This window comes from Siniperca chuatsi, linkage group LG24, assembly GCF_020085105.1.
Source record: "Siniperca chuatsi isolate FFG_IHB_CAS linkage group LG24, ASM2008510v1, whole genome shotgun sequence".
Lineage (NCBI taxonomy): Eukaryota > Metazoa > Chordata > Actinopteri > Centrarchiformes > Sinipercidae > Siniperca > Siniperca chuatsi.
The window spans coordinates 6547381-7678313 of record NC_058065.1 but is presented as its reverse complement, the minus strand read 5'-3'; the positions used below and the strand labels follow the sequence as shown (position 1 = coordinate 7678313).

At 39.6% G+C, this 1130933-nt stretch overlaps 29 protein-coding genes, 2 long non-coding RNA genes and 27 other non-coding genes across 121 annotated transcripts; 36 read left to right on the top strand and 22 right to left on the bottom strand.

Moving 5' to 3' along the window:
* Nucleotides 1–50967: 50967 nt before the first annotated feature.
* LOC122872393 lies at nt 50968–60060 on the top strand. 2 transcript variants are annotated; one of them, XR_006377098.1, is made up of 3 exons: nt 50968–51109; nt 52305–52441; nt 59935–60060. It is a non-coding gene; the product is annotated as an uncharacterized LOC122872393 (long non-coding RNA). The 2 variants fall into 2 exon arrangements; XR_006377097.1 differs by having other exon boundaries at nt 59932–60060.
* A 108099-nt stretch (nt 60061–168159) lies between these two features.
* On the bottom strand, nt 168160–177729 carry arl13b (ADP-ribosylation factor-like 13b). Of its 10 annotated transcripts, none has more exons than XM_044187143.1 (11): nt 177622–177729; nt 177091–177218; nt 174757–174827; nt 174148–174397; nt 173553–173658; nt 173135–173337; nt 172513–172627; nt 172246–172396; nt 171402–171524; nt 170482–170550; nt 168160–169768 (listed from the first exon to the last, which is right to left on the bottom strand). In XM_044187143.1, the coding sequence occupies exons 2-11, from the start codon at nt 177147–177149 to the stop codon at nt 169692–169694; spliced, it is 1224 nt and encodes a 407-aa protein (XP_044043078.1). In that variant the 5' UTR covers nt 177150–177218; nt 177622–177729; the 3' UTR covers nt 168160–169691. The 10 variants fall into 10 exon arrangements, with proteins under 10 accessions (XP_044043078.1, XP_044043077.1, XP_044043081.1 ...); XM_044187142.1 differs by having other exon boundaries at nt 177504–177667; XM_044187146.1 differs by lacking the exon at nt 177091–177218 and having other exon boundaries at nt 177622–177698.
* Nucleotides 177730–180274: 2545 nt separating this feature from the next.
* Nucleotides 180275–183180, top strand: LOC122871778 (gamma-glutamylaminecyclotransferase-like). The gene is made up of 2 exons (XM_044187151.1): nt 180275–180422; nt 182029–183180. The coding sequence occupies exons 1-2, from the start codon at nt 180420–180422 to the stop codon at nt 182521–182523; spliced, it is 498 nt and encodes a 165-aa protein (XP_044043086.1). The 5' UTR covers nt 180275–180419; the 3' UTR covers nt 182524–183180.
* On the bottom strand, nt 183159–242159 carry LOC122871776 (FERM, ARHGEF and pleckstrin domain-containing protein 1-like). Of its 3 annotated transcripts, none has more exons than XM_044187137.1 (28): nt 241886–242159; nt 235790–235984; nt 214066–214170; nt 212085–212127; nt 211706–211784; nt 208386–208483; nt 206742–206856; nt 204421–204568; nt 203729–203824; nt 203383–203546; nt 203212–203280; nt 202941–203016; nt 202340–202550; nt 194485–194693; nt 193961–194050; nt 191726–191859; nt 190745–190826; nt 190524–190585; nt 189604–189779; nt 189343–189473; nt 189065–189133; nt 188869–188958; nt 188551–188633; nt 187854–187966; nt 185768–185928; nt 184931–185038; nt 184596–184747; nt 183159–184186 (listed from the first exon to the last, which is right to left on the bottom strand). In XM_044187137.1, exons 2-28 carry the CDS (start codon nt 235961–235963, stop codon nt 184111–184113), a joined length of 3114 nt encoding a protein of 1037 aa, XP_044043072.1. In that variant the 5' UTR covers nt 235964–235984; nt 241886–242159; the 3' UTR covers nt 183159–184110. The 3 variants fall into 3 exon arrangements, with proteins under 3 accessions (XP_044043072.1, XP_044043071.1, XP_044043074.1); XM_044187136.1 differs by having other exon boundaries at nt 203383–203549; nt 241886–242158; XM_044187139.1 differs by having other exon boundaries at nt 193961–194047; nt 203383–203549; nt 241886–242158.
* Nucleotides 242160–243422: 1263 nt separating this feature from the next.
* On the bottom strand, nt 243423–243496 carry trnai-aau. The gene has a single exon. It is a non-coding gene; the product is annotated as a tRNA-Ile (tRNA).
* Nucleotides 243497–243706: 210 nt separating this feature from the next.
* LOC122872161 (N-chimaerin) lies at nt 243707–265716 on the top strand. Of its 3 annotated transcripts, none has more exons than XM_044188016.1 (15): nt 243707–243864; nt 244207–244319; nt 247240–247278; nt 247416–247471; nt 252100–252131; nt 252259–252372; nt 253972–254098; nt 254720–254881; nt 258945–259022; nt 259788–259872; nt 260451–260624; nt 261584–261661; nt 261866–262003; nt 262303–262408; nt 262568–265716. In XM_044188016.1, exons 2-15 carry the CDS (start codon nt 244301–244303, stop codon nt 262737–262739), a joined length of 1380 nt encoding a protein of 459 aa, XP_044043951.1. In that variant the 5' UTR covers nt 243707–243864; nt 244207–244300; the 3' UTR covers nt 262740–265716. The 3 variants fall into 3 exon arrangements, with proteins under 3 accessions (XP_044043951.1, XP_044043952.1, XP_044043953.1); XM_044188017.1 differs by lacking the exon at nt 243707–243864 and adding an exon at nt 243923–243949; XM_044188018.1 differs by lacking the exons at nt 243707–243864; nt 244207–244319; nt 247240–247278; ... (3 more) ...; nt 253972–254098; nt 254720–254881 and adding an exon at nt 254896–258783 and having other exon boundaries at nt 258880–259022.
* A 6521-nt stretch (nt 265717–272237) lies between these two features.
* Nucleotides 272238–272315, top strand: trnam-cau. The gene has a single exon. It is a non-coding gene; the product is annotated as a tRNA-Met (tRNA).
* Nucleotides 272316–275113: 2798 nt separating this feature from the next.
* trnam-cau lies at nt 275114–275188 on the top strand. Its single transcript has one exon. It is a non-coding gene; the product is annotated as a tRNA-Met (tRNA).
* A 4057-nt stretch (nt 275189–279245) lies between these two features.
* Nucleotides 279246–279318, top strand: trnam-cau. Its single transcript has one exon. It is a non-coding gene; the product is annotated as a tRNA-Met (tRNA).
* A 1384-nt stretch (nt 279319–280702) lies between these two features.
* On the top strand, nt 280703–280776 carry trnam-cau. Its single transcript has one exon. It is a non-coding gene; the product is annotated as a tRNA-Met (tRNA).
* A 1305-nt stretch (nt 280777–282081) lies between these two features.
* On the top strand, nt 282082–282152 carry trnag-gcc. The gene has a single exon. It is a non-coding gene; the product is annotated as a tRNA-Gly (tRNA).
* Nucleotides 282153–282403: 251 nt separating this feature from the next.
* trnam-cau lies at nt 282404–282481 on the top strand. Its single transcript has one exon. It is a non-coding gene; the product is annotated as a tRNA-Met (tRNA).
* A 2657-nt stretch (nt 282482–285138) lies between these two features.
* Nucleotides 285139–285207, top strand: trnag-gcc. Its single transcript has one exon. It is a non-coding gene; the product is annotated as a tRNA-Gly (tRNA).
* Nucleotides 285208–285456: 249 nt separating this feature from the next.
* trnam-cau lies at nt 285457–285533 on the top strand. Its single transcript has one exon. It is a non-coding gene; the product is annotated as a tRNA-Met (tRNA).
* Nucleotides 285534–286919: 1386 nt separating this feature from the next.
* On the top strand, nt 286920–286993 carry trnam-cau. Its single transcript has one exon. It is a non-coding gene; the product is annotated as a tRNA-Met (tRNA).
* A 1377-nt stretch (nt 286994–288370) lies between these two features.
* Nucleotides 288371–288443, top strand: trnam-cau. The gene has a single exon. It is a non-coding gene; the product is annotated as a tRNA-Met (tRNA).
* A 1299-nt stretch (nt 288444–289742) lies between these two features.
* Nucleotides 289743–289813, top strand: trnag-gcc. The gene has a single exon. It is a non-coding gene; the product is annotated as a tRNA-Gly (tRNA).
* A 251-nt stretch (nt 289814–290064) lies between these two features.
* Nucleotides 290065–290142, top strand: trnam-cau. Its single transcript has one exon. It is a non-coding gene; the product is annotated as a tRNA-Met (tRNA).
* A 1380-nt stretch (nt 290143–291522) lies between these two features.
* On the top strand, nt 291523–291595 carry trnam-cau. Its single transcript has one exon. It is a non-coding gene; the product is annotated as a tRNA-Met (tRNA).
* A 1384-nt stretch (nt 291596–292979) lies between these two features.
* trnam-cau lies at nt 292980–293053 on the top strand. Its single transcript has one exon. It is a non-coding gene; the product is annotated as a tRNA-Met (tRNA).
* Nucleotides 293054–295165: 2112 nt separating this feature from the next.
* trnam-cau lies at nt 295166–295238 on the bottom strand. Its single transcript has one exon. It is a non-coding gene; the product is annotated as a tRNA-Met (tRNA).
* Nucleotides 295239–295487: 249 nt separating this feature from the next.
* On the bottom strand, nt 295488–295558 carry trnag-gcc. The gene has a single exon. It is a non-coding gene; the product is annotated as a tRNA-Gly (tRNA).
* Nucleotides 295559–296377: 819 nt separating this feature from the next.
* Nucleotides 296378–296450, top strand: trnam-cau. Its single transcript has one exon. It is a non-coding gene; the product is annotated as a tRNA-Met (tRNA).
* A 1383-nt stretch (nt 296451–297833) lies between these two features.
* trnam-cau lies at nt 297834–297911 on the top strand. The gene has a single exon. It is a non-coding gene; the product is annotated as a tRNA-Met (tRNA).
* Nucleotides 297912–299211: 1300 nt separating this feature from the next.
* Nucleotides 299212–299282, top strand: trnag-gcc. The gene has a single exon. It is a non-coding gene; the product is annotated as a tRNA-Gly (tRNA).
* A 253-nt stretch (nt 299283–299535) lies between these two features.
* On the top strand, nt 299536–299608 carry trnam-cau. Its single transcript has one exon. It is a non-coding gene; the product is annotated as a tRNA-Met (tRNA).
* Nucleotides 299609–300993: 1385 nt separating this feature from the next.
* Nucleotides 300994–301068, top strand: trnam-cau. The gene has a single exon. It is a non-coding gene; the product is annotated as a tRNA-Met (tRNA).
* A 1308-nt stretch (nt 301069–302376) lies between these two features.
* Nucleotides 302377–302447, top strand: trnag-gcc. The gene has a single exon. It is a non-coding gene; the product is annotated as a tRNA-Gly (tRNA).
* A 252-nt stretch (nt 302448–302699) lies between these two features.
* On the top strand, nt 302700–302772 carry trnam-cau. The gene has a single exon. It is a non-coding gene; the product is annotated as a tRNA-Met (tRNA).
* Nucleotides 302773–304490: 1718 nt separating this feature from the next.
* trnag-gcc lies at nt 304491–304561 on the bottom strand. The gene has a single exon. It is a non-coding gene; the product is annotated as a tRNA-Gly (tRNA).
* Nucleotides 304562–305212: 651 nt separating this feature from the next.
* trnam-cau lies at nt 305213–305285 on the top strand. Its single transcript has one exon. It is a non-coding gene; the product is annotated as a tRNA-Met (tRNA).
* Nucleotides 305286–309855: 4570 nt separating this feature from the next.
* zgc:65895 (uncharacterized protein LOC393546 homolog) lies at nt 309856–333925 on the top strand. Of its 3 annotated transcripts, none has more exons than XM_044187152.1 (3): nt 309856–312696; nt 330155–330206; nt 332008–333925. In XM_044187152.1, exons 1-3 carry the CDS (start codon nt 310655–310657, stop codon nt 332275–332277), a joined length of 2364 nt encoding a protein of 787 aa, XP_044043087.1. In that variant the 5' UTR covers nt 309856–310654; the 3' UTR covers nt 332278–333925. The 3 variants fall into 3 exon arrangements, with proteins under 3 accessions (XP_044043087.1, XP_044043088.1, XP_044043089.1); XM_044187153.1 differs by lacking the exon at nt 309856–312696 and adding an exon at nt 325306–325446; XM_044187154.1 differs by lacking the exon at nt 309856–312696 and adding an exon at nt 329452–329784.
* Nucleotides 319772–360043, bottom strand: LOC122871783 (coiled-coil domain-containing protein 122-like). 6 transcript variants are annotated; one of them, XR_006376925.1, is made up of 8 exons: nt 359836–360043; nt 359272–359387; nt 358148–358546; nt 357628–357744; nt 356961–357034; nt 356554–356635; nt 351084–351185; nt 348611–348745 (listed from the first exon to the last, which is right to left on the bottom strand). XR_006376925.1 is itself a non-coding variant. In XM_044187159.1 (7 exons), exons 1-7 carry the CDS (start codon nt 359861–359863, stop codon nt 323845–323847), a joined length of 867 nt encoding a protein of 288 aa, XP_044043094.1. In that variant the 5' UTR covers nt 359864–360043; the 3' UTR covers nt 319772–323844. The 6 variants fall into 6 exon arrangements, 5 of the variants coding, with proteins under 5 accessions (XP_044043094.1, XP_044043097.1, XP_044043092.1 ...); XM_044187159.1 differs by lacking the exons at nt 348611–348745; nt 351084–351185 and adding an exon at nt 319772–323895; XM_044187162.1 differs by lacking the exons at nt 348611–348745; nt 351084–351185 and adding an exon at nt 333729–337662.
* Nucleotides 360044–360191: 148 nt separating this feature from the next.
* Nucleotides 360192–363826, top strand: mtrf1 (mitochondrial translational release factor 1). The gene is made up of 9 exons (XM_044187155.1): nt 360192–360717; nt 361116–361213; nt 361303–361384; nt 361678–361785; nt 362333–362505; nt 362612–362729; nt 362841–362977; nt 363078–363176; nt 363437–363826. Exons 1-9 carry the CDS (start codon nt 360330–360332, stop codon nt 363575–363577), a joined length of 1344 nt encoding a protein of 447 aa, XP_044043090.1. The 5' UTR covers nt 360192–360329; the 3' UTR covers nt 363578–363826.
* Nucleotides 363827–364243: 417 nt separating this feature from the next.
* Nucleotides 364244–368270, bottom strand: wbp4 (WW domain binding protein 4). The gene is made up of 10 exons (XM_044187156.1): nt 368026–368270; nt 367777–367849; nt 367629–367691; nt 366845–366971; nt 366561–366737; nt 366344–366414; nt 366144–366219; nt 365762–365991; nt 365406–365638; nt 364244–365301 (listed from the first exon to the last, which is right to left on the bottom strand). Coding segments are annotated over exons 1-10 (1254 nt in total). The 5' UTR covers nt 368028–368270; the 3' UTR covers nt 364244–365099.
* A 457-nt stretch (nt 368271–368727) lies between these two features.
* On the top strand, nt 368728–368799 carry trnae-uuc. Its single transcript has one exon. It is a non-coding gene; the product is annotated as a tRNA-Glu (tRNA).
* Nucleotides 368800–369310: 511 nt separating this feature from the next.
* Nucleotides 369311–381748, top strand: gk (glycerol kinase). 2 transcript variants are annotated; one of them, XM_044188060.1, is made up of 21 exons: nt 369311–369553; nt 371763–371836; nt 371935–372041; nt 372171–372248; nt 372480–372559; nt 373061–373198; nt 373325–373434; nt 373594–373660; nt 373938–373955; nt 376133–376168; nt 376276–376343; nt 376446–376488; nt 376581–376661; nt 376903–376981; nt 377232–377328; nt 377437–377521; nt 377734–377854; nt 378444–378587; nt 378688–378774; nt 379110–379196; nt 379812–381748. In XM_044188060.1, the coding sequence occupies exons 1-21, from the start codon at nt 369461–369463 to the stop codon at nt 379820–379822; spliced, it is 1704 nt and encodes a 567-aa protein (XP_044043995.1). In that variant the 5' UTR covers nt 369311–369460; the 3' UTR covers nt 379823–381748. The 2 variants fall into 2 exon arrangements, with proteins under 2 accessions (XP_044043995.1, XP_044043996.1); XM_044188061.1 differs by lacking the exon at nt 373938–373955.
* A 411-nt stretch (nt 381749–382159) lies between these two features.
* On the top strand, nt 382160–389960 carry nfkbiz (nuclear factor of kappa light polypeptide gene enhancer in B-cells inhibitor, zeta). 2 transcript variants are annotated; one of them, XM_044188005.1, is made up of 11 exons: nt 382160–382302; nt 383035–383178; nt 384165–384256; nt 384615–384940; nt 385362–385467; nt 385568–385714; nt 388083–388146; nt 388239–388408; nt 388698–388808; nt 388890–389057; nt 389212–389960. In XM_044188005.1, the coding sequence occupies exons 2-11, from the start codon at nt 383100–383102 to the stop codon at nt 389248–389250; spliced, it is 1302 nt and encodes a 433-aa protein (XP_044043940.1). In that variant the 5' UTR covers nt 382160–382302; nt 383035–383099; the 3' UTR covers nt 389251–389960. The 2 variants fall into 2 exon arrangements, with proteins under 2 accessions (XP_044043940.1, XP_044043941.1); XM_044188006.1 differs by lacking the exon at nt 382160–382302 and adding an exon at nt 382838–382954.
* A 117-nt stretch (nt 389961–390077) lies between these two features.
* On the bottom strand, nt 390078–393356 carry jagn1b (jagunal homolog 1b). Its single transcript, XM_044188007.1, has 4 exons — nt 393223–393356; nt 391612–391709; nt 390974–391046; nt 390078–390867 (listed from the first exon to the last, which is right to left on the bottom strand). Exons 2-4 carry the CDS (start codon nt 391698–391700, stop codon nt 390478–390480), a joined length of 552 nt encoding a protein of 183 aa, XP_044043942.1. The 5' UTR covers nt 391701–391709; nt 393223–393356; the 3' UTR covers nt 390078–390477.
* An 890-nt stretch (nt 393357–394246) lies between these two features.
* col8a1b (collagen, type VIII, alpha 1b) lies at nt 394247–416285 on the bottom strand. Of its 2 annotated transcripts, XM_044188571.1 has the most exons (5): nt 415644–416285; nt 401102–401284; nt 399653–399811; nt 399029–399317; nt 394247–397449 (listed from the first exon to the last, which is right to left on the bottom strand). In XM_044188571.1, the coding sequence occupies exons 3-5, from the start codon at nt 399746–399748 to the stop codon at nt 395495–395497; spliced, it is 2340 nt and encodes a 779-aa protein (XP_044044506.1). In that variant the 5' UTR covers nt 399749–399811; nt 401102–401284; nt 415644–416285; the 3' UTR covers nt 394247–395494. The 2 variants fall into 2 exon arrangements, with proteins under 2 accessions (XP_044044506.1, XP_044044507.1); XM_044188572.1 differs by lacking the exon at nt 399653–399811 and having other exon boundaries at nt 415644–416279.
* Nucleotides 416286–435325: 19040 nt separating this feature from the next.
* si:dkeyp-34c12.1 (uncharacterized protein LOC570187 homolog) lies at nt 435326–440194 on the bottom strand. Its single transcript, XM_044188574.1, has 8 exons — nt 439900–440194; nt 439742–439811; nt 439308–439432; nt 439055–439153; nt 438163–438353; nt 437128–437185; nt 436990–437052; nt 435326–436846 (listed from the first exon to the last, which is right to left on the bottom strand). The coding sequence occupies exons 1-8, from the start codon at nt 440068–440070 to the stop codon at nt 436241–436243; spliced, it is 1383 nt and encodes a 460-aa protein (XP_044044509.1). The 5' UTR covers nt 440071–440194; the 3' UTR covers nt 435326–436240.
* A 6726-nt stretch (nt 440195–446920) lies between these two features.
* On the bottom strand, nt 446921–533856 carry LOC122872385 (epithelial cell-transforming sequence 2 oncogene-like). Of its 3 annotated transcripts, XM_044188568.1 has the most exons (22): nt 533120–533856; nt 531743–531855; nt 531442–531604; nt 531030–531285; nt 530687–530921; nt 529147–529282; nt 528784–528949; nt 528020–528148; nt 527803–527895; nt 526804–527010; nt 526574–526677; nt 526233–526403; nt 526059–526145; nt 525468–525577; nt 525208–525355; nt 524968–525041; nt 524679–524835; nt 524499–524564; nt 524282–524370; nt 523810–523982; nt 523542–523711; nt 446921–447679 (listed from the first exon to the last, which is right to left on the bottom strand). In XM_044188568.1, the coding sequence occupies exons 1-21, from the start codon at nt 533240–533242 to the stop codon at nt 523578–523580; spliced, it is 2934 nt and encodes a 977-aa protein (XP_044044503.1). In that variant the 5' UTR covers nt 533243–533856; the 3' UTR covers nt 446921–447679; nt 523542–523577. The 3 variants fall into 3 exon arrangements, 2 of the variants coding, with proteins under 2 accessions (XP_044044503.1, XP_044044502.1); XM_044188567.1 differs by lacking the exon at nt 446921–447679 and having other exon boundaries at nt 522902–523711; XR_006377094.1 differs by lacking the exons at nt 446921–447679; nt 523542–523711; nt 523810–523982 and having other exon boundaries at nt 524288–524370; nt 524968–525036.
* Nucleotides 447679–522129, top strand: filip1l (filamin A interacting protein 1-like). 5 transcript variants are annotated; one of them, XM_044188561.1, is made up of 6 exons: nt 447679–447839; nt 476027–476354; nt 477694–477867; nt 477968–478146; nt 512981–515816; nt 521213–522129. In XM_044188561.1, the coding sequence occupies exons 2-6, from the start codon at nt 476037–476039 to the stop codon at nt 521423–521425; spliced, it is 3720 nt and encodes a 1239-aa protein (XP_044044496.1). In that variant the 5' UTR covers nt 447679–447839; nt 476027–476036; the 3' UTR covers nt 521426–522129. The 5 variants fall into 5 exon arrangements, with proteins under 5 accessions (XP_044044496.1, XP_044044498.1, XP_044044497.1 ...); XM_044188563.1 differs by lacking the exon at nt 447679–447839 and adding an exon at nt 465569–465588; XM_044188562.1 differs by lacking the exon at nt 447679–447839 and adding an exon at nt 473707–473730.
* Nucleotides 533857–533995: 139 nt separating the features above from the next.
* On the bottom strand, nt 533996–748858 carry ccdc28a (coiled-coil domain containing 28A). Of its 4 annotated transcripts, XM_044188576.1 has the most exons (10): nt 748724–748858; nt 747622–747687; nt 736247–736363; nt 642466–642559; nt 541880–542000; nt 536908–537100; nt 536587–536768; nt 536088–536242; nt 535672–535694; nt 533996–535489 (listed from the first exon to the last, which is right to left on the bottom strand). In XM_044188576.1, the coding sequence occupies exons 6-10, from the start codon at nt 537069–537071 to the stop codon at nt 535435–535437; spliced, it is 579 nt and encodes a 192-aa protein (XP_044044511.1). In that variant the 5' UTR covers nt 537072–537100; nt 541880–542000; nt 642466–642559; nt 736247–736363; nt 747622–747687; nt 748724–748858; the 3' UTR covers nt 533996–535434. The 4 variants fall into 4 exon arrangements, with proteins under 4 accessions (XP_044044511.1, XP_044044512.1, XP_044044513.1 ...); XM_044188577.1 differs by lacking the exons at nt 541880–542000; nt 642466–642559; nt 736247–736363; nt 747622–747687; nt 748724–748858 and adding an exon at nt 537673–537820; XM_044188578.1 differs by lacking the exons at nt 541880–542000; nt 642466–642559; nt 736247–736363; nt 747622–747687; nt 748724–748858 and adding an exon at nt 537434–537630.
* Nucleotides 656484–697328, top strand: LOC122872386 (prospero homeobox protein 1-like). Of its 2 annotated transcripts, none has more exons than XM_044188569.1 (7): nt 656484–657477; nt 661083–661516; nt 661725–662354; nt 662826–664067; nt 669488–669595; nt 679583–679777; nt 694999–697328. In XM_044188569.1, the coding sequence occupies exons 2-7, from the start codon at nt 661148–661150 to the stop codon at nt 695182–695184; spliced, it is 2730 nt and encodes a 909-aa protein (XP_044044504.1). In that variant the 5' UTR covers nt 656484–657477; nt 661083–661147; the 3' UTR covers nt 695185–697328. The 2 variants fall into 2 exon arrangements, with proteins under 2 accessions (XP_044044504.1, XP_044044505.1); XM_044188570.1 differs by having other exon boundaries at nt 656485–657477; nt 661083–661492.
* A 2473-nt stretch (nt 748859–751331) lies between the features above and the next one.
* LOC122872435 (sodium/potassium-transporting ATPase subunit alpha-1) lies at nt 751332–779981 on the bottom strand. Of its 3 annotated transcripts, none has more exons than XM_044188659.1 (23): nt 779726–779981; nt 766804–766917; nt 765997–766056; nt 764337–764438; nt 764030–764131; nt 763500–763613; nt 762931–763065; nt 762009–762126; nt 761636–761904; nt 761219–761527; nt 758502–758636; nt 757838–758033; nt 757533–757708; nt 757129–757265; nt 756699–756849; nt 754884–755052; nt 754572–754726; nt 754037–754160; nt 752878–753023; nt 752659–752789; nt 752268–752369; nt 752008–752099; nt 751332–751697 (listed from the first exon to the last, which is right to left on the bottom strand). In XM_044188659.1, exons 1-23 carry the CDS (start codon nt 779735–779737, stop codon nt 751669–751671), a joined length of 3078 nt encoding a protein of 1025 aa, XP_044044594.1. In that variant the 5' UTR covers nt 779738–779981; the 3' UTR covers nt 751332–751668. The 3 variants fall into 3 exon arrangements, with proteins under 3 accessions (XP_044044594.1, XP_044044593.1, XP_044044595.1); XM_044188658.1 differs by lacking the exon at nt 779726–779981 and adding an exon at nt 771418–771566; XM_044188660.1 differs by lacking the exons at nt 761219–761527; nt 761636–761904; nt 762009–762126; nt 779726–779981.
* Nucleotides 779982–783679: 3698 nt separating this feature from the next.
* On the bottom strand, nt 783680–800739 carry LOC122872436 (sodium/potassium-transporting ATPase subunit alpha-1). The gene is made up of 23 exons (XM_044188661.1): nt 800574–800739; nt 800007–800117; nt 796083–796142; nt 794793–794894; nt 794527–794628; nt 794307–794420; nt 794056–794190; nt 793353–793470; nt 792723–792991; nt 792309–792617; nt 791309–791443; nt 790768–790960; nt 790486–790661; nt 790059–790195; nt 789157–789307; nt 788834–789002; nt 788556–788710; nt 788245–788368; nt 787804–787949; nt 787557–787687; nt 787015–787116; nt 785427–785518; nt 783680–783866 (listed from the first exon to the last, which is right to left on the bottom strand). Exons 1-23 carry the CDS (start codon nt 800583–800585, stop codon nt 783838–783840), a joined length of 3072 nt encoding a protein of 1023 aa, XP_044044596.1. The 5' UTR covers nt 800586–800739; the 3' UTR covers nt 783680–783837.
* Nucleotides 800740–830874: 30135 nt separating this feature from the next.
* Nucleotides 830875–849857, top strand: obsl1a (obscurin like cytoskeletal adaptor 1a). Its single transcript, XM_044187130.1, has 25 exons — nt 830875–831312; nt 832529–833801; nt 834690–834959; nt 835307–835567; nt 836141–836446; nt 836914–837180; nt 837294–837569; nt 838132–838246; nt 838733–838893; nt 839067–839339; nt 839455–839730; nt 839829–840104; nt 840195–840470; nt 840563–840838; nt 840931–841200; nt 841291–841557; nt 841638–841907; nt 842000–842266; nt 843048–843314; nt 843827–843939; nt 844060–844213; nt 844520–844681; nt 845320–845424; nt 845533–845799; nt 846004–849857. The coding sequence occupies exons 2-25, from the start codon at nt 832619–832621 to the stop codon at nt 846279–846281; spliced, it is 6636 nt and encodes a 2211-aa protein (XP_044043065.1). The 5' UTR covers nt 830875–831312; nt 832529–832618; the 3' UTR covers nt 846282–849857.
* Nucleotides 834774–845313, bottom strand: LOC122871772. Its single transcript, XR_006376924.1, has 7 exons — nt 845121–845313; nt 844513–844675; nt 844033–844153; nt 838081–838269; nt 836217–836458; nt 835305–835367; nt 834774–834909 (listed from the first exon to the last, which is right to left on the bottom strand). It is a non-coding gene; the product is annotated as an uncharacterized LOC122871772 (long non-coding RNA).
* On the bottom strand, nt 847929–864045 carry LOC122871771 (carboxy-terminal domain RNA polymerase II polypeptide A small phosphatase 1-like). 2 transcript variants are annotated; one of them, XM_044187131.1, is made up of 7 exons: nt 863825–864045; nt 854946–855094; nt 854729–854830; nt 854115–854171; nt 853341–853433; nt 852299–852484; nt 847929–850966 (listed from the first exon to the last, which is right to left on the bottom strand). In XM_044187131.1, exons 1-7 carry the CDS (start codon nt 863916–863918, stop codon nt 850838–850840), a joined length of 810 nt encoding a protein of 269 aa, XP_044043066.1. In that variant the 5' UTR covers nt 863919–864045; the 3' UTR covers nt 847929–850837. The 2 variants fall into 2 exon arrangements, with proteins under 2 accessions (XP_044043066.1, XP_044043067.1); XM_044187132.1 differs by lacking the exon at nt 863825–864045 and adding an exon at nt 862179–863132.
* Nucleotides 864046–864618: 573 nt separating this feature from the next.
* spega (striated muscle enriched protein kinase a) lies at nt 864619–914562 on the bottom strand. 6 transcript variants are annotated; one of them, XM_044187124.1, is made up of 43 exons: nt 900008–900798; nt 897699–897741; nt 896737–896904; nt 895507–895605; nt 892664–892814; nt 890549–891445; nt 889954–890375; nt 888906–889052; nt 888191–888373; nt 885699–885862; nt 885020–885108; nt 884677–884852; nt 884394–884580; nt 884004–884077; nt 883596–883754; nt 883278–883467; nt 882810–883039; nt 882604–882723; nt 882409–882513; nt 881925–882131; nt 881684–881807; nt 880914–881086; nt 880291–880403; nt 879891–880059; nt 879401–879500; nt 878070–878270; nt 877510–877567; nt 877351–877428; nt 877064–877236; nt 876894–876920; nt 876594–876746; nt 876411–876453; nt 876232–876297; nt 873021–875772; nt 872755–872922; nt 871270–871392; nt 869978–870142; nt 869107–869788; nt 868118–868357; nt 867000–867223; nt 866785–866860; nt 866272–866421; nt 864619–866179 (listed from the first exon to the last, which is right to left on the bottom strand). In XM_044187124.1, exons 3-43 carry the CDS (start codon nt 896867–896869, stop codon nt 865951–865953), a joined length of 10020 nt encoding a protein of 3339 aa, XP_044043059.1. In that variant the 5' UTR covers nt 896870–896904; nt 897699–897741; nt 900008–900798; the 3' UTR covers nt 864619–865950. The 6 variants fall into 6 exon arrangements, with proteins under 6 accessions (XP_044043059.1, XP_044043060.1, XP_044043064.1 ...); XM_044187125.1 differs by having other exon boundaries at nt 896737–896766; XM_044187129.1 differs by having other exon boundaries at nt 896737–896771; nt 900008–900796.
* Nucleotides 914563–920736: 6174 nt separating this feature from the next.
* LOC122872382 (L-rhamnose-binding lectin CSL3-like) lies at nt 920737–924150 on the top strand. Of its 2 annotated transcripts, none has more exons than XM_044188560.1 (9): nt 920737–920851; nt 920980–921012; nt 921338–921388; nt 921514–921652; nt 922625–922734; nt 922868–922918; nt 923437–923557; nt 923826–923934; nt 924038–924150. In XM_044188560.1, the coding sequence occupies exons 1-8, from the start codon at nt 920794–920796 to the stop codon at nt 923929–923931; spliced, it is 669 nt and encodes a 222-aa protein (XP_044044495.1). In that variant the 5' UTR covers nt 920737–920793; the 3' UTR covers nt 923932–923934; nt 924038–924150. The 2 variants fall into 2 exon arrangements, with proteins under 2 accessions (XP_044044495.1, XP_044044494.1); XM_044188559.1 differs by having other exon boundaries at nt 920738–920851; nt 924035–924150.
* Nucleotides 924151–925696: 1546 nt separating this feature from the next.
* On the top strand, nt 925697–931656 carry inha (inhibin subunit alpha). Of its 2 annotated transcripts, none has more exons than XM_044188068.1 (2): nt 925697–927233; nt 928618–931656. In XM_044188068.1, the coding sequence occupies exons 1-2, from the start codon at nt 926933–926935 to the stop codon at nt 929235–929237; spliced, it is 921 nt and encodes a 306-aa protein (XP_044044003.1). In that variant the 5' UTR covers nt 925697–926932; the 3' UTR covers nt 929238–931656. The 2 variants fall into 2 exon arrangements, with proteins under 2 accessions (XP_044044003.1, XP_044044002.1); XM_044188067.1 differs by having other exon boundaries at nt 925704–927233; nt 928489–931656.
* On the bottom strand, nt 930235–938319 carry LOC122872188 (gap junction gamma-1 protein-like). Of its 3 annotated transcripts, none has more exons than XM_044188064.1 (5): nt 938099–938319; nt 933375–933646; nt 933025–933250; nt 932221–932901; nt 930235–931824 (listed from the first exon to the last, which is right to left on the bottom strand). In XM_044188064.1, the coding sequence occupies exons 2-5, from the start codon at nt 933612–933614 to the stop codon at nt 931811–931813; spliced, it is 1161 nt and encodes a 386-aa protein (XP_044043999.1). In that variant the 5' UTR covers nt 933615–933646; nt 938099–938319; the 3' UTR covers nt 930235–931810. The 3 variants fall into 3 exon arrangements, with proteins under 3 accessions (XP_044043999.1, XP_044043998.1, XP_044044000.1); XM_044188063.1 differs by having other exon boundaries at nt 938072–938309; XM_044188065.1 differs by lacking the exon at nt 938099–938319 and adding an exon at nt 937932–938065.
* Nucleotides 938320–942454: 4135 nt separating this feature from the next.
* On the bottom strand, nt 942455–967457 carry LOC122872104 (serine/threonine kinase 11 interacting protein). 4 transcript variants are annotated; one of them, XM_044187843.1, is made up of 26 exons: nt 967310–967457; nt 966945–967012; nt 966056–966258; nt 965429–965503; nt 965171–965266; nt 964957–965064; nt 964791–964862; nt 964545–964674; nt 963972–964075; nt 963776–963865; nt 963124–963165; nt 962793–962960; nt 962515–962596; nt 961784–962287; nt 961400–961623; nt 960769–960879; nt 959451–959691; nt 957530–957687; nt 957184–957439; nt 955320–955429; nt 953642–953739; nt 952551–952732; nt 947074–947158; nt 945808–945890; nt 944534–944757; nt 942455–943806 (listed from the first exon to the last, which is right to left on the bottom strand). In XM_044187843.1, the coding sequence occupies exons 2-26, from the start codon at nt 967009–967011 to the stop codon at nt 943666–943668; spliced, it is 3654 nt and encodes a 1217-aa protein (XP_044043778.1). In that variant the 5' UTR covers nt 967012; nt 967310–967457; the 3' UTR covers nt 942455–943665. The 4 variants fall into 4 exon arrangements, with proteins under 4 accessions (XP_044043778.1, XP_044043780.1, XP_044043777.1 ...); XM_044187845.1 differs by having other exon boundaries at nt 957184–957436; nt 967264–967439; XM_044187842.1 differs by having other exon boundaries at nt 967264–967438.
* Nucleotides 967458–971943: 4486 nt separating this feature from the next.
* On the top strand, nt 971944–987620 carry igfbp2a (insulin-like growth factor binding protein 2a). The gene is made up of 4 exons (XM_044188416.1): nt 971944–972399; nt 983767–983948; nt 986377–986517; nt 987015–987620. Exons 1-4 carry the CDS (start codon nt 972000–972002, stop codon nt 987171–987173), a joined length of 882 nt encoding a protein of 293 aa, XP_044044351.1. The 5' UTR covers nt 971944–971999; the 3' UTR covers nt 987174–987620.
* Nucleotides 987621–988462: 842 nt separating this feature from the next.
* igfbp5a (insulin-like growth factor binding protein 5a) lies at nt 988463–997508 on the bottom strand. Its single transcript, XM_044188400.1, has 4 exons — nt 996628–997508; nt 991936–992144; nt 991391–991510; nt 988463–991190 (listed from the first exon to the last, which is right to left on the bottom strand). The coding sequence occupies exons 1-4, from the start codon at nt 996959–996961 to the stop codon at nt 991053–991055; spliced, it is 801 nt and encodes a 266-aa protein (XP_044044335.1). The 5' UTR covers nt 996962–997508; the 3' UTR covers nt 988463–991052.
* Nucleotides 997509–1025557: 28049 nt separating this feature from the next.
* Nucleotides 1025558–1121284, bottom strand: tns1a (tensin 1a). Of its 15 annotated transcripts, none has more exons than XM_044187380.1 (35): nt 1120429–1121284; nt 1097724–1097838; nt 1093555–1093592; nt 1075702–1075740; nt 1073446–1073487; nt 1067037–1067086; nt 1065133–1065304; nt 1064761–1064811; nt 1064522–1064644; nt 1063510–1063574; nt 1062860–1062943; nt 1059302–1059414; nt 1059158–1059218; nt 1058965–1059040; nt 1058447–1058591; nt 1057329–1057394; nt 1056929–1057054; nt 1040608–1042293; nt 1039657–1039737; nt 1038988–1039151; nt 1038576–1038657; nt 1034709–1034783; nt 1033892–1033912; nt 1033487–1033568; nt 1032316–1032875; nt 1032141–1032227; nt 1031723–1031851; nt 1031471–1031566; nt 1031289–1031366; nt 1030838–1030909; nt 1030315–1030341; nt 1029833–1030001; nt 1029058–1029126; nt 1028927–1028956; nt 1025558–1028722 (listed from the first exon to the last, which is right to left on the bottom strand). In XM_044187380.1, the coding sequence occupies exons 1-35, from the start codon at nt 1120522–1120524 to the stop codon at nt 1028593–1028595; spliced, it is 5100 nt and encodes a 1699-aa protein (XP_044043315.1). In that variant the 5' UTR covers nt 1120525–1121284; the 3' UTR covers nt 1025558–1028592. The 15 variants fall into 15 exon arrangements, with proteins under 15 accessions (XP_044043315.1, XP_044043316.1, XP_044043309.1 ...); XM_044187381.1 differs by having other exon boundaries at nt 1058462–1058591; nt 1120429–1121283; XM_044187374.1 differs by having other exon boundaries at nt 1038513–1038657; nt 1120429–1121282.
* Between the last annotated feature and the right edge of the window lie 9649 nt (nt 1121285–1130933).

Here is a 1130933-nt window from a genome sequence, read left to right as displayed (position 1 = left end):
TGCCCTACAAGGCTAACTGTTTCGCTCTGTGTGTGGGCAAGTTTCATTCCCAAAAATGTTACCAAAGAGTAAAAAGAAGACTTTAGTGCATTCACACCATCAAGTGACATTCGCTCGTCCATACAAAATAGCCTGGTGAAGATAGCGCTAGTCATTCTCAATAGCTCCCGGAGCTTCTCTCTATTTTCTCTCTACTGTTCTGTGTACTTCTCCCTGGCATTTTGTTCAATAAAAAGTTACTGAAGAGGGAAAATAAAGCTTTCCGAGCTAAAGAGCTTGCTCATGGTCAGTTAGCATGAGGCCCAGAGTCAGTGTCAAAATGCAGCATCCTTTCCAAAATCTGACAGGTGTCACTGAAATATCATCTCTGAGTTACAATTCTGGCCTTTAATCACAGCCTCCTCATTCAGACAGTAAATGTAATGCACAATAGCTGGATTAGTGTAGTCAGGTTCATGTAGTACCATCAGAGTTTGAAATTTTGACTTTTAATTATAGCACCCATCAGTACAATTGTCTTATCAGAAGACAGTGCCTTAGAGCAACATCCTTCCAAGTTTTGTCAAAATGTAAGCATTTGTGTCACAGATGTCATTTTTTTAATTAAACATAACCTTTAATTTTATTGCCTACATAGGCAGGGAACACAGTGCTGAAATGTGCCATGCCACAAAGTTATGTTAAAACTGACCAACTACTGTAGCAGTTATTGCTTTTCAAAATTTTAAATTTCTTTTTAAAATCTCTTACATTTATTCTTAATGATAATGGCATCCCCAGCACAACAGCGTACCTTTAAATCATAGTCTCCCCCTCCAGCAGTATGATTTCTTAAAGCTGCGCTAATCAATACTTTTATATTAACAACTGATGAAATGGCATGTAATGTGAAAGGTGTCGTTCGTAATGATGAATCCACAGATAATTACCACCCGACGGAGCTCTACGCAACTGTAAGAAGCATTTTAGCATCTTTGAGCTCATTGTTTTGGTAACAATCACTTTAAAGTAACAAGTTTACTGTTTTGGTTCAGTCTCACTGCTCTTATAAACAGGCAGCTTTTTTCCAGTGGAAAAACTCTGATAAACCCACTGTATGTTTCCTGCCCAGCACCAAACAGAAGACAGATACATTTAGCCACTTGCTGGTGGTATTTAGCAGTTAGTGGAGAATTTAGCAGCTAAAGAGGCAGATATTTCCGTCTGGAGCTGATGGAGACCAAAACAGAGGTGAAAGGAGAGTAAATATTGGAGTTACATTCATCACGTGGCCAGAAACACAACTCCAAATGAATGCTTGTGTTGTTTCTTGTCTGTGTGGTATCTTACAAATCATTTGTCAACCATCCAGTGTAATTCTTAAAATGCAGTCCCAAGCTACCTCATCCTAAAATACGCCATCCAAATGTAATTTTTAACCCAAGTGGTGAAACATGCTTGAAAACAGTGGAACAGTCCATAACAGAGACAACATACAATACTCAGATATTCACGCTCCAATTCATATGCGTCACCATTTTAGCCTTTAATGTCTTGGATGAAAACACTGCAAACTCACTGAGAATATGTTAACCTACACAGAAAGGATCAGAGATGACAAACTGAACACAGGACCTTCCTAAATTAATCCCGAACAACAAGTAACTACTCATTTGTTGGGCAAACAGTCAGTAGAAAGGAAATAGTACTTGTTTTGATCCATCACTGAATATCTGATTTGATCTAAAATAATTTATAAACAATATTAAAAAAACAAACAAATTTCACTAATCCTAACATAAGGCATACTTGGATTTGTAAAGGCAGCAATTATCACCTCTCATGGAGTCGAAGTAAGAGATCTCAGCCTTGCAAGCGTCCCTAAATTAAAACTGATAAATCACTGATCCACCTAGCCAAGGAAACAGAAATGAAACTGGATACTGAAATTTATGGAGTCCTCAGTTGGAAGTATTATGGTGTGTTATGTGCTGAAAAAACTGGGGGAGTAGATCTATTAAGTTGGTTGAGATGGGAAAAACCAACCAAAGACCTCTTTTGGAGCCAGAAAAACCCACATTATCCCTCCAAATTTTGTCAAAATCATTCATTGATGTCTGAGGTAACATCATGTTTGATTGCTGGATGGACTTCAATACATAGTGCTCTCTCTTTTTGCCCGTGACTTGACCCATATTGCTGTGCTCCTGATGGACACGTGTCAAAAGGGCTCCATGGCTGTAATTCCCCAAAGTCGCACCCGACAGACTGATGCAATGAAGGTAACAACAGCAGGTAAGGAAAAGTCACAACTTGCCTAACAGCCATCTAGAGGTGAGTTGTTGGCTTGCAGGATTTCGTTACGGTGCAATTTGTGTCAAACTGTCTAAGTGGAAACTCGGATGGTGTGAAAATGGAGAGCAACAATTCCAGTGAGGCCTGGCTGGAAAGCAGATTTGTATTTTTATCTTGTTATGGACTGCCCAACAACGCTGCAATTGTTGATCAAATTTAGCTGAACAGTAATATAGGTAAATGATGCTCTAACTGATGCAATTACTAATCGTCCATAGTCAGTATGGCTTTTTTCTTATACAGCTGCATCACTGCATTTAATATATGTCCAGTTTCTCCATTGCTGAAAGGTGTGATCATTATAAAAGAAAATGAATCGCAGAGTCTTGTTCTTCAGAACAAGTACAAGTGTAAATTCCATATCAGTTCTTTTTGTGACAATTGGCTCCCCGATGGCAGGAGGGCAAATTTAATTGTTTTTAACAGTGTGGCTCCTTGAGTCATCAAAATAGCAAAGTTCAAGCTTTTTTCTGTCCTGTAATGTAAAACGTCTACCTGGCCTTTAACAGGATGGTGAAGACCTTGTAATGCAGAATAATCCAACCCCTGTGTGAAATACTCCTGACATGAACTATTCACCATTTATAAAACGAGATTGTTTAAAGAGAAAAGAATGACTGCTTGCAGCAAGAAGTGCAAATGAGTGCAAATATGAGGCTTAGTCTGTTGTGCATCTTCTCTCCGTATTCAATTTCCTTTGGGTGCTTTGGTCTTCCACAGTCCAAAGACACAGAACTCTAGATTTGAATTTGATTGTCAGTTTTATATTTTTGTGTGTTTTCGCATAGAAAATGGGTAGCTGGGATGGGACTTGCAGCACTTACATTGCAACATTCATGCCATCAAAGTGGTTTTCAAATTATATTAATGCTAGTCTATCAAGGCAGAGCATGTCCACTCGTCACACTTTCAGAATGGTAAGTGTACATATGTCAGCAAAAAACTATAATTTGCATACTTACATTGCTTTACAAAGCCACATTTCCCACTTCCTTTAAATGAATAATAACATAATAACAGCTGTTGGGTATGTCCAACTGTATTTAAAAGGCACAGATCATTTCACAGCAAACATGTCACTGGTATGGACACCACTTCACTGTTGCAAAGTATTGCATAATGCAGCTTCCTTTGTGCTGGGAAAAAAGACTAAGTGTTTTGCACCAAGTGGAAGAACTTGTGGCCTTTCTTGAAGGCAGACTGTCAGTGATCTCTCCGTCATCACCGCCATCACCCGAGCGAGCCTGTTGCCTTAGCAACCAAGTTAAATGGCTGTATTTAAGAGAGGGCATAGCAATGGAGTCGCACGAACATTTAATTCATTGTTGAAGTCTTTGTAAAGCTTGAACAAGTTAAATGTCATATTCCTGATGAAGATGCATTATCACTTCATTAGCGCCGAACAAATGTGCATTGCCCTGCTTACTCACAAGTCTTGTCAACATTGTAGTATCTCTAAGCTTACCATGACCTCTGCAAAAATCATAACAAATACCACAAATTATAAGTTAGAGTCCATTAATATCTTCCACAGCTAGGTACAGTGGTGGAAAGTATTTACTCAAAAGTGTACTTAAGTACATTTAACTATAGTATTTCCAGTTTATATTTCTTTATATCTCTACTCTGCTACATTTCAGAGAGAAATATTACACTTTTTACTCCACTACATTTATCTGACAGCTTTAGCAACTTGTTACTTTGCATATTAAGATTTGCCATTTGAAACCCATGGGTGACGAATTGTTATAGATTAATCTGCCCAACGGTATATAAAGTGGCTGCATCTTGACCAGCTGCAACATACAAAACTGTTATATTCCTACTTCTTAACTACAGGTTCTGAGTACTTCTTCCACTACTAAATGAAGGCAGTATTTACAACAAAGGAGTGTATTTTCATTTGCTGAGATATGACAAGACAATATGATAATTGCAAACACAATTGTGACCCAGTTTTAGGTACAGGTAAGCCAAATGGTTAATGTTTGAATTAGTTAAGAATTCCAAGGATGTATTCACAATTCTTTGCCTATGCAATCACACTGAAAATTTACATAAGGAACTTGAAAAGAGAGTGTAGATGAACTGACAATGTTTAATCTGGTTTCTTATTATTCTGTTGGGAGACTTTAAATACGCATGAAGAAAAATGTGACAGGTCTTTTCCCAATACGATTGGGTTCTTCCATGAGAAAATGGTGTTAACATACAAGTCAGAGTTTAAAAAATAAATCACATCATGCTATTCCTTCTGGGATTTGACACACATGTAGAGTATTGACCTGTAATATGTAAGATGGACAGGGAAACCCACCACACTTTGTTCCTGTCTTTCAAAATATATTAACATTTCTCTCATCTCTACAGATCTCCCCAAAGAAAAAGGCACGTTTTATATATTCCTCTTAAAGTGAGGAGTGAATAGATGTAAGATGCATGTCAAAATATCAGCTCCCTCGATAATATGTCACACTATGCGTTATAACGTTGCCTGAAGTAAGCTACACACTTCCGTGAAACAAACAAGAGTTATGCACATCATTGCTTAAAGTGTTTTTTCTCTCATGTGAAAAGAAAACATTGTGTATTAGGTGAAACTGAGGTGTTGAAAAACAAGTTAAAACAAAAGCTTGCAGCAACTTCTCAAACACAAAACACGCTTTATATTGGACACAAGAAAAGCAGGATTATGATGATTAATGCTGTGCATGAATGAATGAATGACAGAGAGCAGAACGAGTGGAACAGTGTTGATTCAGAAAAATTACACATGCTTAAAGTTGTGTGTATACAGTAAATGGTCCAAAGTGATGTAGATAAATTGAATCTGTCTGTCAGCCTAGAAGGGACTTCCAGATGGTCGTCCCCTTCAGAGCATGCTCAGACTGTCAACCTCATGTGGGTGCTATGTTTACCTCTTACAGTGTTGCCCTTTGAATATTTGCTCTGTGACCTTTTCTGTTATTTCACCTCCTTACAAAATAAAACAAAAATAAAATGAAATCCTTTGAAACAAAACAAGGAGAAAGTGAAAAGATGCAAACCTATCTCCTACAAGATTTTATAAGTTTTAAGTTTAAGTTTAAGTTTTATATACTATGAATTTGCTTTGCCAAACAAATGGAAAAGCTTATTGCTGCCTGTATTATGTTCACTGAAAACATTATGTGGAATCCAGGAAGCATGGTATCCTCATACCGCATAGGAGTTTGACACCTCTGACCCAGGTTTACATCCTGTGTCCCACATGTTACATTAGGTTTAGGCTAACAAAACACTTGCTTAAGGTTAAGGAAAGCTCAAGGTTTTGGTTAAATATTGTAAAAGTCAACACGTCCCGTCTCATGCTTCAAATCATCGATGCCTTTTTGATTGTCTGACATTAACTAAGTGCTTTCATGTTTTAGTTGCCAAGAGCAGATATAGGGGAAACAAATGAAATATGTTGACAGTAAACATTTTGCAGATACATTCAGTACAATTGTTGTGCAGTGGTTGTGAACACTTTGCAAATACTTAAATTTGTTTAAAAAGTTGTCTCATTTTGCCTATTTACTGTACTAAATTACCAAATTTGTGGTATATGAATGTAACCTTTAGGAGACAGGGTTGAAACATGACATGACAATGGCATTGTTGCATGATCATGAAATTCCACAAAGAAACAGGAAAAAGTAATGGCTCAATAGCCATGCTAGTTTCACAGTAGCTGACAAACAAGATGCATGCATCAAATATGCATGATATAAGGCAGAAAAAAAGACATATTTATGGGATCTCAGGAGATCAAAACAGCAAACTGAATACAAATCATGTAAAGTAAACATACAGGTAACTGTCAATTTGTGCAAGAGACAGAAAGCATAATAGAGAGAATGTAAGAGAGTGTGTCTTAAGTACGAGGGAGGGCTAATGGCTAAAAGGCCCACTTGTTTAACACTTTGTGTGGCCTTGGAGAACGACAGCGTGAGTCAGTCCTATCTTTGGGCGAGAGGGCAGACCAGTCGCTCCATCCAGGCTGTGATTGAAAAACCCCAGGACAGCCTCCTGACTCAGCACACAATGTGGACATCAGATAGAGGAATCACTGAACCCCTTGGTAATAAAAAGCACAGACAGCATACACATTGTCTCACTGTCTTTTTGAAACACACATTCACACCTGCTGTCTTTCTGCTGGGCTATACTACAAATCTGCAAGGTGCCTGATATCTTGAAGTCGACTCAGTTTCCTCAACATTTATATCCTCAGTAGTATCCTGCACACATAAATCAACTACAAATCCCTTGGCTAATTGTGTTCGGACAGTCTGTGAGGGCTGTATGCTACAAACAGATGCTTGTGGGGAGTGCTGGTGGTGGCTTTCTCTCTTGCTATGCGACTACTGCAAATTTGTTTGAAGCAAAGTGCATTTTGGTATAGTTCTCTTTAAAACCGGACTTTTTTCCAGAACATTACATTTATTTATTGTTGTCATGATGAAAAGAGAATTTCAACAAATACAACAAAAAAAAGCTTCTGAAATACATTACCTACCCTAGCTTTAAAAAATAATTTCAGGTATTTTTCAACCTGGATCTTCTGACTTTGGGTCATGCTCACCACAATGGTGAGTGCAAACTCCGGCAAAACAACCAACTGAATATCAGGGCAAGCAGTGCAAGCCTCAAATAAACTTCAATTTTACAGAAATCATTTTATACAGTTGTCTCAGAGTCTGACCGAAAGTTAACACAGTAATGAGCCACCTGGATTAGCTATTGTAATGTTGCTATGCTAACTGCATACAAGATCTACTTCCGGGGCAACTTGTCAGCTAACCAAGCTAGGTTAGCTAGCTAGCAAACTACCTATTTATTTGCCGTGGTAACACACATTTATTACTAATTGTTTCATATAAAGCATGATTCTGTTTCCACTGAGTTAAACATATTAGGATTTGTAGGAGTTGTAATCACTGTTGCTTTTCTTCCAGCTAATGTTGGGGAGGTGAAACTCAGTCTCCAGCACTGTGAGTTCAATTGTTGAGGTTTCACGGCTGGGATAACTCTCATCTGTGGACACATCTCCAAGTCCCAAGTTTTCTTCCTCCATGATTTAGCTCTTTATCTGTGTACTGAATACATTTGGTTGAGCGTCAAAGTGAATGACTCACAATCCTCCTTGTAACAGTCCACTGCATAACCAGCTAATGCACTTAGTTTTCTTGAATTTTCTTGGAAGACAATAGCGATAGACAAGAGTCACGTGATTGCAGTGAGTGCAATGTCACGCAACCCTATAGCTCAAGAAAGACTGGTTCAAACTTTGCTTAAAGTTGTAGAAAAGGTTTCAGTCGTAGTCATCTGGACACTGTTTTCAGTATCCAGATGACTACGACTGAAAACTTTTCTACGATAGAACACTCCTGGACGAATGAGGGACTACACCGTCTTTGCTTAAAGTTCTGAATTTGCTCAAAAAGATTAAAACATTGATTATTTTGGATATAAAGGGATGACTGACGCCGCACCAGCCAGGTCAAAACCACACACGCAGAAGCAAAAAACAAGCAATGTCAAGCAAGATATCCAAGAAAAAACTCCTCCTAAATGTGCCAAACAGCTACTGATCAGAATGGACGTCATGTAGAACAAATGCTGTACTACATATTTCTATTTCAAATGATCGTCTCCACAGCAAATGTTTCAGGGTTCCCAAATGCAGGTGAAGCCCCTGCAAAATTTCATTTGTACAGAATTGGATAGGCATTGGCCTTAAAAAGAAATGCTAAAGTTGTGGATGTATTTAGCCAATAGCTGTTATTGATTTGAGTAAATCTTCAACGTTTCTTTGTCCATCAGAGTGTCAAATGATGTTGCACAGCAACAAGTAAAGCTTGGCTAGCACAGATGGAGCATGTAAGACTAATCCATTTGCTCACCTTAACCTGTCTATAATTCCAATTAAAGAGAGTGACGCAATTACAGGACTTTTGGCACTAAAATAGTCCAGAATATTGTTGAAAGGTAGGATTCGTCATTTAATATTTATTATAAATGAAATGTAGGATTTGTCATTTAATATTTATTAAATTTAGAACATCCAATCTGTATTATTAATTTTGTCAAGCAAGGATGTTAAGCACTTATCATTCTTTTAAAGTACAAGACAGGTGTCAAAGGATGAAAATCTTATTCAGAAGGAAAGCCTTTCATTTTTGCGCTATTAAACAGTTCTGTTAGACAGCAAAGGGAAGATGATTTGCAGTTTATGTCAAAAGCATCACTTAAACCCATCAAACGTCCATTAAACATCATTTTTAATCTCAGTCCATTGATCCAGAGTGCCGCAGATCAACAACTGTATCACAGCTATTAAATTAAAAGGGTTTCTACTGAATGATACCTGACAGGTCATGAAATAAATTTGAAATGTACTTTACTTGCAGGACAAAAGATGAAAGATAATCCCCCACACTTTCTGAAGATCAAAACTAGAACACACAACTTGATGACCTAAATATTGTCTCGTTGTTAACAAAATGTTCTATTTCTCATATTTTGTTGTGATGGTGACCATTCTGATACACATGTCTCTCAACACTACACAAGAGTGCAGAATGTTTTATACTTGCAGGAAAACCATGGGGACATGACACACTGCCAGGGTCTACTCTAAGCATATTTTGTTATGTATAGGTGTGAGCCATTGCAAACTTTGTTCTGACCGCATCCATAAGTAACTTTTACAGTCTGTCAGTTGCCTTGGTCACACAGGAGCTGTAAAAATTTGTTTACACAGTTTATGGGGTGATTTTGTCATTAATTTAACACCACGATTAGGACTTTAAGATGTTTGTATCTTCTCATCAATTATGCAGCGCTTTAAAACTACAGGATAAAACTTTTTCCTAAGCCTTTTTACTGCTATAACCTCTAGCCACACACATAAAACCAACAATTATTATTTATGTTTTGAAAAATATTCATTTTAGGGTTTTTTTCCCCCCACAATCCACACATACTGTAGCATATATCAGTTTGATATTACTTACTCTGGTGTGTCCAAAGAGTTTAAATACCACATGTGATGCATTTCCTGTTGAAACAGGATGTTGGGCAGGACATAACACAATGCAAACTGTATGTTATTTAAAGCTGCACTAATCAATATTTTTATATTACCAATAGGTCAAATGACTTTGTGTAATGTGAAAGGGGTTGCTCACAGTGACAATTATCACCTGCTTCTGCAGTAACCCTGTGGGAGCATTTTAGTGTCTTTCAGCTCATTGTTTTGGTTTTATAGCCCGCAAATCTACTGTTTTGGTTCACTCTCACCACTCTCTGTGTTTTCAGCAAAAAAAAAAAAACTCAATGAACACCTTCCCAGCACCAAACAGCAGACAGACAAAGTTAGCAACAAGCTGGTGAACATAGTGGAGCGTTTTAGCAGCTAAAGAGTCAGATATTTCCCTCAGGAGTTGGTGAAGACCAAAACAGAGCTAAAAGGAGAGTGAATGTTGGACTTCATCAGGTGGACACAAACAAGACTTCAAATGCAAGCTGTCACCTGGATGTTTAAATAGGTAACTGTTTGCTAACAAGTTAGCCATATCAACTTTATAAGGTGATTACATGTCAATGTTGTGTTAAAAGCATGTTCTGCTTTCCACAAGTGGCTAAAAAAATTTTTATTACGGCTTTAAGGTGAGGAAATATTTATGATTTGATAAGACAGGCTAATAGAAGGGAAATTAATTTGATTATGCCTATTTGTGCAGGATGAGGTCACCATTAAAGTTGTGTTCCAGGAAATGACAGTTTTCTTCAAAACAGAAGTCCATTTCATTGGATCTGTAATGATTCAGAAGGATTTATGTCAGCCAACAAGGGATGGTAAACTCAATTCACAATTAAAAAAGTTGGTAAGCTGAGTTTATTTATCCATCATATACCCTACATCTTTACCTCTATTACTCAAAGAGGCACTAAATCTAAAACACATTCAATATTAACAATTTTGTTCCTGCAGCATGGGCGGATGTAAGGGGTTAGGTGAGATTGTGGAGGGGAGTCTTGCTGAAAGTAATCCCCCAGCGGCACGCCAAGCGAGCCTCTCGGTGGTCAGAGGCTTTCGTCAGCTCGCTCATTAAAGCCCCCCAATATCTTCTTCTCTCTGCTTCAAATTGCCTTCCCAGCCTCATACTGCGCCAGGGCCAGAGGGTCAACAGATTATCTTCTTAATCCCGTTAATCCGTCCTCACATCAGTCCGGGATGATTCTCACCATAATTGTATTCGCTGCCGCCTCAATATGAAAGAAGCAGGGGTCGGAGGAAATGAGGTGGAATGAGACATCATGACGGATCAGCGGCGAGGACGCACATATGTTTGTGGGCTGTGTGTGTAGCTTGCATGCGTGGAGGAGCGAACCAAAGTTCAAGGCTGTGGAAAGTGGTCGGGTTTGGTTCATCATTGTGGAACAGCAACAGTAGTTCAGTGAGGTGAAATGACGACTGCTCTGTGCTCCTGTCGTCCATGGTGGCCCAAGATGATAGCAGTTGAAGAACTGTTGGGCGCAGTGACATGGACAGTAGCAGTCCATCCGTGTGTGTATCAAAAGATTTAAGTCAAAGATATGACTGCTCCCATCCATGCGTGCACATGTGTGCAGAATGTGGAAATAATATGTAAATAGCATGAGTTCACAGTGCATGAGCATCTGTGTGCTTCTTTTCACTCCTATTATCCCTGTCAGTGTGATGAGTCATAGGTTAACCACTCCTAATGGGTGGACATTATGTTAATTAGACGATCTATTAGCATTCTGTCAGATTAGGCTCAGCCGACACGATGCGTGGTCATAGGGCGAGAGGCTGAAAAAAATTCAAGCGGGGTTTTAACCCCTTGAGAACTTTTCATTCCTAATGGCTCCACACTGTGTGGCAAATGTCTTCAAGCTGGGAGTGATGTTATAGGTAATGGCCAGGAACTAAAGACATTTAAAGAATGTGATGCACCAGACTGAATAGGCACTTAAAGGTTTGATTGTACCTGCAGTTAGTTTTTGTTTGGTTTAAACCAGAGGAAAATGCAATCTGTTGTGTTTTGTATTTGCTTTGTCTGAGCACACTGTGTCTGATTATAAGCAAACCAGTGTTTTTAAAGAAAAGCTAGGATTCACCAGTAGATGGTTTATTGGACTGAATTTTAGTTTTATGGATTCATCCATTCACCCATCCATTAGCAGGCTAAGGAAAGTAGCCTCAATGCCCTTCTCCCTAGCTACTTCCTCCAGCTCTTCCTGGGGGATCCCAAGGCGATCCCAAGCCAAACGGGATATATTACCCCTTCAGCCCGTTCTGGGCCCGCCTTGGGGTCTCCTCCCAGCTGTGGCTTCTTTGAATGCAAATGAGCTCGTTCCACATGTCAAAGCTAGAACTTGAGCGGATGAACGATGCCATCGTCCAACGCTGATGGCTGACAGCCATCGACCCTGAGCCCTCTACCATTGTGATTTCAAAGCGCCCCCCCACCCCACCTTTATAATCATATGATCTGCTTAATGAGGTAACTTAAGCATAGTGTTAACCGTTCCTGCTGCAGCTTTCAGACCGTGGTCGGGAAGCACAGGGAAGTCTGTTTTCCTCCAGGGCTGAAGTTGATGCTAACCTCGGAGCTAACCACCTTCACTTTTACCCAGCAGCTGGGAAGCAAGACACAGAAACGATTTGGGTATTAAGGAGCTGCAGCGTTTATTTATAGGCAAACTGTAACCTACACTGTAGATTTACTGCCACTAGACACTGCTAAACTTTCCCTCTGCTCCGATTGCCAATACACCTGTCTGCTCTGAGTGCAGTCACCGTCACTCTCTCTCACTCCCCACACACTCAACAAATAGGGAGGAAAAGTAAAGGAAGACCCCCCCACACACACACACACAACGATGTCATCGTCCATCCCGATGTTTCACTGTGGACATCGCCATATGCCAATTTCATAGACATCACCCATCCCTAGAACGAACTTCAAGATACCTCAAGTTTTGGGGTAGCAACTCACTCCCAATGCGAAGGGAACAATCCACTTTTCCCCAACAGAGTACCTCAGAATTGGCAGAGCAGACTCGTATCCCTGCCACTTCAAATTTGGCTGCAAACTGCCCCTGTGCAAAGTCACAGGTCGATTAGGCTAACAGAACTACATAATCTGCTATCCTGACATTACTCAACTGGACGCTGTCCACCCCTCGGCTGCACCTTAGAGATTCTGAAATCACAAACAGATTAAACGACAACGGACAGCCTTGGTGAAGTGACTCACTGTGAACTGGCTTTTGGCAAGCATTATGGACTTGCCTGTATTTCACTCGCTCTGCTGTTCAGAGCAGTAAAAAGCACAAGGAAGAAATAGCTGAATATGATCATTGGTCAAGACTTCAGTTTGCCCTCAATTAATTCTCTTGTGCCAGGCTTTTCAGACATGAGGAACTGCCGGCTATGAGATGTCAACATCCGTCTTTTATCCATGAAAACCTGGTGTTTTGTGGACTATTTCTAAGACAGTAGACGTACAGTTTGTCCAGTACAAACTGTTGGAGTTTGTATTGCTTTCTCGCTCCTGATAAACTGCACTTGGAGGAGGACTGAGACCTGCACTGTCAGACCTTTCAGTGCAGTTATTTATTTGTTCTGAATGACCTATGGTGCACAAACAAACTGCACTAAAGGAGTAAATGGTCAATAGTGTAGGTGTAAAAAAACACCACAAACATGCCTGATGTGAAGGTACACAAATATTTTTTCCAGTGTGGGGACGAAATGTAGATATTATTGAACTTTTCTTATTGACGTTTTTAATGTGAATTGCTACTAATACAGATTTTTTTTTTTTATGTGTGGAAGACGTTTCTGAACTGGTTGTTATTTTCAGATTGTTGCAAAAATTTATTTTGCAAAAACCTGCGTGACTCAATTCAGTCACATTACAATTTCCACCCAAATGGACGTCTTGTGTATTGCTGACTTCTCATCTACAAGCTGAATAAGCTTATCACTTAAATTTTGCAATTTCCATCTTCATGATTGTCTTTGCTGCTGGATTGTTTACATCCATTTCACAGCTTAGTATTATACTGTATATTTTATTATGTTACTGACTGCAGTAACTTCATGATTATATCCGGAGTGTGCAGTGCCCAGGGGCCCCACTTATCCAGGGTGCTCCACTAGAATTAATATGCTACTTGATACAACCAGGGTTCAGTGCTCTGCTTCAGGTGTACTTTAACTCACTATCGCTGCCTGTGTCATTCTCTTGGTCACCTTTCTGGATGGGTAATAGTTGTAATTTTGTCCTCTCTACTGAGAAAAAAAATCCCCTACATTATCTGGCATGAACAAAAACATCCTAAAACACCCAATGACAAAATCTCAGCAAACGCGTCGCTTCAGAGGATAAAAAAATGTGCTGCGAGGAAATGGACCTGGGTGAAACTGAAGGTGTGGTTGTCATCCTTGTGAATGGATTACCCCTTCAATCTCTCTGACCTTCAGTGTCTCCATGCCGGGTGGTGTGAAGTCAGGCTCGGGTGACCTTTGGATTTTTACACAGGACTCCTGGCCCACCAACGTAACTCTTATCTTTCTCTGAGGCTGATAATGCCTTTCCTTCCCCCACTCATCTTGATGTGGAAAAGTCAGTTTTCCTCATATCGCTAGATGCAGTAAGAAAGATTATGACTTGGTGGACGTGTGTGTGTCTGTGGGTGTGTGTGTTAGAGCAGTAACCTGTGTGACTGTGAAAGACAGAGAAAGAACGTAAAATTGGTGAAATTACCACAGCGGAATAATGGCCACTCATTTTTTCAAAGCTTTAACATTTGAATCAAAGTGCAATAATGACCTAGCTTACTTTCGAGACCAAAAAAAAAAAGATCAAAATGCAAAGAACACATTAAAAAGGGCATCAATAAGAAAAGCTGTGTTCATGTTGTTCCTGACCAATAACCGAGCTACAGAATTTGCATCAATGTTTGCTTTAATCAGGAAATAGTAGCTTGTCATAGCTATGTTATAATCATGAGTTGAAGTATGTAAGCTACAGCCAAACTTTGAATTAAGTAGCAAGAAGTTTCTAAATTTGTATTGAGTATTGAATTCCGGCACACTTTCAGCACTGCATTTAATGAAAATGCAACTTTTCAGTCATAGACCTTCATAAGGCATTAAATTTACAATATGAAACGACAACAACAACAACATCTATATAGCCACTAGCTACAATAATTAATTGAAAAAGGAGGGAAATCATGAACACCTCAAACAATTACATAAAAGAATTATGACATACATCCCTAAAACAAGACAAACTATCAGTAAAGTTCAAAACTGGTCAAACTTAAAAGCAGTTACTTCAAGTGCACAGGGTGTAAATAATACAAATATCAAGCCTCAAAAGAAAGTGTTGAATTCCCACTCACTGTCAGCAGCTCAATATTATGATGTAATGCCTGACAAAGGTCTATGACCAAAGTGTTGCATTTTCATAAAACATTTTTTTACCTCTTCAGGTTTGTAAAAATCATTCAACCTAAACAATCTGTGAAAGGAAACACTCTTCAATTGAACTGCTGGCAAATAATGGACATTCAACCTATAACGAGGGGTCACATATGGTTTTGTATTAAGGGGGCACAAGCAAAAAACTTTAAAACACTTAATTTGAAGAGCTTCTTTTAAGTGTAGATCATCCTCAGGCTTTTACTTAAATTACTACTTTAATGTACCTCCTTGACAACCATTTGGTAGTATGTGATGAAGTACAGTAAGAATCTGATAAATTTAATCAACTGTTATGCCATCATTATAACATGGCCTGTATTGTAATGATTGATTTAATATAGCCTATAGATATTAAATTGGCAGGTTAGAAGCACCACCCTGCTTCCTTGTTCACAGCCACCTACAATGATGGGACAGCTGATGATGCTTGTTACTACAACATAACACTATAACTGCTGCTTTTTATGACAGTAAATTACAAACCGTATTCTGAGTTACCTCGTCTTTACAGTACATTGGCTGTACTGTGTGAGTGAGAACCATGAACGTGCAGCTACAGGTACCATCACACTTGTATAGTGTAACTTTACAGTAGCAATAACTCATATCTTGCCTTTATGTGTCACATAATCAGTCACTCATCAGCGAGAACAGGGACCTTCAGGACAATCATGCAGAACAATGCCACATTAAACAATTGCATCTCAGTGCTTTATTACTCCCTCCTCCTGCATTGCATGCCAATTTGATATATATATTTTTACTGAACTTTATAACCTATTTCATCCGGCCACTTTTGCATTGCTAGGACATAAGCTAAATAGAACATCTGATCAGCTGTTTTGACAAGGACGTGCCAAGCATTTTGTTCATGTTGAAAAGAACTGATGGACGTGAATAATAAACATTTGGTTCAGGTGTCCTCCACAAACTAGGGCATATAATGTCAAAAATAGGAACATTGCCTTAAGATGAAGAATGGTGCCATGCACAGATCAATTCCCTGAAGTGAGACAGACAGGAGGTCAGGATTTACAGTATTCTTCTTGCTTTTCTTACACAACAACACAACAAAGGCTATCATAACGATTACATGGGAAAAAAACAAAGGGCCCCTGCTAAGAGCTCATTTGGAGCTGGATTAAAGGTTTAGAGAAAATCTGGATTGATCCAGTTTAAATACCAATCAAACTCAAAGCAAAAACCAAGGAATACTGCAACATACATGCTGGTTGAATGGAAATGAGTTAAATAATCATTCGACAGGGTCATTTGACAGAACACAAAAACAGAAATTAGAAATTCATATATGATATGATATTCAATATGGCGTGGTTGAGCTACCATTAAATCTCATACTTAAATGTATTATATTTTAAATTAAGTTATTATATTGAATTCAATATGAATACTAATAGTAGGCAGACAGACTTGCAAAACCAAGAACATTTCATTCCTATAAGCTAGACTGTAAAATATGAAAATAAAGTTTATTTTCTTGCACTAGTTCAAATGGACAAGAAAGCTGAAAAAACACATTTGTTTGTTGCAATCTGTGAATATTATCCAAAGCCAGAGTGCATTATCTGCATTTTTCAGGTATTATGGAAGCCTAGGTCATATGGCAGTTATTTTGTGGGTAAAATAATCAGCCTAGAAAGGTATAAAATGAGGGCCTTACAACCTTTCTACATGTTACGAAGTCATGCCAGCCTAAAGGCAGAGAATAGTGTTTGAGCTTACAGTAATACATCACAAAATAAAACTGATTAGTCTGAACTTTGATTCCTGCTATTGTACAAATTGTACTTTTCAGCAAAATGATCAACCATGTTTTAGTGTACAAAGTGTATGTACATCCTATCTGTTGCTGTTTTGGAGGCATATTAAATAGTATTCATGAATTCCTCAAAAATCTACATTTCTCAACGATTTCAATAATAGAACACATCCCTCGAGTCACCCGACGCCTTGCTTACATCAGGCAAATTAGGAGCAACATAATTTTCCTACTGCTACCTCACACAAATTAACTATCTTTGTTTGGTGCTGGGTGTGTGTAAAAATACATATTTCATTATAAAAGTAGTAACAATATGCTATTCTTCTAATCTTATGAGTAGCTCTAGCTTTAAAACTAGGGATGAAAAGTTGTTTTTTCCCTACAGTTCCTCTGTTTTTTTCTCTCTTTGAAGGCACAAACACCTGACTGACATGACTTTTGCCTCTACTAAAAACACACACAAACACACACGTGCACATAGTCACACACAGTGTTCTTAGTACTTTATTTCTCATGTTATTTTTGCATTTTGTTATTTTTCTTCCCTTTTCTTACATCTTGACAGTTATTGTTCCTCTTTCTCTTTGAGCTTGATAGATTTTATAAGCCCTCCTTTTCTTTAGTTTCAACTTCACTGATGGTTGTATCAACAGACTAATCAAAATCTTTGATTTATAATTTTTTTTTAGCTTTTCTCCAGTGGTTAGTCACTTCAAGAGAAGGCTCAACATCTTTACAAGTCTTTGGTATTGATCACTCAATCAAGTTCTCTTTTTGGACTTTCAAAAGCTTTTCACAATAATTTTATTTCTAAGCACTGTCTCCAGTTAACATTTATTGGCAATGCTAGCAAAATTAAATGGGGAATGAAAAACTTTCTCATCACATGTTTATTACCATTCTATTTAATCTCCATTGATTTATAAGATATATATTTCCATGAAAAATTACTTCCTACAAGTTACCACAAATAAAACAGTATTTATCATAATCTAGGTGAAAAAAAGTGCAAAATCTGCACATGGCCACTACAGAATGGTTAAGGTTAGGGGTAAGATCATGGTTAGGGTTAATAAAAATACTAAGATTAATTGTTTTCTACATGAAAAGTCTGAGGTGACCATCCATCACCCTGACCTCCACACCCTACTTCCTGCCTTGCTACATGTAGAGCACCCTACTTCCTGCGTTGGCACTGAACCTTGGTATTGGATATAAATTGAAAGAATTGTCCAATATGTATGTAATTCCTAGGGACACCAGGCTTCTTCTTTTCTAGGTCTCATTCTGTGATTAATGAAAGTATATTAAATATATGTTTTAGTTCCTAGATCCTAGATCATTTCGGTTTAGCCTGGACTCTAGTAGACTTTACTTTAGTTTGGGACTAAGATCATGGATGTATTAAAAGAAATGCCACGTTCCAAGATAGTATCCCATTCATTCCAATGTAAATTGCTCACTGAGCACCTATGCCAGACCTTTTGGACCCTGGAACAATTTTGGTAGATATTTCCAAAGGGATTTTCTGCATGTTATACACATGGTTAGTTTTGTTTCTATCACACATTTATTTAGAAAAGCACAACCCCTATGAATAGTAAAAAGGAGGTAAAAGCATAGGGGGTTAGGGAGAGCTGTGTGAGTTGTATACAAGCTGCACCATTTTCCCCAGCTATAAAACCCCATGCAGCACTCTCAACATTGATTTACAACAGCCATCAATCAGCTCTCCCCAAGTTGGAGAAACTTTCACTCATGGCTGACATAAAGTGATATCAGTGGTGCTTTTGGCCTCCCTTTCCTTTCCCCTCCACCCAGAGTCACACTCCCTAAACAGGAGTGGCAACAGGATGGGGATAAAACACTGTACCAGGGGAGCTGCCCCCCTCGTGACCTGCTTCTCAAGCCATCGATCTCACTCAGGGGCCTCTGCACTGGCCCATGGATCTCCCTGATTGAAATCCTCCTGTTCCTTACAGATCTTCTGGTGTTGGCTAGCTTGCTTGCTAGCTACCAGCAGATCAACACTTAAGTGGGTGAAAAGTTGATATGTATTCCTGAGTATCATCCTGACATTTTTCTTCTTTGGATGAATATGTATCTCACAGTGGAAAAGCTAAAAATAAGCTAAAACTCTCTTGTTCACTCTCATGTCTTTTTAAACATTAATTCAATTAGTATTGAAGAAGCAAAAACTTTTATGCCTCCTCACTCAACCTGGTCACTCACTTCTGCATACTCCCACTGCTTTGTGTCTACATATGTGTGTGTACTTGTGCATTTGACAGCCGCCACCAGCCCACGTGATTTATCCCGCAGTAAAACACTTGTTATGCAAAGCACTTATTAAAGCGTCAGCGAGGAGGATCGATAAACCATTCTTTACGACAACAGCTTAAGAAAACCTGGTCATGGAGAGACAGCGTGCAGTGGTTTGCCGTGATATATGGCATCACCAGGTCAAAATTAATTTACTGATGTGAATGTGAGAAACGCCATGCCAATAAAATGGCAGGGAGAAACGATTATGAATCAGCTTGCCTGGCTGTCTGTAACCATAAATACTAAAAACATCATTAGAGGCTTAGAAGGGAAACATCAATTATAACGATTATTGGCAATGGAAATCTACGGTACTGAGGAGGTACAAGCAAAAGAACTCATGGGACTCTAATGACTGCAAGCAAAGAGTATTTGTGAATGATGTTTGTGAACGGAGTACATAATTGTGTGTGTGTTTACATGGAAAGTGAAGAGGTTGATTGAGGAGGAGAGGGAGATCACTCCGATAAGCAATCCAAACACAATCTATCGTCTATGTATAACACTGACTAAGCACATTGCGATGTTGCAGTATTGTCACATGATGGATTAAACCTTAACAGAGACCTGCAGTCCAGTGGATTACTTATCTGGTTCACTGGCTCAGATTCATTTACATCAGGTCATGTGTTAGTAAATTACGCTGTCCTTAAGTGGGCTTGAAATGTTCACATGCATCATGTCTCCTCAGTGAAAAGCTGTTTACAGCGGGGTTAAGGTACCTGGAAAACACCGATGTATGGACGAACAACAAGCTTGTCAGCTGAGAAAAATTGGCCACAGCTGAACTTTTCATGGTCTGCAGCTGCCAGAAACATTTCTGCATGTTGCTGTTTCCATCACGTTTATGAATAGCTTCTGAGTGCAAAAGTGAAAAATGGATCCAAAGCAGATTGCTATTCAAAGTTTCTTTGGTTTGCATTGGAAGAAGTATTCAGATTCTTTACTTTACTTTATTTTAAGTATTCTAATAGAGTAAAAGTAATACCACAATGTAAAAAAAGAGTGAACAGTAAACAGTGAGGCTAATATTAATGAGATAAAATTGCTCTGAATTTCATGCAGGGACAAGTACATGATTGCTACTAAATGTACTTTCCACCACTGCCCTGTATCAATCCTATTTGAAAAACTACTAATGATCAATGTTGAATTAATTATACTGAAAGAGTTGCTGGGTACACTGTAAATTCCAAAGGTAATCTCTGTAAAGTCTTCATACTGATTCTTTTCTGCGTATTTTGGATTAATGCTGACTAATTAGCACTTGCTAGCTTATGTTATCTGATGAAAAATGATGTAACAGCATGAAAGGTAAAACCAAAAGCAGGGACAAGTACATGATACATGATTTCCCAGTTGAAGCTGCCTGAGACTGTGACATAGTAGATGAATAACAGGCAAGAAAAAATGGTCAACCTCAACTGTCAATTCAGGATCAATTTGTGAAAATGAGTGTGTGATACATTAAAAAGATAAAGTTTCAATAGTTTTATCACAAGAACATTAACCTCTGTACCACTAGCTACATCAGAGCAATTTAGCACATGTAAATATGAGACACAGTATGTTTATGCATCTAGCTGTCAGGCTGCAATAAAGTTTAGTTTTAAGACTGACAATCCTTCAGTGTTGTCAATCATCATATTTTGACTTAAATGCTTCAAAGTTGATGCCATCTGAAATCTAAGTGAATTGTTGTACCATTTGTAAGAATACTGAATCTATTTAGTAAAATCTATGTGGCTTGATCAAAGAAAAAGCTACTCCTCTTATTGTATCCCATCCATGGTACAAATGAGTTTGTATGAACATCAGTCTGACGTTTATTTAAGCGCTGCATGTTCTTCTATAATTGTAAGCTTGTTCATAATTCTGAAAGTGAATTTAGTGGAGTGGGCTGCAGGTCACCTTTGTCATATTTCTTTGCAACACAAAAAAACAAAAGTCTGTCCTCTATATGAAGTGTTTAAGACAAAAACATTCCCTGCTAACATTCATTTAATTAAAAGGTACTGAGTTTTATGACCATGCTGTTACAAATGTTGGCCATGAATGACAGATGAAAAGTGGGCTTTATACTCAAATTATATGTTAAGAAATTCAAAAGGGCATTTGGGTCGATAAAAGCTGCCGTCACACTAGTGTGGCTGTGAAATGCAAATGCTTTTAACTTCACAGCAGGGAAGAGTCTGCAGGAAAAGTCACTGGTCTTGATGAAGGAACGAGAGACTCAAAAGCGAACTTTGTCTTCTAACCTCAGAAACTGTGTGATCACACTGTTCAAACTCATGCTGAAATGCACTACATCTATTCTTGATACTTTGTGTAAGAAAGTGCATTACCCTAATATCCTAAGGGATTTACAATATGTATCTATTTAGTATATCCCCTCATACCTGCAGCCTGTTTTCTTACTTGTGTCAATTGTTGATTTCACAGACCCTCACCTCTCTCTCCATAAAAGAAAAATGTTCCGCGAAGTGAGGGTCATCCTATCCAACAATGAACATGACCACAGCTACAAAACACTGCCTGCTTCCCATTTGCAGGACACTCCATTCCATTAGCTTTTCCTCACCCCTTCAATATATTTGCTTGAGAAGTTTATTTATTTATTTATCTATTTGCCAGTGTGTGGTCCAAAAGGTTGATGAAACAGCAAGCAGTCTGCCATTTATGTAGGAATAATTATATGGAAATGGTATTCACAGGCCACTGTGTTGCTCCAGAGCAGCCGGTATTGAATTGACAGCAGTGATTGGCAGCAGAGAGAATAGATTGTCCTGAATGATTTGCTTTTCCTTCCAAGCCAGGCGTGTCACCAGTCAGGCTTTGCCTTATCTACGTGTGGTTAGCCTTCTGTACCAGCCACTTGGAGCGTGCGCCTTTCACACACAAGCCTTGACAGGAATCAGTCAATCTGAATAGGGAGATGTCATTTTCTGATCTGCTTTGCTTTGTAGCTTTGCAGTTTCATCAGGCTCCGGTTAGTGGCCTTGCAATGGCCTAAACAATTTTCTTTCTTTTCTTTTTTACAGTTTCAATTCAGATTAAGTGTAGTGATGATTATTATAATTCAAGAATAAGTACAATTTTCAACAACTACTTGTCCTTACAAACTTACAAAGTGCTGTAAAAGAAAACAAATGTTTTAACAAAAGTCAACCTCAATTAAAAATCTAAATTCTTGAACTCCAAACTCTCTCAGATGAATCATAAGCACATTTGATGAGCAACCAAGTATGAAAATGTCTGGTTATTTCATACAAACTGAAAAGTACAAGCCTGTGGACATAAAAACATGAAGGGAGAAGTTAATTACAACTCCCGAGGATTTTTAGCCACACTAGCAACGTTGCTCTAGGGATGGCAATGTCGGGTCTGTCGTTCGGTCCAACACACAAAAATGAAGCCTAAGGACTTCGATGGTACCCTGACATTTCCATAGTTCCTTAGTTTTTAGTGAAATGTCTTAACAACTATTGGATGGACTGCCATGAAATCTGGCACAGACATTCATGTCCTCCTCAGGATGAATTGAAATAACTTTGGTGACCCCTTAACTGTTCCTCTACTAGCACCATTATCAGGCCATAATTTTAATTTGTCCAAAACTTTAGTTTATGACTAAATACCTGCAAAACTAATGACGTTCTCCACAGCTATGTGTTTAGTGCTATTTAGCAAATGTTAGCATGCTAACATGCTAAACTAAGATTTGTGAATATCGTAAACATTAGCATGTTAGTATTTTCATTACTATTATTATTATTAGCATGCTGACAATGGGATTTATCGTAAAGCCCTGCTGTGGCAAAGTACAGCCTCAAAGAGCATCTAGTATGGCTGTAGACTCTTGTTTGGTAAAAAAAATTCAATCACCAACTTAAAGTTATGTTGCTAATGACAGGCGGAAGTTAAAGATGACACATTTTACAAAACTGATACAAAAATCTGCAGTTTAAATGAATTCACCACTGGATTCTGAGAAAATATTGGATGAATTTGTCAACTATGGTGCCATGTTTTGTTTCCAATTACAACAACAATGTGTTTTGAAATCGCTCATCTGACTGGCTTCTTCCCCCCAAAAAAGAATTTAAACAGTATTCCAAGTGGGGGGAAATGGTTATAACAGAATCAGCTGCTCCTCCCATTTCACAACAATCACAATTTCGGCATCCGACTTCAAACCAACCAATAAAGTTGGTAAAATAAATATATGTAAATAAAGGAGTAAAAAAGCACATGGAGAAGCATTTATATGAAATGGAGAAGTGGACCACAACATATAGCATATAGGGAAAAAAATATAAGTAAAATTAATATAATCATACTGGTCCAATGGTAATGGCTAATCTGACCCAGCCAATTTCATTCCTTGCACAAAAGCAAACATTTCCATCTGCAGCATTCTACACTTTTGGCAGTAGCAACCAGCCACTGTGTTTACTTTTACTGAATCCATCCATTTAATTCTAAAGAGTTTCTCAGTATTGCTTATATTCAGAACTTTAACAGCAGAGTTAGGACTTTCAGTCAATTAGAGAAAAACTACATGATAAAAGGCTGAGGCAGACAGAGGTACAGTACTTGCAGTTAATTGATTGGTAGCTGAACAATGCTAACGCACAATGATGTACAAGCTCCCATTTAATTACAAGCATTGTGGGGGTTGGGTTGCATAGGCAGGTTCAGTGAGAAACTTTGTTTGGTTTTTTTTGTTTTTTTTAAGTACGTAGCACCTTTGAGGTTGTCTTTTTCCCCTAAAATGCTTGTTAACTTTTAATTTGCCTCAAGAGAAGTGGAAATCTGCATAGACCTGCAGATGAATAATTAAAGAGACAAGAATGAGTGTGTCAGTAGCAGCTGATTGTAAACAGCACGTTTACATTTCACTTATTTGGTTGTACATTAATGTGTGCTGTGGAGCATCCGTAGCCAATGAATGAATGATAGTTATGAAGAGCTACAATCTCAGTAAGAATCTAAATTTACTTTTTAATACATATTGCAGCTGGTTATTTGACAATTTTTCTATTCAGTGTGATACCAACCTTAATCAGCCTATTTCACACTCTCCCACTCTGAGCCGAGAAGATCAGAAATCATTACCACAGATGACCAGTTATTTTTTCTAAAGGGTGCTTCTATAACACTGTATTGGAAAAACCATATTGTTAGGTAGGTGGGGAACTCTTTGAAAGGCACTAAGTGCATATAGGCTTTCAAAAGCAAAAGCAAATAACATTTTCAGCACTTTGCAGAAAGCCAGTTGTATGTATCATAAACATGGGTATCCAAAATGGCTCTGAATAACAGGGGACAAATTCTGCTGCACTTGGTTGCCATACTCATATGAGACCCTGAGGAATCGCATAGGAAAAAGGGAAAAAGGGAAAAAGTAAAAAAATTTAATCTACTCAATTTGTGCACAAACGTAGGCACTGAAAGGCTAGAAGGACACACAAAAGGTTTTAACTGACAGCCACTCTTTCTCAGGCAGCGTCAAGAGGTTTAAGGCAGGGGTATGCTCGAAAAGGGCAAGCTCATTCAATGTGCGTTCAAAAGTGTTTATAGCTGTTCCAAACAGCCATACTCAAGAGTGGGGAGAAAAGTGTGCTATCGTAGAAAGGGACGAGATGGATAATCGTTTAAATTTGGTGATAGTGCTGTACATTTTTACACAGTCTCTCCTGGAAGCCATTTCATAGTGTTGCACTCGCTTTAGAGAGAAGTTCAAATCCTGCTTACTTTCTCACCTCCACACACCTGATCAATTGCTGCGTGAAGTGGGCGCGAATGTCAGATTGTTAGTTTCAGAAAAGTCACAAAAAATTGTCTGACTTAAGTTTTTTGTGTGTTCTTCTTGCCCTTTAGTGGCTACATTTGTGTACAAATTGAGCAGACTAGATTTTTTCACTTTTCTTCATTGAACGGCTCCCCTCCTTTTTTCTTTGTGTTTTTACTAAGCCTACCTTTCCACTGTTTCTTTGTAAACCCTGATGAATGACACGCCAAAATTGGGCAAAGCCCAAAAATACGATGGTTGTATTTGGACCAGAAATGGTTTGTGTTTAGTTCTTCAGTGCCAGAACACAGCTGAACATGACAACAATGACTCAGCTGGGTGGATATTTGGCTACATTTCTATACAAACATGAAGTTCTCAAGCATACAGATTTAAGAAAATATTGTAATTTTGTGCATGTTTCCACATGTTTTTGTTTTGTCATCGTCTTTGATGTGCCATGAAGAATTTGGAATTATCCACCATTTGACCTCTGGGAAATGAGCCACAATTTCATCTGAAAAATGTGTTCAAGTGCAGATGAACTGAGTGTAATAGCTGCAGAAAAAGCTGGAGTAACATCTTTAGCTTTCCAGTGAAATCATTGTGTTATCTGGCTGTAATTGCATTGGCTGAGCTGAATTCCTCTTTGTTGAAACTAGAGGTCAGGCCTATAGGTTTACAGTAATAACATCATATTGACATGTTGCATCTACCAATCTGTGGTTTCTAAATCCAGTTAGTCCATCCCAGAAAACTCTAATATACAGACTGAGACTGAAGTTTATTGAATAAACTGAATCTTTTCATAATCTGGTAACTACAGTGCAATATGGTCAGTGGTATCAGTGAATCAGTGAATTGATGCGGTAAGTCAATTTTAAGTTAATCATTGTAATCACCCTGCTAATGGTTTTCTAATGGAAGTGTCTGTATAACCAGTAAACATTAGCATTTACATGATCCTCTGAAATAAATTACATTTTTTCATGCCCTGGCTGTATCATTTCCACTAAAATAGTCATACTGAAAGCAATGCATTCAGCAATCTCTGTTATTATTGCTAATACGTTTTCAATGTCCCTTGCTGTTTTTCAATGTAATAGGATTTTTTTCACCCCCGTGGTAAGGGTTTGGAGTCAATCTCTAAGATTTTATGGCAAATATGAAGCTCCACAAAAAGCATAAAATGTTTCTGATTGCCTTCAAAAACCAGTGCTGCTGTGATGAAATTCTTTGTCTCCTCATGTGTGACATTGGAGTCTATCCGAAGGGCACCAATATAATCTTTTCCCTTACATTACAATGCTTTTCTATAACCTTCAACATGAAAATGGCTTTTGTTCCTGACACTGGAAAAGCCTTGATTTGTTTCCTGTCAGATAAAAAATGATAATGGAATAGAAGAGAGCAGTGATGACATGGAAATATGTATTGGCTGTTGAATAAAGAGTCTTACAGGTCCATAAAGCATTTTCATTTTGATGGTATTTGAATGTGCATGTTTTGTTGCTGATAGGAGGTGAAAGGTGCCTTTGAGAGATCAAATGTCACATTCACACACTGAGGTCATCTATTCTACTTAAATCATGTAGGGTATTACTGTACAGGTTGGCTCTCTAATTTAACACAAGAGCAAAAGTGTAAGGAATGGATCAAACAGTGTGTTTATCTGCTCTATCGTAAGCTGCAAATATTAGCATGTCCGGCTAACTAGCTTACTGTCTGCAGTAGACCCTTAGAGGTACTTCCAATCCCAAGAAACATTTCAAATTACATTATATTGTAGGGTTACATAAAATGCTACTATGTGTTGTGGAACATTAGCTGCTCTGTCTGTTCTTTATTTGATTTGGGGAGGCTTACACTACAGCATCCCCAGCCAAACTTGTTATCCGATTATTATTAGAGTTACGTTACCAAACACAGACCCAGGGTTATGTAGGATAACTTGAAAAGGTGGGTTGAGGATGGATGGCATCATTCGGTGGTGGCTTGTGGGTAGAAATTAGTCTCTCTCCCTCTCCCTCTCTACTCCTGCCGGGAGCAAGCTAGGGTCACAAATGAATGCGGTTGCCAGATGCTCATATTTTACCTTCTCATTAGCAGTAAAGAAGGACGAGGTAATTACTGTGTTGGAGTGGCAGCTAGGCTCTGAGGTAAGGGAAGGAAGCTCCATTCTGTATTTTACTGAGGCTGAAACCCCAGCCTGGGCGACAAGCCGACAGAGAGTAATCTAACTGCTAAACTGTGCAAGAAAATGTGTGCGTTTGTATGCATGCACATGTGATTTAGCCTTTTTTTAATAAATAATACAAAAGCTCTTTTATGTAAACACCCCAGAAGTTGAACACTCAACCAATTATTCATACAGAGACGCAAAGAAATACATCTGGAAGCCCGAGGGGGGTGTCTACAAAAATGTACCGCATGCATTAAAGACATAAGGAAGCGAGCAAGTCAAACCCCTTTAGCTTACTGCTGCTAGTACACACACCAGTGTCATACCCTACGTATGTGTTTCACCTGTTGAAAACCTGCTGTAGCTTTTCATGATGTTCATTTCAGATAAATCAGAACGATTTTACACCTTATTCAGATTCTTGCCCCAGGAACTGTTAACTCTTCGTGTATTCATCAGACAAAGTCCACAGACAGCAACAATAGCCTAAAATGACTCTGCGGGGCACGATGATCTGACATTATGTCAGAGGCTCAAGTTCTGCTAAACCCAGATTCATGGTCACCTCTTGAATACATTTATAATCAAAAGTTTCAGTTTTCAACATTTTTATTTAAAATCGTGTTGATTTCATTTCATTTCAAGAGACAAATGGAAAGTCAAGACTAAAAGGAAAACTGCAAAAAATCTTTACATACACAGTTTTCACATGCAGCAACTTTGTGATTTAGATTGATGTATTTCTACATAAAATCTTGCCTGGTGCTGTTTTAATCAACTATGGTGTTACAAGACAAAGATGCATGCACTTCTAGATTTCACGGACAGAAGTGAAATTTGTCTCTTGCTTTCGTGCTATCCTAAAGGTTTCTTGTGTGTCTGTTCATTGTATCACTTTTTCCAAGCAGATATTGTTGCTCAAAACTGTAATTTATTCATACAGTAGTAAAGCAGCTTTAGCTAAAGAACAATAAAGATGACATAAATAAAATCTCATGTTTTACCTTCATTCCTCTGTGGGTGTATTTATGCAATTTCTTCCTGCATCTTTTCCATCAATTCTGTTTTCCTACCCTGCCAAAGTCTCTTATAATAAACTCTAACGTCACCATATCTGACCAATAATCTTTCTGGTCGTGTGTTGTTCTTTAAATATCATAACTATCATTGCAATATCGTTGCCTGTCACTCTGTGTTTCAGACTTACTATTGCACAACACACTACAAGCTTCTAGACTTCGAGCAATCCTCGTCTCTTCATAAAGATGCTCCACATAGATGGGGTCCAATTGCCAAAGTTTTCTCTGGTGATAACCTCAATTGTGTTATAAACTTCCAATTGATCTCCCCTGATTCAAATGAAACCATTACACTACATGGCCAAAAGTATTTGTAATAAACCTTTGGTCGGGGGCTGTTTTTCATAGTTTGGGCTTGGCTTCTTAAGTCCAGTTAAGGGAAATATTTATGCTACAGTATACAATGATATCTAAGACAATAGTGTGCTTTCAACTTTGTGGCAACAGTTGGGTGAGGCCCTTTCCTGTATCAACATGGCAATGCTCCCAAGCACAAGGTGAGGTCCATAAAGAAATGGTTTTCCCAGTCCGGTGTGGAAAAATTTGACTGGCCTGCACAGAGCCCTGACCTGAACCCCCATCCAGCAACTTTGGGATGAAATGAAATGCCGACTGTGAGCCAGGGCTTATTGCCCAACTTCAGTGGCCGAGTATTGTATTTCATTGTCTAACCAGTACCTTGAACAACATGCCCCCAATAACTCAGCTCCCTGCGCTGTTTTAATACAGGGCTGTTTTCAGTCGGAATCCCCGCTAATGCTTTTGTGGCCGAATGGGAACAAATTCCTGCAGCCAAGTCCCGAAATCTGATGGGAAGCCTTCCCAGAAGAATGGACGCTGTTATAGCAAAAGATTAATGTCTTTATGGAATGAAACGTTCAACAATCATATATGGGTGTAATGTGGCTGTCCACATACTTTTGGCTATATAGTGTATTTCAACTCTTAACATTATCTGTTCAGTTTATCTGCAGTTTCTTGCACCAGCATTGCATCAAACATCTATTCTAAAAACTGCTCAACCAGAGCTGTTATGATAAAGTTATGATTAAGCCTGCAGCAGCTATAGACTCATCTGCTGCTGGTGATGCTTGCAATGGGCGCTTCAACAAATGTCAAGGTTTAATTAAATGAACTGTGATTAAATGAAAATTGATTTATATATTTTGCAGGCTACTGAACACACTATGTGGGTCTGATCCAAGTGACCAAGGTTTGCATCTGGGTCAGAAGGCAGGAGGATAGCACATTAAGATGCTGATCTGACCTTTAGCATTCCATAGAATAGATAGCAACAGTAGAGTCATTAAGATGTAGCCTATAATGAGGCTACTAAAGCAGTGGTCCTCACAAGCAACAAACGATCCCTAACCCTCATCTTTCACCCACCTACACACAAAGCTCACTACTACATAATGACTGCCTGGGGCACAATGTTGACATTTTCACATCCTGAAATTCAGCTGTGTTGTTCTTAAAATCTGTAACATTTCACATCCAGCATAAAAACACAGGGTCAAAATATCAGACAGCAATTTCTCAAAATGTTGTTCACACATGGACACAATAACTAGTACATACTGGATACCCAAATAGGCAAATGTGGTCCTTGTTATTAGGAACTAATTAGTCCTCAGAGGTTTGCAAAAACATGGTTGTGCAGAATCTGCGGTAACAATGGGAGTGTTTGAAAGTTTCTCTCTAACAAAACTGTCCTCATGCCTTCATCTGCCTCAAGCAACCAGCTGCCATATAAATAACATTTATAAATACAGTCTAACATAATATATAATATGAGTAATTTAATTTTGCACCACAGTGAAAAGTTATTTTGTCCTTTCTGGTTGCACATCTGCTACACTCAGCATTACTGAGAGGTGTTGTGGTGGTGCTGTGCTGAATCTGTAACCACACCGACCAGTGATGTCACAGTGTTCTGACACACCCTGTTGTACACTTCTACATCGCTACAGCAAAGTAAGCAGTTAAAGGTTTTCTTGTAAACAAAGTTATGTTTACATTCAGTGTTACTCTCCATTGTGTGTATCCCTCACATTTAAGAAACAGAATGCATTTCCGTCCTCATGAAACATTTGCAATGCTAGTTTTTTAAAATATTTTTAATGTGCATTGTTAAATCTGCTAGCTAGCAGTCTTCTTCACTACTTTTGTTGGTGCATTACCACCAGCAACTGTCAATCAGTGGAATAATGTGAAGACCCACTCGTGAAAAGATTACTCCTGAACGCTTCTAGTGGTCAAAAACTCCAAAGGGTACCTTTAAGTTGCTCTTTAACTAAGAATAAATAATAAAATAAAGACATATCATTTTTGGTTGTCTGTTTATATACGGTTTCTATTCATTTGTATAAGACGACGTTAAAAAGATTTCTTAAAAGATTTCTTTACTATGTAGTTGTTATTTTTAACAGCTCGCTGTCTACTGGCTGCGTCCCTGATTTCTTTAAAACAGCTTGTGTCCAGCCAGTCTTAAAAAAACCTGGGCTTGATCCCACCCTCCTGGATAACTACCGCCCAATATCCAAATTGCCTTTTATTTCGAAGATTCTCGAAAAACTTGTATCTAAGCAGCTCCTTGCTGCTGTGGAAAACAATAATACCTTTGAAAAGTTCCAATCTGGCTTTCACAACAACACCACAGCACTGAGACAGCCCTTCTCAAAGTCACTAATGACCTTTTAATGAATGCAGACGCAGGCATGTGTTCAATTCTTGTGCTGTTGGACATAAGTGCTGCCTTTGATACAATTGATCATGGCATTCTTTTAGACAGACTGAGGCACTGGGTGGGCATATCTGGAACTGCACTAGACTGGTTCGCATCTTACCTGTCCAATAGGAAATTCTGTGTTAGCATTAATAACTTCAAGTCATCCTTTTCCCATATCAAGTATGGTGTGCCTCAAGGTTCAATTCTGGGACCAATATTGTTCTCCTTATACATGCTTCCCTTGGGTGATGTAATCCGCAGACATGGTATTTCTTTTCATTGTTATGCGGATGACACACAGTTGTACCTCCCTGTCAAGCCCACTGACCTTAGTATGCTGAGTTCTCTGCAGGACTGCCTGTCTGACATAAAAAATTGGATGTCGATAAATTTTCTTCAGCTCAACTCAAATAAAACTGAAATCCTTGTTATTGGGCCCCAACACATCACTAAACAAATACTTCCATCCACTGGTAACCTGTCACAACTTATCAAGCCTGTTGCACGAAATCTTGGTGTCCTGTTTGATAGCAATTTATGTTTTGAGCAACATATCACTAAGCTTGTCCAATCATGCTTCTATCACCTCAGAAACATTGCAAAAATACGATCTATTTTAAATCTTAGTGATGCAGAAACTGTTGTGCATGCTTTTATCTCCTCACGCCTTGATTATTGTAACAGCCTGTTCACTTGTCTTAATCAAAAAGCTCTGACACGACTGCAGACTGTACAAAACTCAGCTGCTAGGCTGTTAACCAGGACCAAGAAGTATGACCACATAACACCTGGTTTAGCCTCTTTACACTGGCTCCCTGTTGGTTTTAGGATTGATTTTAAGATCTTGTTGATTACTTTTAAGGCTCTTCATGGTCTGGCCCCAGATTATATTTTAGACCTTGTAATCCCTTATGAACCTTCACGTAGTTTGAGATCTTCGGGCAGGGGTCTCCTGTCTGTTCCTGAGTCCAGGATGAAAACTAAGGGGGACAGAGCTTTTGCTATCAGGGCCCCAAGGCTCTGGAACAACTTGCCCGAAGAAATTAGATTGTCTGAGTCAGTGTCTTCGTTTAAATCTCGTCTCAAAACACATTTTTATCTGAAAGCATATCCTGATTTTACGTGAACTGGCTGTTTATTTTACTGTTTATTTTATTGCTTTTCTGTATTTCATGTGTTTTATTTCTTTATATTTCGTCATTCACTGTGTTATTTTATTTTTCTTGTTGTGAAGCACTTTGTACTTTGTTTTGATAAGTGCTCTATAAATAAAGTTTTATTATTATTATTATAATGCTAAGTGAACAATCAAGTAAATTATTGAAAGATTTTTCTTTTTAAATACTAGATTTTTTACTACTTTATGCTCTCAAAGGTACATGACAAAATCTGCCTTTCTGTGTCTTTAACAGGGTAGATATAAACATAGATTACATTATCAATTGTAACCATACAAATCTTTTTGCAAGTAAGCAACACACAGGACAAAGCTGCGCACAACCAGTCACAGTGTTGAATATATAGCTTAAGGTATTGTTTTTATGATAAATTCCACTTCACGTATTCAGAGCAATTTAATACTGGATCTGCTGCATAATTTACATGTAATCAGGAATGATCTACAGTCAGACAAAACACACCCCACAGAGATATTGACCACAGTGCTGCTGACCATGAATTTCAGCACCACGGACAGCGGCACCTTTTCAATCAGTGTCCAGATAATATTGGTAAAGCCAACGTGCTTGAAACAAATTACAGATGGGGCCATTTAATTCACAGCCGCACACCCACAGATGAAACTGGATTTTATTGCTTGTGTGAGAAGTCCCCTGCACCACACTTGCATTAAGTCTGCACCACAAGTATTGCACTCTCAATATTTGACTTCCTGACACACTAAGAAACCGCCAGCATTACATCAGAGGAAAGCCATTACTCCTCGGTTGTGGGAGAGTGTTATGTGTGGCAATGGCTTGTGTCATGTCCCATTAATAATGGTAATGATAGCATTAGGGGGGCGCTGTGGGATGTAATTCAAAGATCTGCCAAGTGCGAGTGACAAGGTCATTCTAAATGACAGTAAGCAGGCCTGACATTCCCTCACAAGGAAAAATGGGAACTTTTCTTTTTGGATCACTCAAAGTACTATGATGCCCACGCAGAAACAAGACATACTCTCTGTTATTGACCAGTAGCAAGCAGCCATTGTCTCATTAACATATGGTATGTCTGAATACATTAGCTGTGCCATCCAAATTTTGATATTTTTCAGATTTGAGAGTTTCAGCTGTCTCACATCAGCAGCAGCAGGTGTGTAATGTCAAAAGGAAACTTTACTTTTGATGGACACTGACACTTTAAAATTGTTTGAGTTTGTCTGTCCCCAGGTTTTCAACACAGTGTCAATGTCCCAGGAATATAACAACCATGTCTATATGACATTCTGAGCCTTAGTTTGTTTAAAAATTGTAATGATAGTGCAAAACGAAAAACTAATATTAATGTTTTTTGTCCATCCTATTGTTTTTCTTTTTCTTACCTCTGTTTAGGATGATCATGTTCTTACAGTTCCCATAATACTGCAATAGAGAAATGTATTGCTCCCATGGAGTCATGGAGTCTGGGCTACACCTTGAGCCCTTTATAAAGCCTATATGTGTTTATATTTTAGCACATTTACACCATGATGAGTCATGCCAAACTAGTTACTAGCATGTCCTGTTTACACTGAAATCATGGATCATTAGGGAAGAGCTGAAGTTATAAAATATCCCAGGGAAGTCCAGTGGGGTGTGTAGGTGGTCTAAATTTTAATCTGCAAAACTATTTTTTATTTGTATGTTGTATTTAACCATTAAAGTACCTAAAATCAATAACGACTGTATTAATAATGTGCATAAATTATATTATATTGTATATAACATGAAGACATATTCACAATGTAATATTTTGCAGACAGTTTTAACATGTTATATATAGAATTTTCCATGACAGATAACAGACTGAATGTGAGCAGGGCAGCTGTGGTTAAGAACATATTTCATTCCTTCTGGATCATGCTGGCAGCCCCATCTTAATGCACATTATATAATTAAGCTGTGAACATCACACATTATTCATCTGTCAGAGGTGCTCCCAAAATTGACGGAAGGAAATATACGCACAATTAATCACAACTATCGCCGTTCTCTGCAGCTCTGTTTGTTTTTCGCCTGTGCTTTCAGCGTGTGCTTTCAGCTGAAATCTCTGCTTTCTGAATGAAGTTTTAATTTCTTCACCAAAACAAAACACAATGCCACCAACAGCAAATCTTCAGCAAGTCATCAGATAGTGATTGAGTGTGATCATAAAAACCAATTGCTCGGCTTTTTCACATTTAGAAATATTATTCATCGCAATGATGTCCTTGAAAAACACTTTATCATTGTAATTAAAATGTGGTTAAAACAAGCAAAAATGTGTTGCTGTTTCCCCACAAACTGAATGGCAAGTTATATTTAACTACATTTATTCTACTAGAAAACAAACATGGTTTTACTTCTTTCATAGTGTCTTTTAAAAAACAAACCAGTTTCTATTTGGAATCAAGTGTGTTTTACTCTGCTGTGTTCTGCTGAGAGGATAGATTTCTTTAATTCAGTATGTCTACTGTTCATATTTTTTCTGTTTCTACTTAGAACAGATAGCATTTACCTTTTCAATTAATGTTTCTACAGCATAAAAATCATTTTGCCTCAGTGATTCTACTGATTTTCTATTGTGGAGTGTTTTGGGATTCATTTTCTGGGTACCCTAATGCTGTCTGGCACGACTAAAGATTTCTCATTGTCCTGTTATTTGTGATATTACCAATTATGTTCGGTGGGATTTGTTGTTATGAGCTCTTTCTTTGGATGATTGTTGTTTAGAATACAACATTTCCAACTGTCTACATTGTTGCGCTTCATTATGTTATACAGCTCTCCTGTGTTTGGTTGTATCACTGTTGCCAGTAAGCACACTATCTTGCATGTGCCTTTTCATTTTTACTTTTGAGGATTCAGCACCCTCCTACACATACCGAGGCTGAGCGCGTTGATTTATTATCAGTTTCTACGGGGGAACATAACTTCTTCTCGTCTTCACTCAGATTTATGCTGGGGAGCAAATACTTTTGGTTAGAAACATATACATCTACAGTTAGATTTGATGAAAAGATTCTGCTCTTTGAGGAAGCTCTCAAAGAATCCAAGCAGGAACAAGGTCTCTGCTGAGAGAACTTTTCCCTCTAACGTGACGTGATAGTGACGTGATGGTGAGCAGCTGTAACGAAAGAGTTTCCCCTCGGGGATCAATAAAGTATTTCTGATATTGAGTCTGATAACGCATCGAGCAGTGTTGGCATTAGAAATCAGCAGAGTATTAGTGAGAGCTGAAAGTATTTAAAGCCTGCCTAAAATCTACACTATATGTGAATGGATGTTTCTAGTCAGCTCAATAAGCCAATGATACTGAGCATGAATGAGAGACCGGTTTGTGAGAACGTTTAGGATTCTGCTGGTGAACCATTGCTGGCACCAATTTCTAATACGTCACTCTTTATAAAAGGGTTTATATAAGTGGTAACAAATGGCTTCATTAATGGTAAATAAACCACTAATTCTTTTTCACCAATTCTTTTTAGAACATTTGATATTGGACAACTTTTGGCTTGCCTGATTGCAGCTACTGCATCCTTCGGCATGTCTCTCTCTTTGTCTTTTTCCCTTTAGCTCTTTAGTTCTTCATGAAAATCCCTCTAATGGATCATTTGACCTCTGATCTTCTAGAAAAGGGTTGCAGGACATCTGGACCAACATGTATTTATTAATAACTTATAAACATACAACATAAGAGACCCGGATTATTGTAATAACCCTTTATTAATGACTTTCAAATTTTAAATGATAGATTTACTAACTTTTGCTGTTGGCTTATTAGAAAATGAGACCTCTTGACCCTTTACTAATGACTTACTGACATTTATGACTACAGACTTGTCGACTTATTGAAAGTGAGGAATGTTTGAACCTTTTTTAAAGATGCAACAGTCAAGTTTGTTTTGTTTTTTTAAACGGCACCCAAAAGTTGTTCTTATTCATGGTTTAATTGATATATTTAGTAAATCATTTATTGACCATTAATAAAGTTATTAGTTCCAACTTATAACCCTTTACAAACAATGACTTCATAGAAGCCTGAGTCAGTAAAGCACACAAATCACATCACTAAAATGCCGTAATTAAAGGCTGTTTGCGCCTGCTATCATGCATTTGTAAATCATATGTAAATCTCATTATGTTCTTTAAAAATGTCTCTATTTTCCTCACATAATATGCATGTATAGGGAGACACAATGCACACCAGACTGTGCCTAATTCAGTAACCCGTTGCAACATCTGATCCTTCCCTGAGATGTATGTGGACTTGACACATCTCAGAGTGAATAAGGTAAAAACTCTGAGATCAAATAAGTGAGGCACAAACTTCCAAAGGCAAATTTCCTTTGAGACGCACTTCGACTGGGAAACAAAGCTCTCTCTCAGTGTTTTTACTGGGGCAACAGACATATTTTACTGTGTACCAACTACAGAACTGCTATCTTCTACCTCAGAGTAATGGCTTCACCACAGGAGAGACATCTTTCTCTGTGTTTCTACTGTGGAACATCTTACAGTCATTGTTTCTACCGGGTGAGCTAACATCTTTTATTCAGAGCAGTGTTACTGCAGTGTATCAGTCCAACTTTAATGCAACAACAGTTGCTCCATCTTCAGGAGCTGTTTCTATCTGATTGAGTGAGAGTGCCGTTGACCTTCAGCCATTTTACTGAGACTGTATTAAAAAGGCCCAGCCAGAGCCCTGATTTTATGGCCGAGCCTTCCCAAGGTCCCACTGACCTGATGGATATTACGAGGATAAATCAAACTTTCATGCCAACACGCTCATCCACAGTAGGGGATCAAGCATGACTGTGTTGAAGAATGGCTCTGAGTTAAGGAGCGTGTGTGAGCATCCGTGTGTGTCGCTGTGTGTATAAGTTTGCATTTTACAGTGTTTCACAGTTTTTTGTATTAAAGTATGTTAGTCTGTGTGTCAGTTTAATCACAGTAAAGTATGTGGGTGCCCATGTATGTGCATGAATGCGAGTTTTTAGGTGTTATAGGGTGTTAATGTGTTTCTAAGTGTATGTGTCAGTGTGTTTGTGTCAGTCAAGCGCATCAGAATGTAAGTGAGCGAGTTAGCACATGAAGGCAGTCCGGTTTGACAGCTGCAGCATATATAATTCGTCAGTGAATGTTTTGACCCGTATCTGTGGTAACCGGAGCACTTGACCACCTCACAGCACTGGGTCACTGCTGTGAAAGCGGCGGAGCAGAGCGTTCTTTAATGTTCACACATCAACTTAACATTAACAATGCAGACACACAGGGTGAGTGAGAGGACAGTGGTGGATGGCAGATCTATTTCCTGACTGACCAGAGTCTCATTTCCAGGGGCAACCAGGGTTTGTCGTTCTGGAATTTAAGCCTCAGTGTGTGGTGACAGCTTGATAATGCTGTCCTGATAAAGAAACCAAGCTGTGCTCCTCTGGATTTACTAAGAGTGCCAAGGGCAAGGGCAGATAGTCTTAATGACACGCATATACTCAATGACTTCCTATTCCTAACTGTGAAAGCCTCTTACTTTTGCTGATCATAGCCTCGAGAGATCTTGTTGCGGCAGCAGTCAAGTGTTACATGATAGAAGATTATGTGTTAGACAGCATGTATTTTGTCTAAAACAACAGTTTTGTTTCCAACTCAATATCCTGAAAGTTTAAATCAAACTTAAAGTTGGCTATGTGGAGAGTAAAAGATCACACAAAAGAACGCCATCTGCTGTATATCTAGGAATTTAAAACTTTCATCTTCATCATGCATCTGTGTCTTGACCTGTAACAGCCACTGTATAGTGGCCGTCAATAACAGTTCATTAACATCCTCTCAGTGGCGCCTGACATGTCACATTTGAGAAAAGAAGGATTTAATGAAAAGAAAGGACAGAGACATCATCGAAAAGAAAAATAATTGATAATCAAACATATTGTCATTAAAGCTGCACTAATCAATATTTTTGTATGTGTGATGTGAAAGAGGGCGCTCGAAGTGGCAAACCCACAGATCATTTTCACACAACGCCAGTTTCTCTCAGGTAAATAGGTAGCTGTTTGCCAACATGTTAGCCATATCAATGTTTTATGGTGAAAATATGTCATTGTTTTTACAAGTTACACGAGTAATGCATGTCTTTTAATATTTGGAGAGAACACAAGAGGTAAATGGACTGTACTTGTATAGTGCCTTTCTAGTCTTCCGACTACTCAAAGTGCTTCACACTACATATCACATTCACCCCATTCACACACATTCATACACTGCTAACTGCTCATCAGTTCAAAGAAACTAGCTAAGCATTCACACACACTCACACACCGAAGGCACAGCCCTCTGGAGCAATTTGGGGTTCAGTGTCTTGCCCAGGGACACTTCGACATGTGGGCTGGGGGAAGCCGGGATCGAACCTCCTTATGCCATTGAGACATATTAGTGTTCAAAGAAATGAACATCCTCCTGTGCATTGTGGGTGACAGCTATCAGTGCATGTGTGCTCAATTTTTCTTGGTAGGCAACATACTGTACATAACAAAAAAAACAGGAGAAAACAACAAAAGGTAACTAGCTTTCTGGGTACCATACAAGCTATTATGGCAGCTAATAATGGCTAGAAATGTTTCATTGAAATTACCTGTTCAATTTTGTCTATATGACCTTTCTGACATCATGGACAAAAATTTTAAGAACTACAAAAATCCACATTTTTAGTTTGTTTCCTCTCCCCAAAGAGCTTCTCCCTCAGTCATTTGGTTTCCCATAGTAGCATTTCCTGTGCCTTTTTATCATAAATCCATTTCTGTTGTTATTGGGTCAGACTTGCTCTCCGATGGGACTTCATGTTGCTTTAAAAACCAATAACAGAGAGCCTCTGGCAAGTTTCCGGACAATTTATCATTGTTGCTAAATGTAAGCAGGGCACTGTGGTGATGTTTACAAATTTAAAGGCAGGTTATGGGAGAGTGTGAGTGAGTGTGTGTGTGTGTGTGTGTGTGTGTGTGTGTGTGTGTGTGTGAGTCAGCCCACTTTCTAACTGAGTGTGTAAGTGTGTCAATCAGGTGATGTTTGAGGAATATAATCAGCAACACAAATTCACACTTTATCAGAACTCATTTCCAGACAGATGTGGAGGTAACAGGTGACATTTTGATTATTTTGATTCATGTATGAACACATCTAAATTTAAAGAACAAAACATTGTGCAGGACTTAAATGAAGATAACCAAAGTAATTCTGACTGCACTCTGAAGATTTTACTGTTGGACTCTTTAAGGACATTGAATATTTGATGGGAAGTGAATGCTTAAATGAGGAATAAATTAAGTAAATTGAACATAATAAAAGCAAAAGAAGGTACATCGTGGTCTCAAAATTCATGATTTTTTAGGTATGAGCATTCTTTTGCTTGAATCAAGGACATTTGGCTGCCAGTTCAGTAAGTGATTTTCACTTGATAACATTTCTTAAAATAAGTCAGGATGTCCAGCAACCAGACTTCTTAAAATAAGATCAAAAAGTCTCTTGTTTAGTGTTAGTAATTCAATTACAAGCCAGTTAGGTGTTTAAATTACTTAAAATAAGATTACTGTTATTCTTGTTTCTAGATAATAATCTATACGCCCTAGTTTTGAACCCATGACCTTCAAGTTGGGAGTCATGTGTGCTAACCACTAAGCAACCATATCAGCTAACATGTGGTGAGGTGGCTCTGCTTTGACAACGTCCATTGGTGGGTCTATCACTTTGGTTCAGACTGAAATATCTCATCAACTATTGAAAGAATTGCCATAAAATGTGGTACATTTGGTACATTCGTTTTCACTTATCCTGTAACGTATACTAGATGGACTGGGACAGAGTTTCTGATATTCATGTTCTCCAGAGGATGAATATCAATGACTTTGGTGATACCCTAACTTATCATCTAGTGCCATTATCATGTGAAAATGTGTCCAGTTCTTTGGTTTATGACCAAATACCTACAAAACTAATGACATTCCCATCAGCATGAAGCCCCCAGGAAGTGCGTTGGGCTTTAAAGCCAATTTGACATAGTGGCCAAACCGTGTTATTACAACTCACATGATGCACACTGGCCCAAAAAGACTTTTTCCCACACACATTGTGAAAGAAGCGGCTCTAAAACGGTGGATAATTTTTTTTTGAGCGTCACAACCCCTGCGAAATGATTTGTTTCACTATCAGAATTTGATCCATTTGGTCTGCTAACATTTGGAAAGTCTAGAAGAGCCACAGGATTAAATAATTTTCTCCCCATTCAAGTTAGTGGAGGGATAAACAGTAAGTTAGCCAGCTCGGCCGGCAGAAGTCTCTGGTGCGCATGCTCTGTGGGGCGCAGCGGCCACTGAGTAACTGTCATAGGAATGAACAGAGCCCCGCCTCCAACACTGTATCCAGTTCTAATTATACATCCATGATCAGCATCTGTTGTATTTTGTGTACTTGTTTATTAACAATGTACACTGTGAAAATATCACCTCTGATGACACATTTGACGAAAAATGGTGGAGTTACATCAAAGGTAGTCCTTTATTCTCATGAAGTGTTTACATCATTTTGTCTGTGCCTGGCACATGTGTAATGATTGCTGTAGATGTGTAGCATGTGTTACTGGTTTACATTATTTTCCATCATCAGAGAAGGGTATGAGGTCTAGTGATTATTCTGAGTTTGGGTTTTTGGACTGTTGGTCGGACAAAAAACTAATTGAATGCGTCACCTTCGGCTCTGAGAAATTGGGATAGGCATTTCTTGCTATTCTCTGACATTTCACTCATGATTAATCATTAGTTGCAGCCCTAATTGCAACAGCAGACAAAGTACTTAAAGTATCATAAGTGAAAGTACACATTAGGCAGCAGATGCTACAATATCATATTCTATATTATCTGATATGCTATATTATTAGATTACTGTTAATGTTGTAGCCAGTCAAGTCCAAGCTAATTTTAACTACCATACTTTATATACATTACTATGTGGTAGTTTAACCCTTAACAGTATAACATTTTAGAAACTCACACTTTTTATGTAAAAGTTTATTCTGAAAAGTAACTAGTAACTAAAGCTTTCATATACTGTATCTTTCAATATTTCCCTTTAAATTGTAGTGGCGTAGAAGTAAAAAGTAGCTTAAAATGTACAAGTACAGGACTTGAGTAAATGTACTTACTTATTGTAAGGAGACTGATCTTAACATCGAAAAATTTTACAACAGAATGAACAGAGCACAACCTTGGAACTGTGGTGAGGTGAAATGATTCCTCACTGCGTGGGCAGAGGAATGAACCTGACATGAACACTAAAGAAGAAAAAATTATGATAAAGAGCGCGGGCAGGTCCATCATGCTTAATTAAAGTTACACAGGCTGGAAATGAATTTGTTTTGACTCCCCCTGCCAAGAAAATCATGTGCCTTTGGTTTACAGATACTGTTTTGCTTTTAATAAAGTGGCGTGAAACTAAATGAATCAAATCCCAAAAAAATGTCTCTTCCAGCACAGAAAAGTTTGATCACACGCGACCAGATTCAAAGTCTCGTGGGACATTTCACCACCAAATAACCTGCATTTAGCTGCCAAGACAGAGATGTAGCGTTGCATTGGCATTTGAGATGAAACAAAGCTGAAATACTGTATGCATGACTGGGAGGATGTTGGGGATTTGCCCTTTGTGAGTGCTTTCCTGACTGGCTAGATGATTCTCGAAGAGGTTATATAGAAAATGTCAAGCAAGGAAGCTGTACTAGACCCTGACATTGCCTGAGAAAAAAGACTGACTTGTGCTGCCAACTTATCAAAATGCTATTTTTATTAGTTGAAAAGAAACTTCAGCGTTGTAGCTATAATGAATAAAAGATCAAATACGTGATTATATCTGGTCTGGTGATTATATCTGGTCTTTACTGCACTGTTATACTGCACAATGATCCAAAATATTGAATGTGAAATGTCACCAAGACTAACGACTCCATTTCCAGTTAACCGTGAACATTTTCTGGTCATGATGGATGTGTTTATAGTGTGGCAAATGACCTTGACAACAGATGGTGATTATACTTCCACTCTTTTTTTGGTTTCCTTTTTCTCTGCAGCCCTCTCGCAGGCCAACAACGCAGAGCAATTAACAGAAATACAGAGTGAGCTTCAGAGAGATAGTGCCATGTAAAATACAAAACACAGGCATCAAAGACTTCAGTATTTCCAAGGCTTAATCAGACATAAATTCACCTTTATTCACTTGTCACTATATGCTCTGCTGTCTTTAATCAATGTAATTACACAAGAAAAGACAGTTCACGTTATACTGATTGGATCAAATGGCTATGCTTTTGCAGCTTATGCTTTAAGTAATTAGAAATAAAAGCATACTGTACATGTACAGTAAGTTCTCCATGCACTTGAAGCCTCAAGTGTTGTGCTCATTTTTTCTCTGGTTGAAATAACACTCCAGCCAATGACAGCTTTGTAGGCAGGATTAAGAATGGGGATGCCATCTTCTTGTGCAAGAGCCAGAAAAATGTGTTGATAAGATCGACACAGTTGTACAGGTTGTTGTAAATCAACTTATAGAAATAAAAGTCCTAAAAAGACAATTCCTAATGCAGCCTTTGTGTCAACTGAAAATGTTGGGATGGATACGTTAGTAACTACTGATTAGTTAGCAAAATAGCGCCTCTCATAAACAGAAAAAAGCTGACAAAGCCCCTGAAAACTTTGTTTCAAGAGAATTTGTCTATTACATTAAATACTTACAATCAAAGAAAAAAACACCCTTTCGTTCGGTGCTTAGAGCTAAATGCTACAGTCAGCATGCTAACATGCTCACAAAGTGAAAATGTTTAGCAGGTATAATGTTTACCATGTTCACCATCATACTTTAGCCTTGTAGAATGCTAACATCAACAAACACAAAGTAGCATGTAGGCAGATGGGAATTTTCTTAGTCATAAACCAAAGCATTGGACAAATTAAAATTTTAAAATTAAAAATTAAAATTGTGATCTAGAGACAAACCTCACATTATTATTATTATTATTGTTATTACAATTTATCCTGAGGGGAGCATGAATGTACTGATATTGCCAATCCTAGAGCCACACGGCTAGCATGGCTAAAAATCAGGTAATTTACTTAATTAGGGCTGTGTCTGTGGGTGTGGTTTGATCAAATTTGAAGAGGTTGTGCAGCTTAATTTAAAGCAAAACGAGAGTTGTGTTTACCTTGTAATCTCCTACATTTTTTCCACTTTTCTACACCATGACAGTAGCAAAGCAGCTTTAACATGCTTTTGGAGATATTTTAATTATACAGTCAAGAGGGCCTCTTGATGTTGCAATAAAGTGATAAAAACAGATGGGGAAAGTGAACTTTTACCTGGCATCCAAAGTGCCCCGATGAAATGCACGGCATTTAACTTTTAATTTGTAAAGGGGTCAGTAAAATGTATTGTTAATTGCCAAGATGTCACTTAAACAAAAGCAAATATCAAAGGCTGTGTGTAATATGCATCTCATTTTCGTCCCCTTTTTTCTTTATAATTTTCCTTACATGCCTCATTTACTCATTAAATATTAATTGCTCATTATAAGTCTGTCTTTGTAAGAGCTTCAATGACTGTAAATGCTCAAGTTAATCCCTGCACATCACGAAACATTATTTCTTATCACTGCAGTTATCTTTAAACATTAAATTAAGTGTTCTGTCTGTGTTGCCAGCTGTGAATACAAAGTATCTGCTGCTTACTACAAGGTTTACTCATCTGTAAGTTGAGGGCTGACCTGGTTGATTTGAGATCTTTTTCCAAAAAATCCTGGTGAATTTTGATTTATTACTTTGGCCTGGTTTCCTGCGCTCACATCACACAGTCTATACCTTGCTGAAAAAGAGTGTATAGTTGGAACACTAGATGTTTGTCACTAACGGTAAATCGGAGCTTGGATCTACCGCAGTGCTCAGCCAATTCACCAATAACACTATAATTAGTTTCCTTGGTGCCACAAGTTCAAACACAAAGTCGTTCAAACAGTAATCTGCAGGGCTTATTGGATAAAATGCATCAAACACTGAGTCGATTACTTAACAGTGTGTTTATGTGGAACAAGGTGTTCCAGACACTGATGCCAGGTAAAGAAATAAATAAATAAACAGATAAATAAATAAACCTTCATTCTTTTTGGGGAACAATTCTACAGTTGCTAGGCAACTAATGAAGAGGACAGGATTTTTAGGAGAAACCAAATTTCATTTAATAGTACACCTCAGAAAAACACAGGACATAAATTTTAATTCATAATGTGCTAACAGATAAATACTTTTGAGAGTGCGATTTTGTCAGAATAATGAAAAAATAAATAGTACAATGAGTCAAGGTAAAATAAGAAAATGTAGCCTGTTACTATGGTGTTTATGTTGTTTAATCATTCACCAGAGTTTCTGATTATGAAAAAGGAAATGGGCTTCATTAGTTGGAGCACACAGACTGAGAGCAGACAAAACATCCGCCCACCTTCTGGCGTGTGTACAGGCCGGTGTTACCAAACAACAAGCAAAAGGCTTTTCACTTCAATGAAAAGCCTTAACATAAAGAGCAGAGAACCTGGTGCATAAAATAATAGTTAGAGGACCTTCTCTTGAGGAAATATTCTACAAGTGGTGACTTCAACTACTGATTTTGTCTTTATTACAAAGGGATGTAAACCAATACGAATACATTATTCTGATATGAACAGGTAATGCGCTCTTGAACAGCATCCAAACTGTTGCAGTGATGTTTCCTATTTGCCAAAATGTAAACAAAGAGGCTATGGGCTTAAAACATGGAGGTGTAGATAGTTTGATATTCAAACATTCAGTGAGGTTCAGCCTCAATAACTTTTAATCAGTTTTCACCAGATTTGTTGTGCAGTTCAAGATAAAGCTTTTAAGATGTTCCACACGTGTTATTTTTATCTCATGATCCGATGAAGCCTGGCACCTTGCACGACTTGACAGTAGACAGGAAATGAGCTGAAGTTAGGGACTGTCTCAAAAGTGCACGCAAAACGGCAGAGAGATTTTTTTGGATCATGGGAAAGGTGGGGAGAGAATAAATTAGACTGCGACCACATTCTTGGGAAATGTAAACAAAGTTTTTGTCAACTGACATCCAAACACACAATTGCTACTATGAGCAACCGTTGGCTGATAGTAGGTAGCACCAAATCAAATTTGATTGGATACATTAAATATACAACCCCGAAATCAGGTACATAAATAAAATGTTTCACATGAAGAGATTTCGTATATAAATTCTAAAAAAAAATTTAAAAAAACTTTTTACACATATTTGATATATAACATGAGATGACACAGAAATTGGAAATGTATTTTCTATTTCTTTATTCTTTCTTCTTTATTTTACTTATTTAAGAGAAGTTATGTAATACTGCTTTGCATTACTACCACAGACTTTAATTTTTAGTTCCCACTGCTAGCATAAATAAATCTGTACAAATTCAAAATTTTAATGTTAACATTATACAATAGCATTTAATCATACATTTATATTCTCTCCATATTTGCCATGTCGGAGTATGTCTCTCAAGAAAGTAGTGGAATCTGTTTCACTGTGAAGTGAGAGAGACAGACAGAGAAAGCTCTGAGAAGTGAAACTTACAGAAGCTGTTAATGAGCCAAAAGCAAAATCATCCTATTCCTGTCGTTTAAACAATGTTTGAGCAGAAATGTTGATGAATCACAGCCGACTCATTTTCACCCATTTATCTTTCACGCTTAATAAAAAATGTCCAAATATTCCTCTTTCAATAATGTAGTGCAATACTTTGATCAGATCCAAGAGAACCTGTTGAAGAGCCTGGAGTCAGGGGGGATGTTCTCATCAATTACAAGCATTTTACGCAACAGTGACCTTTAATGCTGCAAGGTCAGGCAGAAATTCCAAATGTTATTATGTGAAAATTGAGTCAAAGGCACAGACAAGAGGGGATATAAAGACTGAGTTAGCTTTTACGAGAGAGAATATGAGACGGAGGGGAGAGAATGGCAGGACAGAAAGGGTGAGAAATCATGTAAGACAACACACTCAGAAGAGAAGGACAGAGACTATTTTAGATGAAGGTCTCTCCATTCATCTCTCTTCACTGTGGCCACTGTTGACACCAGAAGAATCATGCAGGTCAGCGCCGTTCGAGGCCATGTGCCGTCTACAAGCTCATTTTCAAAATGTTTGCATGTAATTACCTCACAAAGTGTCCACAGTGGCTCAGGCACAGAGGTAAGGACAGACGTTTTTAATGGGTTTGTCATTTTAAAAAAAGGGCTTTGACACAAAAAACAACAAAGACTCTTTGAACAAAGAGTCCTCGACGTTGCCGCAGTTGGTCTGAGGGCGTCTCGACGAGGGCTTTAGCTGTCACTAAATGGCCACATTTCCAGTAGAGTTTCTTTTGTTGTCATGAATTTTAGTGCATTTGGAGAGTGGAGGTAAAAAAAAAAAAGAATTAAAAAAAAAAATCTATGTCTGTAAGGGCATCTATAAAATCAGGCCATGACAGGTACTGTAATGGTTTTTACACTCATGGTGGCTTACAGCTGATATATGTCTATATCCGTATGTATGTATACCATTAAACGTTAAACATTTTTAAAAATGTTTCCAATGTGATTGATGATGATGATGATTACTGGTCTTTATTTCCATGTTTTGCTTAGTTGTCAGGACAGTGCAGCTACTTTGTCTTTAATCACTTGTGTGCGCATCCCTTTAATAAACCGTCGACACTTAGATATGTCACCGCAGGAAAAGAACAGGTGAAATTAATAACATTAACAAGGACTGCATTGCATTTAGGTGAGCTCACTCACTGGGGCACTTACTGGACCTGAGACATGACGAGAAGTGATTTACAGAGCAGATACAGTATGTACAGTATGTTGTAGCAAACCAAAAAACGTCATTTAATTTCAGTTGGACTTTATGGTAAATTTATTGAAGAGCCAAGTTTCAATCGAGTGACATTCGTTTCAATAGTGTTATTATAAGGACAATTCATCAAGTTTGATATGTATATTAAGAATACATGACGATGATGCAACAGGTGCATCACTCGACCCTCAGCATAAGTTTGATACAGTTCTATACATTTTCTTCAATATGTGACTTTTCATTCTCTAACTCTTAACATTAACCTGCCAAGAGACTGAAGATGAAAACTATTCATTTGGTGACCATCTGGCCTATTTCCATCATACCTGTGTCAATTAATGTGTCTTGATAAATAAAGTAATTCAGCTGAATCAAGAAGATGCCTTTATACTTGTGGACATAAACATGGCCAATAGTAACTTCACGACAAGATTTTAAAACCTTAACAATCAGAGAAACAAACAAAATAAAGCATGAAATGAGGTTTCTGAGGAAAACTTTAACATTTATGTAAATGCAGGATAATACTGTAGAAATTGCAATTCATCACCGGTGTGATATTTGCTCAGTACATTTTTCTGGAAGAGCTGCAGCATCACTGAAAATCACAGAGTGGAAAAGGCTTCAGATGATGCAGAATTTTAAGCAGATAAGAAAACACAGTACAGAGTGAAGTGGATGATACTGTCGGCTGTTGCAGCGAGCTCCTGCTCAGGAAAAGTCGACATTGTTCACAACTGACAACCAGTTAGAAAGCCTGGACACTCTTCTCACCTTTTATCCCATTTCCTCTGTCTCCGCCAGAGCCGTGAACAACAACATATCTACTGGGGCCTCCTGCTAATGTGACAGCCCCTATAATCAGCCTGGATTTATTTTCCTTTACTAAAAACAAATTAGACATTAGGCCTTTTATCGCCATTTAGCCGAAATTATTTAGACAATCCTTTTCTGACAGGAGAAAAGCTTAGATAGAGCGTGATCTACATACCACACAACTTTTTAATTTACTGAGCATTTTCTCTCTAAGTCTATCACTATGAACAACATCTATAATTAAATGCCAGTCATAATTATGAGAATCTTTGTAGTGGTGTTTGAATTAGATTAAGGTACTGTGTGAATTAGATTTCAATCTCCAAATAGCCTTGTGTAGGCGAACATCATCAGGCCTGCTTATGAAGCCCTCAGCCACTCCATTAAGTTGTTTTCTCATTAATTTCAGAGTGTGTGTTCGGTGTATAAATATCACAGAGAGAAGAAAGTAAGTTAGAACAGTCAGCTGACTCTGCAGGAGCTTATGTATTCTCATTGAACCTGCATTCCAGGCCGCTCTCATTCCCAACACGTCAAATACAGCGGCTTTGTCGGTGGCCATACGCGTCAAACTATGACCCTGTAGGTTCCCCTTAGCGTCGTTTCTGGACGCACCTGTCTAGCGTAATGTTTTGATGTGCCATTGAGGTCAGGTGACGTAGTATAAAGAGCGATAAAAATCCACGTAGGGGCGAGGTCGGGGTGGTTGGATGGGTCAAACACAGGACTTTCACCCAGGAGGGCGCTGTTCGTTTTCCGTGTGAAACCAATAATCAGCGTTGGCTTCTTTTTTAACTTACGTACTTAACGTAAGTTACTAACTTACTTATTTTAACCCAAACCATGATCTTTTCCTAATCCTAACCAAGTAGTTTTGATGCCTAAACCTAACCAAACTGCTACCGTTTCATAACTTAAACCACGTGTGATTAAATGTTTCTCAGCAACAAGCTTTATTTTGAAAGTCTAACCGGACGTTGCATATTTATGATTGCTAACTTGACCAGGTAGCCCTGCACGTGCAAAACTGAGGCCAAGGGGAACCTACGGTGTCATAGTTTGATGCATAAGGCCACTGATCAAGCGGCCATATTTGACGAGTTGGGAGTAAGAACGTGTTGTGCATCCATATACAGGAAAGATGTAGCACAAAAAAAATAATTCTGCTCTTTCTTCAGCTGCTAGAAGACATAAGAGAATAACACATACATCTCTATTAGACCTAAGGGAGGGAATAGTTTATTATATATTGTGATGGCAGTTTGGTTTTTTTGGCTTGGAAATACAGACATATACAGTAGCTGACCAAGTTCACTATGCTCTGCTGAGCAACAATAATTTGCATGCTATACTTCTAAGAGAAAAGAAATGTTGAACTACTTTACATAAGGTGCAGCCTGTCTCATCCATCCAGCATAAACACACAAACACAGCTCATAGGAGTCTGCTTATTACTGCCTTACAAAGACAAACCGAAGTTTGCTGAGTGTACTGTGTTTTAAAAGGTAAAAAAGCATGGGTAGGGTTTGAATTTCTTTACATATTTTACAGTCTGCGTCTGTATTTTTAATATTTTTAGTGGGATGACAGATGAAACCATTAAAATATGTTTTAACTGCCATTCCTGGAGGGAAAAGTCTCATAGAAACACTGTAAATTGATGTAGCTTGCATTTCTGAGTCTATTTTGTGGTTAGTAGTGTAGGTAACTTGCCAAACAGACAACATGACAATACAACAAGATATTTCCAGTGCAGCGCTTGATGGCAGAAAAAGATTGTAAAACATCTATGGAATAAGTGTCAGGTTTTGGCAGCGTCAATCCCTACGAATCAAAGAGAGAGGGGCATCTTCCCAGAACCGCCATTTCACACCGGCGTTCAATGATCACACAGGGAGAAATCCATCACGGAGGAGGCGCAGATAGCAATTTCCTCACTGACAGTAGCCTCCATAGACCAGGAAGCAATGCAGCAACTGCACATCTTTGAGGGTCTGTTGTCAGTTGTGTGTGAAATATACTCTCTTGGATGCGGATTTTAATTTGACACAAATTAATGGCATATAATAATGTGAGTATCCAAGAGTGGCTTATATTTGTAGTAGGGACTCAGCTGTACATTAATGTTTAGGTGAAATAAGTAAAAAGAATATGTGTGCATGTTTCCTGTCCTTGCATGTTTCTTTTTTCTTTTTCTTAGTTAGTATGAATTATAGCCACCAACATGTGGCATTTATTATTTATTTATTGGTGGATGTGTACCGTTATGTTTTGTGCATACTTTTTATGTTGTGTGCATGAATTTTATAAGATATATCATTTAATTCTACTTTTCAGGCTGCATTTACAGTGTTTTTCTGTTGATCGATGAGCATTGTCCTTGTCAAATTAACCAACAGACTAAAATAAAGTTAAATAAAATCATGAGAAACTAAAAAGAATTTTGGATCTCTGCTTCAACCGTATTCACAGGTATTTTTTATTTGGATGCCTGCCTGTGTTATCAATTTTCTCATTCAGCTCTTTAAAAGAACAGGAATAAGTGTAATTCCCAAACTGTGGAATGATTTAACCTTTAAATAACAGATGTATAGACAACTAGCTGAGATGAAGTGTGACCTATCAGAGAGGAATAAACCAACACAGGTGAGGAGGCTGGCAATTATGGTGCCACTGGCAACTTCTAGCTAATTAACTAATTGTCATTTTGCCCCTTTGTACAGGGGCAAATGATTTATGTTAGTAGAGCCATTAAGGTTTGTTTGGCTATGCATCCATCAGAGTACATAATCTCTTTGGTGATTTGTCTTAAACGGACAAACTACTTAGCTCAGGAGGTGAAAACAGGCTTTAAGAGTAATTTATGTCAACTTAAAAGTTACTGTTTTTCTAGAGAAATGCTGATACACTCTCTTCTCTGATGAGACTGCAACACATGCTCAGTCATGTCCTAGACATTTGCGGCATTAAAACTCCAAATTAAGTGTTTGTTTACACTCTCAAGATAACCACTGAATTTCATTCTTCTCTTGACTCTTGAAATTTACACTAAAATTAGTTTTCCGTAAACCTTAATAAATGCCAAGTACTTGAGTAAAATAACTTTCATGCAATTTTCCAGGCAGATTTAGTCATGTCAGTCAGTAAATGACACTAAATGTCAGTAAAAAATTGCAAGAGAGATTTTAAAGAAAAACATTACCATGGTGATTGTGGTTCAAATGCAAATACTTTGATTCCCTCTACAGCCCCACCACAAGATTCTTGATAAAGGACCAGCAGCACACCCTCATCTTCTACTGATCCCTGCTGGTTCACTGGAGACATTACTTACAAAAAAAACAGCACAGAGGGGACGGCTTGAGTTTGATTTCACAGAGTTGATCACACAGTGAGTAAGAAGAAGAAGTTAGACCACTAAGAATAATGATGCTTTACTCCAGAAAATTCACATGAAGTAAAAACATATTTTGCTTGTTGTTCATGTTGATGAACAGTCTGGAACTCTAGCTACAGCAGTGTGCCTACTTTTATTCAAAGTCTGGCCATTGTGAATTAGTTTCACTTTTGACTTAAATTTATAAACTTAAATTTCAGTAAAAGTAAAAATACAGTATTAGTAAGTAGTAGTAAGTATTATCAGCAAAATGCCAAAGTACCAAAAATAAAAGATTGGATTGGATTGGATATTGGATTTTGGGCCTCAAGCAATTATTTAAATGAAACCACATGAAAAGATTAGAGGGGAAATCACTATTTGGTGGAACTGCTAACAACTTGTAACTTTTTGTAAAGGGTCACAAGTGAAAAGGGTTGGGAACATCTGGTTTAATCTTTAACAGTGCACTGCATTTCATAAGCTTATCATACGCTTTTTATGTGAAATCTTAATCGGAAAAGAAACCAGTAACAAGAAGTAGCGTAAAATGAAAATACTCAAGTAAAGTACAGCAGAGTTTACACATTTTTGGCTTAACTTGATGAACTAAAAATGGAAACCTTGCTACAAAGTCGAGACTTCAAAACTGGAAAATGATTAATAGGCAGAGATTTAATTGCAGTATTTTCCCCTTCCTATGGCCACTCGGCTGTTTTGTACGACAGAGATACCAGAAATTAGAGGGTATTCTATCTGGAGTCTGGCTTCCTCAGGGCCATGTCTATTTCAACACGGCTGCCCTAAGGCCTAGTTCAAAGGCTGAGCAAAGCTAAAAGCCTGGAGATTGAGAGAGCAGAGAAGGGGGAAAGGAGATGATGTTGTTTGTCATGGCTTGTTAAAAACAAACTATTGAAGATCATTGAAGGTCCCATGCTTTTAAAACTCAGACCTCAGGCCTTGAACAAAACAAGCGACAGAATGAAACGCTCCTAATCAAAATGAGAGTCCTCACACCCCCATCTTGTTTCCCTCTCAGGAAGTGACTGATGTTGGGTGTGTCAGCAGACATATCATGCAATCCATTACAAGGTATCCTCGGGGTACTTTGCCATCATGTTAGGGTCAAAACAGCTCGCAAAACAACATTTTCATAAATGTGGCATCATTGGAATGTCCTGGATACTTGAAAATGTTTTTTCATCTCCAGGTGTGCTGCCCTCTGGGTTCAAAAAGAAGTGGACATGTCCAGTTGCTGCAGGAAGAAGCATTAGTGAACAATGGCACCAGCACAGCGGTGATGTTAGAAGTACATGGCTGAGAATATGGGAGGCAACATGATGAAAAGTATGGACTGTACTAGTGCTATTCAAAAGCGGCGTCCAAAATCAATGAAAAAGACTTAGAGACATTATCTTGGTACGACTAAATATGTCAGTTAAAAAGCAATTCCCATTAGCATGTGGTCAAAGCAGAAAAAAAAGCCCTGTCAATCTACATCATCGTAAGATTCATTGGATATTCAAGCCATGAAAATGCAAATGGGAACATTTCCTTTTCATTAAACGTTTGTAATTAATTTCTTAAACAACAGAGGACCTCTTCCTCCACACATTAATTTCATTGGTCTGCAGAGGCATATCTTAGCCTTTCCAGAATTAGCACAATTAACCACCGATGAATAACGATCACTGGGCCATTTGAGATTGCTTCTGGCTCTTTCCTCTCCATTTCAGTAACATTATATCTAACTGCCTGACAATAGTGAGCTTGTATTTGTTCAATATATGAACGCATGAATTATTGATACTCGCTGCTATATCTGTTGCTACTTCCCTTGGGTACATTCACTTCGTCATGATGTTAGATAATGAAAAGAGTGAAGAGACAGATTTGCAATGTCTTTCCAAAACGCCAGTCTCCTGCTGCCTAAAGACTTTTTTAAGAGTGCTGTCTATCTCCTCCGCTGCCTCTTGTACTAACGAAGCAGTAGCAAGCCTCTCATGAAAAATGAAAACTATTGTGATGGAAAATAATATTTTTACTGTCACAATCCGCAAAATGTTGACAGTCCAGGTAGGTACAAACTATTCTATAGTATTATGTTGCGAAATCCCTGATGTACATTGTTATTGTTACTGTCATACTTCAAAGATGTATTTAGTAGGATTTTGACATTGAAGGAGCTGCGTGATGGATTTCAGCAGCACTGGGAGAAGCTGCCTTTAGTTTTTACAGAGTATACAGTACCAGAATCTAAAATAGCTCAGGTATCTCACATTGTAGCTGCCCCCTTGGCCTTTATGATGCAATAAGAGAACAACCTTCCTGTGACATGCCTGTGGTCACAGCTACAGAGCAAACAGGTAGTATCCCAGATGCAAGAACTGTCTCATACGTGACTGGAAAAGTCGACTGTTTCTCAGAGGTGGAACAAAGTCATGGGGTCTCATGAAAGAACCCTCTCGTACAAACAGAGAAATACTTTCTCTTAGATAAGAAGGAAGTGGTCCCGACCTGTTGTACAAGTCACAGACACATTGTCTTTCACAGGGGAAAACCCTTGTTTGAATTAAGAATTATGCCTTTGCCCAAATGAATCTGCAGTTTAAAGGTCAACAAAATGAACTGAAATGATAAATAAATATATAAAATGAACTTCATGGAAAATTAATATTCTGTTCATTTACTAAGATGTTCGACAGCATTTTTTAAAAACAATTCTATTGGCTATTTTTGCATGGCAACAGTTCAGAAGTTGCAATGAAAAGTCTCTCACTCTCACAGCTGCCTCTGGATCTTTATGCAGGTCACTGTCCAGGTGGACATCCATTGCGTCATACAATGTAACATCACCTACTGCATATAATATTCTCTTGTCCAACACGCGACTTTCACATCCCCTTGACTGCCTCCCATCTAAGTCATGGACCACTTTGTTTTATAATTACGTTTTTTAGGATCTAACTTCATGTCAAACCATTCATTGTTTATTTCTTTCACAGTACGGCACTGTTGTGATGACCTGTCATGGCAGCTGTATTGATATTTTCTAATTGTTTCAGGTCTTCTAACACCACTACTGACTCTGCTAAATTTGTTGAAACCGTTCTTTTTAATCTTCGGTAACATTTATGTGAATGTAACTTAACAGACTTACGTAGCAATTTGGGAGTGTCAATTATGCCAATGATCAAATCTCACAAAAGCACACCTTATCATGAACAGGTGACTTTCATCTAGATGAAATGGGGACTTTTTCATCTTGTGACACTCAAAATTTAAGAGAGGTTTAAAGATTAAGAATACAAAAAGTTCTCGCATGAGAACCATTGTCCATTGTCACACGTAACTCTCAAGTATTGGTTATAAAGTCATATCCCACATCAAGACAGGTAAATCAAGTCAAGTCCCAAACCTAGTGTTTCAAGTCCTGAACAAGTCGTTATCTGCCTATCCTGTTGATTTGACTAATGTAATGTTTTTAGTGAAAGAAGTTTCCCTCTAAGTGTCGGGGAAACTGGCACTGATATTACTCAACTGGACATTGGATCATTAACATTACTGCAATACCTGAAATACTGAGCAATATTCTCAATATTCTCTTACTCCAGTGAAATATACTGTGTTTGTTCTCAGTTTAATTATTCCATGTTTGTTGATATTTATTAAACTATATTACTGCTGTGCAATATCCACCACCTAATAAGCTGGTTAAATCTGCTACACTCAACTTGACAATACACATGATTGCACTACTATTACTTACATTATTACATTGTACTGTACACTTACTTAGCTTTATACTTCATATCCACTTGTACTTATTTTGATTAGGTGTATTATAGTGTATCATATTTCGATTTGCTTGCAGACTTATTTATTATTATGTGTATTTCTATTCTATAAGTACTTCTTGTTGTAACAAAGAGTTTCCCTTTAGGGATCAATAAAGTATTTCTGGTTCTGATTTCTGATTCTGAAAAATAATTCTGAACTCACCAAATTCATGAGGAGACCAAGTCCATGCCTCTGTTGTTTTTGGACCTGATTGGACCTTTTCCGGGAGCTTGTAGATTGGTGATGCTTTTATCTTATTTTTTCTGTCAGCTGTGGACAACATGACATCACATCAAGACATTTCAGGCATGTAACTGTTTAAGGCAGAAAAAAAAACCTTCAGCTATCTCAAACATCAAAGATAAATAGCATGCCTTGACATCAGCTCATCAGAATAAAGAGCAGGGGCATCTTTCTAGACTTTGCACTAATATTCATGCAGGGAGAAATCCATCTTCTAGTATCCATTTCTCTACTGACAGCTGCCCCAGTAGACCATAATGCAAAACAGCTACAGGATATTTTTACTGATCTGTCATCCTTTGTGAGACAAATACAAGCCTTCGTTGACAGTTTTTTTTTATTTGAACAACCTAATGCTGATATTCACAGCTTTTTTTTATTGACTTTGAGGTCTCTGTCATCACTGTCATTCTCTCCACCTGTACATCACATTGTGCCTCCTTTTTCATGGTTTGGAAAAGGCTGAGGAAAAGTGGATAAAGTTCAACAAAGTTTAGACCAGTGCTGACTGTATTATGCTCATTTGAGGCAAACTGGTGTCAAGGAGGAGGTCTGTGAAGCATTTGAGTTAGGAAAGTACAAGGCATTTAAAGGCTTTCATTGTGGCTTAGGTCAGTGCTATTAGCCTGTAGCCAATGAGGCAAGTAACCTCGGGGCAAACAACTTTGTCACAGAGTGGATTTTGTGGGCGTGTGGTGAAAAGAGGAGGTCAAGCACATAAAAACTATCTAGTTGTACGTAGATCTATCAGCAGTGCAGGTTTCGTAAGTGTTATCAGCATTCCTCCCCTCATTTTCAACTTCAGCAGCAACTTTTAATTTGAATATATTTATGGAATTTGAAATGAAGAGATCCAACCTTATAAAAATGTGCCCACACGTTCCTCAAGAATCCTAATTTATAATAATCATGCCTAAAATCTCCTCAATGACTCCCTCCACTTATCTCCAAATGCCTGTGAATTTGTAGCGCTTATGTCATTATGCTGTTATAAAGTGGAACATCAGTTCAAAATATGAAGACATAAAAAGGAAAAGAGCTCTCAATCTCATTTTACCCGGCTTCTATAGATCTGCTTCTGCAGTCCTTTTTCATTTCTCCCCAAGGAACATGGACCTTGATAGACTCAGACAACTGTATCAACCCACAGAGTGACACAATCCTTATTACATGCATGGCGATCCGGGGATGGGTGTTTTAAATTTCTCTCCAGTTAATAAAAAGCATTCAGGTTCCCATGGGGTTGCCAACTTGATGTGAGCGGACACACACAGGCAAATTAACACAAATCTAATAATAGACAATAATAAAATGTATCGGAGTAAAAGAACAGCTGTGGTAAAGGCTGTCGACTAAAGGCTAACAAAAGCTTGCAGCGTAGTCAATTTAATGATAAAGAAGGTTATTAGTCGAAATTAGTTTTCTATGTGTTTCTAGGTGTGTTTCTAGGTGCTTTAGGAACAGTACAATAATATTATAGTGATTTCTACTGTGTATAGGTCTGAAGGACAAATTACAAATTAATACTATAACTTCATTTTTTTATGCCTGGAACATGACCATATCCATTATAATGAGAGGTGTTCGGACTACCTCTTGTATTCAAAACATCACAATCACATTCTTGGCCTCAGAAACAGTAGCTGTCAAAACAATCTCACCACAAGGTCCACTTTCTATTTTTTGAACACTTTAAGAACATCTTGCAAATGTTGGCTTCAAGTCGGAGTAGGATTGAATGTTTAATATTGATCTCAGAAAAAGTAGTTGACAAAACAATCCGGTCCACTTAGTAGCTGTTTCTAAGGTCAAGAACTCTCCAATTCCATGACAACTGGCAAGCAAACTCCATCTGCAGAAGAATATTGTGCGATACAATAGAAAGCTCCTGGACCTTGTGGTAAAAATATTTTGTCAATCACAATCTATTTGGGGTTTTACAACAAAAGCGCAAGTTCAACTTTACACAAAGAAATGCCATTTTCTCCAGTAGTGACGACCTCCACAACATGCGTCCAAGGGGATTCTGACCTTGACGAGAGGCTGAAGTTATGGTTACAACAATTTTTCCATAGACAAGAATGGTGGGAAAATATAACACATAAAAATCACGCAATGACACACAACAATGGTGACTTATAGCTGATGTAGGTAACATACTTTCAAGCAAAGTAGTTTGAAACCTTATCATCAATTTGGTCAAAGTATTTCCACACTTCCTTCTACATTTAGCCATCTCTTGCCATTTTACTTAATGACCACACTAGCACTATTTCTATGAACAATCCTTTAAAAAAAATCTGTGTACTATACACTAGTACTACTTTCTCCACTGTGAGTTGACTAAACGCCTTTAAATGCCAATCTCTTAAGAGCATTCATTAGAAATTCTTCCAAACCCACTTCAACACCCATTCAAAACACAATGCACTCGACTCACACTCTCACACAATGTTCCTCTGTGGGTTTCACAGTATGTGGACTAAAAAGGTCACTACATAAAAACTGAATATCTTTTGGTACAGTACAAACCCAGTGGACAATAGTGATGTCCTTGGTGATGATTGACTTTGGTTAGGTGCTGGGATTGCTGGCTTTAAAATCTCACTTTTTGGCATTTCTTTTGGAGCAAAAACTCCCAGCTTATTATAATTTCAGAACACTTCTAATCCATTTATATCTAAGCTTTCGATAGTCTCTTATTTGTATGTGTATTGGTATTCCACTATTACAACAATTTTAGTGCAATTACCGGCAGTTATGAGAGCATTTTGGAGACATAACTGAATCTGGTCTCCTGAAACAGAAAAGCATCTTTATTTCTCAGCAATAAGTAAATAATTTAGAAAGAATGGACATTTTTAGCCTGTAAAGTGTTGTGGATGCACTTTGGAGCTACTGAGAACTGTGCGGAAAGTCAATTTTACCTCAAAGTTTCATCAAGGAAATGAAGTTGTCAACATCCCCACATTCTTTGGACAAAGTCTTACTCGTGGTCACTTTTAACCAAACAAACCTCTGGAACAACCTGTACATAGGAATATACTGTATACTGTGGATATGATGTAAGCTAACAACAGATGACTCAGTATCCTAATAATTGGTCAAAACCATGTGGCCTTACAGCGGGCAAACTGAGCCCCATGGGGTATGGACTAAGTCTATGTGAAGGCCAATTCTAGCAATGTTTTGTTCTGCACTAAGAAAAGCCAATACCTCAGCCCCAGTGTCTAGGTGGATGTTAGTCTGAGCCTGCCCTTGGACATTTATTACATGTTATACCCCTCACTCTCTCTTCCAGGCTTCCCTGTCTACATCAAATAACGGCAAAAAAATATCCCAAAAATCTTAAGGGAAATAGCAGCACTACAAAATAGCAGCTTCAGAAGCCTTAACTTTCCTCCCACAGGACCACATGTCACTTCTGTCCAGAACAGACTGAGTTTCTTTACTGCAAATATAAGCCATAACACCCTGAGTGAGGACTTCACTTCGTGGAATGACCTGAAAGCTGTCTCATCTCTTTGACTTAACTTTTCCTCCTAAAAATTATTTTTATATGCAGCTATTTTGCATTTGCAGAACCGGATTGTGGTTATTATATATATATGAAACAAAATGAAGATACAGGACCAAATGTTCTTTGCAAATGTGTATGTGTATACTGAACTGAGCTGTGGCAATTAAAGCATGATTAAGGTCATAATGGTTATGTCTATGCAACTCAAACCACTTGGTTGAGGTCAGACAAAAATTAGTTTAATGAACTACAGTGCAAGGTATGGTTAGACAGCTAAAACAACTTAATTTAGGAAAACTATTGTGGTTACAATAAAAAAAAAGTCAAGGCTGCCTCCCAGTATGAAATGGGACCGGACAGGACATGAACCCCGATTCCCAGACCCTTGAGTATGAATGTAACACTACTTCCTGTGCTAGAACTAAGTGTACATATGTAAAAAATGTATTAATGTACATTTGTTGCACGCCAACATACTGTAATTCAAAGGAGATATGGGTTACTTATTCACAAGCTTATCATCTGACTAAATGTTGTCATGTTCAATTGGATTTTTTTTTCCTACATAAAATGTCACTAAACATTATCATTGGGCACAAATCACAACCTGTCGTCCATTATGAACGTAATTCCTGGAACACTGGAATACGCTGCAGTTTGCTAACGCCAGAACAAGACTAATTGACTAACTGACGCACCACTGCTCTCTGCACACCTGCTCCCCATTTGGAGAAAAGATGCACTGTGGCACTGTTTCTCTTAAAGAAGCAGCATGTGACAAGAAGAGGCCTTCCTTTGGAGAGTGTGTGCAGTAGCATATGCTCTCTAAATACAGCTGAATTTTTATTTTGAAAACCTAAGGTTCTCCTGTTGGCATGCAGGCTTGGCTGTAATATGCCATCTTTTTGAGAACTGGAACTGAGAGGAAGCTGGGCACAGAGGATAGGCTAATACATGCCAGAGTCAAGATAGCTTAAGAGCCACACAATACCCTATGTTATTAATACCAATATTAAAATTAAGAAGCTCATGTGCAAAGGAAGGTCTTGATGATTTTGACATGGAAGACAGGTTCACATAGTAAGGATATGAAAAATAAAAATGTACGGTAAGGTGGGTTTATCTGTGTTGATGTTGATTACAAAATTAGGAGGAGGAGGTTTTGGAGGAGTCAGGGAGAAAAGGCAGTGACTCGGATGGGTGTTACATGATGCTGATTATGCTTTCTCACCAGCAGGCTGGCAGCATCAAGTCCAGCTTTTCTGAGTCAGACCCAAGTGGGATGGAGTTTGGAGAAGCTGCGTGCCATTTCTTCTCCTTCTTCTTCTTCTTATCCCCCCATGTGGCAGCAGATGGGGCTCCCTTGCCTGGTGACACAGACAGAGACACAGAAACATGATGCTGCTGAGCAACCTATGGACAACCCTGGTAACCAAAACCCTGAGGAGGCCGTTGAGACTTCCTGGAGTTCAGTTCCTCCCTTAATGAGGTGGAAACCTCATTTAAACTTGCCTGAATGACGGATTACTATAGGAGGGTTTAATTCAAGTCAGTACCCTTTGCAAAGGAGTAACGGTAAACTGTATTTGCTGCACTAGCAATACTAACGGTGTCTTAGTTTTGGAAAGGTTTGCCTCAGTTTCTCATCAATTAAAAGTTCCTCCAGGCAATATTTTAGGTTTTATTCCTGCCTGATCCTGATCTCTTTAGCGCTTGGAGATGGTTTCATGTTTAGTGAGACCATCCTAAACACATGAACCCAGGGTTAAGTCCCAACATGTTGGCAGGGATCCAGTCTGCTTTACTGTCCTTTAGAAAGAAGCTGTATTAGCTCCCGGTGTGCTTTTCTGCAGCTGACCCTGTGCTCTGACCTTCCTGTGGAGAGGGGCGAAGCAAAAACAGAATTGCCCAGCAGGGATTACTAAAGCATGTAATTCATTCATTAATCCTTCTCGCTTCCAATTAAAAATATGTGCGTGTGACTGATATGTGGGTTTAATATGCGTGTATCACTGATTTTATGAAAATGGCCTGGCCTTTGTATTTGCATAGCTAAACTTTAAGATGTTGTGATGTCACAATACGGAATTTGCCTTTTTTTCCAAACTTTATAGACCAAAATATATTTCCATATTACATTTATCATGTCAGTAGTGATAAACAATAGAGATGTAACACACAATATGGGGGGGGGGGGGTAAGACCAGTAGAGAGGCTTTGAAGGTCTGATAAAGACATATAGCGCTATACAACTCTGTGATACAGAATATTTACAACAACAGAGGCCCTGAGTATCTCAAAGACCACCTTCATAGGGTTGGGGGAACTCATTCCCACCAGTGCTTGCCAAGGTTTGATACCAACATACCAACAGTAAGTATCTGTTCTTTTAGGTTCTGTGGTGGAAGGAATTGCATTAAGTTATCTTTAAATTATGCATTATGGGACATTTAGAAGTTGAAGTTTACCATCCTGGTTAAGATTTGTATGTAATTTTGTATTTGACTTAATTTATTGGCTGTTTGATTTGTAGTGATTTTATTGTTGATGATAAGTATTGTGTTGGTTTGTTGGTAGTGTGATGTCATCTAGTCACCTGGATTCCTGTATTTTTGCTATCTTTGCATCAGCGACCAATGAACGAGGAAATGAGTTTTGGACTATCAAACTACAAGATTAAAAAATACATTTTAAAAAAGAAAAGAAAAAGGCGAATGGCTGATCACATTTTAAATAATTTCAAGATGACAATTAATCAGGGTTATTAGACACTCAGTTTTTATGTATTTGTTTGAGTGCAGCAAAAATTTTAGGTTTTAAAGGAAAATGAACAAAAGCATTCTTTCAGTAAATTTACCCATTAAGATCATAACATTTACTATGAAATTAATGGGGCCTATTATTCAAAATATATAAATTACATCTAACAAAGATTTTAATTCTGCTTTTATTGTTGAAAATTACACATGTTGCTACTCAATTACAAGAGTAGTACAATTACATTTCATTTGTCTCATTACAGAGAGACACATGAATGGTTCTTGTTCATTTTTATAAAATGTACACCTGACATTAATATTATCAATGTCGGATTTGGTTTTTTTTGGGGGGATTTCACCATTGACATCTGATGCAAAAGAAAAGACTATTGCATCACAGATTGGGGTGTAGCCAAAGGTGGAGCTTGCTTTAAAATTTCAACTCACACAGCAGTTCACCAGTAGTTTTCTGCTCATCGATATAGAGGCAAATTTACTCGTTGAAATTAGAAATTATTCATTTGACATCATTGCAACAGACCAAAAACTGTTCTCAAACCTGGTGGTTTTGATGAAATGATAGGTTGATAATATTTTCTGCACTTAGACTATATAATGAATAAATTGGTAATGGCAACAACGTATATGCCACAAGGGCGTGAGGTCAGGACAGACAGATGGTTCACAGTGTGAACTGGAATGAGCTGCAGCATAGAAATCTGCCGCCTGGCCTCATCCCCTCAAAGCTAAATCAAGTCGGTTTCTCCAAGATGGGGCTCATCGTATGAGTCACTGTGGTCCACTTACCCCAAAAAAGACAGCCATCAATAACCTCCACCCTCCAGGCTGCGTGATTGTAATGACTTTGCAACAAACGACACGTCACTGCCCTTAATTTAATTAAATTTCATCTTTATTGGCTTAATTGTTTGTGACAAGACGTACTCCGAGACATGGACTAGGAGGCTGACGGGGAAAATGATATGGCGATGAGTAATTAATGTCTTTCTTAATTGGACTGGAAGCTGTTGGGTTATATATGGATCAGCAGTATTCACTTAAATGCAACAAAGTTATTCTAGATTGAATGGATGGAGAGATTTCTGTGTGTGTTTTGGGGTTTTTTTCCATGGAGCTCCTGTGCATTTTGTATTAGAAAACAGGTTTCAAGATGTGTTTATTCCTTTTCAGATGTGCCCAGCTAACACACCTGAGCACCTCTGATGTGTATGCACTAAAGCAGTCCACTGAGCTCCTCCAACTGGCTTGTTTGTGATAACCCAAGAGACTGTGAGCACTGAAGAGATACAGCAGCTTAGGTCTATAGTGTTTTTGCCTTTTGTTTAATTAAAGCCCCTTTTCACATCAAGAGGGCTTTGAAAAACTGAAATATTAAACAGAGCATTTGTCCTCAATGAATGTGACTATTAAAAAGTGCGCCCAAATCAATTCAGAATTCTTCCCTTAAAACTAAATCCATTTTATTATGAAGACTGAGGGAAGGCGTTTATCAAATATGTAGTCTGTCTGAGTGCTATTCAAATTATTCTTAAAAACTCCCAGGCATGTTCGCTGCTTCTCAGAGCAAACGTTGCTCTGAGCAGTGACACTTAGGTCTTAAAGGGAAAGTCCAACTTATAAAGGATCCACACACAAGTATTCAGTAGGATGTGGAGGTATTTTAGTCAAGATATGAGACACAATTTAAGATGTCTCATACTTGGTGAGATTTATTCAGGACAGTGATGATCTGAGTATTTTTAGCATCGAGGGTTTAGCATATAAAGGCCCAGGCGTCATCCATAATAAACAAAAGTGCTGCTGATTGAAATCTGCTATTCTTTCCAAACTGAATTAAATAATGCTTCTATTAAGATGTTTCCATTAGTAAAACAGGCTTACAATTTGAAAATTTCTTATGCTTTCTCTTAAAAGTCAAACATTATATGTGAGGATGCACCTGTAATTTACATGATCAAAAATTACTAGTTGGGCCTATAATGAGAACACATTTTTCAAAAACCACTTCAGTATAAATGTTTTAATTCAGACATTTTAGTATGAACTAGGGTGCAAAATCCAGCAAGCAAAACCACCAAGCGCAACAAAGACCACCAATATAAACTGTTGAAAGGCAGGTCAACATATTAATTAGTTGAGACCATAGTGTCAGACCAGTGTCACCATAGTGGTTTTTGCCCACTCAGAGTCAAGTCATCTGTGGCACAGAGGACACATGAGGGGCTCTAAAAAGCACTTAAAGACCCTGGAGTATACTTTCAAGAAGCTGGGGTTTTTTTAGTGCCAGGATGGTCCAGTTTCTGAAGCTCAGAGAAATAGGTTTTAATAATATAACACATACGGTTCACATATATTTTGGCACAGTCACTTCTACAATTAGGAAAAATTCCATCCTAAAATGTTGTTTGACTGCGTCATTTTCATTCTCAGTTGATATACTGAAATATTTCCAGTGGAGCTACAAGCTATAGTTCATATAAATCATAAAACATCTACAGTTAATGTCAGGTTTTGGAGTGAAGAATAAATAGCTTCTTTCTACATCCATTATTTTCCAATCAAACAGGGAAAGATCCATCATATACTGTAAGAGGAACATAGAGCATTTTGAGGAAGGGACAGAGCTCTCACCTTTCTTCTTTATGGGAAAAGGTCAGTCTATTAGTCTTACTTTGCCATTTCTGCCATGAAAGTTACTTAATGATATATCCAACCAGTAAATACTAAAACCTCAAATAAGTTCCCTAAACAATGAAAAACTTCATTCAACCAAAGCAACTCCTTAAATGCAAAGACAACATCATAATCATATGCGAAGGTGAAATATTCCTTTAACCTGCGGGGTGGCCCATCTCAGCACTGGTGCTAGACTCTGACAATCACAAGGTGATGAGTTACATGTGACTTTGGGGTTATGATCTTGTCAGACAACACAGCAGTGCATTTCATCCAGTGTCAGAGGGGAAATTTCTCACTACACTGGACTGATGATCACTGGATTGGAAGATCTGGGCATTGTTAGAGTCTGACACTTATCAAGATCACCATTGATGTTCCCTCTCTGTAGTACAACAGGTGATTTCAGCTCCGGAAGGATACCGGCTAATCCCTACAGGAAAGGTATTGTGATGAAATTTAGTCCTGGCTTCTATGAATAGATACCGTCCAGTCTTTTAATATGACACTGGTTCTTTTTCCTTAGAAGTAATGAGACAACAGACAGGACTTAAGGATAACAAGGCCGACCAGCAGTAGAAAGCTGAGATAACGAGGCTCCTGACAGACAGCTAAGGTAAGAAGTGGCGGGGAACTCGGAGCTCCCCTCTCATTATCAGTTTCTCACCCTCCAATTCCAAAGTTTGTTCTATGTCGAGAGAATATGCTGGTGTTCAAGCTGTGACATCTCCTCAACAATGAGCCAAGGATGCCAAGAGCTGGTTTTGTCATTTTGATGACAGGCTCAGATTTAGTCGAGGTGACAGCAGAACTCTTTAGGATCAAATGCTGTGGACATACATAATGTGGTTGGTTTTCTGAACTCAGTGTTGCTGTACTGTATCACATACATCATGGTCACAGCTAGGAAGCAGTGTAGAAAACAGTGAGCAGCTGATTTATATTCTTAATACATTGCACCATTTCTGCCAAAAAGTAATATTTTTATTTGACTGAAATATTTTGCTCAATATTGTGGACACATTGTTACTGTGTGGGCGAAGACCAAGAGAAAGGAACATTTGGAAGGCAAATTTCTCCCTTCTCCATTCATATTCCAGCAAAATTTGTTTCTAACTTTTAAGGGGGAACACAACTTATGTACTGGTTACTTATGTACTGTTCAAGTAAAGGAGTGAAAGGTGAGTTAAGGCTCCAGCATAAAAGGAAATAAAGGTGCCTGGTCTTGTTTGTGTTTATTAAACAATAAGGCATGTGTTATTCTAAATTTTTCCCACTAATTCCATTAAAAGACCAAAACCAACAATCATCCTTCATTATTTCAAATGAGTGTATTCCTGTTTATCTTGCATTTAGAGGTCTTTAAGCTTTTAGCTTCCTACCTCGCCTGCACAGGCATTTGTTTATTTTCAATTAATTTATATGTGAGGGTAAGTGTGTCTCCATGTACATATTTCTTTTGTAAGTAGTATTTTTTATTAATGTGCAAACAGATAAACAGTATTTAAAAAAATAACAATGCCCTAGTCCGTCTTTCAGTAGTTTCAAACTTCCCCAGCCTGTCTCCGTTCTCATCCCAGGTCCATCTGTTCCTCCTGAAGATGTAAATCAGGTCACAAATATGTAATACTCATTTTTAAGAAATGCTAAATAATTTCCTAAAGCAGTTGGACACTGTAGTTTTTAGCAAACATTACTCAAACAGGAATAAATAGTGCATTTGGTGGGGACTATTTTTAGCCGCAAATTTGAATATTTAAATTTAAATTAAATTTAAATTTAAATATTAAATAGTGAATATTTACAGTAGTAGGACTGTGTGTGATTGGCTCAAAATAAACTACAGTGCCATCTTCATCATTATGAAGGAACATAACATCCAGTGCAATGGTGTGGCTTATTGATCAGTTTTTTGGCATTTTCCGCTTTATTTGATTTAGATAGTGAAGAGAGACAGAAAATGCAGGGGAGAGAGAGGGGATGACATGCATCAAAGGGCCGGGCTGGATTCGAACCTGGACCGCTGTAGTGAGGACTCCGCTACCAGGTGAGCTACCAGGTGAGCTACCAGGTGAGCTACCAGGTGAGCTACCAGGTGAGCTACCAGGTGAGCTACCAGGTGAGCTACCAGGTGAGCTACCAGGTGAGCTACCAGGTGAGCTACCAGGTGAGCTACCAGGGCGCACTGATCTGTTTTTAATAGCTTTTTGGCATAATGAAGGTCTATGACACAGAGGGATAAGCTATAATAGACTTTTGGCAATAGGCTACTTGTTAGTTATTCATTGTTGGTTTTTGGATGTCCATCCATCCACCTATCCATTAACTATACCTGCTTCTCCTGGGGGGTAAACAACCAGTCACACTCACATTCACACCAACAGGCCTTTTAAAGTTAACCTAACCTGCATGTCTTTGAGACCTAACCATAGTACGTGGAGGAGACATGCACAGGCTTGAGGAGAACACAAAACTTCAATACTGCCACCCTTCCTTCAGATGTCCATATTGTGTATTCAAGACAAGGGTCAATTATCTTAACTTTTCTGTCTATACCAAACCTTTTTAGAGCTTTTTAGAGTGGACAGGTTGCCAACAGAAGCCACTATAGTGCTCAGTGTGTGTAAGTGTGTGTGTGTGTGTGTGTGCGCAAGACCAAGAGAGAGATGCATGCATGTGTTGGAGTAACTTTCCAAAAAGCCTTCTGGTCCATTGGCACGCAAATGAACCAATCTGTCTCTGCACAAACATTGAGGGGTTAATAGGATGTTCACCTTGGGGATGCCAAACTGAGAAAAAGCCCTCTGGGAAAAGTCATAAGCACCCCCACCTTCCCATGATTCCCAGCACAGGGTTCCTGATTCATGAGGACAGCAGACATTAAACTGTAATGGCCTTGCCTCGGTTTCTTACATTTGTTCTGCTTAACCCCATAACTCTTGCACTTGTTAGACTTTCACACTGAGTGAACACAAGGCAAATCAGGACGTGTGTTTTAGTACCTACTGCGGGAGACAGTGTTTCATAGTATGAAATAGATGAGCACTTACATTGGTTACTTTTAATATCAGAGTTATTCATTTTCTACTCTGCTTTTAACAGAAATCTGGATTGCCATGTAAAAGTTGTGCTGAGTGAATGAGTTTATCCATTTCATAAATAATGTCTATTAAGATGTACAAAGATGCTACAACCCACTCGTCATTACACATCCCTTTTGAACAGACTGAGTTTTGAATTCCAGCTCGCCTACGAAATTCTGAGTATGTTGGTTTGTCAAGAAGGACGACTGCACAGGGGATTTGACTTGGTCAATTGGTTGATAAGCTTACAATACGTGATGAACACAACAGGGGTACAACAAATAGCAACACAAAGTCACAGATATAATGTTTAGGTGTGTCAAGTATATATAAACATACTCTTTTGTCCAGCTATGCAGTAAGCTAAACATTCTTCCAATAAAAGTAACTAAGAGGGGTTGTCCTTTGAAGTCTGCACTGGAAGCAACTGTAAAACAGTGAATACAGTATTAGATTGTATTAAACGATGAGATATCACAAGAGTCAGACCAAAGGTGTTATGAAAATGTAACAAGGAAACTGAATTCACAAAAGAATAGACTAGCTGTCAAGCTTGTTACATTGTACCCCATGACAAGTATTACCGGTAAAGAATAACCATACATCAGCAAATGTGTTGATGATGTGGTGATCACAAAGACAATAAAATCATTCCCCAACCAAAAAGCCTGGATGTATGAGGTGAGGGCCCCATCCAGAGCCAAAAAAGCTGCCTTTCGGTCAGGTGGCAAGGAAGCTTACAATACAGCTCGAGCGAGACTGAAAGCTGGCATCAAGGAGGCAAAGCAGACGCATCAGGAGAAACTGGAGAGAGACCTCAACACCAACAACACCAAAGTTCTGCGCCAAGAGATCCAGACCATCACAAGCTACAAAAGTCGGAGCGCATCCCCATCACGTGTGAGGCCACGTCGCCAGATGAGCTTAAAACATTTTACGCTCGCTTTGATCTCCTCGACAAAGAGTCAGCTGTCAAGTCTACTCCGCCTCTAGAGGACCGGTCACTGTCAGTATCCACAGCAGACGTGAAAGGAACCCTGCAGAGAGTGAATATGAGTAAAGCTGCTGTAAAGCTAGTTGTCATTACTGAGATTTTGCTTCAAGACAACCGCCATCGTTCCTGGTTCTCCAGCACATCAAAAACAACATCCCAGCCAGCCTGGACCCTGACCAGTTTGCATACGGAACTAACAGATCCACAGAGGATGCCATCTCCTCTGCCCTCCACTCAGTCTTAACACATCTTGAAAATAGCAACATCTACTTGGGCTGGGCGATATGGCTTATAAATAATATCGCCATATTTTTAGACTAATATGCTGCGATATGCGATATATATGTCGATATACACATTTCCTCTAAAATACCCTATTGTAAATTCTCAAATAGTGCCAACATATGATGATCTTATAGAATATGATGCATTGCTGCAGATTAAACCACCCAACAGTATATAAAACAGTTCAAATGAGCTCAACCTTAAACATCTACAACAGTAAAATGCAACATACACATTAATGCAGCAGTAATATTAATCTAGAAACTTCATAGTAAAACACTGACCATTTTACTGCACAATGAGTACTTTAAGTACATTTTGCTATAATTACCTTAGTAAGGTTTAGAATGTAAAACTTTTACTTGTAGTGGAGTAAGTAAGGGACCTGAATACTTCTTTCACCCCTGATTAGCACACCCACAGCCTAACAGCACCTGTGTGTTACCGGCCAAGCCTTCCCCTTTAAGGAAGGTGGCCTTGTGGGTAACCTGTGTGTGTGATGGAGTCCAGCGGGTTTCTTGTGAAAGAGTGTTTCACGGTGTGTGAGGGGTAGTTACGTTACTTTAGCCACCCATAAAGTGTGCAGATAAGCTCAGGTTGCAGTATAATAGTTACTGAAAGGCTGTGTGTTGTCACACAAATGACTCGTAGCTGCTAACTAGCTAGCTTTTCACAGTCTACACCAACTCTGCTGTGAAGAGTAGAAGATGCCATGTACAATGTTCTTGCAAAATTTTATGAATTCTTCCTTGCACCAAGGCCATGTATCTATTCAATGGAATTCATGGAAATCCATTCCTGTTTTAAACCATCCTTTTGAGATATCTTGAAAGACAGACAAACTAAGACGAACAAAATGATACAGTATCATCCTTGGCAGGAGTAATGAATGCCTCTGTTTAAAAATGTTTTGGTCTAACAAGAAATTATTCTCTCCCACAGCTGTGTACATAAAACCTTGCTTGGTTGTCAAACAGTTTTCACCTTTTTATGTTTGGCATAAATATAATCTAATCTGACCACACAGCCTGTTTTTTTTCTGATATATTCATGAAACAAATGAAATGGTAGTGCCACCATGCCAGGACACAGGCGTTAATTTGTTCCAGTCACTATCTGATATATAGAAAGCCACGGCGATACAATGCCATAGGTAGTGGAGTTAATTAGTTTTCTTTAGCAGGCATGCTGGCGGCATTTATCTCAGTGAGAAATCTCAGTGACATTTGTCCCTGTAATACACAACTACAGTACACACAGCCAATAATTACAATGATTGCTGCAAAGGCCAAACGAGACACATAATTTGTAGGTATATAATTTCTTTAGGTTATTTTTTTACAACAACTTGTCTCACCTTGACAATCTGAAAGAGATCAATAAAAGCTCATTTACTTCATGTTTACTCTTAGCCATGTTCTTATAAGCTTTATGTGACTATTATGGAAGTACAGCAGCAGTGAATTTAATAATTTACATGAGATTTCATAAGCGTGTCTGGCTCATTGACAAGGAATGGAAAATTAACCGTTTAGGGTCCACAAAATTAGCTTCATTAGCTCTTGGATTTTACAGGTGCTCTTTTGGTAGTTGCTGGTAGAGAGGAGTCTGGACTGAAAAACAAGGGTGCCCATCTTTGCATCGACCGAGAAAGAAAAAAGAGAGAGAGAACGAGGCAGACAGAAAGTGTGAAAGAGACAGGGAGAGATTGATGGCCTTATCCCTGAAAGGAGAGCAGAGTCTTGTGACAATAGTGCAAGTAAATAAAAAAAAAAACAGACCAACCCCTCCAAGTGTCCTTCCTTCCTTTAGTATTAGACCCTAAATCTTTATCACAATGAACCAGGTGCGTAAATACTACTGGTATAATGAAGTCAAGGGGTCCATCTGCATTCAAGGAAATACAAGAAGTAGTGGGTTTCATTACCCAGTGAATGTGAACTCCGGTCTCCTGCACAGGTCAGATGTGCTATATGCTTATTCACCACCCTGACCTCCAAACCTTTATTTCCTGCATTGGCACTGAATTTGGGCATTGGATGTAAATAGTGAGGTGCAAAGTTGTCCAAAATGGAAAATTCCTAGGGATGCAAGCTGAAGTAACAAATGCTTGTGGGTGATTTTGCTCTGTGCAATCCATACAGAGAGGTCTTGTTATAAGGGGATCCTATTTTCCTCTTGTTACTAAACCCTATCATTGCCAGTAACTGATGTATGAGGCCACTGTACCAAGTTTTAAAAAATCATGCAAAGCCAAACAGTGAATAGTGTTTTCTGTTCAAATCCAAAATCTGATGGTCACTGTTACTCCAGTACAGTCCAGTCTGCCTATAGACAATGTAGGTGAAAATAAACAAGCCACCATTACTGCAATAACACTGTGAGGTAAGACAGGATTTAACTTTTTAACTGCTTTTGCCAAGAAATCTGTCCAGGAGAAAAACCTCTTACATGTTGAAATTATAGTCTGTGCTGTTATCAGGTGAGGCAAAATCCACAAGCCTCTGCTCCATAAAATTAATTTCACTTTAATACATCTCCATTAAATCCTCAGGTTTACGGCGTGCAGACAACAGACCAACCTGGGACTGGTAAAAACTGGTGTCTCTCTGAGCTGCGTTTCCTGGCTGAAATTCCTTTTTTCATTATTTTCTTAAATTATTTCATTTGATTACATTGCAAGAAACCATGTACTGCAAGTTTGTTGATTTATAATCATAAACTAATCTGGTTTTATTACTGCACAGCACTTTCCCATCTCGCCTGTGGAGGTCAGGCAAAAACATTCATGTTTTTTTTTTTCTGAAAGCTGTCATAACCAATTTCAAAGCAGTGTTTTGACTCTGGGAAAATGTCCACATCTACATTGGCTAATTTCATCTGATGGAGGGGTGATGGCCGACCGTGATCAATTCAAATATGTGTGCTTTCAGGTGCCACCACAGTAATGCCAGCATTGCTCATCTATATTAACCGTGGGAAGTCTAGCCAGTGTATTTAAGTACAAATTAGTGTACAATGCCAAATAGTAACATTGTCTATTAGTTAAGTATTCATTAAATGATGGAAAAGCCATTTGTTTCCCTTTTGGTGGTCTTTAAAAAAGGTACATTTCACCATCCATTGTTATTATGCCAAAGTGGTTGGAAATAAATTACTTGCTTTGAGAAATGGTCAGCAAAGTAGTAGTAAATTGACTAAAACTTGCAAAAATACCTCCATGAAACATTTTTTTAATATGTCTTGTGTGTCTCATCCACCTGCTGCTGTGACCACAATTGACAATCTAATGATAACCGTCTGCTACTTGGCAACAGATAAAAATAAACAGCTTAAAAAGTCAAATGTCTATCTGAGATATCTGCCATAGTTTTTGTCATCTAAATAGGACCGTTGAAATTAATAACATCAATAAAAGCTCTGCTTATCAAATTATTGTTCTGCAATGTGGAAGAGGGATTTTTGTTTGTGATTTCTTTTAAAAAAGGCACCACACAGCTTCATCAGCCCATGTTTTCATCAAATATCTGACATTTTTCATGTAAATGCACAGCGTTTTTATTGGTTATAGAAACATAAGTAAGCCTGAAACACATCTTCAAACCAACAGGTTGGGATATGATAACACAAATCTCCTCACCCACGGACAGCCAGCCTCTGACAGCCTGAGATGATGTAGTTCACAGAACTGTAATTTTACAGCTACAGTATGTCTCATCACAAATCTCTGATCTGAAGTGGCCATGATGCACATCACCTATGAATGAGATTAAAGAGCTTTTTTTTATGAGGCACAAGGGGAGAAATGCTTGCACAAAGGCAGGTCTTGCCGTCAGTATCATTAATATCATAGATGAGTCCTTCAGTGACACATTATTGTTAAATAGCAACAAGGAATGAGAGTCTTATAAAACATCCAGTGAGGCTGAAAAAACACTGCACAAGAGAATATCAAATGTTTCCTGTTTGCTTCCATAGTTCCCTTTGACTGTTTACATGCAGAAATACTACAATTTTGGCTGGGTTTGGTAAGTATCTGAGGTGAATATACAATTTACATTTAAATTAAACTCTCTGGTCATATCATGCACCAGCAAAATGCATTCCTTTATAATCCTTAAAATGTGTTTTATGAATTAATCTGCAGTTATCATACTTTTCAGTAAAATTCCTGTTCTTACATTAAATAAGACATCAGTCTTTTTTTGAACTACATGTTTTAATGGGATTGGATTTAAACATTAAAAAACTTCTATATGGAACATTTAAACTAAACTAATAGTGGTAAAGAATGTGTATTGTGTTTGTGTGTAACTGTGTATTTACAAAATCGTAGGGACATCATTGCTTTCTAAGTCAATTGTGACCCTGTAGGAAAGTCAGTCATACACACAAACGTTGGATTAGATCAACTGCCATCAATACAGCTTTAGCCATGATTGTCACCCTGTCTCTAACACTAGCCCATAATGTCTCTCCTTGCTTGTATGAAAGTGTGATAATATGTGTCATCATTCATTTCCATCTGACTTATCATTTGTAGCGTCCAGCCTCTGAGTGTTTTATGTGGTGCTACAGAGGGTGACCTCTGTTAGCGAGAGGCATGTGAGATTTAGTTGAAGGTACGGTGGACGGTCATATTCAGGAAGTCAAAGAATGAAAGACAACAGACTTGGATTGGAGCCAAATTCTCCTAAATTCTGCATGAAATTGAGGCTGCCCTCAACATCATCAATCATTTCAGCAAGTGCCCCCAAAACAACATGTTTATGTGTAAGTGACAAAGACTTGTAGAGGCATAGTCTGGGGATCAAAAGAGGAAGTCAGGTGTCATTATTATAGAGTATTTCCCGTTTCCAACCAACAGTCAATGTTCGTTGTTTAAAACCATGACCACAACCATTGCCTAACCTTTAACCACGTGGTTATTACCTTAACCATGACGACGAATGTCCCCTAACCTTTACTTACGAATAGCAATTTTAACCCAAACACGATGTGTCTCTAAGAAGCTGCCTACACATGGCATTAACGTGTGTCCTGGGTGAGCCGATCACAAGCGGACAGCTCCACGTACATCAGTTCACACCTGGCATTAGAATGAGTCTCCACATGCGTCTCGAGTGACCACTTGTGATCGGATCTCACTTCCCCGCTCTATGTGCAAATAAACACATACATCATTTCTGTTTGCAAAGACCAAATGCACTGTTGTTCTTAACCTGAATTTGATGAATTCTCTGTTTTTCAGACCACAAATGAGACAAGAATTAGGCTGTAAAAATGATAGACGCCACAGGAGCAGAGTAAGTACTTATTTTAATCTAAACCATGATCTTTCCCTAAACCTAACCAAGTTGTTTTTGTGCCTTAACCATAGCAGTGTCAGATCATAAAACTAGTTTATTTTTCAACAGTGATTTCAACAGTTTTGTGATAGCACATACAAATGTGTTGTCGGATTTGCAAATGTATAAAATAAACATTTAGCGGGAATAACAGTCAACACAAGGCGAGTAATGCTAACATTAAATTCAGAGGGATGACATTGACCCAGACAGTCAGGAAGAAGTAGTAGTAGTAGTAGTAGTAGTAGTAGTAGTAGTAATAATAATAATAATAATAATAATAATACCTAGTAAGCAGCATTTGAAATCATCTGAAACGCCTATCCTTGACCAACAGCTTTTTGGGTTATAAAATTGTTTTCTGCCACATGACATACAATGACATTTTCAGAATTTGAGCACAAAGAAACCGGTGCCATGTGTATTGCAGCTAATGTGGCAAAATTTGCCTTTAAATAAACAGCCTGTTTTCAGATGGAGATGCAGCCTTGCTCAAGAAAAGTTGGCCCAGGATACAACTTTACATAAACTAAACAAGTACTTTCATCCTCTGCATGAAGGTAGATTTGAAACACTCCACCGCATTCCTCTTTGCACCAATTAACTCAACCCAAAAGCCCTCTCCTCTCCTCCTCTTCATGCCCATTGTACTGAACTTTTTAAAATGGCATAGTACACACAGAAGACTGGGTGCAAATTACCGGTAGTCTTGAGGGGAAACTGGTGTAAATTAACTGCACTTGCAACATGATTTACAATTGAATTAGGTACAAATACTTGAAAACTGCTTTTTCATTGTGATCTAATGTCTTATAATTGGCAAACACAAACCTGAAAACAGTTTGATTCTCCCGAGGAGATCTGATGTGCTATACGTGTTGCATATTTAATCTTTTTGTATTTTTGATCACAACATATTATAAAAATGCTGCAGTTTGTGTTTTTTGGAAAATTATTATGTTTTCTCTTGTCTACACCTTATCCTGTGCTTCTTTTAAACAAAAATACAATATGTAATGCATTATATCTTCCAAAGCTAAGGATTTGGAAAAGTTTTGCTTTGTTTTTAGTGTTCAGTGTTGTCATGTTTGTACACCTCTATGAGTTTTCCTCATTTTAAAGCACACATTGAGTTTTATTTTCAGGCCTATGTTTTAAACATTTTTGACTGCAGCACCAAAAGCATTTCTGTGTAATTACAAACTGAGGTAAACACAACTGCTTCTGTTCCTTGAACCATGATGTTTTGCATTTGAAGAAGAAAAACATGAACAACCGCATTTGCTGTGATACAACCACCACCATTACGTGTAATTCCATCATTTCTGAAGGATTACAGAGGAGAAGGATTAAAGTTGTATTCATCATAGAATATATGCAAAACCAAATGGTTAAAACATTATGCATGTCTGTAATGACATGGTATATGTGCATGTACCATGTTCACTTAAGAAAATTAAATTCATGTTTATATTGCATGTATTTTTGGTTACACATTGCAATACTGTTGCACAAATGATCTTTAACGCATGAATCAGGATAAACTGAAGCACAACTCCAAGTTTAACTGTCCAGGAATTAAGGTGGCATACTGTACATGTCCACCTACTAACTATTAATGTTTGCTTTCATGGACCAAGCCAATATGTTATCATTATTATTACACAAGGACAAAAGGACAAACATACACATGCACATAAAGGAACAGAATAACCCACCATCCAATTTGTAATACAGTACATTTATCATAGTTACGTTTCAGTCCGGAAATAACTGAAAAGTTATTTAGTTCTTCCACAAATGCAGTGAGAGAAGCAACACTTGGTTGCATTTTAGAATTGACATCACCCGCATACATTGAAATTTTTGATTCTAAATCCTTTATTCTCAAATCTTCAAATTATCTGAGCTAAAATAAATTGCTATAATAAATAAATATGCAGAAAGAGGACATACTTGTTTTAATCTGTACTGCAATATTGTTTCCGGAAAAAAGACTGAAATAAGTTGGATTTGTTGGGTTTTTAGTTTGTTGCTCTATCACCCTTTTCTATCCATACTATTCGGTTTCTCAAGTACGTTATGTTACCTTTCTCTGCATATAATCGCTCTTTCCTTGAGTTCAAGATTGTCCAGTAAAGTCGGTGACACATTCACATTATTATCTGCCTGTTGTACTAAATCTTGTATCTCAATATTTTTTTCTTTTTGTCCAAATGATTTTTTTTTTCCTGGAACTATACCCCTCAAGGTGCATTTAAAAGCATCCCATATAATAAACGAATCAGCTGTGTCAGTATTTAGTAAAAGGAAATCTTTTGAAAGAAAGCATTTGTTTGTTATATCTATGAAATCATTATCTTTTAATAACTGCTAGTTTAGTTTTCCAATATCCTGGGCCTATATGAAACTCTGAAACTTCAAATCTCTCTTTAAGCCTAACTCTATACATTTTCACAGTCAATGAAAATGATGTTCATAAATAATCTATTCTACTTTCCTGATTACCTCGTCTCTATGTACATCTTGTTTGCTCATGATTCTGCATTCTCCATATTTCAATTAATTCTAGTGAGATTATGAGGCTTGAAATAGCATTATATGCTCTAAAATTAAAACTAATTCTTAGTTTGCATGCCTTTTCCATTCAAATCTACATCCATACAATATTGTAGTCTTCTGTCATTATCAATTTTTTTTCATGTAGCCTTTTCTCTTGACACAAAATGTCTTCAAAAAAGAGTGGAACATCAGAATTAACTGTGGGTGAGAGACAGGCTTAGGTGAGCCTTGTCATCAGGAAATAGACTGATTAAAGGAGATAATGCGACTCAAAATGACGTTGAGGTGGTCACATTTAGGCTACTAAATGCTTAAATATTGAAACACATCATGTGTCATGCTACAAGTCATCGTTGACTTTATTATTTTGCCAAGACCGTGATATTTCCCTAACCTTAACCAAGTGCTTTGAGTGCTTTAACATAACTATAAAAATGTTAATCATGCTTAGCCATTTGTCTCTTTGTCATATATTAATTATTGTACTATCTTCAATTTAATCATCTTTTTCCTCCCTTGCACTCCTTCCCACAGTGAAAGATCGATACATAGTATATTGTACAATGAAAAGAGGGATGAATGTATAAAAAGTATAAGAGCAATAATATGCCTTACAAATAGGAGTTGATAGGTCAACAGTGCCTTTGGCAAGTGATGAAAAATGTGCTACATAATGTGGTCTTCACATATTGATGTTACAACACCAAAACATGAACTTGTCTGAAGCAGCTCATACTGACACTGTGTTCTGTGGTTGAACATGTGTTTGCAAAAGTTGTGGACTCACAGTGCTTCTGTCCCTTCCTTATCCCTCCAAACTTATATCTGCCTGCTAGTAATGAACTGCGTATCTGTGCCACTGCCCTCCTTTGTCATGCCAGAGGGATAGATCTGCTCTTTATCTTTCACGTTCTTAAAATAAATTACACTGCACAAGTAAAAGACAAGCAATTCTGCTGCTGCAGAGATTGTTTGTGTTTGTCTGTAGTGTGTTTTTAATGGTTTTGTTTGGCAGCGATCTTTCTGACTTCCCTTGAACAGCTGGAAATCCATTTTCCCCTCTCCAAAGTTAAACATGCAAAGTGTTTGTTTCTATAATTCACATTGTGTTTGCTATGACAAACATGTACACACAGATAAGCAAACAGAGCTTTCCTCCGACCGAGCTTAAGCAGTTGACTTTGTTCATTTTTCATCAGTGTTGACTGAAATTCAAAGTGCTATTGACAGATAAAAAACAGGAATCTACAAAGACAGAATGAAAAAGACAGCTTTCCTCTTTGTGTCACCCATGTTTTTCAAAATAAAAGGGTCACTAAACTTCATATATCAAATCTTTATTTTTTTGCTTACCTTGCTATAATTAGACTTTCAGGATACTCAATTAACCCTTTGCTAAGCCCCGCCCCCTTTAGTTACTGTTGCATTGCCTGTCAAGCTTTCCATTCTCACATGGAACAATGGGTCTTTAATCTCACACAGAAGTAAACAAAAGCAGTTTCTCATTTCTAGCCAATGACAGTGGATTTTGTCAGCAGAAAAGACGCTAGCAGCTGTAGCTTATGAGCTGTAGCTAGCTAGTGCAAGCTAACACTAAAACTCCATAAGTTGGTTAAAAAAATCTAGCTGACTTTAAAATGTTTTCAGGTGATTCATTTTAAAACGAGAGGCACTTGATGGCTACATACATTATATAATGGTGAAAGAGGCTAAAACTACATGTTCCAGGCAAAAAGTCAACATCCTCACGAGTTGATGAATTATTTAAGCTAAATTAAGCTGGACTTAACTTGGCAGTTCACGCACTATTTCTTTATACCATATTATTATCATCAACCGGTATACCCACTTTGTACTTCAAGAGAAATAAGGAGCAGCATTGTTGTGTATTGTAGAGTAGAGCTAGTTAATCCTCTACTATTATAGTACAGTATTATAAATATAAATTTAATTCAAATGTTTTTTGTTCTAAGATAACCCTTGGATGGTTTAAAAATGCTAGCAGCTCTTTGAAGCTGTAATTAGGCACACCGGTGCTTAGAGCTAAATGCTAATGTCGGTATGCTAACATGCACACAATGACAATGTGAACATGTTTACTCTAAACTCATGTTTCAGTCCAGAACAGATATTTTTCTAATATAAATTGTTGTAACTCCTCAAAATAAGTTAGCTAAAGAAATGCTTCTTGGCCTTTAGAAATAGCTTTAGTTTACTACAGTAGGTAGTAAGATAGTTAACCAAACACGCTAATGATTATGGCTTACGTTGGAGCAGATAAACACACGTTTTAATCAATTTCTTACACTTTTGCTTGTGTTTTTGGTTTTGCAAAGGTGCTTAAAAAAAGACACCAACCTCTTCATATACCGAGTATCTCGTATTAGAGCCGTATCTACACTGTTTCACTACACTGTGAAGAAATCTAAAGGGCGACAGGCCTGCTGTACGTGGTTATGGTTGCTAAGCAAAGATTGGACAATCACTGTTCAGGGGCAGGGTTTAAGGAGTCAATTATGAAGCCTGACCTTGAGATACTATATTATACAAGAGTCTGCAGAACTTATAATGAAATGAAACCTTAATTTAGACCACATGGATGCAAGATTTAGAGCGTCATTTATCACCCCACATGCCACAACATTAATATATGTTTTATTTCCCCCATAATAAATATGTTTGGGTAAGAAAGTAGAAGGTGTAATTTAAAAAGAAATAACACCATGGAAGAAATAGTCTTACTCAACCGTTGTGAGGCTCAGCTCCCCAAACTCTTGCAAATCTTGTAAAACTCTGGCCTGAGTCTTGTAACAGACTTCATCAGGCCACAGCTTCATGAGCAACTAGGGGGAAGCCAGTTAAATGTCTCAGCAAGCTTAACATTGTGATGGAAAGAAAATATTTTTTAAAAAAGTTATCTGTCATCCCTGTGAGTCAGACATGCTGAGCTCCATGTTGGCTGGAGGGAAAATAAAACTGACACAGGTGTCAGCTTCACTCGTCTTCTTCAGAATTCAATTTTATACAGCCAATGAAATTCCTCATTTGCTGCTATTTTTAGATAGCACATATATTGTATTTATTCATTTCCTTATGTAAATGAGTCCATTAAAACAGTTATGAGGGGAAAATCCATTATACTCACGTTACAATGGCAGGGATACACATTGTTGTTATTCAGGTCAAAGTTTTTGGTGGTGCTATTATGTCTGCTGAGCAACAACATGGTGGAAAAGCAAGGCACTGCTGTGCTTTCAACACTCACTCATTTGCCAACTTATAACATTCACGATCATGCTGTTTATTTCCATATAAATAAAGCACATCCATTTAAATTGGGGTGTGAATTTAATCTGAGGCAGGTTTATCTGCAATATCCCCCCATTATTTATGAAAAAAATAAAAGTACAGCCATTCCAACCACTGCCTGCTCATTATTTTTGTTATATTTAATTCATATTTGGCATATTTTTCCATGTGGATGCTGCTACCCAAAATGTTGAAACAATAACAGTATGAATCATAGTTGTGTTCAGGCACAAAGTCGATGATCATGACAGATGCACACAGTAGTAAGCAAGTAAGCCACGTTTAGGGCCTTATTCATGAAAACAGTAGCCAATCACATTTGATCTTTGAATTGTTTGCTGCTGAAATTGCATCAAAATACAGGCCGTGACCAAAATAACCTCATCACCAGAAGAAAGCCATCTTGGGGGCTCTTTACTGGCGTGAATTGCCTTCTCTGGATTGCATTTTGCCATCTCCAAGAAGGAAAGGTCAGAGCTAATCACAGCTAACATAATGATTTTGAGTGGTCATTCTGGCTTTCCATCTCCATGATGATGGCAGAGAATTATGCATCAAACGCTGCTTCTCTGTCTCTCAAAGATGCTCAGCGCACATTAAATTTGGATCACGTCGGATTATCCAGAAGGCCATGGCATATTTCGAACATCATTTGCTGTCCAAAATGACTTGCGCCTTACTTGTAGTGACCAAAAGAAAAGCATTAGGGGAAGAACATGATCAAGCAGAGATAATAGATGGAGCAAGACGAGGACTCACTGCTTGCAAATGATAACACAGTGTTCGAAAATCCTTCCATCTCTAGACCCAGGCACAATGTGTTGTGCGCCTGCTGAATTTTATGATTATTTATAAAATGCTCATATGTAAATGTACTCCGTTTTAGCTGCTTTGTCTTCTCCACAACAGGTGTATAACCTCTGGCAGCCCAATTTTACTGTAAGCCTGGGAAAGAGACAGGTATCAGACAAGCAGAGCCCGGTATCACTGGCTTGCTCCAACCTCTTTCTGCTCTCTCTTCTGCGGTCAAGTATATCTGTGTTTGAGTTTGTTTTTGATGCTCTGTTGCAGTCTTTGTGAGAGAGAAACACTGATGCCACACAGCATCTGTTGCATACTAATGCCTTGTCAGTGGTGGGCGGCTGCGGCGTTTTCTGCACTTTTTGAGAGTGCAACAATGCTAACAAATATGAGTTTAGTATTTTGATTTACAACAGAAAAGAGGGGGATGCTAAAATCAGCCTTTTGCTGATGTTTCTACAGTCCTGAAGCTACTAAATTAGTTAATTTATTACAAGAATCATCAGGTCTACAAGTGGAAAAATAATTCACCTGTCAACATTTGTAATTTCATATCAAAGTAAATAAAATAAAAACAACACTTAAAAACAGTGAAATAGCTGTATATATATATCTTTTAAAACAAGACTAAATGGTAACATTTAACATTACAGCCCACAAATTACACCATAAATACTTTGTACACATGGTGTACCAATGAAATACTTACTGGGTATATAGTAGGTACAAAAGAGGAAGCACAGAGAATAAAGGGGTAACACATTTGTGTTTAGGAGGAAGAAGGAAATGTCACATACTGAATAAGGTAAAGCCAGGGGACCAACAGGCTTTACATATATGTCCTTTCACAATAACTAGGTCATGAAAAGACGACAAAGTGCATGTGGAACTTTAACTTAGTAAAAAATAATATAAATATGATATATTGACTTTGACTGTGCATACACCTGAAAGAATGAATAGCTTACCACACTCTTTACACAGTATGATGTCCAATAAATCTATTTTTAGCTACAGCTACAGAGGCACACTCTTCTTCCCAGACTTGGCCTAATGGTTTGTTTCCCAGCAACAATATCAGTGTGCTCGATATTAACAAATAGTCAGTATTTAAAACTTTTTACAGTGTAATTTCCAAGAGTTCATTTTTTTGTAAGCTGCATATCACAATTTTAAAATGTAAATGATATACTATGGTTAATTTCACTAATTTCATAGCAGTATCTTGGACTTACATATTTATCAAAGTATAGGCACACAGTAAGTGTTTTATTGTATATAGCTAATAATTAATTAATTTGTGAGCTGTAATTTAAAGTTATTTCAACTAAATAAATTCTTTCAGTTTACTTCAATGTTTGTACTGAAGTCTGACTGATGGTTATTGCTGTTTGTAATACTGGAGTTTCATTTCCCGCTAAAAGAGCATGCAACAGGAGCAACTTTACAAAACTGTCGGAAAAAATGTCAAACTAAAGGAATATTCTTTACGTTTAAGCCCTATGTAACAGGATTTATTAATCCATGAGAGCTAGGGTGAAGATAATATTGTATGCACTATAAAATAGAATGGATAACAATAGAGTCAAACAAAGTGAAAAGCACAACGTGAGTTAACATACTAGATCAGCGCATCAGTACAAAGGCAGTTTCTTCTGGGTTTACTGTGAAGACGGAAGGAACAAAGTGTATCTGCAGAGGTTTTTCTGACCCATGGGCATTTTAAAGCCCTGTATGAAGAAACAACATGCTCCACTGAACTTTTTAACTCAAACCAGGCATTGAATCTCAGTTGGTGAAATATTTAATAAATAAAAGAACACACGATAGCGCTGCAATTAATATTTAATGTGCCGCACAAACGTGTGGAGCACAAGTCCCCTTCTCAGCATGCTACTGGCACAGGACAAATATGTGGGGGCCCACCAACAGCTCTGAGTCATTCAAATGCAAAGAGAAGTGAGTCTGCAGTATGGATAGCTCAATCTAACAATCGGAATATTTATGCCTTGCTGTTGATGGAATTTCCACTGGGTACAATAAAGTTTTGAACTTGAAAATGAACTAAAATATGTTTCTCTGTGAACTGATACTTCGCACCACATTTTCTGTGGCGTGCAATTCTGCCACACACTTTTACCTTCATGACAATTCCTCTAATGCAAGATAGTAAAACATTTTTATTTGATAGACCTATGTAAGAAATTAGAAAGGTGATTTATTTGGTTTCTCCCAAAATTGTCAAGTAATTGCACAGTCTAAACAAATGTCCTTTTATTTTATTTTTATTAGTAGTATAATAGCACTGTAATATGCTACTGATCAATTATTATACCATATCCCACACTTTAAAGTCTATTCCCTGTGTGGTGTTTGGGATTTATCACAATTACCCACCACTGTCAGGGCAGCTATTGCTATTAAAACACCACGAGAGATTTTGTCTTTGTGAGGCATCACCTTAATACTGAAATGACAGCCAGAATCATTTGTTACAGTGCAGCAGCATTAATACAAACTCCAGCAAGTGTTTATTATTATTCATCATCGACCTTAATACACACTGTGTCATCCGCAATGATAAAATGATCAAAACTCTTCCGGGGCTTTGTTGTTAATAGCTGCAACAACAAGAGAGGCGAGGGCCAGTCCAGACCAGCAGCCTTGTTGCAATTCTGGCAACACACTCCTCCGCCTGTCTCTCTAATGAACCTGCCGCATATTAATCCCTATCACTAATGAGGCCATTCAGAATGATAAGCTTCCCCAGCATTCACTAATGAACACATGCTAAAGTTGCCTGGGCCTCTGCTAAGCACTCGTCAGCCAGCCTAAATCACACAGCAGCACCTGCCTGTCACAGCAGACACCTAGCCAACTGACTGTACGTCTGCAGCCCAAACAAATTACAGTTCAACAGTCTGATATGATGTGCACATGAAATTAGTGTTTTCTCATGTAGCTTCAAAGGTAGAATTTCATGTAAAGATTGAGCAAGGGGATCAGGAGGTGCAATAAGACCGTCTATGCTAACCATCTAGATACTCTGTTACCAGGATTTAAAGGGTCAGTTCACGCCAATTACAGAAGAACATACAGTATTTTCTCATTGGAGGAACTATTTCTTTGGTAGAAAGTAGTCCCAGTAGTTCCAATGAGTTTTTCCAAATGTAATGTGAAATTGAATAGCTAACATTACTGCCCTCTGCATATGAAAGGCTACTCTACAGAGGTGTAGGAGGAGGTGTTCATTGCCAAATTTTTGATCGTGGAAAACTGCCCCATGAGCCAGGTTATCAGCAATCATTGGGTAAAAACATTTCCTCATTATGTTAATAAAAAGCATAAGTCAGACGTTTCTCTAAAAAATGAGTATATAATTGTTATTTCTAGGTTGAACTACTGTATCTGCATGGTGTAACAGCACTAGTATGTATTTTTGTAATTTGGGTGAACTGATCCTTTCAACATACCCAGGTCAACAGTGTGTGAGTATGGTGAGGTCAAGTGGTAGTGTTCGAGTCCATAAAGATCCATTTCAACCTTGTGTTATATAAAATACAATGTTACATTGCTTTTTAAAAGAAACTAAAAACTGGCTCTACCTCGCTTCTTAACTGAGTTGCATCTTTGTGTGAATATTAGCAATAGACATGAAAAATAAAATTCGGAGGATGTGACCTCTGTGTCTTCAGCGCTGTAAAGCAGTTCAGAGAGTGTCTCCAAAACAGGATATTTTACATTAGCAACAGTCGCAGCAGATTGCTTCTTTCAATGTGTCAAAGGAGTCGATATGTCACCTCGTTTGTGACATCTTGACAACCACACATTACATATCCAGCTGTTAACACTTAAGTGTAGAGTTGTCTGCGTCATTATACTCTGTGTGTGTGTGTGTGACAAAGCCCACAGAGTGTCATGATATAGTGTACTGCAGTTAGACTGCACTTATACACACACACACACACACACACACATACACACACGCACACAGCTCACTGCTGCTGGCAAGCTCCCGTGTTTAAGTTTCCCCCTGCCAGTAAACAGCTTCACCATCACTAGAACTCCTGCCACGTCTCTCTACAGCCCACATGGCCTGGGCTAAAATGAAGGATTTCAGAGCTGCAGTGATGTGCAGCCCCACCAAGTGTAGATGTATACACCTTGGCAACAACCGGTCGTTTGTCCTGCTGTTTTATGGCTAAGTCAAAGAAGTCAAACACAGGGGGTGCACCACCAAAAGTATTGTGTTGGCAGGATGTTTTAGGTGGGCTTTGATCTAGCAGTCACATTAAATCCTTCAAGTTCCTTTTTTCTGCACATGAATTAACCCTGAGGAAGTTTCTGAGGGGAGCGCATCCTCAACTGGACCCTTATTTTGCATTCAGATACAACACAAACTGCCAATAGGCATATTCCCAACATATGCATTGGGCACACACATGTAATTCTATTCAAACATCTAAATAAGTCTCAACATACTCCCACCACAGTGTCCGCCTCTGTGAATGGCCATCTGTGCTGGCTAAAGCTGTTTATAAAGATGCACGGGAGCCCATGAAAATCTTCTATGGTCCACTACATCTTGGCCAAAACTGAACCAAAAACCCCTCAGAGCACCAGAAGAAAATATACTCTAAGAGGTGTCACTCCAAAACCGAGTGGCAGCTCTGCCAGAATGCAAATTCTGGAGGAGGAAAGAACAGGGAGGCGAGAAAATGCCAGAAATGACATCAGTGTCAGCCTACAGACTCCACACCTGCAATAAAACATGTGGATCACAAATTGTAGTTTTCAGCAATAAACGGAGTAGATGCTGACACTTGTGATCATCATTTGGGCTGGGTATGTTTTAAAAAATTTGGATACCAGTACCGAAACCAATACCCATAAAGTGACGTGGCGTAAAATGCCTCCTCTTTTCCCCATCCAAATGATTTTTACTTGAATACATTTTGAAAGTGTTCTTTAATTTGATTTTAATGCACGAGATAAGTGCAGCCTATATACAGAGAGCCAGCACAACAGGCCTTGTTTATCAGAGTGTTGAGTAATGGGAAACGTTAATTCTAAAGGACTATGAGTTAACACTTTGAGTCAAGCATAGAGGCTGTATTAGGCTATGTGTAGCTCTGGTTGTGTCTGTTTTACAAACCAACTGCACAAAAACAAACACAAAGCCAGCAGTGGTGCTCATACTGCGGATTGTTATCTGAAGTTTCCCCAGTAAACACGCCGATCTCTTTGGCTGCCGCAGTCCCTCCTGTCCGACCTGCCTGCTGCTCCTCTCACGGTCACTTCTCCTCCAGAGCCCGCTTCGCTGCCGGAGTGTCTCTGGGCTAGGCAGAGCAGACAGGCCGGGTGTCCGCAGGGCGAGGTGAAGAAGCTTGTATGTAGCTGCTAGCTGCTAGCTGTAGCTGCGGTTGTGGAGCTGAGAGAACAATTTGATGGATTACCATGAAACCTAAGTGCAGCCTCACACAACTACTAGCATGGCTGTAGACTCTTTGTCTTGTTACAATATCTGAGCATGGCAACTACAGTATGGTTAAACCTGGGCCACTTTTGGGCGATGGAAACAAGGAGTGAACACAACACTGAAATATTATGACCTTTTTAAGTTGATATCGCGGACATGGTTATCAAACAGCTGCCTAATTACACATCCCACATTTATGTAGCAACATAACTATTTTTTTGGCCTTTTGTTTCGGCCACCTGATGAATGTAAGTCTAATGTTCACTCTCCTTTTAGCTTTGTGTTTGGTCTTGACCTACTCCTGAGGGAAATATTTGGCATTTTAGCTGCTAAAGGCTCCACTATGTTCACCAGCTATTGTAGTCACTAACTTTTGGGCTGTTTGGTGCTATGCAAACAGCTTTTTTGCTGAAAATGACACTAAAGAGAGCTGTGAGAATGAACCAAAACAGTAAAGTGAACAAGAAAACAAAAACAATGATCTTAAATAAGCTGAAACCCTCTGTAGAGGAACCATATAATCTGTGAAAAATGACACCAAGACTTTTAACTTCTAATTAGTTCTGGTGAGCCAGGTTCCAAAGTCTGTTAAAAAGTGTCTCTCTTTTGCATTTAGGTCTTAGCAGCAATATCTCTGTTTTATCTACGTTTTAAAAGGTTGTCACTCATTCATTGTTTTATTGAGGCCAAACAGGCAGACAGGCCATTTGAGTTAGTTGGCTCAACAGAAATGTATAATTGGGTGTCATTTGCGAAGTTATGGAAATTTGTATTGAACTTGTTGATTATGTAACCTAATGGAAGCATATATAAGGAAAATAGCAGGGGACCAAGACAGCTTCTTTGTGCAATATACAAAACGGCAAGTTGTGTTTCACAGATACATGATCATCCAGACTAACATAGAATTTTCTGTCACTTAAGCAGGATCAAAACCAGTTTAAAGCACTGCCAGAGAGACCGACATATCTTTCAAGATGATGAATTAAAATAGTATGGTCGATAGTGTCAAATGCTGAGCTTAGATCTAAGATGATGAGGATTGACACTTGATTCAAAATTTGTAGCACGTCTGAGATAATTTATTATCTTGACTAGGGCCGTTTCTGTATTGTGGTTGGATCTAAAACCAAATAGGAACTTCTCTAAAATACTGTTCTCATTGAGAAAGGTATTAAGTTGATTAAAAAACGCTTTCTCAAGAACTTTGCTCATAAAGGGTAGGTTGGATATAGGCCTTTACTAGGGATGTTTTAGATCATCTAGATTTGGTTTCTTTCGTAGAGGCTTCACTACCGCAGTCTCTTACCGCCGGCAGTAGGAAATAGGGCTGCCCCCGACTAAAGATTTTCCTAGTCAACTAGTAGTCGTTAGTTCAAGCTATTAGTCGACTAGTCGTCAAACATTTATTATATTAAATAAATTATTTAAATGTATATTTTTGTGGCATCAGAAAAAGGTTTGCGTTCCAGGGCTGAGAAAGAATGTTATAAGTAACATTGTTAATACTGTGCTACTGTATGTGCTGTGTGAGAAATACAAAACTGTAATAATGAGCCTTTAAAATATACATTTCACAAGAGGCACAAAGCGAGCCGCCTATTCCGAACGCCAAAAGCAGTAACATTATTCTGAATATGTCGGAACAACCAACAAGGCGACTGAACATTTTGTTAATTTATTTCAAAACAGTATAACATCACACAAGTCTCGTTGTTCAAAACACGGGAATAAATAACTTCCAACTTCACAAAAACAAATACTCTCAATATAAAAAATATAAATCAATATGATGGATGATGGATGACGTTACTTACAAATTAACTTTCTACAAACTCGCTCCTCTCCCGCTCCCAGCTGTCCAAAGCTCCTGTGCTAGAATTGTAAACAAACACCAAGACTCCCTCAGTACTCCAGTCCAAGCTTCCAGTCCAGGCAGACTCAGCTAATAGGACTGCTAAGTTAGCTATCTAGCTAATGGCAGCTAGTACTGTTAGCAGCAGTGCGCCTGTAAGTGACTTCATGTGTTACAAAGGAAAATTCCCATGTTGCAACAATACCCTCATATGTTCGTCTCGGTGACGAGGTGTAGCTACCGAATGCAGTTTAAGAGGTTTTTTTTCAGCCACTACCCAACTATTGAAAACTTGGTCGACTAAGACTCTTCTCATCAACTAACAGTTTAGTCAACTATTAGGGGGCAGCCCTAGTAGGAAAGATACCTGTTTCTAGTGAAGTGGTGATTATCTTTAGGATAGAGGGAGACAAGATGTCATATACATTCTTGAGGAAATAGCTAGGCACTGGATCGAGAGTGCAAATGGAAGAGGGTGTTTGAGCTACAATCTCCCAAAGGTCGGTATGCAAAATACTAGTAAAATATTTAAATGTTGGAGGACTACTATATGGTGCATCACCAAGCTTATTAGTGCCTGACCTAATCAAGGCAACTCTGTCTTTAAAAAAGGTAGCAAACTCCTCACATCAGCCAGAAAGAACCTGATGTAGCAGCCTATCGATGATTGAGAATAGGACTAGTTTCCACTATTCTCAGTTATGATCTTAGAAAAGTGGATCTGCGTCTCAGTGAGAACACTTTTATTATACGTGGTAATTTTTTTCTTTCTGAATACATCACTCCTACCTGTAATCGCACAGTCTCAGTGAGGTGCTGGTTACAAGACAGTGAGATACAGTACTGTCAGGCTCCAAATATGTATGCTTCCTATATGTGATATGTAAGGTGTTACTAGCTTGTTAGCCCAGTGGAGTCACTTGGCAAATACATTATGAATAGAAGTTCAGAAGTCTTGCTGGGTGAGAAAAACATTTTTTAACTCCTACAGCTGCAATATATTTCCTTACTTCAACATTTATACATATTTGAATTAATTACTTGCTTTGAGGGCTAAGAATATGCTTATATTCAGTACCTGTAGTACCTGCACATATTCAGCCAAAAATTCACCTTTTTCCAGTTTAACCTGTCCGTCCTCCCTTCCTCCCACACATCTGTATCTGCCGCCACTCATCTGCATCAGCATGTAAAGGTTGGCTTTATTATGTCGGGCCTCCTTCGGTCCCACTGTGCGCCGCGACCTGAGCACAGGTGATCGACACATGAGCGTTATGACATTTCCACTAACCAGAGTGACTGTGGGACTGTAAAAGAGGTCAGGTCATGTCACAGCAAATGAAACAGTCAATACCTTATATTGCGCCCTCTGCCACATACAGTAACTTTCTCAACAGCTCAAATAATTCTGTGGGTCATTATTAGAAAAACAGACACTGATCTCTTTGCTACGGACACCAAATGTCAGTAGATATTGTGCTCATGTGGAGTTATTTCTGCCCATGGACAATGTTCAGCATTTAAACCGCTCTGTGAAATAGCAGTGTGATTCATGTGATACCTTGACATTTTCAATCCATGGCCTTAGATAAAATGAAGAATTTTAACAAGGTTACCAAGCTACTTTTGTGAAAGTGAATGAGGGATAAGAGCAGGTACTTTCTTGAGTGAGTCCAGCAAAAACAAATAAACAACTGAAATTCAAAATGCCACGGGGAAAGTGCAGCAGATAAGGGATTCAAGTTAATTTTTCATTTGGCTGATAATACACAGTACGTATGATTTTTGCACTGCAATGAGAAGCATTTACAAGCCTCAACTAGCCTGGTATACTGCTGGTACGCGTGCTGAATCTGAAATAGATTCACAGCCACTTTTAGCTCACTGTGTCGATTACCTAAAGCTTTTTTCCGAATGCATTCAACTTCCCCTCTTACTCACTCACGTTAAGATCTTGTAAAAACATAAAGCCGGATGCACTTGCCAAATAGTCGTAGAACGCATTATGGTCCTCTTCAGCGGCAATGACTCCTGCCTTTCTGAAAACACACCTACGTCCTCATATCACTATTTCAAAGTCAATCGTTGGTTTAACACATTTTTGTGCTAATGCATCACAGAGGAGGGGGAAAGGTGTCTATGTGAAAGTAGGCCATTGGGATAACTGATGGATAGCATTACGCCAAACGGGCCATTATGAGAGAGCTGTGGATCATAAACAAATGACATAACGATCACGAGGTGGTGTAGGAGTGGAGGGGAAGATGGGTATTCTATCTGGCTACACTAAACACAGCCGTTAACGTGTTTCACTTATGATAAATCAAGGAGGCACTGAAGGGAGGCCAAGCCTGTCCACTACTTGTGCTCTTAAACAGCAAACACAGTCCGTCACGGCTGCCTTTATCACTCCATCTTCCTCGTTTTTGTCTCATTTACCTGCAAACGCAAAAAAAAACCCCACTTCTTCCATCTTCCTCTCTGTCTTTGCGGCTAGCAGCAGTTAAAAAGCGGCAGAGCGGCACGGTCAGTCGGGGGGCCTCCGTGATCTATGTTGATGACAGTGACTTGCAAGCACCTACAGTCCCACAAACTCCATTAGGAGTGACCTTAGTCATAACCCGGTCTCACACCGCTGGCTCCGATAGATACCATCATTTATCATAAAGGATCCTCAAATTGGCCTTCTGACAATGACTTCCACATCACAAATTAGTAAATCAACAACTACATACATACGGAAATATACAAATAGCTGTAATTATCTGCAGGGAGGGAGGCATTATTAATCATAATAATGGGTCATGCCAAGGTGGTGAAGTTGTTAAAGGGACCGACCCATTACCTAAAGATTTAGGAGTCTTCAAAAGGTGTCCTTTAGCAGGACGGATCATCCAGACTACCTGTTCAGTCATACTAAGTTTTCACTTATTTAAGACTTACTGTCTTAAGGTCTACCAAGTCTCTGAATTTTAGAGCCTTTAATTTAATAAACAGTGGGTTAATTGTTTTGTTGTGAAATAGTTTTGTTTACAATTCTTATGGCTTTCTTTTAAAGACCAACACCACATCTCTCTGTGCATTATGTACTGCATGTCACCTCAAAGCAAACAAATTAAACAAATTCATAAAGGGACATGCACAAAATGAGCACAATATAAACTTAAATACTAAAACTATTAAAACTTCTACAATGCAGGGTGTCAAGACTAGGTAATAATGTAGGACCTGTTTAAAGTCACTTGTTTACTGTGTGTTGATTTTGTAATTTAGTGGTGCATATTCACAAATATGCCATTAATTAAATTACCAGAAAACATGCTGTGAAACTTGGGCAGTTGATGAAAGTATCAATTAAATACATAGATGTAATATAAGTGGCATAAATTGATGAAATTTGACAAATTTTGCACTTGAGGACTCCACTTGTGTCACTTATTGTACAAGTATTTAATTTCTGCACCATTCTGTTTTGAAGTCAGTCTAGATAATTTTGGCATACACTCACTTTTAAAGTATCTAAAGTTGTGTCAAGAAATAGTCAAACCACACACAGCTTTCTGGTTTGTTTTTGGCCAGCACAGCAGTCGAGTGTCACTCAAAACTACACCCAGGACGAAGAGACATATTAGTCCAAAACAAGTGTGCGATAGCACAGCTCTTCCTTTCCACTTTGGAAATGGCTGAGTAAATTCAATTTAATCCAAATCAGTTAAATAAATACTTGATTAATTTGAGAAAATTTAATGTACGGTCATTATTAATATACTGTAGCTCAACATTCAAGTCCTGTATGAGCTTCTAAAATGAGTCCAACTGAAGTTCAAGCCATTTTGAAGTTGCACAGAGGCTTCACAGTGGCCTCTGGGTCTTTCCTTAGGATCCCATACTGAAAAGCAGCAGCAGGACTCTGAATTTATTCATTCACTCTCTTTGTGTCTTCTTGTAGTGACGGCCAATCATTGCTTGTAACCCTAGCCCTGTTAGAAAACCGTATGTCAGAAAGATGTATTCAGCTGCCAGTAGCCTATATTTTGTGCCAATATTCGATAGTTTTCTCCAACTTCACACCAAAACTTTTTCTGTCTCTCTCAAATGTTCTGTTCTTGGCAGTATGAAGAGGTCTACTGAAACCCAAACTAATTAAATCATGATTGAGGAGTTAGAAACTCCTCAAGTTAGAGTGACTCACATCCCAGCTATTCAGCGGCAGGTAAACTGTGGAATACATTACTGAGATTAAAAGCAGAACATCATTAGACTGCTGAATTACTAAATAAATGTGCAAAGAGAATATATTTCTTTATTTCTGGAAGGAGCTGCTGTCACATGAGGAGTAGCTGACTTGACTGTCAAATCAACCCATCAACTCAACTCCCCTTAGAAACTGTTTGATTCAGCTGAGGCAAACAGGAATCAATAGCAATGTTCTCACTTACAGAGATGCAGCCTCCACATGCCAACACTCAACGTACTGCCCTGAGGGAAAACTGTGCAACAGCATAACTGCGTATATGTTTAAGTGTGAGAGAGAGACTAATAAAGAGAGAGCAACAGCCTTTTTTTAATATCTTTTGATCTCAATTTAACAGAACAGAAACATTAGTTTTTAAGAATGATAGGGCTGAAGCGCAGCAAATATCACCAAATAATAGGCAATGTGGCATGTACATTGTACATTGCTTTTAAGGTAGCTGTCTTTATAGATAGTTATGTCTCTGTTTGCTCTAAGGGCATAACACTAACACATGACTCATTTTACAGCTGCAGATGTCCTGCTATTGCTCCAGGCGCAGTAAATTGTGTATATGAAATTCACTTGCTTATTTATATAATAAGTAATTTGTCATTTTTTGGTGCAGCAGTTTTGTAAACTTAGATATTTTTTCTCTGTGTCGCAGAAGTTCCATTTTATATTCGATTTTTTTTGTTGTTATAGGGACACCACCAATTTTACATGTCAAAGTCAGTTAACTGTTTGTGGGGAGCACTACACTGCCTGTGAAAATTTAGAATTTGGACTTCAAATTTTTATTTTACACATGCATTTTTTAGTCATCCATGTCATGCACATCTGACAGAACAGATACACTTTAGGCAGCTGTCTACACAGGCCGCATAAGGGTTGTGTTTTACTCATGTTTATGTAGCCTTGTCCTCTTAGGTTTCAAGTCCATTTTCTTCTATTTTACATCTATTTTTTAACTTCAGTGACTGTGTGTTGGGCTCTGATTGCTGCCAAAACGTGGGGAACTTACACTGTGCCTGAATGCATCCTATGTGGACACATACAGAGGACTGAAGCTGCTCCTGCTGCTTTCACTATGTAGCCAGTATAGACAAGGTGTTACAAACTGAGAGTTACAAAGCTGTGGCTGTGGGCATTTACAGGACGGGGTCTAATAGAAAAAATGCTACCAAGTTGCATTATGTGAGGTGTGAGATCCTTGACCCATACTAGGGACTAAAAGTCAGGAGATTTTGGACTCTGTTGCATCCGTTTTGACCATTCTTATTTTAATGTCTCAAAAGTCCCCAAACTTTATGGAAGAGAATTACTAAATCCGTGGCACGACCCTTTAATGGTTAGGTTCACGTTTTTTTCAAGTCTGTTTCAAAACAATACTCACATGCCTATGTGTGCAATGAAAGAGTTATTAGTCGCCATACTGGCCGTGATCATTAGCCTAGTGTCACAAGAGATGGAGGACAAAATCCACAGTTCTCTTTTTATGCAAAAAGGCTCAGCAGGAGATAATATGAGGCTTCGGAAGTCATATCAATTCATTTTTTTCCAAAGTTACAATCTCTTTAGTACCAAATTCCCTTTTTTGTGTTTTCTTGCTGAGCTTCAGTGTAAGAGTAGAACAAAAAGGGATTTTTGAACTTAACTTTGGACGATACCCACTTCATTAGTCTAATTCAGACTGCTGAGGCCTCACTATTTTCATCTGATCTTTAGAATGGATTTTTACACAGAACACTGCCTGTGGATTTTGGCTCCCATCACTTACAGTGGAGTTGCGTTTGGAAAGAATTTCTTTACAGCCAGTATGGACGGGAGGAACAATTAGAGCAACCTGAAACTCTTTCACTGTACATATGGCCACATGAGTATCGTTTTAAGACAGACATGAAAAAATGTGGACTTATACTTTAAGTTTTAATGTGTATTCCTGTTTCCCCTCAAACAAAGCTGAGCTGACAGTGTCATTAAAAATACTAAACCCAACACCCTCTTCCTCGTTACTGAGAGGAAAAAACTAAAATACATCTTGGGCGGTGCTCAATTTCCGAATTATGCAAATGTGAAGCAAAGCACAACCACAACTGCATTTAAAACACCAGTTACAAACAGGTCCACCCTTAAACAAAAATCAACACAAATACTTTCAATTCACATGCATTCGATAAATTGTGAGTGTGCCTATCCTGTGATTTGATTGAAATTGGTGTCGCATCAGATTGCCAATTACAACAAGTGTGTGATTACAGTGATCGTTTTCAAAATGACCATCCCTGAATGTGCTGTCACTCTGGCACATTTAATTAAATCAGTCAGTGAGTGTAATGTTTGCCTCTCAACTAGTCGTCACGCAATCACACAAACAGAGAGCCTCTCTTTCAATTGGCTGTGTGCCTTTTATTGGCGACTTTAAACCTTGTTGTTGATCAAGATTGATGTTTTCTCAACATATTTTGTATGTTTTGATTATCTGAACAGTAAACCAAGAATTAAAAAATACTGAATACTATACCTTGCATTTGATTACTCACATTTTAAAATATGTAGACCCTATTTATCTTTTGCCAATAAGGCATGTGTTTGGTCTCATTATGTCTTCCATGAGGGAAAAACTAGATTGTTACAAGCCTCACTCACTGTAATCATTATGGGGGATTATAAGACATTTTGCTGAAAGAACATTTTGTTTAATCCTTCAGGTTAAAATTTTGAAAATGGTTGTATTAATGTTTGAACTTGAACTAGAAGTTACAGCAAAGTGTCTTGGAAAGACAAATAGCTTACTGAAATTCAAAATGTCACGGATCTCTTTAATGGCTAAGTGAACAGAGGGAAACAAATGAGAGATGAAATTGTCTGTCTTCATACTAACAGTTAAAAACAGTGGGGAGAAAGAAAAATCTATTATCTCTGGAAGTAGAGCATAGAGATAAAAATCCAATTAAAGGGTTGTGAAAGTGAAACACAAATTTGGTTCCCACTTTCTTTCTTCTCCTTTATGTTGTATTACCATTGCTCTCCAATCACAGTGAACATTAGGACAGCACAAATTTTATTATACTTTAATTTAAGATGAAAATCAAACACTAACTGTGGAAAAACAAAACTTAACACCAAAATCCTGTGATAGTCTTGCGTTGTTTATTTCTGAGCCTGAGGCCATTTGCTCTGAGCAATCAGTCCATTTGGTGAAGCGTAAAAGCCGTTGTTGAATCTGGGTGTGGTCCAGGAACAGAATTAAAGTCTACCTTCTCTTCAAGCAAACTGGTGTAGTCCCCTGCCATCTACACAGATGTGAAAGCCATCAGGTCAACAGACTGGAAACTGAATAATGTCATTGGTTAAATGAGCTGTCATTATAGATTATGAGTCATTACGTGCAGTGCAAATCACGGGAGAGGGATGTTGTGGTCTGCAGGGGAGACAGAGCTCCACCCATTATATGGAGTAAGGAAAATCTCAAAATGAAAAAGGTTGAAGTAACGCATTAAAGGAGTTGTTCACAAAAATAGAGAGTGTGACTTCAAGTCCACCAATGTTACACATAAAAGGTCAGTTTACTCATCATAGGGAGCTCTTCGCTGCCTGTCACAATAATTGTACTTTACTTAAGTATTTCCATTTTCTGCTACTTTATACTTCTACTCCTCTACATTTCAGAAGGAAATATTGTCTCTTTTTACTCCACTACATTTATCTGACAGCTGTAGTTACTTTTCAGATTAACTTTAAATACAAAAAATATGATAAGTTTATAAAATACAATGCATTGTGTACAATTAAACCATTTGTTTCCCAACTTTTTGGCAAACACAAAAGCAAAGATTAGAGAAAAGTCCACAAAATTAATATACAGTACATTTGTGCGGCTCAGATTTATCTTGTGATCCATTGGAGGGGCCCTACCCCTAGGTTTGGAACCACTGGACTAAACTATCTCATTGTGTATTAAGTAGTTCAGCTCCTCTTCAACCAGCAAAAACTGTAAAATGATACATATGCATTGATGCTTCAGTATTAACATTAAAGTGTCAATAATATATCAGCCACAGGGTAATCTTTCTGCAGAACGAGTACTTTCATTTTTGATACTTTAATTACAGTTTGCTGACAATACTTTTTACTTGAGTACAATTTCAAATGTAGGACTTGTGATCGCAGAACTACCTAATATAAAGTAGTAGTAGTATTGAACAATCTATCTATGGTTAGTAAAGATTATCTTACTGTATGAGACAGCTCATCTGCAATGACCTTACATACTGGTGAATATGTAGCGCTGTATTGGTTTCTGGTCTTTTGTGTGTCCTTTCATTTCATCGGATTACTCACCTGAAGAGCCTATACCTCCATCTACTGCTCACCAGTTTTAATATTATCTTTACAAAGCCAGGGCTGATAATACGTCTCCCCTTGTCCATTGTAACAGCTACAGGACCACAGAAGAAGACATGCTATCACCGGAGTTCGAGAAAAAGCTGCTTTTGTGGCACCTTATTGCCCCGGTGTCCTGGTTAACACAGAAAAATTGCTATTTTGATGCATGTTCTACTCTGCTGGTGTGTTTTGGACACAACTGACCGAACCACCTGTGGTTTCGCAAAACCTATAGGCTCCTAAATGCTGCCATAATACAGATTCTTCTCTCAAAAATGTATCTAAATGAGACAAGTCAGTGATGAGAGGTTGTTTCAGGCACTGCTGAACATTTCTGATGCAAATGCTGAACCACGTGTGTCAGAAGCAACTCACAACTACACTGATATTTCCCAGCTTTTAACAACATAAGTTATCAGCTTCATTTTGACCGAATGGCCACGTTGCCATGGCAACCTCAACAAGGGTGCCTAATCCCCTGTTTCTCTTTGGGAGGAAATGATCTATGGCACGTTGATTGGTATATTCTATTGACGTCTATCATTCTTGTTTCCATTTTCATCTGCCGAATAAATATGTTGCCGTCCAGCAAATGTCATGACTAATCTGTCCAGTGCGCAGCGGTCACACAAGTGCGGTGACCTTTCCTTGTACTCGTGAGGGCACTTTCACAGAGGATTTGCACAGGATTTGATCCACGTCTTTCATGTTTTCTGTTAGACGTGATGTTATTTTTTTTGCGGTGACTTGATGGACTTGGATTCAAAACATGTGTTCAAACTAAATGCACAAACTGTGTTTGACTGGCAGCTCCAATGTGGTTGATCAATAAATCAACAAGAGATTCATGTGAAGAAAAACACATCAACCCAAAAGCCTGCAGCACAGAGGACCTGCTAACATATACTGCATACAAATAAATCACAATATGCTAATTAAACAGATACATCACTGGTACAAGCTGTGTTCCCACAAACACACACATTCACATGGTTTGTTGTCTCTTTTCTGTTGTATGATTTCTATTTAAATCCTCAGTGGAGTATGCTATTTTAAAGAAAACAACATATGTATTGTACTTTGGGTGTATCCTATTATACATGTTCCCTGCAGAGAGATAAGCAGTTTTTCTTGCAGCAAACGTCCGTTCCCTGTCTTTCAACTTTATTTTTGCTGCCCAACATTTTAAATCTTGAGCAAGGGGGTGATTATTTTTCAAAAAATCTAATCTAAACTTTTCAAGGGAGATGTGTATTTCACTACTTTGCTGAACCTGATGTGTATAGCTTATAAGTCCAAACCTCTAGTTAAAAAAAAGTTATTGGCTTGTAAGTCTCAAAGACTGTTTACTGAGTTACACCAGTTTGTGAGGTGTTTAGTAATTTTGTTAAATAGCATGGATCAACATATTCATTTTTGTCTTTTCATTTGTAGGTATTTTCTATTAAATATTTATGACCAATCAGGAAATTGTTTAAATCAAAAAAAGTTTAAGTTAAAAAGAATTATAACACTTATCAAAAACCTAATTGCCTCCACCAGTTGAGTTGGATGAAGCTCATATTTTCACCCTGTTCCATCTATCTTTCTGAGCTTCAGCAAAATATCTCAAAAATTATAAAAAGGAAAATTAGGGTTTTAGGTGAAAAGAAAGTGCAAAAAAGAACAGCAGTCAGTTTGATTCCAGTGAGATAATTACATTTTTCTTGAATACCTCTGCAGAATATGTCCTCAAACAACAAAAGACAACGGGCCATTTGTTTGTGCTTGTCAAACTGACCCAATTCAAGTTCACTTCAAAAGGAAACTCATGAGTGTTTTCGTATCTGCTGGTTAAGGTACAGAGTTCAAAATAAATAACTTTGCATCGTCAACGCCTCTCCCAGGCTTATACGCAAACAGCGGGGGGTCGAGAACTGGTCCAGTTACATCCACAATTTCTGATTTAACAATTTCCACCAGAGTTTTCATTACTAGTGATGTGAATGCTATAGGCCGCAAGTCATTGAAGATTTTAGATCTACTGATCTTTGAAATTGAAATGATGTTAGAATTCTTCCCAAGAACAACCCCAAAGTCTAAGGAGAGCTGGAATAGTCTTTGAAATACATCACTCAGTTCATCGGCACAGTATTTTAATGTCCTTCCACATATTCCATCTGGCCCTTTAGCTTTGTTCACTTTGATCCCTTTCAAATGTTTAGCTACTGACTGGGTGGAAACTTGCAGTGGCTGCCCAGGTGAGAGTGTCTGATAGATCCCTAAATTGGGCACTAAAATCCTGAGTGTCAAAACGATGGAAGAACTTAATTTAATTCATGTGGTAGTGTCTCATCTCTGATATTCTCTATAAAGATGGTTTTAGGGCCTATATTGGTGTTTGTCCCTGACATAGTTTTGATCCTTCTCCAGGCTGAACGCATGTCACCATGGTAAAATTTATGTGCAATATGCTGTTTCGTTTTGTATGTTCGTTTGTATCCATCCCTAGGACTAGGACAATCTTAGGCCATCAAGCCACTTCCACCTTTACCCTTGAACAAAAACATTTGAACGTTTGAATAAGATATTAATGATTTGTAGACGAGCCAATAACAACTGCAAGAAGTTGCTTGTCTGGAAACCAGAATCACGGGTCACTTAAAACAACCACTTCTGACATTTATTAATAACAGCCATCACAAAAGCAACTTTTCCTCATTTGACAGAAAATAGTTTGACATTTTTGAAAAATTATCGAGTTAGATGAGAAAATCACTACCAATCTCGCATCTGTGCGTTAAATATGCAGCTGGAGCCAGAATGCAATTAGCTTATCTTAGCATAAAGAATGCAGCACACAACTCCCCCTAAAACCACAAATTGTTGTTTTTACATTTACGTTTGTGTGTGGATTAAACAAATGAGATACAATGTGGTAATGTATGACTTTTATGTGTGTCAGTGTGTGTATTTTTGGATAGAGCAAGGCTAGCTGTTTCTTCCTGCTATGCTAAGCTATCCACCTCCTGCTTCCAGTTCGAAACTTGGCACACAGACATGAGGGTGGTATCGATCTTCTCATCTAACTCTCAACCAGAAAGTAAATAAGCGTATTTTCCAAAATGTCTAACTATTCCTTTAACAACACTGTGGAACTTTCACTTGTTCTCCAATAGCAGAGTTTTGTATATCAGAATATCAGTCCAGTAAATACTGGCTGTATGAGAAGATGAACCAGAGTTTATACCCTACCATAATTTAGGTTTGAAAAATCATTTTTGAAAAGCACAAATTGTATATAAAAGACAGAAGCCACCTCATCATGTTTAAAGTACTATATATTATGTATTACACAATCTACTTGTTTATGTAGTGACTAGAGCTCATTTTTCCATGTGCTTCATTTGCACCTGAAACAAGGTGTAAATGCGGCCTTCTTCAAATGATATAAAGTGGAACATCGGTTTTGATAAAAATAAAACAATCAGTTCAAAATATATCTGATTCATGAGAAGCTCCTTGCCTCTTTGCTTTATCTGACTGGATTACTTCACCTCAGTCTCCATCTGTTCATCCACTTTACTGTAAACTTTCATTCAGGAGTAATGACATGCATACTTTAGTGAAAACACGGCACGCTGTTTGCAACTAATGCTCCAGATTAGTGTGTGAAATCGTCATGTGGCATATTGTAAAATCAGGATAAAATGCCCCTAATAAGTAAGAAAAGCACGCTTGCAGTTTGCAATTTTGGAACTATTCAATCAATGCAAAGTAATGAGCTGTATTACCATAAAACAAGAGCTATTTGCAAAATTGTGCATCTGCCAGATTTTGAGGAAAACTCAGCTTGATGTTATGTAAATGAAGGCGCTGCATGAATACGTACTTGATCAAGGCAAAAACGTGACATATTATATGATAAGATGGTGGATTTGAGTGCTAAACGTTGTCTCTGAGATTGTCTCTTATAAATGTAGCAGTATTACTTTTTAAGTGAGGAGATCCCTGGTTATGCAGACACTATGCGCTGCTGTTATTTATTTGATTTTTTTTATTTTTTTTTATTTTCACCTTTATTTGGATTCGTAACTTTTTAAAAGCTTTGAGTTCATCCTACATATACATGTAGTCTCCCCGAGTGTTAAAATTTAATCTTGACCTTGGGAATATCTATTAAGTACGGCTGCAACGATTGGTCGATTAAACGATTAATCGGTTGGACAGAAAATTTATCTGCAACTAATTTGATCATTGGCGAAACTTTAATTAATTGAGAAAGTTAACTAGCTCAGTTGTCGTACAGTTGGTACAGTTGTTATTATGACAACTTCGGTGTCATAATAACGGATTCATTTTTCATACTTAACTATGTAAACAAGTATGGATACTGCAGGGACTGTGGGGACTATGAGATGCGGTTGAAAGCTTATTTAGTCCAGACCAACTGGTTTTGTTGTACTTTTGTTTTGTTGATCTGTTATAAAATCATTTGTTGTGGCTCTTTTGATTATCTGAGTCCAGTTAGTCTAGTTAAATACTAGACTAACTGGACTCAGGTGCTGCTGTTCACATCATTATAAAACCCAATTCTAATTAGACAGGGTTGACGTCAGTTGTTATGTAACAAAAATGTGTTGATGTTATGTTTGTGATTCAAAGTGAGACTGAGCTGGAATAAAAGGAAAAAGCACTGCGAGGGAGAGATGCATACACTACCTGCCTTTGAATGACTGAAAATCAGGTAATGATTTTAGCAACAGGCCATTCAAGAACGACTGGGGAAGCAACTTAAAGCAAAACTAATATCACATCTTAGGATGCTGTTTGTGATTCAAAAAGCAGTATGCATAATAAATGGCTTTTATTCAAACTCACACAAAGAGCTACAGTTCTCCCTACAGATTATGTAACTCACCCATAGCTTATAAAAGCAAATATGTAATGGTAAATGGACTGTACTTGATAGCGCCTTTCTAATCTTCCGACCACTCAAAGCGCTTCACACACTACATATCACATTCACCCCATTCACACACATTCATCAGTAGGAGTAATTTGGGGTTCAGTCTCTGTCTTGCCCAAAGACATTTCGACATGTGGGCTGGGGGTAGCCGGGATCGAACCGCTGACCTTCCGATTGGCAGCACCGCTATAACACTGAGCCACAGCTTTTAAGTCCCTCACTTGACAACACAGTCTGACGAAAACAAATAAGTGAAAGAAACAGCGAACCTTGGTACTGCTGTTCTTCCTACATGCTGCATAATACTAGCTATGCTCTGATGTCTTGCTCTGGGGCAGGTGAGGACTCTCAGGATCAACGATCCACTTGAAACTAAGTTTAAAGTACATTTTGCTATTGTTGGTGCTTTGTCCTCATAATCCAGGGTTTGGTGGTTCCTCTAGCTATACAGGTAAAAGGTTTTGCATGTGCCAGGATGCAACAGCAGTATCCTGTCTTTGGATACGTGGTAAATGGGCTGAACATGTATAGCACTTTTCTCCTTAAACAGATTAAAGCGCTTCACAATGCCTGTCATTAATCCATTTGTACACCAACACTGTCTCCCAGTAATTACGTTTATATACTAGTAATTTGTTCTCCCAAGTACGTTGTAATGAGAAATGTAATGGCTGCCGTGATTATGTTATGCCGTGTTTTTTTTTTTTTCGAATGAAAGAACCACTACATTTGGTGGATGGTGGAGGTACACTCAGTGGCCACTTTATTAGGTACACCTGTCCAATCTATTGCAATTGAAGACAACAGCTCTGCCATAAATCCTGCCTTTGCAAAGTTACTGGACTACATTATATTGAGTGGTGTTTCTATTTGTGTACTTACCATTTACATACATGAGGGTGGCAGAATATTAGAAACATCTTTGAATATAATGCAGTCCAGTACAACACCACCACTAACTATGACCTCAGTGATAAAACATATAATTGCCTTAACACCAGTATGACATGTGTAAAAGAAAAAATGACAATAGAGAATATTAATCTACCTGTCTACATGGTAAATGGACAATACCTCTCATTCACCTATTCACACACACTAATGGCGGTGGAGCTGCCATTCGGGTTTCAGTGTTTTTCTCAAGGACACACTGACATGTGGCCATGCAGGAGGAGCCAAGGACAACACACGCTACCTCATGAGCCACAGCCATCCCGTCAATCAATCATTACTTGATTGATTCATTGAATTTACTTGAGAAATAAAACACAATGGCAAAATATGGTATGGTAAAACACACTAAAGCCAAATGGCTTATTGGTCTAGTCCCTTTAGGGAGCGTGGTTTAGGGGCAATCAGCTGGGTTGAGTACATGTGTAGCAACTTGACTCAAGCTTCAACTCTATGTTGAGTTTTGGGGGCTTATATGCAATGTGTCCTGCATGTTATTTATCACATGCTTCAATATCACTCCATTAAATGGATGTTATCAGTTGTCATCAGCAGCAAAGATGTGGGCTAATAGATAATCCATAATCCACCTCCTAGTCAGCTCAGTGAGCCATTATCATCTATTCGTAAGATAGATCACTGCAGATTCACTACAGATGTGATCCAGCTCACTTCAAACAGTGAGGAAGTATTAAAATGTGTGTGTTAGCTAAATGTGCCATCATTATTATTATTATCATTTGTCATGACGGAAACAGATCTGGATTACTTTGTTGTTTAGCAAGAATAAGATCATACACACCTTCTGACCTAATAGTATAGCCCTGCAGCAGCATACTTTAATAATGGGAGTGATAACAATAACAGTGATAGCATTTGACGTGGCTGTATTTATTAAGTTTCTATAAATTCCAGGCTGCAAAACATCCCTTAAGAGTAAAATCATAACAAGTCAAACAACATTACCAGTAGCAAGTCTTCCTTTCAGAAAGGAACCAAAACAAATATGAATTTACAATGCTTAAAGTCAAAATAACTTTACAGGAAAGTTCATGAATGTAGACTTTAAGAGATTTGTCTGAGTTGAGGTGAGTAACCTTTATTAAGCCGCAGGCTTTATACACACTGACAGCCGCTGGAAATAGGTGTCAGAGGAAAGAGGACACCAGCTTTGACGAGGAAAAGAAAAGTCTAAAATCCATAACTGGTGTGAAAAATTTTAGCTTTTACACACTAACACCCTGAAAGACCTGATGGATATTACGTCTACTTAAATATCAGACAGCTACACATTTTTTTATTGACCTATTTTTTATTTCGACAGGTCAGCCTTGTTGAAAATGTACGCAATTTAAAACCCTCACTTGACCCCTCCCTCTGAAAGGTAAATTTTTTTCTCATGGGTTATTTTTAAACAATCAGGTGAGAGGAAATTGCAAGGAAGTGCAACTGCTTCTTTGTTAAAGGGTACAGTGAAATAAATGGTACTGAGAAGCTGACAGGTCCAAAGAAACATTCTGAGGACAACTGGAAAAATTACAATGGCATGCTTATCAGGCAGTAGAAATGAGAGAATTATGATAAGCTGTCAAAAAGCAATGCAAAGAAAACATAGGGGGTTGTACTTTGAAGTGGAGAAGGAAAACAGTCTAAATGACATTAAGCAAAACACATGAGAGTGGTACAATACAAGCTTATCCTGCAGGACTGAAAGAAAATGGTTTGATTGTTGAAATAAAACCAGAGGAAGAAGTGTTGTTAATAACTGTCAACTCCTCCAGCGTGCTTACACTCAACCTACAAATAGTTTACTCACCATATACAACATCTGTTTAACAATAGGATTAACCCCGTCAGAACTGAGCGGATAAGCGCATTTCCCAAATTGTCAAACTATTCCTTTTAGATGCCAAGAGTTAGATGACACTGACTGACTGAAGACTTAGCACTCTCATGTCTGTATGTTAAACATGAAGTTGCAGCCAGTAGAAGCGTGTCATAAATAGACTAGAAGTAACTTCCTGGAGTCTGCACTGGTTGCCTGGCAGCCTCATTGTGACGAAAAGACTTCAGGAAGTCACTGCACCCAGCCAAGAAATAGCCATACACATAGCCCCCATAAAACCACAACATATCATTTTTATACTAACAAATAAGACATTAGGTGTTAACTAATGAGCTTTAGAGACACATTTTTTGCATTTATTTTGTTTTTAAAAATTGTATTAAATATTAGCTTCACATTTACAGTACAAGTATGAGAGTGGTATCAATCTATATATTGGCAAAAAAGCAACTACATGTATTTCCCAAAATGCTGAACTACTCCTTTAAATGTAGTATTTATGGCTGTAAATCGCCAGTGACAATAACCAATATCCTCTGCAGCTGTATACCCTAAAAGTGAAATATTATGGAGTCAACTTGATTACCTGAATGTTAACTATCATCTAAAACGATCATCTACAATCTGCAAATTACTGTTTAATATCATGAATTTAGTATTTTAATGGTATACCCATTTCAAAAAAAGTGACATCTGCATTAATATAAATTCATATTTTAAGATTTTAAAAAACCTTTCCTTCTTAACTTCCTGTTTTGTCTGTGTATTGCATTACTCTGTCACTCAGTTCCAAAACTTGACATTTATTGGTCAAATTCAATCTAGTTAGCCCTTTATTTGGTCGCAATAAGATATTTTAAGCAAACATCTCATTTTCAATATTTACCAAGGTTAATCACTGCAGATTGAATACTGTGAATGGAATTTGTGAAATTTGTTGGGCCACAAACAAATATCTAAGATATAAGATCCAAACTCTGACATCTCTCCCGTGTTGTGATCTGTGAAGTCGACTCAGCTAATCAGCTACACGGGCCAAGTCTTGTAAGCAGCCAGCTGGTGCCTAAGAGTTGCCCAAAACTTTCTCAGCCAACTGGTTTTCTTTGCCACTGCTACAAGCTAGAGCCAAAACACACATCTGATGGCTACGGCCAACACAGCAAAGGGAAAAGAGGACAATCTAAACAGAGAATTATCATGATCAATAAAATCTGGTGAATAGAAGATTAAAGTGATTTTTTAAAATGTGTTCTGTCTGTTTAACTAATCTTTGTTGTTCTTTTGAGTCATTATTGGTCATAGTTTTGTCTGTATGGCAAAATAATAAATTCATAGTGGCACCCGCTGTGAAATAATCTAAGTCATCTCAGAGTAAGGATGGGAATTAATAAGATTTTATTTATTCCTGATCAATTTTCTGTATAGAAAAAAAGTAGGCATACACAGGTTTTCAGCGTCAACACATTATCTCTGAGTCTGAACACAGTGTAGAAAAAGGGCATGCATGTGACTCAGGTGTGCAAAAGCTCCACTGTTTAATCTATATATAATTTATATACAGTCTGATAGGCTATAACAGGCAATATCCAGAAGAAAGCGCACAGTCTATGTCTGCGTTAAGCTGTACATCAACTGACATAAAACTAACCTCTAGGGAAGCAGGTAACCTACCAAAATTCTGGATCTTCTACTGTTGAGAAAGGGTGCAAAGCTTTCACTACAAATTTTGTGACTGCACGGTGACACTCTTTCACCCTTTCTTCGCTCAATTTTCCTCCCTGTGCAGCAAGTGTGAAAGGGTTTTGCTGGCTGGGCGCTGATGGGCGAGTCGAGCTGGCTGTCGTCTGAGAGCTAGCTGTAGCAACAGTCTGTCTGTCATTATCTAAAATGGATGAAATGAGCATTCATTTTCATTAAGGTTTTCTTAGTCCAAAGAAAAAATCTGCTAAGCCTGCCTGCGTGGCACTAATGTTATTATAATAATTACCCTCGGTAATAGACGTGCTGCTTGGTTGGGAAGGAGTGGCACTTGGGCATAGAGTGTCAATTACATGGTATCCTGGAATTTAGACCCATGTTGTGTAGAAAGATGTTTCAGGACATTGCTGGTGATTCCACCCTTACTTGAAATTATCATTCTACAGACATTACAACTAGCACTGTTGTCATCTTTCTTCATGAAATGAAGCCACGCTTTGGACCATTTCTTCCTCTCCACCAGACGCATGAGTTTGTTTTGCAATGCATAACTGTCAGAAAAACGTGCCGCAACATAGGCTCGCAGGCATACGATTACTATTGATCGGACAATTTGGAGCCAGTTCTCAAATGGAAGTGGTTCTTGATTCTTGGTAGGGTTCCCATCCCTATCTCAGAGCCACATTTAAAATCCAAATTTTATGCGACCAAAGCCTCATTTGGTTCAAAAGTGAGAGCATAAAACCCAAGTTGTGAGCACAACTCAAACCCGTTGTGAAGAATCAGCTATAAGCTCCAGAATGTGCTGGGACTTTTTCAGTGCTGTGGGTGAGGTGTGAATGTGATTCAAAACAAGAGCATGTAATCACCTGGGTTGTTTGGCAACACAAGTCTTACAGGGAAGTAGGTTTATTTTTTATGAGGTAGCCTGTGCCCAATTACATCAAATCCACTAGTTTGTTTCTTCCCCAAGGCCGTCAAAATCTCATTCATTTTTAATGGGACTTGTGAGTTATGACCATCTTATTTGGCTATCACTGGGTACATACACACACACACACATACACATCCACACACTTTTAAAATGTAATGAAAAATTTAAATTAAATTGCCTCAACAAAATTCATTTCAAATTAACATTTTTGTTCTAACTACTTTCAGTGGAGCATTTTAGTTTAAACTTTTGTTTAAACTGTTTTTTTTTTTTTTAAAAACAATGGAGGCCTAAGGTGAGATGAAATGTTTGTATTCCTGTATCCAATTTTAAACAATTATAATCAGAATTTGCTGGAGTTCAGGTTCAGTTTAAAACAACAAAAACAGACAAACAAGAAAACAGAACTTTAAATTTCCCACAGTTTATCATCCAAATACATGGGAACAAGCGCATAACATTCAAACAAATTGCAATCCAGGAATGACCCAGGTTGTATTGAACACTAATACTTTGTTGCCCTGAGACAGTTCAAGTACCAGCATGCATTTTCAACCACAACAATCAAATTAATAAGGCATGGGTAACAGTCTAACAGTAATGTATTATTAAAACACACCACTCCAGCAAACATCTACAAAGGATTTTAAGTGATTTCTTCAACACATTCAGTATAGATATTTTGCAACTTGGTAGATACATTCTTTAAAAATGTTTCCATATTGTGTTAATATACTGTATATCTAAATATATTTAATGTTGCATTTGTAGTATAAACTTAATTTCAAGGAGACAGAGTTGAAACTGGACTCAAATCAGAAACCTGCAGAAATGTAACTTACTACTCTGATAACAATTATAGTGTAATACTGTGCTTCTTTTCTACTGACACCAGTAGAGATATTCTTTTCATGTTAGCCTGCCTCCACAGCGAGGTCAGAGGTCACGGTCGGCTTCTAGGCACTCACTGTCTTGCTCAAGGACACTACAGCAGAGCAGATATGAGTTCATACAGAAGCCTGAAGCTGGTTAAAGGTCAGCCTCCCGTTCCAGCCTACTGTCAGAACGAGATGTAATTTATCATTATAAACAGCTATACTGTAATCAAGTACTGCAGGTGTTTGAAAGAGCTTATGGGCTCGCTGGGTGAATTACTGTAATAACCAAAGCTTCCAGGTCCACAGGCTTGCTGGTTTTACATTTTTGCCACGCTAACAGTGTGGCACTAAGGAATGGCGATGTCGGCCTGTCAGACGGTCCACCACTTTGCTTCAGACAGAAATATCTCAACAACTATTGGATGGATTTCCATGAAATTTGGTACAGACATTCAAAATCAGAGCATTATTTTTCCTCAGTAAGTCCAATTCTTGTTACACACTGAGGATTCAGTATCATTCAGTCTCTTTCCCTTTCAACTTCCATACCGTATACCTTTATAAAAACTAAACACCACCATTTCAGGTCATCAAACCCTCAAATGGAAAAGTAATTGTGTGTAATGTGCGCTCCATTCCATTCATGTAATAAAAGGCATTGGGGATGCAGTTTGGAGGCCAACAATCTAAATCGAATCTCGTAGTTTCCCCTTAAACGTTTTCCTCACAGGCGTTACTCTCGATGGAGCAGTTGATACAGATCAGACAGAATTGGAGAGGATAAAGTTCAGCAATGAGGGAGTTTTTTTTCCTCTCATTCGCAGTTGATGGTGATTCTCTCATACATGGCTAACTGCCATTTACGGGGCCATATTGCCACTAATGTCTATCCTTTTCACTGATGGGAAGCTGGTATAGTTAGCAAGAGATGCTCTGTGAAGTGTTATCTTTAGTGTGTAATGTGAGACTTGCAAATAATATTTCCTTTCAAGTCTAATGCCAGGTTGAGGTAATTTCCTTGCATTCATCTGTTAAGACACGCAGGCAGGCATCCATATAAAAAACTGCAGCTGCACATAGAGGTGGAGACTATTGCATAATTTTATTCATCACTCACTTTGACTGACAGTATCACATCTGATCAAATACTGAATGTGCTTCTGAATGATAGAGACGGCAGCAAATGTACGAGACGCAAAAGGACCACAAAGAGAAGCAAAACAACCACAAAGAGACGCAAAATTGACTGGATGTCTTGCTCCTATGTAGGAGTTACACATAGCAGATATTTGTTGATATGATTTCACATGTCAGTATTTTAAGTTGTTTATTTGGCATTTACTTATTACAATGAAATAAACTAAAAATATTTATTATTGCCCAGAACCAGGGCTTTAAATGTGAGACTTTTTTACCCAGTCTGACCCCCCATCCAAAAGTTTGGGTGGGAAAAGTGGGAAAGCACTTAATGCAAGGCTGCTTCCACTTTGCAAGATAAGGTCATATCCTTGATGTTCAAACTGAGAGGACATTCATTCATTTTCTGAACTATAACCCCCTCTATTATACATGCTTAACCTTTCCTCTTCTTGTGAAAAACATAAATCTATCAAAAACGTCCTCACCTGAGACCACATTTATGTTTTTTTGTTCTCATTTGGGCCCAATAACTTGGTTATAAAATAAATGTCACACTCGCACAAACACAAACACACACAAACAAATCATAGTCATTAATTTAAAAAATCTAATTCCGTATGACATATTGTCCATTTTATCAGCTTTAACACTTGGTGTGTCTGTCACATATGGAAACTGACTTGCTGAAGACGAAGAGTTACTTCCTATTAACGTCCCCCGTTTGCACTCTGCTCTAGCACTGAAGCAATGATCCATGACACAAATGATTAATGAGAGTGTGACATGTAATGTTTTATATTGCTGCAATGAAACTTTTATAAATGTCACCAAAAAAGGACAGGATTGCCAGGCAGAGCTATTCATAGATGTAGAAACTATAGTGAGGGCTAGGATTGGGTGTATCTGGGCAAATTATTAATGAGAGATTGCTATAATACACAGGGCAATTTTATGTAAGGGGTACACCTAGCAGCAGTATATGAAAAGTTACACACAAGGTCAAATATCCAATGTCACCTGGCAGCACCTTAGTTATATTTACCTTAGTTATATTTACTTAAAATACCAAGGCAATAGTTGGACACTCTCAGTTTGTTTTTAATGTGAGCGCAGTGAAATCTAAGCTGTCACAGGAAAAGAGGGCGGTGGGTGGGAAAAGGGAGCAGAGGTGTCAGTTCAGCAAAAGCTAAGATGTTTTAAGGTCACCTGGCAGTGTCAACATAATGTGTACGACCAGTAAACACTTATCCTGACAAATGGAAAGCAAAGGTGCCAACAGTCTAACACAGAAAACTGCATCTTCTATCAGCCATCTTTAACTAGAATTTTGGACATTAAACCTACATGAAACTAAATTATTAGACTGATTATATCCAAACTACGCCATAATGTTACAATGACAATGAAATCTCTGAAAATCTATGCAGTCAGCTTCTTACTAGTAGCAATGGGGTCCGACATAAAGACACTTTTTTTTTTTGCCAAAGTTTGAACAGTTTTGGTAATTTCACATGAGACAATCTCTCGGTTTGAAGTGGGCGGGACTCAGTTGGAAAAAGGTGATGATGTATTTCCATGGACCAATCAGGATATAGCAACATTTGAATGACAATGTGATGACAGTGGAGGGGTTTCAGCACTGTCAGTGAAATCTGATCAAACCACACCCGCACAGTCCCCATGAAGCAGATTATCTGAGATTTTCAGTGAACTCAAACTGAACTAAATAATACCTACAGTAAGGATGATTTTTACTGAACTTTGTTGCTTATTAAGTCATGAATATTTATAGAAAAGTACTTGGTTGGACCCCAAGTTTTCAAGAGCTTTAAGAACCACAACTCACCTCAGCCTGAAAAACACAAAATAAGGTAGGAGGCTAACAATAAGTATCTGTTTGCTACTATACTTGTTATAGCACATGTAAGCAATTAAATAAAATTACAGCCTCACATTAAAATGAACTGCGGGCAATTAATTATTCAAAGGTTATGTGCAGTTTGTAAGAAAGACAACCTAATTTTCAGCATTGTGACAATACATTTTTCAGATAATAAAGAGTTTTAAATACTACTATGTGGGCTGTGAGGGTTGGTGTGGGCTTCAAATGTTTTTGTATGAATGGTCTGTATTTATTTATGTACACAAAGAATGAGAGAGCTGGGGCACAAGCATTTCATTGTACTTGTACTTGTGATTTGAAAATAATGTGCAATAATTTAACAGGAGTAAGTGACTTTTAAAACTTCAAAAAGTGATTTAGAATTTTTTTTTTAAACTAAAAGAAGGACAGAATCTATGACACCAGACAGCATTCAATAGGAAAAATATCGATATGGGCTGACAAACGCAGCTATAACACCTGCTATATTTATCTATTATTTACCTGTGAAGATGCTAAATCTTTCATCATAGCATGCGCAGCTGAATCCACATTCTTTCAGTTGAAAAAAAGCTTCATCCATGAGAGCTGATGAGTCACAGATCGACTTTATGAACCCTCTGAGTGTTTGAGTTCCTCCATCCAAATGAGCTTTCTTTAATTATACTGCTCCCAGTTTTTATTTTTACCAGAAAATGTGCTCACATCCCTGTAAAATCTCCTCAGGCAAATTCACTGTATCCACAAAAGTTGGTCTGCCTTCCTCTGACAGCACAGAAGAGCAGCTCCAGTTTTTTCCTTTTGATGATTTCTTGGCTCTGGTGCTCGTGTTTGCAAATCTAGGTTAAGATTACAAAAATAACACATTAATTCTGATATACATGGATTTCCTTTCACTCCCATAGGTTCTGAAATATATGCATAAGGGCATTTATTTTGATTCAGATGTAAAATGTGCTACAGCTGATTTATTTTTAGGCAGCAGTTCCAAATATCAGTCTGGTTTTTTCAACTCTTACCTGCTGTTTTTTGTAACTGCATGAACTGACAACCTGCTCTACCTCCAAGCCACAGCCGCCCAGTGCTAATTTAAACAACCTTTGCAACATCAAGCAAGATTGTGCAAAAGAAATATCAGGTTCAAGTTCGCCTTTCAGCAAAAATGTTGCTTAAGTGTCCTTGAGCAAGACACCAAATCCCTCCCAACACCAGAGTTGCTTGTCTACATGACCCTGCATAACCCCCCCGTATTTGCATTTCGTCACCGTTTCCAAAATATCTGGCCAATTCCCCCGGTTAACTGGCAATGTAATGAGATGGGCTGTTGACTCTCATATTGTTAGTGTAAACAACGGCACTTGTTTGTGCCAAGTTATTCAATCTGCATAGCTCAAATTATTTATAATTAGCGTGTCATTTGTGCCCCAGGTCACAGCGACCTGCTGTAATTACAAACCTCATTTTTCAGGAAAGCATCATACAAGTATCTCTACACGACTGAGAAAGAGGCTTTAAAGCTTTCTTTAGAGGCAGAGCAATAAGATTTCAGCATTGTTTGGTTTTTGAGACTTCCCCTTGATTCATTTCTTCTCTGTCTGAAGATTTTATTCACACCGAAAAAAACTGCTTGCTGAACTCTAGAGAAGCAAATGAAAACAAAGCAACTGCCACCACAATTACCAAATTTGTTGCCTGATCAAAACACCTTTTACTAATCCTGATTGTATTGAGTTTTACAGATTTAAAAAAAGAAAAAAAAACAGACTTTAATATTCTACAGCTATGGTAGGAGCTCTGTGAAACACAGCAGTGCTTTTATTTAAATACCAACACTAGCATAGAAAAAATGACAATGCTAACATGCTGATGATTAGCAGGTATTCTGTTGTCAATGTTCACAATCTTTGTTTAGCTTATTAGCATGCTAATATTTGCTAATTAGCACTAAACACAAAGTATAGCTGAGGCTGCTGCAAGTATTTAGTCATAAACCAAAGTATTTTGACCTAATGGTGGCGCTAGATGAAAACTCAGAGGATCATCAAAGTTTTTACAATTCATCCTAACGGGCATATGAATGCATGTACCAAATTTCATGGCAATCCATCTTCCTAGATCCTCTTAGGTGCAGTACTACATGTCACCAGCCTGGACACACGAGACACATTCCATTGCATATTCATGCATAAACAACGTTTCTCACAGCTTTTGCTCAGCAAGTCATTTCATATCAGGATTACGGAGGTGCCATGTAACTCCCTCACAAAGACAGGACAACTTCCTACATTACCTCTGTGGGCCAAATTTTGTTTTGAAATAACTCAAGGAGTCTAACATAGGGCAAACAGTCTAGCTCTATAAAAGGTTTAATTATGGGTGCATGAAAATAATTCAGTTTCAGTAAAAACCTTTGCAAAAATCAAATGTACCCCCTTTAGGGTGAAAACAACAAGGCTAGACATCTGTCACAGACACTTTCTAACGTGAGTGAAAAAACAGTATGCTGTTCTTGTATCACACAGCAGAAATGAAACACTTTCATATGGAATCAATGGTTGGATGCCAGAGTTTAACTTTTTTTTTTCTCTCGGCTCTGTAAGCAGCGTGGTCTCACCCACACCAACTAACACTGTTTAAATAATTCAGAGACCTGGGCCACTGGAACTGAGCTAAAACATTAATGAAATAACACAAGTTTCTGAATTCAAGCAATTAGCTTGAGTCCTATCATCTCTCTAGAGTGGTTCACACAGTGGGAGGTTCATCTAACCACTCGGAGCATTTGAGATGTTTAGATGTTTGAAAAAAGTGCACGGCCAATGCATTGTACTAAGGCGGTGCTTCATTTGCAGACCAGCTCTGGGTTTACTTTAGCTAATTATTAGTTAAAAACACATAGATTTCCCAGAGTTGGTGCTGCAAAATATTGCATTGCCATTAACGTTGTCCTTTTCCACTTTGTGGAAAAGCATAATAATTCCCACTGCGGGGAACCGTCCACTGCACAGACAGCAAAAATATAGGGTTGCCTTCAGTTTCTATGACCCAGGTGTTAGTCCCAGCTCTTGTAAATAAGTTTTTTTCACTGTTTTTATTTAATCATGGCCCAATTTTGACCCTAACTTCGCCCTTAAATTCATCATGTGCCTAATGTAAATGCCAAGTTTTACTAGCCCTAAATCAACTCAGACTGTTTATCTAAAGTTTATCTAAAGCAAGATTTTGAAACTTTTGCGACCACAAGGGTCAGCAAGGGTGTTCCTTATTGCTTATGAATTCAACTTTTCATTAGTAAGAGAAAGACAGTGATATTTCTTTTAAAAGTAACATAGTCTCACTTTAAGTATTTAAGCCCAAAAGGGCAGAACCCCTAACTTGTAACCCTTGCAGTGTTATTGCCAAGAGCCACACCGCCCCTGCTGAGTTGCACAGGAAAAACGCGCACTCTGGTGTACAAATCGTCAGTGGACAGTGCAACTGATTTGCAGGAGAGTTTGGAAACTTTGGAGCTAGTTTGCACAGCTCTGCTGACAACCAATGTTGAGACAGCCTGTCAAGCGTCTTTCTTGTTTTGCTTCACCTGGGTTACTGTAAAAGATGTAGGAGTTTGTTGCCTCAATGTCAATAAATGTTGCAATAAAGTTCTGTGCCCCCGCTGTGCAGCATGGGGTATTGAGTGCTCTGACACATCGCCAAGCTGCATGTACATGTGCTCCACTGCCATTATTGGTGCTCTGACTGGGACTTCTGACCATCTTTTGTCTTTCAAGTAAAATGATGGAAAGTTAATTTGATCTCTTCATTTATGAGCATGAGGGCATGTTTTCATCCACCGTACCCAATCTCTTATCTGAGTATCTGATCCAATATGCATTTGGCAGTGAAGCTCATGGTAGGTGTTTTAAAATATAGTACTTAAACACAACAAAGGTGGAAAAGAAAACATAAAACAGATGGTGAGTTCTGAAGTTTTGTCCACAGGTCTCGCCTTTGATGCATGTTTCAGCTACAAAATTCAACTTGTTGACTTGTGTTGACAGCAAATTGTCCAATCCGTGTAACCACAAATACAGATACAAAGCTAAGAGTGTCCACTGTTTTCAGTCTCCACTCATCTGCTGCAAAAATAGTAGCTCTATGGATGTGGAAGGCTCATTGTCAGATCGCTCTCCAAGAGTAGCTTGGCAAAGGCTGCACTTTTTCATTTGGCCATGCCTCTGTTCATGGATGATCTGATTCTTGCCATGATAAGGGCTGATGAATTGTCAGCCAGGGTGACTTCTGATTGGCAGGTGGAACAAAAAGCGAGCAACTAAGAATTTTTTGTACTATTTTACCCCTAGCAAACTGTGACAGGCATCATTTAGACAGTGTTGGAGAAGTTCTGTCTAGCCATGAGGGCCTTTATAAGAGTTTTACTTTCGACACAAACTGCCAGTCAAATAGGGGTCACCTTTAGATCCCTTAAGAAGCCTGTGGACTCCCCACCGGGCTACACAGCATCCAGCCATCCTCAAATTAGCTCCAAATGTCGACTTGTAGCAGAAAATACGGAAACTAGACCTTTTCTTGCAGTACGCTACTGAAGATGATTAAAAGTTAGTGAATCCAGAAATCCTCAAACTGACACTGGTAATGATTAACTCCTCTGTACATCAGTTGTTTTTGTTAAGCTGCCTTTTGCTGAGTCCTGAAAAACCTTGCTTAGGGCAGTGCCAGTCATTTTACAAGTGCTGATCCTCCTCCTCCTAAGCGGATTGGGGGGATGTTTTGACGTTTTGCCAGCCTTGGTCAGTGATAAGGATGACCCGGTCATCTCACAGCAAGCTCCTACACAACACTGTCTTTTCTTTAGAGAATAAGACAACACACTGTCCTTAGTGGATGCCCTGGCACAGAAAATGACAACGTCCTGTGACAGCAACTGCACTAGAGAAGAAGAATATGAAACTATTTTTCAAGCATGTTTTGATTTTCTTTTGGTGATTCAGTTGTTGACAAGTGGATCAATTTTATTTCAAATGAGCTGCGTGGCTTTTCTGTGTAGCAGCTATGAAAGCTACTGATAATGGATGAAAGAAGAAGTTAAGTCTTAGAAAAGCATATTGCAACACTCCAAGACAAACAATATTTGAGCTAAGAAAGCCAAGGTGAGCTGCAGCAGCTAGAGCCAACTGACAGTTTTTCTTTTTCCACTTTCATCTGCATTTATTCATTTGGAAAGTTCTGCAACCTACATAGTGCTGGGAGGTGTCACAAATGTAACAAATTACCAGCCTTGCCTGAACGTTGAGCATTTCTCAGCAACAAGATTTTGTAACCAATTGGACAGCAAATTGGTCCAGTTTACAAAGTAATTTGTTCTGAGAAATGGTATGTAAAGCAAAATGGGACACAAAAAAAATTAAAATTAGAGAGCATGTTCCTTTATGCTTTTAGATTTTATTTAATTCAAAAGCGAGCATGAAAAACAGAACCTTTCAATGCTCAGCAGCACGTTCTGTGCGAAAGTGACACTAATAATGGCCTTGTGCTGAGACGTCCGTCAACTCTGCATTCTCCGCAATGAAATAAATTCTTTACAAAGGAACACGTCTCCTGCTTTTTGAATGCAGCCAGCACCATCTAATTTGTTAAATTTTCACCACTGAAAGGGTGCCAATTTGTTGAGCCGGGAGAGGAATTTTCAATTTAGCAGAAATCACATCAAGAGTCCGCCTCAGCAATATCAAACCCAATCCTCTGAAGTCACTGAACACATGACAGAGATCCCATAGAGGCTTGTGATACAGATCATAGAAGCACTGTAGGAATAAAGGACCATCACACATGGTGTGACAGTGGTGATTGTTACAAGACAAAAAGTAACTTATTACACATTACTTGATTTAAATTGGCCAATTAAAGCTTCTGTATAGACTTCTTATCAGAGTGTAGGTAAGATGGTTTGGCTTACTATGTCTTTAAAGCCGTTCTGTGATTCATCATCTCCTCATTCATTCATTCATTAAAAATACCTTTAATAAACATCTTAACTCGTGGTCCAATTACTAACTTCTCTGGAGTTTTCAACCACATCTCATGGTCTTGTGTTAACGTGCCAGACAGCATATTTACAGTATTTTTTTTCTTGAATGTTAGCAATATTAAAAGAATTCAAGACTCAAAGCACAATTAAAGCTCTGGGGTGATAATAGTGTGTAGTATATTTTTGATAGGGCCAAAAAATACATTTACAAATGTTCTTATAATTTTCAGTTCAGGGTATCATTACTGCAGGTTGTGGCTTCCGAATGCACAACAAAACAACTACCCACAATTATTTATTAAAACATTCATTCATTTATTCATTCATTAGTTTAAGCTTTAACATATGGAAAGAGAAAAATATACTCCTGTACATAATGCATTCATAATAATAAAAAAAAATCAGCATAAATACTTTTACAGCAGTGAATGAATGGTGACTACAGTCAAGTTAACCTGATAAATGAGTTGAATTACACAGAAAGCCCAGTGTCCTTGGTGGGTGCAGCTTGTGTTAGTCTTTCACCGTGCTGATTGATAGTGGCGGATGCTAATTCCATGGCAAATGATGCTATTATTCAGGGGCTCAAATTGAATTACTTCATCCATTGGATCTGCTTAACATTTTCCCCATGGAGAGTTTAGCAACCAGTGTAATCTCCCCTACTTACTTACAAGTCCCGTTTGTCATGCCTAGTCTCTCTGTGTCTCTCCCTCCTACTGGATGTTTTTATCGCAACATTGTTCTCTGCATGAATCATTATGCACTGGTGTGTGCCCGGACATACTCATACAGTCAAACATGTTAAGACCTGGAAGCTGCCCAGTAAAGTGACAGATTTCAGAGCAATTCAGGTTTTTTATCTAAAAGGACACCTGTGTAACCAAAACCAAACCAAAACATAAATAATTAACTTTAACATTATATATTGTATTTACCTGCAACTGCTCTGAAACTGAAATTTAACACCCATTTAATTAACTTTTAGGGTCATTATGTACAGTACATTATAAGCTTTAATTTGTATGATTTGAAGAACTGAGAGTGTTTGTAATTTAGATTTTTTATTTTTTACAGTGAAATCTTAAATCACTTTGTTTCTTACAGCTGTATAAACCACAAATGAGCTAATATTGTGTGACTATTTATTAATGAGAATGAATTATTTTGATTAATTAAACATTTGCCTCTTGATAAACAGTAATTACGTTATATTATTTTATTAAACTGAACTGTTTCATTGGCTTCACTATAATGTATGTTAATATGTATTTTTTAGGTAAATAGGACCTTTTGATGTGATTATTAATGAAGTCTTTTTAAGTCATGATATGTTTCTTGTTATTAATGACTGGTGTTTGTAAGAAACAATTCATAAGGAGGGGTGTATGACTCTCAAAGCTCTGCAATATTAGAATTCAGCCAAGTGGTTGGGGCAGATGGCAGTTGCATTTGCTTTATGTAGTGTCTCAATCACATTTGTGGACATTGTTTATGCCACTCCGGTGCATGTTCTGCACACTATTTGAATGAAGCATGTTTTGGTGCATTTTACAGCCAAAGTAACAGCATGGTCTGCGCATGAGTTAATACAACCCCTTGCAGATAAGCACCTTGTTATGTAAACATGGTGGACATTTTACATGTTGGTCAGAGGTCTGAATAATGGATAAATATGTCACAACAACAGTTTTACTAGTTTAACTTTTCCATAAGACTTCCCAGATAAGTCTCTCCATTGATGTGGATCCTCCCACCCCTCGCATGGAAAGACAGCAAACATTTTATGCAATTATCAGGTAGTGATAGTGGCGGAAATGAAGGGGAGAGATGCAACAAAGGTCTCCAGCTAGATTCAGACATAAGGTCCAGGCTTGCTTTACTGTAATTTGTGTTCAAGGCTGTTACTGAGGATACTGTCATTTAACTGCATCCTTTGTGTAAATGATTCTGTTTGCTTGGTGTGAGTTTGTGTAGCTGCCCTTTTTATTCCATGTTACTCCACAGAATAAGAGAGGATCATCCTCTCAGTCTGACAATGAATACATTTCCCAGTCTGTGAATGCATTTTAACCTATTCTGGGGCTAATGCAGTAAAGCCTATTAATGCAAACATTGCTCAGCAATTTTGCTTCACGAATTTAACTCACTCGCACAAGTGGAGCGCATCAGCTGCCAGAGGCCATGCAGGGACTTCACCAACCATGGTATTTTAAGTCGTACCTCTCTATCACAGGGTCTCTGGATTGTATTGGACTTCACGCACTGATCTCAATGTCAAAGCTCTTGTGGAAAATTGGCTTCACACAGTAATGATCCTTAACTGGTGTTTTCTGTATCATCCATCAAGAGCTCAAAACCTGTCATCATCATCTCTGCAAGGCTGTGTTTTTCATTCTTTTTGTAAATATGTAGTTTCCATGTTTCCCTTAGTTCAGTTTGACTGAGCGATATTCATGCACTTATTGCCAGAAAGTACACCCACTGATATGAGTATTAGACAGTAGGTGTTTATTGTTAAAAGGGGAGTGAATATTGGACATCAGGTGGATGAGGATTCATCAGGTGATCAGAAACACGACTCCAAAATAATGCTAATGTTGGCCATGTCTGTTGGATGTGTAAATAGGCAAATAAAGCGATAATATATCAATGTTGTGTTTACAGCTTGTTGTGCTGCTGCCAAGTGGCCAAAAAAATCAATTACCAAAGGTTAAAGAATAATATCTAATGAGTGATTGATTACATTTTCCAAGCGACTTGCCCAACACTGACCATTTCATATAATTAACATAATAAAAAACAAACACTATGAGCCACCAAATATTTGGAAAGTTGTTGAGTTCTATAAAAGCCGACATGTCACCAGAAACACAGACGCAACCACAAACAAAGCAATTTGGTCTATTATCTTGACTAAACTTGCTGACAGGATTTGGCTGTAATGTTTGTATTACTGTCACAGGTTCTTCTGTTGCTTTCCACCAGCTCTGTGTTTAAGGGGAGCGGCTGCTCGTCCACCAGCGAACCTGCAGGGCCTATTTGTGTATAGAGTATCCGAGAGTGATGAGCCAGGACGGTTGAATATAGCCACAGAAACCAGTTGTCTTCTCTCCCAAATGGGAAATCCCAGAGTGAGAGGCACCCTGTCAGTTCCATCAACGCTGGGATAATCCCAGAGAAGAGACGGCATTTTTATTGGCCTGTGTCTCGCTCCAGCGCCGAGACCACCAGTCTAATAAGTCAGTGATGCCTCTTTCTTTCTCTCTATTTGAGGCCTTCTTTTACTTACATTTTTTTCTTTTCTTTTCTGACCTCAGGTAGACAGAAGAGTTTTTTATGAACAGTCTCTTTGTCCAGGCAGACTGAGAGACAAAACACTGACAAAGAGCATATTAGTCCCTTGGTATCATTGCTCTCATTTTAAATTAGACATTCACACAAGTAGGGATGTAGTGAATGTTTACAGATTGGTGCATAATGTTTCATTAAAATATGAACAAAACTCAATCTCATCAATCTGCACTGTCAAATGCATTTCAAAATCTAAAACCCCAATCAGAGGTAATGGGTATCACGACGGTGGTTATCAACTTTCTTTGTTAACCTAGGTTTTCTTCATCAGGCTCTGTGCACGTTCCCATAAAACGAGGTGTTTGACATGACATTTAACTTGTCCAATGCACTCTCAATGCCTCCCATTTATTTCTAACTTGACAACTGCACATTCAGTGTATTGTTGACATGACGTGTAAAATTTAAAGTGTTAATATTAACTAAAGCAAACAGGGAAAAAATTATTTCACCAACTGAATGCATGTAGGTTCCTGTGGCAACGCAATGCATACAGTTTGCAGTACCGTAATTACATGGCTTTGTTCAATGGCATTAACGTACGGGCCAACAGGTTTGCTTACATAACGTATTGCGTCAGCTGAGAATCTATATCTCTTAGAGAATGTCGTCAGGAAAAGAATTAGTGAAAGAGTGGCGCTTTTTACAGCCAATTTAAATCCGAAACTCTGAACAAAAACCTCCTGGTAACCAGAGCAGGTTAGTTGTGCAGCATAAATTACCATGGTGATCTAGCAGATTTAAAGAAAGCCACTTTTGTGACATTAAAAACTCTGGCTTTAGGCTCAACATACCATTAATCTCGCTTTGTAGTACACCCCTCTGCTTTACATTGTGTGTAAGCTTCTCTTTGGCCAAGTAAAAAGATATATTAAGACAATGAAGACTGACTTCATCAGAGCTGGACCTCTTACTGAGTTCACAGTACCTGCTGTGGCAAAAAAATCTTTCTTCTCAATCAGTGTCTCTCTGACATGCTTGTGCGAGATGTAGTGTGAAGTGGACTCCAAACCGAAACTATCAAATTGTCATCAACCTTTGATGTTGCAGCAAGAGTAGTTTCTCTTGGCCTTTTTCATCAGCTGGAGATGAGTTAGCGGGCTTTTTATAAAGCTTTTAGTTTGTTTTGTTTATTTCTCTTGGTACATTGTCAGTGATGTTGTCAAAGATACTAAAGGCAGGAACCAATAAAAACAGTTTACCAAGGAGCACCCTGGTAGCTCACCTGGTAGAGCATGTGGCTCATGTGCAAAGGCTGAGTCCTTAACCAGCGGCTTGGGTTCGATTCAGGTTTGAATGCTGCATGTCATCCTCTCTCTCTCTCGTCTATCTTTGGCTGCACTAAAAAACTGATGACAAAGAACCGTGAGGAAGGGCCAGTGGATGAATGTAACTAAGTACTGGGATTATGGGTTCGAGTCCCATCTGGGGTGCCACTTTTTGTGTAACGGTATGACCGGTTGTTTGGGATTAGGTCGGCACCTAACAATATTTTCGTCAGGTTTGTGAGCCGATATTTTTAAGTTAGTCAACCACACACAGGAATCAAGCATAGACCATAATAAGACCTCACACTCATATCTTGAACCCTCAAGAACACCTTCCCAAAAGCAAATCATATTGTATAGGCCAACAAACAATTAAACACTGCAAGAGATAATACACCTAACTGAATTGAGATTTAACAGTTCAAGTGGAGGCAACAACAAGGACAACGGATAGTGGTTCCTCCCAGGAACTCAGTTCGGTTCACTTCAATTCTGTTCACCGAACGATCACTTCAGTTAAATTCACCTGCCATAAAGAATAAAGACAAAAAAGGAAACCAAAATATATTTCTCACAGATTTTACCCGGAGTTACCTGTGAGTCATGTAAGTCCACTCAAGTCCAGTCCTTACTGCCAATAAAGGACGGTCTCGCCACTTCCTCATAAAAACAGCGGCATCTTGGATCTTAGCGTCGTCACCATTTAAAAGAAGGTGAATGAATGGATTGGTTTACGGGTGGGGGTGTGCCTGTGACAGCGATGGGTGTGACACAATGCCCGTCCCACTGGGAAAGGCATTATGTCAGTGTAGCTAGGATATGATTACTTAGATATATCATATGATTCCTGAAAGACGATTTATGTTCATTACAGGATGCTAATAATCTAAGAACACGTCACAGCAATTAGATCATATTTCACCACAGCACAAGCCCACTCACTAAAGAAAGTTAAGATATGCAAAATATAATGATTGGCTTATGCATTAGAATTCATTAAGATCAACAAGACTTTGATTGTGACTGTATTTGCACAAGAGCAATAGTGGGAAAGCAGCGTTGACAATCAAGCAAAACTAGACAAAGAGCAAAAATTACTAAATAAAAGCTAACACTTGTTCACATTATATAATCAAGCATTAAGCTACTTACATATTCTGTATTATCTAACTCAACTTGGCTTCTGATTATACCAAATAAAATCACTCTACAGTAGCTGTCTCAAATATCCTACAAAGTTGATGACAAGCTGAATTCATAATAGGTACTAGCTACTGACTTCCATTAATCAATGTTAAATTTCAGTAATTAATATTTTATATTATAAAGGAAAAGGCAGTGTTTAGTAGCTGTTAACTTATGTGACAGCATTTATTCGCCATCTGTGGCCCAGCTAAATGAGATTTGCTTGCTCTTGTACTAATGGTGGAAAAATCTTGTCTATGTGTAAAATGCACAAACATGCCTGATTTTTCAACGAGCTAGAAACTGGACTTCTTAATGTTTGACAGCTGTTACTTTCATTCACAGCTAATTGGCCAGTCAGTTAGTAGTTAAAGCACATGCAGCAAGTACCCGGAATATCAGTGATTGAAACGTTTTATCCTGTTTATTTAGATTATATATCACTCCGATCTATATATTTTCTTGGTTTTATGTCTTTTACTACAGAATTTTATAACTTATTTTTGAAAAGTGCTACAGGTATATAAATAAAGGTATTATTATTATTATTATTACAGGATAAAGGTGGCAATATTCTCTTGTTCTTTTTTTGAAAATGAAAAGATCAAAATCAACAATGAATTGATCCTGCTAACAAATATTGTAACTATATCCAAAGCCTGGTGTACAGTAGATTATACCTCTGTACTCCACTGCTCCAAAAACTATTTAAAAATATATTTATGAGCCACACTGTTGCACTGGTGACATGTTCCTTTATTACCATGATCTCTCTCACACACACACACCATAGTTTATTTTGACTCAGTCCCACATACACCATCCTGCTGCTGTAAATACTTACAAGCGCATAATTATTTATAGTTGAAAATAGTCCTCAGCAAGTACTGTATTTACTTCTGTTTGAATAACTTTTGCTAAAATCGACAGTGCCCAGCTGAAATTACTTTTTACTGTCTTAGTGTTTTTAAAAACATAAAGTATATATTTGTGAACCAACAAGCTGGGGAAGTCATTAAGTGTAAAGAGACAGTCTAACATGTTGGTTTTGGTCTTTTCATGGATTTGTTGACAATAAGAAAAATATGAAAACACACCAGACTTATCTTTTAACGTCAATGATTCATTGAAGAAAAATACAGGGACAAATAACATCAACATAGCCTTTTTAGTGTGACAAAGATACAAATTTTAAGCATGTGGTTTCTAGGTTAGGGCATTGACTATTCTGTCTTGTTTTCATCACTTTTGAGTCATCATTGCTGCAGCTTTTAGTGTTGTCCGACAGTCTATATTAAAAACATCAAAAGCCACTACATTTGCAGAAATGCTATTTTACCCACCAAGCTAAAAGCTGTTACCCTCCCATTTCTTCTGGTGCTCTCTTAATGGATTTTTAATGGGTATTTCAGAGGATCCAAGAAAGGTTGTACTGGTCTTGCTTGAGCCACGTTGAACAGATGGCATTCCAGGCAGGAAAAAGGGGGGGAAAAATCAAAGAGTTTATTGATCCAGCAGCTTAATTAAACAAGACTAAGTGTCACTGCTTGGACCGCATAATGGCTGAACTTCACAGCATCTGGTATGAACCCGACCAGAGAGAGAGAACACAAATGCATAAGGAACCAGAAGATAATACAGCCATTGTAGACTCCCATGTAAAGACACTAATGTCATCGTATGTATACACACACACACACACACACACAGTCCCTACAGAGCTATAGGCTCAAGAAAGTACTTGAAGAGGGAGAAGAAAGGTGTAGGAGGAGCACGACAACATACAAGCTCCCACATTGTGGGATATTTCTTTGCAAAATAGACTCTTTGGGAACTTGCTGCAGTTTTTTTCACCCCTGGGTTGCTCTGGCATTACTTGTTGTGCATGTTGATTTTGTTGCTTGATTTCCTTCCAAAATTTTACAAGAAGTCAGCAGTGAAAAAGCTGAAAATGTCCAGTCAAACACACTCCGTAAACTCTTGACAACGCTCTCAAAAAGGAGCTGTCATATCCCGGTTTTGAGTCAACTTTTCAACACAAAATATGTTAATAACATGTTTTTGAAGTAAGTCAGTCTTTTAAAAGGGCGCGCACACACACACACACACACACACACACACACACACACACACCTGAGCAGGCCAATATTGAGCATGGGCTCTATTCCGGAGTGGCTGTCGGAGGGAGACTGATGGAGGCTGGCAGACAGGCGTTTAGGGAGGAGTCCGTCTGTTCCACGGTGTGGCAGAGCCAGCCACCATCCATCTCCATTACACACATCCACATTCCACTGGGCAGGGAACAACTCCTTGGAGAATGACCAGGGGGGGTGGTGCAGAGGAGGAGGGAGGGAGTGTCTGTCAAACTCCTGTTATGCTGTTATGCTGTTGCTACCGGCTCCTGCTCCTCCTCAGCTTATACATGTCGCGCATGTGTAAATCACTGACAGAGAAAGAAGCAGTCAGTGGACGGACATGATTTGAATTCATTCTTCGTGGCAGGCTCTGCTCTCTGTCACCTCTCTATATCGAGATTTTGTATTTATTTCTTTTTGATCTAGTTTAGACAAACATTTTATTTATTCATTCTTTACTAGCTTATCCCTCGCTCAGGCCCAAGCGACTTCAGCCAACTCAGGACAAATTGGCTGCTAATAAAAGGAGAGCAGCTTCAGGTTAAATGCCTTACTTAAAGTCGAAATAACCCCCTCTTATTGTTAATGTATCTATGAGTTTCATAACAACGTTTCTTCCAAACTAAACAACAAAATAGGTTTTTTGCCTTCCAAAATGACCCAGGCGCCACTTTTTTTTTCTCTAATCTACCACCACTATTGTATAGTTAGATTTTGGCTCAAAAACAACGTAGTTAAAGTTGGTGCTTTGAGCTAACATGCTGACATTAGCATGCAGGTATTATGTTTACCATCTTAGTTTTGCATGTTAGCATGTAACATTTGCTAATTAGCACAACACAAAGTCCAGCAAAGGCCAATGGGAATGTCATTAGTTTTGCAAGTGTTTGGTCATAAATAAACACTGACCTGATGGTGGCACTAGATGGAAAGTCATACGATCAACAAAGTTATTACAATTCATCCTGAGGGGAACATGAATGTCTGTACCAAATTTCATGGCGATCCTTCCAATAGTTAATATTTCAACCTGGATGAAAGTGGAGGACCGACGGAACGACATTGCCATCCATAAACCGCTGCAGCTACCATGGCTACAAATCCAACATTGACCGTTGGTAGGAGACAGGATGCGAACAGTGGTCTGCTGTGTCACATGCTTTGTTGATGTATCCATTCAACCTGACCTCACTTAAGAAAATTTGTAGTCCTATAACAATGTCACTGTACTTCCATCTTTGCTCCTTACAGACAAGAGTCATTATTCGCACGGCCACAACAAGATGTCATTGGCAGGAAAATGTAACCATAGGTCATTTCAGGCATTTGAACAAATGACCAATGATCTTGTTTGTCTTGGAAGGACAGTGTCTTTCTTAAGCTTATCTGTGTCAATAATGTAAAATATTTGCCAATTAGGTGCCATTCAGCTCAACTCAACAGTAACAAGTAAATACAGGGTCACAAATATTGTGCTAAGCAATAAATACCCCAATTGATATTGTTATGGTTAGGATTATTTTATATATTTAGTCATCATAAAACTACTCATTGAGGCAATAATAAAGATAATAAAAGGTGTTGGACAAAATAATATCAACTCAAGGTCCACTTGTTAGCTTTTTCTGGAGCATTCATGAGGTCAAATGCAGTTGAAAGCTCCAGAAAAAGCTAGTGAAACTACTATTTGAGCTTTCATACTCATTAAGATATTGTATTGATAATCAGATAACAAATACTGTCACATACCATTACAACATGGAAATGTCTATAGTGTCTTACCTACATAAAAATAGTTTTTGCCTCCATTACTGAAGAAAGTGAGGAACAGAGACATAGAAAAGCCTGCCAGAGAGGAAGATGACAAGACAAAACCCAAAATGGCCACACCGACATGGATCACTGGGCAGCGGGAAGACCCATTGTCAACACAACACTGAACAAAAAAACCTTTCAATCTATCTGCAACAGGTACCTCAAAAAAACATGATTCTCCTCCAACAATTTTCCTGACAATCTCTGAATGGGGAGGGGCGTACACATGATCGGTAAAGGGCCAAATGATTTAGAAGATATGAATAAGCTCAGGCATAAATGGCTGGCTAGAAATATGGTTGTCATGGGAACAGCAGCCAGAAGACTGCTCTGAAGTGGGTCTTATCAATCACATTGATAACTGAACAAGACTAATTATGGAAAATCTGTCAAGTGCCCTCATCTAAACACTCACAAAACTATTTCTTTATGTTGTGATATCACACATAATACAGTGAACTCAGTATTTTAAAATCTTCATATCATTTGCAATGTCTCGATTTCTTGCTTTCAATTTACCGTTCGCTGATCTCCACTAATGTTGTTACGTCTGTCAAGTTTTCTGTTCTCGCTCTGCACATATGCAGTTTACAAAGATAACAGGGGCAGATTTACCTTTCAAAATTCGTAATAAATTTTTAAACAACTCATTTCTAGCCGGCAAACATCAATTTTACGGAAATTTTGGCTGAAACTGTCGCTGGCAGGTTTTAGCTGTAGCTGGCAACTCAAGCAAAGTTAGGCTCCATGAGTTGGTTGAAAACACTGTCTCCAGGTGACTTTTTAATATTTTTTGCTGAAATGTTTTAAAAACAAGAATCTTGTAAAAGGGGCCTTAAATACATGATATAATGCTAAAACTTAGGCTAAACCTAAATGTCCCAGGCAAAAAGTAGTATGAGAAGGAAAAACGTTAGATCAGACTGTTATTTTGTTCTAACATAACCCTGTTTGGCTGCTTAGCTTACATTCTCGTTCGTATTTTTTCACTTTTAATGTTACAAGAGAAAAGGCTTTTATGATGAGGACTAACCAATGTCTTTGGCAAACATAACGTAATACTGGCTGGAGTTGTTGGAGTGCGAACTTCTCCAAATCCAATAAAGAGCAGGAAAGATCTAATAACATTAGCCTAAATTCTGATAGCTTCCAGGACCAGCTTCCCAACTGTAGGGAAATGCTACACAGTGGATGTGCTGATCGTGTACAGGGCTATTTTTAACAAATGTAACCGCGACAGTCAGTGGCAATCCTATCTTTGCAAACTACAAAAGCATAAGAGTCTTTCTCAATCTGAACATCTCTTTTTCTCTTGTTTCTTCTTTTTACAGATTACAACAGTATGAGATATAGATTTCCCCCCAGACACAGGTGAAGAGGGTCTGATGTTAAAAATGGAGGCATGCCAGCTGGTGTGTAATCACTGTTTTAACCTCCCTCTCAGTCATTTATCAAAGTCAACATACTCAGGCAGGAGATGTGATCCTCCAGCCTCGTCCCCCCACACACTCTTACTCGTACAAGAGAGCTGACGACCGGGAGGTCTGAGACAGGCAGCTAATCAGGGAGCCTACAGTGAAAAAGCTGCAGACCTGGATAAAGAGCATTTATTTAAATAAGTAGGGATTTATAAAGTCAGTATTAATTTAAATGTGTTTGAAGCACCAAGCCTTGCCAGAGGCTGGACTTACACCTGTCGTTTAAAATCTGCAGTGAGTACAGCCAAAGACCACCACACGTCACTGATTTGTTTTTTCTTGCTAATTTTTTTTAGATCCATGTATGCTCTTTATGTATCTGTAAACAAGAAGGAAGCCAATTACTAAAACAATCAGTTTTGTCTCTGTAGTTAATGAATATTCAGCTTTTGATTTGTGGGGTTTATCTTTAATCCTGCCCAAGAGGCATCTAGAAAAATGGAAAAAAGCAAGCTAGCGTTAAACTCAAGGTCAAATCAGAAGTAATTTGCAATGAATGTGGGTTATCCTATTTATAGTATGATTGTGGCAACTCTGTCTCCTAGAAATTATGTTCATTTGTTCAGCAAGTTACATTTTGATAGGAAACACAATTGCTGCGTGGATTATGTTCACAGGCAACGTTTGTTTCCAGCAAAGGAAGTGTTATGATTTTGTACCGCACATAAGTCATAGGGAGGTCAGGCTGGATGGTGGGGATACAAAGCACAGACTTGGACACCATAGGGCAGGGTTTGCATCCTGAGTCCTGTATGTGGTTAGGTTTAGGCAACAAAAGCACTTTGGTTAAGGTTATGAAAAGACTGTGGTTTTGGTTAAAGGTTAAAGAAAACATGTTGTCGTGCAGTGACTTTATTAATCTTGCAAAGTTTATTTGAATTTTTATAGCTACTTTTAAGTAACTACTGGAAATGTATCAGTGTGCGCTTTTTTTATACTCTATTTATCCATAGTATGATTTTCCACCTACTTTGTTTCTGTTTCTTTTGTTTCTTTACATCTGTGTAAGGTTCCATTAAACCTCATCAAGTAGTCATTGTGGAAAGTCTCATGAGCTGTGATACAAAGCTGATCTTCAGGCATTGTGAATGTATTATGAATCCGGGGTTAAATTAAGTATAACCAAATTATTGGTAGAGCAGCGTCACAAAAAGTACAATTTCAACCACATACAGCAAGTCCATAACAGTCCAAAAACAATGAGAGAGTTTAATTTATAGAATTGGCGAGACACATGGCTGGTGTTTCTGGAATTATGCATATTTAGGATTTTCAGCTGCAGATTATCAGATGGCATTAAGAGGCTCACGATGTTTGAGGCAGCATTTGTATTATTAGAGAGTTTGTTCTTGTTTGTGCCTGTGAGTATTCGAAGAGAGAGAAACAAAATTTTGTGAAATTGTTTTCCCCAGATGAGGATGTCATTCAAAATATTCCGCTGCATTTAGAATAACGTTCCATCTTTGCGCCGGTGCTCCACAAGGCCCATTCCTTCCTCAGACATCATAATGCAGTTTTGTATTGAAACCAGAAACTTATTAGCTACTGTAAATCTAGAGGATCTGGGTTCAAGAACCTACGACCCCACAAAAGCTTGGGATTGATGCTGCTCCATATAATTCAGTTTGGCTCCCAAGTCATCATTTATGATTTATTTTCATTAGGCAAGGCGCTGCTGTTGTGCAATTCATTTCTCCACAATAAACAGACAGCGAGACAAGCTGTAGCTTCATAAAATACCATCTTCTTGAGTAGCGGGTGTGAAAAATGCAGCTAACAGTTGCTCCGTTGTTGTCCTCGCCACCTCCGAAACCCCCACTCCTTCCAACAGTTGTAAAGTATGAAGTGCATTAGTGAGATAACACCTCTATTACTTTTAACAATATTGCTGCTCCTCAGTGGCAACCCGCTGTTGGTTGTTAGTCACACTTATCAACTCAAGAGAAGCACAACTTCAAAAGGCGCTCAGATCTGAGCCAAGCAGTCAGCCATTAAAGAAGAAACAACATATTAGCCTTGCTGTGTTTGATGGCTCCTTCTTCCAACTTAGAATGACAGTGTGAAATTAGACTAAACTGATCTGGAACAGAACTTGAAAGTTCAACCTCAGGACAGCAGCATAGGTTTTTTATTTTCTTGCATCTGGTTTTATTGAGTGTGTGTTCTTCTTTCTGCAGCATCGCTCTCCTCACAATTCCAGCTCCAACTGCAAACACAGTCCTGTATGTGGTTGAATACCATGTAATATATAGTAAAACATTATCATCAAGAAAGCGAATAAGTGCCCTTTACAAAATGTGGAACTAATCCTTTAAAGTTTTAATCACAGGATAGTCAGAGACATGGGTAGATTTAGACACCTAGGCATTTAAAACGAGTGATAACTGAGCATAAAACTACAGGTATATAATAAAAAAACATTTGATACATAACTCAAAAATAAATAGTGTGATTTTCAACTTATAGCTGAAAACAGAGGCCTGTTTTCACAGATATAACTGAGGTAAACAAACTGTAACAGCATCAGACTGTATTAGTAATTAAGCTGTTGAGATTTAGATGTTGTGCAGTGTTGTCAATCAATTTGGGAGCATGTATTTGTGTGTGTCGGGCGCCACTTTTGTTTATATTTTTCAGACCACAGGTTGTACATTTAGGACCTACACTGTACTTCATCTTGTTCTGACACTGCACTGTATCCGAAATGCTGCCATGGAATTCAAATAAATAAAGTGCTGTAGACTCTACTAAACAGTGAGGTACAGTGAGTACAAGAGGTCATAAGGGCAATGATTTATACCTATACTTTATATATAATCTGCATGTGAGCATTCCCTACCTGACTGTAAAGTTGTGTCAGTTGTGTATATTGTGTAGATAACTTAGACACCATATTGTGCTCTTTGATAGAATTTCCTTTTCCAAATGAGTGATGACAACAAACTGGTAAGCAATACTCTCCTGCATCTAAAACCACACCTACATGCTCTCCTGCTGAGGCTCATTACGGATTTTGGCAACACAAGTCACTACAGACCGCAGGGAAATAAGAGAGGAGGCCAAGGAAACAGCACTGCATTCAAAGTCACTCAGAAAACATGGTCACACAGAATTGACAAAATAAAATCAAGTGTGTTTCAAAACAAAATAGGGCTATAATGCACATTTTAGGCATTATGCCACTCTAGCGTGTGGGTGGTATACTGTATGTCTTCAACTTCCCCAATCCTTGTCAGTGTTCTCTCTCCAGCTGTGGCATACTTGTTTACTTCCACCATACACAAACATGATAATATTGTATGGCAGTGGGGGGAGAGCTTGGTTGAGATAAGTTTGTTTGGTCCTTTCAGCCTCTAGGGAGCCCAAGGGGAGCACACTACAGTCCATTCAGCTATCAGAGCAGCAAAGGGCATTTCGGACATCAAAACATCTTATTTGTGTGTGTTCACAAATAGAACTAGAGTCTCAGCCTGTCGCTCTGACCAGGCAGTCAAAGGGACAGTAGAAAGTAGAGGAGGTTGCATATAGTACTCAATTATTCAACCAGAGCCAGTAGGAACCATCCAGTGCAGAAGAAGCAAAGTAGTTTGGCTATGTGGGCTTAGAACCTTAATTTTTATGAGACCATATCTATCAATGAATCATCCTACTAACAAGTGCATACTTCAGTACTGTAAGAAGCCACAGCCTAATGTGTCTAGTTTATGACTTTGTGCTGTTCATTGTCATCTAAAAACTATTTAAAAACTCATAAAAGAGCAATTGCACTGACATGTTCTGTTATTACAATGTACGCAGCCAGTGTAAATATTCAGAAACAAAGGTGTTACTGTATTTTACACTGTATTGCTAGCAGGCTGACAACTTGAGAGAGGAATCAACTGTAACTACATTATACAAAGATCACACTGTAATCCCTAGAGGAATAGTTCAACATTTAGGGAAATATACTTAGTTGCTATGTTGCAAAGACTTAGACGTGAAGGTTGTTACCACTCTCTCAATATAAGGCTACTGTCTTCAGCGGTTAGCTTAATAAAAAAAACAAGAAATAATGTTTTAATTAGAGAGCTTTAGAGGTGCTGGTAGGCAGATATTGTTACCTTTTGACATAGCCAAGCAAGCTGTTTCTCCCTGTTACCCATTAAGGGCATATTTGTTTTTGTGTGTACAAAGTTAAAATGTCTTTCACTCACTCACGGAAATCAAAAAAGGCCTCTGGCCTTGAGGTAGTTTTTGATGTTCTTTAATATTTGAAAGTATTTAGACCATAGAAAGAAGTCGATTTAGCTGTAAAATAATTTTACATGATTTTGTGCACATAAATTCAAATAGGAATATCTTAAAGTGGGTTAAGGACTTTAGCTCCATCCACTGTGGTGCTGCTAAAATGTGAAAACTGTACATTAAATCTCATATTGTGAAGGCACTCTTAAGAATTTCTGTGGCTTAGGCAGGCCAAAGCTTCTGCAGAAATAGTCTCTTTTGCACCTGAACCTACTGCATCTGGAGCCAGAGGGGACTTTTGTGAAGTGACAATGGAGTGGAAGGCCTGGGTCATGTGCTATTATTGTATTTTTGTGTGAAATTGCTACATCAATGAGGGCAGGTAGGTTAGGAGTGGAGAGGCTTACTAAATGTGTTCCAGCATTTCTAATATTAAGGAGAGGATTTTTTTTCTTGCTTCTTCTGGCAGAGATGAAAAACAGACAGTGCTAGTTTGATTATGCGTCAGGATAGCTGAAAGACGGAAATGTACTACAGTCCACAGGTAACTCAGTGCACAATGGAAGCATTTACTGAGTTCTACTGTGAAACTCATCTTTGTCTCGTCAGTCAAAGTGGGGAGAAAACGTGGAATGTTCATGACCATGGTCAGACCACTTCAATTACCGCAGAAGAAGAGAAGCTTTGTAATTATAAAGCTTAATACTTGCACTGCTGTGCAGACTTCTCTGCACTGCCTCAAGTTCAGGCTGAGTTCAGGACAAAAAAGCCCAAAATAAATGTTGCATGCAGTGTTAGCGTGCAAGCAATTTAAAAGATAATGCTGGCAACATTTTATACATGGCTTTTTCTCAACAATTGCCTTGAAAAGACCAAAACCAGCAATGCATTGATCCTGCTAACAAGTATTGTCTGTTAGTCAAAGCCTGATATATCTTATTCCTCTGTGCCATAGAGCTCCATTATCGTCCAAGAGCTATTAAAAACACATCAATGAGCCACACTGTTGCACTGGGTGTTCCTTCATTACAATGAACATGGGCACTCAACATACACCATGCTGTTACCGGAAACAATCACTTGAATCACAAAATGCAAGTTAATCCACAGCTGAAGATAGTCCCCTACAAATGCACTATTTACTCCTGTTTGAGATTTAGGCTAAAAACTACAGCACCCAACTGTTTTAGAAAACTGAAACTTCTTTTTAAGATTAACGTCTTAAGTAGGAACCAATGGGCTTGAGGCTGCCATAGACAGGGAAGGGAAATCAGAAAGTATTGAGAGACGGATGCGCATTGTTGGAAAATAAGAAAAATATAGAATAACAGTAGTCCTGGAAAACCACTGTTATACATTGTCAAATATGTTTACTGTAGTCACACAAAAGATAAAAAACGAGAAAAAAAGGTGAAAGAAAAATATGGAATGCAAAAAGAGCAGATGTGTCTTCTTCAAAATGGATAAACTTGAGAACGGCCGAACACGAGGAAGAACATTTCAGAACAAGACTATGAGTCTAGTCTGCTAGCAGCTCTGTGACGCTGCACTTAGGCACAGCATGCTAACATGCTGACAATAACAATGTGATGCCGATGTTAAGCAGGTGTAATGTTTACCATGTTTATCCTCTTAGTTTAGCTTATTGGCATGCTAACATTTTTAAGTAGCATTTAACACAGTACAGCTGAGGCTGATAGAAATGTATTTAGTGTTGAAGGTGGGCTGTATTGGAAAAACAAATAATTTGAAATTTTTACCTTATAATGGGGCTAGTGACCAACCACCTGACCTAGTGCCAACGACTGGCAAGGCTGAAAATTGTTTGGTGCTCCTTAAATAGCAACATGCAGTTTTTAAAAGTTTTGCTAAACCCAATGTCATAGTGTCCTAAACTAACACCCAGAAATCGAGTGTTCAGTTTTAGAAATCTATCAGAGGTCGCTGAACTCAGAAAAATACCTTTCTGCTCTCAGAAATCACCACCTTTCTTTTCTGTTTGCACGAAACTGCTGTTTATTATGTGAATAGCCCTTGATTTCTACACCAATGAAACTACACTACCTTTGATTAAGGCTTTTAGTTTCTGATTTTTAACTTTTGAAGTTTAAAAAAAATACATACTTGAGTAAAGTCTATGCTCATTCACTGGATGTATTATGAAGAAAGAACATCCCTTAGTGAATTACAACAGCATGTACAGTTCTTAAGATCTCACATTTTCTTGCTTAGAATCCCCTTGAGGCACCCTTATCTTCGTCTCACTGACTGACTACCATTCACCCAAAATTATTCGAGGACTCACACACACTTGCTCCAGCGGGTAGCTGACTTAACAGGGCACACTTCCATCAAAAAGGCTCTGAATGAGACACTGCAGCACAAGCCTCGCATTGTTTTGCTGCCAGCAGCATCCTTGGTCTCACAGGTAAAAAACTTCTGAGTAGATCAAGAATGGAGCTGACCAAGATTGCTGTCTGTCCAAGTCCTTTGGTATTATCCCAGTTTCATCAGGTCAAAATCCTGTTCTCAAGATCAAAACAATCTTTGAAGTTTGAGATGGTCTTTTGATGTTACAAAAAATCTGGATGACCGATGGTTAACCACTCAGGTCTTTAAACCAATGGTTAAGAAGAAAAATTTATTAACTTTAAACGTGAACATCAATTTAATTATTTTCTGCCTTTTATCCAGAGAAATAAGTACCCACCAAAATATTGACCACAGAAATGAGATACAATAAAAACAAAAATTATTACTGGCTCTTCCAACACTGTTATGTTGGCAGCAAGTGGCCCCTCTATTTAATACCTTTACATTTTATGGAATAACTGTCATGCTAATGCAATAGCGCAATTTAGTTTAAATTTTCAAGCATGGATGTGTATTTAATATGGAAAGAGATAGTGTAGGTGCCAGAAAGAGATTACATTGGAAAATAGGGAATTTGAATGTAATGCAAAAAAGTGGATGTATGAATGAATTCTAAAAATACATTTTGAGGAGGAATTTTTTTAATGACTTATTTTTTTTATCAAACTTTTGAATGTAAATGCCCATAAGCCACCTTTATCTCCACACTAACTTTCCTAAAAACCTTTTTTAATCTCAAACTGCTGCTTGTCTCTCACTGTATCTTTTGTGTCTTCAACTAATGGAGGAACAACTACAGTATTTTTATTTTAAGATGTCATGCTGGATTTAAAAAAATCTTTCCTGAGCTGGAGCTATACTGACTAACGCATCAGGATATAAAAGTCATCATTCAGATTTAAAATCAGTGGCACGGTAGAAAATACACTTCATACTAATTTAGTTCCACAAGAAAACCTTGATTGTGGGGAGACTTTAGATTGGGACTGCATTTATTTTGATCTTATCTGTGCAGCATATGAGTAGAGCCATGAGCAGCTATTGATATCAGTGCCACTCAGCCTGGCACTGTATTTACATGCTGTAACCTAATATGACCTTTACAAATAAATCCACTATCTACAGAAACTGGCTGGATCGAGGATTTTACAGCCATGTTTTCATTACATTTCTCAATTACAGGACTGGGTGAGAAAACAAGGCAGTAATGATCAAACACAAGCAGGGACATATTCAACTTCCTGCGCCCTTTCAACTCATGTGTCGTCTGTCTTACTGTCTGCTGTTCAATCCCAGTATTATAACTATGTTAAGGAAAAATAACCTGTAACCCTCCATACTAATGTAACACTCGGTTACTACTTTAGGTCGTAAGCTAGTTAGCCATACATGCTAACATTTGCAGTTTAAGTTAGAGTAGATAAACACACTGTTTAATACTTTCCTTAAAACTTTTGCTAATGTTTTTGGTTTTGGGCCGGTTTGCACATCTTTGACTTAAAAATATAAAGCTTAGCAGATATCTTAAGTTTTTGTGCACCTCCCCATAGACGTACCCAATGTTTCACATGCTTTCCCCCTCCTGCCTGGATTTTTGCTATTGAAAGATTTTCTTCATCCAACTTGCTTCTGGCTGAGTAAAAATATATATAGTAACTATATCAATACAGGACACAGCAGTTGATGAAGAGAAAAATTCATGCAGCCAGGATCAGCTCAGGGTACTTTCTTTAAAAGCATGTAATTCATATACTTAACAGCTGGACATTCACAGAGGCCACAAAGCCACAGTGTGCATCTGAATAAAACATGCATCATAAAATCAGTTAACAGGGACTTTTCTAAACCTCATGGGCCCATATAAAAGTTATACATCACTGATAAACGAAATTAATTGCCCTCTCACTTTCCCGGAGTTAATTGCCTTTGGGCGTTTCATTCTACAGCTTAGCTCCGTGTTTGTTTTTAAATTATTTATTCATATAGCAAATTATCATTCTTTACGCTCTCTCTCTTGCTCTTATTTTGCTCCTAAGCTCTCTCGATTTTCCTTGCCAGCAGAGGTCCAAGGTGAGCAGCAGTAGAAATTTTCTGTCATGAATAAACCATTTCATGCCCTCTTTCAACACCACTATTAAGCAATTTACTGTTTGAATCAGCACAACTAATATGCCCCTGCATACGACCACGGGAAATGTGTTATATTACCACGGAAATGTGTTTTATAGAGTCACCCAATGGTCAAGTTGAAACACACACAATGTGTGTGTACACAATTATCTTAAAAATCTGAAGCTTTAAAAGGACAAAAAAACAGTACTGTAATAATAATATTTTTCTGCACTTATTTGAGGCCACAGAGCTCTTCTTCATTCTTCCCCTGCTCTACTGTATCAGGTTGGCGGGTGTCTATCTTTTATTAAAGATTTCTCTGGCAGTACTGTCTTCTCCCCATACCAAACAAGCACGTTTTGCATTCTTGCCATGAGGCAAAGTGCAAATACTGCACGATAAAACCAACGAATCAAATGAATAACAAACAAAAGAGGCAGCAAATAGCAAGAACAGGTATGCTTAAGAACAATAAAGATAGAAATAGAACAAAGGAAGGCATGAGAACAATAAAATATGTAAAGGATAAGAATAAAACAAAGAAAGAGTGACAGTTGAATAAGTTTTCAATTGCTGTTTAAAAATGTTCACAAACCTTGTATCTCATATATAGCCTGTTATAGTTAAAAAAAAAGGCTGAGCTGCCAATTTTCCTATTTATGTCTGTATTTAAAAAACCAGCAGCAGAGGATCTAAGAGGTCGTGAAGGATTATAAAACCAGAAGAATTAGTAATGTAGGCTGGTCCCAAACCATTAAGAGGCTTGTAAACAAGTAGCAGAAGTCAAATCAAATCAATCCTAAAAGACAATGGGAGCCAGTGCTTAGTGGTGGTTAACTAAAACTGGGGTGATATGCTCTCTCTTTCTTGTTTTAGTTAAAAGCCTGGCAGAGTTCTGAATTAGTTGTAGTTCATCAATGGATTGTTTTGAAAGAGCATTACAGTAGTCTAATCTACTTGAAATAAACACATGAACAAGTTTTTCGGCATCTTGTTGGGATAGGATTTTAGATGTGCATTTATAATTGCCAATTTAGGGATCAACGAGTTTTGGCAGGCTCCAGAATATCGAATGAAAAACACCTTTTACATAATATTATAAATGCATGTTTTAAAGTTTTCAAATGGAGTCCAAGCTAAATGTGTGGGGTAATTGATGTCTCCTTAAAAATACTTCTTCAATCAATATACTACCGTTGCAGCAATAAACTCTAAACAGATCAACTTTGTAAGGCAAGGGCTTCCTTTTTAAAATTCAAGGGCTGGTCAGTGACTGGTGTTTTCTTGTGCCATTCTTTGGCTCAAATGCTACAATATTACAAAACAACAAAAGTATAAATAACAAAAACTGAAATAAGGAAGCCAAATACTGCTATCCATCTCCATTTACTCCTCTGGCTTCTCGTTCTCTTTCCTCAGCTCAGTGAGTGGAGTATCTGCCTTGTTTTTCACTCTGCAAACTTTCTATTGGTTGCAAGAGACTTGATCTGTATGCTACATGAGAGGAGGTTGCAGTCCTGCTGGAACCAGGAGGGATATTCATAGAGGTATATACACTGTACATTGTGGAGATTCATGAAGATGTTGGGCTTAAATTTGTGTGAGAAGTTTGAAATTTCTAAACGGATCAAACTCCTCACAAGGGCAGTAATTCAAGAAACTGCAACTGAACTGAACGTATTTGTGTCATACATCGTGTTTTAAACTGTCAAATGAGTCTGCCACACATGTCACATCACCCTATAAAGGCACTTACACTTACATTACCGCTAACGTCTACTTACAGCTGCATCTACCAACAAAAACCTTCTCCACCCTCCACCTGCATCAGTTGTGCTCAAAGCACCCTGGAGGGCTGTATTGTCTACGTTAATTCACACTGGGGGATTATCATAATGCTCCCCGAGTGTTAGTTAACATGTTGCTATGGATTTCGTGCTGTTATACTGAATTCCCGCAACAGGGAGCATGCCCAAGAGCTGAATAAAACCGACAGACCAACTGTGACTGCATTTGCTTCATGAAGTTTGTTTTCTGACAGAGTATGTGTCAGAAACACTGTTTACAGCTTGTTCATAATGGCCAAGTGTATATTTTTGTTTGTCTCTTAATACTTGAACTAATTGTCAGACCAAACAACAAAGGACATTTATTCAATAAAAAGTTCCTTGATTACTTAAATTTGACTTTATTTCAGATTGCACACAGCCAACCCAACCTTATTGACCTTAAACTGCTTGTAATTAAGCATTTTAGCAATCTTTGAAGCCTCATCAATCAAGAGGAATGACAATCCAGTATTTTACTGGAAAAAAGAAAAAAAAAGAGAGAAGTCAGAAATTATTTATGTAATATACTGTAGCTGAAATATGCTTTTTCTTCATAGAAATAGACATAGCGCTGTGGTTCTGAAGAGAGTTTTCTAAAGTCTAAACAAAAAAAATAACCCTGATGATGTCATAGTGATAGTAGTGAATTCATAAAAGAAAGCCTGCGATTCAAGCTGGATGAGTGGAGTTAGAAAGAAGTGGGCATTCACCAGGCAGGAAGGGTTTAATAAAAGTAGCTATCCAGTGTCATTATGGGAAGTGTAGGAGCCAGTGCTTTTGGAGCCTGACCCATATTAGAGACTAAAAAGTCTGAATATCTCAGGCTTTGCTGCACAGTTGACCATTCTTTTTTAAATCTGTCTCTCATAAGTCCAACAACTTTACAGAAGTTAAATACCGAATTGCTCGAATGTCCCTTTAAAAAAAAAAAAAACATATTTGGCGTGCAGTTTGAAAAATCATGTTCTATTCAAATTTCTTTCTGACTTAATAAAAACAAATTTTTGCATCTCTATAAATTGCAGTTCAGACTTTTTAATACTATTTACAGCAGCTAGCAAAAACCTTGCAGAACAGTGGTCACACTGATGCTATAATGCATGCATTTGCTTGCTCTCACACTGAGAGGCTTTAAATTGAAGACACAGAGTTAGACAGGCACAGATCAGCTGTGCATCAGGTCATCTCTGACTGCACCTTTAACCAGCTTAAAAAAAAAGAAAAAAAAGAAAATCAAAACAAGCTAGGCTAAATAGATAAAATGTCCAACCATCACATGAGACATTTGCATCATGGCTTACCTCACTATCTCTCAAACACACATATAAGCATACGTTCAATCACAATACTTAAACATCCCCCCACACAGCGCACCCCACTGGTGTCCATGTCTCAGAGTGATTAATGGTTTTCATTGTACCTCACACTTACCTGCATTCAGCTGTTTGATTGATGGGCCTCAATGCTTGACAGATGGACAGATGTGGCATGGCAGAGCACCCAGGCAGGGTGCGACACCTCAGTCCAGCCGCCATTAGAAGCCACTTCCTATTTAGCGAGTACAGAGAGAGGAAATTCTGATGAGGTAGAGGCTTAAAAGAAAGAACTGGCCATTTTCAAAGTGCAAATGTCTCAGATTTTGTTTTGTTTTTATATGAGCTGGTCAAAACAGCAACTGGTTGACATTTGGTAGAAATATCACTGAGAAAACATGAAACAAAAGTGACAGGTGACCAAGTTTATGTGCCCTCTGAGGGCATGTTTTTACTATAAGCTTTTTGACAGAAAAGGCATTGCCTCAGGGCTTCCTGGTGGCTCAGTTGGATACAGTGTTTGCTTCACAAGTGCAACATCCTTGGTTTGTAACTCTGGTTTACAGGGCTTGGGCTCAAAAACAGATTTAGGAGGCAGATGAGATATGATAAAACAGTCTTAACTCAAAAATCAGACAGACCTTCAGTTTGTACAGGCAGGCAGGCTAAGAAACCAGGCAAAGAAATCCAACAAAGAGCAGACCGATAACCATAATCTAAGGTAGAAACTGCTGTCAAAACCAGTAGAGGCAGAAAGACTAGTGAGCTACAGAACAGGAGTAAAGCTATGTACACAATCTAGACTAACTAACCAGGATACTGAGGAAAGCTAATTGCAGGTGAGCAGGCAGATTTGAAGGTCAGCTGACAGGCAAGGCAGGAAAACATGCTGAGGCCCTCTAGTGGACAGGAGAGGATGACTCCCAATTCCATACTACACTACATTATGATAACCTAAGCAGGTTTTCAGTATGTAGTGTGTTGAAAAAGTTCTGCTGTTGATCAACACAGGGAAGGAAATGAAGGAGGTCATCAAATGTTGATGAGACAGCTTGAGAAAGAAGTTGTTAAACAAAAAAATAAAGCACTAAATCTTTGGAAAAACATTTTGTGTTCTCTTTGAATGTGTAAAAGGGGCATGTTCAAGAAAAACCAGGGTGTTAAGGTGCTCTTTAAACTCTGGATCCCCCTCATCCACTGACTCATCACTGTAAAGCAATGTAAAGCGCTTTGTCCAGTAAGGTAGAAAAGCACTATATAAATGCAGTCCATTTACTGTATCTGTATCATGCATTTGATATCCAACAGCTTTCTGACATGTTTGTTCACAAAATAAATTGTCGTTACTGATTGTTTCTGCACTTACTATATAACAAAACACAGCCTGCCTGTGCTGACTTAGGCAACGCAGAGGATGTCAAAGGTAAAATTGTATTTATATGATGTTGTAATGTCATGTCATGTCCCTTGTCTGTAACTTATTGGTGTTGCTGCTTATCATGGCCAGGACACTCTTGAAAAATAGACTTTTAAACTCAATGAGGCTTTCCTGGTTAATATCGATATCAGTTACAAACTAAATCCCACCTCCACTAAACCACTATTGTCAGCTCACTTAAAATGCATCCCAAGCTTCTTAAACTAAGAAAGCATCTAACTCAGCCTTAGCAAATGCTTTTTCTTTCTTTTTTGAAACATTAGCCACTGTGTCTATTTTTTCTTAAAGTCTTATTAAGTGGTATGTGACACCTTCTCTCTACTATCCAACCATACCACTAAAGCTCACTGTGCTGTATTTGAGCTACAAGGCAGAAGCAGAGAGAGAGACTCTCTATTCAGGGCTGGTGCTGCTGAAGTGAAAGCAGTGGTTTCTGCGGGAGCGGCAGACAGAGCCATAAATCATATGTCTACTAATGGCAGTTCCAAATGAGCCCTCTCATCAGACAAGACAAGTGCCTTGCTTTGTGTGCTACTTCAGGCTCCACTATAACATCTGTGCGCTCTCAAGAAACTGTGCATGAGATGTGTGTCACCCTTGTGTTCATTAGGAATTGTCTACTGAGCCCTAACAGTTCAATTTAGTGTTATTTAGACCGTATCTGAAAAGCAGGCTATGACAAACAATCAAAAGCAGAGTAGTCTCACTCTGAAATGTTCGGTGTTAGTTTGTCATGCCAAATGTGCAAACTTTAAACCCATTTTAACTGAGAATCTATCATACATTGCAGTGTGTTGGCTCTGGCTATTTCAAGATATGAGACATATGAGCAAAGATGTGGTTTTTTTACATGTCCAAAATATAAAATGTCACAGTTTTAAAGTTCACATACAGAGAATAAGTGTGTTCAAATACATACTTAGATTTGTTTATTACATCAACATCTTTGTAAAATGTTTTAAGACAATAACCAGAGAGAATATCTCCTCTATAGTGCGACAGAACCATAAAAAATAAAAACATTTTCATTTTAAAGTGACCTGAACCCGGTCAGAGCGAGGGTGAGGGCTTTCAAGTGCACTCGTGCCAAGATGAGGATAATCCAGCGGCTGATGCGACACCCCACTCTGAAACCATAAATTAAAAGTCATACTGTATTCTGCAGCCTTCGAGACCGTGACACAATTTGATGTCTAACCCCAGAAGGGGTCAGTGTCTCTTTTTGAGTGCCAAAAACCATTGAATGTTGGGCTTTTGTTCCATTTGGCAAGCGTATAATGGAGTTTGAGAGGGGTATGCTGGTGCTGTATGGAGATAGGGACTGAATGGAGGAGAATGTAATTACTATACCTGTCTATGCAACAATGGCTAACCACCTTCGTCGCCCCTCACTCCACTTGAAGAAGCCAGACAGCAAGGGCTGTTGGACTGTGGGAGCACAAAAGCCGCCCTTGCTGCGACTCCCAAATCAGTGTCTTGCACTCGCACTCAGACAAGAAAAAAGGGATACGTCACAGTGCTCTTTAAGAAGATGTGTGAATCTGGATGTGAATGTCTACTTTTCAAGCAGCACTGGCAATGTGTGTATTCTTATTTATTTTACTATTTTGTTTGAATAAAAAATCTAATTTTTAATTTGATACATGTCCAAGAAAGGAAGCAGCATTATACTGTAGCAGGCATAAAAGTTGTAGGCATGCAAACATAAAAATAACTGGGTAACAAAAATTGCAACTACCTAAAGGGAGGGCGAAATATATAAAATGTCTGGTCTCAAATGTGGCAGTACAAGTCGAATCATAACCCCTTAACCCCTTAATCTGACATCCCATTTTCATCTTATTTCACACTATCTGTCGTATATATATTCAGCTTATTCCAATGCTTCATTTAAACTATATAATGTTTACACTGAGTGCAGTATTCAAATCCTAGACTGCATGATTTTTAGGGCTGCATCATCCCATTATTCCAAAAGAGATACCTGTTAAGCATATTCAGAGTAAGGGCTTTGAAATTATGTACACAACTGTCAAAATGGAGATATAGGATTTTCAACACAAAAATAACATAAACTAAGAGGCAACATTTCATTAAAAAAGGTGGATAAAATGGTTGAACTATGTTAAAGCAATGTACAATGATGAACCACCTGCTACCTAAGGTAAACTGAGCTTTCTCTATTTATTTATCTGTTTGTGTACATGTGTCTATATTTATATCTTTATTCCTTTTTGTCTTTTTTTGTACTTCTTCTTTTCATCTGACGGATATATATATTGGGTGGAGCACCTTTCCCCAGCTAAAAAAAACATTCTTACACAACTGCTTTTGAAATGATGATGGATATATGGATAACACTAATAAAGAGTGTAACCAAAAAAAGGGAAATATTTGTGCATCATTTTGTACATATTTTCCCAAAATGTCCCTTGACACTTTGGTATCTTTAAAAACTTTGGGATCTCTACAAGAATTTCTCTCTGCATACCTCACAGTAGTAAAGGCTGTCACTTACTTTGCTATAAAATAAGACAGGCAGTGTTTTATTTGATATGTCAACACAGTCTCCTCCCCCTCCATCTCTGCTTTTCTTGTGTCTTGTGTCCACTGAGGGAGCAGCAGAGAATGAGGTGCTCCCAGTCAGGGCCATAGCTGGATATTGCCATAATGTAGTGTGAGTTATTATACTGTGTGTTTAATGAAAATTTGAAGTTACATAATTTACTATCCTTCCCCCCTCTGTTATATGTTGCATGAGAAGGACAAGCTGCTCATCAGATGTCACATCCTCCCACCACCCCCGAACAGCTTGTTTGAAATGCTGACAGAAGTCCTCTGGGTTATCATGCATGCAGCATGAGCATCCTGCCCACTGCAGCCAACCATGGAGGAAATACACTGTCAATGCATGATGATGCCACCCTGTGATTAAGGAACATGATAGGAGGGAGGAGTAGAAGGAAGAGGAGAATATGGCTGATGATGGTGGTGATTATAAGCATGTAAGAATGATGATGAATGATTTAATATCATGAATAAAATGACACAAAATACCTGAAAAGTACATAAGATCTTGTCCTGGGCTTAAGTCTGCTTTTGATAATCTGTTTTTCTGTAAAACACTGTGCTCAAAGCTTAAAAAGCACTCTATAAATAAACTAAAGTGTAAAACCAAAGCACTGGAACTTGGTCAACCTATGTGAGAGGAATTGAAATGGTTGTCCTTCAAAGCCTGTCGCTGCTTCAGTCAGCACTTGAAAAGGGACCAGGAGCAGGTGCTGTGGCTTGGCAGGTAAAAAACACTTGTCTTGTAAACAACATAGCATTGGGCTTCTTCCAGGTACCTGTTTTATGAAATTGTCGATGATCATAGACTGTTGGAAGCATACCTGCTGGCAAATGTAGTCTCGTAGCACTTAAAGTTTTTTTTATTCCTTATGGTCAAATTGTATCCATATTACATTTTAGCTTATTCTTTTAATTTATTCAGAGGGTACTTTTGTAGGATAAAGACACATAGTGGCTGATTTATGGATCAAATAAGTGACATTTCAATAAGCTCTTATCATTGAGCCTCACACTGACTGCAGCTCTTCACCATAAAATCAGTTTTATTGCTGCTTTGACTCATTACAAGATTGATTTCTTAATGTACCAGGTGAATATGCTTCCACACAGAGCAGAGAATGACAAAGCGCTCTTTACCCCATGTATTTCATTTAATTACAGTTTTGACAAACTTTATTTAGCTGAATACCTATTAACTTGTATTTCAGAATTGAATTCAGCTATTCTTTGGGAACCAAACAGCACAGTAGAGTCAGTTCAAAACACCTCACTGGAATCAAAATTACAGCAAGGTTCTATTTTGAGATTTGTAATCCTGCTTTAATTAATATTTTTACATTAACAATGGATGAAATGACTATGTATAATGTGAAAGAGGTCGCTCATAGTGTTGAACCTACAGATAATTATCACCCAACTCTGCAGCTCCCCTCAACTCTACGCTGCTTTTTAGCGTCTTTCAGCTCTTTGTTTTGGTTAACTCTCACTGGTCTCACCAGTGTGGTTTCCAGGAGCAGCAGACTGATGTTTTTACCAAAAAAGCTCTAATAAACCCACTGTACGCTACCTGCCCAGCACCAAACGACAGAAGGACAAAGTTAGCTACTAGCTGGTGAACATACGTAGTGGAGCATTTAGCAGCTAAAGAGCCAGATACTTCCTTAATAGGAGGTGGATGGAGACCAGAACAGAGCTAACAAGGCAACTGTTTGCTATCATGTTGGCGATATGAACTTGCACCTGTTAATGTTCAGGTTTAAGGGGCAATAAAGTGAAGTGAAGTGTACAGGTGGCCCATAAAAAAAGTGAATATAAAACCTTTTTAATACTGACATTTTAACTTACGATATTATTTTTTTTAAACAAATGTACCTGTGACAAATTGCTGAAATATCCACTTATACTAAAGTTTTATACCATTTTTAATATGTATAATCCAAACTGCATTATACATAATGGTAAACTTTCTTTCTGGACTGAAACATGTTTACTCATGCGCTCACTGCAGAATAAAGTTTTTAGTAAGAGTAAGAAATGCTTCAATTGCAAAAACCACAGAAAATAGAAAAATACAAGAACAAACAAATCAAACTAGGGGGAAATGTTCACCTTTCACACAAAGGCTGATAAGAAGACTGTAGAAACACATAGATAAAGTGTCTGTGATAACATCTATAGACATATAAAGAAATATTTTGAAGTCATGACATACAGTACAGTCGGTGTGCCGCTTACCTCCATCTTTGTCAGTTACTGGAGCCAGAAAATTCACATTAGGGAAACAAGGTGGAGACTGGGTGAAATTGAGGTAGAGCAGCAACCACCAGTTGAGGTTGATAGGCTGATTCACCTGTCAATTAAACAAATATCACATATGTAATCAACTACAACCCTTTTTAAGATTTAGTATCTCTTTAACAGAAAATATCATCTGCAAAATTGCAACAAAGAAAAATATCAGAAAAAGTGGGGCTGGTTTTGAGTACTGATAATACCTTAGTTTCAGTATTGTTACCAAAACAATATTTTTTTAATAGTATAAAACACTTTTTTTGTTAAATGTTGTCTTAAACATAGCTGTACAAAAACCTAATACATAATATAGAATATAATTGGCCTAATTTGGATTTAAATTCTGATCAAAGAATGAGTACGTAAGATCATAAACTTGATCAGATGCCACATTTTAGTACTTGACAGTTTTCGACACACTTCTGTCTGCACCAACAAAGTATTGATGGTTGATGAACAACTTTAAGAATAAGAGAAATTAACTTTTCAGACCCAAACTTCTTGTACAAAAAAATGCAGCCATCTGTGGTGCTGTGTAGCCTGTTAGCATCCTCGCAGCTGCTGGGGATTCAGTGTCTTGCTCAGGGATACTTCAGCAGGGTGGACACTTTCCAGAACAGCGCCTTGAGTCTGGTTCTCTGTTTTTTTAAGAGACAAGACTCTGTTTACACACAGGGCCACTCTGCCACTCCACTGTGTTTTGCCATTCTTGCAACTTGAAAAGTGTCAAGTAAGAATAGATTTCTTTTCATACTCTGGCCTTACTCACTTTTAGGTGACAGCTGCTGACTTGGCATATGTGCATCATGCTCTTAAGCACAATCTTAGCTACAACGGCAGCGCTGACGTTGCACAGACACAGAGGACACTCACTGGATCTTTGTAGCTCTTTGTGATTGGCAAAAAGATATCGAGTGGAGGGACCAAAGCAAAAGCAATTTTCAGGAGTTGAGGGGAATATATTGAGGTCAAGTGAACTTCATTTTTTCCCACATTCACTTTACATGAAGTCTGGTCTCTAACACATTCATTATGTCTGAAGCGGCCCTATAACAGCTCATGGCACAGTCCTGAATACTGATTTCCTGAGCTCTCATGATGTATTCATGCAATAGTTATGTTACATGTGACAGCGGTGGGGCAGTCTCAGTAGGGGGGTAGTGCCAAAATAAAAGCCCTCATTCCATTTTTTAACGGAAATGTGAAAAAAACAACCTTCCAGCTTTCATATAAAAAACCCAATAATTGCTCATATTCTGAGCAGTGGGAGCTTATTTTCATAAGTGTTCAGCTATCCTTGAAGAACTGTGAAGAGCCCTCACACCACACCCAAACACACTCAGAGCCAGACAACAGAAAGAAAGCAAAAGGTAAAATGTGCATGGATGCATGATTTTACGGGCCTCGCTTTAATGTCTGGCTGCAATTCTGCAAAAGGCATCTCACTCTCTGGGTTTATTGACCGGGTCCTTTCTGCCTCAGCTGCAGTGACCATCAGATCAGCCATCCTCTGCTTCACAGTTTATGAACTTCAAAGCCATGCGGCCAGAAGTGAGCAGATGATGGACTGTAGGGACGTTAAAGAGAGATAGCAAAAGAGCCAAGGTTCTGCTCCTAGCAGTTTAATTTCTAATGAGGGGGGTGACAAGGTATCCTGTGAGTGGAAAGGATGGGTGGGCTGATAGGTAGTAAATAAATCACAGCAACAGTATACATACGCACAAGGCCCCGTAAGTAGCAGGTAGGAGTTTCCCATCAATACTTACATACAGGGCCAGCTGTATGGAAAGCCAAGTGGACCATAAACATCTCAGAAATGTAGTGTACCATCCAACAGGCACGTTACAAAAACGCCTGCTACAGGCTACAATTAACCCCTTGGTGAGGTTACAATTGTTGCCTAGGCAGGGTGCAATTGTCACCTGGGCACAGCTACAATTGTCACCTGCCGAGACAACAACAAGAAATAACTGTCCAATGTCCAACTTGAAACCCAGTATCAAAGGTCAGTGCTGTAACACTGAGCTATCTGTATTGGAGAAATGTAAGGGGCAATATCAGTGGAGAGAGTGACTGAAGTACATTTGAACCGTACAGGCAGAAATCAGAAACACAACAAAAAGCACAAATTCAGCTCGATTTCTTGTTCCATTCTCATTGACAAAATAAATTTACCACTCAATGTTTTGTTTAGTTTAGTAAAAAGGACCTCCTAGTTTTCATGTCTACTCAAGCAGACTGACTACATTCCTACTTATATATACCTGATTAAGAAAAAGGGGGGCATTGGACCTTTGTAGCCCATATATTATCATTTAGCACAATTATTTCTGTAGCTGCTACCCATCCATACCTTACCTGATTTTGAAATTCAGCGAAGAAATAATATCTTGTATGAGTATAAAATAAAACTAAGTATCTGTTTGTTTGCCTGTGTTTCAAATTATTTATATTTAAATATACAACTGACACAAATATTCAAACCCTATTATTCAAAAGTGAACATCAAACATATCTGCAACCAGTGCCATGGTAGCCCCCTCCATGCACAAAAAGACATTACCTGAATTCTAGTTAAACAGAAATACATTACCTGAATAAAGCTGATTAAGAAAAGGCCTTTAACAATTTAATCTGAATCAGGGCCTTTAACATTAAATAAATACAGAACAAGTGAGGAAAAATCATACACACTGACTCATTTTCTCTTGCTGAAACTGGAAGCATAGCTCAATAAACTCCAAAATTCATAACTGTGTAATAGCATTAAATTAGACACATTTATGATTGTGTGTATCTTCAAGAATAAAGGAATCCCAAAGGAGAGCATAGAGATTTAAAGTTTTTTGAGCATACTGCTGACAGTTGTAGCCTCGCGACAATTGTAGCCTGCTGATGCAAAATCTTAAAATCAATTCTAAAACTAACTGGTAACCAGTGAAGAGAGGCTAAAACAGGGCTATGGGATATGTCTTCTAGTATTTGTTTAAAGCCGAGCAGCTGCATTTTGTAACAGCTAAAGGCGTGAGATGTTTTTTGGCTCAAACCTGAATACAATGAATTACAATAATCTAACCGAGAAGAATGAAATATGAATGACCTTCTCGAGATCAGGTCAAGAGAGAAAAGACCTGATCTTTGAGATGCTCCTTAATTGATAAAAACATGATCAAACAACATTTGTAATTTGTTTCTCAAATGAAAGTTCACTGTCAAATATCACACCGAGGTTTCTGGCTGCAGGTTTGGGATTTGAAGACAGGGATGGACTTGAGTGGGAACCGAAGAGAATTATTTTCGATTTGTTTTCGTTTAGCTGGAGAAGGTTTTGGGACATCCAAATTCTGGCCAACAGGATAAAAGATAATTAAAATTGCTTTCATCACTGGTTTTTAATGGGACATAAATTTGTGTGTCATCTGCATGACAATGGTACTGGATTTTGTGTTTATTTATAATCTGTCCCAGTGGCAGCATGTATATACAGAACAACCAGGGGCCAAGGATAGAGCCTTGGGGAACACCACAGGTCAGAGGGGCCACTATAGAGGAGGCATTACCCCTGACTACTGAGAAAGTCCTGTTTGATAGATAGGATTACTATTTTAAAGCAGTGTCCCTGATGCCAACGCACTTTTCAAAGCGATCCAGTAGGATGGTGTGATCCACAGTGTCAAATGCAGAGCTCAAATCGAGAATAATTAAAATCAAACAATCACCAGCATCAGCTGTAAGTAAAAGGTTGTTTGTCACTTTGACGACATGCACGGTAAACCTGATTGAAATTTGTCAAAAATATAATTCATAAAAGTAAGCAGTCTTCTCTAAAACCTTTGATAAAAATGGTAATTTAGAAATGGGTTTAAAAAATGTTTAATCTGCAGGGTGCTTTTACTTGTAACAGTACTTAAGGCAGGAGGGAACACAGCCAGTGGACAGAGAGCTATTTACAATTGATAAAATAGTGGGACCAAGCCTCTTTGAGAAATCTGGAAGGCATAAAATCTGAAGGACTCAATGAAGGCTTTCATTTGGCCATTGTGTCCTTTAAAGTGCACAGTGACAGGGCCTGAAAGTCATAGAGCAAGGCAGTGGGTTTGCAGTATGGAGAAGAAGGGTCACCGGTGACAAGACGAATCTGGAGTTTTATTTCATTTATTTTGTTTGTGAAGAAGGATAACAATTGCTCACAGATCACTGGGGTGTCTTCAGTTTGTTGGCTAGGAGCAGAGTTAATTACAGATTCAATGGTTTTGAAAATAATTCTGGGGTTATGACGGTTTGTTGTAATGATGTTGGAGAAATAGGAGGAGTAAAAAGGAGAGCTTGAAGGAGTTGAAGTCACAGTGGTCAAAAAAGAATCAGAAAGAGATGAAATGCCAAATTTTGGAAATGTTCCAAGCTAGAAATATACCTTGGACACAGACTTTACCTGTCCAGATTAAAGGAATAGTTAAACATTTTGGAAGATATGCTCATTTGCTTTTTTTGACTCTTTTTTTGAGACTTAGATAAGAAGATCAATACCACTCTCAAGTCCGCACGGTAAATATGAAGCTGAAGCCAGGAGACATTAGCTTAGCTTAGCAAAAAGATTGGAAACAGAGGGTAACAGCTAGCCTGGTTCCAGCACCTCTAAAGCTCACTAATTAATACATCTTGTTTGTTTAATCTGTACAAAAACCAAAATGTGAAAACAAGATTACAAGATATATAAAATACAAGATATATACATAAGACACATACAAACAAGATATGATGTGTTTATTAGTGTTTTGTTACCTTTGGACAGAGCCAGGTTAGCTGTTTCCCCGTTTCCAGTCTTTGTGCTACGCTAAGCTTACCGGCTGTTGCTGTTGATTCATATTACTGTCCAGGTAGGGTTGTGGTATCAATCTTCTCATTTAACTGTCAGAAAGAAAGCGAACAAGCATATTTACCAAAATGTTTAAATTATTCCTTTAAAGCCAGATAATGAAATTAAAAGTCTTCTTCCTCCGTTTATCTTTGTTATGCCTAGTATGGGTATACAGTATAATGGCTGTTTGTTCTACAGCATGGACTGCAGTAATGTTATCCATTAGTTTCCATCTTAATTTATTATTTCCAAAGATGAAATTCTATGTTGGTGTTCAAGCAGCAACAAAAGCAAAGCAAACATTTAAACCTGTCCAATTTCTTACAATTAGAGGAAAGTGCTTTCATAAAACATGATGCATGGGAGATGCTGAAAATCCCATCACCCCCAAACCTCTTCGATAATAAAAGTGGGCAACTCAGGGGAGGAAGGCTGGAGGAATGCTTTATAGAGTTAGGGTTAGAGTTAGGCACCTGGACACCAAAGACCTGAATGTGTAATTTTTCTCCTTTATTTTAGTCTGAATAAATTTACTTTGTCTTAAGATCTTGATTGCTAATTTCAGCCAGACAATTGGACTTGGGTCTTATGACGCCTGTAACACTTTATGTCTGCGTGATGAATTTAATGAGTTTAGTCTTTGTGGAGAAAGATAACCTTCTAAAATGACAATCCCAGATAAAAAAGACTTTGACTCTGCTCAAACAAAATAACAGCAAATGTCATCCCTGAGGTCCAGTGGCTGATGATAGGTTTGATGTGCAACTCTCTGATTTTGGCTGGGTCTGATTTAAGGCGATATTTTCCAGACATCTACACTATGCATGCCCAACGCTTCACAATGCTTGTGTCTGCAGTGCTCATCAACATTATGATCTAGTCTGCATAGCCATATTGCACTTTGATACATTGACTGACTGTACTGCATTTACAATTAGAAAATAGAGTCTTAAATGGCTAACAGCTTTTGTCACTGAATGTTTCATGTCACCAGAAATATGGCCAGGTCAGGTCTTCAATCATAAAATGAACTAAAACTAATAACTGGCCATTCAGTTAACCCCTACCCCAAACAGCAGTAATCCAATCATAGTTTAGCAAAGCCTGTGAAGCTTTGTATTTCTCCACATGTTGAAGTGGTACTGTAGCATGGTAATGTAGCAAGAGTGATACTCTGTATAAAGAGTTTGGATGGTGGCTCCAAAACCAAAAACACAAGAGCAAAAGTGTAAGTAATTGATTCAACAGTGTGTTTTTCTGCTGCAACCAGCGTTACTTCCAAGGCCAGGGACATTTCATACTACATTATTTTATGGGGTTACAGTTATATAATACATTTCACGACTAGCACATCCGCTGTGTAGTATTTCCCAATTGTGTGGAAACCGACGGTGGTGAAAGAAGTACTCTTAAGTAAATCTTTTACTTAAGTAAAAGTAGCAATACCCCAGTGTAGAAAATACTGTTACAAGTAAAAGTCATGCATTAAAAACTTTACTTGTTTAAAAGTACAAAAGTATTAGCATCAAAATATACTTAAAGTACCAAAAGTAAAATACTCATGATGCAGAATGGTCCAGTTCAGAATAATATATATTATATTATTGGATTATAATTAGTGATGCATTAATGTGTCCATCACTTTAATGTTGCAGCTGGTAAAGGTGGAGCTTATTTTAATTTTAATAAAACTTTGCATACTACTGGGTAGCTTGTGAATTTCCCCCCAAGGGTCAATAAAGTCTTATCTTAACCTATAATAATCAGATAATCATTGTTTATTTGTTGAAAATATTTTGTAATAATAAGCAGAATCTGTAAAGTAACTGAAGCTTTCAAATAAATGTAGTGGAGTAAAAAGTAAAATTTTTGCCTCTGAATTACAGTTGAGTAGAAGTATAACATAGCAGAAAAAGGAAATACTCAAGTGAAGTACTTAAGTACCTTAAATTGTACTTAAGTACAGTACTTAAGTAAATGTACTTAGTTACTTTCCACCACTGGAAGCCGATCCTAGATGCTAACTTTACCCATGTTAGTTGAGATAGCATTACATTCATCAGAAACATTAGTATTCATCCTAAAAGCTTACTTTCTTGTCACGTTAAAAGTGAAATATACTGGCTAGAAAAACAAAGCATAAATATAACCTTTGTTATGGGGTTATAACAGGGTTGTGTTAGAATTAAATAACAGTCTGATCTATCTGCCAAATTATATCCATTAACTGCCAAAATGTCTTTGTTTCCTACTCCTGCACTGAGTTTATGAAAAAGAAAATCACCTACATGGTTAACTGGTCATGTAAACTGCATGAAACAATGGACTGGATCTGCAGGGTGTTTGTTGGGTTGAGCTTCCTACCCACGCAGCTCCAGGTCACACACTTCCTGAGGACAATAACACACAACAACAAAACACCCATCCTTACCACACACCTGTTGTTCTTCTTCTCAGGTGAGGAGTTCAACCTTGTGTGACCGCTCTCCTCGCCCACTCTTTTCTGTAACAACACAATTGGCCCGTCACACTTAGCGTAATTCTCAGAGAATTGTTTTCCTTTCCACAGGTTTTAGTCCGCCCACACTGTCCACTCACAAATTACTTTTGATTTGCTCATTTCACATCTGGCCTTGCAATATCAGACTTAAAATTGGATTGTTCAGCCAAAATGGCTTTGTGGGTTGTCCACTGGAACGGGTCCCAAAACATCACAATGAGGAACAGAGGTAGGTATTGATCGAGATGAGTACAGCCCTCCAATTGCAAGGCTGGTCTAGCTGTAAGCACAGAAGTAACAATTAAGGCAGAGACTCTCCACTACAGGAAGCTTTTTGTACTCACATTTGTGATCTTTTTGATTTTATGTACTCTTACAGGCATTGATTTTAATGAAGCTTGTTCATTTACTAGTTATGTGCATTAATCTCCCTATGTTAAATTTGCTATGTTCTCCTGTTCCTTAGACCACAATGTCTTTGTCGCTTTTAGATCCCTACCTCACAAGTTTGTTTATTTTAATTCATGTATATGTGAGAATATGTAGGTGTAAGTGTGTTTGTATATATGTATGTAAATGTCTCATCTCTTTTTAACAGATGTATTTTTTTTGTGCAAACAAATAAATAAAAAAAACTGCGGGTTGTGCTAATTGTTGTATGAGTTATTCACGCCAATCATATGCTAATCAGGTACTTAACAGTGATGAGGTAGATGCAGCCAGAAAACAATAGGCCTGATTACTGATTACTGGGCCATCTTGGAAACAATTAGGTCAGTTTCAGGTGAAACTAGCTATTAACAGATACTCAGGTAGATTCCTTCCTGAGGGCAGGGCTTATGTAACACAGAGTATCTTAAATTTCCAGTTCCCATCCCATTTTTTCACAATTGAGAATGACTTCCGGATGGGAGCCGAAACGTCTTGATTCTGAAAACCGTGTCCAGATGACTACGACTGAAACCTTTTCTACGATGTATGAGTTATTCAAAATGTTGCAGAAATTGGCTATTGAAAAGGTTTGTTGACAATGACATTACAACTCAATGCTTTATCACAACTTTAACGAATTTCATCATCACAACATCATATGATATTTCTTCAGTCAGACATTATGAACAGAGATTGCGCATAATAAAGAATTTTAGGGAATATTCAGTGTTATTTATATAAAACTATAATACAGGATTCGGAAAGTAACGTATGTTAAGATGATCCTGATTAGCTTGAAGTTATGTTTGCAGGAGTATTCATGAAGAGTTTAATATATTTTAGCAGGAGGTGAGAATTTGAGAGTTTTTGCATTGACTGCTTTACAATGTAAAATCACATTGTTAGGGTAGTGCTTTATCAAAACAAAATAGAGGTGAAAGAGTAAAATAACGCAACAGGTTGATGAACAAGCTTTACTCTGTTTTTCCCTTTTTTGGCTTCTTCACTGATTACTTTCTTACAGTTCAAGAAGACAAGCTAGCAAGGCTAACAAAAATTAGCAGAATGATGTCTTGGGCTGTTTTCATCTGTCATATGATCCCCTCTGTGCAGGTCATAGTGGTCTCCATTTTGTCTTTAGCTACCAAGATGCAACAATTTGTTCCTTCTGCTACTCCACCATTTCTTCTTTTTTTTCACAACCTTGTTTCTGCTGCTGTAAATAAATCCAATTTCCAAGACCTTGAAGTGACTCAGTGTGTCTGTGAACTTGGGGAGCCAAAGATGAAAAGCGTGTCTGATGCATCTTGTTAGATGCCCTTCCCTTTACAATAGCCTATATTTATGTGCCATAATTGCTACACTTGTGGCTTAAATAACCTTGGAGGATTAAACATTTAAGGTCATACATCAAACATTAATGATATGATTACTGCTGCATTACTGAACTGTATTATGCTGTTGAGTGGCAGGAAAAAGCCACACAGGTAGGGTCACTTGAGGTGTACAGACCAACTCTATAAAACATACATCTCCCCTCTGGACAGAATCACTCTCCCCTCTGTGTCTGATTCACCCCTCAGGGAGCAATCACTCTCCAGTACCTTCAATACCTTTCTAGACAGTTGTTTTCCTCTGCCTATCAACATCAGAAACTATACTTCTCTTGTTTCGCTTAGTTTTGATTTGCCTTGTTGCTTTGATTTGACAGTAATTCTCTGCCTTCATCTGCTCTCAGAATCAGACATTCAACCACAGCCCACATGCATTCATCATGCAAAATAATGATTTCCTATTTCAACTTGAATTTACTGCCCAAGTAGAGTATCTGGCCATGCTGAGAATGTGTGACTTGAATATATTTTTTTGGTTTTCTGGGGTCAGGTCAGTGTAATTTAAAACTGCTCTAATCAATCTTTTTATATTAACTATGGATCTGATTACTTTGTGTAATATGAAAGGGGTAGTGACAAACCCACAGAGCATTATCACCTGACTCTACAGTTCCCCTCAGCTCTATTAGCATCTTTTAGCGCATTGTTGTTTTTTTTTTGGTTTTACGGTCAACTTTACTGTTGTGGTTCAGTGCACCCTCTCATCAACCCTAACCCTAATTATCAGAAGCAACAGGCAGCTGTTTTCAGAGGGGGAAAAAACTCTGATAAACCCACTGTAAGCTAGCAGTAAAATTAGCAACTAGCTAGTGAACATAGTTGAGCATTTAGCTGCTAAAGAACAAGATATTTCCCTCAGGAGATGAAATAGATTAAAGAGGAGCTAAAAGGAAAGTAAATATTGGACTTACATTCATCAGGTGGCTAAAAATATGACGCCAGATGAAGGTTGCTCCATGTCTGCCGGTTGTGTAAATAGGCGACTGGTTGCTAATACGCTAGCCATATCAACTTTGTACCATAATAATGTCAGTGCGCCCAAGTGGTCAAAAAAACTATGCTTCAAAGAGCTTTAGTTATTATTGGTAGCAGTAGCAGTAGTATCATAATTTAGTATTTTGTAGTTGTTTGTCTTTCAAACAAAAGCTAATGTTGGTCATTTGGTCAACTGGTCATTTTCAATCAGAGTCTAATTGAACAGTTTGACTTAATTAGGGACTCATGTTGCAACAGGTGAAAATAATTAAGGATGTGTGACTGATTGATTGAAAGTAAGTAAGCAAGTAAGTGAATTTAATTTCTAGAGAACTTTTCTAAACCACAGTTACAAAGTGCATCACAGGTGCACATGAAATCCATTTTAAAAATGACTGGGAATGGTCAAACATGGAGAATTAAAACAAAATAAATTCTATATACGTAGCGTTTAAAGCACTAACTTAGCTGTCCTGAGTTTGTTTCACATTTAACAGCAGTTGGTTGCCAGGCCTGAGGGGTCCTGCTGCAGAATATGGATCAGAAAAGATCAGAAATATATAAGAGATAACAAACCATGAAGGGCTTTAAAAGTAATCAAAAGACTAAATTAAACTGAAAAGGAATCTTAAACTGAAGTGTCAAAGGAATAGGGAGCCAAAGTAATACAGCCAGGACTAGACTTACCTAAAAGCCAAATAATGCAGCTGCTGGCTGAGGGGTTATGTCATGTCTTCAAATACTATAATAATTCAGAGTGTTTTAGGTACCTGACCGCTCCCTAATGATTTCTTTTGGCTTTCCTAGCCTCCACTGTCTGCTAGCAAGCAATAATGGCCCGATTCTGTCTTTCAGTGGGAAAACAATTGTCTGTTTGTGTGTGTGTGTGTGTGTGTGTGTGTGTAGGTGTGTAGGTGTGTGTCAAAATCACACTTTAGATTAATCTCAGCTGTGTGCATGCTTGCACATTAAATGTTGACAGAGATGAAAATGCACACCAACCAAAGAAAGCCTAAAAAGGATTGACACTGACTATATTGTTGTTTGAATTTTGGTCAGACAAAGATCCATATTTGTGATTTTTATAATTTTTCATTTTTTCTGACAGCAAGAGAAATAAAATTAATTCCTAAAAGATCTCTTTAGTGTTGTACTGTCTATTCTAGCCAAATGATATCATGCTTTTCTTTGCTCAGCGTTTCTCCCCATCACCTGATTTGCACCGCAGTCGTTCAATGACACACATGAAATACACAAAAGACACAAACACATACACAATTTACCACCCTGTGACAGTCTATTCACCTCTATTAAATGTCCTTAAACCTTGACCTGTAAGCTACCTCAGACCTATACCATCGTATCTAATCAGCAGCTCTGCTGGGTGTATAAACCAATACTTTATTTCCTCTCAGGGTGAGTCCTGTGCATATTGATGCACCCACAGCTGTGCTTTAATTAAAGTGGCACTGATGACCTGTTGAGCCTTGATATTAAATGCAGAGGTGCAGGGTAGAGTAAACCTGCATGATCCCTTTTTACTCAAAGCTGTGGCAGATATTTATGAAATAAAATCAAAGTTTACATTATTACAATTATTAGTATTGGACCTTGTGAGAGAATGAGAAAGGGAGCTTTAATCCATGTATTGTTTTTTTATGTTATTGGTGGTGGTTTATCTCATGGGGGGATCACCAATTTGAACTCACTTGCTGTTTCATTTCTCTCAAAAACAGCAGGAGATGTTCTATACTGTGAGAAGATACTAACTAACGTATACAAATATATTAAAACGGTGCCCTCAAAACTCTCAAGCCTTGTAAAGAACTACTTAGATTTATTTGTGTTGATCTAAATAAAGCATAAAAGATATTTCTGAGCTCAAATATAGTTGGAAACTGATTTCAGGGAATGGTTTGAAAGGAGTAAAAAAGTTATTCTTTAAAAGTGAAGAATAAGACACATTTATCAATCATTTTACGCCAACTCACAGCAAAGTGGTGGAGTAACCTTCAAGAGCAGCTCGCAAAAAATCACATGATACTGTACGAGCCTGTATGATATATGATGAAAGAAAGAAAACTGTGATTGAAAATTGGCTGAAATGCAAACGCAAGAAAACCAAACTGGAGAATTCCCATGTTTGCTGCTAGTTGATGAGGTACATCACAGAAAACCCTGAAGCAAAGTCAAGTTCATACAGTGAAAATGTATGGAAAGTGATTACAAGCAGCAGATTACCTTGCACATTCATTCCATGTCTCAGGAGCAGTGTGCTTGTCTCTGTACTGCAGCTATCTAAGACCCCTAAAAGCTCTTAACCAACTTAACAGACCTCTGGAGCTATCACATGAAAAGAAATGTGCTAAATTGCTTTTATTAAGTCTGTGAGTAGGAGTAAAAGTGAAGAAATTTTCACTTTTAGCAGTTTGATAAATATGGGCCCTGAAGCAAAACTCAATGCCAGTCCATTGCGTGCTATGTTTACCCAGGTGTAGAGGACTCCTGCACAGAAGAGCACTTGTCACTTGTATTATCTGTCAGATTGAGGCTGACGTTGGTCTGCGCTCTTTGACCCAACTAAAGAAAATGCATTCTTCTTTGCCAGACCACAATAATAAAGCAAATTTTTTCGGTTAATTGCCCAATACTATCAGAACAATACTGCTGTTCAAAGTCACCAAAACATTTGTTCAGGCCTTCTTCAAAACATACACACCTATTCTAACATTTCTTGCTCCCGTATTGCCTCATACCCGGCCCTGATGTTCCCTCAAGCCGCCCTCAGTGCACCCTCACACCGTCCTGTCACTCAAAGGCAGATGGCTTCATTTATGTTGAGCTTTCTCACAATCCTGTTACACTCTCAGTGTGGCTCCTCTCTATCCCCACTCACACTTTTAGCCCCTGTTTTGCTGAGCCTGGACCAGATATACCACAACCTTCCTCTGCTCCTTTTTCACCTTTATCTCCTCTGTCTCTTCCCCAAATTCCACTCGCCCATTATTTGCGTTTTTTCCTTTCTTTTCTCTATCACTCTTCCTGCGAACACCTCATTATCCCTTATCTGCTTTTCTTATTCTCTCTCCGATCTCTCATTGCCTTTTCCTCCGTAATCTCCCTCTTTTTACTGCTTCTTTACATCTCCTTCTGCCATTTGCTAACCTCCACTTTTTTTTATTTTACTGACCTCAGTCAAACCTTGCATTGTGTCCTTATCAGGTGTGCTAATACCAAACGCTGAGAAGATGTTGTGGGAAATGAATTGACTAACAGTAGAGTGCATGTGGCGCATTAATCTATTGTTTTTGATGAGTACTTACTGCATGCAATGAGGCTACTGGATCAGAAATGATATCATAATGTGACATTGAAATAGGTCCACGATTAGTACAGCCGAGTGCATTTGTAGATAAGGGCACTAGATAGCTAGGGCTTCGGCTCTAGTGCTTTGCAGGGCAGTTTCTTCATTTACATTAACTGTATTCATCTTCACCAGTAGGTGCAAATTGCTTTTGTGGAATCAAGCCTGAATCTCATGAGCCAGCACTTCTAAGCCTTTTAGTAGTCACAATGTGAGACACTCCAGCCGGTGCCAGTCCTCCATCAAAATCACTGTTAGTAGGTTGAAAAACAAAATATTTTTATTTGCTCATTTGTTGTAAAAATTAAAAATTGCTTTAACTGGGATTTTGTGAAAGGAGCTAAACCTAGGACTGCCTTAGGGCTGCAACAAATGATTATTTTGATTAACAATTAATTATTCAGTCAATAAAATGTCAGACATTTTTCCCCAGAGCCCAAGGTGACGTCTTTAAACAGCTCTTTTTGTCCAAACAACAGTATTAACCCCAAAGGCATTCAATTTTAAATAATATAAAGCAAAGACCAACCTGACCAACATGCAAACTAACAGTAAAGCAGGTGATAATGCCCCTACAGGGGATACACAGTAAAATGGAGACACAGCATATAAAGGACTTTCGAGTTATTAAATTACCTTTGCAACACTACATAAAGGTGGGTCATATTGAATTGCAATTAGCAGCATTTGTCAACTATAAAAGAGGTCTAGGAATCAGCAATTTGACATGTGTTTTTAAAGAGAGATTAGTCAACTAACAGTGTCTACTTTTTCTGTGTCCTGTGTATGATAGTAAACTCGGTATCTTTGGGAAATTGTTAATTTTTCACATTTTTCTGACGTTTTTTTCGGACAAAATAATTATCAGCAGGTTGATCAATAATGAAAATAAGCATTAGTTGCAACCCCATATGAAATACCTTTATAGTAGTAGTTGCAATGGGGATTTCAGTTGCTTTAAAGTCCAAGTGTTAACACTGTTTTGTCAACAATGGTGCTGTTGTAAGTCCTCGTCCCTTCACCTCAATACAAATACTTCAGTAACACTTCACCCTTAAGCTCCCCTGCTGGCAGCCTCTCTGTATGTAACAGCATTAAATGCACATTTAACCAGCCAATGTGTACATTTAGCAGCTGCTATGTAGATGTGAACTCCTCCAGGAGCTCAGTCAAAATCTGCTCATCACATGCTGCAACTTTCCGCTTTTTCTGCCCTGTTTAATTACATAATGAGCCATTACATGGCTTCCATTAAAGGATGAAAGCCTGGTGCTCTTTAGTTAAAACCAGCCTCCAGCTCCTGGCTGAACACAGTAGATTTAGCCTCTCCTTAGCAACGTTTTGTTACTTTATTGTAAACAGGCTTAGGTCAGGTACTTAGTCGGCCCTGGAAAAATCTTAAAAGACGCCATTCAGCCCAGATGAATAGCAAGACTGTCGTTAATAGTGTCCAAGTATTCCCGACTCTGTGTGCTATTAATGTCAAGCAGGGATCACTGGAGCTGCATTGCCCTCTGCAGGCAATAAGAAATGTCTGCACAGGGTAAAAAACAGAACAGCAGTGATTCTCTGTATACTCCCTACAGGCTCAACCTACTGCTGCGTAACCCCCTCCAGCACACAAGCACACTCAATTACCTATTACCTTTTCTATCCCATTTTAAAGACAGATGCACTTGTTCATTATTTGCTCTTTATTTAACCCTCAGGGTTCCATGATAGGTTGAGTTCCGCTGACACACAGCACACCGCTGGTATTTATTAAAAACTTGTTACACTGCACAATAGAGATCCACTACTGATTATTCTAGATACCACACACACAAATACTCACACAAAGAAGAACAGAGTGTACAGCACTGGCCTTGTTACCTATTCCCCACTAGACTCTGGTGTATGATACAAGATCAAAGGCACAGGAGTTGTATAGCGACGACTTATCATCATAATGTGTCCTAACACTGCTCTCTCCTTCAGATGTGGATTATTTGTCTTCTTCACTGTCTTATTTTAATAGCACAGGAAGAGAGTAGGAGCTTCCTGCAGTGACCAGCTGCCTGCAGCAAGCACTGCATTTAAAGAGATACAGTATGGTGTATGATAAATGATAAGATGGAAAACTAGTATCAAAACAGCTTCAGGAAAATGTTTGAACAGATGCCAGAGAGATATTTGGGGCCAGATTTGACAGAGATCACATTTGCAGGTGTCATTTTGCCACATAGATATTCAATTCTGGTGAATACTAAAATGTTTGAGGGAATTTCTTGGTTGTGTTTGCACAAAAAAACAAGTGTACATTTCCCAATGTACTGTACATTTTTAAGGATCAGAACTTCCACATATTGAGTGGATTTAATAGCCACAGGTTTAATCTGCAGTCAGTGTGTCCATCAGCCCACATTTGTCCCTGAGCGAGGCACTGAATGCCTCTCTGGTTATTTATTATAAGCTGCTTCATTGGAGCTTCAGTACTCTTTCAAGGTGTGATAGGGAGCATGCTGGCGCCAGCTTCGTGGGTGCTTGAGCTCTGCCGATATTTTCACTCCCATCCCTGAATTCCAAATGATAAAATTAATCTAAATTAGATCAGATTGTATTGAGTATCCTGGTGTGAGATCATTTGTCTCATAAAGTCACAATGTACAGATACTTTAGTTTAGTCCAGTGGTTCCCAATCTAGGGGTAATCCAGGCCCCCTCCAAAGGGTCACAGGATAAATCTGAGGGGACGTGAGATGATTAATGGGGCAATAAACAATAAAGATACAAATCTGTACTCATTTTTTGGACTTTTCTCTGAGCTTTGCTTCTTTTTGTTAATTGTTTGATAATTTTACCATGTTTGGCCTTCAAATGAAATGAAATGATCAAATGAAACAATGTGAGACGTTCAGAGGTAAAATCACTCTTTGGTAGAAATGAAAACAAAGGCAAAAACAGTACAGTATTGAAGTAAATGTACTTTGTCACTGCCAGCTGCATCATACCTGAATGGTACAACCAGGAGTGGTCTGAAGGTGGAGATGCAGAGTTGAGTGCAAGTGGGCACTGGCAGAAAAAGAGAGGGAAAAATGATAACGAATGCATGATAGAGTCTGCTGTTAGAGCCACAGAGGTCTCATGTAGGTGTTGTGGCACAAGAAAACATCCGTGTGATTTTGATCTGCTGCCAACTTGCCTGGAAGACTAAAAACTGAAGAGTGAGGACAAAAGTTGGAGGTATAAGACATCCTGTTGGTCAAAAAATGATCTCATTGCAGAGGAAGAGAGTCTGTGCTCTAATACACTTGATAACTACAATGACTGATTAACTTTTTATTGTATTATTACTGAGATATGCAGTATATATGAAGTGGTGATACAAAGATATAGTTTTTTGATTGATTACTGACATTTCACATGAAATTTAAAACATTTCAGATCACTTACAGTACAGTTCATTTGAAATATGGAGGTCTCTCTCCCCTCTGGCTCTAGCTGAAAGGATACAGAGGTGAAAAACAGACCACGCTCTCTGGAAGATATTCAGAAAATAGTCCAGTGAAGTTGACTACATTGTGAAATATGCAATGACCGACGACCATGATGGAGAAGTGGCTATAAGCTGATTTTCTCATTTTCCTTCTGGTTTAGCCAAACAAAAAGCATAGGCATTAACAGGGAAGCTCAAAACCTTACTAATTTATGTTGCCAGACAGATGCAGCTCAAGTTCTGCTTTGGTCTTTATTTTATAGGATACTACAGCTATTTTTTCTACAGCTGCATTATTTTGTCTTACTTTGATATTTTGACATACACAAGTACACAAATCCTTAAAAGAGAAGACTGAAGTGTGTCCATACTTTTCTCTTTGTCACCAAATCCCATGAAAAGACCTAAACCAACAATGTGTTAGTCCATCTCTCAATACGTTTCGATTTCTCTACCCTGTCTGTGGCACTCAAGCCCATTGGTTCCTACTGAAGATGTAAATCTTTAAAAACGGGTCACAAATATATAGAGTTGAAATGTTAAAAAAAAAGTAATTTATATAAGGCTCAGTAATTTCCTAAAATAACTTACTCATACAGGAGTAAATAGTGCATTGTCAGGGACTAATTTCAGCTGCGGATTAATACACATTTGGCCTAGTGAGTATTTCTGGCAGCAGGACGTCATTCATTGTAATGAAGGAACATGTCACCCAGTGTAACAGTTTTTAGATCATAATTTAGGTATATGGAAGAGAAAAATTCACTTGACACTAAATAAATATACTTTTACACAATTACAATTAAATCTCAACATGATAACACTTGTATGAACTATTAAATTCTAAAAGTTGTATGTGATTTCTGTTAAACAAATATCCAACTAATAATGTGATGATAGCATTTAAAGCAAAAGAATTGCTTGGATAGGATTGAGTTACTGTAAATGTAAAAAAAAAGAAAAAAGAAGCTAGATCATTTCACCCACTTGTCTTTATCTTAAGAAAAAAAAGTCGATTTTCAGACTCAGTTCCAGAGTAAATGTTTCCTCCAGCCATGTGTACAGTTTATGCAGCATTTCAGTCAATGAGCAATGACCAAAACAGTTCCCTCACTGCTAGCAGCAGCGTTACCTGATGTTATTAAGGCCGCCATATGAGATAGAGGGCAGCGCCAGAGGGTAATATGTGACCAAGTCCAACATGCTACGTGTAACATTTTCACATGAATGGCAGCCCTACTGGCAACACAACTGCCCAAACAGATTTCATCTCAGTTCACAGCCCTTTTGCTGCTCGCTGTTGCCAAGTGATTTAACACAATAGTGATTCAACCTATTCCCTGCTCGTGAAAGCTTTAATGTTTGCTGTTTTAAACTCTCAGAGCCTGCTGCTGTAGGTCGTTCCCGGGGAAAATGTTCTGGCAGGCGCACAGGAAGTGATGCGTTTTATATTTCCAGCAGCAGCAGTGTTATTTGGAATAAACAGAAGAATAAAAAAATGGTGATGGACGTATTTTGATTGAGAGGCAATCTCTAGGAAGTGACACCACAGCATTGAGCACTTAGCACCAAAGGTGTCTCAATTATTTTAAATAAACACTAAAATAATTATACAGCACCTGTGAAGTAACTGGCTCCTCTTGTTTCATCCACAAAGGGAAGCACTTTTAAATTTCCAATTCTCCTGAGCTCAAACAATATTGTCTGTTGCATGAAAAGATTTCTAACCAATTTTCCAAGTTGTGATTTTATTCACCTAATATTGTTATTCTGTTTCTGTATATTGTAATGTTACTACTGTTATTTCTGTCTATACTCAATATGACATCTACTGCATGTGGAGTTTTTCTTTATCTGAATTGAGAGTATGGATGTCGTATATTGTAAAGATTGTAAAGCTATTTTGTGAATTTGGGTTATATAAACCAAAGTGACTTGACTTGACAGTTGAGATCTGGTGAATGCCATACGATTCGCATCATTTTCACACTCACCATACAAACCATTCAGTGAGCCCTCTTACGTAAGCATCTGCCTTTGTTATGTTGTTTAGTTTTGTCCTTCACCATGTCACCCATCACCCATATATGCCACAGAGTCTGTGCAAAGTGAGCTTTTTAAGTGAAAAACACAGTAAAACAGCTCTTCAGTGTTTTCTTAAGGGCCACAGAATAAACTTGATGTCAAATAGACATATTTCCAACGCAGCTACAATGGAGTTTGATAGCAGAACATTTTTATACGATCAAACTCTGCACCTAGATTTGCACAACAATACAGAGAGACATCCATTGTAGAAGAGGAAGAGATACCAATTTCTCCACTGGCAAAATCCTCAATTGACTAAATGGCAATGCAGCCTCTTTTTATAATCCTCCAGCTTTCGCAACTTGGTGCATTTTTGTCATTTTAACAATTGTATAGGCAACGTACTGGCGACGCTTTTCCTGGACATAAAAACTTCCTCTCTCCTTACTTAAAACTTGCTCTCTGCAGACTTTCGGGGGTTTGCTGAAAGGTATTCTGGGTTATCATAGAAAATCAGTAACTAAAACAGATGCAGACAAGCAGATTTTTTGGGGGGAAAGGAAGTAAATTACAACACTTCATCACAAAATCGCTCCTGGGATGGACTGGACGTAACAGATTGATTTCAAAGAGTGCAAGCATAATGAGGAGGGGATTGATGGTTGAAAGCATCTGCTTAAGGGCACCAGTGCATCTGCCGTCCTCGTCCTGCAGGAAACAGCACCATTGCACGAGTCGTGACATCACTCACTTAAATGAAGCCTGTCTGTATTTCGACAACAGGGAGAATAGTAATGAGACGGCACATTATTGCAATGTTCTGGTTGCAAGTGACATGGCCTGTAGATGCTGCCAACAGATGTTTGACAATGTCTAAATGAGGATACGGAAGAGCAAACTATTTTTAGCGGAAAGCAGATTGCTGAAGCTCATTTTCAAATAGTCACATACATTTAAAAGCTACACTTTCCTCTTTTTAGTCCTAATAAAATGCTGGCAGATAATTCTCCCCCTGCTGTCTCTGACAACAGAAGTAATACAGAGGATGAGGCCAGCCCACTCATCAGCACTTTGTAAATGTGTAATTACTTTGTCAACAAGGGATTTAAATCGCCTACCATCCTTTAAAGAATTGATATAGTTTTACATTTTGTGTTATCCATCATTTAGGAGCAGGTTTCCCCTTTTTTTCATTCTCATTTTAGCATGAAGCTTTGGTTGTTTTATTATACAGCCTAATTCCACGCAGAAGAATGTTTTGCCCTCAGGCAGTTTAATTTGTATTAGAGACAGATCACTACTGTACTGTGTGATCAGAACCAAGAGATGTGAGCTGTGTGTGTTTTATTACTGTAATGAGTTCATTCAGTTCGCTGTGCTCAGAAACCATGAGGTAACTGCGATGAGGATATTTTTTAGCTGTTATTAGCAAAAATATGATCTGATTGCAAAACCACCCACCCTAAATCTGACACTGATTTGTCAAACACACACACAAACAAGTTTATTAAAAAGTTTATTAAACGTTTCAATAATGTTCCCTCTGGTTTTGATCTCTTTCATTTGATTCACTTTTGTTCTATCTGATGAGCTGTGTAACGAACCTGCTCATTCAAAGGATTGGTTCACAGATTCACACATTTTCTAAAGTAGCTTCTAAAGTCAGTATAACCAAAAAGGTGCACATTATTGTTAAAAAGCTGCAAATTGTCAGCCCTCTTTTTAAATTATCACATATTTACCACAATCCTGAGCAGTCGCTTGAGAAAGAATATATTTTGAACTTCAGCATAAAATTGTTTATAAACTGATTAGTAGAGCAAAATAGGCTTCATTTATGGTGACTGGAGATATGACTAAATATTATCTTAAGAAAATCTGTAGAACAAATCAAGCAGGAAAATTTCAACTGCTTTCTTTCTGGAGTTGGGTTTATATAGAACAGGGCCTTTTTCCCAACAGTAAGTGTTGGAGATCAGTACAAACGCATAGACAGAAACTTTCTGTTGCCTTTTTGGGGTATATATCAAAACTTCTGATTGTGCTGCTGCAGAAGTCACCTAAATCTGACAAAAAAATTGTCAGTGTTGAGATCTGGGCAAAGGCAGGACACAGTATCAGCTCAATAAGATGTAGAAGACATGTAGAAGTTGCTCGTCCCTTTAGAGGAAGTTTGTGATAGAAAACTTCTCCAAAGAGAGACATACAACCTTCAAACTGAACCTCCTCAGGGACTAAACAACGATTTTGCTATTAGATCTTTTTTTAATGTCCAAATCTTGTCTGTCACCTACATTGTTTAGCATTTCTCATTGATGACTGATTAGCATTTCGAACATTTGGTTACTCATCTGTACCAATGCTGATTATAACTACTGAAGATGTAATGTCAAAACATAATAGTACTCAGTAAAAACATTTTTGGGAGCTTTGTGGCCAAAGTTAATATTATGATCTCAGATTTTTGCTTAGCTACTGTTGCTAAGCATGGCGGTATACAATTGGCAGCCATTTTTGAAAGAATGGACATCAATTTCACTTTCATTTAGCTAACGCTCAACTGTAATATATATATATAGTTTTCAGTATTTAGGGGTTTTCGCTTCAAAAATTCCCGAATACCTCTCTTTGTGTGTAAAGCAGGCAGTCCATAGAACCTAGCCTGCAGCTAGTGTTAGGCTGTAACAATAACCATGGTCCTCATTACAAAATTACATTAACTGTGTAAGAGCCATTACCAGAAATACTGAATAAACATCAGCAGTGACAAACAGACACAGGTGTATGCTAACCAGGTGCTGGGGGATGAACCAGCTGATGATGTTCATGTTGAGCCACAAATACAACACGACACAAACACTACATTTCCAGTCTAGTGGCAGCTGCTCATAATGTAGAAATACTGCAAACAGACACATATATTGAGTCACATATAATCAGTCAAGACTATATTTAAAACATCTTTAATTGTGCTGTTATAAAATTCAAACTGGGTAGAAAAAATATTTTTTCAAACATCTAGGTCATTAACAAGAGAGTGAGTGTTGTCCTATAGATTTGAAATATAATATTGTAGTTTTAAAGTGATATTTCATGTGCTTACTTTTGCTACACACATATTCTCATGTGCTCTGACCCAATACTGGCTGCTCCAGGTGTCGGTGTAGTGATATTTTCTCCTCCCTCATCGTCCCACTGCAAACTCTTCCAACACACAGAAACTTAACTGGGGTAATGGGGTGTTCCAAGTTGTTCTGGGGTTTTTTCCAGATTTGTGTTTGTGTTTTTTGAGATGCAATTTTAGCTATTTTCAAAGTGGAAATTGGTGCAGAAGACATAAAAAGTCAGAAAAGCTGGAACAACAACAGTGCTGGCTCGCACCTCAGGGCCACCTGAGAGGGAGCAAGTCGGAGGCTGATTCCTGCCTCAAGAGAAATATCACTTTAAAAACAGATACACAGTGTAAACAGCAGAATGCGTAAAAAATCTGTAGCCCTGTAGACAAATAAAGACAAATATATTTTCATATGTTTACATTTTTAACAATAAATAAAAAGACAACACCCTTTAGGATGCTGGTAAGAGACAAATTTTCCCTATTACAGATTTAACAAGTCAGTGTTTTTCTTTTCATGGCCATAAAAACTTTACAATATGTAAGTGAAATTTCAAGACATTCATTACTAACATTGACCAATTAACAATCATGATGTAGTGTAACACTTTTCCATGTACAGTACAGCGTAGCAAATTACACCCGTTTCACATGCGAGGACAATTTCCTTGACCTCCACTTGAAAGCTGTGACTCATCCTCATTTCACATTTCATTGTTTAAAAAAAAAAAAAGAAATGTTTGACTTTAAAAAGATGATGTTTAAAGCACTCTGCTGTGAAAAAGCCACTTAAGATCTCTACCTTTTGATCTATACCGATATCATATACACCTTTGTTTACACTACAAAACCAAAAGGTGCTAAAGTAAATGAATAAAATATGATCATTTTTAATGGCGGTGTGTATACAAATTCCATTATTCAGTAACAGACATAAACATATATAAGGTTATAGTGGACACATTTACATTCTTTGTCAATTAAAAGCATTTCAGTTGGACAAATGGAGTCCATACTGTCTAACACTGATATTAACAATAAAAAATAAAGTTTCAGTCTACAGTTGCGGAAAGAGTTCAGCACCAAACGTGCTTTTGTCGAGTGAAGAAAGAACCCGACAGAAAATCAGTTCATGCAGGTTCAATGTTTCACACTGAATTGTGTCAGTTTGTGAAACCATACAACAGCTTCTGAGCAGGACTTCATTTCCCATGTTGCTCCTGTGTTTCGTGTCAGTCACACGTCAGCGCTCAGCGGGTCCCACATCAGGAGTCGTCTGTCTGCAGTGTCTCTGTATGTGCTTGTCTACACGCCGCTCGCTTTAGACACAAAGCAAAAGGGAGGACCTCAATCAGTAAAGGAGTTTAAAAAATGATGTCATGAGCATCGCCGTTAGGCCGCGGCCTGTTCGCAAGAGGCGGGAGAGGCTTCTTGTAAAATTCTGTGGAAGGGATGAAAAAAAAAAATGTTCGACTACGTTAGTAAACTACATCCATCGAGTCCTGAAATAAAAACACTGTCAATTAGAGCTCTATCTATAAACAATACAAGCAAAAAAAAGGGAAAGACATTAGCATTGGCAGCTGCTGCACAGAGGTAGATGGGATATGTAGACTGGGGGGGAAAATGTGGATGAATACACAGACAAGGCTTTGAGTTGATTAAGATGTCTGCCACCATGAAGCCTCCACACACATTCAAGTATATGCCTGGTGAGATGCGGGAGAAGAGAGAGACAGTGATGTGGGTCTGGGATACTTATTAACAGTCAACACACATCTTAAGGCAGACAGAGTTCAGTGTTTCCTCTGCAACACCACACTGAATAATCAGCCACTACTTCTGTGAAACAACCAAACCCACCAGACTTCCTCCTTTGAAAAACTAATGTAGTACAATTATATATATATTTATTTTTTTATGATAAAGCAAAAAAAAAAAAAATACAGAAACCAAATTAAACAGCGCATTACTGCACGGAGGAAACACTGATTCAGTGCCATGACAGTTAGGCAATATGTTAATCCACACAAAGACCGGGTTAGTGAGAAAGTGAATGGCTGATTTGGTTACATAACAAAAAGCAATGCATGAAATTAAACTGTGGTTAACAGTGAGGGATGAAGAATAACCGGGCTTCACAGGCATCTTTACCAGAATGTCTCGAGTCCCCGAGTGGCTCTAGTTTTGGCAGCCTAGAAACTTTGGGTGTGGCCCATCCCACTAAAAAAAAATAAAAAATAAACAAACACTGATCAGGACAAATGTGGAAAATCCTAAAAAAGAAAGTCAGAATCAAAGTAGAATCTGGTTTATCGGACTCCTTTACAGATTTTAAGGTTGCTCAGAAGGATTAGCAACAATGCATCTGACAACCTATAGCCAGACAGTGACACTCGCTACTTGCTTCATTTTATTAAAGTAGTAGTAGTAGTAGAAGTCATGATCAAGCAGTTCAACAACAAAAACATTACTTGTCACCATCCTTCCTTCCTTTCATCACTTTATCCCTGTCCTACAATGTGCTCTATTGATGTTTTCAATATGGGGGGAGGGTACTCGTGCCGAGCTGAGCTATGAGCAACCGTTTTTTCCACAGCACAAGGTAAAAAGTGTTGAAGACGTGTAGGTGGTGTTTTTGTTGGCACAAACCACAGTAGAGCCTGCTGCTTCATCTAACAGCTCACTGCGGTTGTCTCTGCTCGCAGCAATAATTAAAACTGATCCGCTGACCAAATAGTGCCAACTGTGCCCATATCTTGCTGTGTAGAACTATTTTTATTTCAGGTTGGTACCGCCAATACATTGCATTTCCTATAGCTGCTTCACAATAAAAGCCTCCCGCTGGTTCGTGGGTGTAAAACTTTTAACGTGAAGCGGCAGCAGGAGGAAATGTTCAGTTTGCATTAGCTGTATCTTAACACAGATCTGATATGACCAGTAAACAGTTAAATTAAGCTGATATTTGAAACTAGGAAGCTACAAAAGTACTTTTAATGACTTCTCTCTAGTCACCAGAATCAAGCATGTGGAAAAACAACATAACAGCAGCTCATGGTGATGCACAGACTGACCTGGAGGAGGCGGAGGGGTGGGGCTCTCTGCTGGCCCGTCCTCAGTCCTCAGTGGGTCCACCCTGTGCTTCCTCTTCAGGTGCAGCTTCCTCGTCTTCTTTTTGTCTTGCTCGCCTGTTGTGGCTGTAAATACAGAGACATTTAAAAAAGGCATGTGACCCAGGAGTTGTGACTATAAAAATTATAACATTTTCTTAAATAAGCCTGTCTTCAGTGATCAAAGAATGCAGATGTTCACACGGGATCATATTAGTAACAATCAAATAAAAGAGGAACAAAAGTGCTTTCAACACTAGACTTGAGCAATTTTCAACTGTTGCCCACTGCCATCTGCTTTCTTTTTATCCCTCAATTCATCATGTAATTATCTTCTTAATGCTCAATTATCTTTATCTGTTAGATATTCAGTACTCTGAGCTGAGTGACGAAAAAGACTAGATCTCTCTTTCAGATTTTGAAATATCTCAAACACATATTTGTTGCTGCCTCCAGGCGTTTGTTTAATCATTTGCTTTCAGAGCAAAAACAGATTTAATGTCTTGCTTTCTATTTATCTACAAGCTCCGACTTTTCCCCCCCCACATATGGTGCCAAGCCGAACCACAAGCTGCGAGGAAAGACTCTTCAAAAGGTGCCCGCTGCTCTCACATCTAGACTGATCATTTTTTACATAATTTTTTACAAAACTTGTAACTAAATATCTTGGCAGAAAGCACGTTTTATAAAGCTGATCAACTATTTGCCAAGCGATTGCAATCATGGGGTGTTATCCAATCAACCAGGCACACATAAATTAAACTAGAAATCTTGTGGTCTGAGATGGTTTCAAAGATCTATCACTCACCTGAACTGGCATTTTCCGGCATTTGTCGTGTGTCGTCTGGCTCTTCATCGTTGTCGTCCTCATACTCCTCTTCCTCTTGATCAACATCTGTCTTCGGGCTGTTGGTCCGGGCCTCCTGCAGCCTCTTCCTCTCCTTTTCTTTATCCTCATTCTGAAAGGAACAAACCAAAAGCAATCTTTCCTGAGCTCTTTGAAATACAGCTCCAACTAGAAGTCTTAAACAGTCTCAAACACGGTAATGCACCATCCCGTAGTGTCTGTACACACCTCAGAGATCGCATTGCTGATTGGTTGGAAGGGGCTGTGCATGTTTTCATCATCAGGCTCCTCTTCCTGGATCTGCCTTCCCTCACGTTCCGCCTCTTCCCGCTCCTGCTGCTCTCTGTGGACACAACAAGATGTTAACCTTTTCAGCATAACGTTACATTTAGAAAAATTGATCTGATGTCAGATTTAAGTAGTGTGCATTTGTACAAATTGGTATTTCTACCATTCAGTGGGAGTTTTCTCTTCTCGAATACAAGCAACATTTTATGTCATTTTTATTGTTACTTCAGTGCAAGAGAGCAAGGTTAAATTATTTTTTTAATGTATTGTGCAGACAGGAAGATTGCACACTTTGCCATTCTTGGCATTTTGACATTTCCACTAGTCTCTTGCTTTATTTAGCATTTCACTCTGACAATCTCTCCCAAAATACATTTCTTTCCTTATCTGTCTTTGACGTTTTTATATGCCACAAAACGGTTCATCTATTGTTTCCATTAGTACAGTGGGTTCAAAGGTTTGCAGTTAAAGTTTGATCGTTGAAACTTGATCTAATTTGTTAATTTGATTCCACGGATGTTGATCATTTTTTACAGTCCATGGGTTACCCTCACATCCTCACCTCTCTTTTCGTATCCGCTGTACTCTTTCCGCCCTCTCCTTCTTGTCCTGTTCCTCCTGAGCACGTTGCTCGGCCGTGTCCTTCTGCACACGCTCAGTAATGGCCTCGTAGTCTTTGGCAATGTTGTTGAGGAGCCACTTCAGGCCCTTCTTGATGGACTTATCAACCTTTTTGCCATAGCCTAGAACTGCAGAGCATGGCTCCTGGGATAGGAACATATATTGAGAGATAAGACCTCACTAGCACCTCTCAGTGTTGAAAGATACAACACTGAAAACACTGTCCTATGGTATGAAGAATGAACTGTTCACAAAAAACAAGCCTGGCTCTTCATCTATATATGGGTGAAACCGCAGTTAAACCACATGCCCTTAATGTCATTCAACTGCCGTTCCACAACAGGTGCACAAACACTTACGATCTGACAGAGGCACTTGTTCTCGTTAACAAGCTTCTCTAACGACAGGTTCTCAATGATGTCTGCTTCAGCCAGCGCTCCCTCCTGGTCTTGTTTGTTGGCAAGCCTGAAAGCAGAGAGGAATAAAGAGATTGAAAAAAAAAGCTAAATAAACAAAAGAAAAACTTTGCAATCCCTCTCCTGTGACTAGACTAGCTCCTATTACAACCAACTCACCCAATCTTTGAAATGAAAGTAGTTGTAGGAAAGTTATCAAACTTTGCAAGCTGTATAGTTATAGTGGCTGGAAATCATATGGAAATGTGACTCTGCCTTGATTGTGATGATTAATTAGAACACTCTGCATACCTGGAAAAATACTTTAAACTCTCTGTGCATCAACTTGTGTTTTGTGTCCTGATTACTGATTGAGCAGATGCCTCCAGGAATCAACATGTGGTGCATGTATTCAGCAACAAAATGGATCAAAGCCGGGCAATTTCTCAATTTTTTTTTTTTTTTTTTTACAGTCGCTGTATGCTTTTACCCACATTTTGAATATACAGCTTTCCAATTTTTTAGCAGGTATAATTTCCTTGGATGATGGAGCACTCACACTAGCACAGGTTTCCCTGCGATACGCGGGTGCTGGAGGACCTCGGCCATGGTGTCCCGTGTCTCCTGGATCCTCTGAACATCGCTGGAGTCCACCACAAACACCACACCATGCGACTCTGAATAGTAGTTCTTCCAGATGCCCCGGATTCTCTTCCCGCCACCCAGGTCAAAGATAGTCACCTCGAACTTGCCCTGCTTCAGGTCAACCTTGGAAAAACCCACTGTAGGAGCCACATCCTGGGGATTCTCTGAAAAAAAATTAGCAAACAGAAATCATGTTAGCAGAGACAACACGTGCTTTAAGGTCAATAAAACCTTTTCAGACAACTTCTGTAGCACAGCTTACTAAATTTTAAAAATGTAATAGCAGTGATAAAATATAAAAGCAGAGAGGCATAGCTGTCAAGCTGTTTGACATAAAATATACATAATAAATACTAAACAGAATTGTAAATGAGGCAGTTTATTCAGAGTAAACAAGATGAAGAACACGGTTTACAAACTCAACTTTTCTATTATTTATGAGGATTTTTTTAAAACAAGAAAAATGTGCAAAACACAAAACACTAAATATACATTATTAACATTTATAACAAACAGTCCTAACCTCCTTGGATTCCTCGTACTGTGGCTGTCTTCCCTGCATTATCCAGTCCCACCATAAGCAGAGTCACTTTCCTGTTGGGTAAGAAAGGGCAAAAATGAATACACATGAACACAAACATCACTATAATCCGTCAGGTCCAGAAGAAGAACCACCTGATGCCGTCTATGGTGCCCTGTGCAGTCTCCGAGCTACATTAGCTGGCATTAGCTCTCATGACGCATTTGGGGGCACAGATAAACCAATTAATAATCTGAATGCCCAACACAATCAGAGATCTGTACAGTGGACTGAGTGAGTCAGCAGTCACGTGGTCAGCTAACACAAATAAAACAACACAGAGATACGGTATATTTGCTCAAGGCAATATTAGTACTGATGGTTATTCTAATAATATTTGGCAGAGTGCGGAAGAGGCAAATTGACTTTTCTGTGTTCTGTTCACCTAGAAACATTTATACTGAGACTTACAAAAATACATACTGGTGTTGGTATTAGTCAATATGAATGTTTAAAAAACACGGTGTGTCCCTGAAAGCAACACGGGCAAAGAGAAAATACACACTCAGTCATCCCTGCAGGTGTGCATGCATGCACACACCTAGGCGGTAAGCTGGGAGGATTTTCACCACCAAGTTGCTCAGTATTTCAGATATCTTACTAATGCAAAGTTACCGTCTTAGTGGAAATTTTAATATGCAAGTGTAACAAACTTTTCTGAAAGCAATGCAAGACCATAATTTACAACACTTTTTCCTAAACAGGGGCATAATCACAGTCTGACTACATTTAAACCCAACTAACCTGTCCAAAATAAATTTTAAGTTTGACATAATTGGTCTCACAATCATAATGGAGAACCTGGAGGCACTTTTTGAAGGGACCCTTTGAAGTTTAAGAAACTTAGCACCCTATCACAACAGCAATCCTGTAAATGGTAGGTTTACATTATGGCTCCTGGCAATAAATGTGGTGTAGAAGGAAAAGGAGCAAAACAAAAAAGTATAAAACAAAGGAAGGAACTAAATCCACTGAGTAAACACGCACTGAAAAAGAGAAAGAACTGCACTGACCTAAGAAGAGATGTCCATAGAGATAAATTGTACACATAAACACAACCCGTCTACATCTCCTGGATACATACTTAACTTTGACACTTGCGCCGAAAAGACATCAACTGCACTATCCATCTAACAGTCCTCTGGAGCCAACTGGCCTTCATCAGGGCAGCTGCTTGTTGTAAACCTCCAAAAGGCAAGACACTGTCTGCCCCCAGTCCTCGCTGCTACAAACACCTCACAGCAACAGGCCAAAAGGAAGAGACCCACTGAACAGACCTGGCTGTAGGATTAGGTGAGGATTTCTGACTAAGTCCACAGGATCAGATGCTTCACAGGTACCACGTGGGTTAAGCACTCCTAATTACATTTTGGTGGTCCTGCTGCTTCAGAGTGTTTTACATGCTCTGTATCCACTCGCAGAGGGATGCTCAGCTAAAAAATAATGAGAATAATGATTGCAGGCTTAAGGCATGTTCATAAAAAGGTACAGAACAGAACAGGAACACTGTATATTTTTTTTAATCCAAGATGAACGGTAAAGTACTAACATGAATATTTTCATTATCATCAAGGAAATTCTAAAATTATATATATATATATATATATATATATATATATATATATATAATATATTCTAAAATATATATATATATATATATATATATATATATATATATATATATCTATATATATATATATATATATATATATAGGAACCAGATAATATTGGCATTTCTGCTTGACAAATTACTTAAACAATTTTGATTATCTAGTAGCTTTCTGTCAGTCAACTTAATGATTAATCAACCAATCATTACAGCTCTAATCATATCTGTAATAAGCCCCCATTATCTACCATCACAACCAACACAGGCAGTATTTCATACAAAATATTATTACAGGACAAAATGTTCGCAGTGTGCATCGGGTGCCCTTTGCAAGAGTGCAAGTCCTTTCTTTGCATTTATATGGCTGTGACGGTACAGGAGAGCTAATATATAAGCAGAATGGAAATGTATCAGGTCCCCTTTATTACTTAGGTCAAAATCCACTGAGCATAGATCTGTCTGATCTGTCAGAAGGTGTAGCCGTCATAATATTTTGTGGAAGAAAGTGGATTACAATGAACTGCTTTGACTGAAAACATCAAATCAGTCGAATAACAGTGACTACAAAGTGGACTCATTCTTGCAAACTACTGAAACAAACTGATTTAAGCTGAATGATTAGGGCAGGAGGATGAAAGATTTTGGCATCATACTATCACCTAACTTACCTTGCAGGCTCTCGCCAGCGTTTCAGCCAGTTGCAGCAATTCGCCATCAGGCTAAACATCGCAGTCCGAGTCCAGATGACTGCAATCAAGTGGTCATCTAGCCAGAAGCGTCACACCACTATCCAACCCTGTTTAAACAGCTGATCAACTCTTCACCTAAATTAGCTACATAGCGAGCTAACTCATGATAGCATCAACATTAGCAGCTTAACAAATGATCGGCGTAACCAGCGCTGAATAAAGTGGCTGTTACCATGTGTTATCGATAAACGTTATTTTAGATAACATCGATTTCCAGAACTACAAAATCCGTGTCCCGTTACCTAATGTTAGCTACAGCTAATGTAGCTAGCGATAACGGTATCTTGTTAACTCGTCTAGTTTCAGTCTCAGCACATGAGTGAGTCAGTTACCATACGAATGAAAGTTGGGCTCATCCATAAACTAAAACAGGCTTTCATATGTAGGCGAATCCAGCTACAGTTAAGTATTTTATTCACGAAACATTAGCTAGCTGTTACTCGGCGTTACCTGGTTTATAGCTTTGTTTACGCCGTCTTTTCTGCTGCTAGGCTGCAGACGTGCTTACGTCATCTTCCGTATTCAACAAATCAGCGTCGTTCCAGATTGACACAAGAGATGCTGAGGGCTTGTTGAGAGAGCGCCTCCTGTGGACAATTAAATAGCCGACATTTGAAATTATGATTATTAATTACTGGGTTTTTTATTGTCTGGAATTAATTAATTAATTGTACTTCTAATTTGTATAACAAATCTTTACAATAGGCCTACATAAATGGCATTTTGCAGTGCATATCGTAATGTAGCACACAGTCTTCTCTGTCTGCTGTAAGTCTGTTATTATCAACAACATATTTACCATTTTATTCATGAGTTTAAATGTTCTGATGCACATTTGCTGTATTCCCATCTAGTGCTTTAAAAAATATATCATCTGGGGAAGTAACTTAAACTCTAACATGCATTAGATACATAAAACATTTAAAAAATTCATATAAAACAATGTACCTCACTGTAATTGGATAAGAGAGAAAAAGGAGGGTATAGAGGTGCTTTATATTCTATTTTATATTTCCTTTTCAGCTCTATTAAGAGAAAGAAAGAGAGTCAGTTGGTGTACAGACTATCATACTACATGTCCACCAACATAAACACAAAAAAAGTACAGTATAAATCTGGTTGAAAAAAAACATTAAAATAATCTTACAGGGCATCGGGAAAAGCACAAAAACCCAAAGTTGTCTGTTTTCTAGAGAAAGGATGACAAAAAGAGAATTTACTGAAGTTTAACGTTTATTTCACTCCCTTCATTATCCTTTAAACTCTATTTTCCTATCTTCCTTCATTACCTTTGAGATATTACTCACTGTACTTTTAGTTGTTTGTTTCATACCACTAAAGCATGGCATAGACAACCACTGAAGCTGTTTTTTCTTCTCTTATTGCTTCACCAGAAGCAGTGTCTCTGTCTGAAAGTAGACATTTGTAGCTTGCGTGGGCAGAGTCTGAAGGCTGTTCTCTCCATTAGACTGAATGTGAAGTGTCTGTTAAGGCAAAGATGGATGGACTTTAATTCCTGAGCTGAGTTATTGTCCCAGTTACCTCAACAAGTGCTCACAGGTGAGCCTGCAGTCAGAGGAGTGAGACAGGATGAAGAATGTGTGTCTTTAACAGTGTCTGTCAGAGGAAACATTATCTCCTCTTGAGACAACTTCAACTTAATTTTTGTGAGATCTATCTGCTGTGCTCATAATGCCACAGTAATAATCTTTATTTGTTTACTGGGATCCAGTGTGGTAACTGAAATTGGCTGTATGGACAGTAATGAGGCCGTTGTCCTTTTGGCTCCAATTTGCCCAAGTATTAAAGAGGTGCTGAACTCATGAATTAAGTTTAAAGAGTTCAGTGTAATTTGTTTTAATGTTTTCCTCTGGTATGATTATATTATTGTTGCACAGCCTTGTTATATTTTTGTTATGTTAAGGGGGTTTTAATGGAGCCAGCGGTGCAAATCTCCCTTTTATTATAGATGATTAATTATTGAATATTGGTTTCTTTTCTTACTTTTAGTTTACAGCCCTCACTACAAAGACCATGCCTAACTAATTAGCAGTGGAAGTATATCTAGTAGTCATTATACAAACTATCTATTAGGAATTTGGGAATATAGGTGATTACTTTATTACATTTTTAAATTATTAATATTATCTGTTTTCTTGTTGGCCTGGTGAACACTTACAACTCTTCATTTATATGCCTGTGCTGTATTTTAAATCCCACTTGTTTTTAAATGAGTGGTTTTTATTTTGTTTACTAGTGAGAGTTACTGTTTCACTCAGTATTTTAACTTTAACATTTAATTTGTTCACTTGCAATGTGTCCTCACTTAACTGCTTTTCTTTAGTGCCATCTCTTGGATATATGTTTCATTTCAAACATCAGATCAAACTCATTGCTCAGAGTTGAGTGCTATTTCTACGTTGTTGTTATTATTATTATTATTATCATTATTACTATTAATGATAATGATAATAGAGAAGAAGAAGAATATAGTATGTATAATATAATGTAATTATAATATATATTATAATAATAATATAGCACCTTTCATACACAAAATACAGCTCAAAATTTAAACAGTATTTGAAATATTAAAATACATTTAAAAAGAGGAGGAAAGTAAAATAATTAACAGTCCAAAATTATAAATAAAATAAACTTAAACAATGATAATAATAAATATATAACAACAGCAATTATCATTACCACCACGTCCACCCAGGATATTTCAGTTACTTAATTCTTTAAATATTAATCTAGTTTATTTTTTAAATAAATAATTAAACCCATAACACAACATAAAAAAATAATCAGCTCTACACTTGGTAGTTGGTGTTGCTTAAGCAAAAGTATTAGCATCAAATAAACTTAAGTACCAAATGTACAAGTGCTCATTATGCGCAATGGCCCATTACATTAGGCCGTAGAATTACTGGTGGGGATCATTTTAACTACTTACACTGCCGAGTGAAACGTGGAGTGGAGTTAAACTACAATATTTGCCTCCAAAAGTAGTGGAGTAGAAGTATGAAAGAGTATAAAATGGAAAGTACAAGTACCTCAAAACTGAGTACAGTATTACCATTAGACGTACCACTGCTTGTTTTCCTCGTCACTTTAGCGCCATCTTTTGTTTTCCACCAGCTTATCTGAATTGTACCACGCATGCGCTGTTCGCGGACTCGTCATAATCACAGGATCTGAACGTGACGGAAGAAGAACTGCAAACTGGCATCTTCATTACTTTCATGGTAAGACTTTACTTCTTTAGGGAAAGGTGTAGGACAGGAGTCGTGCGCGGGCGTGTTATTATTTGCGTTGTAAAGCAGTTCACGCACGCGCTTTAAACGTGTTTTATTTAGTTTTGATATGTCACGCGAGCAATAAGGAGCGAGTATGCTTCTACCCCACTACATCTCAGAGGGAAATACTGTACTTTTTATTCCACTAGATGTATGTATGTATACTTTAGAGATTCAGCTACAAAATATTATCAACAAATAAGATATGATGTATCTAAGAGATATAGATACCCAGCAGTATACAGTATTTCAAATAAGCTCCACCTTTTTCCTCCTGCAACATTAAAGTGATATACACACTAATGCATCAATAATTATAATCCAATAATATATATTATTATGAATGCATAATGAGTACTTTTGCTTTTGCTACTTAAAGTATATTTTGATGCTGATACTTTTACTTAAGTAAGATCTTGAATGCAGGAGTATTTCTACACTGTAGTATTGCTACTTTTACTTAAGTAAATGATCTTAGTACTTCTTCCACCTTTGGTTGTCAGGTGTTTCTGTTGCATGCAGCTTACAGACTGTATACATTCATGTATATGTAGGCAATGTGTTTACTGTGCAAACTGTGTCTCTTATCCTCCACATGCTGTGTTGTTGAATGAGCTCTCCCAGCTTTAATGATCTTAAGACAACAGTGTCTGTTAGAGATTATCTCTTGACAGTGAATTAATTATTGAGCTGGATGTACTTTGCGATAACAAAGTCCAAAGAGCTTCAGTTAGAGCAGGCCTTAAGGTCGCAGAGACCCTCATGCATCTTAAACACTCAAACAATCTAACCAGAGCCAACAGGGAGGTTTTGTTCACACAGTGATAGATGGGATAAAAAAAAATGTAGGTGTTTATTCAAGACATCCCATAAAACGACATTCTCAGACCACGTGCGTTTTACACTTAGATGTAGATGTCACCACTTACAGGCAAGAAAAATGACTTTTTTCTCTATTTTCTACTACTATTCTTTATGTTTTTAGGTTGTTTATTCCAGTATTGACAACATGCCTGGTTAAAGTTGGTTTGCATCCATGACAGTGTTTCCTTGGTCTTTGATTAGTCCACCAACAGTAACAAAAGTTATTCAGCTCTTTATTGATTAATCTGCCGATTGTTGTTTTGATGAATCGTTTTGGCTATAAAAGTCCTAAATATTAAATGCCCATTATAATTTGCCATAGCTCAAGAAGATGTATTCAAATGTCTTGTCTTAGTCGGCCAACAGTCCAAAACCCAAAGTTTACTGTCAAATATGACAAAGAAAAGCAGAAAATCCTCATATGTGAGAATCTGGAATCATAGAATGCTTTGATTTAAAAAATTTGTAAAATGATCAATTCATTATCAAAGTAGTTGCTGATTAATTGTCTGTCAATCAACTCCATGTTCGGAGGGGTTTTATTCACACATTGGTGTTCTTCAGCAGTATTCTGCTTCTGTTTTCTTTTATTTTGTGGGTCTGTATCTTTTGTGATAACATTCCCAGTAAAAACATGGTGGAAAGTTGCTCAACTTCTACCCCAACACTTCTTCATTGTTTTGTTTTACAGGTTTGTCTGCCCTCCTGCATCCACATGGCTCGTGTCTTCGTCTATGGCACCCTGAAGAAGGGGCAGCCCAACTACTACCGTATGTTTGAAAGCGCCAATGGTAAGGCGGAGTTCCTCGCCTCGGCCTGCACCACCCAGAACTACCCGCTAGTGATCGCCGGCAAGTACAACATCCCATTCCTCCTCACCATCCCCGGCCAGGGTCACCGAGTCCAAGGAGAGATCTACAAAGTGGACGACCAAATGCTGAAATTCCTGGACGCCTTTGAAGGGGTTCCCACCATGTACCAGCGGACTCTGGTCGAACTGGAGGTGAAGGAGTGGGTGGGGCAGACGGAGGGAGAGGAGAGGCCGGCAGCAGGAAGCATCACAGAGGCGTTTGTGTACAGCACGACAACATACCAGCCAGACTGGCCCTCGCTGCCAAAATATGAAAGCTATGACTCACATGGAGATCACGGGCTTGAGTATGTGACCAGAGAAGCACGAGACTGATGTAGCTTGCGGGAACAAGAAGAGCAGATCCTTAGTAGATGGCAAATATGGTCCACAAAGTCTTATACCTCTATACAGATCAGCCTCCATAGCGGCAGTGTCTAATTTTGCCTTGTCAAGGCTAAAATCTTGGGAATTCTTACTTTTTCAGCCTAAGAGCAATATAAGGAAACATTGAAAAGAAAGATAGGAAAGACTGCTCATTGTACTTCATGATTAAAGCTCAAATGGAATACATTAAAAAAAAAATATATATATATAATATGAAGATCAGACTAGGAGGCTGGTGTTCTGGTCCGGTTCCTACAGTGCAGTACTGTCTCTTTAAAAAAACAACCTGCTTAATTAATTTTAGTTGATGAGCTGATGTATCACCTGTGTAACATTTTCATACATAAAAACAGGTTTGACAAAAACATTCAAATAAGGCACTATCAAACACCAAAGGTTGTGTGTTTGGTTACTTGAAGTTACCCCTCATCCTTATACAGTACCTCCTCTGTTGTACCTGCGATTACATTCTGCTTTGCTTTTATATTTTTTTTCTTTAAACACAATAGATTTTTCCTGAATTGTTTCTCATCATCTTCAACCGTATGAAAACTTGATTAAAACAAAAGACATCAGTTTCTGAATTGTCTTTTCATATGAACACAATCTTTTCTCATCTTTATTTAGAATAGTAAAATCCAGAAAACTAGAGTACAGAAGAGAAGGTATTTGGCAAACAAACCAGTGAAATCTCTGTTGGCGTTGGAAGCAGTTTGGAAGTCATTTGTCCTTTTAAACAAAACTAAACTTACAGGGAAAACGTGAAAAAACAGAACATTTCACAGTGTATCAAAGTACTGTACAAAAAGTTACCTTACAAAAAAGGAAAAGATGGATGTTTTCTAATTGTGTCCAAACTGGCATCACATCGAATTCATCTAAATTATATATAGATTGTCATACAAACAAAAATACTCTCATCACCATGAGTGTGTTCACATGCAGTTTTCCACATATAGTTTAAAATCCTGGTTTAGGTCTTATTCAAGCATTTTATATACATTATTTTAATTCTCAGCACAAACGTGTCGTTGTACAGGAATATTTACCAAGGAAACATATAAAACGCAAATACAATATGGTGCACAAACTCATGCTTCAGTGTCCCAAATACTTCTGGTAAATCCCACATGTTTCATTCAGGTTTATCATAAAGATAAAATCATTCTTACTGTAAACAGGATATGTTGTTGGGGTGAATATTAAATCCATATGTGTGCATGTGAACAACACTCAATGGCACAAACAAAAAAATAAAAAGTCTGTAAAGGAAAACTGCTGCCAGTTTGGCGTAGAAAAAAATGAAATTACATTATGAATCACGTCGTGGACAAATGCCATCACAGACAGTTTGTCTCTATTTAGACACTAGTGGTGCAGAAAGTGTGTAGTAAGAGGGTGGGGTACAGGAGGTGAAGTGGGAGGACCTCTGAGTGACGTGTGTGTGTGTGTGTAAATCAACAATAATAAGAGTATTTTCTTGTGTTTGTGCAGCCTGAAGTCTCTGTGCAGGGGGGGCAGAGGGAGGCAGGTTCATCAGTAAAGGTCTTTCCTGGTGCTCGGCAGCGAGCGGCTGGCAGAGCAGGTGGCGCTGCGGATCACCTCCATCCACCTGGAGACGAGAAAAATTAAAACAATGGTGGTGATATAACATTTCGTGTTTATAAAAAACTATTTACAGCCATTAGTACTGAACTTTACTATTATAAAGAGCCACTTAAGTACATATTAGTATTTGGTACATTATATGCTATATATGTATATATATTTTGAATAGTGTATAGATGGACTACACTAAGGTATATGTTAATATTTGCTATTATTTTGTCTTTAAGTGGTAAAATACATATATTTTTGTTATTTGCAGCAGGTGACAGGTTTTTAAAAAAAGTTTAACAAAGTAGTGCTAGATACAATCTTAATATCTTACGCATCTCTGTTATTGAGTTAATTATAGACTTTTGTTGGTGTCAAAGTGAAGCAATATACATACAGAAACCACAACCCATCCCCATCACTACCTCTCAAAGGTGTACTCGCTCTCTGATCTGAAGTAGTAGACGTGGGATTTAAAGTGGAGTTTGAAGACGTAGTCTTTGTGGATGTTCTCCGACTCAGACGGGACGGTGACAGAGTAGCCCAGCAGAGGAAGGCTGGCCAGAGGGTAGTCGTCCTGTGAGCAGACGAGCCAGAAGCACAGGAGATCCTCAATAATCATCTTTATGCATCTTCAGTTAGTAGCAATCATAATGCATTTAATCCGAAGGCCCATCCTCCCACTTTCCCTTATCAGACCAATTCTAATACCACTTCATCATGTGTCCTTTTCATTGCATTGTCACTGTATATATCTAACCTGGTGTGACTTGTAGAAGAAGAGGCTGAAGTTGGTGAAGACCACCCAGAGTTTCTGCCAGCCATTGCTGTTCTTAAACTTCCTCAGCAGGTTACCAGACAGCTGGTTCTGGAAGCACAAAAGAGGAGGAAAGAGAAGAGAACGGCGTCAACAAAAGACATCCAAGGCTAAATCAAGTGAAACAGTCACAGGTTCCATTAAAATGTTAGAAATGGGGAAAAGAGACAGGAGAGAAAAATCTGTTAGCTCTAATTACACTCCGTCACTACACTCGTGTAAAACCAGGACATACAGTCTGACATCCATGTAACATAATTGTAAATTCTAGGATACATATTTTCAGAAAACTTTCCCTACATGGATCAGTACATTTTTGCTTCTGCAGTCCCTCTCTACTCCAGCAGGTGTCACTAAAGGACAGGCTGTGTGTTTTGTACCAGCAAACCACAGAGAGAGACAGGGGCCTGTCAACTCACTGGCCAGACTACTGGCCTCTAGCAATGTCAGCGTGGACAGAGGGGGAAATGGACAAACAGACAAACGGAAGGTGGAGACAGGACAGACACACGGTGAAAGAGGTAAAGATGGAGGTATAGAAGAGAGAAAAGGACAAAAACACAGACATGAGAAGAAAAGTCAGACAAAGGACAATGAATCAATGGTCCTTTGCCTGTGGAGAAGAGGACCAGGACGGACAATGCACAGAGCTGAACGCACTGGACAAAAACAGAAGACTGGACTCCACAGCTACAAGGCCTAAGAGGAAACATAGATATGTGATGTGTGGAAAAACAAACAGCTGAAGACAATTAAAGAGACACAAACACAGTCAGGTACCTCCACAGCAACACTAAAGTCCACCATGGACACGCTGGTGTTGCGATGCCAGCAGACGTGCACGGTGGTGTTACCACGGTGACCCTGACGCTCCAGGGACGAGCGCGAGCCGCAGAGCTCCTCCTCCGACTCCAGCTCAGCCCCGCCATCCTCCGACAGCTCTGGGGAACAATGGGCAGTTCAAACATGCTGGTTAGCAGAGAGAACTGAGCTCTCACTGGGTACGAGTTAAAAGATGTAGGACACATAAACTAACCACCATTTATTTAACTCATGTGTACAGTCAATTTATCCATAGAGCACTTTTAAAAACAACACATGTTGATCAAAGTCTGTTAAAGAGACATGAGATTATTTGATTGATGATTACAATCAAATAAAAACAAACACAGTTATAAGGATAATTAATTATTAATTCTAGGGGTTTTAAAGAAATAACATTGTTGGCATCAAGATAAAGCACATTATGGCTTCCTATTAACACAGTCAGTCTTTAAAATATAGTATCATCTGTGTTTTTGAAATAGTGACTAATATATTTCAGGTTTTGGTCTTAAACTCCTCTTCACAAATCTTGTCTGAGCTGTGGACCCCTGTAACTGACAAAATGTAGTAAAAGGTTGCCAAACAAGTCAAAAATACACAAAACTGAATACATCAATAAATCATACAGTTAGCTAAATTATTAAAATGGAGTGTAAAATGAAATATAAAGCTTTATACTTTTCCTAAAACCTCCAGTCCTATTGTTGATAAACTGATGGATCACATCAGGACTAAACCCAGAGAAACTAGCTCTGCAACATCCTGAAGATTGTTTTGTTACACATAAAGGGCTAATGTTCTGTATTTTAACTGGTTGCAGCTGAAAGTGGAAATTACCACAACTTGTCTGGATCCAGAGCAGCAGCATACTACGCTTGGTTCGGGCCTCGTGCTTTGGCTTTTTAGGTCGCAGACCCATTTATTAGACTTGGATGTAATTTTGTAACAGCAATCTGGCTTTAATAGATTCACTCTGGCTATTATTGAGTACATCTAACTGAGCTATCCTTGCCACATACTCATTTTTGCTATTTTAGTGTGCTGACAGCAAACACAGAAAAATATTTAAAAGCATACATGAATCAAATCATGACAGATAAATAAAATGTTAAGATTCAGCTCACAACAGTCTGAAAATGTGTGCACAAACAGGAAAAATGGCTGCAGATCTTCGATACAGGACAAAGTGCTGAGCCAAAACAGTGATCAAAGCAATTTCAATGCAGTCTGCACCAAAGAAAGGAGAAAAATGACCCTTTTGTTGTTACTTGTAAGTTAATACTCTTTAACTGTTTGAGTTATAAATGTACATAGCAGGCGATTTAGCTGAGGGACAATGGAGATGTCACACCAAAGTTCACCAGGTGGAGGCCTCATTGAACACAGTGACAGACGTTTAAGATAAACAATGAGGAAAAAGAAGAAAAGGGGGCGACAGCTGGGGCCTGGACCTACAGGTGACATTTAAAAATATGATGAAAGACCACCTGGAACAATTCAGTGGGATTATTCATGAGGCAGCCGTCTGTCTGTAGAGGAAAAGAAAGGGACGGAAGGATTGAAATATATCCTCAGTCTGTGGGAAGTGCATAGTTATGTGGACTATAGATAAAGAGATGATTCATTTCCCTTAAAGAAATACCTTAGTGATGAAAGTAAATATGATCAGTACAGCTAACAGGTCCCAGCTGAAGTCCCCGTGTCACATTAACTTCAGCTGGGAGGTTTTGGCAAGCAAAGCCGTCATGGGTGACAAAACATTCAGAAAAAACTCTCCAGTGGGACTTTTTATTTCTGAACTTTCTGGTTCCCACAGTGTTTCAGACAGTCCTGCAATACTTTGATGATTAAGTGGTGTTTGGGCAGGAAGTAGTTAGCAGGTTAGAGTAGCAGTCATTCTGGATTGATGGTTCAAATCCTCTATATCAATAAAAATCTGAGGGGAAACACAGACCTATTCTAGTGAGGTGCTGGCTTGCAGGCAGACTGAAACACAAGTCCATGGTGAGTCTATCACACATGCAGCAGAGGGCACACTTACTGTTGTCAGAGAGGCTGGTGGACAGCAGGTCAGTGTTTGGGCTGCTGCTCTGCTCTGCCAGGTCAATGGCCATCCTGATGTCCTCCACCCACCGCTCCATCTCTGACGCACAGCTGGGCACAGACGGAAAAGATGACATAGAGAGAAAATGAGTGAGAGATTGTGCTTAAAAGTGTTTACTGAAATTAGGTAATGACAAAGTATGAGAAACACAGAAAAAGAAACATCAATTACAGAGAGAGAAAGAAAGAAAATCATTTGTCACCATTCTAAAAAGTCACTAAATGTCTGATCAATACAGTAAAAAGTCATAATAAAGTCTGCATTACGCAATACAATCTGTTTTACAGCCACAGACAGACATTAAACTTTTTAATCAGTAACTGAATGGAAAACAGGTCACACTGTCCTATTTAATTAGAAGACAACCAAACTGTGGCAGAGGTCCTGTAGAGAAGAAATCCATTTTTTATGAGGCTGACCTGTATGAATCTTTAAAACAATTATTCTTAGAAACACTTCTTGTAATGTTTCCACTCATTTACTTTTCTTTAATTCCTTCATTTCTTTCATTGACACTAGATGTTTTAATATTATCTGTATTTGTGCTGTTTTTTTTTTTTTAAACTCTTCTAAAATTGTGTAAAAAAAAATGCTGATTTTCATATTGTTTAGCCGTTTGTGTGTTGATGTATACCTGGCTGCCACCACCACAGACTGGCGCTGTCCAAACAAGGTGAACGAATGAGGGACTCCCCACTCCTCCTCACTTTCTCTGATCTGCAAAAACACACAGCTCCTTAGAGGTAGACCTCAGTAATCCTACATTTGGTACAGTACGTGCATGTAAACAAAACCCATAACCACTGTAACAATTGCACCCTACACAATTGCGCCCTAAATCTTTTTGTAAAGAATTACAACTTTGCAGGTTCCAATTCTGTACCAGTTAGTCTTGCAGTACAGTGTTTGAAGTTCCTCAAACTGTTTTTGCTAAGGGAATACGGTCACGTACCGTCATGCCATACAAGGGCAGCTGGCCATGAACTTTAAACTGGTTGGACGGGGTCATGCCTCGACTGGTGTATACCAAGGAATCACTGAACTGGAGAGGACAAAGAGAGGGAAGAAAAAGGAGAAGAAGTGGAAGTTTTTTTTTGCTTCTATCGCGGATATTCGATTCACTTCAAAAAGTAGCTGAAATGTCATACCAGGAAAAACATCCTCTGCTGAAGGCCCTTCCCTGAGAGCTTGCTGAGGCAGCCGAGCCTGATGAACTCCTGTAAGTTAAACACAAACATACTATAAAACACTATGACAGCAACAGAGAAAGCCAAGATACATACATTAGCAGAATGGAGGAAATCTTGCAGGTCTTGTCTTAGAGCTGAATAGTTTACGTCTCAAGCATGGAAACTAACTATTTCAAAGTCAGTCACTTCTATTAATAACATCTTCTCTCCCAGTAAATAAATGTAAAGAGTCTAACCCTCCCGGGGATGGCGAGGTTGTCGATGCCGGTCAGATCTTTCTTCAGCTCTAGAAGCTTCTGGAAGTTCTCCATCTTCATCATGGTGCCTTGGAGCTGCAGCACCATCTCTGAGATGTCCGCCAGGGCCGCTGAAGGGAAGATGAAAAGATGGTTGTAAAAAACGGAGACAAATTCAGTTTCACATGTACAGAAATACATGCAAGGGAGGGAAGGTGGAGAAAATAAAAAAGAAACTAACACAAAAAGGCCCAACCGTACCTCTACAGTCCCTGAAATCGTCGTGGGTGGGCGGGTAGTGCTTGCAGAGCCTCTCCAGGATGAGTTTGTAGTGCAGCAGGCGGTGGAGAGGCCTGAGGAGGAAGATGTTGAAGGGCAGGTAGCAAACCCTCTGCTGCTCAAAGTCTCGACACAGAGCCTCCGCCTTCCGACTGGACCTGAGGAACAGCAAGGAGGGAAGAGTGCAAAGTGTTGCTTTTCAAAATGCTCGACCTGGAATTAGACTTCACTCTGCAGCAGCTTGCTGTATAATGGTTTCACCTATGACAAACTAACTACAAACCATTTTTGGCAACAAAAGGGAATAGAGACATATCATCTTCATCATCTTCCATATTTTTTATAGTTTCTTCTTCTTGATGTCCTTCCTCTCCCACTAAAATAAACCTGCTCAGGAACTGCAGATGGAAACTAGCTTGTAGCTAAATTTGGTACAAAGCTTCTCTTCTCTTTGTATATGACTAATGTTTATGTACGTGGTCCCTGACCAATACATTTACTAAAACAAACAAAAATAAATCAATGAAATGAATTAAAATAAAATAAAACTATACTTCTTTCGAGGAAGGATCTGATTGCATGCACACTGAATCTCATGTATTTCACCTTTGAAACACACTTCAAGAGGAAAATGAGGTTAGTGATCTAAGTGAGGACAAAGTTGTTGCAAATCAAGCTGTGCACTCTTTTGAAAATTAATGCTCTGTACTTTTCCTTTAAATATCACTTTGGAAAGCTAATAATGTTAGCCTTTCCAGTAGCCTCCATTCAAAGTTTGGCTGGTAAAGATTCTTGTCAATATTATACTGTATTAAGTGCATTAACTTACTTAATGCTAAGTACCTGCCAATAACTGGACCTGTGCTTACAGTTTACTTATGGTTTTGTTCTGTGGCACCTACCTGCAGGCCCGTTCCAGTTCGACCAGGCACTCTGAATGTTTCTGAAGATGAACTGTCAACTGCTGCAGAGATAGACAGGAGCAAAGACAAAAATCAAAATTTATTTAACAACCCTTCAACCTCTTGTAAGCTCTTGTTTCACAATTCTACATCTGTAATCCAAATCTTATACTGACAACGAGGGGTTATAGTGCAAAAGAAAAAGAGGGAGATATAGTTACCCTAAGACCCTGAATGTTCTTCAAGAGAATGTCACCAATTCGTTGATAATCTCCTTTAATGTGGGCGTTAGATCGACCCTCCCTAAAAGAGAAGAGAAATTAAGATCTTCTTTCACATGCAGTAACATTTATTCACCAGTAGATGTCAGGCCAGAGCTACTCTTCTCACACATGACTGGAAAATCTTCATCAATTCCCACAATCCCATTCATTTTACCAGCAAGTCCTTGGGCCCTCTACAGAAGCACGGTTTGTGTGTGTGTGTGTGTGTGTCCTCCTGTCTGTCATTACAGAAATAACACAGACAAGATTCCCACCGGAGAAAATGCGGACTTTGCGTGTGCACATTAGCTCTCATGCAAAGTCACATTAGTCTTTACATGTCATTATTGATTCAGGGTGAAGGCATGGTTTAGGGTTAGGCTTAGGTTTGAATTATGCTGAGAGTGGAATGCGACTTAAAAAATGTTATTATCCCATTTGTCTCAGGTTAAAGAAAATGAGTGAATCCACAGAATTCAAATCACCTTATTTGTCCTTCATTGAAGTTTTTTGCTTCCTTGACTTGTTATCGTGAAACATGATACAGATACTGATACAGAAACACTACAGTGGAGTGAATTTCTTTGTTTTTGTCTTGCTAAAGCACAATAGCAAATTGCCAAACATTAATCTGGTCTTAAAATCCTTCTCATTTTTCTGGTGGATGTGTTTTGTTTACATCCAGTAATCCTATTTAATTGCTTCAACTCAGCTAAACTCATTATCTTATTTTTGATTATCATTTTCCAGTTTTTCTGTGCTGAGTTTTAGTCATTTAATTATCTGTAAAAAAACGGATCAAATGTAATCTTGGCTTTTATGAATGAATTAAGCAGTCTGTAGGTGCATTTTTATGTAGATGCTTGCATTGTGTGCCATTTTACAGATGCTCATGTCAGTAATAATTTTCTGTCTCCATGGAAACAGACAGATACTGACCACTGTGCCAGCCGCTGCTCCACCTCTTTGAGGAATCCCTGGTGAAACTTGTAGACCGGATCGTAGCTGGTGGAGATCAGGTTCTTAACAGAGTCTGGGAAGGCCTCATCTTTCCCCACCCCACTCTCGAAGGACTACAAAAGACAAACACACACATGTGGTCAACATGCATTGCTTACAAAATTAAGATATTCACACTTTCAAAATAAAGTACCATCTGACATTAAAAATTCTAAATCAAGGTTCATCTCCAGCTACGGTCTTATCTCCGTGTGGTTCTCAGAGTGAGCAATCAAATCGTTCAGAAAGACCAAATGTGATTGATTGGTTTATGTTTGGAGGGTCATTATAGCTGTATTTGAGAGCCACATTAAGGGAAGTAATATGCAAGCGGCTCTACAGTGAAGCAATGAATGAGTTTAAGGTTAAAGGTTATCTATACTGAAAACAAATGTTAGTTGTAGTTATGGTAAAACTAGACCTATGGAATAAAATCATGCTTTAAAACAAATGAATGCACTATATACAAGTTCTTAAAAATTTAAGAAATCATTTTTTTGGATAAACATTATGTGAATGTAGGTTTAAATCACTGTAACACATCCCCATAAACCAGACACTGACAGTGATAACAAGTGACGTATATGAGGAACCACACACACAAACACACACATTACTGCTGTGATCCCAACAGACCCTTGAATAGGACGCCAGTGGGTCAGAATGAGTGATTTGACTTAAAGGCACAATGGTATTTGTTTGCACCGAGGATCAGCTAGCTCACACACAGGAGTACACACACACACACACACACACACACACACACACACACACACACACACACATGATCCTCCTGGCCCCGAGCGAGTGCACTACAACCCCTGACACAGAGGTGTTATATTCCCCTTCAGAGTAAATCACACACGATTATGACAGCTAGTGTAGACAGGAGGCCATCTGTTTCAAGGCCTCGGTGGGAGAGAGGAAGGGTGACAGCGAGAAAAGAGAGGGAGGGATGGGTGTGGGATCTCAGACCTGAATGGTGCCAGCCAAAGAAAATATTTAAGAGTGCCAGCTCACGCCGTCCTCCCACATCAAAGAGGGTGGAAACTACTGTTGAGAAGAAAAACAGCTGAGAGGCAGAAAAAGCCACAACAGAGGGGAAATGTGATATTTTCCCCTCCACAGCGAGGTCAGAAGTCAGGGGCAGCTTCATAATATTAAGGTGATGGGGTCTTGAACCTGTGCTTTCCCCATTGGTGGTCTCTACTCATTACCCTCCTGCTGCTGATCTTCCCCTCATGTGTTAAAAAGTAAAAACAGACAGACAGTAAAGTTGAATCACATAAATGGCAAAGACAAAGTCTGACCCACATTAAGCTGCACTTTCATCCCAGGATTTAAGATGCACAGAGTGCTGATTTAAGTGGTTTTACTTGTAAACTAAAGAGCCGCGAGCGAATAGTCTGCGTAGTCTTAAAGAACAAAGAAGATACAAGTTTGCTAGCTTAAAAAGGAGGTGAATTATAACACAAGCATTGCTTTCTTGTGAGAAACAAGAGTGAATGTCATTTAGAAAGTAACTTAAATATGCTTATAATAATCTGTCATCTGTCGTGCACAAGAAAAATGCTCATAAAGCCTCTGACGTTGAACCTCAGTCTTCAATCGTGGGCCAAAGTAAATGCACATAAAAGCCCATTTTCGGGATGGGAATAAAAAAGTCCAAAATACTGGAACAGAGAGCTGAACTTAAGCTCCTTGTCCCAATATTTAGGCTATAAAAACCCCAGCACTTGCACTGCACAAAACCAAATCTGACTCACTGTCCCAACACATGAGCTTTTAAAAGACCAACTTTGGTTCACTGTCCCAAAATTCTGACTCTCATATAACCAGCTTTGACTCACTATTCCAGTACCGCGGCTTTAAAGAGACCAACCGTGGTTCACGGCCTCTCTGTGAGCTATGCAGGGCTGTGTACTTTAGGGAATGTGTTTACACTTGGCCAGACTAGCTCCTGGTCTTAACACAGATGGCTTTTCAAATATCTCTCTCTCTCAGCCAGTTGAGAATGGCCTTGCAGCTAGCATCGACATGGCAATAGACAAGGTTAGACCAAGTGGACAGACAAACACTTTATCACCACCAAAAAAGTGATTTTGTACTCATCCCAGTAGCTTCTGCTACATAATCTAAAGAAACTATAGAAATGTGTATAAATGTCCTCCGTACCTCTGTGATGACCTGCAGGTCTTTGAGGTAGGTCCGCTCTGTGGTCAACAGTTCCTTGGCTATGAAGTAGGCCTTGTCTGTGGGAAACTTCTGGACACAAACAAAAAGATAAGATTGATCCATCCACTGATAAATTCCTTTGTATTTTGTATAGAAAACAGCTTTAATCTGTTCATAAGTCCTCAGCACATAAATTATGAGAATTGGGTTTTATTACCATAAACAATATTACTAGCAATAAGTTTTAACACCTGCATCAGCCTCTACAGCATATTTTCCTTTGTGAGGCAGAATCTTATCATCTTTATAAGCGATACTTTGACATCAAAGTTTAGGGTCATTCTTGAGCGCATTTCTCAGATGTTTTATACATATGGGTGGTGGTTGATGAAAATGCGTAAATCTAAATTTTAATGATGCACATAGCTGTTATGACCTTGCGTTAAGTTAGCAAAATGTAAGACCTGCAGACCTACAACATAGATATAATTTTTAATCCACCCTTTCCCTGTGTGTATGCCCACCTTCCTCCTCGCCTCCTCTTCATCATCGTTGCGGACACATCCTGCGTCAGTGAGCAGTGGGCTGGTGAGAGGCGATAGCTGCCGTCCCTCAGGACTCTGACCTAGACCCAGGACGCCGGTGCTGCCCATCCCCTGTCCATTTTCTGCGCCGTTGCCGTTAACGACCACATGGGGACTTCCCACTGGAGAGTCGTCTGAACCGGGACTTTCTGGGGGAGGAGAGGAAATAGGAAAATGGAAAGGGGAGGGAGATGGGGACAAGAATAGAAGAAAGAGTGAGATCAGGGAGAAGATGGTAGGAGAGGATAAGAAGTTAAAATTGATTTTATGTGTACGATATAAAAAAAGCCATTCAACGACTTTCATGAAATTCACTGCCATCTTCCTTATCATTTAATTTTTATAGTCACATTTTCATTTTTTCCTCAGACACTTCTTAGGGGAGGAGAAGGTTTCTAGATTCATCCTGCATTTAGAAGCTCAAGATATGAACATATCCCCCAAATATTCCCCTCTAAATGTAACCAACCTGTATGGCGATGAATTTCAAGGTTATACAATGCTACGCAATCAATCTTAAAGGATGGGTCAGGACCCAAAATGAGCAGCTGTCATGTCAAGCAGGTCACCACATGACAAAAATGCTACGATCTCTCAATTCTGAAGGAGGCTGCATCTACTCTATTTGGATCCTCATCTAAAACATGGTTAAAAAATACAGTAAAAAAGGATAAAAAGAAGGAAAATTAACAATAAATGTTAAGTAGATGTTAGTAAGGAGCTATGGATTATCAGTTTATTTGCAAGACTTAATAAAGGCCATATCTGTGCGTTATAAGGGTAAGTAAAAAGACAAATAATGCAGTCGTGTATATTAAAAAACTGCCAAGTTGCAATAAATAATGTTATGAGCAAATAAATGATAATAAGGTACATCTATATTCTCCATAATGTAATGTAAGCCAGGGATAAAAATAGGGTTGCAACTAACGATTACTTTCATGATTGGTTAATCTGCCAATAATTTTCTCAATTAACCGATTAATCGGTCTATAAAATATCAGAAAATAGGGAAAATGTCCATCACAGTTTCCCAAAACAGTCTTGTTCTGACCGACCAACGGTCCAAAACTCAAAGATATTCAGTTAACGCTCGCATATCACATTTGAGAAGCTGGAACCAGAGAATGGTTGGCATTTTTGCTTGAAAAATTACTTAAACGATTAATTGAATAACAAAATAGTTTTAATTTTCGATCAACTAATTGATTAATTAACTAATAGTTTCAGCCCTAGTTGAAGGAGTATTATGGCTGCATTATGACAATCTATGAATACTATATTAACTTTTCCATTTCCCTTACAATGCACTACAGATATGTGATAGTCTTGCTAGTTGCGATGATACCTAAAATCATCTGTTTTTTTAATAGGAGTCTGGTTTGATTGTAGTTGAAATCTACTTCTGGGGATCTGGACAGAAGAATAAAAAGTTAAACCTACTTTTCACTACAGCTAGAGTCACTACAGAGGTTTACTACATGGTACTAAGTTGTAACTGTATACTTGCCCAGGTGCAAAGTTTCCAAAGAGTCCACTGCTATACACCAAACTGGATCATGGGTAAAACCATGGCAACCACTGAGTGCAGATCTGTGACGGGTGCTATAAAAGAACTTACCACCATACAGAAAAAACTAAATAACTACTACAACAAAAAACACAGGTGAAACAACTAGAAAACATAAAACACAGAAACGGGTCGGATCACATGCCAAACAAACGACGCCGAACAAAACAAATAACCTCTACTCTACAGTCTAGCTACCACAACACAAGACACGGGTCACAATTCAAGCAGGTTGAGGGTATGTAGGTGGGTGTGAGGGGGTGGCAGGGGTAGTTGGACATCGGTTCCCTCTATAGAAAATTCTGGAGTCCCTTTTTCTTCGAACATACAAGGTCGTTTTTTATTGACACTAGTGCACAAAATCAGTTACAGTGTTAAAAAGAGAGATAAACGGTAAAGAAAAAAATAGTAAAACCTCAAAGAAGTCACAAGAAAAAAAACCCAGTTGCTGTTTTGTGCCAAAAATAAAAAGGACAGGTCAGATTGGCAGCAGTTTGACGTTTGCATGTTCCGTTTTTTATTGTGATTTTATGCTTTAGAGACACACACACACTATGTGCTACAGTCTTGGCATGCACACTGAGAAATCAAGTAAATACGGGACATGCTTACTAAAACTGCCATCAATCTTCAAATCAGAAAATTAGAAGAATCGCCAGAAAGATGGTTTATTCGTTCAAAAGAAGTCAGTCAGTAAAAAGTGTGTTATGTAAACAGGAAGAGAAGCACAGATGTGATGCTAAAATGCCACCTTATACCATTTTGATCATCTAATAAAGAAAATGGTTTGACATTAAGGGAAATATGCTTGTTTGGTTTCTTTCCGAGAGTTAAGATGAGAAGATTGATACCACTCTCATGACAGTATGGTGAATACAAGGCCTGTTATCTTATCTTAGCATATAGACTGGGAACAGGGGCAAACAGCTAGCCTGTCCAAAGTTCACAAAATGTAACAAAGGTCACAAAATCCCCATAAAACCACAGCCCATCATGTTTTACACTTCAGTTTTTGTACAGATTAAACAAATGAGATATAATGCGTTAATTAGTGAGCTTTCAAGGTGCTAGCCAGGCTAGCCGTTTCCCCCTGTTTCCCGTCTTTATGCTAAGCTAACCGTCTTCCTGGCTTCATATTTACTGTACAGACATGTGAGTGGTATCAATCTTCTCATCTAAGTCTTGACAAGAAATCTAATAAGTGCATTTCCTAAAATGTTTAACTATTTGCTTTAAGCAGCCTGATATTAGTCAATTACGATCACATCATCACAGTGTGTATACCGCAGAAAAAACTACAATCATTTTACTCTTTGTTTTAAAGTAAATTAGCAAATTTGGCTCTGATTAACTCCATTAACATACAAATTACAATATGAATACAAAATCACAATCTATCAATCTGTTACTGTATGTACAGTACATTAAAATTACAAACAGCCTCAATGGAAATGACTTGCTGCAAGTGCTATTTGGTGACAGGCAGTGAAAGGGAAGACTCAGGGGAGGACTCAGCTCCAGTATTCATGTATGTGTGCATGTCCATCTTCTGACAATACTCAGACTTTCACACGTTACAAAATAAAAAGCCACATCTCTCAAATATATCTTTTTGTGTTTTTGCACTTACATTTGCATTAAGCTTAACTTTACTTATGTCTGTCTACCTTCACCTTCTCACTCTCCGTTAAAAGAGCACTGGAGTTGAGTCAGCCCAGTTTTGTACTTGTGCACAGTGAGGAAACCTGGGGCAAAAACACAAATGGTTTCTAAATATTTGAAAAAGGCAGGGTGCAGTTAATTAAACATGACAGTGTAGTAGCAAAAAAGGCATTAAAACTGTAATTTCCCACAAGAAGAGGAGTGTGTGTCTGAAAAATGGGAAACCTACAAGTATGTGTTGAGTGAGTTGTTAAGTATGTGTTATACTGCATGTAATGCCTCTCAAACAGACTTGAAACCATTTTGAGCCCCATGACAGAAACGCAGAGTGACAAAAGTGAGCAAAAACAGAGTAGAATGACAGAAAAGCAGGGACTTTGCTTGCCTGGTTAACATGCATTCAGAGTAAAGAAAAGGAAATGGTGAGAAAACAGCATTTTTTTTCCCCACTAACAAAGACATGCTTAAAAACAGTGCATTTACAAAGCGTGAAGCATGAACATTTGTGTCAGGAAGAAGCCATAGCTCTGAGGAAAGAAAAGATTGTTTGGCTTTTACACAATGATAAGATCCTGATGACATTTAGTTCAAGTTAAGTAACTTCCTAGGTTGAACCCCTAACATCACTGTTTTAGGGAGCACTAAGGCTCCCTGAGTAATAGTATATTCATTGAAAAGTGGCTAAGAAGGTATCTGAATTAGTGCTAATGCTAAATATGTACAGTTTAAGTTGGTGTTTTTATGCACTGTGTGTCAGTCATTCATAAGAAACTTTAGAGCATATCCAAATTCAGAAAAGTATGTGTGCTAATTAATGATATAATTTGTACTGCTAGTAGGTAGGTACAGAAAAAAGAATCCTAAATTAAATATCTGTTTTTCCTAAAAACAAAGTGGTTCTTCAAGCTAAATGCTAACGTCAGCATGCTAACATGCGCACAATGACAATGCTTACATGCTGATGTTTAGCAGGTATAATGTTTACCATGTTCACAATCATAGTTTAGCGTGTTAGCATGCTAACGTTTGCTGATTAGCACTAAACACAAAGTACAGCTGAGACTGATGGGAATGTTGTTATCTTTGCGGGTATTTAGCCATAAACCATAAAAGTATTGGACAAATTAAGATTTTGACCGATGGCAAAAGAATCTCCAAGTGTTGATATTTTGGGTGAATTTTAATTACAATCAATAGGCTGACATTGCCTGGCTGTTTTTGACCTCTGGAATGCTTTTTTAAAAAACATTTTTCTTAGTTTTTGGGAAATACAGATACAATTGCTCTTTTTTTTAGGCAGAGCACCCAGCCGAGGTTCAGTTTAGGAGAAGCACACCTGTTTCCTCTTATGAACTTAATTCACTAAAGTTTATCCCAATTCAGTGTTAACAGTGAAAACAAAAAAGCGTGTGTTGCAGTGAGCAGACAGCCAGCAAATGACAGTGATGGGGATGGAGTGCCGACACACCTTTAATAAACAGCATTGTTACAGAAGAGAGAACAACATCCGAAGAAAGTGAAAGATAACAATGAGTTACCTTTTTATGTGTGGTCGTAGTGCATGCCAGGGGCCAAGCCGAGCAAAGCAGACAGCTATGGTCACAGGTTTAAGGACAATGGTTGGCGTGTTTGATTATTGCTTATTGTGTACGCAAGTGTGAAAGAAAGAAAAAAGAACGATAGAAAGAAATAAAGACGGAAAAAAGCCCATGACCAACCGACAGAAGTAGCATAAACGCATATAATGCATCTTCAGTAGAAAAGTAGACATACATGGAGCTTCAGTTATTATCAAACATACAGCTTAGGGAAATGCAAATCTATTCTCCACTAATAGTAAATACAAAAGAGAATCACTACAAAAATTCTCTACCACAAACATCCAAATTACAGTGCAAGTTGCCCACAACAGACAGAAACCGGATGAAAGCATAAAAAGTGCTCCAAAGAAAAGGACGTCAGCTCGGCCAAAACCGAATAAGAAAGGCAGACCGGCCTTTAGTTACAGCATTCCTCCTTCTGCAGATCCCCTTATCTTACACATTTAACACATTTTTCTACCAAGTAAAATGTATTACTCTAAGTACAATCCAATATCACTACCAAGAATATTTGAATATACTGTACAATTAAAAAGGGGAATATCGCTCAGTTCAACAATCCGTGTCATCCTAGTGGTTTAACACAGTCCAAACAACCACAAACTGTATATAACACCTGACATAAAACAGTTTTCTCCTTTAAAACCTCCAATGACTTCCCATTGAAATCCCTTAATCAACTCCAGTTATTATCTTAAAGCCCTTCTATTGCACAAAACAGTGAAATAATTATAAAAGTTTGATTTAGAGAAAATGCTACACTAGAAACATTGCTACAACAAACAGAGTTCTATCACGGGGTAATGACCGAGAAAGGCAGCTGGTCAACTCAAAAGCTTTCAGAACAAGCTATTAAAATCAATGCCACCTAAAAATGTATTTATCTCAACACCTTAATATCTCAACAACGAGCAAACATAGTTTTTTACAAAAGTGAGCTAGAATCAGCAGAATCCTAATTTCTCCTAAACGGAATAGGAGAATTTATAATAATATCAATGCTATCAAATGACTGTTGAAAAATGAGGAAGAATTGTAATCTTCCCCACAAAAACTACAATTCCACACTTTCTATGAAGAATTCCTAACTTCCCAACATAATCTGTATTTTTCATCTGCACATACATCTACACTGAACATACAGTTTTTAAGTTATGGCACGTCGTAAGCAAGATTTGTCTTGAAACCTTATCAATGCTGATTCTTAAACATTTCACAGAGAGCTGGCAGAATTGCCTCCAGGCTTTAAGGATTGATTCTCCCTTTGACAAATAGCCAGCTATGGGAAATGTGGGGTTTGGAAAAGATGGACGTGTTATCAATTCATCTAAAAGTACGGCAGGTGTTTCTATTCACAGTTTAAAAAACCCACAAAATATGTAAAAAATTTGTTAGAACACTTGCGTTATATAAGGTGTATAATAGCTTACCGAGTGTAAACAGGTGGACTAGATCTATAGTATCGCAACTCACAGTTGTGTACTTCTTCTATTTCCATAATCAACAATTACTGGACTATTACTATTACTTCATTAATGTAGCTGGGTGATATACTGTATACTAAATTGAGATGTTACAATTCTTACATAGCATTATATTTACTGTGCATTACAATGCATAATGTGAGGCTGAACTACTCACATCTTTACTCAAACCCGACCCCCTATATCTTCCTCATTAAAGGGGTAACACCCTTCCTCATCCTCTCCCTCCTCCAGCTGGAGACTCCCGAAGGAGAATTTGCTACGAGGCAGCGGGGATGAGCTCATGCTGTTCGAGTTAACCGAATTCATGGAACTGACAGCAGCAGGATTGCCGTACATTAACGGCTGGCTGTACGCGCTGCTACCGGTGTCCGACTCTGTGTCGCTGGTGTCAGTGCCACTGCTGGTGGATCCGTTCATCGTTTGGACTGGCTGGTTTAGATTGTTGTGGTTGTTATGGGTTGGGTTGTTACCGGGCTTTCCCTGACGACCAAACAACCGCTGCACCGTGTTGGACTGTGCCTGCCCTTGAACCACGAGGTTCCCCGCATGATTACCGTTAGTTATTATCGTTCTTCGCTCCATCGGTGCAGAACATGGGGCTTGGGCGCGCAACCCGGAGCGATGAGGGTCGTGGTGGAGGATGGGGGTGGATGTCAGCTGGCTGAGAATGAATGGATCAGTATCAGAGCGGTTCCTCATGTTATTGTTGTGATACGGTTTGGCAAAAAGTGGAGGTGTGCGGTTTGAGGTGATCGGAGAATAGCTACTGTAGTGGTTTGGTGGGTGGGATGACGGTGAGACAGCGGGAGTTTCCACTGGGACTACTCCTGGACGTTTAGTGAAATAATGCCCGCCGTCATCCCAACGTGAGGCTGAGCGCGGCTGACCGTGACTATTTGTCATCTCAGCGTGACTGAGAGAGTTTGTGCGGTGGTGGAAGCTGCTGATCACTGGGCTGGAGCACTGACTACGAGTCCCGGTTCCGAACGGTCGCCCTGCTGCTGCACCTCGCTTGTCTCGACCCTGAAAGATTTCATCCAACAGCGTGCTGTGGAGCGGGAGGCGGCCATGAAATGAACCATCATTGGGCAAAATTTCATCATCCGTTAGCTCGTGACTGACATTGAACTTGTTAGACTCTGGAGACTGATCTACAGCGCTTCTGTTACCCAGCATACCTTGCTGCTGCAGCCTGATCATACCCTGCTGTTGATGCTGCTGAATCAGCCCCTGGTGATTGGTGTGGTAGAACCCATTTACAACCCTGAACAGACTCCCAGCTTGCCCCCCATTGCGACTGTTACCTCCATGCTTATTATTATATACACAAGGCTCATCCGCATTACTGTCATTTGCATTGCTGTGGCCCCTGGTGGCCCTGGTGTTCTTTGTCACATCACATTCACTGTCTATGTCGCTGCAGTCTATGTAAGGAATAGAGGAGCTGCTGCCTTTGTTTGCCCTGCAGGATGGACCTGGGTTGAGGAACTGTGGGTCCGGCGCTGATCCGGTGCCGTGGTGGTTCTGTCGGGACTGAGTCGGGTCTGAGCCGGGCGCTGCTGGTACATCGTGGAAGCGGTTGGTGGAGGATGTGGCCGCTGGCGGCTCCTCTGAACCATTAGACTCAGCTGGATGGCCCAGTCTGGCTGAGTCAGGCTGGTCTGCTAACTGGACAGACATGGCACTCTGCAAATGAGGAAAGGGAAGAAAAATACAGAAGATGGAGAGAAAGGAGTTATGGGTCAAGGTAGACAAAAGGAGACAGTTAAGGGGAGGAGCTTTTTAAACTGTTATTTAACTGGGCTCATTAAACTGAATTAATGACTTTGAATAAATTGTTGTTTATGGGAACAGATTAGACAAAGCACACATTCACACACACTCACTCCCCGGGGCTGCTCAGGACAAAAAGCAGCTCCAGATTTAAACAGAGAGAAGTAATAAAAACAGACATAAATACTCTGCAAAAGTTTACAACAAGTTTACAACAAGGAAAATAAAAGAGATAGAAACTAATGCAAAAACAATTGTGGGTGAATAAAGATCAGTGTCTGTTGGTGTTAAAGTGTGTATCACCTCTTTTGGCACTTGTGATCTGAAGGAAGACGACTGAGGGGACATGCTGCTATTGGACAGAATCTTACTGTGCTTCCTGAAAAGAGAGGAGGGGACAGATGAGGTCAAACCATGTGCAAACAATTTGGAAAACAGAAATCTGCTTGCTGGTTTGTGTCCTTTCTACCACAGTAACTGCTGTGGATTGGTTACAGAGTGATGGATGCTGGGGAGGTTCAGTCTGTCTCAAGTTTCTGTTGTTGGGCTCATGTAAACAAAGAGGGAGCTTCACCTTTCAAATGGAACTTTCTTGAGCTCCGAGTCTTTCACATAATCGATGATCTGCTTCTGGGTTCGACCACTGCAGGTACAAAGAGTTTAGAAAAGCAGGTGATGAAAAACAAATTTAAGACAAATGCAAGTGTAGTAGTTTCCTATCCTTCCCTTGGTGTCCTCTCCTTACCTGAACCGGAATGAGGATCCTCTGGTGAAGAGGATGGGCTTGGGTTTGGGCTTGGGCTCCTCGAAGAGCCTGAAGAAGGCGTGATACTCTACACAGATCTTCCAGAAGACCTTACAGCAATCCCTGCTGGCCATGGCAAACTCCAGCGTGTCGTGGTGGGCATTCTGCTGGAAGACGCAGACGCAGATGTGAGTATGGATGGAGGGAAAAAGAGATGCAGGATGGACAGGTGGAGAGAGAAGAGAGAAGGGAAGTACAAAGAAAAGGAATAGAATAATGAGAAAAAAGGCAAAAAATGAGGGAGAGTAAGAAAGGAAAGGAGAAAGGAAGTATTATATTTACTTACAGTGGGGTCTGCTCTCAGCTTAATTAGAAACCTTTTGCGTTTGAAGCTGAGCTTGCGAACCTTGGACCAGTTGAAGGCGTTAATTTTTGTGTACCCCTGAATAAAGGAGTAGGCATGAGAAGCTGATTAACATTCATGAAACATTCATTATCTTACAAGGGAGGAGACAAATTGGAACACAACGGAGAATGAACTTCAAAAGGAAAATAATGTTTATTTCAATTTCCCCAGAATATACCGTTTCAGCTTGACTCCTGCTGGCATTTTTTAATTTGACAACTTCTAAGCATACAATAATATATTCCCCATGCTCCCAACATGTGATTATATTATCTGATTCCTAGAAATCCAAAACACATAATGTAGATTTGGGATTACATTCTTCTCCCCTAGCTAAGAGGTTGCCAAATTGAGTGGAGGCTTATCAGTGAGAGTTTCTTCACCGTGATTTGAGCAGATAAAGATAAGGTTAATAACGGTAAACAAACAGCAGTCGTCAAGGAAAAGCAGCACACCACAAAAAAGATCTCTACAAAATGTAGCACCCCTTTCCAGAAAACATTTAAGGAATTTACAGCTCATACCTCAGACCCAGATATGCAGCCTGGTACTTGAATTTGGAACAACTCACATTTCAGCAAGACAACTTTAGATTTTAAGTAGGTCGTTGAATCTGATATTTATGGTTTTACCTGGAATACCAGCACCCCAGTGTGCGCCACAGCCAGACTGAGCTTAGTGCCCTCCCGGTCCTTGGCTGGGTGCAGACGAACACCGTACATCTCCAACCGCCGAGCGATTTCCAGCAGCTGGTAGTCTGACTCTGCAGGAGTCTGCCCGCTGTGGAGGAGAGCGATCAATCAATTATCCATTAATCAACATACCAATCAATCAGGAGCTCATCCAACTTTTTCTCAAGCTGAAGCAAGAAAAAAAAAAACGATATTTAATTTCTTCTTTTTTCCGTTCTGAGTAGATAAAGTGTCTCCATAGATACAGGTGGGCACCAGGGACTGTTACCATGGCAACAACCATAAGGATTGTTTAAGAGCAATTCCCTAAATGATTTGTCAACATTTAGGAAAATCAATATCCCTAACTAAGTGGTCATGTGTCATTGTTTGTACTGTACATACCAGATGACCACATGAAACCATTCCAGGTTTCTATTGCAGATTTATTGTGAATGTAGAAACAACAAACAGCCTTAAAATACACCACAGGATCAGATGGCAATATCCACTGCGGGCGGAAAGAAATCTGCCACAAAAGAAGTTTTGTTTCCTCACAAATCTGAAAATAGCTTCCTGTTTCCTGTATGAGCTGCTGAATTAGCCACTTCCTTCCTGCGTCGGCTAGGCGAGGGTGAAGGATTGGAGAGGAGGGGTTGGGATATGGGTATGTGGTGTGACCATGACAAATAATCAACAAGTCTGCGGTTTAGTTTTCAGCTCCTATCTGTGGTTAAGTAAGGGTTTCAGGGGAATTTACATCTCCAGAAAACAAGTAAATGCATTTGTCATGTATTTGCAAACAGCGGCAGGGAAAGCACAGATATAATGTAAATGAGAAAAGAGCTGTGTGTGTGTGTGTGTGTGTGTGTGTGTGTGTGTGTGTGTCTGTGTGTCTGTGTGTGTGTGTGAATGTGTGGTCCTAGGGGCACAGAGGGTGTGCCAAGTTGTGTTTGCAGACAGCCACCTCTGCAGGGGAGAGATTTTGTGTGTGTGTGTGTGTGTGTGTGTGTGTGTGTGTGTGTTGTGCTTTAAGAGATAAACATCTCTGCAGGAGAGAGACTTATGGGTTGGGTTTAATTGTGTAATAGGTGTGTTTGTGAGCGCACATTTGAATAAACAGATAAATATATGTGTGTGTGTGTGAGACTTGCTGTGGAAGTACATGTGCTGTGTGTGTGTGTTTATGTGAAAAACTATTTCTCCTGACACCTAGCCACCCAGAAACTGATCCCACGTCAGACTAAAGCTCGGCTCAGTATTGTTTTCCAAGCAAGGATTATCTCGACCAGCTATTTCCAGGTAAACAGTGCCGCCCCTGTAACTTGCAGAATGATGTCTGTGCAGAGTTTTGACACTAGAAGGCTGTTTTCACCTTCATCTGCTGAAAGTTTCTCCGTGCTCACCTTAAATCTGAACTTAAAGTGTACGTACGGGATGATTTTGTGACATCACAACTAGTTTGAAAAGCCAATCATGTTCCAGTACAGTTTGCAACTTACACAAGTGTGATGTGGGAACTTGAAGCCTCCAGTGCACATACACTGAGAATGGACTTTTCAGTCAAATAAGAGACATCTTGTTTCCAGTAGTTAAACTTTTGAAAATATTTGCATATTTATAGATTCTAGATTTTTCAATTTAATTTGGACTTTTTCATGTAAAAACCATATTTGACTGAAAGCAGTGTATTTTAACATGCCTTATATCTTAAAATTTAGAAGTACACGTATTCTCACGGTGGAGATAAAAAGATGTGTATGGTAAACACTGTATTGAGCAATTCTAAAGGGAGTATAATGGTATATCACTATTAGAGCTGAAGCAGTAAGTCAAATAATCTATTAGGATCAACAGAACATTAATCAACAACTATTTTGATAATAGTCATTTTTTTTAACCAAAAAATGCCAAATATTTGTTATTTCCAGCTTCTCAAAAGTGAGTATTTGTTGCTTTTCTCAGTTTTATATCATTGTAAAAATTAACAACTTTTTGATTTTGGACTGCTGGTCAAATGAAACAGGCGAATTGAAGTTGTCACCTCTGGGAAAATAACATTTTCCACTATTTGTCATTATATATACTTAAAGCAGCCCTAATTACCATATACAGTATACATTGAATATTTTATATAGAGATCCATTTGATGTTTTGCTGTTTTTACCACCATGTAGAGTGAAAATAAGCCTGTCTACCCTTTATCTTCTAAAAACTGAATGTGTATCCATGTGAGCCTGTACATACAGTAAATGCGTGTGGACACGCATGTGATAACTCACACATGCTTGCTGTGACAGTCAGTGATCTTGTCTCTGATGGCGTCCTGGTCGGGCAGGTACTTATTGTGGAGGAGATGCTGCCAGCTCTGGGTCTCATCGAAATCTCCTATCTCGGCTGATGGAGGGAGAGAATGAGAGAGGAGAGGGAGAGAGAGGTGGCAGAAGGGTGAGAATTCAATATTTATTTGGAGTGGTAATGAAGAGAGAAATGGGGTGAGACGGCAGAGTGGGTGACAGACGAGGTTAAGAGCAAATTAAATATAGCTGCAGTGTGGTGAGGAACAGGAGACCAGGGAGTTTAAAGGAGGAAATGAGGAAAGATACAGACAGCAGGGATGGAAAAAAGAAAAGAAAGTATACATTGTTTAACGTCTATGATGTATTTTCCTGTCTCTATTCTAGTTAATCTCATTTATACCCCATTCAAATTCATTCTACTGTAGATCACATGAAGTGTGCTGATGCGTGTCTCCATCTGTCCAGTACCAGCAACAATAAACCCTCGACAAACCCACAGGTGCACATACAGGCACAGCACTGACGGTTACCACGGCAACCACGTCATATTCTTTAGCATGCTGTGCTGTAGCCTGCCGCTGTCTGCAAGACTGAATTGAATCCATAAATCCTACATCCTCCACATATGGTGCTGAATAACAGCGGTCGCTGCGGTGAACACGGACAGCTTGACGAGCAGGTGTCAGGCGGTGAAAATAAAGCATTCATTTCATTCAAATATCATGCATAATGTTACTGGTTATAAATTTAAGAGAATACTGATGCTTTATGTGACTGACAAGACAATGGAATACAGAAAGACCGATAGGAGGGCAACATATCGAGTCCTTATGCAGCATGAGCTGGGATCATGGTCTCATGCCGGCAAGCATCCGTCCTGCTGAAGTGAGCTGAATCCCAACAAAAGATCCCACCTTATGAGATCCTCTTCTTCCCATTAGTGTTATTCTTAAGTGTTAAATATTAAGAAAAGACAGCTTTGTATTGAATTGATGCTGGTAAGGTTGAACTAGTGACACACAAGTCATATAACAGTAAGTGCTGCTGAAATTCACCCAAAGGAAATATTTGTCATGTGTTTGTGTATTTTGCTGCCTATCAATGCAGCTAGCATGGAGAAAAATTTAAACTATAGAGAGTGAGTGCTGGTCTGATTGTGGTTGTTTTCTTATAAACCTTTTTTTCCTCCATTTTTATAGACTGATCTGACATGAAAAGAAACACCTCAACAACTTAAAATCGCCTTCACAAAGTTTTGTGGTTTATTACGCTGATTTTATTTTCTTTGTGCAGAAAAGATGATAATTGAGTAATACATTTATTACAATGCTCTTAATAAGGTGAACGAGACGTGCATATAATCTCTCTCTGTGCATGTTTCACCTTGTGCTGCTTTACATTAATCTGGCAACATTCGATGCAGACTTGTGCCGTGTTGGAACTGACACGAGTGAGCATTCACACATGTGAAAAACATGTAAAATTGCCATCAAATTCACGTAACGTGGCCGATGTGTGACAGAGACTTTTTCCATTAGATTTTGTCCCACAATGAGACTAAATTTCTTATTTAGCCTAGTTCATAACTCCTACCACACAGAACTTGTATGTGTGTGTTGCACTTACACTGGATGATGTGGGAGACCATGAGAGCAGCGCTGGTGTCGTTACAGATGAGACGACCACAGGCCAGGTCACGTTTAATCTGCAGGGCAAACAGATACCTAGAGAAAAAAAACAACGGGGAGAATAAAAGATAAAACACAGACAGAAATAGAAGGGAGTATGAGAGGGAGAAAAGACAGAAAGCATTTATACACACTCAAACACACACACACACACACACACACACACACACACTGTTGATACTTTGCATCTAATGACTTAAAACCAGTCCCTAATTCAGAAAACGCCCTGTTTCTGTTTATCATTATACACATGGCTACTTATAACATTATCTGGACCTCGTAAGTAGAGTCACTGACACACACACACACACACACACACGCACCCAGCATGCACATGTTTCCAGGTCACGATGCTGCATTTCAATCAAGAAACAGCAGAGACAGCACTGTAAAGAAGACTGCGGTGCATTAAGACAGCTGACCTCAAAACCTACCATCAGCTCAAATTCTGTCTGCTATTATTTTGTTCTGATGCATATTATTTTTGAGGATTTGTTACATATTTTAGGGTAACACTGAAGTCAATGAGAGAACAAACACAACTGGTCAGTAAAGAGGAGAAAATTCACCAGAATTAATTCAAAATGTTTGCCACATGAGTGCTTTCAAACGCAGAGCTTGGCTGATTCACCAGCTCCCTACTTACTGTATAAGGACAAATAGTGGAGTGAGATGAGATGATGTGCACCATCTGCGAGTGGTGCACATTCAAAGTGTGAGTGAGAAATTAATGGTCCACAGCAGCTTTTTATGTGATATTCAGTTCAACCTTTTTATAACTGCATGATTACCTCTCCAATAAAGTTAATGAGGCTTTGGTGAGTTTCAATATCTTTTTATTTTAGCCTGGAGTACTTTTACCATTTAAGAACGCTGCACCAATTTAGAGTGAAATACATCATGCTAATTCAAACTCTTAAAAGATACTCGAAGAATGCAACTCTGCTAAGTTCGCAGTTAAGTTCTCAGTTTGCTATTGTACGTAATGTAATGTGTAAGAAACATAACAGCAGCAAAACACAATGATTGGTTTTGAAAACCTCTTTCTGTTCAACTATATTAGACCTCACCTCCATCACATGGGAGCAGCACTGATTGGCCAGTGTCCCATTTTTAATAAAAGGCTAATATCAGCCTGATATGTCTTCAAAGAAATCTTTCTTCCATCTGTCCGTCTACATATTTGGTCTGTCTGTGCCTACATTACCCATCAAAGGAAACACTGACAACAGTGAGATGCTTTGAGAGCCAAACAAAGGAAAAAAGGCTGTGTGCCCACTTCCTGTTAAATGCTGGAATCAGCTGGCACACTCCAAGACAATATGAGATCAGTGGAATAAACTGGCCGGCTGAGAGCCCGAACGACATCAGTGTAAAATATGTAAAGCGTTCCGAACTGGTGAAGATGTTCTCTTGTGAAATTAAAGTTATAATCTTTACGATTTCAGTCCTGGTTGGTACAGCAGTGGAGCAACTGGTGTACATAATAATAATAATAATAATAATAATAATAATAGTTTTCAATAGGAAATGTTGTATTTGCATTAGCAGTAACTTAATAAAGCTCTGATACAGCTGTAACAAAGTGAACAGTGGGGCTGATATCAAATTAAAACAGTAACAATGTGTGTATCCTGTGAATCCCATTGAATTCAAATCCATAGAAGGTATTAAAAAGCCTTAAAATCAATTTACAAAAAAAGTCTTAAATATTTTCTCTTGCCTGCCGTAGGCAGTAATATTAGTTGAAATGTTAATTACATGGTTTTGTATCCAGTTGCTGGCTGTTGGGAGATGTTATACACCTCTAAACTAAAAGTTTTCAGTCAGCACCATCAGACCTGTAGCAAACACTGATACTACGGCTAGCTACAGGACGCTAGGACGCTCATTGTCTCATAATGGGCAATTGCTGATTTTAGCAAAAACTTAGAAGAATTTAAATGAATTAATAATTTTTAATTGGTTAATCCATCCATTTTCTGCCACTTATCAGAGTCCAGGATGCATTCATTTAATTAATTATATCAGTAGGAATTATTGTTATATACTTCTGGGAAGTACTAAAAAAGGGATATAATTAAGTTAATCACTAATTCTAGGCAATATTGTCCCTACTGCTTTTCCATCATATTTTTATACTTTGGATGTTAGGATCATGAAACAGATATTAAATCGCATTCTATGTGTTATTTAAAAAGGTCTTAAAAAGTCTTGAATTAAACCTGTAGAGACCCTGGCTTGTGAACGCAATTTATATATATGCAGTGCGAGAAAGGCGGACCCCGCCACTAACAATTAAACTACTATATAGAGAGGTAATTACAGAATGTAAATACACTGAATGGCGATTGCTGAAATGGGGTTAAATTCAGGACAAACTTAAGAATTATAACTTTAAGTCTTTATTCAATAACAAGAGCTTCATTCACAGATGAGAGGCACTATGCTCGCTTCCTGTTTGGCTCTGGTCTCAAGTAAATCCAGCAGGGCAGTTAGAGGGAACCATAGCATCATGGGAAAATGTGGAAGGTCAAATTTTTTGGTTATGTCATGCAAAATGGTGCTGTACTGTAGCTGAAACTTGAAGTCCTGAATGAGCTTAGATGAGGACAATCAGGCTCTGTCAGACTAAACAAAACAAAAAGGCAGACAAGATGGTGGCTAATAATTTACACTTTCTGAAAGTTGTTGTTGAAAAGGACTGAGGCAATAGGTAGGAACTTGTCGTATATAATGTAATCTTTGAATGCTAACAGGGAAAAAAGATGCTTCTCCAAATACAGCTGGGTGTCTTAGATTACTGCAACATCAAAATATGTCTTCCAGAGTCACAAACGTAAGCCTTTTTACAGTAAAACAGCTGTTTCCAAAACTATGGCTCACGACCCAAAAGTGGTCAGAGCATTCATCTCCTTTCAGCTGGTTTGGAAGAACAAATGTTTTCATGAGCCTGGTTCCCAGATGACAGACTAAAATTTCTTGTTTGGGTCCAGAAAGGGGGAAAAAAACTTGTTTGATGTTATGGCATGTGGATATAAATGTGTTATAAATGGTAAGCGGCTGAGCGAGGACAAAAAATAAAAAGTACAAAACAAGATGCAAACATATTGTAACTTTATGTTCAGACACAGCTGTGAAAATCCTCCTGAATGGAAACATTCTGGCCAGACAGAAAACCAACTGCAAAACAACATGACTTTAAATCTAAGAGGTTCCTCCTCAGATAGGTGTGGTTTCTGTGTTGAGAAGACCTACCGAGTCAGCTCCTCCAAGAGCTGTGTGTGGTCAGGAGGGAAGAACTTCACCACAAAACGAAGGATGGTGTTTTTAGGCCCTGAAGGAGAGAAAAGAAGGGATATGGTTAAGAAGGAAAAGACGGGAAGAGAGAGGTAGAGATGCAAAAAAGGACGTAGAGAAAAATCATTTTGTATCATGTATCTGCTTCATGGTAGAGTTATTCTTCTTTTACACCCTAGTGTCTGACAAGATGATGTGACTTATTTTACATGGCAGAATCATACTCTTTATCATTCAGGTGGACTATTTAAGGGAAGACTACAAATTTAATACCACAACCGCGAAACAAGGTGTTTTTGAAGGTTGAAAGACGAGAGAGCATCAGTGAGCTACTTACGTCTGATCTGTTTCAGTGTGGGCTTCAGCAGGTCCAGCCACACCTGCAGAGGACAGAGCACAGCTTTACTATAATTACTGTACATCAACAACTTACACTGGAGGATTTTCTCCTAAAACTGCTTTCAGAATGACTGTGGTCCTTCTGTAAAGTGTTGGTTTAATAGTTCATATTATAAATATTATTTGTAGAATACTGGCATATCAGCAGGATGCCACAACCACTACAATAAACAAATTATCATTTTAGCTGTGACTGTGAAACCTTTGTTAATTTGTACTCCTACTGGATCTAAATGCCAATGATTTTTGACACTACAATCATTTGTTTTGTTTATTTTGGTTGGAGTAAAAATATCTATTTAATATAAACATGTCAAATCCTTCAAACAGTACAATTCAGGTTACGGTTTATTTTACGGGTCCGTAATTTCCTAATAATTTCCTAGGAAGTTTCCTCAAAAGAACTATGTAATTTGGTACCAATCATAGGGAATATAGGACTTTCCTTGAAATAAAAGTTCCATTTAAATGCAACATAATATAAATTCAACAGTCATTTGCTGGACTGCATGTTTGCCTGTAGACAAATTTCACATATTTGCATGTCCAGCTGACTTGCTGTGCACTAACTGAAAGACTCTCAAGATTATGCTAGCAATTACTTAGAATGAATTAACTGGGATATTATCAAGAAAATATTCAGAAACTATGGCTCTTTCTTCGACTTTCAGCAATACTAAGTACAGCAAGGCTGACACTGATATCCATATTAGTACAAAACGACCAGAGAATTCATAAAATTACCACCAAAGACATCATTGCACTTGGAAATGCAGTGTGAGTTCCTTATAAAGCATAATGGCAGTATTATAATGTCAACATTGTAAGTCATGCCTCAAATGCTGCTTGTAACGGCTTTTGATATTTTTTGAATCTGGGTTATTTGTTACAGCTATAAAAGTCACACTAGCTAACATAAACAAGATAAGAAACACTCAGTTATCTATTCTGATGCATAGCTGCATGTACTTGTGTGTGGATCTTCCTGTGTATGTGTGCTGGCAATACTGTCATTATGTCTTTAGCATTACATCATTTGTTCTATTGATCCACTTCAAAACAACAGTTCTTATGCCTGAGGCTCTGAAATGCCCAGTGAGTGTCTGTGTTGGAGTATACTGAATTATTTGTATCCTCCAGCTAAGTTTTCCTTTATTACTAGCTTTTTCACACACTAATGCAGATTCTACCAGAAGACGTTAGCAGCCAGAACAGCAGTAGAGACAACAGCATCTGCAAACTACAGACACACCCCTGGGACGTGCAGCAGTTGTGCAAATTATTACAACCAGCTGCTCTTTCATGAAATAGGTGGAACAACTGAGTCCAGGGGGATGCTTAAATCCACATAGATGTAGATGAGAGGAAGAGAGGAAAGACAGGAAATTTCAGGAGTCTCCATGTGATTAAAACTAAAGTGGGACAGAGAGCAGCCTTGCTTCAAGGACTTAGCAAGTTGGAGATCTGCAGGAAAATCCGCTGAATGTAGAGTAAAAGGTTTTTAGATGCTAAATGTAGATTTACCTTAGTCAGGTGGTTTTAAACCAGATAACAAATAAGAGAAAGAGCATGTTAAAAGTTTGCCTTTAGGTTGTAGCTGGAGGCAAAGGTAACAAAGTAATTATTGTTTATTATTTGAATTTTGTAAATAAAGACACAGTGACAGTAAGAAAGGAAAATTAGGCTTTCTATCTGAAGCTACTTTGAGAAATACTGCACTAAAAATATACGTAAAAATAACATAAATATGTTTCCTGAATTCAAGACAGATAATCATAGTGACAGTAAGTTAACTTTTGCCATAATTGTGCAGTCTTTATCACAATTTAAACGTCAATCTGCAGAAATAACCAGCAGCATAACAGAATAGAAGGTGATAAATACCACGGTGTGCATCTGTGTAAGTGTGTGTGTCTCACAGTCATCTTGCGCTGGTCCTGGTACTCCAGTCCAAAGTAGTCTCCCTCTGCCAGGTTGAGATGGACACAAATCAGGTCAAACAGCACTTTGCCGGGGGAGCGTTGCTGGAAGAGAAGAACAGAGGTGGAAGAAACAGATTAGATTAAAATAAAGAGGAAACTGGAGGACAGGAGAGGAGAGACGAAAGTAATGCAGAGGCCACAATGTCACAGCAGCTCATCGGGGGAGTGCAGATAATGGAATTGAGGAGAACAGGAATGAGAGTCTTTTTTTAAAGGTTATTTCGAAGTGATTTCACCTTTAATTTTCCACATGTCATTTACCTTTTCTTAGAGGTGCACATTATTTTAAATGCAACTCATTTAAAAAAGAAGCTGGTAGAAACTGGTAAAACATGGTACAGGTAAACTGAAAAATCCTGACTTGTGGGTGCCATTTTCTCTTACGAGCCTCTCCTCACGTAACGACCACTGACCTTTGACCTTGATGTGAGGTCTATGTGTCAGGTTTGGGTCTAATGGACAGCTGGAGGCTATCAGCTGGGAGGGTTCAGAAGCAACCACAATGCCCCAGGAAAAGTTTACGTGTGTGTGTGTGTGTGTGTGTGTTCTCTGTCTATACCTGATGCTGGCAACGCAGAGTAAGCACTGTTTTGTTAGCATGTATACCATTGTTTTGTCTGGATTCAGCAGCAGGAACATTACAACCTCTTCTCCAGAATTTCCAAAATAGACAGATGTGGAACCAAACCCAAAATTAGCCCAGAATAATTTTCTCCAAGGCAGTTCGAGCTAAATGGTACCACCCTGTCAGCCTGAAGGGTTACAGCGTACTATTCAGTGATGAGGCTGTAGTCAAGTTATTATGTAGTTATATGATGGCAAGCATTCCTTCCTTTGACAGGCGCACGCATAGGCAAAACACAGATTATGACTTAACAACAGATCTGAGATCAAGAGCTGCAGTGTAAAGCAAAACACAACTTCATGCTTCACTTGCAGACAAAACATTTACTCTATATACATCTAAAGACCAGGAAAGACAGGCGCTGATGTGTCTAGAAAATGTTCATGCGTCTCTAGACATTGTGATTATAGTTTGGTTTTATTGTGTCCTGGATATGCATAAATGAAAACTATAAACTATATATAAACTATACTAACTATATAAACTATAAATTGCATATAACACACAGAAAGTGTCATGCATAAAATTTAAGCGGGGCACAGGATAAAAAAACCAACCAAGTTAATATAACTTATTTCCATTGTGGACTGTTGTGTGACTGCTACAGTCGACTGACTTACTCGACAGTTGTGACAGGCAGATTTAAGTATAGTAGATACACTATTCCAAATTATATGTTTTTACTTAATACATTAGCTCTCCTCTTTCCAAAACGTTTTTACACCTGTTTTTAAAAAAACTGTAATAGATCTTTTCTTTATTTTAATCTGTAAGCAGGTGCGTTGTTGCTTAGAAATAATAAAAAAAATTGCATGCATAGTCAATTACTCCTTGTATCAAAGCCATACATAACATTTTCTTGAAACTAAAATTAAGAAAAGAGAGTTACCAGATAAATTTACTATTTCGGGCAAATAAAATAGATTCAGTCTTACCAAAATGTAGTGAAGGTCTAATGACCACTAGCCACATACTGAATTTCAACAATTATTGATTGTTAGTCACAATAACTTGAGGAGCAAAATCACTTTACTGCACTTTTGGCATTTTATATCAAACGTTTGACTGTTTTCAGCTAGTAATGAATACTACTAAAGGGACAGTAGCATAAGCATGTGCTGTTGTGAACTACACATGTACTGTATGTGTAAAGGAAAAGTGGGGGAGAGTGGTGAGAAGAAAAATGAGGAGGAGAGGAATCAGAGCAGCAAAGGCCATGGTGTGAGTCTGTCACCATCTGGCTACCGTGTGTGTGTCCATCTGTTTCTGTGTGGTCAGTCTGTCTGTAGGGGCATACCAATATACTGTACTCACTCACACACACACACACACACACACACTCACTCACGCTACCCAGGCCTCTCGAAACAACAATGGTAGCTGACAACATGTCAAGTTATTCCGCAGGCGGACACATCCTGCTGTCAGATAGTGAGGACACAAACTGACTAAATGACAATCCTGGGTGTGTATATTATGACAAAGAGACTGGGAGCTTGACTGACAGGTGCCGCTGTCATGTGCAAAGCTGGAGTTTGGACAGAAGAGGGGAGCGGAGACGAGAAAGTGGGAGAACAGGTTGGAAGAGAATCCGAGAGCAATGCGCCTTAAAATTGCTAGAAAGGAGACAAAGAAGAAGAAAGAGGAGAAGAAAAGCAAGACGGAAAATAAAGACATGTAGCTACTACTCCACCCTTCTCTTTCTTTCCTTCCTCAAGGCGTAGCCGCAAATATATTAGTTTCATTCACTCTATTGATTAATCTCAGAACACTGTAAGACTTAACTCAGCATGACCAGCTTGTTCATCTGCATTTATCCGTGTGAAAACAAACCTCTTTGTCCCTCATGTGCGTTGTTTTTTGATTAAACAGCACTTTTGGTCAACTATGCATGCTTTAAATTTGCTTCATTAAAACTTGCATGGAAACTCCTGTGCGAAATGTCCAACTTCAACAATGCAGGGTCCAGTTTTCTGCACAACGCTGGGCTTGGAGGAAACACGGGAGACTTATCATGTGACCCAAAAAACACACAGCACATGCTGAGACAGAAAGAAGAGGACGACGGTGGAGTTTTAGAGATTTAGACTGAGGAAAAGAAGAAAATTAGGACAAAGGAAGACAAACAAAACTTTGGGTTTTTGTTTCTTTCACTTGTGAGCTGCATGTCTGATGCAGATGAGATCCTGTTTTTTAAGAATTAACTTTAGTAAAACACCTGATGAGAAAAACAAACAGACCTAGAAAGGCACTTTTTTGACTACAAAGTAGTGATTAGGATGCCACAGAAAAGCATGAGCAAGAAGCTGAAAAGGTTTGGAAACGAGGTGCAGCAGGTCATGTTGAACAAGATGAACTTAATTAGACTGAGGCAGATTTGTTGTTTTGTGCAAAAGCAATTTCCTTTAATATCAGCAAACCTTTCTCCAATAGCTACAGTGAGCCTGCGTACATGCTTAGGGGAGATATCCTATAACACATTCAAGTAATGTCAGACACTGGAATGCAGAGGGGAATGTCACTGAGGGAATGGTGGTGAAATCTTCAAATATCAATACCAGTTGCAATAACACAGGCGTCACGAATGATATGTCACCATAAAGGCTGCTGTATCTTCTTTGTGTAAAGATTAAACACCTTCACCCAGACGTTCTTTGGTTCATTAAAGAAAGTGCTGCCTGTCATGAACCCGACAGCACTGACTCTGAAGCAAACCTGATGCTAAAACACAGCATTATTTCATGAGTCTGGTTGTAATTCAATGTTTCCGTCATAATAACAAGCTGGCAGGAAAACTCAAAACATGAATTTAACCTATGCTGTGTGACACTTGTGTGAAAAGAAGCTGTAACGAAAAGGTGAGAGCAGAAGTGCTGGAAAGTGAGGAAAGCAGGATCCCAAACAGACTTAAACCCAATAGGCGTGAAGGCACTGAAGCAAACCTCTAAAAACAACATACAGAACCTGGCCAAGTTCACTGAATCTGGTCGAGAGTGAGCTGAAAGAAGTAGGCTTTGATACACAAGGGTTTGTAGTGTTCCACTTTCACTAGATAGGTTCAGTGAAGAGACAGGAAATGAGAGAGAAGTGGGATGATGTGAAACTAAACACCCTGGACTCTGTCATCCTGTTCTAGGCTGAAGCACCAAGCACTGATAAATTACCACTGTGAACAGTCACAGAAAATACTGTGTAAACATTGGTGGATCAGGACTGCCTTTCACTTAACGGTATAGTTTCCTGCCGTCTGAGATAATACCTGTACGTTTCTGACCGCTCAGTTCCTAATCCCCCTCGCGAGCAAAGTAAGCCAACATTGTAACGCACAATGGTCATGTCTTCAAAGGTCAAGGATTCTCTGGTTATGGGAGGGATGTCATTTATCTCTTCCATGGGAAAAGTCAGAACTTCCACCTCTCTTTTCTACTTTTTTATGACACCACCAGCACTTTCTGGAGAGAAATAACAGCCATGGAAATGGAAAAGAGAAAGGAAAGGAAAGATATCAGGGGACAAGGAAAAATATCAGTTTCCTGTGACTTAAAAAAGGCTTAGTTGGTAAATTTTTTTATGAAACTTATCATGTACCAGACGTTTTTAGTATTAAAATGTCACACTTAGTTCTAACAATTACTAAGGTGGACCATCTAAAGGTTTAATAGGTAGATAAAGCTACTCTCATGTGCTCTCCTTACTTTGAGAGGCTTCACCTTCACCTTGGGTTAATAGGGTGAAGCCATCTTTATTCATAAAACTAAGGCTGCACTGCACAAATTGCACTTCCAAAGAGTTTCCTTGCTTAGCATACTGTGTGACTGTCTATTTACAGTCCAAATTTTCAAACTTAATTCCTGACAATATGTGAAAGTTTGTGAGAGGTAGTAAGGGTTTGTATATTCAGGCTGTAAACCTTTCAAACACATATGTTAATGTACCAAAAAACCCAGCCAAGCAACACCAGTGTTGACACATACAGTGAACAGTGGAGCAAATGCTGCTTACTAAATTAAAGTGGTACTTAAAATGGAAGCCCAGCCTGTTCCCATGATCTGCTCTCATCTTGGCAACAGTTTCAGTGAGGAAATGGTCACCCGGCCGAGGTCAAACATGATAAATATAGGTTTTATACTTACTGGGTAACGAATAGGGAAAGTGAGGATGTTAATGACAGAGCACCACAGGCAAAATCTCTTCTACAAGTTCACAGTGTGAGAGTGTTAAGGTCTAAAAATAACTGGTGTGTATGTGCGTTGAAATGTTTCAGCTGAACAGAGCAGAACAGGCCCTATGGGGCCCAGACTGAGGTCCTTTCAGTTCAAATCACAATCACTTCATTCAGCAACTACCATCAATGAGCCTTTCTTAGTCAGCCAAACACACACTAGTACTCACTTACATACAGACACACATTTTTATCATATCTTGGATTATGATTTTTGTCTTACCTAGCAGATGTGGAATGATGCTTTGCAAACAGACATATTGAGTACTTTCTCTGTTGCATATGCATACAGTTAAACAGTCATTGGCATGTGTGCTCGCATGCAGACACACAATTAAAGAGAGAAAAAAAAAACTGTTGAAGTCAGAGTTTCCTGCTGCAACTCTGGGCTGTAAAAGCAACCTGCAAAGGCCAAGGTTGCATCCTTAAAAGGCAGGGTCCAGTTTCACACAGCTGTCCTTTTGGGCCTTACAACAACATGAATCTTGTGTTTTAAGATAATTAGAAGGCTAGTAGGTCTTGCAGTGAGCCTTAACAACCAACTGTCCATTAGGCAACCATCTTCCATTCATCCAAGCCAAAAACATTTCCAAGTTGAGCCTTAAGAAGTCATCAAAATAGCTCCAGAGATGGAAAAAAAGGAACAAAAACCAGCACTTCTGTTTGCAATGCCTCTTTTCAGTGTGTCCTTGCAGCAATTTAGCTGTTAAAATCCAATGTCCTTGCTTGTGACACAGCTAATGAAGAAAACACAACACATTTTTATTGATGGGACAGCAGAGAGCAGCAAAATAACTGGTTATTTTTCAGCAAGTGAGAGTCACACAAAAAAAAGGTCGCCAGTGAAACACTGAGGCTGTCTGCAGTTGTTTCCTCTTTCTGTTTACCTTTCCTAAAATGACTCATGCACCTTTTTTGCGGCAAACTAGACTCAAAATTATAGTGGTGCCCCTGAAACAAAATGTATGTTAGGGGGTTGTGTGTCACAACAAAGTATAAAAATGTGCATTACGGCCAGCTAGCAGGTTGATTGTGGTTGATCCCACGCAGTGAGTGTTTCTGGTTTGTGTTACTGACAGTAAACAAGACTGGAGTTGACTGTGTCAGCAAAAAGAACCAAAGCCCAAACTAATGTTAAATAAACCAAACTGCTCCAAAGATAAAGGTACTGAAAATGTGTCAGTGTGAACTTAATAACACAATGCACTTTGCTTAGCAATTAGGGAAGATGTGGTCTTGTTTCTACCTCTCTTTCTTTGGATTTATTTTGCTGGATTCACTCACTCCCTTGTCTGGTGTTCAGATTCCAGTTAACCCATGGCTCTTTGCCTATCGGGGACACTTGCCAGTGAGCTGTCAGCATGCCCTCACAGTTACCCAGCAAACAGCAAAAACACACAGAAGATTCAGCAAGATTCAGCTACTTCCTTTCAATCCAAGACTGCTGGCTAAACTGGGATGCGGTATATCAAAGTAATTGCTCTCTCTTTTCTACTATCCAGTCCCCTTTTGCCCCCTGAGGACTATAGCTAAGAAAACCTACACATATTTTACTTCACTTTTTCTCTTTAGTCTTTATTCTCTCCTTTTGTTAATGTTTCTCTGTGGTCAAAGCTACTTTTATGTTAGTAGGATAGTAGGAAACCTCTATCTATATTTCTTCCAAGCAAGTTAGTAAAACAGTCACACCATTAATCTCTGTGCCCATATCTTAGAGTACAATCTGTTTCTTACTCTCCAGTTCTCTCAAAACCCATATCAGTTTTCCTTTTACCATATAAAAGTCTACATAGACATATTTTACCTATTAATTATTTTGTTTATATTCCAGTATTTTCCTTCACTCTCCCTTTCTTTGGATCCTGTCTTGCCCTGCAATTCATGGCCAAGTAAAATATTCTCACCATCTGTCGTGGTGTGCTGAGGGTTTACAGAGAGCCACTGAGCGTCACTGATGCAAATGACTCATGAAATCCCAGAAAAAAAAAAATGAACGCATGTGGCATTTGTAGTATTCATACATTGGGTTATGATAAAGTACATTTGACTGAAAAAATTGCAACTTGGAAAGGGAATTTATTAAGAAACAAGACTCATCAAGCTTTCTGGAAATTAAAATAAAGATATCTTACCGCCCTTGAAGAATTGTGATTTTCAAAATAATGTTTCAAGAAATGCATGAAACAACAGAACATGCATGAATTCAAAGGATGTTTGAAAGGTCTGTAGTCCTGCACTCTGACTAATGTCAGCGGGGATAGAAACCAGATGGGTGAGACCGACGATAAGAACTCTCCACGGGGGAAAAGACAAAAGGACAAAAAACAACACCTCAAAGCTGTTCAGTTTCTTCCCTCAGTCCTGAGCTGTAAATCTGTATGTTTTTTTTTTTATTTTCAAGGTCAACCATATCTGAAGGTTTCATACCAGAGAGTTTGCTGTGTCCTGCTGCTAAACTGCAGGTCAATGGACCAAAAATCACCAGAGAAGAAGCAGCTTGAGTCACAGCAGTTATGTGCAGTACGACACAACCACGGAAATCATTCTTAGGAAGGAAATCCAAGTTTAAATCCAAAGCTATCTTTTTGAAAGAGTCTTGTTGTTTTTCTGTCTATTTTTTCATTAGTATGCATGCTATTAGTCTGTCCTATTCCCAGACCATTTACTGTGAAAAGTAGAAATGAGATTGATTGGGGGGGTTGTTCCCAAAGGTTCAAAATAATGAGTCTCTGCAATGTTTAATAGCCTAAACACACAGGCTATTTTCTGAAAGAGCTGAGCAAAGTAGTCCATAAAATCTGGTTTAGTAGCGTCATGTTAAAGTAATTGTCAGAGTACTAATTCTTCAGCTTTAGAATATTTGGTACTGCTTTATTTGACGCTGCCTAAAGCAATTGCATCACTTCTCATATGAGAAGACAAATCACAAAGACCCCCCGCTGTTGATCTTCATCCCAGCAACTGCTCTGCTTATGTCAGAGGAAAGAAGATGTTCTTCACAGCTTGTTGGTATTAGCTAATGTACCATCTTGAATGATGAACACTCAAAGTACCACGCCCCAAAACGACACCAACAGGGGATATTTACTAAGCCTGTTGCAAATTACCATCAGGGGCGCAAAATTTGTCACATCAGTTTTTCAAATTAGTGGGGTATTTAGTAAAGGAACTGGTTTTTGTGGCTATCATTGCATTTCCTCCACTTCATCATTCACATTTTTTGAGTACCTGTACTACATTCAATATCATGCTGGTATGAGGCTACAGAATGCCGCTAGCCTGAACTGTACAAGTTCCCCTCAAGGAAAAAGAGTAAATAAATACCCCTGAACAGCTGGGAGAGGCTTCCTCCCTCCTCGACTGTCCACCAATCACATTCTCTCGTTCAGATTAGGTTAAACAGCTTAACCTACTGGCAAGACGTCAGAGCCAGTTCCTCCATACTGCCAGAAGGGAGAGGACTCGTACAAACACATATGCCTAACTGGACTGTTGAATAAACAGCATGTTGGCAAAATACCTGCTAGCATTGTCAGCAGTGACAGCAAGGCACTGTGGGAAATCAAACTGGCAACACCCTGATGGGGGATGATGAAAATGCCTACAGTCTGCTATGCAAGACAACGGTGTGTCTCAGTGTGCAGTATATATATATGTGTGTGTGTGGACGTTAAGGCTCACAGCACACTTGAGGCAGACAATTAAAATCGAGCAGCAGAGGGGAATACATCCACACTGCTGTACCATTAAAAAGCTATTTGCTGCTTTGTTTCAAGCTCCATCGAGAAACAGGATAATTAAATTGAAACGATCGTCCAAATGGCACAAGCTTTTATCGCAAGTATCTTACAGTACCATGAGTATACTTTTAGCATGGCTAGCTAATATGGCAAAGAGCAATTATTATTAGTCATATATATATATATATATATATATATATATATATATATATATATATATATATATATATATATATATATATATATATATATATATATATATATAGAGATTCTCTATACGATGATAACACTGGATACTCTAAAGCAGAGGTTAGACATCAGGCAAAGATACCGCGTAAGGTGAAAGGGACAGGTCATACCGGTCCTCTGAGTCATAACTCAGTCAAATCTGAACACACAGACATGATGCACATAATTTTATATTCAGTGTGACTTTACACTTTCCAAGGATATCATTACCTTGGATGTCCTTTGTCCATAAATCTGCTTAGAGATCATAGAAAAAAGACGCTACTTATAACTCCAAGAACTCACCTGAGAATCATCACGTTTTTAAGTTTTTTTTAGTATGAAAGTAATCCAGTGGTAGTTGTCTGTACATGCACCGGTACACTGCAAACAAGAACCGCTAATTCGGTATACTTTTAATGGTGCCAATTTGCCGTGATGTAAACAAATAAAAATAAAAAACGGGGCTCAAGTTGTAGCCCACAGCATAACTGAATCCATTACACTTTCTGTTAATGTCCCCATAGCATCATGGGATTTGTAGTTCCAAAACTTGATCATCTCCCAAAAAGAAGTACGACAGTTAATAAAAAATAAAACAGGATAGTGTGGATACTTTAGCTACAGTTGTTTTAAGAGCTTTAGGTTCCTTACTCCATTTAACCTCACAGCAAGTCAAGGATGCCTAAGCTTGCATGCATTTTTGTTTGCGCACGTGTTGCTGAAACGGATGACTTACGAGCAAAAAAAGGGCGTGGAGACTCAACTGAATAATTAAAGTAGGCCTGCGGTAAACACGTGTGTGTGGTTATGAGGATACACAGATGATTTACAAGTAAGGAATAGCACTTTAATTATGCCACAAAAATCTTTAATGCAATTAAAGCAGGATATCTGAGTGACATTAAAGCATGTCAATCAACATACACATATTACCTTCAACACCAATTTTCAGATGAAGATGAATCTCTTCACAATCTCTGCAGCTACTCAACTTAAATTGTTCCCAAATAGCACTTATAAGTTAAAAAGTTCACTCAATCCATTTGAGAGTATGAAAAAACACACTTCAATCAAATAAATCAATCACAGCCAAAGCGAGCAGAGTGGTGACATTGATTCATCAGGGGACGCAATACTGGGAATTCCCAATTAGGGCTGTAAACGATCAGTCCCCTCAAAAGTTTGTAGTGAATTATGATGGGTTTGTCTTTGAAAACTGCAAGAATGATGAGACTTAAGCATGATGAAATGGCCTGACAGAGAGAGGGGGGTGAAGTCTGAGAGAAAGAAGGAAAAAAAGTGATGATAAAAGTAAGAGAAAAAACAGAAAGGTGGAGAGAGGTGAAAACCAAAACAACTTTTTCTCCCAAACATCACATTTCAGGCCGCATTCCTCTGCTCGTTTCTCAGAGAAACACGCGGCTGGAGACTCAGGGACGCAGCAGGGGAGACGCCATTGAATTCCACTGAAGCTTCTGGAAAACATCCAAAATGGAGACAAGGAAGGAGCGAGGAAAGAGATTAAGAAACACTTCTTATTGAAAGAGAACCCAGTACAGCATGCTCCCACACACACACACACACACACACTCGACAACATCCAAAGACTTTGGAGTGAAGTTACAGGGTCTGGTCCAGATTTGTGACAGAGATAGAGTGAGGCAGCTCTATGGCTTTAGAAAGGTTTAATAAGGAGCCATGGTTAACACTTATCAAGGAGAAATCTCATTTAGGATGCTGAAGCCTGACACTTGGGTTTAAGCTGCTTGATAAACTCTTAGCATGCCCACTTATGCATTTCTTTTCTAATCTAAAGTACTGGCTCCCATACTAAGGACAACAGACTCTCATGTTGAGGAATCGCTTAATTCCAGTACACATTTCACTCTCCACTCTTCAGTTTTAGTCCAAACTGCAGTTTGACAGTAATGCAACACAAAAGCAAAAGATAAATGCAAAAACAGCTTGAATTACTCTCATTTGATTGTCTAAGAGGTGGTGTTTTTCTGGGGAGAATTCAAGCCCTCGTTACTCTAACACAAGCTACCTTACCGGTGACTTTATCACCTAAGCTGAAAGGAAAACCTTGACTCAGACTATTCTCCTCCATCATGGGGTGCAGATTTACAGCAGCAGAGACATAAAACCTAATAGCTCTATACATATAGACCTGTCCAGCTCACACCAGAGAAAGAACAGTAAACAGCTACATTTAGTCCATGGTTACTTTTTTGAGCAACATTTTGTGCAATGGGCTTCCCCGTCACTGCCTCGCTTTCTGGTTTGGAGGTGGGAGAGAGGGAAAATCAAAAGTCAAGCCTCATAATGCAATAAAAATGATCTGATGAGGAAAAACAGGAGTGCTGCCTGAAGCTAACTCCTGTGTCCAACACCAACATTTATCACTAAAAGAAAACAGACACCCTCAGCCAGATTCGTTTGTTAAACACAACAGGAGCTCCAAATGAGTTTTGGCTACCTTCCAGGGTGCCTGGTAGTGATGATAAAGCTACCAGCATTTGGCTAGCAGCTGATGTTAATTTCCCATTGTGTTTCAAACAACAACATTGAGGTATTACCACGCCAAACTGGAATAGTGGTTGTGATGACAAGGATGCTGAGATATTATTATAGCATGTTAAGCATCAAAGTACCATAACTCCAAATACAGGAAATAATTAATATCCCAGAATGAAATGACAAGACAGACTGTAAAAATAGCAGTGAAATTTTTACCACAAGCCCATCTCAAAAGCTATTGCAGGCTGTTCCAAAGCTACACTTGTAATCCAAAAAAACTACTAAATTGGTACAGTGGTTTTGTGCAGCACAGTGAAACAGAGGTACAGTGATTACCCTAAATGGGGCCCGGCTCTTCCACTGTTGGCTTGAGTACCCTCCTCACTGGGGACCTCATTCACTGCAATTACAAAAAAAAAGGATCCCATCTGCAGCCAAGCAGAGCAGACAGTGTTTGCTCATTCACTGGCTACCGGCGTAATGCAAAAGGCTTCTGTGGGAGACGGATGTGTGTCTGTATGCATCTTTCTCTATCGCAGTGAGTGTAACACCACGTCTCTTTTTCGTCCCTCAGTGGGGCCCCCTCTTCATTTCTTTCCTACCCCCATCTGCCCCCTTTCAGGAACAATCTCTCAGTAATTGTTTCTCCATCAGCAATAGTCTTCCACTCACTAAGTAATAATCTCTCTGTCTTGCTCGCTCATTCCCTCCTTCCTAGCTCGGAGGCAGCCCCGTCTGTGGCCCTGTCTTTGAACTCATCTCGTCTAAATGTTTCCACGTGGCTCCACCTGCACACGCCCACCTTAATAGCAAAGTAACAAAATGCAACAGTAGTACTGCACCTACTTGTTCAAGTCTTACTCATATGTGTTACATATCTAATTAATCCCACAGAATGCCAAGAGAGTGGTGAGAGGACTGACTAAAAGTGCAATATTATTGCCCCATGAGGAAATTCTGTTAATTTGCTCCACAGGTAGGTCAAACGTTGGGGTCACCTCCAGAAGGAAAAATAAGGAGGTCAAGTAGCTGAGAGCAAAGTCAGTCCACAGTCAGAAGTCCCTCTCTGAAGTCTCTGACCACAGGAATGAGACAGTGAATGCCAACCATTACATAATACAGCACAGTTCCTCTGTGCGAGACTCTGCATGCTGCATCCACATGCTACTCAAACTTGGGGTTGAGACACCACATAGGGTCCCAGAAAAACTGATATTTTGATATTTTTGTAGTTTGATACAGAATACAATAATAATAATTTACATAACTGCAATTGTTGGGGTCACAACTGACGCTTCGCTAAACCCTGTCCCCCTTACGTTGGTGAGGTTGCTAGGCAACAGCAGAATATTTCCCCATTCTAATGAATGGACGGAACGTTCAGAGTTAGAATGGGTGACATCACACGTAGACTGGGATTAAGCGCTTGAACTCTTCTTAAAAATTTCTCTTCAACTTCCTCTTACTCCCACAATTTTAACTCTTCATACATAATTTTTTCGTCGAAACGTAGAAACATGCGTCCTCTTTCATACAACATAACTATCTAAGCAAACAGACTTATACATTTTGCACTATGAGCGTTAAAGTGACAAGCGTGCCATCCAACTGCCTCATTGACTCAAATGCCAACTGAGAGCAGAAATTCCCGGAGCAAAAAGGGGAACAAACAGAAAAGGGGACGTTTTTAGCTCGCTCCATTTCCCACATTTTTGACACCACGAACACATATTTTACAGCAACACGTTCAGCAGAGTCCACCCTCTCTCACAATGTAAAAATCCAGGCGACAGAAATTACGCTCTTTGAGTAATAAGATATTGGTTGAGTGGTGCCTCTCAGTTTAACCTCTACCAAATGTTCAGTTTGACCAGGAGTCACTCACAGCAGTTACCGTCACCATGGCAACCATTAAATTCACACTCATTTATCATAACGTTTAGTGCCAACTGCTTTCAGTTGCTGTGTCCGTGTTCACTGTAGGAGAAGCATATGCATGCATACATGTGTGTCCACGGTAGCAGGACTGAGGGAACATTAGATGGCTGAACTTTTAAAATAAGAGTCCCAACTAGGTAACTGGAGCTTACCAGGGTCTCTGGGGTAGGCTGCAGTTTCAAAATAAAGGCCCCCATATGGTAACAGGAGCTTACCACAGGCTCTGAAATAGGCTGGATTTTAAAAATAAAAGCTTGACAGGACTGCCGAGCCTAGTTGATAAACTATGACTGGCCAATTGCTGTTCGGGGAAGGGGTTTAGCACAAGGTCAATTATGAGACCTAAAAATGGTGCCATGGGCCAGAAAAAGCCAAGAAACCATGATGTACAATTTTTCATGATGCAGTTCGATAGTTCTGTGGAGGTCTGTGGTGTGAGTCAGTGCTGTCGAGAGGATGATGAATCAGCCCAAGTGATTAAAAAAACAATTTATTATTTAGTCATGTTCATCCCTCATTCCCATCTATGAGAGAGTTATGGGGAGGATATTACATCTGCAAATCTAATCAAATATTTATTTTAATAGGTCGGCAATTAACTAGTCTTAAGAGTCAGTAGAACTGCAGGGCAGGTTGTAGCAGGCATACGTACACTCACTGTATACATGTTCATACACAGTGGCCTATAAACTCACATATCCATGTAACATTGTTTAATGTGGCCCTTGTGAGCCCATGAAAACAGCATCAATATAGGTTTAGTATGTTACAGTAGTGGAGTGAGCAGGGACTGGGGGTTTTAACACACACACACAGAGCAGGTCTCTGCAGACGATGATGAATGAGGCCTGCCAAAGCTACTGTTAGCTCTGTAAGCGCTCCAAGAAGGCAGAAAGAAAGCAAGGTTATTATTTGGACGATCAGAAGCGAGGGCTTGGAGATGGGATGGATGGATGGATAGCTAGAGAGGGAGAGAGAAGAGAAGAGAAGAGAAGAGAAGAGAAGAGAAGAGAAGAGAAGAGAAGAGAAAGCTTGTCTCTGCCATGCTGAGACGATGGGTCATAAATTTGCAAAGATCATAAAGCTAGTGTTTGAGCCTCACCCTGAAATGACTAAACTTTACTGTCTTTAAACATCACCTTGGCTCTACCCACACATCCAAACCACTGCCACTTAACTGCCAGGACTCCTGCCAACTTTAGAAGACATAAAGAAACACGATCATAGTTTGGCTCCAAGCTTTAAAATACAGACTTATCTCTTATCGCTTTGTACGTGTGTGTCTCTCTCTTGCCTCTCTCCAGTGTAAATGTCAGGGGGAAAAAAGCAACTCTATAAAAAGAGACAAAAACAGTGGAAATAACTGAATCTCAGCTGAGTTTCAACATGCTTCAGGGTAAAATACTGCAGTAGAGAACATACAAACATCTCCAAATTCAATTTGAGAATTCTAGCTGACTCCAGTAAAAAGCAAAGAAAAGAAGTTTGTTGCCCAACCCAAAGTTTAAAAATAACTCTGTGACTTAGTCTGGACAAAATTGTAACTGTCTGGTTCTGTGCATACTAATTCACTAATGGGAGGCTGCATTAAAACTAATTTTCTCTGCTCTCGTTGGGGCCAAATAGCCATGGTCTCAGCGGAAGGAAGCACAACAGTGAGGCAGTCCGACCTCTGTTGTGGAGGAGGGATGAGACCAGTTAACCCACAATTTTCTAACATTTGGACAACATGATGCAAAGACTCTTAACACAATAAATATATGCATTCAGATCAAAAGAAACAAACATTAAATGGTCATTTAAGAGGAAATGTGTCTGTCATTGTATCTTTCTGCAACTTCATTGCTCCTTTTGTCTTTTAAGACACTTCTTAAAAGGTGTTACTGACTCGCTATGTTCCTTTTTCATTCCTTTCATATCTGCTCCCTCCACATGTATCATTTACTCCCAAGGTAGCTGACAGCACAAAGGCCCATCCATTTGAAATGTCAACTGCTCCACATCAGAGCTAAGGAGCTTGTGTGTCTGTTCGTGCATAATGTGGCAGGGGAGTTGTAGCTCATTTATCATGGGCCTTGGGGGACTGCTAGTCCATCAAATGATGTTGTCTATAAAGCGGTTCTATCCTCCTAATCCTCGTAACCCTCCCCCCTGTAGTCCTGTATCTTTCCCCAGCTCTCTTTTACACAAAAAAACCCCACACACACACAAGGTCAGGAGCCATGCAGATCATAAAGCTGCAATCCAATCATGCAACAAAAACCCCATAGTGATCTTATTGCGCCTGAATATGCACAGCTCCCACACACATGCAAACACACAACCCCATCCAGCCTCTCCTGCTATCAGAAGCTTCTGCGGTCCACTAAGAAGGTCGATCTTGATATATTGGATGGTCTTGCAGGGATTGAGGTCAAGTAAGCATGTATGACAAGACAGTGCAGAAAAATAGTAACCAATCAGACACCACTCATTGATAGATAAAAGCTGAACCCCATACTCCCTCACTATTATATCATCTTTGAGACAGATTAAATGGGATGCAAAAGTGAAAGCTCCGTCAGAGCACATGTGGCACGATATATGCAGGTCTTAACCACTTTAAGTATTAAATGCATCATCTGAACCAATAAGATTTCTTAGTGAGGGCAGGTCTATGGGGGACAGACTTAACTGAGCTCAACTGCTCTCCGGGGGATCAGCAGGACTTCATCTTTGTCATCATAATGTAGTCCAAGTCAAAGCTTGAATATGAAGATGTTGCAGATGTCTGACAAATCTGTAGTGAACTACAGCTGCAGGTGCCGTCATGGAGGTCCGCTAGAGCATAATGTGTGTGTAAAATAAAAACCACCAGGATAAAAAAAAGACAGGTATGTTAAAAACATATAGCTGAGATAGGGATGCTGGTTCCAATGTTTCCAGAATTGACAGGATCAAAGTATGTGTTGTTTTTTCCCTTGCGGTTTTTACATAGAACAAAACATGTCATTTTAAACTCACTGTCACATTGTTTTGCTTTACCTACTTGGCCTCTGTATCTCTATAAAGGCTCAAATAAATTTTGTTTTGGTTCAGATCCAGTGAAAGGATAAGTCTAGTGATATTCTATATTTTTGATAACGTAAGACATCCTCTAAAAAAAAAGAAAGACCAAAACCAACGATGTGTTGGTCCGTCTCACAGCACTTTCCAACTTCCCCACCATGTCTGTGGAACTCGACTCCAAACCCATTCACTCCTACTGAAGAAGTACATTTTTAAAAGGGCTAAATCATTTTATAAAAACAGCTGGGCCCTGTAGTTTTTAGAAATTGTTACTCAAGAAGGAGTAAATCATGTATTTGTTAGGGACCACTTTCTGCTACGGATTAATACACATTTGGTGATCTAATGAGTATTTACAGCAGCAGGACAGTGTATGTGCAATTGATGCAAAACACACTGCAGTGCCCATTTTCAAGTGTCAACCAGTGCAACAGTGTGGCTCATTAATGTATTTTTAGTAGTTTTTCGCCCAGAGGAATTAGCTATATTGGTCTTTGGATACAAAAGGCAGTGTTTCATGAGATAATTTAAGGTGGTAGTACAATCCTGCTACTTTCACTAAAAGGAATACACCTAAAATAAATTAATCTTATTCCCTTTGGCTTTGGAAGATGATGCTGTTATATTATTTTGGTCAGATTATTTAATCCAGTCACTTCTAACCCTGAATGAACATGTTTCTCAATACTGTGCCTGAAGGAATCCTGTGTAGACAGAGGAGTGTAGCTGCTGCTGCTGCTCTGCTAAAGCGCTGCTCACGCTATATGGTGTGAGGGGGGATAGGACAGCAAAACAATCTTCTTCTCAATTTTCCACTCAGCATGAGTTTTGAAATCTTATTCAGTTAAATCAGCGTTTGAATGCTGCACATGCTAGCCCGTGCTTCCATTTAGAAACAGGTGTGAGTTCCAGTAAAGTGCAGTCACTTGTTCCTTTTCTCCGAGCTTTATTAATCTCAAAGAAACCAAACCACACAAACCAAAATGGTTTCCTTTGGAAAATTCCCCTCAAATCACTGATGCTGTGACCTCACGATAAAAAGAGAGAATCTGGAGAAGCAAGCTTTACTTGTGAGGACACATCACGCAACAAAGTTTCTCTCTGACATATAAGTGAATACTGCAGCTTAAACTGTAATGAAATCAATTATCAAAAGGACTGAGTTAAAACTGTATATGATGTGCATATCTATTGGTGCTTTGTGGGTTGGAAGAAAGGGGTAGAATATCATGTGTCTGCGCTACGTGTGCACAGCCAGACAGCCAGTACACAGTGAAAGCAAATGCAGTTACATTTGAATCCACAAATAGGCTCTGTGAACAGTTTCACTGATACTGAATTACATGAGAACAGATGAAACCAACTCAAAGCAAATGAGTAACATACATCCTCCACTATTCATCATAAATGCAAATACACACATACAGATACAGACACACACACACAGCACATCCTCTTGACTTCAATTATTTACTAGGTGGGAGTGAGCGACGATGTTCTGCACTGACACACTCCTCTACCATGCTGCTTCAATTCCACATTAATAATGAAGCCTCCAAGAGTGTGTGTGTGTGTGTGTGTCTAGCCATAGTGGTCACTAATGCAGTGTGTGCCAATGTTTTATTAATGTAATGTATACTCAAACAACGTACACAAGTTCAGCTCAGAGAAAACAGAAAATGACAATGAAAAATATTAACTATCAATAAACCTATGCTTTACAATGTACAGTATGCAGAAGCTGAATAGCCTATTTTTCCTGTCATTCCATGACAGAGAAAAGCTGCATTAGATTTAAATGGTATTCAGGTTCTGTGTTTCTAAAAACAGAAGAATCCAACTAAAACTCTGGCTAATAGAGTCCGTTCATGGAGCTGAGCCTGAGGATACAGCTGATTTTATAAACACCAGAAATATAATAACATAGAATTTAGAGGATGAAAGCCGGAGCCTACAGTGTCAACCACCTGGATCCAAGAGATGTAACTTGAAGATACATGCTGTACCAGAACATTTTGAATGTTTTTCATTAATGTAATAAATATATTTAATAAAGACTTATTCAAACTGAATTTATTGACCCATGTTGTGTATATAATACACCTTTCCAAGCTCTGGGGGCAATACACAATGAATGCAGTGGTAGGCCTTTACTGTGAAACAGTGACATTCACAGGTGGGTAACATTACCAAACATTTACTGGATACAGTTTTTCTTAAGGAAGTTGTTTTGAAACTTTTCATGGACATAACACATTTTATTACGTGTTTAACAAAGACTGATAAAGGGGAGCGGCTCAGAAAATGAAGACTGACATCTTATTAACGACAAACTTTTAGCAGCTTTTGTAAAGGAAAAACACCACAGATGATCTATGTAACGTTAGTATAGAAGGTCAGTTTTGGTTATGATGTAAGAAAAGCACAGGTAAGACCGAACCATTGTGTGTTATTTGCACAAAAAGGCCATGGTGGGCTTTTCTGAAATCAAATGTACTTCATCACTTTGCAGTAGGTCACTCAAGTGGAATAAAAGAAGTTTATTCAGGTCAACATTATAACAGTACCACTGTTGCTACTTAAAGTGTAAAAAAATGTGACTGTTAATGATAAAGAGTCCTATGTTTTTGGATCTTTAAAATGTATTGCTCCTATTGTGCAGTCCCCTGCCTGAGGTTTTAAGATAACAGGCTCAGTTAATGAGCTAGCCTTCCACTTTAATGTACCCAATCGAGTGCCAACGTTAGTGTAAGCTGCAGGCTTATCTGTTGATTCACACATTAGACTACACCTACTGCACAAATACACTGGAAGGCATTGTAACAGGAAAAAGACAGATTAGGTGAGTAAAGCTCAAAAGACAATGCCTCCCTTATTTCACTGAATCTACGATAAGCACTGAAAACATTATAAGTCATTAATTTGGTTGGTTCACTTTCCATGCTTTTCTCCTCACTTCTTCCCTTTTCTCCATTTTTCATCCGAGCAGCGTTCCTCAACTCCTGCTCAGCTCTCTTTTCCTAAATTCTTTCTCCTGCTCTCTCTTTTTCTTCTGTCCCCGCATCCTTCCTTCCACCTCCACTTCATCATTATTCCCAGTCCAGTCTTGTGCTGGTTTGCATTTCGCTCTTGTGACAGCAACCAAACAATCTCAACCTACACAATAGTGAGTGAGAATGCAGTATTAGTGTGTATTGTGGCCATGCTGCTGTTGTCAGCTGATGCATTCTGCTCTCCTGTGGTCTGAGCAGTGACGTCTAAAGATGTTCCACAGAGATAGGACATTTAATTTGTGTGTGTGTGAAAGATTGAGGATAGAAAAAGACAGGGAGAAGATATCCCTGTCATGAGGAGGACTGCCGCTGCTTTGTGGAAAACCACAAGCTTGGTGTTCTTACATCAGTTTGAGAAGACATCAATTTAGGATTTAGGAAAATGCTAAAATGAAAAACAAAACACACATGCACATGACATCCCTCACACAGACACCAGATCCCAGCCCTCTGTCAAACTGTCCACTCAGCCACAGACACATCCTCAGGCACTGACACACTAACAATCACATACATTCTTGGCATTTTCACAAGAGCCAATTACGGCTCCCCGAACTGGCAGCTCTGGATGTTCTACAGGCCAGCTGAAACAGTGACTCGCCGGAATCTGTCTTCATTATCATCACAAAAACTCCCCAAATTCTAAGCTGATAACACAGCGGCTGGGTTTTTTTAAAGGCATGCAAATTGCAGAGGAAGGCATGAAACTAAACTCTCAGCTTGCGGCAGACATTAATTCAGAAATTCAAGACAACTCCCACCAAGAGATGACATACCAAAGCACCACAGCACAGATGTCAATAAAGCTGCCGCCTGTGCAGCCTCTCACAGAACCTCTTTCTCTAAACAGCATTAGGAAGTTGCCGTACACAAACACATGCCCCAGACTCACTTACATGCAAGCACACACTCTCACTTGAGCTTGCACACAAATTCTCAGAGATTCAAAACCCATGTAAATACTTTAGATGCCTGATCAGAGTGAACACTAGCTAGAATCTATAAACGGTATACAGTTAGGTATGCAAGAGGTAATGATGGGAAGGCAGATCATCTTAATAAGCTACACTTAACTTGACAGTACATGCACTATTACTTATTACTTATATTCTTACATTGTATTATTATACCGTACATACTTATCATGAACCGGTAAATCCACTTTGTACTTTATTTATCTTGCCTGTATTATAGTGTGTTATATTTGATTTGCTTAGTACTTCTATTCCTGTGTGCTTTGACGTGACAGTGAGCAGCTGTAACAAAAGAGTTTCCCCTCGGGGATCAATAAAGTATTTCTGATTCTGATTCTGATAGTGACTAGAAATGGAAAGATAGTAACACAAGTGACAGATAGAGGACTACCTATTATAAACATGCCAACTATTAAACATTTTTAGCATCAGCAGCCTTGGTGGGAGACCTGTCGGCATTAAATCAGTGCTCAGAAAAGCACAGACTGGGATACAGTGAGAGAAAAACTGAGATGAAGAAAGAAAGGGAGTAAAGGCTGCAGTGTGTGTTTCTGTCTATGAGGCAGCATGGGTTTGTAGGTGTGGTGTGCTTAGACAGGAAGCTGGCTTCAATCCCTCTTCCTGTGTATCTCCAGGAAGTGGAGATATGAGATAAGACTCAAGGTAAATTGACATTTGCAGCCACAACTAGTGATGGATTGAGGAAAATGTTTTTCAAAATAAAAAGATGCATAGACACACAGAGAAACAGGCATCACTGTCACCCCACAGCTGCTAATTATAGCCTATATGTTGCCAAAACTTTAGTGTTGTATTAATGTGAGGGGGCAACTATAGCCTTACAACAGCCTAACCAATAAATAACATGAGCAAAAATTCTCCAAAAAGTCCAATGAAAAACACAGGTGACTATTTAGTGGACACTTTACTGCAAAAAGAAAAATAGTAAAATAGAAAACAACCAACGTGTCACTTATTTGCATTAACAACACACAAGAAGACAACCTGGCGTGATATCTTATTTTGCTCATAAGGACCACAGCTATACCACGATATGTTGATTGACAGCAAGATAGATCAATTGGTTCGTGTGCTAGCCTCACTTAAACAGACTGATAGGGATGAGGCTGGCATCCTGAAAATATTTCTCCATAGTTTAACTTGAAGTTAAGGAGTGGTCACATATTCACTGGGCGCCTACCTACATTTTAAATCATTCTGGATTAAGAAAACACCAACAAAATCCCTGAATTATCTCTGTAATCATCCTACAACACATGTAAGCAGAATCACACAGACATATTACTCACCGATATCTGGAAGACTTCCTGTGTGTCATCGAGCAACTGAACCCTTATGGAGACTTGTCGCCCTGGAGGCTGAGCAGGAGGACGCAGGCCTGGCTCCAGGGTGGACACCCCAAAACTTTCAGGGGCGCAGAGCCTCTGTCCGGTTGCAGACGGCCTGTCGGCTGGTTCGACCATGGTGCCAGACGCTGTTCACGTCTGTAGGAGAAAGGAAAGAATAGTTTTAGATACATTTTCTCAAAATGTAGGGTGGCAGTTTGTGTCTTTTTATGTGCTTCAAGCCAACAAAGCCAACAATCTGTTCAGTCTGTGACTGTTGGTCTTTTCTAAACACATAGTAGGCAGTTTAAGCCAGAAGGATAAGGCATTTCCTTACATCCCATCTTCTACATAGGCCCTCATCCTAAATAGCACGTTGTGCGTTGGTAAATTCATATACACGATTTCCTTGTATGGTATTTTTGTATTGTTTTTATAGGAATTGTCAAATGCCTTTTGTGGGTGTCTGATAGACACACTTGCATTTTGCGGAAAAACAGGCCAAATGAGATGCTCCAACAACCTTCCCTGAGAAAATAAAAGGTTAAAAGTTGGTTTCTGGTTTAAACTTTATTAAAATTTGGGGGGAAAAAATACAACATTTGTCTCATATTTAAAAGGGAGTAAGAGGTTCTGTTGTGGCAATGTAGAAAACTTTGCTTGGAGGGAAACTTCTGTGCTTAATTAGTTCAAGAAATGTGCAAAAAATCTTGCATTTTATTCAGTCTAGGTTAAATTGGCCTTGCACAGTGTAAAAACCACCAGACATTTAGTCAGTGAGTTTTTCAGTGGTGATTGTATATTGGTCAGGATGATGAAACAAGTGTATAAACCACAGACTAGAACAGCCCCACACAGTACAACAGCTAAACAGAGTTTGACCAATGCACAAAGAAGCAGACAGACATGTCTCACACCTTTGCTAGACACACACTTATTCCAGCTGCAGCACATGCGAGTGGGATTTACTGCGTTTCCTACAAACCAAACACAGAGCTCTGTTTAAGACCAGTTCAGACTTGAATCAAAGCTTCACAAGAAGGGCAGATGAGATACGGTCTAAGAATACACAAAGCCCCCCCCCCTGACTCACACGCACAACTTTTCAGCACCCCCACCTCCCTCCCACACTTGATAAACCTCAACCTCAGACAATAAATATGCTCTCAGACGGTTGGTGACATCACGGCTGAGGAATGTTAGAAGACAGTCAGGGGGGTTACACACTGCTGAACTGCCCCGACATACCCCAAGTGCATGGGTAGTGTACGGGACAATGAAAATTAAAACAAATAAATCTCTTAGATCTATTTTTCTTTGCTTTCTCCAAGGTGAAAGTGCTGTTTTGTCTCCAGTCACGTTTGGTCATGCCCAGAGTCATTACATCATTACTTGTCAATAAATCAATATGTCATTAGGGACCTACTGAACATCTTGTTGATTAAGAGGTCGTTAGATCTTTCTTTGTAGTCACAGGCTAAAATCCTCTCTTTACTCCAAAGCAGCATCATTTGAGAAGACACACACTGCATTCTGAACGGAGAAGGCCACAAAAATTCAGTATTGGTTGAGCTATAGTGAAAAATAAGCCATTCCCTCCTCACCAGCAACACTGTGTATCCGAATAAACAGACAATTCTAAATATTTAGGGACAAATGGGTGGTGCAGCGAGCGGGGATGACCTACATCAAAGACTTCATGATGGCAAAGATCGAGCCTGTATAAGTGTGGGTGGATGTCCAATGTAAGGTCCATATTTCAAGACCAAATACAGTATGTCATTGGGTTGATGGGGCTCCAAAATGTGCCTGAGAAATGCAGCTGTCTGTTGCCCAAATGTGGAGAATAAAACTGGTGTATAATTTGTGGTCTTTTGTAGGACTATCCTAAAATCCACTGAGTGCCGGCCACTTTTCTCCGTGAGGCTAAGACGGTAAGTAAAATGACACTACAGTGAAGCCTGTGCACCAGAGGAGAGGGTGCAGGTTCATCCGACAGTGTAGAGCTGAAACAATTAATCAAATAAAGACAATTAATCTGCAACTGAGGGTTTGCTACTTTTCTCTGTTTTATATTATTAAATTGAATATTTGTGGATTTTTGACTGTTGGTCAGACAAAAAAAAAGCAACTTCAATACATCATTTTGGGCATTAGGAAATAGTGACGGGCAGTTTTTACTATTTTCTGACATTTTATAGGGCATTATTTTCTCGATTAATCAAGAAAACAACCAGCAGAGTAATTGATGATGAAAATAACTGTTAGTTGCAGCCCAACTGCAGAGCCTTCAGTCCTCCGAAAGCCAGACACTCGGAAGAGGCCCCGGAAATGACACACAGCCAGTGAATGCCAGGGGAGCTGCTCTGTAGCTGACCTCTGACCTCAGTGGGAAAGTGGACTTGAGAAAAAAGGAAAGACGACATCTTCCTGAATTAATTACCACAAAAATATATTGGATACTCCTCATGGAAACAAAATGAACACACAAAAAAAATAAACACATGCAATAATGTGCAATGCAAAGAAACTCTAAAGACAACTTTCTCCTTTGTTCCTTCACACCTAATCTAGCCTTTTATTTCCAAGGTGAGCTTTACTAATCCCTCCACCTGCATGCACAAACCAGTGCCTCTCTGCACCTCAGTGACAAAAGCTGAAACTGGAAACTGGAGCCTGGCCAAGGAAGTGACCTGACAATAAAGGGACCTGTCGTTCAAGTTACTCATTACACCTGTGGGAACATTCATTTGTTCTTGTGTGCTACTTCCCCACTGCAAATGAACGCTCTGCTCGAACGTTCATTTGTAGTTCAGTATCGGTTAGTTTGGGAGACTCTCTTTCAAGAAATACTAAATACTTTCAATGCCATCTTGACAAAAAGCCTCCTCCTCCAAGAAGTGCTTGAATAATCTGTTCTTGAAAGTGTTCCTACACTCACTCAGATAGGGTCACCAACGTCTCTCCCTGTGTCACCCTTCAAAGCAAACCAAGTGTCAACTCAGAGTCAGTTTTAAAGCTCTACCTTAATCATTCACTAACAAGCAGGTGCCTATTACCCTGACAAACATCAGAAGGTCATGTTCTGCAGACAGCAGGGTTGGTTTGTTGCCTGCACGTCTTCATTCTCTCAACACAAACTCATCAGCTGGTTACATTTCAGGCTTCTAAAACCACAAACACACAACAGCTATATAGTAAGAGAGTACTTTTCCACAGTTAATCAGGACTAGTCCAAAAAGCTCATGTCTGGACCTGCAACAGCACCAAAACACAATACAGCTACTTCCACAATTCTTTCTATGAGTTTTCTCTCATAAACAAAATCATAAATGTTGACTGGATTGATTTAAGACCTGGAGAATAACACACTAGTTGTTAATTTAGTGTTGTCCCCTATTTTGGACCAATTTCACCACTGAAGAGTGGAAATTTGGAAGCAGAAGTTTCATCATCTCCTCAGTAGGGGCTGGGGATTATACATGGAGTTAGTTAAGCAAGAGAGGAATACAGAGCGAGCTGGTCACACAGGCACAAAGGAAGCCACTGTGGGAGCTTCCAACAGCGGGGCTTTAACTCGGAGGGGCCGAGGCCTCTCAAGCAGCCTTTGAACTGGTGTTAGCTGAAAGTTTCCCAAGAGTTTGTGAGAGGGAAGCCAGGCTCTGGGAATCGGATGTGAGTGCAGATGCACTTGTGCGCGCAACACACACACACACACACACACACACACACACACACACACACACACGATGTTAAGAGGTCACAAATCTGAATTTGAATCCTTTTGTTATTAGAAATTAATAATCAAGACAACACATATGTTCAAGTGAAAATGAACCATTACATAATCTAAATTAGAATATTCACATGGAGGTTGCATAATAGGCTACATTTGCCAGCTATTAAACAGTCACAATCAACACTTTGATATGGGGATTTTCAAAGCACCATGAGATAAAGAAACTAAATCATCTGTGCACAGACCGATAAGTGCACTGGTCAAAAAACTGCAAGATTATTTTTTATGTTAAGGGAAACAGATTCAAATGTCATGACAACGCATGCCAAAAATACAGAAACTGTGCTATGAAAGAGGATCGGAGGTCACAAGCTGAAACTAACTAAAAAGGGGATGTGACGGACATACTGTATGTGACAAAGGGGGTTTCACTGCTGTTTGTAGCAGTGTTTCTATTGGAGATTTAGCAAAAAAAGTAAATTATTTTATCTACCTATATGTAGTGTGGGGCTGCTACTAATCATTATTTTTATTATCGGTTAATCTGACGATTATTTTCACATTTAACCATTGAGTCTATAAAATGGCAGAAAATAGTAAAAAATTCCTAAAACCCAAGGTGATGTCTTTAAATATCTTGTTTTGTCCGACCAGCAGTCCAAACCCCAAAGATATTCAGTTTACTACAAGTAAACTAGTTTAAAAGACAAAAGAAACCTGCAAACATTCACATTGGAAATAGTGAATTTTTGGCATTTTTGCTAAATCTAAAGAATGACTTCAGCTCTAATGTAGTGTTACAGCTTTGGAATCAAAACAACACAAGGAAGCGGAGGGGAAACTGCAGGAATATGTGGATCATTTGGATTTCCATGACAAGAAAACTAAAATGCAAAATTAACTTTCTTACTATACCCGAACCACCTATTATCACAGGAGTAATGTGATAACAGGTAATGTGATGACACCTGAGCACGTTGCATTCGTTGAGGAATGCTGTGGGATATGATCAAAAGCTCCAGGAACCTTGCATTCAGAATATTTACCCCATACGGCATGTTGTCCTAAAGTCAAGAATGAATCACGCATTGTATCAACAGCTACTGACTGTATACTATCTGACTAAACTGAAAAATGACACCCAGAGGCGTCAACTACAACCTGACGAGCACAGGTGAGGGCGAGATCAAGGCCACAACACAGCACGCTTACACCATCGGCCCTTGGCAGATGAATGGCTGCGCTTGCTACCACGTTTTATCAAGGTGACACACTCCACTCGCCAAGCCATTAAGCTGCTCTACTGCCCTCAGGAGAGTTTCTACTGTGAGGTTGCATGTGAGAAAGAAAGATTGTGTAACACCAATTCTCCTGGCGTTGTGGGTGTGATTATTGATTTCAAAAGTGAATTGGCAAAAGGGCAGCACAGTGATAAAGAAGACCACGCTTCGACCAGAACATCCAGGTGACCATTAGCAGAATGAAGTGCCTATGAGCAAGACAATGCTGCTTCCCCACTGACCCTGCCCTCTGACCTCACCCTGGGGAGGAAGAGCACATGTCCTCCAGAGATCAATAAAGATAAGGGATGCCATACATATGTTCTCAAGGGGGTGGGTAGATTTGCCTGTGACAATACCAAGGACCTAGGAGGAGCGATCTATACTGTTCATAGCAGCTTTGTCAAGTGAAATAAAGCACATACAGCCCTATATAAAGGCACACACATCAAGAGTCCAGTTGGCAGAGTGCAAGCCCCAGGATAGCAGAGTAACTCTTTAGGCCAGAGTAAGGATGTCAGTAGGCTAAGGCAACCTGATCACACAGGGAGACAGGGTTGGTGTGTGCTCAGTATTAATAAGCGTAGCCTATTGTAAGGTTTGGTGAATGGGCAGGCAGCAGGGAATAACTGAGGAGAGAAGCTGGGGGGGGGGGGGTCCACAATATAAAACATCACCCAAAAGTATGTTCCAGTTAAAGACAAAATAACTTCGTACATGTAATACATGTAAATGTTTGAAGCACTTATCAGAGAAGGCTATCCTCGTCTATCTTTAATCTTACAGTAAAAGAAGCTCTCTGCTGGACCTCCTAAAGCTCAGCCGATTAGGAAAATGAACAGGCTGGCTGCAATCGAAGCGACCTTATTCTTAAGATATCGGGCTCATCAAACATCAAGCCAAAGCGTTTAGTCTTTAAACAGGAAACGTATATTGCAATAAAACTGACTAAATGCAAACACAAGTGTGCACTACACAAGGGATACCAGACAGGCTACGTGTAACCTCGCTCCATAATCCGGGATAGCGTGATTTCCTTACCCCCGTCTTTCTTCAGGATCCACAGATTGTCCGTCAGTAAGAGCTTTTATTTCCAGCGCAGACGGTAAATCCCACACAGTGCTGTGCTGCCGCTAAGTTTGGGTTAGTGAGTCCTCTGCTCGCAGCCGAACCGCTCCCTCTCAGGTGGGACGTGGTTTCTGAGTGGCAGCCATTGAAACAAATGTGGGAAACCGTGCATTGAGCTTTCTACTGGAACAATAAAAAGCAACACACCGCCTCCACCACGAGCACCCCGGCACTACAGTGGCAGGCAGAGGGAAAGTGCAACCAGGGCAGATAAACAGCGCCACCTCATGGTGGTTTGGGGAAATGGCGGTGTGGAGGCAAAGGGTTTGTATCAATAATATTAGGCTCAATTAGCCTCCCTTTTGATACATTTGACAGTAGAATATTCATCGAAGAAAATAACATTATTAATTTAAAATGCTCAAATAAATATCATACGAGATGTGTCTCTTTTCTGTGGATTAGAAAAACCTTTGCCATCTGTTGTGTCGTTGTTTTTACACACAAAAATATTTCTTTCATTTTTTTTAAAACCAAACTTTAGACACTGTTGTCAAGAACTACCTGAATGGCACAACAATTAGATATTATATATATATATATATATATGTATATATATATATATATATATATATATATATATATATATATATATATACATATCATAGTTGTGTAATTTATAGCCTAGTGTGTGCACATAGTGTATGTTTAGTCTTTTTTAGGCTACTATTTAAATAACTTTTTTTTAAATGGCTATATATTGAATACAGTATACATACATTTACTAAAGTACTGTACTGAAGTACTAATTTGAGGTACTTACGTATTTCCATGTTATGCTACTTCTACTCCACTTTTACATGCAAAACGATGCGTTTATAAAATATGGTGCATTGTTATCTGCCAAACAGAGTATAAAACAGTTCAAATTAGCTGTACCTCGGCCATCTACAACAGTGAGATGTTGCTTACACAGTAACATCAGTAATAATAATACAATAATATAATATATTAAAACATAATATAATATGATACACATTTACAGGGACATTATTTTCTGAATTATGAGTACTTATTGATTATATATTGATATTTTGTTAGTAATACTTAAGTACTTTTATTTAATAAGACATTTTCAATACCAGACCTTTACTTGTAATGGAGTAATAATAAATTATTTCTGATTCTGATTTTTAGATTGCAGTATTGTTACTTTGACTAAAGTATCTGACTACTTCTACCACCACTGCTGGTAGAATCAGCTGTTCTGCATATATCGTATGTACATGTTCTGTTGTAAAACAATAGCTGTGATTGTACAGTGGGAAATCGCAGTGAATGCTCCTTTTTTAGACTTTATTTTAATGTATTTTCGATTCTACTATTTTACCTTGTCTTGAAACTCATGTTATATACAGTTTAAAAAACTCAATACTTACACGGAATTACCTTTAAGAAGGCAAAAAAAGCCTACGCTTTGGCAGTCTTGTGTCTTTGAGGAAAACGAAATTGGCCCGTACGGGGATCGAACCCGCGACCTTGGCGTTATTAGCACCACGCTCTAACCAACTGAGCTAACCGGCCACGGTTTACCAGTTTAAAGACATTAATTTTTATAGGTATTTTTTGATACAGATAGAAAGCAGATGGTTGACCGGGGTCAACGTGTCTAATTAGGAGCTAGTTCTCTTTTAGGACTAGTTCTCTTTTAAAAACCAAACGTTCACTCGCGTTGCCTATTACAATAGCTAGGACACAATGTCAGAAAACAATAGAACAAAACTTAAGTTAACTATATTATACTAAAAACAACTTTAAATCGGGAATGACGACGTCTTTCTTGCCATGAAGTAGCATCAGCAAGGACCGTTGCCATAGTTACCCTGGAGAGAGGGCGAGACTGCTCACGTGACTCAGCAAGATGGCGACCACAATGTAGAATGGATGTGAAAGTGAGTATTATTAGCTAACCGTTAGATTCATAAATCAGTGTATAATTTCACATTATTGTCAGCCGTAATCGGTGCATTTAAATTGGTATTACAAAGCAAATGTTTTCTTTTCAGTGTAATTTATAAAAACATCAGTCTTGTCCGTTTTGTCCTCGGTTCAGCCCGCCAACTAAAGTAACGCTGACCGAATCCGCTAAACGTTAACGTTAGCTCTCTTTTAATCTGAGCTTGATCATTTATTGTTTATCGTTACTCAGCTGTTTTCACTTCAGCCTCGGTAGCTCACCACAGTCAGCGGTTGAATACTTTCAACTCGTTCATTTTTTGTCTGTTCTTTTTCAGGATTTAAACTAAGTGGGTCCGTTTTGCTGGAAATTTGGATCTGCTGGTTAATTGTTCATCATCATCATCATCATCATCATATCACAGAATCAAGATGGCCCTAAATGTCTTTGGTAAGCAGCATCTTGGTTTTTGTTTTATCTGAGCGTATTAACGGTGTGTTTGTGTGTGTATTTTGCTTGGTTGTACCTTGTACTGACCAATGTGGTCAGCCATAATTTTACAATGATCATGTTATTCTAATGTATTTTGGTAAAATTGGGAGACGCCCCTAGAAATCTTGTGGATCCAGTAGCCATGAAGCATAAATATGAGTCCATTTATTCAAGTAGTATACTTAATGAGTATTTCCATTTTGTGCTACTTTATACTTATCCCCCAGGCAAATATTGAACAACTTACTCCACTACATTTATTTGACAATTACAGTTACTGGTTACTTTGGTAAAGTTAAGGCTTTACATACAAATCTTAAGGTCATCTTATAAAATATGATGCATTTTTATAGATTAAACTATCCAACATTGTATAAAGTAGTTAAATCAGCTTTACCATGACCTGTTACAACATTAAAGCGCTGCTTACACTGTAATGCATCAGCTGTAAATATTAATTACATCACATATAACAATATAAACACTGACAAGGCTCCTTCTGCTACATAATGAATACTTTTACCTTTGATACTTAGAGTACAGTTTTCTGATAATGTACTTTTACTTAGACAACATTTTACTTTTAATAGAGTATTTTTATATTGTTTCTACATTTATTTAGTTAAATGATATGGCTTCTTCTTCCACCATTGATATATTGTAGTTGGTTATTGTAGACCAGAAGCGACCAAAAGGAGGCTCTTTAAATACACTTAGAAAACATATCAACATCACAACGTAAAAGTCTGTCCTTCAAATATATAGTTAAGTAGTATTAGCCGTAAAATGCAGTCAATTATCTAAAGTACAAGATCTCCCTGTGAGTGTTAAATGACTGGTCTGTTAACAAGTAAGCAGTATTTACTAAGTATTATAGTGAGTAAGTATTTCAAGTTGTCTGTAGTCTAGGTGGTGCTAGGTCTAACATTGGTCTTTATTTCCTGTTGAATGGTACTAAAATATGGCATTTTATTTTGGTAAGCTTTCATGTTAAGCCTTAATCTGTAAAGTAACTAGAAATTGCTTCTGTCAGAAAAACATATAATGGAGAAAAAAGAACAAGCACAATATTTCTTTTTGAAATGTAGTGGGGTACCAGTATAAAGCCTCACTAAAATATAAATACTCAACTAAAGCACCAATGCATTGCAATTGTCTTTGCAGTAATTCAGTAAAAGCACTGGGTTTTATTTCTTTCCACCCCTGTTGCAGACACTGTGAGTTGTCAGCAGTCGATATGTTATGTCTGCTTTCTTGTGAGTGTGTTTATCTGTGAGGGTATGTTGCCTTGAGAAAGAGGGTGAGACACTTGCCCGGGGAGGATTTGGAGTTATTTTGAAGACAGGATACCGGGACGACAAGTGTTGAATAGATAAGGCTTGTGGAGTGCACACAGAATACACTGAGACAGGATGCAGGCTGTTAGTTTTACCCATGCAGAGAAGATGGAAGACAGCATATGTCTGACTTTGCAAGATGCTGGACAAAGGACAGTAGAGTTTTACATATTCATTTCCATCATCAAAATTAGTGTATTTCCTACTGATTTTTAGTAGAGCAAGCTTAGTTCTGAGACAAAGTTATTGTCTTTGGCTGATTCCAGGACTAGTTTCAGCTGGTCTTGCAGTTTAGGAGTGGCTGCTGTTTGGATGCAGACATTTGTGTTGTAATTGCATATGATTTTAGCTTTTTTGTAAGTGCATCCAGGTAAAAAAAATCATTTTTTTTTAAGGAAAGAAACATGGCATTTGTATTTTATATTTTACATAAAAAAACAGTGTATTATTAACCAGGACTGACCCTGTCACTCTTATACAACAGGAATTTTAGTATTAAAGGAGGATTCAAGGTTGCAAATGGAGTCCTGCACCATTGCTGTGAATTTGCACAGTTGCTTCACAGTATGAGCCACAATGAGTCGCTAAATAAATGTACACAGCACAAAATTTGAACCTGAATGCATTTCACAGTAATCACAGTGTTGGATTTTCAGTAAAAATGTTCAGTAAGTTCAGCCAAACTGAGTGCTTGGGGCTGAAAATGATTCTGCTCTTCTGTGTTGCATAGAGTCACACTTACTCTCATATTAATGTCAGTGTTGTTTATGGTCTGCAACAGCAGAACAAGCAATGAGGAAACACTGCTATAATGTTGATATAATCTACAATTAATTTTAAAAGGGTCTGAAGGAGTGACAGCAAAAACTTGTGTGTACGATAAGATAAACATCACAGTGAGAGCTAATTTACATTTCATTAAATTTCTGCTAAGCAATATAAATTCATCTTTCACAGCTTTTTGTGCTTCACAGAGTAGATTTATTCACTAAGTCACATAGTCACCATTTATACTTGAAGAAAGAAAATAAAGAGCTGAAAGCCTCATGTCATGCCCATGTCAGTGTGGGAACCTTTTTTATACATTAAACTGTTTATTTAGCTTGTTTATTTGGCTGTGGCATTAATAAAACTGCAAAATATCCTTTTAGCAGTTTCAGTGTTTAGCCACGAAAAACGTGATTGCTCCGATATCCTGGTGCTCTTATCCAGCAACAACTGTTCATCCATTAAACCAGCATTTGAGCATGTCTGATTGAATGTAAAATGTCTGTCTGATTTTACATTACGCTCCCTCTGCATTCTCAAATATCTATACTCTCTGTTATTTCCATGATTTAGGCTAAAATAAGAAAGAAGATGAAATGAAATGAGAGAATCCTGAGCTTATTTGGTTGGTGGTTCACATCAGAATCGAGACTTTGAACAGGCAGCTAAAATCCGCACTGATCATTATCATGTTTTGTCCACTTGGGGGTGCTGTAGCAAAGCAAATTAAGTTTGAGTAGCTTTGGAGCTGACTGTACTTTTTCTATCCCCAGATCATGATGAATACAGGCCACCGGTGTGGAAGTCTTACTGTAAGTATTGATGGAACATTTCACTTTTATTTTCTTGAAAGTATTATGTGATTAGGATTCTTATACACTCATTCTTTGTCTTTCTTAATGGTGGCAACATGCTTTTTGCTGATGGCGCTGTGTATATTTTGCCACAGTGTACCAGCTCCAGCAGGAGGCACCTCACCCACGCAGACTCACGTGCACCTGTGAGGTGAGAACAAACATCCTAATTGTCAGCCAGCCACTGTTTAATTTGTCACGTCTCTTGAGAAATCCAGTTTTGATCCGTGTGATTTTGCGGCGAAGTAGCATAAATAAATCAACCGTATAGACATGAAGCATTGCCCAAGATTTAGAACAACTGTCCTGTCTCAGTTGGTCTACAAAGACAAAAGTCATTCTCTTTTGTAACAAGCGACCACCTATTCTATATCACTGAGCAAATCTTAAGACGCCTAATTTTCTCAGAGACACTGCACCTTGTCATAACTATGTAGGTTAGGTGTTAATATCCATTATGAAATACGGATATCCATTTTAACACATTATTTAGTGGTAAGACTTTATGGTACTACTGTTCAGAAACATCACTTTTCTTGGCAACTTTGAATTAGCAGAATAAAGGGCTTATAAGGTTTAAGGAGGGGCCCTAGATCACAGATGATGAAGCCTAAAAATGTCCATTGTGGACGTGCTGTCACTTTTGATAGCAATCCTTTGTGCTATTCGGATAAACACTTAGCTTACATGAGAGACAGGAGATTTGAGCACAGGTGCAGTATGTCATCAGAGTTGTCACCTGGGTATATCCTTTTAGATTCACAGATGTTTCATTTGAATTAAAGCCAAAGCACCCTAAGGAGGTCAGCAGATAGTTTGATATCCCATTACCTCGTATCTTCACTTAGGCATCACACACAATTTCTGCTCGTGGTTTCAACAGCAGGTAAATGTGATCATTACCAGCTGAAACAATAAGGGTATGACTCAAGCCTCAAGCAAGCTGAACATTTCATAGTGTTTCTTTGTGTGTGTGTGTGTGTGAGTTTGCGTCTATGTGTGTTTCGTGTCCTCAGAGACTGCATTCGCTGACTCAGCTCGTAGCAGGGCTGATTGTTTTTGCTGTAGGTCACCAATCCACTGTCTTCAGGGAAGGCATCTGTTAAGGCTCCATCTACACTCTAAAAATGTTCAACACCGCATGATTATTTTTCATGTTGGTAAAAGTAAAGGAATGCCAATATAGTTTATCAGTGTTTTTGTACTTTTATTCCAGTAGGTATTAGCAGAGGAACAAGTGTAACAGGAAAGAAGGGAGAAGACAGGGAGGATATCATGCGAGAGACAACAAATCATAAAATTTGGTAACCTTACACAAGCACCCAGTTAAGTGGGTCGAAGTGTTGGCCTTTTACTTCTCATCAAAACAACATTTAACAATTTAAGCATCTTTCTGTTTTTGTAAGTTTAGTTTAAACAGATAAGCGGAGGCTTCGTCCCAGCCAAGGGCACCCAGGCGGTACGACACGTTGCTGATGTCCACCAAATGCCATGAGCCAGCACGTCTGCCCACAGGGGAGGCAGCCACCAGATGTGTGTGTGTGTGGGGGGGGATTAAAGAAGGGAGGATTGTGCGTCTGGTGTTTGTGTGTGTTAATCTGTAAAAGACCTCTTAGGGCCTGGTGGATGGATGGTAGGATGTGTGTGTGTGTGTGTGTGTGTGTGTGTGTGTGTGTGTGTGTGTGTGTGTGTGTGTGTGTGTGTGTGTGTGTGATGCTAAAAGAACAGCTGTTGGCTGTGATGCCCTGGCCTGGTCAGGTAGTCGGTGCTGACCCAGTTATAAAATCAGCAGACAGACGGCTCAGAAGAGCCACCCGCTACCGGCAGCCCCATGTTGTCTGCTGGGAGTTCAGCCATATGTGATTTAATGATGCACCAATAAGCACTTATCTATGGCTGGTACTTTTTAATTTGTGGCATGTCAGGGTGACATAACTGTCCGTAAGCTGGAAGACCTCGGGTTACATTATTATTAACAATGAGAGCGTTTTTTGAGTAAAGCAATGCACTCATTTACAAACATAAGAAATGAATAACTAGCAGATGTTATTGTTGAATTTGTCCTGAAACGATTAGTGGATTTATCGACTAGTGAACCTCCACTAAAAAATTAACTGAAAATAACCATGATAATCATTGAATCGTTTTAAGTAGTATCGTTTCAAGCAAAAATGCCAAACATCCACATCCTCCAGCTTATTAAATGTGAACATTTGCTTCTTTTCTCTGTTTTAACTGACAAAATGAGTAAGGAGCCCTCACCTTGGGCTCCTGCAAATTGTATATGCAATTTTCATTATTTTATGACACAATGTAGTCTAAACAATTGATCAAAAAAATATTACCTCAAGGTGTAAATAACATTCAAGATTTGGGACTAAGCTTCATGCAAAGCATCTCTTTGTCAGCATGTGCAGTAAGTTTGTGAGTCTGAGTTCTTTACAGTTTCAATTCGTCCATAGTCCTGAGTAATAATAGCTTGTCTTTGCTTCCCAATGACTGTTGTGTGACTTGGAGTGATCCACCAAAGACATAAATCTCTGTAACTGAAGAGCTGTGACAAGCTCCCTATGGAACTATTAATTCGTGTTTTATCAAAGTGCTAGCTAAAAACAAGCTGACAAAGCTAACAGTAGTTCTAGGACAAATATACGTATATTGTCTGCTACAGGTGCCTAAAATACAGTAGTATTTTTTAAAAACTTGCAGGCAGTGTACTTGCACCATATACAAAATTGGAAATAAACTCTTGACATAATTGTTCCATGTGTGTGAGCCCAGGCTCTGCCAGGTAGACGTTTCACTCTGTCCCAATTTATTTCATCATTTCATTCAAAATACCCTGTTTATGCAAAAGAGATGTGTTTCTCTTCCAAACATCTTATTGCCTCCGGCTCAGCGCTCTGTAATGTGCAGTCAAGGATGTCTCTTGAGCATTAGTAATGGGTATTAGTCTGTCCGCTCCATGCATGGTTTACTGACAGGCCCCAGAGCAGTTTTGGTAGGTGTCCAGAGGTGCATGGCTGGTAAGGGAATAAGCTAACATACCTCCTCTAAGAACATCCACCATCATGATTGGCTCTCTGTCAGCCCAACTTTTGACTCTGACTTTTACCATCTCATGTAGTACATTGTAGGCTTTTAGTTGATGCTGCTGTTCACCACATTGAACAGTGAATGAACTGGCAGGAGTTTGGCTTTTGCTCTTTTGACTGTAGATAATATACAGTCTGTATATAGACTGTATATAACATACAAAGTCTATGTCTATGTACACCACATTTAAAATCAACTCCAGTCAAAATAGATAGTTGGCATTATGCACGGACAAGGCAAGATTTGCCTACATTTGTAGTCTTACATGCTGAAATGTGTAAAATAAAAGTACTGCTCCTGTACTTCCTATATTTGAGTGTGTATGTCCCTTACTTTCCTCTCTTCCTTTGTCTTTCATACACACAAAGAACAACAGTGCATCCAAATTAATATTCAGCGCTGTTTGTTAGGTCTTTGTTGATTTATTGGCTCTGCAGCACTTTTGTTGAGAACAACAGAATGTTCTGCTTTTTTTCTGACTTGTGCAATATTCTCTGCGCCCACGCACTCACGAACTCATGCATGCACCGGTTACCCGGCGACGTTTACATTCAAGTCCCGAAAATGTGGCAAAGTCTGGGAAGATAGGCCGCAAGAGCACACGTTTACAAGTTTTTGTAGTTTTGGAGTGGCATTTCACACACTATGTTGTTATGGTTTTTGTGCTGTCCTACAGAGCAATAAGACATTGTTGGTGTTGTTATACTACCAGTCGCCTGTCAGCAAAATAATGAACCCTCACACACTGTAACAAAAGAGTTTCCCCTCGGGGATCAATGAAGTATTTCTGATTCTGATTCTAACATATCGTCATTAAAGCTTGAGTGCAGAACTTTTGTCTCCCCTTCTGGTAGAGAGAGTAATTACACAAACACTGTTGACGCGTGCTTATGATATTTGCCTACAGTGAGCTCGCCCCAGGCTCCTGAAAAATACAGAGAAATGTCCACAGTTCCCGGACAGTACTCCATTATTTAGGTAGAGTAAATGTAATAGCTACATAGCCTGCTCCAAATATTTTACCAACCTGTCCAAGAGCAGTAATGCGACATCTGTGTCTGCCCTCAGTCTCTTCTCTCAGCGCTCTCCAACAAGGAAAAGCTAAAGCTACACCACTGGTTATCTCTGTTTGTCCTCGCTGTCGATCGCTTTCTTGTTTTGACTGTAATCCTTCCTCTGAGTTTCTTTTTTTTATGTGGAGCGTCAGCCACTTTTCTTGGACGCTTCTTAGGTTTTACTCCTAGTTGCTGTAGCCTACTCCGTCACTGTGGTTGCTCCAGAGCCATGTAGAGAGAGAGAGAGTTGCGTCAACTCTGTTCAATTTCAATTCAAGGGGCCAGCGCGGGAATGTCGCCACAGACACCAGATTTAAAAACTCTGGTATACTGCGAAATACAAAGAGATTTACCTGGCAGTGATAGGCTTAATCAGCATTGTGTGAACTCGTTTGGCAAGGGCTTTACTGTAACGGACGTTCATTTATATGTAAAAGTCCCACACTCTAGCTTTAAGTTGGTTGTAAAGATTTAAGCGTGCATGGAAAGCCCAATTTTACCTTCGTTATGTGGTTACAAGTGTGAATGTTTTCTCAAGTTTCTTTTTACACACGATTGTCATTCTTCTCCCCTATGTGATCTACCCTAATTGTGTTTTACAGACTACATATTTTTCTTTTACCTGCAGGTGGACAACCGACCTAAGTACTATGGAAGAGAGTAAGTTGGCCTTTTTGTCAGTGATTGTGGTGATAAGGTGTTGTCAAGGCTGGCTTCCCTTCAACAAATTTATTTTTGTGATTATAAGAAATCTTGACCCTATATTTTGCTGCTTTTTACCGTCCAGGTACCATGGGATGATCTCCAGAGAAGAGGCCGACCAGTTACTGAGTCAGGCCGAAGGCAGCTACCTCATCAGAGAGAGTCAGAGACAGCCGGGCACATACACGCTGGCTCTAAGGTATGTTGGTGTCTGTGCATGTAGCTAATTTATGTGTTAGCAAGTACTGGAACACGGATTCCAGCGCGCTGACTAGAAAATTAACCACCACAACTAGAAAAACAGTCAACCCAGAAAATCCTAAGTCAAAGTCAGAGTTCAGAGTAGTTTTAAGACACTTAACCTGTTCTTTTCATTTTATTAAATATTTAAATATTTCTTGGTTCATGGAGGAATGAGCATTTTATTTTGCAAGTCCTCGTAAAGTAAGCCAAAAAGCTAACTTAAGATATTTGCCTTTCCCTCACTTGGAGAAGTGCCTAAACTGTGTGTGTTCTGCTTCTCCATTTCTTGTGAACCCCCTGAGACCTTGTAGGAACTGTTGTTTGAACTCCTTTGTCTATGCCTGCGCGTATTTAAGGCGAGAAAAATAGAGGCTGTGTGAGTGTTGAGCATCGTCCGATCGTGTGTTCACACCCCAGGTGCTGTGAAGTGTGAGGGTTTAAAGGCAGCAGTTGAGCTATAAGCTGCTCAGACGCACTCATCCCTAAACTCACATGGCTCCACGTGCCGTCTTCCACTGAGCCTTTCCTCAAGAGGAGAGGTGAAAGTGTGACGGAGTGATAATTTGTGGAAGCTGTCCAATGTATCTCCCTAATCAGGCTACCAAATGTTCATTTGGAAATCACAGTTGCCGGTCTGATTTCTGTATCTTGCTCGGAGGCAGTTGTGTGGAGGATTGATGTTATAGAAGTTTAAAGTGCCCTAATAAGTCTTTGTATCCTCAGTACCACCCAGCTGCCCACTATAATTTAATTGAATGTGACCTATCATTTTCTCAGAGTAGGTGTCACACTTTTAAATGGGTGCATGGCATAATTTGAATTTGGTTTTGGGTCAGTTTGCTCTATTCATAGTCATATCATTCTTCCACCTGCACAAGTTTCTCTCTCTTTCGCTGCCTCTCCCATCCCTGTGGTTATAATTACCTTCCATAAATACCCCTTCATAAACTGGTGTTCCGCTCTGGGTCGGCAGAAAAGGAAAGGTTGGGTTTTGGGTTAATGATCTAACGGTGCTGTTTTATCTCGCGGTGGTTTTATTGTGATCCACTGAGGAGCAGATAATGTGTTGGCCCAGTTCAGGGTCTGTCTATCACAGCTCTGTCGCCTAGAGTTTGTGCCAATTTTTGACTCTGTATTATCTTAGTAAATTGCTGCAGTATTTTTGTGGATAAAGAGTAGAGTTTGTTTATGACGAAGCCTCTTTTTTTCTACCTTTGAAGCTTCCTATAGTCCTTTTTCATGTTCTTTGAAGCAAAAAGCCATACAGTCTCATCATTTTGATCAAATTTTATATAAAAAACAAGTGCAACTAAGATATTAAGGCAAGGTCCGACCCAGAGGCTGGTAAATGTTGACAATTGCAGATAAATGTGTCGTCTCTGTCTGTGATACAAAAACCAGCCACTGTTTTAAGAGTTTCTGAATACATGAGCCTTTACTATTGCCTACTTGGCCTCTCACTCAACAAAATCCCAAAGTTTTGACTTAAATATTTAGGACCCGGTCTACTGCTAGACAGTCCTAATGCTAAAACTTCTTCCTCCATTCCTTCTAGGTTTGGGAACCAGACGAGAAACTTCCGTCTCTACCATGACGGGAAGCACTTTGTCGGAGAGAAGAGGTTTGAGTCCATCCATGACCTGGTCACAGACGGCCTCATCACACTCTACATTGAGACAAAGGTGTGTGTCCATCACTCTTTCCTTCTTAACTGTACTCTACTAACAAAAAGCAACATTGAGAAGTAAGTCATCTTTTTATCACTCTCTTCCTAAAAACAGTAGGTAGTTAAGTTTTGTTTCGTGTAACATAGTCTCTGAAAACACTGCTGCACAGTTAGACCCATTAACCAAGGCTGATTAGTTGTAATCACTGAATGTTAATGCTGATTATAGATGATTACTTTGCAAAATGGCAGCATTTAAAGCTTTGAGCTTTCAGCCCATGTTTGCCAGGTAAAAAAAAAAAAGCTTGATCACGACTTGTTTACTTGAGTGTCTGAATCCCTGGATTCCTTGAAAATTATCCCTGAAGAAGGAAGGAACATCGGCATTTTCTTGAGCTAACTCCCCATTATGTGTTTATTTGTTTATTCAGACAATAGGAAAGTACTGAAGGGGACAAAACAGTGCTCTAAAATGAAGAATATTATTGATTGAGTCTACGGACAGTTGGGTCAAATGTGGTTTCATAGGCAGAAAATAATAATCATTTAGGGGACACTGAAACATTGCAATTGTTGTAAATGATATAAACCTGCAACTGTTAAAATATTAAAACTATATTAACTGTTATATGTACAGGCAGCGGAGTACATCGCTAAGATGACCATAAACCCAATCTATGAACACGTGGGCTACACCACCCTGAACCAGGAGCCCACCCTGAAAAAACACCTGCCACTCAGCCCCGAGGCCCCAGATGGACCCGCTCCGGCCAAAGACGACCGTAGTGCCGAGGAGAGGGTGAGGACAAACACGCGTGCGTGAATGTTGACACGGGCAAAGCGTCCACTAGATGACAGGATTTGGCTGTTACATTGGCATGGGGTTGTTATGGAGCCTCGTCACCCACCTGCTGTAAGAACCAAGAAGTTTTATGACCTTAAAGTTATGAAATACAAAATCTGACACATTTTCTTTCTCATCGTATTCCATCGAATGTCATTCTGACGAAGTATCTTCACCTAAAGATTGACATGGCTGCATGTTAATAAACCTTAAGCAGTAATCACAGTGAATACCAATCAATATCTTCAAAACTCATCACGCTCTGCAATAAATATGGATTTTTGACGTAGAAACTATGTAGGGACACAGGCCAAAAGCATCCTCCAATTAACATATGTTTTTGGCAAACTGACATGAAAGCTTAGGGGGTTTTAGGGGTTGGTTTTAATAAGAAATGGAGTAGTGTTGGAACAGAGTATTGGCTACAGACCAAAAAATATTCCTTTTTAGGAAACCACCGTCTGAAATAATAAAATTAACCATTCTAACACTAATTGAATCATTCATCTAGTCTCTTTGACTGAGTGTTTTACACTTTTTTTTCTTGCATGTTGTAGGTGAGTAATTAGTCATTTATATCTCAAAACTGAGATCCGCAATAAGAACAGAAATTGACAGTGGAACATGTGTAGTGACACTGAGATGAGCCCTGGTTTTTAGGATGTTGGATCCAGAGAAGGTGTGAGAGATGGCGACATTGGGCTGGACTTGCATTTGCATCTTTAAACGTATGCGCCTGAATCCAGAAGACATAAGTAGGAAATGTTAAATGTTAAAGTTCTCTTTCAGCTCAGCAGAGGAAGGAATCTGTAATTTGTAAGTTGAAGATGAATGGATTTTACGCTGTAGGCATTATGCAAAATAACTTGGAACAATCAGTCTCTTAAAGTCACTAGACCTTACATGCATGCATAAAGGTGTAAATGATAGCATATATACCATCATAATATTTCCAGAATGTGGTAAAAAGTATAAAACAATGATAGACACATGTATAATATCAAAAAATTAGGGTAAAGGTAAGTTGCTGTATGTACAGTCCTAAGGTGGAAGGATGAGAGTTGAGGAACATGGTGAAAGGAGGAGGAGGATGGATGCAGAGGAGGGATGGCCTCCAGCCAAGGGCTCTGCAGTAGAATTACATAACAGCAGTTTGCCTGCAGAAACCTGTTATCTCCCAGAATCCGTCTAAGTATTCAGGGGTTTGTTGTTGGCTCATTAGTTTCCATTCAGCTGTGAGTTGATTAGTTTGTTTTCTGTGTGTTTAGTTTCTAACCCAGAGGACAGAAGGGACGCTTTTCTATAGGAGATTTTTGTAGTATGAAACCAGAAGTGACAAAATCTGGAGATGTGAGGTTTCTGTATGAAGCAGGAGCCAGCTCAGATGCTAATCACTGGGCAGCATTCAATGTAAATTTGAGTTCTGCAGCTGTTTTGTGTTTTGTGCAGGTGGATGAATGAAAATGAGGCCGGAGATGCAGATCCATTTAGACAACTGTTGTAAAAGCCTCAGACTCATGTATACAAACACACACACATAAGTGTAATACAGTCCAGTTAAAACACACACACACCGGTGTGAACACCGGTACTGAACCTTCTGAGGCCTTGTATGACCTGCAGTGCATGACCACCTATGCTGCACCTCATACATCACTGTCTGTCTGTCTGTGTGTGTGTGTGTGTGTGTGTGTGTGTGTGTGTAATGGGGGTGGTCCTATGTACGTGTGTGCTTTCATAATTGGGTGGATTTGCAGACAAAGCAGCACGGCTGTGACATTGAGACCAGAGGTGGCTCTTTGTAGGGACGACAAACACACGAGAAATACATTTTTCATACGTTCATTCGGCTTACCACCTTTTTATCTTGGCTTGAATGCAGTTTTATGGCCCCTGTGAGGGCGATAAAGACGTGGTTCTGGTGATGACTCTCTAAATTTAAATTTTTAAGGCCTTGTTTTGAGAGTGAGTTCACTGGACGGTGACAGGAATTATTGTGGTGAGAGGAGAAGGCAGCAACCAGATTTGAACACTTTTGATCTGACAGAAAATACAGAAAAATAATACATATACTCGTAAAAAATGTGAGTATTGGTGAGTGCACAGATGATACCCCATATCATTGCAAAGTATAATCAGCTTTTTTTTCCTCTTTCCTTTTTCTGTTTTTTGCCTTTCTTTCTATAATTGAGGTGCTCTTTTGTTAGCCACCCAGCACCCTCCACCCCGCCACCCCATGCAATGAAAACATCAAATATCCATGACCAGTCATACATATTCACTGTGTTGTGTATATAAGCTGAGTGATTTGAATATGTGGTTGCTTGTGATGATGGCATTTTGTGTTAATATTCAACTTAATTTAGATGGGTTTTTTTATTATGTCTTTTTAAAACGTGTCATTACTTTGCCACTAAACAAGATTTGTATCTTAATGTAAAATATCTAAAAAAAGATCAAAAGACATAGCTTGAAGCTTGTAAATCTCTCCCAGAGTAACAGGATTTAATGCAGTCCCGCTACTTGTTTGTTGACAGTTTGCTCGGCCCAAAAATGTCAAAGAAGGCAAGTCCAAATATCTACCTGCCAGAGGCGGCACTTAACCAGAAACCTCTAAAGTGCACTGAAAATTTAGCCTTAAACTGTTCTTTGGATTGTGTATATTCTGTTCTGTTCAAATTGCAGGCAAGAAACACTCACATAAATCAGACTATAGCAGTTGCTATTCTTCACAATGGACAATTATTGGAGAAATTGGAAAACATCGGAGTAACGACTGATCGATGTTGCAGGTAAAATGACTAAAGAAGAGAGAAGGGAAACAAAGAGGAACAAAAAGTGTGAACGAATGATATAATAGCTTGTTTCTCAGCTCATTCTTTCTCTCCCTCTCTTTCTCTTTCTCTCCCGGGACAATTGAGGTGGCAGATTTGGTGACGAACAACAAGAATCGCTGTATTCTGATTGGCTCATTCTCCCCTCAATGTGACCTGTTAAATTCATCCTTTACTGCCCCGTAGCTCAGCCTCCCCCTCCCTCTTCTTTCTCGCTCTCCGCCTCTATCACCTCCCTCCTCCTCCTCCACTGGTTCTGCCTGGTGAGTGTGTAGAGGGGAAGCGGATTAACACACACACACACACACACACACACACACACACACACACTGAGCCATGTGGGCTGAAGCGTTCACCTACACGAGACTGGGAGAAAGGAATGCACATTCTGCTGCATCAGTCCGGTTTGAAGGATTTTGGGCACGCATTTCAAGAAGTGAAGATTTATTGAATCATATTAAGTGAACTTTTTATTTATTTTTTTTTATTTTGTGGATACCAAGACAGGTTTTTATTGGCTGGCTGGCTTTCATTTTTTTGTTATGAACTGGAATTGCACCATGCAGCCCCATCAGTATGCAGAGCTGATCTGATTGGCTGATGTTTGTGGTGCTAGGACAGCAGGATTGGTCCTGTGTTGGCTCCTCGGTTTGGGATGTTGTTGTCAGATGGAGCTTTGAATGATTTGAGTCTAGTTGTTTTTGTTTTATTAATTATTCTGGCCTTTTGTGTGTAATTTTTAACACAATCATTATAAGAGTATTTCCTTGTTTTTTGTTGCTTTCATATTCCTCGGCAGTGTGATTGGCTTGCTGTATTTATTAATGGGTTTCAGATTTTGCTCTCAGAGCCAGCGTTTGATTTAAGCCTCCAGTGTGAGTTCAATTCACACCTGAACTACAGGTCCCATAATGCCGAGCCGAGAGTCGTACGTCGTTAAAAGAGGTAAAAAGCAATCACGCAGGCGAGCTGAGAAGGAAGCAGGTCAGAAGGGCTCTTTGTTTACCGCAGCTCTCAGTTTGAATGTCAGCGCTGGTTCAATTCCCTCCCTGCCAGTCTCCGGCAGCAGCTCGGACCCCAGCGCGGGCTCGGGAACCCGTCTCAACCGGGCGCCTGCACCCGCCAAACCCACCTCCCCTGCTACCACCTTCTGGCAACCAATCAGATCTTTTGCCCTTTCGCAGCTCACATCGCTGGTGCGGCGGGCCACCCTGAGGGAGAACGACTTGGCACCCAAATACGAGAAGGTCCACAACTTCAAGGTGAGCCGCTCCTTAGCTTCTCCATCCTGTCCTGTTAATGTGTGTGTGTGTGTGTGTGTGTGTGTGTGTGTGTGTGTTTCTGTGTTGAACGATGCCAGACTTGCTGATTCAGCTCATGGGGTCTTATTCAAATTCTCCTCAGAGAGCACACAGCATAGGATACACACACACACACACACACACACACACACACACACACACACAGAAACACACATTTCTGCATTTACATTTCAGTTTTTAAGCTTCTGTTTAGTGCTTTCGATTTCCATATTACGAGTAGCCATTAATGAGGAGCACAAAGGTCACAGCCACAGTGTACCGAGCTCAAGGGAAATGTGGACGAACACACACTGACAGACACACACACACACACACACACACACAGAGCATTGTGATGTGATGGAGGTTAATAGCATTTCATTATATAGAGCCAATTTATACAATAAATGAGTAGATTACCCTGGATTTTTTCTATAAATGCCCTTACAGCACTCCTATTGTGTCTCCTTCATTCTTTTGTCAGTGCCTGTTATAATAAAGACTAGTGCTGGTGTTCAGGTATTACTTGACCCAGTCTGGGTTACATGAATATTTTTCTCACCTTGTTCTCAGTGTATACGTGGTCAAACATACCATTTTGGCTATTGCATTTTTCATATTTATTATTTTGTCTGTCTATATCTGTTGTGAATTATGTGATGAATTTCCATTTAAGAAGGCCTTTTCAACATTAATTTTCCTGTTTTTCTTTGTCTCTTTAACCAGGTTCATACATTCAGAGGCCCCCACTGGTGTGAGTACTGTGCCAACTTCATGTGGGGTCTCATCGCTCAGGGAGTCAAGTGTGCAGGTAACACACACACACAAACAAACACATCCTTGCTCACGCACACATACACATCATTTTCTCAAGCTCACAGGTTTTCAGTAATCTTTGTTTGTATACAGATATCCCAGAAAAAGATTCAGTTTCTGCTACTTTTTGCCTCCTCCGCTGTGCGTGACTCAAAACTGGGACAGCAGGCTTAAAGTTAGTCACTTTTGCTGTTGACTCATCTGCGGTATATCATGGATTTTAAATGTTAAAAGATTCAATTTGGTGCCAAAGAACACACTGTCAGTGTGATGATTACTGTGTGTGGGTGAGGAACTGTGCCTCTGCAACGCCTGCGTTTAAAGGCAACTTTTACCATCCAATCTAGTTATTATGCTTTAAGTATCAGATCATTATGCTCAAAATGACATTATACTGATAAAAGATCTGAAAGCAGGAAAAAGGAGTACAGGCACACATTTATGTAAATACACCCACACAAGATGCTAGAGAGCCATTTTCAAGTCAAGAGGGGACACACAGTGTGATGTAAAACTCCCATTTTTTTTAAAAAAAAGTCAAATTCACTTGCATAATCTGTCTTTCTCTGTCAGACTGCGGGTTGAACGTCCATAAGCAATGCTCCAAAGTCGTGCCGAACGACTGCCAGCCGGACCTGCGGCACGTCAAGAAGGTGTACAGCTGCGACCTGACCACGCTGGTCAAAGCCCACAACACAAAGAGACCCATGGTGGTCGACATGTGCATACAGGAACTGGAGGCTAGAGGTGAGAGAGAGAGAGCGAGAAAGCGAGAGTGTGTATATGTGTGTGTGAGTTAGACATTATATAATGTTGACCAAAAAAAAAAAAAGCTTGTATGTATTGTTTGCTGTAACCGAATGAGAGGGAAAGAGAGAACACCCACGAGGCGGGCATGTGTATGCAAGATGTGTGTGTATGTCACCTTCTCATGGTAAAAAGATGTACTCAAGCAGAATAACTCCCACATGTGAGAGTGGGATGGGAGTGGTGCTAGGGCAGCTGCCATAGACAGGAATGTATTGACTATGATTCGAGACCAGAGTGAAAATAATATGTGAAATCAATAAAAGAGATCTGACTTGAAGTGATTGAACCTGACTGGAGCCGGAGAGCAATTCAACACCTCATCCCCCACTCTCTCTCTGTTGTAGTTTTTGTCTTTTTTTCCTCTAATCAATCTTCACTGCCTCCTCCCCTCTTCGTTTCTATCTTGTGTGTGTGTGTGTGTGTGTGTTTAAATCCTATTTCTGTATCTCCTTCAGTTTAATTTGCTCAAGCTGTTCCATTAGCACAACATTGTCACAAACACATCTACAGAATAATCAGCCCACTTGAGTAATCAGCAGCACTGTCATGAAGAAGACGATTATTGTGCCGATTGTTTTCTCAATTAATTGATTAGTCTAAACATGCATGTCACGTTTTCCCAGTGCCCAAAGTGATGTCTTTAAATGTCTTCTTTTGTCAATCCAACAGTCCAAAACCCAAAGATATTCAGTTTATTATCATAGAAGAGAAAGAAAATCAGTATAAATATTCTCATTGGAGAAGCTGGAACCAGTTCGTTTTTGATTTAAAATATGTTTTAAATCAATTATCCAGAATTGTAGCCACTAAATAAAAGTGTGTCACCTCTGAAAGAAATGTTTACTCTCACAACAATTTAAGCTGACCTCAACTCTCCTCAACTTGCCCTGTCTCAGGTCTTCAGTCAGAGGGTTTGTACAGAATATCAGGCTTCAGTGAGCTGATTGAAGATGTCAAGCTGGCCTTTGACAGAGGTGAGTGTCCCCTATTTATTCTAACATAATTTCCCTTTTAGGATCTGTGAAATATCAATAAAATTCTGAAGGCAGATATTTCATCCGGTACCATATTCTTGGGGAGTGGGGGTTCATTTGACTGTATCTTTCTCTCACTGAAAGTAACAGATTCATTGTTGGGTTGATTAGTTTGGACGATGTATCGACTGATTTGCTCCACAGATGGAGAGAAGGCTGATATCTCCTCAAATGCTTATGAGGACATAAACATCATCACCGGAGCCCTCAAACTCTACTTCAGAGAGCTGCCTATCCCCCTCATCACATATGACGCCCACCCACGCTTCATAGAAGCCGCAAGTAGGTCTCCACGCTTTCTGTACCTTATTACATAAGATGCAAGAATGAATGGAAGAACTGTTTAGAAGCCAAGCTGAGCTTTGAAGGCACTTGGCAACAAGGACAATGTCTCCTGCATATGCTACAAATCAGGAAAAGATGTTGGTGAAATGTGTTTTTTGTCAGGTCTTTTTCTTTTAATTTTATTATAAGATTATTGATCCAATACTTAAGTGTTGCTCAGGTATGGGATAGCCTATGTTTAGAGCTCCTGAAACACTTGTCCTTTAATCATTTTTGTGTGTGTTTGTGTGTTGCAGAGATTGCAGACCCAGAAAAACGGCTGGAGTCTGTCCACGAGGCCTTGAAGCTGCTGCCGCCAGCTCACTGCGAGACGCTGCGATACCTCATGGCTCACCTCAAGAGGTCTGAACACACAAGTGTAACGCTTTCACTTAAACACATACCTTTTAGTTTTGGTAGCTACGTTGTTAAAGATTCACTTATTCAGCTTAACGACGGGCGCTGAATCATTTGATGTAGATTTATTTCTTACCACATACTTTCCGTCCTCTCTCCATCCAGAGTGACCCAGCACGAGAAGGAGAACCTCATGTCCAGCGAGAATCTGGGCATCGTCTTCGGCCCGACACTGATGAGGGCCCCCGAGTTGGACGCCATGACGGCACTCAACGACATCCGATACCAGAGACTTGTGGTGGAAACGCTCATTACCAACGAAGACGTGTTGTTCTGAGAGGAGGGGGAGGGAAAGGAAGGACGGACAGATTGTGAAGATTCTTTGTCCTCCTGTGAAAAGATGCAAGGAAAAGTGACTTGTTGACTTTTTTTACAAGAAAATTAAGAAGAAACATGCAAGATACCTGACGTCTTGCTAGAGAGGACAAAAAGGACACTACCTGTTTCTGTGAGGAGTGGAATAGAAGGAACATTGAAGGAAACGACTATTTGCAAAGAAGGAATTAATAAAAAAAAAAACATAGTGGAGACAACTAGATGGAAGGATGCAGTGTTTCCCTACATTTTAAATGTTAGACGTTAGCAAAACTTTAGTCAAACTCAATCAACAGACTTGAAGCTTCTATTGAATATCCAAAATTTGTAATGTTATAACTGTAGAAAAATGAATTACTGGAACACTGAATACTTGGAAGGACAATTTTCCAGCCTTACTTGATCGAAATAAACTATTATCTCTCTTGATTAAGAGAAATATCTTCTCTGTCGTAAGGAGAAATGAGTAGTAGCATTGCAACAACACTGCTTTGTCTATGTAGGGGAAACACTGTGTAATCCATCTTTATGTTAATATCTTCTCTTTCTTAAATTGATGCCTTGACAGTTTTTAGTTTTCTTCACCAGACTTTATTTTAGGTCTCAACTACCTTTAAAAACCTTGGATTAGCATTGTTAGCATTTACCACAGAAACCAGATGATACTGCTAGCCACAAGCTCATGAGAAAGTGTCACCCAGTGGTCACCAGTGGTTTCAGTGAAAAATGCAATAATGTTGCTTTGTAATCAATGTAATGACCAATGTTTTCCCCCAGTTCTGGTGGTAAGACATTATTTTGTTCACTTTGTTTCCAGCAGTGTCAAGGTATCCCTTTAATCCTCCTCAAGAGAGGAAGAAGCACTGACTTTCTAACAGTAGACAGCTGGATGAATGAATGAATGGAAAAAGTGAATCACTCACGCGAAATGCTAACACTCATTCCTCTGAATGGAACTAAAGTGACTTGGACCTATTGTGTTCTCATCCCTCTTTTAAAACTCTTTACAGCTCCGTCTTCTGCTCCATCTACTGAAATGTAATTATACAGTAATCTTACACTAGCAGCTACGTAGTTTTTTAGTCGCTAACATAGAAAAAACAAAGCCCACTTACCCTTTTTCGTGTCGTATTATAAGCTTTTGTTTAAGAAACGTTTTGCTGCTGTATAATTACATCCAATAATGGAACTGATGGAGCTGTGTTCTCTCACTTCTCCACCTGACTGCTTTGCCTCTGAAGGTGAAAACCTCTTAAAAAAATGACACTTAAAATTCAGTGTCATGCAGTACAGTTAAAGGGAAGATTTGGCAGCAAAAGTTTGCCTTTTCTAGTTCTCCATCAGGGCTTTCAGTTTGCTTGTTGTCTCCACATTTGCGAAGCGCCTGCACACTGAAATGTTGCTACTGCATTATACAATACTAATTCACTGCCTGTAGACTGAACACAAACATACAGTACAAAACGTCTGCCTGACAACATGGCCAGACATTACACACACACACATAGTATTTCATTTCAAATCTCATTTGGACAGCTTCATAGCATCACACCAGGGGCAGATGGTGAAGAGAGGAACACATCATAAGTGACTTGAAACATAAATATGTGAAACAGTGCTTTATGTTTGTCATTTGTATAAAGCAGTATTCTAATTAAGCAGTGTTAACAAGCAGATTTTGTGCTCAAAATACTAATTGAAATTCTTGATCGCCTGCCCGGATGCAGTTCAACACACAAATAATTTCAAGGCCTGTCAGCTTCGTTGGCCCGCGTGGGATAATTCAGACACTCAAAGCAGGGATGCACCAAGAGCGCTTTGTGTTGTGAACACCAGATTATTTGAAATGTTAATATCGTGTCCCTTCCCAAAAATTAGAGCAAAGAAGCTCAATAAAACAAAAACTCATAATGTTAATTACTCTGCATCAGTGTTTGCAATTAAAGTGGTATTGGCGCTTCCCTCTCTCTGTGTGCTAGTTGAGCATGAGGCCATATTGTGACTTATGCAGCTGCCGCCTCATCATCGAACTGTGAAATTGTGAGAAATAATATTGCTTTCACATCAGTAAAGAAGGCCAGTTGGGGTCATTTTTATTTAATGTGCTTTTTTTGACTGTTTCTCCCTCTTTTACCTCTGCCTTCTACAGACAGCGAATACCGGAGATAATGAGATTTTACCTAAATACAAGTTATTGTAATTAAGTTTCTTTCAGATATGTGAAGATCCGGTACTGGCTAAACGTTGCTTATTGAAAGGTTTGCTGTAATGTTTTGACCATGCTCTGAAGGGATGAAAGCAGTATTAATTGTGGGACGATGTTGCCAATCATCTGTAATATGAAGGAGTGTATTTGCCATGATTTTTCTTTTTTTAACTAGTGCCATTTCAAAAGGGGTGGAGGTGTAAAACGAATGCCTTCTGCATGTACCCCCACCTCAGCTAACACACACTAAACCCCCTCTTCATTCACTTCTACCCCCATTTCTGTCGGGGGTCACTGATTACCTTATCCTAGTGCGCTTCATTTTGCAAAGCAGCGACGACCCACCAGGCGTCAAGACCCGTTTAACAGAGCAAAGACAGAGTTAGGGTTGTGAAAATCAAGCGCACCCATGCTGGGTTGGCTGCAAATAAAAATGGATGTACCATAAAAGTAACATCAGCATTTTTCTAACTTTATGATTATGTTTTGGTTTTTCACGTGTTCTTTATTTTAACTGTTTAGTTGACTTTATGTTGTTTATTCCTCCCTGTTGATCTAACCGTGTACTAACTACCATCACACTAACCTGATAACTTGTGAGCCTTCAGTGATCTGTGACACTTGCTTTTTTTGTGGCATCATTAAATGTCTTTTTTTATTATTGTCATTGCTGTAAAGTATTTTCTATATGGTTTATGCATGGTGAAATTAAATTATTAAACATGGCTCTCAATTTTGTTCAGAACTGATTCATATATTTATATACACTCACATGAGAATATACAATTGACCCAGCTCTTCACTAAATCGGCATTTATTGACACATTAGAGGCACTGTAATGCTGCACAGGTATATCAGCTGTTCCTGTTAACTTTTTTTTGGCTTACAACCCCTTACAATTAAGCAATTGTGTCAGCAGTTCCACCAAAGAGTCATTTCCCCCCGCAGATTGTTTCATTTGTCTATATTTTCTTAGAGCCCTAAAGAGGTAAAACTATTACTATTTCTCAAGAAAGTAGAATAATTAGATAAAGGTCAGAAAACAAATCTCAATTGTATGTATCAGATTGTACTTTGGGATAGTGCAACAATGTGTAATAGTTTATGAGCCAATGTTTTGCACACAAAACTTCCTGCAAATGCAATGTTGTAGCGCTTCATCGTGTTGTTATTACAGTACGTGGACACCGCTTGCAACACGTGGCGCTCCTGTTTGGCCTTCTTTCATTGGCTGCTGCTTAATTGAAGTCTCCTCTGTGTCTGGTGGTCACTTCGGGGAGGGTGATGGAGGGATTGCATGATCACACTTATTTATATACTGCCTGAAACGTTTATGTAAGACGTAGAAATTCTCTGGATTATCGGCAAATTTCATAGGATCCACGTAACGAGTTTACCAGCTCGTGACATCTGGACTTGGGACTTGCTTTGCGCAGGACGGTTGGAGGAAAATGCTGCAAAATGTATTCAAATCAGCGACGTTTCTGCGGCCAGTAGGCGAGTAACTTAAATGTCAACCCAATACCACAAACTCTGTGACTTTGTTACTGTTTTATTTTTCATGTAAAGGTGTCTAGAAAATAGCTAATTTGTGTGTGCTAGCTAATTTAAGCTAGGTAGAACGTCACAGGCGGGACAGTTTACGAGCAGCTATGCTAGCTTAAACGCTAAAATGTTGCGAAGTGCAGACCGTTGGCCAAAGCGTGATTATTATTACTTATTTATTAACAACGGAGATGCGATTATAATTCATATCCAAGTGCCTGTGTGTCCTTTGTCTAGCTAATTTGTGTTGGCTAATTTAAGATAGGTTGAAGTCACAGGCAGAGTAGTTTACAAGGAGCTAGCTTGAAGACTGAACTGTGTGTAGACTGGTGGCCGAAGCTTCGACTATTACTTACTTACTTATTACTTACTTATTAATATTAGTCCAATTTTTTTTTTTACTTTGGCAGAGATGCAACTGCTCTTCACAGCCAAATGTGAAACAAAATTGTGGTTTTGCAGGTAGGTAAGAGTGTCGTTTGGAAGTTAAACTCTGCAGTGATTCTCATGAACTCCATAGAAATATATTAATGTGAATGTTATGCATACTATGTTCAAACGTTTACGGAAATATATATATATCACGTTTGTGGATAGTGTAATAGAAACTAGGTCAGAAGCCAGCAGGCTATCCAGTGGGAGCACTTTGCCTCCCTCTGGTGGACAATCAGAGGACCTACTATCAATAGATCCTACTGGGCTTTTAGTCGTTAGCCAGTGTTGTAGCACGCTGCCAATTGTGCTGCGTTTTTAATATGAGTATTCATGGTTCATAGTAAACCATACTTGTTCACCATACTTAAAGTTGTGGTACTTGTAGTGGCTATGTAAAGACTTTCGAGCGGTGGAGTTGTAAAATTTGCATATTCAAATTATAATTATATTTCAAATTTCTCATAGTGAGCATTGGTGGCTAATGCAGTGGTAATCGTTAATTCTCGCCATGTAACAGGCCCGCTAGCTCAGTCGGTAGAGGCTCTTAATCTCAGGGTCGTGGGTTCGACGTTCCGCACAGTTTTTTCTCAATGCAGCACACTTTTACAATAAAAATATGTAGTTGAGCAGCTAGTCCCCCTCATAGTGAAGGAGTAGCAAGCAGTGTAGCATGGTTTGATCATGTCCTGGATGAAGGATGGTCCTGAACCAATAGGTGTCTCTGTGAATCTACTTAAACATGCAGGCCAGGAACGTGCTCATGTGAGCATTGGTGGTTCAGTGGTCTTCTTGTGATTCCAGTCCACTTTTTGAGTATTGTCTGGATAAATGCAGAGGTGTCTTCTTGTGCCAGTTCTGGATAAATGCAGAGGGTCAGGAGGAAGGGCATCCGACGTAAAACACATGCCAAATTAAAAATGCGAATCGTGAAAATGACTTCCAGTGACTATGATGTTTGTGGATGACATTGTGATTTGTAGTGAGAGCAGGGAGCAGGTGGAGGAAAATCTACAGAGATGGAGGTCTGCTCTGGAAAACAGAGGAATGAAGCTTAGCCGCAGTAAGACAGAATACATGTGCGTCAATGAAAGGAAAGGTGTTCAAGACAGTGGTGAGACCAGCGATGTTGTACAGCTTAGAGACAGCGGCACTGAAGAAAAGACAAGAGGCAGAGCTGGAGGTAGCAGAGCTTAAGATGTTGAGGTTCTCTCTGGGAGTGACGAGGACGGACAGGATCAGGAATGAGTACATCAGAGGGACAGCTCATGTTAGATGTTTCGGAGATAAAGTCAGAAAGGCCAGATTGAGGTGGTTTAGACATGTTCAGAGGAGAGACTGTGAATATATTGGTAGAAGGATGCTGAGGTTGGAGCTGCTAGAGGAAGACCAAAGAGGAGATTTATGGATGTAGTGAGAGAGGACATGAAGTTAATTAATTAACTTTAATTAAGTTACCTCTAAGTCCAACTTCAGAGTACCAGAGTCACGAACAGAGGGTTTAAAACCAACCTCTAAGCCCAACTTCAGAGTACCAGAGTCACGAACAGAGGGTTTAAAACCAACCTCTAAGTCCAACTGCTCAGGAGGTGGCAGGAAGAAATATTTCAACCCCATTTCCAGCCTGGCTAAGTCAAACTTCAGAGTACCAGAGTCACGAACAGAGGGTTTAAAAACAACCTCTAAGTCCAACTTCAGAGTACCAGAGTCACGAACAGAGGGTTTAAAACCAACCTCTAAGTCCAACTGCTCAGGAGGTGGCAGGAAGAAATATTTCAACCCCATTTCCAGCCTGGCTAAGTCCAACTTCAGAGTACCAGAGTCACGAACAGAGGGTTTAAAAACAACCTCTAAGCCCAACTTCAGAGTACCAGAGTCACGAACAGAGGGTTTAAAACCAACCTCTAAGCCCAACTTCAGAGTACCAGAGTCACGAACTTCAAAAAAGGAGTACCAGGGGCACGAAACTCTTTCCGCTGGAATTATAAGTGTGTAGCCCCGGGGTGAGTGCTTAAGTGTGGGTACACAGGTTCGGCTGGTGGACTGGGTTCCCGGAACCAGGCATGGCCCCGAGGAGCGTGCTGGAGGCTGCATGGGGGAACTAGGTGACGTTCAGTGGGCAGAGGTCCATGCAGCGCCCCAGGGAGCTCTCTGGAGGATGTATGGGGGAATTAAATCAAGCAAGAGTTTCAATGCTTCGATCTCTCACGACTCCAAAGTGTGAACTGTCCATGCGTCGGGCAATCTGGGGAAAATTGGAGACCAGTGTGTTTCTGGCATCTGGCGGTGCGGAGGGGGTTGCGGGGCTTAAGAGTCAGTATAAGATCCTCCAATAATGATTATAAAGAGAAAAACTAAAGAAAAAAACAGCCCGTCCACTGTTGGACGTTTTTGTTTGGATTTTTTATTCTTAGTTTCAGTTTCATTTTTACTTTTAATCTGACCATCGTTGTTACCACGAGGGCCAGCGGGCTTAAACCCCCCGCCCCCCGTATCTCCGGAACCGGAGGTCGTAGCGACTCGGGCCCAAGACAGGCGCGTTCGGCGCCCCCGAAAACCACGGGGTGGACGTTGGAACCGTCTCGATCCGAGCCTCCGTTCGGGAGCTAGCTAAGTGTGTGTTTTTTCCCAGCTTTTTCAGAGTTTCGCCGCCTCGACCTCTCACATCTCCGGAACCAGGAGGGCCAGCGGGCTGAAACTCCCCACGTTTTTCGGTCGCCGCCGTCGAGTGGACGCGGCCCGTCGCCGCTTTCCCGCCGGATGTAGCCCTGACCCGGAAGCGGGGCCGTATCTCCGGAACCGGAGGTCGTAGCGACTCGGGCCCAAGACAGGCGCGTTCGGCGCCCCCGAAAACCATGGGGTGGACGTTGGAACCGTCCCGATCCGAGCCTCCGTTCGGGAGCTAGCTAAGTGTGTGTTTTTCCCAGCTTTTTCAGAGTTTCGCCGCCTCGACCTCTCACATCTCCGGAACCAGGAGGGCCAGCGGGCTGAAACTTTCCCACGTTTTTTGGGTCGCCGAGTCGAGTGGACGCGGGCCCGTCGCCGTTTTCCCGCCGGAAGTAGCCCTAACCCCGTGGCGGGGCCGTATCTCGGAACCGGAGGTCGTAGCGACTCGGGCCCAAGACAGGCGCGTTCGGCGCCCCGAAACTCACGGGGTGGACGTTGGAACCGTCCCGATCCGAGCCTCCGTTCGGGAGCTAGCTAAGTGTGTGTTTTTCCCAGCTTTTTCAGAGTTTCGCCGCCTCGACCTCTCACATCTCCGAACCAGGAGGGCCAGCGGGCTGAAACTCCCCCGTTTTTCGGGTCGCCGAGTCGAGTGGACGCGGGCCCGTCGCCGTTTTCCCGCCGGATGTAGCCCTGACCCGGAAGCGGGGCCGTATCTCCGGAACCGGAGGTCGTAGCGACTCGGGCCCAAGACAGGCGCGTTCTGCGCCCCCCAAAACCACGGGGTGGACGTTGGAACCGTCCCGATCCGAGCCTCCGTTCGGGAGCTAGCTAAGTGTGTTTTTTCCCAGCTTTTTCAGAGTTTCGCTGCCTCGACCTCTCACATCTCCGGAACCAGGAGGGCCAGCGGGCTGAAACTTTCCCCCCCACGTTTTTCGGGTCGCCGAGTCGAGTGGACGCGGGCCCGTCGCCGTTTTCCCGCCGGAAGTAGCCCTAACCCCGTAGCGGGGCCGTATCTCCGGAACCGGAGGTCGTAGCGACTCGGGCCCAAGACAGGCGCGTTCGGCGCCCCCGAAAACCACGGGGTGGACGTTGGAACCGTCCCGATCCGAGCCTCCGTTCGGGAGCTAGCTAAGTGTGTGTTTTTCCCCAGCTTTTTCAGAGTTTCGCCGCCTCGACCTCTCACATCTCCGGAACCAGGAGGGCCAGCGGGCTGAAACTTTCCCCCACGTTTTTCGGGTCGCCGAGTCGAGTGGACGCGGGCCGTCGCCGTTTTCCCGCCGGATGTAGCCCTAACCCCGTGGCGGGGCCGTATCTCCGAACCGGAGGTCGTAGCGACTTCGGGCCCAAGACAGGCGCGTTCGCGCCCCGAAAACCACGGGTGGACGTTGGAACCGTCCCCGATCCGAGCCTCCGTTCGGGAGCTAGCTAAGTGTGTGTTTTTTCCCAGCTTTTTCAGAGTTTCGCCGCCTCGACCTCTCACATCTCCGGAACCAGGAGGGCCAGCGGGCTGAAACTCCCCACGTTTTTCGGTCGCCGAGTCGAGTGGACGCGGGCCCGTCGCCGCTTTCCCCCGCCGGATGTAGCCCTGACCCGGAAGCGGGGCCGTATCTCGGAACCGGAGTCGTGCGACTGGGCCCAAGACAGGCGCGTTCGGCGCCCCCGAAAACCATGGGGTGGACGTTGGAACCGTCCCGATCCGAGCCTCCGTTCGGGAGCTAGCTAAGTGTGTGTTTTTCCCCAGCTTTTTCAGAGTTTTTTTTTTTTTTTTTTTTTTACACTTTCTGAAGTTTTTCTACCGAAGAATCAGAATCAGAAATACTTCAGGCAAGGCACCTCATCACTCAGAGGTAGGCTTCTTCTGACTGCTGCACAATGTACCCTTTTCAGTTTAAAATTCAAATAAAATTTATTGATATTGATTTTTATTCATACCTCTGTTACTGCTGTGCAATGTCCTCCGTCTCAATATAAATAAGCTACACTGAACTTGGCAGTTCACGCACTATTACTTTATACCATATCATCATCATCATCATCATCATCATCATCAACAACCAACAACAACGACCGGTAAATCCACTTTGTACTTTACACTTAGCTCGTAGCCATTTTGCGCTTGATTTATCTTGCCTGTATTAAAGCCCATTATATATTTTGTTGCTCGGCACTTCTATTCCAAGATGGGAGTTCCGGGGGAGCTCACAACTGTGTTCTCATCCTGGGAGCCCATGGATTGACAGTTGGCATAAACACAACATAATTACTGTACTGTCTTAGACACACTAATGCACCAGTGATATATCTTATATCTGCATTTTCTGCAGGCATAAGATGCATATTTCTGCAAAGCTTGATCAAAGACAGCTGGAAGGCACACCTGGCTGCTTCAAGCCCACCAAACCAAATTCTACAGCGCCGCCCCCGTCACCCTCTGAGCTCTGAGGAAATGTGCAAGGCAGGAACTATCTGAGGCGGCCCGGGTTCGATTCCCGGCCAATGCAGCTTACTTTTCTAAGACGCTTTTTTTTGTGAAGGACACCCAGTCCTTTCTGTTCATGTTAAATGAAAGAACGTCTGGATTTTACACATCAAGTTTGAACGCGTTTTGGGCCTCGTTGGCGCAGTAGGCAGCGCGTCAGTCTCATAATCTGAAGGTCGTGAGTTCGAGCCTCACACGGGCATTTGTATTGTTATATGTGTGCCTGCAATTATCTGTAGTCAGGTACACACAACTGTGTTGGCAGGGTGTTTTCACCCTGGTAGCCTGCCGACTCACGGTTGGGTTTTTTGAGCTGTGGGCACTATGTAGATGGAGCAATGGAAAAGCGAATCACAGTTCTTGCGGTCATCATGTGGTATCACAGTAGCCTCTCATACATTTAAATGAGGCTAGTCCTGTGATGCAGCAGGTGTGCCAAACAAGAGAGCTTTGGCAAAAAATCTCAGGGTCATACAGTAAAAAAGTTGAACCTGACTGTTGCCGGACCACAGCACGACATCATCCAGCAATGCATTGTGGTAGCCAATCAAATATGTGCAAGGACACATTTCAGGTAGATTACTAGGGATGTAGTTTGTAGAAACCTACAACATCGGTTTTGATTTACAGTCCAGCATCTGATTTCTCTCGTTGATAGTACCACCGCCACACTAGACAGATGTATCATACTACGATCAGGCCCCCGCGTCCAAACAGCCAGTGCCGTGGATCCCCTGTAGTGTAGCGTAATGCGGCCAAAAGAATGAACTTCTGACACTTGACATGCCCTGTTATAAACTGGCGTTGTGCCCTTAAAAGAAAGTTGCGCATTTCCTCATTCGCAAAGCTGCATGCGACGCGGCAGAATAACACGTCGCTTTCCCAGTGTCTCCAAATCCATCACGCTGGACATCCACGATAAGCGTGAGATTTCTCCCACTCTACGTAAATATATAGCTGTTGTTAAGGTAACTATTAACAACGAGAAGTAAGTGCATAACAATGCTTTAAGAAGCTGTGGGATTAAGTAGGTGGGGCGAGAGTTAACAGGAGTCCTGCCATGAAAAACTCACGATAATACGTTTTGATTTTTAAGAGAAGGAACGGGGAGAAATGGTTAAAAAACTTAAAAGCGCTTGTGGCGTGTATCTGTGTGAACAACCTACGGTTCCTTATGTTGGTGGGTGTTATGCGATGACGTGGTAGGAAAACTGGTCATGTGAGCATTGGTGGTTCAGTGGTAGAATTCTAGCCTGCCACATGGGAGGCCCCGGGTTCGATTCGGCCAATGCAACATGCACTTTTCGGAGTATTGTAAATCTGTTTTTGTTTTTTGTTTTTTTTGTTGAATTGCGCCTACATAACACAATCTAATGACCATACTGTCTTAAAAACAGTAATGTACCAGTAATACATCTTTCAAATCTGCATTGTTTTGCCAGACATAAGACGCATTTTTATGTGAAGGACACCCAGTCCCTTTCTGTTCATGTTAAATGAAAGAACGTCTGGATTTTACACATCAAGTTTGAGCGCGTTTTGGGCCTCGTTGGCGCAGTAGGCAGCGCGTCAGTCTCATAATCTGAAGGTCGTGAGTTCCGAGCCTCTGCGGGGCATTGTATTGTTATATGTGTGCCTGCAATTATCTGTAGTCAGGTACACAACTGTGTTGGCAGGTGTTTTCACCCTGGTAGCCTGCTTGGACTCACGGTTGGGTTTTTGGGCTGTGGGCACTATGTAGATGGAGCAATGGAAAAAGCGAATCACACTTCTTGCGGTCATCATATGGTATCACAGTAGCCTCTCATACATTTAAATGAGGCTAGTCCTGTGATGCAGCAGGTGTGCCAAACAAGAGAGCTTTGGCAAAAAATCTCAGGGGTCATACAGTAAAAAAAGTTGAACCTGACTGTTGCCGGACCACAGCACGACATCATCCAGCAATGCATTGTGGTAGCCAATCAAATATGTGCAGGACACATTTCAGGTAGATTACTAGGGATGTAGTTTGTAGAAACCTACAACATCGGTTTTGATTTACAGTCCAGCATCTGATTTCTCTCGTTGATAGTACCACGCGCCACACTAGACAGATGTATATCGTGCACGATCAGGCAGTATCACGCTTTAACTATATTCCCCACAGTAACTGGGTTTACATTATTTTATCTGCTTTGTGATACAAAGCGCGGTGTAAAGTTTCTTCCGTTAAGCGTATCATTACTAAATATGAGACTTATCAGTGCAGTCACTGTATTTACATTGTTTTATTGGGCTTGCAGTGAAATGGCTTTGTCAGACACGAAGGAGGATTGTGCACTTTGAAGACCCAATAGTGGGAAGAGGGAGGAAATGGTCAAACACTTCAGCAGAATAAGTGCATGTGTCATAGGAAGGAAGGTGTACGTTTAGATTTTTTACAGAATGAGCGGAGTGAAATGGTTTAACACACCTCGGCAAAAAGCGCATGTTTTTCGTATGTCTGTGGTCTCGTTAAGCAAAATGGTAGGTGACATCGTCATGTGAGCATCGTTGGGTTCGATTCCTGACCAGTGCAGTGTATTCAGTTATCTGCAGTCAGGTACACAACTGTGTTCTCACAACTGTGTTCTCATCCTGGGAGCCCATGGATTGACGGTTGGCATAAACACAACATAATTACTGTACTGTCTTAGACACACTAATGCACCAGTGATATATCTTATATCTGCATTTTCTGCAGGCATAAGATGCATATTTCTGCAAAGCTTGATCAAAGACAGCTGGAAGGCACACCTGGCTGCTTCAAGCCCACAAACCAAATTCTACAGCGCCGCCCCCGTCACCCTCTGAGCTCTGAGAAATGTGCAAGGCAGGAGGACTATCTGGGAGGCCGGGTTGATTCCCGGCCAATGCAGCTTTACTTTTCTAAGGCGCTTTTTATGTGAAGGACACCCAGTCCTTTCTGTTCATGTTAAATGAAAGAAACGTCTGGATTTTACACATCAAGTTTGAGCAGCGTTTTGGGCCTCGTTGGCGCAGTAGGCAGCCAGCGTCAGTCTCATAATCTGAAGGTCGTGAGTTCGAGCCTCACACGGGGCATTTGTATTGTTATATGTGTGCCTGCAATTATCTGTAGTCAGGTACACAACTGTATTGGCAGGGTGTTTTCACCCTGGTAGCCTGGACTCACGGTTGGGTTTTTGAGCTGTTAGGGCACTATGTAGATGGAGCAATGGAAAAGCGAATCACAGTTCTTCGCGGTCATCATGTGGTATCACAGTAGCCTCTCATACATTTAAATGAGGCTAGTCCTGTGATGCAGCAGGTGTGCCAAACAAGAGAGCTTTGGCAAAAAATCTCAGGGTCATACAGTAAAAAGTTGAACCTGACTGTTGCCGGACCACAGCCACGACATCATCCAGCAATGCATTGTGGTAGCCAATCAAATATGTGCAGGACACATTTCAGGTAGATTACTAGGGATGTAGTTTGTAGAAACCTACAACATCGGTTTTGATTTACAGTCAGCATCTGATTTCTCTCGTTGATAGTACCACCGCCACACTAGACAGATGTATCATACACGATCAGGCCGTATCACGCTTTAACTATATTCCCCACAGTAACTGGGTTTACATTATTTTATCTGCTTTGTGATACAAAAGCGCGGTGTAAAGTTTCTTCCAGCGTATCATTACTAAATATGAGACTTATCAGTTGCAGTCACTGTATTTACATTGTTTTATTGGGCTTGCAGTGGAAATGGCTTTGTCAGACACACGAAGGAGGATTGTGCACTTTGAAGACCCAATAGTGGGAAAGGGAGGGGAAATGGTCAAACACTTCAGCAGAATAAGTGCATGTGTCATAGGAAGGAAGGTGTACGTTTAGATTTTTACAGAATGAGCGGGTGAAATGGTTTTAACACACCTCCGGCAAAAGCGCATGTTTCGTATGTCTGTGGTCTCGTTCGCAAAATGGTAGGTGACATCGTCATGTGTGAGCATCGTTGGGTTCGATTCCTGACCAGTGCAGTGTATTCAGTTATCTGCAGTCAGGTACACAACTGTGTTCTCACAACTGTGTTCTCATCCTGGGAGCCCATGGATTGACAGTTGGCATAAACACAACATAATTACTGTACTGTCTTAGACACACTAATGCACCAGTGATATATCTTATATCTGCATTTTCTGCAGGCATAAGATGCATATTTCTGCAAAGCTTGATCAAAGACAGCTGGAAGGCACACCTGGCTGCTTCAAGCCCACCAAACCAAATTCTACAGCGCGCCCCCCGTCACCCTCTGAGCTCTGAGGAAATGTGCAAAGGCAGGAACCTATCTCGGAGGCCAGGGTTCGATTCCCGGCCAATGCAGCTTACTTTTCTAAGGCGCTTTTTATGTGGAAGGACACAGTCCTTTCTGTTCATGTTAAATGAAAGAGCGTCTGGATTTTACACATCAAGTTTGAGCAGCGTTTTGGGCCTGCGTTGGCGCAGTAGGCAGCGCGTCAGTCTCATAATCTGAAGGTACGTGAGTTCGAGCCTCACGGGGGCATTTGTATTGTTATATGTGTGCCTGCAATTATCTGTAGTCAGGTACACAACTGTGTTTGGCAGGGTGTTTTCACCCTGGTAGCCTGCCGACTCACGGTTGGGTTTTTGAGCTGTGGGCACTATGTAGATGGAGCAATGGAAAAGCGAATCACAGTTCTTGCGGTCATCATGTGGTATCACAGTAGCCTCTCATACATTTAAATGAGGCTAGTCCTGTGATGCAGCAGGTGTGCCAAACAAAGAGAGCTTTGGCAAAAAAATCTCAGGGTCATACAGTAAAAAAGTTGAACCTGACTGTTGCCGGACCACAGCACGACATCATCCAGCAATGCATTGTGGTAGCCAATCAAATATGTGCAGGACACATTTCAGGTAGATTACTAGGGATGTGTTTGTAGAAACCTACAACATCGGTTTTGATTTACAGTCCAGCATCTGATTTCTCGTTGATAGTACCACCGCATACACTAGACAGATGTATCGTGCCACGATCAGGCCGTATATCTAAGCTTGATGTGCTAAAATCCAGGCGTTCTTTCAGTTAACATGAAATAGAAAGACCTGGGTGTCCTTCACATAAAAAAGCTGGGCTTTAGAAAAAGTAAGCTGCATTGCCGGGAGGTCGAACCGGGCCTCACGGAGGGGTCCCTGCCTTGTACATTTCCTCCAGAGCTAAGAGGGTGACGGGGCGGCGCTGTAGAATCAGGTTTGAAGGGCTTGAAGTTGTTAGTTGTACTTGCTTCCAGCTGTCTTTCGCATCCAAGCTTTGCAGAAATAACCATCTGGTGCCTGCAGAAAATGTAGATATAAGATATATCACTGGTGCATTAGTGTCTAAGACAGCAGAGTAATTGCAGCGTGAAGGAAAGCCAACTGTCAACCCATGGGCTCCCAGGATGAGAATATGAAAGTGAGAACACAAAGTTGTGTATTTGACTGCAGATAACTGAATACACTGAACTGTGGTCATGGAATCAGACTAACGATGCTTACATGGATTGATGTCACCTACCATTTTATGAACAGGAATCACAGACATACGACAACATGCGCATTTGCCGGTGTGTTAAACCATTTCACCCGTTTATCTTGTAAAAAAAAATCTAAACGCACACCTTCCTTCCCATGACACATGCACTTATTCTGCTGAAGTGTTTGACCATTTCCCCTCCCACTTTCCCACTATTGGGTCTTCTAAGTGCACAATCTTCCTTCGTGTAAGCTCACAAAGCCATTTCCACCGCAAACTCTAATAAAATATCGTAAATACAGTGAGCTGCAATTGATAAGTCTGATATTTAGTAATAGATGCTTGCTAAAGAAACTTTAGCACATCTTTGTAATCACAAAAAAGCAGATAAACAAATGTAAACCCAGTTATTGTGGGAAGAGAAGTTAAAAAAGTGATATACGCCTGATAAGTGTCTTTTACAAAGAACTTATTCAGTGTGGCGGTAGTATTATTAGCGAGAGAGATCAGATGCTGGATTGTAAATCGAAACCGTTATTTGTAGCTTCCTTACAACCTATGTCTCAGTAATCTACTTGAAATAGGCCTTTGCATGTTTGACATTAGCCACCACAATGTATAAGCTGGATGATAAACAAAAAGTTGTGGTCCGGCAACAGTCAGGTTCATCCATTTACTGTATGACTTTGAGATTTTTTTGAACAAAGCTCTCTTGTTTACAAACATCTGCCGCCCTCGCGGGACCCAGCCCCATTTAAATGTATGAGAGGCTACTGTGTGATACCATGATGACATATCAACCGTGATTACTGCCTCCACTAGTTCCATCTTACAGTGCTCCACTGGCCCAAAAAACCTCAACCAAGGTGGCGGTCTGGCAGGCTGCCGGGGTGGCTTACCCTGCTAGCACGGTTAAAAAAACACTACAGATGATTGCGAGCACGCTATATAACAACTGCAAATGCCCGTGGTGAGGCCTCGAACTCAATGACGCTCAGGTTATGAGTTTGACAGCATACCTACTGCGCAAGCAGTGAACTGCGATGTGGCACGATTGATGTAAATCTAGATGTTCTTTCATTGAATATGAACACAGTGACTGGGTGGCTCCTTTCACATAAAAAATACATTTCATATAGTCTACTAAAACAAATGCAGATTTGTGATGTAATGCTGCAGTATTACTGTGTTAAAAACTAGTATGGTCATTAGATTGTGTTTATGGTGAATGCACTAAATGAACAAAAAACACAAAAAAAAAGAAAACGAATAACAATACTCCGGAGAAGAAGTATGTTGTACTAGCGGGAATCGAACCTGGCCTCTCGTGCAGGTGTAAGGGAACTGCAACACTGAACCACCAATGCTCACATGGACCAGTTTTCCTACCGCTGTCATCGACAACACCCACCAACACATGAAACTGTGGTTGCTCACACGAGTGACACATCGTGGCAAAGCGCTCTTTGGGGTTTTAACCCATTTCTCCCCGCTCCTTCTAAAAAATCCAAACGCATTGCCTAGTAGTTCTCTAAGACGCTTTTTATGTGAAGGACACCCAGTCCTTTCTGTCTCATGTTAAATGAAAGAACGTCTGGATTTTACACATCAAGTTTGAAACGCTTTTGGGCCTCGTTGGCGCAGTAGGCAGCGCGCCAGTCTCATAATCTGAAGGTCGTGAGTTCGAGCCTCACACGGGGCATTTGTATTGTTATATGTGTGCCTGCAATTATCTGTAGTCAGGTACACAACTGTGTTGGCAGGGTGTTTTCACCCTGGTAGCCTGCGGACTCACGGTTGGGTTTTTTGAGCTGTGGGCACTATGTAGATGGAGCAATGGAAAAGCGAATCACAGTTCTTGCGCGGTCATCATGTGGTATCACAGTAGCCTCTCATACATTTAAATGAGGCTAGTCCTGTGATGCAGCAGGTGTGCCAAACAAGAGAGCTTTGGCAAAAATCTCAGGGTCATACAGTAAAAAAGTTGAACCTGACTGTTGCCGGACCACAGCACGACATCATCCAGCAATGCATTGTGGTAGCCAATCAAATATGTGCAAGGACACATTTCAGGTAGATTACTAGGGATGTAGTTTGTAGAAACCTACAACATCGGTTTTGATTTACAGTCCAGCATCTGATTTCTCTCGTTGATAGTACCACCGCCACACTAGACAGATGTATCGTGATACGATCAGGCCGTATCACGCTTTAACTATATTCCCCACAGTAACTGGGTTTACATTATTTTATCTGCTTTGTGATACAAGCGCGGTGTAAAAAGTTTCTTCCGCGTATCATTACTAAATATGAGACTTATCAGTGCAGTCACTGTATTTACATTGTTTTATTGGGCTTGCAGTGGAAATGGCTTTGTCAGACACACGAAGGAGGATTGTGCACTTTGAAGACCCAATAGTGGGAAAGGGAGGGGAAATGGTCAAACACTTCAGCAGAATAAGTGCATGTGTCATAGGAAGGAAGGTGTACGTTTAGATTTTTTTTACAGAATGAACGGAGTGAAATGGTTTAACACACCTCCGGCAAAAGCGCATGTTTTCGTATGTCTGTGGTCCTCGTTCGCAAAATGGTAGGTGACATCGTCATGTGAGCATCGTTGGGTTCGATTCCTGACCAGTGCAGTGTATTCAGTTATCTGCAGTCAGGTACACAACTGTGTTCTCACAACTGTGTTCTCATCCTGGAGCCCATGGATTGACAGTTGGCATAAACACAACATAATTACTGTACTGTCTTAGACACACTAATGCACCAGTGATATATCTTATATCTGCATTTTCTGCAGGCATAAGATGCATATTTCTGCAAAGCTTGATCAAAGACAGCTGGAAGGCACACCTGGCTGCTTCAAGCCCACCAAACCAAATTCTACAGCGCCGCCCCCGTCACCCTCTGAGCTCTGAGGAAATGTGCAAGGCAGGAACTATCCGGGAGGCCCGGGTTCGATTCCCGCCAATGCAGCTTACTTTTCTAAGACGCTTTTTATGTGAAGGACACCCAGTCCTTTCTGTTCATGTTAAATGAAAGAACGTCTGGATTTTACATCAAGTTTGAACGCGTTTTGGGCCTCGTTGGCGCAGTAGGCAGCGCGTCAGTCTCATAATCTGAAGGTCGTGAGTTCGAGCCTCACACGGGGGCATTTGTATTGTTATATGTGTGCCTGCAATTATCTGTAGTCAGGTACACAACTGTGTTGGCAGGGTGTTTTCACCCTGGTAGCCTGCCGACTCACGGTTGGGTTTTTTGAGCTGTGGGCACTATGTAGATGGAGCAATGGAAAAGCGAATCACAGTTCTTGCGGTCATCATGTGGTATCACAGTAGCCTCTCATACATTTAAATGAGGCTAGTCCTGTGATGCAGCAGGTGTGCCAAACAAGAGAGCTTTGGCAAAAAATCTCAGGGTCATACAGTAAAAAAAGTTGAACCTGACTGTTGCCGGACCACAGCACGACATCATCCAGCAATGCATTGTGGTAGCCAATCAAATATGTGCAAGGACACATTTCAGGTAGATTACTAGGGATGTAGTTTGTAGAAACCTACAACATCGGTTTTGATTTACAGTCCAGCATCTGATTTCTCTCGTTGATAGTACCACCGCCACACTAGACAGATGTATCGTACACGATCAGGCCATGCAAAATGGTTAGGTGACATAGTCATGTGAGCATCGTAGGGTTTGATTCCTGGGCAGTGCAGTGTATTCAGTTATCTGCAGTCAGGTACACAACTGTGTGTTGGAAGGGTGTTGCGCGCGTGTCTGTCTGTCTGTGTGTGTGTGTGAACAACCACGGTTTCATATGTGTTGGGGTGTCAGTCCATGACGTGGTAGGAAAACTGGTCATGTGAGCATTGGTGGTTCAGTGCTTCAAGTCCACCAAACAAAATTCTACAGCGCCGCCCCCGTCACCCTCTGAGCTCTGAGGAAATGTGCAAGGCAGGAACTATACCACGTCCAAACAGCCAGTGCCGTGGATCCCCCTGTAGTGTGGCCGTAATGCCCCATTAAAAGAATGAACTACACACGCGACATGCCCTGTTATAAACTGGCCGTTGTGCCCTTAAAGAAAGTTGCGCATTTCCTCATTTAAAACTGCATGCGACGCAGCAAATAAACTTGTTTCCCAGTGTCTCCATCATCACGCTGGACATCCACAGTAGCGTGAGATTTCTCCCACTCGTAAAATATAGCTGTGTTAAGGTAACTATTAACAGCAGAATAAGTGCATGTGCTTTAAGCTGGATTCGTGGTAGACGCAAGAGGTTAACAGGAGTCCTGCCATGAAAACTACGATGTACGTTTTGATTTTTTTAGAGAAGGAACGGGGAGAAATGGTTAAAACCCCAAAAGAGCGCACGCGCGCGTGTGTCTGTGTGAACAACCACGGTTTCATATGTTGGTGGGTGTTGTCGATGACGTGGTAGGAAAACTGGTCATGTGAGCATTGGTGGTTCAGTGGTAGAATTCTCGCCTGCCACGCGGGAGGCCCGGGTTCGATTCCCGGCCAATGCAACATACTTTTCCGGAGTATTGTAATCTGTTTTTTTTTTTTTTTTTTTTTTGTAGTTAGTGCAACGCCTACATAAACACAATCTAATGACCATACTGTCTTAAACACAGTAATGCACCAGTAATACATCTTAAATCTGCATTTGTTTTGCAGACATAAGACGCATTTTTATGTGAAGGACACCCAGTCCTTTCTGTTCATGTTAAATGAAAGAACGTCTGGATTTTACACATCAAGTTTGGACGCGTTTTGGGCCTCGTTGGCGCAGTAGGCAGCGCGTCAGTCTCATAATCTGAAGGTCGTGAGTTCGAGCCTCACACGGGCATTTGTATTGTTATATGTGTGCCTGCAATTATCTGTAGTCAGGTACACAACTGTGTTGGCAGGGTGTTTTCACCCTGGTAGCCTGCCGACTCACGGTTGGGTTTTTTGAGCTGTGGGCACTATGTAGATGGAGCAATGGAAAAGCGAATCACAGTTCTTGCGGTCATCATGTGGTATCACAGTAGCCTCTCATACATTTAAATGAGGCTAGTCCTGTGATGCAGCAGGTGTGCCAAACAAGAGAGCTTTGGCAAAAATCTCAGGGTCATACAGTAAAAAAGTTGAACCTGACTGTTGCCGGACCACAGCACGACATCATCCAGCAATGCATTGTGGTAGCCAATCAAATATGTGCAAGGACACATTTCAGGTAGATTACTAGGGATGTAGTTTGTAGAAACCTACAACATCGGTTTTGATTTACAGTCCAGCATCTGATTTCTCTCGTTGATAGTACCACCGCCACACTAGACAGATGTATCATAACATCAGATCAGGCCGTATCACGCTTTAACTATATTCCCCACAGTAACTGGGTTTACATTATTTTATCTGCTTTGTGATACAAGCGCGGTGTAAAGTTTCTTCCGCATTGTATCATTACTAAATATGAGACTTATCAGTGCAGTCACTGTATTTACATTGTTTTATTGGGCTTGCAGTGGAAATGGCTTTGTCAGACACCCTGTTATAAACTGGCCGTTGTGGAGGATTGTGCACTTTGAAGACCCAATAGTGGGAAAGGGAGGGGAAATGGTCAAACACTTCAGCAGAATAAGTGCATGTGTCATAGGAAGGAAGGTGTGCTGCGTTTAGATTTTTTTAGAGAAGGAACGGGGAAATGGTTAAACCACCTCGGCAAAGAGCGCATGCCGCGTGTGTCTGTGGAACAACCACGGTTTCATATGTTGGTGGGTGTTGTCGATGACGTGGTAGGAAAACTGGTCAGGTGAGCATTGGTGGTTCAGTGGTAGAATTCATCGCCTGCCACGCGTTGGCATAAACCAACATAATTCGATTCTTAGACACACCAATGCAACATACTTTTCCGGAGTATTGTAATCTCTTTTTTTTCTTTTTTTTTGTCAGTTAGCTGGAAGGCAACGCCTACATAAACACAATCTAATGACCATTTTATGTGAAGGAAATGCACCCAGTCATCTTTCTGTTCATTTGTTAAATGAAAGAACGTTTTTATGTGAAGGACACCCAGTCCTTTCTGTTCATGTTAAATGAAAGAACGCGGATTTTGGGCATCAAGTTTGGCGCTTTGGGCCTCGTAGGCAGGCAGCGCGTCAGTCTCATAATCTGAAGGTCGTGAGTTCGAGCCTCACACGGGCATTTGTATTGTTATATGTGTGCCTGCAATTATCTGTAGTCAGGTACACAACTGTGTTGGCAGGGTGTTTTCACCCTGGTAGCCTGCCGACTCACGGTTGGGTTTTTTTGAGCTGTGGGCACTATGTAGATGGAGCAATGGAAAAGCGAATCACAGTTCTTGCGGTCATCATGTGGTATCACAGTAGCCTCTCATACATTTAAATGAGGCTAGTCCTGTGATGCAGCAGGTGTGCCAAACAAGAGAGCTTTGGCAAAAAATCTCAGGGTCATACAGTAAAAAGTTGAACCTGACTGTTGCCGGACCACAGCACGACATCATCCAGCAATGCATTGTGGTAGCCAATCAAATATGTGCAAGGACACATTTCAGGTAGATTACTAGGGATGTAGTTTGTAGAAACCTACAACATCGGTTTTGATTTACAGTCCAACATCTGATTTCTCTCGTTGATAGTACCACCGCCACACTACAGATGTATGTATCGTATGGTTACGATCAGGCCATGCAAAATGGTTAGGTGACATAGTCATGTGAGCATCGTGAGGGTTTGATTCCTGGGCAGTGCAGTGTATTCAGTTATCTGCAGTCAGGTACACGATTGTGTTGGAAGGGTGTTGTTGGAAGCGCGCGTGTGTCTGTCTGTCTGTGTGTGTGTGTGTGAACAACCACGGTTTCATATGTTGGTGGGTGTCGTCCATGACGTGGTAGGAAAACTGGTCATGTGAGCATTGGTGGTTCAGTGCTTCAAGTCCACCAAACAAAATTCTACAGCGCCGCCCCCGTCACCCTCTGAGCTCTGAGGAAATGTGCAAGGCAGGAACTATACCACGTCCAAACAGCCAGTGCCGTGGATCCCCTGTAGTGTGGCCGTAATGCCCCATTAAAAGAATGAACTACACACGCGCGACATGCCCTGTTATAAACTGGCATGTTGTGCCCTTTAAAGAAAGTTGCGCATTTCCTCATTTAAAACTGCATGCGACGCAGCAAATAAACTTGTTTCCCAGTGTCTCCATCATCACGCTGGACATCCACAGTAGCGTGAGATTTCTCCCACTCTCGTAAATATAGCTGTGTTAAGGTAACTATTAACAGCAGAATAAGTGCATGTGCTTTAAGCTGGATTCGTGGTAGACGCAAGAGGTTAACAGGAGTCCTGCCATGAAAACTACGATGTGCGTTTTGATTTTTTTAGAGAAGGAACGGGGAGAAATGGTTAAAACCCAAAAGAGCGCACGCGCGGCGTGTGTGTGTGTGAACAACCACGGTTTCATATGTTGGTGGGTGTTGTCGATGACGTGGTAGGAAAACTGGTCATGTGAGCATTGGTGGTTCAGTGGTAGAATTCTCGCCTGCCACGCGGGAGGCCCGGTTCGATTCCCGCCAATGCAACATACTTTTCCGGAGTATTGTAATCTGTTTTGTTTTTTTTTTTTTTTGTAGTTAGTGCAACGCCTACATAAACACAATCTAATGACCATACTGTCTTAAACACAGTAATGCACCAGTAATACATCTTAAATCTGCATTTGTTTTGCAGACATAAGACGCATTTTTATGTGAAGGACACCCAGTCCTTTCTGTTCATGTTAAATGAAAGAACGTCTGGATTTTACACATCAAGTTTGGACGCGTTTTGGGCCTCGTTGGCGCAGTAGGCAGGCAGCGCGTCAGTCTCATAATCTGAAGGTCGTGAGTTCGAGCCTCACACGGGGCATTTGTATTGTTATATGTGTGCCTGCAATTATCTGTAGTCAGGTACACAACTGTGTTGGCAGGGTGTTTTCACCCTGGTAGCCTGCCGACTCACGGTTGGGTTTTTTGAGCTGTGGGCACTATGTAGATGGAGCAATGGAAAAGCGAATCACACTTCTTGCGGTCATCATGTGGTATCACAGTAGCCTCTCATACATTTAAATGAGGCTAGTCCTGTGATGCAGCAGGTGTGCCAAACAAGAGAGCTTTGGCAAAAAATCTCAGGGTCATACAGTAAAAAAGTTGAACCTGACTGTTGCCGGACCACAGCACGACATCATCCAGCAATGCATTGTGGTAGCCAATCAAATATGTGCAAGGACACATTTCAGGTAGATTACTAGGGATGTAGTTTGTAGAAACCTACAACATCGGTTTTGATTTACAGTCCAGCATCTGATTTCTCTCGTTGATAGTACCACCGCCACACTAGACAGATGTATCGTACACACGATCAGGCCGTATCACGCTTTAACTATATTCCCCACAGTAACTGGGTTTACATTATTTTATCTGCTTTGTGATACAAGCGCGGTGTAAAGTTTCTTCCGCGTATCATTACTAAATATGAGACTTATCAGTGCAGTCACTGTATTTACATTGTTTTATTGGGCTTGCAGTGGAAATGGCTTTGTCAGACACACGAAGGAGGATTGTGCACTTTGAAGACCCAATAGTGGGAAAGGGAGGGGAAATGGTCAAACACTTCAGCAGAATAAGTGCATGTGTCATAGGAAGGAAGGTGTACGTTTAGATTTTTTTTACAGAATGAACGGAGTGAAATGGTTTAACACACCTCCGGCAAAAGCGCATGTTTTCGTATGTCTGTGGTCCTCGTTCGCAAAATGGTAGGTGACATCGTCATGTGAGCATCGTTGGGTTCGATTCCTGACCAGTGCAGTGTATTCAGTTATCTGCAGTCAGGTACACAACTGTGTTCTCACAACTGTGTTCTCATCCTGGGAGCCCATGGATTGACAGTTGGCATAAACACAACATAATTACTGTACTGTCTTAGACACACTAATGCACCAGTGATATATCTTATATCTGCATTTTCTGCAGGCATAAGATGCATATTTCTGCAAAGCTTGATCAAAGACAGCTGGAAGGCACACCTGGCTGCTTCAAGCCCACCAAACCAAATTCTACAGCGCCGCCCCCGTCACCCTCTGAGCTCTGAGGAAATGTGCAAGGCAGGGACTATCCGGGAGGCCCGGGTTCGATTCCCGGCCAATGCAGCTTACTTTTCTAAGACGCTTTTTATGTGAAGGACACCCAGTCCTTTCTGTTCATGTTAAATGAAAGAACGTCTGGATTTTACACATCAAGTTTGGACGCGCTTTGGGCCTCGTTGGCGCAGTAGGCAGCGCGTCAGTCTCATAATCTGAAGGTCGTGAGTTCGAGCCTCACACGGGGGCATTTGTATTGTTATATGTGTGCCTGCAATTATCTGTAGTCAGGTACACAACTGTGTTGGCAGGGTGTTTTCACCCTGGTAGCCTGCCGACTCACGGTTGGGTTTTTTGAGCTGTGGGCACTATGTAGATGGAGCAATGGAAAAGCGAATCACAGTTCTTGCGGTCATCATGTGGTATCACAGTAGCCTCTCATACATTTAAATGAGGCTAGTCCTGTGATGCAGCAGGTGTGCCAAACAAGAGAGCTTTGGCAAAAATCTCAGGGTCATACAGTAAAAAGTTGAACCTGACTGTTGCCGACCACAGCACGACATCATCCAGCAATGCATTGTGGTAGCCAATCAAATATGTGCAAGGACACATTTCAGGTAGATTACTAGGGATGTAGTTTGTAGAAACCTACAACATCGGTTTTGATTTACAGTCCAGCATCTGATTTCTCTCGTTGATAGTACCACCGCCACACTAGACAGATGTATCGTACACGATCAGGCCGTATCACGCTTTAACTATATTCCCCACAGTAACTGGGTTTACATTATTTTATCTGCTTTGTGATACAAGCGCGGTGTAAAGTTTCTTCCGCGTATCATTACTAAATATGAGACTTATCAGTGCAGTCACTGTATTTACATTGTTTTATTGGGCTTGCAGTGGAAATGGCTTTGTCAGACACACGAAGGAGGATTGTGCACTTTGAAGACCCAATAGTGGGAAAGGGGGGGGAAATGGTCAAACACTTCAGCAGAATAAGTGCATGTGTCATAGGAAGGAAGGTGTACGTTTAGATTTTTTTTACAGAATGAACGGAGTGAAATGGTTTAACACACCTCCGGCAAAAGCGCATGTTTTCGTATGTCTGTGGTCCTCGTTCGCAAAATGGTAGGTGACATCGTCATGTGAGCATCGTTGGGTTCGATTCCTGACCAGTGCAGTGTATTCAGTTATCTGCAGTCAGGTACACAACTGTGTTCTCACAACTGTGTTCTCATCCTGGGAGCCCATGGATTGACAGTTGGCATAAACACAACATAATTACTGTACTGTCTTAGACACACTAATGCACCAGTGATATATCTTATATCTGCATTTTCTGCAGGCATAAGATGCATATTTCTGCAAAGCTTGATCAAAGACAGCTGGAAGGCACACCTGGCTGCTTCAAGCCCACCAAACCAAATTCTACAGCGCCGCCCCCACCCTCTGAGCTCTGAGGAAATGTGCAAGGCAGGGACTATCCGGGAGGCCCGGTTCGATTCCCGCCAATGCAGCTTACTTTTCTAAGACGCTTTTTTATGTGAAGGACACCCAGTCCTTTCTGTTCATGTTAAATGAAAGAACGTCTGGATTTTACACATCAAGTTTGAACGCGTTTTGGGCCTCGTTGGCGCAGTAGGCAGCGCGTCAGTCTCATAATCTGAAGGTCGTGAGTTCGAGCCTCACACGGGGCATTTGTATTGTTATATGTGTGCCTGCAATTATCTGTAGTCAGGTACACAACTGTGTTGGCAGGGTGTTTTCACCCTGGTAGCCTGCCGACTCACGGTTGGGTTTTTTGAGCTGTGGGCACTATGTAGATGGAGCAATGGAAAAGCGAATCACAGTTCTTGCGGTCATCATGTGGTATCACAGTAGCCTCTCATACATTTAAATGAGGCTAGTCCTGTGATGCAGCAGGTGTGCCAAACAAGAGAGCTTTGGCAAAAAATCTCAGGGTCATACAGTAAAAAAGTTGAACCTGACTGTTGCCGGACCACAGCACGACATCATCCAGCAATGCATTGTGGTAGCCAATCAAATATGTGCAAGGACACATTTCAGGTAGATTACTAGGGATGTAGTTTGTAGAAACCTACAACATCGGTTTTGATTTACAGTCCAACATCTGATTTCTCTCGTTGATAGTACCACCGCCACACTAGACAGATGTATCGTACACGATCAGGCCATGCAAAATGGTTAGGTGACATAGTCATGTGAGCATCGTAGGGTTTGATTCCTGGGCAGTGCAGTGTATTCAGTTATCTGCAGTCAGGTACACAACTGTGTTGGAAGGGTGTTCGCGCGTGTGTCTGTCTGTCTGTGTGTGTGTGTGAACAACCACGGTTTCATATGTTGGTGGGTGTCGTCCATGACGTGGTAGGAAAACTGGTCATGTGAGCATTGGTGGTTCAGTGCTTCAAGTCCACCAAACAAAATTCTACAGCGCCGCCCCCGTCACCCTCTGAGCTCTGAGGAAATGTGCAAGGCAGGAACTATACCACGTCCAAACAGCCAGTGCCGTGGATCCCCCTGTAGTGTGGCCGTAATGCCCCATTAAAAGAATGAACTACACACGCGACATGCCCTGTTATAAACTGGCCGTTGTGCCCTTAAAGAAAGTTGCGCATTTCCTCATTTAAAACTGCATGCGACGCAGCAAATAAACTTGTTTCCCAGTGTCTCCATCATCACGCTGGACATCCACAGTAGCGTGAGATTTCTCCCACTCTCGTAAATATAGCTGTGTTAAGGTAACTATTAACAGCAGAATAAGTGCATGTGCTTTAAGCTGGATTCGTGGTAGACGCAAGAGGTTAACAGGAGTCCTGCCATGAAAACTACGATGTACGCTTTTGATTTTTAGAGAAGGAACGGGAGAAATGGTTAAAACCCCAAAAGAGCGCACGCGCGCGTGTCTGTGTGAACAACCACGGTTTCATATGTTGGTGGGTGTTGTCGATGACGTGGTAGGAAAACTGGTCATGTGAGCATTGGTGGTTCAGTGGTAGAATTCTCGCCTGCCACGCGGGAGGCCCGGGTTCGATTCCCGGCCAATGCAACATACTTTTCCGGAGTATTGTAATCTGTTTTTTTTTTTGTTTTTGTTTTGTAGTTAGTGCAACGCCTACATAAACACAATCTAATGACCATACTGTCTTAAACACAGTAATGCACCAGTAATACATCTTAAATCTGCATTTGTTTTGCAGACATAAGACGCATTTTTATGTGAAGGACACCCAGTCCTTTCTGTTCATGTTAAATGAAAGAACGTCTGGATTTTACACATCAAGTTTGGACGCGTTTTGGGCCTCGTTGGCGCAGTAGGCAGCGCGTCAGTCTCATAATCTGAAGGTCGTGAGTTCGAGCCTCACACGGGCATTTGTATTGTTATATGTGTGCCTGCAATTATCTGTAGTCAGGTACACAACTGTGTTGGCAGGGTGTTTTCACCCTGGTAGCCTGCCGACTCACGGTTGGGTTTTTTGAGCTGTGGGCACTATGTAGATGGAGCAATGGAAAAGCGAATCACAGTTCTTGCGGTCATCATGTGGTATCACAGTAGCCTCTCATACATTTAAATGAGGCTAGTCCTGTGATGCAGCAGGTGTGCCAAACAAGAGAGCTTTGGCAAAAAATCTCAGGGTCATACAGTAAAAAGTTGAACCTGACTGTTGCCGGACCACAGCACGACATCATCCAGCAATGCATTGTGGTAGCCAATCAAATATGTGCAAGGACACATTTCAGGTAGATTACTAGGGATGTAGTTTGTAGAAACCTACAACATCGGTTTTGATTTACAGTCCAGCATCTGATTTCTCTCGTTGATAGTACCACCGCCACACTAGACAGATGTATCGTACACGATCAGGCCGTATCACGCTTTAACTATATTCCCCACAGTAACTGGGTTTACATTATTTTATCTGCTTTGTGATACAAGCGCGGTGTAAAGTTTCTTCCGCGTATCATTACTAAATATGAGACTTATCAGTGCAGTCACTGTATTTACATTGTTTTATTGGGCTTGCAGTGGAAATGGCTTTGTCAGACACACGAAGGAGGATTGTGCACTTTGAAGACCCAATAGTGGGAAAGGGAGGGGAAATGGTCAAACACTTCAGCAGAATAAGTGCATGTGTCATAGGAAGGAAGGTGTACGTTTAGATTTTTTTTACAGAATGAACGGAGTGAAATGGTTTAACACACCTCCGGCAAAAGCGCATGTTTTCGTATGTCTGTGGTCCTCGTTCGCGCAAAATGGTAGGTGACATCGTCATGTGAGCATCGTTGGGTTCGATTCCTGACCAGTGCAGTGTATTCAGTTATCTGCAGTCAGGTACACAACTGTGTTCTCACAACTGTGTTCTCATCCTGGGAGCCCATGGATTGACAGTTGGCATAAACACAACATAATTACTGTACTGTCTTAGACACACTAATGCACCAGTGATATATCTTATATCTGCATTTTCTGCAGGCATAAGATGCATATTTCTGCAAAGCTTGATCAAAGACAGCTGGAAGGCACACCTGGCTGCTTCAAGCCCACCAAACCAAATTCTACAGCGCCGCCCCCGTCACCCTCTGAGCTCTGAGGAAATGTGCAAGGCAGGGACTATCCGGGAGGCCCGGGTTCGATTCCCGGCCAATGCAGCTTACTTTTCTAAGACGCTTTTTTATGTGAAGGACACCCAGTCCTTTCTGTTCATGTTAAATGAAAGAACGTCTGGATTTTACACATCAAGTTTGAACGCGTTTTGGGCCTCGTTGGCGCAGTAGGCAGCGCGTCAGTCTCATAATCTGAAGGTCGTGAGTTCGAGCCTCACACGGGGCATTTGTATTGTTATATGTGTGCCTGCAATTATCTGTAGTCAGGTACACAACTGTGTTGGCAGGGTGTTTTCACCCTGGTAGCCTGCGGACTCACGGTTGGGTTTTTTGAGCTGTGGGCACTATGTAGATGGAGCAATGGAAAAGCGAATCACAGTTCTTGCGGTCATCATGTGGTATCACAGTAGCCTCTCATACATTTAAATGAGGCTAGTCCTGTGATGCAGCAGGTGTGCCAAACAAGAGAGCTTTGGCAAAAAATCTCAGGGTCATACAGTAAAAAAAGTTGAACCTGACTGTTGCCGGACCACAGCACGACATCATCCAGCAATGCATTGTGGTAGCCAATCAAATATGTGCAAGGACACATTTCAGGTAGATTACTAGGGATGTAGTTTGTAGAAACCTACAACATCGGTTTTGATTTACAGTCCAGCATCTGATTTCTCTCGTTGATAGTACCACCGCCACACTAGACAGATGTATCGCATACGATCAGGCCGTATCACGCTTTAACTATATTCCCCACAGTAACTGGGTTTACATTATTTTATCTGCTTTGTGATACAAGCGCGGTGTAAAGTTTCTTCCGGCGTATCATTACTAAATATGAGACTTATCAGTGCAGTCACTGTATTTACATTGTTTTATTGGGCTTGCAGTGGAAATGGCTTTGTCAGACACACGAAGGAGGATTGTGCACTTTGAAGACCCAATAGTGGGAAAGGGAGGGGAAATGGTCAAACACTTCAGCAGAATAAGTGCATGTGTCATAGGAAGGAAGGTGTACGTTTAGATTTTTTTACAGAATGAACGGAGTGAAATGGTTTAACACACCTCCGGCAAAGCGCATGTTTTCGTATGTCTGTGGTCCTCGTTCGCAAAATGGTAGGTGACATCGTCATGTGAGCATCGTTGGGTTCGATTCCTGACCAGTGCAGTGTATTCAGTTATCTGCAGTCAGGTACACAACTGTGTTCTCACAACTGTGTTCTCATCCTGGGAGCCCATGGATTGACAGTTGGCATAAACACAACATAATTACTGTACTGTCTTAGACACACTAATGCACCAGTGATATATCTTATATCTGCATTTTCTGCAGGCATAAGATGCATATTTCTGCAAAGCTTGATCAAAGACAGCTGGAAGGCACACCTGGCTGCTTCAAGCCCACCAAACCAAATTCTACAGCGCCGCCCCCGTCACCCTCTTAGCTCTGAGGAAATGTGCAAGGCAGGGACTATCCGGGAGGCCCGGGTTCGATTCCCGCCAATGCAGCTTACTTTTCTAAGACGCTTTTTTATGTGAAGGACACCCAGTCCTTTCTGTTCATGTTAAATGAAAGAACGTCTGGATTTTACACATCAAGTTTGAATGCGTTTTGGGCCTCGTTGGCGCAGTAGGCAGCGCGTCAGTCTCATATATCTGAAGGTCGTGAGTTCGAGCCTCACACGGGGCATTTGTATTGTTATATGTGTGCCTGCAATTATCTGTAGTCAGGTACACAACTGTGTTGGCAGGGTGTTTTCACCCTGGTAGCCTGCCGACTCACGGTTGGGTTTTTTGAGCTGTGGGCACTATGTAGATGGAGCAATGGAAAAGCGAATCACAGTTCTTGCGGTCATCATGTGGTATCACAGTAGCCTCTCATACATTTAAATGAGGCTAGTCCTGTGATGCAGCAGGTGTGCCAAACAAGAGAGCTTTGGCAAAAATCTCAGGGTCATACAGTAAAAAAAGTTGAACCTGACTGTTGCCGGACCACAGCACGACATCATCCAGCAATGCATTGTGGTAGCCAATCAAATATGTGCAAGGACACATTTCAGGTAGATTACTAGGGATGTAGTTTGTAGAAACCTACAACATCGGTTTTGATTTACAGTCCAGCATCTGATTTCTCTCGTTGATAGTACCACCGCCACACTAGACAGATGTATCGTACACGATCAGGCCATGCAAAATGGTTAGGTGACATAGTCATGTGAGCATCGTAGGGTTTGATTCCTGGGCAGTGCAGTGTATTCAGTTATCTGCAGTCAGGTACACAACTGTGTTGGAAGGGTGTTCGCGCGTGTGTCTGTCTGTCTGTGTGTGTGTGAACAACCACGGTTTCATATGTTGGTGGGTGTCGTCCACGACCTTCAGATTATGAGACTGACGCGCTGCCTACTGCGCCAACGAGGCCCAAAACGCATTCAAACTTGATGTGTAAAATCCAGACGTTCTTTCATTTAACATGAACAGAAAGGACTGGGTGTCCTTCACATAAAAAAAGCGTCTTAGAAAAGTAAGCTGCATTGGCCGGGAATCGAACCCGGGCCTCCCGGATAGTCCCTGCCTTGCACATTTCCTCAGAGCTAAGAGGGTGACGGGGCGCGCTGTAGAATTTGGTTTGGTGGGCTTGAAGCAGCCAGGTGTGCCTTCCAGCTGTCTTTGATCAAGCTTTGCAGAAATATGCATCTTATGCCTGCAGAAAATGCAGATATAAGATATATCACTGGTGCATTAGTGTGTCTAAGACAGTACAGTAATTATGTTGTGTTTATGCCAACTGTCAATCCATGGGCTCCCAGGATGAGAACACAGTTGTGAGAACACAGTTGTGTACCTGACTGCAGATAACTGAATACACTGCACTGGTCAGAAATCGAACCCAACGATGCTCACATGACGATGTCACCTACCATTTTGCGAACGAGGACCACAGACATACGAAAACATGCGCTTTTGCCGAGGTGTGTTAAACCATTTCACTCCGTTCATTCTGTAAAAAAAAATCTAAACGTACACCTTCCTTCCTATGACACATGCACTTATTCTGCTGAAGTGTTTGACCATTTCCCCTCCCTTCCCACTATTGGGTCTTCAAAGTGCACAATCCTCCTTCGTGTGTCTGACAAAGCCATTTCCACTGCAAGCCCAATAAAACAATGTAAATACAGTGACTGCACTGATAAGTCTCATATTTAGTAATGATACGCGGAAGAAACTTTACACCGCTGCTTGTATCACAAAGCAGATAAAATAATGTAAACCCAGTTACTGTGGGGAATATAGTTAAAGCGTGATACGGCCTGATCGTGTATGCGATACATCTGTCTAGTGTGGCGGTGGTACTATCAACGAGAGAAATCAGATGCTGGACTGTAAATCAAAACCGATGTTGTAGGTTTCTACAAACTACATCCCTAGTAATCTACCTGAAATGTGTCCTTGCACATATTTGATTGGCTACCACAATGCATTGCTGGATGATGTCGTGCTGTGGTCCGCAAACAGTCAGGTTCAACTTTTTACTGTATGACCCTGAGATTTTTGCCAAAGCTCTCTTGTTTGGCACACCTGCTGCATCACAGGACTAGCCTCATTTAAATGTATGAGAGGCTACTGTGATACCACATGATGACCGCAAGAACTGTGATTCGCTTTTCCATTGCTCCATCTACATAGTGCCCACAGCTCAAAAAACCCAACCGTGAGTCGGCAGGCTACCAGGGTGAAAACACCCTGCCAACACAGTTGTGTACCTGACTACAGATAATTGCAGGCACACATATAACAATACAAATGCCCCGTGTGAGGCTCGAACTCACGACCTTCAGATTATGAGACTGACGCGCTGCCTACTGCGCCAACGAGGCCCAAAACGCGTCCAAACTTGATGTGTAAAATCCAGACGTTCTTTCATTTAACATGAACAGAAAGGACTGGGTGTCCTTCACATAAAAATGCGTCTTATGTCTGCAAAACAAATGCAGATTTAAGATGTATTACTGGTGCATTACTGTGTTTAAGACAGTATGGTCATTAGATTGTGTTTATGTAGGCGTTGCACTAACTACAAAAAAACAAAAAAACAAAACAGATTACAATACTCCGGAAAAGTATGTTGCATTGGCCGGGAATCGAACCCGGGCCTCCCGCGTGGCAGGCGAGAATTCTACCACTGAACCACCAATGCTCACATGACCAGTTTTCCTACCACGTCATCGACAACACCCACCAACATATGAAACCGTGGTTGTTCACACAGACACACGCGCGCGCGCTCTTTGGGGTTTTAACCATTTCTCCCGTTCCTTCTCTAAAAAAATCAAAACGTACATCGTAGTTTTCATGGCAGGACTCCTGTTAACCTCTTGCGCCTACCACTTAATCCAGCTTAAAGCACATGCACTTATTCTGCTGTTAATAGTTACCTTAACACAGCTATATTTACGAGAGTGGGAGAAATCTCACGCTACTGTGGATGTCCAGCGTGATGATGGAGACACTGGGAAACGAGTTTATTTGCTGCGTCGCATGCAGTTTTAAATGAGGAAATGCGCAACTTTCTTTAAGGGCACAACGCCAGTTTATAACAGGGCATGTCGCGTGTGTAGTTCATTCTTTTAATGGGGCATTACGGCCACACTACAGGGGGATCCACGGCACTGGCTGTTTGGACGTGGTATAGTTCCTGCCTTGCACATTTCCTCAGAGCTCAGAGGGTGACGGGGGCGGCGCTGTAGAATTTTGTTTGGTGGACTTGAAGCACTGAACCACCAATGCTCACATGACCAGTTTTCCTACCACGCCATGGACGACACCCACCAACATATGAAACCGTGGTTGTTCACACACACACACACAGACAGACAGACACCAGTAATACATCTTAAATCTGCATTTGTTTTGCAGACATAAGACGCATTTTTATGTGAAGGACACCCAGTCCTTTCTGTTCATGTTAAATGAAAGAACGTCTGGATTTTACACATCAAGTTTGGACGCGTTTTGGGCCTCGTTGGCGCAGTAGGCAGCGCGTCAGTCTCATAATCTGAAGGTCGTGAGTTCGAGCCTCACACGGGGCATTTGTATTGTTATATGTGTGCCTGCAATTATCTGTAGTCAGGTACACAACTGTGTTGGCAGGGTGTTTTCACCCTGGTAGCCTGCGGACTCACGGTTGGGTTTTTTGAGCTGTGGGCACTATGTAGATGGAGCAATGGAAAAGCGAATCACAGTTCTTGCGGTCATCATGTGGTATCACAGTAGCCTCTCATACATTTAAATGAGGCTAGTCCTGTGATGCAGCAGGTGTGCCAAACAAGAGAGCTTTGGCAAAAAATCTCAGGGTCATACAGTAAAAAAGTTGAACCTGACTGTTGCCGGACCACAGCACGACATCATCCAGCAATGCATTGTGGTAGCCAATCAAATATGTGCAAGGACACATTTCAGGTAGATTACTAGGGATGTAGTTTGTAGAAACCTACAACATCGGTTTTGATTTACAGTCCAGCATCTGATTTCTCTCGTTGATAGTACCACCGCCACACTAGACAGATGTATCGTACACGATCAGGCCGTATCACGCTTTAACTATATTCCCCACAGTAACTGGGTTTACATTATTTTATCTGCTTTGTGATACAAGCGCGGTGTAAAGTTTCTTCCGCGTATCATTACTAAATATGAGACTTATCAGTGCAGTCACTGTATTTACATTGTTTTATTGGGCTTGCAGTGGAAATGGCTTTGTCAGACACACGAAGGAGGATTGTGCACTTTGAAGACCCAATAGTGGGAAAGGGAGGGGAAATGGTCAAACACTTCAGCAGAATAAGTGCATGTGTCATAGGAAGGAAGGTGTACGTTTAGATTTTTTTTACAGAATGAACGGAGTGAAATGGTTTAACACACCTCCGGCAAAAGCGCATGTTTTCGTATGTCTGTGGTCCTCGTCGCAAAATGGTAGGTGACATCGTCATGTGAGCATCGTTGGGTTCGATTCCTGACCAGTGCAGTGTATTCAGTTATCTGCAGTCAGGTACACAACTGTGTTCTCACAACTGTGTTCTCATCCTGGGAGCCCATGGATTGACAGTTGGCATAAACACAACATAATTACTGTACTGTCTTAGACACACTAATGCACCAGTGATATATCTTATATCTGCATTTTCTGCAGGCATAAGATGCATATTTCTGCAAAGCTTGATCAAAGACAGCTGGAAGGCACACCTGGCTGCTTCAAGCCCACCAAACCAAATTCTACAGCGCCGCCCCCGTCACCCTCTGAGCTCTGAGGAAATGTGCAAGGCAGGGACTATCCGGGAGGCCCGGGTTCGATTCCCGGCCAATGCAGCTTACTTTTCTAAGACGCTTTTTATGTGAAGGACACCCAGTCCTTTCTGTTCATGTTAAATGAAAGAACGTCTGGATTTTACACATCAAGTTTGAATGCGTTTTGGGCCTCGTTGGCGCAGTAGGCAGCGCGTCAGTCTCATAATCTGAAGGTCGTGAGTTCGAGCCTCACACGGGCATTTGTATTGTTATATGTGTGCCTGCAATTATCTGTAGTCAGGTACACAACTGTGTTGGCAGGGTGTTTTCACCCTGGTAGCCTGCCGACTCACGGTTGGGTTTTTTTGAGCTGTGGGCACTATGTAGATGGAGCAATGGAAAAGCGAATCACAGTTCTTGCGGTCATCATGTGGTATCACAGTAGCCTCTCATACATTTAAATGAGGCTAGTCCTGTGATGCAGCAGGTGTGCCAAACAAGAGAGCTTTGGCAAAAATCTCAGGGTCATACAGTAAAAAAGTTGAACCTGACTGTTGCCGACCACAGCACGACATCATCCAGCAATGCATTGTGGTAGCCAATCAAATATGTGCAAGGACACATTTCAGGTAGATTACTAGGGATGTAGTTTGTAGAAACCTACAACATCGGTTTTGATTTACAGTCCAGCATCTGATTTCTCTCGTTGATAGTACCACCGCCACACTAGACAGATGTATCGTATACGACGATCAGGCCATGCAAAATGGTTAGGTGACATAGTCATGTGAGCATCGTGAGGGTTTGATTCCTGGGCAGTGCAGTGTATTCAGTTATCTGCAGTCAGGTACACAACTGTGTTGGAAGGGTGTTCGCGCGTGTGTCTGTCTGTCTGTGTGTGTGTGTGAACAACCACGGTTTCATATGTTGGTGGGTGTCGTCCATGACGTGGTAGGAAAACTGGTCATGTGAGCATTGGTGGTTCAGTGCTTCAAGTCCACCAAACAAAATTCTACAGCGCCGCCCCCGTCACCCTCTGAGCTCTGAGGAAATGTGCAAGGCAGGAACTATACCACGTCCAAACAGCCAGTGCCGTGGATCCCCCTGTAGTGTGGCCGTAATGCCCCATTAAAAGAATGAACTACACACGCGACATGCCCTGTTATAAACTGGCCACAGTGCCCTTAAAGAAAGTTGCGCATTTCCTCATTTAAAACTGCATGCGACGCAGCAAATAAACTTGTTTCCCAGTGTCTCCATCATCACGCTGGACATCCACAGTAGCGTGAGATTTCTCCCACTCTCGTAAATATAGCTGTGTTAAGGTAACTATTAACAGCAGAATAAGTGCATGTGCTTTAAGCTGGATTCGTGGTAGACGCAAGAGGTTAACAGGAGTCCTGCCATGAAAACTACGATGTACGTTTTGATTTTTTTAGAGAAGGAACGGGGAGAAATGGTTAAAACCCCAAAAGAGCGCACGCGCGCGTGTGTCTGTGTGAACAACCACGGTTTCATATGTTGGTGGGTGTTGTCGATGACGTGGTAGGAAAACTGGTCATGTGAGCATTGGTGGTTCAGTGGTAGAATTCTCGCCTGCCACGCGGGAGGCCCGGGTTCGATTCCCGGCCAATGCAACATACTTTTCCGGAGTATTGTAATCTGTTTTGTTTTTTTTGTTTTTTTTTTGTAGTTAGTGCAACGCCTACATAAACACAATCTAATGACCATACTGTCTTAAACACAGTAATGCACCAGTAATACATCTTAAATCTGCATTTGTTTTGCAGACATAAGACGCATTTTTATGTGAAGGACACCCAGTCCTTTCTGTTCATGTTAAATGAAAGAACGTCTGGATTTTACACATCAAGTTTGGACGCGTTTTGGGCCTCGTTGGCGCAGTAGGCAGCGCGTCAGTCTCATAATCTGAAGGTCGTGAGTTCGAGCCTCACACGGGGCATTTGTATTGTTATATGTGTGCCTGCAATTATCTGTAGTCAGGTACACAACTGTGTTGGCAGGGTGTTTTCACCCTGGTAGCCTGCGGACTCACGGTTGGGTTTTTTTGAGCTGTGGGCACTATGTAGATGGAGCAATGGAAAAGCGAATCACAGTTCTTGCGGTCATCATGTGGTATCACAGTAGCCTCTCATACATTTAAATGAGGCTAGTCCTGTGATGCAGCAGGTGTGCCAAACAAGAGAGCTTTGGCAAAAAATCTCAGGGTCATACAGTAAAAAAGTTGAACCTGACAGTTGCCGGACCACAGCACGACATCATCCAGCAATGCATTGTGGTAGCCAATCAAATATGTGCAAGGACACATTTCAGGTAGATTACTAGGGATGTAGTTTGTAGAAACCTACAACATCGGTTTTGATTTACAGTCCAGCATCTGATTTCTCTCGTTGATAGTACCACCGCCACACTAGACAGATGTATCGTACCACGATCAGGCCGTATCACGCTTTAACTATATTCCCCACAGTAACTGGGTTTACATTATTTTATCTGCTTTGTGATACAAGCGCGGTGTAAAGTTTCTTCCACGTATCATTACTAAATATGAGACTTATCAGTGCAGTCACTGTATTTACATTGTTTTATTGGGCTTGCAGTGGAAATGGCTTTGTCAGACACACGAAGGAGGATTGTGCACTTTGAAGACCCAATAGTGGGAAAGGGAGGGGAAATGGTCAAACACTTCAGCAGAATAAGTGCATGTGTCATAGGAAGGAAGGTGTACGTTTAGATTTTTTTACAGAATGAACGGAGTGAAATGGTTTAACACACCTCCGCAAAAGCGCATGTTTTCGTATGTCTGTGGTCCTCGTTCGCAAAATGGTAGGTGACATCGTCATGTGAGCATCGTTGGGTTCGATTCCTGACCAGTGCAGTGTATTCAGTTATCTGCAGTCAGGTACACAACTGTGTTCTCACAACTGTGTTCTCATCCTGGGAGCCCATGGATTGACAGTTGGCATAAACACAACATAATTACTGTACTGTCTTAGACACACTAATGCACCAGTGATATATCTTATATCTGCATTTTCTGCAGGCATAAGATGCATATTTCTGCAAAGCTTGATCAAAGACAGCTGGAAGGCACACCTGGCTGCTTCAAGCCCACCAAACCAAATTCTACAGCGCCGCCCCCGTCACCCTCTGAGCTCTGAGGAAATGTGCAAGGCAGGGACTATCCGGGAGGCCCGGGTTCGATTCCCGGCCAATGCAGCTTACTTTTCTAAGACGCTTTTTTATGTGAAGGACACCCAGTCCTTTCTGTTCATGTTAAATGAAAGAACGTCTGGATTTTACACATCAAGTTTGAATGCGTTTTGGGCCTCGTTGGCGCAGTAGGCAGCGCGCGTCAGTCTCATAATCTGAAGGTCGTGAGTTCGAGCCTCACACGGGGCATTTGTATTGTTATATGTGTGCCTGCAATTATCTGTAGTCAGGTACACAACTGTGTTGGCAGGGTGTTTTCACCCTGGTAGCCTGCCGACTCACGGTTGGGTTTTTTGAGCTGTGGGCACTATGTAGATGGAGCAATGGAAAAGCGAATCACAGTTCTTGCGGTCATCATGTGGTATCACAGTAGCCTCTCATACATTTAAATGAGGCTAGTCCTGTGATGCAGCAGGTGTGCCAAACAAGAGAGCTTTGGCAAAAAATTCTCAGGGTCATACAGTAAAAAAAGTTGAACCTGACTGTTGCCGGACCACAGCACGACATCATCCAGCAATGCATTGTGGTAGCCAATCAAATATGTGCAAGGACACATTTCAGGTAGATTACTAGGGATGTAGTTTGTAGAAACCTACAACATCGGTTTTGATTTACAGTCCAGCATCTGATTTCTCTCGTTGATAGTACCACCGCCACACTAGACAGATGTATCGCATTACGATCAGGCCATGCAAAATGGTTAGGTGACATAGTCATGTGAGCATCGTGCAGGGTTTGATTCCTGGGCAGTGCAGTGTATTCAGTTATCTGCAGTCAGGTACACAACTGTGTTGGAAGGGTGTTCGCGCGTGTGTCTGTCTGTCTGTGTGTGTGTGTGAACAACCACGGTTTCATATGTTGGTGGGTGTCGTCCATGACGTGGTAGGAAAACTGGTCATGTGAGCATTGGTGGTTCAGTGCTTCAAGTCCACCAAACAAAATTCTACAGCGCCGCCCCCGTCACCCTCTGAGCTCTGAGGAAATGTGCAAGGCAGGAACTATACCACGTCCAAACAGCCAGTGCCGTGGATCCCCCTGTAGTGTGGCCGTAATGCCCCATTAAAAGAATGAACTACACACGCGACATGCCCTGTTATAAACTGGCCGTTGTGCCCTTAAAGAAAGTTGCGCATTTCCTCATTTAAAACTGCATGCGACGCAGCAAATAAACTTGTTTCCCAGTGTCTCCATCATCACGCTGGACATCCACAGTAGCGTGAGATTTCTCCCACTCTCGTAAATATAGCTGTGTTAAGGTAACTATTAACAGCAGAATAAGTGCATGTGCTTTAAGCTGGATTCGTGGTAGACGCAAGAGGTTAACAGGAGTCCTGCCATGAAAACTACGATGTACGTTTTGATTTTTTTAGAGAAGGAACGGGGAGAAATGGTTAAAACCCCAAAAGAGCGCACGCGCGCGTGTGTCTGTGTGAACAACCACGGTTTCATATGTTGGTGGGTGTTGTCGATGACGTGGTAGGAAAACTGGTCATGTGAGCATTGGTGGTTCAGTGGTAGAATTCTCGCCTGCCACGCGGGAGGCCCGGGTTCGATTCCCGGCCAATGCAACATACTTTTCCGGAGTATTGTAATCTGTTTTGTTTTTTTGTTTTTTTTTGTAGTTAGTGCAACGCCTACATAAACACAATCTAATGACCATACTGTCTTAAACACAGTAATGCACCAGTAATACATCTTAAATCTGCATTTGTTTTGCAGACATAAGACGCATTTTTATGTGAAGGACACCCAGTCCTTTCTGTTCATGTTAAATGAAAGAACGTCTGGATTTTACACATCAAGTTTGGACGCGCTTTTGGGCCTCGTTGGCGCAGTAGGCAGCGCGTCAGTCTCATAATCTGAAGGTCGTGAGTTCGAGCCTCACACGGGGCATTTGTATTGTTATATGTGTGCCTGCAATTATCTGTAGTCAGGTACACAACTGTGTTGGCAGGGTGTTTTCACCCTGGTAGCCTGCCGACTCACGGTTGGGTTTTTTGAGCTGTGGGCACTATGTAGATGGAGCAATGGAAAAGCGAATCACAGTTCTTGCGGTCATCATGTGGTATCACAGTAGCCTCTCATACATTTAAATGAGGCTAGTCCTGTGATGCAGCAGGTGTGCCAAACAAGAGAGCTTTGGCAAAAATCTCAGGGTCATACAGTAAAAAGTTGAACCTGACTGTTGCCGGACCACAGCACGACATCATCCAGCAATGCATTGTGGTAGCCAATCAAATATGTGCAAGGACACATTTCAGGTAGATTACTAGGGATGTAGTTTGTAGAAACCTACAACATCGGTTTTGATTTACAGTCCAGCATCTGATTTCTCTCGTTGATAGTACCACCGCCACACTAGACAGATGTATCGTACGATCAGGCCGTATCACGCTTTAACTATATTCCCCACAGTAACTGGGTTTACATTATTTTATCTGCTTTGTGATACAAGCGCGGTGTAAAGTTTCTTCCGCGTATCATTACTAAATATGAGACTTATCAGTGCAGTCACTGTATTTACATTGTTTTATTGGGCTTGCAGTGGAAATGGCTTTGTCAGACACACGAAGGAGGATTGTGCACTTTGAAGACCCAATAGTGGGAAAGGGAGGGGAAATGGTCAAACACTTCAGCAGAATAAGTGCATGTGTCATAGGAAGGAAGGTGTACGTTTAGATTTTTTTTACAGAATGAACGGAGTGAAATGGTTTAACACACCTCCGGCAAAAGCGCATGTTTTCGTATGTCTGTGGTCCTCGTTCGCAAAATGGTAGGTGACATCGTCATGTGAGCATCGTTGGGTTCGATTCCTGACCAGTGCAGTGTATTCAGTTATCTGCAGTCAGGTACACAACTGTGTTCTCACAACTGTGTTCTCATCCTGGGAGCCCATGGATTGACAGTTGGCATAAACACAACATAATTACTGTACTGTCTTAGACACACTAATGCAGCAGTGATATACAGCACCGCGTCAGTCTCATAATCTGAAGGTCGTGAGTTCGAGCCTCACACGGGGCATTTGTATTGTTATATGTGTGCCTGCAATTATCTGTAGTCAGGTACACAACTGTGTTGGCAGGGTGTTCTCATTCTGGTAGCCTGTGTACTTGTCATTACTGTGTCTAAGACATTATGGTCATTATATTGTGTTTGTGGGTTTTAGTACACAAACATTGCACTAACTACAAACAAAACTATAGCAATACTCCAGAAAATAGAGGGAAGATTTGGTTTGAAAGTGGTGTCAAAGAAGCCATTTTCTGTGAAAAAAGAAAACCCCTCTTTGAACAGAAATGGCACTCTGAGATTCAATCTGCCCAACGTTTACCACATTGTATTAGCACCTTGGTCACACCAATCATATGCTAATCAGGTACTTAACAGTGATGAGGTAGATGCAGAAAGAAAACAATAGGCCTGATTACTGATTACTGGGCCATCATGGAAACAATCAGGTCACTTTTTGGTGAAACTAGGCAGAGTAATCAACAGATACTCAGGTAGACTCCTTCCTGAGGGCAATGCTTATGTAACATAGAATAGCTTAAAGTTCTGAGTTGCCGGTCCCACCGGACTACACCGCTTAACACTCTAGAAAAGTATGTTGCATTGGCCGGGAATCGAACCCGGGCCTCCCGCGTGGCAGGCGAGAATTCTACCACTGAACCACCAATGCTCACATGACCAGTTTTCCTACTGCGTCATGGACGAGACCCACAAACATATGAAAACATGATTGTTCTCACACACACACACACACACACACACACACACACACACACACACACACACACACACACACACACACACACACACACACACACAAGCGCTTATGCCGGTGGGGTGTTTAACCATTTCTCAGCCTGCCCACGCCACTCACTCACCAGTCCATCCGGTCTGGCCTGGCATTGTCATCCACCATTGCCACTTTGCCCTCTGTTCCTGCCAGCCAATTTATCCTCGCCTCGCCTCTCCACCTCCACTTCCCTCTACTACTACAATAAATCTTCATTAACTCACCTTACTCCTGTGTCAGTGGTCTGCGCTTGGATACACCCTCGTAGCACTGTAACGGTTTCTGGAACAAAGAAAAGCAATTTTAAGGTAATTGTTTTTTTACTCATATTTTTTCAGTCACTTAGAATGATATTTAAAATGTTGGTCCTAGAAATTGGTATTAACTTACTAATTTTTTCTTTCTGCCTCTGTGAGCTAAGTGCACTATATAGACGGAGCGATGGGAAAGGGGACAGAGGTCACATAATGAAACATACAAGCCCAGAAGTGTATGAGCTTGAAAAACCATCCATTTTTTGCTGCATTCTGGGCCTCGTTGGCGCAGTAGGCAGCGCGTCAGTCTCATAATCTGAAGGTCGTGAGTTCGAGCCTCACACGGGGCACTTGTTTTGTTACATGTTTGGTTTCGCCTGGAATCACATACAGTCAGATACACAGGTCTTTAGGGTGTCGCAGCTGAGATGTTATGGGGTTGAGTGGTTTGTGTTAAGTGCAGAGTTCTTGTAAGGGAGTTCCACTGGAATGTGTGTCCTTTTTAATTTTTCTGTGTGAGTGGGTTTCCTTTACACAGCAGACTTTATGCTCACATCTAGCATATGTATGTGTGTATGTAATGTTTTTTCATGGGCAGATGGCGATTTGTATGTCACGCAGACCCTTGCGGATGTTCACTTCCATGGACAGAAGCTCTAGAAAATGCTGGAATTTTTGTGACACTCAACTCACAAACCACCAGAGGGAAGAAGAGATAAATCTCTAGATGGACCGATGTTAAAGGAAGGGTAATGTTGAAACACCCTAGCAGCAGAAGGGCATGTCCATATAGAACTATCCATTTTGTGTATGTTCTGTACCTCGTTGGTGCAGAAGGTAACGCATCAGTCTGATAATTTGATGGTCGTGAGGTTGAGCCTCACACGGAATATGTGTTTTGTTCAATGCACCCAATTTTGCCAAGGAATAAGATATACAAGCAGTAAACGTAGTGTCTTAGTTACAGTCATGATTACAGCTAAATACACACCATCAGTGTCACACCATTACCCTCATTAAGAGATGCCTTGCAGTAACAACCAGGAGACACACGTCAGAGGATGCTGGTGTTGGTGAGACATTTTTCCAAGTCAGACACCACACCAGAAGCACGAACATAGTGCCCTTGGCTCGGAGAGGCAAGGGCACTATGTTGTTGACGGAAGAATGGCCAAGTAGTGATACATGCCAGCGCAGGAGTGTTTGCACGTGAAAAAACATACATTTTGGCTGTGTTGTGGGGATGGTTGGCGCAGTAGGCAGCACATCTGTCTCATAAACTAAAGGGCGTTAGTTTGATCTTTACACACGTTTTGTACTGGCAGGGTGTTTCCATCCTGGAAGCCCCAGGACACAGTCAGTTTTGCATTGGTTGCATTTCCTTGCTAACTGACCCTTATCATGATCCAGTTTGTCTCAAAAAACTTAAAATGTACAAGTTCTAGTTGCTTTTCTCTGAAACTCTCAGAGAGCTTTTTTGAGACCTACCAGTTTGTCTGAGCTAAGGGAGCCACATATACAGAAGCATAGGAACATGAAGGACGATCCATTTTATTTAAATTGTTGGCCTTGTTGGTGCAGTAGGCAGTGCGTCACAAGGGGCATGTGTTTAAATAGATGTACAGTTTTGCCTGAAATGATCTGCAATACAAAACAATCAGTGTTTGCAACTTCCTAAGCATACAGATGTAGAGAGAAATCAACTTTGCTGAAGGAGTAGTTTGAGAAGTTTTAATGGACATTTTGATAATTAATTTCAATATGAAAACTTGTGGCCAATGTAATCCATTGTAAGCAACATAAAATCAAGCCTAACACAGCTGCCAGTTTTGGGGGAAAAAGGAAACAACAAACTCTTCAGAGCCATCTTTTAAGCCTACAGGTGCTGAGACTCAAAATACATGTCAGGTGGAGTATAACTTTAAGAATTGGGAAGTGTTTCTTCTCTTTGACAAATCACATCTTTAATGTGGGTCTGAAATATCATATCTCTGTTTCCATAATAAGGCTTCTGCTGATGTTCAAGTTTTAGACGTTGCTAAGAGAAAATGTAAATAATGTCACAATTGAGATATGAACAAGACGATCAGGTGTGTCTACATTAATAAATTTCATCCCAGGAAAAAATGTCTGCACTATTTTCTGTGAAGGGCAAACATTTAAAGATTTTTCTCCTTTGTTACAGCCATCCACATACACAAAGACAATAAACTGGTGTTAGATTACCCTAAAGTTCCCTAAAGTCTCTAACACTGTGGCCTGAAGACGGGAACATCCTGGATGGGTGTACAACTGCGTGGCCCTAGGATATGGAAACGAAGTGTAGGCAGAGAGGTTTTCAGTGGCCACAGAGAACAGAAAGCCCAAGTGACATCTGGAAAAGAATGCAACACGATATCTGAAATACATTATACAAATTCTAATATTAACAAAGATTATTTTGAATGTTATTTCCAGATGTAAAGGCGTCATTTTGAAATCATCTTATACAGTTTACATTATTGAGAGAGAAAAATGAAAATTTAATTTTCAATACAACTGACCAGTAAATAGAAAAATATGTCTTCTCTATCACTTAAAAGGACTATAATCGATATTTAGATCATAACAATGTAGCAAATGACAATGTGAAAACAATGTGACAATGTCAAAGGTGTCACTCATAGTGATGAACCTACAGAGAATTATCACCTGACTCTGCAGCTTTATGGAGCTTTATAGTGAGTTTCAGCTCACTGTTTATGTGTCCGGCCCACAACTTTACTGTTTTGGTTCATTCTCACCGCTCTCATAGCGTTGTTTTCGGCCACAGCAGGCAGCTGTTTTCAGCAAAGAAGCTGTAAAAACCTACTGTGCACTACCTGCTCAGCACCAAACAGCAGACAGACACAGTTAGAGACGAGCTGGTGAACATAGTGGAGCATTTAGCAGCTAAAGAGCCTAATATTTAAGAATTTAAAAAGGAGCTAAAAAGAGATTAAATATTGGACTTTCATCCATTCATCAGGTGGCCAGAAACATGACTCCAAATAAATGATAATGTTGCTCCATAACTTCTGGACGTGTAAATAAGCAACTGCTTGCTAACAAGTTCACCATATCAACTTAAAAGGTGATGATTATGTCAGTGTTGTGTTCACAACTTGTTTCCACTGCTCCTAAGTGTTCAGAAGAATCAGTTATTGCAGGTTTAAAGGCTAGGTTCACATTTTTTCAATTCTTTCTTAATACAACAGTCAGGTGGTCATATGAACTTTAAACATTACCTTTAAGAGATTAAGAGTGTAAAAATGAATTCCTAACTAGATCTGTTTTATTTTTTTTCAGCATGGACAGTTTCTGGCTCCAGACATTTGCCATGAAATGTCGCCAAACTACTTCTACGAACCTGACAGGCTGCACCAGGCATCACACAGGACACAGGAAATTACACTGGACCTGAGGGGTTGTTTTTATTGTATTTCATTTTGTAACGAATAGATTCTTTCAATTTCATGTGGATTTCATGCTTATTACTGAATGTTTTTTTCTAATCTACAGTATATATTTTTCCCTAAATCTTCAGCATGTTTAACTTCTCAAACAGCACTCAAGAAGTAATCAGCATTTGAGAAACATCCTGAAACCCTGAAAAAGAACATTTATATTTTTGCTGTTAATATTAAATAGGTTATTTTTTACATCTAGAATTAAATCACCATTGAACAAGAGAAAAATGTCTTGTGATTATGAGCTTTTTATACATTTTAATTTATTTTAAATGTACTGTAAGTAGAGGTTGACGTAACTCTTCTGTGTCGATCCCGGGAAAACACTGTCTAAACTCCTTATCAGTAGAAGCTTAGGCTGTCCAGGAACAATTTTGACATTCAGGTTGAACGTTTACAGAAAGCATGGCTTGCATTGTTTACTTTCTGCAGTTTCAACATTACGCAACCTTTGGAATCAGACTTCAGAGTGGAACTTTCCCATAGCCCGCCCTCCCCTACAGGTGCATGTGATGTGTTTATGAATAGCTGTGATGCTGACATGTTGGAAGTGCTCTGACAGGCGTGTCTCAACTGATTTTCCTTCCCCGTCACTCCAGCAGCATGTCAGTCATACCTGCTGTTCTGCCGTTCTATGTTTAAATATGAGAATCTGTCGCCAGAAGGCAGGCACAAAAACATTCAGGTAGATCAAAATCTGAGTGGTTGTTAATGTGTAAAATCTGTATTGGGGGATTTGTATAGTAATTTGTCTAGAGCCTTTAGCCTCTGGCTGAATTTTAACAACAGGCAGAACAAGCTGGTCCTATATGAGGATATGGTTCAACTTTATCTTTGCGTCAGTACTTGATTTGCATGACATGTTGTCAGCAATGATTGGCTTGTTATCCCCTCCGTCAAAAGATTATTTGGATACAGAAAATAGAGGCTGAAACTTATCTGAGGGAAATCAGTCTTACTTAAGTTTAGAATTCATGTCTATTGGGGCAAATATTAGATAATGGGTTGATGTGTTATATATTAACCAATAATGAGCAAATAAACAAGGAAAGTGCCTACGCTTAGAGTAGCTTCAAAGACATCAATCAATCCTGTTTAGTTTATACAGTTCGCTTATAGCAGTGGGGTCCAAGAAAATAAATACACAACGCAGAATCCAATGCTGCCTTCACTTGCTTAGTAAATATTGTAAAACGGATATTCTGACCTTGGACATTTGGTTCAAGAGTTAAATACTTTGTAAAACGTTCAATTTTCTAATAGGAGAATTGTCATAATAATGTGTTCAGTTGAGGAAAAACGATTAATATCTGAATAAATCAATCTTTAGAGAAACCTGACATACTTGAATACTGGTAATTTTGTACATTCCGATTTAACAGTTGAGCCTGAACGTTGCACCGGCCTGAGGAAGTGGGCAGCGACGCGCATGCGCAGTCGTAGTGTTTGCATTCCTCCTCCCTTCTCTGAGACTGACAGCCCGTTAGCTGCTTCTGCTCACCGGCAATGATACAGCAAACACGGACAAGATAAGACACACAGAGATGGACTTAGCGAGCACTTTTTACCACTACAAAGACGGATATTATTTAGACACCTTTGTCTGTTGACGATAGACGGAGGTTATTCTTTTCCAGGCTCATTTTTGTTTCTGGAAAAAGGAGACTCGACGTCCGGGAGAGGAATGGATGCGACGACTGATTTCCTGCGACATACACCGGCCAGTTAAGAAGCTTCCACATTCACTTTGAAGACCACCTGAGTGCACCTTAACTATTCGTGGCTAGACTTGTTTCTACGTGCGTAATTGTGACACGTATATCCGCAAAATACTCGCAATTAGTAAAAATGTACACCAAGTTCTAGAAAAGCGTGGCTAATCGCTACAGGCGACCCAACACAGCTTTAAGCTAACCAACGGCTAGCTGAATTTTGCATTCTTTGTTTATTTTATTTGCTTCATTGAATACAGCGTTTTTATCTTTCTGAAGTTGGATTAATACTTGTGTTAAGAAGAGGGACACCGCTTATAAACTAGCGTTTCAGTGTAACTACAGCCCGGAACGTTGAACTTGATTTTTAAAGGACATAAATCATCTGACTTATCACTTATGGCTCGTTAGTATCGCGGTACTGCAGCTGACCCAGCTAACGTTAACTAGCATCTGTGTTAGCTAATAGGTAGCGCCGTCAGCCACTTCTTGGCCTTTAGTAACTCCTTGACGGTAAAGATGCACCACCAGGACTTTTCTGGAGACCCACCTGGGAGCAGGAAAACTGCTTACCACTACAGGAGGGGCAGCAGCGGTGCGTCTGCCTCGTCCGCAGCCGGTGGCAGTGGAGTCAACACGGTTGACGACAATCCAACCCAGCCTGGATCTTCTTCTCCCGGACTCCACCACCAGCCCCAGTCCCAAGTGGCTGGCGCTCAGGTGAAGAAGAAGAGTGGCTTCCAGATAACAAGTGTCACCTCAGCTCAGATCAGCGTGAGCGGCAACAACAGTTTAGCAGATGACACTGAGAGCTATGATGATATGGACGAGTCACACACAGAAGACCTCTCCTCCTCTGATATGCTGGATGTTTCTGTGTCCAGGGCCACGGATACAGGTGTGCCAGAGAGAAGCTCTTCTGATGAGACACTGAACAGTCTCCATGGGGTTGACACACCTGGACTTGTGTCACCCAACGAGCCTCTTCACCCTCATTCCATCCCTCAGGGGTCTCAGCAGCACACCTCTATGGTAAATGGGACCATGCATCATCATTATTATCCTCAGCAACACAGCCAGTCCCACCATCATCACTCTGATAGCTTGGGAGGAGTTGAACCCTCATTGCCAGCTCCCTTGGCTAGTTCCAGCCCAGCTATGGGTTCCAAAGCCGGGCCTAGCCAGTCCCAGGGACCACTGATGTTGGATAACACTAAACCTGCTGGTGGGACAACCCAACCATTAGCCCCTATTGTTGGTGGGACTGCCACTGATCCACTACTACAAGGCAGTGTGAACATTTCTAATGTGTCTGCTGTCAATTCTGCTGTGGTTCCACCTTCTGGGCCTGCAGGTTTTGACAACACTAGTGTGAGTGGGCAAATAGCTTCTGTTGGAGGAGGACCAGGCTTGCCTGCTGCTGCCCCCAACACTCAAACCCAGCACACCCAAACTCAAACAGCTACTGGCTCTCGTTTTAGGGTGGTCAAATTAGACACTAACTCAGAGCCCTTCCGCAAAGGAAGATGGACGTGTACAGAGTATTATGAAAAGGAGATTCCTCATCCAACTACAGCTGAGGCACCCAAAGGTGCAGAGGTGGCTGCAGAGACTGAGGCAGGGATTAGTCAGGGCATACCAGCTGTACATCCTCCTCACACGCTGCAGCCCTATCAGCCGCCGAACCAGGACTTCACTAGTCCACCAACCATGCAGAGCCCACCACAGGGACTGGCCCAAACCACTCCTCAGACCTATGTTTCACCCCAGGAGGTTGTTGGTGGGGCTCACATGCAGAACCCAGTGGCTCCTCTCACTATCTCTACAGCAACACCACAGGCCGGTGTAAGTCAGCCTCCTCCTGTAATACCCCAGCAGTTGCCCTATGCTGTGGATCCCCATCAGGCTCAACCCCAGGGAGGTTACCCTGCACCTCAGCTCCATGCAGGGGTCATGGCCCCGGGAAGTGTCCGTCAACCAGACTTTATCCAGCCCACTGCTCCCTTCCAGACCCAGGTCCAGCCTCCGCTGCCACATGTCACAACAGGAATCTCCATAACACCAGTTCCAGGTGTCACAGCACAGCAACCAGTCAGCATTACTCAGCAGCTGCCCCATCAAGGTCAAGTAGCCCCACCTGCCCAGGACACTTTTGCAGGACAGCCTCAGACCCTCCCAGTGCAACCTCACTCACAGCCACAAGTCCAGCCCCCGTCCACTGCCACAGTCCCAGTTGCACACACCCACGGGACACCCTACATGCCCCTGACTGCTGTCCTCCAACCCCTCCTCACCCCGGGTGCAACCTTCACCCAGGTCCCTGGAGGAGGGAGCTCCATAAAAACCTCCCAGCTGGAAGACGCCCAGAAGCTTCTGCTGCAGCATCAAGGCCTGCTGGGTCTGCCCAGGCTGGGGGCGGCAACAGGTGGAGTGGGGGCTGCGGAGGCCAGCGGTGCTGCTGGAACACTGGCCCACATGGGGATGTCAGCTGAGGCCAGCGCCTTCATGGCCGCCGCTGCTGCAGGCCTCAGGACTCAGCATGCTGAAGGAGAGGATGACAGGTGAGGATGGACGGCCTGTGCTGCCAAAGCTGTTTATTCTAATGTAAACTCTGTTTTTCAGATGAAGGTTTTTAAGTAAATGAAAAGTGGAAGTTATTATTCTTGGTACATTGTAGTTCAGGCTACAGCACAGTTAATTACTTTTCATTGTAACATTTCATCAGGAATACTTTCTTTTGCAGTACTAATGAAACAAATGTTGATTTAAAGGCAAAAAGTGCAGTGAAATATCACATAATTGAAACAACATCATTTTCACCATCGTAACTGTATCTCTGCTTTTAACAGCATCCTGCAACTGTTTTTCTGTCTGGTTTTTCTGTAACTGGAGCAGAAGATTAATTCAGGTCTAAGAAGTCTAATGTCACATTCACTTGTTCCCCTGTCCCCTGAGGTCACTCTGTCAGCCTTCAGAAGGCAGTGGGTGAAAAACAGCTCACTGGACATTGCTATTGTAAAAATATCAGTGGCTGGAATAGAAGCAGTGGAGCTGCTGAGTCACTGAGGGAGCTGGTGACTCAGCAGATGCTCTGCCCTGGTTGACCCCCTACCATCACACATCCCCCCTCGGATAGCTCAGGACTCTTTGTGTCAATAAGGCTACATTTTCCCTGCTTTACTGCCTCACACTATGTTTCCTTTCTTGTTCAGTATTTGCGTCTCGCTTTCCCCCATCTCCCCTTAGGTTTTGTCTTTTATTAGACACTGGATCTGTTGATTTGTACCACCCAGAGGGAACTGTGCAATGGTTTATTTACGTGTACAATTACTCAATCCTGTGTTCCTGTGGAGTTTTTTTTTTGTTTTTGTTTTTGCTCCTCAAAAGTGGTTATTGCAGCTGCAGGTAATTTCTAAAAACGCAAGGTTGGTCTAAATTGAGTCAATGCCCTGGAAAAAAACGGCCGTGCCCCATTTGAAGATGCCGTGTAAGTGTTAGTCCTTCAGAGTCTGTGCTGTAGAGACTGTAGAGGACCTGATCAGGAGTTGTGTTGTATAAATCTGATGAACTCTTGCACTGTTGTGGCAGCAGTCTAATGTTACCACTGTACTGTCCTGTGTTCTGGTTTAGCAGGAGATTCATGTTGTGAGTACAACAATAATGCCTGCAGGGAATTTAGGGAGTTTGACTGAGTTCTGTCAGCCTCACCCAGGAATCCATAACTGAATCAGTTATTATATTATTGTTATTATTATTATCATATTCTTGAATATTGTGTCTTTTATTTAGCTGTTGGCAACAAACGCAAACTGTCTAAAAAGTTTTCGCCCCAGTGATGTACAAATACATGCTTCTGAGTAGTTCCATGATTAAAACAACAGTTGCTGAGCAATTCAATTATCAGCACAGCAGGTCATTGGTGAGCTGAAGCTAGCTGTTTATGTATTTTCAGCTGTTCAGATTGTGCCTGAACTCGAGGAACGGAGAGACGGAGGGTGCTGTAACTGATGGTTGACGTAATCCTAGTCATATTCGGCTGCAGACAGAGCAGGACTGTATTCTGTGTGGAGGCTTTTGTCAGCAATTCACGGCACCCCATCATGACTGTATGTGTGTGTTTTGCATGGTCTCTGCGTGCTTTCTCTAAATATGTTTCCGTCTATCCATACCCATTTTCTTGTCATGAATCAGCCACTGTCCTGCAGTCAGTCTGTGTGTGTGTGTGTGTGTGTCTGCTTTGTTTATAGTCATGGTCTGCTCTGTCTCTCTTTTACTGTCTCTGCTTTCTTTCTGTCTCCTATTCTCTGTTTATCTCCCCTAGTCACCCTCTCTTTCTTTCCTTCCTTTTGCAGTCCTCGGTGCATCATCTCAGCTCTAAACTGTTATCCTCTAACCTGTTCCTTCAGACACTAGTCTATTCTTTTCTTTCCACTCTTAAAAGATACCTCTCCTTTTGCTGCATGCATGCAGTGTTTACTCCCAGCTAATAGTATCCGGTTCTGTATCCATGTTTTACCCCTAACCATCAGGCATTTACACCTGTATTTACTAATGAGTGAGCAAGGTGACATCTTCAAGTTGTTTGTTTTGTCTGACCAACAGTCCAAAACACAAAGATATTCAGTTTACAATAATATAAAACAGAGAAAAGGAGCAAAATCTGAGACATTGGAGAAACTGACACCAGAGAATTTGTGATTTTCTGCTTAAAAAATGACTTGATGATTAATGATTAATCAGTTATCAAAATAGTTGCTGATTCATTTTCTGGTGATTGATTAATAGACTTATTGTTGCAGCTCTGACTTGGGTTGAGCCTAAACTCTGAAAACAGTGACTGGGCTCAAAATGTTACAATATTTTTTTCATTCCATAAGTTACTTGAACAAGTTGTACATAGAGCACAAATCAGCTGTAGAGTCCAGTTTGGCTCTTTAAAAGCCTTACGCTGCAGTTGTCATGACTGTCTGTTTGCATGACTGCTGTCATATGGTAAAACATGAATGTCAGGGTGTGTCTGTGGTTTGCAGGATTCTGCTCGTTTCTATTCACCTGCTTGCTGTCTATTTGTATATCTGTCAGCGAGGTTGATGTCAGTGAGAGTGCTGTAAGGACAGTGATATTAATCAGGCCTTTCATCGGGTCCTCATGCCACCCCCGGGTGCAATTTCAGCCTGCAGGTCGGTGCCGGTATAATTTGACTTTCGGATAGCTGCCAGCATTGCTTCACAGTAGAAGGAAAACACACACACACACACACACACTTCCAGTATACTAGACATCTGTCGTCTGTGTCTTTCCACCACCAACAACTTGCAGAAAAATATGACTTTTCATACAGGTTGCAGAGAATGAATATAGCATTGCTTACCACTGTTTGTACCCTTACAAACAGCAGCACACTGTATAAAATAGTCCACTTTAAACAGATTTATATTAGCTGTAGAGCTGCCACACCAAAAAGTGTGACTCTGCAAGTTGTTTTGATGCAGAAATAGAGTGTAATAATATCACAAAGCAACACGGGTGAGACTGCACAGCCTATGTGAGCACAGTCAGTGTCTTTTTCTGCCAGTACAGCATGCTTTGGGGAATGAGCGTAAACCAAAATTATGCCTTATGAATACTTAATGTGTGCATGAGTGTATTGAACACTCTGGTTCAAGGCATCATTTTGGAATAATTTACCATGCCATAATCATTTTCAACTCTTCAGTCAATGTATTTTACCACAAGAATCTAAAAACATTTCCTTTGCCCAGCTGTTGAGTGTGTAAATACATGTGAATCGTGTGCTCCTATGTTGAAAAACATAATCAGAGGTAATATGCATTTCACAGCCAACTAAATGTCAAAGATATATTAAGTGTCATAGTACAGTTTAGTGCGTTTTATAGGGCAATTTATCTGTATGACCTCATCCTTTGGAGCCTTAAAGTTAGAGGTGCAATCGTTGGTGATTATTTGCCCATAAAACTTGTAGTTTTGTATTAGCAGCCTTCTTTTAATACATTTTATTTGAAGGGTTTTTTTCAGTATTTTACTACTATTTTAATGAAGTAAACGCATTCAGCAGCAGTTGAGGTAAACGCAGTTTAAACATAACCGAGCAGTCACGAGTTTACAGCCTAAAAACAAGTGATAATCATCAATCAGTCAAGACTGCCTCTGTAACAGTCAACAGTTGTGCCAACTGTAGATGTAAGAGCCTCCTTTTGTCGTGCCTGGCAAAGCACATAGGTTGGTTATTAAAAGAGCTGTGTTCTAATAGAGGCTGACTATATTGATGAGCTGTGTAATTTTCTGGGGGTGCAGGCTTATTTTCTGATTGTGAGCTGATTCAAAACTGTACTTCCAATACTTGGATGAAGCTCTTCTGTTTTTAAAAGCTTTAACAATCATGTTATGACTTCCCAGCAACAGTATCTATCATCAGTAGATGATCAGTCACAAATAAGAGCATCAACAACATTTCAGTTTGGTTTCTGAGTTGACCTGCATTTCTTGGCACTTCGAATTACATTTTTTTCTTCTTTCTGTATACTGGCTTCCTCTTTCTCCATAAGCCATTAAGTTCACTTATCAGGGGTCATTAAAAGATTAGGCTCCTTTAAACCCTTTCGGACTATGTGTTTGATGTCTGTGAGTGACTAGAAGCTGTCCTGTTTTTATGAGGTGCTTCAGTCTCTGTTGAGCTTTCATATGTTTTAGTGATGATAAGCTGCCTGTCAGGCTCTGCTGCTATACTGGCTTTGACTCATGATTTATGTTTATATAGACGCGCCTGTTTTTGATTGGCTCGCCATCCAAAACTGAGCTTTTACAAGGTAGAGGGAGTCCCCGATGGCTAAAGCCAAATATGGACAAATTCTTGGAGCTACTGTCAAAAATAGAGTTGATGTTAGGATGCATGATTTCAAGAAGATACTAGCTTCTTTAAGCGCCAGAGTCTGAGGATCCCCAGGGTTTCCAGGAGAAGCTCCAGAAGATCCCTAAAAACAATTTAACTTAGCGTTAGTTTTAAATGTTTCTACTATAGAGTTAGAATAGTGCGTTGAGTTACATTTACAAGCCTAAGAAGTGAGTTATACCTTTATAACAAACATATTTCTGAACCATTCCTCTTGTGAACACACCCCAAGATAAGAATAGTTAGGTGTACCACTGCATTGTTTATACATGCTTAAATGACTAACAAAGATAACAAAGACGAGAATAAACTAAGACACATGAGTCTAAAGTGTAAAACTTAATCCTCAACCAACCGACTATATTGCATTTTCGCCTGGAAGAAACTAAATACGTACAGAATTTAATTTATTTCTTTACATGAGATTTAAAAGTTTATTTAAATTAAAGAATCAAACTATTAAGACTTAGTAATTAAGGTATGTTCAATAATAATGAAGTCTTTCAAATATCCTATTTTAAATGTCTGCATTTTCTACAATATCAGGTCTTAAAAGTAACTTCACAATATGACATTATGTCGTCTTTCATAATTAACAATTTTTTGTCAATTTCTTCAGTAGCAGATTTGATACCTGGAAGGTACCTACCTGTACAAAGCACATATTTTCCCCCAAAGAAAATTCTTTCAATAATGTTAACCTCTTAAACTGTGTTGTACCCACTTCTGCTTCAGTCTTCAGTCTGTTTTGACCACCCAAACGTACAAAACTTTATTTAAAATGGAGATCCCACTGGGGAATGGGAATAAAATTTATTTAAAATAAATTAAGAGGAAATCGAAGAGGAAAACCAGGACTTTAAGGAGTTAAACATGTGGAGTTGAATGTATGGAAAAATATATGTATATGTATGCCCACAAGTTTGCCCCTCTCAACAAATTATGTTTGCAGCCTCCCATTAAATAAATACAATTGCCCCTATTCATGCCACTGATATCTGAAACCTTGCAGCGTGATTTGTCCTAAAATTAGTCTTAAATTTTCCATTATTTTGTTTTAAATATTTAAACTCTGTAAACTCTGTATATACCAGCTTAAAGACTTCACTGTGAACTATCTTAGGAAAGAAACAAGAAATAATTAAGTACGTCATGCGTGCCTTATATGATAGTTTAGTGTCAAGGTTTTGCCTGCCTGTGCACACCATTTGCAGTTGCAATCTTTGATTTGGAAACAGGCTTAAGCACATACAGTAGATTTCTGTTTTATTGCGTTGTTTTATTCCTGTTCGGTGGATTGGAAGTCAGACAGCAGCTATGTGAAACAGTTTAGTCGTGCTTCTAATTTCTTGGGAGGCATCTCCTAGATGTCAAGAACATTAAATCACATGCAAAGGTAGTTACGTCATTTGTCTGTTAAAGAGATGTGACATCAAATCATTGCTTCAGCAGAGACAGTACCTGTTTTGTCATTCTTCTCTCTCACATTATTGTACTGCTGTTACCCCACAAGGTGGCAGTCTCGGTTCATAAATCCTCCCAGCCTCGTCAGCAGTTGTTTATATAACCTTATCCTGCTTTGAGAATCACTGACCTAAAATGTGCCTTCCAGCTAAGTGGAAATGTCCTTCCTGCACGCAATGTATGAATCACAAACAAATTAGTGGTTTTAGCTCTTCTTTCTGTAAAAACACTGTGACCCTTGTGCTTACTGTCAGAAATGGGTGTGTGATTTGTAATAAGTGTGGTTTCTAGCTGCAGAAGGCCCCAGCGGTACAGTTATTGATATAATATATCCTTTGGCAGGGTTTGTAACACAGTAGGTGTGCTTATTTTTAGGGATGGACTGATTCACTCTTCCCATGGACATGTTTATATCAGCCTTTCTCAATGACTGATAAATGAGTCAGACTATTAGGCAAAATGTTTATTCTGGAGGCCCTTTTATTTATCCTCTTGCAAAAGATTTTGTATAAAGTTTAACTTTCATCAGAAGTCAGTAGGTTAAATAATTTCTCGGCAATCGTGACATTGATTTATCAGAGCATGTGGTGTTTTTGTTTATTTACACAAGGGAGTTTATCTGTGTCTCATTTTGAAGACAAAGTGCACAGCCATTATGTGAATACATTTGATCTATGGCTCCCATTATATTGCAATCAGCTTGTACTTATGAGGTTTATTGGTTTTATACCAAATCACATTTATAAGGTTACTTCTAAAAACTCATCATTGTAGAGCAAACAGCCCATCATCAAGAAATTTAGTAACCAATCATTTAAGAAATTCTTTCTAGCAAAATTCTTTCTAGCAAAAATGCCAAACGTTCCCTTGTTCCAGTACTCAATTGTAAGGATTTGCTGCTTTTCTTTGCTGCTCTATTTGAAAATGTCATCTTGGACTTCAGGAAATTGTTTTTAGTAATTTCAGACATTTTGTAGAACAGATGATTAATCTATTAATTGAGAAAATCATCAGTCTTTGTTTTGCGTGTTAGTGGTCTGACTTGATTATTTATTAATGCATCACATATGCATATTTTTGTTCAGACACCGTAATGGGTTATGTTTAGGGGTTATGTCCTAGTTGAGATAACACTGGAAGGGCAATGTTTTCGGGCTCATGATGTCATTTCTGAAAGTGCATGTGAAGATCTTCATGCAGCCAGATCAGAACATCGCCCGGCTCTGACAGGTTCAGTTTTAGGCTGCAAGGGTGGGGGGTTTTGGGGGGGTGCAGAGCCAAGTAGACGGGTGTCACGTTTGCTCACCTTGTGCCTTCATGCAGAGCTGCAGATTCTTGAAGAATGTCACAGGCCAGAAAGGATGTAATGTGTGTCCATGCATGTCTGTCAGCTTTTCTCAGCAGGAGCGTGTTTATGGTTTCACCCGTCAGGATGGTATGTACTGTACATGTGTGTGAAATGGTAGGTTTACATGGGAGATGTTTTTAATGGTGTAGAACTGCGTTTTCCCTTCAGGCTTTTACACTGAGGGGAAAAACATGAGCAAAGAGGAGGAGCGGTAACATTTCTGGTTTTAACTGGTTGTGCCACGATAACTGTTCTGACACCTGTACTGTTATTTTCCTGTCATTTCCAGGAAAAGCCAGTACACTTGCACGTAACAGGAGAGAAATGTGACATTTCAGATCCTATAATTGAACCTTGGGTCCCAAAACAGCTAAAAGTTTCCAGCTGAGCTTACTGCAAGATGAGAATAAACTCATGGAAGAGCAACTGTAACCTACTACTGAATGAATTAAAGTTATTCTCACTTCATATGATCAACATATAGTGCTTGTGTAGGAAGCAGAAAAACACTCCCTGATTCCACTGCCACTTCAAATTTCCTAATAACACAGTTTATTTTTGCCAGCACCATTTGTGCATTTAAAATACAGACATTGTAGCGAATTGTTCTTTATGATACTGAAATTTCTGCTTTTTAAATGTTTACTATGAACGAAATGACGTGAGAGACCGGAATACTTTGTTTTCATCAAGCCATTTTCTTGTTTAAGTTAACTAATGTCTGTGGGGTTTTTGTCTTTAAATAAACATACGTTGAACCCTACTGCTGTAGTTTGAAACGGGTGAAAGCTGGTGGTAACAATAATTTCGATTTTAAGTGGAAAAAATCAAAATAGACTTGGAAGTATCTGGTGGAGCATGTTGTCTCCAGATGTGTATCACGCTTGGGCCTGGTAGACTAGATGGAAATTAGTGTAATGTGATGTTTTGTTGAATGTCTTTTTGTGTCTGTTTTTGTGTCTTGCTCAAGGACACTTCAGCAGTTAGATGCTTGTTGAACCTGGGAAAAAAAATTCATAATCATAATTGTACACCAGCTGTTTAAAATATTTATTTTATCCCTCATAGAAGGCCTCTCCTTTCCAGTTTCTTTCGTCTGTTTTTGGATAACTTTTGAGGGAAAATTTCAAACTCACCCACAGTAACATGACCACTTCACTACCTGTCGATGAAAAGTCAGTGACACTTCCTGGTAAAGAGCAGTCTTCATGGTAAAGAGAAATAATGATAATTCTGTGTAAAGCCAGTTTTTGTGTCAGAGCCTCAACCCTTCCTACACATTCACATCACCGCATGAAGCCTGCACACTGCAGAGAGCCTCGAGCAAAGTTTCTCCACCGCTGCTGAGAAGATCCTCACTATTAATGCACTGACAGTGAGCGGGTCCATGTGACCGAGCGTTTAACACAACTTCCTGTGATGTTTTAATGTCAGTGTGTCGTAAGGTTGTGTGATATTTGATCGTATAATGTTTATTTTAACACATGGATTAGAGAGAGTACAGGGCTGTTGAATCACAATTTTGTGTGTGAAATTTGTCACATAGAGCCAGAAATTGTTTGCGTGCGCATTCAAAGCTTTTACAACTACGAATATACGTATGAAAAGCCATTTTTCAGTTTGTGGGGTATATAGACAGAAACTGAAGCAGGAGGGGATGAGATATCTGTATTGATTTTGAATGTGTGAGGGTGCTGAATACCTCATGCATCAGAAGTGCAAGGCATGTCTGCAGTGTCACTGAACCAGTATGGATGTTGGAGCTCAGTCTCCTTCCTTCCCTGTCTCTCTGTCTCTTTCGTGGCCCATATGGCACAGAGGCTGGTTATGTAAGGCTTTGCGTGCATGGCAGAGACCAATTTACTTATGCTCCAACGAGCTGCTGCCCTGAAACTCTGTGATGCCATGAGAGCTGTTTGAGTTTTGGGGCGTTCCTGCTCTTTGTTTTGTTTGTTTTTGGGCAAAGATATAGGCAGATTGCCAGCAAGTAGGTTGTTTTTGATTGCTACCTTGATTGCCGGTCCAAATTTGATCGACATTTTCTTTTTCTTTTCAACAAATCTTGTTCATAAATTCTTTCCTTTCTTGTCCTTTTTTTCCTTCTAAATTTGAACGATAAAATCTGTTTGTTTGTGTGCAGCGGGCTTGATCTTGCTGTCGGCCTTGGTTCTCCTCCGTGTAAATGCATGTGCTCAAAGCCTCCGAAACCGGATTCTGCCAGTTTGCAAACATAGCCTCACACACACACACACACTGGCTGATACAAGAACACACAAACGTGGATGCACGGACCCGCACAGACACACACATAAGTTCATGTCTCCCAACTGCTTCAGGACAAGTGATGCGGAAGAAGGCGGGCGAATCAGAGAGCAGCATGCAAACTGATGAAAAACAAGGGATGAAAGGAGAGAGATGGAAACAAATTTGAGGAGGGGTGTAAAAAGTGAACCCAATATTAGTACAGTTGTGTTGTGGTTTTTGTGGAGATTTTATGTTGTACTGTCGTGTTCCCATTCACTTCCCCTAATTGCTCTGTGATGTGCTTTGTTATCAAACCCTTGCATATATTTTCATGTAACTTACAGTTGGCAAAGCCAGATTCGGATCCTTTTCAGGACCACACACTGCAGCCTGAGTGATGGCTCCCCAATTGAGCTTTCACTCAAACCGCACAATAAAGTGAGGCGGAAGCGTTACTTACACTCAGCTGGATGCTTTTGTGAGAGAGAACGTGGATAAAAGGAGACCTGTGGTAAAAGGGGAGATTCCTTCTAGTGTATGTACAGCAAATACACCAGAAGGCATTTAGGTGGCTGTTAGCACTATTGATTTTACATTTTTCTGAAACATCTAGCCGCTGGAGCTTAAAGATATCTTCTCCTCTGCTTGTTGTGACATGCCTCTTTCTTTTACTCTCACCTCTTCTTGATGTTTGTATTGTGTGGATTTAAAAAAATGTTTCTATATTATAGATATAGTCTTATACACTCGTCAGAATTTACATGCAAGCCCCCTCAGTTTAGCTGCCCCAGATTTTTTTGTTATTGTTTTTAATGGGTCCTATCTCAAAGATAAAAAAAAATATAGCCTGAGGTTTTACTGTTCAGTAATATACAGAAAAGTACAAACAATACAGAATTTAGCATTTCTTCAACCTTCTTCTCAAGCTAAGAGCCTAAAGCTACCAGGATCTGGATTGAAAGATAAGTGTCACTTTTCAAAAATATAGTTCGCTCCTTGTTTTGCAATGAAACTTTATATTTTTAACTATGTGGGCAATGCAAGCACCAGCTGTTCTTTTTATTCCTCCACATCAGCTGCTGCCACACCGCCCTTTATGTAAGCTTCACAGGGTGTGGTGAAGATGTACACCACCACCCTTTTCTTTTCTATTCAGGTCTGCTCAAAATCTTCCCTGTTTTTAAGAAGGTGGAGGGTGAAGTCATTGGAATAAATAAAGTTGATATGGTTGTGGTTGTCTGGAGTAGAAAGCATTTTGTGATGGGTGAAGATGCTGTCCATGTGGACCGGTGTGTTGTTAAAGGCTCAAGGGAGAGTTAAAATGAGCTCTGCCTGTTAATTGTTTTATCCACAGTTTGGCAAGGTCAGTAGCTCATTACCTAACAAATAAAGTCTAATAGCTTGGTAGAACATCAACACGGTAGCCTGGCCAATAAGGAAGCTTTTAATTTGGCATTAAAGTGACTTTATCTTGAGGTCTCTTATAGCATATTTGTTGTTTCTAAGTCTCCTAAGTGTAGTATGAATATAGGCTTCATTAAGCTTTAACATAGTGGTTAGGTAATATATGGGTCAGCCCTTTGCATGTGCCACATACACACGCTTTGGATGGACGTGGGTAAATAATGAATGAAAGCATCCCATCTGTGATGTCATGACGTCATGGTCTCTCACCATTGGCCGAGCTGAGTCTGTTGCGCCATCAGCGATTGGCTGAGAGTAAACTGTCTCCACATCCGTCAACTAGTTTTGAGCCTTTTGTTTCAAGTGGACATGCGCACACTGACCCCAAACCTGCAAGTACACAATGTACAGATATACAGCATATGTTGAGTTTTGTTTTCAAATGACAAATAAACTTAAGGAAAAATAATTACCACTAATCAATAATGGCACTTTTGAATAGGTAGTAGGTACCGCAAGTCACAAGTGGACAAAATAACATTTTTAGAGACATTACTTTTTATCTCCCACTCCTTCTAACTTCTCCGCTCTCAATGCTCTTGTTTCTGGCCCTCGACTGTTTCTTGGATTAGCGACACATACAGCGAAGGGAGGAAAAGATAATGTGACCTTCACTAATGAGGTTAATAATTTCTCTGCGTGCATTGAGCTGAATCCCACCAGCAAACTCACTCTGCACGCCCCTCGGCGCCATTTTGGGGTACCCACAACTGCACGCTATGTTTGACCAGGGTTGCCTCCTCCCTTTGTTCTCTACAGTTTTTTGTTTTTTTTTACTGCTGGGATACAGTGTTGATGCTTTGAGTTTTTTGTGCTCTGCATCAGCTGTTTGCCTCATCTACCATCTAGCTAGCCTTCTTGTTTTGATCGTCTTTGTTCAGACTGTAATGTGAACTGTGTGCTTGTCTGCGTGGGAGCCTTTTATTGCTAGCAAGGAGTTACACGTGAGCCATGCTCCAGTGGAGACCCATACTGCGAGAGTGTGTATGTCCAGTGTGCATCCACTGATGAGGAGTGACAAGATGGCTAAAGGCATGCCTGGTACAATATACACATTCTGCTTAAGATAACTTAACTTAAGGAGGGGCAGAGTCTTAGCAGTGTGAGAAAATGTGAGGGATGCAGGAGGTGGATGTTTATTATATTCAGGGATTTTAAGGGCAAATGCACCCACTCTATACTATAAACTGATACAAGGAGGTTTAGAGTAGGGTACCACTCCTGTGTCCATCACCATCACAAGAGAGGATGTTGCAGGAAACAAACAAAAAAGACATGAAGGAGCGAGCGGTTGCAGACCGAAGGTAGTGGCTTGTAGGCGGCCGTGAGCGTGCTAATGGGGTGTGTGGTCAAAAGTAGCTCATCCTATTGGACGGATCACCCTAATCTCTGCTGACAGTTTATATAACAACAGAAGGGGAGGTGACATGACTCCTTATACAGTGACATCACAACCCACCCTCCTATCTCCCCTCACCATGCGCCCAATCGTCTGAGAGTCTATATGTGATTCAGGCTTAGTAAGGGGGCAATCAAGAGGACTTAACACACCAACGCGCCCTTCCGTTGTACGCACACACACTCCCGTCCTACACTGCTCCAACCTGGTCTCCATTGTTGGTCAGACTCCCCTATGTGAAGCTCCCACAGCTGAAGGGAGCAGGGGGTCGGGGCCAAAAGGCGCTAGGACGTAGGAGGTGCGGTGGTTGTGGTGGTTGTTTTGGGGTGTTTTTGGTGTGGCGGGTGTGGGGGGGGAGGCCCTCTGCTTGGCCTGAGAGCATCAATGAGAGAGAAGGGGCTGGCCGGGGCAGGAGGAGCGCAGGGCAGAGACGCCATGGCTCTAAAGCTGCTCTTCTGGGAGCTGGAGAAGCATCTGAAGAGGTAACAATGGCTGTAGTGTTGTCATGTTGTTAGGGGGTCCACGGTGGCGTAGCGGGGTCAGGTCCACTGCAGCCAGGGGGATTAAAAGAGGGCGGCCGCAAAGGGGCTTTGTTTTGATATATCTGTCTGATTGTTGTGGTGGTGGTGGCAGCGTTCAGTTGCTTGAATGTTGTCTGTCCATTGTTGAAGGCAAACAATACAAGTAGTGCCTGCAAATATCAAAGCATTTATCCAGGAAACTTAACACCTGCAATTTTCAAATCTAACTTATCATCAAGGCACATCACCTCAGCATGTTCAAACTCCTGCTCCGCCGCCTTAAATGTGTCTGAGGACACAATGTTCTTGCTTATGTACATGCATGTTGTTGCGCTTGACTGTGTGAGTATGAATGCATGGTTGGCTCATGTTCATTCACTGTAACGTGGTCCTGGCCAGATCCAGACCAAGAGTAGTCATTTTATCTTGCCTGCTTTCAGTTTAATTTTGCCCTCCAATCTCAACTGCCAGAGATAAGCATCATGTTCCAGTTCCTCAATTGATCCAGTCAGCCCATATTTGCTTCGCTTTGCTCAGTTATCAGGCCACTAATAGACTTCAGTCTCCCAAATAAACCAATATGTAAACAGCCTCTCCAACATGAAATCTACAACCTACAAAAACACATTTTTTCCTACAGTTGACAAACTGTACTTTTGCTTTGCACCCAACACCCAATTCGTACCCTTCTCTAGAGTGTTTAATATTTGTCAACAACATTTTCTTTTTGCATATACATATGTGAAAAGGGTCTCTACAAGAGTGCATACATGTGACGCTGCTGCTTTGTAAGAAAGAAAAGGAGAAGTCACTACAAACATTTTCCAGTTCTCTAAAATGACTCAATCTTGTCAAAGTTCCCTTGTCCGCAGTGTTAATTTTGGCAGCTATTTAGTCTTAGTATATATATATGAAAATTCTTCTTAGTTTTAGTCACATTTGAGTCATTTTTATCCTTCATAGTTTTAGTCGCCAAAAAGCCATTACATTTTAGTCAACTTTTAGCCAAAATATTTTCTCCTTAAACTAAACAAATTCCTTACCATTAAAATCACACTAGTGCTGAAACAATTAGTCCATTAATATGCCTACCTGGCCTTAGAGCTAAGAAATCATACACAAATATCTTCCAAATAAATTAAGGACAAGTAAGCGAAAATGGATCGAGCATAATTACAAGTTGCTTGTCCAAATAAATAAACTCGCAGGCTGTAAACGTTACAGCAGCAACACGTGATGCGCATGGAGACACACTGGGTATCAGGACTGAAAAACACGGTTGTTCCCCATATGTTTCACTCAAACGATAGGACAATATATTATAAAGAATTTCGCCTTTGCAACCAAAAGGTTAACTTAAGTTAATTGCCAAGCCCTGTATGTTTCACTCACAAGCTTTGAAGCTAGCAAACTGACGTTAGCACTCTGTCTCCCGTTACTACAGTGCATTGTGTTTTCCTTTCTGCCAAATTATAAATAAAGTGTGTCCATAGATCTATTCTTTTATTCCGATGTTGTCATTAACTCGCTGTCTGTTTGGGACAGTGTCTGCACACGTCAATCAATGACAGGGATGCACTGTTTATATTTTGACAGACAGACAGAAATCATGCATTATTTGAATGTCCGATAGCCCGCCACTAACATTTTAGTCCCGCCTCGTCAACGAAAACTAAACATACATTTCGTCGTAGTTTTTATTATCAAAGACCTATTTTTAGCTCGTCAACATCTCGTCTTAGTCATGGAAAAAAGGTCGTTGACGAACATTTTTCGTCATACTTTTTGTTATCGAAATTAACACTGCTTGACCGTATCGCCAAAGTTAATAACGGAGCTGGGAGAAGTAAAATACAAAGATATGAGCAGGTTGAGGATGTTGTCTTCTCCTCAGACAGGTTTCTGATCTCCAAACTCCCATGTTGACACACAGCCCACTTACTGAACTAGGTACCAGACAGATATAACACAGCTAAGGTGCTTAAAGCAGGACAGGCGTCTGAAAGGAGCTCCTGACGTGCAGTCAAAGATCTTCCACTGTTGCTTAAAGCTTTACACAATTGTTGAAGGTCTTACATGTGTCGCCTTGTCCGGTCAAAGTCAATGAAAGGTGTGAACGAGCAGCAGTTAGAGGTCAGTTAGCTCATACTGATTACATTAAAATCTGTCTGCGTGGTCAGGAGTATGAAAAGAAAACCACACCCTGACTGTAGGCGATAGTTTTAGTTTCACTCTTTTTATCTTGACCACAGTTGTTTACACTAAATGCACTTCCTTTTCTTTGTGTGCTGTTCATCTAAACTGTTTGTTTCCATGGCGACGACATAAAGGAAATGACCTTCACACCATCAAATCACACTAGTGTACCTTAACTGATAAGCAATTTAAGTTAAATATTGATCAGCTGCTTGAGTAATTTACACCTCATGAGTAAATTAAAATGAAAATTTGCCTTTGTGTAGTTTAAGTGTCCTTGATAGGGGTTTCTGTTGCATGTGCTTCATTAATCTATAATATAACAGGTGATATGACAACTCAAAGGTACCACAATTCTTTAAATTAGGGCTGCAGCTAACTATTATTTTTTATTATCGATTAATCTGCCGTTTGAGATGCTGGAACCAATGAATTTTTGCTTTAAAAAATGACTTCATTTTCTATAAATCGACTAATCGATTAACTGACTGTTTGTTTCAGCTCTACTTGTATATATTTACACTTTTTGGACTTTTTTTTTGATCGATTGTGTTCCTTCTAGTGCTGAAAAGATTAGACGATTAATGAATTAGTTGACGGAAAATCAGTCGTCAAGTTTTGATAATCAATTAATTATTTCAGTAATTAAACATTCTCTGGTTCCAGCTTCTCAATTGTGAGGTTTTGTTGTTGTTTTATCATTGTAAACTGGTTTAGACTGTTGGTCAGATAAAACAAGACATTTGTGATGAGCATTTTTAACTACTGTCGGACATTTTATTGACTAAGCGCTTAATCGTAAAAATAACATTAATTAATAAGGAAAATAATCATTAGTTGACGCACGTGTTCCCTCTTCTCACTTTTGTTGTTTTCCAACATCCCGTTACATATTTAATTAACACCATACTACTGTAACAAACGTACAAATGTAATGTACTTGTTTCAAGCTAAATTTGTTGTTTGCTTATGATACTGAAATTTTAACCTGGGTTGTCTATGGAAAATGACACAATTAGAGCATATAATGTTGCTCCAACTTTTCTCTGAGGATGTATGGATAGAAATGTCAGAAAACTTGGGACACTTCCCAAATAATTTCAGATAGAGCCCACCCACAGAGGGGTGGTCCTGTTTTACTGTAAAGCACAATGTGTTTCCATTTCAGTCAGTCAAACTGATATAAAGAGGACAAAGGAGCTTAGCTTCCACTGTGACCCTTTTCTTCTATTCACAACACTCCCTGACTCAGACTTTGTGTAAATGTCTATTTACTACAAGTGACAGCTGGACAGTGCTAAGCCAGCTGTGCTGCAGGGGTCAGCTTGTGGGCAATTGATTGTTTACTCAAATTACATTTTAATACACGAGTTATAACCAATAGGTGGAGACATTGATTCACATAACAGCAACCAAAGTTTCCCCATCACCTGCAGTCCACATTTGAGCATGCACCCCGACAAGACAGCACATTAAATCGCATTTTGAAACCAGATAAGACCAAACAGGCAGTTAAAAGCAAAATGTTCGCTGTTAAATTGCTGTCTTGCCTGTCGTTTCAAAGTCGAAGCAGTCCCCTCTATTATTTCGTGGTGTGTAATGCGGGGTTTTATGGAGGACGGAGCAGGTACAGAGATGTTGCATAATTTATTACTTTGAGCGACCTCTCTTCCTATCCGGGACGCCGCAGCGCCATTCTCGCATTCATTATGCTAATGAGCGCACCTCTCCGCCAATCACGCGGCTGCTGGCGCTGTTTTTCCTGCATGCATTAATCCAGAGAGGGAGCCGCGGTTTGCGGAGCTGCAGCCCGCCGCTTCAGTCTTTGTGCTCTGTTCCGGCTGCGAGCTGTGCGGTCGCCTGGAGAGCAGACCAGACGTCCTGCCCTCAATAATGCGCTATTTTTCTACTTTTATACCGCTGGATTTCCAGTTTGTACAGCCGAAGAGTCGCCTTTGGGGTTTTTAATGGACGGGATAGTATGAATTCCCAATGTTATACAGTTGCGATGGATCTTGGCGTTTGTCAACTGAGGAATTTCTCGATATCGTTTCTGTCCTCTGTGCTCGGGAAGGAGAGTGCATCAGTCAGGGTTGACAATAGGTAATGTCAGTATGCTTTCTGCGGCGGTTATTAGCGATGTGCGGTGGATTAAAATGAGGCAACATGCCCCAAATGTTGGCTCATTGATTCTCCGCCATCAAAGTCAAAGCCTGCTATCTCGACCTCCATTTGCTTTGTTGCAGACACTCGTTATTGTGAATTCTAGCTTGTTTTTTGTTCCTTATGACAGCTAATACCTCAGGCTTTGTTTTCTTTATTTTTGATTTGGCGGCATTAAACCGCAAATGCCTTTTTTATTTTTTAAAACACCCTTAATGCAGACACATTTTTACCAAATACTCCCCTGCAATATTCAGCTAATGCTTTTATCATCAACCAACAAATCCATATTTTTCTTTCTGTCTTTCAGCTCTTCCGGTGCAAGTGTGGTGGCCATTGACAACAAGATTGAACAAGCAATGGTAAGCGTCTGTTTTAATCATGTAATATGCAGTCAAGTGTTTGTAAATAGGCCCGTCTCATGCTTTACATGTATGTGCTGCCTCCAGTGTTATGTAACCAAAGCACCGAGGTGGACTCCTGCAGCTGTATCGGCTTTTATTTTGTCATGTTTTAATTCCCTGTGAAATTATATTTGCAAGATAGTGCTGTGTTTTTTATGAGAAGGGAATCTCAGGTTAATGAGAGTAGACACAGAGCTGCATTTGAGCAATGAATGAAAAGCATGATGGCGCTTTTCTGTATTCTAGACGTGAGTTTTATTACAAATTAAGATGCACATGCGTAGTGAGACATAGTTTTCCGTGTAAATGCACCTGCTGGTGTTTGAATTAGAGGAAAGAGGAGTTTCCTGCTCTGTCACGATTTGGACAGTTGACCTCCGGCTGGTTGGCAACTTGATGTGGGCCAGGCTAAGGTTCACACGCTATCCCCTCCCTCCCTCGCGCTCTCTTTCTCATGCATATACATAGTCCCCCCCACCCTCCCCGTCCGCGTCCATGTCCCCGTCCAGTGTTGCTAGGCAAGCAGCAGCCTCCCCACGGCTCGGTATAAATAACTCGGTCGGTTATTGGCTCCTCCCACCCCGGTGCAGGAACATTTTGTTCCCTAGCTGCGTACCGGTGCAGGGAGGAGGAGGAGGGGCGGGTCCACAGAGGAGGGGATGCTCAGATTATTAAAGCAAATCCCCCTTCAGCAGGCTGGCACAGCACACTGCTCACGCATCATCATGGGAATGCACTATAAAGCTGTTTCTCTGGAGTATTTTATAAAATCCACCTTTTTCTGAGGAACTCGTGTTGTGTATGCATTCCTTGATTCCCTCCTGTCATTCACTGTGACAGCGGGCATATGCTGTGCAAGACTGTGAAGTGATTTAAGATGCAAAATCAGCCTTTACACACTGCTGTGTCACACTGTTTCCCCCCTGACAGCATGATTTTGAATCGATGTGTCTGAGTCTGTTAACTCTGCTTTAAGAGTAGAATGGATGAGCCAAAATACGTTTTGTACAAATAGACAGGTCAAGAAGTACATGTGAATCAAAAAAGATGGAGTGTGTGATTAGGACTGGGATTCTTTTTATTATCAATTTAATCTGGTGATTATTTCTCTATTAATTGCCACTCATCTTGTCTACAAAGTGTCACAAAAATTGTGAAAATGCCCATTACAATTCCTCAAAGACTAAAGTGACATTTTCACATCGTGGTCTGACCAATAGTCCAAAACCCGGTGATTTAAAACACAGAAAATCGGCAAATCTTCACATTTGAGAAACTGGAACCGCAGAATGTTGAAAAATGATTATCAAAATAGTTGCCATTAATTTTTTGTTGACATGTTGGTCGATTAATTGACTAATGTAGCTCTTGTTGCAACTATTTCCCTAATCGTTTTTTCTGGTGATTAATTTCTTGATTAATGGATAAGAATTTGATTCAAAATGTCAAAATAATAAACTCCTCAGAGCCCAAGGTCACATTGTGTTGTCTGACCAACAGTCCAAACCCCCCCAAATATTCAGTTTACAATGATATAAATGAGAGAAAAGCAGTAAATGTTCACATTTGAGAAGCTGGAACCAGCAAACAATAATGTGTAATAAGGAGTCTGGTTCATGGTGTGAAACAGAAATATGGTTTGATCAAGATGTCTGCCTCACAGGGGAAACATGGAAGAAGGAATCTGATTAATTCCATACCTAACCATGTCTCGCTCTTTTTCTCCTTTCCGTCACTCCCTCCCTCCCTCCCTCCCCAGGACCTGGTGAAGAGTCACCTGATGTACGCCGTGCGCGAGGAGGTGGAGGTGTTAAAGGAGCAGATCAAAGAGCTGATTGAGCGCAACACTCAGCTGGAGCAGGAGAACAACCTGCTCAAGACCCTGGCCAGCCCCGAGCAGATGGCTCAGTTCCAGGCGCAGGTCCAGACCGGCAGCTCCCCGACCGGCACAGGCCAGGCTCCGGTCCCGGTCCCGGCCGGAACCACACAAGCCCTCCCCTCCACACAGAGCTCCAGCACCTCTGCGTAACACAGGAGCTGCACACTGGAGACCCCCCTGACGATGAGAGATGGGGGGGATAGAAGGAAGAAGAAGAGGAGGAGGAAGAAGGAGTCTTGCCATACTGTGAACTGACTCTATGCCACCGACTGTCTCGAGGAGCGCACACTTCTACTTAACCGGAGGACGAAAAACAACTTTCTTTTGTTGCACATTTAATTTAACTGAAAGACTTTTGAGTTGCACCGGTGTGTGTGTGTGTGTGTGTGTGTGTGTCCGCTTTTATTACCTGCTTCAGACAATCGTCGTTGTGGTTGTCATCGTCGTCATGGTGATTATAAGGGGGGAGGACAGGGCTGACGGGAACTGACAGTCGACCCTTACAGCTGCCTCCGCCATTGTTCGGGGCCACTTTGGAGAGAGGAGCTAACGTAGGCCTCGGCCAATCAGGAGAGCGCGCTCTTGTCGGTGCCGTCGAACCCCTCGCAGTGTGACCTGTGGAAAGTGTGCCATCGTTTTCCCCACCTCAACCCAGGACTGTCCATCTGCACACGCTTTACATTTTTTACTCCGCATCATCTTGTTTTATTTCAGTTTTATTTAGTGCTGCGGTCCGTGCACTTTTTTTCAGACGATATTGACAATGGACGAACTGTAAAGATTCGTACGACCCATCTGGAATGGGAGTCAAATAGTCCAGCTTACTTTTATCTCCCTCACCGCATCTGAAGACGACGACAGTCTTGATATATTCTGGGTTGAGGAGGGGTTGTTATAAAGAATTATGAAATATGTCTCAGCTGCACCTCATTGTTCACTTTGAGAACTTTGTGTTCTTTTCGAGGTTCACATCGCCGTCCCCACCCTGAACACACTCGCCCCCCATCTTGGATGGAGCAGTAAACATTTATGCAGGGAATCTTTTTTTTTTTTTTTTTTTTTTTTCTCGGGAGGGCTTGGAAAGGTTTAGGATTTGTTTTTGTCTGTTCTGCTCTTGTTGATGTAATTAATGTCCTAGTGATCTGTAAAAATAATTAACGGAGAGGCAAAGAAGTAGGACATGACTGTTTCTAGGTAGTGAACTTTGTACAGATTAAACATTTCCAATTAACTCTGCCAAGTGCCTGGTTTCTAACCATAGATACATATATAAAAGCTTTTTTAAGTTGTTTTATTCAATATGTGTGTATATATACATATATATATATCTATGGTTTTGCCAGGTTTTGATCTACCTGTGATGTCAATACTCAGGGTGGGAACAGAAGAGGATTATTTACCTCGACACTAAGATGCTGTCTCTCCTGCAGTGACACACGGCTCCGTACTGTATGTGAACTCTGCTCTGCCGTCGCTTAACTCACTCGCTCAAATTATCTGGACTGTTTGGGGACGTGCGTAGTTGTTTTTTTAATGAATGGCGATGGTGTTTTTTTTTTTTTTTTTTTTCCTTTGTCTTTATTCTTTTAGTCTTTTTTGTACAGCCAAGTGTTTGAGTTGCTCATAGTGCAACTGGAGCGCTGAACACAATAATGAGACACTTGGCAAAAACAAAAAAAAGTGCCGAGCACAAGTTTGTCGATGTTTTGTGCATGTTCTTCAGCCCATCACAAATGTGACGTTTCAATTGCACTAGACAGTTGCACCTCAAATAAAATTGAAAACAAAAAAGCTAAAACTGGACTGTTCGGTTTTCTTTTGATGTCGAGGTTTGGGGGTTTTACATCTTTAATTAATTTGATCTAGACAGGTTTCCTAAAAGATAACGGGTGCATTCTTAAGAACTATGTAGGTTGAAGTTGAATTTCAGTCATAAATATACCATAAATGTATGCCCTTTCTCCCTCTAGAAACCCTAAAACTCTGGATTCAAGTCATTAAATCAATGCAAAAATGTAGTTTAACAACAAGTAAACCAACCAACTCCACAATGTAAACATAAATATAGCTGGTTTTCTCTCCACTCCACATATTCTAGCTAATAAATAACCTTTGCTTCCTCCCTCAGTCGTCCCAGTTAAAAGCATGAATAGCTGCTTCCTCACTAGACCTCATTACAAATGCGCAGAGTGGACCGCCATGTAAATATTTATGTGTGTGTGATCCTCTCATTGGTTATACACAACCAAGCCCCCCTGAAGCCATCCTCTGGTTGCTCCGCCCACCTCCCTCACGTGGAACTGCAGAGGGAGCACGCATAAATATAGGGCAACGCCATGTGAGAGCGATTGTAGGAGCTGAAAACGGTGTTTGACGTAGATATATGTGCATTCAATGTCTTAAAACGCTTTGTGTTTTGTATTACAGATGGAGGTTCTCATTAAAAGAAAAAGAAAATCCCTATTCTATTCCTATGAGGATGATAATATTCCACTCAAAACCAGAGATTAATTCCTACACACATACATGTTATAATATTACAGACACACTTATACCAACTTATACAACTTTCAAGGAGGGTAGACTAAATATAGAATAAAAGTCAATAAAAGTCAAATTTTCAACCAGCAAACCAACAAAAACTGAACATCATAACCTTCATTTTCCACTTAACATGTAATGATGTATTCATACAGTGGGAGGCAGGAATAAGATTTAGTGTGATTTCTCTGTAATTTAATTTTGGCACATGTAGGAATGTTTATGTAAACACATTTTTAAGTTTTTAGAGAAAAGGAAATCCTATATTCTAAATTACATTTTTATCTACTGAGCTCAAAGGATGCTATCTCTAGGACTGTATTTACCAAATATTTCAAATCTGGAGCTTTAGCTATTTCCAGTGCCTAAAAATACTGTTTTAACGACTTTTAATCTACTCATGATTATCTTTCTAAGTACAGATAGCAGTGTAATGATTTACCCTACAGTCATTTTGACTCTGAGCAAAGATTCAACAATTCAAACTATTGTGATTCAAACTTGTAAAAGCTCTGCAAATCTACAATGTAAAATGAACCAACAGATTCCGTCAGCAAAAATGAAGCACATGCTATTTTACACAAAGAAAGTAGTAGACTTTTATCGTCAAGGCCAAACTTTAACCTCAAGGTAGAGCAGCTCAGCGTCTGGGATATTTTTAGCAGCTTTTTCCAGGCAACACTTTTCCTCCTGTTTGGCTACAGATAAGGAGCTCGGTTTCAGGAATTCAGGAAGTCAAAACTAGCTCTTTTTAAGTGTTTCCTAGTTTCCTGTTGTTTACACCCCTAGTATAAAAAATGTAATCTGAGAAGGATAACAAGCTTCAGTTTGGGGCATCCTGGCACAAAATCTAATAAATTGTGCTCTTTGATCTAATGTATATATATTTAGAAGTCCTCAACCTGCCCCACCTCCAGTCAGTCTGATCCCAGACCCTGACCTCGGAGTGTCTGGCTGGCTCGGTGGATCAGACGCGGTGTGGAGACGGAGCTCCTGCTCTTGTATCCAGATGGCACTTTCGCAAATCCTGTTTCATTGACAAAAGGTGTTTTCTTCAAGCACGCCGCCGCGGGAACAGGATGTACTCTGAGGCGGATTAACCTCGTCTATTTGTGCCGCTGCTGATGTTTGGAGGCACAAATACAGAGGGCAGTTATTTACATCATGTGCTGTGATCCATCAATAAAGTCTTTGGGCCTGGTGGGATACTTCAATGTACCTGCACATACTGTGTCCAACCAGCAAATACTTTATTATAGTAAACAGCCTTTTTTTTCATGAATTTGCTGTTTTATCTAACAGTTATGTTTCTTTAGTTATACATTTCTGGCCTACTGTTTCCAGACATACAAAGACCATTCTGCCCCAAAATCGACCCCAAAAAAATCCTCTTTACACCCCTTTAACTGGACCTCCCTCTGTGCTGTTGATGTATTTCTTATTGCTGAGAAAGCAGGTGGCCTGCTGGTTAAACCCTCAGTGTCCAGACTGTCAGGGACATGACCCCCCTCCCCACAAGACGCTACGTGGGGATTAGCCTGTCCAGTGTCGGGCATCAGAAATACACTTCATGTTTGTAGACACACAATAAGAAAACCTGAAATCCCAATTTTGTTGATTCCCAAGTTTTGAAATGGTAGCCGTCATAAGAGCTGGTTAAAAATTAATTTTGCTTTTACTTTCTGGTGTGAAAGCTTAGGAAACATGGAGCAGTATTTGCTGAAGCAAGAAATGCACACTTTCTGTCCAAATATCACTTGATTACGTACCTTATTGTACGTTTCGTTAGCCTGATAATCCGCCTGAACTGCCATTTTGCTTCACTTTATTCATTCAGCCTCACATTGTGTTCATGTCTTTCATGTCTTTCTTGTTGGATGGGGGGATTATTTAGTTTTGTCCTCATCAATCAGTAGCAAGTAACATATCTGTCCCGTTGTTTTCAGGTGTACAGTAGCTGTTGCTAGGAGCACAATGAAATATGCTGTTGAAGGTTCACTAAATCAGCTTGCAAAAGCTTGTATAGCTACATTCCATGCTTGATGCCATTTTTCTGTTGCTATTTTTCATGAATATAGCTAGCTGGCTATGCAGGAATATGATGTCCCCATTCTTCATCGAGCCAACCGAGCTTTGATTGGTCAGTTGTTTCTCTGACCGTGGGAAACATCCGTCAACACCACAACTATGTGATGAGTCATCGTTCTGTTTTCATAGCCTACCTTTCTTTGACCTCATGTTTTCCACTGATGAAGGAAAAGTGGTTAGAAACGTGGAAAAAAGATTATTACTCTCGCAAATATGCACTTCATTTCTAGTTTTTTGAGGCCAAAATGAGATGAGATTGTGATAGATTACAGTAAAAAGTCTCTCAAAACCAAAGCTATACATGAGGTTGTGCTGTGTATGATCCCGTCTTCCCTTTTAACTGGGCCAGGGATTGTGGGATCAGACATGGAGACAGTGTTTTGTCTAAATTCCACTCTGACATAGTTTTATCGAGAGAACCCTTTGATACCGCACACACACGCATTTGATCAATCGATTCTATGGTATGTCTGAGTCATCCACACAAATAGTCCGCCTGCGTGTGTACACACACACACACACTAGCACACGTGCACTCAATCAGTGCTAACTTAAAACTCAAGTCAGCTGCAGACAAAATACAGACGAAGGGTGAGTCATTTGACGGACCATGTGAAGCCAATATGAGAAACCCTCAAAACGTGTACGTGGACACATGTAATTGGATGAAGAGGCTATACAGTATATAGGTCATGTATGAGCTCCTTCACCTGCAACAGAGTTGATGTCTTGAAGAATAAGTATAAAAAAACAAAGTCAAGCCCTTTGCTGAAAATGCAGCTTACTTTGTCGCTGCATTGCATTCTGGTCTATTGAGACTGCTGTTGGTGTAGAGATTGTTGTGTCTTCCTCTGGTATCTCCTCATCTTCCCTTTTCGGGCTGTGGATTTCCTCCTGTCATCCCGTCTATTATTGAACATTGGTGCAAAAAATATTGAGTCTAGAAAGAGATCACAAACTACAATGTCTGCACAAACACTGGCCTTGAAAAATTAAAGAGTTAAAGAGTTTTACTTAGTGGACAACAAAACACATCAGGACTTCATATTTTCAGGCAAGATGTAGCATATGATCATAAACACACCACCAGCATACATTCAGTGCCTGCTGTCATTTTATCCTCAATGTCTATTTTCCCCTTTATTTAGAATATCCTAACAAGCACACACAGTACATAGTGTAGCTATGTAGTGTGGCTCATGTTGACCCTTCCCTGCCTCTCTGTTTGCCTGAAGCATGAATTATTTATCAAATCAAAGGAGGAAAATGTCCATAAAAAGAGGGCTCAAGCAAATCTGAAAATGTTGATATCACTAATGTGTCATTACACACACACTTTGCCCTGTCCCTGTCCTCGTTTGTCCTCTGTCCAAAGTCACATTTCTCGGAGGCATGTGCCCCCACCGCCTAGCGAGAGCCCTCTGAAATTTCAAAACAAACCGCATACAGAAGCACGGACAGAGAGAGAGGCACGTAGCTGGCGCCCCACTGGGGAGAGAAGGGGATTATGGGGGATTACGGCCTTGTTCTTCCTCCACTTTTCCTGCCCTCAGCACCTTCTCTCGCTCCCTGAGTTGTCAAAACAGGAAAAGTTTTCATCCTAAAATGAAATCTCCATCGCTCTACGACAATAGTGACGTGGTTGTTTTAACAAGGAGAATCAGTTTATTTCATCTTCTAATTTGGGTAATCTTTGTTAGCCTGGATGTAGTTCATTTTCAAGCAGTTTCACGCTAACATTTGTTTTAAAAACAAGAAGAATATGTCTAATTAACTGTGGCGTGTGTTACAAAATGATGAGGTAAACTACAGGCAGCAGTAAATGTAACTCGGATTTTCCTTAAGTGCACTTCACTGTAATCCTTTGTTTGTTTTGGCTGACATACAGTGAATTTTTGTCTGTCTGTGTGTGTGTGTGTGTGTGTGTGTGTGTGTGTGTGTGTGTGTGTGTGTGTGTGTGTGTGTGTGTGTGTCTCCCTTCCGTGCAGCCAGACAGTCATTACACCATTGTTAAACTGACACAGCAGGAGAGACAACAACAGGCCCAACAAGAGCTTTCCTCTTAATCAGGTTGTTTATTGCACAGACTGTTCCTGTTTATTAGAAGGATGCTTGAAAGACATAAAATTTATGGGCCATAAAGTAAAATATAGAGAATAATAATTTTTTTTTTTTGCAGTTTGAGTCAAAACAAGTGTGTTAAAAAATCCACAGTTCAACAGGAAAAAAGCAGCTTCTGCCACTAAAATGTAACATTCAAGTTAAGAGACTCCAGTCAACATCAACGTCACCCTTAAAAACACATATTCAACAATAGTTTGACCACATCCCACTGTGTCAGCACTGTGGCTGACCTACATTGCACTTTGTTCACAGAATACGGCACAAAACCAAACCTTTCATCTCCTGAGATCAAAGTTTATATTCATCGGTGCACCTCTAGTCAGCACGTTCGTCTAGTAATCACATTGGCAGGTTTTCCTCCATTTTTGATGCATTTTGGGGAACATTTTATGACATTTTGACAATCACAATGCTTCTGTTAGCTGACTCTTCACCCCTTCCCCTTCCCTTGTACATACAAAATCTATACAAAGTGAAAACATTGTGTACTGTGTAACTGACATCCCATATCAATGTTGACATTAAGACTACACTTCCTTCCACGAAGTACCTGTACTGTGCATCTGATGGTGACTATTCTCTGTGAAAAGATTAACCAAGACCATAGTGTTGGAGTGTGTTGATTAGTTAAATTAGGATGTATGAAGCTGTTTACCTCAGGCTATGCAAACGTGGCTTGACCAAGAGAAAACATGTCCATTTACTAGCCTCTTCTATCTTGTGATGTTATTTTACAATGCCTGTCACCTTAGATCTGATACTTTTAGGAGCTGACAATCCTGCATGTGTGTACTTTCCCAAGCATTCAGTTTTGCACCTCAAATACTACCATTTCAGCAATGTTGATGATGTTACACATTCTTACATGAACTGTTACATTTGGTGTGTATTAAATACCTTTGATGCTGGCATGCAGTAGGCTAATATTTGGATTATGTTTACAATAGAGTAGCATCAATGTAGGTTAACTTTGAATAGCATATTATTTATGCTTGTCTGCCGTCTTTTGACTTGTTATGCCATAACCTGCTCTTTAAAATAGGCTACAGATAAAAGATTGTAAGGATCTGTTCATCTAGCTATAAGAACAGATGCTTAAAAGACTGTCAGGATAGAGCTGGAAAGGTGTAGCTGGCGAACGTTACTCAGGTCAGAACAAGAGCAAAGAATTTAAACAAACTAATTTGCCAATGATGTGAGCACATTATACTGTATATCAACAAACTGTTGTGTAAGCACAACGATAATACGAATGAAATACTTTAGAATATGTTCAACGTACGTTATTCCATGTAAACCTTTCCGACAGTAAAACAGGTGTCAAACTGTTTTGTTACATAAGATTTGCGTGAGTGTTAGCATGTCTGGCTAACTAGCTTATTTCCAGGAAAGCCAAGGAGCAATATATAAACTAACTACTAACTATCATTTGTAGGGTTACAAGTTGAAAAAAGCCCCGATCACGACAAGCACATCCACTGTGTAGTATTTCTCCACTGTGTGGAAGCTGGTCCTGGATGCTATCGGAGTTTAGGCTAACGTCAGCAGCTCTGTTCTGCTCTTTATTAGGTTTGGGGAAGTTTACACTTCAGCAACTCCAGCTAACGTTACATTACGTTCGCCAAACACATTGGTTAGTCCTCATTCTAAAAGTCTTTTCTCATGTAACGTTAAAGTAAAAATATACTGGTTGGCAATACGAACAAGTATGTAAGCTAGCAGCCAAAAAAACCCCAAAACAATATGATCTTACGTTTATCCTTCTAATACTTATAACTCTCAGACTAACAAGCTCTACTCTGCAATAAGAGAACATTGGTTTCTTTATTTTCATTTCACATGGATGGTGAGGATGCTGACATTTAGCTTTAGGCTCCGTCTTTTAGCACTTTATCATGTTTGCTAGCTATCAAGTGCATATGAAACCTTTTGTTACAAGATTCTCATTTTAAAATGCTTCAGCTGGAGACCCTTAAAAAGCCACCTGGAGACAGTGTTTTCAGTGTTAAATGCTTAATTAGCTAGCTAGCTACAGCTGATGAAATCTGCTAGTGACAGTTAAATCGATGGTCGCCAGCTAGAAATTACATAAAATTTTGAATCTTTAAATCTGCCATTGTTATCATTATAAACTGCATATATGTGCTGTGCTACGGGACGGGGCTTAGCAAAGAGATAATTGCTTCACTCTGGCATCAATAGTAATTGATTTCCATCCTTACACAGACTGGCATCAACTGTTTCATGAAGTCAAGTGGAGACAGTCTGTTCTGTGCAGACAATGTGCTGATCAGCAACAATCAGAGGGTACGCTGCTGTCACAATGCCAGCGTGAGCATTAAATACGTCCTTCCTCTGCCTCCACATGGACACATCCACTCAGCACTCAGCTCAGACCGGAGGAAAGAGAAGTCTCGACCTTGTGTGACACAGTAATGTGACCTAAAACTACAGCAATCTCAAAAATAGCTTGAACGCTCAGCAGGCGTTGGTGATGCTTCTCGTCTGCACTGACAATCGATGTGAATGTGACCTGATTGAGAAAGACCTGCGAAGATGATCTTTCAGGTCAAACCGATCCAGTGTTGTGTTTTCATTATTAATATTGTGTGTGCTAGAAATCCAAGCTTTTTCCTTTTATGCTAATTCACCACGGGTGTGTTTGAACAGGTGGGCACCAAATGGTGGACAAAGCCTGATGCCTCTCAGCAAAGTAGGAGTACAGACCTGGTAACAGCCATGCAAACCTGACCCCAGATCAGCCCATCATCTGGTTGACATCTGCCTGTCTGTACTGACACTTCTGCAAGAACGTGCAAAGCTCTTCACAGAAACTCACAAAACCTACTTTCTGTTTGCAGGGACGGAAAGTGCATGTGCCCAGTGTGCAGGTAATTTGACACAGCAGAGTTAAACAAACCATGACTTTCCCCAAAAGCACATTTGTTCTGAGATCATCTTTCCTCCTATTTAGCTAGACAGCTGAATGCTTCCATGACACAACAAAGCTTCCTTTGCATCTTGTTTTCTTGTAGCAGAACTACTCAGGGAGAAATTTTGTCTTTTTCTCTCCTGCAGCTCAACCATACAGCAATTCAGCCGAGATAGATGGAGCTGATCTGGGTCAGTCAGTCAGTCCTCTGACTTGAACTCACTCTCTCGTTCATTTTCAGTGCTTCTGAGACCCTATTTCTGTGTGTCCTCCATGTCCTCGAACCCTCATTCAGCCTGCGTCTGGTACACAGTGTTCAACCACACACGCGAATATAAACACACGCAGTCAAGGGTCAGCTTTTATCACTGCAGTGTTCCCTGTTTGCTTCCTTTTTCGGAGACAGGAAGAGAAATCAGCAGCCTTCTCTTTCTTCCTTGTGCCGTCCTTCACCTCACTCTTATTTCCACTTCTGTTTTTTTAAAGACAGCGGGAAGTCTTCTTTTTTTAGGGCAGTCAAGCCTCTCATGCAGAGCTCCAGTCAAACCTCAAAAAAATTACATACTCATCGCTCCACACAGATCTGATGTTTTCGTCTGCCGCCATTTTTGTCTCTTAAGTGGACGTTTAAGTCACATGCTTCATGTACATTACATCATTATTTATTTGCCAAGTCTGTTTCCATTGCACTTTGTCAAATTTAGCTTTTATCAATACACCAACTTTTCCATCTCAGCCAAGTGTAAAAAAGCGGGGGGTTTTATGCGCAAATTGAAAATGCGCATAAAAACAGGTGGCTGAAACGCTCCAAATGTTGCTACGTGACTGACAACAAAAATGGACATTGCCTCAAATATGGTGAATGATTATGAATTTTGTTTATACAATCAGTTTTTTTTTTTTGCATTTCAGTGCATAAATAAATAAGTTAATCATGTGACAACAAAAATAACTATGATTAAAAAACATAAGAAAAGTCATTTTCACGGTCTATATTCTAATATTTTTTTAAACATCTGCGTACTTCACTACAAACTCTGAGCTACAGTATAAAATATTTCCCAAATATGAAGTCATAAACGATCATTCAAATCACTCTTCTTGTGAACACAGTAAAGACAAATGTCATGAAATATCTGGCGTCTGAGCTCTAACTTGACTGGTAAGATAAGACGATCTTTCCCCCACAAAAAATTCGTTGTGTTCCTTTAAATTTTTCCCTCCTTAAATCTGTGGCACGTTTTCAGGCCAGCTCCAGGCGGCAGACAGCGACACGTGGAGCAGCATCAGCAGGAAGAAAATACAGAGGAAGGAAAAAGAGAGGAGCGCAAACAGCGAGAGAGAAACATGCTATCTGAGGATGACTTTAAAACTAATTATTTCCATAGATACACCGTGTCATTGCAGCGTCTGGCACATAACATGCCTCCATTACATGTCAAATCCTTTATATGCAACATGATTGTATGTGACTGTAATCAAGGTTAGACTGTTTCTTATCCCCTCCAATTGGCATGTTGTATATAACTTTGATGCATTCATTTGAAACTGTACTGACTTTCAGTTGGATACAACTACCACCAGCTGATGCTAATTTACTATCATCAGCTGATAAACAGCAGACAGTTTGTGAGACAGACAGAAATCACAGTGATCCAGCATTTTCAAGGTTTGTGGATTAACATGGTATATAAATGTTGATTCCGGGCTAGCCTCCACTAGCTTCTATAACTAATTAACTAACTCATTTCTTTCATCTGTCTTTCTGAAAAAATAAAATGTGCTCCTGGGGTTTACTTTCAATATTCTGAGCCAAATCAACATTCACTACAGCACTTGCTATTAGAAATGGACACCTTTGTGATTTTAACAACAGCGATTACTTTGTGAGCAAACAAAAAACTACAGCTACGCGTTGCAGCGCAGGTACGTACGACATCATAACTTGGTTTCGTACTCTGCAAGTTTGAACTAAAAGGCTTTGCATTCTGGGGTGTGGATGAGGAAAATCAACAGTTGTTAGCAGCTAGCTGGAGAATGAATGGATGTCTGACTTGGACTATCAACAAAATACGATGCCTTCTTGATATTTGGGCAGATACGACCTTCTTTCTGAACGTTCCCACGTGACTTCTAGTGATACATTTTCACTTGAATTTTTTGTCTGTGAAAAGAAACTGGGGAGAAACGCATCACATTTACCAACTCATCTACTGATTCAGACCAGCTCAAACGAGCTATTGATTTGAAAACGCGCTGTCCTAAAATGTCTACACTGTTCGTCCTGTCTGTCCTGCTGTTATTACAGACATGTCTGAACCATCCACGGGCCCCTCAACTCAGTCATGGATTCGCTTATGGGAAATGATGTTTGTTAAAAGCTGCTAAAAATAGAAATACTGAATAAACAGGATATTAGATCGTTCAGTCTTCATCTGGACATACGGAGCGAACCACACAACATACTGTTGAGTAAGGTTCTTTTCCAGTGCTGGATTTTTAGTTTCTTATTTCTGGAACAGAAAATATAAGTTTTAATCCATCTCTGTCTATTTAACTGGGTAAAGTCAAAATGACTTAATAAAAAATATATATTTATCCTTCATGACTTAATTCATTGACAATCTACAACAAGTGTGCAACTCCTGTTATGTTTTTAAGTTCATTCTGCCAGTTTTCTCTCTCCTGTGCTTTTCTTTACATATTTAACTAGGACTGATTCGACTAATACAGCTTGTATTTTAGATGATATATGGGTATTATTTATTCATGTAGCCACTGATGCTTTCCTTCAAGAAAGAAGAAGAAAACCAGAGCAAGAGACAAAAAATGGACGGAGACGCTGATTGCCTTTTTTGTTAAACAATCACTCTTCTGAATCAGAATCACACCACTTAGATTGTTAAAGAGATATAATAGATATAGTCGATATTTAGGTCAATCCCACTATGGGCAACACAACGTAGTGAACAACTCCCCCCCCATCTCTTTAGCTGAGGGATTTTTAGGCTTTGAGAAGTACAGGGTGTTCCAGCAGAGTCTATACATATAGTATACAGCCGACTGGGACGCACACACATGCATGCATCAGAATGTACCCGTCGAACTCATATGCACACACGCACAGAAAGACAGACATTTTCATTCTTTGCATTGTTTTTAATATTTCCGTCAGTGTGGTCATACAGTACACTGTGTCCTCATCAGCCCCCCTCCAGCAGAACAGGTGCAGAGCTACATTAAATATGAGCGTGAGGCGTGGGACACACAAGCCTACAGTACACGGGATATGGCATGGATGCACTGTCATTTGGTGTGTGTTAAGTAGCAAAATACAGATGGATCTGTTCTGTTCTTCATGACAAAATTTCTGTCTCCAGTTTGGGAAGGAAAATTGTATAACGTAACATAATGTTTTGCCCTCTGCACGTTGTCTTTTTTTCAAGAGCTTACGAGTTCTCACATACTTGATCCCATATTTCGTTTTCCTTCATAAAACAGTGTTCAGATAAAGTGTGAAATACTATAAAATATTTGTTATAAGCTGTGAGTTTGCATCCGCATTCAAAACTAGTGTTGTAAGATCAAAATAGGTGGAAAAAGATCATTCTGAATTCCTTGACTCTTGACATTTATAGAGCAACATATCATTTTGTCATTTACGGGTGTGTAATTTTCCTAATAACTTACAGTTTCCTGGAAAAAAACAAAGTCATTTGGTACTATTTAAAAGATAATACACAGTGTTCAATGAAAATTTACTTTAAATTGAAATTGATCTTTTCATCTGTATCTGAAATCTGTATTTCACCTGTAATTAGTATCAAATTACATAGTTATTTCCAGGAAACTTCCTTCACAGACCCATAAAATAAAGCGTTACATAAAATTGCTTTTCTTTCCTGGCAATATGCTTCTAAAAATTGGTTTAATCTAAAACTCAGAGACAGCTCTGGTCAAAACTGAGATTTTGGTGACGAGACCTTGTGACACAAAATAATATGAAACGACAAATTAAATCTCAGGCTCAGAGAATGTGGATGCTGCTATGATTGTGATATTGGCTTTTGAGGTACTAACTGCACAAAACACTAAATGTAAGGCATATTCCACTGCATATTAAACAAGGGATAATTAAATTTCAGTGATAGCAAATGCTAAAAATATATAAATGCTATTAATAATAATAAAACTCAAAAGCTGTATGATTTTATTTTTCCACATGATCATTTTATAAAAACAAATCGAACATTTAGCTTTACTAATTGCACTCAGTTATACTTAATTATACCTCCAGAGCTCTGCCTCCATGAATTAATATGTCTGTCCTCACTTACATCAGTGCTCAAATACTTTCCCCATCATTATAACACATTCTTGAATTGTCTCTTTCACACTGTCACCGGCGTTCATTGTCATTTGTCACTATCGATTTAATGCCTCTAAAAAACACAGTACAACCTTTGAAACACCCGGAGCTTCCAGACTAATTAATATCTCATCTTCTCAAACAAGAGCTTATTTCTCTCCTTCATCCAATACTCACCACAAATACTGTATTTGTAACTTTAGAAATGTGGGAGTTGAAGCCTAGTACAACACACACAAACTCAGACTGATGAATGTACACAAAGAAACACACACGCATGCACACCAACCATAGCAGAAGCTTTGAGAGAAAGAACAAAAGTGGAGGAAAGGGTCAGTGTTTCAGCTGCAGTCACGATACAGCAGAGCAGACTGTGTAAAATACTGTAGATCTCAAGTGCTTTAAACAAGATAAACGTTGCCTTTCAGGTTTTACCCGCTCATTGTTGGGCTGTTTTGTATCCGTATGTAATTTGTCATTTTTACAATACAAAGTGTCAACGCTAAAGTGACATTGGCTGCTCTCGCGGCTAACAATAAGAAGACAATGATGCAATAGTAAAGTTTGTAATGCGACATGTTTTGAAGGATTATTTCCTGAGGGAGTTTCTCTGTAGGTGCCAAGTGACTGACATGAAGCAAAGCTTGATATAATTCAGAGTCTGACAAAGCCAAAATGAGCTTTAATGTTTACTGTAGAGGTTCGTGCAAATCAAATGCTTTCTGGGGCCTGCAGCCATCCAGACCACTGACGCTCTCTTTAAAAAAACACCAGCAGGAAAAAGGCAAATATTGGCGTCTAAACACCCACACACACCTGGTGTACTGTACTAAGTGGTAAACAAGCAGCCTCTTCACAAGCAGCAGCTGAGAAAGGCTGCTGGGTTTGTTTGTATAATGTGTTTATCTCACACTGGAACACTTTTCAAAGTGCCATAGGAGAAGTACAGCCATAAAGAGCAGTCTCTTCTTTGCCATTATTTTTGTAGCTTAAAGCAGCTTGTAAATGTCCTATATTTAACCTACATTTAAAAAGGGGTTTGTGGGAGATAAAGTCAAGCCTGTTAACATCATGTATTTTCACATTTAAATACTGAACTAGAAAACATATTACTTATGTACTGTAACTTCACTAAGAGTATATAGCCATGCTAGCAGCTCTGTGATGCTGTACTGTGCAATGACAATGCTAACATGCGGTTGTTTAGCAGGTATAATGTTTAGCGTGATAGCATGCTAACATTTGCTAATTAGCACTGAACTCAAAGTACAGCTGAGGCTGATGGAAATGTCATTAGTTTTGCAGGTATTTGGTCATAAAGCAAACCGGATTTATGATCTGATGATGACGCTCAGTGAAAAGTCAGAGGATCACCAAAATTACTACAATTCATCCTGAGGGGAACATAAATGACATTTCACTCAAAACCACAAATGTCAACCTCATGGTGTTGATAGAGGAAAAGTCAAGGGATCTCCAAAGTCAGTATGATTCAGCCTCTGGGGATCATGAATATCTGTACAAAATGTCATGGCAATCCCTCTAATAGTTGTTGAGATATTTCAGTCTGGAGGACCGACCAATCAACCAACTGACAGACCGATATTGCTATCCCTAGAGCCACACCACTAGCATGGCTGAAACAAGTCTTTTATCAATATGTGCCATTAATTTTCACATTTAAAGGTCCAGTGTGTAGGATTTAGTGGCATCTAGCGGTGAAATTGCAGTTTGCAACTATTTGAATACCGCTTGCATCATCCTCACCTTCCAAGTGTGTAGGAGAAACTATGGTGGCCGTGAAACTCTCAAAAAACGCGAAAGGCCCTATCTAGAGCCAGTGTTTGGTTTGACTGTAGAAACATGGCGGTGCAACATGGCGACCTCCGTGGAAGAGCACCCGCTCCCTCTGTAGATATAAACAGCTTATTCTAAGGTGATGAAAACACAACGATTCTTATTTTCGGGTGATTATACACTAATGAAGACATAGTTACATACACTTTGTAGGAACTTCATTCAAACACAAAAACATTTTGTCAGCTGAGAGGCTTGAGTTTTAAAATGAGGATATGAGCTAATGCTTGTTAATAATAAAATGATTAAACCCAACTTTATTGAATATAGCACTATATTGTCAATTCATAGTATTTTTAATCCTCACATGGCCAACTCTACAATCATACACCTCTTGAGTTGTCAGATAACATAAAAACTTGCAGGTTGTAAAATGGGAATCCATCCCACATGATGTAAACGCGTAATGCTGCTCTTAGGTGACAGAAAGGCCGCCAGATTTATCTGTACATTTAGGGTTCTTTGGGTTGTTTTATAATGTCTGTCAAAATACAGTGGCTGATTAAATCTAATGAATAAATGAACAATAAACCATAAAAGAAAATCCAAGTTATGGCCTTTTTCTTTGTTCTCAGTCATAACATTTTAGGAACAGAACAGGGCGGGTAGAGGGGAGGATGTGGTTCATGTTTTTCATTGCCGATCTTCAATGCCCTGTGAAAAACTTCCTGCAGAGTGATAAAACTGCAGCTGTGGTTTCTGTGTGCCTGTGCGAGGGGGAATAAATAGGGATCAGTACATACAAGACAGTGAGCTTTCCAAATCTATATGTGAGAAAGACACTGGGAGATACTTGAGTTTTAGTTCCTTCCCACCATTGCTTCCTTCTGAATTTCATTCATAATTTACTGCCCCACTGTTCTGTCTGCAATTAGGATACAGAGAGGAAACAAGGTGAGCCAAGCCCCCCTCCTTGTGCAAGCACGCACTAGTTCTTATGACGTAATGGACGACCCGGGACTCCCTGCTGCTCCCCCCAGCTGCCCTACTTTCTAGCTGCGGAGGAACTAAGTCGGCCTCTTCATCTCTTGTGCCGCAGTTTCAAGGGAGGCCAGAGCTTTTACGGTCCTGCCTCATATGTTAAGGCATGTAAAGATTAGCTGCATAAAGAACCAGCTGTGGAGTATGTTGTTATACGTACATCGTGGGCTTTCCTTTTATGTTTCACACAATAATCATACACATATCCATACTGCTCACTTTAGCGGAGACAAAGATGTTCATTTCACTATAGGGAGGACATGTGTAATACATATTTAATGCACAGAGTCAGGAGTCTGTGACTTACAGTACGCAAACATTACACAACACGTTGTACAATACTCCTGCTGCAGTGTGCCGAAGATGCACAAGCTAATTAACACCTTTACCAGAAGAAATTATACTAATCGTCTTCCTACTGTGTTTACTTGCTTATCACATATACATACGCTGAATCACAGTCTGCATAATTTGAGGCCTTAACAAAATATGATTTTAAATGCTTTCTCCTTGGACAGAAGCTACTGTAGGAGACATTTGATTAGCAGCGGTTTAGCAGTGGTGGAAAGTGACTAGATATTCAATTCTGAGATACTTGAGCATTTAAAATTGATGCTACTTTATACTCTTTCTCCACTACATTTCAGGTAAATATCGTACCTTTACTGCACAACATTTGCTTTTCAGCTATTTACTTTGCAAATGAAGATTTTAAAAACCTAAATTGAGGACATACAATACAATGCATTGTCATAGGGCTGCAACTAACGGTTATTTTCATTACTGATTAATCTACTGATTATTTTCTCAATTAATGGATTCATTGTTTGGTCTATAAAAAGTCAGCAAATGGCAAAACATTTCCATCACAACTTTTCAGAGTTCAAGATGACGTCTTCAAATATCTTGTTCAACAGTCCGAAACCCAAAGATATTTAGTTTACCATCATAGAAGAGTAAAAAAAAGAAAAACATTCACACTTTAGAGGCTGGAACCAGTGAATTGTTGCTTTTTTTGCTTAAATAATTATATTTAAAAGACTAAGCGATTATCAAATAGTAGTAGATGAATCTTATATCAATAGACTAATCAAATAATCGACTAATCATGTCAGCTCTACATTGTTATATAGTAACCCAACAATATATACAATGGATAAAATTAGCTGTACCTCAGCCAGCGACATTATTAAAATCCTGCTTACAGGTTAATACATCAGTAATCATAATCTAATTGTATAATAATATAGTATAATAATCCATGGTGAGTACTTTTACTTTTATAGTACTTTTATGTTTTTACTTAAAACTTGTACTTGTAAGAGAGTATTTTTAAATGGTGATATTACTACTTTTACTTAAGTAAAAGATCTGAATCCTTCCTCCATCCCCACAATCAGTGTTGGAGGATTTCAGATGATGCTGAGCAGCATTTACAAAAATGACTCACTGCTGGGTGGGTGGGTGTGAAGCACTGACTCTGCACACCTCCAGATGTATACTTGGCAGAGGGGCCAGATATATCATATACAGTATACTGTATATATTATTATGTGCAAGGGGATTCATTTAAGTCTAAATAAATCACTATATGTCACAATTCCTGTCAGTATGTGAAGGCAAGTTGTCATGCTTCTGTAAGCAAACAGCACATACATGCTGCCCACATGTATTATACGATGTAAGATGGTTTTAGGACAAAGAGTTACTGAATGTGTCTTAACATGCATTAAAAAAATGTCCTGTTATCTGCTAACAACACCAGGACATCAAAGTGTGTGTAGGGGTGTGTTTGTTTGCGTTGCTCAGGTACGTAGCAGGGTGGGGCTCTGTTACAGCAGTGTTTGTGGGTTAAAGGTTTCCTTTATTACATCTATTTTTGGCCTGGGCTATTTCCTGGAGTTAAGCGAGACCTTTTAGCCACGGCATGCTCTTGAGTTCTTCCATCCCACATTCCCGACGCAAAGTTACACTCAACTGTGGACCATTTCGTGCCTGTGCAAATCAAAACATTCCTCAGACTAATGCCCAACCACACCCTAAAATAGCTCTGAACACCTTTACCTGGTTTCTGTGTACAGCTGATTCCAAGAAAAGGGCACAGCTCTCTCTGGAAACTAGATACCTTCAAAGAAATGCCCTTGTGAACCACCCAGTGGGTTTGTTCTGCGTTGAAAGAAGAAAAACAATAAAGGAGAAGATTTTTGGTCATCAATCACATGCTGACAATTATTATTGTATATCTGAGCAGATTTAAGCAACATGAAAATAAGGCAGGATGTTTAAAGTGGTTTAAAAGTCAGCAGGTTTTGTTGGTAAACTGGCGAGCTGGTGATATGCTGTTTAGTCTAACAAGGACCAATGGGAGCAATTAGAAGCCAGCGGAGTCACAGTGGTTTCCCCTGTGTGTTCAACCCTGATTTCTGAGGGATAGCCCCTCCTCACTTCTTTTTACACTTCTTTTTAATTTGGTTATCCACATACAAACTACACACTTATTTTCCCTGCACCAACACAGACCAGGGACCTGTCTCATAACACAGGATTACTGCCTTGTGAGACAGGACCTTCTCTGAGTTGTCTGGATAACTTTACAGAGACAGTAATTACTTGTACAAACAAAAGAAGGTAAATAAAGTCCTTCAGGTCTCTGGGGCTTAAATCCATACTCAAGTGGACTGAGCTGTTGCCTGGGGGAGTCTATGAAGCACTAAGCTTCTTAAAGCCACAGCAAAACAATTATGGGTAGCATTGAAATATAGATTTCCCTGGGAATTGATCCTTTTTCAACCTCTGAAACTGAGTTCATCTTTCTGAGATCAAGAGCAGACAAATCCTGTATTCTCTCCTGACTGCTACGAAATGGAGAGGGAGTATTTCAAGTGTATTTCTTCTTCTTGGAAAGCTCATCCCACCTTTACTCGGGTGTGATTAAACTGCTGATGTCACAGAGGAAAAATTTACTCAGTGTGTTTATGCAGTTCAGCTGATTGTACACACACACACACACACACACACACACACACACACACACACACACACACACACAGCTGGTTAAGGTGAAGTGCCTACTCACTCCTACTCACCAGCTGCTGGGTGGGAGTTAGTTGTGAATGACCATAAGATATTAGCAAGGTGTCTGGTTTGATAAGGGTTTGAAGAGTTGAAACGATTAGTTAGATAAACAGAAAATTAATCAGTAACCTGTTAATATTATTTATTTTTCAAGCAAAAATTGGCAACATTTCTAGTTCCAGCCTCTCAAATGTGAAGATATCCTGCTTTAGTTTGTCTTTTAGGACAGCAAATTGAATCTCTTTAGGCTTTAAACTGTATTATTTCTTTTATTCTGTCATTGACTAATCAACTAATTGTTTGAGCACTTTACAACTCAATAATCAATTTGCTGAGATCTCTGGCTTTGCAAACTCACACTGCAGCCAAAACCAACCAAAGCCGCCGCCACACTATTTGTCTTTTTGTTTAAATTACACTCTGGTGCATCCTGTACCAGAGATATATTAAATTGTTTAACATTTTGGGAAATACGCTTATTTGCTTTCTTGCTTCTTGTTAGATGAGAAGATCGATACCACTCTTATGTTTGTATCCTAAATATGGAGCTACATGTACAACCAGCAGCCAGTTAGCTTAGCTTAGCATAAAGACTTTAAACAGGGGCCACAGCTAGTCTGGCTCTGCACGATGATTAAAAAATCTACCTACCAGCACCTCTGAAGATTACTAATAAACGAGTTGCATATCGTTGAGGTTTCCAGGACCCTGCTTCTAGTCTTTATGCTAAGCTAAGCTAATCACGTCCTGGCTTTAACTTAATATTTAATGGACAGATATGAGAGTGGTTTCAATCTTCTCATCAAACCTTCGGCACGATTATTCCTTAATGTTGTAACAGGTTCTTTCTCATAGATTATATAAGATGATATTTCAAATACCAGAGCAATAGTGATATGACACATGACACTGAATATGGAAATGTCAGATAATATTAAACACTAATTACGAAAAAAGGACCTATATTCTAGTAATTCTTGCTAAATTGTGGGATCCACACTTCCAAGAAGCAAGTTTACTGAGTAATCTGCAAGATTTGAAACCTTGAAGCATCTCAAATCTGGAACGTGGACTCATAGTGTTTTTCTCGGAAAGGTTTTCCAGGTAACTGATCTTAAATCACCTGTTTCTTGGAACAGTCCCCAGAATGTAATTTTCTGTGAAAAACAGTCACAGCGAGCAGACACCCAACTTGTTGTTGTAAATGGCAGGCGGTGTAGCTACAGTAGCAGCTACCCATCTGTAAGGAATGTGATCGGTCCAAAGCAGATAAGTAACAACACTTAAAGAAGATGTAATGTTTTCATAGGAGGAGAATTATCTTCAGACTGACTTGTTTTCAAAATGGTTGTCAGAGAAGTCAGCCAGCACACACACAAACACTGATTGTGCAGGCAGATAAGATAAAATAACTAACATTGGATTTGGCTAACAGATAAAAGTGCACATACATACATTATGGAGACCAAATGAGATTTTCATGCAGTTTAGATAATTCACACACCTGCATAACCAGCAAAATAGACACACTCCCACGGTGCATCGGCTATTTTCTTGTTTACACCTCTACCGCTATGTTGGCCACTCTGCCAAACTCTGCAGTAAATACACCTCAACCTACAGTAGTAAGAGTTCAGGAATTTATTACACACAACCCAACACTCGAGGCATGCACATAACGATTTCTCATACACTCCAGGTCAGCTGCCTTTGTCAGGAGGTGCAAGCAACCATAAAGGTGCCAGTCAGACGCACTTAATCACGCACGAGATGGAGTATAATCTGAATTCGTATCATGGCTGAATGCAAAAATGTTAACCTAATGAGTACTGAAAATATGTACAGAAACACTTTCACTTGAAAAATATTTTGTGTTAGTTTGCACCTAATCAGTGTTAGCATTCAGTCTAAATGTTGCTCTTTAATTAACTTTATATGTTTTATTTAACATCACACATTTCTGGTTATCATGTCATTCAAGTTACTAAACAGTGCACTGCATCTACTCAAGATGACAATGTTGCTGTTGTTGTTGATGTTTCTTGGAGGCAGGCCAGTTTTAAATGAATAAACTCAAATTTTCAACAATAGATTGTTATTATGTTAATGGTGAAAGAACACAGAGCCACACAGTTTTTGTTCTGTCACTAGTAGATCATCTCTTTACAGGATGAGATTGTTAAAGTACTTCGTAGAGAAAAATGGCCTGGATAAAGTTGACTGTTGTATGTCTTTTACTGGAAAAGTAATTCTCTAAATGGTCATATATTCATCAGTTTATTTTGTCTGAAAATCCCTAAACTCCCTCTCTATGCTCTCTATTTCACCAGCCCAGTATATTTTGAAGTGACGGTCGATGCCAAAGTGGAGTAGACAAACGTGTCATAGCCAAATACATAAAACCAGCATGTGGTAGAAGGCTGGTGTTAAATTCATTCCCTAATTAGCTCGGCTTAATTAGCTTGGACTGGGAGGGTATGATGGGAATTTATTTAAAAAGAACTGCTCCTCAGAGTGGAAACCCCTTGTTATGCATGTGCAACATGGTGCACATGACAATGTATAACTTGCATTACTGTGGTTGAAACAAATAATGCACATTGAGTTTCATTTTAACAGCTCCAGCTCTATGGCATACTGGAACACTATTTTTGTCTACATTATAAGAATAATGTTTACTTTCATGTGAAAGGGAACCCCGGCTAAAAAAGAAATGTAGACAAGAAATAGTCATGTTGCGTTTATTTTAAAAGGTCAAGGAGTGGCACTGTGGGCGTGAGTGTACAGGCACGTGCTGTCCTGTACTGTGAGCGCTCAAAGGGGGAAATATGTCACTCTGCCAGTGACATTGCAGTATGTTTCTATATATAGTAGACTGTCCTTTCTAAGAGGATGTTTTGGGCAGTTTGCAGCACATATGCCTCTGACTTAGTGTCTTGTCTCTTGTGTGTAATATTGTTAGTGTGTGTTTTGACATTTTGAGTGGAGGGGGCCCGGGACAGAGCAGAGGGCTGTCAGGCTGAGAACATGCTAATAAGGTCAGTCAGACAGAGCAGTACTTCGGTATAGCAGGCACCTAGACTGGCTGGACTGACTACCCTAGCACACCTTTAAGGAAATGGCCCACTAAACTATAATTTGCGGTTGAGTGGGTAATGAAAACAGTCCTAACTTTTGGGTAATTCATCACACATTGTCCTTTAACTCCCACACATGCAACCAGACTCCCTGACTGTAAATTAAAGCGGTAGGTACTACTGGTTACTACAGTTTGTTCCTCAAGACCTTTTCAGCAAATATTTCATGGAATAATTGTTTTTAAATGCCAAATAGTTGCATGTATTTGTCTTGAAATTGTTCATTTTGTTATTTAGTGGTTGACTAACTATATATATTTTTATATGCCAGGCAAGCTTAAGAAAGCTGGCAATCAAAAAAATCTTTGCAGAAAATCTGCACAAAAAGACAAGAAAGTACCCATGCAATGTTATCTCATTCTCAATTCTACATGGACATGACAACATTTTTACCACAAACACCTGAGGAAGACCATGTGTGGTCCAAACATTGTCACATTCATGTAGAATATAAGAAAAATTATGAACAAGACAGTAGTGTGAGGGTACTTTTTAAGCTTTGTAAAGCTTCAAGAAATATATATATATATATATAGTTTGATCTTTAGTTCATCAAATCATCAATCAATTTCTACAACATCTGTGTATATTTCCATAGCTTTTCCAGGCCTCAGATATGCTTTTCATGGTTTTACATGATTGAGGCTGACGCAATACATTCTGATGTGGAGTAATTTTCTGGAAAGGCAGTTTCATTGTTCAATTAGTTTTGAGTTATGGCTGAAGTAGCACAGTCACGCCCTTGTTAGCTGGCAGTGGGACTGTCACCTCGCAGACTATCAAGCGACCCAGTGATGTGGAAGCTGGAACAGCGTGTACCAAAACAACACCATCACACCGACAGTTAGAGAAGACACTTGGCTTTTGTTCAGCACGGGTCACTGTTATGGACATTGACTGGACAAACCGATTTTCACTGTCACCATCCGACCTGAAATCCCATCCCACGCACAGCTGATGTTGCCCCTGATTTGGTGAAACACGCTTGCAGGCCATCCTGTTATTACAGGAAATCAAATAATGTGATAAAAGACAAATATTTTAATACTTCTACTGTTTTCTCTCTGACAAAAAAATTCAGCAGTAACCGTTATGTTAATAACTATTATAAAACTACTACAGTCTAGGTGAGGGTTTTGTGATAAAGTGAAACAGATAAAGTTAGACATTTATTTGACCCTGCTGCCCCCTGTTGTTCAATTGTAGTAACACCCATAATAACGACAGGCTTACATTTAATCCAATAATAAAACAATGAACCTATATAAGATGGTATCAAAAAACATATTTATCCAAAGTCTGACACTTTAATGCCCACTGACCGCTGAGTTCTGTGATGACTCCAGCTGCTTCTTGAGCTCGGCTAGCTGTCTCTCCATGTGGTAGATATCTTCAGACATTTGCCTGAGTAAAGCAGACACAGTTTAGTAGCATTTAATATGTGGAACGTTATTGCACTTGGAGCATTTTGCCTCCAAATAGCCTTCTGGGTAGTACAGTAAATGATTTCCTTCTCTCATTAATATGAAAATTCCTATTTAAATGTATCAAAAACAACAAAATGTGTTCCTCACTTTGGGGCTTTTAGCATGTTTTTGTCATGAGATCAAAAGAAATGTAATTTAAATGTAGTTTTACTAAACATTAATTAAATTCCCATCCCTAAATAAGTGTATATAAGCACTTCTTAGTGAAATATAGATGGCATCATCACTGGTGTTATTTTTACCTGTGGACAGCCTGGGCCCTGCTCAGCTGGCAGTGGAGGCGCTTGACGATGGCTTCAAAGCGCCTGTTCTGGATCTGGAAACACACATACAAAATTCAGTTTGATTAGTTTTAATTGGGAATAAAACAGGAACTCAGATTATGATCTTTGGGTTTAAATCCTAATATCTTCATTCATGGTTTTATATTTCAAAATCAGATTAACAGTCTGCCATCTGGTGTTGCATTTATGTAAAAATATTAGCAAAACAGGATTTTTTCATTAGTATGACAAAGTTGCTGTACCTTCATTTGTTGTACTATATGATTTTCAACATATACATATTATATACATAGCATTGCTCCAATTAGTCGACAGAAAATTAATCTGCAACAATTCTGATTTGTTGATGTAATTTTCTAAGCAAAAATGGAAAAAATCCCCTAATTCCAGTTTCTCTAATGTGAACATTTTCTGGTTTTCGTGAACTTTTATTATAGTAAACATACAATATCTTTGGGTTTTGGACTGTTGGTTGGTTGACCACAACAAGACATTTGAAAAGGTCACCATGCAACCATTTGCTGACATTTTTTGGACTATACAGGTAGTTAATTAATAGGAAAATTATGAACATAATTGTTAGTTGCAGTCCTAGTATAAATACTTTCAAATATCTTTGCCATACCTCTATGTCTTTCTTTTTCTGGGTATGAATCTCAAACTCTTTTCGCAATTGCTCTCTCCTCTCAGCTGTAGTCTTCCTCATCACAGAGATCTCCCCCTTTAGAGCATCAATCTCTCTCTGCAGAAAAGAACAAATTAAATTCTTATGGGTACTGCAGATTTTTAGGGAAAATAAATGTAGGAGTGAAAGAGCACAAAAGTTCATACAAAGGAAAGGAAAGGATGTCAGATTTGTCATTTGGACGCACAGACTATTGACCAAAAAACAAAACAACAGAATACAAAAACAGTAGTGCGCATGTGCCAACGTGCATGCTGCCTGTTGCCGTAGCTCTGTCTCGTCGTCTTACTTAGTGTATTATATTTTTGCTTAGTACTTCTATTCCTGTATGCACTGACGTGATAGTGAGCAGCTGTAACAAAAGAGTTTTCCCTCTGGGATCAATAAAGAATTTCTGATTCTGATATGTAACAGTTTAAAATTTCAATATAATTCAGGATGATTCAGTTCATTTCTCCACCTTTGCCATCTGCACTGTGTTTCCATTTGGATTCTCCAAATCTTTCTTCATCTCCTTTTTCTTCTGTGTCAGCATCCTGACCAGTGCTCTCTTCTCCTCCAGCTCTTTATGGGCCTCTGTCTGGCTCGCCGCATGCAAAACAGCTGCTCTGTGACCCTCCATCTTGTTTCGGTAAGTGTTGAACCCTGCCAGTGCCACGCGAGCTTTCTCCTCCTCATCGCTTATACCAATCTGGAGGTCTGTGTTCTCCTTGATGATGGATGCACAGCGATCACACAGGACATTTGTCTGCCGCTCCAGGTGCTCCATCTCGCCCTCCAGCATTAGGATTTCCCTCATTTTAGATCTCAGCACCCGCTCTGCCAAGTCAACTTTCTTCTCAACATCTGAAAGAGTTGCCTGGAAAAGGAGGCATAACACGTTCCTTTGAACACTTCCTTTGATAAAGCAGTAATGAAATAACTGAGCTATTGTCAGAAAATCAGTCTGTTATGCATGCCAGATTCACACACTTACAATAAAACCCCCATACTTCCTGTAACTACATTACAAATAGTAATGACTAGTCCATTACTGCAGTGAATTTAAATGGCCCTTCACATTTGGTATAGCTATGAGCTATAAATTAAAGCGTAACAAATTCCTTAAAATAAACAATTTTTACATGCAACAACTACAAATTAAGTAGGAAATATAAACAAATGTACCACATGTAGTTTTGGCACCATTACATTTGACCATACTCATTTTTGCCTCTTTTTTTAAACTACTCCTGCATTTTTCTCCTCCTGCATGTGTTTAAAACTATTTCCATGACTGCAGTGGCCTTGGTACACACACTCCCTTCTTTTTCTTGCAAACTGCATTGCCCACCTAATGACCAATGTACCAATTTCTGAAAAATAAGGGCTTGAACCAATATATTTGTAGTAATTAATTGCCATCTATTATATATCTATAAGGGCACCACTTCCACTGATCTACTGTTACTACCACTGCTAATAGTTAATATAGACACTTCTTTATATAGTAAAATACTAGAAGATTAAGTGCATAATGGAGAGAATACTTTAGTTTATAAGCAATGTTAGCTTTAGTGAATTAAGCTACGGGTAAAGGTGAACCTGCAGGGAGCTGAGTGTCTTCTGTTTCTCGTTCAGACCCTCAGTCTGGGCGTAGCCGTGTTTACTGACATCCTCCACTGCCTTGGTTAATGAAAACTCAGGCTTCTCCTGTGTTCCTGAGAGACAGTTAATGAAAGTGTATTAAAGTTTCCGTTTAATCACCTGATAGTTAATGTAGTTAGCAGTCACATTTTCACTTATAAAGCATAAGTTGGCAGCCAAGAAGTTAGGTCTAGCTAGCAGTAACGTTATTTCCAAAGGTCATATTTTGATTTTAGCATGCTTACATAGATCAGACACCCCTCAAAATATTATAAATTATCAGGACTCTAAACATGTAGCTAGTCCATAGCTATTTGGGTTATAGCTACAGTTAAACTAGCACAAAAAAAGTTAATAACGAATTCAAAGTGTCAAAACAGGTCTAAAATGAGCTAACATTAGCTAATAATTAGCTAACAAAGCTAGCTAAGATAAATCGCCTTTCATAGGCTCAGTTGCTTAAACACAATTTAATTTTTGTTTTTATCAGTAAGACTCTTTAACTAATTAATATCATCTTACCATTTTCACTGGCTCTAAAGTTTGACATTTTGACATCAGTTAGCTATGTGAGCTAGCGTTAAACGTTGGCTAATCTGAGGCCCAGTTTTGGCTAGATTAACGTTTAAAGTTTGACGCTATCTAGCTGATATAAAAATGTCAAACTTTAGAGGCAGTGAAGGTGGTAAGGTAACTCATTTTATATTAACTAGTTTAATGCTTATTGACAAAAAAATAAATAAAATTTGTGTTTGACTGTTTAAGCAACCTGTGAAATGCGATTTAATAAAAAGAAACACGCTAATGTTAACTTTGTTAGCCAATTATTAGCCCAACTGCCGATACAATGAAACTACACTTCCCAGAGTTCACTCCTTGAGACTCCTCGACCTCGTTCCCCAAACTACATCCGGTCTCTACGGCAAGTAACAGTAGCAATGACAGTTATTGTAAATACTTGAACAACATGAGTGAATATTGTTTTACTTTACTCATTGCTCTCTAAATGTAGTCAAATGCTCGTCAATCGCTGGTTTCGGCTGTGCTCTTTGTGTAGCCGTGTAGTTAACAGCAGCAGAGGAGGATGGAGGACACTGTCAGGACAAACCAGCCTGAAATATGCTAACATCACAGAGGTGCAACACCGGGGTTCAGCAGCACCAAAACGCCTCTGTCACAGTAATTTGGGGGACTTGTACAGGACTGAGTCTGTTCAGAGGTATCTTCAACAGCTCATGGAGGAGTACCGAGACCTCAGCAAGAAGTTACAGCATGCATACCTCAGCGAGTCAGACAGAAAAGTGCTTATAAAGAAACACACAGAGCTACTGCCTCTGGCAAATGTGTTTGAGAGTATTGGACAAGCACTGAAAGACCTCGAGGAAGTCCTGTCACTTCTGCATAGTGAGTATTTTTTTAAAAATTGTATTTCTGTCAGTAACAGTTGTGAAAATATACGTAATTATTTGGTAATGGCATAGGAAATCTTAAACAGTATTAGAATGTCTTTTATAATGGTTTTGGAGGTTTTACATTTTTTCAGCTTCAACTTTTAATCAAAAACAGTTGGAAGTATAACATAAATGCAATCTGTGTTACTAAGCACATTTGGTGTCTATGTTCTTCTACAAATAACTTCCTGATGTCCTTTTTTATTGTGTTCGAACATTCATCGTGTATTTCCAGCTGTAAATGAGCTGAATTTTCTTTAATAATATTTGTTAAAATCACTCTTAAATGGCAGATTGCATCAAAATATCTTAGAACGCAAATGCCATGTTCTGCTTTCCCCCTGACTGCAGGTTCAGCTGGTGCCAAAGATGAAGATGAACAACTGACCCAGCTGTTGAAAGAAGAGGAAGCACAAATCTCCCGCAAGATTTTGGCCTTAAGAAAAGATGTAAAAACACAAATGCATGATCAAATAGGTGTAGAAATGTGTGATAGAACATGCCGTGTTAATGAGTGTATCTTCTGTCATCTCTCCAGTTGATCAAAGCTCTTGTGCCCACCGACCCTCTTGACCCCAGTAATATTCTGCTGGAGGTTGTATCAGGACGAACAACAGGAGGTATGAAAGAACACAATGTTTTTTCACTATCTGCAAACTTGAAGACGCTCCTGATTTACAATAAATTTCCTGTTGTTCTGTTTTCTTACACTCAAAATTTACCCAGCCGTAAAATACAAGTATCTACTTGAATGATTGAAAACAGACCAGCTACCCTTTGAAATAAGTAATAGTGCTGACAGACTTTACAGCCACAGTTCACCAGTATTTGGCTGATAAATAATTATTGGCACATGCCTGCATTAACAACAACATACAGCATGTTTTCTTAATATCTGTTTATGTGGTTTCAGGTGACATCTGTCAGCAGTTCACCAGAGAAATGTTTGACATGTACCAGGGTTTTGCCTCTTACAAGGACTGGGACTTTGAGGTTTTGAACTATACACCTGCTGAGTATGGTAAGTCATATTTTTGTCTGTGTTTCTGTATCATTCAACCTCTTGAGTTGTTGTGAAAATTAGTTAATCAAAAAACATTATTAGTGAACCGATCATGTCTCTGTGTCCACAAAATCAGTTTCCAGTGTTTGCCCTTCGAGCCAAGACTCCTGAGAGAGTCAAGACAGAGAGCTGTCAAGAATTAATGCAGGATCAACATATAAACTTACAGATAGATAATTCAATTCAATTCGGTTTTATTTATATAGCGCCAATTCATAACAGAAGTTATCTCATTGCACTTTTCATTTAGAGCAGGTCTAGACCGTACTCTGAGCTTCATTAATTCAGTTGTTCCTAAAATGGTGGGTGCAGAGCCATTGCAGAGTTGTATGCACATGAACAGCAGCTAATAACATTATCAATTACTGCACTGCATTGCAATAATTACTAGAATGGAGCCACCGTTAATGTTATTAGTTATTAGTTCACCTTTGTTTTTTCTGCTGTGACAAGTCAAAATGTCTGAAGTTTGGGAACAACTACATTAAGTGGCTGTGTCTCTCAGGTGGTTTGCACCACGCAGCAGTGAGAATAGCTGGGGACAATGTGTACAGACATCTGAAGCATGAAGGAGGAACACACCGGGTGCAAAGGATCCCTGAGGTGGGCCTCTCCTCCAGGATGCAGCGAATCCACACAGGAACCATGACTGTCATCATCCTGCCTCAGCCAGTAGAGGTACACTCTACTGTCTCTTCATTAGCTGCTTTTTCATCAGTCTGTGTTTAATAGCGTGATTAAAAAGCATATATCTATTTATGTCCTATGTATTTTTTGTTCATAGTTTGATGTCCACGTTGATCCAAAGGATCTTCGCATTGACACATTCAGATCTCGAGGTGCTGGGGGCCAAAGTGTCAACACAACAGACAGTGCAGTGCGCATCGTTCACCTCCCCACCGGTAAAACATGTCAGAACAGCTCTCAAGCTACTCCAGACTTTTTAACATTTAGAGACATTTCTGCTTTCATGTCATATAAACATCAGGCCTTGTTGCCTACCCTCCCAACAGGTATAACAGCAGAGTGTCAGCAGACTCGCTCTCAGCTGCAAAACAGAGACACCGCCATGCGTGTGCTGAAGGCCAGGCTTTACCAGAGCATGATGGGTAAAGAGACCGAGCAGAGGCATACAGCACGAAAGCAGCAGGTGAGTGAACTCCTCTCGCATATCTCATTTAACAAAACAGGGAAATGTATGTAATATTCACAGATTTTTGTCCTTTTTAACTATGTCTTCACTGCTACAGGTGGGCACACGTTCTCAGTCAGAGAGGATTCGTACCTACAACTTCAGCCAGGATCGTGTCACAGACCACAGGACTGGATATGTTACTAGAGACATTAAGGTTAGATATTAAGGGCGTCTTAGTGTGCCTCCAAATTCTACATAAATCATAGAAAACTGTTAAACCTGTACATTTTATGTTTCTCATTCTTGTAATTTTCAACCAGCAAACTTCTCTTGTAAAACAGGCATTTGCCAAACTGATTTTAACAGTCAAATCTTTATTTTTATTGCCTTTTATAGTCAGTTTTTTTTGTTTTGTTTTTACTCCAACTCTTTCTCATGATTCAAAATCAATCTCGTGTTCTGGTCCATGTTTAGGACTTCATGAGAGGAGGAGAGGCTCTCCATGATCTGATCTCTGACGTACTTGAACACGCAGAGAGGGAGGCTCTTCTGGAGGTGGTGGAGAGCAGCAGCAGCAGTCTGAAACCACCAGAGTCTGGACAGTCTGCAGACTGACACCCACCAAAACTTACTGTGTACTGAACATACAGTATGTCATTTGGTGGATGCTTTTCTCCAACGCATCGTACAGTACTGTGACTACATACCAGGGCTGAAACATATATTATTTTAATATTAATATTGCAATTTATGCTTGTGCAATAGTCACATTGCAAATGATGTGATGTAAGACCAACTGCAGCTCACTCATAATTAAGAGGTTTTTATTTTCTTTTATTTACTGTAATAAAATATTAAATTATGTATTTTGTGTCATGGTAATTCACTAAATAATGCTACAGCTTCATAAATGAGCAATATTTATTTCTAAATGATTAATACTTTAAACTAGAGGAAATTTAAAAATATCCTTTAAGACTACTCATAAAGATGAGTCACTATTTTAGGATAAACTAAGTGCATGTGCTTATCAGAGTTTTAAAATTGAAAGTTAAAAGCTGCACATATCTACTGAATATTATTGTATAATTAACAAAATGTACATATTGCTAAAGCCAAATATATCACAATGTCAATTTTTCTCAAAATATTTTTAGCATTTGTGCTCCAAGTGGGAATTTGGTCGTCCAAGTCATAATCATTACCTTTTGTCCTGGCAGAGTTTGTAACATCGAGCTTCCTAATAATAATAACTTCATAGTAAAGTACAGTAAAGCAGACTTTTTACATTAAACGTAAACAGACATCAGCACTGTTTATTGTTGTTAAGTATCCTTCATGGTTCTTTGCCAATCAGGGTGCGGTGAAACCACCTATCAGCTTAATACACACACTCTCACCAAAAGCATGTCACACCCTGTGTATGTGTGCCAGGTGGACGAATCCTAACTGGGGCCTGTATTTTAATTAATTATGATTATTCTTTATTCAGTTGTTTGAAAAGCTTTACCTCCACTCAGTTAAATTCTGCTGACAAAGTTATGTTTTCAGTATCTGGACAATCATAAAATATTGAGATCACATTTTCCCATCTTTAAACACTTCTATATTGTAATGATGTTTCCACAAGGATGCCTTACTATATTTTCACAACTTACGCTGGTAAAAAAAATACAGATATTGAAAATACAAAAAAGTTATTTGAATTGAACTCTGCCTGTCGTCATATTAATAAAATGATCACATTGGGATGCTGACAATATTGTATACATGAGATACAACTATAAAAGTGTTTCACACCTTCATTATGACAGAAGAAAAGAACATAGTTTGTTTCCAGTGGTAGACATGTTTAGGATTAGAAAACAAATTTTGTTTAGGCTTTTTTAAGAAACAGCTTTAGAGATTTTTTACTTTGTCTTAAAGTTTCTCAGGCCAATTTGTCCTACAAAAATGTCAATACGAGAAAAAGATGATATTTGTGCATCTTAGGTAAAAGAAAATACACTCCTAATAGATTTAATGCACTTCAAAAATCTAAATGGTGCATCAAAATGTAAAAAAAAAAAAAAAGAGTTCCTAGGAAGAGTTTTGTGTCTGTATTAGTCTTATTCTGCTGCATTCTGGCTTGAAGTTTTCAGTCGTCGTTGTCTCTCTGTCGGAGGCTCCTGGATTTGCCGTTCTGTGTCTTGTTTTTCCTGAATGAAGCAGGTCCGCCTTCCTCTCCGAGGGAAGTGATGATGCGTTCCTTGAACTTCGGTTTTGGCTCTGGCGGCAGGTCGGCTGGAGCGCTGGCCGTGTTTCCCTCAAACTGGGGCAACTGTAAGTCCACACTGGCACTGGAGAGGAAAGAAAATGGAACAGTTAGACACTAGCACTCGTATCTAGTCTATACCAATCCATGGTCTATCATATCCATATCAACCATTCAAACAGCACTTACTATGGATCCTTCTCTTCCTGGATCTGTTCCCAGACCCCATATGGATTGGTAGCTTTCGGCCTTTTGGCTTGTGTCTTCCTTTGTGTCGCTTTCTCTTTCTTCTCCACAGGTTCAGCTGTCGTGCTTTGGACCTCTTCCTCCTTTTTCGTCTCTACAGCGTCCTCTTTAGGAGCATCATCACTCACTTCATCTTCTCCCTCCTCTTCTGAAGGCTCGTCTTCTGCTTTCCTTTTCTGAAAACAAAAAACAAGGAGGAAAACTGTGTGGCCTGGATTATTTTCCACCACAGATTCTTGACAAGCAGAAGTTAAAATTCTTCTTTACTAATTCTTATTCACTGCCAGGACTTCTCTTACCCTGAAGCTGATCTTTGGGAATTTGGGCTGCTGGGTGGCTTGTTCAGGAACTTCTGAGACCTCCTGAGATGCCGGGGCCCCACTGGAGCTCTCCTCTCCTCCTGAGAGCGGCTCCGGCTGAGGGGTTGAAGGCTCCACCTGACTCTCTCCCTCTCTGTTGGACCCAGATCCAGATCCAGATCCAGATGCCTCATCCGAAGGAAAGTCTGATGGCTTCTCCCAGCTGGACTCTGTGAGGTGAGGAAGATAGAGCATGTCATTATCAGACAGTATCTCCATACAGAATAAGAAATGGAATCCAGAAATAAGAGCAGCGCACACAACAAATTAAAATAATTAAATGGTAATTTAAATAAATTTTAGATCCATAAAAATGTTTTACCTCCAGTTTCTGAGTTGAAGTAATATTTATAACCATCAGGACTGACGGCTTCCATCCAAGGACAGCTTGAAGAACTCTAAAGAGAAACACAATACTAACATATAAATGCATTTTATCAGCAACCAAAACAGCATAATACATAGTTTAAAATAAAAATGTATATATTAAAAATGCACAGAAACTAAAAAAAAAATATTAACCTCAGTCTGTCTAGGCTGTGCAGAGGCCAAACTTTCTTCCTGGAAACCCTCTGGATTTTCCCATCGAGATTCTGTGGGTAAAATGCAAAGACAACATAACACCACAACCATGTTGGAAAGAGTCAGTTTGACCAAAAAATATAAAAATACATATGTTGGTGTAGGACGGTTTCAACTGTCATGTCAAAGAGGAGTTGTGTTTTCAGGTTATCCCCACCTCCAGTTATTGTGTTGTAATAGTACGTGTGTCCATCATCTGTCTGTCCTTCAACCCAAACCTGCGCTTGTGTTTGGTTTCTGGACTTGCTTGCTTTCTCTTTCTTATGCTGTTTTTTCGCCTGGGGTTTCGCCAGAGGTTGTGGCTGTGTTGTTGTTTGAGCTGGTGAACTGGATCCTAACACAAAAACACTTAATTTAAAATGTTATCATAGAGCAAAATGTTACATATTGCATATTGTTACAAATGTTACATATTATTTCAATAAAAAGTCAAATAATTACCTGCTGACTCCCTTTCCATCCTCTTCAGATCTTCCTGATATGCCTTCAGCGCAGCCTCCTCCATAGCTGCGAACTCTTTGGACATACGTTCCTCCTGTTTTGCCTTGTCCATGCTCTTCTTTTTAATCTGCAGAAAGAAAGATAGGATGAGACGAGTGGCAGCGGCTAGTAGCCAATAAGAAGAGAGCTTTAGATTCAGAGTGTCATGTCTGGACCTTATCTCTTCTGCCAGTCCCGAGAACGGTGCCAAGACGGGCAAGTTTGTCTTGGCTGTTAGTATTCATGCCTGTGTATGTCACTGAGAACCCTCATTGATTAATACAGATTATGTATAATCCATGTTTTATAGCCGTGTAAATGTGCATCTGTGCGTTTGTGAATCAGCAAGCAGACTGAGAATCACATGGGCAGGCTTCATCGGCTTCATTCAGAATATGAAATTCAACTCACATGACCTAACACTGAATTTTTGACTCAAAAGGGGAACAAAATCAAACTTTGTTAAATTAAATGCATACATATTTTATTGTTTAGACAGGCTGAGCGGAACTGGACAACTGTAAAGTGCAGATAATTGGCCCACCATTACCAAAAATCCAGTTATGCAACTAATCATTTCAATTTATAATACTTGAAGTAAAACACTTTTTCTTTAGCTTCATTTATTTCTGGAGGTCATATCATGTACTAAATTAGAAGTTGGCAGCATTTCACCCCTGATAGTTGGAGTGATTCAAGCCTTGCTTAAAAACACAAAAGAAAAAAAATATATAAATGTTAATACCTCAGAGATTTTTGCAGCCACATTTTCTTTGTGATTCTTCCCTCTTTCATGGAACTCAACGCTCTGCAGAGCAAAACAAACACGATGAGACACATTAGCATAACGTGTGGATACTGCCCTCAGCAACTGTATCTTTTGGCCTACTTACAGGCTTATTGTCCGCAATCCAGCACTTGCAGTACTGACAGAATTTCCTTGGTTGTGACTTCCAGTAGTCAGCCCTGAAAATGCACAAAACTATGATTAGCTAACTAAACATAAATGAATTCGATTTCCTTTAGCCAGGACAGCTAACGTGGCTAACTGGCTGAATTCCTGCCCAGGTTTCATTATTTAACTGAATGTGCTGCATATCGTGACTTACACAACAAATCTCCAAGTGTATCTCGTTACTTACATTTCAAATGTTGGTGGTTAAAACACGACGAAGAATTTAAAACGAACCAAATAAAAAGACAACCGCCTTCCACATTTCAAGAATGACAACACTGTCCACTTATGATGACGCCATCGCCAGTCGCCGTGGAGACGAACCCTCAAGTTTATATATGGTCTTAAAAAAGCAACAGTGAAAATATTAAAGGAGACACATACATAAAAGTAAAACGTTTTCAATCTGATGTAGAGCTACAGGGGCGCTCAGAAGTGCTTGATTTCTAAGGACGTCGTCGAGTAAAAACTCCACCGGTTTGTTTTGATATTTTATTGCTCCCTAGTGGAGTAATAGAGAAACGACAGATGTCAGAAAATATCATGTTAAGTGACAGCAGGCTAACACAATTGTAATTATCTCCAGTTAGGCCTGTTATATGTTTGGCAAACGTGGGGTGACATGTTTTAAAATTTCTATCATAAAAGGATGATAATAATGATTATTTTGTACTTAAAAGGTGTATATTCCCATGCCCACGCTTGCCAAATTAGCACAAACTAATTGCCGCACAATGAGTCTCAGTTGGTAAAACAATTTTGCCATTCTAATGGCAAAAAATGAGCATTATTTGCTACATGTAAAACTGTCTTTACTGTCACACAAGGTATTTTTTTTTTAAATTTGTCAACACCATTTACTAATTACGTCGCTGTATTACACATAGCTTCCCATATGGTCTAGCGGTTAGGATTCCTGGTTTTCACCCAGGCGGCCCGGGTTCGACTCCCGGTATGGGAACTAGCTTTTTTCGCTTAAAAACACACGTTTGAGAGACATGGGTCTTCCACAGATTAAGTTAAAAATGTTATCAACAAAGACAACGTTCAGTGTATACTTTGCATATGTAGCTATGTACTTGTATGAGGGAAAGACCCTCAAATGCCAATGGTCATGTAAAATTACAAAAATATATATATAGACATGTAAAAATATAAATTATATGTGATTTGACTTTTTATTTTTGGTGAAAATTGTGCCACCAAACATTAATATACACAGTTTACTGCGAGAGGGATACACACATCTACAATGTAAAAGTCCAATGTGTTAGCATTTCATGAACATTTCCCCAACAAATATTATACATATTTATCTGAATGTGACGAATAAAGGAAAATGGAAGAAAGGGGATACAAGATGGCAAATTTCAAAACTCCTAAAGGTAGTCACAGCACTGAATTCTTGGTATCGCACTGACTTGTAAGAAAATTATAATATCTAAGACACTTTTTGCACTGTTGTTGCTAGAGCTCATGCGTCATCACTGAGCGCCAAGACAAACGTTACGTTTGAAGTCCGCGACTGACCGAGCGCACGTCTTTGGTTGAGCTTGAGCCGCTTTGCCGGTGTCGGTAATCGGTTTCCTATCCAGTTTGGTGCCGAAGCTCCGGGGCTGCCCATGAACGGCACCATGGCCGCGTCCTCACACCGGATAATGCTGGGGCCGTTGGTTGCTGCCATCGACCAGGGGACGAGCTCCACCCGGTTTTTGGTGAGAGAAACCGGAGCGTGCAAGTTAGCTGTGTGTTATATTTAATGTCTGGCTCATAAACGCGTTAAAGCTGGCGGTGTCCTTGGGTGTAGTTTCCAGCTCGTGCTTTTATAATTGAGCGTGTAGTCTTGCAACCACAGTGACGGTTTGTAACCAGCGTTTGGTGTCGCTTAACGTTACCGAATTAGCCGTGTTGTCGGTTAAAATATCTGTAAATTAATATCTCCAAATAATGCACCCTTCAGTGCTCCCTGTAAGCTCCCATGGAAAGGTGATAGAGTCGCCCTCTGCTTGTAGCTTTCTTACATTAGAGACAAATGGTTTAATTTCGCTGTGCATAATGTCATTTAAGATTGCTATATTGCAATGTCAAGGCATCAGCGCCACTTAGATTTCTGTATTCCGCCAATAAAAGGTGAATAAACGAAGTTAAATGGATTTACTTTTCACCCCATGTCAAACAGCAAAACACAAGTGTCATAAAAATTCTCTGTTTACCCTTTTGCTGCTAAATCATGTAAAATCAACACATTTTAGTAGATTATTTCTTTGAGGGAGAGACAGGACCAAAATTTGGATCAGTCGATTTACAGAAAACTAATCTGTAACAATTTTGATAATTGAATAATCATTTAAGTCATTTTTAAAGCAAAAAAATGGTGATTCCAGCTTCTCAAATGTGAATATATTCTGGTTGTCTTATGATTGTAAACTGAAAACTGAATACTTTCGGACTGTTGGTCTGACAAAACAAGTTGGTGGAATATGTCAACTAGGGCTTTATCAAAGTGTGATGACCATTTTTCACTATTCTGATATTGTATAAACCAAACAGTTGTATGAATAATCAAGAAAAGTTTCGACAGGCTATTTGATAATGAAAACAATCCTTAGTTGTAGCCATAAGGAAAATAGAAGAAATTTGATGGCCCCATATTTTGGCTTTCCCTCGCTGTCCTTTGCAAATTAATCAGTGTTTTCATCCAATTTTTAAATTAGTTTTCATGACATTTTTTTTCTAACAAATGTGGAAAGCTCAACCTGTTAACTTTAGTTTTTGCTTTCTAACTCTGTGGAGTAGAAAGAGCAGATGTTTGATTTATTTTCTGGGTGTGGCTGATAGTCGAGAGTCAAGAGTTTATTTCGCATGAGTCACCTCAGACTGTCAGAAACCCAAAGGAAACACAGATGGCTGAAGTTTGAATTTTTGCTCTATAGTGTCTAAACCTTTTGATAAAAATATGGGGTGAAATTATATAGAAACTAAGATTTGAATTTTAGTTTTTCAGTGAATATTGATTTTGTAATCCCAATGTTTTAGCACTAACTGTGACTTCTCATTTAAGTTAATACCACATGGTAGAAAAGGTTTCAGTCGTAGTCATCTGGACACTGTTTTCAGAATCAAGACGTTTCGGCTCCCATCCGGAAGTCATTCTCAATTGTGAAAAAATTGGACGGGAACTAATTGAGAATGACTTCCGGATGGGAGCCGAAACGTCTTGATTCTGAAAACAGTGTCCAGATGACTACGACTGAAACCTTTTCTACGATAGAACACTCCTGGACGAATGAGGGACTACACCGTCTTAATACCACATGACATGTGCAGAGGTATTTTTAGCAATAGTTGTACCGTGAGAAGGTGATACTGGATATGCACAGTTACAACACTGCTGTTGTGTGCAAAAAGCCTACAAAGTGTGACAGTGAAAAGACTGCTGCACTGCAGTAGAAAATAAAGTCCCACAGGGAATTGCATTGCTGCCTCTAAGTTTGTTGCCTGCACTGTTCAGTCTCTTCTCCAGTTGCAATATTGTTATTTTTCAGTTGTTATTTCTCCCCTCAGCGTCCGCAATTATAGAAGGTGTGAGAATACACCAGATAAGGCATGTTCTCCATGGTGACAAGATTCATAACATAACATAAAGATCAACTAACCACTGTTCAGTTTGTACTTGAAAGGCAGAAGCCTGGAGTCTAGAAAAGCAGGTTTGGGATTAAAAGGATGCCAGTTTGGATCCCACAACTACATTTGAAAATCCGAAATCCCTTCCAGCATCCATGATGAATTACCAAAAAGGAGGCCTTGAGCAGAGCTAGAGTGGCCGCATCCTCAGTCAGCTTTCCCTGGTTGAATGAGGAATAAATTAATGTGTAGATGGCTGAAGCTACATTCTCTCTCTTGTGCTATTTTCTCTCTTTGAAGGTGTTTAATTCAAAAACAGCAGAGCTCCTCAGCCATCATCAGGTGGAAATCAAACAGAGCTTCCCCAAAGAAGGGTAAGTGGAAAAGATCCGATACGATTTCTAAAAGATGCACGCGCAATTTAGAAATGTGTAGATCTGATTTGTTGTGATTTTTCTTTCCTCATTTTCAGATGGGTGGAGGAGGACCCCAAAGAAATTCTGCAGTCGGTGTACGAGTGTATGGAGCGGACGTGTGAAAAACTCACCCAGCTCAACATAGACATCTCAAACATTAAAGGTATGCACACGTCTGACTTATGCTACCACCTGCTCTCTTGAAGCAGTACTTGAACATAATTTTCATCTATTTCAAAGCCGCGTTTTACGATCTAAAATCTTTGGAAATTGTTGCTTGAATTTTGTCTAGCTATTGGAGTGACCAACCAAAGAGAGACCACGCTTGTTTGGGACAAAGAGACAGGGGAGCCCCTCTACAATGCGATCGGTAAAGTTTTGAATCTCTGTACTACCAGTTTGTTGTTTCCTTCATTTTAAAAAAATTTTTTTTTTTTTTTTTTTTACATCATTTCCATTGATCCTCACGCAGCTCTGACATTCTTTACTAGTGTAAGCAGTCTAAATGTTGCTTAAGATGTAACTCCTATTGTGTGCAGATTGGGTTGTTGGATCTGACAGATTTTGGCCGCTATGAAATAACTGCAGTGTTTTTGTTCAGTTTGGCTGGACCTGCGGACTCAATCAACAGTTGAACGTCTAATTAACAAAACTCCAGGAAGGAATAAGAACCACTTGAAGGTGAGCTCCTTTCTGTTCCCGAAGCGTTGTTTAATTTTGCTCTTTTGCTTTCCATCGACAGGGATGGTTGAGTGCACTTTCAGCTTTAGAGAGCTTGAAGCTCCAAACGTGCTGGCAGCATTTATCGTCTTGTTCTGGGCACAACAGCAAGTTGGACAGACAATGTCTTTGTTTTAGGTGATGGTAGATGGGTGCAAGGTTTTTTGTATGACCAACAAACCTGTTTTTATTGCTGGTAGTATTGTTTATCATTATTATTATTGGATATTTTTGTATGTTAGGAAGGCAGTATCTGTTGTCCTCATGGCCTTTTATAGTACAATAATTGACTTGGAATTTGCTTTTGCTATAAAATGACTTATCTAATCTTTTGTAATTCCTATTAATTTCCTATATATTTGATATTGATTTAAGCACTTTGCGATTTAAAAACAAATGCAGACTTTTGCTAGTAGCAGCACTATTAAAGTTGTTTATGTCGTTGTCATCGTCATCCTGCAGCATAAAACGGGGCTCCCGATCAGCACTTACTTCAGCGCAGTGAAACTTCGCTGGCTGATGGACAACGTGGACGAGGTCCACGAAGCCGTCGTGTCTCACCGCGCCATGTTCGGCACCGTGGACTCCTGGCTCATTTGGGTAAGTAAAGACTTCCTGCCTCAACAGTTGTATAGATGGCATTGTAGGGATAGGGCTGCTTGTGGAGCCGGCTGATTTTGTGGAAGACTGACTTTTTTGTGTGTATTTTTGATGGTTGTCCAACAGTGTTTGACAGGGGGCAGGTCAGGCGGAGTCCACTGCACAGATGTGACCAACGCCAGCAGAACCATGCTGTTTAACATTCACACTATGGACTGGGACCCAGAACTTTGCAAGTACGACAGCTGTCTTTAATTCCATCATGCTGCCAGTTCTTTGAAAAATATCACTGAAAGAGATTACCTTTTGTACTTTGAAATTCATGCCATAGTTTTTTATACATTTTAGCAGAATTGGCTTCATTTTTCATAGACTGTTCCTCTAATTCCCATCAGATATTTTGGTATTCCCATGGAGATCTTGCCCAGAGTGAGGAGTTCTTCAGAAATATATGGTCTCATGGTAAGCATGCATAAATCTGTCAGTATCTTGCCTAGTCTAGTCTACTTTAACTTTCACTATAAGTGTTTAAATGAACTTTTTATCATGATGATTTCATTGCTGTCTAGTGTGACTCTAGTGTTGTGTTGAAAGAGTGGATTGTCTCGTGCAACAGCCCACTAATTAGATAATAGAGGTTTGTTTTCTGTTCAGACTGTTCTAAGTGCATGAAGGTTGACTGAGAAATTCTTTTAGGCATTTTTTTTGTGTGCCATTGTCTCTCTTCTCTCACTGGTAGAAAATATGTTCTAGCCTGGTAAGTAATACTCGCCATCACTCTTTTCCTCATCATGCAAATTTACCCCTTTCCTGCTTCTCCGTGGCTAAGGTGAATACGCCATCACAGTGCATTTCCAAGATTCATATGAAGGCAAATATTTCGGTAGCTAAGCTGTTAATGTAGTTTGCAGGTCAGATTTTGGTCTATTTTCAGCCAGCTGTCATTTTTAATGTGTGTCTCATTATTGCGATTAGGCATTTAACAGATTTGACAGGCATTTATAAATATATAGATGCTTAGCCTTTGATGCACATCACTCTGACGCTTAGTTGTAACTAACTCTTTACTAACATGATACATTTGCTTGCATATCTTTGCCACAGATATAATAAAAATGCAGCATGTATGTCAGCATAAGGTATTAAACATTTGAGCAAATCTGCCACATTACCAAATAAGTATTAACACCAATTACATGTGAGTAGAAGAAGTTTAACATATTATAAGTTGTTATTATAGCTTATAATTATTACCTGTCATTGAAAATTGTTACCTAGTCAAATATAATAGCTGTTTTTGTTATAGAATAATATAGATTCAAGAGATTCAAGCAGACTTCTAGTTTTGATATATTTGTCCACAGACTTACACAGTGGCTCTTTCTGTTGTCTTTGTCTTCATTATTGACTATTTCATTTAGGCTATTTAAAGCAGCTATAATCAATGTTTTTATATTAATAATGGATCACATGACACGTATGCGAAAAGAAGTCACTCTCACTGTCGAACCCCTGATACTTATTACCTCACTCTGCAGTTCCCCTCAGCTCTATGGAGCTTTATAGTAACTTTTTAGCTCACTCTTCACTCTCTGATAGCGTCGTCTCCAGATGCAGCAGGCAGCTGTTTTCAGCAAAAAGGCTCCAAAAACCAAATGCAAGCTACCTGCTTAGCACCAAGCAGCAGACAGACAACGTTAGCTGATGAACATAGTGGAGCATTTAGCAGCTAAAGAGCCTGATATTTCCCTCAGGAGTTGGTGGAGACCAAAAACAGACATTCATCTTACATTTGTTGTGTGGCCAGAAACTCCACATGAATGCTAATGTTGCTCCGTATCTGCTGGATGATTAAATAAGCAACTGTTAACTGCTAACATGATCAACCAGATCAAATTAAATGCTAAGTCAGTGTTGTGATCACAGCTTGTTTTGCTGCCCCCAAGTGGCCAATTGCAGGTTTATCCAAATAAACAGCAGAGAAACTGTTTTTTTAAAGTTTGTATATTTATTTTGTGTAGCGTTATCACAGGCACTGCTGTATAAAAGACAAAATGTACCAGCCTTTGTTCTGTGATTTGGGACCCAGCAAACGCACTCACAAACATGAGGGCATACATATGCTCTATTGGAAATGTACTGGATGCTCCTTCATTGCTTCTGTTGTGGCATGCTACTCGGCTGGTTGTCATTAATGCCCACTGCTTTCCTGACAGATCGTCTTCCTCTGCAAAGTCCCATCATGTCTCCTAAATCTCTTCACTCTTTGGCACAGTTTCATTGAGCCAACTTTATCTTTGTCTTTAAACATCTAACCAAAATGACAGCCTCACGTAGGAGTGAAGACATTTTAATTTATACAGGTTCACACTTGGTTTCCTTTTCCCTCACTGTGTTTTCACTGCTAACTGTAAAAATTGTGTGGTAGAATTAAAATCTGTATTTTTTTTTTTTTTTTAGTTATTTGGCTTTATGTAGTCAAATAATGAAGTATTTTGTTTTGAGTGTTGTCTAGGCGAGGGTGTGGCTCATAGTGATAAAAAATTAAGATGTTTTCCATTGATGACTGATTATATTTGGACTTTCTGTTGAATTATTGCTTTTGATTTGATATTTTAGCAACAAATATGTTCAAATATGTATGTATAATTTCAAGTTTTATGTCTGTTTTCAACTTACTTCTGAAAAAACGCATCATCAGTTTAGACAATTCATGCACATTTTTCCAAAAATAAACTGACAAAATGATCAGATATTTGAACAGTCCATCCTATAAAATGGAATAGTTTTAATCTCCCTATTTGACATCACATTGGTGTAGACATGTTGACAAATTGCAGAAGAAACAAAACACTCAAAATGCTCTTTTAATGTGACTTCAACTTTAAAATATACAGTTCACTGATTAAACAAGTTCATCTGTTCTTTTGACAGAAATCTGGAGCTCTTTCAGGTATCCCCATTTCAGGGGTAAGTTTATCTCTGTTTTTACTTTCCAGCATTATCTCCATGTACTTAATATGCTTTGAGGAATTTGCAGTGGTACCACCTGATTTATGTGTGTTTTTTAAAAACAGTGTCTCGGGGATCAGTCAGCAGCACTTGTGGGACAGATGTGTTTTCAGGACGGACAAGCTAAAAACACGTAAAAATTTGCATTGTGGCTTTTTCATGTACTTCTCTTCAAATTTATGGGTTCTTCTTTGTTTGAAATTCAACTAAAAGTTTGATTTGTGATGCGTTTCAGGTATGGAACTGGCTGCTTTCTTCTGCGAAGCACTGGAGCCAAGGTACATTACTTAAGATTTGTATTTTAAACACTGGTGACGACCCTGCACACGTTGTATACAATGGCATTTTTCTCGTTTCTGTTCTTTTGCAGCCGGTAATGTCTGACCACGGCCTTCTGACCACTGTGGCGTACAAACTTGGTCGGGACAAACCTGCCTGTTATGCACTAGAGGTACAGTATCTTAAATACACTAATATCCCCTTTCACAAAACAACCAAACCTGTCACTTCTTCCATAACATACTGTATAATCATTCGGTACATTTAATCTCAAAACTATCTAACTTAATTATAATTCTCACTCTGCAATCTGTGAATTTATAGCTTAAGCGGTTGACAGCTGAGCTAACAGAGGATATGTGAGGATCTTTCAGTTCACAGGTGATTTGTTTATTTCTGGTACTTCTCGCCAGGGCTCCGTGGCCATTGCAGGAGCTGTGGTTCGCTGGCTGCAGGACAATCTCGGGATCATCGGATCATCTGAAGAGCTTGGTTTGTGTTTCTGGTCTTCTGTGGTGTCATTTAACCTCTAGATTATTTGTAAAGGGATAGCAAAAGTTGTGTATGTATATACAGCTATAACAAACAATTAAGAGCAATTAAAGAAACTAAAACTGTTTAAAATGTCTTACACATTTAGAGAAATACAGGTAGTGATTTCTTGTCTGTAATGTATTGTAATTAACTTCATGGTGCTTTTCTCCTTCATTCCACTTCCTTTTCTGTTCCTTTCCCTGTGCAGAGAAGTTAGCTGCATCAGTTGGTACATCCTATGGCTGTTATTTTGTCCCTGCATTTTCGGGTCTCTATGCACCTTACTGGGAGCCCAGTGCAAGAGGGTAAGACCAAGAACTTCTCTGTAGTGTAGTAAACATGTCTAATATTATTCACACAGCCTGCTGAAATAAGTCTGATTCACTCAATCTCAATCTTTCTCTGTGTCACAGGATCATTTGTGGGTTAACTCAGTTTACTAATCGCAGTCACCTCGCATTTGCTGCACTTGAAGCGGTCTGCTTCCAGACACGAGAGGTAAGCGCTCCCTCCTCTAATTGGTCATCAGAGAAAAGTACAGGGGTCTGGTACATTCTGCACAAGCTCAGTGGAGTGTAATTTTCTATCCCTACCAGTTTATATAACAATCCGTGAAAATGCCCCCCCTTTCAATACAAGTTTAATTGCTGTTATTTATTTTATTAGATGCAAGTATTTGTGTAATAATTAGGATATTTGTTTGGATGCAGATACTGGATGCCATGAATCAGGACAGCGGCATCCCGCTAACTCAGCTGCAGGTGGACGGAGGAATGACGTCCAACAGGTTGCTGATGCAGCTGCAGGCAGATATTCTCTGTATCCCTGTTGGTAAGATTTCCATTATTTTCTTGCCATATTTTTAGGTATTCAGTGATTCGTGAGTTGAAAGGGATCAGTTTCGTGCCAAAGGGAAACAAAAATAAACAAACTCTGGCAGTGCCCGAACTGGTTCTTCGACTACCTGTTCACCCTGATGCCCAGTGCAAAATGATGCCATCGTTTAGAAAAAAAACCTCACAATATGTTTTTACATGCCACGCCTGCGTTTGCTTAGCACTAGCAGCACAGCAGAGACATGATTTTTCCTTGCGTATGACAAAATGTTTTTACAGCACAGTAGGAGTGTAACATATGTATTTCAACAGCATAGTAGTCCTTTTCAAGCCTGTTTTCTAACTGCTCCGTGGTGCTACACTGGAAACATTACTGCCCTCTGCTGGCATCATGTGGAATAAATGATAAAGTGATGAAGAAAAACTGTCAGCATAACTACATAAAGAAGTGGATCGATGTTGTTTTTACTACTACTAGTAATATGAGTATTGAGTTTCTTAAACAAAGCAACAAGTATTGCTATATGACTGTTATTCATATTGTTGTTATTACCAGTAAAGATTGTATTGATTGTTATTTTCAGTGAAGCCGTCCATGCCTGAGACCACAGCTCTCGGTGCAGCGATGGCAGCAGGAGCAGCCGAGGGGGTGAGCGTGTGGAGTCTGAGCCCAGAGGACCTGAGTGAAGTCACCTCAGAGAAGTTCGAGCCTCAGATCAACCCTGAAGGTACAGTGAGCTGCTGCTGCTGTCACTACACGTCTGAGAAGTGTGTGTCTTCAGGAGCTGCTGCTTCAAAAGTAGAGGTGTTTCTGTGTGTGCTTTGCAGAGAGTGAGTTTCGGTATGCTCGGTGGAAGAAGGCGGTTCAGAAATCCATGAACTGGGAGACGACAGAGCCTGTTTGTAATGGAAACGGTAGGCAGTACCACACTCACATTTGAGCACAATATTTTTGCTGCCTCTCAAGATAGAGGGAATGAATAAAGAAGAAGAAATTAATGAAATAAAATAGACATTAAATATCGATTTTCTCAACATTGGTCAAGGTAGACTGACCTTGGTCATAAACATTTTTATTTTGATATTGTCCACTGATGATAAATCATGACCTTTTGTAGTTTGACTTTAATAAAGTTGATAAAGCTGTAGGTTGGTTTGAATTCTGACTTTTTCACAGTTTGTTGTTTAAAATTATTGTTCTTCTGTCTCTGCTGTTACCCTTACTGGCCCTTTGTTCGGATGACCAAAAGGTGAAACTAGTATCTTCAGCAGCGTCCCCCTGGGCTTCTACATCATGGGCAGCATGTTGATGTTAATTGGTGCAAAATACCTTGCAGGTCAGTGTCTGCTTCAGTACGTGTGCACTGAGTGCATGAAGCATAATACTACTTAATAACACTGGTTCTGTTTCTTTTTTACATTAAACATTCTTTGTGCACAAAGATTCAAGTATTTTTACCCTTTAAGTGCATGTGGTTATTATAGTTTCAGTGGGAAAATAACATTTAAGTTCATTCTAATTAATTTATTTGTATTGTGTGGTTTATATTTTTTCTAAATTTACAAAAAATGTTCTGGTTTATGGAGAAAAAAGCTTCTGATATGAACTTATAATAGGCCTGAATGACAGCTGTATACATTTTGTCTTGATGCCTTTTATGTTTTATGTAAAGCACTTTGAATTGCCTTGTTGAAATGTGCTATTCAAATTAAAGTGCCGTGCTGTGCCTATACCAGGAAAGTGTCACACTATATGATCCATCCTATTAACATCTTGTTACGATCACAGGCATTTGTCACATAGCTGAGCTAGCTTGCTGTTGGGTGTGTTTTTAAGTATCAGCGAAGCATCCTAATAATGTAAACAAACCATATTTGCCAGTGATGGTGAAATGTAACATCAACCTTTCTTAAAATAAAGTGTTTCTTTGTTATTTCTCCATCGACATTAGGCCACAACTAGGCTCAGACTCCCGTGGGCATTAAAGCAAAGAGGAAAGTGGAAACAAACGCTCTCCATGCTGGACCACCACTTCTACTCTCGCTTGCACTCTTTTCCAAAAGGCACTCCAGGAGACGGACACGTTTGAACTGGCTAATGGAACTTTTTCTTTATTATTTTAATTTGAATGCATTTTTTTCTGCAGCAGACAAGAACACGTTGGTACATTAGACATTAATTTTAGCAGGTGTGCATGCAGTATTTGTTTTTTACAATGTTGCTATGGTATGAATTTCTGAGCTCATTTATGTAGAAACTCTACCAATGGTAGTTCAGATTGTCGTAATCTTTCCACAGCTGTGTTATGTCAAGTTCGCTGTCTAATTGGCATTACTTGTTGTTCGTCACTTCACTGTTACCCTTGAACGGTCGTCGAACAGTCATCTTTGATTTTCAAGACCCTCCACTATGAGCTACAGAGGAATTTTTAGAGCACTTTATATTTTTGTTTTGTTTTGTGGGAGCCATGTACTAACAGAGTCTAATATATATATTTTTTAACAGTTGGGATTAAGACACAGAAGGTTTGAGTTGGTTTGAAGTAAAATTAAAACAAGGGAAGGAGGGGACGAGAGTTAATGGACTGACGAGGTTACTTTTTGGCGAAAGTGATGTTCTTGTACATACTTTTGTAAACAATAAAAATATCCATTGTGTAATGGGCAAACGATGCAATGGAGGGCAATGATGAATTGGCAGATAATTTTTGTTTTTCTGCGTTCACGCAGAATATATGAAGACATAAGAATAAACAGCTACATATATTTGTATATTTCTGTGGATTTGACATGACATTTAAAAATTCTCCCAAAGCTAGAGACCAACTAAGAACATCATTAAGGGACAAAAACTGAAGCAGCTGTTAATAAGTAATTTAGTTAGCTTTTTCATTCTGGGATGCTTGTTTTCATTACATGCATCTGCAAACAGTGAATTTTTTAATGCTTATTATAGCTCAGATTCAGTTTTATGACTTAAACATTGTCTGTTGTTTGACTATAGGGTTATAAAAATGGCAAAAAAACATTATTTTCCACAGAACTCATAATATTGTTCCTCTGGTCACAGGTTGATGTGATCATTTTTCCGTTTTTGTCATAATTTATCAGGGGAAATTACATTTCTGTCATTCTAGCTGCCTAGTTACTCTTTCAACCTGAAATTCTTCAAAAATGTTGAATTAACTTCCACGTCTGTCAAATTATGCAGACATCTTGTGTTGAACAACTCGAATGCAGACTTTTTATAAGCTTCCTTAAAGATAACTCTCAATGAAGAAGCTTTATTGCACTAAAATATTAAAGTACAGTATTTTTTAATTAATAAATACTAATTAATTAATTAATACTTAATTCAAAAGGAGCTTTATAAAACCATAGAAACAGGAAATCCTGAACTAGTTCCCTTTGCTGTGTAGTCAAGCTTTGAAGAGTTAACTTTGAGGAAGTAGAAACCAGTAAACAAATATCAGTATTCTATTGCCCAACATTTCATATGTCATATTTGTCTTGTGTGGCTCTGAAACAAAAAGAAAGCCAGTGCTTCCATTTGATGGAGGAAGAACGGGTATTTTGTTTAAGAAATGGTTACTTATTACTGCGTTCAAAGGCTTAAAGTGCTCTTTTGGGATATACTGACTAATAGACTTAAAATGATCACAAGCATGAAAGCAAAGTGTGCAACCAACTCTCATGTAAGACCTTTAACTGTGAAATTGTTGGTTTTGATGATGAATTGTTTCATATTGAACAATGAAAATATGTTTTCACCTGTTTGCTGCTCGCTCTGCATGTCATTCCCTTCGACTCATTCACAGTGGAATCGATATAAAAAGTGTACAATCCTGTTCAAGTCCTTTACGGGAGAATAAATGTGATTAAAAATAAACTCATTTAGTTTCGAATTTTATTGTTGCACTTTAGTTTTATATTGTGCACACTGACTGACTGTCTTTAAAGGTCATTATAAAGACTGAAAAACAGACCAAAAAATATAATGAATACACATGTAATCACATATAAAGCTGGCTGAATGATTACTGCACATCACCTAACAAAATGTGACTTTCTTTATGTTTAAAATTTAATCTGAAAGAAGGTAACACAGCTAACTAGCTAGCTAATTATTTCTTGGTGAACATTGTTCAGTTGTATTGCTGTCTAAGGACTGAAAAGTTAAGATTTTAACCATACAACTTTGCAGTACCTCCAGTTTCTGCAAATCTATTAGTCTGTTCAGTGACACAACCTGCCTTTCATTAGGAGGGAAATCCCAACAAATAGGAACTGTTGGCAAGGGAGTGGTTTGTGCCAACAGCAAATGTAAGTCAATACTTTCACTTCAATTTAGAATACGTTGGGTCTTTCAGTTGAGATACACAAGCTTCATCCTGCAGATGTTCCAGTGGTGGCGTACATTTTGACCAGTACGTCTCTTAACAGGTATGTAAAACTCAATTATGATTTCATTTTTTTGCTTTTATCCACGTTACTATGTATTTCAAACAAAATGTCACTCAAAAATAATAGTTAATAAATAGTTTTCTTTAGTATATAGTCTTCTTTATGGAACATAAAACTAGTTTTTTCTTGCTATATTGAGTATTCATATTTCATGTTTGCTCTGCAGTTGAGTTACTGATTCACATATAAAGGCTGTATTGTTCAGTGGCTTTGCTTATGTGTGCAGTGCATTTGCATATCAACTGACCCTCAGTACCTTGTTTTTCTGTTTGAGGAGTGGACTTCAAACTGACTGCTTCATATTGTTTTTAATATGCACAAACTCTTAGCAGATAAGGATTTACTTTATACTTGTTTTTCCTTCAATAAGTTAAAGACCATTTAGTCTTTGAATCAGTGTGACATTGAATGGAAATCTGCAAATAAAAAGTGATGAAACTAAATTTAGCTGGATTGACCTTTTAGGATTAGTTCCAGGATTAACTTTTAGTAGTGACAAAATGTTACTTTATATACCTTTATACTGAAACATCAGACTCAGTAACCTGTCAACCAGGATGTTGAGCCAGGTGTGAGACATTTCGTGTGGCAGTTGTTCCGCATTTCTGATCTTGCTGTGACAAGTAGAAAGGTGCACGTCGTACATATTTTGTTATTACACCTTTACACTGACATTGACTGCACTGTGTTGACGACCACTTTACATTCCAGGTGTGTGGGAAAAGAAAAACTTCAGTTCCAAGTGTAGTTGAGTGTTACTAAATGACTCCTTAAACATGTTGGATCCACGAGGGAATGAAACCAGAGGAAGCCAGATTACATCAGTGGGGACCAACTTCAGCCAGAACGATAAAGGTCAGTTTTTATGATGCATATCCGCTACATTCACCACTTTCCAAAGTAAGAAATTCAAACCACACGGATACTCTCTAATCTTCTTGTTCCTGAACATTTGATCCCCTTTGTATTGTTTTCAAGACACAGGGGAATGAGGAAGTCCACCTACTAACTTTTGTGTTTTTATTATGTCACACTATTGACATTGGAGAACAGCCAAGGCTTCACAACAAGATCGAATACTTTAACCTAACCAACCTTGTGCTTTAAGTGCAAATATGAGTCTTTGCTTATTCCAAACAGTAACTTAAAGTTAGTAATTTATGATTTTAAAAGTACAAGTCATTTTTAAACATTGGCCTTTTAGCAACATTTCAAATCCTCCAAAGAGGATAAATACCTTATCTCCTTGTTTTTTTATGCACAGTAGACAACATTGTTATCGGACATTTTTAACACATTTTACTCACTACTTACTTACATTTACACTTTAACTTGTACTTTACTCCACTACATTTACCTGACAGTCATAGTTATTGGTTACTTTTCTGATCAAGATTTTACAAAAAAGCAAAGATTAGAGAAAAGTCCAAAACAATGAATACAAATTAGTGAAGCAGATGCTTTAATATTAACAATCCAATAATGTCAATAATAACACTCACTGTGGCATTTTTTTCTACAGAATGAGGATACTTTACTTTAAGTATATTTAGCTCATAATACTTCTGTAGCCTACTTTTACTTAAGTACAATTTTGAATGCAGGACTTGTAATGGAGTATTTTATATTGTATTGGTATTCAGTTGGTACTGAAGGATGTGCTTCTTCTACCACTGTTTGTTTGCCAAATACTTCCAATGCATGTATGATGTCCACTCATGACTGTTTAACAGTCTTAAATCCAGACTTTCCTTCCTGCAGACTTGATGTGATGTTGCTTTTGTTTTTGTGCTTATATAAACAATGCATGCATAGTTGTTACTGTGTTTTTTCTCTCTCAGGCTTTCTTATGACTGATCCCAGACCACCAGAATATATCCAAGCCGTGCACAAGAAGAACACCGTGAAAGAACTGCTACTAATGAGACGCCAGGTTAGTCACAGGTAGAACAGCTATTTGTACAAGCACATGAACATGATAAAACAAGATTAAGATAAGTTTTATACAAGTCTTATTGTAGAGTTTGGATTTCTAAGAAAATGTTGCAATCAACTTCATTATTCGTGTTTTGTCTATTTGTTTGTAAAAAAAAAAAACTATGAGGGAGATTTAGCTTTATTTCTTCACGTGTTCACCTATCTAGTTTTGTTTATGAGGATAGACAACCTTTGAGTTCGTGGCATGCAAGTCATTTAAAGGCAGCGCCAAATGTGGGTGTGTTTGTTACAAAATAGCCCAAATTATATTCCCATGCTTGCATAAAATTACTGATTGATGTTTTTCTTTTAAGAAATGGAACTGCTCGCGGGGCGACAACCACTTGGAGCATAAATTAAAATCAGCAAAAACTGAAGATTTCGCCAATGACATAAGTCCTCATCTATTGGGCCCTCCAGCACCAGTAAACTCCAATATTACGATTAATTTCGCCCCTACTTTTCCTGAAAATGGTCACATTAACCCACAGCAAATGCAGGATCCAGCTCTACAGGGACAAGTGGCTCCGACTGCTGAAGTCAAAATGACTTTATTTCACTGGCAAATACAGCAAGAGGCACAGAAAGTTGGAGGAGTTTCTCCTGAGCTGCTGAACATGCAAGACGTGGATGGAGACACGTATGTATTGATGAAGAAAGTCAGTGATTCCCAACCAGGGGTCTTTAGTAAATTTACAGTAAGCTTCCATTAACCTGAACCACTTGTCACTAGGTGTTGCAATTGAGAGTGCATGAAAACTAGTTAGCAAGCAGTGAAGTTGAAAAAGTTAAAATAGATAGATAAAAATTAATAAACAGTTGAAATAGTTATCTAAAAGTAATGATAAACAGTTGAAATAGATAAGATGAATGTAAAACAGTTGAAACAGTTAGATAAGATGAATGTAAAACAGTTGAAACAGTTAGATAAGTGAAATGTCCAGCTTCTTCCATTCCAAGTAGTAGTTATGCAAACCTGACTGGAGTATAAATGTTGACACATGGACCTAATTTGCATAATTTGAATACTGTAATTGGCCATTTTCTTTTCCAACTGCCAGATTTCTTCACATAGCAGTTGCGCAAGGTAGACGCGCTCTGGCTTATGTGCTTGCTACAAAAATGGCTAGATATGGCTCTTTGGACATGAAAGAACACAATGGGCAGGTACAAACACTTCACAAGGTGTCAGTTAATAGTACAAACACATATTATTTAATGACCCAAGGACTCTAAGTTGTTGTAAGCCCCTACTCTTTGTACACAGACAGCTCTTCAGATAGCGGCTGCCACCAATCAGCACTTGATTGTCCACGACCTGCTGGCACATGGAGCACATATTAACACTCGAGACCTCTGGGGCCGCTCTCCTTTGCACGTGTGTGCTGAGAAAGGCCACTTTCTCAGTCTTCAGGTAAGAATTAAGTGTTAATGCATCAACACAAGTCATGTTTAAATGTAACTGACTCTTCATCAAATTTAGCACCTGTTAAAATGTTGATGCAGCATGTTGATTTTGACTTGAAGTCATTCATTTTGTTTTGTTTCATGTTTAGTTTTTTATAGTTTTTTAAATTGTTTTTTCCCCCTTTTTTGTTGAGAATCCTTAAACTTGAGTTAATTTCATTAAAGAATAATACTTCTTACAGAATCCCTCAAATTAAGTTGAATTTTGAGAATCCTTAAAGTTCAGTTGAATTTTTACCAGCATCAAATGAAGAATAAGCACATATACCTTTTGTGTATGCTTTATTACCGTCAGGTGTTTGACACTTCAAGGTTTCCTTGTCAGTATTTTCTTGAAAAAATTATGATATTAAGACATGTCAACAGGGGTCAACCAAGTCTACCAGTAGTACCAAGTCTGACAACAACCCAACGTCCCCCCCTCTGTACTCTACCCCACTTAGTACAGTCTGGCTTCCCCCTTGTATAAATTAAATTGGAATCTCCCACTTCCAGTTTGACAGTCATACCTTTTACCTGAAGGTAACAAGGATGGGAGCACATGCTGCAAACATTTGGGTAACTGCGATTGGATGTCAATGAATTTGAATGTATATGTGTAGTGCTTTCATTAACTAAATTATGTCAGTATGCATACTGAACTAACCAGAAATTATATTCAACTCTTTGCTAAGCTAGTATGCTTTAATCCCACTTGTTCAGCTAAAGCTAACATACTTAGCCTCAGAGGCCCTGGGCTTGTTGACTGACATTTTCTGCAGATTTTCAAACTTGAGTAAAGTGAATCTTACCTGATTATTGATAGAAACTGTTGGAATTGAGAGTAAACACAAACTAAGACAGCCAAAAGATTTTTAGATGTACATGTTTGTCTAGACTTTTCCTGTCACAAATCAATAGTCAACTTTACAGTTGTAAGGTTGAATGCAGTTTTGATCGCTTGAAATTAAATTGAAAAGGAAAGGAAAACCCTTTGAACCAGTCTGAGTCAGCAGCCTTAGATTTAGGATTTTAAGGTTGAGTATGACAGTGAATTTTGAAAGTAGATATCTTATTAACAACTCTAAAAGAATGACAAACAAGCCAAACTTCATGCAGAGACATAGCTCAGGCAGCTAAGCTGCTGAGATTTAAATTGTCTGACCAACTCAGTGTTGGTTTGATCCCTGCTTGAGGACAAATGTTAGTCTATAAAGACAGCGGCCAAAATTTGATCAACTGTGGTAGACTTGGCAGACAATTTAAATCTCAGCAGCTTAGCTCCCTGAGCTATGTCTCTACATGAAGTTTGGCTTGTTTGTCATTCTTCTCAACATAGTGAGCCACTGGGTCACACTGCAGATGCAAGTTTTTAGCTTTTCAATCTCCAGCAGTCTGGGTTAGCTAATTTACCAACCGACTCATACACACAACTTCAACAAAAGACAAATAGCTACTAAACAGTTCAAGCTTCTGGACGACATCATTGTTAAAGGGTTTTGAGAACAAATTTAAAGCTTTACTGAAGATATTGGCTTTCAAAAACAACCGTTGGTTGGAGAAATTGTAAACACACCTACCAAAAATGTGTCCATTTTTCAGCCTGATAACAGTTTGAACCCATAACCACTAATTCAGACCCCAGAGATTACACTTTGAGCCAGTGGACCAACCTAACTCAGGGGTATTTGCAGAGGTTTTTCAGACAACACCAAGTCGTATAGTTTTACAGAGTTTAGACATTATAAGGTCATAGAACATCAAGTTTCCACAGGAGTGGCCAGTGGGGCAAACTGAAAACTTTGTCAAAGAGCTCTTGAAACTATTTATTAGTCCAAGCTTCTGAAAGAAACATTAACTTAGCTGGTCTGAGATAATTTTGATCTCGTCATCATTGGACTTGGCGTTGAGTCAGGGCCACTCTATCAGGAAACTGTTTGAGTCTATGTAAAACAAACAAACAAACAAACTGTGCATCTGTCACAATGCCACGTGATGTGCAGCTTATCTGACTTGTTAATGTGTAACTGTATATTAGCGCTGTTAATGTTAAACACCAAACCTGTTATGTTTATCAGGTTTCTGTGCCATAGACCTTTGACTCATCGTGATGAGGAAAATTAGAAATAAACCTGGACGTTAACCCACCTCTCAGTGCACTCATCCAGTTAACACAAAAATTTACATTTTGTCATATTTGTCTGTTAATATGTATGTATGTATGAGAAGCTGAAGTGTTGAAAATGTTTTTATATTAAATTATTCAAGATTGTTTGTAATATATTTTATGTTTTCTACACTATCTTGATTTCTTTTTCACACACTTATTTCCACAGAGCATCTGGAGGACCCTAATAGGGAGTGGGGAACCAATTGATATAGAAATGTTCAATTATGATGGTGAGTATGTTTTATTTTAACTGAAAACTTGGTATTTCTGATGCTTATGTAAAATGCCTTTGTGATGAAATACTACTGTTCTCTGTCTGGAGGTTTTACTCCGCTGCATGCAGCAGTCTTGTCTCACAACGCTGTCGTTAAAGAGCTGAGGAGTCTGGAAAGTCCTTGCTCATATATGGCAGCGGAGCTGGTGCGGAGAAGACAGATGTATGTTGAATGTATTAAGACTCTGCTGCTCATGGGCGCCTCCTTTGGGACAAAGGTAACTATTAAAACTACTGGAGAGCATTTGACTTTGGTTCAGACAAACACTTAACTGCTTCCTTTGTTTTGTGGTTTGGTTTATGTCATGCTCAACTAAATTTCCAATTCCTCCCTCTTAAATAAAATCAGAACAAACAACAGAAACATAAGCAGTGACCTACACAAAATGTTAAAAGTCCCACCTGCTTTCTTTAGGATTAAAAAGCTGTGTGGTGCAGCGATAAATTATTAACACCCACAGAGGCTTTACCTTGTTTTCATGCAGTGTTTATTTTTCATTTCCGCAGGATCTAAAAAGTGGACGGACGTGCCTTCACATGGCTTCTGAGGAGGCAAATGTGGAGCTGTTTAACATTTTCTTTGACCAGCCATCTTCACTGTCAATTGTAAACATTAAGGTAAGTTTTGTTGTAAAGACATCAGTGTAACACACAAACTGCGTGTACTGTAATGTGTAATTCTGTGTCTGTATGTTTCAGACGTTCAGTGGAAACACAGCCCTGCACATTGTCAGCGCTTTGCAAAATCATAAAACTCAAGTGGAAGCGGTGAAGCTGCTGATGAGAAAAGGAGCGGACCCCGGGATCAGGAACTTTGAAAATGAACTGCCGTCTCAGCTGGTGCCTGATGGACCCATCAGTGAAAAGGTAGTGTGTGTGAATTGATGCTTTCATTATCTTATCTTTTTACAAAGACAAAGCCATGCCAAAAATTGAGACATTTGAGAACATACAGTAATGAGGAACTACGTTTGTTATGCAGGAATAACTGGAATGTTTCAAGTTTTTTTTTTTTTTTCAGGTGCGGCAGATCCTGAAAGGGAAATATGTTCATGCTTAACGGAAGCTCAGAAACACTGTCAGTCAGACAGTCCAGTCTATCAAAATATTATTTGCCAAAATAAGGCAGATTCTAGTTGTTTCAGTGAAACATGCCGAATTGTTCATTGCCATGTAATGACGAAAGAGAAAGTGGATATGATTTGTATTTTTTGTGTTTATTAACCTTTATCGTTTAAGGCGTTAAGCTGATACTTTAAGACTGCCATACAGTGAGCGAATACACTCTGTAAATCGGTATGTGTTTTGGGTGATGAGTTATGATTATTGCTGACAAGTTCTTTCATAGTTATGGAGGATTCAATCATGGGTTCAGCTATGTTTTTATTTTATTTTAATCAGTCTTTGTAAAAAAAAAAAAAAAAAAAATCCATGCATTTTACATGCAGAAAACTTACGACATTTTCTTAGCACACTACTGAACTACATTTTGTGAAAAGGTTATTGTGTGATGTGATATCATGAAATAGTTTCAGTATTCCACATTTGTATATATTTTCTCAATGTTAACTATGTTTAGTTAAAGGGTGTGGAAATGTTAAGTACTCAAACGTTGACACTGTGTCTTTTGTTTTGTCTTAAGTCAAAATAATGTAGATTACAGAAATAAATTTAACATTTTATTGTGAAATAGATATTGTGCTGACACAAGAAGTTAACTGTGCATTGAGGGTGATTTTCAACTCATAAAATAAAGTCTCTTTTCCTGCATGTGTAAATGTTTTTGAACTGAATGGCTCCCTTTCACATACATGCTTCATGCTTCACATTGTGTTTTTACCTCACAACAGGGTGAGAAAGCTCGGAGGCATATTTATGACAATCTAGTCTTGTATTCAAATTTATTTATGGTTTGTTTCCAAAACATCAACTTACATGTTATTACAGTCTTCTTCCAGTTACACCTGTTCTGTTTACACTGTCAGTACCTGGAAAAAACAAGGTACAGACAACATTTACCGCTTATTATTTTCAATGATGAAATGCGACAAGAATTAATGTAAAATGAGTGATGGCAGCAGTCACAAGCACTCCAGGGACTGATTTTCTGCAATGATATTATCACCGTCAAATATAAATATAGAAAAAGATGATGAAGAACTGCAATACTTTTGGGAGTCTCTTCTCTTGGTCTTAACTGGTTCAATCCACCAGTTCATTGACTGGTTTCCAAAAAAACACCTCAGCTTTAAGATCCTCTTTGTCCACACGCCTGCTTTAGGTGAACTCATTTCTTCTTCTTCTCCTGCGTGCTGGTGAACCACTGGTCCAGCAGCTTCTTGCTGTAGTAGATCTGCCAGCCGTGCACCTGCACAGCGATGATGATCACCAGGTACATGACCGACACGGCAGAGAAGCTGAAGATGAAGCGGTAGGCTTTGCCGTGCCGATAGAGCTGCTGTGCAACAGGGAACATCTCCATGCAGCCGTAGATCAGCGGGGCCACACAGAAGAGCCCGGCGCTGATCATGGAGATGACCAGGTAGCTGATGTTGTTGCGGGGCAACGCCAAGAAGCTGAAGACTGTGGGAACTATGCTCAGGAGGTAGGGGTACTCCCACTGGTATGGAGAGGCTACTACCTTGTGGGACACCAGGCTCAGCTGGCTCACTGTCACCTGCGAAAGAAGAGACAACACAAAATCACAGCTAGCTCAGCTGTTACAACTGTCAGTCAAAATAAAAACTTTTTTTTGTGCCGCTTTCATAAGGTTTTGCCATTACCTGAGCTGCCATCAGCACCCAGATCAGCAGATGGACAATGTTGAGTTTACGGATTTCAGACTTCAAGGCAACGCTGCGACAAATGAGACAGATGACAGATGAGACAGTCACACACAAAACAAGTAGATTACTTGAACTTTTAAGTTCTACAGCAGTCTTTGGATCAAATTATAACAGATTTTTAAGTAAAACCTAATTTTAATTAACATATTTTCATGACAATTCACTGAAATATGTCACGTACGACGGGCAAAGGGACCAAGCAACTGAACATGTTTTCAGCATTTTGGCTCTTAATAGAAATTAAACTGAACACATCATTGCAAGTTATTATTTCATGGATACAACAGGGCTACTCGTTTGTTAATGTTAGCTTGGGTAATGTTGAATTTGGTTTAAAGTCAAGAGTTAATGAAGAAAACTCTTGAATTGATGAAAAGATGAATTGACTCTTGAATCAACCACTGAATCAAAGCTAAGCTACATATAAACACTCCCATTTTCAGTTGCATTTCACTTTTAAATATCAAGATATTTGAAGCTTGTAGAGGGAGTTGGGATCCATGGATCTGTTGTTTCTTACCTCTTGATTTTCCTCAGAGATAATACTCAATTACTTTAATGGTAAAAGAACCTACCTCATCTGGTAGTGTGAGGCAACCCGCTCTCGGTGCTGAAAGTCACTGCCATCTGTGCCCGCTGCTCTCGGACCTGCTCGAGATGCCATAGTGGATATCTGAAAGCAAAACATAACAAGTTTAACATAATTGTTTCATGTCAAATTATAAAGCAGTAAGAAAACTATTGACGCTGGTGGTTCAATCATACAGAGCTTGCTTAATTGGACGGATGAAGATGATGAATTTTTTGTTGTCAGAATAATTTATTTATTTACCACCACAAACTACAGCCTCAAAAAGCACAAACAGATGAGTCAACCGTCTCAATGAAAAATTAACATTAACATTATAAGTTTCCAGTGGTGGAGGAAGTATTCAGATCCTTTACTTAAAGCAATACTAAATACCACCAATTACTCCAAGTCCTGCATTGAAAATTGTACTTAAGTAAAAGTATGTCAGTATAATCAGGAAAATATACTCAACGTAAGTACTCAAGGCAGAAAAATGTTGCGTTACTGTTATACTATTATATATTATATCAATAGATTATTATTACTCATTAATGTAAAAGCAGGATTTTACTGTTGTAGTTGGTTGGAACTATTTTGTATTGGACTGTAACTAATAATTATTTTCATTATGGATTAATCTGCTGATTATTTACTCGATCAATCGATTAAAAATTCTGAAAATAGTGAGAAATGCTCATCACAATTACCCACTGAAGTGACACCTTTGCATACTTGTTTTGTCCAGCCAACAGTACAAAATCCAGAATGATTCAAAATAAATACAAATAATTAAAATAATTAAGAGGAAAAGCAGCAAATCCTCACATTTGTGAAGTTGGGACCATGAAATGTTTTTACATGAAAAATGACAAACGATTATCAAAATAGTTGCCAACTAATTTTCTTTCAATTGAGTAATTGATCAATGTACTAATTGTTTCAGCTATACTTGTATATACTGTTGGGTAGTTTAATTTATAGCAAAACAGCATATTTTATCAGCTCTTCATATCATATTAATTTGTAAAGTAACTAGTAACTAAAGCTGTCAAATAATTGTAGTGGAGTAAAAAGTACAATGTTTCCCTCTGAAATATAACTTAGTGGAGTAGAAGTAGAAAGTGGCATGAAAAGAAAAGACTCATGTAAAGTACAAGTACCTCAAATTTGTACTTAAGTACAGCACTTGAGTAAATGTACATACATACATGTGTTACATTCCACAACTGTAAGCTGTTACTGAAATGCAGTGTAGCTATCTCTTCCATTCACTTCCCATTTCCTAGCGTTGCTAAGTTAGCATGGGTAGCAGACGCCTGGATTTTAATCATACTCACCAAGTCCACTCAATTAGCACGTCAGACCAAATGTAACCGCTACATTTCACTTCAGGTGCCATCATTCATGTTTGTAGGTTAACTTAAATGGTTTGTGCACGGCATAAAGCAGCTGAGAGCTGAGCTAACAAGCTAATGTTGGCTAACTGTTAGCTACTGTGAGTCATACAGATGGAGTGTTGGCTAGGTTACTGTAGCTTGAGGAAATAGGAAGCTAAGTTGCCAAACTGTCACGTAACGTTAGTGAAAACATATGAGAGAATAATGGCAGCACTTACTTTTTTATTTGCTCTTGTTCATAAAAAGCATTAAACCATAAATGTGCTGGTTGACACACAGGGAAACCTGCTAGCTGGCTAGATCCATGCGAGGGAGGAGTGAGGGACAGACAGGAAGTATGACATCTCAAACTCTGATTGGTCAGACTCTGAAAACATTTAACACAAGCGCTTTTGGTACTTTAAGTATATTTTGATGCTAATGCTTTTGTACTCTTACTTAAGTAAGGTTTTGAATGCATGACTTTTACTTTTGCACTGTAGTATTACTACTTTTACTTAAGTAAAAGATCTGAATACTTCTTCCACCACTGCTGTGATACTAGGGTTGTGCAACTGTAAGGTTGGAGACTCTATGGAGGGACAACAGCTGATACTTGTTTCAGTGACATAGTGGACAATTTGAGGCTTTATAAATGTGCAGTACAGTGATCCAAGCCCATTCAAGAACAAATGGTTAAATGTGATTTTCTATCTCAGTCTGATGTTGGAAACTGTAAAATCTAAAATCTCATGTAGATCACATAGGTCATGGACTTGGCCTTTGATGACATCACTGCAGTCATGCCAAGGCTGAATTTTGTCACTCAACGCACTTTTATCTAAAGCATCTGTGGCCTTATGTAAATGAAAGGCGAGAAATAGAGTAGTAGTGCCTAAAATATTCTGGGTAATTCTATTTTCTGTTTTGTTTATCACCACTAAATTATTTCAGGTGTGAACTTATGATTTGATGTATTGTGTTGAAAAAAAAAGGTTGTTTATTGTTTTGCTGTCTTGAGTGAAGATTTCTTTGTTATAGTATTTTGTTTTTAGGCATCACCATTTGCTTCTGCTTATTGTATGAATAGTTTTTTGAACAGATCATGCACCTATAGGGTCAAAACTGGTGTTTTAATGATGCATCAAAACAACAGAGAAAAACTGTATTAAGTAATTTCTGATGGGATAATGTCCATTGTATGCAGCACATAAATATAAGTGAAAGCTCAAGTGTGACAATAATGAAAATCAAGTCAAGACAAATGTTTTTATTTCTTTATTAAACCAATATCTATCCAATCAAAGCAACAAAGATCAGAATTCACATACTTTAGGCACAGTTTCCCATTTAATGCTGTGCACCATTGTCCAAAGTAAAGGAAAAAAAGAAAGAGAAAACCCCCCAAAATTGCACATCCACAGTTTGAAGAAATAAAGTACAAAATGAAAAAAACTGACACATGGTGGTTTGAATGGGTATGAGCATGAACATATTTTCGAATATTTTTGTTATGTTTTGCCACAGAACATTTATATTGTGTTCTGCATTTTGGAATGAATTCTGTCATTTACTGTCAACACACAGAAATGAACACAATCCCAAGTAATCAGTAGTCAAACAAATAAATTACAGAGAATACTGACAAACTGACAAAAACCTTTCAAAGAATTCATATTTATTACAAACAAAACAAGACCTCAGACATTGTGACATCAAATGGTCAAAAGCAAATAATCAAAAGATGGTTTAACTGCCAAATTGTGTATTGGGTATTTTTTCTGTTCTGTTTTGGACTGAGATGTGGTATGAAATTGGATTAAAAACTCATCCAAATACTTAAAATAATGAATATGTAAAAATGTGTATTGAGATTTTGTTGTATTAAAAAGTTGCATTTTAAAAATAACATAAAATGACTAACAATAACTTAATATGATAACCCCAAATACATAACCCAATAGTATGTACTGATAGCTGTGAGTAAATGCATTGTACAATGAAACCAATATGTTCTTATGTGCCCAGTATACAGTATATAACTGTAAAGCAAAAAATACAATTCTGCAACATAAAGCCTCATTATTCCAGCCATGTCACGAACACTGATATATATTGTGTGTGGATGGATATAAGAATAAATGCACAATGTAAACATAAAATAATTATGACAACTGAGATACTTTTTTTTCCTCTGCTCTCAACAACCCTTCCAAAACTTTGTTTCTTACATATCATAGCCAATAACCAGATACAATGTCCATACACTGCCCATTATTTCATAACTGCATAACTTTCTGAGACTCCATTGGTGTATGTAAATACAGATGTAATGCATGTAATGCAAATAATTCAATGAAGTATGTTGCTACTAAATTAAAAAAAAATCCACCACTTCCACCACTCATTGTAAACCTTTTTAACCTTTGAGACTTTTGCAGTAGTTTTACCATGAATATGGTAAAATGTACCATCAATGTCATTACTATCGCCTTTGTTTATACACATTTCTTACATTGGGTACAATAAGTATCCAGAAAATGTGGAGTGGACATATTGACCAGCATAAAGTCCTGCAGCCTGGTCAGATGGCAGCTGTATATGCACAGTGTCTCCTTGTCGTAACGGGAGTACAGCGCTCCCTGATGCCTGATCCAGCAAGCCCTTTTTGTATTCATCATATGTGTACATTACTGGCTCATTGTTCTTCATCAGTGCCACCCATACGTTACCTCCTTTGCAGTGGACGTGGTAAGCAAAGTAATAGACCCCTGGTACGCTACAGGTGAAAATACCAGTTTGGGGATTGTAGTCCTGATTGCCATTGTGCAGGAGTTTGTCAAAGATGACAGGAGAGCCAACAGGAGGGAATGGATTTGTGAGCTTAGCTGTGAACGCAGGCATCTCCAGGCCATTTCCACCAATGTCGCCTCCATTCATTGGCTTCTTGTGACCTTGTTTTTGGCCACTGTATGGGCCAGTCACAGGGAGGATCTGTCCGAGGTCAGAAGATGCAGCAGGTTGCCCTGGAGGACCAGGGGGTCCAGGCTGTCCTGGTTGCCCTGGAAGTCCAGCGGGGCCACTTGGGCCAGGATTACCTTGAGGACCAATATGACCAGGGAGTCCTGGCTTTCCCTCACCAGGATAGCCAGGTTTACCAGGCAGACCTGTTTCGCCTTTTTGCCCCGGCAGCCCGGGAGGTCCAATTGGTCCCCCTGGTCCTGTAAGCCCTGGAATACCCTGTGGTCCCTGGTGGCCTTTCTCTCCAGGTTGTCCCCCCTCTCCTCTTGGGCCAGGTATTCCTCCAGCACCAGGGGCACCAGTTGAACCCCTAATACCAGGTTCTCCTTTGGGGCCAATAGGCCCTTGAAAACCTCTTGGTCCTGGTTGTCCACCATCTCCTGACAAACCTGGCTGTCCTGGAAGGCCTTGAGGCCCTAATTCACCTTTCATTCCTGGATATCCTTTTGGTCCTCCATCACCATCCTCTCCCTTTTGCCCTGGGAAGCCAAGACTACCGGGAAGCCCTATTGGACCTGGTGGGCCAGGAATACCACTAGGACCAGTGGGACCGATGACCCCTGGAAGACCTCCGTGACCTTTATCACCTTTTAGGCCTGGAGGTCCGGGGAGACCAGCATGTCCCTTGTGACCCCTAGGTCCTGGAAACCCTGGTTTACCATAGCCTGGCAAGCCTGGGCCCCCTGGTAAACCATGAGGGCCTGGTTCCCCTTTCCCTCCAGGAAGCCCTGGTTGCCCTCTGAAACCATCTTTTCCTGGTTTTCCAATTCCTGGCAAGCCTGATGGTCCTGGTTGGCCTCTTTCACCAGGTGGCCCTGCCAAACCTGGCTCTCCTGAAGGACCAGCCCTTCCTGGTATCCCTGGCTGTCCAGGGAGACCATTCAGGCCAGGTTTACCAACCCCAGGGATGCCCACAGGTCCAGGTGGACCTGGTGGTCCGCCAGGTCCTTTCAAACCTGGCAAACCAGGTAGACCAAGTCCTTTGTCTCCCTTGGGGCCTGGAGGACCAGGAGGCCCAGGTAGACCTTTTTGACCAGGCTCCCCTAGATGACCTGTCTGTCCGGGCAGCCCCTGACCTCCTTGTTTTGAAATCCCGGGAAGTCCAGGGGGACCTGGGAGCCCTGGAGGCCCAGGAAGTCCTGTTGGTCCTTCACCACCACTAAGACCAAGGTCACCTTTTGGTCCTGGTAATCCGGGTCCTCCAGGTTTTCCTGGCATTCCTGGCATGCCAGGTTTCCCGATTCCTGGGTAGCCTTGAGGACCAGGAGGCCCTGGCTTTCCGGGTAACCCTGGCAATCCCTGGCCTGGTAGCCCAGGGGGGCCTTGTGGTCCTGGTGGTCCTGTTGGTCCTGGAGGACCCTGAACTCCTTGTGGTCCTTCTCTGAGACCTTCTCCACCAGGACCAGGGGGTGGTGGACCTTTAGCCCCTCTGGGGAATGTTTGTCCTGTAAACAAGAGGGAACATTTGATAGATTGAAGTGAATCCCAAATCATTGTAAAACTTAATTAATAGCCTGGGCTTTTATTTCCTTCAATCACTGAACTCAACCTGCCTATATTTGGGACAGGTGTCTATATGGGGCAAGCCTTTAATTTCTTTCGCACAAAACTCTTGTTCAGCAAAGACGGGAAATATGGTAAATAATCGAGGAATGGACACATATTCAGACTTTATGACCGTGTCAAAGGTAGGGAGTCACCACTTTTTTTTCGTCTCTCTTGTTCACCATGCAGACTGGTAAATCTGACTAAATTATACTTTGGTGCTCATGGTTTCTGTAAAATTAACTCAACAATTGAATTGTGGAGAATCTAACAATGTGTAGCATGTCCATATTGATAAAAGTTTAAACTAGCTCAAGTGGGCGACCCGGTGGACTTTAAGAGGTTTTATACATCCAAAGAACTTCTATAAAAACCAGACCCTGCGTCTAATTGAGACCTGCGTTCATTTGTAAAATGTGTAGCCACACCCGGCGAGTAAAAGGGATTTAGAGTTTAATCAGGGCTTGGCTTTTAATTGAAGTTTTACAGTAACTCAATCAACACTGATCAAGAAAATACATTAATCACAAATGGTATGGTAATATGATCTGATATCCAATTATACTTGATATTAAGCTTTGTCAAGTCCACCGATGAGTTTTCACGAACATTTAAGAAAATGTAAAATGTTTGCGATAATGGTGATACTGGTTAATAATTTCAGTTGACAGTTTGAGCTTTAAAGCTATTACTCGCTGAATTTGAAAATAGATGACTCTGGCGGCTCCTACAATTCATTTATGGTGATTAAAGTCAGCCCTTAATTTATTTTGCAAAGAGTATTTTGCATTTTGGCAGTTTCACGTCACCTCTTCTGTAAAACAAAACAGAATAATCGGCTTGAAGACACCTTTACCGCAAGTTTCCTCTTGGCAAAAGTGTTTATTGAGAGCCTGTCAATTAGTCGGTCAAAAGACTCTTTCTTCTACTTCAGCTAAGGATTGATATATATATTTTTTATCTGGCAAATATCAAGTAACAACCAAAAAAACGCTAGTAGAGCATTTTCTGAATGAATTATGTAAGTGCTTGTAAAACATTTTGGTTCAGGGACTACATTTGATAATAAGTATATCAATGTAATCTATTTTATCAAATTGTTAACTAATAAAAGCAACCTGTAATGTGTCAAAAATCTAAATTTTACCCCCATTTTTATAAAATGAAATAAGAAAGAGCATATAATATTTTTTTGTTTAAGGACTTGAAAACATGACACAGATATTCAATGCAAAAAAACAAACAAACATAATGCATGGTATATTATAAAAGAAAACTTCTCTGAGTGGTTTGAACAAAATCATTGTGATTGGCTCCACATGGGTTAAATTGTAAAATGTCCTTCTGTAGCCATTAAAAGTTAAAAACTGACTGTGTTATTTAATTAATAGTATATTAGGACTGTCATTTTATTAAATCAAACATTAAGAACAACATACAGTACTTGACAGAAATTTTCCACTAACTAGTTGACATCACCTTTGCCTTCAGTCAGTGGCCTCTCTTTGCCCATTTGCAAAGGCAGCTGAGGAAGCTCTTTCCCATACTGAGGCAGTAATGGCACTTCTTTGCCGTAAGGTAGGTGTGGCATCTCGTTCCCCATAAACTGTTGCTGAGGATACCCATCATTGTACTGCGGCAAGGGCTGGTGCTGTTGAGGCGGCTGTTTATGTCCATAATACGCCCCACCATGGGCCAGGTGTAACAAACACAGCTGGAACACTGTGATGAGTAGGTAGAAAGAATGGAGGGGTACAGCCACCATTTTCTGCAGTGGAGAAAAAAACAAGTAAAAATGTAACACAGTGTATGCAGATAGGTCTATTTGCAACTCTGAACTAAATGAAAACGTGTTATATTTTATTTTTTTCTTCGTGATGCATAACGTTGGTTTAACATGTTTATTTTCCATGAATTCTCTCACCACTTGAAGTTGCTCAAGTTAATCATTTACTATCCAGAAGTCCTGCAGTCTGTAATATGCTGCTTACACCACTAGGATATATACTGTACACACACCATTTAAAGGTCCAGTATGTAGGATTTAGTGGCATCTAGCTGTGAAATTGCAGTTTGCAACCATTTGAATACCGCTCGCCTCACCGTCTCCTTCCAGGCGTGTAGGAGAAACAATGGTGGCCTCAAAACTTGCAAAAAACGTGAAAGGCCCAATCTAGAGCCAGTGATTGGTTTGTCCATTCTGGGCTACTGTAGAAACATGGCGGTGCAACAACAACCTCCATGGAAGGCGACCCGCTCCCCCTGTAGATAAAAATGGCTTATTCTGAGGAAACGAAAACGATTCTTATTTTGGTGATTATACACTAATGAAAACCTATTTACATACAAACATAAATATTATATTCCATTTCTACCATTAGCTTCTCCCAACTGTTACACACTGGAACTTTAACTCTGCCATCAAAGCAGAGAATCAGCCTTCATGTGAGTCCATGACCAGCAGGCTGTGCTCTTCTTCTTTTGCAGCTGAGTCAAGAAATTATTTCAAAAGCCAACACACATTAGTCTAATGAAACCCACTGTGGTCAAACCAAAAAAGAAACAAAAACCCTCCACTGCCTGACTTTGGGCGATCTCCCTCTCATCCTTCCCCTTGTTTACACATCTATTCAAACATACTGTGTAAAAAGCCTTGGAGTCTCATATTGTTGAAGTGAATTACACAAAACACATGCTGCTAAAACATATATCGTAATTAAGAGGCCCCACAGGGGATGTGGTCACTTTTGAACATAATCCTTAATCCTTTAAACATGTCTGTGCTAAAGAGATTGGCTAAATGCTGCCAAGAGCACGGTGTGAAAATAAACAGTGATGGGTGAATGTATTTTCCTCCGCTGTGGTATTTGTGTGTCCTGAAACAGAACCAAAGAGTTTTGGAGAGCTAAATAATGGAAAAAAGACTTGCTTACATTTTTCTGGGCAATTATCTAAAAAAAGCCAGCTAAGTAGTGTCAGGCTGAATATATATAATCTGTGTAGTTCATCTGCACAATCAGTATGTTGCAGGTACAAATGGGTATCAAAGTATGCAACAAAAAGGCAAACCTCAGACAAGGGAAGATGAATGTTTAAGTGTGTTTCAATGAACTTGAAAGTGCAAAATGATCATAATAAACAGCTTCCACTGAGGACACAGTGGTCATGTCCATGGTAATATTTCTGGGATTTTGGAGTTTTTAATCAAACCATTATCAGTTTAAGGCTGATTGTGATATTCTTTTTAGGTTAGATATCTTACAAATGGCTGCAAAATGCGTTAAACAACATTTAGATCACATTGTAGAGAGATGTAATTTACTAAATTTTTTTTTTTTTAAATACTCAGAAAATCTTACAAAGTTTGGTTGGTCGTTACTGGACAGTTTCTTTGGTGGTTGGTTTTGTGGGTGAGAATTAAGATTCATGACATCAGTATTTCTAAATTTCTAGCTAAGGCCCTGATAATCGAATAATAAAAGTTATATATGAATTTCATATTTACTGTACTTTTGTTATTTTGTTGCAATTGTGGAAACCAAATTCTCTTACTTCCAGATTTTCCCTCCTCTCAAACTGAAGATCGTCGCCCCCTCCGGCCTGCGCCTCCTTCGTCTGGTTTCTCCTCTACTTCCCCTCACTTTAGGTTGCTTTTCTGGGTCTTTTCCAAGGCATGAGTGGGACGGTGGCCATGCACGGGATCCAGCCAGGTGTTAGCTGCAGTCCTGCCGGGCCCTGTGAAAATATGAATGTCAGGTGGTGACCTTTTGCAGAGACCTGGGGTTTATAACACTAAGCTGTCATCTCCACCTGGTAGACATATTTTGGCCTTGATACAGTTATGCTGAGACACACTGCTTTCCTTGAGGAATGTAGGGACGGGGGTATTAAAAATAAATGTAACAGAATTGTAAAATCATAAAACTGTATCGTTGCAGCCATCTAGGAGCTAAGTATGAATATGAAACATCCTCTGCTTTTTTACTGGGCTTTGTAAGTGAGATAAAGACAGCAACCTGCAGTCATAACTGCAAATGGGACAAAGCTTGTTGCTTCTTTCAAGGCAGGATCACCATCAAGTGAAATGTTTAGGTGTTAATATATACAATTTTCACTTTTCAGTTTAGAACCAACAACTTAACCCTCTCTTCATTCACCTACCCACTCCATCTCATGCCTAGGCAAAGCTCTTTAGAGCAGTGTACAGTACATCATCAGGTGTAAAAATGTATAAATGAATAACTAAATAATTATACATCTATTGACAAGATATGCACACCATAATAAGTATATACATATATTCCTAAAAATAAAATGAAAAATAGATGAAAATGGAAATGGAAATGGAAAAATAAATAAATAAACTGAAAGATAAATAGAAAGGAGCAGAACATCTTAGTCATATAAGAGTTTTCCTTACAGTCACAACATTTAGTATCACACGTCATAGCAAGTGTATAGACATGCTGTAATTACATTCCTAAAAATTACGTCAAGAAAATGAAACCTTATTAATTAATTAACCTTTTTGACTTCATGGAAATTAACTTAAAAAGGCTACATAATCCATAAACAAAACCTCATATGAAGGACTTCATTTTAAATACACAGTTTTTTTGGTCATCACACCCTGAATTTAGACTCTCAAAGTAAAAGATGCAATATACAACGTAAAGATCCAGCACCATGGACAGAGCCCGCAGCCACTGTCTACCTATGAGACTGAATTCCCATACAAGTGTTGACACTCTGTCACTGACCTCTGATCTATTTCACTGTTCATCAATTTCATAACCACAGCAGCAGAATAACGAGTTAGTATGTTAACATTACAGGATGGAGTGATAATTCTTGTGTTAATTAAAATTCTGATGAAGTATTTTTAAGTTTGAGAATTTTAGGTTGGCAGCAGCACATACATAATGTGAATGCTACAATTTTATTATATTATATTATACTATATTGTGATTATTTTGCGTTTTTTTAAACTACTGAAGTGCTGCCTTTTTTCCTGAAATTTTTAAGTGGAAACACATATTAGTGAAAAAGAGGAAGATTAGTGGACAGTCTTTCTGATGAATGGAAGTAGCCAGGTTCAGTGAAGTTGAAAATAAACTTGTTGTAAAACAAAAGCAGAAATTAAGAACTCATTAACAGGATCATCTAATCAATCAAATCTAAAATACTAACTGGTTGTAAAAGGCTAAGGTGGGGGGTTGTAGCAAAAGGACAGAAAGTTATCAAATAAAAGGGATAAATGAATGCTTCTAAATTTCTGATGAATGATTTGTAGAAAAAACGGGACAATGAAAAGTTACAGTTTAAAAGCTTAATTGAAAACAGATTGTCAGCTGATTAAAACTTGGTCATTTAAGTGTTTCAATGCCACATACAGCTCTTATGGCCAGACTAAATAGTTTTTTTGTATGTCTCCCCAAACCCGAGTGCTGGAGCAAATAATTTGGTAAACATCTTTTTCAGATATGAAACCAACAAGGGATTGATCCTCGAGTATTGATCTTCTAAATTGAACATGATTTCACACATGGGGATGTTAAACTGTAGTCAAAACCCCTTGTACTCCCTCAGTGCAACCTATTCTCTGCAGACAAAAAAGGAACACATGCCTGGCGAGGAAACGAGACGACCTCCATAAAACAGTAAGTCAGCAAAACAAAAGAGGACAGACCTGTTGCTTTGAAACACATGTTCCCTCCAACCTCCAAGGATACGTCAGTCTTCATTGGTTACAGAGACGCAGCAGACAAAAACACATCCTATTCCCTTTACTGGACGAGCTGCATGAGTAACGGAGCTCATTTAGGAAGTTGGATGCAGCTTTTGGAAGAGCTTCATCTGTGCTGAACTAATGTCTTAGAGACACATGGGTAAGGGTTGAGGACATTTTTAACCACTAGGTCTGTGCTAGGAGCAGGTTTTTCTGAGGCATTTTGATTTTTTTCCTCACCAGACTTTTTGTTGTACTTAGACAATTTTTGTATTTTAGTTAACTATCTCACTGTAGATGATGTTATGTACACAGGACATGTTTTGTTATTTATCACACTGGATAAAAATAGTTCTAGCACTTACATGTGTTTTCTTGTCATGCATACTTAACTGTTGACCATATACAGTATATATATGACTGTTGACTCAGATGTTTTTTAGACCTAAACCTAAAAGCTGCCATCTGGGCATGGCTTGTAATAGTAATTTACTGTACTATCATCAACATCACATATATTTCAATATGTAATTGCAAGGGGGGGGGGGTTAGGGCAAAAAAGGCATATATTGCATGTTGCAAGTTGTCAATATTAAACACCATAGAAAGTTGCATATAAAAATTGCATTTATTTATAATTTACTGATTGACTGACTGAATGATTTAATCAGTCAAATAACAAATCATGTCAAAATTGGTTATGCTTCCATAATGGTAGCATAATAAAAAATTAATGTAAACCTCTGTATTATCTGTGTTAATGCTCAAACCTACTTAAAATTATTTTTAGTCCTTCATAGTTACCTGTACCATGTTTACAAAGGGCACCGTGCTTTACTGTCTTGTCTTTGAATTCTAACCTCTTTTAAGGAGAATATTAACTGTAGATGAAATATTTATATATGAAATACGACGTAGTCAGTGACTTTTTCAGCCTTGAGTTCCCAGCCCACCTCTAGCCCCTCTCTATCTCCAACTGCTCACTGCTCAGGACTCTTTCCGACCTATCAGCTTACAAGATTCGATGGATGTGGTATCAAATATACAAGCATGGTGTTTGTTTTTAAATAACAGTGATTAAAACAACTGGAATTGTTTTATGGTATTTGTACTTTAATATTTCCACTGGAACGTTATGCCTGAGTGCTTCTCACATGTGAAAGCAAATATGCTATTTACTTCACTGTAGCTACCAATTACTTTGAAGAGAGAGGCTTTGATTACAGAAGGTCCATATCATCAGTCATCTTTTGGTTTCCAGACAGTGTAATGGGAAAGCAATTGGAGAAACCGTGTCTGGACCACAGACTGAAATTGGGAAAAGTATTGAATTATAAGGACATTACACTGTCTGTATGTTTAGCTTTGAGTACCTTGTATGGCAAATGTTTCAGCACAACAAATAAAGTCTTTTGCTTGGGATCAGGTGGTTAAATAATGTGACTGTTTAGCTAAAGAAATCAGTTCCCCCCCTTGCTTTCCTCCTCCTACTCTTTTTGAAGTTTTAACAGGTAATTTCCAGGAACTATTTTTTCCAGCACAACCGTAAGCTTTCAATTATAAGTTATTGATCAGCAAACAAGCTTTATTGTGGTATTTAAAGTAAAAGCCCTGTGGAGCTGAAATTCCTTAGGATTTCTGACCTTTCATGGTGCAGCCAATGTTTCTGACAAAATAACTCTTACCAGAGTTTACATACTTAAGAGTTTAATGTGGGATATCATCAAGGGACTGAAGTTTATGCATTCACATGGTGTTGGAGGCTGACCAGAGAGTGGGAAAGTGTACTCTAAGTGTATCACGATGACCTGAACTTTCAGATCTGTGTGATTCATCAAAACTTGCAGATGAAAAAGTGATTCCTCTCAGATTTCGTTCTATAAATGTAACCCAAACAGATGTGAACATATCAGAAGTTTCACCAGACAGTATAATCATAACTACTTATTTTTCTTTTTTCAGCAACTGAACGTTTTCTTACAAGTACTTACTACGAAAAACCAGACTGATTAAAACTATAAAACTGAACCCTATTTGTCTTTTCTGTAACTGTAAATCTTACAGTTTGCTTATCTCCCACTACAGATGATGCCACATCAGCTGCCTCTCACCTGGCTCTGAACGACCTGAACAACAAAGACAATCCTTGTATGCAAGAGTGCTGTTCAGCAACATTCATCACAATCACTCTGCAGAAATTAGAAGGGAAACTGGACTTTAGGACTAGAAGACCTGAATCAGTCAGGATAGGCTACATCAACTCCAGCACCAGTGTCCCCAGGGATGTGTGCTCAGTCCACTAATGTTCATTCTGCTGAGCCTCGACTGGGCCAAAAAGCTGGAATACGATAAGAACAACAATCTGTCTCTAAATGTGGAGAAAATGGCACCAGTCAGGTGCTCCTTGGGTTAACTGGACCTTCATTGAGCTTAAAGGAATAGTTTGACATTTTGTGAAACACACTTATTCACTTTCTTTCCAAGGGTTAGATGAGAAGATCAATACCACTCTTATGTCTGTAAAGTAAAGCTAGCACTAGCAGCCGCTTAGCTTAGCACAAAGACTGGAAACAGGGGGAAACAGCTAGCCTGGCTCTGTCCACACTCTATATATTGTTTATTCAATCCGCACAAATACTGAAGTGTACAAACGATAAGTTGTGGGTTTTAGAGGGCGTTTCTTGGCAAGGTGCAGTCACGACCAGCTGAGACATGATGATAACAAAGCATGTATGGCCTTTTTGAGATCAACGCAAGAAATGAAAGACCTTTTTTCCCCTTGTCATCATCTTATTTTATCTTGTATATCAAAGGAGACGTTTCTAGCTGCAGGTTTGACCTTTGCAGACAGGGAGCCATAACTGTTCAAGAGAGTGTGTATGGACCAGATAAAATGATTTATTTTCATTTAGCTGGAGATCTCGCAGATGATTTCTGAGAGACAAGATAAAGGGTGATGCAATGACTGTTTTTTGTGTGTCTTTATTATAAACATATCATACAACATGTAGAACTAGTACATAGCCAATGCCTTCCTATCATTGAGCATATAAGAAAATTACATCTACATTGTACTATCCAAACAAAAGCACACATAACATGGACTACAGTTTACAGGGTCTGGCAACTATTAAACAAGACAGTTGGGGTTCACATGATAAAATATTTATTAATTTTGCATTATTGGAAGCTAGAAAACGTCAGTTTCTGTTGCCATGTTGCCTGAAGGAACAAAATCCCACTGTATATGTGTATTTGAATGGCTCGACAATAAATATCGACTTGACATCCTTAAATCCCACTGTGTGCTCTTCACATCTCAACAACAAAGACCAAACAGTGATTCATTTTTCAAACAACTTTCTTGCTTATTTTTTTTGTCTTTTCATCTTGCACATGAACTCAACTTTGATGAAAACTCTTCAGACACCTCCACACCCCCTCGCTTGATGACAAAGATTGCCTGCCCCAGAATGGATGCTGGTTCCTCTGAACCTCTTTGCCAACACTTACAACCACAGCCGGCTCCGCTTGGTGATGAGCCACAAGTCTTTTATCACCTCCAGCTTGGCTTTGAAAATAATCACATTTCCATTTCTCCTCTGTGTTCCTCTCCTGACCGATTCCAGATGGGGGACTCTACTGCCGATAAACAAACGATGAGGAACAGAGGCATGTCATTGCTTACAGATACGGGTGCCAGTCTTAATTGCTTGTGGTCAGGCCTGGATTTTGTGTTTTAAACAGATTGCAGAGGGTCTTTCTTTTCCAGTGAGAGCGGAAGGCTAACAGCCCTGCAGGATAGGGCTAAAAACAAACTGTTCTACCTAATAGCATACCTAAATAAAGAGACCTTGGAGCATGCTACAATGATTTACATGATATGCTTACAAATTGGATTTTGTTTATGATTCCCTAACATGCATAGGTGGGTAGTATTTCAGCATTTCATACTCCAGCTATTCCTCAAAATACTGTTTTTGATTTCCCCCGCATTCAAAATTTGTTTTTACTCTTTTACTCTTTTTTGTATCATTACCCCAATTTTCCTTAGTGGGTCAAAAATAACCTTTATGCATTTCCTATGGACTTTTGTCAGGTATGTGCTGTATTTACCACATCGCAGCTGTCATTAGCATCACTCACCTACATCTATTTTACTCAGCAAGACAATTTTACATTTCATATATGTGTTAGCTATATTATTTACATAAGAAAAAAGTTATATTACTAAATTAATAGCTGTTTTTATAACATTTACACTTTGAGTACAATTACTACTTTATAACTAGCTAACATTAGCTTGCCAGCTAACATTACTGTTATTAGTTTGAACAGTTGGCATATCTAAGTAGTTTAGTAGCTTAGCTAGCTGAGTAGCTAAGTAGCATAACTTAGATAGATAGACTAATATTTGCACGTTTGATAATTTAATGATGAAAATGACAAACTTAATAATGCTGGTTTGCAACTCAAACGATTATTTTGGGCAAATTGTGAAAATAGCATATTTATCATTATCAAAATCCATTGACTATGTATTATTGAGGAGTGTAGGTTCCAATCACCTAAACAAATCTGTTCAGTAAGAAATGTTTTAATAGGAAAATGTTAAGGATCCTAATATAAACTTTGATAAATGCGATTCTGTTTTCGGTATAAAAGAAAAACTTTGTAGCTTTGTATTGTGCAAATGTTACATTACATTACTTTGGCATATGCTTTTGTTCAAATTGGCTTATACTTCTTGCCATACACATTGCAATGTGGGCCGAATAACCATGGGATTGAACCACCAACCCTAAAATGAATGGCTGACCTGCTACAGTACATCAGCTGAGCTACAGCAAACCCAAGAACAATAAAGATGTTGTTCTCTTTTGCTGGCTGTATATTACTAGTCTTTTTTATCAACTGTTGCACCAATCAAAATAAGAAATGATTTTAAAAAATGTCTACAACCCTGTATTTTTTCATATTTGGACAGTGACATTTAGAAAAATAAGCTCTCTTAACATTTTTAACAGTACTACTTTCAAAATAATGCAAAATGCATGTAACTATTCTGTCAGCACAGTGTGAAAAACTTTACGCAAACACACATACACGCACAGAGGAATGCAACGATCAGATGACAGAAGTAACATAAACGCCAAGACAACATCTGGGGAATGCACCTGTGTGTGAGTGTGTGACTATTTGCATGCATGCGCGTGTGAGATGTTGCTGTTCTTACCTAACCTTTATAAGAAAAACACTCCACGTAAACAGTGATTCTCTTGGGCGACCATCTGTCTGATGGAGATTCTGCAGGCAAGAGATACCTCATATCTTGAGGTAAAACGATTAGTCAGTTACTTGAAAATTTAATACATTTTTCTAGCAAAAATACCAAAAGTTTCCTGGTTACAGCTTTTCATATGTGAGGATTTGCTGCTTTTCTTTGGGGTCTGGACTGTTGGTTGGACAAAACAAGCATTTTCTATACATCACCATGGCCAGGTAATGATGAAGGACAATTTTCACTATTTTTTTTAATCCTAAATATACAGTACAAAATGCATTTGTCTACAGTTGATGTAAAGTAGTAACTTTTATAAACAATAACATTTTGACAGCAAATTTCAGAGAAAGAAACGATGAGTCACACTGCAAACAAAGCCAGCAGTGAGGCTGGTGGCTCAATAGAGGGCGCCAAACTCTTTTCTTTTCAAGTCTGTCGTGTTTACTGGTGTTTTCCACAGACTGGGTGGAGAAGTACATGTGCTTCCAGTGGCAAGACCTGACAAAGACTGTGTTGGCTGGCTGATTTACACAATCAGATTTATTTTTGTTTTTAGTGTAATTTATACTGGACATTCATTGGTTTTGTGCATCACGCCTGCCATTTTCCATCTACAGCACAATCCGCAGAGCAACACCCGTCTCTCACTGCATTATTCTCACAAACCACAAGTCATATTCTGAGCATATTCTGGACCTGAAGCTGTTTTTCTTTTCTGCATTCGCTGCGCTGTCTGTCTCCGAGCAGGTGATTTATCTCGCCTCAATCATCAAGTAACATTTTCGCTTTTCCCCACAGCTCAGCTTATCATGATGGGAAGGGAATATCACTGAGTTCTCTCATAGCAAGTTGGAAAATTAAGCAAAAAGTGCACGTCTGCTCCAGTTCCTCTCCAACAAATTTTGCTATTTTTCAGCATTCCTTCACACCTACTTGATCTCTTTGCAGAGCGAAGGCCGGAGTCGCCTTCAGAGACATCTACAGCCTCAAACTGGACGAGGCAGACGAGGGGTCAGCTGACCTTAAGGCGGATTGCAAAGCCTCATTTTAAGGTGGTAACACATTTCAAACTGATGTTCCAAATAACCAAGCGGCCACAAAGGGAAGTAACATCCGGATGAATTTCAAATTGGCAACCGCAGTGTTTGCTTACTGCTCCTCTAACCTTTGACATACACATACGTAGATGCACATAATTGCACCTACACCTCCCTCCCTCTCACACACACAGTCTGTGCACCTCTTCACCCATCTCATTGACAGATTTTCCCTCTCCTACAGCTCTGGGAACCACAAGTCACCCAATGTCTGGCCACAATTTTCATTTCAAAGATCGGGAGCGGGAGGAGAATTATTTTCCTATTACCTTTGAGTTCTGTCAAAACAGAGTATCTTGTGTCAGCAGACAGCATTAATAGCAATGCAGAACTAAGAAGCACTTCAGGTTTTTATATGTTTTTACAGAAGGCATTCATATGTTTAGAGAGAAAAAAAATCAATGGTGTGCAAGGATGGGAATAATCTGAAACTATTTACTCTGGAGAGAGCTGATTTTCCATGACATGTTCCACTATCTTTCACAGCAGGAAGGAAACACTTGTGAGGCTTTTCAGACTTTTCCAAGCTTAATCCACGTTTTCGCCTGAACTTCACGCGGTTTTGCCACATTTTTTTCTTGCTCTCTCTCATAATTGCACTTGCTCTCAAAGGGACACTCCACTAGTGAATGATTATTTTTATAAGCAATAACAACGTTTGGCCAATAATCAGATCTGATCACTTATACTATGCTTAAACCACAGACTCCAGTGGGGAATTCTGCAAATTTGCAGCTGCATAAATATATTTTGTGCACTGTATAAAGAACAGGCCACACTGTGCAAGAGCCCACATGTTCTCTCCCTTTTTCTGTTTCTGACCCTTTCCAATGAACAGTGGGGGAATGTAACTAAGTAAATTTATTGGTACTGTACATAAGTACCATTTTGAAGTACTTTCTGCTATTTTATACTTTTGCTTACTATGTTTCAGTGGGAATCTTTTACTTTTTACTCCATTACATTTATCTGATAGTTTACTACTTTTTTTCAGATGAAGATAAACTTAGAAAATACACTGCATTGTTACATATTACACCAGTGGCTCCCAAACTTTTTGGCTTGTGATTCCGTACAAAAAAGCAGTGTTTAATTGCCCCTTGTCACATTTAAGATGTCTAAAGTTAAGTTTCCATCCAAATGTATCGCAAATTAACACAAAAATTTCAGAAATTCAGCAAAAGAAAATACAATATATGCACGTTTCCACCCAATACTGTTGGACCATCGAGATGAACAGTTGTAACAGTAATTCTCCATTCAGATGCCATTAAACCATTGCAAAAGGCGCAATGAAATGATGTTTAATTAAAAGAGAGCCAGTCAAACCTCAAACAATAGAACACCATGTGGAAAACGTGATGGAAATATGGCATTTATGTTTATTTCATGTATTAATGTGAGGAACGTTTCCATCGTACTTTGTCGCATTTTGTTTTTATTGGAACACCGACATTTCAACCTCGGCCAAGCATAAAAATCTTTTTACGATATTTTGGCTTTTTTATGGTTATTTCTAGTTTTTATGTTTAGGTTTTATTTTTAATATGCAAATTTAAAATGAGCATAAAAACAGGTGGGTGGAAACGCAGTTTATGAGTTGCTAGTAGTTCCACCAAATAGTGATTTCCCCTCTAAACTTCTCACGTTTTCATTAAAATAACTGTTTGAGGCCCAAAGAGGTAAAAAAAATTTAAAAAATTAAAGCAAAGATCAGAGAAAAGTCTTACAGATGACTACACGTTTGTGTAGTCTGTAGAACTTGACCCCTAGGTTGGGAACCACTGGGCCTGTAACTGTAAATAAAGCAGTTAAACTAGCTCCACCTCAACCAGCTACAACAGTAAAATGCTGCTGACACATTAATGCATCAGTATTAACAATCTAATAATGTCAGATATAATAATATGTCAGTCACAGGGGCAATGTTTCTGCAGAATGAGTACTTTTACTTTTGATACTTTAAGTACTTTTTGCTGATAATACTTGTGTACTTTAAGTAGGATTTTGAATGCAGAACTTTGACTTGTAATGGAGTATTTTTAGATTGTTGCATTGGTACTTCTACTTGAATAAAGGATCTTCCACCGCTGCCAATAAATCTGATGAAGGCACGAAAAAGCTCTCTGTCACAAATTGACCACAAATACCTCGGCAGATTTTCAACATCCTAAGATGAATGCTTTTGCAATTTTAACACGCAGGACATCAAAAAATATAGTACAAGTGGGCAAATGAAACCTTCCAGAGGAGTCGTAATTGGAGAAATTTGGAGGATGAGAGCAGTTAAATATTAAAAAATGACTAGGTGGTGATTATATGTTTCTTTGAAAGAGAGCTTCTTATAGTTTATTGCTGACAATTTCACTGTGATGATGGTTTCCCCAGAGCACTTTTGAACTGTAACTCTACGTAATGCACAGACTTCTACAAGTGATCAGTCAGTGGGGTTTGCGCTTGTCTGCATTTGCAAACTTTCTACTTTTTACACACATCAATTTATTGACATCATAAAATGGCCTGGGATCATTTAGGGCTTGCTGCAACATGCATACATCGTCTGACCGGTGACAGTAATGGGATATGACAACAGTCCCGGGGAGCTTAATGTGTTATACAGTCAAACTGTAAAATATGCCACTCAGAGAAAAAAAATATGATCCTCCCTTTTCCTACTGTCCAGATGTTTTTGCAGTGGAGTATTTACGAGGGATTATAAGAACTACGAGTCAGTCTACTTAGGAGTTTAGATAAGAGATACTTTGCAATAAATCTGCAAAATTTAGAGCTGTAATTCCAGAGAGGTGTTTTGAAACTAAGTTGCCACTTGCTGCACACAGAGGAAGTAAATAGGATCAATATGGCAGCTAATGTGAGACATTAACAGCTTGCAGAAAAATGTTTTTGTCAAAATTGCCACAATTGCAGTCTGAAAGTGATTTATATGTCATATTTTGAGACATTTCTAAGGCTGCAGTGCTCTGCACGGTAGCTGGAGAGCGTTTGGACACATGGCTTCGAATCACAGAGGCTGCAGCTGCGGGATCAAGAGACACATTCCCTCTGAGCTACATAAACACTTCCTGTTCAGTAGGTGAGAACTGTGAAGGAGTCTGAGTGCGAGACGGAGAGAGAAAATACCGTCAAGAGACATTAACAGAGCAACAAATATATAAAGTCACAGCCTGCTGACAGAAGCATGTGATTCACTCCCGCAGAGATTTTCCTACACAGTCTGGGGATTCAAAGTTGCAGCTTTAACACAGGTTTGCTTCTGCAACCTCCACAACAATCTTTACAAGAGACATTCACACCCTCTATTATAGCTTTCCATCTCCCTCCATGATAAAAGTCCTTTATCTGAAACAAAGGAATAACTGCAAAAAAAGCACATTTTAACTTAACATTGTGCTCTGACTACACTGTTTACTGCAATAAATGGTTAACTTTGACATTTTGGGAAATACACTTATTCACTTTCTTGCTGAGAGTTAGATGAGAGGACTGATACCACTCTCATATCTGTACACTAAATATGAATCTACAGCCAGGAAAGAGTTAGCTTAGCTTAGCATAAAGACTGGAAACAGGCAGAAATAGCTAGCCTGGCTCTGTCCAAAGGTAACAAACAACCCTAAAGATCACAAATTAACATGCTATATCTCATTTGTTTAATCAATACAAAAGAATCATTAGCTTGTGCAAAATGAAAAAAATATTGCTAAAGCAAATCTTTTTGGGTGCTGACTGACATTACAAAGAGCTATGCTGCCCTGCTGTTCGCACTAATTTCTTCTTTTTGCCTTGAAGTGAAGGGTTTACAGTATCAATATGCTGTTTCATAAAGGGACAACAAATGCAGTCAATCCCTGACAAGCTGATTGGTTTTGAAGAAACATGTATAACATTTGTCTTTTACTGGACAGCTTCACCACTCCAAGTTCTCCAACTTCTTGGAGTGGTGAAGCCTATCTGGGGCCAAAACTCAGAGTTCACATGAGAAGATCCAGCTACCCTCAGGGCCTTGAACACACACACAAAAACACTCAAAAAAACAACACAATTGTACTGCAATGACCATGTTTGTGAGGACCTGCTTCGAATAGATTCACTCCCTGATCCAAAACTTTAGGAAACTTCAACCTGTATGTTTGGTGATTGAGCTGAGCTTCATAAAATGTAAATGTATTATGTTCAGTGTAACCCACATCCTGACCTGAAGATCCAAGTAAACCCAGACCCTAACCCTAAACTAAGTGTTTGCTGAAGTGGGGAATCCACCTCCTCTAATAGGGAAAAAGCTTGCAGTTCTAGGAAAAACAAAACAAACACCCCCTAAAAAGGCATGCATGCATCTTGGGGAGTCTGGTTGGTCCAAACATGCCACCACTACAGATAAACCATTCATAACCTCTTCCAAAACAATCAGACATACATCAAATGCACTGCTGCATAACTCAACATTAAATTGTGAAGCTCTAGATTTTCTTGATTTGACCTTCTCACATCTGCAGAACAGTGTTGTGTGCGTTTCCACGGTGCTGCTGCTTAGCACTGAACGACAAAAATCCATAACAACATTTTGCTGATGCCAACAGTCCTTTCAGTGCACAGAGGGTTACACTACGAGTGTTACGGTAATCAAAAACTTTCAGCAAGTTAATTGTATAACTTGTTCAACCTCAACTATGTGAGGTTACCACATTTTCCCCTAATTAAGAGTTTTGTCTCTTAGAAAGGAAAAACATGATCACGTTAAATGGTAGTCAAGAGCTGAAAGTTAGAAACAGCTGCACGACATCTAACAAAGTTTCTCTCAGTTCCATAAAAAAAACGACCTTTCTGGTAACTACAATTGTATTATTATCACCTCAGCTCATCAGACAGGCCTGTGAAGCTCATTAGCTTGAAGCATATTTCAACTTCTACTTGCACCAAAACACGGCTGGTTTCATGCTATTGTAAGCTACACCTTGGACATGTTTAATATTGTGATAAATCCACGTCAGGTGTGAAGCAGGGATTCCTGACTGTTTCCTGGCTGCTTTGGAGCTTCTGGTCAGTTTGCATGGACAGAAGTTTGTCATTTTGAACTGACTCAGAAGAAAAGAAGGAACACTAAAGATTGAAAACATTCACTTCTGCATGTTTTAGGTAGAAGATAGGTAGAAAAAAAGTTGCCCAAAAGATTTCCAGAAGCCAAAACTTTCCATCTCTGACTCATTTCTCCGTGCCAATGTGCTGCCAGTAAGCCTCTTCCTAAAACTGACTTTAATCCTGTTTTCTCTTATTTATGTGGGATAGTTAAAACTACAATAAACTTAACACTGAATCAGTTTCTTCCTTAAATATTGGATAAAAAAGTGCCTACATTTTTTCTTCTGTGTTGAAAGACATGCGACTAAAAATTTCTAAAATGTCAAGACATTCCATTAACTGGTGGTAAATCCTGTCAAGATGCTGCACAGTGCATTTATTTTAACAAGCTTAAGCCTGAGTTATTCTTCCCAGGTGTCTCTTTTGGATTTTCTCTGCATTTGGAAAACTGTCAGACATTATCTACAGAGACTTCTGCAGAGGCTTCACAGCAGTGTGCTCTGTGAAGTAGGAAGTCTTATGAAACATTTTGGAAGTCAAGAAAATTATATATTTTTTTGCTTTGCCTTTCTATCTCCATGTTCCTTTTCTCAAACCTAGTTCTGTGAATCATGTGACATCCCAAAAGTTACTCGTGTATTGTTCCAAGAATTCAAACAAGACCTGATTTTTTCCAGGAGAAAAGGGAAAAAGATGCAGTCAAGGCATTGCAATCGAACAACAATGCATGAAAAACACATCAAAAATCAAACCATAAGCTTGATCATGCCTTTAGAGCTAATGAGTGCTCACTGAATGCTACTGCTGCACCAAAAAACCTAAACATGGTAGCCATGCCAACCAAAACATCATCAAATCGTGCTGTGCCAGTGGTGACGCATCACTTACCTTTGTGTGTGTGGGTGTGCTGCTGCTGCTGGGTAGGGTGCACAAAGCTTTGAGGAGTTTGGGACAGACGCTGAACAGCAGCCCTGGTGAGGGTTTGGCTTTTATCTGCAGGTGGGTGGAGCTGCACGAGCTGAGAGAGGAGAAGCACTGCATGTATGTAAGAGAAGGAGGGAGGAAAAGCGGATAACAGGATCTGTGCGAGAGAGAAACCACTACTGGAACTGCATGTTTGCAGCATTAGAAGTTATTATTGACAGAAACAAACTGAGGCAGAAGAGGAAACCCAGTCAGCTGCACAAACTATAGATCACAAGGAGGAAGACTCTCGTTTGACTTGGAGCTCTTGGCGCATTCTTTGCATGCAGACAGATTTAAGGGCAGGGTCTCACTTTGGTTTTGGCTAAGGTCAAGATTTAGCTGAGAGGAGAGGTTTTTGTGACTACCACAGTACACACAGTAGTTGACAAAACAATTTGACCACAAGGTCCATTTAGAAGCTGTTCTGGAGATTTCGATTGTATTACACAATCGTCCTCAGGAGATGGAGTTTTCCCAGTTGTTTGAAATTTTGTAGATGTTTAAATTGAGACCTTGTTATTTCTCACCTACACTCAGTAAGAGTACTGATTTTCTCTTACTCTTTCTACCTTTATTTGAGCATTAAAAAAAAGCAAGAAAATCTCTCTGCTTGTATAATCAAAACAAATCAAAAAAGAGCCTGCAGCCAACATGCTAACATGTTAGCAACGAAATAATGCTAACCTTTTTGCAAAATTAGCACCAAACACAAAGTACAGCAGAGGCTGATGGAAATGTCATTACTTTTGCAGGTATTTGGTAAATAAAGTATTGGACAAATTAAAATTTTGACCTGATAACTGAGAACTGGAGGAACATTCAGGGGATCACCAAAGTTATTAGTATTCATCCTCTGGGGGCCATGAATATCTGTACCAAATTTCATGGCAATCCATCAAACGTTGGTTGAGATATTTCAGGACCAAAGTGGTGGACAGACCAACTGACTAACTGACATCGCCATCCCTAGCCACCAGGAGCATGACTATGAAGGATGATTCAAGAAAACCTTTCTATCTCAGTCTTTGGCGTTATCGTTAGATATTTTACAAATATATAAGATATAACACTCTACATCTGAAATCCATTAATGAAATGGATGTTTGTGCTATGGAAAGTAAAGTTACTTGTTAGAATCCATCGTCTGCCAAAGAAAATCAAGACAGGGATACTAAATGAGAGGAGCTAAGCTAAAGGCTGCCCAGGCCTGCTAAACCAAATCAGAGCCTAGAACCCACCCAGTCGTCACAAAAGTAGCTACATATTTTATTTTCATTCAGGATTTAGGTTTTTTTGTACAAGCAACAAGAAAAATAATCGGTCCTATTGCCTCCGGCCTTCTGTTTTATCAGTATAATTAGACAAACTCATGCTTGGAATAAGAATAAAGATTCAACTTAGTAATTAGTGCAATAAGCTGAAATGACATTTGGTTTTGACAGTCATCAGTTATTGCATGTCAAACTGTCCTCGGCTCTGCCCTGTTAGTGTCATTCAAACTACTCAGGATAATGGAGGGGCCTATTTATTGGAATATAGCCGAACTTTCCGTTGGTGGAAAACGTCCAAATGGTACAAAAAGTAGCCCAAATTATCCCAACCCACCCCAATTCTTTTTTTACCCGCCCAATTAAATAAAAAGTAGAAAACCGCCCAACACTGGTTTGCATGTACATGTAGCTCTGCCCTGCCATGTGATTCTTCCCCAGAGCTTTGGATGTAAAATATTGAAAATATTTAGCTTTAAATTCTTCAGTGTGTGGAAGTAACAAGCAGAGGCAGAGGGGAGAACATTCACACTCCGAACAGCTGGTTCACATTTGAGGGATTATTCTTTGTGTTTTTATTTGTGTTGCTATTTTGCTTTTTAACATGTTCTCCCCGTGCAGGAATTGTTTATAAAGAAAACATTTTTGTTTCCCTCCTGATTGATTTTGCTGTCAGCTTCTCTGTGCTGAAATTTTCTTTGCCAATTTGTGCTTGTTAAAGTAATTTGCAATGCAAATAGTCACCTGGTCAGTTAACGTGGACAGAAAAAGACTTATTTGTACAAACAGTATTTCCCTTCAGTCACCTACAAACCTGACTACTTTTAAACCTTGCAATCATCACTTTCAATTTTATGAAGTCCAGAGCACCGAACTGTTTCCCAGCAGAGAGAACAACAAGCAGTCAGCTGTGTGGAAATACTGACCTCATACCTGTCTGCATGCAGACTTCCTGTTCATGTACTTATTAACCTGCAAAGCTAAGGCCAAGTTGCCGCAGAAAACCTTGGCAATGACTCTTATTACTCCCTGTTTCCTGTTCCTCAATCAACTTTCTTTCATCTTGGGATTGGCAACTCGTAGTCATGAGTAATGCTAACAGGTGGATGCACTGTTACAATAACATGAGTTTGGTTTGTATATCATATATGTCCTGATTCCCCGTGATGTTTCACTAGGTAAGACTCCTGTAGGACATTTACATTATTTTTGGAAGTTTCTGCCTTAAAAAATGGGCACTATCAATGGACATCACTCTCAAAACTAAAAGCATGCCCTGTCAAACAGCCCTAACTTTTTCCTCATGTTGCAGCAGCTATGAAATGGCTTCCATGTGATTGAGTGAAATAAATATACTTTGTTAATGGGCATGGATTTCGAATATGTTGTGATCCAAAGCCTAAAAAACACTGAAATAAAGTGAAGTGGACATTGGAAAAAACATAATCAACTCTTCGTGGCGCTTTTTTCATTTCTTTTCCTGGCACATCTTTCTGATATGATCATTCGAAGGGTAACAGGAATATAGTCGCATCAAATACATTCTATATTTTATCCTCGATCACCTCACTAGAGGTTGTTTCTATTAATGGTGATTCTTAAAGCTGATACAATTGGTTCTGTCAGCCGAATGCTCAAATTTGTAAATACGTTACTATAAACTGCAAAACTAAGCAATAATAATGTAAAATCTAGGACCAGAAATCACACTATTTACTGATTTTAGCTTTTGAACTTACGTATCAGTATAAACACTAAGATAGAGGCTACAGCCTTGCTAGCAGCTCTGTAAAGTTGTACTTAGCAGTGGTGCTTTCCACTAAATGCTAACATCAGCATGCTAATGCTCACAGTTACAATGCTAACATGCTGATGTTTATTAGGTATAATGTTAACGTGTACTATTTTAGTTTAGTTTGCTAATTAGCACTAAACACAAAGTACAGCTGAGGCTGATGGGAACACCATTATGTCGTATTATTTGACAAATTAAAATTTGGACCCAATGATAAGGGATCACTTCAATTCATCCTGAGGGGGACATGAATGTCTGTATAAAATTTAATGGCAATCCATCCAATCGATGTTGAAATATTTCAGTCTGGACCAAAGTGGTGGAACAACTGACCGAATGATGTTGTCATCCACAGAGACACGCCGCTAATTTTCCTAAAATTGATCTACAAGGTTTTCACAGCAATATGTCCAAACTATATTTTGGAGTAAAGCTGTCCAAACTGTCCTCCAATCTGATTTGGCTGCCTCAAAGGGTTTTTGACAATTTTTGTTCTCTCAGTGTTCTCAAAGAAAGAAAGACAAGACCCAGATGCAGGAGAAGGGAAGAAAATTCGACAGTGTACCCTGGCTCCAGTTGTGTCACCACAGATTTGAGCACCACTCTTAGCTTCTGTTCAGATCGTCTGACTTTTTTCCGTTTAGCAGACTCACCACAGCTGTCGATTTTGGCCGTTGATCGGACCCGTCTGTTAGAACATCTCAAAAAGTCACCTAACGACTCAGAAAAATGCAGACCTTCCCCTTCCTCCAGTGCACCTCTTGGTTATTTAGTAGAGAAATCTGGACCTGGGAAATAATTGAGCATTCAGGAGTGAGGAAGGGAAAATAGGATCAGCTGTGAAAAATGTTAAAGCTCAATCAAGTTTTGTGCTGATAGACTGTGGCTAAAATTTGTGGGCTGGCATTTCATAATAGATCACTGGAAAAGTGTGAGAATTCAGACTGGAGCCAATGACCTATTTCACAAGCACGGCCATTACAATCTTCAAATCAGTCGGGTTCTGTAAAATGTGACCACTGACTTGGCAAATGTGTCTCTAAATGAAGAGCGTTTTTTCTTTTTCTTGCATTTCAGGGAGTTGACTAGTCCCAGTTTCTTCCAGTGCTTCATTTTTACTCTTGACAAATAATGAAATCTTTCTTTTCTTAGTTGATCTTCAGAACATTTTGACTTAATTGATTTTGTGTTTATTTGCACTCCCCAAATCCTCATCTAGTCTGATCTTACATTTTTCACTATCATACTTTAATACTATAATACTAGGACTAACTAGCTCTTCACTGCAATACAAGAACAATGCTGTTCCTTTATTTATAGTTAGTTACGTTCGTGTTTCTGCATGGATCATCATCTGGTGAGGATGCTAACATTTTTCCTCAGACATGCAGTCTAGGCTCACTCTTTTTTGGCATGTATGTCAAAAATGACGAAGAATAAAGAATGAAGAATTTAAAGTAGTAAATCTGCCACCTTTCTCATTGTAAACTGCACATGTAACACGAGAAAACTAAAAACTTGACAGCTGTGTAGCAGCCGTATCTGAGGGAGGTGCAGTTTAGCGAATGGTCAGTTCTGAAATAGTTGCACAGATTACATGCTAAGACTGTAAATTATGACTCTGAAGTATCAGTTAGTCAGCACAATGAAACATTATTCCATTTATACACCTTTTAGTGTTTAACTCTGCTTCCTAAAATGCTAAAGGAAATAAATATACTAATACTGCTTGACAGTCAGACATAGATAGATCTAAGAAACTCAACAGCAAAAACATATCCATACTGTGCCATACTGAGTCCTCATCTCATCAAAATAAAACTGCCTGCCTCATATGGAAGGATTTCCTTTTGTCACCTCTTTTTGGTAGCCTGCCAAAGTGGAAATGTGACATCTTTCAACTTTCCTACAACCATTTTCTAGGTGAAGTAAAAAAGTCTGCATAAGTTTGATGTGTGTGCACATGCACACGCACTAATTTGTAAATGGCTAACAGAGCTCGGTCTTACATTCTGGATCTGTTTTTTGTCATTAGTGGAGTGCACTTTTAAGAATTTGGCTCCAAAAGACTTTAGTCGTCAACAGATGCGGGTCCTGACTATAGTTACATGATGTCATTACATGAAACGATGCAAAGTAAATACCAGTTACAGCTGTGGGGCAAGAAGGCTAATGGTCCTAATGCGATGAGGCAGAACTGTGTATACGTTCCCAGTCACAACATACATATGGTGAACAAAGTAAAGGTTATACATCAGTCAACACTGTCTGCAGTACTTCCTCACAGTGAAACAAGGAAACCCGCCGATTCCTGCTGGAACCAGTTACTTAATGCGGTGACAAGCTGTTTGTTCTCTCATGACTACCTCCGAATTTTTCTGTCTGGCTGTTAATCCGGTCGTCTCAGAGCCTGCTTTGAGTCGGGGCTGCAACGCGAATGTTCCTCTCCATCTTTGGTGGATATGGTTTGAGAGTTTGGCAGAGGGACAGCGAGCACAGAGCAACCGGATACAAAAGGTTTTGGAGACAAGAGATTGTCTTCATCCCTTCATTAAAGCCAGCAGGCTGTGTGAACAGCACAAGGTCTGGCACAGACTTTTTCAAAGAAAATAATTTAGCCCTCTCACTTTTCCTTTGAGCTCTTGACTGTGTCTTACTGTAACTGGCTCTAGTGAGTGACAAATAGCAGTGGAATGAAATCATCTTAATTGACTGAAAAATCTACAGCCATGCCAGTGGCTCTGTGAGGCTGTACTTAGGCATAGCAGTGCTTTGAGCTTAATGCTAATGTAAATATGCTAACATGCTCACAGTGATAATGTTAACATGCTGATGTTTAGCAGGGACAATGTTTATCGTGTTCATCATCTTAGTTTAGCGTTTTAGCATGCTAACATTTGCTAATTAAGAGTAAACACAAAGTACAACTGAGGCTGATGGGAATTAGTTTTGCAGGTATTTGGTCATAAACCAGTATTGGACAAATTACAAATTAGACCTGATTATGGAGCTCGAGGAAGAGTTAAGGAAGTAACTGAGAAGGGAAAGAATGTATGTACCAGATTTCATGGTAATTCATCCAACAGTCAGGACATTTAACTAAAAAACAGAAATCTCAACCTCATGGTGGTGCTAGAGGAAAAGTCAGTGGATCAATCAATCATTAGGATTAATCCTCAGGGGACCATGCATGTCTGGATAGGATTGCATGGCAATCCATCCAACAGTTGTTGAGATATTTCAGTCTGGACCAAAGAGACTGACCGACCAGACATTGCCATCCCTTCAGCCGTACCGCTAGTGTTGCTAAAAAAAACATGGCTGACCGAGAAACAGATCCAAACCTTTACTCCAATAGGAAACTTGTGCCTTGTGGAAGATACGTTTTACCTTGAAAATGAAGGGATGAGTGAAGCAATAGCAACACAAAAACAACAACAGGGAAAGAAAATCTCAAAGAACCGTTTACGGTCTTAATACTTGCTTCATAGGCCTTTTTGACAGCAGTCTTTTTGACTTGCAGGTGTTACTAATAACATTAATGTCTCCCTGTAAGCCATGACAGTGAGCCAGCATGCACAAAACCAGAACCTAAAACTGAAGCAGCTAATTCCAATTCAGCCATCATTCATTTTATTATGTACATCTGTGCTTTTCCTGCTAAGACATGGCAAAATATCTTCATGAAGAAGGCCTATTGAGCCATGTTTTCCTCTTTTGTGTCAGCAGGTGACAATGGTTCTCAGATAAACTTGAGGGTGGCTAACTTTTTAGGCTTAAAATGAGTCAATATCTCTTTTTGTGCAATTGTCTAACTTGCATTAAAGTAGTATACGAATAAATCTAAGAACTGCCTAACTCAAACCAGTCAAATGAACCCTGCTGAGAAAACAAAAATGTATCATTCACTGATGAGGTTTTAGCATGTACTATGTGCTTTGAGTTAACAGAACATTTTCAACAATCCAAAAACCAGAGTTCGGAGATCGGTGTCCCGGCTGTCTTATTATATTTCCAAGAACATGCATTTAATTAAATCACAAGAAATCTGTTTTTGATGAACAGTAACCATGCTACAGTAATACACTGAAGAAGTTTTTGTATCCAAACAGGCTTAGTTAAAAGGAGAACTGTGAAGCACTGTTGTGACTTTAATGATACTTTGCATCACCTTAGTGTTTAGATCAAATACAACAGACATAAAAAGGCAGATTTGAGAGTTTTCTTCAAACTACCTTGTAATAGCTACCTGTCTTGAACTTTAATTTACAGTAGTGTATGGTAAGCTTTTTGAAAAAATAAAGAGCCCTCACAAACACCAAACCTGTGCTCTAAAAAAACGTTAATTAATTAAGGTAAAATATTTTCGTTAACGTCTCACAGTGAGTAAGCCATTCACTGTGCATGCTATGTGGGACAGCTTGTGAAAACATAATATGCAAGAGTGGTTGTGCCACTTAGGGTGGAAAGGCAACAGAATACTGTTTATTCATTTTGTCACCGTGTATTTTCCTTTGGTGAAGTCAGGCACCAATTACAGAGCAAACCAAAGCGCGTCAGTTCCACGTGATATCACAGGAAAAGCATCATTAGCCGTTAACCGCCTTTACAAACATTTCCTGTGGTCATTAAGTCTGTAGTGAAGAAAGAAAAAGCAGGGCTGTAGGGAGGCGAATCACCTCCACTGTGTGCTGTAAGCCCCCTTTCTTGCTTTGTCTGTGTCACTGTGTATGGATCCCATTGTGGATATTTTCCTAAGCATTATGCAATCGTCTAGGCTCATCAGACCAGAATTAATTAGTTATTTTACACCAATTTGCTGGCTGAAGTAAATGGTTGGATTCGCTTAGTTTCTGGGAGATTTATAGCGTAATTTTGCATATTGTTACACCATTAGATATGATCAGTCTGGGATGTAAAATGTTTCTACAAGTGTTGTTATTAACTATTATTGGCACAGCCGCTTTTCCCCAACATTACTTGTCTAACAATGTATTATTGACTTCCTACATTTCCTATAATGCAGCCCCAAAAAGAGGCAGAGAAGCTCTTTCTTTAACTATGTATAATTAATATATAAATAATTGACCTCACTTAACACACAACATTGTCTTGTAGCTGCATTACATTCTGGATTATTGATGCCACTAGAGAAGGAAACACTAATTTATATGTTATATCTTTCATACTTGTTTATTTGAAACAGTTAAAAGCTTTTATGTACTTTTTCTACAATCAGAATAAAGCAGAGTATCTCACTCTGGTGTCAGGTAAGCAATATTAGGCCAAGTAAGAGTGGAAATAAAAATAAAAGTACACTTGTGAAAGCGATAAAAGTTTTTGAATGTGTTTTTTGTCTTTAATTGATTTAGTAACACACTTCCATAAAGTTTGGGGACATGTCAGAGTCGCATGCAGAGTACATCTTTCAAACTCAACACCCCCATAACACACAGGCTTTCTGTTAAAAATCTGAATTGAGATAACCCAGATGACATCATCATGGTTATTTTCTCAGACGTGACAAAGTTCCTCGAGAGCCACAGAAGACATTATACAACTGTTTTCACAGGCTGAGTTGTACTCCACATGCGAGGAAAGCAATGTTATTGAGCTCTCCTTTAATGACTTAGTTTTGTCCACATTAAGAGAAAGCACCCACACAGTTCATTCAGGTATCTCAAAAAGTCTCTATCAATAGAGCTATTGTGTACATTCTGTTTCTGGGCAGGACTGTAATGGGTTACAGGATTACAGTAATTACATTATGAAAATGGTGAATATGATCCATAAATGTTTACTTTTTCTACTTTCTCTGCAGTCTGTCAGTCACCAACTCCTACATGCTGCCTGGCGCTCAGACACACACCCACACACACACATCTGAACTCACTTGCCTGCAAAAACCCTTTATAAATAAATTTGACTGGACTAGACGGTAATTAGATTAAAAGTACCGGAAAAATGTGTCACTTTCAGTATTACTCCTATACATATTTAAAGGAAAGAAAGCATTTAGTCTTTAAGACTACGAACATAATTTCACCCATTTGTCAATAATGTATTTTTATTGGAGAAGATGACATTACAGTGAAATTAATTATCAATATTACTGCATATTTTGAATATTCTGGAGGCTAAATAACATTTACTGTACCTGTATGCCATTAATATAATTGCAGGATATGGACATTTAGTCATAACAATACATTAGTGTATTTTTTGCCAGAATACCAATAATTTATAACAGATTAAAGACTGAATATTTAATATCTATGTCAGAGCCTTCAAGTCAGTTTGGACTTAATGATTTCCCTTCTTTAACTTTTTGGAATAAAACGGGACATTCATGGTCTCTAATAACATCTTTATCTTTTCCAGGGCATATGCACAGAATTATAGTACTTTCCCCACTTTCATCCACATTATGTCAGCTATGTTGTCATCTGACTCTGAGCACACTTCATCGGCCTTGGACGTGACGGTAACCTCTGTCCGTCAAGATTACTGCATGTATACGAGAGAATACCGCAGCTTTAGGAGAGACTCCCTCTCAAATGTTTTATTTATTTGGCTGTGAGTTTGAGCCAAACACTTTGGTTTGCATTTCATTCCTCTGCTGCCCTTGGAACAGGGGCCAGATATGTGTGGACTGGAAACCCCCGGTGTTTGATGGTGGGAAGTAAATTAATCAATTTTAGGTGGATCCACAAAAAAGAGCTTGCTCACAGCTTGAAAAGCCGCTGAGTCATTGTCTGTTCATCTGGGCTGCAGTCTGGCCAAATTCTGGGCCTGCTGGGTTTGAGGCAAAAGTTTGAGTTTGAGCTCAAAGCTTCTTTTTTAAAAGGGGCATCGTTTACATTTAAATTATCATTTTTAAGTGTCACAATGTATTTTAAAAATTTAAGTTTTTGTTATTTATGGTGGATTTGTCATTTTTAACAGCTTTAGGGATGTCTAAGTGAGTAATGTTACAAACAGGAAATTAAAGTTGCTATGCTGATGAATAGCTCTTTTTCTTTTTCATTTTGTGAAAAGACACTTGTTCATTAGATTTTAGGTTATGCAGTGAAGACACAAGTGTCATGCTGGACATATACATACACACATTTGTGAATACATTGGTACACCTTAGCCTGCTGATCCAGCAAGTCCTATATCTTTCACTTACATTTACTCTGTGTCAGTTTGGGGTCGTTTTTCAGACAGACATGTTGGGGGCCCATGTTGAGTTTCTCATGGGAAAGCTGTTTGACCAAAACCAGAAAGGTGTCTCGATACACACTCATGATTCCTCCACATCCACCCACCCAGCAGCACACACAGTAAATCCAACCCTGTGTCTCTCTGTATGTCCACGGAGTGGCTGGAGGTGCGCTATAACCTCACTCCGCAGACTGAAGGTTCAGCAATGCTAGGTTGAAACATGAGTGTTTAAGATAAATGTCAACAGGCAATGCCACAAATACCAAAATGAACAGGTAACCCTGGTGAAAATAGTTATTAAATATTGTACATTTTCTTTATATTTATTTAAATTTAAAATGGCAATGAGGCAACAATGTTTTTTTCATTCATTCATGATCATGGCATTCAAAACACTGCAGGCTAGTTAATTGGCATAGTTATTGTATACAATGGCTTGGGTTAATATTTAAAGTATACTAATCTTATAAATTTGCCAGCAAGAGACCAGAAAGTTTGCAGTATTAAAGGTTTCAACACAAAGATGTGATTCTTTCACCCTCAAACCAGTATTTATTTTGCAATGCAATTATAAAAGGATCCAGACGGCATGAAACAGAAAATAAACATGAGTTTAATAGCATTCCTTTGGGAATAGTAGCAGAACAGTACAGTGTGGATTCAGGAATTAGCCTGCAACAAGAAGTCATGTCCAGGGGATCGAATAAATGTTTGCTTTGAACACCATACAAATGTTAAACTCTGCATTCCCACACTCACATAAACTTAATATGGCTGAAAATAAGACAAATTAATGACATGTTAACAAGCATATTTGTCTCATAGAGGCTTTGCCTCATTGAACATACATTCCGGGTAAAGGTGCATGTTTCCAAAATGAAATAGAAAAGCTTCAGTGTTAGGCAATCTGGCCCTGTTCCACTTGGTCACAATTCTGACCAAATATGTACTCAGCAAGATATTTTATGGTTAAAAAATAAATGTGTGAGTGTACTCTGAAATGGGTCAGACATATATACTGGTACAGATATTTCTGCGATAAACCAATAAAGATAATATCCGCCCCGCCGATTTATCGAAAGGGCTTTATTGGCAACAGGTATGTAAGATGCATGCAATTTATTTTTCAAAATGACATGGATCAATTTGATGAAATATTTTGAGGCATGTTGCATGCCACTGACATGCTAGTGTAACTACTGATAAGTGTGATTTGACCTTCTCTGCCCTGATCGATATTAAACAGCAAAATGTAGGACCTTTGTGGGATCAAAGCGAACCAGTGAGTCTAAAATGAAAGAACCCAATTCTATATAATCCTGCTCTACTGAATATGAAGCAACATCAGTACAGCTTTCCTCTTAGTATCCCTTTTGCCACAAACAAAACTAGCCACTGTACAACCTGCAAGTACTTAATACATCACCAAACTTCCAGTACCAGCTGTGTAGTGAGATTGTGACCAGGCACACCCAAAAGGGGCACTATAAGGCTAATTCTTTAGCCTGGTCAGAATGTTTGGGTGTGTGCACACTTCCTTTTATTTTCTAATGTGAACAAGCTCATTTTAGTTCTCTGGAGTCAGGAATGGCAGCTGTCTGACATTCATTCAGCTGGAGGCAAAGATATGAAATATAATAGCCTGAAAAACTAGACAATGAGCCAAAATCTTGTCTCTTTTCCATGAAACATGACTGTCAGAGCTGTCCAGACTAATTAAGGGATAATTTTCACATGAATGATGGATTCCTTTTCTCCCACCTATTCTGTAAGTCATGCTGTAGTGGGTGGGTGAGAATTTACAGCCACCTCCTCCATGGGTAATTTGCAGCGCACATTACAGGCTTTGAAGTTTGAAGAGCACCAAACCACAGGTATTTCGGCCCCATGTTGTGAAACAGTTGAAAGTATCATTAGAGAGTCTTGTCATGTGTTTTTGGGAACATTTATCAAGTGCGGGAGCATGATGTTGAACAGAAATACTTTCTTGTGCATGTGACTGAGGCAAAAAAAAGCTGAATTCCTTCCTGCTTGTGTGTCAAATGAAGCCGCAAAGCCCTGTTTTATTTCTGCAATTGGCAAAATATTTGCATTAATATCTTCAAAACAGGCTCACTTTTACGCCTCGCCAACCAGACCAGGATGCTGCGATCCCAGATTCTGTCTGTTACGGGTTCAAAAGCACTCGCACACACACACACACACACACACACACACACACACACACAATTCTACTTCCAAAGCCTCTCAGACACCAACAGGCTGCACCAAAGCCACTGTGCTCTTTACAGGGTTCAACATAAAACACAGTTGATCAATTCAGTTTATGTGTGTGTGTTTGTGTGTGTGCATCCAGAAACAGCGAAACTAAGCTGGCCAGAAGCAGCAGAAGTTGAAGCAGACAGTGCAAACAATTCCCAGCATTCCTCTGAGGAGCCAAGTAAACTGACCCTGGCCTTCTTCTGCCACACAGGCTGAGACTCTGATGCCAGAGTGTGGATAACTGTTGTGATTGCCTCCAGCTAAGAAGCCTTTTGGTAACAAGCATGGAGATGCGTCTAAATTAGTTTTGGTCTGTTTTATTTTTTTTGTTACAACCTTTAAATTGCTTTCAAGTTGAAATTTTGCCCATAACGTGATGTAATCTTTCCTGTTGACCCTGTGAGTTTCTTATGCCCAGCCTACTTCTAGAAGTAGGGGAAATTAATCCCAGACTGGGTTCAAGGCATTGAATTTTGGGGCTCATTGAATATTTTGTATAAATACATATAATGATAATAATAAAACTTTATTTATAGAGCACTTATCAAAACAAATCGCCAGTTCAGGTAAAATCAGGATATGCTTTCCGATAAAAATGCGTTTTGAGAAGAGACTTAAAACAAGACACTGACTCAGACAACCTCATTTCTTCGGGCAAGTTGTTCCAGAGCCTCGGGGCCCTGATGGCAAAAGCTCTGTCCCCCTTTGTTTTCATCCTGGACTCAGGAACAGACAGAAGACCCCTGCCCGAAGATCTCAAAGTACGTGAAGGTTCATAAGGGATTACAAGGTCTAAAATATAGTCTGGAGCCAGGCCATGAAGAGCCTTAAAAGTAATAAACAAGATCTTAAAATCAATCCTAAAACCAACAGGGAGCCAATGTAAAGAGGCTGAAACAGGTGTGATGTGGTCGTACCTCTTGGTCCTGGTTGAAAGCTGAGCTGCTGAGTTCTGTACAGTCTGCAGTCGTTTAATAGTTTTTTGATTAAGACAAGTGAACAGGCTGTTACAATAATTGAGGCGTGAGGAGATAAAGGCTATTACTTGTATTTGTACTCAATAAACTACTTTATTTTCTTTGGATAACTTTGCACATCAGCAGGCCCTGGAAGCTCTTTTAAGCTCTAAAAAAGGCACGATGAAATGTCAGCTTATGAAATAAAGTGCATATCCGTTATTCTAAAGTGCTCCTGCTAAATCTTCACCTTATTTTACTTGTTATATTGTCTAATTTAACTTTCCTCGAGTGTGAATGCTTCACAAAGTTCTAGTCTGTTTTATAATTTTTCTACTACTTATGAAACTACATTCCTCATATGGCCATTTAAGTATCGGGTTTTGTCCTGATTTTAATAGCTTAAAAATGTAATAAGTAAGATCGTACGTTCTTTGTATCTGCCCTCCAGAACAACGCATAGAAGCGCTTTCTGATCTGACACCCCCATCAGCAGGACGACATCATTTGTTACAGATCACTGTTACGAAAATAAAACTGAAGGTTTGCTCAGGTTTTACGCACAAAAAAACGAGTTGGTTAAGGAAATTGCATGGTTTGGGTAAAAATAAGTACTAAACGTAGTTTAAGCTTGGTCATGGTTTCAAGAAAGGAACGTTGATATTTAAGGGGCATTAAATTTCCACTGGACACCTAATGTCCCTTAAATACAAAGGAATATGTGTATCTAAAGGTTACACTGACATTTCTTTATTATCCAGCGAAATTACTTCCAGAAACGGAAACAGCTGAAGTCAGCCATCTCTGGGAGACTTTATCAACTCCATCAGTTCTCACAACACAGTGCTACAGCGTTGATGGATTAATCTCACCCTGCCTCACATCATATTAATGTCAAGAGGATTCTGGCAGCGTCGTTTCAGTGTCATTTCGAGGACCAGGAATAAACATGAGACTGGAGAAAGAATGTGAGAGAAAGACAGAGAGTCAAAACAGAGACAGAATGATAATAAGAACATAGCCAGACCAGAAAAGCAAAGGCAGACGACTACTGTTGGTCTTTGCAGTGGGTCTGTGCCTCCTCAGCAGCTCAGCTCTGGACCCTGTTTGTCCAGCTTTGACTGAGTCTCTCTTCATTTGCCAGGAGACCAAGTTTTTATTGGCTTGATCTAGTCTCTTTCAAACTCAGTCACACACATGCACAAAATATGGAGATCCTGTTTGATCTTGGTTAAACACCACTGAAATTATGTTTGATAGTCCATAACTATCGTACAAGACACCAGTTCAACTTAAAATATAGTCAGGATTAAAAAGGTGACATATTTGTTAACAGCTGCTATCGGATTTTGAATATTCTTAAAATTGATTCTAAAGCTCCCAGAATATGATGATGATCATTGTGAAAAACTTTGAGCTTGTTTGGGAGGTATGTGAAGTACTTTTACCTGTGGATATTTAATTGTTCTTGCTGGGCAATAGAGGTCCATGGGCAGAGTCAAACCAGAGACATTGCAATGACATTAGATATATCTAATCTGAAATTTGAAATGCTTCTTTTCGTTAGTAGAAATGTTAAAATGCAACATCTGACAAGTACAAAAACTTGTATCTAGACTTAACAATCTATACATTTGATGGCTTCTGTGATAGGACACTCATAATCTAACATGTCCGACATGGGTTGCATTGTACAGTCAAATCAAGTAATCCTGCATGTGAGAATTCACACTCAGCTGATTTAAGTGCACTTGAGTCTGTTACATGAGATACAGCAGAGAGAGGGACTAATTGACTACAGGTGCGGGTGGAGGCAGTTTGCCTCCTTTTTAAGGCTACTGGTATTTAGTATTTTTCACATGAGCTGCCTATTGTGGACATCTTAATCTCTGTCGGGGTACAGTACAGTATGTGCCTCACTCAGCCCACCAAAGACGTTGTCATTTAAGTGCAGACGTCCTTGACCAATAAAGCTGATGTGATGGATTCACAGACACAGAGGGTCAGTATAATGTCGCCATCACCGTACACTTTTGTCTTTCGATACATTCACTCTTAAATGATGAATAGTTCCGACATTTTGGGAAATACAGATGGATGAGAAGATCAATACCAGAGCCAACAGCCGGTTATCTTAGCTTAGCACAAAGACTGGAAACAGGGGATAACAGCTAGCCTGGCTCTGTCCAAAGGGGCCTACCAGCACCTCTAAAGCTCACTAATTAACACGTTATCTTGTTTGTTTAATCCATACAAAAAAGTCTTGCTGTCACTGTAAGGTTGCCAGGCAACCAGCTGAGATTACAGGAATTGACTGTGCGTAGCCAAGAAATAGTCCCGACGCGTAACCTCCGGTAAAACCACAACTTTTTGTATTTCACACTGCTGAGCTAAGCTAACCAGCTGTAGCTTCATATTTAACGTCCAGTTATGAGAGTGGTGTCAATCTTCTCATCTAACTCTCGGCCATAAAGCAAATAAGCACATTTTCCAGTATGTCAGACTACTCCTTTAGTCATGCCTGCATACTCCACCACTCTGGTGGTCTCTACTTCCTAATATAGATATTACAAACTGATGGTATATCATGTGGAGAATGATTCCTTTAATGTGATAATAAAAGGCGATAATGCAGTGAGTTGCTCCCCATGGAGAACTTCCCTTTTCACCCTTGTTAAGAGAGGTGGATGCTTGTTTGACAAAAAGGGTTTGGGGGCTTGAACAAATCTGAAGAATATTTTCACCTCATTTTCACCTCACATGTTCACTATCCACAAATTGTCTGTGCAAATGCAGGCATTGTCCAAATGTTTAGTCTATTGCATTTTATTTTTCATTTTGCTTTCCGAACACGTACAAGACACCCTTCCTTCCTCTCTTCTCCTTTCCTGGTGGATTCCACGCAATGGAGCAAAACAAATGACTTCAGGAACAAGTGCTTTGCTCTTGTGCTTTGCTTTTGCTGATTCTGTATGTTGAACAGATTTATTATAAGCTGCTGTGACAGTATTGAAGTTGTGGATCTTTTTGCAACACCAAATTAATCAAGCATTTAGTCGTAGTTATAGCTTTCTCCTCTTACCAATGTTCTTCCATGGCAATCACATTATTTAGAGACCATGTGGTTCAGACCCTTCACTTTAATGATTAAACCAAAACTGTTTCGTGTCTGCGGTCATCTTTGGCTTTTGGAAACCACAGTAAAGACACGGGTCCTCTTGTGAAGTGCTCTCTCTCGGTTTAGGATTTTAGTGCAACTGGCCCAAGAACTGAGCAGCAGGATTCACACTTTGCCTCCACACTGAGATTTGGATGCATTCAGTGAGCGCAAATGTGTTCCTGCCTTGCTAGACTTGGCACGGCTGCTCATACATGTGTCACAGGCCTAACCTCCTCTGGTCTCAGCCCTCGCTCTCACTAATATACTTTTACAGGGTTTTCCTTGGCAGGGGACTGGGGACCGTCTTGCTTTGGTGTCCAAACTAAACAGAGAAGCGTCACGGGGAGGACAGATGGTTCAGGACGGCACGCAAAAAGTCAAACTAAATAACGTCACACCAAAGACATTCTTCTGCTAAACGGTGCTCTCTAACCTTGACACTAATGTTTTAACAGATGTTAGCCCTCTATTGCATGAATTATACTTAACTATTTTTTTTGTTGTAAGATTTGTGTCTTCTGATAAACCCAGCCCACCCACATGTTTTGCCTCAGGACAAGAACCAAGAAAAATATGACTTCTGTGGAGCAAATATTAGGTGAAAACCAGCAACATTTGAAAAGTTATATTGGAAAATGCATATAGTCCCTCGTTTCGTTATGTAACAATTTAGTTTGTCTTTTTCATAAATATTTTATGAACCTTTGAAATATAAAGCAAGTATACTATATGTTAATGGATACATGTTTTTCTCTCCTGGTTCTTATTTCCACCCTACACTTTGCAAAATGCTGTTTGTACCATCATAAACGGTAAATATGTATCATTCTTGGTTTAAGGAATATCTAATTCTATGGAGACCAAGAATGTGTGGTTTCTGTGCATTGGCTGTAGTGGTGAAACCTACATAACTGCCTCTCAAAGCTGTTTGTGGGATCCATTCCCCCTCACTGTCACGGCCCTCAAGCTCGCTGTCCTCACCATCAGCAGGAAAAGACCCCAACCACTTAATCAGTACCTGTGTTGATTATTGCCAGTGAGTATTATAGCAAAAACATTGGCCTGAGTGCTCATATTTCATCAAAATACACCTATCATTAATGAAAATTTTCACCTCTGAATAAAATGTCATTAAACCAACAATTACGCTTCTTTAGAGACTCATGCACATGCCTGCACTGTGCCACATGTGGCTCTGCTTTCTTAAAGGGTGTTATGAGCCCAAAATGCAACATTACCCGCACATCATCTCCTCATTTGATTAATCAGAAACATGTCATCAGATATTACAATATGTAAGAATTTAAATATTTATTAATGGGAGAGCAAGACGGTCAACAAGACTTAGTTGCTTCAGAGCAATGTTGTGCAGTGGAGGGTTAAGGTCCATAGCACTGCCCCCTAGTGATGGCTTACACTAAATGCACCATAGCAAAAAAGAATTGGTACATTTCATAATGTAGCAGAAGTACCATCAATTATTGTCAGTTTTTGTGCATTATAGCACTAGTATATAGTTTCAAGACTACTATAAGCTATTATTATTAGGCCTATACTAAACGACATGAGGCTACTGATACATTAAAACTGTGTATGCCTATTTTGTAAATAGGAAAAATGTTGGTCAATTCATAAGTGCCTAAATAGAGAGGGAAGTTTATCCAGCCACAAGGCGAAAGACATGAGCAATTTGTATATAATCCATGACCCACAATTCCTCGGGCCAGGATCCCGGCTGTCTGCTTGGACTCCTTCCGTAAACAAGATCTGATTTCTGAAATTGACGCATTTGAGGTAATGTTCCCATGCCTCGATTCTGAAAATCAGTTCACGGTTCCAGGTTTGGCAAACACAAGCAGAGAAACTCGGAGGAACGCTGAGCCACAGAGAAGAAAACAGAAATAATGCAGGAATAACAGGGGAACAAAAATAAGGTGATGAACTCTGCAGCCAAAACTAAACCCATACTAGAATAAACTCATTGCTCATAATAAGTTTGCAGAAGAGGTAAGTTGACTTTATTGATATTAGACAATTAAACTTAATGGCAGGATATGGATCCACGATTCCCACCCTGTGCTTGTATTACTTTGGTCTTGGCCGGGTGTGTTTCTTAACCGTCAGACAAATATCTCACCAATCAGAGATGTGTGTGTTTTACTATATTCGTGGGGTCCAAAAATTGGGAGTCCACTATACTTGTGGGGTCCCAACAGCTTTGTGGGGCCAAAATGCTGGACCCCACAAGTTTAAAAGGGCTGTTTGAGGGTAAAGTCTTGGTTTTAGGGTTACAATTAGTTTAAGGTTAGGGTAAGAGTTGGTGTTAGACACTTAGTTGTGATGGTTAAGGGAAGGGCTAGGGAATGCATTATGTCAATGATGGGTCCCCATGAAGATAGTGCCACAAGGCTGTGTGTGTAAAAAAAAAGAAAAAAAAAAAAAAAAAAAAAAAAAAAAGGGAAATCCCTCTTCACGTTCTGGGGATTACAGTCAGACTGAAACTGAGCCTCCCAGATTGCAGGAAAAGTCAAGGATCGAGACCCAAGGTGGAAAAACATAACAGAACTTCAGCTGTTAAGATAGATGTTACATCGGTTGTCAAGACTGTGGCCATTTGAGAAGCAAATCCTAGCAAATGACGAACAAATTTGACCGTCAGTTCAAACTTAATTTGTAACTTAAGAAGGTGCCTCGAAACATTCCAACTGTCAGCACAATTTCTTCTTACTCCAGACTCACGGATAGTGAACGTGGGGTGTTTTTCCTTCTTCCCCAGCTCAGACCGATTGATTGGGAGTTAAAGATTAACAACGTTTCACCCAAATTCCTGCTCATCCACCCAAGAATTACTGGAAGGAAACTGCAGTGATTCAGCAACGCTTGTGACTCTTTTCCAATTGTGACAGTAAAACAGAGATGAGATGTGAAAATGTCCGCCGGCTCTTACAGAAAGTGGGTTTAGCTTCACAAGTTTACAGAAATCAAAGGATTCACACCATTAACAAGTACCAATCTACGATTACATTTTACTAATCTACAGAAAACTTCATTAAACATGCTTAAGAGTTAGAGAGCCATTTGTGACATGTGCTGCAGGGGTCAAGTTGTAAAAATAGCGTGAAGGAATTTCATTTTTAACCACAAATCAGACATCACATTTAATTCAGTTGTGATGAGGGTTTGGGCTTCAGGCTCCTGTGATGGCAAGCATCCACTCTTAAAAAAAAAAAAAAAAAGAAAAAAAAAGGTGTCTTTGATTTATAATTGTCATATTTTTACTTTATTGTACACTTAGTGGAAACAGCTTAGCATCAGCTTCAAAGCATCATGCACCAAACATGAAAGTGAAGTTCCATTTTATTTTTTCCCATAAAAAAAACAAAAACAAAAAAAAAAAGCCAACAGATTTTTAAAATTATATATAAAACATTAAAAAAAAAGAAATTAAAAAACCAAACACATTGTTAGAATTAAAAATTTTGACCTGATGATGGCACTAAATAAAAAGTAAAAAAAGATCTGCAAAGTTATTAGTTCATCCTGAGGACATGGTCAATTGTTGAGACATTTCATTCAAAAATCACTAATGTCAACCTCAAGGTGGCGCTAGAGGAAAAGTCCGAGGATCACCAAAGTTGTAAGGATTCATTCTCTAGGAACCAATTTTATGGCAATACATCTAATAGTTGGTGAGATATTTCAGTCTGGACCAAAGTGGTGGACTGACCATCATTGCCATCTCTAGAGCCACACCTAATGTAATCTAGTAAGACCTAAAAAAGGAGGTGTGGTGTCAGCAGTCTGCATCAACTACCACTAAAGTGCTCTTGAGAAAAACAATGCCAGTGGAGCTGCTCAACAGTCAAACACATTCACCTCCTGCTGGCTATCCTCTTGGATCTCCTCAGACCAGCGTTTGGTGCCTCCTCAACAGCATCGTCTGCAGCTTTCTGTCTGCTGCGCGAGGGGGCCGCCTGCTGTGATGTGGACTGAGCTTCCCCAGTTTTCACTTTACTTTGATTTTTCAGTTGTGAAGCTACGGTCTGTGTGGTCGCAGGAGGCTTTCTTCTCCCTCTTGCAGCGAGTACGGACTTTTGTGGATTTGATTGTTGCTCCTCGACTTTCTTCTGTGGCTCTTTGGCTGCTTTTACTGACTTTGTCAGCCTCTCTGCCGCAGCTCTAGACTTCTGTTTTGTCGTCAAAGTTTCACTTGTGTTCTTATTTGCATGCTCATCTTTCACAGTGGTCTGACTGTCTGTTTTATTGTCTGTGTGTTTACTCTTTGTTGATTTACTCTGGTTTGTTGTGTCTTGCAACTTCTCAGTAGATTTAACAGCCTTTTTTCTTTCCTTTCCTCGACGTTTCACCATGCTTTTAGTGGCTTGTAGTTCCTCTGAGGTATCTGCTTCTTCTGCCTTCACCTGGATTTCTGGTGCTTCTTGGGAGTTGATCTGCATCTCAAGAGCTTTAATGGCTTCCTGTGAAACCATATTTTTTCTTTAGAGTACAGTAAATCCTCAAAAGCTTTCAGTTACTGGATGCAAAATTGTTTTTAACCAACTCTGCCAAGTGTTTAGACTAAAAATGTATGGGTATAGCTAAGATCAAATCAGGTGCTCACCTCTTGTTGTGCAAGTTCAGATTTCAGGTCAGATAACTGGCTCATCAGCCCCTGTATCTTCAGCTGAAAGCCGATAAATAGTCAAGTATCACTAATCAGATAAATAAATAAAATGTTACACAAATTGGAGCCTCTTACCTGTTCACTGGCAATTTGTTTTTCAAGCTGCCCTCTCTCTTTGGCCTCTCTCTCCCTCCTGTGTTTGAGGAGTCCTTGTTAGTATTTTACCCTATATTTTGCTTGGAGATTAAATGTTACAAAATGTACAGTGTAGATGGACAATATTTTCTCTGCATTCATGAGAAACTGATGGACAAATTGAACCCAAGAAGCAATCAATAAGCAATCAGTGTAGTGAAAAGGACAATGAAGTTCTGGGGCTTGCTGCGTTAAAAAAAATAAATGTTGCTGTTTGCTATCAAATTGCGTGTGTTTGAGCTTCCCACGAGCGCATGAATACACCACAATAGAAGACTACACACCCATCTGTTCAAGGTATTGTTGTAATTCAAGAACTTGAAAATTCAAACTGAGCTCCACAGGAGTTTCTTAAAAAGGAAGGGTATGACATTTTATGAAATGTTTATTTGCTGAGAGTTAGCTAAGATTGATGCCACGTTCTGTACATTAAATATACAGCTTCCGCTACCAGCCTGTTAGCTTAGCACAAAGATTGGAAACACCATAAAACCACAACAAGTCATTTTCCTCTTTGGTTTTTTTTAATAAAACAAACAAGATAAAATGTGAATTAGCTTTAGAGGGGCTGATAGGTGAATTTTGTTACCTTTTGGACAGAACCAGGAGTTTCCCCTCGTGTCCACTCTTTATGCTATGCTAAGCTAACTGGCTGCAGCTTCATATTTACCGTACAGACATGAATGGTATAGATCTTCTCATTTATCTCTTGGCTTTGCTCTTGACAGTCGACTTTTTACTTTAAGCTAGTTTTAAGCATCCTTTTGTTTATTCTTCCTACTGTACTGAATAGAAACCAAATCGCTAATTGGAGGGTAAAAAAGCAAAAACCTTAAGAACCATAGTATGCTTTGGAAAATGGTTGGCAGTAGTACAAAAACAAAATAGTCTAATACATTAGTAAACACTGGCATGATCCTTTAAAGTGTTATACTGACCGGCTTCAGTGACTCAAGATGTGGGCACACAGCTTACTTGTTTGCCACCATCTTCTCCATCCGAGTAAGTTCAATCCTTTTCTCATGCATGGCTCTTTGGAGGTTCTCTTTCGTCACCATGGCCAGAAGAGACTTGTCGTCTAGGTCTATTATCTCGGTCAACGGCAGTTTTGAGGTCATTTTGAGGACCACCTTTACCCACTCAGTGAGCTCCTCACAGGATGGGAACTGATAGAAAAAACAGCTTTAGCAGGTTTTTTTTTTAATTTTTATTTTCTTTCCAACTACATTTCAAGTGCAAGGAAACTGCACGCTTTTCACACAAGTTTATGATTAGTGAATATATTGGTATGTGCTATGTTTTCAGGTTAATAAAGAAAAAAAATGCTGCAGGCTCAGTGGGCTTGTGTTTGAAGTTGTGGAGCCAATCTGCCTCTTAACCTTTGAGGTCATCAGCTCCCACGTCGTTTGTGAATTTCCACCGTTATCTAACAGACTGTAAATGCCAGAGGAATGATCTCAAAGAATCCATCATCATAACTTCACATTTATACCATCGTGACCTTGAAGGGAAAGCAATTTTTGGAAAATAATGCCATTTCAGGGGCAATATAAAATCCTCGTAAAAATGCCTTTACCAGACACAGGCTTGAACATTCAGAGAGTTATTATGATGGTAAAAAGGTCAGATGTGCACTTGCATCAGCTATAGAACTACAAGGAATCATGAAGTGGTTGCTCTTTGAAATGAAAACATTTGAAACCGAGAGTTAATATATTTTTTTTATGCCAAATTTACATCATTGAAAAGTTGACATTTTGGAGATAAGGTTTTCACTTGCGTGCACAAGAGAAAAACTGTCTTGTAGTCATGAGTTTTGTTGTCTTCGTCACCTTCCTGGTTTACTGTAATTCAAAAAGAGACCCACCTTTTTGAGTTCAGCCTGTGCTTTCTCCCTGGAAGCATGCACCAGCTCTGCGGTCATCGTTTCCTTCTTTAACAACCTCTGCACCTCTTCCAGGTCTCTCTGAGGACAGTCAGAATATGCCATTGCATCAGCACACTGCCATCTTAATAAAAAAAAAAAAAAAAAACTATACAACAATGATTGCAATAAAAGTTGCAAATGAAGAACATGATTGTAATCAAGCAGCATCAGAGTGTGAGAAAGCCAGACATACCTGGAGTTTTTTTATAAGTTTCTCTTCTTTCATCTTTTTAATAAACTCCAAGTCAGTTGGTGTCAGTTGATAACCCTTCATCCCTTTCAGCATGGAGTTAGGGTCATTTGGTTCAAAAATGTGTTCTGAGCAGACAATGAGGAAAACATTTTGTGCAGGAAAAAGCCAGTACAGCAACCAAGTAAGAGGTACATCATAAAGATAAAATAACTGCAATTAAAACTGTAGCTTTACAAGCTTTCACTATCATAGAACCAAAAATGTCATGTCATTTTCCTGCTGAATGAGGCACAATGAGTAACTGACTTCTGTTCAACATCAGTTCAACATTCAATGAATGCTTTTATTCCCTGTGTGATTTGCAAGGGAGCTTTAAAAGCAGTATACAGAATCATACAAAACAAACGGACTATACTCTACAGATCACTGGGTACCTGTTTTTGTCTCCGCAGTGTTGAAATCAAACGTCCTGTTTTGGTTGTTATCTTGACCTTTAGCACCTGCCTGTTGATGAAGTAAGATAACATGTGATTACAATAAGATACAGTTTGATAAAGAGGGCAGTGAAATAACACACAATCTCTGCATGTACCTCCATATTCTGCGGGGGTTCCTCCCACTCCTCATTCGGATCATCGTTACAAAAATCCAGGTGTCTCTTAACATCCATCAAAGGAGGGGTTCTGGGGAGCTGTCGACCTGATGGGATGTAATTCCCTGTATGACCGCTGTCTCTCAAAATATCAAAATATCTGTCCGTCATATCTGCTTGACTTTGCCCCTTTAAAAACACATTAAAAAGAAACAGGCAAGAAGCTGTATGTCCTGCATACAAATCGTTCCAGTTCTGCTGTTTCTTTCCACCACACTCCCTTTTGTCCAAACAGGTGTAGTTGCTGTGATTTAATAATCACTGCATCGTTTTCACCTGTGGCTCAAAGTTGGCTGATTACTCCATTTGACCAGTAGATGGCGACAGATTCTTTTAGTTTTGAAGCACAGGTAAAAGTTATTGAAAGTTTTTATTTGAGATAACAAATAGCAAATTTTATAAATTTGTACTTTTTGCATACTTTCAATACTTTCAACAGTTAAAAGAAAAATTACCATTTTTTAAAAATATGTATAATACTGCATCAGTACTTCTACTACTACTATTGCTACTACTGTGTGTGTGTATATATTATATATATATATATATATATATAAACAATGAAAAAATTAAATATAAATGTGACCAAACTGCGATTTGATTATTCTCAAGTATCAAGTACTGTACAATTTTGAAGTGCTTTACAATACTTCCATTTTGGGTTATTTCAAACTTCTACTTTACTACATTTTAGAGGCAAATATTATACTTTATACAGTACTCCACTACCATTTTCTTGACAGATTAGACAGCTATAGTTACTAGTTACTCTGCACATTTAGATTGTACATTAAAAAATATGATACATGAGTATTTTAAAAACTTTTTTACATGTTAAACTACCCACAACCCACTAAACACAATACATATTCAGACAATTCGGAATTCAGGACTTTAACTTGTAATTGAGGATTTTCAGATTTTACTAGTTACTTTTACTTAATTAAAGGAAATTAAATACAGAAGGAATCATATTAACACTGTCAGATATAGGGATATACTTGTGGCTCCATTAAGAGCTCAATTTAATTAAAGTAACAGTGGTGTAATCACCATCCAATTCTAAATAAGAAGCTGTTTTGTGTTTGATTTTCTTTCTTACAACCATAGTTATGTCACACGGTTTCACATATGCTTGAAAAATATGTGTTAAAATGCTTTAACTGCACAAGACAGACAGATAGACAGGCAGGTGTGCAGACAGAGAGATGGACCCTGATACAAAATAGCCAGATATAGCCAACCAAAACCCTGTCTATCTTTAAACTGAGCTGGTGGTGTCACACTGCCAGTCCCACATGTTTGTGGAGCTCCAGGAACTCTAGAGGAGAGTGCTGAGTCGTAAATACCTCTGTTTTTAAACTGCCCGCTCCCATAATGCCGAGGGAGAGAGGAAGGAGGAAGAGGTCAGAGAGGGTGTGTATCTGTGTGTGTGATAAATTGGTGCTTTATGAGACTGACTTGGCATAGCCAAGTGGAAAACATTTGCATGGTTTTACATTACAGCTAACAAATCATTCCTCAATAAAAATTAAATTCAAAATGACTTTCCTCATCTTCTTCATACCGACAATTCCTCTCTGGTGTAAGTATCTCTTTCTACCATGTATATGTGTTTTCACTGGAAGGAAATGTTAAGCAGGTGGTACACTGTTACTGAAAACTTGTTTTAACAGCAGTGTCCTTGTAGATTAAGTAAAATGTGTGTTTATCTTAAAATCACTCACGTTCTTGACCTTGTGGACACATCAAAATTTTATATAACACTTTGTCTGAAAGAACTTCACAAAACACACTATTATTTCCCAGAATTCAATTCATTTGATAGCTTAGCAACCATAGCTAGGTACGAGAGGCCTGTCAAATGTTAGATTCCTCCTTATGTTGAAATGGGGCTTAATTCAGAGGGTTGTGTCTTTTTTTCCCAAAACTAAAAACACAAGAGCAAAAGTGAGAGGAATAGATTAAACTGTGTGTTTTTCTGTTCTAATGTAACCTGTAATTGTTAGCATGCCCAGCTAACTAGCATACTACAGTGACCTAGTGTTACTTCCAAGGCCAAAGAGCCCATAATTAGCTAACTACATTAGTTTGTGGGGTTACAGGTTACGTAAATAAAAACCCCGTACACGACTAGCACACCCACTGTGTAATATTTCCCTACTGTGTGGAAATCAGTCCTTGATGCTTTTAGCGTTTTGGCTAATGTTAGCAGCTCTGTCCTGCTCTTTATTAAAACTGCACAAGTTTATAGTCCAGCAACCACAGCCAATGTTGCCAGAGAAAGTTGAACCCACATGCTTTAAAAATAAAAATCTTAAATGACCCCAAAGCACTTTTGCAGTACAGACACATAAACAAACACACTCAAACCCCACTTTCATTGACATCAAAAGCCTCCCAGACATCATTAAGACTATCACAGTCTCTTTCTGAAAGCCTGTACACACATGCAATGACACATAACAAATCCACACCGACCATTGTGTTCTGTAAAAGCTCTCCGGTGCCTAGAGAAGTGTCCCAAAAAGGCCATTTCCAGCTGCTCCGACATGAACCAGCCAAGCAGATATGTCGTAAAGGGACTGATAAAACAGCACCCTGGTGGCTATGGGTGTAAGACAGAGTGAGAATTGGACAGAGACAGGTGTTCTGACTTATTCCGAGACTAATGGAAAATGGGTTAGTGCCGTTACTATAAGGAAGATGGAGTTTTTAGCCTTTTATCCACAAGAAACAAAAGAAATGATGTAATTTACTGCAGTTCAGCATGGAGAGTTGGCATGGGACTGCTGAAAGTGTTTGTGTCCACGTCTTAGTTCAGTAAAAGAGCAAATTGTGGCACGTGTTGCATATGAAAATAAACTGCACTGCAGGATGTAGGCCCCGACAGGTGATTGGGAAAGATCAAATACTTACTGAAATATGAGCAGTGTTTAGAACAATGGTTCCCAACCTCTTTGACTTGTGACCCCTTAAAACAAAGCAATGTCTACTTGTGATCATCACTGGTCACGTACTGTATGTCTACCAGTTGTGACAAGTTCAACAATCCTTTATTTTACCTTTAGAACCCCGGAGCAGTAAAATAATCTTTTAATTGACTAGAAAATAGCAACAATGAGAGGAAAGTTTGTTTCCTCCTCTGTTAATCAGCTCGTAACCCCTCAGATTTATCTCCTGACCCCACGTAGGTAACCACTGGTTTAGATGATGATGTAACTCGCTGGCTCTTGAAACTCCTATGATAAAAATTAAGATTCTGCAGCTGCATGGCCCCATTCTCATTTCCTGTTTATTCAGAAACCACTTTTGGTGGGCAGACATTTAAACAGCTGCTGTGATTTTCAAGATAAATAATAGGAAACAAAGGCAGATGCCTAGTTGTTTTCATCTGCTGAGGAAGATTATTCAATATGATCAAAAGCTCCAGTACAGCTACTGATTGGACCTTGTGGTGAGACTGTTAAATCAACTGCTGTTTCCAAGGTCAAGAATGAACTTTCAAGTTCAACTATACTATTATTCCTCTCTGGATCCATTTCGGACAGCCACAATTAATTGATCAAATACAGGAGGATGGAGGCATGAGATTGATTTTTGAGTTACAGTAGTCTAGACGAGATGAAATAAAAGCAAGAATGACCTTTTTTTAATCAACATGCGATAAAAATGACTTCATTTTTGATACATTTCTGAGTTGAAGGAAGCAGGCGACTGACTGAATATGGTAGTGAATGAACAGAATGAGAGTAAAGTAACAAGATACACACACGTGCACATACACGTGCAATACATATGTCCAAATACTAAACACACACACACACACACTCACAACCATCTGCGAGTGATGAAAGATGGCTAGTTGGAAACTTCTTGGCCTGCACTTTCTGTCGTGCTGCTCTCAGAGCTGTCAGTGAGGTTAATTTTGTGATGTTTGTGATTAGTGTCAAGTGTAAAGATACTGCACGCTTCAGACCAGCCTGGGACTTACACTGTAAAATGTCTGGACTTGACAATAATGTGTGTTTTGTGCATGTGCTCAAATTCCCAGTAATGTGGCCTCAGTCATTTGTCTAATCTCAGGTCTAGTCTCAGTCTCGTTGTTTATATCCACATACGAAAGATCGATTTTTGCCCAAATTCAGTTTCCCTTCTCCCAAACAAACCTTCCCACACAAACTGTCCTCTCTGAGCTCAGGTGTGTTTATCTGCTTTCAGGTACTGCTTTTACTTGTATCTTTCACTACATTAGATATGAAATTTCACCACGCATGCATGTAGTTGCATTATATACATAAGTGCATACTTAAGTTACTTCACATAGCTTTTAAAATGCTTGACAGAGCTGCAGATGAAATATATTAGCACATTTATCCCCAAGCTGTAAACCTTATCCATCAGTGGACTATAAATACAGACAGAAATATATAAATTCACTCCCACTTTGGCTGATTTTGGGGGTGTGTGTTGTATAAACACAAAATCCATGATCAGTCACACTCCATAATCACTCAGTGTTGGTTATAAGGCAGTATACTAACAAAACAACATTAACATGGTTGCTCATTAAGACTAGACTGCCCATAATGTGGATGCCATCTATGATTAAGACACCACTCATAAAGTCCTCCTTAAATATCCCGAATTTGTGTTTTGTCTGCAGGGAAATGTAATTAGTTGAGGCTGTGAAATACTGTTGTGTATTGCATTGATTCACTGAGTGGGAAATAAAAATCACGGCTCTACTGAGGTTAAGATCAGCCATAAATACCATCCATGCACACTCTACTCTGCAAATCCTTGTTATTCTGGGTTTAGAGAACATTTCCTCTTTTTTTCTGCTTCCTGCAGTCAAGTTTTCTCATCTGATAAAGAAACTCCTTAACTCCATAAAAGTCCTCCTCCATGATTTCAGCAGTTTTTCATCTTAGGAGCTCTACTGAGAGTGAAAAACGTCTGTGAATAGCTTTTATCTTTATTGGAATCTACTCTTAATATTGTGGGAAAATGCAAAATTATAGCACGAGCAGTATGGGCTATAATCACTATAGAATTACAACAGAGTATATTCATTATGCCAAGAGTGAAGGTGTCAGAATAAAACCCTGCATACTCTTGGCCTTCTGTGGCTTTTTATTATCTCTTCTATTGTAAAGTTTCACACACACACACACACACACACACACACACACTATACAGCAATTTTATATATATATCGCTAGAGAGCTTTGCAAACCCTCATACACCATTTGTTACATTTTCTTTAATTTGCTGATATAATGTCTTTGAATTACATACTTGCGGTTTCAAGCAAGTAGAGTCAGCCGTCTGTTTGAGTTTATGACAATCGTATCCAATGTGTTTTTTTAACATTGAGGCAAATTTTTTGCGTAGGTGTGCGCTCCATTTCATTACAGCTGCAGTCAGAACAGCTGAGTCACTTCCCATGTTCCACTGTAGGCTGAAAAACCCATGTTTCTTAATAGTGTACTGCACTCACTGCACATTTAATCTTCAAGCCTTAAATGTAAACTGCTGAAGAGACACGAGATGCATGTCTGATACTCTGGATTACAAACTCATAAAATTAGAGAGAAAATATTTGACAACCTCAGATCAGTGAGTAGGAGAGCTTCAACAATTAGTCAATCAGGAAAAATGTATCTGTAGCTATTTTTATTATTGAGTAATCGTTTCTGGCCTTTTTTTAAGCAAAGTGACGTACAAATGATAATAAATAGTCATTAGTTGCAGCCCTAGTGTGTAGCAGTGACCAGTGCTTTACTGTAGGGTGAAGTGAAAAGTCAGAAAAAATTAGCTTATTGCTAAAAATAATTGCTAGTTCCACTTCTCGAATGTGCTGAGAAAATCCAGGGAAGAATAAGTAAAAACGGAACAAACTTATATTTTCCTTTCTCCAACAACTCTCACAAACTCACACATCAAAACTGATATAGGGGGAGCTTATAGCGTGTAAAAGAGTAATTATAAAGATAGAACATAGACTTTCATGCCACTGCCACTGCCACACACACACACACACACACACCTGGGTAAATGAAGGTGAAAGAAAAGAGAGTTGGCCCGGGAGATTAATGGCAGCATGTCAAGGAGAGGAACCACTGACAGCTGGAGGACTCTGGCTGAGTCTTGACACAGTTTAGGTCACACACACACACACCAACACATAAAGAAACACACATTCACACATATCCACAGGTCATTCCATATTTGGTTACCTTAGTCTGATATTTTTCTTGTCCAAAAAAAATCTGACTTTGACTAGAAAACTAATTCATTTAAAAGCAGTTTATTTTAGCTCTGCATGCCATCTAAAGCTGAACAATGCCCATAATTCTATTATGGCTCTGACGTCTGCAGAGAGAAAGATGCTGCCTGTGACTCAACAGTATGTGACCCTCCTGCCTCAGACTGCATCAGAAAAGCAACCCAGTTTTTTAAACCAGCACAGCAGTCTGCACTTAAAGTGTTGGGTCCCTATTTTTGGTGCAACCCCACCCCACTCCAAGGTGAAAAAAATAATCTTGAAGGGGTTTTGTTAAAGGGGAACTCCACCGATTTTACACATCGAAGACTGTTTACAGGTCTTAGGGAGCACTACTGCATATGTGAGTTGTATAAAGCCTTAGGCTCCAGAGGGAGCTGCGCCAAATATGATAAATTGCCTTAAGTGTTGTCATTTGAGTCAGTGTCGGTTGACTACAAGTCTGAAAATGAAAATAATCTGGAGGTGTGGAGTTAGAAAGAAGTGAGATCACCAGACCTCTTTAGCCCGCTCCTCATCTCTGCTTGAGGCTAGTGGCTCGAGGCTACATTAGCCGCTACTAGCTTAACACACCCAAATCTCTGATGGAACTGTGGGTGGTCCAGCTGCATTGTGGGTATTGTAGGCGCCAGGTTTTGAAGAAGAACGTGTGGAATGAAAAAGACGATATCTCTGGTTCCGCTGCATCAAATTTTGTTTTTATTTTAAACTGTCCAGTGTGACACCGACAATGTTATAGGAGTACGATGCTAAATTGTTGAATCACTCTTTTAATATCAAAAATGATCGAAAACGACCAAGAACATGATCATGATGCATCACTTAGACAATCACATGGATCAGATACATTAGTTTTTCTGACATAGTATTTATGTGACATATCATATTTTGTCCAAAGCTCCTTTAAAGAGCACGACTGCTAACAGTCTGACTGCAGGGTAAAAGGAATGCATAACGTAGCCAATTTTGGTGCCATTTTTGCTTTAATTTTCCCACAAAATAACTAAATAAAATATGCCCCCACCCTCGCTCTCTCTCTCCTCAGGGACAGTCACAGACTCCCAAGGGCTCAGTCTTCTGTCAAGGGCCATATGGTACCGTCAGAGCTCCGTGTGTGCTTGCGTCTGTGTGTGTGTGTGTGCTGGAGAGGGAGGGCAGCCGTGGCTCAAGGTGTCAGAAGGGAGGGTGGTTTAAATTTAACTGCAACAAGGCTGATATCTGCATGGCAGGTCGTGTCTCTCCTCTGCTCTCTCTTCCTCACACACACACACACACACACACACACACACACAGTCTGTCTTCACAGTCCCCAGCCACAGACATCATCACACACACAGCAGCTCCTTCAGTTTGTCAGGAGACGCTCCTCTTCCTTCTCTTCTTCTCCTCTTCTCCCACCTAACAGACCACCTGGATTGTACGAGAGGCCAGCTGAGGACACGACAGAGGAGAGAAAAGGGGACGCTCACCGTCGGGAAGGGCAAACATTCACACTGAGGATAACGCGTCATCTGAGCCGGCAGGCTGAAGGCACAGCCAGTGGCACTGCAGAGGCACAACAGCACAGTGGGATAAAGCTTCACTGCAAGAGGTAAGAGGCTGTGTGTTGTGTGTGTGTGTGTGTTACAGGGGATGTGTTGTGTTGTTGTGTACATGCTCAAACCCTGACAGACCCAATATTAATCTCCTTCATTTTGCAAATGCATCATTGTGTTTTAGGGTTCGTCAGCATTTTAGAATATCACCTGTCATGTAGAAATAAAAAAATATTGAAATCCTTGGCAAAAGTAAAGCGATATGTGTAATATATTTCTTTTAAAAAACACAGCTGTTTAGCAAATATTGTACATGCTATTCATTAACAAGGCATTTCATTAAAGACTTTATATTATTCTGTATTTCTGCAAAGATACAGCCCCATTTTACAGTTTGCTGTGGACAACAGCTTAAAGTACAGATGCACCGAAATGTCTAACTTAGTGGATTTACAGAACACTTGAGAGAGGGATGAGCGGGATGTAATCTGCATTGTGGCAGCTTTTCTGCAAGGTTGTTGCTAATTAGACAGATACAGAGATTAGAAGAAGAAGAGAGACTTTCAGAGGCTATGGGGGGTCACAGGGAATGACTGCTGATCTTGATTTAATTTAACCGGATTGAATTTACTCTAATTGGATTGAATTTATTTGGCCAGAAGACAAAAGATCTAAACTACGAAGTTTATTTATCTTTTGTTTGCACGTAACTGTTCATTTTTGCTGAAAAAGATGCTTTTGACCTCAAAGTCATACTTTTACATTAAATCACCAATGCTTTTCAATTGAATTTGCTGACGAGGGCAAAACATGATATCGCCCTGGCGGTGGTAACGCACCCCGTGGACAATTTGCCCACCACATCAAAGCTGCGGTGATCCTTCATCCGCTCCCGTGCAGTGATACTGTCTTGAGTGGACGCTGGTGTCGCACGACAGGTTGTATTGGTTCCAGGGAATTTCCAAAGGGCAGCGTGTCCATTAGAACCCGCCGCAGTGTCATACAGTATCTAAGAGCAGGAAGGACGGGTGAGGGTGGGAGGAGAGGGAGGGGGTCAAGTTACCAGGCCTGCACTCGTGTCTCAGTTTGGACACATAGTAAGGGGAGTGGGAGAGAGGGAGAGACAACCGTAAAATGTCAGGAAGATAAAGCATTTTTAATTGTGAAACTCAGACATAGACGTTATTATTTAACACTTTGGCTTAAAAAAAATTACCAAAGCTATTATCACATGCTCAGACAGGATGTCCTGCGCTGGCATCCATAGTTTGATGATGTGTAGGTATGTGGTGAGAGAGAGATGTTACCAAGAAAAAGGATTAGCATGGCTCTCAAAGATCATCACCATGCTTTAAGGTTTGCGGTTACTCACAGGTTATGAATAAAGAAAGTTTATAGTTGCATTTATAGTTACGTATAAAACTGACATTTAATACTACAATAAACATAAAATGAATTGACACGTGTTGAAGGATTCCTCCAAGACTCACAAATCTCCCTCCTGTGAGTAAATATTTGGGCGGACAGAAGGACACCCCAGCATGCTCCAGATGCAGCTTTAAAAGGCTTGGGGGTTTGGCATGTGACTAGAAGTGACAGGTTAATCTGTTTATGTACGTACGATAGCGGGACAGCGAGCCACGGCCTTCTGCTGCTGGTAATCTGCCGTAAGCCAACAAGAAGGCAGCCGACCAACAGATTGATCAGCAAGTTTACGGTGAATGGTGTTTGTAGGGTTATGAGAGTTAAAGTGAAGTGGCACCGTTTCATTGGCTGTGTATAAATTCATTGACTTGAATATTTTGGACTATAACCTTTGATACATGAAAGTGTTGTATGATCTATTCAGTCGGATCACTGTATACCTGTTTCACATTGAAAATATACTTATTTTCTAGAGATCTTGTTGGATGATATTGGCATTGATGTGGTCTAGGGGGCAGAGTTCAGTTTAAATTAGCTTTTCTAAATACAAATAAACAGTTCATCACAAAAACAGAATCGGGGTCAACAGTAAGCTTAGTTCAATATATTGGTTTGCTCCTATGTGATACAGCCTTTAATATGAGACAGAGAATATATGACTGTATTGAAGCGAATATAATATTCTGATCTCAAAATGTGTATATAGCACATGTAGAGCTTAAATTGGGTTTAGTAGCAAGTTATACTTTCAGGCACAGCCACATCTTTCTTGGTCCATAGAGCAGGTGTTCCCAACCTGTCTGGTCAGGTCACAAGAGAAATCTGAGGATGGCAGGTTGATAAATGGGATTTAAATGGGAGCAATTAAGAAAACCAACAGTAAAATCTGCTATTTTCTTGTGAAACACTGGGCAGTTTTACCTCTTTAGGCCGCAATATATCATTCAAATGAAACATTGTGATATCACTTTTTGGTTGAACTGCTAACAACTCACAGACAAACCATAAGCAACCTCTGACGAGGCATCACAGTTAGACAGACATTGCTGTATTTTTAGGGTCAGAAGCCTAAAAACACTTAATTACAGTAAATGTTGATATATTTTCTGCAGCAGAGCACCTTGCGGCAAACTCCTTTCCTTTCAGGGTGATTGACAGTTTGAGGGTAGTGGGGCAGAGATCATTAAACAAGACACGCATTAAGGCAAACCTCCTGGCACCTTGAGCTTCACCAGCTGTAGGTTGGATTAGAAGGCCTGGCTCTGAGGCTTTATTAAAAGTGTTTGATTCATCAATGGGGAGAGCTTGGTGGTGTATGGCACACCACGATGAGAGCCTGTGTTGTGTGTGTGTGAACAAAATCAAAGCAAATGTCTTCTTGATTAGCCCTTAAAAAACAGTTCAAACAAGCTTGCAGTTCGGCCTTAAATGCTTGTTTCCATCCTCCTGGATTTGAACTAAGTTTAAAGTTTTTCTAGTAAGTAAATCAAGCACAAAAGGACTGAATTTTGAGGGGAAAGTTTTCTGATGCTTCAAGTGCAAGTGTGATTAACAGAGCTTTCCCACAGTTTAATGTTCTCATATTCCAATCACATCTTGACAGAACACCCAGACACATGCGTTACAAAACAGATAACAGTCACATGATATGAGGAGACAGTTGGCGAGAGGTTCATGGGTCGTAACTGTCATTCAGTGTCCTTCAGCAGGACTACTGAAGCTCTGTGCTGGTGGGATGCCAAGAGAAAAGAGTGTTTCCCCAGAGGAATCAATAACGCGTCACATTACATTTTTGGATCAGGGTGTAATGAAACTTGGTTCAGGGTAATCAGAATTCCTGAGCCGTCTTTCCCAGAGTTGATGAGATCAGTTGTTGAGGTGAGCTGTGACCAGAGTAATAAATTGTATGATATTCTAAATATCTTGTACATTTAAAACAGTCTCATTTCCATTCAGCTGTCATCAAATTATTTAGAGCTGATGGTATTTTATGATTCGAAGTTGCTGGACTAAAATATAAGAAACAGAGGCACAAAAAGATGGAGGAAGAATGCATTTTGGTCCAAAAAGCACTTGAAATGATCCATCATTTGTGAATTTATAACAAATACTGTGCACACATGATATACACATTTAAAAACAGATACAGGTAACTTACATAATTTGTTGACAAATGTGTTTACCACCTACTATCTTTTTTACTGGTTGTTATTAAATGCTAGTCAGTTAGTAGTGGACAAGTACATGCTGTTGTCAGGAAAACTGGGTCCTATCAAGTCAAAACTTCATTCCTAAAAAACTAAATCAGAATCAGAATACCTTTTCCTCAAGAGTTTTAATGATTCAGTCAAATTAGTTGCAAATGTGTGTCTGGTGCAGAAAAACACCGACAATTTTATTTTTCAAAATTGAAAACATTTTCTAGTTTAGTTTAAATAAGTTTAGTTTCACATAAAAAAGAGACCTGATTTTGTTGAAATTTGGAGGTATGATGCACTTTGGTACTGCCTTCACATCTATAAATGTACTGTTGCAATTTAGAATTTTGAACTGAGAGCATTTTGAACTTGTTGTTGACTGGCTCAAAGAGTCTGCATAATTTGTGGAGGAATTAAAAGTGCTAAGTGGAGTGTTCTTGTAAACAAACAAAAGTTCTGTTTACATTCAGTGTTTCTCACCAAAAAGCATTGTGTGTATCCTTGAGGTCCAAAAAAACCTGAATGTATTTTTTTCCTCATAAAACATTTACAAGCCGATTTTTATAATACTGCAAATTGTGCATTTTTTACATCCAAATTTAAAACTAAAAACTAATTTGTTTCAAGCCTACCTCAGCCTTTGCTTGCTCAGTTGAGTTTAGTGTAGATTAGTCTGACAATTAAAACATAACATGTAGCTGTTTTAAAAATCTCAAGGACAGCATTCAAATTGTAGTTCTTGCAGAATTATTGTAGCGTTGAGGCACTGAGCGGCTGAAGTGGGGTCGACCAGTACAAGAAGCGTGTGGATTGAGGGACACATGGCGTTTGGCTGCAGGAACAGTGACTTGTTTCAGTCCAGGGGATCCTGTTTCTCTCACAGAATACCAACCGATCAGAGCTCTGGGAAAAGAGCACTATATATATCATGAGAGAAACGCCAATGTTGTCCAACATTAGTCTCTCTCTGTGTCTCACAGCTTGACCCGCAGCCTCCTGCTGTCAAGTGAAGTCAAAATAAGTCAGCGGAGATCCATTTGTACAGCGGGACATGCACTGAAAGAATAGCTGGAAGGTGCTTTCACAGAACCCATTCCCATGAGAGCAAGTGAAGACAAGCATAAGAGGCTCAGAGACAGATGAGTATAAAAAGGGAAAAGTCTGTATTAGAAAACATGTGACTCTTAGTTACTTTATTTTGAAGTGTAGAAAGGGATACCATTTCCTGAATATTCGTGAGAAGTTCTTAAATCTTTAAAGCAGCTGTCACACCAAACATTCAGTGTCAGCTCAAACATTTCGGTCAGGATGTTATACCGTATGTATCACTGGATAAAACACACTGTAGATAGCCGTTCCATTATCTTTATGCTGCATTTTATTGCTGACACACAGCCTTTTTCCCAAGGTGCATCACTGCAGAAACAGCTTTACTCCAGGTGCATAAATAATTCCCATATATATATATTTAAGTCTGTGCTGGACTGAGAGGCTACAGTGTGATTTGCTGCAGCAGACACAGCCACGGCTCATATCTGTGAAAGTGTAAAAGTCAGTAATGCTTGTACTGCATCAGAACACCATGGAGTATTAGTGTTGCCTGCACTGCATTAAAAACTGTCAGCAGGGGGTGATAGCTGGGGGCTCAAATTTTATGAGTGAAAATGCAACATGGTGAAAGTCAAAAGGAGTATAGCTGCAAAAACCAAATAACTAAATGTTTTTCTTTGAACTGGCTTTGAAGTTTACATTAGTCCTTTACATACTTGTTAAAATCCAATAACCTGCTCAGTCAGACAGCATTGAAGCGAATATAATCTTAATCTTATAATAAAGTATTTTTTTTGTAAATGTATCTGTTCTTCTTAGATCAAATTTTAAACACATTCATAGATGGTTTGAAATGACATTTGGATTATGTCTGCATTTACTGTTTTCACTCCCCAAGCAACACTTCACATGCTGTGACATGAAAAACAAAAAAGGAGGGAACTAGAAAGAGACTATCAGCAAATACAAAGGGTTTGTGCCTCTTCTCATGAGACTGTTCTGCGTCACTAGAAAGGAGATGGTACAATAAGGAGACAAGGGTTCTATTGAAAGAACACAACACTATATTTTCTGACTCCAAAATTGAAATTTATATAAAAAGGGTTTTCAGGGACAAAATGAATGCTGGGCAAACCCTCCAACAAAGGACGAGTGGACTGCAATTATCAACAAAATAAACTAACAAAAGTGATTTGCATCTTAAGACTACGATATGAACAATATGTAAAATGCTGAAAAGAATGGACTATATATATATATATATATATATATATATATATATATATATATATATATATATATGGCCTATAAGATGTAACCCATTACATGTCGAAAGACCCTGTTCATGTATAAGTATTGTGTTGCTCATGTCAATCCACTTTAGCTTGAAAATATTGCTAAAAATTAAGTTGTAAAAAAATTGATCGGCTACTGCCATCTAAGAATACCTCATAAAAACTAGGATGCCCTCCAGATTTCCATACAGATTTGCATTTGCTATTGTACAAGTTTGACTTCATGTCATTTGAAAAAACAAGTACAAGAATGGCGACAAGATACCGACAATTTGGAAATTATAATGCATGTGGTATTGCAGTAAAAGCAGTCAAACTTTATGTGCAAGTAAGTGTAACAATATAGAGATCACACTGAGAGTAAATGGGAAAGCAAACGTTCCGTGCTGCACTATCATTCATCAAACAAATTAGGAAATACATTGATGATATTGCTCCTTAATGATGCAGAACATAACAAAAACTACGACTCCTTATTGACTGTGATACGCATTGAAACGTTTGCCTTTGTGCACTAATTATGAAGAAGCAACTTGTTACCAGAAAACTTAAGTCACCAGAACAGACTTTTAACCCTGGCTGACTTTTCATTTCCTGATGCCAATAATGTTCGTCATCCACATTGCTGGGATTTGCCAGTGCGTCATCACCCTTAATTTAGTGCTGATGTTCTATGTTAAATATATAACAAGGGCCCACTGAACTCAGATTCCTCTGCAAGCTGTTTGACGGAACCAATGCTTTCCATGATGCAGCAGATGAAGTCCCAAGCTGCTGCTGGCTGGTCTGGATGTCAGATTACCAACACTTAAAAGTTCTTGTCTACTTAAAAATGTATTCTTTGAGACAATGTTTTTACAATTAAAACAATATAAAGTTTTGTAAGTAATAAACTAGATAGTAATCATCATGATAGAGTTTGCAAAATGACGAGAAAAAATAACCACCCTCACATAAGAATATTCAGTTTTGGGTCAATAAGTTACAGTTGGTCTGGGGTCAGAGGTCACAATTTTGTAGTCTTTGTAATTCTGGAAGGTAAATCAAATGTTGCATTTAAGCAGCCGACTAGAGTTGGCTTAGCACAAAGACTGGAAACAGGTAGCCTGGCTCTATCCAAAGGTAACCAAATCTGTCTATTAGCACCTCTAAAGCTCGCTAATTAACACATTGTTGTTTACTGGGGGTTATGTGCCAGACTATTTCTTGGCTTAACTTCCAGAAATCGTCACCACTAGGTTGCCAGCAGAGACTCCAGACTCCCGTAAAGCCACAACTGTATTTACACGTCAATTTATTATTTAATTTTTTAAACAAATGAGATTAAACAAATGAGATATAACATCTTAATCAGTGAGCTTTGGAGGTGCTGGCAGGTGGATTTGTTACCTTTTGAAAGAGCTATTCTAGCTGTTTCCCCCTGTTTCCAGTTTTTATGCTAAGCTAAGCTAACCAGCTGCTGGCTCTAACCTTATATTTACCAGACAGATGCTTGAGTGGTATCAGTCTTCCCAGCTAACTCTCTGCAAGAAATTTCCTAACTTGTTGAACTATTCCTTTAACAACAAAGTATCAACAGGTAGGGTGTTATTATCACCTTCTTAGCACATTAGATTATGTTAGTAACTACTGAACTAACAGAACAAGTTTGCTAAATTGCATGCAAGCAAAGAGTAGCTTGTTCTCTATGGGTATAGCTTAGCTTAGCTTGCTTTGTAGCTCTATATTATGTAAAGGAAATCTTTACAGAGTTCTGTATCATGCCATCCTCAACATGAACCAGCTCTATTTCTGCTATTTTTGCAGCTATTTCTGCACTGTATTCTCAACAGGGACTCAGCTTTGGTTGTAAAATTCTTGGCATATGTAACACGATTGGATAAAGTGACACAGGTGGCAGCCTGACGCTAAATATGCACCAGAGAAAAAAATAAAACATACCAAAGAGCCCTGCTGCGAACGCTCCTCTTTAAGCTTAAGCCTCCATTGTTGCCCCTCTCTGTGTTTGCTGTTGCTATGGAAATGGACCCAGCTTAGATGAGAGGGCTTTGCATAGCTCTGTGACTTTGCCTGGCTTTTGCATTCACTAAATGACAGGGTCAATTATCAGTCTATTTTCTGATGACCCACTAACATTTTCCCTGCTCCCTCTTATTTAAGAGAAGTGAGGCATGTTAAGAGCAAACAGGAACAGAAAAGGAAAGGACAGGAGTGTTACAGGGGTGAGAAAAATCAGTGTCGCACCCTGTGACAGTTAATTTACTTACTTTGGCCTGGACAACACTGTACAGATTTGGGAAATGTCTTAAATGGGCGTGATTTGTACAGAGTGGGATTGTGTTTGGCAGAAGTGCTGCAGTGTCAGTATGGGACGAGGCCCAGGGCTCGACAGCACATAGTGTCGGTGAGGGTGCATTACACCCATCTGCCAAGATGACTCATAAGCAGTGCAGGGGGCCAAAGCCACAATAGTGCTTCAGAGTTTGGTGTCCATGTTGTGAAGGATGAACTGCAGCTTTGGGCAGCCCATCCTGAAAGCATAGTGCTTTTATTTCAAAACAACCTTGCATCCTCTCTTTTTTCATCTTTCTACCTGAATCACAGGTTTGCAGAGACCTTTATGCACAATATGTTACATCTAGGCACAAAAACTAACTCTACAGCTAATTAATTTACAGTCTAATTCTGAAGGAGCTGGCTTGAAGGAAATGTTAATTTTTTCGCCTGATGTACACTCTGCACTGATGACTCATTCTGTATCTTGGTACAAGACAATGCACCGATACTTGGCCAAAAAAACTGAATCGCAGCACTGTTTGTACAATTGAAGTACACTGATTTTTTTTTTAAAGAAAACATGAGTCAGCTCACTGGGAAATGTTGTTTTGCTGCTTGGAAGCAGCACAGCCACTGAATATTAACAAATCTGGAGAAAGAGCCAGAGAACTGCATTATTATCCTCCATTTTCACATGTCGGGGTTACCTTGGGACAAACTATCCCTTGTGGTAAATGCGATGTACCAGGCCTATGTTTTTTTAATAGTAGTCCTGTAGTTTTTCATATTTTAGGTTTTGACTTCCTATTCCTCCCTGTTTTGGTCAGTTTTGGTTACATTGTAGTTTAGAGTCTTCAGAGGTGTTTTTTTCTATATATATATAAAAACTTTGTCCTTCACCCTCCGCGGGTGGTCTCATCCTTCGAGCTCGGGTCCTCTACCAGAGGCCTGGGAGCTTGAGGGTTCTGCGCAGTATTTTTGCTGTTCCCAGTACTGCGCTCTTCTGGACCGAGATGTCTGGTGTTCTTCCAGGGATCTGCTGTAGCCACTCCTCCAATTTGGGGGTCACTGCCCCGAGTGCTCCAATGACCACGGGCACCACTGTTGCCTTCACCTTCCAGGCCTTCTCCAGCTCTTCTCTGAGCCCTTGGTACTTCTCTAGTTTCTCATGTTCCTTTTTCCTGATGTTGCCATCGCTTGGTATCGCCACATCAACCACAACGGCTTTCCTCTGTTGTTTGTCAACCACCACGATGTCAGGCTGGTTCGCCATTACCATTCTGTCAGTCTGGATCTGGAAGTCCCACAGGATCTTGGCTCGGTCATTCTCTACCACCTTTGGAGGTGTTTCCCACTTTGACCTCGGGGTTTCCAGTCCATACTCAGTGCAGATGTTCCTGTACACTATGCCAGCTACTTGGTTATGGCGCTCCATGTATGCTTTTCCTGCCAGCATCTTACACCCTGCAGTTATGTGCTGGATTGTCTCAGGGGCCTCTTTGCACAGCCTACACCTTGGGTCTTGTCTGGTGTGGTAGATCTGGGCCTCTATTGCTCTGGTGCTCAGGGCCTGCTCCTGTGCAGCCATGATGAGTGCCTCTGTGCTGTCCTTCAATCCAGCCCGCTGTAGCCATTGGTAGGACTTCTTGATATCAGCCACTTCAGTTATGTTCGGTGGTACATCCCATGTAGGGGTTTGTCCTCCCATGATGGTCCTTCCTCCAGCACGTCTTCCTCTGTTCTCCATTGCCTGAGACATTCCCTGAGCACGTCATCTGTTGGGGCCTTATCTTGGATGTACTTGTGGATCTTGGATGTTTCATCCTGGATAGTGGCTCTCACACTCACTAGTCCACGGCCGCCTTCCTTACGGCTAGCGTACAGTCTCAGGGTGCTGGATTTGGGATGGAACCCTCCATGCATGGTGAGGAGCTTTCGCGTCTTAACGTCTGTGGTCTGTATCTCCTCCTTTGGCCATCTTATTATTCCCGCAGGGTATCTGATCACTGGCAGGGCGTAGCTGTTTATTGCCTGGGCTTTGTTCTTGCCATTGAGCTGACTTCTTAGGACTTGCCTTACTCGTTGGAGGTATTTGGCCGTTGCCGTCTTCCTTGTTGCCTCTTCGAGGTTGCCATTTCCCTGTGGTATTCCAAGGTACTTGTAGCCATCCTCAATGTCTGCTATTGTTCCTTCTGGGAGTGAGACCCCTTCTGTGTGGACTACCTTCCCTCTCTTTGTCACCATTCGACTGCACTTCTCAAGCCCGAATGACATCCCAATGTCAGAGCTGTAGATCCTGGTGGTGTGGATCAGTGAGTCGATGTCCCGCTCGCTCTTAGCGTATAGCTTGATGTCATCCATGTAGAGGAGGTGACTGATGGTGGCCCTGTTCCTGAGTCGATATCCATAGCCAGTCTTGTTGATTATTTGGCTGAGGGGGTTCAGACCTATGCAGAACAGCAGTGGGGACAGAGCATCTCCTTGGTATATGCCACATTTGATGGATACTTGTGCAAGTGGCTTACCATTGGCCTCAAGAGTGGTTTTCCACAGCCTCATCGAGTTCGCAATGAAGTCCCTTAGAGTCCTGTTGATGTTGTACATCTCTAAGCATTCAGTGATCCATGTGTGCGGCATTGAGTCATATGCTTTCTTGTAATCAATCCAGGCAGTGCACAGGTTGGTGTGTCGGGCTCTGCAGTCTTGGGTGACTGTTCTGTCAACAACCATATATATATATATATATATATATATATATATATATATATATATATTAGCAATGGATCACATACCCACTTATGGGGTTGCTTGTGGTGATGAACACACAGATAATTATCACCTGACTCTACGGAGATTTTGAGCACCTTACAGCTCATAGTTTTGGTTTTCTTTACTGTTTTGGTTCACTCTCATCCTCTAAATGTATCATTTCCAGACACAGCAGCTGTTTTCAGTGAAAAAACTCTAACTGTAAACTACCTGCCCAGCACCAAACAGCAGACAGACACAGCGAGAGACTAGCAGGTGAACATAGTGGAGCATTTAGCAGCTAAAGAGTCAGAAGTTAGTGGAGACCAAAAACAGAGCTAAGTATTGGACTAACATTCATCAGGAGGCCAAAAACACAACACCAAACAAATGCTAATGTTGCTCCATATCTCCTGGATGTGTAAATAAGCAACTGTTTGCTAACATGATCACCATTTTGAATTAGAAGGTGATAATGTCAGTGTTGTGTATACAGCTTGTTTCTGCTGCCCCCAAGTGGCCAAAAAAACAAAACAGTTACTGCAGGTTTAAAGATCCTGCACTCCCACACAAGTGTTTTCAATATTTGTGGCTGATTAGACCTCCACTCGGGTTGAAGGGTGGAGCTACAATATGCTGGGAATTACACAGTGTGTAATTTCTATGTACTAATAATGAATACGGTTTAAGTTGTCCCACAGTAACAAGTTCAACAAAACTAACAGGAAAGTCAGAGTGACGTCAATGAAGCTCAGTCTGTACACACCCGCACAGTCCTGAGTAGAGGTCTAATCATGGAAAATAGGTGAAAACACCTGTTTGGGTGTACCATGGCTGTGTAGAGTAGCTTACTAAAACATCCACAAATTTATTCTTTTTAACATTGGGCTTCAGTCTAAAGCCATGTTTGGACACGATTAATATTACAATGGGAGGTGGGTAATAAATTACAAGAGCTGGTTCTGTAATAGAAAATAAATGACAGAAAACAATGTGACCTTCATCTCTGGTGGGCTTCATATTAGTACTATTTATTGCTAATTTAGAGGTGATACAACATATATAATATTTATATTATAAGAGCCAAACCAGAATCACCTATTTTGTGAGGTCTATCCTTTTTCTTTTATTGAGTTGACTGATGTTAATGAGCGATCTAGCAGGTTATCAAAATCCTTTTCTACTTCTTCCATTATCACACTGTGCACTGAGATGATGAAGCAGCAAATTGGAGCTGTAATTATTAGTGGTGTGGGGGATGAAAAATCACAGACATCTGAGCTCCAGATGGGATTAAAATCACTGACCAGCTCAGGTAATATTGAAATCACCACACTTCCCCATGAGAAAGGAAGCTAAAGCTGTATATATACTGCTAGATTATGAGATCTTGATCCCCCATAATAGTACGCCAACAAAATGCTTCAGGACATTATAGATGCACAAACTCCAATAATTGCTCATTATAAACAAATCACATCTACTGGTTTGTTTGTAAATCAAATACAGCCCACCTAATTGATTTGCATTATCCTGGAGATTATGGCACTCAATAGCCTGCTGTCATAAAGTCGATACTCTAATTACAGCTTAGACATTTGACTTGTAAATAGCCCAGGGTGTGACTCATCGGACAGCTTATTGAGGAGGTTGCTGGGCAACTGGACTGGAGGCAGCCTACAGGGGCAACAAGGTACAAGGAAGCAAAGCTAAGCCTACATTTAATGATCATTTTTAACATTTTTTGATAATACAAATGTTGCATCCACAGAGAAGTTCCCTGGATGAAGACATTTAAAGGGATATTAAGGATTCTATAGTGTCTCAAATCCATACTGCATACTAATTCTAAGTAGAAAAGTGATAAAATTAAGTATAATCCAGTTTAAAAAACCCTTGATTTTTGAGTGTGCTGCTGATGTACACTCTTCTCCCACAATGCAATGCACAAAGAAAATGGCGGAGCTGCTCATTGCTTATCAAATTAAAAAGTAATTGTGGATGGTGCTGAAACAGCTCCGTATTGCATCATTTCCTGTTAGTATAAAATACCAAAATATGTTACTAACTTGTATACTAACTGCAAAAACAGTATACTAGAAAGCAAAGTATACTATAAAAGAAAGCATAAGGTGGCCTGTAATGGACACAAGACAATCTCTTAGCATTATTAAAATCATCTATTCTTCCGTTTGACTTGATTTTCATCCCTTTTAGCACTTGATACAAACACAAAAAAATATACGGACAAAAATGTGTTTGCAAGCATCCAGGGATATTCATATGGCCCACAATGCATACACACACACATTCAAATTCATGTACTGTATGCATATATGTATACACACCTGGCTACACCTGCTCTGATCCACAGAGCACACATGCTCACACACACACACACACACACACACAACTCTCCATTAAACGCTGTGCCTTTGTATTGCCACAGTCAGTGATGTGGCCCTCTATCCTGCAGGTCATGTAGGACAGAAGTGGCTGGAGGTGGTGACGAGACCCAGCCTCCTTGCTGACTCAGGCTTTCTCTGAACACTGTGCTCACTTACTGTGAATTTCCCATTTAAGTTCATTTAAACATTTCATTTTGGAATATAGGACAAATCTGCTGCATCTTGTGATTTAGCCTGATAGGTGGAAAGTACCTCTAACACTTAAATGAAACTTTGGCCGCTGAAGGATAAATGCAGCAGACTACAGTACAGTTCCTCGGCAGGATGTGGTCCAACACCACTAGGCAACGTCTCAGCTCCTTCTCCTCGCTTCTACTGTGCAGGGGATCGGGTAACTGCTAATTTTAGCCCGGGGTTTGTTGGCCACTGGACAGATTGGATTACAGGCAAAAAGGAGGGGACGCAACAGTCATTAGTTGGGGAGATAATGAGGACTATCATAATATTTCTACTTCATTTGAGACTTGATATTTTATGTCCCTAAAGACCAGGGAGGGTTTTTCTAAAAGAGCCCGTGCAACCACTGATTTTTTGAACTCAAGCTCAGACACAAAAACACAGAGGAGGAAAATGAGTTGGGCATCAGACCAGCCAGTGCAGAGGGGCAACTTATGTCAGCATATGGAGAATCACATTTCATGTCCTTTCAATAGTTGTTGAGATATTTCTGTCAAAACCACAAATGTCAGCCTGCCGGTGGTGCTAGAGGAAAAGTCAGAGGTTCACCAAAGTAAGTCGGCTTCATCCTCTGGGAACCATGAATATCTGTAAAAACATTCACAGCAATCCATCCTGTTGAGATGTTTCAGTCAGGACCAAAGTGGTGGACCGACCAATATCGGCATCCGTATAGCCACGCTGCTACCATGGCTGTAAAATATTATAATATTATTTCCGTTACCTGCCATTTAATGATGTATCTTCGACTGTAATTTAATTGTAGGATTTAAAAGTTTACATTCTATACAGTTTGGTTACAAAATAGAGGTGACTGTGATGATGATATTCTTCATTTCATTTAATCAAGAGAATTACACACTTACTGACTACTGAGACAATACATGAATCAATGATAACTTGACTGATGCCTTAAATGCAACCTTTTCAACAGAGTTAATCTTTCAGTCGGAGGCAGTATGTGTGTATTTTGAGGGTAAAGTGACAGCATGTGGACTAGCTGATGAATGCTGTGACCCTGTAATCCTCTACTGTCAATCCTCTGTCACTACACAGACGGATGGACAGACTGGGAATGCACCGGTGAATGAATGAGTGCATGCTGATGCTGACTTTTTTTTTTTTTTTTTTTTTTTTTTAGGGGTTTGCTGTGTATCTGAAAGGGAACTTGCTAAAAACACGACATAATCTAGAAGCTAATCTGTCTGAGCGTCATCTCAGGCAAGCTGTCTGCAGGCCACTAATATAATGATCTATTTGACATACAGTAAACTACACCATGGCAGATTGGAAGTGCAAAACACACTCATGTTTTAGAAAATATGTTCCCAAAAATACAATGGTTAATGGGAAAATATGAAAAAATAAAATGCCCAATTACAAACCAAAATGAACAGAATTCAGGCTGTTTTAACTAAAGAATGGTCACGCATCAAAACTAGCCCCAAAAGTTTTATACACACATGAGTATTCAAGAATAGCTAAAACATTTTGCAATGGAGACATTGCAGCATCATGCAGAGTCCAAAGGCTCCAAAAGGCCACTCCCAAAAATAAAAAAGTGCTGCCCTCTGCTGGCTGAACAGACCTAAGGGTCCCACTGAAGACCCCTCTAATCTCTGCGCAATAATTAAAACAAAGGCAATGTTAATATCATAACGTGCTATTAAGATGGACACTGGATGGACAGAGACTTTGTGGTAAAAGAAAACACAAACAAAAGAAACTATTGCATAAAAATAAATACAATTTATATAACTGTCAAATGTTTTTAATCTTTTTGTTTATGTCCAGAGTTAACAAGAGAGTGATTCTATGCTTTCAGCCTTATTGCCTTTTGGTGAAGGTAAAATGTCATCAATATCATCTAAGACATGATTACATAACATATGTTGCAAAAATAGACTGTACAAGATACCTGCTCTGAAACTAAAACCAAAATTTAAGTAAAAACTTGAAACTGAAATTACTCGAAAAAATGAAACCCAAATCTCAAAACCCACACTGAAAACTAACTAAATTTAAACTGAAATTTAAAAAAAAATATATCACTGCAACCTGTATGTACATTTTTTTCTGTCTAGGCTACAACAATCTATTTAGTATAGGCTGCAAACAGGGTACACTGTACTGTACTGTACTTATCAAAGTAATGAGCCATAAACCTCCTGGTATCAACACCAGATTTATCTGCTCAATATTCCTGCAGAAATGTACCTCGATGTTGTGCAGTGTTGGCCAAAATGCCTCAAAATCCAGCGTATATGACTTAAGAAGCTTGTAATAGCTCTGAAAGTGTCATTTATGAATGCCTATGAATAGTTGCAGGACTATTAGGAATGTTTTCTTTACGTGTTTATGAATCAACTTCCACAAGAGCAACACGTCGTACAGCAGCACAAACAGTGGAATAAGTGACCATATTAGGAAGAAGCCATGTGGGTCTGGGGTTTGATAATACCATTTGTTGAAAAAGTGAAGTTTTTGTGCCCCATATTGCTGTTACTCACTTATAATTAAACATTATTTTGATTTGACAGCTATTATGCTTTTTTTGTCAGTCGGTGCATGTGTGTGTAAATGTTTGGGATGAAGCAGAGAGGATCGCAGTGGCTTCTAGGTGATTCGTCTTCTTCCCTGGTGGCCCTTGTGGTGACAGATCATTCCAGCTATTCACACCTTCCTACCATCGGATCTGTCTGGAGCTGCTCTGTCATGCTAGGCACACAGGACCGCTTAGAGGGGCGGAGTGGGAGCAGGAACAGAGGATCAGATTTTGAAATTGGGAAAGAGATCTGGATGTTTTCAAAATGTTGCGTAATCAGGGGAAAATTCAGAAAGATAGATGTCAAATGAAAGGATCAGATCAATTGAAATAAAAAAGTGGTCCAAACATAAATCAAACCACTTTCTATCAGTCGGAACACCCAGACAGTGGCATGCTCTAACAAATTCAGTTTCACAGGGAACATATTTAGCAGCTCTGGCAGCATTAGTACAGTGGTGATGTGAAGAGGATGCAAATTTGTTTCATGTGTTGCTCATTTTATCTGTTTAGGTAATTGCAGAGCTTTTCCTGGTACAATTTATTTTCTGTTCCTCTTGTTGTCCCCTATCTGCCAAATCGCAGGTTTAGGTAATAAAATGGAATATTTCTAGAATAACATAACATAACAGCATGGTGTAACATTGCCTAAAATATGATTACAGATACTGGATATAACTCTAGGGAATACCTTAGTGGTGAAAGAAAAAGAAGAATCAGATGCAACCAAAAAACTGATTTGCATGCAAGCCTTAAATAAGATTTTTCTTATTCTTTCTTTTCTTAGATGAGGTCCATTAATCTGAAAATGTAGGGATCGATTAAGGATTATATTAGTGATTATGATTTTGATGAAAACACATTACATTTCTGCAGACTGTGCAGCTACAACTTGCTCTGTTTCTTCACTAAATGTTAGTTAAAGCTAGCTGTGGCAAAGCAAGGATTAGTCTGTGGAAATATTAGACTTGCACATTGGTTTCTCTCTGGGCAAACATTTAATTATTCCAGGCAGATAGCAGACATCTGTGAGATCATGAAACTACTTTGAAAAAGGCAACATGTTTACGTTTTGACTTTTGCCCAGAGGTTTACGAAGAGAGCGCTATGTGACCAAATCACAAAGTAACATATAGAGTCCTGAGGTAACAGATGGGGCTATCTTTAGCTGCTAAATGCTCAACTATGCTCACCAGCTAGTTGCTAACTCTGTTTGTCTGTAGTTTGGTGCTGAGCAGGTAGTGTACAGTGGGTTAATAAGAGCTCTTCCACTGAAAACAGCTGCTTGGTTGACGAGAGCGGTGACAGTGAACCAAAACGATAAAATGTGTTAAAGAGCTCCGCATAGCTGAGGGAAACAGGTGATAATTATATTTTCGTTTGTCACTTCACATTACATAGTCATTTTTTCCATTATTAATATAATAATATTGATTTGTGCATTGTGCATTGATTTGAGACACACCAGCCAGCCTGCTACTGAACTGGATGACCCTTCATGCCCAGCCGATCCTGGCCAACTCAAACCCCATCAGTCCTCAAGCTTCTCGTTCTCATAATCACCTGCTCCCAAACCGACAAGGTTACAGTCTGAAGACACTGAGCGTGGAGCACCTGCCAAGGCAAGAAAGTTGATACAGGATATTAAATATATTGGGTGTGTTTAGAACATGTATTGGGGCTGACATGGGAGTCCAGCGGGGCTATACATAGAGTCAAGCTTTGTAAGAGTAAGAGAATGAGGTTCACTTCATGTGCGTCACGTTCATGTTTGAATCAAAACAGCATTACTGGCCCCATTAAAAAGTCATTTGGTCTCAGTTCTGGTTGAGAGGCTGCTGAACTTCTGTACTGCTGTCTGTTTTTGCTTTCACCAGCTTGACCTTGTTAAATGTGAAGACCTTGGCACAAGGTGAATCACTAATATATAGTGAAGACCCACACAGCTACACATGCCTTCACACACACACACACACACACACACACACACACACACACACACACACTGTAAAATGCAACATTTGGAGCCAGCCATGAGATCATGAGAAAGACATTCTCATTGCAACACTGTTGCTCTAAAGCAGACAAACAACCAGACAGAGTGTGTGTGTGTGTGTGTGTGTGTTTGTGTGTGTGTGTACGTGTGTGTGCGCGCATTCGTGTGCATTTACACATTCAGTACAGCAAGTAAGACTAAGTGCATGTATGCTTGGCCACGAAACATGGTTTAACATCAGACTTGGCCCTCCTCCCAGACTGAAAACTCCTTCAAATGTAAACCTGGCAGAGGAAGCGTGAGTCCCCATCCATGCTCCGTCTTTTCTCCTATATTCCCAAAGGACTAATGACCTCCACTGTCCTTACAGTCAACAGCTTTATGTCATGTTACCTGGATGAGCTAAGAGATCGTAAACAGATTCCTTAGTTTGTTTTGGCTCAGAGTGTGTCAGTGTTTCTTATATTTTTGTTTTATTGTCTTTCTTTCACAGTGTCAGTCTCATTTATTTAGCTCAAAATCACAAATTTGTCTAAGAGGGGTTTGCAATCTGTACCACATAAGACATTAGGGCTGCAAATTTTCTTGATTGGTCTATACAATGTCAGAGAATAGTCTCAGAGCCCAAGGTGACATCTTCAAATTGCTTGTTTTGTCTGACCAACAATTCAACTCAAAGAGATCATTTTTTGCTTGAATAGTTGTCTTGATTACTTTTCTTAGACCCTTATTTCAGATAAGAAAAAACTCCACAAAAGAAAATAAAAAAAACAACAACTTTAAAACTGACAAAAACAGGAGAAAACTCAGGAGGCAAGTGATCACTCTTCCAGCACAGATAAACATGCAACAGATGTCATATATACAAAGTAAACAGAAGTAGCAGGAGTAGAATTACAATATGGAGAATCAAAATGAAAATATTAAAGCTCCCCTCCACTCAAAAATGTGCTTTGCTTTTTGTTACTTCACTGGGATGTTTGAGCTTCACTGTGCAGAGTTTGACACTAGAAGGCTGTTTTCACCTTCACCTGCTGAAGGTTTCTCTGTGCTGAGTTTAAAGTGTACGTACGGGATGATTTTGTGACATCACAACTAGTTTGAAAAGCCAATCATGGTCCAGAACAGTTTGCAACTTACACAAGTGTGATGTGGGAACTTGAAGCCTCCAGTGCACATACACTGAGAATGGCCTTTTCAGTGAAATAAGAGACATCTTGTTTCCAGTAATTAAACTTTTAAAATGGAAAATATTTGCATATTCATAGATTCTGAATTTGTTTATAAGGGAGAAGGAGTAGATGTTATTTGAAGATTTTTTTGTCAAGGTAATTGAACTCTTTTTTTATTTAGTATTTTATGTCTTCAAACATGCCCAGAGGTGATCTTTAATTAAATAAAGTAAATATCAAGTATAATATGTTAAACTGTGAGTCTCCTTTTCACATGTAAGGGCTATATTTCTGTTGTTTTATTGGGATTTGCAGATAGAAACCTTTAATGACTTAAAAAGGTTTTGAAGGTTCAAACTTTAATAGCAACATGGCGCCCCCTGGTGAAAAACAAATGCTCTTCTACTGCTCATTATGTAGCAATGCCCTTTTTGTAGCAGTATATTTCCATTAGGTCTACTAGAACTGATGGTAGCGAGAACTAAATACCAGATATTCCCCATGATAGACACAGTACAGTATCTGAGGGCAACTGCTTGTATATGTAAATTCAGTGTTTTTTGCCTCCAGAAGACACGAGTGAGATATATTACCACTGCTCCATTTCCAGCTGGAAGACCTCTCTTGATGTCCCTACCAAAATTTATTCCATATAATCAAATTTAGAAATGCACAGTGGAACTACACTGTTACTGAATATGATCCCCGTCTCTGAGAGATGCTTGCAGGGAGAAATGTGTTAAGCTGACACTGTTACAGTTTCTGGCCTGTACAAAGATTTCCTGGGATTGCATCATCTAGCAGAGAGGAGGCCTTGATGCAAAAAATGTGCAGCAGTGTTCTTTTTCACCCGACAGGCATTTTAACAGCTATAGGCCCTGTAGCAGAGTCACTGTTATATATCCTACAGCTTTAATAACAGCGTGCCTACATCTGAGCTGAAACATCTCTGTTTGTCTGCCTGATCGTCCTCCACAGCCGTTCTGGAGGAGTTTGCGGCCCGAGCTGTGGACGACTTCAGTGCAGAGGAATTCCCAAACCACTTCTCTTGTTGCTTAACAGTCCAGCAGCGCTAATGCTTGCAGGAAACATCTCCGATGGTTTTATGGCACCTCATCCAACCTTGAGGCCAGAATGCTGATCGTTACCTGTTGCTGCGGCAACCTCAGCACTGTTTGTAAACATTTCACTTGGGGTTTTTTTGGCTAGATGATGGAAACCCCTCCGGCACAGCACGCTACTCTCTAACAGTCATTCTTTGGGTGCTGTTAGCATTTCTGATGCATTTAACACAGTTTAATAACACTTTAAGTGGATGAATACAGCTAGAAACACTAGAACAATATTTATATTTTACAATGGAAAGGCTAATCTCAAGAAGCCCCACACCTTCTATCAAAGTATTCACCAAAAACAGTTGTTACCACTTAATTGTATTACTGAAACCATTGACACACAGTATGTCTGTCTGTATATCATTAATACATCGAGGTGTTGTATTTATGACTTATCTGTTGTATTAATGGATTCTGAAAGCTACAAGGAGGTCTTAACTCTTCAGTAACCACAGTATGTAGCTGTAACAGCTAAACACAAAACAGTGGACTCCTGCACTGCAAAAACAAGAAAATATATTATATGAACTCTTTTTTATTTTCTTATCAAGCTTATTTCAAGATGTTTTCACTCTGCCCTGCCAAATAAATTTGAACCTTCCACTGAGCCAAAAGGAAAAGTGGTGCTTTTGGATCTCAGGGCTTTCTGACCTCCCCCGGCTCTGTAAATTTGTAGTTTAATCATTGCTGACATTGAATTTTACTTTTACTCTTTTCGTTTGCTCTTTCAGTGTGTGGCCTCGCATACATGCAAGCACATAACTAGAATTGTGAACAACGATGTGCATGGATGAAAACGAAGATGCCATGACTTTATTCACCAGGAATGTGAAAGAATAATGTATGAATAATTGATTTCATAATTAACTAATGCAATGTGCAAGCATGTGTGGTACATTCACTGCAAAGGACAGCACAGATATATAACAGACTGTAGACTGTGCATTAGCTATCAATGCACGCAAAATGAACCTGGAGCTGAACTCCATACTGCCAGTGAAATGATAACAGCAAAGAGTGAAATACTGTCAAACACCAAAAAGGGATATTTGATTACACAGTCCAGCACATGGATGCGACCTCACATTCATCACACCTGACCCGGACTTTCAACTGCATGAAAAACGAGCGACATCTGATCTGATTTTACATGGATCAGTCTTCATCGCTGTCTCAGTAGTTCACCTCCTACTGTACACAGTTACCACTGATATTGATGCATTACTTTACAGTTTCCTTGAGTCAACTCATGCTGGGAAGAAAACAAGCATTTTTAAACCTGATATGCCATTCCGTCCTCTCTATGAAAACCAGCTTCTCCTCCACATGATACATTTTTCACAGGCCATATACAGATTGTGTGGGTTATTGATTATTGAGGAAGACTGGTGCTGTAGCTGCACAATAATTCACAGAAGGCCACAGCAGCATAACATTTCTTGTATCTCAGTTTAAAATCTGTGTTTTATCATGACAGATTTTGTGCTAACCAGCTTCATAAAGTACCAGCTTCATGAGCGAGTAGTCCAACATTTTGGGATATTTGCTTTGTGGCCGAAAGGTATATGAGAAGACTGATACCACTCTAATGTCTAAAAGTAATGTTTCCCAATGCTGGTTAACAGCTATTGGCAAACAAAATCACATAGTCACCTGAATGCATTTAATACTTGTGGATTCAAACACCACCAGTCCCCTCTTGAAATTACTGTAAGTGGTGATTTAGTGTGCACTTTGTGTACGGTAAGCTGCATACTACCAGCAGATCCTCCAGAGAATAGACTGCTGCTCCTCCATCCCTCCCTCTCTTCCCTTTCTCTGCTCTCTTTTGATCTGTGTTTCTCTTCCCCTCAATCATATTGACAGCAGCATGATGTCAGACTGCAGGAATTTACTCTGTAATTTGTGTGTGCCTGTGCAGCGGTGGGTGTGGCATGCATGCATATGTTCTGCACGCATGCCATCTGTCCACACAGGCTGCAGCGTGTGTGTGTGTGTGCGTGTTTCCATGCATAGTATATGTGTGTGGGAGAAAAGAGTGAAGAGGTATATTTTTTGTAGCACACCTGTTTCCTCACCTTTCACCTTCTTGACTTTAACGGACCTCCCTCTGCTTCCAGCCCACATGAAAAGTGAAGTCATCACTAAAAAGCCCTCTTTTTTTTAGCTTTCAGAGACAGCAAGTGCTCATTGAGTGTGCTTAAAAGGTATATTGACAAAGTTTGGGTAACATCTGGGAAAGGCTTTTTGTATGTATGTGTGTGTGTGTGGCAGGGGTGTGGTGCTGGTTTAGATTGTGAGTCCCAACAGTCATACAAAAAGATTCAAAATCATAAAGCCCCAAAATAATAAGCTTAATTGCTTTTTGAAGTGTTCAGATATGTGATAAAATTACTTGATGGCCATTATAGACAGACTTTATGAGGGCTTATGAGTTAGTGACTGGCTGGCTTGGTGAGTTCATTGCGTAAAAACTCTTTGAATGAATAAGCCTTTTGACCTGGTAGCTAGTCAGAGAAACCTTGGTGGTCCCAGCTAGACAAGCCCAAACTGCCAACTGTTTCCAGTAACAGCTTTGCTTTTGGCTTCGGACATTGTCCTCACTGCTTAATGAGAGCACATGGTAATGGAAGGGCCTCAGGAAAGGAAGCAAAAAAAGAAAGAACTTATGAATGAATAAGTTAGCTGCATTTATTAATATTGCTATTTTGAGCCATGCTAGCAGTGCGGCTCTAAGGATGGCAATGTTGGTCGGTCAGTCCACCACATTGTTCCAGACTGAAATATTTCAACAACTATTGGATCGATTTCCATGAAAGTTTGCACAGACTTTCATGGCGCCCAGAGGATGACTCCCAACAACTTTGGTGATTCCCTGACTTTTCGGTTAGCACCATCATTAGTTCAAAATTTGTCCAGGATTTTAGTTTATGACCAAATAAACCTGCAAAACTAATGACATTCCTATCAGCCTGTGTTGTTTTTTGTGTTATTGAACATTAGCATGCTAATACACTAAACTAAGATGGTCAACATTACACCTGCTTAACATCAGCGTTTAGCTCAAAGCATGTACAGCCTCACAGAGCCACTAGCATGGCTGTAGTCTTGATAAAAAAACTAAAACTAAAATAAAGTGTTGCTTTCGTGTGTCCACTTGCTACAACCCTGAGCCTCTAGAAAAGCTACTGTGTGTGCACACATGTATTACATTCATATATAAATGTATGCATACCTGACATGAAAAGTCATAGAGACTGTTAAACCGAAAAAATATATTCATTAACTCTCCCTCCGTGCATTATTGTTCTTGTGCTTGAATGTTTCTTTTAAATGCGTCGCCTTTATTGCCAAAACCAAGCTAAGAAGCCAAGTCCCTTGCATAAGATCTGAGCACCTGTGAATCATAACATCACCTTCTGGCACTGATCCCCGCTCACAAAATGAAAAATGATTGGACTTTATTCAAGCTGCACTGACTAAAACGCCTGACACTGGCTGGATGGGATTAGTGAGAGGACAAAGCACGGTTAAGTCATCTTTGGGCAGTTTTACACATGTCACACACCCGTTCATTCATGCTCTTATTGTCAATGAGTACTTCAACAGATGGATCATTATGATGTATTATTATTATTACGTTAGAAGCACAGGTACAAACACGATAACTGTAGGTTGACAAATTTTGGTGCGTCAGTTTCCAGCTAAAAAGATCTTTCCAGAGACATTTTTCCTCAAATATTCGATTGTCACAGAGATTCAGAGAAATACACTTATTCACCACCATGAATATTTCTGATTTAATCTGCTAAAAACTTCCTATAAGGCTCTAACAGGGTTATCTGAGGTCTCATGCCACAGATGGTGGCTAATTAGCTTTGTGTTTTGGCAGTTTTGTGTTCACACCTTCTCCAAGCTGACAACACTGACAACATGGTCATGGAAAAAATATGTGCACACACAAGGCCCAAAGGAAATTTCCAAGCAGCATCTTTTTTATGCTGTGCTTTTACTTGGCACCGCGGCCTTCCGCAGTCTATTTACACCCTGTGTTTATTTAGATTTGGACTGTGATAGCCAGTGATAATAATAATAATAATAAAACTTTATTTATAGAGCACTTACCAAAAAAAGTACAAAGTGCTTCACAACAAGAGAAATAAAATACCACATCAATGGAATTTTGAAGCTTAACACTTAATGATGAAGAAAAATGGGATTAGCTCTGCTTTTATCTCATCTACTGTAGGTCAATCAACTGAAGTCTACTTAACCAAAATGAGCACTTTGTCTTGTTTTTCTCACATTTAACAAGTTTATTTTGGACATATATCTGTGATAGCTTCATATTAAAACTTCATGTTAATCTAATAATTGTCGTACATTGTTAAGTATAATTTAGGCTTTTGGTTGATCTCATTCAAATATTCAAAGGACAAATCCTATAAGAAAGGAATCGGTAATTGGATAATGAAAGAAAGGTGTTTTGAGCAGTAAAACTACAGTTCATCAAATTATCTTCACATCAGTTCATGAACACAAATCAGCACTGCTTTGGCCAGCTCACCATTCCAGTATGTCCAATTTCGACTGCTTTGCTCCAAGTTTCCAATAACCAATAACACAGTTCACAAAAATCAGGAACATCACTCGCCAGAGATATAAAACTGATCTCAAAACTAATTTATTCGACTCCCACCACGACAGGGACCAGTTTGGAGATACGTCAGATCCAATACGAAGCTATTTTCCCGTCCCCTCTGTGAACCTTTTTATGAACTACGTGATATATTTCTGATCCATCTTGGAGATTTTGCACATATGTGATACTTGCACATGTAGGAATCCTCAGTGGGACCGCGTTACATGTCTGTGACCCTATCCTGCAGCTTTTTATGCATGTGTACGTAAGTGTGAGCATCTGTGTGTTTGTTGCGTCATGGGTTCGTAAATTTCAACAGGCTGCAGTTGTGCGGGAGTGACTGATAGCTGGTTCATTATGTATCTAGTGCAGTAACTCATTAGAAAGGTTACATACTGTTCTAATGACGCTCAGGCTAAGGTTACAAACACACAAACTGTTCTGTATCCTTTACATATTGTACAGGAAAGGTATGAATATACATTACCTAAATCTGTACAAGCATACACATTTTGAGCAGTTCTGTCTATCGCCCGTAGCCCAGATCTCTGAGTAAGTCGATGTGGAGTCTGTCTTAGACTGCAGGGAATTACCTCAGCTCTGAATCATGTGGCGCCTTGCCTAGAGTGTGCACAATGCAATCACCCAGCCATCTTTCTTACTCATAAACTGTCAGAGGGCCTCACACAGAGGCTGGACACACACTGCAGGAGTCTTGAACACATTGTTTCTAAGGTCCAATTAGTCCGTCTCAGGCACATTCTGTTGAAGTGGTGAGATGTTCGTTTTCGTCTCAGTGGCAACCCAAGACTAAAGCTGAAAAATTTCATCTTACAAATGTAACTTTGTTTTCTTTGTTTTATGGGTGGAGGTTTGCTCTTCTTTTGAGGTGCTTTTGAATTATTTTCATTATTTAGATTTAGCCAGTGGATGAACATGGTGGAAGAAGTAGCCAGATCTTTTACTTAATATCACAGTCTCAAAATACTCCACTACGAGTCCTGCATCCAGAATTCTACCAAAGTAAAAATACGCAAGTATTTTATTACAATCCTATGTTTTGTGCATGAAATCTTAATCTGCTTAATAGCTGTCAATTAATAGAGTGAAGTAAAAAAGTACAATATTTCTCTGAGCAAAGTAGAACTATAAAGTAGCATAAAATGTAAATACTTAATTAAAGTACCTTATATTTCTAAATAACTAGTTAGGTAGTAGCACATACACAATGTAATGTATTGAGTGCCATGTAAATTATAATGTAGCATAGCAAATAGAAAAGTAAATGGGAAAACAACTGGTAAATCAGAATGTAAATTGAAAACATAACTATTCTTGCCACTCTTTTTTTTAAGTTGTGTTTATCAACTGTTTGTTATTTTAAACTCCTTTACAATTTCACTGATTTATCAATTGATTTCATTTAATTTCTAGCTAATCCCCTTTTTCATCCAAGTAAATACCAGTTAATAAATTTGATTTCTAACAATTTAAAAAAATCTCTGTGGTCTGCATGGATGAACTACTAAACCCAGAATGCACATAAAAGCTCACATTATCACCATTTCTGAGACACCAGAAAGCCTTAGATGTTGGGAAAACGTTATCATTTATTATCAGAAGTACACTTAAAACTGACATTATTATTTTGTGTTGCCTGCCACATTCAAATGAAAAAATAAAAGTCAGTAAGTACATTGTTGTGAAATACTGTCTTTAGCTGGAACAGCAACTTTTGATCTCAGTTAGTTGGTTAGTTTGATGTGAGTCGAGCTGGTTAGATGATGGCGTAATGCCTTTAGGCAGATTATTCTTTCTCACATCAAACACAGAAATGAGTCTCAGCATGTTTTCATTTCAGTTCTGGTTTGTCTTTTGGATATATTTACTTTAGCTGAGCATAATGCTGAAAAAGTAATAAATGACTTGGCAAAGGAGCTTACAGTTCTTTTGCCTGTGAGTCTGCAGCTTACGGCATTCATCTATTTATCATAGTTTGATTTATCATAGTCAGTGAGTCACTGAATGGCCCATTCATAAACCAGATGTCACAAAGGCACACTGTATAGTCCAAACAGACATTGGTTGGTAGCCATGATGCTTTTTATTCATAGCTCACTATGTCATCTACTCGGATGTTACCCCTTTTTTCGATCACTCTCCGTGCCCAAACATATCAGACCACCTATCATCATCTGTAAAACAGACAAAGTAGGTACACAAGAAGACCATAGCACTCCAGTGCCTAAATCCTCTGGCAGACTGATTTTGGCTGCCTTTTTCTTGACAAAAATTTCACGTTATGGGAAAATTCATCAGCCGTGAAAAACGGTCGGCAGCTTTGGGTAATTCGTTGCAACAGGACTTAAGGTCCAGGGTCCAAAAAAGTCAGTAAATTTGTGGCATAATCGCGCTTTGTTGCCAGTGGTACGATGTGGTGATGATGACTCTATTACACTGGGTGACTAATAATAACATGTCAGGCAATGACGACATCCTGTTGTGCTGTACAGATGACAAATGTGGAACTGGACGTAGTACGTAAGTCTAGTTTACGGGCTATTTACGGTATGATGACAGAACAGGTTAAATCTGCACAGCGTGACGAGATCCCACTGCACAAAAATTATGTTTAGACATGCACAGTCTCCAAGGATGTTGAAAAGTCCAGACAAACAGCTCTACTACTATTGGTCATACACTTTGCATTCTTGTGCTCACTGTGTTATTTACTGAGTATTTTTCTTATTACCTGGGATGTGTAGGGTTTGTTTAAGGGCAGTTTGGGATATATAGGCAGAAAATGTAAATTAAAACATTTCATCAGTCACATAGTAACTCCTGGAATGCGACAAACATCACAGACTGATTACACATGACAGTGTAAGGACACGTGAGTGTGTTTTGTTCTTTTAAGTCAAGGTCGTCGATTCAAATGTGTATACACAAATGTATTGTGTTTGTTGTTTTGCCTCCGGTCTTGACTTGAAGCAAAGATAAATAATGCAAAAGTTACACAAGACACTTAGATACACACACAAGAGACATGGTGCAGGAAAAGCGTGTGCATATCTGCATGCAGGATATAAAAAAAAAAAAACACCTTTATCCTTCCATCTTCCACTCACTGAACAGGTAGAGGAACATGCGATCCCGCAGCAACAGCCTGGAGGACGCAACCAAGGCCAAGCTGGCGCAGCAGCAGGCAGACACACGCAAGCGATCTGCAGAGCGAGAGGAGCCCTCAGGAAGGGCTGAGCGACGCAGTCGACACCGGGAGCCGCCGGACGACACCGGCACTATTCAGCGGAATGACAAGACAGCCAAGAACAGCGCCTGTGCTGGTGGGAGTGGCAGTGCCAGCGCCAGCGGTGCTGCAAAGGGGGGTCGGAGGGAGAAGGGCAGGGATCTTTCCCGAGATGACCTCGTCTTTCTACTGAGCTTGCTTGAGGGAGAGCTCCAGGTAATCCAAACAATAGAGATGACTGAGCAAACTTGGATTCAGACCTGGGAACAATTAGCCATTACAGCAGCAGACAGACCTGCAGATGTGGCACTGGCCCCAGTCGGACATATAGTCAGACACGATGGCTTAGAGGGCAGTGGGCACTCAAGATGGACTAAAAGCCTGTGTTAATGGACAGCCAACAGCTGAGGCTACTTCCTGTCATTCCAGCTCTGGATCCAGGAATCCCCTGGCACTGTTGTTGTATGATAGGAACAGGGCAAAGTTTGTCTTATTGCTGAGGTTAAAGGAGCTAGATACAAGGAAACAAAGTAGACAAAAGCAAACAGAGCAGATATAGAGGTATCTATTCAATAGCACTGGACTTGATGCCAACCTACACAAGAAAAATGTATTTAGAATGCCCCTTATCCTGCCCCTTCCATAGATGGGATAGCTTCAAGAAATTGTTTGATGTTTTTTTCACCGCAGAGAAAACAGTGGTGGATTCCTGACAAAAGTTAATCCATACGACATAGTAATCCTGCAACCAGCGATGTTTACACTTGGTCGCTTTCTTTTGTCAGAAGATTTGGTCAATTTAGCGCTCATATTATTACCACGTGTGGCAAAAGCTGGACATTTCAACCAATCAGATACTTTTCCAATCAATTTTGACTTTTCTGAGAGCTTGCTCACTACTTTTCATGTTATTGGTTATTGTGACAGTAAATATACTAAATATCAGGCTCACACCAATTTGTAATCCTATTTGTGTGTTTATTTTTCTGATACAGATACATTGATGTGTAACTTCTTTTGTCCAAATCATAATTTCTATTTTGTAAAGTTAGCTGAGCAACTCCACAATGTTTCCATGTACCCCCTAGTAACTGCAGAAGTACCTCCTTGGGTATACGTACCCCTGGTTGAAAACCACTGCTGTACAGTAATCAGTGGTAAAAAAAGAAGTGAACAAAGACAAAAAATTGTGTTTTTCTTAGGCAAATTTTGATAGTGGGTAAAGAAGTCTGATGGAGGGAATTATTTGCTCAGTGTCCACACCACCTGGATCTAATTTTCATCAGAGTGGAGGTTTTCAAACTGACAATTTACAGTTCACAGACTAGCTTCCCCATTCATAGGTACATTTCTGTCCCTAACACATAAGGACTGAGTCAGAGAAGGATGACAGAGACAAGAGACAAGACTGAGTGATTAATATTTGAGGTCATTTTACTTATATCTGTTTTAACATAGTCTCATCTTTTGTTGCTGCATATTGGAAGTCTGGTGTTTGTTAATCCTGCTTCACAAAGTTGAATCTAACCAAACCCACCGTCTTCCCCCACTACAGGCCAGAGATGAGGTGATCACAGTGCTGAAAGCAGAGAAAATCGACTTGGCCTTGCTGGAGGCCAAATATGGCTTTGTCACACCACAGAAAGTCCTGCAGGCCCTGCAGAGGGACGCCATCCAGGGCAAGGCCAACGTTTTCCAGGAGGACATCTATGAGAAGCCCATGGAAGAGGTAACACTAACTCTCAATCATAATTAAAGAAAATAATGTGACTCGATGACTGTGTCTAAGCAGTCCAGATGTGACAAATGTTTTCTGTGTCCCCTCACAGCTGGACAAGTTAGTGGAGAAGCAGAGGGAGACGCACCGGCGGATGCTGGAGCAGCTTTTGATGGTGGAGCAGTCGCACAAACAGGCCCTGTACAAGCTGGAGGACGAGAAGAGGAACCACGGAGAGTTCATGAAGAAGAGCGACGAGTTCACCAACCTGCTGGAGCAGGAGCGCGAGAGGTCAGTGTATAAATCGATGTGAGTACTCAGGTAGTCACTGAGAAAAGCTGCCAGTCTTCCAACAAACATAATCACAATTGTTGCTTCAGCCCTGCGGGGTCTAAATGTATTCATGTTGCCATCCTTGGAGAGATTTGGTGACATATTATCTGAAAGCAATTACAGAAAATCTCATTTTTGTTTCAGGGGAAAGTTTCGGTGTCACACTCACTTGCTAAATTCTGATATCTGATTTAATTGCTAATTTTGGATGCCCTCCAACTACATTAAAGCAAATTGCATGTGCTAGCCTCCTGTTGTTTAGAAGACATAGTCCATGAGCTTTAGAAAATAGTGTGTCAATGACGATTAGACTAGATTCTGATTCCTGTTTTTAAAAGCCTTATGAAAGTCTTCCTCCTGAATTTAACCGTAACATCACTAGTGTTTTATTTAAATTGGAAAGGTGTTGGTTTATTTTGAAATTATGACTTAAAAGTAAATGGAATATGCAATATTACTAGATAATCCAGAAGATTTGACGCCTGAGTGCAATTTTTAACTGTTATAAATAAGCCAAGGTTACTTGATTGTATTATGGAGTGGGACTTTACATACAATTACACAATACTAGAGGTCCTCATGTGTGAGGTGCTTTAAATGGAAAGGTAACAAAACACTCCTATAGACCAACCATGACAATGTGCTACATGTTCCATTAAGATTCAACAGGCAGAACAGAAAAAGCACTCGACTATGTCAAGTGACAACACCATGCATGAATTCAGCCCCTAAGTGAAACATCAAATTGAAGCCAAAATTCCGACTGATGCAGCTTTCATATTTTATCAATATCCGTCATCTCTAATTATCTCACTGTCCATAAAGTGCGAGTGTCTTAACGGGTCAATGTCAGCATGTTATTCAGAGTCAGAGGGCCTCTTGAGTCATTTCAGCAAACAGAATGGAAGTAGGGTGATCAAATTTTGGTCTTTTCCCATGACCTTGAGATAGAAGAGAAGGATAGTGGCCACTGAATAATCTTGAGAGTTGAGTGCCTTGTTCAAAAGCAGTTTGTCAGCCAGTAAAAGAGTTGTTCAAATCCTCCATCCAACTCCAGCCACTCAGCACTGCCAAAGTATGAATGTCTTAATAATCCTATGTAATGTTAGCATTAAATAGAAGTGTTCTTCAGGATTACAGGGGAAAACCCAGACTAAAGAATTCCATTATTGTTTTTCCCATGACCTGTACTAAATCATTTACTTTTATTATCACCTTTTATTGAACAACTCTGCACAAACCTGGAGCAAACCACGAGTTTTTACTGGAGATGATCCAGCGACCGAGAGAGGGAGGCAAGAGTTTGTCGACAGATAATTTAGGTTTGAGCTTAAAAACACAAATAAGCTTTACATTTACAGCTCTGCTTTATGGTAGCACTGTGGATATTTGTGAACCAGAGTGAAAAACCATATCTCTGGATGACTTTCCTTCAGCTAAGTCTGCATTTCAGTGCCAGTGAAGCTCAGAGGCAGCAGCTCAGAACGAGGGACACTTAAAGATCAGATTGTTTATGCTGCGGCTTCATAATGTGCTATGATGTGGTAATTCTCTAAACTGTCCAAGATCATAGCAATTTATTAGAATGGCTTGAATTTGGCGTTTTGCTTGCACTCTTTTCAATCCTCTGTCCTGTAAACTGACCTAAGCTAGCAGCATGGCTCTAGGGAAGTAAGCAGGCCACTACTTTTGTCCAGAATGGAATATTGCAACAACTATCAGATGGATTGCCATGAAATTTTGTACAAACATTCATAGTCCCCAGAGGATGGATCCTAACAACTTTGGTGATCCCGACTTTTCCTCTAGTGCCACCAGCAGGTCAAAATTTCAGTTTGTCCAATACTCTGTTTATGACTTATTACCTGCAAAGCTAATGACATTCCCATCATCCTCAACTGTACTTTGTTTAGTGCTAATTAGCAAATGCTAGCATGCAAACACACTAAACTTAGATGGTGAATATGGTAAATATCTGCTAAACATCAGCATGGTAGCATTGTCATTGTGAGCATCTTAGCATGCTGATGTTAGCATTTACTGTAGTTGAAAGCAGTGCATACTGGTGTTAGCATTTAGCTCAAAGCACTGGCACTGGCATGGATGTAGACTCAGACTTCTTGTACTATAACAGGAATCCTGGTAACCCTTACGCCATCAAGCTCCAGCTATGAAATATAACAGTGCATGATTCATTTAGAAGCCCTGCTAAGAGGGTAAAGCACGTTGTGTCTCTTAGCTATAATTTCCCCTGTGTGATGTTAGGAGGCATTGTGCTGTACTTAAATACCCAACCTTACGATGGATTACGAGACATTACAACTATTTTAGATTACTGTACAGGCATGTTTCAGAAGTCTTAACCTCTCCAACGGTGAAACTGTGATCCATAAAATAGTGTAACGTGAGATAAGTCTGGGATTAATTATTTGGAAGTGCTGTTTTGCCAGCAAGACAGAGATGGCTGGAGGCCTAAAGGTGGAAACAAGCCTGACTGATTTCTTCTGTAAATGTCACACAGAGAGTTACTGGGCAGTACTCTGTTTACTGCTTCCTCAGCAATATCACATATCACAGACACACACACACACACACACACACACACAGACACACACACAGAGGATATATGCACTAACCCAAAAGCTCACCTATAACACAATAAGACAGACTCATGGCCGTAAAAACACACACATGCACCCTCAGCAATTAATTTCACAAAGGAAACACAGCTGGATGTCGGCCCGTGACCTATTTGGGACAATCACATCATTGCACTTTAGCCGTAGCAGAATGTTTGAGTTGGACCGCAGGACAGTGTGACGATGGTCTGTGCTTTGTCACCGGGCATGTCAGGAAAGACAGGCTGCCATGAAAAATAGGCCTCTATCCAGGGTCAAGCTAATTACCGCGTGAGAAAAGGCGAAAGATTTATACGACTTAGAGGAGAACAAAAAAAGAAGAAAAAAAAGAAAAACTAACCTAATGATTCTGAGAAGCATCAATCACACTGCGTGTTCAACAAGATGCCAGATTACCATGGAAATAGTTGATGAGGGTGTATGTTTTTGGTCTCGGGTTTGCCAGCAGACGTCAGCGTGAGTGCATGTACAAAGAAGCAAGTAAAAATGTGTGTGGGGGGTATTCAGCATCTGCCATTGTCATCTGTCTTCAGTGGTTGGACGCAGCCTTGTTTATGTAGCTGAGGACTCTGTTACGGTTTTGGATGCTAGCGTGTGTGTGATGTGTAAAGTTATTAGGTAAATGTGTGTGTTTGGAGGTGTCCTCTTACTGTACCTCATTCCCTCCCTGAGCTGTTTGTCCAGATAATCCTCACATGAGACATTAGATTTTTCAGTGCCGCCACGCGGCATAATTATGAGTTATACTATACGGTACTGCTGTAAGTGTATGCACATGAGTCAGAGTACAGCTCCTTTTAGGTTCATAATTCAGGGGCCAAGCAGCATTCATATCTTAAACTGAACAGTAGGTGTTATGCACGGTTGTACATATCATGTAAAGGCAGATTTGCTGTACAATTTATTATAACTTGGGTCTTATTTTTGCAGTTTTGGCCATTATTTCTATTGGTTATGATAACGCTCTAATCACAAAGTCGGATGGGGAAGAAAACATGTGCAGACAGACCATCAGATCATACAGGTTTAGTTTTAGGTGAGCTCATTTTTCGTTTGGATAATCTGTTCTAAACTGTTGAGCCAAAGCACACACCTCCCCAATTTCAACAACTGAATGGGTGATCCAACTGCTTTTTGTAGGTAGGCTCGAAATGGAAAAGAAAAAAACATATACATTATACTCAAAAACAATCATTTATTCATATTTACTGCACAGACATGACAGTGGTATCAAGTTCTCATCTAACTCCCTGCAAGAAAGCAAATAAGCATATTTCACAATATGTTGAACTATTTCAACATAAGTTTTAGTGATGTCCCGTTGTTCCCAGATCCCAACCATTACTTTGGAGAGAATGTTATCATAATTGATGGAACTGATGTCCAACACAACAAAATCAGTTGAAATAAACCAGAATTATCTTTTAAAACTTGCAGTCCAACAGTCAATAAAATTGGGGATGTACTCTGTATTGTTGAAACTTCCAGTGCTGATCACAAAAAAGTCTTAACAAGAAGATATATTTCTGTCATATAACAGTCCACTGATCCTCTAAAGATGTAGCGGTAGACATGTCATCAAGACTGCCTCAAGCAGGAAGAAACAGAGAATCCCTGAGGAGCTTGAGTAAACGACATTTTAGTTCGTCGCCCAAGCACAAAACCCAGAGTTTGTTCAGCGGCTTCTGTTCTGCTCTGCACTCCTTCCAAAACATTATTACAGAGGGCTAGAAAAACTGAAAACCCCCGAAATAGCTTTGACTTCTAAAAGTAAAAGCCACTTATCACTTGTTTGAGGAGAGCTGAAACAGCTCTCTGTGTTTTGAGACCGGCTGCCATGGCTCGACATGTACACTATTAGAGGTACCACGTCGCAACAGGCTTTAATTTCACTCTAGTTAATCTGATGTTGTATGATGCATTTTAGCTGGATGTAATCATTTCCCTTTACTGGGTCATGGAAAGCAGCAAGTTGTGATTACATCCTGGGGTAATGTGCTGCAGGATTTGGGAATGGACAAAACCTTTTTCCCTCTTTAAAAGCACACACACTCACTGTACATTTATAAACTCATCTCCTGCTTTTTTATTTTGACCTTTTTTCAAAGCAGGATGCCTCTGACTGCTGACTGACCTCCTCCTTGGAAGCCCTAAAAAGCATGTTAATCTGAGCAGGGGGTTGGTGATGAACTCGGTTCCCCTCTGATTAATTGGTGATGGAGCAGTCTTTCATGAGTGATGACCTCATCGCGCGCCGGGTACTGCAGGAGCAGCAGGGGTGTGAGAGCGAGAGCGGCATCCTAACCATCAACAGATGTTACTTTAAACATGACTTCAGCTCACAGATATACACACACACGTTGCATACAGCTACGCCACGGCATGCATTTTGCTCGCCTTTGTTCTTTTGCAGAGAAACCAAGGGCAGGGAGCGAACTTTATGACCATCTGTATCCTCTGATTTCATGCATAGCATAAAAAAAAAAAAACTTAAATCCCGGCTCACATTTACTGACTGATGTTAGTGTGAGGAGTTCAGCTAATGTCATGTGATGCACTGAACGCAGAGAGACCGTATGGAAATATGAGCCGATTCAACCTGCTGTCTCTAACATTTAAAGCTCCACTGGACAACCTCACATGTTGATGTCTACAGATAACAGCAACAGGCATGAAAGAGGATACCTAGAACCCCTGTGATGTAATGTCAGTAAAATGCACACAGCACCCTCATGTTTACAAAGCCAGCTGGTCTGGGATCATTTTATACCAAAGGGAGAAGAGAGGCAAAAGGTCTGGTGTTACTGAGTCCAGTTTTTTTTGGATGGAATTCTCACTTACTGCTTTTTAAGTTGGGTTTTGTCATTTCATTTTTTTTATATTTTAATGCTTTTGTTTCTTTTTGCGGGGGATCAAGTGTACATACCTGGTGCCAGAGTTTAATTTGGCAGCTACACAAACACTGCCACAAAATCCTGAACAGAAAAGCTGTATTATTAAGAAGTACTCAGAAGTAGAGTTATGACCACCGACTAAAACAAACTTAAAGCGTAGGTCTTAATACAACGGATTTATATATGTACATTGGAAGAGGTTTTGGTCACTGTTATTGTTCCTGCTGTCCGACAGAGGGAAAAATCACTCTATGGACGGACTGCTCAAAACGTACGTCCACTAGGATCATAAGAGGTCACTTACCGGGACGTTTACAAGACAACAATACAAACTACAATTTACATGAAATAATGTATATTTTTGTTGACTTTTCTGTAATTTTTGCTTTCATTCAAATGAGAAGAAAAATCAGTTTTTGGTCAAACTTCGCACCACTTATGTCCACATCAAAACCAAAATCTGTGAGGAGGGGTACAAACATTGTTTTTCATTTTTTAGACTGATCAGCCAGGCCGATATATTGACCAATATTAGCTTATCTCAGATTTGTTGGTAACTGAGTAAATGTGGGGTGATAAATAGAAAGTAACTGCAGTACAGGAATGCCAAAGATATGTCCAATGTTGTCTAGAAACAGTAATGCCATTAGGTTGTCCATTAAAGAGCACTGACAAATGTATTTTTCAGCAGTGAAATTCTAAGTACACTTCATGATTACAACTGGTCACTCTATTTCAGCAACATTTCATGATACACACTAAAAAGATGTGCGTACTCTCCCATAACAATCTTGAAACTGTAATTTGATGCTCAATCAATGATGCTTGCACAGTGCATCTTGGCCTTTACGAGGAAGTCCAACAGTTGTGAACTTGCCATAGAAACAAAACCGTGCGATGGGAAAACTGCAGATGATATGAAACTAAAGTGTGTTGGCGTAATTTACTGGCACAATAAGTTATAATCACTGTAAGTGAACTTTTTATTGTAGATAAAAAAAGCACAGTAGCTGCAAATGTGACACCACATGACCTTCTGCCTCCTCTTAATGATTTGCAGGGCACACAATATATCTTCATGCCATCTGGTTGACTTAACTGCAAATGAGGTGACATCACTCATGTGGATCAGATCGAGAACATTCTTCAGCGATGTCTTCATCATCGCTGAGATGCTTATTATCCAGACCTGCCCTGCTCTTTGAAACAGAACACAGTGTTTTTGATTTTTTACGATCTGGGATTTTTGGTTATTAAATATCAGTGTTCCTGTCCCTGCATGTTCACCTTAGAGGCAGGTTGTGACCTTTGCAGAAAAGAAAACTTATACAGTGTTTTGTACAAATGAGAGCATGTTTTAGGAAGTTGTCAAGCAGCTGTTGCGCTGTATATACACACATTCAACTGCATGCATGAGCAGGATCTGTCTTCACCTATGCGTTGTTAAGATATTATCAGTACTCCCAAAACTGTTGGTGAGGAGACAGAAATCTGCCTCATTCATCAGCTGCAGCTGACATTTGATTGCTGAGCTCTTAGCAAAGGCTCCTACGCCTTTCCTTACTCTGAGGAGAAGCACACCTGTATTCCTCCCAAAAATGTTTCAGCCTGGTGCATATTGTACATTCCTGTTCAAAGCCAGGTTCAAACTTTTAATATGATTTATGAGAGGATGAGATGTGTGAGATGATAAACTTTCTGGGAGAAATGTGATGTCTTGTTTATTAAATGCTGGAAAGTACACATCGCTCTGTTTTTGAAGTTGTGTGTTCAACACTTCCTTTTATGGGAAGGAAAGCTATTCCTCGAGCTGACTACTGTATATGACGTTACTCAGATATTTGCAGAGGTCAGGAATCACACAAATATGATACATTCAGCGACACCCTCTAAGCACACATATGACATGCAGCCAAATCTTGACGCTCTTTCAAAACACATTCTGCCTGGTCTCCAAATGGGTCAGTACATCGCTGGGCTTCATTTCCTCAAAAATCAAGAGCAAATGGGTTTTGCTTGAGTTCTTAGCACTTTGCTTGGTAAAAGTTCAGGAGAATGTCTTCTAGTTTAGTTGACAAGTGTGCAACTAAACACTGAATTTACGGATGAATTAAAAGAGAAGGGCAATACAGAAGGAAACAAAGACTGAAAGGACACTGCAGTAAAATAATTTATGTGATAGCTGTTGATGTCCCAGTGGCTCAGTCGCCAAAAATGATGTGATGTTGTGGCCTTTATGACAATCAGTAAGTGTCCATAAAACAATATTGGCTTATTTTCATCAGCAGTCAGGGGTGGAAAGTAACTAAGTACATTTACAAGTACTGTACTTAGGTACAGTTTTACAGTACTTCTAATTCACTTTACTTACATTTTACTTTATACTTCAACATTAATAAACGTCAGAAGGAAATATGGTAATTTCTATTTCAATACATTTATTTGACAGCAGCATTTTTTAAAAATATGTATTTTTATTAATTGTTGTAATATCTACAGTAGTCTTGGTAACTCTTGTTACTTATGATAGCATGAATTCATGCTAACAAACAGTAGCATGAGCTGTTTAATTGACCTTAGCAAACTAACTGTCTAGCATAGTAGCACTGATTGGCCTCACAGCTGGAACCTTATAGAACCAAGTTAGAGAATGTAGAAACTGCCTATTTTCTATATAGTACACTATATTTACTGTCTATATTTACCATTTTATTTGAGTTTTTGAACAATAATAAAAATAATGTTAGTGTCACAAGCTAGAGTTACTTTACTGATAAAGATTACATACAAAATATATAATCAACTTAAAAAATATGATTTGTTGTTATAGATTAAACTACCCAGCAAAATATAAAGTAGTTAAATTGGTCCCTCTTACACACAAATGCATCAGTATTAAAAATCCAAGAAACCAATATAAATGACTTTATTTAAAAGGATCTGAATACTTTCTTCACCACTGAAAGTAATGCACTAGTGGTTAAATGGCGTTCTGGCGGTACAAAACTTCTTTTGGTATGCTATGTAATTTTTTGCACACAGGCTTAATACAATATGGCTTCTGTAGATACACTGAGGCCCTTTGGCTACTTTGAGAGCTCTAAATGTCTGATTTTGGGTTATGCTCTACAGATATTGATGGGATGGGATGAAAACTCAGATGAGTCCATATTCAGCAGAATATGTTTTCCTGCTTTGCACCACCTTTGTTTGTGTATCTAGACGCTTGTCACACTATCACTCCCACATTGTAGGAAAAACTGAGAGGCTGCTGACCTAATTCAGGCTGGTCAGCAAACACTCCCTTTTCTCTTTTGGCCAGATAACAAGCAGATTGCTCCACAGTTTCCTCGACCTCAGGCTCATTTGTCTGAATCTAATGTAACAAGGCTGATGGTATTAAGACTTAACCTCCTTTTTCTTCTCTTAACCTTAAAAGCTGTTGAACTGCACAACTTTATCTATAAACTGTAAGACACTGACTGACTACTGAGTGATTTATTTTAATAATTATGTTTTCCCCAGTCCAAGATCAATTTTAAGAGTGAAGAATGATATGATAAGAAAACTTGCATTTGAAATGTTTGGGCTGTAGGGCTTTCATATTATGCTTTGAAGTAAAACAGACCCTGCATTTTCTTATTTTGTCTTGAAAAAGCATTAATGTTTTCTCAACACTGCCCTGCACCAAAGTTATAGTAGTTAAGAAAATATAGTCTTAGAAAGCTTTCCTCTTCAACAGTGTGAATACACAGAATTTGCAAGATCAGAGAAATGAGCCTTAGTTTTTAAGGCGTCCTTTGCTCAAAGGTGAAAGAAGTGAGCTCATAGGTTTGCATTTTGGATCTGTTGTCTGTCGGGGAAAAGAAAATCACCAATAGATGTGGATTGGTGCACCCTTGAGCAAAGCATTTCCTTTTGATATAATGGAATAAACTAGTTAAGTGGCTTATTTTACTCTTGTTTGTGCACCGCCTTGTGAACACAGCAATTGCAGGTCACGCTTCCTGATTAACAATCTGTCATTGTTTGTTTTTTTGGCAAGTTATCTCATAGACAAAATATTAAAACAATGTGCACAGTTGGACCAACTCTGCACTGCAGATGTGCAGGTACTGGTGCATCAATACATGTTAGAAGACATAAAACAGATACCACTCACATGAAAGTGTATTTTTATTGTGTGTAACCTCGCCGTAAGTGTGTGCGAGAGACTGTCAAAATATCACTCCACTACATCTGCAAACTAGGTGGTAATTAGGCCCAGAGAGTCGTCATTGCATGGCGTAATGTGATTACATCTCCCTGACAGAATGCAGCGATTAGACCTCACCAACCACAAGGACGCAAGACTCTCTGCTTGTACTTTTCCAACCTTTTTTAGGCTTGTTATAAAAGGAGAAATACTCAACCCTAATATAGAACTTGAATGTTGTTCAGGTAATGAATTTGAGTGTGCAACTTCTCTAGAACTGCGCAACAAAAAAAAAAGTAAAGTAAAATAAAAATTTTGTGGCACTATTTGCATGTGATAGAGTAATAGCCACATTTTCTGGTTCAGTCTTGTCACTGGTTTTGTAAAGTAAGTGTGGAATAATTTAAAGAAATCTATAAAATCAGCTTCTCGTTTCAAAGTCAGAGGAGTGCAGAAGGTGTCTTAGCACATTTAAGTTTGATTTTCTGCATTAACATTGTGGAAAAAGTCCTTTTTCTAGTGCATTTCTCCCTATAAAAAGGGGTAAAAGCCTCAGGGTTTACATATAGGCCTGGGTTAACAGACGCAATGGCATCTCTGAAAAGATCTTATTCCAATCAAACAGGGAAAAAACAGGGACAATTAGTGGCATAAACATAAAGAGCAGTGGGTGACATGGTGTTTTATAATGGCAAGATGGCACCCATGAGTTGTGCAGTCAAATTAACTGAGCCACAGTGTTATTAGAGCATTCTGACAGCTTATTTGTAACTTCTCACATTAAGACAAACAACTGAATGGTCAACTGAATAGAGCCTGACAAATGATTATGCTGCCTGGGAATATGCAGGAGTGATGTATGAGCTAATCTCCTATTTGTGAAAGGAAATAGCACCAAGGGTGGAGGGGCCAGGGTCAAGGAGGAAAAATGCAGCTAATGTAGAGTTAGCATGACATTTCTACGCTTGCTGTGAGCCGCTTGCTGTGAACCGTGCGTGGCCTGAGCTGGAGACAGCGAATGGTGGCGAGACTCAAATTGCATCAGAGAAAATCTGACAAACTTGACATTGTGGAGGATACATTACCCGCCAGCAAGGGCTAATCTGTCTGATTTACCTTCTTCTCACATTTGTTCTAGCAGACACGTTCTTGAGTTACAGCTTGGCAAAACATGGCAGCCATGGGAAGCCATTTTCCCCTCCCGTCCTGTCAGGCTGGAAGGAAGCGACAGCGAGAAACTTGCACATTACGTCCTCGTAGCTGGCAGCTGCAGTGTCTGAACAATGAGTCTGTGCCTGTGCTCCTGACCAAGTCAATGTCGAGATAGTGAGTGAAATATGGAGGGAGGAAAGAGTCTGTCTGGATCTGCCAACTCAAATGGCTCATTGTGGTGAATGGGCTATCTGGATGTGGCCACAATGAATTGTGCAAACGGGGAAAGTCAATCAATGTGGTGACATTTTTGCCCTTTTCTTTTTAACAAAGACAGGATTATTGTTGTGTTGTTGTAGGCCATTAACTTGATGGAAATGTAAGAAATTAGCACTTTACTTGAACTCTCCTATTTAGCATTTAAAAAGCAGTATATGGATTGCTTTTAACACATTATGTAGTTGTAATTTAACTATCAACGATTATAACTTCTATGAAGCATCCCTAACTGGTGTATAAACAGTTAATGAATGATTGATAATAGTATTACATAGCTGTTATCTTATTTAATGATACGCAGTATGATTACACACGACAACATTTATATAATGTGATATAAATGTTATAAAACATTTATTATATTTATACATATGTACAAATCATTCAAAGGCAAGTTTAAAAACTACTACTATAAAAGTGTTAAAAAAAAATTATTAACTCAAGGTCCACTTACTAAATTTCTTTTGGGGCTTTCAGCCACATTGCATGGCCTTCATCAGCGGGTGGAGTTTTGTCAGGGAGAGTAAAGAAGCTTTTATATATGAATAAATACTTCAATAATACATATAATTATTATGAGACATGCTTTATTAATAAACAATCTAAATTATTATAATGATTATACTAAACATATTATAAAATATGAATACAAATGTCTCATATTATATTGTCGATCATTCATTAACTGTTTATTCACCAGTTACGGTGTAGTTATTTGTTTACAAATGCATTATATAAACACTTAAATATATATTTATCTCTGCTTACAACTACATTATAGTGTGATTTAAACATGTATTAATTGTTTATAAACTGCTTATAAATGTAAATAAGGGGGATTAAAATAGAGTGTTTAAGAAACAATGTTTCTTTCATTTGAGAGGTCCGCATTTGTCATTGGCTATAGTGTAACAGTACAGAGAATGGGGCTCACTAAAAGTAAAACTATTTTTTGGTCCATAAATATGTCACTGCTAATGACTGAAGGCAAACTGAAGCACATAAAAACCTGAGTACTACACGACAGAATTCCTTCATCATTACTTTAAATAGAGATGTTAAAATTATGTTTAAATACTTAAGAAATACGGTAAAATAATCAGCAAGACCTTGGCAGATAAGTCTACTAAGGATGTTCATGTAAGCACAACTCATGACCTCATATCCTGTTTCAACCACTGGGAGTAAGAGTCAGTTTAGCCTGCCAGGCAGCAAAACCCCACCCGTGGGACTGTATTTGGCACAAAAAAAAGGATCACTTTTGGCTATCCTTTTTTCTCTCACTACATTACAAGTCCTCCCTCTCATTTCTCATTCACATCCCACCACATGTCACTCATCTTGATGAAGGACACCTTGCGGTGTAAACAAAGCAGCAAATAATAGCATCCTGTCAAGTGGCAGCTGCGTCAGTGATTTATGCCACTATTGTTGCCTTCACTTTCCCGTGTTGTCGCTTTTCTCCACTTCTTAAACTCAGCTAATAACTTAAGCTAAGACAACACGGCCACAACAAACAATACAACACAAGATCAAATCATCACTGAAGAGTCTATATCAAGCAGAGAATGGATGGAGATAGATAGGCTAATAATTTATATTTGCTATTAATTTAGTGGTATTTTGATGAAAAGAATTTATTTCTGCTTTAAGTAGAACTTCCTTTCTTATCTGAACCCAAATTATCCCATTAATACGTTAGTCTGATACAGATCAGAGAGAACATTATGTACTTATACTTATAAACAAACGAGATATGGTATTAATTAGCTTTAGAGGTTTAGGTGGGCAGATTTTGTTACATTTGACCAGGACAGGCTAGCTGTTTCCTTCTGTTTCCAGTCTTTATGCTAAGCTAAGCTAACCGGCTGCTGGCTGTATATAACTGCTTTATATATAACAGACAAATATGTGGTATCGATCATCTAACTCTTGCAGAGAAAGCCTATAAGCTTATATCCCAAAATGCCGAACTATTCTCTTATATTGTCAGACTAAGCTTTTTACATAAGTAGTAAGAGTATAATCAGAAAAACAATGAGGTGTGTAAAAAAGGTGACTAAGCAGAGGATCTGCTTTTATTTCCAGTTCCCTAACATTATTTCTCTGTTATATTTTAGTGTCTAATAACTGCCAAACCTAACCTGAATTTGCAAATCAGTTTCTTTTTATAATTTTCTAGTATCTTAACTGTATAAGAAACTACAGATATACTGTAAGATAAATATTTTGTCCTCCATTAAACAAATCCACTTTGTGAAGTCATTGTGTCTGTTGGGATTTTATGGGATTTGTGTAAAATTGAAAATTGCTCCAGGGTGTTAGGAAGCAACTGATTTAGAGGTGGAAACTGTTAATTATGGATGTTTATTGGGAGCAGGGTTTAATTTACTTTTCCTTGACGAAGTTTGTCTGACAGAGACCGAAAAACAAAGCTACTGTTTTGGTTACTTGTTTCTTGTGAAAACAGGTCTTTATTTGTGGCTAAGGGAGTTGGATTTGAGGAATCGTACAATCTTTTAATCATTTATCATCTCAAAGGAATTTAAATATGCCAGGTCTCCTATATTGTAAATCCCTGGGTAACGAGCGACAACAAGCGAGAGAAACGTTGAGAAAGAGAAAGTAAGAAGTGAGTTTGTGGTTATTGTGGGAGTGAAAATATCTCAAGGCTGTATGTTGAGCTCAAGAAGGACCAGTCAAGACTGAGGTGGTTGGGTGTCAAGTTGTGATATGGAAACCAAATTTTGAAACTTTTTTGGCGGGGAACAATAGAGAGCTGTCAGAGGGACCACCCTGTCACAGTGCATCCTGGGCTCAGACTAACCAGGAAATACGAGCCACGGTTGGGTTTTAAATTCCCTCCTCGCAGATTCGATGCAAGGTGCTGGAGATGATTGATGAGAAGGTTTTCCTGTTAGGTTATGGGACTGGAGAATAGCTGGCACTGGTCTGTTTTTAGGGTTGAGATACAAAGGTAAACATTATCTTTTCAGACACACCTTTCCCCTCAATACTAATTACTGTTTTTATAAATATTTCAAGGACATTTTTGAAACTTAGTCATTATGTATCTGTGAGTAATGTCGTGAGAAATATTTTCAATAAAAGAATGTGGAAGCAATGTTTAACAGTTTAATCTTTTACAAGCACTCTGCAAAAACACTGCAGAAATGTAATTTAACTCTCAATAATATGCATGACTTAACAGAAAACCAAATTCTGTCTTTTTATGGCAGGAGACAAGACCAGTGCCAAGATAATTAATACTACAACAACCTTAATGGCTCCTATGGTTAATAATTTATACTTATGAACCACAACATGTACAATACACTTTTTGAGCTGCATTGTCATAACAGCAAAACAAACATCCACCTTCCTCCGCCCAAAACTCTGAACCGCACTCTTCCTAGAAGTCATTTCCAGAGCAAAACAGTCTTTTTGATCCAAGCCCAAAACCTCAATTACACTGTATTTTTCCAAGATTAAATTATGCAGTCAACTTAGTTTTACTCAAAAAAATCTCCTATCCTGATGTTGCGTTGACCTGATGAGGAGCTGCAGCCTCACTGAGCCATAAACAGCTGGCACTTAGTTTGATACCCTTGTAGCACTGAAGGATAAAGACGTCGGGTAGATAATATTTTGATGGGGTTGCAGCAGGATTTAAGATCGCCTGTGCACATCACCATAAAAGATTAGAGTGATAAAATCAGACTTTTGTCAAAGTCCAGGGGCTGATATCTCAGGACAAATGTTTTTGGGCTTGAAACCGAGTAAATCCTCCTGGCAGGGACAGAGGTGGGGAAGGGTAGGTGGGTGGGGAGTATGACTAAAGGGTGGAAAAATGGTTTAAAGGGTCTATCCAGTTTCAGGAGCCTCTCATGGCTTAGTGAAGTGGAAGAAAGGGGAAGTATCCATGTCAGCAAGGAGACAAGTAAGGTTGGATACTAAACCCTTACGAGGCTTCTGCAAAGAGCGGAGTGTGACATTAAATGTTTAATGCTTTATTTGTTCGGGTTTCTTTGGTCTAGTCACCTGAATAAATACAGCAAGGTTTTTTCTTATCTCATTCCTTCAGAAGGACACTAATGTTTTTTTTTAATTATCAGTCCACAAGTATTACAGTGTCCCAGTGCCAAAGCAGAGAATATCAGTTCTTCTCTCCTCGTATCACCTATAATCTGAATAAAAGTATCCAACAATTTAAGAGGGGTTCTTGTAATGTTTAAGCATGCCAAGGAGGAGGTACAGTATCTGCGGTTTGGACAAAGAGCAAACACAACAGAGAATAAATGCTATGCCTGGATCTCTCTAATTTAATGTAAGTATAGCATGAGCTCATTCCTAAGGCACACTCTTTTTATTTTTTTTCAAACAAAGAAAATTATGAGCTCACATTTCGAGAAGCTGTATATTACAGCCGGTTTTTTGCTCAACCCAAAATAACATAAAAATCTGATTTAGCAGCTATTCTTTTGCTCTGTTAGGCCTTGGCGTCGTTTCAGAGGGACTGCACCCAAATTTTAATATTACATTTTAAATGGAAGCCTTTTTTATGGGAAGGGTGAAATTAAATGCGTTTTTAGTATCAAACGAAAAACTGATTTGGAATTTATCACAAATTTATTCCTGAAAACAGAGGCTGTCTTGTTTTTACATCAGGCTCCCCTAACTCAAGGCCTTGGGGTGCCTTTGGGGAGACCAAATGTTGAAAAGTAGGTTATTGGCTTAAAAAGTGTTGTTAAGGTTCCTTTGGGCAATTTTTGGGAACTTAAGCCCCATTTAAGCCCCAACTACTCAAGTGGAGCTGCTGAGTGGCCAACAGTGTGAGACTGCTGTTGCATTAGCAATCTCCCACATGTATATGTGCAGTATAATACTGCAGAGGAGAGTGTAGCAGAAAAAGAATGTGTCATTCAAAATGCAATAATAATCTTCCTTGTATAAATAACTGTTGAAAAAAACATTAATAACATGAACTATCAAATGAAAAGAAAAAAGATTAAATGTATTTCATAGGTTTTAAGTGTCTGATCAGAATCTAGTAAAGGCTGTAAGTGTGATTTAAAATCAGTTTGGGTTTGCTTTTATGAATATGTAAACATTATGAGGAAAGAAATATGCTTTGGCAAACGTTACTGTTAATGTTTCAAAATGTAGGAAAAAACAAGAGGACACAAGTGTATGTACAGATCCACGCAACTACGCCAGCAGATGTTTTTACATTTTTCAAATATCTTGTAAAGCCTCTCAAGACTAGGCACCCTGCCAGAGCTAATTGCACTAATAGAAAATAAAATCACCATCTATCCTCATCAACACTGGAAGTTAGTGGACAAAGCTAAACCTCATAACCCTTAGTGCTAAAATGCTTCCCTGGAATCCCTCCAGATGTGAGCCATCTGTTGTGTTCAGTCAGTGAGGTGAGACTAGTCGTGTCTATCCAGACGGTGACATCACCCAGAATAGAGACGGGCTAAAATCCAACATTCAGGCCTTTCATTAATAACGCTGCTGATCCAAGCCTTTCAGGCAGCCCCTTGAGATGCACTAAGGTATCCCACCGATGCACTTCATCAACGTTTTAAGTGTTTTCTGCCATGGGGATCCTAATTTAGCCAAGAGACTCGAAAACACCAGGGCCGCTCTGTACCACAGAATCCTTAACATGCTCCTTCCTTCTCTGTGTCCCTGAGAGGTTTCAGATTTTATGGACTGGCATGGCATGAAGTCATAGTTAAAACAGCTACAAAACTGTGCAAATCTGACCTGTTTAAACCAGGTTGCAGGATAAAAGGTGACCTGAAGAACATATAATATATTCATTTACTGGCTTCAGTACAGACATATTGTACTTACTAATTTCTAGCACAAACCTTTGAGATTTTCACAATATTTTACAATTAATCACTTCTAAATTTTTGTGCAAGGAAATATAAACAGTGATGATACAGCAGATATTGTGCATATTTTTTGGACAGATTTGCCAAAACAATGATAGCTTCAAGCCTTTTCAACAAGCCTGCATAGCACTGGTAAGTGCTTTAAGACATCTGCACTTTTATAAAATTCAACATTTGGGGAGGACCCCAATACTGTCAAGTTTGTGTTCAACTCGTAAAGTATTAACTAGCAAGCTAGGCTAATAAGCTAGTTAGCCTAGCTTGCTAATGTTGCACTGATTCCCACCAGCTGTGCTCCTGCACACTGTTCGTTCCACATTATAAAAATGCTTATTACAGTCACAACGTGCATTCAACTAGCACTGGCCTACTGCTGGTATGAAGCCACATAATCCCTTTAAATGCAAGGGGACTTGATTTGAGGACTATAATCAACAACAATGTCCTGGAGTGGAACAGCATGGATACTAATACCATTTCCACACATTCGAAAAATTCACAATTCAAGACACTTGACAGATGGCTTGACACAAAGCAGCTATTTAGTTGCCCCATAATAAGGAGTGCAATCAAGCATCCATCGATTCTACAACGGATTAACTCAAGCTATTTGCATCAGTCAACATCTAAATTCAATCAAATCATTTTGTGCAGTGACTAAATAACCCATAGTCTTTTGAAGGATAAAAATGTTGAGACAACAAATACAGATGTGGAGATGACGTTCAACAATCCATGAGAAATTGAAGTGATGACGTGGCGGCTAAGTGTTATGAGCCTCAGTCTGCTGCTTCTCAACAGGCCAGTTGCCAAGTAATTGGGATAATGAAAGCTGTATGCCTGGACAGGAAGTGAGCAGACAATAGAAAGAGTTTGTGTCCAAAATCCCAAAACGCCACCCCGCTGGGGTCTCATCTCCTCTGAGCACTCTGGGAAGGGGAGTGATCTCACCCCTAACACACCCACTAAGACAGACGATCACACAGACACACACTCACAGTCCACCACAGCTCTGTCTCGCTTAAGTAAATTCCAGCGTCACACCCAACATCCTGAATCACTATCATTTACATTCCTCCTGAACACAAAGAGGTGAGCAGCGAGTGGGAGGATCTGGGCTGAGCAAGCAGCAGGCTGGTCGTGATGGAAAGGCTGAGAGAACAGCAGGATGATAAGACGAGAGGGAGGAAGGAGACGAGAGAGAGGAAGACGAGAAAGGGAAGGAGAGGGAAAGAAAGAGACAAAGGGGTGAAAGAGAGGAACAACGCTTCTAATAAACCATGTAAAGGAAGTTGTTATAATAGGCAGTAGTTGCTGAAGGGTCACATTACTGGAAAAATCATATTAAACATTACTAGTATTGTTTTAAATGAAGCCTAAATTTTGCAAAGCACAATATTTAGATTTGTCTTATTGCAAGTCCATTAAACTTAAAACACGTTGCTCAAATCTTCGCACTTCAAACACAGATCTGGTCTGAACGTCTTCTTAATTCACATCTCAGTACTTTCTGACTTCCTTCCATTGTCGGTGGCACTAAACCAAATCCCTTACATTCCTACTGAAGACATGAACGGGTCACAAAATATACGGTTTCATTTTTTGAAAAAGGTTATTGAGTGAGTAATATTTACATCAGCAGGACGGCGTACTCAAAATAAACTACATACAAAATAAACTACTACTGTAGATCATTGATTTGTTTATAATAGATTTCTGGGCAACAATGGAGCTCTTTGGCACAGAGGAATAAGATATATCAGGCTTCATATAGAAGACAATATTTGTTATTTTTTCCTAGATTGCTGGACATGTAGTCCTGCCAATAGTGGTGCAAGATCAGAAACGCATATATGGGTCATTTTGGAAAACAATAACAAACAACCTATTACTTTATTAGATTTAACAACTTGTTGAATTTTCTTCATACATACATTTTAATAAAACAATCACCCACTGTTTTATTAGCTGTAATCTGATAGCACTTCTCCAGTAAATGTAACAGATCACCTGTCATTTCTTTCTAATCACTCTAATCCCCTCACATGTGAGCCATTAATGAAAAATGATGTGTGTCGTCTGAGGTCTTGCTCTTGTGAACAGAGCCAAAGCGTTATGAGAGGGTTCGGATAAATGACGAATGAGGACATCTGGCGAGTTTCGTCAGGGGTGTGCTGTCTGCAGTGAGAGACTGTGGTAACACAGACAGAAACAAGAACAGACAGACTGACAGAGATGGTGGAAGGAAGATAGAGGGATCAGGAGGACATAGGACATAGTAGCAATTATGACACAGAGACAGAAAAAAAAGCTATTAAAAGAGAAAATGCACTTTGGTACATTTAGAAGTCTACAACCTCTCATTTTTAGATACATAAAGAATAGAAATGTAACTGATAAAACAGCATATGGGCATTTTTTGACCTGAAAACTACATTATACTTTTTCAACTGCATAAATAACTTATGGGTAAGTTCTAATGTAGTTTAGTTTATTATGATATAACAACACTGGGAGCACATTGCCTGTAAAAGACTACATTCATTTTTCAGAAATGATAACACTGTGGATTCCATCTCCTCAATTTTCTGTTTGTTGTTGAATACTTTTGTTTGCAGTTGAGTTATACAGCTCCGAAGCTCCGTCAAGACCTCGTCTTATGGATGAAACATCAGACTTGATAGCATCAGAGTTAGCACATTGGTGCTAGCGTTGTCCTGATGGCTAACAATGCCATTGTCTTGGTTAGCAGCCTCCTTTAGCCTGCTACTGCCTCCAGAGTAGATGGCTAATTTAGCACAGTTAATGTTTAGAAAGTATTTAAATGTATTTTGGATAAACTACTTCCTAGGTGAACTATAACGGTCGCTGAATGTATGAGGAGCACATGTGGACATGTCTTCACACCGCCAAGACACCACCGGAAGTCTCTCTGCAATCATTTCTGATTACCGTCGACTTAGCTAAGTTGGAGCATAAGTAGAGATGATGCAACTGGACAAAGTTCAAACTTTACACTCCAACTTAGGATCAAACTGGTGCAACAGGGTACAAAACAATAAAAATGGAGAATGCTGCTCTCAAATGGTGTCAGAAAATGGGACACAAAAACAAACAAATCCACCGCTGATGTGAGAAACAAAAGTGCTAAAAATCACTGTTATGTGCCAACTCAAAGACTGGAACAAGATCTCTTCTGGGCCTGCTTAACACCCTACATAGACACACTTTTGTACACTGTGTTTTTCACACATAAATCTCCCTCAAATACCATGATGAGGCTTACTACCTAAACGCCAAAAGTGTGTCCTCATATCTGTTACGTAAAAATCTTTCCTTGTCCAACTTGTTGCAGCCCTCCTCTGACTCAAACTGATGTTCGTGTATGCCGGCCTTTGGAGCTGTCCCCTTAATCGGGCCAGTGTTGAAATAGCAATGTGATGACCCGTATCAGTGCAGAGGACGAGGTTTTTGGATTTTTACCATTAATGCAGTTGTGAAAGGATGGCCAGATTAAGAAACCCATTTCCTGTGTTTAAAGATGCTGGACAGTGTTTGTAGATAAGTCAGAGAATGAGTAAATGGGACAGATATCTAAGTAGGAGTTGGATACACAGTACTGATGGTTTCCTCTGCTAACAGGTTTGTTTGTCCTCAACTGTTATGACAATGTGTGTCAGACTAGATGGTTAAACTGAAAACTATTTCAGCTCAGAGAGATGAGCTGTTTACTTCAAGTGGATGTTCATGAGGTAGATATGAGAATACTAGCTTTTACAGTTCAAAATAAGAGATTAACAGGTAAAAGCACACAGGTGTGAAAAATGGCAGGGAACATTTCAGGATTTATGACTTGACAACTTGAGAAAGCTCAGCTCCTTGAAATCTGATTAGCGAGCCACTCTTGTATGCCTCCATAGACTGTGTGAGATCAATGCTAATCCACCAGGAAACCATCAAAGAGTCTCTGGAGGCAGATCCACCCTGCTCACCTGACAGCTGGACAGATTAGTGTGTGTATGTGTGTGTATATATCACTTCCTGTCTTCCTGTGAATTTGCTGCCAAGTTACAAGATCCATGTTCTATTGTTTAGCTATTGTCATTGTTAGAGGAGGGTGTGAGGCCTAATGGGATCACCACCACGTACTTGAAGTTTAATAGCAGGAGTCTGGCTCTAAAGCTCAAACTGCTTTAATAGATACTGTAGGGCAGTGACTCCCAACCAGGGGTACTTGAACTCCAGGGGGTACACCTGCAGTCTCCAGGGGGTACGTGGAAAGACTAGAGACAAATTGTGATTCGACATAAGAAAAATGTATCCACGTATTTGTGTTTAGAAAAAAAATTAACACAACGGATCACGAATTTGTGTGAGGTTGATCTTCAGCATATTTATTGTCTCAGTCACCAGTAACCATGATAGGCCGAAAGCACACGACACACCTCCTGCCATTTATGTAATTAGTAGTGTTAAATAATATCCAGTTTGCACAATTTAAAGATGAACACATTTGGAGCATAATGGGTGGTGTCAATGAAGGGCTACTTGGGAATCGTTGCTGTAGGGCACGTACTTCATTGAGATGTTAGGAGTTAAACATGCCAAAAAATACCACAGTTAAGTCTAAATCATATCAAATGTCGACATAATAAAGGGCAGAGTCTGAAAGAATATTGTATAAAACTAACGCCAGTCTCTTTCACAGCTATACTCTGTATATATACATGTATATCTATGTCGTTTAATGTGTTAAAAAAAGAAAGAACGACAGCTACTTCCTGTAGGCAATGAAATATAGGCAGCTGAGACTGATGGAGTGAAAGAGGTGTCTCAGACAGTTATTTTGCTTCAGCTGTAGTCATTATTAGTAGTGTATAAACGGATATTGTATTGCAAGATCGGATATTTTGGCAGAAAACATATGAAATAAGTTGTGTGAACATTTTACTGATACGTTCAAATAATGACTTCTGTGTTTGCTGTCTATGATCTTTTATGTACAGCCAGCCGATGCCAAGATATTTCCATTGTGTACATGTAATGGCTGGTGGTTGATGTGTGGCCCCGGGGCTTTGAAATCCACCACCTCTGTGCAAACAGCGATCGGAACATCCTCCTTAAGTGTTTACAATTTACATCAAAGTCCAAAATGCTGGAGGGGTAATGATTATCAGCTGTACCAATTGAGGGCAGCAGACACACGCCTGCCCTGTCGACTACACACACACAAACACCTGTACACACCTCTCTTACTTTAGTACTACAAGTGTGATCCTTTGTTAGGCAATAGCTGTTGTTCGTCTGTAAATTACAGCCTGTCTGCCTGGTGCAGCCCTTCAATCTGAAGCTGCAAGATTGATTCCTGCCTATAATCTTATATCACTCTGTGTTAGGATTACGTGTTTCATTCGTTATGCAGTTGGGTATGAGGAACTATTTGTTCCTATCGCTGCTGTTGGGAAAGAACAAGATTATTCTATCAACAAGAAAAAATGGGCTGTGCTGTACCACCCCAAAATATTTGTCTCAATTATTCAAACCATGTAGACTGAAATGGCAAATTAATAAAGGTTGTACTCATATTCTTTAAGGAAAATAGAAGAGTTTTTACAGACATTTTGATATTGGTTTGTCGTCGTTATAACAGGTCTCTTATCAAACTGATTGCAGCAGAAATGGGGAATCATGGACTTGTGACATTTCAAGCTACAGGGAATGAGTAATTCTTGCATTTGTTTGTGTTGTAAATGGTTTCATAGATTTTTCTAATCATCAAAATATTTAACCCTTCTGTTTAAACAGAACACAATAAGGAAGAAACAATAAAGCCGGAGATGTAGGTGAAAAAAGAGAAGCGCTCTGTGGGTTTCTTGAGGTTGCATGAGACAGTGAAATCCTAATTATCTAACAGTGAAAGTGAGTTATGGAGACAGGTACAGACATTCAGACTCAACAGAAACATATGTAGAGAAAAGTTGATCCATATCATGGAACATCAAAGTTAAATATCTTGTCAGTATTAGTAGCAAACTTTGATGAAGGAAACAGTAAAAAAATAACCCAATTAAATAAAAAATTAGCAGACGTGGCAGAAAGAGGGGGTGAAAGGTCAAGGTCTTCCCCCACCCTCACTTTTCATTAGAGAGACAGACACAACAATACATGCTTGTACACACACCTTGTGCCAGGCACAGACATGGGGTGCACAGACTAAAACAACTTTAGATAGAATACACAAAAAATTGCATAAATAGCATGAAAAACAGATGAAATCATGAAGACAATACAATAAGAAACAGAAAGACTGCAGGTTAAACAGGGAGAACACAAACACAGATGAGTCAAGACCACTATTTTACAACTATTTGGACAGAACAACATGTCATCACAACCACGAACAAAAGGTCTTCAGCCAGAGAATGGTCATAAAAACGGATTTTGGCCATAAATGGCCAACAAACATCCACATGAGCGTTTTTTAGCCTGGCAATCAAAATCACGTTCCATTTTAACAGCAAAACCCATGTTGAGGCTCTGGCTGAGATCAGAAACAAGAGACAGACAGAAAAAAACAGAGGTGGTGGACAGAGATGGAGAAAGACTGTGAAGGAGCGAGAGAAAGACAAGAGAGGGAGACAAGGAATAAACAAACAGAGAGAGGAATGTGGAGACATGGTGGATAAAAAGAGTGAAAGAATTCCAGCGAGAGATAGAAATAGACCGAGAGAGGGGGAAGAGGGAAGGAGACATATGGATTTGATTACAAGCCGATGATGTCATGCTTGTATGTCAGGTAATCAGCCCCTGGGCTGTGTGTATCGCACAAGCATGTGTGTGTCAGACAGCGCTGAGTGTACGGGGCAAGACCAGGCCTCGTCTGCAGAGAGGTGGTTTGTCTGATGTGCAACAGAAATCACAGCAAACACAGAATCACATTCAGCGGAGAGGGTGAGTGTGTGTCTTTGTCTCTGACTTTGTCTGGTTCTGCTGCATGCAGATGGCTGATCAGATTCTTAATGCACATATATTGCTACAGGGCAAAAAAATAGAATAAATAAATAACGTGCAAATGTGTGTCAGTCAGACATGCATTCACTCCTGTAACTCTCACAGAGGTAGGAAAACTTATTGCGCTCTGCGATATCTCGCTTCCATCTGGTTTGGACATTAATGGTTTTATCAGATTCATGCTAGATATCAGGTGCCAGCCAGTGCGCACATAAAAAACAAACACATACACAAACGTGCACTTACAAACTAACACAGGTGTCTTTTCCTGCACGCATTGGCAACATTTTAATGCGCTCATATGACAGCTGTACTTTTCAACACATTTGGTCGGAGACTGTGTAAGTAACAGAAATCAAGGATATCCCATATCAAGTGTTCACTCACATAACCTTAAAAGTAGAAGCCAAGTCTTTGAGGTTTAAGCGGCCATTCAGACCCAATATAGTCCCTTACATTGGTGTCAGCATGTTGCTGCAGGTACAGGCGAGAAGACGAAATACAATACAGGAAGTCCAGTTTGAGTAATAAGTCAAGTTTCCATCCAAATGTAGTGCTAATATTAACCATATTTCCAGAAAATTGGCAAAAGAAAAGTCTATGCTCAAGTTAATGCTCGTTTCCATCCATTACGGTTATGTGAATATTAGGAGTTGGGTGCATTGAGATAAAAAGGCATTCATTCTTCAGTCAGGTGCCATTAAACCACTGCAGAAGAAGAGGACGCAAACAAGATGACACAATTTAAAGAGCACCAGTCAAACCTCAAATCATTGAAAACTAGTGGAAAATGTGATGGAAATGGCATTTATGTTTGTTTAATGTATTAATCTGAGAAACGTTAGTCTCTCCGCTCTACACAGATCTAATGTTTTTGTCTGCCGTCAATTTTCATCTCTTCAGTTTAAGTCACATGCTTCATGTACTTCATGATTTTTTCGCTACAATAAGTCTGTTTCCATCATATTTTGTCGCACTTTTTATTGAGATAGAAACTTTTCCACCTCAGCCAAGTGATTTTTCTGGGGTTCCAGCATTTCCACTCAAGCACAATTTGAAAATGAGAAAAAAAACAGGTGAATGCAAATGCACTAATAAATCCATGACTTCTATGAGACCCCAAAACACCACATGTTTAATTTTAGCCTATTTCTCAATGATTGTGAAGTAAACAGTAAAATTACACCATTCGTGTTACAAAGTCATTCACCAAGTATGTGCACTTGCAAGTATTCAGTTGGCCAATTTAGTGAATTTTGGGATGATGAGTGACGTTGTGGAAGTTCTTCATTTTTTGGACACGTTTTTTTCTAAGATTAAGTTTTTTGGCACTTCATTCTTATTGTCTTCATTGGACAGTGACAGTGTAGAGGGGTATGACATGCAACACAGGACCCCAGTCAGAATCAAACTGGAAACTTTGCAATTATATGGTAGGCATCTTAACCACTAGGCCGCACAGATGCCCCGAGGCGGATTTTTTGGACAGTAATAATGTTGGTCTGGACACAGCCTTAGATGGCAGGTCCCAGTTGGACAGGGACTAGTTTCTCCAATCACAAATTGTCTGCTGCTTCATATAGCAGATAAATCCTTTCATCCATCCATGTGGCTCATGTTTTTGCATTTGTACACTCTTGGAATTTCCAGGAAGTTTCAGCTCAGAGGAACATGGCAACATGTTGAAATGCCGGAAGACCATGCCTCAGGACTTAACAACTGCCTTGCCGAACCACACACGTTACTCATGCAAACCGGATCCCAAACCTCTACATTCTTCTGTGTACTGTCAGTGCTATAGTCATCCCATAGAGGTTACATAATATATCTTCATCTCCCCACTATTTGTCATTTGGCAGAGGCTTGTCACAGCAAACATGTTTGTGTGGCCTGATTTTGTGTTTGATCCCCAACATCTGTTTCAAGTGTACGGTACTCTGGTCCCGAATATGTCCAGATCCAGAAATAGAATCTAATTTTGGATGACCGAATTGTTTGTTCTAAGAACAAACAGTTTGTTGCAAGGAAATAGGAGAGAACACAAAACTAAAATACATCATAGTTTAGAGCTGGAGCTTAGTGGACAGTTGTTGGACTCAGTGACACTGAATCTGCACATTGTGAAATATTGTGTTTTAAATTGTCTGAAATCAATCCTGCTTTGCCCAAGTGTGCTTCAGGAAAAATTCTCTCTCAGCAATCGAGTTGTCATTCTTTCAAGTGGACAATTGTTTTCAATTGTTTTCTGTGAGGGGCGAGAAAGAGCAGAGACTTCAGTCTCAGCAGGGGAGCTCAGCCATGTCTTTCTGGTTGTGCTCCCAACTCCTCCAGCCTCTGATCCCCTGGCCTTTAGCTGTCAACAACACGTGACAATTACCATACGGCGCTTAAAGAAAAACCCATCACAGTGATCAGTGTATTGAATAACAAGTTTAAGAATTGCAGTATTCTCCAAACCAAATCAAATTTGGTGTGTTTGCACAGGCAACATGGCGAGTTCCTGACCAAAAAGAAATGCTATCTTTGGCTCCTGTTGGCGCTGTGTGCACAAGCTGGCCATCCAAACCTTTTCACACAGCCTCATTCATTATCGTCCAACAACAGTCTCCTCCAATAGGTCGCAAATGCTGTGATTAATTGCAATTTGTTTTACATAAGTCGTTGGGCCACATGTTTTCAGTTTACGTCTTTTAGGAACTTGCGAGTCGTGTCTGGCTCCTGCTGCGACTCACAAAAACTGCTCCATCTGCCACTAAATGAAAGAAATTCAAGTCACAGTGTGTATGCTGGCATTTGTTGTATTTGTCAGCATTTTGAGAACATCTAATTAAATTTTGCTTGGAGTATACTGTTGGCCAGAGATGGAAGATTTTTGATTTTAATTTCTGGACATTTCATTTCATTTCTAAAGTTGTCCAGAAGTTGGTGAAGATGGTTAGTAGATGCTCGTGGACTTAAAGCTGACTCAATCCAAACATACCAACCTGGCTTCCTATCATTACTGTAAGTCTGAGGTGTAATTACATCCTTTAAAGCTGGAAATTAATGACAGTACATACAAAAGGGGACAACCAGGGACTTGTAATTTTGCCGCGTAGTGTTTGGCAAACGTTCAGTCGAGAGGAAGGGTCATGAAGTCAGGTTGGATGACATGCGTTGACTGACCACTTATACGTGTTTAACCTGCATCACTGTATTGATATATGCTGTTTGTATTTTTACATGAAAATCCTGCCTAATGCAGCTTTAAATTAATCCTGCAGACCGCTGTGTCATTCAGCTTGGTTGGCAAAGCTCGTAACATTTAGTAACTGTGACCTCAGCCATTGTGAAGCTATGACATATTTTATTCAGTGGGCAAGAGACAGGAAGAGTCTTGCCCTTGTTATTTCACACACGGCTGGAATCAGTTAGAACTTTAGTGTATTGCCTGAAAACACATAAAGACAGAATACACTTTGTGTTTTTACAGACTGACATGTATATGTGACTAATTTGCTGTCTTATTGCATGCCCTGCACTGTTGCCTTACACCAAACATAAGGTCCTGTTGTTCTTGCACAGTGTTTGTCAGGAAGTACTTATGTCACTACTTGAGTTGCCCAAATGTTTCTGCACCACGCAGTGCCACCAGTCCCATTGTTTGAATAAACATGGCACATTTTTCTCAGAACAACAGTGACACTGAGAGCGTAGCAATAACCGCTCTGAAAAATCTCTGAAATTAGCTCCCATCATATGACAATAGATGATGCACAATGTTAACACTTTTCAAAGATGGATTAAATCACCAGCTATAGTCTGAGAAATGTATGAGTTAGGTAAGAGCAATCTGATAATGAAAGTAAAGACTGAAGCATTGTGAACTGAACAATGCACCACTGATAAAGAGCAATGTGTGCTGGCTTAAGCTATGATTACACTGCTGCATGAAAATCCATTATTTGTTTGTGGAGCCATTAGCATGAAGCCACTTTTACACCCACAGGTAAGATGTTTAACTACCCAACCCTCACTTCAGATATTCTCACCATGTTGGCTGCAAGATGTACTGTATTTCATCAGTAGTGGAAAGTAAAGTACATGCACTCAAGTACTGTACTTAAGTGAAATTTTGAGGAACCATTTTTCCACTACATTTCAGAGGGAAAATTGTACTTTTTACTCCAATGCATTTGTTTGACCACTCTGGTAATTTATTATTTAGCAGATTAAGATTTTATACACACAAAATAAGTTATCATTTTATAAAATATGGTGCATTGTCATAGATTAGGTTAGTTAAAATTAGACCCATTACAACTAAGCTGCAACATATAAATGCTGCTTACATGTTAAGGTATTATTAAGGAATGGACTGGTTTTCTTGCTGAAAGTTAGATGAGAAGATCGATGCCTGCTAAATTTGAAGGTGGATCTAGGAGAACGTTAGTTTAGCTTAGCATAAAGACTGGAAACAGTCCACAGGTAGAACCACAGCTTCATATTTACTGTACAGACATGAGAGTGGTTTCGATCTTCTCATCTATAGCTCTTGGCAAGAAAGCAAATAAGTGTAATTCCCAAAATATCAAACGATTTTCTTAATAAAAACAATAATAAGGCTCTGGCTCATTAAAGGGTCCATGCTGCATAATGAGTACCTTTACTTTTGATACTTAAGCATAGTTGCTAATGCTACTATTATACTTTCATCGCTATAAAACTTTTAATGTAGGGCTATTACTTGTAAGAGAGTTTATTTTTTATTTTTTACATTGTGTTATTTTAACTTTTGCTTAATAAGGATCTGAATACTTCTTCTATTACTGATGTACAGTATACCGGTACTGACATAATATAGCAAATCTCACTGTAAAGATGTAATGGTATAAATGGAGCCCATGTAAGGGACCAAGTTAAAAGAAACAATGAGTTCCTGGCAACTAAATCAGCTACAGTGTGCACCAAAACAAGATCCCTAGCATGTTCGCATTCCTCAGTGAGACTAAGAGGGTGATGCTACCAGCCAGCTAGCAGCTAGTAGCACTCCATGATTTCAATCAGAAATGGCACTGCTAACAAACCATTTCAGTGAAACTGTCAAAATGTGAATATATATTTCACATGTCAAAGATATGTGTTACATGTCTTGTTCTTCAGCATTGGTCTCAATTATAAATCATCCAAGAATTTCTTATTAACTTTGCAAGCTGATTCTTTTTTTCCTCTCTCCTTGGCTGAATAAATGACTTATGTTGACAAGAGCCTGAAGGAAATTCTGTAACTCGAACTCCTTGTCTCTCTTCACCTACTGCCCTGCCTCCGGAGCAGTGACAGACCCGGCAGATATTTCACACATTACATACGTCAAGAAAAACCTTTCCCTCTTCTCTGCCACATCCTTTAGTTAAACAGTTACTTTAGGAGGCTCGCTCAAACACTCAGACTCGGCACACACATGTACACACCGCACAGTTACACATACGAGCAAGCACACCCCCTTCTTGCGAGCCTCTGCAATGCAAAGCTCCATATAAGGACATGTTGATGATGTAATGGTCCATAGGCAGGGAGCACATCCCTTATTGTTTGGTCTGACTGCAGGAATGCCCACATTACAGCTACTAAGAGAGTGAGATACACACAGAGAGGAAGAGCTGAGGGACGGGTGTTGTACGGCAAGATAATGAGCTTATGGCAGTGAAGCTGGGAAAGCCTTTGGCACAGGTAGGCACACTGAACATTACTACAAAACTCTTTGGGGGAAAAAACTTTATTAAAAAGTTGCCGAACTCTTAATTGGTTTGGAGACGTACAGATGTTCAGGGTAGCATCATTTCTTGCTGGTGTTCTTGTGTACTTTGTAATACTAAGTTTCATAGTGTTTGTTTTTTATAGTACTTCTTTTTGGCTTTAGTTACTATTTGTCGCGTAGTTACTGTGAGTTACTTCTGAAATGTTTGAGAATCACATCTTTAAAACAACTAGTCTAAGAAGTTAATAAAACTCAGTAGAATAATGTTTTCCTAGTCAACAAATGCCAACATTACAAAGTACCTCAATGTATTTAACTAACTAATCTAAGAAAGTTCAAGTTTTAAATTCTTTTTCAAGTGTATTAAATTATATATTAACTGTAGTGAGAACTTAATGTCTCGAAGCAAGGGAGTGTATCATTAAATCAATTCAAAATTCAATTTTACATATCCATAAAGAAATGCTGAAGCACATTTTGATTCATTATTAAAAAACTGAAGGAGCGGCTATTCTAACATGCTGTGGAGTCCGACTCAGTGGTCTGCCATTGCAAACTTGACCAAAGATATTAACTATTTAGACAGTAATGAGGCTTGAATCAAAGTCTTGTCGGAAAGTGGTGTTAAACATGTCACATTTGTGGCTCTGCTAATTTATTGTGCAGGAATTTGTCAAGGCAACATAATTGTAGAAATACTGACAACTTTGTTTTGCAGGCACAAGATACCAAGATTGAATAGTCTGGTAGAGCAAAAAGACAGTGTAAGAGACACAGCATGGTAGGCACTAGATTACACATATTCTGTGATTATCCTATATTATTAATATTTACTGTGTGTACATCCCATTATTTTTTAGGATGGAACCAAAGAGGCATTTAGTATTTTAAAAAGGTATCAAGTACTTTTGATGGCTTGTTATTGTCAGATGAAATCATTCTTCCCTGATTGACTGTGGCTGTCTTTATTTCAAAATGAGATAAGAAAATAATGATTTCTGCTCGGATTACTGCTAACATGAACGTTTAATTACGTTAATTACACAGATATTAATGAAATTAGGAGTCATCTCAAGAACTTCTTTGCATTAAAGAGCAGCTATGTTTTGAGGAAAGAATTATCTGTGGTGTTAAAATACTGAAGAGGGGATTTCAGGTGGCAACATTTCCATAATGTATATTCAGCATTTTGGAAATACTGTATAATCCAATTTATTCATACACACACACAAAAAAAAAACTGTTGTATGACAGTCACATCCAGGGCTCATTTGGTAACACACCACTCCATTAACCATATTACTACTACCAGGAAGTTAATATCAGAACTACATATTTTACACATGTTGATTGCACTCTGGGGGCATATCACTTAGCCTGTGTGGACTTTAAATACATTCCATGCACTGCATCAATCAGCGTCCTCCCCTTCAAACTTTGTCCCACATGAGGGCATTCGGCCCACCATCCACAAAAGCGGAGGTGGTCGTGTGTGTACGCAAAGGATATATCGGTCTGTACATACATGACCTAATCACTTGTGGTTAGGAAATAGCAAAGCAGTCCTGACATATGGAACGTGTAACACAGCTTTAAGCAGCGGGTGAGCCACAGTTTCCAGCTTCGGAGCCACGTAAAGAGAGGGAAGCTGTAAAGCTGTAATGGTGTGGCTACTTGTGACTGCTCCCAACTGGATGTTTCCTTTTCTTTTTTTTTTTTTTTTAAATTGCATTTATGTTTGCTTACATTTGAGGGTAAGATATATATAACATATATTTGCAACAAAGCCAGAAACAATCCTGTAAAGTTAAGATATCCCACTTTAGCACCCTAACCCACCAAATGACTCTGTGCAGCCCATTTTTCCATGACACATTAATGACCCGCAGTGGTGGTCATGCATCCGTTTTTAGGTACATGCTGCAGAGTGGGTGGTAAGGTGTCTTGTAATGTTGATAGCCATGAAACTGTTATGTCACCAGCTTTATGTGCAGCACTTTACAATTTATTCCTCCAAAATAATGTTCTTTCAAGCTGTACAGATGTCTGCCTAAAAGGGCTGCTCTCTAATGGCACTGCGATAAAACATGATGGGGATGGAAATGTGGATAAATGCTATGTAGATCAGAAATATTTATGTGTTCCCTGAACGCTTATGGCAACTCCTTTTCCTGACTTATATTAGATGGCGAAAGCTGGTCAGTTGAGCTACTACTACTCATTAAAGTGCGGTTGGTCTCCAACATTAATTAAGGGTCAGCTGCAGGATAATTTTATCACCAAAGGTCACTCCATCTATTGTCCCGCCAAATATATAACATGCAGACTTGCAAGTCTGCACTACATTATATCTAACAACAAAAATGGTCTCAGATGCGGCTCTGTTGGCCAAATACACTCATCTATGTGTGTGTCCTGGATGAGCAAAAGTTCAGGAGCAAGTGATCTGGACCAAATTTTCCTTATCTACCACAAAGTACATCGGGAATAGAGCAATATAGTCCCATAAAGCTAGAAGTGATTTCACTGGTGTGAGGTGAGCTGTGTATTTTGAGCATAGGAGCCATGCAGTTTCCTCCCAAAGGATTTGCCTTTATTAGTGCAACGTGCCCTTGTGTCAGTATACAGACCAGTTCAGGACTTTAAAACAGAGTGATAGGCAGAGTTTACAGTCCTTTCTATTTTGGCTGATGACATCACTACAAAAACAGTGGGGACTGAGATAAGAGATTGAATAAACAGTGATTACAGGCAACAGGCTAGTTTGCAAGAGAGATGTCTGCTTGTTTCACTTAGCAACTCAATGTTTCTACATACACAGTCCATTCAAAGAACATGTAATTTTTCAACACATGTATGTTTCTAGATAAGGTGGGCATACTTCCTTGCAAGACACTCTTATCCAGAGTCCTTGAAAAAAGTATGAAAGATGATTAACATATTTTATCAACACTTCTACCAGCCAGAATATATAACAAGGGCAAACTTTAAGTCAACAAAGCTACACAGAAAAATTGTCTGAGCATCTGGAATACTCAGACCGTAAAATAAAAAGGCATCTACAAAAACTTTTGTCAGCGGTGGAAGAAGTACTCTTTAGTAATCTTTAAAAAAATGTTTTATTAAAAGTAGCAATACCACTGTGTAGAAATACTCACAAATAAATAGTCATGCACTCAAATTTTTTCAGCATTATTCATAATAATAGTGCATTTGCTTCTTGAAACGTGGCCACAAAAAACCCAACATTCTCTAATCCACTGAAAGCACATAATTAATTATTATGCAAATCCTTATAATATTTTATTAAATGTTGTTTGGTCTGGATCTAATTGCAACACATGGATCCAGTCACATGTGTCCCCCTACTCGCTCCCACCCTTTAGCAGCTACTGAAGAAAGAAATGACATACACTCTACTGCTGAGAAGTGACCCGCCCTACCACACTTACATCACGGCCCACAACCCAAGTGTACATGTGGAATTAGTGATCCCTGAGAGTGTGTGTTTGTGTGTGTGGGGGATTTCTGTATAAACTCTGTGGGATTGTAATTGCCTTTGGAAGCAGGGGGAATTCCTTTAAATGTATAAGAAAAAAACGGGGAGGGTAGGTGGTGGTGGTTTTGGTAAGGGGGAGGAGGGTTGGTAGTAGAGGAACCCCTTAATTAAAGGATTGTTCCATGCCAGTGGGCCATCTGTGTGGAAATGCCTGGCAGCTGCACATACAGCAGTCATAACATACCTTCCCCTGGGGCTGTAGGCACTTTGGCCTGGTGATGTATGCATGTGCCAGACGCACTGACCCCAGCTACGCACTGTACTTAAAGCACTGCAACTGCATGAAATGGCACATGTGCAATGCATGTTGACATCATTTGAGTAATTTGTACCCCATCTGGGTTTTGTATGCAGAAATATGAGATATAAGTAGTTGTGGAAATATAAATAATACATATTATCCCCTTTCTAATAGGTTTTTTACTTTGTTGCCTTTGATTTTTTTAGTCTGTAGTGGTAAATTTCAACAGTGCTCCTCATTTGAGGAGAAATATTGCTTACATCCAGTCTGAAATGAATACACTTACTTTTGTTTTACTGATTTGATTTTAAACTCTGTGTCTTTGCCTCCATGTGCAAGGACTTGCCCTTTATTTATCCTTGAATACATAGTTTATGTTTGATGAAAGATACACCGAAAGAACTGCAGCAGATTACCATTAAACAGCAACCTAATCAAAGAGAATCCTGGTCATCCTTATAATTCGCTTACAGTATTGCTCATCTTATCAACATCAACATTTGACTGTGTGTCAGTCTTTTCCCATTATTTCCTAGAGGACTTATTAGGCCATATAGTACACCTTCAAATACTATGGAACCTTTTTGAAATTCACTGTTTGTTAAACTCAAGGTCCAATATTTATAGCAGTAACTCAGGTTTCCAAACCATAGGAGAATTAGCTGGCAACAAGGGAACAAAAAACATTTAACCACATGTATTTCAGACTACCAACCTGAGAGAGTTAAAGTAATGTTTTTTATGATGTGTTAAATTTTCCATGACATTAAAACTTTAGTCCTCCTCAGAAATGTAGGGAAAATAACACTGTTTATGATGTGTCAGTGCTTGGAGAAGTGGGCCCAATGGGTAATGACAGTGGGGGTGTAGAGTTTCTCTAGCACCATTCATATTTAACATAAGCAAAGAAAAAAAACATTTTAGGTTTATCAATGATTTAAATATGTGTTGCTTCAAAATTCACTGGAAAGTTAATGGAAAATGAATTTCAAAAAAAGTACATAAAACGGGCACAACTAATAGAGGATGCAACTGCAGTGGGAAAGTAACAATTTTGCAATAATTAACATTTACATGTTTGGTCCCAAACTTTCTCTATTTTTATGTACTTTCTATATGCAAGTTCTGAATTGGATTCCTCAAAGATCATATTTGACTTGTTTTTATTTTTTATAGGTTGAAGCTGTTAATTGATCAGGAAAAGGCCTACCAAGAAAGAAAGGACGAAGAGAACAATAAAAAGGTCACAAGTCTGAAGGAGGAGCTAACAAAACTCAAGTCATTTGCGTTGATGGTTGTGGATGAACAGCAGCGTCTCACTGAGCAGCTGAATCAACAAACAGCTAAGGTCCAAGAACTGAGTGCCAGTGCTTCACAAGCCCAGGAGGAGCTGAGCTCAGCTAATGCCCGTCTGCAGGAAGAGGAGCAAAAGGTCTTTCGCTTGGAGGCTGAGCTGCGTGGCCAAACTGGTCGATACCATCAGGAACAAGAGGCCATGACTGCCAAACTGACCAGCGAGGATGCCCAAAACAGGCAGCTGCGCCAGAAACTCTCAACTCTCAGCAGGCAGCTTGATGAGCTGGAGGAGACCAACAAGACCCTGCGCAGAGCTGAGGAGGAACTGCTGGAGCTGAGGGACAAAATTAGCCGTGGTGAGTGTGGAAACTCTAGCCTCATGTCTGAGCTTGAAGAGTTACGGAAAAGGGTACTTGAAATGGAGGGAAAGGATGAAGAGTTGATCAGAATGGAGGACCACTGCAGGGACCTCAACAAGAAACTGGAGAAAGAGGCCACTCAAAGCCGGAGCCTGAAGGCTGAAGTTGATAAACTGAACCACAGAATTATGGACTTGGAGAAATTAGAGGACGCATTCAGCAAGAGCAAACAAGAATGCAGTTCACTCAAAAGTAACCTGGAGAAGGAGAGGACGGTGTCAAAGGTTCTGACCAGTGAGCTGGAAGTCTTGAAAGTCAGGGTCAAAGAACTGGAGGCTGCTGAAAGCCAACTGGGAAAGACCGAGTTGACACTGAAGGAAGATCTAACCAAGTTAAAGACTCTGACAGTCATGCTGGTGGATGAGAGGAAGGCAATGGCAGAGAAGCTAAAGCAAATGGAAAACAAGGTCCAGAACAGCACTGGCAAACTTCAGGCTGAACAAGACAAAGTTACATCAGTCACAGAGAAGCTAATTGAGGAGAGCAAGAAAGCACTGAGGTCAAAGGCTGAACTGGAGGAGAAAATGTGCAGCGCTACAAAGGAAAGGGATGACTTGAAGGCCAAGTTGGGGGCTGAGGAGGAAAGGAGCAATGATTTGGAGTCTAAGATCAATATGATGAAGAAAAGGTTGCAATCGCTAGAGATCATAGAAAGAGAATATCTGAGAAACAAAGCTAAAGAGGAGCACATCAAAACACCCATTGCTAACCGCTTCCAGCAAGAAGACAACAAAGTAAAGGATTTGACGCAGGAGGTTGAACGCCTCAGACGCAAATTAAAGGACATGAAGGTGGTAGAAGGTGACCTCTTAAAAACAGAGGAGTTTGAATCACTGGAGAAAAAATTCACCAATGAACAAGAGAAAGCAAAAGTCTTGATGGAGGAGTTGGAAATATCCAGAAATGAACTTTCAAAGTACCAACTGGCAGAAAAGAAAGAGTGCAACCAAGAGCATGTTCTTTATAAACGCTTGAAGGATGAGGAGGCAAAGTCTAGTCATTTGACCAGAGAGGTAGCAGCTCTGAAAGAGAAGATCCATGAATATATGGGAACAGAGGAGTCCATTTGCCGCATGAAAACTGACCACTCTACACTGCAAAGAAAACTGACCCAGCAGGAGGTCAGAAACAAAGAACTGGCCAGAGAAATGGAGACACTCACGAGAGAGCTTGAGAGATACAGACGCTTTAGCAAAAGTCTTCGCCCTGGCATGAATGGAAGACGCTTTTCAGACCTTCATGTTTCCACCAAGGAAGTTCAGACGGAGCCACTTGACCTCATGTCTCCCAACTGTAAGACAATGGCACCACTGGAATGTGCTGTAATGAACGGGAAGCTGTACGACGAGAGCGAACCTGAAGATAATGCAAATTACAGCAATGAGCTTCAGCTAACCAAATGCAGCCCCTCACTTATCAATAACGTAAATAATCTAAACAACAACTTGAGAAGAGCGCGAGTCCCGTTCCTTAAAAACAAAGACACCCCCCATCAGTTGAACGGTAAAGTGCAACCACGGCAGAATGGCAACCACGTTCAGCCTGGAGATGTTGTGTTGACCCACAGTCCTGGGCAGCCTCTGCACATTAAAGTGACTCCTGACCACGGACATAACACAGCAATGCTAGAGATCACCAGCCCGACCACAGAAAACACCCAGTCATTCACCAGCACTGCCGTCATACCCACAAGTGGAGGTCCACCCAAACAGAGAATTACCATCATCCAAAATGCTTCCATATCCCCTAGCGCAAAATCCATTTCCCCAACAACAAAATTCAAAGGTTCCCCAATGACTGACGAACCGTGTTCACCAGATAGGGCCCTATCACCTTTCACTGTGGCTACATACTCAAGAGCAATGACTCCAGACTCTTGTGGCTCTGTAACACCAGACAGAGCCATGTCACCTATACAAATTGTGTCGGTCACAACAGGTACCCCTGACAGATCCCTCTCCACAGAGCCAGTAGAGGTTGTTGGAGGGCACGCTGTCTTCCGTGTGACCCCGGAAAGGCAAACCAACTGGCAGGTCCAGAGGTCTAACAGCTCTGGGCCAAATGTCATCACTACAGAGGACAACAAAATCCACATTCACTTAGGGAGCCCCTTCATTCAGAGTATCAGCACTCCGTCGCAAACACTGAGTCCATGCCACACGCCTGGACTCCAGGAGCAAAGGACTCAGGTGCTTGCAAACTGCAGTACTCCTACTGCCAAAGGCAACAGCAAAATCACAAGTAGCATCATGATTAAGCCCACCTCCACCCCAATCCAAAGGCCATCACAAATTACAGTAAGTAATGTCTACGACTGACCTGATAACCACCAAAACCCTCCATCCCATCCTTTGTTACTGAATCCTGCCCATGAGATCCAATACAACCATAGACCCTTATACAGTACCCCAATTCTATACCCTGATGCATTTACATGTCTGTTTTACTTGATTTATGATCTTAAACGGGGGTTTTCCTTTTTATTTTGGTTGGTTTGCTTGGTTCTGTGTGATTTAGATAAAAAAAATTGTTTGCCTGCATGAGAAAATAATACCATTTGAAAGCACTAGAAAATTTGATTTAATTTGACATAACACCAGGTTTTAACTTATGTGCACTTACTGTATTATACTCAGTGGCCAATTTGCCATGTAGTCAGACTATTCACACTGATGTATCATACCAGTTTTTATACTTCATATTACACATAATGCATTATGATTAAGTTGTTTGGTTTTCTGAGAATTAAAGTGTGCAAAAAGAAGTGTTATGTTTTATAATTTGTCATCCATGCTTGCCAATTTCATTTATTCACTAAATCCAGCATGTTTTAAATGTGTAAAATTAAAAATAATCTGAGGAAAATGCAATTAGATTGAAATCAGTTGTTTGATTTGATTTTTGGTGCATGCAAAGTAACTTTTTAACACTTGAGATTTCAATCCAATGTGTTCATGTTACACAGTGTGTAGTCAAAAGATTACAATTCACTTACTCAGATTTGAACATGAAGACTGTCAACACTTTGTTAGATGTAATTAAATAATACCCAAGTGGAAGAGTTGTCTGAAAAACCTTTGTGCTCACACCAGATTACAAGACAAAAAACCTTCTGGGATACTCACGTTTGCTTGCTTGCTTGAGTTAAAATCATAGACTGATGTCATAGTTTCTTCTTACATCCAGAGCACAGAAACCCAGTGACCGAGAGTGAAAACCAGCGTGATGTGAACTTGGTGTTCTCTTAAATGATACAACGGAAACTCTGCTTGAAACCTTTAAACCTCAGAGTGGTGCTCCATAATGCTGCTGTTGGAGGTGACTATTTTAAAAAGTGCTAGATTTTGTAGAGTTACAGTTGCTCTTCTCCAGTGGACTTTCATATATTACTAAAACATGGTTAGGATAGTAGATTACTGAAACATTGTCACAATTCAATGGACCATGAAAACATTAAAGCCATTTAAAACTTTCAATTATCTTTTTGCTTGAATGCACCAGACAGTGTAAAGGGTGTTCACTAGATTAGATCACATGATATCAAACTCACATGTAAAGTTTTCTTTTTTCTCTCTGGTTCTCAGTGACAAACTAAATTAGCAGCAGATCAAGGCAGTGGTTATCAAGGCTATACTTACTTGACCATCATCCACCATGCTTGAGCAAGATGCACTATCCCTACTGAGTGCTGGGGCACTTCCCTGAAAATGACACTGTTTATCCATGGGGGATCAACATACTATGACAAAAAAAATCTAAATGTCAGTGCTGGAAATTAAGCATTCCTGAGAGCACTGCCACCAAATGCTGCACCCCAAGAAACACACTGTAAACATCAAAAAGCCCCTTCAGAAAACCTGTTACAATGTCTGGGTCTGAGAAACACTAATGTATTTGGTGATAGCTTAACCTCAGTGCTCTTTTAGCAGAAAGTCTCACTTAGCTTGCTATTCATTGGATAGTAACCCAAAATGTCTGTTTCATTTTGCTTTCTCCATGAATCATGTCCTTTGAAATGAGTCATCACGTATGTTTCTCCATGTATATGCATTCTTCTACATGTGGTTTTATGTGCCCACAGTGGAAACTTTACCGCATACGTGCGATTCACTTAAATTAAATCTGCACCGAAGGTCAGAACGAGATGATGAGCGCACGGAGAGTGAAAGAGAGGAATGGAAGGGATGTGGGAGAGGAAGAGAGAGGATACAGTGGGGAGGATGTGGGATGATTTGATCTGGTGCAGTACATTCATTAATGTCATGTCTCAATACAAAGCTAATGTAAAAAAAATAAATCTTAAAGTGAGCAGAATTGCCAAATTGAATAGCAACATAGTTTTTCTTGCAGTAGGTTTTGGTACATTTGAATCAAAGTAAGAACCTAAGTCATAATAAGAGGAAAGTAAGTACTGAACACATAATGTGCCCATTAACTATGATAGTCTGAAGCCACAGAGGTCTGAATATGTACTGTACTGATACACATGCATGGCAGATGAGCATAAGCAACCATACATTTCAAACAAGAGTTCATTGTGCTTTATCTTTCAGATGGATTAGTTGGTTTTCAAAGAATAGATGCATAGCAAGTTGATACGCACTGTATATACCTGGCGATTATGTGTGTGTTTACACACTGGCAGGCTTAAGTCTTGTTGGTACAGTATATTGACAAAAGCTGTTTTTCTTTGCCTCATACTCATCCAGGATGCTTATTTAGCTCAAGATAAAGCCAATATAGTGACGACACTAACAATGCTGGCACCAAAGCAGCAGCCACATTTGGGGATAATTGTCCAAACACATGTCAAGAAATGTCACTTGTACTCCAGGTTAAAAGACAGATTCGAGATGCTGCATTCATCTCCTTATCAGCCAGGTCCATCCTCCTCCCTCCATTCCTAAACTCTTATATTTTCCAAAAATCACAGAACAAAAAAATCTGAGGATCTTGAATTAGATGCAACATTACCCGTTAATGGACATCACACTGATGGGTATCTTTGTGGTGGATAGAGCTGATAAATTCTCCAAAATACTATATAGCATGTACCAAGTCCTCAGTGTCATTTAGATGGAGGAAGACAACTGTTGCTGGAAAGTGGTGAACACACACGCGCGCACACACACAAACCAGTGTGACAACGAGGAGATGATTAAATCAAGCATTAAATTGAATGAGTGAGAAGGAGCGCAGCTGGAGAAACCGGATCCAAAGCAGTCTGGGTGCGATGAAATGATGCAGGGGCTAAACAAGATGCTATTCATTAGACCACTACTTGAGAAAGCATCCAGCAGCTGGGATTGCTGTCTGCGACCTCAATTACCCCCTGACTCACTTAATACTTACTTGATTCATAAACTGTACTCATCTGGTTCAGCCAAGGAAGACAGATCTGCAAATGGTGTCCCTGCCAGACTGATAAAATGAGTATCAAGTGACGCGCTGGAAGCCAAAGGGTATTTCACTGAAAAGCCTACAGTGATGCTTGCTTCTATTGGCTAAGAGTGAGGTTGTAATCACACTAAACTGATAATGATACTGATGATTAACAGCAGCATTTTTTGGGGTGAAATAGAACATCAAAAAACACCAAACATTGTGATGTAATTTTAAACAATCAGCTACTGATGTGAATCAAGTGCAGCCAAGAAAGTCTAATTACTACACTGCATGCCAGAAAGAAAAGTTGTGTATCACACTGCAGGCGAGAGCGGATTTCCTCGTTTTAGCCAACAGTGATAATAATCGCAGAGGAATTTGCTCACCTTGACCGACACAATAAATCCAGGCAAGGATAATTCTCAGTGGTATGGGGGCTTTCTCTAAACAAAAGGCTTCATACTGAGTGTGAGAGGGTAGACACTATGAAAGTAGCCTCTCACACACCAAAACAAACCTTGTGTTTGGTTGCCATGGAAACAGCCGTACTGGTATTGCAGAGCTCAGGGCAGAGGAAGTACTTAGTTGAACTCCTGCTGCACTGCTGATATACGAGGGAACAAAGCCGCACATTAAGGCCACTTTCCATGTAAAATCAACAACACTCCCATGACGTGGAGCCCATACAGATTTTCTGGCCCATTAGCTCTGTTGAAGCACAGGCCCTACTTATTCTGAAATTTATACCCCGTATGAATATTTAAGGACGTAGTTCATTGCAGATTTTTGTTAATTCACAAAACCTCAAGCCACATGTGAACAATATCCAAGTGCTTTTCTCAAGTCACAGCAAGAGGTTTAGTGTTCTGTGTGTTGCTTGGGAATAAAGTCAGTGGGTGTGATGAAACAAATGGAAATACTGAAAAGTTTCAGTTTCACTCAGCTGCAGAAATGTAGACCAGATCGATGATACATTCTGTCAAAGAGGGAGCTTCAACTTCTGACTCTAATTAAACTCCTGCCAAAAATTTAAAAGAAGTCTCTGTTGCAAAATGCTTTTTTGTTTCAAATGGGCATTAGGCATATAGAGATCTAAAATGCTGCAGTAATATGAATTCAAATGGATTATATTTGAGGTGGTGTACAAGGGCAAGCACATTTTGCAAAATGCAATTACCTTTTGCAAAATTAGGTGCTGAGGAAAAGGAAGAACGAAGCTGTGACGATGTGACTGAAAATGAAACTGTGCCAATGAAATCCCTTGATAACTTTGAAGAAAATAATGACCTGCTAAATTTTTGCCACAGAGTAATTTAGTCTCTGGAGCAGACAAACTATGAGCTTGAAAAGATGAAGAAAGACTCAGACATCTGACTGTTCATCTGTCTGGATGCTCAGGACAACATCCTAGAAACATGAAGTGTCTACTGCATTAGATGACAGCGAGTGTGGTTAGATGCACAAAGTACTTCGGATAATTGCTCATATCAGTCCATGTAGGAGCTGTTTGAATAAATCACTGTATCCTGTTCATGAATTTGCAAGAACTACACAAAACATACTAGAAATGAATGAGGAGCATATGGCTCAGTATGCTAGCTGTTTCTGAGGTTACTTATAATTGTGGAAACATCTTATCAGAGTTACTATAAACAGGAAATGGTTTCTACTGTACAAGGGCAGATCCAAAAGTGATGTACCTCAGTATCCTGGCACATTACTGCGCATGTAAACACACTGATTAACAAGTGATTCCACGGTAAGCGGAGCAGTAAGTTGTTTAAGAATCTGAGATATGAGCTGTTTCCCATGATATGTCCTTTTCTTGTTTGTAGATTGTGCTGCAAAAGCCAAACACTGGTTTCTAAGCAATAAATTCCCACTGCACTATATTAGGGACAACACTGAAAAACATTTTTCATCAGCAAGACAGCATGTTACAAATGTACATAGTGGTATCCATGGTAACTACAATTCAATTACAGAACTGCAAGAACTATGTCTATCAAAAACTGAAAAAAAGGACAAAGCCAAAGTGCAGTCGTAATTTACTGTCCATAAAATATGATTTGCTATCATCTAGTGGTCATTATCAGTATTGCATTGCATCTTGACAGTCAAAATCACAGTCATTATCTGATCAAAACTGCAAACCTACCTCTTGTGCATAAAACCCTCTCATGTATACTGTATATCCCATTTTATCCCCTCATTTCCTTTTCTATAAGTCATAGTACAGTCTTTAAAGCTACAGTATTACCAGTCTTTGCCAGACTTCACTTCATTGTTTGTCTATGTTTTTCCACAGATCCCTCTAGAAGCATTGCGACGACCAGGACCGACAAGAATCCCCAAACCGAAGGGCTACAGCTCCCAGAAAGGGACAAACAGCACGGCAGCAAATGTGGGACTGCAGAACAAGAGTCAGCCGCCACAGACTCATCTAGCCACTGGGAAGGAGCAGCCTGCAGCACACAACAACAACAACAACAACCCACGTCTAGTGAACCGCAGACTGTGATTTCAGCGATAGGTCAGCTCACAGTACATTTCACCTACACTAAACACATTCTCATAGTTACTTCAGATATTAAACAGAATGTCTAAAAATCTAAAATAAAAACTATCTGCAAAAGAAAAACAGTAAAAAGAAAGAATAAAAAGAATAAAATTCAAACTGTACTGCTTTATTTTTTGATCTTTTAAGAAAAAACTGGTCCACTATTACCTAATGTTCATCTGTGATGCTCTGAAGACTGCATAATGCAACAGATTTTTGTGTCAATATCATATTCTATGTGTACACACTGTATTAGTTGTAAAATAAACATTTTAGAAAGTAGTTCCAATGTTCATTTCATATTTACTGTCATAGATTTGTGTGAAAATGTCACTGTGATCCTAATAAATGAAACTGAAGAGTAATACTAGTACATTAAGTGTGTTATATGTTGTTGAATACAAATTAATGTTTCTTTGTATTGTCAACATTTGTATTTCTCTTTAATTACCATCTTTATTATCTGTTGAGACATACAGATAATGACAGCCATTTATCCTTTTCTAGGAATGGAACACATGGATATTTTTTAAATAAGTGGCAATAATGTACATAAGTGTATAAGTGATGTGTTGTAATGCAGCTCCTTGATAGTGATAATCTCTCAAATGTGACATTTGTGTTATTTTGGTTATCAATAAAGACTTTTTATACCTGGAACAAGAGAAATATCAATTTTTTACAAATAGAAAAATTCATAGTGATATCTTGAAGCTGTATATATTGATAAAACAAACACGTTAATACAATTTGTAAAAAAAGCTAATTAAAAAAATTAAGTTGAAAAAATAGCATGGTAACATTTAGCTTTATTAACACTGAAAACTTGGAATATATGTATGTCAATAATTTGGAAATATAAGTGGTGCAATGAGAAACAATAAAAGATCTCAGAATATGATATGATATTTGTGAGGTAACATGTCAGGTGATGACTTAAGATATTATATTAGAAGCTGACATTTAAAGGGCTGATTGTCAAAGAGGAATACTACTTGTGATACTAGGATTGTGTAGCTAATGGTACTGATTTAATGTCAAATCAATGACTGCAGACCATGCCTGATGCCTGAAGGCTCCAGTACACATACAGTAAGAATAACTTGTATTTTTGAGCAGGGTCTGCTCCAGAACAAATTAAGCAGGTGGTCATTTATTTTCACAGGGGGGCCGATGTGTGATTACACAAGTAAAAGTAAAACCCATAATGTTCTCAGTTTACAGCAAGTACGCGTAGAAGGTTTAGCACACTGCTACTTTGCACTGAAGACAAGACAAAACAGGACTGGCAAACACAATACAAAGCACTTTCTAATATCCACTACGTTAAACACGTCAACATACGGTACATAAAACAACTCATAAAACTCATAAAAAAAGTTCATAGAAACTAATAAAACCACTACAGCAGATTTTAACTTAACAGGCTATAACAGGTTTACAGTGCAAGAGTACAGAAATAACTTGATTTTACTGAGCCACAACAATCACGCCATACTATCAAAGTATTGAATGTTTTTGCTGTTTTTTCAACAGTATTTTGTTCAGGTTCATTTCTATCAAAATATGCATGTATAAAAAATGTTTTTTTACAATCCATAGAGGGGGTCAAACATGTCTACCTGACACAGAGTCTACACTGTTTTGGAGTCAGTGAGCGACACACGCAGTATCAGGAAGTAGGATGGTAGATGTATATGTAGAAATTTATCGTAACCAAGATACTGGTTGACATGTACTGTAATACGTTGCACCTTCCAGCTAATAAACAGCAGGATGAAGCAAAATGACAAAGTGACATAATACTTGATAACTTCCAAATATTGCAAATACAAAAAAAATAGTTTTTCTTTTGTTGACTTATAAAAATAATTATTGGGGCTATAGGATTACCTCTAGAAATACTTTTAAGGTGGAAGTGAGACACTTAGAACCCCATTGGCAGGAGTGCTATGTCTTTGCATCACATCGTGGAGTGGAAAAATAACTGCCTTAACTGAGATTTCTGAACTTTTTTTTTTTTTTTTTTTTTTTTTTTTTTTTTTCACATAAAAAGGGCCAATAGTGGTGTCCAAACCTCCTCTTGTCGTCCCGGTGTATCGTCATGGTACCCTCACTGATGTCCTGTCAAAGCAGAGTTTATAGCTGAGCGCAGCACAGCCAGGAAGTGCTCTCTTTCTTCACCTCTTTCTGTGGCACAAACCCAGGAACGAGAAGGACCCTCCAGGACAAAACTATGGCAAACATCTACAGAGAAGGACATTAATATTCCTGTAACTTTCAGAATCTATCAAAAAGACCTTACAGACTCTAATGATCATATACTGAAGATTACTGTAACTCACAGCGTGTATATGTGATCTCTCTGACAGACAGGCTGGCAAGAGCCACAGAGGCCAGGAAAGTGTGTGTGCTCTGGTGAGCCAATGTGAAAGGTGTGTAATGCAAATTTCGCCGCGTCAACACCAAAGCATCATTAAACAGGAACAGGCCCACATCAGACACGTGCTCATAGGTCCTAATCATGGATGCACACAAATAGAATGAAAATAATATTATTAATGTGTTACTAGAAAGCAATACAAATACTGAAAATACAGCTTTCTGACAAAATTATTTCTATTATGTAGAATACTTTGCTCAAAGTAAGTAAGAAAAACTTTAGAGTGAAACACATCAGATTGGCATGTAAGTATATAGCTTGGTAAATATTCAAAGGTTGATTTATTTTATATCTATTAAGTGAAAGAAGAATATTTCTGGATATAAACTGGTAGAAATCTCCTGAATAGGAGCAGGAATAATCTGTGTTGTTACCTGAGCGAGTCAGGAATCTGATCATCAGGGCTCCTGAGCAACGCAGCATCCTGAGTTATTATCAGCTGCCTGTTTCCTTCACTAAGGTTCTACACACACACACACACACACACACACACACACCATATTCATATTAAAATAGTTCAACATGTAAGTTTTAGATGCTGTTTTGAGAGAGAGAAAAAATAAAACACAGAGAGAGGGAGCTGTGTTTTACCGGACAGCCTTGGATCATCTGCTGCGTTTCCTCCATCAATCTGTCTCTCTCTGAGTTACACTTTAACTGAAACAGAAGGAAACATCTGTGTATTCATTGCACTAAGCACAGAAGCTACAGATTCCACATTTAAACTTACTGATACTGGTACTGACTCAACACTCTGTGTGGGTGTTGTACCTTTTGTATGAATTCTCTGAATTGTAGCAGGGTGTTGAGGGCAGAGGAGAGGTGTGTGTGGTCGGGGTGACCGGGGTGTGTGTGTACGGACAGAGCTTGAAGCAGTGTCACATATTCCTGTATTCTCCACACTGGACACAACAGCAGCTCCTGCAGGCTTCACAAACACATGCATACAAACATGTTTCTAAACACTATGGTTTAATTAATGAATAGTCTTTTGGTCAGATATGGATAATAATTGCCCTGGAAACAAATAAAATATATAAGTGTATATGTGTGCTGTTACCTCAGCATGTGTGTTGCAAGAGTTCTGTCTGCTCTCTTCAGGAAAGCCCGAAATCGAGGCTTTGTCTCCCTGCACTGACACACACAACATCCTTTGCTTACATTTTGTACACCTAAACTGCTTGTCTAAATTAAACCTGGCTGTTGACTAAATTATAAATTCAGTATAAATTCTGCATAAAAGCAGCAGACTGTACACACTAGAATGTTTATCTAGTTTGCTTGAGGTGTTTGACTTTACCTTGTCGATGGTACTGAGGGCAGTGGTGTAGTTGTTGAGGTAGTTGGTGTAGGCTCTAAGTTTCGAGCACAGTTTTACAAACACATCTCCAATACACTGCTCTGCACCCCACTGCTGCAGCCTGGCTTGTAAATCTACCTGAAACACCCTGCAACCAACACATACACATCTATCATGTCATGTCCGCACAGAGGGACGCAAACAAGACAGTATCATGCAAATATTTGTGTGAATGCATGTGTGTGTGTGTGTGTGTGTACCTGTTGAGCTCCAGTAATTGTGTGACAGGACTGAGGACAATGTGGATGTCAGCATAGCTGAGAATGGCTCTGTTGGAGTTCAGAGTGGCTGTAAGAGGCTCATTGTACACCTTCAGCACAAAGGAAGGACAGGTATTGATTACATTTCTTGGTATTCTAATATTGACAGTTCTCTTCTTCTCTCTGACATCAACAGCTGGATTGGTTGTTGCTCTGAAAACAGCTAAATTTTTCCTTTTCTAATACAAAAGTAAGGCAGCATGCAGCTGCAGAGCAGAACCATGATTCATTTAATATCTAAAGTTCTAGTTTTAAAAAAGGCATTATGTAAACTCTCCATAATTTGCTGAAAGAACCCAGTTCCTATCAATTATCAGTGGCTGTTTTCTGGACTTGATTGGACAGCATTACCTAATATTTGTTTATGTTTATTTCTAAGTCTGACTCAACTTCATGTCGAGTGGGACTGCACCTGAAACAATTAAACATGTGATAGTTGTTTCATAATTTCCTGAATGATGAAGTTTAATTGTATTTTTGTTTTTAATGTTATAGTTTACCAATTAGCTAGTTAAAAAATGGAAACCGTACCTTCAGCACAGCACCCAGTCTCCCTAGATAAATACACTCGCTGTGGTGCAGCTCTCTGGCAACTGCACCTCTCCAATCCAAGGCTGTCTAAAGACAGGAAGAAAACAAGTAGTTGTACAGATGAAGTGTGCTCCTTCAACCTGCTATGAATGGACAAGTTCGAAGCACACACACCTGTGGTAGCTCAGGTATCATTGGGCTGAAGCATTCCTGTGAGCTACGTGGTGCTAAAAAGAAATCGTCTGCTCTTTTGTTTCTCCACTTTTCTTCTCCACTACTCTCTTCTCCCTCCTTCTCTTCATTCCATCTTGTCAGAAAAACAGCAAGAAACTCCAGAGGTCTCATCTGAAGATGTAAGAACAGAAATAAAGAAACACACACTTGGATTGACAGACTGTTCTACAGTTAATGATATTATGGAACTTTGAAAGAAGTTGCATATAGAAGAGAGCATGGCTAACTTTCTTTTCTGTTGTACTTGTGTGTTACATAAACTAATTTACAGTTATTCCCACCTCTTCCTGTCTTGTGAGAGCAGTGAGTCCCTCAGTGAGAGCCTCATTCAGATCTTTGGATGCACAAAGCTCCTCAAGGCAGATTTTCTCCCACAGAAAATGACCTATAAATATATTAACAGATTCTTCACAATGTTTACAGGACAAGGAGTATGCAGGCATTTGTTTAAACCTGCCATTGGTCCAGCTGTGTGTGCCTGCATGTAAATCTACATGTATGTGAAACCCACCCAGAGCTCGGCCCCTGGCCTGGAGGCTGACCCGCTGTAGCTGTGGCCCTAGGCAGCCCCGCAGCTCCCCCAGAGCCTCCTCCATCCACTGAGCCTGTCTGCACCATCCCTGCAGAACACTCTCACACACAAACTGCAGTGCCGGGGCTGCAGGTTGCTGGCTGGAGTTTCCGGTGCACACACTGCCGTCAGACCACTCACTCAGGACTGGGAGAGGGTAACAAAAATATATCTCTTGTGGCTTTAACATGATGCTTAACAGTCATTTTACACTTAGTGGTGGGAACTGTAGTCTACTGAATAATAAAGCCAAAGCCAAAAAAAAGTCAGTTCTGGTTGATTTGGCAACACTATTGGTTACCGTAGTAACAGCATGTGTGGTTTAATACTACAGCCAACACCCCTTGAGCAGCTACTTTGTCAAAAAAATGCAGATAATTACCATTTTCTTGTTTTGTAGACACATTTTTGATAACCAATCGCGGAGAGCTCTAACCATGGTGAGAAATACGTACATTGTGTTTCCTGTGGCTTCTCCACAATAAAAGCCATCCCCTGTTTTGTGAACACTTTAAATGTGAAGCAGTGGCAGTAAGAAGTTCCGTTTGCATTAGCAGTAACTTAATACAGCTCTGATACATTGTAAAGCGAGTGAAGAGTAAACAGTGATTTTAATGAGATAAAATTACGCTGGACTGCATGCATGCATGTGAAGGTATTCCAATGTGGGAATGGCAGACCCCGCCAGCAACAGGGAAAACTACTATATAGAGAAGTATTCTGAATGCAAATACATTAAACAGCTATTGAAGAAAAAATGCTGACCATAAATAGTATGAAAAATGGGGTTTGATTTCATGAAAATCTTAATAATTATAACTTTTTCAAGAAAGTAAAGTCATCCCACTGGGCCAAGAATCACTTCAGGCGCCTACTGCCTTAGATATTTTTTGAAGGTGTTAGTGGTAGCTGAGACAGTCTTGTGCATAGGTGACTTACTATTCTGGAAACTTCCGGTGGCAAGACCCATTGGAGCTTGAACCTCCAAACCAGTCAGAGTAGAGAGAGTCTGGATGAGAGCCACTCCTGATGCTGCGGAAGTGAGAGAAAGCAAGAGATAGCGTAAGAGGAAGATAGTGAGACAGATGCAGAAACATTGACAGAAATACAGATTCCACAGAAGTGTGTGTGTGTCCTAACATCTGTGTCTACATACCAGATGCAGCCAGTGGAGAGAAGATGTCAATCCCTCCTCCCTCCTCAGTTGGTGCCACCCAGCCACACAGTTTTTCCCAGAATTCTCTATGGTCAGGTGTCAGTAGAGTCCTCTCTGACAGGCTGCTACCTGAAGGGTCAAAGGTAAAAAAAAATCAGATTAATAGACTGAAAATAAAATTATTAATCAGAAAATAAGATTCCCTAATAAGTAAACTTTTCAGAAACTTTTATTTTAAACTGTTTTCAGTTTGAACTACATGCATTTTTAACTTTGAAAGGTTAGTTGACATCATTTTCCAGTAAAATATGCTCCTGAATGGGAACTTCATGGACAAAAAGGATAACTGTGACTGAGTAAATTAATCTGTGTGCCACAGAGTTAGGTTGTAGAATCTTTGGATATATCTAGAAATTAAGAAGTGTTTTAAATTTGTTTTATATATTAAAAATAAGTTAGTCTTGAATCTCAAATTAAAACCAGGGCTCACTGATCTGGAGTGTGGTGAGTCCATACGTAATGTAAAATTAAGATTTATGATATTTAGTCTTGGGCCAACTCTTAGCCAAGGGACGAGGATAGCCATGGACTTCAAAAAACAAAAAAAGGTACTATCAAAATAAAATGAGCCATGAAATGGTTTAGCAGATGTGTTTCACAGTATCCTGAGAGATAAACTTCTAGCACTGGAGGCTCCAGTTGGACTGGAACTAACACTGGCAGTATTTCCACACATTAAGATACGCAGGATTATTAATTCTCACTGTGAAGCAGATGGATTTCCTCCGTTCCTCCCGGAGCTAATAGGCCCAGCCTCTGAGCTCTCTGCCCAGATATAGATCTCTCCACCTGGGTTAACAGAGCTGAGAGAGTCCCTCTGTGGTCATACAGAACCACAATCACTCCTGCCTTCACACCACTCAGCACCAGCTAGATTGAGCACAGGGGTAAAGGAAAAGAGCAGACAGGGAGAAATGTTATATGTTCATTTTCCCACTGTGACTTTTCTTTTTCTTTTTTTTACACTCACAGTATTGTCTTCATCACTGCTCTCTTCTAGCTCATACAATATAGATGGTGATTTGGCCTGTCTGACTGATCTTTCTTTACTCTTATTTTTCTTTTACCTCATACGCAGGAATTCTATTGGAGATCAGCAGTAAGAGGGCAGGAGTGGGCAGATGGATGTGAGAGACTGTGTGTGGCAGTGCAGGTCTGTATGTGAAGGACGACAGCGCTCCACTGGGTTTGTTCGCTCTTTCACTGAAAGACAAGATAAAGGTTTAGTTAGCACTCACATCACAGCTTTAGTACATAAAAAAGTCTTATTATTAAAAAAAGCGAGTTAGAATAGGAAATCTATACCACTCTCATGTCTGTCCGTTAAGTTTGAAACTAGAGCCAGCAGTCGATTAGCTTAGCATAAAGAACCATCTGAGCAGAACCATCTGCAGCTCAATGCGACAAAGTCTAAGGAGCTGGTTGTGGATCTACGAAGGGCCAAGGCACCAGTGACCCCGGTTTCTAACCAGGGGGTCAGTGTGGACATGGTAGAGGATTACAAGTACTTGGGAGTACACATGGACAATAAACTGTACTGGGCTAAGAACACTCAAGCTCTGTACAGGAAGGGCCAGAGCCGCCTCTATTTCCTGAGGAGGCTGAGGTCCTTCAACATCTGCCGGACAATGCTGAAGATGTTTTTTGAGTCTGTGGTGGCCAGTGCTATCCTGTATGCTGTTGCATGCTGGGGCAGCAGGTTAAGGGTAGCGGACGCTAACAGGCTCAACAAACTGATCCAAGGCCAGTGACATTGTGGGGGTGGAGCTGGATTCTCTGTCGGTGGTGTCAGAGAGGAGGATGCTGGCCAAACTACACGCCATCTTGGACAGTGTCTCCCACCCACTCCATGACGTGCTGGTCAAGCAAAGGAGTACCTTCAGCGGAATACTCATCCCCCAAAATGCACCACAGAGCGCCACAGAGCGCCACAGTGCCTGTGGCCATCAAACTCTTTAACTCCTCCCTCTAAGGGTCAGTCTGTATGACCCTAAGTCATTAAACTGGACATTGATCAATACTTGACATAATTGTGCAATATTCTGTGTAATACTCCTGTGCAATATTTTAGTTTAAAATTCCCTATTTATTGATATTGATATTGCTCATACCTCTATTACTGCTGTGCAATATCCTCCGTCTCATTATAACCATAATAAGCTACACTTAACTTGACAGTTCATGCACTATTACCTTATACCGTATTATTATCATCAACCAGTAAACCCACTTGGTACTTCACACTTATTTTATTTTATACTTATACTCACTTGGTACTTAAGTTATTTTCTGACCTGTATTATAGCGTATTATATTTTTTGCTAGTACTTCTATTCCTGTGTGCACTGACGTAAAGGCGAGCTGCTGTAACAAAAGAGTTTCCCCTCGGGGATCAATAAAGTATTTCTGATTCTGATAAAGAGTGGAAGTAGAGGGAAACAGCCTGGCTCTGTCCAAAGTTTAAAAAATCTGCACCTCTAAAGCTCACTAATTGTTGGGTTGCATTATATTATACAGTATTTTCTAATAAACAGGTACCTCAGTGTATAGCATCCTAAAACACAGTAAGTAATATCATTGAAGTTAAGTGAATATGTAGACAATCACCTGCTAGGACTGGAGGCCCAGACTCTCTCGAAGCTCGGAGCTGCAGTCATGGGCTGTCCTCTGTCCAGGTGAAGACTGAGGCTGGGAGACCCAACTGTCCTCGGAGGGCAGGAGAGAGAGGGCCAAGAGGTGAATGTTATTCCAGAGCTGGGCCTCCCCGTCTGGGTAATTCCACCTCTGGCTCCTTCTGGCTTTGTGTAGCTGCCCCAGGCTCTCCTGGTTCTCATAGATAGTTCTGCAGATATCACAGATAAAAGCACTGGTCACTGAAGTACAGGTTTTTACTGAGATAAGTGGTAGCCATATATATAAATTTGAGAGCTTGTAGTTTCTTTCCACTCACTCTTCTCCTCCTGTAGTTTATCTCTGATCATCTGCCTGATCCTCCTCTCCTTCCTCCTCTCTTCCTCCTCCTCCATCATCCCCGTGCTTTGTTGGTTGAGGGTCCCGTACTGCTCGGCCGCCTCCCGCGGAGTAAGCCAGTCCAATGTGGAGACGCAGGAGACATAGTGGTTCTTCCACGCTCCAAATTCTTTCTCTCCTGGAGTGTAGGGAAGGAACCAGCCTCTTCTGATGCACCGGCCTGCCCAGAGGCAGTCCTGGGCAAAGAGAGACAGAGGGAAAGCAAGAAAATGGAAACCGCAATTCATATTTCATTAAAGACCATTCCTGAGAATCAGCTGATCTTATCCTCTCTCATTCTTAATCAATGGCCCACAAGTAAACTTCAAATCGCTCTCTGCTGGGCCTCTCACCTGCTCAGCAAGGACCCTCCAGTGCCAGCTGACTTGGGCGGTAGAGCAAAGGTCACAAGGGGACAGGAATGACATCACATACAGGGACAGGAAGCGCGGCAGCACCGCCGTGAAGTCCACTTGAGTCACAGGAACCGACTCGATCAGCAAATCTCTACAGTACCTGCTCAATTTGTCAGAGGTTTTTCATTTTAAAGCCTGTAAGTCTGACTTGCAAGCAGATAAAAAAGGCAATACCAAAAAATCCTTAGCCCCAGCTATACCAAACAGTATAAAAAAATGGGGTAGAAAAAGACCTTACTTGAGCTGTGATTTGGTGCAGTGCGTCAGCAGAGAGTGCAGCAGGTGTTTCCTCTGTCTGTCAGTCCACAGATCAAACCAGTGGAGCACAAGGTTCATCCTCTCCTCAAATAACTGGGAGTAAATGGGGAAAAGACACCAACAAACTTTATATGGTCAATGAAGAACGAATGGAAGGAACCTCACTGCACTGCACTGTCACTGCTCTGCCAAAAGCTACAAAACTGGCTTCCAAAACACTGATGAAGACTGTAGGAGTAGCAAAAGTCCAGATAATTAATAAAAAAGAACAAAAGAGTAAGACTGATGGTCTGATAAAAACATCTGAAAACATCTTGTATCTTCAACCTTTCCCAATGCACTGTTTTTACTATATGCAGTGGAATTTAATGAGGATTTAGAGATACACATTCTGAAGATACTGAAATACAGATGTACTGTATTAAACCATAAAGGAGTATGGTGTCTTTCAACTGAAGTTGGGGGGGGCAAAAGATAGAAGTTATGCTTTTACATGGCAAATGTTATCATACATAAATAGATGTTTAATTAAATTATAAACATTATGTGCAATTTTGACAACATCCACATTTATTTCTTACAAAGTGAGGTAACAAGTTACATAAAAATAAATGTTAAAGGCATCTTTAACTAACGTTAGACTCCCGTTATGTGCGTCACGTTAGTTTCTGCTGTCAGTCATTTATTTTCTGCTGAAGAAAACGCTTGTGTGAGGTTTTTCCAATGGGGAATACAAACAGAAAAGCCCTTACTGTGTGGGAAACTTTTTTCACTTACATGAAATGGTACAGTAGCTACAAGAAGTTGCAATGTGACTTCGCCTGTATGCATTTACCCCAGGCTAGGGGACTTAAACCTGGATGCCCCCAAACCACCTCTGCACACAATTAACAATGTGCAATGCTGGATAAATTACAAGCTAATTCATTTAACTTAGCGTCGTTTATCTTTTGTTGTGTGCGCAGTCACTGGAAGCATATAGCGACGTTTCCGTCAGTTTGTACACCTGTTCCAAATCAGGTTAATTGGCAAATTAACGAAACCCTGAGTGTTTGTGTTACTTCCTGTTAGCATCATTGATAACACGGAAGATATGTTATTAAAAGGCTTATATATGCAATGCTTCAACACCACCTACACCACAATACGGCTTCAAAAAATTGTTGGATTACATTATTCCCGACGGGTTATGATCCACTGCATGCACATTTTACATCTGAGACAGTCTCATGTATGATGATTTGGTCATTCCTGCCATCTGGTGGTTATTAATAAAAGTCAATTTAATATCACATCACTTATCAAATTTATTCCACACACTATCACAACAGGTTCTGCCGGTGTTTGTTGGTCCGACCTGCAGGTTGCTGGTCTTGTTGTTCAGTGGAGTCCAGGTGCTGAAGCGGGCTTGCTGCGGGTCATAGTCTGTCCCGCCGAGCTGCCACCGCTTCACCGAGTGAGGTTTCAGGTCCGTCTCCATGTACTCACACAGGAAACCCCACTTGAGGAAAACGCTTCGACTTCTGTTTAAATCCGTGAACTCCCATTTACTGTCAGATTTAGCTTTCTAATACCAAATGACAGGCTGCCATTGCGCTGCTCACTGCTCCCAGTAACCTTAGAGACGCATCAACAAAAGGATGAACACATTCCTTCACACAACACATCCCTCCTGCACATCAATAAGTAACAAGATGGGTTCAAGTCTGTGATCATGAAACACACAGCAAGTTGCCAGCATAAACAAAAGTCAATCATGCTGTAACATTATGTGAAAATAAGGGAATACATTTATGAATTTACATGTAAGGAATAAGATTACTGCATACAAGACCATATTGTGCTGCAAGAGGCACTTGAGCTGCCAAATGTCCATCAATAATCTGTAATGATATGCTAAAAACCTTTCATAATATGATGCAGTTCATTAATCAATGCATTCATTCTTTTTTGGTGGTGAGTGTGACCTGATCCCTCCACCCCTACCGCTCACAGCAGACGATCACTTTGAGGAAAACGTGGATATTAAATGGACAGAAAACCTGAAACAACACAAGCTCTATTACATTCTTAGTAACTGCAGTAGAGGACTGTTTAAGTTTGTAGCTTCAAGAACATTTATATGCAAATGAATGCACGAAGATGCTCCAAAATTATGTATCTGACTCATTTGAGTCCTGTCAGCATCAGTCCCTTTAAATTGTTTAAAAAATGGATGGTTTAAAACTGTAGCCAACATTTTCAAACAACACATTTATTTAGTCAATAAAAATAAAATCACCAAACAGATAAAACAGCAAAACACTTAAATATCATCCCTCATCCCACCCAACAACACTGGTTAAAATAAGAAGCGACAAAATAAAGTAGGATTTACAATCAAAGCAGCATCAAATGATTATATTATTTTAAAACACCAAACCTAAAATCAACATGTTCTATGTACGTCAATTAAAAGGTTATAACATATAAGGCAAAAATGATTAAATTAAAAAATTAAGGCATGGTTGTGGTATCAACATTTGGATTATTCTTTTCCACCGTCAAACCAACACACCAGTGATAATGTGCAGTGTGTTACACATGTTGCATGGATATGTGCAAATATATTCAACACTGAGCAAGGTGTTGGAGGTGATATCAGGCCACTGACATGTAGCAAGAAATCATATGCAAAATCACAAACTGGGGTCACGGCTTATTTGTTTTACCCATAACATACAGCGCAGTTTCTATGGTCAGAATCTACTGTGCTTTTAAACGTTATTTAAGATTTTATTAATTTAATTACCATTTAATCTTATCAGGGAATATTTTTTAGCTTTTTATTGTCTCACAGTTAAGATATAAACTTGGGTTTAAAGCTCTATGTTGAGAAACAATTCTAAACATATTTCTGTTTCTATATTTTGATAAGTCTAGCTCTGGGTCTTTAGTTTGTCATGTTACAGACACTGATTGACCTGTGACAATAGATAAGACAAAGTGCAACAGAATGAGATATATATATTAAAATAGCTAAAAGGAGCAAGTTTGCAGTCAGTTCACTTTTAAAAGCCGATAAATAAACACTGAAGATTTCCTTTCAAGGACTTGTGAATGAATCTACAAAACAAGGTGAGTGCTTTATATCAGTATCACTTTGGTTAGCAATGTATTGCAAATGTAGACTGTTTGGGAATTAGTGAATTGACCACAACTTGACTTTAAAAACAGGCCATGGCAGGGATGCACCAATGCCAATATGTAAAGTAAACTGTACTGTAGGTCAGATAGTAGCTTAAGATCTCATAACTCTGACTGAGAGAAAAGTGAATATACTGTATCTGATTTATCAGAGGAGGTGGTGAAATTCAATCATATTTCAGTAAGTTAATTATTGTCCTCTTGCTGAGATAGAAGATAGGATTAGAACTATTTTCTAATCAATATTAGTGAAAAATAAGGCTGTCAGTGCATCCCTGTAGGGACATCTTACAATACATCCATCTTCCCTGTACAGACAGGGAACGCTGGTGAACAGCTTTGTTGCCATTTCTGCCATAATATTTAAGAGAAATAGTGCCTCAAACTTGATTCAACTCCACCTTATCTGTTGGTGCCCCTCTAGGTGACATAAAACAAACAGTCGGGTCAGATGTGATTGAGAAGAGAAGAGAGGAGAAGAGAAAATCACATGCTGGCAGTCCTCGGTATCTCTTGGGAGTCTGCTAGATTCAGTTTCTGACTGGAGAAGCAGAGTCAAGGAATAACACAGGCCAAAATCTGAAGTTTTTAACAAGATCAACGCTGGACGGACAGGAAACCTGATGGCAAAGATGTTTTACTTTCACTTTAAAGCCTTTAAAAAACAATCAAGGACTAATATGATGCCTGAAGACTGGTGAATGTTAAATATCAAAAGGATACATAGAAGAACTCAGCTCCTCAAGCTGTGGAGAAAAAACATTTTGATCTTATTATATGACTGTAAAGGACCTTCTAGACTTTATCCTGTTTGACATGCAGCAACACTTGGGAGGGGAATAAGCAGCTAAATCCTGGCTGGGATGTTGAGTAGTTACACCACATCAATGCACAGCTTTATCCAGGACGACATCACGCACAAGCAACAGCATAATGAGCTCAATGTGCTGTATCACCAATATTGTTACTGATTTGTAGATCTGTAGGAATATTCAGCAAAATGGTGGTTCTGTCTGATAAGATACCACAAGCTATAACATTTGGGTATCTTAACAGAATGCCACCACACAAACATAAGTAAAAAAATACAGCATGGATGAAGTCAGGACATTTTACAGACTATGCTATTACAGTCTTACATTAAGGAGTAATTTGTCCATGTTGGTGTCGCAGGCTGTTTTCCTCTGGTCCTCGGGCATTTCGTCCACCTCACCATAGAGGTCAAAGTGCAAACGGGCCAGCTTCTCCTGCATCTCTCTCACATGCTCCATCTGGCCAATGGAGCACTCGTTGCCTGACAGAGAGAGCAGGAAAACGAAAACATGGCTTCAGCTGATATATGTTTACTATTATCTTGTTTGAAACACTATTTTCCTTACAATCTCTCAATCATCTGCTATATTTCTTAATTTATTTCTTCTAAACACATAACCCGGGGTGAGTAAACTTTGCACAACTTGCAACAGAAATGATTACACATTTACATTAGATGTTAAAGGTCCAGTTAACATTATGTGTTTACTACCATCTGGATCTAAGACATCACTCTCGGGCTCTCTGAAGTTGTAAAAGGTTGTTTTCATCTTAAGACACATGTGGGACAAGCTGTGTTCAAAGTCCTTTTGAAGCCTAAATTACCAAATGCTTGTAGTTTCCCTGAGTGGAAGTCGTTAAGGAGGCTCAGCAGGCCATTCTCCATTTCCTGTACATCTGAAACATCAGTCAGAAAGGAGTGCTGGATGGTAGGTGCTGCCTGGCCCTGGCTCTGACTAGCTTTACCACCCAAGCCCACATGATGCCTGGGTTTATCTCTAACTCCCCTGGAAAAAGACCAACAACACAAAACAGTCAGGACCAGTAGTGATTACAGTTCCTGATAATCGGATCTGTTACTTTATTTCTGACGAAGATAAAAACATGATATAAAACTATTATTAGTAAAATAACCGTAGTTGGTACCTCCTACTCTTGCTCTTTTGGCTGGAGTGAGTCCCCATGTTATGGCTGTAGCCTACGTGTCGTCCTCCGGAGGAAGCGTTGGTTTTCCGGCCAGAGACACTAGTCGGAGCTGCCGTGTTGGTGGTTGTCCTGGGACTCTTTCTTTTTAGCTTTCGTTCCTCCATAACTTCATGTTACGGTGCTGTCTGGTTAGCTAGATAGAGGGTAAAACACGAAAGCTGACACCAGGCACGGCAGATAGCACTGTAACTTAATGCCGAACCCTGTAGCTAACCATGCAGAAAAATCACCCTGACAGAAATGAATGTGATTTGCGACCAAGCTAACGTTAGCGTATCAGCTAGCTAGTCGGCTAATCTTCAGACTCGGACTGACAGTGTACCCGTTTAAGTTAAATACCACAACCAAAAGCCGATGAACACATTCACTCACAATTGCTGCTTAGCTGACCGTTTGTCGTCGGTGGCCCTAACAGATAGTCCACACGATTCAAACCTTTGTTGAAACATAAAAAATGTGCATGTACCTCGCAGGCTACTTAGCTAGCCTGTAAACTGAAAACTTCCTGTTTTGGTCGGACGCAACGGACCCAATCAAGGCCCAATTCCAAATCTCTAGAGAGTCACCGCTACATTATGGACTAAAATACAGTATGTCATCTCATTCAAGACGGTGTTGAGATAACAATATTCTTGACTTTTGGAATAGCAGAAGAGTACTTATTTTCTACTAAAAGTCTACCGTAACTTGATGAAAGTTTCTCACCTACTCCGCGTAGTGTCCCTCAGAGGTCCCTTAACAACGAATTGGAACTCGGTCCAACATCGGCCGTATTCCATTACATGTACCATTATAGTCCTATCTTTCCTTTCCTCAATAGTGTGATATTTTTGTGCAGGGAAAATCTTGTAGACAATACGGCTTTGCTGGCAAAATATTAGTTACACAATTGAAGCATTAAAAAATAAATTTGCAATCTTTCTAAAATCCTTAAGACATATAAGTTGTAAAAATAATTTAAACTACTTGATTACTTTCTCAAACTTTTAAGACAATTTTTATGTTGTACTCTTTTTCTTTTTGTGTCATATTTTATTTCTTAATTTAATTGATTTTTTTCCGGTAGTCATGTTTTCAGTTGTTCTAAGATGCCTGTTTGAAATTTTATATACATATTTACATATACAACATCTCAAACAAAGTTTACAGAGTCAATCCTTAATTCGGTGGTAATGGGCTGTCTCTTAAAAGGCTCAACTGAGGACATCATCAAAGCAATGTCTTGAAGTCTTGGTTTCCCCCTTATGGAGACAATTGTCTCTATTTGTAGATATTTGTTGTCCTAAATCTTTTTTTTAAATAGCACATTTCAAAGGGGATTTTCACTTAAATTGACTCAACTGTGCTTGAGGTGTAGTTGCAGGGAAAACCACAAGGAGGAGATAAGTGAACATCCAATAATGATCCCCCTCTCTCCCTCTTCTTAATTAAATAAGTATTAATGGCTGGTAATATGCTGAAAAGAGGCACTTCGAACACTTTAATTAACTGTGCACGTTTTCATAAACAAACTATATTCAAAATGCTGATTAACTGAATTCCACAACACCATTCAAGTCTTAATTAGTATACATCAATATTTTGCACTGAGTGAGGATTGAATTCTGTGTGTTTTGGGGTCTGTGGGTAACACTATTCCAGTCACAGTCTTGAATAGCTGCACAAATAGCTGATTTTATTCACTTTTACTGACAGCAAAGGGACACATTTCTCTAATTTTCTGCTTTTGCAATTGCATTGCTGTCCCTTCTTGGTATTTGCAAGATGGCTTTATAAGTCACTCTGGAGGGAAAAAAGCATTAGAAAGCATGAGATAAATGCTTAATCTGTAATAGAAAATTAGTTTGAAAGTTTGCAGCTAAAAGCACTGACATCCTGTTGTAGGATCAAGAGAAATGAGTTCCCCAGAGAGGATCTCTAAAATATCACATTATTATATATACTTAAAAGTCATGTTTCTCATGTGCAGTCCTTATCACTGCCCAAATTCCGAGACCACATACCAGCGATTTTGTCATATAGAGAGAAATCCATAGAGTGTCTTCCTTAACATGGTTCTTGGATTCATAGAAGTATGTGCAGCCTCATTATTGACAATGTCTCATTAATACAGATTCCTGCTTCCTGTAAAGTTAGAATTTAATTGTAGTAGGATTTCCATTTATTTCAGTGATGAAGCATACTATTTACTGTTCAACTATTAAGACATAATACTTAAGAATGGGTTTTCAAACTCTAAATTTGATTGTTGATTATTTAGTCATACATATTAAATGTTATAGAGAAATTTGAAACAGGTAGATCTGAAAGATTGGGCTCTAAAAGTTCAGGGAGTACAAAAGTTCCTTGAGCACACCTCAAATACCGTGATGATAAGTTAAATTAAGAGGAGGGGTAAACACATGAATCAAATATAAAGTAGAATTATATGCAATTATTTAGGCATTTTTTTTCTATTTCAATTTTGATTTCTTGAGTTACGTCTGGCACGGCTAATTGAGATATTTTTTGAAAGACTTTTTCATTCTGGATTGCTGTTTCAAACTCTTTATCTCCTCATCTGAAAAGGTACTTTGCCATCACTTGGTCCAGTCAGCTGGTTGCCAATACTTAAAAATGACCAGTGTGTTGGCCTTTACCTTTTTATTTTTAGGACAGTACCGTGACCAATGAACAATCTAAAAAGGTGGGAAAAAATCCCTGAATTCTTGAAAAAGTTCCAGAGTTTTGGGAAAACGACCTGCTGTGGAAAATGGACTCGTGCTGGCAGATCATTTTCTCTCTCCCTCTCTCATTTCTCTCTGTGTTGCCTTTTCCTGCTCTCTCCCTCCTACCCTTTCCTGCTTTGTGAGCCCATGTGTGTGTTTGCTGCGTGACAGTGGCTGAGTGAGGTGAACCAGGATAAAATGTTACAGATGAACACATTTAGACTGTCGCGTCCACACAGCCATTAACTTAGTGGATGTCCACACACAGAGAAACACACACGCACACACACACAAACTCACACATACACACACCTATCTCTCATCCGTAATTGCTGTGTAGGTGCTGTTTGGAAAGCTAGCTACTAGTTACAGCCAGTTCATTCTTTTCTCATGTGCACGGCTGCCTGAATTATGCATCGGATTGTAAATGAATGACAACTCGTTTAATTACACACTCCGTCTTACTGCTAATTCTAAGTTACCTGCCTTTCTAATGTAGAATTATTCCAGCATTTTAACAGACTTGCTTTAGCCACTGAAGACACTGTAATCTGGGAGCAAAAGTGATTTAAATAAATTAAACAAAAAGTATAAAAATACACAGATTTGTTAAATAAAATTTCTGTTTTTGTCTGTAATGAATAATATTGTTTCGCACTGAAATGAAATCTGTCATTTTTAAATCTTTCTCTCTGTGGACTTGACCCATAATGAGTGGAGAAATGTTCATGTTGATGTTGTTCATCAATCAGAGAATAAAAGCGTGAAGGCCACTCTATTATTTCTATTCATGTGTGTGTTCCATGTAAATCATTGTTCGATACTGTATATCCCCCAGTGTGACAGGACACTCAGGGGACTATGGTAGACGCTGTGTGTGTGCAGCTCTATTGGGAATTAGGGTTAAGCACTAGGTTACAAGTGTGTGTGTGTGTCTCAGCAGCTGTGACCCAGAATAATGTTTTTATCCTTTCATATTTTTTCAACGACACACAAACTCAAATGTACAAACAGGCACACTTGAAGTGAGTGTTTCCTGTTTTAAAAATGACCACAGTAGATTTATATCTTTCCCAGTCTACCGTATGAATAAATGTTCTATGTGTGAGGGAGCCAGACGTCTTGTCCTTGTCTTCCGCTTGTCCCCCATGCAAGGACAGGGGGCAAGGGACACAAGGGACTGGCAGAGATGAATGGGGGAGGTAGGCAAGAGAAGAAAAGAGTAAAGGAAATTAATTGGTAAAAAAACAAACATCTTTATCAATGTGAATGGGATTTTTTTGGTTTTGTAGGACTGACTTTCATAGAAACATTACTGATAGTAAATTAGATTTAGTTTTCCACATTTTATTGCCATATGAGCTGATGGAGCTACAGTAACATTATGCCCTGCAGTTTTGTCAGTTGTACTCTGCTGCTGTTTTCACATTTAAAGGTTCAGGTCAATCAAACTCATCCTTTAATCAAATTCTCGACATTTCTCATCCTTTTCATCTGAGTAAAACCCCACACTGGCGATTCAGCACTACAAAACATACTATACATTACTATCAACCATTTTCCAAAGCATACCATATGTTTTTTGACTTCCTACCTGCTAGGCAGCCACTGGTTTCAATTAATTCCAGAGATTTTAAACTTGCTTGAGACAGGTAATACATCACATTTAGTCACCTTTAATTGTTCTTTGTTGGGAGGAAATTGGAAGAAGAACTTATGGAAACTGGTCAGCAGCGACGTAAAAGATATACATTTGTATTTAGTGGACTAACATGCACCAAAATGACCACCAATATGATTCCTTAAGTAGTCTTCAACCACTTTTAACAACTAGCATGAGTAAATATACTGAAACAAAGATCCAACAGGAAGGTCTTGGAAAGTTGCAAGAGTTGAGGATGAAAAACACTGTAATAAAATACTAAAATAAACAGTATACGCTGTAAAAGTTTGCTCGCCAAGTAATCATTAATTCACTATTATTCGTTATGGTGACATTGTACTATGGGACTGTCAACATTTGCTTATGATTTAAAGGGATTCAGATTCTAACTCCTTCCATCTACCTGTCGTCTCTTTCGCCACTGTACACGTCCTCGTTTCTCCTCTTTAACTTTCGTCTCCCTCTCATTTAATTCCCCATCTCCTCCCCGTCTCCTCCTTCCCCCCCCTCTCCAATTCGCCTCTTCCTATCCTCCTCTCACCACTCTGTAGAGGGTCCAAGTGACATTTGGCTGTCCCCTGCCTCGAGGGGGTCCAGGAGATGCAGACGTTTTTGGCAGGCAAGCACAGGGACGCCTAGGGGTCCTGACGGGGACTCCTGGACTAGGAAGAGAAAAAAAGTACACATCATAAAATGCACCCGCAGTCAGAAACACACATACGCTCTCGGGGTGCACATGCATAAGCAAACAATTGCACAAACAGAGAAGAGCTAACACAGACACACACTGACACATGTAAATGTGTATGCACACAAACACTCGTGCACCTTCCAATCAAACGCACGTAATGAAGACACAGTGGACGGTAAATGTGAGAAGGCGAGGGAAGCTGCCCCCATGGAAAAGTTTGGAAAACAGTAAATAAACTGGGATTTGAATTTGAATTGCTAAACTATTGAGTTTCAATATGACTGGCTGGCTTCATTCCCTGTCCTCCTTACGATCAGAACTTTATTTATTACAGCCTTTTATGCTGATAGTGAAATCAGATATGGGACTGATACAAGAATGAATTCAGATGATACAATCAAATAAAACGACTTGTCAAAAATGAATGAAGTCTGTTTTATCCCAAAGCCCCAAACTATTCTTTCACTGGTCATAAAAGTGCTAGTACTTAGTATAAAGATAGAACAGTTTAACTTTCTTGATCCCACCGCCTCTCTCAAACTGGTTGGACACTGGAGAACCTTGCAATGTTGCATGTAAAAGTTCAATCAGACTGAACTCAATACATTTGACCCCTTTCTTCATTAAAGTAAATAGGGAGTTTCTGTACGTGCCTCTTTTCCATGACTGTCCAGGCATGATTGCTATTGCTTTTGGTGCTGCCACAAACCTAAAACATCACTTCCCGTGCACAGCCATCCATGAACCAACTACAGGTTGAAGAGAAGTAAAAATAAAGATTTAATTTGTGTGTAATTATTGCAAAAAAATATCCGAAGAAAGCCAAAATCAGGGCAGTTTTGGTGGTGTGACTGTCCTCATCTCCCACCACTCATGTCCCTCTGAGATCACTCACCTGTCTTTTTTCCCTCTCCACTCTCCTCTGTCTCTCAGGTCTCTTCAGAGAGATAATACCCTGGTCATCGGGGGAGCGACAGAGCGAGGGGAGATGGAGATGCAGGGCTAATTGCGGGGTGCCAGAGCTCGTCGGCACGGCACTGGCCGCTGTTTTGGCTCAGCCATAATTACCTGGTAGCCGCAGATGTTTCACGCCATTGTTGTACACCCAGACAGAGAGGAAGGGATGGATAGATGGACGGAGAGGCAGGGAGACATAAAGAGAGAGAGACAGAGGCTGGTTCTCCCAGCCAGCTGCAAACTTCTGCACACACGCAAAGAAACAGCGAGTAGACATTTTCTCTCTCCATTCATCCATCCATCCATCTTTTTACCCATTCTTTTATTCATCTCTTTCAATCCATTATCAAACCAGCCCTTTTATATTTGCACCTTGAGTGTTGATAGGTGATAATAATTCTTTGTGTGTGTGTGTGCGGGGTGCAGCCTTCCCACTGAGGCAGAACAAAGTAGCGTAATAACTCAGACACTGAGCTGACCCTCTCTGCTGCTCTCAAGTACACTTAATGGAGGTGTGTGTGTGTTTTAGCATACATGTGCATCTTTGTGTGTGTCTGTCTCTCTGTTGTATTTGAATATGACTGCTTGCACATACCCGACTGTGTGTGTGTGTGTGAGTATGTGCTTGTGCATGTGTATCTGTATGTGTGAATGTATCCTGTTCTCTCATGTGTGTGTATGTGTTCAAATAGCTGATCCCCTCCAGGGGTGAATTGTTATGGATGCTGTTCTGTTGAAATTACTGTTATTTGTTTCCTTTAAAACAAGCTAATTGCAGCATAGCAGATTGCTCTGTGTGTATATGTGTGTGTGTGTGTTTGTGTGTATTTGTGTGTGCATCAATTTGTTTGCTTCCTTGTTTATTGTTTGTTTGTGTCGCATTGCAGACCCCTCCAATTTCTTTAGCATGGACACATTTTCACTCCGGCGTCAAAACTCATTCTGCTGCAGCTGTTGGGCCGTAATTTGACTTTTTTAGCCAATTTATTTTTCAAAGCTAAAGTCTACTGACCAATAAAAAGAGAAAGGAAATTATCTGCACATAAACTGTATTACAAACAATAACTCTCCCCCAGTGAAAAGGATTCATTAACTTTTTGGTGTTTTTATTCTTATTCTTGTTGAACAAGAAAATTACTGTTCTTCTAAGTGCTGCAATCATTTACTCCACAGTGATGTTTATATATTTTTCTAGTATTTTTCTTACAAATAAACTCATTAAAAATACTACAGCAAATATACAGATACAAGTGCTCATTGTCAACAAAATGCATCAGTTAATCTGACCAGAGCTGATCACTCATCAAATGGTTACCTCACCCAAAATCCAAATAAAAGACAATTATAGTGGTATCCAACCAATTCAGATAGTTTTGGTTTTGTTTGCCTATATTTTTAAATATCTATCTCTAAGATTTCTGCATCCACCTCATTATAATGGAGGTGAATCAAATTCAGTTTGTGGTGCTCAGAGCATTGAAAAACAGAACTAAGAGTCTGCAGCTACTCTATCGGCTCTGTGAGGCTGCACTTGTATTAACATGTTAAGCAGGTATACTGTTTACCATGTTCACCATCTTAGTTTAGCCTGTTAGCATGCTAACATTTGCTAATTAGGACTAAAGAAAGTACAGCTCAGGCTGATGGGAGTGTCATTAGTTTTGTAAGTATTGGACAAACTGAAATTTTGACCTGATGATGGCACTAGATGAAAAGTCATGGGATCACCAAAGTTATTACAACCCATGAATGGGGACATGAATCTGTGTACCAAATTACATTCCAGTCCATCCAATAGTTGTCAAGATGTTTCATTCAAATTCTAAGATGTGAACCTCATGGTGGCACTAGAGGTGACGTCAGGGGATCACCAAAGTCAGTAGTCTTCACCCTCTCGAGACATAATTTCACTTCCAAGAGTTTTTGAGCTATTTTAGACTGCATCAAAGTGTTGGGCCGACTGACAGACCTACATTGCCACCCATAAAGCCATGTAGCCACTAGCAGGGCTAAAAAAATAAAATAAAAATAAAATCATGTTTCTTCTGAAAATGTTTTTTTCATGATTTGGGTGAACTTTCAAGGATGATAAAACAAAAAATGAGCACCCATGATGTCGGCATTATACTAACCTGATTAAGCAGATCAGGTATTGGCCATGATGTGAGCAATCCACATTAAATACAGTTTATTCCTTAATGTCATTAGAAAATTTTGTTTTTGTTAAATTGTGTTTAGCTCCACAGCAATCCCTGGCCTCATGTTATCTTCCATAAAAAATATTGCAGTGAGTTTTACGCAGTGAGGTAAACTTTTTTTAATTTAGAAAAAAAGAGAGCACTGGTATTTGATTGGTACTCAGTATCATAATCAGTATCAGGTGGGAAAAAGTTGGATCAGTGCGTCACTGTTTCTTATCTCATCTGACTTCATTCTGAAGATGTTGATAACTCGAGTACTATGTTATTATTACTGATAGGAATGATGGCCAAAACTACAAAATTAAGACCCAAGTTGTAATTAACAGAATTGTTCCTTTACTCATCATGGCGGAAAGAGTAAAAGTAAACCTACATAGAAACCAGAAGTTACACCTCATCTCTGAAATACAACCATTGTTACATGAAATATGAAATATCCAAACTCAAACAACAACGTCAAGCAGATGCAGTGTGTATATGAACGTGAGAGTGTTTAAAGCCGGCTGGGAAACAGAGAGCAAGAAAGAAGAAAGTGCTGGTGTTGATTGGGTTAAGTGTGTATGTGTGAGTCAGTGTTAAGTGGGACATCTCAGACAGACAGGCCATCCTCTCACAGGCCCCCTGTCTGCCAGGCAGGTGAGCCAGTGTCTCTTTATCTGTTTCTCTCTCACACACACACCTCTGCCAGCTCCTTCACACCCCGTGTGCCAGGTACGTCTACGTCCCGTCTTTGTGTGCGAATGAAAGCGTGTGAGATCTGACGAGGAAGAAAACACACACACACACACACACACGTGTGGCTTTCTCACGGGGGGAAGAGGAGGGACGAGAGGAGGAGAGGGAGAAGAAGAGGTGGCCTCGCCTTCCCTCTCATCCCTCAATCCAACACTTCTCCTCCTTTCGTTTGGTTCCATTCATTCGTCAGTTCTTTCCGTTTTGTGCCGTTCCATATGCTGCTGCTCTGTCTGTCTGTCTCTGCCTCCGCTCTTCTCCTGTCCTCCCTTTCTTTGCGCTCCATCCTTTCTCTCCCCCATCGCATCGCTTCCTTTCTTTCCCATCCATCCTCTCTTTCTCCTCGCCTCGTTCCAGTTTCCAAGTGCTTGGACGGTAGCTTACTGCTCCGGTCACTGCTCAGGGAGTACGGTAGGCTTGGTGTAATAGAACATCGCGCACACACACACACACACACACACACACACACACACACACACACACACACACACACACACACACACACACACACACAAACACAAACACGCACTTGAACAAACAAACAGAAACAGGCCCTTTCTCTTGCTCCAATTTCAATTGTGTCTTGTTTGCTACCTGCATATGTCTCTACCTTCTCCAGATCCCAAAGCTTATCTGTACACGCAGCCTAGAAAGCATTATGAGAACTGGTCTGACATCATACGTATCCAAACACCAAGCGCTCAGAGATAAGCTTCCATGCTCCTATCTCAATCAGTTACTCAGCACTCCAGGCCAAGCAAACAGAACTGCACTGAAGTTCAAACCAGCAGAAGAGAAATTGCTCTATTATTCTTGCTTCTGTAAATTCTAAAAGTTAATGTGGCCTTGAGAATAACTGTAGCACAAACATCAGAGCCAAACTTGAAACCAAACTTTTCCACAAGAAAGGGAATGGACCCTCTGCTAAACTAACTTAAAATACAAAAGTTAAAAAGCCTTTATTGTCATAGCTAGACCAACATGCACTGATCACACACAAGCCACCCTCAGGGTCAAACAATCAAACTATAGTGAATACTATAAGCACATGCTTCAACAATGAACACTGTGTCATAGATAATAGTAATGAAAATATACATATGGATTCTACACTTTTATGGTATTTTTTTGCTTTTGGGGGGTTAGGGTCAGTGGAAACAAGCTCAAAACACAAAACTGACATACATTGAAATGATGAATGTGTTAGCAAGCAGTTTTTAGAGGTTTTTCAATGAAAACAGCTTGCTATTGTGGCAGGAAACAACGCTATGAGAGTGGTGAGAATGAACCAAAACAGAAAAGTTGTGGGCCAGCAAAACAAAACAATGACCTGAAAGACACTGTAAAGCTCTGTAGAGCTGAGAGGAACTACAGAGTCGGGTGATAATTCTCTGTAAGTTCATCACTACGAGTGACCACTTTCACATACAGTACAAGTAGTCATGCGATCCATTGTTAATATAAAAATATTGATTATAGCCTTTAAAGCCCCTGTGCGAAAGAACTGAATATTTCTGACAACTTGCAGATGTAATAGCAAAGACATCATGGAAGATGGCCGATTTTTTGTACAAACAAAGCTTAAGCTATCAGAATAATTTTTTAAAGATGCCCTAATCAAAAAAAATTACAGACAGGGGCTTTAACAATTACTTTGTCACCAAAACCTGACCTAAAACAGAACGAATGTTGATGCTCTTTTTTAATGTATAATTTTAAAGTACAATCTAAATGGAGCCCGATTCGGAGGGCAGAAAAAACCTCCTTGTTAAGATCATGACTCAAAGGTTCCAAAACTCACTTTCGCTTAGTCTTGGAACAAAAAGTTTTACACGTTTGATTGCTAAAAAAATGGAAGACAGTGCAACAAGTGAACATTCAGAGTTGCAAGAAATAAGCACAGAGACTGAAACTCTGAAGCCACACAAAGTAAATAACTCAGCACTAGTATCAATTCTGGTACTTTGTATTGTGATATATTACATCTTAAGAGATATTTATTTGGATCTCTAAAATAGTTGAGTAATTTGCTAATTTCTGCTGCAAACCATAGATAAAGGGACTGAAGTGGTGAGAAGGTGTAAGTGACTTGTGCCAGTAAAAGTCATTTTTACTTGATAATTTATTGAAAAAAGTCTGTGTTGGAAATTAAATAACCATTGTCTGTCTTTGCAAGATTATGAAAATTTAGCGCCATTACTTATATTAACCATCAACATACTCTCCCCTCTTTGTTTTTGTCATCATCATCCTCACCAACGCTTCCTTCTGTTATTCATCCTCATCATCACCTTTATCATTGCATATTGATTTTGTCATAGCTCTCCAGGCGTGCACTGACCTTTCATATGAGGTGCTCGTTCTTCAAGACTTCAAGAGGTGAGAATGATTGATGTCTAATCTTTGATATCCTCTGAAGATGTGTGTGTGCGTGTGTGTGTGGGTTGGTTGCTTAGGACCTCCTATAGTTAAGGAACCAAAGGTCCTCAGGGTATTAGAGCAGGAGATCAGGGAGTCAGCTCGCACACACACACACAAACACACTCACACTTGTACACACACATTCGCGCACATTGGTGGTGTCTCAGCGACCTCTTGGTGAGTTCAGTGGCAAGGCGTGGTGAGAGTATTCGTTTGAACCTGCAGATCTTAAAGATCACACTCACACTGACAACAACACACAGATTAATGCTAAAAGAAGGAAACAGTTGAACCTTTTTTTGCTCATGGGGGTTTAGGGGTTGGATTGGTGAAAGGAAAGCAGGGGGAGTTAGTTTGAGAGGGGAGGATTTTTTTTTTTAAATCACAGTGATGACCACAAGAAAGGGGGAGAAAGAATTAGAAGATAAAACATGTAAGAAGTGGTTATAAAGAGAAAAATGGAGATACTGTTATTACAGACTTGTCTAAGCAAACCGCAACCAATCGACTTGTTACTACCGTCCTTTTCTAAACATATGAAGCAAGCCGCACGACATACTGTTAAGAATAAACTGTAAAGCTTAAAACAAAGGAAAGTCAGAATAACGGTGATGATTTCTAGTGACAAAAAACCAAGCTTGTTGCCATTTTTAGCTTTTACCCATCATGTCACTCATTACTTCAGTTTTTAGAGTAGATACTGTCATATCCTTGCTCAAGTAATTATTTTAAAGAGTATTTGAACTTCTACTTGAGTGGTTGATATTAAAATAACAATATAACAGTGTGACATCAGTTAACACTGTAGGAGGAAAGGAGAGGCAGAGGAGCAAAGAAAGTATTAGCAAGCGACAAAAAAAGAGGCAGAGAGAAAGAATGAAAGAATTATGTAAAAGAAATGAAGAAGAGGAGGGGGAGTGAGGAAAAGGGGAGAGATGAAGGAAAAGAGAGGAGTCTTTAATGTGCGTGGGTCTTGTAAGGTCAGACGGGGGCTGGGGAGGGGGGGGAAAGGTTACAGGAAAGGTTACCATTATTTATTTAATCACTGATCCATCAGACGCAGCATGCACACACACACAAACAAATTCCCTCTCACATACACACACTTATTATCTCCCACTCACCTTTTATGCACGCACACGTGCGTTACAGCTTAATCTTCTGTCAGATAAAAAACAAAAGATGAAGGAGACAGAAGAGTGATTTTGGTCTTCGAACTACCAGCTTCTCACACAGAAGCAGAGTAGATGAGTAGCACAGTATAATAATGGAAATATAACCTGACAAATAACTTTAACTTTGAAAAAACACTGCACATATTAAGGCCAGTTGGCAGTCCGCACCACTTCAGTTTTTAGCCACGCTATTGATGTGGCCCTAGTGAGTCAGTTGGTCCACTGCTTTGGTTTATCAACAGCTATTGGATGGATTACCATGAAATTTTGTGCAGACATTCATGGTCCCCAGAGGATGACGCCTACTGACTTTGGTGATCGCCTGACATTTCCTGTAGCGCCACCAGCAGGTTGACATTTTTTGTTTTTTAGTAAAATGTCTTGACAACTATTGGATGGATTACCATGAAATTTGGTACAGACATTCATGTTCCCCTTAGAATTAATTGTAATAATTTTGGTGTTCCCTGACTTTTCATCAAGCACCGCATTTATATCCCAGTGTGTGGAAGTCATTGGAATCATTTTTATTTAGGTAACATGGGGCCATGAAAAAATCTGGATCAGCTGCTTGCCATGACTGAATAAAGGTAACTGATACATAAATGAAACAATGAATTTTCTGACACTGACAAAAAATATGAATTTAACATGGATCTGTCACTGTAATGTTCGTTTCAAGCAAAAGAAGAAGTTGGACCCATATGCAGAAGACAGAAATACAAGTTAAGTAAACTTCTCAGGTGCAAAATAAACACAGGCAAGGCTCTAAAAACTAAAGAGGCTGGAGAGTACTTGAGAAACAAAGTGACAGTGTCACCAAGCAGAATGAAGAACAAGCACTGAACAAAAGCAAGGGCTTTAAATAAAAGGCCAAACAAGATTGGGTTAAGGTGTTGCAGGGACTTCTCTGTCTGACAAAACAGTCAGGGAATCAAATGTACAAAAAAAACTTTATCACAGTAACTGTGCTGCGCATCACTATAGATATTTACATTTGAGGATTTTGTGATTGACTTTGAAACAAAGATGTTTTTTATTGACTTTATCCAAGTCTGCATCTTTTGATGATTAGGATGAGTTGTTGTTTTAGTAAAGTCAGCTATACAGGTGAAATTTTTGTCTTTGACTAATCTAGTTTTTTGGCAAAGGTATAATGACAAAATTGTTATTGTTTCCTTTGCAGCCAACAGTGCGCTTTAGCGCCTTTTGTTGTCCACAAACTGACATATTGAGAACATTTGGGAAATTCCATCACAAACATTGTTTCTATTACATTCATCCAAAAATAAGTCCATAGGTAACAATTTGAGTTTTTCTGCACTGTAGTTGCATTTATGTTGTATTTGGTCTTTTAGACATCTCCTAAACTAAGTTCTACTGAACATGAACTTAGTTTGACAACTGCAGAAACTGCCAGTAACTACTACTGTTACCACAACTGCATTTTGCGAACTTTCCAAGGTATTTTTGGCCCAATTCCCTGTTGGATTTCTAACCCAACCTGATACTGACATGAGTGCTGGGTTTCCTGGAATGTGTAAAGAGGCACAGGAAGACTAAAGAGAATAGGAGAGTGGTGCATCGCCTGTTCATGCAAAAGAATACTCATGAAATATGAAAGACTTTGGAACAGTCAATGTAATTAATGTTAGTGTTGAAACAAAATGTCCACCCCTGCTGTCATATCGCTTGTTTTGCACATACACACACATCTTATCCAAAAGAGACACAGGGTCGGGTAGGTGGATAGAAAGGATGATGGGAAGATGAAAGTACCACACTCGTTTTTTCTAGCTTTTGTGGCAGAGAATGCCCCGAGGCAAGATTTAACAGAGGGAAGAGATAGAGAGAGGAAGTGAAGGATAGAAAAACGGGATGCAAAAAAGGGAGGTGTCTCAGTGACAATGCCAACCCCACCACCATCATCTCCCCCCTCTCATTCCCTGCATGCCTCCCTCTCTCTGCTCCATTCTCAGTTGCCTTGCTTGAGGCCTCACTAGCCCTTTGCAGGGTGCGACCTTGGTGGTCACTGAGCTGGTGTGAACATGCAAGAAACAGGCCATATGGGTGAGACAGAGCGAGAACTGGATGTAGCGATTCAAGGAGAGAGCCATCTAATCCTTGATTTGTTTCTGTGTCTTTTCTCCCCCTCCTCTCTCTCACACACACCGTCTGGGCTACATATGTGCTCCTTCACCCCTATCTCTTGGCCTGGGCCGGGGCCAGTGCCCCTGCCACCTTACCCAGGGCAAGGGCTGCATATGTTGGGAAGGTGGGTACAACAGAGGGGGAGATGGGCTGGGTGGGCAGCAGATGGCTGAGCCCTAAGGCCTCCACTGGTGTGGCCGGTGGTGAGTGTGTATGCATGTGGTGGGGGTGGGAGGTAGGTGTGTGTGTGTATGTGCATTGGAGGTGTGTGTGGGTAGGTGGGAGGAGTGTCCGTCTGTGTGTGTGTGTGTGTGTGTGTGTGTGAGTGTGTGCAGGTTTTCTGCTTGGAAGGATGGATGGAGGGGCACCAGTGCAGAAGAACTTCTTCTGGTCACGGTGAGAGAAAAGGGGAAGAGGAAAGAGAGAGAAGGGAAGGAAGGATGGAGAAAGAGAAGGTGTGGATAAATCACAGGGGAACACCGAGAAGCGCTACCTGCCTTTACCTGGGTGTTTTTTATTCTGAAAATCATTACCCTCATTATTCTTCACACAGAGTGTGAGCAGCAGCAGATCCAAGCTATTTGATGCTGTATTCTTTAGTTTAAGTTTGTTTCCTTAAACCATGATGGTAATCTTTTCTGAACCATAGACAAGTGTTTTAGTTAACGTCAGCCATACCTTACCAATAATTTATTTGCCACACACAACCAGAGATAAACCTTTTTGTTAAAGAGTAAGACACTGATGAATAGTGTTAGCAAACATCTACAGCAGTCTAAGAGTTATGCCAGACTTTTATTTATAGATTTTAGTTCAGCTTTTAATTGCAGAAACATACTCTGATTAAAAGGCTATGTGACATTAACGTAAACAGCCATATTACACAGTGGACTAAGGAGTTCCTCACAGATCGACCACAGAGAGTGAGGTGCAATGGTATTACCTCTGATACAGTTATCCTGAATACAGGAGCACCTCAAGGCTGTGTGCTCTCACCTGTTGGTCTTATGCAGACAGGAGACACAGTTAATTACAGTTAGTTAGTTAGTCTACATATTTCCACCATATTGATGAGCTTACTAACTGGTGTGAAGACAGTGCCCTTTTTATTAATGACAGTAATACTAAGGAGCTGTCATTCTTTTCCACCTGTTTTGATTAATGATTAGCCTGTTGAAGCAGTAGAGGAGTTCAAATACTTAGGAACTGTTTTGGACCGCACTTTAAGTTTTACAGCCAACACAGAAAACACTTTTAAAAAAGCAATGCAGCGCTTGTATCTAATCAGGAAATTGGATTCATGATATAAACAAGAACATTTTAGAGACTGTTTACAGAAGTCTTGTGTGTTTTAACTTTTAATGTGTGTACAGGGTATGAACACGTGGGGGCTAAGAACAAAAATAGACAGAATTTTCACATCCAACTCTGTGAATTAAGGGTTTATTTTGACCAAATCAGAATTGGTGATTGTTGGAACAGCGGAAAGACTAATCAAGACGGTTTTGGTGAGTTTTATGTTGTTTCTGTCGAGTTTGAATGAAGTGTGTTTTACGATGATCTGTGAGGTAAAATTACTGTATTTGCCAATGGAGTCTGGTGTCTTTCAGGAGAGCAATATAATGGCTGTTTCTGGTTATGCAAAAACAACAACAACAATAATAATAATAATAAAAATCTTAAATCTCAAATATTGGGGTTTTATATAATGAAAATTGTAAGGACTGTAGCTTTAACCAAAGAGTTTTAGTTGAATAAATGTAGCCATAGTTTAACCATAGGGGAAGATCAGAAAACACTCACATCGGTCAATTTCGACAAAAAACTTGTTTTGGTATTTTGAACAGAAGTAATGAGATTGCTCTTTTTTGAAACAATCATCTCTGAAATTAGAGGACTTACTTATTGCAAGTTACTTACATTTTAATTACATTTTCTAACTCATCAATTATTGACTAGTGTTTTGTTTTTCTTGTCTTTTTTGATAAAGCATCATGAAGAGTGTGTTAGGTAGATGGTGCGCTGAGAAATGTCCTTGATATTCTTGTGTGTGTTTGTTGAACATTTACAAGCATGTCTGTATGCAGCTGTACGCGTACTGTCCGAGTGTATGTGTGTGTGTGTGTGTGTGTGTGTGTGTGTGTATGGCCTCTGGCACCCTGTCTCCTCTCTGCCCTCCAAGGAGACGAGAGAAAACCATCCACGCCGCCCTTCCTCACATGTGGGAAGGAGACATGGAGAGAAAGACGAGAGGGAGGCAGAAGATATCAGTTTTGTCCTTCATCTCTCCCACATTCCCGCTCTTCTGCTCCATTTCAGATGAGGAGAGTGTCCCGAAGACGCTCGCAGGTATGACACAGCTGCCACGCTCTAAATCACACACACACACACACACACACACACACACACACACACACACACACACACACCTTGCAGGTATGGGCCAGTTGCCATGCTCTAGATAATTGGCTGCTGAGGGTGCAGCTTGTTAGCCAGCCACAGCTGACATGCCAGAGACACACACACACACACACACACACACACACACACACACACACACACATTGAAAGAGCCAAGAACTGAAGAGAGAGCAACCAAGGATGCAGTGATGACTCAATCTTCTGTCTTCGAGCTCTTTCTTTCTATATTTCTTTGTTGCTTATTTTCTAGCATTTGATCTCTGAATTTCTCTGAATCTTCTCATTCCTCTTTCACATTATTTCTGTCTTTATCACTTCTATGTCTCTCTCAGACAGATGGGTCGGCCTGCTGCTCCTGATGTTTCTATTAAAATGACATTACCAACCATAAAAACTTGCGCTGGATCATCCAGCAGCCCATTCATAACCATTTAGCCCGCACCTGTTTGGTAGAAAGGTGTGTGTACATTGTTTGTGTACATTTTGTGTGTGACTGAGACATGTCAGATGGAGGCAGCTGTAATGTAATGAACTCACACCTTCAACACCCACATGTCCACACACACCCATAGATGCACACACACATGCACACACCCCACAGACTCCCAGAAGGTCATCCCCTCGGAGAATGTCTGTTTGAAGTAAGAACCTCTGTCGCTAGCTGCTGGAGGCCTGATTCTCTGTCAGGTGTGGATTTTTACATACCTATGCATGTGTGTGTGTGCATGTGTGTTTTTATAAATGTATTAATATTTGAGTGGCTGCTTTTCTTGTGAAGCCACATGAGTGTAAAAATGTGAATATATGTTTGTATTGTGTATGTATACTTTTAAGTCTAATCACTTATGTACTTTATGTGGACTTCTGTCTTTTCTGCAAGTCTGCTTATGCAAGAGTGTGTGTTTGTGTGTGCGTGTGTGTGTGTGTGTGTGTGGAAATTAAGCGCCACAGGCTGTGGTTGTCCATGCCTCCTGGTAATGGATACTAATGGCCCTGGGCAGGCCTCTATGGAGCAGGGGGGTAGATTTGTCTGTTTGACCCCATCCTGCTGCCCTCACCCTGGGAGGGGAGGGTCTGAGGGGTGGGAGGCCTCGCGGGGGTCTGGGTCACCATCAGCATGCGTAACACTCAACATAAACACACACTGTTAGGTGTGTAAGTGACAGTGAAGGCACGTGGGCTCACATCACACACACTGCAAGGTTAAAAAAGCTTCTGAGATGATTAGAGAGGAACAGCGGTATGAATATGATATATTTTATTTTATTACAGTACTTCATATAGATAACGTGTTTTTATATGCTCTATGTATGAACTTGTGCATTCAACTGTGTATTCAAAGGAAAAAAGATAAAAACACTTTTCCAAACCATCCTTTCTAAAGACCACCTATTAGAAAAAGCTTGGCTTGTTGGATCTTTAAAGTGTCATTCCATCAATAAAATGGTGAGGGACACAGGTGCAGATGCATAATGTACACATGCATCATTCCAGTAGTCAACACTGCTGCATCCTTTTCAAAGTGGCCATTTTTTTCATGGCATGCCTCTTAAAACCCAGAAGCCCTTGGGAAGTGAACAGAACAAAGAGCTTTCAAGGAGCTATAAACGTTATGTGTAAATTGTCTCATAGAACTTAATTCTTTATGTATAAATGGAGGATCAGTTAGCTTGATGTGAATGCATTTCAAGGACTGGCATATTTCAAACTTATTTTTTCAAGCCATTAAGGTGTTTTTGTTGCCTTTGTGTGTTTCATATTTCCAGTCATTATCAGTTTTAGTCCAATGTTACTCATTGATATTTGATTGCTTTCTGACAACTCCAGAGAATTTACTTGAACTTGTTGCATTTCAGCTAAAGCTTAAACATGTGGGAGGATGTAAAGTGATTGAGTTCTGCCTGTATAACTGTTGAACATTGGTGCAAATTGTCTAGAAGAAGAAAAGAAAATGTGGCCGTGGTGGAAATGTTTTTAAGATTGACTATGCACTCATGTGCTGCTGATTAAAGCTTTCTGCAGAAAAGTGACATTTCATTTTCTGTGCCTGTTAGGGTTTTGTAGAGCAACTGAACTCCAATCCAAGAGTAGCTAAATTTGGTCTTCCTGTTTCTCCTTCTATCTCCAAGTAGGTGAATGTCAAAAGGAGGGGAGCGGTTCAGGTAAACAGGGCTCTCGGGGGAGAGGTGACCTTTGGGTTCGCAGTCAGGGGGACAAAAAGGGGAGGGAGAGGGAAGGGAGGGAGGCTGAGTGGAGGGAGAGTAGAGGAATGAAAAAGCATAAAACAAGAAGAGAGGAAGAGGAAGGGGAAGAAGGGATAAGAGCAAAAGAAGGTGAGAGGGGGAGATGGGAAGGGAAGAAAGAAAAGGAGGCTACTGACTTCAGCTCCACAAAGTACATTAAATACCTTTTTGAATTCAAAGAATCACAAAAATTATAAACCCTTGTGCTTTAAAAGACTAGTGAGCAAGTTTATTTTCCATTTTATGGTATGTTAAAACAATGAAAGTTAAACACATAATGTATCTCACTTTGGGAGTGGGTTGAGTTTTGATAAAAACACTTTTGATTTAATACAAACTTGCCTGATTTCTTCAAATATCCCAACCAGGCATTTAATTTTGTTCCAAGACAAACATGTGATCATGGTGCAAGCCAGATGGTTTTAAAGGACCCTTTCAACCAAAGGGACGTGTTAAAGACTTAAACATTACCTGTGGAGTTTATGACCACTATTAGTATTATCAGAGCAAAGTTTTTATGAGTGGGTCCACATTTTGTTTGTGTTGCGTATGTGCACGAGGATGCAATTCACATCCTGCCACTGGTTTTCACACTGATCTGCTGATTGATAGCTGGTGGTGCATGCACAAAGATACGTAGCAATGTGCCAACAAAGGCAAAGAAGAAGAGACTACTAGCAAGCAAACATGAATGTAAACAATGAATGATTTAAGAAACTCTTTAAAAAACAGATTTGCAAATGTTTTATAAGGAAGAAAATCTGCTTAACACGTTTGTTAGACCTCAAGAATAAATACACAATGCGCTTTGGTGAGAAACACTGAACGTAAACGTAACTTTTGTTTGTTTACAAGAAAACTTCACATAGCACCTTTAAGCTTGGGATTTTTACTCATTGATTTTGGATCAATTTTGTTCACATAAGATGCAGCATTTTGTCCTTGTGTGCAATGAAGACAAATATCGACCAGACTGCTCTGTTTCCATGCTGTGTTACACTCAAATAAAATGAAACTTTTAAAATGGAAAGTGTGAAAAAAAAATATGCATCTAGACTCAGCACCTGCATCCCATTATCTGGTATATGGAAAGGCATGGATATTTTAGCTTAAAGCCAGAAGCCAAAGGATTTACTTATATTATGTTTTTTAAAATCAAATTAAAACAGAAAGTTTGGCGCATCACTTGTGACATCTGCCCACAGCAGGGAGGAGTGTGTGTCTTAACTCATCAGTAAGGCTATATTCAGATCGATGTCTCCTCTCCACAGGTAACTGCCACTGCTCATAAGGCTGACTCTCCTAGCCTTACGGGAGGCTCAGTGTGGTAATGTTCAGAAAAGAACAAAAGTGACAGATTCTCTCTTTGAGCTCTCTATTCTCATCTTTTTCTCTCGCTTGTGTCTCATCTCGCTGTTAAACTTTTTCTTCATGTTTCACTACCATTCTCCACGTTCCTCTCTGTCTTTCACTTCTTTCTCTGACTCCTGTTCTCTCTCTGTCTCCCTACCCCTCTGTGTCCCAGTGTGGCAGGCAGACATCAGTAGCCCTAGGGAAGTGCTTCGCTGTGGGAAGGAGCCTTGGCTTTAAGTGGCTCTAAGTGGCTCTCGCTGTTTGTCTCTTTAGTTGTTTATTTTCTCCTTCCCTCGCCCTGGGCAGGGAGGAAAGAGGGACACTTAGCGTTGGGAAAAACACAGCGTGGCCAGGCAGGGAGGTTTAATACTGCTTAGTAGCCTGCAGAGTTTACATGTGAGGGAGGCACAGAGAGACAAAGTGCAAATGTGTGTAAGTTTATTATTGCAGTTTTTGTGTCAGTGTGTGTGTGTGTGTGTGTGTGATTTTATCATTAGAAATGTTATAAAGATGTCAGAGGGTTTGTGTGCATTTTACTATGTTGTTGTAATTACAGTGTGTGCACATGTGTGTGTGTGTTTGTATTGACAAAGCTGAAAGGTCCAGGTATGACCTTCTAAGATGACATTATTTGCCATTGATTTGCCTCTGTTTCATATTTTGTCTCACTGGGACTACTGTACCAACAATTGCCCTCTATTGTTCTGTTTTTAAAGACAAACAGCTACTTAACATTCCCTCATGAAAAAGGTAGAACAGTTGTGTTTTTGGTCAATGCCTCAAATCAGGCCTGAAAATTTAAACCTGACCCATACCAAAGGCCAATTGTTTTTGTTCAAACTCAACCCAAAATACCAACAATGTATTTTAATAGCCCAAACCAAACTTAGGCCCCAAAATGTTAATAATTCATTGGGGTTAACTATTCCTTTAGGAGAGGAAAAAGTCATGTTCATGTCATGTGGGATGGCAGATGAGCATTATTTCATCTTGCTACTGTTACTTGTTGCTACCACTAGAGAACTCAAGACAGGTGTATGATTGCAGAGTTGGTTGTGTGACCAATTAAAAAACATTGCGCATGGTGAATATAGCAGTATATCCAATTAGCATTTAAATCCCTAGAACGACTGACTTTGGCTGACATAAGGCATCCTTGTTTCCATTTGCAGGGACTGAAAATGTTGGATAAATTTTAAGTTTTTAGAAAATATCAGAGCTTTCCCAGTCGTAATTATCATTTGGATGTTAAAGTCAGCATTCTTGTAAGTTGGAAACTGGTATGGTAACTCCCACATGACACTGTTATAGCAGACCTTAGTTCATGTGGTAGAGAATTCCAGAGAGTAGGACCATCATGACTTTGCCATTTACCCTGATTCACACTAACAAACCTCTCTCTTTGGAACTTTAACCAGCATTAGTAGAAGAATTGACTTTCTCTGACACAACATTTACAGTAAATAAGAGAGCAAAAAGCACTTTTCCATTATAATCTGTGGGCATGATAAAGGAAGCTTTCCATCATCCACATACTGTACATCCACATAGATGAACATATAAAAGCATCTAAATGTGTCTAACTGGCTTCACAGAAAGAGGCCTCTCAATGAGTTTCAACTGAAAGTAACTTGTCTGTTTGTTGGCATGACTATGTGTTGTCCAAAGATTAAGGCGAATAGGGGTTTAATTTCTCTAAGTGGTATGCAAGCATGAGCTGTGAATTCATGCAAAATGCCAGCGAGCATGTGTTCATAAATGTGTGTGCGTGTTTCCAAGAACCTAAGCGAGTGCATCTTAGTGTGTAATGCATGCAAGGCCAGGCAGATGTACGGAGAGAAATTAGCGCTCTCTTAAATACTCACCTCACCTCACACATATCAACACACACATACCTCGCAAATGAACACTTCCACATCATAATGAGGATTACCTGCATGGCCTCACATTGCACTTCTCGTCCCCTTGCAAACACACACATAAACTTGCGCAGTTGCTCATCTGTCCTTGTTCCATCCTCCCCCTTATCACTGTCCTTGTTCCTTGTTTTCTCTCGCTCTCTCTGCCACACACAGAAACACACACACACACACACACACACACACACACACACACACACACCCCTCCAGTGTCCTAGCTGTCTCAACTTGAGCAGCAAATGAACACAATTAGCCACGGCTCCACAAACACACACTGGGGTATTGTTTTGCTCACACTCACTCAGACCTTAATCTGGTGCTCCAGAGGGACCTTGTGTGTGTGTGTGTGTCTGTGTGTGTGTGAAGGCAGTCGAGAGGAAGCATTGCAGAGCCCAGCTGACAGAAGGGGCTTCCAGGCCTTTTTCCCCTCTGAGGTTTCCACGACGATGTTCAACTCCTCGCGCCTTAGTCCTTGCTGTGCTCGCCTCAGTACCCACACACACACAAACACACACACACACACACACTCTTTGAGCAATAGCCCATTCGGCTTGAATGCATTTCAAACACACACACACACACACACACACACACACAGCCTTCGGTCAGAGCCAGATGTTACGGGGTGAACAAAGGCATTGAGTCACAAGTTACTGTTCTCAACAGCAGGTTGAGCCTCAGGTCATTATTAGCACACACACACACACACACACACACACACACACACACACACACACACACACAGAGCAGTGGACCTACTCACTACATTGCACATCCACTGACTGTGCTTGCTGTTTCTTCCCCTTGAGCAAGTGTGTGTGCTGCCTGCCTAATTAGAAAGCAGGTATCTGCCTGACAACATTTCTTGCAAGAGCACCTACACAAGTGGGTGCCTAATGACTGCACTTTAAGATGCCTCGCAGGCCTTTCCAGAGGAGGTGGGTGCCTTCGCAGCCACGTCTCTACTCAGTGGCTCCAGGCCAGTTGCCGCAGTCACACCAGCAGCCTGTGGCATGTAGCGTTTAGCATCAATGCTAAACGATTGCCCAATCCCAGACCTAATCTTGTGATATTGTTCTACAAACTCAGCTTGAAGGTTCATTATTAACCTTGAAAACAGCAGCTTAACAAAAGAAAATCCTCGACACCAAATCTTACTTTGTGCTTCCGAAACTTTCAACCACATTTGGTGGCCTTCCTCGGTGGATAGAGCTGCTCATTTGTCATGTTTAGTTGTTATCATGTGACCTAAGTATGGAATATTCTTCCATATGATGTCGTTAAAAACTTCAGAAATACTAAATAAGTAGACCTTGGGTTGAGATATTTTGTCAAAATGTTCTACAAATATTTGTTAAGATTAATGATTCAGAGCAAGTTGTAATAAAAAAAACTATAAATAGTAACTAAAATAATAATAGTCTTTATTTTACACTCTTACACAAATTTTGGGCTCATATAATGCACAAGAGTGTCAGAGATATTGGCTTTGAACATAATTTTGATTATTTTATATGTGATTTTCCGGTCTCTAGCAAAATATATTTTTTTGCTAATGACCAGCCCATAAAATCACATCTCTTACTGGCCTCATTCTCTCCGTTGGCAGCATTTGTGGACGGAGGAGGGAGTCTTCTTCAAATGTCAAGATGGATAAGCAAAAAACAGAAGCGGAGAAGTTGTGTGCCAAAAAAAAATTAAGAATCTAGATGCGGTTGCCGCCAAATGTGCACAAATCACAAATATGTTTGCTGCAGGGGCTGCAGCAGTGCTTCAACATCTATGGCGACAGCAGTAACGTTACTCATCATTAAACAGCAACAGGTGAAAGGAGGAGAGGTGGCTGGCCATGTGAGGAGCAGTGTGACAGGGAAGCAGAGAAACTGAGTGAGCAGGAGGAGGGTGTAGTTGAAGCGGTGAGAAGGGAGTAGCATGCATCAGCTACTGCTGGTCGGTCAATGCCAAATAGCATAGCATAATCTATTTGGTATATAGTATTTGTAGCCTAGCATAGTTCCCTAATGCTTTTGCAACTTTGAGCTGGCTAAGCAGTGAGTGACCTAGGTCCAAATAGTATCATAATCAGTGGTGGAAGAAGTATTCAGATTCTTTTCTTTAAGTAAAAGTCCTAATACCACTATATTAAATACAAAATACTGCAACAAATCCTACATTCAAAACCTTTAAGTAAGTATAAGTAACTATACTATAAGTAAGTTTAAATTAAGTATAATGGTCCCTGTCAGTTTTTTTACTATTATATCTGATGTTTTGCATTATGGATATTGGATAGTGAGATGGAACAGCTCCATGCATTAATTGAAGACAACAATTTGATCATTACCAGTATGGTATTGTTTAAATTGTACATCTTTTTGCACATCTTTGTCAGGGAATATTAACAATCTTCGATCTGAATTTATAATCATCTCTCCCTCTCTCCTTATGTCATTGTCTAGTTGAGCCAGGTTGCTGAGGTAGCAGTGGAGGAGACAGACAGGGAGGAACAAGAAGCTGTAGACTGGAGTATGGATATTGTGTACTGTGTACACCTCTGATCACCTGGGAGTCAGTCAAGAGTGAGTGTCTGAAAATGCCAGGGCCGATTTTGTTTTGTCCCAGTCCAGCCCTGCCTGTTACTGCTGAATCAAACATAGACATTCAGCACAGGGAGAAAATAAAGCACAGAGGAATAGCAAAAGTGTGATGACTGCATGCTTGCTGAAGTTTTGGGCAATTTTAGGATCTAGAAAAAAGAGGACAAAATGTACACCAACACACACAGTACTCTTTTTGCTACATCTGCCTGAAAAATAATTATAACGAAGTAAAATAATGTTACAAATGTATCTGTTCCAATTCAGATCAAGGGCTTTTTTTTTTAATCATGCTGTCTTTTTTCGTTCTCCTGTGAGTGACAATGAGAAGTGATGAACCCTGTGAAGCACCACAGTGGCATTTGGAGTGGACACACACACACGCACGCACAATGTCATTACCATCGCTGCATCGAGCCAGGACTCAATCTCAAAGTGCACCAGATGTGCTCGCTCGTGCAATTATTCCAGCAAAGACATTGGCTCAGATGTATTTATATTTGTGTGTGTGTGTGTGTGTGTACATACGGTCTTGTTAGAGCTGTAAATGTCTTCCATTTGAGCTGCTGGCTGACCTTCTAGCTCCTGGTTTTTCATGTTTAGCCTTTCCCAGTGTTCTCACCTTTCCTGCCAAGTTAACCGTAGTCTCCACTTTTTGATTGTCTCCGTCTTTCTACATCTTTCTCTCCCACTAAAACTCAATCACTTTGCCACTTTTTCTAACTGTTGCTATATATATTATATCTGTGTGCTGCTGTGAGCATTTTCTTGCCATTATTCATGCTTTTTTTTGGCTGACTCACTAAAGGATATATATATATATATATTTATTTTATATAATTAAATTGAATGGAAACAAAGAAGGGAAAAGGAAAGGAAGAGGAAAGGGTTTTGATGATGACAAAAAAAGAAATAGTTTGATCGTGGTTATAAAAGGCATAACAGATTATATATTTAATAGTGGATGTAAATGTGTACACATAAATGTGTACACCTGTATGTGTATGTATGTTTACACCAGTTTTTCTTCTTTTTATTTATTGTGTTTTCATGCCTTTGCATTAAACAAAGCATAAATCATGTAATGAAACATACAGTATAAATATGAAAAATACATATTTACTGTATAAATGATTATGTTATTTGATCACCTTAGCATCAATTTCAGTCCATCTCCCATGAGTTCAGGTGCACGCACACACAAACACACACATGCTGAACCTTTGGTTAATGTGTCCGTCAGCGGTGTCACCTCCCCGTTCCCTTTATTTCACATGGCAGTAGTGCCAGCTTTGTTTGGGTAAATTGCTGCAGAGTCATTTGCATATGTCTGTTCTGTGCTTACAAGTTCACATTGTTTTTAATCAGAAAAATATGCAAATGCCTTTGTGTTAGGGGACCATGTGTGTGATTGTGCTCATGCCTTATTCCAGTGTGTGTGTGCGCCATGTGGCAGGCCTTGTAATAATAGCACAAGGTGAGGGTGACAGAGGTGAGAGCATGTGCCGGATTATTACTCACTGCAACTATTATGCCCATTTGCATTAGTCCATATGCTGCTGCAGAACTGAAGTGCTGCCCTGAGATCAGATTCTCTCTCTACATTGCCCCAATAATGTATATTTGAAGTAGTAGTTTTGGTAAGTGGAGAATAGCGAGGATTGTAAAACATTTTGACCTGGCAATGTGATTAGTTGTGAGACATTCGCAGAGTGCCCCTGGGCATTGGTGTGGGTAGGGAGTTGACCCTGCATTAGCACCCATATGACCTCTGTGTTAACTGGAGATTACAGTGTATTAGTCAGGGTAAACAACAATTTTCCTGCCGGCTGTCACCATTGCTTAAAAAGAAACCCGAAAAAACCCCAAAACAACGATGCATTTATCAGTAGGGACACCGCTGAGAAAGACAAGGAAAGAAAGGGGATTTTGTGATGAAAAGGGTCTGAAGTCATGACATATTACTGTATACCCATGGTATGTACCTGTCGATTTGGGATCATGGAGCTGCCTGTAATTATCGTTGTTTCTACTGGCAACAAAGTCACTATGTATATCTAATCTACGTGTTTAGTTTGCTTAAATATCTTACATCTGTGTCTCCGGTTGTATGTTTTCAGATAACTGTTGAATACATGGGAAGTTTTTGTAAGTCTATCTAATATAACTTACCAATAAAGCTCAGAAAGTGCTAATATATTCCCTGAAATATTATTACAGTGCCAGGTCAAAACATATCTACATGCTCCTTCCTCCCCCCCCATTTTCTATTTTTTTCTTCTTTGTCCCTATTACCACATTCACTTTTATTATTTTTTAATTTTATTAATTTTATTTTTAATAGTTTTTTTCTCTTCAAGCTTCATTTGCTCTTCACCCTCACACACATTAGACCATACATATACAGCCACATACAAAACACATAGACCACACATTCCTAACTGAGTGGGCATTACTGCACTTAGATTCAACAATATCAAATCACACTGAATGTACCCCACACACTACTTCAAGTCAGGTACTAAGAAAAGCAGCCCTATTTTAGCTTGATGGCCGATGCTTTTTGAGCAAAACGATTGTGAGCAAAATGTTTACAAGCTACAGAGAAGCATGTACTTCATCAACTAATCCGAAAGCACTAAATTCACAGAAACTGGAGGTGTAGACTTTTCACACAAAAGTGATGATATGAAGTATGTGACCTGGAACACTTCCCCTTAAGACTTTTATGGACATTTCTAAACACGTTTCTGTTAATCTTTTTCATAAATAATTGCTCAAGTAAAAGTGCCATTTCACACCAATTTTTTTGTCTTCTTGTATGCCTTGCTCTCCCCTGCTATCCTCTATTCTTCTCTCTTTTACTCTCCCCTCCACTCAATCCTTGTATTTCCCCCTCTCTCTCCATCCTCCTGCCTGTCTCTCTCTCTGTAAAAGTGTCTCCTTTCTCCTCTTCTGTGCTCATGCCTTCAATTAAATGCGTAGGCGTTTTATCCTGTGATTAGTATCTTAGTTGTTCAGTGGACAGGCTCATTATTTATGCGCCCTGTTAGTAAAAGCCTTAACGATGCCTAACGAGACGTCTAATCAGACTGGTTTTAGCCACAAAGGGCTAATTGCAGCTGTTGCTTCTGTCCTCCGTCGAGGCTGAGAGAGGCAACGGGAAAACCTGTTTGGATTGTTGGGTAATTTTAAAAATGCACACACCGGCACACACAATAAAAATACAAATGCACACAGCATTATTGGTTGTTTCACTGTGATGTGTGTGTGCGTCTCTCTGTGGCTACTTGTCATCACAGAGCTGCAGGTTTGACACGATGGGATTACGAAAACGCCCGAGAGTGCCTCAGGTAGCTACACACAAACACACACACACACACACACACACCTCCACTCTAAAACGGTTTAGCATATAAATACCTAACTGGGCAGTAGTACAAGTAAACACAATAGAGTTCTGAGCATGTGTGTGTGTGCATTAGTGTGTGTGTGTGTGTGTGCATGCATGCATGCGTGCGTGCGTGCATGTGTTCACATCTCTTTGTTGATGTTCTCTCTGATTCTGTGCCAGCATCACATCCATCTGTCTCCATGACACACACGTACAGGTAATGAGTTTTATTTTGTACATTTAATACCAAACCAATAGTGACAAATTTTTCTTTTTGTTGCAGTCGAAGCATCTTGACACATCAACTTTCCTCTGCGTTTTATAGAAATGGTCTAAACCACACACACACTTAAAACACACATGAAAATGGATCAGAAGGAGAAAACACAAGAGCATCATACACACATCCATTCAAATCAGTTTTTTTTAATCATTCATTGTTAGAGAACCAACCAACCTGTACTACATTAAGGATCCAAAGCAATACTGAGTGATCACTGGTTTCTAGAGTAGCTCTTGTATCTGCTGTTTTAGATTTTGGATGTCTAAATGTTGGATTAAAGAATATTGAGGCTGAATGGGAAGAAGTGTATAACTGAAAGGCATTCCTGCACCTGTAAGACAGTGTAAAGTATTGAAACATGCTATGTCTTTGCAGTTTAGAAACACAAATATACTGAAAGGTAACTTAAGGATCTCATGATTGCTGCAGGTTTTGGGAATCATAGCAAACTACTCTAACAAACAGAACAGACAACTATTTTACTTCAATTTCATTAAAAAGTTAAGAAATAAGTCAAGTAATGCGTAATATCACATATTCCCCTGACGCACATTTCAGCATCTCTCCTCCTGTCACTTTAAAGTGATGCTCTGATTCAAACAACCTGCTAAAATTAGAACAGTGTAAATACTAAAACCTGCCCTAAAATGAGAACAATAAGTGTTAAAATTACCAGTGACAATTCCCATTCATGAAAATATCCAGATGTGTCTAAATTTCCTGCATTTATATTTGGATTTGAATGAATTCCTCTGCACTCACAAAACATTCCTTAAAATTTTACAGGGCTTTATTCCTAAATTTTAACTTCCATTTTTTTAATATATATTAGATATATAAGATATAGCTAGATATTTATTCATATAAATATGAACAAATATCTTTTTTATTGTTTTTTAGTACTTTTTTTTAATCAAAGAATGTGTCAATTATGAGAGGTGGGATATTACTTAAAGACAAAAAAAATGCTTATATGGAGGTAAGGACTGAACAAAATACAATTTTAATACAATTGATTTAGTAATATTAGTGATTTTTATTTTAATTTTGAACTTTATTTTAAGCATTTTCAGTATAACATCTTATATAAGCCGATTTCAGTGCACTCATTTGTGCACAGATGACTAATTCAATGGCTTCCACAATCAACAATTAAAGTAAGGACTTTTCTTTATACAGTAGTGACCCCCAGTATCTTAATCACCTGTGTCCCCTGTTGGTATTTGTCTTCTTTTACTAGATTTCAGTGCCTGTTGAATTGTTTTGTGCATGTTGTAGTTGCCACATTTGACCAGTAGGTGGGGACATGTTCAGTCATCCTATAACATCTCTGCTCCTGTATCTCTATCCAGCATTACTCTACGGTACAGAATAAACTTGGGTGTATGTTTTCATTAAAATCACATAAATTAAAGGGCTTTAAAAAAAAATCAATAGGGTTAAAAATAAACATCCTTTTAAAACTTTGACTTTTTTCTGTGTCCTGTGTTGAAAAGAACACAAATGTTATAGGTGTGTTCAAAGTGACACATCCCTTCTACAAATGTTTCAATGGACAAAAAGGTTTCTCTGCATGATTTATGATTTTGAAATTATTCCTGACTGGTGATATTATTCAAAGAAATAGTTAAATCTGCTAATGTTTTTAACCAATTTATGTTTGGTGAATAAAAATGTAGTTATTTCTCACTTCAGCCCAGCTCTCCTGAGGCTCTCCTGGAGTGTATTTAATTTGTCCTGCCTGAGAGCGCTTATCAAATGGCATCTCTTCCAGCGTGTGTGTGTGTGTGCGCGCGCACACATGTGGGGACTTCAGTGGGTCCTCTTTTGTTCAGTTCAGTAAGTATGTCTATATGTGTGTTGACCTGATAATCTGTGTGTTTTATAGAGTGCTGTTCACACATCGGTCTCCACTCTGATCCCAAACCCAAACACAGCTTTCCCTCCTCCTTTATCATCACACACACACACACACACACACACACACTCACACAGCCATAGCATCCCTCCACCCTGTGATTACCAAATCACTCTTTTCCTCCACCCTACATTTTTGGGTGAAAGTGAGACAGTGCTTTGGCTGAACAGACAGGAGAAAACTAAATGTTTCGATTCAGTGCTTCAAGTTTAGTCTATCTATTACCGATACTTTGAGTCACAAAAAAGTGATTTATGAAGGTGATGATCATCCAACAGTTTTTTTCTGTCTTCTCTTTTTAGTCTTTCTGTATTAATTTCCATCGCTTCACCTATTTCCCTCTCTTTTTTCCCCAGAGGCCAGTTGTGCTGATCATACACTGAATCCTACACAGATCCCAAACTCAAACACAGATTCTTTATCAGAGAACACACTCCCTCATAATCCCTAGATAACTACACCTGTGAGTGTGTGTGATTTTGTGTGTGTGTGTGCGTGCATTTGTGTGTCCTCCTGTCCTGTGTTAATTCTCGCACTGTAGAAATAAAGTGTGTTGTTGAAATCAAAGCAGATTTACTGTAGGTGGTTTACGTAGACTTTTTCTATTAAAGACATTTTCAACATCATACACGTCATTACACGTCTAAATATTTTCATGCAAATAGGCTGAACAGATGTTGATGCACCTGCCTGCACCAGTAGTAAAACCCAGTGTAAATGTAGTGCCAATATCTGCCTGATATCAGTTACAGTTACAAAGGTTTTACTACAGTTTTATTCACCTGACAAACACTAATATAGATGACTATAATAATGGTGGCGTCTGATGGAGCATAATTGTGTGTGCAAAAACATTCTATTTGCTACAGTATAACCTTGTATATCCATATATTCTGTAACTTGTGCTCATCTTTGTTTAATTTGTTTACCTCCTCTATGCTGCCATCAGTCAAATGCTGTATGGAGACAGTAAATGCAAATAAGTTATGAGATAGCTGGACTAGTTAAGTAGACATCATATAAATGTGTTATTGTCATGCAAGCAGAGAGGTCTGAAGAGGTCCTCAGGAGTAACCTGATTTAATTGTTACCCCCAAATTATATCCTTAATCATATATTCCTCTGTTGGTAACGTAAGTGAAAAACAAATCTTCCACCTTTTTTACAAGTCTTAGTACTTTTTTCTTTGATCATATAATATCATTATGTTTTTGTCTTAAAGGCATGATGTGTGGGTGCAATGACTCCACGCTCATTTATATTACTTGCTGGCAATTTGAAAACATAATCTTATTTTACCATAGTGACTGTGGATATGAGTGTTACCAACATACTAAGGATGATTTGGCGGATTTTGTTTATGTCTCGTCTCACTCTATCAATACGAAAGCTATTTGATGACAAAGATGGGTATGCTTAGCTCTAACACAACATGAGACTCCAGTTTATACTTTTACAAATAAGAAATAAGTGAAGATGTGAACTAACAGCAGTAGTGAAACATGACATAACTTTATTTTCACAGCCTTCAAAAGCAAAACTTTCATTTCCAGCTCTAACCAGGGGATTTCCAAGCAACGTTGATGAGGCAGAGTAGAAATAAATGTCTAATGATTAAATGGGGCGCACTGAGGTTTCCTTGTTGATGTCAATTACATCTTTAATTAGTGCATGTGTAATGTAAATACAGTCTGTTTTGATTGCTCCTGTGCCTCCTGTCCCACGGTAAAACAGATTTTCTCCCTCATTAGGCAGTCACTCCTTCAAGTGGCTCTGTCCCCCAGGACCTGCCCTGGACGAGCCTGTGTGTGTGCATGTGTGTGTATGTGAGATAGTGAAAAAGAACGGAGCATATGGATCCATATGGAAAAGTACTGTTAAGAAATTTAAAAAACAAAAAAATGGTCACAAAGTGGAAGAAAATTACATGGTGATGGTACAAAAAAAGCACAAATTGTTCAACTTTAACAATTTAGCCTCTTTTCTTATTGACACACCTTTTATCTACCTCAGAAAACGTCAAAAAGCATGTAATCACCAGCCTTCTTTTATGTGTCCCAGTCTACTGTTCTATTCTCTTCAGTCAAACTCTGAATGCTGTTTTAGCTGCTTTCATTGTTGAAGATGTCATTACTTATGTCTCATCATTATTTCTGGGGTCTTGTGTGAATGCCAAGGCATATGAAAGGAACAGGACTATTTGAATAAGTGAGGCTGAAATGTCCCCTCAAACGCCTTGAAAGGACAGGATTTTGTTTTCCAAGAGGTGGAGCCTTTTATGTGAACACGAGCGGACTGCGTGGTCGACTGCACTGTCTTCACGGGATGTAAGCATGCAGGTGTGTGTGTCTGAGTTCGCCTTAATGCATGCTCGCCACATTGTGAACTATTAACAGCCTTTCAAAGAGTCTGCCAATGAAACATTTCTGGAAAAGAGTTTCAAGAGGGATAGAAATGATGAGGAAAGGGAAACAGAGGGAGGAACAAGGCAAGTCAGCGAGAAAACAAGGGACAAAAAGAGGGATAGATGCCATGTGTTGTACACCTGAGCCCTGAGAAAAGGAGGGAGAGTTGGGATTGGGGATATGAGGATGAAGAGGTGGAGGAGGAGGAGGAGGAAAGAGGGGGATGATGGGAGAGAATCAGTTCCACTACACGCTCATTACCACCTATTCATCTGGAAGACATCTCTGCACAGATCCAGTGCTGGCTAACTCAGCCGCGCTGGCTCTGTGTCACAGTGTGTGTATGTGTGTTCATATATTAATTTGTGTGTGTATGATTATGTGGGGGTGTGTTAATGTGTGTGTATGCGTTTATGTATGTCTGCCTTTGTGTCTTTCGCCCGAAGATAAATGGCTCCATAATGACCCATATGTACACTTCCCTGCCCTTTTCAAGTCCTTTCTCTTCTTCATACACACTGCATGACTTCCTTTCAGCTGCCCCGCTCTTACGTTGAAGGCTGTGACAGTAATTAGACCCCTTTAACATGAAAAACACAAGTGCTTGCATCTTATTAGAATAATGGAAGTTGACGTACAGTCGTATTACGAGGTTTCTCATCAGGCCAGTTTAGGCCTTTTACGATTGAATGCAGCATTCAATATGCTTCTTAAGAACAATACAAAGCCACTCAAAGGCACAAATGGTCAAGCACAACTGAGGGGGTCAAATGCTAATATGTACATATGTTTATTTATATGAAAGTATTAATTTTAGTGCATCAAAATGACGGTCCAGAGTGGGAGACAGCGAGAAATGTTAAGTGAAAGAGACAAAAGCAGCGAGGAACAGGGAGTGTTAATAGTATTCAAGATGTTGCTCAAGATGGGGCTGTATAAAAATTAAGGATTAACATGTGCTCTCAGGTAAAAAAAAAAACAGCTCACTGCTCTACTATCTTTAAGGGCTGGGTCTATTTTTGCTGCACCAACTCAAGCATGAAATTCAGTCAAGTCAGTTTTATTTACATAGCCCAAAATCACAAATCACAATTTGCCTGAAGGGGCTTTACACCCTGTGTCCTTAGACCCTCGATTCAATTGAGGAAAAACTTGCCAAAAAACCCCAAACTCTTAACAGGGAAAAAAATGGAAGAAACCTCATGGGAGAGCAACAGAGGAGGGATCCCTTGCCCAGGAAGGACAGACAGGAAATAGATGTACTGTGTAAAGAATACATTCACAACAGAAAATCATAGTATATACAATAATGATGACAAAATGTAGATTGTAAAACATAAGTTAAGAGGATGGATCCAGGAGGACAATTGAGCAGCTTCAGGCATCGCCCACTAAGTAGGATCTGAGCCACACCACCTCCTCTCCACCATAGAGACCTGGAAAGAGGACAGGCCACACAAACACAGAAGAGGACAACAGCATTCACACAGAGAGGAGAAACAAACAAACACACAGAGGAGAGAAAACCATGATAACATGCAAACTAGGGAGCGAGGGAGAGAAGGGGAGAGGCTGAATCTCCTGGGGGACAAAGATCCAGATCAACGACTGGATGAGGCACCGACAGGAGAGAGAGAAGTCCCAGGACAGCTGATGGTCCAGCACAGCAAAGCCTGAGTGCAAGAGAGGAGGAGGAGGAGAAGGCTAGGGAGAGAGGGGGGCGACGGCATGCACGGCTTGGCAGCTTTTAGGGCACAGAAACAAAAACAGCAGAAGGTTAGAGAAAAGCAGGATGAGCATAGACTATAAGTACTAATGTTAAGAGATTCATTGAGACTGAGACCAACTTGCCGGAACTAAAAGGTACTGAAGTATGGAAGGAAAAGTACTAATTGAAAGTTAAAGCAAAAAGATGAGTTTTCAGCTTAGATTTAAAGGCCAGGAGCAGGAAATTACCTGACATCCAGGATTTCACAGCAGATCAACAGGCCTCTAGATTTCTAATTTGAGCATCATCATCTGTCTTTACAGGCACATACAACTGAATATCATCAGCGTAGCAGTGGAAATCAATTCCAAAACTGCGGATAATTTGGCCAAGAGGTGTAATACATAAAGAGAAGCAGAGGGCCAAGAACAGACCCCTGAGGTACTCCATATTTCACATCAGAAAATAATGATGTAATTTTATTATAAGAAACACAGTGTTCTTCCAGAAAGATATGATTTTAACTATGCAAGAGACAGGCCAGAGATGCCAAAGTAGTTTTCGAGATGATCTAGAAGTATGCCATGATCAATGGCATCAAAAGTGGTCCAGTAGTAAAAGTGGAATTTGAATCAATAGTAAGCAAAATGAAATTTACCATTTTAGTCAGTGCAGTTTCCCTAAAGGCAGATTGAAATTCACTTGTAAACGTATAGAAAATCCTAAATGTAAAGAAATTCCTATATTTATTTGCAACAGACTTCAAATTAATATTTGATTTGATTGATCATTTGTTGTTTGTAAGTAAGCAGTGAGGGAGAGAGAAAGGAGGGAGGGAGATAGAGGGACTGCTGCTAATATATAATATTTAGGAAATACAGGTACAAGATAGCATGCAGTAGTATAGTAATTAAAATGAGTACAATACAGCCATAAAGTATTGCAGAGTTGCAAACATGTATTTAACATGCTTGTAAAACAAGAAAAATGTGGGCAAAACAACTGAAACCATGATGGAGATGTGACGGAGCCACGGTGCAACATAAACAGTGGACATCTGGGGTTCAAGTAAAATTAGATAATATTATTCCTCCATTTTGGGCTCTCCAGATCTCTTTTCCCTCAAGGTCAGCACAATCAAGACAGTTTGAAATTGATCAACTGTGCAGATTTGCATGTCAAAGTTCAGAACTGTAATCAAAATCTCCGCACTCTGAGTTCCACAAGCAAAAACAATGTTCACACCAATTCATTACACATTTATGCTGCTTATATCAACCAAAATCAAACGTACCAGTTCATACCACCATAGTTAAAGTAGGCCAAATGCAAACGTCTATTTTAATATACTACAAAACTTTCAAAACATGATCAATCAAACCTTTGTTACACTTCGTAAATCTGTTTTTACGAATGCCACCTTGTCTGCCTGTTTATGTGTCTGTGTGGTGACATTTTTGTGTGCATCACCACCCATTTGCACGCGCACATTTGCGTGTGTGTGTCGTACAGCTGGCAGCCTTGCAGACAGGTGGGCAGGCAGCACTTCCCTTCCACAGAGTCGTAGCCTCACAAATGTTCCCTCCTCCCCCATCCTTCCCTCTCGCTCCTCCCCTGTATTGCCTTCCTCCTCGTCTCGTTAGCTGCTGTTTTTTAATGCACTGTCCCAATCTGGAAGGACATATGCAGTCACACATTTCCCCCCTCGTTTTGGGCTTCTAAGAAATTGTCCCACATAAACACTGCAAATTAGTGACACCAAATGGTCTTTTATGAATTCTTCTGTCACCAAAATTATTTCAAATGGCTGCTTTTACTTTCTCTCTGATGTACATCTGTTAGAGGAAATAAACAAGAAAACAACAACAGATTTTTGCATGTGAGCACATGTTAGTGAACACAAGAAGCAAGATGAATAATATGTCTGTGTGTGTTCATAGATGTCTAAACTTCCATACTTTATTTTGGGATTTTCTGATACATATATTTATTAGAAAATAAAGAAGATGGTAAGTTCTTTGCATGTTTTTCTTGTAAAAGATCATGGACATGCACTTCAGCACAAAGTGACATTCCCAAATCGGGATGTTCCTGTCTGGATTTCCTTCACAATAGAGCTATTGTGTCGGAGCGAGAGGCAGACCATGCCGAGACACACACAATGTCACCCCACCAGCTTGCGCATTTGTCCGTATGAGTGTGTGTATGTGTGTGTGTGGTGCAGACTATCGTGCCAGAGCCCTCTGCCCCTCTCTCCATCTGCTGAAGCCCCCCAGGCTGGACCAAGGTCACTTCTCTCCTCTCCTTTACCATGGATTTGGATCTGTGTGCACATTTTACTGCACATGCATAAGTGTGAGTATGTTCTCACTCACAAACACAATGTGTGTTTTTGTGTGTAACAGGGATAGGGAAAGATATGGTTGAAAGAAACTGCCAATACTTTAGGAGACAGAAAGGAGAAAGACATGTAGACTTATAGAAAGTGCTCCTTATTATACATTAATATAACTGATATCTAATATTAGTATAGGGTTGGCTGACTACTCGGATAGATGCATCTGAAGATGTATATATCTGTTTTTGACCAGACCTGGTTTAGATACGTTTGTCAAATGTCTTATTAAAGCTTTAGTTTTAGTCACCCTGATGTGCCATTTGGTTGGGGCCTGTTCTACTGCAGTGCAAAATAACATCACATGTAACAAACTACACCCATTTGTTCCTTGCGGGGCAAACTAACGCAGAAAAGTAAAATATTTGCACGCATTTTTTCATCCTATCTTAAATATGACAAGCATTGCATTGCACTGCAGTTACAATGTGAATGACTTTCCCTGTAAATGTGAAGTAGTTTTTACTCATTATAAGTATTAATGTCTGAATGCTCTGATGAATGAAAACAGCATCTACTGTACAGCCAACAATTATAATAATCTGTGGGGAATCAGTGAATAAAGGATAAAAATGTGCAATTTCTGTCCTTGAAAACCTTGAAATAACACTGATGAAAATAGTAAAACAAACATGCCAGACAAAAAAAAACTTCTCCTCAAGTCTCTAGACAACGCACACACTCAGACACACACACAGAATAGAAACCAAACATTGACAGAGCGCTGCTCCTTCTCTCGGTCTTAAGACATGCTTTTTCCCTCCACTGGGAACAGACTGGGCATACTGCCAGACACTGTAGTCCACTTAGCGGCTAATAGCTCATATAAGCACTGCACATTCTCTCTCTCATACACACACACTTATGCAAAGACACACCGAATATTATAGTTTTTACACAGACAGACAGACATAATAATTATTATACCAAATAAAAACAAATAATCAGGTAAATGTGGGCTAAAAGAAGTGTGTTTTAACAGCACTTTAGAAGAATTTACTGGCAGGAATGGGGAATATAAAAGAAACATGTCTAATAAAGAGCAGGGACAAGCTTTGACTTCAGAACTTTACTTTTCCTTTTTGTCTTAGGTCCTCTTCACAGAGAGATACATAAGCCATAGGAGCACCATAAGGTGCTCATTGGTTGTCTGTTTGACTGGTGAACTGTGCTGCATCTCCTTAAAAGTTTAACTATTTTAAACTTTTTCACCTTCAGCTTTGCGGCAAAAGAACACAGCTGGTTTTAATGCTACTAGTCCCATTTTTCCATTCAAATATAAGACGTTTAAAAGCCTTTTACCTTTGAACAGACCTCTACAAGTACTGAACTTTCGACTGTATAGTGCAGCATTAGAGTCTAATACAAGGCAAGGCAAGTTTATTTGTATAGCACATTTCAACAACAAGGCAATTCAAAGTGCTTTACATAAAACATAAAGGCAACATAGGGCAATTTAAAAGACATTTAAATACACTTAAAAAGAGTTAAATAGAAAATATAAACAAGATAAATCAGGAGAGTAAAAGTTATTTTTTGATCTAATAAAAGGCAGTTGCAAACAGAAAAGTCTTGATTTAAAAGAACAGAGTTGCAGCAAACCTGCAGTTTTCTGGGAGTTTGTTCCAGATATATGTTGCATAAAAACTGAATGCTGCTTCTCCGTGTAGTTTTGACTCTATGGACAGAAAGCAGAACTGTCCTAGATGACCTGAGAAGTCTGGATGGTTCATAACGTAGCAGAAGATCATAAATGTACTTTAGCCCTAAACCATTCAGTACTTTATAAACCAACAGCAATATTTTGAAATCAGTTCTTTGACAGACAGGAAGCCAGTGTAAAGACCTCAGAGTCTGTGAGTCTGTGATCCACTTTCTTGGTCTTAGTGAGGATGCAAGCAACAGCATTCTGAATCAGCTGCAGCTGTCTGATCGTTTTTTTAGGGAGACCTGTAAAGACCCCGTTACAGTAGTCGAGTTCACTGAAGATGAATGCATGGACAGGTTTTTCCAAATCCTCCTGAGACATAAGTCCTTTAATTCTGGATATATTCTTCAGGTGGTAGTAGGCTGACTTTGTAATTGTCTTAATGGGGCTGTTGAAATTCAGATCTGAGCCCATGACTGCACCAAGATTTCTGGCTTGGTTTGTGGTTTTTAACATTACCGATTAAAGATGAGCGCTGACTTTTAATCGTTCCTCCTTGGCTCCAAAAACAATTACTTCAGTTTTATGTTTGTTTAATTCAAGAAAATTCTTGCACATCCAATCGCTCATTTATTCAATGCATTTACTCATGCGCATGTATTGGACCATAGTACCCTGGTGACATTGTTATGTAAATGTGTGTGTCGTCTGCATAATTATGGTAACATATTTTGATAATAATTATGGTAACATACATGAAAAATTAACCACCATAACAAAATAGTGTTTTCATTGATGCACTCTCAGAGCTGAATTCTACCTTTTAATATACACATCTATCCATTTATCTGTTTATTTTTATGGTTTTTAGTAAACCTATAAACCTGTAAAATGCATATATAATTAAATTGTGTCATACTGTCATTAATCCTGTTATCCTGGTGTATTTTAACAGTCTAATTCTTTAATTTGCTTCATTTCAGCACCAGTTGTCATGTGGTAAACTGAATTCCCTACTGGTACCTACAGTCTACGAATTGTGATGTCAACCTGCTCTTCTTTCATCAATGATGAGAAACTAGAGAGGAGCCAGAGGTTGAGCTCTCTTTGTGTTTTCTAATTAATCTATTCAGCCTCAAAGTAAAAGCCTTTATGTCACACTGAGGTTATTAAAAAAACAAATGCTTATAAAAGCCTCTGGTCAAAGAGGAATGTAGCAGGCAGTGTCAATGTATTCATACTGTGTGCATGTATATGTGTGTCTTATATTGTGTTTAGATACAGTGTGTGTCTCAAGGTGAGACTATCTCCTCCCTTATCTGCTGTGTCTTCAAGGTGTACTGTTGATTGGTCGATAAGCACACACACACACACACACACACACACACACACACACACACACACACACACACACACACACACACACATTTGTTTCACTATCCTCCTGGGGGACAGTCATTGACATAATGCTTTCCCTAGCCCCTTACCCTATCCTTAACCACCACAACTAAATGACTAACCTTAACCCTTACCGTAACCCTCGCATTTACATGCACCTACATTGTAAAGGGGTTATTGTAAATCCATGTATAGACGCAGCAGATCAGTAATCAGACCTTATTTTGGAAATATTACCTACTTATTTTAACTGTAGTAGTGATTAGTAGTAGTAGTAGTAGTAGTTTTCCTTTTTTCCTTTCCATGTGTCTGAATACACAAATGTACAGTAGTGGAAAAACTTATTTAGACTTTTGTTGGTCACTTTGTGTTAGCTTGAGTTTTAGTCCAAGTTTAGTTGGAATAATTTTTAAATACAAGGATGGGTCGCTGTAATGACCTCTTCTTTTATCTGTTACAACAGTACTTTCCTTGTCTAAAGTCTTTGTCACAGTCAGTGCACAGGTGTAGATTTAAAAAGAGCGTCACAAAACCAAGTTACGCTTATATGTCCTGTACCTGATACATGTCCTGTACCTGATACATTTTTAAAAATCAAGTTACTGCAGAAAGCTGACTGTAAAACGGTTACTTAAAGCATGTCAATGCACTGTATGGTTGGAGAGACCACAGTCTGCTATTGGGTGGTTGGCTTGTCTGGGTCACATCTGTCATGGCTGACAATCCTGAGGAGGTCTGAGAAAAAACAAAGCCAGTACACTGGAAGCAACACATTTTATGCCACATTTGTACTTCTGTGCACTGAAAAACATAAGCCCAGTACTATTACGCCTCACTATACGGAGCATATTCAAAGTTTTGATAAAGCTTATTCAAATAAACAGTTAACTTTCACAACAACTCAGCTGTGGACCTCTCACGCTGCTGAGTGGAAAGTTAACAAAGCTGACAAATTCATATTATGAAATACCTGCAAGGTCAAATAAGGAAGGTATATAACATGTCACAACAAGTCATGAAGGATTTCAATGATAGTCATTAACTACAATTTATCAAGGACTATTTCTTGGAAGTTAAGAGGACCTATCCATACATCAATATTGCAAAGATACTGTACTATTTCCTCTTTTTCATTTGATTTTTTATGAATTTTATGTAGACAGCATCTGGTAATTTGTGAGGAAATCTGTCCATTTACTAAAATGTATCAATTCTTTTTCAATTTAAATGTCTCGTTTTGATGAAGAAATCCACATGTTTTGCAGGTTATCCAGGTAGGCAAGACACATGATCCAACTATTCTCTGTGTTGAGGCTTACAGAGACCAAAATCTACGCACACACACACACACACACACACACACACACACACACACACACACACACACACACAGTTATCCATGTCATTAAAACAGTTCCTCCTTCCCTGTGTGCCTCCTTGCCCATAACTAAGGCTCCAGGCAGCTGTTGAACACCGAGCAAAGTCAAAAGGTTACTTTCATACACATGTACACACGCGCACACACACGACGATGTGCACTGTACAAATTTTAAAGATACAGAAACATATAGATGTATATTAACGACAAAAGATAGCACAGAGGCCACAGAGCGGACAGGATTAAGCCTGGCTTCAGCTGCATTCAATGTGGCTCCTTCCCGCAGGGTTGTGCAGAGGTGTGGGCGATTTTATTTGTGCCTTAGAATGTAACCACCATGAAACAATCAGAAAATAATGTTTTATTTCTCACTGCTTTGTTCTCGCCAATGCCGCTCCCTCTCTACATTCATTCTCTAGCTCACTCTCTCTCACCCCCACTGAGATGGGGAGGAGGGGACAACTTTGAATCATGTGTACCATAGTAGTTCAAACAAAAACAAAATAATAAAATTATTATTATTATTAATAATAAAATTATTATGGGCTGTGGCTACATTCAGAATGACAGCATTTTCAGAATATATATGTGGCACAAATCCAACATACCGGTATGAATAAACTAGGCTGCAGTAAAGGGATTACAAGAATTTGGCTGAACTTCAATCTACAGTGCAGATCCACACGCCCACAATAATTGAAACTGTAGGCTAAATGATAAGACGTATAGGCATAAAACATGTAAATCACATGTGACATATGGTCACCAATTGCTCCTTAAAGACGAGCAATATATTCAAAAGCTGCCTTTTTTTTTCTTGCGCAGACTCGGGCCGCAGCTTGCTAGTCAAAAAAGGTTGGCAAGCGAACTCTTGTGATCTCAAGTGGTCAGCCAAAACAGCTGTAGAGAATTGAGAGAGGAGCTTCCAAAACAAATCTGATTGCTCTTACGAATCTGTGCCCATGTGGTCTCAAATGTTCACTTGCAGCCTGAGTAGCGGACAGAATTTGTTTTGTGCTCTTTCACATCTTTTGTTGTCAGTATACTTCTATAGTATACTTCCACACTGATCCTCCAACGCAGACGGTCAAACACTAATCTAGAAACTTGGACACAAAAATACACACACAGGATAGAAACTTCCAGAAAAGCACTTGCTAGTTTTATACACACTAAACTCACGCACACAGACACACACACACACTGCTCTGCATACAGAGAAATGTCACCTTACTCTTGCAAGCTGTTAGCCAAACACTTCCATGCCAAACCACCCTGCCCCACTGGAACGTGGAGCGAGAGAGTGTGTGTGTGGTGTGTGTGTGTATCCGTTGGACAGCTCTTTAAAGTAGAGAGTTGCCCGAGGCAGAGTAGGTTGAGCGGACGAAGACAGGCAGATAATGGAGGGGCATCTGTGTGCCAAGGACTGCACCTCAAAGTCACTCACACACACACACACACACACACAGGCTCAAGTGCATACAAACAAGCACACATACATACATAACCACCTGAAACACACATGTCCATGCCCACACCATATACATTTTCTGTCCTTGTGTGGTTCTATTTATCATTTCTACATTTATCTGAAAGCTTTTCCAAGATGTCTCTTTCTCTCTTTTTTCCATCTCTATCTCCGAGTACCCCTTTTCTCTCTTCCCTTGTGTTTTTCCTTTTGCTCTCTCCCTCTTCCTCTCTCATTCTCTTCCTCCCCTCCCTCACTCCACTCATGTCATATCTCCCTTCAATTTCACATATCTTGAATTAGCTGCAGATAGCCTTAAGTACCCCGCAGTCCACTTCAAATATGCCCTTATTCAATGATGGACAGATATACAGTATGTGTGTGTGGGGTAAAGAGGGCACGCACACTAAAAGGGCTTAATGTGGAGTTGTATGTGTAAAAGAGGCAATTGATGGTCACTACATAGTATCAGAATATCTTTTTATGTAGGTTATAACTCCAAATTTCTTTCCCAATAACAGTCATTCAAGCTTTACTGTTTACTCTAGATTCTGGATTGCTGATTTCTAAGGTAAAAAGCACCATTATCTGAGCAAGAAAGTGGAAATTGAAAGTGCTGATTTCATGATTTAATGACTAACACCTTCAGTTTATGTATACTGTAAATGACTTCACAGAATCATGTCATGAAGCAGGTTTTAAGATATATGCAGACAATAAAGTTGTATATGTATCTGGTTGAACTATGTCATTAGTTTCCAGCTATTGCAGCATTTACAGTCCATAACAACATGGTTTGATGGGTCGAGGTGGATGGATGGGTCAACAAAACATGGGACTTTAACAGGGGAAACTGTTGTTTCCCGTTTCGAACCAACAGTGACTGTTGGTTTCTTTTAATCATGACCACGAGCATTCCTTTAACTTTAACCACGTGTTTATTATTCTAACCATGACAACGAAGCTCCCCTAACCTTAACAAAGTAGTCATTTTAACCAAAACCTTGATCTTTCTCAAAAGAGGAGGTGAAATAGGGGAATGTAGCGAAGAACGGTTGATGCTGAGCTGAAGGAGATGGGTCTCTCATGGGACCGGGCCCTAGCTGTGGCCAAAGACAGACTCCAGTGGCAGAAGAAGATTGTTGCAGCGTTATGTCTCTTTCGTAGGTAAAAATTCTCGGTCTTATGTTAGTTATACTATCAAGCCTCTTAAAATGATACATAATCGTGCGATTAAAAGTTTGGATGGAAAGCCAATGTGATCCCACCACAGTATTTTCTTGGTGAATTTTTGTGTTTTGTGTAAAAGCCCATGTAGCAATGCAAACTAGCTATAAATGGCTATAAATGCTGTTGTCTGTGGCATTGGCCCATACTATACCTATGAAAATAAAGCTTAAATAAGTAAATAAATACAATTCAAAGTTATTTTTCTAAATCATGTTTTTTCTAGAACTTGATTAGTGAATACATTTTAGGAGAATAAGGCTTCCCTTGTTTGTACAGATAAAGATAGTACACAAAACAATGGATAAATATAATTTGTATCATTATTGTCAGTTTAATCAGGAAACTGTGTGAATCTTCAAGTGGACCGACTCCCAATAAGGTGTGTATTAATACCATCCACAAATCTGTAGAGTTTCAGTTCTGATGTGCAGATAAAATAAAAGGCTTCCTGCCATAATTGCCCGTCTGTTAAACAGCCTCCCGTTTTGATTCAGGGAAATACATTTTACAGTGTGTGTCTCAGTTGGATGATGTGCTGTATGTTTATATGCTGCCAAAGTGTTTCCAAGCACCTGCACTGTACGCTAGGAGACTCACTGCAGGATAGATTATCAGCCAAAACACAGGTTTGATTTGCACAAATTTACTACTAGAGCTCACAATATTGGTTTTAATTCTCAAGAAAGGACATTTTGAAAATTTTAGTGTGAGTAAAAGGCAGTCTCTTAGAGGGGATTTACAGGAATGGAGTACTTTATTGTTAGATGAGGTTCAATTCTTAGATTCCTAACATTACAGGCAACCCAAATGTGAGTGCAGGGTTCCAGGTTGAATATAATAGACACAAAAATATGACTGACTGTCGAATGACCATGCATGCAATATTGGTAATCGGTAATCTTTTTCTAGCAGATCAAACAAAATTTGTGAAAATATTTATGCAATCTAAAATATCACTGATAAATAAATTGTGATACTTTAGATTGCATAAATATTTTCACAAATTTTGTTTGATGTGCTAGAAAAAGATGACCGATTACCAATATTGCATGCATGGTCATTCAGTCACAGTCATATTTTATATTAGTTTATATTAGTCCCTCAGAGTCAGAGCATGTTTCTCCTCACGCATGTAGAAGTAAACTGTAGCTACACATAAAAACTATTTCTCCATTAACAGTAGCCTCAATAGACTAGAATGCAATGTATCCATATGACATCACAAGTTTTAGGAAGGGCAGGAAATCACTAAGTGAAGAAGTAGCAAACGAGGCAGATTGAAGGGAGATGGTTCCAGAAAACAACTCGTGGAATGCATTTAGCATCACAGTCTTCGAACATCTGAAGATGTTTTTTCTTTAAAGCCTTCTTGAAATCCCCCTGTGCTGCCAGTTACTGTATGGCACTTCACAACATGATTTCTCTAGATGTATGTGCATGTGTGTGTATGGTAGTCATACTGAGGAAGCCATCTTTACTCTGCCAGTTGGATTGTCCCCAACATTGAAATGGACAATAAACACTTACACAAACACACAGTTCTCACTTCTCAGGTGTAGCCTTTAGGTTTGGAGGTCTCCGAAAGGGACACACAGTGCTCCTTTTATGATAATACATCAAATACGCAAACACCTCCTAAATACACACACATATTGACAGAGACCTAATTATAAGTAAATTCAGCTTGTAGATTGAAAGTATCAGTTTTTAATCAGTGCCAACATTGAGAATCTGTACGTTTAGTGTGCTAGTTCCTCTTGGTGAGCTCTTAGTGTCTATCAGTTTTTTCATTCTTTCTATCTTTGCAATGTCATGGGAGACAGTTTTTTTCAAATGTTTTATTTTGCACACATATGCAAAACAACATGCTAGCATTTTCAGGTCTTTTTTTGTGCCTAAACAATTAAAAACCTGAATCTCTTCACCTTCTCTTCCTGCTCTGCCTCATTTCTGTCCTGCACTGGCTGATACTTTAACACACATGGTGCATATTACATATGAGGAGAAGGTCAACAAAATATCATTAACAATAATAAAACATTACACTTATTATTCGCAGTGTGCGCACACATACATTCCTTACATGAAAAATTTGCTTGCTGTTTTATTCACAATCTCTCACAACCGTAATTTCCGTGGAGGAATAGAAAACAAAACTTCTGCTCTCCTGCACGTCGATGGTCACTGTTCCCAGCATGCATCATTTAGCAGACTGCTGCCATCGGTGAGCAGTAACAGGTGACCGCCTCAAGACATATTAAAGAGTAACAATAATGATAGCGCGCTCTGTGGCTTCCAAGAGAAGCATGGTATACAATGATATATTGCTTCATAAATGTATTACTTTAACTTTTGTAAAACATTTCACGGCCCACAACTTCACTGTTTTGGTTCAGTCTCGCAGCTCTCATCAGCATCGTTTCCAGATGCAGAAGGCAGTTGGACCATCAGTTGGACACAAACATAACTGCGATGGGATGATAATGTTGCTCTGTCTCTGCTGGATATGTAATTAAGCTAGTCAGATATTTATTGTTGTTCATTATAAATGTCATAGATTAGATTTTCATATTACTTTTTTTAATGCAAGCAAATTAGCTCAAAATAGCAAGCTATGTTACTCATCACAATGATACAAAGCAATAATAAATAATTAACTTGACTGTTGAAAACTTTGTAGCTAAAAAAAATAACAACATAGAACCAGGCGGAGCTTTTCACATTGTCTGCAATCAGCCAGGAAACACAGAACCATCAATTAAGTTGCTTGTCAACACACAATCTGCATATCTATTTAGATTTCTGTCAGTTAATATTGTAGCTGCAACATCCTGTAACCAACATCATTTCTGATTTTATGCATGTGTTTGCTTATGTGCTCATTCTTGGCTTTCTTTCCATACACAATCCCCTCCATACACTCATTCAGTTCAGTTTTTTTGTCTTTTTTCTCTCAGCGATCTTTCTGAATGTGATGTGTATATCTTATAGATTAATTTCTGTCTCTGTCCTGTTTACAATCTTTTCATTCCTTGCTATTGTCCTTTTGCAGTTTTTGGAAAAGATGCCATGGTCATCTCTGGCCTCAGTGTGTGTCTGTCTGTCAGTCTGTGCCTTTGGCTATAAGCCTGCCAGTACGAACACGTGTGTGTCTTTGTCTCATCCAGAGGAGAGTGGGGTGTGTACATTAATGACTGTTTTATGTTTCTTGCTATCCGAGCCTCTTTTATTCCTGTTGGCCATGACGGCCTAATATCTGCCTGTCAAACAACTTCTATTCACTCCACTAACAGACTGGAGACTGATACTTAAGACACAAAAAACACACACCTACGTACAGGGCACTCATACCTCCTCGGTAGATTAGTGGGTGGTGAAGGAGCCAAACTGGGCATTATGTACCGTTCTTGCTCCAATCAATTACTATTCATTTATTCCAAAGGAGTGACCGTGCCCTGATCTGAAGAGGTATTATAACTAGTGTGTGTGCCTTGCAGTTTATTCAAATCTTTTTAACAGAACTTTGTCTCCGTTTTGTTCTCCTCCTACCTCTGTCACCTTCAGCTCTGTGTTCACTTATTTCTCTTGTCTGTTCCCATTTCTCCTCCTTCTCCCCTCCCTCTCTTTTGTTAGCATTTTCTAGTCTTTCTCCTGCTCTTTTATTACCCTTTCCCATCCTCCCCTCTCATCACTCTGTCCTTCCTACTTTCTTTTTCACATCTTCCAAATCATCCCTGTCTCATCTTTCCTTCTTTTTTCCGTGTATATTTTTCCAAACATTTACAGAATTTAGCCGTAGTATTACATTATTTCAATCCAACTTACTTTAAATGTTCCAATTTCCAATCTGTGCATTGTGAAAAATGAGAGAGTAACATTCTTGATCTTGCATTATTGATTTAAGTATACACAAAGTCTCCCATCTTCTTTTCAAGGCACTCTTTATGCGTCACATTTAGGGTATAAAAGCTCACGTTCCTCCATGTGGCCACTTACACTAACGGTTGTGAAATAGTGGTGATACCTTCAGACTGCAGGCACAAGGAAGCCGCTGCGATACGACTTAATTAGCAAGTTTTAGAGGTGCTGGTAGGCAGATTGTGTTACCTTCAAACAGAGCCAGGCTAGCTGTTTCCACCTACTTACAGTCTTTATGCTAAGCTAAGCTAACCGGCTGCTTGCTGTAGCCTTATATTGAGTAGACAGATATGAGAGTGGTATTGATCTTCTCATCTAACTCTCAGCGAGAATAAGTGTATTTCCAAAATGTCAACCTATTTCTTTAACATTGGAAAGGCAAATAAACAAGAAAAAGGTAAATTTCAAGACTTAGCACAACTTTGTTCAACAATGAAAAAAAAGGAAAAATAACTTAATTACGACAAACTAAAAATGCAATGCAGCTAGAACATTCGTTTTATTTTGAGTAAGATTTCATTCATATTTAAGGATTTTATAAAAAGTCATTCGAACTGTTCAAACATTTTAGTTTTTAAGTTGATGGCTCGAGTATTCTTCATGTGACCCTCTGGGAACAAAAAAAATTTAAATCTCGTAGACTTTCACCCCTCAAACTCCCACTGCCCCGTCTTTCCACTCCATTGTGACCATGTAAAGTATGTAGTAAAGCCTTGTGGTCTTAATAACATCCAATTTCAAGCCCTTCACATCCATTACCAACAATACTATTATCCCCCTCCCCTCTCTGTCTCTCTCATACACACACACTGCATTAGCCTTGGGAGGGAACAATATGTAGTAGTGACATTGGTCTAAATGGACTGCTTTATGGTGTGTCTATGTGTTTATATTGGGTGTCTATGTGAGAGGGATTAGAGGGGTTAGTTCATTTTTAAAAAGACAATACATTTAAACATTGTATACTAAGTTAGTTTCAAGGTTTTTGCATTGATCTGATCACACTGCACTAGCTTATCTGTTGGTATCAAGCTCAAATAGGTATATATAGTAGCTGTTTTTCATTTAATGGCAGAAGGCCTCAGAAACAGTGCTAATAGCATTAAGAACAGGTCTGAGTAAAATACAAACTCGGATGTGTCATTTCAGTGATATTCTGTACTTATCCTCATAATAAAGTGTTTTTCTGCATTATTATGCAACATAGTGCAGATAAGTGAAAATTACCAAAAACAAAAACAAAAAACAAACAAACAAGGGGGGTGACTGCTGACAAAGCTTTTATGCTACTTTTTAGCCTAGAATGTGATTTTAAAAAATGGAATTTGTGATACTGTAAAATGAGAGACAAGCATAAATGTAGCTGTGAAATGATTTATGTTGCAGTGACAGTGCTCTAAAAGTTTTACACATACAGAAAGTGACTTACTTTGAATAGCGAGACACTTTTCATTTAGCTAAGCCTTAATTAAGATGGTGCCACAGGAGAGACAAAAGGTAATTATCATAAATGAACAGCAAACAGACACCACCCCTTTAACGGCCGTGCCCCACCCTGCCCCTTTAAAAATGCTATTATGTGAGGGGGTAAAACTGATACATCAAATGGATGCATTAGTGGAATAATCCAATTAATTGCATTGTGAAGCCGTTTGGTTTTCAGGTGTAGAGGCTCCTAAGTGGTGCTCCGATGAAGAAATATTTATATGTATGAAAGGGATCAGCAGCACAGTCATTGTTTGAATTATACTCCAGATACACACTTACGCATTCCAACTTGACTGATTTATTCATGCATTACAAGGATTCCTCATGTGACATATAATATATCTAATTGCAGTCTTGAACATGCCACATACATGATACATTACAGTTCTAAGATTTTCATGAATTCAAAACTGGTTTTTGATAGTATTTATTCATTTAATTCATTATCATTTACTTTCTATGTAATAGACAAGGGGTGGATTTTATTGTGAAGTAGTCACAGGAAATTCAATGTATTTGTTACAGGTTTGTTATAGGTTAGCGCTGGTCGTGAATTGTTCATTAAAATTGCATCTACAAAACAACACATTGTTTGGCATTTTTTGGTCAGTGGATCATTTTTCATTTCAGTAAGGGAGTGATGAACGAAGACTTCAGCAAGGTTGCAGTTATTTTTGGTCACAAACCTTCTCAAATTACAGCTAAACAGTACTTTAAAATGTGTTTCTGAAAACATTTGAGGAAATAGGCAGAATCGTGAATCATATTTAATCAATTCAGTTAAATTTTATTTATGCAGCGCCAATTCATAACAGAAGTTATCTCATTGCACTTTTCCTATAAAGCAGGTCTAGACCGTACTCTTTATAATATTATTTACAGAGACCCAACAAATCCCACCATGAGCAAGCACTTGGCGACAGTGGCAAGAAAAAAACTTCCTTTAAGAGGCAGAAACCTTGGACAGAACCAGACTCAATGGTGGGCGGCCATCCGCCGCTGCCGTGTTAGGTTTTGAGAGAGAGAGAGAGAGACAGAGAGAGAGAGAGGTTTAGAGAGGGAGAGGTTTTGCCTAGTTTGATTTGAGTTTTGTGAGCCTGGTGCCTTGCACTGTATCAACCAATTAGAGCAGCAAATCATATCAAACCTGTCCCATATTAGATAAACGGCTGTGATTGGCCCGACCAAATCCAGGATGGTTTGAATGGGAGAGGGGCCAGACGTGCCTGACAGAGCTAAGCTGATTCGTCTGGTTCCCAGGCTAGTTTGCTGTAGTATTAAACCACACTTGACTTGCTGTTACCACCCGTAACCACAGGTGTCACCAAATCAACCAGAACTGAAATCTCCAAGATTCCTACGTATTCCTAATAATTAAAGTGTGACCTCAAAGCTTTCCACCGGCACTTGAATACACCAACCTGGAAACATTTTCAAAACAAGCCATGCTAAAAGCTACCATGCAACAATTTCCCACTTATTTATTTTATTAGGGCCTGAGCAGCAACTGCTGCGGGTGTGGCAAAATGGCTCCATAGCACCGTCTACAAAAAAAAGCCCCCGGCCTACGTTTCACCTACATGTACGAAATTTGGGAAGTAGATATATCACCCCACGACATATAAAAAAAGCCTCACTTTTATGCCATTTTTTGCCATTTACAGGCTCCGTACTTTAATTCTCTAGGAGGAGTTTGTTAATCAGATCGACTTCAATCTAAAGACCTTTGCGATGAAAAGTTTTGCTAAATGTGAGTTTTCGTTGAATGGCGTGTCTGTGGTGTGGCATTGAATTTTGATGAAGAAACAGGACGTTGCTATAACTTCAGTGTACATGGTCAAATCTGCTCCAAACAGTCCCGACCAGAAAACATCTACAGGCCAATATTAAGTCATACTTATAGCGCCACCTACTAGCAACAGGAAGTTAGTTTCCATATACTCTCCTAGCAGATTAACCAGATCCACCTCAAATTTGTTCAGCAAAGTCTTAACCTTGATGATGCTTCATTGTGAAGATTGTGAGTTTCCATCAACTCCATTGCCGTGGTGATGCATTATTCACCATGAATTTGTGAAGTTGTTGTAACTTCAGGGTACATTGTCAAATCTGCCCCAAATTTGTTTGATAATAGTCCTAGCCTGAGGACATCTGCATGCCAATTAGGAGTTATAGTCATTGCGCCACCTACTGGCAACAGGAAGTAAGCCTTACGTGATAATCATCATTTGATTTACATGAAAATTTCAGGGTGTGGTATACACTTGATATACTGGAACATGACGTATAATTAGTGGGTGTTCTCTAGTGCCGCAGGAAGTAACATTTAACTCTTTCCTGCAGTGTCCAGAACATATGAAAATTCAGAGCTGCATCGACCGACCTCCGGCAGCGACGCCGAGGTTGTGTTACACCCCAACATACAGTCAGGTGCAAGAGCCCGTTCATCGCTGCTTGCAGCTTTAATTGGCATTATAATTATTGGATTGTGTGGTCCTTTAAGCATAAGTACAAATGCCAGTGGCCTAATAGATTTGTTCAAAGACTTTCTTTCCCTCTATTAGGAACATCTTTCTTCCAGCTCACCTCCCTTCCTCATTTCTCTCGTAGTTTTTTAATCAAAACTGTATTTTGCTAAATTGTACGTAATCTCTGTCCTTTCTTCTTCAACCGTACCTCCTCCATTTCTTCGAAGCCACATAAGATCAACCCCTCTCTCCTGTTTGCCTTTTCTCCCTCTTCCCCTCACTGCCCCCTCCCCATTGTAAGAACCAGCAAGTCTGCCATACAGAAAGAGGTCTGACTTCTTATCCAAGCTTCATAATGGTTTCTGAAGAGCAGAGCTCTGTGCATTGCAATAATTACCAAGCCATCGGACAATAGACGCTGCATAATCAGTATGGAGATGTATGCTGTCTGTCTGTGCCTTTTCCAAACAAACTAAACACTCACCGTATTCCTACTTCCTTAGAGTATGTATTCATTTGTGGAGCTTTTCATTCTCTTTCTGTTTCCCCTTTTCTCTCCTCTTTTGTCCCCCTCTCTTTCTTCTGCTTCTCTACTTTCTTTTTCTGCCTCACTACTACACCCTTTTCCCAACGTCTTCAGACCAAACCTCTCTATCATCCTCAGTGAAACTGCCTGACGGGCCGACAAAACACAGGCTTACTTCAATTCACAGCAGGGTCAAGAGTTGTCTGTATTAGTGTGTGTGTGTGGTGTAATATGTGTATCTGCACGGTCAATACTTTGTGTGAGTGATTTTGTGACTGTGTGTGTGCATATTTTATGTGTATCTGATGTAGTGCAGGGTCAAGAGTAGTAAGTCACCACGTATTGGCCCAGAGACAGCAGCACCTACACACTTAAATCTCTTCAACCTCAATGTTCCCCTTAAATTTCCCCTTCAAAGTTAGTTTTCATACATATTCTGCACCTGCTTGTTCCAATGCTACACTGAAGATTTATCACACTTACATTTAGTGAGTCATTCAAAAGCAAAAAGCCACGTCTCCTTGATATGCAGCCATTCCACATAATGATTTATGTTCATTGGCAGTGTATAGGGTGACGTTAATAAATTGGAAGGAAAACCGGGGGTGTTAAGGTCGGATACCTTGAATACTAATATTTCTATATTTTTACTGAGCCAAGGCCAAAAGTTTTCCTTAAACTTAGCCTTCAGTGGCTTTAGTTGCCTTACCTTTACCACAATCATACTTTAGATTTCATGTACATTAATGTCTTAAACATATATAAAAATATGAACGTTTTGTGAGCAAAAATGTAATACAGGCAGCATTACAATTTGACAGTATTTAGTTAAAGGATAACTCAAGTTTATTACAACTTGGATCATATTTGTGTAGTTTTTGTCATCCTACCTGTTTCAATAATATTGTACTTATTATTGCCGAGATGTGGGAACACGGAAACGTCGCTAAAAAGAAGTCAGACAGATGATTTGACAGATTTTAGAAAAACCACAAGTTTAGCCAAACAAATTTTGGCAAGAAAATGAAGGTGATTGGTGAAATTATTACCCAAACTGTCCATTCTAGACCATTACAGTTTATTCCTGGTTCAACTTTGACTTACAGCGCTTATCATAGTGGCGCACACACACAGTTTTCCTGTGTGATGATTGATTTTTACCACTTTGGGTGCACTCACTTTTTTTTTAACCTGTAAATGAAGTGGTTTAGATAATCTGGCTAAACTGTTTTGTTTACAACAGATCATCTGACTATTCGGGTTTGTCCTGTCAGACTTTGGCCTTTCTTGCTTCTTACACATTGTATTCCCAGTCCTTGCTCTCAAAGTTAATTTTGTTTTTTTGCTGTAAGTGCAGCTGATGTTGCAAAAATTGCTGTGATTATTGCCTTTAAGTTCATATTGTGAAATTTAAGTTGTTTAACTGTAGTTAGTGCTACAGTTTTTTTTTTGTTTGTTTTTTTACAGTTGTTGCTAATGTAACTGATGTTAATTTTGGCTTTGAACCACTATTGTACACACACACACACACACATATACATAGGCATGCACAGGTTTGTCTTACAGAAAATAGTGATTTGGGTGTTGTCCAGCGCAGATGGCCAAGAGCAGAAAGGAAGAGACTGAGGGAGGGATAAACAGCCAGCATAAGTTTACATGTACAGCAAATAGAACATAATCAGATAAATGATAATATTTTAAGTTAAAATTTTCATTTTAAGGAATGAGATCAATATTTTAAAGGGATACACAAACTATAAGATTTCAAATTTGAACGCAATGACGATAAATCTCAACCTGTCAAAATGTGCTTGTCTGAGTGTATCATAGCTAAACTCTAAAAGAGTCTTGACTCCTCTGAATTCACCTGATTTCTGACCTCAAGAGGTATTGTCATGTTCTGGATACAGTGTCAAGTATTTATAGGATAAGTTAAAATGCAAAATGCAAATTTCATAATACTTTTATTTTCATAATAATAGGAGCATTAAGAGTATGTACACAATGAGCTTTTCTCTCTCAGAGCTACTGGACATAGATTTTGGCCAAACATTATATTCAACCATCCAGATAAGTACTCCAAAATTGAACTAAAAATGAAATGAAGTCTCCACTTCCTCCGACTGTACAAAAATGAAGCCAATATGAGCTAAGCCATACCTGACGATATGGGTGCTGCCATCTTGCGCTGGTGACGTCATTTGGAGCCAGAGTCTGGCTCTTTGATTTTTTTGTTTGGCCCATGTCCCATCCGCTAACATGGAGGGGGCGAGGTTTATGACCTGTACTGCAGCCAGCCACCAGGGGGCTATCGAGATGATTTGGCTTCACTTTTGGGGAGCTGTCATGTCGTCTATTTTTATATACAGTCTATGAGTGGAGCAAAAAGTTAGCAGCACGATGGGTCCTCCCAAATGCTGAATGTTGTAAAGGGGCAGCTAACACTGCTACACTGTACATAATCAACGCTATGTGGGGAAAAAACATTTTGTATCAATGTTTGTAGGATATTCAGTATGATGTGCTCTAGTCAGAGAAACACCCAGGAAGTTGACAGCTTGTCTCCAAGCAACGGCAACTCTCAAGTGTCAACTGTTGCCATGTGAAACTCCCACTCATAGGCCTGAACTCAAACACTGTTTCGTCAAATGTGTGCAAAAAGTTATATACTCTTTTGAAAAATTTGCTCAATAGCTGCAGTTTGATTAAACAAAAAGAGAGGAGAAAGAGAGGACAAAAACTATAAAAATCATGCAAAAACAAATTGTGTCTCTTATTTTCTTTTGTCACAGTGTTGCTAGCTACTGGAATTACAGGCGAACATGAAGATTTACCTCCATCAAATATAGCCCAGCTCCTCCCACTTTTGCACATTCCCATGTAAATATTTTGCACATTGCACAAACTGTCATTTAAATAACATAGTCATATTGTACATATTCTTTATTATTTTCTTATAATATTTTTTAATATCCTTTAATATCTTCAATATCGTCATTTTTATGTTTATGATTCTTGACCTGAAGTACTTGCTTTATCTTTTTTTATATTTCTACTATGTTTATTGTTTTGCACAAAATACCAAAGCAAATTCCTTGTATGTGTAAACCTACTTGGCAATAAAGCTAAATCTGATTTTGATTATGATTTTGGCAACCATGATGGTAAAATTTTAGCTAGAATCTCAAAGTCATCTAGGTTATCTATGTAATTTCTAAGAATCTTTTTGTATTTTAAACCATGGGAGGTAATCAAATGTCAAGAGGGAACAACAGAAATATGATTACAATATAAAATGATTAACTTGTATTTTTTGAAAGATGCCCATGAGAGGGCATGTTTTCTGTTAAGAGAGAACGATGGCACTAAACTTATAAAGCAAAACAAATGTGAAAAAATATAAATAAAAACTTCTCTGGCTCACTCTTTTTCACAAGAGACATACTTTTCCTGTCTCTTCTGGCTTCACAGGAGACTAATAAAAGATGACCTTCGTCCAAACACAGGTTTCTTTCAAGTGATCGAAGAGCAATTAAGAAATTTGTAAAGAAACATCATACAAAATAATAAATCTGGATTGAACTTTTTAAAGTTAGACATCTTTCTTTAATTGAATCAGCAGTGAGGATTAAAAAAAAAAGTTAATTAGTTTTTTATTCTGCTTTTGGTGAGTTCTGATTAGACAGCAATAATTTGCATAAAAGGCACAGCTATGTCTCTTTAGGACCAAACCAAGGTCAGTACCTTTTTATTGCAATTCTTTAAGGGATATTCACTACTTGCTATTGTGAATTTGAAATGAACTTGAAATTTCCTTGAATACTGCCATTGGTACAAGCAGAAAGTGTATTAACAGTGTGTTTATGTGCGGCAGCGAGGGAAAATGAAGCTGTTATGACACACTCCTAAGGACACACACAGGTCTGATTACACGCAATCCCACACTCTGACATACTGCCCATGCTTTAGTGGCAAGCCTATTTTTTCCTTTTTCAATTTGCATATGAGGTCGTTAATTTTCTCAAAGCCACGGACTTAATGAGTGGATGGCTGAGAAGCTGAACGGGATGCAAATAATAACATTTGATAATGCAGAGCCACAAAAGAGGGGGAGAGGCCTCCCATTCACAGAGATGGGACTTGAGGTAAATATGCACAGTAATTATATATCAGTGCACTTTAATTATGAGGCTACACAGGGAGCGAGAAAGAAAAAGAGAGAAAGATAGAAAGATAGACAGAAACACATTGAATTAGACGTAACAGCATATAAATTAAACATTTGAAATAAAGACACAATGAGGGAGAGGGAGAGTAAGAGTGGGCTAAGAGAGGAATTAGTGGAAAAAACGAAAAGTACGACAATGATTAGACACACACTTTTGCACACACACACACACACACACACACACCCACACAAAAGGCTCTTCCTTGAGTTTATTGATTTGTCTTTTACTTAAGATTCTCATCTCTAATAAGTGCCATTTACTGGAGGGATTACTTTGTTATCGACTTGATGTAACACACACTTGCACTAGCGAGTGTGTGAGCCAAGCAAGAGGCCACACACGCTACATTTTGACTTGGCTGAATAAAACAGGGTCACATGTACAGTATATATTGTACGTACGTCCAAATGGATCTACAAACATACAACTTAATATTTTCAAAGCAGCTCAACATGACTATTCAACTATTTGCTTAACTATTTATCTCTGGACACACTGGTGTAGATTTTTTTCATCGTATTTGAACTGATACCAACCTTATTATGTGGATCTGGTATCGGCAATACATGAGTGATCCACATTATATAGAGTTTCTTTGTCATTGTCATTATAAAATTCAAGGTTTCTGCCATAATCTGCATTCATTCAGCCACCACAGGTTGCCAACATTTTAGTTTATAGCACCACAGCTATCCCTGGCCTCACGTTACCTTACATAAAAATAACTCCACTGAGTTACACACAGAGAACTTGAAACTGATTCACAGCTTATTACAGTTAAACCACACAGTCACATACAGAAAAGCACACACACTTGCACATTTTACCCTTTTCCATACTGAAAAAAGCCAGTGTTTGGCAGCCAGTCATCAGTCAGTGCCCCTTCACATCATAACAAACCATCCGCTTATCATTTTCAATAGAAAGAAAAGGAATGAAGAGGCGGCGTGATGGACAATGTGTGTAAGTGCAGTGAAAACAAGAAAAAAGCAAGAGAAAGAGAGGGAAACCAGAGGAAATCAGGGAGAAGTTCATCATGTGACCTACATGCTGTTTAAAATATAAAGAATTTACGCAGATTAATTCATTGAAGAAATATTTCTGGGATGGATAGATGGATAGAGAGATAAAGAGAGAGAGAGCTCTTCAGAATGGGGATGAGGAGAATGAGGAGTGGGTATGGAGTGGACAGATGTGCTCTAATGTATTTTGGCCAGATCTCTGCAAGGACAAAAACACAGGCACACACACAGGCACACACACATGTCAGTCAGCCAACATATCTATTATCTACTCCTTTATGTTACTCTCTGGTGGAAGAAAGAAAAGAGTGTTATATCCTTCCACTTGCTATATTTTCTTCTTTTTCATTTGTCGGTTTTATTTTTTTCTCTCACTCAGCACCAATTTGTAGAAAATTCAGTCATGATCACATATGCAAACCCACATAAATTCACAAACATATACACACACATAAACACACATTACCTGGAAATGTGTGTTTATGTGTGTTCACATGGAAAGAAACCTAATGTGTCATCCAACCGTCCGGTGCCGCTGATTTTAGCCAATCACACAATTAGAGAGCTGATGACCCATCTGTCCACATGATTGGCTGATGGATGCGCCTGAGTGTGTGTGTACGTGCATGTGCTTGTGTGTGCGTCTCAGTGTGAAACGGTCTGACGAGCCCCCAAACACATCTAGCCAGTGACAATTTTCTTTTGTTACCCACATCCACTAACATTTTCAGAGAGAGAGACACAGAGCTAATGCAAGCCCGTGAACAACTTAATAGCACTTGAACCAGTTTGCCAACTTGGAGAAATGATTTCATTCAATTAGATAATTCTCCCCCTCTCCCTCTCTCGCTCATTCTCTTGTTCTCTGGAATGAGTCATTTGTGATATAATAGCCACATAATGGCTTAAAAGCGGGTTCGGCAGGAGAAAGACAGATGTAGGGTGAATAAAAATCAAAATGGTGAGGTAGAAGAGGAGTTAGGAGTCAACATAGATGAACTGTATATGTTAGCATCATGAAAGGAAGCATTTCTATACATGCATATAGAAAACACACATACTGTACACACACACACACAGAGCGCTCTATTTGCTTGTCTATTAACAGTGTGTGGTGCTGAGCGATAGGAGAGGTGATAGCATCTTCTCCGATGGTATCTGTTATCGAAGTACACGCGTCCTTCAGGCGTCCATCGCGCTATCGCTCCTCTCATCTCTCCTCTATCTCTCTTGCCATCCTCCTCCCTCGTCTCCTCTCTCCTCACCTTGCCTCTCCTGTGCTGCTCACTATCTCCCCCCTCTCTTTTCCCCTTTTCTTCAATATTTTGTTGACCAGGAATAATTTTTTATTAGCCTAGTATTTCTTACTTACTGCTTATTACTTTCTTCTCTACTTCAGTTTTGTTGATATCAATTAAACCATCATCCTGGGAGCTCAGAAGGGGTTGGCTACCCCTGTAATACACAGGGATATAGTAATTCCTTGTTACACCTTTTAACCATATAAAGCCATTTACATTACATATAGTGAATAACAGTGTTGTCTGAGGGCCCATGTTTCATTTCAGATGACTGACAGACGTGGCTAAGAAAGTCACAAAAGACACAAATTCTGCCTTTTCTTTCACACTGATCAGCTAAAAAAATTTTGTGGGAACTAGGGATGTCTCGATCAAGTTTTTTTGGCCTCGACCCAGATCTGAGTCTTTCAATATTGGGTTTCTGCCGATACCAAGTCCGATCCAATGCTACAAGAACATCTTCGGTTGTACAAAGGTGATAGAGTTGAGATTCGTCCCTCACAAAGGATCTTTGACGAGTAGAGACACCTTCTTGCAGAGAGCACACAAACTTGACAACAGGCATCTCCACCTGCTGCTGCCGTTTATCATCTGAACCAGTAAAAGCGACGGTCAGTTCCGGCTAAAAATGAGGAGCTTCAAGCAGAATGTTTTTTCTAATTCACACACACTTAATTTTCAGCATATAGTGAAATGCTCGTAGTGTAGAGCCCTGCTGTCATAAATAACAGCCATGCCAGACTTTGATTTGCTTTATTTATCCGATACCGATCCATTAAAATATGCCCAGTTCGACCCTGATATCTAGTTATCTAGAGAGAACTATGTTTGTGAAGTCAAGGAAGCTCAGACATTCAATACTTGAGTCAGCGGCCAAAGAGCAACAATTTTTCTGGCTTTTGTTTGACTTAGCAACAACATTCAGTACCTTTACATCCGCACTCGTATCCCGGCTATGATCACGGTTTGGTAGAATCCCGCTTGTGTGTTCGCGCAAGTAAACATCAATTCCCAGTTTTACAAAAATCAGTAAGCCCTTTTTGAGAAATCCCAATATGGTAACTGGAGTACTCCAATAGAAACCAGGTTACTGTGACCTGTAAACACCTTATCCTGGCTACTGGACAGTACTTGCCATATGCGCTGGTGTATCCTCCACTCAAATTAGAAACAAAAAATATGATGTTAAATTTGAGTGTGGAGGTTCATTCTTGACCTTGGGAGGGAGGTACTCATGGTTTTCAGAAAAAGGAAGAAAAACACTAAGTCATCTCAAACAAGCTTCAAGTCTTAGCAAAGTGATTTTCATAGTGAGCTGAAACGAATGGGAACCAATGGCTACCTTAAAGGTCACAATAGCTTCCTACTCTCCTCTCTTTACATAGTTATACAGAGTTATACTTCAATTCTTTATCACTCTTGTTCCAGTGTTAACACAGAAACATGTGTTTTGGGTATCTAATTCAAGCAAAAGAAGGTATTTTCTATAACTGTAACAATAGAATTTAATTTGAGTTTCTATGTTTGAACTTTGCTCCTCGGAGAACCTGACTGTCAACCAACCTCCCACACTACCTTTTCCCTTAGTGACACACAAACAACTTAATTTCTAATCAATTTTTGTATTTTTCTTCAAGTGGTCTCTTCAGGTAAAAGGCTGAATTGGCCAATCGCTTCCATCAAGGATTTCTGCTAAGTACTGTACTCTGCTGAGAGGACGAGAGGGGGTGGACGTGGTGTAAGACAACTTCTCTCTCTACCTCTTGTCTCTCCCTGTCTTTCTCCCTTTCTTCATCACCTTTGCCCACACACACACCCACACAAACGCACACACACACACACACATATACAGCTCCTCCAGGAGGCAATCAAGCTCTTGTGGAAAGGTTGTAGTAGTTGATACGAACGTCGTGCTCTGAGTGGTTACTTGAGTCATGAGGTCATGTCTTCGCCGCCACCCTCCTCTCACCCCTTATCATCCTCCATTACCCTATTTGTGTCTGTGTATATGTGCATTTAAATGTGTTTTTTCTGCTTTGTGTGTGTTTTTTTGCAAACAAAATCCATACATACATGCTTTTTTGTGTTTGCACTTGGCTCCACGTACGCACGCATATCCCCGTGAATTATGTGTGTTTGCATATGAATATGGCAGGTGCAAGTGTGTGTGTGTGTGTGTGTGCGTTAGAAGAGCATCCTCTGAAAACCGCCGGTGGCACAGAGGTGACAGAGGAAATGAGGGGAGAGAGAGGGGGAGAGATTAAGGAGGTGACGGGTGAGATGGTTGATGGGAAGGAAGGAGCGGGGTGAGGAGAGGAGCGAGGGCAGGAGGAGGCCAGGGGTGAGGAAGGGGCGTGAAGGAGGGATGGAGAGAGCGAGGAAGAGAGAGCTCTTGAGAGGAAGAGGGTGGTAATTACTTGAGTTCCTTCTCTGTCTGTCTCTTTGCACTTTAAATGAGTTTTGTGAGTCTGAAATGTGTCGCAATGCACTGGTGAAGAAGAACAACAATCGACCAGATTTCATAACTGGTGATTATTGTTTTAAGGGCCTACTGTTTAGCATTTTCAGATATGAATAAATCATCATCAAATTATTTGTCAAATCTAAAATAATTAATATAGACACTTCCAACTGACCCCATTTACATTTAGTAACTTCATCCATCTTGGGTGGATCAGATAGCTATCCAGTCCCAAAAAAGCTAAGTGTAAATGCATTCAAGACAGACTGAAAGCCAATTGTTCAAACCACCACAGGAAGTGGTTTGAGATGCATTCTAGCCAGATGTTGAAAACACTCAAATGCATCCATCTCTATATAATCTTTCCACCTCCCAACTGCAACTACATCAGCAAGCGGTCTGTGGAAATAGCCACTACAGGGTTTGCCCCCTGTGATAACGGCTCCTGAAGTGACGCTAAAATGAATTTTGTGGTGTTTTTCTTGTACAATCAGCAAATATACAGAAAATTGACAACATTTTTGATAATAAAGTAATATTTAAGTTTGTTTCTGCTTTATTTGGAAATAAAATATCTTTGGCTTTTGGACTGTTAGTCAGAAAAAAAGCAATTTGGACACATACCTTGAACTTTGGGCATTTTTCTATTTTCTGACAATTTATGGACTTAATCTAAAAAATAATCAGGATAATCAACAAACAACATAATCACAATATAGAAATAATCAGTAGTTGCAGCCCTAACTTCTTCACAGCACTTTACAGCAATTACTTGTCAAACTGTTTATATCTAACAAGCAAAATTAGGACCTAAAATCATATAGCCATTCAAGGCTGCCGCTGACAGTAATGATGTATGTGCTAACCTATGGCTATGCCCTTGTCAAAACACTACCACTGTACCAGCTGATGGATGGGGGGATAGATAGAAAGATGGAGACAAAAGAAAGGATGGGTGGATAGAGAAGAGAGGAAGGAGTGATGGATGGAGGTGGTGTTGAAAGCATGAGATGGGTAATTGATGGAAAGGGACAGAGATCAGAAGGAGACGGCAGGTGTTGGGGCAACGACTTTGCCGAGATGCTGTGTGTGTGTGCTTTGGTACGTGTCTTTCATTGAAGGGAAAGATACACTTGTTCCATGACAGTGCAACTGATATTTGTGTTTTGTGATGTGTGTGTACTGTGTATGTTTGGGTATGTGTTAAAGAGTCAAGAAGGTGTTGAACTCGACACATCTTTCTTTTCCGATAAAGCACTCTCTGACTCACAGTAGGAGGAACAAAAACCCCTCTCATCTGTCTCTTTTCCCTCCATCCTCTCTGTCTTTCTCTCGCTGTTCCTCTTTCTCCTTTACGCCGCGGGATCCTGTTCCTTGACAAAAGGGCTAAAAAATGAAGTCAAGAGGTGGCAAAGCTTCCAGCTGGAGGAGCATCTTTCACGAAGGCAGGGGAGGCCGACTTGTCAGGCGACCAGGTTTTTTGTCTATCTCATGCAATTCTCTTCTTTCAATGTTCACACACAAAACACTAAATGAAAGCTCTGTTGTAAAAAAAACAGTATATATGCATTTTTGTGTCTTATGTATTTTATCTTTCATATTGTGTTGTATTTGGACTTGATATGTATTTAAACTTTTGATTTGAATGAATCTGATGCAATTTGTGTGTTTTTGCATCTATATACCTCATCATAAATTCAACACTCATAATCTTGATTCATTTTCAATAGTTTTTGACAAAAATATATATAATAAGGACTTCAGTGACACTGAGGAAAAATGGCTGTTAATGATAGACCAATGCATTTTAGATTCACTGCCTTCATTGTGGCTACAGAAAACAAACTTCTATATACAAGATTCCTGCTAAGGGTCACAGCAATCTATTAATATACCGACAAAAGGGACAATTACATCTGTTAGGATTTAACCAGTGTCACACCACCGCACTCACAAAACACAATAGAAATACAACTAAAAAGGAAACTTTTTTAGGGGCTTAGGTGTGTAAGTGAGTAAATAAGTCCAAGTAATTATTTCCATTATAGGTTAACATGTTATTTTTTTACTTGCTGGGAATGTCATTAGGTTTACAGGTATTTAGTAAGAAAGCATTATTGGACAAAATGTGCTTGATGGAAAGTTAAAGGATCCCCAGAGCTATTACATTTATTAAAATACATCCTGAAGGGATCATGAATGTCTGTAGAAAATTTCACGGTAATCTCTCCGATAGTAATCTCTATAAACAGATATCCACATATGAATGCAGAGTCTGTCGGCAAGGGACAAGATTTTGGTATCGGAAGCATTCTGGTTTCTGTTTGTAATCTGTTCATAGTCCGAGTAGTATTGACCAGTCATGTTTGAGCGGGCTTTGGTTGCACGCAGGTAAGCAGTCCGAGAGCAAAAGAGGTGGAACACATTGGCCAAAATGCAATCTCGGAACCCACTGGCTATCGTCTGACGCCGATTTAGCTTTTTAGCAATCTTGAAACCCTAGAGATTAGCTTTATATTAACTTTTTTAAAATTTATCTGCAGTCATCAGAAGACATTGGATGGGTTCCAAGATTGATAATTGGACTGTAAACAATGACAGGCTCATGGAAGAGGAAGTCTTGGCCCGGATATCCGTTATCTAGAAATCCGCTGGCTAAACCAGAAACATTGCCCGTTACCAATGGGTACCGAGATTGATCCAATAGTTGTCAAGACATTTTACTAAAAAATGTTGACCTCCTGGTGGCACTAGAGGAAACGTCTTGGGATCACCAAAGTCACTAAGATTCATCCTCTGGGAACCATGAATACCTGTACAAAATTTTGTGCCAATCCAGCAAGCATATGCTGACATATTTCTATCTTGACCGTCAGTCCGACACTGCCATCCATAGAGCAATACTGCTAGCATGTCTAAAAAGGCCCATCACAGTTTCCAATAGCCCAAAGTGACATCTTTAAATTGCTTGTCTTGTTCAACTAATAGTCCGAAAACCCAAAGATAATCAATTTTTGATGATATAAAACAGAAAAAAGCAGCAATTCTTCATATTTGACTGACTGGAACCACTAAGTGTTTGGCACTTTAGCTTGATAGATTACAATTATCAAAATTGTTGATAATAAATTTTCTGTAAACTGATAAAGCAATAAATGAACTAATTGTTTCAGCAGTTCAGAGTAAAGAGTGTTTATGTTCCCAACACAGCTGGTTTAGTGATTCAACCCGGCAAACTTCTTGAGGCAAGTGTGCTTATCCCCACTTCATTTCTTTTCCATTAGTCCTCCATGGCATCTCCCTCGTGACCATCTCCAAACAATCATCCAACCTAAGCAAGCATCTCCAAGACACATACTACATCCTGAGAGCTCTCTCGACCTTCCTGTCTTTCTCCTTCTCTCTCTTGCATCCTCTCTCTTTCCTCACACACTTTTCTCTCGCTCTTCCTTCTTCCTGTTCTTTTTCCTCCCTCGGGTTCATTATCTTCATAAACTCTTTCTGAGTCTGTCGGTCATTGTCACATCCTCAGTGGCCTCCCAAGAGTATCAAATTTCAGTATGTCTGCTTGTGTTTGCTCTGCAGGGACATTCTTTGCAGCGTCAGGAGTGTCACCTTTTAAGAAGAACAGCAATCAAACAATGATTCTCTCTTCTTCCACCCTCATCCCTCTCTCTTCTCGTCTTTCCAGAGGATTAACCCATTTATTTGTTCTTCTCATCCTCTGCTACGCGTGCTTGTTCCCCCGTCTTTTATCCTATCTTTCATGTCCTTCCTCTCTCCTGTCTTAGCAGCTGTTGTGTGTCATTTTTCAATGTTAGCATTACAAAGTTATCAGTTCTTTTACAGTGTTTACTGTAGTGTTTGTGAAAGTGAACATGGTTAACATGACATGTGTAACACCATACACGGTACAACTTAACAGACAACTTAAAAAAACAGACCAGGGCAGCTTTTTTCATGGTTGTAGGAGCTACAGTGCAAAAAACAAAAAAGGAAAATAATTTTTCTTTACTATACAGTAAATATAATGTACATGTACAGTGCCATAGTGTAGAATTAGATATATTACCTATTGTAATACAAACATGTTTTAAATTGTAATTTTCTGAGTAGAGTATTTTTAAGTCTATGTGGCTCTACAAGGAATTTGTTATTTTAAGGATACCTGCCCTATTTCAAACTACAAAAGCAACAGAAAATAGGGAAGAGGGCAATTTCTGAGTGACAGAGCAAATGAACAGGATCTCCAGTCCCCTTTGGATCATTACGGAGTGCTTTTTAAACAATACAATTTTCAGGATTTTCCATTCAATCCGCCATAAAACAATAAGAAAGGAAACTCTCCTTCTTTTCTAGTTGACTTTCCAAGTCACTTGGAAGGTATTATTTCCCCGATCTCCCATTCCTGCCGAGATTCACATTGTTCCAGCAAGTATAAATAGAAATCAAGAAAAAGTAAGTTGGAGACACAAACTTTTTTTCCCCTTTAAAGCGAATCCACTTTTTAAAACCTTCTTCGTCCATGGAGTCCAAACCGATAAGCCGGGGAATAAACTTCCACTAATGCTCTTCCATGTTTTCCTTCAAACAGGCCTTCAGTCGCAGTAAAAAGGACTGCTGTCTTGGCTGCCATTATGCCGTATAGACAGACAGTATGGCACTAGAAAGAGACGTGTCAGAAACCATATGCTCGCTTGAACACAATGGCTGTCGCGTAGCTGCGCTTATCCTCAAGACGACACAGGCAGACACACACAAACACACACTCAGGTGAAGGTATGAACACACACATTCCCATCACATATATATAAAACTAAAATCATTTTCTTTTTGTAGTGGTAGGTAGAAATATGCTCCTCCAGTCTTGTGACTCTCAGAAATGTGTACTTGTGTGTTCTTTCTCTCATTTTTTTCTTCTTTTCTTACATTTTCTGGCTCGCCCGCCCGCCCTTCTGTCCTTTTCTTTTGCTCACTCGCCTGTTTGTCTCCCCCTCTTCTCTGTTTCTGTGCCATGCAGTGAAAACAGGACGCATGTGATAGACCAGGAGGCTCCTCACTGTCCCTGGGCACCACGAGTGTGTGTGTGCACTTGTGTTTCTCTTTATACATGTGTGATTGTGTCAGCAAGATAGATGGACACAGCTGTCAGCTTAACACTTCCTGTAGCCCCTCTATTGACCTTGTGTTAACCTGGAAGTATTTCTCAACACCACGGCTGAAGTCTTCCTGCTTGGAGCCGCTCCAGGGCTAAGCAGCTTGCCTGTCTCACGCACAAATGTAGACACAAACAAATTCAAGGATGTATCTGCTCTTTTCTGCAGACCCTCAGAGAGACAGAAAAAAGAAAACTTGTCACACTCTATCAGATACACACTTTTCTTGCTTGTGTGTTTGACCTGTCTTCATCAGTACACAACCAGACCTAACCTTAACCCTCGCTATGACCACCTCACCCTGCTTTAACCCTAAAAACCTCCTTACATTTTAACTCCATATCCTTACAAGTTCATTTAGATGCTGCAAGATATCACTCACACACATTTGCACAGATAAAATCCATCAAATGACATCTTTTCAGCTTGAGTGGCTGTCATTCCACATCTTCAGCATTGTCATAAACCCCCTCTTCCTATTCTCCTGTGAGCAAATGAATAAAAGAGCAACAATAAATGAATAACTAGTTGTATGAATAAAAACAGAAGGTGAAGTGACCAGTATGAATGGCCCTCCGGATATTCTGTGCGTGTTTTGTCTGCTTAAGTGTGTCCTGCATGCTTATATGAGTGTTATACATCTCGGTGTGAATGTGTGTGTGTGTGTGTGTGTGTGTCCAGGGGGGCAGGGGTGGAGTGCAGAGCTCCACTTGAGAGGCCTTGTTGGGCGTCGAAGCCTGGGGCTTGCCTGAAGGCACAGCCCGTCTGGAGGAGCCCTTGGCTGGGCAGCAGCTGAATAAAAGATGGGAGGGAAGTGTCAGTCTGAAAGGCCAGGAGCGCTGGAGGCCCCACGCCTCAATGCCGAAGACAAACAGATGCTAGCTGAGACAGAAAAGAAAGGAAGAAAGAAAAGAAGAATGACAGAAAGAGAAAAAAAATAATTTCTATTTGTCATATAACTTCACTTCGGGCTGTGGCACTCACTGAGCGTGAAAAATACCAAGATGACTTTACTGAGCTTCACCCCCTGTTAATTTTGTCTGACCATTGAACATGATTAAACTCTTCAAATTCAAACCTCCATTTCTCAGTGGTGGTGGAAGTATACAGATCCTTTACTTACTAATATGGAGCCAACTTGCACTACTTGATGTACCAATTTCATATAAATGAATGCTTCATAATTTAGAAACTGAATTTTTTTTATTGTGAAAGTAACTAAGTATAGCTGTCAAGTAGTGGACTAAGTACAGTGTTTCCCTCTGACTTAGAGTATTAGAGTAATAGTGGAAAGTGGCAGTAAATTGCAATACTCAAGTTAAGAACCTCAAAAAGGACCCCAAAATTGTGCTTAAGTACAGAACTTGAGTAAATGTACTTGGTAACTTTCCACCACTACCATTTATGACTGATGTACATGTAAAGATGAAAACAACAAGCAGCATACTTTCTTAAAATAAGTCCAGCATTATAATTCAGCTGTTTATCATGCATGGGGAATGTTTTTTTTGTGTCTTGTCAGGTTTTGTCACCTTTGAAAGTTTCATTTATTCATACATCACTCTCTTTTTATGTTCTCTCTATAGTCACAGGAATATTCTTTCTATAAATTGTTGCAGTTTCATAATAATGGAATCAATGAACATTAAGTACAATAACCACAACTAATAGTGGCCTAATTTCCAAAATTCAGTCTCTCTATTGATGTTTTTGAGAATCAACATAGTACACAGTTGAGTTTCAAGACGTCAACAGTAAACTTAGACAAAATGTTGGAATTTGGGGGCATTGTTTGCTTAACTAGATTTAGTATTGAGTCATTACATTTCAGTATTCATTTTAAATCCCTTATTTTCTCTATGCAGTGTAACTTCCTCTTTCCCTCTCTGTGCTGTAAAACACAGCTGTATGAGTTCTAAGTGTGTGCTAATGAGTTGAGTGTGTGGGCAGGCGTGAGTACTGTATGTGTGTGTTTGTGTATGTGTGTGTGCAAGTGTTTTGCATTTGAATGGAATCTGAAGAGCCCCAATGTGTTTCACTAGCACTCTGCACAAACATAGCTAGTGTTTCATAGACAACTCTCACACCTCCTCAAGTGTATGTGTTCATGTGTGTGCGCAGGCATATACGTGTGTGTTCAGACACATTATCAGCGATTGAAAATTGACGGTTGTTTTCATGAGGTACGATGCTAACGCAAACCATCCTTTGTTATGAACAACAGCCTTGGAAGATTTGTTACATAGCAGAGAAAATCTTGCTTAAGGGTGAATATGAAAGACACAAAGAGATATACTGGATATATTAGACCATTTTATCAGCTAATATAACATTATACATATTAATGGAAGTGAAGATAAGCTATTGTAAGAGAAAAAAAGCCCAGAAAATTTATTTTAAAAATCTAAATTAGTCAAGTACAGGATACAGCTGACATATTTTTCAACAATATGTCTCAATGCTTTATTACTTCCTTAATTGTGTCTGTGGCATTTAGCCATTCATTCTGACTGAAGACTTACATTTTTACAAATGGATTACAAATATGTAGTTTCATTTTTTTAAAAGGCTCACTAATTTTCTAAAGCGCTGGGCACTGTATTTTACTCAAACAGGAGTAAATAGTGCACATGTTGGGGACTATTTTAAACTGCAGATTAATACACATTTGGTGCTCTAATGAGTTTATGGCAGCAGGACAGTGTATGTGGGATTAACGCAAAATAAGACACAGTGGCCATGTTCATGTTAATAAAGGAACATGTCACCCAGTGTAGCTCATTGGCTCATTAATGTATTTTAAAAGGTTTTGGACAACAATAGAGCTCTATGGCACAGATGAATCAGCCAGTAGTTGCCAACCTGGGGGACGTGACCCCATAAGGGAGGTGGAGAGCAGAAAAAACATATTTTTGCTACACTTTCTCCTAATCTTTGCTTTAGTTCTTGTACATTATTGGATCATATTACCTCTTGCAAGTAGAAATTGCTTTGTTTTTAGAGGCCACAAGCCGAAAATATTTGGAGCCACTGTATTAAACTACTGTATATCAGGCTTTGGCTTCACAGAAAATACTTGATAGTAGGTTCAATTTATTGCTGGTTTTTGTATTTTTATGTACTTTGTTGACAAAACAAAAATTATAGGACATTGCCAGACAGCGAGCAGGTGCGTCATCTAGAGACAACACTTTCAGCTTTGATGCTTTTTTTGCATTACAGTATAGCCATATCATAAAGATAATTAGACGACTAATGCATTTCAAGTAACTTGAGTAAAGATCTAATTTGGTAATATGGCAGTGTGTTTCATCAAACCTTTTCAATTATGCATGCTGTTGTCAGTCTTTTGGGATATTCAGCTTTTCTTTGTGGTAACTGAAGAAAGTGTGAAAGCAAGTAAGAGTAAGAAGAGAAAGATAGAAAGAGCAAAAGTGAAAAAGATGATGGATCTAAAAAGAGAGCAGAAAAGGATTTCCAGGGAGAAAGTGAAAAGAAAAAAAAGGAGAAAACATGCAGGAAAAACAGACCACACAAAGCTTCTGACAAATAGGATATCAAAGCAAAAATAATAACAAGAAGGGCAAATGACAGGAGACAGAAGACAGAAAGCGGCAGAGACAGTGGAGGGAGGAGCACGTACTGCGTTAGTTATCTCGGCCTCTCAGTGTTAGCTGATAGAATTGTGTTTAGCATATATGCTAATCATTCACACAGGCACTGGATTATCACAGCGCTCTGCCAAGAGTCCTCTCCCTCCGCCCAACCCCTCCATCCATTCCTCACATCCTCTGGCGATACCTTGCTCTTTACCTTTCCACTCATCACCCAGAAATACCTCTCTTTATCGTCTTCTTTTGCTCGTCATCTCATTTCTCCATCCACATTTTTCTCTTTTGTCCTTTTCAAATTCTCATTCTGTCCTTCATTCTCTCTATTTTTCCCCTTCTCTTTCCTTCTTTCGATCTCTGTCCCTCTATCTCCCTCTGTTTCATCGATGAGCACTGTGGAAGACATGCTGTTCTGCGAGTCGAACAAGACAGCAAGAGTTTTGCATTTGATGGACGCACACACACACACATGCACACACACAGTGATCGGCTCAATGCGGGCTAATAATAGATGATTGGTCATCATAGGTGGTGAGCTGAGAAAAGCACACAGTAGGAGTTTATAAAAATGAATATATTAGACAGTCAAAGAGGGATAGGTTCAGAGGTGAAGACAGAATGAAAAGGGGAGAGCCAAGCCGTTGTTTCCAGCACAAGGGGATCGAATTCAAGCTCTGAGGTTATCTCGCTCATCCACAGTGGTCGCTGTGCAAATATTTTACTAAAGATTTCATGGCAACACACACACAGACTGCACTCATGCTTGAGCTTTTTGTCTCTGTGGCCTTGAAAACCCACCACCACCACCATGCACACATCCAGGCCAAAGTCCTTTAAAAGCCACAGGAGATTTTATGCCCTGTATCTGTCTACCCAGTTGATGTCATGGCTCCCCCATTTGTGGAAGCGATTTCAGGTCCTTAGCCAGATCAGTGGCCTGGGGCTTGGGTGGGTGGAGGGTGTGGGGGTATTAATGGTTAGAGAGACTGCCCTTAAGCACAGTGGTGGGGGGTTAAATGTTTCAGGAGGGCAGTCCTGCACAAGCCCCTGACTCTGTCCAGGGATTATAGGTATTTTTTTGTGTCCCAGCTGTGATCAGGGGGGTGGGGGGTGGCCCTGCTTTAACTGCAGGAGGTGGGTTGCCCATATTGTGATCAAGAGAAGCTGGGTGATTGATCTTCATTCTAGTAACAGATGCAATAAAGGATAAGTCTGGCAAAATTCTATATTTTTATTACTGTCAAAAAAATCCCATTAAAAGACCAAAACCAAAAATGAATTGATCCAACTAACTATTTCCTGTTTAGCAAAGACTGATTTTACTTGTAGTCCAAAAACAATTAAAACACATCAGTGGTGACATGTTCCTTGTTAACAATAAACACAGGCACTGTAGTTTATTTTTAACCCTGCAGCCGTAAATACTGCACTATTTACTCCTGTTTAAGTAATAATTGCTGAAAGCTACAATGCCCAGCTGTTTTAGGATAAATTTGCCTTTTAAGAAACGGAAGTATATATTCATTACCTGATTTTTAAAGATTCACATTTCACACCACAGACAGGGTGGGGACGAAAAAAATAGAATATCATCAACCCTATCCTTTAAAAATGAACCCCAAAATGTCAACAAACATATCATACGTATATCTCGTTTATGTCTCTCTCTCGTACTTTTATTTGATGCAAAATTTGAATAACAATAATAATAATAATAATAACAAATGTTCAAGGTCCATAACTTTTATTTTGAAAGGAACGGCACCTTCATCCTCACCAATTTCATTGTTAGGGTTACTATTCTGGGATATTTGCTTTATTTGTTGCTGCAGTATGTCAGCATGTCAAAAATGTAAAAGGACACATAGAATGGAAAGCCTTTTCCCAGGCTAGGGTTCAGCTTTTTTAAAATGTATTTATTACTCAATATATACAGTATTTATAGAAAAGAAACTGTCAGTAATTTGATTATAGCATGTTTGACAGCACTGCTTCCTCAGTCACAACACTGCCATTGGCTACATGGAGCAATGGTATGGACACACACACACACACACACACACACACAGATATGTATGTAAGCATATAGAGTATTTATAAATATGTGGATAATTATAATACCTTTTGATTGCAAGGAATGATCTTGCATGGGAAAGCAGACACACACATACACATTTTTGCTTATTATTCTTCTTTTGTCGCCCTCGGGCAATCTGTGTCTTCTGCGAGACAGCATTTCCTTTGACGTCAGTTATAATGGACTTTGAATGATGTTTATGCACGCTTGAAACAAAAAAAAAACCTTGACCCATTAGTGTCCTTCTGGATTTAACATATCTGTCTCCTGCTCTGTGATTTTGTTTCTCTCAAGGATCAACCTCCACACACAAACTTATTGTAGACTGACATGTACTGACATACCATGTACACACATGTACAGACTGCAGAGATGTATTCACACACTAACATACTGTAGATAGGACTAAAACCTATGAATGGGATGGAGTGGGTGAATGTGATACTTGAGTTAGTCTAGTGAATCTTGATTACTAAAGAGCAGAAAAACTGGCACATTCCCTAGGGAGTGCTTGTGTCTGCTCTGGGGTGCACAGTGAGATCAGCACCATGGACAGTGCAAGTGACGGTGCTGAATCAAAACTTCAAGAAATGTCATCTGGCAAAAGGCCCTGTGTTGGCCAATCACATTCATGCAAGCGCACATTCCTGGTAGATTACGTTGTAACATGAACACCCTATTTCTACTGTTTATCTCGCAATCGTCACTTCAAAAGATAAAATAGTTGCCACCGTGAAAACTTGCCAGAGTGTTTTGGTGTCTGAGAAGCCTTTAAATTCACAGATCTGTTTACTCAAAGATGGACTTCCTGGAGATCTGGGAACAATGCAACATTGCTACAACAAAACCAGACGGGTCAGATGATCAGACGGGTAGATAACAGTTTAGCCAGGTTGTCTAACCACTGTATTTGGTAGTAAAACCAAAAGTGAGCACACCAAAAACGTCTGTATTAATCCCTCTTTGCAAAACTGTGCACACACAACTACGGTAAGTATGGTAGGTCAAAGCTGAATATCGGTTTGTAAACTGCGATGGACGTTTACAACAGACAGGTTGTGACCGTTCACCTTTATTCTCTCTTGCATACAAGTTTGATTTAACTCCCATGATTCTCAGCAATTGACTTGTTATAACCAATAAGAGTGATGGCCAAAACAACAAAAATAAGACACAAAATGTAAGTGGAATTTCTCTTTAAGTCAAATGCTCCATACATAAGATGACACAAATAAAATCTCAATTAAAATCTGAACTATCCTCTAAACATCAGCCAGAGAGTTTGTCCAAAGACACCCATACTTCACAACATTAGATCTTTTATCCCTTTGGTAAACATGCATGCTGTGACAGTCAAGATTCATTGCGTTACATGATTTTGGGCACCTTGTAAGGATGTCTCGTGCAGCTTTGAGCTTTACTGTCTCTGTAGTATATCTATAGTTTTCTCTCTCTGCTGTTATGTCCCTCTGCCTTGGCATCTCTCGCTCCCTCCCACCCTGGACCTCCATCTTTCAGCACACCATCCCATTTTATTCCTCTCTCTCTCTCTTTCTCAGTCAGGCTATGTCTCTTGCCCTCCTTGCAGATAGTGGCAGACTACAGCAGGGTCCTGGTGTGAGGTCACAGGCTGCCTTCTTGTAGCATATGGACTTGTTTCCTTCCAAGAAAACCCCAGCCAGATGAGACCACACACATGCACAGAAGCATACAAACAGTACATCCACAAACAAAAGAATAAAATAAAATATAAAGAAAACACATACTGTACATATTGTATGTTTGCAGACATACAGTACACATAACTTCAAATACACACATTCACACACTGGCAGTGGAAGTGTCTGAGATTAAAGAAAACCAGAAGCTATCTGATCTCGCTTCTCATCTTCTCTGTGACCCGGGGGCTCAATCTACTTGACTTGGAGTAATCTTGGTGTTAAGGCACACACACACACACACACACACACACGCAGTGCACTCAATGCCAGTAATCCACCGAAGACCAGCTGAAGAAGTGTGAGCACACACATAAACACACACACTTAATCATGTACACAAGCAAAAACATTGTGTCGTCTCATAATCTGGCACAAACACACACAAATGGTGTCCAGTGCAAACACACACAAACACACACGCCAACGGCGCCTTGTAATTATAAAGTGTCTGAAACACACAGAAGTTAAGTGGTATCGAGTAATATTTAGCGGGCTTCATTGTGAGCTCTTGGACACACACATGAGCATATGCAGGAGGACACACACACACACACAGAGCTGGTTATCTTCCAGCCAGCTGAAGTGTAATCAAGAAGGAGACAGCCATATGTCTGAGGGTGCTGAGCCTTGGCCTCTCTCCTTCTCGACTGTCTCACTCACTCAGTCTTTTTTCCTCTTCATTCTGTGTCTCTATATTGTCTTTTGATCTTTTTTGCTCTCCTTTTTTCTTCCTCTGTCACTATTTTTCTTTCATTTTCTGTCTCAAGGAAGGTCGAGAGGAGAGCCACTATCACTCACTTGACCAGAATAAAATTGCACAAAAAAGCATAAATATGTATAACTGGGTGCATTTTTTAGCTGGTTTGTGTGACCACGCCGTGATCTTTTTATTTACCACTTCAGTTGAGATCTTATCTTCCCTTTCTCTCATGTTGCAATAATCATCTATAACTGAATTATCAATGTAGGTGAATTTATTTGTGTTTATATGTATCTCACAGGCTGTTTGTGTGTGTGTGTGTGTGTGTGTGTGTGTGTGTGTCTGTGGGTCCCGGTCCCCTGTGTGGAGACAGCTGGTGTGGCAGTGACCCCGACTGGAAGGAAGCCTCATGCTTTTTCATGTCTCCCTTCCCACAATTCCCGGGGCCATTTGGGTCCACGCAGGTTTTGAGTGCCAGTGGTTCTGAATACGAGGGCGATTTGTTTTGGGATTGAGCTGGTAAAAATGTACCACATATACAAATCAACTCCTAAATAGTGCCTGATTGTAAAGATTTAGTTCAATTCCATAAAGAGCTAAAATTATTTTCTGTCTCTTCCTCCAGTCTATCCCTCAATCCCCTCATCCATGTCTGTTTCTTATCATCTATTTTTTCCTCTCCTCTTTCAGTCTTTTCTTAATCCTCCACCCATCCACTCCCCCCTGTCTGATGAAATGACCATATCTAATCCTTTGGTCCCCTTGGGAGAGATGTAACTGTATTAAGACAGTAAATCCATGTCCTTACAACTGCTACAGATGTCTTTCTTTATTATCCCCTTTCTCTTTCTCTCTCTGTCTCTTCAAATCTTTCTCTTAAATCTTCTACATCTGTTCTTCATAATCTTATATTTTATTTTCTGAACTCCCAAAATGGTACATGTATAATCTCACATTGTGTTTTTGTGGATTTGCTTTGGTGTTTGGTCTTTTGTCTCTTTCCTAATTCCTTACAGTTAATGTGTAAAGTCTCACCATGTTCATAACAGACAGTGTGCTTTTCAGAATTACATAAACCTGCATATTCTCCTAATATGCACACACAGTAAAACATCGTCAGCACTTGAGCTTCCGAATGTAATATTGGTGTTTTTAATGCATGATTTACAATGTGAACTGTGTAATCATGGTGAAGTGCAGTGAAAGTGATGGAGTGGAATGTTCCTTTTATTTCATTTATGGAGGACATGAACGGCAATTGATACAGTAAACCTACAGGCCACCAGGACGAACCAGTTTTTAAAATGTTATGGAAACAAGAAGTTTATAGAACCTTGAGCAAACTACATTGCCAAAAAGCCTGGATATCTGACCTGTCAAAATGAAAAAGTCAAAATCAGATTCAGCTCATACTTAGTCATAAATGGTGAACTGTAGACAAAAGAGAGAAGCCATATATTTAAATGTATGAAAAAGATTTATGTAAAACTAAATATAAAACAATCAAGCCTCCATCCTTTCTTAAATAAAATAACTAAGCTCATATTCCAAGATTCTCACTGCAAACTCTAAAATGAATCCTTTTCCTCATGCTGATGTGGGATGATGAGAGGCAAATTACTGCAGTTCATCAGTTTGGCTTAAGCAGCTGATGCATACTGTACATCTATATTAATCCCTCTTCCTGCCTGTCTCTCTCTTTGACTGCCACTCTCTCCTCTCCAACAACAGCAGCTATGTGCAGATGTGACTTTTCTTCTTCATTACACATTAGCCACTCATCCTAGTGGATGTCGAGTGTGTATGTGTGTTTTTCCTTTGGAGTCCTTCCAGGTGCCTCAGTGCCACCCTGCTGATCAGACAAGCAGAAGAAAAGCTCAGTGTTTTTCTGCTCCATCGGCTGCAGCCGCTGCTTACTCCTGTAAGCAGGTGCCAAAGACGCAAAGCGCAAAGACCTCAGATAAACTGACTGATACGGCCTGGTCTTTACACTTCTCAGGCTTATTTCACCACATATGTAATCAGCTTTTATAAGAGCTTGCTGGCAGATTCATCTTTAGTCTGCTTCAAGAAGTGCCATTTAAAAACGCATCCAGAGTCTCCTTCATGACAGTTTTTTGGTGTTATAATTAAGATATTCTAATATAAGTCTGATTAGTTTCAATACCAAAGAGTGAATTGTGTGTGTGTCCATCTTATCATTCTTGTTGGCATGTAGCCTACGCTGCTGGACTTCGCCATTTGCCTCAGTGCCTTGGGCAGAGAGATACACACACAAAAACTCACACTCACACACACACACACTCGCGCGCTTGCAAGGGGCGCCAGAGGTTAAAGAAGGAGAAAGGACCAGCTGCTAGCTTTCTAATGTTTAACAGCAAATAAGAGGAGATTTAGAACAGTGAAGGGGGGGGGGTTAGAGAGAGGAAGATGAAAGAGTAAAGAAGGATGCAGGTGACAGGTAGTCAGAGAGGGAGAAGCCAAGGGTTTTCTATTGGCAAAGTGAGAACATGGAAATTAAATAAATATTCATATTTCATCAGTGTATGTTGGCAAATGTTGGCCGTGAAATTGGCCATGTAATATTTTTTCCTTAAAACAAAACAATGAATACCTGAAATTTCTTGCAAAATCAACCAAAGTGCAACAACAAATAGACTAAGTAGGTAAATCTTTTTTTAAAGAATCCTTTTTTTAAAGAGCCAACAATGTAATATCAAATAAAAACTCCATTTTTGGTAATGTTTGTAATTTTCTTGTATTGGGACGTGCTCAATAAACACATGGCAAGATACACAGAAAGACTTCCACTCATTTTTTCAGTGTAATTACATGAACATGAACACAAGTTGCAATATGCATATAGCTATTATCTTATTTTTTTTTAAAATACAAGGACATGAAAATGTCTTTCTGTGAATTGTTCTTGCCTCAACCATCCTGCAAATGTTAGCTGTTGTTTTTTTTTTTAAATCAAAATGACACAAATGTAGAACAATAAAAAAAAAAGCAATACAAGAAATGTCCTTCAGAAAGTCCTTTATGGACAAAAACACAAGCTGATCTACTCCAAGAGTGCATCCAAGTTACCGTTACACACAAACATACGTTTGGGTTCAAATGGTCATTTCTAAGATGCATGGAGGGTAATCAGGCTTTTCAGATCAATTGGACATCAAACACAGCTCAGTGTGTGAATATTATCTTCTAAACGCCTAACACACACACAGAACAGCTGGTCAATCGAAGGCAAAGACAAGCACATAAACACACTCAGGGACACAGGAAAATACAAGAGACAGACAAGCAAGTTACACTAGACTTTTAGGACAAACAAACCCCAAACAAACGTCAGTCCAGGAAGACACAAAGGAAAGACAGACTGACTTTCAGGCAGACAGAAAGATCTCATCATTGCTCAATTAAAATGGTTACTGGTGACACATTTCTTTCCATCTCCACTAAAATACAGTATAATCAGCCAATTTTCCATATGGAAAGGAATCTGTCCTCTCTTCCTGGGTGTGGACAGGGTAGTGCAGCACTGCTGTTTGTACTTCTACTGAAAAACAACGTGAAATAACACTATTCTCACCTTTTGGACCTGCAGTTTAAAAAGAGACACTGCATGCAGATGTTTCCACAGGAAATGGAATGAAGGTATGTGTGCTGTGATACATTATTTTCACTAGACATGGGGGCATACAGACAGAAAGATACACCAGCGAACAAAAACACACATAGCCACACAGATTGGGTGACTAGACAAAGACACAGAGATCAAGGCAGTTGTGCAGACGGACAGTTCAAGGGTCATTTACACAGATCTACTGTGTTTTACTATCAGCTAAAATGCCTGAGAAGCATTCCACATTATTAAGCTCTGCACACACTCAAGGTAGCAAGGCGAGCTACATGACTCAGTCTCCGCAGAAATGAAAAAAAAACTATGACAAAGAGGAGACACATAAAAAGAATTAAAAACACAAATCTTTGCAGCGACCACAACCACTTCAAAATAAAACTAATTTTCTTTGAATTAATCGTTATTCATACAAAATCTATCTCAGCTTTTATAAACACCTGGGGCCAGATGCAGGTGCGCTGATAAAGGCACTAAATGAGATACATTTAAATACTGAATCAAGAAAAATATCAGTTCTGGTGCTGCTTCATCTTAGCGTGACCTTCAATACTAATGACCATACATTTCTTCTAGATAGAACTGGAAAACTGGGTAGGATGGTTAAATTTGTTCAGGTCCTATATAGAAGGCAGGCGCTAAACCATTTAAATCATTAATGTAAGCCATTCACCCTAATGTGTGGGGTCCCCCAGGGTTCAATTCTTGGGCCTCTATTATTCAACTTCTACACGCTCCCTTTTGAGCCAAATTCTGCAGCACAATTGAATTGCTTACAACAGTTACGCAGACAACACACAGATTTACATATTTCCAAGGCCCTATAGCTTACTGTGTCAATGCGTAAAGCAATTAAACAACCGGATGCAGCTTAATTCAACAAGGGGTAAAGACTCAAATCTTAATGCTCACATCAACTCAAGGCCAAGACAGAAAATTCTGTGTCCTCATGAATTGAGATCCTAGCTTCTGCAGCCAGCAGTCTTATTATCTAAAACAAACAAAAAGCAAAAATTAAAGATTTCATCTCCACACGGCATTTAGAGAAACTCATTTATGCCTTAATTTACAATAAAGTGGATTGTGCTGCTTCTGCTAATATTCCAGAATGAACTCAGCAAACCACTTGTATTCTTAAATCTTGACACTGGCTTCCACTTAGTTATAGAAAAGATCTTAAAGTCCTGCTGGGGGCTTTGTCACTGCACCATATTGAAGCATGGGGCATGGATCAATAATGAGGTGTACCTATTTTCCATTTTTAATTTGAAGAACATCTTGTGCATCAATGCTTGATGACAGAGGAAACTCCTGGTGAGCTGCCAGTGGGTCTGTTCAGAAAAGCTGAACTCTGGTTATCCTTTGGCGCATTGTCAGAAATAAATTTCTCTGAGCTTGTTGAGCAGAAAATTAATTAATTACCATTCTTGCTGTTTGGCCCAAATGCCAAATGTGTGGATTGGGCATTAGGATTATTATTCTATTTTTAAAATACTGAAATTGTCAGATACTTTATTCATTAAAAGACTGTTTCCACATTGACATTGTTGAAAAGCAAGTTTAGAGTTGTTACAGACACACTGGCCTGGTGATTTCCTCACACAAAATGTGTATAATGGGTGCTGACAGATTTACTCTTCCTGATGTTTAACAAACTATAAGAATGCACACCACACCTACTGTGTGCGGGTGCGTTCACATGAATGCACACAGATCTACAATCACGTCACATACGCTTACAGGCTCTAAGTCATGCCTCGTAATTTCAGCACAGGAAACACAAGGGTTGTCTTAAAACCTGCTTACCTCATGGCAAGTCCCATGAGTAATACACAGCAGTGTTTTTGTAGTGGTATTGTTCTGCTCTTTGGACAGTTCAGATGAAGTTCAGGATACAGTCAGGACACTGGTGCATGCCTTACAAAGAGACTGGTGGTAGCCAAGAGTCACAAATTAAAGCAGAAGTTTGGGTGCAAAAAGAGGTATTCATCATGTGAAAAAAGGCAGCCATTCTGTTATTGCAAAATTATGTCTAAAAATAGTTCTCTTCAAAATCAGAACAATTTTACAATACATAAAATGCGTATATACAACATAACAATGACACTTTCAAAATACAATCAATGGATATACATTGCAAGCATGCTCAGTCAGTCAAGTGAAAAACATCTCCAATTAGACTAATTCTCCTACAACGCTTCCTGTTCAGGGTCAGACAAGAGGTGAAACAACTTTTACTTCCTGGGTCAAAGGTGGGGGCAGGTGTAGGATCGAACTGCAGCTGCATCCGCAAGGATATGACAAAATACGTGTGTGTCTCTTGGTGGGTGTGTATGTTTTTCAAACCTCAACTTCAACACATCTTTGGATTTAAGATTTCTTCATTGAAATCCAGATGACACACACACACACACACACACACACACATACAATGAGGCTCATTTATGTGCATCCCAGGTGAGTCCTGTTGTTTGTTAGGGGAAATGTTGCTGCATATGCTGCTCTTTCTATTAAGTCTTTTTTTGTGTATTGCGTTTGTTCCTGACTGAATTAATCTACTTTAATGTGTGCATATTGTCATATAACTCACTGGGTGGAGTGTAGAGGAATACACATAAGTGCACACCACACATCCACGCACAATTTACCATTGATTGAACCAACTCAATACACTCACCGACAGTGCCGGCTTGAAGCAGGAGGACACAGCCCGTGGCAAGGTGATTGAGAGAGCACTGTGTGTGTGTGCGTGTGTGTGCGCTTGGCTGGCAAGAACAACTGGTGACATCTGCAGATGAGTGGCATTAAAGACAGACATGAAAGGCACATTTTACGTACCTGTCTCTCTTTTCTTTGTCTTCCTGCTGCTATTGATATCTATCTATCTATCCACCCCCCCATCACCCCTCCTCTCTCTCAGATGTGTCAGGGTCTTTAGTAGTGTGATCCAGAATCGCCTGCCGCTGCTCTTTGGGCTTCAAACACACAAGGTGAGATCAGCACACATGAAACGATCATAGAGAGGGACAAAAAGATGGGGGCAGAGGTAGGGGGGGTATGTGGGGAAGGAAATAATCATAGGGAGGCTAGCGGCAGGAAAGGATGAAAGTAAAGGGGGATGAAGAAGGCAAGGGAGGTCAGAGGAAAGATAGAGAGGAAAGGAAAGGACAAGGGGAAGCTCCAAAAGCGAAACGTTAACTTTGTTTATAAACCACTGGTAACTTTTTCATTTAAATTTAAATGCAAGGAGCTACCAAACTGAAAATATCCTTTTCTTAACATCAATGCTTGCTTGTTGTCTATCTTCAGGGTCTAGCGCAGCCCTGTACAAAATAAATCAAGAAATGTACACTTACATCCCAGCTCATCTTAGGAAATTATTAGCTAAATTTCCATGAAATCACTAGGAAAATAAATGTCCCATAAAATTAGGCGTTACCAAAATAATTTCTGTGATGGCGCATGAGAAAATTGCTTTTTTAGTGTATTCAAGGTTTGTGATTCCCAGGCTACACAATGACAGAACGCCCAAAAGTCACGCACAATTTTCTTTCTATGATTTAACAGCAATCACTTAAGTGACAATACAATAATACAGAATTGAAGAGCTTAGCTTAGCTACTGTAGTTTAGATAAAAAGCCAGTTTTCTTCTAGAACAGTAAGTCTTAATTCACCGGAGTGCCAATGTGCCTTAAGTATGTTAGATGAAGGAAGAGGTTAAGTGCACTTCAACCTCACAATGAATGAGGCCTGTCCGGTGCTCTCAGTAGGGCAATCTTGTGTCAGGAGAGACTTCAGAGATAAGATCCATTAAAAGGTGGGGTAAGCGATTCTGGAGAAATCCAATACAATGACAAGTAACATGATATAGAGCGAACAACAGCACAGCAAGTAATGTAACAAATGTTAGCTAGGTTGTGGGTTAGCAAACTGTCCCTACAGTTGCTGCTGCGAAGCTCACAGCCAGAGAGGACGAGACGGTTTCCCAGAACCAGCAAACCAGCTCCAGACAGCAATGCTCACAACTCTCCTGCTATTATAGCCAACATCACAACAGCAGCATATCTTGCCAAACTAGAAATTAAGTTGAATGTTCGTGGGCAAGTCATTTAACATTACCTGACACTCAAATCAAGGCTGGAACAGTGTTGTGTGGCTCGGCCCGAGCCACATTGTTAGTTTCTCATTTACAGAGCCAGGGCTGTGTACAAACACTGGAGTTTTTTTTACAGCGCACACACAGAACAGACAGCTAGCAGACTGTCAGGAGATATTTGCTGAATCTGACAAAAAGACGTGTAATGGATTATAATCGCATACCCCGCCTTTTAGGTTGTGTGCTCCAGTATACTTTGGATCTAATCTCTTAAGTCTCTCCTGCCTTAGGTATGTGTCTAGCAAAAAATCACAATGACACTTTATTTTAAGAATTAAAAAAAAAAAAAGAAATAGGGATTCTTGGCCTTTTCTTGCATTTTAAACTCTCTTCTCAGACCAAAGAACGATCTGAACATCACACACAAAAGGATGAAATGTCCTTTTACTCCTGCCAAGATGTCTTCTGTCACAAGAAGTGCAAGAAACCTACCAAAACTCTTTAAAACGTTCACCTTAGCCTAGCAAGGACAGGTGAAAATCAAAGGAGTTTTACACGTCCAAGAAGCCACTGTTCTCATCAGGATAGTTGTTTTAGTTGTGAGAGTTTCTCTGTCTGCCTCACAGTAGTCGTGGTCGTAGTGAAGCTCTGGGCAAAGGGAAGTGAAGGGCACCGCTAGCTCAAGGCAAAGCCCAGTAGGTAGCATGACTCACACAATACAGATACACACAAACATACACACACAGGCGTCAGCTCATTTTGCACCTTTGTTGTACTTTTACTTTTAATTGTACATGTTTTAAAGAGCACAGTAATAAGAATTCAAGCATCTTAAATGCTCCTTTGTCTGGACACAAAACACACCACATGTGTGGAGTTTACAAAAATGTTTTAAGAGGAAATGTTCATAAAAAAGGTAAAGAGTTTTTTACTGTTATTAAGCGCAACCATTGTAGCCCATGAGTAAAATCGACTTGATACCACCGTGACTAATCCATACCACAGTATTTGAAATGTACCATGTCTTAACTGTCAAAAGGTATCTCACTCATATCCTTTCACACATTTTTGTGCATGTCTTGTATCCACCCTATGCACCTTTTTTATTCAGTTTGTAGTTGTTCATAAGAAAACCAAAATGCAAACAATAAAAATTAAAGGACTCAATTCCACATGGAGTTTAGATGTCGCTGAGCTGAAAAAGTCAGCAATTCGCTGACTGAAATTTCAAATAGGTTAACTCTTTGAGGGAGCCCAAAAAATTGAAATAGAAATTCACGTACTGTAACTGTCTTTGACTTTGACTGTTTCTGACTGATGGAATTAAATTCTTTTTAATTATGCAACATTTGAATTGAATCCTACTTGATCAAACACAGGTACATCTAACAGTGGTGTATGGGATTTTTAATCATACAAGCTTTTCTTGAATTAGCTTTGTGTTGAATTACTCTACTACTTGTGTGAGTAGGAGCAGAATATATTTATAAAAAAGTTGAAGATTAAGAACAAACTGGTTCTTTCAGGAACAGACTTACATGCTATCAACTGGAATTGTGTCACTGTTGTTGTCATTTCTGTTGTTGGATCTGGTCTTCAACGCTGCTGATAACTGAGATAATTATGCTAATACTAACGGCACTGCTAGCCTTCCTAGGTTCACGGTGTCAGCGTTTCTCAGGTGAACCGAGACACTGTGAAATGTCAGCCTCCACCTCATGTGTGTATAAGTGTGTGTATGTACGTGTGTTGAAGAGAGATGGCTTGAGATAAAGGAGAGTTGGCCACAAGTTCTCACATGCACCCTCACACATGCACATTTGCATGCTTTAACACACAGACACCAAGCTCAGATATTAATTAAAGTTCATCGCTTCAGTAATTAGCAGGGCAGGATAATAACAATATGTGACTTATTGCCCCCCCAGGTTCAGCTCTTCCTCGAACTTTAATTGAATGAGCGACATTAAAAACTTCAGAGGCCATTTGGCAAGGTTGACTAAACAGTCGTAAACACTAAAAGAAACACTTCAAGCACAGGCGACAGGCTTCTCAAAAACCATAAAAAGTGTCCTCTTCCTTTAGCTCTAGGGAAGCCATAACCCAAACTGAGTACGTTTAAGTTTCATACTTTGGGCCCAGTTACCAGTTTATTAAGAACAAATCTACAACCTAATAGAATTCACATTTTTAAAGTTCAGGTTTGTCAGAGTTCAATCATCACCTTTCTGTTAATTGGATTGCATTATATTGTACAGGGGTATCTAATAAACTGTATTAATATACTAGTACTCCCTACCAGGTGCAGAAGAAATAAATGTCTGGCAACTTTAACTGGCAAACTCATGATTAGGCTCATGATTTTCATGTTTTTGCCAAATTCACTTACAGATACACCATAAAACATCATCTTAAACAGATTTTTGCACATATTCTATGTCCCAACACACCCAAAAATAGTGTTTTCTTTTGCAAAAAGACACTCATCACGTCAGCTTTACAGCTCATAAAATGTCTCTGCAGCTGATTATGAACCACAGTCACTCAAAGTTAAAAAAAACCCCAAAATAAACAAATAGCTAAACTACAGAGTGGCAAATCTTTTTAAAGGAATAGGTCAACATTTTGGAAAATACGATCAATATCCATCTCAATTACAGAGCTGGAGTTTGAATGTGGTTAACAAGGCTAGAGGCAGGTGAAAACACCTAACCTGGTTCCATCCAAAAATAAAACAAAACAAATCCCACATTTTCCTTCTAAAGACATGAGATTGATATCAATGTTCTCATCTCTTTTGGAAACAAAGCAAATAAACGTGTATCCCACGATGTTGACCTTTTCCATTAAAGTCTAAATTTCACTTCAATGTGCGTATTTTGTAATTTATTGATTTTTTCTTTTACTTTTTTTTTTAAAGAAATCATGAGTGCTGCCAATTACCTGTCTCAATCTTTCACTGTCTCTCTCTCAATTCCTTTCTGGCTCGCTCTCCCTTTCTCTCTCTCAGCATCAAGCTAATCAATCATCATGCCTTTTGTGGCTCTGCTGTCTCGTCCTAAAATCTTAAACACACACACATACACCCTCATTTACACATATACAACGGCATGCACACAATTACATACACACACAACACACTGTTTCTGTTGCGCCTTTGTGCTCCTTTAACCTTGAGGTCTGCAAGCGCCCAACTGTGATAATCTCTCAGACTGCCTTCATTACTGTTATAGGACACACACACACACACACACACACACACGCGCGCACACACACACGCGCACACACACACGCACACGCGCGCAGAGACAAGGAAAAGCACATACATTCAAGCCCCAACACGACCACACCTACCCCACACATGAGCACACACACACACACACACACGCACACACACACACACACACACACACACACACACACACACAAGGCCTGGTAAGAGGTGGAACATTTAAAAGCCATCTTTTTTTCTCTAACTATTGACTTGAATCAGCATTAGGCTCATCAGATAGTCAGGGCAGTGCTGTGTCCGTGTGTGTGTGTTATTGGCTGTCCTCCCCCTAACTGGCTAGACGGACACAGCCTCCAGGAATGTCAAACCTCCAACCTGCATTCTGATGTGGGCACCAGCAGTCACTTGTACACCGTCGCCCATCGTGCATTAGTGTGTGTGCGTCTGTGTGTGTGTGCGCGCGCTTTACTCATCTTTTGCACAGTTGTCTGAGTGACAGGCCTTGGGCGTTGCGGTAACCAGACAGGTACAGAAACAAAGTGGAGAGATGGGGAGGACACTTTAAACGAAACATCATTAGCTAATCGGTGTTTAGTGTGTGTGTGTGTGTGTATGTGCATGTGTAAATGTGATTCTGACGAAGGCCATTTTAGTATTTGGTTAAAATGTGCACAAATGTTAAAAATATTTGACTTTTACTCCTAATATGCAGCAGCAGGTACATGTGTACATATTGGAGAGGTTGGACAGTACAGTGTGTGTGTCTGTTTGTGTGTGTGTGTCTGCCCTTTAAGTGCCAGTGACAGTGGCTTGGCATGCGATCTGCCCTGCCAGTCAGTCACCCTGTCGTTCTACCTTTCTCTTTCATTCGCACTTTTATCCCTGTGTTCCCTCTGCGACGCAACCTGTGGTTTTGGAGAAAGTTTTGAATGACTGATTCTTTCATCTTTTCACCAGTGTATGTGTGTGTGTGTGTGTGTGTGTGTGTGGTTGTACGTGTGTGTCAGTCTCAATCAATTGTCTTTGCCTCAGTCTGCTTCCCTAATCTTTCAAAATTGGCAGAGTGAAAAAAAAACCTTGACTTTTTCTGCAAGTTCTTGCTTACAATTCAGTACTGAACAAAAAGCCGAATGAACACTGGAAGTGATTATTAAAAATCAAAATGGAAGATGCAAAAGGGTTATGACCTAAAATTGGAGAGCAGCACTAATATTAAGACTGTAAAGGCTCCTTGCTTTTAGTAAAACTAGAAGTACTCTCTGAACTTCTAACTTTGGTGAAAGTTGTGAAAACATTTATTCCACTAAATCAAGCACGTCAGCTTACAGTATGCAACAAACATGATGACCATGGCAATAAAATGAAATTCATTTCAGTGAGGAGCACTTGTGTCAGTGCCATTGTGCATTCATGTGAGGTAATGGGAAAATAACTTACAATAAAAGCTAAGGAGATAACTAGAATCCCTGTAAATGTCTCACTGCAAGCAAATCCTTCAAATAAAATTTATAGCTACAGTACAACTATAATTGAAACTTAATTCAAATTTACAATAAGAAGTAAGGAGGGCAGCAGTAGAATACCTTTTATTTCTGCAGTGCAAACAAATCATTTCAAACTCTTTTAACCCTACAGTATGAAAAATATCATATACGCACTGCCTAAACAAAGATAACAGTGACATAACAATAAATATAATGCAGATATCATCCACCTGCAGAGCCAGAGAACCCCCGCAGACCTGGATATGCCACCAGTTTTAGACAGTTTATTGAGGTGTTCCCACACCTAAATTATTATTAATAATAACCATTATTGTTATTTCTGCTTCTTTGTTAAATGACATTTAATTGACTGAATGTAGGCCAAAGACACACTGCACACATGAAAAGCAAAATGTACAGCCGTTTTATGTATTAAAAACGTCAAAATACACAATTAATAAATTTGATTATAGACTAACGTTATCAGTATTTGTGGGAGATGCTGAAAGCCCTGCCATTGAAATCTAACTCTAAATCTAACTATGAAGTTTTTCATCCAGACATAACAGTGACTGAATGAAATATTTAACGCTGTATAATTACTATTGATAAAATTCATGAATTCAGGCTGAAGCTAGCCAGCTACCCCAAGTTATAGCTGGTTCCCAGGGCGTTACAAAGGATAGGCTGACAATATTCATTGAAGGTAGCAAGCTAACGTTAGCTTAATAACATTAAGTTAACCACTGCGTAGGAATATCAAAACGTTAACATTAAAACTCTAATTAGCTGACACCTCCTGAGGTATAACCAGCACTGTTGAGAGAGAGGGCTAACCCTAAACATGGCTCTGGGTATAACTTAGTCACTGACTGTCGTTTAAACTCGCGCATGCGTATGCCAGTCTGGAATTGCTTTGTCTAGAACTACGGGGGCTCTCCGGCTCTGCAGGCCGATGTTTCTCAGCTTTCTCGAGAACCGCTCATCCAAACTACTTCACACACGACACTGCACTCCCTTGGGTCCTCAGCAATACACCCACGAAGTTTGAGGTCAATCGGATGAACGGTTGTTGAGAAAATCGAAGGACAGACAGACAGAGATTCTTTCGTTAACAGTTAGATGGATCATAGTGTATCTGTCGGTAAATATGAATTAGTGGTCGGAGGCTGATGGATCTTGATGATGAACTGGAATAAAGTTAATGTTAATCTGTGGTGTGGTTCATTGTATCAATAACTGACATGCTGGTACAGAGACAACCCATGCAGCTCATTATTTTTGATTAGCCACACCTTTATAGTTTCTTACATACAATCGCTGCATTTTCGCCCAGCCCGTACCGCCGTTCAGTGTGGCTTCTTACAAAAAAATCAGTTTAACTTTTAAATAGATTCACGCAAGACCATGAAACCTAAATAAAGACAGCAAGGGTGTGTTAGTGAGCATATGTTCTCAGAAAAGGCAGGGTTGGTAATTCTTTCAAAATAACATTTGTCACAAGTTAAACTCGCTGATGGAAAATGATCCTTACAACAGTTTAAATTTGTTCTAGTATTTATGAGCAATACAAAACGGTCACACACATTATTTACAAGCTCAATCAATTCAAGAGAAAAATAAGCCTGCTCACAATTCATGGCTCGTTAAACAGAGTTCACATATTGAAAAATAATTTCAAAAAGACATAAAAGACAAGGTAATGACCTAGACAGTTACAATTGGAGAATAAGTGGGAAAAAAAACTTGCAGGAATAACTGCTGTGAGCTTGGCACCACTGATGGGACTTTCTTCTGACTTTGGACTAAAGTGATTTCATTTACATTTTTTTATATCCCAATTCCAACTTTCTCACACGCAGCAAAAATCTTCTGCTAAGCCTTCCAGGGCAAGTTTTTCCACCTTTGGAACAGCATTTAAAGCTGTATAAATGAAATTTACCGTAAACAAAAACATGTAAAAATCAAGAATGTGTGAACCGAGCAAGTTCAGTGTATGTATTTAGACACAAAATGCCAATCTTTTCTCAATGCCCAGCAGCATCCTTGGAGAGATTTAATTTTCCCTCAAGTGCCTGCCTCCCATCTCTTAGAAAAGTATGTTGTCGCTTCTCCACAAGGTTCCCCCACTCGGAGGATGCGTCTCTCTTCTGTCGGAGTTCAAGTGTCTAATCTTCTGTGTCTCAAGGTCAGCGTTTGTATGTACTCTTAAGGGTCTTGATTCAAACAAATGAGAGAAGAAAATTAATCGGAGGTAATGTATAAAGTGCTGAGGGTGTGTGTGTGTGAGGGTGTGTGTGTGTGGTCATGTGTGTGCAAGCATGAATGCAAATTATTGTGTGTGGTGTGTGTGTGTGTGTGTGTGTGTGTGTGTGTGTGTGTGTGAATCCAACTGGAGTCGGTGGAGGCAAAGCTCAGCTGCTCAGGTCCTGGGCCTGATGGGATTGAAAAAGGGATGAAAGAGAAAGATAAAAGACGAGGAGAAAAAAGGTGAAAGAGGGAGACCGATCACTGTACAGAGAGAACATTGTTCTCGTGATCACAGTCAGAAGGTTGTGTGTGTTTCTACCTCTGTACATTCCTGTTTGCGTGGAGGTTCACTCCTAAATGTGTGAATGTTTGCGTCAATGTGATTATGTGCATTTTGTTGTTTTTTAGGATATCAAGGTAATCACAGCTCCATATAAGGACTTCCTCAGGTCTGTTGTATCCCAAAATCCCTATTCTGGGATCATATTGGAGAAACATCGTGAGGATGGCCTGAATTTAACCTCAACATCTACTTCTAAAGTGCCTTTGGGCAAGACATTTAAGCCATTTCAGACATTTAGGTCTAAATTGTGACCAACACTAATAGAGTGTGATTGCACAGAGGATGACAATAAAGCAGGGTGTTGAGGAACAACATGCATACAGATTAAAACTTCTTCTTGTTGTGACATACATGTAAATAAAGCTTTGCACAAAAGCACAAAAGTTCAGATGTGGTTATAATAAAAAGGGTGTAGCTCCTTTGTGAAATGTAGGCGCTTCAAAGGAGCCATACTGTACTGTGAATCAAATATGATAATGTGTAAAATATGTTTTGTGATAATGATAATGATAATAATCATATACCTTTGTTTGTTAAACAACACTTTTTTAATTTTGAATGCTAAAATTGGATTGGAAAACGGTTTAGCAGCAGCTGATGACTGTTTGGGAGCTTAAAAATGTAAAACAAAGAAAAGTTCTTCCCAACTTAATGTTAGTTAATTAAGCCCTTCTATGTAAATCCTTAATCACAAGGAAAATTAGATAAATAGAGAACTGAATAGTGAAAGAGAACAGGAGGGGCACATTTTCATCCCTGTCATCCATCCATCCATCCATTCCTCCCTTCCTCCTCTCCACTTTTTATCCTCTGTTCCCTCACATCTATTATTCACTCCATTTGGCAGCCAGGTTCGCACCTAAATAAACCTCCAACCATGTTGTGTCTCCCTCCCTTTATCATGTTCTCCTCATTTTATCAACGCCACTCTTATGAATTCATTCCTCTCTGTCTCCATCTACCTACATTGTCATTTCTTCTCATTTGAAAGATTCCTGTCTGCTTAAGTAATAAAAAAAAAAACAAAACAGAAATTTTGTTTAATTTTAAAACCTTTTTTGGAAATGTGGGAGGTGCACATGTATTTACAGGTAGGGGTAAAGGTGTGGACCCGTAGAAAAGAAGAATTTAGTGGAATTTGATTCCTGATCTGCAGGATAGCTCCTGAGGCAGGACTCTCAAACATGACAAAATCTTTGCCTTGGCAGATGGAGAATGAGCCAGTGTTCATTTACTTTATTCTCATTTATCGTATTGGACCTGAAAATTATCCTGATTAGAAGACAAACCCCTCTTTTCCAACACCTGCCTTTTTGAAAATACACAACACTTTCAGACTAGTCTTTTTGGGAAGTTTCCCTGAAATACTCAGTTTAAAGATAAGATAATCCACATAACGCTTTTTTCTAATGTAAAAGTGAAAAATGAAATACTATTCGCAACATACTTAAACTCAGGAATTTATTTAATCTGTTGCAGAAAAACATATTACTCGCGGCTTCAGAAACTTCCATAGCTTAAAATGGGCATCCTAAACACTTTAGGGAAGACTAATTCTAAAATACATACTATAAACAGACTTGAAAAACCTTGCTAGCCTAGCAGAATTAAGGCTACAAATAACCCATTATGCAACACTCTCTGTAGGAGCCGCTGTCACACCAGTACTCTATCCCTTCAAAAATCTGATGTTGTGAATATGTACAATAATTGTCTAGTCTTAGAATATAATACGACCCTTACTTTTTCCAAATGTAATTTTCAGAGAGAATTTTTGGCACATGTTTGGGCCAAAACTGTATAAGACAGAAAAAGATCTTTACATTGAAACATTTCTTTTGCCTTGATGAAATGACAAAAAATGGGATTTGTATTTTGTTGTACTTAAACTACTATATATATATATAAAAACATAAGTTTATACTCACAGAAATTGTACTTTTAGATATGGTTTAGATGAGATATGGTTTCTAAAATAATATACTTAATTTTTGCAGGAACTAATTATTCAATAGTGACATTTACTTTCATTTTAAAATAGGTGCTAGAGCTGTTCATCCGCAGTAGATGCTATAGCTGCAGTCCCACTGGCTACTGTAATACGCCAACTGCTAAACTTAACCATAAAATATTTCTAACCATCTAGTCATTATTCCAACTCTAACCAGACCCAACCCCTGACTGCCAAATAGTCTTTATATCCTCAACACAAGGATGTGCAAGCGAACACACCCAGAGAATAAGTGGGGCATTATTAAGTCGTGAGTCAGCCTGTTTAGGCCAACAGCTCAGGAATCAAAAGATCACAGAACAGTTTTCTGCTTGCACACACACAAACTACTCTGGTCCCATCTGCTAAAATACTACATGTTTGAGTGTGTGGGGCCCTGCATTCTGATCCTGTTAGTACAATTGTAGAAGATATGGATATATAGAAAGATGTATGAAGGAATAAAGGACTTAAATTACCATCATAAATACATTTTTGTTGTCTGTCTGTCAGCTGCTGCACTCAGTTGGAGTTGAATTTAAAATCAACTGTGATGTTATCTATTACAGATGTGTTGGCATGTCAAACTGACACAGAGACACATTCACATTCAGAGCTAACACTAGGTTTCCCCACATGTGCCGACTCCAGATGGCCTCAAAGAGACAACGGGTAATGCCAACATCACACACACATTTAAGCATGCACACACATGCAAAGTAATGACCCACCCCTGAGACCCCTCTAACCAGGTTTCATGCAGGGATCAAAAACAAAGTATAAAAAAAGAAGGCATCAAAAACGGATGGCGGTGAAGGCTTTACAGAGAGGGAGAGACAAAATTATCTCCCCTACAATAAGAGGAAAAATGGAAAGATCTTTGTGATGCATCAAAGCAATGCCAAGAGCGCCTGCGTGTGTAGCTTACACACACATACACACAGTAGAAAGACAATGAACAAAATTAAAATTAAGGTCTATTTCATTTCACATATTGGCCAAAGTATCCAATCTGTCAGTGTGGTTGCACCTGAGGAGGACGTTCACTCCTAAAAATGGAATTCCCTTGAAATTAACTTTTAATTGTTATTCTTTAAAATTGGATATATTCCTAACATGTCATTTTTAAAAAGTATATATTTACTGAAACATTTATGCAATGCATTGTTATGGCCAAGCGCTCAGTGATGATTCTGGCATGGCAGTTTGGGTGGGGCCCCTAAATACATTAATGGGACTTTAATGACACAAACATGCACACCTTCCTTTTAACAGAGGGAGAAAAAACAAGAGCAAGCAACATATCCTGTCCTCACATCTAAAACCACACAAGCAGTGCTGACCAACCAATGCAGCTATTGACCCATGAACAAATAATCTACAACCAAATACGTAACACGTGTAGTTCAATATTTCTTGTTTATTATGTTGATGACTCACAATTTTATCTTCCCGTTTAATGTGATAATTTTAACATATCAGACACTGCATGTTGTTCGTGCTGTAATGTCAATGACAACAGCCCTACACACCCTTGGTGCACAGAGGCAGGTGTTTTCATTTATTGTGTCTGATCAGACCTCTTCTCAGGACTGTGTGGGCGTGCACAGACTGTGCATGATAGGCCTTTTTCACAGAGGACATTTTGACTTATAGGAAATGCCTAGAATAGTAAATCGTAGAAAAGGTTTCAGTCGTAGTCATCTGGACACTGTTTTCAGAATCAAGACGTCCAGGAGTGTTCTATCGTAGAAAAGGTTTCAGTCGTAGTTCTCAATTCTCAATTGAGAATGACTTCCGGATGGGAGCCAAAACGTCTTGATTCTGAAAACAGTGTCCAGATGACTACGACTGAAACCTTTTCTACGATAGAACACTCCTGGACGAATGAGGGACTACACCGTCCTAGAATAGTAAAAGCACATTCAAATTAATGTCGGCTGAATTCCATTTAGCTGCTTCAGTGTAAGGGTCCTGCTATTGTGTCACACTGTCTTGGTTTACTGGGACACTTGAATATAACAGAGCCATCGTTCATATTATTAGCAACACCTGTGTATCTCCTACTATGACAAGTCAAAATGTCTGCTGTGAAAAAAGCTTTTTGGCATCTGCCTGTCTGTGTCCAAAATCACTCCCTCGTTCACTCAGTACTAAACACAGTAAAGTGAGATTTCGGACACTTCATCACTTCACACTTAAAATCATCACTGACAGGTGTAGTGTCACACAATGAGTATTGCATTATGGGATTGACAACAGAAAGTAGTGTGCATGTCACAGATGCTACTTTTTGCATTCCATTGAGGGAGTTTTTGAGGGCAACACAAAGTACAGAAATTTAAATAAAATAAAATAGCTGTTAGCCCAAAGTCAAATAAAATGGCAAAGGAATAAATAAAGTGCACTATATAGTAAATGAGGTGTGATTTCATATATAGCCCCTGACTCCCGTTACTTTTGTTGCACCACATTTTTGCCAGCACAACTAAAACATTTACCATTTTTTGATTAGTATACATATTTGGGTAATTTTCCCAGCATAACTTCACCCAACTTTAACCTGGACAGATGTCTAATAGGCTGATAAATAATGGTATTCACAATATGCAAAAGCTAATTTACTGTAAATGCTGTAACTCAAAGAAAAAGTCACCAAACTAATCCATTGAGCCGGGCTCCTCGCAAGCCTGTGATTGCTGCTGTCAGGTACATGCAACACTATTTCCATCAAAAGGAACAGAAAAAAGATGTGGACACATAACTTTAGGTTATTTTATCAAGTGAGCAAAGCAAAAAACTAAACCACAACATCTGAAGGAAATCCACAAGATGTGATTGAAAGCTTTGGAAAGTAACTGGACCTTGTGCTGAAATATTCTGATGGATATTTCTTAGTCATGTCACAGTCATCACCAGTTAAGAAGATAGGACCATGATGGCACCCTCTTGATTTTAGGCATTGGGAGACACTGACACAACATAGTAATGTGCATTATAATTAGTATGTCAACATTGTGCAGTCATTGGGATTGTTAAGGTGAAAAGCACAGTCAATTTGATGTTCCTCTTGTACTCCTCCACTCCCATGTCCGGGTCAAAAGATCCTTTTCTCATAATTACAAGATATGTAGTTAAAATTATCAGATACCTAGTCATGATTATCAGAAAATTGGTCAGATGTTTTTTTTATTTGATGAGCGGAATTCACTTAAAAATTTTAAAATTCAACCCATGACTGAACTCACCTGGCTTTTACCATCTTTCCGATCTGCTCTTTGACATATTACTGAGAAAAAAAAATCTTCAAGATATGTTGTCCCTCACCAGACCCTGTAGGAAAAAGAATTATTCTTTGTAGGAGTGCTCTGACCTTTCTGAGCTGGTAAAGCAGAGCAAACATTAAATGACAGAGCTAATTGTTCCAGTCCATTCTGTCTCTCTCATTCCTCTTTACTTCGACCAGTCCCTTCCATCATTTCTTCTAATTTCTCTCAATTACCGTCTCCTTATGCTCCATCTCGTGTGTGTATGTGTGTGTGTGCATGTGTGTGTGGGTGACCTTCCTGAACTGTATGGCCATTTATGGAGATTAGATAAAGTTGCCTCTTGCGTGACTCATTGGCATGCATTAAGCAGATAACAACAATACACACACATACAAACATGCACACACGCAAACAGACGCGCACATAAAGACCATCTTAAATCGAGGATATAGGACCAAATTAAGGGTAAAAGCGCTCTTGGTTTTCTTCTTTTGTGAGACATCGTCTGTTTTTCAAAAAGCCATGTTCAGTGTCCTTTTCCCCCTCTCTAATGGATTTTTGATTTTTCCAGAGCATGCAACACAATTAGCTCATCTTTCTTTTTTATTAATAACACATTTACTCTTTTCTTTCCCCTCGGTGTTGTTTTTTCTTGCACTAAATTGGAGAGCAAAGAGGTCTTAAAAGTGCATGCCATGTGTGTAGATGTGTGGCAGTATGTGTAATTTGAATATGCTTAGGGCTAATTATTTTTGTTTTTTATTTTTAAAAAACCTATACATTTATCAGGGTTTATGTTAAATAAAAAAACAGATCAAAATTTAGTAAACAGAAAAACAATGGTGCAAAAATCAAGGTAAAAATCAGATTTTTAAAATACCATTTGCAGTCAAGACACTGTAGTTTACCGATGTATTGTTTTTTAATAACTAGATGGTGGTGCCTAATCAGCTGCTTATTTGCACTTTTTGCTATTATTAAACGCACAAGAGGACCTTGTTTAGTGTAAACTGAAGTGAACAGTCTTCTTGCAGCAGCAAACATGACCACTTTGTAAGCACAGAGACAAAATCCAGGTAAAAAATTGTTTAGACCAATTTGGTCTGTTGAAAATCTCTGGGTATTTTTGTAAAAATTTGTAAAAAATTAAAACAGTGAGCTTTAAATACAATTTGGAAAGTGAAAGAGGTCTTACAGGTCATTAGGGTTGTTGACATGCCCAACTACATAGGTAAACCTAAAATTTTCCATGCAAACCTGACCGAATATGCAACATACAAGCTGCAATTTGCAACAATCAAAACACACCCCATCATGAGCACGCAAGAGCACCATAGGACTCACAAATTCACCTGCAATGTGCAAGGGGCAAACAAACAATTTGTAAAACGTGACTCTGCGGCCATTTGTGATCCAATGAAAGTATATCACACGCATATAATACACTCCATCATACTGAATGTTGATGAGAGATATGTACATACAGGAAAGAAACAAATTAATAATTACAATGAACAGCAACATCTGCGCACCTTGCACTGACACACCAGACATCTACATACACACAGAAAGACCTTCCTCCCACTCAAAACACAGGAGCAACAGAAGAAAAGATGCATCAAGGTAGTAAAGGAAACTAAAACATGAAATCTGAAACAGCAGTATGACCTTCTTCATGTCCTTTCAAAGTATTTTTTGCTACTGTCAGGTGATATGCAAAAAAGCAGCTTTAATACATTTAGAAAATGCTTGTTGATGTGAGATAAACATTTGTTTACTGTGTGGCCCGCACTAATTCAGCAGGGGTTGAATGTTGTCATTCAACCCCATTAAGCAGCAGAGGAAGTGTTCAATACCATACTGTGTGCCCCTGTGGGTGCTGCACCTATTCACTGTGTGTATAATTATATATATGGTATGTGTACATGTGCATATATATCAGTGCCTGCATGCTCCTGTATCTTGGTTTTGGTGTGTGTGTCCATGTATCAGCAGTCCAGCAGGTGCTCAAGGCCACAGTCATTGTGTGTGTTTCACAGTTAGCTATTGTGAGGACACTGACATTGTCATGTACTGAACCACATGTCAAGGTCAGTACACATACACACTCATTTTAGTCTGTTTTTATAGACAGTGTCTAAGAAACAAATAAGGTTTAGGCAAATCTTCATCACCTATAAACTCTCATTCTGAGTACAAGACTGGACTCTGATTGCCTAATGGGGGTGGGACACATTTGTAAGCAGCAGGGTGTCATAAAGAGCTGTGAGAACAAACTGATAACACAGGTCATTTATGCTACAAGATTCATAAGAAAGAAGAGGTAGGATCGAGGTACAGCCACACAGCGACACGCCCAACATTTTCTGAGAACCAGGGAAACTGTTTAGGAACTCATGAACTTTACATGCATTTTGCCTGGAGAAACCAGGTTCCAAATTTAGTTCCTGGGTCATAGTTCATGTCCCAAAAAAAGTCCCTGTTTTGGATGTAGTACAGTACTTTCTAATGGTTCTAACTTGATGTATTTGTCTAATTCTTTTTGTCCCATTAAAACTGTACTCAGAAAATGAGTAGCGATTAAATTTCCAATAAAGAAATGCAGCCACAACAGAGACAATTTTGGGACTCAAACAGTTCAAAGATGAGGGAATCTCAAACTGGTGCCTCAACAGACGAGGTCTGGAGCACACAAGTACAGTTAGAGCTTTTAATAAGGTGCAGAAACATTTTGACATAAAGCACATATTCATTCGAGTAAACCCAAGAAATTGTCTGAGATGCAATGAAGTCCTTTCATTTTTAAGACCTAATTTATTTACGGTTTCTATCCCAGGATATTACTGATGATTTTGGTAATGATGTGCTGACGTTGGAAAAATAGTAACAATAAAAATATGGTAGAAATGGATGCTTCAAGCAGAAACAACTTTAACTACTTTAACTCCCAGCTTCTCCTAAATGTTTCAAGTCTTCCCACCACTTTCACACTTGGCTCTTCAACACAATGCTTCACTTGGCCTTCACATTTAAGAGTCTTCTTCATATGCTGGTCTATAATTCATCCTCCCCACCAACAAACACTTACGCTTGCATCTTTTGTTCTCCCTCCCTTTATTCCTTGTTTCATTTTCACTTCTTGTCTTAAACCGTCCTTCATTCTGATTCCTTTCACCACCAGGTGCAGCTCTGTCATTTTCTCATAGCTCTGTAGCTCTGCTACACAGAAATCTACAGAGAAACTCACACCAAGATACAGATACCCAAATGAAATCAAACAGAGCTTCCCTCATGGGTCCATGCCTCGCCAGGCAGTACATGGCCATACTGCCGCCGTGCGACTGATGGACTTCTGGCACAGAATGGCAGAGTGACGAACACAAAATCCCTCTCAAGGAGCAGATGCCTGCTTCCTCTTGACATATGCCCCTGAGATTGAGCAGGGTGGATGGGAATTGGAAGGGAAAGCAGGGGATATTAGAGGGGGAAGAAGGAGGGAGGAGAGTGTTAATCTGGAGAAGCAAGGAGAAAGCAGAGGAAATGAGGATACAATAAGAGAAATGGAAGTAGAAGGGTAAGAAGTTAAGGATCTGAGAAGCATTCTCAAGTTGTTTTATATACTTGTGCTTCTTTAGATAATTTGTTGCATACTAAAAATCATGCTATGAATTTTAAAATCTTAATTCAAAGGACAGTATGTTGAAGCCCTTTCGAGGCCATTAAGAATGAGGATTTAAAGAAAAGCTCTCACTTTCTAATAAATTAGAGCTAAGGGCATGGGGCCAATGTCAGAGAATGAGTTTAAAAGAGAGTAGAAGAGAGCCAGAGAGGAAAGTGAGCTCCTTCTCAGCTAAAGATGAACAGATGGTGTTGGGAAGTGAAACAAGAGATACGAAGGGATGAGACAGGATGAGGCAAGAGAGAAAGGAATGAGGGGATTTCAAGAAAGAGTTGCCACATTTGTATCTGAACTTTTACTGTTTCTCTTTGCATCATTTACAGTATTTTACTTTACATGGAGACAGAAATTAAATTATATATGTTGGTCAATCAAAGATATGGAAATGTTACTCATGTTACTACTGGATTTGCTGTGTGAAAGGTATTGGCAGTGGCATTTTGTGAAAAATGGACAACAAAAATAAATATCAATAGTCACTTTGAATTGATTTGGACATTTCCGAAGGATAGGAATGTACATGAAATGAAGGGTCACGGTCTATATTCAACAGAATGTTTCATCAGTGGCTCTTTTCAAGGACTTCACATTAAACTGGCCTTGGTGTTTCAATCTTGACTAAGCGTCCAAAGAAAGAGGAAAAATAATAACCATATTACAAAATTACAAGAAAAACATACGTTCTTACTCAGATCTAGTAATATCTAGTCATACAGGTAGTTCTGGTTCTATTCCCTTGGGTTTTGAGATATTCATCTATAAGATTTTGCTGCTGTCTCAATACAATGGCGATAATTGGCTCACAGAATCAAACTAAATTCTACAGCCATGCTATCTGTTCTGTGAGGCTGTACAGCGGTGCTTTGAGCTATAAGCTAACACTAGCATGGCAACATGCTCACAATAACAATGCTAACAGGCTGATGTTTAGCAGGTACAATGCTCATCGTAGTTACCATCTTAGTTTTTGTGTGCTTACAGTCTATTGTCCTAATTAGCACTAAACACAATATATATAACCTTTATTTAACTAGGAAATCACATTGAGATTAAAACCTCTTTTTACAAGTGAGCCAAGACAGTGTTAAATAGTAGGGTTAATATACAGCTGAGGTTTATATAAACATCAAAGTACTGGACAAATTCTAATTTTGACCTGATAATGGAGATAGATGAAAAGTCAGGAAATCACCAAAGTTTTTACAATTCATCCAGAGGGGAACACAAATGTCTGTACCAAATTTCATGGTAATCCATCCAAAACTTGAGACATTTTACAAAAGATCACCAAAGGGGATCACCAAGGGGATCACCAAAGTCGGTAGGCTTAATCCACTTGGGACCATTAATGTTTGTATGGCAATCCATCAAATAGTTGGACCGACCATAGTAAGTGTGGTGGCAGAAATTTCAGAATGGCCACATTAAACTAAAATTCTGTGCATGGCTAGATGCCACTAGAAGTGAGAGTTTGCTTTTTGTAATTTTGTAATTTAGGTCAACCAACCCTTTAAAATGAGTTTTTTCTTCTCATCTTCTATTATTCTCAGTAATTTTTCTATCACGCACCCTCAACTGATATTTTTTTCTTCTTGTCAGATTTGTCCATCGTTTGTCATTTACACACAAAATACTGTATATGTAGGTATTACGTACTTGCACACACAAACACTTCCCACAACCAATACTGTTGCAAGGTGAAGTCTTTTCATTAAAGCAAACAAACAAGCAGAGAACACACGCACACTTACTGTAGTGAGCACCATAAACAGCAATTCTAAGTCTTTCATTAATACGCACAAGAATTTAATTAACGGCTATTGATAAGCTTCATCTGTCTTAAGGACATGTTTGTTTGTGAATATGTATAAGTGTGTGTTGGGTGCGTGGCTGTGTATCTTAACGACACACTCGTTATGCAGTCATTATACAGTGATCTTCTTGATTTGTCAAGCGTGAAGAGGAGAAGCACACATACACTCATTCAGTGTAAGATATGAACACAGTGTGTTGACGGATTAGATGGGAGTTTTTAATCATCTTAATTAAACTTAATTGTTATTTGTTGAATATGTGGCATTTATGAAGTTCATAGGAACACAAAAGCAGATTGAGTACTAATTAAAACCCAAGAACTGTGTTTTATTACAAGAATCTGTTAAGATGCGAGAGATGTTCAGTGGTGGTTTGAAACAAATGAAATGAATATATAAGGAGATACTGAGCAAGTATTAACAACATGTGGCACACAGTAAGATTACTAAAATAAGGATTCTTTGTTGCTAGATAAAAACATTACAAAGAGTCAACTTTTGAATTTCAGGCACTTTTTCTGTAGTCATGCCTGTGAATTGTGAGCTTCCAATGCTTTACGCTTTTCACTGTGGTAGTGAGTATCGTGGCAGAGTATACAACTGAAACCTTAAACATTTGGTGTCCCTACCTTCAAAGGCAGTCTTAACAGTGTAATCTGTTCTTGAAAAATCCAAGTTCATCCCAATGGTCAAACAATCAAAAATAGTTTGTATATGTAGGTTGTCGTGTACTGATTCTTCAGTTTGTAACAGCTGCAAAATGGTATGATGGCAGGAAGAAATTACACTTATGGTGCCAATTTTTTAAGCAACCTGTTAGATATGTATAGTAAGATTTTGAATTTTGCCCAGTTGAGAACCTCTCTACACAGGACAAGGCCAATGGTCACCAACCTTTTTGATACTTAAAATAAAGCAGTACCACTGGGCTAGGTTATAGACAAACAGGCATCTGAACATTTACCTTCAATATCAGAGAACAACTACTAGCAGCCAAAGAAAATTCACAGAGGTTATTTGATGGGTCTTTGCATTTAAAGTTACTGACGCTGTGCAGAGAAAACCTTAGGTAGGTTTTGTTGAAGTTGTGTTATTAGGCAGGGGAGAGTCTGTAATTGGAAAGAAAAGTTTATACTTCACAGGTAGATAATTGTCAATGTCAAATTTATATATATAGCACATTTAAAACAACCACTGTTGACCACAGTGATGAACAGGATAAAACACCAAATAAACAAACATGAAAGTTAATAACAAATACATAATAACAATAAACATAATAACAGAACAGCAGCACAATAGAAAATGAAATCAAGGTGTCAAGCTCAACTAGAATTGAATGCCAACGAGAGGAGGTGGGTCTTTAGCAGCGACTTAAAAGTTTCTAGAGTCTGGGCAGCTCTTATACGAAGAGGTAAACTGTTCCGGAGATTAGGGGCAGCCACTGCAAAAGCTTGGTCGCCTCTATTTTTGAGCCTACAGAACATACAAGAGCATCTGGTTGGTCGACCTCAGTGCTCTAACTGGAGCATGATAATGTAACAATTCTGCAAGATAAGGTGACGCCAGCCCATTTAAAACCTTAAAAGCAAGCAATAAAATCAATCCTGAAGCGGACAGGAAGCCAATGGAGGGAGGCCAAAACTGGTGTTATGTGATCGCGCTCTCTTACCAGTTAAAAGACAAGAAGCTGCATTTTGTACTAACTGCAGATGACGAAGAGATGACTGTTCTAAACCCACGTACAAAGAATTGCAGTAATCCAACCGAGAAGCAATAAAAGCACGGATAACTCTCTCGAGGTCGTTGGGAGAGAGATAGGACTTTCCCTTGGCTAAAAGTCTCAACTGAAAGAAGCTGGTTTTGACAACTGAACTATTATCTAGTTTAAAGGAGCTGTCAAAAATAACTCCAAGATTCTTAGCAAAGACCGACTGTAAGATGCTAGAGGGCCAAGAGTACCATGAGGGTCATTCAGTAGGTCAGGTCATACAAACAAAGATCTCGATCTTAATGAAAATAAGAAATAATAAGAAATAAGAAAATAATTAAAATCCATCCATTGATGTTGTTTAAGCAGTCCAACAAAGGTTGCAATGGATCTTTACTTTTAGTTTTCATTGGCTAATAGATTTGTACATCATCAGCAAAACAATCAAAAGCAATATTATGTTTCTTAAAAATGGATCCCAATGGCAGCATATACAATGAAAAGAGCCTTGAGGGACCCCACAGTCAAAGCACCAGAATAGCAGAGTTCCCTGAATCAACAATTAAGAGAAGATCATTAAAAACTTTTAAAAGAGCTGTTTCAGTGCTATGATGTGGTTTAAACCCAGACTGAAACTTTTGCCATGAATGCCATGATTATCTAAAATGTTTTCAGTTGATTAAAAACAACTCTCTCCAAAACTTTAGATAAAAAAGGTAGCTCAGAAATAGGCCTGAAGTTACAAAGAAGCATCCAGATTTTGCTTTTTAATAAGAGGCTGCACTACAGCATGTTTAAAAGCAGCTGGAACGCACCCTGAAATAAAACTGAATGACGATACTAGACCCAACCGTACTAAAAAACGTCTTTTAGTAGATGACAGAAAATACTGTCTAAGGGACAATTTGTAGGCCGCATATTGTGAAGTACCTCTGATAGTAAGGAAAGTGATACAGGCTCAAACTGATCAAAGACAGCTGGGCACAGAGGAGGAACACAAGGGTCTAAGGCAAAGGAAGTGGGTGAAGACCTAAGAGCAGAAATCATTCCAATAAAAATTAAAATTAAATAATTAATTGTGTGTGTGTGTGTAAGAGAGTGTGTGATATAAGATGAATATCTGATTCTTCTGTGGCTGGCAAGAGTCTTCCTACAACAGTAATTACAGACTCTTGTCTCTCTGGAAGATGATCCAGGAGTGAGTGTGCGTACGCACACACACACACGCACACACACACGGCTCCTGCCAAAAGACAACACCCAGCACTCCCCTCCTAGATGCACCTGAGGAAAGAATAACTGTCACCACACATTCACACACACACACATCCTTGCACCTGAGTACACTCACGTGCCAGCAAAAGGCCACAGCACCGTCTGTTCCTGCCACACACACATCCTCTGTCTCTCTTCTTAGCACTTCATTTTCCTTTTAATTTTATTCTCAGATTTTGTGCTATACTGTACCATATATATATGTGTTTACACGCATACATCTTTTTATTAGTAAATCTCACCAGCAGATTTAGCGTGATTTAAGGTGTTGGTGTTGACTATTTAGTCTTTACTCTATTGACGCAGCATCTCATTTGGTCTTTTGCATATTGTTAAGGTGATTCATTCATAACAGTGCCCACTTACGTTACTTTAAACAGAACATCAGATAATTTCTTAAAGTAACATAAAATGTAATGGTGCCTTTAATAGCCATTTAAAAGTGATTCATGTCTTTATGGAAATATGAAAATTCCCCAACAGCTTTTTTGTTAAATATACAGGCCTGTACAAGCAAGAACCTTTTGTGATGTTCTGACCCATCTACAAAGTAGTTCACAGAGCTTGGACAACTAGTACTCCAACAGCTTAATACCCAGCATTTCATTTGCATAGTAACTGACAGTGTTCTGCATTCATTTTTTATAGGTAATCGACTCCACTGTGAGATCCACACCTGTTTGAAGCTGATGAACTTGACAATGGTGTATTTTGTCATGTTGAATGTCATACCAATGTACAACAGACCATGGTTGAGATGACTTGATCTTAAACCACTGCTATTATTTGTATTTTTTGATTATATTTTTCACAACTCCTGTAGCTTTCTGTAGCCTCTCCCATCTTGGGCTTCACCGCAAAGGATAAAAATTGTATTTTTTCTGTCCTATCATCTGCCACAGAGAGGGAAAGTGACTTAAGCTCAGTTTGTGCTAACAGAACGGTGCTTTTGGCCTGTTTTGAATCATGAAGAAATCGAGCAGATTTTTATTCAAAATCATACTCAAAGCACACAGTGTAAAATGCAGCTCAGAGGCTGCAAATCTTTTTCATGATGGGCTTTTTTTCATTTACAGAAATATATTTTTATGTTTTAAATTATTGAAACAATCTATTGATGTTAAAATGATACATGCAAAATGTGTCAAATACAGTTCTTGATGTTTTAAGTCTGTCTTGGACAGATGTGGACTATAAGCACTACCATTAGGTAGGTGTGAGTAAACACATGTTACAGATGATGTGTGTGTATATTATATATATATATATATATATATATATATATATATATATATATATATATATATATATATATATATATATATATATATATGCAAGTTAATTGTCTCAAGGAGTAAGACAAGCCTTCATACATCATTAATACAAACACACACATGTTTAGCTGGTTGCCACCTTTCCCAGGTGGCACACATACTCATGCGCACATACACATTTAGCGCGGTTAACACCTTGTAAAAACACCTGGTGACCCAAAAGAAATCACAGACAGATTGAAGATGGGACAACAGGAGGAGGAGGAGGAGGAGGAGATAACGTGGAGAGGGAGGAAGACACACCTGTTATTAGCTTTTCTCCAGACCGTCGATCGGATGGAAGTTGGGACGGAAGGATCGAAGGAGGGACGATGGAGGAAGGAGACAGAAGGAGATCCTGGGAGAGAAAGACAGAAATTGTCAGGCATTAATAATAGATGGCAGCTCCATAGAGACCATGTTCAGACATTAATAATGGATAAAACTCAGCTGGAAGGGGCAAGGAAACACCTCAGCCAAATTTACCTGAGGAAATAGAAACAAGAAGAAAGTACTCGTATGTTGCTTCTTTAGAATTTGGTCAACTTTTTGGCAATTTTCTGAACTCCAATTCTTACATGATAATGAAATTTGTATTGAAATCTTCACCTGTCCTTTGCATTATTCTTGCTGTTATGTACCCAAAGTCAAAGTAGTTGGAGATATCACCTTGAGAGGAACCCATCCACTGCTATTCATTACACTATACAGTAAACAGCAACTTCTACAGACTTAAAAATTGCCTGACCTTATATCCAAAATGAAGTTGTGGTTTGTTTTGGTCAAAGATTTTTGTTATTATATGCCTGTGTATTTTCATATCACTGCCATATTATGTTACCGTCTGTTTCCTGGTAAACACAGGAAGAAATGGAAGTGCCCGACAGGAAATAATCCCTCGAAACATATTGCATTACATAGAGCAACATAGAGCAACTTTCTTAGCCGTCACAGCAGTTGATACCATCATTTGGCTTTGTCTCAAACTATATATATTTTAGAAACCATAACAAACAAAAAAATGATCAGTGACTGCAAAATAGAAAAAAACGTAACCAAACCCTGTAAATCTAAATAAGATTGGTAGTCATTTCAATCAGATGCTTGAAATGATCATCATTCTGAATCCCCTACTGAGCCTGATTTTAAATGAGCTGCGAGAAAAGTTGTTTTCAGAGACATGTTGTTACACTGCAACCCTTAAAAGGACTTCAATTCAAGTAAAGTTATAGAAAAACACCAAAAAATTTCCTGAAACAGCCCAGAGGTTGAGTTTAAACATTCCCAACGAGTGGTTATATGCCAGATTGAAAATCAGACAAACCAAAAATTCAAAAATTTCTGCATGAGAGCAGCAACAAGGAGAGGGCACAAGCTAACTATCACTTACAAAGACCCTTGTGCACACACACACACACAAATGTGAGAAAAAATTACAGATGCTTCTACACACATGCACGTACATATTTATGCATACTTTCGCACACAAAAAACACACAAATTAACACACAGAGTTTGGAGTACTGCCAGTTCTTGATGACACTGAGGGGAGAAAGAGGGAGAGAGTGCACACACACACATTCCATTGCACTGTCCTGCTCCCTCTTTTCCTCTGTCTGTTACATCCTCTCATCTTTTATTTCACACACTTGCTCCCTCTTTTTGTATCTACACACACCAATACCCACACACACACAGGCAAATGAGCAGCACACTTAAACTAAATGAGTGGCCTGATGGTGAATCACTGTCATTTAGCAACAAAGACCTCAGCTTGTTGTCCCTTCACCCCCCCCTCTCTCACTTCATCTAACACACACACACAACCCTATACACAGATCAACACACGTATTCAACATTCACATCTACTATCGCACACGTGTACATGCGCAAAACACACACACCGTATGGGTGTATAATTACAGTGAGTGAAGCAGCACTAAGGAATAATTACAGAGGCTGGTTGCTGTTGTTGTTGTTGTTGTTTCCAACAAATAAACCAATACACAAACAAGATGGAGGGGTGAGTGGCAGGTCAAACCATCTCTGTGATGACGCTGTAATACAGCGCCATCTCCCATATTTGGATGTGTTCTCTTTCACTCTCTCTTTCTACTCTGTATGGACAAAAGTATGTAGACACCTAAACATTGCACCCATGTGAGATTGTTGAGCATCTCATTCCGAAACTATGGGCATTAATCTGCTGCTATAACAGCCTCCACTCTTCTGGGAAGCCACAATATTTTGGAACATGGCTGCAGGGATTTGCCTCCATTCAGCCTTAGTGAGGTCCAACAGTAAAGTTGGGTGATAAGGCCTGGCTCGCAATCAGCATTCCAGTTCATCCCAAAGTTGTTGGATGGGGTTGAGGTCAGGGACATTGTCACGTTGAAATTGGTAAGGACCTTCCCCAAACTGTTTCCACAAAGTTGGACACACACTATTGTCTAAAATATAACTGTATGCTGAAGCATTAAGATTTCCCTTCATTGGAACTAAGGGACCTAGCCCAAACCATGAAAACCACCCGAGATCAGGGGTGTTTACTACTGTTAAGTGTTAAGTATGTACACATACTTTTGGCCATATACTGTATGGCTTTTTATCCTTCCTCTGTCTCAATTACTTAGCTTTTTCTCTTCTTTTCAATATTTTTTCTGTTCTCTTTTTAGCTTTTTTCACTTCTTTCAAAGACCCAAAGTCCTCTATCCCCCACTGTAACTCATTCTCTCTCTCACACACACACAGTGCCCAGGCACTCACCTGCGCTGAAGGTAAATGGAGTGTGAGGTTTTACTGGTGCTGTGATTGCAGGGTACGGCTCAGGAGGAAACAAGTATTTGGTTTGTTTATGTGCTATCAGACAGCAGGTGGCGGAGTCAGCACACCGCCTCTTGACCTGCACTGGGGAGAGGGGTGGACTGAGGTCTAGGCAGGAGGGGTGAGTGGGGGGTACTACAAAACTTAAGTCTAAACATTTCTCAGAATTATTCTGAGAAGAGGGAAAATGCTTACAAGTGAGCTGACGACTGACTGGAAACATCAGCAAATACTGTTAATGTACATGTTCAAAAATGACCATAGAACTGAATGAACAATGTACTGTTACAACATATGTATGTGAATGAATGAAAATTAATGTTATAGGAACATCACAGTGCTGATATTAATAAATAAGTATGAGTTTGTGTATCTGTGTGTCTGTGCTGCACTCTTGCATGTCCATCAGTATCTGGAAAAGACTGCGTGTGTGTGTGTGTGTGTGCGCGTGCTATACGTGCATGTGTGTGAAGTGGTAGGGGAGGTGCAAGGTTGTGAGGGTGAGGGTTATCCCACTGCGTCAGAGAGAAAGAGGAAAAAGAGGGAGGGAGCGCTCTTGCATGTAGAAAAAAAAGGAGAGATGAAAAATGGACGATAAACGAGTGGCTTTGTTCTCTTGAAGGGCTGGGTTCACCAGCGGATGAAGAGCTAACTCTTACTGGGAAATCACAGCTTGGCACAGGTCTCTGTCTTTCATTTGTTTGCATCCTCTCTCTTTATTCCTGTTCCTAACCCTCACTTTTTAGAGTTTTTATCTCTTAATCAACCTTTTGTTATTTTTCTTGCTCATTCTGTCCCTTTTTCTGTTGTTACCTATTTCTGCCTCATTCTCAGTGTTGTTTTTCTTTATTAATTACCTCAATATCCACTCAATTGTTTGTTTATGTTACTGTCTACCTTTATCCCTAGTATCCTGCATATGATCGATCTACTGTGGCCTTCCATCCATCCATCCCCATTTCTCTCTTGCTATTCAAACACCTATTCTAACATGTACTGATAATTAAATCAGTCCCTCACACATGTAAACATATACTTATACACATTCTGCCGGCTTGTCTATCCTCCCTCCCTCCCTCCCCCTCTGTCCTTCAATCCATCCATTCTTCCTTCTCTGCATCCCTCCATCCTCCATCTCTGTTCTTCGTCAATCTATGCTTCCATGTCCTGTTGGAACAAGTGGGGTGTCCACTGAAATATCAATGGCATGCCTAATAACCCACAAACACACACACAAGCATTGTCAGAGTGAGACCAGGACACTTTGGACAGTGACTGTATGCTGGACTGATGGAACAAGAAATAGTGACGGAATTAGAAAAAAAAGACAAAAGGAGAGATTAATTTGGATAAAAAGAAAGAAATGCTTACAACAAGTCACTGGAAACAAATCAAAAATGTCAATAAATAAATCACATTCCTGACATTAAAATACTGATGTCTGTGTACTTCATTCTTTCTAAACATCAGTCAGTATCAGTCCTTCCTCCCGTCCTCTGTCCTCCTCCCTCTGCTGCTGATGTGATTCACTGCAGGTAAGTTACTGCTGGTAGAGAGAGGAGGGACTGGTTTGTCTCAGCCAGCAGTAAGTTTACAAGAATTTGTGGCAAAGTAAGCTAAACAGTTAGACTACATACAGACAGCTTCATTTTAGCTTGTTTGTAACAATTCACTATCAGCCAGCTGGCTGTGCTTGTGTGAAACATGAGAGCCTGCAGACAGAGCAGATTAAAATATCGCTTTCTTTATGTTCACATGTTCATGCTTGTTGAACAGGTGTATCGATAAAGTATTGCTTTTTACTTGCGGAGGTTTTATTGTAGTTGTTGTCAACTCGAGTAATCTCCACCGCGGCCTGTCCGATCTGCTGACTGCGCTCCATGTGTCGGAGGAGCTCAGCCCAGCCCCGACACAGACAGGAGAGGCTGCAGCGAGCGTGATAATACCACGGTCTTTAATGATTTAGCCCCGGGGCCCGTTTAATTCTGGGTTTTAGTACCTATCCCTACTTAGAGAGTGCCTGGTCGGTATGTAACTCTCAAAAGAGATAGCTACTTCCATCAGCAGCTCTGGAAAAATAATTGTGTTTAATCGTTTTTTGAATTGTGCCTGCTAGATTTACTTCCCCAATGTGGCATTTTACTTGTCCGGGCACTCCTTATTGTTGAGCCCTGGATTATCGTGAGTGCTTTGTAGACTTTAGGAACCCTAATACGAAACAAACAGTAGCGAAGCAGTTGTTGGAAGGATCAGAAGCTCTTCACACATTGTATTTTGTGTGCCAACAGGTAGAACTTCATGGAAAATCAGGAAATAACAGCAGCAGCACCAACATCATTGGTATAACATCAAGACAATCCATTCTTATTTAGGGATGCACGGATCTGCCGTGCTCTCTTTAAACATAAGATCTAATACCTAAACGCAGAATATCTGCTGATACAGAGTATCAATCCAATACCTGGTATATACTGTAGTTTAAGTAAGGAAAAATTATGTACCAGGAATGCTGTGTCACTAAACATTAAAAAGGCAGCCCACTGTGACTGCGATAGTGGAAACACACATTTCTAATAATGACACTGATGGAAAAAAAACTTATTTAATCTGAATTAATGACAATGGATGACCTAAAAAAAGGTCAGTACCGGCACCAATCAGCACATCTTTAGTCTTGTTCTGGAAAACATGCAAAGCACTAAGAATTGATTCAGCCCAGTTAGATACACTGTATGTACCTGACTAATCAGCAAACTATAGGAAGTGTTTGGATCACAATGTGACTGAACCCTTTAGAAACCCCAAAACCTTGTTAACAATCAAAACTAGGTATTATAGATACAGTAAACGGGTTAAGGAGAAACATTTCCAAAATAGATATTTTGTCAGGTGTAGAAAGGGTTCATGTTAATGTCTGAGTGAAAGACAGAACTGTCAGTCATCTTTTGTACAGCCCACTTGAAACTACATTTGTCTTAGGGAAATTCATCCATACATCTATCAGACCACAATTAGAAAAGCAAAACTGTTGGCTGGCTTTGCTTCCAACGCATCACAATTAATGTGACACTGATGATTAACGTCGAGTTTCAAGTTAAATAGAAAATTTAGTAACAAAATGCAATAAATATCTTTCATTAGAGTGATATAATTCCATGTGTTAACATAAAAGTAGTAAGAGATAGAGAGAAGGTTATAATGACAGCCATCTCTGTCTAATGCCTTTTAAAATCAGCTTGTTCTCCACATATACTGTATGTAGCTAATGCACTTCTCAAAACATTGACTCAATGAAATAACTACTGTGTTGTCAGTGAAGCAATTCATTATGATTAATGTAATGTTACAATGTTATTACAGAAATTATATCACAATATTTAGAATGTAACTAAATAAAATGAAGGCGTGAACAACATTGCATTAAATATAGAAATTATTTTCTTTGCAGTAAAATAAAATACAGTAGTGATGATGTTGGCAATTATGTGATTGTTAGTCACGGTCTTAAATAAGTTCCTTCTGGACATGTTTACTTCAGCTAGACTGAGCTTTACCATTTAATTACCCTGTTACTTTAGCTCATGTGTATATGCACATGTGCACGCATGCCTCTTGGTGTGTATATGTCTGTTTGTGAGTGTGTGTATGTGTCTCTGTTTAATACCCTAACAACCTTATTACTTGCCAGGCTTTTACCTCAAACTTCTTGGTTAAATGGGAGCACGCCTCGACTTTAGATCAGCCCCAGGCATTTCCTTACGTGCCTAGTTAAAGGGGCGGGAGGTAAAACTCTGTAATTCAATTTCAATTAAAGGAGAGAAGAAGAAGAAGCTTTAATTGATTGTCGTTAGCCAGAGCTGTGTGTGTGTGTGTGTGTGTGTGTGTGTGTGGGGCTGACTGTAGACACACACACATATGTCCTACTTTCTCCTTGCTTGATTATACTCAGCTTGCTTCCAGTCTATGTTGGGGAAGCATGGGGAAGGGGTCAATACTCAAAAAAGGCTTTTTCAGGCAGATTTCAGACTACCACTCTATTGCATCTATGATATTATTGCATTCAATTACTGAAAAAATGTTAATTATACGTTATTATTTGTGTTTGTTTCAATATATTTAAATATTAAGCTTTCAACTGAGTTTTATTTACTATAGTACTAAAAGTTGGTTATAAACAATGTACATCAGATAAAAATATGCTCAAAGGTTAATTCATTTTTATCTTTTGTGATTTTTATTAAATGAAACAAGTCAAAGTCAATACAAACTGTTTGTTTAAGCTACTTTCACTGTCCAAAGCTTATTCTAATGTGCCAAAGGCTATCATTATAATACCCCATGCAAATATGGCAACATTATTACACTGAGCATAGTTTGATCCCCAAAGTGACGGCGACTCAAAAACATCCTGAAAGTCTGCCCCGCACTGTCTGCCTGTCACATTGTGTACAAAACGACACGGGTCAATGAGTAGATGCTAAAAAAAAGAGAAAAACCCACAGAACTGCTTTTACCAAGTTTGTTTTTGCTCTTTTTATCCTGTTTGCATTATTTGTGGTGGGATTTTTATTCGGCATCTCTTCGTCCCTTGTTGGGCTTTTTTTTTTTGGCTTGGTTACAAGGCGTTAATGAAAGCATTTCAAGCAAACATGTTGATTTTTGTTTCCATGGGGATGCAGAAGGCCTGACAATGTCACAGAGGCTTCGTCCAACAGAATGGTGGAAAACACTGCTGCCTTTTTCCCTCTTTATTCACATTGTGTCCCTCTGTTTCTCCTCAACTCTCTGTTGCATCTTCTTTTCTTCTCTACTACTTCTCTCTTCCTTTGTTCACTCTTTATATTTAAATTTCTTTAACTCTGCCCACTCTCTTCTGTGTCCTTGCCTTTACCATTTGTTTTCCTATATCCATCTTTTTAAGCAGCCCTTCAGCTCTATTTCTCTCTTTTTCTCTGCCACTTTTCTCTCTTTCCTCCTCTTTCCCTTTTTGTTTCTGACCCTCTCTATTCTGCTCACTGCCTTTCTTCCTTTGTTGTCATCTATGTGTGAAGAGCTGTGATAAATAAAGACAAACACAGCAGTATGTGTTTGTGTGTGTGCGTTTGAAAAACGGACGCCAGCTCTCTGATAGCATTGTTAGCCTCTCCACCTCTCCTCACTTCACTGCACATCCAGCTACAGGCTTTCTTCCCCCCTCTCCATCCATCCAGGCCCCAAGCCAGGAAGGCGGCTTCGAGGCCAAGTCAGGCCAGGACGGAGGCTTCATTGTGGGGATGCAGGAGGCATTGGTGCTAGAGGATGTGGACCAGGGATCCAGGCCAAGCCTCAGACCCAAGACCCTGATCTGGCTTGCCAGCCGACCCACTGAAGGGCCTTCGTGGCTGGGCACAACATCAGGGCGAGAGGGGAGATGGAGGCTGGAGGTCTCAGCAGCGGTAATGGCAGTGGCTAGATTAAGACCTTCTCTTAGAATCAGCACAATGGAGGAGGTCTACAGCGGAGCTACACGCGCACACACACAGGCACGCACACACACACATACACACTGCCTCTATTCAGCTCCGTCCATGTCGCCCATCACAGGCAGAAAAGCATGAATAAATACATGAGCAGTGTAGAGCTCCATAGGACTGATAAAAAGAAAGAAAAACACATGAATTACAGGAACTGAAAGAAAGAATGGTAAATTAAAAAAAGGGAACAGATGAATAATTTTGATGGTTTTGTACTACAGTAATTGTGATGGGAGAAAAAAAAGAAAAAGGAAAAGGAGGGTGATGAATTATGAAAATCCTCCAAGTCCCTGAGCTCAGAAAATGGAATAATTAGGAAAAGTTAAAGACCCAAGTTTGGAAATGAATGGCTGAAATGAACTTTCAGAGGCCTCTGAGTTATTGTGTGAGTAGTATCAGGTTTACAGTTATGGCAGTATTGGTAGCACTGTTGCAATGACAGCGAGCGACCATTTCCGGTGTATCAAGTTAAAGATCAGATGCTTAAGTGCTAATGCAATTATATATGACAACTAAATCAAATCAACACAATAAACACAGACTGTGGCTACTACTACTAATACTACAACCAATACCAAATCCATCACATTTTCTACTATAGCAAAACGGCTGTTATTATTTCCACTGCAGCTCTTTCCTAACATCTATTGCCATCACCACCGCTACAACAACTAATAGAATGACCATTACAACCACTACTACTACTATTATAAGTATCACAACTATTATTACATTTACAGCTACTATTGTTACCTCCACCACTACTGCAACTCCCTGTTTAGTTCTCTTCCCTGACTGGACTAAAGCAACACTTGCTAAAATGTAATTGCAGATGCAAAAGTTACATGAGAACATAATTTGTTCAAATCTGCCTTTTGCATAAATCTGAGGTGAGAAACAGGCCGTGCAGTTGTAGGATCAACCTTTATTTTAGTTGTACAACGTCTAGTTTGAATAGTCAGTCCAGCTGAACTAGAAAAAAATGTTCATTCTTACCTCTAGCAGTATCTAGCCATCTCACTGTGAACAGTTTCCAATGCAACTACTTTCTACCAAAGAAACAATCCCTGAGAACTGTGAAGAAAGGCTGTGAAGAAAATCATAATAACCATTACTGTATTGGGGTGGAGGCAGAAACAGAGATGGACATGTCAAAACCTGGGCAAATAAAATCATCAGTATGGCTAAATACCACTAGAGGAAAATGAGAAGCCAACTAATTCACACATTTGAGTTTTCCAGCACAAGAAGACACAAGTCAGGTATTCAGGTGAGGCACAAAAACATAAAACTTATAACATTTTGACTTTGGACTTGATTACAAGAAGAAAAATTTAATACAGCAGAGAATTTCACAGAAACGCCAGTTGTTACATTATCCAGAGCATTGCACACATCAATACCCCTTACCTAATTTGTTCACACAATATGCACCAATTTTCAGTTTCTTTTTACACATTATTCAAGGCATTATGAGAGTGGCAAGAGAAAGGAAAGCTGAGAAAAGCAAGCAAAGAGAGAAGATGATGTGTATCAAAGTTCACAAAGTATAAATAAACCCATGAGGACATGGTTCCTGTCCAGAGCAGTGTGTGTTGCTTTATTGAGCACTGTTCATTTTTCTTTGTGTCAGCTAATGTCCATGTTTTTGGCCACAGAGGAGAGTAGAGGAGCCTAGATACCTGGTAATGTCTGCAATAAGACCTTTTTACCACCTCTTACCTCTTCACCTATACTATATGGTACTTCTGTAGTCAAAGTGTGTGTGTGTGTGCGTGCGTGTGTGCACATGTGTGTGTTTGCGTCACAGCTCTCAGAAAGGACCCTGGGACCCTCCTCGACAGTGAGAGCTTTTAGCTCTTCTTCGCTAATGTCCTGAATAATGGCATCTTGATGGAGAGAGAGTAGATGAAAAAGAGGAGAAAGAGAGAAAGGGGGAGAAAAAGAGACAGAGAGAAAAAGAGGGGAGAGGGAGGGGGGAGAGATGGAGAAAAGACAGAAAGAGAAACCTCAGAATCCCTCTGTCTCTACCTCCAGACCTCCATCAGTAGCAGGCCTATCATTATTCCCTCTCTCTGCCTTTCTATTTTCATTATTCCCCTTTTGTCTCTTTTTTCAGCATGATGATCCGCAGAGATTTTACTTGCTCTTGCAAAAAGACACATCTCAGTGTGTGTGTGCACATGTCCATCCAAATGTAAGGAGTCCTTATGTGACATGCCAACCTTTTAGCAAAATGAACTTTTGATGACATTGAAGCATTATTAGGAAGAAATGGGAATATGATGTTTTTAGCAACATTAGCTGCAGCCACTACACAAGTCCTTCAAGATGTAACATCACTAATGGTGATGTTGGCTCCAACAAAAACTCCAACTCTAGTAAAGTCCTGTAAAAAAGTTTGACGTTTTCTGTTGATATGCAAAGGGAGATTTTTTCCCTCCACAGGTTTTAGATCTCAATATTTAATTTTGGCTCTCGTAATGTGTCTTCGGTATTATTTTAATTGTTATATTACATTTACCCTAACTTTTAATTAAATTTACTAAACTAAATTTACCCTTACATACCCTAACCCTGTGTTCCAAAAGAATCCTTAAGAGATGCAGAACTGATGTCATATGTGCGTGTCTTCTTCAGTCTATGGTTGAAACAGAAAAGTGGAACTGGAATAAAACTGTTTAAGACTTACAAGATAAAACTGGTTCCTGTTTTGTGCCACAAAAAAAGCTACTAATCTTCCCAGACTTTGTCTTGTGTGCAGTACTTGTCTCAAATGCCTGATTTAGTCACTCGTCGTGTTAAAATACTATATTGTGCACCTTTAAACTGCCTGAAAAAACATTCATTCACTTTCTACTGTTTCAAGTCTATTTTAAAAAGTGGTTTGGGGTGTGATTCCCACTGGTGCAACCCATGTTGCGACCGTAGTACTGTAAAAGTGTCAAACCAATGATGTGTAAACTATGAACTGAAAGACTTTTACTTGTAGTGCTGCTGAATAAATCAAAGATAGCTTCCAGTAGATAAAGTCCAGTATACAGTAAAACTTTTTTTTATTTGCATAATAAAAAAATATCACATTCAAAAGGAAAAATGTATTTGAGAATAATGCTCTCAATTTCAAAGTTACTTCGTGTTATTTTCATCCTTTTCCTTCCTTTTCTCTTGTGGGAAAACTGTCTCATCACTATGGATAAGAGTGTGATCTAAATGTGAAGTGTATTGTGCTGTTTGACCATGACTTGGGCATGTTTGGATTGTTAGTTTGGCTCTTTGGTTAAACCCTATAATATGAGCAGCGAGTGGTTGATTAAAAACCTCCCCGTTGGTATTTGGGTTGTAAGGTAACTCTGGGATGTTCAGCTGCACACTGTAGGGACGGTTCAGGCTGACTGGCCATGACCGGAACACACACAGAAACACACTAACAATCCCACACTTTCTCTTTCTCACACAGTTTCCACATTCTTATCTGTCTCTGTTTCACAAATGCAAGCACACTGGCTCTGTGTGTGTGTGTGTGTGTGTGTGTGTGTGTGTGTGTGCACATGCCTCTCTCCCATTCATTGAGTAACACACTGTCTCACACAGACACTAGTGGGGGTCATTGCCACATCAGGCAAGTAAACACAGGGAGGTCAATCAGTTAAACATTAATACAATTATTTTCTACTCATGACTGTGTAAACAACTACTACAAATATTTTCAATACCTGTCCATTATAGTTTCAAGTAAGTGAAATGAGAGTATTATCTACACTGTCTTTTCAGATTTTTTTCATCCTGTATTGGTCATTATGTGGCTTTTAAGTAGCAACACCTGTCTTGATAAAATGCTATCCTCTTTTTGTTTTAGTGTTTTAAATTTTGCAACTACCCTCCTACTCCTTTTTTTGTTTTTTTCTGTAAATTGCCATTATTTCCTTTTTCCATGCTGTCTTATTCCTACCATTTTCAGTAGCAAAACTGTCTCATAAGCAAAATACAACATTGTTCCCTCCTCTTTACAGAGATGAATCGATACTTCCCATATGCACTCACACATGCCCCCTCATATTTTGGCCTTACAGTCAGGAAACTGGGATTTTTTTCTCCAAATATATATTTTTCCATAAGCTCAGGAGCAATATAATTTCGCAGAAGTTTGACTGTTATTGTCTTCTTTTAACTTGTTCATTTTCTCCTCATCCAGCTGTGCACTCCGTTGCAGATGCACGCAGATATGTACGGAGTTACCAAACTACAAAATGGCATCACCCAGGGCGCCCTCGCTCAAATAGGGCACAGCTTTCACAGTGCGTTGTTAAGTGGAAAAAAAAGTTTGTGTGTTGCATTGTGGTGAAGTTAAGTTGCCATGTCTGTGCCAAATAATTGGAAGGATCATTAGAAAAACAGGGCCTGTCTGCCTCTGCATGCAAGGACAACCTGTGTAGCACGGAACACACATCTGTCTCCTCGGGGGAATTGTTTATTAGACATTTCTGGATTTTAATGTTTATCTTTTCTACAAATTAACCGCACGGTACAGCTGCAGAGCACTTGAAATTATAGTACAACTTCGTGTAAATGCCGATTATTCCCGTGCGTAATTAAGTTAAGAGGAGAGATGCTGGATAAGTGGCACTGTGATGCACAGCTCTGACACTGCTCGTTTGTTAGAGAGGGTCCGCTGATTTTTAATATTGAATAATAAATCCGTAACCATTTTGAATGACCTCGTTTCAATCAGGAACACAATGCTTCAAGAAAATGGTTTCACCTCAATAACTTTGAATTACAGATGCGCTTTTATTTTTTTTTATTTACACAGACACATACCTCTGCCCAAATCTACACTGCAGAAATCTACATATTCACTTGAATCAATGAGTCTCCAATCTATTTTTGCTTGAAACTGTTTTAAAAAATCATACCAAAAATATTGACATTATAAAGTTCCACTTTTCTCACAAATCTCCTTGTTTTTTTCCCTTCTGTAGTTCGTCAGGCTCCCTTCTGTCTCACACAAAAACAGTTCAATACGCACTGTTTAATTTCCCACCTGTTTTGAACAAAGAGACACAGAATGTGACACTCACTGCCTTGTCTGAACGGACATTTTTCCTCTGTGTATATATTATTCTTATTAACTTCCCCGAACAATCCTTTTCGCTTCATACATTTTTTCTGTCTGCGATTTTGATTTTACTCATCTGTTGAGGTCTGTGGATTTACACACGATGCGTCCTACAGGACGAGTCTGAAATAATTCAGTCTTTTTTCGACCTTCGCACTCATAATAGAAAGCGATGCATCAGAGTCAGTGAGCCTTACTGTAGGAACGTGGATGATAACTCGGCATAACAACACAACAAACGCACAACTCCAAACCTTGACAATTTTATTTAATTAGGCCTAACTGTAATTAAATTAACTGTATTTCATAGAAACGGTGACAAGAAAAGCTGAATTTTGAACAAAATTCGGTGCATTGCTGGATCTTTAAGCAGCTTGTCACTTAAAAGGCCTCAGCGTGTTTGGCTTTTAAAATTAGCTTTAACGTGGAAATACTGTTTGCATGTTCCTGTGATTGTGTTGTATTTACAGCTCTCTGTGTTTATAGAAGTACGGAAACTGTGGAAATTGAGAGACTCCTCCAGCTCGAAGCAAGCCTGCGCTCTGCTTAAGTGTCCATGAGCAAAACACTGACTCTCTGTCAGCTCCAGGGGTTGCCTGACCTCTGGTCTCTGGAGAAGACGGGAGTTTCCCATCAGAAGTATCATTTATTATATTATTTTCTGCGGTTTGGGCAACTTTCTTTGATTGACAAGGAGCTCCGCGCAGAGGCCATGGTTGTTTCCAATTACGCACAAGCAATTCCAGCTGCATAAAGGCACAAAGGTATTTGTTTTTTAGTTTCTGACTTACACAGGGTATCAGTGAAGCGGAATGAAAAGAAATAGATAAACTTGAAGCCTGTGTTTATTAAAAAAAAACGTAATCATTTTGTTGAGTGCATGTAGTACACGTGTACATAAACATGGTGTGGTAGCAGTAACATAGTAAAAGCATGCAAACAATTAAATCATAACTGACATTTTTAAGTTATTTTTATTGAAAGATACAAGTCGCGAAGTAAGTAAGCAAGTTAAATTTACTGCGTTGATCTGTTAAACTGATGATGTATTTGTATCACAAACTGGGGTATATGATTTCCCTTTGGTCATCAATTAAAAATAAAACAAATAAAACATGGGGAATAAATCATGCTTAAACACAGAAAATGGACAGCTGATGCCCTTGAAGTCCGGTTTAAGTTAAATTTGTTCTACAAAGATTTTTGTGCAGCCTCTCCGCAAATGAGAAAGGTTGGTGAACCTGACTTTCAGTTTACCCTCCGCATCATCTTCTGCTCCTCTCTCCTCCCTCTCCCTCTCAGCTCTGGCTGCGCGCTGTTTTCGGGGGGCTCCTTATAAATAAAATCCACCGTGCCCGGTTCCTCTTCCTTATTGGTCAGGTGGAGTCGTTACCTCACTCCGGGGCCAGTGACGCTGCGTCTTCACGTATCCTTCATGTGCGTCTCTTCTTGTTTCTTATTCTTGCAGTCGGTCAGAGGGAGAAAGCGGTATTCGAGTCGAGCCGAGAGTGCCGGACGGACCGGGTGCGCTCGATGCTAAACACTTCCCATCCCGGGAGGAGAGCGGCGCACAAGAGCAGTCTCTCTCTCTCTCTTTCTCGCTCAATCTCTCTCTCACACACACACACTTTCTCTAAGAGTCTCTCTCTCTCGCTCGCTCCCTCCCGCACACACACTCACGCCCGCGTGCACGCACGCTCTGCATACGTCTCCACTTTGCCGTAGTAAATTACGGCATTGATCTTAACGGCGAGTGCGGATCTGTCTCTTGTGTTCGCCCTTTCTTCGACGGACCGACTTGGAGAAAAGCTCGACAGAGAAGTAAGTATAAACACTTATTATTTATTACCATTATTATCATCATCATCACTCGTGGGCTTATATGTTGTTTGTGTGTATGAGTGTGTGTGATTTGTCCGACCGAATCGTGTTTGTTGTAACTTAACTTCCACTCGTCACGCATCACGGATCCAGATGGTTTAGTTGAATTTTGGACTATTTTCCTAAACTATTTCTGCTCATACTGACTTTATGCGCGTTAGTCTCAGACTGCTTGTGATTTTTTGCAGGCGAGGCCGCTCCAACTAAAATATCTGATTGAAGTCCGTTTTAAAATTAACAAGAGTTTTGCTCGCTGTCGTACTTTACTTCACTGCCAGTTTGCGGTTATTGCAGAGTTCAACTCGCGTGGATCTACGCACCTGCCGTGGCTTTTGGATTTCTTGGTCGTTTTTATCGGCTGATGACGGTCCGTTTCTCTGATTAAAGCAAATAAAAACTCTTACAGTGGACGACAGACAAAATCCTCCTGCTTTCACATCAAATAAATGTCTTTCAAGTCAATTTTATTGATCTGTTGTCAAGTAATTTAGCATTCAGCCTTGTTTCCAGAGAGGCTAGTGACACTTCAACATCGCTAAAACAAGAGCAAACTGCTTTGGAAACAAGTAGATCTATCTATTGCCATTGGTCCAGCTCTTCACTTCTTAGAGAAAACTTTATTATAAAAGAATAAACGGTATGTTAAGAGTGTTTGCAGCGTGTGCCAGTGGAGCTGCCGCTGTTGTATCATTGTCGTGGACTAAGTGTTTGGACTATGACAAACATCTCTCTATATTTGCCGTCCATAATGCCGTGCGTAAAAGTAACAGCTTGTGTTTTCTGTCAGACTCTGGACAGCGGTGCTCTCCGCTCACTGCGCACACAGTCAGCTACAGCGAGAAGTAATGATCCACTTCACACTTATATCAATAATGTTATTTGGTTCCTCTTAGAGATGCAGAAGGAAGTAGTGGGTGTGCATCTATTACTATTTCCAAACATAATTTTGACCTTATTTCCCTTGTTTGTAATTTTAAGCCAAATGTATTTATATGAGGCTGAAACATCAAGATAAAGTCTTCAAGTAACACTATGGTTAACGTGAGTTTTAGTGGCTTTACCCTCCACATCCCTGCCATCACACAAAGAGAAATAAATTTAGCCTTGAGCCACTACACTCTTACATACCTTTTAAATGGAAATTTGCCATTTACAGTTATTCACCAGTTACTTCCCATTTCAGTTCTCAATTGCAGAGCAAGTTATTCCTGCTCTTCAAATTCAGATTAAAAAGCAAGTTACTGTTTTGATACAGAAACCACACACACACACTCTCACATCTCCTTTCAGTGCTCCCCTTTCACAGACAGCTTTGAACAGTACTACGAAAGGTTTATCTATTTAAACACCTTGTACTGCTGCATGGTATTACAAGAGCTTTTTTTGTAAGATAATAGTAGTCAATGTTAATGAAAAGGCAATGATCATCATCCTCTGTTGCCTTGTGTTTTGCTCTTTTTACACTGATACGCTCTCAATTTGACCTCAAACACAAATTTCAAAATAACCAAGTTTTCCAGATCTTTGGACCCCCCTAATCTAAACTGTTTGTCTCTCACTCTCTCTACCTCCCCTCTGTGTGTGTTTGAAGAACCAATAATGCAAACAGAGAGCAATGTGTGTATGCATGTACTGTATGTGTGTGTGTGTGTGTGTGTGTGTGTGTGTGTGTGTGTGTGTGTGTGTGTATTTGGGTCCCTGCCGGGCACTGTGCTGTGTTTTTCTCAACACCTCTCATCTACAACACTGAAAATCGTCACATTCAAACTAACCCTTCTCCCCTGCTTGGAAAGTATTTCATTTGGTAATGGCCTTGCAGGAACACAACAGTGTCCGCTTTGTCGGCTGTTGTCGGCTATTGCAAAAGCATCTCATTTGTGTCCCTGATTCAGTCTGTATGTGTGTTTGAGCACATTCGCATTTTCTGTCGTTCTTTCAAATCTGACTGTCATGCTACAGTTAGTGTTTTACTGCATTCTAAACACTGGAATTAAAACTGCTCGACTCCCATGAGTCACAGGCAGAGCTCTACCAAACTGTTGTAGGAAGCAGCTCTTTAATTTGTGAAATATTTCCCTAGACTTGACCCTGAAATCACTTGCAAAACAGATGCAAACATGTAACATGGAAAACGCTGCCTGTATGTATGTGTATGAAGTGCAAGCAGATAGTAACTTCCACCATTCACCTGTTTTAAAATGGCCAAGGCTTATTTTTGGTGACACTTTTTGTAGATGTTTTTGAATTTTTTTGTCTTCGTCCATTTGATTTGAACCATAAATTAATGAAGAAAGCAATATTAAAAAGGTTTAAATCAGTTGTGCAGTAATTACATGCACAATAACATTTCCCACACCTAGCATAGTTTTAGGTGTTTCCAGATCATCAACAGAGAAACTTAACCTTTATGCAGTGCTTTCCCTCTCTTTCCTTCTCTACACGTCGTATAATAGATATATTCAGTCATGATAGAAAAATAAACATGGCTTTGAAAATGCAGTATGTTGAGAACACACCTCTAGTGGCAGCATTTATAAGAAATTAACTTTTCTTGTCAAAATAAAATACCCAAAGTTCAATACCATCAAATTTCAATGCTTTTCAAAATGTAAGACGAGTTTCTTTCACATGTGAAGAAGTAAAAAAGCAAACTAACACACACTCTTGAGAGTGGAGTCAAATCCCTCTGACAACAAGAGAGAGCCTGTCAATTCTTCACAGCTCCTCACAAGATGCAGAAATCAAGGTTACCCCTCAGGGGACGAGGAAGAAATGGGAATTTATTTTGGTTATTACAGACAGGTGTTACTTCTCTGTGGGAATATCTCCTTGAACTATTTTTGTGTGTTTTTCTCACAGTGGTTCCCTTGGCTTTTGGTCAAGAAATGCACTATGAGTAATCTTTTGAATTTGGCTCAGTGTGCGACCTATAAAAGTGGCTTCCCCATTAACTTCTGTCAGGCATGTTAGTTTGAGTTGTTTGACATTTTTGTGATGGTTGACAAGTGGTGATTTTTATATCTGTTAATTATTGTCTACTCTTTGATAGTTCAAAAGGTAAAACACAGACTAAAGAAAGTTTTCTACATTAGATTTTGATATTTCTTTTCTTAAGAAAAAAAGCACACTATGTGTAGTCATCTAATGTCTTTTAACTGTGAAGAATTTATTCTATGAAATAATTCTGACATTGTTTACTTAAAATCTGTTTACTTGGTCTTTAGTGTTTTGTGGATTTTAATAACATATTTAATTTTAGCGCTAGTATAGCTCCCGATTCAAAATATTTTTCTTTCTGTACAGACTAGCTATATGTTCAAAATTAAGTTAAGAGTCACTAAGTATAGCTACCAATTTCAATGATTGGGCTTATCTCTGACCAAAAAATGATCACTTTATGCACAATTTTGCTAAATGATAAAGATCTAATTTTAGGAATGAAAACTTTAATACTCAGTAGAGTTTAGCAAAATGCCACTTTAGAGGTGATATTAAAAGGTTGAAATCATAGCAATTTGTGTTTATTTGTGTTTGTCGTTGACCAGGTAACTCCTCTCATCCTGCGTGTCTGTGAGGACCCCTGGTCATGTCCGTTTAGCCCCCCTGCGTGATGCCTGATCATGACAGCACCACCCTCCTAACCAGACAGACCAAGCGCCGACGTGTCGACATTGGGGTGAAAAGGACTGTGTGTAGCGCGATATTCACCCGCGCCAGGGAGACCCTGCTCGACAGCATGAACCAATCGCACGGCATTGATCAGGACGGAGACTGCTCGTTGGTCAGTCATGGCCATGGGGGTACAGACGGAGAGAAGTCGAATGTTTTGAGGAAGTTGCTGAAGAGGGCCAACTCATACGAAGACACCATAATGCCTTTCCCTGGCGCTACTATCATCTCTCAGCTACTGAAAAATAACATGGGAAAGAATGGAGGGAGTGACTCTGGCTTCCAGGTATACACAAACATACACTTACAGGTAATGTTGAAATGTTAGGTCAATCAATCAATTAATTTAAATTTTGATAATTATTGGTTTTAGTCACCATTTAGTCGCCATTTTATTGAATCAACCCTGCATCTGCATTTTACCCTTCCAATCAACCAGACAAACTACTAAATAGTCTTCAATCCTCATCGATTGATCCGTTAAATCATAAATTCAGTCATCCTGTTCTCCATCACAGGGCAGTGGAGCTCTGTCCAGTGGAGGCTCAGAGATCCAGGCCGAGGATGCCTGCAGCAACTCCTCCCGTGACCGGGACAGCCCCTCTGATTGCCTCTCTCCTGGGCCTCCTCTTCCCCCTCCACCTTCCTCATCTTCTTTCGGGCGGCCACCACCTCCTTCGAGCCATAACTCCCATGCTCCCTCTCAGCCCCTCTCCCTCTCCTCCTTCGACTTGGACAGGCTGTCGGACGAGCACCTTCGTGCCAAGCGTGCCCGTGTGGAAAACATCATCCGCGGCATGAGTCACTCGCCACTGGTCCGGCCCAACGGCGGTGACCACAACCAAGAAAGCAACCGCGAGAACGAGAACAGCAGCAACAACAGCAACAGCAGTAATGACCACAGAGGAGACGGCAGCAGCCACAACATCAGCAGTCATGACCACAGGCGGAGTGAAGGCCCTTCTTCTCTCCTGAGCTCTCCAGGTTCGCGGGGCGGTGTGGTTGGCGTTGGTGAGGTTTACAGGGAGAATAAGAGAAAGCAGCGCCTGCCACAGCAGCAACATAGCTTCACCCAGCTGGTGTGTTCCAGGCAGGAACAAAGACAGGAAGAGAGACGGCAGCTCAAACTGCAACTGGAGGACATGCAGGTTGGTAGCAGATGACATTAAGAGCAGACCTTTCATGTGGACATTTGCAGCTAAAATGCACCACAAACAACCTCTTATATATAATTATAAAGTCTCAAGTTCTGAACTTTCAAGAGTTTCGAGAGTTTATTTAGCAACATAAAGCACTAGAAAAACATGAAGAATCCTGGATTTCAGGGTCTAAAAGAAGGCCAACTTTTCAAGTGGATGTACATGCTATCCTATTCCTTGAATCTGTACCTAGAGAGAAGCAAGAGCTGTTATAGAAAACCATTGAGCTTGGTGTTTTCAGTGGTGTAGATGCACATGCAAAAGAGTACAGTAAAACAAAAACAGTGGCTGTCCACCTAGTGGGTTACATATAATCTGAGGCATATTGTACTATTTTCTCCTTTAGTATATTTATGGTAACAGGTGACCTTCAGGTTCAGAAAACGTCTTCTTTAACATTCTCTATCCTCTGTTGCTCAGAAACAGCTGCGTCAACTTCAGGAAAAGTTCTACCAGATCTACGACTCAGAGACAGAGGAAGAGGAAGAGAACGGCGAGAGCGGAGAGGCTGACCGAGGTAGAGAAAGAGAGGAGGACGGCAACTTGTCAGAGGACAGTATCCGTTCTGATGGCCTGGAAGAGAGGCATAGAGACAGAGGGCGGCATAGCCATGACGACCTGTCTGAGCTGGACCCAGGCCTGTTTCTGGACCGGGCCCGAGCCCTCCTCCGAGAACAGGCCCTGATAGATGGAGAAATGGAGGAGGATGTGGACGGCAGGGAGGAGGAGGAGAGAAATGGAGAAAGGGTGATAAAGAGGAGAGGAGGAGCAGCAGGAGGAGGGGTAGGAGGAGGAAGGCAGTTAGCAGAGACGCTGAAGCAGGAGCTGAACTGTGCCGTGTCGCAGGTCGTCGATACTGTCGTCAAGGGCTTCTCCTCGCCCAAGCAGGCTGTCAGTCATCATCATAGCTGCCACAGCAGCACACCAGCTGCACCCTCATCTTCCTCCAACTCTTCCTCGTCCTGTCCTCCACCTTTCGGCCCCCTCCCCTCCCTCACCCCGGACTCACGCTTTGGTGGGGGCGCTTTGGCAATCAGCCTGAATGGCGACGGCAGTCCCACATCTAACTACCACTCCTCCAACCAGAGGCTGCACTGCTTTGGCGATGTAATCGTCCCGAGCCCGCTGGATTCCTTTGCTGGTTTGAGTGGCAGACTGAGCGGTGTGCCAACACCCAACGACCAAACAGAGGCACTACCGCTGGTGGTGCGCAAGAGCAGCGGAGGAGGTGGAGGAGAGAACACCAACCTCTCTTCCTCTCTTCCTCCTCCTCCTCCTCCTCACCATCCCTCCCTCCACCCTTCTCCCCTCACAGCCTCACTCGGGTTTAGCCCTCCATCGTTTCGCCACCCGTTTCCTCTTCCTCTTATGGGTTACCCCTTTCAGAACCCCCTGGGGTCACACGGAGTTGGAGCCGGCTACCCTCCAGGGCCCAAGGACCATCATCGGTCCTCCCCCAATTCCATGGACATGACCCGGGAAACTGTCAGCCTCAGAACCAAAATGGCATCCCTTGGAGGGGGCCATCTCAGTCACCACCACCACCACAGGCAGAGCTCACCGAGCCAACATGGGCCAGAGGGTCTGTCCCTGTCCCTCATCAAGTCTGAGTGTGGGGACCTGCAAGACATGTCTGACATATCTCCCTACTCGGGCAGCACCGTATCCTTGCTACTGTAAAGTTTTGTACCTGTGTGTGTGAGTGAGTGTGTGTGTTTTCTTGCATGTGCAAGTGCTTTAAACCTTCAGAATGAAGGTTATCCTCACCATATCAAGTTTTTAGACCTGGTTTTGAATATCCAGTGCATTAAAACTGACAAGATAGATGACAGCATACTCAAAGCTGTTATGCACACTAAATCCACAAAAAATGTTTGAGTGTGCAGTTGATGGACACTATGGTCCCACACTGCAGTGCACAAAGGAAATGGAGGCCGATCAAAGGTGGAAAAACTAAAACAAATTGGGGAGATGGTGAGAAGGCTCCAAGAAAATATAGAAAATATAAAAGTATTTAAATCTCTCCTCAGTTGGTAGTTTGACTGACATATGTCAATGCACATCTTGCATTATTTGCTGTAAATACAAAAGGCTAAAAGTACATTAATTTAATTAATACATACTGCAAGGAAAATATACTTAAGATTAGAAGATAATACATGCTATGAGAGCTGGACATTATGACTTAAAATATCTGCTCTACAAGAGTCACATTTTTAACGTCAAACACACTGAGACCACTTAGAGGCAGCCACAGCAGCAGGCAGTAGTCAAAGAAAGTCTTTAATATCAATTAATCTGCATTAATTGGTTCCTGCTCTAACCCTCTTGTTTCCTCTCTGAGTGGGGAAGATGAAACAGGGCGCGATGGGTCTTGCAAGAGGGGGAAGATTAAACAGGTCGCACGCTGCTCTCTCAAGCTCTTTTAAGTCTGTGCAGCAGGTTGTGGTGTTTAAAGGTGCTGAGAAAGGCTAGTGAACTCCCTCTTCAACACACACACACACACTCTCCCACTGTCTGAGACACTCTTGTGTGGTTAGGTTCTCTTTCATCACAAAGACTTTGTACATAAACGCTCAAAGCAAATCATATTTTACTGTGTCTGTGTGCATGTGTGTGTGCATGTTTATGTGTGTGTGTGTGGGGGGGGTAAGACCTTGTACATAGGAGCTCAAAGCTAATCATATTTCAAAGAGCACGGGAGAGGAACAGGTGAATGCTTGGCCTTATTGATAGAAGCTTTCTCAGTATGTGTGTTTTGGGGGTTCTTTGTGTGTGTGTGTGGGCACACGAGGAGAAGTGTAATATTTAAAATGTACACAATGGTCTCCTCTGTACAGTTTTTAGCTAGTTGACTCCCTCCCTCTCGTTGTCGACCGCCATCGTACTCACTTTCATTTCTTGGCCTCGCTCTCAGTTGCTCAGCAGCTGTGTGTGTTTTGCTTCTTTTCACAGTGCACACACACATACTCCCTTTTCATGCCGTGTACATGTGGACAGGTGTTTGCAGGTAGTTGTTTATCTTTTCGTTCCTAACCTTTCATATGAAGAGGGCATCTCCCGGCCACTACGCATTCACACACACTGAGTCACACATGCACGCTTGAAGAACAAAGTGAAAAGAAAAATAAGACTTTGAACCTGACAAATAGAAACTCCTTGCAGCTGTGATGAGGATGTGATCACAGTGTCGTCTTCAAAGCCAATTTACATGTTGCTTTAATTAAAATAGAAATATTTGACACGTCTCTTGATCCTGTTGAGCCGTTTCATTCCAAAATGCTTTTCCATTCATTTGGAAGAGAAAAAAAGTCTTTGAAATTAGACATTAGTATTTCAAAGATATTGACCACCCTTCAACCCTGCCTTTTTATTTTGTAAGTTAAAAAAATCTAAAATTGTTTTGTGTTTTTTTTACAAGACATTTAATTTTAATAACAGCAGTCCTGCAAAATGAGTTAACTGACTTTTAGAAGAAATTTAACTTTTTCCACTATGTTATTTTATTCATTAATATTATGATAACAACTTCTGAACAAATTATAATGATACTGCTAGTCCTGAAATTATGTCGACTTATCGTTGTAGTGGATGGACAGAAATTAATTGACAACAATTTTGATAATCACTTGAGTTATTCAAGTAATTCTTTAAGCAATATGCATCTCCAATTTGAGGATTGCTTTTGTCCATTTTCTATCATTGTAAATGGAATATTTTTGGCTTTTTGACTGTTGGTCTAAGAAAACTAAAAAGTGGTCAATTTGGGCTCTGGGAGATTGTGACAGGTTATTATTTGACCATTTTCTGACATTTTATAGACCAAATGATTACTCAGTTAAATGAAAAGATCATCGACAGACTGTTAGTCGCACCCCTGAATGTTATCTTATTCAAGTGCATTTGTATGACGTGCACATGTTTATGTGAGTGTTACCATCCAGTTACAGTAACTGAACCATCCATAGATCTGCAAATGATATCTTCAATTATATGGAAGCTTACAGACATGTTTTACAATAATTTACAATTAACGAATGTTTTACTACCAACTGAACCTACATTTATTGTGTAAATGTGCTAAAACAAACAGGATCCATTCAGACACACCAGCCACACATACTAATACATTTACCACATTTTTTGTATGATATATTGTGCATGATATTGTACAATCCAAAGACTAAAGCCTTGTTGGCATCAACAATGTCTTAGTGTAACTTGTCTTCACTGTCACTCTGTTTTTATGCTTGTTTTCTCTCTCTCTCGGCCTCTAGTTTTGATTTGCATGGTAGGGATAACATGGTGATGGCACTGTCAGTGGATTTAATGCTTCAAGAAAGCCTGGCAGTTAAAGTGTTTTGCATTGATCATAGTTCACCTAAAAGATGCTCCAACACACACACACAAAAACAGTCACACATACTCTCTCTCAGGTCTGTGTATCTTTAATCCTTTGTACAGAGCTGAGCAGATGTCCCCATTCATTTATGAATGTACCCCCAATCCAACCCCCCCATTTACACACAAACACACACACCTGGCAGCAAGGTCAAGTTACAGCTGATACAGTGAGTCCTGCACAAAACACACACACACACACACTCACAGATGTGCATCAGGATGAACACCCACACACACCAATAGGAAAGGAGGAGGAAGAGGAGTGGAAGAAAAAGAACATCATCCTCTGCATTGTTTATTCACTGACTCGCTTTAGCTACTATTACACACACACAAACAGACACACACATCATTTGCTTTTTTTCATTATGATATTGCTTTACACTGTTTACTCTGTCTCATGTTTGTGTGGTTTAGTGTGTAATTGTTTGTGTTCATGTGCTTTAGTTTGTGCGTGCGTGTGCGTGTGCGTGCGTGCGTGCGTGCATGTGTGCGTCCATAAAAAACAAGGTAGGCTGCAAAAACTGAACACAATGTATTATCTACCCTAAACACACACAGATAGTGACAGGTTGGTATGAATGTTAACTAGGTGATGGTGTTATTGTCCAGTGACCTGACGTATCTGCTGCTAAATGAATGATGGATGACAATATGACTCACCTCTCGCTTCAGTTATTGAGCCAAAGTGAACAGTTGTGTTGTGCTATCATGATCATTTGTAACATGTAGTCAGTTAATTTCTTTCAAAGTTTCCTTTTTGTCAGCACATTTATATTTTAGGAAAACAGTGAAAAAACAGTAAACCCTGAAAAAACAGTAAACACTAATGTCACGACTGGTAATTGTTCATTAAAACCCATTAAGCTGACTTGAACTAAATTCAACCTATATTTTGTTATATTTTGATGACAGCGGTCACTGGCAATCCACACGCTAGTCCCACCAGCTAACAGGCACAGTTGCACTTTCTGGCTGTTACAGAACAGCTCCTGAATATATTTGTTTCTGGGTAGATATTTAATTTGAACTTAGAATAAAACAATTATAATGAAGAAAAGTGCTGAATCCTCTCCTGAACCTGATCCTTTCTCTCTGTTTTTTCCCGATTACTCTCACCCTCTTTCCCCGTTCCTCTTTCCAGCCATATAGAGCCCCTGGGGTTTCTGTATGTGTATGTGTGTGTGCTAATTGACCTTGCAGGGGGTTCCATTGATTGCCTCATCTTCTCTGATAGATTATAGGGCTGTTAATGTGGTGGAGAAATGGCAGCGTGGTGGGGCACAGCTGTTGTCACACACACACACACACACACACACACTCTGTGCCCCTGCAACCAGGGCCTCTACAATTATTATTTTCCTTGTTGGGACAGTGGGATAGACACAGGGGCTGCACAGTCGGCGAGATGCGGGAATGAATGTGGGATTTGATCCAAAGCCAAGGGGTGTTCATATTTGCTTTCGCTTCGGGTGTAAAATGCCACGTCTAACAAAGAACTGGTTTTCTCTAATTGTATCTCTAAATTTTTTGTGGTTGTGTTAAACGGTGGCGCTGTCGCCCTCCTGACTTTTACTTGGGTGGTCACTCCTCACTCTGACATGCTGCCAATGTGCTCAGAAATTTGCTATTTTTTAAAAGACAAATATCCCTCCATCTCTGGCACTAATCACCCCTGGTTACAGAAATGTTCACTTTCATATTTGCACTGGCTACTGTGGATTGCTTTTTAAAAATAATTAATGAATAATCAAGGGAAGGGAGCATAGTTTTTTGTAGTTCTCCCTCCCTCCATCCATCCATCCATCCACCCATCCACCCATCCACCCATGTTGTATACCTGCTTATTCTTTCCAGGTTTAAGGGCATGGATGTAAGAGAACTAGATACCGTTTTCCAAAATGTTTTTCACGCCCAAGATCACCTCAAAGCTCAGCACTGTGCCTGGGGGCCTTGGTTGAGGGTGGCTGAAGCCTATCCCATCATGCATTTGGTGAGAGGCAGGGTTCACCCTGGACAGGTAGCTGATCTATCATTGAGTTATACTGTGCTGCCCAGCAACATTTCCACCACCCAATATTTGTTTGTGGCTCCAACCAATGGGTGCAGTGTCTGATAGAGCACCACATTTTCTTTTTCAAAATTTTGTTCTAACCCTAATCATACTCCATATAAACTGAAATAGCAGCACTACAATCTCTATACTATACCCTCAAATCACTTGACACTTTAGCAGAGCACCAAATTCACTCGGAGGAACACACCTGTCTTGTATTGGACCTAACGGTACTTCCATTTAGTTCCCTTAGCATTTTGCTAACAAGTGGAACCCATGCAACAATTCTGTCTCAACTCAAATGGATGTTGTCTGATTCCTGCTAACAACAGAGGGGCGTATTTAGGTTGTAGGATGACAACTTGAGGTGTGCGCACCATTCTTTGCAGCGTGTAATAATTGTGATTGTTGCTGTGGTACAGCCAACACAAAATAATCTCACTCTAAAATCTCACTTAAACCAAAGGTACAAATGAAGCTGATAATAATGTGCAATGACTGCAGAACATTTTGAGATGATTTACTTGGACTTGAAGTCCTACTAAAACTTCCCTCTGCTGTGTTCCTCAAAAGCTCTTAGTGAAACAACTGCTTGGTGGCTCCTTAACATGTTATTATTCAGATTCAGGAGGGCTTGTCTCCCAACCACCTGAAGAAGGCCAAGCTGATGTTCTTCTACACTCGCTACCCTTCCTCCAACATGCTCAAAATGTTCTTCTCTGATGTCAAGGTAAGACTTTGCCCTGTCTTTTTTCTTTCTAGTGTTTCTCTTTTATGAACCTGTAATCACTGTTCTGTTTTTACTTTACTGATCATTTTGTTTTTGCCCTGAATACAGTGTATTTATTTCTATAGAGATTGTAGGAGATAATAAGTTTTTAGCAAGGGTTTAAAACAATTAAATACACATCTTAAACATGATGTACTCTGTGCTGGCTCACACACTCACACAGAGAACTAAAAAGCAGCAAATGAATTAACACAAAATTCTTTAGGGTGCAAAAAAAAAGTCATCTTTGTCTGCTCTGATTTTTATCCACTTTGTTTTTTTACTTGATAAGGTAAAGCTACACTGTTGTTTACTGGACACACTTAAAATTTTGCTGAAGTTGCTCTTGAATATTAAAAACTAGATCTATAAAAGTTCAGGTTTGCATTGTGATTACAAGTGAGCCATGTTGAGATAAAATCCACAATGTGTATGTTTACAATTGTAAGGAGATAGGAGAGAGAGCAGGAAAAAGTGACTCATACCCTGACTTAAATAGACACGTGAGACGAGAAGCGTTGCAGTCACTGTCAGGCCAAGCGTGGACATAAAACGATGGGAATTCAATGGCATCCTTAGAATCACATCTCAAAAATCACATCACTGTATTTTACAGTGACAGATGGGGCAGATGAGCTGTTGTAAACAGGTGTGCGTCTTTGTGTGAAGCATTTGGTTTTTAGATTTGGTTACAGTTGGGTTTTTATATGTGTGTGTGTCAGACCCAAGAGCACAGATGGGTGCTCCAGTCTGTCACATCTTTGTAGCATAATTAGAGTTTCTGGCCTTAATCGGCCTGGGGGGGGTTAACGCCCACTTTCCCTCTCACACACATACTGTAAACCCCCCCCCCACACACACACACACACACACTCACACACACCCCGACCCAACCTCTATCTCCCTTTCACTTAAAACACACACACCACAACGCTTTCACTCTCACAAACATAAAATGAGAAGTTGAACTTTTCTTTCAACACCGAAACAAGACAAATAATCATGGTATAAGTGTTAATTTGACAGGTGACAGGATGCACAGGTAGAAAGAAAGAAACAAAGAATAAAAAAAGTAGTAAGAAAAATGAACAGAGTGAGTGGCAAGACAAGGAAAATGAATTAGAAGGGAAAAGGAGATGATGGAAAGTGTGTGTGCGTGTTGGGGGGGTTTTGTGAAAATGACAGAGGGAGTGAGGGGAGGAGAGGACAAACAAATCAAAGGGATGACAGCAGAACAACAGCTTTAAAACAAAGACGCTGATTGTTTTGTGTTTACAGGCTGCTACGTGTTTTGCAAAGGAGCATACGGCTCCTCTACGGATTCAGGACGCTGTATTCAAATGAGCAGCCCCACACACACACACACACACACACACACACCAGCTGCCCTTTGGCTCGTATCTGTGGTGACCACTTCCTCGTGGCAGTGCCACATCCTCATCAGCTGCCATGGCAACAAGGGTCGCTGGGACACCAGGTTGCTAGGCAAACACAAGGTTGCTAAGCCTACCTGCTCCCAGTATGTGTGAATGAGAGTCTGATTTGTCATTAACTGGGAGTCCATTAAGTGATAAAAACGGGTATCATAGTATTATACCTCTGTTTAGTGTTATTGATATAATAAACGCGGAAAATGCTCAATGTTGTCAACTAATTATCACAAATCTGACAAACCAACATGCTTTAAAACTATTTAATCTCTCCAAAACGTCTAATTTTGTTACCTGAAATTATAAGAGAGAATGCTGGAAATGCTGACACTGATAATCCTAAAAATGTCAACTGTTGTATTGAAATAAAACAAAAATAAGTCAAATCTGAAATACTTTAAAGCTCTCCAAGAATTGCTTTATTGCATTAAACACTGCATCATCTTCAGGCTAAATACACTATGCAAAAAAGCTAACAGGTTGCACAGTGACAGTCACAGCTGAAGTTCTTCATCCTTGAAGAGCTTCAAGCTTTAAATTGTATTTGACTTTTTTCCATGTCACACCTACACCATTTCGAAAGCAATTAATGTGTTGGAATGACTGAATTAAGTGGTTGTACACTGTATATGCTGGCAGTCCTTTCAAATGTGCAAGCTTCAGTTTTTCTGAAAGTCAATGGGCAGAAGAGAGTGTAAATGATTAAATACCTCCTAACTTCTGAATATCAAGATTAATATGATGAGCTACGTGAGCTAATATGAGATGTAACATGATCGTACATCACCAAACTCCCTTCATTTTAAAGAGTCTTGTCAACCTTCAGTGTTTTTTTTTTTTTTTGGGGGGGGGGTCATTTAAAACTGTTATGTGCTGACATTGATCATTTTCCATAATCAGTTTACTTATCATGTCTAAGTCATACTTTCAATTATCTCAGTAAATATACTTAATGTTTATGTGGCCAAATAAACTGTGGCTTTGGGGTTTAATTTGGAAAAAGAATAAATTAGGACTAAAGAGTTAATACACAGGCTCAGTGTATGAGTTTATCTCTTGGAGATTGATATTGGCTTTTAAAATTAATCTAGTCTCCAATCTGTGGGTTTATCTCCAAACTGATATTCAATTAATCTCTTCATCTCAACAAACATGGATTTAGATTAGGAGATATTTGCAGTGCTTTGGCCTGCCACTTTGTTCGGCAGATGGACAGAATTACAGGCTCGATCTGTAGCTGAAGTCAGAACCATAAACAGTGGGATTTATCAGAATAAAAACATTTTTCTATTGGAATTTATTGTCTGAGCTTTAAGGACTGACAGCATACTGTGTGACAGCTAATAAATAAAATATTTTATTTTGTAGACAAGACCAGAAAACCAGATATATTGTTTCAATTAGTTTTGCACCTTTTAGTCAAATTTACAATGGCAATGCATCTTTAATGTTATAATCCTTAAGATTTCAGTCGTGGCTGATGGCAAAAACTAGGTCTGCATTAGCGGTAACTTAATACAGCTCTGATATGGAGTTGAGAGAGTGAACAGAAAACAGTGAGGCTGATATCAATTAGATGAAATTAAACACAGTAATGCAGAATTACATGCATGTACAATTTCCTGTGAATCCCTCATGCGTAAGTAGTCAATTTGAATCCAACTTGGGAATGGCAGACTCCACCACTAACAATGACAACTACAAAATAGAGAGTTTACTTAATGTCTACACTTTGAATGGCTATTGCTGACAAACAGAATCAAGAACTGGATTTGATTTCATGAAAATCTTAAGGATTATAACTAAATATATTAATCTGTCTCTCAGTACGTTATACCTTTCCTACTGTATATGTGGCATTCTGCCCCAAGCCCACTGGTTCCTACTGAAGATGTAAATCTTACAAAATGGGTCACAAATGTAAAGTTTAGTTTTTTTAAGGGCTAACTAATACCCTAATACAGGAGGACACTGTAGTTTTCAGAAAACGTTACTCAAACAGGAACATTTTTAGGGGGGACTATTTTCAGATGCGGAAGAATACACATTGGTGCTTTAGTGAGCATTTATAGCAGCAGGATGGACTCAAAAATTACAGCGTGTATGTTCATGGTAATTAAAGGAACATCACCCAGTGCAACAGTGTGACTCACTGATTTCTTTTTAATAGTTTTTGGGCAACAATAGAGGAATAAAATATATCAGCCTTTGGACAATGCATGTTAGTAGGAGCAATTCAGTTTTGAGTTTTGTTCTTTTCATGGGATTTGTTGACAATAAGAAGAATATATCTACAGTCTTATCCTTTAAGGAAATTATGGTTTCTTTATGCAAATAATGGTTTATAGTCAAATTTAGTTTCATTTGAGTCGTAATCCCACTTAATCCAGCATATCTATCTGTGGGAGGAACTCTGCAGACATTATTTCGCTTAATAAAAAAATGAATCATGGATAATCCTATTTGTGATGAGCAAGGCTGTTCTTTTCAAGGCTTCGGTAGTCTGTGTTTGCGTGTGTTTGTGTGTGTGTGTGTGTGTGTGTGTGTGTTTGTGTGTGTGTGTGTGTGTGTGTGTGGAGGACTGAGTGAGTGAGAGCACCCTGTTGCTGTCTGTCTGTGTATGTGTGTGTCCTGTTTCATTGTCCCATTGCATTCATTACCCTCATCATTACCATATTTCCAAAATCCGGGTCAATGTCTCTTTCTCTCTTTCTTTCTCTCACCCTCTCTTACTCCTACTCCTCCCCCCTCCACCCCCATCCTTCCCAGGGAACAATAAGTAGCATGTGTTAGGAGGATCAGGCAGATTCACTGTAAGGGAATTAGGGCCCTGAATGGCTTCCCCTAATTGGACTTGAATGGACTTTGTCTATGGGAAACTAGTTCTTAAAGATGAGCCTCTTACGCACAATGGCCGTCGCTCGGTGTGGGAAGTGGGTTGAGCTGACAACTGTTTTAGGCACAGATGAGCAAGCACACACATACACTTAAACACACAGGGGATCTTGATTGTGTAGTGAACGCTCTTCTGACCAGACAATCATATATGTTAGCATGAGACACTGAGGTCGCTGCCATCTCGCCTTGAGAGAGTCAGTGAGAGTAATTAACACCTTGTTAAGACCGGAGGAGTTAGGATTAATTAGACGCTCGCTGGCTCAGGGAGCTCCTTCCGACTCTCATACACACCCTCAGTCACAAGTTCCGTGCCAGCTGAGGGGTTTTACATACACTCTCTCTAACACACACACACACACTGAATACAAAGCAGTGATACATTCATCAGCGAGAGCCCTGAAGACTCTTGCTTTAAGAGGCTGAAATGACATCTCGATGCCGGCGTCTCAGCAGGAATCAATTAGCGTCCAACCCGCCTCTCACCCGTCTTATCAATTAGAGCTACACAGCCAATTTGGCAATGTCAGGATATGAACCAACAACAGCTCGTCTACCGATACCGATGTAACTGAACTTCAGTAATTACCATGTTTAAGTGTTTTAACTCTCTAGATGACAAAGCATTTAAATTGTTTTACAATGTCTTTTATGAATCGTGAAGACTGTGGAGGCAGACATGTAGCATGAAACAGTGTAGCTATATTTTAATTATTTATGCTGTCTTTAAACAGAAAATGCAGAAACAAAGCTTTCTTAATTGCTCACTATTTTAAAAATAGAGATTGTAGCATTATCAGAACAGCTACTGTTTTTGTGAGCAACAGAGTTTAAGGTTGCTAAGGCCTTGCAATAATTTAAGGTGGAAAATAATCTGAGTCTGTTACATGTTGTCAACTATTGGAGTTTAGCAAATTTAATTTAAGGCTAAGTAAAATTATGGCCATTTATAACTTTACAGTACAAAGGCCAGAGGATTTTGAGGTCCAAAAGACAACCAAAAGGACCAAATTTAAGGTGTAAATATAGTTATAATCCTTAATCCAAACATTTGGCAAGACTTCTTCCGGTAACAACAAACAAAACCAAAAACTACTATAAACTATGACTACTGTGTGACCATGAATTAGGGGGTTTGTACACTATGCCTGAAAGTGCCTCATAAACTTCACACACAACTATCCTGCAGTGTATACTATCTAGTAAAGCAGAAATACCCCAAAACATAATTTGAAAAAACAACAGCTAGGATCTACAGGAAACCTTCAGTGTTACAGCTCGTATAATTATGTCGATTGTGCACATTCATACTGTCCTCTATAAAATGTGCCGAGCTACGACAAATCTGTTTGAAGTGGACAGATTCTTAAAGGATGTGTGTTTTTGCCCTTCCATCATGGCCTGGGGGGGCTGACAACACCCGCCATCAAGGGAAGGAGAGAGGGGGTGAGGCACCCTGACACTTTCTCTGACACTCTCTCTTTTCCCCTTTTCATTGTAAACAGAAAATGGCATTCCTCGAGCTCAGCATTTTGCCCCCTTCTCTGTCTTTTGTCTCTCTTGTTCTTTTGTCTCTGCTTGTTTTTTTGGTTGGACGTGCAGTGGATGGGAGGATGGGCAGCTGGACGGGATGACTGGGTGTACAGTGTGATGTGTCCTGTCTACATGTGAAGTCATTCCCAAAATATCTACCTTTTGAAAGAAAATGATCAGGTTGTGAAAAAACACTTTTAGGCAACACCTGCACTCAAAAAATGATATTTTGCAGCTCGTACAGCGTCCGGCAGCTGTGGTTTGTCCTACAATTTGCATGGGGGGAAAGAGAGACGAGAGTCTACAACCATAGATGGAAAAAGGAGTTCTGTGCAGTTGGTGTTATACTCTCCAAAGAGAAATGTAGCTCTGTCATCAGCAGTCTGATTTACTCAATTTTGACATTAGTGCTGTTGATATTTGATTTAAATTTCATTAGTTTTGAAAATTCCTCTTGCAATTTGAGTCTCTGATACACATAGTATAGCATTACTTCAACACAAGACCTAAAAGACATCAGACTAGGTTGTACAGTAATGTTGACTACTGTAGTTTATCTGGCCAGACTATAAAGTCAGCCTTGCAGCCAGTTTGTCCCTGTGGCCAATCGTGGTACTGCAACAAAAAGCGTTTTCCCCAGTGGCCGCCATCAAAAAAGACATAGTATGTAAAACTACTGACAGGACAAGGGAATTTTTAAACTGTAAAGATTTAATAAAACTGTCCCAGAACCCAGAAAAGTTAATTTTATACACAACATCATCTTAATTAGGGCAGCAAACTAATGAAGTGGTTAACTGTTTAGTTTTATAAAGTCAGAAAGTACTGGAAAATGTCCATCAGAGACCTGAGGTCACATCTTTAAATGTATTTTTTTGTCCGACTAGCAGTCTAAAACCCAGAGACTTGTTTTACTAATATAGAAGACTAAGTAAATCAGCAAATGTTCATATTTGAGAAGCTGGAGCCAGTGAATTTTTGGTATTTTCCATCAATTATCTAATCCTTTCATCGATTTTGTGGACGAGTTTGTGGGGTAAGGGAAAGAGCCACTAATGTGTCGTCGGCCATGCAGTGCAGAAGCAAACGAGAAAATACCTTTTTTGGTGTATATGTTGGGTCTTCCAGTTCTCATAATACATCCATGGACAAGATTCCTACAGTTAGATATACGACCTTAACATATGAAACATTATCGATTGCTTTGCTTACCAGCGAGGAATCTGGGGGCAAAGAAATAAACAGAAAAGCCCACTACATGATGTTATTATGAAATTATAATTATTATATTTCTATATCTCTGTCTCTCTCATCTTTCCTACTAGACTTGGCTTATTTAATATAGGAGACTTTAACAATGTTATTTCTATGGTACAACAGCCCTGGGTTCACTGTAATTTATCTAACTTCTTTGGTAAGTATCTTTGGAAATTTGTACACAAATATGTATAAAGCTGTATAATTTTCTTTATTTGTACAAGAGCAAATGTTAAAATGAGAGTTAATTGAGTTGATTGAATTGAGTGTGATCTTCTGTGTGTGAGTGTATTATTTTATGTACATACGTGTGTCAGAGGTTATCTGTGATGTGATGGTTGCTCTGTGACTTTAGACAGACAGATGACATCGTCTTCTGTGTGTTACCGTGTGTGTTTGTGTGTTAATTACCAAATTATCACGTTCATTTCGTGCAAATCTTTTGTGGGTCAACCATGCCCCCCCACCACCACACACACACTTTCCCCTCCCGTCTCTATGCTTTGTAAAACCAACTCCCTTTCCTTCTGCTGCAGACACACACACACACCCTCCTAATTATGTTCCATTATGTCACCCCCTCTGTCAGCTCCTGAAAAAACATCTCTTTCCCTCTCTGTCATCCTCTGCACATCTCTCTCTCACTGCATTCCTTTTTCCATGTTACCTCCCTCCATTCATCTCTCTCTCCTTCCCTCTATCTCTCTCGCTCATCCCTTGTTCCTGTGAGACAGTGTCTTGTAACAATACCAAGCTTAATCTCCGTATCAAAGCCGTTTTTCCCCTTCACCGAACACACACACAAACACACAGATACACTTTCACTGGGCTGTCACCGTGTTTTTTTTCTCCATGTTTTGTTTCTTATGAAGAGATGAAAATGCAAAAGGGCTAGTCAATATCATACACATAAATACAGTGTTACTAGATGTTACACCAACTATTATGAAAGCCTACAAATGATTTACTTACAGCCAAAAACATATTCAACACTTTAGTTTCGCTTGGTATGCATACTAGTTTTCTGAATTCATTTTTATTTATTTAGTTATGTACATTCACACACATAGCCCAATCCAATAATGTACAAAATGGTCAGATTATATCAAACACAGCTCATCTGTCATTCCCTCCTTTGTATCTCCTCTTTATGTCATTAATACAGCATTTAGAAGGTGTTCAAATTCAAGGAATTGGGCTATTCAAAAGTGGGAACTACAAAAAAAAAAAATCAACCATAACATTTTATTAGTGTAGTATGTGTGTTCAAATTCTAATTTGTCAACAGAATAAGATTGATGTCTTTTGTTTCCAGAGCAAATTAACTAAAATATACTTGCATTAAGTGCTATTTTTTGCACTTGTGGTGTGATCCAGCATGTTTCACATCACTTATAGCTGGGATGTAGTTTAACAAGTAAAAGTGAAGTTCAAATGTTCCATTATGCAGAAACATGGTATAGACTTTTGGTATGCATTTTTTTTTTTTACAGTGTACTGTTAAGGTCTGCAGGGCAGGAACAGGAAAAGAGTTGTTTAATGTTGGTTCAGTCCGAAAGCCTGTGATGGCATAACAATAAGATAATATTTGGGTCATTCCTGTTTGATTAGGAAGGTTTCTAGGGGACGATTTCTTTTTTTCGCCACGAGGACCCTCAAGGTGTAGACAGTGTTTGAGTGGCTAATGAGGTGGATAAATTGAAGATTATAACCGTGTGTGTGTCAGATAAAGTGGAGTGCATTTACACACATGCATTATGTACAAACAGGGACACACACACACACAAGAAAATGCAAGTAAACTATTTGCTCCTGTTAAGATTGCCTATTCAATTTTGAACGATATTCTCATTATGTAGGAAATAACTGAAACTTACTGATTCACTCCAGCAGTAAGCAAAACTTACTTGAGTGAGACTAAAGCTGCTCTAAACAAACTAAAACAAAGGTTACTTGATCTTAAATTGACACATTTGACATGAAATAATCTTAAAAAGAAATTGGAAAAGCAGAGATCCTACTTTTACAGAAAGAATTTGGCTGCCAACTTCCTCTTAGTGACCTGTGTTTAAAGTTGCTTGTTTGAGTAATTTACAAGTATACTAAGTCCTCATGTGTAAAAACATTTCCTCTCATTTCTTCTTCTTATTCACACATTTACACCTCCGAGTTTTCTTTAAAGAAACAAGAGTATTTACAAGTAATGACTGCATGACCAGCTGATATATATCCAAAGTAAGCACTCATATGGAGGCCCAGTTCAAGTCAAATTTGATGACATACGACCATGCAGATAAGTACCAAAGCAAGCTGTGCTATTATAAATCTGCAGCACCAACAAACAGGACGCAACATTCAACACTAAATCTACTCTATCTCACCATGAAACTTAAATCTGTTAGTTTGACTAAAATCAATTATTTAAATTTCAAAAAACAGCTATTTGTTACTATCTCATGGATAACAAGCAAAATGAATAATATGATGTGCAGTATATCAATATAGTTCAACACTAAACATCAGCTTTTGGTGCCAGGAAAAACGCACAAGGACCTCTTGCAAGTCTTATTATTCTGAACTGATGTTCAATAACCTTCTGTTCATCTGCTGTTGCTATCAAGATCTGTAATTTTTTTCTCTGCCTACACGCACACTTACAATTGCCAGGGCTGTCAAACGGCACCCTGCAAAATGTAGAAAATCACATTTCACCATAAAATAAATACTGGGATACAGTGTTTTTGTAATTAAATGAAATTCATGCAGAATTTATTCATCTATGAAATGTAATTACTGACCCTATTTTCTTTTCATTCTCTGGCTTCTGCAACAGTTCAATCGCTGCATCACCTCCCAGCTGATCAAGTGGTTCAGCAACTTCAGGGAGTTCTACTACATCCAGATGGAGAAGTTTGCCCGGCAGTCAATCAACGAGGGTGTGACCGCTGCAGACGAGCTGGTGGTGGGCCGCGATGCCGAGCTCTTCAGGGCGCTCAACATGCACTACAACAAAGCCAATGACTTTGAGGTAAGATGAGCCGGAGGTGGGCTTTCCGATGCGTGTAAGCAATGTTAGCCTTGTGAGTTTGGTTAATATAAAGGCAGATCATGATTAGTTTGGAGTTTGGAGGGAAGCAAAACAAAGCTCTTCAACTCAGCAATGTAAAATATAACAATGGCAAGTATGTGTGTGCTTGTTAATGAGAGTGAGAGCAATATTCTTTTCATTTTAAAGTTTGTTGCTCTATTATTGCAAACCCTCTCAAAGCTGTCTTTTTTTGATTGATGCAGTCGTAGTATCAAAATCTAACTCCTGTTATGAAAAGTTTCATGTTTTAACTTTAACTAGAGGATTATATGGTTGCATAAATAACCCCAAACCCTTTCAAAAATTTTTGGAATATGTAAAAAACTGAATTTTCCTCAATGCAAGGCCTTTTTTTATTCCATGAAAAGTTGACATTTTAGAAAAATTTCATTCACTGATTGCTCTACTATCTGTTAGTTTGCTGGAATTTGGGATAAAGGGTTAGTTTGCCTTCAGTTTAGTCAGTATGTGATTGATTTGGATTTTTCCCCCCAAAATATTTCAGCTGGAACAAGTTTCCTTTATCCAGTGCACATTATTTAAAAAATGAAGACTCCCATCATTAACAAACTGTTTCTCAGTTCACTTTTAAAACTTAATTAAAACTGGATTCAGCACAACACACACACACACTCACACAAACGTCCTCTACCAAGTCAGCTGTTCAGAGTGCAACAGTCACCTCACTATTCTGCTGAGGTGTGGATGTCGCAGAATGTGTGTGTGTTTGTGTGTGTGTGTGTGTGTTCGATGAGGCGAAAGAGGACGCCGCTCGAGGCGTGGGTGTCCTTGTCAAAGCGATTTGCAGAAGTCACATTCTCTCCCTCACTTTTTCTCTCCCAATATTGGTCTAAGGGGACCTGAGGGCCCTTAAACTATTCAACGTAACATCAGCAGCATTTAGATGTCCATTAGCACACACCTCACCGCTGACACACACACACACTTTTCGTTTTTGCTTTGGGAAAGAAATGCTGATGCTTAGTTGGAGCTTAAATGCATAAAGAGTAAGATTTGCAGGCAACACACACAAACAGACTTTAAGGTATCTAAGTATTCTTTTTTGGAGGCATGAAGAGCAAATGCTTTGCATGCTTTGCATAACAAGAGTCAGGTAGCTTTTCACGGGTGTGTATGTAAAGAACCTGTACAGGAAATATAGACACACATGCAAATTATTTGTGTGTGTGTGTTTATTTTAGCTGGTCTTCAGTGGGGTTATTTTAGAGACTATAGGGTAAGGTTCATATTGGGGTCAGGAGTGAGAACCATAACTCTGACTTTGCATATTTAAGCCTTTCAACCACATATCAATTATACTTTAAATTAGTGCCAACCATTCTTGAAAGCCTACCATAAGTTTTGTAACTGATTTCCCACCCTTCCCACATCCATTAGTTTCATTTCATTTCATTGCAATATGAAAATCAACTTGAAGACATTTGAAACCAGAAACTGAGATAGGCAAATCATTACAGTGAACATTTAATTGCCAGTATTTTTTGTGAATATTATAGGAGCGCATTTGTGAACAGTGCCTGAAAACTCATTGACGGTGGTGCATTTGATGAAGCTACTGTAATAGGCGACAACTAATGATTTTTTCAACATTAATTAATCTGCCAATTATTTTATCGTTAAAATAAATAATAAATTAATAGTGACTGTTACAACTTCCAAAAGCCCAAGCTGATGTCTTCAAATAGATTGCAACAAAATGGGACCCTACCAGAGCCCAGACTCATGAAGACCTCTACTTTTCAAGTCTTTGCATGTGTCCTGAGATTAATGGAAACTAATGGCTGGCTGAAAGGTAGAAAATCAGTATAAAAACGTATGATAATGTGTTGAAAATGGTCAGGATGAGTAGCTAAAAGGCTAATTCACAGCCATAATAACGTAGAATTGTAATCAGTAGAAGATGCTGATAAGGAATTCAGTAAAAGAAAGTGCGCGTCCTTTGTGCAATAAAGCAATGGTGTTTGCAAAGGTTGGTATAAATTTTCTTTTCGTGCTTTGTCCCCTGTCCTGCCTGCCTCCTTCTCTCCCTTCACCTCCCTCCTTCCATCCCTCCGTCCGTCCGCCCTGAGGGAACATTACTGGCTAGGGACCCTCTCTCTCCTTCCCCCCCGTCAAACTCAGAGGCGTGAAACTGGAACCCTGGCCGATTCAGCAAGTCTCCCAACATACACACACACAGAAGTCTTCTCCTTTTGCCAAATTTAGCATCATCAGAGTTCCACCTTGGTTTGTCCCCCATCACCACCCACTTCCACTCTTCCCCTCTTTTCCTCCTCTTTTTGCTCCCTCTCCTTCCTCCCACCCTTCCTGCTGAATCTGTCCTCTGTCAATATGGTCTCTTCGTCACCTCCTCTCCTTATCCTCTTCTCCCTCTTTCATTTAGCTCCTCCTTCTCTATCCCCTGCTGCCTTTTCCTTCTCTCCTATTGCCCTTCTCTCTCTCCCAGTCCTCCACTCTTCTCCCCTCTTTTCCTTTTCTCCTTCATCCCAACCTTAACTCATCCTGATTCCCATCTTATGTCTCTCTTTTCCTCTTTCCTCTCTTTTGGCACTCATTTTTTCCACTTTTCATCTACTCTCATCTTCTCATCTTTATGCCCCAACAGTTTTTATTTCTTCCATAAAAATCAGCTCTTTGTCCAATTACATGCTCAAAGAAGGGCTTGTAAGGTTAAATAATTTGCATTTGTTATGTTTTTATGGTTAAAAAATGAATTTACTGTTAGTCAACACTGTGTTCTTAGGTTTGATGGGTTGAAAAAAGCTTGTGTTATTAGTAAACGTACATGGCCAGCATTTTAAATAGTCACTGTAGAGTATTGCTGTGGAAAGGTGAGTGTAATTTGTCGGGAGTTTGTGTGTGTGTGTGTGTGTTGTCGTCTTCCAAAGTTGGCGTAAACAGGCCCCAGTAATTATAGCAGCTTCATTAATTACCACCTCCTCCTCCCCTCTCCAGCCACATTCTTCTCTCTCTCTCAAACTATTTTATCCTAATTGCAGCTCTGCCCACTAACTAATGAGGAAGGCAAAGAAAGGAAGGAGGCTGGAGAAAGGGAAAGGAAACAGGGAATAGTCTCATCTTCAAAAAGCGAGGGAAAACAAAAAGAGACAGAGAGAGATTTTCTTTGCCAGGACACTCAGGGATAGGTGTCAGCTTCTACCTTCTGCCAAGAGGAAAAGAAACGTTTCCTCTTTTTCTTATATTGAGAACAGATTGACGAGTCGTTGGTTAAGGCTGCCAGCAGCATTGGGCATGGCACACTTAACTGGTGAGTTTGTGTGTGCTAAAGTTTTGGTGCGATATTTGAAGTACACCTACACTTTGGTGACTTAGGCATGCCAGAGGACATGCACACACTGCTGAACTCTCACACACAGACTAAATGTGAGTATGAAGTGGAAGAATAGCGGCCGAGAGCGTTGAAAGGGATGAAGTTGTAATATTTTGGTGTGTGTGATGGCTGAAGAGGGACAATGAGATGTTTTTATGAAGCTTTCTAGAGGACGTTCTCATCTTTCCAGTTCAAGGATCCTCACTGGCTCTGTCAGCACCAAACAATGACACAGCTGCGCCTCACACATTCACACACACATATGTTCACACATACGTACACACAGATACTCATTTGTGTTCGTCTAAAAGAGCAGAGATACCCTCCCTTGAGGGGTGGGTGTGGTTGCTACCAAAATCTGCCCTTTGACTTTGAATGACACACATACACACACACCTAGAGGCCACAGAGTGGTCACACACTCACATTTCAGGGCTATCTGGTTTCATAAGCTATGCACTTCATGAAAGGCTAAACTTCTCATGTCTTTCTCTGCCGTTTTAGATTCTTTGTCACCCTTTGTCTCTCCTTATTCATCTATTCACTCATCTTTTCTGCTTCATCTTCATACAAGTCCACTGAAAAAGGGGGCGAGCTCGACTCTCAGGAATTGATTCTCAAAGAGGGCTTTCTATCAGATTCTCTCTTCTCATAGAACATTTTCTGCAGCTTTAAAAAGATGCCTTGGTGCTGAAGTTTGGGTTTATTTTTTGTATTGTGCCCAATTCTGTTTTTCATCATTTTGTTATCAATGAATCAACACACAACAAAATATTAAATATTCGTCTGTCTCAATCCATTAGCCTTAAGTTTATGTTTTTTCCTCGGGTCTCCTCCGTCTTTCTGTTGTCCTCACCCTTTTTTGTCTGTTTGTAACCTACCCAGAAGGTGCACACACACACACACACACACATTTCAAAGACTACACCTGTCCTGCTTTCTTTTACTCACCTCCCTCTTCCTCTGATCTCTCCCTCATTCTGAGTGGAGAGCTTTGGGCAATTAATACATCTTACACACTAGGGTTCATGTGATGTTGTTTTTTGAAGTATTTTACTACTGGAGACACCAGCTTTAATTTACCATCTGTAATTTGACTATTTTCATGTGAAGTATTTAATGTCGCCCCCTTAAATGTATTAAAAGAGGGTACTAAGGCATCTGAAACTGAATTTTAGACTATCTAGACTATCATGGGACACCAAAACCCTCTTAATTAAAATAATTAAAATACAAATAGTGTCAAAAGTGTCTCAAGGGAATCAGTTCAGATTAAGGGATTCCCACAAACAACCAGTGTAGAACCAATAACTTCTACAATAATTATCCAGTAAAAAAACAGCTTCATAGCTACTGGACCAAAGTTAGATGTAACCTTGTCTCCTACAAACTATGTTTATGTGCTATTGATTTGCTTTGCCATATACATTCGTGCGTAGGTCAGGATAGGTGGATGGGCAAACAAAGCAAAAAACTTTGACGCTGGAGACTGGGATTTGCATCATGCAACATATTGTTAGCTGTAGGTGACTGAAACACTTGGTTAAGATTAAGAAAAGATCAGGGTTTTGCTGAAATGAGTCAAAACATCACATCTCGTGCTTCAAGTCAGCATTATCATTTTACAATATTTAATCAAGACGTCGATCTTTCCCTGACCTTAACCAAGAGCTTTGAATGGCCTAAACACATCCACAAAGTTATTCATGTTTTAGTTGCCAGGAGTACATACTGTATGTAAAAATCAAGACTATTTTCTAATGCAAATTAGTTGTAAATGAACATTTATTTTTAGGAAGCACTGTTAAATACACACACACACAAACACACACTCTTTGTTGCTGTCACTCAGTGTCTTTAAGCAAGTATGAGCACTGTCTTTCTCTCTCTGTTGCTGCTTGACAGAGAGCAGTATGGTACAGACAATGCCACCTGCCAGTTTGTGTCACTATAATTATAGCTATCTGCTTGCAGTGTGTGTGTGTGTGTGTGTGTGTGTGTGTGTGTGTGTGTGCATGCACGCGTGTGTTTCTGTCTTAGTATTCCAGTTGAGAAGAAGAAGGCATCATCTTTGTCACTGAGCCTGATTGGAGTCACGAGGGGGCGGTGTATTTGTGTGTATGCGTGCATGTGTGCCTGTGTATGGTCTTCCTGTATGTGTGTGTGTGTGATTATGAGTGTGTGTGTTGTGCATGCAGTGATTCCCTTCCCCTGCCCCAGCTGTCTCCTTAGCTTTAACAATAGGCCTGGTAACAAAGACGTGGCCTTCAGCCTCCGTCATGTGATACTAGTGGTCTGCAGCCTCTTAGTCAGATGACCCAGGCTATTGTCCTCTATGGGTGACACACACTTGCACACACACACACAAGGAAGCACAGAACACACACCAATCCAAGGAAGCACAGCATGCGTATGAACGGACACATGCAAACTGCAGCGTGCAGCTAAGACGAAGACAGACGCAACGGTTGCACACAAAGAGAAGAAACACACACTTATGAGATAGTTACAACAGACACACACAGACGCAATCCCAGGACGCAGACCCTTCCTCTCAGTCACATGCAGTCTGAACAAAGAGAAACTTTATTGCCATTGTCCTGGTGACAGTGAGATCAGTGACTGATTGACAAAAGAGCAGCAGAGAAAGGAAACATATTGCTGATGTCCTGGAGGAACCCCCAGTCTCCACTTTTACCTTTTTTTACCTTTACATTTACACTTTAAATGGCTGCTGGCAAAGGATTTGTGACACTGAGGCCATGAGAGAGAGATGGATTTATTTGCCATCGGACAGCTGATGATTTCTCTAAAATGTATGAGTTGTTTTGTTATTAACTTTTTGTTAACCTGCAAAAGGTGTCTGTGAAAGTGTGATCTTTCTTACTTACAGAATGGCTGCTATCTGCCTAGTGCAAATATGGGTGACTGTGTCAAAAATCACCTTACCAACAGGTTTTTGTTTGTGCTATTTATGTGAAGTATGTATACGGTGCAGCAGGAACATAGAGGAACAGAACTGAATTCCCTAGCTGGAGAAATTACACAAAAAGAAAGTCCCATTTCCCCTTTCATGAACAACTAGTGATAAAGCAACATTGAGCAAGGCACTGAATCCCCAACCAGAGCAGTTTCTAACTATTTTGGGGCATGTGAAAGTCAAGTCTCAAGTCTTGCCAATGCAACTTTCAGGTCAAGTGTCAAGACCTTGAGGGCAAGTCTAAGGCTTTGTTCAGACTGCTGGCAAATCAGATTTGTTTCTCAAATCAGATCTTTAAGACAAAATGTTTGTTATTTGCAAGTGATAAGATCGGATTTGTGTGTCCAGACAACACCAACCTACCTGCATAGGTTGCTGTGGTAACGACGTAACTATGAACGCTGGTGACACGGCTTTCCAACGCAGAAGCATGAGAAACTGAGATCCATCATCTCACCCTCCAAACAATCGCACTGTCAAGTCGTGGTGCAGAACAGAGGATGCATCATACTAGCCTCCTCCGTTGCACCAGACAAACTCAGCAAGGATGATGCATCCTCCAATATACTTCTGTCATTCTGGATTTGATGACGTTGTCGTGTGTCGCGTTGCGAATGATGCAAAAGACACTTTGAAATCCAATTTGAGTAGACAGAGAGTCCAGACTGAGACGCATCTGTAGAAATCCATTTGAAATCGCATTTCAGACTACCTCCAAATGTGGCTTGGATCCGATTTTCAAAAATCGCATTTCATGTGGTTTTTTGCTTTCCAGACTTTAAAATCAATCTGGATACAATCAGGATAAGCCAAAAAACTGATTTGGGCTGGCAGTCTGAATAAGGCCTAAAGCACTTTGCAAATCTTTCAGGTTTCTGAATGATGACAAAATGATGCAGCATTTGAACATTTTCTTTTCAAATCTGTATTAATACTTTTTTTGCAAAGCTGAGACAAACTCTTTTCCCTGGCTTTATAATTACATATTCACGGTGGTTAGCCATGCAAGGCCTGCCTGTCATGGTCTTATTTATTTTTACTTTATTTTTTTATGTTCCTGGAACCAGAGAATTTAATGTTTTTGTTTTCGAGCGTCAAGGCAAGTGTCAAGTCTTAATTTTTCTGTCTTACTGTTGAGTCTACCGCTACTGCTTTGCTCCCAACCAGTAGTAGTAGCAGCTTGTGGTTTTATTAGATTAAATGTAAAAAGATTCACAATTGTGCAATTTGACATGTTTTGAAACACAACTGTGCATGGAAAAGAACGACATTTACAATATCTCATTTTAAAGAGTCTGTCACACTAACATTATCCTAAAAGCGGACAGTTACAGCATGTGTGTGTGGCAGCAGGACAGGAAACAGAAGCTGATGCTCCAGTAGCTCGCAGATAGAAAGAGGAGAACACGTATGCATGCAAGATGGGTGTGTGTGTATTAGGAGTTGCAAACTAACACAACAATGTTTTGGACACAAATTAAGGAGTGTCCTTTTAATGTATGAATCTGTGTTAGCGTGAGGCTGGATGTAACTGGAAAAGCGAGAGCATGCGCAGTCAGCTTTCCCCAGATAAATAAAGATTCAAATAGGAAAAAAAGGAAGGCAGATAGAGATGGAAAACCAACCAACATAGTATAGATTCTACAAGAGACCAAAGTCCTTCTAAACTTCCTTAATCACTCCCACAATCACGTCTACATCTACAATATAGAAAGAAAAGTCATAGTATGAATTTCCATTGATTACTTCCTGTTGAAGGAGAATGGATTAAAGGAAAGAGACAAAGAAGAGGACTCCCTACTCTGGATGTGTGTTTGTGTTTTCCTGCCAGGGTGTGTGTGACTAAAGCCAGGCCTGAGAGCAGGGAAAGAGAGGGAGAGTGTGAGAGAAGAGGAGGAAAAAGGAAGCAGATGCTTGTGTATTGGCACAAAAATTATATGTCCACTCAGTCCCACACACACACGGGGGCACAGACCATTTGCTCAGTCCACAGAAGGAGCAGCACATGAAAGAGTTCCAGTATTGTCTTGATGATAGAAAAATTCTCTACTGACCAACAGCAAAGTGGAACTCAAGGCCACAGAGCAAATGAATAGCAACAAAATGGAGTGTCGAGGTGTGTGTATGTGTGTAGGGTGAGGTTAATCTGAAATTGAAAAGAACAACACCTTGCAGCAAGACTAAAAAGATGGTTTGAAAGGGACAAGCGGGCTGAAAAATGATCAGTGATGAAGTAACGCACATGAACGTGAGCTCGTAAAAAACACGCTAAGCCAGTGTACACGTGTACACACACTTGAGTAAACATTGTCAGCTATGTTAATGGAGGGAGGTAGAAAGACTTGAAGTATAATAGAAAAAACAAGGAACAACACACAGAGACACACAAATACAGTCTCTTTCTGTTTGTACACCATGAGAATCAAACATATGGTGTTTGTATAGTGATTTCTTAAGAGCCTGATGTGTGTGTTTTTTTTCCTTTTGTGGAAGACAGCGAGTGAGGATGGAAAGGAAACAGATAGGTGGAATGGCAGGTGGAAAGACGTATGGAGAGGTGAATAGGTAGAGTCAACTGAGGACACACATACAGCCCAGATGTCTCTATCAGTCTCATGGTGACAGTGTGAAGAGAAAAGGCATTTTTAGGAGAGAGAGGGAGATGGAGAAAGAGGAGTGGCTTCTATTTAGAAGAGAGGAGAGGAGGGGAGGCAGGGAGAATGGAAGGAGGGAGGTGGGGATAAACAGGGAATGGAGGGGAAAATGAGGAAGAGAATAACGGTGAGCAACTATGTTTGATAGAAAACATGGGAAGATGAAGAAGAGATGGCTAGTAGAAGTGAAGGAAGAGCAAGGTTTAAGGGTGCAAAGGAAGAAAAGAAGGGCGAGAGAAGAGGATGAACTAAGACAGAAGTCAGAGAAGTGCTTGGAGAATTTACATGACTATAAAACATGCCACTTATTACAAAGCTTATTTAACAACAAGTATCATTTACGGCCACTATTAAATCAGTGACTTTGGTTACCTCGCACAGCAAAAAACATCTCCGTTTCATCAAGTTATTTCTTCAGTTACTAGTCCTAAATTCATAATTTCCTTAAAACAGTTCCAATGAAAAAACAAGGGTTTGTTATCTTGATACTAGTTCAGTGATTTGCATTATTTTGTCTTGCTTTAAGATATTGACACTTATTTTTAGAAATAAGCTGCATAGCTGGAATTAGCTCACCCCAATTGCTTCACCCCTAAAAATCTAATTTATAAGCTGAATTCTTTTGAATTTCTTTTTGCACTGGAACTGAGCTACCATGCTGTACCAAAACAATTACCCCCAACACTGATGTGTCGCAATGATAAAGTATCTATCTATTAGAAAACATCCTATAATTGCAGTAAGGGAATCGCTGGAATTTGATTTTGGTACAGAATGAACAGCAACAGTAGCACCAAACAGACAAACATCAATATCACATTAGAGATGATAAGCATGATTAACTTCAATCACAGAAGGCAAGGCAGTTTTATTTATAAAGCACATTTCATAGAGGTAGATTCAAGGTGCTGTACAGAAAAGTTAAACCAAAACTTAATTCAAAGTTAAGACAACACAATTCAAAAGAGCAATATAAAAGAAATAAATAGAGTAAAAGAATAAAAATAAAAAGATTTAAAATAGTAAAAGTAAAAATAATAATAATAATAAAACAATGATTTGATGATTATTTAGTTAAAAGTGCTTGAGAACACTAAGGTTGTCAGTCTGGATTAGTTGGGGCATTCCTAAGATTCAAAGACACTCAAAGACAATATATACATGATTTGTCACCGATCCTTCAGTGTGACTACATTTGTCTGGGTTTGAAAAAATTCTTTAGTTGCACCGGGGAAGAGCAGGTTTTAAAGTGGAATATTTTCGTGGACAAAGACCTGTAGCATCTCTCATCAGAGGGCAACAGCTGGGAGAGATTCTTCTGCTTGCTGAAGGTTTCTTATGTGTGTGACTGAATGTGCTGCCGTGCCACACTGTCATGGATAAAGTGAGGATACTCTCAATGATAAGTGGCCTTGAGAAAAAAAGTACTTTCTGGCTGATGATGCTGTCTGTGTTGATGTTCCACACAAGTGTGTAACTTAAGTCTATGTTAAGTTTTTTCTGTTTTGGATGTGTATGTGGATGTAAAAATGGGGCAGTGTATCCATGAAGAAGTAACCTACTTATAAAGGGCTCTCCTTTATTCTAAAAATATTTTTAGTGCAACACTGCCATTTTGTGCTTGTGGTCTGCACTGTAAAAATGACTAAATTAGCAAAGCAGACGTCACTGTTGCTAAGTGCTTATTGCTGTGCTGTTTCTGCACTTCAGGTCTTCTCTTGAGTTTCTGCAGGTGGCGCTCTTTTGTGTTTCTACTGTTCATGCTAACAACATCATTCTTCCTCTGTTTATTGCAAACAAGCAGCTGCTATTACTAGAAATGTAGAATACACCAGATTGTTTTTAGAACAGAAAATTTTGTTAAATCACTACTTGTAAGCAAGATAGATGTGAAATTAATATTTATACAGATTTTTATGTTAATTGTGGTTCAATCTATTGAAAATTGTCACTAGTGAAACTGTTTAATTTGTTACTAAAACTGAAATTGTCAACAAGGTTCCTGTTTTAAAATCAATCTGGCTTCATATTTGTCCTTCATATACTGTGATAAAATGGACCATAACTTTCCACCCATAATAAAAACTTAAAGAAAGGCTTAACATAGCTAAAATGCAAATGAAACAGTGAGACAGAGATGCAGATGATGAAACCAAAAGCCAAAGATTGATAAATTTGCAAATGCAAATGATAGTAGCTTGCAACACAATGGAAAATGGTTGAGGACAAGCAGTAAATGCATCAGGAAAACCAAAAACAGTTGAAGTAGTCTGCAAGCAATATTTCTTGAAAGGAGCAAAGGCTTCTGTCAATACATTGAGAACTTTTCACTTCAGATATCTTAAAATAAGTGTGATGAGTTTGCCTGTGACGTATAAACACTTAGTAAGCTTGTGATTTCTCAAAAGACTAATATTCCAAGAAGAGATGAGGGGCGGAAGAACCAACGAGGACGACGATGAAGGGAGAGAGTGAGAGGATGAGAGAAAGGAAAGAGACGAGGAAAAAAGAGGGAGGGAGGGCGTCCCAGTAGGCCTCTTTGTTGGGCAGCGATTTAGAGATTTACAGGCTCTTGTCCTTCTGTGTGTGTGTGCATCTGTGTCTGTGTGTGTGTGTGTGTGAAGAGAGAGTAATTGAGTCTCCCTTCATCCAATATTTACCCACCAAACCGGAGCAATCATGCGAATTATGTTTACTGGGAACCAAGTGTCTTTCTTCCTCTTTATCTTTCTTTCTCTTTCCCACTTTCCCCATTCCTCGCTCGCTCTCTCTCTCCTGGCAACTAGACATCATATCAAGATCCAAGCCAGGAGTAAATCACACACACACACACACACACACACACGGGGGAAAACAGGCCCATCTGTATTGATGATGGCCTAATTTAGATCTCTTTATAGGACTGATTTACGATGGCCAGACAAATCTGGGCATCTGGACCCAAGTGCGTGTCTGTATGTGTGTTAGTACAGTTGAGTTGATACCCAACCAGACACACAAAATCCTCCCTGCTTCATTTCATTCTTTCTGCATGTGTTTTCCTACCTCTATGTGAATCAGCAGTGTCCTTTACTCTCCCCGTCAGAGTCTTGTTTAAGCACTTTGAGTCCTTTCACCACTGCAATGATGATATCATCCTGAAACATTTTAAAACACACCAATCATCGTGCTGAACAAAGCACTGCCTGCACTGCAAAACAAAAACACGCAGGCCAGGGGCCTTCTGGGTCAAGGTCACTGAATCTCTTACTGTCCTACTGCACATGACGGTTTTTGTTTCACAGCGCTTTGCGATTGAGATGCGAACAAGCTCACGGAAAAGGGGATTTGCTGAAGAGCAATATTCATTCAGGGAATCCAGATTTTGTAGCTCCACCACTGCATTTAGGTGTTTCACTGATGCACCTCACTATAGTGAAAGTGACTAGAATAAACTTCAATGTGGAGATCACCGATATGAAGTGGTCAAAGATCAAGAATATTCACATCAGCAAGGAAAGAAAAAGAGTTCTGAGAAGACGTGGAAGTGGATTTGTCTTTTTATTAAGATAAGAGTAAACTTGAGCAACTAAAGGATGGAGGGATGTAATCCAGGAGGGAGAGGAAGCCTCAAAGGCACATTTTATCTTCAAGATCAAGCTCAGATTTCAACTTTTATTTCTCCCAGTGGGCAGTTTCACAGCATCTATTAAAAACAGCAGCTTGACTTTGGGGCTTTCAGTATTTTCTTGCAGAGGTAAAACAAGGAGCTTTAGCCTTTCAAAATTACACAAATGTTTTGGCACTTGCTGAGGTATAACAATTAAACAATTTTGTAGTTCTGGCCATAATTCCTATCTCTGATAATAAGATTGTACTCACCAAGTTAATTGCTCAGCACCACAAAGAAAGAAGGAAGATGGGGCAAGAAAAACAAGCAGTCAGACAATCTGACATGTTTTAAACAGCCAGGTTTGTTAAACTTGTGGAAGAACTGTGGAAGGCAAATGTTAAAATTATAGCAAAATAGTTTGTTGTAAACATTCATCACAGTTTATGGACCGACTCCCTGGTTCAACTTTGACCTATCATACTTGCTATATTGCATCACTGACATTTTGAAAGCACTCACTTTTAGTTTCACCTCAAAATAAAGTGGTTTAGATGATCTGGCAAAACGGTTGACTTGTTTACAACCCTTCTGATTGTCTCACTACTTGTTTCTTACCCTGTTGGACTTTGTTAAAGCAATTTTGCCACATTCCCAAATCCCAGAAGTAAGTACTCTGGAGAGTGACCATGTGACCATAACTGACAGGAATGACGGCCAAAACCACAAAAATAAGACCGGAACTTTTCCTTTAAAGTGTACAAATGTGTCTGCATCGACGTAGATATCACCTGTAAAGTTTAATCTTTGGTGTGTGTATGAGAAAAAGAGAGTGTGTGTGAGCGTGTGCACAGTAGTGTCTATAGCAAGACAGTGACAGAGGGCCTCATTGAAATAACTGTGGTCTCAAGGGGCCAGCTAAAAAGAGAGAGTGGGTAGGTGAGGGTAGACAGAGTATATGAGACTCCAGGGAATCATTTAGGGTGTGTGTGTGGGGTGATTCATCCGTCCTGGTGGTGGCTAACCTTGGCATGTCCTGCCACGCGTGACGGGGTTACACCCAGACTGCACTCTGTCGTCCTCTACGTGTGTGTGAGTTTGTTTAGGTGTATAGAAGCACATACCTCGTCTGGAAGAGTCAGCCTCCTTTGTGAGTGTGTGTGTGCGTGTTAGTGAATGAGTGTCTGTGCATCTGCATGCAAGAAAAAGAGACGAAGAAGAAAAAAGAGAGCAGGGAGAAAATCCTAGTCAGGTTGTTTAGTGTCTTTGTATGATCTTGCCCCCGGGAGAAAGGGCAGAAAAAAGAATGAAAAGGTGTGTGTGTGTGTGTGTGTGTGTGTGCCATTGTTCTGCTGTCAAACAATGCCATGAGCGCACACACACACACACACACACACACACACTAAAACCCAAACACAAAGCCTTGTGATGACAGTATATTTATGCCTGCATGTGGAAAGGACAATTGGATTCCTGCAATCCCTTCGCTCTCGTTTAAACTCTGCCCCACACACACACATACAGACTGTGACAGATCACAGACAACTGTTCACCTGCCATTGTCAAGGACTGAGTGTGTCATCTGTCATTACGTGTGAGTGTGTGCATAAGGAACTCTGACACCAAACACACACACGCACAGCTGGGAGCTGTTAAGAAAGGGGAAGTATATTTAGGGGAAGTTCAGAGCTGAAGAACTTGGTACAGGAATAGTAAAATATGGACACCTGAAACACACACACTTAACCTAATTCTTCATCATTTTGAGTCACAGTATCACTTTTTTTGACAGAATATATAATAACACAACCTCCATTTATTAATTAAACTATTTGCTCAAACAGTGCTGAAGATTTGAAATAACCCATTATATTCTATTATTATATTCTATTCTGTAATATTCTACATCTCAAGTAACTTAACCAAGTACATAGAACAGTTCTCAGTTTGTCAAATCATACTCAGTTTAATAAGATTCACATAAACACTAAAATGCTGAAATACATTAGATGATCAAAAATATGTGGACACCCCTTGTCCACAAAATTTTGTGTACTTTTTGTGTAGAGCTTTATGGTTCGGGTTAGGCTTCTCAGTTCCAGTTAAGGAGGGGAAATCTTAGAGCTGCAATGATATTTTAGACAATGGTGTGCTTCCAACTTTGAGGTAACAGTTTGGGGAAGGCCCTTTCCTGTTACAACATGACAATGATTCCATCCACAAAGCCAGGTCTATAAAGAAATGGTTTTCCCACTTTGGTTTGGAAGAACTTAACAATCACATGTCCTCATACTTTTGACCATATAATGTATGTCTCAAGGTACTTTCTACTTAAAAGATGTGAATGTACTTCATATTTTGTGGAATGTACTCACTCATACAGAAGTAACACAGTCTGTCTGTTTGTGGCTTTTTATAGTCATAAATACTCTATTGTAACTTTAGGACATCAAAGAGGAAGGTGATTGAAAGGAAGTTCCTCTTCAGTTCAAACAATCAAAGCAGGCATATCACTAATGATTCCCTTTTTCTTTCTACCTCGTTCCCTCCTCCTTTGCCCACTCCCTTTTCCTTTTTCTCCTTCAGGTTCCTGAACGATTTCTGGAGGTGGCCCAGGTGACTCTTCGCGAGTTCTTCAATGCCATAGTGGCTGGAAAGGATGCAGACCCATCCTGGAAGAAGGCCATCTACAAGGTGATCTGCAAATTGGACAGCGAGGTTCCTGAGGTCTTCAAATCCCCCAACTGTCTACAAGAACTCCTCCACGACTGACTAGGACGAGAGAGTAAACACGGCAAGCAAGACAAACCTCCAAGGACCGTGAGAAGTCTATAAAACTCCTCCAAACATGTAGAATTAGGCTAGGCAGAGGTCTTCAGAGAAATGCGTTTGAAGGCCTTTGACGATCACAATGCGATGCAGAGACTTGAAGTGATTCTACTTGAAAGCTTCCAGAGAGGTTTGTTGGTGGTTGCTTTTGCTCAGCCCATCTTTTAAAGACAAAACTGCCCTCAAAATGTTTTATAAAGAAAAAAAAAAATTCCTCTTCAACGAGGTAGAGGGCTTGGACTCATGAGTCAGACGATACTCAAATTAACAAATTATGTTGAGACTTTTATAAATTAAAAGCAAAACAGTGAAAATTGAACCTCCTTGCACTTACAGAAAAGCTCCTCCTTGCCGAAAAACCCTGCCTCCTTTTTCTCTTCCACCTCGTCCAAGCTCACTCTTCATCATTCTCTGGAGGAACAAAGGGATATGGAAGATTATGGATCAATCTTCAGCCCATGACTTGGGGTCTGGAGCGAACTTAAAATAAAGAAGATAATATATAAAAATCTTTTTATTGTGGATGTTTTTAAGTTACATGGACATTTTTGGAAAAAAAAGTGATGTTTCTGTATTTTTTCTCCTTTGTATAAGCTTAAAGCCTCTCTTCTATGAACCCTCAGTCACTCACATAGATACACATACACACACACCAAAAAAAAACAAAAAAAAAAAACAACAAAGACACACACCTCTTAAATAGGAAAGCACAGTAGCATTCCCAAATCCTCACCTGAACCCAGACAAACTGGGCATAAACAAACTTAGTTGTTGTTTATTTCCCTTCTTTTTTTCCTCCTCTTTTTACTTCTCCCTCTTACTGTACTGATACGTACTGGGTGTTTTTTTGACTGTGTGGCTCTCCCTGCCCCACCCTTCCCTGGCCGTCCCTCTTGGCTCATGTTGCATTTAGGCACCCAGAGCATCAAAGACAAAAATTAGATCTATATACTACCAGTCCCATTTTTACAATATTAGAAAAAGAGTTAGTCCAAACCTGAGACAAACGGTATGGAAAGTTTATTTTAAGCCGTCATGAATCAGAATCATGATTTTTTTCTTCTTTTATTTTTTGTTTTTACATAAACACATAACATGGACATTTTTGATAAGGAAGCCTTACATACACAAGATCTGTGACAAAGTTATGTACTGAGCAGGAAATTTTATAGTTAAAAAACAGACTTCAGTGTCAGTGCTTTCTGGTGGTCAAACTGTGTAATGTTTGTCCAGTGTTTCTTAATTAACATGTTTTTAGCATTTCTGTAGTGCAATTTCTGGCAGAGAAATACACCAGTATCTTTATATCTGTGATAAGCTAATATCGGGTTCAACTACTGTTGGTTTACTTATAATATTTTCAAAATATAGTACTGATGCTATAAAGTGAATTTAATATATGTAAGTCATTGCTGTAATTTTGTAATGATTACCAGGACCCAAACTGTTTCATTCCAGTTTCATGTGGTTTGTAGATCACTCTATAAGCATCATTCCCACATGAAACAAACACAAGAATCATTCTTCATGGTGCTCTGGGACAGGCTAACCTTTGGCGATACACACTTTACAGTGCATCTTTTAAAAGTACTGATTGGACTCAAACACTTTCACAGAGGATTTTATAAACAGTGACGACTGACTGTGGTACAATCAGCCGTTAGAGCTAATACCTCCTACATTCAGAGATGTCAAAATGTACATTTTTAACCCCCTTTAATGCTTAAAACCATGAAACTCGAAGTCAGCACAAGTAAGCAGACCACCACTGGAAAAACAGATTTTTCTCTATGCTCTGGGTGACCAAAAGGGGCAGCTGCACCGGCCGGGTCATGTGTGAAGTGTTTAAGGTTTTAACAGCAGAAAAAAGAAACATACGACAAAATGCTGATACTTGTAGCTTGTATAGATGTAATAATTACTCTGATCACTCTGATATTGGTATTATTTATAATTGAAATAATTATTCCTATTAATGTTATTCTGATGATGATTATTAATGCTTGCTACAGATTTGACCAGTGGTTTACTCATTGTTTATCCATCATACTGCAACATGAAATAAATTATTCTTTGAAAAAAAAAAAGGGGGGGTTGTTTTTAAATGTGTGATTGTACTTTTCTCTGTTCTATTTGTGCTCAGCAGAGGTGCAGAGGGCGTTGACCGTTTGCATGTGCCTGCCCACACACCAAATCGCCATCAACCCAAGCAGTAACTAGGCAACATGATGGCCACTTTAACTCTGTCCATGCCCTCCCTCTCTCTCGCTCTCTGGATTCTGTATAGGGGACATGTGATCCCTTGTTGTTGTTGCTGATGAATTGAAAAGAGGAGCGCTGTGTGATTATTGTCAGCACAAAAGCCTCAAAAAGCTGCTGACGCCTAGATTAGCCAGTACAAAGACACAGGGACAGACACACGCGCACACACAAAAAGACACAGGTACAGACTCACACTCATACACACACACAAAGGCACAGGGACAAGGCCCGTCTGCCCTCGTTGCCCTACCATCCTTCTCACTCCTCTATCCCTCCTCTGCCTATCCTCTCTCAGCTCTTCATCACTGACATTACTCTCTCCTCTTCCCCTTTTTACCTCTCCTGTCTCCTCTCCTCTTTGCTTCCATACTCATAGGTTTCATTTCTGTCCTCCTCTCAAACCACTTACCTACCTAACACTCACAAACACACACCATGCCCTCTGTGTGTTGGCACCAAACGCAAATGCTGGCCTCACACAATGCCAACCACCATCAGCAGCATGGGATAAAGTGCCAGCACTCAATGCGCCTCTCTTTTTTTCTCCTCTCACCCTCTTACATACACAACAAGGTGTATAAAACATAGCTGCACACACTTCTATGCTCAAGTTTAATTCCAGCAAGATGACGGTAGCATTTTTATGTAATAATGCATTTATTTCCAGAACACCAACAAAGATAGTAGAACAATAAAATGTTTATAGGTTTCTTCAAAGTGATGGCTCCTGTAATATTCCAGTTTCCATGATGATTTCTTCTACAGTCTACAGCCATACTAGTGGCTCTGTGAGGCTGCAATGCTTTGAGCTAAATGCTAATGTCAGCATGCTAACATGCTCACAAAAAGGTAAGATCCTAAAGTTTAGCAGGTATAATGTTTACCATGTTCACCATCTTAGGTTAGCGTGTTAGCATGCTAACATTGGATAATTAGCACTAAACAGAAAGTTCAGCCGAGGCTGATGGGAATGTCATTAGTTTTGCTGGTATTTGGTCATAAACTAAATACTGGACAAACTGAAATTTAGACCTGATGGTGGTACCAGAGGAAAAGTCAGGGTATCACCAGAGTCAGTAGGATACATGAATGTTTGTACAAAATTTAACTGCCAATCATCAAACAGTTGATGAGATATTTTAGTCTGGACCATTGTGGTGGACCGACAAACACTGCCATCACTAGAGCCACGCTGTTAGCATGGCTAAAAATCTAAATACTGCCACTTTGCAAATCTAGACAGGCAGCCAATGAGATGCCTGTTTGAGACAGAGCTATTGTTTGATTTGATTGGCTGACAGTCAGAAGAGAGTGTATGGTGGTCAACAGGACAAAGATTGAAAAAAAAAAAAAAAAAGGTTTGTTAGTGTGCCCTCAAAGGATGGAAAATAAACTCAATAAGACTCAAAAAGACATGATAATACAAAGAGTTATATATTGTAGTTTTAGTTTGTATTAGGTTAACTGAAGTTGGTTAATTGGTAATTTAAATTAATAATCCAACATGCAATCCATATGAAGTAGATACTCAACAGTAGGGATGCAATGATCCGATTAGCCGGTTTGGTATCGGCACCTACGCTGACCTTATTGAGGTTATGACATGACTGATCCACTTTAAATAGACTTTTTCAGTGTCATCAAATTCAGTGTTTCCGCTGTTAGTTACGTTCGTTCAGTCAAGGCTGGACACCCACTCAGTTTTTAGTGCACAGCAATCCTTGGTCTCACATTTGCTTACATAAAAATAATTACGTGTTCCATGTCATGAGGTACGTAGAATTTAAATTTGGAAAAAAAGAGCACTAGTATCAGATCAGTACTAGATATCGGCCGGTAACCTAGGATGAGGTATCAGAATTGGTATTGGGAGAGAAAAAGTTGGACAGTGCATCCCTACTCCACAGAATTTGACCATTGTTTTTGTAATCTGTCCGGAGTGCCCCTAAGTAATTTAGGGAGTCTATTAAACAGAAGAGGTAAAAAAAAAAAAAAAATAATACTGCAGGTAGAAAACAACTGTCAATTGAAGTCTATAAAAGGTTTTCAACAAAGTTTGTCACTAAGTTCTTTGAAGAAAACAAAAGGCAGAAATTAACAAGATATACCTTTCTGCACATTTAGACTACAGTAATCATGATCATCTTGTGTGTCGTTTGTGAAGCTGTTTCTCCTTGGTGTTATTGGTATGCAGCACTCAACAACACAGATGAATATTATAGTGTCACATTAACTAAAACAGTTGCAGATTTCAGCTTTAAGAACAAAACACAAAAAATACAGACGTTGAGAGATGAGTGGTGTCCTGTGCATTAGCTTAGCTTTTCATTAGAACAGGAGGGGCTCAACAGGAGGTGGGGTCACTCTTTGCTCTATACGATCTCACACACACACACACACACGCCGTCTGCCTGTGAAAGCACATCTGAGCAGCTCAACAATAAAACAGCTGTGTTTGTGTTGGCCTGCTGATTGTTTCATTCTCAATCACCCTGTCATACGCACAAACACACTTACACAGACACAAACACACTTATTGTCTGCAGAGATGGCATGACAGTGATACATCTTGGGTAATGGTCGCTATTATTATGGAGTAGGGAGAGAGTTTATTATGGTGGAAAATTTCTCCTCAACATAATTCTAATAGCTGTAACTGTCTTCTCTGTGTTAACTGCTGCTAAAGTGGACTGTGGTGTGTGTGTGTGTTTGTGTGTGTTTTCACTTTATTCACATCCACTGCCATATTGGTAGATAGATGCAATGGCCTGGGATGACGAAGAAGCACAAGGTGATGTCCATAACTACAAAATTACAATTTCAACAATGATGATAATCACAAAAACAGCCTGACTTCACTGTCGTTATTGCAACGACTACATCAGTTCATTGGTTTACATCTTTACTCTGGCAAGAAAGCAGAAATTAAGCATTTGACTCATATGAAAGCAGCTGTGAAAAGGAATTCCACCAATGTTTTCATGCTGTTTGTCTTTCTTGCGGTTTTCCCCTGATATTTTCTTTTACTTTTACTGTGTACCTCATATGTTGATAGGGATGACCCTCGTCTTTGCAATGTCACATATAATGGATTATGATCGTGTAAAAGTGTGAAATATGTGTGCATGAAGAAAATAGAGGCAGTAGCGCAACTACCAGCATGTGATCCCGCTTGATCATCATGGTTGTAAAATAACAGTTAAAAGAAAAACTAAGCAAGCAGATGGCAATGACAAAGTACATGAAGTTTACCAGAATGTGCGAGTTAACAGATGTACATTTATAATTAAACACATTATTGATCATTGTTGTTGATCAAGGTTAGATGGATGTGTCTGTTCACTTGCAAGATGAGATTCCTCTCTGATTACACCATGCATTGTTTTACTGTTAGGGGTTTTATTTTCTGAAATCTGCCTCAACCTGCTTCTTTGAATTCTTCTTCAGTTCTTTCCATCATAATAAAAACACTTGAGGAAAATTTCAGCTTAATTATTTTGGGTTGTTTGGAGGTCATAAACTGATTAACAAGTGGTTCATTAGACTCATTTTTACAGAAGCAAAGTGATAGTAAATTAAATATCTTTGGGTTTTGGACTGGTGGTCAGACAAAGCAAGCATTTTGATGGCATCAACTTGGGCATCTTTTACTATTTTCACTAATTCATAGTTCTGCCATCATCATCAATATCATTTTTTTATGTTTTCAAGCTGCTCAAGAAGAACCTTGGCGCACTTTCTGACCTCAGAGTGACCTGTTAGGAAACTAAATTCAGCTCTAATTATGACTCATTTTAACATATTAACTTTAAAGCATCATTCAAAAAAAACGACTGATTGAATCAGACCATCGCTGGTTGCAACAATCACTGTTAGCTTGTTGAACAGACTTTAATCAGCCAGCGCTGCAGGTTTATTTGCATCAGTTCATAAAGATGGCACCCAGGTGAATGAAGCTAATTGTTGTTTAGAACAGCTGCCCTGACAGCATTTTCACTTCCTCCTCCCAGCACGCTTTGCATCCCTTCATTTCTCCATCAGGTCATGCTCCTTTTCCCCCTAATTCATTCTCTTATCAATCCTACATCTTTCTCTTTTTGATTTGATTTCTCTCTCTGTTATGTATGCATGTCATTTCAGCCATTCAGTCCACCATCTATCCTTCCATCAATCCCTGATTAGTTATAAACCACCCTTGTATTTGTCATAAAGTTATGCATCTATCATATATTCTTCACAATCATCTATCCATCTATTGATTAATACTTTTTTTTAACCATTTATCATGCATTTATCATCCATCTATCCATACTTAAGTAAAAGAATCTTTCATTCCATCTTCTTTTTACCCTCCATTCTAACGGATATCCATTTCCTCCTCCCTCATTCTTTCCTCCTTCCATCAGCGGTCTGTTCGCTAATCAAACACCATCTGTCCTTCCATCCCCAACCTGTCAGGAACAGCTGCCAGCCGCTCTCTTAACAACACTTTTAACAATCCTGCCGCATCTTCCACGGCCCGCAGCTCGCCACCACCACTGGGCGGATGTCGCCGATGAGGGCCACCGCCTCCTTTACGGGCACACACGAACACAACAGACACATGTGCGATCAGAGGCGCACAAAACCATGCATGTGTAGCCTATTAGAGTGTTTTAGATGATCAGGGTGTGAGAGTCACAAAGGAGAGAAGAAATTTTAAAGAAGAATGACAATGTAGAGAAGAAGAAAAAAGAAAGAAGAAAAGGAGGAGGTGGTTATTGAATAAAGCAAGAACAGACAGGTAAAAGTAAAATGAAAACTTCTACTGGCCTTTCTTTGAACCTCAGTAGCACTGTTAGAAACCACGGGCAAAGTAAATAAAATTATTCCAGAGAAAGAGGAATAACGAGCTAGCAGAAGGTATAAACGGAGAGATAAAACAAAGGAGAGATGGCGCTCAGTAAACGAGTGGAAGTCTAAATAGTAATCAAGGGAAGAATCAGCCGCCTGCTCAAAAAAGGGTTTAGAGCTAATGGTGAGAAGTAAAAGCTCCCAACACATACACACAAGAATACAATTTTACACACAAGTACTGTACAATCACCACTCACACACACACACAAGAATACGATCATCTTAAATTCACTCATACATAATAGTTTTCTCATATACAATCATCCCTCACAGACAGACATCACAAATATAATCACTTACCAATGCACGTTCACACACACAAAACACAGTCACACACACACACACACTCACTGCAAAAACTGCACTGCTGTTGTCATGAACATGCCAAGACATTTTCAAGTGTTATATCCTGAGGAACTTCCCCAACCAATCATTGGCATATAGGCCAGATGTTCACTGGTGCTTCAATGCAATGTTCTCCTGGCACACACAGAGTGTAACACTGGCTGGCATCTTTGTCTCTCTCTCCCTTTACGCATATGAGCATTTGATATGAGACTGAAACGCCAGGACTGCACTTTTTCATCACACAAAGGGGAAGGAAAGGGGGTGAGGAGGGGAGAAAGAAATAAAGGAGGCAACGAAAGAACAGAGGAGGAGAGAAAGCCAGAGTGGTACAAGACCAAAAAAAGAGTGTGGGCAAAAGACTGAGACACAGGAGTCAAGAGGGCAAGGCAGAAGAGAGGGAAAGAAAAAGACTACATGTGTTAGACACAAATCATCACAAAATTAGTAAATGCAGCAGCAGCGGAACATGCAAGCGCTTCAGGTAAGTGACAATGCATCATCATGCCACCTAGTGGAAAGGTTTACATACTTACATTCAGCCTGAAGATGGTTAATGGTTGTAATGCGAGTTTGTTGGGGCAGCTACATGTTTGTCATATAATGCATGCCTGGGAACCTTCTTCCTGAGAATTTGAGGCTTGCAGAATCAGTGACATAGGGCTGCGTGATATGGCAAAAAAATTAAATCTTGATTTCTTTTCAAGCTTGAGGCCGATTTTATTTTTTCCAGCAAAACATCCTGTTATTTGTGCAAGATTTTGTGCAAGCAAAAATGATAAAAGACCTGAACCACCTGCAAGGCTGTCATTGTTATGCATATGCATTGCACGCAAAACTGTTTGTTTCTTTACCGGACTTGACATCAGCCTGATATCTGCAGACAGCTGCTAGCTAGCGTTAGCTACCTGGCAGATAGGGACAGACTGAACAAAGAATAAACACACTGTGCAGTCAACTCCTGTGGCTTCACCTCTTTAAACCAGAGATAACACCTTGTTACCAAACACAAAGCGAGAGCTCAGATCAGTGAGTCTTTTTTCACTCTGTTTCTCTCATAGATGTGACCATTAAATTCACTACGAGACTGCCAGAGCAGCAAGCCACATGGAGTTGAATTAATTTGATTTATCGCTCAGCTCTACAGTGACATCTTTTAAATCACATCTTTTTTCCCCAAAGCCTTTTATTATTGCTATGCCAAAGTTTTGTCTCAAACAACAAAGTCTCAACAACTATTGGATGATTGTCATGAAATTTGGAACAGACATTCAAAGTCCCCAGAGGATGAATCCTGATGAGCCACCACGAGGTTTGCATCTTGGTTTGATTGGATGGATTGACATGGAAGATGGTCTTGTTGGAATATGGACACCAAAGTTATCCATACGTACCCACTACGTTATTCACCTTGATTCTCCATGCTCACACTTTTGCATATACAGTATGTTGATTGAATTACAAGAGAAATTCAGCTTTTGTGGGGACATGGCTAAAGAAAGATTAACTTTTTGCAGTATGCAGCCAGTGCCTCCTTTTCTCTTACTGATTTAATTTGATGAATAATAGTCCCTGCTAGTTGCAAAAAAGATGAGAAGTGGATTTATTCAAAGCCTCCCAATTCTCTCTGCTTCAAAGTATAACAGGAATTAATTTATTGAAAATGATGTTTCGAGGACACCTGCATCTTTTGTTGCAGTCAATGCTTTTCAATTAATGCTACCTGATAAGCTATGCTCAATAGGTGTGTAAAGTCATTAAAACAATGTCATATTGTCAAAACCAACAGCAAAGCAGTGACAACAGCTGAAAAATGACTTGCCAGTTAAAGATATTTTAGCGGGAGACCACTACAAAGATGCAATCAAAGGCACTAATATAGATTTTAGATATTTTATTGGCATTATAAAAGTTTGGTAGCCTATGCATTAGCTACTAAAAGCTTTTAAACTTTTATTCATCAAATTTTTTCTGTTGCATGTTATCAGACATACTGAGGGCAGCGACTGGACACCCTGCGATGGGAAAACTCAACCAGCAGAGAGAGGAGACTTCTGGTGTGGAAATCAATACAGGCTCACGCAGGGCAGATACAGGGGGCTCAAACACACATGCTTATGGATATACACACTTTTGGCATTTGCTTGGAGACACATGCAATTGAGGGAGTGTGTCAGCCACGTGTCTCATATCCAATAAGGGCATTAAGTCTGTCAATAAGAGCCTTTCAAGAATACCAGGGGTTCTATCAACTAACACACATACACGCACGTGGACAGATAATACACCCTCATCTGTGCACACACACACACAAGGAATAACTTCCCCCTCTCACTTTGTCCTTTAACCAGACAAAAATGCAGTGAAGCCCGGGGCCGTTCCATTTTAATCCACATCACCCACCTCTCCTGACATCCCCCTACTCACACGTTTTTATGCTTCCTCCTCTCTTTGTCTCATCTTTTGTACGTTTTTTCTTTTCCCCTTTCCCTGTGTTACTGTCTTTTGTATTCTGTCCCTGGTTATGAAATCTAAGGAAGAACCATGGATCCACTCTTTTTTATGTAATGGTTCAGATTCCAATGATGAATTTTGATGATGGGTCTGATTTTTCATGCATTTGTCATATGAGTTTATTGTAATCAAAACCAATATTGAAAAGGATTTAAGGGATTTTGAGTTTAATTTAATTGTTTTTTCAACAAATAAATTCAAATAAAATATGACCATAAATGTGAGTATAGTATGCAAAAGTCTGGGTAAAGTTCTACGGTACTTAGAGCAGTTCAAAGGAGACACGGCCACCTAAATGAGAGGCAATTTTATTAGTCTTCATTGATCCTGTCAAAAGAACAGCAAAAGCTGGCCTTGAATGAAATGACTGTAACTGAATATCCAGCCCACTTCAGTGTCCTTGAGCAAGCCACCAAATCCAGTTCAGGGCTATTGTTGATGGTCATGAAAGAAACAAAAAAAGGAGTATTTCCCTTCATGGATGAAGAAAGCATCACATCAGAAGAATTTAATGTGATGGGGATGATGAAACAATACTGTAATAGAAAAAATCCAATCAAAAGCAAGGCACTGTTGTTATATGTTGGAAATTGTGAGGTCAATTCTGAGTCAAATATCTTCAAATCCAACACTGCTACTCCGCAATAAGTGAGGTCACAATTGCCAATGCCAAGTTTGACAAAGCAAGTAGCTAGACAACCAAGCGACCAGCTAGCAGGACAGCAATAGTAACCGCTAGGTAGTGTGCAAGCAATAAATAGCCAATCACCCAACCTAAACGGAAATCGCAACCTAAAACTTCTTATGTAATAATGTGGCATTAAAATGCAGGACAGCAATTTACAAATCTTAAACAAGCAGCATTAAACCATTTTGAGAAGTTGTGCATTTGCAGCGAGGTAGTTGTATATCTGAAAGCACACAGTCTAAACTACTATTTGACTTTGGACTGCAACTTCTGATCATGAATCTCTCAGTTTTATTTCAATTAATTTTATTTGTTTGATTAATCGCTAAATTGGTTAGTCTATAAAATGTCAGAAAATAGTAAAAAAAAAAATAAAAAAAAAATCACAATTTCCCAAAATCCAAGGTGACGTCTTCAAACTGCTTGTTTTGTCCGATCAACAGTTCAAACTAGCTGGAACCAGACAATGATTGACATTTTTGCTTGATAAATGCCTTAAACAAACAATTATCGAGGGTTTTTTGAACATGCATTTTTGAAGAGTCTTTGGTTACTGTCTGAGTATGTTTGTGACCCCAGCTCGAGAGTTTCTATTACATGTCATGTACATGGACTGAAACCCAGTTCAGGTGTCAACTCTCCTTTATTTTATATCTCATATTAAATTTCATTTTGACTGAAAGCAACCTTTAGCCGAGAGGAAATCTTTAGACTGCTTGTGGATAAAATATGTATGTGACTAAAGACAAAAACTTGACATGTGGAGCAGGTGCACGTGAGTCTCTTAAGCTCAGTGTCTGTGTTTCCTTTTGTTAAGACCCCAGAGTGGGCCAAGGAATTTCATTTATCAAGAAATGGATAGGGCTCCTAGAAGAGCCCTCTTCAGAAACACACACAAGTACTATAAATAACATTGTCAGAGAGGAACTGCTTACTAGTAGACAGAAAAGGAGGATGAGTAGAGTTACGGTATGTAGAAAAAGAAAACATGTTTGTTTGTAAGCATGGAGGGAAGGCATGACATTCAGATAGACAAACAGAAAAAAGGATGGAGAAAGAAATATGAACAAGTACTTGATAACAGGCATGAAAGAGAAGCGGCAGAGGGGAAAATCTCAGGCCTCCCGTGCTCGTCTGTCCACACACAAACAGACTACAAATAAGCTTGTGCGGTTTCTTTGAACATGCAGCGGTCAAGGTTCACTGGCAGGTCAGCTGGGGGGAGGAGACTGGGTGAGCAGAACATGGAAAATAAAACACATACACACACACACACACACACACAGACAAAGACACTTGTGGACAGCTGTCAGTTGGCAGCTAAGCAGGTCCGAGGTGAAACAATGGGGCTGAAGGAGAACAGCAAAGAGTTTTATTGGGGTTAAAACAAGGTTAGGCTCTCAGATTGGCATGTGCCATGGTAAATCAGTATGAGACATGCCAAGAATCTTTTGTTTAAAATAAGCAAACATCCTCTAGCACCAATTCTTTTTACAGTTACTGCGAACATTATGAGACAATGAGGAATTCCCTGTCTCTAGCTTTGTGCACAAGACACTGAAGGCTTCAATAGAAAGAGTACAAAATAATGTAAGCAGTATGGTAAACAAATGAGTAGTTCATACCAATGTGAATTTTTTTCTGTATCAATTAATCTGATTATTTCCTTGATTTATCGATTAGTTATTTGGTTCGTAAAATGTTAGAAAATAATGACAAATGCCCCTTAGAATTTCTAAAGCCCCAGGTAGTTTTCAGTTGTCTTGTTTTGTGCCACTAATGGTGTGAAACCTAAAAATTTAGTTAATTTCGTTCACCCGCGACTGGCAACCAGACTCATGAACTCGTCATGAATGACGCCCCCCCCCCGTAGCTATATAGTTTAGAGAAATCCAAGACGAAACTGACAGAAGGGAGGGAGGGAGACTCGGACAAAAAGTCGCAATTACAAATCCATCAGCTACTTCAGCACCACAGACAGCGCCATGGATTTATCAAAACACCACACAGTTAGGCTACTGATAATTCTAACTTGCACAAACCTCAGTCCAGTCTGCCTGACTCATTGATCCTTTATCTGACTAACATATTCAACTAAACAACCCCTCTGCCCCTGGACTCTCTCTGCTACTAGGGGATGGAGAGTGGGGGGTCATTTTGGTCATTGTGCTAACAAGAGGGTTGGCATCCCCCCTCAAATCGCCTACTTACTGCATGGCATACTATTGGATCCCTTTTCTATCACTTTCCAGCAAGTTTGTCACAAAATCAGACAAAAACAATTGCAAAAAGAAGGATGTACACTGCATATTGAAGTGAAAACACACTAATCAATTATACATTGTTTATCCACAGCAATACACTCCAGGGTTTTTCTATTCAAAGCCTCTTACATTGCCAGGGCATACAGCAGGGCACAGTGCTGCGTATTACCATGTAATGCTCTTTTACTGCCCCCTGCCTTTTGCACACGTCCAGATGAGACAGAGAAAAGAGAGCGGGTGTCAGAGAGTGAGACAGAAAAGACAGACAAAAGGCATTGTTGCAGACAGAATCTAAGCCTCTGAATAAGGATAATAGAGTCAAACATATGATGATAATGAAATGTTATGAAAATATTTGGAAGATTATATTGCTATGACTTTAAAGATCACTACAGATTACTACAGTAGACCAGAAGAAAGGAGAGTGAAATTAAATAGACCATGACAACGTTGACAACTGGAGTTCAGAATGTCTCAAAAAACTAAAAAAAACAGGATCCCAATCATAATGTACAACAATGAATTGTTACTACAGTACATACAGAGCTGATAGTTAATGCAACACAGAAGTAAATAAACAAATCTGTTTCCATAATTATAATTTTAACTACATATAAAGGAATTAAACCTGTACAACTTGCTGCAATCCTCTGTACCCTCTCTGATGTTCCCACATGATCTGCCTATTTCCAAATCAAAAAAATATGTTGTGGACATTTCCTGTAGTTCAGATACTGTTCTGACTTTAGAAAACTCTAGCCTAGTTTGACTGACAAGAATTTATTTTCACGTGTCTCATTGTCATCTTCTGGCGGTATACTGCTAACCTGTCGAAATAAGTGAAATCCACAGTCCTCGTTTTGTGCAAAAACATATTCCAAAGTTTACAGTCTGAGTAAATCAAATCAAATACAGTAGGTATCCGGTTCCCGTGCTGACCTGCAGTGGAGAGATAGAAACACAAAGAGGGAATTTCATACTAAAAAGATTGTAACTTTGGAAGATACTCAAGATTGGTCTAACTCAGACAGCAGCGGCCTCATAGTAGCTTCAAATAAACTTATTTTTGCACACGAGGACTGCTGATTTTACCCCATCACTTCCAGTGGAACAGAGGGAATGATTACAGCAGAGTAGAAAAATTACACAATCCTGATGAAAACTGGTGTCATCTGTGTGTTGATTTCTGTTCACTCATTAATTTGCCCAGGTTGGGAGTGGCATGATGGGCTGTGTGCAAAAGGGTGTTTTTGATCTTACCACTACAGACACGGTGTTGGAAGAAAAGTTTCCATAATTTAACCCTTAACATAAGGCTGACACAAACAATTCATAGTCCCAGACCTTGCCTAAAAATTTGTCAGTTTGGTTGCAAAGCATTGTATGATATATAACAATATAAAATATTACATAGTCCAAATACACATGACTCAATATACAGTGATATGGTGTGCAACCCTAAGCAACAGTACAATGGTGTGGTGAATTCTATGAACTGGTAGTAGTGGCAGACAGACAAATGTGACTTTCTAAAACCAAATTAAGACCGAATTGCAAAGGTGAAGACCAGCACTGCACTAAAGCACATGCCAGGAATTACAAAACAAATGTTTCATAAATATAATCTGAGTTTAAGCATTTGGTGACTTGAGGACATAATCTCCCCAAAGACCATGCAGTGTTCCTCTACTAATCTGATTCTTCCTCATCCTCACCAACTCTTCCCCCCTCCATCTTCAGACCACAAGCTTGATCTTACATGAACACACACACACACACACACACACACAGTTTCCATCTATTAAATCAAAAGATATAAATACAGGACAAGAGTTCACTCTCGCTCACGTCTCTAAATGTCTGACTTGTTTTACATAAATGATCTTGAAGCAGTATCTGAAATTTTAAAAGCTTTAGCTCTTTTCCTTGCCCACACAAAGTACAATTAAATGAGCGAAGAGTCGCTGTGGGTCTTCTGATTGATGGCCTAGAGTACAACATTAACTTGAGACATTGATCACCACAAATGATTTAGAGATTTGTAGATTAAAAATGGCTTCACATAGCAGCTCTATACTTGAAAACAGACCTGATATAAAAAAACGGGATTATAACCCAGTTTACCATGATGACTAATTATTCAAATAATTTTAATTTTAAATTTACTAATTAAACATTATCTTTTAAGAATCAAGAGTTCTTTCTTGCTTTCACTATCTGACCTTTGACTTTCTGACTCTGATTCTGTTGTTTGCAATAGTTAATAATAGAAATATGAACTGTAAACTCAGTTGTTAAATGTGTGAGTTGTTGGTGAGTTTTTCCCTGTCAGATTTATTAAGCGATTTCTGTTTGAGGATATAATGCCCGAAAGTGGAAAGTTTATGAGCATGCGCAATCGTGCACGCATTCACAAAACACATACCCTAACCTTGTGTAGACGGTGCTTTCACAGATACAGATGCAAAGACGGAGGCAGTCTCTTGTCTGTCATGAGCCTTGCAGGTAACGTAACGTAATTTTCTTACATTACCACTATATTGGCATTTCAATTATATCATATTTTTTTCTTATTTAACTCCAGATAGCTTGTTAAAGTTAAATAATAGAGAATTGGGAAGCTGTCAACAACAATGATCAGTTCCATATTTGTTATTTTGTTTGAAGTACTGTTATTTGTTAATTCAGTATAGTAGAAAACTATGTGCTTCCATTTCACGAGATAATCAAAACAAGTGTGATTGGTTGTTGTTCCCACGCGTCAGAGGTCATTTGGTTGAACCTTTCTCAAATTTCAGCTGCCAGGCGCCTTTTGAGTTTCTGAGTAGCGTTGGCGGTACCAGCATGTTTTTTGAGGTGAAAGGGCATAACCCTGCTTATCCCACACTAAAAATGTCTACTTCACAGGACAACTAACCTTAAAAGTAACCAATTCTCATAATGTGTCTTTTTGAAACACAAGATAGTCTTTACATATACATTAGGTGTGGTTCCATCCACCTGTTTTTATGTACATTTTCAATTTGCGCATAAAAAAACCTGAGTGGAAACGCCCAAATTAAAAAAAAAAAAAAAAACCTGGAATATTGTAAAAAAATAAAATAAAATGTACGCATGGTGTGTCGATAAAAACAAAATGCAACAAAGTGCAATTAAAACAGACTTAGTGAGTAATTCATGACGTACATGTGACTTAAACTTCCACTGAAGCTTCCACATACATGAAACACACTGACATTTTTCCATCATGTTTTCTATACTGTTTTCCACCATTTAAAAGAGCGCCAGTCACCACTCAATTACATCATCTCATTCCCCCCCATCTTCTGCAATTTTATTATGGCACCTGACTAATGCATTAGCGCCACCAATTGTTTATTTTGATGATCCAACTCTTAGTATTAGTACGGGTAGTACAGCATCTTTCGCATTTTCTTTTGCCGCTTTTCTGGAAATTTGGTTAAAATGTGCGCCACATTTGGAGGAAACCTGGGTAGTATCACAATGAGATAAAAAAGACATTTTAACAAGTGATTTTAGGAACGGGGCTGGGGAATCAACAAACAGAAATAGCAAAATGTGGATGATAACACAAAATTGGAGCTAAAACAAAAAACAGAACATACTGAAGATAAAGTATGTAGCCATTTGTTGTCACATACACACACACACACACACACACACACACACAGCAGAATCGGCTATTAGAAAGCTCCTCTGCTCTTCAGATGGTTGAAGGAGGAGAGTAATAACACAAACTGACAAACAAGATGGCCGCCGAGTGCTTTCCTGATGAGAGCCTAAATTGAGTAGATGCAGGTCCCGGTTAAGCACGGCTGCGTTTTACCAGGGGAAGGTTTTAGGGGGACACGCCGAGCCGATATTCACTGATTGAATGCAGTAACGTCACCCCCCAACCCCACCCTCTTGTCATTATAACAGTTTCTCCTTGAGAACTAAATCTACTTATGATTGTTTTTATATTTCTTTTTCATATCTTCCTTATCATTTTCTTTAATTCAAAATGACAATCTGGACGTCGTAATCCATCATGGATTTAACATTTCCCCATACGCTCTGCTGCCCCTCCCAGAACTAAATAATCATAATGATTTAGGACTTGGGACCTGACTCAAGGGGGATAGAAAGGAAAGAGGGATGGAAAAAGAAAAGGAAAAATAGTTAAAAAAGAAGGGATGGATAAAAAGACGAGAGAGAACAACAAAAACGACAAAGACAGAAGAGAGACAGAGATGAATAGACATGAGGGAGAAGAGGGGGAGGGACGGGTTCAAAGAAGTCTCTTATTAATCAAGGAACAAAACGAGGTTGTAATATTCACAAATGGGGCCCAAGCTGTGTACCCACCATCACATCCTCTCCCCCACCCCCTTCCCTTTTGCCTTGATAGTATTAAAAAAAATGAAAACGAAATCTTTAGATTAGAAAGATTGGAAAAATTGAATTACGGTGGTTGCGCGGGGGCCGAGTGGATGAGCGAGAGCCAAATCTTCATCTCGGACGGAGCAGGAGGGGGTGGGGGTGAAAATGATGAAAAATGAAATAGGGCATATCTGGAGGGGGAGTTGAATGGATGGAGGGGAGGGAGGGAGGAGAGATAAGAAGTCGGGGTCATCACCTGTGTGGTTCGGCCTGCTTTTCTTTCAATCCCAAATCCAACAATCAGTTTAAGCTTCTACCAGACTGTATGACACAGAGAGAAAAGGAGGAATCAGGATGGTCATATGTTATCTAGAGGAGTTGATTTAGCATTTCTGAAGATAGTGGTAACACTCAACCCTTGTTAGCATCAGGATGGGCTGCAGATGACAGAGAAGCTACAGCTATACATACATATCCATCCGATCCAACGAGTCGTTGAAGCAAAAATTGGGGGGGAAATGCATTCATACTTTGGTTCCAGCTTCTCAAATGTGAGGATTTGCTGCTTTCTTTATTGGTTTTTGGACTTTTGGTCAAACAAAACAAGACATTTGAAGACTTCACTTTGGGCTCTGGGAAGTTGTGAAGGACATTTCTTTCACAATGTTTTTCACATTTCATAGCCTAAATGATTAATCGAATGAAAATAATCTACAGCTCTAAATTCCGTTCAATTTTACAAATAATAGTTATCAATGTTTAACACTAACACTACTACTGAGTACTACTGGAATTAAGTGTCTGTTAGCTGTATACTGTAGAGTATTTCTTGACCTTGAATAGTTCTTGTATAAACAACAACAACAACAATAATAATAATAATAGAAAATATTTGTTTTCTAACAATGTCAAATTAAGTTTTGCACTGGTAAATACAGCAGTAAAATAAATATAACATATTCATACTTGAAACCCAGAAACAACTGAAGTTTATAAGTTATCTACTGTCCAATTTCAACAGAATAAGGAGTTGAGGTGTAAAATAAGAACTTCTCCATTTAAAAAAAACTTTAAACTAAAGAATGCAAGGAGCAATGAAATAACACCATGCCTGCTTCTTCTTTATTGTACATTAATTTGTATATTGGGATTTAAATAACAGGACAGCTTGTTTGGGACAATTTTTAAAAATAAAAGTATTTATTGGAGTGCATATAAAAATTACGATAAGTCATTCCTATTCAAGGAATGAATAGAAAGGGACAACATGTCACCCTTAGCTTTGACCAAATCGCTAGTCTACACTCTGAAGTAAAAGACCACTTCAAGGAGAACTTCAGTGAAACAACACTTAATTTTTTGCAAGTAAAGGGAATGAAGCCATCTATTCAGAGTGATTTGTCTTAAAAATTCTATTTCAATTCAATAACAAAGATGAGAAGGAACTGACCCCCTATCCCTGACCTCACGTCCTGCTGCTTTAAACCAACTCCTGTTTTAAGAACAACAACTCCCTCTAGTGGTATAAACGTGTGATGCATGAGGGGCTCAATCCTGCTTTGACATAAGAACACTGACCAGCACCCTGACGACACTTTGTTGCAGGAAATTTATTGTCAAGTATTGGTAAAAGCTACATTTTTTAAAATAATTATTTACTGTATGTCACAATTTTAACATGTGTGATTTTGAGGACATTGACGATCATGACAGATGAATCATTTTGCCATAAGATGGCACTATACATCCTAAAAATACCTTAAGGCTTTCTTGCCACATAGTGAATATATTATGAATATACTATCATTATGTGTGTTAACGCTGAGACCCTGACAACTACCCAGTACAAGACCTCACTAGAAACCAGGGAATATCATCTCATCACTCACTTTGTATTAAATGTTGAAACACTGAGAGGAGAGCTGAAACACTGATGTTAAATCAAAATGAATAACTACAGTATAAATGTAGACATATATGAATGTGAGATGATTCGAATTTGAAACAGACTTGTGAATTTGCCTGAACAGTGGCTCACTAGAAAGATCTTTAATTGGGACATTTTGCATGGACATCCCTGGATCAGTGGAAGTGATTAGTATGTTTCTTATAAATCCATCCTTATTCCAAAAAATGCAATGCAAACTACATGAAAAACGAAACAGGTGAGGTCCCACAGTATTAAGTATCCTAATTTATACTCTCATCTGTCAGACTGCTTTTTTGTATCTGCTTCCCTAGAAGTTGTTTGCAGGCAAAGTATGTTGTATAATTTATGGTTTGGTGACATTTTCTTGCACTGCATTGTAGTTTTTGAATCATGCAACTATAAACTGTGTAGAACTATAATTTTAGAAAAGCTAAATCTCCTTCTGCTGCTCTAAAGAGGCTTGGAACAACTTGCCTGATGAAACTACAATGCCCATATCTTCAAGACACAAGGTTTTAATATTTAGAAGTAAAATGCTGCTGTGTAGGTACAGCTTTTTATTTCTGTTTGCAGTTCCTGGTAGCATCCACCAGGTGCCGTCACAGACCAATTATTATTTCACTGACTAGAATGGCTCAGTTGCAGTGTTGTAACTGCATTGCTTTCATTTGTCATTATTTAAAACACGATTACTGTGTTACCTTTTGACGTAATTACCCCTTCGGTGTGTGAGAATTGAGATAAACTATTTATTCCAGGTGACTGTGAAATGATCATGATCACTTTACACCATTATCAGTCATTCTCTCCACTGACAGATCTCACTGTCTATCATGTATCTGTTTGCATCTTCCGTGATTTGTGTATTTTGCAGAAACTTATACAGATAACAGTTACTGTTCTTTGTAATCACATTACCGTGCTGCTGTTACATCTGCTACATCTACTGATAGAGAGTGAGAGAGGATTAAATATGAACCACCAGAGGCCCTCTGTGATCTGCAGTGATCTATCTTTGTAGCTGCCAGCAAACAGCTCAGTCCTGTTATTCACAATCAGCTGTGAGCGGATGCAAAAGCTATTTCTGTATTTTGTCACGCAATCCCAGCAGCTCTGTTCAGTGGCTGTTTGAAAAGCCACAGCCACGATTTCCAGGAGGCAGTGTCTGCAAAAACCATCGAGCAGCTGATTAATGCCTTTTGACTCCTGAAGATTATTGAGTGACACAGACATGAAAGAAACAAAAAATGTATTACAGCATTCACTTAAGCATGCCAGCTCCAACAACACAGTGTGTGCTGTTCTATCAATGTCCACTGCTTTTTCATTCATTCTCTTCATTCATTCATTCAAAAACACTAAACATGTCACCATCCTTGGACTTAACATTCAAAACTGACATTTGGAAAGAGAAAAATGAGAAAGTAAAGCAGATAGCAGAGGGTTGGGTGACAGATTGGAAAAGCTCAATCCTCGCTCAAAAAGACAGATTGGCCGGCGGTTGCCCTGTAGCTCCACTAGTCGGACTAATCATCAACATCAACAGTGTAAGTGGTTTCTGTCCCAACGAGGCCAGCGATACTGAGACCTTGCTGCACGCAGGGATTCTTCTGCGAAAAGCTTATGTAATCGACTGTACAAGGCCTCCAGAGGCCACACAAGCACACACAAGGTGAGTCGGTTTTGGAGGAAGACAGGGAGAAAAGGTAACTCCTTTGTTTTAGTGCTTTTGCATGGATTTGAACCAGCAACCTCCCAGCAACTGTTGTTCCGACACAGTTACTCTCCTGCTGATTTTCTGCTGCCGCCTTTCCTGATTTATTACAGTTTGATTTGTGATGAACATTTAAATGATTCCTCCCCTGCAGGGCGTGGAAATGTAAACCCAGATTAATGGATCATTAAAAATTTCCCATTTTTAATGCTGCAAAATGAATTATGCTTTGATTTTCCCCCGCCTCCATGTATGTGAGTATAGGAGACAGACCAAGAGGGAGATGGAAAGAAAGAGATTTATAAAAAAAAAAAAAAAGCTGAGCCATGATTCACTTACAGATACATAATGTATGATATAGTATATCAACACAGTTTTGTTGAGATTTGGAAATGAAAGTGACAATTGTTACAGCTCACTTGAATGTTAAATCCTACTTTGAAAAACATCTTAATGTCTTAATTACTGTAAAGGTTCACAAAATCTTTAATCTACATACCATGGCATCAACGTTTGACTGGCATGGTCCTTTCATCATGCACATGTGTGTTTGGTATAGGACTGCTTATGATTGATGATCATAAGCATGATTGATTAATCTGCTGATTATCTTCTTGATAATATGTTTTTCCTCTGTATGTTCTGCACTGACCTCCATAATAACTTCCTCCATATGTTCTGCTGTCTTGATTTCACTTTAATAGACTACATTCTAATGCTGAGATCAATTTAGTATGTTTATGTAACTGAACTGGCTTTGTTCTTATTTACTGTATGTTCTGATTTTCTTGGCTTTACTCAATTTGTTCTTAGCATGACCCAAATTCACCACAGATTATCATCCAAGTTTGATTATGATCAAATGAACATATGATGACATCATTAAAGTATGAGACTTAATAATCTCTCTAATATACTTCTAATTCCAAAAGGGAACATTTTAAACAGATTAATCTGAAATAGTTAGAACTAATAATTTTTGTTTGTAAATGAAATGTTTCACTTGAGGCAGTATTATGTAATCGGCATGTGTACCATGTGTGCGTATGTACTATCATTTTGAGTATTTTCTGTGGATGTGATAATTGGCTGCTGAGATACAGTGAGTGAATGCACATTGGATGATGAATGGAGATGCAGAGGGTGTTTCTGTACTTTAGCACACCGGCACCAAAATGGACAGATCATAAATCCAGAGGGTGCTCTGAGTCCTCTGCAACGATGAGTTCAGATGCTGTTAACAGTAATTTATGGTATCACACTAGGCTGCTAAGCTAAATGCTTGCTGCCAGTCTACAGTATAGTGGAAATTAAAGCTGCCACAATAGTTCAATTAATCGATTAGTCAATCGACAGAAAATTAATCAATTAATTTTTTCAGTTATTTTTCAAGCAAAAATGTCAAGAATTCACCAAGTGTGAATTTGCTGCTTTTCTTTGTCTTATGTGACAGTAAATTTAATATCTTTAGGTTTTGGACTGTCGAAGAAATCCCCGTGGGCTTGGAGAAATTGTAAATAGCATTTTTTCCACTGATTTTAACATTTTGTAGACCAAATGATTAATCGAGAAAATGATTGGCAGATTAAATTGATAATGAAAATGACCGTTAGTTGCAGCTCTAGTGGAAACAAACCTTTGCCACTAGGGATGGGAATTGAGAACCGCTTCCATTTGAGAACCAGTTCCAAATTGTCTGTAATCGCATGCCTGCGAGCTTATCAGTTCCTTTTATCAATACCGGCATGTTTTTCTGACAGTTGCACATTTTAAAACAATGACGTCAAACTCACGCGTCTACACTGCTGGAAACGTGAGGAAGAAACGGTCCAAAGCGTGGCTTCATTTCACAAAGAAAGAGGACAACAGTCACATGCATGCCATTTTTCTACTCTGACTCAGAGATAATAAAACAGTTACGTAGGTCTATATTTTTTCCACAACAAAAATTGATCAAATCATAACTAGGATGACAAGGACGGGTTCAAGTCCAAATAACTTGTCTTTTTCTAACACCTTCAAACCAGTGATACTTTAGACTGTATTTATGAACTCAACCAAGGAAAGAGATGAGTGTGTTACAGTTAACCTGTCTAACAAAACACTCAACATAGTGAGATGATTTGAATACTGCAAAAATTGCAAGTTTACAGACTGTTACTATTAAAAATCAACCAACTATCTTCCAAGAATATGCCTGCCTGCACTGCTCCTTTAAACGACTGAAACTTGGCTTTTAAAACAAAAGATCTTTTCTTCCATTGGCACCACTGAGCTCACACATACACACACAAACGCACTTTGTATTTCCCTCACGTTTCACTAGTCAGTAGTCTGTTTTAGAGAGAGTGTGAGAAAAAAAGAGACAAAGTGAAGAGGAGTGAGACTGTGTGTGTGTGTTGGGGGGTCTAACCAACTGTGGTCTGTGGGAGATTGCATAACGCGATTAGACTGCAGGAATCTGAGAAAGAAGTTCTATTGTTCACAACCATGTGTGGGAGAGAGAGAGAGAGAGAGAGACTGTTGTTTAAGACCATGTGACACAAGGTCAGAGTTCAAACACACAGGAATAACATGAGGCGTGGCATTGGATGAGGATACAGGGAGACAGTGGGGATTCATATTCACCTCCTCAAAATCAATTCTCTGTACTTTCTTTCTGTCCTTCCTCCTTCCTTCTCAGAGAATATTGGTGAATTGACAAAACATACCTTGCACACAAAAGAAGTTTAGAAACATCATCTTCAGCAAAGCTATGACTGGAATCAAACACTTTTTTGTTTTTACTGTAGTGTCACTTCCGATCATCAAAATATCATCTTGGAATAATTCTAAATGGCACCCTTGCTGTCAAAGTTAACCCTGTTAAAACCTCAACATCAGGCTCAAAGATAACATAGTAGGATCTAACGAGTACTTTAGACTCTACTGTGTGTGTTTAAGCCTTTAGTCTGTACACTAACCTTTTCTAACTATCTTTTTAGAACTCCAAGTAGAGACAAAGAATTTAATAAAAGAAGTGAAAATATGAAGAAACAATGCTCAAAGTAAATAAAAAGACTGCTATACTATCGCTAATTACCATATGGGGTGGGATGTAATGGTTTCTTCTAAGTACTGTGTAGTCTTGGGTTAAGAGCAGCAGGATCAGACCTCCTCTGGCTATTAATAATTCAACTTTAATGGTCAATATAGCCTGAGAGGCTGAGAGGTGTGCACGATACACCAGGGGCATGCAGAAAGAAAGAGAGGGCCAGAGAAAGAGACAATAATAAATGTAAAAGACAAAGATGAACAATAACAAAAACTCAGATTCCTACAGGTTCTAGCTTTTTCTTAGCATCTAGGCCAGAAGCACTTTCATGTACTTCACAAACACCTGCAACCTCCTAAACACTGGAGTCTTACAGTCAAAATGTTCATTTCTGGCGGCATATGAACCAACTGATGATAAAATTAAAACATTTTTAAAAAAAACAGCCTCAGAATCAGAATACAGTCTTGTTTTGGATAGCGCTGGTTCCTAAACAATGAACTTATTTCTCACAGTGAAAGCCAAAGATGAAAGAAGAAATGGATTAAACAGTAAGACGAAAACAAGATAGACATAATTTATTCCATAAAAATAAACTGTAACAATGCAGAAGTAGAGATGGATGACAGGAACACCAGTGGCAAAGACCCTCACGCTGATGAAGGGTTTTACTGATAATGTCAGTAACATTTCAGTGATATGTGTAAAAAAACTAAATGGCTTAATAGCTAAATAATTCAAACAATGAGAATAAGCTTGTATAATATGTTTCCCTACAAATGCCACCTGATACATGAGCTACGTTACAGAAAGGGCAACTACTAAAATAACATTGAGATTTTGCAGAAGGGACAAAAGGAGATTGTGACTTATCAAGAGCCATCAGAACATGCTCAAGTCTACCAACCATGCAACATCTAAACTAGGAGTACAGATACAACACACCATCTCTTGGTTTAAAACTAGGACATTCAATGAAGGTAGCATCTGACATTGTGAGTCACCAAGATGTTAAGGCTTAAGATGAGGAAGCTGCATACAGGGTAGCTTCTCTGGTTTAGTAGCAGCAAGGTGGGACTCTGTCACACCACTCAGAAACACACATCTAGCAGAGGGTGGGTGAAACCAAAAACAAATAGTCCCCAGACAAAATTTAAGTTTCTTAAACCACAAAGCTCAGTGAGTGCGTTCTGTCAACATTTTTACCAAAGACGGCAAGAAGAGCCAGCAAAAATGCCTCTAGCTAGGTTCCCATTCAAATGTAGCACAAATTTTACCTGACTTAAGAAAATCGGCATAAGAAAATGCAAATGAATGATCGTTGCCATTAAAACAATTGCAGAAGAATAGGGCAAAACGAGAGGACATAATTCAAAGAGCGCCAGTCAAACCTCAAACGGAGGAAAACCAAATCTCAAGTAAAGTTACACAACAGAAGACCAACAACTGTCACTTTCTTTCCTTGTATAATTGTATTTGTAAAGATTTTCACTATTTGACAGGAAATCCCAACAGACACATTAACTGACTCTCCCGAGACAAAGTAGAACTAAGAACAAAGATTTAATTAGCAGGAGAATTTGAGAGATGAATCCAATGAATGTGATTGGTTCTTAAGAGTCATCCATCATAATAATTTATATATTCAATGTGTCTACTGACAAGCCCGTTACTTCACCACCTGTCCCATCATGCCGCAGGGTTAGTTAGAAAAATGTTTAGGTGGTATGGAAAGGCAGCTTAAAGAGATGGAAGAGGGTGAAGGTGAAGGCGCAGGAACATGCGATGTCACTGATTTACATCATTTGAGTCCAAACCAGAAACTGATCATTTGAAAAAACACAAATCCTACAAGGTATCGCTATATGCTTGTCTTACATTATTGCTTCTACTAGGGTCCTTTTCTTCATGTGATGCAGGAGGAAATAAAAAGGTAAGTAAACTATGCTATCTAGTCTCAAATTACTACTTGTTTCTGTGATGCATAAATGTCAATAATTATACATATATGTAGGTAATTTGTATTTTATTCTTTGTTCTGCTTTAGTTTCAATTCAGCTAACTCAGGTTTTGTTTCACGGAACTTAATGTTGGTTAAGATTCACAGCATTTTCTCTGCACCTCGGCACTAGCTGCTCTATGTGTTTTAGTGTAGCTATAAAGCCAGACAGGGCGAGGCAGGGCTCTAATTTATGATTTCATCAATCTGCTCCAGCTAAAACAGCCTGAAAGACAGACATCCCTTGCAGCAAAGGAGTATTATCATCTAAATTTCTTCACTCAGCCTTACAAATCACCTTGTTACAAGAAAAGGAGGAGAAAAGTAGAGGATAAAGCTGAAAGACAACGGCAGCCATGTTACCCCGGGAATGGCTGCTTACAGAGGATGTTATGTGTGCTTCCCTGCATAAATAAAAGTGGTTGTTTGAGACTGGTAGAGTGTGACATACACACCTTATTTCTCAGCAAAAAGCAAAGACTGCAGGTCTTTCTTTGTTGCATTCAGACGTATGAAGCTCTCTAAAGACAATAATTAGTCTCATGGGAAAAATAAATGGTCATGGGTCAATTTTAAAACATTTATGTCTACAAATTTTGTTAAAATGACAGTACACAAAAATAGAAAAACACTGCAGAATGTTGCAAGTCTGCTAAAATTAATGGGAACCCATAATATTGTTCGAATACATGCCAGCAAATGTTAAGTATGAGTGAGTGTTTCTTTTTTTCCTAATGGTGGGTATCTTGTTTTGGAAAGAAACTCTTCCATTTACAGCAGGACATTAGCATCAGTAAATGGATTACATTTGAAAGGCAACTTCCCCGACCAGACAGCCAGACAGCTCAGTTGGGCAGGGCTCCCAATGCACCACTACACACACACACACACACACACACACACACACACATATATTATATAGACACACACTGCAGCAACAGAGTAGTCAACAGTCTGGGAGTTTTCCTGCTGATGATGGACTTTTCTTCTTTTTCTAATCAACCACTCTACTCCTTCATCGTCGTTCCTCCTCTCCTTCCCTCTGTGGTCAGTGATGGTCTGACTTCAGTAAGACACACGCGCACACACACACACACACACACACACAGTGTATATACACACACACATACTTTACACATACTGTACATACTGCAGCCTCTCCCTTTGTATTTGCTTTCCCTAAACTCAAAGCCCAATTAATATATACATACTAGTACTTAAGTATTTTGAATATTATTAGAGTTGAATCAGAAGTTAATAAGTATACATGATTTTCCCCAGGATATTGGTTAGCAGATGTGGTAAGCGCTATCACTCCAGGTGGTCAGTACAGACTTAAACTTCAACTCCATGCAGACTATTGGGTAAAACATTAGCCTAACAGTTGATCAAACAAACTTGAGCCTGACATCTGAGCTGCAGTGCAGCAGCAATTTTTTTCTTCACTCATCAGCATCTGATTGTGATTGCTTTGGCCATTTGTCTCCACTTAATTTCTTTTTCAGAACATAGCGACGCGCTGCTCTCAATTACTGCAAACGCACAATGTGATCAATGAATCACCTGCTGAGCTGAATCTGACAGATCTTGATGCATCTCATCTCGTTATCAGTGTGGTTGCTAGATGACTGGTTGAACAATAGCCTCACTCAATGAATACTTGACCCTTGATGTGTGATGAAGCTCCTCTGCTTGTTTTCCCTGAAGCTTAATAAATCTAATATACTTAAAAATTTAATATCTTCTGATGTTAGATGCATTCGTTATTTCAGGTAAGGTGGGGTGCCTCCACTTTTAAACAGTGCAGGAAACCCTGAGTATAACCTACTGCTATATCATGCCATCATAAAGAAATGTGCTTTTCATCATGTACAATATTTTAATGTTTCCTTTCACGTAACTTACAAGTATTTTGGATATTTTCGATACATATTTGAGATCTATTTGATATACTTGATATATCTGATGTGTTATTGTCTATATACTTACACTTTATCAGATGACTTTTGATTGAGATGTTTGTCACCCTGGGCAGGGTGGATGGTTAACCACACTTGTCATTTATGACAGGTGTGGCCTTTTAGTCTACTGGTATATATGTGGGTGTGGCATCCATTTTTAAACATTTTGACCTGATGAAGAGCAGACTGGGATCAAAACATTGTATATTTATTTATTATCAATTTTAGAGTTTAGAGTAAGTGTGCAGGTGTTACTCCTTTAATTGGTGCAACAACAAAAAAAAAAAAATTTTATTTTATGTTTTCTTTTATAGTAGAGATTAAACCAAGTAGCTGACGTGGTAGAGCGCACCCCATGCACCAAGGCTGAGTCGTTACCGCAGCAGCCTGCGGCCCTTTGCTGCATGTCATCCCCTCTCGCTCCACTTTCCTATCTATCTTCAGCTGCTGCACGATCAAAATTAAAAGGCAAAAAAAGCCCCCCCCCCAAAAAAAATTCCAGATTAAATATACATAAGAAAGAACTACATTGTAAAAATACAATTTTTACAGCAAAGCTAATGAAATGATGAATCTAATCCCAAGTTTGCAGGCAGCAAATTCATATTCATACATTCATTCAGGTGGTAACAAAATATCCTGTAGGTCAATGTGATGACACCCAGATGTGAGTGTCATCTAAATATTCCAGTGATATTGGCTAATTGACAAGTCTGACTAATCCATTAGCACCTGTGACACTTCTTAAAATGTTACAGTACTTAATCATATTAAATAGTTCATACTGCTTCCTACCAGCACATGTGTGACACAAAACTCAATCAGCAGCCTGTTTATTTTGTTTCTCTTCTTCACATCACTGGAAAGACAAGGCGATCTAAATCATGGAGCTACAGTATTAAGTCCACAGGGTCCTAGTGGTGCAAAAAAAAAAAAAATCACATTGACGATATTACTGGACTCAAGAGTTTTTAGGCGAAGGCACGGCAAATGTATTCATATAGAACATTTCATACCCAAAGGCAACCCAAAGTGCTTTACAGAAAACACAGGCAAAACCACAAAAAACTAATTCTAAAAACAACAAAAGCAAGCAAGCAGGAGCATGTTTCCGAGTATAAAAGTGTTGTTTGTTCATTTTTTTTCCTCCTCTGTTTTGTTTATATATGCAAGGAGGCTGCACTGCTGAGAGTTTAAAATTGTGTGTACACTTGCCAAAGAAACATCAATTTACCACGATCAGCTATGTTTTTTTGTTTACGTTTGACGTCGTGCACCTGGAATGCTTGGAGGTTGGCTTTGACTGGAATACAGCACAAGTGTCATGTTTCCAGGATGTAATCACAGATTCAGAATACACCTGGAACAGCAGGTGAATACAAGTAACACCTTTACCAGTCGTTAAAGTCGTTGCATCGTGCTCTTTATTTCTCAGTGATTTGCAATTTATCCCTATCATAGTTACAGATAACTAAGTTTTTATGTATCTGTGGGTATTTATTTATCTGTTTGTTTGTGTTAGGTAATTTTATTGAAAGGATGAGAGTGGTAATGAAATGAATTAAAAGTCAACTAAAATTGTAAATTAAACTACAGGATATGGACATGTGCTTATTGCTCTAAAAAAGTGCACAAGCACCACCCATTAATCTATAATCACATCTACAAAATGTCTTTAGTTATAATGCTTTTCAGAATCACCCTTTCTAAATTAAGAAACTGCATCAGATTGACAAATCCTTAATATGCTAACTAAAAACCACAAAATGAACTATATTATTAGTGCAGGATCTAAATAGCGTCTAAAATAGTGCTATTTTGCTCTTCATTTCATAAAATTTGTAAAACACATTATAAGACAAGAGGTTACATTTCCAAAATGTTGTACAGTGTAACCTTTAGATTGCAAAAAACTTCCAACTCCACCTCTTTTTTTCTCTCTCTGGAATAAATAATAATAAATAATAATAATAATAATAATAATAACACACTGTTTTCCATTTGTTACTGCTCATCAGCATTGCATGCAGCCAACCAAGCAGTTATAAATAATGACTTAATTTTGCATGGTTGTGTGGGCATTTGTTGTTTTGGGGTTTTTTTTTTTTAACGATAAATTACAATAAATACACCCGAGAAGGACAACAAGGCAACAGGGAGGAGGAAGAAAAGAAGAGGTTCCTACAGTTGATCTCTCTCTCTCTCTCTCTCTCTGGAAGTTGAATCATACTTGGGTTTGTTACAAGTTTCTGTCTGCCTCAGTACCACACCATGAAGGAATTAACTAAATTTATCACAGTGAAACTCTTTCATGCTTATCCAAAACTGTGTGGCGTATAGGTGTGTTTTTGTGCATGCGTTGTTTGTTTATGCTGTGTGATGGTAAAAATAAACAACAGAGTGCAGTCATAATGGTGTTAAACATTAAAGGTAGACATGAGACACGGGATCTGATAAATATATAAATTTATAAATTGCATGCCTAATTATCTTGATGTATGTTGTGACAATCTGCCTTGAAATCCTTGTAAATAAAAATGGTATTCCTGATGTAGAAATTCAGATTTTTGACTTTTTGGTAGTTTTTGATTTTGTGCTAATTTCCTCACATTTCTATGTTACGGTTATTGAGGTGAAGCAACAACAGGGCAGGGAAACCAATTATACATCTACAATGGCTGTGAGACAGAACAGTGGTCAACAGAGTAGCTAACTAGTGCTGAAACAAGTAGTCGATCACCAAAAAATTAACAACATATCTGATAGTCAATCATTTTAGGACATTTATCAAGCAAAAATGCCAAACATTTGGTTGGATTTGTTTCTCTTCAAATGCGAGGATGTGCTGCTTTTCTCTGTTTTATGTAAGTAAATTGGAAGCTTTCGGATTTTAGACTGTTAATCAGACAAAACAAGCAATTCACCTTGGGCTCTGGGAACATGTGACAGGTATTTTTCACGATTTTCATGATACTTTCTAGACATAGATTACTACTAAAAATTAGAGAGGTTAATCAATAGAATATAGTATAAAAGTTGATATGGCAAACAGTGGCTTGTTTACACATCAAGCAGACACTTGAGCAACATTAGCATTTATTTGAAAATGTGTTTGTGTCCACCTGATGAATGAGTCCAATATCCTTTTAGCTGTGTTTGGTACAGTGTACAGTGGGTTTTTGATTTCTTTCTGAAAACAGCTGCTGCAGCTGATGAGAGCTGTGAGAGTGAACCTAACAGTAAAGTTGCAGGCTGTAACACCAAAACAATAAGCTGAAAGACCCTAAAATGCTCTGTAGAGCTGTAGGGAACTGCAGAGTCTACGAGTGACACCTTTCACAGTCATTTGATCTATTGCTAATATAAAATATTGATTAGAGCACTTTTAATGGTTTCTAACTTTATATATTGTGGCTATATATATATTTAGATATTGTGATATCATAGACAAGTAGTAGTGGTAAATGGCTAAAATGGTAAATGGCTACATTTATATAGCGCTTTTATCCCAAGTGCTTTGCAAGGTTTTTGCCGCTCATTCACCATTCACGCACACACCGATGGCAGCGAGCTACCATGCAAGGTGCTGGTCAACCATTGGGAGCAATTTAGGGTTCAGTGCCACTTCAATATGTGGACAGGAGGAGGTGGGGATCGAACCTCCAATCCTGCGATACGTGGACGACCCGCTCTCCTGAGTCACAGCCGGTCGATTGTGGCTATCACGGACTATTTCACAGTGCAAGAAAGCAGTATGTCAATAAAACATCAACACTAGTGGATGACTGTGACACAGAACAATAAAGCTAAACATATTGTAGACACATTAAAAATGTCTTGACTGACTGCATTAGTACCTGCTTCTTCAACACCTGTTTTGGCTTTACAGATTACCTGAGTTCTGCTCTTTCAAAAGACAGCTCATCACAGTGAGTGACAAGTTAGAAAGCCTTACATCACATTTTAACACTGGGACAACAAACATTTGTCATTTGTGTTCCTTTACTATACAACCTACAGAATCTGTAGTAATGCATATACTGTCCGTCACCACCTCCCATTCCTCCTTCTCTCTTTCCGCCATCCAATACAACCTATTTCCTACTTCCTCACTCCCTTCATTCATTCCTTCGAGCTCCCGTTTTTCCAACTGTATTTCTATACACTGATAATGACAACAGCCTCTGTTTTAACTCTCATTCTCCCATCCAATCTCACTGTCCGTAACGAAGAAGGGAAAACACTTTGTGTGATAGAGAAAAAGAGATCCAATTAACAACCATTAGAGTGAATGCTAAAAACGCTATATGGCAGTTAATGTTTCAGCTTCCTCCTCTGTTTTACATTAGATGAGGTAATGATTGATGGAATGAGAAGAAAAGTGACAGAGAGAAGACAGAGAGGCGTGATCGGACACGGTACCAGAGAGAAATTTCATCAACTGCAAAATGAGAAAAAGGATTTTAATTTTTAAGCAGCTATTCTTTCTCAATTTCAGGGCAATTATGGAACCAAAATCTGTTCGTCATTATATTAGACTTGGAGTGAAAAAGCAGAGAGGAATCAGCAATTTTGCCCATTTCTGACTCTTGCTGTGGAGCTCATCTCCCATTGATTCATCATCTTCTCCTCCCCCTCTTCCCCATATGTCCCCTAATACCTCTCCATCTTCATGTCAAACCCCCATCCCCCTCTCCCATGCATTCATTCACTTCTCTTACTCTGCCACACTCTTTTTTCCCCCCACCACATATTGCTTGTGTTGCTCTTGTTTTCACGCTTTGCTACCTCATCCTTTATCTCTTCACCTTAATCGTGCCGTCTCTCCTTTCCCCAGTGGTCCAGTTTTCCATAGTGTCACTGACAGTCTTAATGGTACGCTCCCTCTTTTTCTTTGCTCTTTCTATCCCTCTGATCCATCTCTTTCATCCTCTCTCTCTCCCACTCACTTTATCTATCCATCTCTCCATCCGTTGTTATTTATTATTCATGAATCTGGTTCAGAGAGAAAAAAGAATAAAGATGCATCTACAGCTTCAAGAGGACCCCTAAACCATTGTGTTAGTGTGTGAGTGAGTGTGTGTGTCTGGCTACCGTTGGGCTCTGCATTGGCGCAGAGAAGCAGCTTCAAACTGATTTTGCTGCTGTGTGCTTGGCAGGACGTTTGACTGACTGCTTGAGTAGAAAATACAGTATGAATGTGATGAAGATGCTCAGCCAGTTTGGTCCTAAGCAGAATTATTAGGGGACGTTTTACACAGCAAGAAAATATATTACTCACCCTGAGTATAAAATAATCCAAACAGTATGCTGAATGTTATTATAATTCAAACGAGGTACAAAAGGAAATGTTAGAATACGACATAAAACAATGCTAAACACCAACACATTTTCATAGGTTATAGGCTTTAATAATTGGTTAAATACCAAATGTGTGTTTGTTTGTCTCTTATCTCCGACTGAAAGACAAACTAGCTGGTTGTTTAGGTCTCTGGGTCTCTGGAAAGTTTGTACTGACAAGATTTCAGTCCAATAAAGGAAGTATGCAGATCTTGTAATATGTAAACTAAAAGGTAGCAATTCTAAACTGTAAAAATATTCCATCTCAACATTGAAAATGTTACTTAAGCAGTACAGAAGTATTATGAGCAAAACGTACTTAAGTTATAAAAGTATTTGATGCACAAATATGGCCCCAGGGAGTGTTATACTATTATACTGTATCAATAGATTATTATTACACTCGTGTAAGTAGCATTTTACTGTAGTTGGTCAAGGAGGAGCTCATTTCAATTGGGCATTTCATAAAAAATGATTTAAAGAAATCTTAATTTGTAAAGCACCTGTCAAATAAATAGTGGAGTAAAAAGTACAATATTTCCCTCTGAATTGTAGTGGAGTAGAAATAAAAATTATCGTACAAGTAGCCTACATTTGTACATATGAACTGTACTTGATTAAATGTACTTCGCTACACACCACTGACTATATGAAATCCTAAAAAAACAACTAAAAAAGGTGTCTTTGATCATTTGTGGGACGTTTAATATTCAATATTGACCTTAGCTATATATGCCATTAAATAAACATCACACTTTACCCATGCTTACATCCTGCTATGCCTAAGGCTGTTCCTGTCCACTGTAATACAAACTGACACCCACCCACACACAGTCACTCACTCTTATTCATAAAGCAACAAACCATTTGCCAATATGATTTACATAGACTGACCCATTTAATCAATATGATTGAGAACCACTTCATCTGCAGATTAAGCAGAACTGGGAGTGTGTTGGACATACTTGGCAGGAACCCTCTTTTTTCAAAAGTTTCTTCCTTTAATTGTTTTTACAAAGTCAGCAACACTGATTAAAATGCTTTCAACCTTTTTTTGGGGTGATTTTGTTTTAATTTGAATAAATTAATTTTGCTCATTAGATCAATTTGTCCAGCTGTGCATCTGTCAGCACACACATTTTGTCCCTTTCCTGAAAATCCACAGAGTAGCCGCATTTTCATACCTTTTAAGTAGTGTGTCCACTCTTGCGACTGTTTGAAGCAGCTTCAAAGGGGCCCCAATCATTCTATATTCAATCCATTCAAAGTGCCACATGAAACTGCTTTTCAGTGGCTAAAAATAGTCATCATTCTCAGTGTCAGTAATAGCATAAACAAACCTTTGAAATTAGCGAATACAATTAGATTTTCACTTCCACCCACGTTTAGTTATGCAAGCCAAATCTTGTCCTCTTCAACCAATGTATAGTAAGTTATTAGTTATTTAGCTAGATAATCAATGAAGCAAAAGCATATTAAGTACTTGTACTTACTTATTTTAGCTTTTATACTTATATCCACTTTGTACTTAATTTATCTTAGCTGTATTATATTTTGATTTGCTTAGTACTTCTATTCCTGTGTGCTATATACACCAAGATGGTGACGCGTGTACATCACGAGGCTCAGTGTCTCTCTGACTTCCTGACAAACAGACCTCAGCTTGTTAGGTCCAGCCACAACTGCTCCACCACCATCACACTCAAAGGCTCCCAGTGGGGTCTGAAGGCTCCACCGATGCGCTACAAAACCTGACTCTTACCAGTTGGTCCCTTCTGTAGGTTCTTATATTTCCTCGTAGCAGATATTTGTCTGCTTGTTAGTTTGCTCTTGCAGTAATGTGTATTGGGACTAGATGATGTTAAAACATTTTAATTTACTGTTGCACTCTACCTGTATGTAGAAGTTATGAAAGGTGTCGACAAACAGACAGACAGCCTTTTTTGCTCATTGTGAGCACCACAAGAGTTAGCATTCCCCAGATCCATTCCCACTCTCCTGATTAGGTTCTGAACTTAAAGTAAATTCAATTTCAATACTTTACACTGCTGACTGAAAGAAGTGTGCTCTTGCAGGTGACTAATGAACTTTGTGCTTTTTGGTGCTAAACATGTCCTAGATTTCATGTAGGAACTGTTAGCTGGTAGTTACTAACCGCCAAGTTTGCCTTCTGTTCCTGTGATAACTCCAATGAAACGCAGAGAAAACAGATGGCAGCATTGGGGAAGGCAGACCCGGCCATGTTGTATAACACACTAAATTGTTTAGTTTGAGTTTTCTCTGCATCCCAGCCCCAATTAAGTAGCCCCACCAGGAGGATCCACATTTTGGTGGTTTGCTTCTTTCAATTTCTTCATTTTTTTAACAAAATGTTTCTCCTTGTATTATACAGTCTGTCTCTTCTATCTGCCTCTTTCCCCTTTTCTTAAGGACTTTGTAAATTCTGTCTTAATAAGGTGCTTGGTACACTGGTATCCTTTTTGTGGTTTGCAGAGCCCCAAAAATGGCTGGATTTCAGTGTGAGAAAATGAATATACAGTAGTTCCCACACACTCTTAAGAGAAGTAGAGCTGCTAGTAAATTTCTGCAAGTCTCTGAGCCAGTGAAATAAAGCTACACTGTGGATGAACTAATTCACCAAACACTAATCCTACACCCCCCCCCAAAAAATCATTCACTGTCTTTACACCATGGTAACGAGCTAGTCTATGAATGACTGATCATTTTCTCAAGCGAGTCCTCTGACAGTCTGCTTTTTCAAATGGTGGCATGATTTTCAATTTGGCAGAAGCACTTGGGTTGTTGTGGCACTGGCTGCAGTGAGACTTTAACTAGACATGTTTTGAAGGCATGTTTGGAGGCCTATTCAGATTAAATTTTGCACAGACTGAGAAGGAATAGGAGGACGACAGTGGGGGAGAGGTGGGGTGAGTTGTGACATAACGTCGTGAGACAGGGCTCTGTCTGCTGGAACTCCCATGATGCCTCTCAGTTCCTTGTAAACACACTGCTAACAGCTAGGTGAGGCAGCTGCTATAAATAGCTCTTGCTGTACCCACCACACCCACCCACCATGCTGCACACACAAACACAATCATGCATAAATGTATGCAGAGACACATGCATGCAAGCAGCCACAGTCATCCATAAACAGGTAGACACACACGCTACCACACTGACATGTTTTCCTTTCCCTTCATCTATTTCTCCCTTCCCCCTCTGGATGTCTCTCCATTGTGCTTTCTCTCTCCCTCCATCTCCTCTTGGCAGCACTGCTCCTTCTCCTACTTATCATATGCTCTATAACAGATGGTGGATATGATAATTACCAAACAGACTAAACAGTAAGCAAATGAAAAATCCTCAGTGAGCCCCTCACTGTCTCTCTCTCACACATATTTTTGCCACCTCTGACAGTCTGACAACTCTTTCCAGTAGAGAAAAATAAAGGCAGAAATCATGTCTTTTACACATCTCTTAGGAAGGGTTAAGGTAATGGAAACATGCAAGCACACTTACACCCTTCCATAAGATCCATAATAATAAATCCATAATAAAGATTAGAAATATGTTATATCCCTTCCATAATCACAGAGCAGCAGCAACTCTTTCGTCCAGAGGACCCGAACCAAATTCTGCACATCATTATCAACCAGAATAATGCATCCTCTCCTGACCTGTTTTTATGCCCTTTTTTCCTTCCTCCCCTCCTTTCCCCCCCATCTCTCCTAATGGGTGCCTTTACTCAGTTTCCCCTACTGTTATAAATGCCCTGTTTTTGTCATGCTGTGGCAATAGTGCTAAGATGGTTATGGGTTATAGATATTGTGGTTAAAATGGTTATGTAATAGTTATGTTATGTCCTAAAAAAAAAAAAAAAAAACATACGGTAGACGAAGATTTATATAAATTGGGTTTTTTAAATTTATATTGTAAGTATTGCTATGGTTAAATCATTGCGTAAGAGATATTGCATTGGCTGGGTCTACGCTTAAGGTGTCTTGATCTATACAATTTAAATGGACACCTGCTAACCAATCAAAGTATTTTGTGTTGTCAAGGTCTTGATTTGTTAATAACGTGGAAATTTTCTCTAACTTCGAAGCTACTTCAAAGGGGATTTGAGTATTAATAAAAGTGAAATACAATCTTAAGAATGTTATCATAACAGTAAAAACAGATAACAAGAAAGCCTAGTTACTACAGTGACTATGCTCACCACAAACCTGGCATACAGTAACTAATAATGCATTATGGCCATGCCTTATGGAAAATATCTACACAGTCAGATCGTATATATTTTAGTTTGGTTGGCTGAATTGGCTTGTTAGAATAACATGAATAATGTAAAAATCATGTTTATTTAAACAGGGAGGGTGCTGACTGTATTGGAAAGGACACAACTGTCATGTCTCAATGACTTTCATTAAAACTGTAGTAGCAGGAAGTTTTAGTACCACTTCTGCATACAAAAATACTTCTTCTTGGCACTATTTGTGTGGATTACAGAAGCTGTGTTATCGCTGTAGCACCGCCTGCCTCAGTTGATGGAGTACGAACCTGTCTGCACACTTAAGAAGCTCTATATCATCGATGCAAAATAAATAATGGATCCTGTTAGTCCCGAGGTGTTAATCTGCCCCCAAACTTATTATTTCACACCTGCTCCTGGTTTGCCTTCTTCCTTTCCTCTTATAATCTCTCGGACATTTCCCTTTCCTCTTCTGAGTCTCTCAATCTCCTCCTCCGCTGCCTTTTTGCTCTGATGCTTTCTATCTCTTTAATTTTCTCTCCTGAAGCTGTATGACAATTAATGAGGCTATATTTCATAATTAAAGCAAAAATAAAGCCTTGTCTCCTCTCCCATCTCTTCTGCTCTCAAATTTTAATGAAGCTCTCATGGAGTGAAACACACTGTCTAAAAAGAAAGAGGATTTTTTTTTAAAATTCCTTCCATGTGGACATATTTTAAGTGACACTTCTGGTTTTGGTTGAACAGACTTAGTCACCAATAGTCTCTTGCCTCTCCCATGTGCTAGTGTAGCAATGGTAATGCTCATATCTGTATGCCCCCAGGTGAGGCTTTACCTGTCTTTTTATCCTCTCCTCCCTTTTTTCTCTCTCTAGACTTTTGCCTCCTAGCATCCTTGCTTCCTCTCCTAGTCTCTTAATTCCTTTCCTATTCTGTTCCAATTCCTCTCCTCTCCATCACTTACTATTTCACCTTTCATCCCCCAACTTCCTCACCTCAGGCAGTATAGCTATATTTCATAAATAATATTTTCAAAAATAATTACTCTTTTTTGTGTCAGTCCCAAGGTGTGATTATATCCCCCCCCGTATGCATGAAACACACTTCTTTCAGTACACAGGAGAAATGGCCGTGGTTGGGATGCGTGGGTGTGTGTGGTCCCTGGGTGTTTGTTTTGTCAAAGGCTGCCTGGCCTATAAATCTATCACTATAATTCTTTCTATTCATAAACACACATCCATCTTAATATACACACACACTTAATGCGAACACTGCTGCACCTGACAAATGGGCCCATGTGAGCACATATGACAGAGAGCAAGTCGAGCACACAACCCCACAAACAAGGAAAATTTCTATTACTCCTCATGGTGAATGCGTGTGTGTGCGTATGTGTAAATGGCAAAAAAATAAAAATAAATTTAAAAATCACTTACCTGCTTACTGTATTGCATGTGCATAATGCATCATCATTACCTTTAACTTTCAATTATATTGTGCTCCTAATGTAAATTTGTATGATTAATGTGACTCTCAGAACTTGAGCGAGTTGGCAAAATGGTGAAATTGAATAGCAAAGAGGGAACTCTACGACAGATGAAAATGATTAATATAAAAAGGCTTATGGGAGCTGAAGTTGTTATACGGTAATAATATAACTAGTAATATCCTAGAGCTGCAACAATTAATCAATTTTGATAATCGTTTAACTCATTTATCAGGTAAAAATGCCAAAAATTCACTACTTCCAGCTTCTCAATTGTAAATTTTTGCTGTTTTTCCTTTGTCTTATGTGACAGTAAATTGATTATCTTTGAGTTCTGGACTGTTTGTCAGACAAACAAAGCACTTTCGATTCATCACCTTTGGCTGCAGGAAACTGCAGGAATTGGCAGATTAATTGATAATGAAAATCATCATCAGTTGCAGCCCGATTTTGGACTGTTGGTCGGATAGAACAAGCTATTTGAAGATGCTACCTTGGCCTTCAGGAAATTGTGATCCCGGCTTCCACCAGCCCACATGCCGAAGTGTCCTTGGGCAAGACACTGAACCCCAAATTGCTCCCGAGGGCTGTGCCTTCAGCATGTGAATTAGTTACTTTGATGAGTAGTTCTGCCTTCAGCGTGTGAATGGGGTGAATGTGATATGTAGTTGCAGGGCTTTGCATAGTCACAAAGGTGCTATATAAGTACAGTCCATTTACCAAACAATTAACTGATTAATTGAGAAAACAATTGGCAGATAAAACAACAATGAAATAAAAATCATATTTACAGTAATAAATACAGTACCCAGCGGCACACTGCAAACAGACACCGGCCTTTAGCGGCGGTTTCAGGAGTGGATTTTAATTTCCTTTTTTTTCAAAAGTTGAAATTTAATGCTGAAGCAGCTGATATCAGCACATATTAGTCTGTATGGTTTAGGTGATTTGCAGGAGAGAAGACATCTAGTCCTTGATTAAAACAGACTAAATTATGTTGATGTGAAATAGTAGTGCTTCTCTTGCAGAGGAAATATTGTTGAAAGAAACCTATCCAGAGATGCATTATGCAACACAGGCTAGTTGAAAATGGGTCAGGACTTCAAATTTCTGTGCAAGCTACATCTACACTTACCCTGTGGACTCCACATAGAGCCTAACCTTACGCCAATCTTCCTTCTACTCATAGCACCATCAAATAGTATCTAGTCTTCTCCCCCTCTGCTCTCTCCCCTCCATCATCTTCTCAGTGAATTTGTTTCCTGTTACTTGTGATCTTTGATCTGTTATCTGCTTTAGCCCTGAGCTTGATATCAAGAAATGACACTCAAATTGTATTTCATCTGGGCTCACCCAAGCTCAAATGGCCATTAAATCTTATTTTCTCATCCCCCTGCGGCCTCTAACCGAGTTTGCCAGCCTGCTACCAGGAACGAGAAGGGTTTTCCAAACCTTAACCCTCAAAACCAATTGCACAACAGCTGCAAACAGAATACCGAAAACAAAGTGAAAGGTACTTGAATATGTACATCATTGGTGACCTGAAATAAAACTTTGCCTTTATTTGATTGTCTTTTATTTTATTATCTTTTACTTTTTAGCATTGTCATTATACTATATTGTGGCTGAAATAAAGCCAAGCCAAGTGGAACTGTAAAACAAATGGTAAATCAACCAGCTTTTCCTAAATTTCCTCGAACAGTGACCTTTGGAGAGTGTAGGTCTCAATCTTTTTCTTTCATAAAATCTGTCTTGGAGAAATCTCTCAAAAAGTGAAACAATATCAGAGTTTAAAACAAAAAGTGAAACAATATCAGAGTTTAAAACAAAAACGGTGACATGTGTATTAGACACTGAAATTATTCTGTATTAGTATAAAAGTGAGTACTTGGAGATGCATGGTTCCCGAGGGCCTACGGCGATGTGTTATCACTTACTGGCACAATGGATCTTGCCCCCTCATCCACATTTAGAAATGCTCCTTAAATCTTATTTCACCCACGTTGGTTGATGATAACTGGGTTTGTTCCTTCCAGGGAACACTTGGAAAGTTCCTGGAAAGACACAACAGGGTTGTACAATCACTGTTACAGTATTATTTTGTGCTAATGTTTTCTTTCAAGATATAATTCATTTCAGATTTAAATGAAACAGCTCTCAAGTGCTGCATCCAGATTCTGCTTAGTAGCTGTAAGGTAGCTTCAAAAATTCTAAAATACTCACAGGGAAGTAAATGGTTGATTTAACAGGGCTGTCTTTGTCTCTGCATGCCACTGCGGCCACTAAGCAGAAATGCTAGTTTCCTGCTTTGACATGCAGCCACAGTGGACTGTTGTTTTTGGGACCACTCAGCATAGTTACTAGCATAATTACTGAGGGGAACCCCAAAGTACAAAGACCACAGAGAATGGGAGAGAGAGAAAGTGCAGGAGAGGGTTGCCAGGATGACAAACTGTTTCCTCTTGCTGTTGAACCCAATCACCTTCATAGAAATACACTGCCTAGAATAGACATTTAATTTTTCCATGTATAATGTACCATCAGTCAACAAATTCATTTATGTTTGCATGGAGCATCAGAAGGGATACAGACAGGGGTTGAAAAAGTCTTCAAATCCTTAAAGCAAGAAAAAGGAGCTTTACCACAATGAAAAGATACTTGATTAAGAAAAAGTCCTGCATCCTAAAAGTTAACTATTACCACTAACTTTCACACCTGTAGTTCAGTTCAATTTGGTGCAGACCGAGGGGGAAAAAATACATTGTTGCCTTTTAGTTCTGGTCAGGTTCCTGTTCACACTGACTTTTTACAAACAAACCAAGAGGAGTAAACATGAAGTCATACAGACTGACAGGTAACTCATTGATTGGACAGTTTTGGGGACTGTCATCCTGCATAATCAGGACCCACATGGAAAAATAAAACTCCAGTGATTGAATGCATGTTTATGCAGCACTTTAATACTTCTAATGAGTATATTTATGTTCTCTGGTGTCACAAAGAGCTCTCAAAGAAATAACTGATTATAAATATTATTAGACTGTAAATCAACCGCATGTTATGAATAATGACTAACAGGATGAAAAACCAGCCATCCTGTACAGAAATATTCCTGGAGGTATTACTGTGTGGTCACTGTCAGACATTTTTTAATAGAATTAATGAACTGCCAAAGTATACAGAGTAGGATACAGGCACAGCAGACTGCAGTTTTAGCTGCTTTTGACGGTCTGAAAATCCCTGCACCTACAAGCTGAAATGCACACGTGTAACCATGGTTACCAAATTTACATAAATATATACCGCTTATACAGATCGATTATAAGATTGCTTCAGAACAGCAAAGGGATATATTAGTAGTTTCGCTTTTGAAATCATGCTAAAATCACAAATCTATCAAAAACTCCTGTGGTTGGTCCGTTTGCTTTTACACCACAAAAAAGCCTCACCAAAGGCCGCTTGGAAGCCAAGACCACTTGAAAAGGTCCAGTTGTTTGGTCCATACCAGGGTTCGATCGACAGCTTTCACACCAGCCCAAACGAACCGTGCCAACAGGGCAAACGTGTGTGAAAGCGCCCTCAAAACTGTATTTAAGTGCAATATTGGTAATTATTGTACTGAAGTAATGAGTTGCAGCCTGCAAGAAGTGGGTGATATATGGATAAAATCCTCTATCATGGCATATGTAATTTTACATATGGATATTGCTCTAGTGTGATAAATCTTGTGGAAAAATCAACGTTTTTAGCTGAAGCAGCAAATCACATACCTGACAAAGCAAAAGTACTTAATCACACAAATCATTCAAAAATTCAATATTACCATAAAGCAGTGCTGCTCACTGATTTGTAACATTTCTTATATACCCAGAAATATTAAAAAGGGATAGCTACCTCAGTATAAATGGCATGGCAAAACCTCTGACGCCCAACCCTACTTCCCACCTGTACACATGGATGACCCTTTGTGTTTACGTGTTCTCAGGTAAGTAGACCAACAGGAGACAGACTGTGCCAGTGTGGGTGAATCTTAATATTGAATTATATCATATCAAAATATTTTTTGCACAGTGAGATGTTTGAACAGGGCAGGTACAGCTAACATGTATATTCTGTGAGTTATGTTTCTATGTTTTTCCTGCTCTTCTTCTTCTCCTAGCTTTTTGTCAAGTCCAATAATGGCCGTATTGTTTTGGTGCCACCGGCATCACTGGTGGCTAAATGCTCGGCTTACTCACACACACACACACAGAGGCCTGCAGAGCTTCCGATCATAGCTAAGAGCAGGCATGTAACTTTGTGTGTGGCTGTAGTTAAACAGAAGACAGAGAGTGAGGTAGTTTGCTAGAACTAGGTTTCCTCCTTTAAAAACTCTGCACGTCTCCTGATGTGTGTGTGTGTTACTGTAGCCTGTCTATCTCTGCCTAGTTGAATGCACTTGTGTGTGTGTGTGTGTGTGTGTGTGTGTGTGTGTGTGTGAGAGAGAGAATGAGTGAGTGGTAGAGAAAGAGTTGGCCAAGGTAGTGGAAAATGTGCGAGCCAGAGACGATGACGTTGGCAGAGTGGAGAACAAACTACTTCCTGAAAATCTATTCAACGCTTTTGACTAAACACTCTCTCCAACAGACCTTCTCGTCCTCTGCCATTCATTGGCTCCAGCTCAGACTCTGTTTTTAACTCATTGTGGCTCATATGGCAGCAAAAAAAAAAACAACAAAAAAGGTTCAAATCTCATTTGCATCTCTTGGGTAAACCTCATTTTATATTAACATAAAACTACCTCTTTAGACTGGTTTTATTTAAAACATTTAATTATTAATTTTATTGTTTTCATGTTTCAACATGTCTTCTCGTTCATCTGTTTGATTGGTTTTATTTTATTTTTATCATTTCTATTTGTGTGTGCATGCATTCGTCACAGTTTGTTTATATTTGTACCGTCTATCAGCTTGTCAGTCATCTGTAAAGCACTTTGAACTGCACTAACCTGTATGAAAGGTGCTATCCAAACAATATGTTATTGTTATTCTTTGCCTCTAGTATCTACAGGGGTCAAAGGTTGATGAGGAGGAACACTTTCACATAAAGTACATTTTTTACTCTTGACTGCTGAATGATAAGCCACAATAGAACTATATCCTACAGCATTCATGAAAGTTTTGATATTTGATGTCCTGAAAAAGATGAAGACAAAAAGGATTTCTACTTCAACATGAGACAACGTGTTTTATGACAAACAAAATACAAACAAAACATAAAATCTGCTCAAGGTAGATACACTGAGGCTACATTTTCCCTCCAAGCTGTCACAAAGATTATGTTCATGCTGCAAGAACACACGCACACACACACACACCAACACACAGTTGCACATAACACGCATGCTTATCATTTGCATGCTACTATAAACACACATCCTTCTCAAACCAGATGCTCGCCCCACTCAGGACTCAGTGATTCTGTTCAGCCCTGAAGCAGCACTAACACAATGACACACGCACATAGACTGGGTCAGGTAATTAACTGTCTGTAGATCTAAGCTAGCTGTAATCTAATCAAACCACCCAGCCTCAATTCCCTCCATGGGTTTGCACATTTTACACACACACACACACACACACACACACTTTTCCTTTTTGTCTTTCATCCACGTTACTCTTCTCCTCCCTCGCACCATTCATATCAATAAACACACTTTAAATCACAGTTTTCACATTTGTAATTTGATTTTTTAAAATTTTAAAGAATCCACAATGTGATCACCTATTATTAGGCTTTGTGGCAGATCACAGTTAACAAGTTTTATTTGTAATTACATTATTATATTCCTGCTGGGTGCAGTCAATTTCTCCTCAGCCGTTATAACTAAACATAACTAGTTTTTTGTTTTTGTTTTTGCCGGAGGCAAAATGTGAGACGGTTTGTTTTGGATCATGTGTTGAAATCACACTATAAAAAACTGAAATGAAAACTTGATTGGCAAAATAAAAAAGTGAAAATTAAAAGAAACAGCACCTATAATCGTGCAGGTATAGAGCTCCTGCAGGCCAGTATTAATTCTGTTGCAGCTTATTTATAGATTTCAAGATTTTCAAAAGTAGCTTCCAGGCATCCACATTTCCAGGTATGCACACCACATCATTACAGAATTGTTTGTAGATTACTGCTCAGTGCTCAAACAGAAAAAAGGGTGCTGATTCTGTGTCATACCGCTAACAGACCCAGTCCAGATACAAAATGTTTCTGGGTTCAACAGAAAAACTCCTGTTTAGTATAAATTGCAAACTTTTCCTTGTTTTTAATGGACACCAGTCTGAAACAAATGGCTTACAGTCTTCAAAGCGTTGGAAGAAGTCCCCTCTTAATGTACTCCATTAGCCTTTTTTTCTACAAGCAGAAAAGTCAAATTAATTAGTGCTCAGTGTGCTGTAAAGTGTTAGTCATGATGCCACACAATGAAACAGTCCAATTAAATTTCAAGGTTTTGTGAGTCTTTTGACAGTGCACAAGACCATGACAGGGATCCTGAGGGGAAAATATATTCATCATACCTAGTCGAGTCTCATCTAGTGTCACTAATGTAACCTCAAAGTCAAGTCAGCTGGATTTAGAACTGAATACTGAGAAATATATGGAAACTAACTGTAAAGTGGTAAAAATGAATAATGTGATGACACTGGCACACAAATAGAGAAAGAGCAAGCAATGCAAGCTAGTTAATGTCATCTTGTAAGTTCCTAGACTGTCCAAGCAGATCTGTGTCCTCTCAGTTTGCTCTAATTCAGTCCTAAACTCAACATTATTACACTCCTGCAGCCGTCAATTTCGTCATTAGAGAGATTTTTCATGCTACTGCAGTTCCTGTTATTATTTCTAGCGGTGACATGGTTTATTCATCTGTAAAGTTTCAGCATTGGTGTGTGAGTTTGTGTCTTGCACTGAGAGTAGACAGCTGCAGTTGCCTGAGAAATAACTTCTGCCTGAGGGCTGCCTCCTGCCTCGTACTAAGAGAGAGAGAGAGAAAGAATGAGAGCACTGTGGATGGAGGGAGGAGGAAGAGTGCAAGGGGATGGAAAGAGGGAAAACATTTCTGTGACTTGGTTTAGCCCTCAGGAGACTGAACTGAACAACACAGAAACCCATCCACTCCGAAACACACACACACACAATGTCAGACAAAGAGTAACACGGGGACAAGTGGCTCCTTCTTTGCTCTTGGACAAATTTTCTGGCTCATTGGGTCCTTTTAGAAATGGCGGGCAGCAGCCGTTACAAGGGTCTGCCTGTAGCTAGAACGAGAATGAGACCTATAAACTCATAAAAGTCTATTTATTGTCCCATTATTTTGGGCTCATGTCCATTCATGCTTCATATAACCTGGCAATTGTGTGTCTAAACATCCCTGTATCTCAAGCAGGTTCACTTTCCAGGAGCTGACCAAACTGGAATTTTCCCAGTAACTACTTTGTACTTTGATATTTTCAGTAGCTCAGTTTCACCAGGAGTCATTTAACATGTTGCACACATGGGATACAAAGTCAACTGTCAGTATAAGAAGGCAATATGTGGATTTATAGAGATATTTGGGACAAAGATGCTAAAAGGCACACATGTAATAATTTGTTTCTGCTGTCATTTGCTTCATTGATGCTTGAAGTGGGATACGTAGCCATCTCAGCTAAATCTACTGAGCAGTTCACTGCTTTATCAATCAATTCAGTATATTAGGGCAGTTCCAGCCTGCAGAGGACTTTCCTTAACTCCTAGCAGGCTGAAAATGATAATAAACAGGCCCAATGGAAATATGATTATTCTAACAATCATCTTGTGAACCTCTAGGCCATCTGTTACCTGCTAGGGAACATACATTAGTTCTGCTTAGAGACAAACACTTGCATGGCAAAGCTTGTAAAAATGACTCAATCTAATAAAATCTAGCCAGTAAGATATTTGATGTGTGAATGTGTTAATCTAGGTAAGCAGGCCTTGACCATTTTCCACATATTTAACTTGAACTATAGTGGATATCCAAAAGGGGCCTTCCTTCTGAAAAAGAGATGCTTTGTGGATATAAATGATTTGCAGAAATATGTAGCACAAATGTGGAAAAAGACGTACAATGAAAGTCATACAGACAACACATTGATGTGCTAGTGAGTATGTGTGTGTGTCTCACTATGCCTCATCGTGGCTTTATAAAAAGGAGAGGAGAGTTTTATCTCAGTCAGTACCAAGTACAGATACAGCAGCAGAGATGACATAAGTTAGACTGTCTGGAAAGATAAACGCAGACTCACTGTCACGTTATGCTCAGCTTCCTAGAGTCTTGTCGTCACCATGAGATGTTAATTAGCGAGCTTTAGAGATGCAGGTAGGTGGATTTTGTTACCTTTGGACAGAGCCAGGCTAGCTGTTTTCACCCCGTTTCCAGTCTTTATGCTAAGCTAAACTAACCGGCTGCTGGCTGTAACTTCATATTGAATGGGCAAATATGAGAGTGGTATCAAATTGTATTTCCCAAAATATAAAACTATTCCTTTAAACCAGAAATCAGATTCCTGACTTAGTTCCATGAGGTTTCTTTGTCTTGAAACAGTTATGTGATCAGTTGAAAAGCACTAAGAGGATCCTACTATCCTGATATTTGGATGTTTTTCTGAAAAGCCAGATGAAATTGTGATTTTAAACATTTCATAATTACTTCTAATACTACAGTATTTCTTTATAGCAAATAGACACATACACCTTTTACTACCATCAATGTCAGGCCCTGTAAGCATAATTTCAACCTGTAAGCAAGAGTTACTTTACTTGGTAACAACATTCATTTACAGGATATAACAAATGGATCACCAAATGCTGAAAATAAAAACTATTGTCACAAAACTTTCAGAAAGAAAGCTACAGCACAGGATTGTGCTCCCTGTTCCAGGATGGGAGGGGTGTTGGGACATTATGTTTAAAGGATTAGTCACATTTTGTTCTGTTTTATAGGATGCACCATGTCCCTGTCAAATAAAGATATCTAGAGTTATTTTTAAGAGGAACATTTCATTTTTAAATGTCTCAAGCAGACTAAGTATGTGTTGTTGGTGTATTATTTGTACAAAACTAAACTGCTCCTTACACCTGCTCGCCCGTTATTTATGTGGCACATTCTGCTGACCAGTCACATGTGGTAATGCGGATGTGATTATATTAACATGGTTCAATGATATTGAATCTCAGAGCTCAGCCAGGATAAGTTTCCTCTTTATATGATTATGTTTATAACATTACAAAATATATTACACAATGGAGAGAGAGAGACAGAATGAGAGGACTGACTGCATGCAACACAGGAAAAGCCTCTAACCAGACTGGTCGCACAACATAGAGGTACAAAGGCCGAAGTGTGACTTTGACATGGCACAGCTGACCTCATGATTTCATTAAATGGTAGACAGGTAGGTAATAACTGATACAATATAAATTCAGATAGCTAATACTCACCAACCTTATGAATATCCACACAACCTATTCAGGACATAAAAAAAAATTAATAAAAGCATTTTAATATGATTTAACTGTAGTTTGCACTGAAAAGCACCATGGAGAGTTCCTTCCAAGATTTATTTTTGTACCTGCAAAACAGGCAGAACAAGCCCTTCCTAAACACGGCAACAGGCACAGTCATATTCAAGCTTTTGTGTCTGGATATAATGAGAAATTCTCTTTTTACTGGGTTGACAAGGTCAGTGAAGAGTTAGTATGGAGGTACACACTGTATGACAGGACTGGAGGATACTAAACTTTGAGTTGGCCCTTTTCAGTCTCTCTCTGCTATTCTTACACATGTAGAAAATGCTAAATGATGCAGAAATAAACGGAAAGGGTAGTAGTGCACTTCCATAAAGTTCGGGAACTTGCGAGAGGCAGACTAAAAATGAATAGTAAAAATTGATACAGCAGTGGGTGAGATATCCTGACTTGTGGTCTCCAGAATAGCTCAAGCACCAAAATCAGTGGATCCTACACTTCCCATAATGCAATTCGATAGCATCTTTGGTTAGACCCAGCCTGGTAAATGACCCTGTCTTTTAAACTCAATGCCCCCAGTATGTAATGCATTTCTTCTTTTCCTTTCAGCTGTTCCCTTTCAGCTGTTCCCTTTCAGGGGTCGCCACAGCGAATCATGTGCCTCCATCTAACCCTGTCCTCTGCATCCTCTTCACTCACACCAATTAACTTCATGTCCTCTCTCACTACATCCATAAATCTCCTCTTTGGTCTTCCTCTAGCAGCTCCAACCTCAGCATCCTTCTACCAATATATTCACAGTCTCTCCTCTGAACATGTCCAAACCACCTCAATCTGGCCTCTCTGACTTTATCTCCGAAACATCTAACATGAGCTGTCCCTCTGATGTCCTCATTCCTGTTCCTGTCCGTCCTCGTCACTCCCAGAGAGAACCTCAACATCTTAAGCTCTGCTACCTCCAGCTCTGCCTCTTGTCTTTTCTTCAGTGCCACTGTCTCTAAGCTATACAACATCGCTGGTCTCACCACTGTCTTGAACACCTTTCCTTTCATTCTTGCTGATACTCTTTTATCACACAACACACCTGACACTTTTCTCCATCAGTTTGTAATGCACAATTTCTGTTAAAAATGTGTACTCTCCAGGACCAAGGTGAGATAATAGTGACATTGTCATAAAGCTTTCTCAGGCTTGATCAAGCTCCTTCAGAGCCAAGGAAGAAATTATACAACTTTTCACAGTCTGGGTAGTACTCTGTATGTGTATATGTGTATACTCTGTGTAGACAGCTGCATTGATTAAAATAGAATCAGTTCCACATTTTGCAACTCTGGAAAGTTATCACAGCTGCATTTATTTTATCTTTCATCACGATAATCATGAGGTAAACAGTAGAAATACAGCGTAACGCAATTTACCAGGAATGTACCCTTGCATGCATTTGATTGGCCAATGCAGCACCTTGCCCGATGGAGCTGCATTGACAAAGACTATGATTGAGAAGGCTGTGTTTTTTTTTTTTTTTTTTTTTTTTTTTTTTTTTTTTTTAGGCATGGCTCAAGTCATTCTGAACACAGCCTTAAGCCTAAAATTATGCTTTGGGTTGCGGTTATACGCGTAAAGCACGACCCGTTACGAGGCAGTTAAGTGTGCACTGGACAGCTGAGCCAATGATTTACCACAAAACACCAGGATGATTTTGATGTTGACTGGTAAGGTGACCAACTGTCTGATCTATCAAAAACTCACTAGTTTTCATCCAGGCACAAACAAAGAGAAAGACGAAATGCTTGAAGGCTACTCTCTTCTCTTTTTCTGTGTCTCTGTCATACTCTCTCTCTCTCGACAGCTTATATGACATCTGTCACCACAAACTAACCCTCTCTGAGCAAACAGAGTCCTCAGAGACAGAGATGTGAGCGGAGCTAACATTGCATTGTCAGCACACATGTACATGCACTATAGAGCAATGGGTTAACATACACACACATATACACAGACACACACTAGAGATCAGAGGTGCAGAGCTGTCACTGGGGTCAGTCGGGAGACGTGCGATATCTTGACAGAGCTGAAGTGTTCGCTGACACAGAAACACATGCAACGCACTGTGGAGCCTCACAGTCTGTCCCTGTCCCTTTGTGTGAACCAAGAGTGTTTATATTTATGGATGTGTGTGTCCTTTCTACTTTAAGGCAAGTCTGCCTTTATTAGGACACTTTCAGCCTTTTCCACACATTTTAAGTATACTGTAAACAGGTCATATGCCTTACTGTTAACCACATTATAATCACATTGGAAATTAGCCTTATGTAATGTATCCTTTTTTTTACCCTGATGTGATAGGACTAAGACATTGCTCTTAGCTCCACGCAGGAGAATTAAATTAAATCCATTTGTCCTTTTTAATCTGATGTTTTCTTTTTTTTTTAAAAAACAGCATTTTGCTCTCATTTTATGGTTACTGCAACACAGTCAGGGCTCTTAATTTTTAATCCTATATTTTCAGTTGCTTGTAGTGCTGGTGATGCTCTAATGGGTTAAGAACATCAAACATAAAACCAAACATAAAAAAATGCACATATTTAGTGCATATCAGTCTGATTATAAATTCAGTTAGCCTGTTAATTCACAACTTATGTTAGTAAATGACATGTTGAAATCTATGTTAAGTTTCTGCTCTTCGTTTTAAAATAGCTGACATACTTCTGGAGATTCCACTTTCAAGTGGAAGCTTAAGCAATATTCAGCAAGTACAGGTATCTTGGAAAAGCAAATTCAATGGGTTATTTTGTCTGATGATAATAAACTTTATGATGTGAAATATTCTTGCATTCAAACGGTGGTCATGAGTATTTAAATTCTTGGGTCTGTATGCACGGAAGATGGTTTTGTGCTACTTTCGTTAGCTGTGATTCTCATCAGTTACTTTGTGATTTAAGTAAAAATAAATGCTTCTAAAAAAAGAGACAATGTGGCAAGTATACTGTATGTTGCTGTGCTGTGGCACATGCTGTACATGGAAATACTGAAAGTGTAGAGCTATATTTGTAAGACATCAAATACATCCAAAGATTTTCCCTTTAATGAGCTCCCAGGACACACAGCCTCATGCTATATGAGGATGTTTCACTGGGATGAGAGACAGGTGTCGACATTTGGTTGTTTACCAAGTATGATGATGTGCGGTGTCGAAAATGTCCACAAAGCTAGAGAAACACGCACTGGTTTATCCTCATTTTGGGAATCTTAATTTAGTGTTTCCTGTAATTAACGTTTTAAACTGCATTTCAGTGATTTGTGCTGCATTTTCTTTTAATGTTTTTTGCATTATGTAAAGCACTTTGAATTGCCTTTGTGTATGAAATGTGCGCCACAAATAAACTTGCCCTATGTGTCCTGTCCTACCCACTGTCACTATATGAATGGTGCATTTTTATGCTTGCAGTTCAACACTTAATGTCTGGTAGCTGTTTTCCCGGGAAAATCTGCTGACCCAAAGTGATGCATTATATATTTGTAGAAGAAGTGCAATCTGTTTGCAATAAATAAAGAACTGGGTAGCTCTTTTTTTAACTTGGTGCTGGCACTGTGTGAGTTAATTGTTCACTCATTGTTAACATTATTACTCACGCCTGTGCTTGTTCAATGGCAAGTCAAAATTTATATGGAAAATAAGCCATACAAAATGATATAAAAGCTAAAGAGTGGTGACCGGTAGTGTTCAGGTCTACCCTAATTGTTGGAAATAACTTTTAGCAGCCACTTTTACCTGCATGTTATATGAGCTCACCTTGTGCCATGTCTTCAGTAACATCATCAGGTGGTGGGAAATCGCTGCTTCACTCTGTACCAGTTTCTAAAATGAGGAGGATGTACATCACAATGTTACAGTCTTGCAGTTTAAAAATTATACTAAAATCTCATATCACTTGGTACAAAGTTTAATGTTAATACAAAACACACTGTATTCACCTCTTCCCCTCTCCACTTCAGTCTAAACAACTACTTGGACAGAATTTAGCATGTGTGATTTTATTTCAGGGACCTTTCTGAAGGTGGACATTATACCTTGTCATACACAGGTGTTACTAATAAAATTGTATTAAACATACTGCATTAAATTCATTGTGTATGCTGCTTCTCTGGCACACCTAAATTGAACACAGCTAATTAGTTACACCTGCGGTTTTATTGTTAAGTGCCACTGGTGGGATGTACCTATACTAGGTGCATTGACTCTTAAGTACTTAACTAAATATTTGAGGTACTTTACTTGAGTGTTTCAATTTTCTGCCACTTTATACCTCTACTCCACTACATATCAGAGGAAAATATTGTACTTTTTACTCCACTACATTTATCTGACAACTATAGTTATTGAATACTTTTCAGATCAATATTTTACATTTAAAACATGATGAGCTTATAAAATACTATGCAGTGTTATACACTACCCAACAAGATAAAAAAAATACTTACAAATAGCTCCACTTCGACTGGCTACAACTTTAAATTGCTTACACATGACTGTATTAGTAGCATTAATCCCATAATGCAATATAAAATATACTCACAGGGGCCATTTTTCAGCATGAGTACTTTTACATTGATACTTTAGTACATTTTGCTAATAATACATATTTAGGCTACTTCTACTAAGTAACATTATAAAATTGACTTTTAGGTTACTTGAACTTGAGTATTTTTATAGTGTGGTATCACTACTTTTACTTAATCTTAATAATTTACTTCCTCCACAATTGGACAAATTACAATGTCCGCCATGACAAAGGTCAATTAAAATACCTGTAAACTAAGATTTATAGTCATTTATAGTCTACAGCTAGCACATATCTAAGCTTACAGCAGTCTTAAAACACTGGCAAACTCACCTTTTCTTCTGATAAAAAACTTTGTCATTAGTTAGTTTCTCTTTCCTTCCTTTCTTTTCATCTTGGCACCACTTCTTACTACAATTTTGGGGCAAAGCTTCAACATTACATCACATTCATGCGGAATTAGCCATCGCCAAACCTGTGTAGGTGCAGACCAAACCATTTGCTCCACCATGAGGGGGGTGTTGGATTGTGGATGGAGTCTTCCAACATTTTTATGGGTAAATATTAATTTATTAACCAGTTTAATCTGCTGATATAAACAATATATGATCAGATATTTTGTCATTGGTAAGTGTTAGCAGTAGTAGCTAGCATTAATGTTATGTGATTTAGAAGAAGTAGAAGAATTGTAACTCTGCAGCCAAAAAGCCTAGATGTAATTAAATCAGCCTAAATCAGTTAGCTCTTTGTTTGTCACTACAGCTTTGGGTAAAAACATTTTCAGTCATCTCTTGCTCTTTATTTTTGCCCATCAGAGAGATCACAAATGAATCTCCTTCTCTATCTTTGTCTAAAACTGTCCATTTTTAAGACAGGAGGATGCTGAGCTGCTGAGTTTTTGCTCTCATCTTCTTAAAGTCTTAAATGTCTCCTTTTCTGTTTGTGTGTGTGTGTGTGTGTGTGTGTGTGTGTGTGTGTGTGTGTGTGTATGTCAAGACTCAGCAAGCAGTGTGTGGGAGGACAGAGACCAAATACAGTAGCTGCTTGAAACTCCCATCTTTAAGCATAATGGATATTGGATTAGACATCCCTGTGCCTCTTGGTAAACTAAAACACCCACCATGGCATTAACAACTCAGAGACAGAACTGCTTTTGCAAAGGTCACGTGAGGTTAGAAATAATTTATCTATCCATCCATCTGTCTAAAGTTGCAGGATAGATTTTGACTAACTTTGTAATGTCTAACCTGTCAGGATGACTTCATATTCAAGCTGTATATGAGTCTGTATTTACTTTTGATTTGCTTGGTTTTGGCATGACACAAAATTAAACCAAATATAAAAATGCCACCAAACCAATATATCATTAGCATTGCTAATATGAACACAGTACAAACCATATTTTACTCAGTCGCGTGTCAACTGTCGAGTAAATCTATTTTCCAACAGTATAAGAATAAGGAAAATATTGGTTTTCATGAGAATTACACAAAATGTAAACACCACAGTGCTTTGATCCATACAGGACCTGATCACATTTGTGCTCCACAGCTTAAAAACGGTTTATAGAGGTGCGGTAAGCACACACTGTGTCTACAGCAGGAATGATATCAACGGGCAGCTGAAAGCAGCTGGCTGATAAGCCTTTCTTCCCCTTGTTCTGCTGATAAAAAACTTGCCCTGTGGGTCGACCTCGCCAAGATGGCGGCATGGTTTTAATGTAGGCTCTTACAGATTAGAGGTTGATAAAAACTTAAAATTTATGAGGGTACTACTTTTTAACACTCGTCATCCCTTTCCCATTAATCCATTGCTGCATATAAACAGATTAGGGGTTTATAAAGTATGTTGTCATATTATTTTGAGGAAATGAGTCCCATTATCAGGTATCAGGCTGCAGGCAAACAAGTTACTGAGTTTAATTGAAAAGGAGATTTAATCACAAAAAGAGGTAAGTGATATTTAATGTCCCTGTGTTTATTGCATGGAAATATAGATTAAATATTTAACAGAAAAATGACTAAAAGCTTAAAATACAGTACACCAAAAAGTTATGGATACAAAATTGAAATCCAGAAGGTAAAAGACCACTTGTTGAAGTCTTAAAAACGGTTTCACTAACCACAAAATCTCTGCATTAAAGGTTTTGTCAATGTATCTTGAATGTTGTAGAGTTAAGTGTGGACAGATTTTCCTTTGGAGTTACTGATGTATCCTTTGAAAAACAGCAAGAGAATGAAAATGAGGATGTGGGTCCATAATCCTCTGTATTTGAGTAGGATTGTTTATTTAGGACTAAGAATGGATTTTTCCTGTGTTTAATTCTAATTAGGGTCATCCCACATGCTGAAAAGATAGGTGGGAAAAACATACATCAAGTTTTTTTCTCCCATACGGAGCTAAAAGGCAGTGTTACTGTGGTGTTGATCACCATGCTATTAACCAGAGGAAATACATAAAGTACTGAAAGCAATAGCTCCAATCAGTTCAATTCAAACAATAAAAACAATGTACATAAAGACATCCAATGGATCATTTCAATATTCATATTACTTCAACTTCCAAATTCAAGACAGCGTTGCCTTATTTTGAATAACCTATGCATCTTCACACATGACAAAGTGTATGGTTGATTATCTTTGCGAATAAAAGCTCTGCTAAGGTGATGTGCTTGCTTCTCAAATGATTTTGTTTATACATATTGTTGGTACTTTAGTATCAAATACTCCATTAGATAATTTCACAAAAAAAGGACTTTAATTTTAAAAGGAAATGCCAATAATAAGGCAAAATATGGCGACAATGACTGGAGTTTTGCTTAAAAGGAACTTCAACAGGATGCAGAGCTGTTGCTTCTTCTTTAGCTTTGGAAATCAAACCTTTGGCCGTTCAGTTACAGGACACACACTCACACAAACACAATAAATGAGCACAGGAAACGTTTGTGGGACCTGACTCGAGCGCATTTTTATTGAACGTTTATAACTGTTAAAAACATGTATAAAATTGGTCCTGTTTCAGAAACAAGGCACGCATAGTCATGTCAATGTTCAGTGTTCATGTCATTATTAGCATTATCATTTATCAACATCATCAGCAAGTTCCACCTCAGTATTTGTCTAATAGTAGTATCAAGCATTCCCTAATATAAAAACATGTTCCAATTTTTTTTTTTTTCACAGGAGGTTAAAATTTTATTCCGAGCAGCAAGACAATATTCATGCAAAGACGGGAGTGGAGAAGATGCGAGCTGACTGGACTGACAGGCTGATGGCTCTTTAATAGTAGGTCTCCCGTTCCACCCAACCTGGACACACAGGGATAGAAAACAAACAAACACGGGATTTAGAGGCAACTCCTTGGGCAGATAGGATATACTTTAGACTGGAGGATGACAGAGAACACTTAAAAGAGAGAGGAATAAGACCTACATTTCTCCTCCCTCACCAAGCATAAAAAGTATCCACAAGGCAGAGGGAGGTGGAGAGGAAGAACAAGAGAGAAAGAAGCAGAGATGGAGAAAGAGGCAAAAGTGTGCAGAAAAAACAACAGTGAAGAGGGAGAGAGAAGTAGGAAAATACAAGAGAAGATAATAAAAGCACAGATTCTGGACTCACCTCCTGGGCTGCGTCTGAGGATCAGCTTACGGATTTCATCATAGATAAAGATGAGCAGGGAGTAGGGGAAGGCGCAGAACCACCAGTTGGGCCTGGAAAACACACACAAAAAAAAAAAAAAAGAGATGAGAAACTGATCCAGTGCCCCCGGGCGTGGATGAACAACATGTGGTAGGTGGAGTAAGCACGATTACAGAGTTGACCAGATATGTACATGGCTTAACGGTGGATTGTGAGACTGGTTTCTGCACTTTACTCACTTGAGAGGGTACATTCTGAGGGCGACGTCCATGCCTGGGCAGTACGAGAGGAAGGCAGCCAGGGCGGTCTCCTCAAACAGCCCAAAGATCAGGATCTTGTTCCTGAAACACACAGGGGACCAATTAAGACTATGAGAAAATGAAACCAAAGACCCAAACAAACTAATATGAGTGACTGAAAATAGCTATGATGGAGTTCCTCCATGAAAAGCACAGCAGCTAGTAGAATATGGGAAAGGAGGCATGATATTCAAGATGCAGCTGTTTCAGTAGCATAGGAGAGACTTGGTGTATTTTCTGATGAAACATCCACAACTCAGCCTTACTCAGTTCAGAGTTGGTAGAGGATACTGGTGTGCTTTAAACAAACAGTGGGTGTTTTTGCACTCACTTCATTCCCTGTTGGAAGACAGAGTTCCTCCTGGTCTTACAGATGATCAGATCAGCCCACTGGACGATGACGATGCTGGCAAAGAAGGCTGTGTGGCAAGTGAACTCCACAATCTTCCTCTGCTCGTAAGTCTGACAGAGAAACACGCACATCAGAAACAGGTCATACCACGTGGTGATGGCCAAATAATAACCTTTACTTGTGATAAACGTTACTGACCCACTGCTGTCCATAGCTGTCCTCCAGATCATTAATGTATTTATTATCCCAGGACACTCTGATGCCCAGCAGGGTCGAGGGCAGGAAGCCATTTTCAGCCAAGATCACAAAGTAGGTGAAGAAACCTGCCAGTGCCTGGATCATACCTGCAGGAGAGAGATGTGATTGGATGAAAACATTAAGTTAAGCAATCCAAAAGACACCAAACTATATCTGAGTGGGTCGCATAATCAATCTGATATTGTATAATCTTTTGATTAATGACAGGAATCAAACGATTAAGCAAACAAACTGGCCATGTTCTCTTTTGGGAAAAACAAGATGAATGAAAAAATAAATGACTGAATGAGTCAGTAAATTTGATTAGTCAGTCTTTTGGGGAATTTTGAGGACTAAACCATATTTCATTCGATGAATAACTGAGTAAATAAATAAATGAGATTGGGTTGTCCCCATTTATGAGTCTTTTAGTAAATTAAATGTTGAAATTGTTATGAGATGAATAAACCATAAAGATACAATTTGATTATTTTAAATGTTTGGCAAGATGCAAAGATACATAGAAGGAGAATTAATCGAAACAGACAGTTGTATCAAGAGGGTTAATCCCCTTAATCTAAACCCTAAAAAATATTTGAATTCAAAAGTACAGCCTGGTCAAAATGATGTTCTTTTTTTAGGGTGAGTGACGTGACCTTATTAAGACAATTAATGGGTGGGCCTCTCCTTTGTGAAACATTACTTTGTAATGGAAACTGAAAAGGGCAACAGCAATGTCTCAACAAAAAATGTTCCCATTGCAACTGAGAAAAATCAGTACCAAAAATAAGATTTGTTTGCTTGTATTCTGCTCTTATAAGGTAGTTTAGGAGGGTCACGCCTATTCTTGGCTTCGTTACCGAAGAGGGGAAAATCAAAAGCCAGAGGCACTGCTCTATCATCACTCAAACACACACACTCCAGTTCTCTATCAGTATAAGCCTATTTATGGTGCATGCCACTCTTCTAGTTATCTTGGACCACCCAGATACTGAGCTGCCTTTCCAGAAAAATCTACCAAGGAGCCATGGATAGCAAACTCATGGTGAGGGGTTTGATTTCAGCTGTGTACTTGGTCGATATGGATTTCTAATCAAGGTGGCACGGAGTGTCTGTTTACCGATCTGTCCGTAGGCAATGCTGATGAGCCTTTCATTCACCAGTTTGTCTGTTTTGGGGTTTCTGGGCTGTCTCTTCATGATGTCGCTCTCAGCTGCTTCGTAAGCCAGGGAGATGGCAGGGACCTGGGAGAGAGGACACAGCACCAATCAATGAGCAAGTTGACACGCCGAGAATCTGAAAAATATGCTACTTTTCCAGAGATTAGTCATCACTAATGACAAAGTTAAGAACATATGTGGTGCACAAAACCCTGTCATACAACCCAATAATGATCCACATCAATTCCCCGACTAACCATATATGGGAAAAAATGTATTCTTTATGTTTTTGTTTTCTGTTTTGAATTACACTGCTAAGATGAAGGTTGCTCTCATGCAAAATTTTGAACTGTTAAAGGCACAAAAGTTGTCATTGACAATTATTTTATTATATAAAGTGAGTAAATTCATATTTATTAAGTTTTCACACCTCAGTATGTGTACGGAATACTGTATGTACAACATTGTCTTGATTTTAGGTATCGCTATCTTTACCATGTCAGTTCCCAGGTCAATACAGAGGATGGTGACGGTTCCCAGGGGCAGAGGGATGTTGGCGATGATGAAGAGGAGGAAGGGGGTGATCTCAGGGATGTTACTGGTCAGAGTGTAGGCAATGGATTTCTTCAAGTTGTCAAAGATCAGACGGCCTGATGAGAACATAAAGCAAGTGTATACAGTCATTGTTTTAATAATTTTAACCCTTCAGCTAAATAAGAACATTAAAAATCCAGTGGAATTATTAGCATTTTTTAAGTCCTTCATCTCAAAAAGCTTTAAAGAACCCTGTTGAGTACAATCTGTTACCTTCTTCCACTCCAGTAACAATGGAGGCAAAGTTGTCGTCCAGCAGGATCATGTCAGCGGCCTGCTTGGAGACGTCAGATCCAGCAATACCCATGGCAACACCAATGTCAGCCTTCTTCAGAGCCGGAGAGTCGTTCACACCATCACCTGTCACAGCCACAATGGCTCCCTGCAGAGAGAAGAAAGAGAGAAATGTTGACGGCAATATTAATGTTTGTGAGTGGAAATTATACAAAAAAAATAGAGAGGGAAAATTTCTGTGTTAACATATTGCACAATAGAGATGAAAGGTTTTATTTGTTCAGCAACCAATAGTAGTGGTATCCTTTGAGTGTGGGTTGCCTTAAAATAATCTGAGAGACACATTTATAAAATCTATTTCTTAACAGAAATACAGAGGAGTAAAGAATGTCACATTTTCTCAGCAAAACAAATGTTTTGTTTGACTTCTGAGCTGAGATGAAAAGTCAACTGATCTGTGTGTGTATAAAAAAATACTCAACTGAAGTAACAGGTGTCACTTCCTTTTTCAGAGAATAGTCACCATTCTTACTGTTGAGTGACATTTCCATTTTCTAAAGTTAGACAATAATTTCCTGTTGTGTGAAAGAAAGGCCTCAGTTTTCAAAAGGTTTTGGGGCAATTCTGCTTTATTTGACAGCACAAATGTGATAAAAGGGAATAAGAGACAGATGAGATCAGTTGAGAAACAGTGTATTCTGGGCAAAAATGTGAATGCTTGGATCTAATCAGTGGATGTACTGCATGCAGACTACAGATAAAAATCCTGTGGGATTTCCTTTAAAGAAAGAAGTAACTGTTTCAAATATTTGTCACAATACTATTAGACAGTGATATGGATTATTCGTTTCCCACCAAATTTTAATATTTGGGCCTCCCACTCAACTCAGTAAACAGCTCACCAAGTAAATTTTTTAAGATTTATTAAAAATGGTGTGAAGAATGAAGGTGGCAGTTCTCAGAAATGTAGTTTTCAAATAAGTATTTATTGCTGCCATGCACTTAAAATGTGCTCCAATAAACTACAAGGACCGTAATTCATTCTACCTGATGCAGCAAATCTGCGCTGAATGGAGAGACATTTGAAATATAACCTCGACAGTCAGCTAATGCTGCACTGCAAACAGCTTGGACAGACTATGTGGCTTAGTCACTGAGGAACTGAATTGAATTGAAGTTATTGGGCTCATACGATGAAATGTCAATAATAAGTCATAATTAACCCCCCTCCCACTCCTCCAGGAAGCATGTGGGACGCACTGGAATACATTATGTTAGGACTTTCGGCTGTACTTGGATCACCGGTTACAGCACATCTCCTGTAACGTGTGAATTTAATAGGAAGACCACTACACTGAATCCAATTAAATTTGGTTATTTTCAGCTATTTCTGCAGAAATATATTATGTGGCCAGGGTTTCCTTAAATATAAAAGCCAAGAGACAAAACTGACGCTATATCAGAGCAATAGAATGTTTTTGGTGGCCCTTGATCCACACAACACTTTGCTCTGCCTACTGATGCCCTCATGAATATTCATGTGTGAGGTCACAGCTTGACAGATGTTATGCTTGATTATTCTGCCAACTTAGTCATCAGACCAAAGCAAGAATCATAAATAAGCATTAGGGGATAGGGATATCAAATATTCCCATGTGCATTTACATAATAAGGCGCAGGCACATGCTGTGTTTGCCAAACTGTTAAAACAGCAGTACAAACACTGCAGAGTCTCATAAGAGTAGGAAAATCTTCTCCCTGACACACACACCTCCTCATTTGTTTTGTTTCTACCTGTCTCTGGCAGCCCTCCACAATGATCAGTTTCTGCTGTGGGGAGGTTCTGGCGAAAACAATCTCAGTGTGGTACTTCAGGATGTCGTCAAGCTGCTCTGCGGACAGATCTTTCAGGTCTCCACCATGGACTACACAGGCCTTGGCATCTCTGGGGGAAATACAAAGCCATTACGTTACTTAAACTTATTCACACAGATAGACTAAGTTGCACAATACCAAAATAATTAGAATGGTTTATTAAGGAATATTTAAAGCCTTGGGTTAGAAAACATGCTGTAGATCTGAATCAAACACATTCAGAACAAAATGGGGCCCAGAACATGACCAGGAGCTACTCCAGGTGCAGTTCAGATTTTTTTCCCCCCATCACAACTCAAACACATTTGTCCTATATCTGCACTTATGCACTCAGGGTTTCGCAGTATACCTTGGGTTAACTTCGTTGATTGGGATGTTCAGACGCGCAGCGATGTCCTCAACAGTCTCGTTGCCTTCAGAGATGATGCCCACACCCTTAGCGATAGCCTTAGCTGTGATTGGATGATCACCTGTTACCATGATGACCTAAGAGAAGGGGAAGATTGTGCTGATGAGTTTTATGAATCAAAGAGGAACAATTTTATCAAGTCTGAGCATTATACTCAAATTCCATTATATTGTCACTTACACAACCATTATGAAGTAAAGATTTAGCATTAATCACGCCACTTGGACTGCATACAACTGTACAGATTGTATATTCATATTTAAACATAACCTTTCCATGTAAGTAGGTTGACTGAAATAGCTATATGTTAATTAAAGTCATTTTCATTTTAATATGGACTTTACCTTGATTCCAGCGCTCCTGCATTTGCCCACAGCGTCGGGCACAGCAGCACGAGGAGGGTCGATCATGGACATGAGGCCAATGAAGCACAGGTTCTCAGTGGGGAAGTTCACCTCCTCAGTGTCAAAAGCAAAGCCCTCTGGGAACTGGTCATCGGGCAAGTTGAAATGGCAGAAACCTGGATGGGACACAGTTTAGGAAGCGAAAAATAGCCCAATGAAGTGATTTTCTGAGTGGTCATTTGAGTTTCTGCTCTGCTGATCAATTCAGTCATCTCAACTCAATCCCAGCAGCTGTCCATCCTTACCCAGCACTCTCTCTCCCAGACCTCCCAGTTCCAGGTAAGCGTTCTGGAAGGCGTCTTTCATCTCGTCGTCCAGAGGCTGCTCTTTGCCCTGGATCATGATAGAGGAGCAGCGGTCCAAAATTCTCTCTGGGGCTCCTTTCATCACCAGTAGGTGCTTGGACTCTTCTTCAGGTGTGCCATTTTTATGAATGGAAAGCTAGGAGCATGTAAGAAAAAATAAAAAACAGGTCAGTTTGAGCATTCAGGTTTTAATGCTGCTTAATTTTCAACTGCAACTTGTGTACAAAGAGGGAAGAGAAAGGATGATTAACTGAAAAAAATGACCAAAAACTCAAAATTGAACTTAAAGCTTTTCCAAAACGCTTATTGGGGAATGAGCAGACAGATTCTGTAAGGAGTCCATTTTTAACAATTAGCAAAAAAACATAATGTTACTAAAGGTCACACAAAGATTTATTTTTCTTATACCAAGATCATTTTTACCTTGTGGATTTAACCTGACATTTAATATTTCAGTAAGCCCATGACATTTTCAAACAATGAAAACATTTAGTGGAATTAACATTTCTGGCACCTGAAAACAACATGACAAACAACTGGTTTTCATATCCTAATGATTAAAAAACAAAAACATTAAGCTGCAAGCTAGCTACTCTTTCCATACCTGGTATTTGTTGGTAGAGTTGAATGGGATCTCAGATATTTTGGGGGATTTCTCTCTCATTTCCTGGACTGATCCGCAGCACAGCTCAATACATTTCAGCAGAGCCGACTCAGAGGCGTCACCAGCCACATCTCTCTGGAGCAAGAAGATGGAGAAGGGAGAACACATTAATCACAGGCACAAAGTTCACCGGTCATAAGCCACAATAGCCAACTTTTCAGTTGGTTTTGTGAAATATTGGTCTTTATATATAGTCGGTGAGTCTGAATAACAAATATCCTCAATAGGTTTGAATTACTCAATGGTCCATCAGTGCCCTGTTACAAAATCTGTCTAGTCCACAAACTACACACATTTTTGTGTCCACCTACAAGGCAAAAAAATAATATAAAAAAAAAAATGCTAGAGAGCTCAGTTTGGGAAGCTGGCCATAAAAGAAAAATGCTAATTATCTTCGTTTTTCCAACATAATTACTGGCCTTGATGAACGCCAACCCCATGTTTACCCTCCTCTCACTCTTGTAACAGTGACTGAGGGAAAATAATGAGCAGTGAGAGACAAAGAGTGGTAATTAGAGCCATGATGCCAGCCAGACATTTACAGGTGATGAACACACACAGATGCATGTGCAAACTCAGACACACACGTACACGTTAAAAGGTTATTAACACAGGGTGGAAACAAGAAACTGTGCTCCAAGGAAAGTCTGGGAGCCAAGAGGCATACCTACATCTGTGTGGGTTTGCCGGTGTGTGTTTTGGGGGGGTTAGGAATAAGTAATAATTATGTGGTCACAACCAGTGAGCGAACCACACTGTGGCTTTCGGGGAGCTCACTTTCGGGTGGGTGGACTCTTGTTGCAAAGAAACATTCATAGCTAAAAGCATGTGGGCCTATTTGCTTTGTGTCATCTGATGTATAATAATCAGTTAATGACCACATCAAACCTCCACACAGGTATCAAAATCAAACAAGCATGATACAATATGGCCAACTAAAGCAGGGCACAGTATACGCTGCAGAGTGATGTACTATAAACAACGGTTCAAGTTACCCATTACATACAGATGAGCACAATCATTTCTCGGTTCAATTGACACATGAAATGCAGGGGTCACATATCAACAACCCAGCCTATAACAACACACACATGCATGAGCATTGTAAATACCAACAAAAATAGTGGTGATGGTAAGAATAGCATGCATGCCGGTAGTTTTATTAGATTTAATTATTGATGAATCGCCCTCATCCATAAATCATACATCAATAGCCTAATTGTACGCATGATCCATGATTATGAAAATACAGAAAAATAGAAATGCATGGCAAAAGCAGCATATTGTCAACATTTTAGAGACCCCCCCAAAATTGTCTTATAAAGGGGAGCCACAGTGCTTTCTAGGAGGCGTGGATATTTGGTTCTGGCTGACAGTATTGGTACTGATTTTGATTCATGCAATATCTGTGTGTGCACTAAAAATGCTTTGTAATCACAACAATTCCGACAGCTACAAAGGCAGTTTACCAGCTGGTTAGCTCACCTCAGCCATTATTCAGTCTCATCTGTGACTTCTCGTAATTTTTGAATTTCACGGGGTAATGCACGTGGTGCTAAATCACAGGACAACTTGTTGCTGTGGGTTTTGACAGTCTGGTCATTTGCCGTCACCACAACTGGACCCAGGAAAGAGAGATAGCTAACCCTAGCTAAACCCCTCTTTTACAGGACAAAAACAAAGTTTGTGGGAGCTGCCAGCGACTCAGCAGGTGTAGAAATAACATCAATTGGGAGATAATGCTAATATTGGCAAGGTAGCCTAGCTTGCTGGCTTCCACTTTCTGAGAGGAATACAAACTTAACACCATGGGTCCTCCCAAATGATGAATGTTGTAAAGGGGCAGACAGCTCAAATGACTAATGGTTGATAGCCAGCGTTATGTGGGCTTGTTGAAAAGGGGCTTGTATCAATGTAAGATGACTTTAAAGGGTTATTATGTGCTTCAGTCAGTAGCGCACCATGGATGTTGACAGCATGTCTCCTAGCAATTCCGCCCATTGGAAACGCCAACACAGAGGAATGAAGCTTAGATGTTCTTTTCACAAATTTGTCCAAAAACAAACAAAAAACCTCTTTTGAAAAAATGAATAAATAAAGCACAATAGCTGCAGTATTATTATAGTTTATATTTACTTACACAAAAAGTGAGGTGAAGTAAAATTTTAGTTAGTTACTTACTTAAATATCATGTTTCAGTCTCTTGTCTCTTATCAGATTTGAACAAACACTACACTTCAACAGGTGTTGGCATTACTAGAAATTAAATGAAGCCATATCAGGAAAAAAGAACAATAGGGAAGAGGAGCACTTGTTTGGTACTGTAATTTTAAAAACGCTTGGAAAAGGGCACATTCAAATTGGAAAATGAGTCAGCAGTACAGAATTACTAAATCCTGCCCACATAATGAGCACACAAACTAAAGGCCTAGAACAACAGAAAAAGCTTTCTTGTTGTTGAACAAAGGATGAAAGATAATACAGACTTCTGTTTTTAGTTCTAAGAGCTAATTATTTTCCCAATAACATCACACAATGCATGTAAAAAACCTCTATTCTGACAGTTGTTGTCTCAGACTTAATATGTGGTATTATTTATTCAAGTAAACAGTGAAAGAGAAATGCAAGTGCAGAGGAAAGGAGGGTAAAATACCCACCTTGAGGATGGGAAGGTTACTCTGCTCTGCCAGGAAGACAGCGCGGTTGCAGAGTCCGGCGATTCTGGCCAGAGCAGCCCAAGTGGCCGAGCTCCTGTCGAAGGAGGTCCCGCTCTGGTTCTCTGTGGTGTCAGCCTCGTGGATCTGGTTGTCAAACCACATGTGGGCCACGGTCATCCTGTTCTGGGTCAGGGTGCCGGTCTTGTCGGAGCAGATGGTGGAGGTGGAGCCCAAAGTCTCGACAGCTTCCAAGTTCTTCACCAGGCAGTTCTTCTTGGCCATACGCTTAGCAGTCAGGGTCAGACACACCTAGAGATGGGATTGCCTGGATCAGTTAGTGGCTAAGGTGTTTTTGGGATCCATAATTGGACATTTAATACAAAAAAAGAAAAAAAAGAAAAAAGAGAGAGAACTCACAGTCACAGTAGCCAGGAGACCTTCAGGCACGTTGGCGACAATGATACCGATGAGGAAGATGACGGCCTCCAGCCAGGAGTATCCGAGGATGAGGGAGAGGACAAAAAAGGACACGCCAAGGAAGACGGCCACGCCAGTGATGATGTGGATGAAGTGCTCGATCTCGATGGAGATAGGGGTGCGTCCAACTTCGAGTCCAGAGGCTAGCGTGGCAATACGACCCATGACTGTACGGTCTCCAGTGCTGATCACGACACCACGGGCAGTTCCTGTGGCAAGGATGATTAGATCATTTTTGTGGTCAAGAGTCTCTGAAGTACAGATAAAATGTAGCACTGTCTCTGAATGGCTTTGATGTATGCCGTCATCATACCTTCAACACAGTTGGTGGAGAAGAAAGCAATGTTTCTGGTCTCCAGTGGGTTCTCATTGGAGAAGTCAGGAGCACGAGTCTGGGGCTCTGATTCACCGGTAAGAGAGGAGTTGTCCACCTGAGAAATTAAACATCAACTGTGATTGATGGGAAAAAAAACAAGAAAAACAATGTGGCTACATCCGCCTTAGGAAAGAAAAGAAGATGGCTGCCACAAAGTTCCTTTCTCTGGAAAGAAAACGAAATTTCTCCTCAAATGTCAATTTTATCTTTGGTTAAAACAGCTTCTGAGGGGCAGATGGCAGATTCGGGTCAAATGACACTCTTGGGGTCCATAACAGCTAAATGATGCAAAGGCAGGTAACAAGATATAAAATGAATGATGCAGAGGTTGATGGGAAAGCACTGGGCATAATTGGGTCAAGTGTTTAGTTCAGGGCCCAAAATGTGTCACAGACTTGCTTTCAGTTCCCATAATAAGACTATTGCTAGTCACATGAAAAAGCATGAGTCCATTTATTAAAATAGTGACTTCAAAGGAAATGTCTAAGAGGGCAATTTGGTGCTTCAACCTCTTCTTCAGTCACATGGCGCATTCTGATAATTAAAGGTTAGAAATATGAACAAAAAAGTGTTTGACAGTAACTAACAAGTTAGTTAGAGCTAATTGCTCACATCTAGCAGTTTGCTGAGGTTTTATGAGGGAAAGCTTTTGATTTCAAAAACAAGTTCATGCCACAAACTGCAAAAGGTTCACTGACAAATACAAATGTTTTTCAAGTGCCAACTAAAGCACAGCAGCAGACTGAAATTCAAAAAGTCAAGGTACCCATTTAATGTTTTAATGGAGAGACTTTTCAGGTTAAATTCTTTAAATATGAGTCCTAGACAGAACTAAATAACTTGTGTCGAGGTCACCCACCTTGCAGCCATGGGCGGAGATGATTCGCAGATCAGCAGGGATCCTGTCACCACCTTTCACCTCCACTAAATCACCAACCACCACCTCTTCAGCGTTGATGCTATTCTTCTCACCGTCACGGACAACCAAGGCTTGCTATGAGACAAGATGTGACGGAGACACACACTTATGTAAGACAGAGGAGAAAGAGACTGATGGCTTTCTTTTCTGTCTGTTTTAGCTGTCTTCACTTCCACATCTTGCAAGCAAAGCTCAATTTTTCTAAATTATTCAACAGGGCTAATGAGATTCAGATGTTAAGAGGACTCTATTGTTTTTGTACCGCAAAGTGGGCAAGACCTTGAATGAACATTCTACAATCAAGAGTTGACATGGTGACAATACTGATGTTTTTTCAAAGAAGTGCTGTTATTTCATGTTTTTCAGTAATTTCTTGTGATCTTAGTACATTTATGAATGTGCAAAACAGTCGATGTGGATCAAACATTGATGCAGTTACAGAAATAAAAATGTATTAGATAAAAATGTAAGATAAATAGATTAAAATGAATAAAAGGTATACAAGGTACCTGTGGGACCAGGTTCTTGAAGGAGTCCATGATCTTGGAGCTCTTGGCTTCTTGGTAGTAGGAAAAGCAACCAGTGATGATGACGACAGCAGAAAGCACGACACCCAGGTACAACTGTGAACGTCAAAAATACATTTCCACAAGAAAACATTTTAATCCAACATTTCAATTAGGAGCCGGCTTCTAACATTATCTGCTGTTTTATGCTGTCAAACGGACTAATCCTGAACCATAATCACCTCACAATGAAGAAATATTTGTTTTTTTATGACATTGGTACTAGCAAACTGTAAAATTGTTCAACATTCAACAATCAATTGTCACTTTCATAGCACCAGCAAACTTGATACACAAAATACATAATAAAACAGGTAAAATCAAATTTGTTCTTGCTTTGACCTAATAAAAACATCAACATTTTATGAAATTGTCTTAGGATGGCTTGTCATTTGTTAGGTTTTACATCAAGCTATGATTAAACCATGTATCATACAAGACATTACATGGATATTTTAAGGATCTTTTCTTACATTATCATTTGCAGGCTCATCCTCCATTGCAGCCTGGATACCATAGGCCAGGAAACAGAGGATGGCACCGGTCCACAGAAGCATGGAGAAACCGCCAAACATCTGAAGAAAAAAACGACAGGAGTGACCTTTTAAGCCAGAAATGTGAGTAAGTACCTTCTCAGTTTGTGAAAACGTGTCAATTAGTATACTGAGGCTACATTTAAACTTTAATACAGAGGCTAAAAACCTGGAAAGGCATCACTATCAACAACTGTATGAGCCACCAAAACAGATAGTGTGCAATTTACAACAAAGCTGATGTCACCTGTTTGCAGAATTTGACCCACTCTGGGGTGGTGGGAGGAGGAGTGAGGGCGTTGGGCCCATCACGTGCCAGAATCTCAGCAGCCTTTGCACTAGTCAAACCCTGATATGAGGAGAAGATACAGATTCACATTACATTGTTGATAAAATATCTGATTCCTGGCCAGATGTTCTAAAATGTGTCAAGTGATTGATAGCTGACATGTTGGATAAGTCAGACAAACAACCATGTTTAATTATAAATACAACCAGATTTTAAGCACACACTTATTGCTTACCAGCTAGCCACACATGTACACACAAACTCACTGACACATATTTAAGTCCAGAGGGGACTGTAGGTGCTACTAGTTGCCTAGCAACACAGCATCAACAGAAAAACAGTGCCATTTCCTTCATCAGTAGGTAGGAGGAAGAAAAGAGAAAGAAGACGAAGAAGAAAGGGAGAGAACTGAAGGTAAAGGAGGACAGTAAATGAGAGGAGACAACATGAGGCAAATAGGATCATATGAAATCAGGGCACAGGGGCTTCTGCAGCTAATAAATTATTCACAACTGCGTACGCATGCATGCAGCCCGCACATGCAGAGCTTGGAGACCCCAGTTTAGAGGCACTGATTAACTATTCTCCTTGATCTTTTCTGCATGACCAGGAGCACATTTGCATGAGAAGAGAGGGCTAGTTGCAGTTTGATAACCTTAGAATTATGTCATTTAAGGTATTGTTCGAACTTTTGGGAAATATATTTATTTGCTTTCTTGTGGAGAGTTAGCTGAGGAGCTGGACACCACTTTCATATCTGTATGGTAAATATGAAACTACAGCCAGCAGCCAGTTAGTTCTTGTACAGATTAAACAAACAAGATATAACATCTTAATTAGTGAGCTTTAGAAGTGCTGCTAGGCAGATTTTGTTACCTTCAAGCAAAGCCATGCAAGAAAGCGAACAAGCATATTTCCCTTTAAGGGTAGCACAAGAAATTTCATGCCATACATTTTGTCAAAATAAAAATCTGAGATGAGCATTTCCTGCTGCGTGTCTAACACCAGCTAGTTTTTACATTATTCATCGTGACACTTCCAACGCAAATTATTTGTTGGAAAGGAGATTTTGTACTCCAAAAAGCATTTCCCTTGGAGCTTGAAGAAACCTTCAGCAATATCCAACCTCCTTTTCCCTTTAAACCTTCCCCCTCCTCCTCTTTCTCGATCAACGCTCTTTGTTTAATAAACCCTGGGAGGGCTGAGCCTGTAGTAGCTGATCACACCCTCAGTGACATTTCCTTCATGATGTAAGAGATGATCACAAAGTCTTCTGTTTAATTCATTTAAGCCTCATTAATCATTCATCAAATGAATATCAACTGCCAGACTGAGGAGAAAAATGGAAATTAATGGCAAACAGCAGCCAATGTGTTGCTGATATTTGATATTTATCTGATCTTCTTTATAGATGTAGACACGTTGATAGAAATACACTTTTTTTGAAAATTACATTACGATGCCAGAGTTTGGAGACAAGGACACTGGCTGCCAAAATTGCAACTGTGTGACCTTTAAAGCTGCAGGTGAGAGACATTTCAGGTATAACCCATTCAAAAACAGACACACACATATATAGACACATAATACAGCACATTTTCCTCCTTATCTCACTTACATTGTTGAGGTCTGTTCCATATTTGCGATTGAGCTCATCAAGGGTCAGCTTGTGATCATCCTGCAAAGACACACAGAGAAAAGTAGGTGGCATTAGTCCAGTGTTATGTCTGTGTGCATGTCTCTACTGTATGGTTGTGTGTGTTCAATATGCCAAATTCCAGTGACATTTACAGCGCATTGTGTGCTGACCTTTCATTTTAAAATGACAAAGGTAGAGCTACAGCAATGACAGAGAAACACTCACAGTTTAAGGAAAAGAATGAATGGATGAGGAGCCAACAAAAGACATTGGGGAGATAAGAAGAAAGCAAGAAAGAGGAGGAGGAAGAAAGGGAAGGATAAAAGGGAAATAGGAAGAAAAGAGGAGCATGAAATTAAGTGAGGAGGGAAGAAAGGGAGGGATTTGGATAGAAAAAAGAAAGGACACAGACACAGATTAAAGGAGAAAAACCCCAACACAAATAAGCCTAATGTAAGATATTACACATACAGTGAAACCTAGAATTGAATTTTAAATAATTTAATACTCAATAAGTAAAGAATAAGCTGTAATGGATACAGAAATCAAACCGTATCTACTTTTATAGCTTCATAAATATAAAATGTAATTAAAAATTAATATTTGCAGGCCAATTTAAAGCAGAAATTCATATTTTTAGTTCTTGTATGTGGTTTTACATGAGAGAGAGGTGGCAAGAAGAGGTAAGGGATAGTTATATTAGAAGCAGGAGACAGTGGACAATTAGAGGAAGAGGTCCTGAGGCCAATGAACAGAGTGAAACACAATTGAAGCTGAGACACTCACCATATCCACTTCCTTCTTCAGTTCATCCATATCCTTCTCCTTCTTCTTCCCCTTCCCCTTCTTCTTGCCGCCCTGCTCCGAGGTCGCAGCCAGCTCATACTGCTCACGTCCTTCCTGGAAACACAATGAAGGGGAAAAAGGAGGAAAAATAAAAATGAGATACACTGTTTAGTAACCCCAATAACAACTCTGAAAAACAGATCATCTCCCAGCTCAAACCAACCTACCACTATTACGGTGCTTATTTGTGTATAATATTAGTGATGAACAATACTGCCTTCAGCAGAGATACAGCCTGGCAACTGGGACACAACATGGGCAGTGAACGTACAGTCCTTTCAACCAAGCGACCTGGAGGCTCAGAAATGTGCTTTATTTGTTGTTGTGCCAACTCTGGTCACAGGCAATGAGCTGGTTAGCATTGTTTTGACTCTAATGGGGATTAGTAAAGCACTTTTTAGGCAACACACAAGCTTTGGTAAATGTTTTGTAAAAGCTATAATGCACACTGGATATTCTAAAGTGTGATTATGGATACTTTGGTGCCCTCTAAGGTCCTGTATTATCACTATAATGATAAAATAACGTTAAACGTAACAAAAATTGCAGCTCTATTGTCTCAAAATTTTGTCTCATGGGCCCTTTGGGTGGAGCTGCACTTAGGCATTAGGAATGAATAGAGTTCTGAGAAATGGGTAATACTCTAGGAGAGTGAGCCTCAGTTAACACATCCATTTGTGTGAGTAAAGCAACCATGTACCCATAGCTCTAGATATCGACCATGACTGTATTGCAGCCTTAAACTGGCACAAATCTAATTAATTATTTAACAACTGTCATAAAGAAATAGAGAAACAGATTGGTTTGGCACAACATAGAAGCTACAATTTAATTGGCATTTTTTAGATTAGTTGTTCCCCAAAACTCTTAAACAAAACTTTGTTTACTTCACAAATTCGCATGTGTCTATGTGTGATGGCCATTTCAACCAAGGATTTAAATTGTTTTATTTGAGAACTTTTAGGGGGTAACAAAAGAGATGCATAAGTAACATGCTGACTGCTGCTGAGGTGTGTCTGATGCAATGTGAGCACGTCTGATGACGACTCAAAATGCAAACTGACTCAAGTGCAAAAAATAAAACAGAGTAAACAGACCAGTCTAAAACTGAGAAAACCGTGGCCTAAATTGGGGAGACAAACTGCCACAAACTTTAACAGACAGTCCAAGAAAAAAAAAAAAGAGAACCTCTTTACTTGTCACATCGAGTTAGATATTGAGATCAAGAGCCCTGTCGGACGAGAAGTGACAAAAGTCTTAGATCGTGGCTTTATGGACACCAGTGCCATCTGTCACTGCAAAAAGAACTCTATGGGGATCCACTTTTTCAGGATTTGCAAACTTTTGAAAGGCTTTCTATTGTGAGTGTAGCTTTTTATAAACTATTTTCCATTTGTTTTAGTTCAACTACATCAGCTGACTGTTAGACTGAAACTCTGCTTGCTATGTTTGTCTTTAGTATGTGTGTATTTTGATTGAGTATTAATCCTGAGTAATCCATGTACGAGTGAGACCCAGGATATTAACATTCTGCTCCATCAGTGAACTCTTAATCTTTCAAACCCGTGATGATCACTAACTGCAGGTGTTTACTGATCAGCAGAATATTTTGCAACCTGAATTAAAATCTATTTACCCATTGAACTAAAAAGTTGTCAAAGGATCAGTCAAGCTCAGGAGTAACACTTTGACTGTGTACAACAATAATGAAACCAAGGGGAGGAGCAAGCGTCATGTGGTTTTTGGTCGGGTGGTAGATAAGGGCTTTCTTTTTTTTTTTTGGCATGGTGAGACAGATTAGGCTGCAGGGTGAAAACAAATTTCACTTGTTTAACACCCATATTTGCAAAAAAGGGTCTCACTGTCTGAGTGAGACAAATACATAAAGCTTCATTCATTCACCAGCAGCTTTCCTAGACATAACCTCATCAATTAAGTACCTCAGCCAAACCCCAGAGTGGAACAATAAACCACACTGGAGTCATTTACTGGTAATCACACTCGGGAACATTTTGTTGATTTTAACTCTGACTGTGACACAAATTATCCTCGCTGTAGGCAGGAAAGATTTTAATTAAACAGAGAATATTTCTAAGTTTAGACCTGAATCTCACTGAAAGAAACACACAGTGATATATCCATTTGTAAAATTCGATATAGATGAAATACAAACATTTCAAGTACAGAAATATCCTTAATTTGTGTGTTTCTTCTCTCACTTGACATCCCCTATCACACCATCAGCTCTGACAGCCTCTCTACTGTCCTTTTCTCTCTGCTGTCTCCCCCACATACATCCCCTGTCATTATCAGCGGTCAGTAGCTGACAGAGCAACAAAAGGCCTGAGCAAAGATTGTGTCTTCTAGACGGCTGTAAGCCAGAGGGTGTGTGAGACAGGGTGACAGAGAGAAGTTGAGATAGGGAGAAAGAAAGAGGACCAGAGAGACCGAAGAGGAGGGGGGAAGTGAACTTTAAAAGGCCCAAAACATACAGTAATTCAGCAAAAGTGAGTGCTAAATCATGCACTGAATCATGAAACTAAAACAAAAAAAGTTCTAAAAATCACAGCAGTAAACAACAAAAAGATTGATATCCTCTCCTACCCAACACAAAATCTTTCGCCAAGTTAGTGTGCAATTACATACTGCCATCCTGCCCGCTGTCTTGCCACATGTATAATCAGGTGAGTTGCACCTGTATGAGCCTACACTTGGTTTATAGACACCCCGACCTGAACTTAATTACGCCACGTTATCCAGATGGCCAATGTAGCCACTCCTGATATAATTTTCTCAAGGATATGAACATCCTTCTTCCAGACTGCCCAGAGTCTACCAAAACCCTAAACAATGACTATTAATCACTAGATACAAACAAACCACCAATTTAAAGTTAAACCTTCTCCTGAACTAGGATTGTGTAATGTGACAAAATATATCATGAGACGATAGAAATTTGTCAACCGTTTTTGGCAGTATAGGACCATTGTGGGTTAATGTTGCAGATTCATAAGCAGGACTTTGATTTTTGCATCAATGTGGCTAAGTACATTGATTTTTTTTTTTTTTTTTTTTTTTTAGGTATTTCATTCAATGGATTCAATCGACATCGAGGAATCGACACTTCCTTTTTTAGATGATGTACAGGATGGCAATGTCAGCTGTACAGTTAACATGTTATCACACTAAATTAAGATGGTGATCATGGTAAACATTACCTGCTTAACATCAGCATGTTAGCATTGTCACTGTGTGAATTTTAGCATGTCGTCGTTAGCTCAATGCACAGCTGTGCCTATGTACAGCCTCAGCTGCTAGCATGGCTGTAGCTCATGGTACATATTTATATTGCACATGTGTTTGTGGCCTAATGGTTGTACAAGGACCACTAGCCGCGTCACTCAACAGGTGAAAAATGTGTAGGCTTCTTAGTGTGTGTGCGCTAATCACAGAGAGGGAGAGAGAGTTAAGCCTGTGTGTGTTTCAGATAGGTAACGGGAGAATGCAACACTAGAAGCTAACATTGATTAGCGGTTAAGGCTCATCTATAATTCAGCACTGTACAAGGATCAGAGGTGTTAGCATGTTAGCAGGGAGGGAGGGAGGCTGCCAAAAGACCAAGTTACTATTTATGAGCTATTTGTCTGCATGCAACACCACAGTGTGCAGCAACCATTTTGAAAACTCTTTAGAAGGCGATATATTGGACACAAAATGACCTGAGTGTGGCTCACCCACACCAGGATGACCAAATATGGACATCCTTCACACAGTCCCAGTCATGGAAATATGCTAACTAATATTGTTTTTCGACTGCACCTTTTAAAGTTTCCCAGGGAGTCACCAGAGCAGAGTGTATGATCCCAGCACATGTTGTTATTGTTGCTCGAGCCCCCTGGCCAGCTAAGCTGGGAAAACACTGCGAATGGTTCTGGATCACCGCGGTCAGATCTTAGCCTTTGGACCCCCGAGGGCCCCCAGAGGCCATCTGGCTTCAGGCAAATAATTCACAAACAGTGGTCCAGAGTCTGAAGTTAGAATGCAGACTTGTTTCCAACAGACATGACAGAAGTACTAGTGGTTTGTTTGAGCCTTATTTAAATAATAAGATATTATATCTATCTTTATGTATAGCATACAATTACAGAAGGTTGATCAGAATATAATAAATGTTATTAAATCCAGATTCGTTCAATTTGTATTCATTCATTTCTAAAACTGTGTAACATTGACAGTTCTGAACTAATTGTAGGCTGAGGCTCTATTAATAATATTATCAATTATCTTATTATTCTTATTAAGAATGGTGTCCTTGCTGTAAATTTAAGTTAGTAAGTTAGTTGCAGCCCTAGTTATAAATTCAAATTCTGAGCATTTTACACAAAGTGCAGAGCTTTCTGAAGTAAATAATCACATTAAAAGAACATCCACAAGTGTGTTATGGCATACCAACAAGTGTATTTTCTGAAAACGATTTAACAATGAATGACACATAACAGCATTTAAACAATGCTAGAGAAAACCAAAGGGTTTGCTTACTAGCTCTTTGGTTACCTGAAGAGTTTCCATAGCATCCAATAAGGCCTGTATATCTGCAGGATCCAAACACCTGATATTTCAAGTGCACCACTTCAAGTAAATAAATACAGACCGAGGAAATGCCAGGATGAAATGTTAGCCCATTGTCCCTGATGACAGACTCAGAGCGAGCTGATATTCAGACGTTTAAACTAAAACTGCCGTTTCCTGCTCTGCTAAGCTGCTCCCATGTTAGACCAGCAGTTATTTACATCTGACAAGCAACAGTCAAGCCAGAGCTGCTGCACAGTCCCCCCTGCGTCTGCTTCTGGCATTTCCTAGACCAATTGAAAAGTCAAGTTGTGTACTCAATCACAGCATTCGTTTGGCAAGTTTATGCTTACATGTGGCATTTGCAATTAGTCAACCACTTTACCGGAACAAAAACCGAGCTGGTGATGACACATCTCCATCCTCATCTACAGTATTTGGCCTTGAAGAATTCTGAACACTTTAAGTTCTGTATTTAGTATGACATATTCACACATTGTGCTAAGAATTTAGTGCAACTAAAGCCCCAACCACTACACTTGACTGGCATTTTCTTCGTTCTGTTTTTGCACTTTCATTATTCTTATTAGTACGTCGAGTACTCAACAGACCACACCTGTGGGGCCTCCAACGGAAAGTCCCATTTAACCAGATGGTATCATTCTTAACTAACAAAACCACTCACACTCTCAAATAAGCTGTAGAGAGACCTGTCTGGGATTTAGTCAGCTTACTCACGCTGTACAGAAATGAGTTCACCCACTCCAAAATACTTCCTGGTGAAATTTTGTGACTGCACTGCACTTGTCACTTTATTGACTGGTACTGAGACAAAATCTTTAAGACTGGTATGTGTTTGACCTGCACTTATGCTCAGTCCAATGGCGTCTTCTGGGATTGTATAATGTTGTGCTGTAGCTTAACCATCAAGTTTTCCTGGTCTTAATATAGTGAAGTGACAAAATGTTCTCATTTTCTCTTTTAGGCGATTGACTACCTGCTGTCTTCTTTCAGTCAGAGCTCCATACAGCGGCATAATATCACACAAGTCAGCTCCGACTATATATATAGTCTATGGCAGGGCTGTGACTATTGAGGACACATCCTCTGTGCTTTTGTGGGGAATTTGAGGGTTTTAACCTGCACAGAGTTTACAATCTATAGTTAAATTGAACTACTTTTAGGCCAACAAAATGATAAACAGTCTTCAGTACGAAGCACAATTTGTTCATGTATAGTTGATCAATTAACTGAATAAGTAATGACTAATATGCATGAAAAATCCAAATTATAATTTAAAAAAACTGACATGTTTGGGGGTTGTTTAGATTTTCTGAGGGTAGTGGTGGTGGGGTGAGTTAAGGGGACCTTAGTATTTCTAAACTCTCAGCTACAGCCCTGGTCAGTGGTATTAATATAGTGGAGACCATCCTGTTCTTCTTATACATGACAATGCAGTCTACATATTTTCTGATATTGATTTGGCAACATTACTACACAGCTCAAAGCCAAGCTGCTTACACTAATCATTATATGAGATGCCAGAGTGAGGCATTTTATGCCCAACACTGTTTTCAAGCAATTAGAGTTCACAGATATGATATCTGTCCATGCTATTTAACATTTTACAAGAAGTTCCTACAGTATATTTTCTGCAAATGCCACCAATAGTGCCACCTCTAAATGTTACCCAATGTTTTTTCCATGTTTGAGTTTTTTTTTTAATGCAGCACAGTTCTTCAGATAAAAGACAATGTTCTCCCACAGGACACAAGAAAGTAAACCCTAACCTTGAGGAGTAGTTTTCAAGGTCAACATCACCACCTCGGCAGAAATGGAGCGGGGGGAGTATATACTGATAGAAAAACAAAATAATAAAAATATATGGAGAAAAAAAGGGAAGGAAGGTGAGAAGAGAGCATGGAAAGCAGACATTAGAAGGATGCTCTAGAGCAAGAGATGACAGACGTGAAGAAGCACTGGGTGCGATGAAAAACAAACAATATAACAAACTGGTGTGGAATCTCTCACCCTCTCTCTCTCACTCACACACACACACACACACACACACACACACACTAGCCTACTGGACTCAGAACAATGGCCCTTTGTACAACTTCCATAAAATCTGCATCAAAAACACAAACAAAAGGCTCAGAAATCTTTCACGTGTTAAGATCACGGGCATGTGGGCTACTTTATCCGGCAGAGACGCTGACCAACACTTCATTGTCTTCAGCCTGTATGGAGATTTGAGGGAATTTCAAAATGGACTATGACCAAGGAACAAAATGTTACAGAAATGTAGCTTATTTCTGGGCGTTTGTTTGCAAAACACCTTTTTTTACGTTGTCGTGGAACTGTCAACCAAGTTACAGCTAAATCTGATTACAGTCTTAGTGCTGATTACTGACTGAAACACCTCCTTTAGTGACGTCAAGTTCAGTTATACCAGTTTAAGTGTTGTTTTTATTAGTGAACAAATGACAAATACTGATCCTGATTCAAATAAACAGTATAAAAGAACCTTCAAAAGGTTGCAAACTGAAGTTATATATCTTGGAAACTGAAAGTTATCTGGAGAATTGAAGAGATAAAAACAGGAAAAAGAAAAGCAAGGATTTGTGTGAGAAGGAGATTGAGAACCCTTACATTGAGACCAAATAGTTGAATGAACGAGCCTCTCCGAAAAGCAATGAACCCCCCAAAAAAACAAGAATTTCTGAGACCTCTTTCCCTCCCATACCCCGTTATTCTCGCCTGAGAGAACATCATCCTAAAGGCTCAAACAGAAGAGAGCGTTCGGTCAAGCGGTCGCATATTTTAAAGCACACTTGAATTCCTATGAACAGTCCTTCCTGGTGCCAGGATCTTTTGCCAGATACACAAGCTGCTCATTCAACTGTGCCGACACACATACACACACACAGTCCTGGGACTTTGCCCGGTTGCTACTGGTGACTATTGCCACACCTCTTGAGATATGTGAATGGACAGAGTCAAGTGTTGTAGCCCCTCCCCTCTCTCTTTCTCCCTTCTCCTTCCCATGTCCCCTCTCTCCTCTCCCTCCTTTCATTTCCTCCAACTACCCCGTTTTCTGTTTAAACAGTGAAAAGAAAGTGTGTTAATTTACACGGGGTTGTGTTTAACACTCCCTTCACGTCCTGTGCAACTTTCAGCTTTATTCAAGCAGAACAAAACTGAATGAATGAATCAATGCCTTTCCTTGTTGGAAACTTTTTGTGGGCACTTCTCTACTGCCAAGGTGACGCACACCACTGAAATGAGAAATGTCCAAACTGCCAACGTCCATAGAAGATTTACTTCTTAAAATGTATTATTCTTTTACCATAATTGTCACTTGTGTTAAGTAATGTTTAATTTATTCCTTTAAATTCAATTAACAGCGCTTTCATTAATGCACATCATGTGAATGTGGGGTCATCTAGTCACAAGTTCACTGACCCAGTCAAACTAGTGACAATACAGTGGTAATCTAGCTCTAAAATTTGCAGAAAACCAGTTAAAAATGTAAAAGAGTTTGGCATTTGCACTATAATCTCCGCTAACCTTAAATGGGTAAGCATCGTTTACAAAATCTTACAGTTGCCTCAGAGATTATATTTTTTTCCAGGGAGCTTCAGGAAACGCTATATGGTCCAGTTCTATACATCAGTCATGGAAAGCATGCTTATTTTCTCCATCGCATTTTGTTTTGGTAGCCTCACTACTGCTGAGACAAATGCATTAGAGAAAATAGTTAAGACCACATCTAAAATGACAAGCCACTCTGTTCTATCTCTCTTTTGGCACCTTTAAGGCATGTTTTGTTTTTAGTATTTTGTGTAATTTGATATGTTTTACTGATTTATTTAATGTTTTTTATCAGCATGTTGTGTTGAATGTTGTTCTGTCTGTCCTGCACTATGAGACCACCAAGTTCCTAACGTTTGTAATAAAGTTCTCAACTTAAATCCGCGGAAAAAATCTTTCAGCCTTCGTATGCAACCCCGGTCCTGTTCCATCATGTTCAATGTGGCATTCTGCTGCTGACACAGACCCGGCTTAAAATGTCATGAACAAAATGAAATGTCAACTTTCGTTGAGTACTCTGCAAAGAACTAATGCATAATGGTAATTCCGCATATATCAAGGTGAAAAATAAGGTGTAAGCAAAGATCTTAAGTCATCTTATGAGACAAAGGATCTGTTATTTTATCTTGTACTCTTCAAGATGAATTATTTAGCTTGTCTATGTGGGAAAAAAAGCTGAACAGGCAACCTGGAGCTGCTCTGGACTAGAATGAATGAACCAGTAAATCAATGGCCCTTTTTTCCCCACTTTCAGGCCTTAGCCACACCTCTGTGACATTAACTGGTCAAGACACCATAGCTACAAGTTGCATCATTTCCTCAAGAGAGGGAAAAGCTGAATGTGTCGCACATATTTCTCTCAAATATTTGTTTTCATATTGTCATAATCACGGGAACAAACTACTCAGTGATTCAGGCTACAGTACTCGACAGACCTGGATTACGACAAGTCTTTCTTTTAGCATGGAAAATGTCATATTTCCTCATGTAGGAGATGCATGGACAGAGGCAGAGGAACAGTGTGTGCTCTGAGTTTGTTATTTTTAATGCGAATGTTCCACTTTTGCTGAGCAACAGGCTTGCAGTGAAAGTTCAAAGAGCTGCCACAGAAAAACAAATCGCACAGCTCAAGCTGCTTAGCCAAACAGAGGCAAAAGACAGAGAGAGATGGCATGTGAAAGAATGAGAGAAAGAGAGGGAGAGAGCCAGAAAGGAAAGCAAAGAGGGAAAGAAAAGACAAAAGAGCAAGAGACAACAAGAGAAACAGCGAATAGATGGATTAAACGAGGTACAAACAACGAGGCAAAGGGAATTACAGACGGGGGAAAAAAGAGGGAGCCAGAGATGGAGTGAGTGTGAAAAAGGGAAAAGAAGGAGAGAGGGAGTACGTTGTGTTCTGTCACAGACAAGGGTTGGTGTGTGACAAAAGCCCCGGTTAATACAGAATAACTGCCAAGCGGAAAGAATGTTAAATCCTCAGAGAGAGAGAGAGAGAGAGAGAGAGAGAGAGAGAGAGAGAAGAAAACAGGTACAAACACAGAGAACAAGAGGGAAACAGACTGTAAAGAATGGATGTGAAGGTGTAGTCGGGGTGCCCCTTTGGCTGAGATTAAAAGTGGCCCAGCGCTGACATCCTAGGTCAGTTCACAGTGGGGAGAACAGTGTAAATCATAACCAGCAGAGTTCTCACTCAGAGATGGGAAGGTTGGTTTATGGTTGAGTGTTGCCATCTCTGGCCACTAAAGAGATAGTTACCTTCTCCTTTCTGAATTGTGTAAGTGCAGATATATCACTGGTGACGCCTGTGATAAGAGTTTACAAAAACATTCGCTTACTGGGAAAATCTATTGTAATGACAGCAAAGTGCTCCTCGTTCTTTCCTCAAAATGTCACCATTCCAAAGCGTCATATCTTAGTATCTACAGAGCTGAAGTAAAGTAACCATTCTGGGATGAAGTATGCTTTTTAAATTGCTGCCAACATTATAATTCAGCTAGTTCGGGAGAAAAAAAAATTGAAATGGTTGAGTCAGGTAAGATTATGAAATATTCAGTTGGATTCCCCCCATCTGTCTCCCGTGAGTTCGACAGCTGTCTCCCAATGTCTGCTCTGCATTGCTGCCGAGTTAACCAGTCAATAGGGTTAGGACAGGTAAAGTAGTATCACCCCTTTCCTCAGCAGTTTATATATTTTATACCTAGATTCATTTTAGCAAGAAAAGAGAAATTATCCAGTAAAATATAGACAAATTACAGCTTAAATTATCTGCTCCCCTTTCCAAATAATCCTTTATTTTAAAGCTCTGCAATGGATCATTCATCAGAGTAAATGATGGATGTTGAAATGTATCAGTTTTCGGTCCCGCCCCAGCCTTTTTTCTCCCTCCTCGCTATCATGTCTGGGAGCCAACAGTGGCAATGCGGCAACTGGTGCCTCTTGGCTCCCCCTAATATCGACCCCCCACCACCACCACCACCCCCCACCACCCCCACCTGCCTCTCTGAAGCAATCACTCGCCTCTCTCGCTCCTCTCAGCTCACTTGCTTTTTTCTGTTTATTGCACTGTGCTGCCGATGTGATGAGAAAACACGGAAAAGCATGAAAAGGGCAGGAAAAGGGTAATCTCATATTAGAAATGAGCGGGAGGTGCATGTTCAAAACACAGAGGGGAAACTGAAAAAAATAATCATCACTGCTAGACTCTTGTCATACCTGTGCTCCTTCTCACTGGCCTGATTCTTCTCCATTACAACAAAACAACTTCTCATCCACCTCTCTGTCCTCGCACCAGGAAAGCTCTGTAGTGGCGATTATCTCTTCCAAGTTTAGCTATTTGTCTGTGGCAGCACTGCATGTATTGGAGGAGAGGAGAAGAGAGGAGAGGAGAGGAGCACTCGAGGGGGAAGGAAAGGAGGGGAGACGCAGTGGGGAAGTGGAAGGAGGTTGGATGGGGGCAGGGCATGGCTTTCATCACATATGGGAAGGAAAAAAAAACAAAAAAAAAAAAAAAGACACAGCTGCAGCCAAGAGAGAGCGAGCAAAGATTTTCTGAACCGTAAATGAGCGTCATGGAGAAAGGAAGCAAGACTGAATGAACCACTCTGCTTCACATCTCCCGCCAGATCTATCTTGGTCCATCTCTCTCTCCCTTTCGCTCCTTCCATCCACCTCTCCATCCCTCGCAGGCTGAATCTATAATGAGTGTTTCTACTGCGCAGCATGGCAGGGTGTGGCGTCTACTGATATTTCATACAACACGGTTCAATTTCATCCCATGCAGTTCAAGTTTGTGGAAAATAACAGCTGTGTTGTGCCTAAAAATAATACTAAGACGCGAACAATAACAGATTGGTGTTGGTGAATCCACTAGGTAGGGTCTAAAACATTCTTCTTTTGACATAACCGCCTCTAAATGATGCCTCTCATACTCTCAGAGCAAATAATGGTACTTTATAATGAATAACAGGACAAAAAAGGGCATGTGAATGAAAGATTTTACAACACCGATCACAAAAAAAACGTCTCAAGCCGACGACCCCTGCAGAGGGAAGAAAAAGCTAGAAGATGGAGATCTTCCTACTACGCTAGAAACCTCACATTACAATGTGTTTGAACAACTTTTGGCATGTGATATGATCTATTCTAAATGCATGATCAATAACCTGTCAATGATGGATTACTGCTAGTTAGTGCAAATGTCATATTTTTATATAATATGTAAGCTTCGGGGGGAGCTCAAAAATCACCTTTTTATATGCTTTCTCACAATTTATTCCTGCAGTAGCACCACTTTAATGCCGTTTGATACAATGCATTGTTCAAAGTGTGTCAGCCCAAAAAGCTGCCACACTCCAAGCTATTCTCCCTAAAAAAGGTGTGTAGATCGGACTTCAGATAAGTTTAAGATAATTGGTCACAGAGCTCAAAATCTCCCAGCAGAGGAAAACGTGGGTTGGACTTTTAACATATCCCTCCCACTGCCAAGCCATTATACCCAGAATACACAGCTGCTCTAAAAAGTGCTACACTAAAACAGCAAAATGTTTCAAAACACCAAAGACTTCCTCCTGAAGGCAGAGCACCAGTGATGGGAAAGCTACTTCATACATGTGTCAGCAGTTCAGAAAATTCACACGTAGAAGAAGTATATTTGGCACTATTTTTCAACTCAAATTGGATTAAAATAGCCCTCAAGACCGTGAAATAACCCCCCGCAGCCATTTACACCGTTTTCTCAGTTGAAACGGTTTTATTCCCACAGCTGCAACGTCGCAGCTAATATTGTTAGCTAGTAAAACTTTGACAGTCCACGCGTTTGAGAACATCCCGTTATGTAACCGGACACCGAGCCGTTTGAAGGCACTGAGAGGCATCTTGTGAGCGATGGAAACTTATTTCTAAGGAGTTATTTCCCCTGCCAGCTTAAATAAATTCAAAGGGGTCTTGTGCTTCTGGGGGCTGAAAACACGGAAGTCCTCAAAAGTACTTTGAAGCAGCAGGCATTTTGAGAGAAAAAGGAGGCTTGTTGCTTATCTTATAACAGTGATCCTCCACCTCCCCCCGTGACAACATCAACATCGGTTAAGTAAACCACTTGTCTGGATGGTGAAGTTTTAAACCCATCTTTTTTCCACCACACATATCTCAATATGAAAAACATTAGCATCTACGAAGTCAAACACAGAACATTTATACTCACTCCTCTTCCCATGGTTGCTAAGATGTGGACGTAGTTCTTCCCAGTTCAAGTATTGAGAAACAAAAACCCACCTTAAAAATTATGTACAATAAAAAAAATATATTAGAACAAAGTAAAACTCCTGAATGGGTGCGTTATTTTTTTTAATGTTTTTAAAAGTTTTTTTTTTTTCTTCAGCACGTGTCACTCCTCCAGAACGCACATCCGAGCTCGCGAGCCGCCGCGGCAGACCCTCCAATACTTATAGACGGCGTTCCTTCCATTGTGACGTCGACGCCGTTTGCCATGGTAACCCCACGGATGGAGGCGGGGCGTCCTCCATTACTGGGCTTTATTTTTTTCAGCTTGCCATGCAACACACACACACACACAGAGCACACATCATTCACCATGGATGGCCACGGATAGGAATCAAATACAAATAACAGAGCTAAATTATCAATAACTATTATAATATTACAGGAAAATACAATGATAACTGGGAAAAACAAAACAGAATGATGCAGAAGTTTGAGAGAAATAATACACAATTTTCCCACAATACACGCGCTACATGCACACTATCACATACAAAACATCTAATTGTACTGCATGACATGAAATCAGCCTGCCAGCACCTCTAAAACTCCCTAATTAACATGTTATATCTTGTTTAAACAAAAACAGAAATGTAAAAATAACATTTTGCTGACAAATCAGTCTGGTTGCCTGGCAACTGCTCCCAGCCAAGAAATAGTTGGGCACATAACCCCCTCTAAAAAAGCAAATAGTCTTTTTCAAACTTGTACAGTTTAAACAGAATACAACATGTTATAATAGTGAGCTTTAGAAGTGCTGATAGGTGGATTTTGTTACGTTCTGACAGAGCCAGGCCAGCTGCATCCCCGTTTCCAGTCCTTGTGCTAAGCTAACCGGCCGCTGGCTGGCTGTATATTTACCAGACAAATATGAGCGTGGTATCGTTCTTCTCACCTAACTCTCAGCAAGAAAGCAAATAAGCAAATTTCCCAAAATGTGGAAGTATTGCTTTAATTTCAACTGGATTGCTCTACTGTGAAGAGGCCCACGCCTATCGTACCCTGTCACACACAGGCACACACTTCATCTACACCTCACCTGGCTTGACAGCTGTGTTCGCAGACACCTTCTTTCCCCTGCTGCAAAAGAGGATTTGTCTGTGTAACACTGCCATCGTTGTACTATAGATGCACTGCTTCTGGTAGCCTTTAGATGCATTACCGTGTAAGCAGTGACTTTGACACCATCAACAATCAAAAGTAGAGCATCTCTTTAGTTGTTTTATGATAACAGATTCCACAGCATGTGTGGGCCCCCTTTAGCTCTTGGGCCCCCTAAAAGTACTCCCCCTCTTCCCCTGACTAGCGGAGCCTGTCCATTGTTTCCTCATACATATTTCTGTGTCTTCACTGTTACTGGGCTGCAAATACTTGCAACTTGAATCCCTGCTAGCTCCAGGATGTTCCCTGACCTCTGACGCCCCCTGCGAACATTGAAGTTGGAGGGAGGGGGCCAGCCTTCCATGCAGAGACCCCATCGGTTATGACATTGTAGCCAAGCTAGCAAGTTCAGCTGTACTGTACCCCAGCAGCAGCACCCTTTTGCATCTGTTCCAGGAGCTTTTAAACCCTTTCATCCCACAACACAAATGAGAGATTTAGTCTTTCATCCCGGGATCTAAGCCTGAAACCAGAAACATTCAGCCACTTGTTGTATGTACATACAGAGGAAGAGGCGTTTCAGCCACACCTCCATCATGCTAACCTCTACCAGAGCTTCATATTTCTAAGACAAACCACTAATAAGAAAACCCATAAATTGCAGCAGTTGCTTAATGCAACAAATTCCCTGCATTGCCCTCTTGTCTGCAGCTTTAATCAGCTATATCAGCAGGCTGTAATAGATTACGTTTTGTAAGCGCCCGCTTCAACCATGATTAAGACCCGAGCAGGCAGGATGAGCCCACCATTGGAGTGCTATTGTATCCTGATAGGTAAACTGTGTCACTCACTGTCTGGCTCCCTGTGTATTCTAATAGACCTTATCAGGTGGCCTGGAGAGCACTCTGCATCAACTGACAAGATAAACCTGAGACAGATCAAACAGCGACAGGAAGATTTCACTGCAAAGGCTTCAGCAATGAGTTCATCTTTAGCTTTTACAAACACACACACACGCACACACACACACACACACACACACGCACACACACACACTCCTTGTTTGGTTACCTAGCCATTTATTTAGGGCTTTAACCTGATGCAAAAAATACGCAAGTAAACCAAACCAAACCACAAGTGGACTTAATTCACAGATGGACACACAGCAGCAAGCCCTGGCATTGTGGAGGTGTGTGTGTGTGAGTGTGTGTGCAGATCCTCATTCGTGTGTACGTGTAGGTGCATATATGTACTGTCTACATACTGTATTTTTGTTGTGGTGAGTGCATTCACATCCGTGCGATCATGTGCGATCAGTGTAGCTCACGTGTTGCTCTATAAATAGCGCAGAATTTATTTAGATGTTGGAAAGAGAGATAGAGAGGGGGCTCTCAAATGAGTTGCCATAGCAACAGGCACGTTCTGGGGCCCTGCTTGTGAACGAAGGATGAAGGCATGATAATGTTAGTGTCTGTCCGCTGCCTCTTTCTCTCTCCCCCTCCGCTCAGTTTATCTCGACTGAAGTGCTTTATCGGCATGACAATTCATCATAAAAAATATCGACAAAGCAGCGAGGAAAAACACACACATTTATGCTTTCAAACCATATTAAAATGATTCATTACATGTCTTGAAAATGTGCGCTACAAAACGCCAACTCTCCCTTCCTCTTTATCAAATCGACTCACTTTTTTCACCATCAACCTCATTCTCTTTCTCCCTCTTTTCTCTACATCCCTCCCTCCTTTTGTCTGGAGACTCTCGCTGTCTGTCTTACACTAGCACCCTCTGCTGTAAAAGAAATCCTCTGTGAAGTTGGAAGGAAAATAACCTGATTGGCCGGTTGAAACATTCAACCTGAAATGGGCAGCATGCACAGTTTTCGCTAATGACAATCCATAATTTCTGCCTACTAGCTCAAGTGTTTACCAAGTGTGTGTGAAGCAGGCCATCTGTGACCAGGTTGGTATGATGATACCGTAGGATACTGTGTACGTACACACACACACACACACACACGCACGCACGCACGCACGCACACACACGCACATAAGAGGGGTTGAGAGAGAAGGGGGCGTTCATAATGACCGGGGTAAACACAAAGTAGATAGCACTAGAGTGGCCTCAGTTAATTTTCACTAAGGGCCTCTTTGCATTAGTGGTCAACAGAGCAGTCCATTGCAAACACCACTGTGGCAGACTGGCTCTTGAGATAATGGACACACACACGCGGACACACACACTGCTCTGACATGCTTTTTCTTAATATATGGTCTAATCTACAATCCTGGGAAAACACTGACATGATTAGTGTATTAATTAACTGATTTTGATTGTGATGATCAGTTACTTTAGTCACACAGCAAATCTGACACTTTAATTTAATTTAATTTTCTGTTTTTGATACACTAGAAGTGACAACATTTAGTGGATTTTGCAAGGGAGCTGTTGGTTTGTATGTGACTAATATGTTGTAGTTAAGTCACTTCTGGTCACTTCTTATAAAAAACATCCAGAAACATCTCATTTGCTTTGCCAACAGTAGATAATTCTCTCTCTCCTTATCATAATTGTTTTATTTGTTCCTGGCCCCAGAACCGAAGTTTAGGAACTGTTGAGGTGGATAATCCCACTGCATGGGTCACTGGACTGGACTCACTGGTATATACCTATTGAACCTTGAAACAACATCCTGCATGAAACCCCTGAAATGCTGTTTTTATACTTCCCAGGTCAGAGAGAAGTGAAAGAAACAAACTTCCAAGCAGCCTTAATGTACAATGGTACGAAATGTTTTATTGTGAATGACATATACATCAAGATATTCTTAATTTATCCATGCTTTGTGTTTTTGTGGTCTGACTAACATCTCAGACATATATGTAACATGGCAGTAAATAACGATGAAACACTGACTGCTCCCTCCGTGTTGACTCAGTAGTATGTCTCCAGCTCCACCCAACCTGGAAACCAAAGGAGAAAGAATTAGGGACATGGTTTTTGGGATGTTTCGCCTCCCTAAATTCTCCTCTTTCACAGACAAATCAAAAGAATGGCTATAACAGGAAGGCCGACTTGGTGGATCTAAAACGGCTGTGACCTTTAACTTTGCACTCAGGCTGCAGGATGATATCATCCCTCATGTTGGCTGACAGTGATTCAAAGAAATAAGACTGGATTGGGGGGGAGTGCAAGCAAGACACGTCCTGAATTTAGAGCCAGTGCCGCCATGACTTTCTTGGTGACGCCATTAAGAGATGTGTCCTGCAGGGACATGGAGGTTGTGGCGGTTTTGCCTCGTAGTTGCTCATGTGATCATGATATCATCCTTGAGGCCATACATATAACTAAAAGGAGAAGCTGGCTCAAACCTGACCCTGCAGCTCAAACAACACAAACTGCGTCAGTTTAACTTGTCTTTTTTGTCTGATTGTAACACATTATTCACCATGGATGGGCAATGGGATGTTCACTGATCTGTGCTGTGTGGCTCAGATGTAGCAGACCCACACACACACACACACACACACAAACACAGCTGCATCAGAGCCAGCTCTGCATACAGGTTCTGCTCAGCTCCGTGGGTGGAACGAGGCATTAACAATGGCAGGGCTGAGGGTTGAAATCCCGCTGGGCCCTGCCATCTGCCACAGTTCACTGGTCTGTGTGGAGACGCAGTTGTGGCAGGGATAACAGACACATGCAGACAGGGGCACATTCACAGCTCATGCTAAACACATATATGCATGTTGTTCACTAACCTTCTAATATATCATTCACTAACACACCACTGCTTTTGTTCTCTGTATTACGCATCATAATGTATGATTCATGACTGACATTACATCAGATTTCCACATCAGGAGGGGAGGAATAGTAGTCAGCAACTTTTCCATAACTACCAAATTTCAGGATTACTTCAGAAGAAGTACAGAACCGCAAAGAAGGTCATGTTTTTAGTCTCATTTGTCTGTCTATTTGTTAGTTAGCAGGTTATCTCACAAAAACTATACAAAATTGTAATGAAATTTGGTGGAAACTTGGTCCATTTTGTTGTTTTTTTCTTGTTATTGTTTTTGTATTGGCATCTTGGTCAATTTTAAATAATTCATATCAGCACTGAAGTAAAACTCCTGGTGTCATGGCAACACTAATTAAGTGTTAACCAGTGCTTAAAGAATAAATTGTTGCTGTCCTGCAAAAACAATGCTCCAAAAAGTCTGAAGCTAATCAGCTAATCAAGTGGGTTTTTCAATGGTTTATTTAGCTTATGAAGTAGGAGAATTATCTTAGACCATAAAGGAGTACTTTCATTTGGAGATACATGGTTCTCTTTGGACAACAATGAAATTTGATGTGACAGAACTTTTTTCTGAATCGGATTTATCGTTTGGCCAAAGTTCATCCTGTCCTCCTCATTCTCCTACATTCACCTCCAAATACAGAGAACATAGGCAGAAATGTGTTATACAAATGCTTCAACTGCCTCACAAAGCAAAAAGAAGAGTCAGTAAAGGTCTTACCGCCTGGGTTACGTCTGAGGATATATCTTCTGGCTTCGTCATACACAAAGATGAGGAGGGAGTATGGGAAGGCACAGAACCACCAACATGGCCTAAGGAATAGATGGACAGACAGAGAGATTGAGTTACAACTGGAATGTGACAAAAAACACAAGAGCACTCTTCACAGGCTGTTGAAGAGGCTGAGTTAGAGAGTAATAAAAGCACAGAGAGTTTTATGGCATTGTGGTTGGTTGAAGTTTCTCTAAGAGCACATGAAAGCTTTGGGGGCGAACATTAGGCTTTTGAGACCCAACTATTAGGATTCATTCAGAAGCTGTGTGTAAGAAAAATTAAGCATAAGTGTTAAATATAAGGACGTAGATGTGTTAATCTCTTTGAGAGTCCTCTCTGCCGACAGCAATTAAACTATTATAAAACCCCATAATGCACTGCTCCAAATGTTCGCACACAGACCATCACATGGAGATTTGAAATGATGCTTATTAGTTTCTTTAACTTGTGGGTTGCTTTTGGGTGTGTCCTGTCGATTTATTCACTGGGAGTAGTGCAGTAAGTTACATCTTATCTTTAAAGAGAACAAAAATAACAAAATGGACTTCCTAAAAGGTCAATCAAGAGAGAGCACTCTGACATTACCTCTCGAAATGTCAAAATATGTGCAGTCAAAACCGACAATGTGCTACAATATGGTTTCAAATGCACAACCACTTTCAAACAATCTAAAAAGGCCACATTTCTTGTTTAATTGATTATTTGCTGTAAGAGAGAGAGAACATCTTAGGTAAAGACAGAGATAAAAAAGAGAGAACAAAAACACAGAAAGCAGACGAGACAGAAATAGGGACAGGGAGACAAACACCGGCAGGAGAGACACAAGACGCTCAGACAAGAGAGGAAGAGAAGCCAAGGTTAGTTAAACATCAGCAGTCACCCAAAGAGAAAGGTGAGGAGTTTGAGGAAAGAGAGGAGAGGAGACAGAGGCGCTGGGAACAGATGAAAAGGTGGGGAAGAAGAAAGGAGAAGCAGGAGTAGGGGAAGACGCAAAACAATAACGAAGAGAACAAGACAAGGAGATTTCAGCTGCGTGTGAAACTCCTGCGCTAATAAGCTTAACATGCCCTTAGTGCTTTCTATTTTTCTCTTTTGGGCAAAGAATCTCATTAGTACAGCAGCTCCTCTGCTCTTCACTCTGCCTCTGAAGTGGAAATTACTAGATAATATTCACCTTTTTTAACAAGATAATAAAGCTAAAACAGCACCGACCAAGGAAAACAATGTCAAAGCAGTGGCTGCACTGATTGACAAGAAGTGCAGTGAATGTTAGTAAATTAACTGAAAAATTGGATAGGATTTCATGGATTACCACTTTAATAGGGATAAACTTCATATTGTGATCATGAATTCTCCTGCATACATGAAAATAACATACAGAGTATTTACACTGAAAATAAGACCATGCATGAGCACTTTATCAAGGATAACAGATAGTAGATACTATTTCTCTGCACAGTGTTTTAGTTCAGTATAATTCCTGAGAGATGGGTATATTGTTGTCTGTGTGCAAGAGTGTGTGTGTTTTACTCACTTGAGAGGGTACATTCTGAGGGCAACGTCCATGCCAGGGCAATATGACAGGAAGGCAGCCAGAGCTGTCTCCTCAAATAGACCAAAGATGAGAATACGATTCCTGTGGAAGGAAAGAGTTAACACGGTTGTAAAAAATCAACTAATGTCTGTTACTTTTATGAACCTGAGAGCATTCTACAGTGTGAATAATGTTATAATGACAACTCAACCAATTAATACTAGACACATCTTAGAAACATCTGGAACCCCCAAATAATTATAATTACGTTTAAACAATTCCCTCTGAGATTTTTTGGCATTTGATTGACACTTATGACTCCACTGTTGTCAAAGAAAAGTACATAATGTAGACGAACTGTTAAATAAAATAATGAAACCTGTTTGAAGCTAGAGACTACCTGTGCTGATGCCTGCCCTTTCTATAGACTGAAATATAAGATGTTAAAGATGAAGGTCCGACGAAGTACCCTGTATGAATTTATCGCAGGAGAAAGTACAAGTTTGGAATTCCCTGTCTTATATGCCTTTACATGTACATACTTCATTCCTTGCTGCAGGATGGAGTTCTTCCTGGTCTTACAGATGATCAGATCAGCCCACTGGACGATCACAATACTGGTGAAGAACGCTGTGTGGCAGGTGAACTCTATGATCTTTCTACGCTCGTATGTCTGGTGGATAGAAAATTTTAAAAGATTAGCACTTTTTCCTCTTCTGTTTTTACCATTTTGGCTTAAGCATTACTGCTAATGACCATATCATTATTTAAAAAATTAGCATTACTGACCCACTGCTGTCCGTAGCTGTCTTCCAGGTCATTTACATATTTGTCTTCCCACAGCATTCTGATCCCCAGCAGGTCCATGGGGAGGAAACCATTTTCAGCCAGGATCACAAAGTATGTGAAGAACCCAGCTGTGGCCTGCATCACACCTAACAGAGAAGAAGAGCAGTGTAACTTCGATGGGCCTTTTCCGACACAGCATTGCAGTCCCACAAGGTGGAAAAGGTTAAACTTTCTTTTTTTTTAAGGAAAGCACCAAATAACATTTCTGTCTCAACACTGCGCTTTATGTTTCCCACAACAACCAACACTGAAAAAGTGCAGGTTGAGACGCTTGTCATTGTAATAAATGAATATTGTTAACGCTACAGTCAATAACTTTAAATTAAATAAATTACTGATTTATTAACTAAAGTATAATTTAAGTATCATTAGTATACTTACCAATCTGTCCGTAGGCCATGCTGATGAGCCTTTCATTCACCAGTTTGTCTGTTTTGGGGTTTCTGGGCTGTCTCTTCATGATGTCGCTCTCAGCTTCTTCATAAGCCAGGGAGATTGCAGGGACCTGGGTGACAACAAGAAAATAAAAAAGGGGAGGAGGGGTGAGGGAGACGTAAATTAAGTAAATTGTACACACATAATAACATATGTATCATTTTCTTTTAATCTTTGTCGCACAGATTTGATTTTATAATGACTTTCCTATGATGAAAAACAAAAAGTCAACATGGTGTCAAGAAATAAAGGCTCACCATGTCAGTTCCCAGGTCAATACAGAGGATGGTGACGGTTCCCAGGGGCAGAGGGATGTTGGCGATGATGAAGAGAAGGAAGGGTGAGATCTCAGGGATGTTACTGGTCAGAGTGTAGGCAATGGATTTCTTCAAGTTGTCAAAGATCAGACGGCCTGACAAAGTCATTTAGAAATTAATATTGTGAAGAAAGTGAGATAATCAAGCAGTTACAATTATGCTTTTTGCAGTCTGTATTTCTACATTTCTGCAGGTATAAGCCTTGGTGTATGTCTTACCTTCTTCCACTCCAGTAACAATGGAGGCAAAGTTGTCATCCAGCAGGATCATGTCAGCGGCCTGCTTGGAGACGTCAGATCCAGCAATACCCATGGCAACACCAATGTCAGCCTTCTTCAGAGCCGGAGAGTCGTTCACACCATCACCTGTCACAGCCACAATGGCTCCCTGCAGAGAGAAGAAAGAAGTGTTAGGATGTCCACTTGGTGCAAGATTCTATTATAGAATCTTTTATAAAACAAAAATCTAGGACAACAGACATTTCTGAAAGATTTAAATCCCAATTTGTCTGAGAACTTCTTAAATTCCCTGTGATACAGACCTGTCTCTGGCAACCTTCCACAATGATAAGTTTCTGCTGAGGGGAGGTTCTGGCGAAGACGATTTCAGTGTGGTGTTTCAGGATATCGTCAAGCTGCTCTGGAGTCATATCTTTCAACTGACCACCATGGACAACACAGGCCTTGGCATCCCTGGAGAGGAAATCAAAGCAGCATTAGGACAAAAGTTGTAATCCCACAATCCCATGTTTCTGAGAGAAAAACTGAGGATAGGCTGTAATTTGGGCGATACGAAAGGAAAATCATGGGGAATCAACAAAGTGGGAAAACAGGAAATTCCCTTAGAAAACAGACAGCATTGGCCTTGACATCTCTTAAAGAAAAATGATGGCATCGTCAGCAAAAAGCTAGATTTAAAATAAAGTGCTCTACATCTTCAGGACCTGCTACAACATTAATCCTTCACTACAGACAACGAATCATACATTTTTAACATTTTATCAGTCCCATGGTATAGACTTGGTGACGGCCTGCATGGGGATTCTGCCCAGGATGATGTATTTTTAATGTATGTGTTTGGGGACAGTATTTTTACAGTGTGACTGTGATCTGAACACACAGACTAAAATTGCTCAGCTCAGAGACACCCGTCGATTTACTTGTCTGCAGTGAATTAATGGTAAAAGGCTTTTTGGCTGAGTAGATTGCAGGGCTCGTTAGCCAACGCTGATTTAATTTTGCTCTATTAGTGCAAGTATTAGGAAGAACTGCCACAGAAGAAGAGACATGCTTAGGAAGATTTCATATAACTAGTGCTCATGTTTAAAAATTATTTTAAGCATGGTGTTCATCTGTCAAAAATGTATATATTCTTAATATTTAGTGCCACAAGCGTGAAAAACATGCTCAACACTCAGATCTAAGCTTTAGTAAGTGTGCTAACCTGGGGTTGACCTCTGAGACTGGTACATTCAGGCGGGCAGCAATGTCTTCAACGGTCTCATTGCCTTCTGAGATGATACCCACCCCCTTAGCAATAGCCTTGGCTGTGATGGGATGGTCACCTGTGACCATGATAACCTAAAGAGATATTTAAATATTAACACAGGACATGATTGTTATGTATAACAATTCTGCATTAAATTTCCCTTTGCAAAGAACAATCACCCGAAAATGTGAAATTTAAGTTATGGACTTTCTAATGAGGTAATTCATCTAATTGCACTGTGTGCAGGTTTTGAGAAATCAGACATGTATTTTAGCTAAGGATATATTCTTGTGATTGTGGTTTTGGTCTTGAAATGCTATATATTATAGATACAGACTTCTCTTGCATGTACTGTCCACCTGAAAAGACTACAGTTATATACCTTGATTCCAGCGCTCCTGCATTTGCCCACAGCGTCGGGCACAGCAGCACGAGGAGGGTCGATCATGGACATGAGGCCAATGAAGCACAGGTTCTCAGTGGGGAAGTTCACCTCCTCAGTGTCAAAAGCAAAGCCCTCTGGGAACTGGTCATCGGGCAAGTTGAAATGGCAGAAACCTGAATAAGACAAGAAAATGCTTGTTAGGAGTTCACAGATTCCTTTTTTATCCACCAACTAATTAAAGACATAAGGATGTAGATATAGAATGGAGCTATGTTGTACCCAGCACTCTCTCTCCAAGTCCCCCCAGCTCAACGTAGGCGTTCTGGAAGGAGTCTTTCAATTCGTCGTCCAGAGGCTGCTCTTTGCCCTGGATCATGATGGTGGAGCAGCGGTCCAAAATCCTCTCTGGGGCTCCTTTCATCACCAGCAGGTGCTTGGACTCTCCGGGAGTAACATTCTTGTGGATGGAGAGCTGTGGGACAAGAGGAAGGCTGGATTTTAAATATTATAATAATATTACAAAATTGTTTTGTAGTTGCCAGCAGCGATTTGTATAAAGCAACACAAATCCAAAATTTATTCTAAACTATACTGGTACTCATTTGTCAAAAATGGGTCAAGTTAAGACATGAACGAACCTAACCACTAGAGGGCGTAAATTAATATTTCCCTCAGTTACTACTACAAGTATTGTCTTACAATGTTGTTTTTTTGGGATTGAAATCAGCATCATGAAATCTGCATCACTTCACCTGCACAGACTACATGTTGAACAAATTTAGAAGCTGTAATGCTGTGGGAAACTATGTGGATTGTTTACCTGGTATTTGTTGGTTGAGTTGAAGGGGATCTCAGAAATCTTGGCATATTTGTCTCTCATGCCGCCAACGGATCCGCAGCACAGCTCAATGCACTTCAGCAAGGCAGCTTCTGAGGCGTCACCGGCTACATCTCTCTGTAGATTTAAGCAAAGGACAAAGAGTTGGATCAGTGGGTTTTGTCCCAAATTGTGGATCACAATTGGGGGGGGTGGTGGTGTCACATTTGATATATAAGATTTCTACAAGACATTGACAATAAGAAATCTATCTGAAAGAAAAGAAAAGACCAACTTCAAGTTGTGTTGTGTATTGCTGATTTATAAATTAGATGAACTAGGATCAGCTTAAATTTCAATGATCCATTCCACATTCCCTCCAACAAATTTCAAATAACATTTTTTTAAACAAATATTTGGTACACAGTTTTCCAATAAAAAGCCTGTTCTGCCTCATTTCATCCTGCTCCCCAGTGTGCAGTTTGAGAAAGAAATACACTTGTCAGTACTCATTAAGAAATAAATCAATGGGTCTGTCTAGCCACCTCTTGCTATAGCGGCAGCTATATATTTCTGAAAAGGCCTTTAATTTGGTTGAGTGCTTTTTTAACGATTTGTAGCGCAGTTTGGCTGCATTTGTATTTTCTTGGATCCAAAAAATTCCTAGCCAAGTCACAACGCCAAGGCACCTCCCACACAGTCACTGCATCTTGGGATTCATCTGGGTATAGTATCCAATTCAACAAAATGTTTCAAGGAAGAAAAATATAATATATATATATGATATGAGGTAGTGAGGGTAAATTCTGTTATGTGCTTGTTTACAACCAGGATGAAGAGATGGTGTTACACCAAAAGCCAATGTTATTGATATCTTCCAGTAGTGAATTATTTAGACTCTTTTGTGGTGATCAGAATGGGTGAACTAGAGCAAAACGTTTAGTGTTTGGTAACCAGAAGAGCTTAAAAGGAGGATATTGCATGCATACAGTAAGCTTTTCACCTTCAGGATGGGAACGTTGCTCTGCTCTGCCAGGAAGACAGCGCGGTTGCAGAGTCCGGCGATTCTGGCCAGAGCAGCCCAAGTGGCCGAGCTCCTGTCGAAGGAGGTCCCGCTCTGGTTCTCTGTGGTGTCAGCCTCGTGGATCTGGTTGTCAAACCACATATGGGCCACGGTCATCCTGTTCTGGGTCAGGGTGCCGGTCTTGTCGGAGCAGATGGTGGAGGTGGAGCCCAAAGTCTCGACAGCTTCCAAGTTCTTCACCAGGCAGTTCTTCTTGGCCATACGCTTAGCAGTCAGGGTCAGACACACCTAGAGACAGAAATCAAGTGTTTATAGCTATCATATCTTCATTCTATTGTAGATTGAGAGAATGAGATTCGGGCAGAAATGCTGGAACATGGAACCACAACTCACAGTCACAGTAGCCAAGAGACCTTCTGGCACATTGGCAACAATGATACCGATGAGGAAGATGACGGCCTCCAGCCACCCGTACCCAAGGATGAGTGAGAGGATGAAGAAGGTAACACCCAGGAAGACGGCCACGCCGGTGATGATGTGGATGAAGTGCTCAATCTCGATGGCGATGGGAGTTTTGCCGCCATCCAGACTGGAAGCCAGGGTGGCAATACGACCCATGACGGTATGGTCTCCAGTGTTGATGACGACTCCTTTGGCAGTACCTGGAGACAGCAAGAGATTTTTTGATGAGTTCACCTTTAAAATGATGATTAATTTGGGTTCTCTATTTAATCTTGAAATAAATTTTTTTGCTGTAATCATACTTGCACCATCACTAACATTTCATTATTAATATATCTCACATCTTCATCTTAAAAATGTGTAGATAAGTTTGGTAAATTCTCTCTTTTCTTCAGCTTCTACTTTCTTTACCATTAACTGACATCTTCTCCAAAAATGTGCCCACCCCTTTCGTAACTTTTGGATTTTCGAATCTTTTCAAGTTTAATTTCCGTTTAAGTTGGACTTAATTAATTTTGACCCTGTGATTTCTGTGTTGCCTGCTATTTGTTGGTTCTCTACCTTCAACACAGTTGGTAGAAAAGAAAGCAATGTTTCTGGTTTCCAGGGGGTTGTCGTTGGAGAAGTCTGGAGAACGAGTCTGGGGCTCGGATTCACCAGTCAGAGAGGAGTTGTCCACCTGAAGGAGGAAAAGTAAAGCAAGAATGAAATACCAAAGAATTCCAGAGAAATGAAAATGACATGATGTGTTCAGGACAATGTAAAAAACAATGACTGTTATTGTTGGTCTTGGACAAAAGCGGGAAAATAAAAGATGACATTTGGGTCTAAATAAAATTTAAACTAAGGAACAAACAAGACAAGTGTGAACTGAGACAGTGTAATTTTGATCTTTGAGTGAAAAAGAAACCTTTTCAGAAAGTGATTAAGAGGTAAACTGATGCTTAATAAACCACATCTGTCAACATACTGTATATCCCATCAGATGTTAAGCAACTTTAACCACAACTTAGTAACAGACTGTATGGTGCGTGAGTAAATCATTATTTCTTTTGTCTTAGTATCCACTCGACCAATGTTAATACTCAAAAACTATAGTAATACACAAACTACACACATTATCGCAAGTTAGCTTGACACTAAGCAAGCGTTACATTTTTACAGCCCAAATACCATCTAAATAAATAAATGTTTACTATCTTTAGCCTGTTTCAAACAACTGCTCCGTAAGAATGTCTGTAAAACAAGTCTTTGAGGTACGGACCTTGCAGCCTTGAGCAGAGATGATTCTCAGATCAGCGGGGATCCTGTCTCCACCTTTAACCTCCACCAAATCTCCGACCACCACCTCCTCAGCGTTGATGCTGCTCTTCTCACCGTCACGGATAACCAGGGCTTGCTATGAGACCAAAGGTGAAATATAAAGTTTTAGGGCAATTTCTCAACAGATTTATACATGTCAAGAGGCATTACACTTCCTGAATAGGCTTTGCTTTTACAGGTAAAAAAACTCACCTGTGGGACCAGGTTCTTGAAGGAGTCCATGATCTTGGAGCTCTTGGCCTCTTGGTAGTAGGAGAAGCAACCAGTGATGATGACGACAGCGGAAAGGACAACACCCAGGTACAACTACAGTAAGAGAGAAAACACTGTTAGTTAGTTCATCTTTGGTGGTATTAATTCTTTATTTGATAGATAAAATTCAAATACGATCCACTAACAAAGACCTCCTTACGTTATCATTGGCTGGTTCGTCTTCAGCGGCAGCCTGGATACTGTAAGCGAGGAAGCAAAGGATAGCACCAATCCACAGCAGCATGGAGAATCCACCAAACAGCTGGAAACAAGATACAAAAACATTCAAGTTTCAAGACATTGCTGGTTTTACTGGCTATGAGTGAATTTGCATTTCTAAAATTTGAATATGCAAAATAGGGCTTTGCTTTGCATTGAAAGGTTTGCACTTCAGACTGGGAATTTCAGCCCAGATATTACTTTTACCTGTTTACAGAACTTGACCCATTCAGGCGTTGTGGGAGGAGGCGTGAGGGCGTTTGGCCCATCTCGGGCCAGGATCTCTTTTGCTCTGGCGTTGGAAAGACCCTAAAAAGAGACACAAAGAAGAAAGAAGAAAGGTTTAACTGTGCATGTTAGCTAAAATACTGTACATGCTTTCCCACAACAGCCTGGCAGATTGACAGAAAAAAAGATGGAGTTGAATAATGGATTGCCTCGCCTGACTCAGCTAAGGAAAACCTGCACATCCAGTTTTTTGCCCTTCTACTCTACAGCTTTGTCTTTGTCCTCGTTTACTGTAGGGAAACACTTTGAAGGAGAAGTCAGAGCAATATGTTTCCTGCTGAACTGTGACTATTTGGTAAACAGGTACACTGCTATTAACTCAGGAGGTGGTGGATTAAAGTTTGGTTGAAACAAAAACAAAAGAAACCACATCCACAGGAATAAAGATCTCAGTAATCTAACAATTACTGCTTTTAACAATTCTGTGTAATTAGACTTTTAGCTTGAGGTAAATCACAGCTTGTGATATGGAAAGAGTGATTATAGTGTGAGAGAAGGAGACAAGACAATCAGGTTGTAAGGTCACATTTTCTTACAGTGTAAAAAAACAAAGAGTAATTAACAGTAAAGTGTGACTGAAGGTCTCTTTGGAGGGGTGCCAAGAGTGAAAAGCAGCGTTTTTTTCCCTGTTGGTAGAGTCAATAAGACCGGTGTTCCTGCGTGAGTCAAGTCTTTGTTTTGGGGCAAACTCAGACAGATCATATTTCTACAGATAATCAGCATCAGTCAAGCATTTGGCCAGTGTAGGGTTGTATTGGGTTTAGTACTGGGATTCTGTGTGTGTGTGTCCTCAGCTTGATGAAGACCATGGTCGAAACATGAAATGCACATTTTGTGTAGCAGCTGAGTTTCCCCTTTTCTGAACAATGTGACATTTATTGATACTTTGAAAAATGTTATTAGTAATTTGGTTGAACCGACCCTTTAAAATAATTTCCCCACATGAGAGTGAATATCTTGCACAATTGTCTGTATCTGCACTACTTTGCACTACTCTAATGTACTAAAATGGGCATTAATGACAAAATATCTACAAATGTAAAGTGTAGTTTTTGATATGAGTTTGCACTGCGAGATCCTCCCTTGCTTCTGGGCTTATCTGCCTCTGTGAAAATTGTCACCAACAGCTAGTACAACAACCCCAAGTTACTATCACTCTGGTTTACATATGCATTCAAAAACAAACACCCACACATGCAGAGTGCTCACCCTGGTTAGGTCGGTTCCGTATTTTCTGTGAAGTTCATCAAAGCTTAACTTGTGATCATCCTATGGAGAGAGAGAGAGAGAGAGAGAGAGAGAGAGAGAGAGAGAGAGAGAGAGAGAGAGAGAGAGAGAGAAAAGAGATTGAGAGACATTGCATAAAACAAGCCAAAATCCCTGTCATTTTAAAACCGCAGATATTATCTCCTTTGAGGATTAAAACATGTCCTGTGATGGCCTCCAGAGAGACAAGGGGAACATAAAGATGACACGGCAAAATCGTCCATCTGATCAGGATTATGGATGAAGCCGGTCCATACAGTGTGATTTTAAGATTAGTCAAAGCAGACATTCGAGTAAAACTAGAGTCTGCTGGTGATTGAAAACTCGCAGCCAAACACGAGGGTTAAGCACGCATGAGCTCAGTTACGTATGGACTCATCCAAACAGTCAGTTTGATGCGAGTCCATCCAGCCGAATCAGTGTCATCCAGCTGATATACTGATGTTATACTGGAGTTCACCCAGGAGTGGAGCCCACTCTTTCAGACTTATAGCTGAACTTCAGTGTCATCAAAATGAATGTGGTGGATGATTTGTTCAGCTAAAGTGTTGTTTTCAGGTCTATTTTGATCACAGAGTGTCTATAATTCTTTAAAAAAAAGGTTTCATCCAGTAGCACTCTTTTTACTTTTAAATGAAAGAGCGGCGAGAAATGCAAATAAAAGTGGATATGCAAAAGAACAACCAGAAAAGCTGGCACATTTATGCGCCTACACTGTGTTTCTTGAAATATCGCCTACAGTGAGTGAATGAGAGATTCGTCCAATATAATTTGGATGATCTGCAACAATATCTGACTCCCACCTTTGATTTTTTTATACTGTGAAACACAAAGTATTGTATTCTTTATACAAAAAGCAAGAGAGTGAACAGCCCAAGTAAAGATAACCATGTTGGTTTCTATGTGGGTTTACTGACCTCACATATGTGAGGAATTCTGGTGTTGTATTTTCCATTTCAGTATGGCATTAATATTTTTTTTCCTCAGTAATTACTTTTCCATGAAATAAAAGCTGCACAGCTTGCTACACCCTGACAAAATGCAATGAGTCAACCATTATTTACATGGAGTAGAAGGAAAAAAACAGAAAAAGACAACAATTTTTACGTTGGCCTGTTTTATGAATAACATGGTTATTTGTTTAAAACATAGACTCCCATTTTTATGATCTGTAGTAAAAGCAATCCCTTAAATTTCCTATAATAATGCAGCTTTGGACCCAGCTACTGTTAGACCATAGTGAATGAATGAGTGGTTGAGGGAATGAATGAATAAACAAACGAATGAAGCATCGGTTCACACCCATCAGTGACCCATTATATTATGTAAGAACAAGTTTACTTTGACCTTTTAAAGTTTGTTTCAATCATCCATTGCTTAGAGTATATATATAAGTACTGTATGAAATTAGACATTAACATAATAGTAATTTGACCAGTGAAAATATGAAGTCCTAAGCTGTTAATGGATGAAGTGAGTCCCTTTACATCTATGTGGACTCTTTACAGACGGTGGAGAAAATGGGTGTAATTGCACGGTTCTGCCTGGCCTCCCATTATAATAAGCAAGCAAAGTGTTCCATGCCAAATGTGCCATGGATAAGGTTTTATCACATGCCTCAATATACTGTTGCTTTTTTAACTGTTATTCAGCAGTTCTTTTGAAGCCTGTAGAGGAAATTTCTTCACTGGCTTTGACACTCCGGCTCATAAACACACACACACATTTGGATAATGTTTGGATGGCCAAACACACACTCCAGGCCAAGTTTAAGATGTCTTCCGGACACCATTGATGTTTTACTCACTCAAATTAAAGTCTATATTTAGCATTTTCGGTTGGACTTTATCACATATGATCAAATCGCTGGATGCTTTATGGATATGGTTGCTATGGGAATAGTTTCTATTGTCTTTAGCTGGACTCTGATGCCTCAGTTAATAATGTGATGGTGCAATAATCATTAACATGTCAACTTCATGGGCTCCATAGAGAACCATCTACTCTTACTACTGTTTTACTACTGTCCAATATGCTATTGTTCTTTAACCATAGTTCAAATCTGAAACCTGAGGATCAACAACCAATGACTGTTGCCCTTTTTGTGCCCTCAAAGTGAAACTTTTTTTGGAACTAAAAGCCTTTCTGAAGACACAAAGCACTTTTAGCAGTTGGGAGGCACATTAAAGACAGCGCCTGCTGTTAATTGGAGTAAATGATATGCTAAGTTGGGAAGGTTATGGCCGATTGGCGATATGGTTGCTATGGCATTGAGATGTCCTTCAGTGGTGGCAGGACTTTGAGATCTAGTTAAGATGTACAAAGGACAGTAATCATTAATATGTCACCTAGATGGGAATTTTATTACCTAATAACCTGCAGTGTTCTGTGACCTGGTGGGTGACATTGGGCAAGGACTGTTGCTGGATTCAAGAGAAACATGTAGTAATTAAAGAATATATTATAAAATAGGCAACAAGCCATGAAATCCATATTCTATTGTAATTGTTTTTGAAAAGTTACTTTAGAAACACACAGAATATCTGCAACAAGCTATCAGCATCAATCCACACCTTTAATTGATGACCTTGTGAAAGTCAAAGACCAGTTTACATCTATAATACATCATACGTCAAAATTACAGAAAATTCTAATCAATATTATGATATTATCAAATCATTAGCGGGCCATTTTAACATGCCGTGTTCACTAATGTTTATTTAGTGTTTGAGATGAACATGAAACCTGAATCTGCCTACTGACCTTGTGAAGGACACTATTCTACGTAAGTTAAAAGGCGATTTGTCTTTTAACAAGCCATTTTAAGGGTAGTTCATAGACAAACACAGAAGTGAGAACAGCTTTGGCAAACTTCTTAAGAAGACAGAAATAATTTAGCTATAGATGAAACCTTAACACCTTTAATGAATGTATTTCTGCCAATTAAATGCCACGATTGTACATACAGCCGATAGTATGAAATCATTCTTGAGCCTTTTTCATTGACTTGGGGATGAACTTAATGCAAGAGTGCCTCACTGACCTTGGGAAATTACCTCAGCCAGCTACAGATTCAGACTGAGGGAAAAAGCTGACACCAGTGGAAATAGGGCAACTGTTTTACACAGGATTGTTCAAACCCACCTAAACCTCAATGCATGCAACTTTACAACTCTGCAAACTCCTATGCATCCTGAGTAGCTGAGAGCAGTGGTGAAAGTTTAGTATCTGATTAGAGATACTAAACTTGCTAGAGAATCAAACTACCCATGATCTGAGAGTCTGAAAGGAAATAAGAAGCAGAATAATACATGTTTACTGGCAGCGGTAAAGGGACTAGTTCATATGTTTTGAGAAACTAAAGACAATAATGACAACAGAGCCTCTCACCCAACATTTCAGCGCTGAAAACTAATCTAGATAAGCATGCCTTAGAAGTTAAGTATAGCTGTGAACTCCTTAATAACATGTGACAGTACATGCAGCAGTGTAAGTAGCAATCTTTATGAAATACAGAGGAGACAGCTACTTCTCATGTGACTAGCCGTGAGGTCAAAGCAGAGGTTTGTCTCAGCTGTGACTGTCTCGTTGCAGTGACCAATGGTAGTGACTTACAGTGACCAAGAGTGTTAACAGGGCTGTACAAGACTGTCATTAAGTATGAGGCAAGCAATGTGTATGGGAGGACATGGTTGTAAAGTTCAAGAAGGTCATTCTGTTTAACGCCTCTTCCTTTCAGTTTTAATTAAGGTGGATTTTAAAAGTTATAAACACTTAAATTAAGTGATTTACAGTCACTTTTGAGTGTATTGCTGAGTGTATTACTTAAGATAATTACAGATTGGTTTGACTTTTTTGTATACTCACCAGGTCAACTTCTTTCTTCAGGTCATCCATATCCTTCTTAGCTTTACTTTTCTTGCTTTTCTTCTCATGGCTATCTGAGGTTGCCGCCAGTTTGTACGCATCTTTCCCTCTCTGGATTGAAGAAAGTGAGACAAAATTAGCTTCTGCCTAAGACTGAGCACATGTGGAAAGATTGCTCTGAAGCTTCCTCTTTTGTTGCACGAGTAAGAGCAGAAAGCAGTGTCAACTTTGCTGCCCAAACATGCTCTGACACTTGCGTTAATCATTGTTCAAGGATTGTGATTACTCTCATAAAAATCTCTAATTTGAAAATTTTGAAAGGTTCCCAAAACTCCTAAAACTGTAAAAAAAAAAAACAACAACAACAACTGTACGCTAGCACAGCAGATTTCGAAAGTAAGGTACAAAGTACTTCAGGCAATCCACAACTGTCAAGCTTAACCAAAAACTTGTGACCAAAACTTGGTCTGAACTCAAAACTGAAAAACGTAACCAGCCTAATCTTAACCTAAATCTAAAACTCCAGAGAAACCAGGCCAAAACATGTGACAAAGTTCCAATACTTACTCCCAGCCCCATGGTTGCAATACAAGTCTGAGAACAGTCAATCCAATTGTCTTTTTAAATTGCAGCTTTCCTACTCCGCCTCTCTCTCTCTCTCACACACTCTCTCTCTCTCTCTCTCTCTCAACCCTGTTGCGTCCTGTGTCTTCCACACTCCCCAGAGCAGAGAAGATAAGTGGCTTCACGTTAGCATGCCTATATACCCACAACTGGCTCACCTGCCCTGAGAGGAGGAGCTTGGGGGAGGGGAGATGGAGAGGGGTGAAACTGGACAGGTGAGTAGTGTGTGTGTGTGTGTGGGGTGGGGTGGTGGTGGTGGTGGTGGTGGTGGGGGGCATTAGTGGAGGAGAAGTATGGGAGAAAGGGGAGGGGTAACTTTTGCTCAACTTCCCTGTTTTGTTCTCATCACTTCCTTTTTTCACTCTTTACTCATTTACTCTCTTGCCTCAATCCATTCCTCCTTTTACACAAAGTTTATTTTGACCTTTACTTGCAACAGGTTTGGACAACCAAACGCCCACGGCCTTCAGCTCCAGGGTAACCCTGTGTGCTCCGTCTCTGTGTGCTTAGTTTACAGTACAAACAGGGATGAACGAAAAAAAAAGGCAAGATAGTGGAATAGTGAATGAGAGACAGAGATAAAGGCAGAGCTAGAAAGGTGAAAGTCCAGTTCTGCATGTGACTGATTGCCCAAAGCTGAACAAGGCCTTTAAATAACAAAGACTGAAAGAGAAAAGGACGAGAAACTGATTAAAACTGACTGACGTTATTTTCCAATGTGGGCTTGGTAGAAAGAGGTTGGACAAAACTGTTGCTCATAGCAAAGATAACAAGTGGAATGCAAAGGGAGGAATCCACTGAGCCTTTAGCTTTCCCTCACTGTCTGAGGTCAATGTGCCCTGTAAAAAAACTACCCTGTAATTGATTCTAAAGTCCTTCCACCTCAGGAAAAGTCAAAAGACCAGCACTGAAATGTCTTTCACAATGCTAAACCATTGTGTTTAGCACAGATTCACATTGCTGCAACACTGAGTAAGCTCAAAAATGTCCTTGGCAGACTGCCTGCTGCTCCCATACAATGGCAAAAGGATTAATATATGTTAATCATCCTGAGAAAAACACAAAAATCCCATTTGAGACCCAATTTGTGCTGAGTACTCTAAGCATTCAGGTGAGATTTAGGTTTCCCGTCCAAACTTGGGCAAAGATCAGCTGCTACTGAACCAGGACATGGATACAAATACTTATTTTATTGGTTCAGCTGATACACTAACAGGAACCAAAAGGTTTGCGGCTACAAGTGTAAGCCCCACCTCATTGTTCCTGTGGTTAGCAGAAGTCTAACGCAAAGCCATTAAGTTTAACTGCGAGGGTTTTAAATGAATGATTGAGCCAACTAATGCCCCTGAAATACACTGTGTCCTTGAACAGACAAAGTGATTTCTCAACTGGTCATCAAGCTAGTAAAGAAAAGCTAAATGCCAAAAATTATGATGTGTATATTTGTGCAGGAAATGAACTGGATAAAAGCTTTCTGGCCCAGCTTTGTGAGTCTAAGTTCAGTCACAATGTCATCACAGATCTATGCCGGCCACCTTAGCTGCACCAAAGGACACTCATGACCCTGAAGTCTACGAAACCAAGAAGTGCTCTTCCTGTTCATTGTAACTTGCAGAGAGGAGGAGGGATTGTCCTCTTTGGCTGGCTGGTTGGTGGGGGTTGTTGGATGTGTTTGTAGTAAACTTCCGAATGTTTATAGTCACTAGACTATGGGAGGGTGGGGGATGTTGTAATACAAAGATGAGGGGAAGAGATAAAGATTGTAGAAGAAGATTGTAAAATTAGCAGGGGAGGGCAAATTGGAATTCTGAGAATAGGGGCAAGTGGAAATGAAAAAGAGGAGGCAAAAATGAACAGGGTAAAAGACAGACTACAGTATGAGAGGCTGAAAGAGATTACATTTCTTCTGGTATTGTTCCAGTTGTTATCCAATGAAAGCAGCTCATTTTGTTGCTGCTTTAGCAGTATACAGGCCTACAGAACTTACCATGGCAGTGGAGCCTGCAGTGTATTGAATTCAATTTGTTCCAATTCTATTCACAAGGATGAAATAGATCCAGGAGGAAGAGGACAGTGATGTAAGATAGAGAGAGAGAGAAAGAAATAAAGGTTGAGAAAACCCTTAAGGGGACAGTTCAACCCAAAATAAAATAAAGCCCTTTTTTCCTACAGTGCTGCATATCCACTCAGATAATGGCTGTAGCTCACCACAATTCAATAGAACCCAACGGAAACTGGCTTGTGGTGCAGTTACTCATGATAATCTGCTGAAAATCATTTGGACGCTAACTAACAACATGTGTTTCACAGCATACCATGTCAATAGCTGTGTATGTGTGTGCACATACTTTCAGTACCTGCCTCTTTAGCTTCACAATGACAACACCTTTATAAACACATTTGCACACACACATTGAGAATTTTTGTTTATAGTTTCATTTGCAGGATTTGTACTTGAGGATGTTTTAAGTCTTTGGGAAATCGACCTCCCACGCAGCAGTAATGGCACTCCTGCATCAATAAAACCAATATAACAAACCATGATTGAATCTAAGTGGCTCCCTCAGACTTTTTATGCGGCTGATGGGGGTTTCAGCTCCATAATTAATGCAGTATAGGTTCTTGTTTAACCCCAAACAATGCTCTGCCATACATAAACAGCATGAAGACGTAAAACATGGCCTTTGGGATGTAGTAGCAAGTACAAAGAGTAATGGTAATATTATTAGTGGAAGCATATTAGTAGCAAGTGACATAGGATAACTACAATTTCCACTACCACCAACTATCACTACACATACTTGTAGTGTATGTAGTAAGAAGAGTTGTTTTATGTCTTCATTAGTTAATGTTCTGTGTCCTCTTCAGGCCAGAAAAGCTGGCTCAATGGAAGATAAATTAAAGGGTCGGTTCAAACAGATTAGAAAAAGACAATTCCTGATTTACCTCTAGTTGTATATAGCCACGCAGACAGTTTGGATTTTGCGTGTAGAATTTTTCAAATATCTGTCCATTCACCTCCATTACAATTGGGAAGGAGGTAAAAATCTCAAAGGCAGATATCTCAAAACCTCAGCAGATAAAAATGAAAACTATATTCATGATGGAATACCAATGATGATGGTAAGTGAGATAGTATGTTTTTTGTAATTTGGGTAAACCGATCCTTTAACAAAGACATTGTGTTACATTTTAATACCTTCTGTTTGTTTCTGGCCAAAGTTTTTCTTTATGGGTCTGTACACAAGTATAGTACATTAAAAAGCTAAAATTTATTATCCCTTTTCTGGCTATAGGAGCCTGAACTAAATGTGCATTAAAATTTTCCTTTGGCTAGTCCAAAAGTATATATACTGTATACACATACATTGTAAATGTTTCACTCTGCTGCAGGCTGCCCTTGTAGTACTTGAACTGTTGCTGAAATTTGTGTGAAGTGTGACGTAGAGGCATTTTAGAATGTTTTGGGAGTTAACCAAAACCAACTGTGGTTTATAATTGTTAGTCCAGCACTGATTGACACATAGAAGAGGAGCGAGTCCGACGCAGAGAAGTGGAGGAGGGTAAATACAGCTAGAGACAGTCAGCATCTATCCAAATAGATAAATGGTGATTCAAACAACACTAATACTGACAAGCTGTCTGAAGTTTATTTGGCAATGATATAAATGTGTTTACTGAGCCTTCTTGCCTTATGCTGCTATATTGCCCCAGTGCCACTCTATTACCATTATTAACTAACAGTTCAATAAACATTTTGCATTGGGCATACAAAGCATGGAAAAATGTATATCATTGAGCTAAGCTGAGCTCTGTTGTATGTCAGACAGACTTACAACTGGCCTTGAATAAAAGCCAAGAAAATTCCCTTTAAAATTATACCAAACATTATAGTAAAGGGTCCTTAAACTGAGCCTAAATTAGGATATGCACAAGTGTTAAAAGTCCAATTTATATTGGTGGTTGGTTAAATTCATGAGCTGAATACAGTGACAAAGCTGTATTTTTTTACTTGTTGATGGATCTGTCATTTTCTAATAAATCTCTTCAGAAGCTCACTACATAGCCAAATGAAACTGTTTTAAGGACTTTGGACATTTAGGTTGTTGGAGCTACTCTTCATTGCCATTTCAGCACTGCAGGTGAAAACGAAAACTTTGGTTCACGTGGGAAGAAAATCTGCCGTGTGAAGTCATTCCTCCTCCAGAGGAGCCTGAACAAACAAAGATCTATTGTCTTCGCCAGCAGCCATCACAAGATTTCAAGTACAAAACCTATGACTTGTTTGATAAATTAACAACTCGTTCTTATTTATACCCTTTTGTATTTTATTTATATTTATACTTCCCTAAGGTTCTTACACCAAACAGCACACAGTGGGAAGAAGGACATGAGAATTAAGCCCCTATGTGTTCAATTCAATTCAAAATTTAGATACTTTTGTTATTGACTATGTTATAATGGTAATATCATATAAACTATTTACAAAATTTACAAAATACAATGGGAAAAATAGCAGCGAGGAAGTGAATAACCAGTCATGAGTCAAATTCCAACCCACCACATTATAAGAATAGTATGTTTCTCAGCCCACTGAGCTTTCAGGATTCCCTGAACGTAAGCTATTTCAACAAGTACATTTTACTTCAATTCAAACTATAAAAGGAACCTTTTCTTTGCCCTCAAATGAGCTTTCTAGGCAGAAAACATGCCTTTATTCGCAGAAAATGATCCCACAGTGATCTCTTTATGCTGATTGTCTTTGTTTCTATAGTACTACTAACCGTGCACATGGCTTATATATATATATTCCTCCACATACTGTATCTCTGTGTGCGATCTGTAACATTCCTAGATGCTGTAAATTCCTTTACCTTGTAAGGTAACTTTTATATCTGTCTGTCATCAGCATAGCATATTTGTCTGACGCAAAGGCAAAGGCATACCAACGACAATGAGTTACTGAAATTCAGCAGAAATCTTGATTACTGTAACAGAATAAGGAAACATACCAACCTTTTACTCATAAATTATTTAGGCCTTTAATTGAATTTCATTTCACAGTTAAATGTAGGTTTTACTATGTATTTATTTTTTTCTGTAAATATTTTGGATCAATCTGAATATTTTCATCTGTTTGAATATCATTTTGAATTGATACCTAGGGACTTTCTCTTACATGTCAACGACAGTACTGTCACTGCAAGTCTCTTACAGGATCTTGAGTTTTAAATCCCATTGAACAAGATTTCATCTCTCTTTTTTCTCTATGCTGAGTGCACTGGCTGTGTCAAGCTGAGAGTCAAGATTGCAGCCAATTTGGAAAGCAAAATACAGAGAGTTCTCGAACTATAGCAGAAGCTGAAAGCAGAACCTGTCTTATACAAGATACAGAAGGACAAGAAAATCTTGGACTCCATGGACCTAATGAACTTCACAATCCACCTCATGTCTCTGAAATGAGGTGGATTAGGTGACATTATCTACTGGCTTTTCCATAGTGCAAGTCTAAAGACTATCTCATGTTCTACCCCTGGTGCGTCAAACCAAACAGGATGGAACTGAAAATACAGCAGACTTTACCCAGCGTTATTTCTCTGAAAATAAAGCTTGAAAGCATTAGCTGGTGACACCTGCATTTCCCATGAGAGCATCTTTCTGACGCAGGCTGATGTTATTGCCAGACACAAGCTTAATGCTGGCAGTGCCAATGCAATCACCAATGCTTCCTCAATGAGTCTGTCTTAGTATAAAAGCACACCAACACCAACAACATCATTTGGTTTGAGAGCCAAGAACCTTTAACAGCAAACTGATATGAACATGAAATCTACTGAACATCATGGTCAGTGACTTGGCCTAGAAAATTTACCCCAATAGGGAATCAGAACTCCCAAAAAGAGACTTTACACACCTGCTCGAAATTCCGAACCCAGGCCCAATCCTCACTAAAGGAAAAGGATTGGAATCTCTCTATTTGCTCTTAGCGCTCAACATCCAGCTCAATTCAACATGTGTGGTTTAAAATTTCATTGTTATTGACAATTTAGGTTTGTTTTGGGAGAGCAGAGATTGCTTTAGAAAGGATGGCTTTCATCAGAACAGAATAAAGATGTAAGAACTTCATATATAGTCTCAAACGTCCCTCTTATAGAAAGAAAAATCACAGATGAGGGAGAAAAAGACACCATGGATACCAGACATGTGACTCTGCTACTGGGGATATCTGTGTCAAGGTCCAACATCCTCCTCGCTCTTGCCCAGGCTGATGATCCTTATAAGGACAGCAAAGGTACAAAAAGTTCCTTCAGATAAGGAACTGGATGTAATGTAACTGAATGCCACTAAGTTGCTTTCTGTCATCTCTATGTGTTATTTATGTTTATAATTATAGTTTGTCACATATTTTAGTCCATAAATACATGTGTAAATACAAGTAAGATTACTTATGATTAAGAGTCAGTAATGTTATAACTAACAGGAATGTACATAAGTAACTAACGAGTACTAACAAGGCTGAACTTACTGTGAGATGAGACCACCTTCAGAAAAAAAACGGAGACCAGCCTCCACTGCAAAATGTGAAGAATTAGGATTTTTTTTATAACAATAAAATCACAACCATTAGGCGTAAAACAGGAAGCGACTTGATCCCATGACCTTTTCACTCTACATGGTTCCCCTAGTTGATGTCATCAGAGAGCATAATGACAATTTAAACAGCCATGGCAATGACATGACAACTATGCATATTAGTAGAGCCAAATGACACAAATGCCGGCTTAAACTCACTGGATGACCAAACATCAACAAATGCAAGACAGAAAACCTTTTGCCTCATCTATGACCAAAAGAAAAAAGACTATGCATGAATATTTGGTCTCTGGTTTGAGACAACAGATTAACAGACTGACAAAAACAATATACTTTCATCTCAGAAAATATGCAAGCATTCAGCCAATACTAAGTAAGTGAGATGCTGCAAAGCTAATTCATGTCAGAAAAAACAGTCTGGACTATTAAGTAAATGCACTCTCTTATTTATTTTATTCCAAAGCAGACAGTAGAGAGATGACAGGAACTGAGAAAGAGAGGGGGAATGACATGCAACAAAGGTCCCCGACCAGAACCAAACCCGGGGGAAGTTGTGATCATAGTATATAATACACATCTCAACCACTAGGCCACCAAATGTCCGACCCTTTAAAGCTCTTCTTAAAGGCTATTCTAGCATCATTATGGCAGTATGTCTCATATCTCTATTTAGCAGCTTTGCTTCCGCAACATATGGCAATGAAAATTAATTCGACAATGAGCTAAAATCCACCACCAAATTCACATGCTGCCCAAGGAAATTATAACTTCAATCATTAAAGTGCAACTGACACTGATGAAATTATGGCACTTAAATGGAAGGATAATAAATACACACTAATTAAGGCACATGACAAACAGGTCAGACTAGGAAGACAGAGAGAGGAAGACAGAGACACAAAAGAGAGAGCGCAGCTATTTATAGGTCCAAACATTTGCCAGAAACCCGGTTCCTTCCAGGCCAACCTGTATTAAAGAGAGAGCTGCCAGGATTTATGAAATCAGGCTTTATATCAGAGGTAAACTGCTGCAGAATTAGTGAATATATTAAGGATTCAAATCAGCACCAATGTCTGCAAGAGATATGACAGCTGATAGATCAAACTGTAATCAAACTAGGCACAACAATAAACATTACAGCATATCTGTTGTGAAGGAAATGCTCAGTGGTTTGGATTAGTTGCTTCACAAGATGTCAGATCACATTCATCTAAGAGTAAATGTTGGCAGAGAGTAAATTGCATTTGGATTCTTGTCAGTTTCAACCTGTGTGATGATGACAGGGACCAAGAAATCTCTGAGAGATCTATGCATCGTTCATTCAGACCACACACACACACACACACACACACACACACACACACACACACAGACCCGCACATCCCTCTAATCTGGCTAAGGATTACGACTGCAATTAGAGGAATGAGAAAGAGAGATGGATGGAGGAAGAGATAGGGAGACAGACAGGGTGATAATTTTAATTATTGTTATTTTCAGTATTATTGTATTCACCGATTGTTAAGGTTACTGTCAAAGCTGCAAATGCATTTTAAACATAACCTGGAATCAAATTAAACAAGAAGTCAATTTAAACTTCAATCACATGTACCATTGCTATGATCTTGGATTTTTGCGAACATGAAGTCTCACTAATCAATACATCGTACACCTGTAAGCAACATGTTGTTTTTGAGGATTTGCACTTTCAAAAGGTATCTAAAAAGTATTAAAATGTCTTCAACTTGGTCAAATGCAATATATTAGCTGCCTTAATATATGAAATATTCTGGAAACTTACCATTTGAAAGGCCTACAAGCTTTTATTGTTCCCATGATTTCATGTGTGGCATTCATGGCATAAGAAGCACAAAAACAAAAGTGAATCATCTCACACTGGGAGGCTTGTGTCAATATTTTTCATAACTTCATATTTTCACTTCATACTATAATCACAAGAACAACCTTGCGAACAATGCGTTTCACCACAGGCTTCACCAGGTTTTATTTTTCATATTAATTTCTGTGCTTATCTTGATCCTGATATTGAAGCTCATCCTGTTGTGGAAATAACCAGGTTTGGCTGCCAGTGCCAGTGTTAATTATAACACTGAAGTACTTGTCTCTTAGCCAAGTGACAGGTATGATATCCCTCTCCATATAGAAATACCAGAGCAGAAATAGAGAGGATGTGGAAAATCCTGGATAAAACTTGATGTAATATATCCATGTAATATATCCTAAGTACACATGATCTTATCTTCTAAAATGTATTATACAAATAAATAGCAAGAGCCAGATATCATTTTTATCAAAATTGCATATGTAACTTTACAGTTTTATATTCTTCATCATTATGCCGTGGAGAAGTACATCCACATAAAAAACTAGTGAAAGAGTGAGTGAGAGGATAAAGAAAGAAAAGAGTCACTGTAAGCACTGCCAGCCTGGCTGATCCAAAACCCTGGCAACGGCAACAAAGAGCCACTGTCTCTGCTCACTCTGTCTGTCACACACTCATACATGCATACTGTACTGTGGACACCCAAGCATAGATGCAGATGTTTGTTAACAGAGAGACAGACAGAAATAGCCCACAAATGTGAATATAGTTTTAGTGCTTTCCTTCTCACAAGGCTAACCAGATACTGTAGATGTCAGATGTCTCTCTAAAGATGGAGAAATCAAGTTGAATGGAAGATTAACATCTGAATGCAGGCCCAGTGCCAACAGCCAGTCACACCTGCAACTCCAGTTCAAACTGTGCCAACTACAGGCAAGGAAAGTAACAGCAGCAGTGGTTTAGACTTGCAACAATAGATGTTCTCATGTGCACCATCTACATACAAGGAAAGTAATCCTGCTGCAGTTTTGACAATGATGCCACCTGTGAATAATGAGAGTTTTTTAGCCATACTAGGCTAGGTCTAGGGAAGGCAATGTCGGTCTCTCAGTCACTTGACTGGCCAGGTCATCTCTTAAGTCTAGACTGAAATATTTGAACAACTATTGGATGGATTGCCATGATTTTTGGTACAGACATGCATGTCACTTTCAGGATGACTTGTAAAAACTTTGGTGATCCCGTGACTTTTCATCTTGCTCCATCACCAGGACAAAATTTAGATTTGTCCAATACTTTGGTTTCAGACCGAATACTTGCAAAACTAATGACATTCCCATCAGCCTTAGCTGATTCCGAAGATGGTGAACCTCGTGAATATTACCTGCTAAACATTAGCATGTTGGTATTGTCATTGTGAGTATGTTAGCATTTAGCTTAAAGCACTGCCATGCCTAAACCACACAGAGTTGCTAATGTAACTGTAGACTCTTAGTCTTGTTGTATTATTAATTGTTGTTTTTGTGTGTGTGTATTTTTCACATTAGCTTTCTCACCACGTCAAAATGGAGAAACTGCACCATAACACTGTTGCCTGGTTTGTCCTCGTTCTCAAGATTCAGTGGTAATCAATAATGTCTTTCTGGTTTGGAGTCAGACTGGGGTCAGCAGATCAAGAGTTTCATTGTTCATGTGAGTGAATGTGTTGAAATGACCATCAGATATTGCATATACTTGTCATGAACTCAGTCTCCTGATAAGGCGAAGGCATTCCTTAATTGTCTGTGCATGGAAATCTTTCTTCTGCTCCAAGATACTGTTATCAAAAAATCAACATCCACAGCTTTCAGCCGACAGTCTCTGCTGAAGTGAGCTACTTTATACAGTAAGTTGTCATTATGACTTGCCATAATTGTAAACATGCTGCTACTTACTCATTTTGGTTTCACCTACCAAAACAAAACGACATATAATTGTTGTCTTAAAACCAAGATTATGTTTATGCTAGTTGTGTTATGAAAAAGGTTTTGCTTGAAGCTGCAAATGGGTGTATCCAAAGTTTGATGCTGAGTAAATGTGTTGTATATTATAGGACAAGCACTTGAACACAACATGAAATAGAGCTAAACAAAACCTGAAGACACAATTTGCATGTTTCAGTAAGTAAAATAAATTCAAATAAATGTGGACTTCCTAAACTATGACAACTGGAAAAGTACAATTTGAGAAAAATGTGAAGTACCATGTTTTGAAATACAACATAACTTATCAATGAGTCATTTCATCCCTGTCAGCTTTCCCTCAGTGGTCATGCAGTGTTCCTGTCATTTGAATCAGAGCTGTGGTACATTGTGTGTATTGAGGGAGGCTTTCAGAATAAAAGCCCTGTTGGTAACTGCCATACAAACAAAGCTGTTTTCACTTTCCTGACAGATAGCAGTGACAGGACCTCTGCTCACTAGATAAAGGGGAGATTGAAAGAAAGAGATGTTAGAACAAACAAACAGTTGACCAACATTTGTTCTCTTTCAGTTTAACCCTGTAAAATACAGATTTTCTCTTTTATTTCCCCTTAAGTAGCTTTAAGTTGGACACAATCAACTTATTCCACTTAGCGCATCATATGTATATTGTACTTCTTCCAGCTCTTCATTGGAGCAATATGATGTTTACACAGTGAAATATTCAAATCCAAAACTAAATGTTTTATTATGGCAGCACCTTTCCATCACAAGGAAATAATGTGTGTGGAATTAATTGTATAATATGTAACATTTCTGTATTAAAATGTCTAAAAACGACTAGACCTATGTTATTTATTTTGTTGAGTTGTGCACTTGCATGATCTTATTAGTGTTTCCAACAACGTTCAAAACCAGATAAATCCGTAATTTTATTCAAGGTAATGGTGCGTTTCATTTGGTTGCACGTCAATGGCATCATATCCCCTTTACCCATCTAGTTGCTATAACTTCAAGGGAAACACGGGATACGTCAGAGTGAGGAAGGACGTCGACGAACGTGATTAAACGTAACGTGAATAAAACTTTAATACATTACCTCGTTCGTGAACATTATTTCTGCCTGAGTCACGTCAGATAGATTTTCATCGGCAGTGGTAGTTGTTTAACAATGAAGACAACAACTCCCATGATCACACACTACTTCAACTAACTTTTGTTATTGTTTTAATGTGAGAGACACCTAGCGGCAGCAATTACATACTGTGTGTTTAAAGAGGAAAACTTCTTTAAGCACGCTGCTTTTGACTTGTTTTTCCTCACTAGTACAGCCATAGACTGCTGCTTTCTTTCCTTTTCATTCATCTCCACCTTCGAGGCAACAAGTTTAGAGAAACAAGTCAGACGAGGGACAAGTGGGAAAAGGAGGAGTTGAACAGAGAGAGGAGGAGTTGAGGAAGAGGAGGAGTCTCCGCACATGACGGAAGTGGCATGTCTGCTTGTCCTTGGAAAGGACACCGGCATCTCACAACAAACGACTCCTTTGTCTTTCTATCTGTCTGCATCTCCCTCACTTTCTCCTCTTTCTCCTTCATATGTCCTTATCTCTGCCCTTTCTTTTCTGTCTTTGTAGTCTTTTGACTTTAGCAAACTTTTTCTAACGTTGAAAGTTTCCACTTCTCTGTGTGTCAGCTTGTGCAGCACAGAGATGAGTGGCTTCACTACTGCGCAATAGCACTTCATTTCCTGACAGCACACACACATAAAACACCCATGAAAATGACACTAATAACCCCTTCGTACTTTGGAGTGTTCCGCTTTTCACTCTGCTGCTTTTATTGCCCAATAGGAGTTCATTCACACACACACACACACACACACACCTGTGCCTCCCCCCACATTCCCTCTTCCTCTTCATTATCATAACCATGTTGTCACACACACACACACACACACACACACACACACACACACACACACACACACACACACAGAATTCCTTTGCTGACTCCTCCCCTCTGTAAAGACTTTCCCCTGGGGCCCTCACAACCTTCCCTCATGGAAAACTACCAGTGCACACACACAAAGACACACACAACGAGATCTGTGTTAACAGTGGACAGCAGAATAATGGGAACAGAGAGAGATGTGAGAGAGAGGATCCTTTTTTATGATATTATTATTTATGATACAAATCTGAAACTAACTAAGCAATTTTAAAATTCCCAACTCTTCCAGCCACACACACACACACACGTGACAACACCAATATTTACCAGCCCTGAAAGGCTGACTGATGGTTACAGGCAGACCCTCTCTCTCCACCATACATGCTGCAGATAGAGAGAGAATGAGGCCTATGCCATCCAAAGCAACACCACCTCCAACTGGACTAATCCTCCATTGACCTAACTATGGCTGGCAGGTGCTTTGCTATGTTAATAACCCATTTCCATTTTCCATCTATATGATTTTTACCTTGAGCCTTTGACCTTGAACAGCTGTAATAAACAGTTCAAGGTCAAATGAAGTTTAAATTCAGTTTTTGTCTTTTATGTAAAAAAGAAATATCTGCCATTCCAGAAAAATAATACTGCCAGCATAAAAGTGTGCTTTATTGTAGGATTCATATACCGGTGTTTTCCACAGGTTAAAAATGTTTGGTGTCTAAGGTTCAACATCTGATATTTGAGACTTGTTTAACATGACATGAGTCATAAACCATGCATGATTTTGATTTGCACACCTGTTTTAAACTGGTTAATCTTGATAGAGTGCCCACTTGATGGCTAGAAGATCAATGGCCAAATTTCGATGGCCGAGATCGTCTTCACCAGAAAAACGACTACCTTAGTACTACCATAGTATGTTCACGGTTTCCTGATAAGCAGTCTGTTATTATTATAAGAGTAATTACTGTCCTTATTGTCCTAATGTCCTAATTTTTGTTGTTTAGGCAGGACTTAACGGTGACATTGTAGTGGCAGGTATCCAATAAAAACTTTTCTTTTACTGAAACTTAGTTGCTTTTTTGTCCACTAATTATGATGAGCTTCAATATTGCTCAGACAAGCCACATAAGTTTGCCAAAAAATATGCAGACAGCCAAAAGTCAGGCTTCAGCTTTCCACAGGAGGATTAATGCTAACACCAATGCAAACACTGAATGATAATTGGCATACAGAGTGTGAATAGACTTTTTTGTTTTGTTCAAAAAAGTCACATGTATTAAATCAGGTTAAATATTAGGAGCAAATGTTTCAGAAATGTAATAGAGACAAGCAGAGGAAGAGATAAGAGAGGCATGAGTACAACTGTAGAGCAGGAGGGTGAGCTGTCGTTTACTTACAATAAAATTATGTTTAGTCACAAACACTGAGCTCCTCTCGTATGTGGGTGCACAGGTACTTCCACATTGCAGCAACAAACTACACATATTCACTCAACTGTACAACTTGAAAGGCTCAGCAGAATTTAACGCCTGAGCCAGAAATATCCAGTCTAGCAAGTCATGTCATGTACTAGATTACTAGCAGAAAGAAAATGTCTGGGGAAGATGATTCCATTTGTGCTCAGTTCAAATATTTTGTGATTAAAGTGGCATGATTATTATGCAGTAATTTTGATTGGCTTTATTCTCAACTGATTTAAAGATTGACTCTGACTTTTAGATATTAGTGACACTGATTTAAAAAAACTGAAACATCTGATTCCCAGAGTGAATATGTTTTTATCAACATGGATATTCCTTTACAGGGTCCCATTATGTGCTTACAATACTATATTTAGACACAATACATTTAATTCTGTAGCCTTGATGGGTTTTTCCTGGCTATATTGTTTCATACAATAGTGTAACATCCAGATGTGTTGACATGTGGCGCTTTGAGCTCTACTTCAAAGCTTAACATGAGGATTAGACAGAATGATAGTTTTCATTGTACAAAATACATATGTCACGTTGTCCCATCCTCCCATCCCCTTCAGCATCAAATTATGTAATAACATGTACAATAAGTAAGTAACACATGTCTATATCTTTCTGAATAAACACACTGTCATGGCCCCGGCTGTGCCTCCAGTTACTTCCCTTGCGTTTCCATGTGTTTCCCTTTTCTCCTGTGTCTGTTTCCCCCTCGTCTGTTTGTGTCTGTGTGTGTGTGTGCGTGTGTGGTAGGGTTGGGCGATTGGACGAATATATTGGCTATTGGCGATTGGCTGAGTCCATCGCCGGTTGTTTTTTTTTTTGGTTCGCCTCCAAAGGAGTGAGGCTCAACGACAGACGCTCATTAAGCAAGCTAACCAAGTAGTACAAAGAGGCAAGCACCAGCAGAGAGAGAGGCAGCGACAGTGTGCAGAGCCAGAATATTTCCACATCTAACTTGGTGAATTAAGGGTTTATTTCGACCAAACTAGAGTTGGTGATTGTTGGAACAGAGGAAAGACAAATCAAGACAGTTTTGGTGAGTTTTATGTTGTTTCTGTTGAGTTTGAATGAAATGTGTTTTACGATGCGTTAACATGGCAATTAAGCTGGTCTTAGTTCGGTGAAAGAGAGAAACTTGAATTCAGAAGGTGTACGGTTGTATTTTTCTGTTTAATAAGGAAAATAAGTGTAAGAATATTACCTTTCTTGACATTTTGTTCATATACTAGACAAAAAAAAAAAAAAGCTAAGATAGCTTGTGGAATGTAGCAAACTCGCACACATCACTGTGCAAATATACTGGCAATCGCTGGTTGTTGGGCTGACGGTGCTCAATTGGAAAAGTTTAACATATCGCCCAACCCTATGGTATGTGGTATGATCGTGGCTTCCCTACTTTGAACTCTCCCTCTCTCTCCTGATTGCAGCTCATTCACCTCACCTACCCAGCCTGCACATCTGCCTTCCATCAACTCAACAGTATATCTACTCTGGTTTTCCATCCACTCATCGCCAGAACGTTGTTAGTACAGTGGATCACTACCCTCTGGTCCCAATGCCTGCCTGCCTCTCCTGCTTGCTTACTAAACCCCCAAGCTTAACCTCAGCCAGCCATGCTCCCACCCTCGCCTGTTCTGCTCAGCTCACCTCTGCTATGTTATGGAAATTGTCTGAAAGCACTCATCACATAATGAAATAAACACAAAAGAATTGAAGTAAATAATTGTAATTAATTACAGAGAGATCACAAAACCTTACCACAAGAACCAACCAAAGTGTGTCTCCCAGAAAATTTTAATACAGTATATTTTATAGTGTTTCAAGACAAAGAACACTTTCATCCAATTACGAAAAGTCAAGTATATAACATGGTCTGATCATGCAATGTCCATGCACTGACGTAGTCCAAACTCATGTACAAGAATATTTGGTTTCACTCAAAAGATGCCTCCTTGCTACTGTGCAGGGGCCCCAATTTATACATTTCAAGAGCTTGACCAGAGCACATTATGGTTACTACAATGAATAAATGATAAACCTAACGATTCATACTATTTTACTTTCACACTACAAGACTGAGGCTAAAGCTACATGTCCCAGGCAAAAAGTAAGCATTCTCACCAGCTGATGATCCATGTAGGCACTGTAATGCTAAATAAAGAGCAACAGCATTGCTCTTGTAATGCATTGCAGAGCTTAGTCCTAGTATGATAAGGAAAGATGTAAAATCATTCTGTTATTTCATATTAACATAACCCTGTTTGGCTACATAGCTTACATACTAGTTTGTATTTTCAAACGGTATGTTTTCACTTTTAATGTTTCAAGACTTTTAAGTCTTTTAAGATGAGGACTAACCGATGTGTTTTCCAAACATATCGGGTAATACTGATGTTGGTTGGGTTTGCTGGAGTGCAAACTTCCCCAAAGAGCAGGACAGAGCTGCTAAAGTTAGCCTAAACTCTGATAACATCCAGGACCGGCTCCCACACAATGGGGAAATACTACACACAGGATGTGCTGGTCGTGAACGGGTTTTCTTTTTTATATCACCCCACAAAATAATGTAGTATGAAACGCACACTGCTGCAACATATGGAAAAAAGCTTGACGGGCCTGCTGTGCCTAGTTAGGGTTGCTAAGCTATGATTGGACAGTCATGTTTTTCTGTGTGTAAGCTGTAATAAATATTTCAACTTTTGCAAGGCAGATGATTTAAACTTTCTGCTTATTAAACCCACCTTCTCAATACCAATGCAACTACCCTGGATGAATTGTTTTGAATGGGAAAGAAGTAATTTTAATTGAATTCAAGGCTGTAAAAGATGGGGCAGAATCACATACTATGGCTGATGTTTCTCCTTTCCCTGATATCTTGTAAAAAAAGTGCAAAAAGGAGAGGATTTGTGCTGAAGGGGCCCTCAGGGGCTGATCTTAACAAGGAAAGAGCAGATGGATTCCTCGAACAAACATACACACACACACACATACAAACACACGCACACAAATGGAAATGGATTTGCACTGGGAGCCTCTAGGGGCCAATATGACGCTGAATGCAAAGTAAAATATTTCCAGATCCCCTCTGAGCTTCTGCCGCGGAAAAAACCTGAATTTAGATTTAGACTCCATTTATAGTCCTGCTGGATCATCTCACTGGCCACACGCACGAAACAACATGAGCATGGATTTAAATCAGGACAAAAAAAACCACACTTTGCACGCAGATACACAAACACACACAGGAGCATGGATTTCTCTCTGGGGCCCGAGGGACCGATCTTAGCCTCTTAATGACGACGGAGCCAGAGAGATGAATTTACTGTGGTGGGGAGGGATGATAAAGGGCAGCCATGATGGCCGTTTTCACTAAACACACACACACACACACACACACACACACACACACACACACATCCATGGTCAGCAGAATTGGATAACTGTTCAAAAAAAAAATCAATAATAGTCTTACTGAGGCACAAAAGGTCCTAAGTCTCTCCTTTTCCTTTTCCACTATTCTAATATCATTCCATCAATACACACACACACACACACACACAATTTTTGCACGTCAAAAGAGAGATAGAAGAGTCATTGGTGATACTGTAACACACTCCCAAAGAAACACTCCTGTTAGAAAGGGTCAAATGCATAAAAAACCGACACACACATTTACCGCTCGCCATCTTAACCCCGTTACTTAGTTGCCATGACAACAATCCACACCCCATCTACCAAGATAACCATTCCAGTAGCAGTACAGCCTGTGACACTTATACACATGAACACATACGATACAGTGTCTATACAGTGTTTTAGACTAAGAAGAAGGCAGTCAGAGTGACATGTGAACAAGTATAAAGACGTTCATCTTATTTGTGTGTGTGTGTGTGTGTGTGTGTGTGTGTAGGATAGAGGCATCCATATGATGATGAGATTATTGAAATTGAGTCAATGTATGTCATCAGCATCTGCCATCACTCTCTGTTTAACTTTCTATTCACCACTTTCCTATTAAATCTATCAATCAATCAATCATATATACTGTATGTATCTGTATATTTATGTATACATATATTTTTTCTCTTCTTTCTTTTTCTTTATTTTGTAGAAGCCTTTCTATCCCTTATTATTTTTACTTAATATAATTATGTTATCTTACATCACGTTTTTAGGCGAGGTTTGTATAAGCTTTTTAGCATCCTTCCTCTCCTTTAAATTAATGTATATCTGAGTATGTGTAGGTAAAAGTGTTTCTATATACTAAAATGTTTCACCTGAGACAAACTCTAACACATTGATACATTCATCCATCCGCCTGCATGGTTGATTGATCAATATATATCATGCTCAAAGTCTATATTTAAGTGATCATGTATTTGTAAACTGCAAATATATATAAACTGTTTCCATATATTTATGGTGTATTTCTTGAACTAAATAATACTGTCACAATGCTGTATATACTGTCTGTCATATGTATTTTGATGTATTTATTTGAATCTCTTTTCACCAGCCTTGAATATTAGAAAAACATGAATATATTTGTGGATTACAGGTCTGTTGCAGGTCAGCTGTTTCAGAAAAGTCTCATTCTTGGAAACTTGTTCAATCTGATCATGGCAGGATTTGCAGGATGCTTGAACATTTTGAGATTTTTATGTGGTAACTTGAGGGAATCAACTACATTAACAGCTGGCAGGAGTGTTTAATGAGGAATAAACATAATTTATGATGTGATATGATATAGATCAGTGAAAGATCATAAAAAATTTACGTCTTGTGACATTATGTATTGATTTTTTCCCCTCCCTGCTGTCTCTCCAACTCTCCTCCCATCTGTTTGTCTGCCTGTCACTCTTTTACACACTCTTGTGAATGAAGCCATGACCCCCCCCCCCCACACACACACACACAGCAGCACAGCATGTCGTATGGTGTGGGCAGCTGACATTTCACAGCAAGCAATCTGCCAGTCAGAGTTGGATGCACTCACGCAAACCCACTAATACACACACACACATACATGTAAATCTTGTCAGTTAATGTGGGATTTTTCTTTAGCCCGGTTTACTCGATCAAGTACACGTGTGCACTGAATTCATATTACATAACACTTCATTCCCTGCTCTGAGTTTCTGCCATTTAGTTATCCATGTGTGCAATGAATCACCAAGCTGCCACAGTTTAATTTAGAATGCACGTGCAACCTGTTATGTAACAATCTAATCATCATATAATTAATAGCTGCCGTTGTGTCCTGTGTGCACAAAGTGTTTCATGAACCTGGGAGCCAAAGAGATGATAACAGCTTGTAAACTGGCCGAAAAGTGATGATGGCTGACATATCATTACCTCATGATAAACAAGTTGCAACAATAAAATCCAGCATGTTTAATGTAATATGTGTGCAATGGAGATACATTTGGGTTTTTTGTAAAATTCTAATTTGGAAACTGAATAATCATCATAAACATGATTTATATATCTTTCTGACAGCTACATATATAGCATTGAAAGACATATTGGCTTTTTCATTTTGTATCCATCAACATTTGCTTTAAAAGAGGAAAAAACAGCATCTGAAGTTTTGTCAATTTGTCATCAAGCAATGATATTCATTGTTTACAGGAAAAAATATGTGATGACGCTAGATTAGATTTACGCACAGCGGTGCTGACATCAGCATGGCAACATACTCACAATGACAATGCTAACATACTGATGTTTAGCAGGTACAATGTTTACCATGTTCACCATCTTATTTAAGCTTGTTAGCATGCTAACATGTTTAATATTTGCTAATTAGCGCTCAACACTAAGTACAGGCTGATGGGAATGATATTAGTTTTGCAGGTCTTCAGCCCTAAACTAAAGTATTGGACAAATAAAATTTTTGACCTGATGATGGTGCTAGATGAAAAGTCACAGGATCACCAAATTATTACAATTCATCCTGATAGGGACATGGGTGTCTGTACCAAATTTCATGGCCATCCATTCAATAGCTATTGAGATATGTCACTTAAAACCACAAATATCAACCTCATGATGGCGCTCAGGGGATCACCAAAGTCATTAGGATTCAACGTCTGGGAACCATGAATGTTTGTACAAAATGTAATAAAGTAAAGTATCTCCAGTGGTCCAATACCAGTGATCACATTACTGGTCAAATAGAACAGTTGTTCTTTCAAACTGCTAACTGCTTAACCCTTGTTTTACACTGCCTTCAAGTCATGTGGGAAATATTAGGAGTAGAGTGCACATGAATGAGCAGAAAGCACAGCATGAATGTAATCCCATACACTTTATCTTTATTGTTAAACTTGAAAGAAGGACATTGTGCCTTTCATTATTTAATCTACTTCTGCTGGTAATGTGGGATTAAAATATTTAATGGAGTTTAGTGAAAGTTCAATCAGGAAGAGTACTCAATTCAGTCTCCCTTATGCCTTCATTCATTACTCCCTCGCAGCCACACCACTTTCCTGCTGTCCATTCATAATTTCAAATCTAAGAAGAAACAACTTGCTGGCTCATTTCATCTGATCAAATAAAGTCAACCTACATTAAGTCTCACCCACACTGTAGCACAAAAGTAAATAATGAGTTGTACTTTTATTGAAATGTAATAACTCTTTTCCTGAAACTACCACAATGCCACTTCAAACTGCACTGAATTCTGGTCTTTTACTTTTTTTTTTAAAAGAACATGAAAAAAATCTGTTATATGTCAATTATAGCTGAAAAAGAAATGTATCAACACACATGTAAAGTCATATTGTCCGCGTTTGACCAATTTTTATGAGAATAACAAATGTAAGGTGTACTGCAAACAGCTCTGTTTTTTTAGAGTTGCAGTGGGATTGAGTTCAAAGGACAATAAATTCTCACACATGTTGTTATATAAGCATGGCCATGTGTGTTTCTATTTCCTACATGGACAAAATTTACAGTGTATGGAAAATCTGAAATTGTCAAATCAGCTGTCAAAAATCTGGATGTTTTTGAAAGTCAGAGAAAAAGCTGCTGCTGCAGGAGGAAATCATTGAGTTTTTAGCCTTTTTACAAGCCCACCATTGCAAAATTGCTAATTTGATACTGAGTGTCCGTGTGACTGCAAGTGATAGGTGTAAAGGTAACCATGGCAATCACATAGTAAGAGTGGTGAAAGATGTTTTTAGAAACAGAAAATTATCATCAGTTCCTATCTGTACTGTCTACCTTTTTTGGAAGTCTATTCTGTCTCTTTCAAACACACAGACACACTGGAAACACTGACATGGCAAGATGATACTTCGTTTCTCTCTATGCTTTTTTTTGCTGAATGGACACTGTCAGATTGCATCAGTAAAACACCTCCTCAGTGTATGTTTATATTTGTGTTTTCCTTCGATTGTTGCTAAGAGCAATAATGATGACAATGTGCCATGTGTAGTTGTAGACACACAATGTGTGTGTGTGTGTCTGCACCATCGCTTAGAGGACGGCCGGGTTTCAAGCGATCATTATCTCTGCTCATCGGAGCTGCAAGATGCTGAGAAGTGGGCCAACTTCATCTTTAATGAAACAGCGAGGGGAGAAGTAGAAGAAAGAAGGTGAATGTGAAAAGAAAGTTCGAAATCGAAAGACTGGAGGTGAAAATGTAATTAATGTGTGAGTATTTGTATTTGACATATTTGACATTGTCAGGATCATCCACATTAATGTTCTATGACTCTATTTGTTTTCCTCACTAAAGACATGCTTTAGTTAAAAATATTCCAGCCCAATGTTTGCAAAGCTATGCTGAACGATTCTAAAGTCAGTTTTCAATATATCAAGCCCAAAGGTAAATTGTCCACTTCGCTGTTACATCCACAGACGGAATGCCTTCCTGACTCTGCAGTCGTATCCGCAGGATCATTATTAGTTTTGCAGTAATGGATAAAATTTGATTCTCATCTGATGGCAGAAATCATCAGCAGCTAATCGAATGTTCCTTGGCTCAAGACCGATGAATCAAAAAATTCATAGAAAATTGTTCATATACTTAAATATCCTGCTGACAGACACAGTAGAGGCAGTAACAGAGCGGTTTATGTGGTCCTGCATGTAGGTACATCTAGTTTAAGAGGAGTGAAATACTTCAAAACATCTTTTTTAAAGCCATGACACTGGCTGAGTAGCTGTGGATTTTCCTTTAGCTTTTATTTATATGTATTTGATTGGTGTTGTTTGGAGTTTTTTTATTCTGCATCATTCCCAAAGTTTTTTTTTTTTCTTAATCAGAGCTGCGGTTTAAATTAATGAGCTAATCCCCAGGCCTTACAAAAAGTTAATTTGCTAAGAAATTTAGCACAACATTACATTTTAATGTGGGAGGCAACAAAAGCTGGCAACTTGAGTGGGGAAAAAAAGCAAAAACAAGAGGTTATTGTAGAAAGACATGACGTGATTATTTTTACTGCAGCAACAAGTGAATTTGTGAAGTGTAAATGTGAAGCTCTGTTTCTCTCTGATCAGAAAGGAAAGTAACTGCGTAGGGTTCATGTGGAGGACACTTTTGCTAGTGCATGCACACAGACACACAAAATGGTTGCCATGGTAACAGCAGCTCTAACATCAGGACGTGTGCCTTAAATAACCCTCGTCTATGTCTGTCTGTCTGACGGTCTTGTCTGTCTATCAATTCTGAGCTGAGCATCTTTATCCATCCAAATAAGACAAGTTTCGTCTCTGCAGTGAAACTTTTTCTCCTGATAGGAATCAGAGATCATTTCCACACTAATGCATAACAATTTAAAGATGGGAATTTACATGTTACACTACAGTAGGGTTTTACACGTGTGTGTTTTGAAATTGTTTTCAAGAGTGCTCCACTATTGGGGATCCTAGGAAAATGTGATTAGTTTGGGTCTTAATATTTTGTTGGTTTTGTTTGACATTAGTGTGTAAATAATGTATATTTGTATTAAGGTTAATTTGCATTGCAGAGTTAATTGTTTATTTTAGCCTGTGTGTATTTGTATCTGTGTAGGCTAGCCTCTGTGTATATAAATCCCTCCTTTTGTGTCATTTGTTTAGTATTTAGTATTTAAGGGCCATAGTTTCCAAATTAAATAAGAAAATTTTAGTTTTATAAAGCTTTTTCAACTTTATCCAGACTATACAGCATTTTTAAAGCTTACTTCATTTTCAGAGGGTGACACCTCTGACCTACTGAGGATGGAGGCCAAAATGTTGAGAAAAAGATATATTTTTGTTTTTGTTATTATTAGAGTGGACATGCACTGAGTAATGGAAATAACCCCCTACTAAGAGACATCTTAAACATACCAAACTGGAAAATGAAAAACCATTCTGTATGTAACATGCATGTTTCTTAGAACGCACACACACACACACACACACACACACACACACACACACACACACACACACACACACACACTGCAGCAGTCACATTTCTCCCTGCCTTTCCCTGTTATTCTCTCTCTCTCTCTCACACACACACATTCATTAGATAACCTGCCACTAATTAGAGACATCAGTTAATTAAGGCCAACTATCTGCATGGGCTTCACAATGAGCAGCTGTGTATGAGTGTGTGTGTGTGTTTGTAAGCACATGACTGACACGTGGTGGGGGTACTGTTCAACGGTGCCCAGGGACACAGACATACAAGTCTCCTTTCCAAAACTGCTATATTTAGACACATATTGTATACTTTAAACTTTTAAGCTACTACAAATTGTTGTTTTGAAATCTACAAAAAACTTTGTGGCCTCTCTCTCGAAGGAAAAGTGAGAAACAAAGTGAGAACAGAAGCAAAAACACGAGAGAGGAAGTGAGAGTGTGAAAGAGTAGAGGAGACAGATCAGCTGATGTAAAGGGTCAGTGTGTACAGCAGATGGTTGCCAGCGGCGACCCAGTGATGTGACGGCATCTACTGCTCTCCTCACATCTGTCAAAACATCCCTCTGAGTGTGTGTGTGTGATCGTATGTAATTTACATCTACATCTGCCGCTAAAGCTCTTCGTACATTACGTGACTCTTGAGTGCAAATGTCAGTGTGCTGTAATTGCTCTCATCTCTGCTACATTCAGGGCAGCTGACTTCCAGTAAGATTGTTATTCACAGAACAGCTACTTGACAGTTACAGTTACTTGTTATTTTGCAGATTAAGATTTTAAAAATCAAAATGCATTGCTACAGTAAATCTATCATATTTTGCATACAAAACATACATATGTACAAACTGTGAGTGTATACAGTAAAATGCATTAGTGTTTAAAATAGTTAAAATTACCTGGACCAAGTACAATATTGATGCATGAGTAATAATAATCCAAAACTAGAATATATAATAATATAGCACTGACAGGGGTCATTCTGTCCCCAAAATGAGCACTTGTACATTCGATAACATTTAACTGACAATACTTATGTGCTTTTACATTTGGAATGTAGTACTTTTAGTTGTAATTGAGTGTTTTTCCATTATGGTATCACTACTTTTACTTTGAGGCACATATTAGATTAAAAATAATCTACATAAACAAGTATTCATGTTCTATCATTTTCTAAGATGTGGTTTATAGATTTAAATCTATATCTATTAACTACATTTTACATCTTATTTGAGCAGCTACTGACAGACATACAACCAGTCTAAACAATTTGTGTCAATTTCTTGCAGTTACTGGTAATTCATTTTGACTGTCCACAACACACAAGATGAGAAACAAAATTCCAGCTAGAAAAAGATGTATTGCAAACTTGAAAACTGATTGATCCATACAGTTCTTCATAGTGGAAAGAGAAGATACAGAACAGAACTCCTCTTCCCTCTAGAAGCTGTGTGTGTGTCTGTTTTCTCATCAGGGACCCCATTTTATCACACTGCTCCACATCTGCTTCTGATCATGAAAAGTAATGCAATATTTATCCAATACATCTGACTCTCATTATTAAAACAAATACAATATGGAGCTGACTTAAAGGCCAAATCCCCAGATCGGAGAGTATCAGCTATACGCAGCAGAACACAAAACACAGGTCTGAGTTTAAACACAATACAAACTGTTGAGAGCTTCAGAGTAAAAGCTGGTGCAGCTCTGAGATCCTAACCCCCCTGCTGTGAGCTCAGTCATCAGGAGCAACTTTTGATTAAATGTAAACAGGAGAATAAGTCCTCTTACTGATGCACAAGGATGCAAATACAAACCTTGGAGATTGAAAAGATTATAGATTTATTATTTTTAAAACAAACTAAACTGTTGCCCTACCATTGCAGTCCAAACCCAGGGAATGGAAAATTTTGAATGATGCACAGTCTGGCAGTTTGAAAGGGGAATATGAGAAGTGCTGGCTAGAGGTAGACGTTAGAGAGACTGTCCTGTAACATGAAGGTCACATGTTTAATCCCCATGATGTCCTATCAAAGCAGAGAGAAGTCCAACGTCAGAAAATAAAGGCTGCTTTGGTTAAAGGATAAAGCTGGCATTATTCTATATTCTTTCTTATTGTCCCACAGTCAGTCACTCAATAACTTCCCTATCCTGTCTGTGGCACTCAGCCCCAAGCCCATTCGTTCCTGAAGATGTACATGTTCTAAGATCATACTTGATCATTCAGTTAACAAAATGGACCTTTGGGGTGAAATTGTTTTGTCAACTGCTATTTTCAAGGTCTAGAATGAACTTTGGACCTTAAATTTCAAGCCATGATGGACTGTTTCTGGCGTAACATCACTTCGCTGCCACTCTGGTGATTTAATCAACAAGAGCAAACAAAATACTTGGAGCAAATGCACAGCAATGATGGAATAATGCTTAAAATGTAAATAAATGAATCACCAATAAGCTGCATCAGGCTTTGGATACATTGACAATACTTGTTAGAAGAATCCATTCATTGTTGTTTTTAGTCTTTTCATTGGATTTCTGGACAATAGGAAAAATATAAAATATTGCCAGCCTTTTTATCCTATACCTCAAATAACTAGAAGTACAAGTTTAATGCATTCAATATTTATTTTACAGATTGTTTGATTTTATTAAGTGCAACTGCTATACCCCATGGACCCCTGTCTCCACAGCTAGAAAATGTCAGTTTAGTAGACTGGACAAGGACATTTCCAATCAATCATTTTAAAAAAGCAGCTTTTACCACAATAAAAATGATTTCAGTGCCACAGCCTGCAATACAACTAAATCTGGTACAAATGTTGTCTGAGCTAAAATTATTCTCAGGAGAAAAAAAATCTAATAATAATAAAAAAATAAGCCCAACTTGTGCTTGAATACATGTGCTCGTCTAACTTCCTCGCACACATACACACAGATGTTGTTTATATATATAAAAAAAAGCCCTCCTCTTGTCTTTCCCAGAATCCCTTGTTGTTTCTCTCAGCATGCTTGCAGGTTGCAGGGAGAAGGGGGAGGAGCTAAAATGTCAAGAGGTCAGCTGACAAAAATGTTTGATCTTTCTTTTCACTCTCTGCACGTATCGCTCTCTCTACCTCCCCTTTTTCTTCTCAATATACATTCACTCTTCTCTTTCAGAGCAGCGATCAAGTTTAAGATAGAGGGATGGGGTTCTGCGCTCAAGTGTGTACGTGCGCTTTAACGCGCTTCTTCTAGTCTCTGGGGTCAAAAAAGTTTACATCTTGGGACCAAAATGCTTTCACAGATTTCCAATAAAAAAGCCAGACTTGTCCACTTGATAAGATCATAATGGCATGTAGCAATTTTATGGCAAAAAGTAGAATCCGCACATAAAGTAGCGATTTTATGCAATTGAAGATTTCAGTGCTACAATGAGACACAATTCTCTGAAAGAATGTCATCTGACTTCCCTTAATTTTAATTGAATTATGCTTCCTCAAAGGACAACAGGTCACTTATTTCCTTTATTGGCAAAGTGCTTTATTTTCTAACCAGATCTGTATTTTAGATAATTTTTTAATTAAATTTAGTTTTTCACTTTTTCCGGAAAAGGTCACACAACAGTCCTGAGAGTTAACAATAATCTAAATTGGCTTGTATAACTGTTTCCAACATGAGCACATGAACATGAACATGAACAAAGCTTGATGTTTCATTGATCATTGATGAAAATTCTCCTGCCCTCCTCATTTAGGGAGGTCAGTAAACCTGTAGAGTTTACCTTGATTTCATGTTGACTCAGGCCCAATGATACGTCCTCTTAAAATAAACCTCTAGCTCCATCTAATGGACAATATTGTGCAAGACAGTTACACCTATACACGCGTGTGTGTGTGTGTGTGTGTGTGTGTGTGTGTTGGAGAGGGTGGTGTAGTTTTTGATCAAGGGTCATGGTCTCTATGCACGAAATATTTTTAATTTTATATTCATCATCAAACAAAATTGGCACAAATTATTTTTCCTTCCTCTACTAAGAAAATGTTTTATTTTTAATATTAAAGGACATCATCTGTAGACAAGCTTGGACCTATAGCAATTCACCATCACTAGATGCAAACATGTAGCTCAAGGACATTGGCTGACAGTGGTCCCAGCACATGGACAAAAAACCCAATGTACCCTCCCTCCCATCTACAAGAAAAAGAAAACTCTTGGCAGAAGTGAGCTGTGTATCTCTTCCAAGTTGTTTCCCAGTTGAAATAAACTGTGTCACTACAGTGTCAGGAGGGTGGAGCCACAGCTTCCAAAAAGTTGATCTCAATCCAGCTTGTTAAAAAAGCACAAGTTTGACTGGAGAGATACAATGGACTGCCTGCTTACACTAAACCTCTCTGAGACAGTCAGCTAAACACCTGGATGCCTTTAAGGCCACATAAGGTAACTTTGCATCAGTTTTACACCAGTATGTAAAAAAATAAGGTTTGGCTGTAGTACTGTATGCATACATTCTTGCATAGTACAACTTCAAAATCTCATTTATCAAGACAAAAGATTATAAATGAGTTGATCTATAAAAATTGTGCAAACACATTTAAAGCAACATGGTTTGGTCATTAGTGAAAAGAGGGGTGAAGGGGAGCTTGATTAAACTGAAAAAGGTTTCTTTGATTTCAAACGGGGTTGAGTGACATCCTGTTAAGAAGCCTGCAGTCTCTGTCAATCCTCTTTAGCTTTTGATATTGAAACCCAATCTCAGGACAAAGAGCAGCACTGTGCTTTTGATTCCTGGTGCGGTCATTGTACCTAACAGCTGCAGGGATGACTGCATGGATAAGAATGTCAAGAGGTACCAGCAGCCTTAAATGGAGCCACTAGTGTGGTGTAAGTCCTCCAAATGACTCTGCTATTTATTTGGCAAATTGTTTACTGATACATGCTTGTTAGTGGAGGTTATTTGTTTCTTTAAACTTAACTTCTTTAAACTATCTGTTCATTTCTCCTGATTATACTTCTGTTTTAAAGACATTTTAGAGCACATCTGTGTTTGAGATGGTATGCAAAGAGCATTAAGACAGCAGCCGTCATAAAGGGATCGAAGCTATGCGACCTGCAATGAAGGTCAAATACCTATGACGACAGTTTGCAGTGTGGCTTTGGCTGTTCAAAACAGTCCACTTGAAGAGATAGCTTAGAGAGCTATTGGTCTGAGAATGCAGGCGATGAGCGCCAACACCGGATTCAAATCTGTCCTGGTGGGAGGCCATTGTTAACTGTGTAAGTACACGTACTTGCTGGGGGAAATAAAAATACAAAAACAACACATTTTTAAAGACTTAGGCTTAGTGTCCATCCATCCTTCAACTCTGATATCTCATGTATATATCTTTTTACACAACTTGGACAGCTGATGTTTACTGTGTTAAGGCAGTGAACAATTATACAAACTGGCCATATCAGACACCATATTTTAGATATATTAAGAAAAATCTAAATAATAAACTCCAAACTGCCACAGCCCTGTCTGATTTTGATCAATCTTAGATTGATGATCAATCTTAGATTGATCATCATCTTGAGTCCTGTATCAGCCATGGTATCCATCCATGTTACACTTGTTTTTCTATCCATTTTTAACCAACTGAATTTTACAGCTACCTGATCAGACCTGCACTATTAAAGTAGCTGAATTAAAGGAAGTGGTAAGAGCTTTTTATCCTTCTTTGTTTGAAATGCTGATGAGACATTACAACTGTTTCCTAACACCCTGATAGTGAGGACTTCACTTGCCAGATCATAATGGGCTTAAATGCTTCTAACACTTCAGCAATCTTTTCCTTATCAGTATCCCATACATCACTGAGAACAGTCTCAGCTTACATTGAGGCAGACACTTGCACATGCCGTTTCTGTACTGGTGTATGATACCATCTCTGTTCAGTTTTACCTTCTAGTCTCTGTTGTACTGACCAATATGGTTACCAACTTGCATTTTTTCTTTCTGAGGGATGAGAAAAACCTCAATGTTATGAATTGAGCTAAATGCACAGCTGCATATTAGTTCTTGGAAAACACGCTGACATGAAAGGTAAGTGGCAGAAGTGGGACAAAGTCATTTATTTGAAACTCAGAAGTCAAGTCCCAAGTCAAGCCCAAGCGCTATACTTTGTGTATCACGTCCTAAACAAGCCATTACCTGTCTGCTATTGTGCACTGCTAAACGCCCTTTTCCCAAGTTGCAAATCATTTTGGATTTTGTAAAAACAGTTTAAATATCTTGGGGATATTAGCATCCAATCCAGTTTACCATTTATATTTGAAGGTTTTTGCTTAATATTCGTGTAACTTTCAAAAATAATAGTGTTATTATCTAGTATGTTGGTTTTTGAAAAGTTAAGTGTAGGCTTGCTAGTTGGTGGTTTTTCTAAGCCAACCAGACAAAATAAGCCTTTATTTGCATGTCAAGCATTTGATAGTTTAGAGTACTGAAAATCTTATGGTAATTTAAGGATAACAAAAGATTAACTTTATTTCTGATAAAAATCTTTCTAATTGAACCGCTGACAGTCCTCAAGGCCCCTGAAAGACATTTTTGATGGGTGTAAAAAAAAAAAGCTCTGCGTAATTATGTCTGCTCTAAAAATGCTCAGTGCATTTTTGAAATGCAATCTTAAAACATTTTGTAACAATTTTTGTTTCTGTTCATTCTTTAGATCACTGCTCAATATAAATCATCTTCTAATATTGATGTGACTCTAATTTGACCCTATTTATGGGTCAGTATGACTCAAGACTCTAGGAGCTCCAGCAGGTGGGGTGTCCTTACGCTTCTGAGATTTAACTCAGGATATCTGTTGAGCTGAGTGATCCATCGCAGAGCTCGGCCTCCCCTCTATCTTTAGTGAGCCACGGTCTGTGAATGGAGGGCCTAACTTTATCTGGCCCACTGTCATCGAAGCTGCTGTTATTTTTAGGGGGTGGCTTGCAGTGGCAGCAGCTGCAAAAGCATTTAATGCCCCCCACCCCCCATTCCAACTCTATCTCTCTCACTCTTTAGCTGTTGGACAATGACAGTATCAGAGCTGACGTATAAACCAAGCACTCAGCTGAAAGACTGTGGTCATTTTCCTCTCTGCCACCTGCAACCTAACACCAAACCAAGGGGACACAACCAAGAGATGCCACCTGTGACTATGGGCCTCCAAGTTTGAATGGAAGATTTAATTTTTCTCACTTGCTTTGACTCTTAGTGGCCAGGAGGTGTGTCAAATGTGAGCCAGAACCAGCAAACAACAAACCAAACCAGAGAGACAAGGAACAAGAGCTGAGGAGTCTCACAGAGCTTCCTTCAGCAACAGAAGAAATGTCTGCCATTTCTACGAGTCAAGCTATTATCTAAAGAAGGGCCAAAGGTCACACAAATTAACTAATGCCAGCTTGAACGTTTTGAGGACATAATTATTAAGTAGAGAGCGACTCATAAGAGCGGTAAGTTTATTCTTTGACTGTTCTTTAATGGATAAAATTAGCAAAGGGTCAGTTTCTTGGTAAATTTTACAAGCTGCACTATGTTAATTTCCTCTCTTACTGTATGTGTCTCTCTTGACACTCCTTCTTGACATTCGGGCCTGCTTAAGTAGAATCATTTCTATCCATGTTCCAACAAAAGGCTCAATAAGTAGCTGAGTCTGTTTCACATCTTTACTGAGCATAAGACTTTAGAAATAACTGACATGCTACCCGATGAGCTATTTTCTAGCCAAGACATTAGAACATGACTACATGATCCATGCTGTTTAGAGGATGTGCATCAGATGGGAGAATGTGTGCGTCATACAGCAGGGACGGTTGCAATTCTTAATGCCAAAAGAAAGATGGTGACAACATGAGGGAAACAAATGAGCCATATGAGAGAGACTAATGTTTTCCACTGGCTGCTTCAAGATCAAACTAAAGTCTTTATCAAGAAAGAGGAATTTAGCTTTATATAATGAATAACTTAGGACCTCAGAGGTGCAGACAACATGACAACAATGCAACAATTCAGAGATAAAGAAAATCCATCAGGAGGGATGCAGCTGACATACATGTTCCATACATATGTACACTAATGACTCAATTTTGTCTCAGTTAGTGACTGCAGGTGTGTCACTGCACAGTTTGTGTGCTATGTGGCACATGGTCTATGGTGTCTTTTTTTGGACAGACTACTTTATAAATACACTCTTCAATGAGTTACAGCACCAGCTGTGAGACAACTGACAACTTATGTTTGCTTAAAACCTACTTTACTAAATCACCAAGCATGTGATAAACACCTTACTAAACCTCAGTTAAGCCTCGATAACTACAATAAGTATTTTTAATATCTGAAACATTTTAATACACTCCTCTCTACATTGAATTATCTGAGTCTTGATTATAAAATAGTCAATTTTAAAGCACATTCCAGATTTTCTCTCAAAAATATCTCACATTTGACATGCAATCATCTGGTTCGGGTCAGGTATCAACAGATATGTACAGAGGACAATGTGTCACAACAGTCAAAGCAAGAAAACTGTTTAGATTGTGACTTTTTGTGTCCAGACTGGGTTTGTGTCCAGTCAAAACGTCTGGGCAAGTTCTGCAAATTTATTGTTTGATGCTTTGTTTCCACTGAAGTTGACTGCCTAATGAAATATACATTTTCTTTATCTTACAGCTCCTTCACCAAAGATAAAAGGCTCTAATTGAGGCGATCCCGCAACAAAAGAAATTGCTTCACTCAAACCGGAGAGAGGGTGACATCATCATGGATATTTTTGGAGGTGCTCCTCGTGTTTTGGGCTACCCACGCCCTGTGGTGGCACTGTGTGGCACAGATGTCATATTGAGGTGCCAAATTGATGGGGACCCTCGTCCTGATGTGATCTGGGAGCGTAAAAACATCCAGATCTTGTCTGAAGGACACTACAAGCTCACTGAGGAGGGAAAAGCTTACCTGCTGACCATTACTGGAGTGACCCTGCAGGATGCTGGCCAGTATATTTGCAAGGCCAAAAATAGCATAGGTGAAACTTATGCAGCAGTCTCCCTCAAAGTGGAAGGAGAGGCCCAGCCACAGGGAGGGGGACAAAGGCAATTAGGGGTCAATGGTGGGAAGCAACATGGAGAATTCGAAGGACACCTGAATGGCCACTGCACAGTGCAAAATGGTGAACGCAGGAGAGAAAATGGAGAGGGGCTGAATGGAGAGCACAAGTGGAATGGCAAGTTTAGTGAAAAACAAGAAGAGGTTGATTTAATGTCTGATGATAAAACACGATTCCTCATCAAACCCCTCTCTTTGCGCGTGGATCGGGGAGAAGATGCCGCCTTCTCCTGCAAAATCTGGGGCAATCCTCTGCCCGAGGTAACATGGGAGAAAGACGGGAAGAAACTGAACGACATCTTCGAGAGTACACACTTCAGCGTGAGTAATCAAGATGGTGGCTGGTTCCAGCTCAAGATCTACAGGACACGCATGCCAGATAAAGGTGTCTACACCTGCAAGGCCGTCAACTGCCATGGTGAGGCCTTGGCCGGTGCTGTCCTTCTTGTCGAGCCCATACCGGAGCGAGAGGAGAGTAAAATGTCCTCAAATGGTCTCACAAACAGCCAGTGGTCGCCGAAGCATAGGGGCGGGAGGCTCAGTTTGTCGAGGGTTACAGAGGAGCTACCTGTCAGCGCTTCTAAAGCCAAGAAGTTCGCAGTGGCAGAAGGAAAACACGCCAAGTTTCGCTGCTTTGTGACAGGGAAGCCAAAGCCAGAGATCATTTGGAAAAAAGATGGGGTTCCGCTAGAGCCGGGGAGGCGTCATCTGATATTTGAGGACAGAGAGGGTTACTACACACTGAAGGTTCTGTACTGTAAAGTGCAGGATACAGGACTGTATGTGTGTGCAGCATCAAATGCTCTAGGAAACACCCTCAGCGCCGTTCACCTGTCCGTCAAAGGTAGGAGATACAGTTTATCCCTGCTTTCAAAAAAATCTGCTTTTCCTGCAATTCTAACTCAAAATGCCAATGGATTGATAGATGGTTGGAAAACTGATGCAAAATCAATTAACAATACAAAATGATTATGATCTTCCTGAGAGTTATTCACAACTCTCAGGAGGAGTGAATAATCTAAAATGTATTAACATCTCAAAAATTCAAACTTACAAATAAAGATGCTGAAGAAAAGTGCTTTGTGTGCATCGTTGAAGTGCATGGCATCACTTTTTAAAGTGGCTAATTATTTTGTCCTAATCCCTTCATAATGGGCAGATAATTCTCAGGGTCACATACCTTTTCATATGTGCAGTCCTGCACTGTGCCAGCTGCCTCAATCATAAGAGTCAGTTTAGTCTTGGGGTCAACATGCCAGTCCTTAATAAACAGATAATATGGAGTGGTATTACAGCGACTGAGCGCTAAAGTATTCAGTGGTGGCACGAGAGATTCAAGCGAATAGAAAGAGTTTATTTCAGGTGTGAGTGTTTTCAAAGGGTGAACATCTTGTTTTGGAAAGAGAGTTTCAGTGTTTTACAGTTTGTAGTCATTTCCTCTTCACAGCAGGACTACTGCCTGGGCAATGAACTTGTACCAAATTGCCACAGCAAAACAGTCTTAGTCAGAAATTTTGCAGTAAAAGTTAAAATCAATTGAAATACCTTACCTAAATTTGCTGTTATTACCATAACACTGCAAAACAGCTTTGTCATGTAAGTCATGACTGACAACTGTAAGTGTACTCTTCATGTTATTACTATTACTATAACCAGCTCAAATCTACAACTCATCCACTTTTTGTTAAGTGAAAACATCTACACTTAAATACCCATTTCCCTCGTTCTTCAGGACCAGCTGTGCGGTTCAGGCGTCCATTAAAAGACATAGAGGTGAGGGAGAGGGATGTTGCCGTGCTGGAGTGTGAAGTACCTGATGAGTCGGTTCCATCTGCCTGGTACCTGGAGGACCAGCGGCTGATGCCCAGCAGTAAATACGGGATCGAGCAGAAAGGAACCAAACGAAGACTGACCATCCATGATGTTGGGACAGATGATGATGGAGTGTATCTCTGTGAGATGCCAGATGGAGCAAAGAGCATTGCAGAGCTATCAGTTAAAGGTATATTGTACTGAATTTGGGTATGTAGGATTTCAGATTTGTAAAATAAAGGTAATTAATCATGTGTAATAAGACAGGGTAACACTTTACATTAGTTGCTACAGTATGAAGTCCATTAAAACTTCATAATTAAAATCACCTGCTGTCAAGCATTGGGCCGTCAAAATGGGAAACTAGCTACAGTGGCTTTTAAGCTTACCATAAATAATTCATTACCATTTGAGAAATGTATCAGCTTGATGTAAAGTTGTAAATCTACAATAGAGCGGCGTAAAATGGTGAGCACAGGTGGAATAGAACGTTTAGCGAAAAAACTGACGTAAATAAAATAATTTTTCTACTTACAGGTACTATTATTCGCAAACTTCCCCGGAAACTGGAGGTCCTGGAGGGTGAGAACGCTGTGTTCTGCGTGGAGGTGGAGAATGACGACATGGAGATCCACTGGTTCAAAGACGGTTTGAAACTACATGAGACTCACCAGACAATCCTGAAATCTTTTGGCAAAACTCACATTCTGGTCTTTGTCAATGTGACCTATCAAGACTCAGGGGTAGTGACCTTTGTCGCAGGAAGATCCAAGACCTCATCACGTCTCAAGGTCAAAGGTACATTTCGGAAACACTAACGTAAATGTTTGTTTCACAGTTTACAGAATTGGTTTGCAAAAGATTTTAAGCTTGTTTCTGAGATAAACCCTGCTATCCAGCTAAAATATTCATATTGCATTTTATATTTCAGGAACTTCTTTGACAAACTTAACTCAATTGTCAATTGTCTTTGTGACATTCTATAGATGAACTTTCCGTGCAAATGTCTGTTGTTAAATCTTTAAAATTACACTAGAAAATAGTTATGACAATGATATTTACTCTTTTTAGCTGGGGGCATGTTGATCTTATGCTTAACCTCTGAATCCATTAGTCATTTTGGTACAACAGAGACACTCACTGGTTGTTTTGGGAATTAAACAGCTGACTGTTTGGTGACTGTATGGTATATTTGGGTCCTGATTCCTGATTCAATTTTGGATCCAATTCCAATTTTGTCGAATACCTAGATTTGTGTACTCCATGCTGGATTGAAAGAATTTGGATTTGGTATTGGATGACCTCTCTAACAACCAGGCCACCTGACATAATCGTTCATACCCATTATATTCTTTGTCCTTTCCCTTTTAGCCACAAGACATTGCCCTCCTATCTGCCCTGTGGGTGTCAAAATGGACGTGGATCGACCCAACAGCGCTCTGCTCACCTGGGTTCCTGCCCCCAACAGCCAGACCTCCACCCGATCAATCTTTGTCGTGGAGAGACAGGAAGTGGGCTCCCAAGAGTGGCAGAAATGTTTCACCTCAGAGAACGCCACTTCAGCTGAGGTTGGCGGCGACAGTGTGCCGTGCGAAGGCAACTACCGGTTCCGTGTCTGTTGCATCAACAAGTATGGGCGAAGCGGTCATGTGGAGTTTCCCAAAGCTGTCCATCTGGGTGAGGAACTTACTGTGAGGTAGAATTGTACATGCAAAGAAATGACAGTATTTGAATATTTTGTAGGATTTATGTATATTTTTGCCTTATTTTTCTAGATACATGTTTAATGCATTTCAATGGTATTTGTGTTTTATTTCTAGAAATATTTTATGATATTTTGAGTTCCAGTGATGCTTGATAATTAAAGTCTATTAACGACTATAAACTGTCCTGGCTCAGAACAGAGGGATTTTAGTGTTATTTATGTGGTGTGTTTGTGTAAAAACACAAATATCACTATTACTTGATTTTTCTTCTCTCTCTTAAATATCAGTACTGATATTGGCCTCAAAAATCCAGTGTTAGACAAGCTCTAACAATATATTAGTAGCTTATTAGTGGTGGTTAAAGTTAATTTTGAATGTGTTTTTACATTACTGATATAAAGAACACAGAATGTTTTGTTAACTTATAATTTTTCTTAGCTCCTGGGCCCAAGATTCACAGTTGCCTCAAGGGCTGTGAGGTTGTGGAAGGAGAAGATGCTCACTTCTCAATCGAACTGTCTGCCACAATGGTTGGAACCTGGTTTCTGAATAGCGCTCAACTTCAGCATGGCGGACGATATTCAATAAAACAGTCCCAAACACAGCACTCATTGGTTATCCGTGAAGCTCACACTACAGAGGACACAGCAGAGGTCACATTCATAGCCAACGGAGTCCGGGATTCAGCTGTGCTCAAGGTTAAACGTAGGTGTATACATCTGTTATTTCTGTTAAATCTAGAATGTGATGGATGCATTTCTTTAGAGTTTGATTTTTTTCCGTTTTTTGTTCATTTTTTTGTGTTTATTTCTCTGCAGCTGCTGTGGTAAAATTCAGTCCTCTGTCAGACTTAGACAGCAGTAAGAGGGTGGACACTGGGGACGCCATTGTGCTCTACTGTGAAGTCTCCCACCCCTTCGCAAAAGTATCCTGGTTCAAAGATGGCAAGGAGCTGCAGGTGACCGATGGCCTTAACATCCAATCAGATGGGAACATGAGGAGGATTGTGATTCAATCAGCTGATGCATCTCACTCTGGAGTTTATACATGTGAAACTTCAGGAGATGTCATCAAATTCAATGTGGATGTTGCAGGTAAAAGGTTTTTGAAAAGCTGATAAATTTCGGGCCTTTGGATATATTTAAGAACTGTAACTATATAAAAAAGGCATAGTTAAATTTAATCAAATTAGTACTTTTTAAAATCTTTTAATAATTTTTAAAATGAATTAAGTGTTTAATAATTATTTTATCTCAAATGTGCTTTTCTAATTTTTAAATCATTTAAAATTTAATAAGCAATATGAAATTGTGACCTTTAGCTCTGGGATCTTGAAATGACATTTCTTATTTTTTTACATTTTCTAGACTAAACAATGAATAGATTAATTGAAATAAACAATATTGATAGATTAATCGACAATAAATGTAAACACTGGTTGCAGCTCTAACTGATATGCACTTCTTGTACAGCAAACCAAGTTTGTCGTTGTTTAAAACAAATACTAACAGTTACAGCAACTAGTTAATGTTTGGTTTTATGATTTAACCAAATTGTAGTAAGAATATTTCTAATATTTCTAAGGATAAGATCATCATCTTGTACCTTGTGTTCCAGCTGTTGACATCCATTCCTCCCTCCTCCTGTTTTTTTTAGGTTGTCCTGTGGAGTTCAGTCCGGTCCCAGAGGAAGAGCTCCATAAGAGCAGCATGGAGCTGGACCCCGTGGTGCTGCTTTGCCATGTCTCCGCAGATGATGCAGAAGTCACGTGGTAAGACGATGAGGAGTGAATTCCTGTTAGAAAATGAATATGAAAAATTATTAACTGGTGATTATATTTATTCTCTGTTTTCAAAATCTGGTTTTTAATGATTCTGTTTTTGTTTTTTTAAGTGTTGTTTTTCACATGTTACATTACTGATCACTGCATTGAGAGACTTAAAATGGTAAATTATATGAAAAGCATCATTTGTTTATTTTAATAACTAGTGAATCAAACTGTGCTTTGGTAAGATTCTCATGAAATCTAAACATGGATATCCTATAAAGCTATAAAGTAAATTGTGTTGTGTCGCAAATTGGTATATTTCTAGTGTACCATTGCCCCTAACCTTCTGTACCATACGCTTCATTTGGGGTTGTTCTACTTGGATGTTTTTGCTGGTGTACAGCTCAGTTTTGAGTTAAATTTTTTGTATCTAGTTTGTTATTTGAGACCCTGTGTTTTACAGTCTGTGTCTGATTTGGTGTGTCCCAGGTATAAGGACGGTTATGAGATTCAGCCCAGTGACAACATCACTCTGCAGGCAGAGGGAACCATGAGGAGGCTGATAATCCGCTCTGCAGAAACCTCAGATGCTGGCAGCTACACCTGCCAGGCAGGAAACAATAGCATGGAGTTCACTGTCAATGTCAGAGGTACAGGGACCTTTCTGACTCCTGTTGGTCAGAGTATTGTTAAAAGACACATAGATTTGTTAGTGAACCAAGTGCAGAACATCTCTCTTAATTCATAAAAATTAAAGAGATGAGATTAAAGGTGGCATTTTTACACTCTGGCCTCACTATGCTTCCTCTGTCTACAAACACAGAGCCTCCAGTGATGATTGTGGAACCTAAGGATGATATTGTGATGGAGAGCTATATCTCAGAGGAGATCCGCCTGCAGTGCGAGTTGTCTCGTTCCAGTGGGAAGGTGCGGTGGTTCAAGGATGGACAGGTGGTGGAGGAAAGCGACAATGTCCAGCTGATATCTGAGGGCCCTTACAGAAGGTTGACCATCCTCAGCAGCTCAGTGGAGGATGGTGGAGAGTATGTCTGTGAAACAGACGGAGACTCTGTCTTTTTCCAGCTTGCTGTCAAGGGTAAGACTGAAATTTCCCTTAGTGCTCACTTCTGATTATACCATACATCTAATAAAAATGAGTGGAATCTAGAGTATTTAAAAGGTTACATTTAACTATCCTCCTCCTACAACAGAGGCACCAGTAAGAATAATTTCCCCCAGTGAATCAGAGTTGGAACTGAGCCATTTGGCCTCCGAGAGGCTGGAGCTCAGCTGTGAGATCTCCCAGGCGGACGCCCCTGTCCGGTGGTACAGAGACAGTCTGGAGGTAGAGGAGGGCCCTAACTTGATCCTGGAGGTGGATGGGGCCCAACACCGGCTGGTTATACCCATAACCACTGTGGACGACACAGGGGAGTATGTATGTGACACTGAGGATGACTCTGTGACCTTCCTGGTGACTATTACAGGTAAGAATGAAAATATAATTATTTGGCATCATGATTAACGGATACACAATTCATTTATATAATTTTGATAGCATTTCTATCATTTATGACTTTTTAAGAGCCACCAGTGAAGCTTACTCGTCCCAAAAACATGCCTGACAAACTGGAGAGTTTTGCCGGCAAACCAATCGTACTGGAGATCGAGGTGTCTCGGCCAAGTGCTGAAGTCAAGTGGTGGCTAAATGGCAAAAAAATAGAGGAGAGCAGTAATGTCACTATCACAGAGAACGGGCTCATCCATCGTCTGACCATTCACTCTCCCAGCACAGAGGATTCTGGGAAATACACCTGTGACGCTGTTGATGATAAAATTGATTTCCAGGTCAAAGTTTCAGGTAAGAGGCAATGTCAGGTCAGCTTTGGAGATGATTTCAAGACCACCATAATGTCAAATTGAGTGTCAATATGTAATTCTGCATCATCAGAGCCTCCAGTGAAGATCCTAAGAAAGTCAGAGATTAAGACAAATCTTAAATCCCTGATTTCTGATGACATTGTGCTTGAGTGTGAGCTCTCCAGAGCCAATGCTGTCGCCAAATGGTACAAGGATAACTGTCGTGTTGAGGGCGATGAAAGGCTCTGCGAAGAGGAAGAAGGTGCTTTCCGCTCATTGGTCATCCTCAACGCTGAACTCAGAGACTCAGGAGAGTACTTCTTGGATGCTGGAGATGACAATATCAGCTTCCAGGTTACGGTAGAAGGTAGAATTAATTTTGTGAATTTTATTCATTAAATGATTTGGTTTAAAAACTGTTCCTTTAATAAATCATCTGTCTCTTCCCCTTGGCCTTAGAGCCTCCAGTGACAATTGTGGGCAATTCAAATAACCCTGACTACCAGGAGATGGTGGCAGGAGACGACCTGATCCTGGCCTGTGAAGTGTCCCGTGCCAATGCCCCTGTCCAGTGGTACTGCAATGACAGGCTGCTTACAAATGACTCCCGTACCTACATTGAGAGCTACGGCACTCTGAGGAAAATTATCATCTCAAATGTCCAGCCCTCAGACTCTGGGAAATACGTGTGTGATGCTGTAGACGACAAGATGATCAGCGCCGTCAGGATTCAAGGTAAAAACTCACAGTGATGTCTCCAGAGATATGATTTTCAATATGATCGCAAGATTACCTAATATTTGGCTGTCTTTCCTTTTCCATCAAAGAGCTCCCAGTTATGTTTGTGAACAAGGAGGATGACATTGTTGTGACTGGTTACGAAGCAGAGAGCGTGACCTTGACGAGCTATGTGTCCAAGGAAAGTGCTCTAGTGCGTTGGCTGAAAGACTGGACGCCTGTTGAAGGTGAACGTTTCCGAGCACTCATGGAGGGCCATAAACGCACCCTTACCATTGAGCCTTTGAGGCGCTCTGATGCGGGCGAGTACACCTGCGATGTCAACACGGACCAGATCCACTTCAGCTTGCTGGTGAAAGGTTAAAAGTTTCATCTTGTCATCCGACAACATTGTAGAACACTTAGGTTTGGACTGAAAAGCCATATTAACTTGTTTTTTTGCATCACAGAAATGAGAATCAAATTTGTGAGGCCACTCCGAGACACTGTGGCCCATGCTGACGGTATGGTGACCCTTCGCTGTGAGGTGTGCAAGCCAAAAGCAGACGTCCAGTGGCTGAAGAATGGCGTGGAGGTAGTTCCAAGCAGAAGGTTCTCCATTCGGGCAGATGGAGTTGAGCGCAGCTTGACCATACACCGTTTAACCAGAGAGGATGCTGGGGAGTACATCTGCGAGTCCAGAGATGACCGGACCGTGGCAACGCTGAGAGTAGAGAGTAAGTATGCCTCGACTAAGATTTTCTGTGCTTTTCTTACGTGAGGTAGCAAGTTCATGAACATTCTTATGTCTCTTCAGTGCCTCGAGTGGTGGAGTTCCTTACAGAGCTCCACAACACCACTGTACTTGAAGGAGAAGATGCCACCTTCAAGTGTGTTGTTTCCCCTGAGGATGTTCAGTTGGTATGGCTCATGGACAATGAGGCTATCAGCCTGGGTGATCGTTTCCAGGCAAACCAAAATGGCCTGTGCCACACCTTGGTGATCAAGAAGTGCCAGATGTTGGACTGTTCAAAAATTATAGCAGAGGCCGAGGGACAAATAAGCAAAGCCAGCCTCAAAGTTCAGGGTAAGAGGGGAAAAAGAGAGGATATGGTGTATTACCAGAATTACCAGCAGTTCCTTATAACCTTTATTTCTGTCTCTCCTCATTATGTTCAGAGGCTCAGGTCATGTTTACTAAGAAAATGGAGGCTGTCATGGCAGAAGAGTTTGGCGACGCCACCTTGGAGACAGAGATCAGCCTTGAGATGGGAGAGGTCCAGTGGATGAGGCAAGGTGTGGTCATCCAGCCCAGTCCGCGACACACACTGGCCCAGAACGGCTGTAAACGCAGTCTTACCATCTACAACCTGACTCTGTCGGACCGGGGAACCTATCGCTGCGAGACTCTGCATGACCGGACGCAGGTCAAGCTCAATGTAGAACGTAAGTCGTCCAAAGTGGGGGTGTGGATTACATGTTGCCAGAGATATTTTGACACAATAGTGTACAGGCTGAAGAGTCCCTTTACTTTGAGGGTTTTCTCTAACTCATACACTTGCATATTTACAGGCACAGACATCCCATAATCTCCTACTATATACAGTAGTAGTAAGCAGTAAGTAAGTAAGCAGAAATTATTCAGGAGTCAGTGTAGTGTAGCACTTTGCGACTGGCATCTCATCTGATACAGATGAGTTCTGGACAACCAATGAACAGTTCATATTGTAGGTGTTTTTCACAGTATGTCACAGTGCAAAAAGATACTAAGAATAGCACAGCTAGACCTGTAAGTGTGAAAAGGTTTCTGAAACACAGCCATGCTGTTATACAATAGTGTACTGAATGACACTGACAATGGACTATGGAGCTCCCGTAGGTACTGTTTTTGTAATGCGACAAACTGAGTTGGCTCTATATTTGAACTACCTTTTGTTGTCCTTAAAACACAGTGTTATCTCAATGTACAGTGAAAGTGTTAGCTATGCCTTAAAGAAGCGTGATTATATTTAAAATATTTATGAGATTCAATGTATAATTTTGCCAAAATGTTGCCCTCCTAATTTTTTTATATTTTTCCCAGGATTTAGGAGTTATTCTTCATATGCACATTTTCTGAATATCTGGATATCATTTCATGTACCATTCCTAAGAAGAAGGACATTATTGTATGTATTTATAAAACACTGCTCTCACTACACTCCTCTCCCTCATCTCTTCAATCCAGCCCGTAAAATCTCCATCCGTAAAGGCCTAACTGACCAAGAAACCTTTGAACGAGAGACTGCCTCCTTCGAGGTGGAGCTCTCCCACACAGATGTGGAGGGAATTTGGCAGAAGGACGGCATCCGGGTGAAACCGAACAACCAGTGGCGGGTGAGCACCAATGGGCGAGTTCACAGCCTCACCCTGTCCAACCTCACCGTGGAGGACACGGGCACGATCGTCTTCTCAGCTGAAGGGGTGCGCACCACTGCCAGGCTCACTGTCAAAGGTAAATACTGGCCTGTGGAGGTCAGAGGGTGCAGTGTGGCATATAAAAAGGACACAATTTGTGGTTTGCTTTTTATTAGAGCTACCAAATAGTTAAAGGTGTAGACTATTATACTATAGACTAGGATGTAGAACTATTCAAACTCTAGTGTGAGTTACTTCTTGTAAATTCAATTATAATAGTATTAAATCATTATTAATTTTGCTGTGAACTAATGGGAAACCACTTTAAGACCTTTGGAGGGGGCCATGAACCTCATTTTGGAACACTCCTATAAGGGAAAAAGTGCTCACCAAAATGTATTTACTATGTTGACTGACAGATTGTTATGCTGATTTAGTTAGGCTATAGTTTTAATCAACTCTGGACTCAAAAAAATTGTTTGAAATCGAGCGCTCGCATAGATTTGGACGGAGTATAGACAGAGAAATTTAACCATATGAGTGACTGATTCATTAGGTTGTTGATTTGTTGGTTCATTGTCTCATTGATTTGATTTGCTAAATTGACAGAGACTCCAGTGTCTATCCTGAGAATGCTAGCTGATGTCCGTGTGGAAGAGGAATTTCCAGCCACTCTGGAGTGTGAATTCTCCAGACAAAACATTGAAGTCAGATGGCTTAAGGTAAAACAAACCAAGAAATGCTCTCATTACTCTTGACTATGTTTTGGCTCATTGATAGATAGATCAACAGGTTTTAAGACTCATGAGGAATACCTCTGTCCCTTTGCTTCTGTGAATCAGAACGGGAAGGAGCTGAAGCCGGGGCAGAACTGCCGGATCTACTCCATGGGCCGGAAGCGGTTCTGTCAGATGATGCAGTGCTCCCGGGCTGACTCTGGCACATACACATGTGACACAGGGGAAATCAACACTTCCTGTTCACTAGAGGTTTATGGTAAGTGTCTGAACACAACCTGCTGCAACACATCACGTTACATGTTTAAAACAATTTCAAACAAGTTAGCACATAAAAATGCTGATATTTATGATTTCAGGGCTCCTCTAAGCTGTATGTTGTGTTGTGTGTGCAGACACTGAAAAAGTGCGTTGAGTTTATTATATATCTCTCCACCTACTAGCTGTAATGAGAGTGGTGTACTGAAACAGCCTAATGTGTCAACAAATCAAAGAAAGATGCTTATTATATTTCTGTTTTTGGCTTCTAATATTGCCAATCTAAATCTCTTTACTAACCTCACAGAGCATAAGTTGGAGATAGCGCAAGATCTGGAGGACCTTTACATTCAGGAGGACCAGAATGCTGTCTTCATGTGTGAGGTTTCTTTGGAGGATGTTACTGGGGAGTGGTATAAAGACGGCCACAAGATCCGGCCCACTAGCACCATCAAGATCCGCACTGAAGGTCAGATAAGGAGGGGTTTGATTATTGATGGGAGTGATTCTGATAAGATGGAGAAACAAATTCCCACAATGCATTTGATAACTCAGATTGCACCTAGTTCAGTAGCAAATGTACCAAAGGTGTGAATGCAGCACATTTGTTACGTTGAATGTCTGGAGGTGGTATTGACAGTAAGACAGCAAATGCCTTCCTCCGTGTGCAAGCACAGTGACTGTCACAGTCCTCTTTTAAATAGGCAGGTGGAATCAGGTGCAAACAATTAAAACAAATTAATGGGCACGCGGAGCAAATTTCAATGGAAAAGGTGACAGTAAGTAGACTTAGAAATATAAAAGATAAGCATCACATGTCATAAGATAATAATTAAGACCAAATTCAGATAAAGTTGAAAAAATGTGAATAAGATTTTTTGTAAAGTGAATAAAAAGCTGCTTCTAACCTAGTGATACTAGTATGTAGGAGGACCTCTAGTGGGCATATAGCGAATAGTAAGACCTGGGAAGGAGCAGAGAGCAAAGATATACACTGTATGAAGAGAAACAAAACATACAGAAGTGTCTTAGTAAGGTTGTTGGACCACCACAAGCTTCCAGAACAGTTTCAATGCAGATAGATTCTACAAATCTGTTCTCCTTCAGGGACCAAACACTTCCTACTGATGTGTAACGTCAAAGCTGAAGATGCTGGGGAAATCCGCTTTGTAGCCAGGGATGTTGAATCTACAGCTTACCTTGAGGTAGAAGGTAAGTCCATTTTTACCTCTAGAACATCTTACGTGCTTCTTTTTTTGGCATGTTAACATCTTAAAAATGTTCCATACCAATTCTAAAAAAGTTTTACTCTCTCTTTAGAACTCCCCGTTTTCATTGTAAAACCCCTGCGAGATCGAACAGCCCTGGAGAAACACCGCGTGATCCTTGAATGCACTGTTTCCTCGCCTCGCTGCAGCGCCACCTGGTACAAGGGCAGGGAGGAGCTGGTTCCCTCAGATCGAATGGAGATCCTGGCTGACGGCTGCTCCTTTAAACTTGTGATCCAGCAGGTAGCTGTTGAGGATGAGGGCACCTACAGCATCGAGGTTGGGGAGCACACATCCAAAGCCAAACTGATGGTGGAAGGTAAGTTGAGTGAGCTTTAAAGAAACCTGTGTTAAACGTCTTAAAAAGAGCCACAAATTAAAGGTGAATTTAGTAGTTTTACAATACCTTTACTGCTCCAGCTTACTAACTACCAAGATTGATTGGTTTTTATCAATACTAATGGGTAAAAAAATGTTTTCCCTCATACCATGACAACACTTCTTTCCCTCTGTGCTGTTGCAGCCCAAGCCCTTGTAATGGTCAAAGAGCTGGAGGATGAGGAGGTAACTGAGCCTGAGCCTGCATCTTTCCAGTGTGAGGTGTCTGTCACCATAAACAAGCCTCCCATTTGGACTCTGAATGGAGAGACCCTTCAGACGGGCCCCTCTGTCCGCCTGGAAAACCACGGGACGGTCCACAAACTGACCCTGAAAAAAACCAGCGTGGACATGAGCGGGGTGGTGAAGTTTACCATGGGCAAGGCCAAGAGCAGTGCCAGGCTCAGTGTAATGGAAAAGTAGAGGAAGAGAGAGAAAAGCAAGTGACTCTGAGAGAAAGTATGAATCTGACTGCAAAAATGGGAATTGCTCAAAACTTTTCAACATCCATTTGTCATGTTTGGAAGGCCTGCATTTGCCTGATCTGAGTTTATTTCAAATTGAGGGTATTCAGTAAAGTTAGACAGACAAAGCATTTTAAACTGAATCAGAATCAGAAATACTTTATTGATCCCCAAGGGGAAACTCTTTCCTTACAGCTGCTCACTATCACATCACGTCAAACCTGAGGCATGTTACTTCAGTCAAGTTATTCCTCTTTTTTTTTTTTTTACAGTGTAGATGATATTTATTTGAATGATTTCTAATTGACTTTACATTCTTGTATTCTGATGAAAATCCACCCAATTACATGGCGTCAAATACATGTCAATGTTTTCTGACTTAGTCCATGAAAATGCACTGGCATACAATTTTGTAATATCATCATGCTAAATAAACTGTGGTACTTTTGCATAATAATTATAATGAGACCATGATTGGCTCTAGCTCTCATAAAATTAATCAGCAACAGTTTTGATAATCAATTAATGGTTTCAATCATTTTTGAAGTAAAAACATTCTCTTGTTGCAACTTCTCCAAAGTGAGGATGTGCTGCTTTTCTCAATCTTCATCATTGTGAACAGAATATCTTGGGGTTTTCGACCTTTGACAGGACAAAACAAGATATATGAAGAAGTCTCCTTGGATTTTGGGAAATTATAATGGGAATGTTTCACTATTTTCGGACATTTTATGGATAAACTTTTATTCAATTAATCAAGAAGATAATTGCCAGATTATTCGATAATGAAAATACTGTTAGTTGCAGCCCTAATATTTACACTCTTGTTGAAATCAAAACTTTTCCATAACCTCATTGCCTACTGATGGTGCAATTATTACAATGCTGTTGGTTATAGAGCTGCTGGAGAACAGCACCCTCTTCTTTTGTGCCTTAAAAAAGTACAGCAAATTTAAAATCAGATCCTACTCTGGGGATTAAATATGCAGTGTCTCTTGATGGTCTGGTTTGTTTATGGTATGTTAATGTAATCATAAATAAGTGATTTTAATACATCTGTAGATAGCAGTACAAACTCTAATCAAATCCAGGAGTGTTCAGTGTGAGAAATTATCCATGTTATAATAAAAGTATCAGTATTAGTGTAAAAATGGTTGGTTAAAAATAAACCGTTTATACTATATAACGTTACCTGCCCAGCAGCACCAAACAGCAGATACAGTTAGCGACTAGCTAGCTCGCCCCAGTTTGTGCTTCTCCTGTTACCATAATACACGCGACCAGTTAACTTGTGACTATAATTTCGCATCTTTAAGTGACAGATATTTGAGCTAAATAACTGGACTTACATTCATCAGGTGGCCAACAACACGACTCCAAATTAATGCTAATGTTGCTCTGTGTCTGCTGGTTGTGTAGCTAGGCAACTGTTGGCTAACAGGTTAGCCAACAGCTAATCCATTACCATCTATTGTAACAACACAGGTGTTTGCACCACATGACAAATCCCAATTCCCTGATTGAGTCCGAGGTTTTGCCAAACTTGCACAGATGTTCCTTCTTTGTTCATATTTTTGGGAAATAAGAAATGCTCAACAAAACAGCACTTGGTCCATCTTTCATTTAGCATTTATGGAGGGGGGGGAAATGGCATTATTACATAGAGTCCATATATAATTTGGTATGATAAAACAAAAGGTCAAAACACTAGGTTACATCTATTCAATCATAGTACAGTAACATGAATATTCCATATATTAACGAAAATTTGTTTGCTTTATTACTGTGCAAAACAAAATATACATATCTACTGAATGTGTAAGAAGTACAGTATCAGTGAATGGGCCCTGTAGTGACACAACACTTGTATGTAATCAAATGACTGACAAAATTACTTAACATTCCTATAAATACTCCTGTTCGCCAATGAATTTTCAAAAAAAAACAACAGTTATCAGCATTTAACCTAATTGAGACGTGATGATGGCTTACATGAAACACATCAAAATAATTACCCTGTTATGTGCCTACAACAGTAAGATACTATCCTTTTAGTCATTTGCTGGTGTTTCTGATCCATATATTACCTATCAATACATGAGGTAACAACCAGGTCTTGCATGAAAACTGCAAAAACAAACCACAAACATTGTATCAGAGGAGCACTCCTGGGCAAAACATAAAGGAAAAAAATCTGTAATTATTTAGAAAAGAAAAAAGGCTAATTTGATTGACAATAATTTGTTAAACATCGAAAAATAAGGTAATAGCTCTTAATATGGTGGATTTAATTGTCATCCCTGCCCCATCTAGGTAAAGTCACATCACAAGCCTGCTATGGAGGCTCTTAGTCAAATCCGCAGTTTCATTCATAAGTGTCAACACACAGTATTGTCAACGCATATGAGGGAGATACCAAGTCTGAAAGGCCTGCAAGAGGCCACGCTGCTCCTTAAAACTGACAGGACCAAAGAGGTTTGAGTCGCTCGCGAAACTGAGCATCCCCATGTAGAGCTAAAAAAGCAATACAGATACAATGTGGTCAATGAGATTTTTAAAAAGGACTGTTCTACCCTCACATCACCTCACACTGCTACACGTCATTTTCACTTTAAAAGAATAATGCGTATTTTCTGCTACTGTGACTATCTCTGCCTCTTCTGTGGTTTATTTCTCAAAGAAAACACAGAACCTGACATTTACTGTTCAGGGTTTAGACCTATTAAACTCCATCGTAGCTGCACTCGAATGATCCCAACATGACGTCATGTCAATCCAACAGAATAAGACTATCCAGCCAAATTACAGAAAGGACCCAGAGGTGCAAGATAAATCACCAATAGCTGTTTATTAACAGTGTTGAAGTGTTTCAGGGTGGATTTCTCCTTTAAATATGGACTGAATTAAACCACTTTTTCTCTTCAAAAGGTGTGCCTGCTCACCAGGCACAGCACCGCACATATCCTTGAGTCCTCATGGCAGCTCCCCCGCTCAACACACATTTTATTACAAATTCCTGAAATTGTTTCCAGCCTCTGTGTACCGCTTAGGGGAAAAAAGAAAAAAAAAAGTTGCACTTCGACGCTTATGAGAACCAAACAAGCCAAACTTTTTTTTTGCATCAAACAGCTTTCGTTGTTCCATTCAAATACAGTCTGTAAATGTGAGAAATTCAAGTTTTGTGTGGCTTTAAAACAAGGAGCTGAATTGATTACCGATTTCCAAGCGGTTTTACAAGTCTATCCTGGTCCTCTTGTCTCTGGAGTCAACTGTTCATGGCATCTATTGACACACAGGTGCAGATACATTGCATTTTGGCTGTCCATCAATCTTTAAACCACTCTTGGAAATCCACGTCCGATAAACATAGCAGCTGCTCTTTGACCGTCATGTGCAGATGATTTGATATTCATGTTAGTGTCAGGTTTTTAGGAAAAATACTGCAGTCATCATTCGTTTCAGTGTCGACACTTTGCTATCAAAACTTGGCTTGTTAAATAGGGCTCAGTGTTTTGGGTTTATACCAATTTTCACTGAAAAAAAGTTTTTAAATGGATTAGTGGTGTACATTGATTTTCCCAATGATTTATGTTCCCAAGTGTTGTATTGCTTCCTGCTGCAAAAGCAGCACTAGTTTTGATACCAGAAATCCCAAAAAATGATCCCCATTTATTATGCAATGCTGTTTTTAACGGGTTTAGTTTACAAATTGTGCTAAAATCAATTTCTATATGCATTGAAAGGGAGGACTACAGACTATACTTGTAAAGTGCTGTCCAATCATTTTGCCATTAGTGAATTTAACAGCTCCGGATTATATTTGACATTACAACTCAACTTAGTTTTTAAAGAAGAAACTTTTTTTTGATCAGATTCCTCCATAACACTGTCATGATTATTCAAAAATACCTGATCACATTGCTCTTAAAAATCTAAAATGTCACCCGAGGATCACATGCTTTTGACTGCAGACAAATAGTGTGATAAGTGACGAAATTAGGGTAATGCTATTCCACAGTACGTATACACCATCTGCTCTTGATTCCTTCTTAGCAAATCCTGCATCTTTTGCAGGAACAGACTGCTGAATCCATGAGAGAAGTCTATGTCCAGTACCCAGTCTGCGTCCAGAGGATTCATGGCTACAGACCTGTGCTTTGTTAACTCTACTGCAAGTTCATAGACACTGCAGAAATGTCCTTAAACATTCGTCCATCCATCCATTCACACACATCAGCTGCCCCATGGTAGGCGGATATGGAGAAAGTTACAAGGCAAATTTCTGGCAGTTTTCTGTTTGACCAGGAGGTGGCTGTGATGACGCCGTCAAAGTCACTGAAGACTCCCGACGTGATCTCGGTTTGATACTGGGAAGGTGAAGGCTCTGTCAGCTGTGAAGCAGTCTGTGTTCTGGTGGGCAGTGATCGCTGGTGCTGATGCTGGAGCCTCGCTGGTGTGTGCATTTCCGTTTTGTACGCCGTTTTGTTCAGAGCTGAGATGAGAAGTCGAACACTGTTAGCTTGCGGTCCCTTGATGCTTGAGGACTGTGTAGATGTTATCCACTTTGCTCAGCCTCTCGAAGAAGGGGATGAGGTCCAGCAGCTCGGTGTCGGACATGTCGTCGAACCACGAGGCCACAGGCACCTGGACCAAAACGCAAATTATGAGCAACTCACCGCCGATATTATTTATCCTTCACTGTCTATCACTGTAATCCCTTTTTTTTTTTACATTGTGGATCATGATGCACAAAACAATTACTAAGTAAGATTTCTGCAAGAATGATTTCTCAAATAACTAAGAAGGCAGCTCGAAATTACATTTTCACTCTGAAAGTCTGTTGCAGGTATTAACATATGGCTTTGTCATACCTAAATGAATATGGTGACATTCAGTATTTCCCCCTACACTACCCAACATAACATTTGTACGGTGGCTGACAAGGGCAAACGCACTGCAACTTAAGAAAACACATGCAAATAGACAAAACAAAGTTTAGTTTTTTGTACTGTTTCTTCACATTCCACAGTCTGATCTGCAGTGTGCACAGATTCAAAGTAAAGCTTTTTTTTAAAACTGAAAATTAAGGTAAATTTGAGGAATTTGAAAAAAATGTTGGAAAATTACTGTTAATCAGAGATAGTACCCAGGTTCATCAGTGATGACAGAATGACTGTAGCCTGTTATGAATGTTGGAGTGACCAAGTGCAGAAAAATAGCGTTTCCTAGTAATATCTGTCATAAACACTAAATCTCCTAAAAAAAAAACATTAAAATTATTGATAGAATTCCATTTTTGCGCTCTGCAAGGTCTTGCGAGATGCAGCGGTCACTTTCAGCGCAGAGTAGAGCAGTAGCAGAACCCACAACATAAACGTGGATGATACACGGACCCGACTTCAATAACTTCATGAGTCACAAACATGGACTGTATAAAACAAACTGTGGCAACAACAAGCGTGTCCAAGCCGTGTTCAGCACTTTATAGTGTCCTCTGGAAACACTTCCGTTGTCGTTTTGTGTATTTGCAGCACGTTTCTGTATTTGGTTGTGTTGTGTGTATTCGCAGCGTGTTTTCTAAATGCTGCCCGTGTTGTCAAATTAATGAAGATGTTTTCTTAATTTGATTGTGTTTTGTCTATTTGCATGTGTTTTCTTAAGTTGCAGTGCGTTTACCCTTGTCGGCCAACATACATTTGAACGTATAATCAATTGACAAAACAGAACAGAGTGATGGACAAAGTAGAAAAGCGGAGATTATGCCTCTAGTAGTACTTGACCTAGAATGGACTTCTAGTTAGCTTTAGCAGGGGTATAGATGCAAGAATCACCTAAGTGATTACTTACTAACTTACTCCAACTTTTTTGTTTTTATAGATAATGCTTTATGGCTACAGCAATAACTTGATGTTCCACCCAAAGAGATCACTGGTGACGTCATGACTCAGGTGCTGTGTGTTGTCCAAGGATACTCACTGCATTGTCAGGGTGGAAGACGTAGGAGGCAGGGGAGTTGTCCACGATGATGACCTTGTTTAGGTCGCGACCCAGGCGACTCAGGTCCTTGACGTAATTACCTCGGTGGAAGACGCAGGACTCCCGGAACAGACGGCAGCGGAAAGCTCCCCACTTGTCCAGGAGGTCCGAGACGGGGTCTGCATACTGCAGAGATTACAAAAAAAAATTAATGGATGGATTAGAGCAGTTCCCAAAATGTTTTGAACCCTGGCACCTTTTCATAGGAATTAAAATAAAAATATAGGCCTATTCTCAATCACTTAATAAAACGAATAAAGGAAGTCAGCTGTTAAGCTATGGCGCTGTGCAGAAAAGTATTCAACCTAAACCTGAAATAAATTGATTTTTTGACCGTTTGGTAAATGTTCAATATTAAATAAACACTATGAAATAAATAATCATATGAATGAATCTGTCTAAAATATATAGACAAGCTAACAATTTATGAAATTATTAAAGAAATTATTAAAACTCAACTTATTATAACAGAATTTTATTGGATACCATTTTTATTTCATTATATAGACATTTTATTTCAAAATGCCCTTTTTCAAAAGTCTGTTTTTATGACATTATGACATTTTTCCCAATAACATGACACTTTTTATTTCATTATGTCACTTTTCATGAGTGGTGTTGTCACTGCCCTCTCACATTTCACGTGTCCCGTGCTACTCTTAAGCTAGCAAGCTCAACAGCTGCTACTAAATTTAGCCACCTCTTAAGACAACAATGCCTTTTGGCATAGTTTTTGTTGTACTGCGATTATTTTGCACACCCTCATGCTGTAATGCATTGTCCCAATGCTTCTTTTTCAAATGTTTTATCTGTTTTTCAGTTGTTCAAAATGTGAAAATGATAATAATCTAATCTGTATATATTCAAGTTAACCCTGCTGCATCCTACTTCATCACTGGCTTCTGCAATGGGATTTGTTTTGTACAGTTGTTACAAAACAAAAATTAAAAGTAATGTAGAATGTGATTCTGCAGTTTCTCACCTTGGCTAAACTGGCAGTGAACAGGACACACTCAAACAATTCTCCCATTCTCTTCAGGAACTCATCAACATGGGGCCGCTTCAGGACATACACCTGGAATACACAGGATTTTTTTGTAAACCAGGTTCCTACACACCTTATATTTCAAGATACAACATGTTTCAACAAATCATAACTGCCTAGGGAACTATGACGCTTTCTTTCAGTGTTTAAATTTCTATGCAAATGATAACTGGACAATTTGAAGGTTTCATATCGATGTAGTAGACAGGTTTTACATATGGGCCAAAGAACGTTTATGCAAATCCCACACATTACAATCACAGGCCTCCGAGACTTGCAGAGGAAACTAAATATAAAGATACTCATATATCAGAGACAGACAAGCATTTGGCTCCAAAAGTAAAATCCCGGACTCGTTTCCTTTAAGTTCCTCCTCCATTTTTTCTTCTTTCTGCGGTGTCAGCGGCTGAGGGCAGCGTTCCTGAACCAAGTCATCCGGAATAGGCTGTGCTTGTCTGAACAAACCTATCCTGGATTACTTGAATCAGGCCCAGACCCACGGTATGTCATCCATCTCCAAACAGCCATCTTCAAATCCCTTAAACGCCGACAGCACCTACTATACTCGGCAATTTAAACTTGAGAGCACTGCTATCACGCAACCACAAGGACGGTGAGGCACTGTCCTGTTAGAGGACAGCACATGACAACAAATTACAGTATGAACATTTTTGCTGAGGTTATTGAGTGGGAGTGTGATGCCAACATTACCTGGTGTACTGTTCCATCTATTTCAACAGGAATGATGAAATCTGCATTGTTCACGGGCTGTTGGAAAGACAAGAAACTTGATTTTACCCAGATATGGATATTTCCATATAAACAAGACAGAAGAGTGAAGTTTTTCTACTGCAGGCATGGCTGAACAACAACATCAAGTCACAAGAAAGTTTACTAATATGGATGGAGACGCTACAGGCTTGTTTTAACATATAAAATATTATTGTAGGACAGTTGCAGGTAGCGACAAACAGTCTGCAGTGTGTGTGTACATGGAAGAGCGGCTGTGTTTATTTGGGGTTTAAAAACCAGCTAGTTTGGTTTTGGCATTTGCCAGCGATGCCAGAAATGTCACTGTCAGAGCCAACAACAACCAGATGGGGAAAAATGGAGACCTTACAGAGTGTTTCTTACTATTAAACATAACTATCTCATGATGTAATGTGATCACAGGGAACAACTATGTGTTTTAAAGCCCCTTTGTTCTTAAAAAAAGCCCAAATCATATCTTAAAGACTTAAGCCCCTGGATCATCAGGACAATAAAGAACATACTTGCACATACCTGCTTGTAATTAATGCAATATTTTTCTTTACCCGTCTTACCTTAAAAGAGCTATGAACTAATGTCTCATCCAGATCTATCACCACACAGATCTTTCCAGAGTCTTTTGACTTCACTGGAGGCAGCAGTGGCTTCACCTGGATCTAAAAAATCCCACAACATGATATTTAGACCTAAGATGCAGATAGAGATTTTATCTTTCCATTGCTGTCAAAACGGGACAAAAATGCGACCAGTGAGGCAAAAGGTAAAACACACCTTGGACACGGTGCCGTTCTCTTCGACCAACAGAGGGGCGTTGTTGTTGACTGGTTGGGGTTCGGGCTGGTCCCGGCACAGGCAGCAGAAGAGGCTGGAGAAGAGGCCTCTGCTCCTGGGCTTCTTGGAGGAGAGAGAGGGTGAAGACCCTGCAGAGGAAGTTCACAAAGATAATTTACAAAATGTTTTAATGAGCCACTACCTGAACAACATCAGTGCTAAACCCAAAGATATTCAGTTTGCTATCACATATGCCAAAGAAGCAGGAAATTCTCGTATTTGAGAAGCTTTAAAAATGACTGAAACTAGCAAAAATATTTCCCGACCATCGACTAGAAGCCTCTCCAATAAGAATATTTGCTGATTTGATTTCTATGATAAACTGAATAACTTTTCAATATCTTTTTGAAATTGTGATGAGTTTTTTTTTTTTACTAATTTGTGATGTTTTATAGACTAAACGAGTAATCGATTATTAAAAAAAAAAACAATCAACAGATTAATCGATAATTAAAATAATGCTTAGTTTGATTTGTTGTTTTCAAGAGCAGTTAAACTGTTCAAAATTATTTAAACAATCAGCAGCACACCCTTCAAAATGAATTAAAATAAACTTTAAGTACCACAACATGTCATAAACTTGTCAAAATCATACCATGAGCAGCTATAAGAGATTTCAGCCTTTATATAAAAAAGAAAAAATAAGCTGTAATAACTATTTTAGGCATAATTCTTATATAGTGCCACCTAACAGATGACTACATCTTGTCAGTGAATGTATGAAAACAGTAAAAAAAAAAAAAAAAAAAAACACACCCAGCAGCTTTCCTCATACTTTTGTCATGTGCACAAACCCTCCTGGAGACACACGTCCCTGCCAGGAGCTCTTGTGTAACTGCCTCTCTGACGTCAGCAGCAAACAGCCTCAACCACCACCAATAAACATTCAGCACTTTAACACTTCACTTAAAAGTGTTGCCAAGCAGGCATTATGGAGGCACATCATGAGTTTATTATGGAATGCAGTGTGCCAATCACAACAGGGCAGATGGAAATATGACCATTCATGAATACAGATGTATGACAAGAATTTAGCATAATGCATGTAACACTGAATGTCCTTGGCTTTTATGTATGTTTTTAATTCATTTTACTTTGTATCTTCTATTCCTTTTTGTAAATTAAGGTACGTCTTTTTAAAAATATAATATAACCATAACAGCAATAATGATGACAACATTGCACACAATAGTTAACAGGCGATGAAAATAGTCTAAAATAAATACCAATGGACAACAAAATAAAAGTTAACCATTAATGACAATTTAAAACAATACTATAAAAATACATCCACACTGAAGACACTTAATTAGCTTGCAAGCTGTAACCTCAATACTGTGCAACCAAACTGCTCATACAGTGAAACTTTTACTTCAGGTTTAGTATAATCCGTGTATGTCAAGCAACAACTTTTTAAGCCAAAGTAGGTTGTTAAACAAACTAAAGGAGCACGATTATTTCCTTTCTTCAGTATTAAGCATTTCACAAATGTATTTTTAACACTCATTTGAGGTATAGAGTACATACATATTGGAAACTAGGGCTGCAACTAATGATTATTTTAATTATCAATTCATTAGCCAAATGTTTTCTTGAATAATTGTTTTGTCTATAAAAATGTCACAAAATAGTGGAAAATGCCCATCATAATTTCCCACAGCCCGAAATGGCATCTTCAAATGTCTAATTTTGTCAGACCAACAGTCTAAAACCTAAAATATTCAATTTACTATCATATATGACAACAAAAAGCATCAAAACCTCCCATTTAAGAAGCTGGAACCAGCAAATATTTGGCATTTGATTAACAAATAACTAAAACGATTATTCTATTATCAAAATAGTTGCTATTAATGGCCGATTAATTTCCTGTCAATTGCCTAACTGATCATGCAGCTCTAGTGTAAATCCCCTCAAATACTTGTGCTGTGCAACCAAACATGGCTCAATCCCACAGAACTTTATTTTAAAATCAAAACGAGATCCTAATGTTTCCAAAGATACCAAATCAGTCAGACTAAGTTTGGGGGACATGCATATGAAATGATGCACAAAACATTTAGGATATCAGCATTTGCTGAAATGGTGCAGCCATTAAAAACATGGAGTTTGGGGTTTAAATATTTCAACTCAGTGCTTCAATGAAGAGCTAGAACAAGCTGATCAATAAGTTGTCCGTTTCAACCTTAAAGCTACTTAAGGGGAAACTGGATGATAAGGGGTTACGAAAAACCATCAGAAACCACCATTGCAATTCATTTATGTAATCCGGTATAACCCTGTAATGATGATACTTAAAAAGAATGAATAAATAAATGTGACTGTAACTTAGCATAACTTGCTCAATGGAGTTCTTTTGGCCTGGCAGGAAAAATGTTAAACCTCAGTGGGTAGAACAGTTTTCAGGCAAATATGAAAACCCCACAATTTGCTCGTCTAAATATGTGGCAATGAGTTATTTTTGTCATTCATTCATAACTTCATGACGTCATCTTGAAAGTCAGCAGGCTAACTGGCTGACCAAGATAACTACTTAGTAATAAGGTCATATCAGGGGTGTTGGGCGTCACGGCTCGGTTTAAGGATTCAACCAGAAAAACTGTGGTTGCTTAGCCATTCCCACTAGTTTACTGAGATTATTTCTGCTCTTACAAATGTTCACAAGTCAAAACTCCAATCAATTTATTTCGGTGTCTCATAAATCTCTGATCAACACTCCTCCTCACTGTCCTGTCTCACATTAGACTTTGTTTCAGGTTTCTTTACGCAGCATACTCTCTCTCTCTCTGTCTGTCCGGACGTGACTGTGTTACCAACACACAAGCCTCTGTTGTGCATCTCTCACGTCTCTTTCATTCCCTCCCGGCCATTCCCTCCCACTCCATTTGTGGATTCAAACCCCGTCTGACCCTCGGCTGGCCTCTGCCGCGCTCAGGCCAAAACAGGAAGAGGAAACAGACGGGTATCAGTGGAGGAAGCTACTTGCCATCATGTTTTAGTGTAGCAGGAGTAGGTTTGTGATACTATTATGCATGATTTCATGTCAAATCAGGTTTTTAAATAGGCAGGTTTTCAATGAATTCATGTATTTGAGTGTTATTTTCCATTTTTGTGTAATTATGAATACAATTTTTTTTGGATACATAATTCATGTCATTTGAATTGTTGTAGAGAATTCTAATCTCAAATAAGCAAACATAATCCCAATTTGTGCCAGATAATGTGGCCTAATTTTTTCGAATACCAACAAAAGGGATCTTATTGAGTCCCTTGTGCCATTATTTACTCCCATATGTCCTTATTCATTATGCTCTTCACTCCTTTGGTTCCTTTTTCACTCCCTTGTGCCCTTATCATTTCCAGCGTTCACTCCCGTGTGCTTATTTGCTCCCTCGAGTCTCCGTTAGCTTCCACACTAATGTCTTTTATCACACGCCTTTCACTAGAGCAAATGACTAAGTGGGTGCTGACCACAAAACACAGAGTGTGCATTATGAAGATGACAAGGACGGAGCTCATTTATGGAGTGGAGTAGAACATACTGCAGGCAGTCGGCTAAGATACAGGAGGACTGATTTTCTCTTCAAAAAGTTCGTATTGTATTGACAGCCCAAACCAGTGGGTGCTTTCCAAGCATTTCATTCCTCTGCAGCCAAAACAATGCTCAGGCAATTGTGTCATATAATATAAAAGGTCTCTAATGCAGATTACATGCACTGTAAGAGGCTGATTATTGTCAAAAACATTCATATTGGGTGAGGGTTTGACCAATCATTAAGTCTTGAGGGAAACTGTATGTAGCAAACCTTTTCAGATATATTTCAAATGTCCTCTACTTTGTTTTGACGTTTCTTAACCACAGACCACAATGGATTTGGTTACATTTGACACCACAATGTGCTATACAGTTAAAGACACTGGACCCATCTTCAGCAGTAGCATCGGTTTTGGGGCAGCAAATAGCTTCAAACTGCTTTATTCTTTCTTATCTCCTTCAACTGAAGGAAAAAAGGGCATAATGTGCAAATGCTACAAAGAGATTATTTCCATATACACTGTTCCAATTCAACAAATAAAAGTGTCATAAATACCCTGTTATTTAAAAAGTAGCATTTAATTATGCAGTATTTTAAGTTGTGGTTTTTAACGCTGTGTTAAACAACCCTCCAATACATCTGGCTTCAAACAAAGATGAAGCAATCGTATGGTGTGTACTGCTGTGTAAAGTCTCTTTAGAGTCCTTAAATCCTCTATCAGCTCGGGATAAAAAACATATTTAAAGCTGCTATTCATTTTGACTATACCAATATTAACACTTAAATAAAAATAATGCAGGGCAAAGCCATGTGTAGGCTTAAAAACAAATACACAGTTAATAAAAACGTAAGAGACAAACTTTAATGTGTCAAATTATAAATACCAGACGATTAAATGCAGCGTTACCTACTTCCTAAACATCACATGTGAACTAGGCAGAAAGGCCGACATCAACATGTTATCTCCTGTCCCATGACTTACAGAAAATGATGCTGTGTCACAGCATGACATTGGCGTGGAATAATTCACACTCCATGTGCTCATGATATGATAATTTGCCTTATCAGATAATTTTAATCAACCCAGGATTCATTTTAAGGCCTGTCAATACTTTCCTGTAATCGACGCTTCCACTCCCATTCTTCATCATTTCTGCCTCTGACGCCGTGCTTCAGTCACATTATGAATCTGGCCGTTATCTGTGGCTGAAATGATCACTATATGGAAACCACTAACAACACATGAAGTTTTTTTTCCACTAGACTTCCCGGCTTCAATGATGTAAAAAATGTCTTTAACATGGGTTTCATCAATGCAGAAAGGACTTGACCGAAGTGTGTGTTTTAATTTAACAGTTAAGTTATTTGAATCGAGCCTCTGAAACAGCTGTTAGACTTTAATGTGACAATAAAACTCTCCAATAAAACTTTAAAACTAAAACTTTTTAGATTGGTTGGCGAAGTCAGTTCTCAACCTGACGTTTTATCTGACTTTCAAGTTAAAAAGAAACACTGTTTAGCAAAAGAATAATCAAAATGTGCAAAGGAGGAACAGTTTCATGCAGATTTACAGCTTGTGATCGAGGAGAAACCTTCATCAGATCTGAAAGTTGTATCTGATGCCGATATTCGCCTGTTTGACTGACAATCTGATATATGAGAATGCACAAGCATGGTCTGAGGCCGGGTTACAGAAGCTACAACACCATAATTAGTGGTAAATGATGAATTGACCTGACAGCAAATAGAATTGTGCTGCCTTTTTATAGATGAGTGGGAAAAATGACCAACAAACCAAATGCAGGATTTTTATCTTAATGGCTGTTCATGTATATTTGGCATTTTATCCATGACTTATTTATCACTGAGACAATGACATGAAAGAGTAGCTGCTGTGTAAAAACCGTGTCCATCACTAGTCCAGGATTTTTCCAATGTTTTCTGGCCATTGACCCCATTTATTAGGTCCAAAATTGTCATCATCTTGCAATGCAGTTAGAGCTGTCATGTCAGGTAGCATAGGTTTGTATTCTGTGTTTAAAGGACGGAGTTCTAAAAGGATTATATAGAAGTTATGTTGGATTTCAACAGTGCTTTTATATATATATATATATATATATATATATATATATATATATATATATAGTGATCTCCAATTACTCTGTCAGCATATTAAGCAACACTTTGTTCAAGTTGAGAAACACTTACTACATCAAAGATGACCTTGCACGACAAGACATTCATTTGTAGACTTAATTTTACAACTGTAGGCTGTAGGGTTGAAAATCTTATGCGTAATTTTCGGTTTTAGCTTCAAGCCACAGAGCTGTTCACAGAGCTACAGTATCGGTACTTTTGTCAACCAGACTGTTTTGTTAGGTGCTTTTACAGCCATCTAGTCAACAGTGTGTTTGAATTCAGAGGGGAACTACAAAAAACAAAAAGTGTGCAGATCATCTACTCAACCTGAAACTACAGTGAAACTGAAACTAAAAGTTTTCTTTAGATTTGATGAAGCTAACAAACTATGGTTTTCACAATGTCACAATCTCTTTAGGCAGGACAGAGTAAACATGCTGTTTGAGACAGTGGCTGTGTGTCACAGTGAATAAACATGTTGGGGTGTGGGGACAAGGTTATGTAATAGATTAGGCTACTACACATTTACAAGTAGGCCGCTGCTTGACATTTCAGCCACATCTGAGCGTATCCTTTAAGATGTCAGAATAAGCACTACCATATCTTTGTGTGTGCAGTATGCCTGAATAGGTTTAAATATCTGTTTTGTGTGCATTAAATGTGACCGTACACAGGCTGGAAGTGACACTAGACATGTTAAAATGTGAGATTATTGCCTTTACAAGGTGGAGCATTTTCTCAGGGATGATGACCGACGGGTTACCCAGTTATTCAGTAACCTGCATTTACACTCGGGGGTATTTATTTGGTTTGTGTGCAACGGCAGTGCCAGAAATCCATGTTAGTGAACACAGAGCTGATAACGTTAGTGTTACATGGCGGAAATGAGAGTTTCAGAGGCCTTTTATTTAATTAAGAGGGAAACAGTAGCATTGTCATAAGATAAACAGCACTAAGAGTCATGGCAAAGACAGAAGAGATAAAACACTTTCTGAGTATGAAAATGCCATTGTAGCAATAGATATTGATTTGATTATCATACTGATGCCAATATTATACATATTTCAGAGAATATTTTATATAGCTATGGTGCTGCATTTATTTTTTATGATCAAATTGCATCATTATAATATTCTAAAAAGGATTTAAAGTGTCTCTGTGCTGACTGCAAAACATTTTAATGCTTATATTCAAATGTTATAGCTATCTTAATAAAGCATTGGTACGTCATTTCCTTTACTTTCATCACAGGCCAAAGGGCCGCAGCCATAATCTATGCAGAACAGAGACACGGTGACAGTTTTAATGCGGTTACTTGTTTTCAGTACACTTTCCTAACAGTGGTATTTATAATTGTGCAGCAGTGCCGACTTTAATGTGTTACAGTGAAGCAGATGAATGTGAGGCGTCTGGAGTGGAGGATCGTGAACTCAAGAGTTGCAAAACTTTTTCTGACATGAGTGCAGAAGTCAAGCGGGACAAAAATGAATACACTTACCCCTCTCTCCTGCGGCTTTACTTCCCTCTTCATCCCGGCTGACTTGGGTGATTATTGAGGACGGAGTGTCCATCACATCCAGGTCTGGTCCAGAGTGCTGACCTCACACTTTAAAGTTAGAGATTGGACTGACTCGGTGCTGCATTAAAACAACTTAACATGTACGAAAACGAAGCTGAAGCGCCCCGGGAAACATCGCAACAACTCGCCTACAGCACGTCCATTACACTTCGGATGTTGTCGTCCGCTCAGATACGCGCTAAAGTTTGAAGCCTGAAAGTTATAAAACATTTGTCAAGGAGATGGCAACTTTGATTCAATATGGTGCTCAACTCCGCTCGCAATTTTAAGATACAAACATGGAGGTTTCAAGGCTTCCCATTTCACTTAAAGTGGCGCAGTAAGAGAATGGCCGCGAACAACACTCCCTCTCCTGGTGGATGCAAGTTTGACGATAATCCCTTAAAAAAGTAGCCTGAAACAAAGTTGCTCAAAACAAAATTGAGCCAAGCTAGCAGGTTAGCTACACTGGACTAATTTTAGTTAAATATACAATTTTTAGATGCTGCCTTAATACATATATTACACCATTTGCACTGCGATATTTTGGTGTACGCCGTCTGAACAGTGCGTTACTATGCGCCCATAACGTTAAAAGATAAAAATATAATATACATATATATATATTATTATTATTTTTTTTTACAGGGTAACCGTTACAGTTAACAAAACAAACTGTCTACCTTTAGCCAAGGGATACTCCTGCGATACCAGAGGATATGGAAAAAAAAAAAAAAAAACAATTACACATGTTCACACCGTGTTTGTTGATTAGATTACTATTAGACCGGCAGGTTTATGTATTCGTGAGTCTGTAATACTGTAGTCGTTGTGTAATGACAGCTGTTAGTAAAAACCTGCTCAAGAACAAAACTTTCTGTAGAAGTCGCAGCTAAGAAACGCCCAGTTTGGGTCCCTTGAAACTGCCTGCAGCCAGGGAGCGTCGCACAAGTGCCGTCTCTGTCTCTGGTGTACATTTATTTTCTTGTCCAGAATACACACAGCAGCAGGGTGAGGTCTGACTGCTTGTGTAGACACTGCTTTCCCCCCGGTTTACTTTTAATGACACACAGTTTTAAAGGTAACTGGAGTATAGTTTGTAAAGTAAAGATTTGTGCAAATATTTTGCCTTTATTGTTCCTTTCTGTGTGATTGTGATGATGTTATTGAAATGTCATTTTTAGGTGATATTTTCTCTTAGAATATGATTGTGATGTTTTCCCTTGTGTGTGATTATCGTGATGGGTTTTTTGTAGAATGCCATTGTTATTTGATAAAATCCTATATCATGGTATATGCAATTTTACATCACAGTTGATTTTATACCATATAGTACATTTTGTGGGGGAAACTGTATGGATAGTTAAGATCAAATAACCATTTGGCTAAATTAAGTACCTGACAAATCAAAGTACTTCATCACATTGATGCAAAAATCATAAAAACCCAATATTGACAGAAAGCAGTCCTGCTCATTGATTTGCAACTTTGTCCCTGATGTTTTCTTGTACAATCAGACATATTAATACACAATATATACTGCTACAAAATATTTTTAAACAGGAGTATTAATGTTGCGAGCTTACCCTTTATTTTGCAAGCTTCATTAGCCATCACACCTCTGTCCTTATTTCTTTTTCCAACTGTGAGAAGCTCCTTCATTTTTGTTGTGTATTGCATTGTGGGGCAACAGACAGTCTGACTTGACAAAGTAGGAAAAGCATGGTGTAAAATAATAACTCTAATGCTGGCTCTGTTTCATGAGTGTGCGTATAAACCACGCCAGTGAGCCAGTATAAACAACAGCAGCTGGAACTGGCACACCTGAATGGAATAATGTTTATTGTTATTAATTACACCTGTGCTTGACGAGTCAAACTGTCCATCACTACACTCAGAAATCAAGCAAATTTTAGCCTGCATGTTGGCATTTTTGAGAATACTTAATTAGCCTTTTTTTCAGTGTGAACATAATGAAATGGCCACAATTGTATGTTAGGGGACACAGAGTGAGATTGTTTAACTGGCATTGTTCTGTCTTTTGCAAGCAAACAAATTAAAGGAGTAAACACTCAGAGTTTGAATGAACTGCTTCAGCTGTATTGGTTGTGTTAGAAGTTCCCGTACTTCAGGCACCATCAGGGGTCCTTGAGGTTTCCAGGGGATCCTCAGCAAAACAAACAGCACAGTTGTGCACACAAGGGGAGACTATACAATGGTGTCTGTGTTGTTTTACAGCCCCGAGCTTTGTATAAATGCATCTTAACATCTCTAAAAAATTAAAAATCCTATCAAAGTACTCAAGGATCAGAAGAAATTTGGAAACCCCAAGTGTAGCTGCGAAGCCCAAAACTGTATCCCACAGAGGGAGAGAAATAAGTTAATTTTCCCAATTGTATCAATAGTTTATTACATACTATCTCATAAAAACATTTTCAACTTTTTCCACATATAAACACCGCAAATTGGTACATTTACAAATCTTCAACCGTCCAAATTCATACAAAAAGGAACACTGTGATAGATCAATACACAAGACGTTCTATTGTTACAAGGACTGCATGTACTGTGTGTATGCATGTAGAAATGTATGTAAGAATTGACATGCATCTGTCTGTTGTAAAGTCCAAATATTGCAGTCAAATTTTTGCTTTGTTCAAATAATCCATCAATTGTGAATTAGTACCAATGGAGACACATTTACAAGATAAATATTTTGGATATTAATCCGATTTAGGCACTGACTGGGCGATCATGATTTGAGCAACCTGACCAACCGATGGGTAATACTGAGAGACCACAGCAAATTACCACTGTGTATGACTTTTCCAAGTAAAATGTTATCTACATTACAGACTGCTTTTCATAGTTTATTACAGTTAGAGTTCAGTTTTAACCACAGAACAAGAAAAGTCCTAGCTCACCCTAACATAGTTCATTTTTACTGTGTGAATCTTAACACCAATCACAAAGACACTGATTTTTAATTTATTTTTTGCCTCGATGCTGAAGTGAATCAAAAAAAGAAATGCTTGCGCGCACACACATGCAAATAAATTAACATGAAAAAAAGTAAACAATTTCAAGGGAAAAAAAGAATATTTTTGGTTTTGAGTTTTAAAATGTGTAAGTAAATGCAAAAATAAATTAGCAGCTTAAATCATGGTACATTCACATGAGTTGTTTACTACTAAATTTAGTGACATAAACAAGGTTGCGCAGTAGAAACGCTAATGATACACGTATTCCAGGCTGATCGTGCAGAGTGGAGACCAGTGTTTATCTAAACCAAATATTAATGTGCAATTTCAGAATTCACAATGTGACTGAGAAATTGTGCAATCAATCAAAACAAAAGAACATCCTGTGTCCTTTCAGTGGATTAACAGTTTATGAGCAGTTCTGAGCTTCATCAATTCAATAAACACGACATGGCGGTCTGCTTCTCTTTTGTTTTTCTTCCATCTCAGAACCCCATTAGTGTTGAATGTTGAAGTCTCCCAAAATAACACGTGGACTCCTGTGTTTTCTTTGGATATTTTAGCTATATCCAGCTGTCTGCCCATCCCCTGTGCCTTAACCTGTGCCTCACTAGGCAGGCTGACATTTTTCATGCAGCGGTGGTTCACAGAGGAGTTAAGTTATTTCTTTGCTTCACTGTGGGCAGATCCAACGCTTCAAACTCGTGTGGTGCTGCATTTTCACCGTCCTCTCACTTCGGGCTGGGTGAAGTCCCAGCCCCTGGGGACTGGGGGGAGCTCTGGTAGGTGCGCAGCAGCACCTTGTGCTTGGTGGCGCCCTCTGTGCGACGGCATTGTTGTTCCACCAGGAACTCTTTGATTCGGCTGGAGGTGAAGGTGAGAGTCTGTCTTCTCAGCTTCATAAGGTAAGAGTCCTGCAGCCAGGCCTGTGTGAAGCAGTCTCGTGTAGTCGGACGTGCCCTGAAAATACACATACAAATAGGCAGAACTTATCATTTTATATTTTTTTCTTTCTTAAAGAAAGTGTAAAATCAAATTTTGTTGGCACTCACCATGGGTAACTGCTCAACATCTTCTTGAGAAAGGCGGAGGCACTTTGGGACACATTTGTGTACAGTTTTGTCGGGTCAAACTTCGCCATCAGGATTTTGGTTTCGACTTGTAGACGGTCTTTATCTTCGAAGGGCAGTCGACCACTAAGCCTGGTTGTAAACAGGAAAAAAACAAGGTTTGGGACGATAATTTAAAATTCACTCAATTTCCAAAAAGTGGCACCTACTTTAACAAAATACAGTTATAAAATAACTTATTTAATTGATTGAGCTCTTAACTAAGACAAATATTATTATGTCAAGTAATTTATCATATCCTTTCTTTAAATGTTAATTAATAAGCATGTTTTTCCTAAATAAAATGTATGTTTTGGGAGCCCTTCAGATTTTTGCAAAATATACATATATTTACTATGCTATGCCCAAAACAAATTCCACTGACTCTGGTCTTAGAGGTAAAGGTTATTTAAGTGATGTGAAATAAAGTGAATTCCAAAGGGACGTTTCACGTACATGATGTGGGTGACAACTCCAACAGTCCAGATATCCGCAGGAGGACCAACCACTTCACCTTTTATCATCTCAGGAGCTTGGATCAAATTTGTCAAGAGGATGAAAATTTAGAAAAATTAAAGGTCGGTGGTGTCAGATTTCTATGGAACTGAAATAGCGAGTTTGCTTTAAATTTTAGATTTAGAATCAAATGAACAATATCTTCTTGTCCTCACCCATGTACTCCAGTGTTCCTGCTCCTGAGTCCTGGTGTTTGAGGCTGAGGGGGTTGAAGCTCTGAGCACTTCCAAAGTCCACAATCTTGATGGCATTGAGATTGGTCACCATGATGTTGTCAGGCTTGAGGTCCAGGTGGAGGACGCGGCGGTTGTGGAGGTACTCGACTCCCTGGAGGATCTGGACCAGGTAACCCACCACGTCGTCCTCAGAGTAACGGAACCTTTCGTAAAAAGGAGGTTCTCAAATGGTCAAATCCTCAGACTGGAAGAGCATCTTTAGATCCACTGACACAGGAGCGTTTTTTTGATCATGTAGATTTGCCCTCATTACCAGTGGAGGACCAATCTAAGATGAACATTAGACATAGGTGAACTCTCAGAGGCTATAACCTCTGAAGGGTGGACAGGCAGCAGGTCCAGATGGACTTCCTAGATATTTATTACATTTTTAAAGAGAAAATACTAGGACCATTTAATATTTAATCCAAAATATGGGTAATTTTCTTCATATAAAGTGAATGAAATAAAGTCATCTATACTTTATCTGAAAGAATCTGAAAGACGAAAACCTCATTTTATAATTCACCTTTAGGTTTTAAGTAACTAGGTATTCATATATTAAGTCAGACATTAAAAACCTAGTCATTTGGAATAATGACAAAGTAATCAACTCTGCTGTGGAGTCTATTAATAGTCACGTATTAATATAATTATTTTTGGTAAAATTAGAAAATGTAAATGGGATATTGAAAAAACAAGAATAAGACTGAATCTACTGTATTTGTCATATGATGGAGATGACTTGCTGTTCCCCAACAGATGTTTCTTGTCAATGATCAGTTAGACTTCTCTTTTGTGATTTAAACTGATATGATATATTTAAATCTTTAAAAATCATTAACATCATTAACGTTTTGCTGAACCACGGTTTAATTAAAGCAGCTGAAGTAATAGTAAAATATGGTTTCACTGTTAAAAGAAAACTTTTACAGTACAATTAGCCTTAATTTAAATTAGTCATTGTAAAAGGAAAAGGTCTTCTTTCTAGCCCCCTGCTATGTAAGTCTGTCTGAGTTTGTGTATCTCAGTATGAGGTGACATATCCACCATCCTACCTGTCTATGAGGCTGTACAGCAGCTCTTTGCCGGTGCAGTACTCTGCCACCAGCACCAGGTAGCGCGGCGTGACGTAGGCTTCATGCAGCGCCATGACCTTTTCATTGTGAAGGGATTTCAGGATCTCGTACTCCTTCAGGACTTCCTGCTTGTTCTCCTGGCTGTAGGGAATGATCTTTGCCATGTAGATTTTGCCTGTTGTGTTCTCGCGGCACTCTCGGATGACTCCAAAACGACCCCTGGCAAAAAAACAACATATGAAACAAAGAATTTGCAATGAAAGTTGGAGATAGAGAAGATTCATCTTGTCGAGACAGTTCAATGTTGTCTTGATGAAATTATTTAAATTGAAAAGGCAGACATACCCTGACCTCCAGTCTGTAATCCAATTTAGGATTTTTATAAATATATATTTTTTCTTTCTTTAACGACCAAATCATTATGAGATATACATTATTTTTGTTCTAATTATTATGTATGATATGAATCAGAGCTTGACTGCATAAGGTTTTTTAAGGTTGTTAGGAAGTAAATACTTTGTAACTGAAACCACTAGTAGCCACATTTTTGTACTGAGTTAAATTCAACCAATGCAAGTCACACAAAACCCATACAAATGTCCTCAGAAAGCAGTTTCAGCATAGTGGAAACGCTGAAAATGCATTTAGACCGTCTGGCAATAAAGCAGTGCAGAAAAATGAACTTCTTTTATGTGGATCGCCTCAGCACTGCTTGATGCAGGTTTCCTTGCAGGTTTTACAGACTAACAACATTGAATCTGGTGAGTAAAGTCCTTAAATCTAAAATAAAAAAGAATCACTTAAGCATTTACTAGTTACGGCCTAAATCATATTGCAATACAGGCCAAAACAATAACCTTTTGATGAAAAGCAAATATCATCCTAACACAACACAGGTCTAACCTTGATGTTTCTATGATTTATAGCCATTCTGTTTTTTCCCCTAAAAAGGTCAGTATCTGTCTTACCTGGCTTTCTCATCTAGGAAAGTGTAGGGTTTCTGTGGAACCCCCTGTCGTAGAGCAGTGGAGGGTGTAGGGCGTCCTGATGGGGTGTCTCTGGTGGGGGTACTGACCCCTTCACCGATGGGGCTCAGGCTGGAGGCCTGGAGCACTTGTGGGGAAAAGGAGACAGAAGTTGGGGCCACACGAGCAGTGACGGTGGTGGTGGGGACGTATGTGGGCACAGATGCCACTACTGGTTTGATTGGCGTCGATGGCGGGGTTACAAGAGGGGGTGGTGGTGATATTGGTGGGGTCTGGGTCATAGGAGACACCACGTTTACTGGACTCTGGGGTTTGGGGACGACAAAGGGTGGAGGTGCTTTGACAGTGGGTGAAGAGGTAAGATTGGAGCTTATTTTTTGAGTGTCCTCGGTTGCAGGTGGTAATGGGGGGTTTGTTGTAGGACTGGAAGGCAGAGAGGACGGAGGGGTGGGAGTGACCACCATTTTGGATGGCGATGTAGGTGGAAGAGGTAAAGCAGCAGGGGAGGCTGCACCTTTTGGAGAGGTGGAGGTGATGGTGGAGACAGTTATCCTGGGAGCGTTGGTCTGGACTGGTTTGAGAGGAGTCACTGAGGAGGTGACAACTGGTTCAGGTGGAGCTGGGACTGTCTTTACGACGGCCATGGCAGGTGAAGCTCCTTCAGCTGTGAAAACAGATGAAATACAACCACATACTTACACAATGGCCTACGACACAAAACCACTCAGTGTGATTTTGTTAAATGTAACCTGTTTTGTCTTTCCAGCACAATTCCAATGTAAGTCCAATCCAGTACAGTACTATATTCCTTAAATCTGTGCAGTAATTTACATTTTGACAGTGTATAAAATACCTGTTGTGTCCAGGCTGACTGGAACAGAGCAGTTGCTGTATGGTCCCTGTCCTGCCTTGTTGATACAGGTGACTCGGAACCTAAACATGCCACCTAGTGGTAGGTCTGTGACATTGTAGTAGCAGTCGACAACTCCAGTGGCTACAGTCAGCCAGTTTGAATCACCTGCAGGACAGAAGGAAATGAAATGAGGGTGCTTTATATGATGTTACTGTGAGCAAATAGTTATTAGGCAACCGAATGCTGTATACATATTTGTATATATTGAAATATGCATGTTGGATGTATATGTATGGTAAGTTAAATTATGGAGAGGAGAACGATGATTCTTGAGGGAAAAAATGCCAAATAAGTGTAAGTAAAAATTTTAAGTAAAGATATCTGCAGGATAAATAAACCCTGATCTTCTGTGTTGTTCTCTTTAAATGGCAAATGACTTGTGGTAGTTCACATATTGAACACCAGATGACGATATTGTCAAACTGGTAGACTGGTGGTAATGGACATAGATGCACATGGATAAATACTAAGGCTTGAAATGATACACAATGTAAAATGTTATGAATATAAAAACAAGTTAATGCTCAGCTTGCCTGCTGAAAAATTATCTGCCAGAGTATCTTTTCTCTTATGCAGGCACGGTGAAACAGACCTGAATTAAAATATTGATGAGTACCTGCCATCAATGCTGTCTGGCAAAGATTACATTTGGAATGAGACGACAAGGCAATACATGCCTGAATGAAATCTATCAGATCAAAATGTTCAATAAATGCACAAACTCTGAGTGTGCTGCTCCCAGTTTGTGTGACTTTATTTTCATCCACCACATTATGAGATAATGATGATTCATCGTGCATAATGACAAAAAGCTTTGACAGCACCACTGGTACAGTCACTATTCCCACATGGACTGACTCATTTTCCCTGTCTAAGTGGTGTCTATGGATTTGGAAACTCATTTCCCCGCGTAGTCACCACATGCGGTACAAAGTCAAACATTATCAAAGCTTTTCAAACACTGCTACCTCCTAGGAGCTTGAAAACTTGAGTTTAATTTAATTTTTCCTCATGTGGATATACCACATCATGCTGTCAATAGTACACAAAGGCAATGTAATTTTAATGCCACCAAAACTACCTACAAACCAAATAACAGCAAAGCAATTCACAAATTATTTTAAACAAAAAAGAGGATATTTCTTTGGACAAGCTGAACGCTGCTAAATTATAAATTAAAAAAAGTAGTGAGGGGAACTTCTATGGTTTGTTAAATGTCAATACTCATTCACCTTCTGTCTTTCTTTCCAGGGTATAGCTGCATGGAGACTTGGTGTCTGCTGGCTTCCAGAGCACCAGGGCTGTGTTGTTGTAAGTCTGGGGCACTTCAGGGGTCCCTGGCCGTTTTGGTACACCTTAAGCAGGGCAAGAGAGAGGGGTGGAAAAGGAGGAGAGTAAAAAAGAACAAATTAGGTTTCTGGCAGAAACACATAACAGATCGTGTGTGAGCAAGATTGAATTGTGTCTTGTACAGGCCTTCATAAAAGTTGCTAATGCATATTTCAAGTGGTATTCTATACATTTTGTTGTAGTATTTTATTGTTCCTGCATCACTGCTGGTAGGATGTTTTTTTTGCTGCGCTTCCCAGAGGCCTTTTGTGTTTTATATTATGTTGATAATGTTTGATTTTCTGTAGTTGGGGGTTGTCTGTTAAATCATCACTGCTCATGCTTAATGCTAATTTTTAAAACATTTTTCCAAACAAACTGCACATTTCCTCTGTCAGATGTTTAACTTTCATGGAGAAGACTTATAAGACCGTCTGTGTTTAAAACAGCAAAACTTGGGTATAGTTTACATTACAATTCTGTTACAGAAATCAGTGATACAGTATGTTCATTTATTTAAATGAAAATGTCACAATTTAAGCACGTTGAGATTCAAGATACCAAAGAAGAAAAGACAAGATTTTCATTTTCTTGAGCCCTGGGTACAAAAAGGATCCAGACGATGGTTTGAGTTTTGTTGTTACACCAAACCAAACTTGACACAAATGGTGTCATTCCTTAATTTAAAAATGTATTTCCATTAAGCCTGTGCACCGGCTTGAACAATGGAGCCAATGCTTCAGGCGACATAAGCTGTCTGAAGTATTTTTCGCACTGCTGATAGATTATCAAGAGGAGACAAATATCATTAATGGTTGAGATTAGTAATACTACAAGTCCAAAGCCATAACAAATAAAGTTCAAATGCAATCGATTGCACCAAGTCTAATTATTATTGTTTCATTTGTGAGCAGCATTGGCAGAATCTAAGCACTGTTGTTCTTATTGCACACTATTTATGCAAAGGCATGACGGGAGTCTTGATACCACAGCCAATTTCAAATTGCAGGAAGCGTCATTTATTTTTATTACATGATGAATATGAGAAAAGACAAAAATCCATTAACTTAATCTACTGTAAAGTTATCTGTTGACATTAATATTCATTTCAACTGTATTAATGTTCAAACCATTCTTCCTGCTATTAAAATTTAATTATGTAAAATACATCACATTATAATGATAATTACTGTATGTCCATGAAAGGCAAAGAGCAGTCGCACCTCTGGTATGAGAACTAGCTCCATGTTGCAATTTGCAGCAATGACATTAATAAATAAGATTTCCCATTTCCTATTCCCAACTCCCATTTTCCCCATTCTATGAAATAACAAATTAACTACAAAACAACACATTTTGAATAACTATGGACTAAACAAGCTACTTACAAGCTATGGACAATGTGCAGGAGGTGGTGATGGTAGCTATGGGGTTGGTAGCTACACATTCATAAACTCCAGCGTCCCTCCGGCTGGACTTCACGATAGTAAGAAGCTGCCTGCCATCTGGGTGGGAGATCAGGTTGATTCTGTCATCCACCTCCAGTGGTTTCCGATCTGGAATACACAAAAAAATTAAGCAACTGAACAGCAGCTTCTGGATAAAACCACAATAACACCAAACAAAATATTTTGGGAGAACTTAAGTAAGATACCTTTCATCCATGTAATTTCTGGATGTGGACTTCCAGCTGGAAGGCAGCTAAGAGTGACAAGTTCCCCCTCCAACAAGATGTGGTCTTTCAGTTTGATGTGGAACACAGGGGCAAAATCCGAAGCAGAGCGTATGAACTGCTGGCTTTTTGACAAACCCTCCTCTTTGGGGACGGATGAAGGGAGATCAGATTGGGAGGGGGTTTTGTCTTTCTTGCCCCTTGTCAAACCCCACCTGTCCCACCGTGATCGCCTGTCACTCTCAGAGGCTTTTTCGGAATGGATGCTAGAAGTGGATTCAACTGAGTCCTTGGATGCACCAGCATTGGTCTGTTTTGCTAGTTGATTCTCGGGGATGCCCATTCCTTTGAGTCCTCGACCCTCAGACTGGGAATGACGATGGCGGGTAAACAGGGGTGTCCTCTTTCCCTCTTCTTCCCCTTTTCTCTCCTCAGACTGACTGCGGATTTTCGTGGATATTCCTGCCACTTTGTTTTCAAACTTCTGTCGCATTGCCAGGACAGGGGAATCAGTGACTTTCTTCAAATCCTTTTGTGCTGGCTCTTTATGACTTCCCTCAGCATCTTTTTCCTTCCTCTCTTCTGACTGGGTCCTTATTTTGGCAGAGATTCCTGCCACTTTGGACTCAAACTTGCGCCTCATAGCAGAAACCGATGACTCCTCAGCTTTTCTTTGTTCTCTCTCATCCAGCTGCCTCTGTGACCCTGCACTGCTCAGCTCCTTTGTATCCAGGGACTTACTGCGACCAATAGCCCATGAAACCCTCTTGCTTACAGCAGTTCCTTGCACATCCTGATGCTTTTCCTCCTTTGTTTTCTCACCCTTCTTATCAACGGATGTTGACCTCTTGGCCCGCAAGGAAAACCTCCCAATTAGACCAAGGCCTGTTTCCTTATCTTCTTCTCTTAAATCTTGAACAGATTTGGATTTCTCCTGTAGTCCTTTGGATACCATTTGAAGAGGTGCTCCCCTTGGCCCCGGCCTGTAAACCTCTTCACCCCTCTCAACCCCCTTCCGGCTTAGTACAGGTGATTTCTCCTCTGATTTGTTTCTGGTCAGTTTTCGGAGGCCACGGGTCAAAGATGACTCCCGCTTCTTAAACCTGGCTTCAAAGACCTCCTCTGAGTCAATGTCTTTGATGTCTGTTCTGAGCACAGGCTGACAGGGGATGGCAAGAAGATCAGGGTTTGATGATGTGGAAACAGAACTAGGAGATCGGTCAGCAGTTGCTACTTTGGCAAATACTGCTGCATGTTCAGGTAATGTGGGGGTATCTGTGGACTTTGTGTCATTTGGCATGGCTGTAGCAGCGGGATGTTTGGATTGGACCATGTCAGATGTTTGAGACCGCACTGCAACAGCTTGAATGACACTTGCATAAGCAGATGACGGTTTACTGTTTTGTGGTGTTTCCTCATCTCCCTTCATATCCTTTTCATTAATATGTAACTCCTGATTTTCTTTCCTCTCTTCTTCTTCATCATCCTCCTCTATAATAATTATAGGAGTAATTACAGAGGGTGAGCTAGACTCAGATACTTTATCTGCCTTTTCTAGCAGGGTTTTGGTCCTTTTCTCTGTTATCTCATCCATGTTCTTCTCATTCATACATTGCATGTCCTCTTGTTCTTTCACATTGTTCTGTTTTTGCTGTTGGTCCATTCTTCCTGGTGTTGGGAGTATAAAGGATGTCCTCTTTGTAGGTGAGGCAGATGTAGACTCCAGTGTTGTTTGTTCTGTTAGTGCAGACATTGAGGTTGCCTCCTGGAGCTTCTTCCCTTCTATACTAACGCTGCCCACCGATGGGATCTCTAAGGGGGCTCCAAACCTGCGGTGCAGGGGCATGGGCTCAGAATCCCCCTGAGTAAAGGAGGCGCTTTTACGAAAAACTTTGGTCTTTGGCATGTCCTCTCCAGGATTCTCAGAAGACGCTGCTCTGGTGAGTGTTGATGGCCCCGCTCTGGATCTCCTCAAATTCCGATCAAGAGACCCTGTCCTCCTCTCATCTTCCATGCCGAGTGTTTCAAATAAGGGCCCTCGCAGGCCGCTCATCTTTTTGTCCATGCTTCCTCCCCTGAGCAACCGCTGTCTCATCAGTTCCAGTTTTAAGGCATAATCCTCCTGGCTTAATTTTGCCGCCCCGGGGCTCGGGCTGCGATTGGGTAGTTCCATAGAAACAGCCTTTTTCAGGCTCTTGTTACTTGATTCTGCATCATTGTTAGAATTTTCGTCTTCTGGGTCAATGTGGAGAAGCAATGCTGAATCAGCAGAGCTGCCTCTCCTCATGGTGGCTCGCCTGGCTTTCGTCTGTGAATCGTCTGACTCCACACTTGATCCTTTTTTAAGCGGTGCTCGTTTTGTCTTTTCCATGTTCTCCTCATTTAGGGTTTCCTCTTCATCTTTCACCCTTTCTGCTCCTCCTCTTGTACCTGCTATTTCCATGTTGTCATTTTTCCTTGTCCCATCAGCAGCAACACTGGGCCATACAGTGACATCTTCGTCCCCTGGGATCTCGTTAAGGGAGACCCTGGACCCAGAAAAGGCCATGGACAGCGGCATAGGAATAAAGGGAAGCTCATCCACATCTGCATCTGAGTCAGAGGAAGAGGAGGGTGGTGGGGAGCCTTCTTTTAAATGCCGGGCTACAGCAATGGAGACGTGGCTGGATGAGTCATTCAAAAGCTCTGGGATCGACCGCATCACCATCTTGGATTTGTAGCTGATAAGGGAACGCTGAAAAAATAGAAGACACTGTGATATAGTTTATTTCATTTCCCTACTTTATATGCAAAGTCTCCTGTCTGAGTCAATAATACACCTTTCAGACTGAAAGACGTTTGCAATGAGTGTGAACTGATCAACATAGCTTATCTGACGCAGCTTTGCAACCTTGCTTCATATGTGAGTTTTATGTTGGTCTAACAACTCAGCTTTGGTATGACAAGGTGAACACAGGCATTACTGCTGCCACCTTTGGAGGTTTAATTTAGACCTTAATTTAGTCCTGGACTATATGTCTAATCTTTCTTTAGGAAACCTGTTAATGTATTTGAGGAGTATGGTGAATATAGGACTATTCTAAACTATGTCTGAGAAATCCAATGTGAGTTAGTTTGAGTCTTTGTGTGTCTCAGTTTTTCGTTTCCACATACTAAATGCATATCTACCAATTTGTCAACCACAGTGGCTTACCTGCCATCGCCTTCTAGACAAAACTTGCTTTAGCATAGCTGTGCTGATGCTCTTGTTTGTTGGTGACTGCAAGACAAAAAGAGGGGATTCACCATTTACCTTAGTGGAGATATAAACACAAATCGTGTGACACATTAAAAAGTTTGATGCTGGGTGATATATTCCAAATGATAATTTACCTTGAACCAAGGATGACGAAGGCACTCGATGGCACTGGGCCTCCTAGAAGAGGAAGAATATGTGTATGAAGAAGGAGCGTGCTACTGTTTAGACACTGTTAAATGGAATTATGGTTGGTCAAAATGATGTATATTTACATATTTTTATGGTAAGAAAAAGGACAGAGTCATCAGGATGCTTACAGTCTGTCCACCACCAAAAGCTTGATAACAAATCCCTTCGCTTCTTTGCAGAGGTCAGAAAACATGCTCTCCTCAAACGCCACATTGTAGTTACGGATGTTTAGGGCAGTGGTTCTGTCATTCTCACCAGCAAAAGGAGACACACCAGTCAGGCTGAAATGAAAAAAAACCCCATCATTATCAAAAAAAGAAAACATAATTATTTAAATTAAGATTTAGGTGCTTGGTCCATTATGTCGACTACTATAAAAATACATATACTGTGACAAAACACTCTAGTAACAAATCTATATAACATACCAGAGGTAAGTGATGACACCAACAGGCCTGTGGGAAAGCGGGATAAAAGAATGACAAGTGGATTTTCGGGAACAATATGAAAGCACACAAAATATTATTTTTGTTGGAGATAACAAGGTAGTGCTTGCAGTGTGTAGTCATTTCTCCACGCTGGAGAACAGGTGGCTCACCATATGTCTGTTGCTGTGGAGACGGGAGTTTGGTTAACAATCTCTGGTGCAACATATTCTGGCGTGCCGTATTTGCAGTAGTACTCCTCAGAAGTCTCCAATTTTAATGCATTACCAAAGTCACAAATGCGGATCTGGTCACTCCCAGGACTTGCCATTAAAATATTTTCAGGCTAGAGGGGAGTGTACCAAAAAACAACAATGTTAGGTATACGAAAAGAACAATTTTGTTGACAATCTTGATCAGATACATTTTATACAGTACCAGAGGTGGGATGGACAGTTACCTTTATATCAAGGTGGGAAATGTTTTTTTGGTGAAGATAACGAAGACCTTCCAAAACCTGCTGAATACTACAGCGGATCTGTAGAGAAACATAAGGGAATGAACTTAAAAGTCATGTTACATAATGATAGCGCAGTGCAGTCAGCAGAAGCACACAAACCTCCAGTTCCTTGACTGTTGTTTTTTTGGCCATTCTTTCCAGCAACTCCTCGTGACATCTTCACACATCAGTTGAGGAAAAAAACTGAGCTGTGACTTGACTGCACAGTCCAAGTGGTAGGTGCATGTGAAATGAATTATAAATGAGCAAAACTCCCACACATCCTATCTCTCGCTAATTCCACTCATCAGCAATGAGTCAGAGAGAAAAAGCTGTGCTGCGCTTCATTCATGCCTCAAGGGGACTGCAGAAGACATTAGGATTAATGCTTTGGATCTTTATTGTCCTTGAGATGCATTAAAGTGCACTTTTGTTCAACAATGAAGCAGATTGAAACTGCAGGAATGGCAGTGCCTTTTTGACTTAAAGATATGAACATGTTTGCCCTTTTTGAAAATTTGTATTGTCTCAGTAACAAGAGCTAAAAAGGCCCTGTTCTGTTGTTGCAATTCTGTGTCAAAGGACAACACAGGAATAGAAATGGCATAATAAAGAAACATATTACAACAAGTACAACAACATTTCCTATCATTAAAAATAAAATTACATTATAAGGATACAACTCTGTGATGAGCACCACCACATTCTTCTTCTCAAAGGCATCATGGAAATAGAGAATCCTCTCGTTGTCCAGCTCAGACAGCAGGTCCATCTCTCTGAGGGCCAAGGCTTTCCTCTTTCCTCGCGCAGAAATGAACTTGGCAGCGAACTCTGCCTTTCCCTTTTTCTGAGTCACCCTCTTCACATAGGAGATGGCACCCCTGCATCGAAACAGTGGCAATATTTTGGGTAAAATTTGTTGTTTGTTAGTTCATTTTGAGTTTCTATTTAACAGTCCTACAAGAAAAAAAAAGTAGAACCACAGTCAAAGAAGAAATTACAAATAATCGTTGAATTCTTTAATTTAATACTAGACAAGATTTAAAAAAAATAAACCAAAAGGCTTGCCTTTTTTTACATCATCATACCAGCTGGAGTGACCTCGTTACAGGGCACAGATCAAAATGTAACTTGTTGAAGCATGGAAGTTCATTCTTCATTCATTCTCAGCTCAAATGTCAACTCACTAGCTTTTCGGAGCTTTAAACCTTCAGCAAATCACTGCAGTTGGAGGCTCAGAGAAGCTAGTAAGTGGACCTGATTATAGGTGATTATTTTGTTAGACTCATATATTCCCAATATATTCTTTAAAGCGTAATGGTCTTTTCAGACATGGAGCGACTGACGCGCCTAGTAATTCATTTTCAATGAGAGGCGAGCGGGTGATACTGTCATGGTCATGCTCGTCTCACACCCACACCCGCTTGCTGCCACACCCAGTGTGCTGACAGACCCTAGAGTACACTTATTCATACATCACTGCAGCAAGGCGAGAAGTTAAACCACTGGTGGTCAGCTAAAAAGGGAAAGGAAAAGCAACATCACTACTACAGGAGAATGGAGAGACAAAGGGGGAGGCATAGCCATTGTATAACTAACTTTCATTCTCTTTGGGTGTTTTTCAGTTGTGTTTGGGAGAAGAAATCAGAATCTGAATTCCATTTGAGTTTGCTGCTCTGTTTAATAACCAAAACACATTGACTGTTGGAAAACAGATTTTCCTGTCTGCCTGTTTCACCGTTCCAATTGCGCTACAATTCACAGTAAATGTCTGTCTCCACCAAGTCAGACCAAAGCAAATCATCTGTCGGCTAATGTATTCACTCCACTCAGGCTGGTGACTCATCGCTCGTTTCTGTCTGCTGTTGTTAAGCAGGTGCGACTCCCCGCCCCTCCACCCCTCCCACAGCCCGACCCTCAGTGCTCAAACAGCCATTAACGCCGGTGTACTCGCTGTGAAGGGATGCAAGACAGCATGAGTGTGCGGTCAGTCACACGCATACACACTCACCTCCCTATCTCTTTGTGGATATCATAGTAATCCGTCAAACGCCTCATCTTCCTCAGAATGGTTCCCTCGTCCTCCATTGGCACTGCTGCTTCTTTTTGCTCTGCAGGGAGCACCAACATAGGCATTTTTATGTGTGTGTGTGTGTGTTTGGCTGTACATATGTGCCAGCATAGTGACAGATGGTTTCATATTGTAGTCTGAAAACACCTTGTGGTCCCACACATGGTGTAGATTTAGAGGTGAAATTTTCAACAACTATTTCATATTGGTGTGTACTACATCAGCAAATGGAGGAAAAGTCTGTTGGTAAACCATTTTTAGGTCTTTAAATTCTCATTATATCATCATTTCATTAATTCTCAATGCAAAACTTTCTTAATTTTGAGTCACACAGAAGTATAATCCTTTTTACTAGGATGGATCTGTCTACATGCAAAGTATGTATATGTTTGCGCATACAGTATTGATGATGTTTTGTTGGACCGCAGACCTGTATGAACTGTGAGTTCAGCTTTGCAGGAGTTGGAACCAGCCAGGTTCTTTGCAGTGCAGGTGTACACACCGGAGTGTTCAGAGCGGGCGTTGAGGACAACAAGGGAATATTCTGGGTCATCGTACACAAATGTGAAGTGGCTGCTCTCAGAGAGAAGCTCATCATCCTGCAACAGACCAATCAACTATTAATATGGTTTTAGATTACACTAATAATACTGCTAATGTTCTTTAGCAGTTGTAACTTCCTGGCTGTTGTGCTGCACCACTGCAAAATGAATACAAAGGAATACAAAGCACTCTTTATCTGATATCAAATTGTCATTAAACAATTTCATAGATATTCTGGCATTAAAAAATACCACAGATACAAATTTTGCCATTCTCAAACATCATACCTTATACCACAGAATATCTGGGTCTGGTTTCCCTTCAACCACAACAGCCAGACGGGACGTTTCACCAATGTGCACATCCACATCCTCCATGATGGTTTCAAACTTAGGAGGCACTACCAAAGAAAAAGAAGTAACAAATAAAATACCTCTAAAACATTAAACATTGGAGGTGGTCACACATTTAAATTATGGATGACTAAAACATTATGGGCTGCATGAGAGTAATTACTTGCTCTCTTCATGCAGTTTAAAGTAATTTCCCTATTTGCTCTATAGATGTATTCTACTCTATTCTTTTTTCTGGTCACAGTAAACATTCTAAATAGATACAAAAGGCCCCTTAGGATGCTGACGTTTCTACATTTTAAAAACCTTAATCCCAACAATTAAGAAGCAGGAGTCAGAAGAAAGGAAAGTCTTCATTTTGAAACACTAAAGTCATTTTTAGAGAAGCTATTCTAAATTCATGATGCTTTACTTCAAAAATAGCAAAAGCCCAACTTAAATTACAAACAGCTTCCCCTTGTTGGCATTCACTGCTGCCAGGAATAAGTAGTAAGTTCTTTGGATTCAAGCTGAAATGCTAAATTTATCATGTGGTGCTCTGCCTGAACTAAACTGACCTGCCATGGCCAGCTGAAGTGTGCAGAGGTCGCTGCCAAACTGGTTGCTGGCCGTGACCACCAACTGACCGATGTCTGTGCTCCTGACTCGCTGAAGCTTCAGGGTGTGTTGATCGTCGTCTGGCATGCTCATCTCATACATCCCCGGTCTGTTGACCAACACCACCCCCCTCCTGGGGAAGACAGAGGCAATTTATCACAGTTAGAGCTATAGAATATAAATCAAGACCTGAGCCCTTTTCCCTAAAAGTCTGACTGATATAAACATAATCAAGGACATTCATTCTTCAATATATGATACACACTTGTGAACGGAGACGTGCATTTTTACTGACAAGTAAAACAATCAGGTAGCAAACATCATCTTGAAGACCATGCGGAGAGAGAACACAGCTTTCCTTCAAGAAACATGTGCTTGGACGTCAAATGCTAAATTAAATCAAAACAATGTGAACCAATGCACAGTGGTACTTCTCAGTCCTAGTCCTCTGGATGTAGACTCCTGCTATTTTTTTAATCTGCATCTGTTTACATGTTCTATCCCAGTTTATAAAACAGTCCCTGATGAGAATAGAAATATGATGAAAACCAGCAGTGTGCCAGCTCCTGAGAGACTTCTTCTGTAGGGGTTTCTTTGTGTGAAATGAGCTTCCTGTACTTGTTAAGAAATCAGACACTGTCCCCGCGTTTAAACAACAATTCAGAAAACTCTCGGCACACTATCCTTTGCATACAAACTGTAATGTGTCACTAGAGATAGAGGAACTAACCTTTTCCAGGTGACAACTGCATGCACATGGTTCAGCGTGATGATGATGCTCACAGGCTGGTTCTCAACCACATAAACAATGTCAGGTTTTTCCAAAATGACTGGTGCTTTCCTTAAATAGGGTCCTACAGAGATAAAACATTTAAAAAGATATCATCAAACAACTAAGGACACTTCATGAGCTATATATTAACTAAATGATATCTCCTTAAAATTTTTAAAGCCTTTCTCAGATTTGTTACCTCTGTCCAGCAGCTGGACCAGGTCAGTAGAGGGTGATGGTTTGCTCGATGTCTTCCCGGTGGATGTCAGGACTCTGAAAGCGTAGCGGACTCCTTTGGACAGGGAGCTGACGGTGTAGTTGGTCTCCCTCAGGTTAGACGCCACGACAGACCACTGGATAGAGCCCAGAGGCTGCTGCTGGACCACATATAGCAAGGAGCCGGTATCTGCATAATCCGGATGACAATAAATCATATAGAGAGGTGCTTAAGATGAAGAGAGAAAAGGATTTTGTTTTCAAATTTATGCTGATGAGATATGAAATCCAAAGGGGCTTAAAAACATCTCAGAATGAAATTAAAGCAAATAAACATCCAAGAAATGCATGCTATAAATAGTGTTTCCTTGCAAGTGTAAAGCCTTTCGACTGCAAAAAAAAGTCACAATTCTGTGATATTTAGGCCAAAAAATAACATTGGTATCATAGAAACCTAATGAACCTACCAAATGAAGAGTCAAGTCTCTTTGGTCTCTTCCAGCTGAGGCTTATAGTTTTCCCTGTAATAGCCTCTATCACTGGTGGACCATCAGGGGGTTCAGGAACAATATCTGTTTTCAAATAAATAAATATATACATATTATATGCGAAATATTGTATTCATGCAACTATAGCATCAAACATTAAAACTCCATCTCTACCTGTGACATATAGATGTGCATAGCAGGCTGCTTTGCCCACTTTATTGGAGATGACAGCCTTGTAGACGCCCCCATGAGCATGACAAGCGCTCCGAATGACCATACTGTGGACATCCCTGTCTGAAAAACAGACGCACAAGTTTCTTATTTAATATCTCTCCTCCCGAAATAGCTCAGCTTTGTTTGTTATCAGGTTCTTTGCTTACACTGGGTCATTTTGCGTTCTTCGCTGCTCTCGATGTGCTTGCCGTTGTGGTACCAACCGATCGTTGGGTAAGGCAGGCCTGCCACCTTGCATTTCAGCACCACCTCTTTGCCTTCAATCACCTCCACATCAGCCAGAGGTTTGACAAAGTCTGGCATGGTCCTCTTCTCCACCTCACTCTCCAGCACTTCAGGCTCCTCAGGGATGGATGGCATCTTCTCCAACTTGGCCCTGGAGGAAGCAAGTAGAGATTCATTTTAAAAATCTCAGAACGTACACTGAAAGATTGACGGGTTTATTTTATTTTTGTCATGCGCCTTCACTCTTCAGAAGGATTTCTTTGCCCTTGAATACAAAAATGGCTCCTCTGACTTTATACTGACAGCTTAGTTTTATTTTTCCCCTTTCAAAGCCTTTAAAATGACACAATGGCTTATAGAGATGTTTCCATGTGAATGACTTCTCTTACATGTGAGAGGAGATGGCAGCTCGTGGTTCTTGCATGTAGAGCTCAGCGGTGCATTCAGATTTTCCATGAATGTTTTGAGCAACTGCTGTGTAGAAGCCCTCTGTGTTGCTGCTAACGTGGGTGATGACAAGTGAGTGACGACCTCCCTCTTGAAGGATGCGAACGTTATCACTCTCCTCCACTCTTGTCTCTGAAAGAACATTAATGTAAAAAAAAAAAAATCAAACAAGGCATTTCCTCTGAGGAGTTCATAGCTGTTAGTCAGTATCTTGAAAACCACATATATCAAATATTAGACACAACACTGGAGATTCTTACCAAAATGCCTCCATGTGACTCGTGGAGCAGGTGATCCGCTCACCTTACAGTCAAACCGGGCAGTGCGACCTTCGATGATCTCCAGGATGTCCAGCTTACGGGTGAACAGAGGCTCCTTGGATGGGGTGACCCTCAGGTTTGCACTTGAGGTCAGCTCCTCTGTAAATGCAATGACAGATTCCAGATCTGTGCCAAAAACTAATGACTTGATCCTTGGCCCCTAGCCTAACTTTTCACCATATTTCATTGAAATTCATCAACATATTTTTGAATTATCTGACTAAAAGACAAACAAACAAACAGGAAGAAAAACAACCATAACCTCCTTGGCAGAGCTAATAAGAACAGATATGAATATGTATTTCCATCTTTTCTTAAACAACAGGGATAACAGTATTTGTAGTTCACCTTTGGCAGTGCTCAGCTTGCAAGTGTATGTTCCACTATCATCCTCATGTACTGAATTTAGCAGCAGACTGCACCTATGAGATCAAACAAAACAGCCTTTAAAAAAATGTGAAATGTGAAAAACTGACAGATGGTCTTGCAAAATGACTGCTTCACTGGCAGTAAAGCAAGTTAGAACAATGGATTTTGGAGATCCAAGATTAATAGACGAAGGGATTTCAGCAACCAACATTTTTCCAGTCTAGATACATCTTTAAGGAATTAAAATCTTCCCTTTTTCAAGGTTCTCATACACTAAAATCCTTTAGTTACACTGTGAAATAAAGAAGAGAAGGAAAGAGTTCAACATAGACTTCACCAAAATGCATTTTACAACACACATGAACCCACCTTTTGCCATCAAAGTGCATTTTGCAGTTGAGCAGCGCTGGCTGGATCAGTTTCCCATTGGACAGCCAATCTACATCAACGTCTGGAGGTCCTGTAATGTGACACTCAAACATGGCTGACTCTCCAGCCTTCACCGCCACATCTTTTACCTCCCTAGTGATTTTCATTGCTGTTTGTGCTGCAGTCACTGATAAAAACATAGAAAGAACAGCAAGAAAGAAATATTACAAGATATTTGTCACAACATGATTAAACCAGACAGATTCAATTTTTCATTACTCACCTCTGACCTCCACTCTGCACTCCGCTTGATTGGTTCCATACTCGTTGATGATCTTGCAGACGTAAAGCCCTGCATCTGACCTCTGAGCTGAGTGAATTCTCATTTCACTGGTGTTGTTGTCTATCTCGCGCACAGCGAAGCGCCCCGCTGTCTTCACCGTGACTCTGTCCTTCAACCTGGGTCAATATAAAGTGGCTGTCACTGTTGTTTACACTGCAGTGTTTAATAGAGGGGCATGTGTGTGTGTGTGATGGAAACAGTAAGTGACCTTGGTTGAGGTAATAGCTTCAGGTGTCTACGAAGATGTTAGTCTGCAATAAAGCTTTCAGGAAAGGTGTCTTACCAGTAAACCATGGGTTTGGGCTGCCCTCTGACCTTCGCTGAGATAACGACATCTTGACCCTCAGTTACGCCCTGGTCACATGGTGCCACCTTTTAAAGAATCACAACATAGTTATGTGTAAAGGCTTTTAAGGTTTGAGGGTAACAGCCCAAATTGTATTTGAATTAGAGCTGAAACAATGTCAATCAACAGAAAATGTATCTGCAACTATTTTGATAATTGATTAATCCTTTGCGTCACTTTTCGAGCAAATATGCCAAATATTTGCTGGTACCAGTTTCTGAGATGTGAATACTTTCAAGCAAATTAAATATGTCACCTTAGGCTATAGGAGCATATTACAACACATTCAAACATATGTTACAAGTCACCACAAAAAAAAAGGAAAATTACTTTTCTACTGTGTGTTTCAGTCTGGTCAATCAAATTGGATTCAAAACTGTCACATGACATCGTGAGAGCGCCCAAAATGGCTTCATTTATCAACCTCCTAATCCTTTTCTGACAATTTTGTGATGAAGGAGATATTTCTATGGTGCGAAGAATGAAAGGATCCATCCCCTGTCTGTATCTAGCCTGTAGCTTGCTGTTTTGGGTTGGTATCGGGAAAATTAACATTTTGGGGGATGTATGCATCAAAAATGTTGGTGGACAGTCAGTACTAAAGAGACTCTCCTACCTGAAACGACGGAGGTTCTTTGAAGTGGACACTTTTACTTGGAGCAGGTGAATCCCCGAGCTCCATCGCCTCCTCCTGAGGGCTCAGATACTCCTCGTCTGACTGGGTCAGACTACTGACTTCCAAGGCCCCGGCTAGTTTCCCACATTGCATGTGGGTTGGCTCTGGAAGAAAAGGAGAGTGATACTGGACATAAGTATAATAGAATTTCAAGCACACATCAGCTTCATCGAATTCACTTTTACTTGGGTTTGCGAAAAAGTCAACTCTGATTTGCGCACTTCTTAATTTGTGTAATTAAGAGCAAATCTCTTTGAAGTATGGTTAACATGACACCCGGGTGGCTCGTTAAACCTTTAGATGGGAACAATCTGTCAGGGCTCTGATGTTTACAGTCTTTGCTTGCTTTTCTGGAGATTACTATCTTTGCCAAGATGAGCAGTTGGCAACATAGAGCGGTGAGTTAGAGATGAGTGGGCCACGTGCACCCACATATACACACATGCACACAGGCACACACACAAGAGCATAGGGACCTCTCTGAAGTGACCGTAACTGCACAGATAATGAATTAATCCCTTAATCCCTGACCCAATCATTTGCTTATTCCCATGGAGTTCCAGAGCAGACACTGTGTCTGGACTCCTGGCAGCTTCTACTAAAGTCAGAATTCACCGCTGGAAAGAGAAATATAAAACACCACCCCTATACAGTACCTCTCTTTAGACTCCTCTTTCTAACTCTTTCTGCTTTGTCGCTTTCTTTTTGTCTCTGCTTCTCACTTTCTCTGTAAAACCTAAAACTCAGACATCTGGCATAAGCAGATAACACTGTGACAACTGAAAATGAATAACATCCATCGGTGGAACAGAATTAAGACATGTTCTCCCCTGGGGAGAAAACAACAGCAGAGTGGACAGATAAAAGTGCATAAGTACTGCTATTAATCTAACTCAACAGTCTAAAAAGAAAGGAAACAAGGTCATCTACTGTAAACTGCAGGTGAAAAAGTCAAAGACAGGCTTGTCTACACGCACAGATGATAAAAAATACATATAAACCTATGCAAGAACACATTCGATATAGAGATTTCCTCTTTAAAGAAAAACAAAATTATTAAGTTTTAGTAGGTAGGTAGTCTGGTGAAATCTCATTAAAAAGGGAAAATAACAAAATAACCTACCTAGAGTCACATCTCTGAGCAGCGTCTGTGCACTAGGGGATAACTCCAGGGAGTATTTACAAAAACCTGCCAACTCTTACACAACTGCTGCACAGTCCGAGCCAGCTAACCTTCCCTTTCAGTCTCATCCTCTATTCTCTCCCCTACTTCCTGTCACTGCCATGTCCATATTCTCTAACATTCCTGACATACTGAGGTTCACACAATAATATCTGAAAAGTTTTATATTGTAAAGCTTCATTAAAGCTTTGGTGATTTTTTTTATTATTATTTTTTTTTTACCAAACTCCACAGAGGATGATGATATTGTGAAATGAATAAACAGCTGGGAAAACTTAAACTTATTTGATGTTTTATGTTGAAATTAAAAGAAAACAGTGTTAATCTCCTTCACCATAATGAGGTTTGGCCTATAAATCATTCTCTCCCTTTATTTTGGCTTGCCCTGCCAGACATCTACTATGTTCCCAGCTAAACAAGCTAAAATGACTCACATAATCTCCCACCACATTTTGACAACTCCAACTCCAAGCCCTGTAGCGTGAAATCTAGAGAGATGAGAAACTCCATGATTGCAGCAGTAATCTCACACAGGGACATAAAGCAGACTGCAATTACCCGAGAGAACAAGAGGGCAGCTAAAAATACTCCTGCAAGTTAGACTCCACTGGCCTAATATGGCAACACAGGCCCCGTGCTGCTGGTGAGACAGTACCAGAGTGTATGCTCACATTTGTTGATTGTTTGCAAGTGCAGATTGCATTTACATGAGCTGAATCTACACTCTGGGAGAGGTACAAGCTTTTCACACCCAGCGTACAATATAAACAAACATCCACCGTAGACACATTTATAACAGAAACCTTTTCCAAAAGCAATATTTATTTTGTTTACTCCTGATTCTGAATGCCATGCCTGCCTTTAAGACTCGGGAGACCTTTGTGTGACGGGGCAGGTCTGCGTTTTGAATCTGCACAGAGGGGAGCTCAGTGCCTTTAAGAATTAATGGGTTGCCATGGCAACTATCACTGCGAGGAGCCCCGGTCGGGATGCTGAGCTCCAGCAGGCCTTTGTAGTCATTAAGACAGAATGTCAGGCGGAGGAGGGCTGGCAGTGGATTAAAGTGAGTTTGTGTGTGAGTCAACATGTTCATGTATTTCGAAAAGAGCATCGTTTTCATGTGTCTCAATGTCTCTGTCTTCATTTAAATTTGTGTTACATGCTTGTAAATGTGTTGCTGTAACACCAAATCTAACAGCAAATCCCTTTTGTGTGTAGCAATATCCTTTCATCTCTGGCCTTGCCTCACCTGACTGGATATGGAGTGTGGCGCTGCAGGACGCTCTGCCCGCCGGGTTGACAGCTGTGACGCAGTACGACCCTGCGTTGTTCGGCCTCATTTGCTTTATCACCAGACTGTGCTTCTCACCCTCAGCCTTCACCACATGGAAGGCATCGCTCCGTATCTCCACATTACTCTTCCTCCATGTCACTGAAGAGGCAGAGAAAAACACATTCACACAGATGACAAACACCCAGTAAAACCTCCCACAGAAAAACGGATATAGCTCAATCCACCTTACAAAGCTGTGTAATGAATGAAGCTCATTGATTTTGGTTTTTGCAGATTTTCACTGAAAAAAGTGGATTTTATTGCCCCACATAAAAATTGTTGTGCTTTCTGCTGCAAGAAGACACTACTCATTGCATTTTGTCAGTAAACAAGGTCCAAGAAAACAATGAATAAAAATATTGTGAGAAAATGCAAATAGCTGAATATCTCAAAAAATAAAAAAAACTACTGTATTCAGTTACAGCCATTATTGGTGCAACAAATGCTATCTTTAAAATCTAATTGTCACCTGGAATTTTGTAGTATTATTTTTTATAATGCAGTTTCTCATTTTCAAAATAAAGAAATAAAAAACATACAAAAAAAAACCCCAAACAAAATTACAAAAAGCACAAGAAAAAAGAAAGAAACAAAGAAAGAATAAAATTAGCCTTTGTGTAATCAGTTGTACCTGTAGGGGGCGGGCTCCCAGTGATGATGCATTTCAGCGTGACCTCTGCGCCGCTGCATGCTGTGGCGCCCTCAAGAGGCCTCTCAAACCTTGGGCCCTCAGCTGGCTCCTCATCGACAGACATGTAGGAATCATCAGATGAGCCCCCTGAAAACGACAGGTCAGGTTTACATGGATCTGCCTGTGTCCTGTTACCTGGTTTGGTAAATGGGTCAGGCCCCAAAATTAGTCATGGGCTAGTTTCTTTTTTTGGGTCCCCATGTGAAATGAGTTCTATCAATGACTCTGGGCGCCACGGCAAGTCTGTGTATTTTGGATTCATTTTCCATAGTGGACAACATAATAGATACATGGCCTACTTTTTTGTTCAGCTTTAGCTCCATATCTACATTTTTTAAATTTGTTTGAAGTTATTACTCTGTATTTGCTATTTTTACTGCTATTGTATTTAGTTGTTCTAGTTCTTTTACTCGGTGAACTTTAAAACTGTGTTTCAAAGTGCTTTACAGAAGTTTATTGGGATTTTAATTTACAGTGGGTATACTTAGGCTAGTTGTTCCAGACCTATCAACAAAGATGACATATTTATACAAGTTGTGAGCTCTTCAAGCAAAAAAAAGATTTTTAGCGTTCAATTCAAATAATTTTAAATTAGCCGAAGACTTAACACAAGATTAGGGAATCACAAGGAAATTGTGCAAAGAGGGCCCCCTACTCTAGGGCAGTGGCTGGACATTGTTATATATTGTATGTATTGATGCTAAGGAAAGACTCTCACATGTTCTGAGAATTCAACTATCGGAGTTGAATGAAGAATGGGAAATGCGGACTGCTTATAAACCCATCACAAAGACACATTGACTTTCTCATTGACTTTGGTGCAGTCCAAGTATTTTTGGAGCCAGCAGCTTGTGGCCATTAAGGGAACTGCATCATTAGGCAGTCGTGCATTGGCTTTCAACATTCATCTGTGGTGTCTGCTGCTAGTTTTGGTTTAATTTAGATTATTACAAAGACACTTCAACAGTCATCATAAAATATGTCCTACCTTCCTTGCTCTTGCGAACTTTCCCCTCTTTCCTTCTGGTCTTGTTTCCCTCGTTGCTCCTGTCTGTAACACATTCTGTCTCCATGGGTTCATCCTCCACCAAGATAGTGGGGATGTTCACTTTCAAGGCTGGAGACGTCCGCCCTACCTCCGCCTTCCTCCTTTTCAGGAGAGGGCTGATGGAAGGAGTCGGTGATGGGGTGAGCCGGGGGGGCTTGGGTGGATACTGGGACCCTGGTTCCCTCACAGTTACTGGGGATGCTCTCTTCCCATGCGGGCTTGGTGATCTATGGTCTGCTTTGTTGTCCATCTGTGTGTCCTTCTTTGAATCCGTCACCAGATCTCTGAAGGAGGATGAGGATTTTAGAGACGTGGCAACAAGTGCGTCTTTGTCAACTGCCGTAGAGCTTTGCAGGGTTTCCCTGTGTGCAAAGACAAGAAAACTGTTATGTAATACTGAGGAGGAATAAATATTCAATTAATGTAAAATGAATTTTAAATTTTGTGTCCAGATATAATATTACAAAGAAAAAAGACACATACATATGATTTTAAAAACACACAAATTCATGAGTAAAGATAATCTTCTCCAAACCTGGTGAGGCTTGTCCTTGTGGCTGTTGGCAATGGTTGTCCTGGTAACTGGTGAACTGGTGCCGTCTCCATGGTAACAGAGATTTTCCCTGTGTGTCCTTGTGATGAGCTATCCACTGGTTTCCCCTGTGAATCTGGCTGTGTCATCTTATCATTTTCAGGGTTGTTACTTTGATTCCCCTGACCTTTGCCTTGAACCTGCGGAGAAATCTGAAATCTGCAGTCCCCTTCCCTCTCCCCAACTTTTCTTTCCTCCAGGGCTCGCTCCCTTTCCTCCAACTTTTTAACCACTTGGGGAGGAATGGGCTCTAGTTTCCCAGTGGTCGGCCTCTCTTTCTGAGACAGCTGCTCAGTGGAATATGCCTTCTTCAAGCTTGGTTTCCCCACAAGTTTCTTGATCCTCTGTAGCTCTTCTGCAAACTTGCTCTGGTAGCTCTGAACCCTCTGGGAGTAGCTCGTCTTGTCCTCTAAAGATGAGGCCCGTTGCTTGAAAGCTGTTCGCCTCTGGGCTGCGCCCTGCAGGATTTGGCCCTCCTCTTTGCTGGAGCCTCCTGTCTTATTTCCGCTGTCATCTGAGTCGAAGAAAGATGCTCGTCCAAATCCAGATCCTGATACAGATCTGACTCCTCCTGGCAGATCCACACTAGCCCTTCGCTCCTCAAAAGCACGGACCTTGTCAAAGATCTTGGGCCCTGCACGAGCCAGTTTGGGTGTCATGACAACACTGTTAACACTTGATGCCTGGTCTGTCTTAGAAGACTGGGGATCTGAAGGTTTGGTTTCATCCAGGTCTTGGTTTGGGGTACTAGTGCTGTTTTTGTATGTACTGGGAGGTGGGTGTGGAGAAGACAGGGGGCCACGGGGGGAGAGCCCCTGTGATTCGTCTGCAGTTTGAGTCCTAGAGGGGTGAGGATTGAGGGGAAATGGAGGTGGGAAGTTAGAGTTCTAGTGCAGTTGCCAAGGCGTTGGAAGAGTAATAAAGATGCAAATGAACCTCCATTTGTGTCATTTTGTCTTGTTGTGTTTTCATATTCACCAGTAAGTTCCTTGTGTTTTGTCTGTGCTCTTTGTGTCTCATTTTCAGAGAGCAACACATCAGACAGTGCCAAATGACATGGCAGAGAAACGAATAGAAATGAAATAATGTTGCCCACATGTAAGATTTCTTAAGAAGTTCTAAAGAACTTAATCTAACTGTGGTGAAGTGGAAGACACTCTAAGACAGTAATAATTGGAAATTGTAGGCATGTTGCAGCAACAAAATAGCAAATTTACAACATGAACTCTTACAAAATGCCAGAAAAAATACCCCTGCTTTAACTTCAAATACAAAAACATCATGCCTAAAAAGAACCTGTGAATCACATGATCATTAATTTGTGAGAACATTCATGCTAATATTAGCTTGGATCAAAGCCAACAACCCATGCATGCCACAGCAAACCTATAAAGATATGGTGTTAATCCAAAAGTGAGGGGCTGCTCTAGAAAACATGCAGTGGGTAAAAAGAGTAATCACAGTTTTCAGGAGTGCTGAATAATACATATTAGCAGATTGTACCATTGTGTCCTCTCTATTGGCTATAAGAAATATTGACAATGATATTTTGTAAGACTTGTAATCATTGTTAGATTGAAACCAAACCACACTCACAGCAATAAAACAGAGTCAAAGGAAAGCGTGACATCAAAATAAAAATTGGAAATAACAACACTGTATGAAAAAAGCTTGAATATATGAAATAAGAGTAAAAAAATGAATAACTTTTGTAACTTATAAAATATGGAGTACAATTTTTGCGAGTCGGGTCTATGGAGGATATAATGTCTTGTCTTATGTGTCAGTTTTCTTTGCAATTTGGGGTTTGTGGCCAGTCTTTCTTGTTTTTTAGTGGAATCCTAAAAATAAAATGGCATGTGCTATAACGGCATAGAAAATGTTCTCCCTCTGTAGAGGCTGAACATGCTCCCATAGTAGTCGCTGCCTACAGAAACACTTTCCTCTGACCCCTGAACAGGCCGGGCCAGGTTAGCATGAGACGCCCGGATCAGTGGTTCCACACCCAGGTGACGGACAGGGGGGCCCCCCTCAGCGGGAGCCCCACCAAGGGCTTGCCTGGCTGGGTTTGTGGGGTCCAAGTGGGGCCCCGGAGGGCGGGAGCCCAGAGCGCGAAGCTCTCGCTCCACCACAGGGTCATAGGCGCCAGGGAGGGTGGCCCTGCGATCTGATGTGTCTGGGTTATAGTCCATCATCCCCCCTCCCTCACCTGGACAAAGACAGAGAAAGAAGAGAGAGAGAGTGAGAGAGAGATACTTGATTAAAGTTTAGCTGTCCTTTAAGAGAGACAGATGGTAAGAGAAAGATAAATCTTATCAACTTGAATACCAGACAGAGAAAATTGAGAGAATGTTTCAATAGCGTTAACTTTCATTTCTAGACTTTCTTCTTTAGACTGCTCTTTTCTCCTTTTACGTTTTTAAAACGTTTTTTAAGCAGGAAATGTATAAAAAGGCATGGATAATCAAGGCTTATATTTTGTTTTAATGTCTGTATTATGTATATAATACCTTACTATATCCAAACTAGAAAAGCATGTCAAAAAGAGATTCCGCAATACAAGGAGCAAAAATCCTGAGCTGGTAGAAAATGATACTGACATAATACAGGGAGCAGGAAAAGGGTAAGATGGATCAAGTCTATTGATTGCTTGAAAACAGGAAATGAAACAGAAAGCGTAAGGGCTACGTTGTGGAGCGTGCACCACTTAAAGAAATCCTCCCTCATTGCAAATCAGGTAATGATTGACATTTTAGTGATGAGCAACGGAGACAGGAATGCTTTGGCAGCGAAAAGAATGAGCAGTCAGCATCTTCTGTTAACAATGGAAACCTTGAAACAGCGATGGTGTTGAGGATATAAAACGACAGACTCCTACTGCAGTCACAAATGATACTGACTCAGCGCCACAATCAGAAAACAAACCATATCAGTGCCTCATAAAGCCAAAAGAAAAAAAGAGAGCGATCTTTTCAGAGGGGCCACTGAGGAAAATATCACACACTTCAAGGCCTTGACATATTAAGCTTCAAAATTCTGTTTTAATTTCTCTGCGAGGTGATTGAGACAGAACAGGCAGATCAGGATTTTAGTGCTGTGTTTTGAAGCTAATGGAGAGCGTCGTTTTCACAAACAATCTTATCTCATACATGTCCACTGGATCTAAACAAGGTCCGTCTGGGGTCACACAAAACTGAATATTCTTCTCTTGTTTGTGTTTAACAGGGCATTCTAGTTTTTGTATGCAGCTGAGGCAACCAGAATCTGTTCCTTGAAGAGAACAAATGATGTATCACCTCATCCCTCCCTCATTTGATATTCTCTTTCTATTTTTTTGTTGCATGTCTCTAGAGGGACGTGATGAGGGCGTAGACAGCCCACCAACACGAAAGCTGTAAACGAAAGTGCAAACACTGTGGTGGAAGGCGAGGGAAGAATATAAAATGTCTTTGTGGTAGAGGAGAAGGGTGTCAATATTTCTGATCTATATTCAGACATCCTGTTGCCTGGTTAGGAATAGGTAGTGAGGGCATGCAGGTTCTGTGACGCCAATGCACCAACACCACTTTAGCAAATTAGTAAATACTCTTTCAGGAATTCTGATGGATATGCAATGCTGATGGGAAAAGGCTTAGGTTATAATTGGTTAATGCCTGCTACTCAAGGAAATCCTTTTTACATTTGCATTTTAAACATTTGCATTAAGAGGTCATGAGTGAGTGGATCAACATTTCTTTGGCTCCCTTTTTGGGGGTCATACAGTCTTTAGCTTTGATTGGATTGTCCAATGAAATTGCTTCGCACCCTATAACCAAAACAGGATGTGGCAGGTCTGATATAGGTAATGAGCAAACTAGTGCTGAAACCGTCATTATAATATTTATTTAACCAGGAAAGGGCCTCAGTGAGAACAAAAATCTTTATTTGTCCATCAAGCGAAACTACCCAACATACACTGGGTATGTTATGTTATGTTATATGCAAAAATTATATATTTATATTATTATAAGCAGAAATCCTCACACTGGAGAAGCTGGAGGAAGCAAATGTTTTGCTTAAAAGTGACTCCGATGATAATTACCAAAATAGTTGCCTATTCATTTTTCACCAATCTATTAATCAGTGAATCGACTGATCACTTCCGCTCTCAAAAATTGTATGTCAACATTGCAAATTGTGTAAAAATGAAATCTAGTTAAAAATGTGCCATGACACATGTGCTCATTCAATAACTCATTTTTAGGTGAGTATACCTTAACATCCACTTACTGAATGTACTGTAGCCCTGTCTCAGCTGATCACAGCTCTATTTAAACTTAATGCTCTACATTATATCCTAATTGAATTCAACTGGCAAAGCCCAAGTACATAATATAGTAAAATAATTGGTGACATTAGCTTCAGCCCCATTTATCTACTGTAGCAGAAACAGACTCAGTTTTCTAGGCTATGTTCCCTGTGGAGCCACACAGTGAGATCCAGACCTGAGACAGGTTCCCTGCTGGAAACTAGGGCAGTGTGTCACAATGTTGCATCACACCATGAGGGATTCATGCTTTCTGCCATGTAAGATTTTATCCAACGCACGTCTTGGGCCAAGCTGATAACAACCCTCCATTAAATCTATCAGTCCGCACTGAATCATAATTTTGTAGAAGTGTGTTTTTGGCAGCAATGTTGGTGCTACAGTAAATCATATTGACTATCACCTCATAAATAAGGTTTAAAGAGCTACTGAATATGTGCATGCTGCACTCTTTTTACTGTATAATCTTTAGCAAGTATTGCCTGTTTGCAACTATAAAATACAAACTTAAAGAAAAAAAAAATCAGAAATGTCAATTGTGAAGATCTAATCTAGGAACTGTACATAAACCTCAGCAAGATTTAAGATGAAATACCGGAAATTCCTCTCCGTCCAGCCTTGTCTTGGTGCCTCCCGGGCCCTTCTTTGGTTTCCATCTGAGGTTCTGTGGTCTCATCCTCTGTGGTCTCAGAGTCTGAAATAAAGAGATGTAAAACACACAGAGATGAGTTAAGATGGAGAAAGAAGGTGGAAATTCAGGAAAGAGCAATTGAAGTTGAGGAGAAGAGGAGGCTGAAAACAACAACAGTTCCGGTGAAAATGACATTTCACATTTGCTTGGCGGCACAGAGTTTGATGGGTCTTTGAAAAGAGCCGCAGAGAGCCCCCAGAGTGAAATAAATGGGTTGAGCGTGACATGAAGCCAGCTGTGGCTTATAAAAATACATGGCTGATACATGGAGGGGAGGGGTATGTATAGATGTTCTTTCCTCTGGTGTGGATCCGTTTGACTTTGATAACAAAACAGCAGGGTGAGCTTTCTTCATTTAGACTGACTGCTTTGTTCCTTTTATTTTTACTTTATTGTATTTAAAAAAATCTATATGACCCATGCCACCAGCTAAATTATTACCCAGCCCCTTCTCAAACAAAGTACCTCTTAACCAAAGCAAATTTACAATTCAATGAAGTTTTAAAATAGCACAAAATATTTAGAGCACTCCAATGATGACAGAAAAGCAGGTATAAAGAATGATTTATTTTTCCCTTTGGAAAAGATTTTCACAATATGACTATAAACCAAACTAAAATTTGACTTGATGCCAAAATTATGAGGTGATTACTGGGTAACCTTTTCAAAGGATCAAGTGAAACAACATGAACTGATATTTCTGTGCAGCAGTGAAGAAAATGCCAACCATTTAGAAAAGGACATGACAAACGGGAGATACGGTCACAGAAACTCAAACCACAAAAATGTAATATGTGCCAACAAAAAGAACATTCATTTGACTGTGGTCTTGATTTTATAAGGAACATTCAAAAACAGAAAGAAGAGACAATATGGGGGTGTGGTGGCAGTGTAGACAAATAAAATATTATGGAGTAGAGATTTTGAGGAAGCTGATCTTAAATATTAAGAAAACACCATAAAAGGAACAGGACAGAGAAACAGAAACCACAGACAAGGTCAAACGACCTGAAACCACATCTCTGTGGCTGAGATCACATAACATCAGCTTAGTAAACAGATGAAGTCAGGGAAGGGACGGATGGGAAGATAAAAAAAAGTAAACTAAAGATGAATCAAGACAGGCAGGTTTACCATAGCTTTGCTTTCGGCAGGAGCGGAAAACTTCGCTTCCATAGTGGCAGCAAGAGAGGGCAGACGGGAGAGCACCGTTACTATGGAAACCAGCATCTCTCTCACCCACACGACCAATCCTCTTCGTACCCATTAGAGTCTAAAATCACCAGCCAAACTGCTGGGTGGCTGACAGATATGTTTACTGGTTAGAGAGCTCGTGGAGGAGAAGGACGACAACCACAAAATAGGTTGCACCTCATTGCGCCTCACATCAAGTCAGATCCTGATTAGATAATTCCAGAAGGTTCTGCCTAATGATAAGAAAGCCAATGTAACATGAACAATCACCATTAACTCATTATATTGCTAGTAGCATGTGTGTGTTTTCCTGGGTGTGGGTATGCAGATCCACCTATCTATATCAAATTAAGTTAAATAGCTTGCACACCAGGCGAGGAAAATCGACTCAGCAATGTAATTATGAGGGCTTATATTTCACAGTGTATACCTCGTATTGTAATGTAAATATGATTTGGAGTCGAGTACAGCAAGCCTCTGGTTTGGCTTAGATCATAGATTGCACAAATATTGCCAAATATTATACCATAAACCATTGAGGCCAGACATTGTTAACTCAAGGATTTTATGCAGAGAGGCAACAGCATGAATTACAAAAATATTGCTGTGTGGGGTTGGATGTACAATAATAAAACCCACTCTCGTTGTAAGCAGTCAAGCAGTAAAAACATATAGATACACTAAAGCAATATAGATGTTCTACAACAGCAACTTTCATATATAAAAGAGTTATTAGAGGAATAAATCACAGTGAAGCGCATGCTGTCGAAGGCTAAAACACAAACAGAGAAAAAGGCCTGAGTAAATCATAAGGCCACAGTTTAGATTTCTAACAGAAAAGAACTGAATAGACTACAATAGAATAGAGTACAATTGGTGTTAAGCTCATACTGACAACACACCATGGGTAAATCTGCCAAATGTCCGTGTGGAATGCCCAGTTCTCTGAAACAAGATACAGAGTACAATGCATTATTCAACAGTAAACACAGTCAAATATTCTGTTTTACACAAAACACTAGAGTGCAAACTGCAAAGGTCCCTTTTACCCAAAAGTATTGTTGTCACATCCTTAATTCTAAGCAGTAGAAAATGTGAATAGTAACATGATATTTCACTTTCAATGTGCTAGATTTGTACTAGAATTTGTCATTGTTTGGAAATCGCCTCTGTGTACAAAGAAACGTTATCTAAAAGGTATAATGATAAAATGTCATTGTGCATACAATGTGTAAACCTATAGAGTTGACTGCATGGGAACTGTATGGCAAGAAACACTAGATATCATAATAACATCTAGTGGTACATTCCTTGAGCATGTTAGTTTATTCCTGACCTTGGGAACAGTATGTGTGACAAAATTATCCCAACTCAAGGGTCCACTTGTTTTGTTTTTGGAGCTTTCTCCCTGTCCACATCAGTGAATGGAGCTAGCTCAGGTTTCTCCATTTGCTGATAGACTGTGACTTCCGGTTGAAAGCCCCATAAAAGCTGGTAAGTGGACCATTGAGTTGAAATTATTTAATCACAGGTACAAAAGGATTTATAATAAAGGAGCAATGTATATAAGCTTGAAAGACCTATCCAGGGGCCCATTTCACAAAAGCAATTTACACCACTTACAGAGTTCTTACGTAGATCGCAAATGATTTAGGCTGATTAAGTTCTACAGGGCTCTTGCAGTATAGCTTTTGTTTTGATTAGTGCAATGTGTTAAGATGAGCTGGAGGGGAAATGAACTCATGTTGCAAATCGCAGCTTGCATGTTACAAATGTAGTGAAATTTTGTTCCACTTATGCGTCTGTTTTTAATTACATTTTGCTTGAAAACATTAATGTAGACAACAGACTCTTGGGAAACTATATCATGATTTGATCATTTCAATAAGATTCCACCGAGAGTCGATAAATGATAATATTGAATTATCGCTCAGCCAACTCTAAAATAAAGATGAATTTCTAGAATGAAAAATATCTGACAAACTCTCGAGGCCATGTTTGAGTTAAGTGTCCCTGCTGATAAAGCAGTTGGTAAAACTGCTTCTTGGACAGTCTGTCAATCAGCACCAAGGAGAGCTCCTCAGAATGACTCACTGCTTTGCAGCAGATGGAAAGCAAAAGTAGCAAAAGTGCTAAGTGAAATGACTCATTTCACACTCATTTCCCCCCATGTTTGGTGCGCAATCCCCATTGGTTGATGTTTTTGTGTCAGGCAATTTGATTAACTGTAGCCTGGTGGTAACTGCTGTTTGACTCCACTAGAAGCTTCCATCGTTGTCGTGATCTCCATTGTTATGGCCTCAAGGCAATCATATCAGCAAAACCCAGCCACAAACAGCATCCTTTTGAAAAGGCTGCATTTGGCAAATACATAGAAAATATTCTATGGGTATAATCCAGATCCTACCAGCATTATTCTCACAAATCTGCTGCTGGAAGCAAAAAAAAAAAAGTGTTTGATATTGATGCAGAATTCAGATGAGGCAAAAGCGACCATCAGAAATAAGCTTCATCCTGTGCTTTGCTCACTTCGTAGCCCTTGTGACTGGCTGCCCTGATTCTCATGTCTCCATGGAGTGTAGCCTACTGACACACTTTTCATCTGCTCCAAATTTGTGAAACCGGTTATAAGAATTACTTATTTTGTAACAAAACTGTCACGACTGCCAAGGCAAGATACATGTTTCACGAGAATGTGCACAATGGTACAGCAGAAATTTGGACTGTTTGATGATGTGAAAGTGGTTTGTTGTGCCTTTTTAGCGTTTCAGTGGGAAGGTCTTAAGATATGATATTCATTGCACTGTAATACATTTTTCTAACTGGCAACCAGTGTTTTCTTGGGCTGACTTTCTTTGTTACGTTGTTCTGATTTGTCCTCAATTTGTCGACAGATAATAGAGAACAAAGGCGGAAAACAGCAAGCATCACCTCTCCTATCCACACTTTCGCTCTTTTAGCATTTTCCCCAACAGAATTGAATGCATAAAATAGTGGTGCTAGTTTTTAATCAACGTGTTCCCTACAAAATATTCCTAAAACGTTTCTTTTACCACTGCTATCTGTTACAAATCAACACATTTGCACCTCATTATCAGGTAAATGGTGTGGAATGACATCCCAAGATGTAAAAACCTACCAAACGTGGATATACTGTAGCTTAATAACACCATCATTAAATGCAGTTTTTTCCAAAAAGGAGCAAACTCACCTGAAATCTCTTCTTGGACCAGATTTTCTTCATCTCTTCAAGTAGTGCTTCCTGTCAAGCGTGTGCAATTACCTGTGGCATGAGCTCACAAAAACATCCCTACAACCAGAATAAGCCTAGGGTGTGGCATCAACAAAAAAATCAGATTCAAATCGGAATTCAGCCTCCTTTTGTGCGTGGGTGTGCTTACTCTCCAGTCTGGCAGCAAGATGGGGAGAAAGAGAGAGTGAGAGAAAGAGAGAGGATGCAAATAAGCCGGATCCAGGTGTCTTTGTGTCTGAGCGTGTATCCGCTGATGTGAACAGCGTCCCTCTCTGACGTAGACGTTGCCTTTAGAGGGGCAATTCTCAGCTGGTTTGTCCAACTCCCCCCCTCTGCCTGTTCTGCCTCAAGAGAGAGCACACTCAGAACAAGAGGAGGTGGGGGTTGGAAGTCTGAGCACAAGGGGTGTGCTGGTCTTGATTGCAGTGACGAGAGTGGAGAATAAGAGGAGGAGGAGGAGGTGGGAGAAAAATGAGGAAGAAAACAACTGGCTTCAACACAGCATGTTGACTTTCTTCCTGAGCAGCAGGAGTGAAAGATGAGAGGGACAAAGAGAAAGAAAGACTCAGAGAGAGAAGAAAGAGAGAGGGAAATAGACAAAGAGAAGAGATGGAGGGCAGAGAGTAGAGGCGAGAGCAAGCGACGAGGTTGGTGGGGAAAAGATTCACGAGGGAGGAGACAAAGCAGAGGAGAAAGAGAAAGAGAAAGCTAGAGGAAAAGGCATAGATGATAGGGCAGAGGGGATGAAATGGCTAGACATCAAAGAAGGGGGGAAGGGTGAGTGAAATATATGTTTTCTTAGAATTATAAATGTGCAACCCTCCTGAATACAAACAAAAACAAATCCTTACACCATTGTTACACCCTCTACCTCCCAGTCTATTCTCCTCTTTTCTTTGTTTTCCTCTCTAAGGGAGAGGAAAGCCCCTCTGCCCTATCATCTATGCCTTTTCCTCTAGCTTTCTCTTTCTGTTTCTTCTCTGCTTTGTCTCCTCCCTCGTGAATCTTTTCCCCACCAACCTTGCCCCCAGCAAAACCCATAGTCCAGCAATTATTTATCTACTGTATATTCCATGTCTGTTAGCTTTAAACAGTGACAGGGTCAAGGTTACCACAACCTCGAGCAACCGAGGGCTATTTGGACTAGAGGAGCAAACCCATTTCCTATACTGGAGCATGATGCATGATACTTATTTCACAACAAGCAGCAGCCACAGTTCAACCTTAAAAGAATAATTATTTTCATTATGGAGTAAATGTTTAGTCTATTAAATGACCAAAAAATACTGCAAATGCTCATTGCAATTTTGCAGAGGCCAATGCAAATTCAAACAATCCTCACATTTGTGAGGCTAGAACAAGCAAATGTTTGCCATTTCTGCTTGATAAATTACTAAATAAATGATCAAATAGCTGTCAAATAGAAGTCTGTCAGTTAACCAATTGACTAATTATTTCTAATAACAATACCAAACTGAGTCTTTAAAATGATCATTTACTGACATCAGTCAAACTTGCATTAATTGATTTTTTGGCCGCTTGGGAGCAGTGGAACAAGTTGTAAATGCAACATTAACATATTGTCACCTTATAAAGTTGATAACATGTTAGCAAACAGTCGCTTATTTATACATCCAGCTTTCACAGAGCAACATTAGCATTCACTTGGAGTCGTGTTTCTGGTCACCCGACGAACGTACAGTAAGTCCAAATATTCACTTTCCTTTTAGCTTTCTTTGGTCTCCACCAACTCTTGAGGAAAATATCTGGCTCTTTGGCTGATAAATGCTCCACAATGTTCACTAGTTATTTGCTAACTTTTGTCTGTCTGCCATTACATGCTGGGCAAGTAAAGTAGAGTATAGTCAGTTTATTAGAGTTTTTTTCACAAAGATTTATTTTGCCGATAGTGACAGGTGGAGGTAGACAGGAAATGGGGAGAGAGAGCGGGATATGACATGCAACAAAGGTTACCAGACGGAACCCAACCGGCAACGATTGCGACCATGCGGCCATGTGGCATGTGCTATAACCACTCAGCTATTGAGGCGCTCCGGTTTATTAAAGCTTTTTTGTTGAAAACCCAATTTGCTGCGTCAAAACAATGATGCTAAAATGCTCTGTAGAGCTGAGGGGAACTGCAGAGTCAGGTGACAATTCTCTGTGAGGTCGTCAGTAGAAGTGACACCTTTTATGTATTCATTTAATCCATTGTAATATGAATATAAAATATTGATGAGAGCAGTTTTAAAGTTATTTATTTGTTTTTATGACATTTGGAATAAATCTGGCACATTTCAGTTTATCAGAACTGACAGGTTTGCTCCTTCTTCCACTATTATTTTCATCTCACTGAATCATTATTGATATAATACCAATATCTATTTCTTTCTACATACAGAGGCCTGTGTAAATCAAACAAAGAGAATATTATGGATAACTCTCCTCCAGGATGTCTGATTTGCTGAGCAAACGTGACGAGAATATGTAACTGCTTCCCACCATCTACCTCCTCCTTCAAACCTCTCTCTCTGCCTCTAATACATCCTCTGACGCACGTTAATTGTTCCTTCAGACACATCTGTGCTCCCCACACCTCCTCCATCAAATGAATCTAAAAATAATTACAGGCAGACCCAGACCTCCCTCTGCAACTAACCACCCAGAATCCTTGTCCACATTTCGGCACGGCTCTTCTATGCTGATTTGCTTCGCTGAACAATGTGCATTTTAGTGTTGTTAAGTGACGCATGTTACTGTTTATGGCCTTGTAAACACAGAATCAATATGTGAGATTTACTCCTGCCATGAATCGGGAGTTGCTCAGTGAATGATTTTGATTCTGGTCATTAGCTCTTTTTCTTCTGTCTCCATTTATTTGATGATTATCACCCAGCTGCAAGAGGTATTTTTTTATCTTAAAGACATCCCAAACTAGATTTAAATTTAAATAGTCATCCTCTTTCACTAAAGACAAACCTAGATGCAGTGGATTGCAGTTCGCAATTGTTATTTTAACAAACCTCCCTCTCTTCACCCTCGGCCGCCTTGCACTCCTCCTCCATCCATCACCAGTGAGAGGCACTCGGTCCAACAGAAAGTGCAGCAATCAATATCAATGCTTTATGCGTGATATGGGATACACCCCCAAGTAACAGTTCAACCGCGCCCGGATCAATAAGCCCATCATAACACAAGATTCCATGACCATCATCCAGGCCAGATACGGTGGTGTAGCTTCCATTTCATGCTGCTTGGAAATATCTCTCATGAGGTTGTTTTTTTATGCTTACTAAAAGCCAAAACGACTCAGCTTCAACCAATCTCTGGCTGGGATATCATAAAATATCAGCCATTAAGGAAAGATAATGGGATTTTACTGGTGCATGTCATTTATCTTACTCTGAATCTAGTTTTTGTTTGATGGTTCAGGAGGCCACATTGTCCTCTGCATTGCTTAAACCTGCAGTATATGCAGACTTGGACATAAGCCAATCCTCATTATTGACCTCCAACATGTATCAGACATGCCTGCTCAAACAAAACACAGATGCATTTTTTTTTTTTTACGTCAGATTTAAACGTCTCTGTTTAATCAGCCTGACCTACATATGCAAATTTTGGCTTCTGCGACCTCAACACATGGAGAAATCATAGACACTGAATGAGCTTTAAAAATACTTTGGACAGGTGCAATTCAGAACATGCTATAGTTTAATTAGCTTAAAACAACAAGAGAGTAAGCAGACTTCACGGAAACCCATTGATTTTGTGACAGAGGCTGCTTTCTGTGGATCACCCTTGATGGATGCCTTCCAGGCATACAGCTTTATCAGCAGCAAGTCTGGCATAATCTCTCTGCAACAGAAAACAGATTGTACTGCTGTTACATCACACTGTGATCACACTGTTTCAGTTTTTCAGTACAGACCAAGTCTTGTCATATCAAACCAGACCTTCCATATCATGTATGTCTACTTTACATTTGAAACCAGTCTTCTGTATGGAAAAGAACTGGACTGTGAAACAGTGGGGTGCTCCACTGAAGAAGTCATATTTAAATGTACAAAGGAATTGGAAAGCCAGCGCCTGTAAACGACAAGATAATTTGTATTGATACCTCACTGTATTGTTCAATAAATTTAGCTTAAATGTGACCTTCTGGTGATTTCTTGCCGTTATCCTCTGTCCGCCTGGTGTCCATCTGATAATAATAGAGTCTAATGATAATATACTTCTATGCTACAACACAGCCTTTGTTCCACATCCTCCAAAGTGGAATATCTGATACAACAGTACTGACTAACTAATGCTGTGTTATACAGTGCATCGCCATTGTTCACGTACATTGTTAGCAAAGAAATGTTTGAAGATTAGTGACAAAATACAAAAACTGTTTCCAGTTTGGAAGGCAGCAAATCCATACTCTCTTCATACAACCAAAAAAATGACATTGTGGTGTCTAACAAGAAAATGCTGCAACAAAACATCTTGTCTGTAATTTACATCAGGCCATAGATTTTCATCCACATCATACCCACAAAACACACTCAGGTGTTATCTGCACTCAGCGCCAGCACTCATGGTAAATGTTTTGCTTTGGATGTGAGAGTTGTATGAAAAGTAGAGAAATGTGTGAAGAAAACCTGAAATGTTATGTGAATACATGCAAGTTGCCTTTCTGAAGCAAATGTGAGTTGTGCTATGTTGATTCAGTTCATATGGTGAGGTGGTTTGGAAATCCCAAATGACAGTGGCCAATGTTGACAGTCACACTGCAACCTGATGCTACCACCTAATCCTGACCAAATCCCTGAGGGTTCCTGTGAACGACTGTGTACCAGCAGGATGGAACACACACACACTATTTGTCAGACCAAACACCAGCGTTGGCTTTACCCTCACATATTGCTTCAGCTGCCTCGTGAGAATAGAGAACCTAATTAATTGTACTGGTCGTTAATCCACTTGAAAGTAATATTTAGAGAATGTGGAATCATAAAGCAGCTATAGATTATCTTTGCTCCAGTATGCCAATGTAAACTGATCCCAATCCAGACAAGAGGACTGGGTCAATAAAAAATGCTGAGAGCAGGAATGCCATGCTATGTATGGTCTACAACAGACACTGTCTGAGCAGACAAGTGAACTGCAGCACATTTCTCCATTAAAATAATGAGATAAAGGACATACAACTTTTAAATGTCATTTTATCAGCCCTCCGAATTTTCAGTTTAAATGTAAGTTCTTTCATTTTTGGTTTTTCCTTAAAAGTCCCATGTACATTTCAGGAGTTTAATTTAACAAAACTGTTGAACATAGTACCAATGTAAACAAACCTTTAAAAGCATCATTATACACCTGTGGATGAGTTTTGGGAGTCTGATTTCAAATCTTGCTCTCTGGACTTAGGGGGTAGGACGACCCCTTTGTTTACATTTGGATCATGGAGTGGGCCTTTCAGGGAATTTCTGTAGTTCCCTCATTCACATGAGGACTAGAAAGATTTGCTGTTTTCTGGAAAAACACAATTGTATATGATGGACTGGTTGCAGGCTAGCTCTCGAGTAAAAAGGATAGGCCAATGATGTCATTGCCACCATTTGTAAATAGTTTTGTAATCCATTTGAAATTTCGAGAGAAAACAACTGATGACTTGAGTCTTTATGAGTAACCATATCCATTTCTGCACTATTACAAACAAGATTGTTGTACCTTAAAGTAAAATCTGCAGTAAAAAGCATTATCCATGAATAAAGCTGGGACTTTGTAGAACAGGGCAAAGCATAGAAGAGACACAAACTAAATCCAATTAGGCAGCAACAATAGCGGCCTCAAGTTGTTTTCATTTCCATTTCAGCTGTTCCACTTAGTTGACTATGCATTTTATAATTCCCTGCAAGAGTGTGATCCTTCTCTTACTTCAACCTGTTAAAAGGATCCCCAACAAACCATTTTATACTATCGTAGTACATATTTTGTATTGATACCAGCTCCCACTCACCTCTCTGCTTCTTGCTTCTCGGCCCACTCACACCTTCCCTAGCGCTCCTCAAAGCTTTCCGTGCATCGAGCAGCTCCTTCCGCAACATGGCTCTCGTCTTTCTTTGTATGTTCCTTTAAAAGCTGACTAGATGGCTACTCATGCCTAAAACAATTTCTCCTCCGAGCAGTCTTCCACAAGTCTTTTCCATCGAGACACACCACTACAAACCTCATCCTCAAAATTACTCCAACAGGCCTACTTCTCCCAGTTTCATCTTCTCTTATTATGATGTCTTTAAAATGGCTTCCTCTGTAGCATTAAATGAGGAATTGGACAAGCATGGATGTGCTGTCTTAAGATGGCTGCTGGACCTTAAAATTATATCTTTCTTAGCCCATGTCTGTCTTTCGTGCCCTCTCCCTGTCTTCCCCCAGTCCTCCCTAACTTTGACTGCCAACTTCAGCGGTCTATTTCGAGTCTTGCATAGTACAACCCCTTCAGTTGTACTGCACTTTCCCTCTGCACCCCCTTTCAGAGAGCCCCCCCTCCGTTATAGCAGGAGATTAAACACAGTGCTACACAGAAACCGAACGACCTTTGCTGTCCTCCGTGGGTCACTCTGCTTGGACTACAGGGAGTTTTGAAACTCTAGTACAAGGCCGACATGTAATACACCATTAATGATATGCTACAACTGCTCATACATTATGGGACAATGAGACAGTTACAGGGACACCAGTTGAAGTAAGGTGGATTTATATCAGACAGCTAAATGCTCATAAACCTTGCAGCTGGAGGTGAAAATAACACTGTAGCCTTGAATGAGTTAAAAATAAAGCTCAGACTGTGTGACCAAATGAATACATGAAAACAAGTATTCATTTAGATGCTTTGCATATGTGGAATTCATTTTAATCTGAATATGAATGTGATTGTAGATCGTTGTGGGCATTTACCAAGATAGTCTGGTTGCAAGTATTATTAGAGCTGATACAGTAGGACTGAACCCTCTCTGTCAACCTGTCACTCTACTTTATAGACATCTTCAAGGTGATGTAACAGACCCTCTGTCATTCATATATCTGAAGTATCAGAATCAGAAATACTTTATTGATCCCCGGGGGGAAACTCTTTTGCTACAGCAGCTCACTGTCACGTCAGTGCACACAGGAATAGAAGTACTAAGCAAAAAAATATAATACACTATAATACAGGTCAGATAAATTAAGTACCAAGTGGGTATTAGTATAAAATAAAATAAGTGTGAAGTACAAAGTGGGTTTACCGGTTGATGATAATAATATGGTATAAAGTAATAGTGCATGAACTGCCAAGTTGAGTGTAGCGTATTTATAAAGAGACGAGGATATTGCACAGCAGTAATAGGGGTATGAATAAATATCAGTATCAATAAATAGGGAATTTTAAACTGAAAAGGGTATTTATTGGGGGTCAGTGCTGCTGGAAAACTTCATCTCTAGCAAATGATTGCATCTAAACAGCTGTCTCCAATAGGAATGGTTCATTTCAGTGCTGTATTTGACTGACAGATGAGTTGTCATCTGATTGATTTGGTGTATAGATAATATTACTGTATATTTAAAGACGAACTCTGATGATTTTTCACATAAGGTTAGTTTACGAGTCAAGAGGAGTACTAGACAGCCTATGAAAACAATTGTACAAGGTCTTTTGTGGCTCTGGAAGGAGGATTTATACCAATAAACCTGCATTACAAGCTGCATAACTTAGGGCATGGAGTTTGAAAAACATGGGCATTTACCCAAAAACACATCATACATTTCCCTTAGTTGCATTAAGGGAAATGTATGATGTGTTTTTGGGTGCTCGACCCACACTGGGGATAAAAAAAAAATCAGGATATATCTTGGCCCACACTACGTCCAGTTTGACTTTTATTTTTAATGTTTCTTGTGAATCCTCCAACTTTATGTAAGTGCTAAATCACTTAAATACTAAATCACTGGACACCTTTAAAAAATACTGTTCAAGTTGACTGCGCAACGTTAGACTAGAGACTAGTGCAACAGAGAAGACAGTTTGCTGTGTGTTGCTAGATTTAGAAACCTAAATCTACCTGATCAGACTGTTCATGTTACTGAATGGATCTACGCCTAAACCACATCAATCATTTGAATGGGTTCAAGTGTCAAGTTTGGATACTGTAGTATATACTGTACAGATCTAGTTCCAAAAACTACTTAAGCTGAACCAAATTAAGTTAACTAGTTAACTCGGGGTCGGGAGCAGGGCCATGTCTCAACCACACCTCTAATCACCTGCCAAGCCACCTTTCCTTCATCCATTTACCTTTCCACCTCATCCCTATTTCACTCCATCCAACCCATTCATCCTCTCATCCCTCCTGTCCACCCCTCTCTTTTTCAATTCTCTGCATACCTCTTCTATCTCCTCCTTCTCCAGGTACCGTCTGGGGTTTATAATGGGCTTGGGTGACATGACACTTAAGACGGGTCCCCTCCACTGAGTCTCCTCCTTCCCGGCTTCCATTACAAATATATAGAACAACTTCACCCGACAACGTCCAACCCCTAGTTTCACCCTCTTTCTCACATCCATCCATCCTCATCGTTCAATACTTCTCTCATATAATTCAACTTGTTGTGGTGTGATGTCAGCTACACAAAACAAAGAAAACCTTTAAAACCTTTAAAAGCATCTCTGATTTGAAATGGTTTGATTATTTAAAAGCTGTGTGTTTACTTGAAAACCCTCATCACAGGATCCATACGTCTATGGGTTTTTGAAAACTGAAAAAACTGTAGCAGAAATATATTTTTTCTGCTCTCCTATCCTGTTAATAATGTTGCAGCCCCACATGTTTATCTTGCGAGCCCTTATGGGTCCCAACCCCCAGGTTGAAAACCACTCCTTTAAAGGTGCAACAAAGACCTTTTCAAATGTTCATGCTCCTGCGTCACAATACGACAATCTTCTATTATAAAAGTAGCTTAAAATATCACAGGTGACCGATGTGCTGCTTTTTCAGAGCTTCCATCAAACTGCTTATCCAGCCTTTAGATACCTGACAGTATGTTAATCAAACGCTATACCGATGGTGACGTCAAAAAAGTAGTCTAGATATGTGACACAGCACTATGGTATCTGGTTGGTTTGATCTCACAGGGTGATATCTTAAAGTGACAGACCTGACTGTCTGTCTAACTCACTGAGCAATGCTCAAAAGCAGCCAGAACAGCCATTAAACCTAACCGCACACACGTGCACAAATTACACAGTAACAGACACCCACACAAATACATATTCACTGTCCTCCCCACCTCAGCACACCCTCCCCGTCTCTCTTTCATCACACTCGCTGTGATTGAGTGTGACAGCGCTGCATCCTGACCGTGGTGATGCTATAATTATCTGTGATGTCTGCTGGTGCAATCGGAGAAGGGGGCCGGCGGCATCCACACATCACTAGAGCACGAGCCCTCTAGCCGGCACGGCACATACCAGGCCATAAATAACCACAAGGAGAGAGAGAGAGAGAGAGAGAGAGAGAGAGAGAGAGAGGTGAGATGTACGTGGGAGGCAGAGGTCAGAGAGATAGTAAGACAGCTAGGACCCTGAAAATGGATAAAAACGAGGACATAGTGGTGAAAAAAAAATTACTTTGCTGTATTTTACCTGTTTGCTATGCATGTAAATAGTGACAAAAAAATTAAACAATAAACAAAAAGACTGCTGTGTTGTTTTTAAGTCTTTTGGGGAAAACCAAGTGAAGTCTCTGTTAAAGCAAGTCCAAGTCGAGCCACAAGCCTTCATAAGAAATTATTTTCAGGTCTAAATGCTGACAATTAAAATGACACGTCATTTGACTATTTTGCTTCTTAGGCCGATTCAATGCATAGACCTGAGAATTAAATATTTAGGGTTCACAGCTATGCAAGGCCTGCCTCTTGCTATTTTGTTTTTGTTGGATTTTACAATGGCAAAATTTTGACGTTTTTGCTTTTAGGTCAAGTCTTTGGAGGGTCAAGTCTCAAGTAAGTCAAGTCCAAGTCAAGTGTCAAGTCTACATCTCTGGACATAGAGAGAAAGAATGTAACAAAAAAGGATTAATAAAGATTTAATTAAAATAGTGACAAGAAATATAAAAATGGACCAACAAAAAACATGCTGTACTGTCTTGCAACGTTGTTAGATACATTGAAGTCATAACTTCAATAAAGCTGAAATTAGCACAGAGACAAAAGAAGAGACAGTGAGAGACAGATGAAAAGAATGAAATAAAGAGCAGAAATAGACAATGAGGAACACAGGTCAAAAAGTAAAAACTGACCCTGGATTGAAGGGAGAAGATCAAAACCTCCTAGATTTGATCTTCTCCCTTCAATCCAGGGTCAGTGAGACAGAGAGGAGCTGAGCAATATGCCAGCTGACGTGTGCCAGCTCATAGTGTGAGAGCTGGTGACATGTGAGCTCACCTGTCAACTTTCTCCACAGGCCAAGGCAACAAGACCATGATCAAATCTACCTAGCAATGATCTCACTGAAAACTTTATTCTATATTCGACACACGGCACTCAAATGAATGATGCAAACTGGTCGTGACTATTTATACCTCCAAATGTGATGTTAATATCCTATGAATTTCTGATTATTAAGCCCATAACAAAGTAGAAAATCACCACTCAATGGAATCTGAGGTTTGGATCAATTTGACTACAGTTTCAAAAGACTGTAATACAATGCAACTGCAGTGCAATTGTACCTGACAACAATTAACAATAACATATGGCATAGGGCTATATGTGACATATATGGCTGGGATATGCTTATCCCTATGAGTTTGTTAGTGGGGTATGGAGGAGAGTTGAGCTTAAAAAAGCCACTGCTTCACCGACAAAGACTATCCTTATTTCTGCAGAGGTGACACAATACAGTAAACTGGGAAATAATAGACAATCCATTCAAATCCATCATACTGAAGTGTCCTTGAGCAAGATACTAAAGCATGTCCAGATATGTAAGAAAAGGAATTTTTTGGAGACAGTTACTTTTTCAAACTAACTGGTTAGTTTATTTCATAACCTGCACTAAATGTATTACAGTACATTGAAAGGGCAATTGAAAAAGCGAACTATACGCATAGAGTTTGAGAGAAGTGAATGAGACATAGTGAAGACGATGTGGAACATGGGACAGACCGGACTGCTCTTACTGAAGCCCTTCAAAAACATAAATTATGTCTTGAGTGCTTTGCTGTGTGAATTTATGCTGACAGAATGACCACCCCAAGCGAAACTGTCCCACCAAAGTATTTTCATTTAGGAAATGTTACGGAGCTGCAACGGCAGAAAGAGACTTCTTTATAAATCTTACAGCTTAATCGTGGTCTCATTGTCCTGTTTAATTGGATGGTTCTCTCTCAATGTGACCATATTTCAGTAAGAAGTAGCTTAACTTTTGCCATTCAATATAAACTATGTTCCATCAACATCGCAGCAAGAGCTTCGGCTAAGCCTCAAATCTCACAGCTGACATGTATTTGCAGTTATCTAACCTTTTTGTATCATGTTAACCTTATTATACATGTTACAATATAATGTAGCTGCAAGCTTTCAGACTGATGATACAACTGATGAGTGATTAACGATACAACTACTAAGTCATGTACACAGCTGTAGACAGTCTAATGATTTTTCTCCATTTTGAAGTCTTGAAGGCAACTTTTCCCTAATGTGAATTTCCCAAGTTTCCTGACTTTAATTACTTGCAACATATCCTCAGAAAAGAAGGCTCTTACCAGGTGCCCAAATCCCAACTTCCTCAGCTCAGTAAACACAACAAACAACACCCAAAGGTTCAGCTGCGTGCAGCTAATAGACAGCAAAGGCAGGTGACACTTCTCCCCCCCCAACAAAGCTGAGACTCTATTTACATCCACAAGCTGATTTAAAAAAAAGTATCTTCCAGTGCTGCTCTGCAGACATGGAAGACAGGGTTGCTGTCTGATGATCAAAACACAGTCTTGAATCTACAATTGTTTTTTCTGCGTGAACTTTCACTGACTGGGATAATGTTTCAAGGGATCCAATATTCATTAGAAAAGTATTAAAAATGGCAATTAGTTTAACAGATATCAATCTTTTATATTTGGGTTCTAGTGTTAGTCATAAATTAACTGGTATTCTGTACACAAAAGGAAATACAACATCAGTGTAAGTTAGTGATAGGTCCATTCGAGGACCCTTTTAGGTCTTAAAGAAACTGTTACCACACATTAACAGGTTTAAAATAAAATATGACTGATGTTTAAAAAGCCAATGTCATGACTTAGGTCTTCCTGTTAAATTAGTGTAAGTTTCAGTTGTTTGTGATTACCTTCACCAAGGTCCATAATGGCCAAGACAGCACTGCAGCTTGCCTCTCCCAGCTCATTGGTAGCCACGCAGGCATACAAGCCAGCGTCGCTCGTGCGGCAGTCCCGTATCCACAGCCCTCCTGGGTCCTGGGCTTCGGATGGAGGAAGGAGCTCATCGTTGTGGTACCAGGTCAGCGAAGGTTTTGGAAATCCTGCCACCGACACCCTCAGTCGGATATCACAGCCTGTTCCTACTGCTGCTTTACGGAGTTTACGAATGAAAACTGGTGGCATGGGTTCTTGCATTGCAACCCCGGCATCTAGAACAGCCTGGTCCTTGGTGACTTTGGACCTCTTGGAAGGGATGTTGAGACTGAGATTCGATCCAGAGCCTTCTGCCATCTTGATTTCTTTAAGGACTGTACTTTTATCTGTTAACTGATTGAGGTATCAAGATGAGCTTCAGTTGTTGAAGGCCTCCAATGGTTCACATATCTCTGGGCTCACAGGTAGAACAGAGGATGTTTGACCTGGGCTGTTGCACTGGGGACTGTAATGACATCAATCAGAATGACATCAAAGTTATGTTTAAACATTTTACAGTTTGACTACAAACACTGTTTGCTAGTAAATGTGCTCATTAGAAAAAAATGGCTTTAAACAACCCATGTTTACATTTTCATGACAAGCAACCTCTTGCAGTTATATGAATAATGACTTCCTATTCATAAAAATGACAACATTGGTTGGGTGTTCAAAAAGCTTAAAAATACAAGGCATTCTACGTTCAGTAAGGGTTACTCGAACCATTTTCCATGTCAAAGTCTACTAGAGTACTACTCAGCCTGTAAAAAAAACACTTGCATAATGTCTTCTATTGTACTTGAGGAGGTTTGTGACTCTGACAAAATGACTCAACGGACATCACTCGGATATTACAGCTTTGGCTTGGATACAACACTTTTTTTTACAAAGCCTGAGTTACAAACTTGGGAGATGAAGTTTGGCAAAAATGGGTGGGAAGGCCTAACTAAAGATGCTTTTGAGCTGCATTATGGGAAGTGTAGGATCCAGGTTTTTCGGAGTTTGACCCATACAAAAGGGCAAAAAGTCAAGATGTCTGCCTCTTTTGACAATTTTTTTTTAATCTGTCTGTTGCAAGTCACCCAAAACTTATGAAAGGTATTAAATCGTTGGAGAACTCTCTAGTAAAACAAGATATGGTCTAACTTTTCTCTTACACACTGGCTGTGTCTGTCATTTTGATGCCAGTAGTACACACCTAACGTGCTGTGCAGACAGAAGACGTAGTCAAGGTTCGGTAGCCTGAAAGTTACGATGAGAGGGGGCAAAGACGACATGTCCTGACACCTCAACCCTGTATAACAAGACCCTACTTATGTGTGGTACATTTAAAACAATAGCCAGTGGTGTTTTGAATGATGTAATGTTGTAAATTATAAACATGTTAAGTAGGATGGGAAGCAAATCCCAGCCTTTCAATTAACTTTGACAACCTTTTCCTAATCTTAAGCAAGTTATTCTTCCTAATGGTGAAAAACAAGGTACTGCTGGTGTGTCTTTGTCCTACTGATGGGAGCACCAGATATATAAAAAGCTCACATGGGTCAGTTTGGACTGCAACGACAAGTGACCTATTTGGTCATTTTAGGTTTTTAGACATCCTACAATTTTTTACCCGATAATAGAAGGAAATGCAACTTACCTCACTTTTGCCATTAAAGCTGAAAGGAATCCCTTTGGACATCCCCGCAAAGTCCAAGTGAAGGTAACAAGATCCATTGAGCAAAATATTTCATCTCAAATCATTTGCTAAAGCCTGTGTCTCTATGTGTCCTTTTGCAAGAACAGGCTGTAGGTGTAAGTCCACCCTAGATCATGTAGCATTAACAGCCACTGCCATGGTCCCTTTCAACAGCTTTAAACCCAGTGAAGAGGGGTGAGACAGAGAGCGAGAGATCCTTTTTCCTAAATGTCAAACCACTCAGGACTTCTGCTCTAGTGTGTTTTCAGTTACTAACTACCTTTGAGCAGTTTTACAAGAAATACACTTTTAACCTTCTTAAGCTTCTAAGGACTTAAATCAGCTCATGTTATCTGTCTCTCTCTCTCACTCCCATCTCACTGCTTCACCCCCAACTCCCTCAGGTTGGGAACGACAGCTGCACCACCGCGATAGGTCACATTTCTTGGACTGCCATGTATGACCTATACACACTCACACACACACACACACACACACACACACGCACACACACACACACGCCCACACTCCAAGTCCTATAGATAATGTTATCAACCAAAATGTGTGTGTGTGTGTGTGTGTGTGTGTGTGTTTGTGTGTTTGTGTATGTGTGTGTGTCTCTGAGTGTATGAGACAGGCAGAGACAGCATGCGTGTGACAGTTGGAGTTGCTATAAAAAGAAAGTCTAAGAATAAAGACAGGACTTAGTGATTCCTACAACTGTAGGACAGTGATATAACAATACAATGTAATATAACTGGTTGGAATAATTGCAGTAGACACAACAGAATATGTTTAATACATTTATCCAACTGAAGTGGTTTGAGGAGTACATTTGTAGTGTTCTTAAACTATTCAGATTTATTTTCTATATCTTTTGCATGTGTTACATTTGTATCTTTTTTTCCTTTTTTCTTTATGAATCTTTGTTATTGTTTATTTTAATTATATATGTTGATTATTTTGTGACACCTAGCCATGTGCCTAGCCAAGTTATTCTTTACACTGTGATATAGTGCATTGGTGTATATAAATACAATCACAAATAAGCTCGCAAATGTAAAAACACATACTGTAGATAAAATCCATAAAAACTTAGATATAACAATAAAAAAGTACCCCCTTTGGCCAAAATCCTGATTTAATGCAGGCTTTTTCTTTATTCTATTCACTTTTAAAAGCAAATTAAAATAACAGTATATTCTTCAGTATCATTCAAAGCAAAAGTAAAAATTCATCAAAATGTGATTTCATCTGTCAATATATCAAAAAGCAATTGTGAGAAATTGTATGCCTGAACCTGCAAGAAGACACAAAATATTACATAACTTCTTGTTTTCTTTCTTTGAGTGATGAAGGTTCAGTCATTTATGGGCTAAATATGCAGCAATTTGTGAAACAGTTTTAAGTTCACTGGCATAACCACATCATTTTTTTTTATTTTATTTTTTGTAAATTACATGAACAAGGATGCTCCTAAGCAAAACATTTCTTCAATAAGGGCATGCTTACAACTGTTTGATTACAATTGAATAAAAAAAGGGGTCCAGATCGTATCAGATAAGAATATACCCAAGGCTCTGTATCAGGAGTTAAAACACTAAAGTCAGTGTTTGGTTTTGTCTGTATTCTCACAGTTTCCCGCAGGAACAACGTGTTCAAACCTGTCTTTACTTGTCGTGTAACAAGCCGTTGGGCCCTGAGTTGTGCTAACACTGAGACAAAGATTATTTTCCTAAATACACTGCACTTGCATGATTATTGGACTGCATAGCCAAATGTCATGAAGTCTGAGACAGGTATCAGCAACTCATTAAGGATCTCTGCTTCACCTTCACAACTTAGATCACTTTATTATCAGATTTTTTTTTGAGAATAGCAACATTTGCATTGGACATTTGAACTTTTTTTTTCTTCATATGTTTCCTTTTCTTTCAGTTGCTGTAGTGTCTCTCCTGTTGAAACTCTTTTATATTTATATTGTATTATAAAAAATATCAGTCTCACACTGTGTAGCTAAACAATTGAGATTTCTTACTTACTTCTGTGTGTGTTTGTACACAGCCCTGGCTCTGTAAATGAGAAATAAACAAAGTGGCTCGGGCCGAGCCACGCAACACTATTCCAGCCTTGATTTGAGTGTCAGGTAACGTTAAATGACTTGTCCATGGACATTCAGCTTACTTTCTAGTTTGCCAAGATATGCTGTTGTGATGTTAGCTATAGTAGCAGGAGAGTTGTGAGCATCGCTGTCTGGAGCTGCTGTGCTGGCTCTGGGAAACCGTCTCGTCCTCTCTGGCTGTGAGCTTCGCAGCAGCAACTGTAGGGACAGTTTGCTAACCCACAACCTAGCTAACGTTACATTACTTGCTGTGCTGTTGTTCGCTCTATATCATGGTACCTGTCATGGTATTGGATTTCTCCAGAATCGCATACCCCACCTTTAAGTTAATTGAATATCAATAAAACTAAATATTGATTAAAATATATTTCAAGTAGCTTATCGTCTTCAATATCATTTAAAGTGTTTCTAAACAGAACGTCAAAGTGATGCCAAGAGCCCTTGTTGTTAAATTGGTCTAATACTTTACATCTGAAATTTAGGAGTTTCTGATAACTTTAACAGAAAAAAAAAACATTACTCAAAAACAGTGTGAGGATTCTACTTTTTGTCACAAATTCAAATTATCCCACAGCTGCTACAAAGACCAATATTTGGTTATCAATTGTAACCACATTATACCAAAAGCCAGTTCTACCTTAAGCATGATTACAGACATTCTGCCAAATTACACGTCATTAAATAATGTTCACACTTGTTTAGGCATCATTCTGTTTCTTTTTCTTGAGTAATCAAGATGTTCTCAATGACACTGACTACCACTGCCTGTGAGTACAATGTATTTAGTATCCTAGGGTTTTGATAGAAACCTCATCATCATTTTTAAGTATTTCAAGTTAGTTAAAGTTTGCTAAATTGAAAAAAGCGCCTCATGATATACCTTGCCTGTGTTTTTTATTTTAATACATTTTTAATTCAGATTGTGCTGTCAGCAGAGTCATCCTAAATATATGCTCTGTATGATTTTTTGTGCTGGCTGCAGCCTGGTAACACAACAGCCACACTGTCAAAAATACTGCCACATCATTTTTTATTTTTTATTTTATCTTTCATATATAGGTAGCCTAATTTATTCCACTGCAAATTACGGGTCCCAGATTCATAATTGGCTAATTTATGTTTTGTGCTGCCAGACTGAGTAGTTCAGTTTTAGATCAAATTGGACTCCCTTGACCTTAGAAGGTAAATAATGTTGGCCATGGAAATAATATAAGTCTGGTGCAGCCTTGAAGTTATTTAATACAGTATTATATGACTATATTAAAAATTTAGCAAACAATAATTTCTGTATGTAACTGTAATGTCTCTTTCAGAGTGAGTGTGTCTTTTCAGTGTGGCATGTCCTGGTGAACACAATGCATGTTCACCATGTCATGACATGCCTGGACATGACAGGACATGTCGTGATTGTCTCACTTAATATTGGCTGTTGTTTTATGTCTTTTTGTACTGCGTTTCACAAACATACCTTATGAGCTGATATATATGTACATTTATTGTTACAGTATGTGCTTACAGGACAGTTGCATTGCATTCTAAGTGTTTATTATGTAATTTATAAATGACAGACCTTCTCAAAAATGAAATAATCAATTGTTTTCATACAATCAGTAATAATCTGATCTATTTTAGTTCCTCTATCATCTATTTCAGGCTCACTGATGGTAAACCAAACTACTTATATGTAGTTTTTTAAATAGTTCATTAAAAGTGCTATATTATTAACTTGGTTACACTAAATCAATGTCAACGTTTTCTTGATACATAAAAGCATCAATGTTCATTTGTTTCTCAGCTTAACCAAAGCACTTTGATCTACTGACACCCCTGTGAAGAAAAGTCCCAACCCCATGTGGCACTGACTTAATGGATGACTAAGCTTGCTTTAGATCACCTTGACTTCATCCTGCTTTTGGCAGGTTTGACTTTAAGAAGCTGTTGCTGTGGTGACAGGTTCTGAAAGATTTTCAGTTTGCCTCCAGTCATAGAAGATTCCAGTTCATACGAAATTAAACACTGAAAGTACGAGGAATACGGCCAAGGTGCTGGAGCACCACTGTTTTTGATTCTTCTTCTGCCTTAAAACAAGCTATACATTTTTACATACAACATAAATTAGACCTTATTTAACATATTTCAAATACTCTGATGATGCAATATAACTTAAGTAGTAACACCTGAAGTATAACACCTAGAAAGATTCCTTGGCTTCTTAAAGATGAATCCAGCACAAGGTACAAAAGACGTGGATGGCAACCATAAGAGAGTGGCCAGGATATGCAGCATGTCACATTTCTGCAGGTGTAATGAGTGGAAGTGCTGCAGGCTGCCATCAATGACTTTCATCTGTGAATATTCTCTGGACAGTTTCCTTCAAATCCGTGTAATAAAAGAGACCCTGGTGAGTTTTTCAATTACCTGTTGTCTCAGATCCATACATGTTGATATCCAGTACTACTAGAGAAGTATTAGTATAAAGGAGAATTGCATTTTTTAAAACATATTCACATATAGTGTCTGCCATCAGTCCTATCGTTTAGTCCTGAAGTTTTTAGCCAGCTATTTGATGCAGTCATTGAAGATGTTCATTAGTTTTGCAGGGCTACTTTTAGGTTCCACATACTGCACATCGTTGTTATGAATGAAGGCCGTTTTACAATTCAGCTAATGAGTGAGTTTGTGTGTGATGGAAACACACAGTTTTTTAAAATAACATTTCAATGTAATGATAATAATGGTAATTTCAGCTGCAAACAAGTTAGTTTTCACTTTTAAATGAGAGGCTGAGATAACTGAGATAAAAAAAAATTTCAAGCCTGCATGGTTGTCCACTCTTGTTGTGAGGTTACAGTATGTCAAGCATTTTCACTGCTTCCCTGGGTTTAGCAATGAATCAAATGCTATGATAACTGATAAGGATGACAAAACTACAAAAATGAGAACCAGGTTGTAAAAACAATCAAATATTTCCTTTAAGATAGTAGGACTAACCTCTGTTTTGGCAAATCTGCATACCATTGTTGCGCTTTAAACCTGTCTTCATTAAAGTCTGACACTGATACACACTATTCTGTGTACATGGTGAAATCACAACTTAAAATGTACCATTCTTTATTCCTTAAAGCTTCATTTTTCTGTGCAGAAATGTTCAGAGTTAGCCTTTACATGTCTCGACATAAAGAATGAATTCAGTACATCTTTTTTCAGTGTTGTGTGTGATATTATTAAAGAAAGAAAGATGTTTTTGTGTTCGATATTACTGATTTTTATTCATGCTGTTCAAACTTGTAGTTTTCTAAAACAAGATAAGCAAAAGTGTACAGTACATACAAATATTTTCCATTTTTATTCATTTGTAGACTCATTTTCTGTCCATGGTTCGTGGTTCAGTCGATTATTTCTTTCAATTTTCATGCGTTTACTTTATGTATTTTGTATCATTGTGTGTCCTTGTCCGTATGATAATGAAGAGCCATCGCTCTCACTGTCAGTTTCAGCAATTAAACCCAGGAGGAAAAATGCAGGTCAAGGTCATGGGGGTAGATTGGACTGTCAGAAATGAGCTTCATATTATTAAAAAGTGTAGGTTCTAGGTTTTGCAAATGTTCCAAATGAAATACAATCAATTGCAGGTAAGATCAATAAACCAAACCCCTTATTAATATCAAATTATTTCAAAACTTCTGTGAATTGTCTATGACAAGTGAAACTTATGTGAAGTGTGATCCATTTCACAAAAAACACACATTAAGTTCTCAGAACTCAACCCCACACCCTTAGACATGTAAATGCACTTGGAGACAAACACTGTCAAGTACCTGCAGGAGACAAGGAGTACATCTTTGCATTTTAATGATTTAGCTGGTTCAGTTGGAGCTATTTTTTAAACTACTTTATATATACTGTTTAAAAAATGTAATTTAATCAATAATAACACATCTTATAACTCAATTCAATTCACTTCAATTTTATTTATATAGGGCCAATTCATACAACCTATGGTTTTGTATGTAAGGTAAGGTGCATTCACTCAAGTGCTGCACTGAAAATTAAGTCTGGAGATATTCTATATTTTGCAACAAATCCCATGAAAAGACCAAAATCAAAGAACCAAAACATAAGTAAATGTGCTTTCCATCACTGGCCATTAGCTGTAAACCAAAATGACTTTTTAGGTTACTAAAGATGCAATGCATTTTTCTGGGAGAATTAACCCAGCAAAACTGCCAAATTAAACATTTGCTCCCACCACTGTAAGACTGTAAGAGAACTAATGATCTCAGTCATCTAATTCATTGCATACACTAAAACTCCTCAAGCAACAGATATTTGGATTTCATATATTAGGATAACATTGTCAACTGTAAGTCACGCCACCCATATTTAAGTGTCCTGTATGCACTGTGTGTACCCCCCAGGGCTGTTCACTGATGGGTTTCAGCACCCTCCTACTTCAGGATGGGTATGTGTGTGTGCAGAGGAAATTGTATAAGAAGCTGTGGTCTGCTGTATAATGATCACTCGCTATCTTGCTGACAAGATGCTTTCCACAAGATTGACACTCATCGCCTGTGAGTATACGACCTGTTCTGTTGTCTTTAACAGTCTTGAGAGTAACTGTGAGAGTAACTTTGGAGTAAAGAATGTTACATGTCCTTTATAAGATTAACTATATTTTTAAATGTCCCTTATCTTTTAGTCCTGGCTGCAGCTTGGTGTTGGACATCTGATGGTAAATTACTACAATTTCTATGCTTCTCTGATTTTTGTTTGTGCCTTTCAAACTTTATTTTACTTCATTTTATTTATTTTTTTGTTTGTTCAATTGCATTTATTTCAACTTTTTTTGTTGTGTAATGTCAAGATTGTTTTGGAGTCTTTTTTATTCTATAAACTTTATTCTGTAAACTACAGTAATTCACAGGAAATAAGTAAAGATTAGAGGAAAATCTGAAAAAAATAAACAGAAATGAGACTAAAGGTGTCTTAAGAGCCAAACTTGACAATTGATCTATTTACTTACACAATGAGATGTACTGTATTTTGTTTCGCTGCAGGACAACTCTATTATATGGCATGTCCCGGTGAAAGGAGTGAGCTGCAATGCCGTATGTATTATCTTATTTATTTTTTATTTGACCAAAATGTAAACTCTTCAGGTCTTGTCTTGCCTCTCCTACCATCACCCATTGTTACTATTTTGCTTTATGATCCATGTTTTGTGTATGTTCAGCTGAAGGACATTTGATTGAAGTGCTGTCACTGCATCATGGTGTGATACCCTCTGGTGACTGCACTGCCAAAAGCCAGCTTCCCGTGGTCTCAGCAAAGGACTGCCTACACAAGATCATATTACAATTGGCCAAGTTTGCGTAAGAGTTTTTCTATTCTGTTAACTTTATTAGTTGTTCAGTTTGTAACTAAGCATATTTTACATCAGGAAAAAGACAACTGGCTTTATTTTGAGGTTGAATCTTCTTCAATCTTTAACAAGCGATATTATCAGTAAGACACTTTACAGTTACTCCTGCTGGGTCCTGAGAAGAGCCAGGATAGATATGAATCCATTAAGTGTGTTTTGGCTTGTTCCCAGTAGTGGGAATTTTATACTTCTACTCCTCTACATTTCAGGGAAATACTGTACTTTTTACTTCACTACATTTATCTGACCGCTATAGTTACTTTTCAGATTCATATTTCACATAAAAAAATATAATAATCTTATAAAATACAAAACGAAAACAGTTCCCAACCTCTTGGGCTTGTGACCCGTTACAAAAACAGTGTCTTGTTACGTTTCAGATGTCTGTAAGTTGTTAGCGGTTCCACCCAAGAGACATTTCCGCTCTTAACTTCCCAAATGGTTTTATTAAAATCAGTGCTCGAGGCCCAAAGAACTCTAGTTTGGGAACCACTAGACTAAAAAACCTAACTGTATATATAAGTAGTCAAAATTAGCTCCACCTCGACCAGCTAAAAAAAATGCTGCTTACACACTGATGTAACAGTATTAAAAATGTAATAATGTCACAAATGATAATCAGTTACAGGAGCCTTTTTTCTGCAGAACGACTGCTTTTACTTTTGACACTTTAAGTACATTTAGCTGATGATACTTCTCTTCTTTCACTTAAATAGGATAATGGATGCAGGACTACTTATATTATTAAGTATTAAGTATTTTTGAGGCTGGAAAACAGAACCTTACAGTACTATGTTCAAATGTACTTTTAAAGCAACTTACAAAACAAAATCTATTCAATTCAAATTCAGTTAAAATTGCCTGTATGCAGACATTCATTTGCGCATAGAAGTATCTTTGACCTTTTCTAATATTTCTCTAGCTGTGACGATAAGGAACAATGCCGCCTGCCCATGCACAATGCGAAGATGTTCAAGTGCGATTACTCAGAAGATTCCGTCATACGGATCTCCTACCAATGTAACAAGAGAAGTGAGTATTTTAAGCACAGCAGAGGACTTGCTGGTGTACAGCAGCACAATTCTGCAGATATCAGTGAAGATGATTTTAGGAATGCAAGAAAGACCTGACCTTTTCTCATGATGTTTTTTAATTTTTTTTACAGATGTGCTAACCACTTCTATATGTCAAGGACAAACTCAAGATATTAAGTGTGGTAAGAATGCGTTGATAATCCTGTCTGCATGGAAATGTTTGGTTATTGAAAAAGGATTACACATTTCTCTATGATTTTTTAAATAAATATATTCATACTTACCTTGCTTTAATCCTGAATTTTAGAGTGTTGACATGTAATTATGTTGCATTTTGTAGCATAAAAACAATTAATAATAAAATGTAGTATTTTGATTATAGTAAGAGGCTTTAGTCATACAGCAGGATGACTGATCAATTTGAAAGAAAACTGAATGTAGGAAAAAACAAAATTGTAAATCTTTTTTTTCATCAAATATATAGCTGTGGTTTTTGAAACGCACAAGGTGGAGACAATAAAATGCAGATTTATGTTCATTTATTGTAGCCTATGTCTAATAAGGTTTGCATTTGTGAAATAATGACATTTTAGTGAGTTTATCAAGCAAGTTGCATCAACTGTTAAGTGGTTAATTTTAGCTGAAGTTAGTCTTGTCCGTGTTATGACACATTTTGTGTTCATCTCTGTGTCACCCTCAGATAACGGAGCCCTTAACATTTTGAAGGCCAGTTTCGGACGTCAAGACAATAACACCTGCACCGAAATCCCTTCGAAAGCCTCTTGCTTGAGTTACGACGTTGGAGGGATTTTTAAATCAATGTGTGTATTTATTCAAAAGACAAAAGATTTTTAGTGGAGGCAAAGGGAATATGATATTTGTTCTAAATTGATGTATTTCTTGAATATATTTTCATATATCACTATTTGTGCTATACAATAATATTTGTAGTAGCACTACTTCTCTGTGTAGTATTATTATTTGTAGTATATCAATATGGCTGGTTTATTCTTTCAATGTATAATACATTTTCGATTTGGTTTGTTGATACATTGTTAACCCTTGCTTTTCTTTTGAATTTATTATCAGGTGTAACAGCAAAAACGTGTGCACGATTACATCCACACCTTATGTGGATGAAACTATGACCTGCGATCTTCCCACGTACCTTACTGTGGATTATGTTTGTGAGTGATTGGTAAGTGTAATAAAAGGCATGTACTATGCACGGTTCTGCAAACAGTTAATGCATTTAACGCGTCATGCGATGCCTGAGGATGTTTTCTTGTTACTTTCAGGAGATTTGCTTCTGACATCAGCGTCCTAGAGAGGAGCGATGACTCTTCGTGGCTCTTTTTTCAGCAATCACATCAACAAGAATGTGTTGGATGAATTATTAAAAGAGTGAAACTAATGATTGTGTTTTTGTCTTTTTTGAGAAAGTCACATCTGCATCTGTGTGTGAAAGTCAGTTCTGCTGTTAAGAAATTATTTTCAAATAATAAGTTAAGACATCCTGTGCTGCCAAATGTGGGATGTTAATATGAAATCTTCCAACAAATTCACTTATCAATGTTAATGGTGAGCTACAGTAGTAGGCTGAATTATACACTTACAATTTCAGTTAAAATAGACGAAAATGATTGAATGTTTTTCCCACCATCACCTGTCAGAGGCAAAATATTTTATATATGTGCTGCGTTTGGCCAAAAACATGTAACTGTCATGAAACCTGTCTTATACAGTCTATCTATGAAACACACACATCTGGTGGTGTAGTATGTTACTGCCCTCTTCTGGTAAATACAGTATATGGTTCTTTCAGATTACACCTGATTTCATACTCACTTCTAACATTTAATGCTATCTAGAGCTAGGAAAGCTAAGCCACGAAACAATTAGCTTGGGTTAGCATAAAGATTAATAATAATATGGCTGTTTTCCCACAGCTCCCAGTGAAAGCTAAAAAGCGAATAAGTGTATTTTTCCAAATGTCAAACTATTCCTTTAAAACAAGACTATGTAACTGTTAAAATAATAAACAACACATTATTTTTGTTCCAAATGAAAAGTTGAATTCATAAGCAAAGCAGTGAAAAGTTTTGCTGCTACAACATAACTTGATTTGGTATAAACAGTACCGTTAGCTTACAGTATAGTGGCTAGTGTTTGCTAACATTAGCAAAGTTTAAATATTGCTGTGTAACAGACAATTTGCAGACTTTGTGACTCCTCTCTTCTTAAATATTTGTGTTACTGTTAGACTACGTTTTAGCATGTCACAAGTAAACATTTAAACGTTTTTTTTATCACAAAAGTAAAACAAGAAGTAAACAAAGTGTAGTACCTCAACAGCAGACATTTGTTGTTAGCCATGCGAAAATATCTGTTTCCTGTCTGCCTCTTCACTCAAGCTGTCTAGTAAAGACAAAAATTGCCAAAGAAAACCCAAAACACTTTAATGGCGGCTTATTTCTATTCATATCTCCCACAAAGCCATGACAATGAGTCAGTATACCAGCACAGTGAAACTGGAGCAGCCAATTGGAACTGAGCCATCTTTAATTTTATTATTTACACCTGTGCTTTTTCTACTGTAACACGTAAAAATGTCACCATCATGGTGTAAGTGCCACTTGTGGCCACACTGTTCAGCAACAAAGTTACACAGTCTCACTAAATGTCAAACAATTTAATAGCTTAAAATTATAGCTTAGTTAATGTAAATATACCAGTAAATTATTACTAATTATTCATTATTTGTTTAACATTTTCTATTGCAGTTTTCCCAAATATTTTGATATAGATTAATTTCTATTATATTTTTTTCTTGAGTATTCTTGACCATGTAAATAGTAGTTTGACAAAACAATCTTAACTCAAGGTCTGCTTTCTAGCTTTTTACAGAGCTTTCAACCGTATCTCACAGTCTTCAATTTCAGCTTCAACTTTATTATTATCTCAAAAGAAATTTGGTTTGCAGGCAGGCATTAAACACAGGAACAAACTTTTTTTTTCTCCATGACAACTGAGCAAACTCCATTTTCTGATGAATACCATGAAATGTGGCTTGAAGCCCTGGAAATAGCTAGTAAGCGGACCTTGATATAAGACTGTTTTGTCAAAGTGAAACATCTTATTTTAAAACACAACTCTAACGATGATTGGTTGGTTTAAAACAAAGCTTGTGAACATCTGGTCTTCGGCCTGTTAAATAGCTGATAAAATGTCCTTGTACAGAAACACACATTATGAAAAAATTTTTCGTATTCAAGGATTCAAGGATCCAAGGCCAGTCAGATAAAAAAGGCACAAGCAGGTTTCCCTTACAGTAGACAAAGGCTTTTTGTTTAGTGGGAAAACAGGTGTGTTGTGTGTTAGATATGGCTGCTGTGATGTCAAAGCATGCAGGATATTAATGAACACTTTTACAGTATAGGTCACAGATGAATGTTTTCAGCATCTTGAGAAGGTTGCTCTACAGCTAATACAAGTGTGAAACATTTTTGTATAAATGCAGGAAGCAATTACTATAAGTGATGATAAAAACAGAAGACATGTTATTATATTGGACTCATTTGATCAGGATTATGTATAGCAACATCTAAAAGTATAATTAAGGGTATGTTAGAAGTTCCACGTCAAAGCAAAATAGCTCCAAAGACTTGACACTAACTGCAGAGAATGAAAAACTTTTCCAATACAATCCAAGACTAAACTTAACTTTTCCATCTGTCTGTGCTTTACATTAATAATGCACATGTACAGTATGTGCCGGTGACCCTTGTTCAGGCTATAAACCAACAAAAAGCAAATCTTCACGACACAAAAGAAGAAAATAAAACATCCAGACACATTCCCTCGATACTGTGTGAAACAGCCACAGAAACAGATAATGCAACATCCCAACCGTCAAGGCCATTCTTTGTTATCTTCCATTTTTGTGCTGGCAACAAAATACTTTTACTCGCAGACTTCACTCATACCTAGATAGCCGCAGAGCCAAACAAATATGTGTGAGAATAAGGAAAGCCACAGAAGTGAATCAGTTTTCTGGAGCTAATTGGAACTCCATCTACTTCTCCATCTCTGTGCTTCTCTGGACCAGTCAGACTTCTGTTTTGGACTTTTCTGTTGTTACACCTGGAAGGTATTTTGCACCCAACGGTGTCAAGTGGTTGTCAGATAGTACAGTCATGGTGTCCTGTGCTCTCTTCATCCTGGGCCCTTTGTCAATCCACATTCTGACACAAGCCTGCAGGGGAGAGGAGCTGTCCCGGGAAGCTGTGTTGTCCTGGTTCAGAGAGCGGGTTCTGGAGGGACTCGGGCTGGAGGAGCCTCCTAAAACCACAGTTCTGGGTCCTTATGGAGACATGGCGCAGCCACAAGCAAGGCACGCACCCCGGAGGGCCCCCAGGACAAGCAGGACAGCGTGGGTCAACCATGGAACCAGTCCGAACCAGGAAATGTCTCAAATTATTCTCTTCCCCAGTTCTGGTGAGAAGCTTTGTTTGTTTTGTTTTTTTTCCTGAACAACACCTCTAAAATGCTTTCCCCCTCATCTGTTTGCACAGTTTTACTCCAAAACACTATACCTACATTTTCTACTAGCAAAAGAAAATAATGTAGAATTACATTCCAATATAGCACAGTTTAATCAGTTTTCTTGTAACTGCACAACAGAACTGACCTGATCATCTGAAAATAAACCACTTTATCCAAAAAAAAACTTCATCCAAACAGTATTTACATGTTAGTGTGTGTATTTGCTAATTTCCTGACATGTACACTTAACCTGACTGTTCTCCGTGGAAGGTTTAGGGTTTGTAGAATATAGATGAAATAATTTAGGATGAGCGGCAGAGTTGCTCATTAGGTAGAAGATTTTTGTCAGAGGGAGAACGACTCAACCTACGAGGGCAATGCAAGTGAGGTGCACTGGCGAGTCTGAATTACAAATATTTTGAAATATTTAGTATTTTTGTTTTTCATATAGGGTGCTTGAGGACAAGACTAGACTAAAAGTGTTTCCATAAAGATTTTGTGGTAATTTAATATTTGTCTTTCTTCTTTGAAACTACACTGCCTGGACTTCAGTGCCATATATTCCACAGTCATTCATACCTTTACATTTCAGCCAGGTGCGTATTGCACATGCTTTGCTTATCTTGATGTTGAAATTGCAATAAATTCAATTGCAGTAAACTAACTATATTCATGCTGCAGATGTGAAACAAATAAATCCAAATAGCTGCACTATATTAGTTCATTAAAAAACTTCGTTGGAAAAAAACGTTTGCAAATAAATGTGTGTAAGCAGGTGTCCTTGCAGTACATGGAAACGGCCTTTACTTAAAGACCCTATGTGTACATGTGTACAGGCTGGAAAGCAGTGTTTCACCTCCCTCTCTGGTTCAAAGTTTAAAGTCTGTTTCCCCATGATTGGATGTGGTCAGAAGTGTGCTTTGTGGTACCTCACCCAACAGTGATGTCACAATATCCTGGAGTACAGCTGCACATTACTGCAGCGCAGTGAGAAGTTAAACCACTGGAGGACAGCAAAAACAACATTTTATGGGGGTGCTAAATTATTATTATTATTATTCTGATGGTATGACTTCTTGTTTGTAAATTTCAGTAAAAAGTAATGTAGTCTATGTAGCCTCCTCTAGATGACAGCAGGACTCTAAGGAACCCAAATGGTCCAATAAAAAAAGCAATAAACGTCTGCTCTCTAATCTCACTTTGGTAGATTCATCCTGTGCCAGATCTGACTCAGCTCCTGGAGAATCTATCGACAGCCACTTCACATATTACTTCCAGCTCTCCGTGAACAACCAGGAGACCCTGGTCACATCTGCCCACTTCTGGTTCTTTGCAGGCAAAGGAGCCACGGCCAACTCCTCTGCCCAGCTGTTCATTCTCACTTCAGCGCAGCAGCTTCTTCAGGCGGCAGAGGATCCAACAAAGACAAGCTCAGACGGATGGACCACCTACCACCTGGATCAAAACCTGCTGGCCTCTGTGGCTGAGGGCCCTTATCTGCTCCAGGTCCGCTGTTCAGCCTGTCAGTGCCACGCCAACGAACCGGACAAGACGCCCTTTCTTCACCTCCATGCTCAGCCTCGGGGTCCTGTCCGTTCACCCCGCCGTGCACCAGTAACCATTCCTTGGTCTCCCTCCGCTATCGACCTGCTCCAGCGGCCTTCTCAGGAGAGGCCTCAGCACAGCGACTGCCACCGAGCACAGATCGAAATCAGCTTTGAGGAGCTGGGCTGGGACAACTGGATCGTCCATCCAAAGGTGCTGACTTTCTACTACTGTCATGGGAACTGCTCAACCTGGGATCGAACCACCGCCATGCTGGGGATCACACAGTGCTGCGCTCCGGTCCCGGGGACCATGAAGTCCCTGAGGATCACCACGACATCTGATGGCGGGTACTCATTCAAGTATGAGACCTTGCCTAACATTATACTTGAAGAGTGTACTTGTATCTGAACATTAAAGCTTAAAGGGCCAATTCACCCAAATTACAAAAAGACATTTCTTTTTTACTTACAACAACTATGCAGCCATTTTTGGTTCTACGTGGTAGCTTTGACTGAAACTTCTCACTGTGCCCCAATTCCATACTAACTGTATACAGTATATATTAATTGTTTTAGTATACTCACTGTTTTGCAGTTTGTATACAAAAGAATCAACATACTTAACCATTTTATACTAAACAGGAAATTATAGTGCTGATACATGGCCATCAAACGTTCCTACCAATTAAACTTCACAAAGAGAAGGCAAAAAGTTTTTATCCAAGTATTTAATTGTTATACATCACTTTTTGAGGTGTTCCTGGAGCTGTTATATCACCATACACAATTTGCCTGAACAGCACATAAAACCAAAACTTCACATAGTCTGACACCACTTGGGGTAAATTAGAAAATGTGTAATTTGGATGAACCAACCCTTTAAATCTCTGCTTTAAAATGCCATTTCTCTTACTAATCACACAGACTTTATTTAGCTACACTAAGGTCAGCATTGTATTGCTTTTCCTTGGTGATGTGAATCTCACCTTTAGAGGGCAGTGTAGGCCTTCTTTTACACTTCATTTCACATCAATACCTTCACATACAGTCTGACTTGTCCTGTTAACAGATATACAGTAATGCATATTAAATCCATGATTTAAACATTGAACTCAATTGTGTTCTGTAAATACAACAAAAACTGCAACCATTTCACAGTACATACCCATTTTGTCTTATTCCATATCAGTTTGTTAAATCAGTACTTGTTTACACAAATTCAGTGTTTGAGCTCCTGATTCATATCTTTAGCAATTTACACATTTGAATAACTGATCAATTAATTCACTAATTTGTCAATTTATTCACTGAGTAAACAAACAGGCTTTGACAGGCAAAAACGTGGGGGAAAAGAATATATGCAGCAACTTTACAACAGAAAAGAGTCGAGCCCAAAGACCAAAACATTCTGTTCAAATATATTTATTTACTCTGAAGACAAAATAATCTCTACAGTTACAAAAACTACAAAACTTGCAATAGAGAGAAAAGAAAAAAAAAGTATAAACCATTGAAGAAATACCATATACAAAATGGAGCGTCGTACCTTGCAATAAGTAGCAAAATTGGAAGTGAGATGATTACAAAAAATACAGCATCAAAACAGCTCTTTGGCAATGTGTAGTTTCATTATTTCAGCCAAAGATCATAAAAACAACTGACAGGCTATGAAAAAGTATGAACTCTGTATGAACACTGAAAGCTATTGATCAAAAGTCTCATGATGAACTGAAGATTATGTGTTTACATGGCACCAGGCTGTGCATCAGCAGCCAACTGTCATCCTTTCCTCAGCTGGGTTGTTTTTTTTCCAGGATGCATGAAAGCATCCATGTTTCAGCACAACGGAGGGGTAGTGGTGCATGTCAAGGATGGAAAATGTCTCACCAGAGAAGAATGTAAATTTCAAAAGACAAAGATGGAATTTCATTTTTGACAGTAGCCCAGAAGACAGATGTTTCCAGCTGTTTAGCAAAAACCCCCAAAAGTAATATTTTTTTAACTTTCTGCATGAACATTGTGATTTATTTTTATAGTACATAATTTAGGGAAGACAATGATTTACTAACATCCAAGACCCTGCTTTTCAACAATGTTAAATAGGTGGCACTTCCTTCTAGACAAAAATGTAATAATCTAGAGCTTTGGGCAAAACAAAAAAGTATTTTAAATGAATTGATTGTACAAAAAAATGGATTCTTGGAAATTCCTTGGAAAATTTCCTGTCAAAGAATTCAAGCATTTCCCAGGTAAACATTTAGGCCGATTGGATTAAATATACAGGCTTCAAAATTCTGTCAAATATTTCTGAAATGGTGTGGCTTCTGGCTAATAAACACCCAATAATTCCTAACATTAAATCTGTTTAAAGTAAACATGACTCAACTAGCACAGGTTAAGCCACCCTTGTAAAAAAGAAAACAACCATATGCTGCTGCACATGCTCCAGTAATGACATAACCCAAGGCTGTGTTGTTTGAGATTCTCTCTGAGGCCAACAAAGTGAGACGTTAACATTCTGCAACATTTTATAAGAGCCTCTCTTTTGTGAGGAAGACAAAAGTACACTTGGCCAGAGGAGTTTAAAGCTTTCGATAATCCTTACAAGGTCTGAAATGGACGAGGATTACTGCATTGCCACAAAAACAGTGGGCGAAAGAACAGGGTGTAGACAAGGTTTTAGCTGAAGGCACAGTTGAAGTTTGGACTTAGATCGGCAAACAGAAACTCGAGATGTGGCAGACTTTCAAGTTTAGAGTCGTGGAGATGAACCATTTGTCACAACACAGCTTGGTCAGTATTTTTTTGATTTCTTTCTGACTGACCCCTAATACTGGAAGGCATATTTCTCCCTCACACACACACTCACACACACACAGACAGGTCTCCCTCAGTGGTCTGACTGCACTCCCATATGTGCTTCCCCCATGTGTTTAAGGCCAATAGGAATGGAAGGGCAGACGTTTGAGGCAGGAAGCACACTCAGGCATGTATTCCTAGGAGAGAAGAGGCAAAAACAGAGAATTATTCAGCATGTTTACTTAAAAACTGGATAAAAAAAAAAAAAAAAAAAAAAAAAAAAGGCTCTTCCATGGGTAATGTTGACATTTTGCTAACTTGAGATCAGGCCTTATGTGACAAATAAAATCATGAATAAATCTGAGGTAGCCATTAGGAAATAGAGCTGAAACAATTGGTCAAAAACAGAAAATTATCTGCAACTAGTTGATTAATTAATTCAGAAATGTTGAATAATCTATATTTCTAGCATCTCAAATGTGAAGATTAGCTGCTTTAATATCTTTGGATTTTAGACTGTTGGACAATATCAGTTTCAAGGCGTTAACTTGTAGAGGGCATTTTTCACCATTTTCCAGCAGTGCCTTCATTACCTTTCTCGCTCGCCTCTCCCTGCTTTTCCTGGGCAAAGTTGAGGCGGTTCTGCTCAGCAGCCGTCTGTGCAGCTGTGTTGACCTCGGGGCTGCTGCTTCGTGAAGGGTTTGCGTCATCTGCCTGGTAGGCCAGGTCCAGGTGCTGCTGGGCGAGTTTCAGGTGCCTCCTCAACCGCTCCAGCTCCCTGGACGATGGCCCCTCGTCCCCGAAGCTCTCCCGTCCGGAGTCACCCATTGGCGAGTCCCTCAGCTCTCCTTTCAGTTTCTCCTTCTTCATGGTGGCGTGGTATCCTGGTGGAGCTGTAGGCAGGGAACGTGAGGAGGATGTAGGGGGGGCACGCGAACTGAGGGTGGCCCGTCTGCGGAAGGTGTCGCGGATGCCACCAACCCCCAGATGGATGATTTCAAAGACTGTGAGGAGCAGGCAGAGGAAAGACACAACGTACATCACCAGCAGGAAGATGGTCTTCTCCGTGGGGCGGGACACAAAGCAGTCCACAGTGTGCGGGCATGGCGAGCGAGTACAGACGTAGGAGGGTATCACCTCAAAGCCGTAGAGGACGTACTGGCCAAAAAGGAAGGCGACCTCAAAGGAAGAGCGCCACAGCAGCTGGCACACGTAGACCTTCATCAGGCCGTCACGCAGGATCCGCCGACGACCGTCATGCTTTTTCTCTGCGCCTTGAAAATAGAGCAACTGGTTAGAAGCTGATTTAGTTAGAATCAAAAGGGGGTAAAACCTATTAGACAGAATGTTGAAACTGCTTTGTGATAGCTATATTGCTGCTCAAATCTCCACCATACTTTTTTCTGCTTTGTCAGGCTTGTCTGGTTCAATCTCTTCAGTGATCATGGGGTCTTCCTCTCCGTTGTCCTCAGCCTCCTCATAGTCTCGAACTGCCCCACGGCTGACGATGGGCATCCTCTTCTTCTGGTTCCGGACGGGCCGGTACTCGTTGTCTTCCATGCGGGCGATCTTGTGCATGGCGAAGCCCAGGTACATAATGGTGGGGGTAGTGATCATGATCACCTGGACAAACATGTTCACGTTGGAAATATTCAGCTAGACTTAACCATTCAGAGACATAATATTGTTGAAATTATCACTGTAGATAGCATTTTGAAGCTTTAATATTGAACTGTGATATGCTCACCTGAAAGATCCAAAATCGTACATGCGAGAGTGGTGCAAATGCATCGTAGCACACATTCTCGCACCCAGGCTGTTGCGTGTTGCAGACAAATTTACTCTGTTCATCGTAGTAGATAGTTTCACCGCCGACGGCTGTCAGCACAATGCGGAAAATGATGAGCACTGTCAGCCAGATCTTCCCCACGAAGGTGGAGTGGTTGGAGATCTCATCCAGGAGACGAGTTAGGAAACTCCAACTCATGGTGCCAAGGTGACTGGGGAGCTAAATGAGCTCTGGATGAAAAAAAAAAATTGAAAATAAATAAAAATAAAAACAGACAGAACAAACATACTTTACTGTTTTGTTATTCATTTAACTCAAGTGACCCATCTGTTGCAAACATGCAGTCTTTTGCACAGTTTTACATTTAGTCAGTTCACATAGTTAGCTATTAAAGCAGAATTTTAATAATACATTTTCTTTTGATCATTTCAGTCTTTTTTTAAAAGAAAAAAAATTCACCATTTCCAACCTCTCATGGGAATATTTGCTAGTTTTCTTAATTTCCTCTGATATTAAACTGAATTTATTTTGGCTTTTGGACTATTGGTTGGACCAAACATTGGAAGACATCACCTTGGACTATGGAAAATTCTGATCGACGTTCACTATTTTCTGCCATTTTATATAGACAAATGATTAAATCCAGACAATAATTAATTCAATATTATTGCATAATGAAAATAAACACTCGTCGCTGGCCTATAGTCAATGAACTTTAAAAGCCTCCAAGCATTACTCAAATAATCCTAACTGACCTAACCTAACTAATAGTGTTATTAAAAAAGTGTACACATGCATATACCAGGTTCACACATCCACACAATGATTAAAGAATGCAAGAAGAGTAAATTCTGCATACAAATATTTTAGGTAAACCTCAACCTCAGGGGTGAGACAAACATAGCCACATGCTTTGTTGTAAATAAGACACAGATCTCTCAGACAGGCAGGTATCCATGCGTAAACTACACAACAAACTGAATCAGTCCTGTTGGTCACAGAGCGCACTAGTCCTGGTAGCAGTTTGGTAAACCTACATTCTCACAGCTCCCTGACATACCAAGCTTGAGCTGCTTAATCAAACATCAAAGTGTTGGCTGGCAAGTTGCAGCTAGCTGTGAGGAGACCTGCTGTGGCTTCAGGCTGCAGGAATTATGATACTAAAACAGTGAATGGGGTTAGGAATTTATTTCCTGCCAGATTGCCAGAAGTTATCCCTTTAAATTCTTTAAAACCACATTTTGATACCTTAACATGGCCAAGACATAAAGAACAGAGGTTTTCAGTTCAGTAACCATCACAAGTGATTGCTCCTTTAGTGGATCAATGCGAATTTACAGAAAAGCTTGATTTACCAATTTTTGGAGGCTAATTGGAAACAAAATTCAAACAACTTCAGACTTTGTATGGTAGTTTGATAACATTTCAAGATGAGATTCTTAGGCTTCAAGGCAACCTCTTCAGCTAGTTTTGGAGAAAGAAACCTATTTGACCACTGAAATCGAATGTTACACATTAAAATTTAGCACTCAATTTGACAAGATATCTAATATCAGCTTGGCTAAATATCTGGATGGAGCTATTCCTCAGCCAAACAGGTCACAAGAAAACATTTGAACTGATATTAATGCCACAATAACTTGAAGTCCTACACCAATTTGAATAACACCAACACAAATAGAGCTAAACGAGCTAAAGACCTCAAGTACTCTTTGGACCTACCTTCTCTAAATTTCTGCTGTCAGAAAACAGGGTGTAGCCAAGTAAATAATCAGCATTTCATGACTCATTGCAACAGGACAGGGCTTTAGCCATTACAAGCATTTCAGGCATGTCTCCTCAGATTAGTGTTCTATACTCAGGCCCTGCCTCCCCAGGTTACTCATCCATTCCTTTGCGAAACCTGTCTCCAAGCTGGCACCTTCAGTTTGGAAATGGTGAGGATGACTTGCTTCAGCCTGACCAGAAAAATAATTTTACCAAAAAGTTTCCTTCATAAAACCTAGAACAAAAATCAGTCAAAAAAAAAAAAAAAAGGTTAAAAAGGAGAGTCACCCACCAAAGGGACATACCATTATCTCCAAAAACCCATCCCCTGTGCCTACATGTAAATGTTGATTCTTGGTGGTGGGAATGGTTAATTGTTTGAAAAAACAGACAACTCTGTGACCCTGAAACAAAGTGAGAGAAAGGAACCAGTACAGCTGCGAGGTGACATCTGTTGTTTTACCCCACCATACAATTACAAACCCCACCTAAATGGCCAAGGTGTTTCAGCAGAGGTATAAAACAAAAGCACAAAAAAAAAAAAAAATCCAACAAAGTTTTGTTACAAGCCTTAGTATCTTGGTTTCTAACAGCTACAAAGTCAGGGCTAAAATTGAAAAGCCCTTGTGACATTCAGTGAAGCAGATTGTCCCTTTAAACATCATCTGTCCCAGTTACCACCGTGTTAGGTTTCCTCCACCGAAAATCTTTTTGTGTTCTGTTATTCAGCCATCTCCGGTTCTAACTGTGCTTCCAGGACATGACCTGTTATGCAAAATACTGCTCGCTGACCAAAAGCATCTTTCGAGAAATGAGAGGCATTATCGTCATGAATCCGCAGCAGTCTAACCACTAATGGACATCTAATATCAGTATAATCAAAAAAACGCTGAACTGCCAAAACATGCAGCTAAAGGCTGACATTTGAATTTGACCTGCAACTGGCTCTACCTCTGTTTGTGCCATTTTATCAACCTTTAAACAAACGTATCACTGCACCTAGTCACCTGAGCAACACAAATGCACCTGGAAAATTTACACTTACTGGATATTACTTGATCTTGCCAACACAGAGGTCAGAAATCTAGTATTTGACCTGATGTCAAACAGACTGATGAGTCACTGCTTAGTTCATGGACCACTGCAGTCAAACTGCACAAAATGCCAAATAAGTCAGCTAAATGTCCATATTGTCAGTATATTTGAATAGTTTCCATCTTTTTTTTATGTTTTAAGCTGTTTGAATTCCACCATGCTTTCATCTAGAACAAAATAATCTACACATGCTACACTACAAAAAGCTAATTTGCATGTTTCCCTTAATACACAATGCCTATAGCATGAAATGTCTCTGAAACATCACAGCCTGGGTGGTATATTTCTAAGTGTCTGTCTGCTAAGAACTGTTCCTGGCTGGTAAATCCTTGACTTTGGACAGGAGATCCAAAAAGTTACTTTAAGTTCAGAGTAGTTCTGATTCTTAGTTTTTGTTCACTGTGATGTACAGCAGGTGTTACTGCTCTAAAGAGGAGTTCAGCTCCTGCTAAGGGTCCGTGAATGGTTTCTTAAGGTGCGGGGCTAAAGGGAAAAGTTAAAGACTCTTCTTAGAGGTTTCTCTCCTCCCACAGTAGACAGGCAAAACGTACTCAGATGAAACCTTTACAGCACCCCTTGTTAACACACTGCCCTCAGTGCTTTCCTCCTCTCTAAATAAAGACACAAAGGTTCATCACCAAACAAACAGTTTATTTAACTTAAACAAACTGATTTTCCAGCTCAAGTAAATGCAAACATTTTTGCAATGCCACCGTCCCAACAGCTAAGCAAAGACCATTTTTAAACAGTAGCTTATTTGCTCATGTGGGCTAAACCCAGCTCAACTGATTTTAAGGCTTTTCTGCTTCAGGAGTCACTCGGCCCCAGGAGGAGATGGAGGGGGTTGGAGAGTTTTGGGCGAAGGATCTGGACAAAGTGAAGGCAAGTTAACATTCCTGCTTAACCAAAAGCAGAAAGCTGGATTTTAAGATTCAGGGAGCAGACAGAGGGCACATGAAATCCCCCATGCAGTCCGAGCAAGAAAACAGGAATACAGCACCTACAAATGTCAATCACTGCTCCTCTGTGGTGTCACTATGAAAAAAAAAAAAAATAGTTTCTGACTTTGCAGAAGACATCCAGAGGGGAACAAGAGTTTCTCCACAAGACAGATTTCCTTTTCTGTTTCAAATAAGTTGTAAAAATAAATAAATAAAATAAATAAATAAATAAAGAAGTTGAAAGGAGGTTTAAAAGATCATCAGCAGAACTGTTGAAGGCTATGAACACGCTTTGCTGAGTCAGACTGAATTGTTTTGGAAATTGTGGCATTCCTGGAGGAAAACAAAGTGATGCCAAGCTTCAGTGGGGAAACAAAAATCCAGTGAATTAGAAGATGAAGCCATCATTTTAAAGAGTCAGAGACGATTAGTTATGAAAGTTAAAACCACTATTAGGAGAATTATTTAAAAAAAAAAAAAACACAAAAAGGAAAATCACTGTAATGCTTATAGTCTGTGGTGTGAGTGTATTTAGCCAGTCCGATGTGGCAGTTGTTCATCTATTAAAAATAGCATTTTGGCAGTTTTATCAAACTGTATGACTTTAAAACATGTTAAGTCGAACTAACATTAACCTTTACAAAGTGTTACAGGTTAACATTTTCTCCTTTAAACTTTAAACCGATGACAACAGGACTTTGCTGCGACTCACCGCTCTCCGGTACGCACAGATCCAAAACTCGTTACGTGGAACCCACTTGGCAAATTTAGACTAAACCCTGCTTGTAAAACACAACTGCTGGATATAAAAAACCCCTCATTAAGTTATAGAAAGAAACTAAACTATCTTACCAACTTTTCTCGGTGCCAAACACGCACCTTCTGCGCTGCAATCCGCGCGTCTTCTCTCCTCGCGCTTAATTGCTCGACCAGGTTTTCTTAATTAGCGCGCGCGCTCATCGGCGTCTGCTTGCGTCCGAGGCAGCATTCAGTCTGAACCCATTCAGCCCGTGCTGACCCCATGTGTCGGGGTCCCGAACAAGAGGACAAAGAGAGATCCTTGATTCCTGCAGGCTCCTGCTCCCCCTCCCCCCGCACCTCCTCCACGTAACTCGGCCCCATTCAAGAAGAGGAGGCCCCTCGCCTGAAACCTGAGATCCAAGACGCTGACTACCGTTCTGCCCTCACCACCAAGGACTATGGAAATACTATTATACATTTTACAATATGAAGATGCTACCTCAGGTCTCCATGGGGAGTTCATAGGAATTTCATAGGAGATAAAAATACCAAGAAGCACGATGAAGCCTCTATAACATTTTTACAGCCATGGTGTCTAACCCCTAATCCAAATGAAATAAAGGACAACCGAATCTGATAATAAAGTATGTACGTTTTGAAATAAATTCCTTATAAATGCAATTGAAATTCATAGAAAAGTTGTTAATTGTACACCAGATATGTGTCCATCCTGAAGGCCTATCTGTGCAGTGAAACCACAACTCTTCCTCTACACTTTCATATAAAACATCCACAAATGTATAATCTCATTTGCCATTATTTATTTAATTATACCGAGGTGTGTTTCTAATATTTAGTCTACCCTCAGATATTAATGGGTTGGACAAAATATTCACTAACTACATCCTCAAAAGTGAGCCTTAAGTTGAAGTGATATTGATAGCATCTTTCATAAGACCCTCCCCACATGGTAAATGTCCAGCTCTTTCAAACTCCACACCCAGTTTGTAACACAGCGTTTTTGGTCAAATTTGTAGTCGAGAAGTCAAGATAACCCTGATGACATCACTATGACAACATCAGGGTTATTTTCTAAGACTTTCAAAAGCTCCTCCAGAGCCACAGAAGACAAAGAATGCCCCTTTAAACTTCTTCCATGTCCGAGGGAACTCCACCTCAGAACATGTATGTTTTTACAATCTGTTTACATTCTTGGTTTTTTTATGCTAAAAAGTAGACTGAGTGCAACAACACCATAATCGAGTCATTCCTCTTTCTGCTGAGGACCCCGTGTTATCCCCTGGACCACAGTTTGGCAGATTACTGGCTTGACAAAGCACTGCGTGACTACAGCTTTTAGAAGAGGAGGCCCACCATCCAAGAATTTAGTTGACTCGAGCGTTCAGCAAAACAACAGATTTCTTGCTGTCATGCACAGTGCAGCTGTAGTGCTCCTGATTTACCAGAGGACCTGAAATGTTTGGAGGAGGCTGTGGGAAGTCGAATCAAGCCAGATGCCTGCGCCCGGCCAAATCACAATGGCTGCATCCCAGCTTCCCGTCATGCTAACTCTCCTCCCTGCTTTCCTCTGGTTCTCAAATCTGGTCCAAGTATGCACTCATTCACCTGCACCTTTGTATCCTAACTTATTTACAGACAAACATAATTACTCTCTTGGTGTCATTGGGGAAGTCTTAATTTTTCCTTTTCACTCGAGGATTCTTGAGGGTATTAGCATTATTTTCATCTTGGCACCTGGTAGCCATATTAAATACCACTGAATTAGTGTGGTTGAGGGGTGAAAGGTGTGACAATTAGGGCCCCATAGATGGACAGGGCCCAAAAAATGACATGAGGATTATACAGTTTAAGCCTAAATGGGAATATGGGTGGGGTGAGTCTCTTTTGGAGCTCAAAATTCCGTCCTACACCCCTGCAGTGAATATATTAACTGCTTGAATGAGGTCAGGACTCGTTGGTATGGAGCACTTTAGATTTTTGCCCACCTGCATAGCCTACAGCCTTTTCATACTGAATGTACAAACGTTGCGGTTATGTTTTAGTATCAGGCTCGATTGCTTATTTCCTCCCCTAACATAAAACTTTGTGACATAAATTCATGGTGTGCAATTGTTATGACTCATGGATTTTTTTAAGGCTGAGTTTCTGGGCTCATTCATTTTACCATAATTTAGGCCAAAAACAAAAGGATTCACTGGACGTTTATTCCTGACAGGATGGATGAGGCTCTGAAACAGTATTTAGATCGAGTAGGAAACTACATTTTTTTTTTTTTTACATTTACAGAAAACAGAAAATGGACAATTAACACACAAGGATAATAAAATGTTGAAATGCATGGCTTAATATGGGCATGTGAGAGTGAGGAAAATAGTCCCAGATGCTATATGAGATCCATTAAATAGAATTAAATAATATGTGCAGTATACTTTACCATTAACTCAGTTTTATGTATCTGCCTTCTTTACTTTCATGTAAAGTGTTTTTTACAGCTATTTTTTAGGTTCCTAAAGTTCCCCACAAGAAATCCAGTGAAGCTACTTTCTGTTTTTATGACCCTAAACTGTGGAACACCCTCCCCTTAGATCTTAGAATTTTGAAAAAGAAATGAAATATCTATCTTTTTAATTTGGGTTAACTTTGCTGGTATCATTGTCAATGTTTTATTGTATTGTTATCAAACTGTTTTTCTCTCACTTATTGCTGTTGCTATTGCTACTATTTACTTATTGTTTATTTGCATCTGATCTTGTTTTGTTAAGCACTTTGTTTGTTTATAACTTTATTATTATTAAGACCTTTAGGGGAAAAAATAACACTTTAAAACACTTCTTTAACCCACTACTCCCGTCCCCTGAAGAAATGAAGGAAACAATAATTTAAAGAAAAAGAGGCTGAGACATCATTTAATAATTTGAAACAACAACAAAACCAACCCAACCCTTCTCCATCAAAGTGGCATGCACGTGGTGTGCATTACACTCATTTCTGATTCCAATTCAAGCACTTAATATACTTGTTGTTGACTTCTATTCTAAATGAAATCCTGAAATCCCAACAAGGGGAGCTGCAGCTGTAACGCATGACTTCTTAATATAAAAGCTTTGCCAGTTTTCTCCGCACGTATCCCGTAAGTCCTTTTGGATTCATTAACTGTGAAAGAGCTGCAATGTGTAGGAGATTTTGGGGGGTTCAAACCTCTGAGGCGGCACGCACCCCTAGTGGAGTGTCTTTAAGCATATACATCCATATCAGCTCCCAGGAGGCTGTTCTGCACCTGCACCAGACCTTTGACCTTCCTTCTGCAGGGACAAGAAATGGAAAGTGAAAAAGAGAATCAAAAACCAAATGTTCTGTTGTTTATTGTGTGAATCAGATTTATGTGAAGAACATTAAAACCAGGCAGCATAAGGAAGCGGGTGAGCAGTCACCAGTCATTTGTGTGTAAACCTGCTCCTGCTCACTGGTTTGGGGATCGGGGGGTTTGTCTGCCACGTGGGTGCAATTGAAGGTGATCCAAGTCTCCAACAAGCATGTGCACAACACATGTACAGCTCCAGTGGCTAAAGAAATATTTACACTGTGAAATTGGTTAACATACCTTTACACAGCTGAGCCTAGACTCAAACTGAGCTTCGCTTAGAGGGGTGAGATTGGCAGTTTGACGTCGAGTGGCAAAAAGAACAGTGTGTAACCAAAAGGTCAGAAATACTGCAGTGATTAAGCTGACCCATTTTCTGGAACATTTAGTCACCTTTTTGGGATGAATATCCTTGATTACAGTCTTATGACTAGGGCATTGACACCATTACTGTAGCTTCAAACATGCTTGCCAGAAAAAGAAGAGATATCACCTGTCACTGAACACAGTGAATTATCAGGTGATAATTTGACATCTTCAGGTGAAATCTCACGTAAAACCTCTTCATCCAAACTATAATTAGAACATTATCAGACACACACATTCATCAGATGACAGATCAGAAAGTAAATAGTTTGACTGTGAAATCTCTCGTTAAGAGGTCATGAAGAAAATCATATTTCATTAGGTTTTTTGTGCCTTCACTCCTCTTAGTTATTTACTTGTGATTAAAGGTGGAATTAGGTTGCAAAACATACTGATGTGGGGAGAAATCACTTCATATGTCCAACACCAGACACTTGAAATTTGAATATTTGCTACACACGAATGAAAACACTGTTGCTAAGTTTAAGAAAATGTCTGAAAAGTACATTAAATTTGCAACAGGAACAAATGAAGTTACGTTACCTTGTTGGAAGTTTGATTTCTTTTTGTCAATAATTTCAAGCAAACTACAACTGTAAGACATTTTGAGACATATTTTTGCTTGGGGACTTGCCATACTGTAGTTGTGAGAAGTTTAATTAAGTTTAAAAGGAAAAGCTTATTTCATTCTATAAATAAATGTGTGTAGCTATTTAAGTTTCTGAAAAAGAAACCACACAAAAAACTCGAATGAACACATTACTTTTATATTCATTTATACACATCGTACATCAAATGTTTCCTTTCAGTATTTATATAAAAATAAATGACTTTTATGCATTAACCCATAATGGAATAAAATGCTAACAAAGAGATAAATTACGTTATACTGGTTAATCTAAATTAACATTGCTCTGAGTTCATTTTGATATTTACTGCATCTGTGCATGATGACAGTATGTACAGCTGCTGAAGTTCATGGATTACATTTTAAACCCACATATATAAACTAAATAAACAAGGATTTAGTTGAGCTACTCAGTAATGTCAGTCCATTGCACTTATTGAATGATGACAGTGCCTCACAGGCGTTTTCTCCATGCAGTCAAAAATAAAAAGGAAAATAAACAAAAATACACCCAGGTTACAAATAAAACACCTGTTCCAAAGTTTTAAAGAAAAGAACTTCTACTGTTTGCACTGTTTTGCGAGCGGAAAAGGACGCCAGGAGAGCAAATCTGCAGAATTTCTGTGAACTTCTCAACAACAGAGACACATGATAAGACCCTAATTGGGGGGAAAAGATGTGAGATGACCCTCGATGACAGTGTCTTGAGCCATGGCCTTTCAGAAGCACCTTCAGCCTCGTGTTGAGCGTGTGATGTCACAACTCACTGCACCCTCAGGCAGTGAGGAAGGACTCTGTCCAGATTATTGAGGGGGGGATGGACATATTTTAGGCTCAGCTCCTTGCATACCCCTCTTCTTTCCAACTTAAGGCTCTCTTACTTCCTGAAACCCAAATCTGCTCCATATTAGGTTGACGTTACAGTGATTGAAGAACACTATGAGATGCATTTCAACAGGAAAACATGGCCGCTGAAAAAGAAACATGGCACACTCCATTTCAGCTGTAGAAAAGTTCGGTGGGATGGTATCTGGAGGGAAAAATGATGCAACCAGTGCTTTTACAGGCTTGTGTACCACATGAATGAGTGCAAGCATTTCCAAGTTCTTGGCTTAACAGACGATGAAAGCAACAAGCATAATGGGACATGACTAAGTGCAGACTGTGTAGAGAGAAAATAAAGACAAACTTGCTCACGCTCACTAAACATTTCCCAGTACCAACACGCAGATTCATGCTCACAGGAGCGAGCGTGCGCACACACACACACACACACACACACACACACACACAGTCTGTAACTTCTGTCCTATTCCATGCCCTCCCCCATTATGCTGCATTGTCTTGCAGGCTTGTGTGCAGTTTTACCCCGAACATAGCCTCCCACTGTGCTCTGACCCAGGCCAGCAGACCCTGGAGGAGCTCAGTGCTCTCTGAGCGCACACACCACGTCTTCTCCTGTTTCACAGTCTGCAGGAGAAAACAGAGAAACTATGAAAATTAAAGCAGATTATCACAAGAAGATTCAACTTGACAACACATGCTACAAACTGCACCATCAAAATCTATATCACAGTTGTAACAATCATCAAAAACAGGCATTTTGGTCAACATTAGGCAGCCTTATACGTAATTTCTCAAAGCCCATGCTGTACAACACACTACTTCTAACATCAAACACAACTTGATGTGAAATTCTTCTTTGTCTGCTTCCCACTTAAGATGGCATTTGTGCTTTGTCACGTTTTTTCTAATGAATGAATCCTCTATCCTGTGGTGTTTTTATCATATGCTAAGCTGATAGAAACAAGGGTGATTTGCAAAAAGGGCTCCTGTCTGGAATCAAACCGAGGACGCAGCAGTTACACATACCCTCGACAACCCCACTCTTTTTATTCTTTATTTTTTCCTTTCTGTTGAAGTGGAAGCATGTAACGATGAGTGGCAGCTGGACATGAACGTTTTGTAGTACAATAGAAGAAGCAGAAACAAGTACCATGACATAAAGGTGGATTTGAAGATTCTGTTTCCATTAGCATTTCCATTTGCAAAGTTTTCCTCTCACCCAAGCTTAAAAACTTTCTTGTTATACTTTAGCTTTTTGATTCAAATTTCTGATGCTTCCGCAAATCGAAAGTGCACATGAAAACGGATCCTGATCTTTAAGAAATCACCAAAAACACCCATGCATACTAACCTCATCATAAAGCTTGATATCCATCCTGCACTGATCTGAAGGCCACAGGTGGACTGAGCTCACGCAGCTGATTGGCAGCATTTCTAAAATGGTGACGCTCCCGCTGCTCGGCTCTTTGTTTTCATTCATGGTCAGGCTGGAGCTTTTATTCCACTGGTGATCCTCTTTGAGCAGGTACAGGGTTTCCCGGGTTGCCAGGACTGTCAACGGCGTCCAAATATCCTCTGAAAAGAAAAATATGAAAATATGAGAAGTTTCACATTATTTAAATGGTCAAAGATGCACTCGATGCGTGATGTTTCCTCCTTTATCCTGGTTTTATGTTTACAACTTGACAGAAAACCTTTTAGTCAGTTAATTTTCACTAGTGACTGTTGTTTAAAGCATTAATGTATAATAGTATTTAGTATATACAAGAAAGCTTTGTCTTCAGAGGAGCAAGCGGAGGGAAAAGGCAGATCTAGGCATGCTAAAAGTATGGCACTTGAAATTCCACAGACGTGCACAGCTGTGTAGCCTGCAGCTACCTTGGCTTTAAATGTGTCTGCTGAAGCAGAGAGAGCGAGGCATCCTGTAGCACTGGCACACATGTACACAAATCCAGTCGCCTGTCACTCAGTCCAGTTAAACCACAGATTAGCCTCATTATATGTGCAAGGTTGTTAACATGAATCTTTGACAGGCGCCTCACGTCAGCTGCTCCCCACAAATCACATCCTTTCTTCCATATTTTCCTCTTCCTGCCATAATTTGGTTTTATCTTGAAGGAAATTAAATCTTATATCCATTTTGTTATTATTTCTCTCATTTAGCCTATTTTCCTGGTACTTCTCTTTTATATTTCTGTGGTCGCAGGAATATTATGAGGGCTTTTAGTGTGGCATTTACTCTTCCTGCTGGTTAAAATGAATGTTTATGATTTAGCTTATTCTACTTTTTCTCCAGACTGCAAGCTACATGACCTGAATACAAATGAGAAATATCTTTATACATAAACAGCACCAGTGTAAATCCAGAAAGAAAGATAGCATTGTCATATTAAGTAATTAGCATTAACAGCACTACTCTTTGCACCTTCAGAAGTAATTATGACATGTTGAGTCTTGAAATTGTATCTTTCTTGTAACAAGTCAACAGAAAACGAGACTCAAGTGAACGCAAGCGTAAGCAGATCCCTCCACTGACATTAGAGAGATATCTGGCAAAGAATAGCTCCTAAAACCTAAAATGGGATGCATAATTAAGCTGTTTTGCAGAATGAGTGGATATGTCACCTTGCAGTACAAAAGCCAGAATGTAGAAAAACTGCAGCTGGCCATCCTCCACATCTGCTTGGATGTCTTCACACACTAGAGCCCTAACAGAACAAAAGAAATTAATAATATTACATGTACATATATTAGCACAAATATCTCCTATCACACCCAAACTGGCTGCTGTATAATTAAAAGCACAGACGCTGTTTTCATAAAGATAAGAGAGGGTTGTGGTGGCTTGTGCCTGGTAGATGCTACCATCCTGTCTCACATGGAAGCACTTCAACATCATAGGGTGAATTTCACAGTAACTGTGAAGCAATGGGGATAATTGACATAATAACAGCTGACAGGCCTTGGATTGCAAAAACAATGCAAGTGTGTTCTGAGACTGTGGTTAGCTGCCTTTCAACACATGAAGGGGCTGCTTTGATTTATTTTTATTTTTGGATTGTTGAGCTGTAGAGTCTGTTGTCTGAGGACGAACAAATAAATCATGAAGAGTAGATCAGTATATCCAGGTTCCAACCCGGATATGTTGGTACCCGGATATACTGATCTACTCTTTATGATAGAGGCTGGTCTTGGCATATGTCACAGAAAATAGACAATTTTTTATTTCCTAATCCAAGCTGAAGGAAAATTGCTATTTATTTGACTTCTGCTAGTTGGATAACACATGTTTGCCAGGTTGTCCAAACTGCTACAAAGGCATTTGCACTGTCTGTATAACGGAAATGTTTGATTATTCACAGCATGTTTTTTGCACATTTTGCACTTGTTCATGAGAAATGTTAGCCCTTTCCTTCTCTGAAATAATACCTTCATTAAGATAACCACATTCCTTTGCAGTGAGAACCTAGAGAAAGCTACTATCTTCTGTTTTGGGGAGAAAAACATACCAAAAAAAAAAAGAAGGGGGGTAGAAAAACTACTGGAGGTGACACGACATGACATGCTTCAGGATTTGTAGAGCAACACATGTTACAAATTAAGATGCGGTTTACCGGCTAATTTAGTGGTGCAGTTTTACAAAATGAAGTCTAAAAGAAGCTGATTGTAATCAACTAAAGATGTGTCAGAAATGTGCAGTGTTACAACTTCTACTGCCATAACTCCCTTTAACTTACACCTCCCAACCACATACAAATGTGCACAACACTATTTAGACCACATCTTTCAGCATATAAACAAATAAAACCAAAGATGTCTGCAATTTCCTCACTGCATTCAGTGGTTACTTCCCTCGACAAAGTAGGTGTATAGAGGCTGTGTGGAGCGTACCAGAGATGGTGCTGAGGGTTGAGTCTTGTGGTAGAGATGGACTTCAGCTTGCTTTCTGATTTGTGAGCCATCTCACGCACAATTCCTGAAGAAAAAACAACAAAGATAGCACCAAAATCAGTCATCCAGGTCATGGTATATCTAGAGTTCAAAGGCAACTGGACTTGCTTTAGATTCTTGAAGAGGTTTTCCCCAGCTCAAAAGGCTTCTTCAGTCAGCTGAAGAAATAACTCGATATAATTAAATAATTAGTTGCTTATTTGTCTTTAAGAAGCTAAAGCAAGTCCAGCTGCCTTTGACTTAGCACTTCTAGACAACAATTAGTTGATTTTTTGAGTGTTTAAATCACCAACAATCCTGACAATAATTTTTAAACGAACATTTGATGTTTCCAGATTCTCAAATGAGAGAACTGGTTGGTTTTCTCAGCTTTATATAACTGTAAATTGGGACAAATTGCGACGGTTATTTTTCACGTTGTTTCACATTTACACACAGATAATTCATTGATTAATCATACAAATAATCAACAGATTAACGGATAATGAAAATACTTGTTACCTGTAATATCTAACAACCAAAGATTAAAAAAAACAATTTCAAAACAAAAGAACACAAGGAAGGAAGGTGGATTAAAACCATGAAAGCTTATCTACCAACCAAAGATGCATTAGATGATGATTTTACCTTTAATTAATGCAAATTTCAGATTCATTCTGAAAATGATGCATCATGTCTAAGCAGCACTGTACTTTACAGCTCTGAGCTTGCTGAAACAGCTGGGAAGGCGAATAGCTGTGTGTAACTCAAATGAGATGTGTTTGTCGAGATTTTAACAGGGAAACCTTTATCAATGTGGCAAATTGCAGTAATGAAAGCATGTAAATGAAAATTACAGAGAAAACAACACACTTCTTCTAACTTGTCAAGGACACAGAAAAGGTACAGTAGCCTAAAAATGTCACACCCAAATATTCATGGAAAGAGGTCTCCACACAAAAGCTCAATCTGAGACTTCTTCTTCTGTTATTGTAACGACCATAAGAAAGCCAAAAGGTCTCCAGTTGCAGGTGTAAGGTTTCAGCTCCATAGAATCAGTGGATGAGAAAATGCTGGTAACTTAATGCGCTGGGTCACGCTCACATTCACAAATTGTAGCGTGTCATTGAGTGTGACAACAATACAGGGCAGAGAGGATATCTGCAGTGTGGCTTCACAGTCAAGTTTGAATGGGCGGACTTCAAAAAGATTTAAAGGGACCCTGAAGAGGAAGAAAGAGGACAATGCAGGGTTAATGGTGGAGGAAAATAAGATGACAAAACAAACCTTGCCTTATCAATATCCTTTTGATGAAGAAGGTGCAAGGAGCAGAAAAGGAATCTAATCAATATCATATTTCTACATGGGTCACCTGTTTTACAAACATATTCCCAGAAGTGCGTCTATAGGTGTGTGAACGGGCAACTAGTTTATTGTAAGATGTAATTTGCTGTAAGATGTCCATGTATGTTGCTGTGCTCTGCTATTCATACATTTGCCCTGCAGGAAACTGAATTAAACTTATTTGAATTCTGCATGAAACAACTGCAGACATGACTTATCTGATACACAGATTCAGTGGTTGCCTACTTGTGAGTTTGGCATGATTATTAGAGTAGAAAGTAGAAAACACCATTTTTCTTCAGGCCTCTAAAAATCATTCAAATCATTTAGTGGCTGGGTCCCGTCCAAAGATTTTAGATGTCGATGCCCACACTTTACCGGATTTTCAGTACAGATACCAAAATTATACCTTTTTCAATATCCTCCTTTGAAAACCTTTGATCAGCTTCCAAAAATGAGTTTCCCCTCTGGGATCAATAAAACATTTCTGATTCTGATTCTGATAAATGCATCAGTATTTAATTTGTCAGCTACACAAGGACTTTGCTTGACTAATGTACTGTCTAAAATGAGCAAAATTAAGATTTAAACCAGAGCTATCTGATCAAAGATTTGCCTACAAAACCTTTTTCATATTTAATAAAATAATCAGTGCATCAGTCTATAATTTTGTCTTAACACAACCATACAAGGACTTTGCCTGAATAACATGCTGTCTAAAATGTGCAAAATTATGATTTAAACCAGAACCATCTGATCAAAGATTTGTCTGCAAAAATGTTTTTGCTATTTCATAAAATGATCCAGCATCATCAAACGCATCAGTGTTTAATTTTGTCTTAACAAAACACAGCCATACAATGACTGTTCCTGACAAAAATACAGGAACTATTTGATCAGAGAATAAGTAAACAAGACTCTGACCAAGCATTCAATGCCAACTTTCCGCACTTGACAGTTTCTGAAACAGTTTCGGTCAGTACTCAAAAAGTATTGGCATTCAATAACCAATGAGATGGGAACATGACTGCTTACAAGGGGTGGGGGGGTCGCAAGCAGACATTGCTTCATATTAAGAGTTTGCCACTGTACTAACTGGTACCTTGAATAACTGTTTTTTTGTTTTCATACATTTTGTTTATTTCAAGGATGCTCTATAGAAAGTTGGTCCACACATACCGTACGCACAGTAAGTAATTAACACTTGCCAGTAGCCAAATACAACATTTCTACTGTGGTGGATATTTGACCAACTGCTGATGGATTGTTAAAATGCAGTGGATTCTTAAGTTCATCAAACAATGTTGCTGTTGGATGAAAAAGGTAACATTCTTGCCCTGTGCCCTGTACATGTTTTTAAATACTGTGCAAAAAAAACTAAAAGGTCAGTTTTAATCAGATTAATTTCTGTTTTCAGTCTTTTGAAAGTAAAATGTTCGGTAAAAAGCCAGCAATGAGTTTCAGTTTGCCTCAAGAAATATTTTGGCCAAAACTGACAGATGGCTCGATCGCTTTCACGAAAATTTCTCCCACATTTTTGGCAGAACATTTGCATGTGTTGAGGAGAAACAGTGAGTGTCAGGCTAACCAAAAGATTAAAGAACGTGTTAATATGGGCAGCTTTAGCGAGGTGCCATCCAAGATCGCAATCACAAGTAAGCAAAGGTGATGTGCCGAGCATGTTAAGAACCAAGTTTGCAGCGGACGGACTTTGGTTGGTGCTCTGGTCTATGTCAATATTCCTGCTTCCTCTTGTTTCAGTCCCAGACTCTTTGGCTGCCTCCACCACCAACACCAATGCCCCTGATGATTTTCACATGAAATCAAATACCGTACCACAGTTTGATAAGTTGGGCAGCTGAGACAGGACAGAGTGAAATAGGTAAAGATTAGATTTTCAATTTCCAGTTTCCAAAGCAACAGCTAAAAGTGCATTTCACCCTAAACCATGTTCTCACTCGCTACTACTGGATCTATCACTCTTACCAAATCTCCTATAACACAGTTTGAGTACAACAATGAAAAGTGACAAATTCCTCTATGTGAGAGAAAACAACTGGCCAACACAAACAGAAGATCAGTAACACAAATTCTTGACGAAACTCCTTTCTGTCTCCTTTGGCTGCAGATTCCAGAGGTCTCGTGTTATCGCTCATGTTGTGTCAGACTCGGTTAGTTTCTAAGCTCAACAAAACTGTCCCAGTTATAACCACATCCTTTCTCTCTCTTCCAGCCAGCGAGTCCTTCGTCATTCCAGTTGTGGTTTTCAACTTTGTCCACATGATGGGAGCCAGCTTGGACCATAGATGGGTTTTGTTATGGTTAAGCTTTTCCATACTTCTTCTGACAGAATATTACAACAGCTGTTTTGGGGGTTAATTTGGCATTAGGAAAAGATACTTTGCCATAAAAGCAACTTAGTTATTTTTGTCTTCAAGGATCGAAGGAAATATAAACATCATATACTTTACGTGTAAGTATTTGGCACTTAACAGATAACAGATCAGATTTTCATGCATCTTTTTTTGGAAGGATGCACATGGAAGGTTACAACAAACTATTATTCATGCTTTTCAGTTGTCTGCTCTGCCTTGGACAATCTCTGTAGCCTCACTGAAAGCAATCTGGAATCATTTTCAGCCACGAAGAATACAACACACTAAATGAGCTGTTTAGAAATGTAGACAGAAAGAAAAAGCTCTCAGCGGACAGAAGGGAAGCTAGAGAAAAAGGGAGAGAACGAAGAGAAAAGAAAAGTATGTGTTGGAAAAAGTGGGAAATGCATCTAAAATCTAAAATGTCATTTGACGCTGGTCAGTCTGACTTAGGGGATAAGTTCATGAATATCCACGTTTCTGAGTGATGCTTCTAAAACTGCAAATTTCTCTTTCATTAATTTACTTGCTCTTTTTCTAACATGCCTCTGGGTAAAGGAAGACGCAGCGTATTCAAAAAAGCTTTTAAATAGACAGCCCCTTCCTCCTGGAACAATGTACAGAAGGACATGAAATAGTTAATTACTCTTTGTGAATACAAATGCATATTAGTTTATTTAATAATTATTATAATAATCATTGTTTTTATTCAATATTGATAGGTTTGGAAACTCATACCTGTTAATCCATCGTAACTGTATATTGTCTATACTCTTTTGTAATGTGTGACAGTTGTTTGTATTTATTGTAATGTTTCTTATGCTGCCTTCTGGGCCAGGTCTCTTTTCAAAAAGAGATATTAATCTTAACAAAAATCTTTACCCAGTTGAACAAAGGAACAATTTTTAAAAATATTTAAAAAAAAACCTGTATGGGATGCTAGGTCATTTGGTATGAAAAAAACACTTTCCGTGTACTTCCAAAAATATTCTTGCTTGATTGTTTGAGTGAAAGCTGAACAGAAACACCATCAGACAGCAGCTGAAGGTAGAGAGCTATGGAAAAAGTGGGACTGCTCTTCTAATCAGCATGTCTGTTGACTGAATTTGAAGTTTTCTTTGCTTGTATTCAGTATCGTGTACCTCGCAATTGGCAATATGAAACAGTAATTCTGGGAAAATACCTTAATACGTCACATTCTCTGTTACACATTTCCCAAAATGTGGAACTATGTGTACTAGAACTGAACAGCAATACTTTTCCACATGTGCCAATATGTTTTCCTGTTTTCTCCACACGTTTAGGGGCTGGTAATTGTCAAATTCATTTTCCATATTTTTCCAGACATTCCAGGCCCGAGCAGGAGCCCCCGTCTAATAAAAGATTTTCCTCTCAGCCGCTGGTCCTCCCTTGCAGACAAGTTGGTCTGGGCAGGATGTACTGACTCGGCGTGAACCCAACAGTGAGGGGGACGGGGCAGAAATTTGCATCACATATGGTATAGTATTAGTTTGTGAGAGGAGTAGGTTGGGTTTCTGTGGCACAATGCCAGAGAGAGGAACATGCTGTTCCAATACATGCCTGAGGGATTCAACACTACTCTTAAAGCACCCTGAGGAAAGTGCTGACTATATTCAGAAAATACAACTTGCTTTTATGTGTTTTTCATTAAACAGAAACCATTTTCCACTTTGCTTGTATTTGGAAGCGTCCTTTTACCTGTCAAGAGGCCAAAGAAGCGTTTGCAGCGTAAACTGTCCCTCACGAGGAGAGTGTAGGCCACGCCCCTGTCTCCAAACTCCATGTGGATGCTCTGAGAGCCTAGCCCCACCTCCAGGTAGCTGAGCTCCATGAGTGGCTGGCTGTCCCGCTTCTGCAGCCAATTAGAGAGCTGGCCTCTGCTGGGAGGAAACAACGTTAGGCATCAGAAAGTGCAGAAAGTGTACTGTCACAGTGAGGTGGATTAAATGGTTTACTTGATCTCTCACACTTGGAGGTGTGACTGCCAGAACAACACTTTAAAATGTGTTTTACTCAGTACAATCATGGTAATAACTCATGTATTACCTAATGTTTCAAGGATTACGATATAAGGTCAAAATAATACTCTTGTTTCTTGCACAGTGCCAAGAAAAAGAGAAGTCAGTTCTTATGGTCTAAATCACAGTGACTTTGTAATAATTTTGCAAGAGCCATCACAGCATGGGCTCATGTCTGAGGGAAATAAATCTTGTTTTGATGAGGGAAGAAATGCTTTTTGTTCATGTGACAGAGAGGTGAGGAGAGAAAAAAACAATAAAAAGGTGCTTAAACTAGCAGAAGGAGAAAAGACTCCACAGTCCACAGACACTGCGAGGTCAATGTGTTCTCAAGATGTGACCCAGAAACCTGGGCAGGTTATGCAATATAATCCCATCCTAAACGTAGGGTGTGGAACTACACATCAGCATTAAAAGTCATAATTGTTAACTGCAGTGCAAGCGCCCTCTTTTGAATCACTGTCCACACCAGGAGGATTTGATTACTCTTTTGATAAACTGGAATGTGTTGTGTCAATATCTCACTGACTTTACTATATACTTCCAAGTTATGTTTAAGAATCCTACTTAAACTTAAGCATTCATTTATTTTATCGTTTTTTTCTGCTTCCTTTTTGGTAGTACACAAAATCTTTTGTGGTCGAGGTCCACCTGCTTTTGGTGACACCTAAAAGTTGCTTTACATTATATTACTTACAATTTTCCAAAAAAGAGAATCATACTGAGCAAATACTAAGTACTTTCTGTATCCTGTAAAGTTGCTCTACTCACTTGGTTTCTGATGTCATTTCCAAAAAATAGATTCGCTGGTTTGACACCACCAACAGAGAGGGAACCTCCCCTGGCTCCCCAAATTTGACAGCAGATATCTGAAGGCACACAGAAAAAGGGATAAAACGCTCTTTGTCTGTAATAGACATTTCTCAAAAATAGCAAAAACGATTTTTCAATTGCTGTTCTCACCTGTGAATACTGCCTTTTACAGCATAATAATGAACATCATAGGGCAATGAATTCAATACTGAACTATTAACAACCATATTCTCAGCTGACACCAGTTTTTTGTTTTTCAAAGCTCTTTAGGAGTTTAAAATCAAACCTCTAGACCAAGGTCTTGCTTAATTTCCTGTAAGACAACACAAGAAGTAAAAGCACAAGTGAAACAGCGAGCCGCCCCTGTCACTGTATAAATAAACATAACTAAGATGAATGGAGCAGGACCTCCTGTTTCCAGCTGTGGTTTGCTTGGTCCTGTTCCGTTCTTTGCTCCTCATCCAGGTGTCTGACAGAGAAAAGCAATAGCTTGCTGAGTTGAAGAGCTGCCAGGATGCATTGCATATTGAAGAGGTCTCGGAGAATGCTGAGTAACAGCGGGGGGGGGGGGCACAAAACTAGTCAAAGAAGCTACAAAAAGAAGAATATCAGGGTTGAATGGGCTCCCGGGAGATTTACAGACTGCGTTCATCTTGGCTGACTGAGATGAAACCGCAGCTTAAGTGTTGTAGGTCTGTTGTAGTTGTCACCATCCATTAAGCTGGAATCTTTTGGCCATCAGGGAGATATGTTAGAGGACTTTTTAAAACCACAATCACAAAAGAAACAATAACAGCAACATAAAAACATTGTATTACTAAATTTGAGTGATCAGTCACATGCCGCTGTCACTGGCAAAATTCTGCTTAAACAGCAGAGTCTGGCATTAATACTATTTCCTGCCTTAGTTATTAGCTACAGTAAAATTTTAAAGGCCCTGAAAACCTTTTCTCAATCTGCTTCTTACTGTGAGCGATGGAGTCCTACATCAACACATTATTTTCTGCCAAAGTTAGAAGAGCTTTGGTTATTTCACAATGAGAGATTTCTGAATTTCTGTTTTTGTCCTTGCTTTTCTCGCTGGTTTTAATAAGGCAGGGCTCAGCTGGAAAAAGGTGACGTTGCATATTTCCATGCACCAATCAGAGTTTAGCGACATTTAAAACAAAATGTGATGACAGTTATGGGGTTGCTTGCTTAAGTTGTCAGCACTGTATGACAAACCTGATCCAACCTTGCTGAGGGTTAGGTGAGAGAAACTATACCACTCTCATGTCTGTCTGTTAAATATAAAGCTAAAGCCAGCAGCAGATTAGCTTAGCTTAGTATAAAGACTGGAAACAGCTAGCCTGGCTCTGTCCAAAAGGTAACAGAATCTAAATACCATCACCTCTTAAGCTGACTAACACGTTATATCTTGTTTGTTTAATCCGTACAAAGAATGTAGTGTAAAAAAGACCATTTGTGGTTATATTGGGGGTCATGTGCCAGACTATTTCTTGCCCGACCGAATGATTCCTTTAACTTTGATTATTGCTTATGTTGTCATCAACATTTTATGTTAGAGAAATAAGTGAGATTAAAAAAAAAAAAGTTTTTAGGGGCTTTAATACTTATGTGCCTTACTCTTACACACCTTAAGGAAAGAGTGAAGCTCCTCTTCCTCCTCGAAGACCTCCACATCCAAGAAAAGCTGAAGCCGATGGTCCACCGCGTCATAGTCCTCAGACAGTAGGTCCAAATCATCTACAAACACATGGACAGTCAGTCAGCCTTAAAATGACTCACAGGGAATACATTTTTTTGTCTACTTTATTTAGTTCCTCAAATGATATCTTGCATTAATAGTTAAGCAATAGTTTCCTGGCAGCAATGTGAAGACTTACATATTTCTTGTCTTTTATGAAACCTGTGCCAGATTTTACTGCAGCATTAGCCAACAGCCCTCACAAAGAAAGACCTTTAAGAGCAATAAATCCACCAATGAACAGCAATGGAGGCTATTTGAACACTGATGAATTGTTACAGCTACTCAAAAATGACAGCGCACGGACGAGCAGAGGCCAAAACAAACCCAACGTCTTTCATTTGAAGAGAATGCAAACAGAGATCCAATTAAAAAGGCCTTTGAAACTCTTTGTAGAGGTGAAAAGTGTCTGCGCACACACACAGGTTGGTTTGTTTAGAGACAAAGCACTTCTTCAGAAAGAAGAAAATGAGGGCTCTGTTCCACAACAATGGGTACATTGTGTCACCAAAAAAAGACACTATATTCAGTGTCATTGTTTTAGGATGAGTGTGAGTTGTCTCCAGTGTGAGACTGTGGTTTTAAAAAGGACAGATTACATAGTATTGGCAGTGCAGCTACAGTATTACAAAAAAGAAAAGATACAGAAAGCTATTATTACGACTCAGCCCTCCCTCTCTTAGGCTTTCATTCCTCTCCCATCACTTCCAGTAATGATTCCAATCTGTCTTGTTGCACTGTTACCATGTGGTTCATCTAAAAATGGCAGACAGATGTGGGGGGAAATCGGATGCTGCCACAGAGATACAGAGCGCTTCGCAGCATTTCTGCACCACACAATCCAAATCAAGACCCAAATACTTCCCATCTCTGTTCACTTTCAATTAAGACTTAAATATATCTTTAGGAAAGGCAATGAAGCTGACGTAAACAGTTTAAACCACAATACCACAGTTGATGTGTTTTACAATGACCATATGAACTGTAGAATTCAAATCAAGTAATAGGATACCATTTATATTTTACTGCTGTTTGGGTTTTCCTCCAGTTAACATTTCTTGCCAACATCACAATGTTATTTTGGATGTAAAAAGTGTACGGCTGAAAAGATTTGTCTATTAATCGAATCCATTAACCGTTTCAGTTGTCAGTTTGTTGGTTCCAGCTTCTGAAATGTGAGGATTTGCTGCTTTTCTTTGTTTTATATCACTGTAAATGAAAATAGGTTTTGGATGTCATTTTAGTCTCTGAGAAACTGTTTTGGGGACTTTATATGCATTTTATTTTGCATTTTATACATCAGAGCATGGGTCCATTCTGAGTGGGTCTCAAGTGGGTCAACTTTGTCAAAAAAACATTACTTTGAAATGTAGCAAATTCCCAGAGTAGCACTTCTATTTTGAAGTACTGCTTCCTTGCAAAAACTACTTTCTTCTTTAAATCAGGCCTATTTTGCATGTGATGCTGTAAAAATAGTTTACATAGCCTGAATTAGTTGTAACTTCTGCTGCAGTACTTTTAGGTTTCATTTTCTGAATTAAAATTGAAGGGCAGCACTGTAGTTACCACTGTCTCCTCACTGTAAAAAAGTCCTGCGTTTAAATCCACTGACAGGCAGAATGGATAGATGGAAATACACTGACGTGTGTTAAATTGGTCTGTGTGTGGGCTGTGACCTGATGTCTAAGGGAAAATTTGGACCCTGAGGCTAGACCAGTTTTGAATCAAAAGTGTTGACAGAGTAAAAACCCACCATTTGGGGTGGATCTTCCTGCAGGTTGGGCTTGGACTTCAGGTGGTGTAGCACCTGTAGAAGTGTAGTGGTAGCTCCCAGCCAGATCCTCTTTACTTTGGCACTCTGTGCTGTAGGAGAGGCTGGAGGTATCACCCTGACCATCCCCGATGAAGAAGGAGCTTCCCTGGGCAGTGATGAAGGTGGGATCTTCTGTAGTGGTGGCAGCTTCAAAGATAGGACTACTGCTAATACTGGCATCTGTGTAATCATCCTGCTGTGATAAAGATGAAACATGGGAATGATGAGATTCTGGTTGACCAATTTTGGAAAAGAGAGGAGAAAGTGTTTTACTGTTCAGAAAGACCTTATTGACACTCCTAGTGCTCTGGGTTATATCAAGATGATCGTCCTCACTGTCCGGCCTTGATGAGCAATGGATGGGCGTACTGCTGTAGGGAGTTGATTGGCCAGCCAGCTGGACTACGTGATCGCTACCACATTCTGGACAAATATTACTGTTGCCTGAAAAAAATAGATGTATATACAGGAAGTTATTGGTGATGGTGAAAACTAACTAAGAATAGGAGGTGCTCCCCCTCATGGCCTTAATCGGTTATTGTGATAATTACCAAACACATAATAGTGTGGTAACCCTGAATGTCTTTCAATAAGATATACAGTATGTAACTCCTAGTTTAAGGTTTTGTCATCCATGGAGTAAAGTTACTTGCCAGTCTTTAAAGAAAGAAACATGGTATAAATGTAAATAGCTTATTTCATTTAAAAAGAGAACAATAAAATGTTATTCCTATGACTATACTGTGTGTGAAAGAAAAAAAATATGAGGGTTGCATTTTAAAACTATATCAGCTGTGTCTATGTCTACTCAAGAACATGACAGCACGGTTTAATCATTCTGACAACCAAATGACCTATACTGCAAGAAAATAGACAGAAAATATGCATGCCTTCATTCCTAACAAGTTCCTAACAAGGAAGAAACAGTTTTTGTATCTGCAGGGCATGTATTTCTGTTACCCACAGGCAGACAAACGTCTTAGTTCAGACACGTGCAAATGAAAAAGGTATTTATTGCCTGAAATTTCATCAGAACAGCAGACTAAGCACACTAACAAAAGGAGCATGGTTCCAAGAAATCTCCCAAACATCTGTCAAACAACGCCTGCGCGCAGTCTGTGCGTGCCGGAGCAGGTCTTAATGTCAGGTTTGGTCAAAACACAGGGAGGTGGCTGCTGGAGCGAGGGGTGCTATCTGTCTGTTGCTGATTATAGAGGTGGGAACTCAGCGTAGCAGGCAACTATGCAATAAAAGAGAACAGATAACTCCTGGGATGCTTCACACGAGCACATATGAAACCAAAAGTTTGTTTTGGGAAAGTATGCAGCCATGTGCAGACAACCAATGGGAGCCTGATTGCTGAGGAGGAGTCATGAAGAGCGTTGACGTCAAATGATAAACTTTTTCTTTTTTGCATGAATGTGACAACAATCCAGGTGAAATGTGTGACCTTGTTTTGTGGCTTTTCAGTCTCATCTCCAACTTTCAACAACAGACCCAGCTGACATTGACTAAATAAGTGTGAAAGTACTAGTGGAAAAAATTTAAATGCATGTAGTGCTTAATTTTTAGGATGGTCTAGAGTATGTGAGGCTGAGCATGACTCATCTGAGATTGTGCATGACTCACTATGAGGGATGAATCAGAAAAAGGCTTTTCAGAGTCAAGGCTGTGGTGTGTGAGTGGGATTCAGATATAAACTAAAGCCAAACATCACGTTGCTTGGGCAACTTTTTCATCTATGAGCTGTGCTTAAAGGGCATTTTAATTGTCAAATGCTATTTGTTTTTTTTAGTTTGTTTTTACAGGTTTTATTCTATTTCAAGATGCCTTTTAAACACATGGTCAGTGACAGATCAAAAGCTGATGATTGCTACACTCTAAGCATTTGTGTATTTTTTGTTTTGTTTTTTGCCTGTGTTCTATAAGTACATGTGTACTGTCTTGTATTTGCTGTTTGTTGCTTTGTTTAAAATACAGTACAGTTTTTCGGCTGATTAATAGGCACTGACCACACCAAATAAACAAACAAAGAAAGGAAATGAAAAATTGACACAAATTTGAAATTAACTCAACAACACAAGTATTTAAAAGAGAAAACAAAGAGCAATATTCAAAGACAAGGAAAAAGATTTATGTTAAGTTACAAATAAAGACGCATATACACATATAACATAACTTTATCATGTCTTCTTCATGTCACAAACCTTTGCTGTCATCACACTGTGCCTCTGTCAGCTCCTCCCCGTCCTGTTCTTCCACACCTTCTGGTAGCATTGCAGCCTCTCTCCTCCTCGCTCTCCCCCCAGCCTCCTCCTCACTGCCCTCTCCCTGAAGTGTGATCTCTGACCTGCAGCGAAGGCATTGCAGGCGAACACAGCTGGGGCGGAGCTCAGAGTCACGCCGCTGGTTTTCCTCTGCCACATGTGACAGCACGTCAGTCAGAGCCTAGTCAGCAAAAAGTAATGTTTTTACATTGTAATAGTTTGTTGACACTGACAACAAAAAAGTCAATTTATCACCAACAAAACTGAGCAACCAGGGGGAATCGACAATTGTCTGCGCAGAAAACAAGCTTGTCAGCTGAGAAAAATTGGCCAAAACAACTTTTTCAGCTGTCAATAGCTCATCTGATATGCAAGCTCTGTCTGGTAAGTTCAGAATGCACAGTAAGCTATTTGCATGTTGCAGCTTCTTAAAGGGCCAAAACAAAAAAATCAGTAGAGCTCAAAGATAATTTGACAGGACACAATATAGCTGGCACTGTAGGAGATAATGTGTGAGTGTTTCTGTAAACACTAGGACAATCGGTCTTGTGCCATGAGCAGCTATGGTAGAGTTCAAGGTGTTCGTTGGGGTTTTATACTTGTTACCTCAGCTATGTGTGTGTTTATAAAACATAATTCATAAGTCCCTGACTGCTCACCACAAATTTGGGGGAAAAAAACCACATGCTGGAACTGGTATTGGCTTTTTGTGTTAAAATTATATCTGGCACAGATTTGATGTTGCCCAATGTGAGAAGACCAAAGTCATAAACAAAATAGTAAACATGGTACAGAGTGTGCAGCTGGATGTTGATGTCACATTTGAAAACAAAAGTAACAGGGTTTCAGTATAGGGCAGCCTGTGAGCTTGACCAGACTCATACAAGACGTCCAGGAAGTCAGTGGGTGGGTGTTGTTCTCATTTATGCATATGTGCTATGATGCATGTGTGTGCATAGATGAAAATCTCTGGGTTTTGTGTCTAACTCTTTTGCAAGAGCGTGAACTTGTGTGTCAAGGTTCAAGGTTCAAGGTTCATTTATTTGTCATTTTACAACACAAGATTGCACAATTAAATGAAAGTTGTAGCCCCCTTCACGCTACACACACAAAACCAAACATAAAAATAAAAACAATATATACATTTAGTTTTATAATATTCCCAATATTTCTTCTGAAAGGAATCAAATACTTCCCAGACAACAGGACTCAAGAGTGTGTGTTAATGAATATCAGTGTGTGTGTGCGTGTTATGAACCTGCAATGCTTGCTGTGGGTCATCATCAAGCAGGACGTAGCGTCTCCACCTTTTCTCCCTGCTGATGTAGTCAAACTGAAGCTCCACAGCTGGAAACATCTCTTCTGTCTCCTGAGAGAAAGAAAGAAAACACAAATTGACAACTTGTTGAAAGATTTTTATTTTTACTTATACATATTAATGCCCTTAAAGCTGAGCAATATGGCTGAAATCAATATCACAATATTAATGCAATGAACTGTGATCCACTGTGTTGTGTCTAATCTGGGTAAAAAAAGGCCTACAGACAAATGAACAAAAGTTTGATTATTTTATATTTTCATTCAAATATATTAATTATACATTTTTTGTTGTGCAATCTTTTTGTTACCTGCATGCATGTTACCTTTATAAATATTATTTCTACTGTTATTAATTTGAGGGTGTCTGGCAAAGAACTACAGATGAGAATTATCTTTCTTACCACCTCTTCTTATCTATAGATACTTTACCTGACAAAACCTTAGCGACCTTGGTTTCCTTCATTCAAATAATATTAAAAAATTATTTCAGTTTCTCTTAAACTCCAGAACCTCACAAGTCTTTTCCCACTCCTCCATCTCTTTCTCCATCCCTCCCTTCCTCCTCTCACCCCTAGGGTCCAGCAAGCCTCTGTGGTCTCCACCCGAGCCAGGCTGCCTAGCTCCAGACGGCATCTCTCCTGGCCGCGCTGCATGTCTACCTCCAGCATCAGGCTCTGTTTGATGCGCAGGAACACCTCCCTCCTCCTCCACCTACTCCTCTCCCCCTGGTCCGCTCCATCTTCTTCCTCTTTGTCAGATAAGACACCCACAAGTAGGGGGTGACACAGGTCCACTAACAAGAAAAAAACAGAGAAGAAAGGAGATCAGAAGAGGAGAACCTTAAAAACCTTTTTGTGCTAAGTTTATTGGTCTTAATACAGTATATGAATAATGCTTGTCTCCTTGTGTTGTCATTATACAGGATTTTGACTTTGACTTTTTGACTACCCTACCTCCCAGATCCTCCTCTTCTTCCTCCTTGGTGTCTCCGCTCTCCCCTCTAGCCGATCTTTGGAACTCTGGACTAGGCCCAGATGAGCTCACTACTCCCTGGCTCACCACCGGGCCGTCCACCATGCTGTTCTCCAAGGTAGACTCTGTCTGCCAAGAGTTATGACCGGGCCACTGTAGGGTAGACTCTGTTTCCTGGTCTGCATGTGCGTCTGATGTCTCCATCCTGGGCTCCGATGAGAGCAGCGGTGGGGGGAGGACCTCTGGGACTTCCAGGGATGGTGGAGATGGCTGATGCCCAGTGCTGGCGGATGGACATGGGTTGGTGCTGAGGCCATTGGGGAGGGGTTGACGGTGAGGAGTTGGCTGGTTGGTATCGACAGCAGTGGTGATGGTAGAGGGGGAATCTCCATCTAGATGATGTTGGTACCTCAGCCAATCCTCACCCAGCTGATCTCTGAAGCTGGACATGCGCTCAATCTCCTGCTGGTGGGGAAGGACAATGCCTAGTGGAGAGATAACATATTAACCTTTATGTTTTAGATATTTATCTAACAGCTGAATAAGCTTTAATCTTGATAATCAACATAACAAGCACATAGTAGTTAAAACTATAAGTGGAAACTTAAATAAAACAATAAAAGTCAGGGAGAAAAGGGGGTGAATTTAGATATTTGGTAGGATATTGCACAAATATAGAATCACATCGGACAGACATGCTTTTAAAACCCACCCTTTGTGGAGGAAAACAGTCTGGGCTCGTAATCTGTATCACTGGGCTCGGATATGCTGGCCCTCCGCACTTTCACCTTACTCTAAAACACAAAATGGTTTGAAAAAAGAAAATCTATTTCACAGCATTCAGTTTGTATCCACCAGTCTAGATAGATAAATAAAGAATAAGAATTTGGGAGGTCAAATCATTTTAAGAAGATTTTGTTATCATACAAGAACTATTTCACGTCACAGAGAAAGAGTATACAACCATTTAAAACACAGCAGTTTTCTTACCCTGGATTTCTTCCTCCGAATGTGTGAGACTCCCACTTCTCCAACTGACAGGCTGTCACTAAGCTCCCCTGCACCACTGGACACTTCCTGGTTACTGCGTTCTGGTGGCATGGCAACTGGAGGTGAAGTCTGTACCTGGACAACCAGCTGGCCTGCTTTTGGCAGAACCTGCAGAAGAGAGTGGTCTAATATTAGATACCATTACACTTATTTATGCAGAAATGTCTGCTTCAGTATCAAACGCAGTATCCAAAAATCCCCACTAACTTTCCAAAGAGTTTAAAAACCAACAGCTTCAGTGGGATGATCATATATTGATTGAGAAACTTACTGATAACTCAGATGAGGACAGCGGGGTACCATCAAGTTTGAGCTGGAAAGAAACAGAAAAAGGAACATTGGTTATCTGAAAAAAACAAACACAAAAACACATTTTTCTCAAACAGTTCTCCAGTAGTCGCCACTAGGGGCGTGTTGTTGATTTTCAACCCTAAATGTCAAAAGACCACAAGCCAGTGGGGGTCATGTAGAAACACCTTGGAGTTCACACATAGCACAGGAAGCTGTTTTTGAGCTGTTCTGTATGTGTAGAGAGGCAGCGCTTTGAGACAAATCAAGACATACAATATAATGCCTTTGTTGATACAAAACAGATGAGCCAACAGCTGCTATAACTGTAAAAGTATTTTTGAAGATCACAGCCTACTTTGGAAACTTAACAGCTTCCCACAAACTTGAGTTTTTTTCCATTTCTATTTTATGTTTTTAGACCAGGAAATTATGTGATCTGCTTCTGTCTTCAGCTGCTGTAAGGTGCTGTTTTGTGCTATAAATGCTATTATGCCATTGGTGGTGCTTCCTTGATGTCTAAAACAAATGTCCATGCAGGATGCTTTTATAATTATTATTTTTTTTAATGCTTCAGCATTCTGCACATTTGAAAAATGGTATATACAGTATGTCTAGCTCTAATTATTACTCACTCTAAGGTTTGCAGCCTTTGGGGAGAGATGTCGGACGGTGCAGTTGCGGTGGGTCTTCTGGAAGTACAGCGGGTTGCCCTCCAGGTTCAGCTAAAAGAAGTTTTTACAGTGCGTTGGTTTCACATGTACCTAAAGAAAGTAAATGTGTCCTCTAAAGGATATACTGTAGCCTTTGTGAGTGCATGTGTTTCCTTACTGTGTTGAGGCAGTGCAGCAGGGAGAGAGGAGCCAGCTGGGAGTGCTCCAACAGGAGGTTGTAGGCCAGGTCTAAGTGCTCGAGTGAAGACAACTGCTCAACACCTGTTTGATCAGACAACACAGCAATGCAAGAAAAGACTCTCTCAGACATGAGAGAACGTACAGTGTAAACAACATACGCACACAAATGCAGCACAAATACCTAATTTGCTTCTCATGCTATTCTCCCCTCCTATCCAAACAGATATGATAAAGAGGCCAGTGTAAGGTTATCTATTGCTTCACTGGGTGATGATAAATAATATCCAAGACAAACAGAAGGACTTCAAAAACAGTGGGGGAGGGGGGTCACTGTCAGAGAAAGTCTGTTAGCTCATAACAGAAGTTTTGAGTTTGTGTGTCTGCACGGTGATCAGCTTCCCGTTTTTCCAATTTTTTTAGGTTTCATTAGCTCACTCCTCTCTATGCTGTGAACAGATTGACTGACTACTGACTCTGATCTGACCAGTGACTGGTTGTCTGTGTTTAAGGAACAAGAAACTCTGCGACTGTCTATGTCAGTCTACGCTACCGTTTATAGTCTCCAGTTCATTATTCCTGAGGTTGAGTGTGAGGAGTTTGGCCCTGGCACTCAGGCCCAGCGTTGGCGCCCTCTGCAGGCAGTTGTAGCCCAGGTTCAAGTGTTCCAGTTCAGTCAAGGGCTGAGAGAAAGCAATGAAGAAATACAACAGGCCGAAGCAGAACAAGGGGTTGTCACAAGCAGGAAAAGAGGACATTTTATTTTTTAAATAAAGATGAATCATAATTAAATAGAAACCTTTAGAAATTCAGCACACTCCTGAATCTTGTTATGGCTTAAATCTAAAGACTTTAGGACGTTCAGTAAAGTCTATGAAAGAAAGAGAAGAGAAGGTTGAAGTCAGATGAAGATAACATGAGCTAATAAGTCAATAATGATGCATCTGTGTGTATGTTTGTCTCACTAGTGACTGGTCAAGGCAGACAATGGAGTTGAAGCTAAAGTTGAGCGTGTGCAGTTCCAGCCAAGGCAGTGCAGAGCTCAGGTCACCTCCACACAGGGAAAGCAGCTCCTAAAAACAGACACAGGTGTCAGCTTTTGACTCTCTTCTATAGCCACACATGTCATACATACACTCAGTGACACTTGCTGACAAATGTACTGCAAAAGGAGAGTACCTCCAGGGAGTTGAGGCTCTTTGAACAGGTAAAGACCTCCAACTGAGAATAAACTCCTCTAAGTCCCTCTAGACAGTGTGGAGGGACTCGTTTCAGCTGGTAAGGAAGAGAGACAAAAAGAAACATGTAATGTTCATGTTTGCAAGACAGATAGAATGGGGAAAGGTTTAGATGGAAGTAGAGGAAGAAGCAAGGATGGAATAAAAGAGATTGAGGAAAGAAATTAAGGAATAAATGTAGACAGTGTTCATACTCTACCTCCAAACACTTCAAAGACTTGAATGGGAAGATTTTCACCACAGACTCAAGTCTGACCCCTGGTGGGTTGATGAGCTGCATTTAAAAATGAAGACAGACAACATGTATTAAATAAAACCTCAAGCAGGGGTATAACTAAAAAGATATGTAAGCATATGTCACCACTGTTCTCACCTGCCAACAAACACACTTCCTTGAAAAGGTAAGAAATTTATGAGGGCTCAGCACAACAGATAAAATAAACAGATTTCATTCAATTTTCAATATTGATTATTGATTTAGTCATGTTTGGATGCAAATGCTGTCAGTCACACAGTCAGCGGTAAAGGAAAAACAACATCATACAAACACAAAATTGTCTCCACTTGGGAGTTTTTGATGAGGCCTTTCACTCATAGAACTGACATTTTCTATTTTTTGAATGTCAAAACATGCCTCCTGGAAAACTCTTGACCACATTTTGGGGGACCTGGTTCCAAAGGAAGTACAGCAGGTCTTAAAAGTACAAATGTCCACTTTGGTAAGACTTTTTCCCATAGAACTGACACAGAGATTAGAGACTTTTTTAAAAAGGTAAAAATAGGTCACATGGAGACCATGTGACCAATTTTAGGGGTCCTAGCTCACCTTGAGGGAGATGGTCTTCTGCAGAACGTCAAACAGGAACTGCAGCTGCAGCAGGGAAGCAGTGTCTGCAGGGTGGGAGGGCAGCGCAAGGAACCCATGCTGGTGGCTCCTGGACAGCAAGTACTGCTCAAACAGCCTGGTGAGCTGGTGCAAGCTGGCCACCGGCAAGGTCAGTGTGCTGCTGCCGTCCAGCACCAAGTCACCTGGAGGTTGGGAGAGACCATTCATTTAACTCTTAGGAATCCAGCAGCCAATTTAAATCAGAACAGAACATTATAACAAGTGTTAATCTTAAATTTCAAGATCAATGTTGTCTAATACATAGGAAAATGAAATCATGTGAAGCAAATGGTCATGGACAAACACTGATTTTTAACTGTACAATAATACATTTGGAAATTATCCCTGTTCAATTTTGATGGAGCTGACAAGTACAAGTTATCAAAACAAACAAGTGAGCTCAGACTGTTCTAATAATAGCTGGTGTCACTTAATGTTGAACTGAATGAGGGGGACATCAACCTCAAACCCACTCTGAATTCATTTCATTCACCTAATAATTATACATTTCAGATAAATCCATATCTAATTAGATTTTTCTGAGCAAGATCCAAGCAGGACCAAAGCACAACGACATCAGATTTTCAGAATTACAAAGACTTTTTCCAATATCAGGCTTTCCCACAAAGGAAATCTGGATAGTCTGAAACTCACATTGTATTAGTAAGTGCATGACTGAGTGAGTACACCCACTGACACAGAGCACGCTGCTATTGTTTTGGTTAAATTGTGCAGGGTGACGTGCAGCCCTAGCACACTTGACACGACCCTTTTGTCACCCACTTGGGGTAACGTTATAGTGAGTGTCTGTGTATCAAACGTAACATACCATCATTTCGGAGGAGTTTGGCCAAGCTCTGTACAAGTGAGGACTGGCCACTGTGAGATACAGCCATCCTGAAACAATATATAGCACAATATATCAACAGAAATAAAGTACATTTTCTCTCTTGGACAGCTGATATTTAACCGTTATATGATATATGTTTGCGTGTTATTGCAATTCGTGTAACTGTCAATGCATTTATAGCAACGTTGGCTAACATTAGCATTCAAAACTCTGCTCTGCTCTTACTGCAGCTAAAGGTAGCTCAGCTAATGTAACCTAGCTAACCAATTTCCTGGAAGCTAAGCTAAAAACGACATACCTCTGCAGTGACAGCCAAAAAATAGATAGCTAACATAAAATCTTACTTCAAGAGGTCAGTACTAAAACAACAACATTATTTCTACATGAAGACAGAAGACGTTCCGGTGGTAAATTGTTGTTTTCATACTGCAGGGGACAGTGATGTTAATATTTCTTCATCACATGACAAACTGCAAAGCCTCTACGGTGGCCCCATTATACCAAAAAAGGACAATCACTCAAAGTAAATCGCAAACTCTCACCTCCCCATATGTCAAATGTCCAGTAAAGGAAGCGATTACAGTTTTTAGTTTCATTTAAAGTGTTGCCTATAATTAGAGCTTCATTATCCTCTGATTGAAATACACAAAGCAGAAACTAGCTGATGTAAACTAAGGAAAAGGCATTTTTGTCAGTGTTTTCCCCTCCTGACTCACCAAAACTGTTTGATAAATGCTGTCTCATGTTAGAAAACGTAAGGCTATAATATCTACATCAAATTCCAACCATTGGCATTAGTTTAATCTTAAAATCACACTAAATCAGTACATTTCTGTGCTTTTTTATTGTGAGTTGATGGACTTGCTCTTGACTAATTACTGAATGTGGCCACTGGGCGGCACACTCTAGCAAGGATCCCAGACTTGAAAAAGCACACGACGAAGCAAACATTATGTCTGTGTTTCAACCCTAAAGCCAGACACATCATTTCAAATCTTGAATGTATGGACTTAACAGAGGCCAATACTAGACCTTTTGTTTTCCCCAGCTTTTAAGACACAAGCAGTAAGGCACAGGCTTCTTGGTGGCTGAGGTTTTAATAAATGCCAGCTGTCAAATTTACCAACCTGAGTCTCAGACCACATCTGCCTGTTGGCAGATGTTGGTCAAACCATATCCGAGTCATGGCACCAATAAAAAACAGAGCTGGGTAGATGGTTGGCCAAAGAGTGTGAGTGTTATTTATGCTTACTTTGCATGGCTGCACAAACTGTACTGATTTTTGGATAAAACAGATTAAAACAAGTCTGATTACAATTTCTGCTGCACTTAGAAAAACTCACATATTATGCAAAATAGCAAACAAGTTCGTTTGTAAAACTTCTTGTTTCATGTTTTTATCTAAGCTTCACAGTAGAAAGACAATTGTGTGACCTAAAACACCTATTACATGCTATTGCTTAGAAGGTATCAACTTTGTTACAGGAAAAACAGAAATGTCAGTGTATAGTGTAATGCTGACATCAGCATATAACTAGGCTGAGAGCTTCAACTGGACTCTAAAACTGTAAACCCACGCATTAACTCAACACATTAGGAGAGCGGTTTTCAGCACGTCTTTATTTTGTTTCACTGGGGAATACGTAACGCTGTGGCTCCATAACAGATGCTTCACAAAGATTTGCATGACCAAATAAAGCAAGAACTTTCCTAATTTGCACATGCATCACTTGTTGCTAGGCAGCAAACAAACACACTCACACTTGGGCACACACACTCGCATACAAAAAAACACACGCACACACATAAGCATTTTTCCGTTTGGGACTTGTGATGCGGACATTTCCATGTAAGGATTTATGTACTGTAATTTGGTAAACATTTCCATTCAGTGAGATGTTGCACATTGCACCAGTTGGTTAACTGTGCATGCATGAAAGCTAGTTTTGACCATTTTCTTACGCATATGAACTCTTTCTCATGCAGTATTGCATTCAAATAAAAACTGTTTTTTTTTTTATTCACAACATTTCAGTTTAGGATATAAACACTGTTTAGTTGCTGTAAGTGTGACCTGTATAACTTCATTTTATACAGGGCCACTAATCAGATGATACATTACTTTTCCAACCCCCCTACTCATTGCCTCTACTTATCTAATCAGTAGTCCAAGCAAAGGGAGCCTTAATTAAGTATAATCAAAGCCAAACACTAAACAGTGCACTCATTCATTATCAAAATCTGAAAAATGAACACGAGGAGTCTTTAGGGACCTGTTTCAGTTGATAAGAACCCATAGAGCCAAAATTACAGTAATACTATACTTTGTTTTGTTTGCTTTAGGAATATGCATTTTGGATTTAGAGACAGTTGTGAAATTATTGGCTTAAGCCTTATAACACAAGATTAAGTGGGTTTTAAGGACACTAGAGTCTTTGTAACTTTTCTTACTTTTAAACAGGCTGCTGCCATTGTTGCAGCCGTCTTCCAGAAGGCCTGCTGTGAGGCTTAGCAGCTCAAAATTAGCCTGGATGAAGTGCAGCGTTACAAACATTAATTGCCTAGTTAGGGGGTTTGTGTCACCACTGCATCGATAATAATTCAAATATTTGGCCCATTCTGAGAGGTTATTGTGGACTCAAGGCGTAAAGTGGAATTTTTAATGTTTCCAGTTGGATATTTGGGTGTTTATTGATTAATAGCCATTTAGTGTTCTCCTCTCACTCCAGAGGCACACTTCCAAAAACTGCTAATCAGCATCAGACTGTGTGAATTACAGCACATATATATTACACATTTATGCTGTATATGAGTTGTAATTGGCTAACACTTTATCTTAACAACCCCTATTTAGTAGTTATAAGCAGCATACGAACAGCTAATATATGGTTTACAACCCACTATAGTTGTAAACAGATTTAAGGACATTTTTAAGTGTTTATTAATGTATTTGTCAACAACTATAACTCATCATATGAGGCATCCATAACTGCTGTATAAACAGCAAATCATTTGAATAAACGTTTGTTGTTCATGTGTGTAATCTAATATCATTAAATAATTACAGCTATGTTATAGAGTTATTAAGTATTTGTTAACCTTAAGTAATAGGTCATAGGAGGAGTTATAATTGTTGACAAATATCTTAATAAACACTTAAAAATGGCTTTATTTTTGCGTACAACTACATTTTCGTGTGTTATAAAGCATTAATTAAGTGTGCTTATAAATGCTAAATAGGGGGATAAAATAAAGTGTTGTGATATGGTTAAAGACCAGGCAGAGTTTTTGGGACTTACTGTATTGTAATTAAGAAGATGACCTCTGGCACACAAACCTCTCTCTGTATACTGAGGCACATGTACTGTTTGTGTCCTCAGCCCATCAGTGATCCCATACCTTCCTCTATCAATGTGGAGTTTATCCAGAGTTTGTGTTTGCTTAACAGTTCCATGGGGAGGAATTTAAGTAACTGACCTTGGTGGGGATTACTTTGCACACATGGGCAGATACTGCGGCCTGTTGGGCCTATTAGCTAGTGGCCATCCCGCTGCTTTTCCATCCATGGTTTCATAAAATGACATATGAGGTTCTATGTGCAAACAGCCCTCTGGGCATCCTCCTGACTCACACCCCTGAGATACAAGACTGTTTCAAATGTGCCCTTTCTCCCTCCACACGCCCCCAAGGTGAGCTAGGATGCCGATCGTGAATAGGGCCAAATAGTATTAAATCAGGGGGCACCCACAAAACAAAATAATCTGCATTTATATCTGCGGAGTAAGGTTACACATGCCACTTCTATTTCTGGGCCCTTGGATAAACACAGATTAGTCTACCACACTGGACAGGGTTAATAGGAGCTTGTTCGGTGGGCAAGCACGACACCTCAAGGCTTGGCCTCACCAATCGATAGGAAACATTGCCGTATATGTGCACAGTAGCATTACTGTACACAGGTATATAAGTTGGTAGCAGCTGGCGAGTTTTAATTGAGTGTCAATGGACATGTCTGCCACGGTGGGGAGGTCTTTCCATGTAAGGAATGCTCTGCACATAGTCCTTTTGTTTGTTTGTTTATTTATTTATGCATTCTGGGAGTTGGGGCAGACTGTGCTGATTGAAACAAACATGCCACACAGTATGTAATGCAGAGTCTTCCAGCCAAGGAGCTATGATTTACTGCCTTGTTTTTGACACTTGAGCACAAGTTCAAGTTTCAGATCTACGCCTCTTTTTATAAGTTCTGTTTTACAATCAGGGAGACAAATCTATTTGCAATTGCCTCTAGAAAGTTATTTTTCCCTTGACCATAAAGAGGTCAGGGTCAGCTAGAGAGTAGCAGGTCATTAAAAGATGATGATGGTGACACTGTAATTTCCCCATGTGGGCTCTTATGATGATGAAGATGTTGTTTGTGGTGGTGTGTGTTGTCTTTCAATAAATACCTTGACTAAGAAGCCAAAGTATGAAATCCTGCTGAGGATCACATCATTTCACTAAAGCCAAAAATGCAGTTTGGCATGGTGCTGATACCAAAAGCTCAAAACCAAATTGTATCAGCCACATTTTTGAGGACAACATGGAATAGTGAATGAGGACAAGCAAGTTATTAGTTCAAGGTGATAACTTGAGTGACTTTCTCTTTACAGGAAACATTGGACCTACACGTTGATTTGTGTAAAGGGGAGTTTATATATCAAAATATATCATATTTATCTTTCAATGTATCCCTTTTACAGGCAGTTGCAGAAAGTGAAAAGCCATTAACAGCTGGTCTAACTAGAGGGGTTTGTAATTTATTCTCACAACTTTAAAATCTTCTCTCGACTAGTCTGTGTAATTTGCTGCCAATATTTCAGCAGATCTGAAAGACATTTGCATTAAATCCAATGTCTTCCTGCGCCAACATGGGGCCCCAAGAGCAAACCTGGGAATTTGTAGGACCCAGCAGACCTCCCAGCTCCCGGCTTCACCTGTTCGCATGCACATTTCTTCCCCTTTTTTTCACTTGGGATTGCCTTCCATCGCCCCATGATAATGACCAAAAACCTCATGCATATAACAATGCTTTCGTACGTGTACTGCAGCTTGCTGATCCTCTCCTCGTCTCTCGCCGGTGCCTCCCTGGCCGAGATGGTGTTCCGCTGCCCGGGCTGCACCGCGGAGCGCCAGGCGCTGTGCCCAAAGCTCACCGAGGCTTGCGCGGAGATAGTGCGCGAACCGGGCTGCGGGTGCTGCCCCGTGTGCGCCCGGCAAGAGGGCGAGATGTGCGGCGTGTACACCCCGAGGTGCTCCACCGGTCTGCGATGCTACCCGACGCCCGACTCGGAGCTTCCCCTGGAGCAACTGGTGCAGGGCCAGGGGCAATGCCGGCGCAAAGTGGACACCGAAACGACCACTTACAGCCAGGAGCACCGGGAGCAAACCAGCGGTCAGTCAGTTTACTGGAAACGTGGTTTTCTTCTATCAATTTTTAATGACACTGTCTAGACTGCAGCACGAGGAATATTGTAAAAATATTGCATTGTCATGAAGGCTGAGCCCAAATCTGTGTCAAATAGAGACTGTTACTCAATAGTGAAGTTCTAGTGACCGTTTTGCACTTTAATGGATGATATTCCTAAAATATTTTTTATAATATTACATATAATTGGGCTTTGATGTCTGCAGTGCATCCTTTTAACATTTATTGGATAATTATATGCCCTTTAAGAACCCCCTTTAAGCCCTTTGCCATCAGGCTTTACTTACAGACTTGAAATGATCTGGAAGTTTGTACTATCAGCACTTTGTTAGATCTATAATGGTGCATTAGTATATTGCTCATGTTCTTTACTATGCATCGTAGGTGTGCAATTTCTAAACTTTTACTGCAGTAATGACCTGTTTTGTGCTTGTTGCATGAGGTATGCTTACATTCCCTTTAAAGTCTGTGTTGCATAGACCTGTTTAAAGTGAATCATCCTGGTGTGCATGGGAAGAGAGAAACAAAAGGAACAGTCACTCTGCCGAAGTTAACCTCAGCCATGCTCCTAACAGCTGGCCCTCCAGCCTTTCCCAATATCCCCCTAAAACACTGCAACAGAGAACAAGGTAGTGGCCTGCAAAATTCCCAGAAGCTGTACTCGGTGGGATGGACACAGAAAACATCATAGTATTGATGTTGACATTTCCACAGAGGTGTGGAGAGAAAGAAACAGACAGACAGCAGGAGGAATGCTGCATTGATTGGAAAAGTTGACTTTAGGCTTTGACCAGAAGTAACTATAAACTGGTGTTGACAGTGACTACATTAACTGGGTTGTCTACCTGGAAAATGAGCTGGATGTATGTGCAGGAGGTTCACAATGAAGCTTCATGCGGCCTGCAGCCAGAAAGGCTCATGTGGTTTGTGTTTAAACAAGGACAGGTCACAGTGAAGAAAAAAAGTAAACAGCCTCATTAATTGGCTGATTTTGAAGCTGCAAACACACACAGTCAATGAGTGTCCAGTGGAGCCTGCCGGGGTGTGATTTCTACTCATTTCCAAATCCGTGCTTTGTCAGAGTTTACCTCCAGACTGACATGTTTATTTTGGCACCGAACTCCTGGAACGTAGCGAAACTACCGGAGACGGCATTCAGAGTAACCCTGTTCTCTGTAAGGACTCTCCAGCACACTGACAAAAGGTAAAAAAAGCATGACACATTGGTGATTAATCAGCCATCATAATGACTTAATTCCACAAATATGTAACCTTACGCAGCAATGCTTATTTCTGTAGCCCTCTTCAAACAATAACAGTCAAGTAATAAAAGAGGCATGAATTAGAGTTACGTAAGAGCAAAACAAGAGAACAAATACATGTACGCATCATGTAAAGGCTTGCTTGCAAGAAGGCAATTTGTTAGATGTTACTGATATTTTCCCCCTCAGGTTTGGGTCAGCCTGTGCTTCATCTTGCAGGTTGAAAGGTCTGAGATTTAGTTAGATGTGTCCGAAAAAACAGTAAAAGCTAAGAAATTGGCTCTAAAGGCTGAATGCGGAGTTGTTCTGGATAAAAGCCTCGCTGCTGCAGATGGAAGAGTGATTTCTGAAAGAGGTAGAGAGTGTTACATTGAGTGGTCTAAGTGAAGTGTGCAGCTTTCTCAAGGTCAGAAGATGAAAGAAAAATATATGGCTGAAATGGAATTCAAACTTCTAAGCAGAACTGCAGTCATACCACTGCACCAGCTTCAAAATTGATAACCTGCCCATCCACTTCTGCTCCATTTATGCCATTCAATTTTTGTAGAATACCTTAATAATCTTACTGTTGGTGCTGCAGATGGTTACTGTCAGTCTCCTGCGTTTCATTTGGCCCAGTTTGAGACTACTCAGACTTGATTTCCTGTCATTAATTAAGATACACAGCAAAAAGAGGAAGTAATGAAATCCCTGATAGAAATCAGCTCACAGGGGCTGTTGGAAGATTGAGAGCAAACCTCAACGTTCTGGCTACTATCCACTGCATCTTCTCTGTTCCAGGAATTAATCTGTAAATGAGAGAAAAAAATGCTGATTATATTACAGTAATTCAGTGGTTATATGCTACATTTCAAATCAATATAATTTGGTATGATTTAGTGTCCAAATGTTTTCTCATTACAAGGCCAGCATGAAACAACAGAATAAATTACCACTAAGAATTAAAAAAACATATTTAACATATAACCCTCTAAAAAAAAGGCAATGACTACATCTTGTTAGAGGTGACATTCATAGAGGTTTTATAGCACTTAATGCATTTGAAGAATAGATCTTATCCATTGCAACTTGAGATGACAGCAGCAGTACAATCCCTGTAAACTCCTGGATCAGCACTACAAACAACTAACAGCAAAGAGGTCAAAGGTCAGAGCCAATACTCCTCCGAACTTAGAACGATCATGTAAGAGAAAAGAGGAGAGGGGATCCTTTTAGTGGAAACAAATCAGTCAGTGGAGGGGAATTTAGGAGAGTGAATGGGAGATCACAAACGTGATTCAGATAAATTTTTGTTATTTGCATTCAACCCAAAACATTTGATCAGGCTCATGACGTAACGCTACATATGAAAAATCAATATTGCAGTTGCTTTCTTGTTTAAATACCTACAAAAACATAATACCACATATGAAAGACATCTCTAAACTACTGTAAAATAAAGCCTGCAGTGATGCTTAAAAAAAGTGGAGCAATAAACTAATTTAGGTTTTTGTTTGTTTTTAATCAAACTGATTGGATAAAATGTACTGGCACTGCACTGGCTTATTTTCTTCTGTGGTCTACACTACAGGCGATTTTTGTTCACTGTTTTAGATGATCAAAGCAACTAATTACAGCGTATTAATAATTCACTATGTAAGAAACAGATATTGCTTCATAAATCTCTTTGAAATGAACTCCCCAGAGTGCACAGAGCAATTTCAAAATGCAGTAATGTCTTGTTTAGCTCAGCAGGAAGTTTATTAGGTATGGGCCACACTGAAAATTCTCATATGATAGACTCACAGTCAAATTTGCTATATCAAGAGTAATGTGTTTGACTGAAAGTGAAAGGAAATCGACTTTTATAAGACAAGTTTTAGTTAATAGTGCATTATAAGTAGGGCTGCAACTAACATTGATTAATTGGCAGATTATTTTCTCTATTAATCGCTTTGTCTATAAAATGTCAGAAAATAGTGAAAAATGCCTGATATAATTTTCCAAAGTCCAAGTTGACGTCTTCAAATGTCATGTTTTGTCCAACCAGCAGTCTAAAACTCAAAGATATTCAATTTACAATCATGTATTACGAAGAAAAGCATCAAATCCTCAAATCTGAGTTGCTGGGAGCAGCACATTTTTGGCATTTTTGTGTAAAAGATGACAAAAACAACCACCAACAAATGGACTAATCACTCCAGCTCTAATTATATGATTATTGCAATCCTATTTTGTACAAAATTTTAAAGATCTCTAATTGCAGTAACTTTATGGTTACTTTGCTGATAATATGGTCTTAACATCTACTTAGGCACTTCCAAAGTTACAGATATGGAGTTACAGATGGAGATGTTGCTGTGACACTCCTAATTTAGAAAATAGCCTGTGATGGTCCTGTGGTGCCCAGATGCAGCTTAAAATTATGCATGGGACCACGCAGACATGTGGATCCACTAGTTTCAGCTGAACATCTGAAGTGAAAACATAAAAATATGAAATTGCACTTGGTTAAGTTGAATAAGACCTAAACCAAATCCTGTGCGCTCTGATTTTCCCCCTCGAGCCTTTAGCATCTCTGATCTCTGTGTTTGTGTGTGCCGCACGAGTGATTGCCTGCATGTGTTTCACTGCAGGCAACTACACTCAGGATTTGAGGAAATACATATGCTTTTTTTCATATAACCTGAAAAAAAATTCTATTTGCATTTACAATACTGCCACATGAAGTAAAGTGTTGACTTAATTCTGTAGTATCAGAAGTATCTCAAATAATGTGCATATCTTAAAATAAATGTTTCACTCTTAAGCTTTATACTACAGCCATCCAGACGTGTTAAAACATCAGACCAAATGAAGGGCAACATGTTGGTATGTCTTTCCCACTGAACCCACTCTGGTTTTGGTTTCAATATCTCTATCAGACATTTGCACACTGTAATGGAATTTCTTTGTACATGTGTTTTTGTAAACAAGCAACCTAATATCTACAAGTGTTCATGACATATAGAGTATCCTGGGATGGATTCAGTAAGATGGAAGTTTGATGGTGATGAGCCAGAGATGATTGTCGGCACTTTGAAGAACTGATTAAAATGGGTAATTTTAAGATTTTTATAATATAATACAGATACAATCTCAGAAAGTATATTTTTATTGCAATTTCAGACTAACAAAAAGATTCCATGTTTCATTAATTTTGAGATGAAATGTCTCCCTATTCAAAACTATCACCCACGACTTTCCCTTTACCCTCTCTGTTTATGCGCAGCATCACTTGATATTCTGATATTCCCACAGAAACCTGGACCCAAATAAAGGTTCCTTTAATCAGATTGGATAGACGTTTAGTTGTTTTGACTGGAATCATATGATATATGACCTTGAGCGGGAACAAATTGATTAACAGAGCCCAAACAGAGCTCATAGTTGGTTGTTTGAATGTCACATGAATTAGAAAAAAGTGATGTGAATGCAATGGTGCCCATTCTTTTGTTTTGGTGTTAATTCAGCATAAACCTCTTCAGAGTCAGTTTGTTTGTTGACAATAAAAAGGGAAAATCGTTTGTATCAATACTGTTATAAAAGTCGTTATGGAGAGGAAAAATTAGATGGAAAGAAAAGTGGAAAACTCCTGTACCATCTGGTGGCTGAAATAACATTGTTAGCTAACAAGGGGCATTCCTGTGTACCTGCGGGGGCATTCAGACGGAGCCCGCAGGACTGAAATAGCTCCGAGATAATCCCCCCCACCCCAGGCTTCTCCAAAAACAGGGGCATTTGTGCCATCTCCCCCCCAGGCGTCAACTTCACATGTACCCGTGCCAAGAATCTCCTCGTGCCTATTGAGCTCCAGAATAACTTCCCACCCTCCTTTTTGGTCAAGGGTGATTTAAGACAATACAAACACTGTCTGAAATGCTACTGACACTGGAGGGGAAGGGGACGTAGGGCGTTGCAGGGGAGAGGAACAGTTTCTGAACTCACTTGACTTAGTTAGCTTGTATGTTATAGTAGCTTGCAGAGCAGTACCATTGGGTTGGACGTGTGTGTTTGGATTCAGAATCAGAATCAGAATAAGAAATATTTTATTGATCCCCGAAGGGAAACTCTTTTGTTACAGCTGCTCACTATCATGTCAGTGCACACAGGAATAGAAGTACTAAGTAAAAAATTATAATACACTATAATACAGGTCAGATAAATTAAGTTCCAAGAGGGTATAAGTATAAAATTAAAATAATTGTAAAGTACACTTATGGATTTGCTGGATTTCAGTCTGCAAAACCTTTGTTTACATTTCCAACAGTGTATGGTTGCGGTGTAATTTATATATTTTTTGCTTGTCCTCACCCTAACAATGGAGGTGAGGGAGGTGTGGGTGGAGGTAATCAGTCTACAGTTTCTTCTGAGACTCCATGCTCGCTCTCACGCCCACTTTTGTGGTCAAAGTGAAAACTTTGACTTGCTGGTGACGCTACAGGAAAACTTGGAATCACCAAAGTTATTAGGATCCGTCCTCTGGGCAACATGAATGGCTGTACCAAATGTCATAGCAATCCATTCAATAGTTGTTGAGATATTTCACTAAAAAACAAAAATGTCAACCTCATGGTGGCGCTAGAGAATACGTTTGGGGATCACCAAAGTCAGTAGGATACATCCTTTGGGGACCATGAATGTCAGTACAAAATTGTATTGTAATTGGCTTATAGTTGTTTCAGTGAAGAGTTTTATTGCTCCATGATGGTGCAGTAAAGAAAAATACACACCCCTTGTTTTAAATAATTGGCTTTAACTGGCTTAAGCACTGGTTACTGACAGGCTGACAAGGTTACCAAAGATCCAAATCCATTCCTACCTAATGCCTTTTCATTTCCAAGAAGAAAGGGAGTGGATTGTGGGAGTTGATCCCTGATCTAATTCTCATGTTGGTCTTGGTGTTGCCTTCATCGTTCTCCGGTTAAAAACCATGTAACGTCAATTTAAATGTTCGTGCTCTAACTTTAGTTGAAGGATAAAATAGTCCCCTATAGGTAGAACATCACCTTTTAAAAACCCGAGCGGTCATCACCTTAGGGACATGGATGTTTTTCATCCTAAAAAGCTGACATTTTGGAGGTACAAGGTTTTCACTCAGCGACCGACACGTCACCATTATAATAAAATAGTGGCTATAACCCAAGAGTTTTTAAACCGCAAGAGATTTTACTCTCTCTGTCCACTCACATCCCTCATATCTCTCCCATAGCGGTTGAGAATGATTGTCAGTGGTAGCTGCATGTGATGCCCTACAAGTCTGATGTGTTCCAGCTTGCCTCAGTTCATGTTCTAGTTTAGGTCCCATACAATCGTCCCAGAGTTCACCCAGCGGTGCTGGTAGAGAGCAAGACGCCTGGCCTTGGATACCGTGGTGTGTACGTACGTGCCAGAGCCTGTCCAATCCCTGCTTTTAGATGACTGTTGCGGGCCAGAAAGCCTGGAAGGTAAACATATCTGCTGAGTTTGTGTTTCTAGGAGAAAAGTCCCACTAGGCCTTGTAATGGATGATGGACTGCAGCTACTCTTCACAGTGCCTTTCATCAACTTCCTAAGTGGCACATGACCTATGTCACACCTCAGAGCTGCATTAAAAGCCATATTGAGAGAAAAGATGTTTTTTTTATGGATTTCCACATTCCGACATTTAAAGGGATAGTTCAGTTTTGGGTGAAAATTGTTCCTACTTACCCAGAGTTACATGGGTGCTTTCCTAATGTCTTTGTGTGCAGTTTGAATACCTTGTGCTGCTGGATGTCTATGAAATCAAGTAGCAGCTCAATACAGACAGTTAAACTTCAGCAAAGATAAAAACAAAAATAAATTACACATAATTCATATATATTTATGAAGTTGTTATTGACTTTTGGCAAATTAGATTATGAAATTATATACATTTTCTGATCCAGCTCCCGAAAAAAAGTTTTTCCAATTATAACACATGCTAACAAGTACAGGTATTACCACACTGTACATGCATCAACAGCCATTGACTTTCATTTAAATTTCAATGACAATGTGTGTTGTGCAGCAATGCATAGCAAATCTTTTTTGTTGTTTTTGTTTTGCATAGCAGCAACGCAACTATCCAATCACAACTCCACACGAAACAAAACATTTTTAAAGTCCAAATGAAAGTCAGTGACACATTAATTTTTTTTTATTTCCAATGCACTGAAGCTGCAATTATTGGTAACAGTATTTCATGGGTCCTTAATTTCCTCTAATAGTTTCCTTGAAAGACTTCTGTAATTTACAATTACATATCAGTTCCTCTCTACGAAATTATTTGAAACTATAGGACCCATTAAATTAAAGGGTTACCCAAATGCTTGATGTGCAGGGAAAGTCTCAGTATTTGAAGTTGAGTTTTCTACTTTTGAGAGAAGCTGCTTCTTGATCCCACTGACGTCCACTAACTTTGGTAAGCTAAGCTAACCAGTCAACATCCCTTCAAACTGCATGGCGAGGCATAAGCAAGACATCGCTTCCATAAGTTTGTCTGACAATAAATCAAGGATCTATTTGTATCTACGGAAATGGGATGGAGCGAGGATGCTGGTATGCTTGGATCTTTCCTTTTTCAACCTTTCCATTCTCCATGACCCGGCCAAGTCTGCCATTTGCTCAGTTGACCAGAATCTGGACAATCAGACATGACACTTCTGGCCTACGTGCCATCTGGGAATTCGACATGGATCAGATATAGAAAGGAAGCCTCTCGGGCCATTGTGTGAGGATTAACTCAAGCAGTAGACTGGACAGTAGGCCTGCTGCTCTGTTGATACTGCTGATCCCAAGCCCACCGCTGTGGAACGGCTTGGACTGCAGAGGCCTAGTGCCCCCTAAAAGTGGGGTCCTGACCCTCTGTGTTTGTGTGTGTGTGCGTTTACATTTTAGAGGGAGATTGCTGTTTTCGCTGCTTATAAATTGTGCTTTCATCCATGTGTCTGTGTGCGCCCAGACTGTGTATTTGAGTGAACATCTCAGGTTTCCTCAGAAGAGAGGGAATGATGGTATTGCACTTGGATACTGTGGGGATTATGTAAGACAGCAAAACAAAAAGGCACCCCAGCCGCCAATATTCCTGAGTGTGTCGTGTGTTTATCACACACACACACACGAGCACACACACATGCGAGCGCACACGTGATTTCAGTTGACTTTTGCCCTTTTTTGCGAAGAAACTCAGTCTTCAAAGAAAAGCCAGAGAGAGCACGGTGGAGCGTCATAGGGGGAACTGAAGTCCAACAACACCAGATCTATCTGATGGCAAAAGGCGCCAGCACCTTGTTATTGCTTCGTTTGGAATTTCCTTTTTCTAGTTTTCTCTTAGGCCCTTTGTAATCATATTCTACAACCGGATGTCAAATTTACCTCTTGCAGAGCGCAGAGAATGCCTCTCCAGTCCATCACCACCACTAACACACACTCGCTTTCATTCTCTGTCCTACAAACGTCTTTCCACAAGTCTGCACGTTACAGCTTGATCCTTGCATAACTGTGAACTATCCACTTACTGGCCCGACTATTTGACCTTCTCTACTGACATATTTCCCTTCTTTCGTTCGGGTGTCAAGTGAAGTCCTGCATATGTGAAATATATGCTTTCCTGCAAAACATCTGGCATGTATATTTACTATTTGAAATATTACTCTTACTAGCTGAGATGTGATCATGTTGCTCTCTGAGGAATTTGCATCATGTAACATTTTTTTGTCTAAAATCAGCTGGTTTGGAATGACGCTCCTCTTCCACTCCCTCCCCGTCAACCCTCAGCCCCTAAGTATGCTCTGTTGTCAGAAACAACATGTTGGGTTGGACCTGATGGCCTCTCACATTGTTTGCTCCATCTGTTTGAAGAGAGGGTTTTTTTTTAGGTTGATGTTTAACAAGACTCCAAGGAGAGAGGAGACGGTCAAGCTCAATGAAATCTGCCTGGAGGAATCACTGGATGGTCACAGGGACTCTGCTATTTGACATAGTTTCAGTGACAGAAACAGTTCATGCAATGCATTTGTTGTTGGTTAAAGGCAGTGGGATATTTGTTACATGACTAAATATGAATTTCTTGTTTTTTAAGTGTTATTCCCATAGATTAAAATCCATGGACAACTGGCCTTTTTTTTTACTGTTGTACAGGAATGGCATTTGTACTGGCCTTGCTGATTTAACAGTCAGGTGGCGTTCAGGACACTGTGAGTTGCTCAGTTGCTATGTCGTTCGGAACTGCTATTGGCAAATGCTAGAATTTCATCTATGTAGTGGTTTTAAACTAAGAAATAATGCATTTTTGGCTGTTCCAGTACTGAATTTCACTTAATAACATCCTTTTAATATGTTCTTAGATAGCTAATAAGTGGCATTTAGCTTCTCAGACCCAAAATTTTGGTAATTGGTAATCTTCCCCTGCCCTTCACAATTCACACTCTCTGATCTATGATCTCTCTGATCTAAAAAAAAACAAAACATTTTCTGTAATGATTATGATGCACCAGGTGATCAGAGGTGATAGCTTGAGACCAGTTGGATCCACTCAAGTATCATGTATTGTTACCCCAAGACTGAATTTAATTTTGACCTGTGGAGACCTCAAATATAGGCTGAATTCATCATCTAAAGTTTTAGAAAAGTTAAAAACTTTAAATGCCTGATGATTTTGTTCATTTAGCACCACTTTTCACATCTGCTCATGAAATTAAATCACAATAGTCAGGAAAAAAGCAACCATGGAAACCTCACTGTGACTAAAGTTCAGCAGTGGCCAACTTTTCTCAGCCCACAAGCTTGTTAACAGAGCTGCATGTGGTTGCTCTATGAGAAAGGAAAGGATTGTAGTGACTCATTGATTGTGCTGATGCATTTCAGAGCACTTTAACAGCAGTTTGGACACTTCAGAGCTTACCCCCCCAACATTATCTTTAGAGAAAATGTCAACTGTGACAATGAGGAAAATTGTCACAAACACAAGAATATTCTTCCATAAAATGTGAACCTAAATCAAATAGTGGAAAATTAGCAACATCAGCAATGAAAGCAAATCATGGATGTGAGATATTTGCTGTGGAGGCCTTGAATTGTGCCAAAATGAAAAGAAAGAAATGCAGAGTGACAGCCAGCTGAGGAAAGAGTTGAACTCATGGGCTAGCTTTTACATCCTGGAGGGTCCAGGTGAGCTAGATCAGCTGACGACCTTCACCAAGTTGGCCATTTGCCTCCTGAATTTAATTAGGACCGGTCATTGGACACAGTGGGATGGATGTCAGAAAATTTAGAAAATTATGTTTTATATTTACCTCCCATCCAAACTCTCTCATGTTCACTACTCCCCAAGTCACCCTTTCCTCAACAAAAATAAATAAGTAGATAAATAAAATGGAAAAAGTTGATTAAATTGCATAAAAACATACACAAAGACCAAAAAAATACATTTAACAAAACTTTTAATTTTCATCAGACAGATAGTTTTTCTGCCAGAGCAATTTTATGACTGAAAAGGTAGGACACTGTTTTGCTCAAAGACACTGAAACAGTGTCACAATGTGGCTCAATGAGGTATCAGACATTTGCAAAAAAGCATTTCTCTCTAGTCTATCAAAAAGGAGAAAGTTCTCATTTTATTCTCCTCAAGCTGAGAGTGCAGGGTCAGCATCACCTCTGCCATTTCCAAAAAACCTTTTTAGCAGAGCAGGCCACTAACTTCGTCACTCTGACAAATGATCTGTGCAGTTTGAAGCTTATTTCACTCCACTTCCAGCCTCTAAAAAGCCCAATCCATTACCAAACTGACAGCAGGAGGGCAACAGAGCAGCTTAGTGCACAGAGAGACCGTCCTGAAAAGTCACAGGTTAAGAGCTTTTAGCAGCCAATATGTCCATCAAAGTGTCCTTTAGCAAGACACTGAAGTACTTTCCTGCCCGATTTATTTTCTACTCTGCAATGCATTCTTGTTTTATAGTACAATCTATTTCACATTTGTTTGACAATTAAATGTATTGATACAGTTTAAATTTGGGATCCTTACATTTTGATTTTCTGGATTTTATGTCTGCAGACGAGGCTGTGCAGCCGCTGCCTGAGCAGGGGGTGAGTGAGATCCCGACTATCCGGAAGCCCAGCAAAGAGACCACCTGGCTGGGACCCAAAGAGAGCGCTGTACGCCAGCACAGACAGGAGATGAAGACCAAGATGAAGACCAACAAGGTGGAAGAGGTGAAACCTGCACGGCCCAAACAGGTGAGGCGTAGCAGAGTGTGTGTTCTACTGGAAATGTCAGGTTAAATCATTGAATTGATTAAATTCAAGCCCTGGAATCAACTAAAAGAAGTCAAGAAAGGCCTGAATTTTGCTTGTCTTATGTGCCAGAATCACAAATGTAGATTGAACTTTCACACAAACTGTTCTTCATGTGTGACACTGATGTTTTCTCATTAGTCACAGTTTTTCATTTCTTGTACCATGTGGTACAAAATCACATCCTGTGACACTGCAACAACATCTGACTATTTCAACATTGTAAATTGTAAGCAATTTGTCAGTATTTGTAAGAAAAGTGTTAAGAGTTAAATCATTCTTCACTGACATATTTGATAAATTGGCAACCATACCAAGTATCAGTCTGATACCAGAGCGCTTTTTTCTTTCAATTTTTTTTTCACTCACTTTAATGGCAAAAAAAAATTATTTTGCAACATTAAATAATAACAGTAACAAAAAAATTGTTTGGGAAATACAGTCACATTTTTTCTATCACTTATGCAGTCCTGTTGATGGATTAATTTGTTACTCTGTTCCAATGCCGCCGCTTTGAGTCTTGTATAATGCCTAGTTCTGCTTCTTGTAGTCATTACGTTAAGAAGAAAAACAATTATTTCCCCGTAATAGCTTTTTACTTGCTGTTAAAAGTCTTTAACCAGATATCAGTCGCCTCCTAGTACAATTTTTTCCTGAGAAATTACAAAGATAAAGAACCATACAGCTCATAGGAACCTTATTATTTAGTATTTGTTGTACCACTTTACATTTTCTGACATTTTCAAAACAATATGTGAATGATCTACATCAAATGATCCACACTCTCTCCAACATATTTGCCACTTTTTTCTTTTTCTTTTACTTTTTCAACTTTCTTTTTTACCTCACTGTGTGAAATTGATTGAGATCGTTCTTCTCTATGTCAACTCAATGTGGCTTTAACTACACACTTGACTATAAGTGGAATAATACACCAACAATTTTAATATTGTGGAAGTTTTAGAAAGTTGCACTGTTATGACTTTAGAACAACCTTGACTAAGACACAGTATTTCATTTGATGAGTTGGATCTGATACCTGGTCGATTTAATAAAGACTGTATCAGCACCGATACGGTCCACTATATAGGATCACAAGACTCAACCATTTGAAAAGCGTGTTATTACTCTCTGCCACTTTGCTGTGCGTTTGTATTGGTGTCCCATAGATCTTGCAACCCAGAACAGATAGGGACAGTGAGTTATTATTATAGTTATAATCATTGAATTAAGTATAAAGCACTGTGTGGGTGTTTTATTGTGAAAAAAATAATGCTCTGCAATACATGGCATAATAATGACAGTCAGCAACTTGTAAATGACTGAAGATAAGAATGTGTAAGTAGTGCAGGTCTTTTGTAAATCTCCCTCAGTCATGGTGAGTGCAGAGAAACAGCTCCTAGACTACTGAGGAAAGAAAAAAGGAGTGCAGTGCCGCCTCCCTCTGGCAGAGCAGCTGTAGATGTTTGGATGCTGCATTGAATTAGAGAAGTGTTTTATTGCCATATCTGAAGATCATTCAAAGTACAGCGAATGCTTGAACCTGTTCATAAGTAATAGTAGTGCAGTTTAAATTCATTTCAACGCCTGAGAAGGAAATACAGCAAAGACCAAATAGGGGATTAAAACAGTCATGGCACAAAGGAAAGGCTTTTCCCCCCTGTTCATTTTTCTTCCATTCAACACTTCCACCAACCACTGCTCTTTAATCAAAAGGCAGATATTGACTGACCTTAAATACGCCTGACCCGCTCTGTATCCTGCAGCTGGGACTCACGGGTGTCCCCCGGCCATTTCTAACTGGCATTGTGGTATTTTCCATGCGCCATAAAAATCATTTAAAGGTTATTGCTCTACCAGAAACTTATAACTGTCTCAACAAGACATTTGGCTCTGTCGAATTGTGAGGTAAACCTGAGGTCACTGGCAAGAGTCATTATTCATTATTGGCAAGAAAGCATGATTCATTTGCTCATTACAGAAAGCCCTTTAGCTTTATTGTGCGTGCGTGTGTGTGTGTGTGTGTGTGTGTGCCTTTTATATAAGATTTTTTATGTAGCAAGTCAAAAATGTGTTGATTGCCTTGCAAACACATCTTGGTGTTGATGCATCCTGGAATAGTTTCCTGTTGTGTGCACGGATTTTATTTAACTTTTGAAAAAATGTATCATTATGATTTATAATTTTTTAAAGATTTAAAAAATCAAAAATGCTAGAATAAAAGTTAGAATAAATGCAATAATTTGAACAGAACATTTTTTGCCGCAGGCTAACATTTTATCCATTTGTCACAGGAATCTGACTTTAACACACCTAAATGCTGCTATATGGGCCTGTGAACAGGACTAATGTTGTTTTTGCTGTTTTCAAGACTCAGTGTCAGCAGGAGCTCGACCAGATCCTGGAGAGGATATCCAAGATGCCCTTCAGAGATAACCGAGGTCCCCTGGAAGACCTGTATGCCCTGCACATCCCCAACTGTGACAAGAGGGGGCAGTATAACCTCAAACAGGTGACTCCAGGCATTTTGGGAAAGAGGGTGCTAGGCGGAGAGGGTGTAGCCACCTGATAATATGCAAGTATTTAGAGGAGAAAAGGTGGGTAAAGCATTATAACCACCACTCTAAACAAAAACATGTTGTATTTTCTTAGCAAAAAAACATTGAATCATATGTTTACCCCTTGGGAGTACTATATTTTCAGACATTTGTCAAGCTAAAGTGAATTTATGTCATTTTGTTATCTACTACATCTTTGATAATAATAGAAAAATCCTTTTTGTAGCTTTTATTTTTGTTAAAACTCTTAATAAAGCATCTTATTTCAAAGATTTTTATTTAAATACTGGTGCTTATAGAAAAGAAAGGGGATCCAATTGAAAAATGTGCACTGTAAAGGTGATAACACACACTTTTGCACGTAAACATGCATATTTAGGATTGTCAAAATGATCTAAAATGACATAAAAACACGCAGAAATAAACTACAACACAGCATTTTGTGTTTCAGTGCAAGATGTCTCTCCACGGTCAGAGGGGCGAATGCTGGTGTGTCAACCCTCACACTGGCCGACCTATCCCATCAGCCCCCACTGTGAGGGGCGACCCCAACTGCAGCCAGTACCTTAGAGAGCTGGAGCTGGAGCTCCCTGACATGGCCCAGATATAGTGTGGCATGAAACAAAAAACAAACAAACTGTAAAGTACTTGGGAACAAAGAACATCTGAGTAAGCTATATATTATCTTTCTGTGTGTATGTGTCTCTAGTTCATTTTGACAGTGACATTTGAAATCATAACCACCAAAAAGGATTAAATGATAGAATCCAGCTTGCTGTGTAGGATGTAACTGCAGATTATTATTAGGAGAAGTAAAGATAAGACTCCTTTTTCCTCATAGATATTCAGTAGATGTCAGCTGGAGTGTCGGTGACTTTGCTTTACTAATTGTGACTTTGCTCAGATTTGCTCTGTTATCAGTGTTTTGTACTGTATGTGTTGAAAAATGAAAAGCCTTCAACATATTTGGTGTTTTTAGGTGTGTTTTTGTGTCCTAGCTAGCAGACTACTGTTACACCTCATTAACAGATAACGCTATTAAAATGAATAAATTCAATTCGTGCTTGCCCGTGTTTTAATTTGTAGACACACTTTGAATTTGGTGCACTTGAAGCAGGGTTGTTTTGAATATATTTGGATGGGTAATTTTTACCATTGTCACCATCATAGTTTACTTTATTAACATGGTCACATAACCTAATTAGAACAAAACACAAAGTACAGCTGATAATATAATGATGGCGGCAGATGAAAAGGCAGGGGATTACCAAAGTTATTCCAATTTATCCTGAGGGGGACATGAGTGTGCGTACCAACCTTTATGACAATCCTTCCAGTTGTCGAGACATATCAGTCAAAAATATGAATGCCAACCTCATGGTGGCGCCAGAGGAAAAGTCAGGGGTTCACCAAAGTCAGTCGGATACATCATCTGGGGACCATGAATGTCTGTATTAAATGTAATGGAAATCCATCCAATGGTTATTGAGATATTTCAGTCTGGACCAAAGTGGTGGACCAACCAACACTGCCATCCCAGAGCCATGCTGCTAGCATGTTTAAAAAGGCTAGTGTGTTTAAAAAGTAAATAAAAAGCACTTCAATTTTCATTTTCATTTATTTATTATTACTGTAAGCCAAAATGACATTTTGCACAACACGTCGCTGTGCTGCCCTCTGTGGGTTGAATCTTTCAGAACATGCCTCACCTTTGGCCACACCCCAATGAGTAATGTCAGGCAGGCAGTTTTGCATTTGACAGCAGATGGAAACAACCTGCATGGAGTACCACATGAGTGTCATCAACAGTGTCAAGGTCATAGAGATTAGCACAACCACTGACTCAACAATTTACCATCTGGGCAGAGTTCACACATTTAAGACAGAAGTGCAAATATGCATTCTTGTGAGTACATGAACTTTATTTAAACAGTGATTTGTCATTACAAAAAACGAGTACATCAATTACACGCCTGATAAATATTTCACCATAACGTTCACATTAATCATTTTTCTAACTGAGATTCTGAAATGTTCAAAGTGTCACCGTGTTTTGTTTACATGTGTGCTAGAATCAACAGCATGAGAGAGGTGTTTCACAGGGAAGAATTGGCTGATGAGCCCCTGTCAACGTTCTCCTAATATCACAATATAGTGATTAGGCATTAGGAATGTCTGAGATTATAAGAGTCATTAATTGAACATTAAGATTATAACAACAAAAAATGGATCTTAAGCAACTTTTTAACAAAAATGTTGTCCTCTGTCATTGTACGTTCAGCAGCGCTTGACTGGGAGATCATGATAATCTTTGTCGGCAACCAACTGAAAACCAAAATCAAACAAAAAAATCTTTCAGACCACATCCTCACCTAAACTTGTTTTCCTCTTTTGTCCTGTATTGTCCCTCATTCAACGACACTATGAGTCCACATGCAAATCAAAATTCAAAGTGGCGTGGGGCAGAAGGCACTTGAATTTACATACAAACTCAGCAACCTTGCTCTTTGCAGGATATAGGACCTGATTAACCATGAAAGCAAGTCACCATCAGCCAACAGATTTGCCTGTGGTGGCAGTGAAGACCCTAAGCATCGAAACATAAACAATGTGAGGCCTTTGCATCCGATTTGTGTGTGAAGGGAAATGCACAGCACCACATTTGTCGGACAGTAGCTTTGGTAGACTGGGCTTGTGAGAATTTAAACCTTTTTGGAGTTGAGAACTACAAGGGCATGACACATACGGTACAGAACACACACATACAGACACAGGACCATGCACACACACACACACACACACACACACACACACACTGTACATACATTTACAAACAGTGGATGCAGTTGTCTGGACTTGAAAAACGATTTTCAAAAGAAGACTTGAGTGTCAAATATTTAACCTTATAAAGTACAATACAGTATGTTTGTTCATGAGTGATGTTTTATCTTAATTGCTTGTTAATGAAAGTACCATGGGTCTGTCTCAGGTGGTAAAGCCAGAATATTACTTTATGAGGGCTTGATTGCCTAAAATACAACCCAGTTTAACAAGCAGAAGCATACAAAACTCATGTGATAGTGGCAGAATAATAAGCTACAATTATGGCTAAGTGCATTGTGAGGACGAAGGTTTAGATAGAGCTGAGTGATGCCAACATTGTCACATTGTGATTTTTACTTTAATTGAGATGTAAAAATAATCATAGCTAACTGGCAACAAAGCATTTACATGATTCATAAGCATACTGTTGCTGATTTCTCATTTGATTTCCCCAAATTTAATGTTGATTGTTAAGGATTTTGAGAACAGGTTTCTATGTGTTGGCTCTGCGCAACCAGCAGGGAGACTCCAGGAAGTTACTGCTCCCTGCCAAGAAATAGTCCGACACATAACCCCCTCAAGTTTCTGTACGCATTAAACGGGGTATTAAAAAAACTGCGCAACGTGTTAATTATTGAGCTTTAGAGGTGCTGGTAGTCGGATTTTGTTACATTTGGAGTCAAGCTAGCTGTCTCCTGTCTTTGTGTCAAGCAAAAACTAACCAGCTGCAGGCTCTAGCTTTATATTTAACGGACTATTATGAGAGTGGTATCAATCTTCTCATCTAACTCTCTGCAAGAGAGTGAATAAGTTTATTTCCTAAAATGTCAAACTATCCCATTAAGTGTGCAGGTCTTTGGCCCCAATTAGTTATAACAGGCCAATGATTTTCTTGATCTTTGCTGAACAAACAAATGATAGCTATCATGCTGACATGGCTATGGCATATATAATGGCTGTCAGCGGATTCTGCCTGTCTCCTGCCCACTCATGAGTTGGTTTTCCAATGTGATGACAATATAATATACTTAACACTTCCCCCCTTTTTCCTGCACGGCAAAATAGCCTTCAAGTGGGATAGTGTTCAGTGACAGTAGGTTGAGAACAGGATTAAATGACAGAAGTCCTTATTTGATATATTAAAAAAATGCCTCTTACGTCAGGATGTCATTCACACGATTAACAATTAGTAAAACATTGCTAATTTAGATGAGAACTGACTGACTCTTCAATGACTCTTCACCATGACCAAACTAAGAAAAAAATATAGATTTTTAGCCACATTTAAAATATGTCTTGTCTGAGAATTTCTTAGAGTAAATTTAGCAATAGACTCATAAGTACACAACATATTTTCAATATCATACAAATATATATAATCCTCTATTATCTATGGATATAAAGAGGTGAGGTGTTAGCTAACCTCAAACATAATACACAGTCGGTGGGGAGCCAGAGTTAAGACCTACATGTCCAGATTTTCATGCAAGCAAGGTTTTCAGCTCCCCTTAAAAACAAAACAAAAACAACAACGCAGTCCATCATACCTGACCATATATATAAGCATTTGTGCCATATTTTCCTGATTGGCAGTCATTACGTGTGTTGGCTTTATTGGCAGGTTTTAAGAAGAACAGGGCTCAACGAGTACGACCAGTTCACTCTCTCATTCGTTGCTGTTGCTGCTGCTGTCGAGGTCTTTGCACTGCAGGTCTCCTCCAGCGTAGTTGATGCCGTGGATTTTCACGCCAAACCGGTCGACGCACCAGCAGATCCCCCTCCTCCGACCAAGAGACGGCTTACACTGCACGTAAAGAATTAAGAGAAAGGGATGGGATGCTTGTTTTTAATCATTTATTGTATTTTCTGCTTTATTGGACAGTTAAAAGGATTTGTGTTTGTCTCAAAACAAAGATTCTCTAGTTATAAAGCAAATGGGATGCAGCCCTTGTCTGATTTGTTAATTGAATTGAAATGGCATGACATAAAAAGATGTATCCATACCTGTTTGCGCTTGAAGAAGCCCTTCTTGTCACAGTTTGGGATGTGCAGAGAGAGAGACAAGACCCTAGAAGTGTCCTTCATGCTTTGAATAAGATTATCCAGTCTTCTCCTGCAGGGTCCCTACACACATAACACAGGTGTGAGTGTTTGCATGATCTCAGTGTGTGTTTGTGCCCCAGAGTTTAAGATTACGGTTTAAAATGCCCTTGATAGTTTGTGAAATTCCCCAGAAAATCAAGAATAAGGAGGCAGGAAATACGTCCACTAATGAGTACTTTAGTAATTTGGCATTTTAAAGTGTAAAAGTGACCCTGCGGGGCATCTTGGCTGATTTGGTAGAACTGGTTTCTTTATGAAGCCTGACGCAGTAGGGTACATTATCTGAGATTTTTCTGATTTAAATTAAAGCAAACGTCTCTTCATTTGCCAATATCCAAACAAAATATGGTTCAGAAAACTGCTCCAAATCTCGATCAGTGAAGCAAAAACTTCCCTCTGAACTGAGTCAGTATGGTAAGTCTCTTTGTAATCTCTACTTCACTTACGAACTCAGGCTCGAGTTTATCCAGGCTGAGCGGTGAGAAGTCCGAGTTCCTGGTGGGCCCCAGCTTAGACAGCTGCTTCTTGCGGTCCTTGGCATGCTGCATGGCCTGGGCCTTCCGTCTGCTGATGTGGTCTCCATATAAGGGCACCTTGGTTTGGGGCAGCATCGACTCGGGGACGGGTAGCATGGCGTCATCGTGAGATTCTCCGTCTGATAGGGAGGCAAAGACAGACGAAGTGCTCATCATTGTCATGCGTGTTTGAGATTTATTAAAGGTACCTTGTGGAATTTCATTATAAACAGTGAGTTATATTTATTTTCAGTGTTTCTCACCAAAATACATAGTGTGTATCCTTGAGGCCTAAAACTGCATTGTTTGTATCCATCTGCAGTTTTACTCTTCTCTGCCCTAATTTTGCCTACATTTTTTGGCGCGTTAGCACCATCAACTGTCAATCGGTGGAATAGTTGTTAAACTGAGGGACATCATATAGCATGCAAGGAATTATAGCCCTCCGGATTCGACAGGAATGTGTATTGTATCACTTGCATGCCTGTGCATGTACATATACATACTTGTGCACGTGCTAGTAGAGCATCACATACAAACAAACTGGGGACCCACTCATAAAATCATTGCTCTCATAGCGCTACTAGTGGTAAAAAACTCCACAGGGTGCCTTTAGGTCTCACTTGCTTATAAATGAATATAAGCATGGAGATACCGAATATAACTACAAAAGCAAGAACAAGAATGTGTACCAAAAATTTCCAGCTGCAGTTAGCTGAAACTTGATTCACACAGGATTACTATTATCAGAGGAGAAACGTATTCACCACAGTATGGTCAGTAATTTACACCAGAACTTTACAAATTACAGACATGCAGGATTAAAATAACCAGTGATACCAATTATTACAAACAACTTAATGTCCACAGGTGTAATATTAGTCCTGTGCGAATGTGGCTTCAAAGCATTTTTCTGTTGCCTCTTCAAACGGGACTGTTTGAAGAGGGGTCAAAATTAAGAGCACTATGATGGCTCCCACCTGGAAATGTACCTATTTGAGTGGCTAAAATTAAAAAGTAAAGCTAAACTCACAAGGGTACAGGACAGGAGTGTCGAATTTAGTAATGTCACAACATGACATGATGATTTCACTTCACCAGCTAAATGCTTATTTAGCACAGTTAGTGGCTACTGGCCAGTCTCAGATTGGATGTGTTGACATACGGGACAACATAGCCTACATTTATGGCAAGTTAGGTTGCCAGTTTGAGGTATATGTAGACCAGGGGTTTTAAAACTTTTATAGCTGGTGACCTAAATGAGATATTTAGTCTCACCCTGGCACCCAGGCCCATGAAAACATGCTATTACACTTGTCATGTGGCAAGCCACCAGAAACAGCCGCAGCCCATTTTGGGTCCCAACCCCCACAAAAACCCTCATGTACATGCACCTTTCATCCATGCAAAAATACAGCTCTTTGCTAAATTTTGGGGAGTCGCACACAGTCGCGCAAACCTCAGCGCTCGCCCCTCGCCCTCGTCCCACCCTCTATTCATAGGACCACAACGACTGTGTCGAGGCCAGAATGAGCGGCTGTGGTTTCTTTCCCAAAAGCACTTTAAACTGATATTTCACTTCATTTATAGCTTTAAACATGCATTAGCCTTGTATGTGTCCTAAACTGTCCCACAGCTGGCCCATTTCCACTGCTGTGTCACGCACTTGTTTCCGTTTCATTTTGGCAGATTGCAAATTTGTGCATATAAACCCCTCCATTTCTGCAATGATGTGATCGCTAAGCTACTAAGCTAACTGGCCGGTGAAACAAGGTCACCACCACGTTGCAAATGATGCTTAAAACCTCCCAAGCCCCTCCACCCCCACTGATGATGAAGATCCCGATGATGTCAGCCATCCACATAATGACAGGTTCTTGGAAAAAGCAAGAGAGATTCCCCATCCTCCAGTTTACTGCTGACACAGTTTTTTTTCTCTCCAGAGAAATCTGAAGCAGATCAGCAGCCATTGTAAGCTCAATCAAGTCCTCACTTGCTAATCCTCAAGCTTGTCTAATCTGAACTATGCTGACTGATCACGTCTTTCATTTTCTTTCTTTCTCTCCCTTTTCCTCGTGTTTGAACTGCGAGACATGGTGATCCTGGAGATCCCTGCAGTGACAGAAAACTCTGTCCTTGTTTCTTTCCTTCCTTTCTTTGCTCTTTGCTCAAGGAGTTTTCTTCCTTGCATTATCTGGAAAATCAACGTGAAGGAATCTCCCCACATAATGTTGCAGAGGCATAACTATAACTTGAGTTTCATAGGGCTACATGCATTTGCAAGCATGACAAAAAGGCAACTAAATACTTCTATTTTTAGCTTTTATCCAGGTTTTAATGACAGCTTGTGTCATTGTTTTCTGATCTTTGACACATGTAAATGTGCAAAATGCACATGCATAGTGCTGGATTAATGTTGCAGTGCAAAATCACACTTTACATGTATTTTATATAAACCTTTTGGCAACTCCTACTACTCCTTCATTTTATGAATATACAGTATGTATTCATACACCTTTTTGGTTCATTTTGTAAATCTTCTCAAGTGTCTCTAATATGAAATTTTTGTATGAGGTGTGTATTTATGAGTGTGCATACAGGTTTTGTTTAATTTATGTACTGAGAGAGCGCTCAGCAGGAGATGTGGAGTTAATGGAGAAGCTGGCTGACGGGCAGACAGATGGGGGATCAGTAACCCACGCTCAGCCTGCATTCTGCTGAATCACTGCACAGCCTGGGCCTGCCTGCAGTGCCGAGACGGAGAGGGGGCAGGAGGGACAGGAGCGGGGAGTCAGATGAAGAGACCAGGGTGGGACTAACAAAGAGTGGTGGGAGGGAGCAGAGGATAGTGTGGGAAAGGGAGGAAAAGGAAAAGGGAGATGAATAGAAGATTGGAGGGTTTTTTTTGTTTTGGTTATACAACAATTTCTCAGATGTAGAATTGCTCTGAAGGCTGAAATGATCTTAATATGATTGAGTGCAATTTTTTGAGTGCAAACTGACTAACTGCAAAATGAAATGGTAAAAAGGGAATCCTGATCACAAAAACAATAAAAAATGGACCGTAAATATCAGATTAATGACCAAGGAACAAGCTTATGTTTGATAAGTCTAATTTGAATGTGACTCCTCCCTTTCTTATCTACAGCCTTTTGTTACTGGATTTCACTCTAGCCAGAAAAATGGTGGTTCTTTGCCTCTGCCCACTGAGGTTAACACAGCCAGTGAGATTATTTATGTTTCCAGAGTTTGCTTCTAAAGTAAAACTCCAATCTGCAGGAAACTAAAGCATGAGACAGAATGGAAAGGGTGAAAGTGGGGATGGGGGGGAAAGAAGAATAGGGTGGAAAAGATGAAGAGGCACGGTAGCCAGGCAGAGAAAGAGGAGAAGAGGCAGTGTGGTGGGGGAGAATAGAGAGATGGAGACAAAAAGGTGGGTTAGGTGTGGGAAAAGGCACAGGTGGTGGATGAAGAAAAGTAGAAGTGTGCAGGGGAACTGACAAAAGAACAGCTAAAAGACAAAAAAGGAAAAAGACAAGACAAGAAACTGTAGAGGAAGGGAAGAGGGTAAAATATGATTTCACACCATGAAGAGAGTGAGTGCAAGGGCCACAAGCAAACATTTCCCACAAAGCTCTCCACAAAGCTCTCCCCAGCAGACACTGTGACTGTCCCTGAACTGCCATTCAAAGGAGCCAACAAGGAGCTGCATTGCGCACCACCTGTAATCTTCTCCCTTGTTTTATGTCGGTTGGGGGGCCCCGAGGCGATGGGCCACTCACACGAAACCTACTGATTTACGACTCGCAGTCCCACAAGGGCATTTCAAACCGAGATGACAGGTTGATTGGTGCCTGGCACCAATTGTTGACAGAGTTCACAGGGTCACGGCGCACGGGGGCTCTTGAGTCGTGTGCCTTGGTAATGACAGGTGTCAGCCCGTCTTAAAGAGGGCTGTGAGTTGACCCACATCAGCCTCACTGACTCCCAAAGGTGACAAGAAGACAGAGGAGGGCACCTGAACTCATTTCACCCTCTTTTCCCCCTCTTTTTTTAAATTAGAAAAAATAATGTAAATTCATAGCATGCATGTTGGAGTAAAGTTTTATGATAGGGTGTGAAATAGTGTAGGCTAACAGTGTCCAGCTTTCTTTTTCATTTACCACTGCACCACTGGCTGACTCTGTGTGTATGTGTCACTTGAGGGCTTCATTAGAATTCCTGCATTGACAAGGGAGGAGTAACATCTCTATCCAGCTGTTTGCTATTTCCTTGCACCAGAGCCCTTTAGATCTTCAGTTGAAACATAATTTCTGCAATGCAAATGCAATGGAAACACTATCAGAGCTGACATAAATATCATAGAGCACTGGAGAGCACTACACATTTAGTGCCATAATTTGACTTTAAAGTCCTATAGTGCAGTATAATGGGGGAAAAGAAGATAAAACGTTTAAATTATAACTATAATGAATAAAAAATGAAGCTGCCATCAATTATTAATTGTTATTAATTATCACTCAATTCATTCAGTTAATTAATGTTCCATTAAAGTCAGTGACCTGTTTAAGCACAATTAAACAGCCTCTGTGATCTGAATCAGTCATCTCTCCACAGGCCTACCTTTTGACGGATGCAGCAGTTTATACAACTTCTCGTTCCTGCACACCCCCCGGCCGTGCAGGAGCGCGTGCAGCGGCTTCTCCTCGCCGTTCTTGGGCAGGCAGCGGAGCCCGCGCGTGCACGGCCCGGTGTACACGCCGCACGGCTGGCCCTCTTCGAGCGCGCACGTCAGGCAGCAGCCGCAGCCGGGCTCCTTCACCAGCTGACAGCCCACCGGCACCGGCGGACACATGGACAGGGCTTTCTGATCGCACGGCTGGCACGGCACGTACGACGAGCCGCAGCCGGTTATGATCAGCAGGGGAACCACCAGGAAGCAAACACTCAGAAGCATGGCGCGCTTCTCGTCTTAACTGCAGGGTGTTTGACCGAAACCGCAACGATTATCAACTATATCTTGTGGTGAATCCTTTCTTTGTAAAAGGTTTGAGTCCAAACATCAGGGGGGTGTTGCATCCACAGGTGCCTTGCGCGTTCAAGTCCCAAATGTGCAAGGGATGCTCGCAATCCACAAAGACAGTCACTCTATCCCCCCTCGGCTGTTCGTCAACCTTGCTGTCACCAATAAATTAAAAAAAAAAAAGAAAATATCCAGACACACTCTCCCTTTAGTGATGTCCGGTGCCGTTTACGCGCAAGCTGTTCGTCTCCAAATGAGAAGGAAAGAGCCTGATTCCCGCTGTCGCTCTCTCTGTAGGTTATTTTACCGGTTTGTGAGCAACATGTATAATCTGTGGCTTTGAGCTTGCCTTTAAAAAAAGAAACTGCCAGAGGCGAAGCCTATAACGATGGGTATGTCAAACAACGTTTGGAGGGGGAGGCGCACTTGTCAACTCCGTGCGCTGCGATGCTGATTTCACAGGGCGGGTGCTGGCATGCCTCCAGATCTGCCAGATACGAGGCGATGCTCCTGAAGGCGACTGAATAAGACCTTGTCTCTCTCGCTGCTGAGTGGTCATTTAGTATTTCCAGGCTCGTGAAGACAAAATTGTCATTATTTTCGTTGTTTGTGCTTAAGAACAATGCCGATCACTTCTTACGAGATCAATCTCCAACCAAAAAGATTCTGGAAACTTGACAGCCAGTGAGCTTCCTAACCATGCTGCTCTTTTTTCATGAAAAAAAAAAAACAGTTTTAGAGTTTACAGACCTCTTAGGAAAGAGTCACACATAAAAAGTGTGCCATTACTGCAAGCAAGACAGAAACAACTTGGCAGAAAAAGAAGAAAATTTGACATAATTCAGCAGATTTCATGTCACGTGCTGATTATCATGGGAAACGTGGTTTGTTTTATTTTAAGAAAAAATGTTTGTAGGGTCAACAAAACCGAATGACTTGTTCAGATAGAGATTTATGGTAAATTACCAATAGATTTTTTTCAAAACTTGTTTTTATGGACCAAGTTTCAGTGGAGAGATAATGACTGACAAAATATTTATTGGTCAGTGTGTAACTGGTCGCCTAATGTGATTTTTTACCCCTTTCAAAAATGGTTTCCACATAGAAAAGTGGTGATTTTTTTGTCTGCTCCCCAGTCACAGACCTATAAAAAACAAATATAGGCTCACCTAACTTCCTGCTCTTACTCAGACTGACATTTTTTTACAGTGTTCATCCCCATGTGGATGATGGTTTTGTGGTTAAACTGTACAAATGATCTCCTATTCTCATATCTTTCACAAGATAAGCAGACTTTCTGATTCTCCACTTTGCTGTACACCAACATGCAACACTTAAATTCCTAGTTTGATTACTTGACCCCTGAAATATGGTGTTCAGGTTTGAAATTTGTCTCGATCTGTGCTAGTTTCACTGGAAAAAGCTGAAATCCCAGATGCTGATCTCCATCAAAATCTCAATAGTTGTTCGACATAACCTCCTTGGAATTAGAGTATTCAGGTACTTGTGTTGTCCACAAACATGGTTTGCACTGTTCCCCTGTGGAGTTGCCAGATGGATGCATAGACCCCACTACACTCTAAGCCCTAACATGTCATTTTCTTCTTTTGACCGTATAATGGCACCAAACACATTTATTATATAACAAAAGTTAAAGCTTTCAAAGTTAAGGGTGGATTCTTGCTTGTGAAACAAGAACGCTTTTATAACTCCCCTCAGATATCTTTGGGTTTCTCTATTTTGCCAAAGTACTGTAGCTTTAAATATTTGTGCGATGCTGTCTTAACCATAACAAATGTATTCTCCAAAGATCTGCACAATGATTTGCTGTACAAGGTCCAGATCAGGGCAAACTACACTCAGACTGACCTTATTTTATGACTCAGTGAGGTCAGTGTCCAGTAAGATAAGTGGTCAGCTCTCATGGAGTGTAACTGAGTACAAAACGCTCATAATTCACTTGATGTTTTGGCAGATACCAATATATGTCTGAGGATTGTAGATAATCAGCATGTTTTTGTGTTTAGTAAATAGAGTCCAAGCAGAGTCCAAGAGGAGTTAATTTAATGCTTTTGACCCTGGTCATGTTCATCCTCTTGGAGTAGGCTGTTATTGCTGTGTATAATTACTTGATTATTTGGTTAATTCACCTCTTTGTTTACATCCTGTTATACTTCATCTCAATTTTGCACTTGGAAGTTTAGTGTCCCATGATAGGATAAATCCAATTTCAGATGTTTATAACATCAGTCAGTACAGAAACTGATCTTTAAAGACCCACACAGATCAAAGCTTTTATTCCATCGCTGCGTCGAGTTTCACTTCCTTTTTCTTCCTTCCCCCCATTTGTGAAACTTTGTCGGCAAATCCGACCCCTATTTGCCTTTGCCCTTGACCTTTGCGCCATATCAGGTGTCAAGTGACGTCACATGTGGTGGAAAGGTCAGCTCAGCGTCACCCACACACCCCTTTCATTTCTCTCATCTACCTGTCCAGATTTGAAGAAAGAGCGCCATTCACATTCAATTCAGTTTTATTTATATAGCACAAAATCATAACAGAAGTTATCTCAGGGCACTTTTCAAATAGACTCACGTACTCTTTATAAACATTGTAAACCTGTGCAACACATCTGTCTTTCACAGATTCCAACAAAAAACCTTCTTCTTAAAGATCGTCCTGAGACTCTCCTACACATTTATGATTCATAAATTGTTGATTTATTACCCAGAGGCATATTGGCAATGCTAATATGTCTACACTTGTTTTGTTTTCTCCAGATGTGAGACATGGAGGAACTGTGGTCCAAGGGCTGCTAGGGTTCGTAAACCCCGTCACTACGTCTGTTAAGGTTGGGTTTCCTGTATAGTTTGGGTCTGAGTCAGTTTGTGTATATGGGCCATATGATGCACAGATGGTGCATGTAGCTGCTCTGGACAGAGGTGAATGGTTTGGGATTTCCCTTAAAATAAAGGCCAGAAATGTCAGGTCTGTGGGAGGTTTAAATGCAGTAAACGAGTGTAAGTTTGTTATATATGTTCAATTTCAGCAAAGTAATCTTGGCACGCAGTTTTCATCCATTCTACCACTCTTAGTCTAGTGTTGCTGTAACTTACTCGGAAACCATAACCACACAACTCTTCCAGCTCTAGTTTTTCTTTTTGTGTTTTCCCCACCGACAACACTAATAATAATAATGTAACTCATAGCTCAATGTTAACTTTTGGTCTCACATGGGACACAAACCCCGGTCTCTTGGGTGAAAGTCCTGTGTTTGTTTGTGCCATCCATCCACCCCACGACCTCCTCAAGTGGACTATCTCGTTCTTTATGTCGCTCGTAATACTACCTGACATTCCTATTAGCTTTGGTGCATCTGTTAGAATGGGACAAATTACACCTTCATTATTCTTATTGGTACATGGAGTCCAGTTACCTCACATAATTCTAAACCTGAGAAGAGGTCTAGTTAGTTTAAGGGTCTAATAGTTTTTTAAATACTGCTTTCAAGATGAAGATTGAACATTGAACCTCAGCTTTTAAGCCAACATGGACGAGATGATTGTAAAGTGCTCAGAAAAAAAGGAAATTTGAACATCTACAATTCCATGACAACTCCATCTGCAGATGAAGATCGTGTGATATGATTGAAAGCTCCAGAACAACTACCAAGCAGACATTGTGGTGAGATATTTTTCTCAACTAAGACTTCCAAAGTCATGAATGAACTGTGTTCTTGTAACCTGGACATGTTCATCACAGGGTATTAACGAAAATGTTTATTTATATGCATATATTAACATTAACTTGGTATAAAATATTGTAGTTCTCTGTAATTTGGTGAAGATAAATGTCACATTTTTGTCTGTGATTTTAGGACAACCTCTGGCTGATGAACTTGCAAATCTTTGACTTGAGGAGTTGTTGAGGAGGAGCATGTGATTGCACCATAAGTTCAGGTCTCTGTGGGGCTAGACCATGTCATTTGGTGAGGTAGTACAAGTTCAGGTCTCATTTCATCTCATTCAAGGGATCCAGCCTGTGATTTGGGACACAGCTACTGAAACTGCGTCAGCTCCAGTAATGCTGACCTTTGACCTCCCTGTGAAAAGCCAATACAGAAAACCCATTCTCTCTCTGTTTCCCTGATTTTTAACCTTTGCCTGTCTTTTGTGAATGGAGTTGTAGTCCAAAGTGCAGGTCAAACTTTTTTTTAAAAAGGGGGTCTTACATAATTCAAAGTAAAAAACAAAAACAAACAATTTTTTCTTGGGATCAGGAAATACTTGTCTTCTCAATAAAACAAACTTTTAGAGATCAAAAAAAGAGGGTTTTTTTCATGATCGTGGTGTAATTATTTCACATAATGTTATGGTTGTTTTCTTTTTGGTTTTTAATTTGTTTAATTAGAAGATGTCTTGTATTTTTGATTTACCTACAATAGTGTAAGTATGTGTCCTTGGGCAAGATACTGAACCCCAAATTGCTCCCGAGGGCTGTGCCTTCGGTGTGTGAGTGTGTATGAATGAGTTAGTTTCTTTGGACTGATGAGCAGTTGGCACCTGCCATCAGTGTGTGAATGGGGTGAATGTGATATGTAGTGTGAAGCGCTTTGAGTGGTTGGAAGACTAGAAAGGCGCCATACAAGTACAGTCCATTTACCACTTACCATAAGCATTACTCAAAATGATCATTTCCATGCCTTTGAGTTCACTTGAAAGCAATATTTAAAGAAGAAAAAAAGATGTTCACTCTTGCCCTCTCTGGCTTTCTACAGAGCAGTGGTTTTATTTTAGTAGAATATTTCAGGTACCTGTATTACTTCAACTCCTGGGAGTACATCATTCAGAAAAAGTGATGCATACTTTGATAATATGGAAGCTGGCACAAAAGTAAGAACATTATGAAAGATATTTAAGTTTTTATCTATGAGAGGAGCTTTCCCTGTGCATTCTCAAGAGGTTTGAGAGGTATTTGTCTTCTCAGAATTTATAAACAGTAGCATTCAAGTCATCCATCTTTTGCCCCTCTCATCTATGATTCCCTACTTTTTCTCTACCATTGTTCATCTGCTTCTGTCTGCAGCTTGGCTTTCATATCCTGACCTACTTCATCTGTCAAAAGACACTGAAGCTGCTGCTGCACTTGTTCTGGAAAAGATAATGGAGCTGGAGTCAACTTGAGCAATGTCTGAACGGAGAAAATGATCAAAAGCAGAGAAAAGAAGCAACCTCAGCACAAAATGGTTCAGAGCTGCGATACAATCTATGGGAAACAGCGCTCCAGTGTCATGTTTCTCTTCAGCCCCAGGACCCCGGGCTAACGTGCTGCATTACAAGAGAGACGGGAGAGAAAAAGTATGCCAAACAATGAAGTAATCCTTGTGAAAGTGATACCTTGAAAGCTTGTGCTGCAAGACGTTTTCTAGGGTTGGAAGTAGGTTTTATTTGCGCCTCCAACATCTATGTCAGGTGGCAAATCATACATCAAGTCAGCCAGAACGTTCTTCATTAAATTTTTATCACTAACATTTATTATTTTTGGACATCATTGATTATTTGTGTCTGATTACTTTGTCTGTCTGTCTCAGTCTGTCACTCTTTTCCATCCCAAACCCTTCTTACTACTAACTTTAAAAATGCTACCAAGTTAACCAAGTTGTGTAGCTTAGCTAGTTAGCATAGCTGACTTTCCAAATTAAAATGTTCCATATTAGCTGCTTTGCTAATATCATGAACAAAAATAGCTACTTTATTTTTCTTTGCCATTTTGACAAGGTTTAAACCATCCTGTGAGATTATGTTTTAGCGTATCTAGATTTTGCATTTGTACCAGGACATGGTGGCTCTAACTCAAGCACTCCTTACTTAAAAAGTAATAAAAATATGGTGGTAGTGATCAAAATATTTCAGAATCAGAATCAGAAATACTTTATTGATCCCCGAGGGGAAACTCTTTTGTTACAGCAGCTCACTATCACGTCAGTGCACACAGGAATAGAAGTACTAGCAAAAAATGACAGAATTTTACTGTAAAACTGATTGAAGGTGAATGAACAAGCATAAGATGAAGCACAACAGGTAGATTGGCACAACATCCGTTTTGATGCAAACGTTGGTATTGATTTTCCAGTCAATTCATGTTCTTACCACTTTACCGATGGTCATGAGTTGTGGATAGTGACTGAAAGAATTAGGTTGCATATAAAATCAACAAAACATGAGTTTCCCTAGCAGCTGTCTGGTTTCAGAGAAACAGTTTCAGAAGAATCATTGCTCGCTTATGTCGAAACGAGCGATTTGAGGTGGTGGAGAGGCTACATATCCCATCTAACCTGTTAGGGTTTGGACCACGTCTGCCAGAAAGAAGAATGTGTGGGCTACTTACCAGAACATGGATAGAAAACTGATTGAAACTCATTCAGTATGAAGTCCAATCTAAATCTAAATGCAACTCACACTACAAACTTTCATTTCTGCAGTGGTTTGGCTTGAAGTTGCTGCTAGTTATCACTCCGACTGTGTGCAGCTTGATGTGGATCAACAGATGAGTAGTTTGTGTGACTGATGTGCACCATATGACACAGTCAGAGCTTACTGTAAGCGACAAAGCCAAGTAAACCGCTGGAAATGTGCTGAGGCAGCATGCATTGCCCTCCCCCGTACACAGAGATAGAAGCAGTTCCCAGAATACTATAAGCACTTGATTTTCAGAAACAATTAGAGGAGTCCAAGCTGGATGAACTGGGGCTGAAAGTGTGTTTGTGTGTCTAGTGTGAAGTACAGGTGGAGCTCATAGGTGTTGACCTCTATGTTTCCCACAAAGCATGCTAGGAAGAAAATGACTGAGAAAGATATATATATATATATATATATATATATATATATATATATATATATATATATATATATATATATAATGAATAAGATATATGCCTAATGGTTATTTAAGTATAACAAGCCGACATTTTCATATGAATAATTGTCCTATGCTGCACAGGAAGTGATGTATTTCATGTTTCTGGCATCAGCAACAGTATTTGCTTGGAATAAATAGATGAACAACTGGGTAAATAGCATGAGCAGTGATCAAGCAGAACACCACCTACAAAGCTCAAGTTTCATCAAGGGAAAGTCCCAGGAAAAAAGATGTCATTGCCATACTGTCAGATTTCTATTTTATATGTGGGAAGTGAAGTGCAAGGGTACCGCATCAATGGCTGCACAGCACCAATGACGGTATCTGAATCAAAAAAGGAGGAAAACAACAACAGGATGTGTTGTTTACAGGTTAAAGTAAAGATACAAAACAAATCTTGCGCCAATCAATACTTTTTCTGCCAAAAATGGCCTTTTACTGTAAACTGCCTGGCTGCGGTTGCTCTGATTCACAAACTTGTTAAGATGACAGTGCACTCTTGTTTCCATTACACAGCAAGTGCAGCCACCGACACCAAATTACACATCGGGCTGCGCATGTTTGGGAAATGTAAACCGCAAATCAGCAGGGTGCTGTGATTTGCATGCAAAACTATAGCGCAAGGTAAGAGGAGGAAAAACAAGCAGAATCAAGCCGTTTAAAGAGCTCTGCAGGCTGCAGGGTTTGGTGAAGGAGGAGGATTATAGGAAGCAGTACGTGAGATGGCAGATTGGCTAAAACCCTGTCAGCACATCTGTGTGGCCCTGGCAACTGTGGATTGGACAAAGGCAGATCATTGGATCCAGATGTTGGAAAAGCTTTGGTGCGCCTGTGCCATGGCGATTCTATTCAAAGTGCTGTCTTCTATGAATTTGTGGAAACTGAATATTCATATCTGTCTGCAAATTGTTTGTCTATTGTAAAGTGAGCTGTATTTACGACTTGCTGTGAAGACAAATTGTGTCGGGTGGGCTTTCTTTGAGAGGGAGGTAGCTCGTGTTTGATCCATGACAAGTATGCTGACATACTTTAGGAAGTCATGTATTTATTTATTTAACATTCCACATTTGAAAACATACTCTTAAATCTAATGTGTTTTTACTAAAAGTATAAAAGTGTACACTGGCTCTTAGCAAATTATTTACTCCGAACCAAATTCAGAGCAGGGCCACGATGCACAGCGACCCCGCACCTGCAAAGCGCAAACTAGAAAAACATTTCTTGGAAAACAGGAATTTGGCTCATTCATATGAAAATGCTTTCTCAGAATTTGCGGTTTCTACTCGTCTGCAGTGTGGCATGCAGACAATCTCCCAAGAAAATATGGATGAATTTGGCGAGAGGAAGCTCTCAGAGGAATCGTTTTGATTTACTGCTCCGAGGCTTCAGCCCTTGTTGTGGGCCTGAACAGTTTGAAGTTATGGTCATGCTGTCCTCCGCTTTGTTGCTTTCCCACTGGCGTCGGTGCACAACGCAATGAGTGATGGTTAGGTTTTTGTGAAGGGTCTTTCCCAGAATAAGTCCCACTGTGGTTTTTGGGGTCAGTGTGACTAGAGGCTAAACTAAGTTCTCGCTTGCGCTTCTCATGCATCATTTGTGTCAGTGTGTCTACACAAGAAGTGCCAGAGAAGTGTTTCCTCCAGTCACCGTCCTCATTTTTTAGATGGCTCGCTTATAGAAACAAACAGATGAATAGTATATAAAAGTATTCAGAAATATGCACATGCACACACACAGCCACTGACAGGGAATATGGGCGACTGGGTTTCAAATGACATGCACATGCACATTCAGCCTCTGCTCTCCCAGTCATCTTTGTGTGAGTTCTTGTTTGTGTGTAAATTGGGCTGCAACCTGATGATCTCAGTAACCAAGATATTTGCTGGGATTGTTTTAGGGCTCATTATTTTTTTTCGTTTGATTATTAAAAATTGGCAGATAAAAAATTGAATGTGGATTTTAAAAAACACCCTTTGTAGCACAAACTGACTTGGGATAGTGTCTCTCCAAAAAACCCCTAAAAATCTTGATACTGTGGCTTGTGTTCCATTTTATTTCTTACGCTGCATTTCAGCAAACAAGCCTTTTTCAGAGCACCACAAAGGGTCTTTTTCTCCTTTTATAGTGATTAAAGGTGCCACTGATAACATTGATAACTTCCAGCCACTAGATGATGCACTCCCCCTCCCCCCTTCCATTCCATTCCAGTGGTTGCCAGTTCGTTGCACAACCTGCATATTTCATGGTCGAGTGGAGTGAGATTCAGACTCAGTCATATCAAGTGATGAATCTTTCGTGATAGAGTAATGAATTCATTTTGCAACATAGAGCTATACATTAGCTATAGATTTAGGTTACTTTGTGCGGTGGTGTTTCATGTAATGTTTCTGTGGTAATCTTAGGATATGGCTAGCTAGCTTTAGGTAACCCTTTTTCCCCATCATTTAATAATCATAGGGGCCCTATATTGCAACACTTACACTGTAAGACATTAGGTAAATATTTACATTTTAATCCAATCAAAGAATACAGTACAGTACATTGTAGGGATGCTATTAAAACACTAACTAACGCTATTAGTTAACTGTTTTCTTGTTGAAAATGGGCCATCAGTTATGTTGGACCCCACTTCTAAATCCCCTCTGATACGCATCTTCATTATAACGGGGCATTTTTTGAGGGAACTATAACATTAGGTAACTGGACGCAACCGTCACTACTAGTGCTAACCCAAACATTCAGAGTACAAGGTAAGTTTAAAGGAAGCCCATAACAAGACAAAATCTACCCAGACAAAGGGTTGTGTACCCATGTGTGTCTCTTAAAGGATAGGTTCTCATTTTATCAAGTCTGTTTAAAAACAACAGTCAAGTGCCTTGTGTGTGCTCCTGTGCATACTGACCATTACAAGACCCCTACTTAATGCACTTCCAATGTAAGTGATGGGGTCCTTTTTGCACAGGATGATTCATTCTTTGGATTTTGTCCTCCATCTCTTCCATTGCAAGCTTGTTAGGCAGGGATCTGTTAATGGCCAGTATAAACAATAGGGATGATGACAGCAGTTCCACTGTACATATGGGCACCTGACCATTGTTTTAAGATGGACTTGAAAACATGTGAACCTATCCTTTCACAAGCCCGAAGGCAAGTCTTGACAACTAAGCAATTCACTTGGTCAGTCCAAAACATCTCAGTCCTGTTTCTTATTCCAGTCCAAAACATTATAAAGAAGGGGGACCATGTTTGGCTCCAGTGTAACCTGTGCAATTTGCAGTTTTATGTTCACACATTCTTATTTTGAGATTGAAGTTTGACTGACATGGGCCTTGCTTGTGGTGCATTGGGTCTGTTGACTTTATTTTACCAGACGTTTTTTTCACAGCCAAGCTCATTTCAAGAGGAACTTGTTATTTGGAAACTGCAATGATCGATGTCTTCTTATAGCGGAAAACGGAGCAACTTCCCTTCCGGATGTATGGGGAAGTAAAATCTGGCCCGGAAATCAATTTCATCAATCAATCGATAATTAGAGTTCTTAATCCTGAAGAAGGCAGTATGTTACTCTTTAGAATGTGAAACATATGATTTCATCAGAGTTCCCATACTTTCTTTGTTGTCTGCCTGTGAGCCAGCACCATGTATAGATGTGTTTTTCTTCAGTTCGTCACTGAAGGCTGCAGCAAGGTAGTCCATACGGCCCTCTCCCCAGCAACGTTTTCCAGCTCCTCCTGGGGGATCCCGAGGCGTTCCCAAGCCAGATGAGATATATAATCTCTCTAGCGCGCTCTGGTTCTACGCCGGGGTCTCCTACCAGTGGGACATGCCCAGAAAACCTTCAAAGGAAAGTGCCCGACTAAAGACTAATGCTATGAAAAAAACATGAATTTATAGAGCCATATGTCACTGGAACAGTTGCCATGTTTTATATCTCTCTTTATATCCAAAGGTTTTTGTAGACAGGCCTGCAAAATAAATATGTAAAATTGTTTTTTTTGCAATATGGATTTTTAGATGAAGTGAGATTATTTTTGTTGTTTACCTGTCGATTTAAATTGTTCTAATCATTTTAATGTTTTGTATAAGTTTTGATGTAATTTTATTGTTGGATGCAATGTTAATGTTGTAACATTATTGCCAAGGCAACAACTAATGGGGATTCCAATAAACAATAAACAATAAACCTCTTTACAACTTTGATCTTTGCACCAATCCCACCCATAAATAACCAGAGGCTGTGTCTTTACAGTGTAGGACTTTGTGTCTTCCATTCAGCACAATAAAGCAACTGTGTAATCAGGTTAATCAGGTTGGTTCCTGTCTCGATTAAGCCAGAGTAATTTGGTTCAAAATAGTTGAATCATTTATTGAAATTTGCTGACGAGGGAATGCTAGCACACCTCACTGCAACCTTCAATCAAGTAGTAAATATGTCAGGTTTGAACACTCATAAAGCAACACCCCTAATTTAATCTTGTTTGACTATAGTATGGTATTATATAGGGGGCATATCCTAAGGCTTGAATGTGCCTCAAACTGAAAGGCATGCGCTGGGGTAGATGCAAAATGAAGCTCTTTGCCCTGACATACCCTCGTATAGACTTACCCCTTACATACTGTACTTTCTTCCTTTGCACAAATGCATGCCTCTCCAAATTCAGCATCTCAAAAATCAACTTCTTTCAAATATTTTCTGGAAGTAAGTTTCATTTTTCTTGATTTTAGTGAAGCAACCTGACTTATTTCTTCCTGTTTCCAGACACAGACACTCATTTTTAGAATCTTGCAACAAGTTGATTTCTATGGGTATAAGTATTTTTACTGCATTGGCTGGTTTTTCACAATTCCAAGAAAATAAGGTTGCCAGAACTCAGTTTCAGAATGATTTGATAGGATGGAAACTTTTTTGCAGTACTCAAAACTCAGAAATGTTATATCAACTCTCCTGTGGGTGCAGGCTTGTATAAACAGTGGTACACTGTGGTTTTACACCCTCAGAGGTTAATTATCTTTTACAATTTTGCCCTGTGTATAATGATGTGTCTGTATGTGGAGAATCTGTGGTGGGTGTACAATCCACGGGTTTATTTTACGATGCTGGCACAGCTTGAATCAGGTAAGTCATCTCAACAATTCAAGAAATCGTGCTTTCGTCACTGTCCTTGGGGATCTTGCATATCATGGCAATGTGAGAGGCCATGGAGGCCAGCATGGTAAGGGGACGAGAAAAAAAAAGGGTTTCGGTGAGCGTTGCAGATTCTTATCAGAGTTGCTGAGGTACTGAGATTGTACACTGATGAGAATCATGGAAATGTGCATGATGAACGCTGTCTCAAAATCTACCTCAAAATCTCTTCTCTTTCTGGTTTTGAGTTATCTGTCTACCTTCCCCTGTCAAGTATCAGATATGTAGAGTGCAGCAGCTTCCAAAAGTCAGCTGGATTGAAGCTCTTGTTCTCATATTTGGTGATCTGTGAGCTGCTGACATAGCTGTGTCTCTTTGCAAGACATGTGATACTTTAACAGGAGGGCATTGTCAGGCTGGACTGAGTAAGAGGGTGTTGTGTTTTGTAGACAGAAACTCACAAACAATGAGTGAATGCACATATTTGCCAGTGAATGAGAGACACACTGTCGTCTTGTGTCTCAAGAGCTTAGCTGCTGAGATTTGAAGAGATAAAGACACTTTCAGCTAGAGAGATGTTTTAAAAAGAGGGGGAAAGGAACGTTGAATGTTACTGCAGATGAAAATGGTGAGTACTGCGACCAGACAAAACAAAGCTGAAGTTAGAAAAACAAAGTTCAGAATCACTTTCCATGACTAAAAAATGCCGAATCTCTCTTTAAGCAATAGTTTGACATTTTGGAATATACGCTTATTTGCTTTCCTGCAGAGAGTTAGAAGATTCATACCTCCTATATCTTTTCAGTAAATATTGGGCTACAACAAGCAGCAGGTTAGCTTAGCTTAGCATAAAGACTGGAAAAACGTCTGGCCTGGCTCTTTCAAAGGTTACAAATCCACCTACCAGCACTTTAAAGCTTACTAATGAACATGTTTTGTCTTGTTTGTTAAATTCATACAAAAATCGAAGTGTAAAAACGACAAGTTGTGTTAAGAAGGTCTAGTCTTAGACTATGTTAAGATAAGATAACCATCAGGTATCATACCTGTGATGGCTGAATTCTTGCGCTTCTCAACACTAACCTGCACACTGCAAGCTGCTTAGTTTTTAAATTATTTTTTTTATGATGTTATTATTTCTTATTTATGGCAATGTGCCAGGCAATTTCATGCCAAGAAATGGTCAGGCACAAACACACTGTAAAACCATAACTTGTCATTTTACACTTCAGTTTTTGTACAGAATAATCAAACAAGATATAACTTGTTAACTAATTAACACAAGCTTTAGGGGTGCTGGTTGGCAGATTTTGTTAACTTCAGGCAGAGCAGGCTAGCTGTTTCCCCATGTTACGTTTATTCACTTTCTTGCAGAGAGTTAGATGAGATCAATATCAGTCTTATGTCTGTACCCTAAACATGAAGCTACAGCCAGGAGACGGTTAGCTTAGCTTAGCATAAAAAAATGGAAAGATGTATTCTTTATTTGAATCCCCTTTCTTCGTCTTCATGCTAAGCTGAACTAACTAACTTCATATTTACCGTACAAACTTGAGAGTGGTATCGATCATCTCAGCTAACTCTCGGCAAGAAAGTGAATAAACAGATTTCTCAAAACGTTGAACTATTGCTTTAAAAAGAAGCTGGACAACCTGATTGCAACATTTAATTCATTTTTTTCTTTTTTGTGGATTTATGATTAAAATAATCCACCTCTACACTTTAAATCACACCTGCAACTTTTAAGGCCTAGTTTCTCAACTTGCCTCTTTCTCTTCCTCGATCTGTCGAGAGCTGATCTACAACAGTCTGCACTCCTCTGAAAAGAAAAACAACACAAAACAAACCTTTCACTAAGCTGTCACTGACACGTCTTAATACACTACAGTCTTGATTTAATGACATGTCATAAGTGCGGTCTGAGTCACGCTTCTTGGCGGAGATGAGGCTCTTACAATCACACTAGGGAGTTGATGGAAATCTGTCAGAGGGATGTGCCTCTTTCCTCACTTCACATACAGTGCCGCTTTTGTTTTTGGCCAGAGCCGGATGTGTGTCGTGTGCAGGTTGATGTTTTGGCCATTGGGTAAAAAGCTTATTCTTTCCATAAGGTTTACATAGATTAAAGTTTGTTTCTTCCACTTGTACTGGTGCAAAGATAAATCAACCAAATCATACATGACATCTTCACCTGGATCATCCAAATCTGCGTGAGACATCTGCATTTGGGCTAAACTAATATCTTAAGAGAGCTTTTTGTTCTAGTGTATTTGCAAAGCGAGAGTCTTAAAGCCTTCCAGGATTATGGCTTTAGACAGTGGCATTTCTCGGGGATTAGGCTGCATATACTGCTTGTACTCTTCTTGATGCCAATTCACATGGAGCTCAAGCCAAGTTAATGAACCCGCTGACATTAGATAAGATGGCAGAAGATGTGATTACAAGAGGAAATTTAACCTCACACCTTTTAGGCTTTGTTATATCAAGATTGTTGGAAGAGTATCTTTTTGCAAAGCCTGTCAAAGCTTGATTTGTCAGACTCATGACATCTACGATTTTCAGATCTCATATTGGGACTTTTACTTTGCATCTCTAGTCAAAAAATACACTTTAGTAGCTGCAGGAACTTGGAAGCTCTGTATATCAATTGAATTCATAGGAGAGTTGGATTTCAAAGGATTACTGGAAAAGGAGTACTAGAAATTAATTTTTCTTTACTTTTCCCCTTTCTACTCATGATACTGCAAGGATTCAGTCTTTTGCACAAGGGCACTTCAGCAGGAAAGATCCTTCCCCCACCACGGGGGCCTGAACCTGAGTTTTCGCTGCCGAGCGATGCTCTCCCCAGCTGATCCAACTCAACCACGGCTGGCAAGGAAGCAAAATTTCCGTCTCACTGTGTTTGCAAACCAGCGTCCTTCCCCAGCCAAAAGACAGAACAGGCTGCTATTAATTACAAAGAAATATTATCCTCTTGCGGGAGGTTCGCAACAACACAAGTATCCAAAGCAAACAGATACGGTGTGCTTGGAAGCTTGGTGCCTTGTACAGCTGCCATGCCAAATCCAGGCCTACAGATCCTCTTACAGCAGATCAGAGACAGGGAGGAGGGGATGTTTGTTATCTGCATGCTGCAGCATCATAATTCCCATTTCATCTTTACTTCTTGACTACAAAACTGATGGGAAAGCAGCATGCAAAAGTGATTTTATTGTATTCCTCACTGTAGTTTGTAACTTTCACAAACTGCAACTGCAAGTTATCTGAACAAACTTCAGGATCAAAGAAATCTGATTTGTTTGAGTTCGTGATTAATACTTTCCAACACACAGCGTGATAGCAGATGGTTGTGTGGGAGGTTTTAAGTTTTTAAACATGCACAACACCATATCAATCCTGCAAAAAAGTGCGGGAGGAGGAGGGAAAATTGCATTCATTACACTCAAAAGATACTACATTTTGTTTTAGGAAGCCTTTCTAAGGTCAAGAACCACTGAGATGTGATGATAAAACTTGATTTTCAGGTGGTCCTTTGCAAATACCATTTGACTGAAAACATGATACATTCATGGTACTTGACATATATTTTTACACCCTATCAAAGCTTATCTGAAGGTAGAAACCATCAAAAGAAGTCAGGTAAGTCACCCTCATTTAGCATGAAAGGGAGTTAGTTACTGAAGCTCTCCAAAACTGTCAATTTACAGTTTGAACCTCTAAAGCTGGGGGCCCCCCGACATCGTCCCGCAGTACTGTACATAAACACATTGTAAATAGCCATTATTCCTTTGACATTACCTGCAAACTGTGAGGAGAGGACATCCTGTACAGTCAAAGGGATAACACTCAGTGTCAGCATGATGTATGAGGCTAGGCCGTGTTGTTTTGATGGAAAGATGTGGAGGTGTGTGAGAGAGATGATACCCAGTGGGCTGTTTGAGTGACAGCAGAGGTGCAACACACTGCTGCTGTTTTTGTGTGAACAGTGAATTTGTGCATCCCATAAGGGTTTCAGGATTGTCTCATGGCTTGCTGCTATGCTAAACACTGCCAAACTTGTTGGATATGATGACAGTTCCAGCTCGCAGGCTCAGTATGTGCATATTTAACTTTTAGGCATTCAGATTACTGACTGCACGATGTTTAAGCAACTTTACTATTACACAAAATGTTTCAAACAGTTAAATCTGCATGTAACAAGTGTGGTAACATTGTATTTCACAGGTCACATTATATTCTAATGATTTCCTAAAAAAACAACTTGGAAAGAAAGTTTCCTGGAAAGAACTACAGTATGTAATCTGGCACTCATTATAGGGAAAATCAGACAGTGTTCAATTCTTACATGTCCATTTAATAACTTTGAATGAATGTCTAGAAGGTCTTTTACTGAGAGCACAGTAGGTTAACTGAGCATGCAAAACTCTGAGCATACAATTTAAAAAATATTGAGTATAAACATTCAGAGAAAAACAAATGAACATTTGTGAGGGTTTAAATTGTACTCCGTCAGTTTTTCCAGTTATCAAGATTTTAGCAGTACTTTTGAGGATTTCCACTGGAAAACAACAACTACTTGTAAACTTCCCTGAACGACTATATCACTACTGGTTCCGACAAACTCAAATAAATTAGTGGGTACAATGTTCTCAGAACATCTCTATTTAACAATTTTACTGCATAGTCCTTTTCACGAAGCGTTTTAAGAAAATTACAAAGAAATTATGGAGCCTGTAAAATAAAGCATGACCAACTGATTCTATCAACTACTGTGATATACAATAAGAGGAAAGCGGTAAATACGATGATTAAATTACCATGAATATACAAACAAAAGGGCAGGGGATCATCAAAGTCGGAAGGACCAATCCTCTGGGGACTATGAATTTCTGTAGAAAATTTAATGGCAATCCATCTAATAGTTGTTGTGATATTTTAGTTTCGACCAAAGTGGTGGGCCGACTGACAAACCGTCATTGCCATCCTTAGAACCATGTTGCTAGCATGGCTAAAATGTATATGAATGCTAATCCCAAAACCTTAAAAGATTCTTTTAAAGGTAATGTGCATTTCTTGATTCCACATACCATCTCTTGTTTACACTAGTTGAGCTTATTGTACTGTCTGCCAGAGCTACACCAACTGAAAGGAAGTCACATGACATGATATCAACATTTTGGTTGGCTGCTACAAGAACCAGTTGCAAAAAGATCAGATGGTTTTAGCTTCATGCAACTACAGCACGGCAGGTGGTGATATGCAGTGCAACTGTTGCATGAAGTTTGAAGTTAAATGAAAAAGTGCAATTCCAGGCTTCAACTTCCAGACTGCTTCAATTCAGTATGGAAGCAACAGAGTGGGAACTGGAGTGCAAGGATTTTATTGGTTTTTAATTTCGGCTTTTTACAAATGGAACTGTCACCTAAGGAAGGGGTGAATAAATTAACTTTTCTATGCAGATGATAAAAGAAAATAAAACAAATAAAACTGAGAAAAATGTGACCCTGCCCAGGCTTGAATGACTTTGTTACCATCCTGGCTAAAAGAAAGGCCTCCCGAGCTGTGAGGCTCAGAAGAGACAAAGACAAAACAGCCGTAGCATGCTCATATGGTCAGGGAGCTGTTTTGTTGAGGCCTGTGATTTTCTGCCTCCCTTCACCTCACACAATGCTCACTAGATATTAAGGGAATTGAATTCCTGGACCTTTTCCTTGACACTATTGACCATTCTATTCAGCTGGACCGTCTTGAATGCCAGGTCGGGATCCAGGGTAGCACCCTCCAGTGGTTCACCTCCTACCTGACAGACAGATCTTTTCTGTTAAAACTGGTAACCTCTTCTCCTTGTCTGCCATAGTAAACCATAGTAAGACAATAGTGGTCTTATTTGGCCCCTCTGACTCCATCGGGGGTTTAGCAAATCACCTAGGGACCCTGGTACCAGGAAGAGAGACAGCGTCACACCTGTTCTGGCATCCCTGCTTTACATGAACTGGTGCTACACATCTCTGAGCTCCTCTGCCCCCTTTCTAACCCCAAATCTCTCAGATCCTCAGACCAGCTGCTCCTGACTGTTCTGCATTTGAGACACTCTTTTAAAAGAGTGTTTTAAAACTCTCCTTTACTGATTTATTTGTGTATGGGATAGTATTTTTATGCTGGCTACCATGTTATGTGATTTGATTCTATCTATGTTAAGTTATTATACAGCACTTTGGTCAACTTTGGTTGTTTTTAAATGTGCTTTATAAATAAACTTGATTTGATTTGATTTTGTTTATACCAACTTTTTCATGTGACCCATATCTGATTCCTGCATTTACACCGGAACCCTTTTGTTTACATTTAAAACAACCTGCATGCAAAAGTGACGCCACAGATGCGGTCTTAAACAACATAACCAAGCAGGGAGCACAGTCAGGGCAGCCTGCACAGCTAAACCAACATTTTCAATGGACAAAAACAAGGCAGACATAATAATTCAAGCTCATGTTTTTTGAAACATCACCAATGGTCCATTAAATTGTAAGATGATAAAGGAAGAAGAAAGCCCTGACTGTAGCCTGGGGTTTGTCAAACCAGCAGTGGTTTAATTGGTTGATTAATTTATCATGATTAAGAAAATACACTGCAATGCAGTTTATATGTTTAAAGCTCTTGAAAATACTCTCTGATGTGACTTTAGACTTGTAAGTTGATTATTCTGTTGTACTGCAGCAGATGAAAGACATTTTTCTACCTATTGAACCTCTTAAAACAAAAAGACTATACAATTTGTTGAATACGTAAGGATCTTAATACAGTTAACCCTCTTCTCAACTGCCATTTAAGCTTCTTGATATGATCAGATTCAACATATTTCCTTTCCCCATCCACCTTGAAAGTAGGTGAAGTTGTGCCAGAAATGCCTACTCAAATTCAACATGTGTAGATGGATGAAATATTAAAATTAACCTTATAAGTTTATTTTGTGCCAAGGTCTAAAATCCCAAGAAGCTGCTGAAACGCTTGAACAAGCTCATGTTCAAAATCACTTAAATCAGTGGTTCAAGACTATAACAAGGGTTGTGAAAATAAAACTCTTGCAAAATGATTAACAGGATAGAAAATCAACAAAATATATTTCTGCAACCAAACATGAAGTTTTTTCCCCCAAACGGTGTCTTATCTTTGGTTTTTATTGTAAATAACAGAAGATATGTACATCCTCAGGTCTCTCAAAATGATGTAAATAAATCAGTCGAAGAAGGAAAAATTGGCCAACTGTACATGCATAACCTGTGACATTAAGGGGTCATAAGCCAAAAGGGTTGGGAACCACTGACTGAAATGACACATCTTGACACATCACCACTGTAACATGAAGTCAAACAGCAACTGAACCTCTTGACCTTGTCTCCTTGCTTTACACTTGCTTTATTTCCACATGAGGTCTACCTCAGAAAGATGATATCAGGTGAATTTTTTAGGTGTTATGTTGATGTCTTTATCCAAAGTCAATTCACACTAGAACTTTGCCCCAGGACAAAGAGACAGTCTTCAAACAGCTGCTGATAGACACATTGGCTGTTGTTAGGGTTGAACTGGTGACCTTTTTGTTCACGGACAGAGGCCAAAGATTCTGTCAGCCCAGACACTGCTAATACAGAAGGTGTTTTTTTCCCCTTGTCAGGTAAGGTGAGAAAAGGGATTTCACCAAGAACACACTTTAAGCCCCCGCCCCACCGTGTTGAACAAAAGAGACGAGACAGTCTCTTAATTCTGGGATCTTCTTGTTGCACCTCAGGAGACATTCCCCACTGACTATTTTTCTCACCTTTATTTATCCAGCAAAGTTTTGCCATGTAGGCGCGCTCCTGTCTCTGCATCACCTGGCTCATAAAGTTTCTCAGCATCACACCTGGGAGCCGCTCAGTAAAACCACAGTCTTCTACTGTTGACCGCTGAGCTGCTCCACTGGCGCAGTTGTGGGTTGAGTATTTTGCCCAAGGGTACTTCTGACAGTCGCTGTTGAGAGAAGGGTGAATTATGCCTTTTTACTTCCTCTACCCAAAGTTTTCCAGGCAGACTGGGGATTTAAAGTGGTCGAACCTAGCAGACACAAGCCTGTGTGTGTGTGTGTTTCCAGGCTACAGTAGGAGTTTGTATCATGTATCTTTGGGGGATTGACTGGGTTGATGACCAATGCCAGTGATTCATCGATTACTTTGCCAGGTGCTGGGATTGCTGGCTTTCAAAATCTGTGCTAGTGCTTGTTTTTTTTTTGGAAAAGACATGACTACTTTCCTCCCAAGAAAATGAGTTTGCATCCTGAAATATTTCTTTCTCATGTTGTGTCTTCACTTTACACAGATAGCCTACAGTAGATGATTCAAGATTCAAAATGATTTTGTCATATGCACACTAAACAACTTGCACTGTACAGTGAAATACAGCTGTCCTCTCTGATTGCTGTATATAGAACAATACTTAAATATACAATATATAAGTAAAATAAAGAGAAGTTTGAACATAAGAATAGAAAGAAAAGAGATATTTAGAAGTTTAAAAATGACGAAACTGTACAAAATGAGTCCAGTGTGCACTAATGCTGTTGTGTAAATTTGTAACTCAGGTGTGCAACACTAATCCAAATTTTTGTAAATGTGAATATATTAATGCTGATACAGATCAGACAACTTCAGTAGCTTTTACAGTTTCTTCATAAGGGAGAAATGGAAAAACAGAAACATTGACACCTCAAAACGAAGAGAACTGTGCCTTAGAAAAATAGAAAGATCTCTGGGAAAAATGCAGTGTCTATTAGGGCAGCACGATTGGGGTAGGGGGATAGAGTTAAAGGGGTACTCCAGCTATTTGGTATTGCACCTCCACAAATTTGGGGGACTCACAAAAGAAATGTTGGATCCTACAATTTCTATAATGCAACTCAGTAGCATCATTATGATACCATCAGGATTGTTTTTTCAAACTCCGGAGAGCTCCCTCCAGAGCCACAGAAAACGTTATATAACATTATATAAAAGTAGGATTCCTCATGACGAGTAAACTGAATCCCATGAGTAAAATTTTTAAAGCCAAGAGTTCCTCTACTGGGTCTCAAAATTTCAAAGTTTATTTTATTCTATGTCATGTAATGTGTCATGGCCTCTACTGTCTATTAGACAGTGTCTACAATGTACTTCATGACACACAAATGTGTTTCATGAAAGATCGCAGTGTTATGTATGGGGATATATTGTTACCTCTTCACTAGACGTAGAGCCCAGTCTGTTTCTCTATTGTAAAAATCAGATCTTATTGGTATCAGTTACAGGTTTCTGAGCTCTGACAACTACTGCTGATACTGGTGGAAAGCTCATGATAATGTGTATAAGTATAAGAAATTAGGAGCTTTAGTATGCAGTAAATTAATCACTTCTATAACCGATATCCATCACTGTTGTCAGCATGTTGGAGTTCTGTGTTACATCCATGTTTCACTTGGAAAACAACCAGCCCTGAACAATATTTCTCTATTATAAAAAGCTTTAACAGGCTTTGCAGTTCACAGCATTGGACACTCCACCTTTCCCAAATGCAGAGCTGACTCAGTACACTGCAGAAAATGTCCGTCCTAACAAGAAACATCATGTGCAGTTTGTATTATCACTAAAAGCTGACCAAATCTGCTCTGCTGTGAGCACTTTCATTAAGAAATTCCCCCCAAATTGGACACTTGCTTGCATAATGTTTAATTAAATGAAATTAAATTTTATTTATATAGTGCCAATTCATAACAGAAGTTATATCATTGCACTTTTCCTACAGAGCAGGTCTAGACCGTACTCTTTATATTATTTACAGAGACCCAACAAATCCCAAAGTGACATTATCCAAGAAAATTACACCTATGTGGAGATTCTTTCACTGTAGAAAAGGAAAGGAAAATTTAGCAGAAGAGAACATGGTGAAAAACAAATGATACGAGAAATAAAATATTATGAATAAAAAAGGAGCACATACCATACTGAAGATATACAGTATCATATAGAAGATATCCTGTTGATGCAGAACTCCTACTGCTCTGAAGGAATCCTTGCTATGTTGGACAGATTTACAAGGTGGTGGATGTTTGCAGTTTACAGATCAAGGAATTTACAGCATAGTATGCACGGTGTGTGAATGTGCATACTTGTCTATGATTCTTCAAACAGATTGGTTTGAAATGGAAAATAGCAGAATATTGATGTATACATTTGATGTTTTAAGACTGAAGAAGAGATAAAAAGACACTTTTTGCAGTTTTCTGGCAGCTTCATCTCTGAATGAATGTGTCGAGTGGTGTAAGTTCCACCGTGGAGGAGATCGTCTCGATTTTTATTGCCATTGGCAGAATTCATAGACTAAATAATAGTTGTGTAATGGAATCGGTGCTGCCTTAAACACAGGAAAGAAATGGTGGTGGTCATGTTCATTCATGCTAGTAATTATCACTGCCTTTTCAGGAAAAAAGGCTAAACCCACTCAAAGCAAAGAAATTATGAACTTTGGAAAGACACTGACTGTGCTGCATCGATCCAAAACTTAAAACCACTCGTGTGTGTCTGTCTGGTACACTCAACATTTTCATACTAGGCAACCATGGAGGAGAAATCACTCCTGCTCTGGGAGGACGTGTTCGCCTCAAAAAGCAGTATCCAGCCAGATGAATCTTCAAGTTAAAGGTTTCTTTTCCTTCTCTCTGCTTTGGAAAGATTTTCAGAAACAAGATCTCAGAAAGTAATATGAAGACAAAAAGGCGCCTTGTATATACATGTCACATAAATCATTTTTAATAAAAGCATCTGAAACAAATTATGCAGGTAACTCCATAATGTACATTGTGGACTCTTTGGGAGATCCTGGCTCTTCAAAACTGGCCCGCAGACAGGCCCTTCCCAAAGCCCCGAGGCACCTCAAGGGCCACGTCGTAAAAAGAAACACTTACGCCCCAACATGACTCAAGTTTGGGAGTATTCACATTTATGACAGTTTGCGTTTTCCCTCAAATATAATGCGCTGCACTTGTTTGAAACAGGTCACCTTGCCCCCTTTGCCCTGTTTCTGGAACATTAGGTATAATTCCTGCGATTTGAATTCTTTCACTTCTCAGTGTTATCCTGCGTACTGCAAGCTGTTATATATTGTTTGTTTCATGATGCCCCTGAGGGTTACACTCTAAACAGCAAAATCACGCATGACTGTAAAGTAGCCTAAATATAGCAACGGTTGTGAGATAACTTTTTGACCCCTAATTCTAAAGGAATAGTTGGAAATTTTGTGAAATACGTTAAAATACGTTATGCTTTCTTTCCGAGAGTTAGATGACAAGATTTATACTATTGTCGTGTCTGTACCTAAATATGAAGCTGGATTCAGCACCTGGTTAGCTTAGCTTAGCATAAAGACAGGAAACAGGATAACAGCTAGCCTGGTTGTGTCCAAAGGTAGCAAAATCCACCTACCAGCACCTCTAAAGCTCATTGATTAACACGTTATATGTTATACTGTATATAGTCTTTATGCAAAGCTAAGCTAACTCTCCTATCTTCTCATCTGACTAAGCGAGTAAGTGTATTTCTCAAAATGTCGAACTTTTACCTCATAATTCAAGTCGCTTGGCCAATCACAAAATACAGCATGCCTTGTTAAAGCTCAAACATGTCTCTAAAACCACAAAATAAGTACAACTGCTGCATTTATTTTTGTGGCAGGGAAAAGAGGAAACATTCATCCTTGTCCTGATTCTGGCGGGAAGAAACCTGCTTGTTTCCTTCCAAATCAAAGTCTATGCTTGACTGAGATGCCTCATAGTCTCCACTCAGTCTCATAAAACTTGACCCTTTGAAAGCTGAATTGGATTTGAATCCTCACATGACTGAAAATGTGCGTCGGTGTGGCAGGTATGAGCACTGATGAGCACACTGATGCACGATCGTTGTTCCGGAGAGATTTCACACGAGCATGAAGCCAAAAGGGAGTCAGTGAAGTGTTGCGGGGACACGACATGAGTCTATCAGGGCCTGTTTTGCTGCTTTGGCGTGAGAACAGCTGGCCCATTTCAGAGCCGAGTGCTCGCTGGCCTCTTTCTGACCAAAATGTGGATGTGAGGAGAAGTCCAATGTACCGTTTCCACCCCTAATTATCCTGAACTCAGCACTGTTATCTTAAGGAAATCCTCAGGAGCTGTGAATCGGTCAAACTGCGGATATGACAGGAGGTAGGAGTGTTTTCTGCAGCAAATGAGCTAAATCAAAGCTTCTCCTGAGAAGATTGTCACTGGCAGAAACAGCACACGAACAAGACAACATCAGTGATGTGAGCTTTTAATAATTTCCTAAAAAGTTTTCTCTTCATCATCACAATATCATCATGTCATGGAAGTTTGGAGGTGGCAAAAAGACAATTATGTATTTAGCGTCACTTATAATAAGCACCTGCTGCCCTGCTTTGTGAGCAGCTACAGAAGATTAAAGCTATCACTCATGTAATCTGTTTTCTGTCTAAGAAAATAACAAGACTCAGTCCTCTTTAGGAAGTAAAAAAAAGTACAACATGGAGGAGTGCAAACCAAAACAAGCAGGTTGATTTTTCCATTTGATAAGAGCAAAGTGGGAATTTTCCCTTATTTGAATATTTACAGTCCAGTGGCATCTGCATGTGCAGGGGTCAGGTTTTTCCAAAACAACTGAGTCTCTGCGTAGGAAGGTCATACCTGGGTGAGATGCCTCTCACAGACTGTACACATTTCCACTGCACACTTTGGCCCACTTAAACGCTGAGAGGTTAACATGTTGTGGCCATGTATTGCATGGATGTGACTTATAAAATCTGAATTTACTTGTGTTTTAACTATCCTCTTCACTCCAAGTTAAATGACTCGTTGCAGAAAAGTCAATTTAAAACCTACAGTTCAAAAGTTCAATCTTTCAGGCTTCAGAGGGTTGATTTCTTTTAGAGGACAAACGGCCTCTTCATATGAAAGTAACACTCATTTCCACCTATCAAGTAAAATATCTTGACATCTACCTGATGGATTGGCACAACATTTTGTACATTCACGGTTCCCAGATGATGTATCCTAATGACTTGCTGCCCTGCCTTTTCATATAGCACCCCCATCTGGTCAAAAGTTCAATTTCACCAATACTTTACTGTACATTAGTGCTAATTTGCATGTCAGCAAATGTTAGCATCCTAACATGGTAAACTAAGTGGTACAAACACTCTACGTCTTTTTACAGTTACACGACTGCCAAGGATCAAAAACAGAAGTTGGACCTTAACTTTTATCTATCTTACAACTTGGTATTCTTTACAATGAGCATTAAAACCTTACTATGTCACCTATATTAACCTCCTTGCATGCAGACAACATGATCACTGAACTGGATTGCACTGGTAGTCTTGATTTTTGATTAGTTAGCCTTTTAAATTTGAATACAAGATGATGTACCATGCCAGACTAAAATGTGGTTGAAGAGCAGGCGTTTTAGAAATAATGTTTTAAGGTCAGTTCTTGTTTAAGAAGTTGAAGTCATAATGAGGATTCTTCCTACTGTTTGATTATATAATAAAGGATTTCAACTTCTTCAAGACAATCCAACAATACATCATTGTACTCTGTGCCCAAAATAAATCTGTCCATGGCTGTTTAACTCCTTAAAATTGAAGGTTTTATCGCTCAGATCTGTTGGAACTGAAGACAAGCTGGAGAAAGAAAGCCTTGTGTTTTAGTTGACGAGGAAAGTGCTAAAAATGCTTTGTCAGGCGTATTTGAACCTTGGTAGATCACAGGCCATAAACGTTTGATACTTCTTTCACTTGCTGCTTGTTCTTTGGCGTAAAACACCTTCAGTGCACCAACCTTGAGACTGGACGTCATTCCATCACAGCGGCTTACCTCCCTCCTCCTTCAAAGCTGATTTCAAAGCAGAGAGGCATATGGTCCTGATTTTTAATTCAGTGAACTGGCCGTCGATCGAACCCCAAGCCACCCGGTATCAGGGTGGATGCTAACCGCCGCGCCGCTGATCTGACGCTTGAACTTTAGCTGTGTTTTTATTGCCTTGACAGATTCTATGTTTTGAGTTTGCTTTGTTTTCTCTCTGTTTCATGTTATTGAAATGCAAAACTTATTCTGCGCACAGGGGATCTCTTGTAAAAGAAAACTTTGCTGTCAATGGGATTTCCTTGTTCAAATAAAGTTGTCAAATCAAATAAAATCACAGTGGCTGCGGACAGGACCCAGAACATGCCTTCCATCCACATTCTGTTACCTTTACATCTGTCTGTTTTGAGGGTGAATGCATATGTAGTAGTGTCTATGAATTAAGCCAGGATCCAGCCAAGAGACCCATGATGCACTTGGTGGGAGTGTGTACCTCCCTTACAGCTCATAATGTGCCGCGGCAAAGCAGAGAGCGACAGTGCGTACGTAATTTGTCAGGGGGGAAGTGTGTCATGCATATTTGCGAGTTTGAACACTGTCTGTAGTCGTGAGAACCTCACAGAGATTTGCGTATATTTCTTTATTGCCAGTCTCCGTCTCTCATGCCTCTGACTCTCGTTGGTCTCAGGCGTGGTGGGGCTCGGGCCTTAAACTTGGAAACAAACACCGAACAAACAAACAGACTGGGCTACTGCTTGGAGAGCTGCCTTGTTGACTCTGTAGCGCTGGATTTCCCCAAGTGGCTCGGCCACAAACACATCTATTATCAATCTGTTTGCCCTTATAGCATAATTTTTTTGGTTGTGGTTTGAAACTCATTTTGTTACCCACTACCAAATTAGTAAGTTGCTCAAATGGGGAATTAGTTGGGATGCCCACACTAAAAGTTGCATACTCCGCCAAAAAAAAGAAATTATGAAACTCTGCACATGTTCCAACACAAACAAACTCAATAGAAATCAGAATAAATACGAAAACAACAGAAAACCACATTTGTAGACTTGGACTCGGACATGAGTCACAAAAATGAGGAGTTGCCACTCAAACTGGACTTGTCTGCTGTGTGACTTGACATCCTGGAGGCTTGATGGCAAAAAGGTGACAAGACTTGACTTCAGATAAATAAATACTGAAAAATGCTGCATATTTTTGCCTTTTGGAGCACTGCCAAATGTATTTAAATGATAAATTATTGATCATTGATATCGTAATGTGTTGTGCATACCAATGTTTCCATAGCTTAATGAACACTTGCAGGTACAGCCGCAAGCACAGAACAAAATGGAGAAGAAGTTCAAATATTAGATGAGTAATATTTGCCTTTGACTATAAAATTAATGCATTTTTGTAAGAAAACTCAAAAAGAAGATTGGGACCTATTGGGTATTGTATACCTTTTTCACAGCAGACAATCTGACTTGTTATAGTAGGAAAAGCACAGGTGTTACTAATAACATTAATGAGGGTTGTGTTTCATTCAGGTGTCCCAGTAAGTCATAATATTAAGTGTGTTTCCATCCACCTGTCTTTATGTGCATTTTAATTTGCATATAAAACTTCATTTGATGTTTTCCACAGATTTACATATTTTGAGGTTTGACTGGCGATCTTTTAATTACATCATGTTGTTGTGGCCTCTTTGTCTGCAATGGATTAATGAAAGCCAGCTCGAGAATTAGCGCCACCAACTGTTCATCTCGGTGCGTCCAACTCCTAATATTCGCATAACAATAGTAGATGGAAACGCGTTAATTCACCTTTTCTTTTGCCCATTTTCTGTAAATTTGGTTGTATTATTTAGGATGGAAACTTGACTAGTGTGACATTGACACATGCACAATACCAGGACCCTGAAACTGAAGCAGCTAAAAGGAATTCAGTCATCATTTATTTTATTATTTACACCTGTGCTTTTCCTACTGTGACATGTCCTCTGTGAAAAAGGTCTATTGCTTTAACTTGTGGCTTTGTGTGTTCTGACCTTGTCACCTGGAGCTAGGCTTAACGAGCAATATAATGTGTTAAAATGCAAAATAATTAACAGGAATAAAGAGATAAATCTACTTCCCCGTCACAAAGGGATTACACGTGGGGAAGTACCAATGAAAAACAGGCAGTAGTTTGCCAATAAAATAATGTGGTGGGAAGTAAAGGTGAGGAGGGCAGCGGGTGAAGCAACAGTCACATGTGCCTTCAATTCTTATGCAGAGTTGTTTCATATGAGAAGAAGGTTTTGATTTTGAACAAAGGTTTTCCTTATTTAACTGTGACCAAAACCTTGCTTTAATCCTATGCCATATTTTATTCATCTGAAGTACTTTCACTGAAGTTGTTGGGGGCAAACACAGCATTTTGACTGCCAGAAACTGATGCCCAAACCTATGGAAAACAAAATCTGTAAATTATCAAAATAATTTAGTATACTTTCTAAAAATAAGATTTTGGCAATAAAATCATGAATCAAGATTGCTCTAAACCCATTTATCGAGTCACAAAAACCAAATGAACACCCACATAGCTTTAATGTAACTGATTTGTATTGCTTTAATGTTTTTTTTCTCCTTAGGAACAGGTAAGCCATGACAATATAATGTAAATGATAAGCGCAAACAAAATCTGAGACCCTTTTGTACATCCATAGTAGCACATTCATACATCAAGTCCCATCTGTACATACGAGTCACAGAAATCACTTCTTTTTCACTGAAACAAGGTAACTCTTGACTCAAAGCCAACAGGTACAATGCAATTTTTGATTTTTTTTATTTAGAGAACATGTATTTTTTTATTTTTTGTTTTTGTTTTGTTTTCTCCAAATGACTAAAAATTGCTAAAGCTCGCTAGTAGTCGATTTAAGTGCACTGTACCTCTTTGCTTTCAAAAAAGCGCCACCGTACATTCCTCCATTCGTTAACACTGACCGTTAAAACTGCGATAATGTGATAATGCGACGATGAAACAAGATTTTTAAAAACATGTCAGGAAAAACAAAAGAATAAATAAGAATAAATAAATCACTGACTTTCGAGAGGGCCAGAGAAGACACCTTTGGCAGTCTAACAATGCTGCAACTATAGAGCTTCTGCATCGCAGTGAGACACGTCTAACATTATTTACCTCCAGCACTGACACCCATATGGAATTATGTCACTTCTCTTTTGGTATTGTGAATACACGTGCTTTGTTTACACACTTCCAATTGGGGGCACATATTTGGAGCATTGAGACACCAGTTAAAACAAATTTTTAAAAAGTTCATGCTTTCATCATCTGCAGCTGAATGTCTCGATGTATAAATGCAAGGGCCCCTGTGTTACTTATATGACCAATAACTCTATAATTTCTGTGTCCTGGCTGGTTGAGCTTTCGTAAATTTGCTGCTAATGCTGAGCGAGGTGTGTGAAACACAAAAATAGAAACTGAGTAGCAGTTGAACATAAAAAGCGACATGCAGCCAGTCAGCATAGATGTGTAAAGTGTTTGAATCTTTGGCAAAATTATAATTGTAACTGTCATGGGTGCATACAGCTGTTTTCATATTGCATTTGAGGTTGGCTGCTGAACATTTTCGTGCTTCCCTTTACTAAAATCGGCATGTCTTTACCTTAAGATCTAACAGCTACAACGCATTTGCTTCTATGAGTGTGTTTCTGCTGTTGAAACACACTCAAATGCTTCTGTCCATGCAATTCAGACTCTTGGCTTCAATCTCATTCATGCCCTACCTCGTTCTGAGAGAACGCAAAAATGAAAAACATGACTAGCCAAAAACAAACATATACATGTACAAAGTAATGTACACCATATATTCAAACACATTTCAAAATCGTCAGACTTTGAAATCATTAGCCAAAATAAGTATATATTTTTTTCTCAACCCATTAGGTAATCTTCTTTATCTAGACTGTACAATATATGTATATATGAGTAATCATGAGGGACCAAAGCAACAAAAATAAATACTTTTTCGCTATGTCACCTTTCAAAGTAGTATATCTATGTACATTTATATCAATATCAATTTTCCTTAGCTTATTGTGAATGGTTGAGCGTGTGTTCAACAAGCAGGCATTTGAGCACAGTGTGGAAACTCCTTGTGTGTTTTTTTCTTTGCCCTAAAAGATATCTAAATGTAAATTTTGACGACACTGTGGAACGAAAAACAAAGACAGGACTGTCCTTGATACAGTGAAAGGTAACCCTGGCTCAAATGGACCAAAAATAAAGAAAGTAAAAATATAGCATCTCACCATCATGTGACTACTTCAACAATGGGTTGTCTACTTCTTTTCAGGACTCTAAGAAGAGTATAAAAATGTTGTCTATTTCATGCAGTCTTTGACAAGTCATACAACCTCAGTGTACTTGTCTAAAGGTTTTTAAGTCGTTTTTAGCACAAAGCATAGAATGTTTTCAGTGATGTTGAATGTAGCTATGAGGGAGGGTGCATTTTGGGACAACAACATGCATAAAGAACAGTGCATAGGTCCAGGTCATGGGGCCAGTCCCTGGTGATTTCCAGTGTGTTTCAGTGGCAGCGTCTATCAACAGATCCACTACTGCAAGCAGTTGGTGATGGGCAAGTCTAGGGGCAGGGTCCAAGCCTGAATGAGTGGTGCCATCTTGTGGACAAACAGTCTTCCTCTCTCTGTCTGCCATGCTATCAGGAGCTTGCTGATTTCAGGCGAACGTAATCCAATAAGCAAGTTTTGAGAGAGAGATCAGGCTTGGACCAGAGGCGGAAGTGTGGCTGCGCTGACAAAAAGTGCGGTGACCTTAGCGTGGTGTTTTTTTTTAGTCTGGTCTGCTATGCGCAGTTTAGATCAGTCGTTGTTTCACTGCAGAGCCCTTTCCAACACACAACAGACCCGGAAATGACCACTCTAAGGATTTCACAATGACTTTTGTGGAAGGTAGAAGAACCAAGCTTTAAGATCAAGCTAACATGCATAAGGTCTTCAGACACTGTTTTGCTAAAAGCCATCAAGGCCAACTTTTTTCCTGAAGACAAGTTCAAGAAGAAACCGTATTTCTTTTCTTTTTTTTTGTTCAACACTTCATCTTTTGAAAAGAGGAAATAATAATGGCTTAATAGCTACATCATTCTTGCACTTGTGTTGCAACTACCTTTGGTAAATCAATCAACAAAACGACAACAGAAAACCCTGAAACATACGAGTCCTTACATGTTCCCCAACCGAACTTAGCATTGTTCCTTTAGTCTTTAGCTAGCATTTTCTTGTAGCACAGGTTACCCTGTGAGTAAATTTTCTCCCTTCAATGGCCTCCATGTTTGTCACGTTCACAGCTCCACACCACACATCCACTAGCGCCACTCTGGATCCACACCAAATCCTTCAAATAGAGACTCTTCCAAAAAAGACCGAAGTCAAGACAAACCAGCAAGGCAGAGAGAAAAAAAGAGAGAAGGGAAAGAGAAACAAACCAACAGGAAACAGAAAATAAGGACATCATTGAGTCCTGGCGAAAAAGACACCAATGACGAAGGAAGATTTCAAAATGGCCACTGCCATCTGGACGTTTGGGGTTTCACCGCTTCATCATTTTGGAGACGAAGCTGACGATGGCGGAGGCGGGCTGATCTGGGTCCAGCTCAGCAAACAGGTGGCTGACATTATCTGTTGTGCTTCCTTGTTTCCTTGCGACAAATCCAAAAAGCCTGGTGGGATTGAGACAAATACCCTGCAGTTAGTATGCATCTGTATTTAGTATTTTGCTCATATTCTAGTAACTCAATAACCTGAAAAAGCAACCAAGATGTGCTTGTAGATCTGGATGGTGAATTAGTTTCCAAGATACATCAAAATAATCAAAACAAAATAATCTTTCTGTACAATTCCAACTATAAATTATTTCAACATACTTCACTGAACCACCTCCTTCTTTGCCCCATCTATGGAAAGAAAACACAAGAATGTTATTAAAATGAAAGAATCCAAATTATTTTTTTGTTATTCACATTGGGTCAAGAAACAGGGATTTGAAGGTCCTTACTTTCTGTCCTGGGGATCAATGTCACAGTAGGTTACCGTGTTGATGGGATAGTGTCGCCTGAAGAAAAGTCTGCAGCAAGAGAAATGAATAACACACACAAGTTAGGCATACAATTTTGTTGAGACCTCAGTGCAAATCTGATGCGTTAATACACGTTTTTTGGATTATTGTCTCTGCACATTGCACATATTCTTTATACTTTATACTGTGAATATTTGCATATTCCACAATCTTCTTTTTAAAGGCTGTACAGCTCTTTTCAATTTAGAAACATGTTTCTATTTTATATTTATGATTCTTGACTTTTGTCTTTTTTTTTTTACTATGTTCATTGTTATGCACCAAAACACCAAGGCAAATTCCTTGTATGTGAAAACCTACTTGGCAATAAACCTGATTCTGATTCAGTCTGCTACAGTGTCTTCTTCAGGATTACCACTTGGGTTCACCAAAAATAAGATTAAAAAAGAAAATATTAAACATAGTAGGTTTAACAATAGACAGTCACACTGAATGGGCCCCAAGTAGGTTATGTGTGGGTAAACATAGGCTACCTGTGCAAATGTCAATAATGGATTAACAGTTTTTTGCAATCTTCTCTGATTTTATGTTTTTATTATCATGGTAATTGTGACACTAGATTCAGCCTACGTTTTTGCCAGTTTCTCTTCTTTTGTAATAGAGTTCAAAATCTGATTAAATATGGGAGAAAATTGTGAGAAATTACACATCTGCCATTTCAAGGGAAAGTCAGGAGTGCTGGTTTTTGACTCACTTCCTCTGACTGTCAGTGAGTGTGATGCCTTGCGTCGACACTTTGAAGTGGACGGTGGTCGCATCAGGCAGAGGGTTGGTCGCCAGTGTCTGACTGATCGCCTTGGCAATGGCCTGAGGCCCCGTGAGAGACTCCATGTCCACAGAGTTGATGTAGAGAACATTGCACGCTAGGAGTAAACAAAACAGAGTCACTGTTAAATAAAAACAGACACAGGAGGAAACCAAAGTGCATGCAGTTCAATGTAAGGGGATGGAAGTTACAGTGGAAAGCTTACAATGAAGAATGTTGTGTTAATTTCCTCATGCACTGACTGCACAGTTGCCCCCAGAAGTTTAATTTAAAGTTGCTCTCAGATGCAAATAACAATGGAGGAAGAACTGTAACTCAATTAAAGCATTGTTTCTGTGAGAGCAGGCATCACCACATTCACATTCAGGCAAAGTGCATGATGGAGCAGAGCAGTGCAAACCAGTATTTACCGTGGGCGTCCTCAGGAACCTTCTGAACTGTAAGGTAAGGGTGACGATGTGTGAACAAATTAACTAGTAGAAACCATAAAAAATGTGTTTAGAATTGCAATTATTATGTTTTTCATGGATAGTTTATTGTTCTTTTTTGTTGGGAAAGTCCACTTAATACTCTAATCTGTTGGAAGTGACATGGAACTTCATCTAATCAGTACTTTGACTATTTCCTTCTGCTTCTTCTTGTTCATAAACTTGCACTTTTCCTCATTTTGTCAATCTTCTGTCACTCATCTTGATGGGAGAGAGTCCCTGTTACTCCATTAAAAGAATTTACATGGATGCTTTCTGATCATGGAAGCTGAATTGGCAAAGTGACACTGTTTGACTCTACAATGTGAAAACCTGTGAAAACCATCTCTCAAATTAAGACGGTGTAGTCCCTCAATGTCCAGATGACTACGACTGAAACCTTTTCTACGATACATCTCTCTCAATTGCAATGAAGATGATGAAGATTTAAGATCCTCATGCTTACCTGCTCCCTGCTTCAGAAGTTCAACAACTGGATCAGTAGGTGTGGCAAGTTCCAACGCCTCTTCATTTGGGTCTGTGAGTGACAGATTAGAATAGAGAAGAATATTAAATGGCAGGTAACTCCCTTAACATTCATCTATAAATACTGCAAGGGTTTTGCTTCAAACGCAAACACAAGATATTTATTAACAAACTGTTGTATTATCAATTTCCTTCCTTTTCACAAAAACACTGCAAATTGCAAGTGACTTTGGCCATGCTATTCACAGAAAATTAAGTTTTTATTTAAATGTAAGCAAATACTACTGGATAGCTTGGTTATGACCACATGGTTTGTATAGTAAATGCTTGCATTAAAACATATTTTGGATTCCACCGTATGATATGCTTCACTTTCAACAAAAAGTAGAAAATATCTGAGAAAGACAAATGATGAAGTGGGTAAATCTGACCTTTGGTGGGGATCATCAGCTTACAGGGCAGAGCCAGTGGAGTCATCGAGTGTTGGTACACCAGAGCAGAAAGGCAACCTACAAGCACACAGTCACATTCTCTCTGTTACATTGGGTCACTTTGATATCAAATGAAATGCTGATCTACAAGACTGATGTCACAAACAGAGCTATAAACTCACCAAAGTAGGGTTCATTGGGACAACCCTTCAGACGAACACCTTTGGCGCTCGTCTCAATCAGGAAATGTCTCACCAGCTCATTTGTCAGGTCACCAACTGGGAAAAATATTTAGATAAATTAAATGCAAATATTCATCGTGTCTTAATTTGGATATATATTTTTTTGCCAGAACAAGGATCCGTTCTTACTTCAAAAGTCAGATATTCTGTTTCAAAATAAAACTTTTATGCTGCCAAAGTTTGTTTCTTTACCTTTTTTGTTCTGTTGGATGGTTGGTGGCGGGCAGGCCACCTTCATGGCCAGGCCATAGGCTCCGCGGAAGGAATGGCTGTCCCTTATGATGAACGCCCCGGGCTCCCTGTCCTTCAACAGATTGATGGCTGCAAGGAGGAGACCAGAGAGGCGAACAAGGAGAAAAAGAAGAAAAAGCAGGAGAATGAGGAGATTGGAATGGATGAGGCAGAAAGGGAGATGACCAGAGGAAAACAACATGAGGGTCATGAGAGTCATTGATCAAATAAAATGGATAAGAGGACAAAAAGGGACAAACAGAAGGGCAAAGACGAGAATACACAATCAAGTGGAGAATGGCTGTCATTGTTACATAAACTCTCTTTCACTTTGCAATCAATAAATTCATAGCGGTGGGTTGTTTGAAATATCTCTCACCTTGCTCTCTGGAGATGTCTGGCTTGTACCAGTATTTGGAGGTGTCCTGGACAAACTTGACATTCATCTTAATGTCTGGATAACTATCTGTTTGGACCAAAGAGACAATGAAAAAGATGTAGAGGACACAAGCCTTCTGTGAGCAAAAATATCACCTCATCTTTCAGCGTCTCACCATATATGGACTTTGAGATGTCTGGGAGTGTGTGTGTGCCAGACAGGTTTGGCGTGCTGCCACCGCTGGCCGGTGTGGCTGTCAGGTTCTTGTTGTCTGTCCTCTCTGCGTCTCCGCTGGACATGTGTCTCTTCTCCGGCAGCTGTGGGGAGATGGGGAAGGCAGGCGTGGAGGGCGTTTGGGCGCTCCCCTGACGAGAAGCAGCCCCCAGCTCATCAGGTGTGCTGTGGCCGCTTGCTGCTGTGCGGCGCCCCATCAGAGGGCTAGGAGGCACACCGACTGCTGTTTTAGGGTTTCGGCCAATCAGAGGGCTGGAGGGGATGTTACCACCAGATGGAGGCAGGTGTCTGGCCAGTGAGGGGCTGGCTTGACCCAGGCGTCTCTGGAGAGCAGGGCTCGGTGGCGTGTTGGTGGCCACTGTGCGGTGGAGGGTGTTGGGGCTGCCGGGGACGGTGTGGACGCCCATGATGTTGACCTGGGAGCCCTCGGGGGAGGCGGGTCTGTGAGGGTAGGAGGGGGCGGGGCTGTGCGTGGCGCCATCTGAAGAACCAATCCTCCTTCTACAAATAAAAAAAGCAAAAATAGACATTATGATTATCTATCTGTATTCTGTATCAGTTTTTGATACTAAATATGCAAAATATTAAGAACACCTTTGTTATGTTGACTTGATATTGATTTTTCAATACTGAGTTGAAGAAACTGTTCACAAATGTCTTATCTCTTTCTCATGATCTATAGCTCCTCCTCAGTGATAGGTGTATCATATTTAGAGAACAATTACCTGGATTTACCTCATTAGTGTATTTCATAGTCAGTCTAATATTTTGTGCATTTAGTGTAAATCCAAAGCATTATCTTTTCAGTCCCATGCCAAAAATGATCTTTTTGCAGTCAGACCTTGTTATTACCCTGTCTGACTTCATAGGGGTCAAAGGTCAACACCTTGACAATCATGTATTTACAACAGCATCACAACCGATCAATAAAATAGGCGACTATATAGAAGAGCTAACTGAGTGTTCCTTTGATCAAAAATGACAGAGCAGTATGCCACAAGCTTTGCTCATTAGGAACTATTGATATGACTATTGCTCAGTTAATTGGTTGATTATGGGATCATTTGATCATTTCTGCTTTTATAACAAAAATCCCTTCCATGACTACTCACCCTTCGGCGCTGTGGATGGGACTGCTGGACGCGAGAGGAGCGTTGAACACTTGCGCTCTGGAGTCCCCAAAACTGCGATTATCTGAGGATCACAAAGCATCAAACACAGAAATACACACACGCACAGTCAGTCTCAACACAACATGTCCAGAACCGAATGGGATTCAGTTATCAGGCGTCGGACCCAAACAAAAAGTTGGAGTGACAGAAATAGGAAACTATTCAAAAGTCATTGTTAATACAACAAACATTCTGTCGAAAGCTGGGATGCAGAAGTGAAAAGGAAAACTTTTGGTTGCAGTGAAACACAAAAATGTTAAAAAACATAAAAAATGTGTCGAGGTCAGGAGTGCCGGTGTTGGGTGCAAATACGCTTACAGTGTGTTGTCACAGAAATGCCCTTACCTTGCTCTCCATCATCAGAGTCTGACAGCGAGAAAAGATAGAAAGCAAGAGAAGAAGAGGAAGACGAGATGTGTGGAAGAGGAGGAGACAAGGAGGATAAACTTGAGTGTAAAGCAAGAACTGGAAGGTGTGTGTGAAGCGTTTCCAGGAATAATAACAGTAATAAGCACCAGAGGGCACCAGACACTAACAATCATACTGTTAGGTCCAATTTCTGCTCACTCAGCAACAGAGCTACAGTATGACATAATGCAGAGATGCTGCACTGGCAGAGAGCTTCTGTATATTTACTTTTCTACCTTTTAATCCTCTTAAGTAGCTTTAAGGTTGTTAAAATAATCGTATTCCACTCTGTCTGACAGTATCAAATATTCTGTATGAGCTTATTCCAACTCTTTATTGAAGGTGTATGATGTTTATACTGAGACCCAAGACTTTTGGTTTTTATGGCTGCATTATCCCATCAAATTGAAATGTCCTAAATGTATTGCACATCATTTCATATACATTTTGCCAAAATCTAGTCTGATGTAATTCTGTATCTTTGGAAACTTTTGGGTCTCCACTTGAGAAAGAACTGCTTTTTAAGAAGTTCAAACCAGGCAAGAAGAAGTTGAAACAAGGTTGAACTCGGGTGAACTGTGACATCTATATGAGAGTATATGTCTACATTGCACCTTTAAAATGTTATGAATATATGGATCACCCAAGGGAATATATACTGGACATTTACTCCTGAAACTCAATGTGTCAATTCTATACTGAGACGGACTATAAATAAAGATGAATAAATGATATTTGATGTGTGTAAACTGACCTGATCCACCGTGTTGATGAGGCTTGAGTCCCAGCGCTGACAGAGGAGTCTTGGCCAAACCTAGAGGAGAGCGAGCTACAGGGAAAAAGACAAAGAGAGAAAGAGGGATGTAAAGGAATATTACAACAAAGCATACACAAAAATGATGACAGTGAGATGAAAATTGTATATTCAAGCCATGCAAGGATGTAAAACAACCAATGTAAGGTATGAAAAGACACAATTATTCACTTTAGCATCAGTACAATGCTACATGAAAATGCATTAGATGGAGGATTTTGTTTTAGTATAAACAATCACCACAAAATGGAAAAAATGTACAACAGGTGCTTGATAAAGAAGAAAATATTCAAAGTAAAAGTACACACTATTTCGTACTTTCATAAGAACCTGAATTATTTGATGTGTAAATTCCATGTATCAGTACAACATATAAATCCAAAATCATGTATTTCTTACATAATCTTATTTGTGATACTTTCAAAAAGTGTAAAAGGAATTTGCTTGTAAAACTAAACTAGAATTTGACCCAAAAATGAGCCAATGAGCATCCACAACACAAGTATGTAATCATAAAAATGTTGGAAGATTTATCGCATGCTGCTACCTAAACAATGATTGGGTCTGGGTTAGAGTGAGGCCGGATGAGTCAACAACACTAGGTAAAGTTGAAGATGGTCATATTAATGCTGCCATGCGTGGAAGAGACACACGAAAGTCGTCCAAAGACTGAAGAATTATTTCCAAAATGAGATGCCATCTTTTTTTCTTCTTGTCATTGATGCTAGTGATGAATCTAAACACACTGATGTTTCTCAGTCATTGCTACCAAAGTCACAATGTGTGTGACAGGGAAAGTGACATTACTATTAAATCAGCTAATAATCTACATAATCAAACATTTTTATAGACTACATCCTTTATATTGGAGTAGCTGGTTGATTTAATTTCAGGCAATGGACATCCAGCATTTTGGAAATTAACTCTTCAGTTTCATTAATCCTCCACTTACAAAAGAATCCAGATCAATAGCATGACAGGGATTCAGGACAAGTGCTCACTTAAGGTGGCAATGGACAGGGGTGAGGGGGGTAAATATGAAGGTTTGTGCCACAGAGCAGATTCTTACTGCAACAGCTGTGTGTTCAGGACTAACTGCAGCAGAGGGGGCAGGGCTGGTTTACAAAAGTATCCTCACAGTCAACACAATGTCTCAAACAAACCTGCTGCACAGGGCGGTAAGTGCTGTAACTGAGTGGCTGTCTGGAAATCTAATAGCTATGTCTCAAGGGGTTTGGTCGAATGAGTAATATATTTGATTAGGCGTGTGTGTGGCCTTCTCCTTTTTCCTTAATTTCAAAATGACAAAAATACAGAAAAGATGTAAAGGAAAAAGCATAAATATAAAGGACCTGACGACATGCAACACCAGTCAGAAATGCTAAAATTTTGCATCTTATTTTAATTACTGCCAAAACAAGGAGTTGTGTATCTTATGCGGAAGATTGGCTGGTTGCAAATAAGCCATCAACTATGTACTGCTGCACTGAATGAAAGAAAAAAAAAACAATGAAAAATGCTACATTATAATTGCTATAATGAATCACAAATATTTTATGTTGTAAACCAATTGCAAGTGCAACATTACAACATTATTCAACTACAATCCATAGTCCTTATTTCTATATATTTGATAAACATTTGAAAAAACAGGATAAAGAAGATAAAATAGGAGAATACAAGGAGAAAAGAGAGCTAAGGAGAAGAATAATTAGAGGAAGAATGATACAAAGGGGGAAGGAAAGAGGAAGGGGAAGAATGAAAAGAAAATGTAATTATATCACTCTTCCGATAATTTTGTATTTAGGTTACAGTGTGTGCTGCATTCCCTTTCAGAACACTCAAAATCAAATACACTACATGTAAATATATTTTTATCCTCCACACATATATATATTGCTCCTTTGTGCTTGGAATTAAATTAATGCAAAACACTTGTCTTTACATTTATCCTTTCATATCCTTTTTATGTTTCCCCTTGTCATTCAGAAACATGATTTGCACACACCTGCTCTGTGCTATTGTTTGCTGTCATGCGACACTTATGTTTTGCCTGATGCAAATTAAAAAATTTGTTTTGAGTGTTGTGAAAAGTGCGGTGTCTATAAACTGCCTAACATCATCACAAGCTTAAACTCTAACTTTAATTAAATAACTTGTACTTGCTTAAACAAAACCATTAGTTAACATTTTCACCTCAAAAGCTGAATGAAGTGTTCATTTTAAGCTACTGTTTCACAATCCAGTTGGTGTAGGAATATAATATTCAAAGAGTGTAACCTGTATTTTATGCTAGTTTTACTATATTTTATATCTATAGAACAGGCTTATACATTTACTTAATGCATTTTTTGATAAGTGAAATTTTTGGGACCAAAAGCTTAGATGATAAATTGGATGTTTGTAGTGGAGATAATGATGATAGGAATCAAACTGAATATCCTGATAATATTTTTTTATGTCTTCCTACTTATCTGCACTCTGTTAATTCATTCTGTCACTCTGATTCTCCATAGTGTCATTTTACAATTGTTATTTCTGTCCACTATGTACATATCATATCTATTGCATTTTGTCAGTCCTGGAAGAGGGACGCTGTTGCTTTGTCCTGGGGTTTCTTCCTTTTTTGTCGTCCACTGTATAGATTTGATTTGCGATTTTGGGCTATATAAATTAAGGATTATATTTGTTGTATTTGCAGCTCTACTCACAAGCTGAAAGTCACAAGCTGAAAATGTTAATGTTAAATGTCCTAACATAAAGTAGAAGTGAGCAGCTGTGTGTTCTCATTTTGCCCCTGAACACAGAATGGTTCACTGAAGGAGAGGGCCCACCCTATTAAAAACACAAAGGGTCACAAACTGCATTATATATATCTTTGTGCCCTCAGTGTGCTGCAGGACTCAATCGTTCTTTGACACAAGACAGTGATGGATCAAACCTTCACCTGCAGAGAGCATCACCACGACCTGGCCAGCGTGGCATCAGAGATGTTGCTAATCCAGAAAGAGTTACACAAAAATGACACCACTCGATTGGTTTGCATTTCTTCCCTGGATGCTGGCTGTGGGTGAAGTGACGTCAAGCTGGAGTGTGCGGTCCTGCAGGTGATGGGAGTGACGCAGAGTAGCAACCTTACAGACTCTACACTGGTCACTAATGCTACAGTGGGGACGGGGTGGTTCACACTCATAATACAGGAAGTTATGAGTGAATATTGCGGCACATAATGGGATGAATATTTCTGGAGTAAGTGATGTGGCTGCATATGTAAAAGAAAGTGTATGGGAGGCTCATGACTGTGAGGAGAGACTCCATTTCCTTTGCAACTGAGAGTTTACCTTTTGAAATTTATTTATTGTTGGTATTTTTTGGTTTATTAGTTCATTTGTTTTAGTTAAACTTAAACTGCATTTGCTCTGACAGGTCACTGACTGATTTTACTTAGATTTTAGCAGTTTGTTCCTTTAATGTTTGATTGTGTGTTGTGCTGTATTTGATCTTTTTTCCTATTGTACAACTATACTATATTTGAATTAAAGATAAATTAAAATAATCAATAAAAAAGTAAATCAATTTTGATTTACTGATTGTGTAATTAATTCCAGGCATTTCTTGCCCATGTTTTCACTGTTTAAATATTTTTTTATCAATTAAAAAAAGACAAAAGAGGGTAATCCAGGTCAAAAGTCAGTGTTAAGAGATTGGAGAGCACACCCCGGTCTGCATGCAGGGTGAACCTACACATGTTGAAGTAAGGAGTCTGTGGCGACACGGGGAAGCTGGGGGTCTGGGGGGAATTCTCACCACCGCCTCCAAAGGTGGGACTGTTGGTAAACCTGTCTGCCTCGTCGTCCTCAAACGCCTCCCGGTAGCTGTGCATTGGACCCTGGAAGAGATGAAGGGGGGGCAGGTATACACACAGATACCAGAAAATCAATTTAGAAATGAAATCAACCCAAAGAGACAAAGACACAATCCACAAGATCAAAATATGTTACTGCATCCACTGGTTTAACTGAATAATTAACTGAATAATAAAAGAGACTCACCCTCAGCAATTTTACATATGCTTTTGTAGCTACGTTTGTAAATTAAAGTTAAATTGACCCATTCATACCTACTCCTCTGCAGTTGTGTATTAAGCTTTTATAAGTATTTAACTGCATTGGTAGCTGAGAGTGTAGAGTGTAAAGGATTGCATGTTAAGAATGCTGACCTCTCTGGGTCTTCCTCCTGGGTTGAGGGCCAGATTGTGTGCGAAGTCTGGTGAATCCACTGTCGGCATATTATCATGGCTGCTCTGGTACTGTCCCTCACTGGTGGTCCGACGCCGACCGGTCTCCTGGGTCACTTCTGGGGTCATTCCTCTGGAGCGAACCCCTGAAACCCCCCAAAATATTCACTGTGTGGAATTGTTAACTCACTAGGTTTATTTAAAAAACAGCTTTTTATATTGCTTTTGCAACACCATGGGAATATTTTGCAATTTTTTGAGAAGATAAATCATCAAATGTGGAAACGCAACCTACACAGGAAAAGTTAGAACAATGTTCTTTTAATTTGACATACTACAAAAATGCTTGGAAGTAAAGAAACTGAAAAGTAAACAGAGGGACTTTTTTGTTTACAGAATCTTAGCTATGAACCTTTTCATGTAATTAGCTGGTGTGTAGGTTTATTCTTCACTTTTGAGAGCAAAACCCAGACATAACCTTAACCAGCCAGAGGTTTGTAAAGAAGTGAAGTGAAGGGAATAAAAATCAGGGGAAAAAAAATAATCATAAGAGATCTGAAAATAATTGGTTGGGAAGCAGAGGAAGCTTCTACAAATGCAGGGAAAAAATGAAACAAAGTCAGAAAATAAAAGCGAGGGAAGTGGACAAACCAGAGAAGGAATAGGAGCGATGGCGGTCAGATTGTTGCGGTGTTATGCTTTCACTGATGCCCCGAATACGAGCGTTGTACTCTGTTCCCGGGGAGGGAGGTCAGGGTGGTGGATGGAGGGCAGGAGGTGGAGGAGAAAGGTGGAGGAGGAAGGTGAGAGAGATGCAGAGGAGGAAGCAATGGTGGGAAGGGTTGTCCATACAGCAGGGAGATGGATTGAACAGAAAAGGAGAAGAAAAATCAAAAACAGAAATGGAGCTAATGAAAGTGAAGAGAAAATGAAAAGATATTTGTCAAATGAGATGACATCTTGTTCATAGTCCAATTAAGTTATATAGCTGCAAGGTGAAATGATTTTAATACTGTAGGGTTGATAATTATATCATGTTTAAATATGGTTAAAAATAGGAGGAATTTACAACTTTGTTCCATTGGGAGGCGCCTGTGAGCTTCAACATGGTTTCACATTAAGGTAAATATGAATGCAGACAATGCATGGAAGCTGGAGCCTCTGAACCTTGGCTATTCTTACTCTCATCCCATCTCCACTCTTACCAGCTCTGCTTTGTTTCAGCTGCAGAGCAAATTTTATGACTACAGGTCATTCCTCTGGTTCGGCACCCCATGATGAATTTGTAATGATGAATTTGTAACAGAAACGGCTGAAAGCTGCACTGCTCACATGCTGCTTGGTGCTTAAGACTGAAGATGCTTCCAGCTGAAGTTCAAACTTTACTAAATAAACTCTGAAAACAGTCCAATGTTCAATCCAGTGAGCCTTGACATTGTGTCTGCATTTGCTGTTGTCAAAGTTACATTATTGCTTTGTATGTGCTAATTTGTTTGGAAAGTCTTAAATATGACTGAAACACTGGAAATTGACTAATTCATTTTTTCAGTCACACACTCCTCACTTCCTTCACTTATTTCAGACAACCACTCCAAGCCTTACCGGCGATGCGGTGAGCCACCAGGCCCTCCAAGTTTAGCGTCTCCTCCTCTGCATCTTGTTCTCTGGGCAATGATGAAGAAGATGTATCCTTGGGCTGGGGGGTGAGTACAGGGAGAGGAGAGGAAGAGGCACTGTAGCCTGGATACGGAGACGAACCCTGCAGGTCCGGGGAGTGGGAAACCCCCATGCCTTGGTATGAGTTCACAGGCTTCACTGGCACCTGCTGGTTGAAATTAGAGGGGGGATCTGTAGGGTAGTGGTGGGCTGCTTGGCGTGTGTGGAGGTAGGGCTCTGGGGTGTGTGTCGGGGTGGTGTTTTGGTGTTGGTAGCTGGCGTTGGACCTCTGGGCAGAATACACCGGGGACTCCATAACGGGGCTCTGGTTGGGCAATGCTGAGACTCTACCAGTCGACCGCAAGGGCTGATGAAAGGAGTTGTTGACAGACCCGGAGTTGTTGTAACCGTGGATGGCAGAGTCTGCTTGGTATGAGGGTCTTGCAAGAGTTTGGGAGAAGGGTACCTGGGATGAATTGAGGCTGTTCTCCCCAGGAGGCGCACTGTGGGACTTGGACATGTGGGAGCTGATTGGGTCCAGGTCGAGCATAAGCATGTTGAGTGCCTCGATGGACTGCTCAATGTCCCGCTGCGAGGCTGAGGTGGGGAAGTGGGGCAAGCTATGGGTTGACTGAAGAGGAGGGCCAAATGGATCATCTGGGAGGCTATACTGGTGCCAGGTGTTGAGACCTCTTTGAACAGCCTCCCGGCTACTGGTGCTCCTCTCTGGGGCCCTGGGCATCAGTTTAGGGTTGGTCTCAGGGCTGCTGGCTGGTGGATTCCCAAAAGACTGTGAACGGTACATCCCTCCTCCATTCTGGTAGTTGTTGTATCCCCCCTGTGGCGATGCAGAGTCCACAGACCTCTCTTGCATTGCCGTGGGAGTTCGTACTCCATGCACAGGCATCTCACTCAACTTTTCCCCAAGAACACCTCTCTCAAGGTAGGGCCCGTCGTTCTGCCTGCTGATTGGCGTCTGTGATTGGTAGTATAGATCAGCTGCAGTCGCCTGGCCCTCTAGGGATGACAGCGTGCCCAAGCTGTCCACACTATTGCCTTCTTGGCTATTGGGAAGCTCGTCGTCGAGAATATCTGTCTCACGCTCCTCTGTTGAAGGGGCGCCAACTAGCCTTGTGTGGCCCCCGTTGACGTGCACCTGTGCTGGGACCAGGTGTCGGACAACTCCTCCTGGACTCGTGGACGTGGACAGGTAGGCTTGTCGTTGATGGATTGGTGCCTCAAGGCCGCTCAGAAGCTGGTCAAGCTCTCTCTTCTCCTGTGGGCTGAGCGGTGGGTGGGTCGCTGTTGGATTGTTGTGGTTAACGGCACTCTGCACGGATTGGGTGTGCTCATCAGTACGATCAGTCTTGATGGATGCGGTAGAGTTGCCTGAGTCGCTGCTCACGGAGAGGGTGTGGTCAACGGCAGGGAGGGAGGTGTGACCTGTCACAGGAAGCGTCTGGTCAGTGGATTGGAGGGGATGGTTGGGGTGTTGTAAAGGGTTTTCGGCATTGGTTAAGGGGTTTTCATGGACTGGGAGGCCATTGATGTCAACAACTCCCTCCAGGGAGTCTTTCTTGCGGACCCGGGCATATAGGCTTCCATCAAGTGGACCTTGGGTGTGAATAACATCTGAAAGAGATGCATAGGAGATGTATACTAAATTTATTAAAGTACTTCCATGTTTTCATGTAGTTCTAAGCTAACATAGAATTGAAATATAGAAATATATGTAGATTCAGATGATTACAAAACCTGCTTGAGGTGATTTAAATCATCTTGTCTTCATGCACAAACTGGTTTCAATAGCTTTCATTGGCTCCAGTCATCAAGTGACATTTGTACGGGACAGGATCACTCACACCACAAGCACAGTGACCCCCCTTTGCACCTGACTTTTTTGACCCTGAGGTTCTGCATGTAGCCCAGCCACCAGCAACACTGTCCCTCCAGCTCTATTAATAGCCAATTTGAAGTGCTAAAGTCCCTGTCACGTTGCGTCAGTGCAGGCCCACATGGTCTGACGTGAACCAGGGTGGGTCCTGTCCAACACACTGAAGCAGCTGGTCTGTGTGAGCCAAAGAGAAGACCAGTGCCAGTTTGAAAGCCCAGAGTTGGACTGGGAGAGGATGAGCTGTCTTCCTCAAGTTGATTTCTGGCTGCTGAATCATGCTGGCAGAGTCAGACTGATTGCCTGCAATGTTGCACAATTAAGGTTTCCACTAAATTTTTTCACAGGCATGTGTAACATATATGCATGTAAAAAATGTATGACATATTTTTATGATCTGTTTTTTGGTGTATTTAGTTTGTTGCAAATGGTGCAGGGCAATTTTTCATCTCAACTGAAACATTTTACCAAATATTTTGGCCTGGCTGTGCTTCAAATGAAGGAATGAAGAGTAACTTTACCTATGACAACTTTAAAAACAGTCTGTAAACTTCCACAATAACACTGCATGCTATGCAGTCTCTCAAAAGCCTCGTTTTGATGTCCAAAGAGAAAGTACAAAACTTTTGGACAGTTCGTTCCTTCCTGGAGACAGCAATTAAAAACATGTAGCATGGGGAAAAAATCACCATCTGTTTATAGTGTGTAGAATCTCATTTGATATTTGGACTTGGACACACATAGGCCAGCTCATGTCATCATATTTTTTATTTGAAGGTCCTTTTTGGAAATTCATAAGGCAAACATGGTAAAAAAATACCTAAAAACGTTTTTTTAAAAGTTTAAATGCTGAAAAAAGAAAACATACTCATTTGTGGCACACGAACACATAAACAGAGATCAGGTACAGTACTCTAATTCACACAGTGGGAAATACAGTGTGTACTTCAATTACAGGCCAGGGCACTATTTCAAACTGTAAAACACTATACTTGCTGCCATGAAATCCAACAATCACATATGCCACAGCTCATTCTGTGGTAACACTTATGCTTACCAGAAGAAAATAATACACCAATACTGGCTTCTTATATCCAGTATACATTTGCAATGTGATACACGACATGTACACGACTGCAGCTGGCTCATATGTGGGATGTTCCAAATTGAGCAACCCCTGGGGACAGATGGTGGGTCACTCGGACCGCAGCTATTTCAAAACGCATGTCAACAACAACTTACAGGCACAGTAGCAACAAGAATGAGAGGGCAGGCAAGGAAGTTGTAAACACAGTTTGTTCCTGTGGTTGTTTTTAATGATGACACAGAGATTAACATTATGTGAGTAAGTGGCAAGGTTTAGTGTTACATTTGTTTGGAGTTAGGTTTAATTTGTGTGGAATTAGACTTTAATCCAAAGCTTTACGTACAAAATTTTGAGATAAAAGTATGATTTATATTTTTAAAAATATAGTTTTTTTTAAGTAGTTGGAAAGTTTTAAAAGCTTTCTTTCTTGCCAGCAATAATATAATCAAAATTGAAAACCAATGTTCCAACTCCTGGTTATCTTATTTTCATATTTTTATTTGTGACATGCTTCAGATCATTAAATCTCTACGTCATGGTATAAAGCTCAGTGGAAACATCCTTCTTACCTGTACTGTAGGTCAACCCTTCAATTTTTACTTCATTCTTCCAGAAACACTCAAGAAAGGATGAAATATTTCCTCTTTCTTCAGTCAATTAGATTGAGATCAAAAAGCCATATACTGTCCACATTTCAGTCTATATCCTTCAGTAGCCTGTCAGTGACTGAGCTTTCTGCCACTGGGCTTCTTCTCTCACTCTCCCTGTCCTCTCTGATTCATGTCCTCTCATCACCCAACATGTGCTATGCTGGAACGAGGCGGGGCTGTACCACTGAAGCTGCTGAAAGGGGTGAGCTGGCACTCTGGGATGATCTCTGACTGTTCCCGGCAACGGGGGAGGGACTCCACCACCACCACTACCACCTCCCAGCTGCCTGTGAAGCGACGTTGTTTTAAATAAACTACAACTCCCACGCCAACTGTCTGCCCAGGACTGCAGCACCCCTGCCTGGTGATGTCAACAGAGGGGATCCCCTCACTCAGGGTCACCCTCCATCCCCTTACCCTTAGTATCTGCAGGTATTACAAGGCAAAGTTCAACGTTTTTGCAGAAAAAGATTCCACTGCATGACATAAATCCGTAATAACTGGATTTTATTACTTTTTAAGGACTTAGATGTAGATAATCTACAGTATTTCAAGACTTTTCAGAGAACTATGATTTACATTATTCAACAGCTGAGCTCCATCTGTTTTTGACTCTCTCTTTCTCTCTCTTTCTCTCTCTCTCTCTCTCTCTCTCACCCTGACCTTTAACAGAATAGGGAATGCCCTTGTTCTAGTTCATAAAAGATGATCTTTTAGTGCTCTGTGGCAGAAACACATTTGCCAGAGTGACACTTTTTCCAGCTGCTGGTTAACCCCATCCCGAGGTTAAGGGGAGCAGACACAGTTATTTGACATGTCATGGCTCAAAGAGGAAAGAAAGGAATAGACAAACTAAAAATGCACAAAGCAACGATTTTTGGGTAAGAGTCCCAAGAAGTTGCTGCGGTATTGTAATTATAATTGTATTACCAGGAAACATTTTGATTTATTTTTGATTTGGTGTCCAAATTTGGTGCCTGTTGTTGGGGATAAAAATGTTTCCACTGAATCACCAACCTAACATACCCACAAATACCAATTTAAGCTGATTTTCCTAATCCAAATCATCCAGATCAATTGAAAAATGGACGTTTAGTTTATTATATGTTAGAAAAAAGTGATTTGCAAATTCAGCAAAACTCTGAAATCTATTTAATCAATAAATTGCAAACAATTCTCTTTTAATCAAAACGTCCAAAAAATGTTTTTTTTAATTACACAATCCCTGTATGTGAAATAGCTTGTATTTTTCAAAGCTATGATAAATGTATGCCAACACCATAAAGTGGAGACACAAACGTCACAGTAGTGACTGACTCACAGGTCAAGTATGAATGTTTCCGGAGTGGCTCTCACCTCTTTAAACACCTTCCTTGCTATTTTCACCAACGGAGGAGAGGCCTGTGAGTTTGGTGTAATCCTTGATTTAGTAAAGAATGGAAGTACCAAACCACGTTGGGAATGACAGGAACTTACTAAACAGGCGTTGCAAGGTCACAACCTTTACATTTGCCTCACACTCATGGCATGTGCGTAAACTGGGAGAAACATGCGTTTGTTCACATCACTACAAGTACACATGCACACATATTTTGAGGTGGCTAGGGTTGAAAGAGTTCGCCCTTCAACTCAGATGACCATGGGATGAGCAGCCTTTCTTGTGCCCTTGAGCAAGACACTGAATCTCTACCAGCTTCAGGAGGTGCTATTTCTGTTAATCCTGCACATGCAACACTACAGAAATGAGTGCTAAAATACTAGAATCACAGAACTAATCAAACATAATGCTTTAGGTGTCAAAAAGGGATCATATATTTTGATATACAGTATCTTCTTGACAGGTTTAAGTTTTTGTATGTTTTAGCCTATTAACTACAAATAGTCTATACTTACTTTACAACATTATACATTACTACACACCATATCACACATTTTTAGACATTTTTAGACTGATTTCAATCCTTCCAGGGAGCCAGTGTTTAATTTCAGATAACTTTGAAAATCTTGAGATTGAAAGTTCAGTCTTGATATTGAAAACTGCAGTTGACAAAAACAATCTCACTACAAAGTCCACTCAGTAGCTGTGCTGGAACTTTTGATCGCATCACGTGATCTTCCTAAGATAAAGAGGCAACATGACCGAAAACCCCTTAAAGTGATCCGAAAAATTGGAAATTTGAATGTCTATGTTTCTCTGACAACTGGGAAACTCCATCTGCTGAGGAAGATTGTGTGATACAATCAAAAGCTCCATAACCGCTACTGAGTGGATCTAAATTTAGGTTACATTACTGTTGCATGCTGTTGTGAAAGTTGTTTGCAATGCTAATGTGGATGTCCTGCAAATTGGTAAAGCCAATTTGGTTGTTTCTTGTATTATAAAGGTTGCTTTTCAGCAGCCGACTGTCAAGTTCTTCCTTAAACACATACAGTCACTATCAAAACAGTCTAAGAAATACTGAAATATTATAAGGCTATTATGGTATAATGACATAATGGTGTAATTACTGCTGAGAAGGAGGAAATCGGTCCAACAAGTTATGGCTTTTAGAAAAAGATCAGCAGTAATTTTAAGTTTGCAGAAATTGTATTTTATAACCTAAAGCATGCAAAACCACAGTTACTGGTCCTTTTGACATACACTGATGCTTTACTCTTGGAGTGAAAGATTAAATTAATGGTAAGATTAACAAGGGTTATATGGGTGAGGAATAAGATAAAACATATCATACATTTTACTTTGCATTAAAATATGAACATAGAGATCCAGGAATGATCCAAGTATGATGACATGAAATTGAATGACCCTGCGTCACCTACTGTTCAGTAACATCAATGTCAGAGAGCTTCAGAGCTGAACAGCCTGGTATTAAATCCAGTGACCATTCTGAATGGCACAAACAAGCAGCTCTCCCTCTGAATGGAACAAATAACTTTCTTCTGGTGTCAATAAATAGCTGCAGCAGACCTCAAATTAGATCGGTTGAGTCACCAAGGCTTGGCTAACACAAATATCTAACAACTTGTTTCCTACTGCAGTAAACGAGTGTAACATGCCATTCTTGCAGCTTCAAAGGACAAATCCACGTTTACCACTACTCATTTGCATATTCAATAAAATCCAAATCAGCTTCAAGAAGTATTTGTGCATAAAGTACTGAGAAAAAAAACTGTTTTTACTTCAACAAAATGCTATTTAAATTTAGCATATAGACTGGGCCTTTCATCATTTCAGCACTAAATTTAGTCTCTCTCTCTCTCTCTCTCTCTCTCTCTCTCTCTCTCACACACACACACACACACACACACACACACCTGTCCATTCTCCATATTCTCTCATGTGACAGGTGCTTTCCTCTCTTGTCAAAGTGCCAGAGGCATTGCTCATAGTGCGCTGCGCACACAAAAACACACAGACACACACACACACACACACACACACACACACACACACACACACACACACACACACACACACAGCACCTGCCTCTTGGCTGTATCCTCTTAAATGTTCGCTTGAGTGTTTCATTGCCACATCGCAACCTTGGAGGCCATTAAAAAGCCATTTAAACACCTGTGGCCAATGGTTTATTATAAATAGACAATGTGCTACAACCACTGTTATTGCTGTATCAAATGCACCAGCTGGGATGTGGGTTATATACATAGTTAGTACATTTAAGATTAACACAGGGTGATTGAGGCAGCACATTTGTCAACAAACCTATAAAGCAGTGAGAACATGCTGGGCACTGCAGCTGAATGTGTTTCATGAACATAAATTACTCTGTGGGTTCTGTATAAGACTGTGTTAGTTTAGGGCTGAAAGCGGAAAGTCAGAATTGAGACAAGAAACATTACCCTCAAGTGGGAAAAACATAAACACCAGAGTTGAATGTTAGTTTCTTCTTAACACCATCAGACTCATTTGATTGTACAGGTTTAACCAACAAAATTTACTTTATCATTATAGTGATGTATTATAACTCTGGGGATCATACTTGCCTTCTTCATATATTGCATTCAGTTGGTTTTAATACTGATGTTTCCTGATTAGGAACTACACTGACCCAAAGAACTCATGCTGAATATCTACGGATCCGTAAAGGGATTCATCAGGGCTCTGTTCAAGGATCTCTTCTGTTTTCCCTATATTTTAATATTTTTCATCTAGAAAACATTCTAAAAGTAATTTTCATGCACAGGACACCATTTTGTATATTATAGTATGTATTATAGTAACTTCTTATTGTAATTTTTGGCAATATCCAATCTATAAGTAGATTTTTTGGAACTGGCACCTATTGATCTTAAACTGGTATCAATTGAAAAAAAAAATAGAAAATTGCAGTTACCTAAAAGGACTGCAATATCACCACCAAATATTTTTAAAGGGTTTTTGGGTGGATTGTTCTTTTGGATTTACTTATCGGCTGCTTTAGAAGTTGGTGGGAAACTTAAAGATTGGCTTGACAATCTTATAGGGAACACGATGACCTTATAAAAAGGGCCAAACCCATTTTTACAAAACACAGACACATATATATAGAAACACACCTAACGTTTACAAGCATAATCAAACAGTCCCATACCCACTTAGGAAAGAGGACTGCAATGATAATTTTATTGGATATGGTGTTAGATTTCATGTATGTATATAAATGCATATATGCACACACATGCATACAGACATTTACAGTAAGAGCTATTTAGAGTGAGAGGGTTGAACTGTGCTAGAAAGGTCTCTTTGGAGTTGGGAGAAGATCTGTGGGTTAGGAGGAAACCGGGCGTGCATGTGTGAGAGCAGTAAAACTGGGAGGTTGGGAAAAGTGAAGCACCCTGCTTGAAAGAGAGCCACAATGACAAAGATGAAAAGAACAATTTGTTCTCCAAAGCTCATTGAAGACAAACCAAAACAATGCTAAACTTAAACTTGAAGGAGCAGGATGAAAGTGGTGCACTGCAAAAATTGTCCATCAGACATAGTCAATTTTAAGAAAGAATAATGCAGATTAAAAAAATTCAAAAATATTATTGGAACAAGCAGCAGAAAAGAAGATGAATGCATACATAAATACATTTTGGAAATGTATTGGATCCAAAGACCTGGGATGTATTTTCTTTCTGAGCAGTTGGTCACCCCTGTTTTTAAAATTTTTATGAAAAACAAACTCTTGATTGAACAATGAAGACCTGATTAGAATTTTGTCTTCTACCCAACAAAATATTAATATCTTAACATGTTCTTTAGTCTGATGTTGAATGTTGGAATTGTCTTTTTCTTAAAACAAGTGGAAAAATATGTGTCAATAGTCCCAGAAAAGATTAAATAGCTGGATAAGTAACTAATTAAGAGTAAGTAACTTTGTGCTTTGAAGATAGAAACTAAACTGCCCCTTTCATCGTGTGGTAAAAACTTTTTGAGTCAGTTGGTGACTCATATATACAATTATACACACCGACATGGAGGAGCAGGCATGGTGCTGTCAAGTGAGGATCACAGCTTTCGTATCACCGTGACAACGGCCAGCCAGTGGGTGACTAGGTTTGACTGACAACCGACCGACTTGTCTTAAAAACCTGTGTGTGTGAGACACGGGGAGACACTGCAAAAATATCTTCGTTAAGCCATATATTCCATCGTTTGGACTTAAAATCTTTTTCTTAAAACTGGTTTTAAGAACATTTTTGAGGTTACTTCACTTATTTCTAGTGCAAATCAATTTCTTTTTGTACTGGGCTACTGAGGTTGGACATTTTTTGCAGCAGAGCATGAGAGAGAAAGGGAGACACCCTCATAAGGGATGATGTGACAGTCCATCAGAGAAAACGGTGTCATGGTTGGTGTATCAGTGACTAGCACAAGGAAAACTGTCACGGCTTTATATTTGCCACGTCTGCCTCTCACTCCATCTATCACCCACTGTCCAGCTGTCAGTTTGAGGTAACGTGACGTGACTGTATCAGTGTCTGTCTCCAAGATTGCTTTCAGGTTGATGTCATCCATCTGGCTGTCTGTCATCTGAGTGACTGTCATAAAGAGCTTTCTGTCTGACTGGCTGTATATCTGACTGACAACCAGCTACACTCCACATCTGATTCATGTCGACACTAGAGGAAATGTCAGATCAAGCTGCAGATTGGGATTTTCAGCTGGGTTGAGTTTTTAAGGGATTTTTAGTTGGTTAAACCTGAATGAGCCACATTTAACAGCTAAGTGAAGTTAGAATTACTGTAAGCCCTGTACGGATGAGGGGGACAAGAAGTAGCTAATATCATGTGATGTATTAGTGATAACAAACTCAAATCATTAATGATGAGGAATTAATTCATTTACTGTATATTTTGAACAGAGTTTCAAATTTGCAGTTACTTTCTATCACTTTAAAAAGGTTAAAGGCAGCCTGTGGAGTTTTTGACCACTACTGGTGCTATGGAACAATGTTTTCATAAGTGGGTCCTCGTTTTGTTTGCAGTGCTTGAGGATGCAGGATGCACATGCCTGCAGCCAGTTTCACACTCTTCCACTGATCTATAGTTAGTGGTGGTAACATGACAAGAAATGTAGCAAAGCGCCAACAAAGGCGAAGAAGAAGAAGAAGGCTGCAAGCCTGCATCTACATTGCATAAAATACATTCAACCTCAAGGATACACGCCATGTGTTTTGGTGAGAAACACAAAATATAAATATAACTTTTCTTTGTTTACAAAAAACTCCAGGGCAGCTTTAAACTCAACCATTGTGGTCAGTTGTTGAAATGAGCACTCCCCTTTTGATTAGAAGCACATTAGACAATGTTCCTGCTTCTTCCCCAATCTGATATGAAATCTGCCTCAACGTTCCTCTACAAACAACTTCATCATCATGGATTTAGTTTTAACATTCCATATTTTAAATACTTTTTTCTTAAATATAAGTGGTCAGGTATATGGTCAAAGATACTGAATGTTGGAAAAAAATGTGTGCTTAAAGTCGCTTTAGGCCAAAAATATTAGTTTTATATCCGTTCAAAACCAGAGAGGTCAAGTTAGCATCTTTGCATATGACAAAATGACACTGCTGTGTGTCATTACATCGCCTCAGATATAAAAAGAGGACCAACAGGATCACGTCAGGGTAATTCGCTGGTCTGTCTGCAAGTCTGCCTCTGTATGTCTGGCTGTCTCCTGACTGGCGGGTTGGTTTTCTGTGCATCTGTCCATCCATCTGTCTTTCACTCATGAGGAACAGTAGCTGTCATAAAAGTGCATATGCCTGCTGTCTACCTAGATGCTGGTCTGTCATCGCTGTCTCTTTAAGAGCTTTGGGGTGCCAACCTTTTACCTTCTGTGCTTCAATCTAAGTGCAAAAGATGTACAGTAAAAATCGTACGATTTGTATACCTGTATTGATAACAAATGGATTTCTTGTGAATAAATTCCTTGACACTGAAAAATTTTAGAAGGAGCTCAAATGTGCAATTTAAAATACTAAATCAACAAAACCATGAGTTTTTAAAGCAGCTGTATGTCAACCTCAGGCAGACCTATTTCCTCTTGTATTTTTTCGGAAGGGATTTGACAGAGACACTTTACAAATTACAAATAAGGTTAACTAAAAAAATAACATGCAAATAGAAAAAGACAAAGGGAGAGCAGGAGACAGAAAGACAGAGAGTCAGAGAGAAATCCATGTGGAGACATCTAGACAGACAGTAGGAGAAAGAAGGCATTAAGAGATGAGGACTGGCTCAGCTGGGTTTCCAGGGCTGGGATTTGAACCTGTTGCAACAGCTCACCGTGCTGTCAGCAAGAGGTCTAACTAGAAGCATTATGTGGAAGACACACACAGGGTGCTTTTAAAATACCTGACCGCACTCTATTTTTGCAGACTTGGTATCCTTCAGAAATTTTTTATTTTGTACGTCACTTTTAGTGTGTAAAGCTTTCCTTAAAACACTACTGTACTAAGTGTAAATATAATATATGTAATTCTACGTTTCTACTTTGATACATGCATATGGCAAAGATATGAATGTGTCTTTACAGCAATGAGGGCTGGACAAAGACAAGGTGCAATACTGAACACAATGTTGTTTAACTTCAAAAAACTTCAAAGAAATTATCTAATTTAAGTACTCTGTAGAGTAAATATTTTGTCAGACATTGACATTTGTACCAGAAGACGACACTTTTTTAAAGGATATCCCATATTTTGGAGTGTTCACTTCAGAAACTTGCCTTGCAGCACCCGCAACAAAACAAATACATGAATACATAAAATATATACACATAAACAAATACACAAAAAGTTGTAACTTTTCAAATACTGTCTCCAGGATTGTTTATAACACAAATCCTACATGCATTGTATCCCAGTCCGAGCTCTCTGGAGCTTACATGAAGTTACCAACCAAGGTCCCTAATAGTTTTGGTGTACCCAAATTGCAGCCCACTCATAAAATGTTCCACACACAAATTGCTCGCTCCATGACTCATTTTATACCACATAGGTGCCAAACACACAGGATGCAATAGTGTTGACATGGAAACGCAATAAACAGACAAACAGACGCTCATGTCTGAAGACCAAATGAACAAAAAGCTGTATTCTTGTCATTTTGTCAGGGCGAAAGAATGAGGATTTTTTTTTTGCCAAGAAACCATTTGTCTGCTGCAAAAATAACACAATTGTTTCTATTTTTTTTTTTTTTTAGCATGGTTTGATAATATTTGAATTCACTGTATGTTATAGGCAGCCACACATGGCCATTTGAGCTGGACAGAGGTTTCTAATTTCTAAAGGAAGTTTCTAGCAGTAATCCCAAGGCCCTGTAGTAGCTACTACTCACCAACCAATGCTGTTTAACTGCTCTCCATCTCTCCTCGATTTTACTTCATTCCTTAATCTCTCGTTCTTTTTCTTTTCTCCTTCACTCAAACTTCAGCAATATAAAAAAAAAATCAACTTCACTTGCTTTACACTTTTGGCAAATCTTTGCAAAAGTCTGGTCCTCTCCACTTCTCTCTGCCTCTCTGTGCCTGTCTCTCTATCTCTGTCTCTCTGTCTGTCTCTATCCAGCTATTCCAGACATGTTTCAGGGCTCAGCCCCAGCCAAATATGGGAGGAGGGCGGTAAACAAGGAAGACAGCCTGTGCGGTCACTGGGCCCGCTGCCCCACTATACACCACACACACAGTGGAACATACACACTTATTCTCCTGTGGCAAGACACTGCGTTTAGTGTTTATACTCATTTTTCAGAACTCACGCAATCATTATATAATAAAAACTGAAAACTGTATTGCAATATCCGAGTTTAAGTGGTCATTTGCTGTCATGCTTTTCATGACTTTTCGTCAAATTAGAAACGTATGAAACATCCACTTGATACACTAAAGATGCTGCATGAAGCATTTGTAAACGGCATACGTATTAGTGTTTTCAATCACTATACTTTGATTTAATGAAAACAAACAAATAAGACCATTTCTATCTCACACTAAAATGATGTTGTTAGTGCCACTGATTTTCAAAATGAAAAGCAAAATTGCCACCAACCTTCTTCCCTGGCATCTCCAAACATTTGGTTTCTTGCTTTCACTTGACAGAAGAGGATAAACACGTTGGAAGTGATATTTCTATGATCTTCTACCGTGACGAACTCTGCTAGCACTGTGACTTTACTGAAAGAACAATGCCATCTTTGTTGTTTTATGCCATAAAACACTCTTAATTTGTGCCATAAAGCTGTTCTTCAGAGATCCTGCAACACTAGACTTTGTGATAATACCAGTGTTTTGAAATGAAAAGTGTTCTGATGTTAAAATGATACACGTGTCATTTTTAAAAAGCAGATTTGCTCATAGCGGTGCAGTTGCTCTATGGCTGCTCAGTGGCCCAAACGGTGGCCTTCTGACTGGTTTGACCTCTGGGTCGACAGCTGCCACCACACCACAGGGCTATTAGTGGAGCAAAGGAAAGCCAGCAAACACAAGGTGCACTGCACACACACACTCACACATGCTTAAACATACCACATAAAAAACTACAAAACACCAACACAGCTGGACAAATACCTTTACACACACACACTTCACGCCGCCACGCTCAATAACTTTAGAGCAACACTCGTCACAAATACCTTCTGTTAAAGAAAGCTAAGGACGCCTCTCCTCACGTTCCCCATGAGCGCATGCATCAGTATGAAATGCACACAACTCTAAGCTGCCTAATCCTGCAGACCTTTTTAAGACATCCATCTTTCGCTGAGTACTCTCAACTGGATTTTCAAGGTCGCTGGACTTAAAAATGGCGTCAGGATGAGTTATCCCCAGATGCGTTCAGACTTCAACGCCTGAGGATGAAACATTCGTTTAACACCCGGACAAATAAACAAGTGTGGATTCTCCAAATGATACCTGATGATTGGTTAGTGTCCACTGTACTGCAGCATGTCAAAATAGGCCATTCTGTCATGCAGCTTATCCATGTTATTCATCAGTGTATGCGGTCACCTGGGTTTGCCAACTCAAATGTGTATTTGACACCTGATTAACATTCTCTCAGTGCCTATGAATGAACTTTTATATATTAATCTTTTCCCAATGGTACTTAACTACTTTTTCCAACAACAAAATAGAACTTTTTTGTCATAATTTAAATGCTGTTGATGCTGTTGTTTTTAAACACTCCTTCTGCAATTTTGTTAAATCTCTTTCTGGCTTTGAATCATCACATTGTTGGATCTTCCAAAACAAGCAAGACCTGCTTCATTCCCCGTCTGTTCAGTCCTTGGAAAAACAGACACTGTGTTCCTGCACTAGTTCCTCTGAACATTCGGATTCTCACGTCCAAGTGTAAGAGCGAAGGCTGCAATTATAGAAATGAATAAACTGGCCGAGAGGTTTTTCTGCTGAGTGCTGAGAACACTGCCGCCCATTCAATTAGGATCAAACTTGCAATCCTGGCAATTCCCACTGACCTTCTTGCAACACAGCAATTACCGCAACGGTTCTCTGGGGATGTTCATAAAAATGAAATGGGTCTTTGCGAAGCTGTAAAAAAAAATCCCATATATAAAAGTGGATGCAGCACTACAATGGCTGCCAAGTCCTGACTCATCTGAGGATGAGTGCATCCTTATGTTTGTGCAAATTTCTCAGATTAACAGCGGTAATCATGAATCTCATCATCACTGAGAGGGTAAGGGGACTGTCAGACCAGACTGTCAGGTATCCTAAATGGCCACACTTAGGATAGCAGTCAATGTGTGATGTTCACTTTATTTCAGAAATGATTTTAATAATATGTTATGTTCAATGTCTTTTTTTGGTTAGATATTTTTCCATTATTCATTCATATACTGGCTGTACACTCACTTAGAAAGGGGACAAACTAATACATGTATGGAGGAATAATAATATAATGATAATAATAGCAGAATATAAAGAAAGTCAGAGTGGGGACAGAAAGAAATGCTGTAGTGTGTCATGACCCTACAAGTTACAAAAATGCTGCTTGATTTTGTGATGTTACTGACAGTGGAAACATTTCATTTCTGCCTCCTCTGCAACTGATTTCTCACTGCATAACTGCTTGACGTCAGTGAAAATGGTACAAAAGAAGTGATTATTCTTTATACTGTGTGACAATTTATTGCTGATGTTTTAACATCTGAAAAACTGACCATTATGTCTAATTATCTATGTTTGGCCAGTAAGAAAATATCCCACCAATCAATAAAACAACATCAATACAGCAGCCTGGCCCTGATGACAGCTGCAATGAACCTTTTGCAAGATTTAATAAAGACTATAAATATTTAACGTTTCATATTCTGGGTATTTGGCATTCACTTCTTGCACTGATATGTCTGGATGACTGAATAGGTAGGAGGGGGTACATGATATCAGGTAGATGGGTATTGGGCACTTGTGGGACTTGGGGTTGGTGGTGTCTCAGGTTACAACCCCCTTGGGGAGGGGGCAGCCAGTAGCAGGGCGACTGACGCCCCGCTATTTCTGCAATGGCTATTTAAAGGCCTAATTGACAGCCTGGGCGGAGGAGGGTGGGGGGCTGCATGGGCAGCTCAGAGATTTAGGGCGCATCAAAGCCACAGATCTTGACGTGTGCTGGTGATTAAGGAATTTGATTTATGTGCACTGAATTTTATTTGTAAACTTGCTTGTGAATTAGTGAAACTGAATAGAATCTGAATTAGGGAAAACTGAATTGGGTATGTGTTTATTTGCAAATCAAAATTCAGTTTAAAGAGATAACTTGGCATTATTTGACCTTTTCCTATTAATCAGTGTTCAAAATCCACGCACATCTTTCTTGTGCAGGTGTTGCATCCAAAAAACTGGAATTGTGATTTCTGCTGTCCAAGGACTTGCAACATATTTAAGCACTCCCTTACACATTACATACATTACATTTGAAAACAGTGTGAGTTGTGGAACTTTTCTCACAAACTTTAATGTCTCTGTGTTCCCTTTTATATGAGTTCATCCTCTGAGAATCCTAAGGAGAAAATCAAACCACCAAAGCAGCAATACCAGATAAGACAGCATGTGAGTCTCTATTAGTAACTGTGGATGAGTGGAGACAACCTATCCATCAAACTGTGTGTGTGTGTGTGTGTGTGTGGACATACCATGCTCGCCATCCGCAGGGTCCTCACAGCGCTGGCTGAAGCTCTCGTACGAGTCCCAGCGGATCAGATGGTCCTGGGTGTTGTAGTCAACACAAACGCTCGGCCCATTCTCCAGGTGGCCCAGGCCTGAGGAACACATGGCAGTATGGGTAATGGAGTCTTCTCACAGAGCATATTAGCTGTTACTTCATCCAAACACAAATATCCATAATTTGGATTGATTGCATAAATTGAGAAAAAATGAAGGTCATTGTCACTGTTTTGAAAATTGTCATGACCAATGCATCGGGTCTGATAACGTATGTTATTGTGTTACAGAATAAAAATGTATTTTCAATATTCTACATATATTGTATAAATACCTATATTCTCCATTTCCCCCTTTCAATCAAAAAAATACCTTTGATTTTTTCTGGTCCATATGAGAAAACAAACTCCACCTTCCCATACTCTGGGAACCTCTCATCTGTAGAGACACAGTATAAAAATGTTTTTTTTTTGTAAAACAATGGTCACGAATGCACACAAACACAATATGTGGGTGAAATATGGTGTGTTTAAACCTGCATGGAGCATTATAGTGAAACATACAACAAATTCTATAAAACACCAACAATCACAGATCAAATGTCAAGATTTCAATTTCAATTTAGCAAACTTAGGGCTCATAATTTTTTGTTTTTACCTCAAAAAACAAATCTGTGCATTTATCTGTATTCATTTTGAGTATTAAAGACAGATGAAAACCATATAAAAATGCAACAATAAATCAAATCAAATCAATAATGCAAATATTTGTGTAAAAACTGGATGATAAAGATATCTTTTGCAGTGCAAACATTCTGCTGTTTCAATGTTTATTCAAATTTTTAGATACTTTAAGGAACTCTGGTTGAGCTTTATGAGCTGCTCTTGCATTTTCTTCCATTATATTTTCCTGTGAATGCTGAGCTGCCTTCACCACCAGAGGACCCTGTTTATTATAAAAATATGAGGAACAGTGTCCTCCCGCAGCAGGTCACAACTTTTTCATACTGGAAACCACAAGTCCCAGTGAAAACCAGTTTAAAACTACTGTAGTAACAACTGAAAACTATTAGCCTTATTGTACTATTTTGCATAGTCAAATTGAGTTTAGAGATTAAATTTGAATTAGAATGCAATAACTTGATCCTAGTTGTGCCTGTGATACCTTTGTCTTCCTTTTTAAAAAATGTTTTTATTTAGAACCAATACAAATGAAAGAGGTTTAGAGTTTTGTCTAATTTTGCTCCGGTCATCTGTACTTGTCTTGAGTGTTAATAAACTTTTCTGGACTCCTTACTCACTTAAACTCAGCACTGACTCATAAACACACACACACACACACACACACACACACACACACACACACACACACACACACACACACACACACACACACATACTGTATTGTATTTTCCTTATGATCACACAATGATACAAAGCACTGTCAATCACAAAAACATAGACACACATATACTGTAAAAACACACCCACCCAGAGAGCCGTTACCTTTGAAGGTCTCATCCAGCTCGCTCTTCCCAAAAACCACCCCGAGGTCATGGATGGCACAGGTGTGGAACTGCACCCTGAACACCACATCTCTGGTCGGGTTTCTGTACCTCTTGTGGTAACACTTCAACTATGGTAAGAAAGGGAGAGTGGGACTGTGAAACATCAATACATTAATTGACGCATCAATCAGCCTGGCAATCTCTGCTTTCTGGGAGAAATATCTACTTCCTATTTTGGATTTATATCTCAATAGTTCTTCTAGCTTGTACTTTTCTTTCCATATTTTTCAAAATAACAAAATTACAAGTAATAAAACAATTTCTGTGACAAAGAAAAAAGAGAGATGGAGGGAATTTGTTGTTTTGTAAAAGAAGGAGGAATTATGCTAAAGTGATTAAAGTTGCAAAAATACAGCAAAAAAAATAAATAAATAAAAAATCAGGAGTACCTAGATTAAAAAGAAAAGGAAAGTTCAATAAGTATTATCATTCAAATCTTACCAAGATGTCTCCCTTCAGAAGCAGGCCGGGTTCAATAGTGATGCAGATACTGGTGTTGCTGTCTCCTTGCACATTGCTGTTATAATAACAATAATAATGTCTTGTCAAAATTCAATAACTGGATTCAGTATAGAGTCAGCTTTGCCCTGGACTCAAACACAAAACACAATGAACTGGGAAAAAAATTCCATACTATATTCCTGACGTATAGACTGGTTGCATTGCCTGGTAGATCTTCAGGAAAGGACGGCAGCCTGTGAAGGGAAATACACAAGGAAATTGAAACATTTTCAAGAAAAGCAGCAAAAACAGAGTTCTGTCAGAGGCAGACACTCACCTCCTTTGGCCTCAAAGTTGGGTATGCCGTGCATGATGACATGATGCAGGAACAGAGGCTTGTTGTTGATTTTTATGTGTCCAGACAGAAGGCCGTTGAAGTATTGCACATACCTGCAGACAAAAGAAAGCAGTGAAATCAAAGTCTCTAGGTCATGGAATACTGTTTTAAATATCAAGCCCGGTCAAAGCTGTGCATCAATTCCACACTAAATACTAAAACTACTTGACACTATTTACTAATATTAATGAGCCAACACTGTTGATTCATTAGTATTAGTATTAGTGGAAGTTACTAAACAAATTAATGTACTCCATTTCTTTCTGGACTAACAGGAAATGAATGACAGATGCCAATCAAACTGTGACTTTGGAATGCTACACTCCAATCCCCACACATCTTTATTACTTCTGTACAAAAATGCTTTTTTGCCTTAGTAGTAATGAATAATCCAGTCACTGCTTTTTAGAGATACCTTGCAAGGGAACAAATTGATGATCAAGGGGCAGTTTTGACATGATGGTGGCACTGGATTAAAAGTTATGAGATCATCAAAATAATTAGGGATCATTAATATCATCACCAAATTCCATGGCAAATCAGTTTGATACTTGTTCAGATACATGGTCTTAAACAAGTATCCCACCTCAGGACCTTCTGGCTAGATTACACACCAAATCCAAACAGAATAAACCCTCATCATGTGTGGTTCACCTTTATTCCAACGGCACCAGCCAGAACTGAATTCCACTCCGACTATAAAACAACCTTTATCCATGACGGTAAATGTCAGAGTGAATTGTTGCGTACAGAGGCCAGTTGGGGGTCTGTTGAGTTAGTGTGGTCTGGTTGTTAATGATGATAATGATGATGGTACCAAACGTGACCTTGACCGTGGGGTCGCCACATGCAGACAGCCCCCTTGCTCTGCTGTCAGTGGCCAGATGGTTTAGCCTCTCTGAAATTCAATTAAACTGAGCGGGGACGCCACTAGAGCAGCGCTGAGAGGAGGAAGCGGCTTGTAGCTACAGTACGTGTGTGTGTGAGAGATATGAGACGTAATCTGTCTTTTATCAAGAAATGATCCTTTATTAAAGGTTTTGCATGAAGCCTTTGAAACGTTAGCACACTGTACACATGCATATTAACTGAATAAGACTACAGCCAAGATTATTGTTTATTGTATTTCAGGCTTAAGACCATATTCCTTCTGTCACAGAGAGTGTGTTGCATCTTGTCCTTTGCAAAGAAACAGCAAACATAGTTAGAGGGAAATCCAAGATGTAGCTAAACAAGAAATATGAATCAAATACAAAGAGGGGCTCTTCAATTTGCAAACGGCCCTTTACTTCCTTTGCACCCGTACATTGAGCATTTTAAGGGAGATGTTATTGACAATTAAAATCCACCATAATGTATACAGCAAGTCATTTCAAAAGTCTCTATGCCTCTGTCATCAACTACATATTTCCCCTCCATATTACATTATTTTAAAACTGTTTGCTGATGCCCTGTTCCTGATGCCTGTCCTTTATCATCTTTGTGTGTGTATTTCTAAATTAAAAGTCATAAAAAAAGAAACTATTCTATAACTATAGAAACTAGAAGATTGCAACAGCAATTTGGTGAGAGTTCAATAAGGAAGACCTTTTCTCTCATGTTTTGCCGTTATTCCTCTATGGGTGAATTTCTGCTATTTCTTCCCGCTCTAATCTTTTCCATCACTGCTGTTTTCCCACGCTGTCACAGTCCTTGGATGCTGCTCTTTAAATTACATTGTGATCTTGTCATTCTGTCTTTCAAAGCTATGACCTCCAGGTTGTTCTGGTAGATTTAACTGTGTACATCCACCACCAGTGTCTAGACTGGAGAATCCTGTCCTTTCTCTCTTCATATGGGCCTACACCCAATGAAGATGCTTCACATTGATGGAGCATAATCGCCAACGTCTTTCTCTGTTGCAAACCTCAATAAATATTGTTACAAACTTCCATTTGATCTCTCCTTATTGAAATTGCAGGTGGAAGCAACACCTCAAGGTTGCATCTACTTGTGCCACAAATCAATTCAGCAAATTTCCAGCTGAATCTGACCTAATGGCACACAAGAGGCAGCCTGTCCTCTCAGCAAGGGTTGTTTACTGTAGCATTCTAATACATTATAACCAACATGGTAATCATTTAATGATACTAAAATGCTACATGTACCACCTTTAATCCAAACTTTTACAAGCTTTTATAGCAGCAGCCGCAGATTGAGCTCATCTTCTCTTGATGTTAATGTCACACATTCCAGACCATAATACTAGCAGACTCCAGGGGTAGAGATAATTATATCCGAAGCAGGAAATAGCAGCAGGGCAGAGGGCAAGCCTATAGACCTGTTAGAGAATGGCTGGCTGTCTAATTCACAAGCTGAAATGAAGTGGTGTCAAGTCCCCTGCTGTTTCATGTGTTTCTTCGTTTATTCCCTGCAACCTTTGTCCTGCTCATCCTTTCCAAGAAGCGCTCAGCTCAGGATTCCTCTCTCCGCAGGTGAAGAAGAGTGACAGCGAGGGGTCAAACCTTTAAGCAGTTGACTGTCTTATAATGCAGAGGGGGCTAATAATATGGTAGGAGCAGATTTATGACTTAAAGGAGGATGTCTCAGATGATACTCCCGCTAGAGGGAGCTGCATTCAAAATAAGAAATTGTTTGACCCATTCTGGTTTGGAATTTACTCGATTGTTTTGCTCTCTAATCATGGAAAGGACATTATCTCAAAACACTCAATGCTAGCAGTAGAGAAGAATTGGAGCAAAATATGCTCTGATGTGCTAAGAAGACAGGAATGAACTGCCACCAAACCCTGCAGCCTCCCCAGAGACACCAGTGGAATCCCTCAGACAGACAAGATAGATCGCTTCTCTCCATGCCATGACATTTACTCACAATTATCCCAATTAAAACTAAATTGGAGATAAACAGATGAAAAAAGGAAAGAATTTCCTCTGCAAAATCTTTCTAAAACAAAATGGGAGGGATGGAGCTGGGCCACAACACTGATCAGTCAGTTTGTTTTGTTATTCAGTTCTTCAGTTGACCGTTCGCTAAACCCCAGTGATTGTCCAATCATATCTTAGCAACCGTAACTAGGCAGGCAGGCCTCGCAAGCTTTAGATTATGCGACAAGTTGAAGCAGTGTGCATGGGGCTGTAGTAAGACCGATACTCTGTATATAAAGAGTTTGGTGTTTTTTTTTTTACCCTCTCCAAAAATACTAGAGCAAAATTGTATGGCATATATATGAGCATATTTGTCTGGTGTAACATCAGGGGTCAGGGTTTAGCGAACAGTCAGTGTCTTCCACTTTTTCTATAAAGCTTTACGAATCCTTAAAAACTACTTACTCATATTAACACTGTTAGTTGCTACTGTTATGCGAGCAACTCCTGAAATAGTTTTCAGTCTCTGTTCAGGAGTAAAATTCGGAAACAGCGGACAAAGCGCTGTAGCAAAGGTCAGACTCATAAAGCTTCAAGCAGATGTAAGCAAACAGGAAGTGAGGTAATAACTGACCTTCTCTGTGACGGCTGACCCACAGGAAGTGCTTTGTCCTCATAGAAGCGCCTCATGGCAAACCTGTCCAACGCCTGGTCAGCACTGCATGACACAAAATTAGACATATTAGTCATACTAGAGTGCATTTTGCAAATTGCAAAGTATCAACAATAACTGCCTGCATTTTGGAAGCCCTGGCGATTTTTTACCAAGTTTGAGATTTAGAGATACCCCCTGGCCTTCTGCTTTAGAAAGCAGTTTTAAATCCTCCTGGCTCCATCCCACCTATTAACATCTGGCTGCATTAAAGAATGATGATATTTTCGGTGTGCTTCTTCTCATAGGCCAGAAAAATAAGCTGGTCAGGACGGAGTGTTTTGACATAATAATCACATCTTTGTTTAATTTTCAAGGCTGCTCAAGTCCCAGACCTCAAGGCCTAACTGTGATTGATTGGTACTCATGTCCTTACAAAACCTTGTGAGGAGGAGATATAAAGGACCTAAGTACTTAAATTGCACTTTTTCCAGTACTGACCTGCTGACTGCCTAAATTCTTCACCTCTGCTGATCAATCTATTCCTTTAAACTCAGTACAGCCATTAACAATGTAATACTGAATTTCAAGAAGTTGTTGGATGTGTCTACTGATCATGACGTTTTTGATACCTTGCGGATATGTTGCTGTAGTGCATGTACGCAGCCACCACCACCCCTGTTCGACCTCGGTTCCCCTGTGACACAGAAACAGAGACAACAAGACTCAGTTACATGATTTAAAGTTTCAAAATGTATGAATGAAAAGATTATTTGAAAATCATTTCAAAGGGATCAAAGGCTTTTGTATTAATCAAGAAACAGAGGAACAAATAAATCCTCAGATGTGATGGACTGGTCAGTAAGCTGCATGATTTATATTTAAAAACTCAAAAGCTGGAAGCATAAATAACATGAAATAATATTTGATCTCTTTGCTTGTTTAATGTGACCGGTCAGAATCTAAAAGGCAACAAGTCTATTCCAGAGTAAAGCAGGGAAGCTGGAAAAATGTTTTCATTTCTGCTTCATCTGCACAGCATGTGCAAATACTGTATAGTAATGCATGTTTAAACAAGAGAGAATGGATTGTATAACTGTAAGAACTGAATAACTACAAGAATTTATGTTGATTTTAGGAGGGCAGCAGCCACATATGCATATGTCATTACAGATGTAAAGATAAAAAAACAACCACATTTAAAGGAATAGTTAGACACTACACTATAGTTTCCACAGGTTGTCTTGCAACCTCAGGGTGGCAAAGACTACAGAAAGCCACTGCTCCCGGCCAAAAAAGAGTCCAGCACACTACCCTCCTGTATAACCACAAATTGTTGTTTTTACACTTTGGTTTTTGTAAAGATTCAATAAATGAGGTAAAACGTGACAATTAGTGAGCTTTAGAGGTGCTGGTTTGTTATCATTGGACAGAGCCAGGCTAGCTGCTTCCAGGATTTATGCTAAACTAAGCTAACCGACTGCTGGCTCCATCTTCATATTGAATGGACAGTAAGAGAGTGGTATCAATCTTCTCATTTAACTCTCAGCAAGACAGCAAACAAGTATATTTTCCAAAATGTCGGCCAATAATTTCTTGACAATAAAAGATTATGTTTTCTTTCACAGGTCATCCCTGCTTTACCTTATTGTGTAGTACCACTACGTTGCGCGGGTCTCCATTGAGCCACGTGTCGATGGCCTTGCACATGCTGCAGATCTTGTCCAGCGCCGGTGCATGGTGGTCTGGCCAGCCAAACTCCAGAACCTGAGGGGGATTATCAGGACCAAAAGAAGGAAAAGACCCAGTTGAAGTATGATGTGGGTTCTTTTTGGTTTAATTCTAAAATAACAAAGATGATCCAGCTGCTGAGGTGTTCGTACCTTGTGGTTTAATTTTGATAAGTCACTCCTCCACTCGCTCAGGTTGAGTATCTGAAATCAGAAGTACAACAAATATAAATTTAGCAAAGCACTAAGATTTTTCCCCCTAAAAGACCAAGAAATATCAATACAGAGTCACATTCATGCAGTGAAAAAATATGATGGAAATTTCTGTACTGACCAAAATCAGAAACACACCATTTGATAAGATAAACAATTCAGAAACATCCATCAAAAAATATATTTTCAGAAAACTCTTAAAAGGACACAATCTGACCAATTTTAGCAGCAAAGGACAAAGTTGCGTAAACAGGAAGCACAGGAAGTGATACGAGTCGCATGTCCTGGATTCACTTGGGGGGTGTTGCTCACCAGATAGTGCTCGCCATGTTTGGACCGCAGCATCGTCGCCACCTCCTTGAGGTTGGTGATGTAGCTGCGTTCCTCGGCGCCGGCGGGGAAACAGACAGAGATGATCCTCTCTGTGATGTAGACCAGGTCCACCTCATAGCTCTCCTCCATGGCCTGAACAACACTCTGACTCCTGGAGGGGCAGAGGGAGAGAGAGGTGTTTATCTGGTGCTTTTGTATCCAAGCGGGAGGATAATTTCATGGTCGAACTGAACACCTCTCAACCACACAGTTTAGGTTCAAACTTTGTTGGCGAACATCTGCCCTGCTCTCCTTGAGCAAGAACCAGAGGCAATGATTGCAAAGGAAAGAGTGCTATTCTATTCAATAAAAGCACACACTGAGTTTACACTGTACAAAAAATGCATTTAATTTATTCTAAAGATCAGATTCTATTTATCTATTTCATTCTTTTCATACAAGGATCATTTCTGATTTTTATTACGCCACAGTATGCCTGCAAAATGTGCATGTCATGAAGACTCATTCAGTCAATCAAGAAAAAGGATTTTCCATCCTATAATCTCAAATCAGAACAGAGATTGGTCCAATAATGAAAGGTGCTTTTGTGCAGATGGCTGCCAGCACTGGTGGATTCATCTTAAAGCTGAAGCATCTAATTTGAGCTTGCAAATGAATTGCATTAAAACTACGCTTGCTTGGTTTGTTGCTTAAGTGAAAACAGTCTTTGTAAAAGTAACTGATGCCTACATGATCTGAAAGTTTGCTGTGATCCAGTCGACCTACAAATGGACCTTTCTGGAAAAAAGGGGCAAGTGAAGTGAAATTTCTTTATGCTGATCAATAATTACAGTCTGGCTTATCCAAGTATGCATTGATTTCATGATTTTCTGGCCAAAAGGCACTGAGCTAAACTTGACTGAAAAGTGAGTTCAGGAAGGTTTTGGAAAGGCTTTTGGACATCTAGGTTACATATAACTTTTGATTGTTTATGCATTTAACTGACTATATTTCAATATGTAGCAGGTCCTAACCAAACATTGAAATATAGTTGTTTATATGATGTTGAAACAGCAGTTAAACTGCTAGTATGCATGTCTAAAAAACTTTCACTTTTTAGCCAGATGTAGCCCTCTGGATGTTTTGTGACCTGTAAATGATCAAATCAGTGCTTACTGGAATCAGTACAGTGTAAGAAGTTTGGATTTGGTGTAAATTAACCATTAACTTGACATAAGAGTCAGGTTTGTTCACTCCAAACTGCATTCCAATTTTCAGTGATTATCATCTTTACAAGGACTGTTGTGAATCTTTTTTACTGCTGCTGTGAGAAAATTTCTAGAACTCTCCAATTTCTCTCGGGGACTAAGAGTTCATCGCAAACATCCACTTGATCAAATGTAAACTCCCGCAGCTCACTCTTATATTTCTTGGAAAGGAAAAGATTTACAATCCTTCACTGACTGTTGACATGACCTCTGCTGGTATTATGCAATCTATTTCACTTGCTAATCAGCGATCTGATTTATTGGCCAGTGAGCATACAGTAAAGCTCTACATGAGAAATAGCCATGCCTGAAGAATAACACACAACAGAGAGGTGGAATGATAATTTACATTCCTAGAAAAAAGGTGAAATGTCCAGCACAAACAGTCGTTTTTTGATGATCGTCATAAAATAGTTGAGATGGGGATCACAATAGATTTAAGGGACTTACTACTACTTTTGGTTAAACTTTTCCTAAACTGTTAATGCTGGAGGAAAATAACTCACTTGATCTATTCTTCATTTTTTCCATATACATTTACCATTCCTACAGCTATTTTCTTCTGATGAAATAAGTGTGTGCATCTGTGCATCTGCATACAGTTTAACCCAATCGTATTACAATGCAATGTCTTACCGCGACTGCTTTCGCCTTATCTCCACACTCTTGCAGGACCTCGTAGATCCCTGGAGAGCGCACATACACATATACAAACACACAAAATACACACACATGCAGAAAGTGGGGAGAGAGGAGGGAGGGAGGGAGGGAGGGAGGGAGGGAGAAAAAATGATTCATAAGCAAACTCCATCTGGTAATGATGATGATGTTATTGAATTACAATCTGACATAAACTATTAGGGAAAAGTCAGATCACAGAAGCAAAATAAGAAGGGAATTAGAAGAAGGAGAAGGAGAGAGGAAAGAGAAAAGAAGACGATGTAACAGAAGGATAAGAAAGAGAAGAGGTACAGTAAGAAAAGAAAAAATAATAAGGAGAAGAAAGAGGAGAAGAAGAAGAGAAGAAGCAGGAGAAGCAAAGGAAGAAAAGTGGATGATGGAGAACAAAATGAAGAAATATAAGAGGAATGGAAGATGGAGGAAAGAAAAGGAGGATAGGTATGGGAGAAAAAGGAGAAGAGAAGATGCAGGAGAAGAAGAGACAACAGAAGAAGATGAAAGAGAAGAAGTACAGTAAAAAAGGGAAGAAGAGATTGAGGAGAAGAAAAAAGTTGAGGAGAAGGAAAGAAAGAGAAAAAACATCACAATACATCAGTGTGTTCCAGGAGGAAAACCACCCTGACTCAGGTCTTGTCAGGACTTCGGCACACACTTTAATTATCCTGTCCTGTATCTAGTTATTTACTGAGGAAAGAGTGGAAGTCAGGCTGTTTTACTGTGACAGGACTGCAGAGGGAAATTGTTACTAAATATGCTGTACTGTCGAGGAATCGACTGCATAATAGATGCTAGAGTTGGCTCTTCCTTTTACTGTTTGTCGGCCCAGGGGAGAGCGTGTCTGTATGAGTCAGCTGCCATCAAAAAGATGAAGCCATCCAAAAAGATAGAACAACAGCTGGATTTATCTTCACAGACATCCTCTCCTTTTTCCCACAGCGTCAAAAAGAGTGAGCGTTCAGCTTTACTGGTCAAGTGGTTAAACAGAGATATTGGCAAGAAGGGTCTCTAATCATGGAGCAAGGTTAAACACACACCCCATTGCTCTCCATATTGCTGCAGAGCAGCCTCTCACAGATGAAGCTAATCCCACCCCCAAGAGCCAAAATGGGAAGCATAATTCTCTGTGATTTGACAGGAACCAGATGCTAGGCGGGCCACGGATGCTGGTGTTTGCAAAATGAAACAGCCTGTTCACATGGGGCTTCGGGGTAGTTACGCCGGTACATTTCACATCACAGGAATAATCTGTTGTAGCAACATGGGTGCACGAACGCCTCGTGAAAGTCAATGCCGCATGTAAAGTCGATTGTACTGTATCTGTCCATTTAAATGCACTTTTCACATGAGAAAACTAGCTTTCACAGTTAAAGGCTGGCTCTCATTGTCAAAAACATCCCATGAAAAGACCAAAACCATCAATAAATGTATCCTTCCAACATATTTCCTGTCTGGCCAAAGCATGATATAACTTATTCCTCAGTGGCATAGAGCTCCATTGTTGCCCGGAACTATTAAAGAGTGACATGTTCCTTCATTACCATGAGGACTGTAGTGTATTTTGAGTGAATCCCACATACACCGTCCTGCTACTAACCGGTGCATTAAATGTGTGTTAATCTGTGGCTGAAAATACTCCTCAACACATTTGCTACTTACTCCTGTTTGAGTAACATTTGCTAAAAAACTACAGTGCCCATTACTGAGACTTAAAAATAAATAAAATGAAACTATATATTTGTGACCTGTTCGAGATTTTCAGCTTCAGTAGGAATTAATTGTCTTGGGGTGACGTGGACATGGATTCCTCATGTCAGCCAAAGTAATTCAAGGTAATTAAATCCCTATTTAATAGACATAGAGCTATATTGTCAATGCACAGTATTTTTATTCCTCACATGACCAGCTCTGCAATCAACCATCTTGAGTTATCTAATGACATGAATGTCTGCAAGTAGTAAACGTGGGAATTGTTCCTATCTCTACCATCAGTATGATGTGAGTGAAGCCTGGGTACCACAGTAAGGGTAGGGAATACTGAAAGTATTGAGAAATATACTAATGCTTTGTTTGTTTTGGTCATTTTATGTCCAATAAAAATGTAGAATAATTAACCATATCTTTTAAATAAATACAGTTAAAGAAGCTTGTTGCTTATTTTAGCATATATTTCATGAAAATAAAAATCACAAATCCTTTTATGCTGAGGAAGACCATGTGATATGATCGAAAGCTTTTAAGCAGTAGACAACACTTTTCAAAAATTGGTAAAAACAGTGAGACCTAAAAAAAGAACATTTTGCAGTATTTTGGACTTCCTGTGTGGGAGTGGCCTACCTTGCTGAACAGGTGCCCAGTGCTCCACCTCAAGGATGAACGCAGGTGGGCAAAATGCCTTCGCACGGAGCTACCCAGAGGCATGGCTAGGTACGGGAATCACTTCTCTATGTTTTACTATTTAAATCATAAAATAAAAACTATGGCTATCACGGTCAAAATTTCCAGGCAGAATTTGGCGTCGTATGTCCGATGTCATTTTGTTTTTTTCAATCAGAAACCATCATCCAAATTTAATCTTCAAGTGCTAAAAACAAAGTAGCTCCAGTTCCTCATGATAGAAAAGATGCTAGACTCTGCGCTGTTTGTGCCAAACTTCATCAGCGATTATGTAATATATGATGATGCATTCCTCCTTCTCTTCTTTCCCTCTTGACTGTCTTCATCCTACTTTCTCCAGCTTTCTCTCGTCCTCTCCCTCATGCCCACTTTGTGTTCTCTGGAACTACTCCTCCCACAGTCTCATTATCTCTCATTATTACTGACTCTCCCCCCCTGCGTCTCTTGTCTTGACTCCTTTTTTTCCCAAAGCCATATGATTGTGTACTGTATGGTTCCTGTGAGGATATACAGTATGTTTGTACTTGATGATGCATGTGTTTGACCTTAATTACCCTTAAGAATCTAGTGGCTTAAGTGATAGTTTACCAAAGCATAAAATACAGAATGAAAACAATATTTTTTTGTTCCATCTTCATATTTCCCTGTTGGTTTAAGCAGTAAAATGGTTATTCATTACAACTGTTGTGGAATTGGATGAAACCTTTTTTTTCCTTTGTATGCTTTGTGCACAGTCATACAAAGTTACAGCAGTATCTTTGATTGACAGTGTCTGGAGCTTACATGCATGTCTCTACTCACTCTATATCCTCTCCTGAGCCAGAATCTGATTTAAATAATCCCCATGAAACAGGCCCCACACTGACTCAATTATGGTCACAATGGGGTGTTTCGACTCAAAACCACCATGAATGTATCTTATATGGACTAACCAAATAAACATTCCACCAGCACTTCCCCCCCTTCTGTCCATACACCATGCACACAAACACATACAGACATACACATACATGGAAAACCCCATATGATGATGATTCTTGGATTTAAGTATCAACGAAGACAGCAGGGATTCCAGGATGTAATGGTTTCCTTTGAAATCCAGCCAGAATGTATAGATTTTAACCAATGAGCACAAGACAAGATCCCCATTAAACCCGAAATGAAAGCAACCTGATATGATGGGATAACACAAGGAATGCTTTGATAAGAGGTAACAACCACAACAAAGATATTTTGGTTAAACAAAACACATGGATGATAAATCAGCATCACGACATCAGCTAAGGATGTAACTAATTTCTAGTATTTACTCCCAAACATCAGTATGTCACTGTCAAATTGTTTGTGACAACCTTCTATAATTACAGTAAAAAAAAAAAAAAAGACCATGGCCAAGACAATTAGTAGCCTCTGTCTTGGTATTTTTAGTGCTAGCATTTCTCATAATTACACCCACATTTCCTATAAACCCTGTTGCTCGCTGTTGCAAGAGAGGGTGTTGCTACTTGTATCAACCCGTAATCCACTGTTTTGCTGTTTGTGCATTTTTCTAAAGAGGATGAACACAATCTTATGGCTTTTATTGCACTAGGAAAACAGCACCTGCTTCCTGTTAAGTACACATAATTACACATATTAATCAAAAGTAATGTAGTATTGATGTTAAAGGAATACTACACAATAATCTATCTTTGGTGGCATATTCCTATATAATGCTACACATAACATTACATTAAATTGAAGATATCATTCGGATATCATTCAGTCCCTGTTTGTCAGACTCTGTCCTTCTTCTCTTTTTCTCTGTGTGAATTCACAGATTGTGAATTAATCTTCATACCAACTGGTGTACACAGACCGATCTGTGTTTATAATCTCACTCTGAATCACAGCCGAACCTCTGCTGCCGATCTAAACATTGAGGCGATGTCTGACGCTAACACTGACTCATTATCGTGACTCACAAAAGAGAGAAGAGAAAAAACAGGGATGCAAGACATCAGTGCTCCTTTAATCTTGTGAAAAAATGTTGCTTCTGGTTTCATGAAAAAGAAAATAAAGACGTGGGAGCCCCTTATAATCTAAAAACATTTCAAACAAGCTAACAAATTTTTGCCTTTGTGACTGCTGGCTTGAATAAACTGTTTTCTTTTTGCATTAGTAGTGGTTCTCTCCTCTCTTATTTTTCTGGAATCTTGCCTTCTTGGAAACCCACTGCCCGTGCCCACACCCATCATGGTTTAGCAATGTCAAGCTAAACATGTATGTCTAGTCTCGGGCCAGGTTTTGGCAGCGATTTCTGGCACAGACGAGACACAATTTGCAGTGAACTGGCAGCAACAGATGTCACGGCAGCTTTTCTCATTTTGTAAGGTATGTACCAAATATTTCTTTACACTGGCACAGAACAGAGAGAGGGTTAAATCATTTACCTTAGGCCACCTGGTTGCATTGAGTCAGAGGTGTGCCACTGGAATAATCATAAAATAATGGAAATAATTCAATTTGCATTCAAATGATGCATAAAAAAACAAAGTAAAATAATAAAAAAGATCATCAGCTTTGCCAATTAAGAATTTTTGTTTACTTTTTTAAACTTTAAATTATACATTAAAAATATTTTTTTATTTGATTTACTGTGTCATATAACTAAGTTCTCCTAATTTCTCCTGTTTTACCATTAACAGTTTCCATTTCATGGTCCCTTTAATTTAAAGTTATGTAATCCATGTGGCATCTAAAATCAAAAGAAGTCAGAGTAGCAACTGGAGCTCTGATTGGCTAGCTGTTATGTATTGAATGGTGCTGCCACCTTCTGCAGTGTGCAGGAACAGGTGGTGGAATGTGCGTGTTGGGTCAGCGCTCAGCCATTATAATGAATTTATTATTTATTAATTGATTATACTTAAACACAGAAAGAATAATAATTATTCCAATTCCGCACTCCACACTGCCATACTCAATAGATTGTACAAGAAAGAATGCTAAATTATTTACCATCTGCATCTGTTTTTAAGCATCAAACAAGAGGTCATCCTCAGTAATGTGTACTGTAAAGATTTTAGTTTCTGTAGGTAATGCTCTTTTTTTGTCTGTCCAGCCATAGTGGCTATTGCCGCTGACGCTAACTACCTGCTTTCTTCAATTCGAAAGAAACCAGAAATATAAAACTTGCTTCAGCAAGGCAATACACCAAATATAGCATCTTTCATGATGGCAGCTGAGTCACTATTATTGTTATGGTTGACCGAAACAAAACTGATTTCTTCTTGGCTGAGGGTAATTACTCAAACATCAATCATCTCTTTTAATGGCAGTTCAAGGGAGAAGGTAAAGTTGTAACTCGGGATCTACTGTAAGTACACAACATGGCAAAAAGTATAGGGACACCTGAACAAACAAACAAACATATGTGATTTGGAACATGTCATTCCAAAAATCATGGGCATTAATCTGCTGCTATAACAGCCCCCACTCTTCTGGTTTCAGGCGTTCCATAAGATTGTGGAACGTGGCTGCAGGGATTTGCTCCCATTCAGCCACAAGAGCATTAGTGAGGTCTAATGCTGATGTCGGGTGATAATGCCTGGTTTGAGGTCAGCATTCGCGTTCATCCCAAAGGTGTTGGATGTGGCTGAGGTCAGGGCTCTGTGCCCGCCAATCAAGTTCTTGACCACCAAACTGTGAAAAACATTTCTTTATGGATCTGGCTTTGTGCACAGGAGCACTGTCTTATTGAAATGGTATTAATATTTCCCTAAATTGTAACTAAGGAGTCTGGCCCAAACACTGAAAAACAGCTTCAGAACAAATGTACACAAATGTATGTGTAAAAGGATGTTCACATACATTTGGCCATATAGTGTACATAAGGAATGTTATTCCAGCACAGTAACAGTATTCATGAATGAACAGCTTTTAAAGCATGTCTCCTTGGCATTAACGCTAATAAAGAAGAGGTGTTACTTACCGGTGTATCTACATGCTTTAATGGCAGCTGAGGAGTGGGAGGCTGGAGAGAAAAGCGAGACAGAGTCAGTATGTTAGTCATTGTTTTTTCACACCGAGGAAGAAACAACATGGTGAGCGAAAGGATGAGAAAGAGTCTCTCTCTTCCTTTCGCTCACCAGAGAGAGAGAGAGAGAGAGAGAGAGAGAGAGAGAGAGAGAGAGAAAGAGCGAGGGAGAAGGTGGAGAGACTACATCTATTATAGACCTCTCTCTCTCCCTGTCTGGCTGTCGGTGATACACCAGACACACAGTCATTCTATTAACCTTGAAGAAAAACTCTCTGATCTATACACAGTTTGCCTGACATACATACATACTCACTATGACTCTAGGTTTTTTTCCGGTGCTTTCAGCCACAAGTCATGACCTTGATAAACTAAATTGTTATTTGAATTATAGCAGTCTATTAATGAATTTAAGGGGGGAAATGGTTAAATTGGCTTTTAGTTTTGGTGCTGGTTATAAAAAGAAAAATGCAAGGTGTCAACTGTTGAATTTCATAGTGGGACTGGCCAAAGTATCGATATGTAAAAGTAAGAAAATAAAAAACTAAGACGCAGGAATGGAGAAACAAAGACAGTATGTGAGGTAGGGAAAGAACGTATGTGACACACATACACACACACACACACACAGAGCTTGACAGTGATCCATGTGTTAAGGAAAATCTCTTAACTGAGTTAAGTACAGCGTCTTAGGCTGATGTGAGCTCTATAAACAAAACCGGGGACTGTTTAACAAGCTGCTGCAGTCATTTAAAAAGGCCAGCTTCCAAAGTAAATAAGTGAAAAGTAGTTACTGTAGCTTGGAATGTTCCTAATTTGGTCATATCATTGGTGGTTAATCTTGAAAATATAAAACAGGACTGACTGCGCCACTTTTTATTTGACTTTATATTGACTAGAAATCAGGAGAATGATCAAATTGCTATTCCTGCTGGTTTTCTAATCATGTCCCACTATTTGCTGAGCATGCATTCTTTATAGAAGTGAGCGAAAACTCCCATTTCAAGCTCATTAAACTGAAAATGACTCAAGCCTCAGTGTTGCAGTGCATAAATCACATTTTGCCTTGTAATGGAGCAGCCCCTAGAGGAAAGGAAAATAATCACTTTAACTGCAGCTCAGTATCTGTCCTCCTCTACTCAGTGTAGCATTTACATAGCATCCTGAAAGTCTCAGACCAAATCAGTGATTTAAGATACTGTCTTAGGATCGTAGGGTCTGTAGACACTTTTGTCTTTTTCTTGTTTGCTGTGTCCCAACTATATACTATAAACTGACAGTACACTTATTCTGTGTTCTGAGTATGTACTAAAATCCCACTTGAAAAATTACAAATTTAGATATGCTTGGGGGGGTGGGGGGAGTGTTAATCCTAGTGGCCTAGGTGTTTAAAATGAATACTACTTAATTCCAGTGTGACCAGTTCAAATCCAGATGGGGACCTTGATTGCAATGAAATTTCCATTCTATGTTACTCTCCACTATCTTCTCTCAAATACAGGCAAACAAAATGAAATCTAAAATCTATTTTTAAATGTAACATTGATGCAAAACTGTCCAAACTACAACACATGACAGAAGTGAAATTATTTACAGACGATAAAAAAGTGGAAAAATAAATAAACTGTGGATGGTGGGAGGACAAAAGTGACGTATTACGTATTAAAGGTACCCTGTGGAGCGATGTTTTTATGACGGGATCCCAGTTTTGTTTGGTGTTTTGGTTTCCCACTTTTCCCCCTGCTCTACAGGTAGTGATAACGTGACAAGAAATGCAAAAATGTGCCGTCAAAGGCAGTGAAGAAGACTGCTAGAAAGTAAACATGGATGTAAAAAAATGCAGGATTTAATGTAATGTTATGTAATAGTTGTGAGGCATGTGTTTCTCAAGGGCACCTCAATAGTGTGAGAAGGGGACAGTTTATTTTCCAGATTTAGTAAGATTTGAACTGCCAGGCAGCCAGTCACAAGGCCACATTTTTTACCTCCTCTGAGGAAAGGGAGGAAGATCTTAGGCTTATAGCGGCTGACCTTTGACCTCCAGCAACAACCTCACTGTGTGTGGTTCTGCCACAATTCCAGGAAGGATCCCTTCATATGAAGGGAATTTCAGAGGTCAACAAGATCTTTAAGAGTTTCCGTTATGGTCTCATTTGTGCACAAATCCACACACATTCTGCACACGCACACACATGCACACATTACACTCACCTGCTCATAGTTGGTAGTCGTTTGACATGACGTGGTGACCTGTAAACGGAGAAAAAGAGAAGTCATGAGTGAAGAAAAGCATTAAAATCTGCTGAAGAAAGCTGTAATATCTGACCTTTAAGTAGATCACATAAAAAAGAGGAGAGAGGCAGAAAGAAGAATAATTCAACAAAACGACTGAGGGACATAAACTAGTAGCATCTCCTCATCTCTGAAGAGTTTAGGACTTTGTTTTAAAAACACTACTGTAAGAATTGCGTTTATTTTTGTAGAAACAGAGAGGGAGAGACATCTCTGAATGTTTCCTCCTGAATGCCTGAGTAGTCCCCAGAAATAACCACTGCCTCAAAAAAAGAGGCCCTTTTGACTGTTTCTCTGTGTGGGAAACATGTCAGGGCCATTCCAGGCAAAATCGCATTTGGCACTGAATTCACACTGAGAGAGAATGCGTCCTGTAAATGTCAGAAAACAATTCAACATTGAATTACACTGTCAGTTTACACACGGGTTGAAGCATTACACTATGACTTTATAATTCGTATTGCGTGATGTTTTGCTTCAGTCTGTCTGAGAAAACACAACACAAAGTGCCTCATCAAGCATGTCTAAAGCAATTTCACCTGCATTCAATAACAGCACAGACATCATGTGAGGAATTTTGATTTAGACAGTGTGTCCTTGCAGAGGTGGGCGTTGTCCTGACCTGCTCTGTTACTCTCCATGCACCTTGAACACATGTCGACCCGACAACACATATGCCCAGGATTGGACTACACAATATTTTTACCTTTCCAGATGGTCACTGTGTCAGATTAGGTGATCATAGAGTCATAAATTCTTGCTGTGACTTGGCCGAGATATATGGCAGATTACACGTTGGACACTGAACAATCACAGCATGGCTGTCTAGCCGTCTTTCACAATTTCCATAGGTGATTGAGAAAAAGGTGCCAAAAAATGACTTTCCTCTTCCACCTGACAGCAGCAACATCATTTCTCCTCTGAAAGGGTGCGTTGTCACGTTATGAAACATGTCATAGAAGTTGTTAAACTAGGTGAGAAAAGGTTTTTCTTAACGTTTGTAAAACATTTTAAGACTTTAAATTAAGTTTTTCTATTTTAGAAGTAAAAGAAGCAGAACTAAAACCAGACCCAGATTTGTCAGGTAATAAATTCTGGCAGTCAACTTTGTTATTTCTATCGCTCTACACATCTCTGTTTTATACTTTTATTATGTCACTGGGGCTGCCGTGGTTGATATTTATTGCAGTTTGCGACTTCATTTGTAATGCAATATTTTAGTGATGACTTGAAATTGGGATTTCTGGTGGTTATGGTTAGGATGTGTTGGGTTTGTAGTTGGTTTGTTTTAAGGCCAAAACCAATATTTTTTATTAAACAGCCTTTTAAATGTGGTTCTTTATTGCAGTAAACCTGCAGATGTAATAACATTTCAGATGCTACATCAGGTGATAATGACTTACAGCTGTTTAATTACTGCTCACTGATAAAAAGCCATATAGTGACTTTTTAGATTATTATGTCTAGCTGGGCGTATTAATGAACAGTAAAGGTACTGTGGTGAAGCAGGTTTAAATATTATTATCAAATAAATTTTCATATCTTGATATTACTACCATAAACAAATAACACCAACAGCTAGCACATTACTGTAGTAGCACTGATCTCAGGTCAGTTGTATATGCTAGTGAGAGAAAGAAGTGGTTTCTAATGGCTGTTCTCTATCTTCCTGCTGAAAATTATATTAACATCCACCTCCTTCTTTGCAATGTAGTCTCATACTGCAACTGTAAGAGAATCTGAAACCTCCTTTTGTCTTGTGAAACATCATCCTGCCCCCGCTTTGCACTGTGCAATAACTTGTTTTTTTCAGTAAAACAACAGTAGGTTTCCCAACAAATACGGCTGGGTGGCACCCTATAGCTGCTATAAAATGCAGAGAGGAGGGCCGGTACCTGTTACCAGACCTCCCAGCAACAGTATCACTTGTCCCCTAATTATACTATCACCTCAAAATAAGAACGGTATTTATATCCTGATGTTGCAATGCTACATGTAGCTTTAAATAACAGTTGACCTGGAAACAGTTGCTCATAGTATCCATGACAGGCAAGTGTGGCTCCTAATAGTCTCTATTACCCTCTGCACCACAAATCACTGATTACGATGCATAAACAGGCACTCTCTGGCAAGCTGAGTGACTTCCATCTGATTGTATTTACTTTAGTGTGTACAGACAAACGTGCATGTGGGGGCTCATGGATGCATACGTGTGCACGGTTAAACAAGTGCGTGCAGCGTCCAGTACTGCAACGTGTCACGAGTTGACGGTTGTTTACGAGTGGTGAGATGAGAACGCGCTATCAGCAGACAACAGACTCAGGCAGGAAGGAAGCCGCTGTAATTAGTTTGCTCTGGGAAAACAAAAGACTCATTGACTTTGTAATGCTATCATCAGGCGTATCAGAATACAGTAGTTGGATAAGATCGCAGCAGAACAGATCCCACCCAGTGCATGCTGATATGCAATGTGATGGCATCAGTCCACCAGTCAGTGCTGAATGGGTATGTGCTTCACCAAAAGAAAGAAGAAGCTGACCAAGAGTGTACTTAGCGCAATTGTTACACAGTTTTTGTGCTAATTTATTTGTTGAATTACCTGCACCTTAATATGTTACCATGTACTGACTGGTGCTTTGTTCTGCTCCTGATATGCACATGTGCACTGCAATATCGTTTGCATCTTAAGTACCATTTTTAATCCCATAAAATCTGCCACAATTTACAAGCATTCAGTCAAAAATCCCCCTCAAGGCAACATTCAGAAAAAAATGCCACTAAAGATTTTACAGACCAAATGTATGCCATTTTCAGTCAGACCTTGTCCTTGTTAAGTGCATATACAGTGTGTGCATGCATGTGAGAGTAGCCATTCCTTTTGAAAAACACACAACTTGGAGGTCCTCATTTTGAACCTACGGGTTAATAAAGTGAATGAGTTACACGGTTGCTGCTGCAGGTGTTATGGGGAAGTGGCTTAAGGTGAAAATGAGGAATAGGAAATGTTGCAGTTTGTGGCGCTGTTGAGTTGTAGTGCAATATACTGACAGGTGTTTCTATTATTTTGTCCACCCAGTTCACATCAATCAATCCTTTTGCCCCATCTTTTATACATCTCAATGTTTTGTCTCCTCCCTTTTCATCACAATAATATAAAGAGATTTTCTTAGTTTTCAGTTTCTATTTTTCCCCCATCAGTGATAGCATTAGGATATATAGGGACAGTTATTGTTTACTAATATAAATTTAGTCTAATCTGTTACATCATTAACAGATGTATTTTGTCATGTTTTTCATTAATGTGATGAGCCCATAATACATTTCTCTTTCTCAACTGCTACTATAGAAGTGCCTTAGCAAGGCAGCTAATGCCAAACTACTCGACTAGAGCTTTTCAGAAGCCAACAGAAGATGACGTTGCTAGTACCAGGAGCCAAAAGCGAGTCGGCTCATGCTTGCTCTTTGCGGTGCCCACACTACCTGGGGCCACAGCTGACATTCATATCAGTGTTGGCGGCCCCAGCGGCTCCGGGGCCTCGTAGCAAGAGCATCTGCCTTCATTTACAGCTGACAGAAGGTGCTGTTCTGTGAGCTGTACTGTAGCATATGCCTGCAAATGCCCTGATGATGACTCCCTCCAGTGTTGATCTAAAGCTCAGAAGGGTATTGTGATGACTCCCAGCCATATAAATCCTGATTTCTTTAGGAACATATTTGTGTAGGAATCAGACATGAACATCGCTTACAAATATTCTTATCATATCACAAATTCAGTGAGACAGTCATGAGAGTAGACAGCCGAGCTTTAGCAGCAGCGAGAGAGAAAATACAGACACTGACTTCATAATCACACAATCCTACATTACTTCAAACACCGCGCTCGCAGTGTAACTTAAAATCCTCACCACATCACCATGCAACTAAGTGAGAGAACAACAGCTACCCCAACTTCATCCATATATGGTGGGTGCAGCTGGAAGCCAGACTAATACAGGCTTCACATGGTTTTTACCAGCTCAGACGGATAAAAGTGTAGAAATCTCTGAGAGGCCCAGCCACACGCTTCAGCATCGGGCCAGGCCAACACCTGAACTTCATCCGTCTGTGCCATCTCAAAATCTGTAAAATGATCCAGTTCAGATTTTTTGGGGGTGGATTGCTCAATAGTGAGGGGAAAAAAAAGACAGATCCTAGCCTCTTTGTCTGCTATTTTTCCAGTGTTATCTGTCTGTTTATCTGTGCATTTTTTTCGTCAGCATATGTACCATAGCAGTGAAATTCCTTGCAACTGAAGATTTGAAATGATTAATCACGCTATCTTGTATTTGTTTCTCTTAAAACTCCACAGGAACAGCACCAAAATGCACAGAAATGCATTTTTTTGATGAATTTTCATCACCTGAAGCCTTAGAATGGATTTAATCTGACAGATATTGTCCATTGTTAAGCTCATGCTCACTAGTGAGAGATTGATTTTGTCCTGATTCCACTTAAAATAATGTGAATGTTGAACTTTTCTTTGACCTCTGAATGAGTCTCCCCAATCACTTCCAAGCAGACCACAAAAAAAACAAAAAACTCCCCAACATCGAGAGAAAGGGTTTAGGCTTTTAAAACAGGGATCTCATAATCTCATCGAGTCACGAGAAGCCACTGAACTAGAACAAGGAGTCAAGCGAGCCACCGGGGGGCCCCTCTGCAATCTCAACCCAGCTGAGAGGCCTCATTAGGGGGCAAACAAAGGTGAACTGAGGCGGGACGCTGTTGAACTACCCGCAGCAAAGGTCAAATGTCTCAGGTGAGTCTCAACAGCTTCATGGAGCTTCCCTCCTCTTTCTTGATCTCCCACCTTCACAATGAGAGCTTGGATCAGTGAGGGCTTTAATGATTTCAGCAAAAGTGCTGCTCAAGTACTCAAGTGGGTTTATATGGAAATTGAGAGTGCAGAATATCAAAGCATGACTCTCGAGCCCGGTCCACTGAGTTGAATCATTGTATAATGAGTAAACGTTCTGCAGCTCAAGCAGGATAGTGATGAACTGTTTTCTCTTCACTCTCACACACTTCAAACAGGCTGGAACAAGCATCCTCTGATAACCAAGGAAGAATAAGACTGGCTTGCTCAGCAACCTTTGCATTCTTTGTTTGCATTTTGTCAAACAATAAGGGCAGCTACATAAAATGGTATGAAAACTCACACTTTTGCAGATGAGATAAACACAGTTAAAGAGTAAAAATTTGTTAGAAGCAGAAGAGGTATTTTTTCAGCTTGGGAAAGCTGCAGTATTTCCACAGTTTTTGCCCTTCTACCCCTCAGACTAACTAAGCAGTAATCACTCTGATCTTAGCTTATCTACTTCAGCCTAACTGATGGGAGAAAGCATGTGTTTGCCACTGTGCATAAATCATCTCATTGGCTCCAATAAATAAGTCTGCCATTGGTCCAACCACACTCAAAATTCCTCAAGCACTCCTCCTGCCCACACAAGAGCCACTGCCGCGCTGATGGCAGTTTGCCTGAGAAAGTAAATTCTTCACTTTCCAAATGGGGGCCAAATAAGGACTGAAGCTCAAACAGCCCCTTTAGAGGGATTTATACATCGGCTGGGTTTCTGTTTTACTTGGAGCGCTAATAAATCCACAGAGCGCTGTGATGGTGGAGAGCGTGTTCCTTTCCCGCTTTGACATTTTGACATAATGTCAAGTGTGTAACCCGCCGTGTTCGACTGGGTGGCAGTGTGTCGCTGGCAAGAGCACGCTGGCAGTGTCGAGTGATGCCGTCAATGGTTAAAAAATACCTGATGTAGAATTTAAAACGAGAGTTAAATCAAGATGTTGTAGAATAACGTCAAAATAAATGACTCGAGCAGAATGCTGCCAAAGAAGAATACTGCGTGGGAAAGTTTTACCACTAAAATGCTATCTACCATTTATAAGAGAGTCAGTTCTTCAAGCTCATGATTCAATATCCTTTAAAACAGAGAATCCACTCTGTAAACATGTTATTTTGTCAAGGGTCTAAGCTATTTGGTGGATATCTAAATTTGGAACCAAACACTGTGAAACATGCCTTTCAGTCTGGGCTGGTCCAAGAGGGTCCAACTGGTCTTTTGGAGGCTTTTGGACCCAAACAGGATGGAAAAGGGCTGATGTATACACATAAAGTCTAAATAATTGTTTTTGTTAAGTATAACAAATTGCCTGCCAGCTGTTTCCACTATTGTCCATCAACACCCGGTAGCGCAACACAAACACGGTCTTCCCACAGCATGAAAACCATCCTGTGATGCTCGAACAAATGACAAGACCCTGACTAGATGAAAAAAAACCTTTGAAGCTCTTTGGAAGCTTTCTTTGCAACGTAAAATCTACCAAGCAACAAGTTCCCAGTCTTCTCGTGAAGAATCCACTATCTAAATCTTGTGGATAACACAAGAAGGGGATATATTTTTTCAAATGAGAACAAAATCACTACCACATGGTTAACACACCATAAATAAGCACAAAAATTGGCCAACAGGCACAAGCATTTGCTTCTACCCTAAATGGTTCAGACAAAATATACCACAACATACAGGAGGTTATTTACAATGAAATGTATCATAGTGGATTGCCTTCTTATTTCAACTATTTTGATTGCCAGTGAGCTCATATTTGTGTCCAACAAAGGCACTGACATTATTTCACCTCGAAACCAACATGCCGATGTTGGGTTTGAGGCACAAAGGAACTTCATCAAGTGGACGCGCAAGAGGCCAAAGACCATGGATCACTAAGGAAGCAGCTATTTGATCATGGTCAAGCCACAGCGAATGGTGAGTGGGCTCTGGCTTGGCTGCCTCACCCCTTGTATGGTTACAACCAAATCACTGCAAGCTACAGACGACAAAATACCTCATTAAACAAGGAAATGATGAATATCAGATGTGCAATTGTGGCTCATATTGGACACAGGTTGAAAACCTCCAAATCTGAAAGCCCGCCTTGGAGTTTTATGCAAGAGGGGCATGACCGCATATCATAAATGTTAGGTCATTTAATTGAGGTTTCAATCGTGGGAGAGGCCTAACATTTGGCACAGGTTTAAAACCAAAACTCACCTGATTTGCAAGCTCTTGGGTTTCTACCCGGAGGAAACAGTTTGCAATAAAAATGTGTGCAATTTTGTAACACTTCAAAGGCCAGGCTTCTAAGGAAGTTGAAAACAAGCATGTTTTCATCATTACTGGATGGAGCCGATGTTGGACGGTGCTGATGGGTCTGTTCCGGACAGCGTTCGCCTATCAGTTCCTGTTTAATTAGGGGTGGCTACAGGATGATTTCTCTCATTCAACCACAGTGAAGCGAGAATAAAGAAACAACGCCAAGCCAAAATCAATCATATACACACCAAAAGTGCAATAAAATATAGGCTTACAAGAACACAAGTTGCTCAAAAGGATTTGTGAAAGCTCCTTTGCTGCAATTACTTTTATGAAAATCTCAATTTATGCTTGTGTCTGTACTTTTCTTACAAGTGTTAATCTGAAAACAGATTGTTTGTGTTACTTTGTATTGAAATTTCTTTTAATCTAAACCTGCCTTTTAATTCTTCCTTGCCAGCCTGTCACTTATTGACAGAAATAAGTTAGTGGGCAGACCGAGCCTCTACTAATTCAGCCTTGGCCTCTTGTGTGGTTGCATATTAAATGCCATCCTCCCTGGTCACTACTGCTTTTATAACACTTCCTTGCACATACTTTGGAGCTGACGCAGCTGGAGGATCTTGTAGTTTTCAGTTTACCAGCTACACTTTCTGTTTGTGTGCTCTTCTCATGAAGCCTACAGTAGAATATCTTAAAATTCAATCTGAAAAACAACTGTGATGCCTGACATAGGAAAATAAACTTCATATCTGCACAAACATGAGAGGAATTGCTATTTGGCAATCAAACTTCAAAGTTATCTACTCTGAACCTTTCAAGAAGATTTTTTGCGATTTATGGCATTTTTTTCTCAACATTTCTCTTAGGGTTGCCACGGTTTCACTCCCCTGATGTGTCAAAAGATGAACTGCCCTGAGGGAAACTAGGTGTGTTATTAAGGCATGGGAGAGATGGATGGAAGAGACAAATACTTCAAGAGGGATAGATCTACAGGGACAGGAGCCGTTCCATAAGCATCACTCTTAGGGAACATCTTCATGTTATGAGCCACAAGGGAGACATGAGTTACGGCTCTTTTGGCACTTTAAGAGGGTTTCTGGGCAAGGTGGAGAAAGTGGTAGAGCATTTTCCCTTGAGACTTATGACCAATTTGAAAAATGTGATGCCAGGGCAAGAGCATCAGGTTCAAGCTTATGTAACGTCTTGAAATGAAATTCAAAAAGTGCTCAAGAAAAATGTGTCGTAGTAAAAAAAAGTGTTTAATTTTGGTACCGTAACTGCATTCCTTTGTGTTGTTTTGACTCGTTAGTGGGAGACAGGACACACAAGCCTTGCAACCTCTTGACCATTTCATGTTTAACTGCCATCCTTGTGTTAGCCCAAGGTCAAAGGTCAATGATTGTCATCATCAGTCTGCATCCTCTCTCAAAAGTGAAAGAAAAAGGCAAGGACAGCGCAAAGGAAAAGAAGAAAATAGAAAGAAAAAGACATTTCCTGCAAACATTCTACTTGACCAGTTGCTCCACTTTATCTCTTGTAATGCCAAAGCAGATGCAGGTTACGCTGAGAGAGAAAACACGTGTTTGCCTGCTGTGTTGACCAGTTGCTCCCGGTCTCTCTGCGACTCTGCCGCCACAAATCACTACTCGTCGGGTCATGAAAGGCTCCCGAGCCTCAAACAGCAACTCAAATGAACTCTGTCTGTCCCGTTCCCATGGGAGCAACTTTCCCATGAGTGTGTGGCTGACTAGCCTACATCCAAAACATGCAGAGTAAAGCATTTTCAGTTGAACTGACATCCAAAAATCCCTTTTTGTTTTTTGTTTCATGCTCCAACAGCCTTTTTATGCGCTAAAAATATTCAAAATTCAGCTTGTGGTCCTCTTTCTGAAGACCCATTTTAAGCCATGAAAGAATGCAAAGAACTACAAATTCAGAAAACGTATCCAACATGCGAACATGCCACACTACAGATGGAATACACTGCAAAAGAACTTCTCTACGCATCTGAAAATCTACTCTTCCAGATGTCTTACCTGCACACCGGTGCCACTTTTTCGCACGCTCTCTCTTCTCTCCCCCTCTGGCTTGTTTCTACCTCTGCATTCTCCCTGCCTTCAGACCCCCCTCCAGGAGAGAAAGAGGGCAAGAGAGGGAGTACCAAATACAGACACTTTCCTCCTCCTCCTCCGCCCCTCTCGCTCAAAACAACAGCACTAATCCCAAACGCGTGCCAGAGAGCTACTGAACTCGATTCTGTGTAAATGTGTGCGCGCATGTGGATGTCTGTGCAGCCTCTGGACTGGACCAGGATACACTCTTTATGCTGCTGGCTTTGGTTCCTCCTGTCAACTGCCAAGAAATTTTGAAACACGCTATATAAGGCCAAGAAAGTGGCTTGGGGCTCCTTATAATTCCGGTACCCAAAACGAGAGAGCAAAAGCCGTCCGGGGGCAGACAGTAACTGTATCCCTCTGTATCCCTCCCTCTGCTAACCCGCTCTGTCTGTCTATTCCCCTCTCTCTCTTTCTCCTCCCTCCTTTCCCTCATAGCCCTCGCTGTAGCTGTTGACACATGCTTGACAGGGGGAGTGAGAGGGAGAATGGGAAGGAGAGAGAAAGAATAACTTTTCTGTTCTTGTTTTGTGCACTGCAATTTGAATTTATCTATAATGGCTTCTGAAGACATTGTTGACATTGGTTTTACTTCTCCTCTCCCTCTTTTACACCTCAGTGTTTTGGGTTTAACAGACTAAAACAAAACCAATAATTGCATTTTTTCCCCCATGTCAAATATTATTTTCTTTTCTTCTGACCTTATTGAAACCCAACATGTAGAAAAGTGTTGAAGTAGATACCCTTCCCTTTGCTAAAAAAAGTGCACATTCGATGTAGGTGACAAAATATAGAAATGACCACAAAACACTGTCATTACAACAAATAGGGAAATATTTCATGTTTTATATGTTGTTTGGTCTATGCATGAACACATTGACAAAAAGTTATTTACAGACAAAGTAATGTACAGTATATTATCATATACAGTGACTTTGATTAAGTTTGGGGTCAATTAGACCCCAGAGAGGTTTAACTCCCTGTTAGAACTCTTATGAACAAACAGGCTTATAAGCAGTTCTTATACAGCCACATCAGGAAAAATCACGAACTATCAAGGTGATAAAACAATATTAAGTATGTTTTTTGAGCTGTTAAAGAGGGCTGTGGATCTCTAGGACCCCAAACAGAAAATTAGGGTTTAAACAAGTGAAAACTCTGCCAGCACAGTAAGAATATTTTGACTTGTTTTCAACAGAAATAAGCATGTTTCAAGAATTTTGTGGAAATAAGTGTCTGCATCTTGAAACAAGAAATAACAGGACACCTGTTGCATGAGTGTGTAATGAAAACAGGCTGATATATTTTTTAACTAGGTGATTATTTCACTTTTTTTTTAAAGATTATAAAACTTTAAATTACTCAATTACTGACAAAAATTATGTTTTGCAGTGTGGGTGACTTGGTACACAGGGTTTTCATTTTTCATTTTCCATTCATGCTTTATATTTTCACGCTTGAAAATTGTAACATTTGTAACACTAGCAACACTGATGCACCTTTCCGCACAGAATATTTATTGTAATCGTTAGCGCTTTAAATGGTAATCCGCACTTTCATTGATGCATTATTTTATTTTTTAACTACTTTTACTTTATTCTATTTTATTTTATGTACATTTTAACCTAACATGTATGTAGTACTTTACTATGATTATATTTGTATATTTATTTTGCCAGGTATACGAGTATCTTAAGCACAAAAATGTCCTTTCAGATGAATAAAGTTACTACTATGATTCTATATACACTGTACTCCCCAGGCCGTGCAGGTCAACACAAAATCCTCTGAGGCAACTTTATTTTTATTTTTAGGCAAAGCATTTATTATCAAATTTTATGAATGAAATGAATTAATCTTAGAGTTACTCCAGAGCAAACACCTGAGGTCAACATACAGGCTACCCCAAGATCCCTCTTTTCTAAAATACTTGGGAGGAAAATAGGCCATTTGCCAGTCTCCTGCTGGGTTTTAACCACTCGGGGTGAACTTAGCGCTTGACCTCCAGACGAGGACTATGGGTAAATTGGGCCATCAGTCATCTGCTAGCACCAGGTTATTACGCTGCCTGTACCGTTTGTCTGCCAGTGCTATCTCCTGACTACTGCGCTGCATCTATACCGCTGAAGGGCGTCGCCATGGAGACGTGCTGTGATGGCTCTTTGATGTGACGTGTTTGCGCCGGGGAAACAGACTTGCCTCTGTGAAGGGCTGCTGAGGAATGAGGAGGCTTGGCTCTCATGAATGTGTGTGTGCGCGTGCACATGTGTGTCTCATCACCCCCTTCTCTCGCTCTACCTTTTTCACTTTCATGCTTGGATAGTTACTCTCTTTTCCATGCCAACATTCTTGAACGCTCCTCATCCCTGCTTCTATGCACGTCTTACTGTGTTTTTGGTCTTGCTCCATGCACTTTCTCCCTTTGGAAGATAAAGCAGATAAAAAAGGAGAACCGTAGAAGGAAAAAAGCCTCTACAACATCGCTGAAAAGGAGTCATGGAAGCTTGTTAAGGGGCAAACTGCAAAAGTGAATTTAAAATCCAACTGAAATAATGTTTTCCATCCCTTGTTATAGTCAAAAAGTATGCTAAACTTAGATTTTTAAATGTATTGTTAATATTTCTTATTATGACATCCTCTTCTTTGTCTTTCATGCTAGGTTTCACGTCTAACACCCTATGCTGAGTTACATAATTAGTGAGTTTTACAGTAGATGGTGAAATGGGGTTGCACCCGCACCTACTGAAATATTAAAGAGCTTCTGGGTTGCATTTTAATTAAAGGCCTCTCCCAGTTTTCACACATCTAAGTGTTAGGATGTTAAAAACCTAGACCTCAAAACACTTGACCTCAAAATTCTGCACTGGAAGAGGCCCAGCTTAGTTCAAGTCTGGCTTAGTCGAGTTTGGAATGTGCATGAATTGACTTAGAGACAAAAAAATCTGCTTTAAAGTAACTTTATAAGAGTGCAAGTATGCTGTTGCAGGCACAGACCCTGAGAGTTTTGTGATATCTGTATAAAGTCTGACAGCGCATCCTTCCTTTTTCTAAAATGCTTAGCTGTTTCTTGCACATCAGTGCTCTTGTTATGTAAGCAGCAAGTGAGCTCAGCCTGACAGAAAGGGATTTTGAGCCACTAGAGATGACATGGGACCGTCTGGGTCTCCTCACAGCAATAACATTCCCTGGATTTTCTTTTGCATGACAAAGGAACTATTGAATCTTCTAAAAATAGAAACTCAGCATGTGCTTCAAAACCATAACAGCTTTAAAGGTGAGGTGTGCAATTCTAATCCAATACACATTCTTTTTGTCAAATTCAGCAAATATCTCCTCACGGTCCGCTAGCTGTCTGTTCAGTGTGTGCTCTGAAAAAAATGCAGCCCTGGCTCTGTAAATGGGAAACTAACAAAGTGGCTCGAACCAAGCCACACTACAAATCCACAACATAGCTAAACTAACCTACAACCTAGCTAATGTTAGTTTTATTACTTGCTGTGTCATTGTTTGCTGTATATCATGGTATTTGTCATGGTATTGGATTTCTCCAGAATCACATACCCCACCTTTAAGACAAATATATACTTTCTTAGCTCGAGGCTTTTAATAGGTTTGGGGAAAACCTGTTCATTGATAGAGGTATCAACACAGTAATATTTTCCATTTATGTTACATTATTGTAAACTGTTAATAGTTAATGTTTAAAGATACTTAAATAATCTTATCATCACACTGTTGCAAAAAAGGTTTAAAAATTTGAATGCCACTAGAAAAAATGTATAAGAGATGTATAGAAGAGTATTATGCTCAAAGAAGAAGCTGCTCTCCACCTGACAGACTGCAAAGTTTAAATGCATCAACAGGAATATGCTCCTTTGGTTTTTAATGTGTCTCATACCCTCTGTATTTTATTCTTGGACTGCAACCGTGACTCACTTCCTCACTGTCCTGTTTCAACCCTGGTGCTGTTCCAGGATCTGTGAACATCTACAACTACAGGAAGTGGAAAAGCTTAATTACGAGAGCCGGTTGTTTGGCTCCAGCTGCCTGACAGCAGAGATAAGTAAACAAGTTGTGAGATTTATAAATTTAATTGCTGAACAAAAACTTGCTAATGTCCAATGTTGAAAACACGGAGTGCTGCGGGAGGGTGGTAGAAGAAATGGCCCCTAAACCCAGAGAAGAACCTGGGTTAAATGTCAGCAATTCCCTACCTGGTCCAGGCTTTGCTGTTATTATTAGAACAGAGTAATACTGGTCTTGCATCCTGTCTTTTAGTAGTACTCCAAAGTTTTCAGAACAAATTTGTCTTGTGGCTGAGGTAGAATTGCAGCAGCAACACATCTGGCATGTCAGACAGGACCGCATTGTACTTTTTTTTTAAAAACACAAACATGTAAACAACATTTTATAAAATGAAGCCAAGGCAAGGCAAAAGCACTCTCCAGCATTGTTGTTTACATGAGGAATATTCAAACTTCTTGCGCTCTCTCGTCTTGTCCAACCCCTTCCCATCATTCCTCTCTGGCCTATACTGTTCCCAGCCAAACCTCGCTTGTGTCTTCCAACCCGCCAGCCCATCAAACAGCACAAACCACTGCAGCGGCATTCCAGGAGGCTCCTCCAAGACATGGCAGGGATAAATCATAAGGAATAATGAGGGCTTGTTTCCATGGAGGGTGAGACAGAGCTTACAGACGCTGCACTATCCAGTCAACACAAGAAGGCACACATGCTTGCACACACACATACTTATGGTATGTTATTGGGTGAATCTGTTTGCATATTTTTGTTGCAATGGTACCAATTCGAACGCTGAATCCAGGCAGTGGAGTGTGTTGATCTTGATGTGACCCTGAATGAGTTAACCCATAAAACAAATATAGGCAAGTTGCCACAGTGATGACACATATGTACGCTCACATGCATACATACGTACATGGTCCAGACACACTGCTGTGCTGGACATAGACTGCAGATAAGAAGCTTGAAATTTAAGTGTGCGGATGCCTTGACTTCTTTTCATTGACCAAACCAGAGTTAAAGGAGAGTGAATTTTGGACTTACATTCATCAGGTGGCCAGAAACACAACTCAACAAATGAATGCTAATGTTGCTGTGTGTCCGTGTTTGCTAACAACTTTATAGGGTGAAAATATGTCATATCTATGTCTTTTCAGCTTCTTCCACTACTGTTGCAACTACGGCATCTGCAATAAATGCTCATAATTTACGCACATTATATATAGAGAGAATTTTAAATTACTTAAAGAGCAATTGAAAATTAACCACATGTGTCTATGCCCTTAAAATTGCTGGACTGGGGTACGTCAAAAAGATTGGTTCCTGCCTTTGAGAAATTTTAATTCTCTTCATCTAATTTATTATACCAAAATTTCCCTGCATGACTTGAAAACCCCCAGAAAACCCACAGTTTGAGTCAGGTATGAGGACCCAGCACACCAGACTCCTGCCTAACAGAGAGCCTCTGTCTCCAACCCACAACTTGGGTGTCCAGCCAGATTTCGGGCAGAATCCCAGCCACAACACCACTGTCCCGACAAGCCTCCACCTCACCATAGACAACCATAAGAACTACATTGAGGTCACCAAGTCTGCCTCCTATACGCTGCGGGACGAGACTGCATCCGTCGCCGAGCTTGAACATCCTCGGGGCTCCAATAACAGACGTCCACACAGAGGTGGTTGCGGTTGGATGCAAAGGAAAACAGAAAATGAAGGGTAGCCAGAGACGATTAGCCGTTCTTCATCAAGGCACATTAGCGGACATCTGTCTTTTGGATGTTCTGCACAGACATTTTCATAAGCTTTAAAAGTTAACGATCGAACCGCATGTGGTTACAGATTTTTGCAGAAGGAGGCTGAGAAAGGGGAACGTTCCTCTGACAACAAGATCACAGGGACATTGGCAAAATGTTTTATGGACTTTAAAGGTGCAATAAGTGAGATTACTTTAGTCCTCAAAGTAATTATGCAAATGGCTGTTTTATTACAATATTTATCAGTGTTATATACTAGATATTTGTTCATGTCAATTACAGTACAGCCACCTTGAAATGCAGGAGACATTTTCATGTTGTTGCAATTTCTCTGATCACCAACAGAGGTCAGTAAATGCCACTTAAAGCTCTTAGCCTCTAGCCTAAAACACAGACGACTCTTTACCATTTCTGTGAAGTACGATATCAGATCTTAGATGAAAGCCTCTCCCCTAATGTCAGTGTTGTTACAGATAATTGATAAATTTAAATTGTACTCTGGGCCATAGCGATGAGTCCAAATACCCCCAGTGCAACCACATCCCTCTAAGAAACTTTCCACATGCAAACAAAAGATCTGTGAAATATACTAATTATGTTCTCATTTGTTCACCATTTATATATTAATTTAAATATTCAATAGTATTTTCTGTTTTATATCTATACTTGATGGTCTACATGAATATCATTCTAGGGAACAAATTAAATTCATAAAGTGATAGTGGGTATAGTACAGACACTTAGTATAAATAAATTACACATATACTGTTTCACATCATATGTTAAACACATTTACCTTCATCACACCCTCATTAAAATCAGAATATGCCCCATTAAAATGCCATAAAAACACAGAGACACAACATAAAATGTAATAACACTACCATTAAAACATTCAAACAACTGTCTTTTAATGTGCTGGTTACAATACAGCATAAAAAGGGAAGTTGTGGCAGCTTGAAATAATAAACACATAAAATAAAATCAATGCAGTGCAGCAGTTATCTTCACGTCTGGTGAACTGCAAACCACTGGCGACAACCTCATTGTGCTTCATGACAAATTTACTGTTAAGGTCAGTGTGGAGTCAGCTGAAGAAAGCATCGCCATCTGCCTAAATCCACACTTGTATTTGCACAAAGACTTTACTTTTCCGTACTTTTATGGCCTGAAACAATGAGCGTGCCACTGCCATATTGTGTCCTGTTTATTATTATTCGAGGGTCATTTCCCTGGATAAAGCCAACATAAATGATTTGTCCCGAGTAAACCAATTTAGGGATTAGCACATTAGCAAATAAGGATTAGGAATATCGTGCCAAAGCTCTTATTTGTAACCAAATTTACCAAATTCAATTCCTTCTTCTCCTTTCAACACTATCATTTCTTCTTACCATTTTCTCTTCTCAGACACACACACCTCTTGCTCCTCCTCCTGCAAAACATTTCCTGTCCAATGTCTGTCACCACCAGAATGAATGACTCATGACTCTGGCTATCCTGATTATTCCCCCAATTGCCACCACAAATGGCTTTGCCTGGTTTTAGAGGTATTTGGGAGATTTTTCCTGGGATGTTTTGGGAACACAAAGCTTTTGTTCCTATAGTAATATTTGGGTAGAGCGATGGTTTTGGGGATGTTTTCGGGGGAAGGGGAGAGGAGGTAAGAATCAGGGCAGACTGGAGAGGAGAGGAAAGGAAAGGAAGAGAGAGACATATCAACATTTCTCCCCACCAGTCACAACTAAAACCACTAAGAATAGCCTTGTTACGCTCTTCCCCTCCGCCCTTTCCCTCGCTTCTCGCCGTCATTCATTCCTCACTTCCTTCCTCACTTCCTTCCTTTTCATTTACTCTCCCCATGCATTCTTCCCTTTTCCAATGCAGATTGGGATCAAATGTGGTGAGTGTGACTGTGAAGAGGTAGAACTATGAAATATGTGATTCGATGCAAGGAAGCAGAGACGATGCACCATATGGTGTTACTTCCTCTTGAGTTTTCAGGATTTTCTTTTCAAACATCCTGCGGCTCAGGATACGAACACTGACTTTTTTTTGCAAATAAATGTATGAATGTGAATTATAAAAGGTATGTATTAAGTGATGCAAATGCTGCAAACTTGCCTAATTAGAAGAGTTTCAGAAATTGATTAATGAAGAGGTTCAACCAAGCCTACTTACTGGGTAAAACCAGTAAGTAAAAAAAAACACACACGGGGCTGTGTTGGTGTTGTTTCAGGTACCGGTGAGAGGATGACACATGACCCAGGAGGGACATATGATTCAGGAACGCTGGTTTTGGAGTAATAAATGCACAAGTTTGAAGGCTTGTCATGTGCTAAAACACGTCATTAGTCTGAAACTGCCTGTAAATAGTCTTTGCTTAACATCTGTGATCATATATGAATGTTTCTAGACAAAAATATGAACCTTTACAAACTATAACAGAGAGGCTTTAAATCCCTACCTTTTATGTTGCTGTCCCTTTTGTTATTTAATTTCAATAACAATAAAAAGTAAAAAACAAACAAAAACAATGACCAAGGTCAGGTTTTATCTACACTATGTGCCTGTACATATGTTAAAATGTTTGTGTCTGAATGTGTACAATACATATGGGCATTTTATTGCATGCGTGAGAGTGTTGATGTACACACATGTGGGCATGCATAAGTAATGACATCAAGTAATAACTCGCTAATAATAAGGAGTAAAAGATGTTCAGTGTCTTACCTTCACTTCACATTTTTTATGGCAGGACAACCGGCACGCTGAAGGAAAACAGACAAAGTTAGGTTTGTAATCATTCATTTAAACAGACAAGAGCAGATATGGATGGAAAAAATGTCATTGGACAGTAAAAATACACACTAATGCGCACAATCTCCACACGAGATCAATGCATGAATAAGGGTGAACATCCATTTTGCAAGTGAAGTGCTCAGAAAGACACAATCAGTTTTATAGAAAGGGAAACCTTTGATGTTTCTTTGTAAATACATCAGAAAATAAAGCTCAAAGCAGCAGGTATACGTGCTCTTCAGCGCAGTAGAATTACACTGACTGTAAAGAAAATATAATGCATTCAGCCTTTTACTCAAGAACGACAGTGTTTGCTGCTGAAAGTACTGAAAAGGAAACTGCAACAAGGGCAACTCTCATCCTGACGCTAACATGCTGTAGTGCTGCCCCCAAGTGGCCGCATAAAGCAAACATCCAAACAACCATCCATTAACAATTTGTATTTCAGGATTTCACTTTTTGATTCAGATGTTTGAATTTAACTTAAGACCTTTACATAGAGGTGTTAAAATGTTAAAGACTTGGTATAATAAACTATATAAAGCAGGTAAAATAAGTCACAACTATGACTGGATGCTTCCTAAAAGAGGTTTAAGTATAGATGAGTTAAATATTTATGTCATGATGAGAAACAGAGACAGAGTGAGAGTATGTCGACCTCCAGGCACGAAATGGCCATATTTTGATGTCTGGGCAGGTACGACCCTTGACCCCCACACCCGCTGTCAACCTAGGTGGTCCCCAGGCGGTGCGAGTGTGTAGATGTGTTTCTGATGCGTGAGCAGAACAAGTGAACAAGGGTGAAGTTGGGTGAAGAGTGGGTGTACGAATCTTCTGGGTGGTCTTACGGAGAAGCAGACTGTTAGAGAAACGCTCTTTGGTTAATTAAGGTAAACCTGTGTAATGGTGATAAATGGATTACTTGGTAATTTTGTGTGGGAAGTGCTGATTGGCAATTATTTTAAGATGGTAAGTGTTAAGTGAATATTTATACATCCAAGTAGAGAGGCTGCTGTCCAAACTAGTATAAAAATGTTAAATTAATCTGATGGGTGCGGACACATTAAAACTGTATAGACCGAAATATTTGTTAACTTCTTCAGGTCAGAGTGCTAAGACATTTGTTCTTTGAGCTTCTTGACTTTGAAATCTCAAAGTCCACTCAGTAGCTTTCAACCACAGCATTCTACATCTGTCATGTGATAACAACTGAGCCATTGCCATGACAACTGAGTAAACTCAACTCAATCTGCTGATGAAGACCATGAGATGTGGTTGAAACATGCAGAAAAAGGTATATCATTTTGTTAAAATGCTTCATTCTTGTTGTTATCTTTGATTCAACAGCAGTTCATCCACATTAGCTTTTTACAGGATGTTCAATGGCAATGTTTGGTGGGAACAAAGTAAAGTGAAATTTTTGTCAGATTAGATTTGATTCTCTCAAGTACTACACAGTATTACAAACAGCTTCTTAGTTAACCATCAGAACAATATTTGGCATTTAAAAGAAAGAAATAACTGGTAAACATCTGTGCACATACTACATGGATTCTAGGTTTCCGGAATAAAAGTGCATTGTTAAATCTTAAAAAAGACTTGAGCACAGTGGTATTCTTTGGTTCTTATCTGTTTGTGCAGATGTTTCATTATAAGTTTCCTTAAAATTATTTCCATGCAGGCACCAGAGGGAATCAATATCATCATGTTGTTTTATACACTGTTAATGAGTCCCACTTATCCACAGGAGGTACAAGTCTATCCTCACACTGCTTCATCTCAGAAAAGAACAAAGGAAAACATGCAAAGACCAAGTAAATAAACTAGAGACATGATGCACACATAAAGATATTTGACATTTTTGATCCCTTGCAGCTGATTGTGTATCAGAGGGAAGCAAATACTTGATAGGTTTGACCTACACACACCGTGGTGATCAAAGCTAAAGTGGCACATCAGTTTGGTTGCAAACTGGCCTTATTTTTATTTTAAACAATTTACTAACAATTTCTTTGGAAACTTTCTGTGGATGTGAGCAATGTGGCACATAACCCCACGTATTTCCCAAAATGTTGAAATATCCCTTTAAGGGCACAAACAGTAAATCAGAAGACCCTGCAGGTAACAATACAACCTCAGTTAGTTAGGGCATGTACATCCTCAACATATGCACACGTCTGAAAGAGTGCACAGCACATTGTCTTACTGTCACATCTTATCTCTTGGCCACAAGCCCTCTAGCAACGTGGCCTTTTTACTGGGGCGCCTAGCAACACTTCCTGGTAACTGTAAAGGGCAGGAAGGATGCTCACATTAACACGTGTCCATTTGTTTTGTGAACACACAGTACATAAAAGGGCTTGCATTTAATAGCACAAAAAGATATTTCTTGCTGATTAAGCCAAGTTTTTGCACATAAAGCTGCTGTAAGAATTCAGGAGGCAGTTTTAGGCTTTCAGCTGGATGACTTTAAGCTTTACCATTTGGCGAGGAAAGCTTACTGCAGTCTACTGTATTTTAACATAGAGGATGAATGAACAAAAGAGGGATGAATGGGAAAGTCATTTTTCTGTGCTCCCCTTTGCACTCTATTTCCTTTGTTTTGCATGTCTATCTCCCAATCCCCCTATACCCCAATTTCTCTCTCTTTATTCTGCCTCGCTCTACCCCCCACCCCTCACCCCTCTTTCCCTTTTTCCCTCTTATCTAGGCTAAAGCAGCAGCAGCCATGCTAATTTTAACAGCAAATCCTCAGCCAAAGCCCGTTTTCCTACTCCCGGGCTTTTGAGTGTTTGTCAACTCGGCTTCTGCTAAAGACGCTGTGTTTGTAGTTCAAAAAGGAGAAAGGGAGAGGGAGTGAAAGTGCATAAGAGAGATGGAGGGAGGGAGACAAGAAAGAAAATGTGAGGCTGCCTGGGAGTCCTCTAATGTTAATTTCCCCTGGACTTTTCTTGGAGTTACAATAAAACCTTTAGTTCTTCTAAAATTAGAACAGAAAACATGTGACTGGATTGTGGAGGAAGACGGGGAGGCTTAAAGGGAGGGAGGAAGAGGGGAAAGAAACCAAAGCTGAAACAGCAGACACGTGCATACATACATACTGTATGCAGTACAGCTCAAACAAAACAAGGGAAATGCACAGCCTAAAAGACAGACAGAGACATATCAGACATCTGTCTCTGAAAGGAGGAAATGTAAACCTAAATAGCAGTTTTGGATAGATTGTGCTGCAATCTATTAGAGACTGAACAACAGTGATTTAACCAACATTTGCTGTTGCAAACCTGCTATCTACGAGGACTTTCCTGGTAAAAAATCCTCTCTTGACATAAAGTAATGAATCCTTCTGTTTCTAGCAGAAAACAGCTGCCAGAAACATTTTATATCATCGTAAACTGAATATTATGGATTTTGGGCCATTGGCTGGGTCAAAACAAGCTATTTGAAGATCTAATTTTTACTATTTTCTGACATTTATGGACTAAATTTGTAATCAGTTGATTACAATAGTTATTGATTAAACTGATTAAACCCCTTTTTTCAAATTATTATTTGCAGCCCTTAAAACCCTCTAAAATGTTGTTTCAGAGCTCAGTTTATACAATATGACACGTGGAAGTAATAAATGATTATATTTTCAGTCTATGTGCACCTGACCAATCTAGATTTTGTACCATAAAATTAAGTTTTTGTGCAATTTCTAACTATACGCTTTTATAACTGGCAGTGCTATGAAAGTAGCCAACATGGCTGAACAGACAAAGGAAAGAGTGCCACCAACAGAAAGTGTTTGATTGACAACAGATTTTTGGGGAAAAGCTGTGTAAGAACAACTACAAGCGCCAACAATGTCATCAAATTAAAATTAAAAAACAATAGATTGAAAGAATTTCACCCAAGAAAAGCTCAAGTTCACAGATTAAAGGAAAACACGCATGCTGGGCCCTGCCAGCCACCCTGAACAGGAATCAGGGGAAGATATTCATGAATGAATCTCTCTCATTCAGCCACTGTGTGGTCACAAATCGCTCGTTCTAACCCCCAGTCTGCTCAGATTCAAAGATGAACTCCCAGCAGAGTCAAACATCCCAGACACTCACCTTTGCAGATGAGGCCCTCTTTGGTGATGGCCTGCTTGCATATATCACAGCTCTTGGCCTTCTTGAATGGCTTCAGCTTGAAGGTGTGTGTGTGGACGCCCTCTAGCTCGTCGGGCTGTAGGAAGAACATGAAGGAAGAGGGATCAGGAGAAAGTCGGTTGAATTGATGCCAGCAGGTCCATGGCCAATAGAAACACATTTGGTATTCAGCAAAGATATATTTGTCTATGGCTGCACCGGAGAGGGGGTCTCAGTCTTTGATGCCATTTGGTTTCAGTTTGACAAGTTCACTTGTGTCTTTGTTATATTGAATGTTTTTCTTTTTCTTCTCTTCACTTTGACTTAGATGATTTTTTTCTTCTACGAAGTTAAAGAACAGGTCGTATTCATTTCGTACTTTGTTATCGTTACTTAGTTGCTATTGTGTGAAAGTACTTTCATTAGGATAAAATACTGATGATTTAGGTCATTTATCAAGCAAAATGCCAAATATTCACTGATTTTGCTATTTTCTGGCATTTTATAGACTAAATGATGAACTGACTGATCGAAAAAAAATATTTAGGGTTTAATAAATGGATATTCATTATTTGCAGCCACGCTTAAACCCATCTAAAGCAATGCTTCTGAGCTCATTTTATACAAAACAAAAGCCAATATGGCACATATGGCAAGATAATAAACATGTGAGTTTATTATATCAAGTTTTTCTACCATAAAATATGTTTTTTGTTTATTTAATCGGAGACCAAAAACACATCACATGATCGCACAATTTCATACCTGACATTATTTTGTGTCACAGTGTTGCATGCACATACACTGACACACACACTGACATAGTCCGCCCACCAGCAGAGGATGTTTTCACTTTGAAGTTCTCTAATTAAATGACTAATTAATGATGAAGAGGAGAGAGAGAGAGAGAGAGAGAGAAAGAGAGAGAGAGAGAGAGAGAGAGAGAGAGAGAGAGAGAGAGCCTCACAGCATCCAACAACCTCAAAAACTCTAGGAATGATGTACGTCTGTGTGTGTGTGTGTGAGTACATTTGTGTATGTGTGTTCATACTGTACTGTATGTGTGTGTGTTCAGGGAGCTGGAACATTTCTCAGAGCAGCCTGAGGACACAACAGCTCTAAATACTGCACCAAAAACCTGAGCAGAGCAGTGACGAAGGAGTAGTGCGCACAATATATGTCTCCCTTAAAGCAAAGCTATTGAAACACCGATGATGATGATGATGATGAAGGTGGAGTTGCAGTCGATGTGTGCATGTTGCTTGTTGGCAGGATAACAACAAGGAGGATCCCCAAAGACCTTTGCAAAAATTAATTCCATGATTTATCTAATTTATTCCTGACGTGTAGTGACATTTCCAACACTTTCGAAGCATCGCTATGTTAAACAGCTGCACATTACTCAGTGTTGATTTGATTAGTTTAACCTGGAGCATACAAAATGCAGCCAAGAATACTGCAACTGGGTCACTAGGATTCCCTTTGAAGGTGCCTTAACTCTACAGCAGCTCAACCTGACATTGAATCCTTCAGAGCATCATATAATTATTCACAAAATGTTTTTTGGGTCATCTTTACAGTCATTTATGAAACTGCTGTAGGTCTGAGGGATGCATTACACATTACATATGATTTAATCAGGTTTTATTCTATTGTACAATGTTTTTTGGGTTTGTTTGATACTATTTTCCCAATCTGAAGGTCAAATTTATTTAAAAAAGACAACAAGAACAGACGGCTAATTCGAGATCTCATTTCTTCTTCTGACAGTTTCTGTCTCGTTGCTCACCCTCCTGGAACTCCCTTTACTCTCTCCTGAGCTCTCTTTTCCCACCATCCCTTTGTCTGAACAACCTCCTTGGTGACTCATAATGATGATGTCATTTCCTTTGTGTATTTGTGCAGCTGGGCTGGTCTGGGTTGGGCTCTGCTGGACTGTAAATCTTAGTGCTCTTTATTGAAAACAGTATTTTATAGACACCTTGTTCCAGCTATTATCTTGAAAGGATGAATCAATGAGTCCCTTCAGGAATAATTAACACAAATTTAACCAGTCCCATGAATCATCTGAGAGGGATTCTGATTTCACATTATCCCTGAAATATTTCAGCTAAAGACGGAAAAAGGCTTGTAAATGCTGCATCGCTTCCCAAAAAAAATTATCTCCAGAAAAGATCCACTTTTACGAGCTGAAGTGAAATAAATCCAACAGGCCAATTTTCTTACAGCTATGTCAATATTCTGCAGTGCTTACTGTCAGGCTAACCATCAACGATTTGCACCAATTAAAATCCCAGAAACCCAATTCTAATCATGTATCTACAGTAAACTAATCCCCTTTCCTGTTTAGCCTGTTCCACTAGCATCTGTAAATCTGTAAGTGGGTTTGCTACTGAACAGTTTCTTTTATTAAATGACTATCTGGTACCCTACTGAACTCAGAAATGTAACACATTTACCAACAATTTGAAAAGTTTTAAAAAATAAAGTGACAGCTAATTTGTTAGCATTTAGCAGCAACAAATCCCATGAATCGCCATTACATTCTGTCAACTCATGTTGCATATTAAGGCTGAAACATGCCTCTCTTTCAGTTCCTCTGCAAGCCTGCAAGACCCGTAACACCCTTCTCTGCGTAGACTGGCAGTGACGTTTACGAGTATCTTCTCCGAATTTCAATTCCAGCCTTATGGTTATCTAAAAAATGCCAGCTGCACTCAAACTTTTGATTTCCCCACATATATCTGTAAGTTCAAAAAACTAAAACACCCCAAAAGATAGCGAATGGCATCACAATTCTTTCAGAATGGCTACAGTAATGACAAAAAAATGACATCCAGCGGTAAATGGACTGCATTTATATGACGCTTTTATCCAAAGCTCTTTGCAGTGGGCCTCACATTCACCCATGCATGCACACACAGACACACACACACACACAGATGGTGTGATACTATGCAAGGCACTGGCCAAACCTTTGAGAGGAGTACTTCTGTGACTTCAATGACGAATATATCTTCACTGTGTGCATAAGACTACAACTACTACCACTAATTCTACTACTACCACAACTAATTTTAATCACTACTACCACTACTGCTACAACCAGAACTACTCCAACTACAAAGGACTCTAGGTGTGATGAGGCTCAGTGATGAAGACTAAATTGTGTAATCCTTTGCTTCATTGTCTTTAAGCTCATTTTCTGGTTGCTTTCTGAAGCTCCCTGGCTTCCACCCCCCCCCTTCCTCTCCATGTGCCGCAGTCAATTTGGCTCAAAGCTTTTACAAAAGTGTATTTCTCAGCATTTTCGCTCCCCTATCTCCCTAAATCTTAATGGCTTTTGTCACACTATGCCACGCTCGCTATAAGCTCCAGAGAGGAATCATGGCTGATCTTGGCTGCACAGAGCCAGACACAGCATGTTACAACAGGTAGCTTCAAATAAACAATATGCTAGCTACATGCATGCTGATAATTCCTGTAAAAAACTTAATTAACAGCCACTCTGCCATCCATCTCATTAATGACATTTTTCTTTCATGAGTTGGTTGATATATTGAACAGCGGCTCAACTTTAAACACAAACAGTCTGCACACACAGTTTCATTAAAGTGAAGGGATGCAATCTGAGCTGACCGATATCCATCATGATTATTGGAGGACTGCGTAGATGGACAAATTAAAAGGGAAAATGCAAGACAAAAACAAACAAGGCAGTACAATATGGAAAATGATAAGAAATATAACATGTAAATGACATTGGCAGTTTTCCACTGATTATAGTATTAAAAGCTTTATACCAGCTACTGTTGACCAAACATGGCCTGACAATACTTCTTTAGACAAGTGGAAACATCCGTCAGTGGAGTAATTAATCGTTTTTTCTTTCAAAGAACAGTACTTTTAAAAATTTTGTTTACAAATTACTAATTAAATTACCTGCTTTGGTCTGTGTTGTTTCAAGATATTCACTGATGTCTTGAGAAAAATCATATAAAACTCCATGACAAATTACACAGGCAAATGTGGAAAAGTAAAATTATGTCCAAAAATTGGGATATCTCTTTAATTGGTGAAAAAAAAAAGATTTTCAGACTAAACATGAGACTAAATAACTGGCTGACATGGACATCTTTTGCAGTGCGGGTCTGGCTGGGTTTATAAATAGCGGTTGAAGCACCTTGGTGCCACTCTACAGCCCTGATGTTAAAGATGACCTGGCAGAAAGCCACTGGCTAAACCAATCAGATGCAGCCGGCTGTGTCACAAGCAGGAGCCATGGTTACCTGGCTGCCACAGCAACTGGGGTCAACGTGTCCTGTCAAACAGGGTAGGATTAAAAAAATGGAGAGAAAAACATACAACCACAAGTTTGCACACACACACACACACACACGTATAAACCTGCATGCACACCTTGGCATACAGGCCCACAGTGAGTATCGCCACAACAGGAGTGCAAATGGCTGTTGGATGGCTGCCATGTAGCATCTGGGATTCAACTTTTTTTTCAGAGAAAGAGGGAAAAGGGCCTCAGCAGCTTAAATGGCGAGTAATCAACAAAGAGAAAAACAGGGATCATACTTAGTTTGTGCCTTCCACAACAGAAATGACCCTCAGAGTTTCATGGGCTCACACATACTGGGTCACATTTTTTAAAACCTTTTTTTCAGAGTAAAGATGTTAGTAAAGCTCACAATTGGGCATGTAATCAGAAAGCCAATTCACTAATGAATGCCATCAGTTTCTTAACTATCCATGACAGATTTTATTATCTGGTACGAAACAACTTGCCTCCTGATGTTCATATCAAGAAAAAGCTAATGTTTTGCCAAGAAAAGAACATTTAGGATAAAGTAATCAGTAACTTTTTCCATATATGTTGGTAATCTCTGTTGCCAACTAACAGGCCTACCTTTACAGAAATCATGCTCTTAAAACTTGGTGGTATCTGACTTTTTCTGAAAAAATCTATTGCCGATGTGAGATTGTTTTTGAATAAATATGATGTATAAGAAATATAACAAGATGCAATATGTATTGAGTATCTTTATCAATGCAATATGGTGAGCCAGAGCCCGAACACCGAAGTAATGGCCATTTATCACCAAGGGTGTTGCCAAAATCAAGAAAACAAATAGACTCCTGGACTATCATGAAGAAAACAACTCATGCTGAAATCTTCTTAGATGATTTATTTCAAAATAATTACAGGTGCCAAAATCATAACAATGGGAACTTGGAGTCACTTTTGAGGTGTGGATCTTTAATGAAAGCTGTGTTTTTGTCTCCTAAGAAAACTGAAATTTCAACATACACATCTGAAAGCAGCTTTCCAAAAGACAGGCCGACACAGAAAACTGAAAAATCACAAGCCCTGTCCTCTGTCGTGTTAGGAGGAGACTCCCAGGAGAGGCCAGAGAGAGAAAATGGAAAGGAGAGTTATGTAGAGAGACAGAAAGGGAAAGACAGAAAGAGAGGTGAAGGGAAATAAATGTAGATGGGGAGAAAAAGGGGGATACAGGGATAGAGTGAACGGCCTAAGAGCCAAGGATGGAGGAAGAGGAGAGTAGGTGTTTCTGTGAGTGTGTATGTATGTGTGCGTGTGTCTATAAAGACAGCAGACCCAGTAAATCAAGGCTCTGCGCTCCTCTCCCACAGTTGCACTTAGCTAATGAAAAGCATCACTATGCTACCTTGAACTGCGACCCCACTTAGAGCCAAGATGTAGGAGCAGGGGGAAAGTGAAAGGATGGGAGGAGAGGGGGGGACTCTCTCAAAGGTACTGATCTTTCCTTCTGCACATGGACGGCGCATGAACACAAAGGATTCCTGGCACATATAACCATTCACAAAAGATGCATGTAGTCATGCATGTACACCTAAAGACATACACAGATAAATGTGTCATCTATGAACATACTGTAGAAGACACGAGATTAGGATGGACAACATACTTTTATTCCCATGGTGGCCACAAATTTCAGGAATCAGATGAATATCTACCATTTTATAGGCTCCCTACTTAAAAACCAATAAGAGACACAACTGGTTCTCAAGACTTTAAAAAGCTGTTAAGTTACAATTTTTAGGTAATATTTCTGGCTGACTATTATCTAAAAACTGTAATTTAACCTCAATGGCTAGCTAGCAGCTAACTAGTTTTAAAACTATAATTAATATTTTTATATTAACAATGGATCACATGACAGTTTGTCGTAGTGACGAACCCACAGTGTACACTAACTGCCCAGCACCAAGTGACTGACAGACAAAGTTAGCGACTAGCTGGTGAACATAGTGGAGCATTTAGCAGATAAAGTAGCAGATATTTCCCTCAGGAGTTTCGAGACCATAAGCAGAGCTGAAATGACAGTCAATATTAGACTTACACTCGAGTGATGGGAATTACGGCTCTTTGAAGGGAGCCGGATCTTATGGCTCTGTTTCTTACTGAGAGCCGGCTCTTTCGGCTCCCAAACGAAAGAGTTTGCTAACTTGACTAACTGCTGATAAAAATATATTGTAGCAGTCAGTTTCTTAAGGTCAATTTCTTACTTGTTAATGTTACCAACATAGTTAATTTGACATGAGCTCATGGCTAAAGTTTTCACTTATAGCTGCAAACCAGACCTTGAAATGGAAACACACAGTTTATCCTTCATTGATTTGAAGCCCAGAAACAGCCCACCATGGTTTTCTGCCCTTTTCTAGACAAATTTTGTACTGTACCTTTGACAAGATTAAGGTCAACACAACTTTTTTATGGACACAAATCTGCTCTGATCACCACAGCTGAGCATATTTTACATTTATTACTTCTCTCTGTCAGAGCCATAAAGTCCTCTAAAGCCACACACATTCAAATATTAACAACCCCGTCAAGAGAGGAGAGTCTTAGTATAAGGGTAAATGTTTGTAGTCTGAACTTTCTGTTTATGCCAGGTGCATTTTGAGCTGCTACATCTGGGACTAAGGCCCAGACACTCAAAACCACACTCACACACATAGACCAACACAAACGTGCCCACATCCAGCTTCATTCATGGCCAACATGCCTCCTCTAATGTAAAACTCCACATGTGGTTCCATTTATAGCTCAGTTAGAGGAATATCTTTCTGCATGAATTGGAAGAATGGTTTAAAAACACAAAGAGGGGCATGTTGGAATAAAGATTTACGGTATCATTTTGCATAATGATGTAATTTGACACAAACCCTGTAGTCCAATAATCGTTCACTCAGAGTGTCCCCTAATGTGCAATAACTGTCTCCAAGGAACAATAGTTTAATAAATACAGCCCTTTACAAATTAAAAATAGAAGTTTCTGACTTTAATTTTGGTGTTTTTTGTATAATATTTAGCAGAAGATTTACATATTCTTCTCTGGGGCACAAAAAATGTGGTCCTCTTTTAAAAAACTTCAAAAACACATAAAATGTTGATCTAGTTGTCTTTATTCCTCCTGAAATGACTTCTTGGAGATTAAATTGACAGCATAGGAGTCCTAGAGGCTGCAGTAAATATTCTCTCTTTGCTGTAAAGGCTGTCCACTGTAAGATATATACTATGTGAGAAAGAAAGTGAGTGAGTGAGGGAGGTGAGTGGCTGTCTGAATGAGTGACTACCTGGCTGATGGACGAGGTGAACAGAGGGAGCGAATGAGTCACCCAGAAAAAATAGACAAAGAGCGCTAAAACCAGCCAAAATGCCGGATGACATGACTCAATGAAGTCAAGCATGAGGAACAGGCCCCACAGAAACTAACAGGCCGGGGGAGAGAGGAGTCCAGCACCCCCCAGAGATGAAAAAGCAGAGCCACACCTGCTTTCAATTTCCACCAAATTGAAATTCTGTCATGAACAATGGGCGCCTTTGTGAGACAGAGAGCGAGAGAAAGAAAACAAGGAAGGAAAATTAGAACCATGACTATATTTGTAATATTTGTATGTGTGTGAGCGTGTCAGCATTTACATGTTTCATACACTCTCCAATTTTAGAGAGCAGTTTTCATAAACACATGAAAACTACGGCATGGTGATAGACTTCCAACTACTTAAAGGGTAAAGGGTAAAGAAAACGTAGATGGTACGATATACGATCAGAAAACTATGGGATATCACACTTCATGGCAAATAATGCACACACACAAACACACACACAAAAAGAAGAGACAGGTAGCAGCTGGACACTGAAAAATAGGAGTGTACGAGCCTCATCCTAATGTTTAATTTTATTTGAAAATGTGTTTTAATTTGTGTTATTTGAAGGGCACTCCATTTAGTATTTAATATTGCACTTCCATAAAGTTGGGCCATTCTCAAGAGACAGATTTTAAAAAGATTCGTCAAAATCAAAGCAGCAGAGGCCGGGGTATCCTGAATTTGAGTCCATAGTATGAGTCAAACTCTGGATCCTACATTTCCCATAATGCAACTCAAGAGCATCTTCTCAATAGACCCTCTGTCCCTTACTGGTAAACATCCAGATCTTTCAAACTCCACACCCCCAGTTTGTAATGCAGCCTTTCTGATATAAATTTGTAGTCCCCTAGGTCAAGCTGACACTACCTTGATGACATCACTATGACATCATCATAGTTATTTTCAAAGACCAGTATACAACTTTAATTACTACCCGAATAGTAATCTGATCTTTATGTGTAAAATCGGTGGGGTGCCCATTTAATAACTGATTGAATTCTTAGTATAGTAGACGAATCACAGTCACCTTGCTGTAAACTCTGCTCTCATTGGCAGCCTCCACTCTTGAACTTTCTCTGAATCTGTGATCTCAACACACAGATGGCATATCAAACGGCTCAAATTAGCAGGGCGGCTAAGATCTGTCTGCAAGACAGTTTAGCTGAAACTGCACTGCCAAATCGTGTTTCTTTCACCAGCTTCACGCAGCAAAAAAAACAGAGGTCTCTAGAACTCTTCATGTTGAGGACCCTTAAATAAAAAACTGTGAATCCCAGATTGATTGAGGTGTTATCCCATGTGTCTCCATTTATGAACATTTTTACAGTAGATGGGAAAATAACAGAGGGGGGAGTGAAATCTCTTATTAGGATAGTCATTATTCTGGTTATAACCCCAGAGGGGCCTTCTTCACTGTGATTATAGGTACATCAGTGATTGGCAGCACAGAAGTACTCCTAATCATAATAAAGCATGTCGAGCAGGCTGTTTCTGTATAATCCATAGGCACAGTTTGAAAAGCTTTCTTTAAAATAGTGAAAAGTATGAGAATAAAACTGGTGCAGGACAACAAAGGACATTGCATTTCACTGATTTCAACCAAATGGAGCCTATCAGGGTGTGTTTTTTTGGTGGAAATTGACACATTTGGTTGCCATGGAATCTGCTTTGGGATCACAAACATAAAGGACAGTACAAATCAATCAATCAGAATTTTTTTTTTTTTTTTTACAATTTTAAGGCATTGATGCACATTAAACACATTTATTTCCCTGCTACATCCATACTTCATGGGAGTATGGATACAAAAACATAGATATGAGTTCAGGATGTTTTATTTATGGCGCTAAACACAGCCGATCCCAGTGGACTGACACTGTGGGCCAGTTGCCAGATTGTAGTAGATTCCTCGTTGAAGCCGAGAAACTGTGTGTGTGTGCATCTATGACTACCTCCCTGCTGTGTGTGTGATGTTTTGTTATATGGATGCATCAAATAAACCCATACACACATGTATTTGTGTGTGTGTGTGTACGCGAGGGTGCAGCTGTTATACTGTGCACGAGTGTGCGATATGATCAATACCAGGTGCAGATGGAGAGACACAAAGATCAATGAGCTGTGATCATGAAGTCTAGGCCGCTTATTATCATTAGCCAGCTGCTAATGAACTTAGAATGCCATGTTTGTTAATGAGCTCTACTCTCTTTGAGTCCGTCTCAGGGGAAAAAAACACACAGAGCAAGTACAGGGTAAGACACAACAGAGATGTAACTTTGAATGGTAAACTGTACACATTTCGGTCTTCCCTAGTGTTTACACATGCCACAACTTTATGTGTGCAGGTATGTGTTACACTCGTGTGCATTGTCTCTATTATTCCTTCAAGTTGCAGTATCTCACTCATACTACTGACTTTCACATCATGTAGTAAGATCTTGTGGAAAACAAATAACAGGAATATGACGCAACATAGCTGACGCTGAAACGATTAATCGATAAGTCGATTGTCATAAAATGAAATGGCAAAGCAAAAATTCCCTAGTTCCAGCTTCTTGTGATTATTTGCTGGTATTCCATAATAGTAAACTGAATATCTTTGGGTTTTGGACTGTTGGTTGGACAGAACAAGACATTTTAAGACGTCACCATAGGCTCTGGCAATATGTGATGGGCATTTTTTGTGCTATTTTCTGACATCCTCTAGACTAAGATTAATCGATGAAAATAATCGTTAGTTGCTTTTCAAAGATAACAACACTACAAATTAAAGACTCAAAATGACCATAGAGTTGACAAAGCATCAATTAAAAACTGTTTGTTCTGAACAATTAGTCCAGTGCTTCCCAACCTTTTTGGCTTGTGACCACAATAAAAAAACCTGCGCATTAGAGGAGCATTACAGGCAGTGAACATATAAGTTGTGTGTAGTTCAATCAAAAAGTGAGTTTCTTTTCTAATTGTCTATTTTAAAAACATTTTAGAGGCCTAAACAGGTAAATTCATTATGTATTCACAAGAGAAAAGCAATGATTAAAGGAAAATCTTTAAAAAATAACCAAACTTTTGTCTATCAGAACAGTATTTGTTTATTCATCTCATGACCCCTCAGATTTATCTAGCGACCCCTGCATGGTACATAGGTTAGGACCACTGGATTAGTTAATTCATTGATTAGATAGAAATGTCATCAACATTTTTTTTCAAGCATATTGTAAATGCCAAAGATTTGCTGGTTCCAGCTTTTCAAATGTGAAGATTTGCTTTCTTTTCTCTATTTTAAATAATTGGAAACCAAATAATTATAATATAATAATAATAAAAATAATCATTAGTTGCAGTCCTAAACTGAACATATGTTTAATTTGCTGCAGTGTTAGTTGTGATACAGTAGTTATTTCAACAACTTCTACATCCATATTTCCAATGGCCATCTATAACTTCAGGCATAAACATTTTTTGATGTTTGAATCGTCTACAACATCCCACCCAGCATCTACTAAGCTTTGAAGGCATAGATCCAAACTTGGGTATGAGAGGCGGGGGCAGAGTAGTGCACAGTGCCCTGGGGAAATGTGCTGAAGCTGGGTCTGGGGGCCTGGAGGGAGGCATCCGGTCACATCGCATATAAATCACCTGGTCACAGATACGCAGAGCATTGTTTAGTCAGAATGACGGCTACACTCTCTGAGGACAGTCTGACTCTGAAAGATACAGTACCACACGCCATGCACACATGCACAAACATGCACAAATGCACTGGTTTGAAAACGAGGAGAAAGCTCCGGTGAGAGTTGGAGGGATCTCTGGCTGTGGACAGTTAGCCTGTGTGGCAGCTGAACAGCACATGAGGTCCCTTCGGAGGCTGTTGACCAAAACTAGGTCTGAGTGCAGTTTCATGTCATTTGGACGTGGCCATCATCATCAAAACCACAAATTTCACCATTATTATTACATGCCGGAAAGGTTTTTTCTCTTTTTTCCAAACAGCAGCGCTTACCACAGAAGGTCACAACCTCAAAAACGAATGACCTTGTGTCCAAATGTTATTTTCTCCTGAAGATCTAGTCCTTGTCCTTTCAAAGTAAACTGATAAAGATGATGCTGCAGCTATGATGTGATGCTGTAGGGAATTTAGCCCGCACATAGAGACGCAGAGATAGATTCATTACTCAAGAATCCCCTCACTCAACGCAAGCTAATCACCAGGCAGGGTTAGCAGATACACTCTTATTAGCAGAGGGATATGACATTCCTAATACACGCCAGGCCACACGCATACACACACACGTTGATATGGAGGTGACACACATGGAGGCGTGGCAGGCAGTAATGGTCCAACAAAGCATGATTGATTTTCAGAGCTCTCGGGGGATTCTGTTCAGTCAATAAGGGACTCTGTTAGACAACTGAAGACATGATGGATCTACCATACATCTTGACTTACAGTGTTCCAGCTGCTTTACAGCACAGAATAAAACAGAAGTAGTTTTTGAGCAGCCTTAAAATCATGGCAGATTCATGATGTTTTTATAAAGTATTCTTTATACTGTGCAATAATTATGATTATGTAATGTGAGCAGTTACATACTATCATATAAACCACAAGAAAGCTAAGATAACAGGAGGCAAGCAACCACAAATATGAAAAAAAGGACTTGTTTTATAGACACATGATTATATAGCTGTCTCTGCCATAATGTATAGTAAGAATTTCTATTATTAACATAAATATTAATCTGAAAAAGTTGGTTGAGCTCTATTCTGGTCATAAAAAGTTGGTGAACCGAGATTTGGTGCATACTTGGGAGCAATGATATACCTTTAACAGCTCACTAGTGTGCTTGAGAAAATCAGATTTCATTGTGATTTGTCAGGACTTATTTGCTTGAGCAGTAATTACACCCCTCACATGTAAAACTGAGAGAACTTGCTTAAAACAAAGTTGTCTTTAGAATGTACTCAGTCACTAATGAAAGTATTAAAATCAGTGTCTGTAGAGTGGCTGTGAAGGCTGAAGTCATTTTAAAGGGGTACTTCAAAGATTTGCACTTCCATAAAGTTGGGGGACTTGCAAAATACAGATTAAAATAAAGAATGGTCAAAATTGATTAATCAGGCCGAGATATCCTGACTTTTAGTCTAAGTCAAACTAAAAAAACACTAGAGCCTACATTTCCCATAATAAAACAACTTGGTAGCGTCTTTCATTAGACCATCCCTGCCTTGTAAATGCCCACGTCTTTCAACTCCACAACTTCAATTTGTAATATAGGCTCTCTTTTAAAAATGTCCAAGCCGAGATAGCCCCGATGACGTCACTAGGGGATATTTTCTCAAACTTCCTTTTCTCAAGATTCCTCCAGAGCCAAAGATGACATTATACAACCGTTTCCACAATGTGAGTGCTACATGACAAGTAAACTGTTGTTGTAAAATCAGTGGAGCGCACCTTTAATATATAGCAATATGAAGGGGTTTTTTGGCACAAACACAAGAACATGGTTACATTTAGGTTAAACATGTTTGTCTGGTGGTGTTAAAGATTTACATACATCATCAATGCATATAAAAAGGCTTCTCGATCATACCCAAATATATCTGTCATTTATATGGTCCAAAAATGACAAACTGGGCCTTTAACTAGCTAAGTGACCTTTTCAAAATACTGTAAATTTAAAAAAGGCAAAGCAACACAAAAATGCAAAACCAGTTACTCGCGCAATTTGATGCTTGCCTCACTGTTTTACAGTAAAGAGAGACAGGAAAGATAAAAACACCTGAGGTCTGTAGTCAAACTTATGAAACTGCAGAATACCATGAACATAGTCCCAGGTCTTAATGGAGGACCCTGACTGCACTCGGGTAAACAGAGGCAGGAAATTCTTCAGTGAATATGTTAAAATCATATCGTCGGGTGTTGTTATTCATAGCAGAGCTGCTTAGCATATTGTAGAGCAGTAATGAGCTCACAGAAGTATTTGGCCAGCGCTGTAGGAACTAGCCTGCATTTGTGGCTGTTTCTGTCAGCATGTCAAATCTAATATTCTCTCTCTGTGTGTGGGGTGATAAATTATTAATAGCATGTATTTGAGGAGCTTTCTTCTTGCATGTCACTCAGCCTCTGCTTGTTACTCCTCTTCCTCTCTGTGCTGATGTCACACCTCACAACACTCAACTGTCTTCCCCCCTCTTTCCTCTTCCATGCTCATCTCTTTTTGTTTTTGATTTGAAGGGTGATAATGTTGGATTGGAGGCCTTGCATCTGGACAAGTCAATATCTTACTTTGCATATGAACTGCATGGGAGCTTTTCCTCCACCCTGCCTCTTTCCCCTTGCATCTAAATGGCCCTCATCTGCACTGCAAGATACAAAAAAGTAGGGCAGATGCCTCATTTAACACTTGGGTGCGATTATTACACACTGTGTATACATTATACAACAAAAAAAGCAATAAATCTACCTACTTCTCCAATAAAGATGGTGTTACACTGCAGCTAGGAGCATTAAAAGGTAGGTAATGTGTGATGTGGCAAAATGTTAACATACAAAAGCCCACAATTTTCACTCTACTATATGATTATGTGGCTGAAGTGCATCTTAAAAGGCGAATTTTGCATTTCACATGTACAGGAAGAAAGGTTTCTCAAACACAAAAGATATTGCAGGTTTAAACCCTGAATTTATGTTCCTCTGCAAGAAAAAGACTTGTTCTTATGTCTATGTTCACATGCTTCCAGGTCCACACACATCTTCACACATGTCCAGGGGTGTGTTGGCGTGCTTGACTTTTTCTTTCTTTTTCTTTTTTAACCAGGATGCTGCGTGGAAAGCCCCCGGTTCCTGACACACTCAGTCAGTCCCAGATAGGAGGAGAAGCGAGCAGCAGCAGATTAAATTATACAGGAGAAACCAGAAATAGCTCTAGTGCCGAGGCCGCGAAGACTCGACGCAAGAACACGCCGATGCGAGTCGCCACAGAGCAGTCAACTAAATTAGTCCTGCCCGGATCACGGAACGGAGTCAACTACTGTAGATTTGCTTGCTGTGCTCTTACGTATGACGAGAAATCATCTTTATTGACCAAAGGATGAAGGATGTTAGTGGAGAAATCTAATCTCCAGATTTGCATCTGTCATTATATTTAACTTTCAGGCAAATATTAACATTGAATACATAGAAGAGTCAGAGGCAACAGTCGTGCCAGTGTTATTTCAATTTCAAAAGGAACCATTGAGTATGAACTGTTCCCCTCTTTACACTTCACACATAAACATATCCACCCACTTGACAACACCATGAAAGGTCATTTAGAGCATTTGATAAAACTGTGAGCAGAAAAAAAAGCCATTGGGTCATTCATAAATGTGACTAATGTAGGTTTGAGTACACCTCTACCTAGTCTCATGCCTTGAGAAATATCTGTTATCTGCTTAATTAGACTGCATTAAAAACACAGCACTTGTTGTTGTCTCTGAAAATTTTGACCTTTTTCCATGATGATGTTGACCTCTTGCTGAACGCTTGGACCTGCATACATCCCTGTCTGTGATTTCTTACCCAAAACATGCAGGAAAGGCAAACCCAGGTCCTGGCTCTCCCTGCCAGAGCAGAGGGCAAGGACAGAGAGACTGAAGGCATCCTGAAAAAAAGTGCCACTTGAGGGCTCTCCAGGCTCACGGCAGAAATCCACGGTATTCCCAGAAATTCCCGACGGTTGTACGCAGGCTTCGGCAACACAGATCCATGCCAGACGTGCGAGGTGCACAGAGGGTGGGGAAGGGAATGCTGCTCTCGTTTTCCTCTCTCTGATGGCCTTAGTCAGTCTCCCACATCTGAGCTCCCTCCCTCTCTTGCTTCCTTGTTCTACCTCTTCCACTCCTGGTCCTTCTCTCTCGCTCTTGTTTGCTCACTCACTTCTGCCCTCCTCTCTGTCCCTCTTGAAGTGTGGTAACTTTATTCCATGGAGGAAATGGGGGAGGTGAGTCCCGGCCCTTATTTTTCTCCCTCCCAAAACTCCCCTCTCCTCAAATGATCCTTGTTAGCCACTCCTTTCCCTTCTCTCTCTTTACCTCTCTCTCTCTCTCTCTCTCTCTCTCTCTCTCTCTCTCTCTCTCTCCCACACACACACACACACACACACACACACTCTATTCATTGACCACCCTCCACCCCCTTGGCTTCATTGCGTTACATACCTCACCTCTCCTTCCCTTCACCTCTACTCTGCAAGCATGCTCGCTCATGTCTGCACTAATGTCACTTCAATTTTTCATCGGAAACCCCTTCCTGCTTCCAGATCTCTTCTCCTCCTTCAAAATATCTGCAGGACTCGCCAGCTGCTGTGACGTCGCCGAGTGGCCAGGCAATCCGCAAACAATGAAAAGCTAACAGGTACTTACTGCAGAAGTTGGTGGGACGAATATAAAATATAGCTCATCACTGTGGTATACAGATAGCCTATTGAATATACAGATGCACATGCAACCTCATGAACACACTGAAAAAAAGAACGTGCACATATGCACACAATAATGAACATGTGCATTACTCTTCTTGCAGTAAAAGCGGTGACATCCTTTATATTTTTGGGAGAAAACTGACATAACTTGTGAAAACCTGTAACAGAAACTAAAAAATCCAATTACCCACCTTCTCTTTCATGCTATTTTATTCTATCTACATCTCACCTGAAACGTGGTACTGTAGCAATTTAGTATTACACTTTCATAAAGTTAGAGATACATTAAAAAAAGAAAGGAAAAAATTGATAGTCAGTGATATCTTGACAATGAGTAAGCACTGGATCCTACATTTCCTATAATGCAACTCAACAGCTTTTTTCACAAGACCATCCTTGCCTGGTAAATGCCCACATCTGTCAAACTCCTTGGCCCAGTTTGTAACAATCCAAAAAAATCTGTAGTCTCCAAACCCAAGACGAGATAACTACTTTCTCAGACTTTATAAAGCTCTCTACAGAGCCATAGAAGACACTGTGCAACTGTTTTCTCAGGCTGAGTAGTCCTCTCCATGATGAGTGAACTGAATAATTTGGTGAAGTGTTCCTTTAACTGTAGTATTAAACATTATAATAGTATAGTATAATAGTAACATTATAAAAATAATGAACACCATAAAGTTGTGTCATGTAATGATTTTTCGAAACATCTTTTAATATCGCTGTAATAATATGTTAATGTTTTCAGTGTCCAAGTCACCCACTAGCTGAGTTAATTCAATTGAATTTTATTTCTTTTCAGTCCAGTTTAGCTTTTCAGTCCAGTTTAGCTTAGTTATATTAACCTCTAAATCATTTTGATACAATTATAAAAATATAAAATACCAATCTCTATGCATCAGTGGAGCAAGATCAGACTGTTGGCTGAAACCATCCGTGCAGGCTACAATCAAGCTGCCTAAAAACAGTTCAGTTTTTCTGCTCCAAAAGCAGTGTTTGTTGGGTTACGATGGGTGACTTTTCTGACCTGATATCAGTTGTGTTGACACTTTATAACAGCGTCATGTTAAATCAGGATTCTCATGGTATTGTATCATGGTATTGTTAAAAATATTTTTGTTATGCATATACTGTAGGTCACTATTTGCATTCTACACATTTAAATGAAACTGTTATCTGAAGTGATTCACATTGATTAGGCAGGTAGGGGACCAATATCTCACTTGAGGAAACTTTTTAAACCAACACTTTTTTTTAAACCTCCCTGCATCCCGTCACATATCCCTATATGTGTGTGTTTTTCATCTTCCCAGGTCCTCTGTGTGTGCATATACAAAATATTTTTACATGCATGTATGCAAACATTCCCGGAGCACATGTGTGAGGGATTGCTATGTGCATGTATACATCTATATAAAATACAGCACTGAATCAACATTATATCAGCGGTGCAGGCATATTACATCACTCCACAGTCAGATCCATAAAGGGCTAAGTGCCAATTCATTTTGAGAAAACACCCTCTATTGATCCCTGCTGCACTCCATCACTTCCACTGTAACAGTTTCCTCAATCCATAGGCTAACCTGACACATAATATGTGTGTGTGTTTGTGTATGCGTCTCCCTCTATGTGTACTCTATTAACATAATGTCAGCAAAGAGCATTTCCCCAATGTGTGGACACATTGGGGAAATGCTACTGTTTGTCATGTTAACCCCTGAACTGGTTTCGAAATGGATTTGGTGCCTGTGTTTGATACATCACGGCCACGTTTTCCCTGCAGCCAACTGGTCTAAACTGGGTTGCTAGCAGCCTCTAGTGGCCTCCAATCAATCCTCAGACAGTTTCTGTTGATGAGCAACACTAAGCAGTGCTTTTACAAATGTACATATACAGCTCATGCATGCATCTCATGTTGTTTTTTTTTTCTGTCTGGACGCAGCCAGAATAGCTATTTAAGTGATACTTTACTACCTGCTAAAAGCATTGATTTTGGGTCTGCTATTGGGAGGGGTGTATTTTCTCAGTACAACATTTTTGCACAGTGAGGTCAGGTTCTTATTCCCTTATTCCCAATGCAACATGCCGGAGCTCACTGAAAACACACAGGCAGGCAGGCAGGCACAAGCACACACACACTTACACATATACTTTGTTTCCCACAGAATTGTACTGGAAAAGGGAATTTAGACCATGATGGGACAGTAAAACTCTCCATTAAATCCCAGACTAATGATGTTAGCAGGAGGAGAAACTCTGATATATTACATGACAAATGCACAGAGAGAGTGATATTTGATCACCGGCTCCACCAACACAAACACACCCCAGACAAGATGTTCAAATATTTTGGTTGTACTAGATATACTGCTTAAACAAAAACTAAGATAGAAAAGAAGAGAAGACAAGAGAAGAAGAAAAGAAAAAAAGTATTCCACATTGACTCTGCAGTCTCCACTTCTGTCGCTGGAGAATCCATCACATTAAAGCTTTAATGCTAGAATAACAAAGCATCCATCATGCTGAATGCCGGCCCAGAATACAGTGAGCCATTCAGGGCAGAATTTTGCAATTCTCTGGGCGCGGTACCTGCACACCGCTCGCCACAGCCGGCCGACATTACTCAGTGTGGAAGGTAAGTTGGGAGCATGTGATAAATACAACGAGCAATGAATGAGGTTTTCATGCATATGCTGCAGAGGCAATCTGGAGGGAGAGAATAAGGAGCCATTCAGCGGACAGTTTTCCCATCACCCTCTTCTCTTTTGGCTGTCTACACTACTGCCTGATGTGAATTTACTGCCCAGGGGGACATTAGTTAAATGAATAGGGAGGCAAGTAAACACAAAATACAGAGGAGAGGAGAAGAAACAAAGGGTGAAGAGAGGAGACAAGAGAAAAGGAGACACAAAAAGGCAAGGAAATTAGATGAAATAGAAGCAAAGAAACAGAAAGGAAAGGGAAGAGAGGAGATGGGACAAAAGGAGAAAATTCAATGAAATAAAAGATAAGGATCAGGAAGGAGACAAGGAAACACAAGATGAGGAGAGGAGAACAAGAGGGGAGGAGACAAGAGGGAAACAGAGGGAAACAAGAGGAAAGAGACAAGGAGAGGAGGAGATGAAAGGACACAAGAAGAAATCCAATAAAATAGAAGGAACAGAAAGGAGAAGAAAGGACAGGAATCACAAGGAGTGGAGAGGAGAGGAGAAGAATGGAGACAAGAGGAGAGGAAATCAAATAAAAGAAAAGAAAAAGAACAGAACATAAAAGAGGAGAGGAAAGGAAATGAAAGGAGAGGGGACTCTGGGAGACATGAGGGAAGATTCAATGAAATAAAAGGAAAGACACAGAAAGGAAAAGAAATTGGAGAGAAGAGAAGACATGAGGATATGAGGATGAGAGGGAATTTAGGAGAGGAGAGAAGAGGAGAGTAGAGGGTTACCTTCCTGTAGTACCACAGTAGTGTCACCATAGTAACACACATGGAGAAAACCTTTACACATCATCCTTCTACCTCCCTCTCTCTTTCCCCATCTCTTTCTTACAAAACCACCACACATTCACAGTCAAACACACACATACCAACAATATTCCGAGCCCATCTCCTGTTGTAACTCAGCCCTATCATATGGGGACTGTGTGAGCCACGTTGCCATGGAAACTGAACACCTCACAGCGGCCCTTGGAGGGAAGACACAGAGCCTTACCTCTCCACTTTCACCTCCCAGTCGGTCACGTGACCAGCTCTAGTGCTGCAGCTGGAGCGACAGAGAACAGACTGAATGGATGTCAGGCAAACTGCAAAACGTGTCCTAAAATCCTGTTCTGAAGCAAAATCCTCATTTATTTATTTGTCCAATCAAATAACATGGGGCCACTAAAGAGCTCACCTATAGCTTACGTCCAGCTACTTTTTAAAACACTTGTTACAGTGGTTGAAGGGGAGCCCCATGGCCACTTAACAAATATATTGGTGATCATCATACAACTGCGGTTGCAATAATTGGTGAGAGAGACAGGTGGTGAGAACTTTAACAGCTATATCGTATATATAAAAAATATCCAATTTGATAGGGTAGGAAAGAAACTTACTAAGTTTTGATGATGAGCTTACATGAGGAACTGCATATATTGACTACTACATAGCACTGGCAAATGCATGCGCTGTGCATTTTGATTTCTTTGACACTTTTTCCAAGTAAAAATGTATTGTTGCTAGAGTGAGAGAGAAAGGTAAATATTTGTACCAAATTAGGAGAGCAAAAACTCTCTATAAAGTAATATCTGTGTAATTTGAGTTCTAAAAACCCAATTTTCTTAAAAAAAAAAAAGTTTAAATCTGCCACTGCAGTAACAATATATCAGTGTTTCCCATAGACACCAGCTTTTACAAGAATTTTCTAGAAATTAGTGTCTATATCTGGAAACAGGAAATATTAAGGCAGTGTGCTACACTGGTATAAAGAAAAATTAACCTTGATTTTGGAAAATACCTAAAACAACTGAAAACAACTTCTCATTACTCAAATATAGACAAAAATGAGATCTTTGCAGTGATCAAATAATGATTTTATCATGGAGGCTACATGAATGTTCCTTCCCGAGTATAAGGAACAAGGGTACAATTGTAGAACATTCCTAAGTGTACAATATCCATACCTTAACAAGGGCACATCCCTGGTGGCAAGCATCCATTCCATTTTACAGTGTCGGTACAAAAGTTGAAGATGTGACTGAACCACCCCTCTCTATAATGTGTATTCAAAAAATTTACCACATTGATATATTGATAGTTTTTATATAAGAGTGAGAAAAATTCAAACAAAAGGAAATCCTCTTTCTGCATTGAAGAAAAAAGACCAATGCTGACAAAACAGGCAAAGCAAAAGCTGTGAATGAGTGATCATAAGGGGTTGGGGATTCATTGTACAGGGTCGAGGAGATATATAATGAGTATGTGTTTCTGCAAAGGCACTAACAAGCTCCACACACATTTACACACACATCCGAGAGAGTGCGACAAGGGGAGTGTGGTGGGATTGAGCGCGGGTGTAGAGATAAGGAGCTGCGGCAATGGGGCGGGGGGATTGCTGCTGGTGTTGGTGCTGGTGGGAGGGTGTTGGGGCTTGAAGAGACGGGTGGGTGCAGCACTGCATGCTACGGCGTCACCAGGAGCAAAATCCCATCATCACCAGACTTTATAACACCACCGCTGCCCAAACGGTTCTCATACGCAACAGCCGACAGCTCGCAGTCGAGGGAGAGTTACAGCACTGCAACACTCAAGTTTCAAACCTTCTGATTGGTATTTACGTTCAGGATCGAAGCTTTTTGTGATACAAAATTAGCCAAAGATGAGGATAGAAATGAAAGTTATGAGGGCACATGAAAGTCCCAATAGGTGTCTTTACTTTATGATAATATTCTCTAGGGGACAGATTATTTTTAAAAACTGCTGAGGATGCAGTACATTAAGCTGATTTGGTCACTGTTTCCTGCCTTAGGAGAACTGCTATAAAAAAAGGTCGGGGGGAAGAAAAAATCCCCTCCAATAATTATCCCACCCATCACCATTCATCAGAGGATCACCTCAGGCACAGTTTCTGGTGTCCTTGCATGTGTGTAAGTGCACCTGTAAGTGTGTGTAAGAGGAAATGCCATTTAGACATACCAGAGTTGTTACACATGATTGATTATCTGCTAAAAAAAAGAGCAAAAAAGCCAAGATTGTGAACCAGGTGTTGCTAATAACATTGGTTCTGGGGAAACAGACAAAGAAACAGAGTGTGCATTCAGCTGATACCATTCAATGAACTTCGTTTGGGCTTTCTTACTCATACACATGTGCCATACGACCATTGGAATATGGCGCAGCGATGAAAGACTCACACCCCTTCTTAAAAAATTTGCAAATACAGCATGACATGCAATGGCAGGAGTTGAATGGGGAAAATCAAGAGCTCTTTCTTGGGAATATGCAAACCCCCAATAATGGTGCATTACAATTCTGCAGTTGTGAAGGCAAGGTGACCCTATGTTTCAGGACTAACTATCATTTGTTCCAGGTGGTTGCTGCAAGTGCCTGGCTCTAGTGGCATATCAAAATTCTGATCCCCATGGTTCCCCATCATCTTTATCTGGAGCAGTTGCCTGGTGACCACTTGGAGATGTAACACTGACCTTGAATCAGCACTTAGAGAGACACCAACTAGTCTTCCAGAGCTCATGGTCCATGACCAGTCGCCGAGCTCGTTTTCACAGCTACGTCATTTGGTGGTGTAGGTATAGCTGGCTGTATGCATGTAATGGTTGGGTGGTATGATTGAGAACAAGGCCCATCCTGACGTATATTTCATGCGAATATTTTTTGGCATTTATTGTAGAAGAAAGTCTGCATGGGTTGAAGTGAGACATGAAAGACGGCACGTGCAGAACGCGTCCTCTAAGTCCATTGTATCCCTTCTCAGTCTCCCATTCGCAGCATCCCCTTCCCCCCCTCCGTGAAGTCTTACCTTGTCTCGCTTGGCCCCCCGCAGAGGAAAGAAGCAGGCGAAGAGGAACTTGCCCCAGCTAATGACAGCAGCCAGGCACCAGTTGAGGCGAGCCATGCCTGCGTCTGTCCCGTCTCGTCTGCCAGCCTCTTATCTCCTGGATAGGATCCTGCAACCCCCGTAAAAAGAACGATGTCAAGCGAAAAAAGACCCCGCAGAGACAGGAGACCCTCTTGTTCTAGTCCGTGGAGCAGAAATGAATTGAAAACCTTCTTTCAAGACAGATGACAACCGGAGATTTATTTTCCTTTCAGGGTTTTTTGGCAATTTTGGCTACCTGTCTGGCTATGTGTCTGCAATTCCAATTTGTGGGGGAACAAGGGGGGCCACTGTGAAGCTACTGGCGTCCCACAAACAGGCTAGACCCTTGGACGGTCTAGAGGGACCCAAAGCATCAAGAGACTAAAACTGTCTTCCTGTCTTTCCATCCATCTGTCTTTCTCTCTTCTGTTTCCACAGCCCGGTCTAGATGAGTCAGTCCTCAAAGTGTTATGAGCACCGTCGGCTGCATAATGCGAAGAGCCCGTCGCTGATCGACGACACTGTTACACATACACACACGCACACGGTCATGCCCACACTCACTGTCTCTCACACACACACATTCACGCACACGTACGCTCCCCTTAAAAAAAACGCTGTCCTGGCACATACATCCACAGGCAGAAGAGCCCCCCTCTCATCACACGGCTCTCCTCCAGGCTCAGGATCCCCGGTGCTTCGCGCTCACACACTCCGCTTACACACACTCGTCTCTCGCTCCCTCTTTCTTTCTTGCTCTGTGCTGCTCTCTCACACATACACACATGCACTGATGCTGCAGCACTTACTCAGCCAGCGCGGGAGGAGGGGAGCAAAAGAGTGAGGAGGGGGGAGAAAAGGAGAAATGACTGGGAACATAACGGTTGGAAGAGAAAGAAAGAAAGATGGAAAACAGAAGGGGTTTCTGTTGAGAATGACAGATTGAGTGTATTCATTCAGTGTTTATATTTCAGAGCTGAAGCCAGTGTCGCTGAAGAGAAGACGGCAATGTGCGTATGAACGAAAGTGCGCATCAAGTAGTGATCACTGGGAGAGGTGGAGGAGCAACAGAATGGACTGAAAGAGTGAATGGAGTCAAGATGGATGGATGAGAGACATCAGGAGAGGAGAAGAATGACAAAAAAGAAAGCAGCAAATCACAGAAGGAGAGGCAGGAGGGGAGAATGTGTTTGAGAATATTGAGCAGAGACTACTGGTGAACACACACGCCAGCATGCGCAATGTACACACACAAACGAACACACAGCAGCCGTCACGGTGCGAGGCAGGCAGAGGGTGAGATGATTGTAGTGTGTGTGGAGAATTGGGTCGAAGGGAGAGAAGGAGGGAGGAGAGAAAGAAAGGATAGAGGATGGCAGAAGAGGAGCAAAGCCGGGTGTTGAATCATTGTGTCTTGGGTGATTATTTCCCTCTCTCTCTCTCATACACACACATACACACACACACACACGACTGCAGGTGGTGCACAGGCTCGTTCACTGTGCTGCAGTCTCTCTACGCTTCAGTGGGAGCACATTTTCACTGCAGAACGCTTTTCTCTGCTACCCCCAACACACACACACACACACACCCTCACCCCCACGTCCCCAACCCCTCCCACCCAGCACACCAACGCCACACCAACGCAATCACAACAAATCAAGGCAATGAGCGAGGGAGATAAAGTGTAGAGAGGCTGTTGGTTGTGTCAACCAAAGCTCCAAAGCTAGCTTAGCCTCGTGGGGGGGGGTACAACACAAATTGTTTGGCCACATGGAAATACACTGGTAATAAAAAAAATTACTAATCTTTCCATTGACAGATAATTGCTCCCATTAGAGCTACTCTTCATATGATCATATGTGCTGAAATCTGCATTCAGTACACATAAAAATACAGTATGTCATCTATCCATATGTATTCCTATATGAATAGAATTGTGCGTCAGTGGCTCAGTTATAATAAATGCGTATGATGTAATTTATTAATCCATGTTGTGCATTGCTCATGCTCAACAACTACTGAATGAATGAATGAATGAATAGTCCACTCACTTAGCTATTCCAGGAACCTTACCTTGACCTTATACCACAGCCTTCTTCAGTGAATAGAACTTACTCGGGCGTCATCACGTGACCTAAGTAGAGCATCAGTACTGAAGGCCCAAGGAGTCAACACCTACCACAACCATTCAACACCTTAAGATCTCTGCTGGTACACCCTTGGAAAGAACACCTGGGGTCCTATATGACATTACTTGCAACGGCTGTGATGAACATTACATTGGTCAAATGACAAGGACCCATGGGGACTGAGAGAGCACCGGAAGCAGACATCAGCTGTTTGCAAACAACAGACCATCCATGACATCAGTGGCCGGAGAAAGATCAAGGAAGACTCTCGCATTCTACGGCATCTTTGAACAGAAACAGGAGTTATAATCCCCCCCAAAATACACAACCACCTGTTGTGATATGACCAAAGTCCTGTAATGAGGTCTAATGATCACACCTGAGCAAATTCCATTTGAGGAAGAAGGTCATGGGATACGGTACAGGATTAGCTAGGAAAGTATACCTTGCATTTAGAATGTCTACCACACATGGAATAAGCAATTCCTATTCCCATTTACCAGAATGCCTTTCAGTATCCTAAAAAAAATGAGTTTGAACTTGTTGCTTTCAATCAAAGGTGAGAATACATAACTAACTAACCAACTACATAATTATCAACAATCCTTTATAGAAAGCACATAATGTCTTATGGCTGCATTGCATTTTGGTCTACTGGGGTTGGAGGAAAAAGAGAGATATCTTCCTTTACTACAGTGGTCGATGTATGATGTCAGTATGATGTTGATGCAAAATGGCAGCTCTATAGAAAGAATGCCTCGCTGGCTGATGGCCTAACACCAAATGCTGACATATATTCTTGATGTTTTTGATCTGGCTGCTATACCTAGAAAAATCTATGTAACATCACACATCTATTCTTGGCTACTTGTCTACAGGAATTAGAAAAATGTGCCACCAAAAAGCAAATGGGCCCAGAAATGCAATGCAGACAGTGTATTTTTCCTTTATGTTAACATATATGTCCTGTGGACCTGATCCTTTTACATTGAACTGGTTCCCTGCTTTACTTTTCAAGGGGTGCAACACATGTACAGCATTAGTTTTTGTTACAGAGATATGAAACAGGTAGCATTTTATATGAGTTTGTAGTAAAATAAAAAAATATATAGGCTGGGAAGGTATTTTGTTGACAAAATATTCAGTCATGTCCATTTTCATCAGTAATATTTTTCTTTAAAGATGACATTTCACTTCCGCAGCGCAGAGGAATGAGGAATATGTTTTTGTACTGCACGGTATTCTACAGCAGTGTGTACTGTACATCTCACTGTGAGGCTGGGCTTGTGTCCCACTCTCTTGGCAATGTGCTGACCTTTCTCATTAGGCATAAGCAACTTGCATAATCACTGCTGACTTCTATTGACTGGCCTGTCACAATGCCTATCCATTTGACTGGAAACCCCGTGAAAAAGTGCAGGCTGCCAAAAAAAACTTCCCTCGATGACTTTCCCCTGTCATCTACAGCAGGATCAGAATCTATCATTTTTCACCAAGTGCACAAAAACAGGCACTTTGCAATGTTAGCTAAGATTTATCCTCTATTGCACCAAAAGTTTTCTAGTAACACTGCCTATCAAATTATCAAATGTTAGCTATTTTACCTTCTATCCAAATATATGCACTGTTTTAAATATTCACTATCATATTCATGGATCAAATCCTGTCCCTTAATGTTGTGATTTAGTTTCGGCGAGAACTTATAATGAACCTTTCTCCAGGTCTAAAGCCTCACCTGTACACTCACATCTTCTGTGTTTTCATTTGCCCAGAGCAAGGTTATGTAAAATTTTCATCACTTGCAAACAAAATCTGAGTAAATCTAATTTGAGTTAATGCTTTTCACAACAAATATTATCATGAATGTTTTATACATACAGGTAATCTTTTCTATTAAGCCCCTTGCTGATTCAAAGGAGTGATCAACAAATTTGTTCCCAGTTTGATGAGAGTACAGACAAATGTTGAGGGATTTTTGACTAATCTCATACAATCACCTGTTGGAGGATGGCATGTTTGTATATGTGTATATTCAGTATTTTGTGTCACTGGAGATGGGTTCTGTAAAGTAATTTCAATTCAGGGAGTAATAATTGGCTACTACTACAGCAATGTACTTCCCAAAATATCAAACCTTTCCTTTAAAATGTCCTTGGGCAAGGAATCACTGCAGGAGATGATGCAGGATGTTGCTAGACAATTAGCATACGTAAAGCAAAAGTAAAAGTAAAGCTCACCGCCAGAGTTTGCAGGCTTGCGGTGATGTCATACAGGCCTCCGATGGAGAGTGACTGGTCATGGTTGTGATTGACAGTTGGCCAGCCTGGAACGCAAGCTGCAAGAGAAACAAGAGACAGAAGGAGGTGCAGAGTTTAGATTTCTGCACCAGCATCCCATTCACATTCAGAGCACAGAGTGTGCACTGTACTGAGCAGACAGCAGATTAGGTCCCATCACATACCTCATCATTCACTAACACGTAGATTCATCTGCCTTCCATTTCTCTCCCACTTGTCCTTATATTCTCTTCTTTTTCACTTTTTCCTCTCCTCTATTTGAACTCCTTTGTTTTATTTTTCTCCCTTTTTTTGCCCTTTTCTCTTTCTGCCTCAGTATTTGCCTCCCTCTTCACAACAAAAAGATAAAGTATTTGTGTTTTTACCTTCTTTACTATTCTTCCTTTCTTCCATTGCCCATGCAAAACCTACCCAAAACAGATTTAAGTCCATTTTAAGAACTTATTTGAGACATATACCAATTTCTTTTTCACTTTTTCACTGATAATTCATTTCTGAGACTAAATGAATTATTAGTTTAAATATTCTTTGCAGTGAAAGTGCAAACTTTGAGACACATACATGTAACATCAACACACACACATGCGTGCACACACATACACACACAGAGAATATGACCTCCCATGCCCTTGCACTGCAGTCATGTCAGTCCTGACTCCTACATAATACATAATAATGACGACACCTCGTCGTTTCAGAAATGTCCCTCTTCATCACATCTAATCTAAGAGAAAGCACTGCTGAGAGAGAGGTGACCCGTATGGCCTGTGATCAATGATTCAATCTATTAAGTGAAGGTGCTTTGATCAGTAAGTCTCAATGATACTGGACCATTGTACTTTGGTGATCCTCAAATAATTCAGTACCAACTGACTTTTTTTTAAATTTTAATTTAATTGTATTATTTCTTAAAATAAATGGCGCTCAGGAAAACCACTTAGAGAAAAGGCAAAGATACAGATTCTGCTGTTCTACATTCATATTGAGTATGGAGTCCATCTCTGCTTGGAAAAACCTCCAGGTGACAGGTTCATCTTTAGCAGGAGCAAAGTATGTGCAGGGACAGGGAAGCACTTTGACGTGCTTAGAGTGGAGGTCTATGAGCGGTGACACTTCCGGGGCCTGCTGCCAAGGGAAACTCAGTTATCCTGTGATAATCTGTGATCTGTGATCTCCCCTTCCCCAATACACACACACAGCGACTTCCAACCTTTCTTCCGACCCCAAGGGAGAAGGAAAGACAGGAGGGAAGGGGTGATGATGAAGCTATTGACAGAGAAGAGGATCTACACTCTCTCAGGACATTAGCAACAGCATAATCAATTTGTACTCAGTTTCCTTTTTTATGTTCAACTCAACAGATTGGAGGTGTAGTTAAAGGACAACTACAGATTATTACAATTTAGATGTTGTTTTAGTAGTTCTGAGATTTAGAGTAATTGTTGAGATTTTGGAACACGGCTAAAAAGAAGTCAGACAGGTTGTAAACAAACCACCAGATTAGCTAGATTATCCACATAATTTTTAAACCAAAAATACGGTCTGCTATTTTTAAATCCATCTATCTTTACCATTGTTCTGTTTTATTTTATAAATTATTTGTATTTTCATTCTCATCCTTATATATTTCATTTTTATGCTTCCACATAATTGTCCTTATCAAGAATTCCATATGGTCTTTTGTCAGTTTTATTGTCTTACAGTCTGGACAACGACAGCTGATCTGAGTTCAGCTGCAGCAGGCAGAAGGTAATCAGTGATGTAAATGCCCGTGATAAGCTGCAATCAGGTATCAGCCAGACGACAGCAGCATAATGCAACTCAACAGCACCGTTATCGCAATCAGCTGCAGTACGAGGCCAAATTAGAATCGACCCCTGACTCTCCACTCCATTCCTTTAAATCATCCGCACTATGCAGCTTTCACCCTCCTGAGTCATAACAAAGTGGGAAAGGTTGATTCTTGTTTGGCTTTTTTTGGAACTGAGAAAGCGAGCTACCACGCAGGGTGCTGGCCAACCATTAGGAGCAATTTGGCATTCAGTGTCTGTCCCAAGGACACTTCGACATGTGGACAAGAGGAGGTGGGGATCGAACCGTCAACCCTGTGATCAGTGGACAACCCGCTCTACCTCCTGAGCCAAAGCTGCCCAAATCATGCTGCGTATGAAGGAAATTACCACTTTTATAATTGGTTAGCAACAAAGCTAAGCACAGCCCAGTAAAATGAACTTAAATGTGCAATAAAGCAAACAATACAAAAAAAAATCTATCAATGTCATTTTCAATGTGGTTTTGTCATTGGAATGTTTCTGATGCGAAAAATAAAAAAATCCAGCACACCATTCACATTCATAAAATCTAATTCATTATCCTCCTTCTGGTCATCACAGGATGTGTGCCTGGAACACAGAAGCAGGATAGTGTATTGTGGCTATTTTCATTTAGAACAAGCTTGGAAAAAGCCTGAGGGAAGCTATCCACCCCCCCTTATGTCCGAACATCCAGCTCATTGCTCACGTCCCGCTGCTGACTTGGCTGTTTTCCAGTAGGGTTTGTGGCATGCTTTTAGCCCCGCTAATGTAGCTACCTATGTAGGTTAAAGACCCCCCCGTGGTCGACAAACACACCAGTGCCAGGGGAGACATCTCAAGGTGAACGGAGTTCTCAGATCATACACTCCCCCTTTCAGAGGTGGCGGGAACAATAAATAGGGCCGAGTGGTGCAAGACAAAGAAAACATTTAACCATGACAAATAGGAAAAAGCATGTTGGGTTTTCTCCTTCAGATATCATTTATTCATATATAAAATTCCTTAAAAATATTAAATTAGATCACATACTGCAGCTGGTCTGGCAGCCTGTGATCGTATCTCACTCACAAGAATTTCTACAAATAACTGTAAGCACATGCAGGAAAGCGAATTTTGCTCCCTGAAAGATGGCACCTTTTGCATTAAATCCCCCAGTCCTGTCTGCTGTGTTTAGGAATTTGCAGACCCCTTAATTCCCTAAATGAGCCAAGAAATCGATAGGAAGACTTCTGGCCCTTACTCAGTCTAATTATACACATTTATCACCAATCACAGCCTTGGATTTGAATACCGACAGCTGGGACTCTGTACTGTAAGGCAAAGTGACAGTCCACTGCAATCCAGTTCATCCGTAGAGCGAGACTCAGCAATGTGATATCAGGATAGGGGCAATTTGCAGTGGTGATGGATGAAGATGAGAGAAAATAATCATGAAACCAGAGGGAGAGAACATAGAGTAGGGACCGGAAATGTCTTCTGGATAATCACAGAACATGCATTTCAGATTGTGTGAGAACAGACAAAGCAAAACAACACATTCCTTCACACACTTAGAGTCGTTCGCAAGAAAACGCTTTAATCGTAGCAATTACTGTGCAGCGGGAAGATGCAGAGATCTGTCTGGACCAATCTGGAGTAGACTTATTGGGCTTTAGAGATGAAAATCAACAATGTGATGCCATGTTCTTGGCAATAGAGTTCTTTCTAATACCTAGTCGCTATGAACTAAACCTTAACAAGTGCAGACCTTTCCTTTCAGACGAGCAGAGGAGGCGTCTCTGCAACACCTGTCTGTGTATAGGTTCACAGAGACATTTACGTGTATCTTTATGCTCTTCAAATGTAGCTGAAGAGTAAGTACACTGTGGCCTTGAATCAGAAAGGTGCAAAATATAGACATGAGAGAAAGAGGAATTGCTGGATATGACCAATACTAAACTGTCACAGTGAGTGACATTAAATTCACATAGTGACACCGAGGTCGGCCTGCTTCTTAAGCAAATAAGAACATTCGGGAAACAGACAGAAAAAATGAGCAAAGGCAAAACCCTTCTCCCTCGTCAGGCACTGGAGCAGTTCCCTTCCTAAATCTCCTTATCTCAGCTGAGAGGCAGAGATAAGAGAAGAAGGGACAAATGGGAAAGGACAGAGCAAAGCAGACAGAGAAACAAAGACAGCAACACAAGGGGGTGGGGGGTCAAATTAACAGCAGGGACTGAAGGTGGATGAAGTGAAATGATTACAAGGAAAGAGGGTTGCTGAAACGGCCATGGTGAAGGAGAAAAGATGTTAAAGGTCCCATGAAAATGAGAAAGACCCTATCCATGTTGTCACATTGTTATTGTCCCTGGGTGCTGTTCCTTTATAGCAGTTGACATATAGCCGTTTTGGCACTATGTACACTATTTTGCTTATATCACTGTACATGTGACCTAAATCCATAAAATTCCCTAAAAGTTACAAAGTTATGTTTTACACAGAAAAACATCATACCACAGTTGAATTATTATTCCAAAACATTTTCATGGGACCTTATATCCTCCCCTTTTCTGTTTTTGTTCATTGCTATTATTTGCGATGACAGATTAATGTTTTTGTCACCCATTATGAAATCAGAAGAAAATACATTTTTTGTTTCTATGGTCATTTGTTTACTTGCTTGTCTGTCACAAGCAACTTGCAATTTTTTTAACACTTGTGACTCATCTTATTGTTATTGTTGTGTAATTTTTAACAACAAAATAGGTTGTTGCCTCCAAAGATTTACCAGATTAGTGTTTTTTGACCTATTGGCAAGACAATACTGTTTGCCTTTGCCTTCCAAAACACATATGAATTTATTCATATGACTGTTTTTTGATCTGGTTTAGGCAACTAGTTGTTTAAAGTCAGTGATGAGTGAAATCGTGGTGATGGTTAAAAGAACAGCAGTCTCCCGTGTCAAAGTCACATGTTTTGTTGACCGTTTTCTGATCTACCACTGCTACGGTTAAGGTTTGGTTAGGTACTGCCATGATTAACAAAATACTGCGGTCATAGTTAAAAGAAACCATGGGATGCTAACAGTGATCTCCGGGGTCAAAGTCACACGTCCTCCCTGATAAGGCTTTGCGGCGCGATAACAACGTCATCATGACTCGGGGTGGAGGACGCGTCTCCGTATCACTATGTTTTTGACATTTTCAGAATTAGAATGCTGGATAAAAGGGGTCACAACACACTACTACAAAACAAGGTGACATGAACCGCATCATTCGTGGGTGACAACATGTTTATTATTCATTGGTTTTGGTCTGGTTTGGGACGGCCAATCAACCTTTTGTTAAGCCTGAAACTGTGTGTATGTGCATTTGCGTGGCTACAAGGGTAAATGTGTGTATACGTGTCTTTGTGTGTGTAAGCATCAACTCCAACTTTATTGTATGTAAGCCTGCAGTTCACAGATTGCTGCACGTATTGCAGCAACTTTAAGTGATTCAAAAGGATTCATACAAACTATATGAGGGCAATTTTAGTAGTCTGTTTTGAGTTGCTGTCACTGTCTGAACAGCCAGTTGTACTATTGTACTGGGTGTACATTTAGCACAGAACTACGCAGGCCAAGTGAAAATGCCAAATTCCCCTCTGTCCTCTCAAAAGCTCCAGAAAACCTGACCTCTTTCATGGACAGAAAATGTCGACCAGATATTAGCAGAGACATTTCGAGGAAAACAGCGAGAGACGCAGAGGCCTCTACTCTCCTTCAGAGCCAAAGCCATGAGAGGCAGTGAGCAATGTGTCTCTCCTGAGGGAATTATGGGAAATGAACCGTTTTCTAAAGGCCTAGTATATCCAATGGGACGTAACTTCAGGCGTCGCTGCCAAAGTGTCACAATACTGGCAGGCCACAACACACTGACACACACAAACAAAGACTGTTAGAAGCTACAAAAACATACAAAGACCATTCGAGCTGAAGTCTTTCGGCTCAAAACATAAAAGGGATAATTTTGCAAAATTGCACAAAATATCTATAAAATATCAAATATAAATGAGTCAAATTGTAAGATTACTTTTTAGTGACCAAAATGGATGGTAGTAGGCTATAAAACAACATCTGAATGCTCGATAGGTGACTGAAGGATGTGCTATGATGGACACATTTCGCATGCACAGGAAACACATGGCGATAAACATCATGCATCAAAGCCAGCTGACACTCA

Coding starts and splice junctions, on each gene's coding strand:
- inha (XM_044188067.1), top strand. CDS start 926,933: ATGGTGTCCTGTGCTCTCTTCATCCTGGGCCCTTTGTCAATCCACATT. Junction 927,234..928,488: donor TATTCTCTTCCCCAGTTCTG/GTGAGAAGCTTT, acceptor TCACTTTGGTAG/ATTCATCCTGTGCCAGATCT.
- spega (XM_044187123.1), bottom strand. CDS start 912,795: ATGGCAGAAGGCTCTGGATCGAATCTCAGTCTCAACATCCCTTCCAAG. Junction 881,808..881,924: donor GGTCCAGCTGCTGGACAGAG/GTAACAAATCTG, acceptor TTATCTCTGTAG/GACCCTATTTAAGGAAAGCA. Junction 867,224..868,117: donor CTGTACAGCCTCATAGACAG/GTAGGATGGTGG, acceptor TTTTTACGAAAG/GTTCCGTTACTCTGAGGACG.
- obsl1a (XM_044187130.1), top strand. CDS start 832,619: ATGGATATTTTTGGAGGTGCTCCTCGTGTTTTGGGCTACCCACGCCCT. Junction 833,802..834,689: donor CGTTCACCTGTCCGTCAAAG/GTAGGAGATACA, acceptor CTCGTTCTTCAG/GACCAGCTGTGCGGTTCAGG. Junction 841,908..841,999: donor AGCCAGCCTCAAAGTTCAGG/GTAAGAGGGGAA, acceptor CATTATGTTCAG/AGGCTCAGGTCATGTTTACT.
- igfbp5a (XM_044188400.1), bottom strand. CDS start 996,961: ATGCTTCTGAGTGTTTGCTTCCTGGTGGTTCCCCTGCTGATCATAACC. Junction 992,145..996,627: donor ACTGCTGCATCCGTCAAAAG/GTAGGCCTGTGG, acceptor CCTCCCTATCAG/ACGGAGAATCTCACGATGAC. Junction 991,191..991,390: donor GCTTCTTCAAGCGCAAACAG/GTATGGATACAT, acceptor CTTTACGTGCAG/TGTAAGCCGTCTCTTGGTCG.
- jagn1b (XM_044188007.1), bottom strand. CDS start 391,700: ATGGCATCTCGAGCAGGTCCGAGAGCAGCGGGCACAGATGGCAGTGAC. Junction 391,047..391,611: donor GCCTCACACTACCAGATGAG/GTAGGTTCTTTT, acceptor CATTTGTCGCAG/CGTTGCCTTGAAGTCTGAAA. Junction 390,868..390,973: donor GGGTGCTGATGGCAGCTCAG/GTAATGGCAAAA, acceptor CTTCTTTCGCAG/GTGACAGTGAGCCAGCTGAG.
- gk (XM_044188060.1), top strand. CDS start 369,461: ATGAACGGCACCATGGCCGCGTCCTCACACCGGATAATGCTGGGGCCG. Junction 373,199..373,324: donor TGGACTCCTGGCTCATTTGG/GTAAGTAAAGAC, acceptor GTTGTCCAACAG/TGTTTGACAGGGGGCAGGTC. Junction 377,855..378,443: donor TATTCTCTGTATCCCTGTTG/GTAAGATTTCCA, acceptor TGTTATTTTCAG/TGAAGCCGTCCATGCCTGAG.
- LOC122872104 (XM_044187843.1), bottom strand. CDS start 967,011: ATGGCTGTATCTCACAGTGGCCAGTCCTCACTTGTACAGAGCTTGGCC. Junction 965,065..965,170: donor AGAGCCTCAACTCCCTGGAG/GTACTCTCCTTT, acceptor GTCTGTTTTTAG/GAGCTGCTTTCCCTGTGTGG. Junction 957,440..957,529: donor GCACTAGGAGTGTCAATAAG/GTCTTTCTGAAC, acceptor TCTTTATCACAG/CAGGATGATTACACAGATGC.
- LOC122872382 (XM_044188560.1), top strand. CDS start 920,794: ATGATCACTCGCTATCTTGCTGACAAGATGCTTTCCACAAGATTGACA. Junction 921,653..922,624: donor TTACAATTGGCCAAGTTTGC/GTAAGAGTTTTT, acceptor ATATTTCTCTAG/CTGTGACGATAAGGAACAAT. Junction 922,735..922,867: donor CTACCAATGTAACAAGAGAA/GTGAGTATTTTA, acceptor TTTTTTTTACAG/ATGTGCTAACCACTTCTATA.
- LOC122872161 (XM_044188016.1), top strand. Junction 259,023..259,787: donor AGAAGGTCCACAACTTCAAG/GTGAGCCGCTCC, acceptor CTCTTTAACCAG/GTTCATACATTCAGAGGCCC. Junction 261,662..261,865: donor CAAGCTGGCCTTTGACAGAG/GTGAGTGTCCCC, acceptor TTTGCTCCACAG/ATGGAGAGAAGGCTGATATC.
- LOC122872188 (XM_044188064.1), bottom strand. CDS start 933,614: ATGAGTTGGAGTTTCCTAACTCGTCTCCTGGATGAGATCTCCAACCAC. Junction 933,251..933,374: donor TACGATTTTGGATCTTTCAG/GTGAGCATATCA, acceptor ATGTTTGTCCAG/GTGATCATGATCACTACCCC. Junction 932,902..933,024: donor GCCTGACAAAGCAGAAAAAA/GTATGGTGGAGA, acceptor TCTATTTTCAAG/GCGCAGAGAAAAAGCATGAC.
- LOC122871776 (XM_044187136.1), bottom strand. CDS start 235,963: ATGGTCGAACCAGCCGACAGGCCGTCTGCAACCGGACAGAGGCTCTGC. Junction 203,550..203,728: donor AGCTGAGAGCAGACCCCACT/GTAAGTAAATAT, acceptor TGCGTCTTCCAG/CAGAATGCCCACCACGACAC. Junction 194,694..202,339: donor CCCACAGTTCCTCAACCCAG/GTCCATCCTGCA, acceptor CTCCTCCCCCAG/AAAGTCCCGGTTCAGACGAC.
- igfbp2a (XM_044188416.1), top strand. CDS start 972,000: ATGATAATGACCAAAAACCTCATGCATATAACAATGCTTTCGTACGTG. Junction 972,400..983,766: donor GCACCGGGAGCAAACCAGCG/GTCAGTCAGTTT, acceptor TTATGTCTGCAG/ACGAGGCTGTGCAGCCGCTG. Junction 986,518..987,014: donor GGCAGTATAACCTCAAACAG/GTGACTCCAGGC, acceptor TTTGTGTTTCAG/TGCAAGATGTCTCTCCACGG.
- LOC122871783 (XM_044187157.1), bottom strand. CDS start 359,863: ATGTCAAACTTTAGAGCCAGTGAAAATG. Junction 357,035..357,627: donor AGAAAAAGAAAGACATAGAG/GTATGGCAAAGA, acceptor GTGTGTTTCCAG/ATCCAGAACAGGCGCTTTGA. Junction 356,636..356,960: donor AGGGCCCAGGCTGTCCACAG/GTAAAAATAACA, acceptor TGCTTTACTCAG/GCAAATGTCTGAAGATATCT.
- LOC122872385 (XM_044188568.1), bottom strand. CDS start 533,242: ATGGAGACGGACCTGAAACCTCACTCGGTGAAGCGGTGGCAGCTCGGC. Junction 527,011..527,802: donor CACCGGAAGTTTCCAGAATA/GTAAGTCACCTA, acceptor ACCCTCTCCCAG/TCCTGAGTGAGTGGTCTGAC. Junction 526,404..526,573: donor CTCTCACAAGACAGGAAGAG/GTGGGAATAACT, acceptor TTACATCTTCAG/ATGAGACCTCTGGAGTTTCT.
- LOC122872386 (XM_044188569.1), top strand. CDS start 661,148: ATGCCTGATCATGACAGCACCACCCTCCTAACCAGACAGACCAAGCGC. Junction 664,068..669,487: donor CTCCCTACTCGGGCAGCACC/GTATCCTTGCTA, acceptor GTTATTATTCAG/ATTCAGGAGGGCTTGTCTCC. Junction 679,778..694,998: donor ACAAAGCCAATGACTTTGAG/GTAAGATGAGCC, acceptor TTTCTCCTTCAG/GTTCCTGAACGATTTCTGGA.
- filip1l (XM_044188561.1), top strand. CDS start 476,037: ATGCGATCCCGCAGCAACAGCCTGGAGGACGCAACCAAGGCCAAGCTG. Junction 476,355..477,693: donor TGCTTGAGGGAGAGCTCCAG/GTAATCCAAACA, acceptor CCCCCACTACAG/GCCAGAGATGAGGTGATCAC. Junction 478,147..512,980: donor CTGGAGCAGGAGCGCGAGAG/GTCAGTGTATAA, acceptor TATTTTTTATAG/GTTGAAGCTGTTAATTGATC.
- mtrf1 (XM_044187155.1), top strand. CDS start 360,330: ATGCTCGTCAATCGCTGGTTTCGGCTGTGCTCTTTGTGTAGCCGTGTA. Junction 362,730..362,840: donor CATCGTTCACCTCCCCACCG/GTAAAACATGTC, acceptor CCCTCCCAACAG/GTATAACAGCAGAGTGTCAG. Junction 362,978..363,077: donor ATACAGCACGAAAGCAGCAG/GTGAGTGAACTC, acceptor TCACTGCTACAG/GTGGGCACACGTTCTCAGTC.
- zgc:65895 (XM_044187152.1), top strand. CDS start 310,655: ATGCACCACCAGGACTTTTCTGGAGACCCACCTGGGAGCAGGAAAACT. Junction 312,697..330,154: donor GCTGAAGGAGAGGATGACAG/GTGAGGATGGAC, acceptor TCTGTCTTTCAG/CTCTTCCGGTGCAAGTGTGG. Junction 330,207..332,007: donor ACAAGATTGAACAAGCAATG/GTAAGCGTCTGT, acceptor CTCCCTCCCCAG/GACCTGGTGAAGAGTCACCT.
- LOC122872436 (XM_044188661.1), bottom strand. Junction 794,629..794,792: donor GGGTCAAGTTCTGTAAACAG/GTAAAAGTAATA, acceptor TCTTGTTTCCAG/CTGTTTGGTGGATTCTCCAT. Junction 787,950..788,244: donor CATGGCCTACGGACAGATTG/GTAAGTATACTA, acceptor CTTCTCTGTTAG/GTGTGATGCAGGCCACAGCT.
- LOC122871771 (XM_044187131.1), bottom strand. CDS start 863,918: ATGCAATACACAACAAAAATGAAGGAGCTTCTCACAGTTGGAAAAAGA. Junction 853,434..854,114: donor TAGATGGAACAGTACACCAG/GTAATGTTGGCA, acceptor TGTGTATTCCAG/GTGTATGTCCTGAAGCGGCC. Junction 852,485..853,340: donor TCACTGCCAGTTTAGCCAAG/GTGAGAAACTGC, acceptor TAATCTCTGCAG/TATGCAGACCCCGTCTCGGA.
- wbp4 (XM_044187156.1), bottom strand. Junction 365,992..366,143: donor CTTCAACTCAGAAACTGGAG/GTAAAACATTTT, acceptor CTCACCTCACAG/AGTCCAGCTGGGAGAAGCCA. Junction 365,639..365,761: donor TCCCAAAGATCAGCTTCAGG/GTAAGAGAAGTC, acceptor TTTTGTTTTCAG/AAAAGGAAAGCAGAAGACGA.
- col8a1b (XM_044188571.1), bottom strand. CDS start 399,748: ATGGACAAACCAATCACTGGCTCTAGATTGGGCCTTTCACGTTTTTTG. Junction 399,318..399,652: donor TACACGCCTGGAAGGAGACG/GTGAGGCGAGCG, acceptor TCTCCACTGCAG/AAAATGGTGGCTGTACCCCT. Junction 397,450..399,028: donor GCCACTGACTGAAGGCAAAG/GTGATGTCAACT, acceptor TCTTGTTTACAG/GACAAACATTCCCCAGAGGG.
- LOC122872435 (XM_044188658.1), bottom strand. Junction 763,066..763,499: donor TCAAGAACCTGGTCCCACAG/GTACCTTGTATA, acceptor CTTGTCTCATAG/CAAGCCTTGGTTGTCCGTGA. Junction 757,266..757,532: donor GCAGGAGCGCTGGAATCAAG/GTAAAGTCCATA, acceptor CCCTTCTCTTAG/GTCATCATGGTAACAGGTGA.
- tns1a (XM_044187374.1), bottom strand. CDS start 1,120,524: ATGGCTCGCCTCAACTGGTGCCTGGCTGCTGTCATTAGCTGGGGCAAG. Junction 1,059,415..1,062,859: donor GGTCAGCCGTCACAGAGAAG/GTCAGTTATTAC, acceptor TTTTGTCTGCAG/GTATGTGCAATACTTCAACG. Junction 1,031,567..1,031,722: donor CATCCAACAGAACAAAAAAG/GTAAAGAAACAA, acceptor TATTTTTCCCAG/TTGGTGACCTGACAAATGAG.
- arl13b (XM_044187140.1), bottom strand. CDS start 175,975: ATGAAGGCCAGTTGGCTCCAGAGGACTGTTAGATGGATAGTGCAGTTG. Junction 174,398..174,756: donor AGTACGAGGAATCCAAGGAG/GTTAGGACTGTT, acceptor ATTTTTTTTCAG/AGAATCCCCAGGATGTGGCT. Junction 173,659..174,147: donor GCAGGGAAACCTGTGCTAGT/GTGAGTGCTCCA, acceptor CTCTGCTTTCAG/GCTTGCCAACAAACAAGACC.
- si:dkeyp-34c12.1 (XM_044188574.1), bottom strand. CDS start 440,070: ATGACGGACAGATATTTTGATATTTTGAGAGACAGCGGTCATACAGGG. Junction 439,812..439,899: donor AACCCCCGCAGAATATGGAG/GTACATGCAGAG, acceptor CTTCATCAACAG/GCAGGTGCTAAAGGTCAAGA. Junction 439,154..439,307: donor AACTTATAAAAAAACTCCAG/GTATGTCTGGCT, acceptor GACTGTCCTCAG/AGAGACCTGGAAGAGGTGCA.
- nfkbiz (XM_044188005.1), top strand. CDS start 383,100: ATGTTGGATCCACGAGGGAATGAAACCAGAGGAAGCCAGATTACATCA. Junction 384,941..385,361: donor CAAGACGTGGATGGAGACAC/GTATGTATTGAT, acceptor TCCAACTGCCAG/ATTTCTTCACATAGCAGTTG. Junction 389,058..389,211: donor ATGGACCCATCAGTGAAAAG/GTAGTGTGTGTG, acceptor TTTTTTTTTCAG/GTGCGGCAGATCCTGAAAGG.
- ccdc28a (XM_044188576.1), bottom strand. CDS start 537,071: ATGGAGGAACGAAAGCTAAAAAGAAAGAGTCCCAGGACAACCACCAAC. Junction 535,695..536,087: donor TGGACAAATTACTCCTTAAT/GTAAGACTGTAA, acceptor TTTTCTCCACAG/CTTGAGGAGCTGAGTTCTTC. Junction 535,490..535,671: donor GAGGAGCTGAGTTCTTCTAT/GTATCCTTTTGA, acceptor CTGCTTCTCCAG/TCAGAAACTGAATCTAGCAG.